Genomic DNA, 1,153,433 nt, shown 5'->3' on the forward strand with positions numbered 1-1,153,433 from the left:
CTAATTCCCTTAGCGAAATCTGTCCGCCGCGAATAAATTCGCTGTCGACAGAGTTCCCGAAAATCGCAGCGAATATTCGCTGCAAATTCGCACTCAAGACGCAAGGCGGTCGCGCAAGCGTGCTCTGTCCCGTAAGCCAATACGAGCTTGATTGGCGAATAATTCGCTGCGAATATTCGCTTTGGTTTGGGGAAGGCTTTATTCTACTAATTTAATTTCGTTTTTCTTGTCGTTGGTCATTCCTCCCTTTTTATTTCATGATTATACCCGCGCGTCACCTTTTATCTACGGAGTTTGGGATTACTTTGTCTTCATTATGATATGGCTCAAGGAACCAGGTAGAAGTTACCTGGACTTCGAAGTCAACATGAATAATAAGAGTTTTATTGGTAGGTAAACCTCTTTTCATTATTCGAATTTGACTTTGAAGTCCTTGAGATATCTGTTTGTTATCACCTGGTGTTGGGTATGCCAAATTCCTGTATGTGACAATGATCCGCCAGTTACCTCTCTTTAAGATATCATCTATTGGGTATATTTACAGTTTAAGGAGACCACCACTAAGCGGACACTGCCTGCTGGTTCTTGTACCCCTACTTCCAACAGTACTGACCTTATCCAATTCCCTATAACTGTCCTGGTGGCTGGTTTTGGTGGTCCTCTTGAAGATATAAATAATACCGAAATACCCCCACCTTTCTCTCTCCTTGGATTTGACATGCAGACGAGTTTCCGTAACCAGAATACTGGGTCGATGTTCTGATACGTGGAAGCGCTTAGCTTCCATTCCGATTGACGATGCTTGGCGGTATCTGTCTTTGCGCCAAACATTGGCCATACAATTATGTGGTCACCTTTATCCACTAATACATTGTCTACTATTACTGAATAGTGTGAGGCCATGAACCCTTCGTCCCGATGCGAGAAGCAGCCGAGTAGCTGTCCTGCAAGACGTTTCGTATAGGCTGTACTCCACCGGTGTTGTTTTCCTAAGATGATCTAGGTACCACTCGTCCTGGATCCCAAACCGGCGATTTGACGGGTTTGGTTTTATGTACCGAAATTGCCTTTAACATATTGTGTTGTACTACCACGTTGATGCTGATATCTCCAATGATCAAATGTGGCTATGGCTGACTTATGCACCAGGATGGTGTTGTACGACAAACCCTCCGTGTTGTGCAAGCAGCCTAAGTATATTCTGGCTAATTCCATTGGTTGATGGCTATTATGATCCATTAGGTTCGTGTTACCCATGTCATTGTCTTCCATTTGTTCCAAGCCGGTTTGTAAGTTTTGAGAGTCGAAGGCCGCCATCTGGAAGTAAGGAGTGCCCTTTCTTCCACCATTCAATTTGATGTTATTTCACGTTTAGTGTCGTATGTAGGTGAAGTATTGTATAAGGAGGTACTATCGCCCTTTTCGTAAGTCCACTCCCCAAAAGCATTGTTTCCAGCTCGGTGCCACTAGTAAGTACTTCCCTTTTGCTGAGTTCAGGTGCGCTAGGACTCGTGGAAGTAAATTTGGTGGGGTTAATATCCACGCCAGTCTGAAGTCCTATACTCGGCTGAAGGCGTCGTGAAACAGTGCGCCACTGTCTGTAACGTCTCGTGAAACGTATGTTGCAACGACACGTGCTGTTTCGCTTGCGAATAAATCCACCTCGGGAACTCCCTATCTTTGAAACAGGGGGGTGGTTTCGGTGTTGATGGGGTGCCATTCGGGAATGAGTTGTCTGCGGGAGAGATGATCTGCCACGCAGTTGTAATTTCTGCGGAGGTATTGTGCAGTAAACGTGATGTTGGCTCGACTTGTAAATACTAGTATCTGTCGGCATAGGTTAAGGAGGGTGACAGATTTTGTGCCGTCCTCGTTGTTGACATATGACACCACTGTTTTGTTGTCTGTCTGCAGAAGCAGATCTGATCATATGATTGCTTGTACCCGAGATTGAATTGCAAACATTTCCTTCCTGTTGGAATGCCATGCCATGCTAACTGGTCTTGTTTCCACGTACCTGATAGGTGGTGTTAATTCAGTTGGGCTCCGCAGCCTGTGTTGGCTGCGTCTGTAATCAGGAAGTGATTGAATGTCGTTCTGTGTGTCAACTCTGAGGATCCTATCACCTGGAGCCACCACATGATGTCCTGTTAGGCATGTGGTGGGATTGTCGCATAGTCGCGATTGAACATGTGCCTGTCTGAAGGACCAACAGCCTTTTTGTACCTGCGTTGTGTCAACTATGAAGATCCTACCGCCTAGAGCCACCACATGATGTCCTATTGGGCCTGTGGTGGGATTGTCATCAATTGGCGAGGATGGGACTTCGGCCATATTGATGACTGGCGCGTTGTAGCCGTCAGCAGTACAACCTTCCTCGTGGAGGTAGGTTGTGAAGTTGAGTCGCCCCAGAAGGGATTGGATATGTGCCTGTCTGAGGGACCAACTGCCTTTTTGTACCTGCGTTAGCAGATGGTGACGGAGTGCTACACACTTCGTCGGCGACAGAAACCCCCGCTTGCTGTGTGTGTCACACAACATGATTTTTTTATATTTATTAACCATCTTGAAGACTATAGGAAGGTTATCCTGTATTCCACCTGAACCGAGACTGTTTCTCGGATTGCTTGGCGACTAAGAAGTCGTCTAGGTAAGTGAATATTCTCAGTCATTCTTTCGTAAGCGTTCGGCGACCCAATTGGTCAGGGATGCAAACATAATCGGAGCGGCTGACAGCACGAACGGGAGACACGTGAATTGTAGGAGCTCCCCTCGGTAGGCTAGTCGAACGAATCGACGATGTTTAGAAGCCATGGGTACCTGGAGGTACGCCTGGCTTAGATCTATTATTACTAGCCAGTCTTTTTTTGTAAGACCTCGTAATGATGAATTAGTTTGAATAGCTTTGGCTGTAGGAACGCATTCAAACGCTTTTGGTTGAAAACAGGGCATAGGGTCCCGTCTTGTTTCTTGATCAGAAATAGGGTTGAGAGAAAACTGGGGGTTGGACCCGCCTCTTCTAGAACCCCTGAGTTCTTAAAGTCCTCGATCTCGAGAGTGACTTCTGCTGATTGTTGCGTTTGAAATTCTTTCCGTAAAAGTAAAGAAGGACTTACCAATGGTGACGTCCGCACAAAAGGTATGCGGGCTACGGCTATTAGCCCTTGAGTTTCCTGCGGGAAGATGATCTGCCACGTAGTTGTATTTTCCGGGGTGGAAGGTATTGTGCAGTAAGCGTGATGTTGGCTTGACTGGTAAATATTAGGATCTCTCGGCAAAAGTTTAGGAAGGGAACAGACTTTGTGCCGCCCTCGTTGTTGATGTATACCACCACCAGTGGTGCACCCAGGATTTAATATTGGGGGGGGGGCAAGGAGGAGAATGTAAATTAGTCCCATAGGCTCTTTTTTTTTCTTCACAGCTTAATTTCTCGTTTATCTGTCTTTTGTCTATTGCACTCGGTGTACCTATACCATGGTCCTCACATCCTGAAACGGGCCCTCAGGCTAGGATATTTGGCGGGCCCCCTACCTACCGCTAAGATTAAATGCAGTGTGAAACACTACATTAACGTTTTTCAACTAGTGTTTTAGTTCAAATTAAGGGTACTTATACAGTGAATTATTGGCGATTTTTAATACATCTACTTTAATAATGGAGCTGTCGAGTATCGATACGTAATAATCAAAAAATATATTGCACAATTATATAAGTAATTGAAAATGTTCATGCCCATGAAGTGCAATAGCGCCGCAGGCGACTTTTTTACTATTAAAGCTAATTTATGATGTGTTTTTATCTCACTTATCTGGTCAACCCGAAACGCCGGGGTCCCCACAGCCCGGGCCCCCAGACTAGAGCCCTGTCAGCCCTCCCCAGCCATGACCTACACCATTCCGGAATTCGGATGGACTTTGACAGTTCCCTTAGGTATTGGGTTTCTAAAAAAACCTGACATAAGTGTTTCGAAATTTTTGTGTTAGAAATTAAAATCCAAGAATTTTTTCCAAAAAGGGTGCTGGAGAATTATTACAAATCATTTTTTTGCGTGTTTTTATTTGTCTAAGCCCAAAGGTATAGTTTATTGGCTTTCAATGTCAATGTTTAAAATCATTCTGATAATTTTCATGTTTGGGGGATGCCAGGGCCCCTTGCCTCCCCCCCCTGGCTGCGCCATTGGTGTATACCACTCCGGAATTTGGGTGGACACCGAGAATTTTTTGATATTTCCATTAGATATTGAGTTTCTAAAAAAACCCGACATTAGTGTTTCAAAATTTTTGTGTTGAAAGAGGGTGCTGGAGAATTTCAAATCATTTTTTTTTGCCGTGTTGTTATTTGTCTAATCTATTGGCTTTCAATTTCAATGTTTTTGGGGGGGGGCAAGGCCCCTTGGCCCCCCCCTGGGTGCGCCACTGACCACCACTGTTTTGTTGTCCGTCTGCAGAAGCAGATTTGATCGCTTGATTACTTGTACCCGGGATTGAATTGCAGAGAGAATTGCGAACATTTCCTTCGTGTTGGAATGCCATGCTAACTGGTCCTGTTTCCACATATCTGATAGGTGGTGTTCGTCCGGTTGGGCTCCCCAGCCTGTTTCAGCTGCGTCTGTCGTCAGGAAGTGATTGAATGTCGGTCTGCGTATCAGCTCTGAGGATCCTACCGCCTGGAGCCACCACATGATGTCCTGCTGGGCCTGTGGTGGGATTGTCGCTAATTGATGAGGATGGGACCTCGACAATTGATGAATGGAGCGTTGTAGCTGTCGGCAATGCAACCTTTCTCGTGGAGTGACATTGGATGCAAAGTTGAGTCGCCCCAGAAGGGGTCGAGCCTGTCTGAGGGACCAACTGCTTTTTTGTAACTGAATTAGCAGCTGATGGTAACGGAGTGCTACACACTTCTCCAGCGATAGGAATCTCTGATTGTTGTGTGTGTCCCACGTGATACCCAAGAACTCTCGTTATTGGCTTAGGATCAGACAGGATTTTTCATGTTTATTATCCACCTTAATGACTGTAGGAAGGTTATCATGTACCTATTACACCTGAACTGAAAGTGTTTCTCGGGATTGGTTAGCTACTAAGACGTCGACTATTCTCAAGCCATTCTTTCGTAGGCGTTCGGTGACCCAATTGGTCAGGGAAGCAAACATAATCGGAGCGGCTGATAGCCCGAACGAGAGACACGTGAATTGTAGAAACTCCCCTTTGTAAGCTAGTTGAAGAAATCGACGGTGTTGAGGAGCTATGGGTACGCCTGGCTTAGGTATATTTTTACTAGCCAGTCTTCTTTTTGCAAGAAGGCTGGAACCTTGTAATGGTGAAATAGTTTGGATGGCTTTGGTTGTAGGAACGCATTCAAACGCTTTAGGTTGAAGACAGTACGTAGGGCCCCGTCTTGTTTCCTGATCAGAAACAGGGTTGAGAGAAAACTGGGGGTTGGGTCCGCTTTCTTTAGAATCTGAAGAGTGACATCTGATGATTGTCGCGTTTGAAACTGTTTTCGTAAAAGTAAGGAAGGACTTACGAATGGTGGTTTTCGTAAGGGTATGCGGGCTCCTGCTATCATCTTCACCAACGTTGAGGGGGCCCTTCCGCCATCCAGACTCCCTGAAAGTCTCTAAGGCGACCACCAATGATGTTGGTCGTCTGGATGCGGTCACCTCCGCTTGGAGTACGGACCCCTGGTGGAACCCCTATCTCCTCTGGAGAACTCCCTTCCCACAGGACGTCGCCCCTTGGGAGTACCTCGGCCATAGTGCGAGATCGAGTGCCTTCCGGGGCGATGCTCTCCTGGAAAGGGCGCCCTTTGAGCTCCTCCGGATGTTCCCGCTTGTCTAGGTGAGGACTCTTTTGGTTTCAACTCGAAGGGCTTCTTCGGTCCACCCGCTTTTGGAGGAAGATGGCCAGTTGGTTCGTATTAAATAGAGACTCCGAGCTCGGAGGAATCTTTGACAGTGCCTCCCGAGTGAAGGTATCCTTCACCGAGGCCAAAATCACCCGGCGCCGAGCCTTATAATTTCGGCGCGTTTCCCAGTGAGGATATGGGTAATGTCTTCACAAATTTTATTATGGGCGAACTTGTCCTCAAAATCCTCTTCGATCTTTTGGTACAAGCCCGCAGCAGTCATGGTGGTTTGAGGATCGATTGTCCAATCCACCAACCCTTGAATAGTCTTCCAGAATCTGTCCCGTTGGGAAAACATCGCTTTCTGGAGGGCCGCGATCGCCCTCTCCGTCATATGGTTATTCAACGACGAGCGGTCGTATCGACCCAACTAGCTCTACAAACGTAGGGGCCGCTAAAATTGTTTTTGGGCGTCGTTGTACGAGTACCTTACACCGGTCCAATCATCGGAGTCGAAATGTTAGAGTCCAGCCAATTCCAAGACTCGAGCCGGGTCTGGCTTGGGGAACATCGGCTCCTTTACAGTAGTTTTTATTAGGTACTGGTACTTTGACCCCCAAGGTAGTGTGGGGTCCGGCGTCTCGGCTCCCAAGTCTATGTATAAAAAAATGTTTGGAACGCGGGTTTGGGTTGTGTCAGAAAATGAAATGACCAACGACAAGAAATGGGATAAATTAGTAAAATAACTCTTCAAGCGATAAAGGAAGAGCAAACTCTATCTCAAGGACTTCAAAGTCAAATTCGAATAATAAATTTATTAACATTAAGCGACCGAACTAATACAATACTATAGAATTGGCCTTGAGAATGGTAAATATGATTTTTTTAATTATACTATATACCTACCTAGTACAATCTTATTATATAATATTACTAGATTACTGTTAGACAATAATTATTATAAAGTATGATTTTGGATGCTACGGCAGAGGATTGTTTCAATAGGTAGGTAGGTACCTACCTACTGTATACAAATTTTGCCAAACATAATAAGCTTCTTGCACTTTATAAAAGCCCACTTAATTATGTGTGTACCTACTATGAACAAAACGTTTCTAATTATTAGTATATGTAGGTAGGTACCCTACATACTATTTTATTTATTAGTTCGATATTCAATGTCACCCCTTTTCTGCGGAATTACAATAAATATTTATATTTTTTATGTTTTATTGCTTAGAGCTGGCAGCCCCAAAGTAAGCCATTGCAATTTGGAGATCTTCCGTTTCCTTTTACTTTATACACGGCAAAATGAAGTGCAGTGGTCAGGTATGTCTCTAAATTTTGGTGAAAATAACGAATTGAGTTGGTGAAATGCGTGCTTGTTCAATGTGTGAAATCATCGCCGAGATGTCTATCGCATCAAATACCATGCCTTTAATCTCTTTCAATGCGCAATTTATGAATGTTCATCTCCGAGTTTGGACATGTGGACAACGTGTTGATGCGTGGATTCGACGTAAAATCTTAAATACGCTAGTTCCGCATCTATTTCACGTTGAAAGTGCCAGTGTTGTTTAAATAAAGTTCTCGTGTATCCACAATATTGTTGAGTGAGCTTTCACAAGCCATGTACTTTTTTGACAGATGTAGGTTAAGTCAGGTTATGATACGATGTCACTTAACCAATAATCGAATGACACGAACGGAATAGTCATTGTATTATCATGACTTTTATCTAATTACTAACTGGCAAATGTTCCAATTTACATTTTTATAACACGGGTTTTCTCAAATTTCTAGATAATTTTAGTTGTCTTTGAACAACACGACGAAACCATTTTATGAGCCACTACATTGAATGTGATTTACTTAACATCTATCATGTATAGACATTATTATCAACCCTCTTTTGACTCGATATATAACCGGCACATAATACAGTTATTATGCCTGTTGCACATTGTGAAATAATTACGCAAATCAACCACCAAATCATTGCTTGCGATTTTTTGGGTACCCATTCATTATAAAATGTGGTCTTTTGTGAATGGATACATGACCTTTTATAAGTTTGAATATGTATTTTTGGCATTATTAAGCAAGAATGCCAGTGATATTATGAACATCTGTAAAATATATGTTTTTTAATTTTCAGTTGAAGGAGTTCGAGGTGATTGGGCGCAAATTGCCCACGGAGAAGGAGAAGGTCACTCCCCTTTACAAAATGAGAATATTCGCCCCTGAACCGATCGTTGCCAAGTCCAGATTCTGGTATTTCTTGAGACAGCTGAAGAAGTTCAAGAAATCTACCGGAGAGATTGTTAATGTTAAGGTATGTTTCATTTTAATTAAAATTGCCATTAATCAGAATATATTATACTGAGTGCCTGACTCCATACTGAGAGCAGTGTGCCATATTTTTCAATACTTATTACCTACTCTATGACAACATCTTGGCTACGTGTTAAAACTGTGAACTAACATGCTCCTCCCATTATAAACTAACAAGCTCCTCCCATTTAGTCGACAACAGCGCCTTCCTTCACGTAGCCAAGAAGATGTTGTCGTACAATATATCTGTGTATGGTGTGAATATGTTGATAAATCTAAAAACATCAATTCTCAAGGCAGTTATTTGTACATGTGGCTTTCTGTGCTAAATCAAATCAAATTATATGTTTTTGGATGTTTTTAAATTTCAATAAAAAATGTAAATTCTCACCAAACTAAAATTTAAAAACATTCCTGAATTAGCACAGAAAACAAACCTTCCAAATAGTTGCCCTGAGAATTGATGTTTTTAAACTTATCAACGCATTCACGTTATCCATGGATATAGTCCAAAGGTGTAAAAAGTATAGTATTTCTAAAAAAGATGGTACATAAACATTCGTCTCGAAGTCTTCAAAATTATGGTTAAGTATTTTACGCTTGGCAACACTGATTGGGAGTGAAACTTAATTTTTACGTTCTGGTTTACGAAGCTCTTTTCTATCCATCAAATCCAGCTCAATTTATTGGTAAAATAGTATTAAACCAAAGGTGGATTACAAAGTCCGGCAGATTAGACGGTCAGTGTTCATGACTTGCATTTGCATACTCTTATTGTGCATATTATGACAGTTTTATAAAGACAATCATTGTTTCGTTACGGATACTTCTGGACAGCATTGAGAAATACACGGGGGATATACTCTGGTTTTGTCAGTTTTGTACCAAAGTGTACATCACATTGTCAATCAATCCAAATGATTACATACTGCCCATTTGCCACTGGCAACTTTTTAAGAAGTCACCCAGGCGGTAGTTTGTTAACTTGGGTGTCATTAAAATTTTTGCCAGACTAACAACAGCCCATTCGATAGATGCAATCTCTCCAGTGATGTATTGGACCAAACCCAACAGTCAATGTTTACTTATTTATATATTAGGATATTACACACATTTTTTTATGCAGCATTTCTCATTTGTGAAGTCATCATGCGTATTCAGTGTAATGCTTCAAATACATTATCATCACGTTATGTGGTCTCACAGTAAGCTACCGCTACGGGAAAGACGTGTGTAATGTCGTTTTTCTTGGTATTTAAAACGTTACACGATTCATGCCTCCGTCCCGTAGCACATTTTGAACCTTTAAACGTTTAAATGAACATTGTCAGTTAGCAAAATCTGCCAAAATTGCCAGAACGACAATGAGGTCACCTCACGCTTACCGCTCTGCATCGGCAACCGCATGACTCTCATACAATTAATTTTTTATTATGTTCTGCATGCCAACACATTTTCGACTCTCGTCACAAAATACTAATCTCATAATCGCACTCTCCATAATTGAATTTATAGTGATCATTCAAAATATTCTGCAGAATGATGAAACCAGATTAAATTTGTCGCCGTACCAGCATGTGATAGCGCATGACGTGATCATAATGTAATCGCACCATAATAGTCGGTACACACCTGCGAGCATTAGGCAAACCAAGAAGAGAAGAAAAACATTCTCGAAAAAAATGGAAGAATATAATGGCATAATATGCTCCACACCAATTTGTAATGGTTATTTCCTTCAAAAACATTAAATCGGTGTTTCACTGTACAATATTACAGATGATTATGAAACACGGTTATATTATGTAAGGCACATTAAGGCTATACCTCAGTTGAGGCACAGTCTAAAAAGATCGTGGCTAGGCGATGCGCGGGTCGCGGGTGCAAATGACCAACGTATGCCAAACGAAATATAATTTGTCATATAAATCCAAAATGCGTCCATTTAATGTTTTGTTTATTGTTCTATTAGTAACAATAATAATATATTCAGTCACATGTTTTCTTTTTAAAGTAAATGGGTAACGTTTTTAGTCATCTTTACACTATTTAAGAATTAATACCCCCGTCGCCATCACGAAACAAATTGACGTGTTTCCAGCTCGACGTTCTCTCTCCGAAAGGCAGCGAGTCCGAAATTTCGTCGCGCCTATAGTTGAAAATTATTTGCCGTTTCACTGATGTATCGCCTTAAGTAGCTAGCAAGCAGAACCAGCAGTCACTGTTTCATCATAAACTTTGGCTTCCTAGACTCTTGCTAAGATTAATCAACGAGAATTGTTTGAGATGTTGTCAGTCTATCTGTCTGCATTAGAAATATCTCGTACATTCCCTTACCAAACCAAATACATAAGGATGATTAGTTATAATAGCTGTGCTGATTTTGCACGGCGAGGCTGCTTACTTCATTGCCCCCAAAATTTTCACACTGATGTTCGACGACCGCTGACCTAAGGTTTTGAAATTTCCAGGAGATCCCAGAGAAGTCTCCCCTGCGCATCAAGAACTTTGGTGTGTGGCTGAGGTACGAATCCCGGTCGGGCACCCACAACATGTACCGCGAGTACAGAGACATGTCCGTCGGAGCGGCTGTCACACAGTGCTACAGAGATATGGGAGCTCGTCATCGTGCGCGTGCCCATTCTATCCAGGTAATATTATATTCTCCCTCTGTTGCCCTATAGTCCTGTCCACATACGGGATATTTTCCGGCTGTCTCACGAATTCATCACAGTGCATGCTTTGTCTGCTCATTCCGAGCCTCAAATTGGTTAAATGGCCGTTATTTGTGATCAAAGTACTACAGATGGATCCAACCCCCTTTGATATCTGTCTAACACTCCAGCAACTTGTATTTTTTCAGGAAGGTTCGGGTGGTTCGTGGGGTTACTAGTCTTATGATATTCACAATATTTATTTGCCTATAGTAATATGTAGTCAATCAGATTAGATAGTTTCGATTATTATTTACGATTTGTGTATTGAGAATATACAAATAAATTAAAAAGAAATAATGTGTACGTGGTTTTGACTAAAAAGTACGACATACTATTTTGCTTTATAATGATATTATGATACGATACCAATGGTTACACAGGTTCAAGTCGTGTCGGGTTTCATATTTTTTTTTTAAATTGATTTTTTCTGGTAGGTATGATATCTGAGGTGTTCTGTATATTAATTTACATACATTGAGTATTTAGATGAACAACAAAAGCTGCGTATGCCATGTGTAGATTGCAAAACCATCATGTTTCAATGCGCCAACTTACAGAATATTATTTCTCCGTGGCTACCAATTTAACCACACTAAAAATGGGCTTTATGCTTATAAGATTAAACTTCGCATGAACACATTTTAATTTTTAGAAATCCATATTTTATGTAAAATAAACATTTAAAAAATATGTTATCCAAATTTATTTAATATCTGGGTACCAGTAATGGATAAGAAGAAAAGACAATAAAGAAACCCTTCCGCCAGATGTCAGATTTTCTCTGGTTTCCTCATCAAAAGCTTTATAGCAAGTTTCAGTTTATCATAAGCGCCATCTTTCTGTGCAATATCAGTCACAAACCCCTCTCTTTTCTTTCAACATATTTGAGAAGAACCAAATCTCTGAAGTCACATAAATATTATAATAATTAGTGGATGAGTGACATTCGTGCTGAACTTGGGGATATTCTTCCTGATGCGGAATGACAGTAAAAGAAAAGTGGCTCCCATGGCCGTGCATGTGTAAACTAGACACATATCTTACTTACCTCCGTGAATAGCTTGATAAAGTAGATATCTCTGTAAACATTTTCTCCCCGTGGATTGCCTCATCAAGATGAAGTCAAATTGAAGACATTTAGAAGTTTAAGAATTTAATTTATTAGTAATACCGGAAAAACATATTTACACTATGCAATACTTTGCATAGCTTTTCCAAGCTGCCCTTATACCCAATGTCATCCAAATGTTTGGCGTGACGTCATTGAGCGTCTGATATAATGCAATGATTGGTGAAAGAGAGAGTAGGGGATTGTAGAAAAAATCAATTAAAACATTTCAGGATATACTTCAATCAATAATTTTACGAATGGAAGGGGGATTTCAAAAATGCCGTGTAATCTATACAGGCTGGTAAGTTTTGTGAATTGAGAGGAGGAAAATCGTGTGAAATCATTTATTGACGATCCCTTATTGTAAACAAAGCAAGCAGAACCAGCAGTCACTGTTTCATCCTGAACTTTGGCTTCCTAGACTCTTGCTAAGATTAATTTATGAGAATTGTTTGAGATGTTGTCAGTCCTATCTGTCTGCATTAGAAATATCTTGTACATTCCCAAAATAACCAGGTCGTTTCCCAATTCTTTTCCACGATGGAATCTTCACTGAACCAATATAATTAATCATGTTATTTGACTTTGTCCTCAGATCATCAAAGTGGAAGTATTGAAGGCGCCCGCGTGTCGGCGACCACAGATTAAGCAGTTCCACGATTCCAAGATCAAGTTCCCTCTGCCCAAGAGGATTCAGCACCGCAAGCGCCTCGTCAAGTTCTCCATGCGCCGCCCTAACACTTACTACATGTAAATGGACAACACTATCTTTAACAACTGAAAATGTAAAAAGTCAAATAAACTCCCTTTGACTAAATAAAGGTCTTTCTTTTCCATTCCATTGTCCTTTGTTAATGCAGATCTGTTGACTTATACAGGAGACACCCCTGCATCATCTCAGTACCAAAGATGATGAAGAAACGTTAACTGTGTTCTCCGCCATGTTAGGTATTTCTTTCTTCGATACAAAAATTTTCAGTGATTTTTTTTATAGGGTAACCACTCGATACGTATTAATACTTTACCTACTGTGAAAATCATGGCCCCCGCATCTTGAAGTGGGCCCCCAGGCCAGGATGTATGCGGGCCCTCCTACCTATCCCTAAAGTTAAGGTCAGTGTGATTTTAGACAGTAGTGTTTGTCAAATGGTATGCATCATCGTATCAGATCAAATCGCACCACACAAGCATGTATATGTATTTTAAAATGTTAAAAACCTATAAGGAAAATAGCGCCGCAGGCGACTAACTATTCCGTCCAATCGGTGGATATTTTTCTCACTTAACTGGTCGACCCGCCACGCAGGGACCCCCTAAGCCCGGGGCCCCAGACGAGCCCTGTCAGCCCCCCTTGTGGGGGCCATGATGAAAATTGCATAAAATACCAATTATGTACTGACATGTTTGATTAAAATCAGCAAATTTCAACCACAAAATTACTTCATCTAGCGATATACACCCGATTCTCTCTGCATGGGGGATACATTCCAAAGACTATCATACAAAAATAAATCCATTTTATTTATTTATATACAAAAGTGGAATTAGTACGATAAAACCCCAGCAATGTAATGTGATCATTAACATCTTGAACTATTTTTTATGTTCATAAAATGTACCCTAAAATGGGGTAAGGTTAGACCAGCGATACTCAACCTGCGGCCCGAAACACATTTATTATCAGGAATTTCGTATATCTTGAGATTCGTTTCGACTTCGACGGACAGATAGTGACACCCAAAGAGGATGGTCATTATGGTCCACATCAGATCTGGTATAAGAGTGTTGCTATTGCACAAGATTAATTTAAAAAACATGCATAATTTTTAAAATCTCAAAATGTTTTGTAAAAAAGGGGGTTTCATGATTTTTTTCGTCACACCAGTAGTGATGCGGCCCGTGTTACTTTGCAAATATATGTATTTGGCCCGAAGAAAAAAAAGTTGAGTATCATTGGGTTAGACCAGGGGTTCCCAACCCCGTGCCCGCGGGCGCCATGGTTCGTATGTGCCCGCCTCTATTCGACAGAGACAGAATTTTCACGCTAGCCTGACACACGCAGAAAACCCGAAGTGAACGAACGCCACGAACTGAGCCGATGAACACCGAAGTGCGTGACAGTAGTCACGTGCTCGTACCGTCCCGATTGCTTCGGCGATCATCGGCTCAGTTCGGGTTTTCGGCGTGTACAAGGAATGATGTACAAATAGCATTCCCAGCCTGGAACCGCGTTGTTGTCATTGTGATTGCGATTGCTGCCCCGTTCGGGTCGCAACAGTTGGCTAGGAGACATCTTTGTCTGAAGAAACACGAATTAGGAGTTTTGATATTCCTTCTATATAGTTCTAAAATGAGTGGACCGAGTAAAAGACAACGAACCTATAATTTTAACACTGATTGGGAGGAATCATATTGTTTCTTTAATGTGAAAAATAAATGTGTCTGTTGTGTGGTAGTAGTATTGCAGTGCCGAAAAAACATAATGTTGAACGACACTTTCAGACAATTCACTTTTGATGTGAATTATCCACTTAAATCTGAAGTAAGTAAGAAAAAAATATGTCAACTAAAATCAAGTCTAACTGCACAACAGACTGTTTTCACTAGACATGTGGAAAATTCTAAAAAGGCCATCATTGCTTTCAAAATTTCTCACATGCTCGCAAAAATGAAGAAACCTTTCATTGATGGTGAGTTGTTTAAAAAACTATTTTTGACTGGTGCCGATTGTTTGTTTGATGGATTTTCTAACAAACGTGAGATTGTGTCAGCAATACAAGACTTACAGTTGTCAAATAACACCGTCACAAGAAGAATACATGCAATTTCAACAGACATACAAACTCAGTTAAAGACTGCCTTGGAAATATGTGACTGGTTCTCGCTACAATTTGACGAGTCAACAGATATATCAGACACCGCACAGTTAGCAGTTATGGTGAGAATGGTATTTAGTAACTTCACAGTAAAAGAGGATATGTTGCAAATATTACCTATGAAAGGACAGACAAGGGGTGAGGATATTTATAATACATTCAGAACATACGCCAAGTCAATAAATATGCCTTTGCACAAGCTGTCTGCGATAACCACCGATGGGGCACCAGCAATGGTAGGTAAAAACAAAGGATTTATCGCCCTCTGCAAGAAGGATGAATCATTTTCAAACTCTATGTCCAACCACTGTATTATCCACCAGGAAGCTCTGTGTTGTAAAATATTGCCATTTGAACACGTTATGAAAATAGTTATAAAAATAATCAATTCTATTCGAGCAGCTCCTTTGCAACACCGACTTTTCAAGGCCCTGTTAGAAGATACTGAAGATAAAAAACATGATCTTATTCTGCATACTGAAGTATGTTGGCTCAGTAAAGGAAAGGTTCTTACAAGATTTGTGAGTTTAATTGAAGAAATAAAAACATTTATAAACGATAAAAAGGAAAATTATGATGAACTAGCTGACTCTCGCTGGCTGATTGATTTGGGATTTCTCACAGACATCATGGAAAAATTGAATTGTTTAAATATGGAGTTGCAGGGGAAAGACAAGGACAATGGACAGAGAAAAGTTCCCATTTTTGAAAAAAGCGGCATATAAAATTGAATCATTTTTCGGTTCGACATATTTATGCGAATCATCGTTTTCAAACATGAACTTAATAAAATCAAGATATATATCTCGACTCACCGATGAGCATCTTTATGATTGTTTGCTAACAGGATTATCATCATACTCTCCTAATTATGAGGCACTGGCCAATGATATGCAATGCCAAAGATCACATTGACATATTGATATTCTATTTTTTTATAAAATGTTTTCTTTGTATTTGTGTTTTTTGTGTACGTTTTGTAAATACATTTCTCTGTGTGTTTTATTATTTTGAAACATTTTTGTTTTTTATTTATTAATAAATTATGAATATAAGAAAATAAATTATGGGAAAATGAGAAGTTATGGAAGGAGTTTGTCGATTAAAAATAGGTGGTGCCCGCCACCCTACCGATATTTTAGAATGTGCTCTAGAGTACAAAAAGGTTGGGAACCCCTGGGTTAGACCAATACTTATTTTAAAACTTGAGTCTAATTTTCCTAAATAGTCATGCTGCAAGATTACATAAATTTAGTATTAAATGAACTTTTTTTTCTGACCATGTCCGATCGTAATAGGATCCATATGGGCCTCCACATAGAGGTTTGCTTTTTAGATTTTGTTTTTTACGAGAAATGGATGTCAGCCTATTAGGTCCATACCCTGACACACACAAATTGAAAAACAATATGCGTACTTGCCAGACCCAGGATTCGAACCTAGGACCCACGGCGTGATAGTCCAACGCTTAAGCCTGCGCGGCCACCATATGAATAGGTAATGATTAATGAATATTTTTATTCAAGAAAACAATGCATTTTTGTAATATTAAAAAAATTTGATTCCATCCAATACGATACCAAGTATCAATACTCTTTCTTTCGATATGACAGTCCTACCCACTGTATTTAGGCGATAGCTCTGCCACTATTCTAATAGACGAACAACAGCAATCATACACACAATCACCGATAACAAAAATGTCCCCAGACTACTGGAATGAACGTTATTTATCACTAAAGAGCATTAGGCTTGCCTGTGTACCTGCGCCCTTTTTATCATGATGGATTTCATAATGCGTAAGACGGTTTATCCCAATAGTGGGATACACCTATATCATGATAACCATGCTACCTGTGCTCCTTCCTGTATGGCTGTGAGACACAGCATTGAACTAAGCTGCAATGGTCTTAGCTGTCGAGCTCTGAGGGCATCATGGCCTCATGCAAACATTCCAATCGGTTGTTGTACTTGTAGCACCAGCTCTGGACACATGAATTGGTGTGGTGATTAACAGGAGGTTAAGTATAGAAAAAAAGTTGATTATGAAGGTATAAATTTGTTTATTTATGTAGTTTTGAAAGCACAAAAAAATAAAATTTTATCTATAATATGAGGTTGCTATTTGCAAACACGGCTCAGTCCAATATTGTTGAAAAATTGACCTTAAAAAATATTATGTAAAGAAAAATACACTAAAGGATTTTTTAGACAGTAGTCTCAAAACCGGCTATATTACATACTAAATATCAAATGAGATTAACGCGAAACATTCAAATGTGGCTTATTCCACAATAGTTTAGTTATAGCTCAGCTTTTGGGTAATGTGACTTAAGCGTCAATTACATTGAGCTTCTTAACGAGCTGTTTGTTGGCGAATCTAAAAGCGGGCGATTCAGCTACTGCGATATGATGATTACACACAAAACTTTCCATTCGCTGAGAAACCACAAGCCAGCGACTATTTTGACAGAACGTAGTTCGTTTTTTTACCGGGAGGTTGGTACTGCGCTCTGTTTGCAAATAATAGCATCACAATAATATGGTCATTTAACATAGATAATTTATTACATAATATACATAAAATGTCTTGAATATACTAAATGAATAAAACTAGGTACTTGCTATAAAAATATTTCAATATACAAAAATTATATTTAGTATATTATTCAATTCATATTGCACTGTAGTATGTTTAATAATGCTTCAAATACACTATGATGATCGGTCATATATATGTCGAAAAACCCGTTTCTTATGTTGGCGTCCTGTGTCACAGGGTGTCACAGAGTGTAAATACGATGTCATAGCTCTCATACAATATGTATGTATAATATGTCGGAATGGCATAGATTTGATCATAGGCACTAAAACGCTCTTAGCATATATGTGCCCGCTCGTCATATAGTCTATTTGAACCTTAATAGTAGAGTAATTATTAATAAAATTCGTTGTAGGCCAGGCATGTCCAACTGATCGCGATTGCTGTATGAATTTTGGTCGATTGCACCATATGGACCAATAATAGGAATTGAGTCGTAAAAACCATGTCAAACAGAGAAGTATACGGTCCAAATTGATTCAGAAATTAGAATATTCAGGGGTTTGTATGTCGACTTCCAAAAACATTATTCAATTTTAGCATACATATCATTTCTATTCTAATACAATTTGGACATTAAATAAATTGCTGTCACCATCAGTGAAAATTACTCATTGAGCAAACTTAGCTATTGAAAATGAGATATTAACGCAGAACAGATTAATAAATAGAATACAGATAGGCTATACCCCAATACACTACATTTTGAAGCAGGGTTTTGATTGTGAGTGTCCTACGAAAATGAAACAGACGTGCAATAGTGTGTTGCAACCTTCAAATACACTAATATTGAATGAGCGTCAGTGCATAAACCGAGAGCAGTCGGCCAAACGCAGGACAAGTTTAGAATGACGCATTCTTAACGCGTTTAAGATTATCCCATATGCTTTCACACTCGAGATCGGTTGCCTGTTACTCCACACCTGTCCGGTATTTCAGTTCCCATTAATTCTGTGTTCCCTGGATATCAACTCCCAAGAGAAGTATATCATCGAAAGTTCAAGTCTAGACAAAATTTCCCGATTTGAGAAGATGCAGCATGTTTGTGTGAATTTGTATATTTTTATCTAAAAATGGCGAAGATTTAGCAACATTTCAACTTGGGTTCTTCGATTCCCTGCGCATCTATTCTATACACAAGACTGCTATCGAGGGTAGTTTTTCAAATGTTTGTATCAAAGTATTATAATTGTTACAATGAGTTAGCCGTCAAAATTGTCTATCTCGCTCTAAAATTTAGCACACCCAAGAGAGGTGCTGTTAAAACAGCATAATCAACTTATTGTAATTGTTACAATAAGTGCTAATACTCCGATACAAAACTAACGTTATATATATAATAACGATACTAGATCACACAGAGTCTACTTGAAGTTGGACATGCCTGTTGTAGACCTTTAAATACAGAAATAAAAGTCTATCTGGCTAATTCATATTTAAATTGTGACCTAATAATATTATATTATGTTTAATAAAAAAAATTACACCATAACATTACATTACAGAAATAACATGAAAAACATTGGCGAGCAGATTTTCCATATACATATGTTATTGTCACCTCAATACTACCAATAGATAACTCTGATTTGGTCATTGTTGGGAAAATGAAATGAAAATAAAAATGGAAAATTGTGCTTTGTCTAATTGGGAACAAGCATGAAAAAATATTGTAGATATATTATTTTATTTATTGAATGCATTCATGGTTTAAAGTTATCTAATATTTTAAAACACAAAATTAATACAGTTCCCATTAACTTTTGACTTACCTGGTTTTATCATTTTGTAGAGAGAGAATTGTAGAATCATATTCAATAACTATCTCAAAAAAAGTGATATCTAGTTGTAGTATTGAGGTGACGATTTATATTATATAAGTATGTGAAACAGAGTCACACATATTGTATGAAAAGTTATAAGCATTTCATTCCGGTTCTCGTTGTCCAGTGCATAAGGTACTGGCTTTTCATCTGGGGGTTCTGAGTTCGATCCGGTGAGGTCATAATATATCAATGTGTTGATTGTTTCACTTCTACTACTACATTAATGTTTCACTAAACTAGTGTTGTTGGGCCTCTTGGCCTGTTGTAGAAAAATAATATATTTGTATATTACACCCCATGGATTCCTGTGTATAATGGCAACGTATCTTATTTGAATGTTTTTCCTGATTTGTAGGCCTTCAAACACTAAACAATGAAATATCAATATTTTTTGGTGGAATAGTAATAATTGATCATTTGAGTCGATTTACTTAACTTGTTTCATCTATGCACTTGGCTCCTTTTAATTATTCACATCTCCTCAATTAATATAAGACAATTGCACCTGCCTATCTATGTTTAAATTGTGACCTACATAATATATTTAATACATATTAAAATATTTGTTTGCTACATTATATTAAATAATATGTCAATTATAATGCATTGGTTAGGATATTAAAAATTTTAGAATCAATAAAATAGTTTACTAGTTATCTGTTTAAACCATACCGTGGGAGAACCTTTTTCAAATTACACAATTGCAATCAAGCGCAGTAACCCCCTGTTCAATACGCAGCAAATATTATCGTCCGTCCATTGTTCGGGGCTTTCACATTGAGTATTTTTTTTACTAATAAGTTAACAAACAATTGGAGTAGGCAAATAAAATAAGCAAGAGAAAGAATCACAGACACATCGGGATCCGGTTCTATGAGAACTGTGTATGACAGCAGGCATTAGGTCACGTATGCTGAGATCCTTACTATGGATGTTCGGCAAGCAAAACCGTGAAGGTTTGTGCGACCAAAAGCCGCCTTCCGCATCGGGAAAAAAGTCATGTAAGTCTGAAAGCTTATATACACCGCTCCACACTCCACTGCAACTACTCAACACAAATTGGTCGCACAATAATATTTGCATTGTATGAACAAAGGTTTCTTGAACTACTTCATAAACGGTTCATTAATTATTGCACTGCACACCAACATCATATTGAACAAAAAAATTAAGATTTTTCTTGAAAAATAACAAAATGATTACAAAGGTTACAACTGGAGATCAGAATTTCTAATAAAATAATCCACCAAACTTTATTTCCTATTTAAATTATTTTTTAAAGAAAAACCTGACGGTTTTTTAAACCTAACAATTCATATTGTCGCCGTAGATGTCAAGGGAGCCAAGCCACAAATTTGGCGTAAAAGAGTAAATTAAACAAAAGCATTTTAAAATCATCCAAGATGCAGTGGTCAATGGATTTAAGCCACAAAACTCTTTTCACTACATTTTTTGTACATTTCAATATTCAGTGGTCAAGAGATATAACCAATGACATTAATATGGACGAAGCATTTAGAAAATAAAATGATACTCACTTTGTGTCGGGTCTGCCGGATGGCGAAATTCATATTTTAATATCGGTATCCTACGCTCAAATGAACATTCTGCTTGCAAGCGGTCTGGCGACACCGCTGGGTCTGCCCATACAAAATTTCTGACTGTCAGGTTTCGACTCCGCCGTAATTATTGTGTTACAAAATGCCAATGTACCTAGTTAAAAATTGTAAAAAAAACCTACTAAACACTCCAAGAAAGATGGGATATCACTTTTCATGTCTTAGTATTATTTATTATTGATAAAATGCTATTTTAAGATATTTATGAATGTTTATTCGATGCAATTGAATGACAGGAACCATTGGACAGTCAGTCGCCTGTGATTCGCTGGGCTCACTTGCGTCTAATCTCCGAGAAGTCGTAAGTAACCGAGAATCTGTTTCTAACGCAATGAGTCATGACACTAATACGCCATTACAATAAAGGTTATATTACTATAAATTCTCGAAGCTTGTATCGCATAATGGAAACGGATACGTCATATGGTCACGTGACATCTACCTATACATCTGTGAATGACTTTCATGCTCAATTTCTCGTGCGCGCCTGGTATGAAGTGAGTTGTCCATTTAATATGTCATTGGATATAACACACATAACTTCTAAGATACTATTTTTTTAGTTATTTGTACAAAATGATAAAAAGGTAACACCACAAAGTATATTATATTATATGTTCAAAGTTTCACCATTATATCTTTAAAAACAAAAAAAAGTTCAATAAAAAAATGTTGCTTTTATTTGTCACACAAAATCTTTGCGCGCCCGTTTCTCAGCATTATGATTTTGTGGACTGGCTCTCTTGACATCTACGGTGACGATATATATTCAAACAAATTGCAAATTTTTTCTTTATTTCTGCAGATTTTTCCATCGGCAACCCCAGTTCGCATTTCATCATCTTTAAGTCTTTATAAACACCATTGTTTGTTTGCAAACTAACAATTATTACTAACCCTTGTTATACATAGTATCTATTTAGATCTATAGAATGCAAGAACTACCCTGCATGTTGTATTCACAATAGTATAAAATTTTAATTATTATCGACATTTATTTCCTAATCGGCGATATTCATAATATCTGATTAAATGTATTAGTAATAATATCACAATAATTAATAGTACAGTTAAATTATCTTTGACGATTTTATCCACACCCACAAAACTTATGTAAACATAATTTTAAAATAATGTTAGTTTTAGAAATATTTTTTTTTACAAATAATGGGCGGAAGTACTTAATTTAGTTTGAATAAATAGGTATTTACAAAGGCCTTGATATACCAAAAGACGAAGCCAGGGTTGCCGATGATAATATTTACAAAAACATCAAAAGTTTGCGCCACGCATTGCAATCCTAATTCAATCAAGCACCTTCAATATTGATAGGATAAATTTACAAATTAAGTATAAAATATTACATCTAAATTAGTACCTATATTTTGCATTAAAAGATTTCATTCTGCTCTAAGATGGAGCATAAGGTTGCCACGGGACATGTGGACGGGGAATAACTAAACTTAATATGAAACTAGAACCTTATTGCAGAAATACACACGCGAAGATCGAATGGACAAATGTATCAGATTCAATTTAAAATTCCATATTTGGGTTGTTGATGACTGCTTCAGACTGGTGCTACCGACTGGATAATTGGACAACGGACATCTGGGTGCTATGAAGAAATACATGTACGTTACGATTAACAATCGGTAAGTACGCAAGCAAGTCTAATAAAAAATATCTAACAATAATAAAGTCATGTTTATAGATATTGCAATTTGTGTCAATGGTGTGCTTTCACATTCCAATATTGTTCTGAACTGCAACGATATTATGCAATAACATTTGCAAATTGGGCAACACTGCGTTGTATTTAAACAAATTGGCACGAGATATTGCTCAAAAGCGTCAATATATCGCACATCCGGTGCAACAATGTCACAAGTGCTAAAAAATAAAAATGAGATTAATGTCAATAAACATGCCTCCCACCCGGTGCGTCAATGTCATAAGTGTAGTTCTTATAGTGTGCGACCAGTAAGTATTTCATTTATCTGTGTGGCACACAGGTTTCCAGTTTTCCTGGTGTCCAGTGGGCAACATTGAATTGTCCCATCTCCAAACCTCATCATTAATAATATATGTACAGTAAAACCGCATTAATTTAACAATAATTCGTTATTAGAAAATGTGTGACAAAAAAACGGTAAAATTTGAAAAAAGCTATAAATAGATTTTATAAATTTTTGCGAATATTTGGATTTATGGCGAATTTAGAATTAGCCATGGTCATATTATACTCGATCATTGCTAGAGCTGAGTTAACTCGTCAAAGCATGTATGTCGGCTATAGACGAGGTAACTCGTGCGTTCTTGTAAATGTCATAACTTCAGAATAAACTGTTTGTGTATATTTTCTAAACAATATTTATCATTTTAGTGTGAAAATATTCACTATAAACTCGAGAAACATGTTGATTTGGTAGGTTTTCACAAATATTTATCATTCCTGTTCCTATTTCATATTTTTAATAGGATTTATTTTATTCCAAAAATAGCTGGCCTAGTAAAAATTGGCTGGCAGTGATGAAGTTAACATGGTTTTACTGTATCACAAACCAAAACAAAAACCTGTTCGGTTGAGAGAAAAACATTTGAAGACAGGGGCTAATATAGCCTGAAACAGCTGTCATTAACAATTAACAAAAATCTTATTAAAGAACTATTAATTTATAACGGAGTTTCTTTCATCTGTCGTTATTTTAAACACATATTTTATGTCAATTCGATCAAAAAATCATAATTCTGTACCGATTGATTAGAGCGTGTTAAACTTCTAAGTGAATACGAAAAGCAAAAGATTTTGACAGAGATTTTTCCGACACACAAAATGGTGAATCTGGTATTTGTACGGCCGATCTTTTCGTGGTACAGTGTTATTTTTGTGACAATTTGGTGGGATAAAAAGATAACTTTCCAATAGTAGTCTTTTGTCTCTCGACTAAAATACAAAAAAAGGCAGTCAGGTTTCAAAAACAATAACACAACACCACAATTAAAAACCCAGCGCACAAATCAAGTACAATCTGTTGTCCGACCAAAGTCCGGTGAATTGAATATGCCAACTTAGTAAGCCCGGTTTAATTGAGACAGGGGTAAATGCAATACTCGCTTCAATTGGAAACCTGTCAACTTCTTTGGTCGCAGGTTTCAAACTACTCCATTCACAGAAAAGTCGAAATAAACATCGATCTAAAATTCATTTTGAGTGGTGAAACCAAAGATGTTGATACATTTCTATTTAAACTACCAAACTCCATTTAATTCCATGCTTTCTGACGGTTTTGTACTATTCCATATGAATTAGTACTAGTAACTTGGGTTTCGCCTTACGGCATCTTCAGGCCCCGGGTATGTTTACCATTGGTAGATATATACAGAACCTGAAGATGCCGAAAGGTGAACCCAAGACATTAATAGCGATTGATAATATTGTCACCTCAATACTATAATTAGATGACTTGACTTTCACTTTTTTTGAGATAGCTATTGAATATGATTCTACAATTCCTTCTCTAAAAAATGATAAAACTAGGTAAGTCTGAAGTTAATGGGAACTGTATTAGTTTTGTGTTTGAAAATATTAGATAACTTTTAAACCATAAATACATTAAATAAATAATATAATATAAGTATCTACAATATTTTTTCATACAATTGAACATTATTTAATTGTTCCCAATTAGACGAGGACAATTTTCCATTATATTTTAAATAATAATTATTGCCTAGATTTATGTTAATCAAGTAAAGTTTAAATTTCATTTTCCCAACAATTACTAAATCAGAGTTATCTAGTTGTAGTATTGAGGTGACGGATATGGAATAGTACAAAACTTTCGATGTCGATAATTATAGTTTTATTATTATACCAACTAATAATAGTAACTAATAAGTTATTATTGCATCTTTAAAAGGGGTTAAAACAAAATTCTTTTTATGTAATGTCGAATTACGGAAAACAGTCGATTAGAAATAAATATTGTACTTGACCGCTAGTGCTCTGCGGCTTTTGACAAATTGGGCAGATGGGAGTTAAGTGGGTGCGAGTCCCTGCAGTCGGAGGGCTATTTGCGCTGCGGCTTTCTTGGCCGAGGACTTGTTCTTGCCGAAGCCTCTGACGATGACTGGTTGACCTTGCACCCTCAGCTGAAGGGGGATCATAACGACTCCGTTTTCCAACGCCACAGTCTTGCTGAAGTGCAAAAAGAAATAAACATTAGAAATCGGTCAAAGAGAATCCACCTTCCATGCATCTGAGAGCTTTATAATATGAAAATGAAACTGACAGAAAGTATCCAAGTTATTTCACGTTGTAGATTCATTTGTAGAAACCTTCATGCTTGTGCTCTGAGATTAATTTGCCTTTTCCGGAAGATATGTACCTAGTACTGTCAGTCCCATTAATATTGCTATGAATTTGTTGTAGCGATGTAAAGCCAGCTGTTCAAAAGAGGCAAATATACATATCAATACCTCATGCACATATAGTACAAATATATATAAACAAAACAATGATTCGGTTCGTGAGTTGTCTGCGTAGGAATACGTACAATTACGCGTTCATCGGCTGCCAGGTAGTACGGCGCCGACCTTTGAAGTGACTGCATGTCTCGTTTTCGTTCAAAAGTACACCGTGTGACCAAATATACAGAAAAGAAATTATTTTTTTGAAACATTTGTTGGTGTCGTATTTTTTTATTTAATTACAGATTACGCTTTCTGGCCAATCTAAAGAACTCATTTTTAATTTTTATGAGTATTGGCACGCATAAAATAAAGATGCAGACATTAATAATAAGATAAATGTAGCGAAAAAGGTTACAGAAGCCCTTAAGCTTACTTCACGCACTGTTGAAAAAATTTGCGGCGAATTTGAAAAAAAAAATGGGGGAGAGTCCGCTTTCTCTTCGCCCAAAAGGAAGTGGAAAGCGATTAATACCAAAATCAACAACGATGATTTCGAAAAAATATTTTTAGAAAAAAAATCCACAATTTCCATATAGAAAAAAGCATATTGATATAAATTTCAAGGATAAGTCCCATCTTTACATGGGATTATAAAATCGCTAGGTTTCCGGTGGAGTAAGCCAGAAACAAACGAATGATTCTTGATGGAAAAAATGGATATCGTCACAGAGCGTTTTTAACATTTTTATCAATAAATGGTTATTAATTTTGTATCAATGTGTTTTAATTAATACGCAAAATAAACATTAGAAAATCTAGTAACGTTTTGGGACTTTCTGTACCCCATCTGCACGCAGACCGTCGACCAACCGAATCATTGTTTTGTTATTACTGTACAAAAAGTTGTTCGCACAGAAAATCTGTTTTAATGTTAAAATATTTTATTATTTAAGGCGAATGCCCTGTCTATTACAGCACCTAACGGTAAAATGTAAATGTGCATTTAGACCAAACGAATAAGAACATAGCGAATAGCAAACGGCGAATTTGTACTTCTACAGGAAAGTACTTAAAAACGATAATCGTAAGGGCGAATATCCACTTAGTATTACGAATAAAAGCGAATGAGACATATTAGGCCTTTTAAAATATTATATTATAAAGACAGTTTTCTTTCTAAGCTTTATTATAAACATGTTAGACATTTATAATCATCCACAGGTAATTAATAAATAAATGTGAAAAGTTAAAAATCCTTCTCCTGTAAAGTAGCATTTTGATTAATTCACCCTTTTTACAAAACAACGACGATATAGTCTGACTTTTTAACCACTGCGCCCGGAAGTTGTGTAGACCGTTGAAACTTAAGATGAAAGAAAGACATTTTTAATGTTTTGAATTTTTTATTTATTGAGTAGGTATTAGGGAATTCTAGATATTCACTCTTTTTTTTGTGATGTGTTCAAACAGGAAATACACACAACGCCTTGCACTGCGCGCATAAGTAAAGCGGTCGGACTCTACCTATAGGATTACTAAATATTGCATCACTTTTGCGTATTATTGCACTCAAACAAAAAACGCGACGATACACTCGCGAACAAACAAATGTAACAAAAACACAGAAAGACAGTTTTTACACAACAAAGCTAGTGAGGTACTAGATGGAATTCAAAGTCAATTTTCGATTAAAACGGAGATACACATTTTTCTAGTTTCAACGACGAATACTTTAAAATAGGGCAAGTTTGTTGTAAAAAGTATGGGAAACTCTGAGTAGACTTACTGGAAGATAGCGGCGGCATGTATGTTCTCATAAAGCCTTCTCACGGCCTGCTTTGGGATGTTGGTGGTAAACTCTGCTATCTCCTTATGCATGAACTTGTAGAAGATCTTCCAAACCAACTGCAAGTCGTTGCCGGAGTCCAGGAAAATGGCGCCAGCCAATGACTCAAAGATATCACCCAAAACCTGAGAATAAGTGAATAATAATTCATTTTATACAGTATTAATTAGGGATTGCAATACCGAATGAAAATACCAATACCGGTCGTGAAATATATGAAAAAAACAGAAGTATCTACCAATAAAGTATAGATATAAAAATCTCTTTAACATAATAATATTTTATGGCAAAAATATCTAAATATGTACATATATGCAAACCTTTAAAAATATTTAAATGTAAAATACGGTAGAGATACTAATGTTTACAAATACAAATAGTTGAACTATTGGTACTTTTTTCTTTCAATATTTTGTTTATTATCAAGTGTTCTTAGATGTGTATGTGACCCGCTGGTATTTCCACCTGTTTTATTAGTTTATTACACTTTTTACAGTTTGAAATTACTATACTTTTATCCCGTAAGAAGTAAAACCAAAAGCAATGTTGCTCATTGTTTCAACAAAATTATATTTCTTCATTATTGCATAAACTACTCTTAGTAAACATTAAAAAATCACAAGTCCATTATCAATATATATAAAAATTAATGTTTGTTTGTCTATCTGTATTCCTATACCATTCATCCGATTGAGATGAAACTTTGGTGTGTTGTTGTGTGCACACCCGCGAAGGATTCTGAATTAAAAAAAACCATCTTCTTTATTCTTTCTTCTTTTATTCGTATGCGTTCCTATGCCATTTATCCTATTACAATGAAACTTTGGTGAGTTGTGCGCATGCCTGAGGTTTTTGAATTAGCACTACCATTTTACAATAGATGGCACGCGATTCGTTTCAACTGTATTTCATATAGCTTAGCAGCAGTTCTGTTTTCGATGTCAGTGATATTTCAGTTTGAATGTGACATAACGAGTGGTGTTAATTGTTAAATTGCAATTGCCGGTCGACATTAAATAATAAATATCACACACATTTTATTTTCTTTTTGTAATAGTGGTTGTAATAATGGTAATAATAGTTGTAACAAAGCATTATTTACACTGTCAAATCAATTATGCCACCTAAACGACAAGCGGTTGGTCGAACTACACCTCAAGCACGAAAGAAAAGGGTGACACGAGCTTCAGAAACAAACGAGCAACGAGAAATAAGACTGGAAACTGATCGAATAAGCACTGCTCAAGCCCGTTCATCTGAAACAGATGAGCAACGGGAAATAAAACTGGAAAATCCATCGATACTGTAATGAATCAAGACGAAGTTGTCAATTATCACACTGAATTCTTGAATTAACTTGAATTGAACGGTACCAGGCTTTCAGTGAAAAAATGATGAAGAATATAATCGAAGCTACAATTTTAAATGGAAAGTTTAAAGGAGAAGATGTACTGTTGCCACGCATCCCAATGATTGCGACAGATATGCCAGTCGAATTCGAACATCTGCAGTTCACGGTACGACTCGCATTTGCAATGACCATCAACAAAGCACAGGGACAATCGCTACGAGTGTGTGTACTACATTTGGAAAATCCATGCTTCTCACATGGACAGCTGTATGTGGCCTGCTCACGCATTGGAAAACCTTCTGATTTATTCGTGTACACACCAGACGGAAAAACAAAAAAGAATGTGTATCCAAAAGCACTTCAATAAATAGACAAACACTTTCTTTCTTTGAGTGGCATTGCAACGCATGCCGGGTCTCGCTGTAGTGTATAATTATTATTCCATCATGAAATATTCACCACTATGACTGAGGTTACTAATGATTAGGCTTAGGCTTCTTAGGTATTTAAATATTTTTTTTTTTGAGCAAAATATCAAAAATATCTATCTGTTTCAGACAATTTTGAAACATTTCAGCCCAATTTGTTAGCACCTATTTTTTAATATTTTTGGATAATTACATATTTTTACATATTCTATGTTTAAGCACACATTTTCAGATAAACATAAAATTTCAATAATGGTCCTGGACCAATTGGAATAAAAATAAGTACAAAATTAAATATGTTTTAAATAAAAATATTAAAGCCGTTTTGGAAAATCCATCAGACGTCTCAGATGTTCCAATTTTTTCTACTTCAGAAATAGTTTCATTTACATACGCAATAATAACATCTGTAGAAGTGGAAAGAAGTTTTTCCATATATAAAAATTTGCCAAGATCAAATCGTCAAAGATTCACTTTCGAAAATTTGAAGCATCATTTTATTATTTATTGTAATAAAGCGTTTTCTGTTTGTGAATAAATAATAAATTAAACTGTTGAAATATATAAGAATTATTGTAATACTTACATAAATTTTTAGCACCTATTTTTGTTTTTTAGCACATATTTATGATATTTTAATAACATATTTTCCAATTATATCTACATATTTTAGGTACCTATTATTCAGTTTTTGCACCTAAAAATCCTAAGCCTACTAATGATTATACAAACGAACGACAGTCCTCTTAAACCCTTAATGTAAATTAGTACATTTTGTTGCCACTTTCAATATCACTACTTGATTAGGTGAATGAGGTTGAACATGATATGACATACTAGTTATAATGCCAGTCTGAATATAAACAAAGTTTGAATCATTGAGGTGTATGATATAAATGATTGGTAATATACAATTAATAACCTTATCACTGCCAGCCAATTTTGACTAGGTGGACACTTGTTGGCCAGCTATTTTCGGAATAAAATATGTCCTTTAAAAAATAGGAAATACGAACGGAATGATAAATATTTGTGAAAACTTACCAACACAAGATGTTTATTGAGTTTATCGTGAATATTTTCACACTAAAATGATAAATATTGTTTAGAAAATCTACACAGAATGTTTATTCAGAAGTTATGACGTTTACAAGTACCCGCGAGTTAATTCGTCCGTGGCACAATGGTCTAAGCAACAAATAATAAACATCTTCGGCCAGCATTACAAATTCAAACATTTGACAGAGACTGGAATTGCACATTTGATCTTTACTAGAGAATGTTAACAGTTGAAACGCATTCTGTTTGTGGAAGGTGAAGAAATGTGTTCCTAAGATTGTATAAAATTACCAAGTGGCTCTGTCTATTAAGTAAAATTATATGTACATATAAATAATTGCCGTTAGAAAGTTTTCACTCGTCTAGCAATTCTATACTACTACATATTTTTGCATCGATGGAAAAGCACAAGTGGCAACTATAACTGACCTTAGGCACTTCAATGTATTCGGCTAAAGTGCAGGCCTCCTCTTCAAGCAGGTAGAGGATAGCCTCATCGATGATGTGATTCCTTTCGGTCTGGTGGAGGCAGAACTTAAGGATGGCATTGTCCAGTAGGATGTTAGAGGACTGCAAGAACTTGTGCAGGCCGAGGCGCACAGTGAAGCAGGCGAATGTGATGTTGTTGACGAGCGCGGAACGCAGGTCGGTTAGGTCGCCCGGGTCCAGCTGGCCGCAATTCTCGTAGATGTGGCAGGTGATGAGGAAGTCCAGGATGGCATCCCCCAGAAACTCCAGACGCTGGTAGCTCTCCGTGACCCGGTTACGCGAGTTTGATGAGTGGGACAAGGCCTGGTGGGAAATAAATGCACAATACATTAGCAAGATATAACATGTCTGTGTGTGAAATTTACATCACTTTCTTGGTAGTATACCTCTAAGAGATATTATTAGTAGAAAAAAATCCTTTTACCTGCAGTAAGAAACTAGGATCCTTAAAAGTGTAACCCAAGATTTCCTCGATTTTTCTCCTCGAGTGATCCAAATGGAAATCCACTTCCCGCTCAGTAGCATGGCCTAGCGAGATGGGAGTGGCGACCTTCTTGATCAACAGCCCCAACACTTCATACTGAAAAAATATTTCATTGATTTAAGACGTCTTCATGGAAAAAATGATAGAGTAAACCAATCAAAAGATAATTGGGAAATCATTCAACAACCAAAGTCACCTGGAAACTGATACATTTTAATGATTTATATAAAAATCACACACATACAAGTAAGTACAGACCTATAAACTTATGTAAAGAATGGATGGGGGAGCTACTGTCGAAAACTACCCAATCAATACTCGCAACTGGACAGAATCTGACATTTGAATGACGTTTTCAAAATGGCGTCCAAACGGTAGTTCTTAGTTCCATTTTTGGCCGTTCTTTAGATAAGTTTGTAGGACTGTATACAAAATTTTACATTCATGTTTCAAAATTCTAATTATTCGAAAAATGTTATTGATAATATGAAAAGTTTGTTAAATTCTGAAATTCCAACATCTTGTTTATTTTGTAGGTAAGTAAATGAAATTCTCGAGAGGGGACATGCTCAGCGTAGGTCAAAATGGAGTAGGGAGTAAAATGATGTTAACGCGCGTGTTTGAAAATGTACCATTTAAAAAAAAATAAAAATTAGGTTAGGTACATGTTCAAACACGTGCGTTAACATCATTTTACTCCCTACTTCAATTATAGTTTGTCAATTTATAGCTACGGCCATATGTTGTAGCTTAACCACTGGGGAATGCCAAAAGAAATGGCGTATTTCAAAAAAACACTACCTTATTCTTAGGTCAATAATTATTATAAAGCAATCATTATTCGTAGGATGTTTATCAAACTTGAATGGTCAAAGACATAGCTTATAATTAGTATCTTTAGAATTATCTTCAAATGTGTTAATTTTGCCCATTTTTTGAATAATAAAATGCCTAATTCTTGTCAAATTTGGGATCACAGAGATTATCAATATAATTTTTTATCGTAAATATTTCACTATAATAATGTCGATATAAATTATACTGATGGTTTTATAAATGCGTTTAAAAATTATTAAATGTAAAAAATCTTAACACCACTGCACGTTTATGTACTGAAATATGACTATATTCTAAAACATTAGAGCGAGAGGTTTAAAAGAATACTATTTTATGTAATAAAAATACTTTATGCAGTCATCAAATGTTTATAATAAATATAAAGGATAATAAGGCTTCAAAATTATATAAATTATAAGATTATCTACAACGTTTAAGGTGTGTCCAGGATCATGCTTTGAAAATAGAAAAAAAGCTCAATTTTGACCCACGCTGAGCACGTCCGCCCTTAATGAGTTTAATGATTTGGGTCCTTGAATTGTTGACATAAGGCACAATATTAGAAAGTTGAATTCTTATATCTGGTATGGCGTCGAGCCTGTTCCTGGACTATGACTTTGTTGCAGCATAATAAGAAAACTCTGCTTAGCATAACTATGTCGTAGTAAACGGAAGTAAAAATAATAATAGCTTGTTTTGACTCTTCTGATAATTTATACATAAACATAGTTTGGGAACCTCTCCATGTAAAAAAAGATTGCCAATTTCTGCTATACACTATTTTAGGATGATTGCTTAATCTGGCTGCCATGATGTTTTTCTGTGAAGGGTTTTTATTTAGATTAACCTTTTCCACTCGAGATTTTTTTATAGGTACATACCACCCACTCGAGACTTTTTTCCGTACAAAGCATAATTTCAATATAAAACATTTAATTGATGACAAAAATGTAAAAAAGAAATTTTTTTTTTTATTCTGTAAAATAGATTTATAATGAATATACTGTACTTATTTTTAGTTTATTTATAATTCTTCATTGTGTGGTATTTCACAAAGCAATCTCCAATATGTAATCCTGGCTTATCACAGAATCGTAATGAAATAGCGGTATGTAGAGAAGTGGCTATTTAAATCGTCCAAACATATAGTTATGAGTCATGACTGTAAATATGATACAAATGAATTGCCTTCAAATACACTTGTAATATAAGCGGCTGTCTCGTAAATTTCCTAAATTAGTTTCGGGCTCATAACAACTCAATCCCAGTGCGGTACACATTATCAAAAGATTTCTCAAAAAATAATAAATCGATACGTAATAATTTTCATTTGACTCATTAGAGTATTTCACATTATGTAGGTTCCGAATCGGCATAATATACTAGTAAGTATTGTCATCAAAAACAGTCTATTCAAATATAAAACTGTAAACTATACGAGACGCCCCTGCGCAAGCGAGAACCAATAAAAAATATAAACACACTTCAAAATCATGCGTGACAAACACTTCACTCTAGTCTGGGAACGTTCAATAAATAAAATTTATGTGACAAAAAAACATTGCTTGCAAAGCAACGACCTACGAATAAAAAGAGAAGATTCCGATAAAAATACTATGTTGAAATTACGCACGCAGTATTCTTTTGCCGACTTCTTTCTCAGATAAATGTAATAACCTATTATTATTCATTCTAACTTGATTGAAATCGCATTATAAAAAATTCTGAAAATATTACAAAAAATGATTTTATAAGCGTGCCGCCGCTACGGCGGCACTCGAGTAATACGGGAAACTTGTAATGCCGCCGATATGGCGGCACTCGAGTGTTAAGGGTTAATATTATCCTAAGTCGTCTATAGAATCTAAAAAATATATAAACGTTGTTGCCAGAAGTGAAAATATATCATGGGGAAGTGTTTTCCAAAAATCATACAAACGGCCATAGTGACAACAACTAATTAAGAAAGACTTAATTCAACAATTTTGCCATTTTGTAATAGAGATTCAGTGGCAAAGGGTGGAGGTAGGCTGTAAAATGTATAAACAAATACATTTTACTTACAAAGTTTCCTGTCCACTATTTGTCATATCTAAACAACCACCCTTTGCCGGAGATACGAACATAGATTTACTAATTGATACTGTCGTAAGAAATAAAATCCCAATATGAAAGTAGAGATACTAGCAGAATAAATTAACGACATGAACACAAATTAGCAAAATGTATCCTTGTTGCAATGTAAGTAGACATCATGAGCAGGTTTGTTAACGAGGTCTCTTTTATTCTTGAAACACTGTGTCCACTGAACAGGTCAATGGTAGCAAATTATCTCCCCCAGTGCATCTATTAATTCTATACACAAGGCTGCTATCGGCGTCTATCGATGTTAGTTTATCATATTTATGTATTGAGATGGTTAATTGTTACAACAAGTTAACTGTATAAACTGTCAAAAAGTGCTATGTTTTAACAGCACCTCTCTTGACTGTGTTAACTTTTAGAGCGAGATAGACAGTTTTGACAGCTAACTTATTGTAATAATTATAATACCTCAATACATAAATATGACAAAACTATCCTCGATAGCCGCTGATAGCAGCCTTGTGTATAGAATAGATGCGCAGACCCTGTAAAAGATTTTACAGTCAATTGTCAGTCACCTTGTATACTATTCACCTTTTCACTGCCCGCCAAATTTTCCTTGACAGATGGATACCTCTAGGCCAGTTATTTTTGGAATAAAATAATTCACGTGAAAATTATGAAATACGCATAGAATGATGAAAAATTGTGAAACTTACCAAATTACCATGATTCTCTATTTCTTCGTCACACTAAAATAATAAATATCGTTTTGAAAATATACATGAAAACTTCACATCTTCACTTTACTGAAATAACCAATATCACTTTTTATATACAGTACCACCCCGTGGTGGTTGAAGTATCCGATACTTCAGACTCAATTCCACCAGAAAAGCACACGAGAATTGCAAGCTTGACAGAAGGTCTCAGCTCAATTAAAAAGGGCTTTAAAATTTTATAAAACAGACTCCAACGAAGAACGCTTATAGCTACAAAGCAAGGAATAAAAAAATTATTAGCTTGCTACGAAGAAATTCTGCGTGAAAAAAAGAAGGCAGACGAATTTGTTGGATTTTATGAAGCTATCGACATCGAAATAACTTTTTTACGTAACTCATTTTTTTACATATCGTCACTGTTCTGGCAGAAGACACTAATTCGAAAAAATGACATATTGAGTTAGTTATACTAAAATGTAACTTTTTTAAAACTTTACCGTCTGGAAACCTTCTTAATAAATAAACAGTCTTTATTTTAAAGTCATCCTTTTTACGATTACTTAATAAATTCACATGATAGACCATTTCAAACATTTTAATAACTTCAAAGTCAAATTACTCAAAACTAGTATTCTCCAGTTAGTGTGTTCTGGCAGAACAGAGACGATATGTTCTTTGTACATATAATGCTTAATTAATATGTATAAAGAACTACAATTTTATTGCATAATTTTCTTCTAAATAAGTGTTTTTGTTTGTCCTTGGTCCCAATTAAACAAAATTTATATGACATTTTTATATGCAAACTTGTACCTCGACTTATGCGAATTCGACTTAAGCAATTTTCGTCGGATCCGCCTATCACGTAATTTCAGGTATTACTATACTGTAGTTATATAAGGAATGGTACATTTCAAAACAAGGTTCCACACATAATTCCACATTACATTGTCTTGCAGCAAACTGCTTATCACACATCATCAATTATTGTTTTTGCATCAGATGAAGAGGAATCAAAGTTATGACTTTTCGGAGAGAACGGTCCACTATCCCAACCAAATACTGACACATCATTCGATGTAGTGCAGTCTATAGTATTGTTTTCAATAGTAACTATTGTCATTGTATTTTAAAAATACAGGTTTTTCAAATTCCACATCACTATAAACATAAGCGTGAAGTTTGATAGTTTTCATAGAAAATATGACGTATTTAAGGTGCTTTTAAACAATCAGTTTAGTTGTCCGATCGGTCGCCGTTTCAGTCGAGCTGTCAGTTAAACTGACGTGTAAAAAAACCGAAACGGAGATGAGACAGGATGGATTTTTCAACAGTTATAGTATACGTTCTTACAGTTGCCTGTTAAATTGACGTATAAATTATATACTAAGTTACAGTATTTTTCATACTACTTTTATAATTTCAATTGAAATATTATTTCTTCAAATATAGGTACTGTATTATACCACCTAATATATTTAGAAAGTTATGTTAATATACATCACCGTTTCCTAACCGAACTGTCAACTGAGACTGAACGGATAACTAAACTAATAATTATCTAAATACACCACCGTTTCGGACCAAAACGGAAACCTCGACTCACTGGACAACAGAACTAGTGTCTAAAAGGACCTTCAGAACGACACCGACCAAGAGAAAATGATGCAATAGGCTTCATGTAAGAGTGGTCAGAAATAATTAAATTTACCCTTTGTAATTTGTGCGCAGTAGAAAAAATCGCAATCTGCACAATTTCAAGGTTAAGTTGTTCCACCATATCATCAGATTTGGTAGTTTGGCCAATACAATCCTCTTTGCGACTAAAAACTTCCGTTAAGAAATATACGGATAATTAACTAACCTTTGGAGGCAAGACCTTGAACCACTGAAGAATTTTCAAGGCAGATTCCATTCCTTCATTCAAGAGATATACCCCGATTAATGCTTCAATGCAATCAGCCACCACCTGAAAAGTAAATATGCAATGTAAATAAATGTCCCGGTAAGTCATACATTATATAATATATTTTACAGTACAGTAGAACCTCGATATAACGGACTAATGCGGGTGAGGGGGTGTCCGTTAATCTCGAAAGTCCATTATATTATACGGACACAAACAAAATCCTGTTGATTTGTCTTCCGATGATAATATATCCAGACACACCCGTTGTGGAGTGACATTAATGTTCGATGTTGACGCACTTGCGTTCGGCGTCCTGCTTTGAAAAAAAAATTAAGTTTTGTGTGCACTTTTGAAGTCTGCTGTTTTTTTATAATCAACTCTCTAAAATTATAAAAATTTGTGCAGTATAGTTGATTTTCGGTATTCTGACGAACAGTCAATAAATGTTATTAGATCATTGAGATGCGATCTTATCACTGATAACTTTGTTTTTGTGCATGTTGTTTCTTCTTCCTCGGTATCTTCACTTCTATCTTCATTTTCCAAGATCATAACTTCATCTGCTATTTCACTTTCAGTCATGATGTGATACCCAGGGTCACCTTCGTCTACTTCTAACCATTGTAAACTTATTGAATGGAGTAATAAATGCATCCATTCACTTTGAGTAAACAAATTAAACTGCTGTGCAGCTGTGTGAATTAGCGGCCAGCGTTGCAAACTTCAGTGATACGTTCAGTCTACGAGCAGGACAGCATTATTACTCGAATTTGAGTGCGAGAGCTATGACGTGATTATCATGCGCAGAACACTGTTTACAAGCGGTGACACTTGGATTTAAACATGTATAACAGTTTTATCAGGATGTTTTCAACAATTTTTACATTTGGCCGTATATTTTGTCCGTTACATCGAGGTTCCATGGTATGCCAAATAATTGAAGCAAAGTGTGCGGACAAGTCTTTTGCACAATCCAATTTTCAAATTAAACTCGATGACAAAACAAATGAAAATACGGTAAAAAAAATAATTGCTTCAGCAGCATAGTTCTAGACACGTATGCAAAAAAATGTGCGTTTTGCACAATGACTAGGTAACCTAAGAGACATTTTAAAATATCGAGTCTTTTAAAAATTTACCCAGTTAGCAGTCTTCTCCAATAAGAGAAGCACCGACTCATACAATTTTCAAACAGAACATTTCAGCAAGGTAGAAGATCCATTTATAGTGCTACATCATCAGCACCATGTAGGAAATCGAGACACTACCTTCTCCCTGCCGAATCTTTTTACTCCCAGACAATATAGCCTATTGTATGTGAAAACATGTGTTAGAGGAGCTGCCACTGCTTGCACTAAGTGTCTCTGTGTCAAAGAATAGCAAAAGACACCATGTTTGGGCTAACTAAGCACACTAAAGGACGTTCAGCTCAACCACTAGTCTTCTACTCCGTATGCCTTTACGCTATTGACGTTGGAATACTCATCATGAAACTGCTCGATTTAATAATAATCATTTACCTTATCCTGCACGTTTTGCATGCTGAGGAATACTTGCATCCCCGAGTCCATCCTGGCGTCATCGTTGACCCAGTCGACGATTTTTCCTAAGACGATGTCCAGAGTTTCCTTGCTTATTTTGCCATCCAGCATCTCTTGCTGTGTCAGGTTCACCCCGTACAAAATTGACGGACAGACCTGAGATAAAGCAACGGATAAAAATCAATTTTTAATTCAGAAAAGATAACATTTCAGAGAAGCTCTGTTTGATCATTAAATATTGAGGTACTAAGAATTGAACGTGTTTAAGTGGCACATAATTAATAATGATCTCCTGTACGCAAGGCCCAAAGACTGGCTCAATATTCCATGCTTATTTAGAGCTGCGACTGACATGAAAAAAAATAGCTGAAATCATCGCCTATGTCCATTAACAGGAACGGCATAGAAAGAAAATAATATTTTAAATTGTCGCCCTTCTTATAATTACACGAAACTGAAGACCAAGAAGAAATCCAAATAACTGAAGTTCTACTGTACAATATTTTACAGAATAAGTTTTCAGTGTTTTCCAACCTTTGTACTCGAAAATATTTCGCGGACCGCCCAACACAAAATAAAAATTATGATTTATACAGTATTTTGTTTATTAGTTTTTAAATCTTGTATTATAAGACATATAATTAGTCTGATTGTGAATACAAAAAAAAATCGGTGTGTATTCTTCTTTGGCGTAACAAAAACAAAACTTGTGATAAACCAGATTCTTCGACTAGCTCTTAATTATCTTGTTAAATTACACACTCAAGAAAAAGGACCGATATTGGAACGCCGTTGGTTTATTTCTATACATTTTAACGTATATTACTAAATTATATAACGGTTTCTTGTTATTTTTATTTTTAAAATACCAACTGTCACTCTGACGTTTAATCGTTTGTTTACGTCAGTAATTGCAAATGGTTGACAATAATAAATTCGCTGCCTAGGCAATGGAACAATTCTAAACTATAATATTATACTGTATAATCGTCACGATTGGAGTATCATAATGTGGCGTAATGGTAGTGCGTTTGGCTGATAAACGAACAATCGGTGCTTCAAATCCAATCGAGTGCGTTTTTTTATGTGAAAAAATAAATTATGTGTTACATGTCACACGCCAAAAATACACTCTGATCTGATTTCCCAAACGCGCCTAAAGAAGTATAACTTCAAAAATAATTATATACCTACTGACGAATAAGAACTTCTTGTCCACATGTTGAAACTGTGAACTAACAATCCCTTCCAGTGCAGATGTATCATTTCATTTTACGCTCCCGTGGTGTACGGATCTATCAATTTACGTAATTTGAAGCTTGTTATAGTAAAAGTATGTCTAAAACGATCAGGAGTGAAGAATTATTACTAGTAAGCTCTTGGTTTATTACGAATAAGAAAAGGAGAGCCAACACATTATTTAAACACGCCTCTATCACGCGTTGCCGTCATGACAAGTACGTTACTGAGAAGAATTCTGCATGAGACTACAGCGACTTTTATCGCCGATTTCTTGTTGACGGACAATACCTCGAAAATTCTAGGAATCAGATCTGTAAATAAATTATTAATAATAGTGCAAAATTTTCTGTGCATCTTTGCTAGAATAGTAAAGTTGATAGTTGCCGTGGCTTCAGTGTTGTTTAGGAGAGATGAAACACTGCATTGACAACCATTCGCTTTCTATATTTAGTTAAATTACTGATATAACCGTAAGTCTTATGAATGAATATGTAGGGAGTCGAAAATTTGGACAATAATATAAGTGATTTTAGTGATATTAAAAACTGAGGCAACGTTTTATTTCATATAATCTGAACACCAGAGGGCAATAGAAAAATAATATTTGTAAATAATTTGGGCGATATAATAAAACGATTGGGCATATACATTTTGAAATGAACGACAATACTATTTGCGGACCGGCGGTTGGGAAACACTGCACCAACACATCAATTTAAACTCTTCTTAGTCTTTCCAAGTTATTAGTTGTTTTTATTGTTAACCAACAGTGTATTTAGTAATTAAAACTATTTATAAACATTGTACATACGTCAGCGTCTGCAAGCAGCACTTTGATAGTCTTAGGAATGGAAAAAGCTGGTGTAATCCAATCAGACTTCGGCGAAAATTGATCCACCTTCATCCTTCCAGGGATTTCTTTCAACACTCCGCAGTAATACAAGTTCCTGCACATGCCAATGATAACACAAGTTAGGTCAATACAGAATAACCCAAATTCGTAATTGGTTGATAATTGAATAAGTATGGATTTTTCACTTGTCAATTTTATTTCACACATATGCGTATCTATTCTATACACAAGGTTGCTATCGGCAGCTATCCAGGGTAGTTTATCATATTTATGTATTGAGGTATTATAATTGTTACAATAAGTTAATCATCAGAATTGTTTATCTCGCTCTAAAAGTTAACACAGCCAAGAGAGGTGCTGTTAAAACATAGCACTTTTTGACAGTTCAGACGATTAACTTATTCTAACAATTAACTGCCTCAATACATAAAAAAATTTGATAAACTACCCTCGATAGCAGCCTTGTGTATAGGATAGATGCGCTGGGCTCCATCCTCACCGCTATAGTATATGCGCTATAAGAAGTCAGTTGGCTAAATTGGACAAGCTGTCTCTCACATATGTAACATTGTATGGAGTGGCGAAGGGTGGTGGTAGGCTGTTACGATCCAACATAAATAGTGTACATTAAACTTTGTCAGTCATACGTATTTGTTAGATCGAGTTGGTTGATTTAAAAAAAAATCAAATAAACCCTGCCTACAAAACCATAATAGTTTTGGTATGTTTTGGACGATCCGACAAAATTGATAATTGTAAATAAATTGAAGAATTTATAGCAATATCACCTTTATTGTAATGGCGTTAGAACAGTGTTTCTAGTGTCAATGTTCATTTGAGCGAACCCGTTCGAACCGAACCATTCGGCAGACCCGACAAAGAGCATCGGGAATTTATAGCAATATCACCTTTATTGTAATGGCGTTAGAACATAGTTGAGTAATCAGTATCTTTAGAATTATCTTCAAATGTGTTAATCTTGCTCATTTTTTGAATAATAAAATGCCTAATTCTTGTCAAATTTGGGATCACAGAGATTATCAATATAATTTTTTATCGTAAATATTTCACTATAATAATGTCGATATAAATTATACTGATGGTTTTATAAATGCGTTTAAAAATTATTAAATGTAAAAAATCTTAGCACCACTGCACATTTATGTACTGAAATATGACTATATTCTAAAACATTAGAGCGAGAGGTTTAAAAGAAAACTATTTTATGTAATAAAAATACTTTATGCAGTCATCAAATGTTTATAATAAATATAAAGGATAATAAGGCTTCAAAATTATATAAATTATAAGATTATCTACAATGTTTAAGGTATATCCAGTATCATGCTTTGAAAATAGAAAAAAAGCTCAATTTTGACCCACGCTGAGCACGTCCGCCCTTAATGAGTTTAATGATTTGGGTCATTGAATTGTTGACATAAGGCACAATATTAGAAAGTTGAATTCTTATATCTGGTATGGCGTCGAGCCTGTTCCTGGACTATGACTTCGTTGCAGCATAATAAGAAAACTCTGCTTAGCATAACTATGTCGTAGTAAACGGAAGTAAAAATAATAATAGCTTGTTTTGACTCTTCTGATAATTTATACATAAACATAGTTTGGGAACCCTCTCCATGTAAAAAAAGATTGCCAATTTCTGCTATACACTATTTTAGGACGATTGCTTAATCTGGCTGCCATGATGTTTTTCTGTGAAGGGTTTTTATTTAGATATTTTGTAGATAAACGAATATTTTTTGACTATTATCTATTATGGCTTGGTTTTCGCAGGGTTTCATTGAATTTTAAAAACTAACCAACACCATCTGTAAATTGTAGTCTTAGTTCAATGAAAACAAATACATATAACTGACAAAGTTTAGTATACACTATTTATATCGGATCTTAACAGCCTACCTCCACCCTTTGCCACTGATTGTATGCAAGTATCTTTGATGGATGTAACGTCGATAAATCAATCACGCAGTGTAACTATGAATTTACGGCACTGTCGTTACATAACTTATTTTTCTTAATCAATGTCAGAATGCAAGTGTCGAATAGGGAGCATTTGGTTGCAACTGAGTCCCAGACATTCCAATGTTGCACAATTCTTACAGGAAATTGCATGAGGGAAATGTCAAAATGGGACAGTATGTTTATTCCAGCTAACTGCCATCCTAAATCGGATCAAGTAAAGATATGGAAACAGTAATCGGAAGACGAATACAGTAAAAGTGTTTGTTACTTTGGTATTTGTAAAGATCTGAAATTTAACCCTTAGACTGCGTATGGCATGTAAACATGCCATAGACTTTATCTCGTATTTTTGACCAAACTAGAAGAGACACTTGTGGATAATATGCTTTAAAAATTAGTTCAAACCTTTAGGTAGACATATCAGGCAACAGATCATAAAAATGTCAAGTAAAACACAAGGAAATATATTTTTGAAAAGAACACTCGTTATTCAGTTGTTTGAATCGCGCGCCATTGCGAAGACGGGTGTACTAGTTGCGTCACCAGGGTTATCAAAACAAAACATTGGTCATGCATCGAAAAGTGTGCATTGATAATATTTTTATTTACCTTTTAATTAATTATTATGATTACGTTAGTGTTATGTATTTTTTCTTAGTGATTTGTGATCTCGATAGAAACATTTTGAAGATTTGTTTTTAGTATTTTTTGTCATTATAAATATAAGTGAAATAATTATTTCACCCACCAAAATGTCACTACCACATAATATTATCGAAGAAATAATGCTGGAAAATATTTTATCGATGCACAGCTCTCCAGTAAATTTGTTTGGATTTGTTCATTGTTCCATATTTGATATTTACATTATTATAATGGGTAATAATTTTTATTTTTATGTGCCACGAAACTGTGTTAGCTCTGTTCACATGCTCATATTATGCCTGGCGATTATTCGACAGGCCCTTTGTACAATGAAAAAGCCTACGGCGCCTCATAAATTATATTATATTAATATTTTAGCAGTGCGGTAATTATTTTTAGTGTTTTATTCTCCAAAACATCCTAATGAATAAGTGGATGACATTATTTTATGGCGACGAAAATAAATATAGGTTCAGAATTTGAAACGGTAATAAAATTTGAGTTTACGACTTACTAAATGCGATAAGCGATAACCCACTGATTATTCCACAAGTGATTTAGTAATATATCTGTCATAGACCCTACGGCAGCATGTACTCAACACAGCCCTGTGTATGACAAATACAAACGCGGCGAATTGCTCGGTAGTATGTGTTGAAACCGTCTATGTGAAGAGTGGACGGCCGCCATTTTGAACGCGCGGTCAAAGCTTCGATATTTTTTAGCGTCTTCACTTTCTTCGATTTATTTTAGTGAGAATGTAACGAATATAGTTTATTTCTTGGTGCATTTGGAATAACTGATATATAGTTCATCTAGTAATCTATTTTTTAATTTTGGAATCGATCTGTTTTAGCTGTAGTGACCGTTTTAACAGATCACTTGACTGAAAATAAATTCCCGCGAAAATGGCTCGCAGCGAAAGGGTTAAAATGCCATCTCAGAAACACAAAAATCCAGATATATAATAAAAACTGCAGAGGCCAGTCCTTCCAATGTTTTGATATTTGAAAGAAAGATTCTTATCGAATGATTGATATTTGAAGCCAAGAATGAATATGAAGTTTGGTACATACGTCACAAAAGTAAAATACCAACCTATTGCTGACAATTTTTCCCTTCAATGATGTTAATCTCCCTTCATCATATTTTGGGAAATTATGATATACGTAGAAGCTGGCGGCCATCTTCAGGAAGGAATCCCCGAGGGTCTCCAGCCTCTCCATGTTGATAATGTCATTGCACCGGGACGTTGTGATGGCCTCCAATACTTCTCCTTGATGGGGCCCGATCTTGTTTTGAGTCTGCTGCAGTATTTTGATAGTTTCAATGTACCTGAAGAGAATTGGCAACAAATTAATTATTACCAGCATTTAAGCTGTCCACTAGTCATAGAGTTATCCATAATAATCTGGTGATGCATATGTATATGTGATTTAAACTAATAGTAGTGTCTTTTCCATTGTTTTTATCCTAGGATAAAAAGCCATTACAATGATGTGTTGTTGATGTAACTCAAGTATGGCAGAAATAAGAAGACACTCGTAGGCGTAGCTACGGGGAGTCCATCATCCAGATGACAATTGGTTCTAAGGAATTTTGCTACATCACATAAAATGTACATAATTATAAAGTACATCAATTTTTATGTATTCACAATCTAACTGGCGTATGCATAGAACAGCAAACTACATTCAAGCTATTTAATGCAAATTTGCATGCATAAACCTAAACAGACTCTGTTGAATAGTGACGTCACATCTCTGACGTAATATGCGTCATGCCGAGACTAATGTTACCAATTTTTAAATTTTGATATCCCGATAATTAATTTAAAATATTGAAATTGTGAATTGGTGTAAAAATGTGCAAACGGTACCATATAAATTTAATAATTATAAATGAATAATTATCATGTACATTAAATAATTTATTAGTTACGACATCATATTTATTTTATACTTCTAACAATATAATTAATATTTATTTAGGAATCGAGTGGCCACACTTTTGTCTCGCAGCTAACTTCATTTATGTTATGAGATGACGTTTATTGACTGCGAGAATCCTTCCTAATGTACCATACAGAAATGAAAAAGGATCTAATTATTATCATATACCAATCAGCCTATGACAGTCTTACCAGTGTGTTTGAGATTTTAATCTTGTTTATTACAGTTTAGGTAATATTTTGAAATAATGCAGACTGCTTCAAATTGCATATATAATATCTTAAATAAAGCAGTAACTACCTAGTAGGCTCATATATTATTATGTAGTACCTATTTTATCGTAATGTTACGTAAATCCATCTTATCCATGGGAAATACTACATTTTTTATGACGTCTTTAGTGAGTAACCGAACCACGGGAACATTGTATCTAGACTATGGATTAAAATTCATGATGCGTTTTTTAAACGGCACAATTACTGTTTAAAGTTCGCAAATGCTCTACCCAAATTCTCTACAAAATTGATGGGTTCTCAATTATAATTATATGTATTACATATATTATAGTATAATAAAAAAAAAAAAAAAAATATATTATAGTATAATGACAATTCTAACCAACAAAAACTTGTAATGAATTCATTTTTGCCGACTCTTTACGTATGTATATAAGTATGCTCCTGTCATGTGTCAAACTGACAGGAGGTGGACGCCGCCATGTTTCATTTCCGTGCGTATCTCATTTTTTATAGGTTTCTTATTCGGCCGATAAACCACTGACTGCGTTGAGCGCGGTTCAAAGCTGTTTGAATACGGCTGTAAATATGAAAAGCTATACACATTCTTGATTGAAATTGATTCAAATGTCTTGCAAATTTTGCATCAGTTTAATTTTCATTCAGAGTCTAGTGATTGATTCACTTGGATAATTAATTTTTAAATTAAATTTCTCATCGCAAAATTCAAACTGTGCTGTGCCCCTTCGAGGCGAAGTTGAGATTTAAATTTCCCACATATAATCATAGGTATTTTACACGGTTACATGTAAATTGTACGTATTACACTTCAACGTAGCACAGTTCGCCGTGAGCTTTCTTATCGGAAAGAGGTGACATTAATTCAATTTTCATAGCTGATTTTGACAAAATTCATGAATTCAGGAATGAAAACCTAACCTAACCTAAGAAATAATCAAGTATATCGGGTATTTTCAGAATTTGTTTACTGCTGGCTTCCTGTAAAGTGTAAACCGACAAGAACCGTGTTTTATTTAGACATGAATTTTATGTCAGTACTGTAAGACCCAAAGAGGTTGGGCGGCCATATATTTCCGATACAACATTTCATGGTGAAGTGTGATACAGCAAACTGCATACGTACAAGTTTCCATACACAATTTTACAGAGGTCTCTTTTACGCGAGTGAAAGCTTATGAATGAGTACGGTTATTTGCGTAATTGACTGATTCAATTCATTCCTTTCTTCTCGCACATCATACTGCCGGGATACGTATATTTCATGATTTGATGAGATTTTGTTATTATTACTTTTTTGGCGACCCTAATGATGATAATGAGACAAATGGAATTTACTCAAGCGGCGGTGCACAGATGGCTCTCTTGGAGATGGTCGGCTGAGCTGAATTGGCAGGAGGTTTCTTCCTGTCTGGGGAGGACACCAATTTCTGATGGACGAAATCCTCGTAGCACTCCACGTCCATAAGCGTCGCCTTGTGGTAATTCCGGTCAATATCAATTGGCTCCGACTCGGCCTGTTTTAAAAGGAGGAAAAACAGGTTTAATACCTATTGACAGAATATCTTTGTGCTACAGGACTATTTCGTGAGCTTTTATGAAATAAAATGAGGTTATGAGGACATATTATGTAGATAGACGTAAAAAAATTAAGATTTTGAGGTATGTTTAAGCCATAAGTTTTGTAAATAAGCGTGAGGTACTATATCGGTACATTCATAGGCGTCATGTGGAAGGCTCATCATCGCAACGGTGGGTTTTGTGAAATCGAAATACTTAATGAAGCTCATGATTGGATTGTAGCAACGTGTCTAGATTTCATTCTCACAGACACCCGATAGCTTCCGGAAATCACATACAATATTTTTAATGTCCAGGTCTCTGGTTACAATGTTTTAATTAGCTTCACTTTCATAAAATAAGGGCTCCATTAGTATAGAAGGTTTCTTTTCTCCTTGTGGCAGAAAAAAACTAAATTGAAAAAATTGTAAAGAGTTTACTCACCGACCAGGGATACTGCGAATCAATCTTATCGACGCAGAGTTGATAGTTGTCGATGCGAGGAACATCGGCACACTCGGTTAGAAGGGCTAGCTCAGAAGCCGATACCGGGATGGCTTCGTCAGCCGGGTACGGCGTCTTTTCTTTTGTGGATTCCTTGTATATCGACTCCTGGGCCTTGTTCACAGCATGGAGATTCACTAATAGGTGATTCCAATGGCAACCTATATTAGAGCAATGCCATGATTATGTCAAATAAATGTTTTAATTAATTCTGCTTCCTATTAATCTTTGATGAGAAGTTATTATTAATCTGGTATTCATATATCATACATCTGTTCAAAAAGTGTCCGAACTTTGCCTGGGAAAAATATTATAACTCAGATAAAGGTCTGAAACCCTAATCTCGTTCAAAATTATCTCTGTGAGATTGCACACACGTTTCCCATCGATAACGCCATTATTGGAAGCATTTCTAGCTGTCATGTTCCGCATGTCTTCTCATGTCTCAAATCGTCTATTAATGACATCTTTATGTTGAACAGCAACAATCACCAATGGTTTCTTGCAGAAAATAGAATGTAACAAACTGGTCCTTAACCCCATCTCATCCGCAAGTTCTTGGTTGGTGACATGACGCACTTACGTGACCCAAGTCTTCATATAGTCAATGACCTCGCATTTCGCCTTTTTAAAGGCCCTGGCTCACAGTACGCGATCTAGTTTTATACACTAGATTGTATCATCCCAGCTACACACAGGGCGATCTGTCGCAGCAAGCCAGTCGTGATCGCAGTGGGCAGCGGTACGGTTGTAGAAAATTAAAAAATCGACCACGCGATCTGTGCAATGGCGCAAGAAACGTAGTTATTTATTGAACAAGTGAGGGAACATGATTATTTGTAAGATACGCAAGTATAGAAAAAATCTATCTTCATGAGATTGAAGCTCAACACAGAGGCGGTGGTACTCCCTGAATCTTTCCCTTTTTGTATTGATGTCATGCACCCAACATCGTCGTTCTTTCGATTACATTGTAGTGCTAATAGAAAAAGGAATTGCTCCTCGTCCAAACTACTCATTCTGAACAAAAACCGTTGAAAAAGAATACACATCTGCCCGCTACAAAGCAACCACGATACTGGATCACTTATAAAAGAAATTACTGCCTGTGTGACATACTTATATCGCCAACTGCCATGATGATCATGTTCAGTGTGCCAGAGCCTTAAGGCTATACTTCAGCTGAGGCATGGTCTAAAAAGATTGTGACTACGCGACACGCAGATTGTGCAAACGACGCGTGCCAAAGAAAACATAATTTGTCGTAAAAAAACAACATGCGTCCATTTAATTATGTTTATTGTTATATTAGTAATAATAATAATATATTCATTGACATGTTTTCTTTTTCGAGTACATGTGTAACGTTTTTTAGTCATCTTTACACGATATAAGAATATATTTCTCCGACGCCATTACAAAACAAATTGACGTGCTCACATCTCGACTACCCCTCTCCGAATGGTAACGAGTGCGAAATTTCGTCCTACCTATTGTTGAAATTTGCCGTTTAGCTGATGTATGCTCTTAAGGGCTTACCAGAATGCGAGTTGATATTTCCCGACGTGCGGTTATCAATAAACTGGTTGTACCATTCCCTAATTTGTCTGATATGTGCATGAAGGTAGTAAGAATGATTGACATCAATTTCAATAAACTAATATAATATATCGTCAATCGCAAAAGTCACCAACCCTCAAAAAGGCAGTTATGAGTTGAGTATGTCACCCGAAACGTAAACTTATGTTCTTTAAGATGAAAAAATCACCACGGTACATTAGTTAGTAAAATATTGCTTAAATCCGAATTATTTGATTTTCACTGAATGACTTACGATAAAATATTAACAAGCATAAGTCATTATAAGCGGATAGACATTATTGACACTATAAAAAATAAATCCTTCGTTATAAACATAGAAGCAAAAGTCACTAAACTATGTATGGTGACTTACTGATTTGTTATTTGAAAATTTCCAATACTCATCTGACACAGGCAACAATAACTAAACAGGAATAGTCACTTGAGCTTGTCATAATAAGATCGCTTTGGTCTAGGTTATTAACAAGCAAAAGTCACCAAACCACATTTCAGCCGTCTTGCTTCTTTTAAAACTTTCCAGATGTATTAATTAGCATCAAAAAGTAAAAGTAACCAAAATAACTTATTAAGAAGACATGAGAAAATTATGTAATGTGGATAAAACCTTAAAAACAGTAAAATCTGATATTTCCTTCATCTCCAAACTTTCAAATTACGATATCTCGAAATGATGTTTTTTGGGTTGGTGACTTTTGCCTGAACGGTGACGAAATATAATCGCATCAAATATTAGCATATGTGGACGACATTGACACCATAGACCGAAATGAAAATATTTCAGAGAAGTATTTGTAGACCTTGAGAAAAACTTCACAACTCTGAGACTCACTGTTAATTTGAAGAAAACCAAATATGTGATTGTATTAAGGCTCGACAGACGTGATCAAACAGGAAAAATCAGATATCGACCATTCGGTTTGGTCCTGTACATTACCGGAGAGATTGCTGTTGTTAGACTGACAAACATTTTAAATGACATCCAAGTTATTAAATTACCGTCCACACAGAATTGTAGCGCCAGGAAGATGAAGTGCATGATCGAAATCTTCACCTACCCAATGGAGACCTCCGGGCACCTTTTGAACAGTTCTCATATTTATATTAACAAAAAAAACTATACTAGATTCAAATATTTTTTACACACTGTACACAAATATTCCTGCGCGTCTATTCTATACACAAGACTGTTTTTCGGCCTCTGCGGCAGCTATCTAGGGTAGGTTTGTATAGAAATATTAGTACTTATTGTAACAATTACAATAAATTAGTTGTAATTGTTACAATACATAAATATGATAAAATGATTATATCTATCACTTTATCACTTTAGCGGTCGATAAGTATAGAATAGACCCACTGGAAGAGTGGTGAAAAACCTTCACGATTTACTAGACGAACTAAATAAAAAGGAGAGGCAGCATCGATCCATAGATCTTTCGGTTAGCATGCACGCATTTAGCTGATTGCACTATTACGGGAATCGGGTAAGTGACAATTCACATCTATATGATTTTTCTTCATTGTTACAGATGAAGATATCGGTATTGCACATGCATTGGATACAGAGGCATTGTAGATGCAAAGCAATAAACTAATTTTGAAAGTATTAGCTGTGTTAGTATTAACAGATCAACAGATAGTATAACATAACAAATTTGTTTGAAAATTTAATAGGTGATAACACTCATTTTTAAAATCAAAAATCAATCTATGAATTATAATATATTCCTCAGTTGAGAAAAACATCTAGTTACTAAATGTAAACCATTGGAATCGTGGAACATACCTGCAGGGAGTTCAAAGCACCCGAGGCCAGCTTCTTTCGCAATCAGCGACCGTAAATCCTCAGCTTGTAAAAGCATTGTCATCCTGTTCAAAATATTACAATCTATATATATACTAAAAAAATCAATGTATCTTTAATAGATCTTTTAATTTGATGTTTTTCTGTTTGATTTTCTTTTTCTTTCGACCATGTCCGATCCTAATAGGATCATATGGGCCTCCACAGAGTAGAGGGTTGTATTAACAGATTTTTTGTTTTTTACGAGAAATGGATGTCAGCCACTTGCTCAACCTATTAGGTCCATACCCTGACTCACACACAAATTGAAAAACAATATGTGTACTTGCCAGACCCAGGATTTGAACCTGAGACCCACGGCGTGATAGTCCAGCGCTTAAGCCACGCGGCCACTGTGGACTTTTAGTGCTGTCAAAATAATTTCCATGAAATTTCATTGTATAGCAGTGAATAAGCAATATTAATTAGGAAAAGTTGATAACTATTGTTTGTTAAGTAGGAAAAAGGATGAAACAGTAGGTACAGTAGAACCTCGAAATAACGTACAAAATATTCAGTCAAATGTGTTAATGTTATACATGTTTAAATCAAAGAGTCTATTTATTGACTGTTCTTCAGATAACGAAATTCAACTATATTAGTACACTCATTTTCCAAATTTTAGAAAGTTGATTATAAAAAAACAGCAGACTTCAAAAGTGAAAACAAAACTTGATTCTATTTTCAAAACAGGATTACCGAAAGCATGCGCGTCTACATCGAATATTAATGTCACTCCACAGACAGTGTTCTGTGCATGATTATCACGTCATACCTCTCGCACTCGTATTTGAGTCATAATGCCGTTCTGCTCGTAGACTGAATATAGCACTTACGTTTGCAACGCTGGCCGCTAATTCACACAGCTGCACAGCAGTTTAATTTGTTTACTCAAACTGAATGGATACATTTATTCTCCACAATCTGGATAAATCACCTGAAGACGAATAAACGTTTGTGTTTTTACATAACGGACTTTCGGCTTAAACAGACACTCCCCCATCCACATTTGTCCGTTATATCAAAGTTCTACTGTAATTATGTAATTATATTATTTGTGAATCTCAATACAGGATTGGTGGCAACATTTAACTACATTTTAAAATGCGACACTACTATTAAATACATGATATTCTATCATATTATTATATCTGTACTTACGACACATATTTTTAAGTGTGCATATTGTCGGTGTTTTGTAAAAAGGGCGAATTAACCAAAATGCTACTTTACAGGAGGGTTTTTAGCTTTTGACATTTGTTTGTTTTTTACCTGTAGATGATTATAAATATTTCACAAGTTTATAATAAAACTTAGAAAGAATACTGTCATTATAATAGGTATTATTATATAATATTTTAAAAGGCCTAATATGTCACATTTGCTTTTTATTTCGTAATTTTAATTAATTTAATTTTAGTCGTTTATCGTTTTTAAGTACTTTCCTGTGGAGATAAAAATTCGCCGTTTTTACACAACAAAGCTAGTAGGGTACATATTGTATTTTCATTAAAATCTCGATTTCGCCAAAATGGTTGATTCGCCCTTTTTACAAAACACCGACGATATACACTTAAACACAATTTTTAAAGAGTACACAATAAAAAAATCAATAATATGTTAGTCCCGCAATTAGAGTATTCGAATTTAACATTTTGGAATTTTAGATAATGTGAGGTATTTTTTATATTATCGTGACAAAAATTTCAACCAACAAAGTATCATAACTATACGGAAATATTATAAAGATTTTTTTTCACCCAATAATCATTGTATTTCTTTTTTATATAACATTTAAGTTGTTAGATATCTATTATGATGCAGTGTACATTAGACACTATTTTTAGTACATGTATTTCTATTTTATAAAATGCAGAGAAGGCATCCATTATCACATAATAAATTGATAGCAATTATAACCATAATCCGGGGTTAATCCACAGCAGGATGTAGGGCACCCTATTGCTACTTTCATTCCTCTCAGTCCCAAGTTCTTCACTGCCACGAGGATCCACCAAACTTTATGAGTTCGTCTCATTCGTCTATGGCAAATGTATACTCCACGAATGATTGTGTTGATAGCATGAACTTCTTTGATGATGACAGCATCAGACAGTCATCAAATTAGACATCGACGAAAGTACTGAAGATATTCTCTCTAATGGCTCGATGACATTGAGCTACTTTACAAGCTGGTTGTTGGCGAATATAAAAGCGGGGGAGTCAGCTAGTGCGATTGTAATGATGACACACAAAACTTTCCACTCGCTCAGAATGCACAAGCTAGCGACTATTTTGACAGGACGTAGTTAATTTTTTTACCGGGAGGTCGCCATTATCGCTCTACTGCGCAGACGCAGATCGGGAGGTCGCCACTATCGCTCTACTGTGTAGACGCAAACCGGGAGGTCGCCACTATCGCCCTACTGTGCAGACGTGTAAAGTAGACCGGCTTTCAACTTTTCTCGGTAGATTGTTTACAATCTGCTTGTTAGCTTGTTTGATGATGACACTGGGCGAGTTTACAAGCAGATTGTAAATTCGCCAACAAGCAGCTTGTAAAGCAGCTCAATGTCATTGACCCATAATGAATTTATTCCTATCAAGGGCAGCGCTCGAAATAGACAATTTACCGAAAATATTACCATATTATGTAATTATGTAATAATTTTATCTATTACATAAAAATAAAATGTATTAGATTTTTTTGTTATATATCTGCCAAGCTCAGATGGTTAAATGGGTTATCAGTCTTCTGGCATGTAAGATTAGGGTGTATTGTTGTGAGCGCCGTAGACGAAAATTGAGGTTTACGTCACGTCATCGAACATTATTTGTAATAATCATGGGGTTACTGCGAAACGTTGTAGAGTCTCGAAATCATATTATGGAGTAACTGCAATTTGAAGTTTGACATGTCCTCTAAAATCAAGCATAATGCTAATTTCTTTGTGATTTATGTGCATTTTTTTAACATTAAGATTTAAGAATGTAACATTCTAATTATTGAACATACATAATTTTGAAAACACTTCTGAGAAATTATATTATACCCAATAGAAAAAATCTTTTTTGAAAAAAATACGACACCCTGCAGGAATCGAACCTGCATCTCTCGGGTTTCACCCCCATGCACATAGACTACTATGCTATAGGCGTCATACTTAATTGCAACAAATTTTAACTAATGGCTCTAATACTCTCTGAAGCGCTTTCTAAATTGCGTTACTATTGGCGATCGGCTTTTGTATTTTAAATCATAGTGGGTATTACTTTAATTACTAACCAACGTCACGGATCACTCCAAGATTTTTGTTGTAACTTATTTGAACTTGCTAATAATTTTAATTAACTTAAATTAAATTAAAAGGTTTTTTCTTCTGGTTATAACATATTTTCTCAGAAGTGTTATGTATGTTCAATTTATGTGCATATTTTATATTATTATAGACCTTGAATTTTCTTTCCAGCATACACATATATATATATACATTATCCGTTATTAACTCTAAATACCTAAATTATTGACTTACCAAGTTTTGGTAGCAACAATTAATAGGTAGTAACAAGCAATTTAAAATACATTTAAAGTAAATAATTATATTAATTTTTAATAATCCACGAATCGGAATGCAATATTTGATTTTTCCACAAGACAGAGCGATAATTTCGGGGATTTCACTAACAGGAGCTGTGCTCCGGTGCGTTCAGGCCGATTTCGAGCGCTGAGTATGATAGTGGTTCTTTGAATTAAATATTTTTCTCCTGTGCCCGCAAGATCCATTTACGAGAACGTTGTTGTTTCACTAACCAAAAAAGGGTTGCTATAGAATATAAAGTTGAGGTTAAGTTCACCTGTGAATGATTGAGGGAATTATTGATGCCTTGAGCCACAAAACTCCCGGAAAATTAAACTTGATGCAGAATTCGGGGATGAGAAGCTCATCGAACTGTGAGATGTCTTCCAGGTAACCGCCCATCACCTTCATGATCTTACGCTTGCTCATACCTTCCTTTTGGAGGGAGATGGCCCTTGGGAGCAAGGAGTTCATCTTGCCGCTCAGGTATCGGACCTGATGAAAATATTGACATATTTTTCATTATAAAAAGAGTGGGTGAGTACCAATAGAGATAAGGCAATACAACAGATACGATTCAATCACTGTTGGTGGTATCAACCATAAACCATTAATACAGGGGTTCTTAATGCGTGCCCTCATGCACCCGCGGAGCCATTTTCGTGCAATCCCCGGCAAAGTATTAAATGCGAGAAAAAAAAATTACGAACGCCATTTCAAGACTAATCACAGTCAAATATTTATACAGATATTCAAAATGATATCTTAAAATTGAACGGACTGACTAAAAATACATTTGGAATATAGCTGACCATAAAAAGTACCCTCTTTTGTAAAAAGGAGCTTACAAAATTAAATACTGTTTTGGTTCCACATATTTGTGCGAAATTTTATTTTGAACATAATAAAATCAAAAACAAGATCTCAAACACCAACCTTGATAATTGTATTTTATCTCTTTTTATGTAACTGTATGGGTGTTTTATGCTTCTTTTGTAAATGCCCTCACAGGCGTTTAAATGTAAATAAATGTACCGATATAATAAATGTATCACATAATACTTAAATCTTGTTTATTTAGAAATCCGTTGTGCGCCCGCCACGATTATCCCAAATTTCAAATGCGCCCGCTACCGCAAAAAGGTTAAGAACACCTGCATTAATAGAATAGCCCCGCCTACTATGGCATGGTTAAGCGGTTCCCATATAGCGAAATGATCACAATATTAGAAATGTAAAAAGAATGTTTTGTGTAGAAAACATTTATCTTATGAACAAAACAAAATATAATTCTTCTACTTTGCTATTAAATTTTGAAACATTTTTTAAAACCCATCAAAGGAGATCGAAGAAATATGAGTGATAAAACGTTTTATTTATACCTATTACTTATACCATATACTTATCCTAGTTATATAGAATTTTACCTATACTTATTTAGATTTTTTATTCACATACAAATGAAATCAGTGAAACATTTAATATTGCAATTTGCCTGGACGATTTACCTTAGATTAGTAAAAAAAAAGTTACTGAAAAACTTTATGCTTGCAATCGAAAAAGAAATTATCATTAACATCACTAGTTCTACAATATGAAATAAATCTTGGCCGCCCACTTTTTTGCCAGACATAATTACGATCCAAACGATCCACTTAGAAAAATATCATGTGAATGAGGCAGAGATTTAAACGTGCGATCAACATGTTCAGTAGTGGACATTCTGACACGTTCAACAATGGTGTAAAAAAAGTATTCCAATGAATATTTTTTGTCCAAGCACAAAAATAAAAATAAATTTTGTAATAAAATATTCTCAAGATGTGAGAAACCTCAAAACCTTCAGTTGAATAGAATAATTTACAACAACGAACACGGTAAAGAAGTGATATTATTATATTGTGAGACTTGGGCTGTAGATGATGCAGAGGAGATAGAAGGCCGTTGTTGCGTGGAGGAGAGTTTATTGATCAAAACATATATACAATAAACACAAATGTAAAGATGCACTGGTGAGATCAAGAGATTGATTATATGAACTGAGAGACTTGGTTCGAGTGATCGAGTTGACTATGTCGGAGTGAAGGACTCGTGATAATAGTAGTGCGTCTCGTGACCGACTCGATGACTTGAGTGAGGATTCCTGTATTGTCCTTCCAATCTATACAAATACAGTACATATCGACTGTGTTTAGGAAAAAGGGCGTAACCCTCGATTTTTCGAAAAATGCTTTTATTAGATATTAACAATGTATACAACTAAATACACGTTCCATAAAAAGGAATTAAACTGCAAATGCCAAATTATTATCTAAATTCAGGTTTTAACTGAGCTTTAATTCAGTAAAGTAAGTATAAGGAAAAAAGCATTTACCCTCAATTTTTATGATTTTTCTGTAATAACTTCTTTAATTATTATTAGATCGAAAATATATTTCACCAAATCATCAATCATCATGCACCCAATGTCTGTGCTTATTTTTTTTTTTTTTTTTAAATATTAAACCAAATTCATTCAAAAAACGTTTTTTGCCCCCCCTGTAAAATTTGTTCTGTGAGGGTTACCTACGCCCTTTTTCCTAAACACGGTCAATATCTTTCAAGAGATATTGTCGCAATTACCAATCATAACAGACCCTACTGATATAGTTATGATTGAGGAAATATTGAATAATATTATCGCTATTGTTTTGTTTTGACAACAAAAAGTTAAAGTGCACTCATTTCATGCTGACTGGTATGATTGCTACAAAACAAAATTCAAGAGATAAAAACAAAAAAAGACAAGAAAATAAATAGCAATTATTCATCTAGATACCTTAAGGAGGGGCTGGTCTTTTGGACCCAAGACGCTGAGATCATACTTCGAACTGAAGTATTCAGCAAAAGACTTAAACGATGGATCCGCAAACGGTGACAGGGGGTTCATTGTCTCGCACACTTCAGTCACAATATATCTGCAAGGAAAGAATTAAACATAGATATCATTTATGTTTCAATTTAGTTGTTTGTAACCTCTCTCTAAATCTCTCGCAAGAATGAATGGTTATTAATTCATCTAATACACCATCATGGAATACTGGAAGTTTCCACAGATTCATACAAGAGGATCTAACATACTGCCAAACAGCATTCATTTTTCTTTTGAATAAGTTAAATCTTTCACTCTGAAATCGTCATATTATTAAAGAAATCGGAAATAAACGTATTGTTAGATATTATATATTATTAGATGTATAAATTTAGATATAATATTGGAAGAAATCCATACCTGGTGTCCGGCATCCCTTTCCTATACCAAGGAGCGATGATTGATCCTAAATACTCTTCAGGATCCACATTCGTTTTCCTTCTGTTGACGATGGAAGGCTCTTCGATAGGTTCGACAAAGGTATGCTTATGGATGAAGGGCCAGTGGATGTAGGTTTCTCCGTGAACCGGCACCACAAAGAAGTGGTAGTCACCGAACGTCGTATCAAAAGCCGTAAACATTTTTTGGATGCACAGGACATCGTTGAAGAGCATCAGATGGAAACTAGAAATATTAAGATCAACGAAATTGGACAACTTACTATAATAAAGGTTTTTGAATTGCAATATTTGAAAGTGATTCCAGAATAGTTGTATTGGAACCAGAAGAAAAATTAATAACCTCCATGTTAACGACATTCAATACATTGCTTGTAGACAAGTAGTTGGGATTTTACATAATCGTTAATCGAAAGCAGTGGTTGGTAAACTGTCAATTGTGAAGCTTTTCGTTAATCAATCGTATGTCTTTGAGAGAATAACTGTTTAAGATGTTTTTCCCATTAGAGAACTATCACAAATAACTATTATATGCTGTCAATTGTAAGACCCCATATTTTTAAAAGGAATTCCTATGTCTGGAAAGTTTGCCAAATAATATACCAAAAAAAATAATATTTTAGGCTTGTTACATTAACAGCAGAATGCTAGATTTATTTTTCTCAGTGGAATCCTGGTAAGTATGAACATTGCTACGGGGATGAACCTGCAAAATAACTCACCGTTTGATCCTTTCGTGTTCTTCCTCAGACAACTTCACGACAGTTACATTACTTACGATACAGACTTCCACCTCTCCCGAACTCATGAACTGAGTGAATGGACAAATTTCCGGGATAGGTTTCTGTGTAATTATCGCGAACCCGTCAATGGATTTGAGAAGGTCGTAAATGACGTTTGTTTGCGAGTCGGTTGCTTCCACTTTGGGTTTCAGCTGTATGGCATGCATATGGTACGTTATCGGATAGGTAGTGCCGAGTTGTAGGTCGCCCTCGAGGCATTTAGGGATCTATAATGAAGATAATAAGCTGTAGATTAAACCAAAGAATTTGGACTCTAGATAGAAGGAGTCTTATACGCATTTCGTATTAGTGATTTTGAAGGCAGTACGATTTTAGAATCGAAAATTGTACGTATATTGGTAAAAAGTTTTTTTTCTATTGGCAGCCCCAAAAACAAAATGGCAGCTCGCATTTTGGTTTGTTAAATGTCTCATGTATCAGTGGCGAAAGGTGGAGGTGGGCTGTTAAGATCCAAGATAAATATTGCGCACTAAACTTTGTCAGTCAAACGTATTTGTTTTAATTGAACTAAGAATACAAATTGCAAATACATAGACTGCGAAATCTTTAACGTGAGACCTGGCGGCGGCGCTCGTGTTGTATCTTGTCTATGGTTTTCGATTTCGAAGTATTGAAAGTACTGAAAAACGAAAGGAGGGTATGTAGTTTTCCAAGCCGCCGCCTATCACTGTAAAATTTCGCACTGTAGTATTGGTTAGTTTTTAAAATTCAATTAAACCCTGCGTAAACCAAGCCATAATTCCATAATAGTCAAAAAATATTTGTATCTATAAAACATCTAAAATTATGCCATTAAATCTTACAGATAGAATATTTTTTATCAATTATTATGGTTTGGTTTAGGCAGGGCTTAATTGAATTTTAAAAACTAACGAAACTAGTAGATATATTATATAGTAATTTACCTTTTGATTAATAAGCAGGTACATTACCTTTTTAGCATATCCTCTTTTTCTTCCCTTGGTACCAGGTTTAGGAATTTTTTTCCCATCCTTCCCAGGATCTTCCTCGTCTTCTTTTATCCAATGAGAAAACAGCTCATTATCTACTGATTCGTCAAACGGCTCATTTGCCCTGCAATAAATCATTTCAATATAACCATAGCTTATTTAAAACAGTCAAGAAGCGGCATTTCGTAACAATTAAAACATTATCACAATCACTGCTGACCTTTTAATTACCACATTTAAATAACACATTAATTATATCTAATGGCCAACTGCTCCAAACGCGCCAGTCGCGGCGTTAGCACTAAATGAGTTAATGACCGAACCAAGGCCTACCATAGTCAGGCTGTGACATGAAACTATAAACTTGATAAAAATGATAGTACTAGTAATTGCTCATACTTTGGATGCAATATTATGGTGATTAGTGATTTTTTGTAGAAAATAAAGATTGTTGCATATTGAAAAAAATAGTAATAATTTGATAGTAATAATTTAATTCAGTGCCATGGCCTGAATATAGTCGGCCTAGGAATGAACAATAAAAAAATCTATATACTGAATAAACATAATTTGAAAACATCTCATGCATATACACACTAGAAAAAAAAATCGTTTTTGACGCCTTAGATAATTGCGAGGATTTTAACTAGTAGTTGTTACATAAAATGCTATCGAATTGCGTTATAAGGTTGTGCCATCTCCCGTCAAGTCACAAGCGAGAAGATCCATTCCTCTCCTCGCTCAGTATGCTGGTGTTTGACATTGTCTGTCATTTGGGACTTGGAAGTAAATAAAATAACACCGGAATGGTCGAAAACGGCGATTTTATTTAAATATTACTATTTGATGCTACATTTTGTTATATTTTTGGGGAGGTCGAAATGCGCGTGTTTACAATTTGGATGTCTAAGAGCGTCTGGCTGTCTTAGCTGTCAAAATGCGGCGTTGCCATTCATATATTTTTTTAACAGCATTTAGACAATGTTACCGAGTAGATGTTTAACATTATTTATTTATTTATTCTCGCAATCAACCCTTACTATTCGTCGGCTTGATGATGTTTCAAGCCTCTTTAGATCCACAGAGACATCCCCAAATGGGGACCATTAATAATAATAATAAATATATATTTAATTATAATATATATAAATATATATAATAAATACTACCATAAGGTAGGTATCAATTAATTCCTGAATTAATAACTGACGTCGCGGATTACTACATTATTTAATTTTTATAACGTACTTATGCTTGCTAATATAAAATAAGAAGAACCTACAGTAAAATCTCGATTATCAGGACCAAGCGGAGATTAAGATGATTTGGATAATCGAGAGGACCTGGAATGAACTTAATTTTTTTCAACGTTGCCATGTAACAAGTCATTAAAATTGATTATATTATGGGAACTGATAACTGCTTCATTATTTTTATCTTCTAGCAATGGCCTGTTCTCGATATTTTATTATAATATTACACTGTGATATATGGAGGGAGTCCGGAACGAAAATACTGTCAGGAAAGTATTTGTGGACCTTGAGGAAAATGCCAACACACTAGGACTCACTGTTAAGGCGATACATCAGTGAAACGGCAAATAATTTTCAACTATATTCTGAGCATTCTGAAAGAGAACGTCGAGCTGGGCACACGTCAATTTGTTTCGTGATGGCGACGGGCGTATTAATTCTTTAATCGTGTAAAGATGACTAAAAACATTACCCATTTACTTAAAAAAGAAAACATGTCAATGAATATATTATTATTGTTACTAATAGAACAATAAACAGAACATTAAATGGATGCATGTTGTATTTATATGACAAATTATATTTCGTTTGGCATGCATCATTTGCACCCGCGACCCGCAATCCGCGCATCGCCTAGCCACGATCTTTTTAGACCGTGCCTCAACTGAGGTATAGCCTTAATGTGGAGAAAACCAATACAGATGTATCAAGAGAGCCGGACAGAGCCTGTGATACTTTCAGGATGTATTTGGAGAGGGTCATGTTTGTGTACCTTGGGGTTCTCTATTAATAATGAGAGTAGCCTAGAAAGCGAAATTAAAAGAAGAATTGAGATAAAAAGGGATCAAACATTCTTTTAATTTAAATTGTCTTAATGCGCCACTGATGGAGAAGATTGAATCTAGGGGTGGATGAAAAGTAAACAAAAGGAAGGATTGTTTTGCTTACCTGTCAAATGGAAGTAATTGGTCATTGAGTTCACCAGCGATGTGCAACTGTTTACATGCCTCCAGAGCAGCCGATTTTCTTGCATCTTTGATATTTTCAAACATAACTCCCTAAAACAATGAAAAACAATTTAAGTGTCGGACTATAGCGTTGTGGGTCCCAGGTTCGAATTCTAGGTCTGGCAAGTACACATATTGTTCTTCAATTTGTGTATGAGTCAGAGTATGGACCTAATAGGTTGAGTAAGTGGTTGACATCCATTTCTCGTAAAAACAAAATCTGTTAATACAAACCTCCACTCTATGGAGGCCCATATGATCCTATTAGGATCGGACATGGTCGAAAGAAAAAGAAAGAAGTTCCAAAAAAACAATCTTTACTACATAATTTATATTATAATACAGTACTCTCTCAGTAATCCGCCAACCCAAAAACCAATCAATTGTCCAATTAGTGAAAACGGCGGATTATAGTGCATACATACAAAATATGGTAAAAGTTAAAACAGGTAAGTATTTTGTAAAAATAGTTTTATTGAGAAATTTCTTCTAGCAAATTAGGGTTTTATTTATAATCAAAATCAAGTATTTAGTAAATTATACATATTTATAAATTAAGTTTATTAACTAAATATTAAACAATAAATCACTTAACACAACCAGTTGTTCAGTGAGGCAGATATTCTTGAATGGTTTAGGATCCCTGACTTTCCCTATGACCAAAAGCTTCATTTTGTGTGTCCCGGTTGCATTGAAGCACGGCATAATATGATGTGGTCATTGGGCACTTTCTTCCCTGGTACATTACTTTCTTCCCGATGAACGTATGTCTTATGAAGGAAAAGTTTCCAAAATAAGCCCGTCTCATCTGCGTTGTATAACATACTCGTACGCGGCGGTCTACTGAATTTGACAATCGAATACCAGCGAATTATAGAGCTTGATTTTGTGCTATCAACTAGTAAAATTAATGGCGGATTATAGTAGTTGTCGGATAATCGAGCGGCGGATTACTGAGAGTGTACTGTATATGAAAGTGAAATGGGAAAAAGGAAATATGTTATATTATTTTAATTTGCTACCGTTAGTTAGACAATGGTACGATTTTTTTTACCTAGGCGAAGGGTGGAGATAAACTGTGGAGATTCGACATAAACAGAGCATACAAAGTACTTTTTTTTTTTAATACAAATTGCAGATGGTATTGATTAATTTTAAAAATTCAATTAAACCTCGCCTACACACCAAACCATAATAGTAGAGATAGGCTGTGAAGATCTGACAAAAATGATTCACACATTGTAAGTCATATTTATTTATTTTCATTGAACTATGAATACAAATGTTGTTTAAAATTCGATTAAACCCTGCATAACCAAACCATAATAGTTAAAATTTGCTTTAGGCAGGGTATATATATTTGAATTAAATTTCACTGACAAAGTTTAGTATGCACTATTTACGTCGAATCTCCACAGCCTACCTCCACCCTTCGCCACTAATACCAACTATGAGATTAAAGGGGGTGAGATTAAACCAGTGATTCCCAACCATGTTTGAAGGCCGGAACCCATGAGTAATTTTGTGAAATCTCGTTGAACCCCTACCTGCTCGACATATATTAAGGTTAAGATTAAGGGTTAATTCATTGGAGATATGGTAGATTTTGCATGATCACTTAAAAAAGCACACTGATTACTAAAATTGATATACTTGCAACTCATTTATTATTCATTTAATACAAAAAAATCCTTTAAATATTTATATGATATAAATAAAAAGGATTTAAATTTATACACATTTATATTTTTATAAAAATCGATGTTTTTTATATTAAATATAAAAAATATTAAAACGATGAATTATTCAAAAATCTAAACGTTAAAAATTGAAAATTTAATAAACTAAATTTTAATAATAAATATAACCATAAAATATAATGTAATAATAAGATGGGAGAATTCACATTTTATTACATTTTTTTACAATTGTAAGTTTATCTTTGACTTAAAAAAAAAATCTTTTTAATGTTTTCAGATACATATTTATTAATTAATACAGTTGAAATTGTAAATTATCAAAAAAATGTCTCAAATTGCAAGCTTCATATTTTTCCGCTAAGTGCCTCTGCTGGCATGCCTCTCCCCCTTAATAGGTGAGCAAGTGACTAAGATCCATTTCTCGTAAAAACAAAAATCTGTTAATACAAACCTCCACTCAGTAGAGTCCCATATGATCCTATTAGGATCAGAGATGATCGTAATGTAATGTAAAATAATGTAATGATTATATGAACTCACTTTAATGGTTTTCTTTAATGGGCAAACAACTGGCATCAAGATGCTGACTTCAAATTCCTTGCCGAGCTTCTTCATAAACCATTCGGGCTGGAGGCAGGTGAATTTGTCTTGAACAAGACTGCTGCAATATCTATTCAGCAGACTGATGGAAGAGTCCATCGTCACGATGGCTGTCAACAATATTATAATATGTATGTTTTAGCCATGATTTGAGTGACTGAAGATGTGATCTTTTGTAACAAAAAAAAATATGCAATATTGGAACTGGTTCGGACACACCCCTCAATGCTGTTTTGGCATCGAGGGGTTAATATCGTTGGGGCAGATCACAACGACTCGTAGTTGAGCGTCTCACCAATAGTCATAGCTGCAGGCCAGGCGTTCATCTCTAGATTTAATGTACAATGTCTGGGAATCGTGAATGTACACAGAATATCCTCATTCGCAATGGCTAACTGTGAACTTTCTGAACTATGTATCGATTTGCATCCGGCCGTCGCATGTGGGCGTCGCTTGCAAACAGTGTGGGAAATGCAATTAGCAGTGTGTGGTTGCTACCAGTGGATGTACTAAGCTGTACTATGGAGCAACATTCTATTATTAAAAAAAACTAAGGCTAAGTTCGAGTGCACATTCTGGAATATATACGATCACAGTCTACAAGAGTCTACATGAGCTACAGTTCATCACAAGATCGGTGTCAACCCACACTCCGCACATATCCTGACCGGAGAGTAATGCCGAGCATTCCAATAGGGCCCAGAAGAAGTGACTTCAATACTATATTTACTTGATTTCTATTTACAACACGTATTCATTTGACACCTATCACATATCACATAAAATTGACTGTATAAAGCAATACATCCATATATTTACATATTATGTACAACTATGACCAAGCATAGAGCTCTAATAAGACATATCTGGTGATTTTTACACACATGTTATATAAAAAGATTCTTATGTCTGAAAAAGACAGTGGTATCAATGTTTTCTTGGTTATGTATCAATCATACCACTCAGCATTACATAGGTGATACACTTTAATATGTATGTTTTGTTGTCAAAACAAAGCAATAGAGCGAAAATGATGTCAGCATTTCCTCAATCATAACTAGATCAGTAGAATCCGTTATGATTTGTTCATTGCGATAATGTTTCTTGTAATATATGGACTGCATTAGTATAAATAAGTGGGACAATCCATAAATCCTCACTCACTCATTGAGTCTGTCACTCGACATAGTCAACCGTTATTCCACCAGTTCCAGAGTCCAGTTTATCAGTTCATTAATATAATCAATCTCTCGATCACATCGATCTCACCGGTACATCCATACCCGCGATTATAACCTCACGCTGTCATCATTTATAATTGTATTTATTGTATGCATGTAACGATAAATAAACTCTCCTCTCATAACATCCAAGCAACAACGACCTTTATCTCTTCTTACCTCACCTTTGTCATCAGGTTATACTTCAAGTACTTTGAATTGATGGTGATAGTATAGTAGTTTAAAATGGTAACCGGACAAAACAAACACATAACAGAACATGAATAAACAGAACATGAAAAAACAGAACAGTGACAAAACAGAACAGCCAGGGGAAAAATAAAATATTCATTTTTGTCGTATTTATTTATTAATTACTTTTTAAAACTTATGTTAATATATTATAATCACAGCGTGTTGGCCATTTGGCGTAAAAACCTCAATTTAACTGCTTGATTTTGAAATTGAATTATTAAACTCATTATTTCCTTGTACCTAGTAATCCAAGAATTTTGAATATATTATATTGATTAAGACGATATATAGGTACCTAGCTTGCCGGCAACTCTGTGTTGAGTCCGGTTTAATTGAGGCTTTCCAGCGATTAGAAATGCAGAAATTATATAAATTCATTTTACCTGTGTTATTGAAAATTTATACAACATAATTACTACAATTTCAATATTAAATGTTATATTTATTGCTGTTCTGTTATGTCATTGTTCTGTTTTTTCATGTTATGTGTTGTCACCGTTCTGTTTTATCATGTTCTGTTTATTCATGGAACCGTTTAAAATTACCATCATTGTGGCGGTATGGTTCGCACAGATGCTCAAACATATGGGAGATTTCCTCGTCAGTCGGAACTTCCCTATCTTCTGTTTTGCCGATTAGCGTCTGTAAATGTAACAAAACATACAGTTAAAAATAGACAATCAATAAAGAGAACCTCCGATTCAAATTGTTAGATACAATGTAATACTTAAAATTCTCTTCATATGAATTCCAACTATCCATTATTATTACAAACTCAAATGTAAATTTTGGTAACCATAATTCAAAAACCTCACCATGTGAGAGAAACGTGTCGTAGAAACAATTTCTTTATGTGGTGGATATTGACTCATTCACTGCTGACTAGTTAGTTACCACAACACGGTCACTGCTAAAGACACGCCTGGCGTGTATTAATTAGCGTAATAATTAAATGTGGTAATTAACTCGTCAGCAGTGAAAGTATTAGATCTAATGGCCATGCGCCTGGCACGTTTTTAGCGGTCAAAGACTTAAGTGATAATGCATTATATAAATTGTATTATGTATTAATTATTAATTAAATTGTAACATCTATTATGACTAGGGAGCGGATTTATGTGCAACAAAAAACATGATTATTATTATGCATGCACATATGCATTTAAAATCATTAAAATATGCACTAAAAATGTAAAAATATGCAGTAAAAAATTGAGTTTTATATGGAAAAAAATTGTAGATACCCACTTCACCCGATATTACAGATAAAATATCGAATTATTAATTTTAATCATTGTACAATAACAAAAGAAAACACAAATTTTAATGATTAATATAATTATTATATCATTAGATACTATTTCAAAATTGTTTTTTTACAAGTGCAAATAATTAAGGGGGAGACGCATGCCAGCAGAGAACCTAGCGGAAATATACAAAGGTTGCAATTTGAGATTTTTTTTTGATAATTTACAATTTCAACTGTATTATTTAATAAATATGTATCCGAAAACATTAAAAAGATTTTTTATTTTTTTTAAACTTAAAGAAAAACTTACAATTGTAAAAAAATGTAATAAAATGTGAATTCGTTGCAGGGTCAAATCTTATTATTGCATTATATTTTATGGTCATAATTATCATTAAAATTTAGTTTATTAAGTTTAAGATTTTATGTGGTGTAGATTTTTGACTAATTCATCGTTTTAATATTTTTTATATATATTTTAAAAAACATCGATTTTTATAAAAATATAAATGTGTATAACTTGAAATCCTTTTTATTTATATCAACTCGAGCTTCAATATTGTGACCATGTCTAAAATAAAATTTGATATAAATAAAAAGGATTTCAAGTTATACACATTTATATTTTTATAAAAATCGATGTTTTTTAAAATATATATAAAAAATATTAAAACGATGAATTAGTCAAAAATCTACACCACATAAAATCTAAAACTTAATAAACTAAATTTTAATAATAAATATGGCCATAAAATATAATGTAATAATAAGATTTGACCCTGCAACGAATTCACATTTTATTACATTTTTTTACATTTGCCAGTTTATCTTTAAATTTAAAAAAAAAAATCTTTTTAGTGTTTTCAGATACATATTTATTAATTACTACAGTTGAAATTGTAAATTATCAAAAAAAAATCTCAAATTGCAAGCTTCGTATTATTCCGTTAGGTGCCTCTTTTCGCCTCTGATAGTATAAGCATCCCCCTTAAAGAAGGATTACAATATAAATTTTAAATTTAAAAAAACAAAAACGACACACTTAACTATTTTTAAATACTATTTACTGTTTTTTTGTCCGAAACAATAAGTTACAATATTATTTTTAATGTGTTTTGGCATTCAATTTTTCCGCATATCTGCCAGTATTTGTTTATGCCGAAAACGACCTCTCAATGTCCACAGAGATGATTGAGCAAAATTTCAATAAAAGTGCATGAGTTTTCACTTTTCTGGTAAATCCACACCTGTTCAGTTATGTAAGCAGCAATTTTGTCAATGATTCTCTAAATCTGGATTTCTAATAAAATATTGGCGAATTCTTCATTTATGTCTCCCATCACACATTTAACATTCATAACATTTGACATCCTCATGTATCCAATTATTTGAATACTTCGGGTAAAAAAGAATGAGTCTCAATCACTGCTATCGTCGGGCAATCTATGATGTTTTAGTGCAAAAGCCTATAAATATGCATTTATGTATGAAATATGCACTAATGTCTCAAATATGCTCTAACCTATCAAGTATGCATTTATATGCACAATAAAATTTAATTTTTTAATTCTGCGTGTCTCAAAACGTATTTCTAACTCTCATAACTATGCATACACGCCAATGACATTATTAATGGAACAACGCACTCAATACAGTAGCTAGCAGTAAATTCACGCATAGCGACATTCGCACATGTATAGTGTTACCAGACAAAAAAGAAAAGACCCCGGCGCGACAATTTCAAATTCCAAATCCACAATTTAATCAAAGTCAGGAGGGCCCCGGCCAAAGATTTGAATTCTCTGCCGTGGGAGATGGCGTTCCCGCTTGACCGATAGTTTCTAAGAAAGGCCTCTCCGGCCGATGCGCGTCCAAAATTTACAGTTCGCAGTGGCGACAAATAACCCCCCCTGCACCCCGCGCCTTTCGAGCGCGAAAGGGCGCCGATCCCTTGGACTTGTGACTTAGATAATGGTGGATCAGTGCAAATCCTCGGGCGAGAGAGGAACGTGCCCAGCGCCACGGGCAACGTGGTCGTGCGGCTTTCCGCAATACAAAAATGCAGGCCACGCTTGTTCCTAGTTCCTTTCAATTCAGTGAACCCCTGTTACCATCATTGCGTTAATAATAATTCATATAACCACCCTTAAAACGAATCGCGTGTTCGATAAAGTGTTTCGGTGTTAATACCCGCAATGTGCCTAAATATATCAATTCGCCTCAAATCGGCGTCGAATAAATTAAAGGTGTTACGATAATGGCCCGTAATGATAATGTGTATTCTCTGTTGTAACCTACAATGTAACCTGTAATGTAACGCTACCAATGCTTGTATAATTTAGTGTAAATAAATCCAGCCTGCGCAGGGCTGTTAAATCAAAATAATATGTGTTATCTATAATTATACCCCGTGATGTCACACTCCCAATCGAAGTGATGCCTATGAAGAATTCTGCCAGTATACATGCGAATCCATTCATTCTTCCTGGTATCAATAGGTAGACGTCACGCAATTTCCATTACGGCGATATCACGCATCGGGAATTTATGGCAATATGACCTTTATTGTAATGGCGTTAGAACAGTGTTTCTAGTGTCAAAGTTTATTTGAGTGAACCCGTTCGAACCGAACCATTCGGCAGACCCGACAAAAAGCATCGGGAATTATAGCAATATCACCTTTATTGTAATGGCGTTAGAACAGATTATGCCATTCGGCAGACCCGACAAAAGAGTGAGTGTCATTTTTTTCCAGATGCTTCGTCCATATTAATGTCATTGATACACACTAACAAAACATGCACTAGCATAAAAATCCGGTCCCTAATAATTAGGTTAGGTTAGGTCATAATTATTATGACCAATAAAAAACACTGCAACTCTTGAACAATCATGAATTAAGAATTTATATTGGTATTTAAAAAAAATATAATTAATGTTTTTTTTTATTTTATTGTGTTAACCATCAATATATAATTAGAGACTGACTATAAATTAAATTATAAATCAGTACAGTAGAGCCTCGATATAACGGACTAATGCACGTGACTAGGTGTCCGTTAAAGCCGAAAGTCCGTTATATGAAAAGACAAACAAAATCCTGTTTATTCGTCTTCGGATGATATATCCAGACACACCCGTTGTGGAGTGACGTTAATGTTCGATGTCGACGCGCTTGGTTTCGGTAATCTTGCTTTGAAAAAAGAATCAAGTTTTGTTTGCACTTTTGAAGTTTGCTGTTTTTTTATAATACAGCAATACCCCGAAGTCATGCATCAGGTGGGTCCGACGATAATCGCGTGAGTCATTGTACAACTTTGCATATAAATACATATAAATTTTGTTTAATTGGGACCGAGGACTAACATAAACACTAGTTTAGAAGAAAAATATTTAATAAAATTGCAGTTCTTTGTACATATTATATTAAAATAATAAATGAGTTACGTAAAAAAGTTATTTCGATGCAGATGGCTTCATAAAATCATGTTCATAAAATTGTTTTCCTTCTCTTACTAGGTATAGGAGAATCCGATTTACTTTGTTTGGATGACATAGTTTTTTTTAAGGATGTAAAGAACATAATAATGCGCGATACACATCCAATGCGTATTACAGCAAGAGAAACACAGAAGATAGCGGGTGGCAGTGTTGCCAAATGAAAAAATGAAGAACCCCGTCGGGGTATTGCTGTATATAGTTGAATTTCGTTATCTGACGAAAAGACAATTAATTAATATAATTACATCATCATGCGCAGAACATTGTTTACAATGGTGGCACTTAGATTTAAATATTAAGAGTACATTAAATATTTTTTTAACAATTTTCACATTTATGACCATGGATATTTTGTCCGTTATTGTTATGTTATTATATTATTATTGAGTTATCGGTTCTACTGTAATATTACTATCTTGATTAAAATTACAAAGTTTGTAGCCATTTATAGGAACAATTTGAAACAGCTAAGATAGCAATAATGGCATGTCGAGTGTTCAGTATTTTTTATGATTTATTCCAGTGGGTGTCTCTTGAGGTTTTTCAAAATCATGTTTTTTTTCTATTGAACACTACAGCAAGCCATGTGGCACAATTACAGTAATGTAGTAGTGAAACTATCACAGAAACTCTCAGGGTTACAAAAAATCACCTAGATCAGGGTTGGCGAACCTTTTTACGTATGCGTGCCAAATTTTCCCAAATATTATTTTTTGACTGTCTGACGTGCCAAGCAGTTTTTCATGGGGAAAAATGGTTTTTAAAATTTTTATTAAAAATGATGATGGTCTAGATACCACTCACAGAACATATCACATATAGCTTTCATCACCTTTTTCAATTACGCCATACATTTCGGTCTACCAATTTTGAAAATGTCTCCCAGAATTACTATTACTAGCTCCACCTAGTTTTTGTTTCATATTTGGTATAGCAATTTTTGTTAGCAGAAATGAAATTGTTCATTGTTGTATTACTTAGTTTAGTTCTTTATGCACAAATTGACACCAGAATTATTGCTCTGATCAGATGTAGCATTCTCTCGATACAGTGGTCTCAAACATTTTAAATCGATCAAAATATAATATTATATGTGGCGCATACAACCGACCGACCTATGCAATTATTTATTTATTAATCAATGCTTATTCTTGAAGAGTATTTGTCTGCTATTTTTATACAATGCGATATGTCATTTATTATTAGTATAGGTATTTTTCTTCTCTTCAAAATAAAATATTCACGTGCCATGCAAAATCATCTCGCGTGCCATAGGTTCGCTACCACTGATCTAGATGTACAGTGACTTCCTCCTGAAGAGAACCCAATGCAGTGTTGCCATCTTTTTCTATGCCGATTAAAGTACAAATGGATAAAAATTATAGTATTTCTGAAAAAACTATAGTATACAGAACATGGCATGAAACGCATTAAACTTACTTTGTATTGTTTTAAGTTAAAAAGTAAATATGAATGAACAGGTTACAAATCCGGTACAGATGTGTACTTTTATATTATTACTATTATTAATATTTCAATAATTTATAAATTACTATTTTTATAACATGGATGCACTCACCTCTTTCATGATGTCCTCGATTTGGGTATATTTAGAGTAGTTCGCCTCAAACAGTGGCATATCTTTGTTAGCGACCATCATGACATAGGAGGAATCTTTATGCCGACCGCGTCCCTTTGCCTGGATGTACGAGCGGAAGTTGAGAATCTCATCGAAGCGAACAATGAGCGTGCAACGAGGAATGTCCACCCCTTCTTCCATCACCTCAGTGCTGATGATGCAGTTCAAACGGCTGGAATAAACGATAAGCATGTTAGATGTTGAAACAAAGTCATCTTCCGATGAGATATAGCTTTATCAAAGTGCATATGTTTACATTCCAACGAGAAGAGAGTTCTCTTATTTTTATATAAAGCCTCAGGCATGATACACATCGATCCGTAATAAAAAACATTATTTTAAGAGGAAAATGAATTAAAACTCCCAAGTAGTAGATAGAAACTGATTGAAATTCTTTGTCCACTTTCTGTATAAAATCGTAACAAACGTTTATTTATTTCATTTGACAGAGCGGTGTCTAATTGTCCTGTTGCCTAGTTGTCCCATTATTATGGTTATGTTATATGAAAATGAATGGCAAAAAGAAGTTCTCACCCGAGAGAAAACTGACTGATGATACGTTTATTTTGTTTCTTTTCGTAGAGACCTTCTCTGGTATCATTGAAAGGGTTCAGCTGATATCCCACGGCAAAGTCGACATCGAGGAAATCAAAGTCGCTATTGCACTCCTTTACGTGCTTCAAAATGCAGCTCAGCACTTTTGCCGTGAACCTCTCCTTGACGAATATGATCCCAGCTAACTTGGTAGAGCTAAAGTTGTACTTTCTTTCTGTAAGCATTGATCAGAAGCTTATAACAATATTAAATTCACTGTGATCAACATAATAAAGCATTTTTATATATTAGTATGATTGGAAATTAATTTAATAAAACATGATTAATTTAACTCATATCTCGCTCTTATGTATCAGACCAGTGGTCGGCGAACCGCGGCCGCATGCGAATTTTTGACACCTTGAGTGCGGCCCTACCATAGATGACCATGTACGAGCTAAAACAGTGAAAGATAGAACAGTCAAAATGCTTGTCAATATAATCAACCAGCAAGGCAGATATTCTTGAATGGATCAGGATTCCTGGCTTTCCATATGACCAAAAGCTTCAGTTTGTGTCCCGCTTGCATTGGAGCACGGCATAATAATTGTGATGCGGTCCTTGGGCACTTTCCTCCCTGGTACATTACTTTCTTCGCGATGAACGTACATTTTACGAAGGAGAAGTTTCCAAAATAAACCCGTCTCATCTGCATTGTATAGGGGAGAGCAGGTAGGATTCGTACACTTTTTACTCTAAACCGTATAAAAACAAAACTGTAAGATATTTTAAAATAACTTCAATGCTGCTATATATCCAATATATTTGGCTTTAATAATAGTGAAGTGTAGTTTAGATACAAATCAGCATGGCGAAGCTACGGTAACTTTTCTGAAAAATGGAAAACGTACGAACCCACGTGTGGGGTAGCTTCGTACATAGTGTGGGGCACATTCGTACATAATGGGGAACCTTCGTACAGTAAAAAAAATGCTATTTATTCAATGTAATATAATCATGTATTGAGATCAAAGCTAACACAGAATCAGCCTTCATGTAATAATAATTAACAGTTATTGTTTTTAAAGTACTTATAACTACTTGCAGTGGCGAAGGGTGGAGGTAGGCTGTTAAGATCTGCCATAAACAGTGCACATTAAACTTTTTCAGACATACATATTTGTTTTCATTGAAATAAGACTACAATTTAGAGATAGTGTTGGTTAGTTTTTAAAATTCAATTAAACCCTGAGAATCCAAGCCATAATAGATAATAGTCAAAAAAATACATCTCTATCTATAAAATATCTTAAATTATGCAATTAAATCATACATAACTTTGAATATTTTATAAATATAATAATATTTTTTATTAATTATAGTTTGGTTTAGGCAGGGCTTAATGAATTAAAAAAATTAACCAACAATATGTTTAATATGTATTTTTAATCCAATGAAAACAAATAACTATGAATGAAAAAGTGTGCACAATTTTGTCGTATTGCCCAAATTAGACCAAAACTATTATGATTTCGTTTAGGCCGGGTTTAATTGATTTTTAAAAACTAACTAACACCATCTGTAAATTGTAGTCTTAGTTCAATAAAAACAAATACATATGGCTAAAAAAGTTTAGTGTGCACTATTTATAGCGAATCTTAACAGCTTACCTCCACCCTTCGCCACTGCGTACTTAGTCATAAAAACATAACACTTTTATTTATTTTTTTGTTAATAAAGGAACGAATAAATCAACATTATAAAATTTACCATTAGAGTAATAGGTCTTAATCTTATGTATTTAATAGTTGTACTATCCAACATTATACATAGATAGGTCTTTTTCGAAGCTAAATATTATCCGGGCTGTTCTTGCTGTAAAAGCAGATTTTGATAGCGGGACAACACATACCACATCTGATATGTAAACTGTTCCTTCATCTTTGGTAGTGGGAAAGACAAATTTCCAGGTATGAGGCTTCCTCCTCAAAAATGAAACTTTGTATTCAACGGGACTATATTTTTTAAGCACCTGTCCAAGATAATATAAAATGGTCTTTGTTTTCTTGAACTCTACTATCACAAAGAGTTCTTCTTTGATGTTCTTTGACGTAACTGGAGTTTCATTCTCAGTATCCGATCCTTCAGACGTCTCTTCGATGGGAGAACAAGAACTTTCTCTTAAACTCATATTAGCCTCATCCTCACAATCAGTTTCATCCTGACTATCAGTCTTTACAGTTTTATTTTGCCTCTTTAGTTTAGTTGTCCCTGAAGTTTTCTGCTGTCTCTTTGTTTTGGTTCTTGTATCTGACAGTAAATGTAATGCTCGCTTCATCTCCTTAGCCCTTTGTTTCCTCTCTTGCTCTTGCTTCTTCAACTTTTTTGCTTTTTCTATTTCTTCTAGTCTATTTTTTTCAGGGGTATCTGTATATATTCTCGATTTTCCTGGTAGTTTTCCTTTCTTCGACTTTTTTAACGCATTTTTATCCACTGTGGGATAGGGCCGCATAATTTCTGAAATTATTATTCCTACAGTTGATGAAGATGCAGGCAGAGGGTGATACTGGCGATGAGCTCCATGGGAGATCTTGTTGAGTAATCTCTGTTTCTGCAGGTAGAGTTTCTGGCACATTGGCGTCTTGGCCCGCTGTAGAAGTTGATTGTCCACCTTATGTGGATTCTAACGGCTGCATCTTGCATCATTGCATCTTTATCTTCATCAACGTCTCCTGTTCTTGTCCCCCTTTTCACATATATTCGCGGCATGGTTCTGTAACAATAATATTTTTGGTGAACAATCTTTCTACTGCCACGCACTTAGGAATGGGGAGCATTCGTACAGTACGAATCTACCCCACTCATAACTGCACGAAGGTACCCCAAACCGAGAAATCAACAAATTAATTGAAAATAAAAATAACCGCTATAGTTAGCCTAAAATGACTATTTACATATTAAACGAAGTTATCACTTCATAAACTATACTAAGTCACTTATAACATTCGTGCAAAACTTATAACAGTTAAGCGTGTTCAAAAGTGAATACAAAAAATACTTACGTAGAGCGAAAACACGTATCGGCGTGCTCCGTCGAAGCTGTTGGCCGCACTGATGCCCTGCCCCGCGGTTACACTATGCGTATGAGCGGGAGTCACACACACAAACGCGAGCACGCCAATGAATTGGATAGTGAAGATATCGCCACTGCGACTTGCGCTGATCTCGCTTACCAAAGCCTACCGCACAACTTCTACTGACGCGCTTGCCGTACTCGCGGGGGTGCTACCCCTCGATCTGCACGTCCAAGTCAGAGGATCGATCACCCTCCTCTTGAGGGGGATCAGCACAATACTCGCCGGTGTCCATCTGACACCACCGCAGAGATCCGAGGACGTTCCTTACAGGAAGACTGTAAGTGACATTGTGTACAAGACCGCATTTGCGGCATGGCAGGCGAGGTGGACCGCCTCCCCCAAGGGGCGGCACACTTACCGTTTTTTTCCAGACGTATTCTGCAGGCACCAAACTAGAAGACTCCAACCTTCGCACTGGATTAGCCAGTTCCTCACCGGCCATGGCAACTTCGCCGCCAGACTCCACGAGTTTGGCTTGATAGTAGATGGGCCGGGTTGTACCTGCGGGCATGACCACCAAGATGTTGAACACATCCTCTGGGATTGCCCGCTTATGGAATTCGAACGAGCGGAGCTGTTTGCCAGGGTCCGTCCTCACACGGGCCCAATTGGTCATGGAGATCTGGTAGCAACCGAGGCCAACTTTGCGGCATTTGAGAAATTTGCAGCGTCGTATGGGGAGCGGGATAGTCCCGACTCTTTTGTAGACTCATCCATTTCAATTCGTGACACTCAGTATGCGGGTACACAAAGCGCTTAACGTCAGCGGACAGCAGAGCCAGTCCAAAAACAAACATTTTCTTTCTTAACTTTCTTCTTTCAGCACTACGGTGCATGGTTGCAGCATCAGTCCCGTGCGGCTCCGTCTCGGGACGGAATGAGCACTTAAAATCACTTCTTTCAGACACGTTTAAAGCGTCATAGAAAGCGGCCGTGCATATCCACGGTTGTGCATATATGACGGGTGGTGGTGGGCACTTTAACGTATGTACGAATACTCCCTGTGTACGAATCCTACCTGCTCTCCCCTACTTGTACGCGGCGGACTACTGAATTTAACAATCGAATACCGGTGAATTATAGAGCTTGATTTTGTGCTTTCAACTAGTAAAAATAACGGCGGATTATAGTAGTTGTCGGATAATCGAGTGGCGGATTACTGAGAGTGTACTGTATTCAGTATTGAAAGTGGATATTAATATAAAAGGTTCAACAGGACTGTAATTTTTCCTTTGTCTCAGGTGGAATTACCAGTGGGGCACATACACATCTAAGAACACTTCATAAAACAAATTTATTGAAAGATCATTCAAAGAAGAAATTGCCATATTTAAATATTTTTGCTATAAAATATAAATATTTTTATATCTATATTTATTGGTTTCTGTTTTTTATATTTTTCACGAATACCGGTATTCAATTGGAAATAGCGAAATACCGGTATTGCAATCCCTAGTTGCGAGTTACAGGCGAGAATTGTTCCACTAATAGTGTTAAATGTTATCAGCTTTACAGTTCCTACAAAATGTAACCTGTATTTGGTACTTTATTGATGACAACCAATATTGTCCATTCTGATTCTTCCACTTTAAACACACTTCTTACACAGTTTAAATATATTTTCTTCTTACAGAGTGTGATTTTGTTAAACATAAATTGAGTAAAATTTACATTTTTTAAACTTAAAATGATTGTCAATAAACAATTATAATATACAAATTTAACATTAATGTAAAGATTTTTCTTGACCTAATCATTATGTAACTAAACACGAAACCATATTTGTTTGCAATGTACGAGGGTGGGTCAATAAGTCCTTAGAAAAGCCGACAGGTGGCGCGACTAGTACTGTAAGCGGTTTGTTTTCATGCAGCGGCACTACCGATTCAGTATGCTGCGAAGTTTCAATCAGATTGGTCGGGTTGTTGTGTGTTTCTCGTACATTTAAAAAAAAATTGCTTGTGGAAAATGGAAAAATGGAAAATGGAGAAAATTGAGTTTAGAGCTGTTATTAAACATTTTAATATAAAAGGGTTAACAGCAAAGGAAATAAAAAATGAGTTGGATTTAGTTCACGGCATATCTGCTCCTTCACTTGCAACTATTTATAACTGGTTAAATGAATTTAAACGTGGTCGTACATCAACAAAGGATGAACCACGCTCAGGACGTCCTGTAGAGGTGACTACACCAGAAATGATCAATAAAATCCACGATATGGTGTTAAGTGACCGAAGATTAAAGTTGAGTGAGATAATTGAGGTTACAGGGATCTCAAAAGGTAGCGTCATTTCTATTTTACATGACAAATTGGGCATGAAAAATATTTCTGCAAGATGGGTGCCGCGTTTGCTCACAGTCGACAATAAACGCAATAGGGTGGTGGCCTCTAAAGCCCTGTTGTCGCTCATGCAACGCAATCCGGATGATTTTTTTCGTCGCTTTGTGACTGTAGATGAAACATGGATACACCACTAATACTCCCGAGACGAAAGAACAGTCAAAGCAGTGGATTGCGAAGGCAAACCATGTCCAAAGAAGGCGAAAACCGTGAAATCAGCTGGTAAGGTTATGGCTACTGTATTTTGGGATGCACGTGAAATTATTTTCGTTGACTATTTGGAAAAAGGAAAAACAATAACAGGGGATTATTATGCATCTTTATTGGACCAGCTAAAAAACAAAATTGAAGAAAAACGCCCTCATTTAAACAGGAAAAAAATCCTCTTTCATCAGGACAATGCCCGTGTTCACACATGTTTACGATCAATGGCTAAAATTGAAGAATTGAAGTTCGAATTGGTCGACCACCCACCGTATTCGCCAGATTTAGCCCCCAGTGACTTTTTCCTTTTCCCAAACTTAAAAAAATGGCTAAGTGGACAACGTTTTTTTTCAAATGAAGAAGTCATCGATCGGACAAATGCTTATTTTGAGGACCTTCCGAAAACTTATTTTTCTGACGGTTTAAAAAAAATTGAGAAACGTCTAACCAAGTGTATTGAGCTCCAAGGAGATTATGTTGAGAAATAAAAAAAAAAATACAAAAATAAAAACTGTTTTAATGCTTTTTTCTAAGGAATTATTGACCCACCCTCGTAAGTATTAGATAGGTACATTACAACCAACTGCAAATAGTGGTATGGTGACCTAATAGTTTTATTGTTGATTCAAGTGATACGAGTTATGAATACTTACTTATAAGACAATTTGAAGTGAAATTTTTCAAACAGAATATTAATGACACACCGAACGATTGAATATACTTATCACAGGTGTTTTTCAAACAATAGACTTCGCTACACTAAAATATGTATACCTAATGTAAACATTGGGTTTGAAGCATAATAATTATATTACATATAAGAAAAAATGATTTTATATCAATTATGTACGCTTATTTTCGATCTAGGGCAGGGAAAATCACTTTTTTCTCATTGACACAGTAAATAATATGTATCATATTTTAAATAGAATTTGGAAATTTAAATTAATGAAAAAAAAGAACAAACTCTCAATACAAAACGAAGAGATTCCTGCGTCTATAGTCTAATGTACCCACCGCAAGTGGAATGTATTGTGAAGGGATGATCGAATTGTTATCAGAGTATACGTTTTATAACTTTGCACTTTTTACTACACTGATAAGCCTCTTTGCCTGATTACCTCGTACAAAATTAGATCAAATGATATTCACTTGTATTAATATATGTAGTAATATGAAAATAAGTAGATAAACATTAAAAAATTAGGCATAGGCAAGTCCATTATAGTGTATAGGTAATTATTATTCCATCGTGAAATATTCGCCACTAGGGCTGAGGTTACTAATAATAATACAAATGAATAATATTTAACTGCGATTTCAGATTCATCTAAAAATACACTTGACAACTTCTAAAATCCGCGAGTGATTGGCGGAAAATTTGTATAAATTTAAAATTGGGGAAGTAGGTACCCACAAGAGTTTCATATACAATAATGAGGAAATATAATTTTGTTAAACAAAAAAGTAAGCAACATTGTGTTTGGTTTTACAATTTGCCATAAAACTTTTTATGGTAATTGTGTTGCTGTTAATAGTTCCCCAAAATACGAAAATAGTAGTCTACGTTGCCGAAACTTTCCATCTATTGCCTTTGCATTCTGGCAGCATGGTTGGTCGATATATCGAACTCAATCGAAAATACGGCAATAATTGCTAGATAAATCTATTTCATTCTCGCTCTGCTCCATATGTGCGTCTCTGTTTGACCTCACCCCTAGCAACAATAAAAACATTAGTGACAGCCGATAATTTTTATAATTTTTTGCCGCGTCGTTATTAATGGTGTTATTACTAATCCTCAATTCACACTACGTACAATGAATAAATGGACAAACGATAAGGTATTGGAGCTTATTAATGAGGTTTATTTACGTCCAGAGCCAGTAGCGCACCCAGGGGGGGGGGGGGGGCAAGGGGCCTTGGCCCCCCCAAAACATTGAAATTGAAAGCCAATAGATTAGACAAATAAAAACACAGCAAAAAATGATTTGAAATTCTCCAGCACCCTTTTTAGAAAAATTTCTTAAATTTTAATTTCAAACACAAAAATTTCAAAACACTAATATCGGGTTTTTTTTATAAACACAATTTCTAATGGAAATGTTAAAAAATTCTCGGTGTCCACCCGAATTCTGGAGTGGTGTACACCGAGTGCAATAGACAAAAGTCCGATAAACGAGAAATTAGGCTGTGTTCTATTGGGTAGGTTTGTGTACCTATAAGTTTAATGCAATATTACTTTTTTTTTCCATTTTCAATTAATATTTTGAAACTTCACTATTAAAAACCCAAAATCTACGATAAAAATTCGGCGAAAAGAACGACTACGCCCACCACCATGGCCCATGGCTGATATGGCCACCATGGGCTGACAGGGCTACAGCCTGGGGGCCCGGCGTGGCGGCTCATCTAATTGTGAGATAAACACACACCAGAAATTTGTTATATTATAAAAAAAATCGCATGTGCTATACTACTTCATCAAAATTAACATAAAAAATATGTAGAATGATGAAAATATGATATACGTAACTACATGATAATAATTCACGTGTATCATTTTATATTATAATTATTTTTAGTGTTTCTAGAAAAATAAAAATGATTATTTATCCAATATTGAAGGGTCGAATGCTAATTGGCTACCACAAGGGGGGGTCGCGACCAGTGGTTCATAGTATAATAACGATCGATAATATGATATGAGGTCCGACAAATCAAGAATTCAAGGGAATTATTTAAAAAATATAGATAAATTCACGGTATACCATTTGGGAAGTCTACTGTAGAACATCACATTGCCCTTAACCCTGGTGATAGGTATGGGGGCCCGCCAAACATTCATGATGTGGGGGCCATGCCCACCACAGTCGGTGGTGGTGTAAATTAAAAAAACACATTTTTTTCGGTGGAATTCAGCATAAATATTGTGGCTCTAGACCAGTGGTTCTTAACCGGTGCACCGCTGGCTTGTTGCAAGTGCACCGCGAAATAACAAAAACCGAAAAAGTCCTTCGTGAAATTATGAAAGCCGATTAAAGATCTAATGTGATTTCGATATTGACGAATCGATCGCACGCGTCTTCCGTTGGCCTCACAGGTTTTCGTTTCATAAATGAAAACAAAATAGTGGATCCATGTCTATGCTGCAAAGAACTCACCGAGCGTACGACATGACAAGATGTTTTTGATTATATTTCTTCATATTTAGAACAATCTAAAATATCATGGAGGAATTTGTATGGATAGTGCTCCGTCAATGGTAGGCTCATTTAAAGGATTTGTTACCCTCGCAAAGACAAGAAACTCTAATATTATTATATCTACGTACTGTTTTTTTACACAGGAAATCTATAGTTTCGAAAACATTACCGCAGTGCTAAAACCTGTACTAGACCAATATGGTAAATTTCATCAAACCCAGACCTTTAAAAACAGGCATGTTTAAAAAACTTTGCATTTCTATGGAAGCTAAGTACGAATGTTTGCTTTTTCACACTGAAGTGAGGTAGTTATCTAGGGGTAAAATTTTATTCCAATTCATAGAACAGAATGAATTGTTAATCTTTTTTCCAAATTTAAGGATGGATAACAAAGTATGGACGATTTTGTAAAACGTCTTCAGAATGATGATGATTGGTGTGCTAAAATGGCATATTTAGCAGATACTTTTAATTAAGTACTTAAATAACATTAACACAAGTATTCAAGGAAAAGACGAATATTTTTTGAAATCTACTGACAAATTGACAGGATTTCGAAAAAAATAGCTCTTTGGAAAAATCGAATAATAGGGAAAAATAAAGTAGATATGTTTCCTTCACTGCACGAAAGAAAAGATTGCACATTATTTTCTTTCCTTAATTAATATAGAAAATTATGACTGGATATGAAATCCATTTGCTACGATTGATACATCGAGTTTTGAATTTTCGGACCAAGAGAAGATGAAGAATTGGTCACCTTGTCAACGGATCGTACTCTGAAAATAAATTTTCTGAAATAACTATGGAGGAACTTTGGATTTCTGCCCAAGATGAATATCCAGGTCTATACATGAGGGCACTGAAATCTTGCAACAGTTTTCAACATCATATTTGTGCTCGGTTTCTCAACAATAACTAATATAAAAACTAAAAAACGAGAAAGTCTTATAATTTTAGATGAAGAATTGAAGGCCTAATCATTGTGAAATCTGCAAAATCCGACGAGCTCAGGTATCACATTAATTTTATTGACTTTCAAATCAAATAAATTCCATTTTGTTAAGGGTAATTTTAGTTACAGTTTTTCCATATATGTATATATCTTTTCTTTAATATTTTTTGACTGTTGTGTAATCTGTTTAATTTGTAATAAAAGTTATGTCCGCATATTTTTATTTGTTTTCTGACCATTTAATTTTGGTGCACCGCTTTTTTTTCTTATGATCAAAAGTACACCGTGACTTCGAATAGGTTAAGAACCACTGCACTAGACCAAGCGGGTAGCACAGTCGATATTATTAGAGTAATGATTTAGAATGCTAGGCGCACATGTCCAGCATGGTTGCTGTTAGTCACTTCCAATCCGCCAGTCGCTGATGACACACTCAACGGTTACCATCACTATGTTAATAGTTAATAGTTTTTCAATCCTTGCCGACAAAACTTGTGACATTTCGACAACGCAACAATTTTCTTTGTGTATTAGATACATAGACGATGAAAATAACAACAAAATTTGTTAATAATTCATTCAATTTGTTCCTGTAACAAGCACCGCAGGAGAAAGCTTATCTGACAAAATATTGGAAAGTTTCCATAATTATTATGGAATCGATTTGTCATATTTACATGGATAAGGTTACGACGGTGCCACACCAATGAGCAGGAAGTTTAATGTTGTCCGATCTCATATATCCGCCATATATCCACAAGTGTTATTTGTTCATTATGCATCACACAGTTTGAAATTGGCAATTGCGATGAAGCGTGTGAAAAAGCCAATAACTTTAATGTTGAAATAAAAAAGCCGCGAACTACATCGAAACAAACATTGAGGTGTAATGTTCCAGCTGATTCAGTAGAAGAGTATTTCAGAAGAACTATCTTTGTTCCATTTATTGACGAAATATTAAATCAGCTCAATGAACGTTTCATGCGACATCGCGAAGTACTGAAGCAGTTTATAACTCTTCTACCAAACGGAAAATATGCTCCAACAGAAAGTGCATTGCAAGAATTTCGTGATTTGCCAATTTATGACCATGATATGCCTTCTACATATCTTGGCATTTTAAATGCCGAATTGAAATTATGGTTCGATAAATCAAATGCAGAAATGTTGTTGATGCCATATCAAAATGCGACAAAACGATTTACCCCAACATCTTTTAAAATACTTCCCGTCACAACATTTTTAACATTATGCCTTTTAAAAACATACATAAAACAAACATATAGGTATAAGGTGTACATGGTGACATACATAACGTGACATACCATGACGTAGTCAAGATTAAATGGACTGGCCTTTACTATACACAGAGAGAAACACATTGAATGCTACTAGATAATTACTTTTTAATTACCACATTTAAATAACATGCCAATTATATCGAATGGCCACCTTAATCGTTACACGCTGGGCGCGTCTTTAGCGTATGAAAACTATATTTAACCCTCCTACTTGGCCCCCCCCAAAAATAAATTCTGCCACTGTCCAGAGCTATGGAACGTCGAATCCAAACTATATAAAGAATATAATGATCCTAATATAAGAGGCCAATAATTATCAAAGCTGCACGAACATCAAATTTCACTAAACGTCAAATTTTGACATTCTTTTAAAGTTTTTAAATGAATAATTATCAATAACTAATTCCTGGTTTATATTACTTATTGTTTCACGTTTGTTTAAGTAGGACTCGATCCAAATCCTTCTTTCATTTTGGATTAATTTATTTATGTGATTATTTATATGGTGCAGAAATTTCATTGTCGGACGTTGTTGCTTTATCTCTAGTCACGTGTACGCACAAAATACTCACTTGCCCGACACTGACGTCGGATCATACATTGCCCAGCAACTGGGCAATATTTGCACCATTTTTTTTGCAATTTTATCAGCAATCTGAAATTTTTGATGCTCGTTTACCCCTTTACAGTAATCAATAGGAAATACCGGTATTGGTATTTTCATTTGGTATTGCAATCCCTGTTTGCAGTAGCGAAGGATGGAGGTAAGCTGTGGAGATCTGACATAAATCATCATCAGCCTGAATCTATCCAGTGCTGGACGAAGGCCTCTCAAAGCTGATTCCACTTCTCTTGGTCCTGTGCGTTGCGTTGCCACGTACTTCCGCAGAACTTTATCATTTCATCGATCCAGCAGCTACAGTCTACCTTACGGACGTTTTGTACCTCTTGGGTACCACTGGATGACTAGATTTGTCCAACGATTGTCCCTTCTTTAGCTCATTAGCGAGCTCTATTACATCGCAAAAGTTTGTCTGTTTCCTTATCCACTCATTCCTCTTTTTGTCCTTTCGCGTTATGCCCAACATGCACCTCTCCATACCACGTTGTGCTACTTTAAGTTTGACATAAATTCTTCTTTCGACCATGTCAGATCCTAATAGGATCATATGGGCCTCCACAGAGTGGAGGTTTGTATTAACAAATTTTGTTTTTACGAGAAATGGATGTCAGCCACTTGCTCAACCTACTAGGACCATACTCTGACTCATACACAAATTGAAAAACAATATATTTACTTGCCAGACCCAGGATTCGAACCTGGGACCCACGACGCTATAGTCCGACGCTTATGCCGTGCGGCCATCGTGGGAGTAACACGTGCACACTAAACTTTGTCAGTCATATTTATTTGTTTTCATTGAACTAAGACTTCAAAAAATTTTATGGCATAATTTCAGATATTTTATAAATAGAAGAATACTTTGTTATTTAATATCCACTATGGTTTGCTTTAGTCAGGGTTTAATTGAATTTAAAAAAATAACCAATACAATCTGCAGTTTGTATCATTAGATAGTAAAATCAACTGTGTATCAATGGGTTAAATAATATAAAATAATGTACTCACTTGAGGATCTATTTCGCGGTGAATATTCCTTTAGTATATCCAATAGCAGCAAAACCTTGGGCGCAGAAAACATGTGTATTTTATCATAGCCCGTACGTTTCTTCATGTGCTTCTCAAGAATAAGACGCGCCTTGATACAGTAGTAGAGGAGGCATTGAATAATTCTGTTCTTTTCTGGCGTACTGACCGACACCTTCAGCCTCTCCAGCAGCACAATCTTGGCCAGGATGGACAGAGAACCGCCAAAAGGACCAAAATGCGTCACGTGACCAATCACTGACTCAAGGGAGTTCTTCAGAAGTTTATTGAACTGAAATTATAATAAAGAATATGCAATCGTTTGTATAAAATTCGAAGGTTGCAATCCAATCGAATATATCGTCTCTGTTCTGGCAGAACACACTAACTGGAGAATACTAGTTTTGAGTAATTTGACTTTGAAGTTGTTAAAATGTTTGAAATAATGGTCTATCATGTGAGTTTATTAAGTAATCGTAAAAAGGATGACTTCAAAATAAAGACTGTTTATTTATTAAGAAGGTTTCCAGACGGTAAAGTTTGAAATAAGGAATTGGTACTAACTCAATATGTCATTTTTTCGAATTAGTGTCTTCTGCCAGAACAGTGACGATATGATACCATACAGTCGAACTTGGTTATTACAAGGAAGATGGGACCGACTGAATTTGCTCATTATAAGCGGTACTCGTTATATCAGAGTATAGGTATTTTTAAATGAGTGGTCACATAACGAAAAAAGTCGAAAATAAAAAATCTGAAAACCTTCGTAAAAATCCCCGAAACAAACATGGCCTTCATAAACTACACAAGAACTTGTTTATTGTAATGAACGCTGGTAGGTACCTACGGACTTCACAAACCTTGGATTTTTCAACCATGTGCGTGGATACTTTTTCATTATTGTCGGCGAAAACAACAATTAGACACTTAACTAGTGTCATAAAAGTAATCCGTCTCCCAGCGGCATCCTGTCCGATCGGATTTCATTGCTTAGGGTCGAAATGTTTTTAACGATCGACACATTAACAGTATTTTAGTTTGGTATATCCAATAAGTTGCTCGTTATAACAGTCAATAAATGTATGGAGTCACCCACGATGGCCGAGTGGCTTAAATGCCGGCCTATAGAGTCGAGGGTCCCAGGTTCGAATCCTGGGACTGGCAAGTAAACATATTGTTTTTCAATTTGTGTATGAGTCAGAGTATGGACCTAATAGGTTGAGCAAGTGGCTGACATCCATTTCTCGTAAAAACAAAAATCTGTCAATACAAACCTCCACTCTGTGGATGATCCTATTAGGATCGGACATGGTCGAAAGAAGAAAGAAAAAATGTATGGAGAAATTATAAACCAAATGTCATCGAATGTTTCCTCATTACATCCGAGATCTCGCTATGTCCGAGTTCGACTGTATTATAAAGTTTTGCAAAATAGTTATATATGTCTGCCCCTTAGTTGGAGCATATGGATACCACACAGCTCCTCCGAGAATCCCTTTTCCTCACCAGTCTTCTCGCACCTTCCCAGGTCATGCCTCCATTCCCAGGGTCGCAAAAAATTATTTCAATGGAATAGTACAAAACTAAAATCAAATTCCATCAAGTATCCCCATTATAGGGGAAAATCGATTGTTTTAATACCTTCAGGGTGTCTTTCGCAATGCGAATGGTGCCGGCAGGAGCAATCGAGTTTGTGTTGTCATCGGGAAGTTTCAGTTTTGAGGCGATTTCTTGTGCCAACCGGAGAACCTCCAAAGCCTTTTCGACCAAAGGGGCGTGTTCCAAACCTTCACCAAACGGAGCGATAACCTCTCGAGGGTTTGTGGAGAAACTGACGAGGAAAAGACAATATTATTTGGACAAAGTATAATATATGAGGCGTCTAATCGATTAGTCCACGATTTATTATTAGTGGGAAATTACATTTTTATGCGTCGGGCGTAACTAGTTAGTTTCATTTTTCGATCATATTTTGTTTTCATTATACACATTTCTATTATAAACAAAGCGTGCTGTTCGATAGTTTTGACAAAAAATATGATGTAGTCAGAGCGATGCAGAGTGAGAGAAATGCAATAGACTTCATGTAAGAGTACAGTCCGGAAATAATCACTATAACAATAATTAAAATGATTACGTGTCATGTAAATTATACATAAAATATTTCACCATAGCAAAGTTCGCCGTGAGCTTTCTTATCGGAAAGAGATGACCATATACTATACGGTCTCCAATTTTATTAGATTCAATATAAACATTAATTCAAGTTGATTTTGGCAAAATTCATGAATTCAAGAATGAAAACCTAACCTAACCCAAAAAATAATCCAGTATATCGGCTATTTTCAAAATTTGTTAGCTGCTGGCTTCCTGTAAAGTGTAAACCGACAAGAACCGTGTTTTATTTAGACATGAATTTTATGTCAGTACTATACGACAATAAGAGTTTGGACGGTCTTTAATATACGGCCATATATTTCCGATACAACATTTCACGGTGAAGTGTGATACAGCGAACTGCATACGTATAAGTTTCCAGACACAAATTAAAATTACCCTATGTGTCTGCGCAAATTCAAGGTTAAATTGTTGCTGTAGGTGAGTAACCCCTATTTGCAATTCATTCATGAAAAATAAAATCAAATAATTGGTTTCTGTAAATTATTTTTTTGTTTAATTGAATTTTTAACCATTACACAGAGTTATTTGGACACGAAAAATGTAATCAGGGTGTCACGTTGCAGAAGCAACGACGCACAGTAAGAGCAGTCTAATGAGTACAGACACAGAAAGTACAATTACCTTAACACGTCATCCCAAGAGTTGGTGGTACAAACTTTGGACTGGAAGCTCATCTCTAGTTCCCGTATTTCATTCTGGACTTGTGAAGGGTTAACATTTCGGTTTAACAACGTAGCTGTTAAGCCTGGAAATTAAAAATCAAGTTTAATATCACGTCGAGGATCAATCCATGGGACTCTTATCACACGCCTCCTATAGTATAACATTGCAGATTCCTGAAATGTTATTTTTTTTCTTGCTGTCTGTCCATGTTGTAAAGCCGTTTTTATTTACGGTCTAGTTTTTTCTCCTATACAGCAAAACCTTGGATTGCGAGTAACTTGTCTGTGAGTGTTTTACAAAACGAGCAAAAATTTTGAATAAATTTTACTTGATAAAAGAGAGAGCTCTTGCTATGAGTAAAATTTTGTAGAAAAACACCACCTTAGTAGTAGTAGCAGTGAGTAATGAAAATTTAATACAAGAATATTTTGGATTACAAACACGTATTTGGAACAAATTATGCTTGCAATCCAAGGTTTTACTGTACGATCGAAAAAATATATTTTTAGATATATTTTCTACACCTGCGAAAAATATTGTGCCTGTAAAAATATATGTGTATACCAGTGGCGTGCGGTGACTTTTGAGAACAGGCATGCTCTTCATTATAAGTAGTTTTATTTTTCAAAACAGTTATTGTATGTTAGATACGTAAAATATTCTTAATTAAACTGGATATCTATATATTATGGAGAATTTGTGTGGAATATCGGTATGTATAGAAGATTATTATTTATAGCTAGATAGAAAAGTTACAAAAACTATTTCCATTTTTAATCACCAAACCGTTTTGATTTTGTAAAAAAAAGTATGTGAAATCACTTTATAAATATATGAAATGAATGAAACTAACAGCACAGAATGAATATGTAACTTCGCACATAAGAATTGCATGCGTAACACGCTGTACTATGATCGGCCGAACTGCGTAAAACTTGTTTTCTTCCGTAAATGTGCGCAACACATTAGCATCCGTAGAATGTCGAGTTGCTGGCACCGGTTGTTTACGTTATGTCAACGGTTCTGTTCATTTTTCGTCAAAACTGACAATGCAAACAACGCACTGATCACAACTTATGAATTGGATAGGTATAATATGATAAGTATATAATACTGTGATTATATGTGCCCATTTCCACAGTTTTTACTAAATGAATGTTTCTAATCTTATGGACATACATATTATTATTAAATGAATGAATGAAATATTTTTTATGGTTATAATAATCTAGGGACGCGCCGCATCTACAGCATCTATTAGCCATATATGAAAAAAAATATTCAGGGAAATAAATATTTGGAGATGGAAACATTTGAATGAATGCAGAAAAATAACGAGTTATGAGCCACCCACATCAAAAAATTTGATAAGCGATAAAAGTTAACCTCGGAGGATTCGTGTATTGTGCATATTCAATCCAAACAAGATATCAACTACAAATTGATCCTGATAAAGAGTGCATTATTTTTTGTAAAATAAATAAAATGTAATTTTAATCACTTAACCGGATGTATACCACAAGCGCGTTTATGCGATCTACAAATCCGTCCATGCAAGGCCGGCCATAGAAAATGAGCATGTATACACTCTGTACTTTACACTCACTACACCAGCCCCGGTATGTTGTTTTACATAAATTATTATATAGTACACAATATACTGCCATCTCTTGTAATCATGACATTCTTAACCGATAGACAAATCTTCAAGACATACTTTTAATATATTTCTAAGGTTTTATTTTTTCATAGAAATTCATGGCCCGCATTGGAACCAAATTTTAGATGTATGGAAATATATAATTCGTTATATGGCATTCTGCTTTGCGGCAAACTTTAAAAGAACGTATCTTGGCTGTAAAGTGAGGTACTTATTAGTGTCTTTACTAAGTAGAATAATAAATTTTTTTTTTTTTTTAACTTGACTAGATGACGAGTTATTCAATGGTTACCCAATAGATAATTAAGGATTCAGATTACCTAATATTCTAGGTTTCATGTCATTGGGGACGTCCTCGAACCTCTTCATAATCTGCCTCATGGGGTGCGAGGAGACAGCGTGGTGGCACTCGTCAAAGATCATCAGGTTTATTTGTGACAGAGATATGTAGTTATGCTGCACAAGATCCAGGAGAATCTGTGATGTCATCACTAGAACCTGAAACAGCAGTTAAACGTTTTAAATTTGGTCCAATTACCCAATCATAGGAAACTGGATGTTGTTACAATGTAACGTGTGTCATGTCAAAAAATATACCCTGTGTTGTCATTATTATGGAGAAAAAATTGCTAATGAGATAAGTTTTTAAATAATAATACTTATGGCTATCTGAATCAACAGGATGTGTACAACTAAATTGTTTCGGGCACCGATATATTCCATCATCATCATCATCAGGGGCGCGACAACCCGGTGTGGGTCCTGGCCTCCTCCAACAGCTCCCTCCACCAGTCCCTATCCAGTGTGACCGCTTTCCAATTTGCTACCCCCAGAATACGGCAGTCACTGGCAGCTCCATCTAACCAGCGAATCTTTGGCCTCTCTCTTCTTCTACGTCTTATTGGATTACTGGACATCACTCTCTTTGCCGATTCATTGTCATTCATACCGTGCACATGACCTAGCCATCGCAGTCTCCCTATCTTAATTGATTGAACTGCGCTGCAATCTTCGTACAGCCCGTAGAGCTCAGCATTATATCTTCTTCTCCAATTGGTGCCATCCCTGATCGGTCCATATATACGGCGGAGAATTTTTCTTTCAAAGATGTTTAGGGCTCGTTCATTTCGCAGAGTTAATGTCCAGGTTTTCGATGCGTAGGTGAGCACTGGCTTTACAAGTGTCTTGTAAAGAGTGCTTTTAGTTCGGCGAGATAGTAAGCGGGACTTAAAATGTCTTAACAGACCAAAGTAGCATTTATTCGCAGACATGATTCTCTTGTTGATTTCTTCTGTAATATCATTATGTCGAGTTACAAGAGATCCAAGGTATATGAAACTGTCGACCGTATCAAACTTGTATGCACCAATATCTAACTTTGGTGCGACTTCTCGTGGTGTGACATAGACAGGCATGTATTCAGTTTTTGCCTCATTTATTTGTAAACCCATTCTTTTGGCAGAGGCTTCTAGTGCTGTGGATGCCTTTTTCAGTGCCAATTCTGATATGGCAATGATGTCGATATCATCGGCATCATATCATCGATATATTCCACTTAAGTAAATTTAGTTATACTTAGTTTTAGATATTTTATAGATATAAGAATATTTTTTATTAAATATGGTTTGATTTCTAATGGATTTAATTTTTTTACTATTCCTACTCAAATGGAATAGTACAAAATTTAAATCCATTAGAATTTAAATTCCATCAAGTACCTTCGATCGATAGTATTAAGAATATGGTTTGGTTTAGACAGGACTTAATGAATTTAAAAAAACTAACTTAACTAACACCATCTGTAATATGTATTCTTAATTCAACGAAAACAAATAAGTATGACTGAAAAGTGTGTACTAAACTATTATGGTTTCATTTAGGCATGGTTTAATTGTAAACTGCAAATTGTATTCTTAGTTAGTAAGTATGACTGACAAAGTTTAGTGTGCACTATTTATGTTGAATGTTAACAGCCTACTTCCACCCCTCGCTGCTGTCTCATAGCATAAAAGTATTAAGCTTGCTAAAAATGAACGTGCAATGAGAAATCACTCATTAATTAAGCCATTGGCCTTACTCCCAGGGATGCATCGCCTATAAACGGTTGGTAATTCCAGTTTATTAGTAGTGTCCTTTCAACATCTTCGCCTTTACCTGGATTTGATTGAGCTGTGTAATCCAATCGCTATGGCACCAGAGGTCAGTCTTGTCTTCGCTGCTGTACCCGTTGATTGAGAGCGAGGTGAGATTGGAGAGGACCTCGGTTTGCTGTTCCACCAGAGTGACAGTGTTCACCAGGTAGAAAGTCCTCTTGCCGCCCTCCGAAAAGCTGGGCATCACCGCCTCCTGGAGCCTCTTTATTAACTGGACAGCTATGAATGTTTTTCCTGAGCCCGTCGGCAGATAGATGATGGTATTCTGCTCGAGGGCACATTTTTCCAGATGTATCTGGTATGACCGAGGCGTCATGTCCGGTGACCCCATTTTTAATTGTGAAACAGCTCTGGGGGACCTGTGTAAATAAAAAGACAATATTTTTAAATTGTGGAATATTTTGTAGAATTATTTGATTTGTAGGTTACAAGTAAATTGTACATAAAACATTTCACCGTAGCACAGTTCGCCGTGACCTTCGTATCGGAAAGAGATGACCGTATACTATATTATGGTCTCCAATTTTATTAGATTCAATATGAACATTAATTCAATTCCATGGCAAAATTTATGAATTCAAGAATGAAAACCTAACCTAACAAATAATCCAGTATATCGGCTATTTTCAAAATTTGTTTGCTGCTGGCTTCCTGTAATGTGTAAACCGACAAGAACCGTGTTTTATTTAGACACGAATTTATGTCAGTACTATATGACCCAAAGACGTTGGACGGTCTTTAATATACGGCCATATATTTCCGATACAACATTTCATGGTGAAGTGTGTTACGGCGAACTGCATACGTACAAGTTTCCAGACACGATATTTATGTATATATTACATACATATTCTTTTACAAATACATTTTTTGGCCATTGGCCTCAATGACAGTAGTGTAGTTAGTAATAGAAGTGAAACAATCACAAACTCCCAGGCTTTGAGAAAATCACATAATTATATAGTGACCTCATCGGGAATTGAACCCGGAGCTCCCTGGTGAAAGGCCAGCGTCTTACCCACTAACTGCGAGGGCCGCCATAAATATAGGCATAACGGCGTAGTATTTTCGAACCCGTCAATGAAAAAAGTTGGGGTGGAAACGGAGATACAAAGATGACTAAAAAATGTTACGCATTTACTCGAAAAAGAAAACATGTCAATGAATATATTATTACTAATATAACAATAAACATAACATTAAATGGACGCATGTTGAATTTTTAGGACAAATTATGTTTTGTTCCGCACGCGTTGTTTGCACAATCTGCGTATGTTGAAATTCTTTTTTCATTAAATAAATAATGTAGTACAGTACTCTCTCAGTAATCAGCCGCTCGATTATCTGACAATTACTATAATCCACAAAAAAAAAGTGTGAAAACACAAAATCAAGCTCTATAATTCGCCGGTATTCATATGTAAAATTCAATAGTCCGTCGCGTGCCTATATTAGCTGTCCATTGTCGTACTTAATGTAGATGAGGCATGTAACAACCTACCGGGACGAGCAATAATGTAATCGTGAAAAAAACTGTGGCCCTCCATGAATCAAGATGATGAAACCTGGGAACCGGAAGACGTAGTTCCATTAGAAGAATTGATTCAGAGAGCGACTGAAAACTCAGAGCTAATGCGAAATGTTTTAGATGAACGGATAGCAGAAAGTTCTGAGGGGTATGTGCCACTTCCGACTGAAGACGAGCTCGTAAATAAATACATCAAGAGGCTTGGATTCTAAGGATGAAGGCAATAATAATTGTCAACCGATCAAATCAGAAGATGCACTAACCGGGACTGATGCGTTACAAGTAAATGAGCAGAGGAAAATAATGCTACCGTCAACACATTCCTCACGCTGCATAAATAATTGAGATGACACAATCTTCCAACAATATTCAGAAAAACAAACAACACGGAACAAGTGGTTGTGTTAAGTGATTTACTGTTATAAATATGTATGTAGTTAATAAACATAGTTTATAATTAATCCTTTCTATGCCGCAATTAGTTAATTGATAGTAATTAACTTAAGAATTGGTGTAATTAGGGCGTCCAAAGACGCTTTGGGCACTTAACCGGTTAATATGTATAATTTAATACATAATTGATTTTGATTATAAAAAACCGTAAGTTGCTAGTACAAATTTCTCAATAAAAACTATTTGTACGAAATACCTGTCTTAATTTTTACAATATTTTGTAGATATTTATGCACTATAATCCGCCGTTTTCACTAATTGGACACTTGTCTGGTTTTTCGGTGGCGGATTACCGAGAGAATACTGTATATCTAAAAATAGTATTTTACTTGCAGCCCGCCACCGTTCATTTTATATTCCTAATGACAGGACAAACCTCTACTCTGTGGAGGCCCATATGATCCTATTAGGATCGGACATGGTCGAAGAAGAAGAAGAAAATGACAGGTAGCCCTTCACCCAAAAAGTTTGCCCAGACCTGTTCTAATTGATGGGAAGATTTATGTTCTAATGAAAGTGACTCATTTCCCATGACTAATATTGTATATACAAAATATATTAGTGCTTTATTTAACTTTTTTCTGATCAACAATTATTGTGAATTTTTACCTCACAAGATTCGAAAGCTTTTTACGCTTTTCCCAGCTGCCAAAGATTTAAATTTTCCTTTCTGGATCACAAAATGATATTAGGGATATTTACTAGCTTACCTGAGTTGCAATTTGTAGTTTTTCCTTTTAGAATCATGTGTGGAAATTTTCTTAACTTACCCATCAATACCCTAAAGCGTCAATGACATTGAGCTACTTTACGAGTTGTTTATTGGCAAATTTACAATCTGCCTGTTAAGTCGCCTGGTGTCATCATCGAACAAGCTAACAAGCAGATTGTAAACAATCTACCGAGAAAAGTTGAAAGCCGGTCAACTTTACACGCTATACGCCGGCGTGTGGGCCTACTGCGTGTGCGACCTCCCGGTAAAAAACGATCTACGTTCTGGCAAAATAGTCGCTAGATTGTTGGCTTCTCAGCGAATGAAAAGTTTTGTGTGTCATCATCACAATCGCGGTAGCTGAATCGCCCGCTTTTAAATTCGCCAACAGCTCGTAAAGTAGCTCAATGCAATTGAAGCATAACAAGGTTTTTTCAGTTTTGTTCAGCATGTCATTTGTCATTTGTCATTTTTGTCATGTCATGTTTTTTTGCATTCAATTACATTGAGCTACTTTACGAGCTGTTTGTTGGCAAATTTAAAAGCGGGCAATTCAGCTACTGCGATTGTGATGATGACACACAAAACTTTCCATTCGCTGAGAAGCCAACAAGCTAGCGACTATTTTGACAGAATGTAGTTCGTTTTTTACCGGGAAGTCACTACTACTCTACGACGCAGTAGGCCCACACGCCGGCGTGTAGCGTGTAAAGTTGACCGGCTTTCAACTTTTCTCGTTAGATTGTTTACAATCTGCTTGTTAGCTTGTTCGATGATGACACTGGGCGACTTTACAGGCAGATTATAAATTCGCCAACAAGCAGCTCGTAAAGTAGCTTAATGTCATTGACGCATAAGTAGGTAATAGGTAAGTATAGGAAAATCGTTTTACAGTCGCACCATGGGTACGGCAAATGCAGCTTGCAGTTGTAGTGGTATTGTTTACTAGCATTGAAACAGGCATTGTCGCAAGCAATTCGATATACGCGCGAATCGCCTATGGTGCCACTGTAGAATGATTTACCTATAACTATTACTGTTCTTATTTTAAAATTTACGATATTTCAAACAATAAACAAATTTTCAAATTTAGAACATATACCTACTCAGGTAGGCTTTTAAAAGAAAAATAAGTCAAAAGATACAGTGAAAAATTAAGAGGCGAACAGTCACGAGTATAAATATTAGCGCATACCCAATTTATGCTAAAAAGAGATACTGATATTTACAATTGTAATATTTTGACGTTCCTTTAATCTGGCTTGGTGATAAAAATATTTAGGCTCCAGATACTGCAAAGCCTCACCGTCGATTGACTGCTTATGATGATTTAAAACAAGGTAGGAATTTTAGAAAAAATATATCTAACCCATAATTTATAAAATGAAAATGTATGTATTGATAACAGAAAAGAAATTAGAAGCGACATACCCGGATGAAACATGAACAAAGGGTTTTCACATCACGTACGTATCACAGTTTTATTAGGCAATTAATAATACGTGCATAATGTTTAATATAAGTACAAAGCGTCAAAATACTAACCTAAAAATGTCACTTCGAATTAGTCTTATTTCAATAAAAAATCATATATTTCTTCTTAAATATAAGAGAAAATATTTTTAATTAACTGAGCACTTCAACTGCCGACGCTTCTGAGTTCCGATACATTTACGATTGCGCAATAATTTAAAAGATATCATAATGAAATTACCTTTTCTCGAATGTAACAAGTGAACGTAAACAAACTTCAAAACTGACACTGACAATCGAGATTTAATGTCGCCAGTTATAGTGATAAAGGTTTCCATATGATAGAATTTCCAAAAATTCAACGACGATAGTTGGACGGTAGCGATATAGAAAAATGGTTATTTTTAAAATTCAGTAAGTTGGTGTTTTTAAATCTCACCTTATATTAAAGAGATAATTGAAATGTCTGCTCGACAAATTGTAAAATACATTTTTCTTGTATCGAGACCGACCCCGACCAGAATCATTGGCGGCTCCCCTACCTATCGCTAAGTTTAATAGCATGTGTGATGCACAACATAAGCGTTTTCAAAATTGTGCTAAAGGTAAAAGTAAGGGCCTTCAGTTTATTTTTAGCGTTTTTTGTACTTTTAATACATTTACTTTAATTATGGAGTTGTCGAGTATCAACACAAAACAATCAAAAATTGCAACTTACAACCTCATTTTTAAAATTTTAATAACCCCCTCGTGAAATAGGGCTGCAGGCTACTTTTTTTACTATTAGAGCAAATTTGTGATAATATATGTTTATGTCACATATCTGATTGACCCGCCACGCCGGGGCCCCTAGGGTAGAGCCCTGTAAGACCCCCCGTTGTTGGGGCTATGGTATCCAGGGCCCAACCGATGCATTGAGATCGAGTGTGCGTTAAAATCTTTGATGTTTGTTTGAAGGAAAATAAGAGGTATGATAAGCGTTAATAATTATTATTAGGTATTGATAAAAGGGGTTTTTTGGTGTTTTGTGTGTTTTGAAGATTGATATTATTTCGTAGACGTTAGGCAGAGAGTATACGACTTAGCGAATGAAGTACCTATGTCAAATGTCTTACATGGTGATGGGCCGCGCATATAGCTGATATGAGTCATAAGGCAGTCACTGGGCGAATTCGACGATCCAGTGGTACCCGAGAGTATAAGATAGCTGGAAAGCCGTCCAAAAGTACGCTGGATTGACGAAATATTAAAGTTCGGTGGAATTACGTAACAATGAATAAGGAACCAAGAAGAAAAAAGTGACGTACATTATCATCAACTGAAGATTGGAGCATTTTTATTAAACCTACACTGAAACAGCGATGATTTTAAATGCGTAGGGAGTAGCTGAAGCACTAAAAATTTTTGGAGGCCCCCTTATGATTTCTTTAAACTGAGACGTTGATATTTTCTAATGAAGCGACCGAATCGTCAACCTACCTACTTAATGAAAAATCGCCATTGCTGTCAAAAGTTGTAATGAGAGTACCACTGTCGTAAACTTCCCAATCAAGACTCGTAACTGGACAAAATCTGACATTCGAATGACATTTTCAAAATGGCGTCCTATGGTAGTTCGTAGTTCCATTTTTGGCCATTCTACAGATAAGTTTGTGAACTACTTTAAAATTACTAATTCGTATGGATTATTTCTTAATCTTGCAACATTTTTATACTACACAGGAAAATAATAAATCCCCGATTTATAAATATAGACAATTGTAAAAGTAAACTGCAGCTATTATAACAGATCTCTTAATTTATTTTGAGACAAAGGGGTTTCAAATCGAAAACAAATAATGTTCTCTAAATGACTTTACCGTCTTTTTGGAAACTTTTTTTCTTTACACTTTAGGATATTTTTTACCACAGTTTTATAGCAACACTTATGCATACGTCTCTTATCTGTCAAAATTCACGATTGTCTCTGGCTGTACAAAATAATATGGCAGCTGATGACGGTTCTCTCCGTAAAAGTCAAACAAGTCGAAGGAATTATGACTACCTTACGTGAAATATACAAAATTAAATCACTCCTGTCAATTGTACTCTTCATCAGTTGTCAGATACCTTCCACATTAACGGGCGGTAAGTTACCTTTCCTTGTCAATAATTTGTTTTTCTTCTAACCATTTCTAGACGGTTTACGTACCTATTTTTTAAAAAAATATTTTTACTATTGAGCTAATTCAACTTTTCTTCGCGGAAGGAGTCTCTCTAAACAGTGAAATCTATAACAAACTCAAAATATTGGGAATAGATGAAAAAGTTATTTATTATACACGATGAAAACCTAATGCAGGCGCCAAAAGTTCGGGAAATAAAGTCGCAGTCACAGTTTTGACAGCAGTGATAGTAAAACACACGGTATTTTGCACATGGCAAAAAAATGGGATGCATCCAGTTATACAAAAAAAAATTTACGTTTGTTTTCCAAATATCAAATGGCGAATGGAGATAACCGCTTAGACTCCGGACCATTACACCAGTCAATTACCCATTAAACATCATTCGCTGGCAGGCTCTATGAGCATGGTCTTGTTACCCGTTCAACATGTCCATGTGGCGGAGTAATATAGGATGTAAACCACATTCTCTGCCAATAACCTAAAATGTGTAAAGGGAAGAGCATGTCAAATCGGTTCAACCAGATGCTGGATCCATCGGATTGTCCGATCAAAGGGCGATTTTGATGCATTTAGAAAATTTGAATTATTGAATTGCTTCTATGTACTCCTCTCTCCCATGGGTATTCTTACCTTAAAATTGTGTAAATTCAGTCAAAGAACCATTGAGTGCATGGTGACTACATAGTCTTCAAGAAAATACTACTGAGACATTCCCAGTCGTAAAAAAATACTGTTGCTTCACACCAAATGTAGGGTGACGGGATACGCTTGATTAAGGCTATACCTGAGTTGAGGCATGGTCTAAAAAGATCGTGGCTAGGCGATGCGCGGCTTGCGGGTCGCGGGTGCAAATGACGCATGCCGAACGAAATATAATTTGTCATATAAATCCAACATGCGTTCATTTAATGTTCTATTTATTGTTCTATTAGTAACATTAATAATATATTCATTGACATGTTTTCTTTTTAAAGTAAATGGGTAACGTTTTTAGTCATCTTTACACGATTTAGGAATTAATACCCCCGTCGCCATCACAAAACAAATTGACGTATTCACATCTCGACGTTCGCTCTCAGACTGTCAGCGAGTCCAAAATTTCATCGTGCCCATAGTTGAAAATTATTTGCCGTTTCACTGAAGTATCGCCTTAAGGGTGCAGACACACGGCACTGCATTCGACCAATGCAATCATTGGAATCAAGTAAGACCTGCGTCTATGCACGTCGATTGCAATGCCGTGTGTTTGTGCCCTAAGCCGGGTGTGCTATTAACTTCATACCATATTTTTTTCGTAATCATGTAACATTGTGTTAATTGGGTCTAGATCTAGATTTAAAGTTGTAGTTTGAAGTTTGGAAGAGATCTTTATTTAGCTATATATTTTTTCCGACTTGTATGTGGCATAAATGGAAACTCTACTATTCTTGTTAGTATTGACTTGTGTGTCTCTGATAATTATCTTAGAAATCGGTGGCATCCGTTGTTTGTTCTAACGAGGTGCAGAACTAACCTGCCATTACTAGTGCCAATTGAGAAGGCTATAACTATGTCCAATCAAACCGCTTTGGAAATTGATATATTACACTTACATGAGAGTGAGTTTAGGTGGACTATGGATTACTGAATCGATCCACTATTGGAGTGAAGGCCTCCTCTAACTCATTCCTCTCTTTTAAGACCCTAGTTCGTCACTGCGATGTTCATTCACCGATTTTTATGAGTTCATCAACCCAGTGGGTTTTAGTGCGTCCCCGTGGCTATTTAGTGTCTCTTGGATACCACCCGCTATGAGAAAAGAGAAGAAAATCTTGTTTAAACTATTTTTATTATTTTTTTTTTCATAGAGCAACGAGAAAAATGGAACATTATCTATGTATGTCAGATATTATGGTGGTGAAACTTTAGTTTCACTTTGGACACATCAATGTAAAATGTGAAAAAATGTCGATATTAGAATGGGAATATTTTACTTATATCAGTTATTGTTAATTCAATTTATAACAAAAATTATAGTGTATAAACAAAGTGAAAGTGTTAAAAAATCAACAAAATTGAGTTTAGATAGGTTTTAAATTAGTGTTAACTAAAATAATCATTTCCTTTTGATTTAAAGAACAGTTAAAAATGATGACCAAAACTTTTGTTTGTTATGCTCGGTTAAAGGGATATTAAAAATATAATATTCAGTGAGTAATTAACGTAAATAATGTACAAAAAAATTAATAAAGTTTATCGAAAATTGTCGAGGGGTATAAAATTTGTAACGCTATTATTTAGACTAATTTAGAGCATTCTCTGCTCAATTGGAGTGTTAGAGGCCATCCATGGACTGAAACCGTATGCGGTTTAGATCTGTGTGCCATACTAAACTTATGATTTTTGTTCATGAAAATATATTTTCACTAAATTTGTAAGTGTAAGTGTATGATATAAACGGATACGATCAGATGCTTATAATATACTTTGTGAAAATATATTTCCATGTACAGAAAAGATAAGCTTAGTATGGCACATAGATCGAAACCGCATATGGTTTCAGTCCATGAATGGCCTATTAGTCTCCTCCTCCAGATGACCTAGTTATTTGCGCCCTTCTCTAGTCTTGAACAGGAGCATTGTGTCATTCTTGATTTCTTTTTCCCTGGGCTTTCCTATAAGAACTATCTTGAGTACCAGTGATGTGCGCTAGCCATGGCCTACTTAGTAAATTTAGCATTGTTAGCATACATTGGCTTATTACCATTTAAAATGATAGCTTATCTTCGTTTGAAGCCTATTATTTTTCTTTATTTTTCCAGCCAAGCTTACCCAGTTTATTTTATAGTAGTAGACATTTTTTTTGTTTTATTGTTAAAGAAAACATTGAGTATCTAATAAATTAGAATTCAGGACATTCACAACATGACTTTTAATTATAAAAATACCTATGTACTAGCTGTAATCACTAACTTGAGTTACATAAAAATACAAACGCAAACATTACCCTCAGGAAAGAGAAGAAAAAGACCATAAATAGTGATAACAATAAAATAAAATTTGTGGTGCCTGTGGTACACTAGTGGTGCCTGATAAGCCTGACATGTGGAAATGGTTCTGATCCAAAAAAGGTCATTTGTAGACCAGTGTTTCTCAACTGGTGGTCTGCGAATTTTTGGCGTCGAAATGCCTACGCTTTGTCTCTCCGAAACAACGCTGAAGACATGGATATCAAATATTATAGCAAAGAAGTAGCAATAGATTTCGCATTTAAACCATTTCTCGAAATTCCAGAATTTCTATTAGGTATTAAATATCTATTTAAAGATTGACTTCTGATTATTTAATTACCTTTATTTAGTAATTATTTTTTGTATTATGGAATTTAAAAAATAAACAAAACCAGGTCTGTGTTGGCGGTCCGCAAAATGTTTCTCCTATTTTCAGTGGTCTGCAGGTGTAAAAAGGTTGATCACGTAGTATTTATTATTAGTAAATATAAATTCAAATTCTTCAGGATGTTAGGATTGGAAACCATCCATAGCAGGCAAAAATGTATTACGAGCAGAAGTGACCTATGATTTTCAAGAGAGTCAAAAACGAGCATGCTTTGGAGAAAGGCAGTTCGAAAATAATCATTTGACGAATTATGGAACGAAATAATTATTGTTAAATTTGTTAAAATAAAGACATAGAAATTTCTTTTGGACACACTCTAAAATAAGTTTGTAGGAAGTTTATTCATAAGGGCTCCAGATAATTGATTGTATGTGTTATTTTATTACGTAAATTAGTTTACTACCTAATATGAAAATCGTAGTTTATCTTGGGTTGTGGTAGGTATATCCACGGTGGCCGCGCGGCTTAAGCCTTGGACTATCACGCCGTGGGTCCCAGGTTCGAATCCTGGGTCTGGCAAGTACACATATTGTTTTTCAATTTGTGTGTGAGTCAGGGTATGGACGTAATAGGTTGAGCAAGTGGTTGACATCCATTTCTCGTAAAAAACAAAATCTGTTAATACAAACCTCTACTCTGTAGATGCCCATATGCCCATATGATCCTATTAGGATCGGACATGGCGAAAAGAAAAAAAAAAGTAGGTATATTACTGTATATTGTTTTTTTATTTTATTTTTATAGCTGGCAACCTGCATATGTTTGAAGGAATTTCAAGTGCCGACGTGATTGGCGGTGACATCTTCTTTGAGATTATTGAACCTTCCGACTTGGAATACACTTATAGGATACGACCTGCTAAAGATTTTGGGGCTCCATTTGTAAGATGATATTTATTATTTAATTATGTTTTAAGGTGAATCGTAGATTAACCCAATGGAAATATTACCGAATGTATTTCACCTTCATTTTCGCCGCGTTGCATTTAATTACTATTTAATAATTACCACATTTAAATAACATGCTAATTATATCGAATGGCCAATTACTGAGGGCACAAACGGGTGTGCCGTCCGCGTGCAAAGGATTAATTATATTAATGTTATAATGTATGTATGTATCGACAAAAGAATCACGGTCAATTATTAATGAACCAAAATATGGCTTTATTCTTAACTTCAAACAACAATGTTTACAATAATATGTTTCATGCTATTAATAATATACCGTATATAATATGATCATGAAATATTCATTTCTTGGATGAAAAATATTCAGGTATAATATTGACAAACGCGGTCAGGTAACATTCTAAGAAATAAAGTCACAATCGCAAATATCACATAACATAAAATGTCAAGTATCATCAGTTACTAGGCTAAATTAAAATTTTCAGGCAGATTTGTCATTTAATTTATTTTTAACAGCTGCTATTAAAAGCAGACAACCTCTTGTATTTTTGTAAACATGGAATAAAGTGAATTTTAGGTGTTGATAAAACATTATTTTTATGTGGAAAAACCATTACGCAAACCAAAACAAAGCTTGAAAAATATAACGGGGACTATTCGCCTTCGATTAAAATTATTCACAAATGGTTTATAGATTTTCATTGTGGGCGTTCAAACACAAGTGATGTCAAACGTTCAGGATGCCCGATTGAAGTCATCACACCAGAAATGATTGCGAAAATCCATGATATTGTGGTGGACATCTGACGTCCCTGAGTTGACCTGATGCACACACATTCCTCGTACAAAAGTATCAAAGACAACTTCTACTCTATGGAATTGCTTTACCTAATTTGTCATGAATTTCAAGTCTGTAGCATGTATGTATGTTTTGTTGTCAAAACAAAACAATGGAGCAGAAGCGATGGTCAACATTTCCTCAATCATAACTAAATCAGTAGGGTTTATTATGATTTGTTTAATTGCGAGAATGTCTCTTATACTGCGTGAACTGCATTTGTATAAATAGCAAATAGGACAATCCATAAATCCTCACTCCACTCAAGTCCATTACTCGGATCACTACTCATCTCGAGTCCGGTCACTTGACACAGTCAACCGTCATTCCACTCGAGTCCTCATGGTTATATTAACATGTCGGTGCATCGCCAGTTATTTCAATAATATAGTCAATCTCATCAGTACATCCATACCCGCAATTATAACATCACTCTGTTATCTTTATCATTGTATTTATTCTTGTAACGATAAATAAACTCTCTCCCCAAAACATCCAAACGACTACGACCTTCTCTCTTCCACACCCCAAAAATCTTTTCATCCCAATCACGTCACCGTAATGGACTATGAATTACATGGTTATAATATTATGGCGATGATTTCTTTCAGAATTCAAGTTTCTGGTTGCCCAAAACTAAGCTTGTCCCGATGAATCCTCTGAACGGATGCGAGGCTCCGGAGAATGCTGACGAAATCGAAGGAAATGTCGCTTTCGCCGAAAGAGGGTATGTGCTAAACTTATTTCTAAATATTCATGTTTGGGCCATTTATATTCCCATTCCATTCCCTATCTCATCACCCACCTCCTAATCCCCAGTGTTATTGTCACCAGACAATGTATAAGCAATTATGCGTCATGAAAGACCGTGTTGCAAAGAGACATTCAGTTGCATCTCAATAGCGGACGCGTGCAGGTTTCTAATAGCTTTCTGTCGCTTAAATGATTGACTCAATAGATACAGACTTATTCATAATCTATCATCATCATTCATATACCCTCACATATAATCCATAAAACTGTGCCTCAAAGTGTGTCATTGTACGAACCGGGTGACCCAAAACAACGGTACCGCCTGAGTGACAGTTAAAACCATACCACGGAGCCATCAAACATCATCACAAAGGTCAGTGTCTGGCATTCTGTTCCATCGCCCCCACCTCTAGATCCGACCTCCTCATCATCCCTTAAAATAATTACAGTCCACTTAAAAAGCTCAACCAATTCATTTTTTGGTATATTGACAAATTGATTCTCATTCGTTATGCCACCTGAAAATGATATGCAATCGTTGCAGGTGACAGAGGGAAAAGAACTCTAATAAATTAAATTTATTTAGACAACAATTTGAAGCGATAGCGACTTTCACTGTTATTTGTTATATTGTATTTAAAAAATGGTGCTAGTTATTCTTTAAATTGAGACTAGATATTTCAGACTGGACATTGAATTTTCCTGAAAGAGCCAAAAGCCTTGAAATTTTCAAACGTAGCTTGTCATCCCTATTAATATTGTCAGGGTTTAGATGTATTTCAAGGTTCACTGTCAGTTAATCTTACGCTTTCCGACACGCATTCCTTAAAGCAGTGTTCGCGTTCATTCACCTAATTGTACACTACCACATAATTAATTGAGAATGGTCTCTACAACGAGTCCGAAATGTCAAGGAAAGAAGTAAAAGTATGTTCACACCGTAACGTTTCAATTAGCTGAGAAACATTTTGCATTATGGATTCGTTTTTAGCAAATCTGCAAGCATTTCAATGTAATTTTGGATTCATTGAAACAGTCTTCTTCTTCTTCTTCGATGGCACTACAGCTCAAGTCGAGCCCTGGCCTCCTCCACCGCCGTCCTCCAGCCGGAACGGTCCTCCGCACGTCTTTTCCAGTTGATGATTTTTAGCATCTGGTTGGCATCATTTGCAATGTTGTCACCCCATAGTGTGCGTGGCATTTCCACTGGCCTTTTCCCCCCTGTGTTTCCTTCAAGGATCTTCTTCGGTATCCGTGACTCAAGCATGCGCTGGACATGGCCTGCCCAGTTTAGCCATTGAAACAGTCAATTTCATAAATTATTAGTAAATCTGCAGTTATTATTAAGATAAATACAAGCATATCATGGGTGTGCAAGCAGAAATCACTAACTCCCGAATCAACGTTTTGAAATAATCAATGTTTAGTGATTTTTGTATTCTTAAAATAGTTGTCAAAATTCAAACTACACTACGCTATGATTCTTGATTGCCGCATCGAATTTCACAATTATTTTAAACAAACGAAAGTCAGTACCTCGTTAGTTACTTTGAGATAATGATAATATAAAATCGGAGATATTTTAAAAATTGTAAATAAGTGAAGTTAGTGACTTGTGTCAGTTAAGAGGCTTTACTTTATCTGTATAATGACATTAAAATGTCAATTTAGGCAAAATTGGATTTAATGACTTCTGCTTGCACGTCCACGATTACGTTACGAATGGATGGTATTATTTTCTTAATTAACTACATACATTGACAATTTCACTTACGGTTGACCAAATATATTATAATATAACCAAAACATTCACATTATTGTGCTGGAGTACTGTTAAAGTTCCACAACGTGATCAGTTAAAGCAGATGAAACCGTTTATATTGTTTTAAGTGTACAATGTACATATTTTCATTTCAGGGAATGCTCGTTTCTTCACAAAACTCTAGTGGCAGAAAAAGCTGGAGCCAGGGCTGTGATAATAACTGAAGTGGAAACCATTTCGTCGCTGGATTCTGCGATCGAGCATTTCATTGAAATGATAGACGACAAGTAAGTGTGCTGTGTTGTTTATTTCAAAGTAGTTATCGCCCGTGACTTAGTCCATGTAAAATACAGAAAGAAAAAGTAGAACACATACGTCGGAATTACACTCTGCTGCCTGTGCAATCGATAACGGTTCAACGTAAGCGTTTTCTACCTGCACGTCACCTCTCCACCTCATTGCTGCTATCTGACCATTTTTTACCTACTCATAAAAAATTTTTGCAAGTGCATTATTTTCGACAAGTTTTATCTTGATTTTAAAGAACCTATTCAGATACTGAGATGAAACTATATGGTTAAATTGGTACCAATAATATAGTCTATTTGCTGCGCAAGTTTCATTAATACTGGTCCAGTAGTTTTTGAGTTATAACGCAACAGACAAAAATAAAAAAAAAACCTATTTTCTGCTTCAGCATAGTCAAAATCAAAAGGAAAATGTTTCATAATCACAAACTGATACTTCAATTTTATTATTAGTATAAATTGTGCACAACACATGTAGTTCAGTGTGTAAGACACTGGGCTTTCATTCGGGGGCCCTGAGTTCGATCTTCTGTGATATCACAATATATTTATGTGATTTTATCAAAACCTGGGTGCTTGTGATTGTTTCTCTTCTATTCTTCTTTTTTCTTCTTCAATGTCTGCCCCTTAGTCGGAGCATATGGACACCATGTGGCGCCTCCAAGAATCCCTGTCCCTTGCCAGTCTTCTTGCTTCGTTCCAGGTCAAACCAGCATCCCGTAGCTCCGCCGTATACACTATAGATAGTATTTCGCGGCCCTCCAGGACGCCAAAATCCGGTCGGCTTGAAGAACAGGCAAGCCAAGTTGAGGTTCTCTTCTGGCATCCGCATCACGTGGCCGAGCCAGGTCCAACGTCACCTCTTCACCAATGTTCCCTGTACCAAAATGTGTCCGCACACATATTTTCATCCCCCGCATAGTCGTCACAAAAATATTGTAAAAGAAAGTTTCCTTTGCCAGATTTCAGTTTTGCTCGAACGCACGAAACCATCATAAATGCTTCTATGCTTTGTGTACAAGATATTGATAATCATGTATCTAAATACACAGATATTCCCGAAAGCTACAATAGAAATGCGACAAAATTCGAAGAAAGAATTTTTTTATGTAGTTGAAAAATTAATAAGAAAAATGTTTGTTGCATCACTCCATTCGTCAAGGTGAAAAGAAACACACTTTTTATAAATGTTTACTTTGCGTAAAAGTGTTTATATTGAACAAAAACAACCCAACATACAAATAGTTATATAGATTTAATATGAATATAAAAAAAACATTCCGCAAGTTTAGTAGGTATTTAATATATTTTATCAATGAATATTTCTTTTCTTATTTCCAATTTTTTTATTTACTTACTTCAAAAATTATCGTTGTTAGTGTTATTATTATATAAAATCACTGAAATTAATAAATACCTTAAAAATATAAGTTTTAATGAAAAATTGTATGTGTGTTGTTTGTGGGGGTGGGGGGGGGGGTATAATTTTACCACACCGGGTGATGGCACGTCACTGACGGGTGACACTAACCGTAGTTACGCCACTGCTCAGATGCGTTGATCATCCGCACACACAATAGGAAAATTAGAGGGAACGTTGCTTTTCACTCTCAGCGTAATGAGAGGCTGCTTGGTGCTTTCCCTTATCTCCTCGTTGCTCCTAAAGTCATACCACCGCACACCTAGTATCCGTCGCAAATATCTGTTTTCGAAGCTCAGTATACGATTGCTCTGAGCCTTCGTATGGTGCCATGATTCGCTACCGTAAAGCAGCACCGTCAGAATGGAAGCGTCGAATAGGCGACATTTGGTTTTGACTGAGTACAATCGTGAGCCCTAGACACTCCGCATCGAGTTGAATGTTGCTCCAGCCATTCCCATTTGGATAGCGAGCTCTCTCTGCAAAATGCCATCTCCCGTGATGTGTACCCCCAAGGTATTTGAAGCTGTCGACGCTCTCGATGTTTTGCCCGTCGCTGTAGTGTTAAAAATAATACATAACATGACGTATAATATAATGTAAGTCTAAAAACATCAATTCTCAGGGCAGCTATTTGTAAGGTTGGTTTTCTGTAGAAAATCAGGAATGTTTTTAAATATCGGTTTGTTGAGAATTTACAAAAATTTTACTAAGATTTAAAAACATCCCAAAACATATTATTGTAATCTGATATACCACAGAAAGTCAAACATACAAATAGATGCCCTGAGAATATTGATGTTTTTAAACTTATCGACATACTCACGCTATACACGGATGTATATTATTCAACATATAAATTCCAAATATTTGTATCACAGAAATTTCAAACTGTTGAATGATCGAACGCAATATTTCCGTGTTTTTATCAATCGCCAACTGTTAAAATATTTGACAAAGGATTCATTCATTTTAGTGTCAACATATTTTTTTCAATGCCATATGTATAATTAAGTTTGGGCTAAATGCGTAGAAAATTTTCCAGCCCGTCCCAAGGCCAAGAAACTGCCTTTGTGAGTATGTACCTATATATCTTTTTTGTATATATTTGCTCCTTGGATCGTATAGACATCATGCGCCTCCAAGAATTCTTGCCGTTTAGCCAAGTCATGCATCTATGAAACTCTGCCGATTAAATGCTTTTTTATTATTTATGATGCCGGAATCCGGTTAGTTTGTAGAAGCAGCAGGCCAGGTTATAATACTCGTGATGTATCCGCCAATAGCGAACGGTGGAGGTAGGCTGTTAACGCATTCGCTGCTAACTATATAATGAGATTTTAATTGCCCCCTTTAAAATGCACGTTAATTACATCGATCGGCCGCCTGGTAATTACGCGTATGCGCGTCTTCAGCGTCCAAAGTATTAAGATCCACCATAAATATTGCACACTAAACTTTTTCAGTCATACGTATTTGTTTTCATTCTTCACCACTGGTATCCGCGGTATGGGGCTTACCCACATCTATGGAGTCATACTTAAATATAAATCATGTAGACAAATTCATTTTCTTTAATACATTGGACGCTAAAGACGCACCCAGTGCGTAACGATTAGGTGGCCATTCGATATAATTAGCATGCTATTTAAATGTGGTAATTAAAAAGTAATTATCAAGTCAGCAGTCTATATGCTATTATTTTTTTATTACACTAGCGATAGAGGCTAGCACATTCACCTTATTATTGGTGAGTTGCCGATACGAATTTGCAGCTGGCTCCAATTTGCTTGTTGTTTTTCAATGTATTTATGCTTTACTATTTTACTATTTGATTTTACTATTTATGCTGTGCCACTGAATTATGAATTACGACGGTAGTGTTATCTTGGGCATAATGGTAAAGATCACAAAGTAAACTAATGGATAAAGAAGCAGACAAGAGTATGCGATGAAGCTGGACATGTCGCCCGGCGAGTGGACAGCCGCTGGACAAATTCCGTCATACAATGGTACCCAAGAAGCACCAACAATCCACAGGGGATAAATGTACATGGCAGCGAACTAAGGACTGAGGATAGTGAAGGGAGCTAGAGGAGGTCTTCATCCAGCAGCGGATTGACCACAGTTGATGATAGTGATGATAAATTTATTGTAAAAATGGGAATTGGCTGTATTCATTGTCAGTGTGCATTTACCATTGGTGAGTGCGCATAACGTCAAACGGATTTGTACAAAACTTAAATCAATTACAATTTTAATGATATCATGTCGATTTTTCCTTCCAGGAGTAGCAGAGATGCTGATATACCTGCCGGCTTCCTACTCGGCCGGAGCGGCATGGAGATTCTCCGAACGTTGAGAAGTTTGCACATGACGTACGCCATCATCAACCTCCCAATCAATCTGACCTATGTGCCAATACACGAGATGAACCAACCTCCTTGGATAACATGGTGAACCTGTTAAAGGCGAACTATAATTGTTTTGATACGTCCATAGTTTTATGTTGATTTATTGTTATTTCATATGTATGCCAATTTAGTGTTTAGGTCACATTGTATGTATTAATTTATCCATATTGAATTTAATTGGTTAATTCTAGTCAGTCAAGTATCTAGTTAAAACTAAAAGGTCTTAAGCTTCATATAGATATGAATGGATAAACAAATATACATTGATAAAGTGCTCATATAAACAGTGAAGTCATTGTGAAGTATGTAGAATTTAAATATATTACACCAGGGATTCTCAACAAGTGCACCCGCAAAATAAAGAAATGAAATACAAACAAAATATATTTTTCAAATAGATCATGTTAAGAAATCCGTTACAGATAACGTGTATTTATTTGTTGGTAGATTCAGCCAGTGTTTCCGAATTAATACCCCGTTTACACGTGCATGGATTTCTTGGTAAAATCTTGGATTGCAAGTTTTTTGTAAAACAAGTAAATTATTTTAATAAATTTTAACTTGATAAACAAGTAAGGTCTTCAATTTGAGTAGTACATATCGTCACCGTTCAGGCAAAAGTCACCAACCCTGAAAATGGCAGTTTTGAGTTGAGTATGTCACACGAAGCGTAAAATTATGTTCTTTAAGATGAAAAAGTCACCACGGTACCTACATTAGCTACCACTAAATGACTTTCGATAAAATCTTAACAAGCAAAAGTCATTATAGCTGAATAGACATTATTGACTCTAAAAAAGTAAATCCTTCATTATAAATATACAAGCAAAAGTCACTATACTATGGATGGTGAGTTTTACTGATTTGTCATTTGAAAACTTCTAACACTTGTCTGAAATACGCAAAAATAACCAAACAGGAATAGTTTACCTTAGCTTGTTATAATAAGATCGCTTTGGTCAGATTATTAACAAGCAAAAGTCACCAAACCATAATTGAGCTACCTTACCTCCTTCAAAACCTTCTAGATGTTTTAATTAGTATCAAAAAGTAAAAGTACCTTAAAGAAATTATTAAGAACACATGAGAAAATAATGTAATGTAGATAAAACCTTAAAAACATTTAAATCTGATTTTTCCTGCATTTTCAAACTTTCAAATTGCGATATCTCAAAACTATGTTTTTAGGGTTGGTGACTTTTGCCTGAACGGTGACGATATATACGTTGTCTGCCTAGTGTCACATGGCCACAATTGAGCCGATGGTTCTTCGTTATCTCTCTCTCGCTCTCGTCAATCCTCAAAAGCAGGTAAAAGCATGTGTCATTAGATAGGTTCCTTGTTAAAGTGGCATAAAAAAATAGATTCCAATGAGCCAACAGATAGCAGTGATTCTGTTAGTAACAGTGAAGTCACCTTACCCAATAATTCATAAATTCAAACACTTTATATTTAAATTCTAATGGATACAAGCTCTACTATTCCATCTAAGTCGTTTTTTGCGACCCGGGTTTCGCCTTTCGGCATCTTCAGGCGTCGTGTACACTCACCAAAGGTAAACACACACTGACAACGAACACTCTTAACTCTACCTTATATAGTAAATCAATACAATAAAGTAGGTAAAAACTCCATTACCTACCTATTTAGTCAGAGGTCACAAAAAATACAATAAACAAATTATGAATAGTTGAAGTGTCAGAATAACAATACACTCGATAGCATATTATTATAATAAATTGTCAACCTAATAATAGATCATTATTCTTTATAAACAATAAAAATACTACAGTCAAGAGGTGTTACTATTAGACTAAGGCCACATAGGCAGGTGCCTTGCTTGGTGGCTACGTGCTAGGTGACATATCCTAGTGAACGGATGCACACTATACTATCGCAATGGCCACACTGCACGCTTCGCGCCTCGATACGTGATTATTAGTCACCTAGTGAGTCTCCCGGCGAACAAACGTGTTGATTAATTTTATTGTGTCACCTAGTGATTTTGCAAGATGGAAGATGTTTCTTCAGTATGAAAATCGTCAAACACTATATATTTTGAGGTTATGAATAATGACGCATGGGTGATTTTGGGCTGTAGTGTGCCCATGGAGGAAAAAATATTGTGAGGCAAAGAGACATAATAAAAAAAACTAAGAATAGATAAATACTTTTCAAAATTGTTTCACCTTACCTTAATGTTACAAGTTGTTCCTCGGGTGTTATAGAACATCTGAAATGCGTATCAACCTTTTGTAATGTCTCTTAATTTGCCCAACAATAAGTCAAATGTTTCCTGTTTCATCCTCAAATAACTAAAAAAAATTTCATCGTATTTCCGAAATTCTTTGTAGAGAAGTTGAAACTCTTCAAGAGTTGCTTCGAGATGACTTGACATTATGCACCCAACAAGTTCGAATTTGAGACTTTAGAAATTTTAAACTTAAATTCTCTGTGAGAATTAGCTTTCTGGTTAGTTTTGAGAGTGACATCATCGTTGTTGATTTGAGCGCTCCCAAATGTCGTGCAATGTAGCAGTAGTGTTTTTAGTAGACAAGCATAGCACCTAGCTTAGCACTAGCGAAGCACCTGCTATATGGCCTTAGCCTTAGGGTCTACGAATCGACATGTACATAAATATGGAGAAAGTAATGTCCATCTCTATAGAAGACGGTTTCTTTCAACATCTCTGGGGGGTTGACACTGTTCTCTTAATTAACATCCGATTGGAAACTTCTGTGTTAAGGCTATACTTCAGCTGGGGCACGGTCTAAAACGATCGTGACTACGCGACGCAAAGATTGTGCAAACGACACGTGCAGAACAAAACATAATTTGTCATAAAAATTCAACATGCGTCCATTTAATGTTATGTTTGTTGTTCTATTAGTAATAATAATAATAATATATTCATTGACATGTTTTCTTTTTCAAGTAAATGGGTAACGTTTTTTAGTCATCTTTACATGATTTAAGAATTAATTCCCCCGACGCCATCACAAAACAAATTGACGTGTTCACAGCTCGACTTTCGCTCTCCGATTGGCAGCGAGTCTGAAATTTCGTCGCACCTGTAGTTGAAAATTATTTGCCGTTTCACTGAAGTATGCTCTTAAGTATATTGTTTGTCTCATGTCTGTCTGAAGCGTTACACTATTCATGGACTGTTTTTCATCCGATGATCGATATTATATTATGTATATTCATATTTTTACAATCACATGTTATTTAAAACCGTAAAGCAATTTCTGTACATATCTTTTTGTAAAGTTTTTTATATTGTATAATATCTAATAATTATAGTATAATTATGATTCGACCAATAAATTGTAACTATTATGTTATTTTATAGTGAGTGATATTTCTCAATGATTTTTTATGTGAAATTTATAAGCTTATATTGTACTGATTTTTTACAATACTTTATTAGAAAAGTGAAGGTCACAAACTTGATCTAAAACCTATTTTATACTGACCTAAAATTACTAATAAGGAAACACAATATATAGTACCAGTCAAAGATTAGTAGCATCCTGGCCAGCGTTGCCAATTTAGTGTTTTTCTAGCTTTCAAAAAACGTATCTGGCTTGTGGCGTTTTTACTAGCGTTTTTTGATGCCTCCAACAGCTTTAAATGTGTTAAAAAACGCTAGATATTTAATTTATTTATTTTCATGCGCATCAAATTTCGGACTATCAGATACTCAATGCAGGTAGGTCGGTACCTATTTTCAATAGAAATAAAACATGATGAAACAATTTCATGTGTTATTTTACGTTTTTTATAATATTCCAAATCTCCACGCATATAAAATACTAATTTAACAATAATTATTAATTTATAAGGTATGTTTTTTAATTATCTATGTCTGTCCTACAAGAAAGAAGCTCTCGTCTTCAAACATGAAACGAAACTTGAACGCCGTTGACACAATATAAGTATTTGTTGTCAATTTTGAAATATATTTCTGTTAAAATGTGTGGTTTTTACACGTATTGATATTTTTTCGATATGTGAAAGCAAATGTATTGACTTCGTTCTAGGTAGAATAAGTAAATTTTCTTGCAATTTTATTTTCACAAAATCTAGCATTTTTTCCTGCCAAATAGCTTGTTTTGATACCCCATCTGGCATGTTGTTGTCAACACTGATCCTGGTTCATGAAATCAATAATTTAGACATGTGATTTAAATAGTAATTGGATGAATTATGTTAAAATCAAATCAATACACTTCATTCTGTATAGGTAATTTTTTCTTCTGTATTTCACACATACGAATACCAGTAAGTTATACAGCGGTTAGTAAAACCTAGAGAATCATATTATAAGCTTTAATATTTGATAGCGGCTCCAGAATGATTTTAGAACACTTGACTCGCTTAACATACTTTGTTTTAAGGAATTTTGCTATAACTACTACTTTTATTTCACCATGTTCGAATCTTTGAGGATCATAATATGTGCCTCCACAGAGTGGAGGTTGTAGTAACAAATTTTGTTTTTACGACAAATGGATGTTCCTCTGATAGGCTCTAATGCGAAACCGTCAAAACCTTTCAGCTAAATGGGAAGAAATTGTTTAGTTGAATTGTTAAATATAAAAAAAATTAAATTCTCTACGTTAGTACGAATGTTTGTGAATAAGAAATAAAATGACGGATCTGTTTATCACTTCTTTTTATTTACATACTTACCTGTAATTACTTGTATCAATTATATTTTATATTGATATTGATAATTTAAGTATGAGAACGGAGCGTCAAATAAATTTTCCAGGTGCCATTAAACTTTGACAAGAAGTACTATAGAATCCATTTTGTGTTTTAAGAAATTTCCTTTCATCTATACATTAAACACCTATTAAAAATAGTGAAGTATTACAATGTAATAAAAAATCCCTCTGACCCTATCAACTGAATTAATTAATTATATATCAATTATGATGTGCGTAAAATAATATTTATTTCCATAACCAATGATTTATTTACTTAATGTAATATCCTATTAAATATTATTATATTGATTACTGTTCTTTAAGCATCTAATAGCTACTTATGTTAGCATATAGAATTATTAAATTGATTTTGGTATCTATAAAATTCAAATTAATACACTGTTGCATAACTTAAACGTTTTTATTCCATTAATTCCTATATTTATAACTTAAATTAATATATTATACCTAGTTAGTTTGATGCTTGAATATTATATATTTTTGGCAAATATTTTTTTTTTGTTACAATGTTCCGTGGTTTACTTTCAGCTATTTTTTTCGTACCATCCATGATAATTATATTATGTATATTGGATTTAAAAGAAACTGATCATGATAAATGATCAATCCACTCCAAAATGAAGGCCTCCCCATAGTTTCTTCCACTCCTTCCCACATATTTCCGATGAAATTAATCAATTAAATGATCCAACTTTTAAGGTGACTCTTAGTGCCTCTTGTGTACTACATATTCAGCCCATTGTCATCAGTTTGATAAAATATCTATCACATTAACAGAACAGATTAATAGCAGATAGTCAACATAGACCCAATACTTTGATGGCAGTTTTGATTTATGCCAGCAAATGAAAGAAGTATAATGGCCCCCTAAATGTCTTCAAATATTATCCATATTAAATGTGCGTTTTGTTTATGTGACAAAGTTTAATGCATATTATGCATGATACAGGCATATATTGGAAATAACATTTTTTTAACACTTGTTTAAATTTATCCCAAATTTCTCCACACATGAGAATCGTACCTTACAACCATATCCAGAAGGTAACATTTATTATTTTTGTGTTCCCTGATCGCATTGCACACATTTATTTGCTGCCTTATCCAATGTGTTTTTTAGTGTTCTTTCTGTGTTATATCCAACATGCACATTTCCATGCCAGGTTGCCCCACACGTATCTATATTACAATACAGTAGGTAGTATACCTATTTACTATTATAATTTACGTGTTCAGATGGCAACACTGAATAACTGCCATTAAAATTAGTGAAGTCACCCAGTGAAATTTTATTATATATATCAACATAAGTTGTCCTCTGTTCTTATTTGCAACTAAGCTCATTACAATATAAAACTATAAAACAACTGAATGATATGCCAAATATTATCCCTCAGTAGGCAAATTATAATGGTAAATGTATATTTGTGGTTTTATTTGAAATCTGCTAATGATAACTACTTTGTACCTATCTAATAATAAAATGTAACTACACATAGCAAATTTTTCTTATGTTAATACTTCATGTTTCATAATGAATAGAATTGAAACAATAATATCATTGTTTGTACGTTATTATAATGTTATTGCAATAAAATAATATTTGTAAATATAAGATGAAAATAAAATAAAAAAATGTACAGTAACATCTTATTATCATTGTATTATTCTTTTTCCATCTTCCTTTGTTTCAGTTACCAAAAATCAGCAAAAGTTACTACACTTGCAGTCTATATTCTATAAAAATATATATACTTACCAGTGGCGTGCGGTTCATACATATTGTGGATGCGATGCGGTGCATGCCTTAATTATTACAAAATATTCATATTTATTATGATATTATAAGTACCTATCGATAAAATCAATAAATATAATGACATACTATAATCGGACAACATAACAGTGAACATTTTGATGTTCAGTTGTGTTCGGCTATTTTCTGCCAGTACACGAGTATCTACGAAGGAAACAGACCATATTACACGTAGAAAATCGTCAAAGTTACTATCAATATGAATACGTTATTAAACTACTGTTCACAACAAGATCTCGGCGATAATCGAAAGTCGCTTTAGTCGTTGATGAATGACAGGAGCTGGTATCATGGCTTGCCAGGTATTCAGAAGTATCGCTTGGACGACGGTCATACTAAATCAAGCTGACCCGGCCGTGGTCTGCAAATAACTTCTGAATCAGTCTGTATAATCGAATTAATCATTAAACGGCGGTTTAGCTATAATAATCCTACACGCACCCAGAGGGGGTGGGGGGGGGGGCAAGGGGCCCTGGCACCCCCCAAACATGAAAATTACCAGAATGACTTTAAACATTGAAATTGAAAGGCAATAAAGTATACCTTGGGCTTAGACAAATAAAAACACCGCAAAAAAATGATTTGTAATTATTCTCCAGCACCCTTTTTAGAAAAATTTCTTAGATTTTAATTTCTAACACAAAAATTTCGAAACACTAACGTCGGGTTTTTTTAGAAACCCAATCTCTAATGGAACTGTCAAAAAATTCTCAGTGTCCACACGAATTCCGGAGTGGTGTAGGTCATGGCTGGGGAGGGCTGACAGGGCTCTTGCCTGGGGGCCCGGCGTGTTGGGTTGACCTGATAAGTGAGGTAAACACACATCATAAATTAGCTTTAATAGTAAAAAAAATCACCTGCGGCGGCGCTATTATACTTTATGGTCATGAACATTTTAAATTATATAATTGTGCAATATATTTTCTGATTATTATGTGTCGATACTGGGGTCTAACGGGGTAGTGCATGCGTACCGCACGACACTGTATCCTGATAGTGTCGCATAGCCTCTCCTACTCAATTCCTATCTCTACCTCCACGTGGTGAACCCTGGAAACCTGAGCAACTACACCTAAGATCAGGTAGTCAACCCTGGTGGAAGGTGTAGTCAGGGCTAACGGAGAAGGAAGAAATGGACCTCCGAAAAGGGGGTTGGGCGTGGGGCTAACAACCTCATCCCGTAAAAAAACACATTGTTACGAAACCACAACAACAGCCTCGGAAACCGGACACTAAACTCAGACAACCTGGCAAACGCTTTAAGGAAATACGATTTGGAACATGGAATACATTATCACTCTATAGACCAGGAGCACTTAAACTCCTTACAGAACAATTCATAAAATACCAATGTGATATTACGGCCCTACAGGAGATGCAATGGATAGGTCAAGGAGTGATGGAGAAATGAGACTGCACTATACTCTATAGCTGCCATGATAGTGAACATCACTTGTCTTTGGGACTGGATTCATCGTAAGCAAACGAGTGAAACATTTTATTATTGGGTTCGAACCAGTCAACCCAAGGATCATGCGACTGGAAGTTTCTTCAATTACTCATTTATAAGTGTACATGCCCCTCCCCTACAGAGGATAAGTCGGATGAGGAAAAAGAGGACTTCTACGATGCATTAGAAAGCACGTACAACAGTTGCCCAAATCACGGTGTGAAAATAATACTCGGTGATCTAAATGCCAAAATAGAACGGGAGGAGATCTACACTGCCATTGTCGGAAATGACAATTGTAATGACAATGGTACCCGACTAATTAACTGTGCAGCGTCACTAAATATGGTTATTGGTAGCACAATGTTTCCCCGTAAGGATATATATAAGGGAACTTGGAAATCCTCGGATGGGTGCACAATAAACCAAATAGACCATATTTTGATAGACAACAGGCACAGATCGGATCTAATGAGCGTCCGGACATACAGAGGGGCTAATGTAGACTCAGACCATTTCCTAGTGTGTGGAAAAGTAAGAGCAAAGATCTCAAACACCAAAAAGGAAATGGGAGCAAGAGCAAAACCCTTTGACACAGAGAAACTGAAGATTCCGCAGGAAATGGCTCGGTACCAGGAGAGCTTGAGCACTCACCTGAGTGACAATGTTGAGGTTGGAGACCATGAAGAGGTGAATCAACACTGGGAAGAGTGCAAGACTGCCATAGTATCCTCAGCTAATGATACCTTAGGACGCCGAACACATAATAATAAATATATTGCACAATTATATAAGTAATTGAAAATGTTCATGGCCATGACGTGTAATAGCGCCACAGGCGACTTTTTTACTATTAAAACTAATTTATTATGTGTGTTTATCTCACTTATCTGGTCAACTCGACACGCCAGGCCCCCAGGCTAGAGCCCTGTCAGCCCTCCCCAGCCATGACCTACACCACTCCGGAATTCGGGTGGAGTTTGACAGTCCCCTTAGGTATTGGGTTTCTAAAAAACCCGACATTAGTGATCCGAAATTTTTGTGTTAGAAATTAAAATCTAAGAAATTTTTCTAAAGAGGGTGCTGGAGAATTTCAAATCATTTTTTTGCGGTGTTTTTATTTGTCTAATCTATTGGCTTTCAATTTCAATGTTTTGGGGGGGGGGGCAAGGCCCCTTGCCCCCCTCCCTGGGTGCGCCACTGAAAGGTGCCATGTCAAGGTTAAAAACAAACAAATCGCCTGGAATAGATAACCTACAGAGTGAATTAATAAAATGTGGGGGAGAAACCCTGGTCAAACATTTACATAGCCTAATCCACCAAGTATGGACTTCGGAAATGGACAAATTAAATTTTTCTCCATTTCATATTGACACGAGCACTTTTGAAATAGTTTTTTTTTGTGGATTTAACAAGCAAAGAGTTATGCAGCTCCAAATTTGTAGGTCTTGCCACCAAAATTGAGGATTTGGAGAGAGAAAAATGCAATTTAATTTCACAACACAGCGGAGCGCTTTAAAAGATCTACATAATAAGGTAGATACTACGATTTTTAATACATGGTATAGCTTTCCGAACTCATATTCGAGTCTACATAATATGTATGTGAACAATCATTTTCAAATATGAACAATATAAATAGCATTTAGAGAAACCAAATAACCGATGAGAATTTGGAGTCGCGCATAAAATTGAAAACTACAAGTTACATACCAAACATACAGACACTCTCCAAAGAAATGCAAGGACGGTCATTGTTCACATTTGTTTTAAGGAATGCGTGAAAATTGTATGTACTTAACTAATTTTCTGTAAAAAATTATATTTATAATTTCAACAATAAAAAAACTTATATTTGCGTTAGTTTTATTCGCAAAATCTTCTTCACTAATTGATAAATAAACAATAAAATTCACTGAAATAAATCATAATTATTTATAAAAATATATCGACGGCCCCAGGAAAAACCATGATAAGTCTAAAATCATAAATGTTCAGGAGAGCGAAAAAACTAAAATATTTACGCTATTAAATTCATCATATAAAATGAGTAAGTTTTTTCTTATCTTATTTAAATAAATCAGATAGACCATTTTATGGTCTATATTCCTATCGAAATTTAATGGTGATTAATTAATTAACAGCTGAGATAATGTCCAAAAATCGTTATTATTTGGAATAATATTACGCACTTTATATTTTGACTCGATTCAACATGCTTTTGCGCGGACGAAATAGATTACTGACTCCGCATAACACATTCATATTCTGAGATAGAAACCTTATTTTACGTCGCATTTTTCTTACTCCATACGATTTTATTAATTACAACTATAGTTATAACGCTCTTTTACGGAAAAATTGACATTGCGCAATATTTAACTCGAAATAGTACAGCGTGTCTATAAAATCTTAACAAGGGATATAGGGACATATTGATATATATATATTTTTATACGGAGTTTTTATAATTTAAATGTATTTAAGTATGACTTTTTATGTTTTTTTGCAAATTATTATTGATATTTTTATAAATAATCAGAATATGTACATTACGAAATAATAAACATTCAGGAAAAATGTTTATAATGGAATAATAAAGAAGTTATGAGGAAATTAGTACATAACACTACTTACTACACCATCAATAAAATATCTATTTTTTATACCTACTTCGTAACAAATTTTTCATTAAAAATATAGAATAGATAGAAAAAAACAATGTAATGTTAATGGTCATGTATATCGCTAGAACAATTTTAATTTAATTAATATTCAGTACAATTATCGAAACCAGAGAGATAATATATTTCATTAAATAAATCATTATAAGTTCGTTAATGGTTTACATAAAGGATATACTGAGTAAATTAGTAATTATCACTTTAGAACACACATAATTATTATTGTTCAATACAAAAATACAAAAATATTAAATAACTAGTGGAATATAATATTATACATAACAATTTGGCACAAATGTACCTACCAAAGCATCGAAATGTTGGAAAAAATATATTTAAGTAGGTTTATTAGTTTCAAAAATTTTAATACTAATAAACCTAAGGAAAGTGTTATTTATAACCTAATAATTATTATTTAAAAACAGCTGAATTCACTTCCGTTATCAAATGACATCGCATTATTAAAATGTTCATCAGCAGAAGTTAAATTCATATAAAATTTATACTAGGCTTGTATTACATACACATTCTATAATCACGATTAGGTAATTACCTATCTAAAATAACATTGATACAACATTATGTAGTTCTGCTGTAGCAAGAGTGATAACCTTTTCAGTACCTACCTTCTATTCACTTTTTTCAATTCAATTTTTGCAACATAATATCTTTCTGTAATTGATCTTGTAAAATTGTAATTAAAAGCTTATAAATACTGATACAGTGATCATATTAACTTTCGTTTTGTTTTTCTAATGTTTATTGTTGATATGAGTTTAATTATCGATTAGTAAACATAGTTGATTTATATTTAATTGTCAACATAAATCATGAAACATCAGTATAAGTACGTCTTAATTGAACTCAGTTATGTTAATTAATACGAGGTGTCATGATTGCAATAATTTGGAAAGATAAAATAAATATGTACCTCCCCAACATTGTAATATTTAGTTTAAAATTTAAATAATCGTGGTACGAATCTGCATTTTTCTAAACGGTTGGCTTTTAACTAGTATTTTCTTTAAATGATACATTATATTGTTATCTAATCTAATCGATTACGTAGAGTTTTAACAAATACTTTCTCAAAAAAACATCGTTTAATATCAATTATCATTCATAGCACTTTATTTAACTTACTATTTTGATCGATCTATATAACTCCGACCGATTTAACTTAGATAAAATAGTAATTACTATTTATGCTAGTTTTCATATTTTAAAACAATCATATTCAATCAATTAATACGAGGTAAGTATATATGAGAGTAGGTACTAGATTTTTCAAAACCAATTGATATTTTGTTTGATATTATACCTACCGGGGATACCACAATATGTTAATCCCATCTCATACATATTATTTACCTAGATTCTAGACAACAATAAATGATTCATAAACTGACTATTATACACGTTTTTCGGTAAAATTCTATTGAAAATAATAGATAAAATAAGTTTTCAAAAAACCCGGCTAATCTTTTCTTTTAGGTGACCGACATGTAATAATAATTTATAATCCACAGAGCTCGTTTTCGAGAAACATTCAATGTACAAAGTAATAATAATATATACCCTTTTATTTTATTGCAAACATAAAATTAACACGTCGGACGTATTTAAGTTTTACAATGAGCTTAAGTTGGTCCCAATGTGTACAAATCAATTAGTAAGCCTTTCGGAAATTCTCACAATTTGAAAGAGTAATAAAAATGATTTTTTTCACTTTCTTAAGTCATAAATATTATTCAGTAATTAGTAAGAATTTTACTAAGAGAATAATAAAATAAACTCTCTTGTATTTGCTAGCTAGATAAGTCCTTCCTTTTAAATAATAAAATATTTTGTAATTTAAACATGAAAATACTGCCTAGTTGTTATTATCGATGTACAAGACTAATTTAATCAAAATGTGTCATACTGTACCGAAAATAAAATAATTTTTTGAAGTTAAAACATAATATTATAGGTATAAGCATCGGCCTATAACATCGTGGGTTCCGAGTTTGAATCATGGGTCTGAAAAATAGATACAAATTGTTTTTCAATTTGTGGTCGGAGTCAGAGTACCGTACCTAATAGGTTGAGCAAGTGGCTGACATCCATTTCTCGTAAAAACAAAACCTGTTCTCCAATCTGTGGGGGGCCTCATTATGATCGGACATGATCGGATATTTTAGGTGGGTACATTTTTAATTGCAAAACAATTTGTTTTCTAATGATAGGTAATAATATTTAATTAAATTATGTCGTTTTCTGCTGGGTATTTATTTAAATTAAGTTTATTTATAATTACATACTTTTTTTACTCATCTAAATAATTGAAACAGTGAATTATTATAATGATATATCCATATCGTTTTCTATTGGATATTTGTTTAATATCAAATAATATAACAATTTCAAACTTAAACATTACCTACAACATTGTTTTTTGGGTATCTAAGTAGAAGAGTAATTAACCGAAAATAGTCGAAGAAAGCTTGTGGAGGTCTTTATTTTGCGGTGGATTTAAATTGGCTGATGAATCAATATAATGAATAATCAATATTTAAACATTATTACTGTGTCCTAGTATAGTAAAAGTACCTACCTATATCAGTACAAAATAATTCTTTTCTATTTTGTTTGTTTTATATTCAATAATATAATATTTCGATAATAAAACACTAGTACTAGTGACTAGTGAGTAGCTTTTTAACTAAAACTGCACTTACCTACTGCAAATTCCAATATTTTCCGAAGATAAACCAATATATTTTTCAAAACTAATGTGATACGTCAATATAAACCATGCCGTATATTAGGATCTCCGTTAAAGACTGTTATTGCAAGTATAACAACCTTCTTACTCGTAAAATAAAACGCAGTACACTTTTTTTATTGATATATGACTATACTCCTCGGATATTTATGTGAACACAAATTTGGTCGATGCGATATGTAGATATAGAGCACCATTGTCGAAAACCTAACTTTGTCAATTTTTATGCTAGAGACCTGAAATTTTTACAGGACATGCACAAAAAATATGATATTATAAAAAGCTAATAAAACTTAAAACGCTATTTTCAGACTTATCATGGTTTTTCTAGGGCACGTCGATATGTATGGCTCTCGAAATTTTTTTTAACCGTTGTGATACTCATATTTGGCTCTTTTGGTCCAAGAGTTTGCCGACCCCTGGGTTAACCTAACAAAACCTAACCTAACCTAAACTAACCCAAACTAACATATAATCCAGTATATCGGGTATTTTCAAAATGTGTTTTCCGCTATATTCCACATAACCGAACTGTACCGAACCATCACAATTTATCAGTGGCGGGTTTTATATAACGCAAATGACGCAATAAATTCGTCATAAGATTTAAAATGGGGCCTCTAACATATTATAATAAATTTTTAATGTATACCAAACTCTTAAGCCGCGTTGACACGGTCCAAGTACGATCCAAGTACACTTGGACCGAGTGCCATCCAAGTGCACTCGTATGAGACATCTTCATACTAATTATTCCTATCCAAGCTAGCTTGGTAGTAGGAGTAGGACGCGGTCCAAGTAGCTTGTATGTATTTCGTCAAATAAAAATATATCAATTAGATAGGTAATAGATTTTGCGTAACAATTATTAGACATTGAATACCGATGTCTTGTAAATATTGAAACGTTATTTATTTATTTATTCTGCGCATACAAATCTGAAGGAAGGAAGAGAATTTTTTTTTATAAAAAGATTAAGGGGGGACATGCTCGTCGAAGGTCAAAATTGAGTTTTTATTGTATATTCAAACCATGATCCTGGACACTCCTTAAACGTTGTAGATGATCTATTTATATAATTTTGAAGCCTTATTATCCTTTATAGTTATTTTAAACATTTGATGACTGCATGAAGTATTTTTGTTACATAAAATAGTATTCTTTTAAACCTCTCGCTCTAATGTTTTAGAATATAGTCATATTTCGGTACATAACTGTGCAGTGGTGTTAAGATTTTTTACATGTATTAATTTTTAAACGTATTTATAAAACCATTAGCATAATTTATTACGAGATAATTTTTGTAAAATATTCACAATAAAAAATTATATTGATAATCTCTGTGATCCCAAATTTGACAAGAATTAGGCATTTTATTATTCAAAAAATCGGCAAGATTAACACATTTCAAGATAATTCTAAAGATATTTATTATGAGCTAAGTCTTTGACCATTCAAGTGTGATAAACATCTTATGAATAATGATTGCTTTATAATAATTATTGACCTAAGAATAAGGTAGTGTTTTTTTGAAATACGCCATTTCTTTTGTCATTCCCCAGTGGTTAAGCTACAACATACGGCCGTAGCCATAAATTGACAAACTATAATTGAAGTAGGGAGTAAAATAATATTGACGCGCGTGTTTGAACATGTACCGTTTAAAAAAAAATTAAAATAAATTCGGTTAGGTACATGTTCAAACACGCGCGTTAACATAATTTTACTCCCTACTTTAATTATAGTTTGTCAATTTATGGCTACGGCCGTATGTTGTAGCTTAACCACTGGGGAATGCCAAAAGAAATGGCGTATTTCAAAAAAACACTACCTTATTCTTAGGTCAATAATTATTATAAAGCAATCATTATTCATAAGATTTTTATCACATTTGAATGGTCAAAGACATAGCTTATAATAAGTATCTTTAGAATCATCTTCAAATGTGTTAATCTTGCTGATTTTTTGAATAATAAAATGCCTAATTCTTGTCAAATTTGGGATCACAGAGATTATCAAAATAATTTTTTATCGTGAATATTTTACAAAAATTATCTCGTAATAAATTATACTAATGGTTTTATAAATGCGTTTAAAAATTAATAAATGTAAAAAATCTTAACACCACTGCACAGTTCTGTACCGAAATATGACTATATTCTAAAACATTAGAGCGAGAGGTTTAAAAGAATACTATTTTATGTAACAAAAATACTTCATGCAGTCATCAAATGTTTAAAATAACTATAAAGGATAATAAGGCTTCAAAATTATATAAATAGATTATCTACAACGTTTAAGGAGTGTCCAGGATCATGGTTTGAATATACAATAAAAACTCAATTTTGACCTTCGACGAGCATGTCCCCCCTTAAGGTACTTACTTACCCTATGTATTCGATATTCATGTAGTTTGGTAATATTCATGTTGGAATTTTAATATTTTTAAGTTGTAGAAAAATAGTCTACGAGGGTGGGTCAATAAGTCCTTAGAAAAGCCGACAGGTGGCGCGACTAGTACTGTAAGCGGTTTGTTTTCATGCAGCGGCACTACCGATTCAGTATGCTGCGAAGTTTCAATCAGATTGGTCGGGTTGTTGTGTGTTTCTCGTACATTTAAAAAAAAAATTTGCTTGTGGAAAATGGAAAAATGGAAAATGGAGAAAATTGATTTTAGAGCTGTTATTAAACATTTTAATATAAAAGGGTTAACAGCAAAGGAAATAAAAAATGAGTTGGATTTAGTTCACGGCATATCTGCTCCTTCATTTGCAACTATTTATAACTGGTTAAATGAATTTAAACGTGGTCGTACATCAACAAAGGATGAACCACGCTCAGGACGTCCTGTAGAGGTGACTACACCAGAAATGATCAATAAAATCCACGATATGGTGTTAAGTGACCGAATATTAAAGTTGAGTGAGATAATTGAGGTTACAGGGATCTCAAAAGGTAGCGTCATTTCTATTTTACATGACAAATTGGGCATGAAAAATATTTCTGCAAGATGGGTGCCGCGTTTGCTCACAGTCAACAATAAACGCAATAGGGTGGTGGCCTCTAAAGCCCTGTTGTCGCTCATGCAACGCAATCCGGATGAATTTTTTCGTCGCTTTCTGACTGTAGATGAAACATGGATACACCACTATACTCCCGAGACGAAAGAACAGTCAAAGCAGTGGATTGCGAAGGCAAACCATGTCCAAAGAAGGCGAAAACCGTAAAATCAGCTGGTAAGGTTATGGCTACTGTATTTTGGGATGCACGTGAAATTATTTTCGTTGACTATTTGGAAAAAGGAAAAACAATAACAGGGGATTATTATGCATCTTTATTGGACCAGCTAAACAACAAAATTGAAGAAAAACGGCCTCATTTAAACAGGAAAAAAATCCTCTTTCATCAGGACAATGCCCGTGTTCACACATGTTTACGATCAATGGCTAAAATTGAAGAATTGAAGTTCGAATTGGTCGACCACCCACCGTATTCGCCAGATTTAGCCCCCAGTGACTTTTTCCTTTTCCCAAACTTAAAAAAATGGCTAAGTGGACAACGTTTTTTTTCAAATGAAGAAGTCATCGATCGGACAAATGCTTATTTTGAGGACCTTCCGAAAACTGATTTTTCTGACGGTTTAAAAAAAATTGAGAAACGTCTAACCAAGTGTATTGAGCTCCAAGGAGATTATGTTGAGAAATAAAAAAAAAATACAAAAATAAAAACTGTTTTAATGCTTTTTTCTAAGGAATTATTGACCCACCCTCGTATTTACGACAAAGCAATGCAAAATTTGTTATCGTGGGGGCCAATGACATTAATAATAATCATTGGTGGGGGCCTTAAAATCTCCCAGTGCGTCGGAACCTCCACCACCCTAAACGCACCACTGTATATTATTTTACTCTATATTATAATTATACTTATTATCTGTGATCGATCCTGTTGGCTGGCTGACCTAAATAATAATAGAATAGTATTTGGAATTTTATTTAACGATGTTTACATAAGTAATAATTTTTCCGGTGTATAATTTTTCGTGAAATCTCGTGTTTTCTTGATTTTTCAAGCAAGGCAGCGCCTATTAGTAATTCAATGAATAGTTCCTCACATTCTATAGCTGTCATTTTTTCGTGAATCAATAATTATTGCCAAATATCTGACTCTGATAAAAAAAAAGTAAATGCGTTACTCTGTTCGCCTCCAGAGCGTCGCTTCGCTTTACTGTGTGCGTAACCCAACCCGTTTCCAGATTATAATAATATAAATTCAATGAACATCCGCGCTTCATTGAAAACACATCAGAATATCTGCTTCAACAATTTCACTTTCGATTACCTTTAAATATACCTACTTGACTTGCTGAAAGTTGCGGACCATTCGTTCGGAATTGATTTCAGCTTTCTTCTATCGACCGGATGTCGCTTAACTTCCTTTGGATATCCGCTGAGAACTTTGACGGAATTTTATCAGTTGAAAAGAGTTCAGAATACAATAATAGGTATCAATTTATAAATAAAAATCAATCATTATTTCCGCTAAACGATGACGTGTATGGGTATGGAATCGCCCGATGAAGGTTGACTGACGGATGGAGTCCAACTCTTTCGGAATTTAGAAGCGTGTAGGGTAGTGGGTAATCAATATTCCGCGACACTCTAATTATTATTCATTGTTGCCCTATTCATCTGGAAGCAGTTCTTCTTCGTTCTAGCATTGTGCAAGTTTTTAATAGCTATCGACTCCCCTGTTGGGGTATTTTAGTGGAAGTGTAATAAAGGACTTATTTTACAAGGATTGGTTATTATCAGAGGTCGAAATGGACCGGAGCGCAGCTTCGGTGCATGCAACCCCCGAGAATATTGCTCTGTTTAGTAAAAAAATTAATTTGACCGTCTGCACTAGGTAAGCCATTTAACAAAAAAATCTAACCCACTTGTTTTAATAAAATAAACATAACATTAGATTAATATTATGTAAATATTTTGGGATAATTATCGACCGCACCGGTTCGTCAAATTTTTAATTTTGAGCGCTGGTTGTCTTTCTCAACCAGTGTGTTTTTTTAGAAAACTACAAGTGTAAATGTTTTATTATTTCAAGTATTTTTTTTTAAATTTCACATTATTTGGTGTGTTGCAAATCCTAAATAGTTTTAAAATGTATCTAAATCAGAAATGTTGTAAAACACTACATTAAGATGCGTAAATTACCAACCATTTCTTCCTGTTCGCAAAACGTAGGTGTTTTGATGGTTTGAATATTGTCAGTGGTCGTTATCACCGACAGTGTTTATATAGTTTCTGTCGTATCGGCCTGTCTTTATCGATCCTCTTCTGCTCATTGGATTTTATTATTTTCTACACTCTTTCTTTAAGCACCTAAGTACATGGTTTGCGATATCAGTACCGTGCAGCTTCGTTTCGGGGCAAGGAAGTGTGGTACTAAAATATTTTCATTCTGACACGTTTATAGCGTCATGGAAGACGGCCGTGCACAAATCACTGCTGCATATACATGACGGGTGGAGATGGGGTAACTCAAAGCGTTGCTATTTGCCTTAACTATTGAAACTTATTTACAATGTGGTATATTTATTTATAAGGATTTACCCAATTACTCAAAATGGCGTCTAAGATAAGTAGTGAAGCAGACATATTGATTACTATACGTTAATAAATTCTACTCTGCCAACGGGATTAGAACGCGTGAGCGATCAGAACCGTACGCACTAGCCCCTCACTTCCAACCCATTAATTTCGATATGGTAAATATTAATTCAGCCGCAGTGAAATAGCAAAGCCACGGCTTGCAAGATCGAATCCCATATTTGGATCAAATTCCCATGGTGCTTTTCAAAAGGATTTTGATCCAGCGATAAAGCTAATTCTGCAGTTTTGCATAAAACCATGAGTCGCTAAATTTCAAAATGAAGGAGAAAATTAAAATTTTCTCTGATTACCGTCTGATTTGATTGACTTTTAGTTTGAATGTATATTTTATGATGCAGAATACTAATTGGAAGTAAACTTGACATTTTGTAATTGGAAGCCTATAAAATACCAAGATGGCGGCAAACATATTATTGTTTATGGTTTTATAATTTAATTAATTATTTTTTTATGTAATTACATTAGACGTAGGTATACAAAAGCTGATACACACGATGGCCGAGCGGTAGAGTGTCGGCTTATAATGTCGTGGGTTCCGGGTTCTAATCGCCGGTCTGGCAAAACTTACATGTTGTTTTTTTCAATGGGTATTTACACCCAATTTGTGTAAGTTTAGGCTAACTTCAATTTATTGTAAAAACAAACACCTATTAATACAACCTCCACACTGTGGACGCCCATATTATTATCTTCTTAGAATCGAATATGGTCAATTTTTACACATTTTAAAACATTGCTTTTTATTGAAAGCTTTAATTATTGCTTTTTAATGAGTTTATTGAATTGTAAATGACCACCGGCAGGTCCAACAAATTGTGCTCTTTTGTAGAAAAATATGAATCTCATGATGAAGAAAATGGAGGAATTGGCCCTAGTTTTAAAAATGTTATGCATTAGTGTGTTGCAGTGGCGAAGGGTGGAGGTAGGCTGTTAAGGTCCACCATAAATAGTCCACGCTAAACTTTGTCAATCATACGTATTTTTTTTCATTGAAATAAGACTACAATTAACAGATGGTGATGGTTAGTTTTTAAAATTCAATTAAACCCTGCGAAACCAAGCCATAATAGGTAATAGTAAAAAAAATACACATATATCTATAAAATACCTAAAATTAAGCATTTATATCATACATAACCCAAAGTATACTAAAATTATTATGGTTTGGTTTAGGCAGCGTTTAATTGATTTTTAAAAACTAACCAACACCATCTGTAAATTGTAGTCTTAATTCAATGAAAATAAATATCTACATATGACTAACAAAGCTTAATAAGCACTATTTATGTTGGATCTTAACAGCCTACCTCCACCCTTCGCTCCTGCTGTATTGAATGTACTTATATATTTAAAAAAATATATACATACAAAAAGGCTAAATTATCGTTTAGTAATGAGTCTTTATCGTTGATATTATACCTACATAGATGCTGAATATGAAATAAGGGGTGAAGTTGTTTGATCCAGCGAATTAGCTCAAGTTTGTTTGACGAGCATTTTCGCTTTGAATGAAAACAGAAAGCCAATGAGCGAGTGAAATGCAAAATCATCGACACGCCTAAACAACGATAATGATTAATGATTGATTGTACCTCCTATATTAAATTTAGGCGTTCATGATATAATATATTATTGTTCGTCGAATGTTGTATCCATTAAAATGTATGGAGCATTGATAAACTGGAACGTAATGTATGGAACGAAATTGAATGGAAAGCGCTTTTTTTCAAATAAATAATTACGACTCGCTGATTGGCCCATAAGCATTTTATTCGAAATTCAAATTGATAGAGCGTACTGATTGAAAAGTGTTTATTGATTAGATTCGAACGACTTGAATAAAATAAAATAAATCGTTCCAATCAAAACTCACAATAGTCAGGCCATGACACAAAACTGTAAATTTCGATAGTAGTGCTAGTTATTGCTCATACTTCGAGTGCAATATTGTAAACTGTTTATAATTAATATATAAATAAATAACGATAGATATATATAGATAAATCGCTGTATTGTATCTGAAAATAACCAATAACTAGCACTGCTATCGTAACTCGTAATTCAGTGCCCATACCTGTATATAGCTGGCCTTGGGTTCGAATCAAAGATGCCGAAGAAAACCTTCTCTACAAAACTAAGCCATTTCCAAAAATAAATTCTGGCGACTTTTTCTACTTTAAAAAAATCACAAAAATGGTTTTAATTTCATTTCTACTACGTCAATATATACTAACTTATAATTTTATTTTCTCATAGAATTAACTGAAATGTAAACCTGTTGTGGCAAGTAATTGGTACGGAAATTTCATGCGATTTATTAAAAGGATGGTTTTAAATACATATAAAACAGATTTTGCAAAATTTCCATAGCGAGTTTTACGACTCGATGTCTCATGATAGTGAAGCTGAAAAAAGAGTATTTACTAATACTACAATGGTGTCTATCAGATATTTGCTAAAGCCTCAATTACATTGAGCTTCTTTACGAGCTGTTTATTGGCGAATTTACAATCTGCCTGTAAAGTCGCCCAGTGTAATCATCGAAATGTCAGCATGTTCGATGATTACACTGGGCGAATTTACAGGCAGATTATAAATTCGCCAACAAACAGCTCGTAAAGAAGCTCAATGTAATTGACGCATAAGGTTCGAATTGGGTGGACGCGTCGTTTGAACATTTAAAATCTGGAATCAAGATTTATCTACTTACCTATGCAGTAGATGAATTATATTTTAGATGGCATAAACCAATAATTGCATTTTAAAATTGTTAACAACATAATGGATATTGTTTAGATAGTACATTTAGGTACTAAGCAGACTCTACACTGTCAATATTACTGACAGTGATCCTGCATCAGTAATAGTGACCGTATTCATGAATTATCGATAGTGACGTCCCATGGGGGTAGGTAGATTGAGCGTCGCTTGGGGGCGGCAGTTACTCGAAGGGCGGCAAATCGAGGAAAATTATTTGGAATACTATATAGAAATAGGTACCTAAACTTAGTAATAACGAAAATATCTTTCCATTAAAAAAATCAGCTCACTGGTTTTATCGGGTTCGCGATATCTAGTTTACTTTCGTTGCCCTTCGACGTGCCTACTTGGTGACCAGAAACGACACGTGCAGATTTTCGAACAATTAGTATGATATTTTATTAGTAATGTACCCATACAACACAGTTCTTAGATATTGGACTGATGAAAGGATGATAAAAATACTGTATAAAAATGAGGCGGCTTTTGGTGCTGCCTAGGGGCGGCATTTTATCTAGGGACGTCACTGATTATCGAAATTACAAGACCAGTATCACTGTCAGTATAAACTGATAATTATTTATATTTTGAAATATCTTTTAACGTGTTTTTACTAAATAAAAATTGTGAGATTGTAATGTATAAATATTTTAAAGGTACTCATCCAATTTTTATTAGTCTGTGGTCTCTATTGTCATTCACCATTGATCGAAATGAATAATCGTTCGAAGGCATTTTGACAATAATTCCAGAGGATTGGACGGCCCCCTTTTGAGTTGCTCCGCTCCAGCCCCGCTTCGAGACCTAATACTTACTTCAGCACCGCTCCAGTGTCTGCTCCGCTCGGGGTGAAATCCCATTGCTCCACTGCTCCGTGCTACTGTTCTAAGCTTCGCTCCAATACTCTGAATAATTCTAGCATTATTAATTTTAAATAGACTAGTAAGTTAATTGTATTCCGTATCATTGTCGTAATACTTAAACTGTTGATTTTCAAGCTTATCAACGACAGTCATACAATTTCAGCAAGTGAATTACCAATGTCTAAACACTAAATCAAGTACATACATAACAAACTAAAAATGGCGTGGTCGGCCTTGTAAGTTTGACTACCTATTTTTACTATTATTTCTCTCTTATTCTATTATTTTAACAAATAATATATGATTCTTCTTCTTCTTCGGCCATATCCGTCTCTTAGTTGGAGCATATTATGGACACCACGCGGTGCCTCCAAGAATTCCTATCGCTCACCAGTCTTCTTGCTTCGTTCCAGGTCAAACCAGCATCCCGTAGCTCCGCCGTATACACTCTATACTCTAGCTAGCTAGAGTATATATAGTATTTAACGGCCTTCCAGTACGCTGGAATCTGGTCGGTTTGAAGAACAGGCAAGCCAATTTGAAGTTCTCTTCTGCCATACGCAGCTCGTGGCCGAGCCAGGTCCAACGTCGCCTCTTCACTCTAAGCGTGATGAGAGGCTGCTTAGTGCGTTCTCTTATCTCCTCGTTACTCCTAAAGTCGTACCACCACACACACGGTGTCCGTCGTAAACATCTGTTTTGAAAGCTCAGTATACGGTGGCTCTGAGCCTTCGTAAGTTGCCATGATTCGACATCGTAAAGCAGGATCGTCAGAATGCAAGCATCGAATAGGAGGCATCTGGTTTTTGACCGAGTACAATAATGAGTCCCAGACACTCCGCAATTGAATGTTGCTCCAGCCATTCCCATTCGGATAGCGAGATCTCTCTACAAAACGCCATTTCCCGTGATGTGTACCCCAAGGTATTTGAAGCTAGGGCAAGGGAAGCAGGGCAAAACACCGAGAGCGTCGACAGCTTCAAAAACCTGGCGGTACACACCAATATATGAGTAGAATATATTTATTACATTTTAGTTTCGAGATGCTACTAAAATAAATTGTGTCGGTAATATCGAATAATACAATACCTAATCATGGTAGACAAATAATTTTCAGGCTAAGGGCATCAGTAAACTTGCTAAGTTATTTACAATTCATTAATATTATGGCATTATTACAATTAATTATACGATATGTTAATCGAGAATTTATGTATTTTGTCCCCAAGTAGACACTTATCTGCCTCCTCCATCTTGTCCAAAGTTTTGATAAGGATTATCGCTTGTCCCAATTTCATGGACTTAATCAAATATTCACGAATATATTATATTTCTGGATCAGGGAAGGCCAAGTCGGCGTCTACGTAGAATCATCGATGTGCATACAGTTGATAATGCAGTTTATAATATTTATGTAAGTTACCAGTGATATCCCGTATAGAAGATAAGCCATGCGCTGCTTAAAGCCGGAACACGGGAGTTGTAAAATAAACGAAAGTAAGAGAATAATACATCTTATGAGAGTAGATTTTGTAATGTGCTTCTGGCGCTGACATGATAAATTCCAGCGCTCGATATAGAAAAGTTTATGAACCGGAGCACTCGATAATTTTCCGAAAATATTAGTGTGCAAGTTTTTTTATATACCTACCTACTTACCTAATTACCGTATACGGACAGATGAAATAATACTTTTTAAGTATCAGCGCATCGATTCTATAGACAAAAGTGCCATCGGCAGCTATCGAGAGTAGTTTTTCATATGTTTGTATCGAAGTGTTATAATTGTCACAATAAGTTAGCCATCTAAATAGTCAAAACTGTCTATCTCGCTCTAAAATTTGGCACACCCATGAGGGGTGCTGTTAAAACATAGCACTTATTGTAACAATTACAACTAACTTATTGTAATTGTTAGCTGCCGATAGCAGTCTTGTGTATAGAATAGATGCGCAGATACGCAATACTACTAACGATTTTGGCAATGAAATATGCTGTCAAAAATGATATTATTATTTTTCAGCACCCAATTTATCTGTCGCATAAATAATATAATAAGCAGTGCATAGTTTGTCTACCACCGCGGGACGTCACTGCTTTGAACTAATAAATAATGTATTATTTCCGATCGTTTAATTAGTTAAATTAGTAATAATATTCAATATCCACAGACATTGAAGATGGTAGAAGACGAATCCTGGAATGTTAAGCCCAAATCCTATGACATGGTACAAAACTCTCGTTAATCAAGATTTATGTCATATTGAGATCGCATAAACACTTACAACACAAAACCTTATTATTGTTTGTAGACACGGCAAGTTCCATTATTATTTTTTTCACGAGACGAAGCGGAGCAGTAGTCTCGAGGATTTCACAAACCGGAGCCACGCTCCGGTGCGTTCCAGTCCATTTTGAGCGCTGAATTAAATTCTAAATATCGGTAGATCTGGATGCTAGAGCTTGGAAGATTTTTAGTACGCCTTGCGTATAATATAATACAAAATAATATTATACAGTATCTAATAAGCATTTTTTATTTAAAAGTTGAAGAGGGTGATATTTTAATTAAGGAGGGTAATTTCTCTAGGATTTTTTGTCAGATACTATTGTTTTCCAGATAATATAATGTAAATACCACGGTGGCCGCGCGGCTTAAGCATCGGCCTATAGTATCGTGGGTCACAGGTTCGAAATCTAGGTCTGACAAGTACAAATATTGTTTTTTCAATTTGTGTATGAGTCCGAGTATAGACCTAATAGATTGAGCAAGTGGCTAACATCCATTTCTTGTAAAAACAAAAATTTGTTAATACAAACCTCCACTTTGTGGAGGCCCATAATATGATCTTATTAGGATCAGACATGGTAGAAAAAAATACTATCTGATTAATATGATTGCAGACATTGTACGTTTGACGCACTGCACTGGGCAAGAGCCAGAAGCAGAGAAATAGAATATTTAACGAACCGGAGCGCTCGATAATTTTCCGAACATATTAAAACGTGTTCGATTTTTCTGTTATATGCTTACCGTGTGTTTAGTATTAAGCTTTATAAAAAAATCTTTATCTAAAATATAAATTTAATATTTTCTTAATAATTCACGTACAAGAACGCAGTTTATAGATTTTGATAGTCTCAAGGGCAAGGACTCTATGAACCGGAGCTGTGTTCCGGTTTATATCGAGCTCTGTATTTAATCTAATTGGCTTCAATAAAAAGTATTAAAAATCGGACTGATTTTTATTATTCGCACAAACTATTGCTTCTCCAAAATGCTGATAGACGATAGATTCATTCAGCTTGAATGCTTTTTTGTATTTGTGGATTGGCCAATTTTTTCATTCATAATATTATTATGAATTAGGCCATTAGGGGATTCAGCAGTGTTTAGTAAATATAGCGAGTTTCCTGTGGGCGTCACAAAGTGAACATTTGTATTAACACGAAGTGTACTAATCCTGTGCCAAAGAATGCATAGTTTTTCAATTATTTTCCATAATATCTTAATCGTCATCGGTGTCTTTTGTCAGATTCAATAAATCATAAGCGCGCCAACGCCGCCAACTGTGGCATCGTGTATCCGCCCGGCACCTAACTATTATGCGAACGACTTCGGGAAAATTACCCTAGCGCCCCAACCGATTCGCGTTTAATTCGTAGCGAATAGCCAATTATCGTAACGCTTATTTTCCCATGGCGTCGCATAGCGAGGTTTCAGGATTTAGCCTCGGAGCCCGCGGCGATTTCTGTATTTCCCGCGCATACGTTTTGGCGGGAACAATGGCGGACGTAATGGCGTCCGCATTATTATATTTATGGGTCTGGGGCCACTTTTGCGCCACCCGTCTGTACGCCACCCTGACAATATTAAATTCGAGCTGCAATGGTAGTTTTGGGCATTGTTTAGAATATAAATTAGGCGTCTGAAATAATAACAAGTGAAATTAAATACGGCCAACTGCTGCACTTCTGTCTTCATATTAATCTTTACCTAATTTTTTCGTACGGATAGTGTTACAAATTTACAAATGATTCCCACATGAACAGAGCTAGATTTACTATATGATTAAACGGGCTATAGTCAGCGGTGTAGAAGGACCGGAGCGGTTCTAGACTGGAGCGGGCTCCGGCACCTTTTCAAACAATTCTTAGAACTTAAATTCATGCGAATAAGAAGGTATGTTTGGGCCATTTCGTAAAATTATCCATAAGTAATATTTTTTAAGGCGGCGGGAGGAGGCGGGGTTATAAAATTTACCAAGTGCCACTAATCTGCGGACCCCCGCACTTTTCCGGGTACATACCATATAGCCAAACACTTTGAGTCAAACGATGAACATCTACAAGTTATTGTGACCTGTGGCATCTACAAGTGGTTATCAAATGCGTGCGGTCTAACGGTTATAATTATTATTATGATTCTCGCAAGTGTCGTATCTAGATATTTTTGCACGAGACCTTTTTAGAGTCTTTTAATAGAATTATTGATATTCATTTTCTTAATATACTTACATTGAAAGAAAAGTACACATTTACGGTACATAATATATCAATTTATCGGAAAGTAAAAAAAGACAATGCTCAAGATGAACGAGTAATAACAAGTCCACTTTTGAAGTCGTGAATTTTGGGTTTAATTCTCGACTCCGGGAAATTCACACGTTGTTTTTCAATCTGTGTTTGAATTGAAAGCACGAACCTGTTACGATGAGAAAGTGGTTTAAATTAATTTTTTATTTACCATTCCCAGAATGAATCTTATACAAAAGACGAGAATCAATATTTCGGATAGGTGGAGCTAGCAATGTATAAAACGAACTATTTTTATGGGTATTAAACAAATTTTATGTTACTAACTAACTGCTTTATATCCTGAAACAGCTTTCAACATAAATAACTCAAAATAAAAAAACTATGTTTTAAAACTATTTAATAAATATGTAATAAACGCAAAATTCAATTAAAGAACAATACTCATGAATAATTTTACGTTATTTCTGCTATTGTGTATATCTACTCTATGGTTGTGTTTTAGTGCACTTTCCTAATAAAGGCCGATTAATATACTTAGCATTCAAATTTGAGAATCGAATGTCGGAGAACGGGCGGTAAACAATTGAAAATAATTTATGATCTGCCATCGGCGGCTGTGGTCACTGGTCAGGCCGCCATATTGAAAAATGGAACCACAAAATTAGTTGGTGGGCAGTATATAAAATCAGCTTGCATACGATAATAAATTATAATAATCCATTCTCCACGATGCTTGTAAAACTAAAATCGATATTCATGTATTACAAAAATTATACGAAATATTCTCGTTGGATGCTTTAGATGAGTTTAAAAAATGGGTTTTCATTTACAGATGGACTCAAATAAATAAGAGTGATAGGTACCTATATTATTTTCAAAAGCATTAATTTTATTCCACAATTATTTTTCCCTAGTTAACACCGTTTTGTGTATTAACTAGTTGATTTTAACGTTAGTTTTTCCATCATATTGTATTTTGAAATGACCAATAAATTGGCGATTTCATGAACTGGAATGGCGCGCCGGTGCGCTCTTGTTCATTTCGAGCCCTGGTTATTGGAAATTATATAGATTTATTTTACCAATTTATTTATTTAAGAATCTTTCTAAATAAGAACGTTATTAACAATGTTACAAAATAAGTATGAAACTGCGATTGCGGAAGCGAAATTAGAAAGCTGGAAGAGCCATTGCTCGGCTCAGGGAAAAGAGAATGTATGGTCTAGTCTTCAGAGAATGCTCAAAAGTAAGGCGTTCAAACCGCCTGAAACTCCGACTCTCTCTCAACGGTCGCATGACCTCTTCGGCTCTCGAATCTGCAGAGGCTCTTCTTGCGTATTTTTTTCCAGACGACAATATTGCAAACGAAACGGAGCAACAGACATTGATCCGAAATGCCGCCTCGATTCCTTCAAAGGAAGATGACGACGAGAACTTCACTCTCGAGGAGGTCGAAAGAACAATGAGGCTGTTAAATCCAGCTAAAGCTCCGGGACACGACAGCTTCACGGCGGATATCTGTCTCAATTCATTCTTAACTGTTCCTATGTAGTTGTCGCTCTTTATAATGCTTGTTTGCGAATTGGTCATTTTCCAAAAATCTGAAAGGTAGCTAGAGTGGTGGTTATTCCCAAACCGGGAAAGGACAACTGCGCTAATGTCTCGTCATATCGGCCTATCGGGTTGCTGCCCGTGTTCGGCAAAGTACTCGAAAAATTATTTATTAATCGAGTTTCCTGGAAACTTCAGACTAAACACCTGCTCAGCGAATACCAGTACGGTTTCACTCCTCAAAGGACTACTGAAGACGCGCTTCATGCAGCAATTAATAGAATCAGGGGGGCTAACCGCGATGGTCAGCTCGTAGTGGCGGTATCTATTGATATCAAAGGCGCGTTTGACAACGCATGGTGGCCATATCTTCTTCAACAGTTGAAATCTAAAAATTGTCCGGCTAACATTTTCAGGCTCATTAAAAACTATCTATCTGACCGAGAAGTTTTCGTTGAATATGCTGGAGCATCTGCTACCAAAGAGACATCAAAGGGATGCATACAAGGTTTGTCTTGCGGCCCTGTCCTGTGGAATATAATTCTCGACGATCTTCTCTCTATGCCGTTTCCTGAAGGTGTACACGCACAGGCCTTTGCTGATGATGTATTGCTGATTGTGGAATCCAAAGAACTTGGTTCTTTAGAAACCATGACTAACAGCGTGTTGGAGAGCGTCGAGGCCTGGGGAAGGAAGGTCAAACTGTCTTTCTCCGCGGAGAAAACGAAGGCCTTATTCCTTACTAGGATGCGCGTCTCTCCGCCTTCGCTGGTGATGAATGGACAACCTCTATCTTTTTCTAGGGATTTTAAGCTTCTAGGGTGATATATTAATATTTTGTAATTGTGATCTTTGTCGTCACAATTACAAAATAAAAGGAGTTCTCGATAGATTAGAATAAGTAAAGTATAGTTAAAGCAAAGAGAGCATGAGACACAAGGGAAACAAGGGCCGTGAATTACCTGATATTTCTCAAGCCGAACAATAATTACTTCTGCAACCTCGCAACTGACAACTGTAAAATTTAATTAGAAAACAAGGGATTACACGGCTGAAGGCACGTGCAATCTATGATTTAGGATGTACATGATAAACTACTGGACGCCACACGATCTTAAGACCGTGAAAGATAATAATCATTTAACAGTGTGGAATAAAGTGGGACCAATAAATAAAAGAGCAATTATTGATATACTTGACAGAACTATATTATAGCAAAAGCAAGAAATTAGAAATACATTAAAAGGTTATTAAGCGGTTCGATATTGAAATTTGGAAATACTATAATAAATACAAGCAGTTAAGTTTGAAAAAAAAACATTGGAAGAGTAGTGAATCAAATAATAGATTTAAAATACTAAACAAGAACGATCAGAGGCTTCAAACACTGCGGCTGCATCGTGCTCCGTTAAGTGACGCCCATGATAAATGTTGGGTAAAACTCAAGCGGAGCACGACTATTATACTAGACGACAGTCAGAATCAAAAAGCCAAGTTGCTTGTTCCACACCTCGCGACCTTCGTTGTTGCCGGAAATTCCATCAGCGACATCTGTCAAATTGCGTACGCTCTATCGACGTGACCATAGATAATAATCGGGGTTGCCAGCGGTATGAAAGTTAGTTATGTTAATTCTGAACATAACAAGGGGTAGTAATCGATGACAAACTAAATTGGTCGAAGCACGCGGATAGCATCTGCAAAATAGCAGTGGTGACTTCGGTCAAACTAGCAAGAATGGCCAAACCCATATGGTGTATATCTTTTGAAGCTCTTAGAATTCTCTACACTTGTGCTATTGAGCCTATGATCACGTATGCGGCCAGCATATGGTATGAAGCTGCCAAACGGAAAAACATAGCAAAAAAACTCAATACGGTTCAGCGTGCACTAGCGATACGAATATGCAGAGCTTACCGCACGGCTTCACTAAATTCAACGCAAGCTCTAGCAGGACTTATGCCTCTAGATTTACGTTTAAAACAAATCGCTCTCATTTACAGAGCTAAGAAGGGCGAGGAGGGCTCGCAGGTTTTCTGCCAGACGATAGGCTTTACGAAAAACCGGTGGACTATTATAGAAGGCTGCCACACCCGGCTAGACTATTTTCTGAAGTAGTTTCTTATCCTGCAACGTTGGAAAGCAACGAATGCAATAACATGCCGATTTTCACGGATGGGAGCAAAATCGATGATGGTGAAAATGGTGCAGGGTTTGTGGCATACATTAATGGCGGTGAGATAGCGGCTCGTTAAGTACTGCCTTGCTAGCTATTGTACGGTAATGCAGGCCAAACTCTATGCCATCCAACGCGCTCTGGCAGGCTCAGATCCAATACAATGAAAGCTCACCGAAAACCATAGTATTTGTATTTATTCGGACTCCAAAAGCTCAATCCAAGCAATTGGAGATCCCTTGTCTACTAATCCGATTGTCTTTTCTATTCACAGTGAGTCCGCAATACTGAGACGGCGCCACACCGAGGTGTGCTTCAAGTGGATAAGGGGACACACCGGGATAGAAGGAAATGAAAGAACTGACAAATTGGCTCGGCATGGTGCCTCTGAACCGAAGACCGCGATAGCTTATGACAAATTTCCTCTGAGCTACGCGAAAATTACAATTTCAGATATGGTGAAAAACGAATGGAACTCACGATACATAAACTCATCGACAGGGGAGTTGACCCGAAAGTTTTTACCTTCGATTTCAGCAGCACGAGACGTCACGGTGCATAAGAGGCTGTGTTTTGAGATGACTCAGATTCATACAGGTCACGGAGTCATGCGAGCATACCTGCACTGGTTTAAAATAACATCTGATGGAAAGTGTCTATGCGACGACGGAAACGACCAGGACGTCCTACATTTACTCCTAGATTGTCAAATCTTTAGCAAGGAGCGGCATAACCTGAACTTTTTATTACAGATGGCAGATGCAGACATTCGAGACCTTCCGGGGACCATGACAAACGAGGCCGGAAGAGATGTACTTTTTAATTTCTGTATTGATGTAATAAAAAGGAAAAAAATAATAAATGGTGACATGTAACGATGATTCATGCCTTTCAGATCCAGTGACTGCAATCATATAAGATAGGATAAGTATATGCTCAGAATATCAGTCCTATGCGACATTTCTTTTACCACGGGAAAAAAACTCGGCTACATATCGCAGTCCTCAGTTCCCAATGAATACGCCAAAATATTCATCAGAATCACCACCGCCTTGCGCTACAAAGAATTTTACAGGGTTTTTGCAAGGCGGTTTCATAGGCCCTGGCCGAATTCAAATTAGCAATACCCGATGCGGGTAGAAGAATAGTTTTCAATAAGGCATATTCTCTCAGCCGGCACAATTTTCATTTGACTAGCATCAAGTAGAGTAGTTTTCGTGCCAAAGTCCTTAAGAAACCTCGATAGTAAATGCAAGGTATCCATAAAGGCATCTAGGAAAAAAGAAAAAAAAAACAATGTTACAAAATAATGTTTTCGTACAATTTACCGGATATAAATCGATGTTGACTCATGAGCACGTTTGAATGAATTTTAATTCGTGATTATCTGGAAAAAGAGTTTTCTCCCCAGTAACTTATTTATTTATCAAAATTATGGATCTCTGTCAGTTATTGGGTTCTATACATTAACCCCATTAGCCATATTGTAAATTCAGATCTGTTGATAGACTTAGTATCACTTTTGTCTCACATAAAAACTCTAAAATCCAAATTTACTTTAACTACAGTTTACCTCTGGGTTTCAGTTATATCTCTGTGAATGCTCTTATTAGCAGATCTTTATTATAACAAAATGAAAGACAAAGAATTAAATGGAGACATATATTTATTTTTCCAATTAGATTTTTTTACATGGTAAAAAATACATGAAGTTTAACTTAAGTTAGAATAATTGCCTAATTTACACCAAAGTCACTTAAACAATATTCAAAATATCAACACTGGCAAAAAAACAGCTGTGATACTTTACAAAATTAATAAAACCAATAGTTTTAATAATATAATAATTATTATTGGTAGTTTAATTACCTTAGTCTAGGTTTTCATGTTAATATTATTATAATTTATTTTTAAAACTAATGTTATTTTAAAGACTAATGTTTTTTCAACTTTATTTATAACATATCAATGACTTTACAGCTTTCACGAAAATATATTAATTTATCCAATAAATAATAGATAATTGTACATTTCATTGTAGAATAATTTTATTCACAGATGTGTTAGTTCACTGCTTTTCCACCAGGACGAATGGATGTAACCCCTGTGACGTTTAAATTCACAAGATTGTACAACATCAAGATAAAATGCCGCCAAAAATGGGATTAAATATTTGATAGTGCATCAGCTTTGATAGTGTTAATAACAAATAAGAGTAGTTATAAAATAGCTAACATAGTGTCATTTTTTGGAAATGTTTTTGATGTTGTTGAATTATGAAATTTTCGGTAAAACAAGCGAAAAATTTTGACAAAGAAATACGCTATCATTTTCATAAATAACAAAATATTGCTGTCAACTTCCAATAATTATTAATACTGTCTCAGATATTTAATGTTTAAATTATTCAAAAAAACAAAATAGATACCACGACATCAATAAATAATTATACACTGATAAAGTGAGTACCTATACAGAAATACGATTACCGTTTTTACTTCTTCAATATTTCTTGATATTTCGTTTTACAGGACATTTTTATAAATTTATTATGTAATATATTTTACTATGCGAAAATGGGTCTGGAAATTCTGTGATTTTTTTGCATTGACGTTTCCACTGAAAATTATAACATTTATAAAATGTGTTTCATAATTTTTATAGATATATTAGGTATAAGTTTTGTGTAGTGAGTACATTCATCTATGAATTATTGGATAAACATTACGGTGGAAAAATTCACCTCCTGATATGTGGAAAGATTGAAGTATGTATCTACTATTTTATCTTATCTTTCTCAATATATTTTGTTTGGCAATAAGCCAAAATATTCCCATTAACGAACTTACATGTCTATGTCTCTTCCGTTCATTTCATCGATTGTCTATACATTTTCTTTTATTTATTTTTTTTGAGAAAATATACTACACACTAAAACCCCGCTCACACGGCAACCGAATCGAAAAATTACCGGAAACGGTAAAAAACGGATGCTTCGTTGGCATTTGAATTGTATACAAGTCGGACGCTTCGTAGACTTTTGTCGGGGCTCATGCGGTAACGACTTGATGTATTATTTTGTTCGGCGCAAGCACATTGGCATTTTTGACAGTAGCATTATTATCTTCACTGCCTTTTGATTTTTGTTCAAATTATTGAATACAGAAAGATATCAGTTCATTTACAATGGCTTGAATTGCTTTCATAACATTATGCCGACTAACAGTTAAAGTGTCATTATGACGTAACCAAAAAAACAGTTTATATCGTGCAATATAAATTCTATGATATCTAATTGTTCCATAAATTACAATAATATAAAATATACTCCACAAATCCAAAATTTGCACATGCGCACATCCACAAAATAGTTTATCAAACTGTTTTATAGCAGTTTGTTGTTTGTAGCTGGAATAAGGCCAGGGGAGCACACAGAAAAATCTTTTGGGGTAGTCTTACTTTGAAAAAAAGTCCACAATATATTTTTATTGATTTTTAAGGCAGTGGGAGACGGCGGCGTTAAGAAAATCTAACAGCTGCCCCTGACTTCCACATTTACCCCGTCTACTAATTACAGATTCTCGTGGCTTCAACCGCGGAATATTGCACTTGTCCAGGTAAATTATTCATACCTGGACACTCCATACTTTTAATCTAGCGATAAACACCTACGTATCATTGCGAACTGTCGCATCCAGAAGTGGCTATCGCATGCGCATGGGTTATCAGTCATAATTATTAAGATCGTTAGTGTCCGTTTATGTCATCCGCGCTGTCTTGTTTTTTTAGACATGCCGCATCGGAGTATTAATGCAAACATTAGATGTACCATTAAGAAGGCTGTTAGTTAGTCAAATCATCCGGGTAACGATTTTCAGCCATAAAACCCTGATGATGAAGAAGAACAACTTTACTAATACGTCATTTAAGTTAGTGTGCGCGCCTGTAAGCCTTCTCTGACACAAACGTCACAATTGGTTGCTTAATATTTTTCTAAAACCGGAAAACCGTTTTTTAGATTAACCGATTTTTGGAAATTGGTTTCGATTCCTTTGCTGTGAGAACGAATGATAGTGTATCAAAATAAACAATACAAATTCAATACCTACACTTGTGATAATGGGCGCCGTATATTGCTACTGAAATTGAGAATTATTTACACAAATACAATGTTATGAATGATATTAATGAGATTTTTTAAAAACAGATTTATGTACAGTCATAACGTATGCATTTTATTTATTGAGTAAGAAAACCCATATTTAAAAAAAAAAGTTTAAAATTTAACTACATTTCTAATAATATGGCATTACAATCTTATAACAATAGAGGTGTCTTTTAATTTTATGAGATTTTTTCAAATAAAACTGTCCTTTTCCAATAAAAAAAAGTATGACAAGCAAGTGGCAATGTTATATCAAACATTTTTTTTTAATTTCAGTGAATTGGTAGTTTTTACACAAAATTTTTACACAATAATTTTTATATTGTTAATTGAGGAGTTAAAGATTAAAATGAACCAAGTATTTAACATAATATGTGTGTAATGGTGTAAATACTTTTCATAACTATTTATTTTTATGTCATTTTTTATACTCAAGCTCTCAATAATTATTTAAAAAAAATCATTATAATCGTAGATGGATATTACAATACTATTTAATAACACCAAGGATTACAAAAGAATAATACAAACTAAAATAATAATAATAATTGAAATGTGTTTAAATATTTTTTTTTAATTTAAAAGTATAATGCGAAATCTAAATAACAATATGGCGAAAATAGAGGCAATTTGATACAATACTAAAGAACAAAAATACCGCAAAAGCAATTTTTAATTAAAATTTAAGCTTTCGCGCTTATTGTTTCAATGACAAAACCTTTTTGTGTTTTCCATTGCCACAGATCTCATGTTTTCATCTCTTGGGAAAAAGTATATCTCAATTTATTATATAATATAACATTACGCAAAAAAACAAAAGAATGTAGGTAGGTACTTAATGGTAATATTAACTAACAATTATTATTATATTATTATGAACAAAGCGGGGTACATATTATAATAATATTGTGTTTTTCAGTTTACTGAAAAAAACGTTAAAAACTAATATTATCTTTGTTATTTAAAAATATGAAACATAAATATGGTAACATTATTTCACACTTCACATTATGTTAATTGATTATTCTACGTTTTGTTTTATTAATACAATAGTTATTAAACCAACACTTTTATGTTTAGTAAAGTTTCACAGATGTCGATACATCGATGTCTCTCTTATTAAAATGTTCCTTAACTTCTTTTGTATTAAGTCGCACTTGTTTTGTACTCGCATAAAGTAAATGCTTTAGTTTAAAAAAAATTGCATTTTATGTGGACATTTTTTTATTATTATTCAAAAAAATAAGCAAAAAGTAAGGATACAAAAAAAATATTTATGGCTGGGGATGTAATATCATGATAATGTCAACCTTATCATTGGCGGCGATGTTTTTGAAGTGTGGAATTATTTGTTTATATCGGGTCCGGTATCATAGATACAAATTTTAATAACACAATCGACAACGGATCAATCACGGTGTCCAAAACCTTCTGAAGAACAAAGCATTTTCAAAAAAACCAAAACAACTCTTTATAAAAAATTTCTATGCCCAGTACTGGATCAAAATGCTGGGGACTCGTCAATCAGAATGAGAGAATGATGGATATCTTTGAGAGGAGAGTGCTGTGAAAAATCTTTGGATCTTAAAGAAAAAGGCTTTTGGAGTTGGATATGTTATAGGGGCGAAAAGATTATATGAAAATGTAGCCGTAACATAGAATGACGGTGAAGAAACAGGGCGGGTTATAATATGTATGTCACTAGAGCAATAGATACCTGGACGTCTTAACTGCATCATGAGGAATTTAAGAGTGCTCGCCCAAAGCAATTCGTAAGAAAAGATACGTTTTTTTAATGACAATTTATGTAAGTAGATGAGTTGGTTTTCAAAAACCGTTATAAACGTAAGTAAATACTTGTATTTTTCAATAGCAAAATCTCGCATTCTAAATATGAATTTCAACGTTACGTCAACTCAGTTAGAGTAGAATTCAAACGATTTAATCGATAAGCTATAACCGGATATCGACGATGAGTAGAAACGTCAAGGGATTGTTCATGAAATCTATCTGTCAACAAAACTTTCTATTCTCCAATATTCGATTATCACAAATATTATATATTTTGTTGACATATCACTTATTCAACAAACTAGGCATTCGCCACTTGAATTTTAATGATGATCGAATTTTGTACTATATATGCTTGCTTTTGAAAATTGCTAGAAGGTTTTCCTAATGATTTAGGCGGTGATAACACAAATTGTACTGTGATTTTTTTTCATTTTGTTCAGCTCAGTTGAATTATTGAGAAAACATCGATTTTCACCATACATTATAAATCTAAAATGAGCTCGCACGTTGAAATTCTACGCAATCATAACTCGTCAATTTTATTGATATTTTTTAGTTGTTATCCACAAAGACACGTTACATACTGACGTATATATTATCTAGGTACCCGATATAACATTGTCTGTCGTGAAATTGCTGATGTTACTAGAATCGTTCAATTGTCATTCGTATTTTTTTCATATAGGTACCTATTAATAAGCTTCAAAGTTGTCTCAAGTGAATAGTGTACCTACTTATATTTTATTTCATGATGTTAGGGATTGCAATACCAACCTTTAAAATATGTATATTTATATATTTGACCATGTCCGATCCTAATAAGATCATAATTAGACTCTACAGGGTGGAGGTTTGTATTAACAGATTTTGTTTTTACGAGAAATGGATGTCACTTGCTCAACCTATTAGATCCTTATTCTGACTCATACACAAATTGAAAAACAAAATGTGTACTTGCCAGACCCAGGATTCTAATCTGGAATCCACAACGCTATAGGCCGACGCTTAGGCTGCGCGGCCATCGTGGTGTTATTTTTATAATAATATGATACTCGTAGAACTGTTGATTTTGACAAATACATTGAATTTGGTTTCGCGATGGAAGTACGTAGGAGTCTGTTTTTTTTCTGACACCTGAAATATCAATCTACCATAATTGTATCCCTAATGTTTTAAATAATTGATTGTTGGTGTATTTTAATCGATCAATCCTTTAAGTAAAGTGCAGAAAATAGAATGTAATCAAGAAATAATATTAAATCCATTTCGAAAAAATAATAGTATCTACTTTCTTAATACTGAAAATACCGGTATTTTGTATATATAAAACTGGTATTCCGGTATCGATAAATACTGGAATCCCGGTTTTGAAATATATATACCTAGTTGCAATCCCTACACAATCAAGGTAATATGGCACTATACTTTCTTATATGCTCCATACAATTTACATGCTGACAGACGAGCTTACAATGGAAAGCTGCGGAATTTATTTTTATTGAATGTAGATGTTATGTTGCATTGGTTACCTATGTGCGAACTGCCTTAAAAATAATGACATACGCAATGATTATTACCCGTTGCCTATTGATGTTTAAATGCAAAATGATATACAGCAGAATTATTTTCGAAATGAGGTCAGAAATTATATAAAAAAATAATAGTGTTTAAGCAGGTAATTATTATCTCTTTGTTTCCATAAAATATCTCCAATACTTTGACAAAATGACACACTGTAGGTCTTTAATCAAATAATTTGCGCAATCATTAGGGTCAAATATAATATATTTCAATATACTCGTATGTTTTTTGCTCTAGCGTTTTATTGTTGCCATATAAACTATAGTGTTGTGCAACACTTGCAAACGGTGTCAATTATTAATACAATACAAGTAAATATTGCGCATATAATTTGGTGTAATATACATAGGTCATCCAAAATCTACACGGTGTTCCAACACAAACTATTTAGTAATGAATATTATTAAAAATGTGTTATTTCATAATAATATTGACATTGTATAGCGATACAGGCAAACTTAAAGCCAGGGATTAGTATTTTGTATTGGTGTAGGTACACTGAATCTGAATTGTGTATTCCCTCTCGCTCTTAGTATCTGCGAAGGAAGAAGAATAAATATTTACGTTATTCTTTTATCATTTGAAAGAATACTCTGTTTTTTAATAACATTATAATTTAACTTATGTCTGTCTTTAAACTGCCAATTGCTTTATTTGAAAATCAGTCCAAAGACTTCAATGCATTTTTGATGAATGCTTTAACCTTACACTATTTTTTGATGACACTAATATTAGCGGTACGTAGCGCTGGAATGCTTTTCCTATACTCCGATGCTGGATCGTGATAAGGTGAAGTAAGTACGTTTTAGACATTGCTGCAATGAGCAAAGAAAAGTCTTTATCCGTCACGATTATGCATTACCTTCAATGTATTTATCATTGTTTTACTTTTAAAATGTTTTCAATTTTGATTTAACATATTCTGAGATCATATTAGTGCCTATCAATTATATGAGCAAAGCTATATTTGAGCAAAGAAACTATTAATTATCCTCGTGGCCAATTTCCAGATATATGTGTAAAATAAAAAGAGACGCCGTCGATCTACTTTTTGAAGTAAATATAGGCAAATTTTTAAGCATATAAAGTTAGTTTTTCGACAAAATGTTTAATTAAATGATTTTATAGGTATATAATTTATTTACGTGTTTATATTTTAATATTTACCAATACAAATAATTCCTGACTTCTGGCACTGCGTGTTAGCAAATACATTCATTTGTCATTTTCTTTATTTATAAGTATTATTCAAATTGTATTGTTACAAAATTATTTCCACATTATTCTTCGTCTTCTCCTCATTATTGTATTCAACCAGAAGCGCTGTCTCAATGCCAGCTGTATCGGACTCATGGTCACGGACCACGCTCGTCTGTCAACTGCTGGCTGTCGTCAGTCTCCTACCAGTTGAAGTACTCCTTGGGGCAGTCTCTGGCGGAGCCGCACCAGCGCGTCTCCGTGAGGGGAGGGCACTCCCTTCCGTTGCGCCTGGCCGGTCTCACGATGCGACGCGTCCGGCGCGTCTCCCCGATGCCGCACGTGCGCGAGCACGAGGACCACGCGCCCCAATTTGACACACGGCAGTCGCGGGATGCTCCTGGAAAAGGTGGAAAATATTAGTAAACATATTCTCACTGATTACAAATGATGTGTCACTCATATCATAGCAGTGACAGATTCTGTTCCTTTCTGCAAAATTATATTGCATTATAAAAAAAATGTATTGTTTCTAAAAAAACTTAATAATGTAAAACTGAGTGTTGAACGTAAAAGAGGAAATAAATTATTTGAAACGTTAAAATACGAATAAAATTATAAGCACCAATAAACAGTGCCGGATTTATATTAGGGTCCCAAAATTTGTGGCGGCTCGGAACATCAATTTTAATAAATAAATGAAATTCATTGGTTACTACTTGATTAGTTTGAATAATTTTAGGAGTCATTTAAAAAATACGCCGAAGAATTCAAAATATCGCCATTTCTTACCGTACCATTTTGAAACGCTCGAATTGCCAAATCGAAAGGTATTTTTCCACATTGTCCTGAATTACAAATTATTTTTGCAATAATTGGTCATCGATTAGGCCTTTAACAAAATTGCCTAAATTTATATTAATTTGGGGCGTACATTTATTTCTGACAGTTCGAAAGCCATTCATCATTCGACGTATTAGGTATACGGTTTGCAGCCAATAAGGTATCGACTGATTAGTATGGAGTGGTTTTGATCCAATGAGATTTTATATTATTATGATGCAGGTTTGTCCAAATTGAATGTGGACAATGTACGTTTTTCGTTAAAAAAAACAAAAAAACCTCTTTGGTGTAATAGATTTTGAAATGTTTTTGATACAATGAAAAAATATTTTGAATGCGGCCCTGCCAATAGAAATAATTATTAATTTTAAGAACATTACATGTATAAATATTTTTTTCTCTTTTTTAAATGATTAAAGTAAATTAAATTCATATAATGATTTATATAATAAATAAGAGCATTTCTGTAATAATCAATAAATCTTTGATCTGATTCAATTCACTTCGATTCGAGCATTCAATGTTAATTAAAACTTTTATTTATTTTTCAGATTGGTTTACCTCAGAATATACCACTTTCTCGAATATAGCATGATATTCCATGAAATTTTATTATATTTCGTGTCGAATTCTGATCACAGATTCAGTCACAGTTGGTGATTTAAATTGAAACAATGTAAGATACCTATACAATATTATGTCCATACAATTAATTAATAAAAACGCTACAATTGACTGCAAAATATAACGTTTTTAACGCGCACTAAATTATACACTGTACATAAAACAAAAATACGGTTTTAATTGAAGGAAGATTTTAATAATCCCAGATTTTAAATCTGAAGCGTTGGAGATTTTTTCTCTTTCATAAATTTTCGTAATAACATGCGATCGTATTTTTTATCCTTTGTTTAGCAGATGCTGCTCGTTTAATTAAAATGTTTGCTCACTTATTAATTAAAACATTTAAACTACAAATCGGCATAGCGTAAGTATTATGCAAAAGAAAGTAAATTACTATTTTCGCTCTAAAGCGGAGCGCATGGGGTTTCACAGAGTGAACGTTATTCGTAGTAATAGTCCTCGCGTATTCTTCAATTATTGCAATATGGTAAACTGTAGAAATTGTTGTTAATACCAGGGAACAAAAAAAATAATGGTTACTGAAATACCTAAGCCGGCTCTCACATTTAAACTCGCCCGTCTGCCACATAGACATAAATCAAACTTTCTAAGAATGTCGCTCTGATGTTACATATTATGAAGACCGCGCATATAGGCACCTGGCGACAGTCGCGCGTAACCTCTCGAAACGTGGATATATTGAGATGCGGCGACTGGCGAGAGACGCATGCAATTTGTTGCTAGCAGCATTAGATGTTTTCTTCAAACTAAAAAGTCGCATTCTACAAAATGTGCGGAGCTCCATATAGCAACGTGTGTTTTGTGAATAACGATGACGTCACATATACGTATTCAACACGTTGCAGACGATACGCGTACGTTGCAAGCCGGCTAACGGGTGTGGAGTAACAGTTAACCAATCTCGGCTGTGGAAGAATATGAGATAAACTTAAACACGTGCCAAGAATACATAATTTTAAGCTTGTCCTTCGTTCTGACAACTGTTCTCGGTTTATGCACTGACGCTCATTCAATATTGGTGTATTTGAAGACTGCAACACACACTCTTGCATGTCTATAATGTGTATTTCATTTTTATAGGATGCGTAAATACATTTTGACTCAAAGCTTATAAAAATATGAATACTTACTTGATTTTCTGTGTGCGTGTTTCTTATGCCCTGTTTTGGAAGGGTTCTGTTTCGATCTGTTTCGATATGTGCGGGCGATACTGTTCAAAATGGCGGTCTTGTCGCCCCGCGGTAGTTCGTTCGCTTCCCGTGGCTCCACGGTCGTCGTGTTCGCCCCAAACGGACTGAAAACATGGGATTAATTACAAATTGTAGGTATAATAATTTTGCCATCAACCGTTCGAGAGGTTGAAGGATGAAGTTTTTAGAAGAATACAATACCTGATTAATGATATATTACATTATTTATCTATTTTAACATCGACTAAAATTATTAAAGAAAACAATAGAACTCGATATATGTTATAATTAATAGGTGTCTAATATATTTTAGATTACTACCTTCTAGTGTGTTCAACATATGTCTATTACAGACAGCATAGAATTTAATATATTATGTAGGTATGCTAATAAATTATTGATCTACTAACTGCCTGTAGCAAATGTGGTGTAGTATGGTATGATATTTAATAATTATTATCACAGAAAAATGGAATAATAATTATAATATAGGATAATATATATATATTAAAAAATAATTTGCACATAAATAAGTTAATAAAATTTAGCTTGCTCACTTCGTCATTGCGCATGCCTCAAGAAGATGGTACCTATACAAATGACTTAGAGCCGGGCCGGTCTCGAGACCAGGTGCCCTGTGTTATAACTTGTGACATGAAGTCACCCGAAGACATGACGTAATTGTGACGTAAGCTGAATACACGCATCGAGGCGAGCCGCCCAATGCCGACGGCTCACCATAGATATTATTACGCTGAAACACCTATTTGTGTACGGGGACAATGAATAACACCAGTATTAGAGTAGCGTTATTTTCTCGAATGCTATTGACTCACTCCGGTAGTACGTAACAATGATGTCATATGACGTCATGTCGACCGGGCGACTTCAACTCGCAAGTTACAACATAAGGCCCCAGTCGCCGAGACCAGACCGATGTATGCTTGCTTGCGCGACTACTGGGCGATAAGGTGTGGCATGGTCCATATTACTGCATACATCGGTCTGGTATCGGCGACTGGTCTCGAGACCAGAGTCGCCCGGTGTGGCCCGGCTCTTATGGGCAGCCTCTGACTCACAGTAAGTCCTAAGTCAGTCGTACATGAACAAAGCATGGTTCATTCAGAAAAGTGATAAGTATCTTGCAAGCAAAAGTAAAAAGGGCAGCAATGGTGGATGCAGAGGATTTACTTTGAACACATATCCTCGAAATCCATTCAGAAAGTTAGAGGAATGAAGAAAATGCTACAGAGGATGAAAAAATATTATTGTGTACTGGAATTTAGTTGTCACTGCAAAGGTGGCACCCACCGCAAGCAGAATAAAAATAGTCAATTCTAGGGTGTGAAGATTTATAATATTGTCTCATAAACTTTATCTTCTCTTTATATACATATTACATTAAGATTAACTGAATGGCTGACAAAAAATGTTAACTTCTTATAGTAAGAACCTATCTAAGAATAAGTCTTGTTGTTCTTACCTTATCGTGTACATATTCCCAGGAGTCGCCATAGACAATCCCTCCCTTGAGATGATTCTCGGCGGAAGAGGGGCGAGTCCTGACGGATGAGGGTCCCTCTCAGCACGTTCTTCTTCTATGGCCAAGGACAAGAGGGCATTGCTACTGCCATCTAGGACGTCTATACTGTTTCCAGAAGGCTGCTCCATCTTCAGGACTTCGTAGCTCTTATCGTCTGACGCGTGATGGAACACTTCGGATAGTTCGTATTCTTTCAACTAAAAAAAAAGAAAGAAAATCCTATGAAAATAGTCATTGATTACTAAATAATGGTAGATATAAGAAATAATTGAAGCCTCTCCTCAATAATGATCTAAGTTACATTTTGGCAGTTTTGACTTACAATGATCTACACCACATTACCTCTGTCTTGACATATTTATTTTTTTGATCTAGCAACATTAAGTCACTTCTAATGGATTTAAGTTTTGTACTATTCCATACAAGTCGTTTTTTGCGACCCGGGTTTCGCCTTTCGGCATCTTCAGGCACAGTGTACACTCAGTGTTCGTTGTCGGTGTGTGTTTACCTTTGATGAGTGTCTGAAGATGCCGAAAGGCGAAACCCGGGTGGCAAAAAACGACTTAAATGGAACAGTACAAAAATTAAATCCATTAGAATTTAAATTCAAATTCCATCAAGTTCCTTCGGTCAATAGTATTAATATTAAGTCACTTGTTTTTGATCCGTTATGTTGACCTCCCTCCAATAATGATCAATGCATTTGTCAAAATGGAGGATGACACGAGAGTTTTTGTTAACCCTGCTGATGCAAAAAGACTTCACAGAGAAAAATTCATATGGAAAATTGGAAGAGGAATACAACAAAGGGATTAAGGAATTCAGGAGAGGCCTTTTAATTATAAATATTTTTTTCTTAACAAAAGAGTTTTCTTTGATTATTTCAAAATGCCCAAATGTAACATAGATCATTATTGAGGGAGAGGCTTCAATTTTTAGTGAAATGGCTAACTGTTAGTGGTTTGTGTAACTGTAAATACCTATCATAAAACTAAAAAGCGAAAGATAAAATTTAGTTTCCAATTCGATCGAATATAATAAATTACGAATTCATAAATCAACCAACAGCTGTCATTATTTTGAATATCGAATTACACATTTCAAATATCGAAGTCGTGAACGAATTGACAGTTCTGTGTTATTAATCAAAACAATAATACGCCATCAATTTTAAGCAGTCTGGCAACATTTCACACTGATAATAATATAAATTGTATCACTTTTTGAATCATCCAAATAATAATAATATGTAACCTTCAAAGATCGTCAAACTAAAGAATAAAAAAATTTCACAATGAATAATTTATTCATTTTTTAATGATTTTAATCGCATATAATAATTATTATAGACTAACCTGAGGCTACCACATTTCAACAATGTTGGTCAACATGTAAGTTGAATTTCATTAGTTGAGGTCCTTTCTACTTTTGGTTGATTTAATTGTGTATCATCATTCGTGCCAACAATGTATCGGGGCGAACGGCAACAACTTATTTTAGTTTTATTGGGTTAAGTTGGTTGTCATATTGTGTCAGAAGGGTGAATTTTTGTTTTAGATTCTCAATTAAGGCCATGTAAAGATGACGCGCGTGTCTCCGCGCTTTACGCGTGAGTTCCAAAAATGTGCTGCGCCCATATAACGCGTTTCATTTGGCAGCGGACAAGCTAGGTGACTTAATTCACTTTTGAATGAGCATAAAAACAAGAGCGAGTGCGAGAAGAAAGACTGTACCTAACTCAGTTGTGACACACAGCTCTTGAAATTTAATATCTCGCTATTTACTGGCAAGATATATTATTGTAGGTGGTGTACAAGCTAGGTGACGTAATTTATTTTGAAATGGGCATTCAACTGTCGCTTCGAGTGCGAGGCGGTCGTAATTCATTTTGGAATTGCTATAAAAACGTCCCGTTGTCGAGAATCTAGTGAGTGCTTGCGCTTGTCGCGTGACATATGATACGCCACGAGTGCATGTAGACGACTCAATGAGGTCACGTCTACCTGGAATGCGCGCGAGTGAAATCGCGCAATTTGGACAAGGCCTAAATATGGCGTAGGTATTCATCTAAATAAATTTTGAATTGAAATGAACAAACAAATTCACTTTACGCTATCTCAATTAAAGATCTACCATCGTAAGTTGGCAGTCGGTCGAATTTGAAACTGAAATTGTCTATCGAGGATAAATTTGTTACAAATGCCATTTAATTTTACAACATGTTTCTCGAATTATGGATTGCATAATATTTGTACAGAAATCTACTACCAATAAAAAATTATAAATTACCATTTTTTTGTTAGTTATGGTAATATTCTCAATGTCATACTAGCGCCCTCGCTGAAATGCCAATTTATGATGGTGGATCTATACAACAACCTATTTGTTCAACTTAAATCAATGTGTGGGAATATTCTTAACAATTTCTTTTTCAACATTCAACATAAAGTTGAGTAACCAAAAACGATACAATATGGGAATGCGGCATTAACGCACAACGCAAATTCATATTGAACACACAAGCAAAATCCATATATTAAACCAAGTGTACGCATCAGGGAACTCAGAAATAATGGTAACTGAAATACCTAACAGGTAAGGAGTGGCAGGTAACCGATCTCGAGTAAAGAATAATCCGGGATAAACTTAAACATGTGTCAAGAATACGTCTTACGTCGAATACTGACAACTGCTCTCGGTTTATGCATTGACGATCATTGTTACATAAATACATTAATATTGGTGTAGTGCATTAATATTGGTGTATTACACACACTATTGCACGTGCAACACTCACACATTCAGAACACTGCATCAAAATGTGCTGTATTGAGTATTGCCTATCGGAATTCTATTTATTATCTATTCTGTGGTAGGCATAGGCCATAGAGTATATGCTTTATAAATTTGCACTCCAGCTCTAGGATGAAAATGATGAAATATATTCTAAAAATATTTTTTTACATATATTATGTAGGTATCTATTTATTTATTTACTACTAGATTTAATACGAGTGAATATCATTTGATCTGATTTTATGTGAGATAATCAAGCAACGAGGAATAAGTCAGGTAACTAAGGAAGTAACAAGTGGACAAGAAGCAGTGTTGCCATCTTTTCAAAGTGGAATTATAGTACAGAGTGTCCGAAATTATAGTATTTGGGAAAAAATATAGTACCTACGCGTTGTCATCTGTTGAAAACGTATAGGTTTTTTGTTTCTCAGAAAAAAATAACGGAGAATTTGAGTAACTCCGAGACCCCATTTTATTTAGGTACCTCTTCCGACCAAAAATGTTTACCGAAGAATTCAACAAATTTCATTTTAAACCAAAATATAGGGACTTTTTTACGTTTTCAGAGCATTTTTTTTCCAAATTCACCAAATCTTATATTGCGAAATTATAGTAGTTAGCACCAATTTATCGGACGGAAATGTGGAAATTTTAATACATTTTACACATTTTTTCCGATGTTCAAAATTATAGTATTTTGGGTATTTTGTTTTATATCGTACATAGTAATCGGACCAAAATTATAGTACAAATACTATAATTATAGTACGGTTGGCAACACTATCAAGAAGTGAAAAGTTATAAAACCTATTTATACTCTACTACTCGATAAGTTATTATAATATAAAATATTGCCACGTGAAGTAAATTATTTGGAAATAATTCAAATTGATTTATAAACAATTTAACCGTATAAACAGGTTAATCCTATTTCGATTGGGCCAGTTGTTAGCAAGCAAATAATGTAAACAGAAAATTCAGCTTAGCAATATTGAAACATCTTCGGCGAATCTATGTAAAATAAATATTTACACAGACCTCGAGCGACAGTGATAATGTTCGAAGTAGCTTGAAGCTTAGCAAATTATTTCCGGAAGCCATAATTTTGCACAATCTGTATTAGGAGCAAAGTTTGTTCATTCTGAACTAACTACAAAACTGGACTTTCGCTAGATTGTGTATTGACGTAACTACATATATTTAGCGAGGTACAATCAAATTCATCTTGTATATTTATTTAAGTACGCCCACGATGGTCGAGCGGCTTAGTCGTCGGGTTATAATATCGTAGATTCCAGGTTCGAATCACAGGTATGGCAAATACACATACTTATCGTTTTTTAATTTGTGTTTGGAGTATGGACCTTATAGGTGCAGCAAGTGGCTAACATTGATTTCTCGTAAAAACAAAAATACGTTAATACAATTAATGTCCTACCTGTGTAGGCCCATATTTGAAGGTCTTTATTAGAAAACAATGTTATTAGACATTGGTAAAAACTAAAATTTGGTATAATCGTGACACGATTTTTGTTTCTAAAACAAGCCAGTAATATCATTACATTGATATAAACTACAAAATTGGTAAGTAGATATTTTCTTGACAGCTTTAGAAACAATTGAAATAGCCCAGTTTTTACAAATTATTCACAAATTGACAGTTGGATCAGAACAGGGTTTTTCTTTCCAGATCTTACATTTTGAAATCGGCACATAGTTTGCAAGATCTGCCTCTGGCGTACGGCTTTAAATTTAGCGATTTTAGACACCGTAAATAACTTAGAACTTCTCATAATAATGCTAAAATATTATACGATTATACCAGATTTGCTTGCAAATCAACGTGCTGGTCTTTTATACTTTATAAAAAAAATGATGACAAAATTTGTTACATGCTCATTCATTTTTAATTTTATGGCTAATTTTATAAATTTTCTATATTATGTAAAACAAAAAAATATTTTTTTCTTTGATCTGCGTTCTTGTAAAAACAATGATAGTTTTTAGACACTTTCGAGAAAATTTTGCATTTTCGTCTGCCATATAGCTTATTTTTCATACCTTCTGGCATGTTTTTGTGAATGACAGTTGGCAATACTGGATCAAAAGCTTAATTAAGGTAAGAGCAATTATCTGGTAAATGAAATTTTTGAGTCAAATACATTTTTTTAAAAGGTGCGTCTTTGAGATTTTTGGAAATTTTTAACAATATAATATATCTTGTATTATTGAAAAGCCATTATTACATAACGAAATAATAATATGTCAAATTATAATTTGCTAATGATGCAATACAAATCAAGTGATATGACGAGGTAATACGGAGTTCCTCGTGGTTTATTTGAAATCGACTACAATGTAGACTGCGGCTCTATATTGAGACATACACGTCACCGTGGTCGTTACTGGAACTAAAACCGCCAGCATGCAAAAAACGTGTGGCGTACCTAATACTGCCATCGCATATAGCGCCATGACGTAGATGTTAATATATATATAAGGCGCACAGTAAGTTGGTTATTCTTTCCCTTCAATAATATTTTATTACAACTGAAACTACACACTTTTAAAAATTTTTCACGACCCAATTCCTATGATGTAATCGACTAAAATCTATCCCCCAATCGATACGATGTCCTGTTTACCATATTATAAAATAATACATTTATATCCAGTATATCAGGACAATGACGGTGCAAGTTTAACACGTCGTGTCGGCTAAGCAAAGTGTTATATTGGTGCGGTTTCGCAAGATAAAGCTCGGTTTTCTTAGATCGCGGCATCGTGACTTAATGGGTTAGCAGGAGGCGAGGAAACCGAACCAATTATTCCCTCGGGAAGCATTTTCCAGGCGCCGTGTTTTCCCTCTTGTCGCACTTAACACTCTCGCTACCAGTGAGCTTTATGACAATCTTACATTAAATTCATTAACAAAGATCACATTTAAATGTTCGCATATTTAAGTATCAGAAGTCAATTATCGGCATATTTGATTATCCGAATCTTATGCCTGATATATAATAATGATATATGTATAAATAATACAAAATTAAAAGGGTAAACTATTATTTTAACTTCTGAGCGGAGTATAAAGACCTCCACATAGTGTAAGTAGGGATTGCAATACAGAATGAAAATATCAATACCGGTTTTTCGGTATTTCTCATTGAATACCGGTATTAATACCAGTATTGGTTAAAACATAAGTACTTATCGGTAAATATTGCTACATTTTACAATTTTATAAAAAAAAAACCTACCGACGTACATTTATTATGGTGACATTTAAAAATATTGTAGAATTATTGGTGATTTTAACAAATAAATTGAATATATTGATAATTTCAATTAAAACCCTCAACAAGCCTCGTTCATTAAGTGTAAATAAGCGCAGCTGCGGGAAAAGCTTCTTCAATTCAACACTTGTCTTGTACAATCAACAATAATGTTATTATAGAATAATTGAACGTTTGTCACGGATGTTTTTTATTTCGAAATAATGTCAGTAGGTATGTTAATTTATCGAAAATTTGTTATAAATGGGTATATTTAATGAATTGTGTTTTATTGTTATTTCACACCTATGTTGGAATCAGTCAATATTTTGCATTTTATCAGCAAACAACTCAATTGAATAGGAAATACAGTTCAAACTAATGTAGAAATAACAATACATTCATCATCAAAAACGTAGGGTGTAGTTTTTTAATACCGAAAATTTAGGTATTTTGGATTTTTAAAACCGGTATTTCGGTATTGATAAATACTGGAATACCGGTTTTTAAATACCGGTATTGCAGTCCCTAAGTGTAGGTCATACAAGTAGAATTTTCTACGAGGAAATATTATTAGCTATTAACCCAGCCCATTGCGTTCCTCATCTAGACCAAACATACACTGAAAAAGCAACATATTAACAACTTAACAACTGATGTCATAAATAATATCTCTGAAGTAATTTTTTTGAATCAGTTCAAAAGTTAAAAATGTATTTAGTTAACGAAAGCAGTCCTGATTTTCGTTGAATAGATTCACAAAATTATTTAATTTTTTTTGAATATAAGTAAGATGATTTAGAATATCTTCAATATTATTCAGAATAATTGAATTATACAGCCATTTAAATGAGCTACGCTGCTAGATTTTTCTTTTTACAATATCAGAATAACGCAGCAATAATAAAGTAAATAACTACTACTACTTCATTAGTTATGTGTTTCTGACCACTAAATGACTGTTGGTACATATTTATAAATCACATGTAACTTAATGTAACTCGAATGCGACATTGTTATTGGTGTCGTAAGCAACAAATTTCACTCGACATGGTGTGCAGGTATGATAATAAAATGACGCATCGGAACATGTGCAGAAGCTGATCTTTCATTTGTTTCGACTGGTCACGTAATGTCACTGTCCCTACATGCCTGTGCGCTAGAGATGGAAAAACTTGTCGATTTTAAAGACTAAGTATACTTCCTACCAGAATAAAAAATACCTAGTATCGAAACTTGTTCTAAAATACTTACTAGTATTTGAGATATTATATAGAGCGTTTGGCGTGCAAAGCTGTGTCAGTGCTTTTTAGAAGCCATCTTTACACAAATTGTTTATATAATTATTATCCATTTACACAATCACGTATAACATTTGAATTCAGTTTATAAGTTCCAATTATAACACTACAAAATCGAGAAACTCGACGTGACGAACACAGATAGACGCATAAATACTTATCAGTCTCTTACTCAACTGGAATTAACTCCATATTATTACTATAAAACGAACTTGTCACCATTTCTGTCATTCACTATACCAACTTTAGAATTGAGGAGAAAGGGAGAGCAGTGACGCCAATGACAGTTGAGTATATCACGGCTCGACACACGTGTATTATTCTATCTCGCTCGCGCGCATTTAATGACAATATTATTGAACGTCTACCAACAGTACCAACTAGCGAGTCACGGCGATGATCTCATCGCATGCGTTCGAACTTCGACCAAGTTTATTGGGCCACACGTACTGAGTATGGGTAGTACCATGCCGAGACTTGAGTACACAAACTGGTGACAGTATTTCTAACTCACCTCTACTGCATGGAAGACAGCTGCAACACTGTGTCCAATTTTGATTTATGACCATATCCCAGTCGAGAATATTTTTAATGTGCGACCTGGTGTAAGTGAAAACGATATGATTATATGCTAAAGTTGACAGAAATTGTAGTAGGTACTTACAGACGATTTTTTTGAATAATATTTAAAGTCTAAAAAAACTGTCGACTCATCATTATTTATTTTGCCATTCCCATGAGCTCGTCTGCCCATCGTCGCGAAAATCGATCTTTCAATAATAATTCTCAATCTAAAATATAATAATGATTCCGTCCTTCAATAGATGTCAATTCCATGACAATCTCCTTTCAACACAAAAAGAGTAATGAGCAAACTTCAGAAGGGCTTGTAAATTATTAAATTTAAATCTGATTATTATTTCGATTATATTTACATCAAACAGTAATATTTTATAGAGTTTGGTTGAGTTTAGCAAGCGATTAGTAATAATCGATTAGTCAGCCGAGTAAATAATAATTGCAGAAACATTGGAATAATGTGAAAATAAATATGCTAATTCAATTTTTTTTAAATAAATTTAAAACACTACATAGCAGTGGCGAAGGGTGGAGATAGGCTGTTAAGATCCGATATAAATAGTGCGAAACAAACTTTAACAGTCATACGAATTTGTTTTTATTGAATTAAGCCTACAATTTACAGATGTTATTGGTCAGATTTTTAAAATTCAATTAAACACTGCAAAAACCATGCCATATTAGATAATAGTTAAAATAATTACAAGATAAAAAGAACTTTTTATATACCACGTTTTTAAATTGTGTGTTGAATAATATAAACTTGACAATTCTATGTACCTATTAATAAATACTTTTTTTTGTACTTGATAGAAATACTGAATAAATAGAAAATACTGAACTGTCATTTTGACATTTCATATTGATATAGTAACACACTTTTATATTAATAATTTAGTTGCTAGGACCCCCTTAGCAACCAATAATAGTGTTTTACTTTTTACGATTTTTTTCCGAAACACACAATTTAACTGAAAATGAATTCAATTCTGCTTAAATATGGCTAAAAGTATTAAAAGAATGCATTGTAATCGTGTAATGATATATTCTAAAAGTATCTAATGTCTATCTAGTCGGGAAGTTAGTTAAAAATCGATTGCAAGATTTGGACAAAGAAGAAAAAAATTGTGCTGGACTAAAACTAGAACAAGAATACGAGCTAATAAAAACGTGGTAAAATAATCGTCTATCTATAAAATATCTAAAATTATGCCATTAAATCAAATATAAATTTGGATATTTATTATATATATCATTTACTTTACAAAGCGGACATGTGCTGTACTCCAAAGGAACCGATGAAGGACGCACGAGCGGTGTTGGATTTGTTGTCAACAAAGCCTGGAGGGACCGCATAGTCGAGTTCAACTGCATTTCTGACAGGGTCGCAAGCGTGATACTTAAAATCAATGCTAGGTACCGGATTCAGATTTTGCAAGTATATGCTCCGACACAGAGCTATCCTGATGAAAAAGTGGAAGAGTTTTACGAGGAAATAACATCCTTGAAAAATAAAAGTAAATGCCACTTCAACATCATAATGGGAGATTTCAATGCACGTATTGGATCATACCAAAGAGATGACGTAGCGGTCGGACATTTCGGACATGGCTCAAGGGATGGTAGAGGGGACATGCTTGTGGAGTTTGCTGAAACCAACAATCTTCACATCATGAATTCCTTTTTTCAACATAAACCTACACGTAAATGGACGTGGAGAAGCCCGACAGGAAGGACCAGCGAAATCGATTACATCCTCACTGACAGAAAATATACATTTTTAAACTGTAAGGTGATCAATCAGTTTAACACCGGCAGTGATCAACGGATGGTGAGATGTAAGATAAGATTGAACGTCAAATCAGAAAGATCCAAACTGCAGAAGAAGTCAAATGCTCGCGTATACCTGCAGAACAACACTGAATTCCAAAATGAACTCAAAAATGCACTATCGGCTTTCTTAGATGAGAACGAAACCGTTTCCCTATCCAACGCGGAGGATAAAACGAATATTATTCTACAATGTGCAAAAAAAACAGGCGTAAAAAGCTCAGAAGTTAAACCTTCCACCAAGCTTTCGAAGGCAACATTGAATCTTATGGAGCAGAGAAGGAAAACCAAGAGCGATAGACAGGCACAAAATGATATGGAGTTTTCATTACTTTGCAAAACCCTCCGAAGGAAGATTAGAGAAGACCTTCGTAAATTCAATGTAAACCTCATACAAGCAATTGTGAAAGCAGGCAGAAGTTTAAACAAAAACAAGCAATGCTTGTCGATAGGAAAACGTCAAATCACAGTACTAAAAGCAAAAGATGGTTCTATCGTCAGAAATTGGGAACACTTGTTAAGCCGAGTTGAAGAGTTCTACAGCGATCTCTACAGTGATGACACTGACAATACGACTATAGACTTAGATCTTCAGAGAAATGGAAATTCGGAAGACCATACTCCCGAAATTACATCCTGGGAAGTAACCCATGCTTTAAATTACATGAAAAGTGGGAAAGCCCCCGGGGAAGACGGTTTAACGATAGATATCCTCAAAAAAGCAGGAAAGGATGCAAATGAAGTACTTGCACAATTGTTCACAGCCTGCATATGCAAAGAGGATGTCCCAGAGGTATGGAAAAATGCCAGCATTGTCATTCTTCACAAAAAAGGTGACAGAGAAGACCTAGCAAATTATCGTCCAATAAGTCTACTCCCTATTCTCTACAAGACGTTCACAAAAATTCTCTCAAACCGTCTGCAAAATGTACTAGACGAGAACCAACCGAGAGAACAAGCCGGATTTAGAGGAGGATACAGCACTATGGACCATATCCAAGTCGTCAGAGAAATCATAGAGCGGTACCAGGAATACAAACTGCCACTATGCATGGGTTTTATAGACTATGAGAAGGCGTTTGATTCGATAAAAAAATGTTCAATACTCGACGCACTCAGAAAACAAGGAATCCCTGGACGCTATATAAATATTTTCAATAATATATACAGTAGCGCAACAGCATCTGTAAATCTCCATAAACCATCGTGCAGATTTCCTATCAGCAAAGGAGTCCGACAAGGTGATACAATCTCACCTAAACTATTTACAGCTACCCTTGAAGACTTATTCAGGCAACTTGACTGGAATGACAAAAGGATCCCCATAAATGGAGAATACCTGAGTCATCTGCGCTTTGCCGATGACATAGTAATTTTCTCGCAAGACTCAGAAGACCTCCAAAGCAGAATGCAGGAACTTGCTGAAGTAAGCAACAAAGTAGGTTTGAAAATAAATGTAACAAAGACGAAAGTCATGTTCAACTGCTTTGCAGGCCAAAAAGAGATCCTCATCAATGGCACTCAGCTCGAACAGGTGAAAAGCTACATCTATCTCGGACAACAAGTATCTATAGATGGATGTATATTTGATGAAATTGTTCGCAGAGTAAAGCTAGGCTGGAGTGCTTTTGGCCGCCTGAATAATGTCTTCAAAAGTGACCTTCCACTGTGCCTAAAGCGCAAAGTGTTCAACCAGTGTGTGCTTTCCGTGATGACATATGCGTGTGAAACATGGACCCTAAGTAAACGAGAGATCCAGAAACTTAGAGTAGCACAACGTGGTATGGAGAGGTGTATGCTGGGCATAACGCGAAAGGACAAAAAGAGGAATGAGTGGATAAGGAAGCAGACAAGGGTTTGCGATGTAATAGAGTTTATTAAAAGCCTTAAATGGAGATGGGCTGGACACATAGCTCGAAGAAGAGACAATCGTTGGACAAATCTAGTCATCCAGTGGTATCCAAGAAGTACAAAACGTCCACAAGGTAGACCTAGAGGCCGCTGGATCGATGAAATGATAAAGTTCTGCGAAAGTACGTGGCAACGCAATGCACAGGACCGAGAGAAGTGGAAGCAACTTGAAGAGGCCTTCATCCAGCAGTGGATAGATTCAGGCTGATGATGATGATGATGATATATCGTTTAGTCTAGGCAGGCCTTAATGAATTTTAATAAACTAACCAACAACATGACGTGTAATAATATGTATTCTTAATTTATAAAAAAATAAGTATGGATGAAAAAGTGTGCATTATTTTTTCGAAACGCCCTAACAAACCAAAACGACTATGGTTTAGTTTAGGAAAGGTTTAATTGATTTTTTTTGTCTTAGTTCAATAAAAACAAATACGAATGACTTACAAAGTTTAATATGCACTATTTATGTCAGATCTTAATAGCCTACCTCCCCCCTTCGCCACTACTATATAGATATACATTATTTAATATCTAGATGGAAAGCTCATCCAATGATGTAGGTACTAAAAATATTATCTGAACTCCATTTAATTGTTGTTATGGAACTTATGCTGGAATATATAATTTAGGAACGTGCCTCATAAAAAAGATAGTCCTTTAGAAAGTATCTTTATAAATTTTGTAATTACCTAGATATGTAGGTATGGTACCTACTCTAATCCCATCATCATTATCGAGAGATATGTGTTATGGTGAAGTGTGGTGTATGTGTATGAATGCAAACGTTGCTATAAGAATGCCAAAAGAATCCGATTAGCTAAGACCAAACGTTGCTCTGAGTAATGTCTCAATCGTTACGACCAGAGACACTGGATCGAATATTGGATTTTTCTGACAGTGCTGGAAGCCATGATGTTTTTCACACATCGTAAGACATATCTTTTGATAATGGCCTCTGCAACGAGCTCAAAACGTCGAGGAAAGTAGGAAGAGGTACACGCGGTGGAAGCCCAATCATTTATTACGTTAAAAAACAACCGTGAACATCTCAAGCTTTATACCTACGTCATTTTTTGACAAAGAAAATGTCTTGCGTACATACATTTATGTAAAAGTATTATTAATTACACATAGACCGGCGCTGACCGTAGAGACGTAGTAACTTTTGTGATACATTTACCTGAGGGTCTAGGACAATTTGGCGCCGGAAAAACTGGACGCAACGCAGTTCGAAAATAAGTAGACGTTAGGAACCTACTTATAGGTACTTTTAAATATTTAATATTATTATTTATATTTAAAGAATTTTTATATAAAGTCTTAGGCATGATAATTCTCAATACGCAATAAAAAAACATTATGTTAAGAGTAAAATGAATTTAAACTACTACATAGTAGATAGAAACTGATTAAAATTTCTCGTCTACATTCTGTATACGTGTCTACGACAGTGCGGCGTCCAATTGTCCTGGCGTCCATTCCCTTTACCTGAGACGATAGTATATACGACAAGTTATAGTGCCAGGCCGGGAAGTGGTCGTGGTTCTCACTCCTTACCTACGTGCCTAACTTGGTTCTTGATGGATCCGCATAATATGAGATGCGCAGTTTATTTTGTTATTCATCTACATAAGACAATGTATATACGATGTTATAAAATATTATTAGATATAAGATGTGAATCAATATAATTATATAAAGCAATAACTGACAAAAATTCCAGAGTAATATTTATTATATTGAAAGGGATGTCTTTCTATTAATAAATAAGGGATATATACATGTAGATTAAGTACCGATTATAGGATAGAATTATTGTGTGATTTTAAAGAGTACCTATGTATGTTCCCAAAATGTTGTGGGAAGTAATAATATAAATTGTGATGTATGTCATAGGTCGTGTGTAATTCGTGTATGGGTCGATAGTTATGATACTTTTGTTTCCTATAATCCTTATCCGTGTGAATATATCGCAAGTATTAAGTATCCAACTTGTCTAATAAACTAATCCAATAAAGTATTTAAATAAGATCAAATCATTAATTATATACTAATTTTGGATTAATTATAGCAGCCTGGTCAAACCATGCTATAACAACCAAAAGTTATGGTGGCAGCCCCGGAAGTGATCGTGGTTCCCGCTACTCAATCTCCTATATTGGTATTACAACGACGTCGTTTTTCTCGTATGTTTTTGTTTGATGCTTAAACTAACCGGTATATTGTTATATAAATAATGTGTAATGATATTTAATTATTATATCTAGTTTACAACCACTGCTTATAAAATTAGCTCACGTCCGAATGAGCGAATGACAATCTAATGAACCCTACTGTCGGGAAATAACTACCCATTCCTTCTCGCCCCAGGGGTGGGAAACTATATGAATTCGGCCCGCCACGAAGAAAAACAAAACATCATTGCGTGGGTGTCCGGGGATGCGGAAATGGATTTCAAAATAATGATGGATATGCATTTATTATCAGATGTTTGGTATTTCAACTCCCTATGTAACAAGGTTGTCAATCACTTTATATTGTATTCGTATATCATTTAAACATATTTTACCGCTGCGAATATGAAAATAAAAGTTTTAAAAAGAAACCAAAAACGTCAAAAAATATAAAGATATTTAACAACGAGTAACCATTGCTCGTGCTCATTTCTTATGAATCAAAAGTAATCAGAGCATCAGTTGAATTCAGATGGCATAGGTATATATTCATTACTCTAAGGTGCTTGGCAGACCGCCTGTATCCGAAGCCATTGGCACGGGTTCGATTCGGCTAAGATTTATGGTAAAAATTACATGTTTTTTAAAAGCGTATTTTATGATATAGAAAAATATACAAATGTTTTGCTGCTAACAACCGTTACTCGTAAAAAACTATTAAGCATTGCATCGGTGTTACAGACCTACAAACTTATCTGAAGATTGGGATTTCTATCCCCTGAGCCACTATCAAAAACTACCCAATCAAGACTCGTAACTGAACAAAATCTTATATTCGAATGAAATTTTAAAACTGCGTACTATGGTAGTTCGTAGTTCCACTTTTGGCCATTCTACTGATAAGTTTGTAGGTCTGTAGATACATTTTTGAAGCGTCGAAATTTTCAAAAATACCCAAACTTGTTGTGCAATCCTCAAAGAGTCTTGCGAAGCTATTCTATACACATGACGGCTATCGAGGATAGTTTATCATATGTATATATTGAGGCGGTTAATTGTTGTATTAGGTTAACCGTCTCTAAACTGTCAAAAATGCTATGTTTTAACAGCCCCTCTCTTATAGGCCATCCATGGATTGAAACCGTATGCGGTTTCGAACCGTGTGCTCATACCAAGCTTTTCTTTTCTGGTCATGGAAATATATTTCCACAAAGTATATTATAAGCATCTGATCGCATCCGTTCATACCATACACTTACACTTACACAGTAGTGAAAATATATTTTCATGATCAAAAATCATAAGTTTAGTATGGCACACGGATCTAAACCGTATACGGTTTCAGTCCATGGATGGCCTCTTAGCTGTGTTAACTTTTAGAGCGACATAGACAGTTTTGACGGTTAACTTATTGTAACAATTAACCGCCTTAATACATAAATATAGCAAAGTGATAATATTTATCACTTTAACCATCGATAGCCGTCTTGTGTATAAACCCACTGGTCTCCAGAGTGATCGCGACACTTAGTCACAAGTGAGTGACAAGTAGGTAGATGCATATTGTATATTTAAAAAAAAAATGTTGGTCACAGAGAGTTATGATTAGGTACAAAACAATATGTAAGTACCTATTATACACTTCCTATTGATTTTCTTATAACTTGGTTGGTTGGCTATTACCTACTTATAATATAATTTTCGTTACAAATTATTATACCCTATATATACTTGTGAATATACCCTCGTCGTCTCTATGATGGCTTGTTGAACGTGATGTAAAGTCAGCTAGGAAATATCAGACAATATATTTATAACCATTTTTATATAATACGAAAGAAAGTGTTTGCTATATTACAATATTCCAACAACAATACTAAAAGTAGAATTCATAAAATTAACTTTGTTTCAAAACTAATATAATTAAGCCTACTTTTATAAGAGAACACACGTTTGTTGTCTATTTGTAAATGCTTGAAAGAACTACTCGTGATTCCTTCTCAACAAATTTTAAAGGTGTTCTGTTTCTAGTCTTGGTCACTACGAGAGAATCCAATCCCGACCCAAAATTCTGATCCCGGGATTTCGGGGTCACAATTTCACAATCCCGGGACTGGTCCCGGGATTGGCATTTTTTCCATAGTTAATATAATTTTTTTATATTTGCAAATAACATTGATAAAATCGGTCAAAAATAAATCTAATATAATTTATACTATTTAAGACATTTTTATTGTTAACATTGTGTACGTTCAATCTTGAACATACATAAGTTTAATGGAGTAAATAATATTGTAATATAAATAATAATGTGAATTAAATATGAGTTTGCTGTTTCTGATAGTAAAGGCTTAATGAATGGGTTGGCGAGATTTAAAATAGTAAAGCAAATCGTGGTGTATAGGGCCTTTGCGCTTCATAAATCTAATAAGCCAAATATGAAACTGCCATAAAACGTCATGATGCTAAAAGTGCGAAGCATTGTTTTTTTCCAATCCTTCCCATTTGTATTAATTTATGTGAAAAAATATAATGAATCGGCAACTTACATATGGGTATAAATCAAACTTCATTCAAACTCAGTTTATTTCTAATTTAGTTATTTGTTATTAAAAGTATTTTTTCTGTTATACTTTCCTTTTAATTTTATTTTCCATAAAAATTGATTAAAAAAAAATCAATCCCGAAAGTTTCGGGATTATGTTTATCAATCCCGGGATTTATAGGTATCGAAAATAGCTCGGGATCCCGGGATTGGAATCCCTAGTCACTACTATCAAAGACAAAGATTGCTGACATATATATGGCGTAGAAAAATCTATATTATAAACAAGCAATTCTTTTATAATTAACAAGAAGTTAGCAAAATGAATATATGAACCAAAAATCGTTCGATCATTCTTTAAACTTAGCTTTCAGCATACTTACTTCCAATAATTCATGGCATACTTGACTTATAATATTAAATAAGCGTTTCTTTAATATAAAATTACTCCCGAATAATATAGTTCTCGTAATTAGTATAAACACCCGTGTTTACAGTGAAATTAAACAGTATTTAATTCAAAATGTCGTTAAAATTTAACAAGAAGCCAGGTAGGTATATAACTTTTAGATACACAAATCAATAATGTTAATTAGTGCCATGGAACCTTTTTTGAAACCACCCATTAAAGTCATCTCTGTCAGCGAAATTTAAATGTCCCTTTTTTAAATTACAACTTCCGGTAATTTGTAATTTTAAGAGACGTCATTAATTAATTACTCTGGGACGAAGGATAATTAAAAAGTGACGTTTTAATTTGACTGTTTGAAACGATGTCAAGATTTGAAAATTTTTCGGGAAATTTTAATTTAACGTTGCAATTTATTATGTCGAATTAATGGGCCAACATGATCGCAAAAACGCTATTGATTTTATAATCAACACAAACATAAAAACCAACTCATTTAGTGCTAACACCGCGACTGGCGCATTTGGAGTCGTTGGCAATTAGATATAATTAACATGTTATTTAAATGTGATAATTAAAAAGTTAGCAGTGATCTTGATTTTTTATTGTTAGATACAGATTATATGGGGTATTTGATTATGTCTCTTGTGCGATTGGGATAATAATAATGTAAATGACTCTTCTTGCATTGTAGGTGTGATCTTTTGTTATTTGCGATTTTTGTGATTGTCCCTTTGACTAGTTTAAATTTAATATTGATGGCAAGTCATGCGGAATATTAGTTTTATGCTTATAAAGTTAATGGAAGGGTTTTTAAGCTCAGTAAATTCCTGACAAATAAGTCTCAGAGTAGAACAGCACGATTAATTATTGTAGGTGCTACAAAATCTGTACTTCGAAATAACATGCAGCTAATTTAATGATATATCCCACGAAGGCCGAGCGGCTTAAGCGTCGCCTTATAATGTCGTGGGTCCCCGGTTCGAATCCTGGGTCTGGCAAATTAACATGATGTTTTTCAACGACTCTGGTTAAAATACTTTATTAGATTCAATTAATTGTAAAATCAGGTATTTAACATAACTTATCGGTATGGCGTCAGAAACAAGAGTCCTCTTTACAATCACTAGATGCTTAATATATAGTTTTAATATTGGATATAGATTTATTGTACTTATATTATGTTCCCACGGACAGCGGTCAATTAAGAAGAGAATATCTAGGGATATAATAATATGTATAGAGGATATAGCAGATGTTCCACAAAAACATCATAAAATATCGACTTTATGAGTATGGACCTAATAGGTTGAGCAAGTGGCTAACATCCATTTCAAAATTCTGTATATACAAACCTCCACTTTGTGGAGAACCATATGATTTTATTAGGATTGAACATGGTTAAAAAAAAACATTAACATAAAGTAAGGTTTATTTTAGCAAAGCTTTATTTTTATATTTTGAGGCTCTGTTTCTATAGAATAAAACATTTCTGCAATATCTTTAAATAAGCCATGAAAAATGTAAAGGTTCATTTTTATTATTAACCAATGTGTATTATTTTTGTGGGTCCCAGGTTCGAATTCTGAAAAATTCACATGTTGTTTTTCAATGTCTGTTTGGACCCAGCGTATGGACCTAATAGGTTGACCAAGTCACTATCCTGCATTTTTCGTAAAAACATAAATCTGTGAATACATTCTCCACACGGTTAGGTTCATATTATGATCATTTGGGATATAATGTAATTGGTCTGTTCATACTTAAGAAAGAGATATTATATACATATTATATAATAATCATGCAGTCATTATGTAGTCATATAGTCATAATAATCATTATAGTACAGGTATCAATTGTACGCCATGTGATAGAAATCTTTAAATAAGTAATAATAATTTAGGTAATGATTTGGATATTATCGCTCGGCAAGTAGACAGCCGCTGGACAAATGCAGTCATACAGTGGTACCCAATGGTTACTAAACGATCACAAGAAAAACCTACTGGATCAACGAACTCATAGAGTTGTACAGTGGATGTACAGAGACCGAGATGAGTAGCAGAAACTAGAGAAGGCCTTTATCCAGCAGTGGATCGATCCCGACTGATGTTGATGATTTGAATTAATTGTAGCAATCAATCAATTACATGACTATAATACTATGCAACAGCTGATGCATGCGTTCGAAATTCAAAGTTGAATCATAAAAACAATAAAATTGTTTTACGAATAAATCCGTAAGATACTTGAAAAAAGAACACGGAACTAAAAATGTTGCAGACGATTCTCCCGCCCAAATTACAGGCAATAACGCCACGCTCTCGACCAATTAGCGGCCCCCGTCCGTTTCCGTGTTATTGTTGCCGAAATAAAAAAAAGATGGCGGCGGGTCCCCTTTTCGCGCCTTATTAGACAGGAGCGCGCCATTATCGTAAAGACGGAGGTTTACGCGCAAAAATTTCGCCGATGCCACGCCGCGGCGTAAAAGTGAAACTATTTTCATAAATGTTTAGCAGCAATAAAAATATACTCGCCCGACAGCCGAAAAAGGTTAGTTGTTTTTTTCATACACTTTATAAATAGCTTATGTATAGGTGTGTCGGGGTTGTCAAACATTTTCGCTTCCTGCACCCCTTGAGGCAGGCGTGTGCCTATCCAGTCCAAAGAGTTTCCGGGTACACTTCAGTAATGACTAGATATTATACTTCTCATGCTATTTTATTAGTTGTGTTATTATTGCCACCAGGCAAAATCATATAAAATATAAACATGTAAAAAAACTAATCATATAAGGGAGCCAAAAATCAGAAAGTAAAAAAGTCAAGAGAAATCTATGTTTCTTCAATCATGATCAGTAGGTATAATATAATTATATATATAGTAAATATTGAACAAATACCTACACACTTCTCTGTGCGCATTGCACCGTTTAAATATGATATATTTATGGTAAGAATGATATCTTTATTCAATTTACGATTAATTATCTCGGAAAATAAATCGACGACATCAATTTTTTTGCGTTGGAAACCGAGCACGAAGATTTTAGATCAATCAAATCACGATCAAAATATATAAATTTTTATTGTAACAAAATTATAAAATGACGAATGATGATTGATGAATTCATGTTTTGAGTACCGGACCGCCCCCAAATTTGAAAAGATAATATTTTCATTGAATTATTACACGTACCGAACGTTTATTGTATAATATATACACAGTAAATATGCCATTGACAGTTTAAAGAAATGTTATATAATATAAAACCGTATAAAGGTAAATCATTGAAGTAATAATGAAAGGTAAGGGGAAAAAAACATTAGAAAACCGTTACTATCCACCTCAAGGGTGGCAAAAGATGTAGTGAAATGGATTTTGTAGTATTCCAGAGAAAACAAAACGACGAAACGAAGAGCTTAAATAATTATACAATATTAATCCTCCTCTTGCTCGGAGTCTGAAGTATTGTGTCATTCGAATCGGGAAATAAATAAATTTTGTTTCTTATAATGTAAAAATGACAAACTATGTAGAGGTATTAATTAGTTTATTATTTTATATTATAATACATACTTCCGCCTGTGTTAGATATAGTTTGAAATTATAATATGATATGATGAGCTTAATAATTTTTATTCCACTTAGTATAATTTTTAATTTCATATTTTACTAATATCTGGGAATGTATGATGGCATTAAAACTTAATTTACTATAAAAATTTTAAAATATTTTTAAATTAATTAAGTACTTAGGAATATAAACCACGAAATATTAAAATCAATGCTACTAGTACTACCGTATTGTGTTTTATTTTAACTAGTACAATGTATTTCTACCAAGAATATGTGGTTAACATCATAGTACATAGTATATTATCAAGATATAGGTACTCTGTATTTTAGATAAACATAATTCAACGTATTTAATACTGCTACTGTTTCGTGCTTGCGTATATAATTGATGCCCAAAATTATTTTATTTTGTCGGAAACAATTAAACGTCATTAAAAACTATTTGTTTCATTTTTTTATAAAAATGACATTAGATTTTGAGGTTGTAGCGTGCGCATATCCTTGTACGCAAATAGCGCGCGTATTAATTACTATTTAGTGATTAGTCATGTTGTATGCATTTCAGCCTAAGCCTTAAAGTGTAGACTGGAAAAGTTTAGACAAAATCTCCCATACGGATACTATATAATAGGAAGAATAATATTTATGTGAGTTTGTACAAATATTTTTTCTCGTAAACGTTTGACGCTACACATGAATGAATATGTTATATTGTTAACAAGATTACAAATGTTGATATGAGACAATTTTATTGTGTTGTTATTAGCACTTAACTTCTATTATTAGATTAATTTATTATGAAATCTCAGTAAATGTCGTGTAAAATATTAATAATATGTTATGGTTGTTTATTTCCTGCGTTAGAAAGGTTAGGCGGGCCAATTAGCAGACACGGAACCAATTGTGTTTTATTGTAGGGAATAAAAAAAATATAACACTCCCTGTGCGTCTTATTAGACGTGACTGGGTAATAATAGAAAGATGAGAACTCACGTGTCGAAAAATACAGTGAAGGGACATGTTTTCGCGAAAGTAATTTTGACCCCTCAAACGGTGAAACAAGTTTAAATATTGATCTTCACAAAAAAAATATAAATTACCTAATTAAAATAAAAAAAAATGCATTATGAATCATTATATTAATCAACCCGGTCAATATGTTCATATGGCTGAGAAATACAGGATGCAAACCACATCCTCTGGGAACGACCTAAAATGTTTACTAAAAGGGAATATCTGCTCAAGTCGGTTCAATCAGCTGTTGGGCCCATCGGACCGTCCAATCTAGTCGCCATAAAGGCCAATTTTGGTGCATTTAGAAAATTTGGGGCTTCATACTGCCAACGTGAAAATCTCTTCACTTAGAATGTTCGGCAGTTTTGTATTAGATTTAGTTTGTTACTTACTACAATATTTAATATTGCCTCTACGTGCTCATCTCTCCTATTGGTAACTTTACTTAGAGTCATGTAAATTCAGTCAAAACATATTTGAGTGCATGGCGACTTTATTGTTGGGTAACTGCTCCTGAGACATTCCCAGTTATAAAAAAATTATGCTTCACCCAAACGTAGGGTACCGTGATACGCCCGATTAAAACCGGATGTTGTGCGGGGTGTGTGTGGTTTTGTGGGGCCATTAACTTCAATAATCAGCTTAGATAAATCCACTGCTGGATGGATATGTATGCATTGCGTTTCTAAATACTTAAATGTACTCATACTGCCTTTGTCTAACCTTTTGTAGCTCTTGGGAACCTCTGAATGTGATTTGTCAATATTTTATCTTTTCTTCAGGTTATGTACTCCGCCAATTGCCATATAAGATTGTTAGATAACTCTATTACATAATATATTTGCGGCCAGATTTACCATACGGCTAAAGGGGCTAAGCGTTTCCGAATTGATAGAAGCCACGGAATCAGAAAAAAACAAATTGAAATAGTCCGATTCTTATATACATAAATAACACGGCCAATCAATTGATAAAATAATATATTGAATATGTTAAGAAAGTCGCGTGTCTCGTAAAAGGATTGTAGTTGTCATTTTAATAACTTGAAGATGCGTAAGAAGATGAAAATTACGATTAGCGCCGGCTAGATGGCAGCGACTTGCCTGCGCACTTGTAACGCTTTTCGGTTTGCGCGAGCTACAGTTTTCACGTCCATACACACAGGCTTCCCGATTCAAACCGGTATGTGCAGGTGAGTTTGCAGTAAAGCATGAGCATATAGCCGGTGCTTAAAGCAAATATATAACAGTTTTCAGTAAACACCTATGAAATAAATAAACACTTTACCAATAAGTATTAGGCCAGCGCCCCTGTGTGTGCTTCTATATGTTTTTGAATTTCTCTTTTACTGACGGTATTTTGTTGGTATGTGTAATAAGGAAAGTATACATTGGTTGAATACTTTGAATTTGAGGCACAATTAATTGTCACTTTTAAACATATTATTACGGAAGGAAAAAGCTCTCCAATTCAACTTTTTATACACACATAAGCCGTTTGTTGTATTTGGTAAATCAAACTATGTTTCAAATATTTCAAATTTTCTTTCTCATACACCATCTATTATATTTCATGGCAATGATTTATAATAAATTTGACAAAGATACGGTATTGAGAAGACCTCGCTAGTCGAGATATATTTGGGAACATATGAATATATTCGTATCTAGGCATGATTCTACGAGAGTTTATCATTTAGTATCATTCTCTAAATATTGAAGCTGTACGTACTTGTTTAATATTAAAATATTCATTCAGCAAAGGGTCGAATTCAAAGGCATACGGAATCGGCGAAAGAAAAACATATTCCGCCCCCGACGGCAAAGTAATTCCGAATGGGAATTGCTTATAAATTCAATTATGCAGAACAAAAAAGTGCGGCGAGCTTTACAGGTGTCCCGCGACGTCGCTGGGAAAAGCTTCGGCGCCGAGACGCCCTCTGGGAGGCATTCGCACCGGAGGGCGTCGGAAAATCATGTTTATACAATTACCAGATTGAAATGTTTTGTAATAACTTCCGAAATAACATTAATATATTACTACGAAAATATTGAAGGGGTTTATTTCAGGCTTCCGTTATAAATTATAGAGAAAATAAATAAACGCATTGTATTCATGGTTAATGACTTATATGATATTATTTGTATTGGGTATAGTACAGTGGTGAAGGGTAGAGGTAGCTTCTTCCACCGTAGATCCACCATAACCACACTAAAGTTTGCCAGTCATACGTTTTTGTTATCATTTAAATAAGACTACTTTGGTATAAGCAGTGCTTAGTAAATTAAAAAAATGAACCAACGATTTATGTAAAATGTATTATTAATCCAACGAAAACAAATAAGTATGCATCATTTAGTCGTATCGCCCAAAGTATACCGAAACTATTATGATTGATTTAGGTAGGGTTTAATTGATTTTTTTTATTATGGTGGATCTTAACAGCCTATATCTACCCTTCGCTACTGGTATAGTATTAGGTTATAATATGCTATCGTAATTTTGTAATGATTACATTAGTTTTGATATGCCGATAATCAGAAGTCAGTATTTGAATATACATTAATTTGTATGAAAATATGTGAACGAAAGATAATTGACCCTAATCATTAAGCCGTTTGGCAAATGGTAGAAAAGCATTTAAGACCTATATTTTTTTACTCAGCACTATTTACAATAGGTTATTTGCAGGAGTTATAAAAATACGTAAAATTTATTTGAATTTTAGAAAAAAGACAGCGACATATTTTGAAACAGAGACAAACAACAATAATTATTCGAATGACGAGTCTGGTTGGGCTTTCATATTCATCCTTTCTTTCCACCAACCTCAAATCCCCAATTATTGTCACAAGAACACCAGTCACGGGTCATGATCGACCGTGATGAAAGTTAAGTTGGAGTTAGCTCAAGACAACTGGTGCGTGTAGGCCTGTTACCGCTAAACTACAGTTTATTGATTAATTCAATTAAACAGACTCCTTCAAAAGTTAGCTCGAGTGACATCAAGAAAGCGGTCGCGTTGCGGGTTTGTTATAGCTTAGCCGTTGTTAACGACCGAGTGACTCAAAACGCATATGTTCGACCTTCGTTGCACTAAATCTGTTACGATTTCAGTGAACGTCGCGTCTATATCATCCATCCTGAACTTATCATCACCATCAAAAGTGTACCGTCCGTTTACCAGTGCGTGACTGCATGAACACTGAACCGGCCCCAGCGTGCGCCAGCCCTTTCAACGTAAAAGTCAGTGTCTGGCATCCTGTGTCACTCCCCTCCCATAAATCCGCAATCTACCAATCCATCATTACCTTCAAATTACAATCCACTGCTAAAAAGCGCCACGACAGTCTTTTAAAGAAAAAAAATATTAATCTAAGACATGGTTTTCTTACCTTGAGGAATTGGAAAGTGGCTATTGGAGGTAGTCTCTTCACGTGAGGGTAGTAGAAGCTTCCGGCTGGATGAGAAGGGTACCGTGATGTCATCCGATAGGCGACTCCTTGAGGCTCCGTGGGCCAGTTGGGAGCAGTGAAAGTGAAACCGTTATCTGTGCCAGCGTCAATCGGGTCAACCTGGAATAAACATACAATATTAAATATTATTAAGAGATTTAACTGTAACTTAAGACAGTTTTAGAACATTTTGTATTACAAAACTTGATGGTGATTTCTCAAAGTTTTTATGGTGAATAATTGGAAGCCTTATGAAAACATCTTTTCGTTAGCAAACTGAAATGGTAGCTGTATAATATTATCAACGCTACGTTTCGTGGCCTCTTTTGATGGTCATTATTTCGTAGGTACGTATGAAATATGCAGTCATACAGTGGTACCTATTAAGAAATAAAAGGCTACACTGCATCTATTCTATACACAAGACTGCTTTCGGCCGCTACGGCAGCTATCTAGGGTAGGTTTGTATCAAAGTATTAGCACTTATTGTAACAATTACATTATTATATAATATACTAGCTGACCCGGCAAACGTTGTTCTGCCATATAAATTATTTCTAGTGAATATTTTGGTTGTTAAATAAAAAGTAACGAATGTATCGTAAGTGTGTGGGGATGGGATCTATGACAGAAAGAGGAATGGAGCACTGTAGACGATGACCGCCGATAAAAACAAAAAAAAACATCAACCATTCATTTTCTCAATTCAAAATGAGTAACGATGTTCATAATGAATGAATTATCTGTGACAGTATCTCGTTGTTTAATGTTTATGCAATATCTGTCTTGTCCCTTCCAGAAAATTAGCGGATATTGGAGAGCGTCCTATGAACGGTGTGTGTCAGCGATGAACTCCAGATTATTGTTTCTTCTTCGAATCACGATTTCTCGCGTCGATGTGCAGTCGCCAACTATGATTCCAGCAATATCGTCAACAACAGTCGCATTGAATTGACGTTGGTGCTCTCCAGCTGGTGTTTTATCAGGATTGATGACAATAGCGTGATTGTCTCTTTGCAATTCGTGCATGTGTGCTTTGAAGAATTTCAATAATTCATTGTGATCATTCAACAGGGCGTCCAGTTCGCCGACGATGCGCCTGGCATTAGGCGAATTGAGGCTATTCTAGCCGCAACGTGCATCCACATGATTGATGTCCTCACCGCCGCACCCATGAAGTAGATTTGTAAAAATGTATGTGGTTCGTTTGGCATTGGCAGCAATGAGCCTACTTTGTGGTATACTTGGCCTTTGATTTTGAACGTAGAATGGAATTGTTGACCATTTGCCGCAGTATTGTGAACTATTTCTGTTGCTCCGGACGAAGTCATTTGGAAGCATGAATTGAATGTGCGAATGGACTTCAGGAACAGGTTTGAATCTGGAACCGTGCCGATGAGCAAGCCGTTCAATGGTTCTGGTGGTATCTCAATTTCTAGTAGTTGCACTTTTCCTGATGCGCAACACATCCCGGCTGACTCATGTTTGAATTTGAGCGCATGACAATGGGGACATTCTTTGTCCATAGCACCAATCAGCACTTTCAGATGAGCGGAATATTATACTCGAATGCGAGACGAAGGAACGAAGCGGATGTAAATGTTCGATGTACTTGTTGGCGTTGTCGGTCATTTGCTCTGCGTGTGTTAACTACGAACCGGCGCGCTTGGCTCCGTTCCAATTGTCGTTGTTGATTTCGTTCAGCTCTTGCCTCTTGTGATTGAGATGCACGTAATTGCAACATGCTTACAGGCACGTTTTTGTTATCTTGTTGGATTTGTTCGTCTGTTCTTTCTGCTTTACTATTTTGCATGTTTGTTGCTTTATTCGTTCTACGGCCCAAATGGCCTCCCTTGCGTCTTGCTGGCATTGTGCACTGTAATACACGCACATAAAAATAGATAAATAAAATAAATCGTACAAAATTTTGCACGCACTGCGTGCCGAATGAAATGTCAAAATGACGCGACGCTTCTCTTGAATTCTTCTCGGACGTAGCGCCATCTGTCATTCAACAACATAAATAATTTCGTTCTGTTTGACGACGGTTAAATTTGTTCATACAAAAATAATAAAATCGCGATTAAAAAATGGGAAGGTGGGAGTAGGAGGGTGAAAATTTGGGGTTATAGGTATTTTTTATGCCAAATAATAAAAAAAATACAAAAAAAAAAATTGTCAAAAAAATAAAAGAAAATTTTTCTGGATAGAGATACCCTAATCACCTAGCGGTATGAAATATACTTGTTGACCTATTCTCATACCTAACAAATATACATAAAAAAATCATAAAAATCGGTCAAGCCATTTCGGAGGAGTTTGACCACAAACATCGTGACACGAGATTTTTTATATATATAGAGATTTTCTCAGAAGTGTTTTTAAAATTATGTATGTTCAAATTATGACAATTAATAAGAGTGTAATTTTTTTAGATTATGTTATTTGGTTGTTTAGGGCAGTACTTCTCAAACTGGGGGGACCCTGGACCTCCTGCCAGGGAGCCGCGAAATATTTCAGTATTTCAAAAAAAAAATCATAAAAACGTGATCACATGAAGACCAAAGTACAATTGGATAAGAACACCATTTGCTAAATCCTTAAAATATGATTAGATAACGTGGGCAGCTCAAGAAGATCAGATAATTCCCTTGAAGTCGAATTTAATGTAAGAAGTCTTGCAGAATTTTGGATAAGGCGACAGCAAAAATATCCGTCAATTCCAAAACAGCATTGTTAATCATAATTCCTTTTGCGACAACGTACCTTTGCGAAACAGCATTTTCATCATTACTTGTAATAAAAAAATAAACACAGGTCGTGTCTTTCAACGGTTACTTTGGAGCAAACGAGCGAATCAGCATTTCAAACATTGCACTGGGTGTTGATGTATTATGGAAAAATACGCATTCACACACCTCTCATTAAATTGTTTTAATTTTTTTTAATAAAAATGTACCTATAATAATAACTAATGGTAAATAAAGTACCGTAAGTTAGTCACTAAAGACAAACAAAAGACAGCCATGATTTTTTTTTTGATTTCGGGGGGCTGCGGTATGAAAAAGTTTGAGAAGCACTGGTTTAGGGTATAGAGATGATATTATAGTGAATGATATAGTGAATGGTATAGTGAAGAAGGAAATGGATTGTAATAAATATTGAAGTATGCTCACCTCAACTGTAATGCTGTCCAGCCAGTTGCCATTGACACAGAGATCGAAGCTGTCGATTCCAACGAACCAATCAGGGGAAGGCACCATTCTTGACATCAAAGAAATCTGTTGAAATGAGAAAAGAAATTGGTTAATACACAGATTAGTCCAGTCACTGCACATCGGTAGTAAAACATCCTTAAGTCAGAGATTAAAGATATCTTGATTGATAGCAAAAAAAAATCTAGACTTTGGACACAAAGAGTGAATTTCTGTAGATGTGTACACAAAAAGAGATTGGATAATAGATAATCTACTAGTTCTTGTCGGACGAAAATTATCTTTACAACTTTCCACAATCATCTAGTTAAAGTCAACCAGATTGGTCTGCTATAATTAGGGCTTAATAAAATTTGTCGACTTTAAATTCTCAAGCATTCAGGATTATTTTATTGATATCTCTAAAAGAATATATTTAAAATATTACATAAGCAAATTTCCTTCTGTCTAACTTCGAAGTGAAGAACTAAGGACTTGTACACATGGCGCGTTTTGACCCGCATGCATTCCAGGTACATGTGATCTCATTGAGCCGTTCACACGTACTCGCGCTGTCACGACTGTCACGCGCAGTAGTGATACAGGTAACCTCATATTCAGATAACAGATAAGGCCTAATTTTAGTTTGGGAATTTTTCCGACCATTTTAATTTCAAAATGTAACATATTTGCGGTAAAATATTTTCAAATTTCAAAGATTTCTCATAAGTAATGAATTTTAAGTTTCTTCTTAAAAAAAAGAATCAAATAACGAGGATCAACATCTCCCAATATATTAAAAGCATTCTCGAGGAGAGAAATATTGATCACAACCCCTTACAATATAGGGATGACTAAAAACTTTATATATTGAAACACTTGATAACAATTCTATAGTGGTTTTAGTGTGATATAATTGTTAATATTTAGGCAATTTATTATCTTACTGTTACTTGCGATTATATATTATAAATATTCTTATGAATATTGACAGTTAATTGCACAAAAAGTTATTTAATGTTTGTAGTACTACAAGATTATCTTTTGTTTCATTTTAACGAGAGAAAAATGTAACAATGAATCTGCAATTCGAGAAACAGATAATTTAATCATAAGTCTTATTAAATCTTTTTGCATTTTACTGTCATATATTTTATGTTCAAATTGACAGAAGAAGGTTGTCTTTAACATCTTTTGTCAAAATGTTTTATTTAAAATATAACAGAAATGAAAATAGTATTGTAATTGATCAATATTGAACACGAATTAATTTTGTTTTTAATTAATAACTGGTTAATCTTATTTCATTGTTGGTTCTACAATTTTAGAATTAAAGATATTGACAATTATTTGAATGATAATCGTTTTTGAAAAATAAATAACACAATACACTAGACTCCATTAAAACTATAAAATTCATGATTTTTTTTACTATAAAACCTAATACAGATTTCCACGTTATCTGAAGTTTCATCAATCACAATCCGACGATTTTATTGGATATCAGAATGACACCTCTATTATTTAATCATTTATTATTCTATCAGGTATTTTTCTGTTTTTAAACATTTTCTGCGTTAAACACTACATTAAACGTCGTTCTTAAGAACTGGGAGTTTCTTAAGGCTATACTTCAGCCGGGGCACGGTCTAAAACGATCGTGACTACGCGACGCGAAGATTGTGCAAACGACGCGTGCAGAACAAAACATAATTTATTATAAAAATTCAATATGCGTCCATTTAATGTTATGTTTATTGTTCTATTAGTAATAACAATAGTATATTAATTGACATTTTTTCTTTTTCAAGTAAATGGGTAACGTTTTTTTAGTCATCTTTAAACGATTTAAGAATAATTCCCTCGACGCCATCACAAAACAAATTGAAGTGTTCACAGCTCGATTTTCGCTCTCCGATTGTATACTTTGTGCAGTCATCAAATGTTTAAAATAAATATAAAGGATAATAAGGCTTCAAAATTATATAAATAGATTATCTACAACGTTTAAGGTATGTCCAGGATCATGCTTTAAAAATAGAACAAAAGCTCCATTTTGACCTACGCTGAGCATGTCCCCCTTTAATTTGGTGCGTCGAAATTCTTCTGATTGGGATTTAGAGCAACTTGAAACAGACCCATTATTTCATGAAAATATTATCTTCAGCGATGAAGCTCATTTATGCTTAAGACCTCGTAAGTAAGAACAAATTGTCGCAGTTTTGAGTAACGAAAACCCACATAATATTCTTGAAACAGCTTTACATCCACAAAAATTTACCGTTTGGTGTGGTTGTGTAATTGGACCGTATTTCTTGAAAACGAAAACGGCAATGCACTGTTACTGTCAATGGAAAATGCTATTGAAGCATGATTGGCGATTTTTTCTGGCTTGAATGATTTTGATTTGGACAACATGGGGTTCCAACAAAATGGTGCAACATGCCATATTATAATTATAATATATCTCTAAAATATATATCTCTTATTTGATAACCCTATACACATTCAGTGATGCGATGTGTTTATTGTTCTTTTAAATTTACTTGTTATAAATACAACCTGTGATATCATGTATGTGTGGGTGTGTAAATAAATAAATAAACAATCATTATAGTTTAATAATATCATCGAAAGTAATGTTAATCAAATAGAATAAATTAAAATAATAGTCATGATATTGATGTCGAAACAAACTTGTTTATTTGTCTGTCCGAAAATCGCAAAGGCTATCTAGAAAATATATTCCGGCTCCATGTTTTCCGGCACATAATCAAAGCAATGCGTATCCGTTTCCTCTCTAACAGCTTCCATCTTTCGCCGTCTCGTGTTCGCGGCGCATCAATCTTCTTTGGGGTTGAAAAAAAACAACCCCCTCCCCTATCGAAAGCTGACACAAGAAAAAATATACACTACAAATGCCTCGCCATAATTGGCGATTAAAGGAGTCTACTTGGCATTGGGGGGAGAGGCGGAAGTATCAACATTTTGCTTTTCAAAATAAATAAGACGTTTTTTGTCGCACAGATGACGTGGCCAAGGGATCACGTTTTTAATTGCCTAATTATATTTTCATTTCTTTGTGGGGAATCGCAATGACGCCACAGAAAAATAAACATTATTTGTCATCATTAAAAATATATTTTATATAACAACTTTTGTATTTAATTTAATATCGCCGATCAATATGCTGACACGGATTAAGTTGTTTATCACTAGAGACCGGATTATATGCTACATAAAAGCTTGAAATATGCATGAAAAATGCTTAAAATATGCATGGAAAGTGTCGAAATATGCAACATTAAATAATAAAAATAGTAATTTTTAGTTTATTTATTTCAAAATCAGCATACAAATAATAAGTATCGACGATAATTATTAATTAAGAAATATTTAACATTTTGTTACTCTTGGTAATCTTGGTAACAATCAGGTACCGTTCCAAACGTTCGGTAGTAAGATTGTGTCTTCGATCACTCAAAATGATCACTCAAAAGGACTGTTCCACATCCACTGAGGTAACTAGGCAGTATTTGAATTTATGTGTTATGTTAGCACTTATTGTTTCTGGCAATAGTTTACCCGTCACATTAATAAAACTATCAATTTGACACAAAGGTTCAAAGATATTTTCAAACTTGGTCTAAGTTTACGCGGGAATACCTATGGCAATGCTGAGTTCATTTGGCGGATTTTATTCACTAACTGAATAGATTCAGTCAACGCCAAACCTTGAGTTTCAAGCTTTTTAATACTCGCAGATATGCGGGAAAATGAATGTTAATCACAGCGATACTAGAATCGTTAAATGCTTCCTTAGACTGACAAACTGCCATAGCTTCTGCACTATCGAAATCATTTACTACGGCTTTGATGGCCTCGAAATATAAAATATAGCGAAAATATGCATCATCTCTAGATTTTAAGTAAAATATACAATAACCGATGAGAATGGGATAAATATGCAAATGCATATAATCCGGTCTCTATTTATAACCATAAAAATATTGCTTTTAAATTACTTGCTGAAAAATAGAGTAGGATAAAGGTTAAAAATATGAAGTCCCTCACTGAAGCGTTTCAAAAATACTTCACTAGTAAACTCCGAGAGTACATTGTATTTATGTTTAAAAATGCCCTAGAAAAACGGCTAGATAAGAAGTGTCGGAAGAAAAACGAAGGAGACACATGATTAACGACCCTTCATGCCGCGATTATGTGCTCTCCTTATGTTACATCTCACAACACACTGACGCGTCGCGACGCCTGTCGTAGAACGGGGTAGCTACCCTTTGTACCCGGTGTACTATAACACCCTTTCAAGCTACCATTTGTTCGTGAGCGGTATGCATGCTGTAAATAATTTCGTAATAAATAAAGAAGACTTTATTCATAGATTCATTTATTTATTAATTGTATAGCATTACATGGACGTAAAAAAGCTTCCAGTGGTCACGTGTGCATATAAAATATGGATTATTAAATTAGTTATTGATGGGAATAATACCAAATTAATGGTTATGGATTGGGCTAAACTTCTGCCCGCAGTAAGTACACTTCATAATCTAGAAACAGTAGACGAGTTTGTGTATCTGTGATCGACCATTAGTAAAAAAAGCCACGGGCTGAGGTTCTGTAGTTTTTTTTAGACCATGTCCGATCCTAATGAGATCATATGGGCCTCCAGAGCGTAGAGGTTAGTGTTAACAGATTTTTGTTTTAACGAGTAATGGATCTCAGCCACTTGCTCAACCTATTAGGTCCATACTCAGACTCATACACAAAATGAAAAACAATATCTGTACCTGCTACATCCAGGATTTGAACCTGGGACCCACGATGCTATAGGCCGACGCTTAAGCAACGCGGCCATCGTGTGTGTAGTTTTAGATTTATTTATACCAAATCTAATTTCGGTATGGTCACAATAATAAAGCTCGATATAATATTATGGTATTTTCAGTCTCTATATTATTTTATATAAAGCTTAGGAAAGCACCACATGTTGTAACGTGATGCAAAATTCAAAATCTGTACCGTAAAAGTGCCTCTATTTTAAATGGTCGAGACGTTTCTGACAAGTATTTTGGTGACATGGTGTCCGTTTGTCCGTGTTTTCTGGGTATTTGGTAAAAAATGTGCTGTTAAGTTAAACCTATTTATTCTGTCTCCACAATCGTATTGTTCAATGATTTATTTAATTTTATGATTGACAGACAAAGTCTGTCTACATGGCTGTAATATATTTCTTCAATTTGAGAGGATGGTTAGGGATTCATGTCATTCATTCATAAATAATATTATATTTTGCGAATTTCATTTATAATGTAAGTCTAACTACTATTATTTAAGTTTAAACGATCCATCTTACAATAGCTTTGTCCAATTACTGTTATAATAATATATGCTTAAATTTTACATCAAAGGTAGGCAATTTTAATCAAGTGGAAAAGTATGAAAACAATTATTTTTAAAGGTCATATTATAAAGGTTCGGATTATTTTTCCTTTGATTTAATAACTAAACTAAGATTAAAAACTGAAATTTATTTATACATAAACCGTAAAGCTTTAAGAATAATAATTTTGTTTTTTTGTAATCCGGGAATTTAAAAGATGTTGGTAATCCAAAAAAGATTAACAAAAATCTTATTTTTAATTTTTAAAGCCTCTTAAGAATTTTCTAAAAATATATTTATTTTACTTTGGTGGCTTGGATTAGATTTTAATAACAGTTTTGAGATCACTTTGTTTTTTTTCTCTACCTTGTTTTTTCTCTAGTTGATTTACTTGGACTTTTTATTCTAAATGTCATGTTGTGAACATCTTAAATTAATAATTTGTTATGTGCTCAACGTGTTTTTTTTAAATAAATAAATATGTAAGTATAATATTTTATAATATTAGATATTTTATATAAGTATAGATGAGTATTTTTGACTATTATTTATTATGGCTTAGTTTCGCAGGATTTGACTGAATTAAAAATAATTACAAGATAAAAAGAACTTTTTATATACAACGTTTCTAAATTTTCTGTTGAATTATTATGCTCAATATTCTCAAACTTGTACTTGATACACACCAATATAAAAAACAAACAAACAAACAAATATATAATACTGAAATTTCATTTTGATTTCCATAGTAACGCACGTATATATTTATAATTTAGTTGCTAGAACCACCCACTTAGCAACCAATAATAGTGGATTGGATTACGGATTTCTTCCGAAATAACCTTTCATACAAAACAGAATTAACTGAAAATGAATTCAATTCTACTTAAAGATGGCTACAAGTATTACCTAAAAGAATACATTGGCATCGTGTTCTGATATATTCTAAAAGTTTCAAATATCTAGCTAGTCGGGGATTGCAAGATTTGTACCGGACAAAAAACCACCGGACAAATAAGAATACGAGCTAATAAAAACGTTGTACAAAATAACCAATACCGTCTTTAAATTGTAGTCTTATTTCAATGAAAGCAAATACATATGACTAACAAAGTTTAATGTGCACTATTTATGGCGGATCTGAACAGCCTACCTCCACCCTTCGCTACTGGTAAGTACGTATATAGATGATATTATTCGGGAAGGAGATTTAACAAAATTTGCAGGCGGCAATGTTGTAAGGGGCGGTGGGGTGGCCTTCCCTTCCGTTCGCGACATGATGAAGGGCACCGGAAGTGTCCGCGGATTCCCACCCCCCCCCTCGGCTCCGCTTCCGCTCAGACCGAGAGGAATTATTGTTGAAATTATTTCGCAGCCGGATGTAGCGTCGAGGCCGCTCGCGGGAATTCTGTGATATGATGATTGAATTTAGATTTTTTTCTGATTTCGAAAAAAGAAAAAAAATACATTACAAAACATCGGTACGACGAATGTTGTTCCAATTACGGCAATTTATTTAATTCAAATTTGAAAATAATATATCGGACGTTATAAATTAAAGATAAAGACACCAAACAAATGTTGCTTTGTTCCTCGGTAATCAGAATTCGCTAAAACTTGTTGTGGCGACTCTCTACATTCTGTATTTAATTTATATGACCATCTGACAACAGTAGCTGTAACAAAAACTAAATTGCCAAAAGATGACCTAATGTAGAGTGGCCTACAGACTATCACAACAATGATTTAATATGTTTTGAAAGCCTTATGTTTAGTATCAGTTTATATCCATAGTTAATATGGTGATACAAGAATTATTATCGTATCCTACAAAAGTCTCAGCGGCGTAATATTGCATAGTCAATCGATCTGGCGATATTAAACTTTTATAGGGTTATTGAACTGAAAAAACAGGTGCATAGATTGCAATAATTTTATTGTCGCGTGCTGAACGTACAAGCAATGCAGTCTGACGATGTAATAAATGAATGATATCGTATTGTCGTGAATCTGTATAAAAATAATTGTCTGATAAATTAATCAACAGTTCCAAGTATTTCAAACTTAATTTTATATGGGTCATAGTAGTGGCGAAGGGTGGCGGTCGGCTGTTAAGATCCGACATAAGTAATGCACACTAAACTTTGTCAGGCATAGGTACGTACTCATTTGTTTTCATTGAAATGACACTATAAATTGCTGATAGTCTTAGTTAGTTTTTAAAATTCAATTAAAGCCTGGGTAAACCAAGCCATAATAAATAATAATGCATATATATATATATATATATATATATAGATATCTCTTCTCGTTCTAAGTTGATCTTACGCGACGGTACACCAGGTATTTGTTGAACATTTTGTAATTGTTGATCTACCCTGATTTGTTGCTCCATTGCCAAAGATGACATACGAAATTGATCCATTTGGAGCAACAAAAGTCTCGATCTATTAATAGAAGCCCCGCCCATTTTCCCCTCCCATATACATTTTACTCTTTTAGCTTCTGTTGATCCAATTTGAATGAACCAATCAGAGGGCTTCTTGTTCGGCATTGGTTTGAATGCATGTGACGCATTTGTTTACTCCTAAAAGATTCGTTCAAGAACATTTTTATGATTTGCACTCTAATGAAATCAATACAACCGCGCAACTAATAAATAGATATTTGCGATTGCAATTTTCAAGAGAATCTTCGCTGAGATTTATTCTATCAGGGGTCATCCATATATTATGTCACGCTCTAGAAGGGGTCTAATTTATTATAATGTGATGATTTCTGACGAATGTGGCGGGGGAGGACATAATAAAAACAGAGTGGTAAAGGTTGTGACGATAGGCGGGGGGGGGGGGGGGTTGCTAAAATAGCTAAAATCATGTGACGTCGTATATGAACGGCCCCTTACAGTTTACTTGATAATTTGACTTGGTAATTGTTCTAAGAATAAATGGGAAAGGCTGATGTGGGTTGACACCAGTAGCGAAGGGCGGAGGTAGGCTGTAAAAATCCGACATAAATAGGACATATTATATTAACTAATAATTGTTCTAAATATAAATAAAGTAGACTGATGTAGGTTGACACCAGTAGAGAATGGTGGAAGTAGGCTGTTAAAATTAGCCACAAATAGTGCACACTCAATTTTGTTAACTAATAATAAATTGTTCTTAATACAAATACGGTAGACTGATGTGGATTGACAACAGTAGCTAAGGGTGGAGGTAGGCTGTTAAAATCCACCGTAAATATTGCACACCGGTAGCGATGGGTCGAGGTAGGCTGTTAAAATCCACCATAAAGAGTGCACACCAATAGCGATGGGTGGAGGTAGGCTGTCAAAATCCTCCATAAATAGTGCACACAATTTTTTTTTAACTAATAATTTTTCTAAATATAAATAGGTAACAAATTGTTTTGAATGTAAATAGGGTAGATTGATATGGGTGGACAACAGTAGCGAAGGGCGGAGAAAGGCTGTTAATATCCGCCATAAATAGCGCATATTAACTTTTCCTAAACTAATAATTGTTAGTTATGGTGTAGCGATGGTTTCAGGTAGGCTGTTAAAATCCACCATAAATAGTGCACACTGGTAGCGATGGGTCGAGGTAGGCTGTTAAAATCCGCCATGAATAGTGTACACTAAAGTCTGTTAAACTAATTGTTCTAAATATGAATAGGGTAGACTAATGTAGGTCGACATCAGTCGCGAAGGGTGGAGGTAGGCTGTTATTATCCACCATAAATAGCACACATTAAATATTGTTGAAGTAATTGTTCTAAATATGAATAGAGTAGACTGATATGAGTTGACACTAGAAGCGAAGGGTGGAGGTGGGCTGTTAAAATCAGCCATGAATGGTGCACACTAAATTCTGTTAAACTAATTGTTCTAAATATGAATAGGGTAGACTGATGTAGGTCGACACCTGTCACAAAGGGTGGAGGTAGGCTGTTATTATCCTCCATAAACAGCACAATTAAATATTGTTAAAGTAATTGTTCTAAATATGAAAAGGGTAGACTGATATGAGTTGACAGCAGTAGCGAAGGGTGAAAGTAGGCTGTCAAAATCCACCATAAACAGTGCACACCAATAGCGATGGGTGGATGTAGGCTGTCAAAATCCGCCATAAATAAATAGTGCACACAATCTTTTTTTAACTAATAATTTTTCTAAATATAAATAGGTAATAAATTGTTTTAAATGTAAATAGGGTAGATTGATATGGGTGGACAACAGTAGCAAAGGGTGGAGAAAGGCTGTTAATATCCGCCATAAATAGCGCATATTAACTTTTCCTAAACTAATAATTGTTAGTTATAATGTAGCAAAGGTTTGAGGTAGGCTGTTAAAATCCACCATAAATAGTGCACACCGGTGGCGATGGGTCGAGATAGGCTGTTAAAATCCGCCATAAATATAGTACACTAAAATCTGTTAAACTAATTGTTCTAAATATGAATAGGGTAGACTGATGTAGGTCGACACCAATCGCGAAGGGTGGAGGTAGGCTGTTATTATCCGCTATAAATAGCACACATTAAATATTGTTAAAGCAATTGTTCTAAATATGAATAGAGTAGACTGATATGAGTTGACACTAGAAGTGAAGGGTGGTGGTGGGCTGTTAAAATCAGCCATAAATAGTGCACACTAAATTATGTTAAACTAATTGTTCTAAATATGAATAGGATAGACTGATGTAGGTCGACACCAGTCACAAAGGGTGGAGGTAGGCTGTTATTATCCTCCATAAACAGCACAATTAAATATTGTTAAAGTAATTGTTCTAAATATGAATAGGGTAGACTAATATGAGTTGACAGCAGTAGCGAAGGGTGAAGGTAGGCTGTTAAAATCCGCCATAAATAGTGCATACTAACTTCTGTTAAACTAATTGTTCTGAAATATACCCTATAAATATAAATACCCTATAAATAGTGTAGACTGATGTGGGTTGACACCAATAGCGAAAGGTGAAGGTAGGTTGTTAAAATCCACCAGAAATAGTGCACATTAAATTTTGTTAAACTAATCGTTCTAAATATAAATAGGGTAGACTGATGTTGGTGGACACGAGTAGCAAAGGGTGGAGGTAGGCTGTTAAAATCCTCCGTAAACAGTGCACACCAGTAGCGATGTGTGGTGGTAGGCTGTTAAAATCTGCCATAAATAGTGCACACTAAATTCTGTTAAACTAATTGTTCTAAATATAAATAAGGTATATGAATGTGGGTTGACACCAGTAGCAGAGGGTGGAGGTAGGCCGTTAAATCCACCCTGAATAGTACACACTAAATTTTGTTAAACTAATTCTTCCAAATATGAATAGGGTAGACTGATATGAGTTGACACCAGAAGCGAAGGGTGGAAGTAGGCTGTTAATTCCGTCATAAATAGTGCACACTAACTTTTGTGAAACTAATTGTTCTGAATATAAATAGCCTAGACTGATGTAGGTTGACACCAGTAGCGAAAGGTGGAGGTAAGCTGTTAAAATCCACCAGAAATAGTACACATTAAATTCTGTTAAACTAATTGTTCTAAATATGAATAGGGTAGACTGATGTTGGTCGACACCAGTCGCAAAGGGTGGAGATAGGCTGTTATTATCCGCCATAAATAGCACACATTAAATATTGTTAAAGTTATTGTTCTAAATATGAATAGGGTAGACTGATATGAGTTGACACCAGAAGCGAAGCGTAGAGGTAGGCTGTTAAAATCCACCAGAAATAGTGCACAATAAATTTTGTTAAACTAATTGTTCTAAATATAAATAGGGTAGACTGATGTTGGTGGACACCAGTCGGGAAGGGTGGAGGTAGGCTGTTGAAATCCACCGTAAATATTGCACACCAGTATTGATGTGTGGTGGTAGGCTGTTAAAATCAGCCATAAATAGTGCACACTAAATTCTGTTAAACTAATTATTCTAAATATTTATAGGGTAGACTGATGTAGGTCGACACCAGTCGGGAAGGGTGGAGGTAGGCTGTTATTATCCGCCATAAAGAGCACAATTAAATATTGTTTAAGTAATTGTTCTAAATATGAATAGGGTAGACTGATATGAGTTGACAGCAGTAGCGAATTGTGAAAATTGGCTATTAAAATCCGCCATAAATAGTGCACACTAACTTCTGTTAAAATAATTGTTCTGAAATATACCCTATAAATATAAATACCTTATAAATAGGGTAGACTGATGTAGGTTGACACCAATAGCGAAGGGTGAATGTAGGCTGTAAAATTCACCAGAAATAGCGCATATTAACTTTTCCTAAACTAATAATTGTTAGTTATAGTGTAGCGAAGGTTTGAGGTAGGCTGTTGAAATCCACCATAAATAGTGCACACCGGTAGCGATGGGTCGAGATAGGCTGTTAAATCCGCCATAAATATAGTACACTAAAATCTGTTAAACTAATTGTTCTAAATATGAATAGGGTAGACTGATGTAAGGTGGAGGTGGGCTGTTAAGTTTAGACATAAATAGTACACAATAAACTTTGTCAGTCATGCTTATTTGTATTAATTGAACAAATAATACAAATTGCACATAGTGATGGTAAGTTTTTAAAATTCAATTAAACCATGCATATACCAAACCATAATTGGAGGTAGGCTTTAAAGATTTGAAAAAATAATGCACACTTTGTCAGTCATTTTTATTTGTTTTCATTGAACCAAGAATACAAATAATTACAGATGGTACCTACCTTTTGGTTAGTTTTTAAAAATCAAATAAACCCTGCCTAAACCAAAACATTGTTAGTCATACGTATTTGTTTTCATTGAACTAAGACTACAAAGTGTAGATAGTGTTTGTTACTTTTTATTATCTTTTCTGTGGTTTTTAATATTCAATACATTCCATACAAATTATTACGTATTACAGAACAACTCCAATGGTACTGTTCGGTTATACGGAATACAGCGGAAAACGCATTTTGAAAATAGCCGATAAACTGGATTATTTGTTAGGTTAACCTTAATTAACCTAACAACTAACCTTTAATATTACATTATTGTAATGAATCTGTGATCTACCTACATTGACACAGAAACTTAAACATGTGAACTAGAATAGATTGGTTCTAAACAGGCGATATGTACCGATTCTGTATTCAACGTAAACAAACATGTATGACTGAAAAACTGCAGTATTTTTGTCGGATAGCCCATAGCATACTTAAACTATTATGGTTTGGTTTTGGCAGGGTTTAATTGAATTTTAAAATCTGACCAGCACCATCTGCAATTTGTATTCTTAGTTAAATAATTAAAACAAATACGTTTGACTGACAAAGTTTACTGTGCACTATTTATGTCAACTCTTAAAGCCTACCTCTACCCCTCGCCACTATAATACACCCATGGTAGCTGACTTGGTAGAGTGGTTGTATGTAAAAAATGGGTTCAATTCCGTGACTGGACAAAAAATACATTTTGTTTTTTAAATGTGTGTTAATCCAACGTAAAGACCAAGATTGGCTAACAAGTAGTAATATTCATTATTCGTTAAATGTTTGTGGATAATCTCCATTCTGTGCAGCCAATGTGTTCCGGACTGGAGCAATAATGTTAAGTACTAGGTACCTATATAAATAATATGCTGTTTATTAAGAAATACACTCAGTTGTATTATTAATAGTTAAGTAATAATATTTTTTTAATGTCTAAGAGGTTTGTTAAACAATAATTTTTGTGCACATATTAATAGAACTAAGTGAAAGTGGGTAGGAGTAAAAAATAGCCAAAACATTAAATTGTGCTTACAAAGCATTTCTTGTCTACAAAAAGGTCGGCAGTAGGTATAACACCTAATAATTGTTTATGTTTAATGAGTTTTATGACCCATTTATCAAAAATGGTCCGCTTTTATGACAGCTCGGACATTTCAAGGAACCATAAAATTAAAATAAAACCAATGAATCAATCGACACAAAATTTGTATAACTTTATTTATTAGCATTATATTCTTCATCATAAAACATATTATTATTAAGTGGTTGTATACAACATGTTTATGCTTATAACTACAATAATTAAGCAGGTAAACACTTATTAACATATTTTTATTGAAGACAATAGATAAGACCAATAATTAAGAATCCAAGACTCTGTATGTATGATACACAAATTTATAATTTATAATTGTAACTGGACTTAAAAAGGAAATGTTGTTGAAAAATTATCGCATGTAACTAGACTTGCCAAGATGAAAACTGATAAATTTTGTTTATAGGTACTAACTTATTTGTTTTAATCAACATTATTTTTTAGATAGCCGTTAAGAATATAATACTTATTATAATGGTAAAAAAACAGCAATTACCTACTTACTACATTGTCATAGAACATAAAATATTATTATAATCAAGCTTTATTTTAATTTGTTTTTGTAAATGTTATTGACATAAGTATTTAACTGCTCCCAGGAGCGTTTATGTAGTGTAGGTTCTTTCTTCAAAACTTCTAAGCATTTTGCTTTTCCTGGATTTTTTTTCTTTAAAATATTTTTTCACAGTTTGAATTTCTTCTTCTGTCCATTTCAAGTGTACCTTTTTCCTTCTCTTCGGTACTTTTTCTTCTTCTTCAAAGTCATTGTTTTCACTTGTGTCAGAGATCAGGCGTAGACGTTTTTTTTTTATTGAATTAAGTCTACAATTTACAGATGGTGTTGGTTGTTTTTAAAAACAATTAAACCCTACCCAAACCAAATCATAATAGCTTTAGTATAGTTGTTTGATTTAATAAAATACAACATTTTTTTGTAGTAAGTACTTATTCCACTGAGTTTCAAAATGTCCCTCTGAGGCGGACGAAACCGGTCCAAATTTATTTATTAAAGTGGAATAAGTACTACAATTTTTTTTAAAAAACAACAATACAATGCAGTTTTACCATGCATTGACAGTTAACAAAATAAAAGCTTTAGTATACTTTGGGTGATACGAAAAAATTATGCACATTTTTTCATTCATACTTATTTGTTTTCGTTGGATTAAGAATACATATTACAGATATTGTTGATTAATTTTTTAAATTTATTAAGCTCCGCCTAAACCAACCTATAATAGAAAAAATATTATTCTATCATTAATATTAAAAGTTATTTATGATTTTAATTGCATGATTTTAAATATTTTATAGATATACGAGTATTTTTTGACTATTCTCTATTATGGCTTGGTTTTCGCAGGGCACCTATAACTGAACTTTAAAAACAACTTAACCAACACCATCTGTAAATTTTAGTCTTATTTTAATCAATGAAAACAAATACGTATGACTGACAAAGTTTAGTCTGCACCATTTATGGCGGATCTTAACAGCCTACCTCTGACCTTCGCCACTGCTAGGTAGATACTTCTTAAGTGGAGGGATCGTGTGTTTCATTGACAGTCTGGTGAATAAGTGTGTTTGAAATATTGTTTGAAATAAATAACAATACGTATTTAATTTAATTAATGAATATAATTACTCACCTCATTTTTTTTTTCATTATTGCTCAAAGTATCATTATTCATTCATTATCATTGCCATTGGTTTTGAAGTTCGGCGAGGATGTTTCAGCGCCTTGATACGGCGTCATATTTCGAGTTAGAATAATAATCATGTACCTACCTAATAGATCTAATATCTATATTGTCGTTAATTTTCTACAAACACGTATCTCAAAAAACACAACTTTTCAGGAGAGGCAAATAAAAACTTTATTCACTCAGTTTTTAATTCAGAAATAAATTTTCTTCTATGAAATATCCATTTAGAATAGTTACAGATATTTTCCTGAAAAAAAATGTTATGTTTCTTCAATCTATCGCACTATACTTTCGACCGATCAGTAATATTGTCGGAGATACGAGAATGCTTTGCAAATTTACTGTGAGTCATTCCACAATATTACTGCAGTAAACACGTATCTTGACGAGAAAGTGCTTCTGTATAATCATCTGTCGGAGTTCAGTATTCTGTATAGTTACAAACACCTAACTCAGGATACGAGTTTATAATATTTATAAAAGTCTTGTATTGTGATACGAGTTTTTTGCCATTGCTTCAATCTATTAGTTTATAAATAAAGTATGTTTTGAGATAGGTACGTGTTCGTGGAATATGTACGTATTCAAGTTCTGAATTCACTGCATCAAATAACTCAAAACTGAGATACGTGTTTGTAGAAAATTGACGACGACAGTATGTTATTCTAATTATAAAACGCGCGTACGGGAGTTCACCGCGATAAAATAGCATTTGAAAAAAAACAAAAGGGATTTCCCGACCGAATTGCAGATTTCTTGCCGTAACCCTTTGTCTGCTACGATTTATTCCAACGTGTATGTTTCTGAGATTTTTCAAAATAATGTTATTTCTATAATAAAAAACCTTGTGTGTATTCTATATTGATTAAAAAATATAATTTCATCATCATAAGTAGGTACAATAACGTATGATTGTTCGACATGAATATTGTAGGTTAACCGAAATTAAAACACTTATATATTATATTGTAAATAAATAGTAATTACATTATATTTACAATTCCTTGTGTATACTATATTGTTATTTTGAATTGATAATATTTATAAGTAAATACCTATGTCTGACTAAACTAAGTCACCCGCACGCTGTGAATGGCTTTGAACCATGGATTGAGGAAAATAATGATCCTAGCTAATAAAAAATTCTATACATAAGGGTTTTGGCTTTAAACTTGTATAAATAAAATGCTTTTGGATTTAATATATAGACATAATTTAAAAGTATTTTGGAAATAGTGTAAATAATTATAATTAATTGTTATTCGAGAAATGGATACAGTTAAGAAGGTTCTAATAATTGATAAACTGTAAATTATTCTCATCATTAATGTTTGAGACTTTCATGGTTGTTTTTTTATCGTAATAGATTTTTGGGTTTCCACCGTGTGTACTTCTTCCTTCTTTCCCCGGCGTTTAGGGCTCGTTGTAGATAATGCATGATAATGGCTTCTGCAATGAGCCCGAAACGTCGAGGAAAGAAGGAAGTACACACGGGGGAAACCCAAAGATCTATTACGATATTCTCATCATTGACCGGGTTATCCTTTACTACATTAGTATCAATTGAGCTAGCTATGAATAGATTTTGATGTCCGCTTACAAAACCACTATAAAGTTTAAGCGATACCTATAAAAATTAAAAAAAAAAACATTTTTCAGAATTAGGCTTTGTCTAAAATGAAAACCTGAAAAATGAAAGTGCGGAAATAATTTTTTTATCGTTTTTAGGTAAATTGCACTGCAATACAATTGCAGTGTATTCACGTTCTTTTAATGCTGAAATTTTGGGAGTCCAATGTCACATAGTTTTCGAAATACATACTTCTTAAACGACGGTAGACCAATTTATACTTTAGACCTGAAAGAGTGGATGTCCATTTTAAGTCATTTTTGCTTTGAGCTATAGCAAAAAGACTTGCAAAAGTGCGGAAGTCCAATATACGGAGTTTTAGTCCGAATGCGAGGGAGTATTTTTTTAAAATAGATTAGGAATGCTGAAGTGACACTTGGACTGCATTATTGGCTATCACCCGCCTCGTCGAATATTGTAGTCTGTTGAAGGTTTAAAAATTAAACTACAATCAAATATTATTTGGCTTGGTTACGCAGAGTTTAATTATTTTTTTCAAAACTAACTACCACTATCTGACAATTAATGGAAACAAATTCTTTCGTATGGCTGGCAAAGCTTAGTGTCCACTATTTATGTCGGATTTTAACAGCCTGCTTCCACCCTTTGCCAGTCTCAAACAATATTCTTTCAAGAAGGGCATCCCTTATTCGGGAAGTGAGGGAAAAACTTAATAAAGGTAAGTTATCGCCAAGAATTCCTACATTTTCAATCATTCGTTTATTATCATGTTCCTAACTTTTGTTTACAGATAATGCTAATACTAATAACCAACCTAAAAAAATGGTGTAATATTTCATGAACTAATCAATAAGGATGGTTTACTATGTTATACAAGTTTGATTAATCAAGGCTTGATTCTATATTATATAATATCATACACCTTTGTCTTTCTATAGTGGTGAATGGTGAATTTAATTTGTAGCTAGCATCTCAACTTCGATGCAGACTAGCGATTTGAATGACAAGACTACATTGCTCATTGCAATGATACTGAAAAGAATTATCAGATTCTACGTAGTCCGAACTTATATTTATTTTTTTGTTTTATAATACTAAAGCTTGTTTTTACGTCTACTGATAACTTGCACTTACAGAAAATCTTTCTTCTTTGACACCATCTCTCAAAATTACTAATGGATTACTATGCTTAATTCAAATGAACATGAATCGATGGATTTATAAAAGTGTTTGCCAATACCACTGCTAAGCAATAGTTAAAGTTTCTACAAAAGAAAGCTAATAAATTCCCAATAGGTACGTTGATATTGTTCACAGTATTGACGATTTCACACCTCTTGAGTGAAGTATTTTTATTGAATAAAATATTATAATCCGATATCTGATATTATGTCCGTGGAGACAAAACATTTTGGTTGAAAGCACAATACAATAATATGTCCTATACCTAAACTTTATAATGCAAAAAATTTCTGCAAATCAAAATAAATCAAATTTATACAATATTACACAAGTGTTTTGTTATTTTTTATTATTTTTGTATTTGCATTGTGTGTAATGGCTTAAAATATACCTATGATGATTATTATTACAAAAATATAATTTTAATTGATATTATTTTATCGTTTTATTACATATTCAAAAGCCCAAGTCTTAGTATAGAAATTATACAAAAGACAACTTAGAGCAGCTGAAGATAATTTCCCAATTATGAATTAAATAATTAAAAAAAGTCTAACCTCGAATGGCCTTTACAATTTACTAATTTAGCAAAATAATCAGAGATATCTGAAAAGTTTCATTTGTAGACATTAGACTGATTTTTTGTTTTGTTGATTGATTTGTTTTTGGTTAAAACTGCTCTCCTGGAAAATATTGAATATGTGATTTCCAGACTTTAAGCTCTAATTTACAGTTACATTATGTATCATAATATGCATATAATTTTCTAACGTAAATGAAACGCGCATATTTATAAAGTATGTATGTGTTACTTTGTAAACGAAATACAGTAGGTAGCTAAAATAAATAACATTTTTGCTCCAAACTGCAACACATTGGGCTAAACAGAATAGAGATTTCATTAACAGACCTTTTACGAAGAATGGTTTTAACTTGTTAGCCATTCGCCCAACCCATTTTGTATTTTCGTTGTATTAACAAACATTTAAATTGATTGGGTCCACTTTTTGATAGACAATCGCTCCAACAACTCGGGGTCACCAAAACACCAAACACAATCACTGCTGAACTTTTAATTACCCTTTAATTATCACATTGAAATAACACGTTAATTATATAAATATACCTACCCTAAATAACTGGATAACTGCATTTATTTAATTCATTTTGGATATAATTGACGTTTTAAACTTTATAGAAAGGTACGTACTATATGTACAACTTAAACATATTCTGATAATACACCGGTGGCGAAGAGTGGAAGTATACTGTTAAGATCCGACATAAATAGTTAAGACTAAACTTTGCCAGTCAAACGTATTTGTATTCATTGAACTAAAACAACGTGTAGACAGTGTTGGTTAGTTTTTAAAATTTAATTAAACCCTACCTAATCCAAGCCATAGTAGGTTTTAGTAGAAAATATTAGTTTATCCATAAGACATATAAAATTAAACCATACATAATTTTAGATACTTACCTATTTTATAGATAGAAGAATATTTTTTTATCGATTATGGTTTAGTTTAGGCAGGGTGTAATGAATTAAACCTGATTGAAATGAACTAACAAGCACCATCTGTTCCTAATATGTATTCTGAATTCTACGAAAACAAATAGTAAATATGACTGAAAATGTGTGCAATATTTTTGTCGGATCTCCCATAGCATACTTAAACTATTATGGTTTCATTTAGGTAGGGTCTCATTGAAATTTAAAATCTAACCACCTCCATCTGCAAATTGTATTCTTAGTTAAATTTTTAAAACAGATAAGTTTCACTGACAAATTTTACTGTGCATTATTTACGTTGAATCTTAACAACCTACCTCCACTCTTCGCACTAGTGTCAACCCATATAGGCCTACCCTATTTATATTTAGAACAATTAGTTTAACAATATTCAGTGTGTACTATTTATGGTGGATGTTAATAGCTTACCTCCACACTTCGGTACTGACATCAACCATCATCAGTCTACCTAATTTATATTTAGAACAATTAGGTTAACAACATTTAGTGTGCACTATTTATAGCGGATTTTAACAGCCCTCCACCCTTCGCTACTGGTGTCAAACCACTTCAGTCAACCCTATTTCTTCTTCTTATTCCACCCTGGCATGTCCCAACATTGGGGCATAGGGCAAGCACAAGTTCGCGCCACTTCCTTATTTATATTTAGAATAATCAGTTTAACAAAATTTAGTGTGCATTATTTATGGAGGATATTAGTAGCATTCCTACACCCATCGATACTAGTGTGCACTATTTATGATGGATTTTAACAGTCTACCTCCACCCTCCGCTACTGGCATCAAGCCACATCAGTCTACCCTATTTATATGAAGAAATATTATTCAACAAAATTTAATGTGCACTATTTACATATATTTAGTTTAACAAAATTTAGTGTGCACTATTTATATTGGATTTTAACAGCCTACCTCCACTCTTCGCTAATGGTGTCAACCCATATCAGTATACCGAATTCATATTTAGAACAGTTATTAGTTTAAAAAAAATAATATGCCCTATTTATGGTGGATATTAACAGCCTACCTTCACCCTTCGCTACTGGTTTCAACCCACATCACCCTACCGTATTCATATTTAGAGCAATTATTGGTTTAACAAAATTTAATGTGCGCTATTCATGGTGGATATTAACAGCCTACCTCCACTCTTCGCTTCTGGTGTCAACCCATATAAGTCTACCCTATGTATATTTCGAACAATTAGTTTAACAGAATTTAGTGTGCACTGTTTATGGTGGATTTTGACAGCCTACCTCCACCCATCGCTACTGGTGTGCATTATTTATGGTGGATTTTAACAGCCTACCTCCATCCTTCGCTACACTACAACTAACAATAAGTTTAAAAAAATAATAATAAGCGCTATTTATGGCGGATATTAACAGCCTATTTCCACCCTTCGCTAATGGTGTCAACCCATATCCGTTGACCATATTCATATTCATAACAGTTATTAGTTTAACAGAATTAATGCGGGCACTATTTATGGTGGATTTTAAAGTCTATCTCCACCCTCCGCTACTGGCGTCAAGCCACATCAGTCTACCCTATTTATATTAAGAACAATTATTTAACAAAATTTAATGTGCACTATTTACATATATTTAGTTTAACAAAATTCAGGGTGCACTATTTATAGTGGATTTTAACAGCCTACCTCCACTCTTCGCTAATGGTGTCAACCCGTATCAGTATACCGTATTCATATTTAGAACAGTTATTAGTTTAACAAAAATTAATATGCCTTATTTATGGTGGATATTAACAGCCTACCTTCACCCTTCGCTACTGGTGTCAACCAACATCACTCTACCGTATTCATATTTAGAGCAATTATTGGTTTAACAAAATTTAATGTGCGCTATTTATGGTGGTTATTAACAGCCTACCTCCACTCTTCGCTACTGGTGTCAACCCATATAAGTCGACCCTATTTATATTTAAAACAATTAGTTTAACAGAATTTAGTGTGCACTGTTTATGGTGGATTTTGACAGGCTACCTTCACCCATCGCTACTGGTGTGCACTATTAATGGTGGATTTTAAAAGCCTTCATCCAACCTTCGCTACACTACAACTAACAATTAGTTGAGGAAAAATAAATGTGCGCTATTTATGGCGGATATAACCAGCCTACCTCCACCCTTCGCTAATAGTGTCAACCCATATTAGTCTACCGTGTTCATATTTAGAATAGTTATTAGTTTAACAAAAATAATATTTCCTATTTATAGTGGAATTTGACAGCCTACCTTAACCCATCGCTATTGGTGTGCACTATTTATGGTGGATTTTAACAGCCTTCATCCAACCTTCGCTACACTACAACTAACACTTAGTTTAGGAAAAATAATGTGCGCTATTTATGGTGGATATAACCAGACTACCTCCACCCTTCGCTAATGGTGTCAACCCATATTAGTCTACCATATTCATATTTAGAATAGTTATTAGTTTAACAAAAATGATTGTCCTTTTTATGGTGGAATTTGCCAGCCTACCTTCACCCATCGCTATTGGTGTGCACTATTTATGGTGGATTTTAACAGCCTACATCCAACCTTCGCTACACTACAACTAACAATTAGTTTAGGAAAAAATAATGTGCGCTATTTATGGTGGATATTAACGGCCTACTTCAACCCTTTGCTAATGGTGTCAACCCATATTAGTCTACCGTATTCATATTTAGAATAGTTATTAGTTTAACAAAAATTAATATGTCCTAATTATGGTGGAATTTGACAGCCTACCTTCACCCATCGCTATTGGTGTGCACTATTTATGGTGGATTTTAATAGCCTTTATCCAACCTTCGCTACACTACAAATAACAATTAGTTTAGGAAAAATTAATGTGCGCTATTTATGGCGGATATAACCAGCCTACCTCCACCCTCGGTAATGGTGTCAACCCATATCAGTCTACGGTATTCATATTTAGAATAGTCATTAGTTTAACAAAAATTAATATGATATTAATAGCCTACCTCCACCCTTCGCTAATGGTTTCAACCCATATTAGTCTACTGTATTCATATTTAGAATAGTTATTAGTTTAACAAAAATTAATGTCCTCTTTATGATTGATTTTGACAGCCTACCTTCACCCATCTCTATTGGTGTGCACTATTTATGATGGATTTTAACAGCCTACATCTAACCTTCGCTACACTACAACTATAAAATAGTTTAGGAAAAATTAATGTGCGCTATTTATGACGAATATTAACAGCCTACCTCCACCCTTCGCTAATGGTGTCAACCTATATCAGTCTACGGTATTCATATTTAGAACGGTTATTTGTTTAACAAAATTTAGTGTGCACTATTTATGGTGGATTTTAACAGCCTACCTCCACCCTTCGCTAATGGTGTCAACCCATATTAGTCTACCGTATTCATATTTAAAATAGTTATTAGTTTAACAAAAATTAATGTCCTATTTATGGTGGAATTTGACAGCCTACCTTCACCCATCGCTTCACTACAACAAACAATTAGTTTAGGAAAAATCAATGTGCGCTATTTATGGAGGATATTAACAGCCTACCTCCACCCTTCGCTAATGGTGTCAACCCATATTAGTCTACCGTATTCATCTTTAGAATAGTTATTAGTTTAACAAAAATTAATGTCCTATTTATGGTGGAATTTTGACAGCCTACCTTCACCCATCGCTTTTGGTGTGCACTATTTATGGTGGATTTCAACAGCCTATATCCAACCTTCGCTACACTACAACTAACAATTAGTTAAGGAAAAATAATGTGCGTTATTTATGGCGGATATAAACAACCTACCTCCACCCTTCGCTAATGGTGTTAACCCATATCAGTCTACGGTATTCATATTTAGAATAGTTATTAGTTTAACAAAAATTAATATGTCCTAATTATGGTGGAATTTGACAGCCTACCTTCACCCATCGCTATTGGTGTGCACTATTTATGGTGGATTTTAATAGCCTTTATCCAACCTTCGCTACACTACAACTAACAATTAGTTGAGGAAAAATAAATGTGCGCTATTTATGGCGGATATAACCAGCCTACCTCCACCCTTCGCTATTAGTGTCAACCCATATTAGTCTACCGTGTTCATATTTAGAATAGTTATTAGTTTAACAAAAATAATATTTCCTATTTATAGTGGAATTTGACAGCCTACCTTAACCCATCGCTATTGGTGTGCACTATTTATGGTGGATTTTAACAGCCTACATCCAACCTTCGCTACACTACAACTAACAATTAGTTTAGGAAAAAATAATGTGCGCTATTTATGGTGGATATTAACGGCCTACTTCAACCCTTCGCTAATGGTGTCAACCCATATTAGTCTACCGTATTCATATTTAGAATAGTTATTAGTTTAACAAAAATTAATATGTCCTAATTATGGTGGAATTTGACAGCCTACCTTCACCCATCGCTATTGGTGTGCACTATTTATGGTGGATTTTAATAGCCTTTATCCAACCTTCGCTACACTACAAATAACAATTAGTTTAGGAAAAATTAATGTGCGCTATTTATGGCGGATATAACCAGCCTACCTCCACCCTCGGTAATGGTGTCAACCCATATCAGTCTACGGTATTCATATTTAGAATAGTCATTAGTTTAACAAAAATTAATATGATATTAATAGCCTACCTCCACCCTTCGCTAATGGTTTCAACCCATATTAGTCTACTGTATTCATATTTAGAATAGTTATTAGTTTAACAAAAATTAATGTCCTCTTTATGATTGATTTTGACAGCCTACCTTCACCCATCTCTATTGGTGTGCACTATTTATGATGGATTTTAACAGCCTACATCTAACCTTCGCTACACTACAACTATAAAATAGTTTAGGAAAAATTAATGTGCGCTATTTATGACGAATATTAACAGCCTACCTCCACCCTTCGCTAATGGTGTCAACCTATATCAGTCTACGGTATTCATATTTAGAACGGTTATTTGTTTAACAAAATTTAGTGTGCACTATTTATGGTGGATTTTAACAGCCTACCTCCACCCTTCGCTAATGGTGTCAACCCATATTAGTCTACCGTATTCATATTTAGAATAGTTATTAGTTTAACAAAAATTAATGTCCTATTTATGGTGGAATTTGACAGCCTACCTTCAGCCATCGCTTCACTACAACAAACAATTAGTTTAGGAAAAATCAATGTGCGCTATTTATGGAGGATATTAACAGCCTACCTCCACCCTTCGCTAATGGTGTCAACCCATATTAGTCTACCGTATTCATCTTTAGAATAGTTATTAGTTTAACAAAAATTAATGTCCTATTTATGGTGGAATTTTGACAGCCTACCTTCACCCATCGCTTTTGGTGTGCACTATTTATGGTGGATTTCAACAGCCTATATCCAACCTTCGCTACACTACAACTAACAATTAGTTAAGGAAAAATAATGTGCGTTATTTATGGCGGATATAAACAACCTACCTCCACCCTTCGCTAATGGTGTTAACCCATATCAGTCTACGGTATTCATATTTAGAATAGTTATTAGTTTAACAAAAATTAATATGTCCTAATTATGGTGGAATTTGACAGCCTACCTTCACCCATCGCTATTGGTGTGCACTATTTATGGTGGATTTTAACAGCCTACATCCAACCTTTGCTACACTACAACTAACAATTAGTTAAGGAAAAATTAATGTGCGCTATTTATGGCGGATATTAAAAGCCTACCTCTACCCTTCGCTTATGGTGTCAACCCAAATTAGTCTACCGTATTCATATTTAGAATAGTTATTAGTTTAACAAAAATTAATATCCTTCTTATGATTGATTTTGACAGCCTACCTTCACCCATCGCTATTGGTGTGCACTATTTATGATGGATTTTAACAGCCTACATCTAACCTTCGCTACACTACAACTATAAAATAGTTTAGGAAAAATTAATGTGCGCTATTTTTGACGAATATTAACAGCCTACCTCCACCTTTCGCTAATGGTGTCAACCTATATCAGTCTACGGTATTCATATTTAGAACGGTTATTTGTTTAACAAAATTTAGTGTGCACTATTTATGGTAGATTTTAACAGCCTACCTCCACCCTTCGCTAATGGTGTCAACCCATATTTGTCTACCGTATTCATATTTAGAATAGTTATTAGTTTAACGAAAATTAATATGTCCTATTTATGGTGGAATTTGACAGCCTACCTTCACCCATCGCTATTGGTGTGCACTATTGATGGTGGATTTTAACAGCCTACATCCAACCTTCGCTACACTACAACTAACAATTAGTTTAGGAAAAATTAATGTGCGCTATTTATGGCGGATATTAACAGCCTACCTCCACCCTTCGCTAATGGTGTCAACCCATATTAGTCTACTGTATTCATATTTAGAATAGTTATTAGTTTTACAAAAATTAATGTCCTATTTATGGTGGAATTTGACAGCCTACCTTCACCCATCGCTATTGGCGTGCACTATTTATGGTGGATTTTAACAGCCTACCTTCAACCTTCGCTACACTACAACTAACAATAAGTTTAGGAAAAATTAATGTGCGCTATTTATGGCGGATATAAGCAGCCTACCTCCAACCTTCGCTAATGGTGTCAACTCATAGCAGTCTACCGTATTCTTATTTAGAACAATTGGTTTAACAAAACTTTATGTGCGCTATTTATGGTGGATATTAACAGCCTACTTCCACTCCTCGCTACTGGTGTCAACACATATCAGTCGACTCTATTTATATTTAGAACAATGAGTTTAACAGAATTTAGTGTGCACTGTTTGTGGTGGATTTGACAGCCTACCTCCACCCATCGCTACTGGTGTGCACTATTTATGGTGGATTATAACAGCCTTCCTCCAACCTTCGCTACACTTCAACTAACAATTTGTTTAAGAAAAAATAATATGCGCTATTTATGGCGGATATTAACATCCTACCTCCACCCTTCGCTACTGTCCACCCATACCAATCTACCCTATTCACTTTGAAAATAATTTGTTTAACAGAATTTAGTGTGCACTATTTATGGTGGATCAAAATTTGCGCATATTGTTTCATGAGATACACACCTACAAATTAACACATTGGCATTTATTGCAATATCAACTAAAGATACGAGATAAGAACTAGTCACGCATGTATTTTTTTCAAATCGCCTTCCACTACTCACAATTAGGTAGGTACCATCAATTTCTGATTAGCAAAGTTCATATTTTTGTTACTGCATTCTTTCGGTCGTCGCAATAAAAGTGTCTAGTTACCAATTTATTTTGTTGTTGTCTACCTACTACACACACATTCCATTCTGGATCATCTTTAGTTTGGTTTTGTGAGAATATAAATAGAGCCACGAAATGTCAACCTTCATACCAGATACATAATAAATATATTCATTTCTGGATCATCTTTAGTTTGGTTTTGTGAGAATATAAATAAAGCCACAAAATGCCAACCTTCTTACCAAATACATAATATATATTAACTTCTGGACCAACATTAGTTCAGCTTTGAGGATATAAATAGAGCAACAAAATGGCAATCTTTGTTAGAAAAATGGCCGTTTCTAGAACAATTTGAGCATATTTTTATGGCGAGTACATCGACTGGAATTAGTGGCAAACTGGCAACCTAGGAAACTATTGAAGCGATGTTGTCAATTCGCGCAGACGTATTCTATTTCAACGAAGATAAATGGCTATAAAGGTGGATCAACACCTCCTCTTACTTCTTACACGATCAACAAACAACGGGAAGAGTTGATTATATATATATATATATATATAATACATATAAGTATCTATAAAATATCTAAAATTATGCCATTATATATTATCCAAACATCATTAGAGATATTTTGTAGATATAAGGATATTTTTACCACGTTTTTCTTAGCTCATATTCTTGTTTGGCCGGTGGTTGTTTATCCAGTACAAATCTTGCAATCGATTTTTAACTAAATTGCCGATTAGTTAGACATTTGAAACTTTTAGAATATATCAGAACACGATGCCAATGTATTCTTTTAATACCTTTTGCCATCTTTATGTAGAATTGAATTCAATTTCAATTAATTCTGTTTTGTATGAAAAGTTATTTCGGAAGAAATCCGTAATCCAATCCATTATTATTGGTTGCTAAGGGGGTGGTACTTGCAACTAAATTATTAATATTTACGTGCGTTACAATTGAAATCAAAATGACATTTTAGTATTCTATATTTGTTTATAGCAAAATATCAAAAATATGATTTGTTGACAATTGGCTTATTTGTCCTAAATTATTAATACACAGAGTTGTCAAGTTTATATTATGACACAACAGAAAATTTAAAAACGTGGACTTATATAAAAAGTTCTTTTTATCTTTAATTATTATCTCTTATGATTTGGTTAAGGCAGTGCTTAATGAGCTTAAAAAATATTAAACAACAGGATCTGTAGTATTATGTTTTTTTAATTCAACGAAAATAAGATAGCATGACTGACAAAGTTTGCACTATGAAATTAAAAATAATAAAATGCATCTATGTCTCTTCTAGTATAATATAATATCATTATTTTTCAATTCACCGGGGCCCGTGAAGAATTAGAAGAAGGATAAATTGACCCATCTTTCAAATAGGTTGTGCACCACTGTTTTACATACTCGTATCACGATTCACGATGAATGACGTTGCAAGGCTATTATTTGCACGAAATTTTATCCTATACCTCCGGAACCTTCTGAGATATTATAAAAATAAAAATGTTTTAAAGTGTTACCAACAATATAGTCTATAAACAGTGCAAGTTTTATCAACATCGATTCAGTATTTTTTCAAAGTTATAACTAAATAAACAAGCAGACAAAAAAACTATATTATTTCATTACATGTATTGTAAATAATAAACACGCTGATATAAATGTAAAACATTTTGAAATTATATATACTTGCTTAAATAATTAAATTTTATTTAATGGTATGTTTTCCCCCTTTTATAATATAATTTGCCAAAGGCAAAAGGCATATAATAGCAATGATTGAAGTATTTTGTACTTAACTATAGTTTTAGTTCTGCTCGTAGGACAATAAAGGACGTAGGCCCCGAATAGTTCTCGCTGTGAGCAAATCGTTGGATTCCTAGCCGTATTTACTTAAACAAACCAAAATTTGTAACAACATTCATCACGTTTAAGGGTTCTTTAACTTTGTAGCTAGACGAGACCAGACGATTGCCATTCTAGACCAGAAATCAAGCCGTGGAATTACAGAGTGGGACTTGAGGGAAAGCTCTAAGAACAACAGTTTGAGTTTGACCATTCCGCTGTGTAACTTTGCAGACGTAAACCATATTCTCTCAAACAAATAAATATACGGACATACACGGATAAAACAATCGTGGGAATCACCCCTTATCTGGACTGCATATTTCTCACTTTGTTTTTCTGTCATGTATATTAAGACAAAGTCTTTACCTACCAGAAGCACCTAGCGGAAAAATACGATGCTTGCAATTTGAGACTTTATTTTGATAATTTACAATTTAAACTGTATTAATTAATAAATATGTATCTGAAAACATTAAAAAGAAAAATATGTTTTGAGCCAAAAATATACTTTGTATAATAATAAATTTGTTAAATGATCCCATCTTATTATGATATATTATTTTAAGGTCATATTTATTATTAAAATTTAGTTTATTAAGTTTTCTATGTTTTATGTAAGAGCTTTTTGACTAATTCATAGTTTTAATATTTATTCTAAGAAACATCGATTTTTATAAAAATATAAATGTGTATAACTTGAAATCTTTTTTATTCATATCAAATCGAGCTTCTGTATTGGGATTGTAAAGGTTTCGTATAACTCTACAAACTGTCATGTAGTTGTCTGTGGTCATTGATAGACCAAAGACAACAACGCAGCGATAATCGAACAGTTGTCTTCCTGTTGTACCTGCCCACAATATAATAGATACGCGCCCCGCTCGCCCGCGTATCCTTTCTAAATTAAAAATTCAATCTACTTAAATTCAACCAATATAAATGTGAGAGTCATTTACTCTGTGCCGTGTTTATACCAAAGCGTTGGAGCGGAGCTCGGACCAGGAGCACGGAGGAATGGAGCAATGGGATTTTACCCGGAGCAGGAGCACCGAAAATTTGTAATGCTTCACTGCTCCGGATATTTTTTTTATTTCCTAATAATTCAATGAAAGTAGTATATTTTGACACTTTGCAACACTGGAATTATTTGAAATATGGCAATACTGCCGAGTGATAAATAACCTGACCTTTTTGATAGAAGAGGCCAATAATGAGGGACGATTTGCTGGCGACATTTTGTTTAGTATAATTAATAAAGAAAATGACGATTATTTTAAAAGTACTTACTTATTTTTTATTTTTTAACATTATTTGTATACATATAATACTTATTAAAGCAGAACAGACCCTGGAGCGGAGCCGGAGCAAGTATTAGGTCTCGGAGCAGAGCTGGAGTGGAGCAACTCAAAAAATGATCTGTTCCAACGCTTTGGTTTATAAAAAAAATATTCTACAATATAAAACCATGAAAATACAATCTTTGTGTGTAATTCATCACGTCCCAGAACACTCCATGTCACGCACACATCCGCAACCTTCAGAACAGACAAATCTAACATCGGGGACTACCAAGCATTTTTCTTCATCATTGAGCGAAAAACGCCTATTTCACACATATATTTTGGAATATTATTTGTGACGTCATCGGGGCGGGTTGGGTTAGATTTTGAATGCGTGGAAAAGGCTGCAATGAAAATGAAAAGAGGATGGAAGATTTCACAGTCCAATTTAAATATACTTACAACTTACGTGCAATATTTTTTTTATTACCTATATTATAAAGTTTTAAAATTTTAGTACTTAGTTAATAATTTATAGCATTTACATGATTTCTCTAGAAGGATTAAACAATCATTGGCTATCTAGTTTTTGGAACTATGTGCATGGAATTATTTTTTAAGATAGTATTTAAATAATCGCCTAGTACGGAGATCTTGCCACTGGTAAGATGAAATTCATTATCTGTGGGTCTGTCCGAGTTAAGATATCTCGCAGTGTAAATGGGAACTGTAAACTGTCGTAGTGTAAATGGGAACTGTGGAATTCTTGACGGTATTAATTTAAATTATGTCCTTGAAGACTATGTAAGAAATGGTTAGCACCGTTTGTTTGTTCTAACAAATTCTAAAATCTAAATCTAAAAAAAAAAATACGTGACATAGCATTATATAATGTACAGTTACATCATTCACATGAAAATCCTTTTGTGTATGGCATTACAAGAGTTAGCGAGGAATTCAAATGAAAAGTTTTGAAGCCTTTTTCAGGTTAATGTAAATAACACACGAAAACGCTACAAACTTTACGGTATACAAACATTCCCTTTAGTTTACCAAGATGTTTGAGAAGCGGAGAAACATTTGCAGAACGGATGAAAGTTTGTGGAACAGTTGTGAAATATGAATATCCCAAGGCCATGCCTTTCGTAATATTGTAATTAAATTGAATTTGAAATAAAATCTAGAAAAAAAAAACATTCAAATTTACATTTCTTTGAAAACAACTTTCAATAAAAATATACAGCTAAACATTTGCTACTGTAAATATATGAAAACGATGCCTTCACTCTTCTCAGAAAGTACCAAAGAACAAATTCATAAATATAATAATTCAGATAGGCTATACCTCAATATACTACACTTTGAACCAGGGTTTTGAATGTGTGAGTGTCTTATGAAAATAAAACACACATTATATACGTCTAATAGTGTGTATTGCAAGTTTAAAATAGACCGATATTGAATGAGCGTCAATGCATAAACCGAGAGCAGTAGTCAGAACGAAGGACAAGCTTAGAATGACGTAACACGCGTTTAAGTTTATCCAAATTTCTTCCACATTCGAGATCAGTTGCCTGTTACTCCACACCCGTTAGGTATTTCAGTTCCCTTTAATTCTGTGAAGTGAACGGAAACATACGATGTGTAGCGTGCGTTGACCGGATACAATTCACTGAGAAATTAAAAATGCCCACAGCTATCCAATGTCATTGACTTCTGCTCGTATCCCGTCTATATCTTACGGAGTATATTATATTCCTCAATGCCCAGACAGTCTGCGCTTTGTTTTTAACAATTATTAACCTGCGGCTAAAACCACTTGTGGGATGCTCAACTTGAATACATTGCGATCTAACGCATGTGTGATTATCAAAGGTGTCAGAAAATGAATATTAGCAATAATTCAGTCTAGTAAAGTCACAGTATGGATTAGTAATATATAAATATGAGAGCCAGTCATCATGGAGCGGTAACTATTAGGATTTGGAGCTGTAGTCTGTATGGACGACGTTGAAATGCGGTAACCAAAAGCCACACTGATGTAGGCGCAAAACTTGCCTCTAACTTGCTTTTCGATAAATGGGTTTGGCAAGGCGTGCCTCGGCCCCGCACGATTTGTGCAGTGAGTTTGTACAACTGATTATACGAAATAAAAATATATAACTTATGTCGGACCCAACAACAAAAATGTTAAATATTTTTTTTTCCGTTGCGCGTGAGTAGGATTTATAGCATTACGACTTTTATGAACGGTATGAGTATGTGGCTACGTTTGCGCTGAAGGACACAGCGATGTACTGATTATAGTACGAGTATATATGGTACTGATTTACAATAAACTACATCGATATTGGCGCGAAAACGGCATCGGCTTTGTTTTTTGATACTTAAGTAGAGTTTGGCAAGACGCGACCGGGGCGGGGGACAATTTGACATACCATTCCATGGCCCCCACATCTTGAAGCGGGCCCCTACGCCACGGTGTTTGGCGGACTCCCAACCAATCGCTAAGGTTAAGGGCAGTGTAATGTTTTACAGTAGTGTCTTCCAAATTATTTTAAAATTAATCCTCTTGAATTGTCGGTTATCAGAATAATGTGAGGCACTGATCGCTACCTCCTTTTGTGATAGGTGATAGCCAAGTAACATGCGACCATTCGCCATGTTGGATAAATTATAGTCATTTTTATTAGTCAGAAAACACTAAAAGAAATAATATAATAAAATTCTACTCGTCAAATAGCAAAATAATAAAAAAAAAAATCGTCAAATAACGCCGCGACGTTTTTTTTTACTATTAGAGCAAATTTGTGGTGTGTGTTGATCTCATTTAACTGATCGACCTGCCACGCCAGGCACCTCCTAAGCCCGAGCCCTCCGGCTAGAGCCCTGTCAGCCCCCCCCCGTTGTAGGAGTCATGTACCACTTGCACAAAATACAACGTACATACTTATCTGAAGAATGGGATGGGGGAGCCACTTCGAAAACTACCCAATCAAGACTCGTAACTGGACAAAATCTGTCATTCAAATTAAAATTTTGAAAATGGCGTCCTATTGTGGTTTGTAGTCCATTTTTGGCCATTCTACAGATAAGTTTGTAGGTCTGTAACTTCTCTATAAGTAATAATATGTACCTATTATAAAATGTAATTACAATTGGAACGTATTGTATACATACAAAAGTCGGTGTTTCAATTTCGAATAAAAATGTCTGATGTAACTATTCTCCTTACAAATCGTAAACTATTAAAATATCGATTGCAAAGACACACTTCGTCGCCAAAACAAAAGCGATAAAGTATTTCAGAGCACGCGACAGACAACACAAAAAAACTTTAATTGAATGCAATGCTCGCTTTATGTATGTTCGCGTACCGTACGCTTGCATTTTAAAAATATCCACTTTTTCACAATACTCGATCAATAATTCACATTGCACGTTTGAATACTTTCTGTTAATGACGATTATCGAACAATGTTAGTTTTGGTTTCAATCTGAATGATTAAAACGTGTCCCTACTGAATATAAACATTTAATCAAATACAATATTGAACATACACATTCTGAAAACACAACAAAAAATCTTTTTTTTTAATTACGACGCCCGACGGGACTTGTACCTGTAATCACTGGATTCACGCCAATGTGATTAACCAATTAAGCAGCGGCCATCTTATCTAATTATGACGAAATTAAATAGTAGTTTTTACATTTGCGTTAATTTTCGGTTTTTGTGTTTTAAATCAAGGTATAAAAGTGCCGTTTTTGGTATCCGATATCTGAATTGCTCCAAATCTTAGTTATACTATACTTGCATTACTCTGGGCTCGAATGTACAGGCTCATAAAATCTCCAAAATTATCGCTCCATCTCGTGGAAAAATTAATTTGACCTTCAGAGCTAGGTAATATAATAAAAAATCTAATATAATATTTTTGTAAAATACACATAATATTGTCGTTAAATTATCAACCGCTCAAATTATTTTACCACTAATACTAACCACTAACCACAAACCACTAACATTTTAATGAACTATTTATTTTATTCAAATAATTATTAAAACACATTGGTTCGGATCCAGTAGTTATAGGTTCAAGTTCCGTTGGGCGTTGTATTTTTCGGGTATTCACATCTTCTCGTTCTTTTGTTCCTGCGGAAGGCCGTGTGTGTAAAATACGGATGGAATGATACGAGGTCACACGGGGTTCCTCATGGTTAATTTGAAAACGACTCTTGCGTAAGCTGGTTAAAGAAATAAAAATAGGAATGATTGGCGTATATTTCAAAATCTCAATGAAATTATATTATACGAATATTATAACGAATGTACAAGATTTTTTTAAATTTTTGATTAGTAATTAATTGACAGACGACCTATGATGCGATAGTCCAAAATCCGGTTACATGTAAGTTGTACGTATGCAGTTCATCGTAGGATACTTCTTCGTGAGCCGCAGTACGTGAAACATGTGTTCGTATAACATTTAATCAAATGACGAGTTCTTCGTTGAACATTTCACCATGGAGTATATCTATTTGTTTGTATGTTACAACATGCGGCGTTAGTTTGCAAACAGTAATGTTCCAATTAGATTTAATACAAATTTTATGATATGTCTTTATTGGTTTTAAATAATTTAATGTTGAAACTACATAAATAATATACCCATACGATATGATTGTATTTATAATCTACTTACCTAACTATTTTTTTCTGTGTGTCTCTCATTTCATTAAATGTTATACGAACACAATATGTTTCAAGTGCTACGGCTCAAGAAAAAGTGTCATGCGGTGAACTGTATACACTCACATTTCTGGACACGCCAAAAGCCATCCCACCATAAACACATTGTACATGCCTGAAATAACCTATACAACAATATTATTATTATATAATTTAATCATCGACAGAAGGGCGGTGGTTCATTGTTTGGCTTTCATTTTTCTTGCCACTATTCAAACAAAAAGTTATTTGGAGTATTTTATGTCCCCTAACTAAAATGCAGCCATTTTGTAAATATACTGCATTTTATCGATGTCAACTTATCGTTTTGGCAAACAAAGGTAACATGGTAATCACGACAAATATTGGATTATAAGGGAGGAGTGTTCATAAAATGCTTATGAAAGGTAGGTTTGCCGTTCAAGACAGTCGAAGTTGGTTACAAATCATACATGGAAACACTCCAAGGGGATTGGTTATGAGCTAACAACCTCACCCCGTTAATCAAACGCTATATTTTTTTGCATTTTATCTAAGTAAGTACTTTACAATAATGAAAGACCATGCGATACTTCAGTGAAACGGCAAATAATTTTCAACTGTAGGCGCGACGAAATTTTTGAGTCGCTGGTATTCGGAGAGCGAACGTCGAGCTGTGAATACGTCAATTTGTTTCGTGATGGTGACGGGGGTATTAATTCTTAAATCGTGTAAATATGATTAAAAACGTTACCCATTTACTTGAAAAAGAAAACATGTCAATGAATATATTATTATTTTTACTAATAGAACAATAAACAGAACATTAAATGGACGCATGTTGGATTTATATGACAAATTATATTTCGTTCGGCATGCGTCATTTGCACCCGCGACCCGCAATCCGCGCATCGCCTAGCCATGATCTTTTTAGACCATGCCTCAACTGAGGTATAGCCTTAAGTTTTTCTGTCACGCTCAATTTTCGCCCACGTCCCATTGTATTTTGTTTAAAAGTATATCATTCGGTACACAATTGCTAATGCGGCAACAATACATATTATGACAATTTGGGGGTGGTCCGATACTTTAAACAAGGGGTGTCTATGTAATTTCATTAAAAACATCGCTATCGATCTAGAACCTACACCAGTGGTCGGCAAACTCATTAGTCAACAGAGCCAAATATAAACAGTACAACGAATGAGATTTCTTTTGAGAGCCAAATTTATTAAACTTACTATATAGGTAGGCACACTGTTGACGTGATATCATTCTTAATATTGATCTTATTTATTGATAAAAAATTAAATTGTAAGTAAGGTAACCATAAAATTATTATTATTATCATGACAATGACTGACAAACATTTAATGCGAACAATGGCCTTGCATCTCCTTGAAAAGTTTGGATAAGTCAGGTTTGTATGCTGTTGTTTTTAATTTTAGGCACGATTCCACAGAGATGTTAAAATTTAGAGCTCCATAATTATTTATCGATAAGCTTTATCTATACTAGAGTTGGTAATCTTAATCACCAATTCCATAAATTTGAAAATGTCTGCGCACAAAGCTCTTCTTGACGAATGATGCAATGGTAAGCAAGTATCTCGTGATTTTTTTTTCAAAATAGCAACAACCCCTTTTCTTACGCCAGTCATACCCCGTCTGTTGAAATTGACACAATTTTATCGAGTAGAATATGATGTTTTTCCATACACTCAATTCCAACATTTGCAATATCCTCTCTACGTGTTTGACATTTGAGTAGCAATAATCCTACAAGTTCTTCATTAGGACCTGTAGGTAGATGAAATAAATCGTACAAAACGTGAAACTTGTGCTGTATTATTTATGTCACAAGACTCGTTAACATTGATAAAGCTGAAACCAATTTAAGATCTTCGACTTGCTGGTTGGTTATATTCGAAGACATTTTGACTGTTCTATCTTTCACTGTTTTAGCCTATACGTGGTCATTTGTGACCGAGCCACACCCAAGGGGCCAAAGAGCCACATGTGGCTCGCGAGCCGCGGTTTGCCGACCACTGGCCTGCACTAATAGATTCCTCATGAACGATTTTCACATGGAAATATTTAAAAAAATCATAGGTGCGTCAGTCTACTTTGAATTAGTACTGTGTATCGAAGAAAGGGTAGAAAAGTTGTGCGGGGTAGTTATGTCACCTTATAATGGGAGGTTAGGTCACCAAAGATGACCAGGGGAGCGAGGCCCAAGCGCGCATTCAGAAAAATGTTGAAGGGGCGTCCATTAAAAAAATATATCCGTATTGATTTTTAAGGCGGTGGGAGGGGTGAGGTTTAGAAAATCAGGTGTCAGTGACTTCCGTCGCTTCAATTGCGGACACCGCAGTTTTTTAAGGTACATTCCCCATACCCAGACACTCTACACTCTTAGTATAGCGATGAGGTCATGACATGTAACTATAACTACAGCTGCTCACTTACGAGTTATTGCGACATGTTGCATCCACGAGAAGATTCATTAATTCTTTTAATTGTGATTTAAATCAACTTTATTAGTTATTAAGTAAATAATGTAAAAAATAACGAAAATAAAATATTGTAGTTGAACGTACAAATTGCCAATTTCACAAGTGACAACACCACTTGGCTGCCACTATAACGTTGAGTCAGGATCGAGACGTCGCTCCGCAGCCCGGAGGCTTATCACTAACGTCAGCGGTAATCGTACCGCCTACCTATCCGTCGATTATGTATACCTGAGCGAATTTCGTTTACCCTGCAGGGAAAATAAGGTCGTATACTGATTGATTGAAAGCCAAAGGAAATGTTATTAGTTACGCACCTGAGAAATGTTGTTGAGATACAAAAATGTAACGTAATGTTGTTTCATGGACCACCATTATGATAATTTAATATACAGTGCCATTAGCTACAACTCTATATAATTAATTAATATTCTCTTTGTATCGTTGTATGTATTTCTATAAAAATGGCGGCACTTATATACTTAATATTTAAATATATTAAACGTACATAACTTGAAAACAAGTACTAGAAAAAATCATATTTGAAAAAAATACGAAACTCAACAGGATTTCAACCCGTATAACCATTGGTGTCGCGGCAACCTGTGCATTAATCAATTATGCTACGAGCCTCCTATATAATTACGACAATTTAAATTAGTAGGTTATATATTAAATGCTTATCGAATTACGTTAATATTGACTATCGGGTTTTGTGTATTAAATCAAGAAATATTAATTACCTTAATTACTAACCGACGCCCGGCTCTTGCCAAATTTTATATAACGTCTACTTGAACTTGCTAACAATTTTTAATACACCATTTCTTTTATTCAAATAATTCACAAGATTTTGAGAATGTAACATTCCATATATTGAAAATACATTACTTGAAAATACCTTAAACATATTATACCCACTTATGTATGTTCATTATATAGAATGTTACATTCTCAAAATCTTGCGAATTATTCATTGAATAAAAGAAATGGTTTACAGATAAGTATAAATATATTATAAAAAATATTCATTACACGTTCAGACAAGTACCTACTATGCTACAAGTGCTACTATTGCATTTTTTACTGAAGATATCTGTGTTGTATACATACCATACCGCAAATACTTTTTTTCTGTTTAATCCGTCAATTTTAATACCAGTGGACAAAGAACATAGACTAGATGGATCCCGTTTCCGACTTTAATTAAAGGGGGAAACAATAACTAGTGGATGCTCCCTTAGTAATTATTATGCTATTTCTAAATAAGTAGCTCGCTGCATTGGATGGGAATCCAGTCAGACATGCCTCGTCCAATCAGCGAGAAGACGTACATTCCACCATTCATTAGATTGTATGAATAGGATGAAGGCATTGAACTAGCGGTGCGCATTCTTTGAGGTCGGGGCCCGCATTGGTTCGCCACCCCTAATTGACCTGGCCTGAATGATTAGTGGCGTGCAAAGAGTGTTTCAAGTAGTGTGCAATTTATTATTTTATCAATTAGTTTCGTTATTTTGACATATACACAGGTGGTTGAAATAGAAAAATTGACGTAATGGAGCGCTCTGTAATCTTGCACTTTTCCATATCATAAGGACCATACATATAATTCCGTAGGTTGTGGAAAATGTGTATTATTATGCCCCTTTGTTTATAACATTATCACAGAAATTATCATGTCATGATTATATAATTAAGGATTGTTCAATTTTAATTAGGCTGTGATCTTACTATCCAATGTCAAAACTGACAGTAATCTATGACACTCTTTCATTGCTATTCTTCAAATTAAATACATGTAATATTATAATTAAGTAAGGAAATTGAAGTTAATCACTTATACTTCACCATTACAAAGAAATATTCAATTTCCCATTCATTACACTCATCGTCAAACTATTTTCCTATTGTGCAAAGAGTCGACTATGCGACGGTAATAAAATACCCCAGTTTAAAGCGCGGGGATCCACATCTTCTCTATCTCTCACTCCTGTGGCATGTAGTGAAAAATGCGACACAAATCAAGTGATACGACGAGGTGACGCGGGCATACTCGTGGTGATTTTGCTTTTGAAGATGGTTAATGCTTCTCTTTCAAAATTTCAATTATTTCATATTATATTACAATTGAAGTAGGTACCTACATGGTTTTATATATTTCACAGACCAAATGATATTTTTTGAACTAACCTCAAAATAACCTTGGATATCGCACTTGTTAGAATTAATTTGCATGACTTAGAAAAGGTTTGTAGATTAACCATTAAACACGTCATTATGGCAACCATTTGATTTACATGTTATTATAAATTAATAGTGGCACCTGTGAATAAAAACTGTAATTATTTTGTCAGGACACTTCGTTAACTATAGAGAACTGTAAATTTGTAAATAAAATTTAATTAATATAAAAAAATATATACATAATAATACTTCTTTTATTTCTACTTTCGACCATGTCCGATTCTAATAGGATCATATGGGCCTCCACAGAGTGGAGGTATGTATTAACAGAGTTTATATTTACGAGAAATGGATGTCAGCCACTTGGTCAACCTATTAGGTCCATACTCTGACTCATACACAAATTGAAAAACAATATGTGTATGTACTTGCCAGACCCAGGATTCGAACCTGGGACCCTCGACACCATAGACCGGCGCTTAACAGAATAGTTCAATTAATAGATAAGAGCACGAGCTTTCACAAACTTATATAATTATATACCTAATAAAAGCTGTAAGTTCGTATTCCACCGGATCCAACTTTTTTCTAATAACATGTAACTATCAAAATCGTAAACTTACATATTTTATAGTTTTTATTCAAAATAATTTATCATCATCAGTCGGGGTCAATCCACTGCTGGATGAAGGCCTCTCCAAGCTTCTTCCAACTCTCTTGGTCCTGTGTCGTTCGCTGTCACGTATTTCCGCTGAACTTTACCAGTTCGTCAATCCAGCGGATTTTAGGGCGACCCTGTGGCCGTTTCGTGCCCTTTGGGTACCATTGGATGATGGCATTTGTCCAGCGGCCGTCCTTTCGGCGAGCAATGTGCCCCGCTCATCTACATTATAGCTGTTTGCTGCTTTTTCAGCAACGTCTATTACATCGCGTATTCCTGTCTGCTTCCTAACCTATTCTTTTGTCTTACGGTCCTTTCGCGTGATGCTCAAACCTCTCCATGCCTCGCTGTGCGACTCTTAGCCTTTGGACATCTCTCGTGTTGAGGGTCTACGTCTCGCAGCCACACGTGAGCACGGGTAGCACACATTGGTTGAACACCCTACGCTTAAGACAGTCCGAAAGCACTCCATCCAACTTTGTTCTTCGAGCAATTTCATCGTGCATGCTTTAAACTTACATATTTTATAGTTTTAATACAAAATCATTTATAGTAAAATCTTATTAAAATTTATAGTAATATAAACGCCACTGTGGTATTATGAACTTCACTCAATAATTACAGAAATTAAACAAGAATGGAGAAGAAAAGGATGTCGACAAAATGTGTTTGCTTTGAAACAGTGTGGACATGATCGTATAATTATCATGAAAATTATCACTTGTGCTAATTAGCACGACTTAATATTACCATGGGCGTTCAACTCTAATTTGCAACCATAAACATAGGGATTATGGGAACTGTATTTAATCATATTGACAGAGTGCCACCCTTCCATACCATAAAAGAAACGACCCTCCTTTGCATAATAATGTACTATTAAAATATTGTTTTGTAAGGTATTATTATAATTAGGGATTCCAATCCCGGGATCCCGAGCTATTTTCGATACCTACGAATCCCGGGATTGATAAACATAATCCCGGGATTTCGGGATTGATTTTTTTATCAATTTTTATGGAACATAAAATAAAAGCAAAAATATGACAGAAAAAATACTTATAATAAAAAATAGCTACATTATAATTTAACTGAGTTTGAATGAAGTTTGATTTATACCCATGTGTATGTTGCCGATTTGTTTTATTTTTTCACATAGATTAATAAAAATGAGAAAAAATGGAAAAAACAATGCTTCGCACTTTTAACAAAGTAATTCCACCATTATCTCATACGTTTCACAGCAGTTTCATATTTGGCTGACTAATTAGATTTATAAAGCGGAAAGGCCAAAAGTACGCCATGATTATTTGATTTACTATTTTAAATCTCGCTAATCCATTCATTAAGTCTTTACTATCAGAAACAGCAATCTAATATTAAATTCACATTATTATTTATATTACAATATTATTTACTCCATTAAAATTATGTATTTCCAAGATTGAACGTAGATATACAATATTAACAATAAATGTCTTAAATAGTATAAATTATACTAGATTTATTTTTGACCGATTTTATCAATGTTATTTGTAAATATAAAAATTTTATATCAACAATGGAAAAAAATGCCAATCCCGGGATCAGAATTTTGGCTCGGGATTGGATTCCCTAATTATAATCTATTACTAGCTGCCCGAAACAACTCTCAAGGGGGAAAATGTGGTGTGGTGAGAGATTTGATATTTGCTAATAAAAAATGATTGAATAGTTGACAATTAAAATTTGGTTACATGTAAATTGTACGTACAACATTTCACCGTGGCACAGCTCGCCCTGAGCTTTCTTACCGGAAAGAGATGACCGTTCGTATACTATAGGGTCCTCAATTTTAATTAAATTTGCGTAGCTTATTTTGGCAAAATTCATGAATAATTCAAGAATGAAAACCTAACCTAACTTAACTTAACAAATAATTCAGTAAGTATATCGGCTATTTTCATTTTTTTTTGCTGCTGGCTTCCTGTAAACTGTAAAGTGTAAACTGACAAGAACCGTGTTTTATTTAGACATGGATTTTATGTCAGTACTATACGACCTAAAGAGGTTGAACGGTCTTTAATATACGGCCATATATTTCCGATACAACATTTCACGATGAAGTTATACGGCGAACTGCATATGTACGAGTTTCCGGACATGTTTAAATTTTGGGTTTTTACATAAAAATTTAATGATATCTATATAGGTACATATTAAAAGTTGCAAACTATTTGTTCAGTTTGTCCACTTTACATATATTTTTTATATGGCAATTCTTAGATCATACTGGCTATGTATCAAAAAATGACAGAAAGAATACATTCTTAAATGTCTGAGGGCAGTCAAGTTACTCTAATGAACCAATAATACCATTACATGCCTGCAGATAGGTCCAATCACTTTGATATCATTTATAGGCTGCTGTAGTGCATTTAAATTTCTTTGGAGCAAATCTTGTTGATATGTTGCTAGTACCTGCAAGAATATGGCTTGATGATCTGCATCTCCTAGCTACGTTGATCCTATTGGATTGCCGAGAGCTGATTCTTTCTTCTAAGATCTACAACATCATGGTCTACTGGGTTATAAAGCAGTTTTTCTTCTTTGTTGGCAGGCACCAGTAGCCAATTGTACTGTCTTGTAGATTTGAATGCACGAAGGAGTATTGGGCTACTTGCAATTGTATTTTTAATAAAAGAATCACTATACTCACGAAAAAGAATCTCGAGTTTAAAAACAATACTTTGTAACATCTTTGGTTTTAAAATCCGATACAATCAATAATCACGTTTTAAAAAATGACACTTTCGAAATGAACACAGATTTCGTTTGGTTATTCTACTCGCCATTAAAACAGCTCTTTTTCGTCGACAAAATGACTCTTAGATGACGATTAGATCAGAAACTCAATGAAAACATGTTATAAATAATACACACTTGAGATGCATTAAATTATGCATACAAATAATAAGTAATTAAGAAAGGAAATAGGTTTTAAAAATGACACTATGACATTTTTTTGGTTTGAATGACAAGTGACATACGAAGTGATATTCCTTTGTTTCTTTTTTAAAAATCGAACAATATGATATTGAAAATGAATGACACGACCACAAGAGTTGCCATGGCTTAAAATTTTGGACGATTATGTGCTTCTATCATACGGACTTATAAAAATAGGTTGACATGTAATAATGTGGAACTGCGAAACTGTTCATAATTAATTTTGATTTAAATTTAAAAAAATAAGAAACGTCTGAAAATATTTACGCAGTAGGTAACAAAATAATGTTTATCAATATTACTAGCAGCGTTTCTAAAAGCTTCATAAGCATTCTTTATTATTTTTAGGCATACATAAATAGCACACATTCAGAGAAATAATACTTACCATACGACATTAGAATTAGAGAAGAAGATAATTGCGGTTAATTTACTAGAATTACCTAGCCAGAATCATTAAATTGGTATGACCAGACGATTGTATTATTTGGTACACATTTTTTAAACACACACATTTCGAAAATTAAATAGTACGTTAAATTGTCAATCGCACGATAGACAGCATCGCGATTTGCGATGAAACATCTTGTAGAACGTAAAATGATGAGTTAAGTTAGAATATTATAGAGATAGTAAATAGAATATTTTTGTAAACGAAGAATTAGAAAAATTGAATCTTGACAGAGAATAACGTTGATCGAGTCTAAATAAACCTTATCTCTCACAATTTACTAAACTTTAAGTCTTTTAATGACTCTGTTGTGGAAACCAAATCGTTATAGTTAATCAATTAGTAATAGTTATTGGAACACCCTTATAGCAAGCCAGCTGAGAACAGAATTATTCAATCAATGTTAATTCGATGGCAATCAACAAAAAAGCAATTGTAAATATTTACATTGACAGAATAGACATCTGTGTACTTATACAATTATTTATTGGGTACATTTCGATTATCAAAACAGAAACGAATTGAAAGTAGATATAATAATAGCACTTTAATTCGGACATATTGGTCACCCCAATCAGCTCAGTCGACTGGACTATAATTGCGTGGCATTAGGTACAGAAATTACTAGGACTAGTGTGTTAATTATTGAGCATTCGGGAATACTCGGCACATCTCGGAATAGATTGGATGTTAACTTAATTTATACCTACTAGGTAGGTAAGTACCTATATTATTTGATGCATTAATGTGATTACTATTTTGTACAATAATCTATTTGATCTAAATTATAAAGACATGGAATTTAATTTAAATCTAAATATACTTAAGAAACACTACATTTAACATTTTTCTAATTATTTAAATATTAACTATGATTGGTTCGTTGGAATCTTGGAAGACATGACGAGAAATAAGTGCAATAATATCGTAGAAGACACTAAAACACTAATGAATTTATTCGTATATATTTCTGAAAACAATCATGAGAAAATATATCCAATAGAAAAAATATTTTTTGGAAAAAGTAAGACACCCGTCAGGAATCGAGCCTGCGTCTCTTGGGTATCGCGCCCTGTGCATTACCACTATGCTACGATTATATTGTCACTGTTCTGGCAGAAGACACAAATTCGAAAAAATGACATATTGAGTTAGTTATACCAAAATGTTCCTTATTTCAAACTTTACCGTCTGGAAACCTTCTTAATAAATAAATAGTCTTTATTTTAAAGTCATCCTTTTTACGATTAGGTACTTAATAAACTCACATGATAGACCATTTCAAACATTTTAACAACTTCATAGTCAAATTACTCAAAACTAGTCTTCTCCAGTTAGTGTGTTCTGCCAGAACAGAGACGATATTTTCTAATGAGTGTTTTCAGAATTATGTATGTTCAATAATTAGAATGGTACATTCTTAAAATCTCGTGAATTATTCGTTGAATAAAAGAAATACTTAATTAAAATTATTAGCAAGTTCAAGTAAGTTACAATAGAAAATATTGGAGTGATCCGTGACGTTGGTTAGTAATTTAAGTAATAAGTACTTTTATTTAGAATACAAAAACCGATCGCCTAGTACCGTAACTAAATTTGGAGAGCGTTTATGAGCAGGTATTAAAAAGGCAAATAGTTAAAATTTGTCGCAATTAAACATGGCAGTTGTAGCATAGTCGCAATGCACAGGGCGCGATACCCAAGAGACACAGGTTCGATTCCTGCCGGGTGTCTTACTTTTTTCAAAAAAGATTATTTATATTGGCTATATTTTCTCATGAGTGCTCAAAATTATGTATGTTCAATAATTAGAATGGTGCATTCTTAAAATCCTGTGAATTATTCGCTTAATAAAAGAAATACGTAGATACTTACTTAATTAGAAATTATTCGTGTTTATGGTTTTGAAGTAGCAATATTATGTATTTATAATATATTGTTTGAAATAATGGTAATAAATGTTTTATAAAAGCTTTATTCTCTCACTTGTGTTCTAAATTTAAAATTGGCAACATTAAATAAATCTAGTGAGGCCGGGAAAATAATAAATAATTCCAAATTCAAATGAGATCTGTCAATAATGAAAATTAACGTAATGGATAAATCGCGTTGAAGACATATTATTATTAAATCCTTCAATCGACCTTCACAAACTTTATAGACGCCATTTTAGATTCAGCATATTAACTGTAACGTTGTTCATTGTTGGACTAGAAGTTGTCAGTGTTGAATCAAAAATTCCTCAGTGAGCGGCGCGGAAAAATGCAGAGTGGACAACTTTAGGGAACGAGTTACATTTTATTTGTGTTGGGCTTGTTGTTTTTTAAATCTGAAAATAATGCCACCTGCCTTTCGATTTGGAAGCCGAAAGTAAAAGACAAAAACAAAACAACATGGCGGGCTGAAGGAGTCATTATTTTTAGCTGACTGTTTTCTGGAACGACTCGTCGCTGAATTCGGTACTAGATTTCTAACAGGGTCACCAATCAGAGGAAATTGGGTCGAGAATAAGTACCACGGTAACGTTTCAAAAAAAGGATTAAGTACTCGTAAGCCATTCGGGAAAATGTTAAAGAAGGATATTACAAACACATAAGCAGTGGCATGCGGTAACTTTAGTTAAGAGGGATGGTGTTGAAAAATACGTACTTATATGCCTACCACTTGTAACATATTATTATTTACATACGCCTTTGCAACTGCAAATGTTGCAGCCTGGAAGCTCAGATACCGATATATATATATTTTTTTAAATTATTATTAATATTATGTTGTACCAAACAGAGGTAAAGTTTAGTAAAATGTACCATACAATTTCGCAATAAATACCTACACAATATTATTACATCGCACTATATCGTTTATTTCCGAGGATGCGGAGCGTCTACACTTTACACCTTTACAGCAGTGGCGAGGGTGGAGGTAGGCTATTAAGATTCGACATAAATAGTGCATACTAAACTTTGTCAGTCATACTGATTTGTTTATATTGAACTAATAAAGCAATTATTTGTAGATGGTGCTGGTTAGTTTTTAAAATTACATTAAGCCGTACCTAAACCAAACCATAATAGTTTAAATGCTATGGACGATCCGACAAAAATAGTGCACACTTCTTCCGTCATACTTATTTGCTTTCTTTGATTTTAGAATACAAATTACAGATGGTGTCGATTTAATGAACACTGCCTAAATCAAACCAAAATTGATAAATTCTATCTATAAAATATCTAAAACTATGTATGGTATAATTATATATATTTTATAGATACCTATATGAATATTTTTTGATTATTGTCTGTTAACGTTTGGTTACGCAGGGTGTAATTAAATTTTAAAAATTAACCAACGCTATCTGAAATTGGCACCTAGCGGGTGCTTTTTAAGATTTATTACGAAAAAATCGGTAAAAAAAATAATAATGGAATTTTAGACTTGGAACTTACCATTTATAATGTAAATAAGAGATAGAAAATATTTGAATAATTATACATAGTTGATAATCCGCTTGGAAATAAAGCTCACACACTTTGTCTCGCTGATTCAATCGAATCGATCCAAAGAGTTACCAACAGTATTTTTTATGTGTACTAAAATACATTATTGATTATGTAGCCTGTGTCAATTAATTTCTAATGCAACAGGTGGTAGGCAACCCTAAATTGCATGCGCCCGACTTTTTTGTGCCCGCGTTCTGACCGACCTGTCCTGCAGGTTGTTTATGGAGCATTGTTGCCCTGCAACCTGCACTCGGCTCTAAATGACATCTCTAATGCGTGGAACATTGCACCATATCAATTTCTGATATAAACATACATTTTTGGAAAAACAATCGATTGGAGATGTGATATTTCAATTTCTCAGCTAAGATAATATTATTATAGTCAAATACTTCCTATTCGTTATTGTACCTATTTGGTTTTTGGGCGGTGCCTGGGCATGGTATGTGCTATGTTACGACTTGGACGTGTCTATCATTATATTACATTACGTGAAGTTAGCTGATCAGTTTTTGTTTTAGATATAATGGCAAGATACGGCATTTAGAATTAGAGCAGAAACGAAATGTATTGAAAGATTATTGGGTGGTTAATATCATAGACAAATATTTATAAGATAAAAAATAGTTGAGCAAATAGCGACTTGGAATATATTGCTGGAAACTTTCACAGCTATTTGATATTGCATTTTTTTTTGTACTATCTAGAGATTGGAATAAACAATGAAAATACCAATAACGGTATTTTGGTATATCCTATTGAATATCGGTATCAATACCAGTATCTACCAATACATATTATAATATATGTAAAAATCTCTTTAAAATATGAATATTTTATTGAATGTGTCAATGCTGGTCACTAAGGACGAGGAAGAACCATGGAATTAAACCAGACATCGCATACACTAACAAAAAAATTACAATCCTATTACACATTTTATGTTAATTAATACATTTTGTTTCCACTACCAATACCGAATAATATATCGGAATTGTCTGATTTTTAAAATCGGTATTTCGATATCGAAAAATACTGAGATACCTTTTTGAAATACCGGTATTGCAACCCATACTACTGTCACTGTTATTCTCGCTTCTGTCGTCGATGTTTTGGAGAGTTTCGTTTCAGATATCACTTTCAAGAGATCGTCAAGGAATCGAGAGAAAAAAAATCCGCGGTTATAGCTCAAAAACCGTGTAGAATATCAACTAGCTACGAAAATTTGAAGCAATATATTCCTAGTAACAATTTGCTTCATTTAATGTAATGCAGAACTGGAAATATCGAATAATTTTGATAAAATACATAACTACTTTCTTCAGATGTATCCGACGCCATACGTTTTTCAAGATTTTTACTAATAATTGGTATTTTCAAAATGAATAAATTTGGAAACCGTTTTATAATATAGTTTAATATATCTTATTTTGATATTATTATGTAAAAACAAAATAATTTAAATTATCGCGAGGCCTTTAAAATATAGTACCTAATTATTGGCATTTGATTTTGAGATTGAATAGATCGCAAATCAAACTAATTAGTCCCTGAGAGTCTTAAAAAAATGTCTAATGTCATGAACCATGGAATTTGGAGATACTAGATGCTTTTAATACTCATAGAGGGAAGACGTAGAAGAGAAAGATCGTCAGTACGCTGGAATGACTAATGGAATGAGCGTAAATTTAGTATCTTGGATTATTAAGTGGTAAACAAAAGATCCAATAAAATATTGCTTGGAACTCATGCGTTCAATGAGACGTAGCTTTACAATGTTTTCCACTATGTTGTCGTATATATATTATAAAGCTTGAACTGCACCGTTATATTATACAACGCAAGCCGCAACTAAATAACGGGAACACTAACTCCAAACTTGGAAACAGAATGATATGTGCTATGGTACGACTTGGGCGTATCTAGCATTATATTACATTAAATGAAGTTAGGTGATTAGTTTTTGTTTTAATAACATGGCAGGATATGGCATTTATAATTAGAGTGGAGTGCATTAAGAGATATAGGGAAGTATCATAGACAAAGATAAAATAATAGAGTTGTAGATTGTTTGTTTATAATATAAATACGAATCGTTGGTGTATTTTAAAAGGTACCTACTGCACAATAATTTTTAAGCCGAAAATTAATCATGACCATTATGAGGGGCACAAAAACCCTAGCCTTCTCCAGAAACTTTCTCTATCTACCCCTATCCTGGGCAGTGTCTTTCAGGTGTCTGCGCCGGTCAGTTTAGTTTCTTTGTTGACACTATCCAATCACTGGAATCTGTGCCTGCCAATCGACACCCTCGACCATCCGATGGGTTAAGTTGTAATTATTATGCTGCACATTGCGTACTATCACGTGGCGTCATAGTAAGCCGGGGGCCCGGGGTGACGGGGTGAAGCGACATGGCGTCATATGACATCATTATGACGTACTACCGGAGTGATAATAGCACTCGAGAATATAACGCTACTCATACAGCGGCGCTATTCATTGTCACCATACACATATAGGTGTTTCATCATATTATAATCTATGGTAAGCACTGTGCGCGGGCGGCATGCCTCGAGCGTGACGTCACAATTACGTCATGTCGTCTGGTGCCATACGAGTCGATAGTTAGGAAATCGCGGTGCAGATAAGTGAGACATACACACATAACAAATTTCACTAATAGTAAAAAAAACTTACTTTGAAAATAGTGGTTGTACGATACTTGACAATTCCATAATTCAAACAAATGTACTTATTCATAAACGCAAAACATCCGCTAAAATACACTGAATATCCTTAATTTTACCTCGAACACCATTTGAAAAACAGCCTAGTCTGGGGGCCCACTTCAAGATGTGGGGACCATTACAAATATTACATCTGTTTATTTAACTCTGTGAATATATCATTAGAAATACATCTTTGCATGTTAAACATTCTATTTTAATGTGATCAATCATTGCCCACTCATCCTGAAATGGCATTGCAATCTGTCATGGTTGAAATTTAATATTGTAAGTGAATCGAATGCAGCTTGCAATATAACCCGCTGACGTGAACGAGTCTTTGATTCAATTTAATGGAAACGATCAAAAGGAGATATATATGTATTTAATATTAGTTTGCGGTTCGCTCTTTGAATCAGATCAATCTAATAAGATCATGAATCAATTCTGTTTGAATGATTACACCATAGTATCAAATTATCGATGTGTCAAAAATTCGGAATATTGTCTAGGTTTAGTTTTTTCTAATAATATTGTCTTCACGGATAATTTTATTTATCCGTATGATATATAGGTATCGTATATTTATTTATCAATTTTTTTATTTAAGAAAATAAAATAATGTGGACATAACACATCTAAGTTCAATACATTCACAACATGAGATTTACATTATAACAAATACTACCCTCACAAGAGAGAAGAAAAATATACTTACTTATATAAAAAAAAAATCGCAAACAAAATACATAGTACGTCACTGAAAATGTATATGTCTTTGGGGAGCGCATTGACTATTCTTGTACCCGTCGTTAATGGTGCCTGATAGACTTGACACGAGGAAACGGTTGAAAAAGAGGTAGGGAAGTGTAGAAGAATATGGGATAAATTCGCGTCAAGAATACGTCATTCTAATCTTGTCCTTCGTTCTAACAACTGCTCTAGGTTAATGCAATATTGGTGTATTTGAAGGTTGCAACACACACTATTGTAGGTCTATAATGTGTGTTTAATTTTCGTAGGACACTCACACATCCATAGCCCTGCTTCAAATGTAGTGCATTGGGGTAAAGCCTATCAGAATTATATTTATTTATCTGCTCTGAGGTACAGGCAATATAATTAGGTGACAAACAGTCGTATTTCTGAGGTTGTACTAAATTATGTTCTTTTTTTAAATGTATATTTTAAAAAAATATTCTTATTTAATTTTAAATTACAAATACCTAAGTAACAACAGAGATATTTTACAACGTTTTTCTTAGCTCGTATTCTTATTTGTCCGGTGGTTGTTTGTCCGGTACAAACTTGCAATCGATTTTTAACTAACTTCCCGACTAGCTAGACATTTGAAACTTTTAGAATATATCAGAACACGATGCCAATGCATTTTTTAATACTTTTAGCCGTCTATAAGTAGAATTGAATTCATTTTTTGTTAATTCTGTTTTGTATGAAAAGTTATTTCGATACCATTATTGGTTGTTACTGATCTGTGTTCCTATCAATAAATTATTAATATATACGTGCGTTACTATGGAAATCAATATGACATGTCAAGTACAAATTTTTTTGATCGTTTAAGCTAGTCAAGTCAAGTTTGTATGGTTCAACAGAAAATTTAAAAGCGTTGTATGTAAAAAGTTCTTTTTATCTTGTAATTATTTATAATAATAGAGACGTTATCATAAGATCAATTCACTGAGTAAATATCTATCTGAAGGATCCTTTTACGGGTTCAATAAAAATACTTAGCAACAAAACGCGAATCGTGACCACGAGTCTCGATATGAATGTCCATACATAATGTTGTTTTTTCTCTGTTTCTTTGCTGTCTGGCATGAGAAACTGGCAACAAGCTAAGATATGAGATCTGCGAGGCGAACACCTGCACGTTCTGTGTATCACCTGTCCACTGATTCACCGCAGGGAAAAATATTTAAGATAGCGAAATAATATTACTGAAAATATTTGAAAAAATCCTACGCAATGTAGATAGGTATATCCAATATTCAAACAATGTAACAATGTAATAGTATTATAATTTGAAAAATAGTTTTGAAAATCTAGGATACGTACCTACGTCGGTATACGGCTAATAATTTGAGTTATTAATGGAGAATTTGGGGAATAGAGAAAAAGTTTTAGTGATCGTCAAATTATTATCATTCTGTGCAAAGAGCCTATTGCGTGATGGTAAAAAAAACTATCCAATTTGGAATTTAATTTGAAAGCAGTATCTCGGTCACATTATGAGAGGACAAAAGTACAGCATTCCCCAACTTGTCATCTAAGATAAGATCAACTGTAAGGTTGGCAAGGATGACGCCGCATTTTGAGGTTTGAGCATTTCCGTGATTGGTGCGAGTGCAGCTCCACCGAATTTTTCCGGGTAGCAGATAATAAAGCTAAAATCGCCATGGTGGTGGCCGACCTTCGCTAGGGGATGGCACAATAAGAATAAGACTTTCACGTAAGCTGATTAAGGAAATAAAAGGAATATAGGACTATAGGAAATAGGAGTGGTTAATTATTAATTGAATGAGTGTTTAAGTGGTAGAACTCTATTATTGGTTTTGAAACAAAGTTATGTTTGTTTATTCTACTTTAATTGAGTCCTTTGCGTTGACAGCTGTTTCGGGCTAAAAACCCATCTTCGGAACGGTTAACTATAGTTTATAGTCATCAATAGCTGTCAACGTAAATGACTCAATTAAAATTATATTATTAAAAGTAACTTTATTTCAAAACCATTAAAATCCCATGAAATTATATTACATTATTACAACTGAATATACACAGCTTTTACATTTTCGTGACACAATTCCTATAGATGTTTGTATCGTGCGATTAACGAGTTGAACATGCCTGTAGGTACTAAATAATTGGTATAATATACCTATAGTTTCATTATTGAAATATCGTATCTTTTTCGACTTATACGAGGTATAAATGAGAACTCTGCCATTCTGGGCAATGTTGACCTGTGTGTCCCAGATAACTATCTTAGAAATAGAGAACATCAGTTGTGTATTCTCCCAAGGTGCAGAACCAACCTGCCACTGGTAATGCCGATTGGGAGGGCGATAGCTATGTTCAGCGAAATTGCTTCGGGTGTTGACATATTCCACCTACGCGAAGATGAGTATAGGTGGACGTTGTTTAATAAATTCTTAAAATAGGGTCTGCTTAACTCATCCGGTGTACTTCCTTGTACCTATCTAATTAAAATTTTTTATGTACATATTTCTACTGTTTAATAACATACTATGTATCTCTTTTTTTATGTAACACTTACTGTTTTAAGTATACTTCTTTGTTTCTATATGTCATGTTGTGAACGTCTTAAACTTATAATTTGTAATGTCCACAATATGTTAAAAATAAATTGAAATTGAAATTGAATTATATATACCCTATTTTAACTCACTCACTGCTGACTATTTAATTACCACGATACGGTCACTGCTAAAGGCACGCCTGGCGTGTAGCAATTAGCATGCTAATTAACTCGTCAGTAGTGAAAGTATTAGATCTAATGACCACACGCCGGCGCGTCTTTAGCGGTGAAACAACTCAAAATTTCAAGGTTTGCAGTTAATAATGCCATTCGATATAGAAAGGTCTTCTCTATATAATTCAGCAAAAAAAGGGTCAAAAATTTCTGAAATGTGTCTTAAAATCGAATAACCCTTTTTGAAATAAATAATTAATTCCGTTTAAATTGTAAAATTTCATTGTGCATTGCTGAATCACACTAAACTAAATATAAAAAAACACACATTTTCTTCAAAATCAAAATTTAAAATTAAAATGAGAATTTTTGCAAACACGCAAAAAATATCTTGGAACAAGATTTTTTGTGTTGTTTCCTTATTGAAATATGGTATCCATATACATATATAGAGCCTAAACATACTAAAAGGCAAAATCTGAGTTGTTAAAACTGATTCCTATATACACATGTATAAGCTGCTTTTCATCAATAATTAGGATCAAAATGAATTTTTCATCGATTATTTCTAGCCATAATCTATACACACCATAGTCAGTATTGACTCAATATTTTTTCATTAAAAATCGCAAAGAAAAGCGCATCTGAATATCATTAGGACCTTTATAAAACGTCTCTAATTTTCTACGCTAAATAAGAGTAGATACTTACATTTAATCACAATCCAATTTAATTTTCGTTTTAGTAAAGGCCTTTGATGTATACCTATTTGAGATGCATAGCCAGTTTCTAATGAAATATGCACATACCCACTTCCAACATTCAAAGCCTATATCCATAGGCTTTATAACATTGTATATGCACCCGACATAATTGACTTCTTGTAAGCATATGTACGGGTACATGTCATATACAATGTTATATATAAAATAGGGGAGTTATCCCGTTATAAAAATAAACGTTAAGCCGTTTGATCTCTTTGAAATTTTTACGACTGTCAACAAAACGTACACGAGTAACATAACGAAAAGCAGAGTGCAATACTACGTAACTTGCGTTATGTATGTGCATACACCAAAAATTCTAATAATAAAAATAAAAATGATTTCATGTTATTCCTACATGTCATATTTGTTAGATTAATCAAAATCTAACGTTCGCGATAAACCAGGAACTTACTAATGACAGCAACATACTTAATTTGTTTGAAATAACTATCAGTAAAATCAATGTATTTAGAAATTATAGTAGGCATCAACGTATAATATATTTAATATCTGTCAAAATTTCCCTTATGATAATTATACATAATATGAAGGTTTCATATAATATACATTATGAGGTTATTATGTTTAAAATAATTACTAAAGAGAAAAAGACTAAAAATCTCGTCTTTTATTATATAAAACATAATAATAAGTATATAATGACAAATCATTTATTCATAATATGGTTTGGCGATATCAACCGAAATAGTTATCGACTAAAAACTAAATCTGTAGAATATACAATTTATTATTAATACCATGTCATTCTGAATAATGATTCATTATATAAAAACAAATTGGGTTTGTAATACTTATGTAAAGCATTGTTATCTCTCAAATCGATAAATGCAAATGAATATCAGAAAGCGAGTCGATGGCTTTCTGGGTGAGGCTATAACAAGGTTTAAATCTCGAGGGCAGAAAAATATGGAATACACAAAGAATATCTTTTTTTTTATAGTTATAATATGCATTGAAGTTAGTCACGTAAACGAAACGCGTATTCAATATTGGTTATATTTGAAGACGCTCGTTGCGCTTTGTATTTTTAGCGTTTTAGGGTCTAACCAAATTAAAGGAATAAGTCGAATCCGTCTTCAAAGCTTTTTACATGGCGATTGGCTTTCAAATTTTTGTCTTATATTTTTTTGTGTAAGTAATATAATTTCACCCTCACTTTCACATATTTAGGCACAATCTTATTATTATTATAATAAATACATCAGTAGGTATAAATTGTCTACTAAATAAGGGAATTTCAAACATTCGACACATCATTCAATACTTTTTATGTCGTGATAAGCTTAGTTCTAAATTCGAAAATTTGGCGATTTATTTTGGTATATCCATAGAACGTTTCATTCAACATATTATTTTTTATTATTACCACGTTGTTTTTAGCTCGTATTCTTGTTTGTCCGGTGGTTGTTTATCCAGTGCAAATCTTGCAATCGATTTTTAACTAACTTCCCGACTAGCTTGACATTTGAAACTTTTAGAATATATCAAAACACGATGCCAATGCCTTATTTTAATACTATTAGCCATATTTAAGTAGAATTGAATTAATTTTCAGTTAATTCTGTTTTATATGAAAAGTTATTTCGGAAGACATCCGTAATCCAATCCACTATCATTGGTTGCTAAGGAGGTGGTCGTAGCAACTAAATTATTAAAATATACGTGCATTACTATGGAAATCAAAATGACATTTCAGTATTCTATAATTATTTGTTTGTTTGTTGCAAAATAGCAAAAAAATAATTTGTTGACAATTGCCTTATTTGTCCTAAATTATTAATAAATAGAATTGTCAAGTTTATACGATTCGACAGAAAATTTAAAAACATAGTATATAAAAAGTTCTTTTTATCTTGTAATTATTTGAAAATATGCTGAATCGAAAGATAGATACGAAAAGGAAAATGTCAGATACGTGATGTTAGACTGTGCGAATATACATGGGTATTATAAATAAGTATATAAATTCAAGTTTTAAAGGAAAGCAAAGCTTTGATACGTACAAAATGCGGACTAAAGTGGGAGTTCCTCCAAATAAATCTTTAAAAGAACTAGGTACACATATGTGCCTGCAGGGGATATTTACACTGTTGCCATTATGGCAAAGAATTTAATAGGGAAGGGAATTAAACTAGCAGTTAACAAGTAAATAGTGGTGGTTTTTATTGACACGCAAAAGGCGTTCACTCTGTCAGAAAGCTAATTAAAAATATACAAAGTTATAGTATTGGGCACTTACCTATTGTATTTTTTTTTAATAATCAGTGGTGACTATCTACGTCTTGAAATATTCTTTCTCTCTTACTAATAAAATATTCGCAGCTATTGGATTAACAAGAAGTCTGTCAGAAAAAGTGTCATGTATGTCTAAAGAAATATATTGGACAAACGTCACGAATCGTAAAAAATGTGTGAGCAAGCACGGAAGGAAATATCGATTAAAATAATATACAATGACTGCGATTATCGAACACTGTGATACCAATATATTATTAGACAGTTTTGAATTTTTTCGCGCTTAGAAATTCACAGGAACCTTGACGACATTAATGTGCTTCGATTAAAAAAATTGTAACATCCGGCACTTTGAACAAAATCCAATATCCGGTCTGGAATCTCCGGTCGTTGCAAGTGACACAGTATGATTACACCATTAAGTATACCGCCAAACAACGTTTAATCTCAGCTAAACAAACACGTCATATTCGATGCACTTACAGCCAGTGTTGCCAACTGTCGTTGACAAAAGATGCTATACGGGGTACGAAAACAAGCTATTCGGCAGGAAAAAACGCTAGATTTTGTGAAAATAAAATTGCAAGTAAATTTAATTATTCTACCACGAACGAAGTCAATGCCGTTCCTTTCGCATATTGAAAAAAGTGAAAATAATCGAAAAAAGGTCTATATTATATGTGTAAAAACAACAAATTTAAAAAAAATATTCACTTTTTGAGTTATTTGAAATTATTAAAACCATGAGAAATAATAAATTGTGTTTTCACGAAAGTGTTGATTCTAGACTTCTATAATATTATTATAAAACATTGGTTCTCATCGCATCTATTCTATACACAAGGCTGCTATCGGCAGGATAGTTTATCATATTTATATATTGAGATATATTACAATTATTGAGATATATTACAATTATTGAGCCGTCTAAGCTGGCAAAATTGTCTATCTCACTCTAATAAATTAACACAGCCATAAAAACGTGTTGTTAAAATATAGTACTTTTTGACAGTTCAGACGGTTAACTTATTGTAACAATTAACCGCCTCAATACATAAATATGATAAACTACCCTTGATAGCCGCCGATAGTAGCCTTGTGTATAAAATAGATTCACATAAACAGATATTTATTAACACAGAGAATAATAATTTACTATGGCACAGATTTCAAACTTAGTCCAAGTATCTATAGTAAAAATATAATATATATATTATTACACTCATTGAAAATCAATGAAGGAAAGTCAATTTTATGGCAATAATAAAAAAAATATTTTTTAACGTCATCATGATTTTGATTGGCCAATATAAAAGCAATTCCCTGCTTCGATGGCACGGCGAATGACACGATTTTTATGTCTCTTTGAAAATTTGTCTCTCTGCTATCTGCGAACCATTAATAATTTCATATTAGGTTGTTATCGATTTTTTAAGACCCAGTCGCAATTTTTTTCTGATTTGTCCCCTCGACAGGAAGTAATTTCTAATAATGATCGGGGTGATAGGATAAATCATATTACCATATAAGATTGTCGTAAAAATTTTGTATGAATTTTATTTGAACAACATTTTTTTCTGTAGGTTGTTGTATAGAGTCAACTACCCCGCTATATACTATGTTCAGACATGTTGCATAAGAATGTGTATAATATTATGATATATACGGGTCTAAGTAAAAGGTAACACTCGTGGACATTTGGATATATTATTGAACATTCATAATTCTGAAAACACTCGATAGAAAAAAATCATTTTCGAAAAAAGTAAGACACCCGGGAGAAATCAAACCTGCGTCTCTTGGGTATCGCGCCCTGTGCATTACCACTATGATACGACTGCCACGCTTAATTGCGACAAATTTTAACTATTGGCCTTTTTAATACCTGCTCATAAGCGGTCTCCAAATTGAATAACGGTAGGCGATCGATTTTTGTTTTCTAAGTTGTTACTTATTTGAACTTACTAATAATTTTAATTAACTATTTCTTTTATTCAATAAATAATTCACAAGATTTAAGAACGTGTTTTCAGCATTATGTAAGTTCAATAATTACAATGGTACATTCTTAAATCTTGTGAATTATTCATTGAATAAAAGAATTAGTTAATTAGAAGTCTATATTTGTATAACATTGATAATTACACGGCAGTAGATAAAAGTTTTTAATGGTTACATTGGTATACGATCTTTTTACTCTGAAACTTAAGAATAGACGTGTGTCTCGTAAGTATTATGGACATTACGCAGTGAAGTTGGTACGCAAGCCGCGTATAATATTGAAGTGATCAAATTTCAGACGTTTCCGTTCTTGTTTTGTCTATGCTAATTTTTAGAGTATAGACATGTCAGTTGTATGGTGTGAGGTAAAACCTCTACAATTAGTAATGTTATCGATATCAGTGGCTTTGACTACCTGTTCAGTATATGAGAGATGAGTTACCAAAAGAATATGGAAAACTTGGACAGTCATGTATACGGGACATATTATAAAATATCAATATATATGTTACGCCGAATGTGCGAAATTGACTATTACATGAAATGGGCAAAATTTTGCCTAAATCATGAAAAATGCAAGCCCATTGCCTTATTCCTGAATTAGGCAAAATATCTGCCAAGTGCGTGAATTCGACAGTAATTTTTTGCCTAGTTCATGTATTGGACAAATTAGATAGTAGCGCTACGGTGGTGTTTTATGCAACTAAACCAAATGTGTCAAATGCTCATGCATTGGTCAAAATAGATGCGCTCCGGTGGTGTTTTTTGCAACTAATCAAACTAACCAAATGTGTCAAATGTCATTGATTATATAAAAATATACCAATAAATAACTACAATGACGTTCATATCCATTAACTATGCCCAAAAAAATCTAGAACTATAATATGATAACGGAAATTTTTTATTAAAAGGTATTTTCGCGATTTTATTCGTGCTTGGGTAATCGTGCAATGGTCGATTGTTTGTTTGTGATAGTTTGATGACACTTGTTAGCTAACCTCAAAATGGACATTCAGTTGAATTCAGAATTACAAAACCTTACCCAACCTAACCTAACGTAACCTAATAATAATATTATATTATGTCAAATTATAACTAATAGAACCATCCGTATTAAATTTACTTTTTCTACTCTCATGTTGACAGTTTAAGAATTCCATACCCTGGCGAATTTACGCACTCGGCAGATAATTTACCTAATTCATGAATAAGGCAACGGGCTTGACTATTACATGAATTAGTCAAAAATTTGCCCATTTCATGTAATGGTCAATTTCGCACATTCGGCGTAACACATATATATATAGCGACACAAAACATTTTTTTTATTATTAATAACGAATCAATTGAACGAATGACTTACTACGAATATTTCGGAACATGGATGAATAAGAAATGGGACCAGTCACAGAAAATGAAAACAAGAATTTATATACTTACCAAGGAGTGCCTTTCTGAAAATATGAACCCTCACTAGGAATCGAGATCTGAGACTGCGTATGGTTCGCTGTTATCAATCCATTTCTATGGTATGTAGGTATAGGTACATGACGCCGTTTTTCTATAACGCAACTTATGCAATCAATTCGTCAAAAGATTTAAAAAGGGTCTCGAAATAGTTCAAACCTGGCACACAATTATTATTTAATTATAGTAAAATCTTTAAAAAAATACATATTTCTCACAAATTGAGTAGGTATAAAATAATACCCAAAGCACAATAATATCCTCGCACTGCCATCATCAATAACAATTATTTTTAGTTACAGATGATTTAAATTTTTTTATCGTTTGGTCCTGAAAATCAGTCAGTGCCTTGGGCCTCTACTCCTCTAAAGCCTACACTGGGTATGGATGCTATACCAGAAGATGTCACCTAGAGTTAAGGCTTTCGAGATACGTATGTATACGTCATCAAAACTCATTGGACAGACCGGGTGACAAATTTAAACGAATGTTAAAGAACCGAGAAGTTCTACAGTTCTAGTGGTGGGACGCAGAATTTACTGGCTTAAGAACCTTAGTGATTGGTACCAGTGTAGCTCCAGCGAACTATTTAGGGTGGTGTATGATAAAGAAGAGATCGCCCGGATGCTGGTCGACTTTGAAAACGAAAAATGAATATATTATCTTCCAAGTACGAAGTATAAAAAAAACAAGAAGGGTTTTCTTTTTGCTGTAAAATTAAATGCAATTAAGCTATGATATATTAGTAGTTTTCGGTCAATAGACACGAATTTTGAAGCTAAAATATTTACTTACTCAATAATCAAGAGCACCGAATTGAAATATGCATATTTTTCCAGCGAGTGTAAAAGGCGTCATTAATATTTTCCAAAAATCAGTTTTCCTTTTAGCACTCCCGACGTCAACATCGCATTTTCCGAACACATAATTTGACTGGGAATTAATGTTGTTTTGGAACATACTGAGAGCCTTAATAAATATTTGTGTTTACCACAACCTTTTAGGTAAACAGCGTACCTTCATTGCGGTCGTTACTACGAAGTTACGGTCCTTAAGAAAATAGAAATCTAAGTACTTGGGAATTTATTGAATGAATTTTGAATGACCTTATTTAATTCTAATGTAGTTGGTTTCTACAGCAACAAAGACTCGATAATACATTATTATTTAATTTTTACCTGGGCACTGAAAAAATATTGAAAATAATTTAATTTGCGAAACCGTATAAAATCCATTCATAAGTAATGCAATTATGACGTGAGAATCAAGCTCAATTTTAAAGTAGTAAGACATATTTGGTAGCTTACTATTATAATACGTATATTATTGTCCAAATAAAAAGCGAGCCTTAAGAGGGAAAGGGGTTTTAAAAAAAGTGACATCACAAAACTAAAAAAATATAAACTCAGTTTCTCGAGAATTAAACATTAGGTATAGTGAAATTTACTCTTTTAAATTCCGGACCTTCGATGATGCGGAGAATACCGTTTCGAAGTCGTGTTTTCTCAGTACCTATCCTGGAAAGGGTATCAGTAGTATTTTTGATATATGGCAGTAAGCGCCCTGCCCTGCCTTTAAATTTGTCTTTATACTTCATCAACACATTTTTATTTTGAGAATGGGCTCTGCAACAAGCCCGAAACATCGATGAAAGAAGTAGGAAGAATACGCGGTGGATGCCCAAAAAAACTATATATATATTATATTTTTTAAGAACTATTTTTTTTACTCAACTCACAAGATTTAACAATGTCCATGGTTTTATTGAACATACTTATAGATAATTTGAAAACAATAAAAAATACGACACTCAGCAGGATTCGAACCTGCGTCCCTGTGAATTATTCGTTGAATAATATAATAAAATAGTTTATTAAAAAGTATTAGCTAGTGCAAGTACGTTATAACAAAATAAGGGAGTCATCCTGACACCCGAGTCCGGTTAGTATTTAAGATAATTTAATTCTTTGATCTAAAATACAAATGCCGATTACCGATTAGTAATGCACTTTAGAAAGCAGTCCGGAGAGTTTTGTAAAAACATTAGTGAAATTCGTCGCAACTAGATAAGTATGATATTTATATTATTGTGGTCAGTGCACATGAGTGTGTTTGCCGATGGATGCCGGCTCGAATACTCCTGGCTTTCGTTTTTTTTTTTTAAAGATTTTTTCTATTGGTAATATATTTCTCAGAAATGTTTTCAAATTAAATATGGGTACTTATAATAATATGGAAATCATATTAATCTGTAAAATCTTGAATGTATAGACATGTTAAAAACGTTTAAAAGGCTTTTAATAAATATGTTTTTTTCGTATTTATTTTGAATAATACCAGCTGTTTATAATATAGTATTTCTTCTGTATATCTTAATAAGAGAAAATTTGGTAAAGAATAAGAAATCTTTAGGAGACCTGTGGAATACTTACATTTTTTTTTACTATCAAATATTTTCATACCATCTACTGTTGGAGAACATTTTCATTTCTCACTGTACCTATGTACATAAAAAGTTCTTGCAATGTTGTCTAGTCACCATCCAGACATGGAGACAATGTAACTTAAAACCTTTTAAAGATTTTATAGTAATTCAAGTATGCTTTTTTATGCTCCATACAGCGAGAGAGTTAAAGAGATAAATGCAGATATCAAACGTAAACGATTTACGAACACCGTCCTGACTTTGAATCAAATTCTCTCACAGCTTTTAAAATAGTGGTATAAAATTAACTTCTAATAAATTTTGTATGATCAATGATTGAGTTATTATTATGACTTATTTTTTTGTTATCTTAGAAATAAACATTTAGAGTTAGAGTATTAAAGTACACAAAGCTGCTATTAAATTATGATCACCCCACGTGCTGTCACGTGCTGGCATGGCGACAGATTTAGTATATTGTTTCGTCATTCTGCAAAATATTTTGAATGATCACTATCTCTATAAATTCAATTTGTGCAACAAGTGCCTACTCTAATTTATTAGTATTTTGAATTATTCATTGTAATTTCAATTAATTTCAACAATTTCTACATGTGCGTACGTTAAAATTAATTGCAACTTGCAATATTACATGAATAGATAATATTTTAAACATAACCCAACCAGCAGACTATATACATAAACATTACACATAGATAATAATTTAATAAATAATCCACAGCCCAAAAAAAGAAAAACAAAGAGCAGAGTATCGTTCTAATAGACTGAGCAAGTGACTAACATCAATTTCTTGTAAAATAGAACATTGTTAAGAAACCTCTCCGTGAAGAGGCCCAGATCTGCATAGGTTTGTAGAGCAAATTAAAAAAAATAGATGCCAATTCAATTATAGTACAGACGTTGTGGAATCGCTATCAAGTGTTGTAATATAAACAGTTCATACACTCCCTCTATTCTAGCTATACGTATTTAAATATGGTTGTACAAATCTCTTCGTCGTTGTCACCCTCATAAATGAAGATAGTTTTCACTCCGGAATATGCGGTACTGCGGAGCTCTGGATAATTCTTCGATAACTTATCATATCATCTGCAAGCCTTACGGTGGAGACTATCGCTTTTACAATGAATCCCTTCACTTGGTCACTCTATCCCATCGATAAAATAAATTAGCTGTAAGGGAGTTACTAGTATAAATTGTGCTTGAGCTAATACATAGTGTTAAGTTCTTAAAAACCAACAACTTAACAATTCTTTGAAAAGCTTAGAAAACGGGAGTCCATAAAACTTCAGAATGCGCCCAAACGACCCCATAACACGACTTTATTATGAGAGCAAAGTTGGGGAACGTCCGGTTTGCTACACAAAGCTACATTGATGCCGCAACTTTTCATTCATCACGGTTTATCGCCTCAAATGTAAATTCCACGAGAACAGATAAGCTTGCTTTTGACGTCTTAAGATGTGCAACAACTTGCATATAAAATTTAAGTCTAAAATATGCAATAACTTGACAATTTTTTGAATAATTGCTGGTCATACGATTTGGTACTATTCAGAGTAAAGATTAGAAGATGAAAAGGAATAAAATATTAAACTGAGAGATAAAATTTTACTCTAATAATATATTACGGCACTGGAACGACTGAACGCCAGGACTAGTGGGCGCTGCACTGTCAAATGAAATAACGTTAATTAATGAAATAAATAGACGGTCTTTACGATTTGATATAGAAAGTAGACGAGGAAGTTTAATAAGTTTCTATTTACTACTTACTTAATAGGTAGTTATAATTGATTTGCTCTTAAAATACTGTTTTTTATTGCTGATTGAGAATTATTATGCCTGACGCTTCATATAAAAATAAAATAACTCTTTTATCGTTGGAACTTAAGGCGATCCTCTACCTACCAGAGCCACCTAGCGAAAAAATACGAAGCTTGCAATTTGAGACATTTTTTGATAATTTACAACTTAAACTGTGTTAATTACCTAATACATAAGTATGTATCTGAAAACATTTAAAAGAAAAATATTTTTTATTTTAAGTCAAAGATAAACTTACAATAATTGTAAAAAAATTGAGAGAGACTTTGGTCTAATTATTTTATTATTATTTATATTTATTTAAAAAAAACATCGATTTCTATGAAAATATAAATGTGAATAACTTGAAATCCTTTTTATTTATATGATAACTTATTAAGGTATGGTCCCAATACTCCCAATATTGAAGCTCGAATAAAAACGAATACACTGATTTTTTTTGTGTTTTTATATAACGAACTTTTGCACTAACGGACATTCCTCACCCGTATTAGTCCGTTATATCGAGGTTCTATTGTGCTTTATTAATTTAAATATTTTGCAATTTTTTCGTTCCTGTAGAGGAAGTTTTGACCGGAGGACAGAGGTCCTGTGTGTGCTTTTGGACACAATCTTACATATACATTTCACGTAGTGCAGTAAATAAGCGATAAAGCATATATTTGAAACTTTAAATGTGGGTAAATACGTCTTTAGATATAAACTTGTGGTAAGTATCAGAAGCACAGAACGTACCAAGAGATAAGTGAAGTAAACGCGTGAATTGCACTGCCACTTTTATAGTCCTCCAAGGAGTCAAGTTCTACATCTCCAGTTATCTAGCGAGGGGTAAAGTTTCCTATGAGCGGATGATGAACCCCGACTAGAAATTACCCCTTTGCGAATACTATCCAAGTGACTTTGTTCAAACAGCTTTGCGCGGTACGATTTCGGCGAATCGATATCAGGTGATATAACGAAGCTCACTGGGAACGGGGTTAAGTGGAAGATACTCAGCGAAAACGGGTTTAAACAGTTATTTATTATTATATCACCTACATATTTACCTATTATGTTAAATATATACATTTATTTTTTATTAAAAAATAACGGTACCTATTGAAATAGTTTCAAATTTTAGTAAGTACTTATTTTGTCGTTTTATAATATTATGGCAGTAGATTCTCGTATCGAAACGGGAAACGTTCACTATACTTATGGAATCGAACATTTTATATTGTAAGCTAGATAGCTTAACTTTAAAGCAAAGCTTAACGGTCAACATGCTCAGCGTAGGTCAAAATGGAGCTTTTATGGTATTTTCAGAGCATAACCCTGGACATTCCTTAAACGTAGTAGATAATCTATTTATAAAATTTTGAAGCCTTATTATCCTTTATATTTATTTTAAACATTTGATGACTGCATACAGTATTTTTATTACATAAAATAGTATTCTTTTAAACCTCTCGCTCATTTCTCGCCCCAAACGCATTTACAGAATCATTAGTAAAATTTATGTTAACATTATATAGTGACAAATTTACGATAAAAAATTATATTTTATAATCTTTGTGATCCCAAATTTGACAAGAATTAGGCATTTTATTAATCAAAAAATGGGCACGATTAACATATTTGAAGATAATTCTAAAGATACTGATTATAAGCTATATCTTTGACCATTCAAATGTGATAAAAGGGAGTAAGATCATGGTAACGCGCGTGTTTGAGCATGTACCGTTTAAAAAAAATCCGGTTAGGTACATGTTCAAACACGCGCGTTAACATGATCTCTACTTCATTTATCGTTTGTAAATTCATGGCTACGGCCGTATGTTGTAGCTTAACCACTGGGAAATGCCAATAGAAATGGCGTATTTCAAAAAAATACTACCTTATTCTTAGGTCAATAATTATTATAAAACAAATATTATTCATAGATTGTTTATCACATTTGAATGGTCAAAGACATAGCTTATAATCAGTATCTTTAGAATTACCTTCAAAAGTGTAAATCTTGCCCATTTTTTGAATAATAAAATGCCTAATTCCTATCAAATTTGGGATCACAAGGATTATTAAATATATTGTTTTATCGTAAATATGTCACTATATAATGTTAACATAAATTTTACTAATGGTTTTGTAAATGCGTTTAAAAATTAATAAATCTAAAAAATCTTAACACCACTGCACATGGATGTACTGAAATGACTATATTCTAAAACTTTAGAGCGAGAGGTTTAAAAGAATACTATTTTATGTAATAAAAATATTTTATGCAGTCATCAAATGTTTAAAATAAATATATAGGATAATAAGGATTCAAAATTATATAAATATATTATCTGCAACGTTTAAGGAATGTCCAGGATCATGCTTTGAAAATAGCATAATATCTCCATTTTGATCTACGCGACGCACATCCCCCCACGCTTTTACACATAAACATCTTTTACTACACATTATAGACTTATCAGTATTTGGAAAAATAGATACGTCTAGACTCTAGACTATATGTTATGTTAAATGGTTATTCATGTTTTATACCATTTTTATGAATTACGATAAAATAAAAATATTGACAGGAAATAAAGTCATAGTCATCACCACAAAATCCCATTGTTAAGAAATAGTAGAAATAGCCTGGACACCAGTGATGAGGGTACATATTGTAGGAATGTAGGCCATGGAAAGTAACTGAAAAAAATGTCATAGGACAGCCATATTTACGGGACGTGAATTTGAATTTTGTTTCATCTTCAATATTTTACTGAACATAAAAAATAATATATATAAGTAGAAACTTATATATTCTAATAAAAAAAGTGATGGGAGATTCGAACTTCGCCTTCGTATTCTGTTTGGACTGGGTTCACTGTGCGTAAAATAACATAGCCGTTACACAATATGCGCAAATGCAGATAAAGTCTTTTCAAGTATTAGTCCTATGTTAGCAGAAGACTCGATATACTTAGGTACCGTATATCTAGATTGTTAAAAATTATTGTGTCGGCTTATAATGTCGTGGGTTCTAGGTTCGATTACTGAGTCTGGCAAATACACGTATTATTTTTCAATGTCTGTTTGTAGTATGGACCTAATAGGTTGAGCAAGTGGCTAACATCCGTTTATCGCAAAAACCTGATCTTCTTAGGTTTGGAAATGGTAATAAAAATATTTTTCTGAAGACGGTAGGTTTCTAAATAATCGCCTAGTCTCGGAGTCTTTGCTACTACTAGAGATGCATCGTTAGGACCTCAATCCATATCAGCGCTTTTATCAGCTTAGTGGCCATAAAAAGTCTTCCCAATAAAGACAATCTCAATGACATAGTCAGTGGCTTGAGCTTTTCCGCGCTCACATAAAAGAGTAGGATTTAATTATCTTAAATGAGGTAATATAATTACAAGATAAAAATATTTTTTTGTATACAACGTTTTAAAATTTTCTATTGAATCATATAAACTTGACTTGACTAGCTTAAACGATCAAAAAAAATGTACTTGATAGAAATAGAGAATAAATATAGAATACTGAAATGTCATTTTGACATTTCACATTGATTTCCATAGTAACGCACGTATATATTAATAATTTAGTTGCTAGGACCCCACACTCCTAGCAACCAATAATAGTGTTTTACTTTTTACGGATTTCTTTCGAAATAACTTTTCATACAAAACAGAATTAACTGAAAATTAATTCAATTCTACTTGAAAATAGCTAAAAGAGTTAAAAGAATGCATTGGCATCGTGTTTTGATATTTTATAAAAGTTTCAAATGTCTAGCTAGTCGGGAAGTTAGTTAAAAATCAATTGCAAGATTTGTACTGGATACATAGCTACCGGACAAACAAAAATACGACCTAATAAAAACGTTGTAAAAAAGTACAATGTATTTAGATTGATTATAATATTGATAGACACCTGAGTAACCAATAGTAACCAATAATTAATAACTTCTTACCTTAGAATGATTTCCGTCGACGAAAAACTCTGCTTCGGTTCTGCCAGCCCCCTGGGGCACGTTGGGCGCCACAAACGCGTCGAGCACTCCGCGCGTGCCTTGTTCCCCCGGCGCGCTCGCTTCGCCCATCAGTATTCCACCGTCGTTGCTGTTCATGGAAGGCGTGCGGCCCTCCGCGAGCATTTTGACCGAGCTGGCGACGCGCTCGCCCAGCCGAAAGAGGACGAACTGCTTGTCGTGGGATCGGCCTGGAATAAAGGAATAATATATATTAGATTTTTTCAATACATGTTGCGTTTACCTACTTAGTATCTGGAAAATATTGATTTATTTATTTAGAAAAAGAGTATTACGGCATTACAGCGATTGGCCAATGCGCCATAATACATAATAAATACAAAATTATAAAAAATATCTTAATTAAGAATAACAACTAATATAACAAGTAAGTAGAAAAGACAGCATGATTATGTAAATATTAAAGAAACATGATAATATATACAATTATAAATTTAACCTATTTAACACGTCTACAAGCATTATATAGTTAATAAAAAATAAATCAACCTTTATGGTGCCATCAAATAAGTTAATCGCACGATACACAGCATCATGAAACATAACATCTGTCCTGCGACGAGGTGTCTTGTTATTAATATGAAATTATTAGTACAGTAATCTACGATTAGGTTAACTAAACAGATATAGTGTATCTATACAAAATTACTACGAAAACCGAGATTATTACAACTAATTCAGAGAATAAACAAAATAATTTTACCATGTACCTATAATATTTATTCAAAATGGATAATAACATCGTACGACTTTGTCATTCATTGCCAATGGGATGTCTACTAAAAATGACCTTGTTTTTACAGTGGCGAAGTTAGGGATATGATGATTCGACACAGTGAATGATTTTGTAGCACCTCCACGATAAAAAAAAACAATAAATTATTTTTATCCGCATATATTGTAGCATTTCTTTTTAAAATTTAATATTTTATACTGAATTTGTGAGAACTACGCATTATTTAAAGATTTTGATATAATAATTTTATAATTGTTTGACTGGTTTGAACTGTTTCAAGCCCCCCTTTAAAACATTGTGATGGATCGATTGCATCATCTACATCAAAGAAGTCGAATCTTGGCAATAAATAAAAATATGTTATGTCTTTAATGTCGGTTGCAGACAAACTGTTGATTTAAATGAATATTGACATATATTGTATATACATGAGTTGAATGCAATATTGATGATATAGACCAACTTCTACATCAAGTCTTCTACGTCACAGCTACGAAAGTATTATTTTTAAAGATCTAGATATTATTTGCATCGAGAGAATATTATATAATATGTTTATTAACGTACGTCTTGGAGCCACGTATTTAGTAACATGAAGTCTGCTTCATGCCAATAAAATATTGTGTGCAATGTTAGTTTAGTACGTAAATTATTCAAATAAAAATTAATGCGCAATTTTGTGTCTATTTCAATTTAACTAACTGAGAACTGAAGTGAGTGCAGGGGACATTTGCATATCATTTCGAAGCAGGGGCGAACGGTGCCCGGTGAAGGGATGTAGACGATGGATAACAGAAAATAATAGTGCACCCTTAGGCAGACACTTAAGGTACAGTATTCACTAATAAAAATGAGATATTACTATTAATGCATACAAATATATAAACATAATACATAATTTGAAAACATCTCATGCATATACATACACACTAGAGAAAATCTTTTTGTATAAAAAAATACGACACCCGATGGAACTTGAACCTGTATCCGCTGGATTCGCGCTAGTGTACGTTTCCAATTAAGTTACGCGTATCCTGTTTAATTACGACGAATTTTTTCCAGTAGTTATTATATGAATTGCTTATCGAATTGCGTTATAATGTTGACTATCGGTTTTAGTATATTAAATTAAGGTAGGTATCAATTAATTCCTTAATTACTAACCGACATCGCGGATTATTTAATTTTTATAACGTACTTTTTTTTGACTATGTCCGATCCTAATATGATCATATGGGCCTCCACATAGTGGAGGTTTGTATTAACAGTTTTTTTCCCTCGAAAAATGGATGTCAGTCACTTGCTCAACCTATTAGGTCCATACTCTGACTCAAACACAAATTGAAAAACAATATGTGTATTTGTCAGACCCAGGATTTGAACCTGGGATCCACGACACTATAGGCCAGCGCTCAAGCCGCGCTATGTTCAATATATCGCTGCCTCGGAATTTGACAAAAAATCTGTTAGGAGAAAATGGCTGTCAAAGTTCTTGAATACCTACCAATAAGAAAGTAATTAGATGTTTTTATAAAGTATGTATACATTATGATTATTATGTAAATATCCTAAAAAAATAACATTTTATCTAATATTATAAAGAACCACCTTAAATTTACCTCCCATTTTTAAATTAAATCAATTTATGTAATAAAGTGTAGTATTGCACTAAAACAATTACACTCATTTGATATTCATGATGATGTCATACAAATTAAACTTAAATATTATGGTACAATAAATTTATACAAATCGACGGTCCCTACGTAAACTCGGACATCTACAAAAACGTAATTTTACAGGAGAGCTATTTGAAGTAAAAATAGTTTGTTTTCCACTGAACTTCTATGTTTTTATTACTAGGCACCTGAAATTCAGGGAGTATTATAAATATCATACACAGTTTATTTACTCATTATTACATTCTTTCTAAATTATATACTTTTGGTAGAACTGTAGTTGTCCGATATTACGTTGACTTCCAAACATCCGTTAATGAGATAAGTACCACTTTACGTGGGAAAGAACTCATATCAATTATTTGCAACTTTACTTATTACTATTGAAATCTATCTATTGGAAGGTATTTTAAGTGTTTAGGCAGAAAAAAATGCTTTTTTGGTAGATGTCCGAGTTTACGTAGGGACCGTCGAAATATAGTGCAGCCTTGCCCAGAAACTTCAACTGATTCTCCATAATTTTGTAATTCATAAGTGAAAACTGAGATTTTGTCGAATAGTGCACCCTTGTACTGAGGCAGCGATATAGAATGTTACATTCTCAAATGTTGTGTATTTATTCATTGAGTAAAAGAACTAGTAAAATATATAAACACTAATGATTTTGACGAAATCAATAAAATCTTGTAGAAATAAACGACATAAAATTGAGTGAAATTTTCAAAGAACTAAATAAGGAATTAATTTACTAACAGTAGACAAAATAATTTCAAGATAAAAAAACTTTTTATATACCACGTTTTTAAATTCTTGTTAATCATATAAACTTCACAATTATATGTATTAATAAATACTTTTTATGTACTTGATAGAAATACTGAATAAATATAGAATACTGAAATGTCATTTTGACATTTCAGATTGATGTCCATAGTAACGCACGTATATTATTATTAATTTAGTTTCTAGGACCCCCTTAGCAACCAATAACAGTGTTTTACTTTTACGATTTTTTTCCGAAATAACTTTCCATACAAAACAGAATTAATTGAAAATGAATTCAATTCTGTTTAAAGATGGCTAAAAGAATGCATTGTCATCGGGTTCTGATATATTCTGAAAGTTTCAAATATTTATCTAGTCGGGAAGTTGGTTAAAAAAGATTTGTATTGGACAAACAAGAAAAAATTTGTACTGGACAAACAAGAATACGAGCTAATAAAAACGTGGTAAAATGATAACGAATGCCATTTGTTATGCTTTGCCTAAGTGTCTAATTAATGGGTCCTAGACGGTAGTGATGAATATTATTAGATACTGTTCTCGTATATTAAAAAAATATTTTAAAACCTAGAAGGACGAATTTTACAAAGCGAAAAATAAATTATATTACCGAGCTAACCGGTCGCTGACAATCTGCGACAACGTCAAGCAATTGCTCGAGACATTGAAATATTTCAGATCTGTCAAATAAAGTATGACATTACATTAATGTAAAAATTGTCGTTTAAACCATATCAATAAAATCGAATATAAGGGAATACCAGTACATTACTATCAATCTCTAGTGAAAATATTATTATATATAATTTTACCGATAATAAGAGCAAAATGTATTTTTCATCGATATAGCTATTCATTTTCCAGTATTTTGTAGTAATTACTAATTAATTAGGTACCTGCAATGCTATTGACAAATAAGAACTTTTTCTTTCCACATTAAAAATCTACTATTTTTTTGATAGTTGTCCGTCATTTGTAAAAATTATCTATTTCCGATGTAACTCACCTTTTTCAATGTTTCAGTCAGCGCTTATTGAAAATATTCTATTTTCGCCTTATGTTAAGCGCTTGTTTGTAATTCAAGATTGCTGTCATTGGCGAAGGGTGGAGATAAGCTGTTAAGATCCGCCATAAATAGTGCAAATTAAACTCTGCCAGTCATACGTATTTGTTATCATTGAAATAAGAATGCAATTTACAGATGGTGTTAGTTAGTTTTGAACAGTCAATTATACCCTGCGAAAACCAAGCCATAATAGATAATATTGAAGAATACTCGTCTATCTATAAAATATCTAAAATCATGCAATAAAACAATACATAATATTAGACATTTTATAGATTGAAGAATATTTTTTATCGATTATGGTTTAGTATAGGCAGGGCTTAATGAATTAAACAAAACTAATCAACACCATCTGTAATATTATGTATTCTTAATTCAATAAAAACAAATAAGTATGACTGAAAAAATGTGCACTATTTTTCTCAAACCGCCCATAGCATACCTAAACGATTATAGTTTGGTTTGGGCAGGGTTTAATTGAATTTTGAAAACTAACCAGAACCACCTGCAAATTGTTTTCTTAGTTCAATGAAAACAAATAAGTTTGACTGACAAAGTTTAGTGTGCACTATTTATGTCGGATCTTAAGAGCCTACCTCCAATTTGCTGATACAAGTAATCAAGTCTCAAGGAATATAACAAAATCATAAGAAAATTAAATAATACAGGTAAGTAAATTGAAAGTTTTCTAAGGAGACACCTACTCGTAGGTGCTGTTTGAAGGGAACATGTCCTACGAAGTTCTCCTTCACGGGCGATATTAATATTTTCGATATGCCATAGCAGCTGTTACTTGAAATGAAAAAGTTTTCGAATGCTTTCGGCCTTGAAAATCTACATAGTATACCTTGGAAAAGTGAATTTATGACAACATTTGAATATTTTTGAATACGTTATAGAAGATTGTCGATGGGGCATTTTTTTCAATTACGGAACATGACAGATATTTTATATTATGAACACACAGGTGATGTTTTTATAATATTTTTTTTGCGACTTCGATGTCAATTGTTTAGTTTATATTTAAGGTGATGATAATACATAAAATCTATTGTGACTGTCAGATTTATATACGAGAAATCAAACAAAACATTGGTTTTTAAATCAATTTGAGTTTCCCTATTACTACAAATCCGTGCTAAAAAACAGACATTGAATAAAACCTTCTCTACAAAATGCAGGTATGTTTATTTTAAGATTAATACAAATATAATAAAAGGCCAACCAAAACATAATATTATTTTCACCATCGATTTACCGAAATATTTCAAATGTGTTGTTAGATCTGCATTCAGCTGACGCCATTATCTGTCAAAAGCTGGAAGCAAATTTAGATTCAATAAGTAAATTTCATAAAATATGAATTACCAACCATTGATAAAGTTGCCGTTAACATATTATTTAAAGTTTATATTATTAACCTATTATAGTCAAATTTTTACAACGTTTGATACAATGTATATGGCTGTACTGGTAAAGCCAATTGACGCGAATTTAGTGAATGCAGAATAGTAGGTATATATTTGGGCATTACCGCCCACGATGGTCGAGCAGCTTACGCGTCGACTTATGATGTCGTTGGTCTCAGTCCCAGGATCGAATCCTGGGTCTGGAAAATACACATATTGATTTTCAATTTGTGTTTGGAGTCAGTAGGCTGAGCAAGTGGCTAACATCCATTTCACGTAAAAACAAAAATCTGTTAATACACACCTATAAATGAACTTACTAGGATCGTTTTCATATGATGTAATTATGTTATATTATGAAGTGTGCATGCTTTTATAATATATGTCAATATAAAAATATTTTAATGATTTACAAAAAAATCGTAACCTAAAAAAATTAAACAATTTTGGTCACAGTATTCGACGTTGCCATATTATTAATTACTATTCTGGTATAATGAGGAACGTTATTAGTCAGTATTCCATATTATTGCATCAGACTCTAAAAGTTTACAAAAAAAAAGAAATAAGTACTTCACTGCAAAGTGTACCATCTTATTATTTATAAAAGATTAAAAATGAATTGTCAGAGCACGTCAATGTGCGGGTCGTAACTGTTCGCATTTTGTCGCAGGGAAAACTGAGTGCTTCTTTCTATCATATTATTAAAATGACATGCGAGTTGTCGCTGTGTTGAGAATAAAATATGAAATACGAAGACAATACAGTTTACCTGTCTAATGTATTCCTTACAGGTGTTACCAACTAGTAACTGCTGTCTTGAAAATCCGTGGGATTTATGAGCGAAAGTGAGAATTCGCAACTTTATATTATGAGACCAATTTTTTATTGGGTTCATAATATATTTTTTATAAACTGTCCCGCCAAAAAAAGGAGTAACTTGAGCACGGAATAATTCTTGCTGATGCCATTTTAGAACGTTGAAGATGACATTATAAATAATTTCACTCATTAATTAAATCATTTTTACCATATCATTCGTAACGCCCTTGTTCCTTGACACAGTCGAATATTATTTACATTTATGTACTAGAAAAAATTATCCGGTGGCATAGCCACCTGTCAACATTTTTGTCAGTGCGCTCAATAATATTTTTTTTATTCCTCTCTCACACACATTTATGTATGTTCGAAATCCCAACATTCAGTGTATCCAATATATGTAGACTAACTATAGTCATCATCATCATCAGGATGAAGGCCTCTCCAAGACGATTCCACTTCTCTCGTTCTGTGCGTTGCGTTGCCACGTACTTCCGCAGAACTTAATAATTTCATCGATCCAGCGGCTTCTAGGTCTACCTTGCGGACGTTTTGTACCTCTTGGGTACCACTGGAAGACTAGATTTTTCCAGAAAATGTCCCTCTTTCGAGCTATGTGTCCAGCCCACTTACATTTGAGGTTCTTAGCGAACTCTATTACATCGCAAACCCTTGTATGTTTCCTTATCCATGTCTGACTATAGTGAACCTTATAAATAAAATAAAAAAATAACCGGGAGAACGCTATCGCGATGTACCTACATACTATTGGGTCGTATATTTATATGCAATTATAATAGACACAATGCACTAAGTCTCCAATTAGGTACCTACACGTATTGTCTGATTGTATAGTTAATGAAAGCACCGAAACAATATACGAAACTCTAAACTAAAATTAAAAGCGAATTGTAATAATTATTGTAGAATGTAAATTGAACAGGCCAGGCGGCAGGTTGCGTTTCGCTCAGGAGTGGAATATCAAGGCTTATACGACGTCTGTCGGCGCTGATCCGCATCACGTATGGGATTATTCCAGCACTCAGGTCCCATCTCTTGACACACGACCTGCCCACCAGGGACCAGTGCTGACAACTTTGACATTTCAGTAATAATAGAAACAGAAATGTTATTATAATTGTCGATGCTTTCTAATTTTGCCTTTGTTTATCATTATATACGAGGAGCTTTATCTAAAAAGCGTTTTTAGGTGGTTTTAGCTTTCATTATAAAGTTGAGATTAATATTAAAAGCTTTTCAGTTTTAAGGAAAAATACTTTATATTATTTATGTTGTTGCTTTCAGTATTTTTAAGTAAACATTAAACATTTAATACACAATTTAAAAATCTTCTTAAGTAGGTACGTACTTAGTTGTCTGTGTTAGGGCTCAATAATGCTGCCCTATACACCAGTGTTTCCCAACTACTATGTCTCTTTTTTTTTGAAAACTATGACAACAATAATTTTGGTGTAACGCAAAATAATAATTAAAAACATGTCGAATCTGAAATGAAAAGTTTCAATTGACAGCTAAAAAACGATTCGATAAAATTCAAAAAAATGTCTCAAATATAAGATGGCTAAACGGCACAGTACTGTCAGAACACGCCAATAAGAGTATAATTTTTATTTTTTTTTGAATTATCATAAATTTTAAAATCGATAAAGTAATATGAAAAAAAAAATATTTTGTGTACGTAAGTATATATGCATATAGGAAGGGAATCTGAAAAGAATAGTGTCGATTGACAACTTATAATATATATACAAAAGTACTCAAAAATACAAATTAAACGGGGTTGTCACTGATATTAACGTACATTTCTTTTATTCAACGAATAACTCACAAGATTTAAGAATGTAACATTCTAATTATTGAAAATACATAATTTTGAAAAATACTTCTGAGAAAATATATTATAACCAATAGAAAAAGTCTTTTTGAAAAAAGTAAGACACCCGGTAGGAATCGAACGTACATCTTTTGGGTGTTCATTGTACACTATGCTACTAGGTGACATACTGATTACGACACATTTTAACTATTGGCCCTTATAATACCGGATCTAGGACGATTTGGCGTCGGAACAACTGGACGCCACGCAATTCGAAATTAAATAGACGTTAGGTACTTATAGGTACTTTAAAAAAAATATTATTATTTATATTTAAATTATTATATTGTGATTTCATAGTTGGTGAGAATTTAAATGAACATGTAAATAATGATTTAATCGTGCATATGTTTAAATTCCAACGAAAAAAGAGTTTTTTATTTTATATAAAGCCTTAGGCATGGTAATTTTCAATTCGCAACAAAAAAAACATGATGTTAAGAGTAATATGAATTAAAACTACTAAGTAGTAGATAGAAACTGATTAAAATTCCTCGTCTACGTTATGTATACGTGTCTACGACAGTGCGGCGTCCAATTGTCCTGGCGTCCAGTTGTCCCATTCCCTATAATACCTGCTCATCAGCCCTCTTGCAAATCAAGCTACTATTGGTAGTCGGTTTTTGTTTATTAAATCATTATTTTATCAGAAGTGTTTTTCAAAATTATATATTAACGTACCAACGTATTGTAAATTTAGATGGCCTGGTTACCCTCTACAAACTGATATTACCCGTACGAGTCTAACAAATGAAACCCAGTTAAAAAAAAAACAAAATAATGAGTTCACTTTATGTAATCACACTTTCTTAATCCACATTCTACGAAATGACAATTGAAATGCGCTTACGTGTTAATACAAAAAAAAAAACGGCAGAGCAATGTTAACGTGTTACTTCGCTCCAGTTATTCCCTCCGAACTAGACTTTGGATTAAGGTAAATCCCCACCTCGCGAACGTCACGTCTGCCCGATAATGCCCCCAGACAGTGTACCTGAAATCGTTTGATCCTCGTTTAACGGAGGACACATAATCTCGACAGTGGTTTTAAACGAATTAGCGGACAAGTTATTGTAAAAAAAACACGGCAGTTAAGGGGTTAAAAAAGTATAATGATTTATTTTATTTGACCGCAGATTTGACCCTTTTAATGCCATTGACGCTAATGTACGCTGAAAAAAAACACACTCTTGATGCCGACGACAAGAAAACCGGTACATTTTTTAAAAATGTAGTTTTTAATTGATTTTTTTCGATAAGAAAATCTAAAGTAAGTAAAAAACTACCATATCCCATAATAATATTCCGATTGGACGATTTACGTTCGCAATAAACGAATAACGCACGGTTATAACATAACTTACTGTGAGCCATGATTGCAGATATTTTAGCGAAAGTCCTAATTGGTGACGTTTATTTGGTCGTCCGTGACTCCGTTGGGATGATGGTGTCAGTGGCGATTCTAAAGTATCCAGGATTGGTGATTTACACCGATAGACGTGTCGTGAACGCTTTGAGTTTGTGATTTGTTATGTTCATTAAATGTAAAATGAATAAATTTGATTTAAATAAATTTGATTATTTTAGGAGGCAAACATGATGATGCTTAATAAATTGTAAAATGCGAATTTGTAATAAATAATACGAGTATAATACTTATGGTGAAACATAATATTATATATATTTCATTACAGAATACTTGCGAATTACAGAATACACAAATCTTGTGAATTATTCGTTGAAATGTGTGTTAAAACACAATGAAAGTTTGTAATTTTCGTAAAATAGTTGTAAAATTTATATAAAAGTTAAACACAGCGCAAATTAATATGATTATAATATACCTACCAGGACCAGGGAATATAGAATTAATGGAAACTTAAATACCTAACGGGTGTGGAGTAACATGCAACCTATCTCAAGTGTGGAAGAATATGGGATAAACTGAAACACGTGTCAAGAATATCTCATTCTAAGCTTGTTCTTCGTTTTGACAACTCCTCTCGGTTTATGCACTGATGCTCATTCAATATTGGTGTATTTGAAGGGTATAACACACACTATTCCATGACTATAATGTATGTTTCATTTTCGTAGGACACCACACATTCAAAACCCTTCTTCAAAATGTATCTGAATTCTATTTATTAGTTTTGTGATACCTACAATACTGAATACTTATATAAGAGCAAAGTTTAAAACGCAAAAGTTACGCATGACTAGTGGATAACAAAGAACATATCGGTGTATTAAAATTAATTAACCTCTAAAGTACCTATTCAATTTAAAAATCATAATAATATTGTAACAAGCTTTCGAGTTGGTACGAGTATAAACTTTGCAAGATTTCGCTGAGTAAGGTAGACGAATTAATCATTTATACCAGCGGTCTTTAATATTTTAAATATAATATGACTTAAACATAAAATTTTTGACAGTTTCGGGAATTAATTAACAGTACAAACAACTGGAATGGTGTAAATATCTCGACCTGTAAGTGTAGAAACCAACTACCTACCAACGCCAACAGTCTGCCACGAACGTCTGCCACGATCGCTAAAAGTCACTTTTGAGTCGTTCCCTAGTGTCGTGACTGAATTAAAACAATTCATATTTTTTGAGCACGACTGTACCGAAGATTACCGAGAACGTACGAAAATATCCGAATTAACCGTTAGCTTCCAAGTAGTGTGTCCGCACGTAGCGTGTCCTCTCTTGCGTTTAATATAATAACACAACGTTTACATAATGAAGGATGCCTGACTTTTATCATTATTTTAACAGACATACATATTAAAAATTAAAATAATATCTTAGTAAATACAATCAGCAACTCGGTACTTGTCTAACTTTTATTTGTTGTTTTACTTATAATTGTTCACATTAGCAACTGAGCGTTTATTATGAACCAAACAAATCAAACGCCATCGCTATCGCTAGCTGAATCGTCCAATGGATCTGATTGGATCTGCGAGTGCGCTGGTGTAATTAGGACTTTAAATATGACCATAGACTGCCTATTATTATAGGTGAGTGTAGACTTTACGCATTTGATAGGATTAAATTAATAATTAACGTAGAATCAACAAAGACATTATGTTTCTTTATAATATCAATCGTTTATTGTTTTTTGTATTCATAACTAATTACAAATTAAATTCATTGTGACATGTAATTTGGTTATTATTAAGTATTGTAAGTGTTCAGTTATATTAATTATTCACATGTAAAAAGGTAGAACTTGGTTCCTATGGTCACAGGATCAGATATGCCTACCAGTTTTCCAAGTGTTGTTAATCGTGAGACTATTTATTTTTTTCAATTAAGTTTTTTTAATATTCTATAAGTATTTAAATAAGCTTTACTATGAAGTTGTCTGATCTCCTAAAGAAATTTCTAAACGTAGGTATGAATATAGTGACACTAATTAATTTTATAAATGCCTAAATCCCAAATCAAATATTCCGTAAACGGCAATATTAATGTAATCATAGTTGTAACTTTGAAACAAGTCGAATTATAGTATTACGGAAAAAATACAGTTATTCCATCCCCGCGTGCCATGAAAATAGAATGCTAATATTCAGTTCTCTTCGAACCCCCTAGTAGGTACGTTCAATAAAAAATATTGTCAAATGTTGTGAATTATTCGTCGAATAAAAACATAGTAAGTTATTAGGTCTATGAAAAGTGCCTGTACTACTTAGAATCAATGTATGAAATAAAATTAATTAAACTAACATTATCTGAAATGGAGAAATATTTGAGATACTTTGACTTTCTCATTTCTAAGAATGGATCTGGTTAACTTTCGTGAATATTTCAATTTATTATAAAACCGAATAGTTAAAAAGTTTCTTTACAGCCAAAACAATTTATTGCGAGCAATATAATTTCGCATTATACAATGTTTATAGTATTAAATGTCTAGACCAGGGATTCGGCAACCTCTTTATAACACATAAAATACATTTGAATGGATACTGGTACAGGTATTGGAGGTATCTTAAACTGTAAATAAGTCAAATAATTATTAATGCAAAGTTTAATTATCTTCGCGTTTCTTGGACGGAGCACAGGACGAACCAGTCAATAATCCAGAGACTGAAGATAAAGGAACGGCTCTCGACGATATGTCTGAGAAGAATTCTGCAGTTTTTTTTGACATATTGTCAGGCGCGGACCGGACAACCTGGAGAGACTGGTAGTTTTGGGTAGCCTCCAGAGAAGGCGAAGCAGAGGAAGAGCTTCTGCGCGATGGAGCGACTAAGTGAAAGAGCTGACTGGGGGCACCATCCATTCTGCCCTGAGAGAAGTGGAAGATCGAGAAGGATGGATAGTCTTGGTCGCTCAAAGGATGGCGAAATTTAAATGTGGTCACGATCCTCAGCCATGAGTGCACGACCAAGAAGAGAGAATTATCTATATATTTAAATCATGATCAACGTGGATCATAGAAAACAAAATTATTAAGGTCACAAAAATTATAACTCAGTACGATTAAAAGTACAGTAACTGTAGTTAAGCCGTGTATAGCCCTGTCGGTCTATTCACGGCTATCGGTGACTATTGAAAGTAGTTTATCATATTTATGTATTGAGGTGGTTAATTGTTACAATAAGTTGACCGTCTAAAGTTCATACTCTTAACTGTCAGAAATCTCTATTTTACCACGTTTTTATTAGCTCGTATTCTTGTTTGTCCAGTACCTACTATTTTTTTCTTGTGTATCCAGTACATTTTTTTTCTTGTTTGTCCAAGATTTGAATTGGACGATTGAAGATTTTAAACTAACTTCCCGACTAGCTAGACATTGGAAACTTTTAGAATATTTATCAGAACACGATGACAATGCATTCGTTTAATACCTACTTTTTGCCATTTTTAAGCAGAATTGAATTAGTTTTCAGTTAATTCTGTTTTGTACTGAAAGTTATTATTGTTGGTTGCTAAGGGGGTCCTAGCAATTAAATTATTAATATATACGTGCGTTACTATGGAAATCAATATGAAATGTCAAAATGATATTTCAGTATTCTATATTTATTCAGTATTTCTTTCAAATACAATAAAAAGTTTTTATTAGTTATATGTCGTGGGTCTCGGGTCCAAATCCCGGGTTATGCAAAAAAAAAAAACAATATGTGTTTAGACCTAGAGTATGAAATTAATAAGTTGAGCAAGTAGCTAACATCTATTTCATGTAAAAATAAAAATCTGTTAATACAAACTCCACTCTGTGGAGGCCCATATGATCTTATGATCGAACATTATAAAAAAAATATAAACAAAAAACGTACTGTCAAGCATGAAACAAACATGGAGCATTAACTATGAGCGAATTATGTTGACAACCACTGGTCTAGACTTTATAGAAGCTCGTTGGAAACATTCGACCGATAATTTAATTAATAACTCATGACAAAAACTCTAATAAAGAGCTCGTTCGAAATTTTTAATAACCGATCATTATTTCGTAAAGTGATATTTATTTAGGCGTATTTGGGTAAATTAGCATTGTTAGCACTGGTAACACTGAATGTCGTTATAATATCATTATGCCGATACATACATAATATTATATTTAATAATTTACGAAATTATTTTCAACGGAGTTTACCTAAGTAAAAAAACAACGTAAAATTAAACATATAATAATATTGAGATAGGGAGAGTTAAATAAAGTTATCTCATCATAATCATATTATATATTGGAATAATGAAACTATATAATATGTGTAATAGCACCTGTCCTGATCCAGATTTCCCTCTGATTAGCGACGGACAAAACATCGAGCGCGTCGACAGCTTCAAGTACCTGGGGGTACACATCACAGGAGATGGCATTTTGCAGAAAGAGCACGCTATCCGAATGGGAATGGCTGGAGCAACATTCAACTCAATGCGAAATGTCTGGGACTCACGATTGTACTCGGGCAAAACCAAATGCCGCCTATTCGACGCTTGCATTCTGACGGTCCTGCTTTACGGTAGCGAATCATGGCACCTTATGAAGGCTCAGAGCAACTGTATACTGAGCATCGAAAACAGATGTTTGCGACGAATACTGGGTGTGCGGTGGTATGAGTTTAGGACCAACGAGGAGATAAGAGAACGCACCAAGCAGCCTCTTGCTATCACCATCACGCTGAAAGTGAAGAGGCAACGTTGGACCTGGCTCGGCCACGTGCTGCGGACGCTAGATGAGAACTTTAACCTGGCTTGCCTGTTTTTCAAGCCGACCGGATTCCGGCGTTCTAGAAGGCCGCTAAATACAATCTACAGAGTGTATACGGCTGAGCTACGGGATGCTGGTTTGACCTGGAACGAAGCAAGAAGACTGGTGAGCGACAGGGATTCTTGGAGGCACCGCGTGGTGTCCATATGCTCCAGTTAAGTAGCGGATATGGCAAAAGAAAGAAGATATATATCTGAAGCTTTTCCAATAGTATATTATAATTATAATAATATAATATACGGTCCCATAGTGCTTTTTCACCGGTCAATAGTAAAAATATTGATTTGGCACCCAGTCGGCATTGAAAGGTTTATTATACCTACCTAGTATTTGTCTAATTCATTTTAAGGCTATACTTCAGTTGAGGCATGGTCTAAAAAGATCGTGGCTAGGCGATGCGCAGATTGTAAAAATGACGCGTGCCGAACGAAATATAATTTGTCATATAAATCCAACATGCGTCCATTTAGTATTCGGTTTATTGTTCTATTAGTAATAATAATAAAATATTCATTGACATGTTTTATTTTTCAAGTAAATGGGTAATGTTTTTTTTTTGTTGTGGTTTCATTAAGTCCCGCATACTATCTCGCCGAACTAAAAGCACTCTTTACAAGACACTTGTAAAGCCAGTGCTCACCTACGCATCGGAAACCTGGACATTAACTCTGCGAAATGAACGAGCCCTTAACATCTTTGAAAGAAAAATTCTCCGCCGTATATATGGACCGATGAGGGACGGCACCAATTGGAGGAGAAGATATAATGCTGAGCTCTACGGGCTGTACGAAGATTGCAGCGCAGTTCAATCAATTAAGATTGGGAGACTGCGATGGCTAGGTCATGTGCACCGTATGAATGACAATGAACCGGCAAAGAGAGTGATGTCCAGCAATCCAATAGGGCGTAGAAGAAGAGGGAGGTCAAAGATTCGCTGGTTGGATGGAGCTGCCAGTGACTGCCGTATTCTGGGGGTACCGAATTGGAAAGCGGCCACACTGGAGGAGGCCAGGACCCACACCGGGTTGTCGCACCCTTAATGATGATGATGGGTAATGTTTTTTAGTCATCTTTACACGATTTAAGAATTAATACCCCCGTCGCCATCACGAAACAAATTGACGTGTTCACAGCTTAACGTTTTCTCTCCGATTGCCAGCGAGTCCAAACTTTCGTCGCACCTATAGTTGAAAATTATTTGCTGTTTCACTGAAGTACCGTCTTAAGCCCTCGCCCGTCTTTTGTTTAAATACGTCATATGCAATTTAAAAATATTTTCCTTGAGAAGGTTGGCTTTAAAAAAGGTAGTAGGTATGGAATCGTCGCCACTGGTTCATACTAATGGGTAAGTTCACAGAGTTCCATCTAGTACCTAGGTGAAATTCAAGTTATATTACCGAAAAAATCATCAAACAAGATATTGCCTAGTATCAAAAACCTTAAATTTATCGGGTTATATCTAAAAATAAATTTTGAATATAAATCCTTCAATATTACTTTGCCAATGTGTATTATTTTTTATCGAATCGAAAAGCTAATTTATTTCATATCATAATACCGCAGGGCTGAGGAATTGAAAAGGAATTCCTCCTCCAGCGAAAGGATTATCCTGCGAGGAGTTGGGAATGTAAATATCTTAAAGGGGCCAATAGAAAGAGACTTGAAAGGTCCCTCTACTTACCTATGTTCTGCATCGCTGTACGACAAAAGGATTGTTCTCAAATGTTTGTTTATGTTTTACAAATAAAATATTTGATAAACTTTTTCTTTTATTCAATAGATAAGATACAAAATTTTTGATTGTAACTTTTTAATACTGAATATAAATAATTTGAAAACATCTCATGCATATACCTACACACTAGATAAAAAATCGTTTTGTAGAAAAAAATATACGACATTCGAAGGGACTTGAACTTGTATCTGCTGGATCTAGCGCCAGTATGTTTTACATACTGTGTATGTATGTACACACGATGTTTTCAAATTATGTATATTCAGTATTATATAGAATGTTACATTCTAAAATCTTATTTCTTATTTGTTTAATAAGAGGACTATTTTATTGTAATTATTAACAAGTCTAAGTACGTTATAAAAATTAAATAATGGAGTAATCCGCGACCAGTTGGTTGGTTTATTTAAGAATTTCAATATTATTTTTTGCTCAATTTTCAGTAACTAAGCCATTTCGAAAACGAAAATAATGTTGCACTTATACATTGCTATAGAGTTTTATACGTTCAGTTTTGCATAGCATATTCTAAATTTAAAATTTACTGTTTATAATCAGTTACAATCAGTCACAAGTTAAATAAAAATAATTACAAGATAAAAAGAACTTTTGGTACAGTTCGGTTATGAGGAATATAGCGGAAAACACATTTTGAAAATACCCAATATACTGGATTATTTGTTAGATTAACCTAACCTAACCAAACCTAACCTAACCTAAACTAACCCAAACTAACAAATAATCCAGTATATCGGGTATTTTCAAAATGTGTTTTCCGCTGTATTCCTCATAACCGAACTAACCAAAAGTTATTTTTATCTTGTAATTATTTTATTGTCTCTCACCCAACAGTTCGGTGGAGCTGTACTCGTACCTAACTTTTTATATACCACGTTTTTAAATTTTTTGTTGAATCATATAAACTTGACAATTCTATGTATTAATAAATACTTTTTTTGTACTTGATAGAAATACTGAATACATATAGAATACTGAAATGTCATTTTGACATTTCATATTGATTTCCATAGTAATGCACGTATATATTAATAATTTAGTTGCTAAGACCCCTTAGCAACCAACAATGGTGTTTTACTTTTTACGCATTTTTTCCAAAATAACTTTCCATACAAAACAGAATTAACTGAAAATGAATTCAATTCTGCTTAAAGATGGCTAAAAGTATTAAAAAAATGTATTGTCATCGGGTTCTGATATATTCTAAAAGTTTCAAATGTCTAGCTAGTCGGAAAGTTAGTTAAAAATCGATTGCAAGATTTGTATTGGACAAACAAGAATACGAGCTAATAAAAACGTGGTAATATAATGCAAAGATTACCCTCAGAAGAAGGAAGAAAAAAATATACTTGCATAATAAAAAAAATTCATAAACAAAATACACGGCATAATATGTCTCATTGGAGCGCACTGATTAGTCTCACAGCCTTCGTTAATGGTGCCTGATATGCCTGACAAATAATTATAATCGTGATATGGAATGAGGTTACGGCTGCGATTACGTAGGTAATTGACGGGTGCATATACATTTTAATTCTTTAGGATGTCAAGATCGGAAACGATCACTTGTAAGACCAAACAAAAATATATTAGTAATATATAAGTAGAGTGAAAAGTGAGCATGCATTGAAGAAAGGCAGTCAGAAAATAATCGTTTGAAGAATTATTATTGAATGGAGAATAGTTATATGTTTAAATAAAGACAAAAAAAATCTTTTTGAGATGCTCGAAAATAAGCTTATAATCAGACTTCAGAAGGACTCCATAAAATTAACACATATCCGAGAATACTTACACACTAACGATACGTACAGTGTATGAAAGAAATTTGGATTTTTATATGGCTTGGCTATGAATATGTTTTTTTAACAAATTAATATATGTTCTCTGTTCAACCAAATCACTTCGGTTATTGACATTTTCCACTTGCGTGAGGATGAGTATTTCAACTGTTTAATAACTTTTATATAATACTGTTTTAATAATATTGCTTTGTTTCTAAATGTCATGTTGTAATCGTCTTAAAAATTAATAATGTGTAATGTTCATTATACGTAAAAAAAAACAAATGAATTTGAAATAAACTAAATTAAGAAAAATTTACAGACACATAACAACAATTTATCAATTGTGTTAGAATTTATTTGGTAGAATTCCGCTTTATAAAGTGAGAATATTAAATAAAATACTTAATAAAAAAAATCGGCTGAATGTTTTAGAAATGCTGAAAGTATTGGAGCAGCTTTCTGTCTGGGCGCTTTTTGAGTTGAGATGTACGAGTGTATGTGGAATCCTTTGTTTATTTAAAATGCTAGGTGAGCTTTGATATTGCCTTCCTCCTCCGCAGAAATAGCAGAAGCAAAAATAACAGGATCTTGAAAGCTAACGAAATAAATTTATCCATAAAACATCGTAACGTATATCGTAAATAACGCCATATAAATAGCAAGTCGAGGAGTTTATTGAATATATGTATATATATATTTGAAACGGACATTCTAAAATTCATACTATAATATGTCAGCACATGTATTGAATAGTTCAAGAACTTCAGGGGTAGTGTAACGCTACTTAAGACACCGAGTAAATGAATTCCAAAAATTACGAACACATTTGACGTACATATATGACGGTTGATCGACGTTGAAGATCTGATATTGCACAACGAGCTGCAGGCTTTATAATATAAAGCAAAAGGCGCGGGACGTGAAACAAGATGAATTTATATAGTAAGTACATAAGCAGGGCCGTGCCAAGCGAGGGTGTTGGGAGAACAAGCGGGCGGCAAGATTCAGTGAGTGGTAAAATATCATAATACGCAATTTTTTGGTAACTTTATAGCAGGCAACAACCTCGGGCCTTGTCAACGTTATTACGACAACGTAAGAATCAGCGAGTCATTCAACTATCGTACAATCAGCGTATTTGCGATCAGCATATTATATATGTGTGACTATCTCGGGCTTTGCCATTGAAACGCCTTGAAGTTACAACGATACGGCGGTCAGCAGATTTTCCAATTGGAAACTTCATCAAAAATGACGCTCGCAATTTACTGAATATTCATATATATAAATAGCAAGTCATAGTTATCTCCATCCGGTACCTCAAATGAGATTCAATCTCAGTATAACATCGCACAATACTCACTTCCACCGAGCCTCGAATCAGCGTACTCTCTCTCCACGTTTAGCCATGAAGCATTTTCTCACAGTGCCTGGGACTCAAGCATCTCTTCCAGATCCACGGACCGCTAACATCTCTCTTGTATCATTTATTCTTGTACCAACTGTATACCGTTACGCAGTAATATATTCCCGCATCTCCATTGATCTGAGTAACTTCCAATGAGTCTTTTTCCATCTCTACACCTGTATCTCGTAAGTGGTTCTCGTTCCTTTACAACGAGACCGTCAAAAATTAATTAATTAATATATACAATTCTGTTACATAAACAGGGTTATGGTAAAATATGTAAACTGTCTACACATGCTGCATTTCATCTGAAGGTAATGAGCAAAGGGCAGCAAATCGAAGAGTCAACAAAAAACCCAAAAAGCATTATCTTAAAGTTTCAATAAAATCAATCAGTAAGAAATTAACGCAAAGAATACATAGTGCATATTATTATATAGTTATTACGGAGTTTAAAATCTCAGATATTATATCGACTGTGTTTAGGAAAAAAGGCGTAACCCTCGATTTTTCGAAAAGTGCTTTTATTAGATATTAACAATGTATATAACTAAATACACGTTCTGTGAAAAGGAAGTAAGCTGCAAATGCCAAATTGTTATCTAAATTCAGGTTTTAATTAAGTGTTAATTTAAGGAAAAAAGCATTTACCCTCAATTTTATTGATTTTTCTGTAATAACTTCTTTAATTGTTATTAGGTCGAAAAGATATTACACTAAATCATCAATAATCATGCACCCAATGTCTGTGCTTATTTTTTTTTAAATATTGAAACAAAATCATTCAAAAAACGTTTTTTGCCTCTCCTGTAAAATTTGTTCTACGAGGGTTACGCCCTTTTTCCTAAACACAGTCGATATGGATGTTGCATTACAGTTCTATACCTATAATAAAAAAAAACAAAAGGCATTCTCTGAAAATTTCATTAAAATATAGTTAGTCTGAATCAAGGCTTCGACCGGAATTGAACCAAAAACCGTAAAAAACCGTTATTTTTATAGGAACGAAAACCGGAAACGAACCGAAAAAGAAATATATATTTTTTCGGTTCGATACATGTTCAAACATATGCATTAACATGATCTTACTCCTAACTTTAGTTGTCGGTCAGTTGTCAAAGGGCACTTGCATCTTACGTCTTACGTCTTGGCCCTTAGACTCTTGGGTAACTAAATTATAATAGAAAATATATTTTTTAATACAAATAAATCACTTGGAACTGAACCAAAAACCGGAACAGAACCGATATATATATATATATATATATATATATATATATTTACTTGAGCCGGAACGAAAACCGAAATGAAAAAATTAATAATTCAAAACTCTGGTCTGGTGGTGGTTCTATGTGTGGAAAAGAGCGCCAGGAAATGCACTAACTAATATTGATATAACATTAAAAAAAGTAATTATTGTATCATGAATAGTAAAAGTCGCCTGCGGCACAATTTTCTTTATTATTAAACTTGTATAATAATTCTGCTTGCGTATAAAGTCAATTACGTCGAACCACCTCATCGATCAATATTGATATTTTCAAAATTGATTCTCGTTGTCATAATATTATTCAACTTTGTAATTCAGAATAGTATACTTTGTGATGACATATGATATGATTATAACTTTTATCATTTCAGTAATCGGGGAGAGTTGGGAGTTTTGGGTCGGCGCCCGGGCGACAACCACCTTTGGCGCGACCCTATACCCGACTAATGTATTGGGTGCAGCATAAATACAAAAAATCTAAATATTCTGTCAAAATATTAAATTAATTACCTACTATAACTCTAATGTTATAAAATAAAATTAGAGTGATAATTAACGAAAAACGTGTCGCGAAGCCACGCGTTAAAACGAGTAATTATTATAATTTTCTCATGTTTCTGCATCGAAATGCGTTGTGACAGGGCATCCAAAATCATAACCCGTTTACACTGGCATGGATTTACTGCTGACAGTACGTATAATCGGGGCCGTAATAAAAAAATGCACGTGTAAATACGTACTATCGTGCAAATTGCAAGATTGCATGCATGAAACAAAAAAGTTTAGAAGCTTCTGAATTTTCACGCGACAATTGGACAGTGCAATATCTGCGCATGTACAGTAGAACGATAGTAGCGAACCTGCCGGTAGAAAAACAAACTACACCACGCAGAGACTCATTTTGAGGTTAACCGATTTTCACGACCTGTCAAATAGTACTAAATAATGATATCTTACATACGAAAAGTGTATATCATTTTTCTGTACCAGTATTATTAAGCTATCAAAAGCTCTTTTGATCAGTACTATTATTATCATCAGCTTTGGTCGATTCATTACTGGATGAAGCAGTGACGTCCGTAGACAAAATTTTCCCATTTCCCAAATTCGCCCCATTTTTTATACAGTATTTTTTATCACACACTAAAACATACAAAATTAAATTAAAAATATTTTCCCCTAAAAGTGGGGATTTTTTTTATGTTGGTAATTCTTATGTAATTTTTGAAATACATACATTAATTTACTATCTTGAGGAATTAAAGGCGATCCATGTTCACAAAACTTGGCAACATTTGTAATGATGTTATTTTTTAGCCCGAGATCGCAAAGGTTTAAGCACTATTAAATCGATATAATGACGGCGCGACACTTCAATACGTGTCATTTCTGGTCACCAAGGACGTCAAAGGGCAACGGAAGTAAACTAGGCATTGCGAACCCAAAAAATCACTGTCATATTAAACCTTTTACGGTAATTAATATATTTTGTTTCCAACCAGTGAACGGATTTTTTTAATAGAAAGATATTTTCGTTATTACTAAGTTTGGTAGCTGTTTCTATATTCATATACCAAATGATTCTCCTCGAATTGCCGCCCTTCGAGTAACTGCCGCCCCCAAGCGACGCTCAATCTGCCTAGCCCCACGGGACGTCACTGGGATGAAGACTTTAGTTCTTTGCTGCCATGTACATCCATCGGAGTTCGTCTGTCCAGCGGGTATTAGTCGTCCATGTGGACCCTTAGGTACCACTGTATGATGGCATTTATTGAGAAGTAACGTTGTCTACTTACCGAGCGACTTGTTCAGTCGATTGTCATTTTATCTGCTTAGCGACTTCACATCGCGTATTCTTGTCTTATTCTCCGTCGGATTTTTTGTGATCATTCCAAGAAATGCCCAGCATGCATCTTTCCATGCCACATTACGCTACTCAGAATTTTTTGATTCTCCCTGTAATTCTCTATGCAATATATAAATTAATTGTATTAAAAAAGTTAGTTATATATTTTTATCGGCACCCCGACCAAACCGCCCGGACATTGCCGTCAAACCAAATGCGCCCGTACTAATGCTCATCAATACCGCCCGGACAAATCCGCCTAAACAAAACTGCCCACAAAAATACAAAAATATATAAAACAAGTGCTTTTTTGATTTTTCGAATTGCGTATCAATAGAAATTTACATACTTACGATAATCAGTGTAATTTGAGATTTAATCCGTTGCAGCTATTAGTAAAGTAATAACTTAAAATCATCAGTTTTTTACACTTAGTTAATGCCTTTGTATAACAGTATTTCTAATTTGGAATATTTAAGAAGGTTAAGCACACAATATTGAAATTTAATTTTAAATAATTTATATTTTTATTACTTAGTATTTCTTTATTTGTATGTTATTTTATTTGTATGCCTAAAATATTTATAATATTACTTATGTGAAAATAAAAATTGTTTCATTTCTAAATTGTTTTGGCGGCACTGTCTGGGCGGTTTTGTCGGGACGCCATTTTTACAACGTTTTTATTAGCTCGTATTCTTGTTTGTCCTTCTGGCTGTTTATCCAGTACAAATCTTGTAATCGATTTTTAACTAACTTCTCGACTAGCTAGACATTTGAAACTTTTAGAATATATGCCAATGCATTCTTTTAATACTTTTAGCCATCTTTAAGCAGAATTGAATTCATTTTCAGTTAATTCTGTTTTGTATGAAAAGTTATTTCGGAAGAAATCCGTAATCCAATCCACTATTATTGGTTGCTAAGGGGGTGGTCCTAGCAACTTAATTATTAATATATGCGTACTACTATGGGAATCAAAATGACATTTCAGTATTCTATATTTGTTTGTTACAAAATAGCAAAAATATAATTTGTTGACAATTGCCTTGTTTGTTTTAAATTATTAATACATAGAATTGTCAAATTTATATGATTCAACAGAAAATTCAAAAATGTGGTATATAAAAAGTTCTTTTTATCTTGTAATTATTATCGAGTAATGTTCACTCGTGAAAACAAAGTGGTTTGAACAATGTTCATGTTGAAAATTACATTCTGCACCCTATCACTGATATGCTAAGTAATTGTTACTCGCAAGCTTTACACGGGCATGTGTATCAGTAGCTTTAAGATTAAAAATGTTATTCGTGGATTAATTTGGGGCGAAGAGCGGCCGCCCGTGCTGATTCGTGATGTATTAACACTGACGAATTAATTAAAAGCAAATTTGTTTTAATTAATAATGCTCCCAGCCAATTAATTAGGCGTCTTCTCTCTTGGAAATAGCTCAATTTTACAACAGCCAAAATGTTTGTATGAGCTAATTTTAAATAAACCGGGCCGCTAGCGATTTGTAAGTTAGCTAGAAAAACACTGCAAATACAATTAATTCGATTTATTTCGCAGACCAATGCATTCAAGTTCTATATTTTCTATCATGATACAACCATTTTCCATTTGTTATTTATAATAAACTCTTTTAATATTAAGAGCATACTTTAGTAAAACGGCAAATAATTTTCAACTATAGGTGCGACGAAATTTTGGACTCGCCGGCAATCGGAGAGCGAAAGTTGAGCTGTGAACAAGTCAATTTGTTTCGTGGAGGTGACGGGGGAATTAATTGTTAAATCATGTAAATATGACTAAAAACGTTACCCATTTAATTGAAAAAGAAAACATGTCAATGTATATATTATTATTGTAACTAATAGAACAATAAACAGAACATTAAATGGACGCATGTTGGATTTTTATGACAAATTATGTTCCGTCAGCACGCGTCATTAGCACAATCTATGCGTCGCATAGTTACGACCTTTTTAGACCATGCCTCAGCTGAGGTATAGCCTTAATACTCTTTACCGAAGGTACTTGATGGAATTTGAATTTTAATTCTAATGGATTTAAGTTTTGAACTATTCCATTTGAGTCGTTTTACGACTGTTCCGATTGTTCATGAATGGACGATTTTACACCTCTTAAGTGTAGGTAATATTTTTATTGTCTATAATAATATCTAATGATCTATTATTAAGTTTTGACGATTTATATACGCTTATCGAGTGTATTATTATTGATTGACTTAATTGACTTAATAGGTAGGTGGTAAAGTTTATACCCTCTTTATTGTATTGATTTGTTATGTAAGTTAGAGTTAATTGTATTCGTTGTCAGTGTGTATTTACCTTTTGGTGAGTGTACACAGTGTTTGAAGATGCCGAAGATGGTCGTAAAAAATGACTCAAATAGAATATTACCAAATTTAAATCCATTAGAATTTAAACTTTTTTAAATTGAATATTCTCGTTTGTTTAATTATTCAGCCTTTAAGTATTGGCCGTGATGCTCAGTATGCACCTCTCCAGTACCAGATTTATGATTTGACTTAAATTTCTATAAGTCAGGGCCTCAGAGTTAAAAGGGGCCATGGAACTAAGAAAAATTATTTTAAATTATTCAAATAAAACCCTTGCAGCAGAAGAATGCGCAAATGTGCAACCCCTAGATTCTAAAAGCCAAAGTATATTTTAAAATCGCGGCCTTCGTAGTTCTGTGCGTAAGGTGCTGGCCTTTCATCCAGGGGCCCCGAATTCGATCTCGTTGAGGTCATAATAATATAATTATGTGATTTTACCAAAGCCTGGGTGTTTATGATTGTTTCTCTTCTATTACTAAATATACAACTGTTTATTACTGTTATTGGGCCCAATAGCCTGCTATAGTGTTAAAAAGAATATATATATATTTTTTTAAAATTAAATAAGAAAAGTTTTCTATTTATGTTTACCTGCAATTGAACTGGCAAGGCGAAATATGATGTAACACTATTGGTCAAAATCGATTTAGTTCACCAGTCGTAATGTTAATAAAGCCTGATATATTATTAACACATATTTCAACAATATATTTGGGGGGGGGGGGTCCACATATGTATTAATTAGCTCAGTGTCATTTCTAGCATAATATGGTCATGGCGGGCCCTGCACATATCTATACCATGCGATACTGCTGTAAATGTCTGAATATCTCTTATTTACTATCGGTTTGCTAGAGTGGTTGTCTCTTAGGAGTGAGTTTTTTGTGCGAGTGAATAAGTAGCAAAACTATATAATATAACAAGTATGAACCGGGGTCCAGGATTGCTTCAAAAGTCTAGGAAAAGTTTTGATCACCAAAGCCTAAAACTTAGTGCCCGGCGTCCACCCTCTCCACCCAATCCATACATCTCATATATAATCCATTAAAAAACATCGCCAATTAATTGTATACACGAACTTCACCATCAACGATAGATTATTTTCGTTAAGTAGTTTCATCAATAATATACCTAGTACGGATATAAATTGGGAACATTTGGCATTAAATACATACAATATAATACAATGGTGACCGCATTAGGGTAATGAATACCTACCTGAAATACTGGCAATTATGCTAATCCTGTGGGTAATTCAAAAGCTTCAGACCGGAATGCTTGTTGGATGACTGCTGACTAGTTACTTGTTAGTAATTATTGGAACATTTATCATTATCCAGTGCATTGGTCCTATACGGTTACTGATTTTGACTGGCTCTATTATAGCAGGGTATACTACTTGTGATTAGATGGATTATAGTTGGAAATGTATTCAAAATAATTTAAATAAAAACATAATATTATGAATTATCTATAATCTAAATCTATATTTAATTAAATATCTATAAACTAATTTATAGTTGTATTATTCACTACTAGGGATGGTAGTGGTTAAAAAATTATAATTAGATTAGAAAAGATTATAAAAAAATAAGAGTTTGTTGTATCTCATTAGAAGTTTAGTGGATATTTATAAAAAAAACAATACACACAGGACAGAGTAAAGCGGCAGGTTTCATGAGAGGCTTTCATCTAGAGGTGGAAAAACTGGTCGATTTTGAAGATTAAGTATACTTACTATCAGTATAAAAACATACTTGTTATCGAAACTTGTTCCAAAATACTTACTAGTATTAAATACTGTATTAAATATCCCAAATTTTGGGATATAACATAGAGCGTTTGTCGTGCAAAGCTTTGTCAGTGCTTTTTAGAAGCCATTTTTACACAAATTGTTTATATAATTATTATACATTTACACAATCACGCATAAAATTTGAATTAGTTTGTAAGTTCCAATTATATTACTAAAAATCGAGAAACTCGACCTGATGAAACCAGATAGACGAGTAAATACTTATCAGCCTCATACTCAACTGGAATTAAAACTAATTCCATATTATTACTATGTAACGAACTTGTCACCATTTCTGTCCTTCACTATATCAACTTTTACAACTGGGGAGAAAGGGAGAGCAATGGCGCCAATGACAGTTGAGTATATCACTGCTCGACATACATGTATTATGTTATCTCGCTCGCGCGCATTTAATGTCAATAGTATTGAAAGACTACCAACAGTACCGACTAGCAAGTCGCGGTGATGATCTCATCTCATGCGTTCAAACTTTTAACAAGTTTTTTGTACAAATTTATTGGGCTACACGTACTGAGTATGGGTAGTAGTATGCCGAGACTTGAGTACGCAAACTGGTGACAGTATTTCTGAATCACCTCTACTTTCATCCAACTGATGATGATGATGACGCCTTATAGACAATTGGAGGTCGTGATCATGCATTTTTTCCAGATAAATTGTTACCAAGAAAAGAATAACTTCGTTACCATACCAGTTAAAAACAAGATTTGAACAAACGGAATCACTAAAATTCGACGGTAAAAAAAAAATTGGCAATAAAAGTTAAGCAAAATACCTCTTGACAAATAAAATTGTAGGTGGAAAATAATCCTGAAAGACATTAAAATAAGGAGAAACAAAAAAGTCAAGAAATCAGAAACTATAGTTACAATCCCCTAATATAATATTTCTACAAAGTAACAAGGTAATAGGAAGCAAAGATAAAAATGATTAAAATATATGCATGTATTATTTTCCTATCTACCTATTTGTTCTTAGAAACTGTTAAAATACAAATATACCTACATAATATTAATAAACACAATATACAGGTATATTAACGATTCCCTGTCACAATGATTCAACGAAGTATCAGGGTGGCAGAATAGTAGGCAGTGACATATTATATTCAAATCGTACATGTAAAATTTGACTGTATGAAAAGAAATTGTAAGAAATGACTGTTGTAAGCATCTGGGCTCTGACAAATCAATTCCGCATTTGCAGCTGCCGATGTCCAAAGAAAAAAAAATATATATACGTAGGTATATAACCAAAAATAGCGAATGGGGCATTGTAAATTCAGCCTGGAAATATGTTTAGGGAAGCATTTTTGTAAATGTAAATGGGTAATGTGGAAAATATTTAGATATTTTATTGTCAGTAAACTAACAATTTCTGAACTTTTGAACTATGTGTTACCCACTGCAAGATAGAATCAAATTATAACAACATTAATTAGAGAAAAATTGGTGATATTTGTAGAATTAAATAGTATTCAATTTCTTTATTTTAATAAAAAATATAATTATGTAAAGACGTTTTATGTGACTTTATGTGATTTTTTCTTTGTTACAATGTTAATAACATGTATGTTATATAAAATTCATTAAACGCATATGACCATATACTGATGTTTTAGAATTCAATAGTGTTCTGAGACGGTTGTAGAAAAAAAAATGAAAATACGTTTAGTCAAAAACCTGTTTTTTTTGATAAATCAAACATCTTTCAACCAATTGAGGTTAGACAAAGTTTGATTACCTTTTTTCTCATAAACGAATGGAGACCATACAATAAAAATAATATATAAAAGTTAATATTAATATTAACGTTTTTAATCTTAATATGTGTATTATATTTTAATCTATGTGTTTATAAGTTCATTTTTATCATGCTTTAAGACAAATAATATTTTCAACAAGATAGTAATCTATTGGGACGATTTCCAATGGACATTATTGAACATATATAATTTTCAAAACACTTCTGAGAAAATATATTATAACCAATAGAACAAATATTTTTTTAAGACACCCCGCAGGAATCGAACCTACGTCTCTAGGGTATCGCGCCCATGCACATATACCACTATGCTAAAGGCGCCATATTTAATTGCGACGAATTTTAAGTAATAGCTTTTAATATTCACTGAAGCGCTTTTCAAATTAAGCTACTATTGGCGATGTGCAATTAAAAAATATTTTGTAAAAAGTGATTTTAAAGAAGACCGCTAGTAATGTATTATAACACAAAGTCTGAAAATGACAGAATCCCACTTACGATAAATAATTGTTTATTATTTTGAAAGAAGATTATCTATGAATAATTCCTTCTATATTATAAAAAAAACTGTTGCAATATGACTGCAGTATTTAAATTGCCAAAAAGCAAAGAATAGAAACTCAAAACAATTACATAGAACATGACAGCCGGAATTGGTTTTCTGCAGAGGCATGACTGAGCGCAATTTTCGCGCCACTTTTCCGATTTTTCACCAAGCACGGGCGGCGAAATGACGTTGGCAGTACTGTACAGTACAGTGTGTCAATCTTATTTACATTAATCTGATATATTTACATATCTAGGGTATTAGAAGCACGAGGGAGCAAGTAAACTGTATTAGCGCGGAGTGGTGCTTAATTCTCTTAATAATTCAATACTTACTACAATAAATGAAGCTTTTGTGTGTCAAAAGAGGTTGGTTTTATTGTTAGTTTCATTATTATATCATAGTCCATTAATTTGTGATAATTAATAAACTACTTTTTGCAATAAATATATGAAAAATAAAATATATTCATGTAAACCATTTTTAATTATCGTTCCCTGGGCCGCCCCCGGAGGAGATGAGCGGATAACGTCAAAATGAAAGTAGAGAGGTTGAGTGTGACCAACTGGAAAAAGCTCAGGCCATGTATTTGTAAGGTCTGGAGCACCAGCATAACTAATTAAATAATTAGTTTCTGAAAATCGTTAGTGTTTTAAAAATTGTGTAAAAGTAGGTATTTTTTGTTAGATTTTTGATCAAATTTAAGTACCTATGACTGTTCGGTTTTGTTATTAACAGCTCAATTGTCTCGTTTAAAAAAATTAGGTTATGTTAAATAATATTTCAAACACACATGATTTGAAAAATACTAAATTATATTATATTATACATAAAAAATCATTTTAGAAAAAAATACGACGCTCGATGGGACTAAACCTATACCCGTTGGATTTGGCTTTACCAACTAAGCTACGGGCATCCTACTTAATTAAAACAAATTTCACGAATAGTTCTTACAAGAAAATCCTTACCAACGTGTATTATTGTTAGCTATCAGTTTTTTGTGTTATAAATCCATGTAATGATTAATTATTGCTCTAGTTAGTAACCGACGCCTGGATTAGTCCAAATTTTAATTATAACGTAGTTGCACTTGCTAATAATTTAATAAACGCTAATTCAATTGCGTTAATGCAATCAATTAATTGCCCTAATGCCTGGATCCTCAAAATTTTGGTTATGGCGTACTTGCACTTGCTAATAATTTTATAAACAATTCGAATAAGAGAAATGGTTTATTAAATATTGCAAACATTAATTAATTGAGTTAGCATTTACTTGGTAGAATGGTAAAACCTTAGGAAACCTTAGGTAAAAATTTAGGAATGGTAAAACAGATTCTCAGTTTGCTAAACATTTGATATCAAACTCGCATAGCATCAGTAACAATGAAACGCCACAATGTTTGCATATATGTAATAAAGGTTTAAAATTAAATTTACTTGAACAGTTGGAAATTAATCGCGAATTATCCAAAAGTAATGACATAATTAATGAAAATTTGGTAATGTATTCGTCGCCACTATTAAATATAATCTAAACACACGATTAAGACAATTATACTAATAATATTTTAATTGATCAATAATGTCAATAAATAACCATCGAATACTGTAATTTTGATAAATTTTGAAAATTTCGATATCCATTTAAAAAACCCACTTAGGGTTTTCAAAGTATTAATAATATTACAATTAATAATAATGTAAAAATTCATAATATTGCTGGAACGAATAAGAAAGTGTATCCTGTCTCTATCTATACACGTATAGTATTTAAGCAAAGGCAAACGGCCTATCTGAATAGTCTTGATAATGGTGTTACAACCGAAATAGCTATCGACAAACCTTTTTAAAAAAACCTGTAGAATTTAATATTAATTATATTTTCATTTCTTGCAAACATTATAATTTAGGAGACTATTTTTAAATGTACCAGTATTGAATTATGTGGGATATTATTAAAATCCGACACATTTAGAGATAACTTGAAACCAAGCAAATTGGCCTGAACGCCTAACGGAACGTCTAGAACTCCAGAGGGCCTCACATTATCTTCGTTTGACATATTTTTTACTTACGTCCAAAAGGAAGTCTTCGGCACTATTTTCGGCGAAGCTTGTAGTTCAAATAGTCCATAAGCAATCATCATAACGTTTCTTGCTACGGATTATTTACTACGGGCGCGGCCGAACACATAAAGTTTTATTTAGTGATAGTTTTCGCAAAGTGACACAAATGATCTTATTGTCATTCGCTCCACGTGTTACGCTACGTGCCACGTGTCACGTGGGACGAGCCCTTGCAGTGACGTAGATTGATTGTCGAAAGTAGCAAGGGTCCATAGCCTCTGTATATTTATGGCGCCGTTGAGACTACATAGATAAGCAGCGGATATGGTTAACCAGCAATTGGATCAAGTTATGAAACATTTATTTGTTTTTAAGTTATTAAACAGGTATCTTTTGCGACACTAGAACTTATGGTAGGTACTTTACGATGAATAGGTACTAGAAAATTCGACATAATTTCGATTCGAGGAGCTGGGGAGGTAGATAATTAATAATAGGTAAATACTTCATTAATGTTCAAATCCAGCCATTTTTTTTTCGATAATAATTAACACGTTGACAAAGCAAATCTATATGATAATTATTATACAAATAATTTATTAAGTTTTAACATATTTCAAAGGGGCATTGGATTACAACATGCTCATTTGCACAAAAAATAAAATGAATTAATATTTTGAATCGGATGCTTGTTAGCCAATTGATATACTCAATGTTGTTAGCTCGATTGAAGAGTGACTAATCTCCTATCACCGCATCTATTCTATACACACGGCTGCTATGGAGAGTAGTTTATCATATTTATGTAAGACATTATAATTGTTACAGTAAATTAGCCGTCTAAACTGTCAACACTGTCTATCTCGCTCTAAAAGTTAACACAGCCAAGAGGGGTGCTGTTCAGACATAGCACGTATTGTAACAATTACAACTAACTCATTGTAACAATTATAATATGATAGTGGCCGATAGCAGCCTTGTGTATAAAATAGATACGCAGGTATAAGAATAAGGAAATGCTTATTATAGCTGAAGCGTGCTTTGCTAAAAGGGCAGAATTTAAAATAAAAATCAAACAGGCTCTGCTTTGGTAAATTAATCACGATTACAATAATACATCGTTTCACGTCTTACCGATGTGTTACTACGATGGTAACACTATGAACATATCGCATTACCATGAGACTCGATAGTTTAGATAGACAATACATAGTCGGAAGGCACTGGGTGAGAGAAAGCGATGCCATTTATTACTTTATGACGATCAGGCCATGAAACGAAAGTAACATAAACCACGCCGAGTCTCCTCAAATATTACAATTATTGTGACAATCTTTAATACATATTATTATTATGATACATATTACGTTACTATTAAAACTAACATATTCTTTAATACGTGTTTAATTAAGTTTATCCCATTTTTTTATTCACACTCACACATGGTTACAGCTTCACACAGAAGGGATCCGACTTTCCATTATTTTTGTATTCCCTGGTTTGGATGACCGTCTCCTAGTACAGAGGTCGGCAAACTCTTGGACCAAAAGAGCCAAATATGAGTATCACAACGGTTAAAATTTTTTTCGAGAGCCATACATATATTTTTATAAATATGATTTATTTCAGTGAATGTTATTGTTTATTTATCAAGTGAAGAAGATTTTGCGAATAAAACTAACACAAATATAAGTTTTTTTATTGTTGACATTATAAATATAATTTTTACAGAAAATGAGTTACATACACGCAATCATTAAAACTAATGTGAACAATGACCTTCCTTGCATTTCTTTGGAGTGTCTGTATGTTCGGTATGTAACTTGTAGTTTTCAATTTTAGGCGTGACTCCAAATTCTCATCGGTTATTTGGCTTCTCTAAATGCTATTTATATTGTTCATCGTAGTATCTACCTTATTATATAGATCTTTTAGAGCGCTCTACTGCGTTGTGAAATTAAATTGCATTTTTCTCTCTCCAAATCCTCAATTTTGGTGGCGACCTACAAATTTTGAGCTACATAACTCTTTGTTTGTTAAATCCACAAAAAAAAATATTTCAAAAGAGCTCGTGTCAATATGAAGTGCAGAAAAATTTAATTTGTCGACTTTTGCAATGGGCGGATTTAAAACGACAACAATCATACCTTTTTTATAAAAAATGCGAATTGGGAATTTGGCAAAGAGCCGCACGCCAATACCCAAAGAGCCGCATGTAGCTCGCGAGCCGCAGTTTGCCGACCCCTGTCCTAGTACATGCGGAACGTTTTATAGTCATCTTTACACGATTTAAGAATATATTCCTCCGACGCCATCACAAAACAAATTTCCGCGCTCACACCTCCACCGTCAGTCTCCGATTGGCGACGACTGCGAAATTTTGTTCCACATACTGTTGAAAATTATTTGGCGTTTCACTTATGTACACTCTTAATATAACCTCGTCTCGGTGAGGTTACATACATAATGCGTTAAGCGGAAATGGTAAAAAGGAAGCCATTATTAAGAGACGGTATATTTTATGATGAAAATGTAGTCTAGGTATGTGAATGTAAACATTGCTCTAAGAACGTCAAAAGGAATCCGATTAAAACATATCATCTCTTGATAATGGCCTCTGGCAACGAGCCCGAAACGTCGAGTAAAGAAGGAAGAAGGACACACGGTGGAAACCCAAAAATCTTATACGATAAAAAACAACCGTGAAAGCCTCAAACATTATATAGGTAAAAAGGAAATTTACTTTACTTTTCTTAAGTTAAAATATCGATCACTTGAAAACAAGAAACTTGCGCCGATTGAAAGTTTGGCGCGAGACTTGTCGTGTTTATAAACCCAGTCGAGTAGAATAAATGCATCCATGTTGCTTGAATGCAGCGGAAAAATGCAAGTCATTCGCCCTCGTGTGTAGGAAGAAGTAGGAAGTAGATGGAAAAGAGTGATGATGAGGTATTACGTGGGATGGTTTCCAGGGAGGGAAAAGGGTTTCCATCGATGAGGCATGATGATTGATCAGCTTCTTTCTATGAGAAAGGGGTGTCAGGATTTTATCCAGTAAGTATGTTATTTTTATATATAATTGTATATAAATACCATCAAATCATAAAAAAATACTGAAATAATAAAATAATTGAAGTTTCTGTCTATAGTTTTCAATATATTATACAGTTGATTGTCTGTTTATGTGATCCGTTATAGTTTTAAAACTATTGTATCAGTATTAATTAAATTTTCACAGCGTATAAACGAAATAGTTAATAACAATTTAATTTAATTGTGATATTACAAAAAGTCAGAAGGTTCTAAAGTGAAAATTATAACTTTTAATCATTCAACGAATAATCCACAGCCATTCGTTAAAATTAGTCGTAATTAAGTAGGGTACCTTTAGCATAGTGGTATATGCGCATGGGCGCGAAACCCGAAAGATTATTTCTATTGGTTATAATATAATATGTCCTCAGAAGTGTTTTCAAAATTATGTTCGACGATAATAACATCGCACAGTATAACGTAGATACTTGAAAATGCCTAATCCAACAGCTGTGAATGAAGCAAGCTTGTTTTAAGATATTAATATAATTTAATCATGAATAGGTGAAGTGGTCAGATAGCAGCGGTGGATTGGTGAGGTGAGATAAAATAATAAACTATGACTAAACTAATACAGAGCTGTAAAATTACTGTACACCAACGGTTGTAGCAGTAGAATTAAGGCCTGTTTATGTAAAAAATTACATTACGTCATTTAAATGAGTGTTTTCATTCACGGTAAGGGGATATGGTGTATGGTTAAGAACCGTGAGTCTATAACAAAGATATTGAAGAAAACGTTCTTTCATGAAAATGGAAAAATCAAAGTGTAAGTTAAAAAATGTTAACAGAGGTTAATAATTATTATTATTGAAAATTAATATATGTAATATAATTATATATTATTATATATATGTACGCTTCATTATTATACTGTGATAATATTATTATTTGGTTGAATAATCACATAAAATTGCACATAAAAATACGTTGGAAAGTACAAAGCAAAACGTTAATACATACCAGCTGGCATCTTTTTTATATTTAAGATCAATACAGACACACGTACAAAATATTTATAGAATATTATTTATACGCGAATACAGTAGGCACATGCAATGAAAAAAATACAGAAATTTAGATTCCTAATTCCGCATTCACTTTTGTCGTCAAGTTTGCCTCCTAAAAAATTGTATTTATTCTCAATCCCAAACCAAAATAGCTTAGAGGAAAGAATTTTTCCGGTAGGTATTAGTGAAATAATCAATGATTAAAGTGGTTATATTGAAGACTTGGTGACATCGTTCAATAAAAAGTGTATACCTATCAGTGTTGCCAACCGTACTATAATTATAGTATTTGCACTATAATTTTGGTCCGCGTACTATGTACTATATAAAACATGTATAGTATGCCAAAAATACTATATTTTTGAATATCGGAAAAAATAATATGTAAACAGTACTAAAATTTCGATATTTTCGCTCGATAAATTGGTGCAAAGTACTATAAATTCGCTATATTGAAGATTTGAAGAACTTTGAAAAAAACATCGTTCGAAAAACGTAAAAAAAATCCCTTGACTTTGGTATAATATGAATTATCTTGAATTCTTCGGTACGCATTTTTGGTCGGAAGAGGTTCCTAGATAAAAAGGGGTCTCGGAGTTTCTCAAATTCTCTGTATTTTTTCTGAGAAACAAAAAACCTATACATTTATGCAAACTATGTTTTTTTCCTTAAATACTATAATTTTGGCGGTTCTGTACTATAATTCCACTTTGAAAAGATGGCAACACTGATACCTATTGCTCCTCGAAAATTGTTAAATTAGGTGTGTGCATGTAAAAAAAATTAAGGATTTTGAAAATAGACATAATATAATAAACTATTTATTTTATTCAACTAATAAGACACAATATTTGAGAATGTAACATTGTATATAATATTGAAAATACATAATTTAAAAACATCTCATACATATAGGTATACACTAGAAAAAATCTTTTTGTAGAAAAAAATACGACACCCGATGGGACTTTAACCTGTATCCGCTGGTTTTGCGCCAGTGTGCTTTGCCAATTAAGCTACGGGCGTCCTAATTAATTAAGAATTTTTAATAGTGTGTATATGCATGAGATGTTTTCAAATTGTGTATATTAAATATGCAATTATAATATAAAATAATATCCCAACCCATCTAATTCAGTCCCATCAACCCCCTTAACTTAACCCATCAACCCAATCTAATTAAGTACACTATGATATGTCGGGTTCGTATTACTGTCGGTATAGCTAAAAATGATTGTTTTCGCTAAGCTTGAGTTTTCCGGAAAATGTCTCTATTGTAAGAGGCTTCAGTAGGTAGGTAATTGCTATGACACCGCTCTTAAAATGGAAAATATTATTCGGAAAACTTATTTTTAGAAACTTCCCTATGGATTCCGCCTACTCGCTATTGTCTGGTTATGAATAATAAGGTATGTAAGGATATCAAATATTTACTTTTTCCCAATATATATTGTCATTCAACTAAGTAGAGTTTTCCGAAAATATTTATTGTCATTTAACATTTTCTCTTCGCAAAAATAATAATACGTATGCCTATAAATCGTTTTATCACTGATTTATGTTTGATATTGAGATACATGGTCACTACGTGTCTATAATAATAGACAATAAAAAAAAGCATTCAAATTAATATTTGTAGGGGGTCATGGATATCGAGTTAAAAACGCGCTAATTTTAAATAAAATAAAACTCGGTCTACTTTAGTCAATTGCTTACAATTAAAATATTAAATCGATTTACATGTATTATCAATATATAATTATGATGGTAACACTACGTACGACCCCAATTGAAGTATTTTATAAGTATCCAATCTAAATATAATGTGACATTACATAATTTTGAAAATACTTCTGAGAAAATAATATATTATAAACAATGGAAAAAATCTTTTTGAAAAAAGTAAGACACCCCCGCAGGAATCGTAACCTGCATCTCTCGGGTATCGCTCAAAATTATGCATGTTCAATAATTAGAATGTTGCATTCTTAAACTATTCGTTGAATAAAAAAATAGTTATTTAAAAATGTGACATTCTTTTAAAGTATTTTTTGGAATAATGAAAAATATATCTTAAACAAAAAGTGATATAAATCTTAATAATGTGTGGCGAGTCGGGAAGAATTCAATTAAACGTCGACCACAATAGAACATAGCATCAAGAAGCTTGGCACACAGTAGCCGGATTCGCGATTTTCGATGTAGTCCTTTTCTGGAGCCACCCTTTTCCGTTTTTTTATAACATCAGGTTGCGATCCCTGCCTTTTTGTATATATTTACTTCGCATATTTAACTTAAGTTTAGCTCTTTAATTTCCATGAAATCTATTATATTTAAGAAATATATTAATTGACTTACCTATTATGTCATTGATTTCAAATACAAATAATCTTTGTATTAACTGTTTTAATAAGAATTGTTAAAATAGTGTATGCGTATGTATATATACCTAATAACTTTAAGCGTTTATTTATATAATGTATAGGTACTTGCTAGGGAAATACTATAAAAACAGACAGAACTAAATAAAAATAGCAAATCCGTAAAATAAAGAAAATATTTTGTAAATTTAGAACGTCGTCGAAAAAAAAAACAATCCAGTTCTTATTTTAAATATTCCATAGGGAAGGCCCCGTGAGATAGAAATATATTTTTATACATAAAGAGGGAATATATTTGCATTAAAAGTGTAAGGATTTTCTAAAAACATACGTTCGAGATAAATCACCCCTCAACGGGATAAAACACAAGACAATGTTATGAATTCGATTTGAGGAAAAATGTGATTAGCGTTGCCTTTCCCGAGAGCCCCTTTTCCCCTACACACAGCCACAATTTGCGAGGGATTGAACCTAAAGTGACTTACAACTTGAAAACCATGGTGTATTTTTAGGCAGTTCACATGAGATTCAATGGTTTTATGGCAAACTCAATAAATAAAAACATCTTTTATGAATATGCCTAATAACTAAACCATATATATAATTATATATGATTTTATTACCACAATAAAATCAAAATTCAAAATCAAAATAAAGTAAAATTAATTATTAGCATACAATTTAATTTACAATAGGTAGGTATAATATACCTACCTATTCTATAAGCAATGATTTCTTCATTCGAAATTATCTAATTTAGTAAGATGCCCGTAGTTAAATTGGAAAAGCATACAGGCGTTAATCCAGCTTCAAGTCGTCCCTTCGGGTGTCCGATTTTTTTCCATGTGACTTTTTCTAGTGTGCATATGCATGAGATGTTTTCAAAAGATGTATGTATTATTTACATTAATCGGGTTTTGTAGATAATCATAATATATTATGTAGTAGGTAAATCTACAGATAACATAAAATGATTTTTTGATAGGTTTTAACCACATTTAGACTTATCAGTATTTTGAAATGTATACATAGGTAGGTATTTCAAAATAAAGATGTCTAAAACTGAATAGACAACAGATTATAGAAACACAAATTAATATTATTTAGAACTCATGGTTTTTCAACAACTTTTCTATTCAAAATTACACCTCCTCTAGCCAGTCATTATTCATTAAATTATCAATCACTTTGTTTTAATAAAATGCTCATTAATTATGACTTCTTCTTTTAACATTAACACATAATTACCACGTTTTTATTAGCTCGTATTCTTGTTTGTCCGGTAAAGATTTTTTCTTGTGTGTTCAGTCCTAGCAACTAAATTATTAATATATACGTGCGTTACTATGGAAATCAATATGCAATGTAAAATTACATTTTAGTATTTCTATCAAGTACAAAAAAAAGTATTTATTAATACATAGAATTGCCAAGTTTATATGATTCAACAGAAAATTTAAAAACGTTGTAGGTATATAAAAAGTTCTTTTTATCTTGTAATTATTTATAATATTAACTCTAATGTGAATAGATTTCAGTCGATACTCATATTATTCGACTGTGTTTAGGAAAAAGGGCGTAACCCTCGATTTTTCGAAAAGTGCTTTTATTAGATATTAACAATGAATACAACAAAATACACGTTCTATAAAAAGGAAGTAAGCAGCAAATACCGAATTATTATCTAAATTCAGGGTTTAATTGAGATCAATTAATTTTTAATTCATGGAAAAAAGCATTTATCCGCAATTTTAAATGATTTTTCTGTAATAATTTCTTTAATTATTATTAGATCGAAAATATATTACACCAAATCATCAATCATCATGCGCCCAATGTCTGTACATATTTTTTAAAAAATATTAAACTAAAAACTCTCAAAAAACGTTTTTTGCCTCTCCTGTAAAATTTGTTCAGTGAGGGTTAATTCCTTTTTCCTAAACACGGTCACATAATATGTATTCGGCAAAGTTCACAATTTAACATGTGTGGTTTCTACCTACATATATACTTTTAGTGATTTTATATAAGGCGAATACAAACATAATATAAAACCACCGTTTCAATATATTATTTACATGGGGTGAAATGTTTTTGTATTTATCTCTAGGACTCCAGGTATTCATCACATTTGTCGATCACTGTTTGAGTAAAACATTGTTGTAACATATTTTTAGTAGACTTTGATTACCAATTATTAATTAAAATTAATTTAATTTTAATTGTAAGTAGATTTACTCAAATTGGTAACCTATACAGGACCATCTAGTACATATCTTCAAAAGATGCATTGTATCAAATCCGTATAATTATATTTTTTAGAAGGTTGACAAAAATTCAGCTGTTGTATTATAATTTTATAACTGCCCTATAAAAGATTTAATCTCAACTATCTACATGGGAAATCAATGAAAACTACCATATAACTATAATAAACTCAAAATACCCTGTTCTAAGAAAATGGTGATTGGAAAATTTGCACAAATTTCATTTCAATGTTAAGCTTGGATTTTTTTTAAAGTAAATATGTTTATTTTTTTATTTAGTTCAAGTAACCTTAGGAAGACACAATGAAATTTTAGAGTTTAATAAATAATCAACCCAGACATTACCGGTTATAATTGAATCAATGATTAATCACAGTAAGATTTTATGACCTGTTAAAGAACATTTAGATTTTTTTCATTGCATTATAAAGAAAAGGCCTTTCTACATCGAATGGCATTATTAACTCAAAACCTTGAATTTTTTAGTTGTTTCCCTATATAATTAGTATCGTAATATAAAACACGTGTTTTAGCTTAATCAAATAACCTTATTACAAATTTAAAGATACAAGTTCATGTAAATATATAATATAAATTCTTTTTTTTTTACTTAATTTACCCCTTAAATACCACCCCAATTACATCCATAGTTTTATTTATGTTTATTGAGTTACTCTTACATCAAGTTTAATAATTTGGCGTACCGTTTTTAAAGTTTTTCATGATAGAAGAATTGTTTAAAAAATTCTTCAATGTTACGTCAAGATATATGACACCTTTTTTTAGATTTCACACAAGAGCGACCTACGAACATCAATGTATTCAATCCTCAGGGACTAAAATATACCTCCTCGATTAGGTGTTTGATATAATAAGATAATCAAGACAATGTTATCTTTACAAAGTTGGTTTAAAGTGGTACAAAACTCTCCAAATTATCGTGCGTGTATGGCTAATCTTATTTGGTATCGAAAGAATGAATATTTTCGCAGAAAATTTCATAAAATGAGAAAAAATAATGACGTAGCAGTCGGCAGGGATAATATTATATTTTGAGGGAACTTTCTCCCAGGGTATTTGCCTTTTTTATTTCATCTTATATAGATAAGTGAGGGATGTCTGATAAATTTAATAAATTCATAATATGATTCATCTTTAAAGACGTTTTTATATTAAGGGGGGACATGCTCGTCGAAGGTCAAAATTGAGTTATTATTGTATATTCAAACCATGATCCTGGACACTCCTTAAACGTTGTAGATAATCTATTTATATAATTTTGAAGCCTTATTATCCTTTATAGTTATTTTAAACATTTGATGTCTGCATGAAGTATTTTTGTTACATAAAATAGTACTTTTTTAGACCTCTCGCTCTAATGTTTTCGAATATAGTCATATTTCGGTACATAACTGTGCAGTGGTGTTAAGATTTTTTACATTTATTAATTTTTAAACGCATTTATGAAACCATTAGCATAATTTATTACGAGATAATTTTTGTAAAATATTCACGATAAAAAATTATTTTGATAATCTCTGTGATCCCAAATTTTACAAGAATTAGGCATTTTATTATTCAAAAAATCGGCAAGATTAACACATTTAAAGATGATTCTAAAGATATTTTTTATAAGCTATGTTTTTGACCATTCAAGTGTGATAAACATCTTATGAATAATGAATGCTTTATAATAATTATTGACCTAAGAATAAGGTAGTGTTTTTTTGAAATACGCCATTTTTTTTGTCATTCCCTAGTGGTTAAGCTACAACATACGGCCGTAGCCATAAATTGACAAACTATAATTAAAGTAGGGAGTAAAATTATGTTAACGCGCGTGTTTGAACATGTACCTAACCGATTTTATTTTTTATTTTTTTTTAAACGGTACATGTTCAAACACGCGCGTCAATATCATTTTACTCCCTACTTCAATTATAGTTTGTCAATTTATGGCTACGGCCGTATGTTGTAGCTTAACCACTGGGGAATGACATAAGAAATGGCGTATTTCAAAAAAACACTACCTTATTCTTAGGTCAATAATTATTATAAAGCAATCATTATTCATAAGATGTTTATCACACTTGAATGGTCAAAGACATAGCTTATGATAAATATCTTTAGAATCATCTTCAAATGTGTTAATCTTGCCGATTTTTTGAATAATAAAATGCCTAATTCTTGTCAAATTTGGGATCACAGAGATTATCAATATAATATTTTATCGTGAATATTTTACAAAAATTATCTCGTAATAAATTATGCTAATGGTTTTATAAATACGTTTAAAAAATAATAAATGTAAAAAATCTTAACACCACTGCACAGTTACGTACCGAAATATGACTATATTCTAAAACATTAGAGCGAGAGGTTTAAAAGAATACTATTTTATGTAACAAAAATACTTCATGCAGTCATCAAATGTTTAAAATAACTATAAAGGATAATAAGGCTTTAAAATTATATAAATAGATTATCTACAACGTTTAAGGAGTGTCCAGGATCATGGTTTGAAAATACAATAAAAACTCAATTTTGACCTTCGACGAGCATGTCCCCCCTTAAGTATTTGTGACTTTTCTAGCCGTGTTGTAAACCAAGTAAATTACCATGTTCGATCCAAAACTGAGCATAATATAGGACTCCACAAAATGGATGTTCTATTAATTATGAACAATTGTCGTTAGTAAATCGTCCAAAGCAATTAGGCATTTGTACTGGATACAATACACTGGGCGAAGAATGTTCTAGACACCATACAGTCCAAGCACTTCGTCAATTACAAATGAAAACAGTCACAATTTTATCAAAGATATTTTTTATATATTACGCGGCGAAGAATTTTTTAGACGATGAATTGTGTGCGCGAAGAATTTTCGTGACACCATACAGCCTAAACTTTTTCGTAATACTTTGGTTTATAATAAACCATTTCTTCACTAGGTATACCTACATCTGAGGTGTTTTCAAGTTATGTATGTTCAATGTATGGAATGTTACATTCTGAAATCTTGTTAATATTATTCGTTGAATAAAAAAATGGTTTATTAAAAATTATTACCAATTTTAAGTAGACAATACATTATAACTAAATATTTGGCGAGAACCGGGCTTCGGTTAGTAATTAAGACAATTAATATTCCTTGATTTAAAACAAAAAACCCGATAGTCAATAATAACGCAATTTAATAAGCATTTTATGTAGGCCTAAGTAGTTTAAATTATCGTAATTATGTAGGAGTCCTGTAGTTTAATTGGTTAAAGCATACTGGCGCGATACCAGATATAAACGAGTTTTGTAAAGTGCTGTTATAAATGAAAAGAGTTACGAGCAACAATATTTTTTTACATTTTCGATGTAGAATTGTGGGTGGGGAAAATTCTGGTCGAAAAATAACAATAATAAATAATAACACTTTGGTGCATAAATGACGGTAAGAGTTGATAAAACAGCCACAATTTTTTCAAAATGTGTGAATAAAAATTATTGCGGTGCGAAGAATTATTGTTATATAAGTTAGAGTTAATATTAGACATGGCCCCCACAAGGGGGGGGAGGAGGTGACAGGGCTCTTGTCTAGGGGCCAGGGTTCGGTGGGGGGCTGCGTGGCGGGTCGTCAACATAATTGAGATAAACACAAATCTTAAATATGTTCTAATAGTAAAAAAAAGTCGTTATTTTACTTCGGGATTATTAAAATATATGATCGTGCAATGCAATTTTTAGTTATTGTGTGTTGATACTCGACAACTCAACTAAAAATACACTGATTTTTTTATTGACCTCGAACACCATTTAGAAACCGCCACTGTAGAGCGTCAGACCTTAGTGATAGGTGGGGGGCGGGGGTGGCTGCCAAAGATCCTGGTCTGAGGGTTCGCTTCAGGATGTAGGGACCATGATAGTAGATATTCGTTGTCAATATGTATTTGCATTTTTATGAGTGTACACAGTGTCTGTAGATGCTAAAAGGCGAAAGCCGGGTCGCAAAAAACGACTCAAATGGAATAGTATAAAACTTAAATCCATTAGAATAAATTACCACACAGTTCAAACACTTTGGTACTGGGAATCGTTACAAATAAAACAATTATTTTGCCACGTTATGTAAGACAGACGAACCCTCCCAAAGAATTAGTGATTGATGATTCGTGAGTAGTAATTCGGTATTTATATAAGTGACGTGAATTCGTCGGAAAGGTTAAGTCAAGGTTTAGCGATTTATTGACGGGGAATACACCACCAGACTCATACAGAATCAATGCGGTGGATTGAGACAAACGGCCCGCGGCCATAAATCAATTTGCAGATATAACAATAACAATATGATAAATGATAATATTCCAGCTACGGCTTTATACATCAATCAATGACAATCGGAGAAAAGGGAAGCAGGAATAATTTGATTGGCCGTACAAATGATGATCAAAGGTGGAATTATTGTTTATTTGACGATTGAGGGTTTCTTGGCATATCCTGCGAAATTTGCGATATTATTTCTGTTTCGCAATCAAATATCCGAGTCAAACATAGCTAAGTATTTTATATAGAAAAAGCTGTCTGATGTTTTGTATTACTACATAGCTAGAAGAAGGTATTGGTACTAACATAGTATAAAAATATCGATCAATTTTTCAATACTTTTTTAATATCCCAAAGAAGTTACAAGTGGTTGAACTAAATCTTACTCTTTTAAAAAGTTTTTTAATGAATACATATTATGTACTGCTTGAGGGTACTTGACGTACACTAAATTAAAACTCAAATTGTTAAGAGTTTTGTATAATTTCATAGGAATCAGTTTTAGCCACCGGCATCTTCCACAAATATTGTACTGGTCATAATCCAGTGTGTACGACACTGGGTTCTTATTATGTGGTTTCAGCGCATATATTATATACACAAGACTGCTATCGGACGCTGTTGGCAGCTATCGAGAGTAGTTTTTCATTTTTTGTATGGAAGTATTACCACTTATTGCAACAATTACAATAAGTAAGCCGTTTTAACAGTCAAAACTGTCTATATCGCTCTAAAATTTCACACATGCAAGAGAGGTTATGTTAAAACTTACAATAAGTGCTAATACTTTGATACAAAAAAAATAAAACTACCGTCAATAGCTGCCAATAGCGGCCAGTACCAGTCTTGTGTATAGAATAGATGCGCTGTTTCCATTTCCGGCGAGATCACAATATATTTATGCTTTTTTTTCCAAAGCTTAGGTGTAAATATTGTGATTGTTTCAATTCAACTACTGTACTACTGCCATTGAGCTTTATGGCCTATTGTAGTGATAAAATTAAAAATTGTATCTATATTGTAAGCTAAGTGACATAAATATTGCACTCTAAACTTTTTTAGTCATATTTATTTGTTTTGTAGTGTTCTTTGGTTATTACTAATTAAAACTTTTATTGTGTAGAAGAAAATTCGAAAATAATAAAAATGCAGAACTAATTTTAATTATTCAGGTTTTAAAATGATGGAATCAAAAGGAATACGTGAAAAAGTGACTCGTTTGTTTCAAAACAAATGAAAATAATAAAAAGTGATAGCATAACTCTTTTTTTTAAATAAATAAAAATGCAGTAAACTGCATTACTGCTCGAGCTTTCATTAATTATTATTTTCTAAAAGATGATGTCACTACAGTTTTCATTGAACTAAGAATAGGTACAAATTGAAGATGGTGTTGGTTAGTTTTTAAAATTTAATTAAACCCTGCCTAAGTCAAACCACAATATTAGAGGTAGACTATGGAAATTAGAAAAAAATATTGCACACTTTGTCAGTAATACCTATTTTTTTCATTAAACTAAGAATAGGTAAGTTTTTAAAATTGCATGAACTAAACCGAATCATAATAGATAAAAAATATTTTTCTATCTATAAAAATATCTAAAATTATGTAGGTATGATTAAATGGCATAATTTTGTATACTTTTATGGATAAGTAGAATTATATTTTTATCTTTTATTGAATATGGTTTGGTTAGGCATGGTTAAATTGAATTTTAAAACTAACTAACAAGATCTGAAATTAGTTTTATTAGTTCATTGAAAACAAATAAGTATGTCTGACAAAGTTTATGTGTGCACAATTTATATAGAATCTTAACAGCCTACCTCCGCCCTTCGCCACTGAATTATTAAGAGAGGTCTAAAATGGATGGATTAAAATTCGGGGAGTGGGAAAGTGAATTAGCTCTGGCGTCACTTTGGCCGAAGTCGAACTTCGAACTGTGCAAGATTCATACCAATACATTAAAAAGTTTTTCGATCAGTCATATTTTATTCAGTTTAAGGTTCGTCTCTGGTCTAAATGTGGTCTACGATTGGGGAGGAAAGAAAAATGACAATACAATGAGAAAAATTGATCAGTAGATATGAATGTGCGGAAAACGAAATCATGAAAATAAATATTAAAATAATCATGTTTAGAAAATACCTTTATTGTACCTATTTAAAACTTGAATTTATTAAGTTATGTTACATTAATTTATTGCACTCATCATTAAGGATTCCGAACTATTTTCGATACCTATGAATCCCGGGATTGGTAAACATAATCCCGAAACTTTCGGGATTGAGTTTTTTTATCAATTTTTATGGAAAATAAAATAAAAACGAAAATATAACAGAAAAAATACTTTTAATTACATACAACTACATTAGAAATAGACTGAGTTTGAATGAAGTTTGATTTATTACCCATGGGTTGCCAATTCAATTTATTTTTCACATACATTAATGAAAATGAGAAAGATTGAAAAAAACAATGCTTCGCACTTTTAACAAATTGATTCCACCAGGTTTTTAATGCATTTGTCGTTTATTATTTTAACTGAACTTGTATTTGTTATCTTTTCATAAATAAATAAAACTTTTACGTTTTACTTTCACATTATTATTTATACTACAATATTATTTACTCCATTAAACCTATGTATTTCCAAGATTGAACGTACACAATATTAACAATTAATTGTATAAATTATACTAGATTTATTTTTGACCGATTTTATCAACGTTATTTGTTAATATAAAAAATTTATATTAACAGGATCATCAAATCGTAATCTCGAAATCCCGGGATCAAGATTTTGGCTCTGGATTGGATTCCCTACTCATCAAGCTATAGGTATATTGAATTGTAATAATTAAAATTAGGGCAGTAGAAATAATGTCTTCCAGAAAGTATGCCTTAAACTGAACTGCCACGGGCGGCGATATTTAGTGAACTGTAATTTGGGATGATTGTGGATATGTATGCTGGGGGAGGGCGGTTCAAACGGGAGTTAATCCAGACACTACTCTTGGTGTTCTTTGGGTTTATGGCTGGAGCAGGTCCCGGGTCATGCACTCACACACTAGTTGTAAATGGTTCCGTATATCAATTTGAATATAAATTATAATAATTGATATTTTTAGAAGTTTCCAATACAATGCCTATATTATGATTCCGACACTTACTTACGATTAATGCTTAATACTTAATTATATGTCAAGGCTTTAATTCCAATACCTGGATAATTCTTTATTTAGAAATAGTGTTTTTGTACGATATTTTAAAATGTTAATTAGGCGGCTCTCGTGGTGCAGTGCGTAAGACGCGGGCCTTCCATCCTAAAGCGCTGTGTTCGATTCCAGGTGAGGAAACAATATACTATGTAGGCGGCTCTCGCGGTGCAGTGGGTAAGGCGCTGGCCTTCCGCCCCAGAGTTCTGGGTTCGATCCCGGTGAGGACACGATATTTATGTTTTTCTCAAAGCCTGGGTGTTCGTGATTGTTCAAAATTACTAACAACCACCTTGTACGAAAAAGCAAGGACATGGTTATTAATAATTCTAAAAAAAATAATATATAATATGTACCTATTTGATTTATCAAAGCCTGTTTGTTGTTCAAAATTACTAAAAACCACCTTGTACGAAAAAGCAAGGACATGATTATTAATATTATTAAAAAAATGTAAATTATATAAACATTAGTAAATTACTTTACTCTGTGAAATTTATGGATTTTTTTATTGGCCAGCGTGCATGGTATATTGGTTATAAAAACGATTCGAATGGAAAATTTACAAAAGATAAAATAATTAGAATTTAAATCATTTTTATTCAACACAGAACATAGACAATAGTATTATAGATGTGACAATTAACAATTCGGAAACTATCAGAAAAATAATGTAAAATCTATGTCTTGTGAAGAGTTTTTTTAAAATGCATGTTTTTGATGTATTTTCAAGTTATTATCAAGGTATTATTGTACGACTGTTGTTAATTTATAGAATATTAATTTCAATTAGTGCAGCCATACTAAAAATATTCTGAAATAGTATTTTAATATAAAAAGGTAGTATAACTCCTATTATTTTAGTAGTCCAATCTCTGCACGACACCGTCGTTGTGGATGTAACATGCTTTCGAGGCAAAAATGATAATGAAATCAAAAAGCTCTCGGCAGGGATGTCATCGGAGGATTCGCGGGAGAGGGTTGGCGAACCTGCGAAGAATTTTGATAAATATCTCCTCGCGTCGTGGTGGTTGGCATAATGAAAAGACAAGAATTTATGGACGATTGTGTTATATTAAAATGGGGATGATAAATTGTGAATGTCGGGGAGGAGGTAGTGAAAACGAAAGGGGGTGAGGGGTCTTTGGCGCGAAAATTCGCGAGAATATCTTTAAGATTTTCACACGTCTGACGTCATTACGCGTGTAGGTAAACTTGATTTCAAGCAGAGATTCCAATATTACTTATTTATTAACTATAATAATATGTACTATGTATTATCCAAAATAGTGCTCAATAGTGACGATTTACTTGGCTGTGGAATGTACTCCAGATCAGTGACGTCCCATAGAGGTAGGCAGATTGAGCGTCATTTGAGGGTGGCAGTTACCCAAAGGGCGGCAAATTGAGGTGAATGATTAGGTATAAGTACAAAGAAAGCTACATAGACTTAGTAATAACGGAAATATCTTTCCGTTAATAAATCAGCATACTGGTTGGAAACAAAATATATTAATTAGGTACCTACTATAAAAGTTTTAACAGGACTTTATTTTTTTGTCGGTTTCGCGATGTCAAGTTTACTTCCGTTGCCTTGGACGTCACGTTCTTGGTGAACAGCAATGAAACGTGAATACCTAATTTAAAATGTATCCAAATATGTTTACCAGTAACTAGCGAGTTTTAGAAGTTGTCAGGTGTATTTTTAAATGTACCTATCTGAAACCGTTGACTCGCAATATTGTCTGTTTGGCATTTAAATTAGATTTAGTGATTTACCTATATATTGTTAGTAATGTATCCATTAAAGACATTTCTTAGATATTTGAGTTATGAAAGGATGATAAAAGTACTGTATTAAAAAAAATGTGGCGGCATTTTGGCACTGCCTAGGGGCGGTAGTTTGTCTAGGGACGTCACTGCTCCGGATGTAGACCTGCAGCAATTTTACAAGAATGATCTATGCGCTGCAATAGTGACAAGGATCCGGATGTAGTGGTGGACCTAAGGAAGTGACGCGGTTTTGGGGTTTCCCTGTACTACTAGGCTGAAGTATAAGAAGTATATAGGATAAGGTAGCAAATATAGGTGATAGATAATGTCGTATTCTGATTATTCAGGTTCATCAGGCATAATATCAGGTCTGTTGTAAGAATAAGAGTAGTGAGTTATGGTTAACATTATACTTTTTAAATTGTGTGTTTCGCCTATTGTCTGCCATCGAAAGGGGTCCTAGATACCAGACCGAACGGTTGACGATTGATAGGGAGGCCTAGACTTCGGTGATGAGCGGTGACAATAAAGGTGCTAGAGCCGCCGTTGCACACACGTGGATAACACTAGTAAAGGATTGGTGAGATAGAGGAAACATCCAACGTTGTTTGACCTACTTATGCTTATAATTAACGATGGAGGTATATAAATAATGTGACCAGTTTAATTAGTAAGCACGAAATCGTTGAGGTATTTAACGTATAAACTACATAATATATAGAAATTTTGATGGGATTTGATAGGACAATCCATAAAATGGAATCCTTAGGTGAAACAATAATTTACCTTCCGTGATATATTTCACTGCTCGCGAGATATACGACGAAAAAATATACACGCGGCAAATTTGTCTTGGCGCGAAATTAATCTCGTTCATATACATATATTACAATATAATTTATTTTATATCAACACCAAATGGGTTATTTTAGATGTATAACATAAAAATTAAATTATACAATATTATTTATGTCGTGTCTTTTTACCATTAGTGGGCAACATTTTGAATACAACATCTTTTACAAGAAATGTGTAAAAACTATTCTATTATTTGGCTCATTTATTATTTAATGTTGATAATAATATGAATCACGTTGTTCGGAAATGTCCGTTTCATAATGTTCACAAACGAAGCCTACTTGAACATTCATGAAGTCAAAATTATCAATTAGTACCACGTAATATTGAGATGTTTATAGCTCAGTCAAGCATCAACGCGTTTTTATGTATCGAAATGTTTCTGAGAGAATGTAATCTGTAAGTATAAATTATACCACCTGGTTGAAGCTAAAATGTAATAGTAGTATTACCTATTAAGTATGAATAGGTGGTATTATTTTTATAATCATTTATAAATGTACATTGAAGTTTATGGCCCCACCAAACTACACCACCCCGCACCACGCCGCACCACCCCGCACCACCCCGCACCACCCCGCACCACACCCGGTCTTAATCGGGCATATCACGGGATCCTACGTTTGATGTGAAGCATCAGTATTTTTTTATGACTGAGAATGTTGCAGTTGCCCAAAATTGAGGTCGGCAAGCACTCCATGTGAGAGAGGTATCCATGGGAGAGAGGACCACAGAATACATATTCATATTACTATTATCATAAGTGATTTAACAACTCTCATAACGGCTCCTCACCATCTTTAAAATTTTTCTCCATCTCCACCTATACTGGACCAACATCCTGCAGGTGTCTGCACCATTCAGCTACCGAAGTTTAAAACTACCTAATAGTTCCCTCCAAACCGCAAAAATTCTCAGGAGCAGTTACTCAAGACTGAGGTCGTCATGTACTCAAATTTGCTTTGATTGAATATTACTTTAAGTTAAGACTGCCAATGGGAGAGATGAGCACGTAGAGACAATATTAAAAATTGTAGAAACTAACAAAAGCTAATACAAAACTGCCGAAAATTCTAAGTGATGAGGTCTTTAAATGTACCTACTTATAACTACATAGGTTTAAGCGGAGACTTCATAACTTTGAAATAGGTAATTTCATAAAATATTGTTTTACATAATATTAATTTTACAGTTTATGTGGGTCTATTCTATACACAAGTCAGCTATCGGCTATATTTTATGTATTATAGTTGTTACAATAAGTTAGCCGTCTAAACTGTCAAAACTATCAAAACTATCTATAATATCGTTCTAAAAATTAACACAGCCAAGAGAAGGGCTGTTAACACATAGCACTTTTTGACAGTTTAGAGTTTAGACGGTTAGCTTGTTGTAACAATTAACCATCTCAATACATAAATATGATAAACTACCCTCGATAACCGCCGATATCCGCCTTATGTATATAATAGAGAGTCAATGGAGCACTCTGAAATTTTAAAATAAACACCACTATTGTGTAAAATCAAGATCGACTTTAAACTGTCGGTTATAACATAGTTAATTTAACACTAACTGTTAATTATTATTTGTTACTGATTTAATGTAATATATTTTTTTATCACAGTGAGATAGATATCTTCGCAACTATTGTCATTATGAGGTATTAATTTAGGATCATTTTCGCGTTCACACAACGTTTTGTATGGAACATTTTTATAGTGTACTGGATAGTAGATACTTATAAAGACTGTTTTGAAATATTAAGCTAATTATTCATTCAGTAAAGAGGGTCAGTAAAGGGGTTGTAAATAACTTAGTATCAACGCATTCCATATTTAAAAATGTTAAATATTCTAATCGATGAAATAACAATAATCAGGTATTTATAACGTAATAATTTATAACAGCTCGTTGATAAATTCTGAATTCTTCTCTATACAATCTGCGGTACTTCCCGTTCTTAAGCCAATCTTCCGACTGCACAATCTTTCTCCATGTAAGATTGTAAGAGATTGAAACGGGGAATTCCTATCACATTCCTCGCTCAACGAAATTGTTAAGGGTGGTAAGGGGCGCCTGCGATTGCCCTATAACAGGGATGCTAAATCCATGTCATCTATGACATCTGCAACATAAAATTTTGACTGTATAATATTATTCGTTCACATTAATTAAATACAAAATAATTACAAGATAAAAAGAAATTTTATAATAATATACAACGTTTTTAAATTTTCTCTTGAATTATTATGCTCAATATGCTCAAACTTGTACTTGATATGAAATAAATAAAAAACAAACAAAAAATATAGAATACCTACTGAAACGTCATTTTGAAATTTCATTTAGATTTCCATAGTATCGCACGTATATATTAATAATTTAGTTGCTAGGACTACCCCTTTAGCAACCATTAATAGTCTTTTACTTTTTACGGATTTTTCTGAAATAACTTTCCATACAAAACAGAATTAACTGAAAATGAATTCAATTCTGCTTAAAGATTTCAATCAAAGAATTCATTGGCATCGTGTTCTGATATATTCTAAAAGTTTCAAATGTCTAGCTGGTCGGAAAGTTAGTTAAAAATCGATTGCAAGATCTGTACTGGACAAACAACCACCGGACAAACAAGAATACGAGCTAATAAAAACGTTGTAAAATAAAATAAATTAAGACCGGTTATTATTGATTAAAAGTGGAATAAGTACTACAAAAAAATGCGTTTTATTAAATCAAACAACAATACAATGCAGTTCCACCATGGATTATTGACAGTTATAACAAGATTAAAGAAATGTGTCGCTAGATTTTAAAATCAGCCAAGTCCATAATGGATGCATAGGAGAAAAACAGCTTTTTGTTATGTCAAGTACATAGTCACAAGGGTGAAAGTTTTTATTTTTTCGAGTATAGAATATTTAAAATTAATAAGTTCCACATTTCGATAATGCAGAAATGTTAGAAAGCAGTAATTCTTCAGCAATTCACAAAAAAGTAAAAAAATACTTAAAGGTGGACTTGATTTTGAAATCTAGGGACACAAATATTCTTTTCTTGAAATGCATGCTATCCAAAATATGTATATCTCTAGAAAGATTTACAGTTTATTAACTACACAGTTAGAAGCAAATACGACTGGCTATGAGTTAAAACAATGAGAGTCGACGTGGAAAAAGAAGGTCTTCTCTTTAGTGGTAACACTAATAAAATACTTAGGGCCTCAGCACATTCAGAATTTTTAATAAAAGTAACAATCGTCATAATATTATAATATTGTACAAGCTAAGTAATTCTTTTCTCTCTTGGAGTGAATTTGCTTCGAGGTCAGTGATCATTACATCTTTGTGGATAATGCTAAAAACATTTAAAGGTTAATACCCTGTAAGCATTAAAGACCTAAAGAAAACCAAACAGTGGTCTTTAACTACGATTTTAAGTAAATGCCGACGAGTTGATTGTTAGCAATTTTTAAGGACTTTATAAGCTCTGTCTAACTCTATCTCTATCTGTCGTAAGTCTCGGTATGGTATGGTGAGTGGTTCACGAGATATTAAATGTTTTAGACGGTGACAGTGTAAAAAATGTAATGAATTTTGGCGGTTTCAAAGATTTTCAACAATAATAATAATATTTTTTAGTTTGTATGAAAATTCTTTACTTTTTAAATTAAGTGTAGTTCATTCCTCTAATCAAAGTGGATTTTCAGAATATAATACAATCCTTGTCACTAATAATAAATATAATTTATCGTGTGTTTGTTTCTTTTTTTTTTTAGATCACTCGGGTACTTTCTTTACTATGGCGAAGAAAATGACCATAGAAAAAAAAGGATATCAATATATTATTAAAGACAGCATAAAAACGGTTTTAAGAAGTGTTTAGTCTTAATTTGTGTAACTTATAATAATTAATATGACAAAATTCAGTATATACATATTTGGGGTGAGAAGTGAGTGTGTGTGGAGATGAAGGATGCTGATGATGATGTGTGATGTGAGGTATGAATAAAGACTTGTAGTTACTGGAGAAGATGGCAAGATTTATTTTCCTTGATACATTTGATAAAAGATAGTAGCGAGGTAGATATTGTAGCTCGAGGCACGATGATACAGAGTGACAGTTATACAATACAAATGAAAGAGTAAGATATTCGGCCTTAGACGCGACGATACGGAGTGACAATATGTTAATTCAATCTTAATAGACTATTTTATTGAGTCCTTTACGAATGAATACTGCTGACACTGAATATCCCATGTACTGGCTGATGACCTGAGAAATGCATAATAATCATAATTTATATAATTTTATGTAAAATTCATACGATAGGGAATGTTATTTTTTGCCGTGAGCGTTTGTCACTGTGTAAACATTAATCGATGCCGCTGACGGCTTGTGAAAAATAAATATAAAAATAATTCAATGATATCAATTTGGGAAAATTTTAAATCACAGATTTGTGCTCATACAGCTTGGTTCTCACAAAACTCGTTAATCGCCACAAATATTTAGATTTGAACCAAAGATCCACAGGTTGTAAATATTGAAAACATCTGCCATATTGCCTTGGCGAATGGACGTCGCTTCATAATATTTTCCGGCATGCCTTTATTTTCAAAAACTACGGCTCAAGATATTTCGAGTTGGTTTTCAAAATAATATATTAAGTTATTTGAATAAAATACTTTTAAAGAATTTCCTCTCTATACGAATTTATAAACAATGGTATTGTTCTAGAATAATAGAACCTTAAGCGAATTTAATAAACTTTATTTAGAGTTATTCGAGTTGTCTTAAATGTAAGATTTATATCTAGGTACTTAATTTCGTTACAATCTATTGTGTAAAATAATACTGCGTAGAATATAATTATAATAGTTATTTAAGCTTTAATTAACTTTAGTTTATACCAAATCAAACATTATTGGTGGCACTTTTTGCAGAGGACTGTAATTTGAAGGTGATGGTGGATTCCGGATCTAGGGCGGGGGTTAACAGGATGCCAGAAACTGACTTTTCATGATGTTGATGATGGCTTCATGGTCTGGTTGCACTATCCAAAGGTTTGTTTTGTTAGGCAAATTTTTGGTAGAGTATTTTGATAATACAACTTGACTATAAAAAAAAATGTCACATGTGTTGGTAAAATTATACGATACTGAATAGAGTTGGGTATTTCTCGAGAAAATCTCAATCTCGAGATTCTCGGGATTTCCCGGAATTATGAAATTTTTAATTCTCGAGAGTTCTCGAGATATCGAGAAATTTAAAAAAAAAACGTAAAAATTCTAAAATTAGCGTAAAAACAGACAAATTACAAAAAAATATGATTTTTTTATTTATGTAAGAAGATAAACAAAATAGAAGTAGGTAAACAAAAATAATTCAAAAAATTAACTTATTAAAATAGAATTTCAAAAAACACAGACTGTCAATCGTTGCGTCTGACAATTGCGTACGCTTTTGAGACACAAAATTCCTCGATGTTGCAAAAATTGCGCTCAGCTTGAGTCGACGGTGGCTTAATTGTGTTAAATGCCCTGATCAGTCTATGAACGTTTTGTGTTTCCTGACCACTTTTCCACATAGAAAATCGTTATTTCAATTAATATTTGATAATAAAGAAATCCCGAATCCCGAGAAAAGATTCTCGAGATCCGGGATTTCCCGAAATGTTAACAATTTAAAATCTCGAGATTCGGGATGGAAAATCTCGAAAATCTCTCGAGAATTCCCGAAACCCAGTTCTAATACTGAATGCTGTATTTCGAAAACGTTATAAGCCATTATTGTGTTTTAGTCAAAATAGTGAAAACAAACCAATATAAAAATAAATAGTGATTTTTTTAATGTGAAATATATTATTCTATAGTAAGTGTTAACTGTTGTCTTCAAAAAATACCTTACATTTGTGTATTTCGGTAATATGAAGATTTTTGCAACTTGTGTCACATTTTTATTAATATGTGACATGTAACGTTATCGAAATACAACATTCACATATACAAAATATATAAAATAAAAATGTGGGCAATATTGTTATTTAAGATTAATGAGATAATAGGAGAAATTGAAAGCAATCCAACAAGACAATATATCTCAGTTTCTAGAGTATAATCTATAGCTATAAAGAATGTTTGTGTCAAAAATAATGTGATTTAGTAAGAAAGCACTAAAATAATGGGGTTATAAATAAAAAAATACAATTAAATCAGGTATTTTTAGTGTCCTAATTCCTTAATGTTGGTTTAGTAATGAAATCACCCTACATTTTATGTGGAAAGATACTTTATATCGAGATATACAAATTGTAAGGCATAGTGAGACAGATTTCATATGGATAAAATACATGTTATATGTTTGAATTGTAATTTATTTTAGTTTTATACCTATTTGAATAGTTTAACTTCAATTTTACCTCTAATACATATACAAGTGGCAATGATACATGGTTGGGCCAATTATGGTCGCCCTCATCCTAATATTTCCCTTCTACCTCTAATCCAAATTATTGTCACCATCCAGGCGCTCAACTCAATTACAAAGTCATCAGTCGATTGTGATTGATAAAGTGTTAATTACATCAAGTCAACATGCGTCAGGACTTGTTACAGTTTGACCGCCGTGAACGCGGTAATTGAGTCTCATTATGAACCCATACATGATGACTCAAAAGTGACGGTTCAACCGTGTTGTATAGAGACCGCCATGCGCCACCACAGCAATCATTCAGTCACGGCTTACGGTTCGACCGCTGCGTCAATTACCGTAATTCATCCAATCATGAATTCATTACCCACTAAGTGTCACCATTCATATAAAGAAAGTTTTGTTGATTTATGTGAAACTGAGAGTGCTATACATAACAATCAGCAACAATAATTGTGAGCATACAGGACTCGAGAGCCAGAAGAGCACCTCAAAAGCTAGCAGTCCGGATCAGCTTAACATCAAACAAAGGTCAGTGCCTGGAACATCCAAATTCTCCACTCCACTTCATACAGTCCACAAAAGCGCTACCAAAGCTTTAAAAATATTAAAGAACTTAATTACCGTCCTATTAATTAATTAAATCTTCCACGTAATACCAGTAATAACCAGTAATACCGGGACAATGGTTTATATACGCACTTATTGAAGATTGCTTGATAATTATTACTTAATTAACTATTTTCTTCTTTCGACCATGTCCGATCCTAATAAGATCACATGGGCCTCCACAGAGTGGAGGTTTGTATTAACAGATTTTATTTTTTACGATAAATGGATGTCAGCCACTTGCTCAATCTATTAGGTCCATACTCTGACTCATACACAAATTGAAAAACAATATGTGTACTTTTCCAGACCCGGGATTTGAACCTGGAACCCTCGACACTATAGACCGGCACTTAAGCCACGCGGCCATCGTGGCTTAACCCTTTCCCGGCGACCGTATTCCAGTAGGATACAGCTAGTACGTAACACATGGGCGACCGTATAGCAGTCAGATACGCAAACCTTGACCTGTGGATAACGCAAGAAATATTTTTCATGCGGCATTGAGAATTTTATTAAAAAATAGCCCGATCCATCCGCCTACTTCCACCTATTTAACTTTGTCAAAAATATGTTGTTTTAATTTCATAAACATCGATCTTTCGAACCCTCTCGATCTATTGAGATTCGCCGGTATGCTTGCATCAGTTCAAATCTACGCGGTATTTTTCAGCGCCTGCGCACTAGGTATACAAAATATTTTCATTCGAGTTGAGTGTGCGCCGAGTGATTTATCGTGTCAAGTTGAATATTCACCGCGATCTTTACAACACCATGTTTGCGGGAATAAAATACAACCAAAAAACCGAACCTGTGTCGTCGTAATATTTATAAATATGTACTTGAACTTGTGTTCTGGATTATGTCATTTATTTTTATTACTCATGGTCATGTCGTCATGTGTCACCCCAATTGTTTGAAAGTCATAAATCGAGCTCATTATTGAAAGTCGTAAATATGTCGTAAAGATACGTCCACACGGAATGAAAAAATATAATATATTATTATATTTTAGTTAGGACGATTGCGAGTTTTACCAATAAATTACGAACTACTATGAAGGAATATATAAAACGTATAAATAAACGTAAGTATAAAAAAAAACACACGGGTATACAACATAATATAAAATGTAAATCATGGAATATTGACTCTTCAACTATATTACATATTATCTTTGTATGCAATTTAATGTTTATAAAATTTTAAAACCTCACGCAATAAATGTTTTTATAGCACTTTTACAAGCACGCAGCAGATTTTACAAAATAAATATTGTTTTTTTTATAAAACATAAAACGACAATCACTAACATAACACAATGCTCAATAAAACTGAAAAGTTTAATCTAGTAAAAATCCAAATTACACTAAAAAAAGAACATAAGGAATTATTACCATATTTCAACCACTGTGGACTCAACTTTACGCGACCCATAAAACTTGTAATAATATGCAATAAAAGCTATTATTTTCAATATTTTTAACGGCATTTTTAAGTGTTTCTAACATGACTAAAATAAAATTAGTGTCAGTGATTTATTTCTTTTCATAGGCGCACAATCTCAATGACGCGTTTTTACGTCACAAACATGGCTGCGTATTTTATCGGTACAAGGGACTATGGACGATTTTATTCAAGTATTCACAGCTAAATTCAACAATCGATTCTATTTTTTAGTGTGGCACTTCGAACCTTATGTATCTAGGCATGATAACAGTAATACCAGCTATTTTTAATTGCCGTATTTATCATAATATAGCGAAGCATAGCATTTAGAAAAATGGTACCGCAGAGAGAGCCCCTTTCATATTGAAACTGACGCGGCGGCCGGGTTAAGCGTAAGTCAACTATTTTACTGCCTGAAAAAAAAAGGTTTTCTCAAAATTAAAAAAGAATGTCTAGAATCGCAATAAAAAAACGTACGGTACTGTTCGGTTAAACCGGACACAGCGGAAAACGCATTTTTAAAATTGCCGATAAACTGGATTATTTGTTAGTTTGGGTTAGTTTAGGTTAAGTTAGGTTGGGTTAGGTTAGGTTAGGTTAGATTAGGTTTGGTTAGGTTAACCTAACAAATAATCCAGTTTATCGGCAATTTTAAAAATGCGTTTTCCGCTGTGTCCGGTTTAACCGAACAGTACCAAACGTACTATTTAGATGGGTTAGTTAATGTAGTATGGACTGTCCAGTTTTAGGAAAAACCAATATGAATGTTTTGAAGCGGTTAAAGATGGACATAATATTAAAAAGATTTCTAAATACAAAAATGCTAGATTTAACAACATTATTATGTACCTATACCAAATGCGTATTTTTCCAGCTAGATCCCCATTCAAAAATGTTAGATTTGGCAAGAAAAATGTTAAGTTAGCAATGTTGATTTGAAGTCTTATTTCACAAGGCCAAGTTCTCCAAGGAAATCTTTCAGAATATGGTAAGTCATTAGGAAACTCATTCATTATTAAAGAAATATTGCTGGCAAAAGAATACAACAATAGCAATCTTAGTTTCGGACTTTTACTCGCTGATTACTTGTAAACAAGACGATAAAAATAATAAAATATATCTCCCGGTCATTGTGTTCTTTTACTGTTATAGATAAGGAAAGATCTTTGTTGTTTTTTTTTTTCAATAAATATAGCTTTCCCGAATAAATGATCCCCTATTTTAAATTAACGACCACGCAATTTGGATTTGTATCAACTAACACAGCATTTTTATTGTTGGATTATTTTTGAAAGCCGAAAGCCTTCTAAATTGGACAATATTGGGTTACATAATTAAGCGGAAAATATACGAAAGCAAAATAAAAATAATGTTTCAATAAATTCTCCCAGTCTTGAGATATTAGAATACGTGGTATAATAATTATATTCTTTTATTTAGCAGTCTTACGGAATTATTACTATTTCGTATTTTTATTTTACTATACGTTTTAAACCAAGGTATCTACAAAGAGTTTGGAAAATGGCATTCATTTAATCTCACCCCATTTCACGGTACGTTTATTTTATTTAGTTTGCATTTGCATTAAAAATAGTTGGCGCAATTGATCACACTGCGGGGGTTGGATGTTTTTGACACACAGTTTTAAAACAAATGTTAAATTATTAACTTCAAAACAGTATATTTATTGGCGAACAACGAAAAAAATATATTAAAACAAAAAACATTTTATTTCAAATTTGGAGTAAAATTATCGAAAGAAATACATTGAAAATAATGCCAAAAATATTCTAATCTATTCTAAACGATAATCAACATTTAAACATTCTAGCTAGAGAAAAAGTATCGAATTATACGATACTTACAAAAAATATCAATGTTAAAGTATTGAAGCATCGGTAAAAAAGTAATGATACTCTTTTGACTGTCCTAGTATAGCTCAAATCTTCAAGGAATCCACAGCCGCCAATCATATTATGATTTATTTCCTTCAAGTAATACGAGTGTGGATGGAATATCAACACCAATACCTTCAGATGCCCTTTAATATAAAGGTTAGTGCCAGATCTTGTCATTTATTCTTCCCAGCATCATTCTCTACTATCTCCTTATGTAAACATTTTACAAGCAGTATTTTAAAACTGTTTTTAAGAGCTCATTTAAAATTCGTCCGTTTTTATCTAAGAAACTATAATCATCATCACAAACCAGATTATTAAATCTGAAGGCAGTCGCCATACATCAATAATTTGAAGCTAGATTTGATTTATGACTTCATGTCGGTCAGGTCATAAAACAGCGTGTGCTTACATTATACTATGTGTAGCGTGCGTTGACCGGATGCGATTCGATAAGAAATTAAAAATGTCTTCAGCTATTGACATCGAACCTGGGACCCATGACGCTATAGGACGACGCTTAAGCCGCGCAATTATAATATATATATATGTATTTTATTATAATCGTATGAAACTGAAAATCAAATAGAAACCCAGATAATCGAGGTTTTATTGCATATTGTCCCCTATTTCTCTGCATTGTTTGGTGTTCTTTGGTCATCATAAATAATATAGCTGATGACTAAAATTGGAGAAATCTCTAGATCATGGCCCCCATAAGGGGAGGGGGGCTGACAGGGCTTTATCCTGGGGGCCTGGGGTCAGGCGGGCCCCGGTAAAGCGAGACGACCAGATAAGTGAGATAAACACACATCAAAAATTTGCTTTAATAGTAAAAAATATTATTAATCGCTATTTTCCTTCAATAATATTATTATTTAAAGTTATGTGGTTGTACGATACAAATTTTAATTGTGTATCCAATACTCGACATCTCCGTAATTCAAATGGATGTATTAAAATATACAATAAGACACTAAGAACATACACATTTATTTTACCGCGTACACCATTTGGAAAACGCTACTGTAGAGCGTCACACTGCCTTTATCCTTAGCGATAGGTAGGGGGGGGGGGCGCCAAAGATCCTAGCCTGGGAGCCCGCTTCACGATGTGGGGCCCATGCTCTGGATACATAATGCGAAGAGCCTCTCCTTTATGTTTATTATTTTTTTAGTACTATTTATTGGTATTAAATTTAATTAATTTTAACAGTATTGATTGACAATTTATTGATAATATTGTATCTTTCTTCAGCGCCTATAAAGAACATCAAAGGGCACAGGTTCGTAATAATGTTTTGACGAATTTAATGCCCCGTAAGTAGTTAAGTAGGCAGGCAAGCACTCTGTTTAGGCTTTAGTTAGAGGGTACACAAGAACCGTTAAATTATTCACCCCCCAATAATTTCATCCCTTTCCCGCCGCGCCCTGATTGAGCATTTTGCGGTGATTCTCCCGCCTCCTCGCGCCGAAGATTTATTAATTTATTCGGTAATGGCTTAATAGGGAGGAATTCGGCAATAACGTAGTGCCGGGGTTCCCAAATCATTATTGAATTATACGTTCACGCCGATTGCTTCTTCAAGAAAATATCAATGAATTCATCGCAATATGCGGTAGGTATTTATGGTAGAAGCTTCAATGAAATGTCAGAAATCGACACCTTTTCGCATAGAAATTGTTTAATGATTAAAACACCGAAATATGTTTTATTTAAAAATATTCCCACGAATTGTAATGTACAGCAGTAGCGAAGAGTGGATGTAGGCTATTAAGATCCGCCATAAATAGTGCACTCTTAACTTTGTAAGTCTTACGTATTTATTTTTATTGAAATAAGACTATACTTTACAGATTGTGTTGGTTAGTTTATAAAAATCATTAACCCTGCAAAAACCATGCCATAATAAGTAATAGTCAAAAAATACTCGTCTATCTATAAAATATCTAAAATTATGCAATTAAATTTAAGGATACATAACTTTGGATATTTTATAGATAGAATAATATTTTTTTTCTGTTATAGTTTGGTTTAGGTAGGGCTTAATGAATTTAAAAGAACGAATCAACAATATGTGTAATAATATATAGGTACTGTCACCAGATGGGAAAAAAACCCCTGGCCCGCAGTTTCGAATCACATATCCACAACCTAATCATACGCCCTTGTGTTAGGATTTGCCTCCCCTGATTTACGAAATAACATCATCGCAACGCACTTCGACAGGCGAAAGCGGGGCCGAGTACCTGATCATTTTTCTAAGAAATTTCAGGCGACCTTGAATACTGACCGCCGCCCAGGCAGAGTAAAACATTTCTCGAATAACCCGCGCCCCTCTGCCCCTCTCCTGAGTAGGATGGACCCGCCAAAAAATTAAAGATGCTTTTGAAAAAATAAAGTCAGTTGAGATTTACCCTACAATGAAGTGACAACACAAAACGAGTGTTACGTCGGCTCGTAGCGTCACCCGCGGGAACCGCATAATCAACCGTGTTTCTAACCAATTACTAAATCTATGTTTAATTATCGGCCAAGATTGCGACGAATATCAAAGTGCTCGCGAAACTAAATCAAACAATGTGCGAACGCGTCCATGTGAAAAAGAATGCGAATGAGAGAAAAAGTGAACCAGTGCTTAACGCGTGGGATAATAATAATAAGTCGACACCAAATATAACGCCAGTGTCGTGTTTAATTTAAGGCCCTTGACGTAACCTATATTGTAAAATTATCGATGTCTGGATAATTTTGTGAAATAAAACATCCCTGCGCAGGGAAATTGCCAAATCAAAAAGATGTGTTTTACATAATTAAACCCCGTGACGTCACACACACCCCAACCAAAAATAATACTGAAGAAGATTCAACCACCGACATACAAGTGAGTTCTATCATCATGTCTCCAATCACTCTTCCCGGTATTAGTACCTATTCTTAATCAGACGAAAATAATTAAGTATGAATACAAACTGTGCACAATTTTGTCGTATCACCCAAAATATACCAAAACTCATGGTTTGGTTTAGGCAGGGTTTAATTGATTTTTAAAAACTATCCAACATCATCTGTAAATTGTAGTCTTAGTTCAATAAAAACAAATACAATATATTATGACTAACAAAGTTTAATGTGCACTATTTATGGCGGATCCTAACAGCCTACCTTCACCCTTCGCTACTGTTGTACAGTATCCCATGTCAAACGAAATAACAAGAGTTTGCGTGGAAGTATCAATATTTTTATTCCGATTTGGTGCGAGTATTGATACGATATCTACCACCGATACACGTCACTAGATAAGCTGCACAGAAAAGAGAAAGGCCGTTCTCCTGCAGTGAATCTACCCCAAACGATGATGATACCATGGGAAATGAAATGTTGTTTAATGTGTTTTCGTTACTGAGTTTGAGAACCTATTTAGAGGCCTACTTCAGATTGTTCGATATTCATAAATAGGCGCCAAAGCAGCGCTTTAAGCGGAGATTTCGGGTATTAAGAATTCCCGCGGTTTTAATTAGAGCAACACCAACGATGTTAATATCAAATTAAATTGCAAAATACAAAAATATATATCGTAAAACAGATTGAACATTTTCTAGAAGAAATATTGGAAAATTTAGATATTGTGCAATGTTATTATTTATCAGTGAAGAAAAATTTCTCAGACACGATATTATTGTTTACGTTTAAAAATTAGTTAAAGATGAAAATTTTAATTAAAATCTTACCTACCTACTATTACCATCCTAATAATACATCGATAAAGCGTTTGAACCGAGATAATATTATTATTGTAATCGTTATTAATTGACAAAAGCAGAGGCAGTTTGATTTTTGTTTGAAATGTGCGTCTTTTAGCACGCTCCGTGCTTAAGAAAAAAGGACGAGACGAGATTCAACCTAACTGTAGTTATTTTTGACAATATTAATAAGCATTGGATTCAAAATGTAACTTCCCCAAGTTTGTTTTTGGGGCAAAAGAGGGTCAACATTAATTCGATAATCGTGTATAAAAAAATATAATAAAAAAATAAAAAGCCTTTTTATTTCTTACAAACAAAAGTAAATGACAGTTAAATGACTATATCTAATGAATATATATATATAACCTATGAATATATATATATATTATGTGTATATATCTATCTATGGTTATATTATCTACTTATTTTCTAGTTTATATAATATTAATTATTATTATTTTTTGTATACTACATATATATAATCGTGTAAAACTATCATAATATAAATGTGTTCTGTCAAACGTGTAAATTGGTATTAAAATAAACGTGTTTGGTCAGATACGACCGCAAATGAAGTACAAATTATTGATATTTAACCCTCCAACTAAAACAAATGTCACTAGGTACTTACAATATTTTAGTTTTGATTACATTTTGTATATTCAATGGTTTTTAGTTGTACGATTTATTATTGGTAGTGAAACAATAAATTCTTATTTACTCTATGTTCCCGTAAATACTCGTACCATGATAATAATTTTGAATTATGTTTTTTTTAAATGTTAGCTTCTACCATTTTTTTTAATTTTTTTTCTGCCATCTAGCATCATCTGTGAATGACAGTTAGTTGGCAACACTGTCCGGAATTTTGCTAAATACATACTATACACAGGGTAAATGCGACGGAGCTATTACAGGATATTGCCGTGACCTGGGAAGAACGATATGAATAGTAAAATCAAGAGGTCCCGCGTGGTGTCCATATGCTTCATCTTAGAAAAGGACATGGACAAAGAATACTTTTGAAAACGAAAAATCGATAGTCAATGAAAATAAGACGTGGAAATATTCAATTTAACCCTGTCTATATGCCGAATAGGTTATTCACGTGTTTATCAGTAGTCTTAGATCAGGGTTGGCACATTTTCCGACACTCGCACCGCCTCTGTGGTCAGATAAGGGAATGATTTGTGCACTTTGATGTGGCTTTGTCTGACCCCAGAACTATCTTAGCGCCGGAAGTGGGATGCGGGAAAATCGGGAAGTTAATAATAATAATAATAATTTGATCGTTTGACGCCATTTTAAGCGGAAACGCGTGATCGCCTTAAAATAGGCGTTACGTGTGAGAGCGTTTGCAGATTAAAGAATACATACAATGCTACCTTCCACGTTTAGAAGAGTTGCGTAACATGGTTTAAATCCTAATAAAAAATATTTATTTTAACATGTAGTAAATTTTACAAATTATAAATTCGAGACGTTCACAGCATGCCATCATGAAAAATAAGTAAATATGTAACAGTATTATAAATATTTATATAATAAATAAATACATAAATCATATAAATATAATTAAGTAGTGTCGAACAAGATCTTCTTGTCTACGCGTTAAAACTGTGAACTAATAATAAGCCCCTTCTGTTTTTAACCGCACATCGACAGCAACGACTTCCAGTTATCGACGAGTTGTCCACGTGTTAAAACTGTGAACTAACAAGCCCCTCATATTTAGTTAATCGCATCGCACTTCGACTACAGCGACTTTCGGTTATCGTCTAGATCTTCTTGTCGGACAGTAGATGAAACATCATAAAACTGAGCACGAGATAAATAGATCATATTTTAAAATATAAACAACGTCATCCAAACTCATTCTCACGTAAGTGGAATATATGAATATCCGAAGTGATTTGGCTTAACACAGTTAAGGGGAAATTATATAATTTTTATTGAAGACTTAATATCCACAAGGATTAATAATAGCAAGTTCAAGTAGTCGATATAACCAAAAAAATTTTTACTACCGGGCGCCGGTTAGTAATTAAGGTAATTAATATTCCTTGATTTAATACACAGAAACCGATAGTTAATAATCACGCGATTTGATAAGCATTTCATGTAGGACCTACTAGTTTAAATTGTCGTAATTAGATAAGAGGCTCGAAGCATAATTGGTTAATGCACAGTGGCGCGATAGCAGTGGTTATACGGGTTCAAATCCCGTCGACTGTCGAGCATCGTATTTTTTTTTATCTGATTTTTTCTAGTGGGTATATATCTGAGGTGTTTTCACGTTATGTATGTCCAATATATGGAATGTTACATTCTCAAAATCTTGTGAATTATTCGTTGAATAAAAGAAATGGTTTATTGAAAGATATGTATTCAAACTCCACTCTGGGATGTGTTCTAGGATTTTTTTTAAATAAATTAATCAGTGTATTTTATGAGGCTTGTCCAATTTATGCATTTTCAAAAGATAGTCTGCCAAATAATTAATACGTAGCTTGAAACAAAATGAAAATCGGTCGAAAAATAATTTCAACTGAAAGATTATTAATTGTCAGGTCCATTGGAAAGATTATCTGACGAGAAGGGAATAAAGCACAGTTGCGTGCATGAGAATACAGAAAATCGGGGTGGGATCCCACATCAATCCCTTCCCAACGAAAATACGATTGACAAACGTAGCAGATCGTGCCCTGACTCGACGAAACAAATCCCACCGAAATTCGCCGATACTGGGTGACTTAATAAAATCATATTAGGTAAGTGTTTAATAAATAAACCATCTTACTATATCTAATTAAAAAATATTATTAGAATATTTCGTTTCTCATTATTGTGCAATTAACGTATTGGAAATATTGGCAAAGGTTCTGTTTTTCGTTGTGTGTTAGATAAAAAACAAGGACTCTATAGGTTGAGAGAATGGTTTAAAACGTCACAGTAATAATACAAAGAGAGAGAGTATTACTTGTCAGTCTATATAAACCGTTTTCTTTGTCTATGAAGCACAATATAACAAAAATTATATTATTATTAACCTACATAATATGAAACGTTATATACCGTCTTCTTAAATACAATACCTACTGTTAACTTTCCCTTTATGATGCTTATAAATTCCACCCATTCCGGTGATGTCACCTTAGGTTAACATCACCGGTAATATTATAGTTCATGACAGTTAAATGTAATCTGAATTATATAGATTTATTGGACAGGTAATGCTATCGATTTTCAAAATAATAACATTTTAATTAGATGTAATATTGACCATTCTAATAATAGCCGAAATATTATGACGATTACGAATTGTACAAACCCTTTACTGCATAGTGTCGCAAATTTGCGACATTTCAAACTATTTCGATATAGCCAATGCCATCTGTGTAAATTATCAAATAATATCTTTTTTCGATGCCTAGAAATCTGTTTTACTATAAACATCCTACTTTACCGATTTTGTTTGGATATTTCAAGAAATAAAGCATTTCTGCATTATAGTCTCTGCATTTCTGCTTTGGCAGTTGACGAATTCGAATGTACGCGAAAATCCGCATTTGTCAATAAATTTTAAAAAAATGTACAGAAGATCGAAATTGGTTGAATACAAATATCTATACATCAAATAAGGTGTGTATATTAGTTTTTTATAATTTTTATCATTTGGTTTTGTATCTTGTCATATTGAAATGTAAGATTTCCTAATGTCGTGAATCTGCGACACCACGCAGTAACACAAAATTTAATGAAATTTTCGTTTTTTTTTTTTTTTATTATTTTCATTCATTCACAAGGCATTTTGACACCAAGAAAAAATTAAATTAAAAAAAAAATCATCCAGTAAACTGCAAACTGAAATATTTGCAGTTTAATGTTATCGGTAACCCAAGGTGACATTACAATAACAGGAGTGATAACCATCATTTGTACTAAATTAACTAAAAATACTGACCAGTAACTTTATATTTCGTACAAAAACCTATATAATGTAGCAACATGTACTCCCGGTTTTCTCCTATTTTGAACATGATCAGTATTTCTTATAAAAACTACGAATTTATTTCGTCGCAACTAGATAGGATGCACGTAGCTTAATTAGTAAAGAATATTGGCGTCATATTTTTGAATTATCAGTGTTTCTTCTTCATGATAATTCCCTCATGGCTGAGAATTGTCACCATCTTGGAATTATGTCATCTTTTCAGCGACCATGATTTTCCACCCCTCTCGATTATTTGCTTCTTTCAGGCTTTTATTTGCTTTTTTCTAACCCCAATCAGTTCCCACACTTGGTCGCACCAGCGTACTATTTACATCCCTAGAAGCTACCCAAAACCATTAGTCTCTCCAGGATATCCGGTCCGCGCCGAAAAATATGTCCAAAAAAAAAACTGCAGAATAACTCATAAATATTGTCGTGAGCCGTTCCTGTATCTGTAGTCCCTGGATGATTGACTAGTTTGTTCTGTGCCCTATCCAAGAAATGCAAAGCATTCAGCATTTCTACCCCATTCTAAAGTATGTATGTTTAATAATTCTATATTTTAATTCATCTAATCGAAAATGTAAGCATTGTTTTTTTCCGATCTTCAGTTGTTTATCTAGTAGAAAGACGATAGCCCAACTTTATCAATTATAAAGTGATATTTTTATTGGTCAATCAGTACAAGTACAGCGTGTCCAGTCACGTCAGGACAAATTCTATGGTCAAGCATTATTTTGGGAGGCAAAAATAAAACTTGAGTCCGTGAGTGAATGGAAAAGTCACGTATAGTATTGATCCGAGCGTTGAAAGATTAAAATAGATTTTCCATTTAATCCTGAGAAATTTCCCAGCGAAGGCTTTAAAAACATGGAGTAAGTACAAAGGATAACCTGACTGTTGATTGGGTCTACTTTTCTGAGTGATGGATTGGAATAATTAGTCTGCATGTTTAAAATACAAAGGGAATGGATTTCAAATTAAATGATTCGATTCAGTTTGTTAGAATAAAGATATTTGTATAATATCAACCCTGTGGTATGCCTGTCTATCTTGTTTTAAAACTGTCAAATAAAGAAGCGATCATATTATTATTGTAGAAACGTGCAGAAAATCAATACATTAAATAAATAATCATTCTTCTTGTGTACCTACTCAACTTAGGGGTTGATTTGTTATTTAAAATTTAATGATATTTTATATTTTGATATACCTCAGTGTCGAGGATTGGAGGTAGACTGTTACGATTCGACATAAATTGTGTTCATTTAACTCATTATATAATTTTTGATGGTCAGTTTTGAAAATTTAATTAAACTCTGCCTTAACCAAACCATAATAGTTTTGGTATACTATGAACGATCCGACATGAATAGTGCACACTTTTTTGTCATATTTGTTTTCGTTCAATTAAGAATACATATTACAGATAGTGTTGGTTAGTTTTTTTTAATTCAATAAAACCTGTTTAAACCAAAGCATAATCGGTAAACAATATTATTCTATCTATTAAATATCTAAAGTTATGTATGTTTTCATGGCATGATTTTAAATACATAGCATTACAGAGTTGATGATGTAGTTCCACCATGAATTGTCAGTTAACAAAATAAAATAATTTAGTTTTTAGAATTTAGAATAAGAGACGTACCAACTATTGGCAGTAACCCCACCAATTATTATAATATAAAATAGAAACGTGTTGTGTAGTAGCCGACTATTAAATTGATTTGTGTAACTATAGTATGCCTCATTGTCGAGGATCGTGACATTCAAAAGGCTGCCCGCATTTGATAGATCCATGTTGTTAATTTACTCAGTCATAAATTTGAGATCAGAACATTCTTATACTGCATCGACCTTCGATGTTTATATTGACAATATGCCTCTCTAATTGTCATCAATGCATCGTGACATTTTCTCATTATGTCGCTAAAGAACTGTTTAACTGAAGAATTATTTTGAAAAGTCGGTTATTCACATATTTTTATTGTTCTAGTGATATTTAGACATTACTCATTTTCGCAATCCACGATATCTCAAAGACATTAATCTTACGCCTTTCTTTTTGCTTACTAGTCAAAGCCTCACCACAATTAATAGGTAATTAAGATTGATAATGAGACAATAGTTGTAATGAATAAAAATATCTTGGATAAAACCAACGTTGGCATTATACAATCAACGATGTGATCTGTCGCTCTCTGGTTTCATTGGATGTTCCATCGCGGCAAGAACCTTTTATGCTAGAAACGATAACTCGGGAATGGGACGAATGGCCTCCGGACAATTGGAGATGAGGTATTTTAATCAGTTTCTATCTACTACTTGGTAGTTTGAATTCATTTTACTCTCAACATAATGTATTCTTTATCTCTGATTGAGAATTACCATGCCTAAAGCTTTATATAAAATAAAAAACTCTTTTTTCGTTGGAACTTAAACATATGCACGATTAAATCATTGAAATAAAAATAATAATATTGAATATTTTACCTATAAGTACCTAACGTCTATTTATTTTCGAATTCCGTGGCGTCCAGTTGTCCGGTGCCAAATCGTCCTAGACCCGATAACTCTATAGAGAGAGTGGAAATACATAGTAGGTATCCCACCGAAATAAATCAATTGAATTGTCTAGCTCACAAATTATCACTGAAACTATCAAAACCAAAAAATACGACTGTCAGAAAACTACATCTTCTGTCCCCTAGATTTCGAAATATTTGGATTATTGAGATTATCTGCTTTACAGGCATCTGTAGGCATTGTTATGTCCCCAGGGAAGAATGCAAAGGAAACAGGTGGATTGCAGTTGGATTGGGTTGACAGAAACCTGGTGTGGTGTGATGGTGTTATCCTTCCTTCGTCTCCTTGCCAAAGACTGGAATAATGTGCAACTCCTGAATAGTACTCACAGCTGTTACGTTTAAAAAGCGTCGTCTTTAATGAATTGTCAGGTAATTTACCTTAAAGGATGAATTTAAACCACATGGCGAGAAGATGATCGGAAGCAATAAACTTTTACGAAAGTTAAAACATTAAAGTTTATTCAATGGATATAAAAGTACACATACAGCGGACAAGATATACGCGTTACAAAGAATTCAAAATAATAGACGAAGGGCGCGAGGTGCGTGTCCCTTTTTATATATTTTTGGTGATATCATTTTATTTGGTTTATTGATGTCTTGTGTGTCTGGTGTGGGTCCATAGTGCTATGACCATCTAATGCCCCATACTTGTGTTTATCAAGTTAGAGTGATTCTGTAGGTATTGCATCACAGTGGCGCACCCAGGATTTAATATTGGGGGGGGGGGGGGCAAGGAGGAGAATTTAAATTAGTCCCATAGGCCCTTTTTCTTCTTCATATAATTATTTTGACATATTTTCACAATACACGGCGGTATATTTGTACAGTTTCTCCTAGTTTTTTATTAAATTGGATGCATAACCGCGGTAACCGTTGAGCGTGTCTCAGCGACTGGCGGATTGGAAGTGACTAGCAGCGACCATGCTGGACATGTGCGCCTAGTATGCTAAAACATTATTCAAATATTATCGGCTATGCTACCCGCTTGGTCTAGAGAGCTACAATATTTATGCCGAATTCCACTGAAAAAAATGTTCTTTTGAATTACACTACCACCGACTAGTGGGTGTAGTCGTTCTTTTCGCCAAATGTTTGTTTATCGTCGATTTTTGGTTTTTTAATATTGAGGTTCCAGAATATTAATTGAAAATGGACAAAAAAAGTATTAGTACATTTAACTTCCATTAAGGATTAGGTTTCTAAAAATCGCGAAGTTAGTGTTTCGAAATTTTTATGTTAGAAACTAAAATCATTTTTTTGCCGTGTTTTTATTTGTCTAAGCCCAAGGTATAGTTTATTGGCTTTCAATTTCAATGTTTAGAATCATTCTGATAATTTTCATGTTTGGGGGGTGCCAGGGCCCCTTGCCCCCCCTGGGTGCGCCACTGTTGCATCATATTACATAGCTATTGTTTATTAACCCTTAGTAACTTGCAAAGTTTGGTACATACTCTGAACTTAGGAGACCGTATAATCATTGACATATTGGAAAAACGCCTAAAGCAATTTAAATATGTATATATATTTGCATATTAAAAAAAAACACTACAATAGACTAGAAGTTCTAATTAGGGTAGAAAAAGAACGAGGCTTGAGAAAATCCCATATTATATAAAATTAGTATTGTGACCTTGAGAACTTCAACCTGGTTTGCCTGTTATTCAAGCCGACCGGATTCCGGCGTCCTGAAAAGCCGCTAAATACAATCTACAGAGTGTATACGGTAGAGCTACGGGATGCTGGTTTGACCTAGAACGAAGCAAGAAGACTGGGGAGCGACAGGGATTCTTGGAGGCGCCGCGTGGTGTCCATATGCTCTAGTTAAAGGGTATGGCCAAAGAAGAAGAAGAAGATTGTGACCTAATCGAAAATAGAACCTGCATCCCCCAGTGCCCATGCTCAAGCAACTATGCGAGCCTACAAGGTACATACTTATTTATTACTATACATATAAATCATGTTGTAAAATATGTAATTACTATAGAATTAAAAATGTTAATATATTTTTTAAACATAAACAAATAAAATGTCTTATAGAATGTTCGAATTATTAATAATATAATATATTCTATCTAAACATTGTTATACACGAGTGATATAAATTCATCATATTTTAATATAAATACAGCCATTGGGTAATTCAAAATATCTCTGATTCCTATTATCCCAAATCAGCGAGACAGAATGGATAACATTACGTAAGTTTTAGTATAAATAATACAGCGATTAACGAAGGCTGTATTTTCAACCCCGATTCACTGAGGTTACATTTGATATATAAAAAGATCTCTAAATAACCCTATAAAGGGACTCATGTGGCCTATTTTCTGAAATAGATATACTGAAAACTGATAATCTTTGTATATAGAGCAGCCAGCTAGAAGTATTTCAAGTATATTTAGTTTGATCAGTGGTATGTGATAGAAAATAGGGGTGGTTTTACTCATTTTGATACAATCTATATTATAATCAGTGGGTAGATTATATATTATGTTAAAGCTGACCCTTGATTTTCCGGGCCAAATAGGAAAATGTATTTCTCGAATATTCAATTTTCCGGTTCATCAAAAATAAATTACTATTTTCGCTCTAAAGGGGAGCATATCACAAATATTACAGCAATCATAATAATCGTACTATGTTATATCTAAAAAACAAAAGAACCAAACAAATCGAATAAAGAATTATGTATATTTCAACATGTATATTTTATTTTATTACAATGTTTTTATTAGGTCGTATTTTTATTTGTCCGGTGGTTGTTTGTCCGGTAAAAATCTTGCAATCGATTTTTAACTATTTTCCCGACTAGCTAGACATTTGAAACTTTTAGAATATATCAGAACACGATGCCAATGCATTTTTAAAATACTTTTAGTCATCTTTAAGTAGAATTAAATTCATTTTCAGTTAATTCTGTTTTGTATGAAAAGATATTTTGGAAGAAATCCGTAATTCAATCCACTATTATTGGTTGCTAGGGTCCTAACAACTAAATTGTTAATAATATATACGTGCGTTACTATGGAAAACAATATGAGTGTCAAAATGACATTTCAGTAGGGGCAAGTTGTGTTCCTCTGGACAATCTCCAGTTTTAAGCTTTTCTGATTTTTTTTCTCAAAAACTATAAAAAAATTAGAAAAAAAGATTAAACTATTTCGAGTTCAGATAAATGACGCATCACTTTTTATTTTTTGTATCAGTGAATGTTTTTCAATAAGCAAGATATAGACACTTTTATAAAAACCCCTAAATTGTCCAGAAGAACATGTCCATGTATGCTCCGTTCCGTTCTGTGTGGTTAGGTTCCTCCATTTATATCTTTAATTTTCATTATGGCCAGAATTAAATATTTTGTGTAGTGTTCTTGTGTTGTTCTATTGCTTAGTACTTCGTGAGGCTTTTGGAGGTCAATTTCATGATTATGCTGTCTACACCGAGTCCTGAGAGTCCATCGCTCCCTTTCTAGTATGGGGCAGTCGTTGATGACATGCCACACAGTGTGGGATGTGTTGCCGTCACATGGACAACAGTCATCATCCCTCAATTAAAATCTTTTTAGATAAGCTCGCACCGCTTCGTGGCCTGTTAGTATCTGTGTGAGTTCGTGTGATATTTTTATGTTCCTGGCAAGAGTGATGGCAGAGTTTATGTTTGGAATAAATTTCTGAGTTATTGTACCTGTGGTGCATGTTGTGTATCTGTGGTTCCATAGATCTATTGTGTCTTCGTTTAGTTTTTGTTTTGCGTAACTTAGAGGGAAGTGTGTGTAGGTTAAAGGTCTTTTATCTGTTGTGGCTTGTTTAGCGTATTTATCAGCTTCCTCGTTTCTGGCTATCCCTGTGTGACTTCTTTCTCAAGATGATTAAGTGGTAATTGATAATTTTGACTTCTTAAATTTTGAAGGCAAATCATTGTCTTTGACTATCATAAAGAGGACATTGCCAAAAAACCTGATTTATATCTCCATTGTCGCTTTCGCATTGACATTTATAATCATTTATTATACCTAAGCGAGTTAGGAATTCCGGAAGATTGTAGTGATCAGATAAGGTACCAGGGTGTATTTTTACTACAGTAATACAATTGAAAATTGTAATTGTATACTTTTTGTACCCTGTTCTTTTAACGTATTTTCTGTTTTAGTTTTTTAGTTAGGAATAGCTGTTTTTTTTAGATAATTTAAAAAAAGTCTGGGATCCATTATCTCCCATCATTCGTTCGGATAATCATGAGTTTACTGTATCGAATAAATCATTCTTATTATTACAAAAACGTATCGAATAAATCTTAAATAAAGTGAAAACAAACCGTATTTTCAATTAACCGTAAAATAACAGCTGTTTCGATGGAGAATGAAAATCTCTAATACAGTTCAACATTACGCGTGTACCCAAAAAAGGTTTGCGTCTCCATCAACAGTAGAGGAGGCAACCAGGTCAGAGGGCCCTTTTTATTATCTGGCGCGCATTTTGAAGGGAATTATCTTGACTGAATTATTATCATAGTCCACTGGAAACCTTTTAAACAATTACATATTCTCATTACGGCGACCGCTTTTGCGTGGGTCGGGCTTCGAGTCTCGACTGCACGGCACAATAATTAAGCCCTGCAATTTATTAGATAATTTAAAATAATAAAGTCCGTGGCTCTTGTAAGACAAAAATTTCACTATAAGATGTTATTATAGAATTATAGTAGCGGGTTATTTGATGTCATAGTTTCTTTGTGTCAATCTATCTGGCAATTATATAGGACTAGGGAGTAGGGATTGCAATACGGGTTTTCTGAAAACCGTTTGGCGATGTAGTGATGTTGTTGAGATCAACAGTTTGGATGTAGGAGATGCTGGATTTTGTCGATGGAGGAGTGAAGAACTGATGTCTAAGGATGATCTAGAATCTAGATTGAGTGTTTATTTACGAGCTTGACAGAAGTGCAGTAACACAGTGATACAATATTAGGTATTATTGTCTGACGCACTAAGTTCTCTGGCAAGATACAATGTGGAGTCAGTTTACGAAGTGAGAAGATCAAAAATGAAACATTTATTCGATTGTTCCAGCCTTTTTATTTAACGCAACACGGTTAAAATAAAAACACAAATATCCCAGACTTTTGGTGAGATTTTTTAAAAAACATATTGTTACTGAGGTGAAAAAGTGCTTACTTGTAAGAAGAAATTTGACTGTGTGAATTTTGTATTCAAAAGAATATATAATAATGAACAAATTGTATTTTTCCTTTCTCAACAAGTAGTGTTATACAAAACTGCTGACGGCCTGTGAATAATAAAATAAATGATATTAATTTGAGAACTGGATCACACGGATCCGTTGACAGCCACAACGGGAGTACCGATTTTAAATTCTAAAATACTGGTATTTTTGTATTAAAAAAGCATGGAAATTAAAAATACTATGTTTTATTATTTTCAAATGACTAAATTACTAGTGAAATAGTAACAAAAAAATCCACCCAATATTTATTAAGGACGGAAAAACTCTCGACTTCGGTTACAGACAGTAGGTATATTTGATTTTTGGTGTAAAGAACTAAAAGAACGTTATTAGTTTTGATTTTGGACGGACTTAAACAGGAGTTTAGAAAATTTTGGTTTCTGAATGAAATTTTATTACATTTTGTGGTGAAAAGTCAACGCCACTGAGAAAAAAAAGATAAACATTGAAAGACTTATTGTCTTGATATGTTTATTAACAATTACTGGTACTCAATATGTAAAACCAAAAAACCGGTATTGATATTTTCATTCAGTATTGCAATACACGCGGATCAATTGGGTCGCAGAATTAATACATTGACTCGCAACTTTACTATGTCAAGTTTCGGAAACGTTTTCACTCCAGCTGACAATGCTTCAATAATATCTGTTCACAATCCCATAATGTGCTTCTTGACTTATGAGGTTGAAATTGGGTGATTAGTGTCTGACGCTGCCTTCTAGTGGTAAAATTTAGTAACGTACATCGCACTTTTAGCAGAATTAGAGTAAATAACGTGGTGTACTCGTAGTATCAGGACGAAGCAAAATTTCATTGAGTAGGTACCAATTATCAATGCTTTCGCTAAGCTTCTGGATAAAGCTCAAAGGCAGACTATCATGCCAATCATCGGTTTACCGTTCATCTGCGTTGAATGATCTAGATCGTAGTTTTGGATCGTTCCCTAGAGTTGTATTAAAAATAATAAATCATATTTTTCGCGCATAACTCAATCGTCGATCGGTGACAGTTTACGGTTACCAAGAACACATGGTAATACCCCATTTACACGTGAATGGATTTACTACTGACAGTACGTATTATCGGCGTCATAACAAAAAATGCACGTGTAAATATGTATTATAATGCAAGCTTAATTTTCATGTCACAGTTGGTTTGTTCGATATTGTCTGTGCAGTAGATCGATAGAGGCGAACCTGCCGGTAAAAAATGAACTAAATACACCGCGCAGAGACTCATTTTGAGGTTAACCGATTTTAACTAACTGTCAAATAATACAATATAATGACAACATCGCACACATCACTCGCTTACTCTTGAAGAATGAGAATGAGAATGGCGAGACAGTCAGCACTTTTACGTGAGCAGTTACTATCGCGATGTTTAAAATACACACAAGGTGCTATAGGCAAAGCATTGTACTGCCAACACAGATTAGGCCCCCATAGACGGACAGTTCTCGTAGCAGTTTGAACATGGCACAGACAATAACTGTTCAATAACTGTACGTTAGTGGACACACCACAGATCAGTTTAACTACCCCATTTAAATCTGTCGAACTGTCAACAGACGTGCCCATATACGTACAGTTATTGTCCGTGGCAGAGCAAGTGTCAAAAACTATGGAGGTTATGTTCGCGGAGATAATACACAGGGGTATTGTTTAAATTAGTTTTAGGTAGGGTATACTTGAACGATGATACACGAATAATTTGACATAAATACACACCTATGACGTTGGTAAAATGAATCATGATTTCGCTAGTGGATTGTGTATTTTATCGATTCACCGAAACAATATTATACACATTCGTGTAAATATAAAATATAATCTTTTCTTTTGAATAAATTATTCCCTTTAATGGACAGTATTAATTAAGTAAGAAAACGGTAATATTTATAAAGGTATTGATTTTATATACAATAAGCCACAAAATTATATTTACATCAATTATCAGTATAATAATAAAATTAATTACTATGATATTATTAAAATATATACTTAGATTTTATTTAGATTTAGCGACATTGTCATTCACAATTAGGTATATTAATTTATGTTGTGAACGTCTTAAATTAATAATTTGTAATATTCACTACATACAATAAATAAAATTAGTCTATATTTTCACAATAACTTAATATTTATAATGCTCTCTAAATTTTTAACATTTATATTATATTGTATAAAATAATATGTTTACATAAATAACTATTACTTTGTTTTACTCTCGTAAAAATAAATAAAATATAATATTTGCGATCTTCGCGTACATAATATTATTATATTTTTAATAATAAATGAATTTGTATTTTATAACAAGCAACACCAGCCGTAGTTGTATCGTGCGGTATATTCTACTTTACGTTACCGCCATCTAATGTCAGTCGAGAACTTTCGGCTAGTTGAAATTCCAACAGTTTTACAAAAACACGGGAGTGGGGGGTCGCTGGCAGTTTGAACATGGCACATATCTGAAAGGTCGAAAAGTGTCCGTCTATGGGCGCCGCAGATTATCTACCAAAGATAACTGTATAGTTATTAACTGGCATGTTCAACCTGTTACGAGAACTGTCCGTCTGTGGCCGGCAATTGATTCGCGACGCCTGCAAATTTGGACGTGTTACTGTTATCAACCCTATTATTTTAATAGTATAAGAAATGTTTTAAGTCAATCTCTTGGAGATTGTTGAAGTATCATTATAATCTATTTATACTTCTGGATTACAGTGTATGCAGATTATAAGAACTTTCACAAAGCTCATTGCCATATTCACACGTTTGCGTAAAAGCTGAGTGTTTATTTGTTGATAGTATTAAATGGCGGATTGCCGGCGTCTGCGGGAGCTTTCCAATTAAAGGCTGAAGACGATGCGAGAAGATAATTCTGGAATATATCGCGCGGTCTGAAGGCGAAGTGGGAAATCCCCCACCGTTGTACTCGCCCGGACGGATGTAGGGTTGCTGTCGGGACATTTAAAAATAAGTAACTACTCTGAAGTTACATTGAAGTTATTGTTATCTGAATAATTATTTAACTTAGCCAATACGAAATTCTTAGATATACGAAGAGAACAGAAAATAATGGAAACTGGTATACCCTATTAGGGTACAAATTTAATATTCTGTGGAAAAATATAGGATAACTTAAACACGACTTTTTTATTTAAAAAAAAACACATCAACTACTTACATAAAAATTATTAATTCAAGACGTTCACAACATGACATTTAGAATAAAAAGTACAAGTAAATCAACTTAGTAGAGAAAAAAATGAAAAATATAATATTATAGCATTAGAATACAAATTAAATACAAATATAAATTAAAGAGATTTAGCAAGAATTTTAAAAACAAAATATATAATACATCGCTAAAAATGTCTACATCTCAAGGGAGTGTATCGGTGCATGGTGAGCCTGACACAGGGAAACAGCTTTCACCCAAAATAGGTCATAAGCTGCTGCGACCACGCACGTAATTGACGAGTGCATAAAAATTCAAATTTTTAAGAATATCAGGATTGGAAACTATACCACGTGAGAGAAGGAAAAATGCTTTAACAGCAGGAGTGACCTACGAACTTCAAGAGAATAAAAAGCGAGCATGTCTTGAAGAAAGTTAGTCGGAAAATACTGAGAAGAGAGAGAGAGAGAGAGAGAGAGAAAGAAACTGTCAAAAATAAAATATTTATATACATTAAAATAAAGATGTCGACGAAATTTCATCTGAACACGCTCTAAAACAAGCTTATAGGAAACCTCATAAGGACTCCAGATAATGTAACCATATTCAAGAATACTCTAATATGTTATTTTCAATAGTTATATCTGTCTCTTAATATGCATCAAAGTTTGTCACGTAAATTTGCAGACTGTCAGCTCGTTTTGTGTTCCTTGGTTTTATGGGCAAAAATAATAAAGCTGACTGCAGCTACCACGCCCCGTTAGACGAGCCCACGGCACGGATTAACAAGATATAAATGTAAAAGCCATCGACATGGACCATGTTTTCAAGCAGGGTACTTTATGACGGCCAGGTTATAAAACCCAAATAAAACAAATCGTACCGACTGTCCTCAAGTATTGAATGCACGCTTAGTTTACGTGTCAAACTTTAATGCATTATAGAAAGTTTAGAAAATAACATATTTTTAACACGTGTTTAAGTTTATTTGATATTTATCCATACCCGAGATTATAGCTACATCTAATAGAGTCGCTTAGTCATAACTCACATAAGTATTCGAAAAATAGTGTTTTCAGATAATCGCAAAAAACCACCAGACCACTGTTTTTGTAAGTAGAATAAAAGTATTGAACACCTTTGAATATTAATGAGTGAGTGAGTCGATTTAGATTTTTTTTTAAAATATATATAATACACGTAAGGCTGCAGACACACAGCACACAAAGAGAAATATAGCTCTCTGTTTGGTTAGGTTAGGTTAGGTTATTATTCATTGAAACATATGAGTTATGACACCAACAGTCAACTTTACTTTGTCAACGATTTTCACATAGTTTAAAGTGACTTTTGATTTCCAACTATTTTTTCTTTATAGACTAATGCATTTAGAATCACTTGGTATATTCAACTAAAAATGACAAAATTTGGTTCTATTTCCCATGTCCCTTATGTTTGTGTTATCGACGCCAAACATATGAAAATTAACCTTAAAGCCTAGCAAATAATATGGTAAATCAATGTTACATCCAATATTCTCCAACGTGGAAGCATTTCAAATTCATTTCTTCTGTGGATACATTGCTCTTAAAATTTGTTTCTGGGACACTTTCAAAACATAATATTAAATTCAAAAAAAAAAAAAAACAAATATAATTTCAAAAATCATCACTTGGCAACCCTATTATTTAAAATATAATGTAAGAGAATGGGAGGTGGAAATAAGACAGTGCTCTGGGATTTCCGAGAAAATTTAAATGTTTGGTGAGCGTAAATTATGTGATTCATTTGCGAGATTGTTAATCCTCCACAATATGTAATGAATTATATAACTATATTCAATGTATAGTTGGTATTATATGAAATTTATCACTGAGCAAACCATATTAATGATCACTTAAGATGTGTACTTTATGTTGTATATGGGGTGATAATAATCAATGTAAATACTCGATATTTTTTAGCATACCTAATTTATTCACCTGAGGTCCAAATAATAAGTATATAATTCTCTAAGACAAATCAAAAAACAACGAACAAAACGTGGTATGGAATGGTGCATCTTATGTATAACGCGGGAAGTTCACAAAATAAACCAATGGATAATGAGGCATATACGAATACTGTTTACTGAATACGCAGAATACTATTATAAACGAAGGAGCAGACACCCCCAGAGTAGAATCTAGCTTAATATTGGTTGGACTGAAGCCTTTTAAAGACCCGTGAATGATGGTGGGGAGTGGAGAATTAGGTACAACACGCAACTATACCGCTTATACCAAGATTCAAAACTCTCTACCTTCATAAAACTCCAGAGGCTAAACTAGGCAGGCCATGTCCAGCGCATGCCTGAATCACGGATACCGAAGAATATCCTCGAAGGAAACCCAGGGCTGAAAAAGCCAGCGGGAAAGCCACGCACACGATGGGGTGACAACATTACAAAAGATGCCAACCAGCTGCTAAAAATCATGAATGAGAAAAGACGTGCGGAGGACCGTTCCGGCTGGAGAACGGCGGTGTAGGACGCCAGGGCTCGACTTGAGCTGTAGCGCTATTGAAGAAGAAGAAGCTTTTCAAATGAAAGTATTGTATCACATAACGATGACCATTTTTTTCCATGTTTACAAATTCTCTGAGAGCGTTCACTATTGATGGCTGTCAAACAAAATATACTAAACAACGTAGCGTCGTGAAACTTCAACTTAAGCTTTATAAGGTTGGTACTTTCTAGCACATTATTTTCAAACAACAACTGCCATCTATACGTCAGGTAAGCTACTTCTGGGACTGCCCTCGTATAACATGAAAACATGGTAATGAGCTAAACTATCGCTTGGTGAACAGACAGTGGTACCTAAAGGGTATTAAAATACTAAAAGCAGCAAAGGGCAGACCTTCATCTAGAAGTGGATAGACATTATTGATATACATGTCTTTTAAACTGTTACCGCGTTTTAACATATATTTGAGACTGAGTATGGTTCCCTGTTATGTTTTTTAAATATATAGTCATAGACAAGTTAAGGCTTTTGTTATGTCGCTTGGAATGGCCGAGTAACAATAATGTCGACGTTTTCAAATGAATGCAGCAGATGTTCAGTGAGGAGATATGTAGATAAAGTCAAGAGAGACGCAGAGAGATTGAGTGTGATCGATTGAAGAAAGAGAAAGAGAGAAAAAGCTCGAGATAGAGATTATTGAAAGACAGTTGTGCAGTCAGCCATGGACTTGCATTTTCCATAATATGCACATCGGCGAATAATAGTCGCGAGACTTTGTATCGTGCGATAATGTTCGCTGCGTGTAAAACTGGGGTCAGACAACCTCTGATTAATAATATTCACAGTGTATTATAATACTGCTGTAATATTATGGAAAATACAAACCTCACAATCGTAAAACAAAATTAATATTCATACTGCATGCACTTTAGGTCTCACTACATTAGCGTTGTCAATCTAATAACGTGGTACGAGCCGCTTTAATATTTAAACAATACCAGTCGATTGAATAATGTCATATGTAACGATGTAAAGTGTAAGCAATATTAGTCAATGGCGGTTATTATAGAGCGTAAATGCTTTCATTTCCGGCGAGTTCACCCACTTGTCGCCGTTCCCACTCGAATATTGTATTGTTACACTGTACAAGCTTTTTGTATGAATACATTTCGCGGTCTGTGTCTGACTACAGGATATTTGAAATATATTTATTTATTTATATAAAAAAGACACCTTGAGCACATAACAAATAATTATTAATTCAAGACGTTCACAACATGACACTTAGAATAAAAAGTACAAATAAAACAAAGTAGAAAAAAATATATAGAAAATAAAATAAAAAACAACAATAATTTAAAAAAAAAATACAAATTAAACAATAAAGTATGTCACCAAAATCAATTTTATTTGTTCACCTGAGTGAAAATTACAAATTGAGACGGTTGGAATATGACATTAAAATAAGTATATGAAAATAAAACACAAATACACTATTATAAAAAATAGTTAAAATGAATATTAATACAACTATCAATTAAAGTAATATAAATGTGTTCAATGAAATCGCTTCGGATATTGATATATTATTCCACTTGCGTGAGTCAGTATAAGAGTTGAGGTGAACGTTGTTTTATAATATCTTAAAATATTTACTTATCTCGTTCGGTGTACTTCCAAATAATTTTTCTAATACTTCGGTTTGGTCATCAAAATCTCAGTTTTTTTATAAATATTGTATTGTGTTTACCATGTCACATCGTTGGGGTCTTGAATTTATAATTAATTGTTTAGACCATTATTTGTAAACATGAATAAAAAAAATATGCTTATTCGGTGTATTATCATGTATTTAAAATAGTCTGTGTATTTACTTTTTTTTTTACTGCTTTTCTAATGCTGCATATTAAATTTCTTTGTTTTTAAAATACATACTTACTAACCATTAGTTTTTAATGTTATGATATGAACGACTTAAATCTGTAATTGATAAAGTGTGTAAATAAATAAATAAAATTTGAAATTCCAATTTTGAAATTTGAAATTCGAAACATTTTATTATTATTAGAAAAGTTTTTTTTATATATTTTTATATAAGCAGGTTTAGCACTTTTACACATTTTTATAATTATTAGCTATGGTCAGTTTTGCCTTAGTGATCATTTTAAAAATACAAAATCACTAATTAGTAAAAGCTCCATATTGAATAACGATAATGCTTCCTAAACAAACTGTTAACACGCTGTCATACATTTTCCCATAGACCACTAGTTTATGGTTCGTGGGATTTTCACGAAGTATTGAAATATCACCCAGCTCAGCAGTAATCAAACTGTAGTAGCTCGCGTGTAATATTATTATTATGTAATAATATAAAAATGTCTAGATTTCAACGAAAATATTGTGTGTAGTAATATTATTAACTCGTTGAGTGCGCACACCGCGCCTGGCCCAAGGCCATTAGAGGTCATTAGCATGTTGTCGAATTGGGGTAATTAAGGGGTAATAGTAGCTCAGAAGTGAATGTATTTAATATTCTGGTTTGCAGTAGTATAAGTAAATATTTTTTTCGCAGTATAAATTTGCGGCATTTTACGGCGAGCGAGAAAGTCTTTTCTCATCGAGAATTGACCATAATATCAAAGTAAGATCACGCACGCTCTAGTGCACACTTGAGGTGAGTTGGAAATACTGTCACTAGTTTGTGTACTCAAGTATCAGATGAAACTATCCATACTCAGTACGTGTGGCCCAATAAACTTGTTCCAAAAAACTTGTCATGATATCAACGCGAGTCGCTGGCTAGGTGGTATACTTTCAATACTATTGCCATTAAATGCGAGCGAGCGAGGTAGCACTAGATTAAATTTATATTTAAATTTATTGGTCTATGCATGCGAATGACATCATCTTATGTATGAACCAATAGGTCATAAATTTTCTGTAGCAGCATATTATTCCCTCGCAAATGTAGTGAGGTGGCTGAGGTGATGCAGTTTACAATAAAAAAATCATTGTTATTCATTTTATGTTAACAAGAATATTATAACATAACATAAAAGTAACTCATAAATTTAAAATGTGTTGAAAATTTTATAATAAATGGGACATTAATAAGCTGAGCTCAGTGTATTTTTAGCGATTCTATTGAAGCTGATATTTGAAATAGTAATATGGAGTTAAGTTTTAGTTCCAGCTTAGTATGAGACTTAGGTATGTCGCATACGCACGCCAACCGCTCTATATAGTATTCCAAATACTAGTAAGTATTTTGGAACAAGTTTTGATACCAAGTATTTTTTTATACTGGTAATAAGTATACTTAGTCTTCAAAATCGACTAGTTTTCCCACCTCTAGTGCACACCAACAACAAGGTCTTGGGAAGTTGCTCCTGGAAAACTTTGCATGGTGGATGGTGTAGGGAAAAGCAAAGAACCAACTACGCCAGTGGCCTAGAGTAGATACTGTGAAATACAGTTTCGAAATTTTTACGTCGTTTGTAAAGTAGATACTGGCAATAAATGTGCCACATTTGTGTGACATCTCAGCATACGTGAGTGTTGATAGCACATATAGGTTGAACATTTTACGCTTAAAGCTAACTGTACATGTACCAAATTATCTTCATCTTCTTCTTCCACCCTGTCACGTCCCAACATTGGGGCATAGGGCAAGCACAAGTTGGCGCCACTTCCCTTGGTCCATCGCCAAATTATAAGTAATGGTAAAGAGTTTGGAAGGGAAACAAGGAGTAGAGAGGGACATCGAGTACATATGACAAGATGATGCTACAGATGCAACCCAAATACTGTGAAAGATAGCAACAGAATATTGTGTATCAGTCAGTGGCGAAGGGTGGAGGTAGGCTGTTAAGATCAGCCATAAATAGTGCACACTAAAGTTTGTCAGTCATAGGTATTTGTTTTCATTGAAATAAGACTACAATTTACAGACTGTGTTGGTTAGTTTTTAAAATTCAATTAAACACTGCCAAACCATGCCATATTATATAATAGTAAAAATACTATATAAAATACCTAAAATTATGCAATTAAATCACACATACTTTTGGATATTTTATAGATAGAATAATATTTTTTATCTATTATAGTTTGGTTTAAGCAGGACTTAATGAATTATTTAAGGAAAAGTAACCAACGCCATATTCTGTAATGTATCTATTCTTAATCCAACGAAAACAAATAAGTATGAATGAAAAAGTGTGCACAATTTGTCGTATCGCCCAAAGTATACCAAAACTATTATGGTTTGGTTTAGGCAGGGCTTATTGATTTTTAAAATCTAACCTATACCATCTGTAATTTGTAGTCTTAGTTCAATAAAAACAAATACGTATGACTGAAAAAGTTTAGTGTGCACTATTTATGGCCGATCTTAACAGCCTACCTCCACCCTTCTCTACTGGTTGAGAATCTCCATTTGAAGCGAACGAAATCGAATCCAGTCCGGATCATTATTAAATTGTGTACAATAAGTGGTAGGTACACACTATTGTATTTATTTATTGTAATTAATAACTTTAATTATTTAAAATAATTATTATTCTTGATAATCTCTATATATATAAAAATCTCGTGTCACGATGTTTGTGGTCGAACTCCTCCGAAATGGCTCGATCGATTTTTATGAATTTTTTTATGTATATTTGTTAAGTATGAGAATAGGTCAACAAGTATATTTCATACCGCTAGGTGATTAGGGTATCTCTATCCAGAAAATTTTTTCTTTTATTTTTTTGAAAATTTCTTTTTGTATTTTTTTTATTATTTTGCATCAAAAAATACCTATAACACCACAATTTCACCCTCCTACCCCCACCCTCCCATTTTTTAATCGCGATTTTATTATTTTTGTATGAACAAATTTAACCGTCGTTCGTATTTCAAACAGAACGAAATTATTTATGTTGTTAAATGACAGATAGCGCTACGTCCGAGAAGAATTCAAGAGAAGCGTCGCGTCATTTTGACATTTCATTCGGCATATCACAACGCAGTGCGTGCAAAATTTTGTACGATTTATTTTAATTTATCTATTTTTATGTGTGTATATTACAGTGCACAATGCCATCAAGACGCAAGGGGGGCCATTTGGGCCGTCGAACGAATAAAGCAACAAACATGCGAAATAGTAGAGCAGAAAGAACAGACGAATAAATCCAACAAGATAACAAAAACGTGCGTGTAAGCATGTCGCAATTGCGTGCATCCCAATCACAAGAGGCACGAACTGAACGAAATCAACAACGACAATTGGAACGGAGCCAAGCGCGCCGGTTCGTAGTTAACACACGCAGAGCAAATGACCGACAATGCCAACAAGTACATCGAACATTTACATCCGCTTCGTTCCTTCGTCTTGCATTCGAGTACGAGCCAGATATTGAATATTCCGCTCATCCGAAAGTACTGATGGGTGCTATGGACAAAGAATGTCCCCATTGTCATGCGCTCAAATTCAAACATTAGTCAGCCGAGATGTGTTGCGCATCAGGAAAAGTGCAACTACCAGAAATTGAGATACCACCAGAACCATTGAACGGCTTGCTCATCGGCACGGTTCCAGATTCAAACCTGTTCCTGAAGTCCATTCGCACATTCAATTCATGCTTCCAAAAGACTTCGTTCGGAGCAACAGAAATAGTTCACAATACTACGGCAAATGGTCAACAATTCCATTCTACGTTCAAAATCAAAGGCCAAATATACCACAAAGTAGGCTCATTGCTGCCAATGTCAAACGAACCACATAAATTTTTACAAATCTACTTTATGGGCGGTGAGGACATCAATCATGTGGATGCATGTTGCGGCTACAATAGCCTCAATTCGCCTAATGCCAGGCGCATCGTCGGCAAACTGGACGCCCTGTTGAATGAGCACAATGAATTATTGAAATTCTTCAAAGCACACATGCACGAATTGCAAAGTGACAATCACGCTATTGTCATCAATCCTGATAAAACACCAGCTGGAGAGCACGTGCTTCGATTCAATGCACCTGTTGTTGACGACATTGCTGGAATCATGATTGGCGACCGCACATCGACGCGAGAAATCGTGATTCGAAGAAGAAACAATAATCTGGAGTTTATCGCTGACACACACCGTTCATACGACGCTCTCCAATATCAGCTAATTTTCTGGAAGGGACAAGACGGATATTGCATAAACATTAAACAACGAGATCCTGTCACAGGTAATTCATTCATTATGAACATCATTACTCATTTTGAATTGAGAAAATGAATGGTTGATGTTTTTTTGTTTTTATCGGCGGTCATCGTCTACAGCGCTCTATTCCTCTTTCTGTCATATATCCCATCCCCACACACTTACGATACATTCGTTATTTTTTATTTAACAACCAAAATATTCACTAGAAATAATTTATATGGCAGAACAACGTTTGCCGGGTCAGCTAGTATTATATAAAAAGTTTTTAAACCATTGATTCGAAAATGCAACTGCACAAGAACTAAAAACTGGAACATGCAATAATCAAAAGCGTGTAATATAAACATTTTCACCTTTGTTTCTACAATGCACACAGCATAAATAATACCTACTAAAATATCGCATGCATAGTAATATATAGCTGACGATATTGTTGGCACAGTATAACAAGTTAGTGTAAAATTCTAGTCAAACGATACCACGTTTATTTAAGCTTACACTGCGATCGAATAACGGAATAACCAAAATAAATAGTGCGCACTAAATAAATGCTATTCAATAAAATTATTCGCATCATTTCCCAGCAAATATCTCTATATTCAGAATACAGTACATTGAATTATATTTGCATACGGTAATGGTGGATGGAGATATTATTATACATGGTGGGCTGAGGGCAATGGCATAGACAGCTCATATTAGTACATAGTATTTATTACCTAAAAGCATTGGGGCCCAGTCGGAAGTCGGAAAAGGGGCAAATTATTTTGGTCAAATAATTTATTTTTAATGAATATTTTATTAATATTTATCTTCGGAATGAAGTGGAATGTGAATGTGTTTTTATGGTTGTCAGTAAACAAAAAGCCGGAGATTTTGTTGAAGGCAGGCCTATAAAGAGGGCATGGCTCCCAAAGAGGGGGTCTGACAGGGCTCTAGTCTAGAAGCCCGGGTACCGGGTCAATCATATATGTGAGATAAACACACATCACAATGCTCTAATAGTAAAAAAGTCGCCTGCGGCGCTATTTCACCACGGAGTTAATAACATTTAAAATGTAAGATGCAATTTTTGATTGCATAATTCAATTCAATTGATTGCATATTTGAACTCCATAATTCAAGTAGATGTATTAAAACTACAAAAAAATGCTTAAAATAAGCCCCTACTTTTACCTCTAACACAATTTTGAAAACGGTTATGCTATGCATCACACATACTATTAAACTTAGCGAACTTTAGCCCGCCAAAGATCCTGGCCGGGGGCCTGTTTTAGGATGTGGGGGCCATGAAAGAGGGTGACATATATAAAATGCCTCGGCCGCCGTCTATACGAAGACTGGAGCCTAAACAATGGGATTAATAACCCGTTTACACGTGCATGGACTTACTGTTGACAGTAAGTATTATCGCGGCTATAATAAGAAAATGTTTCGGTAAACATGTATTATCCTGCAGTTGAAAGATTGCATGCATGAATCAAAAAAGTTTAGAATTTTCTGAATTTTCATGCGACAGAAGTATTTTTTCTATCTGCGCCTGCGCAGTAGAACGATAGTGACAAACCTGCCGGCTAACTAACGAACTACGAACGAATTTTTGAGGTTGACCGATTTTCACTACCTATCAAATAGTACGAAATAGTACCATAAAATGACAAGATTGCGCCTAGTTAACTCTTAAAAAATGAGATTGGAGAGACAGTCAGCACTTATATTACGTATATTAACAGTTATTGTCACGATAGTTTAAAATACTCAAAATTGCTCCCATGCACGTGTACAGGCGCTATTAGATCAGAATAACGATGAAAAGATACACTTTTGAAATCGAGACGTATGCCTGGGCACTTGATGGAGGAAAATGTGTATTTTTTTAAAGTTATTAATAACCATGTCCTTGCTTTTTCGTACAAGGTGGTTGTAAGTAATTTTGAACAATCACAAACACCCAGGTTTTGAGAAAAACGCATAAATATTGTATCCTCACCGGGAATCGAAACCAGAACTTTCGGGTGAAAAGCCAGCGCCTTACGCACTGCTGGTCCCTGGTGCATGCTCTCACGTCCTTGTAGGCACTCGCACGGTCTACCTTTGATGAATGATTATGATAAAATATAAATATATTAATAAGCGGTCGTCTATTGACTTATTACTGCGTTGCGCCTGGTCTTGCGACAATGAGGATTTGACGTAGCAGGAAAATATAGGAATGAGAGCCATCATAATTGGCCCAACCAGTCAGTATACATAATGTGTATATTTCTAGACGGTTCAAAATAATACACGTTCTTCAAAATCTTCTGTAAATATTGAATAACAAATAGTTTGATTAACTAATTAATTAAGTACCTAATTAATACTAGAGTAGATTTGTATTAAGAACGCGTACACATTCTCCTATAAATAATTTATGATGAATATCCATTGATTTATGAAACGATAGAAATTCGATTGGTTATTCATTATTTCAGGCAGGTACTTATTCACGTACGTATTAGCTATTATTACGTGAGATAAAGGATTAAGTATGACCCTAATCTACTAATCCTGTTCAATTCTGAAACATGTTATTTATTATTTAATCGAACAAAGGCCGTTGAAAGTGACCTTGGACAACAAAGTGGGCAGGTTAGTGTTAGTATACAACAGTCATGCTCAACGTTTTCACCATAAGGCGAATCCTCTACCTACCAGAGGCACCTAGCGGAAAAATACGATGCTTGCAATTTGAGACATTTTTTTGATTATGGTGCTTTGGTATGTAGAGGTATCGCCTTAAGGCTAATTTATCAGTTTTTTTTTAATAAAATGTTTACGGATAATGATATTATAATACATACGTATTGTTATAGAAGTGAAACATTATTAAGAAATTTTTCATGCAATGAAAAGCTTTCACGATTAACACTAAACACGAAATAAATAGAAAAGTTAGTACCTAAGCATGATCAATACACTTCGATTAACAATCACGCACGCCGTCGATTGCGCGATTCCGGCCACTGGGACTGACTCTTATTTTATCCATATTATATTCTTCTTTTATCAATCGAGAACAGGCATGTTCTACGCGTCGATTGTGGAATAGATAGATAAATAGTTGGTTCATAAAACCGTGGGAATTAAGTCGTAAAATGTAAAAATCGTGTGAATTTAGTTGTAATATAAATATGAGATCATTGAGATTTTGAAGGGGAAGCATTTTAATCATTTCTATTTATATTTTATTATCTTCAAAACTACCCACGAGGAAGCATGCGTGACCTCGCTGTATCGCTTGATTCGTATTATATTACTTACGGTATATCGCAGCAGTGATAGAAAATAAGATGCCCCGCGTTTTATACTAAGGAATTGGTTCCCATTACTGTTTTGTAGTAGATTCTTTGCATAGTAAAAAAATATTTAACAATGGGTGCAATGCAAAAAGAAATCTATGGTATGTATCATTAAACTAGTCTCCCGTTATGCAAAGAGCCTACTGTGGGATGGCAAGAAGAAACCACACCCAAGTTAAAAGTGCGGAGGATTCATATCTTCTCTGTTTCTTACTCCTGCGGTGGGTTGTGAGTGATGCAATACGAATCAAGTGATACGACGATAGAATGCTAGCTTCCTCACGCTTAATTTGAAAACAACTTTCACGTAAGCTGATTCAGGAAATAATAATGGCTAATTCTTATCCTTTAAAGTACGAATAAATCATTAAGTAATTACACGCTTATAATATTTCTCAATTCTTATGTGCCCTATGGTGCAATCTACCAAAATCCGTTCCTGCGTTCCTGTAATACATTAAATAATTTACCATGTTTTATTGAATATTTTGACTACATACTTATCATATTTTACATATGGCAATATTATTAAATAAAATACATGGAGGGTCAGATGCCGCTGGTCGTGCACCGCTGATATATTATTACATAGTGTGGGGTTTAAAAAAAGAATAGTCACTTTTAGTTTTCAAAGGTTAAAACTTATTTGAAATTTACCGTAATACGTGATAGTTTTACATGCCTAAGTAAAAGCTCGGAAAAAAGCTACACTTTCAGAAAACTGGGGTTAAATTAGTTAGTTAAAAGTTTAGTTTTGATGCTTATACAATGTGAGTGTTATAATTATTTCAGCAACTTTTAAGTGGCATCTCGCAAGTAGAAATCAATTAATGAGATAAAGTGAGATTGTACCATTCTCGTAATGTTGAGAGGTTGCGGAATACCCGTTGGGAACCTCTGCTCTACAGTACCGATGTATACATAACCTCCGTTATGAATTCGACGTGTAAACACACTAGTGTCAAATTTAATAAGCCAGCGAAAATGTTGCTCATAATATATTTCCATGGGACGCTATACAAATGTTCGCATTATATTCGTACAAAGTAAAGGCGGGCGCCCACGCGTCTCGCGGGACATCGTTACGTGCCGCCCGCCAGTGTCCGACATCGCTCTTCCCCCGTGAAAAGAAGCCAGAACGCCTCGTTTAGGGAAGCCACAATGAGTGGCAACCAGGCAAAAGTTTATGTGGCAAAAGATATGAATATTAGCATTTTATATAAATTAAATATATTTTTAATTGGTTCTACAATATGATGTGGACCTTAGTCGCCTCAAGAAGAGGTTTATACAATGAGAAATATGGTATTTACTAGGGATTCCAATCCCGGGATCCTGAGTTATTTTCGATAACTATGAATCCCGGGATTGATAAACATAATCGCGAAACTTTCAGGATTGATTTTTTAATCAATTTTTATGGAAAATAAAATAAAAACGAAAATATAACAGAAAAAATACTTATACCAACAAATAACTACATTAGGAATAAACTGAGTTTGAATGAAGTTTGATTTATATCCATGTGTAAGTTGCCGATTCATTTTATTTTTTCACATAAATTGATAAAAATGAGAAAGATTGAAAAAAACAATGCTTCGCACTATTAACAAAGTAATTCCACCATGATCTCATACGTTTTACGGCAGTTTCATATTTGGCTGACTAATTAGATTTATGAAGCGGAAAGGCCATAAGTACACCATGATTTGCTTTACTATTTTAAATCTCGCTAACCCATTCATTAAATCTTTACCATCAGAAACAGGAATCTCATATTAAATTCAGCTTATTATTTATATTACAATATTATTTACTCCATTAAACTTATGTATTTCCAAGATTGAACGTATATGATATTAACAATACATGTCTTAAATTGTATAAATTATACTAGATTTATTTTTGACCGATTTTATCAATGTTATTTGTAAATATAAAAATTTTATATTAACAATGGAAAAAAATGCTAATCCCGGGACCAGTCCCGGGATTGTCAAATTGTTATCTCGAAATACCGGGATCAGAATTTTGGCTAGTATTTACACTTGTTTAATTTATTATGTCTATAATATGGTACAGAAGACACATTAAAAACCATATGGGAATTTTATGGACCATGAATAAACCATAGCTCGTATTATTATTAGTTAAAAATGTTAAATGTAAAAAAATAGCTACAGTGGTGTAAACATGCATGAAGGAAAATAATTTAATATCAAAATTCATCACAAAGCATCATAAAGTATCAAGGAACCATGATATGAGAAGAGGTATTCCATTCGAATACAGAATAAAAAGAAATTTTAAATAAAGAATAATTAATATTCGAAATAAGTCAATTGAAGTTTTCTGTCAGATCAACAAGTTAAATTCCAAAGTATTGATTGGAACACAATTGCGCATAATTATTATGCAAGTGCCCAAAAAGGTAACCAGATTTTTTTCTGTAATTTTCTAAAAAAATATTTGTTTTATCGGAATCATTAGCCTGTATCTTTCTTTGTATTCGAACGTTTCAAATAATTAGTTTGGTTTAACGGTAATTATTAAAGTATACTTTTGCTACGCGTAGAGGACACAAACAAGCTTTTTCATGACTGAATGAATATATATATATCTACACGAGATTTAAGAATGTAGCATTAAAAATTGAAAACACACAACTTGGTGTGGATAGCCTCACAAATACGCTTGGCAAAAATACAACACAATTTAATATGTTAAGCCTGACATATGTGTAATTTAACAAATGTGGCGGCGATTTCCTGAAGATCCTAATGCCGTGTCCACACTGGCAACAAGTTGCTGGCAACCACGTTAGATTTTACGATAATTATCGTACAATTTAATGAGGTTGCCAGTGTGGACACGGCATAAGATTCCGACCATGTCCGATCCTGATAGGATCATATGGACCTCCACAGAGTGGAGGTTTGTATTGACAGATTTTGTTTTTTACGAGAAATGGATGTCAGCCACTTGCTCAACCTATTAGGTCCTTACCCTGACACACACAAATTGAAAAACAATATGTGTACTTGCCAGACCCAGGATTCGAACCTGGGACCCACGGCTTTATAGTCCAACGCTTATGCCGCGCGGCCACCGTGGGCGTTTAAGATGCGTAGTACTTAAAAAATATCCGTGATAATACTTGTCATGGAAGCTTAATTTGTTAAAAGCACTCAGCGAAAAACGTGCGTTTAAATTATTGGGTTGAAGAGCTATGTGATTGGCAGAATGCAAGAGTTGTCAGAGATAAAAACAAATGAGTCAGTTTTTTAAAAATATCTAGGAATATAAGTTTATGGAGGTTAGTAATTTTGACAATTGGTACCATAATTACCGATTAAATGAAATGTAAATTAGGTACATGGGTATGATAATATAAATTTATATTAATTTGTACATGTTTTTTCAATTTCAATTTTTTTTTAACATATTGTGGATATTAAAAATTATAAGTTTAAGACGTTCACAACATGTTGGTTATTTAGTCGATAACTATTCTGGTTATCACGATAATATGGAAACAACAATGATACTAGATTTGCATCTGTTTAAGACGGTATATACTTAATTTACAGAAAGATACAAGAAATAAAAAGAAAACATCATTGAATTGACTTTAAACTTTACTTAAGACTTTACTTTTTTTAACTTTTAAAACTAAATAATTGGCAAGTTTTTGGCGAGGCACATTTAACAAGATTGCAGGGATAAATTCAACTTGACATTTGGGTGCCAACTATCGTTGCGCGTCCCTGCGCAAAACGGTCAGTGTTTGGTCGGTCTGCTCACAATCGCCCTTATTAGGGATGCGATCCTGGGTCCCTGGGTTTGATTTACTGCTGACACACGTAGAAAGGATAATATTGTCGGGATTTTTCGGCGACTTCGCGATGATTTAGTTCGGGACCTACCTAGAATATTACTCCCCTCCAGAGTTTATGATGCCGTAAAACGGACACAGGCAATGATATTACTTATACTTTATATTAGTTCCATATCTAATTTTGATATCCCGTGAACATCTGGGATATATGGGTGATTTAACTTTTATATTATTCCTTTTTATGACCTTATTTTATTGATTAACATGAACCATTATGATCCAGCTTTAAACTACTTGTATCTAAGTATGTAGGTACATACAATGTATTTTAACTAACGTCAAAGATAAACTACCTGTAATTAATTTGGAAGAACAATACTATTATATTGCCTTAATTCGTCAGCTAAATGCAGAACTATTCTAATTCACATTTGAAATATTAATCTAGAACAAGCATGTCGAACACGTCGATCGTGATCGACATGTTGATTGTGGGGTATAAAAAGTGTGTAGGTATATATTTTAATTATAATAAAATATGATTACATTAATATTTTGAAGGGAAAGCATTAACCATTCCTAATTTAATTTTTTATCCAGCTTACGTAAAAGTCGTTTTAAATTCAACCATGACTTGTCGTAGGAGTGGGAGAAAGAGAATATGTGAATCTCCGCGCTTTAAACTGAGGCGTTGTTTCCTTTTACCATTACGCAGTGGGCAATCATTTTAATGTAAGAATTAACGTTTAATATCCTGTACATTAGTTGGCAAATCTGACGCGCCAGTGAGATGTTACATGCAAAATTATTCAGCAATGATGGTGCGAATGTTTCATTTAGGCAATGGAAAGGTAGACTAGATGCATTTCAAATGTTCTACTGGAGGCGGACGCTGAAAGTTTTTGCTTAAAACTTCAGTCCGCAAAAAGATGAAAATTTGAATCTCATGGTGTTTGGATAAGTTGAATTACGGATAGGACAAGAGAGAGCTCTCTCCAAGTGGATTGACCAATTAAAAAAAATGCTAGGTTTTCCACTGACAAATATGGAGTAGTAGGGTAGAGTAAGGGCATGCAGGACGCTGCCTTACGGTCATAGAATTCTAAAACTTCAGTCATGAGACCCTTATAAAGAAGAATATATATTTTTTGGCCCATTTAAGCTGCCATTTAGCTACCACAATAATAGTACTCATAATGATATATGGGGATAAACAATTCAACCCGTGTCAGCATATTATTGATCGGCGATATTAAGTATCCATTTCCCGTAGTGTCTAATTATGGCAAACTTAGTAAATAGCTGACTCCACTTATTATTTCCGCGATATCCATTTTTCCACATAGTTAGCTATATCCCATGACGCAAACTACAAATAGATATAGTAGCTGACTCAATTATAATAATTATTTCCTAAATATTCTTTTCAAGACATTCTTTTAATTGTGAGTACATCAATAATTAGCGGATCATAATTCATTCATTGGACTTGTCATTAAAATATAAGTTTCCGGTCTGTTAGAATCTCAGTCTCTATATCGTCCAAACACAACTTCTCATTCTACCGAGATTCGGACCTCGGAACAGTATCAAAAGTATTGTAACATAACCACTGTAACATATGTACTCTTGTACCGACTGTTTACGCTGCCAATAAAACCCGATCCTCCATCCATCGGAGCAACCACCAAATCTCAACTTAATCATCCACCACATCCCACTCCCACAGTGATGACTTCCACAGATATATTGAATTTTAAATCATTCATGCGCAGTGATTTTTGTGATGTTTATGTAAATATTCTAAATGTTGACCTTATTTGTATCCTTCAGACAGTAACTAATGATATAAGTAATGGATATGACTTTACGATTTGGCTGTAGGCAGATTTTTTATTAATGCCATCTATGTATAACGGCAATTCATCACAAGCTAAGAAGGTTTCTCAAATTAACTTCGCTTGTAATATAAAAACCTCTCTGACCTTTCTTTTCATTCCGGGTATTGAACCCTGATCGTTCATTCCGCCAGTGGCACTCAAAATTCAACACCCACGTGCACTATGCTTTTAAGGGTCTGAGACGAATAATATTATAAATACTTGATAAACTCCTACGCAGGTGCCGTAATGCGACGTGAATTATGAGGCGATTCGCGAAAATAAATAAAATAACCGCAGAGGATCAGGTTTAAAAAGTTATATTATGTTGAATTTAGTATTATTGCATGCGGCGTACCTTATGGCGGACTGCAGGGCTATTTTACTGTAATATAACCAAAGAAATCTTACAACATTATGTATTTGAAATATGCAATGTAATGCCATTTACCTACTGATACTTTATATATATATATATATATATATTTTTTTTAAATAATACTACTGAATTTAGAATTGTGATTTATACATTATATTTAATATTGAAATAATTCTACGTAAGACAATAATGTGTATCTTACCATATCGTCGCTATAGGATTTGTTTCCCGAATATCCATTTTTGTCGAAATCGACATTTTAATGCAGTTCAATTTCTTTTATCGAACTCTACCGAAATCATTTATAAAAACAATATATTTTTATCTAGGAACAGAGATATTTTTTTAAAAAACCCGAATACGCCATGTTAAGTTACAATTACTCCGTGGTTTTCTCCCGAATGTCCAACTATTCGTACCTGAATATCCAAGTTAATTTCGGTCGAAATATATCTCTGGCTGAGTGTTTATTTCCCGAATATGACTTTAGCCAATCAAACCGCGCTCACGCCGTGCATCTCGCTCCCACATTCACGCTGTCTAGCTCTAAAACAATCACGCCCACTTTCATATTTTTCCGCCGTCTGGAGACTTCTTTCAAATTTCGTCTTATTGATATTGTTTTTAACGTTACTATTGTTTTAATAGTGAATTCATCAAATTTGAAGAGATCATTCATAGCTGATACATCACCAGTTCGCCCTGAACTTACAATAGAGTTGTGGAAGTGAGTATTTCAACCTAAATAACTGCATTTTGTTTTGATAAATGACACAAAATCCCAACGGTTATATGAATTCTACAGTATGACCCGGCAACTACTATGACGTAAAAAATAATTATTATTTCAAATTATTATTAATCAAACATTGTTTGTCTTTATTTTACTTTTAATCTAGGTATTTCTATGAAAATAAAGGCGATGCTATTATTTATTTTTGAATGCGCTGATAATTAATATTTTAATTTAATATGTATGTTAGTAACTATTTATTTGGTGGATATTATATACTTAGGATATTGGTACCTACCTAATATTAGCAGCCAATGGTAATTAATTTATACATGCTATTATTTTGTGTTGTTGTTCCTTACAATAGTAAATATATAATATTTATTTGGTGGTTTGTAATAAGTTTAATTGTCAATTATAGAAATATATATATAATAATATACAGATATATATAAATAGATTATTTTTTTTTGGAAAAAGTATTAATATAAAATTGTTAGCAAGTACGAGTAAGTACCATCATAAAATATTGGAGAAATGACCGTGACGTCGGTTAGTAATTGAAGTAGTAGATACCTTATAATATATTTTCTCAGAAGTGATTTAAAAAAAATATGTGAGTATGTTCAATTATTAGAATGGTACATTCTTAAATCTTGTGAAATATTCGTTCAATAAAAAAATAGTTAATTACTTAAAAACTATTTTATTACTTAATCCGAAAAAAAAACCTAAAAAAGCGATTGCCGCGTGTTATTATTACATACGAACTTGGGTAATTACGATCATTAAGTATTTAAATAGTAGAGGTAATTATTAACAATTATCGTGTAAATAAATATAACATTTGAGGCGCGTACTTTTTGACCACTCAGTAATCTGTGGGCCGTGCAGCAATACGCTACGGTCTTAAATCCCGAACGTCCATGTTTTGTCCCGAATATCCATTATTCTGAGAGAGCGCTAAAAATTTCCCGAATATCCACAGTGAGTACTTGTAAATAAGACGCATTTTCTGTTCATTTAATGATTTATACCAGTATATTATTCTTGGAATCTATTCTTAGATAATGTTGCAATCATACAGTATAGAAAGAATGATTGTTACATCTACTGATATTAAAATATACGACAGTGAAATTTGTTTTTCGTCTCCTGTAAAATTGACATTTGGTCTATTCGGGAAACAAATCCTATAGCGACGATATATTGAAAATACTATTTATATAAAAATCTCTTCAACACGTGGAGATATTATAATATACTGCCCTGCTAAGAAAAGGGAAGTGTTTTAGTGAAATGAATTTTCTCTTATATTATGTATATTTATTGGATTTTTTGACATAATCTATCAATAGACACTGTCCACTTACAGATTATGTCAAAACTATCCAATAATTTCATGTAATATAAGAGAAAGGGTAGTTCAAAACTTGAGTTCTCATTTCACTAAATCCAAGTTAGTCTTTTTACTTAGCAAGCTAGTATATTATAATCTCTCCTCGTGTTGAAGGGATTTTTATATAAATAGTAATTTCAATATATGGTGAGATACACATTATTGTCCTACGTAGAATTATTTCAATATTAAATAATATAATGTATAAATATGTTTATGATATAGGTATATATAAAATAATTACAACATTAAAAAAATGTCTTTTACATCTTTGAGAGGGCAACAATTTCATCTTTAAAAGAATCGTATACGATATATACGATTTACATAATATATTTAAAATAAAATTCATATGTTACTTCTAGTAATGAGATTCAAAATATTGATTAAATATAACACCTTTGAAGGTACGTTTACAGATTTTTCATGTTTAGTGATTTAGTCTTCAGAACTCCATAGTAATATTAAACTATCTATATTGTATTTTGTGAATATATATTTAAATATACTAAAAATAATATTACGAATAAAATCAAATAATTTGAACTATGCCTCACATTCAGTTGTAGGTATATAGTTCAGGAAATATATAGTACAATTAAGTATTCACCCATGTATCAAGATGGCGGGTTCATTGTCAAATAATTGAGAAGAGACTTCCTTCAGCACTTAGGAAAACGAAGGCTTACCTGGAAAGAAAAGAAAAAAAATGTTGTTAATTAAATTATTATTTATTATTGAAGACTAAGTATAATATTATTAAGTATTGAAAAGTCTCAAAAATACAGTCATTATAAAAAAATAATAATCATCTTTGTATGATTAAAAAAAATGTATTTTGCTTCTGAACCTTAAAGGTAACTGAATTTTCAACTAATATATTTTAAATACTATCATTCAAGCCAAGTTGAATATCTTTTCTTCCCTTTTGTACATATAATATTATGACCCCATCTCAATATAAATTTCGTCTCACACGCCCTAAGTGTTGATTACATCGCAGAACTTTATTGAAAGTTGCCCGCGGTTATAAGTGAGCGATAAAAACAAAATGATATCGCCATTTGTGGCGAAGCGACCGCTATGGAGACGACGGCAACGACATGGTGTAACAAGAAATTGTAACGACACATCGCCGTTACGGAGGCTTGTAACGACGGCTAACCTCCCGCCGAGAAACTTACGGTCACTACTAGGGACTGGGAAACTGGACAATGCTTTCATTTCCGGGATTAAAATAGTTTTTTTAAATCAAAAATATATTAAGAGTTATTAGCATAATAATAAAATATCCATATACGATGGCCGAGCGGCTTACGCGTTGGCTTATATTGTTGTGGGTCCCAGGTTCAAATCCTGGATCTGGCAAATACACATATTGTTTTTCAATTTATGTTTGGACCTAATAGGCTGAGCAAGTGACTAACATCCATCTCTCGTATAAACAAAAATCTATTAATATATTAGGATCTGACATGGTGGAGATAAGAAAGAAAAAAGAATATACTCGTATTAATAACACGCGTTATTAATTTAATGATTAAGAGCATACTTCAGCGAAACGGCAAATAATTTTAAACTATAGGTGCGACGAAATTTCGGACTGGCTGGCAATCGGAGAGCGAAAGTCGAGCTGTGAACATGTCAATTTATTTTGTGATGGCGTCGGGGGAATTAATTCTTAAATCGTGTAAAGATGACTAAAAAACGTTAGCCATTTACTTGAAAAAGATAACATGTCAATGAATATATCATTTTTATTATTAATATAACAATAAACATAACATTAAATGGGCGCATGTTGAATTTTTATGACAAATTATGATTTGTTCTGCACGAGTCGTTTGCAAAATTTTCGCGTCGCGCAGTCACGATCGTTTTAGACCGTGCCCCAGCTGAAATATAGCCTTAATGTATTAATATAGTCGTGATTGTCTAGTTTAATTATTGTTTGAAATTGTCGTTATTTTATCAAGATGCGCTGTCTCCCGGCAAAAGCGTTAACATAGTGCTTCAACATTTTTATACATAAAAAAGATCAGTTGTCATTCTAACGTGTTGCTATTAACAAGTAGCCGATTCAAAAATGTAACTTCTCATGGATAGTTTTTTTCAGACAGAGTGAACGTCTTGCAATCTCAAGCCCCACCAATAAGATACAAATTAATTCGATAACTACGTATACTTAGGATAATAGTACCTGGACACGTGCATGAATTTACTGGCACCATTAATATGTATTTTAAATTATCGCAATAATAGCTGTTTACACGTTAAAGTGCTTACTGTCTCTCCAATCTTATTCTTCAACATAGACGACGAAGGGGAGATGCGATGTATGGTGCTATTTGAAAGGTTCATACAGGTTTGCAGATAATCAGAAAAAATGTCAAAATGTTATGTGCGGTGTAGTTTGTATTTATTCCGGCAGGTTCGCCACTATCGTTAAGCTGGGTACTCATTAGCGAAACATAACTGTAAACGTTCCAGATACTTACTGAAAACAAATCTAGATGCGAAATAATTATTTGGCGTCCATACTGGTTACTGTATCCGCAACGGTAACAGTTACGGCTTGGTAATGAGCATCCGACTGTATACTGCACACGCGCATCCGCCATGCAAGTACCAATTATTGCGTGAAAATTCAGAAGCTTCTGAACTTTTTTGATCCATGCATTTAATCTCGCAACTTGCACGATAATACGTGTTTACACGTGTATTTGTTATGGCCGCAATAGTATGTACTGTCAGTAGTAAATTCATGCACGTGTAAACGGGGTATAATAATATGAATGTGCTTTGATCTGATGATCTTTGATGAGAATTAAATCAGTATCAAAATAAATGAGGTTGGTCGGACTCCGCCGTAGAAGAAGTACTAATTATCAATTTTATTACCTATCCCTCGAATCGAAATAATATCTTGTTTCCTGCCATTCCGTTAAAGTACCTTAACCTAAGTGTCTGAGTAGTTATCCGGGATATTTAAGAAAAGAAATCCTGGGATTATGGACCCTGGCTGTTACAATATCCTCGCAAATGACTAACATTTGTTGCAATTTACAACGAGAGCGTCAAAAGAAAACAAGAAAACTTGAGAAAGTCATGTTGTACTGTTTTAAGGCGTCACTGTATTTTTGTTCGCAATGATGCATTCTACACGATATTATGTCAACGTTTAGAGAAAAGTTCAAAAGCTTTGTCAGTTTAAAGTTTAAGTTATGTATTATAATTTTATCAATCTTCTTATTTTTTGACGGCCCAAATGCTCAGCGTAGGTCAAAATGGAGTTTTTCTGGTATTTTCAGAGCATAATCCTGGACATTCCTTAAACGTTGTAGATAATCTATTTATATAATTTTGAAGCCTTATTATCCTTTATATTATTTATTTTAAACATTTAATGACTGCATAAAGTATTTTTATTACATTAAATAGTATTTTTTTATACCTCTCGCTGTAATGTTTTAGAATATAGTCATATTTCAGTACATGCATGTGCAGTGGTGTTAAGATTTTTTACATTTATTAATTTTTAAACGCATTTACAAAACCATTAGTAAAATTAATGTTAACATTATATAGTGACATATTTACGATAAAAAATATATTTTATAATCTTTGTGATCCCAAATTTAAAAAAATACCATAAAAGCTCCATTTTGACCTACGCTGAGCATGTGGGCCCTTAAGTGCAGTCTTTTACTATCAAAGGTTAGTGACAAACTTACAGTACACCTCTCTGTCTTGGGCCATTCGTCTCAGATTGGATCATTAACCATTTACGGAGCATGCGTAGCCAAGAGACTCTTCTTATACATACGTTTCTGCTGCCCTATACCTTATACTGTATCATGACACGGAGTAAAAAAATTTCATTAGAGAAAATATGGCTGAAATATGCAGCTTTTCTGTGCTTTATAGTAGCAGTAATTTATTTTTGTATAATTGGCTGGTCATAAAACTTTTTAATTGGTACGCCGATATTGTCACATCTAGAAAGACCAGTACGGTTATGATGTAGCAGTATTGGATTGGCCTTGATCGAATGTTGGACCCAGTTTTTGAAATATTTACCATTATAATTTTTACTTCCATATCCGGCTTACGTTAAAACCGTCTTAAAATTTCACGTGACTTCATCGTAATTGTGTCGCTACATTTCAAACTGACAGACTGACAACGGTATGAACTCAAGTGTGCTTTCACTGAATATATATGACATTAAACTAAGATAGGAGCACAGTCCAAGTCACAAGTCCACCTTTAGGTATTTTTACTTTTTTGTGAATTGCTGAAGAACTACTGCTTTCTAACATTTCTGCATTATCAAAATGTGGAATATATTAATTTTAAATATTCTATACTCGAAATAATATAAACTTTCAGCCTTGTGACTGTGTATTTGAGAAAACAAAAAGCTGTTTTTCTCTTATTCATCTCTTATGGATTTGGCTGATTTTGTAATCTAGCGGCACGTATTATTTGATTTGTAGTTTATAACTCATGGTTTACCGCAGGAGTGAGCAAAAGAGAAAATGCAAATCGCCATGGTTTAAGCTGAGGCGTAGTTCTACTAACCGTCGCGTAGTAGGCTATATACATAGTAGGTCATAGTTTGTGTTGCATAATTAGTGCAATAAGTGTTCATAAGAAAACTAGAACTTTTCATGAAGTATGGAAAATTGAGTGTTTATTTGTGATGGTCGCAGCAATATCATCAGTTAAATAATATAAAACGTTTGTTCAACTTAAATAATGACAATGTGTGAGTGACAGGTTTGGATTGTAGATCACAGACTACTTTTGAAGTTGGACATACATATGCTATAAACTATACCTATATAATACAGCAACAAAGCTTTCGACGTTCAGATATTCTTCCACTTTCTATTTTGTTATTTACGTTACCCGTAATACCGTCTAATCATGGCAGTATCTCTAAGTTGTCTCTATACTATAAAATATATTATGTATATTCACTTTTGAAATAATTATAATTCTTTGTGTAACTCACGTTCGGCTTCTCTGCACCAACAATGTGCAGACCTTTATACCAGAATAACCTGACAGGCCCTTTAAACGAAACTGAACTGGAACTATATAGACCTCATCTATTATTATATTTTGGGTAGAAAGGAAACAATAATTATATTATTTACCAACAAACTTTCCTTAAAAAAAGCCTCAATTTTTTTAGCCGCAGGCCGGTCACAAACATCCATACATTATTAACTTTGCCGATGATTTCCCAGAGGTCTTCATTTCACTCACTTACTTTTGGGGCTTAATTTTTCGTTGAATAAATAATTATAAGGTTCCGCGCGGCGGAGGCTTTCGAGGTTTATCCCGTTGCGCGAGCTTTTTGTCAGCGGAGGCTTTGAACTGAATGTGCTTTTACAGGGTATTAAAATTAATTAATAGGACTATCGACTGGAAGGGATGCTTTGTTCGGATTAAATATGCATTAACGGACAAAAAGGCTTGTAAAAAAACTTGTAATTTTTTCGTGCTACCGCCATTAAACGAGAGCTCTGGATTCTAACGAATGTTTCAAACAAATTAATGTTGTAAACAAATATAATTAGCAATTATTTCAGATACGATAACATATTCATACGCTTTGATATTTAAAATCACGAAAGGGTTTAAAAATCTAATAATATATTTTTTCATGTAGTTATTTTGGACTCTACAAAAAAAGGCTTTTTTATTACTTTACATATCCACAGAGACATTATATTTGATACACAAGTAATAATGTGATAACATTACATTTTAGTGAAATTGGAAGGCAGTCTGGTACTTTTAATATGAAGTTCCCATACAACGTTATTCCGATAAAATTAACGTTTTGTAATAGAGTATGAAATATTGACCGATATATTCCTCAAAATAAATAAGTTTTAAAATGTGCGTTCCTTGAACACGCTCTTTGTATGTATGTTCTGACGTTGGATCCAGAGTATTGACTTAATGGGATGAGCAAGTGGCCAACATTAATTTATCGTTAAAAAATACTTAACCATATGAATATGGAACATGATAATAATTTGTCTCTTATTGTAAAATGGGCTGGACACATACATAGGTCGAAGAAGAGAGAATCGTTGGACAAATCTAGTCATCCAGTGGTACCCAAGAGGTACAAAACGTACGCAAGGTAGACCTAGAAGCTGCTGGATCGACGACATGATTAAGTCCTACGGAAGTACATGGCAACGCAATGCACAGGATCAAGAGAAGTGGAATCAGCTTGGAGAGGCTTTCATCCAGGAGTGGATATATTCAGGCTGATGATGATGATGATTGTAAGTTACTTAAAGTATGGTACGTATAACTTTTTTTATTATTTTTTAATCATTGTAATTGTTCTGTTCTCTTGCTCCATTTAACTTTACTGATACATTCACGCTGAATAGTTTTGTAAAATTATAATTCTTTAACACTCATTGATTTTTGTATCCACCTGTAGACTATAAACATAGTTTATGCTATATTTGACATGAGTGCTATTATCTCTGTGAATGATAATGTCGATGGACCTTAATTAAATATACATATATATATATATGTTACGCCGAATGTGCGAAATTGACTATTACATGAAATGGACAAAATTTTGGCTAATTCATGTAATAGTCAAGCCTGTTGCCTTATTCATGAATTAGGTAATTTTTCTGCCGAGTACATGAATTTGCCAGAGTATGGAAATCTTAAACTGTCAACATGACAGAAGAAAAAGTAAATTTAATACGGATGGTTTTATTAGTTATAATTGGACATAATATAATATTATTATTATTAGGTTAGGTTAGGTTAGGTTCGGTTAGGTTTTGTAATCATGAATTAAATTATTCAACTGAATGTCTATTTTGAGGTTAGCTAACAAGTGTCAACAAACTATCACAAATATACAATCGACCATTACACGATTGATACCCAAGCACGAATCAAATCGCGAAAATACCTTTCAATAAAATTCTTCAGTTATCATATTATAGTTCTAGATTTTTTTTGCGCATGGTAGGTAGTATGAACGTCATTGCAGTTATTGATTGGTATATTTTTATATTATAATCAATGACATTTGACACATTTGGTTAGTTTGATTAGTTGCAAAAAACACCACCGGAGCGCAATTATCTATTTTGACCATAGATAATATACGTACATTTTGACCAATGCATGAGTATTTGACACATTTAGTTTAGTTGCAAAAAATACCACCGTAGCGCTACTATCTAATTTGTCCAATGCATGAACTACGCAGAAAAATTACTGCCGAATTCACGCACTCACCAGATATTTTGTCTAATTCATGAATAAGGCAACGGGCTTGACTATTACATGAATTAGCCAAAATTTTGTCCATTTCATGTAATAGTCGATTTTGCACATTCGGCGTAACAGTCATATATACAAAAGTATCTTCTCTTGTTTAAGTGTTCATATTTATATTTTAGATATATCTACATTGTGTTCATTTATCCGTGAAATATTGTACAATTAAATCTTGAATACGCTGCTAGCCAACAAACAAATAAGTAAAGTAAAATTAATAAATTGGAATCATACATTCTGTGCGGGCAAACCATAGATTAATTTATACATTGTTTTGGTACGTGTTAAAATTTTTGCAAAGGTAAGCAATTATACTATGTCATTCATTTTGAAGTGTTTATTTCTTTTGCATAATGTTTCGTATTTTTTATTATTAATAATTCGATTAATTAAAAACATTTTACCTGAAATAAACTGTTTTGTTATTTAATAAAAAAAAGAATTGTACGCTTTTCCGATGTTTACAGTGCAAACATAAAAATGCCGTCCAATAGAAAATGAAAGAAAATAAAATAAATGATATTTTGAGGTAAATACTATTTTTTAGAATCGAATTGAAAATTATATAATATTAGGTAAGTATGTCAAATTATTATTATTATATAAGTAATATATTAAAAAAAGATATTTATCTATTTGATAATTTACAAATAGATTACGTATTATAAATTCAAGATGTACAAGGAAAGAAATATGAATATATCCTAATGTATTAAGGCTATATATACCTCAGCTGAGGCATGGTCTATAAAGATCGTGACTAGGCAATGCACGGATTGTGCAAATGACGCGAGCCGAACGAAATATAATTTGTCATAAAAATTCAACATGCGTCCTTTTAATGTTATGTTTATTGATATATTCGTAATAATAATAGTATATTCATTGACATGTTTTCTTTTTCAAGTAGATGCGGCACGTTTTTTAGTCATCTTTACACGATTTAAGAATATATTCCTCCGACGCCATCACAAAACAAATTGACGTGCTCACAGGTCGACTATCGCTCTCCGACTGGCAAGGCGGCCGAAATTACATCCCACATACTGTTGAAAATTATTTGCCGATTCACTTATGTACGCTCTTAACGATATAATATAGAAACAAAATTAAAACGTATAATATGTAAGTATATCAAATGAGCAAAGTAGATCATATTTTAAGACCTTATAATAAGACGTTCACTTAAACTTAGTTTCACGTAAGTGGAATATTATAATATCCGAAACGTAACTTCGTATTTATAGAGACAGAGTCTAAATATATTACACAATATAAACGGATTACTAAAGTTAATGATTAAATTGTCGGCAAGTGATTTCACATTAAGGGTTCATTTTGTAGCAAATATCAATTTTTTTTTCTCGAAGTTTATGATTTTTTTTCCAGAATTTTACTAAGATAACGATGCTTTACATAAGTGTTTCAAGTGTAAAACTATTTTAACACTAAGAACAATTCTTGTTTGAGTAAGTAATTATTAGTAAATATTCCAGTAAAGTCTTACAAAAATGAATGGGTGTGGTAGACCTCCGACAAATTTGGCAGGAATTATAAATTCCACAACAAATATTAAGAGTAGATAAGGAGCGGAGAAGTGTTGAGGTGAGGTGAGAATAGGAGAGGATCTGTCTAGATCTAAGCGATGTCGGTAGGTAATATGCATAGTGTATCACAGTGGCGAATGGTGGAGGTAGGCTGTTATGATCCGACATAAATAGTGCACACTAAACCTTGTCAATCAAACGTATTCGTTTTCATTGAACTAATACTACAATGTGTGGAAAGTGTTAGTTTTTAAAATTCAATAATACCCTGCCAAATCCAACCCATAATATAGATAATAGTAAAAAATAATAATATTATGCAATTAAATCATACATAAGTTTGGATATTTTATAGATAGAATAATTAACGAAGTTCAATGTGCACTGTTTATGGCGGATCATAACAGCCTACCTTTACTCTTCGCTACTGGACTGTACCATCGACAACAGTCAACGTTCCCAGGTTTACGACTAATTAATGAGTCAGATTGTCGTATTCGATTGACGTATAGGCCAAGCAATCAACACAATACGTCAACACAAGACTTGGCCCAAAACAAAGGCTGTCTGATTCAGGTAGTCAGGTCTTAATGAATTCAAAATCCAACTTTAAACTTCATTATTTTGAGAATAGGTAACGAGCTCACTGACAATTTGATTAGTTCGTCTGATGATATGTCCGGCGCTTGATTGAGGTTCGCAAATTGCAAAGTGGGCACGCGCGCGCCAAATTTCCGGAACCGCCGACTGGAATTTTGTCTGTGTTCTAGATAGGTGTTATTCAACCTTTTGAGGAACGCTGTAAGTTATCGAAACGAACGATTCCCATAAATAACAAATAGATAATAATCTTCGCTCTAAATTTGAGATTTTTGGAAAGAATGGGGAGTGAAAAATACTTTATTCATTTTTTTTTACGAGGAGTGGTTGTTTACTTCTCGAGGCAGTTGGTATCGATAAGACACACACGGAATATTATAAAAATAAGCAAAAAATTTGGACACCATCGCCTTGACTTCTTAGACACATTACATATTAAAAGACACTTTCATTATCAAGCCAAACCTTAGAGTAATGATATATATATATATAAAGCGCCTATTTTTCGGCAAAATGAAGCCAGGTTTCTTGCATATAACGCAAAGTACAACCTCGATTTTATTATTATCAACTTAACTATGAAACGATATATTATCATCGTGTGCTTCTCAGTACGGCTACCAAATTTAAACACAACATAGTTAACCATATGTCCTACTAAAATAATGACCACTTACTGTATATTAAACACAAAAACAATAAATTTCAGCAACACGTGCTCGCAGTTTTTAAATGAATGTAATCAGTCAAATCCATTTTTACCGGCGACGATTACAAAAAATATTTAATTCAGCTGTAGAAATTCTATCTTACTCTAACGCATAGTGCGGAGATATAAGCGTGCCAAATGTTTACTCACTCGTACTTGTGGTTCGTTTTTGTTCAGGCCTTCAGCCAAAATGTTTATAGAAGTATTACATATATATATATATATTATTTTAATAATCCAACAGGCCGTGAGGCGTAATGTCAGTAGACAATAATGTAAATAGTAGTAGAAGTGAAACGATGACAAGCTTTGAGGAAATCACATAAATATATTGTAACCTTACTGGGAATCAAACCCAGACCCCCTCAATGAAAGGCTAGCGTCTTATGCACTGGATTACTGAGGTCACTTTGTTTGTGTATGGTGAAGTATAAGATAAATTCTGGCGCCCGCAAGTTAAGGTACCGCGGTACGAGGTACATACTAGAGACGGAACGGAAGCCCGCGTCTCTGGAGAGGCGAGGATGGGTCATTATGATAGTAGAAGATATCACGTCGTCAGGAATATATTCTTTGCTAATAAACATTTTACGAAAGATGATTTATGGTCACTTTGAAACCATTTCCGTGAAATGTTGTATCGGAAATATATGGCCTTATATTAAAGACCGTCCAACCTCTTTGGATCGTAGTACTGACATAAAGTTCATGTCTAAATAAAACACTGTTCTTGTTGGTTTACACTTTACAGGAAGTCAACAAATTTTGAAAATAGCCGATATACTGGATTATTTGTTAGGTTAGGTTTTCATTCTTGAATTCATGAATTTTGCCAAAATCAGATATGAAAATTGAATTAATATTCATATTGAATCTATTAAAATTGGAGACCGTATAGTACACGGTCATCTCTTTCCAATAAGAAAGCTCACGGTGAACTGTGCCACGGTGAAATGTTTTACATACAATTTACATATAACCCTTTGAAAACTGCATAAACACAAATAATATTCATCTAGTGACAATTCATACTAAGTACTATATTTTAAACAAATTAATAAAACAAGAAAATTCTTTTTATTTCGACACTGTATTTAATATTCCCCAATAAAATGATTGGTCCATTTCCACAATATTAAAAACAAACAAACAAACAACTCCATTTTATTCAAATCAATACGAAAACAGCATCCATATTTCATTTAACTTCTTCAATACCCTCTATGTGCCGGGTATGCTTATAGTCCCTTTGATACTTTGCGTGCAGGACCCCGTAGTGAGTTGCAAAGCCGAAACAATGTTTAAATTTTCAACCGCAGTGGAAGGGTTTTAAGCCCAGTCCGAATGTATGAATTTATAAACGACAGAATTAATATCTTTGTACGGTGGCGTTTGTATTAAGACAGTAACTTGGCGATGGGCTTAGGGAGCATGGTACTGTGGGAACATTTGATAATAATGAATTCAATTGTTAGTGAGCACAAATGGCACTGCAGTATCTCAATATTGTCTTTTAGTTAGTTTTCTCCAGTCAAATATTATATCTTCCACAACACACCAACTAACAAATCTATTAATTTGATCACTGACGTGATGTATTAAAATATGGTAACCGTACTGATAAGCAAGAAGATGGTATTACGTTTCATAGGTAAGTTGATACATGTTCGTGATAATTTATTTGTATATTATTATATATTATTTTAATATCAGTGACCTATTGTTTCTTTAAAATAACTTAAATTACGGATATTTTTACTTATTGGTTGCATTTTGAACGCTTAAAAGTACTATATAACGTAAAAAAATAGAAAATTATATTTTAATTCTGAGCGTTTAGTGCGAGCACTTTGGGCGAGCGTTAGCAAAATGGTCTATGGTCTCAAACATTTGTGTACGAATGCGTTCGCTCGCCCACAACCCAAACGCACGGCACACAGCTTCATTTAGCAATGCAATGGGTGGCGCCTAGATGTATCTATAGTCTAAGTCACTGACCTAATATTATGTAACACCATGTAGAAAATAAACTTACTTTTGCCTGTCAAACAGAGAAGTATATGGCCGAAATTGGTTATGTTGAGAAGAATAATTTTGAGAATTCGTGTATAGACAAAGTTTTCCCAATTTAAGTGGTAAATCGCTTTCAGATTTTCTTCTAGATAGTAAATGGCAGCCTTAAAATTGAATTGCCTGGTTTATATGAAACCTTGGCCCACTTTCAGCATTGAGTCAGAATTCATAAAATATACGTCCTGTTCTGCTGCAGCGTTTACAAACTGTTGATGGACCTGCGAGCAATATTAGCTATAATATCCATCTCGTATATAATATTGTATAGTACCTAGTACGCATGGCCGTCCAGAGAATTTAGAGCATCAACCTCCAGAGTCACTTGACAAGCAAGCAGTTGTATGTATACTTTGAAACCAGAGACCAATCAACTTATGCTCTGTTTCTATTTTGAATGTTGACTCTTGGTTTTATGAGCTCGTCCCGGTTTTAGTATCATATTAATTACGTAGAAATGAGACTTAAATTTCAGGATTTGTTGTTTTTTTCTTCTTCAAAGATACATGACGTATAAACGGGCATCAAAGATTTCGCACAAAACCTGAGTTTAAAAAGGGCGAAAAGGGTTGTTTCAACTGTGAGGAGGTTTATTTAAAAATTACGCTCGCCAAATGAAATACCGCGGAGGCGTGATTGTTTTCTAAATTTGCCACAATTTGTTGCTGTGGTTTATTTTTATGTTTTTTTTTTTTTTTTTTTTACTTTAAACGAATGCTTTTGCGACCTTTTCTAAATTTTATTATTATTCACGCGTGGGGAATAATGTGACCCGCTGTCAAGTAGAAACGGATTGCAAAATAATTGTTTTAAAGTGGATTATTAAAACTTATCTAAAAATATTATGTAGGTACATATTCACCAAATATTTAACTTTTTAGTATGGAAATAATAAATTTAAACAACAACACGAGACCTATATCTCATATAATATTAATAATCTCAAACTGTGACATAAAATGGATGAATCGTATTATATTTATGGTGATAAACAACTCTATTCCTTGATCGGAGATATTGATAATATTACCGAAATTACAAATTCTCTAATAATATCCATTTCCCGGAGTATCCAATTATTGTAAACTCAGTAAATAGCTTACAGCAGATTATTTCCGCAATATCCATTTTACCTTATAGTCAACGATATCCGATGACGCAAACTCCATATAGTAGCTTACTCAATTGTATTAATTACTTCCTAAATATTCTTTTCAAGATACTATTTTGATTGTGGGTACGTCAGTAAATAGCGGATCATAATTCATTGGACATGTCACTCAAATATACGTTCCCGGTCTGTTAGTATCATAATCTCGGAATCGCTTCGCACAATATCTCATTCTACCGAGATTCGGACCTCGGAACAGTATCATTAGTATTGTAAAACACGCTCCTCCATCCATCGGAGGATCCACCAAATCTCGACTTCTGATCTCTCCTTTTGACGACTTCATCATCCATCACAACATGACTCCCACAGTGATGACCTACATATTATTTTATGCAGTGGTAATTTTACCAAGAAGAGGCAAGCCAAGTTAAAGTTCTCTTCTGGCATCCGCAGCACATGGCCGACACAGGTCCAACGTTGTCTCTTCACTTTCAGCGTGATGAGAGGCTGCTTGGTGCGTTCTCTTATCTCCTCGTTGCTCCTAAAGTCATACCACCGCACACCCAGTATTCGTCGCAAACATCTGTTTTCGAAGCTCAGTATACGGTTGCTCTGAGCCTTCGTAAGGTGCCATGATTTGCTACCGTAAAGCAGCACCGTCAGAATGCAAGCATCGAATAGGCGGTATTTGGTTTTGACCGAGTACAATCGTGAGTCCCAGACATTTCGCATCGAGTTGAATGTTGCTCCAGCCATTCCCATTCGGATAGCGAGCTCTTTCGGCAAAATGCCATCTCCCGTGATGTGTACCCCCAGATACTTGAAGCTGTCGACGCTCTCGATGTTTTGTCCATCGCTAATCAGAGGGAAATCTGGATCAGGACAGGTGCTATTGCACAAAACGTTGGTTTTCTTCGCGTTGATTTTCAAACCAACGCGAGAGGAGTTGTTATGCAACCTGTCGATTGTCTCTTGAATGCCCTCGATTGAGTTGTCGAATAGGACAGCATCATCGCCGCTAAATACAGTCTACAGAGTGTATACAGCGGACCTACGGGATGCTGGTTTGACCTGGAACGAAGCAAGAAGACTGGCGAGCGACAGGGATTCTTGGAGGCGCCGCGTTGTGTCCATATGCTCCAGCTAAGGGGCGGATATGACCAAAGAAGAAGAATAATTTTACCAAGACGGAGGAGCCCTGCAAAAACTTTGTCTGTTCCATAAACTACTATTGGATATTAACATTATTGTAATGGTTATACTCCCAGGATTATTACACTGTGAAATGTGAATGTGATAAATAAGCATCTTTCTGATGAAGGAAGTGATTGTCTCATCTGCTTCTAGGAAAATCGTCACTGATCTAGTCTGTTGTATTCAACGGGGTTGAGGCATAAATTATTATTAGGCCGCGCGTACACGGTATTCGCTTTTCGGGGTGATTTGAACATGGGGATTTAAGTCCCTACTGCACATGTCGATACGCATATATACGAGAAATGTATGGTGAAGCGAACCACACTCTGCGTAGTATTTTGCGACTTTTTTTTGGAAATAAATCCTTCGTCATTTAATACCAATACCATAAATTCTATCATCTTCTGAACGACCAACACTATCCACACCTCTCGGTTCTCCAGTGAAGGTTGCCTTCGGTAAGCTCTGTCTACTTTTCCTCTCTCTCTCTCTGCAAGCTACCCAAAATCAGCAATCTCTCCTAGTTATCCGGTCCGTACAATATGTAAAAAAACTGCAGAATCCGCCTCAAACATTATTATCATTAGTCTCTGGATGATTGACTAGTTCTTCCGGTGCACTATCCAGGAAATACGAAGAATTCGACGCCAACACTATATTTCAAATGAATCAATTAACTTCGGCTCCCCTGTCCACAGGATCCATGACTCGAAATATGGAGAACACCAATGTTTGCACGATGTCAATCCTGTATATTCCAAGGTAGTATAATTCCTAAGACAGTATTGTAAGCATTCTGAACTGAAAACTAATAAATAAATAATTCTGTATAGGTACCATTTCAGAAGCATTTGCCTCGAGGGGCAGCGATGGTAAACTTTGGACTTAGGGGTGGAATATGGCTAGGATAGGTCAGTAAGGGAGTGGCTGTGGTGAAAATATTAGAGCAGGGGTGAAAGCGCTTATTGAGTATGCAAAACCACCCCCCATTTAGTACAATTTAATGGTACGGTTTCTGTATGAAAATCCAATTCGGGGCATTGTGAAGTATAAAGGAATCATTGCTCGTAGTCACGTAATTATGATTAAAAACTACGTAAATCATTTTTCTGAACATATTTTTAGAAAACGGTTTTACAAAAAATGTAACTTTATATGATTACAATAAATCAAAGAGTCAAAAGTTTATGAGATAATAATTTATAATATAAGGTAATTGAATCACTGTGTACGTCTATTACAATAGAATAAATTAGATCAGGATTAAGATATATTTAAATATCACTAGATACCTAGGTACATAATTTTGAAAACACTTTTGAGAAAATACATTAAATCATAGATAGGTAATACTATAATATTGTGTGTATAAAGAACATAGTGATGACAGTTTCAAATTGATACACTATGTTATAGTGATATTTTTGAGTGGACTGAATTTGAATGAGGTCAAGTTTTGTGGAATAGAGTGGACGGAAGGTATTTCAGGCACTAACCTTTTGATGATGGTATTCCTGGACTCATTGAGCTCTCCTGGATTATGGATTATTCATGAGTTGAGTTAGTCACTCAGATGTATTGGTTTTTATTGTTAAATTTAATTTGTTTAATAAATTGTTGATTGCTAAACTGGCGGCGATCGAGTTGGTACTGGATAATGAGGTGACTAGAAGGAATATGGACGGCTATAGTATGAGAATGTTAGGAAGGGGTTTTGTAACCACCTTGGCGCAATCAATATATTAATGAACATACATAATTTTGAAAACACTTCTGAGAAAATATATTATAACTATAAAAAAAATCTTTTTGAAAAAAGAAAAATATCCCGCAGGAATCAAACCTACATGTCTCGGGTATAGCGCCCACGCACATAGTCCACTATGCTAAAGGAGTCATACTTAATCACGACAAATTTTAACTATTGGCTTTTTACCTAATACTCACTGAAGCGCCTACCAAATTGAGCTACTTATTAGCAAGTTCAAGTAAGGTACAAACAGCAATCTTGGAGTGATCCGTGATGTCGATTAGTAATTAAAGTAATACCTATCTACTTTGATTTAAAATACAAAAGCCGATCGCCACGGATCACCTCGGACGAATAGTTTTTGGTAAATTTCGACGTGATTAGTATTGTTCAGATTGCTTAATTAACGAATCTCATTCGGTGGGATCTAACTTGGTGTTCTACTCGGGATGAATATTTTTATTTACAACGTTTTTATTAGTTCGTATTCTTGTTTGCCCGGTGATTGTTTGTCCAGTACAAATCTTGCAATCGATTTTTAACTAACTTCCCGACTAGCTAGACATTTGAAACTTTTAGAACACGATGCCAATGCATTTTTAAATACTTTTAGCTATTTTAAAGCAGAATTGAATTCATTTTCAGTTAATTCTGTTTTCTATGAAAAGTTATTTCAGAAAAATCCGTAAAAAGTAAAAGACTATTATTGGTTGCTAAGGAGGTGGTCCTAGCAACTTAATTATTAATATATACGACATACGTGCATTACTACGGAAATCAAAATTAAATGTCAAAATGACATTTCAGTAGTCTATAGTATTTATTTGCTAGTTTTTTATTTACTTCATATCAAGTACAATTTTGAGCATATTGAGCATAATAATTCAACAGAAAATTATAAAACGTATATAAAAAGTTCTTTTTATCTTGTAATTATTATTCATATGTGTTCTATATTATCTATGAAATTGATTTTAATTAAAAATACCTTATTATATATTTTACATTATCTGCAAGAAAAACACCTAAGTGTTGATAACTTAGTATCTGAAGTACTCGTCCGAGACGCAAAAGATGTTTGAGCGAATTCTATTCGGTTAAAAAAATCTAGAGTGGTTTTAATAGGCGTTTTTCCCGAGGCTTTTCCACGAGTTAACTAAACACTTAAGTAATCTCAATTTATAGTCTTTATCTACCTACTGGGTGTCCAAAATTATTTTCGCGTAAGTATCACAGTGGTACTTTCGGCTCAGTTGTATTACCAGCAAAACAATTTGGTTTTACTTCTTATTAAATTAGTGGCAATGCTTTCTGTAAACAAAGCCAGAATACCTTAATACGAGAAGGACCCGCAGAGAGGTTTCTGAAAGTTGTGTTTTATTTTAAATTCGTACCAAGTAACAGCAGCTCGAAGAACATTTTCCGTCCCAATATTATACGTTGTTGGCTTTCATTATGGTACACCAGAAGTGTCAAAGTATTTTGTAACTAAGGCCCGCAATATGCGATCAATTTGTAATATTTTTTATAACAACGTAATTATATATATTTCTTATAATGGTACTACATTCCAATTTAAAGTATATAATACGCAATGACATTAATATGGAAGAAGTATCTGGAAAAAAAATGACACTCACTTTTTTGTCGGGTCTGCCGAATGGCATAATTTGTTCTAACGGCATTACAATAAAGGCAATATTGCTATAAAATCCAGATGCTTTTTGTCGGGTCTGCCGAATAGTTCGGTTCGAACGGGTTCACTCAAAATGAACATTTACATTAGAAACACTGTTCTAACGCCATTAAAATAAAGGTGATATTGCTATAAATTCCCGATGCGTGATATCGCATAATGGAAATTGCTTAGCGTCTACCTATACATGTGCGAATGTTGCTATTTACTTGCTAGCTACTGTATTGAGTGCGTTGTTCATTAATAATGTCATTGATAATACGTCATCTATAAATCTGAAAGAAGAAGTAAAAAAATAATCAATAGCATTCTTTACACTTCCGGAAAAATAATATATACACATAATACAAGTGAACTTACGTCATATCTGTATTTTTTTTTAAATTACTTAGATTACCAATCAACGCCGATTTGACAAGAGTCTGAGATCTCAACCACAAAATAAAGATCACAATAATTTACGTTAACCGTGTCTTATTGAACCGGTTAAAACTCATTGGAAAGAGCTTGGATTTGTTATTCGACCGGCCATGTGGTAGAGAACTACAGGATGCCAACCATATCATCTGGAAAATATATATATATCATCTCGAAAAGTCGAAATTAGGTCCATTGGAGTGTCCAACTCAACTTCCAAAAAAACAGTAACAGGGTGTTACCTTTATCAGTTGTAAATATATTTATGTACTGCACTAAGTGTCACCGTATGAATACACAATTGTGCCACCATTGAACAATTTCTGTTTAATCCAATATAAAAGTAAGTAAAAATAGTTACCGTATATGCTCAGTGTGTGCAAAGCGTACCTGCATCATGATGTTATGTCACACTATCTGTTTATTATAATAACCCATCCTTGTTTTTCTAGTGAATTATGTTTAGTTTGTTGTTTTGGTAGTTGTCTTCTTTACAGCATTCAGATTTTTTTTTGTCGTAGTCACGACATATTATTTTCCGTCATCTAGAGTGTATTTATAATTCTGTATTATTTGATAATCAATTTAAACACTCGAATAAACATGTGGTACCATACTACTCTTCGTATTTTTACTTTAGACAAATTAATATCTTTTTAATGTCTTGTCCATGTGTTTGTTCTCCCGATAATAAGGTACCGCCCCCCACTTTAATTAATAAGGTATTCTTGAGATTAGAAGTTAGATAATCATAGTGTGTGGAAATGATAAAAAGGAAACCTCAGAAACAGATTGTTGTAGAATAATACATTTTATTTAATGAGGCAAATTAAATTAATTTGTATACATGTTTTGTAGACCTTCGAATAAGGCTACGTCTCTGGCCCGCGGACAGCTGTTAACAGGCGCCTGGCTTATAAAATCGTAACAATTTCGGCAAGCTAAATGGTAACGGTCCATAGTAAATGTTTTGCTTTCAGCTTAAAGTGTTTAGTCTTTACCAGAATACACTATGCACTTGGACATATATATCCACTTGGCGGGATTAAAATAGAATTAACGTCGTATTTTCTTGTAATAGAAGATCCTTAAATGAATATATATTTTTGTGTTAACATTAAACAGGAATTGTGTACGGCTTTTATTATAAAAAATAGAATTACAGATACTTAACTAAGTGTACTATGCATAGTAGTGCTCATAGACTAATATAATTTTAGTAGTGCTTATTTAAGTAAATCGACTGTATGTATTTTATTGGCCGATTTTCGGATAAATGAGAAAAAAGAACTGAGACAAAATTGACAGCCAATATCAAAAAAACTACATTACATTTATTTGTATGAAAAATTGTAAATTTAGTTTCGGACAAACCAATATTATTTATGTAGGTACCTTCTGATTATTAATTATACACCAAGTCAAGACAAAATACCAAGCAAAAAATAATAAATAATTATTAAGGGGGGACATGCTCGTCGAAGGTCAAAATTGAGTTTTTATTGTATATTCAAACCATGATCCTGGACACTCCTTAAACGTTGTAGATGATCTATTTATATAATTTTGAAGCCTTATTATCCTTTATAGTTATTTTAAACATTTGATGACTGCATAAAGTATTTTTGTTACATAAAATAGTATTCTTTTAAACCTCTCGCTCTAATGTTTTAGAATATAGTCATATTTCGGTACATAACTGTGTAGTGGTGTTAAGATTTTTTACATTTATTAATTTTTAAACGCATTTATAAAACCATTAGCATAATTTATTACGAGATAATTTTTGTAAAATATTCACGATAAAAAATTATATTGATAATCTCTGTGATCCCAAATTTGACAAGAATTAGGCATTTTATTATTCAAAAAATCGGCAAGATTAACACATTTCAAGATGATTCTAAAGATATTTATTATAAGCTATGTTTTTGACCATTGAAGTGTGATAAACATCTTATGAATAATGATTGCTTTATAATAATTATTGACCTAAGAATAAGGTAGTGTTTTTTTGAAATACGCCATTTCTTTTGTCATTCCCCAGTGGTTAAGCTACAACATACGGCCATAGCCATAAATTGACAAACTATAATTGAAGTAGGGAGTAAAATGATATTGACGCGCGTGTTTGAACATGTACCGTTTAAAAAAAAATAAAAATAAAATCGGTTAAGTACATGTTCAAACACGCGCGTTAACATAATTTTACTCCCTACTTTAATTATAGTTTGTCATTTTATGGCTACGGCCGTATGTTGTAGCTTAACCACTGGGGAATGACAAAAGAAATGGCGTATTTCAAAAAAACACTACCTTATTCTTAGGTCAATAATTATTATAAAGCAATCATTATTCATAAGATTTTTATCACACTTGAATGGTCAAAGACATAGCTTATAATAAGTATCTTTAGATTTATCTTCAAATGTGTTAATCTTGCCGATTTTTTGAATAATAAAATGCCTAATTCTTGTCAAATTTGGGATCACAGAGATTATCAAAATAATTTGTTATCGTGAATATTTTACAAAAATTATCTCGTAATAAATTATACTAATGGTTTTATAAATGCGTTTAAAAAATAATAAATGTAAAAAATCTTAACACCACTGCACAGTTCTGTACCGAAATATGACTATATTCTAAAACATTAGAGCGAGAGGTTTAAAAGAATACTATTTTATGTAACAAAAATACTTCATACAGTCATCAAATGTTTAAAATAACTATAAAAGATAATAAGGCTTCAAAATTATATAAATAGATTATCTACAACGTTTAAGGAGTGTCCAGGATCATGGTTTGAAAATACAATAAAAACTCAATTTTGACCTTCGACGAGCATGTCCCCCCTTAATGAATATGTAATATCTTGTAAGCATTAATAAAAATAATGGTGGGTATACTTTATCTATGAAATGCATTTACATTTATATAATTTACGGATAATCGTAATTTAAATAATGGCAACAATTATTTTGATGTCAGGAAGTGACGTTGCCATATTGACCGTTCCGATAAAATGTAGTCAATCAATGTATGTGTAACGATTGTAATTAGTTAGTTTATACTTTATAGCATCGATATTATATGCATCCGTAAGTATATTATTTTATTACTTATGTGTTATAAGATAGTTCATTACAATATAGGTATTTATGAAACGAATAGAATTATGTCATACGTAAGGCGGGGAAAAAGGAAGAAAAACACTCGTTGAGAACTCAAAAATCTATTTCGATTATAGTTACCTATTATTATAATATCTGTCACTCGGAGTAATAATATATAGAGAGTGGCTATTGTTCGGCATAACGGACCCGTTTTTCTTGGATACCTATAAAGCACAGTAGAACCTCAATTTTATTATTATTAACTTAACTATGAAACGTTGTAATAGAGTATAGGTACGTTTTATAACTTTGAACTTTTTTTGCACTTTTTACTACACTGATACGCCTCTTTGGCTGATTACCACGCATACAATTAGATCAAATGATATTCATCTGTATTAATATAATGTAGTATTAAATAAATAGACAATAATATATTAAAAATATATTTTTAGAATATATTAAGTACATCATTTTCATCCTAGAGCCGAAGTGCAAAGTTATGAAGAATATACTCTACCATCATGTTGCTTCTCAGTAAGGCTATCAAATTTAAACACAACATAGTTGACGATATTTTCTACTGAATTAACTAAAAATAATTAACATTAACTTTATATTTAACACAAAAACAATAAATTTCAGCAACTAGTGCTCGCAGTTTTTAAATGAATGTAGTCGTTCAAATCAATATTTATCGGCGACGTTAATAAACAATATTTAATTCAGCCTTCGAAATTCTATCTTACTCTAACAATTATTGCGGAGATATAAGCGTACGGAATGCTTTCTCACTCGCACCTTATGATTCGTTTTAGTTCAGGCCTGGAGCCAAACTGTTTATACAAGTATTATAAATTTAATATATTATACATATACCTATATATTTAAATATTATTTTTAATATTACTACAGGCTATGAGGCCCAATGACAGTAGACAATAATGTAAATAGTAGTAGAAGTAAAACGATGACAAATTTTGATCTGTCATCATAATAAACCATTCATAATTAATAAAATAATAAAAAAAATTATTGTTAAGATTTATGATAAAGATAATGGTTATTAGATTCTTCTTTTGTTCATAATATAATAAAAAAATTGGTGTGTGTACTTATGTACGCGCGTTAGAAGTTACACTTCTTTGGCGTAACAAAACAAAAACAAAACTTGTGATAAACTAGATTCTTTGACTAGTTTTTAATTATCTTGTTAAATTACACACTCAAGAAAAAAGACCGCTTATTGGAATGCCGTTGGCTTATTTCTATACACTTTAACTTATATTACTAAATTATATAATGGTTTCGCGTTGTTTTTATTTTTAAAGTACCAACTGTCACTCTGACGTTTAATCGTTTGTTTACGTAAGGAATTGCAAATGGCCGGCAATAATAAATTCGCTGCCTAGGCAACGGAACAATTCTAAACTATAATATTATACTGTATAATCGTCACGATTGCAGTATCATATTGTGGCGTAAAGGTAGTGTATTTGGCTGATAACCGAACAATCGGTGGTTTGAATCCATTCGGGTGCGTTTTTTTTCGTATGAAAAAATAAATTATGTGTTACATGTCACACGCCAAAAATACACTCTGATCTGATTTCCCAAACGCGCCTAAAGAAGTATAACTTCAAAAAAACTTTTAATTTATTATTTCAATCATTATAATTGAATTTAGCCTTAAAATACTATGAAAAGTTTAGTATCAGGGCGACATAAATTCACAGCGGTATAAAATCCGTAATGAAAAAATATAAGGTTCCTTTTATGAAAACGATGAAACCAAAATACAGGTAATGTCATAATTAAATTATTAATATAAGGCAGCCATATACATAATTAAATTAAGCGAAATTAGACCTTAATGCAAAGTACGAAAAATGTACGATCAAATTTCATTTAAACAGAGATTAGTTATTGTAGGCATTACGCCACTAAGCTTCCAACTAATCCAAAGGTTGGGCTTAATGTGTACGCAGTAGATACGTCCAGGGAAAAAATGCCCAAAATAATAATATTACACCGGTAATCCCCGAGTAATCCAGTGTAGTAATTAGTGAATGGGTCTTTAAGGCTAAAACGCTACGTTCTGAAAACGTGAAAAAAATAGGACGTGACGTATAATATGTAGGCCAGTGACGTGCGCAGTCAAAGCGCTGCCTGAGTAAAAATTACAACCACTACTGAAAAGATTTACAAACCCTGATATTTAGCGGTGATCCTCAACGTTGTTTTAATTTAAAAACCATTATATAATTAAAATATGGAGGACTTTTATTACTCAAGGAGATATTAGTTAAATTCAGGTGAAAGGAGAGGAAGGCGGGATGCTAACGTTAATAAACAGCGATATTCCAACATAAGATAAGATAATGGCCTCACCAAACCACATCTACCCTATACGATACCCGGTCTTAAACAGGCATATTACCATTAATACCATTATTTTTTAAGGACTGATAATGACGTAGTTATCCAAGACTGACAACGGTATGAACTCAAGTGTGCTTTCACTGAATATATATGACATTAAACTAAGATAGGAGCACAGTCCAAGTCACAAGTCCACCTTTAGGTATTTTTTACTTTTTTGTGAATTTCTGAAGAACTACTGCTTTCTAACATTTCTGCATTATCGAAATGTGAAACTTATGAATTTTAAATATTCTATACTAGAAATAATATAAACTTTCACCCTTGTGACTGTGTACTTGAGAAAACAAAAAGCTGTTTTTCTCCTATTCATCTATTATGGACTGATTGTGAAATCTACAGACACAGATAACCATATTATTAATATCATAGGTGGTTTAATAATTCAGGATGGTTCCTTACCATCACTAAAAACTTTTTCCATGTCCACTTATCCCGGAACACTATCCTTTAGGTATCTGATCTAAGATAACTTTATTTTTGAACTCTAAACATGAAAGTGAAGAAAAATGGGACCCACGGTGTACCATTTTTCACACAAATTTTGAAGAACGGTGAGGTTACACATTTTTTGTTGCACAGAGAAATGTCTTCTACTATAAATTTTAGCTTGGTTTAGCGGTATTGATAGAGAAACCAGAGATCAGGCAGAAGACAGGGATCTTCAACATATTTGAGATATCCTCATATTACGTCTGATTCATAATATTAGTTGTAGAAACCAGAGCGTTGGAGCGCTGCTCGGATCAGGAGCAGTGAAGCAATGGGATTTTACCCGAAGCAGGAGCGGAGTCGGAGTAGTATATTTGTAGTGCTCCGGATGTTTTTGTAGTATTAAATTTTCTTCTTTCTTTGTTTCTTTCTTTCTTTCGACCATGTCCGATCCTAATAGGATCATAATATGGGCATCCATAGCGTGGAGGTTTGTATTAACAGATTTTGTTTTTACGAGAAATGGATGTCAGCCACTTGCTCAACCTATTAAGTCCATACTCTGACGCATACACAAATTGAAAAACAATATGTGTTCTTACTTGCCAGACCCAGGATTCGAACCTGGGACTCATGACGCTATAGGGCGACGCTTAAGCCACCCTATCGACGCTGACGGTTATTTTGTTAAAAAGGATTAATAATGAAAATTACGAATAATAAATCTTATTTTAAAACTACTTTTTTTTTTTAAACATATAGATAATATTAATACATATTAAAACTTTTAACCCGGAGCGGAGCAACTCAAAAAAGGGTTCGCTCCAATCCTCTGGTAGAAACATTTTTTTGCCCAACATTTTACCATAAACGCCAATGTTAAATAACATCTACTAAGTATTCTAAATTATTTTTAACAGGTGTCCAGTACTCTGTAAGACTTTTGGTACCTATTATAATTATATAATTTTAAAATCCATTAATAGCTCACCATTGAGCACCGCTCTACTTGAATATTCTACCAGGGCGTCACTGTGTATGCCGGACAACGTGGCATGATGGATTCGACTGCGCAATACGGAAGGCCTAGCATTAATCAAGGCTTTAGTGAATAACTAAAAGACTCTATGCAGGATTGCGAGACTGTACGACGAACGGATTTGGGTGTAAAATACGCCAGATAACGGACTGATGCATGTTTGTTTCGAGTAGGTATCGTTTATATTATTATTACGTGAGACAATATTTTGAATTAATATTGTATTAAAAACTTATAATCATTAAAATTCTAATGGATTCAAGCTCTGTACTATTCAATTTAAGTCGTTTTTTGCGACCCGGGTTTTGCCTTTCCGCATCTTCAGGCGTCGTGTACACTCACCAAAGGTAAACACACACATGAAAACGAATACTCTTAACTCTACCTTATATACTAAATCAATACAATAAAGTAGGTAAAAACTCCATTACCTACCTATCTAGTCAGAGGTTACAAAAAATACAATAAACAAATTATGAATAGTTGAAGTGTAAGTAAAAAACCTAATTAGTAAAAACCCTATCTTATTAATTACAATACACTTGATAGCATATTATTATAATATATCGCCAAAACATAATAATACATAATTATTCTTTATAAACAATACAAATACTACACTCAAGAGGTGGAAATCGTCAATTCTAAGAAAAATAATTAATGGAGTTAACTAATGAGATATTAGTCTATAATAATTAATACTCTTACATGGTACCTACTTTTATAACATTATTTTTAAAAAACTAACTTATAAACTCGCTTAATATAATTATATATATTATATGGATTTTCTAAAACAGCTTTAATATTCTGCAGCGTTTGAAGTCCAGTATTTTAATTTAAAATACTATTTAATTTTGTATGTACTTATTTTCATTCCGATTGGTCCAGGAACATTGTCTTATTGTAGCAGCAGTATTGTTTAAAATATTAATTTGCTCCACTAGTGACTTTGTAGACGATTCTAACATTTCAATAATAATTATTGTGTTTACTAGTATATGTGAAAATATGTGCATAATCCTAAAATATGTAAAAATATGTAATTATCCAAAAGTATTTAAAAATAGGTGCTAATAAATAGGATTAAATGTTTAAAAATTGTCTGAAACAGATAGATATTTTGTTGTGGGGCCGCTCAAAAAAAATATTTAAATACCTAAGAATCCTTAGCCTAATAATATAATTAATGTAAAAATATTATTAGAGTTGCATAATTTATACGAAACAGTGTTCGAATAAAAGGTAAAACAACACGAAAAAAAAATAAAAAGACATTTTAAATATGGAACATTCGAAACAAATGACACGAATTTTCCTGTCTGACAGATGAATATTGTATAATATAATCTAAGTTGTATTCAGTTGTATATGAGTTGTATTGTAAACATAGATTGTAAATAGAAGGAGCTTTATATCTCAGTTCTGTTAAGACATTAGAAATTATATAAATAACGCAAACAGTATGGGTTAGTAAACTTAACAAATATTTACGTCGTTCAATTGCCATTCCAATTTTCTTATTGACACAATAGCTGCTATTTTTTATATTATTATTCATTGCTCAAGGACAGTAAATTTATAAACGGTTTTGCACGAATTTTAAAGAAAGTGTAGTTAGTATTAACTATTATACCCTGTTTACACGTGCATAGATTTACTGTGCACAGTAAGAAAATGTATGAGGAAACATAAATATTATCCTGCAGTTGGGAAGATTGCGTTCATGAATCAAACACGTTTGAAAGCTTTTTGACTTTTGATCATCCTTTAGTGTTTTGGGGCACGCCGGCGTTAGCCTCATCCCCTTCGTCTCAATTATTAGGTCGCTAGCAAGGATTCGCGTGATTCGACGTGGTGATGTTAATCTCCGGTCCTTGATGGGGGCCGGGATAAGCAGCAGCCTCCAAGGTCAAGTGTTGTTCTTTCGTACAATCCATTCGGGTGGCGATGTGAATTTCCCGGTTCTTGATGAGGACCGGGCGAGGCTGCTGTCTTCAAGTCCAAGTGTTGTTTAAAAATATTTAATTTTGAAAATTTTTTTCAATTTCAAAATTAATTCATAATAAGTTTGAGCTTGGAGCTCTCTTCATTCGGCAGCGTCCGCCGATTGACATCGCATCATGCATCTTCTAATCCGTTGTAATTGTTCTTCCTTCATCTTCTTATCGCCGGCGATGGTGGGTCTTCCTTCGCGGTTTCCTCTTCTTCCACCCCTGTTGGGGGGTGTTTTCGGTATCTGATGGGCAGTCTTGATCTATGCTGGAGCTGCTGGCGTGCCTGATTCTATGGCCATTATGGGCAGCAGCTACGTGTTTGATAGCTTTTCTACGGATGTCTAGTCCGGTTTGTGTCTCATTCTCTTCGGTGTCTATGTATGAGAGTTCTGATGATGACATCATGCCTATTTTGATCGTGGCGAGGCACACTATGTGTTGACTGAAATCACTGCATTTGATAATAGAGTATTCTGCGTCTGTGAGATTGTTTTTCACTATTTCACAGATGTCTTCAATCAGTAGTTTGGCTAAGAGGTCGGTCTTCGAGATGTTTAATATTGTCATCAGTGATTCCTTGGCATCTGTGAGTATTTTGGGGATGTCGTCTTTTCTGGTGATGTCGTCTGATTCCGGGGGCAGTTGGATGGGTCCGGTTAGGGGTGATCCTGTTGGGGTATACAAGATCTCGTTATCGTCGCTGCTGTAGTCAGCCTCCGGCAGCGGTTCGGTCTCCGGGGTCTCAGCATTTTCGATTTCCGGTGTTGTCGGGGTTTCCGTTTCTGTGGTCTCTGTTGCTTCGGATATCGGGGTTTCCGGTTCCGGGGTCTTTGTTTCTGTTTCAGCGGTTATTGCAGATTTGATCTCCGGGGATTCTGTGTTTTCGGTCTTATGTGTTGCCGGAGTTTCATTTTTCAGTGTCTCGGGAGCTTCGGTTGTGGGATTTTCCGTTTCCGGGGTCTCTGTTTTTTTGATGATGATGATTTCCGGAGGCTCAGTTGAGATGATCGGTCTGGTAGGTGAGTGTGATATGACCGCGATTTTAGGTTCCGGTGTCTTGGTTATAGCTTCTTCAGTCGGGCAGATGTCTGCTTTCACTTTCTGTGGGACGGAAGCAGTGGTGCGGTCCATTTCCGGAGGGGCCTCCTTGTGTAGTATGGGTTTGTCGGCGTTGTTGTTATCTGTCTGAGTTTGTGTAGTCGTTGTCGGGCTGCGCATTGTCCTCATGTTGCTGGTATTGTTGAGGTGTGTGTTTCTGATGCTTCTCGGGGTTTCTACGGTGATTCTGCGTCGTAATGCGAACTGCAGATTGTGTATCAGTTGCCCTCGGTCGTTGTCAAAGAGTTTGACCAGGACAAGAGGCATTGGATGCTGGCTCCTGCCCCGGGTCATCCTCGTGACGCTGACTATCGGGTAACCTCTGCGGAGGAGATCGTTGGTGATGTCCTCTGTTGACACGCCGATCGGAAAGCCCCTGATGATTACGGATATCCGGTCTTTTTCCCGTGTAGTGAGGGTAACAGGGTCTGCTTTCTTGATCGGCGATTGTGCTGGTCGTCTGGTGATGCGTGTTGGAGATTTGTAGTGTGGCTGGCGGCTCCTGTTGGTCCAGGTGTGAGATAAAATGGTGTCGTGGTTTGTCCTCCAGGAGTGAGTTCGTGCGGGTGTGTCGGTAGCCGTCTTGGCCTCATCTTGATAGGCAGTCAAGATAAGTAGGTGGAGTGTCAGGAGGTCCCGTAGTCTGGATGGTTTGCGTGAATATAGCTTGTTGATCTCGTTGTTGATTTTCTCCATTGTGAAGTCTTCTGTCTCTTTCCTATAGCTGTAGGTAGTTAGTAGGTATGATGTCTGGTCGCTTGTGAAGTTAGCAAGTAGGTAATTCTTGCTTGGTCGTCTTGAAGTCTTCTGTCTCTTTCCTATAGCTGTAGGTAGCTAGTAGGTATGATGTCTGGTCGCTTGTGTAGACAGCAAGTAGGTAATTCTTGCTTGGTCGTCTGGTGATATTTGCAGGTAGGTCGACTGGTCACTTGCGGCGGTAGAAGTAGGTAATATTGGCCTTCCGAATTGTGGTGATTTATTACGCGCACATAAGATCTGCGCCTGCGCAGTAGAACGATAATGACGAACCTGCCGGTAAAAAAACGAACTACTCATTTGAGGTTAACCGATTTTCAATACGTCCTGTTAAAAAGTAGTATAAATCGCGTCTCGCTTACTCTTGAAGAATGAGATTGGAGTGACAGTCAGCACTGTTACGTGTAAACAGTTATTGTCACGATATTTTAAAATAAGCACTATTGCCGACAGTAATTCCATGCATGTGTACAGGCGCTATTAATGTAAAAATATCATAACAGTATCAGGGTTGCATTATTTATACGAAACCGTGGTCGAATATGAGGTACAGACCTACACACTTATCTGTAGACTGGCCAAAAATGGAACTACAAACTACCATAGGACGCCATTTTGAAAATGTCATTCAAACGTCAGATTTTGTCCAGTTACGAGTCTTGATTGGGTAGTTTTCGACAGTGGCTCCCCCATCCCATTCTTCAGAAAAGTTTGTAGGTCTGTAAACATATTATCATGAACGCAATAAAAAATAAGTTTTAAATATGGAACATTTGAAACAAATGAAAATTTTTTTCTGTCTGACAAGTGCATAATAATTATAACCAATTATAACCTAAGAATTTGTATTGTAAACACAGATTGTAAATATAAGTAGCATTATACCTTATTTCTGTTGAAACTTAAGAAATTATTTAGAATATGCAAACAGCATCGGTTAACTTTTTTACTGACTCAATAGCTGATATTGTTATATTTATATTCATTGTAATTATTACTTACTGGAGGACAGAAAATTTATAAATGGTTTTACACAAATTTAAAATTTTTTTTGAAGTGTAGTTATTATTAACTATTATATTAATCGTGACGGATTGTTTTTTCGTGCGTCATGTAAAAAATTGGCAAATAAATATCATGTCAGTAGTGTGAAGTTCTCTGCAATGGACAGTCACATAAAGCAAACTTAACCAGAGAACCAGATGTCTTTTTTTTCTCTTAATTTTTACTGATACACTTGAAACAAATTTTATAATTCCATAAAAACACGTAAGATTTTTTCAATACTATTCCTAAAATTAATCATACTTGTACATATATATATATATATATTAACTCAATTAATTGCATGTTATATTGCTTGCAGGTTAGCGAGTGGAAAATCGCTGAACAAATACTGTCATACAGTGGTACCCAAAACCTACTGGATAGACGAACTTATAAATTTCGCTGGATGTATTTGGCAGCGAAGAACTAGGACCGAGAAAAGTGGAAGGACTGAACGGATGCCTTCATCCAGCAGTGAATCGACCCTGGCTGATGATGCTATTGTATCGGATTGAACACTATAACTCAGAGGCGAAAGTAGTCACTCAGAAAGTGAAAAACGTGAGTTTAATTCCCACTTGGTCCGACCCTTTTTCTAGATATGTACCTATGTTTACTGAGATTTTTCAAAATTATGTTATTTAATCATTGATTTACTATCATGGGATTATTGCCAAAAGTTGGTAAGTCTCGAAATTATGTTAGGGAGTAATTGAAATTTTAAGTCTAACATGCCCTCTAAAATCAGGCCTATATTTTTTTTAATTTAATTAATTTAATAAATTAATTGTGCATTATGTGCATATTCTATATCAGATGACCTTGTTTTTTCTAACATACATATTTATATATAGACACATAATCCGTTGTTAACTCTAAATACCTAAATTATCGACTTACCAATTTTTGGCAGCAACCCCATGGTCATGCCTTTAACTAAATTCACATAAATTTGACGCGCACACATTTATGATAGTTCGAAAAGCATTCAGAGTCATTCATTGGCATATTAGTATTGAATGGTATGTAGCCAACGATGTATCAACTGATTAGTATAGCCAATAAGATTTTATAGAGTGTTTGGCCAAATTTATGGTTGGCAATGTACGATTCTCATTTATTTGTAAGAACGTAACGAAAAAATCAAACCTCATTAGTTATTTCTAATTATTATACTGTTGTGTCTTTAAGAATATTAAGATTATCTATGTAAGGATGTTTGTTGCCTGTGTCAATGGTTGCAGGTGTGTTATTTGTAGCAACACTTGCTTTGCAAAGTATCAAGGCACCATGAATTTAGCAAGAGTGTATACATGGCAACGTTTTAAGTCTTAAAAACTGCAACTCACTTCGCGAGCTTCTGAGCACTTTGAAGTTATGAAAACATACTTTCCACTTTGCATGCAGCCCGCCTTTCATGATGTATGTTTGTCCGGTCCAACCGCGACACAGTATTAGGGGGGCAGAAACGCTGCAGGCTAGGAAAACTACCCGGCGCAAGGGAAACTCATATAAATTACTCACTGGGTTTTGTAGGGAAAGGGTTTTTCCCGAGCAGGGAAAATATAACTGGCGTGGAAATAATTTCCCCATTCCACTTTCTGTTTGTTGATACGTTGGACGGTGATAAATTTTAAGTGCAGGAGTTTGATTTTACACAGCGGGTGTATAAAATTTATTGCTCTAATATTTCATACACCTACAATCAACAGCTTTTGAAGTACCAACGTATACTATACGAGAAAGCCGGGGGTGCTTTTAATCGACTGAGGAAAATACTATATAGCCATGACCCAAACCTGGCACTCAGAATGATAATTGTTAAATGCCATGTCTTTTCAGTCCTCGGAAACAATACTCAGAAAACTTGAAGTTTTAAAATTTGAGTGTACAGAAGCATACTCTGTATCAGCTGGAAAGACACAGTTACAAATGTCGAGGATGAAAAGGATCAAGAAAGTTGGCATACTTTGGCCACTTCATGGGACATTCCGAAAGATATGAACTTTATTCAATGGAAGATCTCCGGTAAGCGAAGCGCTGGTAAGAGTAGAACGTCCTCGCTCAAGAACCTCAGAGACTGGTTTGAGGTCAGCACTCCATCCCTACCTAGATCAGGAAATTTGTACGTATGCAGTTCGCCGTATCAAACTTCACCGTGAAATGTTCTATCGGAAATATATGGTCGTATATTAAAACCTCTTTGAGACGTATAGTACTGAGATAAAATTCGTGTCTAAATAAAACATGGTTCTTGTCGGTTTACAGGAAGCCAGCGGAAAACAAATTTTAAAAATAGCAGATATACTGGATTATTTGTTATTCAAAATTCAAATTCATGAATTTGCCAAAATCAGCTATGAAAATTGAATTAATGTTCATAATATCTAGTAAAATTGAAGAGCGTATTATAGTATACGGTCATCTCTTTCCGATAAGAAAGGTCACGGCAAACTATGCCACGGTAAAATGTTTTACGTACAATTTAAATTTAACCTAATTATGGCCGGACAACTGATGTTTACAATAGGTAGGTACTTAAATGAAAATAGAGGTTGTATCTTGAATGTCAAAATGAAACGGCTTATTTGTTAGGTTAGGTTAGTTTAGGTTAGGTTAGGCAAAATTGGAACATTATTGTCTGCAATGCTCCACGAACAACGCGTATTTTTTTTTTTATCTCGGTGGTATAGAGATGACCGTATAGAATAGGAAAGCTCACGGCGAACTTTGCTACGGTGAAATGTAATACATACAATTTACATGTATTAGAGCAGAGATGTACAGCGATGATAACTGTTATGGCACGAAAAGAAGAAGTGACGTTTTTATTATTTAGAAAGTTATATGGAATTTATAAAGAACTTGACGACCTTGTCATTATATCACCGCTACAGACTTCTAGTGGTGATCTGAGGAACTACGAATCCCTCCACACTTTCAGGTATTTATTTATACGCCCCTGACCCCTCCTGAAGTAATTACCACTGCATACAGCGCCATACAATGTAAGATTTTGTCATCAATAAGTTATTCTAAATTCACTAGTATTCCCAAAGGAAACACTCATCCCATCAACACAATCACTGCTATTTTAATTACCACATTTAAATAACACGTTAATTATATCTATTGGCCAACGACTCCCAAACGCGCCAGTCGCGGTGTTAGCATACGCATGAGTTAAATACTCGATAAACATGTCGATGGCCCAGTATTGAACAGTAACAACTAAAAAAACGTAGTTTTGAGATAATCATGTTTTAATATTTCAATATTTTACAATACACAAGATTTGACAAGTTTTGTATGGTCAATCGCCAGTTTTAAATGGAAACAATTCGAAATGGATCTGTACAAAACTGGTTTTGTTTGAAAGTTTGTAAAGTTTCATATGGACCTTTTGGCTCTCAATGTATCATAATTATTTTTTTCGAATTATTTTCGTACAAAACTGGCAAGAGCTCATTTTTATACCAATATCGCGAAATGTCGAATTTTTGACTTGTTACCGTTCAAAACGATGCGTTAATGTTGTGAAAATATCATATTAAAATTGGGGACGTTCCGGTACCTGCTCCAAAAACGGGTTATAAACTGTTATTAAAAAAACCAACATCTAATGGTTTACAGATAGAAATGCCGTGAAAATAGGTGCCGTTGATTTATTTTTCTTGAACACAAACATTTCGCATCATCGTTTTGGGTGTGTTAAAATATGTTCTTGATAATTACAATTAATTTTCTATTGTTCAAATTATTGGTTTTGTTACATAATGTGATTTTATTTATTTGTGACATTATTTTTATTTAAGGGAAAAATATTTTTAACTGTTTGTATATTATTTGTCGTAATTTTTCGTTATGGTGAATTTTGACTAATGCAATGAACGATAAATTCCCATCCATTCAAAAACATAATGAAAATATATGCAATTCACAAGCATTTATGTAATGAATTACATATTTACGTGTAATATTTATTAATAAAAATAGCTGTACCTATATCTTCTCTTCAAATAACATTACACGTTTTAATAATCGCGTCCGTACGCAAAATAGACGCGAGGAATTTTAGTTCCTGCGCGAGCGAGTTTGAAAAAAATTAATGAATCGTCTTTCACATCCACTAAAACCGTCCTACCGCCATTCACGACAGCCAATGTAAATGGGACATCATAAAAGCAAAGTGGTCTTCTCTCACGGAGCAGACATATTGTGAAGCGGGGAGATAGACACATTCCGTAATGGAATTTTTAATACTGAATACACCCCGAGGCAGGGTTTCGAAACTACTATGCCATTATTGCGCAAACCATCATAACTTTAGTTTACATCATATTATTAATAACGGATATAACTATGCTTTTAAGTTGGATACTATAATATGACTGCTAATGTGTATTATTTTATGAAATATGCAGTCAAAGTCGTAATATGATATTAACAGTGAAAGGCGTATCTACTGAAATTACTCTCCCGGGTACTACTTATAAAGGAGGTAGACAGACTCAAAGTAATAGTTTTGATGGGAGAAGATACTTTTTAAATATTGGAGTTTTAAAAATATATAATACTTAATTGTGTTTAGCTCTTTAGTGAGGCGAAGATGTCCCGCCACGGAAGAAGTTACCCAAGTATAGAGTTGGGTTTCAGGAATTTCCCAATTTCCCGAATCTCGAGAATTCAAAATTTCATCATTTCGGGAAATCCCGAATCTCGAGATTGAGATTTTCTCGGGAAATACCCAACTCTACCCAAGTATAAGCACATATATAATACTATTAATTACAAGTAAAGCTAAATTATTGCAGGTACTAGCAAAGACAGGGATGCTATTGTATCGTTTTTACAATGTTTTCGTGATACAAGATAAATTCCATTTGCTTGAAAAAAGTTGTGCAGATAAAATTATTAATTATCATGTAGATATTTGCGGAATTTGTACAAATTGAGCAATTTTAACTAATAATAATAAACACTGCAGTATTAGCAGAAATCATCTCGTTTTTTAAAAATATCCTGAAATGACTAGAAATCAATTGAAAAGTATAAACAATGTTGAATGTTCTACTAATCACCTATTATGAGTTATATATGTGATTAAAATAAGATAATACAAGATATTTTTAAAACTAGTTAAACAAACATACCATATTCATTATTATTAACCACTACAGATCAGAAAATAAAATAGTTTATTTTGTCTATTTTCTTACGCATTAAATCTATTATGAATGTAATATTATGACCTTTGAATGAGTACAGTTTGTATTTAAGTGGTTACACACTGCAAGAAGCCGTGCGATGCGCGCATGACGCAGGGGGCCTAAACGGAGTTTGTTTTTGTACGCATCGCACGGCCATTCGTAGTGTGCTTTGGCCCATAGTTAACAAACCCCATCGTCGTAGATGAGTGTTCTTTAAGTATTTGATCGTTATACCAGTATTGGCTTAATATGCTATAAAGATGTTAAATTTGTAAACAACAAAGAATTATTTATTAATTTGCGGCCAGGGCCGGATTTACCCTTGAAATAACTCAGGAATAATACTTATTGGGACCTCAAAAATATTACTAATTAAGAAGTAATATAAAATATCTATTATTTGCTTACCTATTGTAAACTAGTATAGAATATTATGTTTGCATTTTCAAGTTGTAAAAAGAACGACTAAAGCAAAAATATATGGTTAATGAAAGGAGTGTGATACAGTTTAAATTGGCGTGGTATATAGTCAACTATCACTCAGAAAAACTATTTTTATGTATTACAATGTTGATATATATTTTAAAACATATCAGAGAATAAAAATAGTCTATTGATAATTGCAATCATATAAAACTTTTACTGTTAATATTATCATGAAAGAAATACGAAAGCCTCTTTACGTAGCTTTGAGACGATATCAACAGAGATAACAAATATCGTGATTATAAATTAAATTCTATTTTACAGTTTGATTTATATTCTTCTATTTAATTTTTCTTTTTAAATCGATGCATTTTTTGACTTTTCCATTATCAAGATTCTTGTGATAATACTAAAAGGTTTTCTCCATGAGGAAATGATTTTTTTTTTACGAAGATTTGTTATTAGGTAAATAAGTTAGCGACCTTTATTTGTATAGGAGTAATAGAGAACAGGTTGAACTGTATATTATTCATATAAATACAACTAGTTATAGGAATGTATTTATATTACATAATGCCCTAGGATTGTCTATAATATAGCGGATTTTCAATAGGTAGTTAGAGAATAGACTATTGCAATAAATAAGGCCATATTTTAGCGCAAACTAGCAGCCGGTCTATCGGCGAGCGCCAAAAAGAAACTAACTGTCAGAAAAAATTAACAGGCCGTAAATATTCAGTGAATTTAAACAGCAGGGTATTTATAATGGCGTCGGCCCCGGGTGGAAAATGGCGCCTTTTTTACGCCACGGGGTTCTCTCGAGCGGTGTTTGGCAAACTTTTTTTAATCGGGCGCCCATCCCACAAAGTGATTGGCGCAGCGGTAGCAGTTTCATGCGGGCTTTTTGTGAAGAAATTTCACTCTGCCTTTTTTGCGAAACCTGTGAAGTGATTGACAAATTATCTACGGGGATAGTGCTGGAATTTATACGGGCTGATGAAGCCGTCTAATGCAACTTTATGAACGTTATTATTTAACCTTTGGAAACTGCATGATAGCATTTTAGACTTTATTATGATTAATTATTATACTCGATATGAAAATCAAACTATAAATATTTCTAGTAGTTTAAAAAGTATTGAACCTTATCAGTTTTATATTTTTAGGAGATTTAGGGTGTAGGTACTTGATAATTCATTAATTAAGTTATTTTTTATAAAATTAAAACTAATAATTTCGAATATGTAAAACAAGTTTCTTTTAAGATGTTAACTGTCAATTCATGATGAAAATGCATTGTATTATTAATTTTAATAATACACAATTTTATTGTACTAATTCCACTTTTATTAAAATATAACTAGACCGGTTGCGTCCTTCTCAAGAGGGACATTTTCAACCAGTAAAGAATATATTACAACATACAGACATATCAATATAAAAAGACACAAAAACATTCACAAATAAAACGAATACATATCGATACCCTAGTTCTATAGGGAACCAAGTCAAAATTTCAAGGTTTTGAGTTAATAATGCCATTCAATGTAGAACGGTTGTATCTTCATAATTCAATAAAAAAAAAATCTATTCAACGGGTCAAAAACTCGAAAAACCGTTTTTGGGATTAATCATTAATTCAAATATTAACGGGAATGTCTGAGTTAATTATTTGTTAAACTGTAACATTTCATTTTGCATTGCTAAGTTCATTTGAACCAAATAAAAAATAAATAAATTTACTTCAAAAATCAAGTCTTTAACATCGAAATGAAAATTTGTTCAAAATTTTCAAAAGCCATTATCTTGGAACAAGGTATTTTGAGTTATTTCCCTATAGAACTAGGGTATCGATATAACTATATTATCAGACAATATTATTACAATACAATCACGTTTAGGTAATTAAAATTAATAAATCGTTAATTGGAATCTAAAATCAAAAATACTAATTATTACCGACTGCTCTTACATGATGCCTTTTGCATAGTTTTCCCTCGCTCGGCGTCGCTCTAACTACCTACGTCATATTTTCTGTCAAAACTATCGAACTTCACGCTTATGTGATAGATATATTTATACAGATTTGGTTTATCACAATTTAATAACATGATAATATTATTTAGACTATAATCAATTAATTTATAAGTTTACAATACAAAATAATATATTATTATATTTTATTGTCCATCCTATATTTCTAGCTTGCTCACTTCAATAAAACAACATCATGTCGGTGGATTGATTCATAACAAAATGGAATCTTATCTGAACATGTGGTTATTCTGACATGTGTATACATCCGGACAAATTAACGGAATTTGGAGTAACACCTCAAAGTAATACTTTTTAGGAATTTTTTGTTTGGTAAGTCATTCAATTCATAAAACTCATAGAACTGAACGTGAGTTAAAGTAGGAAGTATAGTTTGATACATTTTTTTTCGAAGATTTTTTATAATATATGTCTGTTTCTGACGCTTAATGTTTATATTTTAAGTTAATGACTCCACCAAACCACATCCGAACCAACAAAAGTTTAATAAAAATATCCCTAAAATATACTTAAGTATATAATTGTCACGATGAATTAACATAATATTTCAAAAAAGAAAACATTCGTGGCAAATATTTCCAATTAATTTATAACTATTGATTCAAACGTTGAATTTGAGGGAAAATTTCTTATAATTGTCCATCTATTCTATACACAAGACTGTTTTCGGCCGCTATCTAGGGTAGGAAAGTATCCAAGTATTAACACTAATTATAAAAATTACAATAAGTTAGTTGTAATTGTTGCAATAAGTGCTGTTTTAACAGCACCTCTCTTTGCTGTGATATATTTTAGAGCGAGATGGACAGTTTTGATAGTTCAGACGGCTAAACTATCGTATTTCTTATAATAAGTACTAATATTTCGATACTTCCCTACCCTAGTTAGCTGTTGTAGCGGCCGAAAACAGTCTTGTGTATAGAATAGATGCGATGGACTTATTTTATTTATTATTTGTAAAAATTCTAGCAGTTCTAAAATATTATTATGATCTATACATATTCATAATGGTCAACATAATAAATGTAGGTAGGTATCTGCCTACTTTAGTTTGGTATAAAATAGTGTTTCAAATGGATTTTAATAGCCATATTTATTAATATGTACCTACCTACTACTTTTTTTTTATAATATTATGTTGGGTATTGAAATATTCATTCGGTATTGCAATCACTACGTGCCACACTTTGACAACACCCGCCAAACGCAAAGCCGGGTTCTAGAGTACCGCCCGGCCGTCCGCTTGATGAGTTGTTAAAGTATTGAAAATTTTATGACACACCCGGTCCGCATGAATACGAAATGGCCGTGTGCAGTCCACAGGTCTCTCCCCCCGCTTTCGCTGATGAGACAACTAATTACAGCAGGCACTATGCTGCGCCTGTGACCCTTCGCATTAATTGAGGCTATGACGACGAACGCCTTAACTGCCCCGTGTGCTGAGGTGAATAATAATTTTATTATGAATAGTTAAATTATTATGATAACCTAGGACTGTTTGGGAAACTTTTGTATCTATCGGACAAAGTAGTTGTACTCGACTAATTGGTTTTTTGATTTAATTTGATTGTTAATGAATAATTTTAGCATTCTGTCTTATACAAAGAGTTTGGGTTTAGAGTATACCTAGAGGGAATCATGCGAACTTTGGTATTGCAACATTAGATTTGATTACGTTATAGTGTAGTTGTATTGATAACTATACCAGTAGGCAGTTAAGTTTCGACATAAATAGTGCACACTAAATTTTGTTAGTCATATTTTTATTTGTTTTCATTACACTAAAAATGAAATTTACACAATATGTATTATATAACAGTAGCGAAGGGTTGAGGTAGGCTGTTAAGATCCGCGATAAATAGTGTACATTAAATTTTGTTAGTCATACGTATTTGTTTTTATTGAACTGAGACTACAATTTACAGATGGCGTAGGTGAGTTTCAATTAAAAAAAAAAATCAATTAAACCCTGCCTAAACCAAACCATGATAGTTTTGGTATACTTTGGGTGATACGAGAAAATTGTGCATACTTTTTCATTCATATTTATTTGTTTTCGTTGAATTAAGAATACATATTACACATATTGTTGGTTCATTTTTTTAAATTCACTAAGGCCCTGCCTTAACCAAATTATAACAGTGATAATTAAAAATATTATTCTATCGATGAAATATCCAAAGTTATGAATGATTTAATTGCATAATTTTAGAATTTTAGGTTTATTTGAATTTTTAAAAACTAACCAACACCGTCTGTAAATTGTAGTCTTATTTCAATGAAAACAAATACGTATGACTGACAAAGCTTAGTGTGCTCTATTTATGGCTAATCTTAACAGCCTACCTCCACCCTTCGCCACTGTTATGTAATGTGTATGCTATGGGCGATACAATAAAAATAGTGCACACTTTTCCAGTCATACTTATTTGTTTTGTTGAATTAAAAACATATAATTATCAAAGATGGTCCTGCCTATATCAAACAATAATCGATAAAAAATATTCTTCTATGTATAAAATATCTAAAATTATGTATGGTTTAATGACATATTTTTTGACTATCAAAATAATCTACTATAGGTTGAATTAAGCAGAATTTATATGAATTTTAAAAACTAATAAACACTATCTATACATTGTAGTATTAGTTTAATCAAAACAAATACGTTTGACTGACAAAGTTTAGTGTGCACTGTTGATGTCAGATCTTAACAGTCTACCTCCACCCTTCGCTACTGCTGAATATAACACAAACATGGACCCCTCCAAAGCAACCCGCTCCGCACCACACAGAAGTAAGTTGTTTTCGTCTGGTAATGTCTCCGGAGTAGATACCCAAGACTGAGGTCGGCACGCATTCAAGTGTGCTATGACTGAGTTTTCAGAGACTTAATTTGTTAAAAAGTGCTCATGTAAGAGAGGAGTACGGAGAACAAACAATGAATATAAATATTTATCATCGAATACAAAAACAAAGCTAAAACAATACGAATTTACAAAACTATGTGAAGACTGTTTACATATAATATTCAACCACTTTGCCGTTAATAGTAATTCTATAAATAACTTGACCGTCTATCGATTTTATCTTGGTAAGCTTTAGTTTTAGACCTACAGAGGCCTTTTGATCTAACCACAGAACTACCCTTCTCTCTCGTTTAGTCTTTTGAAGGACTTAGTAAGGTGGGTAGTATCCAAACTGAAAGTAATGTTTTTGTATTTATTCACAGTGATGACGATAGTTACGTAAACTTCAGCAACTAGGGACCAAGAAAAGTGGAGGGAGCTAGGAGAGCCTACATCTAGCAGTGGATAGATCCCAACAAATGATGATTGGATGAAAGCTTTTGCAATAAAACACGGTGATTTCTAATTAATTCTTCCGACTGTGTACCTACTCATATGATTGTTTACTCAATTGTTACGGGTAACAGTTTGTTCCTTGTAATCCTCACGGCCTAGCTGATGGAATCCAATCGAGTGGAACTGTTTGCCAAGGTCCGTCCACACGCGGGTCTAATTGAGGACTTAATATCAACCAAGGTCAACTTTGAGACATTTGAAAAGTTTGCTGTGTCAGTTTCAGTACACGGGTACAGAGGAAACTTCATGTCACTTAAGATAAATGACGTTAGAGCAAGTCAAGATTATTTTTTTTATTTTCTAAACTCTTTCTTTTAGCACAAAGGTGCATGTGTTCTTCATCAGTCCCGTGCAGCTTCGTTTAGTGTCAAGGAAGTGTGGCACTGAAATATTTTCTTTCTGATACGTTTATAACGTATGGAAGGCGGCCGAGCACAAATTGCGGCTACATATACATGACGGGTGGAGATGGGATAACTCAAATCAGCTTAGCTAGTCACTTAGTGAACACGAATATCATTGTCGCTTTACCTCCACGGACTGTGTAATATAATATTTTATGGACAAAAAAATAGGTTCTACATTATTTAAAAACACATATATCTAATATTTTATTATTTATAGATGCTCTCATCATGAACCAGAGATGTAAAATTCGTTTTGGAAAGTGATATGCTATTAAAATTTGGTACAATAAAGAATCGTTAAAATGCCTCCAAAGATGACAGCATAAGCAATATAGTGCCAAAGGAGTGTGAGAAAAAGAAGATGTGAATCCCTACACTTTAAACTGAGGCGTAGTACAAAACGCTCGGCCCACAGTAGGAAAATAGTTTGACGATAAATGCATTGAATACCCAAAAGAATGCTATAAAATAGAATGCTGAAGTGTTATCAAAAATGACTATAATATAACTACGTAAGGACTCATATTAATATTTGGTTATTCAGATTCTATTACAGGATTCAGATTACAGGTATTCTGATTCTAATTTTCATATTATTTTATTTAAATGTGCTATTTATTCATATTGAAAATATAATTTTATTTATTTTTATAAATTGATATTTTATAACGAGCCGTAACTGTGAAAAATTCCAAGTACCAAGTATTTACATAATAAAAAGAAATATCAAAGGGAGGATATTGTTGGAAGATTCTTTTTTGTTACAGGTATTTTTTGCCAGAACAAAGAGCGTCGCAAAAAAGAATGTTCATTGATTTCAAAATTAAAACATACGAGAAGTGTAAAAGCAATCTTCGCCTCTCGCCTTTTTTCTCAAATGAAAAGTTATAAGTCAGAGGGGAGAAAAAATATACAGGGCAATACGGAAAATAGGGTTTTCACACAAAAAAAAAACTACATTAATATGTTTATAAATTATGTTTTTATTATAGGTCAATTACTAAACAATCTAACTACACTCCGAATTTAGTTTTTGACAAATTGAGGCCCAATACTTAATAAATTGTAAGTAAAATAAAATTACCATGTTCATTCCTAAGTGGAACATGGACCTCCGCAGTGAACATGGCGGGGTCTAGGACGATTTGGCGCCGAGTCAACTGGATGCCACGCAATATGAATAAAAATAGACGTTAGGTACCTACTTATAGGTAATTTAAAAAATATATTTAATATTGTTATTTATATTTAAATTGTAATATTATGATTTAATAGTTGGTGAGAATTTAAATATGCACACGTAAATAATGATTAAATCGTGCATATGTTTAAGTTCCAACGAAACAAGAGTTTTTTTTATTTTTATATAAAGCCTTAGGCATGTTAATTTTTAATCATCAATAAAAAAAACATTATGTTAAGAGTAAAATGAATTAAAACTACTAAGCAGTAAATAGAAAATGATTAAAATTCCTCTTCTACGTTCTGTTTACATGTCTACGATAGTGCGCCGTCCAATTGTCCTGGCGTCCAGTTGTCCCATTCCCACATAGCGTGGTTAGCAATAAATTAACTGGTATTGGGCTAATAATGTGTAGTATATACTTTATAACCCCCGTAATGCCTCTGGGGCAAGCAACGTTCCCCCAGATCTCACAAGGGGGCAGTGGCACTCACTTTGGAAAACCATGGTGTAGAACAAAAAAATCTCCTATCTGAATATTTTAATTCTTCTATTACACATTTCGAGGACAACGTAACATCTGTTCAGTGCTTGCCATCTTGTAAGATAGATTAAAATTGAATTAAATTACATTTGCCATATAATGCGATAGTACCAAACAATCGCTAAACGCCTATCGGGTCGCCCTAAAAGTAGATAGGTTGAGAACGTCGATATACGTAGTAGTGAAGAATATAGTTAGAGTACCTAGGCTTTTATCCAGCGATAGATCAACCCCAGCTGATGATGGAAGTTTTAATATTGACAACCATGCTGTAAACAATAGCATGCGCTTTCATTTCCTGAAGTTTTTCACGAGCTTTCCTGAAAAAAAGGCTTCGCCGCGTATACTTTCTTATCATTAAAACTTTTCCTATTTCTTGTTCAGCGTTCGAAAAACGAACGCAAGACAATAGCGGAGAGGTGTACATTAAAACTACATACAAGAATTTTATTATTACACATTTCTTTCAATGTTATTAACACAAGTATTATTATATTCAATTTTATGCGTTTAACATAATATTGTACAGTTAATTATAAATTAAATGGTTTATGCACATAATATCGACATTTTGTATTAAACTCAAAATTATGTAATTAAGAACGCTATGTACCTATAGATAAAACAGTGACCAATAGATTCACAAAAGGTAATTATTTGAATAAGGATTTTCCATATATAATTAAAATATTTTATATAAATTAAACGATAATATATTAATAGTTAATATACAGTTTGAATAATTGTTTGAGCCAATTCCCTGTGTTTCCAAACAATCTCAAACATCTATGTCTCATGGACCAACAACTTCAAATAACTTTAAGCAAATAAACACAGACCTACAAAGTGACCGCGCGCCTGTACAGACATTGCGCTCTTAAGCCACGGAAGTAAAGTGGTGATACTGCCGTGACAGAAGGTGCGTGAATGACTTGGGAGTCAAGAGTAGGGGACTTCACGCTCACCATCAACTCAAGATTAGTGCTCGGAGTTCCTGGTCCACCCTACCTATCCGAACTATCAAACTACAGTCCACAAAAATATTGCCAATAATATTGATCAGTTATGGTTAATTATTGAAAACATACACACACCATGGATATACGTATCTCCAGTGTTAGGACAATATTGCAAGCATTGAAACACTATGCCAATCTGGTTTCGATAGTTTGAATGAGATTATAAGAATGCAACACAATAAAGTATGTGATATTATATTTCAGTTTCTTTAATAGAAAATATAATTATTACCAAAAAATGCAAACAAATTATTTTATTATGCATTATTTTATCTTTTTTTTATTAGCTCGTATTCTTCTTTGTCCAGTACAATTTTTTCTTGTTTCTCCAAGATTTGTATTGGACGATTGAAGATTTTTAATTAACTTCCCGACTAGCTAGACATTTGAAACTTTTAGAATATATCAGAACACGGTGACAATGCATTTGTTTAATACTTTTAGCCATCTTTAAGCAGAATTGAATTCATTTTCAGTTAATTCTGTTTTGTATGGAATGATATTTCGGAAAAAAAATCGTAAAAAGTAAAACACTAGGAAGGTTGCTCTAAGAGGATCCTAGCAACTTAATTATTAATATATACGTGCGTTACTATGGAAATGAATATGAAATGTCAAAATGTCAATATTTCAGTATTCTATATTTATTCAGTATTTCTATCAAGTACAAAGATGAAGTTCTTTTAATCTTGTAATTATTTTTCTTTCGAATTTTTTTTCTTAGCTATTGAGTGTAGTTAAACAAAATATATGACAATACTGTGTAAAAGTTTATTATGAAGAAAATAATACTATTTATTGAAGAAATATTGCAAAGTTATTGGAACGCCACTGACGGTAATGACCCCTCCATCGACGGTTTGCACGCCACTGATTACCAGCATGACAAAAATTAAGCCCTTTACCATAACAACAAAGGCCATTTATCACAGTGGCGGTATGTGTCCCATGACCGCCATCCTCCAACCGTGAATTCACCATGACATACCAGTTTGTTATCTGGAGGGATGTGCAGTGTACAAGTACCCTAAAATATAATATAGGGTCATAGATAAATTTACGCGTATATGGATTTTATTCACATGCTGTGTGTAGTTAGGTAGGTACTGTGAAATCATATTATATATAGCAACATATTTATAATCTATATACGACGACACACTTTCGATGTGTAGAAATGCTGCAATGTCCGATTTCTTTATTCCTCTTTACTGACAAAGTCACACCTGATATCCGGTATAAGCATAATATGCTCCCAAAATATTATCTTCTCAAAACTTTCTAAAAAGAGACTTTGTAAGGTGCCATGATAATAATTAGGCCATAGCACTGAATTATTGTAAATTAGGTTGGTAGTGCTAGTCTAGAAAAGGTGGACGAGTTTGTACCTATATCTGGGATCGACCATTAGTGGAAAAGGAGGGTGTGAAGCAGAGATAAGAAGGCGCACACATATTGCAAAAAATGAGATGGTACGTTTTATCATTATATGGAAGGATCGGGGAATTTAAATTTCCACGAAAATGATGCTTACGCAAACATTAGTGTTCTCCATATTTTTGTATGGTGTCTAATCTCTAGTCATGGACACTGAAGGTACTGTTTGACAATTAGAAAATGGCGATAACAGGAAGTCGCTGTAGTTGCATATATAAGACTTCTCAGTGACGTAATTATCATGGCGTCAACGCATGCTAGATGCATAATCGGCTCTTCTTGTAGTTACGACTCTTTTTTTTCTTTGAAATAAACTAAAAGTTTACTAATAATAATTCTAACATCACTTCTGATAATTTTAAGCATATTTTTATTATAAAAAGCATCAAATTACGTAAATTAATAGATCCGTATAAATACCACGGGAGCGTAAAATGAAATGACAAATTTGGAGGCGTTCCTCATTTGCAAACAGAGGTGCGATTAGCTATACTAGAGGGGATTGTTAGTTCACAGTTTTAACTCGTAGACAAGAAGTTTTTGTTCGACAATAAGGGGCAAAAGGCAATTGACGCCTTTGAAATATGGTGTTTTTGTTCAGCTTTTTGGAAATGTTGTTCGGCGAGGACCGGATAACCTGGAGATACTGGTAGTTTGAGGTAATTTCTAGGAAATGTGAAGCAGTGCGCTGGAGCGACCAAGAGAAGGAGTTGAATGGAGGCAGCCATCACTCTGCCATAAGAGCATTAGAGTAACGAGAGGTAAGGAAAGTTTTGATCGGTTAAAAGATGAAAAAAATCCAAGGTGGTCATGAACCTCAGCCACGAAGGAATGACCAAGAAGAAGCTAGTTATTGATTGTCTTCGAATGCAATACGGTAACCTGTTCGCAATAAAATAAAGATTTTAAATTACATATTTCATTCAAATTATCACCATTTATTTCAATATGTAACAAATATCATTTTCTACAAACAGGTACCATATTGTATTCGAAGTATGAACAATCACTTACTATCATGAAGTTTACAGATTCATATCTCGGGCTAATTATTATAATATAGTGGACATTGAGTAAATCAGTATAGCTGAAATCCATGCATTTGAAAGGCGGCATTTGGTTATATTCTCATACATTACCAAAGCTATGAGTCCCAGGTAGAGTTGGGTATTTCCCGAGAAAATCTCAATCTCGAGATTCGGGATTTCCCAAAATTATGAAATTTTGAATTTTCGAGATTCGGGATTTCCAGAAAACAGTTCTCGAGAATTCTCGAGATATCGGGGAATTTAAAAAACCTGTTAAAATCCTAAAATCAGTGTAAAAACAGACAAATTCCCCAAAAAAATATGATTTTTTTTTATTTATGTAAGAAGACAAACAAAATAGAAGTAGGAAAACAAAAATAATTCAGAACATTACTTATTAAAACAGAATTTGAAAAAACACAGACAGTTAATGGCTGCGTCTGACAATCACGTACGCTTTTGAGACACAATATTTCCTGAAGTTGCAAAAATTGCGCTCATTTTGAGTCGACGTTGGCTTAATTGTGTTAAATGCCCCAATCAGTCTTTGAACGTTTTATGTTTTCTGTCTACTTTTTTCATATAGAAAATCGGTTTTTCAATTAATGTTTGATCATAAAGAAATCGGCCCGAGAAAAGATTCTCGAGATCCGGGATTTCCCGAAATGTTAAAAATTTCAATTCTCGAGATTCAGGATGGAAAATCTCGAAAATTTCTCGAGAATTCCCGTCGGGAAATTCCCGAAACCCAACTCAAGTCCCAGGTATGATAGCGACGTCAAACATACGTGATTTACTATTATTATAGACAACAGTCATTTATTTAAGAGCATTTTCTATAAGATTTATGTTGTTTTCAAAAGTTCATCTTTGTCCTTTATTTGGTTGTCTCTCTGCCATATAAATTCTAAAGTATCGAAAATCAGGTTAAGAACCCGTACATAAGGTTGAAATTTTAGGGGACCTTTATAAATTATGCGTACATAAGTGGTAGTTAAAATATTTACAAACAAATTAAACAGATTTTACACCTAATTATTTTATGTATTTAGGTGTTGAGATATTTCTCGAAACGTCGAGAAAAGAAGGACGAAGTACACGACGTGGAAACCAAAGAATCTATTATTTTGTTTAGGCACTGCATTGTTGATATATGGCCTTATGGTCGAGAGGGTTCAGAAGAAATTCTTGAGACTCCTTTACTTGAGGTTGTATGGATACTATCCGTGGCTTTATTCAACTGACTTTCTCTTAGCTATGCTTACATACTGCAGTCTGCAATTTAGAAGTAATCTTTATTTAGCTACGTATTTTTTTCGACTTATACGAGGTATAAATGAGAACTATGTCATTCTGGGCAGTGTTGACCTGTGTGTCCCTGATAACTTCTTAAAAATAGAGAGCATCAGTTGTTTATTCTCCCAAAGTGCAGAACCAACCTACCACTGGGAATGTAAATTGGGAGAGCGATAACTTTGTTCAACCAAATTGCTTCGGTTTTTGATATATTCCACTTGCGTGAGATGAGTTTAGGTGGACGCTATATTATAAATTCTTAAAATAGGGTCTCCTTAGCAAACTCCGTGTACTTCTTTGAACTTCTATAGATGTATAATAATTGTATTTTCACTGCTTTTGTATGTTTATGTTATGCTCTCTTTTTATATTTTCATTTTTATCGCTTTTATTACTCTTTTTCTTCTTTATAATAATGTTTAATGTCATGTTGTGAACGTCTTAAACGTACAATTTGTAATGTCTACAATATGTTAAAAAAATAAATTGAATTGAATTACGATAAAATCATAGGAGTTATAGCGTTTATTGGTTACGTAATGATCGTTAATATGAACAGTAAAGCGAATATAAGAGAGAAAGAGACACTTTTTAGAGACATGGAAACAAAATTAAATACTTCTTTTTTATTTTCAAATGAACAGTATTTTATATAGGTTAACCGTAAACTGAATAACGAGTTATAGTCGTGTAGCTGAAGTTTCATCCCTCACCCCAATGTCCAAGTCTCGCGGGTACTTGACGTTATGTATGTCCACACGAGCAATTCCGATAGCTATAAAAATGGCCGTAATATAGCTGACCAGAATTGATGGACCGAACAAAAAGTGCCATATTTTAAAAGTTAGCCATGCGTATCACGTGAACCGAAAGCGGTGTGCTTACTATATGACATGTTTGTATTATGCATGGGAAATACGAGTAGGTATACGTATTGACAGTGTATTTAAGAAGTGGCTTCATTTCACATAAGTAATCAAATATGTCTAATGCATCGATCGCGTATGGATTTTGGTCTATCGCAATATAGGGTCATATGAATTAAGTTGTAATATTGTTAATACGAGTATGTAGTTATCTCAGCACGAGGAATCAGTCGAATGATTTTAATGATTGACTTGCGTTTTTATCTCAAAAGAGTACAGGATACAGGAATACAGAGTCAAGAGTATCAGAGGGTGTTAGAAAAAAAAATACTTATCTCTTTAATAATGGGTTTGGTTACATAGATAATATAGCATCTTGTAAATATGTGTGACACAGTAGGTAATATACGTATTAAATCAGGTTTGATATAATAAGTGTTTATTAATCAAGGAGACACATTGGGGTAATAATAAATAAATTTATTTATTTATTTAGAAAAAAAGAGTATTACGGCATTACAGCGATTGGCCAATGCGCCATAATACATAATAAATACAAAATTATAAAAAATATCTGAATAACAAATAACAACTAATATAACAAGAAAGTAGAAAAGACAGCATGTGTTAATGTGAATATTAAAAAAACATGATAATATATACAATTATAAATTTAACCTATTTAACACGTCCACAAACATTATATAGTTAATAAAAAATAAATCAACCTTTATGGTGCCATCAAATAAGTTAATCGCACGATACACAGCATCATGAAACATAACATCTGTCCTGCGACGAGGTATCACGAAGACCGTAGAGTAACGGGTGATATTGGTGGGAACATGATAATTAATATTTGCCAGTATATACGGATTGTAAATGAACCAACGAAGAAGTAAAAAGAAATGCTTTAAAAGAGCAATCACTCTTCGGGTGGACATGGATTGCATTGATAGCATACCCAGAAGAAATCGAGTCGGGAAATTCATTTTATTATCATTGTCATAAGGAAAGAACCCGTATGTTCTTAAATAGAGAAATCTACGAAATCTATTATGGACTCGATCCAATTTAATTGTGTGGATGGACCTATTACGACTCCAAATAATGCTGGCATATTCAAGAATACTCAAAAAAAATGATACGTATAATGTAAGTAGCACTCGGACGTTTTCGAATGATTTTGAAACCTCATAACAAAACCAAGCATTTTGCTAGATCTAGTACCGATGTTAAGAATATGCTGATTGAAAGTGAACTCTGCATTAATACAATACAAAATATTGACGTATTGATTTCGATGCGGTGGAATTTATACAATAAAAATAGCATAACATTAATAAGGCGATTTTAAAATTAAAACAATGTGTGCTATAAAATTATATATAAAACGTTTGACTCAAAATCAAACAATAGTTTTAGTGAGCACCTGAAAATTGATATTAACGCGCATTATAAAATCAAATCACGAAGAGGTGAAGCTTTCACGCGAATGCATCGCAAAGTTAAACACAATAGATTGGATAATGTTGAGTTAATTGCAAATAAAAATAGGGGTGCTTACTTACTTACCCCAATTAAAGTCAATACATGAAAATTTAATATAATATGATTTCATTGAATTTTGAAAAGTAAGCATTAACCATTCATATTTTTGTATCCTGACGTTTGTTTTTTTGTTAGATTTTACCATATTATTATGTGACGAATCGCTTATTTTTATTAGACGCCTTATTTGAACTATCATAATATTATTTGTAAAAATTCTTACATTATTAGTTTTTGCATTTATATCGGCGGGGCATATTATCCATAATCTTGTGAGCAGAGATTTATAAAAATATTATTTTATTTTATTTTTAACTGTATCATTTAGAAACACACGGTAAATGCATTCACGGATCATTCGTTCCACCGGAAGTGCCGATGTTGGCTCAGTTTTTTTGTATGTATTTTTTAATTTAATTACAGAAATAGAAGTTACAGGTCTCCCAGCCAGAGTTGGTGCAAATACAGATACGAAAGATTGTGTGAATTGGTGCACTTCTGAGGCAACGGGCATTGCACAACGTCTACAAAAATACGTTGTACTCATACGTTGTTATTGATATACGTTGATGTCGATTTAAAATTTGAAACATCATTTTTGTAAACAATGCATCTGTGTGAGTATTGCTTCTCCTCAACTCTTGTTGACACATCTATACGTCTATATTACATTTGTTCGAGGTACCTAACTACCGCTAGGAACCCTTTTAGTGCATGTATAAAAATGTATTGTGCACAGAACTGTTGAATGATCTAGGATTCACTGGAAAATATAGCGGGGAAAGACAAGGACCTACTGTTGGTGAATATGATTTTTCACACGAATATTGGATGGTATGGAGAGGTGCATGCTGGGCATAATGCGAAAGGACAAAACATGGAATCAGTGGATAAGGAGACAGACAAAGGTTTGCGATGTAATAGAGTTCACAATAAACTTCAAATAGAAATGGGCTGGCACATAGCTCAAAGAAGGGACAATCGTTGGAAAAAATTAGTCATCCAGTGGTATCCAAGAGGTACAAAACGTCCGCAAGGTAGACCTAGAGGTCACTGGATCGATGAAATGATAAAGTTCTGAAGAAGAACGTGGCAACGCAACGCACAGGACCGAGAGAAGTGGAATCAGCTTGGAGAGTTGGATATAAATCCAACATGCGTCCATTTAATGTTCTATTAGTAACAATAATAATATATTCATTGACAAGTTTTCTTTTTCAAATAAATGGGTAACGTTTTTAGTCATCTTTACACGATTTAAGAATTAATACCCCCGTCGCCATCACGAAACAAATTGACGTATTCACACTTCGACGTTTGCTCTCCGAATGCCAGCGAGTCCAAAATTTCGTCGCGCCTATAGTTGAAAATTATTTGCCGTTTCACTGAAGTATTGTCTTAAGGTAAACGCAACGCCGAGAAAGAATGTCAGTATATTGGATTTACCAAAATATGAAGGAGTTTACTAATGATAGCCCTGAGAAAAACAGAAGACCGTGGAGGAGAATTTCAGTCAATCAAAAGTGGCTGAATTTTATAGTAGTCAATCTTCAGCGATAAGAAAATGACTAAGGAGAAGCGAATATTTTATTAAAACAAAAAGGTAGCACTTACAAGTAAATAAAAGATCAGTTATGAGTATACGTTAAAAGTATTTCTCTGTTGCTTAAGAAGAAGTTATCTAAAAAGTTAAAAAAGAATTTCTTTTGTTAGGTAGGCATCTAAAATTTTTGAAATAGGTAAATTATTATTTAATATTTGATGTTTGAGTAGAGTGTAAGTATGTTTTTAGGTTTCTCGTAAAAACCTAAAATATTATTCATTGAGTTTCCGGAAAAATATTAACGGTTCATTTTTATCCATCAATCACACGTGAAAAATTGAAAAAATAAACGCCGGAGGAAAGGAAAATTTATTTCAGGTTTTAGTTCAAAAGGACGAATGATATTTTCGAAAATAAAAATTAAAAGCTCGAATGAATTTCGGGTGAATGATTTTATATTGAGTTATGTGATAGGAATACAGATAAATATTTTCAGAAATTCTATTCATTAATAACCGTCATAGAAAATACATAAACAAGCCTTCGTAATTTAAAAAAAATATATTGATAATCTCACCCCATTCAATGACGAGAAGGATTTCGTTAAAAATATTTATATACGAGATTTGAAAATATGATCAATAATGAAAATCGTGTTTTTATGATTCTTCTTCGTCCTTTACGGCCTACGCTACCATTCCAAGGTAGGATTTGATCTCCTCTACAAGCACAACCTACTTACTTATATTCCTCGTCAATATACAATTTAATTTGTAAAGTTGTTTCACTATACATAAAAATGTAGATACAATTCTTTTTCTTATTGTGCCATCCCCTAGCGGAGGTCGGCCGCCATTAAGGCGATCTTAGATTTGTCGTCTGCCACCCGCAACAATTCAGTGGAGTAGCACTCGTACCAATCACGGAGGTTCTTAAGCTACGAAATGCGGCGCCGTCTTCTGCTACGCTTACCATTGATCTTTCCTTGAATGACATGTTGGGGAATGCTGTACTTTTGTCCTCTCAGAATGTGACCGAGGTACTGTAGTTTCCTGATTTTGATACTAGGCAGAACTTCTCGGTCCTCTCACCGGGTATCAAACTCGGAGCCCCCAGATGAGCACCACCCTATACGAGGACCACCCTATATGGCCACACTTGCTTGTTTATCAGTATATTTGCAAATATTTTTCACTCGAGACGGTATAAAAAAAACATGGTTATGATTGAGTTAGTTCAAGATTTAATTTTGTTGACTTTGGTCAAATTTTAAGTCTACTCTATTTGACAATAATTTAAAACAGAAAAAAATTATTAAATTGATTTATGTACCTACTTAGTTTATTAATTAAAAAATATTAGGCAATCATGTTGTAATGACTAATTTAATAATGTAATATCAAATACAGTGTGGAGTTTTTTTGGTTTTTGAAATTTCTATAAAATTTTGTGTTTTGTAAAAGTTTTTCTGTCTGTCTGGGTACCTATTAAAATATTAAAAATAATTTTATTTCTGCGCGTGTGTCCTTGCAAATTGTAATATTGGGATAGCGTTCGGAGTTTGTTTAGCGAAAATTTACTTCATTACGGTAATGCCGCAAGGCCTAGGTATATTTTGTACACACTGTACAAAAACTATTTTTTATCGTTTTTGTTTATAGGGACATTCTTTCCGAAAAAAATAATCCTCAAAAAAAGTAAAACGACATTCATTTCGAGCAATATTATGTAATTATAATCTGCTGCTTGAAACGTTAAAATTGATTACTATGAAAATATTAAAGTAATAATTATGTTATAAATAAATACATTTTTTTCTGATGAACGTGCAACAATTGTAACATAATGCAAAAGTAACCTTAATCTACTTCTGTCACGTTCCATTGTGACTATAAGACCATCAGGGTGCGAGGATTTAATCTTGAAGATTGTTATATTTATTGAAAATAAAAACTTCCACGTGGACGGCTTGTTAACTATATTTTAACATACAATAAATTTACGATTAAGGCTACCACTCCACTGTAAACTACACGTGCACGCGCAGCAAGGTACTAAGTGTTTACTTGCAATTATTTAGATACACGAATATTCTTTTCCTAAAATTTTTGCCATCAATTCTTCCCGACTAGAGTTCTTTGCACCAACAATAAAGTATTAAAAATATTTATTTAATGCATTTGGCAAAAATAAAAATGTTCGTAGCCAATTCTTGACAATTTTTAAACGTCTTATTTAACGGATGATAGTCATTATCCGGAAGTGATGAATAATATTATAAACATATTAAGTAATCCATTTTTCAGTCACCGTGTTTCATGAAAAGTTAGTACTAAATTTTTCATAAATGTCTCACTATTCATCGTTTGAAGAAATTAATTTGATAAGCACTTAAAACATTTCGTCGTTCTTTTTGTTTTAATTCCATAACTGGTGCTTACAATTATTATTACTTTGGTAAATTTACAAGAAAACTTGACTATGTAATAAATGATTGATAAATAATTTATAACTAAATACAGAGTTATCAACAAATAACTTAGGAATATTAGTACCGACCTGATTTTTGGTTATATTGTGCAAAATAAATAAATCAAATTCAGTAAAGTCTTCAATAATTGTTCGGGCTTTGATTAGATTGATTGTGGTTATACCTATAAAATATTATAAAGCAGCATTTTGACACAAGTATATTTATATAATTGTATTTGAAATTATCACCGATTGCTTAGTAATGATTTGAAAAATAACTGTTGCATTAAAATCGTATATATTTTTTTAAATAAATAATCACAGCAAAACAAAATTCGTATCAATTTGTAGATATAAAAGATACCTGATATTAAAAGTCATCAAAACCAAAAGCATCCGTATATAAACAGTATTTTCCATCGACGTCGGAAAACAAAAATACATGGAAATTTATATCAGAACATAACAATAAATGATTGAAAATGTGCGTAAATGTTTGGAAACAACTTTGGTGTAATTATTTAACTGTTTATGCATATTTTTTTTTCACCAAACCAATATACCGTGACCTCAAGCAGACATCACTGTTAAGGTATGAAGGTAAGCAAGGTGATTGGAGAAAACAGGGCTTGATAATTGTGTTTAACGGTTATGTTAGGTGCATAAAAAATCATTTTTTTCTCACTAAACTGGCAAAGAAGCGATCTCGCTAACAAGCTTCATAATATGAACTCTTCAGCTTACTTCGTTAGTAAGCAATGAAAGTTTTTTTTGTCACGATAACTTCAATTCAATTCAATTACAATGTCATTCTTTTCTCATAATATCATTTTCATTTTAAATACAGCTCAATGAGGGTTTTGGCCACATCCAGGGAAATATCTTCACTATTTTATATCTGTCGCATGACCCCTCCACACTTAGTTCCATATGATGTACACTTACACAGTCTAACCACTAATCTCTAGTTCTACCATTTTTACCCACACCCCAATCACGTCTAAAATCGTAAATATTGTTTTAAAAGTTAATAGGAAGTAGTACCTAACCACGTATTCTAAGAAAAACTGCTTTCAGTTGGTGGATACGCATCCTCCACGTGGAACCGTTCATAAAATGCGAAAAAGGTGTATGCATCACTGAATAGTACCTGATGCATACTAACGGGATACTTTAAACTGACTCTTGCATATTCTGGATAAAATGGCACCATTGGATATCCGTAGAACTACTAAAATCTAAAAAAAAAATCCTTCGGTCATTGAAAGATATTTCAGAGCCGCCTGTGGTGGAAATATTAGTAAGGTGGAGCAAGAAATATAACTATGCAGCCTTCTCAATATTTAATTGTCCAACGAGAAGCTGCTACCTGGACTTAGCAGTTTGGAGAATGATAAATCGGATACGAACGTCGTCCATGCCAAGTAGTATATTCCTTAATAATATAGCTTGAATTTTGGATAGAGATTTATATTGTAATTGTGATATGTTCCAATGAACAAGGGTCATTTTTCTTTCACCCTGTTACGACTCAGCGTTGGGGCCTAAGGCAAGCACAAGTTTGCGCCACTTCCTTCGATCCATCGCCAACTCTCGCGCCTCCCGCCATTCCAGAACTGCAGCGCGTATATCGCTTTTGTAACACCGCTGCAGGGTGAGGGAAGGCCGGCCACGACGACGGAACCCTTGAGGCTGTGTCCACACATGTACCAGCCACGTAAAACATCTCTTCGTGATTACGTCAATCACCGAATACTGCTGTGTCTACTGACGAAATCGGGTTTTTGTAACGTGGTCGTAATATTCGGCGGAGACATCGATTTTCAAAGAATCCAGTATGGCGGGGTCAGCCAACTTGGAGTCGCATGGAGGTCAAAGCTGTATTCTGTGAAGACCAAATGCCGTTTGTTCAACGCGTGCGTACTACCTGTGCTCCTGTATGGTTGTGAGACATGGCATCGGACAACGGTCAATCAAGGGTATATTAAATAATATCTAAGTATGTAATAATCTATTTAAGGGATACAACAGATATTCCACAAAAACATCGTAAACTATAGATTTTATGATGTGAACATTACCAATCATATTACTACATTCTCTACAATATTGTGGGAATATAGCTAGTTCACAATAAATCTTTATGAAGTCTAATCAGTACTTATTTATATCAAAACATCTCTTGCTATAATATTAATACTATGGGAATTCGGTCAGTCCTACATTTACTTATTGATTTATGTTTTATATCTAACAATATTTATCGTATATGGTTCCGAAGATCTTTTATGATATTTTCCTTCAAACGTCAATAACTACTCAACAAATTAGTATGGCATAACTAACTGTCTTTTATTTTAATTCCTTATTTTTTAAGTAAATTTAGAAAGATTCTTGCAAAATATGTTTGCAACACATTGGAACAAAAGTAGATGTGTCTGAGGTAAAAGATGAATGATGGGGTAGGTAGGTTCTAATGAGTAGAAGGATTTTGTGCGTGATAAAGTAGTCCCAGTTTATTTCCCTTATCCATCAAAAAGATACAATAGTTAATACAGATTCGTACAATGAGATTAATGAATTTTACAATTAATAATAACGGAGATTGTGTTGCGAGAAAAATTACTAATCGTTGAATCGTAGATGCGTCTAGAAAATTGAACGGCGTTAATACGTATGTGTTATCGATGTCTCGCCTCCTCGGTTTTTATAGTGAATTGAGATAAAGGAAACGTGGCTTGGGATGACTGGCCTATGGTGGGTTCATGCCCATTTCGTATCATTTCGTAAAATTCTGTCTCTGTTTGTATTATGGCACAATGTTATCAATTAATTTTTAATGTATTTCTTGTTACAATGTTGCGCCATCGCATTTTTGCATGCTTGCTCTAATAAATTTTCTCGCAATAACTATCGGCTTGAAATTGATGCGTCGGCATTCCATAAATTCTTATGAATGGTGAATTTAGCAAGAAATATAATTTACATGTTTTGTGAGGTGGTTGCTCAACCGGGTTCACTGACCGCAGAATATATCATTGACAATTGGTTTGAGATTGATTTGAAAGACACACTTAATATTAGTTTTACAACGTAACATAGTTTTAGGGTATTAAAACAAACTTAAGATGCTAACTAAAACGGTACACTCTGTCTGGAGATCCTTGTAACTCCTACATGTCATAGTATATTATAGAGTGCACTAATAATCACTTCACTAGTTTGACTGCTAAATAAAACTGTAAAAAACTTAACGTAAATTTTTAAAGCTCTTGAGTAGAGTAGAGAACCACGCCTCAAGTCTTAAAAGTAAATCGTAAAAAAGAAAGGTTCATTTAATTAGTTTTTTGCTTCAGACTTTAGATCAATGCATAAAAATTCTTCATTATCCGCCGAGAAAACTTCGGCTCTGAGCATTTTGTGACACACTGTAGTAGTTTTTGGAGCAAAACCAAATATTATTACGTAGATATTATAACAGAGTTAAAGTTTGGACATAACCTGTTAACTGCAAAATATTATAAGACTGACATTATTGATATATCTCATTAGTTAACCCCATTAATTTCCCAATACGTTGCCACTGTTTTTCTAGTATTGACGATTTTACACATATTGAATGTAGTGTTATATTGATTGTTATTAAATGATCAATTATTAGGGTTTTGACGATGAATACGCATATTGATTGTATTATTAGTGATAGGAGTTTTTTTTTAAATACTTCAACTATTCATAACTTGTTTGTTATTTTTTATTGATATCCTTGACTTAATAGGTAGGTGACTAAGTTTTTACCTATTTTATTATTACAACGTTTTTATTAGCTCGTATTCTTATTTGTCCGGTGGTTCTTTGTCCGATACAAATCTTGCAATCGATTTTTAACTAACTTCCCGACTAGCTAGACATTTGAAACTTTTAGAATATTATATAAGTTGGAATTAACTGTATTCGTTTTTAGTGTGTATTAACCTTTTGGTGAGTGCACATGTTGCCTGAAGATGCCGAAAAAGGAAATCCGGGTTGTAAAAAAATTACTCCATTATTAACCAAATTATATTATCAGTTATCTGATGGCCAAAATAGCGTAATCGATAACGTGCATGCGTGATAATCAAAAGCTATATGGCTCGATTTCATCCGATGCATTCAGTTTTTATTACTTTTATCTACTAAATCATGACGGATTTTTGTCACGGATTGGCGGGATTACCTCTCCCGAGGATACCTAAAACTATACATAAATAAAAGTAGTGTCAATAATGGTATTTTGCTGTATGAGCTTATTATAACTGATTTTTTAAAAACTAACTAGCATTTATAGGTACGATAAAAATATCGCTTTAACGTTATAAACGTTGTGTGACTTTTCAGTATAATTCTCGTATGAATTTTATTCAAAGCGCGTATTAAAGTTCACGAACACTAGAATACACTCATAGTGGATGCATAAAAATGCATAGCGCTTCGTGAGTGCATTTAACATTGCAGCTCGATGAAATTTCTGCATGCAACGTGAACCATGCGATCAGTTTTGCGATCACATGCTTGGAGAAAAGACATCAGGGTAACAGAATAAGTATTCTTCTCTTAGCGAATTATATTGTTCAGTAGACAATGTACATAATAACATATTGTATATCTACGATAGAGATCCGTATAGTTTCTTCTTGGTTATATTATAATTTAATACAGCTCGACGCTCAGAATATTGGAACGTTAATATGGGTGACAAAGGGTAGATGCACATACTAAAATTTATCTGCCAACCATCGATAGAATATTCCTAAGAAGTTAGTTGACTATTTTAAGACCGTTATCTGTACAATGTGTAAGCTGAAAAATAGACATAGATTACTCCAAATCAACCCGTCCCGCAACACAGTTGGTCTTATTCCTTTGTGCGTGGAGCATCAGCAGTTTTTTCAACTGGAAATGTCTCAGGATCAGATACCAAAGACTTAGTATCTGATCGCTACACACTCAAATGTGGTTTGACTGATTTTATTGAGACTAATTCTAACAAAAAATGCATATTCGAGAGAGGAGCAAGGTGAACAAACAAAAAATAAATGACTAATTAATAAATTATAATATATTAATAAAAAAGACAAAGTTAAAACAATACTGATAGACAAAACTAGATGGAAGAAATCTTCACGTCCGCATTAAGATGTTGCATAATTTTAATAAGTAATAAGGTTGGCCTTTGTGGCGACCAAATCAGACGACCTAATAGCCCAACAGCTTGTTGGACCAATTTGAGGGCAATAGGTATGCGGTGCAAAATCGTCCTAAATTCTCTTAAATATATGATACAAGTATAAAAAATAATAAATTTACTATCAATACCTACAATTTATATGAATTGTTGGTTTACATTTTTTACAATAAATATTTACAGAACCATCAAACCTACAGTATATGAAACACCAACGATCATGTTATAATCAAAAGAAATGTTTGATCAACCATATACAATTTTCTACGTAAATACGAGATAAAAACATTTCAACAAGTTTGACGAACATTCGAAAATTCTGGAGGCGTTGCATGGTGTCAATATGCTCCACCAAAGTAGAGTATATTACACAAAACAAAGAATATAAGTAGGTTTTTGGGTACTCTATACATGAATTTTAATTACGGAAAGAAAAAAAACACAGCTCTAAGTAAAACTCAGTAATTTATAGATAAGCAGTAAACATTGTTCACGGTAAGCAGTAAACGCTATACTAATGTATTCTATCTCAGTCAATTTTATGTTGGAGCTTTAAGCTCTGAAATCGAAACTAATATAACTTAAAATTCAGCGCGCGTTGTTACCAACTAGTACTTTGCAATTTTGCGAGCTTTTAAAGCCGAGTTTTTTGCATGCGAAGAATCCAACGGAGCTTTTTAATTAAATTCGCAAATTTATTGACGCGGTCTGTAGGTAATTAAATTCTTATATTCAAAAGTTTATTCCGGCGTTCGGGCGAAATTTGTTGGGCCACGAATATTAGCCTTCTAAAGCTACATCGGGCCTATGTATTTATAATGCGAGCTTATGAATTATACCTACTTTTAATTGGAGCGAAAAAGAGTTATATTTTGTCACTACAATTTGTACAATGTCATATAAAGTAAATAGGCCATCATAATTTCAGCTAATCTAGGTCAGACACTATAATTATGAAGGCGTCTCCTTGTTGTATCTACGCTTCTCTGACCTTAGTTTTTCATTGCTACCTACTTCTAATAACTTGACTATCCCATCAATACGGTGGACGGGCTCTCAGAACCATATAAGGGATGTTGGTTGGTAAATCACTTTGTCCCAATTACATCCTTTATTAGTTTGATATCAGATATGTTCTTCTTGTGTCTGTGACATGCGTTCGGGTAGATATGAATAATACTCAAAATGATGTTTTATATCGTTTATATCACTGTCATTAGATGGCAAATAACAAATAATATTATATCACTAAGGCTTAACATGAATCTATTAACTTGATAATTCAGCAAAAACCTGAAATTGGACACAGGAATGAGGCTTATAGACAACTGTCAGATTGGTGTTTCCGTTTCACCACTGTCTATGCCCCAAACATGAGCAAAGACAATTGTGTGACAAATGTAGAGTTGGGTTTCCTCTACAACCACTAGATGAGATGAATTTCAGTGTTTTTATTATTTGTGTAAAATTACAGCCACTTGAATTTTCATATTTGACAACATTTATCCGCCTTTTTATTTGGACCGGTATTAGACCATTAAAAATCGTTTACAAGGTAATAAATCATATTTTATAAATTATGCCTATTAATAAAATAAAACTCAATATGATTGTAATAGTTCCACTTATTACCACGTTTTTCTTAGCTCGTATTATTGTTTGTCTGGTGGTTGTTTATCCAGTACAAATCTTCCAATCAATTTTTAAATAACTTTCCGACTAGCCTTCATTTGAAACTTTTAGAATATACCGGAACACGATGTCAATGCATTCTTTTAATACTTTTGGCCATCTTTAAGTAGAATTGAATTTATTTTCAGTTAATTCTGTTTTGTATGAAAAGTTATTTCGGAAGAAATCCGTAATCCAATCCACTATTATTGGTTGCTAAGTGGGTGGTCCTAGCAACTAAATTATTAATATATACGTGCGTTACTATGGAAATCAAATTGATATTTCAGTGTTCTATATTATTTTGTTTGTTGCAAAATAGCAAAAAAAATGATTCGTTGACAATTAATTGCCTTATTTGTCTTAAATTATTAATACATAGAATTGTCAAGTTTATATGATTCAACAGAAAATTAAAAAACGTGGTATATAAAAAGTTCTTCTTATCTTGTAATAATTTTAAATATAAGTTGTCCGCTGAGTGAGGGCGCCACATGCTAACACTTGACATATCATTCAATATTTTTTATACTGCGACGAGATTAGTTCTTAATTCGGATACCTGACAATTTATAATGGTATATCTGATATATATCAAGATCACCCCCCCCCCCCCCCGCCCAAGACGCCCACTGTGGCTGCGCGGCTTAAGCGTTGGACTATCATGCCGTGGGTCCCAGGTTCGAATCCTGGGTCTGGCAAGTACACATATTGTTTTTCAATTTGTGTGTGAATCAGGGTATGGACCTAATAGGTTGAGCAAGTGGCTGACGTCCATTTCTCGTAAAAACAAAATCTTTTAATACAAACCTCTACTCTGTGGAGGCCCATATGATCCTATTAGGATCGGACATGGTCGAAAAAAAAATATCAAGACCAGTTTTGTCCGCCTCAAAGAGAGATTGTCACTGGTAAAGAATATACAATAACATAGATATTTATAAGTAATAAAAAATATTTTGAAAATATGAAAAAAATCTTTACCTATCATATCAGAAAACATTATAATAATCGCATTCAGGTGCTTCACCCCTTCGCCTGCATAATATTATAGTGAATATTAATATTTCAATAATGAATAGTTATTAAAAATTCAATACGTAATTATGAGGAATTGGAAGGTAAAAATATTGCCATTAATTATTAATGGTCATTAACAACAGAAAACCTCAATTTTCAACAAAAATATAAATTAGACAGTTAAAATGAAAACTTATATGCTACCTACTCACTGAATTTTATAATTTAAAAGTTTGATATATCACAAAGCGGGACCAAGAATAGAATAATATTGAAAAATTGGGATACTTTGGAATGCCGAAGAAAAATTGGATCATCTGAATTAAGATGGCCCTAGACGTCATCACACTGTGTACTCAAAACTGGAGAACTACAGCACAAGTTAGGCTAAGTGTCCAGGAGTCATTAATTGTCTATAAATGCTTATTATTTTTAGTGCTTTATAAAAGAGAAAAATATATCATGTAAAGCACTGTGTTCGGAACATCCCAACAATTATACGCCAATAATTCTTCGCGACCACAATTATTATTGTTCGCCATATAAAGTATTGATCACATCTAAAGTCTTTATAGGTCATAAATAATAATTAAAGATTACACCTTTTATCGACTAAGTTTTATTAAATAAATTTAAACAGCGTACTAAAAAAAGCTCGACTGTGATAAAACAGCCTCATAATTTATTTAATCGATGCTTGTTTCAATCCGGGCAGCAGAAGTTTGAAGGGGTTCAAACGAATTTTATAATTATTGAAACGTTTTGCTTTTCAGTGACAAGACTAATAATTATTTCTATGTGAAAACTTTAAAATGGAAACGTGTTAGTCTCTTTCACGTATTCTAATTAGTTAAAGAGAGAGAGAGAGTTTCAGAATTTAGGTCATATTCATTATAGAACGCAGTAATACTATTTAATAATATGTGAGTATAAAGAACACAGTGCTTGATAACACATGTTATAGTAATATTTTTGAGTGGACTGTATTTAAATAAGGTCGAAGTTTGTGAGGTAGAGTGGACGGAGGGATTTCAGGCACTAACCTTTTGATGATGGTATTCCTGGACTCATTGAGCTCTTCTAGATTATGGATTATTCATTAGTTGAGTTAGTCACTCAGATGTATTGGTTTTTATTGTTAAATTTATTTTGTTTAATAAATTGTTGATTGTTCGCCTGGCGCCGATCGAGTTGGTACTGCATAATAAGGTGATTAGAAGGATTATGGATGGCTATAGTATGGGAATGTTAGGGAAGGGTTTTGTAATCACCTTGGCGCAATCAATATATTAATGAACATAATTACATAATTTTGAAAACACTTCTGAGAAAATATGTTATAACCAATAGAAAAAATCTTTTTGAAAAAAGTAAGACACCTCGCAGGAATCGAACCTACATGTCTCGAGTATCACGCCCACGCACATAGCTCACTATGCTAAAGGAGTCATACTTAATTACGACAAATTTTAACTATTGGCTTTTTAATACTCACTTCGAACCTGCATCTCTCGGGTTTCGCGCCCACACATATAGACTACTATGCTAAAGGTACCATACTTAATTACGACAAATTTAAACTTATAGCTCTTATAATACTCTCTGAAGCGCTTTCTAAATTGAGCTACTATTGGCTGTCGGCTTTTGTACTTTACATCAAAGTAGGTATTACTTTAATTACTCATTGATCACTCCAAGATATTTTAGTGTTATAGCTTAATTGCTAAATTTTTTTAATTAATCACTTTTTTATTCAACGAATAATTCACAAGATTTAAGAATGTAACATTTCTATCATTAAACATTCATAATGTTGAAAACACTAAAAACAATAATAAAAACTAAACAAAATATATTATAACCAATAGAAAAAATATATTATTTTTTCCTAAATTAAGTAATTTAAATTTCGTCAGCAAATGGATACCGATTTTGCAGTTTAAATAAAAGTATGTATGTGAAATAATAATACTATGTATTTTAACGAATACAAATCATAATTTGTACGTAATGTAAATCATGTTTTTAAGCTTTGTCAACAATAATTTTATTCATGATAACTATTAATCGGGACGTTACAATACAAATAAAAGTTCAGGAAACATGGAATGCAATGTTGAATATTCACCCATATAGCTTGACGCCGATAAACAAATTGGCGAACGTCTTCTTTCAGAACAGAGAAAAGTGGAAGCTTACCTGAAAAGAAAGAAAAAATATTATTAATTGACAGAATAATGTGATCGGAAATTTTATGTTCCACTGGTCATCCTCCAGCGTCCGTTCGTCAGATCAATATTTTTCCAACCCCAACACCTGACGTCGCTACACGTCTTCCGGCCGTAAAGATCCGGTTTACGATCCGCCCCCAAAGTGCTAACTGATGTCGGCCAGAGATGGCGCGGGAGAACCGAATCATTCGTGACCCCTGCGGCTGGGAAATTTAAATCATTTGCTGATAGCCTTTGCCAGAGTGACCATGCGATGTGATTGGTACAAAAACAACATTACTAAATATTCGATAGAAGAATGTCGAAGGGTCTCACATTATATTGAAAACTTATTTCAATAAGATATATAACTGTTAGTTAGTTTAACTGGTACTAAAAAGCAAAGCAAAGCCATTCTTCAGACATCTTTATTCTGATTCTGTCTCTCTCTACTCGGTCACACTCGGTCTCTAAGCGCCCCCTTGACGTTTCTTCATAAACTTTATAGATATCTCTAAATCTCTTGCATCTAATAACGTCACCACGCTCTCAAGATATTGACTATATTTGACTTAAATTGTTCGCAGAGCTCAGCATTCGTACGGATGCGCCACCTTTGGTTTTCTTTGACCGGTCCATAAACACTTTTTTTTCGAATACGTATATAACCTTAACGTGTTTCTCCGCTATAAATCTGTATATAGATGTATTATGTAGGAATGGCTCAAGTGTAATTTAGCTATTAGCATTTGAAACCTATTTTAAGCTTCCCTTTCATACTATACCTATTACTTATGCTTCATTCATAAAGAAAAAGTTTTATAGGACGTCGTTGATCCATCTATTTTTACATTATAATATTAATTGAACTGAAAGTTATTTGGTTTAAATTTACTGTATTAGTTTTTTTGTAATGTTGACAGCTACATTTTCTTTTTTTTTTTAATCTTTTGACTATGTCCGATCCTAATAGGATCTTATGGGCCTCCATAGTGTAGAAGTTTCTATTAACAGATTTTTGTTTTTACAAGAAATGAATGTTAGACACTTGCTCAATAATTCAAGAGTATGTACCTAATGACATACTCAGACTCCAACACAAATTGAAAAACAATGTATTTGCCAAACCCAGGATTCGAAACTGGGACCCATGACATTATAACCATACTTTTGACATAACATTAATCTTAAAATATTAAGATTTGATCTAAAAAATATTACTGTGGTCCGAAAAAGCTGTAAAAAATATTTTTAAATCACTATTATCACATATTAAACATTATGTACGTAGTATAAATTGATTTTAATAACAATTATATTACAAATATTAATAAAACATGGTTACCCTACTTATTTATTCCCCCAAAATCTTCTGCGGTATGTTTTCATAGGACAAGCAGGTAGTAGCATGTTTGCATTAAAGGGAAATGGGTTTCAAAAAAAAATCTATCGCATTTCCCACCTTTTCTCACAGAGTTTTCATTTCATTTGGCGCCAAATTTAACATTTTTTCTTTCTCCGCTCTCGTTCTCTGTTTGCTGTTTTAAAGATATCTATAAATTAGTGTTCTATTTTTTCCCGCGAAAATGTACTACCTACTGATTGACTTTTAATACCGTAATCCCGCCTTTTTATGTGCTTCTAATACGAAAAAATCAAATATTTTGAACCATACTACACATTCTTATATTCCATTCACATACAAAGGACAGGATTGTTGGTAAGAGATTAATACATTGGACGCTAAAGACGCGCCTAGCACGTAACGATTAGGTGGACATTCGATGTAATTGGCATGCTATTTAAATGTGGTAATTAAAGCAGTCAATGTGGTATAATAAATTTAATTAAATAAAACTTTCAGTCACGGGGAACGACCAAGAAGAGCGTATAATTTTAATTCCGCGAAAAATGTAAAGTGGAGTCCGACCGCTTTACTTCGCAGTGCAAGGTGTTGTGTATATTTAGTGTTTGAACATGTCATGACAAAAAGATTGCAAGAGTTTTAAAATTGAGAATTCCTTAATAATATATAAAATAAATAAATAAAAACATTAAAATTGTCTTTCTTTCATCTTTAGTTTCAACCATAGAGGTATTAAATAGTTTCAACGGTCTACGCAACTTCCGGGCACACTGATTAAAAAGTCAGACTATAGTCAATAATACTGTAATTTTACCACAAATTTAATATTCCATTATTTAGAAGGATTCCAAACAAAAAATGTTGCCTACTTTTTTTTTTGAAATACAATATTTTTAACACCTCCGTACTATAATCAGCATAGAAATACATGGTAATATTGTAAAATACATAGTTAACTGGAGATAAGAGATTTTTATAAAAAAAAATATGAGACAAATTAAGCTGTTTGAGGTGTAAAACGTTAGATTTATCACCATGCGCAAGATTTGTATTTCCGAAGTTGACAATGCTGAACTTTAGTGTTTGTAAAATGAAGTCATTTATGTTATAAAACTAATGTTATAACTACCAGCGCATCTCTTCTATACACAAGACTGCTTTCGGCCTTTACAGCAGCTAACTAGGATAGGAAAGTGTCGAAATATTAACACTTATTTTTTTAAATTTACAATAAGTTAGCCGTCTGAACTGTCAAAACGGTCTATCTCACTATAAATTTTATCACAGCCAAGAGAGGTGCTGTTAAAGCATAGCACTTATTGTAACAATTACAACTAACTTATTGAAATTGTTACAATAAGTGCTTATACTTGGATACTTTCCTACCCTAGATAGCGGCTGAAAGCAGTCTTATGCTTAGAATAGATGCGCAGGAATCATTGTTATTTGTATATAGAATTTGTCCTTTAAAAAATGTTTATAGATTTTTAATGCGGTGGTAGAGGGCAAGGTTAAAAAATTGGACTTTCGTATTTACCCTACCTTCTATATATAGGTTATCGTTATTTTAACTGCGGATTCTTTTACGGATACATTTCCCGTACCAGATACTCCGCACTTAAATTCTAATGATGAATACAGCATAAAACAATAGCTACGCGTGATCACCGATGAGTTTTTGCGACCTGCCGCATCCACAAGTGGTTATCAAATGCACGTGGCCTAAACGTGGCTTAAAATTAATTATTTAGTACGTTAATGTCGGAAAATAAATGAGGTGGAGGGTTTTAGTTCCAAAAACGACCGTGGTGACGTATAAGACTTGATATTATAGAAGTCGCACTATATCTAGTGCCTACTTAATCACAAACCTTTTAGCAAACTCATTGTTAATTTGCGTGCACCACTACTTTGGTTAGGCTTTACAAATCCAAATAGTTTAATGTCAACTGAGAAAATGGCTAGAATCGGATAAAATATTTCATCCCAACTGTTGTGAAATGTTGTGTATTCGGGGAAGTAAACATCCTTTCTAGGGATGCATTATAATAATATTATTATGATAAATGTGCATGTATGTTACGATACGAGCATTAAATTGTACCAAATAACAATATGGAAATTTTCAATAATATTATGTTTCCCTGATACTATTAATTTTAAATAAGCCATAATAATTAACCATTGAAGTATTTCACCCAATGCTCAGTCTTTGGCAGTGTGGCAGGCATGTCCAACTCTAGGACACTTAGTATTCAGTATTAAAACTGTCAGTGATCTTCCACCTTCCATTGTTATTATAAAATTGAAGTAAAGATATTATATTTGGCTGCTGATACTGCAGTTGTCACAAATTAAACAACACTCATCTTTTATTTTACCATCACAGAGAAATGATAATTTTTGATTTTATTTTGCAAACTCATTACAGTCATAACTATTTTCCTTTTGTGTGAGCCTATTGCATGACGGTAAGGAAGACTACGCCTCAGTTTAAAGTGGAAGATTCACATCTTCGCTTTATCTTACTTCTGCAGCACTATTTAGCTAAAAGTTATCATATTTGGCGGCCTGTTTAAATGTTTTGCTATTAATAAAATTATGTACACGATTTCGGCGATTGTTCGTGTAAGTATTCTAAATAATGATAGTTCGGTATGTCTGTGTTCGGACGCGGTCGATCTTTATACAGCATTTATAAGTGAACTAGTATTATAATTTGAATGAATAAAATTGGTTCCGGCACAAGAAGAAAAATATTATTTCGGGAGATAATAGTATGGATTTGTCTGCAGATGAATCTGTAATGCTAAATGCCTTTAAGCTTATTTAATCACAAGTCTTTGATATCCTTTTTAAGGTTAACTTTAGGCTTAATCAATATAGATAAATGTAATGGTTTTCTTCAACATAATTTATTCAATTTTTTTCTCATATAAATGCCTACTACAATATTTTGAATTTTGTCGCTAAATTTCAAAATCAGCCAAGTCCATAATGGATGAATAGGAGAAAAACAGGTTTTTTGTTTTCTCAGGTACACAGTCACTAGGGTGTAAGTTTATATTATTTCGAGAATAAAATATTTAAAATTGATAATTTCCACATTTCGATAAAGCAGACATGTTAGAAAGCAGTAGTTCTTCAGCAATTAACAACATAAGTAAACAATACCTAAAGGTAGACTTGGTTGATTTTGAAATCTAGCGACACTAAATTAGGAATATTCTAATATTATTACATAATTTATAAAATTTAATTATTTTTCCGTGTCGATGAAACTGGGTTTAATATTATTTATACGTAAGTTTTAAGTATCATTTAATGTTATATAAATGTATTTTTTATCAATATTTCATAATATTCTGTCAATCCTGTCATCATCGAATAAGTAAAGAATTCTTATTAGGGCATCAGAAAAGATAACTGGGTGTATTATTTCTAAGTTAATATCTATTATTTGGGGTCACGGCAAGCAGATTCAAAATGAGAACACCCTGAAATGACAGCGGGAAATGCTATCGTTCGCGTTTTAAAACACGCACACACACACAGTCGCGCGCACACAGATGCCGATCGTCTGGGCGAATCCATTTTCCTGCGAGAGAACACGTGTTGTATTTCTGTCAGCCTGATACATTCATTGTTATCGTCTCGGTGCGGATTTGCGCGCGAAACGCTCCGCGAACACGCGATCGTAATTTCATATACCCTCGCCGCATTATGCTCCCTTGATACAATTGACCCGAGCATGAAAAACGGTCTACCGTTTTGCCCTTGAGTTTTTTCTGTTGCTAAACGAATTTCTCAAAACATTATTGCCGGAATTAAATGAATAATAAGAAAAGAATGACATAATAGCTTTCGGAATTTGTTTTAAAGAATTTATACTGAACAATATAAATTCTAGTAGAATAAAAATTAAATACTTAGTTTTATTTATCGTATTATAGACACAAAAACAGCAGTATAATCAAATTTAGCAGAATTGGAATTTTACAATTAAACATTTTTCGAAAACTTTTATTTTATTTAAATACATACGCGTAGGTACATATTTTTATTGTTTTAGAATATTATTTATTTTGTGAAGCTTAAAAATTCAGCTAATCAAATTAATGGTATTTCCATCATTGAATATTCCAACATATGAATGAACAACAGCTGTAGAAGGGATTTTTTTACGCCCAGTACTGCGATTTCTACGGTAGAGTGAATTTGGCTAATGCGTAACAAAAAACATTCATAGCCAATTCGGGATTACATCATGGTTAGTCCCGAGTCACCAATCTTTTGGTTAACATCTAAGCGCACTATAAAATGGACCGTTGAGGCCCTGGTTATTGAGAATAAATTTAATTTAAGAACACTAATTCGTATGCATAATTAGTAATTGGATGAACAAGAAGTTGGATATACGATCCTAAAGTGCTTTGATTTTGAGTCAGCCGGCCAACCGCGTAAATAGCTTGATTCTCAATGATATACAACAAAAATATGTGAATTTTCATTCGATATAAATAGTGCATATCAAACTTCATTAGTCAAACGTATTTGTTTTCATTGAACTAAAACTACAATGTGTAGAATAGTGTTTGTTAGTTTTTTAAATTCAATTAAACCCTGCCGAATAATAGTCAAAAAATATTCGTTTATCTATAAAATATCTAAAATTATGCCATTAAACCATACACTATTTTAGATATTTTATAGACGGAAGAATAATTTTATCGATTGGTTTAGCGAAAGCGTTATCGTAGTGCTTTCTATACTTGAAAAAGATCGTTTGCATTTTCATCAAGTAGTCAATTCAAAATGTGACTTCACGAGGCTAGTTATTTTTTGGCCGAGAAAGCGTGTTGCAATCTCGTATCCTGCCAATAAGTTAAAAATCAACTCCATAGCCGTGTATAATTACCATATAAATGTAAATAAAATTAGTATCAAAATAAATGAGTTTGGTTGGACACGGACCGACCAAAAGAAGTACCTATTACCAATTACCTATTCCTCGAATCGAAATCATAATATGAAGTTTCCTGCCAGCCCCCTTAAAATGACATCAGTCCAGTTTTACAGTACATAAATAAAAGAGCATGGTGATTTGTTATGGTTCTGCAGATTCATACTATATCATCTGTAGGCATGATAATATAATATAGGTAATGTAATGATAATACGTATATTTTAATATGTACGTGCTATAAATATAATATGTAATTTTTGCCAGGCATTTTTTCTCAACCCGTTATAATATGCGTTGAATAAATTGTGTTTATAATAAGAAATATTTCAGAGAAAACAAGTTAGTTTAGCAAGTTAAAAAAAAGTAATTGCTAGCTATACGCGCAATAAATATTTTCAACGGAGCGTGTTTGCTCGTAATCCCATTAGGTACGAAGTAAAAGTTACTATCAAAACACAACTTCGTACAAAGTTTTTTTAGTAGTTTATTGTGAAATAAATTAAGCCAAACATTCTACGAATTAATTAACTTTATTATTATTTATGTTTTTATTACTTACACATAGAGTAATATTTTTTTCCGGAACGCGAGTTATTTGCGAGAAAAAGACAGCACAGTATCGTTGTGATGGACTTATTTTTATTAACAATTTATTTTCATTTCATTTGATTTTTTGTTAGAATAATAATTTAATTATATCCAAGAAAAGGTGCTCTCAAAATACCGGCTGAAATATTCAGAAGATGGAAAAAAAAACAATTTATAATAATAAATGTTTTAAAAGTTGATTGCAGAAACCATTCCTTCGTTAGATGGAGTAAAAATACAACATAACCTTAAAATTGCTGCGCACTAATTACGTAGGTTAATTTTAATTAGATATTGTTAAGCACACACGTGTTTTACCGTGTCCGGAAACTTGTACGTATGCAGTTCGCTGTATCACACTTCACCGTGAAATGTTGTATCGGAAATATATGGCCGTATATTAAAGACCGTCCAACCTCTTGGGTCGTACAGTACTGACATAAAATTCATGTCTAAATAAAGCATGGTTCTTGTCGGATTACACTTTACAGGAAGCCAGCAGCAGACAAATTCTGAAAATAGCCGATATATTGGCTTATTTTTTAGGTAAGGTTGGTTTTTCATTCTTGAATTCATGAATTTTCCCAAAATCAGCTATGAAAATTGAATTAATGTTCATATTGAATCTAATAAAATTGGAGACCGTATAGTATAGGGTCATCTCTTTCTGATAAGAAAGCTCACGGCGAACTGTGTTACGGTGAAATGTTTTACGTACAATTTACCACCTGCCAAAATCAACCCACACCATTTTCAATTTATTTTTTTAACATATTGTAGACTCTACAAATTATAAGTTTAAGACGTTCACAACATAACAATTATTCATCTATAGAAATTTAAATAAGTACCTTCACCGAGTTTGCTAAGGAGACCCTATTTTAAGAATTCATAAAATCGCGTCCACCTAAACCTCACGCAAGTGAAATATATCAACACCCGAAGCAATTTGGTTGAACATAGTTATTGCCCTCCCTATTGTTATTACTAGTGGCATGTTGGTTCTGCACCTTGGGAGAATAAACAACTGATGCTCTCTATTTCTAAGATAGTTATAAGGGACACACAGGTCAACACTGCCCAGAAAGGCAGAGTTCTCATTTATACCTCGTAGCGAAATAAAGATCTCTACTATATTGCAGAATCCAGTATGTAAGCATACCTAAGAGAAAGTCAGTTGGATAAAGCCACGATAATACAAACATATTTCTGGAATATCTATCACAGTGCTCTCCAAACTCAATAAGATGTGAGCTACTTTCAGAAATTGAAGTTGTCTGGTGAGCTACTTATACATATTCCTTTTTTATACTTTTTTATCATCGTCCTTTATCGTACCATACATAATATTATTATGTTACTTACAATAATTTAGGATATTGGATTTACAATAAAACATAACATGCGTACTTTAATTATTTATTTATGAAAAAATTATAATTGAATAATTAATTGGTGAAAAGAATGGCGTTCACTTTTTTCTACATTTTTTTCAATTCTCGGTGAGCACCTTGTCACTCCCATCCGAATGCAATTATCAAGATGTACATCTGTGAGTCCATTTCTATATTTACTTTTAACTACTTTTATAGTGATGATTCACAAAGTAGGTAGATTGGATACTTTCCTGTTGGGACGAAAGGCCATACAGATTCTATAGTTAAGGTAACAAACAGTCACACATACAGCAAAGAGACAAATCACATTGAAATTCTATCAATTCCATTTATAATGGAATTTTATCTTTTTGCAAATTTTAGTCGATACAGCTAGGTAGTCTTTCAATGTCATGTCAAATTTATAAATATGAGCTACCAGTAGTCGCGAGTGACCGTTTGGCGATCACTGATCTATCACATATTTTAATACGAATAGTTCACGTGATTTTCTCAATGTATATTCCAATAAATTTGCAAGCAAACCATAAATTAAATACGGGAATATGTATGGTGACCGAAGATTAGGTACTCGTTCGAGACAATTTAGGGCGAGTTAGGTACACAGGTAGTTTGCATACAAGACAGAAATGTCGTAATTTTCCTTTACGCTATGATATCACAATTTATGCAGATGAGCAACTATAGTATGGGACGTCATGAATAACGACAATGTATCCGTATGTATACGTGCCAGTATCGTATAAGAAAACTGGTCAGTGGGGACTCTGCCTTAGGGGTACAAGGGGATGTTACCCGGTAATAATCAAATTACAAATAATGTAAATTCATTATATCGAAATCAGAGTTTTTTTTACGTAATATGTAAAATAAATAATACATCAAACACGTAATGAATCAAAGATGACTGGTAGGGCCGATTGTGGTCGCATTCATTCCTTTCATCCCACCTCCTTCAAATCCCAGTATTATTGTCACAAGACCAAGGGACCGACAGTCACGGGTCATGATAAACCGTGATGCAAATAACATTTAATTAGCTCGGCTGACATCAAGTAAGAGGTCGCGTTGTGGGCTTCTGATAGCTTAGCCGTCGTTAACTACCGAGTAACTCAAACGTATCTGTTCGACCATAGTTGCACTAAATCTGTTACGGTTTGAGTGAACGTCGCGTCTATATCACCCACCTTAAACTTATCATCATTATTCATCAACCTCATAATATATTATCATCCATCCAAAAGTGTATCGTCCGTTTACCAGTGGGAGAGTGCGTGAACACCGAACCAGTTCCGGTGTGTAGTTTAATTGCATGTAAATTTTAAGTGAATTTGTGAAACACACTGGTCAATACACACTTTTATTATTGCTTTATTTTATCGTAAATATTAATGTATTATCTTAAGTATCACCGTAAGAGTGTTATAGGATAGGCATGCCCAATTTCAAGTCTACTATCCTATATCACAACTCGCAGTGATCAACCATATTCTCCCAATGTCATTATTTAACTTTATTTAAATAACTGTATTATATTTGGCTGAGGAAACTGGGGCATTAAAAATTAAGCAGTAACACGTTTTGTCTTTTACCATAATAAATAAATACCTACTCAATTCACCATTTAAATAATGAGATTAAGTATTTTTGGGTAGTCATTAGACTCATCGTGAAACTATTATTCTAATGTGCTTAAAGAGGAAATTTCCTTTTTTAAAGAGGATATTACGCATTAGCTTGAAGTGCGGGGAATCACATCTTCTCTTTCTCTCACTTCAGACCGTAAGTGATGCGCGTCACACGAACTTTCGCACGGTTAACTTGAAAACGAATCGTAATGAATAATAATTAATGATTCCTATGCAAAATTTTAATAGAAACATAATTATATTATTACCGATTTTACGAGCTTATTGCATTTTAACTCATATGGACCCATGGTGCAATCCACCGGTTGGCCCAATTGACGTGTTGAACATGCCTATATTATAATTTGCGCCCGCAATATTTTTCTACCTATGCCCGTACTCATTATACAATAATATATCCAGCGTTGGCGGCTCTCGTGGTGCAGTAGGTAAGGCGCTCGCCTTCCACCCGAGAGTTCCTGGGTTCGATTCCCGGTCATGACAAAAACATTTATGTGTTTTTCTCAAAGCCTGGGTGTTTGTGATTGTTCAAAATTACTAACAACCACCTTGTACGAAAAAGCAAGGACATGGTTATTAATAATTCTATAAAAAAAAAAAAAAAAATATATCCAGCGTATGTTTTGGCTGGTCATCACGGATCTCTTTTGATCGATTTAGCACGATAAGAAGATTAAACATAATATTGCATACAAGTGGAAGGTACTTTTAAAATTCATTTGACTACATTTGTTAATGTGGTGAAGGTTTCTGAAAAGAAATACTGTGAAAAAAATTATGTATATTGACAAAATACGTTGTTAGATATAGAACAGTCGATTTCTCATAATGTGTGACCCTTCCACCTGAAAAAAGCTAGTGCCACCACTGATAATAGTACCCATATCACTGTCAGTTTAACACACTTGTTTCACCCTGAAATCACTTTAATAATAAACAATAACAAATCCGATGTACGAGCCGAGTTAACCACGTATTTTTGATTATATATATAAAGTGATTATTTGATACTAAACGTAGAAACATGTATTAATATACAGAAAGCTTACCTCAATCAACGATTAGGTACAGACATTCTTTTAAAAGAAGGTAGATAATATTTATCTTTTTTCTTTCTTTCGACCAAGTCCGATCCTAATAGGATCATATGGGCCTCCACGGAGTGGAGGTTTGTATTAACAGATTTTGTTTTTACGAGAAATGGATATCAGCCGCTTGTTCAACCTATTGGGTTCATACTCTGAGTCATACACAAAGTGTAAAAACAATATGTGTACTTGTCAGATCCAGGATTCGAACCTGGGACCTACGACGCAATAGGCCAACGCTTAAGCCCCGCGGCCATAGTGGGTGTAGTAGGTGGGGGGGGGGGTAGTAGGTATAATATTATTGTATTATACTACTACACTCTTGGACTAGAATATAAATGTAGGAGATTTATAGAAAGCGTGGTTTACAAGTTTTTTTTAGGAGTTGGAATGCATTATGTACATTTTATGGAAAAAACATATCATTATTTTACGAACATATATGTACATAAAGAACAAATATATTTGTTAGATTTTATTTTAATATAAATATTCTGAAAGAGAGGTAAATTAAAACATACAACATACTCTCGATTAGTCCCGCTTGGTATAAAATAATGTGAATTGAGTATTTTTTACATATATAATAATTATAATATACAATATTTTATTGCTTTTGGCCGCCTGAATAATGTTTTGTGTGCCTAAAGCGCAAAGTGTTCAACCAGTGTGTGCATCCCGTAATCACATATGCGTTTGAACCATGGACCCTAAGTAAAAGAGAGATCCAGAAAGAATAGTACAGCGTGGTATATAGAGGTGTATGCTAGGCATAATGCGAAAGGCCAACAGAGGAATGATTGGATAAGGAAATATACAAAGGTTTGCGATGTAATAGAGTTGGACAATCGCTGGACAGATCTAGTCAAACAGTGATACTCAAGAAGTATAAAACGTCCGCAAGGTAGATCTAGAGGCCGCTGGATATATCTAGAAGGTTAGGTTTTATGGAAGTACGTGGCAACGTAATGCACAAGAAAGAGAGAAGTGAAATCTTTTCGGAGAGGCCTTCATCTAGCAGTGGATGTATTCAGGGGGATGATAATGATGCCATCGATCACCAGTGGCGTATTTAATGACGTAGAGGCCAGACGCATTGATTTAGAGGCCCCCTTTTATAAAATATCAATTACATATCGATAAAATCTACTATAATTAATCCAGGTATATAATATTAACAACTTCTTCATTCGTTTGCTCTCTCTTAGCAACGCATGATCTGCCTACGCTCATTGGTTGTCACTAATTTTAACATCGTTGACTGATAAGGTGAGCGCTTATTCTGTGAAATCTAAATCTATATAATATGATAAATACGTATCTTTTATAGATTTTGCTTTAATTTTATGACTAGTTTGAACACTTTTAAAATTTTCTGTCAAAACAGTTGGGTCATTAGCGTTAAAGACAACCGCCGCTGTCGATTATCATCAGTAATTCATTTAACTCCCTATTGGAAACAATCGGCGGCATTTTGGCGCCATTGTTACAGGGCGAAAATCAAACATTTTTATTCATATTATTTTGATTTTTTAAAATTTGAAATTACTTAATAATATATGTAGCTATCATTTTTTGATGTTAGTTATATGGTGTTCGGTATATTTTTTAAGAATTATTTGATTAATAAAATCTAATTTTATTTAAATTTGTCAAAGTAGTGATCAGTTTGGTAGGTATGAGGTGTTTGAAAGAGTAAAAAAACTTATAATAGCCCTCCATCTTCTAAATAATATCTTAAAGAGTATTGTTGTTTTTATTTAATAAAACGCATTTTTTTTGTAGTACTTATTCCACTTTAATTAATATATTAGGACCGGTTTCGTCCGCCTCAGTGGGACATTTTCAAATGTCCCACTGAGAACCTACATTTGAAAATGTCCCACTGAGGCGGACGAAACCGGTCCTAATATATTAATTAAAGTGGAATAAGTACTATAAAAAAATGCGTTTTATTAAAAAAAAACAACAATACAATGCAGTTCCACCATGAATTGACAGTTAGACAAAATAAAAGAAATCTTAAAGAGTATTATATTTAGTTCTAGTTTAAGGTATATCTTTGATAACTATATTTGAGATGTTTTTTTGATTCCACTAATACACAAAGTTAACTTAAAATAATTACAAGATAAAAATAACTTTTTATATACAACGTTTTTAAATTTTCTGTTGAATTATTTTGCTCAATATGCTTAAATTTGTACTTGATATGAAGTAAATAAAAACAAACAAACAAATATAGAATACTGAAATGTCATTTTGACATTTCATTTTGATGTCCATAGTAACGCATGTATATATTAATAATTTAGTTACTAGGACCACCCTCTTAGCAACCAATAATAGTCTTTTACTTTTTACGGATTTTTCTGAAATAACTTTCTATACAAAACAGAATTAAATGAAAATTAATTAAATTCTGCTTAAAGATGGCTAAAAGTATTAAAAGAATGCATTGGCATCGTGTTCTGATATATTCTAAAAGTTTCAAATATCTAGCTGGTCGGGAAATTAGTTAAAAATCGATTGCAAGATTTGTACTGGACAAACAAGAAAGCGAGCCAATAAAAACGTGATAAACTACGCTTATTCGGTGTATTATCATGTATTCAAAATAATCTGGGTTTACTTTTTTTTTTTACTGCTTTTTTCTAATACCATTAAATTTCTTTGTTTTTAAAATACCTACTTATTATCCCTTAGTTTTTTTTTGTTATAATATGAACGATTTGAATCTGTAATTGATAAAGCTCTCTGTGTGTAAATAAATAAATAAAATTTGAAATTAAAAATTGGAAATTTGAAATTCGAATTTAAATTTAATAGCAGAAACATAGTCGGGAAGTTAATTAAGAATCGATTGCAAGATTTGTACTGGGTAAACAAGAATACGAGCTAATAAAAACGTTGTAATATAATTAAATAAAAACCATAAGAATTCAATACCTATAAATATTATAAATATTTAACGATTTTTTTAAATTTAATAAATTATAAATGAGTTATACCAATTTTAGTAATAAGTGTATCTTTTTAAATGATCCTGGAAAATCTAACTTGTCTCCAATGGGTTAATACAAATATTAGGAAAACATGAAGCCATATAATCGAGAGACAGAGGGGCAATAAATTGTTTACAAAATAAACACGAGTTATATGAGATACAATTATTATTTTCTTACAAATTGTTATTATTAAGTATCAGGCTATCATAAGTTTGTATATATATATCTCCGTGATTTCGGCAGATATTATATTTCAAAACATTTTATGGCCTCGCGCTGAAATTGATATAGGGTAAACTGGAACATACAATGCAATCATGAAGAAAAACAGAGCTCACCTCTTTATATGAGTAAATCGCGTGTTATAAAAACATTATTTTGTATCGTATTGCCAAACATAGATACAAAATGTTATTTCAGTTTATTTAATTCCAGGAATAGTGTGGCGTGGATGTTTTTCATAATAAATATTGTACAATACAGCGGTTCCATTATCAAATAAGTACCTTACGGAATAATACTGCTTTTATGTTTGCCTAATACTTACAAAATATATTTTTTTGCTTTAGAAATGCCACAATTTGTTATATATTTATATAATTGGGACACTATTATGACTGAAGACGGTACTTCAGTGAAACGGCAAATAATTTTCAACTATAGGTGCGACGAAATTTTGGACTGGCTGATAATCGGAGAGCGAATGTCGAGCTGTGAACACGTCAATTTGTTTTGTGATGGCGACGGGGGAATTTTTTCATGTAAAGATGACTAAAAAACGTTACCCATTTACTTGAAAAAGAAAACATGTCAATGAATATTATATTATTATTACTAATATAACATAACATTAATATGTGTATCGTGCAATTAACTTATTTGATGGCACCATAAAGGTTGATTTATTTTTTATTAACTATATAATGTTTGTGGACGTGTTACATAGGTTTCTTTAATATTTACATATACACATGCTGTCTTTTCTACTTTCTTGTTATATAAATTGTTATTTGTAATTAAGATACGAGGGTGGGTCAATAATTCCTTAGAAAAAAGCATTAAAACAGTTTTTATTTTTGTATTTTTTTTTATTTCTCAACATAATCTCCTTGGAGCTCAATACACTTGGTTAGACGTTTCTCAATATTTTTTAAACCGTCGGAAGGTCCTCAAAATAAGCATTTGTCCGATCGATGACTTCTTCATTTGAAAAAAATCGTTGTCCACTTAGCCATTTTTTTAAGTTTGGGAAAGGAAAAAGTCACTGGGGGCTAAATCTGGCGAATAAGGTGGGTGGTCGACCAATTCGAACTTCAATTCTTCAATTTTAGCCATTGATCGTAAACATGTGTGAACACGGGCATTGTCCTGATGAAAGAGGATTTTTTCCTGTTTAAATGAGGCCGTTTTTCTTCAATTTTAATTTTTAGCTGGTCCAATAAAGATGCATAATAATCCCCTGTTATTGTTTTTCCTTTTTCCAAATAGTCAACGAAAATAATTTCACGTGCATCCCAAAATACAGTAGCCATAACCTTACCAGCTGATTTTACGGTTTTCGCCTTCTTTGGACATGGTTTGCCTTCGCAATCCACTGCTTTGACTGTTTTTTCGTTTTGGGAGTATAGTGGTGTATTCATGTTTCATCTACAGTCACAAAGCGACGAAAAAATTCATCCGGATTGCGTTGCATGAGCGACAACAGGGCTTTAGAGGCCACCACCCTATTGCGTTTATTGTCGACTGTGAGCAAACGCGGCACCCATCTTGCAGAAATATTTTTCATGCCCAATTTGTCATGTAAAATAGAAATGACGCTACCTTTTGAGATCCCTCTAACCTCAATTATCTCACTCAACTTTAATCTTCGGTCACTTAACACCATATCGTGGATTTTATTGATCATTTCTGGTGTAGTCACCTTCTACAGGACGTCCTGAGCGTGGTTCATCCTTTGTTGATGTACGACCACGTTTAAATTCATTTAACCAGTTATAAATAGTTGCAAGTGAAGGAGCAGATATGCCGTGAACTAAATCCAACTCATTTTTTATTTCCTTTGCTGTTAACCCTTTTATATTAAAATGTTTAATAACAGCTCTAAACTCAATTTTCTCTATTTTCCATTTTTCCATTTTCCACAAGCAAATTTTTTTTTTAAATGTACGAGAAACACACAACAACCCGACCAATCTGATTGAAACTTCGCAGCATACTGAATCGGTAGTGCCGCTGCATGAAAACAAACCGCTTACAGTACTAGTCGCGCCACCTGTCGGCTTTTCTAAGGACTTATTGACCCACCCTCGTATTTTTATAATTTGTATTTATTATGTATTATGGCGCATTGGCCAATCGCTGTAATGATGTAATACTCTTTTTCTAAATAAATAAATTAAATGGACACGTGTTGAATTTTTATGACAAATTATATTTCATTCGGCTCGCGTCATTTGCACAATTAGCGCATCGCCTAGTCACGATCTTTTTAGACCATGTCTCAACTGAAGTACTTATAGCCTTAACTAATTTTGAAAATAAATATGCAATTTTACCAAAATGTTAATTATGTTTTAATACATATTATTATGTCTACTATCATATTCTTTGGTTAACAGTTGCATTATTTTCTTTTTCTTTCTTTATTTGGAAGCAATTGAGCTCTTCTATGAATGGAAGGCTATTCTGCTTTACAATGGTTTACAAAAGTATACATACACTTTTTTTAATTACATTGATTTGATTGTAAAATAACATTTTGTAGGTAGTCAAATATATTTGGTTAACATTCTATTGGAATTTGCAATTGACTCGCATAAACATTTTGCGTTTTGTTTCCATGCTCAAATTATGTATTTTGTGATGGCTTAATTTATTTAAATCTTATGGTTAATTTTATACTATTGAAAATTGTATGTGAGAAAATATTTTCTATAATATGAGCGTTGAAATATTTTTATTTACCTACTATATTATCAATAATTTTACAATTAATTCTACATCATCATTATATTTTATATAAAAACAAACTTACTACAAGGTGAATTATACTCCTAGTAAATTGTATTGAATTGATTTAAATTACTTGATTTAAAATACTTATTTTGTTTTATTTTTAAAAGCTATTATGTACCTACCATTGAGAAATTAATAAAAATTTACATAATAGTTGTGAGCTATGTTTAAAGCACTGGAAAATTGTAACAAAATGTATTATATACTTAGGAAATTGGGTCTCTGCATTTTTTATTATCATGCTGATAAAGGAAAACCTTCAAATACACTTTTGAAATTTTTGTTTCGTGTATGTTACACAATGCAATCAGCGTAAGCCGATTACGGTGTTATTTTTGAGCTACCTGTAATTATTATCACTGTATTCAAAACATCGTTGGTTATGGCACCTGTAAATTTTGTGTATTATTTTCAAATGATTGATTATACACACATTCAATAATGATTCAGTTAAATATGTATTTAGTACGATTATACATAATAATATGAGGCAGTTGGTTTCGAAGCCGTTAACCTGCATATTCCGCTATTTAGAGATACTTGCAAATATCTATTAAGTTCGTTTACAACAGCAAAAAATATAAATAAATAATTTGAAAAAAAAGCAAAATAATATCTAGGTACTGAAAAATAATTCCATTCGCTACATTAGAATTATTAGTAAAAAATCATGCTTAAAGTTGATTATAAAATATGAAAAATGACGGAAGATGAATATAAATCATTTTGTAATCAACATAGGGCTTAATTATATTTAAAAAAACAAATGGAGTTGCATGTGGTATTTATTATTTGGTACTTACAAACTGAGAATTAAGGAAAATTGAATCGAAAAAAATAAAAACGGAGGTTATCAATAGCCTCATATATAATTACAATTTTTAATAAAAAATATTTCCTTTTCTTTTTAAAACTACAACAGGGCATGTGGTCCCATGAAAGTAATGTATTAATAGAATTCAAACAATTACACACACCTATGGTTTGAGAAAATTACATAAATACAGGTATTGTACTTGATACAGGTACTTAACTGGAAATCGAATATGGGGCCCTTGGAAGAGAAACTAATGCCTTATGTACTAGAATACAAGGGTCAGTAAACAGTTGAAATTGCAATAGGCTGGAATGTTGCTCGGCAGACAACTGCTGGACAAATGCCGTCATACTGTAGTACCCAAGGTACACTGAACGACTACGGGTGCTTCCAAAAATCCGTTGGATAGACGAAATAATAAAGTTTGCTGGATGTACATAACAGCAAATAACTAAGGACCGTGAAGAATGAAAGGAGCTATGTGAGATCTTCATCCAGCAGTGAATCGTTATTAATTACGATGACCCAATACTTTCACAGTAATGAGTTAATGCTTGACAGACAACATGGTTAATTATTGTCTTTTATTTTTATTAATATTGATGAATATATTTATAAACGGTTTCTGTTTATTATTGATATAGTTTTATGCGTTCAATTCAGTAGCAAAGCCGAAGATTGACGAACATAGCCGACGATTCAAAACTATTCGTGCGAGTTCTACTAAACTATACACAGCAAAGGGTGCGAAGACATGGCAGGTTTTAGAGAAAAGTTTTCGATTTATAAAAGAACGGCGAAAAATAAGAAGGGTGAGTTTAATAACATACTTATTGTCACAATTTAGATGATATATTTGATCTTTTTCATGGAGACAAATAAAGATTGTTGACAATCCAATGAGGACAAGTCAGCGCTCTGGCCGCATCCGAAATGTAATTTAAATTCAATCCTGTTAATCCGATCATGCGGATTAGGTACACGTGCGGAAAATGGTTCAAGTGTGAAAAACGCCATGTGTGTAACATTGAAAAGTGTGACTGATAAAATTACTTTCGTAATGAATTTCAAATTGCTCTATATATATTGCATATCCTGTTACCGAGGATTGCAATCGTGGACAAATTTTCAATTCTGAAAATTCAGGGTTAGTATTTCCATTCCGGATTGCCAAAAGCTTATAGAATTTCGTTATTTATTTTTTCAGTATTTGTAATATAAATGTCATTGTTTGCAATTATTGACGTGAATTCATTTTTAAATTCATTTGAGTCCTGCTGTGCGTCGTATTTTTTACAAACTGATTTCTTCCGTTAGATTTCTCTGAGGTGTTATCAAATTATGTTAAAACATGTATATTTTTTGAGGTTAGTTATTGTTCTAATTTAGCAGGTAAAATGTTATTTTTATAGATATTATATGCTAGTAGGGCTCCATTCCTTTGGCTATTTACAGTGACAAGGGCACACTTCCACACCGTACTCCTGAATTAGTAGTGAAGGTTTCATCAACAAAAGAATAGTTTTTTTTCTTCTTATGATGAACGTTGTAGGGAGAACTCATATTTGGAGAACCGAACCGCTTCAAAATTTTGATAGAATGTATATTTACCCATTGGTACCCATACAGCTACTGATTATTTTGGTATACGGAAAGTAGACGAAAATTTTAGCTTATTTTTTATATTATACTGTAGTGTAAATTTATGTTTATTTATATAACACAACATAATTTTGAAAACACTTCTGAGAAAAAATATTATAACCACTAGAAAAAATCTTTTTGAAAAAAGTAAGACTGCGTCTTTTAGGTATCGCGCCCACGCACATAGACCACTATGCTAAAGGAATCATACTTAATTGTGACACATTTTAACTAATGGCTTTTAATACTCATTGAAACGCTTTACAGATAGAGCTACTATTGGCGATCGGCTTTTCTATTTTAAATCAAAGTAGGTATTGCTTTAATTACTAACCGATGTAACGGATCACTGCAAAATATTTTGTTGTAACTTACGTGAACTTGCTAATAATTTTTAATGAACTATTTCTTTTTTTCAAAAAATAATTCACAAGATGTAAGAATGTAACATTCTAATTATTGAACATACATAATTTTGAAAACACTTCTGAGGAAATATAATATAACCAATAGAAAGAACTTTTTTGAAAAAAGTAAGACCCGCATATGATCACTATCATTCTAAACAGCATTCCTGAAAATACTTTTCAGGTTCATAAGGGTAGAAAATCATTGTTTATAAACGGGTTGCTGCAAAAGAAAGCTGACTTCGAAGACTGAAATTACGATGTGTTTACTAGTTTTATTTTAATAAAAAAAAATCTTAAAACCCTCTGAAATTGTCATATTTAGTCCAGTTTTGATAATTGACTCATATTTTCCGACCTCTGCCATAGATGTACAATCTAGTTTTGATCCTTATTTTATTATGATATTTATATATCGTCACCTCAATACTACAACTAGATAACTCTAATTTGGTCATTGTTGGGAAAATTAAATTTAAGCTTCACTCGATTAACATAAATCTAGACTATCATTATTTAAAAAAAAAAATGGAAAATTGTGCTTGTCTAATTGGAAACAGTTAAATAATGTTTAATTGTATGAAAAAATATTGTAGGTACCTATATTATTTTATTTATTTAATGCATTTATGGTTTGAAATTATCTAATATTTTCAAACACAAAATTAATACAGTTCCCATTAACTTTTGACTTACCTAGTTGAATCATTTTGTAGAGAAGGAACTGTAGAATTATATTCAATAGTTATCTCAAAAATACTGAAAATTAAGTTATCTTATCTATATCTTATATACATAAGACGCTATTGGCAATATCATGGACGGTTAATCTTCTATAACTTTACTTTCAAAATCACAATTTGTGAAACAAATATATTTCGCTTATGCATTTAGCCTAAATATACCTACATCGTAACAGATAATGGAAATATAATAAAAAAATCATTTACAAGCGATTTATTCCAGGCAAATTTTATTTTTATGGCGATAGCCAGTGCCGTCCTAAAGTCATTGTTTTTTTATAGAATACACGAGCAATATTATTCCTATCGCTGTAAATGAAATAATCATAAAAAATATCGGATATATTTTACGACCTGCGCTTACTGTCATGCTGTATATCAAAATGTAAAAAAAGCAAAAAAAGAAGCGAGTGATTTGCTTTAAAATAAAAAACATTTCTATTATGTATTTTTTTTAAATTCCATGTATCTAATAATAACTTCTGCTTTTCTGGAAATTTAAATTTTTATGCCCTCGTCAATTACATGCGTGGTCGCAGCCATGACCTATTTTGGGTGAAAGCTGTTTCCTCATGTCAGGCTCACCAGGCACCAATACCGAGGGCTGTGCGGCTGGTCAATGTACTTCCTAGAGATGTAGACATTTTATGTATTTAGTTTATAAAATTCTATTTTATTGTTTAATTTGTATTTAAAAAAAAAATATTTTATTTTATTTCTTTTCTATAAAATTATTTTTTGCTTTCTTGTTTTTTCTCTAGTTGATTTACTTGTACTTTTTTTTCTAAATGTCATGTTGTAAACGTTTTGAAGTAATAATTTGTTATGTGCTCAATGTGTCTTTTTTAAATAAATAAATATTTTGATAGGCTCTTCATTTGAATGCTGCGAATATTACATCCATGTGCAGTGCTGCATGCATTGACGCCAAGAGTCTTCTACATACAGACAGACCACATTGCTGCTGTCAAATTAGTAGAGCATTATCCTGATATTTCAGAAGGTTATGAAAAAATATACTAAAATTTACAAGATAACTTAAAATTATTGCGCACTTGCTATAATACATCACACATAGATTCGATGATTAGATAGAAGTGGTTAAATAGCAGTAGTGAAGTGGTGACGTGAGATATGGGTGCCTAGATCCAACTGTTGTCAATTAGGCGGGATTGCAATCGAGTGTATTACTGACGCGCTAAATGGTTGGGTATTCGTAAAATAAAACGGCTGGATGGAGCGTCAACTTTTTGTTTATTTTACGTGGACGAAATCGTGAGTCATCACTTGTGTAATATAAAAAAATGACATTATAGTTTTATCTCTTCCCTTTAAATTTGTTAGATTTTATTTTATTACAATAAATTATTCTCCAAAATATAAAGTTAAAATGCTAAAACAACAGAGATTTTTATTTTTTGTTGAAAAATTAGTGCCCCAAGGTATATTATTACAAGACAGGTCAATCAAAACATATTCTCAATTAGTCTTTCTCAGTATAAAATAATGTGAATTGAGTATTTTTTACATGTATGTAGGGGAAGGTTGCGATCATTGGACCAGTGCTTTCATTGGACCACGTAGGAATATCAGAAATAAAAGATGTTAGAAACCATCAGTGACCTCACAAAGCAAGCTTTCCATGCCTCTTTCGCGCCTCTTTTTTTTCAGTCTCATCTTGGACGTGGTAAATGAGTCACATTCGTTGGTGTGTTCATCGTGCTTAAAATATAACAATCAGGTAAAACTAAAACGAATGTAAGTATGATTCCATTAACTATATTTGGTTGAACTTACATCAATTATATAAGGTAATTTATTACTATTTGCAACTATGATAATAGTTGTTACGTTATTACTTTGGTTTTTTTGTGAAACTTGTTTTTGTGACAGCACCCGTAGTTGCTATCATTGGACCATGGGTAACATCTACCATTGGACCGGTCCAATCATAGGAACGATTTTATAACATTTTTCACATTATATTCTTTTTGCATTCCTGAATGGCGAAGAGAGGGAATTACTATACCTGGAATAAGCCCAGCATGTAATTGGCATTACAGGCATTAAGGAAAAAAGGAGTAGGTTTGAACGAGGCAAGTCGAATTCTTGGAGTTCCTAAAGCGACACTGAAACGAAGACTAGATGGAAGCAATTAAAAAGCCAAAGAAGAAATTCAGATAGTTGGTTCCGAAGGTGATCTACCATTAGAATTAGAGACAGAGCTTTGCGAACACATTTTCGAGCTTGAAAGTTGTTTGTATGGTATCACTCCAGTAGATGTCAGGCGATTTGCATTTCAATTAGCTGAGCAAAATAATATAAAGAATAGATTTAATAAAGAAAAGCGAATTGCGGGAAAGAAATGGTATTACGGGTTTATGAACCGGTGTCCGAACTTGAGCCTACGACAACCGAGAGCTACTTCATTCAACAGAGCTACCGGATTTAATCAATCTACAGTTAAAGATTTTTTTGATAAACTTCAGACATCTATGGATATGCATGACATTAACGATGGTCGGCGTGTATTCAACATTGATGAAACGGGTCTCTCCAACGTGCAGAGAAAACCTAGAAATTTTTTGGCATTGAAGGGTAAGCACCAAGTTGGAGCAATCACTAGTGGAGAACGTGGCAACGACCACAGCTGTATGCTGTGCCAATGCTGCTGGCTTATTCGTTCCTCCGCTTATCATATTTAAACGGAAGAGAGCAAAGGATGAATTGAAAGATGGAGCACCACCTGGTTCAATATTTGCTTTCAACCCAGACGGAATTGACATCGAATTGACAAGTGTCAAGACGCCGAAACAAAAGGAGAAAAAGTCAAAAAAGACTCAAATCAAAAATCAAAAATGCAATAAAGATATTGAGAAATGGTTTTGCAAAATCAGCCTCCAGTGTTCCGTAGAGGATATGATACAATGCCTAATGTGTCAAGCCTGGATCCACGAAGTCTGCGCTTGCGTTAGTAAAGGTATACAAAATATATTTGTCCTATATGCAAAACATAAATAATAATTATCTACATGTATTATTATTACTATTATAATATACGATACCTACTATTATTAAATGTACTTTTGTTTCATTGTTATAAAATATTATTATCAATCACCTTGATTGGATCACGTGTGTAAATTATTATTATTTTTTCAAAGTCCAATGATGGAAACCTAGTGGTCCAATCAAGGAGCATGAGGTCCAAAGACGGCAACAAACAAAAATTTGGTTTTCTTGTTAAATCTCGAAAATGGTTAATTTTATTGGACTGATGCTAAGTGTATACATAAGAAAGTAAATAATACATTGAAATCAACAATTTGTTTTATTTTATCAATAATATTTGATGAGTTACACCATCACAAAGTTAAGTGGTCCAATCATAGCAACCTTACCCTATATATTATTGCTTTTGACCGCCTGAATAATGTCTTCAAAAGTGACCTCCCGCTGTGCCTAAAGCGCAGAGTGTTCGACCCGTGTGTGCTTTCCGTAATCACATATGCGTATAAAATATGGACCCGGAGTAAAAGAGAGATCCATGTATTTAGTGTAGCACAACGTGATATGGAGAGGCGCAAGCTGCGCATAACGCGAAAGGACAAAAAGAGGAGTGAGTAGAAAAGGAAAGAGACAAGGGTTTGCGATGTTATAAAGTTCGCTAAGAGCCTAAATTGGAAATGCGCTGGCACAGAGCTCGTAGAAGGAATAATCGTTGGACCCAAGAGCTTATCGGGGGGATGAAGGTATGTGCTGATTTTACCCCCGATGTTAATGTCCGTATCGTAGAAGGTTGCTTGGTGTGTAATACATGACAAGTTATATTCGGGACAAAGTTGAATAATACATCGTGCTGGTATTTTCATGGTTTTATATTGTAGTAATAAAGATTGGATAAACACGACACTAATAAAGGACTATCACATTGGTTTTATGTTGAGTTGGAAGGTTTACATTATAGGTTGAATGTTACGTGGAATTGCGTGCGTAAATTGTCGACAGTGTTGATCAAAGGCCAAAATGCAACTGTTTTATCGACTGTCGTTTCCTGTTCGTATTATTGTCTATGCTATATAAATGAGCATAGACAATAATACGTCAGTTGTAGAGTTGAGGTTAGTAGACCTCTACAGTAGTCTCCCTCCTTAAAAAAAATGTTTGACAGTTGTGGGTGAAATGACTTGTTGATTGTTAATAGAGACATCTTTGTTATTTTGTACTGATGGTAGTTGAAATATATTTTTTAGAAACAAGGTTTTTTGTATGATATATTTGTTTTTTTTTACGTAGCTTGGTTTGAACTGATTGAAATGGTTTTCACAATTGGCTTTTCACTTATTTTGGTTTTCACTTGTTTGTTTACATTTTCACTTTTGCGTGTTGTTGTAATGATGATATTTTATTTTATATTAATTAATTGCGAATAGTAAATGTATGATTTACTTTTGTCGGTCACCCTTTGTAAGCAAGCATATACAGAAAAGCCCAGAACTTGTTATCTCGAGATGGTACAAATAATAAAACCTCTCATGATATTGTTCTATTTCAATGAAAAGAAAATTTACGATCAATCCTACAAACAAAAGCACTTATCGAAATAGCAGGGCCTTGTTAGAATAACGGGAAATTTCCGCGATAATAAACGGTAGCTTGTATGAACCACTGTATGGAGAGTGTTTATATACTATGAGCGTGTACTGCTTCTACGGATGCGATGCCACGGGAATTGTCGTATAGGTGTCAGCGGCGTAGAGCTCTACGGTAATCTCAGATAAAAGTAAAAATATACCTTTATTTATTACGTAATAAATCATCTGCAAAAACGAACTGCACTAAAAACAGTTTTTTATTTAATTCTAGCTTATTCTTCTTTATTCTAGTTATTTATGTTGACAGGCTATAAACCCATTTTCAAATGATCGTAGGATAAGAGAACTAATTTAAAAAATTAAAACTGAAAGCTTGCAATCCGAAAGTCATATCAGAAAAAGAGGATGTATTGTGTAAAACTTATCTGGATCATTCTTTGTATACAGCAGTGACGTAGTTTTTATTTACTATATTTATATTTTCGCGGGTCTCGTTGTTGATGGACGAGACCGCTGGTGTTTGGGGATGGACCAGGAGGTGTAGATGGAAAGTTGTCAGGAGGAGAGATGGGAAGTAAATATTTGGTGGTGGTTGCTCCGATGGATGCAGGAGCGAGTTGGAGCGAGTCGGTACAAGAGTATGTTATAAGATCGTTACGTTACAATACTTATGATATTGTCCCGAGGTCCGAACTCGTGGGACAAGAGCGACTTACACGAAACTTACTGATCAGACAGAGATTATGATTGATACGTATAGGGATTTAGACTGAGCAACTCATCAACTATGACCCGCTAATCATATACATGAATATTCGGTAAATTGTGAATCATTGTTGATGAAGTTTGCTATTGAGAAATCTACTGGCCTCTGCATTATTGCACTTCGATGTTACGCGTGTAGAATATGCTGACTGTAGATGTGACGATTGTGTGATAGTTTAAATGACTTGCTAATTATTATTACAATGTTGAAATAATGATTAGCAAGGCCTGAGGTCATTGACCACTACAATATTAATACATAACCTAACAGAGAAACAATAAAAGGTTATCGAAGTATTCGAAAACAATATTCTCTGAAGAATATTATTTTATGATGCAATTATATCAATGGAGTCGATGTCTTGAGTAAACGAAGACTCAGATTGGCCATTCATGTTAGATGCGATGTTTACGAATAACCCCTGGGCCACCCCAGGAGGACATAGGCGGATAACGTCAAGAGGGAGGCAGAAAGGCTGAATGTGACTGACTGGAGAGACAGACATTGGGATAAAGATACCTGGAAGACGATTGTGTAGTCGATCAATTTACCGACCGTGTCACCACTTACTAAACTTATCACTGCCCACTACCAACACTAGCCGGAGCCTTGTGCCATGCAACGCACCCCACCGCTTCCTCGAGAAGGCCCTGATCCTCCCATCACCCGATCCCAACTGGCGTCTACATCTGGCCATACTCCGATCTCGACATCTCGCCCGGCAAAGAACAAGACACGTTCCCCTAAATCACCCGGACGAAAATCGCTGCCAACATCTTCCCCGGACACAATAAATGAACCAGAGCCAAAGAAGAACAAACCTAGAAGCCACCAACCCGACCCGCGAGACCTAGACGAAGCTTCCTCCTCCTCCTCCTCAATCTCAGGCGAGGATTACGAGGAGGCCGGCAACTATGGAGACATACACACCGACCAATACGACTCCATTTACCAGGAAGTATCCTCTAACATGAACGAGCTGATTGTGGCTTTCAATGGAAAACAGGCTGGAACTAAGGAGCGAATCAGCAACGCACTCCTTAACCTCTCGGAAGCACAAGGCCGACTCAACCTCGCTATGTCCAAACTCGAGAAGAAAACTATTGCTCTGGAAGCCAAAAACAGACATTTGGAGGGGCTTTTAAAGGACAAAACGATCGGGCTGAAGATACAAAAGAAGGCCATCTCTGACGCTTAAAACTATCCAACATAATGCACCAAACTACACTGCCACATCTACTCCAGCGACCACATCATGGGCCACAGCCCTCGGCCGAAAAAGTCGCCCCCTCATCGCCTGCTCTGTCCCTCAAGTTACCGCTCCTGGCAACACCAACAGCCAATTTCCTTCACTTTTACCTCTTGCCCCCAGACCGGGCGTTCTTTTCTTCCTGACCGGCTCTGGGGAGAAGAAATCGGAAAACACTAAGGAGATCCTCAAGAAGGCCTTCGACCCCAGGTCTCTTGGGGTTCAAATTACCGGGATACGAAATGTAAGGAACGGGGGCGTTATTGTTCACCCCCGTTCTGAAGTCGAGGCCAAGGCTCTCGTAAAAGCCATGGAGACCTCGGAGGTTGCCTTACGAGCCGAGCTCGCTGGGAAGAAGCAACCTCGAGTCATAATATTTAACCTCCCATCTACTCTCACTGATATTCAACTCCGGGAAGCTATCTACACCTCCACCAAGGAGCAGACCGGCCTGCCAGAATCCGCATATAAGGACACCAGGCTGAGCCACAAAGCTGGGCCTAGAACAGGCAGATGCCACTTTGTGGTTTTCGCCCCGGCGGCCATCTGGTCTGCTCTCCTGGCAGAAGACAGACTGTACATGGGGTGGGAATCCTTCCCTCTGAGGGACTACGTTGGGGTAGTCAAATGTAATATATGCCACCTCTACGGGCACATGGCCATAGGGTGTGCGAACAAGACCCCGATATGCAGCCACTGCGCTATCTCCGGCCACGACCGAGAGGACTGCCCCAATAAAGGAAACCCACCAAAATGCGTGGCTTGTCACAAGCATAAGCAACCGTCAGACCATCCCACCGGCAGTCTCGAGTGCCCAGCAAGGCTACACGCTGAGCTGCGCGAGAGGGCGACGGTGGACTACACTGCCACGCGATGATAACCTTCGCTCAGTTGAACGTCAACCTGAGCGACGCCGGCTCGGCGGAGTTGATTGAGACTATGCAGTCCGCGGGCATGTCTTTGGCGCTGGTCCAGTAACCGTACCACTGGGGCTCTGAAAAGGGCCCCAAAGTCACTGAAAAGGGACTTGGGTGCGCGGGCCTTGTCGTCAGTGCCAGATGTGCAGAGCCAAAGGCCTGTGTATTCGCTCTTGACCCCCGCCTTAGCGTGCTGTTGCTCTTGCACCTGTCAACTGAGCTAGTCGCGTGCGCAAATATAAGCTTTCCCGGAGGAGGCAGCGTGGTGGTTATCTCCGCCTACTTCAGCTTTAAGAGCACAAAGGAACACGTGGCATCAGTGCTCGACGGCATTCTACGCGCAGTTGGTGACAGGGATGTCATCATCTGTGCGGATGCCAACTCGCAATCCCCCTTCTGGGCGCCCGTGGATATCCCCATGTGCGACGCAGACGTCATCGAGGAGCTGGTGCACCAGCACAACCTGGTCGTCCTCAACGACCCCAACAGCATGCCGACTTTTGTGTCGCACGCAAACCGCGGAAGCGCCCACATCGACATCACCCTGGCCACTGAGTCCGTCGCGAGACGAATCAGCGGCTGGAGAGTCCATGAGTGCGCTTCCATGAGTGATCACCGGTTGATCACTTTTGAGCTGGCCGCTGACTCCTTGCACGGTGGCATCTCTGACGTATCCCCACCCCCGCCTACGCGATTTAGAACGCGTGACGGGAATTGGGAAAAGTTTGAAGAGGTGCTTTCCAAAAAGCTTGTCAGGACATCTAGAACCCGTTTTCCGGACCTACACTCGGCCGCCTCACGACTGACTGCAGACATCACCGGATCAGCCGAAGCTTCACTCGGACGCTGCAAGCCCAAGCCACCAAGCCAATCGCCGTGGTGGACGCAGCATGTTTCGCGCCTACGTGACCTTTTCAGAAAAGCACGCAAGGCCCATCAACGTGCACGCCTGCGCAAGCAACCACCTGCCTCCATCGATCCCCTTGCAACCTTGGCCAAATCCACCCGAATGAAATACAAGAAAGCAATCACTCAAGCCAAGAAAGACTACTGGCGTAACTTCGTCACCGTCGAGGGAGGTTCGGACCCCTGGGGTCCTCCATACCGCGCATTAAGACGACGAGCCTCTTGTGCGGTATCGAGAAACCGGGTGGCGGATTCACCAGTACTGAGTCTGAAACGGCTGCGGTCCTACTCGAGGCTCTCATCCCCCTGGATGACGTATCCAGGGATGATGACGCCATGAGGATGGCCCGCTTCGAGGCTTCTCTTCCCATCGACACGGATCACTCATCGTTGCCTTCCGAACAGGAGATCAACCACATCGTACGCACGTTGATTGTTGGCAAAGCCCCAGGCCCGGACTGCATTGACAATTTACTTGTCAAACGCACATGGGCCATCGCCGCGCCAGAGATTACAGCCCTCTTCAGTGACTGCATCAGGAGCGGCACGTTCCCCGACTGCTGGAAGAGGGGCTTACTTAAGGTAATCCCCAAAGCTGGCAGCCGGGAACCGTCTAGCCCCAAAGCCTACCGCCCTCTAACACTTCTGCCCGCTCTGGGCAAAGTGCTGGAGAAGCTACTGTGCCGCAGGATTGAAGCCCACCTGGAGACACACTCGCCGCTTTCCGATAAACAATTTGGATTCAGAAGAAGCAAATCAACAGTCGACGCTATAAGGAATGTGATTGCCATTGCTGAAAATTCCCGCCGTAAATACGTCCTAGGAGTTTTCCTGGACATTGCAGGTGCGTTTGATAGTGCATCCTGGCCTCTTATACTTCAAAAGCTCCGGCTGAAGAGACTACCAGGAAATTTGTTCGCGTCAATTCAAAGTTATTTCAAAAATAGATCGATCGAGTTTCGAGTTGGATCAACCACAATAGAGAGGAACACCAGCATGGGATGTCCCCAGGGCTCAGTCCTCGGGCCCCTTCTCTGGAACGTACTCTTTGACGATCTCCTTAGAATTCCGCTTCCAACCGACTGTACTGTCATCGCTTACGCAGACGATGCGCTGCTGCTGGTCCAGGCCGACAGCAGGGCGAAGATTTAGAGCACCGTTGGCGAAGCCTTAGCATCAATTGAGGCATGGGGTAGATTAACTAGACTATCATTTGCACCTTCCAAGACAGAAGCCATTGTCCTCAAAGGACCGAGACGTTTTAGCTGTTCGAGACTACCCACAGTCCGATTCGGTGACACGAGAGTGAAAGTGTCGAAGATCGTCACTTATCTAGGCGTCAAAATGGACACAATGTTAAATTTCCTACACCATGCAGAAACCCAAGTCCACAAGGCTGGGGTGGCCTTCCAGAGGATCGGCCGCATGGCTGGTGAAGGATGAGGCTTAAAAGTAAGGGTGCTCAAGATCGCCTACGGCGCCATTTTTATGGGAATCGCGGCTTATGCCGCCAGTGCTTGGTGCCCGCGCATTCCCAAAAGTGCCAAACTTAGAATCTCTCTTTTAAGACGACAGCGCATTGCGCTCCTGTCCATTACCAAGGCCTACCGTACTACCTCAACTGACGCGCTCCCGGTCCTGACCGGCATTCTTCCACTTGACCTGCACATTCAGGTCAGCGGCGCTTCAATATTGCTCCTCAAGGGCGAGGAGGCCGACGTTGGTGATTTTCACCTCGTCCCCCCCCCTCGGCTAGCTGGCGAAGGAGTAGCATTATTGAGGCGCAGAATTAGACTCATTTCGCTCGATGCGGCCTTTAAGACCTGGCAGCGAAAGTGGAACGAATCGACCAAGGGCCGGCACACATATACGTTTTTTCCAGACATACAGTGGCGAATGGAGATAACCAAATACCTGACTCCAGACCATTACACCAGTCAATTTGTGAGCTTGGACTTGCAAGTCGTCCGACATGTCCATGCAGAGGGGAAATACAGGATGCCAACCACATCCTATGGGAGTGTCTGAGTATGTGCTCCGAACGGGAGGAAATGCTCAGGTCGGTCCAACCAGCTGTTGGACCCATCGGCCCGTCCGACCTGGTTGCTACTAAGGCCAATTATCTTGCTTTCAAAAAATTTGCGGCGTCTTACTACGGGCGTGAAGATCTCTTCACATAAATTTTGCTGCCTGTATGATTAGCTTCGTTCTTTAATTTAATAAACAAGTAGGTTCATTTTCTTTTTAGTAATTTCCATGTGCTTTTTCTCTCCCTGGCACTTTGCATTAGAGTAAACTCAGTAAACTCAGTCAGAGCTCACTTTGAGCGTAGCAATCTAAGTCTTGGGCATCTTCTCCCAGGACACTCCCAGGCCAATTCTTAGATGCTTCACATCACCAATTGATGGGTCCCGTGATACTCTCGATTAAGACCGAGGGTGGTACGGGGCGGGTTTGGTGGAGGGACTTTAACTTCTTTGTGTAGTCGATCATGGATTTGAATGGTATGTTGTGCCTGTTTAAGTAAGTAAGCCATAGTAAAAAAGTACCGACGATGGCCGCGTGGCTTAAGCATCGGCCTATAACGTCGTGAGTCCCAGGTTCAAATCCTGAGTCTGGCAAGTACACATATTTTTTTTCAATTTGTGTATTAGTCAGAGTATGGACCGATTGGCTGACATCCATTTCTCGTAAAAAAAAATATTTAATACAAACCTCCACTCTGTGGAGGCCGCCCATATGATCTTATTAGGATCGGACATGGTCAAAAGAAAAAAAAAGGAAAAAATATGCAGTACGATATTATTTATACTTTGTTTAATACTATTCAGGGTCGATTTCATCCACTACAAAGGGACAATAAAAACTCTATTTATCTTTGAACAGAAATTTTTATTTATCTTAAATAAATAATTTTTCTTTTTAAAGTTTGTTAGAATATAATATATCTGTATTATTGTATTGATGTCTTGTATCAATTAAACAATGCTTATAATAATTAATAATAGATTTATTCCAGCATTATATTGAAATACTATTCAAAATTTTTAATTAATATCTGCAGAATATTAAATGAAATATCTGAACACAGGTATCAGGAAAATGGAATGTTTTCGTTACGTCACTGGATAACGTGCGTAGAAAAGCTTTAGCAATTTGCAAAACAGAGACGGAAGTTTCCATGGCAATTATCTGATTTTTCTAATCGCATCTTAAAGATCGTGGTACACCTATATCTATTATTACCATGGAGTTCTTATTGTTAGGGAAGTACAACAGGATTTCAAACAATGAAAAGGTCGAAATTTTGTAGTAGAGTATAATAATATAATGTATAGCTCTGAAAAAAGTGTTGTTATAACGACATGACCAAAATCTAAACCAAAATCATTACCCAAATGACTTATGTTACTAGTATTCTAATCTTTGTAGAATATCATTGTCAATATTTTTTTCTTGAACATTTAGTACTGAACATACATACTTTTGAAAAAACTTTCTGAGAGAATATAATATTATAACCAAAGAAAAAAATCTTTTTTGAAAAAGTAAGCCACCCCGGCCGGGACTTGAACCCTGCATCTCCCGGGTTTACGCCCCGTTCGTCGCATTTACCAATATGCTACGCATTGACATACTAATTGCGACAAAATTTAACTATTGGCCTTTTTAATACCCACTCATCAGCGTTCTTCGTAATCAAGCTACTTTGGCAATCGGTTTTTGTTTTTATTAATCAAAGTAGATACCTATTACTTCAATTACTATGGGTATTTAAAAAGCTAATAGTTAAAATGGTTCGATTCCCTGCCGAGTTGGCTTACTTTTTTCGAAAGAGATTTTTTCTATTGGTTATAATATATTTTCTCAGAAAGTGTTTTTCAAAATTATGTATGTTAAATTATGAATAGTTGAAGTGTTTGTAAAAAACCCCTTGCACTAATAGTACAACCAATAGGCGTGAGGTGGCTCTCTTGGTGCAGTGAGTAAGGCGCTGGCCTCCCACCCGAGAGTTCTGGGTACGATTTCCGGTGAGGATACAATATTTATGTGTTTTTCTCAAAGCCTGGGTGTTTGTGATTGTTTAAAATTACTAACAAAATAAATGAGGTTAAGGGGGGACATGCTCGTCGAAGGTCAAAATTGAGTTTTTATTGTATTTTCAAACCATGATCCTGGACACTCCTTAAATGTTGTAGATAATCTATTTATATAATTTTGAAGCCTTATTATCCTATATAGTTATTTTAAACATTTGATGACTGCATAAAGTATTTTTGTTACATAAAATAGTATTCTTTTAAACCTCTCACTCTAATGTTTTAGAATATAGTCATATTTCGGTACATAACTGTGCAGTGGTGTTAAGATTTTTTACATTTATTAATTTTTAAACGCATTTATAAAACCATTAGCATAATTTAATACGAGATAATTTTTGTAAAATATTCACGATAAAAAATTATATTGATAATCTCTGTGATCCCAAATTTGACAAGAATTAGGCATTTTATTATTCAAAAAATCGGCAAGATTAACACATTTGAAGATGATTCTAAAGATATTTATTATAAGCTATGTCCTTGACCATTTAAGTGTGATAAACATCTTATGAATAATGATTGCTTTATAATAATTATTGACCTAAGAATAAGGTAGTGTTTTTTTGAAATACGCCATTTCTTTTGTCATTCCCCAGTGGTTAAGCTACAACATACGGCCGTAGCCATAAATTCAAAAACTATAATTGAAGTAGGGAGTAAAATGATATTGACGCGCGTGTTTGAACATGTACCTAACCGAATTTTTTTTTATTTTTTTTTAAACGGTAGGTACATGTTCAAACATGCGCGTCAATATTATTTTACTCCCTACTTCAATTATAGTTTGTCAATTTATGGCTACGGCCGTATGTTGTAGCTTAACCACTGGGGAATGACAAAAGAAATGGCGTATTTCAAAAAAAACACTACCTTATTCTTAGGTCAATAATTATTATAAAGCAATCATTATTCATAAGATGTTTATCACACTTGAATGGTCAAGGACATAGCTTATAATAAATATCTTTAGAATCATCTTCAAATGTGTTAATCTTGCCGATTTTTTGAATAATAAAATGCCTAATTCTTGTCAAATTTGGGATCACTGAGATTATCAATATAATTTTTTATCGTGAATATTTTACAAAAATTATCTCGTAATAAATTATGCTTATGGTTTTATAAATGCGTTTAAAAATTAATAAATGTAAAAAATCTTAACACCACTGCACAGTTATGTACCGAAATATGACTATATTCTAAAACATTAGAGCGAGAGGTTTAAAAGAATACTATTTTATGTAACAAAAATACTTTATACAGTCATCAAATGTTTAAAATAACTATAAAGGATAATAAGGCTTTAAAATTATATAAATAGATTATCTACAACGTTTAAGGAGTGTCCAGGATCATGGTTTGAAAATACAATAAAAACTCAATTTTGACCTTCGACGAGCATGTCCCCCCTTAACAACAAATTTAAAAGGAAGGACATGGTTATTAATAATTCTAAAAAAATCAATGGACGTGCCCATCGTCACAACCTATTAGGTCATTTCAAATATAGATCAGGTTAACTATAGATCAGGGGAAGCAAACTTTTTGGATGGAGGGCAAAATTCAAGAATTCAAAATGAGCGGCGGGCCGCAAGTAAAATACCACTTTTAGATATTATACACTATTTATTATTACGAAAAATAAACATTACAAAAAAAATAATGAGAATGAAACTGTTGTACATTTTTGAACATTTTTTTAATTCAGGTGTTAATTTTGTAGTTGATATTCTCAAAACTGCTTGTAAATGGGCAACGGAGATATTTGATCGTAAAGAATTTTTATTGAGGTTCATGATCGAAAATGTTTGTTTACATATTATATAGGTTGATCCAAAAATAACGAACATTTTTCTTGCATAATCTTTAAGTTGGTCGAATTTGTCTGAATTAAGGGTATTGTAAAATTTGGAGATTTCTTCACGACGATGCAATTTTCTTAAGTCAGTGTCACACTGCAGGTCAATAATCTCAAGTTTTAGCTCTGTCGGCACACTATCAATATTTATTGAAATCAATGTTCAACGTAGAAAATAGTGGTTACATAGTGTGAGACGAGACGCATGGAAGACGTACTGAGATAATAGATTTACGAAACAACAAATTCTTCAAATTTTAATCTATTGTCAATATTTTTTAAAAATATATAAAAAAAGTTATTCGTAATCAGAAGTACAATTAATGATGGTGGGCCGCAAAAAAATACCCGGCGGGCCATAGTTTGCCCCCCCCCCTGCTATAGATCATTAAATAATAATCAATAATACTACTTCATTCAAGAGGTGTACAATTTTCAATATGTAGCTACTGGGAAAACAATTGCAACGTATTGGGAATTTAATAGATTTAACTAATGAGATATATCTAGTTGTTAAGGGGGGACATGCTCGTCGAAGGTCAAAATTGAGTTTTTATTGTATATTCAAACCATGATCCTGGACACTCCTTAAACGTTGTAGGTGATCTATTTATATAATTTTGAAGCCTTATTATCCTTTATAGTTATTTTAAACATTTGATGACTGCATGAAGTATTTTTGTTACATAAAATAGTATTCTTTTAAACCTCTCGCTCTAATGTTTTAGAATATAGTCATATTTCGGTACATAACTGTGCAGTGGTGTTAAGATTTTTTACATTTATTAATTTTTAAACGCATTTATAAAACCATAAGCATAATTTATTACGAGATAATTTTTGTAAAATATTCAGGATAAAAAATTATATTGATAATCTCAGTGATCCCAAATTTGACAAGAATTAGGCATTTTATTATTCAAAAAATCGGCAAGATTAACACATTTGAAGATGATTCTAAAGATATTTATTATAAGCTATGTCCTTGACCATTCAAGTGTGATAAACATCTTATGAATAATGATTGCTTTATAATAATTATTGACCTAAGAATAAGGTAGTGTTTTTTTGAAATACGCCATTTCTTTTGTCATTCCCTAGTGGTTAAGCTACAACATACGGCCGTAGCCATAAATTGACAAACTATAATTGAAGTAGGGAGTAAAATGATATTGACGCGCGTGTTTGAACATGTACCGTTTAAAAAAAAATAAAAAAAAATTCGGTTAGGTACATGTTCAAACACGCGCGTTAACATAATTTTACTCCCTACTTCAATTATAGTTTGTCAATTTATGGCTACGGCCGTATGTTGTAGCTTAACCACTAGGGAATGACAAAAGAAATGGCGTATTTCAAAAAAACACTACCTTCTTCTTAGGTCAATAATTATTATAAAGCAATCATTATTCATAAGATGTTTATGACACTTGAATGGTCAAAGACATAGCTTATAATAAATATCTTTAAAATCATCTTCAAATGTGTTAATCTTGCCGATTTTTTGAATAATAAAATGCCTAATTCTTGTCAAATTTGGGATCACAGAGATTATCAAAATAATTTTTTATCGTGAATATTTTACAAAAATTATCTCGTAATAAATTATACTAATGGTTTTATAAATGCGTTTAAAAATTAATAAATGTAAAAAATCTTAACACTACTGCACAGTTCTGTACCGAAATATGACTATATTCTAAAACATTAGAGCGAGAGGTTTAAAAGAATACTATTTTATGTAACAAAAATACTTCATGCAGTCATCAAATGTTTAAAATAACTATAAAGGATAATAAGGCTTCAAAATTATATAAATAGATTATCTACAACGTTTAGGAGTGTCCAGGATCATGGTTTGAAAATACAATAAAAACTCAATTTTGACCTTCGACGAGCATGTCCCCCCTTATGTTATTTTTTTTAAATTTAATAAATCAGTAGCTATCTACAATAATATAGTAGGTAGGTACTGATAACACCCGAGTCTCTGAGATTTTTGATATAGGAAGTTTTTCTTCTAGAATAGCCCAATAATACCTAAGTACAATTATTAATATAACCAAATGAAGACATAAAAACTAATTTTAATTAATCAGTGCATAATATCTAAATATACCGATAAGAATTATTTTTTTAAAAGTCGAAGATAAACATACGAAAATTGTGTAATCATTGAACAGTCACCCTTTACATAGTATGTTATAAACTTTTTTTTTAACTCGACGAATAAAATTATAAAATTATTAGGAAGTGCATGCACGTTATATCAAACAAAATATGGACAGGCCCTGAAATCGGTTGGTAATTAAGGTAAATTATTAATACTTTAAATAACTACTTTAATATTTAAAATAGAAAAGCCGATCGAGAATTTTAAGAAACCGCTAGTTATTTTCATCACAATTCGATAGGACACACGTAGCTTAGCTGTCAGAACATATGGGCGCGAATCTCTGGGAGCGCGGGTTTGAATCCAGCTGGATTTTTCTAGTGGTTGTATATTTCAGGTGTTTTTAAATTATGTACTTAGTATGTTATAGTTAGTTATTTTTATCATTAAAAAGTTTCTGTTTATATATAAATTATTTTATTTATAGAGTTAACAATAAATTCTTGGTGGAAATACGTACTAAATTTATGTTTTATTTTAAATAATATTTTTGCCAAAATAAAAAATAAACCTGTTATCAAATGGTACATTTATATCCTGTTTCCAAGACGTTCACAACATGTCATTTAAAGACAAAGAAGTAGATACTAATTAAAATAGTGTTAAGGGTAATTACAAATATTTATAAAATTAAATTAATATGTCAAGAGAAAGTTTACCTGTCAATAAGACATATAAGATTACATACACCATTTGCATAATATTGTATTTTCTGTAATTAGTTATGTAAACAATAAAATTATGATCCATTGTATTTAACATTGCTAAATTCTATTAGGCTAAAAAGTAAAATAAAAATCATTTTCCTAAAAAACCACCAGAACAAAGTTTCTTGTATTGATTCTGTATATAACTAGGGTATCAACATAATATAATATAAGTCGATATATACCTAATTTCAAAAAATATATATTATCGTATAAAGTATGGCTCAGTAAAATAATATATTATATTATAATGTGTATCAATGCTATGTATGAAAGTTCTATCTGCTGAGAAGACAGTTTTATTTAAGTTATTTAGCAGAAAGCTACATTTAGTCTTTAGTATCGTATGATTTTGGAAACACACAAGCGGTTTTCAATCCTTGACCTTTTTTTCATACGCTGGAGCCGATGATTGCCGAATGATTCAGCATTGATACGAAATTACACGAAAACTGGGACTAAATAAATGCAGCTCGCTTTTAATGATTAATTTTGTTATGGTCATTATTTACAACCAATACAATGGAGGCGATTATATAATAATAAAGCATGAAATTGAAAACTGAGTTAAAACAGCGATCATTATTACTTTGTTTTAACCAACAATATTGTTTGGATGCTTGTCTAAATAAAGTTCAATGCTGTGAAACTAATGATACGAATAAAATCACTTTAGTATTGCTGGTCATAAATAATTCTAAGCTTTTCAGATTCGATGTTTATTATATTTTAAAGCGCAGTCATTTTGAAAAGTGGTAAAAGAAACTGTGACCGAACGAAATCGCTGACAGGGATTGATAAATTAACTTCTGGTATCGCGTTTTTTGTACAAGTACGGGGTGTTGAAAATCATAGGCAAGAGTAATGAAAATAATAATTACAATACTTATTACCAGCACCAATGCACCACAGATAATTTCAATAAGTATAAATAGCTATTTCAATTTCAATTCAAGCTTAATGTCGATTTCGTTTTTAATTTAAATTTAGGGTACAAGTCTGTTTACTGGAAGCCGAATGGAAACAGCAGCAATTTTCATGGCCGATTTCAATTCAAGAATGATACCTAACCTCAGTGACGTTCCTAGCTAAAATGCCGCTTCTAGGCAACACCAAAATACCGCCTTATATTTTTTATACATTATTTTTATCATCCTTTCATGAGTCCAATATCTAAGAAATGTGTTGTATGGATACATTACTAACAAAATATCAGACTAATCGCAAATCTGCAAGTGTGGTCTCTGGTTTCTGGTCACCATGGACGTTGAAGAGCAACGGAAGTAAACTAGATATCGTGAACTCGATAAAACCAGTGAGCTGATTTTTTAATTGAACGATATTTTCATTATTACTAAGTTTATGTAGCTATTTCTATATATTCCAAATGATTTTCCTTGATTTGCCGCCCTTCGAGTAACTGCCGCCCCCAAGCGACGCTCAATCTGCCTACCCCCACGGGACGTCACTGCCTAACCTAACATAACAAATAATCCAGTATATTGGCTATTTTCAAAATTCGTTTGCCGTTGGCTTCCACTAAACAAACAGACAAGAACCAAATTTTGATATCAATTAAAATTGTATGCTAAATTAAGCAATATTATTTTTTAAAGTAGGTTTTAGATTCAAGACAGTTGAGTCATTCATACAATATTAAAATTTAACAAATTTTTCAAGACAAGTGTCTATAATGTCCTGGTCAATATAATAGATTCTTGCAATTTTCATAGTTATGAATAATCGTTATTACAAGTCCATTGCTTATCACGGCATTATTTCAGACAAAATTTATCAAGAAATTAAACATAGCGTTAACGTAGCATTCAAAGCTAATAATAATCTAGGATTAAATTTAAAAAAATACTAAGGATTCAACGAACTGGAGAAAAGCGGGGTTTATAAAATAACATGTGGCATAATATGTAGTCTATGATACTCGTACATTGGTCAATCTGGCAGGCCTATAAAAACTCGTTTTGAAGAACATCTCCGGTCTTTCAGGAATGGTAAAACAGATTCTCAGTTCGCTAAACATTTGATATCAAATTCGCATACCATCGGTGATAAAATAACACCAGAATGTTTGCATATATATAACAAAGGTCTAAAATTAAATTTACTCGAACAGTTGGAAATTAATCGCGAATTATCCAAAAGTAATCACATAATTAATGAAAATTTGGTAATGCATTCGTCGCCACTATTAAATATAATTTAAGCACATGATTAACAAAATTATACCAATAATATTTTAATTGATTAATAATGTCAAGAAATAACCAAAGCACTCGAACACTGTACTTTCGATAAATTTTGTAAATTTTGATATCCATTAAAAACCCATTGATAAAAACCCATTGAACTCCATTAAAGTATTAATAATATTACAATTAATAATAAGTAGACAAAGTCATAATATTGTTTGAACGAATAAGAAAATATATTCTGTCTCTATCTATGCGTATAGTATTTAAGCAAAGGCAAACGGCCTATCTCAATAGTCTTGATAATGTTGTTACAGCCGAAATAGCTATCGACAAACCTTTTTAAAAAACCTGTAGAATATAATATTAATTATATTTTCATTTCTTTTAAAATGGAATTCTACCAAGTAAATGCTAACTCAATTAATAATAAGTATGTATTTATTGAGACAGTCACATATATTTTTAAGAAAAAAAAACTTGTTTTGAAATTGAAAAAAATGATTTGTTTAAGCAAAAACCCCGTTTAATACTTACATAACTAGATGGCATTGTATTAATGGTATTTTGATAGTTTTTTTTAGTTAGAGGAAGCTATCAATTTGACAGTTTTCAGAATGTCGAAGAGAAGAGAAGATTGGAAAAAAAACGAAACACGAAAATCTGCAAATGATATAACCTTCGTGTATATTCCAGAGGGCCAGTATTTTATGCTATTTTATTGCCACAGCCTACATAATATACTCATAAAAAAACTGAGGGCGACCATAAAAAAGATCGATTCTGAAAAGAGGCTACGGAAAAATCACGATGTACCCCATTGTACCTTCGCTTTTTATTGGAGGCTTTAGTGTCACTCTGACGTTCAAATCAAGGCTCCGCGATCGGTTAAAAATTTACATTTAAAATAGAAAATTGTTGAACGACCCTTATCAGTAGTTGTGCAATATCAAATCGGGTTTCCCCGCCCTCTGACGATTTTCAGTGGCATCTTTTGCGCGGGAGCCTCCCTGGTGGTATCGAAAGGATACTTCAACTGGGCAAAGGTTTCAAAATTTATAACTCACCGTGAATCTGAAACAACATTACCAACCAGCTTTTACTTTTAGATGAATTTATCAGTATGTAGCTTCATTGAACATATCGTCGGTGTTTTGTAAAAAGGGCGAATTAACCAAAATGCTATTTTACAGGAGGAGGATTTTTAACTTTTGATATTTATTTGTTTATTACCTGTGGATGATTATATATATCTAAGTGTATAATAAAGCTTAGAAAGAATACTGTCATTATAGTAGGTATTATAATATAATATTCGTAATTTTAATTAATTTAATTTTAGTCGATTATCGTTTTTAAGTACTTTCCTGTGGAGATACAAATTCGCCGTTTTTGCACAACACATCTCTCGATTTCGCCAAAATGGTTGATTCGCACTTTTTACAAAGCACCGACGATATTATATATATAATTTGGAAATCTTGGAGAGCATTGATTTACAATTTATATGATAGAAATTTAAATAAATTAACGTTTATATTTGATGCATACACAGTTTTTGACAGTTTATAAAGAATTCGGGACCATTAAAATTGGTCGGCGTATTGATAGTAAGGCTACACCTCAGTTGAGGCACGGTCTAAAAAGATCGTGGCTAGGTGATGCGCGGATTGCGGTCGCGGGTGCAAATGACGCATGTCAAACGAAATATAATTTGTCATATAAATCCAACATGTGTCTATTTAATGTTCTGTTTATTGTTCTATCAGTAACAATAATAATATATTCATTGACATGTTTTCTTTTTAAAGTAAATGGGTAACGTTTTTAGTCATCTTTACACGATTTAAGAATTAATACGCCCGTCGCCATCACGAAACAAATTAACGTGTTTCCAGCTCGACGTTTTCTCTCCGAATGGCAGCGAGTCCAAAATTTCGTCGCGCCTATAGTTAAAAATTATTTGCCGTTTCACTGATGTATCACCTTAAATGGTATGCAGCCAATGAGGTACGAGGTGTTGATTAGCATGGATTGGGTTTGAGTCAATGACATTTTTTATGATTATGATGCAGGTTTGCTCAAACTAAAGTGGGCAATGCACGGTTATTGTTTGTGTCCTGAAAATAAAAACCTTTACTTAAAAATGAGAGAATTGAGAGAATGCCTGAGCACAGGACGCCAAAAATCATGACCAAATGGATCCCACAGTGGAAACGGCCTAGAGGCAGACCAAAGAAGAGGTGGGCTGACTGTATCGAAGAGGACTGGAGAAAGATGGGGAGGGCTGGAGACTGGAGAGGAGCAGCCAGGGAAAGGAGCGTGTGGAGGACAATTGTAGAGGAGGCCAAATCCCGCCCCGGGATGTAGTGCCGAGAAAGAAGAAGAAGAACTTAAAAATGATAACGCTGTTATTGATTATTTATGATTAGGTATGGTGTTAATGATAAAGAATGCTGACCACAATATGGATGCCGATTTATGTAGTACTCTGAATTATTTATTTAAAAAATAACGTTTTGAAACCACCATAATGAAGTAAAGTTCTATCATGTAAAGTAAATGAAGACTAGAATTCATGTCTCATGTTTGTTTGTTCAATGTTTTGCTCGTAATGCTTAAGAAAATGTTTTTTATTCACTCAACTACACTGTGTATTTTTTACATTAAAATAACTTAACTCATAATAATAATATGTAGGGCCAGAATAAAGGGAAAGGATGGAATAAGATTTTGAAAAAATACACCGTTTTAATAAAATAATAACATTGTAAATAATATTAGGTTACTGCCAAAAGTTGGTAAGTCTAGAAATCATGTTATGGAGTCATCATCATCAGCCGGGGTCAATCCACTGCTGGACGAAGGCCTCCCCAAGCTTTCTCCAACTCTCTCGGTCCTGTGTCCGCCGAAATTTACCAGTTCGTCAATCCAGCGGCTTTTAGGGCGACCCTGTGGCCGTTTCGTACCCCTTGGGTACCATTGGATGACGGCATTTGTCCAGCGGCCGTCTTTTCGGCGAGCAATGTGCCCCGCCCATCTCCATTTCAGCTGTTTGGCAACGTCTATTACATCGCGTACTCTTGTCTGCTTCCTAACCCATTCGTTTCTCTTACGGTCCTTTCGCGTGATGCCCAACATGCACCTCTCCATGCCTCGCTGTGTGACTCTTAGCCTTTGGACATCTCTCGTGTTGAGGGTCCACGTCTCGCATTGGCTACGGGAAGGAAAACCCAGACAGAAAACCACACACCAACCCGTTTGGACAGCGTGGTGTGTTATGTCCAAATACCCCCATGGAACAAGAACATGTTATGGAGTAATAATTGCAATTGTCCTCTAAAATTAGGCATTACGCTAATTTAAATGTGCATGTTCTATACATTGGACGGCCTTGATTTTTTATAGCATATATAACTAATGATATACAGACACATAATCCGTTGTTAATTCTAAATACCTAAATCATCGACTTACCAACTTTTGGCAGCAACCCACGATATCTATATAGATGTGTATCTGAGATAGATACTTCTCGTAAACTATTTAAACCTTATTATAATATTAACAAACAGATACAATTAGAAAAGTTTTCAAAGACGACTCCTTATCTATGTCGATGGCGTATTCAAAATAGGTTTGTCAATTTTTCTTGCATTTGGAATGTATTTTAATACTTATCATATTTTGATATCGTAATCGATTCAATAAGAAAAAAATCTATGATTTTAAACATTATAAACTTCTTCTGCTTTCACCTTGTCACGCCCCAGCATTTGGAGATAGGGCTAGCACAAGTTCACACCATTTCCCTCCGTCCATCACCAGCTGTGGAGTCTTCCAGCATGCCAGACCTGCTGCGCGTAGGTCACGACGCCGGAATCAATGAGGTTGTACCATAATGGTACAAACTATCAAACTCTCTGGGGCATCCGGAACGCGTGTCCTAGCCATGTGAAGCGTCTCTTTGTAATTACTTCAATCACCGAGGGCTGCCTTGTCCGCTTACGAACTCGAGTATTTGTAACGCGGTTATATCAATGTACCCCTAAGGTTCGACGGAGAAATCGATTCTCAAAGCTTAAAAGCCAAGATTATTGAAGCTTAGAAAGATGCCATGTCTCACAGTCATACAGGAGTACAGGTAGCACGCTGAACAAAATACATTTTGGTCCTCACAGAATATAACCTTGACCTCCATACGACTCCGAGTTGGCCGAATTGTAAAATAGGTGACTAAATTATTATACGTAATAAAATACATGTCTATTTTACGTTTTTAAAGTTTTTTTTGTTTTTTTATTTTTATTTATGTTTTTTTGTTTTTTTATTATGTAAGGAACCTATGCATAGTTATAATTATGTAAATAAGTTAACCATAAGCCTTATGCAATACTTAGAATGGGAATGGCGTGTCTAGTAGTAGTATTTAACAGGACCTTAAGTACGTGATATACTTTCAACTAGACATGCATACGTCAGACTAGAAGATTACAGTGAACATATATATACTTAATATATTTTTACCAGCTCTATTGCCAGAGACTTATTTTCGATAAGATTATCTGAACTAAATTGCCTAATCCACTTCCAGCGAATGTCAATCGATAAGCGGCGCGGCCCACAGATTGGGAGCAAGCGATACTCGCGCAACCGATAAATAATTCAGGCTCCTATCACTTTGCGGCAGACTCGGTCAAATAATTCAGCGGGTGCGTGGAAAGCTCGTATATAAGAGAACGAAGGCGCTATAGTAGTACCAACCACAGATTACGGGTGAACTATATCAGCGCATTAATCAAACATTGATAGTGGCAGGAAAATTGTGTGTTCAAATTGATTCATAATCTTATTGAACACAATTCTGGAAAATTAACATGTTGTTTTTCAATGTGTGTTTGAGCCCAAAATATGGGTTTAATAAGTTAAGCAAGTAGCTAACACCCATTTCTTTGAAAAAGAAATACAACCTCTACCCTGAGGAGGCCCATAATATTATGTATGATCTTCTGAGATAAAAAATATAATTAATATGTTTCCGTGGTTTTTTGATTGTTACACAAAATATGGAATTGTATATAAAAAGTAATTAAAAATACCTCGATAATAACTAAGGCCACATTATGAGAGGATAAAAGTACAGCATTTCCCAACATGTCATTCAAGGAAAGATCAAAGGTAAACGTAGCAGAGGACGACGCCGCATTTTGTGACTTAAGAACCACCGTGTTTGGTACGAGCGCAGCTCCACTGATCTGTTTCGGTGGTAGATTACAAAACTAAGATCGCCTTGATGGTGGCCGATCTCCGCTAGGGGATGGCACAATAAGAAGGATAATTGCAAATATATTTTTAAAAAATCATCATAATTTTATTTGTTTTAATATTGATTATGTACCTACTTATATTTACCATGTACGAATTCATGAAAATAATTGATTGTAGACGATCTCCTTTTTATTTTTGCAACAGAAATATAAAGACAATAAACTCATTTGATATTTTGTTGGTATTTCAAGAGGTTTTTTTCTAAAAAAAATAGTATAAAAATATTAATTTAGATTTAAGCGACAAACCGGTAGAGTTGGGGAATCTACCAGATGAGTATGTCAGAAATCTTTTAAAATTCAGATTTTGATTTTAAGTATCTAGTTAGAGTCTGTCTTCTATAAGCTGTCATGCCGGTTTCCCCCCCCGCTTCAGCATCCATCTCGTTCCCTCCCATTGAAAACTTGCAGTAGTTGAACGCGATGGCACAATGCTTTCCGTGTGACGTGTACGCCATACGTAGAATACATACTCTAATTAGTAAATAAGTAAATAATAATAACTCTCATAGTATCTAGATAAAGTCCTAAAAGGCTCTGTACAAAGAAAAATAAGAAAGGATTAAATCGTTTTAATAATTATTACACATCCGACGCTAGGTATTGGCGCTGTAGTGCAAATGGTAGCGTATCCTTAGGGTATCGCTGGTGAAACTATATCTTGTTTGACCTGACGTACAACCTACATGAATTTTTCATTTAAAAAAAGAAAATTCACTTGATTTTCCCGCCGAAACGACGCGGACACGCCGATGTGTTATTTAAGCCCCTCCGCACGGTGACGCTATTAACGAATGAAAATGGCGACCGCTCCCAATTATTCAGTTTTATATCATTTTTTTATATACACCTATATATCTTTCATGTGTACAATATTTCACAATTTTTTTTTTTAACTTTGAGAGAATGTTATACATATTTAATCGAACTCGATTTTGAACGTGATCGAATTTGATGATTTTTAGGATTTTGATTGCAAGTTTTACATAACATTTTCACGCAATAAAAAATGAATTAAAACGTTTCGATATATTTATTTCCTATTTAAATGTGTTTTTCTCCTGTATTTCGCATAGTATCGTGTCCATTTATTTTATCATGGATATAGGGTTCAGAACTTGTGTCTCGCAAATTCACGTGTTTTAAATTTCAGTTTAAAAATGGAGCGCCGCATCTTTATATTACATTTGAGCGTGCGGCGAGCACAGGTGGTATAAAAGTAGGGCAGCCGTAAGCTACCTCTTGAACTTATGTCATGTGGCTGCCAATTAATTCGGTGGTCTGTATGGTAGATACAGACGAATGATTCATTCGTAATTATTTATTGCAGAAAAAATGTTTGATGAAAAATACGACGCCAGTCTGAACATAAATAAAATTTTAATTATTGAAGTGTGCGACGTTCATTATTGGTAATTTACAAAAATAACTTACGTAATGGCTTTAGAAACATTACTTAAGAAACAGCATTAATGAATAGCTCCGATTGTCTTTTTTTATACACACTACAATTAATAAATCTAGATGCATAATGATAGTAGTGTATTTAGTAATATAAGTGAAACAATCACACACACTCAAGCTTTGGGAAAATCACATAATATATATATATATATATTATTGTGTTCTCACCAGGATCGAATCCGAAGCTTCCAGCATCTTACGCATTGCATTTTTCACACACAAGTGGTCGTATTGTATATGGCGGCTCTGAGTAAGGACATATATTTTATGGTGTTGTCGTTTGTGTGCCAAAAATTACCCTTAAGATATATCCATTAACCATGCTAAAATATATCGACGTTAGAAAGGAAAAATGGCGAAAACCCTCAGTTTTTTCAAAATAGGTTCTATTGCATAATAATGTTGTATACAACTAAATACACGTTGTATCCAAAGGATGTAAGATGCAAATACCAATTTATTATCTAAATTTAGCTGGAAATTTAAAATAAAGAAGGAAGTGACGTGGGAAAACGGCTTAACTATCATTTTTGTGAGTTTGTTTTAAATTAACTAAAAAAAAAACCAAATTATTAATATCATGCACTGCAAGGTTATGTCTATTTTGTATTTTAACTTTGACCGAAAACCATAACAAAAACGTTTTTGAGCCTTCTGTAAAATTTGATTTGTGTGGATTATGCCCCTTTTGCTTTCCACAGTCGATATGCTTTTATAGAAAAGTTCATAATTATTATTGTGTTATACATGTAAGATAGAGAAAACTGTTATGAAGGTATGAAGATAATATTTTTTCTGTAGGCTTTTTTAAAAAAATATTTATTAAGACGCGAAAAGTGCTTATGTTGATAAAGTTCTCTATTGAAGCATAAAAGTGTTGTAGCAATAAAAAAACGAAATACATACATTCGGAGGCGTCCAATTATCTTCCTGGCAACACAATTTTGTATTCAGGCAGGCCGCCGAAACATTTTTTTGCGAGTACTCACCTGCAAATGAGAAAAAAAGCGTATTAAAGAACAGTTTTAATGGCGACAGGGTTTTATTGGTGCCGTAAAACAAAGGTGAAGAATGACTCTTTTATCTGGCAGTCCTTGAATTTTTGAGACGTTGGGTGTTTTTTTTATTTCTTTATGCAGCGGAAATTCGACTTAATCTTGGCGATAAAATCCTCAAAGAACCGTCGTAAATGGGAGAATTACAATATGAATAATGAAAGTGTTGATGAATTATATAATTGTACGCTTTGTTGTCAAACGAGATATCTTTTATGGTTATGGTAATGCTGTAAACGTGGAATTTGATAGTACTCACCCAATTTCTTTTGTAAATGCAGTAAATTACTTACTTTTCATAATAATATAATTCGTGGGGTTGCTGCCAAAAGTCGGTAAGTCTATAATTTAGGTATTTAGAGTTAACAACGGATTATGTGTTTATATATAAATGATTAAAAGATAAAAAGAACTTTTACATTCAACGTTTTTAAATTTTCTGATGAATCATATAAACTAGCAACCAATAATAGTGGATTGGATTACGGATTTCTTCCGAAACAACTTTTCATACAAAACAGAATTAACTGAAAATGAATTTAATTCTACCTAAAAATGGCTAAAAGTATTAAAAAAATGTATTGGCATCGTGTTCTGATATATTCTAAAAGTTTTAAATGTCTAGATAGTCGGGAAGTTAGTTGAAAATCGATTGCAAGATTTGTACCGGACAAACAACCACCGGATAAATAAGAATACGACCTAATAAAAACGTTGTAAAATGTATACCTACTAAAAAAAATTCAATCTCATCGGATATTATAGAACATGCACATAAAGCACAAAGAAATTAGCATTATCCCTGATTTTAGAGACATGTTAAACTTAAAATTGCAATTACTCCATAAAATGATTTCGAGACTTACACACTTTTAACCTAAACAGTAACCCCACGATATATAAAAATCATTGGTGTATTTTCAGATATATGTATTAAGCATTATATTGATGTCTCGAGGATGCGAAGACTGAGATGGGCTGGTCATGTTGTTTTTTACCCCTTTAGACACTCGGCCCCTGGGAAGCCTCCAAAGGAGATAGGCAAATATTCCGCTTATGTGAGGGTGAGTTTTGATGGACGTGGCTTGGACATTGTTTGATAAGTTTTTAAGATAACGACTATCTATCTAGTACACTCGGTATGCTTCTATGTACTTTCATTTTTATTACTTGCTCATAATACTTTGTATTTTTATTTCGATATTGTTAACATGAACGCTTTGTAATAATAATTTGTCATGCTTATTATAATTTATGTAAAAAAATAATTTGAATAAACTGCCAAATGTCGGTAAGTCTCGAAATCTTGTTATTGAGTAATTATTGTATCCAATCTTATGTATCTTAATCCTATAATCCGATGAACTTGATTTATTTTTGTTGCATATAGACACATAATGCGTTATTAACTCTAAATACCTAAATTATTGACTTAACAACTTTGACAGCAACACCACGATATATTTGAGGTGATTTCAAATTATGTATGTATGTAGAATGAGAATATTTCTACATTCTGTATGTTTGTTTACTTTTTCACGCAAAAAATAATATTATATATTATAGCATGCGATCTATTTTGTGTTTAGGGATTATATTATAAGTATAAATATGTTCATTTATAAAAAAAAATGTATTTTGTATCGTATGACAGATGCTTGAAAACAAATTCGTCTAGATCAGAAGACATGCGGATGAATACATTTAATCAGGGTTGTAAGGAGCTTTTTTCTAAATATTCTCATACTCTAAAAAGCTCTCGAGCAAGACAAATAGGAGACGGTTAAAAGAATATCTATGCAGAGAGCGTAATCATACATTCAGAGATGGAATCGCTGCAAAAAGAGAAGCAGAATTTTTTACTCTTGAAAATAATAACACGCGTTTGGGTATCAAGATTGAAGAAAATGAGATAAGGCGATTTGCCAAATGATATATTGGATCAGATAAATTAAAGATATGATTAGTTAATCATTTGTAATAGGTATTGTTACCAGCACAACAACGCATAGTCAAGACAAATGAGGCGAAGCATTATTGTGTTTGTGAATAACGCCTACGATGGCCGAGCAGCTTACGCGTCGTCTTATTAATATTGTGGGTCCCAGGTTCGAATTTTGGGCCTGGTAAATATGATCCTAATGATTAAAAAAAGAAAGTAATTTAACATCAACTTGATCGGTTACTTAAAAATTGTATTTTGCGTTGAACTATTAAAAAATTTAACTATTGAATTGAAATGGTGGCGTTTGAGCAGCAGTTAAATGCAAAATTTATAGCATTGGATAATGTATTATTTTAAAATGCAAACTACGCCATTTTTAGGCGAGGAGAAATATGTAACCATCCGTAATTATTATGGTTATATTTAATGTATAAGTGTTCACAATAAAATAAATACGAATCGAATAGCATAGCATAGCTAACCTAACCTAACCGTATGTCGAAAGGTATTCATGTAAATTTGAAAGTTTCAAAATTCATATCTATTTGAAATTATTTTATATTCAAGACACTAGGCAGACTTATAAATGTAGCATTATTTATTGAAAATGTATATATAACATACATTATAGGAAAAATCGCAGAAAATAAGCATATTCGGTGTTGAGTTAATACGTTTTGATAATGGTCCTAAAGTACAAGTACTTAATACAAAGTTGCAATTTATATATTGTGACTATTTATAAGTATGTATGCTGTTAGGTAGATTATTCAACCCTATAATTCTATAAATAATACGGTTTCTTGACAAAAAGCAACAGTATGTATTTAATGGTAAAGAAAACTAATAAATCGAACTCACACTACATTGCAACTGGGTTGGCGATATAATGTAATGAATTGCTAGTATATCTCGCTAATTTCTGGTTAAATTTTACAGGTTAACAGCAATACAGTTAAAACATTTTCTCTCCGCAATTTATTTTCATCGTCAGCGGTAGATAAATACGCCTCTGCAAAGCTTACGTCACCCACCGCATCCCTTATCTTTAAACAGAACAGATAATACCCCTTAAAACATCCCTTACATGCATGTTTAAAAGCGATGTATCGTTGTGTAGGTCCCTAATCATTCCCTATTGTAAATAAAGCCTCTTTGGAAAATAGGGTGCTTAGAGCCTGCGGTGAGAATGTACCGGGGTCAGATATAGGTAAAACCTATAAATATATCCATTTGAGGGAGTGGAAAATCCAGTTTACTTTTAAATGTTTAAACGCTCATTGTAAATTTAAATATTTACATGAATCAAAATAATAGTCCTTAATTGTTTTTAATATTTAACGAGTTTTATTTAGGAAAACAGTATTTTATTACAACGTTTTTATTATTTCGTATTCTTGTTTGTTCGGTGGTTATTTATTCAGTACAAATCTTGCAATCGATTTTTAACTAATTTCCTGACTATCTAGATATTTGAAACTTTTAGAATATATCAGAACACGATGCCAATGCATTCTTTTAATACTTTTATCCATCAGTTAATTCTGTTTTGTATGAAAAGTTATTTCGGAAGAAATCGGTAAAAAGTAAAACACTATTATTGGTTGCTATGGGGTCTGGGGTCTTAGCAACTAAATTATTATTATATACGTGCGTTACTATGGAAATCAATATGAAATGTCAAAATAACATTTCAGTATTCTATATTTGTTCAGTATTTCTTTCAAGTACAATTTTTTTTGATCGTTTAAGCTAGTCAAGTCAAGTGTATATATTTCAACAGAAAATTTAAAAACGTTGTATATAAAAAGTTCTTTTTATCTTGTAATTATATTTCAAAATTGTTTAGTTGACGAATTTTATTTCTCTGTCTTTTTTAAACTGTAATATTTGATTTTCATACCATTTTAAAATATACAAGATAATCAGGGGTCAGCAATCGGCGGTACAACTATGAATTTTTTATGGCCCATAAATAGTTTACCATACTAACATAACAATCCGCCTATATAATGAAATATTTTAATTATTTTATATTATATTATATTTGTATTATACTCGTACATAATTTTAAAACACTGCAGATAATATATTTACTAGAAAAATCTTTTTTGAAAAATACGACGCCCGACAGAACTTGAATCTGTTACCACTGGGTTTGCGCCAATGTACTCTAACCAATTTAGCTACGGACATCCTACTAAGATGTATTTAACAAGTAGTTTTTATATGAAATGCCAATAAAATTGCGTTAATATTGAGTATCGGTTTTTGCGTTTTAAATTAAGGTATCATTAATTTTAACTCATTAATAACTGACGCCCGGAACTTTCGGTTTCCAATATATTATATAATGTTACATTATCATATCTTGTGAATTATTCATCTATTTGTCTGTAACTTAATATGTTAATGTGAAAGAGAGAGCAAAGCAAGTAGGAGACTTATAAAACGAGATAAGGTGAGAGAAAACATACACGTAAATACAAATTCTAAATTTGAAAAATAAGCTGACACGCAAGTAAGGGAATCGTTTATTTTAATCAGGTCGTGAAAGAAAACAAATTATAGTTTAACACTAATTATTGTATCAAGTATATCAAGTAAATAGAAAGTGTTATATGACATTACAATTAATTTGTAACATATTGGCGGAAAGGTATAAAGTAGTATGGTGTCGGATAGAAAACACAATATTGAAAATTATACATATCTGAAAATGTCATTTTCTGTAAAAAAAAATATACTCGATTGAAATTGAAGGATTTGGGAGTGGATAGATCGAAGTGAAATTATTAAAAAATTAACGAATTGCTGTGTAGATAAGAAACTAGTGTGTTACCCAATTCACAATCAATACTAGAAAAATATGGATGACGAACAACCATCAGATAAGCATCGCCGCTTCGTGAATGAACATGTTCAACGATATTCAACTGCATGAACGGTGCGAATTTCAAACAAAAAACAAACTGACTGCGTCAATAAATTAATAGTGATTATAATAATTCATCGGTTCACACGTCTTACTGGTGTATTATTGCGATGATAACAATACCTACATATTATTAAGTTCATAAGAGGTTGGCGAAATATCCATTTTGCAGACTTTGTAAAAGATAATATAATATATTATATATGTTTATACATATATACAGAGATCTAGATAAGCTGATTTAAGTCGTGCAACTGTTTTTTAGTTGAATGTTTTTCAAATTTTAAATATAAACTTTGTCGCAGTTTCAAGCACTCTCAAATATATTTCTTTATTTTCATTTTTTTTTTGTGTTTCGCAGTAACCCAGAGTGAAGTGAAGTTTGTTTAAAAAGTATTTCGATATAACTCTCACATACCACGTACATAATAAGGCAGCCCAGTATCCCTTACTTTAAAACTTGCAAATAGGGTTGAAAGGGAAAAGTCGACGACAAGACACGGAATTTGAATTTTCGCATAGCGTAGTGACGTTTCGGTTATTTCCTTATTTTCCGATTTCTCGCCTACAACTACCCAGAGTATTTTAAAAAGTAAATTTTCATGTATTGTAAAGTGCGCGACGGTTTTGTGAAAAACAATATAACCCACACTCTATTTATTTGTTTGATATTAACTGATTGTATAGAAAATATATCAAACATAATAAAATTGCATAATATTTAGTAGGTATTTGTAGTGTGAAAGCATCATTGAATTTCTATTAAATATAAATAAAATATGTATTTGGAAGTATAATGATGTTGGAGGTAGATAGATGAAGAGTCAGTGTTTCTTGGTTGTTGAGATGAAAGTTTATTGGTTGATACAAGAATACACTGAATATAATAATAAAGACTAGCTGAGACAGCTGGCTGTCGCCAGCCTGTCTCGCTAGGTCTTGCAGACAGCTTTTCATTACAATGACATGGTGTTTTTTTTAATAAAATTTTAATAAAAATGTGAAATTATTGTTTTCTCTTCGGGATGGATTTTCATTCACCGCAGACAATTTGACGTTTCGCTGATTTGTCACTTTTATGATTTGCAAGTCGTCACTGCCAATATAAATTTAAGGTCATATGCGTAGTTTAATCTGGGGTCTAGCCTTCAGAATGTCGTCTGATACCACCTCAGGCTGCTAGTCCTAGCAGAACAGCTGGCAATCGCAGTAGGTAATCGCATGGCCGTAGCCATACATTGACAAACGATAACTAAAGTAGGGAGTAAGATCATGTTAACGCGAGTGTTTCAACATATACCTAACCGAAAAAAACGATTTTTTTTCTTAAAATAATACTATTTTATGTAATAAAAATACTTTATGCAGTCATCAAATGTTTCAAATAAATATAAAGGATAATAAGGCTTCAAAATTATATAAATAGATTATCTACAACGTTTAAGAAATGTCCAGGATTATGCTCTAAAAATACTAAAAAATCTCCGTTTTGACCTACGTGGCGCACGTGGGCCGATTTTTGTGTAGTGATTGTCAATATATATAAATTTTTCTATTTTATTTTCATGGGGTTAATGGACCAATGAATTTTCTGTGCGTCAGTGGATAAAGCATATTTCATTTATTTGTCTACAAGAAAAGCATTTCCGCATTCTATTTCCATTTCAATATTACTAAAATACAGTTTAACAAAGCAATTACGCGAGAGCTTCCTTTGAAAACTTAATTCCATCGTGAAATTGCCTCGAATGTGTATTTAGTATCTACCATTACGTCACTTTAGCATGGGCAATTTATACGGATCCTACAGTACAAATATATCAATGCTGCCGCCAATTTATGCAAAATACAAAACAATCTTTAATGCGAATCTGAAAAGGGGATTCTTATTCCCGCGGGAGGGGTGCTTGACGTCCTCCCCCTGGAGGGGCGTCAAACTTTGAAAGCTCAAGGGGAATAAAAGCACAACTGCACTTTGTGAATCAAAACTAATTTGTAAAAGTTGTTATTGTAAATGGTAAAACTTTGAGAAAACTTTTTCTTAAAAGTAATTCAATAAACTTAATTAAGCTTGTTTACATTGATGGAAAGCATTTATTTGAAACACATAAAGTATTATTTATCAACCGTAATTGATTTTGTACATACTTATAAATTTATTCTTGAATATAGATACATATTACAATATAATATAATAAGATATACATTATTATAATGTATTAAATAAATTATAAGATGGCGGTTAGTTATTTCAATTGTTACACCATTATGGACAATACACGAGTAAATGATTTTTCTCAACTGTTGTTGTATTAAGTTTTTATTTAAATTTTATTTTATTTAAATTTGTTTCTTTATTAAACACGACAACAGGCCGTAATAGTGGTAAAACTCCCAGGCTTGAGGAATTTACATAATTAGATTATGTAAATATATTTAGCCCTTACCGGAAATCGAACCCAGAACTCCGGGATGGAAAGCCAGCGCCTTACATTACATTGTTCGATCTTAAGAGGATCATAATAATATGAGCTTTCACAGAGTGGAGTTGTATTAACATTTTTTTTGTTTAAGAAAAAATGAATGTTCGCCTCTTGTTCAACCTATTAGGCCCAAACACACGCTGAAAAACAACATGTAGATTCGGGATTTGAACCCTAGACCTACAATATTATAAGCTGACATGTTACCTCTAATTAAATTTATCCTGGATAATAATACCTCCATGCTAAGCAGTATTTTAGAAACCGTATTCGCTTAATTAACTTTACTTTAAAGCAGCGTACTTAGTAATTAGATAATGTATTATTTGCTTGGGTAAACACGTTGCTAAGCCTTCAAGCATAAACAATAGTAAAATATTTCATTTGAAACCATATTATTTATCATTAGCATTATATAGAATAGACGTCTACCAAGTAAATTTAATGATAATTCATCTATGGCGTAATTATATGTATCTCTGAGCACCGATGAACACGTTGACGGTAAACCACCCGAAAACGCTTCATACTAACCGATTTGGTTAAGTCACCAGGCTGATCGATGACGCGGTCAACAAACGGCATCAGTGTTGTAAACTGTCATTTAAAAAAAATATGCCAGAATAGTAAGAAAAGAAGCTAGTTGGTAGGAAAAAAAATGTTAAAATTATTACAAAATTAAAAAAGAATCTTAAACTGCCATTTTAAAAAGTAAGTCATATTAATTAAGCAGATTGTTTTCATATAACGCAAATAATAATGAATGCATGTACTAAATTTGGATATAACTTAAACTTTACTTTATTGCTGTTAGGCCAATAGATTAATTTTCGAGTATTTACTCGAAGCTAGAATATCATACCATATTTATGGTGTTATATTATAGCTTTTTACCACGTTTTTCTTAGCTCGTATTCTCATTTGTCCGGTGGTTGTTTATCCAGTATAAATCTTGCAATCAATTTTTAACTAAGTTTCCGACTAGCTAGACATTCTAAAGTTTTAGAATATATCAGAACATGATGCCAATGCATTCTTTTAATACTATTAGCCATCTTTAAGTAGAATTGAATTCATTATCAGTTAATTCTGTTTTGTATGAAAAGTTATTTCGGAAAAAATCCGTCATCCAATCCACTATTATTGGTTGTTAAGGGGGTGGTCCTAGCAATTAAATTATTAATATATACGTACGTTACTATGGAAATCAAAATGACATTTCAGTATTCTATATTTATTTGTTGCAAAATAGCAAAAAAATGATTTGTTGACAATTGCCTTATTTGTCCTAAATTATTAATACATGGAATTATCAAGTTTATATGATTCAACAGAAAATTTAAAAACGTAGTAAATAAAAAGTTATTTTTATCTCGTAATTATTTGTGATAAATTTAAAGCTGTGTGCAGTATCAAAACTCGCTATATTTATCGCAATATGCCAGATGCATATTTTGCTAGCTAGATGCGTACTAAAAAAACTACTAGATCTGACATGAAACATGCCAAGTTGGTATCGCTATCCGATATAATTATGTCACCTCATACACGAGAACAAGACTTGATTTTTTTTTCGACTTATTAACAACCATGAGCGGAATGCAGAAACATTTGTCATAACAAAAATTTCCTTAGCAGAAAACACATTGTCCTTAGTTAAGATCATTTCTATTGAAAATAATACCATATTTAAAAATTCTCTTTCCTATAGTTTAGGTAAATTATTTTATAATTGTTAAACGATGAAAAAAATATGACAACTGCATTTTATAAATACATATTAATATTTAATTATAATGCTCTTATGTTTCCGTTATAAATTATAATACGTGATTCCACAGGCACCGCAAGATATTTTTTTAACATGGTAACACTAGCGTCAAGTGTCATTCTATCACCTGGCATCTTGTATTTCTGCGGGCTGGCGTATAAAAGTAAAATAATATTCTGCAAGTACATGCCAAACGAATTAACATTATTAATATCCATATTGAGATACATTGTTAAATGAATTTGAGTGTATGGACTGTTTTATAGACATGCGAATTTATTTTGACAGAAGCTGTCAGTGGTAAATGGTAATACAGAAGGGGGCGTGTTCATAACAAAAGTAGTCTATGGTTAAGGTTTCCTTAACTCTATACTCAGGATTGTCTATAGTTAAGTCATGCTTTTCGGTGACTTATCATTAGGATCGAAATCTTACATTGTGCATGCTGCTCCATGTCCTTGATTTTTTGTACAAGGTGGTTGTTAATAATTTTAAACAATCACAAACACCCAGGCTTTGAGAAAAACACATAAATATTGTGTCCTGACCGGGAATCGAACCCAGAACTCTCGGGTGGAAGGCAAGCGCCTTACCCACTGCACCATGAGAGCCGCCCACGACTTGATATTACGACAAATTTAAGCACACCGAAATCGATTTATCTTCCTGTGGCACGTATATCGTTGACATTACCATAAGTGTAAATAGATAGTAAAAATGGTGTCAAATCTGTAGGGTTCTAACATTATGACTACTTGTCACATACTACTGTCTCATTTACGTGAAGTTTTATGTATGTACTCACCGATAATTTACATGTTTACGGTATACGGTCTCTTGTATATACTCTAAGTAGAACACTTCACGTAAAGACAACCCTTTATGTTAAAAAACCTCACGTTGATATACTATGTAAGTATACATTTCACGTACATTTAAATTTGGGTAAGTTGACCTTTCATTCGGTTTTCATCGGGTGGAAATAAGATGGTAACCCTTTTCCGGGGATTTTTTTAAGTAGGAAAAATAGGTATTCTCCTATTTAACAAGGGTATTTCCCTCACTATGTTGGTATGTATATTTTCGGTATTGTTGTTGAAAGATACGACTTGATTATGAATAGATACGGCTTTATATAATAATATTTATGAAAATTCAGTATAATATTAAGACTATACTTCAGTTGAGGCATGGTCTAAAAAGATCGTGGCAAGGCGATGCGCAGATTGTGCAAATGACGCGTGCCGAACGAAATATAATTTGTCATAAAAATTCAACATGCCTCCTTTTTATGTTTTGTTTATTAATATATTCGTAATAATAATAGTATATTCATTGACATGTTTTCTTTTTCAAGTACATACGTAAAGTTTTTTTACACGATTTAAGAATATATTCATCCGACGTCATGATAAAACAAATCGACGTGCGCACACCTCTACTGTCGGTTTCCGATTGCCGACGTGTGCCAGATTTTGTCGCACCTACTGTTGAACATTATTTGCCGTTTCACTGAAGTACGCTCTTAAGAAAAAGGTGATTTTAATAATTTTAATAAAGATTTAATAAAGATAAAGATTTAATAAGAATTTAATAAAGATTAAAAATAACTATTTTCAAGGATGAATCACAGAAGTAAAATTAAAACTAAAAATTCCGATAAGCACCTCGAAAACTCATTGAGATTGCAAGCTCTTCCATCGAACCAGATAATGCTCCATAAGTTTCATATAAACAAGATCAATTAATATCACACTAGTTATATACAAAGATGTTTTATTATTTCCATAATACATAACCTATTAACCAATCCCGGAATATAAATTGATTGGAAATGAAGTAATTGTTAATACACTGACTGATAGAGTAGTATGATAGATTGTTCAATGTGAAAAATAATACAATAACGTGTTCTTAGCTTAAAAAGAAGTTTTCGAGATGTGGCTGTATAGACGCATCCTCAAAATTCCTTGGACTGACCCGGTGACAAATGTTGAAGTTCTCAATCGAATGGGGAAGGGCCGAGAAGTTCTACGTAGTATCAAAACCAGGAAACTACAGTACCTCGGCCACATTATGAGAGGACAAAAATACAGCATTCCCCAACTCGCCATTCAAGGAAAGCTCAATGGGAAGCGTAGCAGAGGACGGCGCCGCATTTTGTGGCTTAAGAACATTCTTGATTGGTAAGAGTGCAGCTCCACTGAATTATTCCGGGTAGCAGACGACAAAGATAAGATCGCCTTGATGGTGGCCAACCTCTGCTAGGGGATGGCCCAAATATTCCGTAGCAATGACTCGCAATTTACCGAATATTCATGCATTTAATTAGCGGATCATACCTAGTTGATGAGTTACTCAGTTACCTACCTAGTAACCTATTAGAATCAATCTTAATCTCAGTCCGATCAGTAAGCATAAATTTAATTTATTCAATGTTTTCATTTTTTTTTTTTAACATATTGTGGACATTACAAATTATAAGTTTAAGACGTTCACAACATGACATTTAGAAACAAAGATATATAAATATAACAGTATTACATAAAAAAAGAGATAGATCAGTAGATAAATTAGATAGGTACAAGGAAGTACACCGGGTGAGTTAAGCAGACCCTATTTTAAGAATTTATAAAACAGCGTCCACCTAAACTCATTCTCACGTAGGTGGAATATATCAACACCCAAAGCAATTTCATTGAACATAGTTATCGCCCTCCCAATTGGCATTACCAGTGGCAGGTTGGTTCTGCACCTTGGGAGAATAAACAACTGATGGTCTCTATTTCTAAGATAGTTATCAGAGACACACAGGTCAACACTACCCAGAATGGTAGAGTTCTCATTTATACCTTGTATAAATCGAAAAGAATACGTAGCTAAATAAAGATGTCTTCTAAATTGCAGACTGCAGTATGTAAGCATGCCTAAGAGAAAGTCAGTTGGATAAAGCCACGGATAGTATCCATACAACCTCAAGTAAAGGAGTCTCAAGAATTTCTTCTGTACCCTCTCCACCATAAGACCATACTTCAACTGATGCGGTGCCGAAACAATAGACCCACTCTCAAGTCTGCTTCGAATTAAAGAATCAAATAAAAGTTTTAATACCGTAACATCTGAAAAGACCCGGGAAGTTCGCATGACGAAGCCCAACATTTTAAGCGCTTTGTTACAAATGGTAACTATATGGCTAATAAATGTCAGTTTACTCTCAAACGTTCGAGTCAGTCGCTCCGCACCGCATTCTGTTCCACCAAGACTCGGACCTCGGAACAGTATCATAGGTATTGTTACATAACACTCTTGTAAAATACTTTTGTACCCACTGTTTACACAGCAAAATATAACTCGCTTCTCCATCCATCGGAGCAACCACCAAATCTCGACTTCTACACCTAATGTTCATCCCCAATCACAGCGATCTCGTCCATCAACAACGAGACCCACTAATATCACATGTATTACTTATTAATATAAAATTATTAAGTAAAAGAGATGTCTCATTTTATAGAGTAGAATTTTGCCGACGTACTGGTCTATCGTTATAAATAGCATTAGCGGATTAATACAATAAATACGTGTTCCAGAGGAACGCCTTTTCCCTGCTCGATGCAATCTTAATGAAACAATGTAATAAAGTAGTGGGCACTCTGAAATCGGAAATAGAACTCTCTCTGCTTAATTGGATCATTACTGTATCGACTGGAAACTTACTGGATAGTGCGCTTGGATTAATTGAATCGCGAGTATTATCCAGGGCTACAAAGGATTATGTGAATATTGTTGCAGATGTGTACCTTTTGCATTAACCTAATTGAAACATAATCAAATGAATGGTTATAAACACAAATTACTTAAGAGGGTACATAAATACAACACAAAAGTTTTCGAGACACCTTTTTTTATAATAAATATCACACTATTATGAATTGTCTAATAATTCGAAAAATGTATTCTTAACTAAATATACCTATGGAGGGACATGCTCAGCGTAGGTCAAAATGGAGCTTTTGTTCTATTTTCAAAGCATGATCCTGGACATACCTTAAATGTTGTAGATAATCTATTTATATAATTTTGAAGCCTTATTATCCTTTATATTTATTTTAAACATTTAATAACTGCATAAAGTATTTTTATTACATAAAATAGTATTCTTTTAAACCTCTCGCTCTAATGTTTTAGAATATAGTCATATTTCAGTACATAAATGTGCAGTGGTGTTATGATTTTTTACATTTATTAATTTTTAAACGCATTTATAAAACCATCAGTATAATTTATATTGACATTATTATAGTGAAATATTTACGATAAAAAATTATATTGATAATCTCTGTGATCCCAAATTTGACAAGAATTAGGCATTTTATTATTCAAAAAATGGGCAAGATTAACTAACACATTTGAAGATAATTCTAAAGATACTAATAATAAGTTATCTCTTTGACCATTCAAGTGTGATAAACATCCTACGAATAATGATTACTTTATAATAATTATTGACCTAAGAATAAGGAAGTGTTTTTTTGAAATAGGCCATTTCTTTTGGCATTCCCCAATGGTTAAGCTACAACATACGGCCGTAGCCATAAATTGACAAACTATGATTAAAGTAGGGAGTAAAACGATGTTAACACGCGTGTTTGAACATGTACCGTTTGAAAAAAAAAATCGGTTAGGTACATGTTCAAACACGCGTTAAACACGTCCGCCCTTAAGTATATATTTGTTTATTTAACAAATTTTTAGATGTTATTAATCAATAACCCACATTTAAATAGTGGTAATCGTCTGGTTGTGAATACCACTACTTATATACTACTTATAGATAACAATTGTAATAACACGATTATAATTTATAATTATAGCGGAATGACTTCGAAAAGAGAGCCATAGATGGCGCGGCCCATTAACTGGATACCGCAAGCGCTATGTAGACAGATTAGAATTTAACTCTATGTTTAGCGGCGTGACTTTGAAATGAGACTCATAGATGGCGCTATCCATTGACTGGATGCCGAAAACACTATGTAGACGTGTTAGGATTTAACTCTATATTGACTCCGTATCGGCGGCCACAGACGGACAGTTCTCGTAACAGGTTGAACATGGCACAGACAATAACTGTTCAATAAGTGTACGTTAGTGGCCACACCACAGATCAGTTTAACTACCCCATTTAAATCTGTCGAACTGTCAACAGACGTGCCCATTTACGTACAGTTATTGTCTGTGGCAGAGCAAGTGTCAAAAACTATGGAGGTTAAGTTCGTGGAGATATTACACAGGAGTATTGTTTCAATTAGTTTTAGGTAAGGTATACTTGAACGATGATACACGAATAATTTTACTTTGAATTTATTATGGTTATAATTGTTTTTATTAGAAACAAATTGACATAAAATACACACCTATGACGTTGGTAAAATAAATCATGATTTCGCTAGTGGATAATATAAAATATAATCTTTTCTTTTGAATAAATTATTTCCTTTAATGGACAGTATTAATTTAGTAAGAAAACGGTAATATTTATAAAGGTATTGATTTTATATACAATAAATTTAAACATGCCACAAAATTATATTAACATCAATCATCAGTATAATAATTAATTACTATGATATTATTAAAATATATACTTAAATTTTATTTAGATTTAGCGACATTGTCATTCACAATTAGGTATATTAATTTATGTTGTGAACGTCTTAAATTAATAATTTGTAATATTCACTACATACAATAAATAAAATTTGAGTACTGAGTTATTAGTATATATTTTCACAATAACTTAATATTTATAATGCTCTCTAAAATTTTAACATTTATATTATATTGTATAAAATAATATGTTTACATAAATAACTATAACTTTGTTTTACTATCGTAAAAATAAATAAAATATAATATTTGCGATCTCCGCGTACATAATATTATTATATTTTTAATAATAAATGAATTTGTATTTTATAACAAGCAACACCAGCCGTAGTTGTATCGCGCGGTATATTCTACTTTACGTTACCGACATCTAATGTCACTCGAGAACTTTCGGCTAGTTGAAATTCCAACAGTTTTACAAAAACACGGGAGTGGGGGGTCGCTGGCAGTTTGAACATGCCACACATCTGACAGGTCGAAAAGTGTCCGTCAATGGGCGCAGCAGATTATCTACCAAATATAACTGTATGGCCGCCATTACGTATTAACTGGCATGTTCAACCTCTTACGAAAACTGTCCGTCTGTGGCCGCCTTATCTCTCAAAGTATCTCACAGATTTCTCACAGTTCTACAGCCAGTCAGTTTAGTCTAATTAGCTCTGAAATTTTTGATCATCCAGGTCCTCTATTTTGATACTAAGCACCTTACACTATCGAGATTCATTTCTAGTGATATTATGTGTGGTACCTATCTAGTTGTCAAATGTGATACCTATCTGAACTGAACTAATCCTTTGGCAAGTTCATCTGGTTATTTGGTCGAGCGAGTCATCACATCTTGTTAATCTATTTTCGTGTACCGTTTTAAGTATTCTCTGTTATTGTTGATTAAATCTGTGAACTCTGAATAAATACAAAACCGGAAGTGGTTCTATTCGATAACTAAAACATAATATAACTGGTGACTAAGGTGGTTCCAAAGTGTTTCTAAGTTATAAATAAATAAAACCATCCTATAACTGGCGACCAGCGTGGGCTCAAAGTGCTTCTATGTTATAAATATAAATAAAAACCATCCTATACAGTAAAAAATTGCATAATACAAAAACACATTTATAATTGAATTGTATAAATATATATACAATTTTTTTATAAAATTTAATTATATTATACAATTGTCATTGCTTTAACAATATTTAATGTTTATTAATATGCAACATCATCATTATACGTATAGATATATTTATAAGATTGGTTAAGCAATGCATCTATTAATTGTAGAATATTGAATAGGTCACTTAAACTAATTGAAACGTTTGTAATATTTAATACTATGAAGGGTTAAGTGCGTATTTTTTCATTTGTATAATTATATTGTGTAGTGCAAGAAGTCCATCTTCATAAAAAATCAGGTTGTACTTACATAAAAAAGTCTAAAATCATAATAATGATTTCTTTCTCTACGCGACAGTTCTTTAATATGATATATTAAGACTTGTAGTATGTGTATTAATTAACACAATCACTGCGTACCTTTTAATTAATGTTTAATTAACTCATTTAAATAACATGATACTTGCATCTAATAGCCGTTTAACGGGGACACGGTAGCCGTGTCGTCCGCGTCGAACGAGTTCTCTTTATAAGTTAAGGGTCGATATTTACAACCTCCTTTCATAAAATAACTGCCACGATATATAGTTAATATAAGAACTCAAATTTAGTTCACTTAATGACTTCATGTAAAATAAATGCATTTACATTCATATATTTTGTACCAATTAAAATAATGTAATTTAAATATTAATGTGGCTGTGGGTCCCAGGTTCGAATCCTGGGTCTGGCAAGTACACACATTGTTTTTCAATTTGTGTGTGAGTCAGGGTAATGGACCTAATAGATTGAGCAAGTGGCTGACATCCATTTCTCGTAAAAAAGAAAATCTGTTAATACAAACCTCTACTCTGTGGAGGCCCATATGATCCTATTAGGGTCGGACATGGTCGGAAAAAAATGTTTTATAGACAAAAGGAATCAAGTCATCTATCGGTGGAAGCATTTTAGTAGTTTCATAAAAATTGGATAATTCGCTTAAATTAATTGAAATTCTAGTATTTCATACTGTTATAAAGGATTAAAGTAAATGTGACATTGGTTTAATGTACTCATGTGATTTGTATTATGAAATATAATATTATGATTGATATTCGTACTTAGCGTTTTTGCTACTCATAACAAAATGACAAATACTTTGGAAAATTGATTTATTTATATATTGACGCGAAACTTCAAACATAGTTCGCTCGGATTAATTGAGCTCTAAAACAGTGGTTTTTAACCTGTTTTGTAGTACATACAAATACTAAAAATTACCAGATAGTGAGATGAATGACACTTCAAAATTTATCTGATTGCATGTAAATAATAATATAGAAATGGATTATTTTCTCTTTTACTGTGTTTCATAATTTATTCTAGGCTATTTTGATATTACTTCGAAATTCGAAATATAATACTCTGTCGTATATGGAAACTGAATATAATCAGCGCTGCAGGTGAAAAAGAAAACAACTTTCAGTCGTTGTATTATTCTGTTTATTTCGTCGATTTTTAATGCTTTGTAATGTGCTACTCCTATGGTATATTATAATATGTCTTACGTACCCTCACGGGACGTCACTAGATGGGCCTATTATTCAACACATCATTTTTTTAAATAAAGAATTTAACTACACTAAGCTACCCTCATTTTTCTAAAACCTTGAATCTATATTAATTTCTTCAAACTGTTATTACAACGTTTTTATTAGCTCGTGTTCTTGTTTGTCCGGTGGTTGTTTGTATAGTACAAATCTTGCAATCGATTTTTAAATAACTTCCCGACTAAACATTTCAAACTTTTAGAATATATCAGAACACGATGCCAATGCATTCTTTTAATACTTTTAGCCATCTTTAAGCAGGATTGAATTCATTTTTAGGTTATTCGATTAATAAGACTATTATTGGTTGCTAAGGGGGTGGTCCTAGCAACTAAATTATTAATATATACGTGCGTTACTATGGAAATCAAAATGAAATGTCAAAATGACATTTCAGTATTCTATATTTGTTAGTTTTTTATTTACTACATATCAAGTACAAGATTGAGCATATTGAGCATAATAATTCAACAGAAAATTTAAAAACGTTGTAGGTATTTAAAAAGTTTTATTTTGTAATTATTTATAGCTAAGCTAAGATTAATATTTCCCTCTTAAAATACTCTAAAGATCACATTGGACTTTAGAGGTAAGAAACTGGTGGGAAAATGTGATCTGTCTTCGTGTTCGTCTATCAGCGCTTTTTATTGAGATTCATCCAAAAGTCTGCCATGCTCCAGAGCACCGTAGCGCAATGTTTGAATACCGCTGCTCTAAAAAGTTAAGTGTATTTCATTGCGAATCGAATAGTGTGCTAACACTACTAAAAATTACTTCACTGCGTACCGATAGGAATGGCATAATCACGTACACAGAGAATCAAGCATACCTATTACTAACAGAATGGAGTTAATCACATAAAAACCTAATTGGTTCATTAGTTCATTTCAGTATTGATTGGTAACTAGTAATTCACTCGGACTAATTGAATTACTAGCATTTTACAGGTATATTACATATTAGTTCAAGTAGATAGCCATTGATAATACAATTGAAATAAAATATAATTGAATGAGCAATATATAATAATATTATTAATACATAATATCAAGGTATATATAAATTAAGGTGAGACATGCTCAGCGTAGGTCAAAATGGAGCTTTTATTGCATTTGCAAAGCATGATCCTGGACATTCCTTAAACGTTGTAGATAATCTATTAATATAATTTTGAAGCCTTATTATCCTTTATATTTATTTTAAACATTAAATTTGATGACTGCATAAAGTATTTTTATTACATAAAATAGTATTCTTTTAAACCTCTCGCTCTAATGTTTTAGAATATAGTCATATTTCAGTACATGCATGTGCAGTGGTGTTAAGATTTTTTACATTTATTATTTTTTAAACGCATTTATAAAACTAAAAGTATAACTTATGTCGACATTATTATAGTGAAATATTTACGATAAAAAATTATATTGATAATCTCTGTGATCCCAAATTTGACAAGAATTAGGCATTTTATCATTCAAAAAATGGGCAAGATTAACACATTTGAAGATAATTCTAAAGATACTAATATATAAGCTATGTCTTTGAACATTCAAGTGTGATAAACATCTTAGGAATAATGATTGCTTTATAATAATTATTGACCTAAGAATAAGGTAGTGTTTTTTTGAAATACGTCATTTCTTTTGGCATTCCCTAGTGGTTAAGCTACAACATATGGCCGTAGCCATAAATTGACAAACTAAAACTGAAATAGGGAGTAACATGTACCTAACCAAAAAAAAACCTTTTTTTTAAAACGGTTTATCGGTTTATCTAATGATTCCCAGGTTTAGGTTGTGGGTTAATAAAATTTACTTTATGCGTGTAAACTGGAAAGTGTAAAGTTATACCTATCTATAATATATTTCAGAAGACTCTATCAAGGCTCAGCTAGTACCACTGACGGAAGGTGGAGGTAGGCTGTTAAGATACGACATGAATAGTGCACTCTAAACTTTGTTTGTCAAAAGTATTTGTTTTTATTGAACTAGGATTACAATAATATGTAGATATTCTTTGTTAGTTTCCAAAATTCAATTGAACCCTGCCTAATCTAAGCCATAGTAGATAATAGCCAAAAAATGTTCGATTATCTATAAAATATCTAAACTTATGTTACTAAACCATACATAATTTTAGAAATTTTATAGATAGAAGGATATTTTTTATCCAGGCAGGACATAATGGATTTTATGTAAATAATCAACACCATCTGTAATATGTAATCTTAATTCAACGAAAACAAAAAATAAGTATGACTTAAAAAGTGTGCAATATTTTGTCGAATCGCTCATAGCATTGCTATACTAGTGTGGTTTGGTTTAGGCAGAATTTAATGGAATTTGAAAAACGAACCAGCGCCATCTGAAAACTGTATTCATAGTTCAATGAACACAAATAAATATCACTGACAAAATTTTGTGAGCACTAACTCTTAACATCCCACCTCCATCCCTCGCAATTGCCAGGTACAGTAGATTACAGAAAAATAATCGATTCTGAAGCACCAAAACATAATAATATAGTAAGTCAGAATATACTCGTAATTGAGAGAGAGAGAGAGAGAGAGAGATCGTATGAGAGAGATAGAGGCACGGAAAAAATGTATGAGAATGTTGACAGGTGGTAATATTTGGTAGTAATTAATATAATTCCTTTTTGAGATCAGTTAAAATACTAAGATAGAGATAGTGCGCAGTCGGTGACAGTTGGAAGAAAATGTAACAAAAAAAAATACAATGTGATTAACAACTCAACTTTAAATAATATTAATTAGTTTGCATGCAAGTAATGTATTAACGACCGGGTGAACGTCATTATAAAGTGGTTTGAAAATCTTAAGAAATTTGCATTTGACGTGCATGAATCCGAACAAAGTTGCGAAATTGAATTTTAACATTAATTAATTTGCCAAGAATTTTATAAACTTTGGTTATTAAAAGAGTTTTTAGCGCTGAACTTTTCCAACGGGTAAAATATGTGACTAGCAAAAAGCTCGAAAGTTTAATCAACAATGCATAAAAAGCTTAGTTTATTTCTCATACTGTGGCTATTTCGACTTAATTAAATAGTTTCCATTATTTAGTACGGCTTTATGAGTCCAACTTTAAGAATATTTTGATGCTGTACATTGTAACTTAAAGCATAGATAGATAATGTAATTATAATAATACGTTTTTGAAGTATAAACTAATCAATTATACTATAACTATTATTCTGAAACTTAATAATCTCATTACCTCAAAATGTCAAACCCATTGTCTTTCCTACTTCACTCTTAGCTTTTTCCGTAATATCTTTACTGGAATATTATGGCAGCCTGTAATTATACAGGCAGGAGTATTTATCAGCATCTGCCACATATTTAAAAATAAAAATCGATTCGCCTATCATTAAGTTTTGACGTCTTGACTTGTTATTGCCTTTTTAGTTCAGTTCAGTGCTACCAATTTTGGTAAGAAAATATAATTTTTCATCGAATCTACTGATATTGGTGACATTGTTTTATGGGTGACTGGAAACTGAGAGACTGGGAGACTAGCATGTCGCGTCTCTTCGGTTTCGGACGCGGACGTTTTGAAACTGAAAGATTCCAGTCTTGCCGTCAGCGAGCCCCCATTTGAAATAAATTAGCTAGATACTGGCGCTTCAGTCTCGTATTTTTTGAGTATTCACGTGAGCGGATAGCCTAAGAGTTATCATTATCAATCGGTCAATCCATTACATCATAAATTAATACGTTCATAAATTTTAGTAGCAAACGTAATTCAGCCATATACTTAATAGGTATATTTATTCACAGATACCTTTGAAGCTTTGTAAGATGCCACATTTCAAAGCCACACAGGAGCACATGTAGCACGCACGCGATGTGCAGGCACTCCATTGGCATGCAAGTCAGACGATTTACAATCTTCGGACTTTTTTTCACTTGGAGCACCCCAGATCTGCGGACTTTTTAACAGGCTCATTGGATTTGAAACATGTTTGATATTTTACTCTCCGAGTTGCCAGACTTCGTCCGTCGATCACTATGCAAATTCGAACCGAAAAAATCTGTAATTGTTTTAAACATTTTCATTGATTAATTTGTTAATTTACACACTAGAAAATGAGAGATGTTTCAATTATTTTTTTTATTTATATTTATGAAATTCATTAAAGAAAACGTTAAACTTCTGTTGTTTATAATTTTATAATAGCAATTCTACATTAAAATAATACAAAATTATAGGATTATCGGATGACATTTCGATGATCGCAAATTTTGACTTTTGACAGCTCGACTTTTTTATTCGTTTGTTGATCAGTAGCAGAGCATAGACAAATCGGACGATTTATTGTCTTCGGATTTTTGGCTCGCCAATGGAGCGCTAGCATTTAATAAACGACATTTGGTCCTCACAAAGTACAAGCTTGACCTCCATACGACTCCAAGTGGTTATAATACAGTTTAAAATATAAATGAAACACGTTTCGTATTAAAGTTTAATAATTTAAAATGTGGCAAGTACCAAGCGATATAACTGTATTAAGAAGCTATTACGCAAGTTGGACTTTTTTGTAGGGTTCATTTATTACTTCCGTAAAAAAGGCAACGACAAAAGGCGACATAAATACAGAGACGCCAAGAGAGTTTTCCATTTTCCAGGGAAATATTTCATGATGTATTCAGATGGAACGCGTGACTCTTACGCGCTGGCTAAGACGTGATACGTGACAAAAATGCCTCTTGGACTATGGGAGAATGTTTGGAGGAAAAAAAACAGGAAAATATCGAAAAAGTTTTTGCGTTTGGGAGGAAAGTGTGGTACCTTGACCCGAACGGGTCGTCAATAGAGATGTGCCATATGAATAAATTAACAATAAATTGATGATACTCGATACAGTATTAGTACATTTTATAATACTTATTAGTTGTTGATTGTGTCTGTCAATTTTATTTAAAAATAATATAATATAATATAATCAATTAAAAAAACATCAACTAATTTTACTTTTAACGTCAGCCCCTTAAACCGTTGACAACTATTAAAGACACTAACTATAATATAAGTAAACCCTTCATGTAGAGATAGAGTCTAATTTTTTTATTGTTATTATTTTATGTTATGTGCTCAATGTGTCTTTTTTAAATAAATAAATAAAAAATACTTACCTGGAAAGTGAAAGTCGTCTAACTTTTTTTCTAATATGTATGTTTCTGATATTATTTATAAAACATCGATGTGTGTACTTATGTGCTGTCATTTCCCTCCATTTTGGTAAGTAAATAGCAAACTGTCACTTTTATTTTTAGTATGGTTTTTCGTCTGGATTTTAGGATTTGGAGGTGAACAAACAACACACCGGAATTATTTTGGAAACGGCAAGGTATATTTAAGTTAATATTATATAATAGTTACATTTTTAATAATTTAATTTTACGGAGGACGAAATTGGCGTGTTCGCGTTGTCGAAAGACGGCGACGTTGCAATATTTCAACGGTCATAATCTACGGCATTGCCGGCTCGGCTCTGTTATTATTATTTATTTTCGTAATCAGCGCTTTACTATTTGTTGGGTTTGATACCTATTCGGGCCTCTCCAGATACACAGAGACATCCCCAAATGAGGTCCATACGGGGGTGCCACAGTACGCGCATTAGAAGTTATACTTCTTTGACGTTACAAAACAAAAATAAAACTTGTGATAAACTAGATTCTTTCACTAGCTCTTAATTATCTTGTTAAATTACACACTCAAGAAAAAGGACCGCTTAATGGAACGCCGTTGGTTTATTTCTAACTGACGTTTAATCGTTTGCTTACGCAAGGAATTGAAAATGGCCGACAATAATAAATTCGCTGCCTAGGCAAGGGAACAATTCTAAACTATAATATGATACTGTATAATCGTTATTATTGCATTATCATACTGTGGCGTAAAAGTAGTGCATTCGGCTGATAACCGAACAATCGTTGGTTCGAATCCAATCGAGTGCGTTTTTTTTCGTGTGAAAAAAAATCATGATGTAACACACGTCACACGCCAAAAATACACTCTGACCTGATTTCCCAAAAGCGCTAAACGAAGTATGACTTCAAAAATGTGCTCTGTCTATAATACAGAATCTGACATTTTTAAACCATTGTATATAATATATATTATAAAATAATAAGACTATACTAGTTTATTTGTGTGGGTTGGTTCTTTCCTGAGTATCATCGCAAAACGTTTCTTTAAACTTTTAAAGGATTCGTTTATTTGGTTGTAAGACAACGTCGTCTTGGATATTGTTTGGACTTTTTCAATAGACCTCCCGCCATCCCTAGTCGTAGTGAAGGTCCATAAAACGGGTCTGTCGCGTGGCGTGGACATACACGGTCTGCCACGTTCTGAATTCTGCTGAAAGAATTAGATAGTTTTGCGAAAATGTGAACGATTTTTAGTAGCCTCTTTGTATGCTGTCGGGGATACAAACTGTTTTTACATAAGTATATTTCAATGTTGGATGACACTGTTCTACGGAGCGAGTGTTTAAAATGGATTGTTAAAGTTTATTGAAAATTGTAGGAAAATTTAGGATATAACATGTAACTTACATTTTGTAGTTTATAACATGTGATTTATACTTGAATGCAACATTTTTTAATAATAATCGAGCAAGAATTTTCATTATAGTAGTTGTTTTATGGGCCTCGTCAATTGATGGAGAAGCTGTATTGCATTTATGGATTCACTCAGCTGCTAAGAGCCATCAGCTTGATGATCACATTTATAAATGTATATATTATATTATGTATCGGTGACCAGGGGTGGAGGTAGGCTGTTAAGATTCGACATAAATAGTGCACACTAAAGTTTGTCAGTCATATTTATTTATTTTCATTGAACTTAGAATACAGTTTTCAGATGGTAGTGGCTAGTTATTAAAATTCAAATAAACCCTGCCTAAACCAAACAATAATAGTTTTGGTATGCTATGGGCGAACCGACAAAAATATTGCACACCTTTAAAGTCACACTTATTTGTTTTCGTTGAATTAAGAATTAGAGAAGGTATAGATGGTGTTGGTCGTTTTTATAAAATTCATTAAGCCCTACCTAAACTAAACCATAATCGATAAAAAAATATTCTTATATCTATAAAATATCTAAAATTATGGTTTAATGGCATCATTTTAGATATTTATAGATAAACAAATATTTTGGACTAGTATCTACTATGGCTTGGATTAGGCAGGGTTTAATTAATTTAAAAAAAATAACAAACACCATCTATATATTGTAGTCTTAGTTCAATAAAAACAAATACTTGTTGGGTCACTAGTGTGGTGTTCGATGTGTAGGTAGAGGATGATGATAACGAAGTCTTCGATGTAGCAGGGTGAGATTTATTAGCAGCGTATCGGTACAATAGTATATTATACAATGATAGTTATGAGCTAAGTACTTGGATTCGACTGACATCTAGATAAATTATTCTTCGTTATTTATACACTAAAAAGTAATATATTAACATTAAATTCTGTTACATAATCATATTGAACTAAATATAGAGTCAGCGTTTTAAATTGAGTAGCGAAATGAAATATTATTTGTTATTACAGTTGTACGAAATTATGATACTATAAAAATGATTATGCAGCTAATACACCGTAATGATTTATAATGTGCTGTGATATGTAATAATATACCGTATTTAATGTCGCCAAACAACTTGCTGATTTAGCTAAGATTATTTGCTGGAAATGGATTCGCTGGGAATATTATTACTGCAGAGTAATTTGATATAATAGATATTTGATCGCTTATTATTCTGCAGCTACATACTTTTGACTGATAAAGTTTTGTGTGCACTATATACGTCGGATCTTCTACCTCTATCCTTTGCCACTGATACAAACATATATTATATTATATCGTTGGGTTACTGTTAAAACTTTGTAAGTCTCAAAAACATGTTATGGAGTTATATCCATTTTAAAATTTGAAATTTTCTATCAGCCTAAGCCTAATTGAAGTTAAGTATAGTATGGAGAATATTCTATTGTGTCTGTATGTTAACTAAAACCATATTATCTGAGAATTATACACAAAGGGTTATTTATTAAGAGACGGTCATACTATTTTATATATTTTGATAGTTTATTGTGTATTCTTATTGGAAACAGGAAATAAAATCATCCCCATCGCTGTTGTTCCGTTGTCAGTGTAGTTATATGAGATTAGTTAGTAGTTATAAGATATAGGTATGAGATTAACCGTGTTAAATACTTCAATTTATTTGCTATAATTGAATTAGTAATTTACGTTTTCTAATGAGAGAAAAATGCATTAAAAATAGCATTTGCAAAAATACTTTGTAAGTATAGTTAAAAACAATATTGGCATATTTTTTTTATTAGAATTCTTTGAGTATTTTGACACCAAGTTTTCTATAAGAATACCGTAATTGATCTAACAAACCTTTTCCTCTACATGTATGTATGTTAAAAATATTGGTAAGTATTGAGTTACAAACTTTTATCAATAATATGTAGGTATACCTGAAAAAGTATGTGTAGTACGTTAAATTTTTCATATATCTTAAGTTTTTTTAGTCTTACATATAAGTTATGAAGAGTGTGAATTTTTCTATAGACGGAAAATATACCTTTCGTAAAAAAAGAAAAAGTAGAATATCTAGCAGCAGCATTATTTCTTAATATTAAACTCATACAATGGCTTTATTTAAGGGATGTTTTCCCCAAGAACAGCTATGTGTATATAATGCGTTATGCAATTGTACATAGGTGTTTGCGTTTATAATATTGGGGTTATTTAGGCTCTTGGGTGCACTAGCTTCTCAATAACCCCACACCAACCCCAGGAGTAACGTTTCCCAAACGCTGAAATATTTTTGTAGTATGAATAGCTGATATAGTAGGAAAATTTTTGGCACCTATATATCAGTAAATCTATATCATTTCACTATAGGTACTAGGGTAAAACACATATTTATACAAAATAAGATTATTTTTGAAGTTATACTTCTTTTCACGCGTTTGGGAAATCAGATCAGAGTGTATTTTTGGCGTGTGACACACAATTTATTTTTTCACACGAAAAAAAAAGCACTCGATTGTATTCGAACCACCGATTGTTCGGTTATCAGCCGAACGCACTACCTTTACGCCACAGTATGATACTGCAATCTGACGATTATACAGTATAATATTATTATATTGTATAATCGAATTAGAATTGTTCCGTTGCCTAGGCAGCAAATTTATTATTGTCGGCCATTTGCAATTCCTTACGTAAACAAACGATTAAATGTCAGATTGATATTTGGTACTTTAAAAATAAAAATAACGAGAAACCATTATATAATTTAGTAATATAAGTAAAAGTGTATAGAAATAAACCAACGGCGTTCCAATAAGCGATCATTTTTCTTGAGTGTGTAATTTAACAAGATAATTAGGAGCTAGTCAAAGAATCTAGTTTATCACAAGTTTTCTTTTTGTTTTGTTACGCCAAAGAAGGTACACACACACCGATTTTTTTACAAGCTTTACACCGACTATTTGAAGGGATAATAGTTCTCTTCTTATTCAAGAAGCTATATATTAAATTGAGGGTTGTTCTACTCAGATTTTCCACTTTGAAAATACTCGGTCCTGCACAGCGCCCTTCCGGCTGATCACCAGCAGTCGGTCATTAGTATCCTATCCCACATTAATGCTCTGAAAATAAGAGCGAGTCCGAACGTTTTGCGTGAATGCGTTGGATGAGAATTTTTGTTATTAGCGATTCCAATGACATAATTAGTAAGAACGAGACATGAAATGTAATTGATTCAACTATGTTAAAATTTAAATGACTCCTTTCCGATTACTACTGACCGTTAATCAGATGTGCACCATCTTCTACGCAGTGATATCTCTAGACACAATGCCGCCCCGAGGCAGTGCCGAAATGCCGCCGCATTTTTTTTTATACAGTACTTTATATCATCCTTTCACGACTCCGATATCTAAGAAATTTGTTGTATAGATACATTACTAACAATATATATAGATATTATATTATATACCATTAAATCTGATTTAAATACCATTTCTGGTCCAATAGACAATATTGCGAGTCTCCGGTTTCAGCTAGTGAGGTACGTTTAAAAATACACTTGACAACTTTACTTTCAAAACTCGTGAGTAACTGGCAAATATATTTGGGTACATTTAAAATTAGGTATACACGTGGCATTGCTGTTCACCAAGAAGAACGTGACGACGTCCAAGGATAACGGAAGTAAACTATACATCACGAACCCGACAAGAAAATCCTGTTAAAACTATTAGACATAGTACATAATTAATACATTTTGTTTCCAGCCAGTGAGCTGATTTTTAAAAAAAATTATTTCCGTTATTACTAAGTTTAAGTAGCTATTTATTTCTATATACCTAATGATTTTCCTCAATTTGTCACCTTTTGGGTAACTGCCACCCCCAAGCGACGCTCAATCTGCCTACCTCTATGGGACGTCACTGCTTCTACGTGCAAACATTATGACTGATCAATGATGCCATGGCTAAAAAGCTTTGTTTTCATCTAGCAGATGTGATTCGCGAATGATTTTAAAACCGAAGTGATTCAGAACGTTTTCCGTGAACGTGTTCGCGGAACAATTTTATTATTCGTGATTTGAATGAACTAATCAATCATAACGAGACAAGAAATAAAATTGCCGCATAGTGATGCATTTCCCATGATCACATTGGAGTGCAAATTATGATGTTTTTTTTTAAGTCAACCCTATTTACCTACACAATATTATTTGCTTTGAAATTAGGGCATTACGCAACCCAGTATCCAAGTGGAGATATAAACAATTCTGTATGTTGTGTTTTTTATTGCACCGCACATACGGTAAAGCTTAAATAATTGCGTTAAAAAACACTCATGAGGCGTATAAGAAAGCGCACACACATTTTCTTTGTTGTTGCTGTTATAAAATAAAAAAATAAAATAAACAGTTACAAATCTTTCATTAAACTTTCTGATGTTCGTTTACAATCTTTGTGTAATCGAACAGTAATTCGGTGGCGATTGGGCATAACCTGATAACTGCTTTTTCGGTCATTTTATGCTAAGAGTACGAATTAGGTCACTATAGTATTATCTTCCATTTGGTAATAACCCGATCTATATTTCACTTAAAATGCTCAAAACGCTATTGTAATAATATGATGATATGTGAACAAACACAGTGGTTAGTTTGGTCAAAACATGACCAAAGACCTATAGTTTGATCACTGATAAGTGACCTTATTTTCCTAATTAGTGAAATAATTGACAATCTAAGTATTGTCATATTCTTCTTCAGTTATTTATTTTAAATGTTTTTTTTAATTTTAAACAAAAAAATGAACTGAAATTTATGTGGGCAATTCAAAGCTTAAAATGGCTCTCCTGTAAATTCAACATTTTGCAGTTAACAGGTTATGCCCAAACAACACCGAATTTTTCATTCATATAAAGTCGTCAAATGTTTAAAATAAATATAAAGGATAATAAGGCTTCAAAATTATATAAATAAATTATCTCCAACGTTAAAGGAATGTCCAGTCATATACTCTGAAAATACCATAAAAAATTCATTTTGACCAACGTTGGGGTGCTTTGAAAAAATATTGTGCTTTCTGTACGTGATTTTACACGTAAATAGTAAACTTTTGTGGGTTTGAAGTACACCATCATGTGCAGATTTATATACTCTATTAAACGTATATAAAAAGCCATTTTTCTCAATATGTGGACTTAACGATATTGGATTTCAATCAACATATTATATATAAATCGTAATAAATATGCCACTTGATGATTTTCAAATGATGTTAGGAAAATTGATATCAATGTTAAACATTATGTACTAACAATACGATTGAAGAGAAATTTAAATTTTAGATTTTGCATGCGACGATTTAAAAAAATACAAGAATACTGACTATGATTATAAAACGATTGATTGGAGTCTCATACTGTCCGTCTGTTTCTTTGATTGTAACAGAAAAAATACTGAACCAATACCGATGGAACTTGTAAAGTTTATAGACAATGTTGTTGGTACCAACATAGTTTAATTTTGAATGGACTTTCATCATTTTTCTTTTCTTCAGTTTTCTCAAAAGAAACCTCTTGACAATAACGTACTTGAAACAATGACGCGGGTTGAGAAGCGCGCGCCAGAAAATCGAACAATAAATTTAATTATAAAAAGAATATAATTTCTGGGCAATCACTAGTACATACTAAGTAGGATATATTAATGAGGCTTTGTCAGACAATATGACGTAGTTGGAACGACGACGAGTGAAAGAATACGATGCTAACGTCTTTATGTAAGAGCAGTTGGAAATAGTACCTATCGGTAACAATAATTAAATACGCCCTATGCAATTCGTACGAACTATAAGAAATCACAGTCTGCGCAAATTTAAGTTTAAAATATTCCACTGAAATAATTTATTCTTAATAAATTATTACAGTGGAATAATAAGTTTTAATAATATTTTTTTTTTCGACGAATAATTCACAAGATTTGAGAATGTAACATTTTTTATTTAAATTTGAAGAAAATATCTCAGACATATACCTACTATAAAAAAATACGTTGCCGAGTGGGACTGGAACTCGCATCCATCGGATTTCGGCCAATGTGTTTTACCAATAATTGACCACTTGCGCCTTACTTAATTACGACTTAATAACTAAGATAGTGATTTTTCGTTCAAATCAACTTAAAATTGAGCTAATTTAATTGGGTATATAATATTCGTTTTAGTATCTAACGATTTTTAGGCATCACTATATTTCCGTCTCTAAAGCATATAAGTAAGGTTTTCCAATGTATTTAAGCTTTGTACTACATATTACATTTGAGTCGTTTTGCGACCCGGGTTTCGCAATGGACGGTTCGCGGAATGGACGATTTCACACCTCTTGAGTGTAGTATTTTTATTGTTTATAATTACTTATTCTATTATTAGGTTTTAACGATTTATTATAAGCTTATCGAGTGTATTATATTGATAAGGTAGGAGATTTTTACAAACACTTCAACTATTCATAATTAAATTTAATTTGTTTAGTTTTTATCTACTTTATTGTATTGATTTGTTATATAAGTTAGAGTTAATACGTTAATATTATTCATTGTCAGTGTATAGATGCCGAAAGGCGAAACCCGGGTCGCAAAAAACGACTCAAATGGAATAGTACAGAATTTTAATCCATTAGAATTTAAACTCAAATTATATCAAGAACATTCGGTCGATAGTAAGTAAGATTTTCGTTTGTTTTTCACTACCTGCCTTAAGAATTGATTTTCTTTTTCTTATTTTACATAAAATAACTTAAGACAATATTTTTAAGATGAAAGAATGATTTGCAGTTTATTTGAAAAGGTTTTGTTTTAACAGGAAACCACTGGAAGAAATATTGTGTGATTTCATTACATAGTTAAACACGGTTTACGGCGTATTATGCGCGCACGCAAAACAATAAAACCGAATATCGTGTCTATAAATATACCGAAAAAGGAAAACCGTGTTTTTTATTGGCACGGTTGTAAACAATAAACAGATATAAGAAATGAATATCTCACGGAAAAGGAAAATCAATATATAAGCTGTTTACCTATGTGCAAAAATGTGTTTCCTCGCGTGAGCTCATAAAGTATGCAAGCGAGTATGGAAAGCGGCGAGGAATAGTTTATGCGTTAGGCGGCGTTGTCAAATTTGACGTAATAATAGTTTTGAATAGTTTATTGAAAAGTTATATGGAAATTTTGATGTTACATGTAACCATATAAAAACGAAATAAATAATGTGTTATACTTACGGCAAACTTTGCGAAAGGTTATCCTGCCGAAATAAATTATTAATAATTCAAGTCGGAAAATACGGCGACTTTTTTATAATATGTCGATATTTAGTATATTTACTACAATTGGTTGAGAATTAATTATCCCTTCAAATCAGATAAAGGCATTTGAAACATTTTACTGATTAACTATCATTCAAAATGATCAATAAGTATATGTTTATTTTTATTTTTTTAGTTAATTTTAATTATTTATTTATTTAAAAAAGACACGTTGAGTACATAACAAACTATTAATTCAGGACGTTCACAACATGACATTTAGAATAAAAAGTACTTAAGTTAGAGAAAAAAAAGCAAAGCAAAAAATAGTTTTATACAAAAGAAAAAAAAACAACAACAATAATTAAAAAAAAAATACAAAATAAACAATAAAATAGAATTTAAAAAACAGAATATATAATGCATCGCTAAATATATATACATCTCTAGAGATAGAGTTTAGAGAATAATATGTTTTAAGATGCGTATTGAATATTTAAATTAAAAGTTATCAATGCAGATTTACTGAAAATGTGACTGGTTGCCTTACGGGTAAAGACTCCCACTGACTGTTAGAATTATAATACATAAAAATTATACAAAAAAATATAATTAAATTATTATTTATTTTGTATTATGTAGATAATAAAAAGACACATAAACGAATTTCCACAGTAGATTATTGCATTCACTAGATATTTATGCAAAACTTTTATTGTTAAAGTTTGCATCTTAAAAAAAAGCTCGCTCCTTTTTAAAAACTTAACTGAAGGAATAAAAAAAAGTTTTTAACGTCTCTCTTAATTTATTTAGAATATAAAAACACACAAAACAGTGCTACCGAGAGACAACAAAAACAATAAAATAGTTAAAGCCTTTTCAAAGATTGAACGGGTTTTTATTGTTTAACTTTTTAGAACACGGTTAATTAACACAATAATTTTTAAAAACGTAATCTTAATGTCGCTACAAGATAATATTAATCTTTCCGTATTTATTGATATAAGATTCTTCTTCTTATTGTGCCATCCCCTAGCGGAGGTCGGCCACCATCAAGGCGGTCTTATCTTTGTCGTCTGCTACCCGGAATAGTTCAGTGGAGCTGCACTCGTACCAATCACGGAGGTTCTTAAGCCACAAAATGCGGCGCCGTCCTCTGCTACGCTTACCGTTGATCTTTCCTTGAATGACAAGTTCGGGAATGCTGTACTTTTGTCCTCTCATAATGAGGCCAAGGTACTGTAGTTTCCTGGTTTTGATACTAAGTAGAACTTCTCGGTCCTTCCTCATTCGAATGAGAACTTCAACATTGGCAAGCCGGTCAGGAATTTTGAGGATGCGTCTATACAGCCACATCTCGTAAGCTTCAAGTCTTCGTAACATCTCTTGGTTTAGCGTCCATACTTCCATACCATTAGGATATACGATTAGGATTTTACAATGGGGTAAAATAAAGTATTGACTAAGTACGGCATGCCAATTTTAGGCTTTAGAATGATGACTACGAGGAATGGACTGATGACGTTTTCAGATTGTTTGTATCACTTACAACGGAGATTATTATATTTTGCAAGAATTTTGTATCAGAACCCCTTGTCTGGAGTATCTGAATGGTCGTATTCTTGTTTGTCCGGTGGTTGTTTAAAATACAAATCTTGCAATCAATTTTCAACTAACTTCCCGACTAGTTAGACATTTGAAACTTTTAGAATATATCAGAACACGATGCCAATGCATTCTTTTAATACTTTTAGCCATCTTTACTTACAACAATAAAATACATTGAACTATATTTTATCAAATATAATATAATTATGTGGACATATTGCCTTAATTAATTGAAGATTGAACGAAAACAAATGCAGCGGTGACCGATTTTCATAAATTGACTTGATATGAAATCGTTAATTCTACATACAATTTTTCAACATTCCTTGAGGTATTATTCTTAAATAATTTATTATTACTATTTTAATATATTATATTAATATTTCTTTATTTTTATTAATACTTTTAGTGTTAGTTAGATTTAAGAATGTGAAACTCTAATATCTGAAATACTTATCTACCCTGATAATTAGGGTTACGTGTAAGTTGTACGTATGCAGTTCATCGTGGGACACTTATTCGTGCGCCGCAGTACGTGAAACATGAGTTCGTGTAACATTGAATCAAATGACGAGTTCTTCGTTGAACATTTCAACTTAATTCAGAAAACGTTACCTCGTTAACGAATATGCATTTTTTTAGACTATATTTTATTGAGATTGACAAAACACGATTTCTCGCTGTGAAAAAATAAACATAGATTTTTTTATTCGCCCAATTGTCTCCGATAAAAAAAGTCATTATTCCCTGAAACAAAACAGAACAGGGTTCAAACTTTTAATAGAATTGTTAGACAGTCTTAATGAAAACTTGTTCTAACTGTTTATGGGCAGTGTTTCTGCAACGACAGTAATAAAAAATAATTAACAAGGAATGTAAGTGTTTTATTAGTGGAGACTGTCTGTGTATTTATAATAGTCTGGCTTCTTTAGATGTGCATTGTTTTTGAGAGTAATGACCTTCATTGATTGAAATAAATGATGGTCTTGAACTTTACTATTCGTTACTGACATCAATGAAACAGATTCTTCGAACTGCTACACGTTGTTCACAATTTCACCGAAACGGTAAGAGATTTTTAACACTTAACACGACACGACGACCAGTCAAAGTATTATGATAGTAGTAAAATATTAGTGTAGTAGTACCAGCAGTGAAGTAATACTATAAATACCCAAACATGAGGCGTTAAAGTGCGGCCACACCGAAAACAAGTCGCGCGACAACTCGTTAAATTTTACGATAAGCATGATAATTATCGTAAAATTTCTTAAGCAATTATGATAATTATCGTAAAATTTAACGAGTTGTCGCGCGACTTGTTGCCGGTGTGGCCCCGGCATTAGGTTACATGTAAATTGTACGTATTACATTTCACCACCGCACAATTTACCGTGAGCTTTCGTGTCGGAAAGAAATGACCGCATACTATAATTATGGTCATCTAAATTCATGAATTCAAGAATGAAAACCTAACCTAACCTAACAAATAATCCAGTATATGAGCTATTTTCAAAATTTGTTTGCCGCTGGCTTCCTGTAAACCGACAAGAACCGTGTTTTATTTAGACATGAATTTTATCTCAATGCTATACGATCCAAAGAGGTTCGACGGTCTTTAATAATTTACGACCATCATATATTTCTGTTACAATATTTCACGGTGAAGTGTGATACGGCGATCTGCATACGTTTCCGGATACGGAGGCGTTATGTATTTTCCTTTACCGATAGTCGAACCAGGAACCTCCGGTATAAGAAACCGGTGCCTTACGCTTTGAACTACAATGTCCTATGCGATTTAGTATTCAAACAGGGTCTATTTCTTGATAGTTCATTATTTAATTTTCTTTTCGTTCATGTACGACTGACTTGAGACATCTGAGTAAAAAGTTGCCTGTGAAACAGTCGTAAACCAGCCGTTAAGCGTACGCGTCATACTGAATTCAGGTGTGATGGCTAAAAGCTACGTTTCCATCTAGCCAACTACTTTTGTGAATGTTCTGAACATATGAGCGAGTCATAGAGAACTTTGTAAATGCTCTGAAGACTCCAAGGCTCGTAATGGACCTAAGCGCATCGGAGCTCAGCTCCGGTTCATGAAATTCCCGAGATTATCGCTCCGTCCCGTGGAAAAAAATGATTTGACCATCTGAGGTAGGCCACATAAAAAAAAATCTAATACTCATAGCTATTTTTTATAAAATATACATAAAATTTGATGAATACATTAATGTTTTCGGAAAATTATCGAGCCCTCGGATTCGTACAAAAAAAAAATTGTGAATTTTTTGTATCCATGACTCGAATAGTCCACTCAGTAAGAACGAAACATGACATAATATAATTGACGCAAAGAATTATGTTCAAATTTAATTGACTGATTTTTCATGACTACTTTTAACCCTTAAATTTGACACCCACGGTGGCCGCGCGGCTTAAGCGTTGGACTATAATGCAGTGGGTAAGTACACATATTGTTTTTTTTTTCAATTTGTGTCTATCAGGGTATGGACCATATAGGTTGAGCAAGTGGCTGACATCCATTTCTCGTAAAAAACAGAATCTATTAATACAAACCTCTACTCTGTGGTGGCCCATATATGATCCTATTAGGATCGGACATGATCGAAAGAAACTATTAACCCATCATAATATAAGCAGACCTGAAATATCCACCCATAGACACATTCTATTTTTGCGTAAATGCCTAAAGTCAGAAAAGCAAAGTCGATTTTCACGGGTCACGGATTGTACCAATCTATACAAAAAAACTACAAAAAACAATATTTGAACATTATTAAAATCAAAACACAAAACACGATTACTATTCGATAGTTGTTTATAATAGTGATATGAAAATATATTTTTATAAAAAAATGTTATAATGAATCACTGGAAACATTTGAAAACCTTTGATGTTTTCAAGTGAAATGTATAATAGTTAAGTTTACTTTTACGTAGTATCCCAATTAAAGCTTTTTTTTCTAAACACACAAACATTATTCGGGCTCTGCTGTCTCAATTTCGTTTTTTTTTCTCTTTTTGGGTAAATAAACATAAAAAATACCTACCTAAATACTGTACGACGAGTTCGATGGGACGTTTTTTTTCACTTGGTTGATATTTGAAAGGACTTTATTATTTTTATTATCAAGCGGAATAATTATTATCTCTACTTGATCTATTCCTTTAATATATATATTATATTGTATATATTATGTTTATTTATATTACTACGTTTTATATTCTATATAATATATATTATGTCGTATTAATTTGTATCGTAAATTTGGTTGTTTTTTGCATCACTTGTCAATCTTCATTATAAGGAGTGGGTAACTTTTTGGGTATCATCCCAATATCTATTTATATCAAACGATATATATCAACCTCCTCAAAACAATATATATATATATATATATATATAAAAATGATCTTAAAATAAATAATGTAGCACGCATAACATCGATAAGAGACACATAGATGACGCTGCCCATTGACTGGACATCGCAAGCGCTATGTGGACAGATTAGAATTTAACTTTATATACAGCGGCATAACTTCGAAAAAAGACCCATAGATGGCGCTGCCCATTGACTAGACGTCGCAAGCACTGTATAAACGGATTCGGATTTAACCCTTTGTTGACTCCGAAATTGATAATATCTCTCACAGTCATACAGTCCGTCAGTTTAGTATGATTAGCTCTGACCATTTTGACCATGCATGTCCTCTATTTTGAGACTAAGCTCCTTACACTATCGAGATTCGTTTCTAGTGATAAGTGTGGTATCTAGTTTTCAAATGTGATGCCTACCTGAACGGAACTGATCCCTTGGCAAATTCATCTGGTTATTCGGTCGAGGAAGTCATCTTATCTTGTTATTGTTGATTAATCTCTGTAAACTCTGAATAAATACTAAAACCGGAAGTGTTTCTATTTTATAAGTACTATAACCGGCAATCAACATGGGCCCAAAGCAGTGTTGCCAACCGTACTATAATTATAGTATTTGTACTATAATTTTGGTCCGCGTACTATGTACGATATAAATAGGTATAGTACGCCCAACGTACTATAATTTAATATAGAAGTACTATAATTTTCCATTTGCCATTTCGCAATCGAGTGGTCTTCGAAAATTCGGAAATCTGCGGCCCGCGGCGAAATATTTTTCCTAAAAAAAACAAGTCGACTATGAAAAATAGGGAACATGCGGCCGGCGGCGAAATATTTCTCCTAATAAAAACGAGCCGACTATGAAAAATTGGGAAAATTTTCATTTTCAACAGATGACAACGCGTACTATATGTTATCCCCAAATACTATAATTTTGGAGGCTCTGTACTATAATTCCACTTTCAAAATATGGCAACACTGGCCCAAAGTGTTTCTAAGTTATAAATAAATAAAAACCATCCTATAAGAATAAATTTCTCTCAAACGAAGTATTAAAAGTGTCAAACAGCCAAACATGCTTTAATAAGAATTGTTACACATAGGTACGACAAAAATAAACAAAACTTTTTGATATACATCGATAGCAGGAGGTTTTTTCGTCTCAGATTAACCCAGTCTTCATGGTGTGGTACAAGATATTATATTATTGTACATTATTTTTAAGTTCATACGTGTTTTAAAACCATGTGATATATTTATATTTTTAATATAATGCATACGCTGTATGATATTTTGTATTCTTTTTAGAACTTCATTACCCCTAAAATTATTACGTTACACCGTTTTGATTAATATACCTCTGTCACCTGACCCCTGTATTGTAAATAACTTTGTTGGGTGTACTTACATAATAATACAAATAACTCGCCGCAATAACCCAAATGCCATCAAACATTATTTAATATAACACTGTCGGCATAATAACAATATAATACTCATCATAGATGACCGCTTTACCAACGTCTTCATGACTGTAATTTAAATCAGGCAAACGTTTGACAAGCCCTTCTCCAATTTTTTGATGATAGTAGTATTTGAGTTCATTTCACCCATTCATATAAACAATGACGATATTTTTCTCAAAAGTTGCCGAAAATATAACAATTAACATATTTAATATATTTTTTCATTACTAAATATTGCATATAATCATGAGTCATGATTTTATTATGATAACAGTAAAATATTCAAAATCTCAAAAAATACGGTTGTATTAAAAGAACGATATATTTTTAATATTCTTAATATAAAATTTAAAAAAAAACCTAGTTAAGTTTTTATTTCTATAGTTAGCGTAAATTTAAGATAATTATGACTTTCCATTTAATATATTTTTTTATAAATGATGATTTAAGTATTATATGAAATTATGTTACGTGATGTTGAAATATTATAATATATTATTATTAATATTATGTAAGTACACTAAATTATAAAAAAATAAACTGACGATGAAGCATGAAAATTTGACGTGACTACGATTATTCATATTGTGTCTTATAAACCAAATTAACTTTAGGTTGATAGGCTTTTTACAACTCTTGGGTTCAGAAGCAGAAAGCGGTAAGTCACAAAAGTGAAATTGTTCAGGGGAGCAGTTTTAAAATTTTAAACTGTTTTGAATGGTAAAATATAACAAATGAGACAGACAATGATGGTTTTTTTTTTATTTCAGTATAAAAACATAATGTTCTTAATTTTTTTTTAAATGTTACATATCAAAATTAGTGCGTCTTTTAATATAAATAGCATTAAATGCGAAATAAGAAGTGGACTTACTTCACTCTGCCACTGAAAATGTAGCCAGCCAAATGAAAAACTTTAATAGCGCAATGAAGTAAGTCCAACATTTTTCATATATTGTAGTCGATATAATTGTCACAATTTAGAAGCGTAATGCGATAAGTCACTCTGCTGCATTCTGATTCTACAGGGTAGAGGACTTACTGCACAGATTTATGATTTATCTTTAAAAGTACAACATTTTTGGACTTGTCGCAATCTGCTTCTCGTAGATATTAATCTCATTTAAAAATTGGCACCAAAATATCATTTTAGATAAAAGTCGACTTACCGCCATCTGCTTCTGACTTCTGACCCCCAAAACTGATAGAATAATTTTCATCATAAGCACATAGACAGACAGCCACGCGACAATTATACTCACAATCCTTGGATATAACTCATTTCATAAAATAATCGTCTCGAATAATAATGTCGATACAGAAGTCAGAATACGAATTTAGATAGTTGACAATTATTGTTACTTTGGAATATATAAACACATAAAATCGAAAATGATAGCGCAGATAACGATTTTCTAGATAATATATAGGATATGTTGAAGTTAGTCTACAATATGTATAAGAATATTGGGTCATCACTAATGAATGAAAATGGTTTTCTGACATTTGAAAGAAAAATTATACTTGGAGTGTAATACATTTTTGACATTTAAGTTAATGGGCCGACCAAATCACACCTACCTCGCACTACACTAGGTCTTAATCAGGCGTTTCATAAAACACTATATTTGGATGTAAAGCATCAGTATTTTTTATGATTGGGAATATCACAGGAGCAGTTACCCACGACTTATGTCATCATGAACTCACGTAGGTATGGTTTGAGTTAATTTGAAGAGATCTTCATGATGAGGCGAACCAATTTGAGAACCCTTTACGTACGTATTTTACGACATTCCCAGAGGATGTGGTTTGTGTCCTGCTTCTCTTCACTACATGGACATGTTGAATGGGTAACAAGTCCAAGCTCATAGAGCCTGCCAGCGAAGCCACTATATCTAGTCAAAAACTGACTGGTCTAATGGTCCGTAGTCAAAGCGGTTATCTTCATTCGCCATTTGATATTTAATAATTAATAACGTATAGCGTACGGTCATCTCTTTCCGATAAGAAAGCTCACGATGAGCTGTGCCACAGTGAAATGTTTTACGTACAATGTATACGTAACGCATTGGAACATAATCGTAGTGAATAAATGAGCGATTGGAATCCCTGATTGGAGGAGGATATACCAGCCTAAGTACAACTTGAGACGACATGATGACCCTAAAGCTATTGTTTTACGTGTTATGATGATTCAATTCAATTCAATTCAATTCATTTATTTTTTTTAACATATTGCGGACATTACAAATTATAAGTTTAAGACGTTCACAACATGACATTTAGAAACAAAGATATATAAATATAACAGTATTACATAAAAAAAGAGATATATCAGTAGATGAATTAGATAGGTACAAGGAAGTATACCGGATGAGTTAAGCAGACCCTATTTTAAGATTTTATAAAACAACATCCACCTAAACTCATTCTTACGTAGGTGGAATATATCAACACCCGAAGCAATTTCGTTGAACACAGTTATCGCCCTCCCAATTGGCATTACCAGTGGCAGGTTGGTTCTGCACCTTGGGAGAATAAACAACTGGTGGTCTCTATTTCTAAGATGATGACAGCCACAACCATGTATTCGTTTTGTTTATTTTAGTAATGTAAGTATATAATATTGTGTCGACCGTAAAAATATCATTCTTTTAGTAAAATATACAGCAAATTAAATTGTCTGTCAAACTGAACCAAAAGTAGTCATTAATACGTCTTAATTTGACGTAAAATGACAGTTAATTGCGGGGGAGTTTTATTTAATTTATTACGATGTAGAATATACATCGTGCAAAGGCGAGGTTTTTTCAAATTCACAAAATGGCTCACCGCAAAGTAGTTGTCAAAGTTAATTACGCGTGACAAATTTCGCTAACCGTATGTGAAATTGATGTAAATTTATATTCGAATTTATTTAGTTGAAATTACAATATGCAAAAACATATTCTACATCTAATACGAAATTGTCGGAGACAGTGGTGATTATCAGCTGTAGAACGCCGCAGCTAGTTGCAATGCAGTATATAATAACGTCACAAAAACAGTCTAGAAAATGCAGTCCGCAGCGTGTTGTTGCCATCAAATGCTGTGGATAATGATATTGGTTACGTGCGGTCTTATACCACATCTGCGCATCTATTCTATATACAAGACTGCTTTCAGCCGCTACGGCAGTTATCTAGGGTAGGAAAGTATCGAAATACTAGCACTTATTGTAACAATTACAATAAGTTAGCCATCAGAACTGTCAAAATTGTCTATCTCATTCTAAAATTTATCACAGCCAAGAGATGTGCTGTTAAAACATAGCACTTATTGTAACAATTACAACTAACTTATTGTAATTATTATAATAAGTGCTAATACTTGGCTACTTTCCTACCCTAGATAGCGGCCGAAAGCAGTCTTGTGTATATAATAGATGCGCAGATACAGTTTGTTAATCGGTTTGATATTCATAATTAATCATCTAACACGTAAAAAAATTGTCAAGCAATATGGATTCATCGATTCGCAGTATTTGCTCGTGTTTTGCAGATATGGAATTAATAGATAGAAAGAAGGAGAAGATAATCTGAATTATGTTTTTGACATTATCTCTTTTTTAATAAACTATTTCTTTTATCCAACGATATGAGAATGTAACATTCTATATATTAAACATACTTACATAATTGCATAAAAAAAACGACACCCTCCGGGAATTGAACGTTTAACCGCTGTATTCGCGATATAAACTAATTATTGGAGTGATCCATGACGTCGGTTAGGAATTAAGGCATCTAATTGATAATCTTTAAAATCATCGTAATTAAGTATAGTAACCGTAGCTAAATTGAAGAAACGCACTGGCGCAAATGCAGCGGTTACAGGTTTGAGTCCCGTTGGGTGTCATATATATATTTTTTTTTCTAAAAAAGAATTTTACTATTGGCCCCTCCTTTGCAGTTAATTTCACTTCCATTTCAAATGACGAACGCCTATAAATTTATCATTACATTATTTTACACTTGCGTGGTGTATGTATCTATCAATTTACGTAATTTGATGCTTTTTAAAATCAATATAACATATATATATATATATATAAAACGAGAAGGAGTGATATTAAAATTATTATTAGTAAACTTTTGGCATATTGCTAAAAAGAAAAGGAGTGACATCTAAAAAGAGAGACGATATTATATTATTTAAACACGCGTTGTCGCCTTGACAGGTACGTTACTGAGAAGTCTTCCATATGGGTCTTGTTGTCGGATAGTAGTGGGTATATGCATGAGATGTTTATAAATGATGTCCAATATTTCTCTTTTTCTTAATATAAAGAATATCATCAATCCACTGATGGCTGAATGCTTTCCCTAGCTCTTTCCACTCTTCACGGTCCCTAGTTACTGCAGTTTCTGTATCTATCGTAATAATTATTACTAATCAACACAAAACCCTTACTTTAAGTTTGCATACTAAGTTCTTCAAAAGACTAAACGAGAAAGGAGGGTGGTTCCATGGTTAGATCAAAGGGCCTCTGTAGGTATAAACCTAAAGCTTACCTACCTGAAATATTTTTTATTAACAACACACTTAACTTCCGTATAAGATAAAACCGATAAACAGTCAAGTTGTGTATAAAATTAATGTTAACGGCAAAGTGGTAGAATATTATAATCATGGTAGCCAACCAATGTAAATTTTATTTAGTATTTCTTTATTTTGGCATGTAAAAATAAACAACTTCATTTTGTATCCTGCATAATTGAACGGTTACAAGTAAGTTATACGCATGCAGTTCATCGTGGGACACTTATTCGTGTGCCGCGAATACCGTAATAAGTGTCCTGCGGTGAACTGTTTACGTACAAATTTCCAGATACGTAATTGAACATCATAACTAGGGATTGAAGTATTTATTTTATTGATACTTAAATCCTACCTATATAACTAAAGTGAAATAATAATGAAATAAAATTCATCATAATAATTCTATATAGGTATATAAATAAATTGTTCGCAATGAATTAACATAATAATATGTTTAACCAGAAAGAAAATATTTGTAATTAATTATTCCACAGTAATATTATTATTTGTGACTGTATAAATCTGGAAGGGCTTTTCTTGCAGCACTAGCTTGATAAACTACCCTTCTTGATACTATATTATTTTAGTTCAAATTATCAATAAATTCAAAATATTTATAGAAATCAGTATCTCTACCATATTATTATCTATACATATTTTAAAATGTTAACATAATATTTAAGAATTTAGATATTTTTTCTGTAAAATATAAATGGTTTTATTTGTTCTACAAGTTTTAACCCTTTACTGCATGATTTTTTTGGATGTTAGGATGTTTATAGTAAAACAGTTTTTTAGGCATCGAAAAAGCATATTATTTGATAATTTACATAAAAGGCTTTGGCTATATCGAAGTAGTTTGAAATGTCGCAAATTTACGACACTATGCAGTAAAGGGTTTTAACGAAAACCGGTATTGCTATTTAATTCGGTATTGCAATCCATAATTGTGACACTTTTTATATTCTCGAGCAATCACGATATTTCTATTATCGTTGACCTTAGAACTTTCCGTCGACGATGAGCTTTTCCAAACTATTGTTTTTCCTTCAGGCTAGATGATGAGTCCATGCTAAAAATAAATCATCATTTAATTAATCATGAAATATTGAGAGATTTATTTTTTACTATCACATATATCCAGCAACAAAACTTTCCATTACTTAGTGAGTTTTATCATTTCGTCTAGTTATTTCTGCCTCCTTTTCTAATAGTTTTTTTCATCGTTTCGTTAAGTCTAACATGCACCTTTTCATACTCATCCTAGGCTGAACACTTTATGCTGAACACATAATGGGAAGTCACTTTTGAAGATATTATTCAAAAGCTCAAAAGCGCCACATTTCAGTTTGGGCCTGATATCATTTAGTAAAATTACACAAGACCGTACTCGTAGAAAGTTTCATTCGTTACTTAGCTTAGCTAGACGTTAGTTACAACAGAAAGCGAGTTCGTCTATTTGAAATATGATATCAGATATGACTCTGAGATATTAAAATTTATTACATACCACTCAGGATAACTTTACATAACTAAACATATAATATTATGCATGGTTCCCCAGTAAGAATGCTTACTTTGAAAATAATTAGTTATACCGATCGATTGGAAAATCCTTTAAAGTAAGGGTTATTTGAAAGTCAAATGGTTCCAGACATAATAATTTGTCGGTTGAGAATGCTAAGCGAATCTACTAAGATATTTATTAAATAATTTACAGTAAGTATTGTATATTGTACTTGATTTTATTTAATTGATGACCGATTTTAAACCATATTAATTGAAATGACCATCACAACTAATATTACATTAATAATCAGGTCAGACAGTTTAAGGTTCAAAATATATTACTGAGTCTCGCACTCTCTTATAACATCTGTAAAACATGTCCCGACTACGTGAAACGTATTTTCGTGATTACATCAAACACCGCACTCTTACCGTGTCCGCTGATGATATTGAGCGTGTTTGTAATGCGGTCGTACCAATGTACCGCCAAGATTGGGTGGCATCATTGATTTTCAAAGCTCAAAACTATACGAGATAAAAGTAGCTTGCACGCGTTTAAAAAAACAAAATTAAGTTCTCATAGAATACAGTCTGGAGGTCTAGGCTGTATTATATAATTATGCGACTCCAAATTGGCTGAATGTAGATACCCCACTACATCAATACGGATTCTAATTTTAATGGAAAGATTACAACTGTGGCAGCTAGTATTTGAATATGGTCATCAGCTCGACCGGAAACCCGCAGATGAATATCTTTATTAATGTATTCATTACTGCACATGGATTTAATCTAAGCCACATTCAGACGAAGACCTACAATTCCAAAGGTTTCGTCGCAGTTGCCAACCCTCTCTTACTCTGAAGCGGTGCTATAAAAGTGATCTACGCACTGCAGATCTTACATGATGAGAGGCGCTTGACATGGCGATAGACCGAGGGAAGTAGCACGACTTTGTGTTTGTACTATGCTCTCATTTTGGGGCATGACAGGGTGTTGTACGTTAGTGATTAAGACATCTACAGTAATTGTTTTTACAATATTACTTGTATGAAATTATTTCTCAAAACGATACGAGCTTGCTAGTTAAAGAAGTTGATAGATTAATTATCATAGATTAATTAAATAGATAGATAGATGTGCAGCATCTCTAGAAATATTCAACGATTTACGATTTAATAATATTTATAATATAAGTAAATTTTACTTCATTCGCTGCTGACTACATAATGATTTTTTAATTACCAACTTTAAAATGCACGTTAATTACATCGATCGGCCGCCGGGTCATTACGCGCCGGGTGCGTCTTCAGCTTCCAAAGTACACTACTTCTTTATATTATTACTTGAGACCGTAGCCCCCACATCCTAAATCGGGCCCCCAGGCGAGGACGTTTGAAGGCCGCCCATACCTATCGCTAAGATTAAGGGCAGTGTAATTTACTACAGAATTGTTCCCCAAATGGAATTCCGGGAGGTAAAATTAAGGATATACCATGTATTTTTAGCGATTTTTTGTATTTTTAAATAAATATTCTTGATTAACTGACAGTATGAAGAACTAATTTCTACTCCTTTTTGTGGTTGCCAAGCAACATGTAACCCTGACAAAAATTGTCATTTTATTAATTAGAAAAAAATATTATAAAATTAATTTCTACCCTCGAATTTGCATCAATCCTCATATCATATTAAATTACATCACACAACCACATATTTAAAATGTTTCATATTTTTTTTTGCAAAAGAGCACCCCACAGACGACTTTTTTGTATTTATCTCACTTAACTGATTGACCTGGCACGCGAGCTTTCCCTAAGTCTTGGCCCCCAGGCTAGAGCCTTGTCATTCCACCCTCTGTGGGGGTCATGCTTGAGACGTTCACGGTAGTTTGTAAATGATCACGTTATAATATAATATATTGAATATTATTAAATAAATATGTTTAAAATATAGCAGTCAGCCTACTCTGTAATATTTATTATACTCTATTTTACTTTATAGACCGTCCACCAAGCAATAATTAGTTAAAAACCCTAATTAGATAGAATGTAGCAAACAGTAGGGATGCATTTTTTCAAAAGCATCCCTACAACCAAAAGTCACCGTACGCTATGTATAATTACATACATAACTTTGGCTGACACTCAATTTTGTTTAAGTAACTACGCACGAAAAATATATGAAAACATGGCAAAGAAAAATCATCTAAATTGTCTGTATTAAAAATATTCCCGACCAGGTTTTTGCCCCCTTCTAATATTACTATATAAAACACAAACGTGTTAAGCTCACGAAAGCCTGCGGGGGGCGGGGGTTGTCTGAAAATTCATTCCATGGAAAAATTCAACCCCCGTTTCCACTCTCCGGTGCGCTAATAAATTTATTATGGGACATAAACCTCCCCTAAGTTTTCGAGGTTAATATACAGGCAGACTTTCTGTTTCAGGAAAGGGTGGAGGGTGGAAACATCTAGGCTAGGTACTCAGGAAATTTCTATTGTTTATCTTATCTCGGAGATATTACGTTATAGTACCCATCTAGACGCACGTGCGGCAGGTAAGTATGATGGAGGTGAAATGTAAGTGAAACTATAAGATACTGAAATGATGGACAAAAAGATTAGGTAAACATATTTACGTAATATGTCGGCTGTTTATATTTAACTTGTAGTTAACGGAAGTTAATCTATCTCGCAGTTTACTTGTTTTTAAAATTTTAGAATTATATAGAAAAACTATGTTACCAAAAATGTTTTATTGACAATCTAAATGGGAATGAATAAATTATTCATTTAACACAAAATCATGATATAATTATCACTGAATGGACATCAAGTAGATACTCAATTCATGATAGCGTATTTTCATCAGCATGATAGTTGATAGAAAATCTCCTAGGAAAGCCTTACTGGACGTTGATCTGGAAAATATGTACAGTAGTTTGGAAAAGAAATTTAATCCCTATTTGAAATCGAATTCCCACGTCAGGTCAAATAATTAATTTTTTTGCGAGTAGATCAGAAAATATATAACATTATAAACCAGGACAAAATGACAAATTGACCAGGACTTCAAACTACAATGACAATTTAATATGTAATGCGTATTGTAGGTTATATTGAAAAAGAAGACAACCAATATTATAATATAGTTCTGTACTTAATTTTCCGACCATGTCCGATCCTAATAGGATCATATGGGCCTCCACAGAGTAGAGGTTTGTATTAACAGATTTTGTTTTTTACGAGAAATGGATGTCAGCCACTTGCTCAACCTATTAGGTCCATACCCTGACAGACACAAATTGAAAAACAATATGTGTACTTACCAGACCCAGGATTCGAACCTGAGACCCACGGCGTGATAGTCCAACGCTTATGCCGCGTACATATTCATATAAGCGGCCATCGTAGTTCAGTACGTAAGGCGCTGGTCTTTTATCCAGGCGCTCCGGGTTCGATTCTCCGTGAGGTCATCATATATTAATAATTTATGTAATTTTCTCAAAGTCTGGGTGTTTGTGATTATTTAACTTCTATTACTAATTAAACTATTGTCATTGCGCTTTATGGCCTGTCGGACTGTTAAAAGATAATTGGGAGTTAGGTTAAATTCATACTAATCGTATAATATTAATGTTTAGACAGAAAATATATGTTCTTACCTATTTCTGAGGTGATAATATATAATATGAACTGAGCTTTTGTGCAAGTTTAAGACTAGCTTTCTAGGCGACAAAGCTTTCACAGAATCCACGATTTAAGCGACGCCGTGTGGCTCCGGGCGAAATACAAACTAAAATAGCAATTTAGCGCTCTATTTTTGAATAATTCATGCTCTTAGGGTTCAATTGATTTCAACTTGTTATATAAATCGTCCGCTTAAAGTGGGCTGAAGGGGTTAGTGTCATTGCCGAGACACTTTGAGAAGTTGTTTTTAATTATAATCAGCTACTCTAGTTTTTGGGTCACGGTCTTAGGAATATTTTTTTTAATTAAAAGATAAATTGCTTCATTATTGAAACGTGCGCGAAATAATATTTTTCAATACGCGTAGTGCCAAATTTATACTTAAAAAAATAACACCGTAAAAATACAATTGGTTATGAAAAAATGCATTTATTTTAATTAATATAGAAGTCATTAAAAATAATTTTAAACTCATGGACATTTACAATCATCTAATTCTATACGTACCTACGTAATAGTATATTTTTTAATGAACATGAGTTGAAAAATACTCTAAATAAATATATACGATCTAAACTATGTCCATGTGACTATAGATTGCAATATCAGTATTTTTAACCAAAGTTTTCAGTATTTATCGATACTAATATACCGGTTTTAAATAGCTAAAATACTGGTATTTTTGGTATTAAAAAAGCAAATACCTTTACATTTTTGGAAATAAATTAATTGTTATTTTTTTATTACGTTATAGTTTATTGTCTATTAAATTAAGTGTATAAGCTATGTGCTGCAAAGACGACTGATTCGACTGCACTCTACTGCACACTTTTTAATTAAAGAGTTGATCGATCAAAATACACAATTAATCAAATATTTAAAAAAATAAAGATATGTGAGATACTGACATTTCAAATATCTAAAAATCTTACAAACTTTTATGTACATTCATAAATATTTAATTCAATCACGGTATCAAATTTATACATATAAGTATTTGTAAAAAATATCAGTTCTATCATTTTTACCTATATATATATATTTTCAAAGGTCAACGTGTCTTAAAGAATTTTTATGGCTGTATTTATCGATATATACTTTGGTTTTTTTAATATTTCAAAGATTACTGGTATTCAATATCCAAAATCATATCCTATCCAAAAAGATTTAAAATGATGAATGATGACTGCTGTCCATGTGACGGCTACACATCTCAAATTATAAGAAATGTCATCAACGACTGCCCAATACTAGAAAAGGAGCGATGGACTCTTGTAGGTCTCTATAGACAATATAATCATGAAATTTTTCTTCCAAACACTTAACACACACACTTAACACACAAACACCAGAGCACTTCACAACATACTAAAATCTGTTCATAAAATTATTAAATTCATAAATAGAGGAATATAATCAACTGTACACTTCACCCAAAAAATGTAATTGAGGGAAATTTTCAATTTCACCATAAACTCTCTCAAACACCTTGTACGAAAAAGCACGGTCATGATTATTAAAAAAAAAACGTTTTTTACCAAACTAACCATTTCCATTACAAACATTACAAAAAAAAGGTAATACTTTCTCATGTTAAATCATTAATGAGACAGCCGAGGTGAGAAACGCATGTGAAATAATTTACATACTGTAATAGATTGTTATGGTTTTCCGTGTTAAACATTTTGACACTGCACAGTGGGCAAAAGTAGCGAGTCGTGGGCCATTAGCCAGGGGCGGGGATGGCCCACGAAACACGGCGAGGAGAATTAACTTACGGTTGGCAAACACGGACCATAATGGTTAGTTACGGGTTTCCAGCTGAAACACTCAAACCACCCTATCTCCTGTTCCATTCGAGAAGCGGGGGTGTTTAAAGTATAGATTGGTTCGAATCGTTGTTCGTTGCATAGATGTTTTCGTGCCAAGCTTTATTGTAAGCTTTCAATCTTTCAAAAGAAGCTATGCAACTATGGTCTGGTAAGATATCGAAAATAAATTTTAATTATGATATAATGCCTAGGTTATTTATTTAGGTGTATTCACAAGAAAAAAGCGATTTTATCTCAAACCTTACCTATAATATTATAAATATACCTATGAGAAAAGATGTATGTTTTTAGGGGTTATGAAAAAAATGTTACATTATTAGGGGTATACATACCTCAGCTGAGGCATGGTCTAAAAAGATCGTAACTACGCGACGCGCGGATTGTGCTAATAACGCGTGCCGAACGGAACATAATTTGTCATAAAAATTCAACATGCGTCCATTTAGTGTTATGTTTATTGTTATATTAGTAATAATAATATATTCATTGTCATGTTTCCTTTTTAGAGTACATGCATAACGTTTTTTAGTCATATTTACACGATATACGATGTGCTCCTACCTTGAATGCCGCTCAGAGATATGCGACTAATGCGAAATTTCGTTCCACCTATTGTTGAAAATTATTTGCCGTTTCACTTATGTATGCTCTTAAGTCGTTAATATTAAATATATACCCAAGAGATACGTGTCAGCGAAGACCTGGGAACTGAAAAGGGTGTAAGGAGCTATAGAGAGATCTTCATCCAGCAGTGGATTGAACCCGACTGATAACCATGTCATAACTCTCAAAATGATCTGCTAACGCAAATCTATACCAATGAGAATATTATACGAAGCAAATGATGTATTAAAAATGATTTTTCCAAAGTCCAAATTAATCGCAGTTACTTATCTTTATTTACGATATTTATGTGCTGTGGCAAAATATTAATTCAAATATATTCTTTTTTTAATCGTAGCATATTATTATATGAGTTTTCAGATGTTCTTTTAATAATATATCTATTATATTTAAGTAAAATAAAACGTATATATATATAGAAAATGCTGAGATGGAACTAGTATTCTGCCTCTACACTGGACCCAACGCGACTGATAGGTACATTATTTAAAAAATCCACGCGAAACAATTATTCTCATGAAACGCCTTGATACATTTGCATTAATCCTCTAATTTATATGTGAAGCAGAAATCGAATCAGTTTAAAATACTGATATATTATGTAGAAGGTATACATAATAATACATAATATATAGAGGTTTTCTTTTCTTCTATAGGTATATCGACGAAAAACTTTGATATTTTGTTTGAAATAGTTAAATGTTGAATAAATAAATTAAAAAATTATAAATATAAAATAATTTTCATACATTTAGATACTAATTATTAGTCAGCTAATAATTTATTACCAGTCACTATGATCTATGATATAATATGGTTTTATGATGCATTATAATGTCTTTCTAGCAAAAATCATTATTGACAGTTGAAAACATTAAAACTTACGAAAAAAATCAGATACTTAGTTCATTATTAGAGGCAACAAGTGAAAACTCTTCGGAAAACCTTGTATTATAAGGGATGGTTTTTGTAATATTAACAGCTAGCAGTCAAGAGGGGGCGAGAGTCGTGAATGGTTTCATTAGGGTAGTGTTGTACGCGTGGCTGTATGAAATAATGATTATTATTTTCTTGTACGCGATACTTTGTTGTTGCATTATGATAAGAAAATATGGGGAGAATACAACCCTCATTATCAAAATAGTAAAAATGTTGCGTTTTACTGCATTTTTGTACTTGTTGCTCTTAAAGATATCGCTTAAGTACGAACTATAAAGTGTACTAATGGATCATTATGACGCTGAAATGTTAAACGATTTTACGCGAAATTCTTTACTTGTAATATAAAAATTGAGACACTTTGTGGTGTGCTTTTAATTTTACTTTGTTATATAAAATATTAGTTTTTATATAAACGTAATTAAATCTATTTACTAGATCACTGGGTATATATAGGTGGCTCTTGTAGGCTAAAGACTTTCAAGCGTAAGGCACTGGCTTTTCGTTCGGGGGTCCCGGCTCTGATTCTTGGTGAGGTTACAATGCATCAGTGGCGAAAGGTGCCACCTGAAGGTAGGTAGTCTGTGGTAGGTAACTGAAAGGGGGTCTTAGAATATTCATATTTGCAAGGACTTGAATTTGAATTTTGTTCATAGAAATATTACTGAATAAAAAATATTATATTTTACAAAAAAGACAACAAGCACTAAAAAGCTAGAAAATTCTACTATCTCGGTAGTTCAGCGTTTTGAGGATGCGACCGTTTGAGATCGGATTGTGTGCAAAAAAGAATATAATATATACTAAGTTAGGCTTAAATACCTATAGCTTCAGGTTTCCACATTATGTGCGTGTGTTTTTTACAATACGTGTGGAATAGTTTATATTATGTAATCCGTGAAATGTACCAAATTAGTTTAAGCCATTGGCTTTGTTAGATTAAATGTTTGCGTTATAGCATAGAGAACAGGGGACACAGAACTAATGGAAACTGAAATACCTAACGGGTGTGGAGTAACAGGCAACAGATCTTGAGTATGGAAGAATATGGGACAAACTTAAACACATGTCAAGAATATGGCATTCTAAGTTTGAGCTTGTTCTTCATTCTGACAACAACTGCTCTCAGCTTATGCACTGACGCTAATTCAATTTTGTGTATTTGAAGGATCAAACACACACTATTGCACGTCTATAATGTGTGTTTCATTTTTGTAGGGCCCTCACACATTAAAAACCCTGCTTCAAAATGTAGTGTATTGGGTATAGCTTATCTGAATTGTATTTATTAATCTGGTCGACAATCAATTTATAATTATAAGTATACCAAAGACTGATGTCGTTGGAAAATTATATTTTTTTGTATAATATGGAAATATTATTAAATAATTATTTAAATAGGCAATAAAAATATTTTTTATTTAGAAGGTAAGCTATAATATGGAGTCTTTGCTACTGCAGTACATCTATGTGTTGTTTATCAAAGTCAGAGTACATCTACGATGGTTCTTCTGATTTTAACTGCAAACTATATGACTACCATTAGGCATCATGGTTTATTGTACTGTTAAGTATAGGTATACCTACTATAAGTGTTTAAGAAGGTAGGTACTGTCACCAAATATACCCCCCCCCCACCAAAGAATGCCTCAAATCACACATCAGAATTCTATATCAAATCATAAATGACCAGCCCTGCAAATGTTCGCAACCTCTGTAAATACTAAATAACATTATTAAATAAATAACATCTCAAAAGCGATTTTTACGAGGGGCGAATCTCATGTACAGAGGGTAGCTACAGGCTAGTTGCAGCCCAAGGCCGCTCCAACCGTAACGGGACATTTTGAAAACCACAAAAAACCGAAGATTCTAATATGTCAGATATATGGAATCTATCTGACATACTCTTCTGACTTCCTACGCATCTCCCTCCCACCCTTTACAAGAAGGAACAATGAGAGATATTTTTAAAGCAGTACCGGAATGACCACCATACCGCGATAAACGAGAACCAACCCTTAGCCCGATATACGGCGTGATTGACGCCTAGGATATCACAATGTAGACCGCGCGTATTTTATTATCATAAAAATCAGTGCATCCCTTATCGTTATCGTATTAATAATAATTCATTATAACCACCCTTAAATTAATTAACCATCACATGAACAGTGCAGTGTAATATACTAAAAGTTAATCCTCCCACGTGACATGTGACAAGTGTAATCCAAAGCCTCGCTCCTCGAATCAAATGTAATAAAATCAATGTTTGTATAATTGAAGAAAAATAAACCCAGCTCTGCGCGGAGCGCCATCAAATTAAACTGTGTTATATTAACTGTGCCCGTTGTAATGTCCCTCACTCCCCAAAAATCAAAAATGCCCGAAACAAGAGCTCCACAACACACACTTGAGTTCTAAAAGGTATTAGTACCTACTATCAATTCGGCATATTATTACAGTTACTGAGGCCGAATGACAACTTAGTCTCTGAAGATCACAGTTATAATAAATAAAAGAACACTAATATTATTATGTGTCATCATCATGTGTCATTTTCAATAATATATTATGACTTAATATTTTCTAGAAAAGATAAACATTCGTATTTTACTACGAATCTATATAGGTTGTTTTATTGTAAGTATTATCGCAAGTCATATAAAGACATAGTTAGAATTTATGTTTTATTTTTCTATTGTGGGTCTCTAAAAATCGGGTCTGATATGCCTTAACCCGTCACTGCTTTTTGAATACTATTGTTTTAAATGCATAATAAATTTGAAATCATTTCCTGTCAACCAACTGCTTACAGGTGGTGAAATGTTTGCAATGGTCTTGTTAAAAATTTTAAATTATGAAATGGGTCACTGGAAGAATCTCGTTAAAAATTTTCTGGCTTACCGAGGAGTGTCAAGTGGGAAAACTTTATTCATTACCAAAAGCGGTTTAAGAAATAATAGCCAAGCGTTACTGGCCTGATAACCATGATTGGTCTGCTAAGTACAAATTCATAAAAAGTGATTTACATATATATATATTTTTTTTTTATAAAAAAAAATCTTTACGGGCAGACAGACGTTTTATTTATGAGCAAATGATAAATGAGATTACCTATTTGATTGGATTTAAATTTTATGAATAAGTTTAAGGGTTATCTCTATATATATAAAAATCTCGTGTCACGATGTTTGTGGTCGAACTCCTCCGAAATGGCTGGACCGATTTTTATATTTTTTTTTATGTATATTTGTTAGGTATGAGAATAGGTCAACAAGTATATTTCATACCGCTAGATGATTAGGGTATCTCTATCCAGAAAAATTTTCTTTTATTTTTTTTACAATTTGTTTTTTGTATTTTTTTTATTATTTGGCATAAAAAAATACTTATAACCCCAAATTTTCACTTTCCTACCCCTACCCTCCCATTTTTTAATCGCGATTTTATTATGTTTGTATGAACAAATTTAACCGTCGTTCGTATTTCAAACAGAACGAAATTATTTATGTTATTGAATGACAGATGGCGCTACGTCCGAGAAGAATTCAAGAGAAGCGTCGCGTCATTTTGACATTTCATTCGGCATATCACAACGCAGTGCGTGCAAAATTTTGTACGATTTATTTTAATTTATCTATTTTTATGTGCGTGTATTACAGTGCACAATGCCAGCAAGACGCAAGGGGGACCATTTGGGCCGTCGAACGAATAAAGCAACAAACATGCAAAATAGTAGAGCAGAAAGAACAGACGAACAAATCCAACAAGATAACAAAAACGTGCGTGTAAGCATGTCGCAATTGCGTGCATCCCAATCACAAGAGGCACGAGCTGCACGAAATCAACAACGACAATTAGAACGGAGCCAAGCGCGCCGGTTCGTAGTTAACACACGCAGAGCAAATGGCCGAAAACGCCAACAAGTACATCGAACATTAACATCCGCTTCGTTCCTTTGTCTCGCATTCGAGTACGAGCCAGATATTGAATATTCCGCTCATCCGAAAGTGCTGATTGGTGCTATGGACAAAGAATGTCCCCATTGTCATGCGCTCAAATTCAAACATGAGTCAGCCGGGATGTGTTGCGCATCAGGAAAAGTGCAACTAGCAGAAATTGAGATACCACCAGAACCATTGAACGGCTTGCTCATCGGCACGGTTCCAGATTCAAACCTGTTCCTGAAGTCCATTCGAACATTCAATTCATGCTTCCAAATGACTTCGTCCGGAGCAACAGAAATAGTTCACAATACTGCGGCAAATGGTCAACAATTTCATTCTACGTTCAAAATCAAAGGCCAAGTATACCACAAAATAGGCTCATTGCTGCCAATGTCAAACGAACCACATAATTTTTTACAAATCTACTTCATGGGCGGTGAGGACATCAATCATGTGGATGCACGTTGCGGCTACAATAGCCTCAATTCGCCTAATGCCAGGCGCATCGTCGGCGAACTGGACGCCCTGTTGAATGACCACAATGAATTATTGAAATTCTTCAAAGCACACATGCACGAATTGCAAAGTGACAATCACGCTATTGTCATCAATCCTGATTAAACACCAGCTGGAGAGCACGTGCGTTGATTCAATGCACCTGTTGTTGACGACATTGCTAGAATCATGGTTGGCGACCGCACATCGACGCGAGAAATCGTGATTCGAAGAAGAAACAATAATCTGGAGTTCATCGCTGACACACACCGTTCATACGACACTCTCCAATATCCGCTAATTTTCTGGAAGGGACAAGACGGATATTGCATAAACATTAAACAACGAGATCCTGTCACAGGTAATTCATTCATTATGAACATCATTACTCATTTTGAATTGAGAAAATGAATGGTTTTTTTTTTTTTTTTTGTTTTTATTGGCGGTCATCGTCTACAGCGCTCTATTCCTCTTTCTGTTATAGATCCCATCCCCATACACTAACGATACATTCGTTATTTTTTATTTAACAACCAAAATATTCACTATAAATAATACATATGGCAGAACAACGTTTGCCGGGTCAGCTAGTAATATAATATATTTTGATTCAAGTAATAAGTGTTATAGTTTATACTTTTCTTCATGTAGTCCCTGAATAAATAATATATTACTGTGCTAAAGATTGGACTAATAACATAAGAACACCGATGACTAATTTGAGTAAACATGAGACTGTAAATTTTACATAACTGTTTTCAATATTCTGTAAAATAGGCTGCGTTTAGGGATTGCAATACCGGTATTTCAAAACCGGTATTCCAGTATTTATCGATACTGAAATACCGGTTTAAAAAATCGGACAATACCGATTATTTTTTTCAAAAAGATTTTTTCTATTGGTTATAATTTATTTTTTCTGAAGTGTTTTCAAATTATGTATATACATGTGGGGTTCGATGTGGGTTACCACTGTGGGAGTTGTAGAGGTGTCGTAAGTCATGGTGTTGAGGTTGGTGATGAAGATGTCGAAGATGGATGCAGGGGCAAGTTTTATTTGCAGCGTAAAGGGTCGGTATAAGAGTATGTTACAACAGTAGTTATGTTACAATACTTATGATAATGTTCCGAGGTCCGAATCTCGGTACAATGAGATGTTGTGCGAAGCGACATACAGATTGCGATAGTAACGGACCGGAAACGTATATTCGAGTGACATTTTCGATGAATTATTATTCGCAATTTATACAATCAAAATAATATTCATTTTATTAAAATAATCGAGTCAGCTATTATCTGGTGTTTGCGTTAATGGATGACTGACTAAGTTAAAAAAAATGTATAGCAGAATTAATTATTGAAGTCAGCTCCTTACCGAGTTTCCTGTAATTTGTATTATTAATATTTAATTTGTAATTCTATATCTTAGTAATAATAATTCTAATATTAAATAATTATATCAAAGCTTACATTCAGCTGCCACGAGCTCAATTTTTTTTTATAAGGGAGCGAAAAGCGAAATAATAATATTTAAACTTTTTGACGACAGTTAGCGCGTGACTGGGGCGAGTTATTTTAAACGGAATGGCATGCCGTGACCAATGGTTTTAGTTACTCGAACGTTTAAGCCTTAACTGAAACAGTAAAGACGGCCGTCAACAATCTCCAACATAACTTGAGAATATTTATTTAATGATTTTCTTGGAATGTTTCGTAAATATTCAAAATTCTATGCCACGGTACTTAAAAACGGAGAATTACTGTTAAAAAAAATAGAAAATTAACTCAATACCTGCAGTCGTAATAATTCAATGAATTATTGTAATCGTGATTGTATGACTTTTGTTTGAAACTCAATATGATTTTTTTGTTTATAAATTATAAGTAAACATCGACGCACTTTCGATTTAACGTAACTCGAAACACTATGCATCTAAGAATAAGAGTAAGTCGACATATATGTAATAATATTATATAATAAAGCTGTGGGGGTCATCACTGTGGGAGTCATGGTGTTGTGGATGAGGAAGTCGAGATTTGATGGTTGTTCCGATAGGTGGAGGAGCGAGTTTTATTTGCAGCGTATACAGTCGGTATGTACAAGAGTATGTTACAATAATTATGATATTGTTCCGAGGTCCGAATCTTGGCAGAATGAGATGCTGTGCGGAGCGACACAGAGACTGAGATACTAACAGACCGGGAACGTATATTCGAGTGACATGTTCAATGAATTATGATCCGTTATTTATTGACGTACTCACAATCAAAATAATATCCTGAAAAGAATATTTAGGAAATAATTATTATAATTGAGTAAGCTACTAGATTGAGTTTGCATCATTGGATATAGTTGATTAAGTATATGGAAATAATATTTGCAGTAAGCTTTTTACTGAGTTTGCTATAATTGGACACTACGGAAATGGAAGTTAAATACTTTGAAATTGCGGTAATGTATTTAATATCGTCGATCAATATGCTGACACGGATTGAGTTGTTTATTCCCATGAGGCTAATCATGTCAAAGTATATAATATAATGACAATACTATTGGTTATTCGAAACGTTAATAAATCTAAATGTCAGCATTTAGAATTCTTTCACCGATTCAGAGTAAACGTTGAAGTCCCGAAAGCTTACTTCGCGAAAGTTATACAAAGTTTCTCAATAAAATAATTGAGAGACGGTCATTCGGAATTCCTTAGTGGCGTCTTAATGCTGTTTAACCGGCAATTAAAATTCATCCGGGTTAGTTTTATTTGAGTAGATTTTGAGTTATTATCGGTGAAATAATTAATTATTCCATTTAAGAGTTATAAGGAAAAACTGACGACATTTAAAAATATATTATAAAAATGTTTTTGTTACAGATATATTAATAGTTGATGAATGAAATACTAAGGATAAACGAGTAAAGGTTACATAATAATAAAGATAGGTCAGAATCAGTTTTGTCATAACTCTATAGGGTTGTCTTATTCATAAACCAGATAAATGCCTTCAGCGAGTTTTCTCCTCTATGAGGCAATGACCAACAGGCAGCATAATATATCAGTGGCGAAGATTCCATACTAGGCGATTATTTAAAGCCTACGAGGGTGGGTCAATAATTCCTTAGAAAAAAGCATTAAAACAGTTTTTATTTTTGTATTTTTTTTTATTTCTCAACATAATCTCCTTGGAGCTCAATACACTTGGTTAGACGTTTCTCAATATTTTTTAAACCGTCAGAAAAATAAGTTTTCGGAAAGTTCTCAAAATAAGCATTTGTCCGATCGATGACTTCTTCATTTGAAAAAAAACGTTGTCCACTTAGCCATTTTTTTAAGTTTGGGAAAAGGAAAAAGTCACTGGGGGCTAAATCTGGCGAATACGGTGGGTGGTCGACCAATTCGAACTTCAATTCTTCAATTTTAGCCATTGATCGTAAACATGTGTGAACACGGGCATTGTCCTGATGAAAGAGGATTTTTTTCCTGTTTAAATGAGGCCGTTTTTCTTCAATTTCGTTTTTTAGCTGGTCCAATAAAGATGCATAATAATCCCCTGTTATTTTTTTTCCTTTTTCCAAAAGTCAACGAAAATAATTTCACGTGCATCCCAAAATACAGTAGCCATAACCTTACCAGCTGATTTTACGGTTTTCGCCTTCTTTGGACATGGTTTGCCTTCGCAATCCACTGCTTTGACTGTTCTTTCGTCTCGGGAGTATAGTGGTGTATCCATGCTTCATCTACAGTCACAAAGCGACGAAAAAACTCATCCGGATTGCGTTGCATGAGCGACAACAGGGCTTTAGAGGCCACCACCCTATTGCGTTTATTGTCGACTGTGAGCAAACGCGGCACCCATCTTGCAGAAATATTTTTCATGCCCAATTTGTCATGTAAAATAGAAATGACGCTACCTTTTGAGATCCCTGTAACCTCAATTATCTCACTCAACTTTAATCTTCGGTCACTTAACACCATATCGTGGATTTTATTGATCATTTCTGGTGTAGTCACCTCTACAGGACGTCCTGAGCGTGGTTCATCCTTTGTTGATGTACGACCACGTTTAAATTCATTTAACCAGTTATAAATAGTTGCAAGTGAAGGAGCAGATATGCCGTGAACTAAATCCAACTCATTTTTTATTTCCTTTGCTGTTAACCCTTTTATATTAAAATGTTTAATAACAGCCCTAAACTCAATTTTCTCCATTTTCCATTTTTCCATTTTCCACAAGCAAATTTTTTTTTAAATGTACGAGAAACACACAACAACCCGACCAATCTGATTGAAACTTCGCAGCATACTGAATCGGTAGTGCCGCTGCATGAAAACAAACCGCTTACAGTACTAGTCACGCCACCTGTCGGCTTTTCTAAGGACTTATTGACCCACCCTCGTACCTTCTTAAGAAAAATAATTTTTATTTTCATGTTGACGTATTTATATAATCACAAATAATAATATATTCAATATGCCCAAAGACATCTATCGTATAATTGTCATAATTTTACGATCTTTTCCCACATTTCAATAAGCATCATCTATGGCATCTCTTGAAAGTTTAAAAATAGAACACACCGCGTTTCGCTTCACATAAGTATAGGATTATTTTCGCGTGAATCGACGGGTTTTCAATATGAAGTTTTTTTCTCATTATTTCAAAATGTCTGGCGTCCCGCATACAAATGTATAAGCTGTCTCGTTAGCGCTTACGTCACGAGAGCACATTTATTCAAAATAAGAAGATAATTTAAAAAATAGTTTCTATGGGATTCAATCACATAAATATGTATTTGTTGTTAAAAATATAAAATAATTTATCTCGTGATTTTTATTTATTTATAAGTTCACTCATTAGACAATTTAGATATCTGATATTGTAGCTACCTAAGTCTGTGTTTTAAATATAGAAATATTTTAAAATGTCTAGTTTTACGGGTTAAATTATAAATTGTTATGGAACGTAATATATATACAACAACGGATATTTTCATAGATGGTAGGTAATATATTTAGAGTGTGTTTTACGTTTATAAATGTTTAGGAAAATACATAAGTAATTCAAACTAATTGCTTATTTTTATGAACTAATTATAACAAACCAATTAAGCTTTTGAAATTTCTTCGTTTTAGCGTACCTATTGTGTTATATGTATATTGGGTTATCTTCTTATTTCCCGCAAATATATCTGACAAGCATGGTTACTCCCACAGCCTACCTCTTTCAAAAAGTCACCCTTCGCCACTGTAATATATACAAATTTCGTGAGTTATCTCGTCCGACTTTAAACTCAAATTACTAGCTACTGTCGATTGATTTGCATAATCTAAAAAATTAAGCACACAGTGACATCTGTTTGAATAATTATATAGCCTAAGCCACAAATTATAGGTATTACAGCGATTGTAGTAAGAGCTTCGCTCTACATTCAACGCGTGTCATTAAAAATCTGCGGCCTGTCAGATACTGCCATAGTAACATCATGAGGCATTTAAAAGGTTAACGTACATACAGTTCTTAAGGCCTACAAACTTTAAAGGAACTACAATATTTCACCAGAAAAAACGAATAGACTATTCAAAATATGAAATACCTTTTTTATTATTATTTGAATCACAAAAACAACTACAAATGTTATTATTAGTCATTGCGTTCTTTATGAGACTCACTACACCAATGCAAAGACTTAAACAGTATTGTAGTATATATTTAAAGTAGGTACATAATTTTGAAACACCACAGAAAACATACCTAGGTATTGGAAAAATCCAAGGAAAAAAGACGGTCATAGACATCAAATCGTTCATTATCCGGGCGATTGATCTTATCTTTTGAGTTATCGGTTCGCATATGACTCGTGTTTATTAAATATAATATTTATATTGTCGGCTTATAATGCCGTGGGTGCCAGGTGTGAGTACTGGGTCTGGCAAATACACATAATGTATTTTCGTATATGAGTGTATATTCAATTTGTATTTGGAATCAGAGTATGGACCTAATATGTTGAGCAAGTGAAAGCAAGTGAAAAGGTATATCAAACCTCTGAAACTGGTATGAAGTAAGCGTATGATACAATTAAAACGTCTGCATTCAGCCAAAACAGTCGCATGGATTTTGTGATGACTAAATGCTACTAGTTAAACGCGTACGTGCTACCCGTACTTCTATGTGACAATGAGTCGTGGCATCTTACCAACCAAAGGTTTCGAATTAAATTGTGTTTCAGCCGGATACACTGGTACGACCGTTTATATGCGCCTTTTTTCAATGCGTAACGTATTTTTATATTTAAGATATTTTGTGTAGTGTTCTTGTGTTATTTTGTTGTTTAGTATTTGGAGGTAAATTTCGTGATTACCATAATAAGTTTATAAATAGTCATTTAACAGAATATGAAAACAAATACATAAACCATCAAATTGCGTTTGCTATGTTTAGAGATTGAAATGAAACTTTTCGTATAGCACTAAAAACTAAACGGTGTTTTAAAAGAAAATAGCTTAATGAAGTAATGAATAGCGATCTAACAGAAGAGATGGATGCACTTTACTCCGAACGTAGCCACTGTGACTAACTGTAAAAAGCGAAAAATAAATTCGCAGCAAGCTTTCGCGCTAAAAACAAGTGTTATTCCCGCGAACAAACGAAAATAAAGGAGGCCAAAAGGAAGCGAAAACGTCCTTTTTGAAAAGCTTGAGTCTGTATAAGGATTAATGATCCATGAGAAATTTACTAAGAGTAATTCAGCGAAAAGTTTCCTTGTTATAAAGACGTTTTATAATGCGCCCCCCAGAGCGGAAGTATTGCCACAGTTTCGTTTTTATTGCCGCCGTGTTAATGCGCCTCTTAATTACAGGCAACACTGGAATTTTCATTTTAAATTATTACAGGACAGATATTATTTCACGATTGAATTAAAGCCGTTTAAAAATGGAACGATTTTTGCCCATATTTAAAAAAAAAAACAAAACAAAATAGATCGCATATTTTTAGGATTTTGTTGCACGTGTTTTTTTATTTATACTTCTATAATATAAACACAAAGTTTATACGGAATTAAAAGACTCAAAAATGTCAGGCTATAGAGCGATACATTTATGACTGAAGATACCATGGCTGAAATTAGGATCAATACACGTATTATGAGGTATTTGTATAATTTAATTCAATTAATTTTATATTTTTTTTTAATCCGTAACCTTAGTAACGGGACAACAAAATTTTTAAAGATATTTTTCGATTACCTTTGAGGAAAAGAAAGTAGCCTAACTTAGAAAATGTACAATAAGAACCTATAAAATCTTGACACTTTAATGCGTCAATTACATTGAGCTACTTTATGAGCTGTTTGCTGGCGAATTTAATAGCGGGCGATTCAGGTACTGCGATTGTGATGATGACACACAACACTTTCCATTCGCTGAGAAGCCACAAGCCAGCGACCATTTTGACAGAACTTAGTTCGTTTTTTTACCGGGAGGTTGCTACTGCGCTCTATTGCGCAGACGCAGTAGGCCTACACACCAACGTGTAGCGTGTAAAGTTGACCGGCTTTCAACTTTTCTCGGTACAGTGTTTACAATCTGCTTGTTAGCTTGTTCGATGATGACACTGGGCGACTTTACAGGCAAATTGTAAATTCGGCAACAAGCAGGTCGTAAAGTAGCTCAATGTAATTGACGCATAACCTAACCTAACCTAACCTAACAACACATTCATTATTTTGTTTCAGTAATAATACACAAACATTATATGGGTTCATTAGATAAGATTTACTGTTAGGTTCTCTCAATGAATATGGACGATAAACGAGGAACTGTCACGGAAAATTGAGGCTTTCGAGATGTGTCTGTTTAAATACATCCTGAAAAATCCATGGACTGATCAGGTGACAAATTTTAAGAATCTTAAATAATTGGGAAAGAACCGAGAATATTTCGTTATACTACATCCAGAAACTACAGTACCTAGAACACATTATGAGGGGACAAAAGTATATCATTTCCCAACGCGTTATCCATGGAAATTTCAATGGTAAATGTAGCATTAAACAGAAACTCAGTGATTAGTCCGAGTGTGGCTCTATCGAGCTGTTCTTGGTGCCAAATTTTAGAGTAAACATAGCTTCGATGGTGGTTGACCTCCGCTAGCGGTGGCATGATTACAAGAAGAATCACCACATATAAAATTGCTTTACGATACGTATTTTGTTTGCATGGTGAACTCTATTATAAAGTATGAGTAACAAAATTTACGTTTGAATTTATATAATGTTACAAGCATTGCCAATGGATCTAGGACGATTTGGCACCGGACAACTGGACGCCACGGAATTCGAAAATAAATAGACGTTAGGTAATTATAGGTACTTTAAAAAAAATCAATATTATTATTTATACTTCAATGATTATATTATGATTTAATAGTTGGTGGTAATGTAAATATTCAGACGTAAACAATGATTTAATCGTGCATATGTTTAAGTTCCAACGAAAAAAGTGTTTTTTATTTTATATAAAGCCTTAGGCATGGTAATTCTCAATCCGCGATAAAGAATACATTATGTTAAGAGTAAAATGAATTCAAACTACTAAGTAGTAGATAGAAACTGTTTAAAATACCTCGTCTACACGTGTCTACGACAGTGCGGCGTCCAATTGTCCGGAGGCCAGTCGTCCCATTCCCTTGCCATTATACCTAACTGACAACTGTGCTATGCGAATAGAAAAGAAACTATGTACTAATAGAATTAGATTAAGTGGAGAAGATGGAAAATTATAATATAAAAATCGTTAAGAGGAGAGAATAAATAGTATTTAAAACGAAACACGTGTCATAAAGTAATCTTTGCATGACTGTGGTGATATTATTTTTTTTACTTTTACTTAAGTACTTATGTGATTTTTTTTGTAAATTATTATCATGAAAGTAAAAAAGTAAACAAGTACTTAAACGCCGAATGTCTTAAAAATACTACAATGTGTTATTTCATCACCACATTTACGTTGCCAACGTGATGCTACTGATATCTTTTTATAATGCCAGAATGATAGAGAGAGGTCTCAAAAACATACATTGATGACAACTTTTATATTATACATAAGGAACATATAATATAAACCCACGGTGGCCGCGTGGCTTAAGCGTTGTACTATCACGCCGTGGGTCCCAGGTTCGAATCCTGGGTCTGGCAAGTACACATATTGTTTTTCAATTTGTGTGTGAGTCAGCGTATGGATTTAATAGGTTGAGCAAGTGGCTGACATCCATTTCTTGTAAAAAAATAAAAAATCTGTTAATACAAATCTCTACTCTGTGGAGGCCCATATGATCCTATTAGGATCGAACATGGTCGGAAAAATTATTCATATTACACTATAATAATTGTAACAAATTATAAGCAAGCTTAGACACTTCAAGCAGATAATAAGAAAGAGCGGTAGGGGGGGGGGGGTTGAATGAGGTAATTTGATACAATAGTTGCAATATCATTATTTTTGGCGATCGCTATCATATGTGTTATAATATCATAAAATTCTCGATTACTTATTTCTTTTCCAAGTCAGCAAAAATATTTCTATCTAACGAGTAGGTGCAGAATGGACTAACTGTCAAAATGTTACCATAATAATAGGCATTATAATAATGTAATGTATGTATGTCATGATTACAATCGTTTCACAGCATTTAAGAAAATATTACACCCGTTTTGTCAAAAAAAAGTAGGTAGGTATAATGTATATCTAATTCTTCAGTTATTTCTTTCGATTGCTTATAAATTACTTACCTTTATGAATGACGTCATCGTAAATACCGTTTAAAGATGAAGTAACTCACCTGTAAAAAGAAAAAAAATAGTTAGTTATACACATTTATGTAATAAATGCCTAAATCCGCTATCAAAAATTCAGGAATCGACAGAGTTTGGAAGGAAAATATTTAATCTAAGTCGCACGTAATAATATTTCTAATATTTAAACGAAATGATCGAGGAATGCTAGACGGTTACATGTAAGTTGTACGTATGCAGTTCATCGTGGAACACTTATTCGTGCGCCGCAGTACGTGAAACATGGGTTCGTATAACATTTTATCAAATGACGAGTTCTTCGTTGAACATTTCACCGTGGAATACATTTTTACGTATTTTACAAAATTCGGCGATAGTTTGCAAATAGTACCTACGGTTCCAATTAGATCAACCCTAATCTAACTTAACCTAACCTAGTAAAGACATCTCTACATGTTGTAGCATACGTACAAATATACTCCACGTTGAATCGTCCAACGAAGAAGTCGTCATTTGATTAAATGTTACACGAACTCATGTTTCACGTACTGCGGCGCACAAATAAGTGTCATGCGGTGAACTATTTACGTACAAATTTTCGGATACGATGCTAGACCAGGATGTATAATAACAAAACAAAGAATTTCACGAATTTTGAAATAACAGGAGAGGTGTAGTTACTCCACCCTAGCTTAGCGATAATATAACGTTAGCCGAGAGGTAGGTAGCCCCTGAAACCACTGCGTCGCTTTGGCATGTCCCGCCGGATACATTGTACGTAAAACATTTCACCGTAGCACAGTTCGCCGTGGGGTTTCTATCGGACAGAGATGACCGTATACTATAACGGTCTCCAATTTTATTAGATTCTATATGAAAATTAATTCAATTTTCATAGCTGATTTTGGCAAAATTCATGAATTCAAGAATGAAAACCCAACCTAACATAACAAATAATCCGGCATATTGGCTATTTTCAAAATGTGTTTGCTGCTGGCTTCCTGTAAAGTGTAAGCCGACAAGAACCGTATTTTATTTAGACATGAATTTTATGTCAGTACTATACGACCCTTAGAGGTTGGAGAGTCTTTAATAAACGGCCATATATAAATTTCCGATATAACATTTCACGGTGAAATGTGATACGTCGAACTGCATACGTACAAGTTTCCGGTCACGTGTCCCGCCACATTTTTTTACGCGTTTACATGTAAATTGTAAGTAAAACATTTCACCGTAGCACAGTTCGCCGTGAGCTTTCTATTGGAATGAGATGACCGTATACTACAAGGTCTCCTATTTTATTAAATTCAAAATGAACATTAATTCAATTTTCAAAGCCGATTTTGGCAAAATTCATGAATTCAAGAATGAAAACCTAACTTAACCCAACAAAATATAATCGAGTAGGTATACCTATCGGCTATTTTCAAAATTTGTTTGCCGTTGGCTTCCTGTAAAGTGTAAACCGACAAGAACTGTGTTATATTTAGACATGCACTTGTTTCAGCACTATACGAACCAAAGTGGTTAATATATGACCATATATTTCCGATACAACATTTACGGTGAAGTGTGATACGGCGAACTGCATACGTACAAATTTCAGGATACGATTTTCCATTGATGAGTGCGCATAGCGGATGAAGATGGCGAAAGGCGAAACGCAAGTCGCAAAAAAATACTCGAATGGAATAGCACAACACCCAAATCAATTAGAATTATCTATCTAATATATAAAAATTAATATTTGTGTGTTTGTTTGTTCGTATTGAATGCGCAGCCACACCGTTCATCCGATTGCAATAAAACTTTGTAAACTTATTGCTTGCATTTGCGGGAAGAGTATAGGCTATACTAATATATAAAAATGAATGTCTGTCTGTCTGTATGTCTGTCTGTCTGTGTGTCTGTCCCGTATGTGTTCCTATACCATTCATCCGATTGCGATGAAATTTTGGTAAGTGGTTATATGCACACCCATGAAGGTTTCTGAATTAAAAAAATCATCACCATCTTCTTCTTCTTCATTCAATTTTCTTTTATTCGTATGGTTCCTATACCGTTCATCCGATTGCAATAAAATTTTGGTAAATGGTTGTATGCACACCCATTAAGGTTTCTGAATTAGAAAAATTATCATCTTCTTCTTCTTCTTCATTCTATCTTCTTTTATTCGTATGGTTCCTATACCATTCATCCGATTGCGATGAAACCTTCGTCAGTTGTTGTGTTAACACCCGCAAAGGTTTCTGAAATAGTACAACCATCTTCTTCTTCTTCTTTTTCTTCATTCTATCTTCTTTTATTCGTATGGTCCCTATACCATTCATCCGATTGCAATGAAACTTCGTCAGTTGTTGTGGTAACACCCGCAATGGTTTTTGAATTAGTACAACCATCTTCTTCTTCTTCTTCTATTCGTATGCGTTCTAATTCCATTCATCCGATTGCAATAAAATTTTCGTCAGTAATTGTGCCAACACCCGCGAGGTTTCTGAATTAGTACAACCATCTTCTTCTTCTATTATATCTTCTTCTATTCGTATGCGTTCCTATACCATTCATCCGATTGCAATGAAATTTTGATCAAGTGTTGTGCTCACGCCGCAAAGGTTTCTGAATTGATACAACTATTTTCTTTTTCTTCTATTCTATCTTCTTCTATTTGTATGCGTTCTTATACCATTCATCCGATTGCGATGAAATCTTGAACAATTGTTGTGAGCACGCCCGCGAAAGGTTCTGAATTAGTACAACCATCTTCTTCTTCTTCTATTCGTATGCGTTCCTATACCATTCATCCGATTGCAATGAAAATTTGATCAAGTGTTGTGTTTACGCCCGCAATCTGAATTGATACAACCATTTTCTTTTTCTTCTATTCTATCTTCTTCTATTCGTATGCGTTCTTATACCATTCATCCAACTGCGATGAAATTTTGACCAGTTGTTGTGCGCAAGCCCGCAAAGGTTTCTGAATTAGTACAACCATCTTCTTCTTCTATTCTATCTTCTTCTATTCGTATGCGTTCCTATACCATTCATCCGATTGCAATGAAATTTTGATCAAGTGTTGTACTCACGCCGCAAAGGTTTCTGAATTGATACAACTATTTTCTTTTTCTTCTATTCTATCTTCTTCTATTTGTATGCGTTCTTATACCATTCATCCGATTGCGATGAAATCTTGAAAAATTGTTGTGAGCACGCCCGCGAAAGGTTCTGAATTAGTACAACCATCTTCTTCTTCTTCTATTCGTATGCGTTCCTATACCATTCATCCGATTGCAATGAAAATTTGATCAAGTGTTGTGTTTACGCCCGCAATCTAAATTGATACAACCATTTTCTTTTTCTTCTATTCTATCTTCTTCTATTCTATGCGTACTTATACCATTCATCCAACTGCGATGAAATTTTGACCAGTTGTTGTGCGCAAGCCCGCGAAGGTTTCTGAATTAGTACAACCATCTTCTTCTTCTTCTATTCGTATGCGTTCCTATACCATTCATCCGATTGCAATGAAACTTTGGTGAGTTGTCGTGCGCACGCCTGCAAAGGTTTCTGAATTAGTACAACCATCATCTTCTTCTTCTATTCGAATGCGTACTTACACCATTCATCCGATTGCAATGAAACTTTGGTGAGTTGTCGTGCGCATGCCCACAAAGATTTCTGAATTAGAAAATCATCTTCTACTTCTATTCGTATGCGTTCCTATACCATTCATCCGATTGCAATGACATTTCTATCAAGTGTTGTGCCCTTGGCCGCAAAGGTTTCTGAATTAGTACGATCATCTTTTTCTTCTTCTATTTGTATGCGTTCTTATGCCATTCATCCGATTGTGATGAAATTTTGACCAGTTGTTGTGCGCACGCCCGCAAAGGTTTTTGAATTAGTACAACCATCTTCTTCTTCTTCTATTCGTATGTGTTCCTATTCCATTAATTCGACTGCAATGAAACTTTGGTGAGTTGTCATGTGCATGCCCACGAAGATTTCTGAATTAGAAAATCATCTTCTTCTACTATTCGTATGCGTTCCTATACCAATCATCCGATTGCGATGAAACTTTTGTCAGTTGGTGTGCGCACACCTGCAAAGGTTTCTAAATTATTATTATATAAAATACAAAGTTTGTTGTTTGTTTGTTCCATCCAATTTTGATTTTTTTTTTACTACATATTAATAACATTAATAACGTTTTAATATTTTGGATTCGATTTTAATTTAGTGTTCTTATGTTTGACCTTTACTCCTATTAGAATTATTTTCATATTGCCATATTGTATTACACAGATATTTTAATATTAAAAAAATAATTACCTCTTATTATTTTTCAAATATCTAAGATAAATATAACCACGAAGCGACCCTGTGCGAAGCCGGGTACTTCAGCTAGTAGGTAATAATAAATTTGATTAAAAACATTATAATTTAGAAACATATTATATCCATCGGATTTCGAGCTTAATAAAATATAACTATCTGCACCATACTTAATTAAGACGGAATTAACTAACAGTAATTAAAATGAAACGTTTTACAAAAAATCTCTAGTGTTGTCTACTGGCTTTTGTGGTTTGAATCAAAGTATTAATACTTGGTTACTTAGAATACTAACTAGCGTCAAGATATCTTTCAATTTTAGTCTTAATGTACTGGCACTTGCTAGAATAATTTATTCGTTGAATAAAAAGAAATGGTTTAATACTCATTATAATATTGTTGAAGTTGATTTTACAATTTTGATTATGTGATTTGTAAGAATTTGCTCAATGGCATAATGTCATATTCGCACGCCTTCTTAGTATGAACAAATGATAAAAAATAATCCACAATATCGCTGTCGAATAATGCAAGAAAAACAAAGACTACGCGAATGCCATTCACATCCCTTTCCAAGTTTAGTATGAAAAGGAAGACAAAAAAAAAACAAATCACAAGGTATTTGTCATTTATATGCAAATTTACTTCGCGAAGAGACAATATGAAGAGAAAAAGTGGGGGAGGGCGGGGGACCTTTTGACACCTTTTGAAAGGAAAAGTTTTCGAGTTTTCTTAAGTTAATTTTTGTGCAGACTGCTTTCGGCTGGGTGGCGGGGAAATCTGGCACATTTTAAAATGAAAACTTTGCCATGTAACTAAGTAATTATTTGCGAAAAAAATGTTATCTCGGCCCATTTAAAATGCGAATCGTCATTTTTATCTGACGGCGTCGATCTGCACATAATAATAATTGAAGATTTTTGAAGTAGATTAAACGTAGGTAGGTACTGAGAAAAAACGTTTAAAGTACGAGTATTATGTTGACGTATATTGGTTACAGTCAAATAATCATTGATTATCAACATTGAATAACAAAATGATTCGATAGGTACTAAACTTTGGGTGTGCTAACTGTGCAAATTATGAATCTAGCATATTGTTACCATATGTACTCTCATTAGATAAGATAATATACATGAAAAGGATTTCATTTTATTTTTTAGAAAAATAGATGTTTTTCAAAATAAGTATAAATACATTAAAACTATGAATTATTCAAAAATATTTTTGTTACATATGAGAATAATTTATAACACAATATTTTATACATAATTTTGAAAACACTTCTCAGAAAATATATTATAACCAATGGAAAAAATCTATTTTCGAACGTACAACTCTCGGGTATCACGCCCACGCACATAGACTACTGTGGTAAAGGAGTCATACTTAATTGCGAGAAATTTTAACTAATGGTTTTTAATACTCCCTAAAGTGCTTTCCAAATTGAGCTACTATTGGCGATCGGTTTATTTTTAATTACGCTGTCAGCCAATTTTTACTAAGTGGACTCTTGTAGGCCAGCTATTTTCGGAATAAAATAAATCCTTCAAAAAATATAAAATAGGAACGGAATGATAAATAATTATGAAAACTTAGCAACACAACATTTTTATCAAGTTTATCATGAATATTTTCGCACTAAAATGATAAATATTGTTTAGAAAATACACACAGAATGTTTATTCAGAAGTTATAACGTTTACAAGAACCCGCGAATATATTCGTCCGTGGCCCAACGCGACATACATGCTATGGCGAGTTAATTCGTCCGTGGCACGGATCAGGTTAAATCAAAGCAGGTATTACTTTAATTACTAACCGACGTCACGGGTCACTCCAAGATTTTTTGTTGTAACTTACTTGAACTTGCTAATAACTTTTAATTAACTATTTTTTTTATTCGACGAATAATTCACAAGATTTAAGAACGTAATCGATGCTTGAAAGATTTTAATATCTTTAATTCAAAATCATAAATGATTAACTATTAACGTTGATTGTTGGTAAATTCTGCCGCGATTAGTATTGTACAGATTGTTTAATTGGTAAAGCACAGGGAATTCAGAAATAATGGGAACTGAAATACCTACCGGGTAAGGAGAAGCAGGCAACCAATCTCGAGTAAGGAAGAATGCGGGATAAATTTAAACACGTGTCAAGAATACGTCATACGTCGAATAATGACAACTGCTCATTGTTTATGCATTGACGCTCATTTAATATCGGTGCATTACAAATACTATTGCACGTCTATAATGCGTGGTTTATTTTTGTAGGACAATCACACATTCAAAACCTTACTATATTGGTATATAGCCTATCGGAATTCTATTTATTATCGCTGTTTATACGAATATATTGTAAGCTCCAGTTGTAGTATTATTTTTCATAAATATTTCATATATTATATTTTTAAATTATGTGTATTAATCATTAATGAATGCTAACACATTTAAATGCTGTGTATTATTCACTGAATAAAACATATTGTATTGGCAATCTACTTATCAGTCTGCTGGTCGCCATAGTAAAACGCACAGAATATACACATATGGAGCGACCTACTAACTGACTTTTTATATAGTATATTTCGTTATTTAAAAAATTTCAGTTCACTAAATACATAAGAGGTTTATATACTTTATAAAAGAGTTTTATCTGATTTTTTAGGTTACGTAGATGAGACAATATTTTGTCAAAAAGATTTTTTTTTTTTATATTTTTGCCCGCGGAGGTCCCAATTAGACTGATAAGCATAATGATGAAAAAGTGTATATGAAGGTAAGAGAGAAAACGCGTGTTTTGCATTATCGCAGAGTGAAAAAGTTTTTCCTGCGTGGAAACTGTAAATACGTCGCCAGAGAGTTTTCCGGACTGGCACAACAAACCGGTACAGCATTAAGAAAGTCAGGGGTGTCACAAATATAACTTTTCGACACCTCTTAAGAGTATATAACAATAAAAAATTATTGTTAGAATAGCTCTCATCCTTGCGTGCAGTCAAGAAAATAGAGTTACAATTAATACAACAATGATGTAACCACGTTATCTAGGTACATAATATTATTAGGTTATAAGAGACATTGTAAAAAAACTATTTCACTCGCGTATATGCATAACGTAGGCCTTTCATCATTTTGTCGCCGTAACCGCGCCATCATTCTACGAAAAGATAAACACATCCTCTCCTCGATCAGTATGACGTATTTTCGTTTTGTTTTTGTCTTATTATTATGAGGAGTCTGTCTTCTATAAGCTGGCGTGCCGGTTTCCCGCTTCACCATCCATCTCGTTCCCTCCCACTGAAAACTTGAACAGTTGAACGCGATGGCACAATGCTTTCCGTGTGACGTGTACGCCAGTTTATAGAATACAAACCCATTAATGACTACTATATACATGGCAATTCGGGTGCATATTGCAAATCCGCTTTATTGTATTAAATTCACAGTGTTTAGTTACGGAGTTATCGCAGTAGCTTATTCGTTAATGAGAAAGCTTATTTTATATCTGCATACTAGTCTTAATTAATTTATTGACAATGTCCATTTGAAACGGGCTCCACCGGTCAAGATGTATATTGAATTATGTGAAATAACTCCTAATTATTTTATTTTAATTAAAACTAATTCTTTATACCAATACGGCGCTTGATAATACCATCACCATCATCAGTCAAGGTCGATTTACTGCTGGATGAAGACCTTACTTATCTCGTACCACTCTTCTATCGTCATGCATACATCGAATTTTATGAGTTCCCTTATTTAGCAGGCGTATCTGTAATCGTTTAGTGCCGCTGGGGTACCACTGTATGGCGACCTCTACCATATTATCGTGTACCTATTTTTTTCTGCCTACTTATCCATTTGTTTCTTTTACACACATAATTTAATTTGAATTAATGCCGTGCCCAGTTCATATGTAAGTCAATTATTAATGGTTATGGCAACCCTACGTCGCAAGCGGATTTCGTAAAAGGTATGCCGTTTGTTTAGAGAAAGTTTCGCAAAGAGACTGTTATTGTTTTGTTTGCGAAATAACAATTTCTACGGCAGGGCCTGTATTATAAAATTTAACTTTTCGACAACAACTTGACGCCCCGGAAACGGGGGCATTATGAAATCACAGACTTTTTTAAATGTATGCAAGAATAACAGAAAACAAGGGGCTGTAGCGGGATTAAAAAAAAGTTTTGACAATGATGTCTCTAGCCCCCCCTTGTCGGGGAAGATGAATTACTTTATGTGTATCCGTAGAATAAGAGAAAACAATGAGGATTTTTGCCACATATGAATACATTCGTATATCAGCACAACCGTCGTATAATTGTAAAACCCCAACTAATACAAAACGAAGTAATATAATATAATAGTAGTGGTGGCGCTTTTTCAGTGGACTGTAATTTGAAGGAAGGTGATGCTGGTTGATTCCGGATCTAGAAGGGGGGATTAACATGATGCAAGATACTGAGCTTTTATGATGTTGATGATGGCTCCGTGGTCACTCGCGCGGTATTGTTTGTTGCGTTACCCGGTGCGCAGCACTTGACGGTATACTGTTGATGGATGATAATATATGAGGTTGATGAATGATGATAATAGGTTGTATGAGAGATGAGAGCCGGTGTCACGGTGTCACGGTTTGCCAGGTATTCAGAAGTATCGCTTGGACGACGGTCACACTATATCAAGCTTACCCGGCCGTGACTAATCAATTAACTGTGGTTAAAAACTACACACACTAGTTGTCTTGAGCTAACTAAACTTAACTTTCATGACGATCGATCATGGCCCGTGACTAGTGGTCTTGTGACAATAGTTGGGGATTTGAGGTTGGTGGAAAGAAAGGATGAATGCGAATATAAATTGCCCAACCAAGTAGATATTTTCGATATTATGAGTTTGGAAATATAGCTTAGTAGTTGACTGTAAATTGAAAGGTTAGAGATTCAAGCCCAGATATTAGTATTTTTCATTTTTCATTTATCGAGTTGGCTTTAACACTTTCATGTTACATGTCAACCGGATTCACGCTGATGGCAATGTTGATGAAAATCAGTTTTACTTTGAAAAAATGTAGTCATATTATTCCTAGGTTACGCCCACGATGGTCGAGCTTTAACGTGTTGGCTTATAATGTCATTAATTTAAATTTAGCATAGGTATATAATATATATCCGTTTAAACACCACTCGTGGTTTATACGGTTATACGATTGAGTTGCGCACGCCCCGCCTAACGCTGGCCACTCAGGCCGTACACTTATAAGGCGCTGACCTTCCATCGGGAGGTCAGGGTTTGATCCCAGCGAGGACACGATATATTTATGTGATTTTATCAAAGCCTGAGTTTTTGCGATTGTTCAAATTACTAATAACAACCTACTACAACAAACCAAGGACATGGTTATTAATATTATTAAAAAAAAATCCAGTAGGGCCCAATTTTAGTAATGTAATGAAACAGTAGCGCATTAGTAGAAGTGAAACAATCAGATACATATTCATGCTTTGAGAAAATCACATTGAATAGACTAGGGGTCCCAGGTTCAAATCTTGGGTCTGGCAAATTCTTCAACGTTTGCTTGCAATCGAAGTATGGACCTACCGTGTTGAACAAGTGATTAACATCCATTTCTCGTATAAACAAAGATCTGTCAATACAAATTACACCCTGTGGATGATGCACATAATATTGTGATCCTTTTGATTTTCTAATTATTAAGTAGGTATCTACTAAAGATTATTTAAAAATTAATGTTTAAATTACTGTAGAAAAATAATTAATATTTATGTTATCTTTTTCTAATCCTCTTTGTAACTATGGGTATTATTAATAAAAGTGTAAAGACATAAAAGTGTAATGATAATTCAATGACATTATTGTTAATTAACTATTTCTTTTATTCAACGAATAATTCACAAGATTTAAGAATGTACCATTCTAATTATTGAACATACATAATTTTGAAAAATACTTTCTGAGAAAATATATTATACCAATAGAAAAAATCTTTTTTGAAAAAGATTGCCAAAGTAGCTTGATTTAGCGCTGATGAGTGGGTATTAAAAGTGGCCAATAGTTAAAATTTGTCGCAATTAGTATGTCACTGCGTAGCATAGAGGTAATGCGTGGATAGGACGTAAGCCCGGGAGATGCAGGGTTCGATCCCTGCCGGGGTTGCTTACTTTTTTCAACAAAAAAAAAATCTATTGGTTATAATATTATATATGTCGCTACATTTCAAAATCAGCTTCAAAGTCATTTCAAAGTCCACCTTTCGGTATTTTTTACTTTTTTGTGAATTGCTGAAGAACTACTGCTTTCTAACATTTCTGCATTATAAAAATGTGGAATTTATTAATTTTAAATATTCTATACTCGAAATATTATAAACTTTCACCCTTGTGACTGTTTATTTGAGAAAACAAAAAGCTGTTTTTCTTCTATTCATCTATTATGGACTTGGCTGATTTTGTAATGTAGCGACACGTATTTTCTCAGAAATTGTTTTTCAAAATTATGTATGTTCAGAAATTATTATTATTCGGTAGGTATATAAATATTATATTATGTAAATCTGTTCGCGAATTCAAATAATATAGTACGAGTCACTTTACAGAGTCACGCCGGTGAATTTGCTTTGATTTTCCACTTAGAATTTAAGCTATTTAGATAAAACTAAGTACAGAGATACATTAACTCACTTTGGGAACCGACATTCAAAGCCAAACTGCAAATGTTTGAATTACACTTCGGAACCGGAACACTAAAATGAATATCTTTCAGCGGATAGGAGATATCCCGAAATTAGTTTAATTCCCACAAACAAAACTTGGCTAATAAATAAAATCGCTTTCCCCCAAGTGCCCGGCCTCTTCTTGCGATTGGGACAATTTTACCGGGGAAATCTCGAATCGCTTTTCCCAAGGCGGTCCAAATGAGGGCGCGATAAGTAAAAGTTGGCGAATTTTCATTGCCAGAGTTCAACGCGAAAGTGAAATTTATCCAAGGAAGGTTTTCAAGGTACATCTATTTGTGAGCATCAGGACATTATTTCGTTATTCGTAGAGCAAATATATCAACCATGGTACAATGACTTTTAAGTAGGTAGATACTTGGTATTTTACAACGTTTTTCTTAGCTCGTATCCTTATTTGTCCGGCGGTTCTTTATCCGGTACAAATCTTGCAATCGATTTTTAACTAACTTCCCGACTAGCTAGACATTTGAAACTTTTAGAATATATCAGAACACGATGGCAATGCATTTTTAGTACTTTTAGCCATCTTTATGTAGATTTGAATTCATTTTCAGTTAATTCTGTTTTGTATGAAAAGTTATTTCGACACCATTATTGGTTGCTAGGGGTCTGGGGTCCTAGCAACAAAATCATTAATATATACGTGCGTTACTATGGAAATCAATATGACATGTCAAGTACAATTTTTTTTGATCGTTTAAGCTAGTCAAGTCAAGTTTATAATATGGTTCAACATAATTTAAAAATGTTGTATTTAAAAAGTTCTTTTTATCTTGTAATTATTTCTCTAAGAAACAATGTTTTTATTATGATGTTCTATAGGATATATTCCAAAAATCAAGTTTTGAGATAATCGCAAAAAAAACACCAGAGCACTGTTTTTTTTTTGTAATTAGAAGAAAAGTATTGCATTTGAATATTAATGAGTGAGTGCACTATTTCTAACAGCCTACTTCCACCATTCGCCACTGTAATAATATACGGACTACTACTTTTCCGGGAATCGAACTCGGGACCTTAGACATGATAGACCAACGCATTACGCATCAAATTACTTAGGCCTCCTGTCAGTATGACCATAATACAGTTTAATTAAATATATAAATTAATAGCGTTTGTGGTTTGTGTAATGAGATAAATAATTTTAAGATATCTTTAACCTACGCACATAACCTCAAACTACATTAAATTATTCAACCTAGCTTGTACTTACTAGTAACTACAATATCTACATCATGTGACCGTCTATAATAATTAGATTTAGCCAAGTTTCGAACCCACATTGTGAAGTTGAAGATAGCGCCCCCAAGACGTTTATATGAGAAGTATATTGGGGCAATAAAACGGGAATAGTTTCTTTAGTTCCATGAGTGTACTTCAACCCTACTAGCGACCCTGGCGAGATTTTTCCGATCCCTCTTATCCGGTTGGGGGTAATATTATTACGTTTGCAGGCGTATGAAAAAAAATGATGTAACGTCGAAGATCTATTCAATTTGAGAGAAATCGATTGACATATGTTTGACATTGCAAATAAAAATATATTTTTTGAGAACTTACATATTTAGTTAAACCTATATAAACGTTTAGAGTTAGTAGTAGCCGCGCGTTAGAGTAGTAGCTGAAGGTCAGTATCTGAAGCCATAGGTACCGGTTCGAATTAGGTGTCTTACACAAAAAATCACATATTTTTATTTATTTTATGGAACAATGACACAATAGTTTAGGAAAATTGTTACTAACAAAACCTTGTAAAATAAAGTTTATTCTCTACTCTGTCCATGCCCTGATTTGCTTAGGTGATATAATATTTATTTTATGAATACGACTAGCTACTGCTTAAATTTGTATTTTAAAATCTAATGTTGTGACACCTAACAATTTTTGATTCGAGGAGACTGAAATATATTGTAAAAAGAAACCTTCTTGACTGACATATTATATTATGTTTGGCAGGGGGTGAAAAAAGTCACAGTCCAGTCTAGAATACGTCTGTCTGAGGGTACTTGATGGCACTTTAATTGAAATTCTAACTGATTTAAGATTTTTACTAAAACTCTCAAAACTTTCCTGCTTTCAGTATTAACGTATGGATCTGAATGCTGGCCACTCAGGAGAGGAGGAGAAATATGGATATCTTAGAGAGGAGAGTTTTGAGAATAATCTTTGGGGCTGATCAAGGAAGTGGCATTTGGAGATCAAGGTGGAGGTGTAGAAGCTGTACACGATTTATGGGGGCGAAAAAATCATGATACTGCGCTGGATCAGCCACGATCATAGAATGCCGGAGAATATACCAGCAAGGCGGGTTATGTACACAATCCCCGAAGTGAAGAGAAGATTGAAACTGAGATGGCTGGACTGCGCCACAGGAGATTTAAGAATGTTCCGTCAAAGCAATTGGAGAGTGTCGGCGCTGGACCGTCCAGGATGGAGGATTTTTTTAAGGATGCTAAGACTCACCAAGGCTTGTAGTGTTATACATGATGATGTCTTTATCCATTTGAGTATTTTTTTGCGACCCATGTTTCGCTTTTCGATAACTTTAGGCGCTGCGCGCACTCACGATGACAAAAGTACACTGGGACTGGAATAAGGCTATACAGAAAATGGGCCAATGTATGTGGATAGATTTTCAACATAGGGCATCATTAGAAAAGGAGAAATGGAGTAAGTCTATTCAACCCTCACCACGAGAAGTGCCCTGGTTTGTAGGTTCTCCTTTGACGAGGAATGAGCTGAAGTTAATACTGAGGCTTATAACAGGGTACACAATGGGCAAACGATTTGATGTCCTCATGGGAAGAAGCAAATCGCAACTCTGCGATGAATGTAATGTTTTAGAGGACATTGTACATATAGCACTACAATGACAAATATGAACTTCACAGAGTACAGCTGCGAATTGCGGATATCTATGAGAATGTCTACGAATTGAAGGGTGTCCTGGCGGTGGGTAAGACGGAAGAGCTAGGCAAAATTGTAAAGTTATTTAACAGAATAGGAGTGAGGACCTGATCGACGGATCTCCTTCTAGAAGAGAAGAGGCGATATGACAGCGAGTCGCAGTCAAAGCCTCGGTAAAATCACAAAAAAAGTACACTGACATTATAATACATTTACCAATCGTAATAACCGATTTTCACTACCTGTAAAATAGTACCACAATATGACAACATCTTATTCTTGGAGAATGAGATTGGAGAGACAGCAGCACCTTTGCGTGTAAACAGTAAAGTTATTGTCACGATAGTTTAAAATACGCAGTATTGCTGCCAGTAAATACATGCACGTGTACAGGCGCTATAATTATAATGTCATTACTTATATTATAATATAAACAATGATATTAGATAAAATGTAAATCAATTAGAATTTCTATAATGGGTATATTATGCTTTATAACTTTTGTGTACATTATTATTCTGTGTGTGTATTGTATGTACCTAAAATAGCAAATGCAACGTGTAATTTAAGATTTTTAACCGCTCGGACATCAAAGAATTTATGGTTTCTGTTATGAATATACTCGGATGGTGAATATTGGCTATGAAAGATAATATGATACATTTGTTACAGAATAATAAAAGTATCTTCTTTTATTTTTCTACAAAATTGTATATATGCGAAACTAGGTGTGTTAGTATATACAAATATTATTAATACCTATTACAAACAAAATTCTTCGAATAAATGCTACTTTGGCCTGTTAAGACATTTTAAGTCCCACATACTATCTCGCCGAATTAAAAGCACTCTTTACAAGACACTTGTAAAGCCAGTGCTCATCTACGTATCGGAAATCTGGACATTAACTCTGCGAAATGAACAAGCCCTGAACATCTTTGAAAGAAAAATTCTCCGCCGTATATATGGACCGATCAGGGACGGCACCAATTGGAGGAGAAGATATAATGCTGAGCTCTACGGGCTGTACGAAGATTGCAGCGCAGTTCAATCAATTAAGATTGGGAGACTGCGATAGCTAGCTCATGTACATCGTATGAATGACAATCAACCGGCGAAGAGAGTGATGTCTAGCAATCCAATTGGGCGTAGAAGAAGAGGCAGGCCAAAGATTCGCTGGTTGGATGGAGCTGCCAGTGACTACCGTATTCTGGGGGTACCGAATTGGAAAGCGGCCACACTGGATAGGGACAGGTGGAGGGAGCTGTTGGAGGAGGCCAGGACCCACACCAAGTTGTCGCGCCCCTGATGATGATGATGATGATGATTACATACATAATTTGAAATCACCCAAAAATACATAATTTAATATAATAATACTCCTGAGCTGTAAGGTCAAATATGAAATCAGGCGATATCGAAATTCTCGCGGAACCAATGCCAAAAACTCCCAGAGCTTCGGCACTCCGTGAAAAACAATTGAGAATCACTGATCTAGTGATTGATTCAGGTTTGATATGATACTTCAGTTACAAAATCTGTACTTAACTTATTTTGTTTAAAATCGGACATACGCCTCTAATGATGATAAAACTTATTGATGTTGTTGTCTTAAGGTCACGGTAAAAATTAATTGGAGCTTTATATCGGCACGTGACTTTAGTTTTCCTTCGTATTTCCAATTATTCGTAGGATAACACGTGCCATAATAAAATCATGTTTTAGAGACCATTAAATTAACCAAAATTATTTCATTTAGATAATTATACGGTACTTTTGTCCATATCATAGGATAATCAATATGATTTAAAATGTTGTGTATTAAATATCTTGAATCGGACGCGATGACCCAGTTTTAAACATAGCAGGTATGGTATCTTCTTTGATACCCCTTATCCGAATTTATTTCTCTAACGGCTTTTGGCGGTTTCGAAATAGAGCTGACTCGAATTGCCTTTGATAAAAATTGAAACTGTCAAGAGCAGGCAATGGCTGTAAGCTATTTGTAACAAGATGTAATTCAATTTTGTAAAATACACAATAGAAATCGTTCAGACATTTCCAACAACGCTACGCCCGTATTACATTGGAACGGAAACGTTTACAATGTCAATTGATATTGCTGTCAAAAGCGACAAGATTTTGAGTTTAATAGTTTGGATTTGCGATGATTATCAATGTATTCAGTGGATTCAGCATTTAACGATTTACCCGTAGCAAATACTCATAGGCCCGTTTCAGACGGGAAACCGGTGTCGCGCTCGTATATAATAAGGAGGCCTTTGTATTCGAATACAGGGGCTATTGTATTATGTTTATGAACGCCCCAAAGCTAATGAGAATGAGTCAACGCGTGTCCGGTGCACTTTTCCGTCGGTCACTACATTCTCAAGCCGCCGATACACTTGTTTTTATAACCGCAGCCAGTTTTATGTTCTAATTTATAACGAGAAATTATGCGTTGACTCATTAGATCTGGGGGGTTCATAAACATAATACAAAGGCCCCTTTATTCGAATACAAAAGCCTCCTGTATTATATCGAGCGTGACACGGCTGTTCCGTCTGAAACGGGCCATAGACCAACGATTCTTTCGGAACTTTGAAGATTTCCTTTATGCGGTCATATAAAGATGCAGTAACAAATTTGCGTTCTTTTATATTATATTTTGCGGGTCTCGTTGTTGAGGGACGAGACCAGGGAGGGGATGAGAGGGGATGACCAAAAGGCTTAGATGAAGAGTCATCAGGAGGAGAGATAAGAAGTCGAGATATTTGGTGGTGGCTCCGATGGATGGAGGAGCGAGTTTTATTTGCAGCGTAAACAGTCGGTGCAAGAAAATGTTAAAATAGCATTATGGCCATTATGTTACAATGCTTATGATACTGTTCCGAGGTTCGAGTCTCGGTGGAACAGAATGCGGTACATACATAATTTGAACACATCTAATGCATATTTTCATTCATTTTTCATTTGACCATGTCCGATCCAAATAGGATCCTACAGGGGCCGCCTTCACGGATTGAAGATTTTTTTATACAATTTTTTTAGAAACAAATTATAACGCAATTTGATAAGCATTTCATGTAACAACTGCTAATTAAAATCGACATAATTAAGTAAGATACTCGTAGTTTAATTAGAAAAGCACGCTGGCCATCTAGTGATTACAGGTTCAAGTCCTGAAGGGTGTCGTATTTTTTCTAAAAATATGTTTTCTAGTGAGTATACGCATACGATGTTTTAAAATTATGTCATCATCATCAGTCGGGGTCAATCTACTGCTGGATGAAGACATCCCCAAGCTTCTTCCAACTCTCTCGGTCATTATGAAGTTTATTTATTAAAATTAAGTAAAGTGCTATTCGCCTTGAACAAAGAAAATTAAGATAATGTATCATAATTAGAATCAAACCTCAAAATGATAATAATCCTCATGTATCTATTGTTACCAGAGTATTATTGTTCCGCTTTATGTTTTTCAGTAGCACATATTCCTGCGGACACGCTCGCATCTTAACGCCTGCTTGTGAATACCTGTCGGATGATATTTCAAATTAATTTGAATTTAAAAAATTAACCAATGAAAACAAACAAGTACGACGGCAAAGCGTAGTGCGCACTATTTATGCCAGTTCTTAACAGCCTACTTCCATCCTTCGCCACTGCGATTCACCATACTACCCATCCACAATTTAATTATTTCCATACCCCAATGGTATTTCCACAAGAAAAAGTCGCCGCATCTATATTAATATTTTAAATAATCTGAATATAGTCAGTTTTACTGGAATTAACTGAATAAAGTGTGTCGTTAGTATCAACTATGTACATATATTATAACCAGTGGTGGAAGTGGAGCCGAAACCAAATCTGGAGATCCTGGCAACTTCTGACTAAATTAATAATCTGGTTATGATGAAAAAAAGTAAGTATATATATTAACCTAATAATATTACTATGTACTTTCATTTTTCTCTGTCCTACAGGCAATCTTTGCTACCCAAAGTTAATATATTAATAATATTATAACCAAGTGTACTAACAGCACCTAGACATGGATTAAGGTCATCAAAATTTGCTTAGCGTCAAAATAAGCGTGGCAAGGATTATAATTTGAAGATGAAGCCTTATACCACCATCGTCTTGATCCACTGTTACTTGGATTTGACACATTAGCGTCTGGACATATTTATTATTTAATTATAAACAATTGCAATATACATAAAATTTTCTATATTCATCGTCTACACATCATTAATATTTGTAAATACCCCAAAAATTAGAAACCCTTATGTAAAAAAATGTACCGGCCAGAATTCAGGATTCCGGTCAATGTCCGGTAAATCGTATTTATTTAAATGAATATTTTTCAGTACCTAACCAAAAATACAATATAATCTAAAATAAACTAAACTAAATTAGATGTGGCTTTGGGGTTCCAACATAATAGTCCCCATTTCTAGTATAGTAAAAAAGTGACGATGGCTACATTTTTATTATTTACATGACGATTTGACGAGATATTATGTTATCGAATGACTGAAACCTCTGCACTTGTGAAAAGCATATCACAATTAATTACAATTTATTAAAAGTAGCAGGGTTCAGTTTTAAATTGACTTCAATTTAAATCACTACAATCTGGGCCACTTTATCCATAAGGCACTATTTGGCAGAGGGCTTAGGGCTTACGGACATATTAGGGCATGTAATTTAGGTAGGTATATACATCTACAATCTAACAAATTGTTATGGTGCATTGATTTGCTTGTAAAACAATAAACATATTGATAGAAGAAACAGAATGAAATTGAAATTAGTTTTATTTCGTTATGTTTATTTAATTTTTACTAGGTAAGTACCATCCCCTTGAGCCCCGAAGGTAGAACCACTACATTTGCTACTAACTATGGCCATGTAGGACGTATGCGGTGCGAGGAAGCCTCAAAATATGTGCGTAAGGTATACGAAGATCTGAAAATGGTCCTAACTACAATGTATCCGATTGCAGTATAACAAACCTGCTGCAATATTACATATTTTTTTATATTGTTAAAATAATTGATTAAATTAAAAAAATACTTGGCCTCTGAATGTTTGGTTAATAAAAAAGATCAAATTAATTCACCCCGCACCACACACAGTCTTAATCGGGCATGTCACGAGGCACTACGTTTACATGTAAAGCATTAGCATGTTTTTACGCCTGGAAATGTCTCAGTAACAGATACCCAAGAATGAGGTCACCACGCACTCAAGTGTGATTTGACTGAGTTTACAGAAATTTAATTGAATAAAAGAGAGAGGAACACTCAGAATTAGAGTACCTATACGTTTTATAACTTTTCACTTTTTTGCACTCTCTACTATACTGATACGTAGACGCCTCTGCCTGATTATCTCGCATACAATAAGATCAAATGATATTTACTTGTATTAATATAATATGTAGTAATAAATAAGTATACACATAATATATTATATAGTAAAAATATTTTTAGAATATATCACATCATTTTCATTCTAGAGCCGGAGAGCAAAGTTATGAAGCATATACTCTAACAAAAAACAAATGATTCTAATAATTTTTTACATTTAATACAAAAAATAATTCTTAAACAGTTTGGATAATATACAAAACTATGTGAAGAGATCTTTACGTCCGCAATAAGATGCTTTTCTTTTAAAGCTACAAAGTTTGCTTGTGGCGATCAGATCGGACGGCCCAACATATTAATATAATATTGGTAACCTTTATACATCCTCCACCACCCGCCGTGTCTGTACAGCCGTGGATTATGCACGGCCGCCTTCCACAGCGCTGTATTGCGACATATTGAATATTTAATTGCTCACATTTTGTCCCGAACGGAGCCGCACGGGACCGACTATTTGCAACCATGCACCCTCGGTGCTTAAGACTGGCTCTAGGAAAGTAAGAAACTGAGCTCTACTGGCCGCCGGCGTGATGCGCCCTAAGTACTGATTCTCAAGATTAAATACATTTTATTTAACACAGTTTACATGTCTTAACGTGTTGGAAACCTACTTACGCATTACACCGGTTTAATCCCCAGCCGGTAAGAAAATAGGCGACCACCCCGCCACGACGCTGACACGGGCAAACGAATACAAGAGAACCGAGGTCCGGGGGTTTAGGGGCCAAATTGTACTGCGGTGTTTCTCCTACCCTCTTACATAATTTAAAACTAACGCGTAGTCGTTACTTAGATGGATAAACTTAGTTCCCCAAACTTACTATTTAGAAGAAGTTACTACTTGTTTAAAGACTAAGAAATTAGAGGTAAGTAAGATGGGCCGAAAAAAATGGGTTAATGTGGTAAAATTTGTAATGTAATTCTATGAGTTTGTTTCCTGTATAAGTTTTTACGACCCATATTTTAGTAGGTGCGTTACGGACTAATTTAACAGAAACACTAAATACCTACTAAGTAACATCCTTTTATGAGAAAATAAAGAAATAATAAAATAAGAACCTCCAACCCCCACGCACTTGTTACACCCCCAAATTGTCACTAAATGTGGGAAGCCTCCTCTGGGGGTCTAGAGAGACCGGAATCATTTTTGAACTGACTCATAGTGGTCGATTACGAGACAATAGAAAAACCTGGCAATGTTGTTTGTCTACACAGCAAAAGAAGGCAACGCTGCAATTGGTGGGAAATTTCTTGCAGCAGAAGAGGTAATACTTGCAGTGCTAAAGTGCTCGAAAGCGCAAACATGATTTTGATGCTTATATACATACAAACTATAAACAAGTGTCAAACTCGTCCTCAAAAGTAAAAATGTTGCTGTAAATAGTATAAGTCAAAGTGTTGATTTTTTCACTCTCAAGTCCCAATAACAGACGATGACCAGCAACCAGTAAACTGAGCGAGAAGAGGAATGCGCTTCTCGCTCTTGCACGTGACGGAAGATGACACACTACTATAAAGAGTGTAATAGCGTGCGTTCTCAATTTGGACTACTGACATAACCAAATCTAATTTACAGATGCTGCAAATAATATAGAGAACAGTTGTCAGCGAACCATCTACAAACTCAAGCCTAGCCATAGCATCTGAATTACATTAAGACAAAACTCGATATTGTCATCACCATAACAAAATAAAGATAGACCATCTTGAATAGACTAAAAGAAGGACTTTATAAGATGATTCACCTTCTCCCTATTCAGTTACAGACTTCTTCCATAGCGGATGCGGCCTGCAGTACTCTCCCCGCGGGATCCCTTCCATGACTTAGCGGCAGAGGTAAAAGTATGTTTGGAAGCCCTGAGAGTTAAACTAGGCACCTAGCTTAAAAATGCACATCAGAATGAGAATTGGACTCAAGAGTCCAAATAAGAGCTAAACTTGTAGAAAATAGGAAACGGGGCATACCTCCTAGGGACTAAGCGAACATCTTTGATTCTATAAAATGATTCATACAAGGTCATAGTGTCAAGCCTTACGTTCCGTATGTCATGAATAACATGAACACTATCTTTCAATGCATCAATTATTATTACTGGGTTATCAGCATGAACCAGCGACTTCACGTGGTCCTACAGAAAATAATCCAGAGGTGGAAAATCGCACGATATTGGAAACTAATTGACAGGTCCATTTCTCAAAATCAACATGATGGTCAGATGGTACCACCAGCGTGTAAACAGCACCAAACCGTGCATTTTGTGGATGTAATAGAGTATATGTATGGTGTTTTCTAGATTGGTCTCACTCCATATGCGACCATTATTTTGCTTATTAATAAACCTGTAATGCAAATATGAGTTGCCTGATAGGCTTGACTCTAGAAAATAGTCCTGCCCTAAAATAGGTCATGGCTGTGACCACGTAGGTAATTGACAAGCACATATAAATTTTAATTCTCAAGGATTAAAAGCCATTCCTCGTGATAGCAGGCAAAAATGTCTCAAGAGCAGAAGTGTCCTGTCATTGTCATTGCTCTCAATTATTGGTCATACATAATCACACAATGTACGTAAAGTTGTGATTATACTGAGATGCACGTCATGTACTGCTGTACGCTGTCACGGCGACAAATTAAGTCTATGGTTACGTCATTTTGCAGAATATTTTGAACGATCACCACATCTGTAAATTCTACGATAGAGAGTGCCAACTCTAATGTATTAATATTTTGATTTATTATTCATTATTCATCCTAATTTCAATTAATTTTAACAGTTTCTACTTGTACATACGTTAAAATTATTTGCGATATTTGAATAGAACCCAACCTGCAGTCCATAGATAATAGACAATATTCTTATAGAAAATACATAGTCCCAACCACTAAAAATAACGTGTATCATCTAGAATATGATAAAAACGTTCAAAACGTCATGCAGGTGTTGATGCAGTGCTGTTCAACGTGAGGTGGCTTCATTGTTGTTCTGGTAATTTCGGCAGATTTTCAACTGACAATGTTCGTTTTAAAGGTTTAAAATGTGCTACGGGATGGGAGTATCAGTCTGATAACATTTTGAACACCAAGAAAAACGACATTACACACTTTTTGCCGTAGCGGCAGCTCACTGTGACGTCGCGTGATACTGTACTCGACGTGCAGCATAATATAATCACAACTTAACTTTCCTAATATTCTGTCATTTCTATAGAGCGACAGTTTGAAACATTTTCACAGTTTTTTTCTTAGTTAAAGAATAGGAATTTACAAAATTATTTCAAATAGTCTTCCATAGATGTCATGCTGAAAATCACGTACAAATTTAATATACTGGCTGTCGCGCCTTAATAATGTTATTTGTCTGCCGTGCAAGAAATTCTGCCGAAATTATTTTGACCTAATTGCGTACCGCGAGAGTGAATGTTGCTGTTTTGGTATAACATGGAATAGACTCAAGGGAAGTAATGACAATAAAGAGGTGTCAAACTTTTTCTGTTAATTTGTATATTGTACAGAATTTCTTCCTACTTTTATATAGGTACTTAAAGTATTTTAATTAATTACTTTTTTTATTCAATGAATAATTTACAAGAATTAAGAAGTAAAATTCTAATTATTGAACATACATAATTTTGAAAACACTTAAAAATAATTATATTTATTATTAGAATTACGAAGCATAATTGCATATAGATTAATTTAATGTAATTAGGAGAAATACTCTAAGCTCTTTTTTAAAACTCGACCCTTTGGCACAGAATTAGTATACTGACTATGCACCTAATATTTAAATAATTACAAGATATAAAGAACTTTTTATATACAACGTTTTTAAATTTTCTATGGAATTATTATGCTCAATATGCTCAAACTTGTACTTGATATGAAGTAAATAAAAAATAAACAAACAAACAAATATATAATACTGAAATGTCATTTGAAATTTCATTTTGATTTCCATACTAACGCACGTATGTATTAATAATTTAGTTACTAGGACCACCCCTTAGCAACCAATAATAGTCTTTTACTTTTAACGGATTTTCTAAAATAACTCCATACAAAACAGAATTAACTGAACATGAATTCAATTCTGCTTAAAGATGGCTAAAAGTATTAAAAGAATGCATTGGCATCGTGTTCTGATATATTCTAAAAGTTTCAAATGTATAGCTAGTCGGGAAATTAGTTGAAATTTTTACTGGACAAACAACCACCGGACAAACCAGAATACGAGCTAATAAAAACGTTGTAAAAATACATTATAACTAATAGAAAAATGAAAAAAGTAAGATACCCCGCAGGAATAGAACTTGTATCTCTCGGGTTTCGCGCCCACGCACATAGACCACTATGCTAAAGGTACCATACTTAATTACGACTTATTTTAACTAATTGCTCTTATAGTACTCTCTGATACGCTTTCTAAATTCACGGAGACAACCGCTGTACCACTAAGTCACCGTAGATATAGGTACAACGTTACTATGATTGCAATCTTAAGAAACCTGGTAGAAAATAATTAATAACGGAAAATATCATGTAATTAAACTAAGATAACACTTTTTACCAAGCGCTATTCGTAAGCTTTTAAAAAACGAAAGCTCTAGTATCGAATTGTACTGCAAGGCATTTATGTTCATTTCGGTGGTTGAATGGCCCGTCTCAGGGTGGGAGAGCAATCGGAAGATTCGAAGAGACCACGGCCAACCCCTGGGCAAGGAATTGTATAATATTTTCTAATTATTATTATTACAATAAAGCATTTCTTTTATTCCACGAATAATTCACAAGATTTTGAGAATGTAACATTCCATATATTGAACATACATAACATATGTACCCACTAGAAAAAAACATATTTGACAAAAATACGATGCGAAAATATTTGGCGAGATCCGGGCGTCGGTTAGTAATTAAGGTAATTAATATTCCTTGATTTAATACACAAAAACCGATAGGCAATAATAACGAAATTTGATAAGCTTATCATGTATGACCTACTAGTTTGAATTGTCGCAATTAGATAGGAGGCTAGTAGTTAATGCACAGTTGGCGCGATACCAGTGGTTAAACGGGTTCAAATCCCGTCGAACATCGTATTTTTTTCTAGTGGGTAGGTATATTATATCTCATGTGTTTTCAAGTTATGTAGGTACCTATGTTCATTATTATTATCTTGGTTTTTGAATAAATATACCTTTTTAATTATGTTTTTAAGAGTTTGTTATCCGGTGGATTCTAAAATGCTTACTTTCAAACAAATTGGAATTTTTTTTGTTCATTTTTTCAAGTTTTGTTTACTTTATTGCGGTTTCCTACTTCTGGTATAACCTAACGACCGCAAGGTACGGCCGTAGGCTGGCTCACTTTTGCAGTAACGGTTCGATCAATGGCGCCTCAGCTTTCCTCGCAAGCCTCCATTATTCCGAAAGACGTCGTTCCCTCTTCCGAAAGGCGTCACTTTTTGTTGTTTTGCTTTACAAATGACTACGCGAGGCTTTATTAAAACAGGACAGTATTCTTTATAGGCGCGTGTATATTTGTATCTTTCGAGAAAAAGAATCAGGAAAGGTTACACTACTTTACCTCAAAGATATCTTCTTGGCTAAGTAAAATACCAATGTTTTTTTTTAATCTCAAAAAATATAATATTCTTTTTTATTTAACTGATTCAAAAGATTAAAGAACTTAATGTTATTTTATTGAATGTACATAATTTTGAAAATGCTTCTGAGGAATACATTTTTTTTACCATGTCCGATCCTAATATATATCCACAGAGTGGAGGTTTGTAATACAGACCTACAAACTTATCTAAAGAATGGATGGGGGAGCCATTATCGAAAACTACCCAATCAAGACTCGCAACTGAACAGAATCTGACATTCGAATGACGTTTTCAAAATGGCGTCCATATGATGGTTCGTAGTTCCATTTTTGACCGTTCTTTAGATAAGTTTGTAAGACTGTACCTGATTTTTGTTTTTTTACGAGAAATGGATGTTAGTCACTTGCTCAACCTATTAGGTCCATACTTTTCCTCATACACAAATTAAAAATAACAATATGTGTACTTGCTAGATCCATGGCTCTAATCTGGAACTCACGAAGTTGTAGGCCGACGCTTAACCCGTGCGGTCATCGTGGGTGGGTGGTAAATAACCAATAGAAATAATATGACACCAAAAAGTACATAATGCAATTTAGAAAGCTCATAAAAACTGCTAGTTAACTTTATCGTAATTGAACGTAAAGAATTCTAAAAGCGTATTTAGAGCTTAGTCTTTAGAGAACATTTGCGCAAATTCCGGGGGTGCAGGTTTTGAATGAATGGTTTAATTTGAATTTTAATTTCATGACATTTAGAAAAAAATAAATATAAAACAGTATTACATAAAAAAGAGATAGATCAGTAGATAAATTAGATAGCTACAAGGAAGTACACCGGATGAGTTAAGCAGACCCTATTTTAAGAATTTATAAAACAACGTCCACCTTAAGGCCATGCATTAGTTGAGGCACGGTCTAAAAAGATCGTTGCTAGGCGATGTGCGGATTGCGGGTCGCGGGTGAAAATGACGCCTGTCAAACGAAATATTATTTCTCATATAAATCCAACATACGTCCATTTTATGTTCTGTTTATTATTCTATTAGTATCAATAATAATATATTCATTGACATGTTTGCTTTTTAAAGTAAATGGGTAAAGTTTTTAGTAATCTTTACACGATTTTAGAATTAATTGGCCCGTCGCCATCACGCAGCGAAGTGACGTGCGTCCGACTCCACTTCTCTCAATGAATGCGAAGCAAGTACACATTTTCGTCGCGCGTACAGTTGAACATTATTTGGCGTTTCACTGATGCGTCACCTTAACTCATTATCACGTAGGTGACACCCGAGGCAATTTCGTTGAACATAGTTATCGCCCTCCCAATTGGCATTACCAGTGGCAGGTTGGTTCTGCACATTGGGAGAAGAAACGACTGATGGTCTCTATTTTTAAGATAGTTATCAGGGACATACAGGTCAACGTTGCCCAGAATGGCAGAGTTCTAATTTATACCTCGTATAAGTCGAAAAAAATACGCAGCTAAATAAAGATTTCTTCTAAATTGCAGACTGCAGTATGTAAGCATGCCTAAGAGAAAGTCGATTGGGTAAAGCCACGGATAGTATCCATACAACCTCAAGTTAAGGAGTCTCAACAATTTCTTTTGTACCCTCTCCACCATAAGGCCATACTTTAACTGGTGCGATGTCCAAACAATAGACCCACTCTCAAGTCTGCTTCGAACTAATGAATTATTAATTAAAGTATTAAAACCAACACCATCTGTAAATTGTAGTCTTATTTCAATGAAATCAAATATTATGACTAACAAAGTTTAGTGTGCACTATTTATGGCGGATTTTAACAGCCTATCTCAATCCTTCGCCACTGGATATCATCATTATCAGCGAATGTTAATCACAGCTGGATATATAAATTTTATTCGGCTTAAATGCTTTTCTGTTATTATTGAATCCGTCTGACAGTTTCGGTCAATGTTTTTTCATCCAAATTACATGTACACCTTTATACTGCCCTTCCAAGTACGACGGCAGTAACTGACTTTCACACACTTTCGAGATAAATGGTATAATGTGTTTTTTTTTAAATTTTAGTACTGTGAATTAATAAAAAACGGTGATATTTTTTATCAGTAGGATGTTAGAATACAAACAAAGTAATAATAAGCAAGCAGTAACTGCAATAAATATGTGCAATTACTGTCTTTTTGCTAAGAAATGTGTATTATTTTAGCAGATGCCCAATTTTTTACTAAGGTTTTTAACAGTATTTTAGTGATAATACTGATTTTAAAGTGAACAGAATATAGCTTTCAAAATTATCTAACGGAGTGCATTCATAACTCAATTTCACAAATTTTGCGAGTTACTGCCTTCTTCCTTGGTAAGGCAGTATACTACAGTGACGTCCCGTGGGGGTAGGCAGATTGAGCATCGCTTGGGGGCGGCAGTTACCCAAAGGGCGGCAAATCGAGCAGAATCATTCGTTATATGTATATACAAATATCTACCTACCTAATCTTAGTAATAACGGAAATATCTTTCCATTAAAAAAATCAGCTTACTGGTTGGTAGGTACTATAAAAGTTTTAACAGGACTCTTTTGTGAGATGTCTAATTTACTTCCGTTGTCCTTGGACATCACGTTCTTGGTGAACAGCAATGACACGTGCATACCTAATTTAAAATTTATCCAAATATGTTTGCCAGTCACTTGCGAGTTTTGGAAGCTGTATTTTAACTATACCTATCTGAAACCATAGACTCGAAATATTGTCTATTAAAGCAGAAATGGCATTTAAATTAGATTTCGTGGCATATATCTTGTTAGTAATGTATCCATACAACACATTTCTTAGATATTGGATTCACGAAAGGATGATAAATAGTAATGTAGGTATAAAAAAATGTGGCGGCATTTTGACCCTGCCTAGGGGCGGCATATTGTCTAGGAACGTCACTGCTACATTTAATCATCTAACAAGATTTAATCTCACAAACAATAACAAATAAGTCCATGTATACAATTTAGTATCTAGCGTACAGTATTTAGTGTTGATTTATTGTTATAGTTACGTAACAATACACTATTACGAGAGACACGACATGACGATCGAATTTTAAGGCGATCATCTCACAATGGGCTATTATTGGGCCGAGTAATCTATCATGGGCTTTTATGGAAACAAATTCGCGAAGTTTATTCGCCGAAGTGCCTATAATATAAATACTCAGGTATTTGCGATGGCTATCGAAAACGTGCTATCAAATTGTCAGAAACATTTTAAAAAGGGTATTGTGCGGATAGCGCAAAGGTGGAGAGTGATGATGCCAATAAACCAAGCTATTTTTTACCACGTTTTTATTAGCTCGTATTCTTGTTTGTCCGGTAAGTACAGATTTTTTCTTGTGTGTCCAGTATAAATTTTTTCTTGTTTGTCCAAGATTTGTATTCGACGATTGAAGATTTTTAACTAACTTCCCGACTAACTAGACATTTGAAACTTTTAGAATATATCAGAACACGACGACAATGCATTCTTTTAATACTTTTAGCCATTTTTTTAAGCAGAATTGATTTAATTTTCAGTTGATTCTGTTTTGTATTGAAAGTTATTATTGTTGGTTGCTAAGGGGGTCCTAGCAACTAAATTATTATTATATATGTGCGTTACTATAGAAATCAATATGAAATGTCAAAATGACATTTCAGTATTCTCTATTTTATTCAGTATTTCTATCAAGTACAATAAAAAGTTTTTGTCAATAGGTATATAGAATTGTTAAGTTTATATGATTCAACAGAAAATTTAAAAACATGGTATATAAAAAGTTATTTTTATCTTGTAATTATTTAGTCATGAACATGGTAATGTAAAAATGAAGGAACTGAAAGAACATGACAATAAATAATGTAGATATAAATCAAATATTATTTTATTTAGAAACTCTATTTGCCCTGACAAAATGAAGACTTCAAACCCTAATATCTCCAAAATATATCGTTTGCACATGTCATGGCTTTACACTCACGGTGCTATATGGTGCTAGCTATAGATATGCTAGTCTTATATAATCATAAATACTAAACAGGCAGTTGATTTGGCATTCACAGCTGAAAACCAGCATTTTTCGGTTTGTGGCGGTGTTATTCTAGGGGTGCGAATTGTATAAAAGTCAACGATTAACAACATAAATTAATATAAAAACTATTTAATTTATTCAACAAATAATTCACAAGATTTAAGAATGTTACATTCATTCATTGAACATACATAACGTTAAAACTATTCTAAGAAATTTATAACTAGAAAAAATCTTTTAAAAAAATAATACAAGTTTTTATAATACATACTCTCTCTGCGAGGCTATTCTAACATTTATCACTAAACATCCAAAATGAGCTAAATGTGATAAATATATCACTTTATGTATTCAGGCAGTTAATTATTATTACAATAAGTTAACCGTTTGAACTGTCAAAAAGTGCTAACCTTGAACAGCTGCCATCTTGGCTGTGTTAACTTTTAGAGAGAGATAAACTACGTCAGTTAAATATTGAGAATAGAGATGCAAGATGCGGTTGTTTTGAAAAATAATTACGTCACGACTAGTAGTAGCTTGATATTTATTTTACTACATGCTGCAATGTTAATTTTGTAGGTTATGTTATGTTTGACGTTTCAATCAAAATTTCGAGCGTTTCGAGGGTCGGGTGGAAAAAAACATAGATAAGCCAGCACAAAATACCTGAATTCACACGCATGTCTACCAACTTAACCAAGATAACCGTCAATAGCCGCTGATAACTTCTAAAGTGCTAACTGTTAAGAATAGTCGCGCACACATTATTTTTGAGTTCCCTGGCTGCGCAGTACAACATAATAAAAATAAAACTTGGTTGATAGTTATTTCGATTAATATTGATAAACAATACCTACGATTTAAAAAGCATTACAAATTGATATACTCTTCGCGCATTTCTGTGTTAAATGTTAAATAAGTGTTAAAATATTATTATTAAACTGGCGCTAGGGGCCGTTAAGATTCGAAAATGTTTTTGGAAAACCTGAAATAGATCTTTGATACTGAATGATGTAAGTTCGAATATCTAACGGTGCAATCATCCATTCATGTTACTGAGATTTTTTCAATATTATCTGTTATAATATTGTTATTGTATCTCCGATAAACAAAATAAATAAACTCCTTTATCACGGACCACCAGTGTTGTATTATGAAATATAATATCTAAATATTGAGAGCGACTTTTAAGGCTGCCTTTTAAGGAACAATACTGTGCTAAAAATTCGATCCGGCGAATTAGATATTTTGCCTATGGCAATTTTAAGCCTTCCTCGAAGTATTGTATATCAAAAAAGTACCCAAGAGCTATCAGTAAAAAATGAATATCAAATGTCTTATAACAGAAAATAAAATATGCAGTAATAAGTATCATCATTTTAGATAGCACAATTGTGTTTGCATATTATAAGGCATAAAGTCCACTAAAGCAGGCTTGCGGGGCGCTCGCGCATTTTCTATGTGAATCATCAAAAATACAAGGTAATCAAATACGCCAGCGCACACTGGATTTGACGACGCATTGTGCCCGCCTGCCCCATGAGTCACCGTTTTTTGGCTTCTCAGCGATACGAATTAACGGAAATACAACGTAGTCCATTAATTGAACACGGCAAGCAAAATCACGCTCCTCGAAGCGTCGTCGATAGACGGGCGAGAAGCCATTATTTAAGAACAGTGAACTCTTTGTTTAGTTATTGCGTGTCCGATATTAATTACAAGCCCCGAGAAATTAAATAATATTTTTATTGCTTTGTTATGAGAGACGCTGATAATAATAATTATTTTGTGCTCCTTCCCCTTATTACATAGGTGAAGGGTAATGCGCGGGTGGGAGGGGGCCTACTCAGTAGTGAGCGCACCGAACGCTTTTTTGGTGGGATTTATGCCTAAGAGTTACCTATGTAAAAAGATTTTAAAGAATTTTATTATTCTTTCTCGATAAGCCTGCGTTATTTTTAAAATTGTAATAAGATCCACTGCATAACACATAATATAGAGCACAGGTTCCTAACCTATTTCGGGTGGCGACCCCTTTTTATAAAAGCCATGTGACCCGCAACCCCGATTCAATTGAAAAAGGCATTTTAATAAGGTAATTAAAAAAACAACGAAAATAGTTTTTTTAGTATAATTCTGTTTTAAATTATGTTTAATATTTAATTTAATGCGATGGTCGAAATTGCATGTTATTAACCAACCTCAAAATTCCCGGGTGAGTTTTTGTTACGCCAACCTTATGTCATTCTCAACATTTAATTTATTTCTATCTTTTGTTTTTAAACGAAGAATAGTTGAAAATCCACTCTCGCAAATGTAGACACAAATGGAACTAAAACTTGAAATGCAAGCATCGTCTCATTTGGGTATGAATGATACAGACCACACCAGAATTGTGTGAGCAATTTTTCATTAAACAAGTTACGTGCCGAGGAATAATTCAGAAAATCCAACAATGCATCTTGCAATTCATCAGGAATGCTGGCTACATCAAGGGAAGCAGAAAATGGATTTCGTGTCAATGTAGTTTCTTCTTCTTTTAGCTCATGAAAGTAACGCTGAAGTTCATTTTCCTGGGATTCAAGATGCCTAGTAATCTCCTCCTTCAAATTTTCATTTATTTCACCTTCAGATTCATCTACCACACTGCAGAGTTTCTTAAACATGGCAATGTTTCCAAGATTTGTTGTTCTTCGCCAGTTTTGGCATATATGCAAACATTCTGGCGTTATGTTATGCTATGCGAATTTGATATCAAATGTTTAGCAAACTGAGAATCTGTTTTATCATTCGGTCTTTCAGGAATTACTAATAATATTTTAATTGATTAAAAATGTCAATAAATAACCAAAGCACTCGAACACTGTACTTTCGATAAATTTTGTAAATTTTGATATCCATTAAAAACCCACTTAGGGTTTTCAAAGTAGTAATAATATTACAATTAATAATAAGTATGCAAAGTCATAATATTGTTTGAACGAATAAGAAAATGTATTCTGTCTCTATCTATACGTATAGTATTTAAGCAAAGGCAAACGGCCTATCTGAATGGTCTTGATAATTGTGTTACAACCAAAATAACTATCGACAAACCTTTTTAAGAACCTGTAGAATTTAATATTAATTATATTTTCATTTCTTGTAAAATGGAATTTTACCAAGTAAATGCTAACTAAATTAATACTAAAAAAACCATATAAATAAATCATATGGATTCCGAAAATACAGAAAATATGAAGAAAGAATGTAAATTCTAAAGGATTTATGTTTTGTACTATTACTCAAATGGAATAGTATAAAACATAAATCCATTAGAATTTAAATTCAAATTCCACCAAGTACCTACCTACTTTCGGTCGATAGTGTTAATATTAAAAAATGTAAAATTAATAAGAAATGATTCAATTTCGTTTATATCATGACCGACTTTAGCACGAAGCTGCGAATTTCTGTTGTAGTTCTAGTTGTTGCTTATTTTTAAAATGCAATAATAATAAAAAAATATGATGATTGTTGTAAATATAACAAAGTATTTACTGCGAATAGGTCACCTTTCATTGTATTCAAAGATAATTAATAACAAGGACTACACAGTGCTCGAAATGGAAGATTTTACGAACCGGAGTGCTAGGTAATTGTTCTTATTATGATAATGATAACAGCTGTATGTAATATATGGAAATATACCTGCCAAGTTCAGATGAAGTAACTGTCTTTAAATTTGTGACATGCAAGTTTAGGGCATAATGTTGTCAGCGCCGCAGATGAAAATCGAGGTTTACGTCATGTCTTTTTTTTAATTTTTTCGGACAAATTTCGTATCAACAAGAAATATATGTAAGTAAAGTAAACTAATTTTAATAATATGTTTTAATAATAAAATTCACGAACCAGAATGCAATATTTAATTTTTACACGAGAGGGAACGATAATGACGAGGATTTCACGAACAGGAGCTGCGCTCCGGTGCGTTCCAGTCCATTTCGAGCGCCGGGACTACAATCGTGAGTCGCTACTTAGTACCCTGATCTGGCTATAGTCGTAGTTTGTAATAACCTTATCGAAAATTAAAACTAATTAAATTAGGATACAATATCTCAACAGGCCATTCAACAGGTGAAAAGACAATATTATTCTGACAAAATTGAAAACTGCGATGAGGAACAATTTATTATATATAGCTTCTAAGAAGACTAAAAAAGACCAACGCAATCAACGACGATGAATAATATTACGTTAGTTAAATGAAGAACAATCATACGAGGTATAATAGTACCAACGATAGGTAGTCCTACTAAAAACTTAAAAGAATAAGTCACACTATTTTTCCTTTCATTATCCGCCAATCAAACTATTTAATAATAACATTAACATCATCTGGTGGTATGACAACCCAATCACTCTGAAGCTAAGTTCACATCTAATCACTTCATCATCCATTTTCACTTCAACTTTTAAATTATGGTTTAACACCGAGTAGTTTTGTGCATGCCTTAAGCAGAGACATTCTTCTCGCTGTCTAGATAGTTTATCAAAGTTTTCATATGGTTTTCAGTCATAGATAATAAACGTAAATGGATTTTCAAGTTACGAACAAAATTAATCTCGGTAATACAGCGCTATGACGGAATGTACTTGGAAAACAACTGAAAAAATTGAAAATGAACAGAAAGATTCAGAATAACAGACACTTAATTATCTCTATATATATATATAAATCTCGTGTCACGGTGTTTGTGGTCGCACTCCTCCGAAACGGCTAGACCGATTTTTATGATTTTTTTAATGTATATTTGTTAGGTATGAGAATAGGTCGTAAAGTATATTTCATACCGCTAGGTGATTAGGGTATCTCTATCCAGAAAAAAATTTCTTTTATTTTTTTGACAATTTTTTTTATTTGGCATCAAAAAATACCTATAACCCCAAATTTTCACCCTCCTTCCCCACCCTCCCATTTTTTAATCGTGATTTTAGTATTTTTGTATGAACAAATTTAACCGTCGTTCGTATTTCAAACAGAACGAAATTATTTATGTTGTTGAATGACAGATGGCGCTACGTCCAAGAAGAATTCAAAAGAATGGTCGCGTCATTTTGACATTTCATTCGGCATATCACAATGCAGTGCGTGCAAAATTTTGTACGATTTATTTTAATTTATCTATTTGTGTGCGTATATTACAGTGAACAATGCCAGCAAGACGCAAGGGGGCCCATTTGGGCCGTCGAACGAATAAAACAACAAACATGCAAAATAGTAGAGCAGAAAGAACAGACGAACACATCCAACAAGATAACGAAAATGTGCGTGTAAGCATGTCGCAATTGCGTGCATCTCAATCACAAGAGGCACGAGCTGAACGAAATCAACAATGACAATTGGAACGGAGCCAAGAGCGTCGGTTCGTAGTTAACACACGCAGAGCAAATGACCGACAATGCCAACAAGTACATCGTGTATTTACATCCGCTTCGTTCCTTCGTCTCGCATTCGAGTACGAGCCAGATATTGAATATTTCGCTCATCTGAAAGTGCTGATTGGTGCTATGGACAAAGAATGTCCCCATTGCCATGCGCTCAAATTCAAACATGAATCAGCCGGGATGTGTTGCGCATCAGGAAAAGTGCAACTACCAGAAATTGAGACACCACCAGAACCATTGAACGGCTTGCCGGCACGGTTCCAGATTCAAACCTGTTCCTGAAGTCCATTCGCACATTCAATTCATGCTTCCAAATGACTTCGTCCGGAGCAACAGAAATAGTTCACAATACTGCGCAATGGTCAACAATTTCATTCAACGTTCAAAATCAAAGGCCAAGCGTACCACAAAGTAGGCTTATTTCTGCCAATGCCAAACGAACTACATAATTTTTTACAAATCTACTTCATGGGCAGTGAGGACATCAATCGTGTGGATGCACGTTGCGGCTACAATAATCTCAATTCGCCTAATGCCAGACGCATCGTCGGCGAACTGGACGCCCTATTGAATGAACACAATCAATTATTGAAATTTTTCAAATCACACATGCACGAATTGCAAAGTGACAATCACGCTATTGTCATCAATCCTGATAAAACACCAGCTGGAAAACACGTGCATCGATTCGATGCGCCTGTTGTTGACGACCTTGCTGGAATCATGGTTGGCGACCGCACATCGACGCGAGAAATCGTGATTCGAAGAAGAAAAAATAATCCTGTTCATTGCTGACACACACCGTTCATACGACGCTATCCAATATCCGCTAATTTTTTGGAAGGGACAAGACGGATATTGCATAAAAATTAAACAACGAGATCCCGCCACAGGTAATTCATTCATTATAAACATAATTAATCATTTTGAATTGAGAAAATGAATGGTTGGTGTTTTTTTGTTTTTATCGGCGGTCATCGTCTACAGCGCTCTATTCCTCTTTCTGTCATAAATTCCATCCCCACACACTTACAATACATTCATTATTTTTTATTTAACAACCAAAATATTCACTAGAAATAATTTATATGGCAGAACCACGTTTGCCGGGTCAGCTAGTATTATTATATATTTATATATATATTACTAACTTTGACAATCATATTTATGATAATTAGGAATAATTGACTGTGCTCTAATGACAAAATCGGTCTTGGAGCTAGTTTACTGCCATCTGGTCGGTGTACTTTGCATTACACGAATGATAAAATATTCTTGTACGTTAATATTCACCCCGTAAAAGTCATCTGTCAAAATAAAACTCCACGAACAGCCTGGACCTTTCCGAAAAAATACGAAGTTGCTTTTGTTATTAGTTGTTGAACATAAGTCCAAGCCTATTGGATCTGCCTAGAACTTTCATTACCAATAATGGCCATTTTGAAACCAGTTTGAGGCACGCAATGCGCAAAAGACGCATACGTGATGAATTCATGAAACGAACGGAAAAAAGCCCATCTGTATAAAGGACTTATGGGTGTAAAAAATGGAGCCTAACGATGAAACAAGAGAATAAAACTATTCAAATACCTAATCGAAAACAAAATTTTCCGGACCGAACCGGTTTCATAAAACCAAAGGTGGCACATCCGTATGTTTGCTAAGCTCTGCAAAAAACTTAAGCCTAATGTCTTGAGGGCATGAAGTTCCTGTAGCTACACCGTACACACTCTATGTATAGTATTTAGCAGCCTTCCAGGACGCCGGAATCCGGTTGGCTTGACGAACAGGTAAGCCAACTTGAAAACGCTTTCAACGTCGCTTCTTCACTCTCAGTGTGATGAGAGACTCCTTGGTGCGTTCTCTTATCTCCTCAGTACTCCTAAAATCATACGCACACCCAGTATCCATCATAAACTTCTGTTTTAAAAGCTCAGTATTTATACAGTTGCTCTGAGTCTTCGTAAGGTGCCATGGTGCATCGAATATGGGGCATTTGGTTTTGACTGAGTACAATCATGAGTCCCAGATAGCGAGCTCTCTCTGTAAAATGCCATCTCCTGTGATTCCTGTCATTATGACTCCTGTGACGCCTGTCACTGTGACTCCCTGTCATTCTCCCAGGTATTTGAAGTTGTCGACGCTGTCGATGTTTTGCCCGTCGCTAATCAGAGGAAAATCTGGATCAGAACAGGTGGAAAATTTTAAACTGTGTAGTTCATTTTTTCGAAAGCGGCATCATGTAATCCGAAGATGCTCATCTGTGATACGCCTTTGGAAATTTTAATTCAGCCACAAAATCATGTTGGAGCATTTTTCTCCGAGACAACCTCCGACCAATATAAGTCTCTATTTTGTCTTGTTATATTTTAGTGCACCCAAGCTGCCGTTGGTGTCACTGTAATCGTCTATTTAAGCCGACGGTGTCCCCTCACTTAGAATGGCTTCGCCTGGCTCGCGTCCAAAATAACTCACCCGAGAGGAATTTACATGAATCTTATGAGACAATCCGAAATACTACGGGATTTTTTTTATTTCTCGGCGCCTGTTGATGATGAGATGCATGTGTTTAGGGAGACAAAATTTGGCGGGAAATGTTATTTCAAATATAATTGAAAATGATTGATATAAAGGATTTCAAGTTATACACATTTAACTATTTCTTTTATTCAACAAATAATTCACAAGATTTAAGAATATTTCTGATTATTGAACATATATAATTTTGAAAAACACTTTCTGAGAGAGTGTATTATAATCAATAGAAAAAAATCTTTTTTGAAAAAAAGTAAGTCACCCCGACGGGGAATCGGACCCAGTATCTCCCGAGTTAACGCCTCATCCGTCGCATTTAGCCAATATATTATGGCGTGACATACTAATAGCGACAAATTTTAACTATTGGTCAATTTTAATACCTACTCATCAGCGTTCTTCCAAATCAAGCTACTTTGGCAATCGATTTTTGTTTCTTAAATCAAAGTAGGTATATTACTATTACTTTGATTACTAACCGACGTCGTGGAATTTCTCCAATATTTTTTAGCTTAATAATTTAAGCTAGCCGAGTCACATTTTATTAATTTTTTTACAATAATTGTAAGTTTATCTTTGACTTAAAATAAGAAATATTTTTCTTTTTAATGTTTTCAGATACATATTTATTAATTAACGTAGTTGAAATTGTGAATTATCAAAAAAATGTGTCAAATTGCAAGCTTCATATTTTTCCGCTAGGTGTCTCTGGTAGGTAAAGACGTCGCTTTAAAGTGAAGCCTTTACTGAGCCTTTTTTAAAGAGGCACCTAGCGGAAAAATACGAAGCTTTCAATTTGAGACATTTTTTTGATAATTTACAATTTCAACTGTATTAATTAATAAAAATGTATCTGAAAACAATAAAAAGAAAAATATTTTTATTTTAAGTCAAAGATAAACCTTCAATTTACAAAAAAATGTTATAGAATGTGAATTTGGTGCAGGGTCTCACGTTATTATTACATATTATTTTATAGTCATATTTATTATTAAATTTAGTTTATTAAGTTTTCTATTTTTAAGCGTAGAGATTTTTGACTAATTCATAGTTTTAATATTTTTTATTTTCATTTTAAAAAAACATCGATTTTTATAAAAATATAAATGTGTATAACTTGAAATCCTTTTTATTTATATCAAATCGAGCTTCAATATTGGGACCATACCTAAATAAGAAAATAGGTAAAGACGTCGCTTTAAGAAGAATGCTTTACTTTACAGCAAAATCGGTCAGATTGTAATAATAGGTAATGTTACACATTATCAGTTATAAACTTCCAACAGGTGGAAAATGTATTGTTTCAGCCCCTGTCTACTTCGCGCGCGGAAAGAAATTGGCAAAACATTTAACTTCTCGGTATCTCTGTGACTAATCTCTACACCACGCGTCCGATAGCATTTAAAAAAACTCTCGCTAATACAATTAGAGGGAATTTTTGGACTGAGCCAACTATTTTCGACCACCCGACGAAAAGATCGGCAGTCCAATGCAATGAGTAAATTTAACGCATGATGCATGAGTGTTTTTCTTTCCGGGTTAATTTAAGATCCGTGTACAATAATGTAAGGTCTAAACTACGATATATTAACGTCAAGACATATTTTTATTCCTGTATAGTTACTAAATACATTTATTACTAGAATTACGAAGCACAGTTGCATGTAGATTCATTTAATTTGATTAGGAGAAATATTCTAAGTTTTTTTTTAAAACTCGACTCTTTGGTACAGAATTAGTTTACTGACTATGCACCTAATATTTAAATAATTACAAAATAAAAAGAACTTTTTATATACAACGTTTTTAAATTTTCTTTTGAATTATTATGCTCAATATGCTCAAACTTGTACTTGATATGAAGTAAATAAAAAACAAGTGGCAAGTACACATAATGTTTTTCAATTTGTGTGTGAGTCAGGGTATGGACCTAATAGGTTGAGAAAGTGGCTGACATCCATTTCTCGTAAAAAACAAAATCTGTTAATACAACCTCTACTCTGTGGAGACCCATATGATCCTATTAGGATCGGACATGGTCGAAAAAAAAACAAATATAGAATGAAATGTCATTTTGACATTTCATTTTGATATCCATAGTAACGCACGTATATATTAATAATTTAGTTGCTAGGACCACCCCCTTAGCAACCAATAATAGTATTTTACTTTTTACGGATTTTTATGAAATAACTTTCCATACAAAACAGAATTAACTGAAAATGAATTTAATTCTGCTTAGAGATGGCTAAAAGTATTAAAAGAATGCATTGACATCGTGTTCTGATATATTCTAAAAGTTTCAAATGTCTAACTAGTCGGAAAGTAAGTTAAAAATCGATTGCAAGATTTGTACTGGACAAACAACCACCGGACAAATAAGAATACGAGCTAATAAAAACGTTGTAATTTGGAATATTATAATCAATGTTTTCTATTTATTACGTATTGTGGCATTAATATCAAGAATCCCGGATACATAAATTCCCAAAGTGGAGAAAATTTTCCCATTGGGAGTTTCCACAATACTCAATGAGGGAAATGGAAATCAAGGCTATGTTGGAAAATAATATGTGAAGAATAACAACGTTCAAAAATAGAGCAACAAAATGAATACAAATCTATGTTCAATTAAAACAAATGCTGTTTGTTTGATTGTTCTTGAATAAACATCGTATGATTTTTGAGCTTCCTAGTGTCCTTTTAGACAAAAAGCTCAAAGAAGGCTGCGTGGCGAGGTATGGAATTTACAAGGGATTTGAGCAAGGCCGACTATATTCAGGCCGTGGCAATTACGATGGTAATGCTATATAATAACTGAGAAAAAGATTTATAACAAACTTTAGATTGCATATTTCCTTAAAATTATTATCATTTATTTCAATATGCAATAATCATTGTTTTCTACAAATAGTTCACCATATTGCAGTCGAAGTATGAGAAATAACTAGCACTACCATCTAAGTTTACAGTTTCGTATTATAGCTTGATTATAGTGCCCCTTGGATTTACGAGGTATTGTCTAGCTTACACTAAAATAGATCCTTATCGTATTACGTACATTAGTAAAAAAATATTTGCACTTAATTATCTCAGAAAGTAGACCAACGTCGTATTTTTATAGTAAATCTATACCTATGTACAAACCGACCATGAATAATTTATTGATGATCAACATTTTTAATTAGATATTGATACATATCGAAAATATCTAGCAACCTTGTGCAAGTTACATTTAGTGCATTTTGCAGTATTAGATCACAAATTGTATGTTGGTTGAATGGTCGTACAACTCGATAAATTGAGGCGCTCGCCATTGTTTTACCGACTTCTTTAAGATTTGCACCTTACATGCTTTCAACTCTACATATTATTATCCATTCATCACCTTCCACCTCCTTAAGCAAATGGTTGCACCCACTCAGTGACGTCCCGTGGGGGTAGGCAGATTGAGCATCGCTTGGGAGCGGCAGTTACTCGAAGGGCGGCAGATCGACGAGAATCAATAAATATACATATAGGAATAGGTACCTAAACTTAGTAATAACGGAAATATATTTCCATTAAAAAAATCAGTTCACTGGTTGGAAACAAAATGTACCTATTAATTAGCATAAACGGTATAACAGGAGTGTATTTTTTGTCGGGTTCGCGATGTCTAGTTTACTTCCGTTGTCTTTGGATATCACTCTTTGATGGCCAGCAATGACACGTGCAGATTTGTGAATTATATTTGAATTATAGATAGGTACCTACATACTTAGGTACCTACTTGGAGTTGTCAGGTGTATTTTTAAATCTTTCTGAAACCGTGGACTTACAATATTGTCTATTGAAGTAGAGATGACATTTAAATTAAATTTTGTGGTATATATTGTGTTAATAATGTATTTCTTAGATATTGAAGTCATGAAAGAATAATAAAATAATTACAAGATAAAAAGAACTTTTATATACTCGTACAACGTTTTTAAATTTTCTGTTGTGTCATATAAACTTGACTTGATTAGCTTAAACGATCAAAAAAAAATATGTACTTGATAGAAATACTGAATAATGAAATGTCATTTCATATTGATTATCATAGTAACGCACGTATATAATAATAATTTAGTTGCTAGGACCCCCTGGCAACCAATAATGGTATCGAAATAACTTTTCATACAAAAAAGAATTAACTGAAAATGAATTAAATTCTACTTAAAGATGGCTCTAAGTATTAAAACAATGCATTGGCATCGTGTTCTGATATATTCTAAAAGTTTCAAATGTCTAGCTAATCGGGAAGTTAGTTAAAAATCGATAGCAAGCTTAGTACTGGACAAATAAAAAATATTGTATAATGGGGTGGCATTTTGACGCTGCATAGGGGCGGCATTTTGTCTAGGGACGTCACTACACCCACTTAAGGAATCACACTGGTTGGGTTAGGCTAGGTCCAATATTTTCTATATTGTTTTGTTTTGATTTCTAATAAATACGTATCTACCAGATTCAGATACAACCGAGGTCATCAATTAAAAAAGTGTTTTAAAAAAAGATCCATTAAATAAACGATTATTTTTTTATCTAGTCATAAATTAAATTTGTTTTCAACCTGTGGTTCTCAGTGAGCAACAAAAAATATTATTAATAGCTTTTTGAATCACGGCACATTTTACGTAATATTTTTTTTATCTTACGGCTGTGAAAACGATAAAAGCTTACACAATTAGCGAGAGAGCTTTTATTTATCAGTGTCAATTATTATTGTTCTTTGCTTTGGAAACATAAAAATATATAAAACAGAATATCAACGGGCATCAGCTGTTGTCGGTGTTAGTGGTAAATTTTATAGGCATTTATTCAAATAAATTGAAATTTTAATTTATTAAAACTACATATTTAGGTACCTGTGTAAATAAAGGTGTTGGCTAATCAAATTTCGACATCTTCAGACTGTATGAATCAGTGGCGAAGGGTGGAGGTAGGGTGTTAAGGTCCTTCATAGATAGTGTGGGTTACATGTAAGTTGTACGTATGCAGTTCATCGTGAGATACTTATTCGTGCGCCGCAGTACGTGAAACATGAGTTCGTATAACATTTTATCAAATGACGAGTTCTTCGTTGAACATTTCACCGTGGAATACATATTTTGTACGTATCTTACAAAATGCGGCGATATTATGCAAATAGTACTGTTCCAATTAGATTAACCCTAACCTAACCTAACCTAGTAAAGATATCTCCATATGTTGTAGCATACGTACAAATATACTCCACTATGACAATGTTCAACGAAGAACTCGTCATTTGATTAAATGTTACACGAACTCATGTTTAACGTACTGCGGAGCACGAATAAGTGTCCTGCGGTGAACTGTTTACGTACAAATTTCCGGATACGAATGGTGTGCACTAAACTTTGTCAGTCATACGTATTTGTTTTCCTTGAAATAAGACAATTTACAGATTGTGTTGGTTAGATTTTAAAATTAAATCAAACCCTGCGAAACCAAGCCATAATAGATAATAGTCAACAAATATTCGTCTATCTATAAAATATCTAAAATTATGCACTTAAACCATATATAATTTTGGATATTTCATAGATATACGAATATTTTTATTGATTATGGTTTGGTGCAGGCAAGGGTTAATGAATTAAAAAAAACTATCTGCAATATGTATTCTTAATTCAACGAAAACAAATAAGTATGGCTGAAAAAGTGTGCTCTAGTTTGTCGGATCGCCCATAATATACCAAAACTATTATGGCTTTGTTAGGCAGAGTTCAATTGAATTTTTAAAAAAAGTAGGCAATACCATCTGTAAATTGTAACCTTGATTCAATAAAAACAAATGGATATGACTAAGATTGTTTTACGTGCACTATTTATGTCGGATCTTAACAGCCTACCTTAACCCTTCGCCACTGGTACGAATACTTACGGATATCATCACCAGCCCACTCTCACTAATATTTGCCTTACCGGCGCAAGTATACAGTTCTGACTATATTATGCTGCACATCGCGTACTATCACGTGACGTCACAGTAAGCTGCCGCTACGGGAAGAAAGTGTGTAATGTCGTTTTTCTTGGTGTTTAAATCATACTGATGCTCCTATCTTGTAGCACGTTTTGAACCTTTAAATGAAAATTTTCAGCTAGCAAAATCTGACGAAATCACCAGAATAACAATGAGGTCACCTCACGTTGTACCGCACTGTATTGATACATGTATGACTCAATGAACTTTTTTTTATCATTCTCTATATGCCTAAACATTTTCGACGCATGTCAAAATCGCATCTTTTTTGTTTTTAGCGGTTGGCACTATGTATTTTCTATAAGAATGTTGTCTATTATCTATGGTCGACAGGTTGGATTCTGTTCAACATATTATCTATGGATATAATATCGCAAGTAACTTTAGGCCATCCTCCCACGGCGCAACTGAAATCTGATGAAACTGGTTTGTGAAGGAACTCATAAACTGACCAATGTGATGCTTCGCACACGGCGCTACTGAAACCCAGTTGAAATAATAATCACATAACCTCAAACTGTCAAACTGGACTATCAGCTGTGTTATACAAAAACTGACAACACGCGCGCTGCAGCGTTTACATAAGGTTATTTTAATTTTCCGATTCATATTTAACCAATTTTGGTAAGAAAATATGATTTTTCACCGAAATCTAATGATGTTGGTACCACTGTTTTACGGTGACTGGAAACTTCAGAGACCGCGCGACTAGCATGTCGCGTCTCTTCGCGACCGTTTTCAAGCTGAGAGATTCCAGTCTCGCCGTCAGCGAGCCGCCATTGAAATACATTAGCTAGATACTGGCTGGAATTTTAGTTTCAGTACCGTCGGACTTCAGTTGCGCCGTGGGAGGATGGCCTTAACGTTCGCATACGTAGAAACTGATAAAATTAATTGAAATTAGCATGAAATATAATTCAAAAAACGAATACTTTAGAGTTGGCACTCTCCATCATTGAATTTACAGAGGTGTTGATCGTTCAAAATATTCTAAAAAATGACGAAACCATATACTACATTTGTCGCCGTGACAGCGTGGCAGTACGCGACGTGTATCTCAATATAATCACAGCTTATGCTTTACTTAATTAACTTAACTTAATATTATGCTCTCTGTGTCCTTATTATTCTATGTTATATCTCATATTGCATTCTTCTGCGATTGAGAAAAAAAAGCGACCTGATTCAAATATTGTCTTGTCGGCCAAATATTCTTTAAAATCTGTATTTTTTCCAATCTAATTTAAGACAAAACCTCCACGCTTTGGTTACAGCGGTCAGTAATAATAGTCATATACCATTGTAAATTACTAATTAATGAGTACGCAAATTGTTATTTCTCTCTGTTTTATGGCCGCACAATAGACGAAGTGTTTTTTGGGAATTATATCAATTTGTACCTGTCGCGGAGCATCTGCGCCGTGGAATTAATCTATCGCCGCAAAAACGCGTCGGCCATTGTTGTTAATTTTTATCCAAAGCGCTTTTTCAAAAATAATTTCGAGTGATTCAGTGAAAATCATTTGTGTTAATAATGACGATCATAAATATCGTTTGTGAACATTTTTGGCACAGAATACCACGTGTTTGTACTAGATTCGTAGCAGTTGTTTATAAATGTAATATATTTTTTCCGATCCTAAGATCATATTAATATTATTATGGGCCACCACAGAGGGGATGTTTGTATTAAAAGATTATTGTTATACGAGAAATGGATGTTAGCCACTTGCTCAAACTGTTATGTATCCACAACTTTTCTCCCTATTATATCGCCCCAATGATAATAAATTGTCTAAAAAAATAATTAAGTTCATATTGTTAAGAATATTGGATTGGTGTGATTTCAAATATTGCAATGTACCTACCCAAATTATTGATCAACCCCAAATTTATCCGCCCTATCTAGCTGTGTTACACATATAAATTTTTGTACATTAACTTGTTCATATTGTGCCATCCCCTAGCAGAGGTCGGCCACCATCAAGGCGATCTTATCTTTGTCGTCTGCCACCCGGAACAGTTCAGTGGAGCTGCACTCGTACCAATCACGGAGGTTCTTAAGCCACGAAATGCGGCGCCGTCCTCTGTTACGCTTCCCATTGATCTTTCCTTGAATGAAAAGTTGGAGAATGCTGTATTTTTGTCCTCTCATAATGTGGCCGAGGTACTGTAGTTTCCTGGTTTTGATACTACGTAAAACTTCTCGGCCCTTCCCCATTCGATTGAGAACTTTAACATTTGTCACTCGGTCAGTCCAAGGAATTTTGAGGATGCGTCTATACAGCCACATCTCGAAAGCTTCAAGTCTCCGTGACATCTCTTGGTTTAGCGTCCATACTTCCATACCATAGAAAAGAATTGAGAGAACATAACAACGTACCATACGCAGTCTCAGACCTAGGTTAAGGTCTCGATTGCTAAGGATGCATCTCTTTTTGAGAAAGACGCTCCTTGCGATCTCAATTCAAGTTTTTATTTCCTGAGACTGGTCCCATTTCTCATTGACCCATGTACCTAAATATTTATAATGGGTCACACGTTCGATTGGTTCGCTGTTAATGACAAAATTTGTGTTGGTGTCTGGTGTCGCTATTTTTGATACTAGTAATAGTTTTGTTTTCTTGAGGTTCATTTTTAAACCAATTATACATTAACTAAGCGTAATTAACTGTTTAAACTTAACTCAGCTATACTCTCCAACAGGGACGGCTCTTGTATAGGAGCAAAGGTGCACTGATCTCCCAAATTATTACGTAACTATGTAATAATAAGTACGTATTCAAATACCTACATATTGTATGAATTAATTATTGTAAAATATCTTTAATTTGTCGCCCGTCTGCACGCATAAAATGCGCGTAATTTCTGGCGGCCTGCATGTATGCGTAGGTACGTCCTTCGTAGTATTGATTGTGCAGGAGAGAAATCGAACCGCCTGGCGATGATTTTTTTTCACGCTGCCGATAATGTGGGCTCAGTTGTGATCTTTTTTTATTTCCGAACGTGCAATATTTACCTCACTTGGGACACTGTGCCTCCCAATCTGAGCTTACGAGCGCAGACGACATTTCACGACAATGCTGTGTTTGACTGGCGCGAATAATAACAACTCACAAACGCTTTTGAAGTCGGTACAAGATTCCCGCGTAATATTTCAAATTATTATATTATTATTTCGTACGTTATGAGGTAAATGCTACGTTGTTTGCCATATAATATTGAATCGATCAAAATATCGATTAGAGTGATATTGTGTTCATTAAGTTAGGTGTAGCAATCTCAACATACAAATACCAATTTTATAATTATTTTACCTTTAAAAATTAAATAATTTTATTATGCCTAGAGCAAAGTAAACTTGTAAGTAAGTAATTGATAAACTATTAATAACCTTTACATAATATAATATACATACTACAATTTTTTACGTACCTACTTATACTACTCTAAGAGAAGTAGTTATTTAACAAAAGCGTTACATTGTAACAATTTCTACAATATTAGGTATTTCAATAGTGTATGTGGAGTATGAGCGTTATTTTAAACTTAAAAGAGGATAAAATATTTTTTAAGAAGATGAACAAAGCAATTTTCCAATGTCAATTATTGAAGAAAAGAAATATAAATTATTCTATCAAATACAATATTCGTGTTACCGAAGTATTTTTCATTTTGAATACGTCTTTCAAATCAGTCCCATTTGGAGTGCAATTCTGGAGTTGAGGTGTACAAAGTATTAGCAATTTTTTAACAGATAGTAACTATATCCCGTTGAAAAATCACCGATCCATAGTATTTATCAAAATGATACAGCGCGTAAGTATATGCGGAGAATGTGGGATGCAAATAACCGAAAGGGGAGTATAAGATATGCCCAAATTGCGTCAGTATGTGAACTTCAACCGACCATAACCCGCGTACTACCTATCGGAGCTACACAAATGAGGAGTTTACGGCTTTGTACCAATGACATATTGTCTAAAATACTTGCATCAGTTATAATTTATGGAAGTTAGGAGTGTCAAACGTGGAAACTACGTTGGCACATATGAAATGTATTACAATAAAAATCGAAAAGAGTTTGTATGCCTTTTGCATCATACCTATCATATCCAGAAGCTTGGACTTTATAACTTTGACAATAAATAAATGCTGTCGGTGAATGTGAGCGTCGTTTCGTTTCTCAACCCCCCCCCCCCCAAGATGTATTATATATTTAAGCATAAGCCTACCTCCACTCTGAAGGCTATTGCCGATTTTTTTCAATACCACAAAAAGGAAAATGCATGTCTTTGCATGCACTCCCTAATTTTATGATCACCGGCCGCCACTGCTCTCCAAGTTGTTTACATATATTATTCAGTCATGAATCAATACGTTAATTTATGACTGATCAAATTCTTACGGTATTATGTTATATTGTTAAATATTATAGCAAGGAATGTTTTTATATACATACATAAGGGATACCTTTTAGCTTAAGTGCTGATTAGGGTAGATTTCTATAAATCAATGTTATAGATATAGAGGTTATAATCATATGTGTTGTCATGTTCACACCGTAAAATCGATAGTTTATAATGTTTTCGTATAACATCCGATGATTAGGGTACTTACATATTTTCCCCTTGACCTCTGCACTTGGGAATATATCGCAAGTACAATATTCAATATCCAATCATTCTATTGAGTATGTAGTAAATATAAGGAGGACTCTTGTTTCAGACGCCATATCGATAAGTTATGTTAAACACCTGTTTAATAATTATTGTCAATTAATTGAATACAATAAAGTATTTTATTAAAATAAAATCGTTAATTACTAATTTTGGATAATTATAGCAGCCTTGTTAAGCCGTGCTATAACAATATATTATATTATGAATAACATTGTAATTATACGTCATACAAAGATACGCTATATTTTCATTCATACATAAATTCATTGAAATTAATTCTCGTAATCAATGAAATTTGTCATCAGTATACTTGAACGCAGTGTGGATACTATAATAACATAACCGTCATGTATACCTATTTATGCAAGTACACCGCTCAAGTATGCAGTTACGTTTGTAGCCGGCTTTAGCGCTACCTATTTGTATAATACCTATAATTATATACTGTGTGTACTATTTAGCAACCTGGCTTTTGAGTTTTCACAAAGAAAACATCGCGATACTCCTCTCCTGACATACGGAAGCTACTTCTCTAGGATTATGAGCAATTATTAAGTAGCTCTGGTGGAAGCATGTGGGTGAAATAAATAGGTTTGTAAACTGTCATTTGTGCACGCCAAGTTTTATATCACTTTTGACCTATAAATAGAAATAATAAATTATGCATGCTTATTACTAGCATATTATTGTCCTATTGTAAGAAGGTAAGTGTATTGATTATGTATTAAAAAATCACTAGAATTACCTATATATATATATATATATGTTTGTATTGATTTATTTGTACATAAAGGCACGAAGAATTACGAGAAAATACATTTCAATGTGTAAGAAACAAGGAGAATTACAATTAAATAATATTATACATATTGGATAAACGCAAATTCTAAATTTCAAAATCGGAGAAGTCATTTATTTTAATCGGGTCATGAAAGAACTGTGAGTGCTAATTAATCTCTGTATGATTCATGAGAATTATCTACGTTCTATCTGAAGTAGGTATTCAATTGGTGGAATTTGAAGTAGGTACCTCAAATTAGAAATATTGAAAATCATCACTATACTTACTCCGTTTACACGTGCATGGATTTACTGTTGACAGTACGTATTACCGCGGCCATAACAACGATGCACGTGTAAACACGTATTGTCATGCAAGTTGCAAGATTGCATGCACGAATCAAAAAAGTTCAGAAGCTTCTGAATTTTCATGCGATAGTTTGGATTTTTTCTATCAGCGCCTGCGCAGTAAGACGATAGTGGTGAACCTGCCGGCAAAAAAACGAACTAAGCCACGCAGGGCCTCAATTTGAGGTTAACCGATTTTTACGACCTGTCAAATAGTACCATAAAATGACAACACCGCGTCTCGTTTACTCTTGAAAAATGAGATGGAGAGACAGTCAGCACTTTTTCGTGTAAACAATTACTGTCACGATAATTTAAAATACACACAACTATACGCACCAGTAAATCCATGCACGTTTACAGGCACTATTAGACGTATGCAACAAAACTGTATTGAAACTTAAATCAATTACTGTTTTATTATCAATAAATTAATATTTTTTGTAATCAAATCATATCTATGAAATCTGAAAAATGTTGTAAGTAATGCAAGGAGTTATATGATACATAGAACTTAGTTTTGTTTTATAATGTAAGAATGACTTTTATAATAAAAACTTATATTTACGTAAATTCTTTTTTATGATTATTTTCTTTTAGAATTGAAATGATTTGAGAATCTATGGGACATGTTGATGTTTATTTTGTTTCTTTAAGAGATAACTGGAGCATATAATATATACGATGAGATTAAAGCAGGATACAACTGGGTTAAGAATCATGCGTCGTAATTTATATGAGAGGAACGGTGTTTCGTGTTCATATATATTATAATATATTAATTATAAATGTATGTCAGTATAGAAACCGGAGTGGAATATGCCGTAACACGCTTACGAAGATGCGAGGATTTGCAAATAGTAGAGAGAAATATGACACAATGAAAGTCATCTCCGATAAATTAGTTAATGTAAAATTATTGAAGTTAATGGTCCCACCAAAACACAAAACTACTTAATCGGACATATCACGGGATCATAAGTTTGGGTTTGAAGTACTGGTATTTTTTATGACTGAAAATATCTTAGAGGCAGTAACCCAAGACTGAAATCACCATACACTCAAGTGTGTTTTGATTGCATTAATTGCATTTATATCTTCTTCTTCTTTGCCCATATCCGCCCCTTAACTGGAGCATATGGACACCACGCGGCGCCTCCAAGAATCCCTGTCGCTCGCCAGTCTTCTTGCTTCGTTCCAGGTCAAACCAGCATCCCGTAGCTCCGCCGTATACACTCTGTAGATTGTATTTAGCGGCCTTCCAGGACGCCGGAATCCGGTCGGCTTGAAGAACAGGCAAGCCAGGTTAAAGTTCTCTTCTGGCATCCGCAGCACGTGGCCGAGCCAGGTCCAACGTCGCCTCTTCACTTTCAGCGTGATGAGAGGCTGCTTGGTACGTTCTCTTATCTCCTCGTTGCTCCTAAAGTCATACCACCGCACACCCAGTATTCGTCGCAAACATCTGTTTTCGAAGCTCAGTATACGGTTGCTCTGAGCCTTCGTAAGGTGCCATGATTCGCTACCGTAAAGCAGCACCGTCAGAATGCAAGCGTCGAATAGGCGGCATTTGGTTTTGACCGAGTACAATCGTGAGTCCCAGACATTTCGCATCGAGTTGAATGTTGCTCCAGCCATTCCCATTCGGATAGCGAGCTCTTTCTACAAAATGCCATCTCCCGTGATGTGTACCCCCAGGTACTTGAAGCTGTCGACGCTCTCGATGCTCTGTCCATCGCTAATCAGAGGGAAATCTGGATCAGGACAGGTGCTATTGCACAAGACGTTGGTTTTCTTCACGTTGATTTTCAAACCAACGCGAGAGGAGTTGTTATGCAACCTGTCAATTGTCTCTTGAATGCCCTCGATTGAGTTGTCGAATAGGACAGCATCATCGGCGTATTCCAGGTCGCATAGCTTCACCGTGGGGGTAACAGGTATGCCTCGGTCGGGTGGTATTGACTTCCGTAGTATGAAGTCAAAGAGAATGATAAAGAGAAACGGTGCAAGGACACAACCCTGTCTGACTCCGGTCGTGACCCCGAACCATTCCGTGACAGTGTATCCAATTCTGACACAGCATTCGCTATTCTCGTGCAGGCTTTTGATTATGGCAATGATCTTGGGAGGGATCCCGTATGCTCCCAGTATCATCCAGAGAGAGGGGCGGTGCGGACTGTCGAAAGCCTTCTCATAATCCACAAAACAGCAGGCCATCGGACTGTTCAACTCATGGCTCTGCTGGAGAAGACATCGAAGGTTGTGGATTTGGTCTGCACACGCTCGACCAGGTAGAAACCCGGCTTGGTTTTTCCTGAGGACGTGCATTATTGGGTCCCTTATTCTCATCAAAATGATGTTTGCCAAAATCTTTCCCGGAACACTGAGTAGCGTAATGCCTCGGTAATTGTCGCAGCTTAGAGGGTCACCTTTTTTAAGAAGTGTGATGATTTCACCGTTCACCCAGTCCCTTGGGCAGCGCTCTTCTTCCCACACCTTTGTCATCAGATGAAACATAGGGTGCAGGATTGCGCTCAAGCTGTACTTGAGGAATTCAGGATGAATCCCGTCTCCCCCCGGTGCCTTTCCGTTCTTGAGCCTTTTCACAGCCGATTTTATCTCGGTGTGCGTGGGCGGGCAATCGGAAATGTCGGTCGCTCGGAGAATGTCCAAAAGTAAAGCTTCCGCAGATATGTCAAAGGGATCCAAGGGGGGTGGGCGGTTCAGCACTCCGCAGAAATGATTCTTCCAAATCTTCTTGACGCATTCTGCGTCAGACTCTATTGCTCCACTGGGACCACGAATGGCTCCGGGAGTCGGTGGTTGCCTGCCGCAGACTTCACGGGTGATTCGGAAGAGTTTCCTGGTGTCATTTCTGCTTGCTGCCTCCTCTGCCGCTTCAATTTGCCGGTTCATAAAATTGCGCTTGTCCAACCGCACGGATCGTTTGACTACCCTGTCTTGGGTCTGGTAGTCAGTCCGGCGGTCCTCGGTTCGGTCGGGGTCTCTCTCCTCGTCTCTCAGGGCTTTCAGCCTGGCTCGTTCACCAATTTCAACCCACGTTTCGTCAGACATCCACTTTGGCTGCTCACTCCTTCTGGTACCAAGGACGGTACGAGCCGACGACACAATCGCACTCTTTATGAGGCTCCAGTCCGCCTCAATGAGGTCGGATTCAGATTTGTGCCGCTCGTAGATACGATCTACACTATCTCGTACAGCAGTTTCGAAGTCGGTCCGAATTCTTCGGCGTCGGAGCTTCTCAACGTCAATTCGTTCGCACTTTGGAGGCCTCGCCTGGCGACTGAGTTTTACTCGGATGTTTCCAATAAGTAACTCATGATCGCTATGGATATCGGCGCCTCTGTAAGTACGCACGTCGAGAAGTTCCTTTTGGTGCTTCAAGCTGTATAAGAAGTGGTCAATTTGCGTCCTCGTGCGTCCATCAGGAGACGTCCACGTATATTTGTGAATGTCTTTGTGGGGAAAAACAGTGCCTCCGATTGCAAGCTCGTTCAGAGTGGCGAATTCTACGAGCCGCTCACCATTATCGTTGGGGTCACCGAGGCCGTGTCGTCCCATCACCGTGGGGCCAAGCACCGGGTCTGCTCCTACTCTCGCATTATAATCCCCCATTACAATCACGCGGTCTCTTCGGGGGATGGCGGAGACTGCCGCGTGGAGAGAATCGTAAAAAGCATCCTTTGTCTGCGCGTCGGCATCCTCAGTGGGGGCGTAGCACTGAAAGACGGTCAAGGAGCTACCAGGCGTCTTGAAGGAGGCACGTATCAGTCTCTCCGAGATTGGTTCCCATTTCACGAGGCAACGGGCCGCTCTCGTTGACATCAACACTGCCACTCCCTGGCGATGGTATTGCTCCTGACCTGAGTAGACAATAGAGTAACCCTCAATCAACTTTCTCCCGGCTCCTTTCCAGCGCACTTCGCTCAGCCCTAGGATGTCCACACCATAGGTGTGCATGATGCGTGTGGCGTGCAGGTCCTTTCCGGGGGTACGCAGGGTGCGAACATTATATGTCCCAATGCGCATACTCGAGTTGTTAGAGAGGATTACTCTACCTGTTTCATTGTCCATTTCCATGCAAGGTCGTCGTTTTACAGAGCCGGTTGTCGTCCGAGGCTGCTGTGTAGGTGTTTTGTTAATCTGTTTCGTTTAAGGAGGCAAGGTGATTAGCCCAGCGCTCCCGAGGCCTGAGCCACGAGGGCCCTGAAGGTCGGCTCGACCAGGTTTTTCTGTCGGGGATTTCCTTCCCTTAGCCAGAAGGCCAGTTTTATGGCGCCGGTCACTCGCCCTTCGCCCCCTGCTGTTAGCTACAGCGTACGCTGCATTGCCCGGAGGTCGCCACGGGGAGGCCAGCAGATGGGACTTGCTGGCAGTTTGGCATTTCCCAACTTTTGCTATGAACACATCTACTGGCGTCAATGTGTCCACTTGGGGCCGACCAGCCGTTGACCACCCCATGCATAATATGAGTATGTAGAAGCAAAATTAAAAACTGCCGAATAATAAGCGCCGCAAATTTGGCATGTGTGGCGACCAGGTCGGATGGTTTGATGGACTCAACCATAATTTTATTCAATATTGTGTAAATATGGCTGGTTGAGCTTTTTGTAGTGAACTGTAATTCAATGATGCTTGTGGATTACGGATCTAGGGGAGGGGGTTTAAACAGGATGCCAGACACTCACCTTTTATGTTGAGAGGGCTGGGTGTGCGCTCGAGCTGGTTCGGCACTCACGCATTGATAAATGGACGGTTCGAAATGTCACTCTCACAGTTTCACTTGGGATTTGTGATAAATGATGATGACCAGTTTAGGCTGGATGATAGACACGACGTCCGATATACTGTATCATATTTTGCGCAACGAAGGTTGAAAAGATGCGTTTTAGATGAGCCACTCTGTGGTTGACGCAGCCTCTTTCGTATTGTATCAGATAGAACGCAATAAAGTCTTCAACAAGCCTAAGCGCGTCGGCTGTCTTGAAGTAACTAACTGTAATTTCTAATGGTTGATCATGACCCATCACTGTTGGTCACCTGGTTTTGTGACAATAATTGGGGATTTGATGTTGGTGGGAAGAAAGGATGAATGCGACTATAATTGGCCAAACCAATGGCTGTTCTAAGATCTTGATTCAGTTCTCTACCACAGTATAATATAATATATCTTCTAATTAATCTGCAATAGCTTATCATTGACCTACGATGGAGTAAACTATACTAAATGTGTTGAAAATGCAAAGTTTAAGTACGCAATACACAGAGTGCTTTCCATGACGAACAAAGACGAGTTATTATATCCAGGAATATTATTTTCACGGACCCCTGTTATCTTTTCTTCATTTCGCAAATTACGTTACTTTTTAAAAGACTTCTCGACTGCGACAATAAAAATTTATTCGGAGCCGTTGAACGTGATGTACCTAGGTGATGGAATGACTTGTTTCAATTATTATGGTGTCAAATATTGCGAAGTCTTTACTTGGCGATGCGAAAATAAGAGATGCCTGTCTAAATTTTTTGATATTATATTTTCTATATTTCAAAAAATTATAAATACATTTTTTATTATGATTGATGCCCAATTTATAATGAAATATTAACAAATAATACACAAAATGTATCGGGAGAACATAAAAAACATTTAAGTAATAACTGATAACTACGTATAAATAGAACAATAATTTAAATGCTACATTACTTCAAAACTAACTAAGTAAGTATATTATGAAATACACTTGAAAAATATTAATTTTCAAGGTTTTCAGGATGAATAGTACAATAATCAAAATAAAACACAATTTTAATCACCAGCGAATCTATGTTATATACAAGGCGGCTACCGACGATAGTTTATCATATTTATTTATATTGAGGCTGTTTATTTTTACAATAAGTTAACCGTCTAAACTGTAAAAAAGTGTTAAGTTTTAACAGCCCTTCAATGTTAACTTTTAGAGGAATATATACATTTTTGGCAGTTGAGAACAGTGGTTCTAAACCGGTGCACCGCTAGCTTGTTGCAAGTGCACTGCGAAAAAAATGAGATAAACAGAAAAATCCACGAAATAGTCAAAACCGAAAAAGAAAGATCTAATGTGATTTCGATTTTGCCGAATTGATTTTAACGAAAACATTGCCGATGTAATTATTTATGCTATCACAGAACATTTAACTTTATTGGAAGAAAATATTGCATATATAAAAAAATATGACTGGATACGAAATCCATTTGCTATGATTGATACATCGAGTTGTGAATTTTCGTACTAAGAAGAAAAAGAATTGGTCACCTTGTCAACGGATCGTACTAAAAAATAAATTTTGGATTTCTGTCCAAGACGAATGTCTAGCTCTCTACATGACGGCACTGAAAATCTTGTTACAGTTTTCAGAATTATATTTGTGTTAGCTCGGTTTCTCAACAATAACTAATATAAAAACTAAAAACGTATATAGGTATATATCTTTTCTATAATATTTCTTTCTTTGACTGCTATGTAATCTGATAAAAGTTACGTCCGCATATTTTTCTTTGTTTTCTGACCGTTTGATTTTGGTGCACAGCATTTTTTTCTTATGATCAAAAGTGCACCGTGACTTATAAATGGTTAAGAACCACTGGTTTAGACGGTTAACTTATTGTAACAATTATAATACCTCAATACGTAAATATGTGATAATATTTATCACTTTAGCCGTCGATGGCCGCCCTGTGTATATAATAGATCCATAGGACCAGTTTCTCCAGTTTCAATAGGAACCTAATTTAGTCTTTAGAAGTCTCCTTAAGGTCAGTAGAGCATCTCCCACCCAGATCTAGTCTCGAGTAAGCAGCCCTCGTAGTTCAGTGAAAAAGGTGCTCGCCTTTCATCTGGGGGCTCTGGTTTCGACTCGGTGAGATCACAATATATTTATGTGTTTTTCTCAAAGCCTGGGTGTTTGTGATTGTTTCTATTCTATTACTAATATTACACTACAGTCATTGGGCCTCATAGCCTATAATTGTAGTGTTAAAAAGAATATTTATTATGTGTGTAATATATAATATAGAAAGTCTTCAATATATTTAGCACCTTAGTAGGGTGAACCCCAGATAGTATGACGAAATAAAATGCATGTGACGTTTACTTATATGCAATGCATGGAAATTTCATTTCAATGATATCCTACAAGCTGATTATATTGGTGTGCTTTTGCTAATATTTGGTGTCAGTGGCGAATACTCCATACTAGGCGATTCTTTAAAGCCTACCTTCTAAAGAAAAATAATTTTTATTTTCATATTGACGTATTTATATAATCACAAATAATAATATATTTAATATGCCCAAAGACATCTATCGTATAATTGTCACAATTTTACGATCTTTTCCCATATTTCAATAAGCACCATCAATGGCATCTCTCGAAAGTTTAAAAAAATAAAACACCCACGTTTCGCTTCACATATTGTATAGGATTATTTTGGCGTGAATCGTCGGGTTTTTTTCTCATAATTTCAAAATATCTGGTGTCCCGCATACAAATCTACAAGTTGTTTTGTTACCGCTTACATCGCTAGAGCACATTTATTCAAAATAATTTCTATGGGATGGGATCACATAAATATGTATTGATTGTTGTTAAAAATATAAAATAATTTATTTCGTGATTTTTATTTATCTATTAGTTCACTCATTAGACCATTTAGATATCTGATATTGTACCTAACTAAGTCTGTATTTTAAAATGTCTAGTTTTACAGGTTAAATTATAAATTGTTATGGAACATAATATATACACAACAACGGATATTTTCAAAGATGATTGGTAATATATTTTGAGCGTATGCTACGTTTATAAATGTTTAGGAAAATACATAAGTAATTCAAACTAATTGCTTATTTTTATAAACTTATTATAACAAACCAATTAAGCTTTTGAAATTTCTTCGTTTTAGCGTACCTATTCATCAGTAGTAATATTGGGTTATCTTCTTATTTCCCGTAAATATATCTGACAAGCATGGTTACTCCCACAGCCTACCTTTTTCAAAAAGTCACCCTTCGCCACTGTTTGGTGTAATAACTGTTATTCACTGTATATAACTAAGAAGAATTTTTAAGTGTATATATTAATATTTGAATTTATTTAAAAGTATCAGGCGAACATGCCACAAGAAAGGTAATAAAATAATACTGTTATACTTTGACACTATCAATCAGCTGGGTAGTAAATTCACCACTCGGGTGCCAAAGTTATGTTCACGTTCATAAAAGAACCAATAAAACCACATATTAGTTTTACACGTCTTATATACTACGTGGGTCTATTAAATGCCACGACTTATGTTTTGAAATACTTTTTGGAAAGTAATAAAATGTATTGTTTTATATTATGTTTTAATATAATATATAAGTGCATAGTTTTACGATGTATTTCCAAATTGTATAATAGGTAATACACAGTGATAGTGTTGCTTGTCTATTGTTGGACGAAAAAGATTATTATAATTGAAATAAAATATAGAATAAGCCGACCCCTCCGCCACAGCTGTTGAGGTTCATTTAACTACACATGTAAAACTATTACGCTCGCTAATGCAAATATTTAAGTTATATTATCCCGAAAATTAAATTGACAAAATCCACGTTTTTTCATTCGTCTACCTGGGGACTAACTACTCGTGAGAAATCTATTAGCGAAAACTTTATATCTTCTGTTTTGTCATTGGCGAAGGATGGCGGTAGGCTGTGGTGATTCGACATAAACAGTGCACATTAAACTTTGAAAGAAAAAGAAAGAATTGGTTAGTTTTAAAAAAATAATTAAACCTTACCTAGACCAAACCATAATAGTAGTGGTAGGCTATGAAGATCCGACAAAAGTAATGCTCATTTTATCAGTCATACTTATTTGTTTTTATTGAACTTTGTTAAATCCTGTCCAGCCAAACCACAATAGATGAAAAATATTCTTCTATCTATAAAGTACTTATATAAATTTATGTACGATTTAATGGCATATTTTAGATATTTTATAGACAGAAGAATATTTTTTATCTAATCATCATCATCATCAGGGGCGCGACAACTCGGTGTGGGTTTTGGCCTCCTTCAACAGCTCCCTTCACCTGTCCCTATCCAGTGTAGCCGCTTTCCAATTCGGTACCTCCAGAATACAGCAGTCACTGGCAGCTCCATCTAACCAGCGAATCTTTGGCCTCCCTCTTCTTCTACGTCCTATTGGATTGCTGGACATCACTCTCTTTGCCGGTTCATTGTCATTCATACGGTGCACATGACCTAGCCATCGCAGTCTCCCAATCTTAATTGATTGAACTGCGCTGCAATCTTCGTACAGTCCGTAGAGCTCAGCATTATATCTTCTCCTCCAATTGGTGCCGTCCCTGATCGGTCAATATATACGGCGGAGAATTTATCTTTCAAAAATGTTCAGGGCTCGTTCATTTCGCAGAGTTAATGTCCAGGTTTCCGATGCTTAGGTGAGCACTGGCTTTACAAGTGTATTGTAAAGAGTGCTTTTAATTCGGCGAGATAGTATGCGGGACTTAAAATGTCTTAATAGGCCAAAGTAGCATTTATTCGCAGACATGATTCTCTTGTTGATTTCTTTTGTAATATCATTATGTCGAATTACAAGAGAACCAAGGTATATGAAACTGTTGACCGTATCAGACTTGTTTTTTCAAATTTTAACTAATAATAGGTGTTTATTATTATTTGCTTTTGGCATGGTTTATTCGAATTTTAAAAACTGATCAACATCATCTGCAATTTGTGTTCTTAGTTCAATAAAAACGAATAAATATGACTGACAAAGTTTAGTTTCCACTATTTGTGTCGGATCTCCACAACCTACCTCCACCCTTCGCTACTGAACTTTTTGGAGTACCAAACTGATATCACATGAAATATACATAGAATATGACGTTAGTTTTTTGTTTCAAGTATACATCTAAACGTTTACAAATTGAATACGAAAGTATTAAACATGATAAATTTAATATGCATTATTGTTTTCACATGGGTAAAATGATATCCTCACTTTTCATTTAGACATTTTTATACATATTAAAACGGATAGAAAGTATCGATTTTTGTGCGCAACAAACTGACACACCAAAGAGTTTCAAAAATAGAAAAAATAATATAATATTACTTGTATACATTGTGTATTCGATATTGTATAAAAAAAAGTCCCGGTATTTTTCAGACCGAACCATAATTGCATACAATTTTTATGCGGCGTGTTGCGTAAAGTTGATACAGGATTGTAATAAAAAAGCATAAATGTATCACTTTCATATGTGAATTTTCATTTCTGCTTGCATAATAGGCGACGATTTGCCAGTTTACCATTTTCACGTAGTAAAAAATACACGCATTGTGTTGCATGATGGCTGCAACTCGTTATTATTAGCATTTTTATGAATGCAATTTTATTTCAGTAAGCGCACACAATAAATTTAATATGTTAACACAGTGCAGGGGGGTGATTATAAGTGATTATTTAGTGTGTACCTTAAGTAGTAAGAAATTATTTAAATATTATACAGTGGCGAAGGGTACTTGTTGAAGATACGAGGGTGGGTCAATAAGTCCTTAGAAAAGCCGACAAGTGGCGCGACTAGTACTGTAAGCGGTTTGTTTTCAAGCAGCGGCACTACCGATTCAGTATGCTGCGAAGTTTTAATCAGATTGGTCGGGTTGTTGTGTGTTTTTCGTACATTTAAAAAAAAAATTGCTTGTGGAAAATGGAAAAATGGAAAATGGAGAAAATTGAGTTTAGAGCTGTTATTAAACATTTTAATATAAAAGGGTTAACAGCAAAGGAAATAAAAAATGAGTTGGATTTAGTTCACGGCATATCTGCTCCTTCACTTGCAACTATTTATAACTGGTTGAATGAATTTAAACGTGGTCGTACATCAACAAAGGATGAACCACGCTCAGGACGTCCTGTAGAGGTGACTACACCAGAAATGATCAATAAAATCCACGATATGGTGTTAAGTGACCGAAGATTAAAGTTGAGTGAGATAATTGAGGTTACAGGGATCTCAAAAGGTAGCGTCATTTCTATTTTACATGACAAATTGGGCATGAAAAATATTTCTGCAAGATGGGTGCCGCGTTTGCTCACAGTCGACAATAAACGCAATAGGGTGGTGGCCTCTAAAGCCCTGTTGTCGCTCATGCAACGCAATCCGGATAAATTTTTTCGTCGCTTTGTGACTGTAGATGAAACATGGATACACCACTATACTCCCGAGACGAAAGAACAGTCAAAGCAGTGGATTGCGAAGACAAACCATGTCCAAAGAAGGCGAAAACCGTAAAATCAGCTGGTAAGGTTATGGCTACTGTATTTTGGGATGCACGTGAAATTATTTTCGTTGACTATTTGGAAAAAGGAAAAACAATAACAGGGGATTATTATGCATCTTTATTGGACCAGCTAAAAAACGAAATTGAAGAAAAATGGCCTCATTTAAACAGGAAAAAAATCCTCTTTCATCAGAACAATGCCCGTGTTCACACATGTTTACGATCAATGGCTACAATTGAAGAATTGAAGTTCGAATTGGTCGACCACCCACCGTATTCGCCAGATTTAGCCCCCAGTGACTTTTTCCTTTTCCCAAACTTAAAAAAATGGCTAAGTGGACAAGGTTTTTTTGCAAATGAAGAAGTCATCGATCGGACAAATGCTTATTTTGAGGACCTTCCGAAAACTTATTTTTCTGACGGTTTAAAAAAAATTGAGAAACGTCTAACCAAGTGTATTGAGCTCCAAGGAGATTATGTTGAGAAATAAAAAAAAATACAAAAATAAAAACTGTTTTAATGCTTTTTTCTAAGGAATTATTGACCCACCCTCGTAAGTAAGCTGTGGTAGATTACTGAAAAAAGGTATTAAGAGAACCATATATACAGTATTGCTAATATTTAGTATTTTACTAAACAAAAATTTCTATATTTTACCTTTATATAATAGATATTATACGAAAAAAAGATCAGCCGAGATTAAAACTCGAAAAGACTAGAAAAATTTTACCGTTACAATAGTTTGGCATTTTGACCGCAAGACTATTTGGCATCGAATCCCGTGCGTTTAAATGAATGTATTTATAACAACAAAAATCACATCGTTATATGGATCTGATAGCTCATTAGGCGTAAATACCCTCACCCTCAGATCAAGTGATATTATAATAATGGTTTTGACATTGAGTGTGTATTTTTTTTTACAGCACGTGTGTAACCGTATGTATATGTTGTTTTCGTGAAATGTACTAAATTAGGTGAAGTCTTGTGGTGTAAAAACTTCATACATATTAGTTACATGTCCATCTAGTGAAGCAAGCCGGCAGTAAATTTATAATATATATCTAGATATATTATCTCATCTTAATTAATCTAATATGTTCAAAATGCTTGTAATGCTTTACAACGAAACAATGATTTTAATAATTCTATGGAATTGTGCATGATTATCAAAATAAAGCAGATAAATTGAGTTTTTAACATTATTTTATTTTGTTAACTGTCAATTCATGGTAGAATTGCATTGTATTGTTGTTTCATTTAATGAAACGCAATTTCTTTGTAGTACTTATTCAACTTTCAATCAATAAATTAGGACCGGTTTTGTCCGCCTCAGAGGGATATTTTCAACTGAATACATTTTTTTTAAAACAATATTTATCAAACAAATTCCAAAGCGACAGAAATAATATAACAATAGCTACATACAACAACACCCTCCCAATAACATATTAATGTAAAATTAATGAGGCTGGACATTAATATTTCATACTGCATCAGAGGCACCAAACAAATTATCCTAAAATATCAACAAAACACAAAATATGAAACAATCAACACTTAAAATAACATTGCTATAAACATGCGTTTTTTACGCCGAATGTCCAACATGCAGTGATTTTATATATTGAATATTTATATATAATTCTTTAATAAACTTAAGTTTTTATAAGTATTTGTAATTTAATTAAAAAATAGATACAACAAAAATGAATGTTTTATTTTTACACTGGCTGTTCTTTTGTGTCATTGTCTGTTTCTTCATGTTCTGTTATATCATTTTTCGGTAATCGTATATTAGAATTTAAAAAAGCTTCGTGTTTATCCGTTAAACAAAGTGGAATATTAGAAGTACTTCTTTAATGACATTTAATGATAATATGAGACTAAAATGACATGGGGTGACACTTTTAGTTTACTTAAGGGTGAAATTTAGTTAAGGTATATCAATGACTACATGACGTGTTTGTTATTTTGATTCAGTCTTTAAATAAACTGAATAAAAAAACAGCTAGCTACAAATCGATATATATATTAAGTCTTTAGACACGAAGGGCGCCGCAACACGAAAAAGTTTGAAATCTACTGAAATAAACGATGTGTGTAAAATGATTAGATGTAAATATGGAATACTTAATGTTTTTTTATTACTAAACATCTGATACACACAGATTTCGCTGTATTATAATATACTTCAGTCGAAGAAAAAATATTTTTGAAAGAAAATCAATTTCCGCTAGGTAAATATTATTTTTTCAGGCGATATTTTTTTAGAATATACAATAACAATTTTCAGATTTCACGTGTATATCAATTTGATAGTGGAAAAATAACAACGTCGATGTGAAATTGTTGGAGCAGTATTTTTTAAGAATGCCATCGAAATATATTATATTTCGAAAATTCGAAATAACTCCATAAGAGAAAAATAATTTTTAGGCAGAAAATTTGCGAAATTGGAAAAATATTATAATTTTTTTTAGACGAATTTTAATAAGTTTTATTAACGGTATTGCCAAGCCTGAAATGCGTAAGTATCTAACAACTTGTAATATATAATATTGTAATATTATAATCTTGGTTAAATCTAAAGTATTTGTAATTTTGTTAGTGAATAATAATTTTTGACGCATTTCTGTTATACTGAAGGAAACATTAAATTAATCGGTAAATGTGCCGCAGAGGTGGCCATGAAATTTTACAACTTTCTTTTTAGACCAAACCAAACCTAACCTAACCTAATCTAATCTACCCCAACATAGTATTACCCCATATAATCTTAGTTTGTGATAATGTTGCATCAAAATGTATGAAAATTTCAAATTTTCTATTAACGATTATTGGATCGTAAAGCCGATGCGCCGACAGAAAAAGGTAATTATTATAATTGTCTACATGAAATAAACTATTTTCATAAAAAAAAAATATAAGAGCTCATGGTGACCGCTGCCGCACAATTACCAAATCATCTAACCTCAAATAATAATATAGCTAATTTTCGCTAAAATGTCTCTAACGCTTTTTCAGCTAAGCAGATAGTATGTATTATTATAATAACTAAATAACGGCGATACTAAACGGAATGGTAATTTTGCTTATATTATTTACACTGTTCAATAAATATGCTTAATTAGCTAATACCTACATAATATAGTTTAACTGATAAAGATATACATACTGGAAATGCTGAAAACTGAAGAACATTAACGAGAAAATTTCCAGCCTGGGTTAAACGAGAAGAAAGAAGAAGATATAGATTTATAAAATAACAGAGAAATCCAAAAACTGAATTTAATAAAATACTAACATTTTTTCTCCATTCTGAATAAAAAAAGTCCTTTCTCACGGAACATAATATTATTTCAGTCTTGTACCGAAAATGTCAAATCTCATTTAAAAAAAACTGGCATGTAGTGCATTTGGGCGCCTGGATAGTATCTTCAAAAGTGTTCAACCAATGTATACTACCAGTGCTCAAGTATACCTACATGATAAATATAATATACACATAATTTAATACTATTATATGCATGACAAGTTCAAAGATTATGAGTAGACCAACGCGGAACAGTTAGATACAATATGTTGTGCAGAATGCGAAAAGATCACAAAATAAACCAATGCATAAAGAGGTAGATATGAGTAGATACGTGATGTGATAAAGGTCATCAAGCAAGTGAAATAATGGCAAATTTCTGGACATGCCCTCATGAACTCAAAACAGTTTAGTGGGTGTACTTGGCAGCCAATAATTAATAGGAACGTTGGAGCTAGGAGAGACCTTTATTCAGTAGTGGGTTGGCCCCAAGTGTACTCCTTTATTCTTTAGGACTTAATACTATCAACTCTTAATAAATTCTTGGCGGAAAAGAAATATTGTGATTAATTTTTAATTAAAACTTCAATATTTTTTTATATGGATACATATTAATAATCTGCTATGTAACCTTATAGTTTTATTTATAGAGTGTTTCTTAAACTGTGGCAATAAAAGAAAACCAAAATTATATTGCAGCGAAACAGATGTGAGTGGCATAAAGGTGCTTACACACTCGTCGTATATTGGGTCGTAAAATATTGGTTCGTTGTGGTTGCAATATTATTATTTTTATATTTTTCACTGCTCTGGGAGGTAAAATTGTTTATGGGGTTTGCACATTTTTCATTTATAACGAAACGGGATACAAAGTAGCAATTGAATAATGTTTCAATAGAGTAATGTACACACAAATAATGACAATAGATAGGGTGTTCCACCAGGTTACATGTAAATTGTACGTATAACATTTCTCCGTGGGACAGTTTGCCGTGAGCTTTCTATCGGAAAGAGATGACTGTACACTATACGGTCTCTAATTTTATAAGTAACATTAATTCAATTTTCATAGCCGATTTTGACAAACCTCATCTCATGAATATGTATTACATGACAATTAGTAAATAAGTAATAAAATCCTAAGTGCTATTTTGTAACACTAAACCTTAGATATACACAACACTACTGAGGTCAGTTATCAGTATCACACAAGGATTTAAATCTTAGGTCATCAGCAACGAATCTGAAAATGATCTTCTGATATTAAAATTTTGAACTAAATATCTTTAGAGCGATATTTAAAGCCATGAATGAAGATGGAGTATAAATAGTATAACGCATATTTCACAATCTCAAAGTCTATAAGGAATTTGGAGAAACTAATATAATCCAAACTATCTTCTCAACTAAAATGGGCTGGTCATTTTTAAAGAATGGACCCGGTTCGACCAGCTCGGAAAGTTTTTGATACGAAGCCGTACAGCAAGAATAATTTTGCTAGAAAGAGGATTGCGGAGGATAAACTAGACTGAGGAAGATGGTTTAAGGAAGCTAGGACCTGCCCCAGGTTATTGCTCTACAAATAATGATGATGATGGTGATATTGAAACTATTTCACTTGACTAGTGTATATACACCCATGATAGCTAAGCGGTAATGTGTCGCGAGTCTCGGGTTTGAATCCAAGGTCTGAAAAATTTACATGTTATTTTTAATGTTCAGAATAATGACCTAATAGGCTGAGCAAAAGGCTAACATTCATTTTTCGTAAAAACAAAAAATAGTTTAAATATTTTATTTATTTAGAAAAAGAGTATTATGACATTACAGCAATTGGCCAATATGCCATAATACATAATAAACACAAATTATAAAATCAATTAATTACAAATTACAACCAATTTATAACAAGAAAGTAAAAAATAAAGTATGTACATATTTATAAATTAAAGTAAAATGATAAATACAATTATGAATTTAAACTATTTAACACGTCCACAAACGTAGTCAATAAAATATAAATCAACCTTTATAGTGCCATAAAATAAGTTAATCATACGATACACATCATCTCATCCGTCCTGTGATAGGGTATCATGAAGACCTTAGAGTTACGAGTGATATTGATGTCATCTATAAATCTGTTTAATTATTATACTTATAACCGAAAAACTCGGCGTGCTTTCTCTTTTTACAATATTAACCCATCCTTATCTTTTACGAAAACCTAAAACTCATTATGTTTTGCTTGTAGTAAAGTGGTCACACTGACATTTAACTTTCAGACATTCGGATAAATTCTTTACCACAGTCGACACATATTTAAGATTTAATGAATCGCCAACATTTCACGAAAATACAAATTGCCGCATTAAAATATTAAAAAGAGTAGAACTATTAAAACTATCTATCTTTAAGATGTTTTATTGTATTTAGTTAGTTACCACAATGCGACATATCTGTTCATATAGCCCATTTTATACTTCATAAGAAACTGTTTTGAAATGCAAAAAATAATACAAAGTGCCAACGTGAATCTAGTTATCGTGGTAACTGTCATAGTTTATACACTATAATAATCATATACTTACTGCAATTCGTGATAAATATGTATTTAATAAGTTATCATACATTACAATGATTTTGAAGTTAATGCACAACACGCACTCGCTTAAAAAAAATAACCATTTTTTTAAATATATGGGAACACCATGTGAAAATGTCATTATTATATTATAGTATATATATATGTATACGAAGCGATTTTCATCCCCTTTTTGTAAAGTTCGTGTAGTTAAGCGAATAAATCACATTGGTTTACTTATCAAAAGCTCTTAAGAAAAAAATCGACAAGGTATTTTACTTAGTGTGATTGGGAGCTTTAGTACTTAGAGCTTTAGTGCTAGTAAATAAATGTCTCCGTTATTTATTGGACACTCCAATGTGTGCGAGAAAGCATGGAAAATTCGCTGGGACAACTGAATACGATATTTATAGAAAATTGATTTTGTGTATATGTTCAACGTAGCTAATATTATTGTAATAGCAATACATAACAAACAATTGCTATAAAAACGAAAGCAAAAAGTATCAGTAATTTTACAAACATAATTTCGAACCCTCAGAAATTACATATTCAAATCTTGTGAACTATTCGTTGATTAAAAGAAATAGTTCATTAAATTATTAGCAAGTCTAATTATTTATATATAAAAAAATGCAGTGATCCGTGACGTCGGTTAATAATTGAGGCATTTAATTGATACATACCTTGATTTAATATACAAAAACCGATAGCCAAATATTATAACGTAATTTAATAAACATTTTATGTACGAACTACTAGTTTAATTAGTCGCAATTAAGTAGGATGTCCGTAGTTTAATTGGAAAAGCACACTGGCGCGAATCCTGCGATTATAGTTACAAATCCCGTCGGGTGTCGTATTTTTGTTCTAATGAGTTGTTTTAAGATTTTGTATGTTTAAAATATGTTCATACTGAGCCGGAATTCAACGTTTTCCAGGAAATATGATTTTTCAATTATTTAATACCAACCAGCGCAATACTAAATACGCTGAGACTGGCTAACTTAGCTTTTCAGAAAATATTAATGCAAGCGTAGTTAGCTTGATAAAATAATTATTAATAATTTCACTATGATAGTTATGAGGAATTTAATCAATTATCATGAATTAGCCAACCCTTGAAATATGATAAGTCAAGAAACCAAAGTCTGCCACTCAGACCTTAAAAGGCCTCAGTTAAAAAAAGAAAAGTTATGAATAATATATTAATAAATTCACAATGTTAGTTTTGAAGACTTAATCACAAATATCATGAATAATTAGAAGACAACATTTGATTGTTATTAACAAAAAAAATCCTTGATTGTTAATATTAAAAATAAATTAAAAATCACTTCAATAACAATTCAACCTTAGATTATCAAGATTGATATATTATCAAAATTACTTAGCTAATTATGTTTTTGTAAATGTGTCAATATTTATATCGATAACAATTAATTAATAAGAAGGTGGCATTTGTAAGTCAAGGTATAATGAGGAGTTATACACACTTTAGGGGCGCGAAAAACACGTGGCATTTGAAAATGCAGATAGTGTGCTGGATTGGCCACCTGCATAAAATGCCAGAGGACATATCGACGAGGGAGGCTATGTATACAACCCCCGATGGCAAGAGAAGTACTGGACGGCCGAAATTAAGATGACTGGACTGTGCCACGGGAGATTTAAAAATGCTCGGTCAAAACAATTGGAGAGTGTTGGCGCTGGGTCGTCCAGAATGGAGGAAGTTTTTTAGGGAGGCCAAGATACACCAAGAGTTGTAGTGCCATAAATGATGATTAATTAATTAACACATTTTTTGAATAGTACCTATACTAATTTATCTTAAATTGACAAGATACGGACACACAATATTATTTAAAATACTATAAGTATAAAGCTCTGGTGTGATAAAGATGTCTGTAATATTTATAGCATTAATAAAAAAAGAAAAATGTGGATGAAATATTCATTCAAAAAATATATGCCAAGTCGACTTACCAAGTTATATTTCTATTCGCAATGCCCCTATCTATTATATATGTATATGCGATATAATGTAGCGGAATGGTTCTTACCTGTAACAAAAAAGAAAAAGAAAATTCAATTATTATTTGGGAAATACAATCATCTTGCTCGGAATGAAAACGCATGTTGCCTTTGTGGAAGCCTAATGTGATTGTAGAAACAATGATAATAATAGAGCTTTCCTTATACATGTATATGAGAAAAATCTTTAAGAATGTTTCGTATTATAATGTCTATTACTTGTAAATTTAAGTATCATATGCATTTATTGAAATAATACAGGGATTTTGAGATACATGTAACCATTTCTGTTACGCTGAATATTCGAAGTTTAAATCGATTATTCTGATTGGTTGGTACTCATTTTATTTACAACGTTTTTATTAGCTCGTATTCTTGTTTGTCCAGTGGTTGTTTGTGCAGTAAAAATCTTTCAATCGATTTTTAACTAACTTTCTGACGATGCCAATGCATTATTTTAGCTATCTTTAAGCAGAATTGAAATCATTTTCAGTTAATTCTGTTTTGTATGGAAAATTATTTCACAAAAATCCGTAAAAAGTAAAAGAGTATTATTGGTTGCTAATGGGGTGGTCCTAGTAACTAAATTATTAATATATACGTGCGTTACCATGGAAATCAAAATGAAATGTCAAAATGACATTTCAGTATTCTATAATTGTCTGTTTATTTGTTTTTTATTTACTTCATATCAAGTACAAGTTTGAGTATATTGAGCATAATAATTCAACAGAAAATTTTAAAACGTTGTATATAAAAAGTTCTTTTTATCTTGTAATTATATAAGATTTATTTAAATCAGGCTTAATTTTGTTTCAACTGAGTTTCACCGTGAATCCCACACAGTCAGCATTGAGATGAATATTGCTTCAGCTATTCTAATTCGCTTGAATTTTGACGGTGCTGCTTTATGGTATCGAGTACTGACGCAAGAAGAATTAAGCATATATATTTAATTCTTTAAATTGAGCTGTGGAATAGCACAGCATCATAAGTGTACTCCAAGCCGCACATGTTTGACATGAAGTCAGGGAAGGTGATAAAGAGAAACAGAGCGAGAACACAACCCTGTCTGACTCCGGTCGTAATCCTTAACCATTCTCTGATAGTGTTATTAATTTTGGTATAACTAGTATGAAGAGATTGGGCAACTATCTTGGAATGATTGTTGTATACTCTCAGCATCCACCATAGAGAGGGGTGGTGCGGATTGTCAAAAGCCTTTTCGTGATTTATATACGTTTATTACGTATATAAATTATGTTTCTACGAAAGTAAAAAAAATGATTAAATAGCTTTAATGTTATCTGGAAACCATTCCTCTAAATATATTTCAAAAATTTTAGCCGCAAATTAGTTATAGCTGAAAAACTAAAAATCGTCCGCCATCTTGGCAATACAGTCTCTTAATTGGAGGATAATATTGCCAGGTAAAAAAATACTTATACGACTGAAGTTGAATAATCGAAAATATTTTAATTAGAGTTTATATTCTAATAAAAACGTTATATATAAATACATTTTCTTGTATACTCAGTTTAGAATAAACGAATGTCAAGAACAATCACCAAAATAAACTCAAAATAATGACAAAGTCGTGTCAGAATTTCTGGAAAAAAGAGAAAATGTTTGCCATAAGAAAAATGTCCGTAGTTGACAGAAAAGATAATATTATACCTTTGAATTGAATAGAATCAGACATATAAATTCTGCTTTATATTATTATAAGTATAACAAGAGTAAATAACTTTATTTATAGAGATATGAAAATATATATTATTATTTTTTATATATGACGTTATTACTTATTGTAGTTGTGATAACTTTCTAAATTGAATATTAAATTTTCACAATCACAACAAGAAAATTGAATTTCATCAACAATTAAATTTGAGAGTATGAACATGTTTTATTGTTTTATATTATTGACGTGAAACTTTGTAAAGTGAATTCCGCTGATGTGTTATTACTTATTACGAGGCATAAGCGAATCTCGAAAATCGACGGAAATTGCCAATGACTTTTAACTCGGGAATACTGTTGGAAATTCCTAACCCAGTTAAATTTAATGTTACTCATGTTACTGCACCGTGTATGATGCGTTTACACTCCAGTAAAACTAGACTTTATTATGTGACATAAAGTGTTGCCTATTGAGTTTCACTGACTCAACTCAATTATGGCGAAATTAGTCGCACAATGACCGAAAAATATATCAAATCTTATTTAAGTATGGTGCCAATATTGAAGCGAGATAAATAAGAAGGATTTCAAGGTTTATACATTTATACTTTTATAAATAATATCGAATAATAAATATAAAAAAATCATCAATTATTAATCACAATATAGAAAACTTAATAAACTGTATTGTTATAATAAATATGACTATAAAATAATATGTAATAATAAGATGGGATTCTTTAACAAATTCAAATTTTATAATATTTTTATCAAGTTTATCTTTGACTTAAAATAAAAAAAAATATTTTTCTTTGTTTTCAGATATATGTTTATTATTTAATATATTTTGAATTTAATGGCCCCACCAAATCACAACCGCCACGCACCACACCCGGTCTTAATCGGGCGTATCATTGGACCCTACGTCTGGGTATCCATGGGAGAGATGAGCACGTAGAAGCAATATTAAAAATTGTAGTAACAAGTTAAAGTTAATACAAAACTGCCGAACATTCTAAGTGAAGAGATTTTCACGTTGGCAGTACACGCCGCAAATTTTCTAAATGCAATAAAATTGTCCTTAGTAGCAACGTGGTCGGACGTTCCTATGGGCTCAAGGGCTGGTTGAACCGATTTGAGCAGCTTTTCTCTTTACGTACACATTTTTTTAGGACTTTATTACAGTTTAAATTGTAAATTATCAAAAAAATATCGCATATAATTGCAAGCTTCGTATTTTTTCGCTAGGCGCCTCTAGTAGGTAGAGGATTCGCCTTAAGAATACGAATATATAAGTGGACGACCGTGTGTCCAAGAAGAGAAAGTAAAAGAATAATATGTTTTACTTGTGTACATAATATGTATATGTGCTAATAATATATTATACTGTATCATAATTATCTAAATTTATTATATTATATAATTATATTTTTGTCGTTTACAGTGTACTTGAATGTTATATTTTTATACAAAGCACGTTTCTTGGTATCTGAAAATACACACGGCCATATAACATGTCCCAGTATATCCTATAAAAAAACCTATATTTTGTGACAATCGCAATGTCCCCTAGACAAAATGTTATTGAAGTGCTTTCACTTAACTCCATTGTCTGCGCCAGGACTTAGGAAGATAACTTGACACATTCTTTTCAGAGTCCGTCATTGGGCGAAGATTATTTTGTTTGTTGGATATGATTTGACTTAATAGAGAAATAATGAGGTTTAGTGTTATTTTCTATATTTGTGTGCTACACTGAAAATGCGGACATATTTCAGCTTAATTGTATACAATATCTCAGTATTTACTAACGTTATGCAAAAGTATTATGTATTACCGACCTTGTCCAATCCAAATGGGTCTCCATAGAGTGAAGGTTTGAATTAACAGATTTTGTTTTTACGAGAAATGGATGTCAGCCACTTGCTCAACCTATTAGGTCCATGCTCTGACTTATACACAGATTGAAAAACAATATGTGTACTTACCAAACCCAGGATTCGAGCCTGGGACACACGACGCTATAGGCCTATAATCTAACACTTAAAGCTATACTTCAGTTAAGGCATGCTCTAAAAAGATCGCGACTACGCGACGCGCAGATTGTGCAAACGACACGTAACGAACAAAACATAATTTGTCATAAAAATTCAACATGCGTCCATTTAATATTATGTTTATTGTTATTTAAGTAATAATAATAATACATTCATTGACATGTTTTGTTTTTCGAGTAAATACGTAACATTTTTTAGTCATTAATTAGAATTTAGATTAAGAATTCCTCCGACGCCATCACAAAACAAATTGACGTACTGACAGCTTGACTATCGCTCTCTGATTGGCAACGCGGCCGAAATTACGTCCCACCTACTTACTGCTGAAAATTATTTGCCGTTTCACTGAAGTATGCTCTTAGCCGCGCGGCATTAATTATTGCAGTCGTTCACTATATATTTTAGCCGGCTCTCACATCTCAACTCACCTAGTCTGCCGCACAGTCATAAATCAAACCTTCCAAGAACGTCGATCCCGTGTTGCATATGAAGACTGCACACATCTACCTAGCGACAGTCGCACGTAACCTTCGAAGCGTATAGATATTTGGATGCGACTATCGGTGAGCCGGTATTGGAACGACAAATCCGTAGGTGTTCGTATGCGTCCAGGCGTTTTCGACTCACAGTCCGAGAAGCATGCAACTTGTCGATTGCAACAGTAGATGTTTTTTTCAAAATAAAAAGCCGCATTCAATCAATATGCGGAGCTCCATTTGGAAACGTGTGTTTTGTAAATAACGATGACGTCACATCGACGTATTAGACACGTTGCAGGCGAGATGAGTTTTGACGTGAGAGCCGGCTTAGGCCCAAAAATATTACCTAATATTTTGTATATTAATATAAAACGATTTATAACGAATTACTACCAGTCAATCACTTAAGAATAATAAGTTGTTTAGTTCAACTGATTTACATTTTTTTTAACTTAAGTAAACACACTATTTAACCACCCTCTATAAATTCTCAAAATATTTATAAAAAGTCAAGGATTTATTGTGTACACACTTGTTAATCTTTTTTTTTGTGTAAAATACATAAATAAGAATATCGATTAGTTTAAAAAAACCCACCACATTACAAAATACTTTGAGCATTTTTCCGTATTTTCAGCCTACTTATAGGTATATTTATTTCGCATTATTTTCTCACCGTCAAGTAAACTTTTGATTTATGCCCGAGCGAAATCGCTACCGTACATTTTCATTGGTTTTTCCTGAAAAATGTTTTGTGTACCTATATAATAATATGTATTCGCTTTCTTTTAAGCTCGAGCTGGAAGCTTTTGTTGGGCAAACATAAAAAACTATTACGCCAATGTTTGCACCTGATTTATGACTGAAAAAACTACACAACCCCGAATAACGAGTGCTTTAATATTAATACGTGATGCATATTTTATGGGGATATTTCGAAACGATTACAGAAGAAATGTTTTTTTTCTTTCCATCCCTTTCGTACGCCAGTTATTTACAGTCATTTTTACCCAGCACGAGACTTGAGTTTCTCTGTTAAAATATATTTATATTTCATTGGTTGAAAGCAGGTTTGACAGTGGGTCGATCGTTTGCGCCACATATCAGTTGAAGTAAAGCCTTAAAAATATGTTTGAAACATGTTCACGTAAGGCTGTATACATAAAATTTGCGGCTTTACTATACAACTCACTTAATTTCTTTTATTTTGTTAACTGTCAATTCATGGTGGAACTGCATTGTATTATTGTTTTAATTTAATAAAACGCATTTTTTGTAGTACTTATTAATTTATTGATTAAAAGCGGAATAATTACTACAAAAAATGCGTTTTCTTAAATTAAAACAACAATAAAACACACTTAATGTAAATTAGACCAATTATTTATTACGTTTACTGACCAATTATGTTTATTTAAATTGAATGTTTATTTATTGAAAATTTTTAAGTAGTGGCGCTTTTAGCACTGGACTGTAATTTGAAGGTGATGATGGATGGTGGATTACGGTTCTAGGGTGAGGGGTTTACACAGGATGCTTTACCTTTATGTTGAGAGGACTGGCGCGCACTAGAGCCGGCTCGGTGTTCACGCACTCACGCACTGGTAAACGGACGATACACTTGGATGGATGATAGATGAGGTTGATGAATGATGATGATAAGTTCAGGATGGATAACATACGCGACGTTCGCTCAAAACGTATCAGATTTACCTCGAAGAAGGTCAAACAGGTGAAAAAAAAACAGGTGTCAAAGAGGTCTATGAATCACACTGTAGTTTAACACGGCCTGGTTAGTACCGTATCAGATATAGCTCAATAGATTTAGCAAGCCTACGCGCTTAGCTGTCTTGAGGTAACTGAATGTAAATTGCAATCACGGTCTACTCATGACCCATAACTGATGGCCAGGGGCCCTATGTTAGAACTTGCGAGTTCAAGCCGCCCGGTCGACATGACGTCATATAACATCATTGTGACGTACTACCGGAGTGATAATGGCATTCGAGAAAATAACGCTGGTCAGACAGTGGCGTTATTCATTGTCACCATACACATATAGGTGTTTCATCATAATAATATCTATGGTGAGCACTGTGTGCTGGGCGGCATTCCTCGAGCGTGTATTGGCTGACGTCACAATTACGTCATGTCGTCGGCTGACACACGAGTCGATAGTTAGGAAATCGCGGTGCAGGGGCCTTATGCTGTAACTTTTGAGTTGAAGTCGCCCGGCGACATGACGTCATATGACATCATTGTGACCTACTACCAGAGTGAGTCAATAGTCTTCGAGAAATTAACGCTACTGGCGTTATTCATTGTCCCCATACACAAATAGGTGTTTCAGCATAATAATATCTCTGGTGGCCGTGTGCATTGGGCGGCTCGTCTCGATGCGTGTATTGAGCATACGTCACAATTACGTCATGTCGTCGGGTGACTTCATGTCACAAGTTACAATATAGGGCTGCTGGTCTGGCGACAATAATAAATAAGTGATTTGGAAAAAGGTGGGAAGAAATTAATGAATGTGAATATTGGCCCAACCATTAAAGTTTATCTATTCTATTTAAGAAATCGGGAAAATTAATAAGCGTTAATGTTTCCAAAGTAATCTGACATAATATAAGTCATTATTTAATTCAACGAATAATTGTATGATATGAGAATGGAACATTTTTTTTGAGCATACGTTATTTAAAGAGACTTCAGAAACATACTATTAAAAAATACTAATCCAAAGTTATTTATCCATCCAAATTTTAGAATTGAAGGGGTTTTTGCAAGACAATGATATGGCACAGAAACATAGTTTGGAGATGTGAGCAATTTATTGTACTTGTTCGTTGTGCACATATTCTTGATCAAGATCACTATCCTCATTTAAAATGTTCGATGCAGTGACGTCCCGTGGGGGTAGGCGGATTGAGCGTCGCTTGGGGGCGGCAGTTACTTGAAGGGCGGCAAACCGAGGAGAATCATTTGGTATATAAAAAATAACTACATAATCTGAATACTTAATAACAAAAATATTTTTCCTTCCAAAAATTCAGCTCACTGGTTCGAAAAAAATGTATCAATTAGCACAACAGGTTTAACAGGACTTTATTTTTTTGTCAGGTTCGCGATGTCTAATTTACTTCCGTTGCCCTTCGACGTCCTTGGTGACCAGAAACGACACGACCACGGGTGATAAAAAATATTTTATAATATATGGGGCGGCATTTTATCTAGGGGACGTCACTGGTTCGATATGTCGCACAAATAAATATTTTGTTTGGAGCAAGAACGCATGGATGACTGAACTGTGTCTATTTTAACTGGTGTATCATAATATCATGTTATAACAACCATTTTAGAGCAAAATCTGAATTTGCAAGAACTACGCATATTATGATATTGAGACATCTGTGTATTTTTTAAAAGTGTCTTTAGTAAAACGTGAATGTGTGTGCTCTGGGGTTAGTTTTATTCAAAATCAACAAATTCATAATTATGTGAAATATCATTGTCATGCGATAACCTTTTCAATTAACGTACTTACATTTGCTAATAATTTAATAAATTATTTTCTTTGTTCAACAAATAATTATTTACAATTGAGAATTTAACATAATTTGAAAACACCTAATAATTATTAAGCCCATACCTTAGTTGAGACATGGTCTAAAAAGATCGTCGCTAGAGCGATGCGCGGATTGCGGGTCGCGGTGCAAATGAGGCATGTCAAACCAAATATAATTTGTCTTATAAATCCAACATGTGTCCATTTAATGTTCCGTTTATTGTTTTATCAGTAACAATAATAATATATTCATTGACATGTTTTCTTTTTAAAGTAAATGGGTAACGTTTTAAGTCATCTTTACACGATTTAGGAATTATTACGGCCGTCGCCATCACGAAGCAAAATTACGTGTTTCCAGCTCTACATTCTCTCTCCGAATGGGAGCGAGTACAAAATTTCGTCGCGCCTATGGTTCAAAATTATTTGCCGTTTCACTGATGAATCACCTTAATAACCTTATAAAAATACGATTCGGGATGGGACTCGAATCCGCATTCATAGGATTCCGGCTAAAATGCTTTGTCAGTGAATAAAATACAAAAAAGCACCATCTAGCAAAATAAAATGAATCGTCTTCTGGGTAGTTTCCTTTTTAAAATTCGCTGAAGTACCAATTTGATGTAAGTTTAATTTTTGTATAGAAGAAAAAAACACCGCGTAAAAGTCATCGTTCAAAATATTGGTTTATTATTAGTTCAAAATATTCTCATGAAAAATTATAACGGTTATATTATTTTTCAAACTAGTTCTTTGTAGACAAGCCCGCCAGCCGTCTGATCAAAAGTGTTCGATTGAAAGAAAAATAAACTTGAACAGTTGGTCCCAAAACGTATGGTCTACTTGTCACTTCCACAAAAGCTTGTATTTGTTCCACTTTGTCTTTTTTACTCTTTTGTTCTCAGATTCAACCATGTTTTACTTTACTTTTTCTACTGTTTTTGTTTTTTTTTCTCTTGTAGAGTACAGAGATAATGTTCACAAAAGCTTTGCTTTATTTCTTGCGAATTTGTCTGCCGTTCGTAGATTAGCTACACAACAAGAGTTAGTTGTATTAGGTAACTATTTTCGAGTGCTACTGTACAATAAACACATAACTGCCTCGGTCGTCACATCATTACGAATACTATAATAATAAATGCTTTGTCCTTGCTTAAGTATTTTTCGTAAAGAATGAGATTCAATCCAGCATCGGCAAATACATATTATATTGTTTTTCAATTTTTGTTTGGAGTCAGAGTATGAAATTTTAAATCAATTTATAATTTTTTGTTATATTCATTTTCTGTAAAATAAATAAATTTGATTTGATTTGATTTAATACATTGAGCAAGTGGCTAACATCCGTTTATCGTAAATCAAAAAACTGTTGATACAAACCTCCACTTCGTGGAGGCCCTATCTTATTAGGATCGGTCATGGTCAAAAGAAAAAAGAAGAATTTAATATAATTATGGGATTGGTGTGGTAAGTGACTGCTGAGCTCCACGGGCTGTACGAAGATTGCAGCGCAGTTCAATGAATTAAGATTGGGAGACTGCGATGGATAGGTCATGTGCACCGTATGAATGATAATGAACCGGCAAAGAGAGTGATGTCCAGCAATTCAATAGGGCGTAGAAGAAGAGGCAGGCCAAAGATTCGCTGGTTGGATGGAGCTGTCAGTGACTGCCGTATTCTGGGAGTACCGAATTGGAAAGCGGCCACACTGGATAGGGACAGATGGAAGGATCTGTTGGAGGAGGCCAAGACCCACACCGGGTTGTCGCGCCCCTGATGATGATGATGATGATGTGGTAAGTGACTAGTGAAATAACACTTTAATATCAGATTTATTTGAATTGATTAAATAAAGATGTTAATTTACACTCGTGTGCTTGAGTGTGTAATGCGCGTGTGCGGACTGAGTCATGACTGAGTTAAACAGCACGCTAAACAATTAAGTTAAGATCTTTTAATTTATTAAATTTGTTTAATACTTGGTATTCATTACACAATTTACGTTTATATAATTGTAGATAAACTTATTTTACATAAAATTACAATTTATACTCTTTTTGTAATTTAAATTAAGTCATTACGAGTCGCATATGGGTTAAAAATCAAATTGTACCGGCTCTGGTTAATGGTTAAAATCATGGTCGATTTAGCTCACTATAATAAATATAATATACTATATTGTACCTTATGACATCATCTTGTATATTTATGTATTTTTTATCAAATTATTTTCATTGTTTTATTTATTTTACGATATTCTGTGTACGTTTTGAAGTTTTAATTTGTATTATTTGTGAATTATTATAAATCACAATATATATCTATTTTCACTTGGATTAATAATAATCAGGTCCAGTGTCATTCGCTTGAAAGGTACTTTGTTTACCATTAGCAATGTCCCTTTAAATCTACTATACGAATTTTAAAATACTAACTAACACCATCTGTAAAATATATTCTTAATTCGACGAAAACAAAGAAGAATTACTGAAAAAGTGTGGATCGCCCATAGCATAACAAAATTATTATGGTTTAGTTTAGACAGGGTTTAATTGAATTTTAACAACTAACCAGCACAATCTACAAATTGTTTTCTTAGTTCAATGAAAACACATAAATATGACTGACAACGTTTAGTGTGTACTTTTATGTTAAATCTTAACCGCCTACTTCCACCCTTAACCACTGTCATATACAACAGTGGCGAAGGGTGACTTTTGGAAAGAGGTAGGCTGTGGAGATCTGATAAAAACAACACACTTGTCAGGTATACTTACGAGAAGTAAAAAGATCATACGATATTACTACTAATGAATAGCTACACACTAATGACAACAAAACACTAATTTAATGAAACTTCAAAAACTCACCGACGACATAAAATTAAGCGATCAGTTTAAATCACGTATTTTTTCAAACATGTATACACATCAAAAATCATTAGATAAAAGTTCTTTTTATTTTTAAAAACAGTGTATATTTATCAATATTCGATTAAACACCATAGAAATATTTTTTTAAACTATCTAATTATTAATTATTTAGTTTTAGGCTCTGCGATCGGAGCCTACATTAGTTCATACAATTCGATAGACTGGGCGGGGCTACGTGACGTAAAGTCCATATGAAAAAAAATTGAGAATTGTTAGAAACATAATCCGACCTTTATTTACGTCAAGGCAGATGGCGCGCTGTGGTATATTTTTAAAAACCTTTGCAGATTATTTTGTAATCAACTGTGTAATAAATTCATATACATTCCTATGCAAAATAAATTATTTTATAGAATATATAATCAAGTGATTACATAAATAAGTCAATCTGCAATTAAAAAATATTTTTATTAAGAAGGTAAGCTTCAAATAATCGCCTAGTATGGAGTCTTTGCCACTGATATACAATAATCTAGATAAGAAAAAATACAGGGTTATTTTTTTCGAAATGGAGATTTAATGAGACGTATATATATATATTATATATATTTTTCTTTGATGGTTTTAACTGTCAATTGTATTGTCATTGTATTAATTTAAATAAAACACAATAATACTATACAGTAACTTCTAGTAAATAAGTGGAATTAGTAATACGTATTGTGTTTTAGTTAAATTAAAAATAAATATAAGTATTTAACTTTTCACGCATGGTCATTTTTTATAATAATTTTGTGGACAGCACTCTACTAAATTAGTTCATTTCATATAATGTTATTATGATACCTCGGAGTGTCAATTTTTCAGTCCATTATTAAAAGTAAACATACTTTATTAATTGCTACCTTCTGAAAAAGTCGGCAATGTAGAATATAACAGATCAACAGGGAATAGAAAAGACTTTCATAAATTCTGGAGAAAATTTTGTATTTGTATTCCACGAATACTGGAGAATACATTTGAACAAACATTTTTAAGCTTACAAAAGCTTAGCTCAGTTCCATTCGAAATAATTAAACGCATCAAAAGTTCTATCGAAAGCTCTAAGTAAGCAAAAAGCTTCACCTCTGGGAAAAGCTCAGGTAAACAAGACATACTGCGACTGTTACAATACAAACAGAACAATTTTTTCAGGTCACTGTTTTCCAGCGTTTCATAAAATGAATGGTTTATACATTTTGTAAAATTATATACTTACTTTGGTTATTATAACAAATTATTGTAGTTATATCGTTAAATCACGTTCACTTAACCTTGTCAGTCTCTTGATATTAAAGGTTCAAATATATTATGATCACACTCACGTCACGTCATCCCGTCAGATTTAAACGAACATTATCCGTTAGAAAAATCTGCCGAAATCACACGCACAACAATGAGGTCACCTCATGCCTATCGCGCTACATCGATTCCCGCATTACTCAATGAACTTTTTTGTCATTTGCTACATGCCTACACATTTTCGATATTTAGTGGTTGGCACTGTGCATTTTCTATATGAATATTGTCTATTATATATTATTATGTTCTGCAGAGGTTGGGTTCTGTTAAAAATACTATCTATGGATGCAATATCGCAAGCAGTTTTAACGTACGCACGTAGAAACATGCACATAAAATATGAAGCCTTGTAAAAGAGATAACAATCTGCGAATAACACCACGTCGCATAGTGTATGAACCATGGGCCCCAAAGGGGAGAGGGGGCTGACAAGGCACTAGCCTGAGGGCCTGGGCTCAATGGGGGCCCGGTGTAGCAGATCGACCATATATGTGAGATAAACACACTTCACAAATTTGCTCTAATAGTAAAAAAAGCGCTATTTCACTTAAGAGTTTTTAAAATTATAGAATATGCAATGCAATTTTTGATTGTTGTGCGTCGATACTAAACACCTTTAAGTGGATTTTGTACAGGTCGCCAAGCTGATGAAATGAATTTGTTGGAACTGGAACATGAGAGGCACTTAAACTAAGATTTTTTTGTTAATAATTATCCGTGCTCTCCCATGGGCACTTTTTATTAAATTAAGTATCTCAGTATTTTAGTAAATTAAGTAACTCAGTCAAAGCACACTCGAGAGCGTGGTGAAATCAGTCTTGAGCATCTGCTATGTGTAAAAAAACTGCTGATGCTTCACACCAAAAGTAAGGCCTCGTAATATGCTCGACTAAGACCGAGTGTGGTGCGAGGCGGGTTGGTGTGGAGAAAACTATTAGGTTATAACTTTATTGTATTGTTTTATAAGTATGTATATACTCTTACCTAAACTACAGGTGAGTGGAATAGAATATAGCCCAAACAACTATATATACACAAAGCTCGTTTGCCAGAAAGCTATTTGTAAGTATTTATTTCTGTAACAGTGTGTCGCAACTTGAAGGGTAGGTAAAGGGTGTTATTTGGAAAGTAGGTTGTTGTCCCAACTTCGGTTAGTTCGAAAAGTTTTCGGTTGCTGTTTAAGTAAGATGTTGTCATTATAGGTCGCATAAGCTTCTATAAGCTTTTGCCATATGTGTATTTCTTTTAAATTTTCAGAAAGATTGCACACAATTAATTAACTTCTAACTATTACATAAAGACAAATTATACATTTATGATAATTCTATGATGTACCCTTTAAAGATTTTAATAACAAATAGGTATATCGATCGCTTTAATAATGGTATCTGTCTTTTTTTTGTGGAATATATAAAAATATCAATTAAAATACAATATATTATAAGTACCTGCAAAATATTTCATTTTTTCTTCGCCTTCACTGTTCAAACTGATGTATGCAATGGTCGATAATGACGCCATAAACAATCGTCTAATTAGGTTGTTGGTAAATGGAATTTTTATCATTTCCAATTATACAAGTTACCAATAATCTTGTAAATAGTCGTAGGATTTTGTTTGTCAGATTTCTACTAACTTAATTTAATTTAGAGAAATGTTAAATGCAAAAACGTTAACTCTAAAAATTCGTATCCGTTAATATATAGTAACTTTTCAGAAGTCGGTTAGCATATATTATATAATAGTTTAACCATAATATTATGGTTTACACAATACGTAGGTATTAACTAACACCATTTATTTTTACCTTCTGGTTAATTAAATATAGCCCTACACGTGTTTCATTCATAATAGATGCGATAATAAACCCAAATGCCCCATACATGTTGACCAACGCGATGCCGCCTATTTCCGCTGGCATTAAAGCCATCGCCGAGACGACGTCCACAAAAAGGCGTCTAAAAATAAGCTTCGGCGTCGCGTGGCAAAGTGGCAAGTGAAGCGAGTGGAAGCGTCGATTTTACAGCGCGGCGTCGGTGGCTATTGGTAAACAGTAGCTGACGCGACGCTACCGAGCATGTCTGGACGGCGCCTCTCGTAATAATAATTATTATGAACGCTGCGTGGGTAGGTTCAAATACCTGAATAGTTATTCTATTATTGCATGAGGAATATATGTTATAAAAATATTAAAAGCTTACCATACATAGACGTATCATTATAATAATGAACAAACTAAAGGTGAACATGCATCGTTATAACACTGAGTTGAATATTTTCATATATTCACGGTAATAAGGGTGTTTATAATGTGCACACATGTAGGCACCACAAAATAATTTATTTCAATAATTACAAGGTTATTCAGGAAATAATAATGTGGCCGTCAATCACCGTTACTATATTTAACATTTTTTGACGAATTAACGAATAATTTAAAAGATTTAAGAATCTGACATTCTTATATTGAATATAAAATATATATAAAACCTACTATTTATTTCTTCGTAATGAGATTATATAATTATTATATTCGACCATGTCCGATCCAAATAAGATCATATGGGCGTCAACAGAGTAGAGGTTTGTATTAACAGATTTTGTTTTTACGAAACATGGATGTCAGCCACTTGCTCAACCTATTTGGTCCATACTCTGACTCATACACAAACTGAAAAACAATGTGTACTTGCTAGACTCAGGATTTGATTCTGGGACCCACGACGCTATAGGTTGACGCTTAAGCCGCGCGGCCATCGTGGGTAGTACCTAATACGATATGATCCACATACCTCAATTGGAAAAGCATATTGGCGTTAATTCAGTGGATATGGGTTTGACTCCCGCTGGGAGTCGCATTTTTTCAAAATGATATTTTCTGGTAGGTATACCTATATCAGATATTAGGTTTTCAAATTAAGTATGATAGAAATTCACCTCATATCTTTTTATTTTCTTCAGCCATATGAAAACTACGCGGCGCTTCCAAAAATCTATGTCACTAGGCAGTTTTCTAGCATCGTTTCATGTCATACCAGTATCCTGTAGCTCCGCCATATTCACTCTATAGATATTATTTAGCGGTTTTCCAGGACGCCGGAATCCAGTTGGCTTGAAAAACAGGCAAGTCAGGTTAAAGTTCTCTTCTGGCATTAGCACCACTTGGCCGAGCCAGGTCCAACGTCGCCTCTTCACTCTTAGGTAAGGATTGCAATACCGAATGAAAATGTCAATACCAGTTTTTCGGTATTTCTTCTTGAATACCAGTATTTCTTAAACATTAAAAAAACAGAAGTAGGTGCTTTTAAAAATCTTATTATTTTGTAGCAAAAACCTACATACCTACATTTATTATGTTGACATTTAAAAATATGTATTGATCATAATTGTAGAATTCGTTTCGTTGAAAAGTTCATCAAGTGAAAATAAGTCCGGTTGCAGGAAAATCATCTTGAATTCAACGCTTGTACAGTCATAAATAATTATAGAATAATTGAACATTTTTGTGACGGATGTTTTCTATTTCGAAATAATATTATGATAATTCATCGCGACAATTTCTAATTATATAATAATATATTTGATGATTTTTGTTTTATTATTTTTCACCTCTGTTGGATTCACTCAATATATTTGGATTTTAGCAGCATATAACTTATAATTCATTTTCAAAAACGTAAACGAGTGTGCTTTCTTAATACCGAAAATTCCGGTATTTTGGATTTTTAATACCGGTATTTCGGTATTGATAAATACAGGAATACCGGTATTGCAATCCCTACTATTAGCGTAATGAGAGGTTGCTTGGTGCGTTCTCTTATGATCTCCTTACTCCTAAAGTCATACGCACATCCAGTATGCGTCGCAAACATCTGTTTTCGAAGTTCAGTATATGGTTGCTTTGAATAACGTATTGTTTCATATTGAAATTTGATATTTTTTGTTATAACTAATATACGCTTCAATAAGAGCACTTACTCGGACAGTAGTCAGAGTAGCACAGCGTGGTACGGAGAGGTGCATGCTGGGCATATCGCGAAAGGACAAAAGAGGAATGAGTGGATAAGGAAGCAGGGTTTGCGATGTAATAGAGTTTATTAAAAGCCTTAAATGGAGATGGGCTGGACGCATAGCTCAAAGAAGAGACAATCGTTGGGCAAATCTAGTCATACAGTGGAATCCAAGAAGTACAAAACGTCCGCAAGGTAGACCTAGAGGCAGCTGGATCGATAAAATGATAAGGTTCTGCGGAAGTACGTGGCAACGTAATGCACAGGACCGAGAGAAGTGGAAGCAACTTGAAGAGGCCTTCATCCAGCAGTGGATAGATTCAGGCTGATGATGATGATGATGACTCGGACAGTGGTTTATGTCATTTTGAATCATACTCTCCTTTTCTAATATTTTCTAATTATTGGTACATATGTGAGGTTTTTTTTAAGAATATATATTTTCAAAAATACTTAAATCATTTAAGTATATTTTTATCTCGTGTATATTTAGTATCCAATTGAATGATAGAATGAATAATAGAAAAAATATACTTGAAAATAAAATGAGACTAGAAATAAATCATATAATTATTATTTTATTGATTTTACTAGGCTATTTTTAAACAATCGATACGGTATTTATAAGTAAGTCATAATATATAACATGAAATCCATCTCAAATTTATGTTCATAAAAAGAGACGGAATTCTTGAAAATTAACTTAATAAATACCCTTATTCACGGCACAAGACAGGTAATTTGCTACCTGCTCACTCAACATCACCCACCTGTCTCGAAAAACAACAGGTGTGAAGCGAGAACAGATTTGATTGTCTATCCAACCTTATAATTTTATTTTAACAACCTCGCCATATGGTTAATGCATAAAAACTTGACATTTTCGGTTCCTTCAAACGAAACTAATTTTTCTAAACTAAATATGAAATACAAAGACATATTATTTAGTACTTACTGGCATGAATATTTAGTATGTGATACTTATTTGAGAGCATTAAGAATTCTGGGTAGCAAAGATATTTGTGACATGCGAATCAAAATTTAATAATGAACTAATACTATCATTGCTATCGACCGATGGTATCTTCTTCTTTTCTTCTTTTGCCATATCCGCCCCTTAACTGGAGCATATGGACACCACGCGACGCCTCCAAGAATCCCTGTCGCTCGCCAGTCTTCTTGCTTCGTTCCAGGTCAAACCAGCATCCCGTAGCTCCGTCGTATACACTCTGTAGATTGTATTTAGCGGCCTTCCAGGATGCTGGAATCCGGTCGGCTTGAAGAACAGGCAAGCCAGGTTGAAGTTCTCTTCTGGCATCCGCAGCACGTGGCCGAGCCAGGTCCAACGTCGCCTCTTCACTTTCAGCGTGATGAGAGGCTGCTTGGTGCGTTCTCTTATCTCCTCGTTGCTCCTAAAGTCATACCACCGCACACCCAGTATTCGTCGCAAACATCTGTTTTCGAAGCTCAGTATACGGTTGCTCTGAGCCTTCGTAAGGTGCCATGATTCGCTACCGTAAAGCAGCACCGTCAGAATGCAAGCGTCGAATAGGCGGCATTTGGTTTTGACCGAGTACAATCGTGAGTCCCAGTCATTTCGCATCGAGTTGAATGGTGGTATCTACTCGATGAAATTTAAATTCTAATTGATTTGAGTCTTGTACTATTGCATTTGAGTCATTTTCGCGACCGGGTTAATAGTTAAGTAATTTACTACTGGTTTTTTTACAAACACTTTAAATATTTGAAATATTAAATAAATGTTTTTATACCTGATCCTTTACTTAGGTGTCTAATACATTTTTTACATTCTTTTATTGTATTAATTTGCTATATAAACATTAATTAACTGTATACGTTATCAGTGTGTATTTGCAGTTAGTGAGGGCGCATAGTGCCTGACGATGCCTAAAGGCGAACCCCGGAATGCAAAAAAATATTCAAATTGAATAGCAAAAAAAAAACTCAAATCAATTTGAATTTTATAATCAGATACATAGGCCTACTTTCACGTCATAAATTATTACTATAATGTAGTATCTATTATGTTCTTTGATGGTGTTAACCAGGGAACTCAGAAATAATGGGAACTGAAATACATAACGGGTAAGGCGATAGCAGGTAATCGACTCGAGTAAGGAAGAATCCGGGTTAAACTTACACACGTGTCAAGAATACGTTTTACGTCGAATACTGAAAACTGCTCTCGGTTTATGCATTTACGCTCATCTAATGTTGGTGTATTACACACACTATTGCACGTGCATAATGCGTGCTTAGACACTCACACATTAAAAACCCTGCATCAAGATGAGACATATTTAATATAGCCACTCGGTATTCTATTTATTATCTGTTCTGTGGTGTTAACTGTCAATAATTCTTGGTGGGAATGCATTGTGATAATTATACTAAAACACTTGTTTTATTTTGCTGTGTTTACGTGTTCATTCGTAAATTGAGGATATAGCCATACATGTTCATTTCACATTTTATAGCCAGTGAATAATATAATCCCACACCCACGATCGCCGAGCGGGTAACGCATATATTATGGTGGATCTCGGATTTGAATCCCGGGTCTGGCAAAATAAATCAATGTCATTTTTTTCAATAAATGGACTTAATATATTGAACAAGTGGTTAATATTCATTTCGTAAACAAAGTCTGTTAATAGAACCTCCAATCTTGATCTTTTTGGTAAATGTTAAATAATAAAAATGAAAAAAAACTTCATAATTTTTATATTTAAGTTTGAAATTGATTAGTAATTTTGGAGAAATTGTAATATTGTTGCCTCACTGCAACGATGGCCATATGAAACCTATTATTAAGTATGTACCCACTAATATTAATATTATACACGTGACGAGACTGTTGGATGTAAAGTAAAAATAGCTTTTGAAATTATTTTTTTAATAACATATCACATAGAGATTTTTTTAAACCTATGTATGAAATATTACATCCCTCCAATATATTCTCTTGTTGAAAAATATTGGCTCTTAATATCATTTTCGTAAGGTTTCTCACTACAAGTTTTAGTATCTAATATGTAGTCCTTTCAAGTAAAATAAATCAGAAGTCATAAAAACCGATAAACGGGGCGAAATTAAAATTTCTTGAAATGCACAAATATCGGTGTGTGTACTTATGTACGCACCTTAGAAGTTATACTTCTTTTGCGTAACAAAATCAAAACTTGTGATAAACTAGATTGACTAGCTCTTAATTATCTTGTTAAATTACATACTCAAGAAAAAGGACCGCTTATTGGAACGCCGTTGGTTTATTTCTATACACTTTAACTTATATTACTAAATTATATAATGGTTTCTAGTTGTTTTTATTTTTAAAGTACCAAATAATGTCAATCTGACGTTTAATTGTTTATTTACACAAGGAATTGCAAATGGCCGACAATACTAAATTTGCAGCCTAGGCAACGGAACAATTCTAAACTATAATATTACACTGTACAATCGTCACGATTGCAGTATGATAATGCAGCGTAAAGGTAGTGCGTTCGGCTGATAACCGAACAATCGGTGGGTCGAATCTAATCGAGTGCGTTTTTTTTCGTGTGAAAAAATAAATTATGTGTTACATGTCACACGCCAAAAATACACTCTGATCTAATTTCCCAAACGCACCAAAAGAAGTATAACTTCAAAAAAAAAATCACGGACAAGCTCTATTATCACGCTGGCTGTGTGCGTAGTGGGTCCATCCAGCTCGAACTATACATCTTGGAATTATCTTCTACTGCCAATCATAAAAGTTATCAATCACAGTCATATTATCAAGAGCAAAGGTGCTGGTTTCTGAATGACCCTCTTCGTTTGAAAAAATATATATGGACAGATAATTTATCACCCATAAGACTGCATTAAAACCTTACACCCACGGTGGCCGAGCGGCTTAAGTGTTAGACTATCACGCCGTGGGTCCCAGGTTTGAATCCTGGGTCTGACAAGTACACATATTGTTTTTCAATTTGTGTATGAGTCAGGGTATGGACCTAATAGGTTGAGCAAGTGGCTGACATCCATTTCTCGTAAAAAACATAATCTGTTAATACAAACCTCTACTCTATGGTGGCCCATATGATCCTATTAGGATCGAACAAGGTCGCATTAAACAGATCATCTGGGGTGCGTTATGAATATTGATGCAGTGACCTAGGATTCTCGGTTTTTCAAGATCTGTAATTTTAGGGAAGACTAAGGACTCAATCATGTTGTCAATAGAGTGTTCTGACATTATAATAGGCCGTCCATAAAAATCAAAAGAAATCAATAATTATTCTTACTTGCTTTAAAATTAAGTCAGTAGCTATCATCTCATAAAAGAAAGATTTTATAACTTGACAACACCTCAGATATATACCTACTAGAAAAACTGACATTTGAAAAAAATACGATGCCTGACTGGATTTCAACCCGTATATCCACTGATATAGCGCCAATATGCTTTAAAAATTAAGCTACAGACCTCCTACTTAATTCAGATAATTTTAAACTAGTAGGTTTTACATGAAATGCTTATCAACTTACGTTATGACGTTATTATCGAATATCGGCTTTTGTGTTTTAAATCAAGGAATAATAATATCCTTAATTGACCCATTCGCTGCGGACGTTTTCATTAATATTTAATTAACACATTTAAATAACATGATAATTATATCTAATAGCCACCTGATGGACAACGCACCGGTTGCGTTGGACGCAGCGAATGAGTTTTAAGGTTCTCGCCAAATATTTAGTTATAACGTCTACTTGAACGTACTAACAATTTTTAATAAACTATTTCATTTATTCAACGAAAAATTCGCAAGATTTGAGAATGTACCTACTAGTAGGTATACATCCATGGCCCTCACATCCTGAAGCGAGCCTCCCTACATATCGCTAAGTTTAAAGGCAGTCTGACGCTTTACAGTGACGTTTTCGAGGTCAAATGAAATTCAGTGTACTTTTGCAACAACCAAAAATAGCATCGCATATCGTTAAGTATATCGAAATAAAATAGCGCAGCAGGCAACTTTTTTTTACTATTAGAGCAAATTTAAGGTATGTGTTTATCTAATTTATCTGGTCGACCCGCTACGCCGGCCCCCTCTTGAGCACGGGCCCCTAGGCTAGAGCCCTGTCAGCCCTCCCCTTATGGGGGGCATGTATATATCTGAGGTATTTTCAAGTTATATATGTTCAATATATGGAATGTTAAATTCTCAAATCTAATGAATGATTCGTTGAATAAAATAAATGGTTTATTAAATAAAAAAGTTGAATACAAAAAATATGAACTTTTAAAACCCATCTGTCTCATTTAGATCAACCTTTATTTAAAATTTTCGTATTGAAATAATTACATTTAATTCATATATTATAACTGTAACAAAAGAAATTAACTGTAATGAAAATAGCCATACGTTGTATTTGTATTCAACAGATAATAATATTATTAGGTAGATAGATAGTTACATTAAAAATACACTCAAAATATTTTTGCGGTTCGCCACAAAACGAATTTTGTCGTTGTAATAATATATTTCGGACGAATTTTAATATGGCATCATAAAAATAAATCCGTTGTCTTTTATGAATGCTAATCACGTCATAATTCATTTGTAAGGAATATCTAAATTTTATTTATATTAATCATTGAGTTATCAAAAGTGTTTTAATTATATATTCCATCATTATGATAACATCTACCCAACATCTTTCAAAAGAATGAGATGAACTTTGAACTTGCCAGCAGACTGAAGAGTGGAAATGCAGTGTTCTTCACACTGAAGCGTATATTCAGGTACAAGCTGTTGTATAAAAAGATAAAAGTCGGGGTATCCTATATCCTACAACGTGTCATGAAACCAATTGCTCAAAACTTGTAGCCTAACGGAGAAATAAGAGAATGAAGTATTCCGAAACAAATTTCGCGAAAGAATATTTGGATCAGTTAAAGAAGGGTAGATTGCGGCTTTTATATCGAGACATATACGTCACCGCGGTCGAGTATGGAACAAAAACCGTTGCAATACGATCAGTATGTAAAAAGCTCGTTACGTAATCGTAATACTATCATCACATACAGCGCAATGACGTAGATGTCAATATATTATACCAGTAGGGCATCCGTACGAATGTTGAGTTCTGTGAACAGTTATTTAAGTCCAGTATGTGGGTGTGAACAGATGCGATAGATTTAAAGCTCACATATAGTTTATAAAGAACTTCTGTAAGCTCCCGTAGAAAATGCGCGAATAACGTCAAAATGAACGCAGAGAGGCTAAGTGTGACAGACTGGCAAATGAGAGCTCGGGATAGAGATACCTGGAGAAAGATTGTGCAGTCAGCCATGGACATGAAAAGTCTGTAACTCCAGCTTAAGTAAGTAAGTTTTATAGGGTTTCTATCGCCGACAGTGTTTACACTGAAATCGTCTTGAATTGTCTCTCTCGTTCATTCCTACCTTTATTTTTTATTGTCATCTAACTATCGAACCATATTGAAAACAAGAAGTTTTTTATGAGATATCGAGAATCAGATGACGGTTGACTAGGCTAGTACTAATAATGTTGTTTATAAATTGTGCAAGTTTATTCAATATTGGTTATCTAGTTTTTGGGTTATAACTGTACAAACGGACACACGCACAATCTCAGACAAACTAATTTTATTGTTAGTATATATGTAATGAATTTAGAATGTAAATATAATGGAAGAAAAATGAGAGTAAGTAAGTTAGTTAGTGAGTATCATCATAATTAATAATTATTATAATCGGCTTGGATCGAGCCACTGCTATCTGAAGGCCTGAAAGCACTTTTTGATAGTTTAGACGGCTAACTTATTGTAACAATTATAATAGGTATATCAATACGTAAATATTATAAACTACCGTCAATAGCCGCTTTGTGTATAGAATAGACCCACTGGTATGGATAATTTGTCTTTCGATATGATGGGCTTAACCACATCGTTCTTTATAGCCAGACTCTTCAGTAAAACTTACGTTTTTGTTTAGTTTACGTAGTATAAGGTAATAAATTAATTATAGGTATTATACCTTTACATATCGATCTTGATGCAGAGTACAGTAAGTTACTATAGTCGGAGTAAAGATTAACGGTGTAGAGAAATCATGGTGAGCTCGCACTCAGACTGAGCCGCGATCCGTAGCGATGACTACCGATTTACTGTTAACGATAATACTGTGAGCAGACGAGTCAGGAGTGAGTGTGTCTAGTGACTGGACTCGAGAAGAGTGAAGAGTTATTACTCACCTTTGCTTATTTATACAAAAGAAATCCATGCATTATAAGAGCCATTATTGCAATTAAATACGAGTAAATCATAATGTACACTACTCATCTAGGTTATGATTGAGGAAACTGCTGACAATAGCTTCCACCACTCTGGTTTATTTTGAAAACAAAACATGAATATCGAAATGTGTCACACTTGTAATGTTGAGTGGTATAATTACTATACATTATATTATATCTACCCCTAAATTTAAAATATTATTATATTTTTAAATATAACCACTTCTTTCTTCAATGTCTTGTCTTCTTTGTCTCTATAATAGCCCATTTCTGTAAAAAAATATTAATCTATTTGGTATATAAAGCTTAAATACTCTAGTATCAACATGAAAAAATACATTAAGTACATAATATCTAAAGGATCAATCGAAATAAAATAAATAGAAAAATAAGCACACTTAATTTACGCGCTTTAAGCTCAAAATGATACAATAAGATCCCAAAGTAATCAGTCTGCTAGCCATATGCCTTGAAATAAAAACGTCTTTAAAAAACTCTATATTTTTTGTGCTTTAAGCAGACGGTAAAGGTTAATTGTCAGACACGAAATCTCCAGACAGTTTATTTTAGGTTTACCTGACCAAAGGTGATTTGATATTGTGGACTTGTGATATTTGATTAACCATTGTTAGTGTTAATGGAGTTTTCCGATCCTTTATTTTCAAAAGATAAGGGTTAGATATAATCGCCACCTTCAAAAGAAAAGCTTTTTTTGAGAAGATTAAATATTTTTTTACTTCAATTGTTTTATAACAGTAAGTATAATTATTATCTTATATATCGGAGACAGACACACTATAATGACATACTACAATTCACTATTTATTAACAAATACTTTTGAAAAGGGGTAATTTAAGCCGAGACACTTGAAACAAAAATAAAACTCCATCATATTGGTGGAGCTTTAACAAATTCATAGTCTTTAATAAACTATTTTTTTTTATTCAATGAATAAGACACAAGATTTCAGAATGTAATATTATATATACTGAATATACATTATTTGGAAACATCTCATACATATACATACTAGAAAACATCGTTTTGAAAGTCCATGATTCCTAAACAGAAATCTTTTGATGTCTACATAACTAAAAAAGTACTCTACCAATATTCATGAGGTTCCATAATAGTTGCAACAATTAATCACAAGTAGATAACGTGATCAGATAGGAGCGATGGATTTGTGAGGTGAGGTGCAGATAGAAGGTGCTTGCCTAAATCCAATCATTAAAAAAAAATCAAATCAGTGTAATTCTTCATTTTATTCATGTCTACTTTTTATTTCCATATTAGAAGCGGACGAAGTCGCAAGCTATCGTTAGTGAATAATAATAAATAATTTTAGTTGTAGTTGTGAATAACGTTGTTGGTAAACTGGTACAAGTGGTTCGTAATTGCAGATATAATTTTGTATCTTACTAAAAGTTCCAAAATATAAACACCACGAAATATTTTATTACCTACCACTAAGAAAATTTAAATGTCACGGCAAGTGCCAAACGTGAAATGATTTGGCATTTTGATTTCCATCAAATAAAAAGTTTCACTGAAAGCTTTTTCGGGATACAAAAGCTTCTGTGAAACCGTAGCCGTGTTACAGGATACTAAAAAGGGGAAGTCCTATTCCATTTTCATAACGTGACATAATTCAGTCATATACATTTGGAGGCTTTACATTTTACGAAATAAAATATTGTATAATAATACGTAGCTTAGCATTTTCTTACGTATTAAAAGTACAATATTACAGTTATAAGACATTAACATTTTTTTGAAATTTTAATATATTCTGTTTTATTACTAATTAATATATATTATATATTAATATATCCCACGATGGCCGTGCGGCTTAAGCGTCAGCCTATAGCATCATGGGTCCCAGGTGTGAATCCTGGCTCTGGTAAGTACACATATTATTTTTCAATATGTGTATGAGTCAGAGTATGGATCTAATAGGTTGAGCAAGTGGCTGACATCCATTTCTCGTAAAAAAACAAAAATCTGTTAATACAAACCCTCCACTCTGTGGAGGCCCATATGATTTTGTTAGGATCGGACATGGTCGAAAAAAAATATATATTACTATTTTCGTTCGTATGTTGGCTAGGTGTAGGCGACACATGATAGCATAGAGATATGTGAACAGAGTCACAAACCCCAAATCACATTGTAAAGACAATTAATAGCATCTGAGAGGCACTGGTACAGTCATAATTTGTGCCAGCGCGTTTTCACCAGCAGACAATATTAACCAGTCGCGCGCGGTGACTTTTGAGATCGGGTATGCTCTTATTTATAAAGTGGTTTTATTTATCAAACAGCAATTTATTATATTATGAAAATATTCTTTATTTGAACTGGATACCAAAATATACGGAATTTATGCATATTATATTAATTACGCGATATAAAGAAAATCGTGATTAAAACAATGTTATATAATAATATGGTGAATGAGAAAGTGTGAAATACATTTTATAAATTAATATTATCGTGAATTGTTATAATTCAAATGATGGATATATAGTAACATCTATAAACAGAAAATATAATTAGTGATCTCAGTCGATAATTAAGTACCTACCTGTCATTTGAAATTAATAATTTTCAGTCGATATCAAACCTTCCAAGCAAGCAGTTCAAATTAACCTCTCAATTAAATAGTCGTTCTATGGACATTGTGTTTGTCCTAATATGATATAAAACTATTAAATATAAAATTAATATAGATCCTCAAAATATAATATAGTGTACAAGTGCATCAATAACTAACCATTACAAGTAATTCTGTTTATCAATCAATTAAGTATCCACATATCAACAATAATTCATTTAAGCTATTAAATGAATAAACAACTACATCTGCTCGCAATGCTCATTGTAGATAGTCGGGAATGGAGACCTGCAACAAATAGAGCCTCAACCTAAATACTAAATATATTAGTATAATCAAGGTCCATATTTATAGAATCTACGTAGTGGATGGATTGCTTTTGTCGAGAGCACCTTTCATTATAATATACACTGTACTCTAGCTAGACAGTAACTGGGACCATACCATTGAAATGCAGTGTGGAGAAGCTAAGAATTTTTAATGACTGTAGAACATAATAATTCTAGCCACTACCTCAGTCTGGCATATACAAACGCATGTTCCACATTAGCTGGAAAGATAAAGTTACAAATGTTGAAGTGATATCGAGGATGAAAAAGACCAAAGACATAATAAGTGGAAAGTTGGCATACTTTGGTCTTTGGCACTTCGATAGATATCGTTATCTTATCGTTAAAGAGAAGAAAATCTTAAACGCTGGGTTTGATCTGTTTAGAATAGTAGCAGATAGGGTAAAATTGACGAATTCATCGCTGATGCCTGGTAACGGGCATGCAAAGAAGAAGAGAAAGAATTGCTATATTATGTATGTACAGAAAAAATACTTAAACTTGCTTAGAAAATAATATTAACATATTTTTATACATAGTATTATGTATTCGTGTCATATTATCTTTATGTTTCAGTAATGGTGATCATTTTGTTCGGTTACAATCAGTAAAAATAGAATGCAAGTTGACGTAAGCAACCTATGATATTATTCGTTGTGCGAGACAAGAAAATGTGACAGATAAAAAGGGGAAAGAAAACATTCGAAAGAAAATTGCCCTAGTCAGGCGCCCAAAGGTGATTGTCTGAAAAATTTTACCGATTTACTATTACATTTTCCGTTTTTTTCCTCCTCCGCTATACGCTCCAGCCGATTTCATTCGGATCGGGCGAGGTGGGTTTCCTTCAAGTGAGCTGTACGCTAAATGGCCTGTCTGTAAATGTCAAGTCGCCGGGTTAGGCCAATAACTTTTGCAGCATAAATCATAGAAAAGAGCTAAATCACGCCAACTCACCGAAAACGAAAATGTACTTTTCCAATACTCGAGCCTGCTGCGTAAACGGAAATCATATTTTATCGTATGGTAAATATATATGGTAAGTGTATTTTTCATTTTTACATGCAGATCGACTAGTTTTTTTTTGTTTATAAAACAACATATTAATGTATCATATTCACCCCCACGATGAATAACAATTAGGGTGAACATACCCCTTTTCTTAGAATGATTGATACTCATTCCTTCAACCATTTCAACTTATTATTTTTAATATTAATACTTTCGACCGAAGGTACTTGATGGAATTTGAATTTAAATTCTAATGGATTCAAGCTCTATACTATTCCATTTAAGTCGTTTTTTGCAACCCGGGTTCCGCCTTTCGGCATCTTCAGGCGTCGTGTACACTCACCAAAGGTAAACATACACTGACAACGAACACTATTAACTCTACCTTTTATATTAAATCAATACAATAAAGTAGGTAAAAACTTCATTACCTACCTATCTAGTCAGAGGTCACAAAAAATACAATAAACAATGATCATATATGATGTATTACATATGAGTCTATATTATGGTCAATGTTATTGACACAAAATTTATATATAGCTAAAAATCGATTGCAAGATTTGTACCGGACAAAGAACCACCGGAAAAATAAGAATACGAGCTAAGAAAAACGTTGTAATAACCAGCACCATCTGCAAATTGCATTCTTAGACAAAGTTTAGTCTCCACTATTTATGCCATTTATTTAACAGCCAACCTCCACCCTTCGACCACTGATATGACCACTTCCCAGACCCTACCAATGTCCCATCCATTAGAAAGTATTTCGTTCGATATCACATCCCTAACCATCAGATATATTTATACTTTAAGTATGATATTACATGCAGGAGAGTTAAAATAATACTATAAAACCGTATTGTAATGTAATCAAATGTCTCTAAATATCTACTACAAAAATCAAATTAAAACGCGGGAAATTTTATTTTCAAATAAACCTCATCCCATGAAATCACCTATAAATTCACGGATGCAAAGCATTGATGCCAACACCCTGCTACAACTGGCACATTATAAAGCGAGTAAAAAACGTAATTCGGCGATAAATTGTGGGCGAGTGACTCGGTCGTCCCGCTACCCCGCGATTCCATGCCAGCCCACCGACATTTCGCGTTGGGACTTGCAGGTTTTCCATTCTAGATCGCTTGATTCATGGGGTCAACTGCCATAGGAAAATAAAGAGGTCGTGAATGTTATTCTCAATGATTTATTAAATAACATAAAATAAAATATTACAGTAATTAATCCGCATAGTTTAATGACAACCAAGCTTTATAGCGCCTGGATGCGTGCATGGATTTACTGGCGGCAAAATAGTGCTTGTTTTAAACTATCATGACAATAACTGTTTACACGTAAAAGTGCTGACTGAATCTCTAATTATTCATTCTTTAAGAGCGAGCGAGATGCGATGTTGTCATTTTATGGTACTATTTCGAACTATTTGACAGCTAGTGAAAATCGGTCAACATGATAATTCAGAAGCTTCTAAACTTTTTTGATTCATACATGCAATCTTGCCAACTGCAGGATAATACATGTTTACCCATACATTTTCTTATTGTCAATAGTAAATCCATGCACGTGTAAACGGGGTATTATCTAATAATTAGAATCAGTTTGTTAATATCTTAAACGAGTGTTTTTCAACTATCTTCCTTCAAGGCATTTCAAATTCAAATTTATTTATTTTAAATATAATAAACATAACAAATTATAAATTCAAAACGTTCACGACATGACGTAAAATAAGTGTTAACAATTTTTCAAATAAAATACAGAACAGTGTGAGTTAATAATACAATAAGTAATAAAATAAGAAATAAAATAACAAACATAAAAGTAGATGAAAGCAGACAAAGTGAAATAGGTTGATAGACCCTATCTTAAAAACTCATAAAACAACGTCCACCGAAATTCACCCTTACGTAAGTTTAATATATTATTATCCGAAACGATTTGATTAAACATTATTATTGCCCTCCCATTTGGTAGATGTTATTAATGGCAGGTTAATTCTGTACCCTGGGAGAGCAAACAGTGGATGCCCTCGAATCCCATTGATTTTCCGTATGGCATTATCAGACGAAAATATCCGTTACAAATAAGTCAGAAACAATGAAGAATACCTTAATAAATTCTTTATCAAACGCATTTCAGACATTCATTGTACTACTTACTAACACTTGATAAGAATAATATAAAGATAAGCTCAAATTGCGGAGCAATAACAATGTCTCAAAGACAAAACTAATGATAAACTTTACTATTTTGGTAAACCAAAAGTGGTAGTACTCAAATTAAACGAGTCAAAAAATACGTCTATCTTTAACAATAAATGCCAATTTATAGATATATAGGTAAGATAATTGAATGACTTACGTAAAAAATCAAAATATAATATTTATCCCAAGGTTGTCGATTTCTAAACGGTAGCCAAAAAGCAAACGAACACATAATGATTTAAAGGTTCGCAAAATTGCAAGCAGAACGAACGTTACCCAAAACGAGAGAAAGGTAAAAAAAATATTGAGACTATTAAATTCCACCTTTACGCCATTTAAATATTACATTCATTTAATTATACACCTCGCTATTCATGTTGAAATAATGGCTTTTGTAGTAAGGTGAATTTGCAGGAAATTTCGGAGAGGAGCCTCAATTTGCGAGTATTATTAAAGAGTTTTTATTGCCGCCATATAAATTATATTAAGTACTACATTTTAATAGCTGTAAAACGTAAGGAAGAAACGCAATAAAATATGTTAATATGGGATTATAATATTAACGTAATATGAAACTAGCAATTTCGACGTACATATTAAATTTAATGACATTAGATTCCTCTCAGAATAGAATGTATTAATATTACATAGATATTTTTCAGTTAATCCAGGACCACGATTAGGTCCAATTCTTTTACATTACGACTGCAGAAAAGAAAAAGTATGTAATCCACACAAATCAAATTTTACAGGAGACACAAAAACGTTTCTGTTATGGTTTTAGGTCAAAGTTAAAATACAAAATAGACATAAACTTGAAGTGCATGATAATTAATAATTTAGTTTTTATGTTCTTAATCAGATATGAATTATTGAGTTAATTAAAGAAAGACCAACAAAATGATGGTTAAATCATTTTTCCCACTTCACTTCCTTCTTCTTTTAAAAATTGTCTGTTAAATTTAAATAATAAATCGGCATTTGCAGCTTACATCCTTTGGACACGACGTGTATTTTTGAAAAAACTGAGGGTTACGTCCTTTTTCCTTCCTACAGTCTATATTATTATACTATCAGGGAATGAGATAACTGGATGCCAGGACAATTGGACGCCGCACTGTCGAATGAAATAAACAGACGTTGGCTACGATTTTATACAGTATGTAGACGAGGAATTTTAATCAGTTTTAACATAAAGTTTTTTATTACGGATTGAGAACTATCATGCCTGAGGCTTTATATAGAAATAAAAAATTCTTTTTTCATTGGAACTTAAACATAATATGCATGATTCAATCATTATTTAAGAAGTGAGTAAGGTGAAGATAATAATATAACAATTTTAGACTGACGAAATAAGCACACACATATTATGTCCAGTCACGGGATCGAATCCATGACCCACGGTGTCATAAACAGTTGTTCTAAAAAAACGATAACTGTGGGTGATTATTATTTATCATAAATTAATTAGATATATATTATATTTATATACTTACCTTAACAAATGTCCAAATAAAGTAGAATTGTCAGAAGAAAATCACTCACCTGTAAAAAAGAAAAAAAGTCTTTTAATGTTTTATGTTGAGCGAAGTCATTGTGATTGATAAATTGGATTGTTTGATATATTTGTTTTGTAAATATAAAGTGACAATTGAATGGCAAACAGGATTAAACATTCGAAAAAATATCATTTATATAATACATTGTATACGTCATTATTTACATAAAAATGTATAAAGATGTATGAAACAGATTTGGAAAAAAATGTATTATGAAGGAAATATTTTTTTTAAATTATTAAGTCTTAGAAGAACTCCTGAGTCAGAATTGTAGGCGAAGAAATTTCCGGACACCAGCGTCCGTAGTACGTATCCAAACCAGGCTCGATGATGCATCATAGCCTTAGAAACCATCCATAGACTGAAACCGCATGTGGTTTTGAAACTAAACTTATGCCAATATCAGCCAATGGAAATATTTATTTTCACAAGTATAAGATAAATACACGTCTGCCAGTATCTGTTTATATACCGTATACATCAGTAGCAATGGGTGGTATGATGTTAAAATCTGTTATAAATAATATAAATCAAACTTTGTTAATCATACGTATTTGTTTTTATTGAACTAAGACTATAATATTTTATTTACAGATGGTGTTGGTCGGATTTTTAAAATTAAACCCTGCAAACGAAACCATAATAGTTTTGGTATATTTAGGGCAATCCGATAAAATTATGCACACCTTTTCATTCATACGTATTTGTTTTCGTTGAATTAGAAATACATATTTCATAATATATATTGGTGTTAATTTTTTTTTAAATTCGTTAAGCTCTGCCTAACCAATATATAATAAATAAAAATATTATTCCATCTATAAAATAGCCAAAATGATGTGTGATTTAATGGCATAATTTTAGATATTTTATAAATAGATGAGTTCTAATGGATTCAAGCTCTGTACTATACCATTTAAGTCGTTTTTTGCGACCCGGGTTTCGCCTTTCGGCATCTACGGGTGTCGTGTACACTCACCAAAGGCAAACACAGACTGACAACAAACACTCTTAACTCTACCTTATATAGTAAATCAATACAATAAAGTAGGTAAAAATTCCATTACCTACCTATCTAGTCAGAGGTCACAAAAATACAATAAACAAATTATGAATAGTTGAAGTGTCTGTAAAAAAACCTAATTAGCATGCTCCCCTTTCTAATCTCAATGTATCAGAGTCATATCGCACACCCAGTATTAGATGCTGCAACCATCTATTTTAGAAACTTAGAATGCGATTGATCCCAGGAGCCATGAGTCCTTACCGTTAAGCAGTACCTCAAAATGTAAACGTTGAATAGGTGCCTTTCGCCCAAATAAAACTGAATGTATGGGTGTATACAGAAAATAGCCAGTCGAAAAAGAACAACATAATTAATAAAGATTTTTGTGGAATTCAATTTTTTTCTAAAATATACAGTGAACATTACAAATTATTGATTTACGACGTTTACATCATGACATTTAGAAGAAAAGAAATAATAATAAAATAGTATTATATATATTATATAAAAAAAGAAATAGATCAGCATTGAGCAGTAGAAAAGTGTAAATACAAAAAAATATTAATTAGATACACGGAAGTACCTACACCGAATGAGCTAAGCAGACCCTATTTTAAGAATTTATAAAACAATGCCCACCTATACTCATCCTCACGCAGGTGGAATATGTCAATATCCGAAATGATTTGGTTGAACAGAGTTATTGCCCATTTAATTGGCATTACCAGTGGCAGGTTAGTTCTGCACGTTGGGAGAACAAACAACTGGTGCTCTCGATTTCTAAGATAGTTACAGGGACACACAAGTCAATACTACCAAGAATGGGAGAGTGTTCTTATTTTCACCGCATATAAGTCGGAAAAAATACGTGGCCAAATATAAATATCGTCTAGAGTTTAAGCTACGGTATGTAAGCATACCTAAAATAAAGTCAGTCAGATAGAGCCATGGATAATATCCATACAGCCGAAAGTAAAGGAGTCTCAAAAATTTCTTCTGGACCTTAATAGGCGTGAATGGTGTGGTTATTTAAAATTACACATCCTATATATAGGATTTTAGCGCTTTTTAATGATAATACGATATTCTTATATACTAATGTATGAGTGTGAATAACTTTTCAGGAGATATACTTATGTAACAGATATTTATGTTATTTTAGTTTAGTGTGACTATTTTCCTGCAAATATCGAAGGCGGCATACAGCGACGAAATTTTTATTTATGGATTTGTAAAACATTTTTCATGAAAATATTCTAAGATTATGTTAAACATGGTAACTCATTTTTCTCCGGATTGTAGACTGGCTACTTTCTGCATAACTACATTTCTGTGTGTCTCAGCTATTACAAATTAAGTTAAATGTTGTTACAGTTCCAAGAAGGTAATGGAAAGATTTAACCCACCCTTACCCAACTTAATATACTGTACATATATTTCATTTAAAGCTATATATTATTATTGTTGAATAATTTCATATTAACCTTTATTCGTTGCTTTTTATAAAGCATCCGTGTAATAATATAATGTATACTATATAACATGGATATTATATAAGATTAACATACGTATAAAATATGTATTATTATATTATAAAGTAGAGCAGAGATGTCGAACTTAAAACACGTGAATCACTAAGTGTTTATTTTGTGTGACACTCGGGCAAAGTTAGAATCTTGTATGTAAAGTTTACGTAGTTTTTTTTTTTAAATAGAAATTAAAAATGAGCATAGATAATTAAAATCCAAGATTTTTGAAATTATTTTAATCTGGTAACATTTACACTTTTTATTGGCATCCTACAAGATTAAGCGAGCATTTGAATAATATTTTTAGCAACATGTCTGAATAAAAAGCAATATTATTTTTGATGAATAAACCTTTTATCTGATACACGACATACGCTCTGAAAAGATAGTAAACGCTTTTCTGACAAGTTTGAAGACAACAATATGTATAATTAACTATTTTCTTGATAAATTGTATTAATTTAAACTCGATGAACTCTATGTATCGTGTTATAGCACGGGTTGACGAGACTGCTATTATTATTTTAAAATAAGTAACTAACTAATTTATAGTATTAAATTACTTTATTTTATTCGACAATTGTTTTGAACAGGTATTTAACACGGCATATCTACGTGAGAGCTGTAACGAAAGTCATCTTATACACAGGGTATACCTACATCTTATATAGTAAGTTTCACAATAGACATTAGATTTCGCCAGTAATATTCACACGATCATTTCAAGGGGTTGAGTGATCAATAGATTTTTATACAATGCATCCCAAAATATCGTTCCCAGAATATAACATCAAAATTTATTTCATTTTACATTAAAACTTGTGGGAACATACCTAAACTGAGAAATCTCCGTTTAATAACTCTTAGCTACTACAATAGATACATAATATTTCTAAAATGTATCCTTTATCTTATTTATTGAAAGAAATGATTCCTTGCAGTATTTACAATATAACGCATTACTGTGGGAATCTGTTACTTATTGACTTACATTGAATAATTATATTGGTTCACAACTTATCCTAATAATATTTCATAACACGCGACACAAAAACATCAGACTTTAAGAAAGTACCTACATATATCAATAAAACGTAGATTTTCCCCTATATATTATTATAGTATACATAAAAGTATAATATCTATTAAATAAATATGTCCACGATAGCCAAGTGGCTCACGCGTCGGCATATGATGTCGTGGGTCTCAGATTCGAATCCTGGATCTGGCAAATACCTAATAGGTTGAGCAACTGGCTTACCATCCATTTTCGTAAAAAAGAATCTGTTAATACAAACCCATAATTATTATGATCTTATAAGATCTCAATCTCGATCCTTTATTTAGCAGGTAATAAGGTTTAACTCTTCTTTTAGCATATTGATTTATAATCTAAACGAAAATTATCATTAACTATATTCATTGTTAGTGTGTTTTTACGATGGTTGAGTGCGCATAGTGACTGAAGATGCCAAAAGGCGAAACTCGGGTCACAAAACGACTTAAATAGAATAGTAGAAAAATGAAAACAATTATAATTGTCGGTGCCAGTGCCGAGTTAACTCGTCAAAGGATGTAATATGTTAACTCGTGCGTTCTTGTAAACGTCATAACTTCTGAATAAACTGTTTGTGTATATTTTCTAAACAATATGTTTATCATTTAAGTGTGAAAATATTCACGATAAACTCGAGAAAAATGTCGATTTGTTAAGTTTTCACAGATATTTATTATTCTGTTTCTATTTCATATTATGTTTAAAGGGACATTTTTCAGTAGTAGAAGTTTGGTAAATAATAAACCATTGTGTGAAAACATTTTTAATTTTTCTTATTTGACACGTGACATTTTTAAATATTCATAATTTGACAGACTTAGAGATTAGGTTCGCCATCCCTGATATAGAGATATCACATGAAAATAATATTTTACGCACGTGGGCATGTCATAGTCGATATAAAAGACTTGTCATGTACAGAATGTAGAATTAAACGAAGCGGATCTGATTTTTGTCTCACATGAAGAATAAACCACAACGGTGTGTGTGCAGTACGGATTATCAACCCCGGTAAAATCTATCCCGGTTTAACGGAATCCCGACTATATCGTGATAGAATAGACTGGTTACATGTAAATTGCACGTGTTACATTTTCTGTAGAACAGCGCTTCACCCTGAGCGTCTTACCGGAAAAAGATGACTGTATAGCATTGGGAGAAAAAATACGCATTTTTTGTAAAGCATTACAGACTGTAATAATTCGATAACAATGTTGTTTATTTACATTTTCTATAATTTGTGTTTATTATATTTTTTGGCACATTGGCCAATTGCTGTAATGCCCTAATACTCCTTTTTTCTAAATAAATAGAATAAATAAACATCTCACGGTAAATTTTAATACGACTAACCGCACGTTAAAAAATCCGAAAACTACTTTAGCCCTAGAGAAAATAATATTTATATTATTATAATATATGCATTCACTGCGTTGTATTACGAAACAAAACATAATGGTAATTGTTGCTACCAACTTATAATTCCTAATTATTAAGCATATTGAAATTAATATACCTCTAACAATATACTGATTTTAATTAGTAATAAGTTGTTAGTAAGGAATATATTATTAAATCATGTGAATTATTCGTTGAATGAAAAAATAGTTATTTAAAAATTATTAGCAAGTTCAAGTTACAATAAAAAATCTTGGAGTGATCCCTGACATCGGTTAGTAATTAAAGTAATACCTACTTTGATTTAAAATACAAAAGCCGATCGCCAATAGTAGCTCGACTTGGAAAGAGCTTAAGTGAGTATTAAAAGCTATTAGTTAATTTGTCACAATTAAGTATGACTCCTTTAGCATAGTGGTTATATGTGCATGGGCGCGATATCCGAGAGATGCAGGTTCGATTCCTGTGGGGTGTCTTAATTTTTTCAAAAAGATTTTTTATATTGGTTATAATATATTTTCTCAGAAGTGTTTTCAAAATTATGTAAGTTTCTTCAATAATTAGAATTTTACATTCTTTAATCTTGTGAATTATTCGTTGAATAAAAAAAAAATAGTTAATATAAATCTTAATTAAGTATATTGGAAAAACTGAATCCCGGTTGTTCAAAATTCAGTGACTGTCAACCCTATTTTGAATAAAAACAATATTGCACGTAAATAAAGGCGTAATTTTCAAAGCGAAATCGTATCGCTTTTATCTCTACCGGAACCACTGCCTGTCAGTCTCTAAAAGATGGAGAAAAATGTCAAAATCAGGGGTGAAAGGGGGCGCAGCTTCTGCAAGTGAGAGCAAAGCATGTACTCTCTTTAAAAAGCTCTTAAGGTTGTATTCCAGAAGGATTAAAACAAAAGCCCTCTGTTTCTAAAAAAGTACAACATTCAAATTCACCACAAAGACAAGATTAGAAAAACCAAAGGTATTATTAAGTAAACAAAAAAAAACTCAAAGATAGGCTGAAATGTCACCGTACATATTTGAACATTGATCGCTGTTTGTGTTTTAACTTATCTGAGCTGTTTTATTTTTGACGCAATATTACTATTAATATTAGAGTTGTAAAATCATTTTATTAATTTTATAATGTAGAAAGTAAACGTAAATGTTGAAAATATATACATGTATACTCAATACTCGTTAGTTGTAAAACGTATGGTCATTCAATTATCATAATATTAGTAAAATATTGAAAAAATATATTAAAGGTACTAGAAATTATCATCTTGTTCTGACACACAAGCAAGGGTTACAAAATACATATCAGAATATTGCGTTATTGATTAATTCATTTATCTGATAATCAAAAACATTCTCGTACACTGCTGTGAAAGTTGGGATATTTTTTTTGTTCATGTGATTTTATAATATCGTAGCTAAATAGGTTTTATTTAAATAACCGAGGCTGCACATTAGCTAGACGTAAAAATAACAAGTTTTTAATGTAGAATATTAAAAATACATGAAAAACACAAAATGTGAGATAACTAAATGCTAGATTTGAATTTGTGATCAACAGTTTTAGAAACTTTCAGTAAAGATTTATTTTATATTCTGTGTCCGTTATACTTTGTCATTGATAGCTGTGTATAATGCTTGAAGATGCCGAAAGGTGAAACCAGAGTAGAAATCATTTAACATAAATTAACATTCGAATACCGTCGAGTACTAGTAGAGTATAATATGCTTCATAACTTTGAGCTCAGGCTCTAGAACAGTGGTTGTCATGTGCGGCCATAAGAGGATTTTTCTGCGGCTACCAACATCATTTTCAGTATTCAATTTAATTAACTGGGCTAACGTAAAATGTTCGTTATTTTTAAATGAAATTAAATTAAATCAATTAAAACCCTTTTTAATAATACCACAGTTGAAAATTTTTGGTCGAAGTTATACGTTAACCAAGAATTAAGTCAATTGTTTTATTAATATTGTCGATTTTTCCTAAAACTGTATACTGTTTAAGATCATTTTAATGTAATGCACTTCATAGAAAATAAATATCGAAGCCAGTTGACAGATGTAAACTTAGAAGCAGCCATGCGGCTCGCATAGGGAAAAAAGAGTATTGAGGAATAAATTGATCATTTTTTTTAGTAAATAAAATTTAGGTTTAATTTTTTCAATCAGAACAAGAGAAATTTGATGCGGCCACCAGACGTTTCCATAAAACTGTCAATGTCAATTGTACGGCCACAGCTAAATTTCACATGAGAACCACCTGCTCTAGAATGAAAATTTACATATTATCCGTAGGTATATGTATTTATTAGTATATTATAATATTATATTAATACAAGTTTAGTAAATAATATCATTTGATCTACATTTATGCATGGTAATCAAGCAAAGAGGCGTATCAGTATAGTAAAGATTGCAAAAGAGTGCAATGTTATAAAACGTACACTCTACCCTCAGTCAATGGTATTAATCGTATAATTAACAAAAGTCATTAAAACTAAAGGTAGGTTATCAATTGAATAATTAATATTTAATGTTTAATTCGTTGATATATTATATTATGTAAATTAAATCTTTACCTATATTAATAATAAACCTAAGTGGATGTATAATTATAATGTAAACCGTTATATCTTATATTATTTCCGTTGCAAAATAGGTTAATGCGATAACAATATGACACGAATCTGTCTTATCACTGCAAGTTAAATTGAATAAAAACTTATAAAGAGAACACAACGCTGATGTTACTCAACAAAAAGCTCTGGAATTGTCGCTCCACTCTGTTGGCTGTTTACTGAAAACTTTAAACCGAAACAGAGAGAGAGAGCTTTTGCTTTATGGGCGAGGAGCTTTCAAAATATGAGATGCCTCTCTGAATTAAGCTCAACGCTTGGCTGCCTGTCGCAACGGTACGATGCAATGTAGGAGGCATTAAATTTTGACCTCTTTAAGGCATTTGTATAAGGATTTATGGAAACCTGGAAAATTCTCTCTTGGAATATACCAGTTTTACTTAATAATTATGACAGTGTTAATATGTGCATATGATAACTCATATACAGTTGCCTGAAAATGAAATTTAAGTATGTAGAATAATTATTATTTATTTTCTACAAGTAAATTCTTTTTTTTTCTCTTAAAACCTTTACAAATGTACATTTTTTAAAGTAATTTTCTGTCATTTTTAGGTCAATTTATGATATGTGCATCAATGATATTTTGAATTAAACGAGGTTGAATGTAAATTTTCTTCCTTTTGTAACGGTTAACAACCCCAGGTCTTATCAGCGTAATTACGACAATGCAAAAATCAGTGGGCCATTCAACTATCGCACAACCAATACGATCAGCACACTCTACAGGTGTGACATACTTTGATGAGGGTCGATCTTCTAGGGCTTTGTCATCGAAACGCTTCGAAGTTGCAACAATTTTTCCCAATTGTGAATTACATCAACAATGACTTGCAATTTACTGAATATTCCTGTATATAAATAGCGAGTAGTTGATGGGTTATATCAGATTCAGCGTCAGTGTCACACTGTATAGTACTAACTTCCACCGAGCCTCGGACCAGCACACTCTCTCGCCACGTCTCACCCTGAAGCATTATCTCACCATCCCTGAGACTCATGCGTCACTTCCACCGAGCCTCGGACTGTTAACATCTCTTATCATTTATTATCTATATATATCTATATACTGTTTTACGCAGCAATAAACTTTCGATCTTCAATTCTTCCAAGCAACCTCCAACCATTTTTTTTTCATCACACCTCACACCCAAAACTATAAACCGTTTTTTAAACTATTCAATAAATAACACTTATTTGTGAATGTAACATTATTTATATTGAACATATAATTTAAAAATGTATCAAATATAATATATCTACCAGAAAACATACGGCACCTAACGGGACTTGTGCCAGAAACCACTGGATTTGCAAGAATGCGCTTTAGCAATTAATATACGGGCGTCTAATGTAATTACAATGAAATTAACTGGTACCTTTTAATCTATTTACACTGTTTATAACTCAAATTTTGAGTGATCTGGGCGTCGGTTAATAATTAGGGCACTCAATTGATAACTTAATTGAAAATAGAAACATCAATAGTCAAAATCAACGCAATTTGATAAAATAAACTTAATGTCGTCATTATTAAATTTACTTATCAACTGTATTTGACTGTTTTGACTTAACTTACAACTGAATTAGGTACTAAAAATACTTGAAATCGTGGAATATTAATAAAGAATCGTTTGGTATGAATACCCAATTTAAAGAATGTCAGAATGCATATTATTATAACTATGATTAAATTTACTCATCTTAGTCACGTCTGCTGTAAGTGTATTAGTTTAATCCTCATAACCTAAATTATTATTTATGACGTGTTTTAATCACAGCGAAAAATCTTCACTTGTTTTAAAGATGCCGGCGAATTTCAATAAAATATAAAACTCCAATTTTCCGCTCTGTCAATTTTCACGGCAAGTTTTCATTAAAAAGTTAACATAACTCATTTTCCTTTTCACTTTGGCACCGTATAATAAAAAGTAAACTATCAAAAGAATTCCGCCTCCTTGGGCGGTATCAGGGTGGCGGAAGAATACCTTTCGAGAGAGATAGTAGAATTCTTAAGTGAGCTTTTTTATGATTTCATCTTTTCACGTGGAATTTTAAATTTAAAAGTCCATACTTTCACCAGATTGGGTGAAGGAAGGCATAAAATATTTTGCGCGGATATTTTCACCGGCGGTATATTATAATATTTATTCTGTGATAAAATCGCAGATTGTTTTAGCTACCTACTTGTATATTCAGGAATACGTAATATATTATTATAATATTATGACGCAATTTAAAATTTTATAATCCCTGTATATAAAAATATTTAATACATTAAAATGATTACTTCATTACTATTGATATAAAGTAGCGTCTTTCTAAATCCTCACTTTAGTAAAATAAAAACATGAATTGAGAAAACAGGGCTTCCATTTCTTGAAATACAACGCCTTTACTTGAGACAGCTATATAAACTTGAGACAGTAATGCTGTTATTAGTCCTGGGGAATATGTAATAAAAATAATACTTCGTGTGATTTTAAATGAAAGAATAATTGAATAGTCACCTGAAATACATTCCTTCAGAGCTATTCTTTTTTTTCCGAAATAAAAATAAAAATAATGACAAATCGATACCCTAGTTCTATAGGGAAACAACTGCAAATACCTTGTTCTAAGATAATGGCGTTTGAAAATTTTGAACACATTTTCATTTCGATGTTAAAGCCTTGATTTTTGAAGTAAATGTATTTATTTTTTATTTAGTTCAAATGAACTTAGCAATGCAAAATGAAATGTTACAGTTTAACAAATAATTAACTCAAGATATTCCCGTTAATATTTGAATTAATGATTAATCCCAAAAACTGTTATTCGATTTTTTGACCCGTTGAAGAGATTTTTTGATTTATTTTTATTGAGTTATGAAGATATAACCGTTCTACATTAAATGGCATTATTAACTTAAAACCTTGAAATTTTGAGTTGTTTCCCTATAGAAGTGAGGTATCGAAATATCAATAATAATGGTAATTATATTTTTTTAACACGGCCGCCCATGACCGTGATAATCAAGAGTTGTCAAAATATCGTTGAGTAACACAGTTAACACGTCTTAATTGATTATAATGGGATGCATTTGGAATTGGTGTTCAGCCTATTTCCATTTGAGGATTGCCGGTTGAACTCTATTACATCGTAAACCATTGTCTGTTTTATTATCCAATTAATCTGCTCTTAGTCTTTTCACGTAATGTCCAGCATGCACCTCTCCATGCCACGCTGTGCTACTCCAAGTTTCTGGATCTTTCTTTTACTTAGGGTCCATGTTTCACACGCTTATATGTGTCACTACATTTCAAAATAAGCTAAGTCCACCTTTAGGTATTTTTTTACTTTTTTGTGAATTGCTGAAGAACTACTGCTTTCTAACATTTCTGCATTATCAAAACGTGAAATTTATTAATTTGAAATATGCTAGACTCTAAATAATATAAACTTTCACCCTTGTAACTGTGTATTTGAGAAAACAAAAAGGTGTTTTTCTACTATTCATCTATTACGGACTTAGCTGATTTTGAAATCTAGCGACACATATGATTACGGGAAGTACACAGAGGTTGAACGGCTCGTATGTAACTAAAAACATATTATTGAACATAGTATTGACCTTCATTTTGTTGAGTAGGAACACGTACGAGTACGTATATGCTTGTGTGGTTATGCTAAGGACTTCTTTAATGCTAGTTTTATGGGTGTTGTCATGCCTAATATTTTATACCCGATTTGTGAAAAATCTGAATATTTTTAAGAATTTGGTATAACTAATGACTAGTTCGAACTGTTTCAAGACCCCTTTTAAATATCATAAGAATCGATTGCAACAGTTGCGTTCAAAAATCAAAGTTGGTAGATGATGGAAAATATACATTATGGTATGATAGGTCGTGAAATATTTATAGTAAAAAAAATAAAAATATAATACAATTATTTTACGAGTAAACGGTATTATTTGAATCGTATATTCGTGTAAAACTATAATAACTAATTCGCATTTAGATCTCAAAAAATTCTATACAAACAAATTAACCCGAATTTTCACATTCATCACAATTCGGATGAAAAGCTTGTAGTAGATTTGGGTTCAAGTCACATTAAGTATATTTTTTTAGGATTTTTCGAGCACCTACGTTGGTCTAGACTCTAGAGTGAGTAAAAAGGCTTTCTTTGAATGAATACAAATATTAAAGCTGGTCAAAAAAACATGATTTTATCAGTGTGTAATAATAGATAATTTATGTAAAAAATGTGTTAATAAATAATATAACCTCATTATTATTGAAGACGGTAACTTTTTTGATGTTACTGAGTATGCCCTAATAATTCAGAATATTAAACAATATGAAGCCCAACGGGACTTGAACCTATAATCACTGGATTCACGCTAGTGTGCTTTACCAATTAAATTACGGACATCCTACTTAATTATCGTATCCGGAAATTTGTACGTACATAGTTCACCGCAGGAGACTTATTCGTGCGCCGCAGTACGTGAAACATGAGTTTGTGTAACATTTAATCAAATGACGAGTTCTTCGTTGAACATTTCACCGTGGTATACATTTGCTACAACATGTCTTTACTAGGTTCGGTTAGGTTAGGGTTGATCTAATTGGAACAGTACTATTTACAAACTATCGCCGTATTTTGTAAGATACGTACAAATGTATTCCACGGTGAAATGTTCAACGAAGAACTCGTCATTTGATAAAATGTTATACGAACTCATGTTTCACGTACTGCGGCGCACGGATAAGTGTCTCACGATGAACTGCATACGTACAACTTGCATTTGTAACCCTTAATTACGACGAATTAAATTAGTAATTATTATATGAAATCGTGTAAGCTTAATTATTAAAGCATGTTGGCGCAAATCCAGTGATTACAGTAGCAAGCCCTGTCGGGTGTCGTATTAAAAAAATAACATTTTTATAGTGTGTAATATAAATATTATGTTGTTATAGCTCCACACTTTTAAGCGTCTATGTATTCTTATCAAGTATTATAATAAGCCCATAGATATAGAACGCCCAAGGTGGCCGGGCGGCTTCAGCGTTCGACTACAACGCCGTGGGTCCCAGGTTCGAATCCAGGGTCTGGCAAGTACACTTATTGTTTTTCAATTTGTGTGTGTATGGGTATAGACCTAATAGGTTGAAAAAGTGGCTGACATCCATTTCTCGTAAAAAACAAAATCTGTCAATACAAACCTCTACTCTATGGAGGCCGATATGATCCTATTAGGATCGGACATGGTCGAAAGAAAAAAAAATATTAAGCAGCATAATGAATGTATGGAAATACATTTGATAAAGATTTGCTTTATCACACCATTGTTCTTATCAATCTAAACGTCTGGAATGAAATGCATCTTTATCGCTCGTTGTTTTAACGGATATCCATTTTTCCTATTAAACTAAACGTCTCGAATGCCATGCGTAATATTGATAAAGTTTGTTTTATATATAATCAAAATCGCTTTTCAATTTAGTTTTAAATCAACCTTAAAGAAGACAGCATCGACTGCATTCAATCACTGTATTAAATCAGACTGCTTAAAAGTTATTGTACATAACAATAATATAATCTATTATAATATAATATATATGAATTATACACCCACGATGACCGCGTGGCTTAAGGGCCGGTCTATAGTGTCGAGGGTCCCAGGTTCGAATCCTGGGTCTGGCAAGTACACAAATTGTTTTTCAATTTGTGTATGAGTCAGAGTACGGACCTAATAGGTTGAGCAAGTGGCTGACATCCATTTCTCGTAAAAATAAAAATCTGTTAATACAAACCTCCACTCTGTGGAGGCCCATATGATCCTATTAGGATCGGACATGGTCAAAAGAAAGAAATAATATTCTAATAAAGCCAGTTTAAATAAAAGAGGTGTTTATATGAAGTTGATCCCAACGTGTGGAACACTGTGGTGTTTTCAAATTTAATCTCAAGTCTTGTGAAATTCATTGAATAAAAGAAATAGTTTAGTAAATATAATAATTTAATTAAAATTTAATTTTCAGAAAAAAATTCTATTTTTTTGTTCATTCAGCAATTGTTTATAAAGGACAATAATAAACTACACCAACTTCTTGATCAATTATCTGGTTTTATATATATTTTTATTAAAAATAGTTAAATACTTTTTCTAGATAAATATTATATTATGTGATAGAATAAGTGTGTCGTTCACCTGCAAATGAAAGTTGTAAACTTTAAAAACAAACGTGATTTCAGTGTAAAGTAAAATAAAAACCGTACGAAATATTAAACTTTTTCATTTATACATTTTTCTATATGTAAACTTTTCCATTGAACCTTCAGTATTTTTCGAAAAAACTTTCTTTCATAAATTTCCTCAGTTGCTCGAAAAGAACTTTCGAATTCATACATACAAGACGATACTGCAGCAGTAAGGATTGCAAAGAAAATTTGAAATGACTTTGGGAGAAAAATCTCTTTCACCAATGCGATTCTTTTGTAAAATAAGACTTTACGTCGAATTTAATTTATATATTTTGTATTACCTTAGAAATTATAAATCACTTTAAAATGAACAAAATTATTTGAAAGATAATAATTAATATTTGAAAGATGATTAAATTTATCGTACTATCGTGTATAGATTAGATCAAAGTATTGAAATGATTCTTAAAGGAAATCATGTGAAATTATTACGTTGCAATATTATGTTGAAATCATATGAAATTATTATGTTGCAATATTTTATTGAAATTATTATGTTGAAATCATATGAAATTATTATGTTCTAATATTAACAATTGATTGAGGGTTACTTATTTTACATAAACATTCAATAAATGATAATTATGTTATTAGAATTTGTAAAGCCACAATTTTATATTTCCATTGCTAATAAATTTTATATATACAAGTTTAGTTCCAAATTCTTGAAAAATCGAAAATAAATTAAAGCTTAATATAAATGTTTTATAATTTTGGTGTTCTTTGAAGTAGCTATAATTTTTTTTCATATTTCAGGTCCTACGAATCTAATTCCATCCTAAAAATCTTATGAATTCTGATTTCGTAATGTTTTTCAAAGTTCTAAACAACACTATCATAAAATCACTTGTATTTGTGTAACAGTGGCGAAGGGTGACTTTTGGAAAGAGGTAGGCTGTGGAGACCTGATAAAAAGAACACAATTGTCAGGTATAGTTACGAGAAATAAGAAGATAATACGATATTACTACTAATGAATAGGTAGGTACACACTAATGACAACGTCACACTAATTTAATGAAACTTCAAAAACTCACTGACATAAAATTAAGCGATCAGTTTAAATTACGTATTTTTTAAAAACACTTATACACATCAAAAATCATTAGATAAAAGTTCTTTTTATTTTTTTAAACAGTCTATATTTATTAATATTCAATTAAACATAGAAATTATTTTTTTTAATTATCTAATATCGTTTGACCTAAAATGTTTTAAGGCTCTGCGATCGGAGCATACTTTAGTCGCTTAGTCCATACAATCCGATAGACTGGGCGGGGCTACGTGACGTATAAGTCCATATGAAAAAAAATGAAAATTATTTGAAACATTATCCGACCTTTACTTACGTCAAGACAGATGGTGCGCTGTGGTATAGTTTTTAAAACCTTTGCAAATTGTTTTGTAATAATTATCTGTGTAATACATTCCTGCACATACGGCATCTCTCGTTGGCAAAATAAATTATTTTATAGAATATATTATAATCAAGTGATTATATAAATAAGTCAATACGCAATTAAAAAATATTTTTCTGAAGAAGGTAGGCTTCAAATAATCGCCTAGTACGGAGTCTTCGCCACTGGTGTGTAATAATAATTCACAATTGACACAGTGCTTAGAACAATCACTCAGAAGGTCCTTTTAGAAGTAGTATATAATCATTATGTAGATCCATTATTCATTGTTTTTAGAAAATAACGAAAAATGTTTTGTTGGGTTTTATAATACCAAGAAATATTTTTTTACTTTTTGAAATCATACACTTGGGACAGCTCTATCAAGAACAGTTACACATTTGTTTCCAAAGACGTGAAATCAGTTATCACTTTAAAACTATGCCCTATTTTTTTATACATTTTTATATCACAATTATATTATGGTTTTGATTCTAAAATTTTATTGCTAGTTGTACATTATAATCAAAGGAATAATGTGGCATCAATAGTTCAATTTCAACATAGTAGGTACGAGTGTATGGGGAGTTCTGTTTTTGATATTATACGATAAAATGTCTCAATTAACGAACGATTCATATTCATGATGATATATTTTAAACAAATATATTATTATTATTAATATATTATGTTTATTATCACTATCGACTGAGGTTACTTGATGGGATTTGAATTTAAATTCTAATGGATTTAAGTTTGGTACTATTCCATTTGAGTCGTTTTGCACAGTGACAGTGTGTATTTGCCATTGATGACTGCGAAAAGTGCCTGAAGATATCGAAAGGCTAAATCCATTAGAATTTATTATGTATGAGTTATTTTTTTTTTAATTCCGTCAATCGTCTTGTTCTTAAAACTTCTTATTTAAACAATTTTGACACAGGATTCAAGAATGTTATATTTTTGTTGATCATATTCATATTTATTTAGAACAGCGGATACAGATACATGCGTCACTATTAAAAACTTATCTATACGTAGCATACAAAACACTAATATTATTTATTGATCACACTTGTATTATTTAGTGGCAACTGCAGTTATACAATTATTTTTTATGTATTTGGTAAGGCAAGTTGATATTTTTTTATGGAACATTGTAACAAAACTTGTTCGATATTGGAAAAAGAACAATACAAAACGTCTTACAGAATATTTCATTACATAATTTTTAATTTCTGACTGTTACAAAATTGTATTTTATATTTTGTTTTCATTGGTTAATAGTAATATCTACGGTTTAATTTAATATTATCTTCATATCAGAATATACCTATCTGAACTATGTAACGTTAAACTGTTGTATCTCTTGAATTCTCTTGAAGCTTTTCCAGACGAAAAGGTTCTAGTTATTTCCACTTCCGGCCCATCGAAGGGCAAACCTGCGTGCAGCAGTAGTACTGTTTCCGTATTTCTTTTGTTGGCGAAACAAAGCGCAAAAAAACAAAGCCTCTTGCGAAAGTTTGTTCCACCCTTGTTAATAACAAGTCCCGAAGCTTTCGCATGGGGCGTATTACATGGTAACTTATTAGTGCTAAAGCTTTCGTTCCGCAGAGCTTTTTTCTGTCCTAATTCTAACTGTTGTATGAGAAAGTTTGATTTGAATGATATTATGTTCACATAACACTTAGGTACTACTCGACAAGCCTTTTGTAATAATTTTACATAATGTTTTCAGGAGTTATTCATAATATATTAAATTAATAGATCACATGATAAATTAACCCGGTGTTTATTTAAAATTTTCTTGATTACCCTAAAATTATATAATAACGAATTAGAATTGTCTATTTATAGAAAACATATGTAGGTATTATAAGCGTGTTGTTATAATACACAAGATTGTAACAAAAGCTTTTAGCTTTCCTTTACGAGTCAAATTACTTCTTAGTATTCCATTCAGTGATAATTATTTTCAAATTGAATTCAATACCAATAAACAAAAATTATTTAATAACGGTTACTAAAATTATTTTAAAGGTAAATATTTATTTAGATGTAAACAACTGCTAATGCTTATTAAAATAGATTATTATACTATGGAGATAATAGTGATAACTCTAATAGTTTAATTAAAAATTGCGTTATATGTATCTGGTATAGCTTTTTAAGTGGACTGTAATTTTGGTGAAGGATGAGGAATTCGGATCTAGAGGCGGGGGCGATGGAATAGAATGCCAGACACTGAAATTTGTGATTATGTTTGATGGCTCCGTGGTCTGGTTTCAGCTGTCACTCGGGCAGTATCGTTGTTTTGGGTCACCCGGTTTGTACACTCCCGCATTTTGTGACACAATTTTATGGATTATACATGAGGGTGTATGAATGATGATGATAGTTTATGAATGAGTCTGTATCTATTGAGTCAATCAGTTAAGCGACAGAAAGCTATTAGAAGCCCGCACGCGTCCGCTGTCGAGATGCAACTGAACGTTTTTTATAACACCGTCTCTCATGACCCTTAATTGCTTATTGAATGTCTTGTAACAATAACACTGGGGATAAGGAGGTGGGTGAAGAGATAAGGAGTAGAATGGGACTATAATTGGCCCAACCAGTATCATGTATTTCGGACACTCGTGTACAAATATTTGATTATCCTTTTTAACAACCACACAACATTGTATGGTTACATGTAAACTGTACATCCCCAAACGGGGTCCATACGGCGGTGCCACACAAACCTTACCTAACAAACAATCCAGCATATCGGGTATTTTCAAAATTTGTTTGCTGCTGGCTTCCTGTAAAGTATAAGCCGACAAGAACCATATTTTATTTAGACATACGACATACGACCCAAAGAAGTTGGACGGTCTTTAATATACGGCCATATATTTCCGATACAATATTTCACGACATTTTAACCTTAAATAACTGAGGAAAATACTTTGAAATCATTATTTATGGCATTAGAACCTTTTGCGGGTCTTGGTCTTCTTCAAAAACTTCCTCTATCCTAGGCGAACCCTCTCCACTGATACTCTCCTGTTACTTTGACCAAGTATTCTTCTCGTCGGGCATAGTCGCTGATGCAGCTTATATACCCCGCCTTATTGATGTCAAACTGAAATTCAATGCACTTAGCCAATTCAATGTAGGATTTACATTTTAATATGCCACATGACTGTTTACTCCCATAAAATGTGCACAGCTAGCTCTTTATTATACCTATATTGATCTCCGAACGCCATCTTCTTGAACAGTTCCAAGGATAATTCTTAAAACTTTCATCTCTAAGATATCCATATTTCTTTCATCCTGTTTTCTGAGTGTCCAGCATTCTGACCCATACGTCAATATTGGATACATGAAACTTTTAAATAAAACTGTTTTGGTTTTTCTGAACCAGTTTTCTGAGTGCCTTGCTTTTCAGAAGCATTTCAACAAAAAAATAGCATCTGTTGGTGAGTTTGATCCACCTTTTTATTTCGCCGTTTATGTTATTATTGTTTGCGACAAGTTACCCTAGGTAAACAAATGAATCCACAGTTGAATACTTTCAAAATAATATTAATGATAAAAATATACTGTAAGATAACAGATGCATCTATGAATTAATATTATAAAATCAAAGTAACATTTTTTCAGAATTTTAAAATCACACAGGTAGAAAATATTCAAAACTTTGTTAAAGATATACCTACTATCAAAACTTTTCATAGTATGAATAATTAGTTTGAAAAATTAATAGTTTCCCAAATTTTGACAAAATTGTCAGATCAAACATTTTAACAGTTCGACGATGAAATGTTACATTGTATCCATATTGGCCTAAAGAGCTATCTGGGCTGGACCAAAATATAAAAATTATTGAAATGATAAAATAAAAATCCGCCATTGGAAAAGCTATAAATCATAAACCATCAAAGTGATATTACGATACAGCATGTCGCATAAAAATTGCAACCGAATCAAACGTCGCTTTGCACTGCGAGCTTTTCACGAAAAAAAGCTTCGTTTCGAAAAAGGACAAAGCTCCGCTAAATGGGTACGGAAAATTGCAGCAGCGACAGTAGGGTTCAAAAGTGCGTGTGCCGCTCGCGTCATTTGACCCTTTGTCTGCCCTCTCAGCAATATACAGGAAGGGTCGCAAATAAAAATCGAAAGCATAAAAAACTTTCATACATAACTAATGTGGATATAAATAATTCGTAAACTTTGTGACAAAACATGCTTTCCCTCGACTTACCACGTCTTAACGTCATTATGTATACGATGTCACAACGAACGAGAAACAATCTTTAAAGTTGTCCTGAGACAATCTTTCTATTATTACCTCGATGGCTAAAACATAATTAATATTTAAAATTATTTTTTTTTTGAATCAGTACTAATGTGCTGATTTAATTGGACTCATTTTTTAATGCGGGATATCTGGCACTTTCAGTTACTCCAAACAAAACTCCATCTAATCAATGCTTGCATTTGGACAGTGAAGTTTTATGATAGTAAGTCATTGAGTATTGTAAACATGTGAGTAATCGTATGCTGAACTTCAAAAACAAATGATTGCATATAGGGTAAAAACTGTCCGCCGATGCCCGATACCAACCACTAGACATTGAGTTTGAACCCACTGCAAACTTTTTGCTGTAGAAAATGAAGAAATCAGTCACTGGGGTACACCTTATGCCCCACGCTGGTGGCAAAATTCAACGGCTAGTGGTTATGTTGGCGGACAGCTAAATATGTTACTTCTAAGTTTTAATTTTTATTAGTTCTCCATACTATTTTCTCTCACATGGGTACATTTTATTAAATAAGTCAATTAAAACTCAATCAAAGCTCAGTTAAGTGCGTGGTGACCTCAGTCTTAGGTAGCTTATTTTGAAATATCTCCATGCGTAAAAATCTGCTGATTCTATACATCCAAACGTAGGATCTTGTGATACGCTCGACTGTGTTGAGTGGCGGATTGATTTGGTGGGTATATATTTTTATGTTTTGCCTGCTTATTCTTCAAACAATTAGATTCCGTCAGCTTGGAAGGCTACTAAATACTGTTCATAAAAGTAATCCTGGCATGAGCTATAAAAGCCTGAAGAGTTAAAAAGATATGAACAAAGAACAGAAAAGAATTCCTTCAACAATCATTACATGTAAAAAAAATCGGCGTGTGTACTTATGTACGCGCATTAGAAGTTATACTTCTTTGGCGTAACAAAACAAAAACAAAACTTGTGATAAACTAAATTCTTTGACTAGATCTTAATTATCTTGTTAAATTACATACTCAAGAAAAAGGACCGCTTATTGGAACGCTGTTGGTTTATTTCTATACACTTTAACTTATATTACTAAATTATATAATGGTTTCCCGTTATTTTTATTTTTAAAGTACCAACTGTCACTCTGACGTTTAATAGTTTGTTTACGTAAGGAATTGCAAATGGCCGACAATAATAAATTCGCTGCCTAGGCAACGGAAGAATTCTAAACTATAATATTATACTGTATCATTGTCACGATTGCAGTATCATACTGTGGCGTAAAGGTAGTGCGTTTGGCTGATAACCGAACAATCGGTGGTTCGAATCCAATCGAGTGCGTTTTTTTCGTGTGAAAAAATAAATTATGTGTTACATGTCACACGCCAAAAATACACTCTAATCTGGTTTCCCAAACGCGCCAAAAGAAGTATAACTTCAAAAAGTCAAAAAATTGTAGGCTGTTAAGTAAGTTGTACATGTATGATTAATTAAAATAATTATGATATTTTTCCTGTCAAATTTGCAATGACAGCCCTACTTTGAAGTAGCTACAAAATTTTCCGACATTATCTGATGCATTGTTCTCGAGCGTTTCCTCCCTGCGGAGTAACAGCAAAGGGATGTATTTTTCCCTCGAAATGAAAAGGAGAGGGTTGCACAAATAAAAGCGAATGCCTTTGTGCATGTTTAGAAATTGTGAGGCTTAGTGACAGCGGAAAAATGGGGATGATTTCAAATTAAAAAAAAACGTAAATGTTGTGTGTGACTGCATAATTTTAACGTAAATTAAAAGCTATCAAAGTAAAACAAGTAAGTACTATAAAAATGATATACCTATTATCAATACCTTCTCTATATCCACCACGTACCAAGTCAATACTTCGGTATATAGTAATGTGAAGAATATATCTTAGGTAAAAATATATATTTGTATGAGAACTCAGTTGTTCTTAATACTTGATAGTATTGACCCGTGTCTATGACCTGATAACTATCTTATATTATTATTAATTGAAAACACTTCTAATAAATATATAACTAATAAAAAAAACTCGTTCTGAAGTTATTGTATTTATAATTTATGTAAAAATAAATAAATTTCAATTTTAAAAATACAAGTTGCACCGGAGTAGCCGCCATGATCCTGGGTGTGAATGACGTTCATGTTAACAAAAACTAGCGGGGGGAGCTGCCAGGGCTCTAGCCTGGGGGCCCGGCGTGGCGAGTCGACCAGATCACGAGACACATCACAAATTTTTTCTAATAGTAAAAATAAGTCGCCTGCGGCGCTATTTTCTTTCGATTATATTATTATTTAAAATTTTGTGGTTGTATGATGCAATTTTCAATTGTGTATCGATGCTCGACAACTCCATAATTCAAATGGATGTATTAAAATATACAAAAAACACTATATTATATACACATTTATTTTACTGCGTATACCTGCTTCAAGATATGCGGGGATGGTGGTACCCAAAAAGCACTAAGTGCCCGCAGGTACGCAGGAGTGAAGGGAGGTATGGGGAATGGGGAGGCCTACATCCACCAGTGAATTGACCCCGGTTGATGACGATGATATTGATATAACACATTGAACAATATACGTATACTTATCCATGTATTTCAGATATAAAAGTTTAAATATAATGTTATTCCTTTCCTTAGGTACCTAATAGTAAGAAAACAGAATATGAATGATGAATATTGTGCAATAATAAAAAATATATATTTTCTATCTAGTACACGTATACGATTCCATCCTAAAAATCAAAAAATATTTTTATAAATTGAAAATAAAAATGGCAAACCAAAATAATGTCTCTACATTATTCAAGCCCAGAAACATAATGTTAATAATAGAGAATAAATAATAAGAATAAATTCTAATAATAATAGTTATAAAAACAAACGCTATTGTAAGCGTGTATGAATTATTCTGCCCACTTTTGGTTCAAAATACATCTCTTAATATTACTTCCTGGTACGAAATAAATTGGTGAGCGCGTTTCCTTAAGATAATATATAGCCTTCCGAAAGATTTCATATTTTATATCTGAATTCATAAAAGGTAATAATGAATATTATAAAGCATTGTTTAGCTTTAACAAATCATTATTTTCATCAACTTTTAAATAGCTTTTAAAAGCTCAAGAGTTAAATAAATTCCATTGAAGAGCTTACAACACAATAAGCCAAGTGAAGTTGTTGAATTGTCTTCTTCAAATTAAGTTACTGAGAGATATTAGATTGCCATAAACAACCGGATTACAAAATCAAACGGACTTTTGTATGTTTATATTTGGGGTGCCGGATGAAATCCCGAAGGCCAAAATCCCGAATGCTGAAATCCCGAATGGCCGAAATCCCGAAAGCCTAAATCCCGAAATCCCAAATGCCGAAATCCCGAATAGCCGGAATCCCGAAGGCCAAAATCCCGGAAAAAAAAAAAACAAACAGCAATGATTGCGCAATCTCAACACTTATCTTGAATTGCGCAGATTTTACAAGAGAGACAAAAATGGTTTTTTGTCCCTTGCAAAAATTGCGCAATTCAAGATAAGTGTCGAGATTGCGCAATTATTGCTGTTTGTATTTTTTTTTATTTTTCGGGATTTTGGCCTTCGGGATTCCGGCCATTCGGGATTTCGGCCATTCGGGATTTCAGCGTTAGGGATTTCGGTATTCGGGATTTCGGCGTTCGGGATTTCGGCTTTCGGGATTTATGTATGCACATTATTTGAATGTCAGTTTATAAGGTTACAGATATTTAAGAAGTAAAACTATATATTGTTGCGCTTTTTGCAGTGGACTGTAATTTAAAGATGCTTGTAGATTACTGATCTAGGGGGGGGGTTTAAACAGGATGCCAGACACTGACGTTCAATGTTGAGAGAGCTGGCGCATTGGAGCTGGTTCTGTTTCAAGCACTCACGCACTGGTAAACGGACAGTTCGGAATGTCACTCTCTCCGTTTCACTTGTGTATTAGGATAAATGATGATGACAAGTTCAGGATGTATGATAGACGCAACGATTTCTCAAACCGTATCAGATTTAGCGCAACGAAGGTCGAACATATGCGTTTTGGATGAGTCACTCTGTAGTTGATGCGGCTTTGGTCATATCGTATCAGATTACAGCACAATAGAGTCTATATAATCGAATTAATCAGTTAACGATTGCTTAGCTTTAACAAGCTTATAAGTAACTTCTTGAAGTAACTGAATTTAACTACAATCACGGTCGATTAATGACCCGAAACTGCTGGTCGCCTAGTCTTACGACAATAACTGAGATTTTTTATAGGTATGAAAACAGGATAATTGGCCCAACCAATATATAATATGTACATATAATATTTTTAGCACTACAACAGGACATGAGGCCCAATGATAGTGGTGTAGTGGAATAGTTGTGTAATTAGCAATAATCGCGAACACCCAGGCTTTGAGATAATCACATAAATATATTGTGAACTCACGAGAATCGAGCCCGGACTACGAGAGCTAAAGACGACTAAGTTTATACTCATAAAAATAGACAATAATGATAAAATATTACAATTAGGTAAAAAAATATAGAAACAAAATACATACAATGTTATTATAGTTTGGGAAAAAATTAAAATGAACATAATCATTAGCCAGAGTCGATCCACTGGTGGATGTAGGCCTCTCCTAGCTTCTTTAACACTTTCGGTGCCAAGTTCTTTAATGCCATATACATCCATTGTCAATAATGTCCTTTATAAAATATGATGCATACGAAAGATATTCATAAGTACAACAATCACTCGTAAAATATATTTAAACGGGTTGTTTGTTCAATTAGGTATTTAACCAGAAAAAATACCTAACATAAATGCGATTGTTGTGCATTGACAATTATTGGAAAGTATGACCACTGAAAAATATATACTGGTAAAACTATGATAAGATGTTTTTTCAAATACAGCTATAGTTTTAAAGATTAAAATACACATACCTACTGAGAAAACTATACAAATGTGATGTGTGTGCATTTAAAAGTAGAATAAATAAAGTGAGAAGCCGTGTATTGTATAAGAAAGTAGCATTGCATGTTTAGTGTAATAATGACTACGTTGAAGTTCCCACCACCACCCGTCATATATGCACAGCCGTGGATATGAACGGCCGCTTTCCATGACACTTTAAACGTGTCTGAAAAAAGTGATTTTAAGTGTTCAGAGACGAAGCCGCACGGGACTGATACTGCAACCATGCACCGTAGTGCTTAAAGAAGAAAGTGTAATGATGACTAACCGACATTATCTTTCTAATACGTCGGATAGACGGCAGCGACTTGCCTGCGTGATATAGACTTTTACAGCGCATTTCGGTTTGCGCGAGCTTCAGTTTTCCCATCCATACACACGGGCTTACCGATACAGACCGGTTTGCGCAGATAAGCTTGTCGTAAAACATGAGCGTCTAGTCGGCGCTTAATAGTGTATTACGAGAAAATTGATTTCTTCTGCAATAATTTATTAATGTGTCTGTAACAAGTAGCACGCGTGCCATAGGTTTGCCAAAACAGGTCTAGACAGCGGAGACATACAATTTTATTAAGCAATAATCAATAAAATCTAAAATTAGGTATACTATGATTTTACATAACGCCACTGTATATGCCAAGTAGCGTAACCTCAAATATTAAATGTTCAGGAAGTGAAAAAAACTGTGGGCATTGGATTTACTTATTATTTTGTACATATTGTTTTATTACAAATTGAGTGGCTTATTCTATACATACCATGTGGCTTACGTTTAGAGAGGGTTACAGCATTTGTCTGGAATATTTTTTGTTAAGTTACAAATGGCTTAAAAATAGTTTTGAATTATTTTGATATGAAATAATACTTTGGGATTTATGCTACTTGGCCAGTTTGTGTAAGAGTATGCAAGAAGTCCATTAGGTACCATCAAAATGTCCCTTTAGTGAAAAGTGAGGATTACGGCAATTGGCCTGTACAGTGACGCTAATAATATTATATATTATTATGCAGATAAGTACGTATTCTATCTTAATATTATAATAATATATAAGATAACATATTACACTTACGTTAAGTGTATTCCTTCTAACTTTCGTTACTTTTAATATATTACATTTTATGGACTTAATAAATATTATAAAAAAATCTCTTCTTGTGTGCCGAACTAATAAAAAGTGTTTTGGCAATTCTACTTCCAGTTGAGTCGGGCTCTCGTTTTCGTCTGAAAGCAATGAGCAGATAAAGAAAATCTCAATGAATCGCTAGAACATAAATATTCACAGACACTTTGAGGTGTTACGTTTTAAACGTTGCCGGATTAAAATGTCACAATACTACACGCAAAGTTTGGAAAATGGTAAACAAGTAAATTACCATGTTTACAAAATATGCACCTTTATGTACAGATCGATGGTGATATTGAAAGATTTATAATATGTGGATTGGATATTAAATATTTGCCAAATCCAATGGAGATAGTATTGCGTGAGAATTTAAGTGGTCGGTATCAAACAGAAGCTAAATGGTTTTCGTTAGATAGAACATGGGTCAGAATATACTTGAAAACATGACCATCTGATGCTGAATACGTAATCTAGAACTGCCTGCAGATGGGATCCAAACGAACGGAGCTGTTTGACAGGATCTTTCTACAGACGAACACAATGGAATTAACTAGAGGCGTATATAATAATATATGCAACTTTATCATTTTTGAGTTAAATATACCAAGAGATTCTAAAGGCATTAATCGATATAAGGAATTATAGTTGGCTATCAAAAGTCACTTTAAATCATATGAAAATCGTTGACAATGTTGACTGTTGGTGTCATAACTCACATTTTTCTATGAATAGAGTGAGTTCTAACTTAGCTTTGGGAGTATTACATATATTTTTTTCTTTTATTTTGTTAACTGTCAATTCATGGTGGAACTGCATTGTATTGTTGTTTTAATTTAATAAAACGCAATTTTTTTGTAGTACTTATTCCACTTTTAATCAATAGATTAGGACCGGTTTCGTCCACCTCAGAGGGACATTTTCAACTGAATTTTTAAAAAAATATGTAAATCGACTCGCTCATTAATATTCAAGAAAGTTCAATACTTTTCTTCTAATTACAAAAAGTGCTCTGGTGGTTTTTTGCAATTATCTCAAAACTCGATTATTTGTATAGGTGAGTAATGATTCTAGGCAAGTGAATCAGCAACGTCAACTTGATATCAACCAATATCAATTTTCATGCTTTTCAAAAGTTAGCTGCATCATAATATAGAGAATGGAATAATTCTGACGCCCCCTTTTTTAAATGTCATGCTGTGTTCATCTTAAATTTATAATTTGTAATGTTCACCCTATGTCAAATAAATAAATTTGAATTTTAGTTTAAAAAAAATGAATTTAGCCAGCGCTATTCGCCAGTTTTAAAAAACGAAAGCTCTCGATTCTGATAAAGAGCTTTCACGTCTAAATTGGTCGCAGAGCAGAGACAAAAATAACCGAAGAACGAATATTATTTGGGGGTTATCTTTATGGTTATATTTATGGAAGAGTAAGAGGAAGTGGTGAAAAGTTTTAGAGAAAGTCGATCGGAACTTTTCATAATGATGGCATCACTCATAAAAAGCTTACTTTAGTTATCTCAGCCACTGTGGCTTCGTATGTTTATAAATAGTTTTATGGGCTCTCTGTTATTTTTCGACTCGTAACTCTAACAAATAAACAATAATATTTCTGCTGGCTGATACTAATAAAATGATATCTAATATCAAATAGGATGGTTATATTGATCATGTTAATTTATTTAAAAAAATATATATTAAAATTCAATTAGTAAACTAAAGTAGACAATAATGACGTGTGACAACGTCGTATTCAAATGTGCATACCGAGTAATATCACAAATTAAATTAATCGAAAACAAAGTAGGCAGTAAGAATTTTAGAAACATTTCTAATCACATTAATTATTATACTCGTAGTATAGAAAATCGAAAGCTAGTTGATATTGACCAAAACTTTGACAGTAGTTTTAGTTGAGGATTTAATAAGAGGAAAGCTATTAAGCGCAAGAATTAAAATTTAAAAAGCTTTTTGAATGCCCTCAAATATTATGAATACTGAATGAGCGTTGCCTTAACGTTCATACTATGATAATGATGTAAATATTGAATACATCATGTTTGTTAAGTTTATGTGATAATTCTCCACAATCTGAAATTGTGCTTTCCTACAATCGCACGCAAAAAGTAACAAATTTATCATTATTTTTGTGTTTCTTTTTAAATGTATTTTGGCGTGATTGGTTTTTGCACTGGCTGATTGATTGGTCAAAGTCCCCAGTCGGCATAATTTTCTAATATAATTTTTTACCACTGCTGGATGAAAGCTTTCCCTAGTTCTCTCCACTGTTCATGGTTTCTGTTTCTTTACTACCATATACATCTGCAGAATTAATATATGATATGATTGCATTTATCCAGTGAATGTCCACTCGTCGATATTTCATCAGCCTCTACTAATTCCTCTTTATTTCAAATACATATTATAGATTTTATTTTCCAATATGAATTAAACAAAGTAGGTGTGGTAAAGTACAGTATTACGGTCACAATATACCAGTGCAAACGTGCAGTATTTCCAAGGATATTATCAAAGAAAAAACCAATGTACATTTTAACTGAAGAATACAATGCATGGCAAAAAAATTGATAATTATGAAATTTACTTGACCTTGGAATATTATTAATTGCACACTAAACTATAAATACCTAGTTAGCTTTTATTTACAGAAATATATTATTTGGGTGGCTGAATATAAAGAAATGTGTGAAACGTGTAAGAGAAATAAAAATCACGAGTAGCGCAACGGGGTTTGAAAAGGGTGCATATTGAGCATAACGCGGAAAGACCACAAAATAAGCCGATGAATAAGGAAGCAGGCAAGAATTCTCGATGTGATAGAAGCCACTAAGCAGATGCAATGAATGGACAAATGCTGGACAAATGCCATCATACAGTGGTACCCAAGGGACACTAATCCACCGAAGGGATGCTCTTAAATCTGCTGGATAGCCGAACTTGTAAATTTTTGTGAATGTACTTACGTGGTAGGGAAGAATTAGGGACCAATACGAGTGGAGAGAGCTAAGGGATACCTTTCAAAAGCTTTGCAAAAAGCATCTCGTAACGCGGTATTTTTTTTCATTTCAATGACGTTTCCGATTAATAAAATATAATACTTATTATCAAATTTTCCCAACAAATACTTAACACGTACCATATACTGACATTAAAACGAAAGCTGTGTATATATACTACTTTACTATATTTAATGCGAAGCGAAGTTTTAATATACGTAGTAGGATATGAAAATTAGTGAGTATCTACCTGAGTGGTGCAAAGGGGTGATGTTGGATTAAATATCTGTGGAAGAGACTGCTGATTAAAATAGAAGGTTGATCTCCAAATATCATCCTGCTAAGTCTCTATTAAGAATATCTCAATGAAACGAGAAGACAATGGAGCAGAGGCTGTAAACTATTCGTTTTTTTATGATTGATAACTATGTTAAAAATTTGTATTACATAACGTTATTTCCGCAGACATTTTTAACAAATAATTGTGTAGACAACGTCAAAAGAGATGCAGAGGGATAGGGACTAATAATAAATGATTGCGTTTTCGGACGTGTCGTTTTTTTTCTTCTTCAAAATTCGATACTTGACAGATTTCTCTCACGAATATCATCTGGAAGAGATCTTGGCATTACGTTTGACAGTAAATTTACGTTTAGTATCTATATGGTTACAAATTGTAAGAAGGCGCTACATAATATCGTCTGTAATGCCAGACTAAGTAAGTAATCATAACGAAATTTTTATCGAGATAAAATATTATTTTCTATAGTCCTACGTACACCTGCAGCTTTTGGACTCACTATATCGTTCAACTTGATCACCGCAAGGTTGAAAACTTTTCAAAAATAGAGGAGAGTAAAAGCATTTCTTCTCTCGGTCAGCAAAAATGTTGTGTTTCGGCCAAATTTTAATATTATACAAAAATTAGGATACTTATGAAAGGAACCCTGTGCATCTATACTATACACATGACTGCTTTCGGCCGCTATCTATTAGTAATATAGGAAAGTATCCAAGTATTATCATTTATTGTAACAATTATGGAAGAGATCTTGGCATTACGTTTGACAGTAAATTTACGTTTAGTACCTATATGGTTACAAATTGTAAGAAGGCGCTACATAATATCGTCTGTAATGCCAGACTAAGTAAGTAATCATAACGAAATTTTTATCGAGATAAAATATTATTTTCTATAGTCCTACGTACACCTGCAGCTTTTGGACTCACTATATCGTTCAACTTGATCACCGCAAGGTTGAAAACTTTTCAAAAATAGAGGAGAGCAAAAGCATTTCTTCTCTCGGTCAGCCAAAATGTTGTGTTTCGGCCAAATTTTAATATTATACAAAAATTAGGATACTTATGAAAGGAACCCTGTGCATCTATACTATACACATGACTGCTTTCGGCCGCTATCTATTAGTAATATAGGAAAGTATCCAAGTATTATCATTTATTGTAACAATTACAATAAGTTAGTTGTAATTGTTACAATAAGTGCTATGTTTTAACAGCACCTCTCTTGGCTGTGATGCATTTTAGAGTGAGATAGACAGTTTTGACAGTTCAAACGGCTAACTTATTGTAATTGTTACAATAAGTGATAATATTTCGATACTTTCCCTACCATATTTAGCTGCCGTAAAGGCCAAAAGCAGTCTTTTATGCGCTGGGTAATGCATTATTACATTTTGTAGAAAATTATATCAACTTTTATGTGTTAACTTATTTACAAGCATATGCTAATCAATTTGTAGAATTTAAATCCCAGAAATACAGTTATTTTTTTCTATTAGATAGAAAGCTACAATTAAGAAAAATGACTGTGTTTCCACATTCCTAGTCTTTTTACAACAAATCTTGCAATCGATTTTTAACTAACTTCCCGAATAGCTAGATATTTAAACTTTTAGAATATATCAGAACACGATGCCAATGCATTTTATGCTAATACTTTTAGCCATCTTTAAGTAGAATTGAATTAATTTTCAGTTAATTCTGTTGTGTATGAAAAGTTATTTCGACACCATTCTTGGTTGCTAAGCGGATTTTCCTAGCAACTAAATTATTAATATATACCTTCGTGCGTTATTATGGAACTCAAAAGTAAATGTCAATATGACATTTCAGTATTCTATGATCGTTTAAGCTAGTCAAGTCAAGTTTATAATGATTCAACAGAAAATTTAAAAACGTTGTATATAAAAAGTTTTTTTTTATCTTGTAATTATTTATTTTCAGTTCAAACAAGTCTACCAGCACCTATAAAAAAATATTTGAACGGTTTTTACTATAGATGACCCACAAAAAACAAATGAGTTATGTTTAGTCAAATCAATACATAATAGTAAACCATCATTTGTTGCATTATTCTATTGTTTATTTATTATTGACTATATTTGAAAATAATTAGGTAGGTATAGCCTTTCTTTAAATGAAAATTGTTTTGAATAACTGAAAAATACTATACTTACCTTTCAAGACGTCTGATTCAGCAGGGAACATTTTTAATTAACGTGAGATGAAAACGGAAAGTTTCCATTTTGGATATCCACCTTAAGTTTCGTTCATACGGTATGAAACATGGGGTCAATGTAACCAAATAGTTGTTTCCCACATTATGAAGAATGTGGGAAAAGATTGATGGCTTGAATTATATATATATCTATATATTATATGAATCAATAAGTAAATTTATGACAGATCGAATTCTCACATTATCATGTTATATTGTTAATTATTATAGCATAGGATGTTATGATATAAATAAGTAAGTACTGATTTTACTAGATTTATTGTGCATTTTTAAGAACTAGCTATAATCTCACAATATTGTAGAAGGTGTAGGAATATGAATTGTAATTTTTACATCATTACATCGATAGTTTATGATGTTTTGTTACTAGAAATTTAATAAGTATATCATGTAAGAACTACTAGATAATTTTGTTGTAATTAAGTAGGATGGCCGTAGTTTAATCGGTAATACATATTAACGCGAGTCTAATAGTTACTAGTTACAGATTCAAGACCCGCGGGCGCTACCCGATTAGGCGCCGTGTACACTCACCAAAATGGATGAATTACCTGAAGATGCCGAAAGGCGAAACCTGGGTCGCAAGAAACGACTTAAATGGAATAGTACAGAGCTTGAATCCATTAGAATTTAAATAAATTTGATTTGAAATGTAATCCCGAGCCTTGTGAAGAAAGATTCCCAAGAACCAAGCCGGTACTCAGAGTAAAAAACGTGCCTGCTACCACAACATTAGGTGAGTGCCCGGGTTCCCTTATTCCCACCATAAAAAGTCTATTTATTTATCTGAAAAAAGATGTGCTTATTGACCAGAAGAAAACAAGTTTTGGAACTCGATTAATATTTTGTTCAGATAAACTTAAAACTAAACATTTATAAAAAAAATGTTTGTCATGTTGTATTATAATAAATATTGTGTTATAATTAAAAATATTTTTTCGCGAAATATTTCATGCCATGTAGGGAGCGTAAATTAAAAATCAGGCAAGACTGAAAATAAGATCTGTTTGCCAGGTTTAGCCATCTGTTGACGGAATACAAATTAGGTTGATAGAAGAAATGACATCGCCGAAATTGCTTGTTTTCTGAAGAAACAATGAGAATTCAAAACATCTTTAGAAGATTTTTTTTTTCAATATCGCACAAGGGAAAATGATACCAGATTAATAAAAGTAAGTAGATACCTATTATCTTTTGTATTATACGCGAGTATACATCCTGATAATGATGTATAAATAAATAAATAAGCATTTTCTTTGTATATTCAGATAATGTAGATTGGTAGGTACTAAAAAAGTAATCAATTTGTTTGTTTTATTTAAAACAGAATATATTACGACTCGTTTTCTTCTGGGTATGCTATCAATGCAATCCCTGTCCACCCGATTGGTCTTTTAAAGCATTCCTTTTTACTTCTTCGTGGGTTCATTTATAATCCGTATATACTGGTAAATATTTTCATGTTCCCACCAATATCACCCGTTACTCTACGGTCTTCAAGATACCTTGTTATAGGACAAATGTTATGTTTCATGATGCTTTGTATCGCGCGATTAACTTATTTGATGGAACCAAAAAGGTTGATTTATTTTTTATTAACTATATGATGTTTGTGGATGTCTTAAATAGGTTACATTTATAATAGTATATATTATCATGTTTCTTTAATATTTATATAAACACATGCTGTCTTTTCTACTTTCTCGTTATATTCGTTGTTATTTGTAATTAAGACATTTTTTATAATTTTGTATTTATTGTGTATTTTTGGCGCATTTTTACTTTTTACTTTATAATTTTTTCTAAATAAATTAATAAATAAATTATTATAAAATATAAGGTTTTAAAGAGTTTTTATATTTATTTTTAAAAACTGTAGAAACATATATTATATGTTTGAAATCCTTATAAATAAGTGGGGAATTAATAATATTATTGCGTTGAAATATTAAAACAGACCCCTATCGTGCAAGGACATTGCCTTGTTTATATTTATCTTCAATAAATAATAATGAAAAATCGCCAAACTTTTCCTTAAAGAAAAACTTTTTACACAGGGCTTAGAGATTTTTTCTGCAATGCCTACGTACTTTGAAAAACTTTTAATAGAGATAAAATATTTTTTTTTGAATTCCAGGAAAAAACTTCTTATAAATCGTTTATCAAACATATTTGAAGTTTGGTGGGTATCTACTTTTTAAACAGTGGAATACTTTGAATTTAACATTCATTCTACTATTTCCCAATGGATTTTAAATACTTATAGATATCTATATAATATAAAAATATAGATTACCTTTTCTGTCTGGTTTTTTCACCTCAAATTTTGCGTAGGTATTTAGGTACCTGTTTTATATCCAGAGACCTTAAATTCATGATAATGTGGTGACAATATAATATTCTAATCAAATTTGAAAACGGTTCAGTAATCCAAAATCGAAACATGTGGTCTTCCCTTCATTGATAGATTTCTCATAGACGGATTCCTAATTCATAGAAATGTAAAAAAACTCGGTGTCGTCGATTTACTTTTTAAGATAATGGAATATAAAGATTATATTAGAACGCCTGCTGATTGTAAGGCTGCTATATCGTAAGGCGGATAGGGGATCTGGCGGTGGGTTGACAGTGGGAGATCAGAAGGTGGCCAGCGGGCAAAAACCCCTGATGTAGACGGATATCCACTCATTAATTATAATAAAAAGAATGGTAACGTTACTATTTTCGCGCCAGCGAGCCAGCCTTAGTCGAATATACCATGCAGGGCTATTATAACATAATATTACCAATGGAAGGATAGTTGTGTACCCCGGGAGAACAATGTTCAACAACGGATGTTCCCGATTTATAAAATAATTACCAGGGACACACAATATATCAACTTTATCAATTATAGAGTGGTAAATATAATTATAACTTGTCATAAAAGTCATAATTGAAATTACATGAACGATGACAAAATAATATGCGTTTTACGTTAAAAATCAGATAAACTAATGTTTTTTTAATTAATTTTGCAGTTAACTGTGAGTATTATGTTACTATAATGCCGGATCCACACTGGCAATATATTGCGCGACAACCTCGTTAAATTTTACGATAAGTATGATAATTATCGTAAAATTTCTTAAGCAATTATGATAATTATCGTAAAATTTAACGAGGTTGTCGCGCTACATGTTGCCTGTGTGGACCTGGCATAAGACAGCCATAAATTGATTCAAGGTCCTATCCAGGTATTCTCTAAAGAGGTGACACGTCGTTTGGCGGTGTTAGTACCTAGATAGATAGTTAAAACACGTGTCTATATACTAGGCACTCTAAGATGACTATGAATTGCATTTTTTCTCTTTTAAACGATTCAATTTTAATTCAGTAATCCTGCTCCACGGAAGCCGTCGGTATCAGGGTGCGAGGAAGGAAACAAGGATCAAGGTAAATTAATCATGACGCCCGAGCAATTAGTCCTGGGGTAGATACACTTAGAAATAAGAAGGGTGAAATGTTATCGGCCCCAAAAAATACAGTGTGACCGTAGTTATTATAATGTTACACTGCATCAAGGGAAATATAATGTAAGCTTACATTATGCAAATAAACGAATGACAAATTGCTTATAGAATGAAATTAGAACCGATTGTATTCCAATCCGTATTCTCAAGCATTATTTTTGGTGGAACAAAGTTGCCAAAACATAATTTATCGTTATTGTTTGTAATTAATTGTTTCACAAAACTCCATACACTATGCGTCTATTGTAGGGGAGTAGTAAAGCCATGAATTATGAGATAGAATCTTACACAAGATTTAAATTCAATGTGTGTTTGACTTAAAGGGTTGAGCAAATTTCTGACAACCATTGCTTCTAGTAAGGGCTACTAAGAAAGCCTTTGCCCAGTAAAGGTCCACATGTTTCGCTCGGGTGGAAATGATAATTTTGTCTTTTATATTCTGCAAATAAAATTACTGATACAGCGATAGGCTCAACATGTCGCTAGGCGAGAGTATAACCACTGGGAAAAACATCGCTATAGAGCCGCTGTGGGAATTGATTAAGTTCGGCAGAAAATAGCTGAAAATCTGATGATAAATAGCAGTCGTTCCCAAGCTATTATAGTATGCGTGTCCAATTTATTTATTTTATCTGTTGCATGAAAAAAAATTCTAGTGAAGTGTCCAAACTTTACCAAATGAGCTTTTAAATGCAAAAGAATAAATTTCAAAAATTCATTCATTATACCCGAGCTTAAAGCTCGTCGGTAATATTTTTCGTATTAGTATGAAATATGATTGTCTGCCTCAATACAAGAAAAGGACACAGATTGAATTATTCTTGACGTGGAGCCGTCTTTAAATCACTAATATCTAGCTGAACATTGCTGCACTAACCTTATGTGATCAGAAAGAGTTTAATTAATGTAATTAAAGAGTTGATAATAAAGTGACTTGTCTAGGTAAATATCGATAATTCTAATTTGTAAATCACAGACGTAATATGTATGTAAACGTTACTCAATTAAGTTAATTTATTGTATTGAATCCATGTATTTACTATGCCCCAATATGTATGTGGGCAAAGAATATAATATGATTATCTTTTGTGAGTAATCGTGAATTAAAATCTGAGAATTGTTACTTTATTTAATTTGTCAGTAATGTAAACTTTCAATTTATATTTTATTTGTACACATCACGTATGTGTTAAAAAGTTAAACCATCAATATGTCAATTAGTTAGAGCACAACTATTATTTTTCCAGTTTTTAGTAAAGTATTAAAAATATATATTGTCCGGTCGAAGATCGTATGGGTCTACACGGAGTGGAGGTTATATTAATAGATTTTTGTTTTTTTTCTTCAATAATGTTATTGTTTGATTTATTTTTAACAAAGCACCTGCGATGGATAAATGAATATGTTTTCGATTATACTGACGTTGGTCTCAGTTTATAATCCCGGTCTCACAGATACACGCATTATATTGATTAGGTATGTATTTTGGATCCAGAGTATGACTCTAATAGATTGTCTAAATGAATAAATCTATATATATATATATATTATATATTAATAAATAAACGTCTACGTGACACGATCAATATTCATATCGAATTGTAGAATCGATCAAAAAAAAAAACTGTACTGTCTGTCAATATTAATATTTAACGATTATATAAATATACCTATTACATAGGAATGCATGTTTGCTAAAAGTAGGATACGCTTATAGGTTCTGTCTATAAGTATGTTGGACTGGGTACTGGTATGTTATAAATTTGGGAAAAAAACTGTTGTAGATGAGTAAAAGAACCTAGAATAAGCCAACTATTACAGAAAAATTTGATTAATTTGGATATGCACTTTTGTTTTATTTCATCACTCTCCCAATATCATTATCGATATAATGATAAAGGAACCACAACGTGTTCAGTGGTAAACATGCTGATATTTTGACGAACTCTCGCTGGCCTAATTTCGGCAATATTGATTTCCACTTAGGAAACAAAAACGCATAATGAGTTTTCGAACACCCGGTACCTTTGGCACTTGGCCCAGCCTGACAAAGGGATGAAACCAATTATTATTATTATTTGGGGAACAATTTCTTGAACATTTCAGATTAAAAAAGTTTCCGCGGAATTCACTTTTCAATTTCCATAAAAAGGGGATTTTTTCGCTGCTTTATTTCTCGCCAGTATCGCTTGTTTTGAGCTATCTTTTCCGAAAATAAATTTGACACATTTTTATATAAAATATATTTTTAGGTATTCAATTTAGTATTCAACCTGCCGTCTATTTTTATAGAGAAGATACCTTGACGTATTAATTATTACAGCCCGACAATACTCTACAATTACATAATGCTTAGATGCATGACAGAATAATATTAAAAAATAGTAACATCGAAAGTTTAATATTTCTGATTGCGCTTTCATAGTGGACTGTAATTGATTGATGGTATGAGTGTGATGGTGGATGTGGATACTAGGAGGGGGGGGGGGTTACACGTAGGATGCCAGACACTGACCTTTTATAATGTTCAATGATCTGACTGAAGCTGGTCCTTGGGGCATGCCCTCACGTCCTAGTAGGCACTCGGACGGTACTCTTTTGATAAATGAGTGCCGGCAACACAGACAGGTGGTTTGATTAACGGAGTTTGCGCGGAGTCTTGGATATAATTATGGTTTCTATGACGATTGCACTGAACACGCTCGTCGTATGCATTGAATCAGTCTGTACGCTTGGAAATACTCGTTAAACGACGGTCTAGCTATAACGAGCTTACACGCGTCTGTTGTCTTGAGGTAACTTGAGTTAACTGAATGTTATTCAATCACGGTCGACTGATGACCCGTAACTGCTAGTCGCCTGGACTTGCAACAATAACTGTGTATTTGAGGTAGGAAGGGTGAAAGTGACCATAATTGGCTCAACCAACTTCGTTTCACAGTAAGTAAGACTTTAAATAACTTTCAAAAGTTTACGAAAGTTATTGAAATGAAGTGCATTTATTATTCTGATTCAGAAAAATACGGTATTATGATATAAAAACGATTGATAAATATTCCATAATACAGAGCGCAATTATAAAGTATGGAATAAAACTGTGAATTGAAAATAAATGCAATAAAAAATGCACGCATAACAATAATATAATAATGCCTTTTTACACTTGCATGGATTTACCGCTGACAGTGAGTAATTCAGAAGCTTCCGAACATTTTTGATTTGTGTACGCAATCTTGCCAACTGCAGGATAATACATGTTTACAGTACATTTTCTTGTTATGGCCGCGATATACGCACTATTGCTGGCAGTAAATCTATGCACATGTAAAAGGGGTATAACGTAATATAAGTAGTGAAAGTAAATGATCTTAGAATAAAAAGAATCAATTAATAATATCTCAAACTATTTTACGTCACATAACCTCAGTCAGTTAATCGAATTGTTTGAATATGGTAGGCTCCTATCGCAGAGCCTAAAACTATCGCACATAATATTGTAGTAATGACTGCACTTTGTTCAAAATAATTAATAATTAGATAATTTAAAAAATAATTTCTATGGCGTGCAATCGCATATTAATAAATATAGATTGTTTTTAAAAATAAAAATACAATTAATCTAATGATTTTTGATGTGTGTAAATGTTGTGAAAAATACGTAATTTAAACTCATCGCTCTGAGTTTTTCATTTTGTCATTGAATTAGTACCTATTCATTAATAGTGGTGTATTCTGGTTCAGAAAGTATAAGTATTGCAGATGAAAAACGGTAGTAGTTATTCGTGATGATGGAGGAGGCGAGAATTTATTTACTGTTTCAAATAACTACAAGGGTACAATCGATGCAATATAATAAATATAAGGGTAGTTCGATGCGATGTGTCTTGTAATCGATTCTGACCCGCCATTTATACATATTTTCAATATGAAATAATATGTTGAAATTATTATGAAATCATATTAATTCGTAATGTTATAAAATTACAGATCCGCTATCTCATAACATTACCAAATCATATTATATATTAGGTACTGACTGATTGTACGGGAAAAATTAATAGTTAATAAATAATATCATAATTATTGAGATCTGGGTAAGTATATCTGTTATCTTTTTATTTCCTTTAAGAGCGTACTTCAGTGAAACGGAAAATAATTTTCAACAGTAGGTGCGACGAAATTTCTCACTCGTCGCCTGGACTCGCCAATCGGAGACCGATAGTCGAAGTGTGCGCATGCCGATTTGTTTTGTCATGGCGTCGGATGAAAATATTCACAAATCGTGTAAAGATGACTAAAAAACTTCACGTATGTACTTAAAAAAGAAAACATGTTAATGAATATACATTATTAGTATATATTATTAGTAATATAACAATAAACATAACATTAAATGGACGCATGTCGGATTTTTATGACAAATTATATTTCGTTCGGCACGCGTCATTTGCAAAATCCGCGCATCACTAGCCACGATCTTTTTAGTTAGACCATGCCTCAACTGAAGTATAGCCTATCTGACAAGACAATCTTTCCAAAAGTCACCCTTCGCCACTGGAATATACATTATTCGGAATACAACGGAATTTCTTGTTATGTTATGAATGTTATGTGATGGATAAAACCAGTGTAGATTTACTTATTATTATTTTATGCACACATTTTTCTGTATTCAAAAGCTATCTGTACCAGCGTTAAAGATAACAGTACTGATAAGACAGTAACAATAACGTATACTTAATATTATGATAATTTTTAATTATTTATTGTGGTTTTATGTCGCGGTTAGGAAGGACCTAGTATATTATATTACCTTTTTCATCCTACCGCCACCAACGAATGAATTCAAAGAAAAAAATATATGAACAGACTATTTCAAATTGTGACAAACGCCTCCCAGAATATAAATGATCGAATTGTTTCTTTATTATAAGGCTCCTTGTTGTTGATAAAATGAAAGTCAGCCGATTTGGCACGGAGCATGAAAGAAAATAAACACGTGCTATAAAAATTGAAGATTTAGTGGACTATGTATAAAAATTATTAGAGGCAAGGTGCCAAAACTGTAAAGTGAACGATGGTTAATTATTATTATCGGCTTTTGAATAAATCTCCCGAATAACAATAAAAATTAAGCTGACAATATTTTTTATAAAATATTGTCAGCTTAATTTTGATATATTTATGCTACGACTCTCAACATTTTATAATATTATCATTTTGCTGTGAGAAATACTTTATTTCAGATAGCTACCATTTATTTCAATGCTATTCTGTTAATTAAATATGTATCTTAGAACCAGTCTAATATATGTGCCGTTTTGAAGAAAAGAAGTTGAGTACAGAATATTTTACACAATATAATATCTTTCACAGTTAAAACTATTCACTTTTCGAATCTATTTATAACAGAAACCTGAATTTTATTAATTGAGTTAACACAACGTCGCTATAGGATTTGTTTCCCGAATATCCATTTTTGTCGAAATCGACATTTTAATGCAGTTCAATTTCTTTTATCGAACTCTACCGTAATCATTTATAAAAACAATATATTTTTATCTAGGAACAGAGATATTTTTTTAAAAAACCCGAATACGCCATGTTAAGTTACAATTACTCCGTGGTGTTCTCCCGAATGTCCAACTATTCGTACCTGAATATCCAAGTTAATTTCGGTCGAAATATATCTCTGGCTGAGTGTTTATTTCCCGAATATGACTTTAGCCAATCAAACCGCGCTCACGACGTGCATCTCGCTCCCACATTCACGCTGTCTAGCTCTAAAACAATCACGCCCACTTTCATATTTTTCCGCCGTCTGGAGACTTCTTTCAAATTTCGTCTTATTGATATTATTTTTAACGTTACTATTGTTTTAATAGTGAATTCATCAAATTTGAAGAGATCATTCATAGCTGATACATCACCAGTTCGCCCTGAACTTACAATAGAGTTGTGGAAGTGAGTATTTTAACCTAAATAACTGCATTTTGTTTTGATAAATGACACAAAATCCCAACGGTTATATGAATTCTACAGTATGAGCCGGCAACTACTATGACGTAAAAAATAATTATTATTTCAAATTATTATTAATCAAACATTGTTTGTCTTTATTTTACTTTTAATCTAGGTATTTCTATGAAAATAAAGGCGATGCTATTATTTATTTTTGAATGCGCTGATAATTAATATTTTAATTTAATATGTATGTTAGTAACTATTTATTTGGTGGATATTATATACTTAGGATATTGGTACATACTTAATATTAGCAGCCAATGGTAATTAATTTATACATGCTATTATTTTGTGTTGTTGTTCCTTACAATAGTAAATATATAATATTTATTTGGTGGTTTGTAATAAGTTTAATTGTCAATTATAGAAATATATATATATATAATAATATACAGATATATTATATAAATAGATTTTTTTTTTTGGAAAAAGTATAAATATAAAATTGTTAGCAAGTACGAGTAAGTACCATCATAAAATATTGGAGAAATGACCGTGACGTCGGTTAGTAATTGAAGTAGTAGATACCTTATAATATATTTTCTCAGAAGTGATTTAAAAAAAATATGTAAGTATGTTCAATTATTAGAATGGTACATTCTTAAATCTTGTGAAATATGCGTTCAATAAAAAAAAAGGTTAATTACTTAAAAACTATTTTATTACTTAATCCGAAAAAAACCGAAAAAAGCGATTGCCGCGTGTTATTATTACATACGAACTTGGGTAATTACGATCATTAAGTATTTAAATAGTAGAAGTAATTATTAACAATTATCGTGTAAATAAATATAACATTTGAGGCGCGTACTTTTTGACCACTCAGTAATCTGTGGGCCGTGCAGCAATACGCTACGGTCTTAAATCCCGAACATCCATGTTTTGTCCCGAATATCCATTATTCTGAGAGAGCGCTAAAAATTTCCCGAATATCCACAGTGATTACTTGTAAATAAAACGCATTTTCTGTGCATTTAATGATTTATACCAGTATATTATTCTTGGAATCTATTCTTAGATAATGTTGCAATCATACAGTATAGAAAGAATGATTGATACATCTACTGATATTAAAATATACGACAGTGAAATTTGTTTTTCGTCTCCTGTAAAATTGACATTTGGTCTATTCGGGAAACAAATACTATAGCGACGACAAGACAATGAACGGATGAGTGTTGCCGCACCGCGTTAACTACCGAGTGACTCAAAACATATATGTTCGAGCTTCGTTGCACTAAGTCTGTTACAGTTTGAGTGAACGTCGCGTCCATCAGTCATACAACCTATCACCATCATTCATCAACCTCATAATATATCATCCATCAAAGTGTATCATCCATTTACCAGTGCGTGAGTGCGTGAACACCGAACCGGCTCCAGCGCGCGCCAGCCCTCTCAACATAAAGGTAAGTGTCTGGCATCCTGTGTAAACCCATCTCCATCTAGATCCGTAATCCACCATCACCCTCAAATTATAGTCCACTGCTAAAAGTGTCACCATATTCATAAAACTGAGTTAAAACTTCATAATATTACGAGTATTTATATCATTAACTATATCTCCGCAATAAAAACATATTGAATTATTTTTACAACCACAGTTTATTCGATATAAGTAAACAACAATTATAATAAGCTGTCAATCTGACACGTATTCAGCTTTCGTTTCGATGATGACAAACGAAAATCAAATTAACTCACTGTGATCGACGAATCCTCGACAAATCCAGAGTGCCAAAACATGTCGCGAATATTTTATCAATAATCTTTAATAGCCATTTTGATGGATTAGTATTATGAATATTGATACAGTTTAAATTGTATCATTTCGACACAAAAATAAAGCGGAATAAAATACGTATATAAACATATCAATTTTATTCTTGTTTCTCTCTGTATTATGTAATTGAAACGTTAAATAGACTTGTGCTCGAATCTCAGTTGGTCCGACAAAAATAGGATGACGAGTTAGTTCTGTACCTTGGGAGAACAAACAACAGTTCTAGATTTCTAAGGTAGATAATTACTAATTACCTACCAGGGACATACCTACATGTCATTAATACCAATAATAGCAGAGTTAACATAAATATAAGTAAGTAGTATAGAAAAAAGTGTATGCTGTAACTGTAACGTTAAGGTGCAAGTTTTAAATGCTTTAATAGAAATCAAATGAGTAGTGCGTAGTAGGTGGCGTAACATGCATTAGTGCAGTGGTTTCCAAACTTAATGTTACTACGCCTCCCCTTTAAAAAATGAAATCTTGGCGCCTCCCCCCTTTATTTCATTAAATAATACAGACACCTTTTTAAATAGTCAACAATGTAGGTATTAACACAATAATGAAAGTTTTTACTACTTCTATTAGTTATATTCATTTTTAAATTAATTTGTCTGTCATGCGACGAATGTGCTTGTTTATTAACACAATCAATTTTAATAGTAGTCAATCCAAATTAATCATCGTTCATTGACAAATGCATTCTATCATGGGCTCCACATCCTGAAGTGGGCCCCAAGGACCGGATCTTTCAACCACATATTTAAAACATTTAACAGGCCTGAAACAAAGCAGCTTCGAGGGCGACTTTTTTTACTATTGATAAAATGATGTGAAAGGTGCATTAGCAAACTAACCAGGAACTCAGGAAATAGATTTCTGTTTGCTTCAATATATCTGGCGTAGAAATCATTTAAAAGTGGAGACATGGCGAACTTTTTTTTTTTTTTTTGTAATCATGATTTCCAAAGCTCCAATTTTTTTATGAATGCCTTCATTTTGTCTTTTTAAATCAGTGAATGCATCAGTGGTCCTTGCATTGATTTATTCACTCAGTTTTTTTTTTAAATTTCAACCAAATAGACAAGTTTAACAACAAAATCATCGTTCCTAAACAAATTTGCCTCAGATTTCAACATTCTGATTTGACCCTCTTATTTCATTTTTCCACGAGATTGCCAGCGCGCTCCAGTCTTCACAATAGTATAGAAGTCAGGTATTATAAAATTAGTCTCCATATTTTCAGACAGGTTTGCAAACAACCTTTTATAGGACTGTTTTTTGTGTAGTTTATAACTAGCAGCCGCTTTATAGACTATGCATTTGCAAACTGCAAACTTGTGGCTACATTAATAATTAAACACACAAACTACATTAAACTTTTCGCGCCTCCCTTTGCAACACTCCGCCCCTCCCAGTTTGGAAATCGCTGCATTAGTGTAATCTGAATTCCTCATTCTTTCTTTCTGTGGTGTAACGGAAATTCCTCTCACAAATAAAACTCCCGTTACTGCAATGATTGCTCTACTTGCTATAATGTTACATTTTTACTACATTAAATAATATTTTATCTCTACAACCAAAATCGTTCAGAATTTATTTTTTTGAAAGTTTTTTTTGCAAGGAGCCATGACACAGCTTGGGAACCTTCGATTAGGAATCAATCAAACTATCTATAATGCACAAGAGAATATAAAAACAGTATTAAACATCAATGTATGTAGGATAAATGTTCCGCAGATGCCGTCATGAGATTTCATTACTTATAAACCAAACCAAACCTAACCTAAACTAACCTAACCTAACCTTACCTAACATAACCTAACTTAACCTACCCCAACCTAATATTACCTAATATAATCCTAGTTTGTGATAATGATACATCAAAATGTATGAAAATGACAAATTTTAAATTAATAATTATTAGATCGAAAAGCCTATGCGCCGACAGAAACTGTTTTCGTAAAAAAAATGATAAAAGCTCATGACGACATCTGCAGTACAATTACCGAAAAATTCATGGAATGATTTATTTTAATCGGGTCGTGAAAGAAAACAAATGATTATCTCATAACATTTTGATATCATCTGTCAAACCTACAGTGCTGTAGTAACAAATCGAGTGATCAGAGTAACAATTTACTTATTATTATTAATTTTAGTGCTGTAACCTACTGTAACCTAAGGCAAAATACACAATCAATAAAAAATATAAATATTATAGGTCAAGAAGAGCTAACACATAAGAGTCGCCATTTGACAATGGATGAATTCAGCGATAGCATGCTCGGCAAAGTCATGAGACCCTATAAAGAATCCGCCAGGCTGATGCAGCAGCTCACAGACAAATAATTGAGTCCGAAACACCAGAAAAAATACAGTAAGACAGAACATAAGGTGTGAAATTGAAGAAGCACAAACAATGACCCCTTTGGTTGGTTTGGACCAAGCCCGCACTAAACTCGGTCTTAATCGAGCCTATGACGAGGCCCTACATTTGAATTTGAAGCATCAGCAGTCTTAACGCCTGGTTATGTCTCATGACCAGATATCCAAGACTGAAGTCGCTACACTCTCAAAAGTTTACGGATTGACATAATTTATTAATAGAAAGTGCTATGTGAGAAAAAAGCACATAAAATAAATGAATTTAATGGTACATAATATAATACAAAAACAAAGCTAAAACAATACGGACATACAAAAATTATATGAAGAGATCTTCACGTCTGCAATAAACCGCCGCATTTTTTTAAATGCTATAAAATTGATATTTGTGGCGATTAGGGAATCCAATCCCGAACCAAAATTCTGATCCCGGGATTTCGGGATTACTATTTGACAATCCCGGGATCCCGGGACTGGTCCCGGGATTGGCATTTTTCTCCATTGTTTATATAACAATTTTATATTTACAAATAACATTGATAAAATCGGTCAAAAATAAATCTAGTATAATTTATACTATTTAACATTTACATTAATTTGTTGTTAATATTGTGTACGTTCAATCTTGGAAATATATAAGTTTAATGGAGTAAATAATTTTGTAATATAAATAATAATGTGAATTTAATATGAGATTGCTGTTTCTAATAGTAAAGACTTAATGAATGGGTTAGCGAGATTTAAAATAGTAAAGCAAGGCATGCTGTACTTATGGCCTTTCCGCTTCATAAATCTAATTAGTCAGCCAAATATGAAACTGCCGTAAAACGTATGAGATCATGGTGGAATTACTTTGTTGATGGTGCGAAGCATTGTTTTTTCCAATCTTTCTCATTTTTAATAATTTATGTGAAAAAATAAAATGAATCGGCAACTTACACATGGGTATAAATGAAACTTCATTCAAACTCAGTTTATTTCTGATGTAGTTATTTGTTATTAAAAGTATTTTTTCTGTTATATTTTCGTTTTTATTTTATTTTCCATAAAAATTAATAAAAAAATCAATCCCGAAAGTTTCGGGATTATGTTTATCAATCCCGGGATTCATAGGTATCGAAAATAGCTCGGGATCCCGGGATTGGAATCCCTAGTGGCGATCAGGTTACCCTTTCCTTTCGGAACACATTACATTCTTCTGAGGAAATAAGAGAGAAGACGTAAGAGATTTTTGACAGATAGTACCGCCACCTGGTAATATTTGCTAGTTATGTAACAGTTAGCGAAGAATCTCAAGTTTAAACAAATTGCTAAATTTATATGAGTCATAGAAATAAATTAGAACTTGTAACACAATGAAGATTTATCATATTTGTTTGTTGCGGCATTAAAGTTGAATAAATCAGTTTTAATTTTCTATGACTAAGAGTAATTTCGGCAGTGACCATCTGCTATTGATCAAATGCCATTGTCTGACCAAACAATGTTGATTGAAAAAGCGGTTTGAACCGTCAATAACTTAGGGTCAATCAATTGTAGGTATTTTTTTTCTGTGATCAATTTAACTTGTAGCGGGCAATGCAATTGAAATAATTCATTTTAACTTTATAAGGTGTATAAAGAAATTGTTTGTTATTTTGGAGAAACTTAAAAATAATAAAAGTATACAACTATCATCATTCAATTATGATTTTTTTTATTCAATATTGAATATACCTACTTACTATAAAATGATTGGTTTTGTTTTCAAGCATTTTATACGTAGATAATATTGTTTTACTGGGTGCCGGACGAAATCCCGAAGGCCGAAACCACAAATGCTAAAATCCCGAATGGCCGAAATCCCGAATGGCCAAAATCTCGAAAGCCGAAATCCCGAAAGCTGAAATCCCGAAAAATAAAAAATACAAACAGTAATAATTGCGCAATCTTAACACTTATCTAGAATTGCGCATTTTTTTTCGGGATCTCGGCCTTCGGGATCCCGGCCATTCGGGATTTTGGCCTTCGGGATTCCGGCCTTCGGGATTTCAACTCAAACCCTGTTTTACCGTATAGGAGGTTTTTCAAAATAATATTCTAGCATTCAAAAATCTTGTGTAGGTATATTTTAGTATCTATTGGCTAGCATCTTGACTTTTCATAATAATTATGCTATCATCTCAGATGGAATTGCATAAGAGGGACTGCATCCCTCATCTATTTTCCACCTGGACTAAGTGCTTTCATGGCAATAATGATTTAAGAAAAATTATTATTTTTTCGAAACTAATTAATACATGACTCTACAACTAAAAATAAAAGAGTGCAGTGCTGCTTGCATTGATACCGACACTCTTATGCTCGTCTGGTCTACCCGTCGAGCTGGTGACCAGGTTAAAAAAACTGCCATAGTCCAGTAATCTTGGAATCTACATGTCTCTGGTGAGTTCTAATTCAGCCAACTTAGAGTCGCATGAATGTCAAAGCTGTATTCTGTAAGAACCAAAGCACAAAGGTCTCGGCTTTTGAGCTTTAAGAATCGATGTCTCCGCTGAATCGTATGGGTATATTGGTACGACCGCGTTACAAAACACTCGTGATCGGACACGGCAGCCCTCGGTGATTAAAGCTTCAAGTGGCTGGGACATGTGTTCCGGATGCCGCCAGAGAATGCGACACTCTGTACCCTTGAGGCACCGTCGCCATGGCCATCCCTCTCTCACCTTGCAGCAGTCATACAAAAGCGATCTACTTGCTGCAAGTCTAGCATGACGGGATGTGCAAGATTTGATAATGGACAGAGGGAAGTGGCGCGAATTTTTGCTTGCCCTATGCCCTAGTGCTTGGGCCTGACACCAAATTTGGTCTTCAATAAACATCGCATGTTATATTTATATTATTGGTAATATAGTACAAAATGTCAGAATATCGATTTTCAAACAAATCCGATTAGGTGTTAGGGCAAGAAAATGTTACGTTGAATTAACAATGGCGGGCTTGTTTGGTGGTCATTATGACGTAATTGATTCTCAGCCCTTGAATTATTACTCATTGGGGTACTTTATGGATTTTTATAAAACAACTTTTGCTTTCAATCACATTTTTTTAATCTGAAATAAGCATTCGCGCATTTCGTTCGGCAATCCTTATTCATTAAATGAAAGCACACATTGGCGATTCGCGCCTAATTCATCGTCCACAGAAAACAAATCAATCTTGTCAACGGCCCGACGACAGACGGCCATTTTTGATTGATGCCGCCATTTTGAGCGTCAAATCGTGAGGCAATAATAATTATTACCGTAGTAATAAATCGAAGCATTGCAACTAGTGGAATGCGTTTACTGGCCATAACATTATAGCACAAAACGAGATTCTATTTTTGAAAATCGATGTCTATGATTTATACCAAAATTTTGAATTTAGAACAAAAAAACATTCGACATTCTTCCATTCTCAAGTTATGCCACCATTTCAAATATCGAACCATAAATCAGAGCAATAAATATTATTTCACACGTAGTATTGAAAACAAACTTTATTTTCGCCTTCTATAAACTTTTTGCAAATACAAATGAAAACGGCGGCATGGTTTACTTACTAATTATTGTTATTTGCGATTTCATGTGATTTTTCATCTAAATAATAATATTAAATCAACAATAAACGCACGTCAATTTTAATTAATTAGTGGAATATAATAATATTCTGTGTTATATTTTAATTAATACAAACTGCCCGGTACTGTCTCCCTGTGTGAAGAAACATGGTGTCGTGTGGAACTTACTATTTGGCACTGAATTTAATATTACAAAAAAATGGAAAAGAAATAGTATACGCACTGAACAAGAAAGTAATGATAATAAATGCAAAATTCATTTGTTTTGAAATCTCCTAAAATCTAGTACCTATTAAGTATTTTTAAATTGGAATATGGGGCGCGACAAAAAAATATCACATATAAACATAGTATATCCCAAAAATAGTCCCTCATGGTTTTTAAATGGAATCTAATATTTTAATGAGGGTAACATTTTTTTATCCTTCAATTTCTGATTTATTCAGCGGATCTATTCTATATACATGGCGGCTATTGACGATAGTTTATCATATTTGTGCATTGAGGTGATTAATTATTACAGTAAGTGTTAATCGTTTAAACTGCGCATCTCTTGGCTTTGTTAACTTTTAGAGCGAGATAGACAGTTTTCGCAGTTAAGATGGCTAACTTATTGTAACAATTATAATATCTCAATACATAGATATGATATAGTGATAATATTTATCACTTTAACCGTCGATGACCGCTTTGTATATAGAATAGACCCACATGACCAGTTTTTCCAGCTTCAATGGGAAGCTAATAAAATAGTCTTTAGAAGTCTCAAAGAATGTGTCAAGTCAGTCAAGCATCTCCCGCCCAGAGCTAGTTTCGCGTACCACAACGATGGCAGCCCTCGTAGTCCAGTGTGTTAGATGCTTGCCTTTCATCTGGGAGCTCCTATTTCGACTCAAAGCGGTCACAATATACATATTTATGTGTTTTTCTCAAAGCCTGGGAGCTTGTGAAAATTTCTCTTTTATTACCTACTAATATTACACTAAGTACAGTCTTTTTGCCCCATGGCCTTTTTGTAGTGTTAAAAAGAATATATTATGTGTATACTATAATATGATAATATTTATGACTTAACCGTCGATAGCTGTCTTGTGTATAGAATAAGCCCACAGTAATTAAAATTAGTGATGAGTGGGTGTATAATTATGCACAACGTATAGGGGGTTTAAAAATATATATTATTAAAAAAAGCAATTAACCGTTTTAAATTAAAGTAACGTATAACATTTTTTTTCATGAATTCAAAACAAGGTTTCATTAATACATATTGCGGTTTAAATAATTATTACTCTCCTTACAGCAGAGTACTACCTGATTGGATTTCATAATTTATTAGAAAGGGTATTTGCATACATTTTTAATATTTTTTGTTGCAAAATTTCCGTTAGTTTGTTGTAGGTACTAATAAGTAAATGTATTTTAATAAGCCATTCCTACAAAAAACAACTAAAAATTGAAGAGGTTAATTTATAATATATTCCAGTGGTTTTCAAAGTGTATGAAGTGGTGCTCCTGTGGGCCGCAGGCTGTCCGAAAAATTATTTCAGCTAAACTATTATTTTACATACATAATTTTGAAAATACTTCCAAGAAAATATATTATAACCAAGGCCTGAACAAAAATGATGCATAAGTGCGAGTGAGAAAGTATTCGGCACCCTTGTAATCTCTGCGATACGTGCTAGAGTAAGATAAAAGGTTTACAGATCTGCAGAAGATTTTGTTGTCGGCGTAGCCGCCAAATCTTAGTTTGTTGCCGATAATCTGCGAGCGCGAATTGCTAAAATTGATATTTTTGTGTTAAATAGTCAGTGGTAAATATGTTTAGTTAATTAAGTAGAAAAGGTGGTTCTATGTGTTATATTAAAATGTGGTAGCCGTACTGATAAGCAAGAAGATGGTATTGCGTTTCATAGGTTAGTTGATATATGTTCGCGATAATTTATTTGTACATTATTATATATTTTAATATCAAGTGACCGTGTTTCTTTAAAATAACTTAAATTATGGATATTTTTACCTAATGGTTGCATTTTGACCGCTTAAAAATACTATATAACGTAAAAAAAAAAGAAAATTATGTTTCAATTCTGAGCGTCTAGTGCGAGCACTTTGGGCGAGCACTAGCGAAATGGTCTATGGTCTCAAACATTTGTATACGAATGCGTTCGCTCGCCCACAAACCAAGCGCACGGCACGCAGCTTCATCTAGCAATGCAATGGGTGGCGTCTAGATGTATCTATAGTCTAAGATTATAACCAATAGAAAATATCTTTTTGAAAAACGCCCCACAGGAATCGAACCTGCATCTCTCGGGGTATCGCGCCCGCTGCTGTTAGACCACTATGCTAAAGCTGTCATACTAATTACGACAAATTTTAACTATTGGTTCTTATAATACTCTCTGAAGCGCTTCCTAAATTGAGCTACGATTGGCTTCAGAGATTATTATACGAGCCAATAGTTAAAATTGTCGTAATTAGTATGATAGCTTTAGCATAGTGTTCTATGCGCGGCGGGCGCGATACCCGAGAGACGCAGGTTCGATTCCTGCGGGGGTGACTTACTTTTTTCAAAAAGATTTTTTGGTAATGAGAAATTTGATGCGCATAAAAATAAATAAACTGAATATCTAGTGTTTTTTAACACATTTAAAGCTGTTGGAGGCATCGAAAAACGCTAGTAAAAACGCCACAAGCCAGATGCGTTTTTTGCAAGCTAGATGTATATAAAAAAATGCTAGATCTGGCAACATCTAATTACATAATATTTCAACCTCTTTAATTTTAAGTGTTTCAGTTATGTTCACAATTTGAATTTTCCGAAGGAAAACGTAATTAAGTGGGCATATGAGTTTAAGAATTTTAATTCATATAGATTATAGAAGGCTGCGTCTAAGGTATGCATTGTAAAATGTATTCTATGTTTATAAATATACAGCATGACTAACCAAACCGTAATAATATGTCTTCATTAAGATTACATTTGTATGAAATTAGAACTTATTGTTTTCTAAGCAGTGGTAGAGAACTATTAATATATTATTATTTTATGAATATTGTTTTTTTTAATTAAAATTAATTAGTGGGTACATTAATACAATTATTAAAACCTTCAGTACGAATAGAAATTCTAGACAGTACCATCCTCATTTGTAACGATGAAATATTTACGATTTTGATTTGGTCATCATCATCATCGGGACTAGGGAATCCAAGCCCGAGCCAAAATTCTGATCCCGGGATTTCGGAATTACAATTTTACAATCCCGGGACTGGTCCCGGGATTGGCATTTTTTTCCATTGTTAATTTAATTTTTTATATTTATAAATAACTTTGATAAAATCGGTCAAAAATAAATCTAGTATAATTTATACTATTTAAGACATTAATTGTTAATATTGCATACATTCAATCTTGGAAATACATAAGTTTAATGGAGTAAATAATATTTTAATATAAATAATAATGTAAATTTAATATGAGATTGCTGTTTCTGATAGTAAAGACTTATGAATGAATTAGCGAGGTTTAAAATAGTAAAGAAAATCATGGTGTACTTATGTATGGCCTTTCCGCTTCATAAATCTATTTTTTTCCGACCATGTCCGATCCTAATAAGATCAAAGTAGAGGTTTGTATTGACAGATTTTGTTTTTTACGAGAAATGGATGTCAGCCACTTGCTCAACCTATTAGGTCCATACCCTGACTCACACACAAATTGAAAAACAATATGTGTACTTGCCAGACCCAGGATTTGAACCTGGGACCCACGGCATGATAGTCCAACGCTTAAGCCGCGCGGCCACCGTGGGCGTTATTAGTCAGTCAAATATGAAATTGCTGTAAAACGTATGAGATCATGGTGGAATTACTTTGTTAAAAGTGCGAAGCATTGTTTTTTTTCCCCCCAATCTTTCTGATTTTTATTAATTTATGTGAAAAAATAAAATGAATCGACAACTTACACATGGGTATATATCACATTTCATTCAAACTCAGTTTATTTCTAATGTAGTTATTTGTTATCAAAAGTATTTTTTCTGTTATATTTTCGTTTTTATTTTATTTTCCATAAAAATTGATAAAAAATCAATCCCGAAAGTTTCCGGATTATGTTTATTAATCCCGGGACTCATAGGTATCGAAAATAGCTCGGGATCCCGAGATTGGAATCCCTAATCGGGACTAGGAGTACAACTTAATATACGGCCTCCAAAAACGTCTCTTTTTTTACTAGAAGCTGAAAGTTTTCTCTAGTAGGTAGCTAACGATCAGGGATGATAGTGTATATTGCAATACAGTTCTACCACCGCATTTGAGGTTAGGTCATCTAAGTTATATGTAAAACATTTCACCGTGGCATAGTTCGCTATGAGATTTATTATCAGAAAGAGATGACAGTATATTATACTGTTTCCAATTTTATTAGATTTAATATGAACATTATTTTAATATTCATAGTTAATTTTGGCAAAATTCATGAATGAAAACCTAACATAAAAAATCATCCAGTATATCGGCTATTTTCAAAATGTGTTTGCTGCTGGCTTCCTGTAAAGTGTAAACCGACAAAAACATGAATTTTATGTCAGTTGGTAGGTACTATACTACCCAAAGAGGTTGGACGGTCTTTAATATACTGCCATATTATATTTCCGATACAACATTTCACGGCGAACTGCATACCTACAAGTTTCTGGACACGCGAATTTTAGGCCTTTCAACTCTCCTACTCCTTTTTGATCTGTTAAAAATGAGCATTTGTGGTGGCTGGATTAGCTAGGCTAGATAGGGCTACAAAACTAAAAATGTTCTATGTTTTAAGATAAGATAAGATAGCTATCATTCTTTGTAATATTACTTATATATAATGTGTCATTGCTTCGTCTAATAATAATGATATAGAAAAAAATGATTTACGTTAATAAACATTTTTTATTTCAGTACAGCCTTCCACTGAGTAGTTTAAAAGCAAAAGGGCTACTCTCATTCTTTTAAACGCACAACAGCATCTCTGAAATGATTAATTTCTACGAAATAGTGTTGTTATTTTTGATTTAATCAACAATCGACAATAGCTTAGAATATAGCTAAAGCCCCAGTATCAAGTATCTCATTGTGTAGGTGAAGGATACTATAATATTTTAAACTACTAATTTCTAACTTTATTTTAATATATTTTTAGGATCAATATTCATAAAAGGAAGGTTTACTTTGACGTCATTGTTTTCCACGGTTTGTTATTAATTTTTAGTAACTATGAGAACAAAAAGGTTTTCAGAATATTATATACTCAGATAATTATAATATTATATATTACCTAATATAATATTTCTTTGATCTTTGGCTAATTTATTAAAACTCTAAAACTATTTTTTTATCAGAAGTGTTTGAAGCTTTTATTTCTGCCTGTAATCCAATAAATGAAATTACAATAGAGGGATAAAACTAATCATCAAAAAAATAATGTCATTTATGTAATAATTTGGATTGAAAAAATGCATATATTATTATTAATTAAACAGGCCACAAAGATAATATAATATCCGACCATGTACGATCTTAATAGGATCATATTATGAGCCTCCACGGGGTGGAGATTTGTATTAACAGATGTTGTTTGTTTTTACGAGAAATGGATGTCAGCCACTTGCTCAACCTATTAGGTCCATACTCGTCTCTGACTCATACACAAATTGAAAAACAATATGTGTACTTGCCAAATCCAGGATTCGTACCTGGGACCCACGACGCTATAGGTCGACGCTTAAACCGCGCGGTCATCGTGAGTCGCTGGGTATAATATACACATAGGAAATGGAAGTTAACCGCATATACGCAAAAATGAGATCCTAATGAATGAGTCAAATCAACCTTGATACATTAAATTCACAAAAAAACAGAAGAATACGATGTAAAAAGTGGTTCAAACTTTTTTGGTTAAGTGGTAATTATGAAACTTCTCCTTTCGAGCACAGATATGGCGGTAAGTTTTATTCTATTTTGGTTTCGAATCACTGCCCTAAGGCGCATCATTGTAAATAATTGTAATATATGAGTGTTACCGCAAGTATAAAACCGTAATCGGCGGAATTGATTTATCGTCCATTAACAATACACATTGCTTTATAACAACGCACCTCTGACCTTTTTAATATCAATTTGATGCATGACTCAGAAGTATATTTCTGAAAGTGTTTTGACATTTTATTAGAGTAAGCGGATGTTTTACGATTTGTTTGATTAAATTGCATTTCATAATATTATGAGATATTTAAAACGTCGTTGAGCAGTAACTTCCAATGTGACAAACTTTAAGTATTTTTATAACTCTATAATTAATTTGTTTTATTAAACGCGCCATCTCCAACATAATATATAATCGACCATGAAAGCAATTAAAATATATGTCTTTTCACTTACATCAGTATGTATAAATAATAATAATATTATCATCGATAATTTATAAACGGATAAGTTGATATTCAATAAAATTAACTGTCAAATATTTATTATTATCTTTTATTGTAATAACTGTCAATTCAACATCAGGGTATTTTGTCTCTCAAAAGCGTATGCGATTGTCAGACGCAGCCATTGACAGTCTGTGTTTTTTGAAATTCTATTTTAATAAGGGATGTTTTGAATTATTTTTGTTTTCCTACTTCTAATTATTTGTTTGTCTTCTTACTTAAATAAAAAAATTTTTTTTTTTTTTGAATTTGTTCTCGAGAATCTCGAGAATTCAAAATTTTATCATATCGGGAAATCCCAAATGTCGAGATTGAGATTTTCTCGGGAAATACCCAACTCTACGTGCCACTGAATGGTTAAAAGAATAAAGCTAAGCCACTGAGAAGGCTGCCAGACAGTCAAATCATCCAGGCCATGATCCTTAGAATAGACCAGTCATCGGCAAACCGCGGCTCGCGAGCCACTTGCGTGTATTGGCGTGCGGCTCTTTGCCAAATTCCCAATTTTTACAAAAACTTTTGCAAAATTCACAATTTTTATATTTTATCATTGATTAAAGACTTATTATATTAATTATAATGACATTATCGCAAAACTAATTTTTCCTCCGTGATAGTTGATGCAAAAAGGTATGATCGTTGTTGTTTTAAATCCGCCCATTGTAAAAGACGAAAAATTAAATTTTTCTCCATTTTATATTGACATGAGCACTTTTGAAATACAATTTTATTGGTGGATTTAACAAGCAAAGAGTTATGGAGCTCCAAATTTGTAGGTATTGCCACCAAAATTGAGGATATGGAGAGAGAAAAATGCAATTTAATTTCACAACACAAGTGGAGCGCTCTAAAAGATCTATATACGGTAGATACTACGATTTTTAATACATGGAATAGCTTTCCTAACTCATATTTGGTCAAGATAATATGTATGAGAACAATCATTTTCAAACATGAAAAATATAAATAGAATTTAGATAAGCCAAATAACCGATGAAAATGAACCGATGAGAGTCGTGCCTGAAATTAAAAACTACAAGTTACATACCAAACATACAAAAACTCTCCGAAGAAATGCAAGAAAGGTCATTGTTCGCATTAGTTTTAAGGAATGCGTGAAAATTGTATATAATTCATATTTTGTAAAAATTATATTTATAATTTCAACAATAAAAAATTACGTTAGTTTTATTCGGGAAATCTTCGCTTAATAAATAAACAATTATAAAATGTAATTAATTCATTTAAATAAATCAGATTTATAAAAACATACGTATGGCTCTCGAATATTTTTTTGACCGTTGTGCCACTCATATTTGGCTCCTTTGGTCCAAAAGTTTGCCGACCACTGGCCTAGACGAAGAAGATATTTTTTGTTACAGTAGGTATAGTTTGAAGTCACGACAGTAGAATTTAATTATTCATTTCTGTAGAATTTTTAGATTGTACCTACCTATATGTATATCATAATTTTAAATTAGGGAATAAATTATTGGGTACCTACCTGTATATTAATAATTAATTATTGTAACCAATAATTCTCGAGATCCAAAAGTTCCAAATTAAAACTATTGATTTAAATTTGCGGTGTCGCCTCACCTAGTGAGTAATTTATTCACTCCGATGAACTTATGTTGTAATTCTCTTAAATAATTAATGTCATACACGAGCTTTGAAATTCTGCGAGGAACTTTTAAAACGCTAGTTAGGTGTGCGACGCCATAAGTTTTCAATTCCGAATTTGTTTGAAGTAAGTAAGAAGTACTTAGCTACCTCATTTCCACACAGTAACTCCGGCAATGACACACAAACTTCATCAAAATAACCAATAATAAAACGTATTTTTTTAAATTTTATATGTATAAAAATATATACTGCTATATTTTAAATAAACAGGTAAAATAAAAGATTAAACTTTATTATTAATATAGATAATAAACGAATTCAACTAAATAAACGACAAGAATTATTAGGTGAAACAGTTTCAGTATTACGATAAGCTTTTTAGGATGTTTTTGAAGTTTGGTGTACCAGGAAGTAAAAGCTTTGCCATATAATCTTGTGGGTCTGCTTTTATTTTATTTTATCGCAGGCAAACGGGAGAAATATTAATTTACATTTCCACTTTAAATCAAATTCTATATTATTTATATATCATATATATTATACAATTTTATTTGTAATTGAAATATTCTGTTTTTACTACAAGGAGATAAATATAGTATTAAATAGCCATATGTCAATGACATTATTAATGGACGACGCACTCAATACAGTAGCTAGCAAGTAAATTCGCGCATTCGCATGTATAGGTAGACGTCACGCAATTTCCATTATGCGATATCACGCTTCGTGAATTTATAGCAATATGACCTTTATTGTAATGGCGTTAGAGCAATGTTTCTAATGTCAATATTCATTTGAGCGAACCCGTTCGAACCGAACCATTCGGCAGACCCAACAAAAAGCATCAGGAATTTATAGCATTATCACCTTTATTGTAATGGCGTTAGAACAGATTATGCCATTCGGCAGACCCGACAATAAAGTGAGTGTCATTTTCTTTTCCAGATGATTCGTCCATATTAATGTCATTGCCATATGTACATATATCTTCTTCTTATTGTGCCATCCCCTAGCGGAGGTCGGCCACCATCAAGGCGATCTTATCTTTGTCGTCTGATACCCGGAACAGTTCAGTTCAGAGCTGCACTCGTACCAATCACGGAGGTTCTTAAGCCACGAAATGCGGCGCCGTCGTCTGCTACGCTTCCCATTGATCTTTCCTTGAATGACAAATTGGGGAATGCTGTATTTTTGTCCTCTCATAATGTGGCCGAGGTATTGTAGTTTTCTGGTTTTGATACTAAGTAGAACTTCTCGGTCCTTCCCCATTTGATTGAGAACTTCAACATTTGTCAACCGATCAGTCCAAGGAATTTTGAGGATGCGTCTATACAGCCACATCTCGAAAGCTACAAGTCTCCGTGACATCTCTTGGTTTAGCGTCCATACTTCCATACCATAGAAAATAATTGAGAGAACATAACAACGTACCATACGCAGTCTCAGACCTAGGTTAAGATCTCGATTGCTAAGGAGGCGTCTCATTTTGAGAAAGGTGCTCCTTGCGATCTCAATTCTAGTTTTTATTTCCTGAGACTGGTCCCATTTCTCATTGACCCATGTATCTAAATATTTATAATGGGTAAATACATATATAAGATATTTAAAAAACAAAATTGTATTTTAGCTGAATCAGTCAGCATTGACAGTAAATCATTATTGTATCATTTTAATAATGTACCTATCTAATACTGATTCTATTAATACTTTCGACCGAAGGTACTTGATGGAATTTGAATTTAAATTCTAATGGATTCAAGCTCTGTACTATTCCATTTAAGTCGTTTTTTGCGACCCGCGTTTCGCCTTTCGGTATCTTCAGACGTCGTGTAAACTCACCAAAGGCAAACACACACTGACAACGAGCACCCTTAACTCTACCTTATATAGTAAATCAATACAATAAAGTAGGTAAAAACTCCATTACTTACCTATTTAGTGAGAGGTTACAACAAAACATACAATAAACAAATTATGAATAGCTGAAGTGTCAGTAAAAAACCTAATTAGTAAAAACCCTATTCTCAGAAAAATAATTAATCGAGTTAACTAATGAGATATTAGTCTTTAATAATACTTTTACAAGGTACCTACTTTTAACTAAAAAACGACTTAAATGGAATAGTACAGAGCTTGAATCCATTAGAATTTAATACTGATTCATTATACTGAAAGTTTTTTGGTGGAAAGCCATTATATATAATGGAATCTTTATCTAGTTTGTGAATATGTATCTCAATTCTCAGCATCTGCCAAATATAAACCAATTATAATATTAAAATATTCCGCGAAAATTATATCGAAAACGATTTTTTACTTAATTTAATATAATATATCGGCCACGTAGGGGTTTTTTAAGATTTTAGAAACTGTCCCACGTGTTCCACCAATCCAAAAGGTTGGGAATCTAATAGATTATGAAATGTAAAATATATATTTCCAAGCCAAAGAATGAAGCTTGAATTTATTTAAAACGAATATTTTGTTTGCTTTTAGAAATCGCTATATTTATTGATGAAAGCATATTATGAAACATTTATTCGACGTGTACCTATCAAAGCATTTACACCGAAGTGGAGCATATACCTAGATGTATATAATTTTCTTTACCCTCATTAAAACTTGCAAACAAATTATTATTATATTTGTGATTATGTAGATATCAAATGAATTTGTATTATACGATTGGTAAATATCTATTTGTATTTAAAAAAAAATATATATTGAATAGGTATCTAACCACTAATCGTCTTTTTTATGTACTGTATTGGTATCAAATAAATAAGGGAAATTTTATAATATATATACTATATTATTATAATTAATTCAAAATATGTTTATTTGATTTCCTTTCCTAATTAGCTACAATTGATAATATCTACCTTCATAATTAAAAATATAATGTTTGTTCGTTCAAATTACCTTTCTTACCAATTCCATTTTTGAATTATTATGACAGATTAAGTATGCATATTTTGGATTCGATTTTAAATTATTTGTTTGTCTTGTCTGTCAGAATTATTTTGATTTTGATATTATATTGTATGCCTTGATACAAGATACATTGATAGTGAAGAATGTAATTATTATTGTTTTGTTAAGTAACATCGATCTAAAAAGCGACCTCGTATGAGTATAGTTTAGCTGGTAGATACCTATACAATAAATTTAGTAATAGTTTTTAGTTGTGTATTTTTTCGTTTGTAGCATTATTGTGAAGACTTAAATAGCCATCGAATAAAACGACAAAATTTTAGCTAGGTACTACATAGTTTTATTAATATTGTTATAGGTACCTAAGTGTAATTTAAAATAGTAGAAGGGTAATATTATGTAAAAATAAAGTAATAATATTATAAATTGTGTTGTTATTTATTTAACTAAATTGGTTATTTTCTTTAGCGTATCTAATATTTATTCTGGCCACACATCAAATAGGTAAACATAACAACTTAACACGTACAAAACGTTTGATAATACAATGAGAGAGACAATATTGAATTACTTACGCAATACGCAAACATGACAACACAATATTCATATTAATAAATACAAAACTCACCGTAAACTTTTCCCCATTGGGCCGGTGGTCTCCAGTCAGGGTAGTGCTTCGGGAACTTATCCCTCGTCCAGAAGGTGTGCATCACCATTTTGTAGACCGTCATCTTGTCAGGGTGGCATCCTTCCGCGGAGGCTGGAGATGGGATCACTTTTGACTGAGCCCCCAAGGCCAACAGCGCTAACACCATCAAAAAGGGTAAACAGCCCATTTTGAAAACAGAATATCCGTCACAATTTAAAAATGAATTGATTAAAAATTACTATATAGCTAACGAAGAAATAATAAAAAAAATGGTAAAACTGTTTAAACTTGTTTAAAGTCGAGTAATAGATGTGAAATTTGGCGCACTGTTTTTTTGTGGTTTAGTCTGTTTATTATTAAAGTTTTTTTCTGATTATTTTGATGCACTGTTTTTTTTTAGTTTGAATAATATTTTTATTGGTCACAAATAATCATCATCCGGAGTTGGTGGCACCACGATTCCAAGCATGCAGCCGTCCCCCTTTAAAAGAGAGTCATTAACGTCAGCGTAAAGATTCGGTTAAATCAACATGCTCCTTATGTCATCCGTCTCTGATTTGGCCACGCGCCAGCCCAAAAGGACCGTCCATTAGGAATGCTGAGGGATCATCGGACGCCTCTTACTACAGTCTACCGGTTGCACGACGGCGACGCCGCTGCGACAGGCGTCCAAAATAGACGCCAAAGTTCAAAGTGGGTCGAGTATAGAGAAATAGAATACGGCGACAGTGTTTCGTTACACTGTTGATATATATATTTTAAACTCAGTGATATATTATGATTTAATGCAGAAGCTAAAAAAAATCTTAAATAAACAAAACACAATTAGTAGAGTTTTTAATGTACATATTGTGGGTACGGCAAAATAACACTTTCCACTGCAGAATGTAAATAAATAATAATGTTATTTATTATCAAATTCTGCGAATCTTATCAGTTAAACCACAGTTTTTTTTGTAATTTTGCAGGATATTAGAATCAGTGCCGGATATACGTTTTAGCATAAAGCAACAGAGTGCTATCCTTATCAGGGCCAGACAGAAAAATCGTAAAGTTCAAGATCGGATAAATTCGAGCGGATCGCGGATTTTAATTTTATCACGCTGAGCTGGCGATAGACGACTACACCCACCGGCTGCAGCGAGCAAACTGACAAAAGGAAACTGTGAAGCGAAATACATCGGAGGCTCGCGGGGCATGTGGGCGAGAGAGGGATGGAAGGTGGTTTTTCGTGGGAGTTAAGGGTAGTGCGAGAGGGATGAGGTTATCTGGAGTAGACCGCAGACTCCGAGTAGACTGGTGGTCGCTACTCGCTACTTTGGTATGGACCGGCGGGGGGTTGGGGCAAGGTGTGGGTGGGGGCACCTTTGTTTTGTAGAGGATATTTAATTGAATCGGCGGATGCCGTCCGACTGAATGGAATATTTTATGTTATGTTTACGCGTTGTCCTTGGGTAGAGGCCTGATGATGTACTGGCGAGCTTTTTGTACTCCAATTACAGTACGATAGAGAAGAAACTATACACATAATAAATCTAATAAGTTCAATGTATAGGTCATCCACTAGCAATTTTAATAGAGAGCAATTTCAAATCAGAATTTTATTGGTTTCATTATAAGTATATTTTTCTAAATAATTATTTATTTAAATTCTAATGGATTCAAGCTCTGTACTATTCCATTTAGGTCATTTTTTGCGACCCAGGCTTCGCCTTTCGGCATCTTCAGGCGTCGTGTACACTCACCAAAGGCAAACACACACTGACAACGAACACCCTTAACTCTACCTTATATAGTAAATCAATACAATAAAGTAGGTAAAAACTCCATTACCTACCTATTTAGTGAGAGGTTACAACAAAAAATACAATAAATAAATTATGAATAGCTGAAGTGTCAGTAAAAAACCTAATTAGTAAAAACCCTATCTTATTAATAACAATACACTGGACAGCATATTATTATAATAAATCGTCAAACCTAATAATAGGTCAAAATTCTTTATAACAATAAAAATACTACACTCCAGAGGTGTAAATCGTCAATTCTCAGAAAAATAAATAATCGAGTTAACTAATGAGATATTAGTCTTTATTAATACTCTTGGATGCCGAAAGGCGAAACCCGGGTCGCAAAAAACGACTTAAATGGAATAGTACAGAGCTTGAATCCATTAGAATTTAAATTCAAATTCCATCAATTACCTTCGGTAGATAGTATTAATATAATAATTATTTATTTATTCATTTATTTAAAGAAAACAAAACATTGTGGACAAAATTCAGGACGTTCACAATATGAGATTTAGATTACCTATAACAATTATTACACACAAGTGAGAACTAGAAAAAAATAAAACGACAAACAATTCTATACAGTAAAATAAAGTTTCAAAAACAAAATGCACTTATGTCTTTAGGGAGAGCATTGACTAGTCTATAATAACTTCTATAATATAGAAGTTATTCCATATTATGGAATAACTTTTGTTCATACACTTTGTACGATGCTAACGATGACATTATAAAGAATCGTATGCCATACATAAGTGTCTTTGTAGTCCAGTGCGTAAGGCGCCACTTTTTATTCGGGGTTCCAGGTTCGATTTCGCTGGTGTCACTATATATTTAAGTATGTGATTTTCTCAAAGACTGAGTGTTTATAATTGTTTCATTTCTATTACTACACTTCTGTTTCACTACACTACTATTATTGGGCCTCATGGTCTGTTGTAATGCTAAAAAGAATATGATATAAGAATATTTTAATATTATTATATATACTTAATATTTAATTATTTATACATAATTCACTTTTACTAAAAATGCATCTTACGACCTTTGGTTTCAGAATCTAGAACTAGTGTTAGGGACCCGTTCACATAAATGACGTCACACGAGTTTGGCTAGTTTTAACCCCCCCCCCCCCTCCGTCGTCACATTTCCTCTTATAACTTTTTACGCCTCAGTCTATATTACGTCACATTTTGTCAGCGATATAAAACAGTCAACAACATCAAACAACAACATCTCCAATATTGTATTTTCAGATCCATTAATATATTTTGTTTACTTTGTGACGTCACATTTTCTCTAATCCGCCCCCCTCCCCATTCGTCACAAATCATCTCATTTATATCAGACCCCCCCTAGAGCGTGACGTCATATATGGACGACCCCTTAGACATTTTGATGACAAACGATTTGTATGTTTTTAGAAAAGTAATTAAATAAGTAGGTATATTCAATAAAAAATATTGTTAAAAGGTAAAACATCAATAGTTTGTAAATAAAAGAAATATTTCTAGCAAAATCTAACTAAAATAAAAACCTACGCGATGTATACGTCAGTAGCGCTAAATATTAATATATGGAAAGTTCCATATTTTCATTTTTTTAGTACACACGTAATAATTCTCCACCTCAGAGCAATAATACTAAAGAGATAGGGTATTGTCCGGCTATATGAAGCCGTTTTCTTTGTGCATGACGCACAATATAACCTCAATTTTGATAATATTAATTGATCTATGAAACGTTATACCCTTTTGCTTCTTAGTACTTACGTCTACCAATTTTTAATACAACACAGTCAACCGTAATTTATAGTAAATTAACTTTAATAAAAATATTAACCAGAAACTTTATATTTCGTATTAAATGAACTATGTATTTCACTACATATAATTCCGGTTTTGTCCTAAGCACATAAGTCAAATTAATGTTTACCGGCTTCACTAAGTCGATTATTCGTATATTATCTTATAACTAACTCTAATGTATTATTGCAGAAATTATACGCGTGCGGATTGCTTTCTTACTCGCACTTATGGTTAGTTTTTGTCGAGGCCTTGGGAACACCATCGCGACATACAAATAAATTTAAAAAATATAAGTTTGTGAATATTTATTGTAAATTTAATATTTACAAATGAGGGGCGATTTTTTTAATGCACAGGATGCAATCAATTCATTACAAGGTTTAAAAGGGGCCTCGAAACAGATCAAACCAGTCATGCCATTACTAAAGTATATAAATTTTCAAGAGATGCGAATTTTTCACAAATTGAGAAGAAGATAATATTGTCCAAAGTATAACAAAATCCCTTCAATCAACATTAAACAGGTTCATTATATTATAACCACTTAAACAGATACATAACTGTACATAAAAAAAGTAAACGTCATCCTCAATAATAATATTAAATTTTGATAAAATTATGTGATTTCTGGTAATTATTGTATTTTGTATCGTGGGAGTCTCAAAATTAGTCAGTGCGTCGGGCCTCCTTGTCCCTACACCTGTCATTGAGTATTGATACGTTTCTTTACATAATATCAATAATATCTTTAACCTCTCTTTCTAGGCAATTGACGGGCGAGCGAATTAAAAAAATAACCAATTTACAAAAAGAATCAAATAATATTTGTATGTACCTATATTTAATAAAAAATAAACGAAATTGACTTTACAAGAATAACATGTAATACTTTTTCCTCATTTCAGACCACACTGTACGCCAAGAGCCTTTTGTATAAAAAAACCGCGATAAAGTAGTGCAACAAAAAATAAATACAAAAAAACTCATTTTGATTCATGCGGGATGCAAACCGGCTGACGGATAAAAAATATACTGACATCTCTTATCGTGAATCCAAAGCTTTGTGAACAGCGGAACCTGTGGGCGAAAAATAGAAGGACTTTTTGTAGCGTTATCTTCACTCAACTGATAATATTATAATGTAATATAATTAACTAATTATTCTAAATGCATTCATTCTAGATTTGTTTTATTTATTTTTTGGTATAATGATAACATAATTTATTTACTATTCGAAACGACTTGAAGAAGGAAACTTCTATACCTAATAATCATCATATTATTAGAACTAATTAATTCACTAGTTTAATTTTTTGACCATCTTCGTTTGTATCAGCGTAGCCCCAACTAATGTTATGACCATGCCCCCCACATACTTAAGCTGGCCCTAAGACCATATTATACTTATCGCTTAAAGTTAGGGGCAGTGTGATGTTCTACAATTGTGTTCCCTAAATGGTATTCCCGGCAGGGCTCGAAATGGACCGGAACGCACCGGAGCGCCGTTCCAGGTCGTAAAATCTGCAACATTGTCATTCTGTCTCGTGGAAAAAATACTCTTATCGTTTGAGCTAGGATGGCATATGACATCGAACACATTTATGTTTTTAAAATACACATAAAATTAGATAACTATGTTAATATTTTCATACAATTATTAACGAGCGCTCCGGTTCCTAAAATTTTCCATTTCTAGTGCTGGTGTTCCGGGATAAAAACAGTCCACAAGGTACACTTAAGGCATTCCGTATATTTTTAGGGATTTTTTATATTTGTAAATAAATCTAAAATACTAATTTATAACTTAAAACTTTATCCAATGAAAATCATTTTGTCTCTATTCTGGAGAATAAAATAAGAAAATAAGAGGAACACACTAACTGGAGAATACTAGTTTTGGGTAATTTGACTTTGAAGTTGTTAACATGTTTGAAATGGTCTATCATGTGAGTTTATCAAGTAATCGTAAAAAGGATGACTTTAAAATAAAGACTGTTTATTTATTAAGAAGGTTTCCAGACGATAAAGTTTGAAATAAAGAACATTTTGGTATAACTAACTCAATATGTCATTTTTTCGAATTAGTGTCTTCTGCCAGAACAGTGACGATTTTATCCCAGCACGAAAATAGCAACAGAAAACCACAATACGAAATAACATATTATCGCGTATTTTCACACCATGTATCTACGTTAGCACCGCTTGATCATTTCGTGACTAATACACAGCCTTAGATTGGACGCATATGTTCAACGATGCCTAACGACGATTCACCCCTGAATCATCCAATCGCCATTAAATTAATACAAGTGTGACCACTTACCGCGAAACCGAAGCAATGTGCTTAATTTACACGGCCGTTGAAATTTAACTGTTAATTAAACGTTTCTCGTTCTGCGAATGTACAAGAAAACGGCAAGACAGGACAAGAGGAGGGCAGGAGAGCAGAGCAGGCCATTCCAGAAGAAATTGACTTTAATTGCCCCCGTGTCGGGCATCGTTTTTTAGGTCTCTCCCATCCACTAGCCGCAATTATCACTGTAATTCAGCAATTCGTTTAATTGAGAAAGCGTCGTTACTTCTCGAGTGTTGTTAATCTGCGGAATTACTGTCAGATATAGCGCACGATAATTAACAAAAGTAGGGATGTCAGATTATAAAATATTCGAATATTTAAAAAAAAAAATGGACCAACTGGCCGGAACTCCTTCTTATAGGAGCTAATATGGTGTTGTCTGGTGTGAGATTTACTATTTTGTAGAAAAATTAAACTGGAATAAATAATCATAAATCGTATGTTGTTCGAATTTAAAACTAAGCTCATCACAGTAAAAAAATATTAAATGAGATGTCAAATGTTAGCATGTGGCGCCCCACTTAGCGGACGACTTATGCAGTGGTAATTTAAAATGTTGGCACTAATATTACATAAAAGTGGAATATTAATATAATATATTTATTGATTTGCCCACTTCACATGTAAATTTGTTAAGGCGATGTCTTTACCTACCAGAGGCACCTAGCGGAAAAATACGAAGATTGCAATTTAACACCGTTTTTTTGAAAATTTACAATTTCAACAGTATTAGGTAATTAATAAATATGTATCTGAAAACATTAAAAAGAAAAATATTTTTTTATTCTGAGTCAAACATAAACTTACAATTGTTAAAAAATGTGAATTGGTTGCAGGACCCCATTTTATTATGGTCATGTTTATTATTAAAATAATAAATTTATTAAGTTTTATAAGCTTAGCCTAAGAGATTTTTGACTAAATTATTTTAAAAAAAAACATCGATTTTTCTAAAAATATAAATGTGTATAGCTTGAAATCCTTTTTATTTATATACCTATGCTTACTGATTGCAATTATTGTAACACACTTTGTATTTATTCTTTGCATTGCAATTATCCAGAGGTCACAATAAGATTATGGTGTGAATTGTGAATCGATCAGAACTAAATAATATTAGAATCGATCTATTTTATGTCCTCGCGTAAAGAAAATACAATAATCTAGTTCATTATTATAATTCTCATAAATATTTAAGAATAAATTAAGTTACAGCCCCGGGTGCTATATTATTGTAAAACAACCTACGCACTTTGAAAAAAAATCTCAGAAAGCCTATACAAAATCAGTATAAAAATGTTATGGATACGCCAAGGATAATCATTTTCTCGTACATGAAGTATATTGCGAAATGAAGTCTAATCCCATTATCCACGCTCCGATCACTTGTGAACTGAAACTAACCAAGTTTCGAGAAGGTTGGACCTGGAAACAGAATTACAGTAATAAACTTCAGTACGGTTCAGGACAGGTAGATACCTGCTATGTATGTATTTATATATCTGGTTTTAGAGATACACGCTACACTGATTGGCCAAATTAAAAGTTTGATTAGTTTGAATATAACCGAAATATAAATAATTTAGGCACGTAGCACAATCCATGTAACACATTATGCAGCATCTCTCAGACTTAACTAGTGCTAATCGGTTAAGGAATATGCAACGAAATAAGCAATTTAAACAATTTATTTTTATTTATTTATACCAACTGATACTGTTCATGATCCATTCTTTAAACTGTTATATACACTTTTAAGAGAATTAACAAAAATATAGTTTAATAGCGAAAAAGTAACTAGTCGGTTGTTAAATAAGTGCCTTTTTTGGACTGGCTCTGCTGTCCGCTAACGTTAAGCGCTTTGTGTACCCGCATACTGAGTGTCACGAATTGAAATAGATGAGTCTACAGAAGAGTTGGGAATATCCCTCTCCCCATACGACGCTGCAAATTTCTTGAATGCCGCAAAGTTGGCCTCGGTTGCTATCAGATCTCCATGACCAATTGGGCCCGTTTTTGGACGGACCCTGGCAAACAGCTCCGCTCGTTCGAGTTCCACAAGCTGACACTCCCAGAGGATGTGTTCAACATCTTGGTGGTCATGCCCGCAGGTACTACCCAGCCCATCTACTAGCAAGCCAAACTCGTGGAGTCTGGCGGCGAAGTTGCCATGGCCGGGGAGGAACTGGTTAATCCAGTGCGAAGGTTGGAGTCTTATAGTTTGGTGCCTGCATAATACGTCTGGAAAAAAAACGGTAAGTGTGCCGCCCCTTGGGGGAGGCGGTCCACCTCGCCTGCCATGCCGCAAATGCTGTCTTGTACACAACATCACTTAGAGTCTTCCTGTAAGGAACGTCCTCGGATCTCTGCGGTGGTGTCATATTATGGATACCGGCGATTGTTGTGCTGATCCCCCTCAAGAGGAGGGTGATCGATCCTCTGACAAACCCGGTGTTTTGAGTAGTAGAGGAAGTCCCGCACTTTGAGTATTGGCTCAAAAACACTTTTAGACATATACCTACTCTGTTTTATATCACCCTTTAGTTGTAATTATGCCTACAATAAGTGTCGCAGTGAACAAGTAGCTGTTAACGGAATCGACAGACAGGAAAGATAGGGAAACGCCATTGATTTATTGGGAACGGTGCTAATGTTAGCTGGGACCATTCAACAAACGCTCGTTTTGTAACAGATTTTTTTTAAATGTTGGATACTTTTGGATTTACTTATTTTTAGAAATAGAAATAAAATAATGTTGAATAATTATTAAAACTCTTAATTTAAGATTTCCGGTGGAATATCCAGATTTCTGCAAAGAGGCATCTAGTGAGAGAGAATAAAGCATACAATGTAATACATACATTTTAATTAATCAATTCTACATAGGTAGGTACCACATGAAAAAGAAAACCATATTTTAAATTAATATCAAAGATAAATTAACAATTACGAAAAAAACATAAAACATGCGTCCGTTGAACAATAAATATAAATTTAAAAAAAATTGTGAAATAGTTTTATTGTCCGGAGTAGTTTTTTTTAAATAAATATAAAATACATTAAAACTACAGATAAGTAAATTAAAAGAAACTAAGAACAAAACAATATTTTTTTCCTCAGAATATGACATTCTACTTAAAATCTGACTACATAATAATAGTGTGATACAGAATATTGAAAATAGTTAGGTATTTAGAATTTTATAATCTCTTGAAGTTGGTTTACTCAACCTTTGTATGTCGGTCCTTTTCATCCGCAGCACTCCCCAGCTCACTTATAAACAACCAATAAAATAGTATATCTACTGACTATTTATTTTAGTGCTGCTCCCTATGAGAGCGACTGTAGTGTGGTGTGGGATATGTTATTCGGTAGTAAAAAAATATATAGTTTTGGAGTAATATTTTTTAAATTGGTTGTCTTTTTATAAAAACGTGGAATAATGATACCTATTGTATCACAATAAATACTGCGTAGTGTGAATGTGACAGTAAATGCTAAATTCATTTTTTTTTAAATCTTATGATGCTATTTAGTAAAAATATTTTAAAATATATAATTTTGACAAACCTCACAAACATACAAAAAATGAAAAAAAAAAAAAATATTTCGAACTCACGCCTTTCATTCTCTGTTTGAATCCTCTTATTCTTCGATTTCAATCATCAATTCGCCTATAACTTGACGAATCAACTGTTTTAAACTTCTGCCAATGAAACGTAACTAGGCTATTGATCAACGTATCAACGTTCTAAAGCGCCGACTAGATGCTTATGCTTTACCACAAGCTTACCTACGCAAACCGGTTTTTATCGGGAAGCCCATGTGTATGAATGGGAAAACTGTAGCTCGCGCAAATCAAAAGTGCTGTAAAAGTTTTCCGTATTTTTTGGACAAACTATACTGCACAGGCAAGTCGCTGCCGTCTAGAAGGCGCATTATATGATATTAAAGACATAACTTATTTAAAAGTTGTAATATGCAGAGTGAAAAATAAAGGTAACATAATATATAACTATGCATCTCAAATACCACTTATTCTTTTATTGGTATTATAATATAACTTAGTATTTTAACGATCATGCATAGCTGAATTTCGCTATTGGAAAGAATAATAAATTCGGAATGGGACAATTGGACGCCAGGACAATTGGACGCCGCACTGTCGTAGACACGTATACAGAACGTAAACGAGGAATTTTAATCAGTTTCTATCTACTACTTAGTAGTTTTAATTCATTTTACTCTTAACATAATGTTTTTTTTATTGCGGATTGAGAATAAAAATGTCCAAGGCTTTATATATAATATGAAAAACTCTTTTTTTGTTGGAATTTAAATATATGCACGATTAAATCATTATTTACGTGTGCATATTTAAATTCTCACCAACTTTTATATTATAATTAATAATTTAAATATAAATAATAATATTAAATATATTTTTTTAAAGTACCCATAAGTACCTAACGTCTATTTAATTTCGAATTGCGTGGCGTCCAGTTGTCTTGGCGCCAAATCGTCCTAGACCCGATAAATTAATGCAAAATCAATGTGTGAATAGAAATAATATTTGATCAGCCAGTGTATCCACTGTGCTCGATGTCAGCCATCGCAAACGGTTGAGATTTTAGCCCCAGGCCGATTTGCTTTTCATCTAATTAATCTGGAAAATTAGAGGCGTATTCGCCATTTTGATTATCAGGTGCAGGGGACACGTCTACCTGTCGTGTTTTGATATTGATCGAATGTGATTTTGCCCTTCGGCAACGAAATCTACCGTGTGCAGTGCCTGCTGCTGCGTGAGATTTGATTTTTCGAAGATATGCCCAATATATTGGATATAATATTAAAACCAATACATCTCAAAACTGCGCAGAAATATACAAAATATTGTACCTGCATATCTTCACGTGACGGTACTCACCATTGCATTATGGCGTAAACCGTCGTAAAATGTCGCTGGATGTCGAGTAGAAACTAACGTCGGTAATGACATTAGTGTGGGGAAAATCCCAAATGAAATAATTAGTTTTAAATACTACGTCCAAAAATTACTAGTAGCGCAATTTTACATGTAAAGGTGCATGTTGTGCATAACGAGGATAGACCATTAAAGAAACCGATGGATAAGGAGGCCGACAAGAGTACGTGATGTGATCGATATCAATATCTGGACAAATGAAAGCCAATCAACACTAAACGACCACAGAGACGCCTTAAACTCCGTAGGGTAGACGAAAAAGTTCAGTGACATGGCAGCGAATAACTAGGAACCTAGAGTAGTGAAATGTGCTATCGAAGGCCTTCATCCGGTAGTGGATCGACCCCAGCTGATGATGATTATTGAAATTTATGTATTTTAAATAATACCTATTACAAAGAAAATTATAAATAACAATTTTAAAGCGTATAGAGTATAAATAAGTATTTAAATAAAAATACAAGATACAACTATTTTTTTAAGGTACATGGAAGCACACATAGTAAATTATTTAGTTAAGAGTTCTTCCGCTTTCTTGATGTCACTCGAGCTTACTCAATGTTATTCAATCATGGTCGTCTGACGACCCGTAATTGCTCGTCGTCCGGTCTTGTGACAATAATAAATAAGGGATTTGGAAGTAGGTGGGAAGAAAGGAATGAGGGCTAGCATATTTGGCCCAACCAATAGTTATTGTCCTCCCGATTGGTATTACCAATGGCAGGTTAGTAACACATTGGGTGAATAAATAATATAATGCTTCCGATTTCTAGGATAATTATCAGAGACACACAAGCGAATACTACCGATAATGGAGAGTTTCCATTTTTTACAGCACGGATAAATGTGGTTAAATATAGATCTCTTTTAAACTTCTAACTACATAAAGATAACGATGACGATGGTTAGCCAATAATCAAACTATACACGATCCTCAGTCACGATGTTCATATGACGACGAAGAAACAAAGCTTTAGCGGTTCCATACACTTTATATCTGAGAGCATATTATTTTTAAGCACTATATAAAGCCGACCCCATTATACTCTCGGGCTGTTCAATTCTGGCATTATAGTTTGCGTTGTGCATGCACTCTGGTACATTTTATACGCCAACCGTATTAAAACGCCTCCAACACACCTGTGCGCGTCATAAATAGCTGGAAAAAACACCTCACACCTCTGTTGACTTGACAATATAAAACCTTACTGGAGTATTTATAATATATGAGCTTCTAGATAGTTCAGTGATCGATGTGTAAAATTTCACAAACCAGAATCGTAGAAAAATATTTGTAAGTTATTTCAGAAGTAAAAAAACTATTGTAATATTATAATTGACGTTTTGATTTACGATTTAAATTTCTTCAAACGTAACGGTAAATATCGCACTATTCACAGTAGACTTGCGACGTTTATGTACGACTGATTTTAAGCTACATGAGTCGGAGCCTTTCAGTTAATCAGATATGCACCATCTATTACGCGAATGCATCATGACTGACTCATGACGTCTTTCCTAAAAAGCTGCGTTTCCATCGTCAGAGACTGTCTTTGAAACAGTTACCAGCTTTTATATGAATGCAACACAACACATTATTCATGAATGTTTTTTCGAGAATAGTGAAACGTCATGAATGAAGATTAAAAAACAGACACCATATTAAAATACTATTACATAGTACGTTCATATTATTTACAAATGACTCAAATACCTTATGACTCAAATGAACTAACCAGTCAGAAATGATCATTACCTTTCATTGTCCTGGTCACTACTGAGTGACTCGATTCTCATGACTTGCTTGTCTCGCTCAAAAAATTCAAATTTATTTATATATAATATACTTATTAAACTGTACAATTTATAATTAAGACGTTCACGTTCACAGCATGATGTAGATGTAGAGCGGAAAAACAAAGAAATAAGTAACATTAGATAATATTAACAATATATTATACTTCCATTAAATAATATAATAATTAGAAGAGTAAGCAAAAACATCATAGAAAAGTATAAATCCTTATTTTTTAAATTAATAAAACGATATAAATTAATAAAAAAAATGTGTTGAAAATGTCCCTCTGAGGCGGACGAAACCGGTTCAGATATTAAGTTAAAGTGAAAGCACGATAAAAATTTTCATTTTATTAAATTAAATTGATAATACATTGCATTTCCACCATGAATTGACAGTTAACACAATAAAAGAAATTAATAAAACAACGTTCACCTAAACTCATCCTCGCGTAAGTTCACCCAAGCCGCAGAACTAACCTACCATTGATAATGGCAATTGGTTGGGCGATAACTGTGTTGATAATGATATATTCCACTTGCGTGAGAATGAGTTTAGGTGGTAATTAATCAAAGTATTAATTACCTTGATATACTAACCGGAATCTGTCAAAATTTGAGTTATAACTTACTTGCACTCGCAGTGCTACAAAATGTAAAAACAACTAGTTAATTTCGTCGTAATTAGATGGGACACACATGGTTCAATTGGTAAAGCACATTTCCCTCGTATTTTTTTTCAAAAAAGATTTTTTTAGTATGTATACATATACGAACTACGCACTCTAGGTCTGGTATTTCGAGAGGCGCGATAGTTTGCAATGGACCGAGGGAAGAGGCGCGAACTTGTGCTTACTCTATGCCCCAATGCTGGGGCGTGATAAGGTGAAGTACTTAGTAGTAGTAGTAGTAATACCAGTGGCGAAGGGTGGAGGTAGGCTGATAAGATCCGCCATAAATAGTGCACATTACACTTTGTTAGTCATACGTATTTGTTTTTATTGAACTAAGACTACAACAGTTTACGGACGATATTGGTTAGTTTTTAAAAATCAATTAAACCCTGCCTTAACCAAACCTAAATAGTTGTGGTATATTTTGGGCGATACGACAAAATTTTGCACACTATTTCATTAATTTTTCTTTGTTTTTGTTGGATTAAGAATTACACATGTTAATTGTTGGTCCATTTTTTTAAGCCCTGCCTAAACCAAACAATCATAACTATAAAAAAATATTATTCTAGCGATAACATATTCAAAGTTATGTATGATTTAATTGCATAATTTTAGATATTTTATAGATAGACGAGTATTTTTTGACTATTATCTCTTATGAGTTAGTTTTCGCTGGGTATAATTGAATTGAAAAAGCTAACCAACACCATCTGTAAATTGTAGTCTTATTTCTACGAAAACAAACACGTATGACTGACACAGTTTAGTGTTTATCATTTATAGCGGATCTTAACGGCCTACATCTACTCTTCGCCACTGAGTAATACATACCTATATATATGGTATTTTCAAATTTTGTATTCACCAATATAATATACGTTATAAAAACGCCCTATTTAGACTGTCGGATGTATACATACCTATTATAACCGTGGTTTAAGTGTAAATTCCCCCGACGTTCAGTTCTGGCAGTATAACTGTCAGCAACAGAAAAAAATCCGTCTTTGTTTTAGCGCGGGAAAGAGATTTGAGAAAATCCAAACCGCCGGGGGGTCGCTTTATACCTACCCTCTTTTTAGGTTTTACTAATTTCAAAATGGAAAAGCTTTTATTATGAAACGTAAAGAATTGTGTTTTTAATGTGTTGTGTTAATAATATGATTTAACTACATAGTATTTCCATACAAACATAGCTTAGAAAGTTGTAAATATTTTCCAACTGAAAGAATTTGTTATGGAACGGCGGGATCATTTTCATATAAACACCTTTTATATTTAAACTGATTTTATTAGAAGTTAATTACTAATATAATAATAATATATAATATATAGCAGATTATATTTTAGACAATAACTTATTACAGTATGATTTGATACAGTTAATGCAGTCGATGCATCTTTCTCCAAAGGTGAATTTAAACTGGTTTGAAAAGCTAGTTTGATTATGTATAAAACAAATATTACCCATGGCATTAATAAAATGCATAATTAAGTATTATAAATAGTTTTTCGAAATCTACCGTTTTATTGTGTGCGCGATTGAGACAGTGGCATCTCCAGAATCATATAAAACTCATGATTATTGCAGCTTATTTTATACATAGAAAATCTAACAGTACTTACTGATGACATCCTAAATAATATTCAAAATTAAATGGATTAACTAGGCGTTTTTTTTAAAGCTTACGGCATGCCAGAAGAATAACACTACTGTCCAACAAGAAGATTTAGGCAATAGCAAGAAGTCACTCTCGTCGACTAAATAGGAGGAGCTTGTTAGTTCACAGTTTAATACGTAGCCAGGAAGATCTTCTCGTACAGTAAATACATAATTTTGAAAACACTTCTGAGAAAATATTATATTATAACCAACAGAAAAAAACTTTTTTGAAAAAAGTAAAACACCCAGCAAGAACCGAACTTGCATCTCTCAGGTTTCGCGCCCATGCACATATACCACTATGCTATTATATGCATCATACTTAATTGCGACAAATTTTTACTAATGTCTATTAATACTCTCTGAAGCGCTTTCCAAATTGAGTTAATATTGGCGATCGGCTTTTAAATTTAGGTTATAATAGGTAGGTATATTTTCTCAAAAGTGTTTTCAAAATTATGTATGTTCAATTATTAGAATGTTACATTCTTAAATCTTGTAAATTATTCGTTGAATAAAAAAAATAGTTAATAATACTATATGTTTAAATATAAAGGTAATATGATATGTGCTATGATAATCATAATGCTGTCTTATTTTTTGGATATTTGGTCAGTGTACTATGCTATTTTTTCTGTTTGGTATTAATATATTTGTCTCACGTGCTCTTTCATTGCTGCGCGGCCTGAGCGGGTGGTCGAGGGCAATATACCCATATTGAATAAGAACGCGATACGCATATCACTTAGCAGCCGGTAATAGAACCATTACACTATTGATTGTCACTTGCCAAAATATTATTAATCAAATTGAAAACGTCAGAAGAATCGGGCCACACGTGTTCGTAAAATAATGATTTATTCAATTTGACATTTTGAACCGAAGTCAATTATTTATTCAGACACTCCTCAATGGGCTCTAATAATACAATTCAAAGAATTTTTACTCTACACCCAAGTGCCATTCACCTTATATTATAAATATGAATATATTATATCTAATATTATATCGATCACACTACCTAGATATTAAGAGTAAAAACAATGACTTTTCAGTTTTAGATTTTTTTGGAATATTTGGGACAATAATCTTCATAATATTATTGGTTTAAGGATATACTTCAGCTGAGGCATGGTCTAAAAAGATCGTGACTAGGCGATGCGCGGATTGTGCAAATGACGCGAGCCGAACAAGTCATAAAAATTCAACATGCGTCCTTTTATTGTTATCTTTATTATTATATTCGTAATAATAATAGTATATTCATTGACATTTAAATTTTTCAAGTACATGCGGAACGTTTTTTAGTCATCTTTACACGATTTAAGAATATATTCCTCCGACGCCATCACAAAACAAATTTACGTGCGAACATGTCGACTATCGCTCTCCGACTGGCAACACGGCCGAAATTACGTCCCACATACTGTTGAAAATTATTTGCCGTTTCACTTATGTACGCTCTTAAGAGTACAAACTCAGTATTGTATTTGGTGGCGCTTTTGCAGTGGATTGTAATTTGAAGATGCTGGTTGGTGGATTACGGATCTGTGGTGAGGGGGGTGGGGGTTAACAGGATGCCAGATACTGACCTTTTATGTTGAGAGGGCTGGCGCGCACTGGAACCGGTTTGGTGTTCACGCACTCGCACACTGGTAATCACTAATCTCACTGTTTAATACTGTCTTCTATTAACGAAATGAACCGTAATATGGGGAATGGGACGATTGGCCTCCGGACAATTGGACGCCGCACTGTCGTAGACACGTGTAGACGAAGTATTTTAATCAGTTTCTATCTACTACTTAGTAGTTTGAATTCATTTTACTCTTAACAAAATGTATTCTTTATCGCGGATTGAGAATTACCATGCCTAAGGCTTTATATAAAATAAAAACCTCTTTTTTCGTTGGAACTTAAACATATGCACGATTAAATCATTGTTTACGTCTGCATATTTACATTCTCACCAACTATTAAATCATTATATAATCATTGAAATATAAATAATAATATTGAATATATTTTTTTAAAGTACCTATCGTCTATTTATTTTCGAATTCCGTGGCGTCCAGTTGTCCGGTGCCAAATCGTCCTAGACCCGTAATATGCCACCGACGCAAATCCACGAATGTAAGAATTTTTACAATTTTCAAATTTAATTCAAGCCTATATTTATTTAGGTACATACAGTGAACTTTACAAATTACACATTCAAGACGTTCTCAAATTGACTTGAAAAACAAAGAAATAGAAGCAATATTAGTAAAAAAGTAAATACATGATATATTATATTCATGAAAGCTAAGTAGACCATATTTTAAGATTTTTGAAAACAACGTTCACCTAAACGTCCTAAACTCATCGTCACGTTGGTGGATTATATCAATATCCGAAGCGATTTGATTGAACACAGTTGTTGTCGGCCCAACTGGCATGACCAATGGTAGGTTAGTTATTCACCTTGGGAAAACAAACAAGTGATGCTCCCTATTTCTAAGACAGTTATCAGGAACACACAGGTTTATACCACTGAGAATGGCAGAGTTCTAAATTACACAGCGTATAAGTCTAAAAAAATACGTGCCATTAACGAGTTCACTTGCCAAAGATTGTATGTAATGTCAAGCCATAAGCGAGATAACTCGCGATTTATTTTTTGTCTATTCATGTATATTTTCAAGACAAAATTTTATCAATGATAATATAAACGCCAACTCAAATATAGGTATGTATTTATAATTTTAATCTGAAAATGTTTACTGAAAAGTTGTTAAACGTGCGTTTTTCACATTTATTTAAAAAAATAACTGTCCTACAAAGTATCTACCTAGAAAATTTTTATTGGCAATATACACCATTACCATAAGCCGTCATTTTATTTTGGGATAATATTAAATACATTTCTTTAAACAATAAATCCACAACACGGTTAAAATATAGGGCAGCAAAACACAGCTCATTTAGTTTTTATATATGTGAAAAATTTTTAAACAATTTATTTAAAAAAATACCTGAATATATAATGTCAATATTTGGTTACGTTTTATTAATATTAATCACTCAACAAAATAACATTTACTTATGATGTATCGTAGCTTTGTATTCTCGAAAGCTAAGCGAAAGCTTTCTTTCGATTAATATTCCATTATATAACATATTTATGTACATTTAGACACTTAAATACGAATGAGTTTTTGATTACACCTATTATTTATATTAGACGTACAACATCAAACGTTGCAAAATCTAAAATCATTTAAAAATTTTACTTATAAGTAATACTTTAATAGAAAAAATACTAAGTAACTATATTATCAAATAACCTACTATCATTGAGATTTTTTCATGGAGATCCTGTATATTTTCCTATGAATACTTGATAATATGTAGGTACATTAAATATATTATTATATTGAATACATACATGCGAACATTGTACGCAGGTAAGATTTTTAAAAACCGTCGGCATGATTGTACTTAAAATTTTATTTACAATCTTAATGTATAATATATTCGAAGTAGTGCAGGATCCCATAGACTTGTCGTATACATAATATGCGGAACGCATTCTGACAATTGGAATAGGTTCTAGGGGTCACCAAGATATATAATGTCGATGTTGCCAGGCGATATTAGTAGTCAATTTTTTTTATTGACGTTTTAATTTTTTTTCTTATAACCCACCAAAAATTGTTCTGAGATCTTCAATAAAACCAAGACCGAATCAGGGATTGATTGAAAATGCAATAATTGTACAATGCCATCGGCATGGTCGTAGAACGGTTCGTCCCATTTGAAAAAATAAAAATAGCGGGTAGTGCAATGTGTTCAAAATTATCGATTCTTAGGATCCTCCTTGGCTTAAATTATTTTATTTAGTAGCATTTGTGTATAGAATCACCCAGATTGCTTTCTTTACCATATTATATGCATATTATATTAGTTTTAGTATTATGGTTAATACAGAAACAGTGTAGGTTCAGTAGGTTGCACATATAGGTAGGTGAATAAATGAAATAACGATAACCACTAACCACACTAAGTACACATTAATTAAAAAAACGAAACAAGTCAAGTGTTCAAACTGCTTTAAGTATCATGATCACAGTTTTTACAAACACTACTTACACATTTGCACAATGATATACATGTCAAAACCGATTTCTTATAACTACATGATAATGTACGGCAATTAGAATTACAAATAGTGGATCAGATGAGCTTTTCCATAAATAAACTTGTGCTGAAGCTTTTAGACAGTGTAAATATAATGAATCATATGCGCATATCACTCTTGACAAATTTAAACTAAATCCAATATTTTGGGAAATAAATTTATATCGAAGTTCATCCGATGTTGTTTTTTGTTTACTACTTACTGTATTATAAGTAATTGCAAACTTTTTCCACGTCTTGAAACTGCTGTGGTCTCCAACAATCCATTTCCTAAAGCTGAAAGTGCATCCTGAACAAAACTCTTTGACGAGATGGTTAAAGCTGGTTTTTTGTACCTATGCAACTAGTGGTGTCGCAGCCGGTTAAAAAATGTAATACTGGCAAAATATTACAAATATTTTCACCAAGAGATTTAGCTGCCAAAATGGCATCCTAAACACGGGATTTCTTTTGAGATCCCTCAAACCATAATCTACGGCAACCAATCGTTGCAAGTTTATTCCAGAAATAATTGCCTAAGATTATAACATCTGTATCGGGACTGTGTTAATCTCCAAATTTTGCATTTTTACAGCATGCAATATATGACAGAACATTCTAGAATCGAGAGTTCATTCTAGAATCTAATGATTTTGATTTTAAATCAATGGCGTCATTGAAAATTGATCACTACAATTTAAACCATTGTGTGGGGTCATCAAATCCACCACAAATCTACAGCTCACTTTCTTCGTTGATTTTTGCAAATGTGGAAGCATTTTCGCAAATAAATTTAACAAGCTGTAATTTATTTTGAGGGCTCACAAAAGAATCTTTGCAATTAATCCACCACATCTAAGGGACAATCTTCAAGGCTCACATATTATAAGTATTAACACTGTTTAAGGGCTTCAGCACAAGTTTATTTATGGAAAAGCTCATCTAATACACTATTGAGCCTACTGATTTCCTACAAATTGGCTTGAGTTACGAGAAAATAATTTGTATCCAAGACAAAATGACGAATGAACCTCTACAAAATTATATAGTTAAGCCGTGCAAATGTAATTCTAACTGCCGTACATTATCATGTAGTTATAATAAATCGGCTTTGACATGTACCTATATCATTGTGCAAATGTGTAAGTAGTGTTTGTAAAAACTGTGATCAAGATACTTAAAGCAGTTTGAACACTTGACTTGTTGCTTCTTTTTTTTTAATAAATGTGTACTTAGTGTGGTTAGTGGTTATCGTTATTTCATTTATTCACCCACCTATATGTGCAACCTACAGAGTTTCTGTATTAACCATAATACTAAAACTAATGTCATATGCATATAATATGGTAAAAAAAGCAATCTGGGTGATTCTATACAAAAATGCTACTAAATAAAATAATTTAAACCAAGGAGGATCCTAAGAATCGATAATTTTGAACACATTGCACTACCCGCTATTTTTATTTTTTCAAATGGGACGAACCGTTCTACGACCGTGCCGATGGCATGGTACAATTATTGCATTTTCAATCAATCCCTGATTCCGTCTCGGTTATATTGAAGAACTCAAGAACAATTTTTGGTGGGTTATAAGAAAAAAAATTAAAACCTCAATAAAAAAAAAATTGACCATTAATATCGCCTGGCAACATCGACATTATATATCTTGGTGACCCCTAGAACCTATTCCAATTGTCAGAATGCGTTCCGCATATTATGTAAACGAAAAGTCTATGGGATCCTGCACTAAAGAACACTTTTTGGAATTCAACCATAGTGGGTAATAAATTTAATACTAACTTTAATTGAATTCTATGAAGCACCATCTATTTTCTTAACTCTAAATTATTAAATGAAACTAATATAAATGATTGATGTAATAAATTTGTCTGGTTGAAATTGATGATTTCAAATATTATATCAGATTCTATTAGTATTATATTAATTTAGAAATAAGTATGAACGACATGTAGGTACCTAACTGAATAATACCTATATATGTATATATAAATACTATTACAAAAAAAGCAGGTAGCAACATTATTGTTGATGATCTCATTAATACTATTAAGTTCATAATGATACCATTTATTATAAAATACGCAAATCAATATAGGGTAAAAATATGCATAGCTAAAGAACAAGTCGATTTGAATATCTTCCAATACACATTAGCAGGTATCTATTTCGATAATTCGATGTATTTTACGTGAGTAAGCGTGTGAGCTAAATGCGTGACTAAGCGAGTGCACATGGGAGTTATACAACAAGTGAGTTCTATTTATGCGATCGCGCAACGAAGACGCAAATTTCAAATTAACTTATGTCAAAAAGAGGCAAATTTTTAGTTACAGATATATGTACATCTCTCGCCTTTCCACTTTAAATATAATCCCTTACCCCTCTTAATTCGTCTTCTCCATATCTCCCATTCTCTCATATATTCACGTGTATGTTATGTATTAACTTTGAAGTATATTATTATACTCATGCGCTCTCTCTCTCTCTCATACGCATACATTCAAGTAGATATGTTTTCTCTCACCTTACTACTTTTAATACATCTTATCTCTCTCTCCGGACAGTTTTGTATATGTTTGTTTTTTCCCATTTGCGTTACACACAGACATGTCGATAAATCAATACAAATAAAAATAATGTAATGAACACATATTCTACCTACTTTCAAGTCACTCTTCGCTTAACGTTTGCAGGAATGCTTGTGTGTACCTACCAAATATAATATATAATATATATTTTTCTGTTAACATTTATAAACATTAACGGCCCACATGCTCGTCGTAGGTCAAAATTGAGTTTTTATTGTATTTTCAAACCATGATCCTGGACACTCCTTAAACGTTGTAGATAATTTATTTATATCATTTTGAAGCCATATTATCCTTTATAGTTATTTTAAACATTTGATGAACGCATAAAGTATTTTTGTTACATAAAATAGTATTCTTGTAAACCTCTCGCTCTAATGTTTTAGAATATAGTCATATTTCGGTACATAACTGTGCAGTGGTGTTAAGATTTTTTACATTCATTAATTTTTAAACGCATTTATAAAACCATAAGTATAATTTATTACGAGATAATTTTTGTAAAATATTCACGATAAAAAAATATATTGATAATCTCTGTGATCCCAAATTTGACAAGAATTAGGCATTTTATTATTCAAAAAATCGGCAAGATTAACACATTTGAAGATGATTCTAAAGATATTTATCATAAGCTATGTCTTTGACCATTCAAGTGTGATAAACATCTTTTGAATAATGATTGCTTTATAATAATTATTGACCTAAGAATAAGGTAGTGTTTTTTTGAAATACGCCATTTCTTTTGTCATTCCCCAGTGGTTAAGCTACAACATACGGCCGTAGCCATAAATTGACTAATTATAATTAAAGTAATTCATAAATGCGTTTAAAAATTATTAAATGTAAAAAATCCTAACACCACTGCACAGTTATGTACCGAAATATGACTTTATTCTAAAACATTAGAGCGAGAGGTTTACAATAATACTATTTTATGTAACAAAAATACTTTATGCAGTCATCAAATGTTTAAAATAACTATAAAGGATAATATGGCTTCAAAATTATATAAATAGATTATCTACAACGTTTAAGGAGTGTCCAGGATCATGGTTTGAAAATACAATAAAAACTCAATTTTGACCTTCGACGAGCATGTCCCCTCTTAACAATGCCAAGAAATATTTATTTGTGTATTTACTTTGGTTGTATTAGTTTTTTTTCTCTTCGCTATAAAAATAAATATGTACATATTATAACTGTTCAAAAAACAATATAGTATGGATAACTTGCAAATTTTTAAATCGTTTTGCTACTATATTTGGCTATTCTGTCTCTAAAATTTACCTGTTACAGTCCATATTAATTACGTGGTATAGCTTGAATTGTAACCGACCTATGTAACATTATAATGATTATCCACGTAAGTGTTTTATTTAACATCAGCTAGTATAGTCAACATGCTAATACCTACGTTTATAAATTAGTTAGGCTTATAGAGTTAAAGCCAAAAAGCCTAGAAGTGAATATTAATATTTACAAAATAGCTATTACGAGTATTTATGTAACTGCTAAGTTTTCATATAAAGTCGATTTAGGTATAGCTGATAACGTAAATGTCACAAGAATATGATTGATTATGGTCGATGAGAGTATTCTTTGTACTATAATTACATAGTGTTATGTTTTAATATGTCAATGACCGAAGTGCTACAATAGATTACAAATAAGTAACTGTATGTATTATTGATATTAAAGCAACTATTTGGTACCTATATAGATACTTCCCTGTTATATAAATCAGGCTCGTCCAACCAGTGATGCAAACCGTCGTGAAAAAAAACATGCTAGATGGAGTACAAAAATAAGCTATTTGGTAGGGTAAATGCTAGATTTTGTGATACTTAATAAAATTTCAATACCTTTCTTGCCTATCGTAAAGCAAAAAAATCATACCAAATTTTCCCAGAAACTTAATTCAAAATTGACAAAATAACCTATGATAAGTAATAATTAGGTAGTAATACTAGAGAGTGAAATATCTGATAATCGTCAATCCGATACCATATGCCTAAGTACATCTTTCGACCATGTCCGATCCTTATAGAATCATAATATCGGCCAACACAGAGTAGAGGTTTGTATTGACAGATTTTGTTTTTTACGAGAAATGGACGTCAGCCACTTGCTCAACCTATTAGGTCCATACCCTGACATACACAAATTAAAAAAACAAAATGTGTACTTGCCAGACCCAGGATTCGAACCTGGAATCCACGGCGTTATAGTCCAACGCTTAAGCCGCGCGGCCACCGTGGGTGTTGAGTACATATTGAGTTAAAATATCTGATACGATAATATCACTATAACACCAAGAATGCTCCTATTGTTTCATAGTGTTGTTTTATTTTTCAAGAACCGACCTACCTTTATTAAATATCTGAAGGTTATTTTCAGCATATTTAAAGCAATTGAAGGTATTTAAAAACGTTAATAAAAACTCCATAAGCTAGATGCCTATCAAAAAATGCTAAATCTGGCTGGAAAAATGCTAAGTTGGCAACGATGCGTCCAACGCGTCGATCACGTGATGGATTTTGACCGATCTATCATGTTCTTCAGGGAAGAAGGTAAAGAAATCAGGTGACTTGTGTTGAAAAGAACCTGATGTGGTATGATGGTGTTCCAGTGGCGAAGGGTGGAGATAGGCTGTGAAGATCCGACATAAATAGTCGACAATAAACTTAGTCAGTCATTTGTTTTTGTTTTCATTGAGCTTAGTCTACAATTTACAGATGGTGATTAGTTTTTTGTTGTAGTTTATTTTTAATTCAATCAAAAACTGCGAAAACCAAACCATTATAGATAATGGTCAAAAAAAATCATCTATCTATAAACTATCTATAAAAATTATGGCATTAAGCCATACATCATTTTAGATATATTATAGATAGAAAAATATTTTGTATCTACTATGGTTTGATTTAGATGCTTACGTACCAGAGGCACTATTTGACACATTTTTTTGATAATCTACAATTTCAATTGTATTAATTAATAACATATGTAATGTTTGAGGCTTTCACGGTTGTTTTTTATCGTAGTATCGTAGTCATAGACAGATTACTCTGAGCAACATTTGCTCTTAGATAATCGGATTCCTTTTGACATTCTTAGAGCAACGTTTACATTCACATACCTACACCACATTTCATCATAAAACATATCTCTTGATAATGGCCTCTGCAACGAGCCCGAAACGTCGAGTAAAGAAGGAAGAAGGAGACACGGTGAAAACCCAAGAATATACTACAATAACATATGTATCTGAAAACATTAAAATGAAAAATGTGTTTTTTAGTCATAGATATACTTACAATTATTTACTTATTATTTATTATACGTCAATATCATTTTACTCCCTACTTCAATTATAGTTTGTCAATTTATGGCTACGGCCGTATGTTGTAGCTTAACCACTGGGGAATGACAAAAGAAATGGCGTATTTCAAAAAAACACTACCTTATTCTTAGGTCAATAATTATTATAAATCAATCATTATTCATAAGATGTTTATCACACTTAAATGGTCAAAGACATAGCTTATAATACGTATCTTTAGAATCATCTTCAAATGTGTTAATCTTGCCGATTTTTTGAATAATAAAATGCCGAATTCTTGTCAAATTTGGGATCACAGAGATTATCAATATAATTTTTCATCGTGAATATTTTACAAAAATTATCTCGTCATAAATTATACTAATGGGTTTATAAATGCGTTTAAAAATTAATAAATGTAAAAAATCTTAACACCACTGCACAGTTATGTACCGAAATATGACTATATTCTAAGACATTAGAGCGAGAGGTTTAAAAGAATACTATTTTATGTAACAAAAATACTTTATGCAATCATCAAATGTTTAAAATAACTATAAAGGATAATAAGGCTTCAGAATTATATAAATAGATTATCTATAACGTTTAAGGAGTGTCCAGTATCATGGTTTGAAAATACAATAAAAACTCAATTTTGACCTACGACGAGCATGTGGGCCGTTAACTAGATTACGTGAGTCATTTTCATATTAACCATTAGAGTTCTCATCTTATCACTTGATTCGTATTTTATCACTCACGGCTTGCTGCAGGAGTGATATGGAGATTCTTTTTATAGTCGCGCATTAAACTATTTATATTGCACAGTATGGGGAATAGTTTCAAGATGACGGATCGGAATCGGAAATTGAGTAGCTATTTCTTTGTGATGGTAAAATACGAGTGCTGTTTAATTCGTAACGCTTCAGTATCCTTAGACAAATATAGTACGTTTATCTTATTATTATTAGTTCTAAGTTAAGGAGTCATAATAGAAGAGTGTGGTAGCTCACTGCCATCAATTCTCAGTACTCGAAATGGAAAATTTGAAAAACCATTCGTCACTTCTCAAAAAAGGCGTAACGGATGTATTCCAGTTTTTATAAATCGGTAGCTTGTACCGACACTCAATAATCTATTTCAATAATCTTTCAATCTTACCGAAAAATGTAATTCTGTTTTAATGTCTACATATTAATATTAATGCATATTTTAAACACGTTAGAATTTACCAAGATCGAAAACCGCTAAAAAATCATATAATATCGTCCCGTGACGTGGGTTTCGGGCTTGAATCGTGCGTTCTGCAAATTTAATAAATTACGTGTATTTTTTTCAATTTGTATTCAGGGCAATACGTTATATTTTTTCGTTTCAGTTTTCGTTACGGTTCAACTAAAAAAAAAGGTGGCCGCGCGGCTTAAGCGTTGGACTATCACGCCGTAGGTCCCAGGTTCGAATCCTGGGTCTGGCAAGTACACATATTGTTTTTCAATTTGTGTGTGAGTCAAGGTATGGACCTAATAGGTTGAGCAAGTGGCTGACATCCATTTCTCGTAAAAACAAAATCTGTTAATACAAACCTCTACTCTGTGGAGGCCCATATGAACCTATTAGGATCAGACATGGTCGGGAAAAAAAAAAAAAAAAAATAATCGATTCGGTTCCGGAAAAAATATCGGTTAATTTGGTTTCCGGTTATTTTTTAAATGTTTTTATGTGTAATAAAATTTATTTTCTACCATATTTTATAATATGCTACTTGTATGATAACCCGGTAAGGAATACGTGCTGCGCCTACGACAATTGAAGTGTGGAGTATGATCATGTTAACGCGCATGTTTGAACATAATTATTGTACCGTACCGAAAAAACCGATATATTTTTTTCCGGTTCGGTTTCGGTTTTCGTTCTAACGAAAATAACGGTTTTTCCGGTTTTCGGTTCTCTTCCGGTTCGAAGTAGGTACTGGTTCTATTGATACACGACCATTGCACTGAAGGCAACCAAAGTCCTCATTGGATTGTAGACTCAATGGTGATGGCAAATAATTTTATATTAAATTCGATGCATCCAGTGATTTTTTTAAAAACATTTTTATATTCTGTTAAATTAATTATTTTTAAAAGGAATTTCAATTAAGTAGTAAAAATATATATTTTACTATCATTACCTACTAAAAATCCAGAATTGATTACGAACAAATTTAATATTCAATTACATATTATTTCGGCTATGAATATAACATTGACAAAATGATTTGACATTTCAATTATTTATTAGACTAATATTTTTATTGATAGAATAAAATTCTGAATATTCAATAAATCATTCGTCAAAATATACATTACAGTGGGTTAAAGTGTAAAAAAATATTATTAAAAGTGACAACCGTTCTTTTATTATTATAAACTAATAATATTATGCGTCCGCCATTTATTTTTGGTGTCAGAGCCATTAATCAGTCTACGACAATATTTGATTGACAGCAAGTATATTTAGATTATTACTACATATTATATATATAAGTATATTACATAATTGATTCGTCTATGTACCTACATATAAATTAATAACTGTATATTCATATTGATTTCAAATGTCATATTAATTGATATCTAATAATATTCAACCTTCTTTAAGATTGTTAGATAGACACTATTAATTCATACCATATAGTCAACAACGATAGTAATATATTAAGACATGTATAATAATACCAAACTTTACTAACTTTAAGTAACTGCCACCCATGACCGAATTTGAGTACCTAAGTGATAGAGACATACGCGTTCACTAGAAAGTAGTATTTTGAATTCAGTACTAAAAGTCAGCGTGTAATAATACTATGTAATAATTATTATCTATAAACAAATTATCGATAACATTATAACGGATCTACAAACAAAATCAACTATGAATGATGCCATGAAACTAATAATAAATCAGTGCTCGAAATGGAAAATTTCACGAACCGACGTGCAATTATATTATCAGACACATTAAGGTAGGGCTCTTTAATCTTTCCGAGATGCAACCTAAATTAGATAATTTTGTTTATTTTTTGGTTTTAAATTTTGGTTCACAGCCCAAGAGAAAAAATAAATTTCATTTAAAATCAATGTCGAGATTGTTTTTAGTTTTTCCTGCCAAAAAAGTCGATAGTTTTTAGCTTTGCCTTCTAAAAAGTCTTAAAAGTCATTAAAATGTGTGTTCATGTAATTTTTATAATGTGGTTATAATTCTTATGTTTATACATTATCTTATTGTCTCAACAATTTTCTGCAATCTACTAGTATGCAAAGCGGACCAATTTTAGGTTACGGATCATAATAACTCTTGACGGAATTTAAATATATGTAAGTAGGTATAATAATTATGTTAACTGGTTAGTCATAAAATATACATATGATAGATTACAATAAATAATTGTATGTCTTTTCAGCTTTTTACCTATATAAAAATACATTTTTAGAAGGAAAAAAACATTCCGGTTCGTCAAAATTTCTAATCCGAGCACTGCGCTACAGTAGAATGTTACATACTATTCAAATTATTATCGTATTCAAAATCAACATAAAGACATAGATCATAAAAAAATAATCAAGTACTATTTATTATATGTACCTACACATCTTATATTTTTAACGTTTCATCAATATATTTTAATATTATTTTTATATACAAATGAATAATAATAGTATGTAATCGAATTATTTTTTGTGGTTTTATAAATGTACATACCATCTTGATTAATACATTATATTCGCCAAATGTCGATATGGCTCGTTGGTCTAGGGGTATGATTTTCGCTTAGGGTGCGAGAGGTCCCGGGTTCAAATCCCGGACGAGCCCAAGGATTTTTTTTTATTTGCGATCTGTTTATACAAAATTTATAACCACCAGAAAAAGTATTTTAAAAAGAAAAACATGAAAATATGTTATTATTTTAGAATTGTAATTAAAACTAGAAATATAAGAAAAATCAAGAATTCTCCCAGAAACAAAAATAGCAATGTTCTATGTAAACTCGTTTTGAATTGTGAATATTGTTTCCAACAGAATTAAATATTGTTATTTTGAACTATTTTTTCACGGTATAAAACAATAATTATTTATTAACTACTATTTATATGATTGGAATCAAGAATGTAGGTTAGTTCTTTATCTATAGAATAGATATAGATTTATATCAGTTATCATGGACAAAGGAACTAAACAGATGGTGTGTTTCCATCAGTAATCCTACGAAATAATACCGAGAATTATTCATACATGAGGTTACCGACTATTGTATTTTTTTCATAACGGAGTACTCCGATTCTACCAGTCACTGCAAATGGCATACTAAAATATACCCACCTCATTTTCAATCGATCTATATAGCTGTGCTCCTGATATGCATTTAGGTAAATACATGCCCGCTATGTACATAATAAAAGTAGATAAGTACCTAACTATTGTGTTATTATGATTATATTTTGTTGTTTTTGTTTCTAAAAAATAATCGTCTTTAAACAGCTGATAATAAGTTCTTTAAAAATAGCAATGGTATGTACTTCATCTGGCGGTAAACTTTTTTTTTCTCAATATTACTTTAAATTTGATAATTATATATTACATAATATACCTATATACATACTTAATGCTTTTCCAGCAAAAATGTAGTCTTGTTACCAATTTTATAAATTTTGTTTCGTGATTGAAATTTGCAACATGCATCAATTTCAAATTGCAATTAACGCTCATTTGCGTATTTTGTTAAAGCAATTGCAAAAAAGGTGAACGTAAAAGTAGGTAGGTACTTATATAATATGTACATAATAAAAATTAATATATAGATACACCATTGGCGTGCATATATTTTTATGAAAGGTGGGATAACATTCATCATAATTTTATTTCCTTTTACATTTTATGAATTTCAATATTAACTAGTTTAATATATTGATATGCTTATACACTTAATCTCTTCATTTCCAGTATTATAATTCTTTATTATATAATATTATGCTAAATTATATTCTACAAGTGCACTCTCACCTGCCATAGTCATATTCTGGCTGATGAGAGCAGTGGCCAAGTAACTTGATGATGATCAAAGACGAAGGCTCCTCGAAAAATTATTAATTTTACTACCACGTAATAATCATGAGATGTTTAAAGCTCAGCCAAACATCAAAGCGTTTTTATATATCTGAACGATTCTGAAAGAATTTAACCTGCCAGTATAAATTATAACAGCACATGGTTGAAGCCAGTGACGTCCCTAGACAAAATGCCGCCCCTAAGCAGCGCCAAAATGCCTCCCCATTTTTTAAAACAGTATTTTTATCATCCTTTCGTGACTAAAACAATATCTAAAAAATATGTTTATGTACATTACTAACAAAATATATACCACTAAACCTAATTTAAATGCCATCTCTGCTTCAATAGACAACATTACGAGTCCACGGTTTCAAATACATTTAAAAATTCTTCTGACAACTTCCAAAACTCGCGAGTGACTGGCAAAAATATTTGGATAAATTAATTCAAATCAGGACGTGTCATTACTGGTCATCAAGGACGTGACATCCTAGGACAACGGAAGTAAGCTACATATCGCAAACCCAACAAAAAATACAGTCTTGTTAAACCTTGCATGTTAATGAATACCTACATATTATGTTTCCAACCAGTGAGTTGATTTTTTTAATTGAAAGATATTTCCGTTATTACTATGTTTAGGTACCTAGCTATTTCTACATATACCTCCTCGATTTGCCGCCCTTCGAGTAACTGCCGCCCCCAAGCGACGCTCAATCTGCCTACCCCTACGGGACGTCACTGGTTAAAACTAATATACTGTAATATTAATGTACACAATTGGGTGAAAAAAGCTAAAGAAATGATTAACGAAAGAAACCTAGGATACATTGGCCACAGTGTATGACATGCAAAAGATTATCAACATTTACATTGTATTACTTCAATGAAGTTTACCAATACGCTGGGACGTTGTATGTACTTCCTTTAAGTAGTTACAAAAGTAACAGTTAAAAAAATATTTCAGTTTTCTTTACTAGATAATAATTACAATGAATGGGTACGTTTACTTCTTCTTTGATGGTGTGACAATATTTCCCAAATGCTACTTGATAATAATTATTTGTTATTATTTTATTATTGACAGTTTGTTTTTCCACTTCACTGATAGTGCATTAAATACAATTTTGACGATCAAACTATCGGTCAAATTATGTATTAATTACGGTTGAGCGAATCATAAAATCAATGAAACATGCAATTTTAGCATGCATTAATATATTATATGAACCACGCACTGCCACTATATATTATAGAATTATATTTATGTTAAATATATACCAGGGATATCAAACCTTTTTATACATGTGTGTCAAAGATACGTAAAATCTTAAAAAATCACTTGTGAGATAAATTACATAATTTGATACTCACAAATGCTGCAATTAACAGTAGGTATATTCAACTTGATGTTTTTCGCAAATATTATGTTGACTCAATAATTGTAAAATTATTATAAAATTGAATTTATCAAGTAACGAGTTTCATTTGTTTAAAAAGTATATTTCTCTCCTATATTAAGAAGGTACCAAATTTCAAGTCTTTAGTTATAAGTCATATAGCGACACGAATGAGGCAACCTGTAAAAGAATCCAGTTTTTTGAGTTTTGGCTTGTTTGAAATATTGTGGACAAAATAAGATAAAAAACGACAAGGTAACACTGAGGAGCACCATCTTATTATTACGGCTAGAGATAATTTTATAACAAAACTGGAGATCGCATTGATCATAATTATTAGGTAATATGCGATTAAAAAAAAACAAATGAGAGAATAATAATATGGATTCAATTACCCAATACAAAGTCAAGTAATTGATTAAAAAAATATATAAGTAGTGTATTCTAAGGGTGCAAAATAATTCGCAGTCGGTAGGATTCGAACCTACGCTCCCAGAGGGAATCTGATTTCTAGTCAGACGCCTTAACCGCTCGGCCACGACTGCCAATGTGAAAGAAGTCAGATATATCGTAATTCTAGACACAGCTCAAAAGAGAAAGTGCTCAACATTATTAGATTGGCATTTCGGAACAACCCGTACCAAAGCAGGTATACGCGATATTACACACACAAAATTGCAACATGACGACGTATCGACCTACTCTAATACATAATACTGGTGTATAATATGGTGTATATTATATTATATTATATTTATATGTAGCCAGAGAAAAAGCGGCTAGATTTTGCGTCTGACAATTAATTTTCCGGGCTATGCAATTTTCTGTAGGTGTTCCAAATAATACTCCAGCAATAAAAAAATATCTTAATTTCGAAATAATAATAGTAAGTAATTAAAAAAAATAATGAAAATAGCTTGTGAGAAAGCCAAATGTTTTTAAATGATAAAACAAGTGTGTCGCGATATAGAATTTGAGTCTGATAGTGTAACTTTATAAAATACAATTATATTTAAGACGCACGCGCATGATGACAACTGTCATTGTTGCAAATGTGTCGCTAGATTTCAAAATCAACCAAGTCCATAATATATGAATAGGAGAAAAACAGCTTTTTGTTTTCTCAAATACACAGTCACAAGGGTGAAAGTTTATATTATTTCGAGTATAGAAAATGAATAAATTCCACATTTTGATAATGCAGAAATGTTGGAAAGCAGTTAGTTCTTCAGCAATTCACAAAAAATCAAAAATACCTAAAGGTGGACATAGCTGATTTTGAAATGTAGCGACATAAATAGCAATAATTCGCATGTTCGGTCTTCATGGCATGGCAGATTTGGACATGGGTAGGGATTGCAATACCAAATAAAAATGTCAATACCGGTTTTTCGGTATTTCTTATGAATACCGTATTTCTTAAACATTGAAAAAACAGAAGTAGGTGCTTATCAATAAAATATAGCTATTAAAATCTTTTTAAAATATTATTTTACAGCAAAAACATATATACCTACATTTATTATGTTGACATTTAAAAATATGTATTGATCATAATAATTGTAGGACTAGTGATTTTTTACGAATAATTTGACTATGTAGTTCATCAAGTGCAAATAAGTCCCGGCTTCAAGAAAAGCTTCTTAAATTCAACGCTTGTACAGTCCATCAATAATTATAGAATAATTGAACATTTTTATCACGGATGTTTTCTATTTCGAAATAAAATGATAATTCATCGCGACAATTACTTATATAAATATATTTGATGAAGTTTGTTTTATTATTTTTTCACCTCTGATGGATTCACTCAATATATTTGCATTTTAGCAGCACATAACTTATAATTCATTTTCAAAAACGTAAACGAGTGTGCTTTCTTATTACCGAATATTCCGGTATTTTGGATTTTTAAAACCGGTATATTGGTATTGATAAATACTAGAATACCGGTTTTGAAATACCGGTATTGCAATCCCTTGACATGGGGTTACCGTGTGGGAAAATGCATACCTATCCGCAATACCGTAACTTTTCTGATGTGTGATAATAAAACACCATAAGATATACTAAACTATTTTGTATTTTCATATTTATTTTTGTATTTTACGATACATCTTTGTTTATTTATATTATAACATAATTGTTCCAAATTGATAATGCGTTGATCTAATATCGACCAATATAATATAATATTAAAAAAACAACGAATATCTGACCCATTTTCTGTCACTTACATACAAACCATGTTTATATGACAATTAATTCTCTGATATCAGAAAGTGTAATTTTTAAAACGTATGTTTGTTTATTGATTGCTATATATATATTAAAACCTATCTGAACAACTTTTGTGCCCTGAATGTATATATTATATGTATTTTCTCTCTACTAATAATATTTGTTTTAATTCGTTTTTTTTCGAGCTTAATCAGATCGAATAATTATTATTTCTTACATAATAAAATTGGACTTGGAGTGGGTAAGATAAACAAGCTGCTTCAAAGAAATTAAAATACAGTACAGCAGCATACTCTGCAATTACACCCGATCCTCTTTCTGCACGATTTCGAAATAACACGGTTTGAAAGAAGTACCGATTTTTTTAAATCTTTTATTTACACTGATTTTTTTGCTTTAACACGGTTTAAAAAAACTAAAAAGAATAAAAATACGTATGTATGTATATATTTATCAAAAAACTGCGTTGCAATGAACCACACGCCACTAGTGCATACATATGTTGTCACCCGATGCCGCCCAGACATACATACGTACATACATGGCGCCACTAGTCAGTCACTTCGAGTTCGATACGAGAGACGCGACGCGTGCTTCGGCGTCAGCGTCATTGAATATTCCCAGCGATGAGAGTGATTTTTCGCCATAGAAAAACAGCAGTAAATATTTTAATGTATAAATAATAAATAAATTCGATTTATTTTTGAGTTCAAGAATTTTATATTATGGGTTAGTTTTAGGTACCTAATGGAATCTATCTACCATTTTTGTATGGGCACCATATCTTTTTTTAGACGGTTTTGTTTGGCACGGTAGTCTTTGGTACGTATCCCCCGTGCAAAAAGAGGATCGGGTGTATATATAAGTGATTGAACGTACCTGCAGGCATGCGATGGTATTATTGGTTCAGCAAAATAACTAGGGTACCCTCAGATGTTTTTTCTCTGTCGATTTATGAAACCATTTAACAAAAATGCGTATATGCTGGAATAATTATACATTATTAATTTGTCTTATTAATATTATTAATATATTTCCATTTGTATGTATAAAACCATCCTTTAAATTTCTACTATAGTAATATTCTATTTTTCATTAGTAAATATCAAATCTCACACCGTACCATATTTGCTCCCGTGGGGAGTTGTTTCTGGCAGCAACTATATCTGTACCAACGATTATTGTATAATTAAATATAAAATAACAATGCTAAAACCGTTCTCCTGAAAAGTTGCTTCTCGCGTAGTTACATACTACTTCTTCACGGTTGGTACCTATAAGGTAAATCGTTTTACAGTGGCATCATGGGTACGGCAAATGCGGCTTGCAATTGTAGTGGTATTGTTTGCTAGCATTGAAACAGGCATTGTCGCAAGCAATTCAATACACGCGCGAATCGCCTATGGTGCCACTGTAGAATGATTTACCTATTTATATTGTTATTAATATTATCTTAGGCTCCCCGCTGACTAAGTAGGATGGTTAGACGCAACCAATGTCGCAGGATGGATTTTAAATGCTAGAATGATTTTGAGCTTGCGAATTATAACGAGTTCTTCTTGCGACTAGCCATCCTAGTTTGTCTAAGTCTGTCTGAGTAGATAATATTATAAATACCTACTTCTTATTTTTACACACCAAGAAATAACTTATGTAACTAAAGATACTTTAAGGAAACTAAAAGCATCGTAAAATACAGGTCCTACATATTATAATATTATATTATGTCTCAATTTTATCCTCTATTTAAAATACTGGAAACTGTTCCCGGGAAACTTTGACGTCTGGTTATGCCACATGGATAGTTTTTATAGTTATTACTCCACTCTGGCGATAAAATACGAGATTTAACGTAATAATAAATACCACTAATATAAATTATCTAATACATGGGTATTGACTTCACCTTGTTAGATGGAAAATCTATTTTCCGGTAATCGATTTCCCAACTAATCCAAAATATTAATGATGATATTCAAAACCATATCATCATAATATTGAGATCAAACTCCAACACAACGGTCAATTGTATACAGATAATGACTGGCTGCGCTTTCGTGGACTGTTTTTTAGGATGAGTGTGGATGTGGATGCTGAGGTAGGGTGGTTTAAACGCTAGTTAATCCAGGCACTAACTTAAGTGTTGTTCGGCTTTCTGGCTGGAGCAGATCCCGGGTCATGCACTCACGCACTAGTATGTAAATGGTTTTATTTATCACTCGCACGGTATACTGGGGTTTTGAGATAAATGATGACACTCGAAATAATACTCGTTTGATGAGTCACCATGTATGCGTTTTCGATTGTTAAACATAAGATCCGGTATCACGGCTTGCAAGGTGTTCAGTTCACGAAGTTTGTAATGAGAGACTCGAATTGAATTATTGCTTGGACGACTGTCACACTGTAGCAAGTTGACACGTTACTGATTTTTTTTCTGGCATGAATTAGATGATTCTGATCTGGAAGATATGTGGTTCAGTGGTTCCAATAAGATGGTGCAAGTTGCCATACAACGCATGATACCCTCAACTTATTTAGATAAAAGTTCAGTATATACTCGAATGTGCGGTCACCGTGTTGTGGATGAAAAAGTCGAGATTTTGGTAATTACTCCGATGGATGGAGGAGAGAGTTTTATTTGCAGCGTAAACAGTCGGTACAAGAGTATTTTACAGTAGTTATGTTACAATACTTATGATACTAGTCCGAGGTCCGAGTCTCGGTAGAACGAGATGTTGTGTGGAGCGGTACATAGACTGAGATATTAATAGACTGGAAACTTAAATGTCCAATGAATTATGATCCGCTATTTATTAACGTTCTAACAATTAAAATAATATCTTGAAAAGAATATTTAGGAAATAATTATTATACCTAATTGAGTCAGCTTCTTTATATGGAGTTTACGTCATTGGATATGGCTAACTATGTGGAAAAACGGTTATTGCGGAAATTATAGTTGCAGTTAGCTATTTACTGAGTTTGCCATAATTGGACACCACGGGAAATGAATATTAATGAATTTGTAATCGCGATCAATTATTTAATATTAACGCTTTCGCTGCTGAAGAGATAATGAGATTTTAATTGCCCCCTTTAAAATGCACGTTAATTACATCGATCGGCCGCCTGGTCATTACGCGCCGTGTGCGTCTTCCGCGTCCAAAGTATTAACGATCAATATGCTTACACCGATTGAGTTGTTTATCTCCATATTATATATCTATATATTATTAGATAACCCTTTACGTACACCTTTCTCACTGAATAAAATTTCGTTTTCTTAAAAAAATATAACACATAATTTAATTTGTTACCAAAAAGCAACACAGTGCTTTTATAATTTTTATAAGAAATGTTTACAACTGATTTAACTATGATATAAGTAAGTATTTTTCGAACTACTTTGGTAGTCAAATCTCTTCTCAGTATAAAGGAATGATAACATTAACACCAAACTCATCAAAACTTTGTCAAGCGCATTAGACATAATCGTCATTCACACATGAGCTGACTTCACAGACAGACAGATAATCACAAAATCGAATATTCAGTAATCAAAGTATGTGGCAATTATTTGAAATAGGCACTGACTGCATGAATGAGCCCCAACCGCATTAATCAATTCGCGGGCCTTTCATAGATGGTGCTGAGGGTGGTTAACAAGCTAAAACACTTTAGGGTGGTGCCACCTTGAGGGCAGAGTACTGGAAACGGATGTTGGGAGCTTTTTGATTTGTAAGTTCATTTGGAGAAGTGTCATTATTCATTTGGTGCAGTGTTCACACTGGCTACAGGGTTGCTATAAAGATTTATTGTTGTTCGAATACAATTAACAATGGCAATACTAATAAACATTACAAATCAAATTAAACACGCGAGAAAATGGGGCACTATAAAATATGGTTTAAAGTGATGAACCATGAAGTAGATAATCATATTGAAGGTACTTTATTGAAGATAAGGCCATATGAAGAGAATGCCAGAGAATATGACACCAAATATCCAGATCAGATCTGCTAAAATAGTCTATTGGACACAGTCAATGACATATTATATTAACGTATTCCGTTTATTTTATCAAAAAGGCAAAATAAGCCTGATTTTTGACTGAAAATCATTCGAAATAATATTTAAATTATATATTATTATATGGTTGCGCTTTTCAGAGTGGACTGCAATTGATTTTGGTAGTAGATGTGGGTGCTGGGGGGGGGGGGGTTCAGTTACACGTAGGATGACAGGCAGTGACCTTTTATGATGTTCTGCGGTCTGGCTGAAGCTGGTCCCAGGGACATACCCTTACGTCTTAGTAGGCACTCGTACGGCACACAAGAGAGTTATTGTCCTCTCAATTGGCATCACCAATGGCAGGTTAGTTCTGCTGAGTACAAACAACTGATGCTCCCGATTTCTAAGATAGTTATCAGGGACTCACAAGTATAAGCCAAAATAGAAATACATGTCCAAATTAAGATATCTTCTAGAATTTAAACTACTGTATGTAAGCATACCTAAGAGAAAGCCAGTTGGATAAAGCCACGGATAGTATCCATATAACCCCAAATAAACTCGCTCCACCATAAGGTCATATTTCAACTGATGCGGAGCCCAAACAATCGACCCACTCTCAAGCCGGCTTCTAATTAAGGAATTATAAAGACTTTTTAATATAGTAATATCCGAAAAGACCCGGAAAGTACGTAAGACGAAGCCCAAAATTTGTAGCGCCTTTTTACAAATGATAGCTGTATGGTCACCAAATGACAGCTTACTGTCAATCGCAATGCCAAGATCCCTTACAGATGATATTTGCGATGCAGCTAATTGGTTAAAATAATTACTAACGTTTTTTTTACAATCGACATTCTATATAAATGTATATTTTGCGTTAACTGTGGTTTCAGAATATTATTGAAAATGATATAGTTAACTTACTTTCTGAAAACAAAAAAACGTGAGTACGACTGGTCGGTGTTAATGTAATAATATTATTAAAATGTAACGTTCTTCTGGTCACAGAGTACCGGAGATTTGAACGAAAACCATTCTTTAGAATCTTTACCTCACTCTGGAGCATTAATACTTGTCCATAAAACAAGAATAGGTACAGGTCTCTTTGAACTCATTGGAGTTGTTACTTGGTGAAAGATGAATTGGCGCCAAGAGGGCGGGGGTAATTTGTCAATCAAGACGGAAAGGTTTTCCTGTAATACCCGATATTCGTTATACGTAGGTACTTTCTTTTCTTCAATATACTTATACGGAAACACAGTTCTAATATTATTAATAAGTTCATGCAAGTTCTTCAACATAAAAATATATTGAACATACATAATTTTGAAAACACTTCACTTTCACAAAAAACAAACACTAAAAGTACTTCAGAGAGTAGGTACCATGACCCCCACAAGGGGGGGGGGGCTGACAGGGTTCTAGCCTGGGGCCCGGCGTGGCAAGCCGACCAGTTAAATGGGAAAAGCACATACCACAAATTTGCTCTAATAGTAAAAAAGTCGCCTGCGGCGCTATTTTCCTTAATTATTATTAACGTTTAAAAAGATGTGTCTGCGCGACGTAATTTGAATACGTGTATTAATTAAGGCGCTAAGTACCAAAAACATAAAAACTGACATTTTTATAGAAAAATGTTCTACATACCAACGCCAATAACTTCAACTATAGTCTAAGTGCCTCAAGCACGTCAAAAAAAATACGGCAAGTTAATTAAACCTGTCGACGTTGTAAGTCCGTTGGCGTGTTTTATTTATAATAGTGTAAGTAGCACTGCAGTGGTCAACGGCATTCAATATAAAATAGCTGACGATGGTGTGTTGACACTTGCGAGTTCTTAATACCTAAAATTATAGAAGCTGCCGTGATTGATTCACACTGTAAAACTACATTTTTCAAAAGGTCTGCTTCAAGAAATTTTACTGCGATGACTCGGTAATTTGTAACTACAGGCAATACTACTTTTTGGTACTTAGAGCCTTATTTAATACACGTATTCATTTGATGATTGATATAATTAAATGATAATTCACGCGTAGATTTTGTTATATAATTATTTTATCTATCTTTCCTGACGAATATATGGCGAAGGGTTCCATAATTACTTGGGTACCACAAAATGAGGTCGCGATCAGTGCTTCATAATTTTTACTGAGTGCCGACAACTCAATAAATCAACTGGATTTATTTAAAATCTGTAAAAATACACGGAATACCCTTAACCCTGGGGTTCCATGAAAACCACTTGGGGAACACTACTGTAAAAAATCACACTGCCCTGTACCTTAGCAATAGGTAGGGGGGCCCACCATAGATCCTGGCTTGGGGGCCTGCTTTAGGATGTGGGGGCCATGGTAGGTACTGTAAGGGCTATTAGTTAGAATTTGTCGCAATTAAGTATGGTACTTTTAGCGTATTGGTCTATGTGCGTGGGCGCGAAACCCGAGAGATGCAGGTTCGATTCGGGGTGTCTTACTTTTTTCAAAAAGATTTTTTCTATTGGTGATAATATATTTTCTCAGAAGTGTTTTCAAAATTATGTAAGTATGTTCAATAATTAGAATGTTATATTCTTAAATTTTATGAATAATTATTCCTTGGATAAAAAGAGTAATTAATGAAATAATGTATAGTATAATATTAAACTAACTGTTCGGTATTGATCTTTATGCAAGTAATAATAATTGTAGTATAATTTGAAAATACCTCACATTTATATTATATACCTACTAGAAAAAATATTTTTTGAAAAAATACGACATTAAATTATTAGCAAGTGCAGGTGCGGTATCACTAAAATTTAGAGTAATCGGGGCGTCGGTTAGTAATTAGGGCACTTAATTGTTTATCTTGATTTAAAATGCAAAAAACGATTGCCAACATTAACGCAATTTAAAAAACATTTCATGTAAAACTACTACTTATTTAAATTCATCGTAATTGAGTCAGACGCCAGTAGTTTAATGTCTAAAGTACACAATTTAAGTCCCACATATATATAATATGTATGTGTGACCGGATCTTCATTGCTTAATCAAGCGACAACAGTACCGCGAAGCATTGCAACTTTGAGATAAGTATTTTTAATAATAATAACTAACCTGCCATTGGTAATGCCAATAATTGGGCGGGCAGTTAGTAGGTAACTGTGTTTAACCAAATCGCTTCAGATATTGATATATTACACGTACGTGAGTATAACCTTCAGTGGATGTTGTTTTATAAATTATTAAAATTGGGTATACTTGGATTAATCGGCGTACTTTCATATTTTACTTCATAATTTTTGTATTTACTCTTTACAATATTGTCGCTTCAGTTTTTTCTTGTAATTTTAATACTATTTCTTTGTTTTTCATTTCACCAAGGCCAGGCACACATATTTGTTCTTTACAAATATACAATGGTGATTGGAGATAACCAAATTGACTCCTGACTAGGGAATCCAATCCCGAGCCAAAATTCTGATCCCGGGATTTCGGGATTATAATTTGACAATCCCGGGATTGGCATTTTTTTCCATTGTTAAAATAAAATTTTTATATTTACACATGACATTGATAAAATCGGTCAAAAATAAAAATTTATAATATTTAAGACATTTATTGTTAATATTGTATATCTACGTTCAATCTTGGAAATACATAAGTTTAATGGAGTAAATAATATTAAATATATATATATATATATAAATAATAATGTGAATTTAATACGAGATTGCTGTTTCTGATAGTAAAGACTTAACGAATGGATTAGCGAGATTTAAAATAGTAAAGCAAATAATCATGGCGTACCTACTTATGGCCTTTCCGCTTCATAAATCTAATTAGTCAGCCAAATATGAAATTGCCGTAAAACGTATGAGATCATGGTGGAATTACTTTGTTAAAAGTGCGAAGCATTGTTTTTTTCCAATCTTTCTCATTTTTAATAATTTATGTGAAAAATAAATGAATCGGCAACTTACTCATGGGTATAAATCAAATTTCATTCAAATTGAGTTTATTTCTAATGTAGTTATTTTTTATTAAAAGTATTTTTTCTGTTATATTTTCGCTTTTATTTTATGTTCCATAAAAATTGATAGAAAAATCAATCCCGAAATCCCGGGATTATGTTTATCAATCCCGGGATTCATAGGTATCGAAAATAGCTCGGGATCCCGGGATCCCGGGATTCGGGATCCCGGGATTGGAATCCCTACTCCTGACTACTATACAAGTCAGTTTTTGACAGGCCATGATGGATTCGCTGCCAACTTCTACGAGATTGGAGCCAATATAATATCCTTGTGGCGGATAACTACAGGATGCAAACCACATTTTTTGGGAATGTCTAAGAATGTGCTCCGAGAGGGAAGAAAATGCTTAAGTCGATCCGACCAGCTGTTGGGTTCATCGGGCCATCCAACCCGTTCGTCAGAAAGGCCAATTGTATTGCATTAAAAAAATGCGGCATCTTATTGCGGACTTGAAGATCTCTTCACATAGTTTTGTTTATTCGTATTATTTAAGCTTTGTTTTTTGTATCTTATATATTATCATTAAATTCAGTTATTTCTGTCAAGTCTCCGTGCCTTTCTCTTCCATGGCACTTTTTATTAAATTACGTATTTCTCAATCAAAGCTCACTTGAGAGCGTGGTGATCTCAGTCTTGGGTATCTGCTCCTGAGACATTCCTAGGCATAAACAACTGCTAATGTTTCAAATCCAAACGTAAGACCTCGTGATATGCTCGATTAAGTGGTGCGAGGCGGTTGGTTTGGAGAGGTCCATACTTATGATGTTTTTCATTTTGTGAAAGTCTTGAATTTATTATTGGTATAGTTCAATATAATATGTAAATAAATAAATATTTTTGAATTTGAATTTGAAGACCTAATAGATTATTACATTCGTGGATTTGCGTCAGTGACTTTTTACAGATCATTTCATGAATAGAAGACAGTTACTAGATTATTCAGTGTTTCCATTATTTCAAAATTCAACTAGGTAATTATTACCTAAGCATAAGTTAGTGTCGAGTAAAAGTTTTCTTTTGTTTCAATATCCCTGTTGTTTAATTTGTTTTTTCTTGTGATAGCAACAGTTTCAAATATCACGGTATTCAAACCCAGCGAAGCCTAAACCACTTCCCTTTATTTAACTTTTATATCAAGCATTAATTGTTTCATCTTCTCTCATCATCACAATATAAATCCGCCAACAAAGAAAGCATTAACAAAAGCTTCCGAAAGTTCAAAAAGTTTAATTCTCTTTATTTATTTACATTTAACAAGACTTCCGCTTAAGCGAGAATGATAAACTGTGACGACAGTTTGGGTGTATTTTTAGACTAGGTGTTTTGTTTTATTAGCTACACATTAAAAAGTTTATATATTTTTTTAAGAGCTTTTTGTACTAAGTACTTCATTTTTAACTTTGTATGCTTTTCCTTCCACCTGTTATACGAGCGTAAATCATGGTGTAATAAAAATTAGATCGAAATCCCGAAAGCTATAATCCCGCAAATATTTTTAAATCACCGACAGATACTTCTATAAACTGCTGTGTGAAGGTCTCCAATAGTTCCATCACCTACCGAACTGTGTGATTTCAGAGAGTTTCAGAGCGTCCTCGTGGTCGTTAAATTCCCCTTAGATATTATCACTTTATGACGGCATTTTCCAACATATCATATCTGCTTTCTTATCCAGTGGTGGGGGGATATGCTCAGCGTACTGTTACGTACCCAAAAAGCGGAGTAGTTTAAGTAAGATAGTTAATCATTTTCACTAGTACTTTTAGGTTTCGTAATTTACGAATTTAAATAGTCTTTATACTTGTAAAGGTATTATTTGCTATTTATTATTATTCAAAGGACTATGGAAATAGGGCTCTGTTAAAGTCTCTTTTGTTTTGTCAGGAATAGCGAAAAGAGAGCGGAAAAGTTCACAAGAGATATCAAATTGAAAGAGAAGAACTTTTGATAGATGTTTGATTTATTAAACGGAGAATAATAACAGTAATACAGATGTATTAGAACTGACAGAAATCCAGCTTACATACTAGAGGTACAATGGTCGACGAAGAACTAACAAATTCATTACGTGTGCAATTGTTCATATATGAAAAAGAATAATGTTCTAGAAGTTTCTAATTATCAAACACAAATAACATATTTTATTGTTTTGTGGTTTTCTGGAATTAATTAGAATGAATCAATATTTAAATTGACAATATTTTTGATATCAGAGGATGCTATTGTTATCAGAGGAAGTTGCGGTTTCTCTAATTAGGATCTGTTATCTACTTATCGATCTTATGCATAACAGTACGTAAAAATGGAGCTTTTATGCTATTATCAAAGCACGGTCCTGGACATTCTTTAACTGTTAACTGTAACAAGAATTAGGCATTTTATTATTCAAAAAATGGGCAAGATTTACACATTTAAAGATACTGATTATAAGTTATGTCTTTGACCATTCAAATGTGATAAACATTCTACGAATAATGTTTGCTTTATAATAATTATTGACCTAAGAATAAGTTAATATTTTTTTGAAATACGCCATTTCTATTGGCATTTCCCAGTGGCTAAGCTACAACATACGGCCGTAGCCATAAATTGACAAACGATAAATGAAGTAGGAAGTAAGATCATGGTAACGCGCGTGTTTGAACATGTACCGTTTAAAAAAAAATCGGTTAGGTATGATGTGATGGAGTCGGATGAATATATTCTTAAATCGTGTAAAGATGAATTAAAAACGTTCCGCATGTACTTGAAAAAGAAAACATGTCAATGAATATACTATTATTATTACGAATATAATAATTAACATTTTTATGACAAATTATATTTCGTTCGGATAGCGGCATTTGCACCCGCGACCCGCAATCCGCGCATCGCCTAGTCACGATCTTTTTGGACCATGCCTCAGCTGAGGTATAGTCTTAACATACACCTTTCCATGCCACGTTGCGTAACTGGTTATTTTATCAATGGATTTTAAATGATACATTCCAATCAGTATAATTAATTATTATTGTATTGTGGTGAAACGTTTTTTGTGCATACTATTATTAAAGTATTGTCATATTATAGTCAATATAATTTTTCGATATCACAATGAGCCGAAACAAGGGGTGGAGGTGAACTGTTAAGATTCGATATATAAATAGTGCACACTAAACTTTGACAGTCATACTTATTTGTTTCCGTTGAACTTAGAACACATTTTGCAGATAGTGCTGGTTAATTTTTAAAATTCAATTAAACTCTGCCTAAACCAAACCATAATATTTTAGGTATGCTATGGACGATCAGACAAAAAATATGCACACTTTTTCAGTCATACTTTTTATTTTCGTTAAATTAAGAATAGATATTGCAGAATATGGCGTTATTTTTTTTATATATTCATTAAACCCTGCTTAAAACAAACCATAACGATAAAAAACATTCTTGTACCTGTAAAATATCTAAAATTATGTACGTATTAATTTTTCACTATAATCTACTAAGGCTTGGCTTAGGCAGGGCTAAATCGAATTTAAAAAAACTGACAAACACTATCTACACATTGTAGTCTTAATTCAATAAAAATAAATAAGATTGACCGACAAAGTTTTCGTGTGTACTATATTTTATGTTGAATCTTAACAGCCCACATCCACCTTTTGCCACTGATATATATATTTAAATAAATCTTTGACCCATGAAAACTTTATACGGTAAAAACTATACACATATTACAATTATTTAAGTATGTCTGGATTTTGAAGCTGGGATTTCCTCGAATGGATACAAACATAATTGTATTATATCATAGGTAAACCTGTGCCTCTTTAAAGCGTAGTATCATACTGAAAAATATTGCCAAGGTTCTAACGAATGGAGTCTGATTATAATTTCATATTCTCCCCCTACCTGTCAAGGTATCTCTACTTTAATTAGGCAAACACAGCCCTTTCAGTGCCTCTAATACGGCACCCTTTTGATTTTGCAAAGGGATAAATCTGTCACCAACATAACTTCACTGAATTCTATTCAGAAGGGTTGCTTTATTTTCACTTAGGTACATTTTATTGTTGAGTTTTCGTGCAAGTTAAGTAACAATGCAGTTAATTTAAATTGCTTAACATCTTTAGTGTCAGATCATTTCCATTGTAAGATAGCAATCTATTATGTAGGTTATATTAATATTATTATTTATTACTATTTTTTTATATTATGTAAATATTTGTCTGAAGTGTTTCAAGTTTTATCTTTCTAATAAAGAGTGCTTCATACTTAAATCTTGTGCATTATTCATTCAATATAAAAATAATTTGGTGAAAAATAATTAGCTAGTGCAAGTACGATTAGAATCTGACGCTATCTAAGAATAAATGGTCGATGATATTAACAAAACTTGAGAACACCTCGGACGAATAGTAATTGATTAGTGTCGCACGGCTTAAGCCGAAGGTACCAGGCTTGAATCCTGGGTCTGGCAAGTGCACATATTGTTTTTCAATAACTAGTGTATGAGTATGGACCTAATTACTGTCATGCCTCATGGATTACTTATATTATATTATTTTATCTCAGAGAAAATATTGATGCATGTTATATGTACTTACTATATACTATACTGTACTACATATTATACTGTACGCCGCGCGGCTTAAGCGTTGGCCTATTGGGTCGTGGGTCCCAGGTTGAAATCCTGGGTCTAGCAAGTACACATATTGTTTTTCCAATTTGTGTATGAGTCAAGGTATGGATCTAATAGGTTGAGCAAGTGGCTAACACCCATTTCTCATAAAACCAAAATTTGTTAATACAAACCTCCACTCTGTGGTTACCCATAATTAAGATCGGACAATATGGTCAAAAAAAATTAATTGGCAAAACACATTGGTATTGGTTTCGAATTCCGTCAGACACTAATATTTTTTTTATAAATAGGGGGGACATGCTCAGCGTAGGTCAAAATTAAACTTTTATTGCATTTTGAAAGCATAATCCTGGACATTCCTTAAACGTTGTAGATAATCTATTTATATAATTTTGAAGCCTTATTATCCTTTATATTTATTTTAAACATTTGATGACTGCATAAAGTATTTTTATTACATAAAATAGTATTCTTTTAAACCTCTCGCTCTAATGTTTTACAATATAGTCTTGCTTATATATGATTGCTTTATAATAATTATTGACCTAAGAATAAGGTCGTGTTTTATTGAAATACGCCACTTCTTTTAGCATTCTCCAGTGCTTAAGCTACAACATACGGCCGTAGTCATAAATTGACAAACTAAAACTGAAGTAGTAAGATCATGATAACGCGCGTGTCTGAGCATGTATCGTTTTAAAAAAAAGATTTTTTTTTCGGTTAGGTACATGTTCAAACACGCGCGTTAACGTGTTCTTACTCCCTCCTTCAGTTTTAGTCTGTCAATTTATGGCTACGGCCGTATGCTGTAGCTTAACCACTGGGAAATGCCAAAAGAAATGGCGTATTTCAAAAAAATACTACTTTATTCTTAGGTCAATAATTATTATAAAGCAATCATTATTCATAGGATGTTTATCACATTTGAATGGTCAAAGATATAGCTTATAATATTATCTTCAAATGTGTTAAGTTTGCCACTGCACAACTGATTTACTACATTACTGCCATGCCTCATGGCTTACTTATATTATATTATTTTAACTCAGAGAAAATATTAATGCATGTTATATGTACTTACTATATACTTTACTGTACGCCACGCGGCTTAAGCGTTGGCCTATAGCGTCGTGGGTCCCAGGTTCGAATCCTGGGTCTAGCAAGTACACATATTGTTTTTCCAATTTGTGTATGAGTAAGAGTATGGAGCTAATAGGTTGAGCAAGTGGCTGACATCCATTTCTCGTAAAAACAAAATCTGTCAATACAAACCTCCACTCTTTAGAGGCCCATATGATCCCATTAGAATCAGACATGGTCGAAAGAAAAAAGAAATTTTTACTAGGTTCGTCAGTAGTTGGAATTTATATTTTTTTATTATGGGAGTTTCAAAATAATTCAGTGCCATTTATGTCCAAGTCCTTAAAAACATCAATGATATGGGGTATTTATTTATATTTTTAACTCCGTCCAGCTATGTTAAATAGTGTATGTTGATTAACATACTTTTTATATGTTTTCAACAATATCAACACCATTCGCAAAATAAAACCTAAAAATAAGCGTCTTATTAAAATTGGTCCAACTGGCTCGCCGGGGATGATATTCTGAGCCCGGGGCGCTCTATAGCTCATCCAGCCCTGCAAATTTAATCACAGGGTGGAATTAGGAATACGCCTTAAGGCTAGAGCCTGGCTTTTCGTAAGGCAGGTGATTTTAGCTAGACTTAATAACTAAGTTACAAAGTAGATACACAGGCATGCATGACGTACCTAACTCCAGACTGTGATACCAACTTCGAAACATAGAGACGCAAAAATATGTATTCTTCATTTTCATTAAGTATATTAAAATATTCAATTCAAATTAAAATTTATTTAATAAACTATTTTTTTTATTCAACACCATTTCAACGATTCTTTCGAATGGTTATATGTTTTCAAATTATATAATATGTTCAATAAAATTTATTTATTTACATATATAATTACAACACAAATTTAAAATTCAAAACGTTTAAAATATCATCTTAAGAATCAAATAAATAGTTAAAAAAAAACTATGAGCTAGAAGCCGTATTAAAAAAACAAATTAGTGAAGAGTGGACGTAGGCTATTAAGATCCGACATAAATAGTCCACAATAAACTTTGTGAGTCATATGTATTTGTTTTACTTGAGCTGAGTATACTCTTCAACATAAAAAAATTTGCGTGCCATAGGTTCGCCATCACTGAGTCATACATACTGTATTTTTTCATCATTTTTGTTATATGGAAACATCGAAATGTCAAATGATTTCTCTTTTCATCGCTGCGATTCTTTCATCCACATGTTTTATGGACCGAATAAGATTTTTTTGTCATTTTTATTATTCACAGTACGACACAATCTTCCAACCATCAATTTTCAAAACTTATCGCATTAAACACATTCATAATTATCTACCTAGAAGATACAGAAATAAGAAACCACAAATGCTTTCATGGTGATGGGATGTTAGTAGGTACACCAAGCTGCCGCACACTAAGTTAAACATTTCTTCTTTTTCTTCGTCATGTCAAGTCTTCAATAACTACAGCATGTCGCTCCAGAACTTGACGAAGGCAACACCATTTTCATCTGTTTGTATGATCTCGTCGAAATTGCAGCTTACTGGACAAATCTTACATGAAAATAGATGCTCCCTACTTTGCATTTCACCATACTCGCAGGTTTGGTCATCGGAGAACCATCACTTCACTATGTTGTCTTGGGTCCGCCCTACCATGGTTCTCAGTCTGTTTAAGGCCTTCCATGTACGGTACCCGAGACTGGCTCCGGATGGGAGATGCTCTGCTGGATTTACCCAATCTTCGTCATATGAATTTTAAAACATATAATAGTAATTATTCTCCTATCAATAATTCATCCACGATTACTTTCCGACTGCCTTTCTACAAAGAAAGCTCGTCTTCCAATTTCTTGAATCTCGTAGGTCATTTCTGCTCTTGAGACATTTTTGCCTGCTATCACGAGGAATAGTTTCCAATCCTGGCATCCTAAAGGATTTAAATTTATATGCGCTTGTCAATTACCTACGTGGTCGCAGCCATGACCTATTCTGGGAACTGTATCCTCGAGTAAAGCCTATCAGGCACTATTAACAAGCGATGCAAAACTAGTCAATGCGCTCCCTAAAGACATGGACATTTTCAGTGATGTGCTGTGCTGTGAATTTAGTTTTTGAAACTTTATTTTACTGCATAAAATTGTTTATGTTTTTTTTATCTTCTCTCTTGTGAGGGTAATATTTTATTATAATGTAAATATCATGTTGTGAACGTACTAAATCTTGATTCGTTATGTCCACAATGTTTTATTTGAAAAAAATCGAGAGTAATATGAATGTATTTCGACATGCATGTTTCATAACGATTATTAATAATGTGATGAATTATTGTACAATTATTACTTCATTGAAACCATGTTTATTTACCAAAGATGCAACTTATCATGACGAGATAAAAATAAATATAACAGAATCTAACTTCTGACCCTCAGAAGGTAGATTCGCCTCCCATGTAGATAGTTTATCTTCTTCGGGTGGGATGGTTAGAGACATAGTTAAACTTTATTTAATGGAACGAATAATTATTATTTCATCAAAACCTTTTTTATTTTACAGATATGTTACGTTCAACTTGGGTCACCAATGTGGGGTTGGATGTGAGTTATCAAAGTGGCAGAGTCTCGTTGTTGAGGGAAGAGACCGCTGTGATTGAGGATGATCAGGAGGATAGATAAGAAGTCGAGATTTGGTGGTTGCTCCGATGGATGGAAGAGCGAGTTTTAATAGCGGAGTAACGGTCGGTACAATATTATGTTACAGTAGTTATGTTACAATATAATTTACAGCTATACAGTTACAGTTACAATACAGTTACAATACTTATGATAATGTTGCGAGGTCCGAATCTCGGTACAATGAGATGTTGTGCGAAGCGATATAAAGAGTGAGATTCTAACAGGCCGGGAACTTATATTCGAGTGACATTTCCGATGAATTAATATTCGAAATTTATACAATCAAAATAATATTCTTTTTATTTAAATAATTGAGTCAGCTATTTGCAGCGTAAAGTGTTCAACCAGTGTGTGCTTTCCGTAATCACATATGCGTGTGAAACATGGACCGTTAGTAAAAGAGAGATCCAGAAACTTAGAGTAGCACAACGTGGTATGGAGAGGTGCATGCTGGGCATAACGCGAAAGGACAACAAGAGGAATGCGTGGATAAGGTAGCAGACAAGGGTTTTCGATGTGATAGAATTTATCAAAAGCCTCAAATGGAGATGGGCTGAATACATAGCTCGAAGAAGAGACCATCGTCGGACAAATTTGGTCATCCAGTGGTATCCAAGAGGTACAAAACGTCCGCCAGGTAGACCTAGAGGCCACTTGATCGATGAAATGTTAAGTTCTGCGGAATTATGTGGCAACGCAACGCACAGGACTGAGAGAAATGGAAGCAGCTTGAAGAGGACTTCATACAGCAGTGAATAGATTCAGGCTGATGATGATGATAATTTATCGACGTACTCACTATGTTAGCGTTTGCATCAATGGATAACTGACTAAATGAAAATCGGGTATGCAGAATTTATTATTGAGGTCAGCTCCTTACCGAGTTTACTATAATTGGACACAATAGATATTTAATTTGTAATTCTATATCTCTACAGATAAAATTTGAATGAATTCCGCCTATGTCATAAGACAGTAATTCTATTGAAAATTATTCACTGTCACAGATTTTTCGGTATGTTATTTCCGGCGCTAAAAATCGGACGTAATCTAGTTAAAAACGTGCACATTTTCATTCATAACTCACTTAGCCTTTTTCACGGAAAAATAAAATACGTGAAGAATTTTCATCACGAACTCAATTCAGTCACGGAATTCAATCAGAGTCAAATCTTTTTTTGAAGCATGTTGATATTGTTATATTAAAAAAAATTAAGAATTTTTCGCCAAATGACGTGTTTATTTTGCGGTAATAGAATAATTTCACTACCAATTATAGTGTGAACCGTTCTTAATGTGTTTATCAAAAGTCGAGGTGCCGTTACAAAAATTAGCTAATTGAAATTTTACACAGGTTTCGATATCTGATTTGGTGACATTAAAATCTATTTTAAAATATATTTTTTATAGTTTTTAATTGTAATTGAGAATGGCATAATACCTACATGTAGTGGCGAAGGCTGAAGGTAGGCACTTAAGATCAGACATAAATAGTACACACTAAGCTTTGTCAGTCATACGTATTTGTTTTTATTGAACTAAGAGCGGAATGCAGAAACATTTGCCATAACTAAAATTTCCTTAGCAGAAAACACTATGCAGAAACATTGTCCTTAGTTAAGATCATGTTATCTATGGTTCACCTCGTCTGAAAGCTTCGTTCGTTTTTTTCTATTGAAAATAATACCATATTTAAAAATTCTCTTTCCTATAGTTTAGGTAAATTATTTTATAATTGTTAAACGATGACAAAAATATGACAACTGCACTTTATAAATGCAATAACTATAAATACATAATATTATTTAATTATAATACTCTTATGTTTCCGTTATAAGTCATTATACGTGATTTCAAAGGCACCGCAAGATTTTAACATGGTAACACTAGCGTTCAATGTCATTCTGTCTGGCATCTTGTATTTCTGCGGATTGGCATATAAAAAGTAAAATAATACTCTGCATGTACATGCTAAACGAATTAACATTATCAATATCCATATTGATATAAATTGTTAAATGGATATGAGTGTATGGACTGTTTTATAGACACGCGAATTTATTTTGACAGCAACTATCAGTGGTAAATGGTAATACAGTAGGGGGCGTGTTCATAACAAAAGTAGTCTATGGTTAAGGATTCCTTAACTCTATACTCAGTATAGTCTATAGTTAAGTCATGCTTTTCTGCAACTTATCCTTAAGATCGAAATCCTGGATTCTGCATGGGGCTCTACGACTACAATTTACAGAAGGTATTAATAATTAAGGTAATAAAAATCAATTAAACCTTGCCTAAATCAAACCATAATGATTTTGGTATGTTATGTGCGATTAAACAAAATAGTGCACACTTTTTCATTCATACTTATTTGTTTTCTTTGAATTAAAAATACATATTACATACGTTGTTGGTCATTTTTTTTATATTCATTATACCCTGCCTAACCAAACCATATTAGATGAAAAATATTATCTATTAAAATGATGTACCTACTTATGATTTAATAGCATAATTTTAGATATTTTATAGATATACGATTTTATTTTGATTACTATCTATTATGCATTGGGTTTCGCAGATTCTAATTGAATTATTAAAAACGGACCAACACCATAATATATTCTATAAGTTGTCTTAGTTGTTGTATTCTGTAGTTGAATGAAAAAAAATACGTATGGCTGACAAAGTTAATTGACGACTATTTATGTCGGATCTTAACAGCCTACCTACATCCTTCGCCACTGCTACATAGTGATACACTTACGGCATGATCCTAAGAGAGGGTGGATGTGAATCAAGGAACACGGAATTAATGGAAGCTGAAATACCTAACGGGTGTGGAGTAACAGGCAACCGATCTCGAACGTAGAATAATATGGAATAAACTTAAACATATGTCAAAAATACGTCATTCTAAGCTTGTCCTTCTTCTAACAACTGCTTTCGGTTTATGTAGTGACGCTCGTTCAATACTGGTGTATTTAATGGTTTCAACACAAACCATTGCACGTCTATAATGTGTGTTTCATTTTAGTAGGACACACACATTCAAAACCCAGCTAGAAAATTGAGAAGTTAGAAATGAAATATAATTAAGCCAGGGGTTCACTGAACCCTAACTTTTTGTGGTTTGTGACTATCAAAATAATTGAGAAAACAATGTTAATGTGTACTTGTGTTCTGAATAAACAATAACTCGAAAAGTTCTGAGCGTTTTATTACTGGAAATAAAATAGAACTATGTTACACACCCGGATATACCTAATAAACGAGAACGATTAGAAATAACAAGTTACTAAAAAAAATAATTTTAATTTTGTACTATCGAGGGGTGCTAAACACCACCACCTGAGCTACCCGATACCCCCTAGATATGTCAATTTGCCTATCTAAATTCTATGTATTAATTTGTTCTGTGAAATTAACATGACTAAAAATGTTAAGTTATAAGTTAAAGGAACTGTATTCCATTAGAATTGTATATGTGACACCGTTTGAGTATAAATAATGCCCGATGATGGTGAAAGGTGAAACCCGGGTCGCTTAAAATTTAAATTAGAGTACAATTTTATTCTAAAGTCATTGAATATTTAAATTTAATACTGTTAATCATTTTTTACAAAAATAAAACCAAAATAATTCGCAGTCGGTAGGATTCGAACCTACGCTCCCAGAGGGAATCTGATTTCTAATCAGACGCCTTAACCGCTCGGCCACGACTGCCAATGTACGAATACTTCACAAAAACGATTTTATATAATGTCTAAATAATATTTTGAATTGAGAAGATATTGCGGTATGAGCAAAATGTTTGTTTATTGGATACAATGTTTATAGTCGATATTATCTTGTGCAACATGCACTTGGACAAATAGTATTAGATAAACATTCATACGCGCAGTGTTTGTAATTATTGAGCTGATTATAATATAAAATGGATACAACGTTAGTATTATAATACATATATCCGTGGTCAAAAGGAGAAGTGGTATAATATGTCACAAAAGTGTTATTTTGGAGGAGAATTATTTTTAACTTAAAAGTTTAATATCAAATCAGATATTTATATTTTGAATGGAATTATTGTTGTATACATATTATAAAAAAAATTATGTTTGTGTAATCTGCATATTTTTTGCATTTTTATTAGTAATTTGTCTAAAAAATAGACATATACCTGTTCTCCTGAATGAAATTCAAGAGCTTAGCTGACATAATGCTATTATTATCAAGTTATTTTCATAATTTGGTATGGACTAGGACTTAAATAAATGTGAAATATATAGTTTATAAGAAGATAATTATTATATGTCATTAAAGTTTTAATTTATTCGTGAATTAAAAATGCAATATCTTAAGGGGGGACATGCTCGTCGAAGGTCAAAATTGAGTTTTTATTGTATTTTCAATTGTATTTGTTGCAATTGTATCGTCAATTTATGACTACGGCCGTATGTTGTAGCTTAACCACTGTGGAATGATAAAAGAAATGGCGTATTTCAAAAAAACACTACCTTATTCTTAGGTCAATAATTATTATAAAGCAATCATTATTCATAAGATGTTTATCACACTTGAATGGTCAAAGACAGAGCTTATAATAAGTATCTTTAGAATTATCTTCAAATGTGTTAATCTTGCCTATTTTTTGAATAATAAAATGCCTAATTCTTGTCAAATTTGGGATCACAGAGATTATCAATATAATTTTTTATCGTGAATATTTTACAAAAATTATCTCATAATAAATTATACAAATGGTTTCATAAATGCGTTTAAAAATTAATAAACGTAAAAAATCTTAATACCACTGCACAGTTATGTACCGAAATATGACTATATTCTAAAACATTAGAGCGAGAGGTTTAAAAGAATACTATTTTATGTAACAAAAATACTTTATGCAGTCATCAAATGTTTAAAAAAACTATAAAAGATAATAAGGCTTCAAAATTATATAAATAGATTATCTATAAAGTTTAAGGAGTGTCCAGGATCATGGTTTGAAAATACAATAAAAACTCAATTTTGACCTACGATGAGCACGTGGGCCGTTAAGTAAAACAAACAAATAAGATTATTACACCTTACACTTACAGTTTTTATATGACAAAAAATAATGAAACTTGAAATGATATTTTAAATTTTACTATTTTACACATTTGAAATATTCAGAAGAGATATAAAATTGAACACTATAAAATACCTACATATCGACTACATAATATCCATCCGTTTTATCTTAATTTTATCGTAAAATGAAATCTTACTAATCTTATAGTAGGCTTATTTTCAAAATCTGGACCAATGTCTGAAGTTTTTAAAGATTGTCTCTCTCTACGAATATAGCTAAGAACAGTAATTAGTAAAATAAGAATAATCTAAATACAGTTTCCGTAATCTTAATTGTTTTGAAATACTTAAATCATTCTAAATTCTTTTCTGTATTGAAACCATTTCGTTATGTCATTGGCTGAATGAGAAGTATTTTATCTCATATTTGAAATATTTTACAGGAGTAGTTTTTGAAACATCCTATTTATGGTATTTATTATTTATAAAGACACATTTATACATCATTATTTTCGTGAACAGTCCTACAAAAATAGATGATGTATAGGTACATTTATCTATACAAGTGATAAGTAAGTTAAGTAGGTTGTTCCAAAGAACTCCCTTCTAAATTATTTCAAATGTGAGTTATAATAGTTCTGCATTCAGCTGACGATTTTATTTCAAACCATGAATATTTCTATCCTTCCGTATAAACTTTGCGGTTTTGGAAAGATACCCTCAATAAATCATAAAATTCATAAAATTGATCTTGATCCATAACATAAACATGTATATTTCCCCACTGATCTTACTAGTTGACACAATTCTCGTGTGTGTTAATATCAGTATGCCTTCTTTGTTGTTTCATTCGGTTTTTTTCTCTCTCTATTATTGAGTGGACACTGTTATACTCCATGTGACTGTGCCCAAGTACCTATCAAAAATCTGTGGTCAATTGATTTGACTGTTGGTTATTGAGACATAGAATATAAAAACATGGAAGTCACATGGTTATTCCTGTTTTGTTTCCGAAGTGTCAGAAAAATATCAGATAATACAAATTTAATGTAGAGGTATAATACTCTTTAAAAAATGAAACAAACAGGTGCAATTTACCCTCCATGTAACTCCATGAATGCCCATCATCACAAACGTAGATGGTTAATTTAAATGTATAAAGTAGGCGTTAATAGAAGGCAATATTAAATGCTAACATTCGGGTTAGTAGACACTGCTAGAGATCTAATGAAAAAACCCTTTTGGTTGGATCTAAGTTCGCTTCATCTTTGTCTTTTTTTGTATCATAAGCAACTTGAGCGGATACTTGATGTTTTTTAATTCTGATGAAAACGAAGATTTTTATTTATACCTTTTTGTATATTAATCATTTCAATAACTTACTATTACAAACGTCAATAACATGTCAACGCGAAGTAAAATACACGCTTATTATGATACGTTTTCTGTGTTGAAATATCACTCATAACAGTCATAACACGATTTTACCGGAAAAAACATTGACGTCACTCAGAAAGAGAATATGTCCAAGTGTACATAATTTCATTGTAATATTTGACAAAGTGCATATGTCGTATGGGTATATGTCGCTGATTCAAACAGTACTGCACTATAAATTCACGCTACAGCGAATTGGTTGTAGAGGTATAAATCACATAACACTGTTTTCTTAACAGCTTTCTATATATTTTTTTACATATTATACCATATTAAAATATCGAAAACGGGTATAAGCATTTTTTTTTCATGACTTGTGTTTGTTCTCTTGGATAATGATCGAAATTTTAAACATCTGCATACTTAACTCATTTTCGTATTTTTGATGACATATATTATATCACTTCTCCTGCTTGCCAAGGATATTATATTCATGTCCAATTTCAAGTGGGCCGTAATTAACTTTCTAGTATAAAAACTGGTGGTGACTTTTCCTGGTTAATTTACTATATTCATGAAATATATTTGCAAAAAAAATATATGAAAATGTTACTTTTTATTAGAATTTAAGGGAATATGTTGGTGACTCCTCAAAACCCGTTTATTATTAGAGAGACCAACGGGTCTATTCTATACACAAAGTGACTATCGACCACTTAAATGATAAATTGATAGTATTTATTACATATTTGTATTGACGTATTATAAATGTTACAATAAGTTAGCCGTCTAAATTGTCAAAACTGTCTATCTCGCTCTAAATTTTATCACAGCCCAGAGAGGTGCTGTTAAAATATAGCACTTATTGCAACAATTACAACCAACTTATTGTAATTGTTACAATAAGTGCTAATACTTTGATACAAACCTACCATAAGTTTGATAATATTTATCACTTTAGCGGTCGATAAGTATAGAATAGACGCACATGTCAACAGGTTGCATGGGCAAATAACCAAAGTGATAACAATTCGCATCGACTCATCATACCTACTTGTCTCAACTTGCACACATTGATTGACACTGTTAATTTAGAAACTAATTTATTTCTTGTATACCTTTTCCGCAATATTTTCTTCAGTTTGTCGTTTAAAACATTAGAAATTACAGAAATATATGAACTAATAAATTTAATTGACGCCATCTTGGCGGTCTCGTTGTAAAGGAATGAGACCGAGTGACCCGGAGTCGAGATTGGAGGTTGCACCCATGAATGGAGGAGCGAGTTTTTATTGCAGCGGTCGGTACAAGAGTTATGTTACAATACTTATGATACTGTTCCGAGGACCGAGTCTCGTTAAAATGAGATGCTGTGCGGAGCGATACAGAAACTGAGATACTAGCACGCCATCTTATATCGTCATCTTATAATCTAGTGACATGTCCAATCAGTTATGATCCGCCATTTATTGACGTACTCACAATCAAAATAATATTTAGGAAATAATTATTATAATTGAGTCTAGCTACTCCATATGAAATTTACATCATTAGGATATGGCTAACTATGTGGAAAAACGGATTTGGCATAAATTATAATTGCAGTCGGCTATAGGTACTAGAGTTATGTTATTGGTCTAAGGTCCGAGGCTCGATGGAAGAGATGCTGTGTAGAGTGACTGACACGAAGATTACTGATCAGACTGAGATTGTGATTGATACTAAGACTAATCCAATTACCGACTATTTATATACTTACATGAATATTCGATTAATTGCGAGTCATTATTGATGAAGTTTGCAATTGGGAAATCTGTTGGCCTCTGCATTATTGCAACTTCGAGTGTATCGATCGAAGAATGTCACACGTGTAGAATTTATGCTGACTGTAGATGCGACGCTTATTCGATAGTTAAATGACTAATTCTTACGTTGTTGAAATAATGCTGACAAGGCCCGAGGTTATTGACCGCTACACGACTATCATTCCTTCTGATTTTTGATTCAACATTGAACGAAGTTAATATCGCCACGTAAGAATGCGGCATTAGTACGTAGGTAATATAATATGTATATATTATTAGTGTTACTTTTTTTTCTATGTTTTCGTCGACATTTTTATTACAAACACAGTACACAACAGTCTTCAATAAGCTTCAAACAAAAGTAGAAAATGAAAATATAACGGTTTTTCTTAAGCAGATTGCAACGAAAATAAACAAAACTGTTTGTCACAGAGAGACTGGGGGAAGAGCATCTTTACGGCATGTCGTGCATTAAATTTTAATGCACTTAGACCGCCAATGTTCCTTCTGCACTTTTGCTTTACTCCTACAAAATTGTTTTCATCTGACATCAACCGCAGACCAGACTGGCTTTATTTCATAATTTTGCTCTCGACAGATTTTGATCTCGTTGTCTTATTACAAGTTGCCTACAGCCTAACTATTTTATATTAAATATTTCAAGAAAATACGTGTTTTCTTATAATAATACTAGCTGAAGTACCCTGCTTCGCACAGGGTCGCTTCGTGGTTATATTTATCTTAGATATTTAAAAAATAATAAGAGGTAATTATTTTTTTAATATTAAAATATCTGTGTAATACAATATGGCAATATGAAAATAATTATAATAGGAGTAGAGGTCAAACAAAAGAACACTAAATTAAAATCGAATCCAAAATATGAAAACGTTATTAATGTTATTAATATGTAGTAAAAAAAAATCAAAATTGCATGGAACAAACAAACAACAAACATTGTATTTTATATATTAATGCAGGCGTGCGCACAACAACTGGTCAAAAGTTTCATAGCAATCGGATGAATGGTATAGGAACGCATACGAATAGAAGAAGAAGATGATTTTCTAATTCAGAAATCTTCGTTGGCATGCGCACGACAAATCACCAAAGTTTCATTGCGAATAGAAGAAGATAAAATAGAAGAAGAAGAAGAAGATGGTTAATTAGAAATACTCAAATATTATCTTTGAACCTAGTTTACTCAAAAATAACTAGAATTGACTTGGTTCACTATGCTTGTGAACCACTCATATAGAAGTCGCGATAGAAACAATTGTTTCAGATAATAAATAAATATTGAACGATCAAATAGCAAGAAATTTATTTATTTAATATTATATTGAACTTTACAAATTCAATTAAGACGTTTATGGCATGAATTCAAAACAAATGAATATACTTATTCAAAAACAATGACATAGAATCAGTATTATAAACCTGTACTTCTCAATTCATAGATTAATATACTTTCGTGTTATCCGGCCGCGTTGAAATTTTTGTTACATATGGCAGATGCGGACATTCGAGACCTTCCGGGGACCATGACAAACGAGGCCAGAAGAGATGCACTTTTTAATTTCTGTATTGATGTAATAAAAAGAATCAACATATTAAAGTGGGACGTGTAATGACGATTCTTGCCTTTCAGATCCAGTGACTGCAGTTATTTATTATAAGATAGGATAAGTATAATATACTAGCATATTATGCTCAGTATATCAGTCGGCTATAAATTGTAGTTCTCAGTTCCCAATGAATACGACAAAATATTCATCAGGATCACTGCCGCCTTGCTCTATAAAGAATTTTCCAGGGTTTTTGCAAGGCGGTTTCATAGGCCCTGGCCGAATTCAAATTAGTAATATCTGATGCGGGTAGACGAATGGTTTTCAATAAGACATATTTCTCAGCCGGCACAATTATCATTTGACTAGCATCAAGTAGAGTAGTTTGCCTGCCAAAGTCCTTAAAGAAACCTCGATAGTAAATGCTAGGTATGCATAAAGGCATCAAAAAAAATATATCACCAGTGTAATTGTGCTTCATACAAAATATTAAACGATATAAATACCCACATGTGTTTCATTAATAATTTAGATCGATCTAATAATATCATATCATTTATCCAAATGCAACCGTCTGAATACAATAATAAGGGTAGTTGACCAAAAACATAACAACTACACCCCTTTTAGTCTTATATCTGTAAAATCTTTTTGAAGAAAATTTTCATGCTTGCCTCAAACATTTTCTTCTGGAAATATACACATTACACAGATTGAAAAATACTGTCATAACCGGTTTAAAAATAATGTGAGCTTTGAAAATGTTATTTGACTTTTTACGGAGACAAAATGTCGCTTATTAATGTAAGCTTTCTTCTACCAAAATGCTAAAAGCTCCTCTTTCTGTCATATTAGGTCATATTATTTTGTTTCTGCACAATTCATGTTGGACGAGTGGTTAAAATCTATTTCGTGGGTCTCGTGTATGAATTTCGGATCGCGTATTGCCAAATTCTACTCATGCACCATCAGTAGGTACTAGGGATTGCAATACCGAATGAATATTTCAATACCGGTATTTCGGTATTAATACCAGTATTTCACAAAAAATATTATAGTAGATATCAATAAAATCTATCTAAAACACTATTTTATAGCAACCTACCTGTATTTATTCTCTCTTCTTGGTCGTGCACTCATGGCTGAGGATCGTGACCACATTTGAGTTTTGCCATCCCTTGAGCGACCAAGACTTCCCATCCTTCTCGATCTTCCGCTTCTCTCACGGCAGAATAGATGGTGCCCCCAGTCAGCTCTTTCACTTGGTCGCTCCAGCGCGCAGACGCTCTTCCTCTGCTTTGCTTTCTGTGGAGGCTACCCAAAACTACCAGTCTCTCTAGGTTGTCTGGTCCGCGCCTGATAATATGTCCAAAAAACTACAGAATTCTTCTCAGACATATTGTCGAGAGCCGTTCCTTTATCTTCAGTCTGTCGATGATTGACTGGTTCGTCCTGTGCTCCGTCCAAGATTACGAAGTATTCATCGCCAACACCACATATCAAAGGCATCAATTGCCTTCCGTTCTCTTGCCTTCAGGGTCCACGACTCGATTATATACCTTAGATTAGACACTACATTTATTATGTTGACCTTAATAAATATCATAATATTTTAGAACTGCTAATTTAAAAAAAAATAATAAGTTTGGGTACAGTTAAATCTTTCTCGAATTCAACATTTATTGGATGTACTTGCCAACCAACGTTGGATCAAAAGTTATAGAATAATTGGAAATATTTACCACGAATGTTTTCTTTTTTTTAATATGTTAATAATTCATCGCGACAATTCAATATTTGACATTTGTTGGGTTCAGTCAATATATTTGCATTTTGGCAGCGTAAAACTTAATTATACAATATAACATTAAATTCATTTTCGAAACATAATGTGTATGCTTTTTTGATACCAAAAATACTGGTATATTGGATTTTTGAAACCGGTATTTCGGTATCGATAAATAATTTAATACAGGGTTTGAAATACCGGTATTGCAATCCGTAATCAGTACATCGCTGTAGGTTTTTTGCAAGAAAATTTTAATTCCACCCATATCGAATTTAATACCAAATCCTACTCACAAGCATTGGATCAAAATTAAATTATATTGTTATTAGTTATTTTGATATTTTTTTATGTAAGTATTAATAATTCATTTTATATGACACGAATTGGAATTATAATCCGATATCTCAAAATTGGGCGGAGATATCAACATAGTTATCAAACCAAAAAAATGCAATACAACATGCATTAATGACGATAATCTTCTATAGTTTTTCTGTTTCCTGTTTGCTTGTCTAGCTACTGATGATGTTTAAGGACGTCTTTTAAGTAACCATGGCATCCATATGAGTATGGCAGGCTGTATCTAATATAATTACTTAGCATGACGCATAATCACCATGAAGGTAAGAGATATGCCTCGTTCATGTGATAAAAATTGACTTCCATAGTATGAAATCAAAGAAGATGATGACTACGAACCATTCTGTGACAGTGTCACCAATTCTGACACAACATTCGTTATTCTCGTGCGGGCAATTGATTATGGTACCCAGTTATACTATCATCATCATCATCAGCCGGGGTCAATCTACTGCTGGATGAAGGCCTCCCCAAGCTTCTTCCAACTCTCTCGGTCCTGTGTCGTTCACCGTATCCGGAAATTTGTACGTAAACAGTTCACCGCAAGACACTTATTTGTGCGCCGCAGTACGTGAAACATGAGTTCGTGTAACATTTAATCAAACGACGAGTTTTTCTTTGAACATTTCACCGTGGAGTATATTTGTACGTATACTACCACATGTGGCAAATTTTACGAGATGTCTTTACTATATTAAGTTAGGTTAGGTTAGGTAAGGTTAGGGTTAATCTAATTGGAATAGTACTATTTGCAAACTATCGCCGTATTTTGTAAGATACGAACAAATGTATTCCACGGTGAAATGTTCAACGAAGAACTCGTCATTTGATAAAACGTTATACGAACTCATGTTTCACGTACTGCGGCACACGAATATGGGTCCCACGTATTTCCGCCGAACTTTACCAGTTTCTCAATCCAGCGGCTTTTAGAGCGACCCTGTGGCCGTTTCGAGCCCCTTGTGTACCACTGGATAACGGCATTTGTCCAGCGGCCGTCCTTTCGGCGACCAATGTGCCCCGCATCTCCATTTCAGCTGTCTGGCAACGTCTAATACATCGCGTACTCCTGTCTGCTTCCTAACCCATTCGTTTATCTTACTGTCCTTTCGCGTGATGCCCAACATACACCTCTCCATGCCTCGCTGTGCGAATCTTAGCCTTTGAAGATATCTCGTGTTGAGGGTCCACGTATTGCAGCCATACGTGAGCATGGGTAGCACACATTGGTCGAACACCTTACGCTTAAGACACAATGGTAGGTCACTCTTGAAGATACTATTCAGACGTCCGAAAGCACTCCATCCCAGCTTTGTTCTTCGAGCAAGTTCATCGTGCATGCTTCCGTCTATGGACACCTGCTGTCCGAGATAGACGTAGCTGCTGACTTGCTCGAGTTGGGTGCCAGAAATACAGATAATCGCAGGGTCCGAAAAACAGTTTCTCATCACTTTTGTCTTTGAGACGTTTATCTATAGGCCGACCGTTTGACTGACATCCGCGAGTTCTTGCATTCTACCTTGGAGGTCTTTCGGGTCTTGTGAAAGTATAACAATATCATCTGCAAAGCGCAGGTGACTGAGATGCTCCCCATTAATTTGAACACCTTTTTCCTCCCAATCAAGTTTCCTAAATAAGTCCTCAAGAGTAGCGGTGAATAGTTTAGGTGAAATGGTATCACCTTGCCGGACACCTTTGTTAATGGGGAATTTACACGACCGTTTGTGGAGTTTCACGCATACTGTGGCAAAACTGTATATACTGCTCAATATGTTTATTTAGCGTCTGGAAATTCCTTGGTTGCTAAGGGCGTCTTTAATAGAAGATTTTTTTATTGAATCAAATGCTTTCCTAGTTAAAAACCTTAACCCAGTTATATAATATTTATTAACTAATTCAAAGTATTATATAAAAAGTAAATAAACAATAATTGAAAAATACTTTGCACAGTAATGCCGTAGCTGTAGTACTTGGGATTCCCCACGTTATCTCGCGTCTTACGAATAAGTATTGGAAAAGTGCTTGCATTTCCCTAATACGATACATTTTTCAAAAGATAAGCAAAGAAATGGAGTCGTATCAACGGCTTGCATGTCGCCTTCCCGAGTATATTACATACTTTCGCAAACATTTTCCATATTAAATTCCCGCCCCTCCCTTTATGTCGCTCTTCTTTCCCTGCGCTACCTACTTGAAGAAACACAACAAAGACATAACAATTGAGCCGGTGTATGTATTATTGGGATAACGCCGCTTTCCAAGAAATCAATATTATTACATTACCATTATTTTTGGTACTACAACGCTTGAAACACATTGGGTTTTTTCTACAAATTTCATCCTCCCTCAATCCTGCGCAATCTTCATCCGTTGTCACTTAACATGTGATATTTTCGCCCTCATGTAGTGAGTATAGTGTTATCTATACCAGTGCTCCTCAAACTTTTCCCACCCACGGCACACCAAAGGTCTTCCCAGAATTCCGCGGCACACCACAAGTAAAACAATTTATACACCAAAACATGGACCCCACATTCTGAAGGGGGACCCCAGGTCAAGATCTTTGGCGGCCCCCCCTACCTATAGCTAAGGTTGAAGACAGCGTGATAGGTACTCTAAAATAGCATTTTTAAAATAGTGTTCGAGGTAAAATTAATGGTATTGATTTTATGCTTAGCAATTTTTCGTATGGTTATATTATATTAATATAATTATGGTTAGTTGTCGGGTTAGGAATAATTATTTGTCGAGTATTGACACAATAATAATAAATTGTATCCTATGATAAGATGTTTTAAAACATTAATACTAGTGTAGTAAAATAGCACCGCAGGCGAATTTTTTTGACTCGAAAATGGGAGCTGAACTGCGATAGTTTTGTCGGAAATCTGAGGATATTTTTTATTAACTGAAATCCAGAAAATAACAAATGGAAAATCGGCAAAGTTCAGTGAAAAACGCTTCTATAGAATTTTCGGCATTGGTTGCAAAAGGGTTTCGTATCCAGTCGCATTGATTGTATGAAAGTAGTGATGAAATTTCTTTTGCAGCAAAGTTAAATGTTTTTGAGACGGATACAATATTGATTGCTTGTTTTCAATGGTGGTCTGGTAGTACCTTTGGAACATTAGTAGAGATCCTTGTTTTAACTCATTCTGCCAAAGTTTTTATTTTTGAATTTTGCTAATTTATCAAAGCACGTCAATATATTTTCATTCTGACCTTGCATTGTTTTATTAAGTTCATGCAGGTGCTCAAATATATTACCAGCCAGTGTGCCGCGGCACACCGGTTGCGGAGCACTGATCTATACTATCAAATACAAAATTTGTCTGCAATTTAAAGAAAACAGAAGGCTTTAGAGCGCTGAATATTTTTACTGAAGATTACTTGGCTAAAATCTAGATCAACACATATTATATTTTGAGGTGTTTGTGTGATTTAATGAAATAAGCATTTACACTCTATAGCAGCTTTCACACTACACCGCTAGAATAATCGCGGAATAACGTACTTCGCTGTAATGTAAAAGCTGCTAGTATATGGTTCTGCGTTTTGATCTGCATGGTGGAAAATTATCGCACGATAAAGTTTGCTGCGTGTGAAACGGTTGTAAGACAATAATTTAACTGTATGCATTTCTACAGTATGCATATCTCTACTGGTGATTGTTATTACATTAAATATGTGTCTTGATTTACCTATCTGTCTGTAACGCAAGGGGAAAAATCATAAAAGAAACTGTGCGGGAGAGAGCGAAAGAGAGCGAAAGAAATATTAAAAGGGGTAAGGTGACAGAAAGCATACGTAAATGTAGAGAGAGATATATGGATCAAGAGTATATTAATATAGTGGTAGGGAAAAATACAACATACATGTATATGTATGAGAGATGAAAACAGGGAGAAGACGTATTGAAAGGGGTAACGTGAGATAAAATATATGTTAATTTGTATGAGAGAGTGATACGGAAAGAATATATTAAAAATGGTGATGCGGGAGATAGAGAACGTAAACGTATTGAGAAATATGTGTAAAAATGCAGGGAGAGCAAGACAGAGTGAGAAAAAGTACGGTAAGATTAGAGAATTGAAGCCTCCCCCATAATATTGATCTATGTTACATTTTGACAATTTTTAACTAAATATGCAACAATGATCTACATTACATTGCCTCTGTTTTGGCATATATTTTTTTATCTAGACACATTAAGTCACTTATTTTTGATCCGTTATGTTGACGTCTCTACAATAATGCATCTGTCAAAATGGAGGATGACACGAGAGTGAAAAATTAACATGGAAAAATGAAAGAGGAATAAAAATAAGTGATCAAGAAATTCAGGAGAGGCCTTTTAATTAAACATAATTTCTTCTCAACAAAATAGTTTTATTTGATTGTCTCAAAATGCACAAATGTGTTCATTATTGAAGGGGAGGCTTCAAATGTTGTGTTTATAGAAGTCTTCTAGTTAAAAAGTTCAAAGTTGTGTTCAAATTGAGATGCATGTCACGTCACCGTCACACTGTCACTGCGACAAATTTAGTCTATGGTTTCGTCATTTTGCAGAATATTTTTAACGATCATCACCTCTATAAATTCAATTATAGAGAGTGCCAACTCTAGTGTATTATTATTTAAAATTATTATTAATTATTCATACTAATTTCAATTAATTTTAACAGTTTCTACGTGTGCCCACGTTAAAATTACTTGCGATATTATATCCATAAATAATATTTTGAACAGAACCCAACCCGCAGACCACAGATAATAGACAAATATTATTCTAGAAAATACATAGTGCCAACCACTAAAAACAAAAAACGTAATTTTGACATAAATCGAAAATGTGTAAACATGTAGAATATGATAAAAACATTCAAAACGTCATGCAGGTGTCGATGCAGTGCGGCTTAACGTGGGGTGACCTCATTGTTATTTTGCCAAATGATGGCAGATTTTGCCAACTGACAATGTTCGTCTAAGGGTTCAAAATGTGCTACGAGATGGGAGCATCAGTCTGATAACATTTTAAACACAAAGAAAAACGACATTACACACTTTTACCCGTAGTGATAGCTTATTGTGACGTCACGTGATAGTCCGCGACATGCACCATAATAATATTATATTTCACGCTTAAATGTGATTTTAATCCACATCCAAGAATGTTGACATATTGTTGCTCTACAAATTTGCTTATTTTATCAAGATAGTCGTTATATTTACTAATGCCCTTATCCCATACAGCAGCCGTACCTATTTACTATTGGTAAGGAAAAGTTCGAAGCTTAAAACAAAGATATGTTCTATATGCGAGGTTAGTTACAGTGTTGTTCAGTGGCATTATGTTTGTCTAGACTTCGTTTTCGTTTAATCCAACTTGGAAAACGAGGATCGCGGTTTTTCGGTTCGGTTTTGCAAAATAACCGACTTCTTTCAAACATAAGCTCAGCGAATGTACCCAATTAATGACTACACTCAGACATTAAATTTATTATTATTTTACGAAATTCAGAATATTATCATTTAACGTGAATATTTTGTAAATATTTATGTACATTACGATGATCGTTTTATTCACAGTATTATAATGGTAATATATTAAGGGGGGACATGCTCGTTGAAGGTCAAAATTGAGTTTTTATTGTATTTTCAAACCATGATCTTGGACACTCCTTAAACGTTGTAGATAATCTATTTACATAATTTTGAAGCCTTATTATCTTTTATAGTTATTTTAAGCATTTGATGACTGCATAAAGTATTTTTGTTACATAAAATAGTATTCTTTTAAACCTCTCGCTCTAATGTTTTAGAATATAGTCATATTTCGGTACATAACTGAGCAGTGGTGTTAAAATTTTTTACATTTATTAATTTTTAAACGCATTTATAAAACCATTAGTATAATTTATTACGAGATAATTTTTGTAAAATATTCACGATAAAAAATTATATTGATAATCTCTATTTGACAAGAATTAGGCATTTTATTATTCAAAAAATCGGCAAGATTAACACATTTTAAGATGATTTTAAAGATACTTATTATAAGCTATGTCTTTGACCATTCAAGTATGATAAAGATCTTATGAATAATGATTGCTTTATAATAATTATTGACCTAAGAATAAGGTAGTGTTTTTTTGAAACACGCCATTTATTTTGTCATTCCCCAGTGGTTAAGCTACAACATACGGCCGTAGCCATAAATTGACAAACTCTAATTGAAGTAGGGAGTAAAATGATATTGACGCGCGTGTTTGAACATGTACCGTTTAAAAAAAAATTAAAAAAATTTCGGTTAGGTACATGTTCAAACACGCGCGTTAACATGCGGTATGCAGTCATCAAATGTATAAAATAACTATAAAGGATAATAAGGCTTTAAAATTATATAAATAGATTATCTACAACGTTTAAGGAGTGTCCAGGATCATGGTTTGAAAATACAATAAAAACTCAATTTTGACCTACGACGAGCACGTGCGCCGTTAAACACAATAAGCTACGTAAACCAACGGAATGAATTGGCTAACAAATTATAAATATATATCTACACATAGTATTACATACAATGACTCCGAACAAATTATATACAGTGCTACCTCCCAACGTTTATCTACAGTGCTGCCTCCCAACGTTTATCTACAGTGCTGCCTCCCAAACTACGAGTATGTTATATCAGAAGAATACTCGTGTGTCAAAAAAACTGTTATTATATTCTAATGGATTTAAGTTTTGTGCTATTCCATTTGAGTTGTTTTTTGCGACCCGGGTTTTGCCTTTCGGCATCTTCAGGTACCGTGTACACCATGGCACCCACATCCTAAAGCGGGCCCCCAAGCTAGGATCTATGGCGGGCCTCCCAAACTGTCGCTAAGGTTAAGGGCAGTGTGATTTTTTACAGCAGTGTTCCTCAAATGGTTTCCACGGAACCCTAGGGTTAAGGATACTCCGTGTATTTTTACCGATTTTTAAATAAATCCAGTTGATATATTGAGTTGTCTGCACTCAGCATAAATTATGAAGCACTGATCGCGGCCTCATTTTGTGGTAGGTACCCAAGTAACATGGAATCCTTCGCCATATTATATTCGCCAGAAAACACACAAAATAATTATATAACAAAATTATGCGCGTGAAATATCATTTAATTACATCAATCAAAATATCACATAAAATTATATCGCATAGACACATATTTTTAAATGTTAATAATTATTTATGAAAATAGCGCCGCAGGTGACTTTTTTACTATTAGAGCAAATTTGTGGTGTGTTTTTCTCATTTAACTGGTCGGCTTTTCAATTCAATTTTTCAATTTCAATTTCAATTTATTTATTTTGACATATTGTGGACATTACAAATTATAAGTTTAAGACGTTCACAACATGACATAAAAAAGAGATAGATAATATGTTATTAAACAAATATGTACATACAAAAATATTAATTATATAGGTACATGGAAATACACCGGATGAGTTAAGCAGACCCTATTTTAAAAATTTATAAAATAACGTCCACCTATACTCATCCTCACGTAGGTGGAATATATCAACACCCGAAGCAATTTCGTTGAACATAATTATCGCCCTCCCAATTGGCATTACCAGTGGCAGGTTGGTTCTGCACCTTGGGAGAATAAACAACTGATGTTCTCTTTTTCTAAGCTGGACCCCCTCTAAGCTACTACTAATGGTGTACACTTACCAAAAGCCAAATATACACTGCTATCGAATTCAATTAACTCTAACCTATATAAGTAATCAATACAATAAAAGACCCCATAGAAATTAAAAATAAATCCGGTATTTATAGATTACAGTGCAGCAATATTTGAATTATTTTCAAAGAAAAAGTATTTATTGACCAGATGGCTTCCTTGCAGATTTCATATTATAAGGTCTGAGAGTATTTCAAATGTCATCATTGTGATTTCGAAGTAAATGAGTAATAATTAATATCAAATAGAGTCGCTATATGTAAATTGTATGTATGCAGTTCGCCGTAGTACAGTTCACTGTAAACTGTCAAACCGGGAAAATATACCTATCACAAAATTTTCAAAGAAAATTTGTATATTTATTGGCGTTGTTCAAACGTTCTTATAATAACTAAAAAATGAATGTATCTTTCACTCAATTAAAGTATATTTAACTATGTATCTCAAATTTATATTATATTATTTATTATTAAGAGTCGATGTATTCGTATGCTTTTGCAATGCAATTGGTACTCTGAAGTATCTTGTATATGCCAACCCCATAGCAGAGACACAAGATCATCCCGCGGGAATTCCCCAAGACAGCTAGATGAAAACTTCATTGCATCCCCTCAATACGCCACCCCGCTCAAAGCCTGAAATGTCCCGGTGAGGCGGGGTGGGACAGGGATGATTTGAAACAATCAAACAATATCCTATTCAATAACTGGCGCTATCTACTGTGAACAGTGGATTTTTTTATTACTTGGGGTTGCCTATTGCGCTTAAAGATGTATGTAAGTTATTACGGAAAAGCGGGATTTTGATATAAAGTATGCCGGGTATAACATAATATATGGGGGAGAGAGTTTCATAAAATTGGAAAATGACATGACATATAATATATTTGATTGTTTTTTTTACAGACCATTTGAACGGGAGGATTTTATTACTAAATATTTTATTGAATTTTGTCACTAGTGTCAAATGAAGTCATTCTTTTGCAACGATAATGTTAGTTTAAAGGTCGGGAATGAGACAATCTCGCATCGCTACCTGGACGCTGTTAACTTGGCTTTAAACAAGGAATGCAAAAATAATAGAAAATGAAACAAGGTTTAATTCTCGAGTAGGTATGGAGAAATATGTGATAGACTTAGAGTCTGTCTTCTATAAGCTAGCTTGCGGTTTCCCTCAGCTTCAGCATCTCATCTTAACACTGCATTTCCATTTGAAAACTTGCAACAGTCAAACTCGATGGCACAATACTTTCGGTCCGCAAACGACGTGACGTGAACGCCAGCTTATAGAAGACCAACTCTAAACACGTCATGTTATTTCTCAATAAGTCTCTATCTTAATAATGCATCAAAGTTTGTCATGTAAACAAAATGCGCGTATAATATTAAAGACATTCTGGAGTCTTTACGTTTCTTGAATTTTATAGCCTGATTGTCAGTAAGTCATAAAGCAAATCTCGCTTCGAATTTATTCTTTATCAATGGTGACTGTCTATTTGGAAAAAAAATACATTTTGCATGAGGAAATATACCAGATATCTATGGATCTCAGGTATGGTGGATGAAGAAGTCGAGATTTGATGGGGTCTCCGATGGGCATTGGAGCGATTTTTATTTGCAGCGTAAACAGTTGGTACAAGAGTATGTACAGAGTAGTTATGTTACAATGCTTATGATACTGTTCCGAGGTCAGAATCTCGGTAGAATGAGATGTTATGCGGAGCGATACAGAGACTGAGATACTAGCAGACCGGGATCTTATAATCGAGTGACATGTTCAATCAATTATAATCCGCTATTTATTGACGTACTCACAATCAAAATAATATTTAGGAAATAATTATTATAATTGAGTCAGCTACTCCATATGAAACTTACATCATTGGATATGGCTGAGACTATGTGGAAAAATGGATATGGCCGAAATTATAATTGCAGTAAGCTATTTACCGAGTTTGCCATAATTGGACACCACGGGTAAATGGGTGCTAAAGAATTTTTAATTGCAGTAATGTGTTTAATATCGCCGATCAATACACCGATTGAGTTGTTTATCCCCGTATATTATATATGAACAGAGTTAGTTTATTTTTCAGTTACCTACTAACTTAGTAAAACAACTTTTTCAAATAGAAAATATTTAGAACCATGTTTATACCAGATCAAAAATTGATAATGAAACATTTAAAGTTCACCTTATAAAACACTAATTTTATCTACTAAACAATAAATCATTATGTACATTTAAAAAGAAATACAAATGCAGAGCATATTATTATGAGACTTAAAAGAATAAAGACTATTAGCAATTCGCTCAACCTATCTGGTTCATTGAAAAAAACATATTTTGATGCAGGGATGGGTTTTAAACCTAAAATTAAAATATAAAAAAAACCGCAGTCGGTAGGATTCGAACCTACGCTCCCAGAGGGAATCTGATTTCTAGTCAGACGCCTTAACCGCTCGGCCACGACTGCCTGTCCGACTAGATAAGCATTGCGATATCTTAAATAATTGTAATAATATTATAGTTGTATAATTTTCACTTTGTGAATAATTAATTCAAAATATATTTATAGTGTTTATACAACTGAACAAATATTACTAAAAGGCGTACGTCTGTAAATTGTTGGAAATTGCAATCTCTTTAAAATATTAATATGAATTCTAATGGATTCAAGCTCTGTACTATTCCATTTAAGTCGTTTTTTGCGACCCGGGTTTCGCCTTTCGGCATCTTCAGGCGTCGTGTACACTCACCAAAGGCAAATACATAAATAAATTAATTATTATATAATAATTAATTATTATAAAACAATCATTATTCGTCGGATGTTTATCACACTTGAATGGTCAAAGTCATAGCTTATAATCAGTATCTTTAGAAGTATCTTCAAATGTGTTATTCTTGCCCATTTTTTGAATAATAAAATGCCTAATTCTTGTCAAATTTGGGATCACAGAGATTATCAATATACCGTTAACACAAAACCTAAAACAAAAGTAGGTACTCTTCTAATACATGGCAACCTACTAAAAGCAAGATAGTCAAAATCACATTTATAGCACTTAGAGTAATGAACATCCACATGCTATTCTTAAAACACATTTAAATCTACAAAAATAAACAATTTAGTGTGGTTTATAGTCTGGAGGTGTAAATTGGACTATATTTTTCGAAAACGAACATGGTATTGCAGTTACTGGCAATGAAAAACGATATAGAAATTTGATGAGGTACTGATTTTTCCTGGCATGAATCAGTTAATTTTGATCTAGCTAAATAATTATATGTGGTTCCAACAAGATAGTGCAACATGCCATACAGCTCGTAATACAATCAACTTATTCAGAGAAAAGTTTAGTATTATATCGCACTCGGAGAATAATAGTGGCACAACACGAAATCTTGTTTTTGCAGTATAGCAGTTTGAATATTTTATTTTGGTGTGTTAAATAAGTTTTTTTTAATTTACTTTATATTAGTGTGAAGTTGGCACACTTAAGTCATCTCATTTTGAATGATAACCGCAATAACAGTGACACAATGATCGTTGTGCCACTATTTCTGCTTGAATTCAAGTAAAATGTTATAATATGATAATGACAAAAATGATTTTAAGGCCACCATTATATTTTTAAGAATTATGCCGCTATTTGTGCGGATAGAAATTATATCTTGGAACATTTCTGCATACTTCTAAAAAATGACAAGTTTGGACTTGTGCCTCAATTTTTCCCCGCGATATCATTTATATCTCTTATTTTATAATACTTTATTATAAACTAATGGTAATATTTAAATAAATATACATCCCTTCTGCTTTTGTAAAAAATCGTCACATTGAAATAAAATAATGCTAGCGTGGTGTTAAAACACATATATTTTTCGTGAAATATAATAATATTATTAAATTGTATTACGTAATGCAATTATGAAGAGAGTCTGACTGCATCCAGAATATTAAACACTGACTTGTGTCTAGACAAGGGAGTATTCGTGCAATTAAATTGTATTGAAAAGTTGATTATAATAATATTATGTCAGTCTAGACTTTATTATGCCGCTTAACAAAATTAAAATTGATAGTTTCAAACTTAATACAGTGTCAAAAAACATAATATATTTTATGTACCTATTATTTTTATTACTATTACAAACGCTCAGGCGTGACACAGCGAATGTAAGCCGGCTCTCACATCTAAACTCGCCTCGTCTGTTGCACAGCCATAAGTCAAACATTCCAGGAACGTCGTTCCAATGTTGCATATGAAGACCGTGCACACCAACCTAGCGACAGTCGCGCGTAACCTCTCGAAACGTATCGTGTCTATTTATTAATAAAATACTAATTAAACTTAAGTTTATAAACGAAATACATACATAGTATTATGAATAATTTTTATATATTACAATATAATGTAATATAATCACTGCATGTTGGCCATTCGGCGTAAAAACCTCAATTTATCTGCTCGATTTTGGTAATCTTGCACAGCTCCACAGACTTATTAAACTCATTATTTCGTTCCAATCAAATCAAATTTATTTATTTTACATATAATGAAAATAACAAATTATAAATTCAAAGCGTTCATGACATGACATAAAATAAGTGTTAATAATTTTTAAAAATAAAATACAGAAAATAAGTAACAAAATAAAAGTAGATGAAAGCACACAGAGTGAACTTTGATAGACCCTATCTTAAAAACTTATAAAACAACGTCCACCTAAATTCACCCTCACGTAAGTGGAATATATCAATATCCGAAGCGATGTCATTAAACATGGTTACTGCCCTCCCAATTGGCATTACTAATGGCAGGTTAGTTCTGCACCGTGGGAGAACAAATAACGGATGCCCTCGATTCCTAAGGTAATTTATCATAGAAACACAAGCCAATACCACCAATAATGGAAGAGTTCACATTTACGCCGCGTATAAGTCTGAAAAAATATGTAGCTAAATAAAGATCCCTTCTAAATTTTAAGCTACAGTATGTAAGCATCCCTAAGAGAAAATCAGTCGGATAGAGCCACGGATAATATCCATACAGCTGAAAGTAAAGGAGTCTCAAAAATTTCTTTTGGACCCTCTCCACCATAAGGCCGTATTTTAACTGATGCGGGACCCAAACGATAGACCCACTCTCAAGTCTGCTTCTAACTAAGGAGTTATAGAGAATTTTTAGTACCGTAACATCCGAAAAGACCCGAGAAGTACGCAAGACAAAGCCCAACATCTTTAGCGCCTTTTTACAAATGGTATCTATATGACCACTAAACCTCAGTTTACCGTCAAACGTAATTCCAAGATCTATTACAGATGATATTCGCGAGAGAACTCTGCCATGCATCGAATACTGTAAAAACAATACTCGTGAGGCTTTAGTAAACGACAAAATATTGCATTTTTCAATATTGAAGTCCAGTTTGTTACGCCTGCCCCAAGCTAATATATTATCTATATAAAGTTGGAGTTGACAACAATCGTCCAAGGTGATAACTTCCATGAAGAGTTTCAGGTCATCAGCAAACAACAAAAACATAGCATTTTAATTACCAATGCTATGTCATTTATAAAAATAGTGAACAGCAATGGCCCCAAGTTTGAGCCCTGAGGCACACCAGAAAATGTTTGAAATGTCTGTGACTGATAAAGGCCGTACGATACGTATTGTTGACGATTCTTATCAATACAGTGTCAAACATCATAATATATTCTACGTACCTATATATTATTATTACAAACGCTCAGGCGCGACACAGCGAATGTAAGCCGGTTTTCACATCTAAACTCGCCTCGTCTGTTGCACAGCCATAAGTTAAACCTTCTAGGAACGTCGTTTCAATGTTGCATATGAAGACCGTGCACACAAACCAACTAAGCGGGAGTCGCGCGTAACCTCTCGAAACGTATATATATTTGGATGCGGCGACCGGCGATCCGGTATAGGAATGACCAATTTGTAGGTGTGCGTATGCTGAGGCATAAACTTCATAGATGGCGGTGTGGATAAGTGTTAAGTTCACGAAGGTTTAAGAGATATTGGTATACGCCCACGTTAAATAGACTCATCGTACTTTCAGTGCTATTATTGGTATTTTAATATATGATAATGATATTCTAGAAAATTTTAATTTTTATGCACCCGTCAATTACATGCGTGGTCGCAGCGATGACCTATTTTGTGTGAAGGCTGTTTCCTGATGTCAGGCTCACCAGGCACCAATAGCGAGGGCTGTCCGGCTGGTCAGTGTACTCCCTAGAGATGTAGATGTTTTTGGCGATCCATTATATATTCTGTTTTTTAAATTCTATTTTATTGTTTAATTTGTATTTTTTTCTGAATTATTTAAAAACTATTTTTTGCTTTGTTTTTTTTTCTCTACCTTGTTTTTCTCTAACTGATTACTTGTACTTTTTATTCTAAATGTCATGTTGTGAAAGTCCTGAATTAATACTTTGGACGCGGAAGACGCATACGGTGCGTAATGACCAGGCGGCCGATCGATGTAATTAACGTGCATTTTAAAGGGGGAAATTAAAATCTCATTATCTATTCAGCAGCGAAAGCGTTAATAATTTGTTATGTACTCAACGTGTCTTTTTTTTAAATAAATAAATATATATGTAAAATGTTTGGCTATCATTATCTCTGAAAGTAAATTGCCGACATATTTTAAAGTAATTTATACCTGGAAAGCAACTACAAAAAATCAATTAGATGAGATTGTATTTTATAAATCAAAAAAGTAAAATAATTTCGGCATCTGATCGCTCAAAAACATCCACAATGCGTTGTGACTAGTTTTTTCGCTCACTTGTATTAATTTTCATTGTATTAATTTGTTATTTATATTATGTTACAGTGTGCAATAGGGTCCAAAGGTTGGTAAGACTTCAGTGGGGCATGCTTGATGCCAGATCAGGTGTGCTTCCAATTGAAATGCTGAGTATGTGGACTATTCATGATAGCTCTGCCAACAAATTCTACTGCTAACCTTTCCACGGGGGTCACAGGGCAATGCAGCATGCTGTTGCAGATAAAAGAGGGTGCAAGGCGAATCACCAGCGCCTAAAAACTGGTACATTCTGGCTACGGGAAGGAAAATTTCTACAGAAAACCAGGGTATGTTCACAGATCCTAAGGTGGCAGTCCCACCAGTGAAGTCGGGGGCTGTGGGATGATTACCTGCACACCCTAAAACAACAATTTTAAAATACTGTGCTATGGCAACAAACTAGTCCTCATCATACTAAACAATTGTATTTAAATGAATATAACAATATTATCTTTTTACGCAATATTACGTAAAATACTTACTTAGATAAAAATATACTATATTTTCTTTTAAATTATATACAGGTACTATGCTTTTCAATAGACTGCAAGTGCCTCTTCGTAGTACCGTAGACCCTCTACATCGCTACGTCACATTGTAGAGTTGGACAAATATTATCGTGCGCCATTCTAAAGACGAGAAACGCAGAGAATAGCTACCGTAGAAGCATTTTCTGTCAATGGTGTACCTATCTACCTACGCAATACGATGTTTACGTAGTAGAAAAAATAATATTATGACGAAAATGTATAAGTTTGCAGTAAAGAATTTAAAGAATAATTAGACGAAGTATTATAAACATTTTCGTTTAGGTACTTCAATTTAAAATTGCTGACGAATTTAAATCGCCATCTTTGAATGTTTTTTTACGTATAAGCATAATACAAACAATGCGATTTTTAATGATGTTTCATTTTAATATTCCAAGTAATTAATACACTTTTATTCAAATGTGAATAATTTCGTGCCAGTATAATAAGTCTACTATAATATGCCATATATTCATATTTCAGAGTTTAAATTGGCAATGTATTTAGATTGAATGATTTATGAAATTTATTAATTGAGTGTATGTGTGATGCAATGCTTTATGCGGGAAATAATAATGTGAAGTTTGCTAAAAATTACAAGTTATAGTATTAGTATTTTTTCTAAGATAAGAGAACGCACCAAGCAGCCTCTCATCACGCTGAAAGTGAAGAGGCGACGTTGGACCTGGCTCGGCCACGTGCTGCGGATGCCAGAAGAGAATTTCAACCTGGCTTGCCTGTTCTTCAAGCGGACCGGATTCCGGCGTCCTGGAAGGCCGCTAAATACAATCTACAGAGTGTATACGGCGAAGCTACGGGATGCTGGTTTGACCTGGAACGAAGCAAGAAGACTGGCGAGTGACAGGGATTCTTGGAGGCGCCGCGTGGTGTCCATATGCTCCAGTTAAGGGGCGGATATGGCAAAAGAAGAAAGAAGAAAGAAGAAGAATTTTTTCTGTAGTGTGGTGTCACTATATGACATCTTCAGGACATGGAAGTCCTGAAGGTCATTAGAATTAGTTAAAGTTTTATTAATTGCAATGGCAATATCGTATTCTGACAGTTGGTATCATGAACATATATTTTGATTGTTCACCCTGATGAATTGATTCAGATTAGCCAAAGGGCTGTCGTTGTTTTGAAAAGTGTCGTTCAAGGGGAACTGATTTTTACTCTTCTGCAACATCTTCTTGGCTGCGCTTCTAGGCGCTGACGTCTACTAAATAGGAGGAGCTTGTTAGTTTATAATAGAAGTGCGGTTAAAAATGGGCGGAGCATGTTAGTTCACACTTTTAACACATAGCCAAGAAGATGTTGCTGATGAGTAGTAGTGTTCTAATTTCAAGTCTTTGTTACGTTAATACTTTGGACGCTGAAGACGCCTAATGACCGCGGCCGATCGGTGTAATTAACGTGCATTTTAAAGGTGGTAATTAAAAAGTCATTATCTAGTCAGCAGTGAATGAGTTAATATATATTTTAAATGACAACTCTCTCTTCGCGAGAAATTTCACAATTTCTCGCGAAACCTGTACATTGAATATTGACGTAATATAAACACGTATTGTGTGATTAATATGTTTAATGAAATGTTACTTACGTTATAACGTCGATTTCTGTTATCGAAATTTTTGCCATTTTATGAATTACGATTTTTGTTAAAATTTAAAATATTTTTGTAGTGAAACTATTACTTATTGTATCTTTTATTGAAAATTGAAGGGAAACAGAAATTTAAATTTAAGAGTTTGATAACAAGAATTCGTCGCGCTGGTATGGAATGGGTAAAGTATTTTCAGAGAGAAAAAGTATGTATTGAAATAAATTATGTTTTTAAAATGAAAAAAGTTTACGGTATGGAAATAAAATAGGTTTGCAATAGATATTAGATGAAGAAGTACTCTTACGGTAAAGCAAAGATTAATTAATTGACTTTTAATATCAGGGGGTGAAATCTTGCTGTCACGTGGATTTGACTGACAGTAAAACAATTACATACATATGCGAGTAAATAGCAGTACCAATATAAAAATTATTAATTAATATGAAAATATTGTAATTGGGGCGCCAAATTAATCTAAATAATATGTGCATAATTAAATAATACAGATGTTAAAGAAAACACTCTTTTTGAGGTAGTTAGCAAACATTTTGTTAGCTGAATGCAGAACTATTCTGACTCACTTCACCCGGTGTTTTTTGAATCATAATATTTAAGTTATTTATCATTTATATAAACACACTTATGCATCATTAATTTAATCAATTGTCATAATAAAATATGATATATACGTTAAGCTATACAAGTAATAAATAATTAAAGTATGTTGTCTCAAAGAACTCTATAGTATTTAAAATGTTCATGTTAAAATAGTTCTGCATTCAGCTGATAATTTATTACACGATAAAAACATATAAGTTTATAAAACTAATCAAAATTAATAAATAAAAAAAATCGTATTTTAAATAATTGACACTTGTGATCTTTGTTCGTAGCTACAGTGAATCAATACAATCATTAAATATACGTAATTATTTAACTGAACCTCCTTCATCCTATTATATAAACTGATTAATATATTGAAAATTTCAAAAAGGCTACATATTATTAAACTAAATTTAACTGTGAAGCCGTCCAACAACAACCATCAAGGTAAAACTGATTAGTAAAGAGATCCATCCATGAGTGAAGTCAAAATTAAGGGTGAAGGAAATGAAAGCCTTCTTCTGCAACCAGCGTTGCATTTTGTGCGAAAGAAAAAAAATCAGTGTCTTGTCTTTATCATTGAGATCATTTTGACAGTATGGATCGCATTGGACCAATGATCTACCAAAATTATTTGTAATAGTTCTGGTTGGGTCAACTATGGTCCTTTTCCCACCTACCTAAAATCCCCTGATATTGTCACAAGACACGGGTCTTCAGTCGACTGTCATTGTAGTTACAGGCAGTTACTTTAAAACAGCCGACGCGCCTAGGCTTGCTCTCTATCTGATACGATACGAACGAGGCCGCGTTAACCACAGAGTGACTCATCGAAAAAATGCATCTGCTCAACCTTCGTTGCGCCAAATCTGATACGGTTTGAGTGAACTTCGCGTCTATCATCCATCCTAAACAATATTTATTTATTATTTTTATTATTTATTTCATCAGAATCTTAAATTTACAGTTCACTGCAAAAAGCGTAACCATGTTAAAAATGAGGTTGATTTTAATAATTGATTTTAAAATATTCGCAAATAGTTGTATAGGTACCGGTTATAACGATGGTAATTTTCCCCTTAGAAACAGGGGGGTGACTGGGTATCAACATGGTTGAAAAGAATGTACTTAACTACATAGGTGAACTTATAATTGGTTCTGTAAGAAAACAATATTTTAAGTCCGAAACGAAACTTTGAATCTCGAACTTTGAAATGATCCCTATATATACCTGAAAGTTTTCCAATGCACTTGTTTATGACGTCAAAATTAAAGGTAGTGATATTGATTCTTTGACCATTTAGTCTGGAAATATACTGTCAGTTACAGACACATTCATTTTTACACAGGTAATTGGGGTTGACAGTATATTATAATTTAATAATTATAAAAAAAATACTCAAAACCCACTGTAATATTTTTAAAACAATCATTCTAAAGCGCCACCTACAGCAAAAGCTCTGACTAAAGTCCTCAAGAGTGTTGAGAGTCATTGGTTATTCAAACAGTGATTTCCCAGTCGTTCTATTTGCCAGCTCTAGGAAAAACTTCAGCGAGGTTTCCCATGCGATAGAAAATTTTCCGATGAGTGCATTAACTGACAGAATTTTCACTATAACCTGATCGAATTTCGTTAAAGTAGAATTTTATGCGCTTATCAGGTAGTATGCTGAGAAAATTTTCTTCCCCATAAAGAGAGTTTGTAATAAACGTTTAAAACTCAAGTCGTTTTACTTAATACGTGCAATTTTTGAGACGAAAACTCTTTAATGATTATTTAAAGTTTTATATTAAAGACAATTTTAATTACAAGGTAACATTAAAAATTTTACAGTGTGGATTAAAATGAGTTTTTATATAATATTATTTTTGTTATATGCATCAGCGTGGTTGCTAGAAACATATACGTACTAGAATATTATAACTGTTATTAATACCAATGCAATTATCAAACCAGAATCATAAATATATTTTATTTAAAAAAATATGATACTATCTACTGGACAATTATCAAAGCAGCGATCCTTCACTTACATGGTAAGAAGATCTTGACCTGAATTAATAATAATAATTATTAATAACTGCATTCCTTGTCAATGCGTATTTGGCATCGATCAGTGCGCATAGTGCATGAAAATGCCGAAAGACGAAACCCGGGTCAAAAAAAAAATACTCAAATGGAATAGTACAAAACGTAAATCAATTATACGTAAATCAATCAATCAAAAATACATTTTATCATTAAACGAAAAATAAAAATATATAACAAAATAAAATCAGTATAATCATAAAGCATATTATGAAAAGCAATTTGAGTAGAAACATAACAATAAAACATTTAAATCATTTACAAGAACTTGTTGTCCACGTGATAAAACTTTTAACTAACAATCCTCTCCAGTGCAGCTAATCGCACTTCCGTTTTCAAATGATGAACGCCCCAAAATTTATCATTTCATTTTACGCTCCCGTGGTGTACGGATCTGTAAATTTACGTAATTTGAAGTTTTTTTATAATTAAATCAACGATTAAACGATAATTAGTGTTGTTTGAATTATTATTAGTAAACTTTTGTTTTATTGCAAAGAAGATAATGATTAGCATCTAAAAGGAGAGCCGATACATTATTGTTAAAATACGTTTCTAGCACGCGTTGACGCCATTATAGGTATGCTACTAGAAATCTTCTGCATAAGACTACAGCGACTTCCTGTTATCGCCAAATACCTTTGAGTGCCTGAACGGTAGTATTGAAGATGTCACAAGAAAATGAAACCTTGGTATTAAACATCACTGTTCACGCTTTGTTATATTTAATTTCAACTGTGTCTTGATTTTAACGTGGAAAAGTGTTATTTATAACTCACACGTACAAATTCCGCAAGAAAAGGAACCGGTGAGCTAACGATATGTATTCGAATCCTGATTTTCTAATCGAGGATTTTTCTAATACGATCGTTTTTAAGGTTTTTCTAAAAAATCTTCTGTTCTGTGTTATTTACACTTTAAACTTTAGAAGTATCTAGGTTAAAGATTTCGACGCTCGCCACCGTCGGCGTCGGCGTCGTTAACGGCGGAGATAGCGTGGACGCGCATAAATGAATATTCAATGATTACTTACGAATGAATATGTGCCTACTTACTTAACAGAAACAAGACTGTTTAAGAGCAAAGAAAACACTATAATGGAGTTAAAAGAGTATTAAACTCGTCCTAATTGTGGTTGTATTCATGTTATGTAACTATGTAAACTCATCTGTAATCACTTTAGTAATTTATTAATAGTCTGCGACTTACAGTAACTGGTAAGTGGCAGATGCTTTTGACTATCTTGAAAGTTATTGAAATTTATGTACACGTAACTTGACAGCTAAGTTTATTAAATGTATTTATCACTAACTTGTGTTACCTATATTATTGGCTCTTTTCAAAAATAAGCTAGAGCAAACGGTTGATAGCTTTAATATATGGATTACACCAAAAAGAAATTATTCTATTAAAGGTTTATTTATTTTATGTACTATCACTTCCCTCCATTTTGGTAAGTGAAAAACCAACTGCCACTTTTATTTTTAGTATCTGGTTTATCGTCTGCGTTTTAGGATTTGGAGGTAGATAATTAAGACACCGAAATAATTGTGATCAGAAACGGCGAGTTTATTTAACGTTAATATTATAATCGTGACATTTTTTTATAATTTAATTTTGCGGAGGACGAAATCGGCGTGTTGGCGATTTAGCTGTTTGTAGCGATCTGCGCGCCATCTTGTGTCAACGAAAGCCGTCGTCGAAAAAAAGCGACGTTGCAAATCTCCAACGCTTATAATCTACTCTACGGCATTGCCGGTTCGGCTCTGTTATTATTATTTAATTATTTTCGCAATCAGCCGTTATTATTTGTTGGCTTCGATACGGATTCGGGCCTCTTCAGATACACAAAGACATCCCCAAATGGGGACCATACGGGGGTGTCACAGTACATATTAGAAGTAAAAAATGTAATAAAAACTAGCAAACTAAATTAAATAACTGGCATATTAATAAATACTTATCATAAACACTGTAAATCAGTGGCAAAGACTCCATACTAGGTGATTATTTAAAGCCTACCTTCTTAATAAAAATATTTTTTAATTGCATATTGACATATTTATATACTCAATCACTTCATTATTTTATGTTACATAAAAATAATTTATTTTTCCAACGAGAGATGTCGTATATATAGGAATGTATTATAGTATTACACAGTTTACAAAACAACTGCAAAGATATTAAAAAATATACCACAGCGCGCCGTAAATAAATAATAAACGCCGCGACGTCTCGACGTAAATAAATCTACGATTATGTGTGAAGTAATTCTGAATTTTTTTCGTATGGACTTTACGTCTCGTAACCGCAGCAAGTTTGCTGATTTGTACGAAATAAAGTCAGCTCCTATCGCAGAGCCTAAAACATTCGCGCATAATAATGTTGTCACGACTGCGTTTTGTCCAAAATCATTTTTAATTAGATAATTAAAAAATTATTTCAACGGCGTTTAATCGAATATTAATAAATCAGTACGTATAGATTGTTTTTATAAATAAAAATAAATTTTATCTAATGATTTTTGATGGGTATACGTCATATTTTGAAAAATACGTAATTTAAACACATCACTCATTTTTATGTCGTCAATGAGTTTTTGAAGTTTCATTGAATTAGTGTGTCGTTGTCAATTACTAGTGTGTACCTATTCATTAGTAGTAAATATCGTACTATTCTCGTAAGTATACCTGACAAGTGTGCTCTTTTTATCAGATCTCCACAGCCTACCTCTTTCCAAAAGTCACCCTTCGCCACTGCTGTAAATAGCAATCCGGAAGTGTTTCCCAAAGTACCCTTGGAACCAATTGACGATAAACATAAGAAAATTTGAAGTCTCTTGGATAAAAACGGCAGTTCCATTTTTGAAAAGCCGAAAAAAATCTCTTTTCTAGATATTCTAAAAAACGTATTATAAAAATTTATATATTACTAGCTGACCCAGCAAACGTTGTTCTGCCATATAAATTATTTCTAGTTTCTAGTGAATATTTTGGTTGTTAAATAAAAAATGTATCGTAAGTGTGTGGGGATGGGATCTATGACAGAAAGAGGAATAGAGCGCTGTAGACGATGACCGCCGATAAAAACAAAAAAACATCAACTATTCATTTTCTCAATTCAAAATGAGTAATGATGTTCATAATGAATGAATTACCCGTGACAGGATCTCGTTGTTTAATGTTTATGCAATATCCGTCGTGTCCCTTCCAGAAAATTAGCGGATATTGGAGAGCGTCGTATGAACGGTGTGTGTCAGCGATGAACTCCAGATTATTGTTTCTTCTTCGAATCACGATTTCTCGCGTCGATGTGCGGTCGCCAACCATGATTCCAGCAATGTCGTCAACAACAGTCGCATTGAATCGACGTACGTGCTCTCCAGCTGGTGTTTTATCAGGATTGATGACAATAGCGTGATTGTCACTTTGCAATTCGTGCATGTGTGCTTTGAAGAATTTCAATAATTCATTGTGCTCATTCAACAGGGCGTCCAGTTCGCCGACGATGCGCCTGGCATTAGGCGAATTGAGGCTATTGTAGCCACAACGTGCATCCACATGATTGATGTCCTCACCGCCACGCCCATGAAGTAGATTTGTAAAAATGTATGTGGTTCGTTTGGCATTGGCAGCAATGAGCCTACTTTGTGGTATACTTGGCCTTTGATTTTGAATGTTGAATAGAATTGTTGACCATTTGCCGCAGTATTGTGAACTATTTCTGTTGCTCTGGACGAAGTCATTTGGAAGCATGAATTGAATGTGCGAATGGACTTCAGGAACAGGTTTGAATCTGGAACCGTGCCGATGAGCAAGCCGTTCAACGGTTCTGGTGGTATCTCAATTTCTGATAGTTGCACTTTTCCTGATGCGCAACACATCCCGGCTGACTCATGTTTGAATTTGAGCGCATGACAATGAGGACATTCTTTATCCATAGCACCGATCAGCACTTTCGGATGAGCGGAATATTCAACATCTGGCTCGTAATCGAATGCGAGACAAAGGAACGAAGCGGATGTAAATGCTCGATGTACTTGTTGGCGTTGTCGGTCATTTGCTCTGCGTGTGTTAACTACAAACCGGCGCGCTTGGCTCCGTTCCAATTGTCGTTGTTGATTTCGTTCAGCTCGTGCCTCTTGTGATTGAGATGCACGCAATTGTGACATGCTTACACGCACGTTTTTGTTATCTTGTTGGATTTGTTCGTCTGTTTTTTCTGCTCTACTATTTCACATGTTTGTTGCTTTATTCGTTTGAAGGCCCAAACGGCCCCCCTTGCGTCTTGCTGGCATTGTGCACTGTAATACACGCACATAAAAATAGATAAATTGAAATAAATCGTACAAAATTTTGCACGCACTGCGTTGTGATATGCCGAATAAAATGTCAAAATGAGCGACGCTTTTCTTGAATTCTTCTCGGACGTAGCGCCATCTGTCATTCAACAACATAAATAATTTCGTTCTGTTTGAAATACGAACGACGGTTAAATTTGTTCATACAAAAATAATAAAATCGCGATATAAAAATGGGAGGGTGGGGGTAGGAGGATGAAAATTTGGGGTTATAGGTATTTTTTTATGCCAAATAATAAAAAAAATACAAAAAAAAATTGTCAAAAAAATCAAAGAAAATTTTTTTGGATAGAGATACCCTAATCACCTAGCGGTATGAAATATACTTGTTGACCTATTCTCATACCTAACAAATATACATAAAAAAATTCATAAAAATCGGTCGAGCCATTTCGGAGGAGTTCGACCACAAACATCGTGACACGAGATTTTTATATATATAGAGATTGGCAGGTATATAAACAACGGTTAAAAATGCTTTTTTTTCAGAAATTAAGAAAGATATAAGCTGTTTTTAATGACTTGCCAACATTTAACGAAAATAGACACTGCCATTTTTGTTTGTTAATTAATCCCTCATTAAATTACAGAAATGGGTTTTGGATTCCACAATTACAAACACAGAAAAATCTCTATAATTTTAAAAATAGATTATATTATAAGTCAGTCACAATAAAATGAGAAAATGAGAAACAGAAAAAATGAGAAGGCTGCAAAGGCCTGGGTTATAGAAGAGATTTTTTTTATTCCACTCTCTTAATCATATTTAGTGGAATATGGTTTCATCGTGTTCACAAATCTGTTTATTTTAATAACTAATCACGGTAATTCAGGAATATTGCTGATAAAAATAGAGCCGATCATCTGAAAACCTAACCTGATCTAACCGATTAAAAAAAAAAACGGTTTTTTTTAATGTTCAAAGACGCGCGTTACATGATCTTATTCCCTACTTCATTTATCGTTTGTCAATTTATGGCTACGGCCGTATGTTGTAGCTTAGCCGGTGGGAAATGCCAATAGAAATGGCGTATTTCAAAAAAAATACTACCTTATATTATTCTTAGGTCAATAATTATTATAAAGCAAACATTATTCGTAGAATGTTTATAATCGTAAATATTTCACTATAATAATGTCCACATAAATAATACTAATGGTTTTATAAATGCATTTAAAAATTAATAAATGTAAAAAATCTTAACACCACTGCACATGCATGTACTGAAATATAACTATATTCTAAAACTTTAGAGCGAGAGGTTTAAAAGAATACAATTTTATGTAATAAAAATACTTTATGCAGTCATCAAATGTTTAAAATAAATATAAAGGATAATAAGGCTTCAAAATTATATAAATAGATTATCTACAACGTTTAAGGAATGTCCAAGGCTATTCTCTGAAAATAGCATAAAATCTTCATTTTGACGTACGCTGAGCATGTCCTCCCTTAAAAAATGTTGATTTCCGGGAGGGGGGAGGTGTTGGTCAAATAATTTTGGGAATTTAGGAATTAATGCATTATTATATTGGTAACAATATACATAAATGAGTCGCCTAGGGTCATAACTCAAATTTTGCAATTTTATCATTTTTGAGTTAAGTGTTGAGAAGTGTTTCTATATGTATTAATCTATATAAAGAAATAGTTTCCTATCAAAAGTCACTTTGAACCATGTGAAAATCGTTGACAAAGTTGACTGATGGTGTCATAACTAACATTTTTCAATGAGTAATGAGAGTTCTGTCATCAAAGCCTTTCTAACCAATATTTCTTTTGACTATGTCCGATCCTAATAGGATCATATAGGCCTCCACAGAGTGCAGGTTTGTATTAGCAGATTTCGTTTTCACGAGAAATGGACGTCAGCGAGTTGCTCAACCTATTCGTTCAATACTCTGACTTGAACATAAATTGAAAAACAATAAGTGTACTTGTTAGACCCAGGATCCAAACCTGGGACCCACAACGCTATAGACCGATGCTTAAGCCGCGCGGCCATCGTAGGAGAACCAATCAGGGAGTTATATTTACCATAGTGTGCTGTTTGTCTGCAGCCTTAGGAATATTATATATATATTATTTAAAAAAATAGTATTGTAAATTGACTCACTCACTCACTAATATTCAAGGGAGTTCAATACATTTATTCTAATTATAAGAAAAAAACAGTGCTACAGCAGTTTTTTGCGATTATCCCAAGGAATATGTGAGTTATGACGCTAGGCAACTCAAATAATACAATAAAATATAATATGTATAAAGATATTAGAGGTAAACAAAAATAGAGGATAAAAATATAAAGCAGTAGGTATTCATTAAATCCCATTATTCCGATCCCTTATTGCTAGCTTTCCTTGAATATATTGACCTCATTCTGCCAAAAGCTTACATTACTTTTCAGTGATTCTATATATAATGTAGCTAATAACAAAGATCCAATACCCATTCACTATCAACCCAGACGATCAAAAAGGATTGCTCAGGATTATCTGATCGCAGGGCTTAACCAATGTCAATTTCAGAATATATATCTACCAAGCATTTAAGCTGCTTACATATATTATTATAACTATTGGCCATATTACACGGAATGCCTCACTTTAAATTTACCTAAAGAAACAACCGTTTAGATTTGACCCATATTATATAGAATTCTTCTTCTTCCTCGGCTATATCCGCCTCTTAAGGCCGGTTCGGATTGGTCGAGTAGTTTAGTTGGTGGCGAGTGATTTAGTAACTTAAAAGTGTACGAACACAGTAAATAAGTGAGTGAAGTGTCAAAATGAACAGAGCATAACGTAACAAAGCAAAAATAAATAATTAACTACTTTTTTATTTATTCAATGAATAATTTCGCAAGATTTAAGAATTTATTGAACATACATAATTTTAAAATACTTCTGAGAAATAACCAATAGATTTTTTTTATAAACATATGATACCCAGTTGGCTTCGAACCTGCGTGGTGAACTTGATTCGAAGTGTTTTCAAATTATGAACGTTCAAAAAATAATTAAGTTAATAAATTCATCTATAATGGCTATATTAGAAGAATTGGAGGAAGAAATTCTATGACAACTAATGAACTTGACTAAAGATAACGTGTTCAGACTTGTCTCGTGGCTTTTTTTTTGGTATTTAGTGAGAAGTGGTGGGGGCCGTTACTCGAACGAAAAAATAGAACAAAATGGATTGACTCGACTAAATGATGTTACAAAATTTCTCGACTAAATTTGTCTGCTCATACATGTTTAGTTACTAAATTACTCGACTAATCCGAAGTGGCCTTTAGTCGGAGCATATGCACACCGCCTTCAAAAATATCGCTCGACAGTCTTCTTGCATCATTCCAGATCTGCATCCCGTAGCTCTGCCGCTTATAGCACAAAGAAAACCAACGTTTCATGCAATAGCACCTGTCTTGATCCAGATTTCCCTCTGATTAGCGACGGGTAAAACATCGATAGCGTCGAAAGCTTCAAATACCTGGGGGTACACGTGACGAGAGTTGGCATTTTGCAGAGAGAGCTCGCTATCCGAATGGGAATGGATGGAGCAATATTCAACTCGATGCGGAGCGTTCGGTAGTCACGATTGTACTCGGTCAAAACCAAATGCAGCCTATTCGATGCTTGAATTCTGATGGTGCTGCTTTACGGTAGCGAATCATGACACCTTAGGAAGGCTCACAGCAACCGTATACTGAGCTTCGAAAACAGATGTTTGTGAGGTGTGCGTGCAGTGGTATAATTTTAGGAGTAACGAGTATATAAGAGAACGTAACAAGCAGCTTTTATAGTGTATTTAAAATCTAAAACTAAACAAATTTTTACAATTAGCTAGAAAATATGATAATTTTCTATGTTTTTTATCGTACAGTTTTATTATTCTGTTGTATCCTCTACACCATAGATTTTCAAACATATTTCGACCACTGCCCACTTTGAGATTTAAAAAAAATCTAGTGCTCACCATATTTTTTTAAACTAAAACCTTAACTTTAACCAAAACACAATTTTGGTCAACTTCCGGAGATGCCAGATTAGTGAAATAAAAAACAGAAACGAGACCAGTAAGTGCATGCGGTCTCCAAGCATTCAAGCCTAAAATCGCATCTCAAGAATTTCGGATAGGAATGGGATCACCGCAATCGACCGAAAATTTTAGTATAACAAAAAATTTTCCGAAATCACAGACAATTTTATTTAGTTAACTTAACTACTACGTAAATGAAATATAAAGCTGCATCCACATTACTACATGCATAAGCGACTCTAATTTAACCGTTTATAAGGGACTCCAAGCATCCGAGTAGTAAATCGAATCTCAAGTGGTATCGTGCCTAGATTCCGTCGGATTTTTATAGATAGAATATTTTGTCTGCCGTCACCTCTCTAGATTTCCTTAACGCCCCCTTATTTTCTTCGAGCCTTCTACTGGCCCCCTGAAAACCTCCAGCGCTCACAAGGGGGTGTTATCGCCCACTTTGAGAAAGACTGCTCTACACTGACAATTTTCTATTCCACGTCTTGGTCACTACACTATTAACATTTAAAATGTACAATTAAATGCAAAAACTATTGATAGCACCACGTTTTCAGCTATTTTATTAATGCAACACTTATTGACGTTTCGGAGCAATCCCACTTTCTTTTAATGATTTAGTAACACTGATCTGTATGCAATTAATTATTATCATCCTCTAAATTGCAAATTCCTGCATATATCCAAGTGTTAGTTTCTCGCCTAGAATCATTAAGAAGACTATGAAGTTGCATCTCTCGAGTCGTGAATAAAACACGATCATTTGGTGTAATATTGCCGTGCGAGTCATAGCTTTCAACCTTAAGCCGAATTTAATACCTGAGTCATTAAATAAAATATTCTGAACATAACTTTAACTTGCAATACAGGATTACATCGGTCTATGTAAAACTTGTGAAAGGATTAGGAATTTCTTTGTTCACACGTAAATGACAGTTTATTTTTGCTAATCTTTTAAATCATATTATGTTATTAGAATTGAAATAAATATTATTTATGATGAATTTAAACGACACGATTATTATCTATCCCAGCGATGGCGAACCTATGGCACGCGAATGTTTTATTTTGAAGAGAATAAAATAAGATACTTATAACAATTTAAAAAATAATGACGAAATAGCAATGCGTATTTTCTTTGATTTTTAATAATATTTTTACCAATAATGTTTACCAATCGATGCGCAAACGAAAACGACGAAATTCACGCAAAAATGACAAATCGCATTGTATAAAAAATAGCAGGCAGGTACTCTTCAAGAATAGACATTACATTTGGTTTAAATTGCTACGTCAGTCCTTAGGATTTATGTGTCACATAATAAATTATTGCACTAACCTCATCAGGCGGCGGGGGAAGCCGCGCCGTAAACCTTTGATTTTGATCGCTTTAAAACCATTTTATAATGCTTGAGACCACTTAATAATATAATATATATAGGAGAATGCCTTATCTTTACAATTTGTGTGTAAAGAACCAAACTAAATAATACAGAAATACTCTAGAACTCAAGAACAAGAACTAATATTTTTTTAACTTCCGTAATAGAATTCTTGTAACTATTTTTCCATATGAAAATACGTTAGGCACGTCAGACAGTCTAAAAATAATAATTTGGAAATTTTGGCACGCGTACCTACGTAAAAAGGTTCACCAACCCTGATCTATACCAAAGGTGGCCGATTCATTTGTTATTTTGATTGAAATTTTTCATACAAAATTAAATTGCCGCGAGCAATTTACTAAATTCCCATAAAAAATAATACCTTTTTTCAGTAACTGCTATCAGCTGATATTGGGTGTACGGGTTATATGTAAATTATATGTATAACATTTCACCGTAGCACAGTTCGCCGTGAGCTTTCTTATCGGAAAGAGATGACCGTATACTATACTATACCGTCATTTCTATAGCACAGAGAAGAAAAAATTACGCGTCGTTCTGTATTTCTAATATACTCGTAATTAAATGTTCTACTGTATTTCCCATGTATTTCGGTAGTCTTATTACGTATTTTGTAAGTGTTTACAGGAAGTCAGGCGGGAACCGCGCCAATTTTTATAGCTGATTTTGGCAAACATGAATTCAAAAATAAAAACCTAACCTAACTCAACTTAATCTAACCTAACCAAATAATACTATATATCTGTTATTTTTTAAATTTGTTTGCTACTGGCTTCCCGTAAATTGTAAACCGACAAGAACCGTGTTTTATTTAGACATGAATTTTATTTCAGTACTATACGATCCAAAGATGTTAAATGGTCTTTAATTGGGATTGCAATTCCGGGATCCCGAATTATTTTAAATACCTATGAATCCCGGGATTGGTAAACATATTCCCGAAACTTTCGGGATTGAGTTTTTTTATCAATTTTCATGGAAAATAAAATAAAAATGAAAATATAACAGAAAAAATTCTTTTAATAACATACAAATACATTAGAAATAAACTGAGTTTGAATCAAGTTTGATTTATTACCCATGTGTTGCCAATTCACTTATTTTTTTCACATAAATTTAAAAAATGAGAAAGATTGGAAAAAACAATGCTTCGTACTTTTAACAAAGTGATTCCACCATGTTTTTAATCTATTTACATTATTATTTTTTTTATTTTAATTGAACTTTTAAACTTATCTTTTCATAAATAAATAAAACTGTTTTACATTCACATTATTATTTTTATACATACTGCAATATTATTTACTCCATTAAACCTATGTATTTCCAAGATTGAACGCACAAAATATTAAAAATAAATGTCTTAAATAGTATAAATTATACTAAATTTATTTTTTACCCATCTTATCAACGTTATTTCTATATATATAAATTTTATATTACCTAATTATTGCAAAAAATGCCAATCCCGGGATCAAGATTTTGGCTCGGGATTGGATTGTATTGCATTGCAATCCCTAGGTAAACGTTTTGTGATATATGATAATGTGATCTTTGTTTCTTATTTTTAAATGATTAGTTGTTATTAATTCAAAAATTTCTTATTAATTCTCTTAATATTTATCATAACAGAAATTTTGGAAAGTTTTTTATATATTATATATATTGTAAGTATATAATATTGTAGTATAACTTAATTAAACCCGAACTAATTACAAATATGTAAGTTAAACTTAATTAAGGCTGAATTAATTACAGTGATGGGATATTTGCAAGAATTAATGTGTTTTCTATATCTTTATGTAAACTTTATTTTTGATTAATATAATATGACATATATTATCATTTTATAATTTTATTTACTTTAATTACTTTATTGCTATTATTATTATTACTTTATTACTTGTATTACTTTTGAAAGACATATAGAGTAAGTACCTAAATATCCTACCTATCTTTTCATAAATTCCCAACTTTCAAATATAATTATACTAAAATCCTAACAGTGTTGTTATTTTAAACCTTCCTTCAATGAACATTATTATATTATATGAGTACGTAGTAACTACGTAAGGTACTACGGTCAAGGGGCCAACGTAAATCCTCAGTGATGCCCTGCATTTTTTTATTGCGTCGCTTTTTCTCGTAAGTTGTCGGCTGTCGTCGATATGCTTCATTTGGTTGCATGAGTAACCCGGTGCATTGCCTATCTCTATATTTATAACATCTATGGATTCACTAGTCTTTAATATACAACCATATATTTCCAATACAACAATTCATGGTGAAGTGTGGAGTGTGATATGGCAAACTGCATACGTACAAATTTCCGGGGTATAACTTAATGAGTAACCAGGAAATAATAGAACGGACCTAGCTTCCTCTCATTTCAGAAGTGATGTTAGTCCTGGCTCCGCTAAATGTGAGAAGTGCTCAAGAGAATTTCAACCTGGCTCGCCTATTCTTGAAGTAAACTCGATTCTAGCTTATTGAAAGTCTGGATTCTGGTATGACGTGGTCGACTGGTGGTTTGGCTATGTATGTGAATTAGAAGGGTATCAGAAGGTTAGATTGAAAGCAAAGATTGATGAAGGTTGTGTTCAAACTTATTAATTAAACAAGTTACAATTATTACTTTATACAATCTACTTTTTCACTTGGGACTAGTAACAAGTAAAGGCTGGAGAAACGGAGAACACGTCATATGCGGTATCGCAATAAAGACGGCGGCACCCGTTGTGAGTATGGCTAGAATTGGGTATTTCCCGAGAAAATCACAATCTAGACATTCGGGATTTCCCGAAATGATGTAGTTTTGAATTCTCGAGATCCGGGATTTCCAGAAAAGAATTCTCGAGATATCGGGAAATTTAAAAAAAACATGTAAAAACCCTAAAATCAGTTTAAAAGAGACATTCGAAAACAAAATATTTTTTTTTATTTATGTATGAATAACTTAATATAACAAGAAAGTAGAAAGTACAGCTTGTGTAAATGTAAACATTAAAGAAACATGATAATATAATATATACAATTATAAATTTAACCTATTTAACACGTCCACAAACATTATATAGTTAATAAAAAATAAATCAACCATTATAGTGCCATCAAATAAGTTAATTGCACGATACACAGCATAATGAAACAACATATTATTCTGTCCTGCGACGAGGTATCTTGAAGACCGTAGAGCTACGAGTGATATTGGTGGTAACATGGAAATTAATATTTGCCAGTATATATGGATTGTAAATGAACCCACGAAGAAGTAAAAAGAAATGCTTTAAAGAACAATCACTCTTCGGGTAGACAGGGATTGCATTGATAGCATACCCAGAAGAAAACAAGTCGGGAAATTCATTTTAATATAATTATCTTAAGGAAAGAACCCGTATGTTCTTAAGTAGAGAAATCTAAGAAATCTATTGTGGACTCGATCCAACTTAATTGTGTGAATGGAGAAGATTTGTCGCAATTAAGTATGACGCCTTTAGTATAGTGATCTATGTGCATGGGCGCGATACCCGAGAGATGCAGGTTCAATTCCTGCGGAGTGTCTTACTTTTTGCAAAAAGATTTTTTATATTGGTTATTATAGGTCAGAAGTGTTTTTAAAATTATGTATGTTCAATAATATTATTATTGAGATCTGGGTTACAGGATTCCGATGACAGCCACATATACGATGAAAAAATTATCACAGAATTAGAATCAAGAAATAAATACAAGATAAAAATAACTTTTTATACTTAACGTTTTTAAATTGTTTGTTGAATTATTATGCTCAATATGCTCAAACTTGTACTTGATATCAAGTAAATAAAAAACAAACAAACAAACAAATATAGAATACTGAAATGTCGTTTTTGCATTTAATTTTGATTTCCATAGTAACGCACGGATATATTAACCATCCCCCTTAGCTACCAATAATGGTCTTTTACTTTTTACGGATTTTTCTGAAACAACTTTCCATACAAAACAGAATTAACTGACAATGAATTCAATTCTGCTTAAAGATGGCTAAAAGTATTAAAAGAATGCATTGGCATCGTGTTCTGATATATTCTAAAAGTTTCAAATGTCTAGCTAGTCGTTAAAAATCGATTGCAAGATTTATAGTGGACAAACAACCACCGGACAAACAAGAATACGAGCTAATAAAAACGTTGTAAAATATCAAACAGAAAATTAAGGTTACCGACCTTAAAACTAAGTGCAAGAACGTAGTGGTCGCGCGGGGGCGGCGCGGCGGCGTCTTGAGATACTCAAACGTATAACCGTGTGTAAAATGTTCGTAGACAGAGTCTTTTTTGGGACATAATACACACGGTTATACGTTTGGTTTCGCAAGACGCTGCCGCGCCGCGCCCGCCAAATCACTAAGGCCGATCACTAAGAGCCGTATTTAAATAATAATAATTATTAGTAAAAACAAACATTGATTTAGTTAACACTGATTCCATATTTTTTGTAAAATCACTAGGTACTTACGTTCTAAAAAAAACCCCTGCTTCATTCCATTATTATAGTAGGTACTTGATACATGCCGGAAATTTTAAAATATGACTAGGTGCACTCCAAACAGTGAATTAGAGCAGTGCTCCGCAACCTTTTCCTACCCACGGCACACCAAAGGTCTTCCCAGAATACCGCGGCACACCACACGTAAAACAATTTATACACCAAAACATGGGCCTCATATCTAGCTATATATAAAGCTATAGCTAAGGTTGAAGATAGCATGATACTCTAAAATAGCATTTTTAAAATAGTTCGAGGTAAAATTAATGGTATTGATTTTATGTTTAGCAATTTTTCGTATGGTTATATTATATTAATATAATTACGGTTAATTGTCGGGTTAGGAATAATTATTTGTCGAATATTGACACAATAATAATAAATTGTATCCTACAATAAGATTTTTTTAAATAATAATAGGTACTAGCGTAGCGAAATAGCGACTTTTTTTGACACGAAAATGAGAGCTAAACTGCGATAGTTTTGTCAGAAATCCGAGGATATTTTTTATTAACCGAAATCCAGAAAATAACCAATGGAACATCGGCGAAGTTCAGTTTTAGCGTTCCGTCATTTATCAATTCAACAAATTCCTCTCGAATTTATAGGAAAAGCGTTTCTATAGAATTTTCGGCATTGGTTGCAAAAGGGTTTCGTATCCAATCGCATTGATTGTAAGAAAGTACTGATGAAATTTATTTTGCAGCAAGGTTAAATGTTTTTGAGATTGATTGCTTGTTTTCAATGGTGGTATGGTAGTTCCTTTGGAACATTTGTAGAGATTCATGTCTTAACTCCTGCCAAATTTTAAGTTTAATTTTGAATTCTGCTAATTTATCAGAGCACGTCAATATATTTTCTTTCTGACCTTGCATTTTTTTATTAAGTTCATGCAGGTGCTCAAATATATTACCAGCCATGTACGCAAATTTGGCTATTGCACCGCGGCACACCTAGCATCGTCTCACGGCACACCGGTTGCGGAGCACTGAATTAGAGAATCATGTAGACCTGAATAACGAATCACAGAGCGGAACAAGCAGACCGAATGAACGAATTGCATCATAATGAGATTTATCCATAAAAGTGCGAGCACTGATTGCTGCAAATGAACGAGACAGAGAGAGCGATTCATTAGATCAACAAGGTTATAATATTATTATTTGTGAAATAATATTGAATTATTTTATATATCTGAAGAATTTTCAAGACAATTTATGTATGTTCAATATACCTATGGAATTTTACATTCTCAAAATTTTGTGAATTATTCGTTGAATAAAAGAAATTGTCTATTAAAAATCGTTAGCAAGTCCAAGTAGACGTTATTACTAAAATATTTCGCGAGAACCGGGCGTCGGTTAGTAATTGAAGCTATACTTCAGTTGAAGCATGGTCTAAAAAGACGACTTCTACCGACGCATTGCCTGTCCTTGCTGGAGTGCTTCCGTTAGACCTGCACATTCAAATCCCTGGTGCCACGACCGCCTTGCTCAGGGGTCTGGGGGCGGAGGTTGGCGGTATCTTTATATCGCCGCCTTTAGGACTTGGATCCATGAGGCGGTGCGCTCGAAAACTTATTGTACGCGACCTGGTCTATGACACGGCGTTGCGTGCGTGGCAGGGGCGATGGACCACTTCTTCCAAGGGCAGACAAACGCATTTGTTTTTTCCTAATATAAAATGGCGCATGGAGATAACCAGATAGACTCCAGACCATTGGACTTCTCAGTTCTTAACCGGACACGGTGGTTTTGCCTCCAAGCTCTGTCAGCTTGGCCTAATAGAATCTCCAACTTGCTTATGTGGCGAATTGCAGGATGCCGATCAAATCCTCTGGGAGTGTCCCCATATGTCGGTTGAAAGGGAAGAGCTTCTCAAGTCAGTCCGACCCTCAGTTGAACCGGTTGGCCATTGCGACTTGGTATCTACGAGGGAAAATTTCTCAGCTTTTAAAAAGTTTGCGGCATTATACGGCGAGCGAGAAGGTCTTTTCTCATCGAGAATTGACCGTAATACATTATATGGAAGTAGGGATCACACACACTCTAGTGCACGCCAACCAAGGTCTTGGGAAGATGCTCCTGGGACACTTTCGGCACAAATTTGAACAGCGCCTATCGTTCTTTACGCCACGGTATACGCCTGCATAATGGGTGTGGAGACGTGGCGGGTGGTGGAGGGAAAAGCAAGGTCTAAAAAGATCGTGGCTAGGCGATGCGCGGATTGTGCAAATGACGCGTGCCGAATGAAATATAATTTGTCATAAAAATCATTTAATGTTATGTTTATTGTTATATTACTAATAATAATAGTATATTCATTGACATGTTTTCTTTTTTAAATATATACGCAAAGTTTTTAGTCATCTTTACACGAATTAAGAATATTTTCATCCGACGCCATGACAAAACAAATTGACGTGCAGACACCTCGACTGTCGGTCTCCGATCGGTGACCAGTGAGGAATTTCGTCGCACCTATTGTTGAAAATTATTTGTCGTTTCACTGAAGTACGCTCTTAAGGTAATTAATATTCCTTGATTTAATACACAGAAACCGATTTTCAATAATAACGCGATTTGATAATCATTTCATGTAGGATCTACTAGTTTAAAATGTTGTAATTAGATAGGAGGCTCGTAGCATAATTGGTTAATAATTCACAGTTGGCACGATACCATTGCCAAATCCCGTCGAGCATCGTATTTTATTTTAAATAGGATTTTTTCTAGTGGGTATATCTGAGGTGTTTTCAAATTATGCGTGTTCAATAGAATATGAAATGTTACATTCTCAAAATCTTGTGAATTATTCGTGCAATAAAAGAAATGGTTTATTGAATTATTTTCATCGTATATATTATTTATTACCTTATAGAATTTATCTTTGCCAGTGATTGATAAGTGCGTCCCTGGTAACTATCTAAGAGATCGAGAGATACGGTTGTTTATTTCCTAAGGAATTTGGCTAGATTTCAGAAATGTGACTATGGGATTTTTTCTGTGAAAACCATAATATATTAATTTACTAGCTAAAGTAATAGACAAAAATTTTTTTTCAAATTTATTAGTTTTTAATACAAAATGAAGCGTTTTTATCATTTATTATATTTATTTTAAGTATTGTTATCTTCGGTGTTGAGGTCGAAAAACTCTTCTAACGTATCCTTCACTAGCCGGATGAGTACTGTTAATATTTAAGATCGATTTGTTTCTGAGTAGTGTGAATTAAATCTAATAGCTACGCAAACTGTGATATTTTAATGTGACTTATACAACTTCTAGGTCATTTATGGTCCCCCGCAGAGTGAAGGTTTATATATATATATTTTACTAAATACTTTGATTCCAAACACATATTGAAAAACAAAATGTGTATTTGCCAGACCCAAGACCTAGGACTATTAATACAACTATCTTATATTAATTACAAAAAAACATATACGAGGTATTAGAGGATTTACTTTTCATTTTCGTAATTCGAAATACCTCGGATGAATTAGCTACACATTACAATTAATTCAAACGGATCGATTACTTAAAAAGGATAAACGGACACACCCAGATAGGGAAAAATATGATTTTTTTTTCATTCTAATAGCTGTTGTTTATGAGGTTTTCCTATTTTTTTTACAATCATTTGTTTATTTTTTTACCACGTTTTTCTTAGCATGTATTCTTATTTGTCCGGTGGTTGTTTATCCAGTACAAATCTTGCAATCGATTTTTAACTAACTTCCCGACTAGCTAGACATTTAAAACTTTTGGAATATATCAGAACATGATGCCAATGCATTCTTTTAATACTTTTAGCCATCTTTAAGTAGAAATGAATTCATTTTCAGTTAATTCTGTTTTGTATGAAAAGTTATTTGGGAAGAAATCCGTAATCCAATCCACTATTATTGGTTGCTAAGGGGGTGGTCTTAGCAACTTAGTTATTAATATATACGTGCGTTACTATGGAAATGACATTTCAGTATTCTATATTAATTGTTTGTTTGTTGCAAAATAGCAAAAAAATGATTTGTTGACTTGCCTTATTTGTCCTAAATTATTAATACATAGACTATGAAAAGGCGTTTGATTCCATCAAAAAATTCTCAATTATAGACGCCCTTAGCAACCAAGGAATTTCCAGACGCTACATAAATATATTGAACAGTATATACAGTGATGCCACAGCATGCGTGAAACTCCACAAACGGTCGTGTAAATTCCCCATTAACAAAGGTGTCTGGCAAGGTGATACCATTTCACCTAAACTTTTCACCGCTACTCTTGAGGACTTATTTAGGAAACTTGATTGGGGGGAAAAAGGTGTTCCAATTAACGGAGAGCACCTCAGTCACCTGCGCTTTGCAGATGATATTGTTATACTCTCACAAGACCCGAAAGACCTCCAAGGTAGAATGCAAGAACTCGCGGATGTCAGTCAAACGGTCGGTCTAAAGATAAATGTCTCAAAGACAAAAGTGATGAGGAACTGTTTTTCGGACCCTGCGATTATCTGTATTTCTGGCACCCAACTCGAGCAAGTCAGCAGCTACATCTATCTTGGACAGCAGGTGTCCATAGACGGAAGCATGCACGATGAAATTGCTCGAAGAACAAAGCTGGGATGGAGTGCTTTCGGATGTCTGAATAGTATCTTCAAGAGTGACCTACCATTATGTCTTAAGCGTAGGGTGTTCAACCAATGTGTGCTACACGTGCTCACGTATGGCTGCGAGACGTGGACCCTCAACATGAGAGATGTCCAAAAGTTAAGAGTCACACAGCGAGGCATGGAGAGGTGCATGTTGGGCATCACGCGAAAGGACCGTAAGAGAAACGAATGGGTTAGGAAGCAGACAAGAGTACGCGATGTAATAAACGTTGCCAAACAGCTGAAATGGATATGGGCGGGGCACATTGCTCGCCGAAAGGACGGCCGCTGGACAAATGCCGTCATCCAATGGTATCCAAGGGGTACGAAACGGCCACAGGGTCGCCCTAAAAGCCGCTGGATTGACGAACTGGTAAAGTTCGGCGGAAATACTTGGCAGCGAACGACACAGGACCGAGAGAGTTGGAGAAAGCTTGGGGAGGCCTTCATCCAGCAGTGGATTGACCCCGGCTGATGATGATGATGATTAAGACATAGAATTGACAAGTTTATATGATTCAACAGAAAATTTAAAAACGTGGTATATAAAGAGTTATTTTTATCTTGTAATTATTTATAAATAATTTTATTGTAGAACGTTATAAGTGCAGGGTAACGAAAGAGCAGTACATTTCAACAAAAGGGGGATACAATTTGCGAATTGCACGCAGGAGATCTTTTCTCTTTCTCGTATTTTTCTACTTTTTCGTACGGACTTTGTTCGATTTTCTTTGGAGTTCGTTTCCTTTGAAATGAGCGAAAGGAAGTCTGGCGGGTTATTGAGTTTCCCTGTACTGAAATCAATGTATTTTAATTTGAAATGTTTTATATCATCTAAGAATTGACGTACCTATTGCTTTTTGTACAGTCTGACCCGAAAAGCGTACATTATTTTCTGTGATGTAATATTGAAGATAGATACTTTGTGGATATTTTTTTTTTATTTAAATAGATTCACTGTGTAACGTTTGGTTGAACTGAGTATCTAGCTGTAATTTAATTTACTGACTCTTGAAAACTTCCGCGGTACCTATTTATTAATAAATTTGACTGTGATTGACATAATTGCATTTTTTATTATTACCCATCTCCAACTGTCTAATTCAGGAATTTATCCACTTATATAGACCAATGAATGTTCCTTTTAAAGATGAAAAAATATTCAAATATCCCCATAGAAATTTACCTTCTTTAAGCGAATAATCAAAAAGTAATCATCTCGAAATGAGTATCAAGTTGTGTATCTATATTATTTATTATCTACGGAATATAGTAAAGAAAGATGTGAGTATTAATAAGGTATAGTGGTGTTTAAATTATAAAATGATGTATTAAAATCAACCATAAAAACGTCCATAAACAAAACACCATCAGAATAAAAAAAAAAAAAATTCTAATGAGAAGAATGAACTGCCATCAATGTATTATTTCTTCCAATTTTAATGTAAATTAAAATAACTGGTTTTTTTTTCAGAAAAATAATGCCAAGTTATACTTATTTTGGAGGGGGTATTTGATAGAGAGTGAAATTGAGAGCTGCGCGCACACCGTTACGAAAGTGCCCGACAGTATGAAGTTAGCTGCGAATCAGTCAGCTGTATACAAACGCAAGTTTGATAGTAAAATAATTATTCCATTGCCTAGACAACGAATTTATTATTGTCAGCCATTTGCAATTCCTTACGTAAACAAACAATTACACGTCAGATTGACATTTCTAACTTTAAAAATAAAAACAACCTGAAATAATAAAATTATATAATTTAGTAATATACCTAAGTTAAAGTGTATAGAAATTATCTAATAAGCGGACCTTTTTCTTGGGTATGTAATTTAACAAGATAATTAAGAGCTAGTCGAAGAATCTAGGTTATCACAAGTTTTGTTTTTGTTTTGTTACGCCAAAGAAGTATAACGGTACAGTTTGGTTATGAGGAATACAGCGGCAACACGTTTTGAAAATAGCCGATATATTGGATTATTTGTTGGGTTAACCTAATTAAACCTAACCTAACCTAACCTTACCAAACCTAAGCCAACCTAACCTAACCTAAACTAACAAATAATCCAGTATATCGGGTATTTTCAAAATGTGTTTTTTGCTGTATTCCTCATAACCGAACTGTACTAGTAACGCGCGTACATAACTACACACACCGATTTTTTTTGATTGAGCCAAATTCTACAGTTGAACGAAGAATCAATATTGACATTCTCGTATTAAATAAAAATAATGATTATTCTAAAGTATGGTTATTTGACTTTATGAAAAGTTTAGGATATTTTTTTTAATAATAAACAAAGAAAATTTATCTGTCATATCTTATGGTTAATTCAAAACATTGAACTTTCGAATTATTTCCGTAAGTAACTAGAGTATCGACATTTAAAATTTTGTTCTTATTTATTATTTTTTCAAAGCATCTTAAATGGTGATTCATTCTCTTCAATTAAAAGAAAACTCCAATACTGCCATCGGAATAAATAGAGACTCACGAGTAATTTAAATAAATTTCCCAATAGCCGCCTGAGGAAGGAGCCTTGGGTGGGGAAAATTGCGAAAGGCTTTTCCGAAATTTGGCCAAACGGCGTCGGTGCGTCATTGCAATGGCTACGTGAAAACGTAGAGGCAGTGGAAAACGTGAATCGCTGAGGACGTGAGCGCCGGGGAATGGCCGAGAGCTGAAAGAAACCGAAAGGAAGGGCGTGCGACCAGACGAATAGTTTTTGACACTCCGGAATTCGCACATTGGGGTTGCTGTAATTGAAAAATAGAAAAAATCAGTTTATAAGAGGACTCTTTTGATAAGAAGTTTTGGCCTTGAAAATTCTACAACTGAGTAGGTATAATCAGTATTTTTTCAGAAAAAATATGAACATATTAGTAAGTACACACGCACGTTCTTGCTCGATGGTTTTACGCTCATTCTAACATGTCTCAACATGTGTACCATCTGGCTTGATGGTTTTTTGTTCGACATCTAAAGGATTGAGGGAGTGAGGACACACCAGCAACGCTCGTGTGGCCTCGTTCTCACTCGTGGTCAAAGTCGTGGCGGTGCGACGGTGGCTTCACAGCGTCTTGTGTCGAGTTGCTCGACAGTGTGGACGCAACGACGAGCATGCTTCCAAGTCAACATGCTCGATCGAGCAAAACCGTCGAGCAAGAACGTATGTGGGTACTAGGCTTATGTTGTCATAAAAATAAGCATGTTGGGCATAACGCTGAAAGACCACAACATAAACAAATGCATACGAAGACAGACAAAGGTAGGTATCCGAAGTGATTATAATTCATTTAAGTGATTGCAATAGACCCGACACAGCGAGTGATGGTCAAATGAAGTCAATCAAAAAAAAAAAAAAAATTGGTGAACTGCCAAGCGCTTTTTTGCTAATACAACATAATTTAATATTAAATATGGACACGTGCTAATGCAGTGACAATCTATATCATATTAAAATCTTGAGACTCCTTAAAACAAATTAAAAATATTTTGGTAATTTTCATAGTTACTGATTTGACAGAAGTGCTAGTCTTATAAGTCTCTATAAGACAAAATTGAATGTGAAATGTCACAACTTTTTTATACTTAGTTGAAATAATTTTTCAAAAGTGTTTTTATATTATTATAATATTGTGATGACACATTTACTAAGTTTTTATCATTAATTGGCCTCCATTTAATCTGTTCTTAGATTTCTTACCGATCGGATCAAAAATCAACAATATGCTTTAAACTCTGTTATTTCAATCTCCATACTATAATGATAATTTTACTCATTATCGGTATAGAAAATATTATTTATTTACTTAAATGTACTATTACATCACCGTTTGTCATATCACCATGTTTGTCATATATGATCATATAGGTCTCCACGGAGTGGAGGTTGTCTTAGTAGGGTTTTTTAGAGAGAAAATGATGTTACCCACTTACTCAACTTATTCGGTCCATACTGTGACTCCAACCACCTTTGAATTTTCGGAAGTACCAGGAATTTATGCATAATACTATAATATTATTACTATCGACCGACGGTACTTGATGGAATTTGAATTTAAATTCTAATGGATACGCTTATGGAGTGTTATTAGTGATAAGGTAGGGGTATTTCAACATTCATAATTTATTTGTTATATTTTTTAATTGTGATCATTGACTTAATAGGTGGGTAATAAAGTTTTTACCTACTTAATTGTATTGGTTTGTTATATAAGTTAGAGTTAACTGTATTCGTCGTCAGTGTGTATTTACCTTTTGGTGAGCCTGAAGATGCTTACAGAAGGTCGCAAAAATGACTTAAATGGAACAGTACAAAACTTAAATCTATTCGAATTTATAATACTATAATTTTAATGGTAAAATATTACTTTTAGTTTGAATCTCAAGTGTAACCTCAAGGTGTTAAAGAAAGCTTTTTTCTAAGAGTTTATTCCACAAAGGTACTTCCCTCTCACTCTCAATGAACGACCCCGAAAGCCTACCGCCACCACCCTCCATCTCAAAATGAAATGTAATTATTTCGAGGGTTTTGACTGCAGACACGTCGCACGAGATTCCTATCGCGCTGTTTGACTTCATAAAAAAGAGTGAAAACTCATAAAGGAAGAGTAACAAATAAAAGAAGAGGTAAAGATTACAAAAACCCTTATCTTACGAGTCCTCCCCTACCCAATGGAACACATAGTTATTCCAATTTAGAGGTACTTTACATGGCAGAGGGTTGGTAGTTAGTTGGGTAAGTTTATTAAATAGTTGTATGACGTATTGTACAGTGAAAATACTTTATTCATATTATAATATCTACAATACGCATTTAGTTTATATGAAAAGAAGAGTCAGTTTATCCATTTTATAATTTTCAGGTCGCAGTGTTAAGTCAAGTTAAGTTTAGTGTTAAAAATAATGATATATTATACTAGACGAGACATATATTTATTGAACATACACAATTTTGAAAACACTTCTGAAAAAATATATTTTAACCCATAGAAAAAATCTTTTTTGAAAAAGTAAGACACCCGCAAGAATCTAACCTGCATCTCTCGGGTTTAGCACCCATGCACATATACCACTATGCCAAAGGCGCCATACTTAATTGCGACAAATTTTAACTCTTTCATCTTCTTTCATCCTGTCACGACCCAGCGTTGGGGCATAGGGCAAGCACAAGTTCGCGTCACTTCCCTCGATCCTTCGCCAACTCTTGCGCCTCCCGCCATTCCAGACCTGCAGCGCGTAGATCGCTTTTGTAGCACCGCTGCAGGGTGAAGGAGGGCCAGCCATGATGACGGAACCCTTAAAGCTGTGCCACAAGGGTACGAAGTGACGCCGCGTAAAAACGTCTCATCGTGATTACGTCAATCACTGAAGGCTGCTGTGTGTTAACTACTGGCTCTTAATACTCTCTGTAACGTTTTCCAAATTGAGCTACTATTGGCGATCGATAGAAGTTTGTTCAATAATTAGAATGTAACATTCTTAAATCTTGTGAATAATTCGTTGAATAAAAAAATGTTAATTGATTCATTTTATTATTTAAATTTAATAGCTACATAATAATAAGCTACTCCAATCACTCTCCACTCTAGAACTGTACAATATAACTTATTATATAGGTAATTAGAATTTTTTAGTATTCTATGAAAGATTTAGTGATGAATGACTTGTTATTTTGGGCCGCAATAAATGTTATTTTGGGTTGCATGCGGCCCACGTTTGTGTTTACACCATAAAATTTATCTCCGTTTATTCAATTAAAAAATATAGGTGTAACGTTTTTATTTGCTCTCATTTATCCGACACATAAAAAATCTTCTTTATTAAAAAACGGTTTTTATTGCCATATGCGAATAATAATGCAAACGAATATTTTTAATATAAATCGAATTTATTGGTTTGTGTCTACAATAAACGTTTTCTTTTATAACAATCTATAATATAAAAAAACAATATTTGTTCGTTTGTTCGTGTTTTATGCGCTGCCATATCGTTAATCCGATTGCGATAAAACTTTGTCAACTTATTGCTTGCACTTGTGCGAAGAGTATAGGCTATATTTTATATATAAAAATGAATGTCTGTATGTCTGTCTGTCTGTCTGTCTGTACCGTATGCGTTCCTATACAATTCATCCGATTGCGATGAAATTTTGACCAATTGTGCGCACGCCCGTGAAGGTTTCTGAATGAGTTTAACCATCTTCTTCTTCTATTCGTAGGCATTCCTATACCATTCATCCGATTGCGATAAAACTTTTGTCAGTTATTGTGCGCACACCTGCGAAGGTTTCTGAACGAGAAAAATCATCTTTTTCTTCTTCATTTTATCTTTTTTTATTCATATTATGGTTCCTATACCATTCATCCAATTGCGACGAAACTTTCGTTATTTGTTGTGCGCACACCCGGAAAGGTTTCTGAATTAGAAAAACCATCATCATCTTCTTCATTATAACTTATTTTATTCGTATGGTACCTATACCTACCGTTCATCCGATTGCGATAAAACCTTCGTCAGTTGGTGTAGTAACACCCGAAAAGGTTTCTGAATTAGTAGAACCATCTTCTTCTTCTTTTTATTTATTATATCTTCTTTTATTCGTATGGTTCCTATACCATTCATCCGATTGCGATGAAACGTTCGTCAGTTGTTGTGGTAACGCCCGCAAAGGTTTCTGAATTAATACAACCATTTTTTTCTTCTTCTATTCGTAGGCATCCCTATACCATTCATCCAATTGCAAAGAAATTTTGATCAAGTGTTGTGCTCACGCCCGCAAAGGTTTTTGAATTGATACAACCATTTTCTTCTTCTTTTTCTTCAATTCTATTTTCTTCTATTCGTATGCGTTCTTATACCATTCATCCGATTGCGATGAAATGTTGACCAGTTGTTGTGCGCATGCCCGCGAAGGTTTCTGAATTAGTATAACCATCTTCTTCTATTCGTATGCGTTCCTATACCATTCATCTGATCGCAATGAAACTTTGGTGAGTTGTCGAGCGCACCCCCGCAAAGATTTCTGAATTAGAAAATCATCTGCTTCTTCTATTCGTATGAGTTCCTATACCATTCATCCGATTGCGATGAAACTTTTGTCAGTTGTTGCGCGCACACCTGCAAAGGTTTTTAAATCAGTATTATACAAAATACAAAGTTTGCTGTTTGTTTGTTCCATCCAATTCCAATTTTTTTCTACATATTAATACTATTAATAACGTTTGCATATTTTAGATTCGATTTTAATTTAGTGTTCTTTTGTTTGAACTTTACTCCTATTAGAATTACTTTCATAATGCTGATATTTTAATAAATAAAAAGGTAATAACTTATTGTTATTTTTTAAATATCTAAGATAAATGTATCGACGAAGCGACCCTGTGCGAAGCCGGGTACTTCAGCTAGTAGTATATAAATAAAAGTTATGCTAATGATGATGACTTCGTAATAACACTATTGTAGTTCAGTACGTAAGGTACTGGCCTTCATCCAACGGTACAAAGTTTGATTCTCGGTGAGGTCACAATATATTATTTTTGTAATTTTATCAAAGCCTGGTTGTTTGTCATTATTTCAGCTTCTATTACTAATTTCACTACAATACCTACTATCATTTATTTATGTAGGTAGGTAATATGTATCATTAAAATATTTGATGAATACAAAAAAAAAACAGCAAAGAAACGCTAAATATATTTTTAAAAAACATGTTAAATTAGCGTTATAAATATACAATTATTTGTCAGAATTGAATATTTACTACTAATATACTATAATATTATAAATTACTTACTGCACATAAAATAATAATGTCAAAAATTAGCAATCAGTAAGCATTCATATAATATTGAATTCAACATGCAGCTCAAAAATAAAACTTTCAATAAGTTAATTTTCCAGCTGTAACTGGTATTCCAAATTTAAATACTGGAAAATAGAAAAATAAAATAAAAAACTCATTCGTATACTGACGAAGTTTCCCGTTCTAAATTCAAAGTGGATTCGCCAGTCACTGTTTACACGGTCCTTACGCCGGATTCAAAATTCGAATTCCAATTTAATTTCCGGAGATTGATTTTTATTTTTTTCAAATAACCGCTACTCCCACACAGAAGTCGTGGTGGATGGTTTTATATTTGTTTTTATTCCTTTCACTTATTACCATTTTTATACGCTCGTTTTTTAACTCACTGTCATTGAACTATAATATTACATCTATTTTATAAGTAGCAAAGCCATTCGTCCCAAATATGATTCATATATACGTCATGTCAAATAGATATAGTCATTTTCATAGTGTATCCAAGTTAATAACACATTAAAACAAAGGGTTGCCATAATCCAAAGTTTTTTCACGTATTTTGACGGTGTTTTTCCTTGAGATATAACGAACTGTCTGCTTAAATATATGAAACTGGTGAGCCTCGTACCATATAGACAATCTATGTTTATGCTTTGTTTATGTTATTTTACGCTCAACAGGCAAATTCCAGGTGGCTTATCGGATAAGCAATGCAGGTAGTAACACCATCAAAAGGTGTCATCTCCGAAGGATATAAATTCATGGAATCCTAGAGAGGCCGGAACCATTATCGGGAAGATTCATAGAACTAGCAGAATCGTCGACTACGAGACGGCAAGCCAAAATCAAGCTAAAATGTAATAATTATTCTGAACATACATAATTTTGAAAAACAATTTCTGAGAGAATATATTATAACCAATAGAAAAAATCGTTTTTTGAAAAAAAACCCGAACTCGAAACCTCGTACCCTGCATATCACGCATTACCTCTATGCTACGCAGTGACATACTAATTGCGACAAATTTAAACTATTGCTCACTTTTAATACCGACTCATCAGCACTCTTCCAAATCAAGCTACTAAATTATGTATGTTCAATAAGAAGAATTCATTCTTATATCTTGTGAATTAATCGTTGAATAAAAGAAATAGTTAATTATAATAATTATTCGTTAAATAATAGTCATACTTTGTATCGTATCGCAATATGTTTAGACGGCGTAGATATGTCACATGATCCGGCTCGTTGCTGATTGGCTGAAGCGAGATACTCTATTCTATTTTTAGAATAGTGCATTTTTGCACTCGACAGACAAGCCGAGTCAACAGTTTAGTTTTAAAAAAATCAACAACACAGAGCTAGCGCGGATAGAAAAATGTTGTGCATCTTGGATTCAAATCCCGGGTCTGCAACATGTTATTTTGAAATATGTGTTTGGACTCAGAGTATGGACCTTATAGGTTAACTAAGTGACAAAAAATTCTGTTAATACAACTTCAAATTTATGAAAGCCCATATTGACATACGATTGAACATGATGATGAACAACAAAAATTGAGGCTGAGCAAAATTGTGATCATCACGTAGGTATATTGCCGAATTAGCAGACATGGAAGTTAGTCCCGGTGCCCACGATAATATAAGCAGACACATTACTTCTTGGCCATCTATAATTCTCAATAATATCGTCTGTAGTGCATACAGTGTAGGTACAATACCAAACCAGCGCAGTAGTTAAAACTGTATTAATTAAGTATAATAATTTATGAATAATGACCAGATAAGAGGTCTCCTCAGTCACCATAGCAGTATGACTTGTGTGTTTTGTAAAGTTGTATGTTGTAGAAAAAAATCGCAATGTCCGACCGGTACAAACGAGGCTCGAACCGTGAAACCCTTACATTAACAATCACGTATAAATTAACTATGGGAGAGTATTTATTCTTATTTAGGAGTTACAGAAAAGGGAAACGAAACTAGCCAACGACCTCCAAGTGGGTAATGTAATTACCTCAGGTAATTTGGACACGGCATTACTTTTTATTTCAATTGCCCACATATTAAATTTACGTAATTTAGTTTAAGTCATACATCTGTGGATGTTATAAAAGCTAAAATTCTGCAACATAAACACGACCTGCAGACCATGGAAGCCTAAAATCGAATCCTACATATTGGTTGTTATTTCACTCTCCTTCTGCGGTTCCTTCTGCTTTCACTTCTGTTTTCACTCTTCCTTCTGCTTGCAAGTTTTTTGCATACCATGCCACTGATGTATTAGTCTGTTTGCACCTTTTGGTTAATCAAACGTAACATGCTTCGCCAACGGCCAACACTTTGTACCACACCCAATTACGACGAAATTAACCAACAACTGTACATCCAAGGTGGTTATCGATTTTGTTATTGTCGAATACCATTTTTGTGACCACCAATATTTTTTCAAGATAAGAAGAAGATAGTTATTTTGTAGAAGTGTTTTCGTATTATGTATTATTCAATAAAGAATGTTACTCTTTAAATCTTGTGAATTATTCATTTAGAAAAAATGTGCATTCATTAAATTATTGTTTATATTGTTGATGTACATGTAAACGGACGGAACAGATCCTACTGCTCATTAAATTATTTTAATTAAGTACTACCTATCGAGGGTTGTCCGTAAAATAAGGTCTCCAAGGCGCTGGAGTCGCGAGGAACGCCTTAAGGCCATGCATTAGTTGAGGCACGGTCTAAAAAGATCGTCGCTAGGCGATGCGCGGATTGCGGGTGGCGGGTGAAAATGACGCCTGTCAAACGAAATATTAATTGTCATATAAATCCAACATACGTCCATTTTATGTTCTGTTTATTGTTCTATTAGTAACAATAATAATATATTCATTGACATGTTTTCTTTTTAAAGTAAATGGGTAACGTTTTTAGTCATCTTTACACGATTTTAGAATTAATTGACCCGTCGCCATCACGCAGCAAAGTGACGTGTTCCCGGGTCAACATTCTCTCAGTGAATGGCAGCGAGTCCAAAATTTCGTCGCGCGTACAGTTGAAAATTATTTGGCGTTTCACTGATGCGTCACCTTAACGCAATATCAGGCAATACTAGCATTTAGCTTGGTTTTTCGCCTACAAATCCCCACTACTCCGAGCTGTCTACGATGCTTAGTCTTGGTTTGGTAGCCGTTTGCAATGGAGCTTCCTGTCGCCGCTACCGCCAAATGTGAGTTACATTCTGTTATTCTTTTTTGTGTGCTGAGGATACTACACCTATAGAAATTTATTGACAGTTATGTGAAGTATATGGAAAACAGTGTATGGATATCAAAAACGTGCAAAAATGGTGCAGAGAGTTTAAAAATGGGCGTGCAGACGTCTATGATGAACAGCGTGCCGAACGGCCATCGGTTTCAGACGAAACGGTTGCAAAAGTGGAGAGGGAAATGCTTGAAGATCGACGGGTGACGATTCGGGAGCTGTGCTGTCCCTTGATTGATCCCTGATGTCAGTAAGACTACTATTGTTAAGATTTTGACAGAGCATTTGCATTATCACAAGGTGTGTGTAAGGTGCGTTCCCAAAATTCTCACCGAATATCACCAACGGCAACGAGTTGAAGTGCAACAACCGACTTCATCAACCAATTTGGATGGGATAATGTCACACACCCCACCCCTCTACAGCCCGCACATAGCACCAAGTTTAGTGTTTATAATCACTTTCCTGTCTTGAAGTCACACCTGGGTGGGACAAATTTCTGGACCGACGAGGAGTTGAAAGAAGAGGTCGTACGCTACCTGCACGCCACGGTAGGAGAAATCTATGACACGGGTATACAAAAAATGCTACATCGCATGATCGCACCGCAAAAATGCATCGATCGCAACGGGGATTATGTAGAAAAATAGTAGATAGTAGTATAATTCATTGCAAAAAATGTTGATGATTTTTGATGACTTTATGAAAAAAAATTGGAGATCTTATTTTACGGACAACCCTAGTATATTTTATTATAGTAAGTACAATGTTGTATTTTATTATACATAGTTTGAGAAAATATTGATACTCAAGTAAGTAATACAAATTAGTTTAATTTTCTTTACTTTTTATTTTATTTAAGTAATTCCTTTTTTTATAAAGAAAAAGAAAGAGTTACAGAAGTGGATCGACTCTGGCTAAAAGTGAAAACTCCTTCTTGTTTATGGCAAACTCAGTTTTCCACTCAACGTCTAGTAGGAAAACCTTTAACGAAATACAAATTAACATCCATAAGGTCATTTTCTTGACCGAAGAGAGAGTTAAATGTTGTAGGCAAGGCAATAAAATATGTAGAAAGCTCTACGTCTTGGCTATATGTTTTTACTACTTACTTGAATATTTTATATAATTTAACGTGAATATTACATTATACAAACCAAAGATTAAATACTAAAAATATGTTCTTCTTTTTATCATTCCTACCATCTCCTAACGGAGGTCAGCCACCATTAGGGTGTATTTTTTACCGTATAATATGCTACCCAGAATATTCAGTAAATATTCACTCGTACAGTGATTTCGTGGCTGAAGAAACACGGAGGTTTTTATGCCAAATCAGGCACCATGATGGCGGATACCAAAACTGACCAACCTCAGAGGTTTGATAAGAAAAGCTATAAGGGCTTTAAAAATAGCTCGAAGAACGCTGGAGATACTCCCTGGGACTGACAACCTGCTCGTAGTCACCAGACTTAAATTCAAGAAGGTGGCCAATAAAACCATGATGGTATACTGGAGAAATAATTTGTCATCGAAATGGGTGGACACAATCCGTGGGGGACACTTTTTCGCATGATGAAACTGGCCAATACTTACAAAAATTTCAACTATTCAAAATTTGTATGTTATATTTTTTATTGTGATACTTGACTTAATAGGTAGGTGATAAAGTTATTACATACTATACTGTTTTGATTTGTTATATAAGTTAGAATTGTATTCGTTGTCAGTGTGTATTTGTTTTTTGGTGAGTACACAATACATAGTGCCTTAAGATGCTTAAAGGCAAAACCCACGTCGCAAAAAACGGCCCAAATGGAATAGTACAAAACTTAAATATAATTGTTTAAAATAGGTCACGTCAAACCCTATTTTAATTCTATTACCAAGCCTGTTTCGACTAGTATTTTTTATTTATGTTTTTACTCACGGAACCTCTAATATTGCTCGTATAATTCCAGGATAATGCGGAACTCCTTTTGAGAATCACTGAAATACGATATCAAAAATACTTCCAAAATTTATCTAGCCGACACAACGTTTCATAAATTGTTTGCCTTGCTTCACAATATAATATTCGAGAGAGTCAAAATTCGCGCGACAAATAATTCTCGGTATCCTACTTAGTCGACCTTTTCAAATTTAAACTGGACACTTTTATTTAAGTGTCACGACAATGTCTGTGGAAGCTTTTAAAAGCTCGCCCGTAATGTGGTTTAAAAATGGCGAATCAACAAGGTCCTGTTTGCAGGCTGTGTTATTAAATTTGTGTCGGGGGCTTTTGAACGACTTTCTGTTTAGTGTCAGAGCAAATGTTAACATACTGTCATATCCGGTTTGAACATTTTCTTTTCTGTATACTAAATACAAACTTCTCAGACCGCTAATAGGACGTTAATTCAGAAAGCTTAATATTACAACCACATATTGCTACAATAAAATGATATGTTTATTTTGATTTTCGGTTAAATTATTTATTTTTCGAAATATTCAAAAAATATTTTCATAATTTCAAATAAAACTTTCTTGTAATGTTTATACGATTGTTTGTTGAAAGTTTCTTGAGTGGCATATAAAAATATATTTATTTAAGTATATACGTACAGAATGTGAGCGCACAATGGCGACAAGTTACTACACTGAATCTATTAAATATATTATATTATATAAGTTAAATTCTTAATATTATATAGAAAACCAATCAGTGGCGAACGGTGGAGGTAGGTTGTTAAGATCCGCCATAAATATTGCACATTAAACTTTGTCAGTCATACGTATTATTTTGTTTTCATTGAAATAAGACTACAAACATTACAGATTGTGTTGGTTAGTTTTTAAACTCAATTTAACCCTGCGAAACCAAGCCATAATAGATATTAGTGAAAAAATACTCATATATCTATAAAATATCTAAAACTACGCAATTAAATCATACCTAACATTTGATATTTTATAGATTGAATAATATATTTTTTATATTATTATAGTTTGGTTTAGGCAGCGTTTAATGAATTAAAAAAAAATTAACCAACAATATGTGTAATAAATATGTATTCTTATTCCAACGAAAACAAATATGAGTATGAGAATGAAAAAGTCTGTCCAATTTTGTCGTATCACCAAAAATATACCAAAACAATAAAATTATGGTTTGGTTTAGGTAAGGTTTAAATTGAATTTTAAAAACTAATCAACATCACCACTAAATAATTGTAGCATTAGTTCAATAAAAACAAATACGTATGACTAATAAAGTTAAATGTGTACTATTTATGGTGCATCTTAACAGCCTACCTTCACTCTTCGCTACTGAAACCAATAACCTAGAAAACATTGCGTTTGTTTTTCTGTACATAAGTATGCAATATGAAATGATTTGCGGCTAGTTTAATCAGTATCTGTAGTAGGTACCATTAATAATTCGTATATTTATGTTTCATCTATAAAAAAGGTCAAGTAGATGATAAGAGCTTTTTTGTTAATAATTTTACTTATTTAAAACCAGTACATAGTTATATATAACTAGAAATATCTGGCTAATACTCAAAGCGCCGGTAAACAAAGCTTTATGTTATTCATGGCGCTTTGAAGTTTGAGTTAGCTATAAAAACCAGTGAAAGTTCACCAAACACAATCCAACGCGAATTGCAGTCTGCGATTTCGAATAAAAAAAATCACAGATCGTAAAAAAATAGTAAAAAAAACTTATTCCCAAAAGAACGTCTGGACTGCTGCAATGGGGAAGGAAATTTTTAGCAAAGTCAGTTTTACATGAGTTTATTATATTTTTTAGATTTAAATTAATATTATGTTTTATGGAATAATATAATTATTATTAGTGTTGATGGCGCTTTTGCAGTGGATTGTAATTTGAAGGATGCTGGTGGATGGATTACGGATCTAGAGGGGAGGCTTTATACAGGATGCCAGATACTGACTGACCTTCTATGTTGAGAGGGCTGGCGCATGCTGGACCCGGTTCGATGTTCACACACTCACACACTGGTAAACGAACGGTTCAGAATGTCACTCTCACGATGTCACTTGATTTTGGGATGAACGATGATGATAAGTTCAGGATGGATGATAGACGCTACGTTCGCTCAAACCTCACCAGATATAGCGCAACGAAGGTCAAACATATGCGTTCTTAGTCACTCTGTGGTTAACGACGGCTAAGCTATAACAAGCCCGCACACGACCGCTTTCTTGATGTCACTCGAGCTAACTGAATGTTATTCGCAATCAAGGTCATCTCATCACCCGCAATTGCTCGTCGTCTGGTCTTGTGACAATAATAAATAAGGATATGAGGTAGGCGGGGAAATAAGGAATGACGGCCACCATATTTGGCCCAACCAAGTATATTGTTATTTTTTTTAACACTTCGATTGGTGGATGGATTTTAGTCAATCGCATTATAGACCCAAGTATTAATGGATACATCAATAATTTCGATATTTTTTTCAAATAGCTTACATGATACCTAGTCGTTTTAAAATAAGCCGTGAAGAAACCCCTTTGACTCCGTTTTATCACTTGATTCGTATTGGATCACATGAGTAAGAGAAAGAGAAGACGTGACTCCTCGTGCTTTAATTTGAGGCATACTTTCTTACAGTCGCGTAATAGCCGAATAATTTGATGATGAGTGCAATAAGTACCCACAGGAGTCCAAAACTTAGCATTTTAACGACGAATAGGAAAATGAGTATTTATTTGTGATAATTAAAGATATTGGAGTGTGCTACTGAAAATATGACGTGGTCGATGATGTGGATATGACGTAGTAATCGATGCCACATTACTGAAAATGTAATGTGGCATCGATTTACTTTTTGAGATAGTGGATATGCAGTTCAGACTTTAGCCTGGCCCAAGCCTATGTAAGGTAGCAAAGGGACGTATACTCACTAGCTTTAATATAATATTTTTAGGTTTTAAAAAGTACAAATCTGTTTAAATAAATTAACAGTTTTTGCAACTTCTGAAACAGTTGAGATACTAAATTTAATTTATCTATTTTTATAAATTTACAGTTCTGTTATTGATTAATCTGCCAATAAATAATGTTAGTTAAAAAAGTATTATAAATTTATTTGGGAATACGACGTGTAATATTATAATATGGATAATGCAAAGAAAACTGACTTATTAATTGAATTACTATGAACCTCTACAAATAATATATCATCATCATCATCAGGGGCGCGACAACCCGGTGTGGGTCCTGGCCTCCTCCAACACCTCCCTCCACCTGTCCCTATTCAGTGTGGCCGCTTTCCAATTTGGTACCCCCAGAATACGGCAGTCACTGGCAGCTCCGTCCAACCAGCGAATCTTTGGCCTCCCTCTTCTTCTACGTCCTATTGGTTTGCTGGATATCACTCTCTTTGCCCGTTCATTGTCATTCATACGGTGCACATGACCTAGCCATCGCAGTCTCCCAATCTTAATTGATTGAACTGCGCTGCAATCTTCGTACAGCCCGTAAAGCTCAGCATTATATCTTCTCCTCCAATTGGTGCCATCCCTGATCGGTCCATATATACGGCGGAGAATTTTTCTTTCAAAAATATAGTATATATATAATCTATTGAGCATTGCAAACTGACTTCACTTTTCCTTTCAAAGTAAACCATGCAATCAGGAAATGTTTTTGAAATACGTAAAAGTATGAAACAACTACTTGTAAGCAGGGATTTACTCTGACTAACTTCCCAGTATATTTTACTCTCTCTTTTTATGAAGCATAGGAAAAAGAAAATTGTTTTTCCTGAGACGATCCTTTTATACATCTATGTTAGGATGAAACATATAAAAAGGGAGATAAAAATATGCTATACGTAACTGCATTAAACTGAAAAGCATCCATGTGATTAAAATATTCTGTATTTACCTAAAAAAATCATTCAATGAAGAAATATCGAAAAAATATTTACTACACTTGCATTGGCAGTATTAAATGCAAAGTGCGGAGTATGAAAGATGGTTGGTTGTATTACATAATCAAGTGAATCATTTCAATAAAACATTCATAATAATTCATAATTGATTATTTAAGGCAGCGGGAAAGGGCGGGGATAATCAAATCTGGCAGTGCCAAGAAAGTCAGCCAGACTCCCGAACTTCTCTTGATACATTCCCTATACCCAGATATACCGTAATTTGAGTTTGACAATTTAACCTGCAACCATAACTATGCGTGTTCGCCTACTAGTTATTCCATCATATTGTCGCATCTACAAAAAAATTTATTAGGTAAACTATTCATAATAATTTATTATTGTTCTTTAAAGCGGCGGGAGAGGGCAGGGTTATTAAAATTTAGGAGTGCCAAGAAAGTCAGTCAAGGGCCCTATGTTAGAACTTGCGAGTGCAAGCCGCCCGGTCGACATGACGTCATATGACATCATTGTGACGTACTACCGGAGTGATAATAGCATTCGAGAAAATAACACTGGTCAGACAGTGGCGTTATTCATTGTCCCCATACACATATAGGTGTTTCATCATAATAATATCTATGGTGAGCACTGTGTGCTGGGCGGCATGCCTCGAGCATGTATTGGCTGACGTCACAATTACGTCATGTCGTCGGCTGACACACGAGTCGATAGTTAGGAAATCACGGTGCAGGTTTCTAACTTTTCCGGGTAAATTCCGACACTCCGACATTTTAGTCCAGCGATGAACACCGAAATTGAAAATATAATTACGCGTACAGTTAATGCGACACGTCGCATCTACAAATGGTTATCAAATGCGCGCGCCCTAACAGTCATAATTATTAGAATCGTTATAATCGCGCCTGTCTTGTCTAAGAATAATAATCCAAAAATTGTATGTACGTGTCTATGACTTATGAAATACCTGTATATACGTCAATTACTTCAGGATAATCTCCGTCAACATCTTATTATTCTTATTTGCTCACATTATCAGAAAACTACCCAAGAACACTACAATTTATTAAACAACACCTGTAAAATATTACATATTACTGACCAATGTTGATTTTAGATACAAAGACGTATTCCTTTATTAAATTCTTATTGAACATTGAGTGAGGGAAATGACAATTTATTAATACAGGACAGCATGTTTGTTCCAGTTAACTGACATCCTAAATCGAATCAAATATAAAGCAGAGTTTTAATATCAATGATGTCATGGAAAATAAATATTAAATTTATGAATAAGTATGAAATTATCTACAAATGAATGTGAAATTCGAAGTATCATGCAGCTGATTTAATTATTCGTCTAAATAGGTAACCTTTTATAGTTTCACCTGTCATAATATTATGTACTTATAATCATCAAGATTTTCTGTCGTACATAGTAGAAAATATATTATAATACTGTACAAATATCTTGTATATGATGAACTTTCTACTTAGATTATTTAATTTAATTTTTAGACCATCTTTACCTAATATAAATAAAGTTTTATTCTACGTTCTTTGTCAGAGCACTTCATATTACAATTTCTGACTAAGTACTACGTGGTTTTGTACGCAGCTGGTCGCCATATACACCACATACTATAACGTGTGTATTCAACCAATTAGCAAACTTTTAATCTTCTAAAGCACTTTCCCTTACAAAATATTCTCAAAAGTCGAGCTTTTTCAAAAGCTTTCTGTCCCCCACACGTTTAACGGTTGGGATCATTCCCCTAAACTAAACCTTCGCCGGACTTTTACTCAAACGCAAGAGACCGGAGGCTTTAGTTGTGTTTCAACGCAGTTAAGTGAAAGCCTCTTTGGATGGCATACAAAGCGAACTGTTCTACAAATGCATGATATTTCAAAGTGACCTCTTGATGTGACAATACTAAAACAAAATTGTACAATATTAAATTATAATACTTATGTTTTTGTCATCGTAACTGAAACTAGTCTTCTGATCTAAGTCCTAATATTATTATTTATTTAGTTTACGTATATACCTACTGGTTTATATTATTTTTTCCCATGTAATCCATTAATATTTATAAAGAAACACAGTATAAAGGACGTGTATCAGAAATCGGTTAAAGCTGCAAAATCCACAGTGAACGTACCTATAAATTATAAAACACTTTATTCAATATATCAACGCAATTCATAGAACCAAGAGGAATAATAACTTGGAAAGGCCTTTATCTATTAAAGGACTTATTCTGGTATTAAAACTTTTATTTAATTCTTTAGTTCGAAGCAGACTTGAGACTGGGTCTATTGTTTGGGCACCGCATCATTTGAAGTATGGCCTTATGGTGGAGAGGGTTCAGAAGAAATTCTTGAGACTCATTTACTTAAGGTTGTATGAACACTATCCGTGGCTTTATCCAACTGACTTTCTCTTAGGCATGCTTACATACTGCAGTCTCCAATTTAGAAGAAATCTTTATTTAGCTAAGTATTTTTTTCGACTTATACGAGGTATAAACGAGAACTCTGCCATTCTGGGCAGTGTTGACCTGTGTGTCCCTGATAACTATCTTAGAAATAGAGAACATCAATTGTTTATTCTTCCAAGGTGCAGAACCAACCTGCCACTGGTAATGCCAATTGGGAGGGCGATAACTATGTTCAACAAAATTGCTTCGGGTGTTGATATATTCCACCTACATGAGGATGAGTATAGGTGGACGTTGTTTTATAAATTCTTTAAATAGGATCTGCTTAACTCATTCGGTGTACTTCCTTGTACCTATCTAATTTATATTTTTTGTATATACACATTTCTATGTTTTTTTACTTATCTTTATGTAATACTGTTTTATATTTCTTTGTTTCTAAATGTCATGTTGTGAACGTCTTAAACTTATAATATGTAATGTTCACAATATGTTAAAAAAAAAAATTGAAATTGAAAATGAAATGGATAGGAAAATAATATCGTGATTTTTTTAAATATATAAAAGGAATGGTATTAGCTTGGAGAGGCCACCATATAGCAGTTAATTGATTCTGATTGATAATGATACTGCCCTGCTAAGTAAAAAAAACATTGTTTTTGATTCTCATTACACTAAAATCAAACACACTAGCTTTTTACTTAACAGAGAAGAATAATGATGATGTAAATAAATATATAGGTAACCAAATATAATAAATAATATAACAATGTAAAGTACCCGGATAGGTGGAATCCGTTTTGATAGGTTTTCATTTAGCATTAGATTGATCTAAGCTGATACATTTCGATGTATTGTTCAATACTGAGAATTGTCTCTCTACCCGGGCCAACCCAATCCAACTTTATTTTCTGAGAATTCTAAATAACATTGGTTTATTCGAGAATATTCTTAATACAAAATGATACGTATAATGTACGTCATATTCTGACATTTTGAAGCATGTTGTAACCCTCATGATACAGACACGTATTTGCTAGATATCTGTTATCAAATCACACCCCACTATTCAAGAATAGCGTATGCCTTAACGAAGCCAATTTATGCCATGTTTTATTTCTGACATGGTCACCAAATCACTACGTAAATAACGCGATGAAATCCGAAGCGTTTAGCCACCGATTTAAAGGGCGCATCTTCGTTGTGCCGGCTACCGTAAAAGCTGGCCTCTTTTTTCTATTTATTTGCCTGTGGGTTGAAGGGGGTACTAGGGAGTCATGGGAGGATGACACGGGTCACCGAGCTTTTCACCCCTTCTGAGGGGGTACGATTCAAGTATAGTGTGCACATAATCAGTTTATTCAGCTGCAGTCTTTACAATATTAATACTGAAAGCAAATTCATTAAGGTTGTATAAAGGTTAATAAGTAATTAAACAACACACTTTCACTGAGAGAAAATAAACGCAAACTTACTTAAATAAAGCTTATCGGTTAACAATTAAAGTTAATAGTTGCAAAATCAGTTACCTCTACTTCTTCATTATTATTTGATTTTTAATAAACCACGTCATATTAATATGTCTTCTCTATAATATAAAAAAATATAACATAAAAACAGCAACGTTTTTCTGTAGGGTATTTGTGTTATAATTGTACACTAAATTATCACCTACATTCTGTATTCCCATAGATTTGAAATTTGGCACACATTGGGGTGAATTAACCACTACTGAAACTGACTTTTTTTGTTAATAATTACCCAGGGAACTCAGAAATAATGGGAACTGAAATACACAACGGGTAAAGCAATAGCAGGTAACCAACTCGAGTAAGGAAGAATCCAGGTTAAACTTACACACGTGTTAAAAATACGTTTTACGTCAAATACTAAAAACTGCTCTCGGTTTATGCATTTACGCTCATTTAATGTTGGTGTATTACACACACTATTGCACGTGCATAATGCGTGCTTCATTTTCGTAGGACATGCACACATTCAAAAGCCTGCTTCACCATGCGGCGTATTGAATATTGCCTATCAGTATTCTATTTATTATCTGTTCTGTGGAATTACCTCATCTCTACTCGTCATGTATATACAGCCGTGATTTGTGCACCATAACACTATAAACGTGTCAGAAACAAAATATTTTGTTGCCATACTTTCTTGTCTCGAGACAAAGCTGCATGGGATTGTTGTAGCAACCATCGACCTTGGTGATAAAAAAGAGTTTTTTTTTTTTTTAATAATAACCATACCCTTGCTTTTTCGTACAAGGTGGTTGGGTGGGTTAGTTGCATTGATGTGGGGCTAATTAGGTGCCTCCATTTATATCTTTAATTTTCTTTATGGCCAGGATTGAATATTTTGTGTAGTGTTCTTGTGTTGTTCTATTGCTTAGTGCTTCGTGAGGCTTTTGGAGGTCAATTTCGTGATTATGTTGTCTACATCGAGTCCTGAGAGTCCATCGCTCCCTTTCTAGTATAGGGCAGTCGTTGATGACATGCCACACAGTTTGAGATGTGTTGCCGTCACATGGACAACAGTCGTCATCCCTCAATTTAAATCTTTTTAGATAAGCTCGCACCGATCCGTGGCCTGTTAGTATCTGTGTGAGTTCGTGTGATATTTTTAAGTTCCTGGCAAGAGTGATGGCACAGTTTATGTTTGGAATAAATTTCTGCGTTATTGATCCTGTGGCGGATGTTGTGTATCTGTGGTTCCATAGCTCTATGGTATCTTCGTTTAGTTTTTGTTTTGCGTAACTCAGAGGGAAGTGTGTATAGGTTAAAGGTCTTTTGTCTGTTGTCTGTTGTGGCTTGTTTAGCGTATTTATCAGCTTCCTCGTTTTCGGCTATCCCTGTGTGACTTCTTATCCAGAAGAATCTATGGTTTGTTCCTATCATTCGAAGCTGTGTTAATAAAAGAGTTTATAAAATAATTAAAAAATAAAATATCTGTCTTTCATGAATACAAGCGTCGGATCATCGAAGGTGGCATAGGAGGGGGGGGGGGGGGGCGGCGAAAGTTTAAATTTATATTATAAATTTTAGCAAACTATTATTTTTCATTACAATTATTATATGATAAATGATTACTTTTTTCTTCATATTTATCTGACTCATTGTGAACGTACTCGCAATATATGTTTTATATTCAAATTTAGTTAAAATGCATACTTCCATATAGATATGAAGGAATATGAGGGAATTTCGCTTCAGTTTTTTAATGATATTTTTGTTCATTACCTAACGAAATTCGATTACAACCATATCATGCTTCAAGTGGCTTATACATGTTTTCCTAAGGCAACAGAAAGTGTGACAATGTATAACTATGTAACACAGTCTCAAGGATTCCGTCATCGTCACCGACCCTCCCTCACCCAGCAGCGGTGCTAAAATGCGATTGACGCGCTGGAGGTCTCATTATGACGGCAAGTCCAAGACGTGACAATGGACGGAGGGTAGTGGCGCGGTCTATGGCTTGCCCTTAATGTAACAAAGTGAAATTTGTAAGCAAGTAATATTACCATTGGATGGTCTGCATTAAAATACTATTTAACCAATTTTCATGGAACATACATAATTTAAAAACATCACATGCATATAAATAGTACACACTAGACGAAAATCATTTTGTATAAAAAAAACGACACCCGACGGGACTTGAATCGGAATCTGCTGGATTCGCTCCAGTATGCTTTTCCAATTAAACTACGGGCATCCCACTTAATGACAATGATTTAAACTTATAGTTGTTACATGAAATGCTCATCGAATTGCGTTATAATGTTGGCTATCAGTTTTAGTATATTATATTAAAGTAAGTATCAATTAATTCCTTGATTACTAACCGACGTCGGGGATCACTCCATTATTTAGTTTTTATAACGTCTTAGTCTTGCTAATAATTTAATGTAATGTAATTAATAAATTTTTTTATTCAACGAATAAGACACAAGATTTGAGAATGTAACATTCTATATATTGAACATACATAATTTTTTACTATTCCATTTCAGTCATTTTTTGTGACCTGAGTTTTGCCTTTCTCCAGGAAAACAAGTAAATACACAGTGATAACGAATATAATTAATTATATAACAAACTACACACAATTAAGTGATAAAACTTTATCACCTACCTACAAGTATTAAATTAAGGATCACAATACAAATATAACAAACAAATGAGCCCTCAAGAAGTGAAATGGCCCAAGTGACAAAATGGTGAAACTTTACCACTGAAGGTTTTAGTTTAATAAACTTTTTACATTCATTTTTGTATAGAACTGTATTCATTTTCTTATATTAAATGGAAGTTTATCAAATAAATAAACAGAAAAAAAGGTTTACGGAGAATATTGATTGTAATAAGATAATAAAAGGGGTGAGTTTACTTCACTTTTACTCATTAATGTCACTTGGCTCACTTTAGCCTATGTTAGTCGTGTTCACCTCTACATCCCAATAGTACTTGGCTCACTTTTAAATAAGTTAGTCATGTACACGATTACAGTAACCTTATCTAATATTGTCACCTAGCTCAGTTTATCTTGTTATGTTAAGCATGTTACCATAGCAACATGCGTGTTAGCCGTGTTCACTTCTATAGGATAAACAACACGTTGAGCAGTTAGTGAGAACCGTGAAGTGGGCTAATGATTTGGCTCACTTCACCACTTACAAATATTATAAGATAGCTCATTGGATATTTTTATTTTAACAATAAAACACTATTGTATTTAACAGTGGCGAAGGGTGGAGGTAGGCTGTTAAGATCCGCCATAAATAGTGCACATTAACCTTTTTCAGTCAAATGTACAATATGTTTTTATTGAAATAAGACTACAATTTTTCAGATGGTATTGGTTGGAGTCTAAAAATCAATTAAACCCTGTCTCAACAAAACCATAATAGTATTGGTATATTTTAGGCGATATGACAAAATTGTGCATATTTTTTCATTCTTAATTATTTGTTTTCGTTAGATTAAGAATAGATACGTATTACACATATTGCTGGTTCATTTTTTTAATTCATGCTATGCCTAAACCAAACTATAATAGATAAAAATTATTATTCTATCTATAAAATATCCAAATGTATGTAAGATTTAATTGCATAACTTTAGAAATTTTATAGATATACGAGTATTTTTTGACTATTATCTATTATGGTTTGATTTTCGCCGGGTTTAATTGAATTTAAAAAACTAACCAACACCATCAGCTGTAAAATGTAGTCTTATTTCAATAAAAACAAGTATGTATGACTGACAAAGCTTAGTGTGCAATATTTATGGCGGATCTTAACAGCCTACCTCCACCCTTCGCCACTGGTATTTAATTAGCTCACTTCACTTTTATGATACTTTATGACATGTAGAATACCACAACGCATCTAAAGCATTTTTTTTCAAAAATGTCAGTTGGCCTACTTCACTTCTCCTTGGCTCAAATTATGAATAGTTGAAGTGTTTGTAAAAAAAATCATATCACTTATAACACAATCAATATGCGTATACATCGTCAAGCCCTAATAATATATCATTCAAATAATCAATGAAAATACTACGTTCAAGAGATATAAAGTTGTCAATACTGGGAAAATAATGGCAACGTATAGGGAATGTAATAGAGTTAACTAATTAGATATATCAATAATACCTCTCAATCAGTATTCTACCTTTTCTATCTAATTTTTATGCGGATTTTTTTGGCGTTTAGTAGTTATCAATAACATGCTATAACATAACAATAACATAACAGTGACATGTTGTTGAATTTCACCGTGTAGTTTGGTGATCTGACAATCTGTATACCTGATTGTCATGAAAATCGATACACCCCCTCCCTTACAAACACGGTATTCAATGCAAAAATGCGGCATTTCTCGTTAATGGACAGGCCGAATTTCGGGGAAAACCCGCGCGTTAGGCATTAATTTATTTACTTATAAACAACAAAAAATTGCTAAAATTTCCCCGTTAACGATTTTTTTTATTAATTATTTGTTAAAAACAGAATACCTATACAGGTGATAATACTTTATTGGTATTATATACAAGTTATACACTGGAAGAAGTTAGAACTGAAATAAGCATAATTGAAAATTTACTTGTATTAGAATCAAACTTCTACACTATGGTGCTATTACCCATCCTACTATGACATATGCCACCCCCGTCTGGGGATATGCTCACCCCACAAAATATAAAACACTTCAGACTAAACAAAACAAATCTCTTGGAATACAAGATACCACATCGTGTGTAAAACCTTAAATTAATGATTACAAAATAAAAAGAACTTTTTATATACCACGTTTTTAAATTTTCTGTTGAATCATATAAACTTGACAATTATATTTATTAATAATTTAGGACAAATCAGACATTTTTCAACAAATCATTTGTTTGCTATTTTGCAACATACAAACAAATAATATAGAATACTGAAATGTCATTTTGATCTCCATAGTAACGCACGTATGTATATATAATTTAGTTTCTAGGATCACCCCCTTAGCAACCAATAATAGTGGATTGGATTACGTATTTTTTCCAAAATAACTTTTCATATAAAACAGAATTAACTGAAAATGAATTCAATTCTACTTAAAGATAAAAGTATTAAAAGAATGCATTTGAATCGTGTTCTGATATATTCTAAAAGTTTCAAATGTCTAGCTAGTCGGGAAGTTAGTTAAAAATTGATTGAAATATTTGTACTGGATAAACAACCACCGGACAAACAAGAATACGAACTAAGAAAAACGTTGTAAAATTACATGTAATAAATAAGAAATACCACTCTTCATGCGACTTTAACGTGGCAACCATTCACGACCACGTCTTAAAGTTGACGAAAAAATTTACAGCGTTATAACATCCCCAACATGTAGGTTGATCAAGAATTTTAATAATTACAATCCGGTCATCTCAATCGATTTCTTAAAACCGCGAGCTTTTTTTAAAGCTCTGTTAGTATCATTTCCCTATATTACCTAAGTCATTATTATAAGAGAAGGCATTTATCTCATTTTTCACCCGTATATTATATATTAATTATTATTCTCTCGTGTTGTAGTGCTGATACAATTAACCATGAGCTCCTTGTTAATACTTAATAAGTATATAATATAATCACGAGTTCTAAGGTTTCGAATCAAATGTCATAATGAATCAATTTGAAGCTTCAATTGAATGCGATATGTTTATATGAATATCTATGAAACTTGTAATATTTTTGTTTTTGTAAATTCACATGCCATAAATTGATCCCACTTCAGGGATCAGGTAAGAACCGGCTTCTGGCAGTCGTATACTTACGAATTAGCTTAAATATAGTAATACGTTTTATTTCGAATTGTATGTTAAGAATACCTTACTGAATTGTAAATTTTACCTGATAGATAGTTGGTCAAATTATAAAACTATTTACAGCTACCCTTGAAGAATTATTCAGGCAACTTGACTGGAATGACAAAGGGATCCCCATAAATGGAGAATACTTGAGTTATCTGCGCTTTGCCGATGACATAGTAATTTTCTCGTAAGACTCAGAAGACCTCCAAAGCAGAATGCAGGAACTCGCTGAAGTAAGCAATAAAGTAGGTTTGAAAATAAATGTAACAAAGACGAAAGTCATGTTCAACTGCTTTGAGGGCCAAAAAGAGATCCTCGTCAATGGCACTCAGCTCGGACAGGTGAAAAGCTACATCTATCTGGGACAACAAGTGTCTATAGATGGATGTATATTTGATGAAATTGTTCGCAGAGTAAAGGTAGCCTGGAGTGCTTTTGGCCGCCTGAATAATGTCTTAAAAGGTGAACTTCCACTGTGCGTAAATCGCAAAGTGTTCAACCAGTGTGTGCTTCCCGTGATTACATATGCGTATGAAACATGGACCCTAAGTAAAAGAGAGATCCAGAAACTTAGAGTAGCACAACGTGGTATGGAGAGGTGCATGCTGGGCATAACGCGAAAGGACAAAAAGAGGAATGAGTGGATAAGGAAGCAGACAAGGGTTTGCGATGTAATAGAATTTATTAAAAGCCTTAAATGGAGATGGGCTGGACACAGCTCGAAGAAGAGACAATCGTTGGATAAATCTAGTCATCCAATGGTATTCGAGAAGTACAAAACGTCCGCAAGGTAGACCTGGAGGCCGCTGGATTGATGAAATGATAAAGTTCTGCGGAAGTACGTGGCAACGCAATGCACAGGAGTGAGAGACGTGGAATCAGCTTGGAGAGACCTTCATATAGACACCTGGATCATTCGACAATTGCGTTATAATGTTAGCTATCGGTTTTAGTATATTAGATTAAGGTAGGTATCAATTAATTAGTTTGTATATGCATGAGATGTTTTCAAGATTATGTATATTCAATATAAATATAATGTTATATTCTCAAATCTTGTGTCTTATTCGTTGAATAAAAAAATAGTTAATAAAGTAATAAAATCTGATTTTTTTAACCTAATAAGATCATATTATTATGGGCCTACACAGAGTGGATGTTGTCACAAAAATGACGAAAATAGACGCAAATAAGCCAGCTATTTTTTTAAATAATTCATAAATATTTTTAAAATAAATATTAAAAAATGCATGTTTATTGCATTCTTCTATGCAAAATATTATAATTGATAAATAAATATAAAGGGCCTAATGCTAGAAGTGCATAATATGTCAAATAATATATCAATTATTCAGTACCAGGCGATTGTTTATTTCTCATCATCAATTAATATTATTAACTTTTACAATACACAAATCATAAAATCTTAGTTATATAAAATATAAATTAATAAGATCAAGGCTGATAATCAGACAATTTCTATATTTGTATTTAAATCTCAAAATTACATGTCGACATTCTTGGTATAAAATATGCCAACATAATATTTATACATACACTTTAAATGTGCACTTATTTCATTAATTTTCATCGGCTGACATATGTATTTGTAGCATTGAAAGAAAGAACATTTTAGCTCGAAATGGCCAAAATCTGACATAAGCACATCTAGCACTAGTCCGCAGATATTGTAAATAGAAATAAAATATACGTCATGTTGACAATGAGGCCGCGAGTTACCTCACTTGTGACTTGACTGTATGTTAAACAATCTTTGGCGAGTTAACTCGTTCATGGCACTATCTAGGTTAACGTGGTTCGTAAATTAACCTCTATTACAATCCTTAAAATCTTTATAATTTAAGCTTAAAGGCAGATTAAAACTTTGTAGTCTTTTTAATTGTTACACACTTTATCTATATAATATAATAATTAATACGTCAATGTTTCGATTAATATAAGCTAAGATTACTAGTAATTTAATTTAATACAAAAATAATTGAATCCACTCATTTATGATACGATAAAATTATAAAAAAAACCCGTATCGAATCAGGCCAATATTGAAAGAAAATCTCATTTCATACAACTGATAATAAATTAGCATGACTTTGACGAAATTCCCTGACAAAAAAACTTTGTTTATTTTGTAATCCGTTTGCCTCGAAGTGAAAATTGAACGCTTTTCCGTTTGGGCGGTGGGTCGAATTTCACGCGAAAAATCTATTGACGAAAATGGAAATTCGACATCCTTATACCCGTTAAGGTAATTGGAAAAGTGGATTTATTTTCATACAAAGCTAAGACGCAAAAATTCAATGAGTTTTTTTCATTCGCTGAATGTGTTGTAATGGTGTAAATATAATTAATCAGATTATATAATATGATTATTATGTATATTTATTGACTACACTTAGACTTATTTTTATAGCTATTTATTTATTATATCATCATCGACCCACTGCTGCATGAAGGCCCCTATTGGCTTCCTCCACTCTTCTCAGTCCTTAGTTTTTCCTTGCCACATACATCCTCCGAACTCTAGAAGTTCGTATATCCATTGGGTTTTAGGGCGTTCCTGTGGTAATCTACCCCTTTCCCTTGGCAGCTATCCCATCGCCGAGCGGCATGCCAGCCCATTGCCACGTATTGATCACGTACTCTTCCTTATTCATTGGTTTATTTTGTGATCTTTCCATGTTATTCTCAACAAGCACCTTTCCATGCAACGTTACTCATAATTATCTTAAATTAAGAGTCCATGTTTCCAACGCTGACTGACTTTACATATTTTTTAAAACCCTCAAAGGATAAATTTCTTTCTCACAGTTGATCCTATACGATATGAGGTGTAGTAGTTACCGTAAAGCCTCTTTTAGTTTTAAGCCATTTTCACATATTATTTTTACCCATACGTGATGTGCCTAAGATCCGTTTTTGGTTGGATTTACAGGTAACCCAACACGATCCAGTATATTTCGTTGAGCGCAGTGTTCACATATCTTGCAATTATTTAATTGTTTAATACTATTTTACGCAAATCTACGCCTTCTTATTCGTTCGTAGCATCATAACTGAGTATGAATGTTACTTAATAATATTATTTACTGAAAATTTTTCAGCAAGTTGTAACTCTTAACCTTTTGAGACATCGAGATGAAATTGGTACTAAATTGCACAATGGGAACCAAGAATATAGTCTACATAATATTATAATCTGTGCAAGTTTTATCAATTTAGGTGAAGTTGGTATTTTTTTAGTTATAACGTATAAAATAGACAGATAAAAACTATGGCTTGCACTCAAGGGCGGACGTGCTCAGTGTGGGTCAAAATGGAGCTTTTTTTCTATTTCCAAAGCATGATCCTGGACATACCTTAAACGTTGTAGATAATCTATTTGTATAATTTTGAAGCATTATTATCCGTTATATTTATTTTAAACATTTGATGACTGCATAAAGTATTTTTATTACATAAAATAGTTTTCTTTTAAACCTCTCGCTCTTATGTTTTAGAATATAGTCATATTTCGGTACATAACTGTGCAGTGGTGTTAAGATTTTTTACATTTTCTTAATATTTAAACGCATTTATAAAACCATTAGTATAATTTATGACAAGATAATTTTAGTAAAATATTTACGATAAAAAATTATATTGATAATCTCTGTGATCCCAAATTTGACAAGAATTAGGCATTTTATTATTCAAAAAATCGGCAAGATTAAGACATTTGAAGATAATTCTAAAGATACTCACTATAAGCTATGTCTTTGACCATTCAAGTGTGATGAACATCTTATGAATAATGATTGCTTTATAATAATTATTGACCTAAGAATAAGGTAGTGTTTTTTTGAAATACGCCATTTCTTTTATCATCCTCCAGTGGTTAAGCTACAACATACGGCCGTAGCCATACATTGACAAACTAAAATTGAAGTAGGGAGTACGATCATGAATCATGAAGCAGGATCATGCTTTGAAAATAGAACAAAAGCTCCATTTTGACCTACGCTGAGCATGTCCCCCCTTAAGTCGATGATTGAAAGTAATGTTGAAATCATAAAGATTTTATTTACCAGGATAGATTAAATTTTAAAAGTAGTAAGTTTATTATTCATAAAACATTACAGTTATTTATCAATACAAACCAAAATGTATTGGCTTATTATTGATAGAATGTCAATTAATTATAATCCGATGCGCAATTTATTGGGCAAATCGAATTAATTTCAAATGGTTTACAACATTTATTCACTAAATATTGTAGTTTAAGCCGCGGAGTAGTTAAGATGTAGCAAATTAATCCGAGCTAATACGCAATCACATCGATGTTTGTGTTGCTAACTCAATAATTAAATCTCTCAAAAGTTTCGCTTCTACACTTTGAGGGTTTTGGTTTTCACTGATCCAGACACTTTTAGCATACCCGTAAAAGCTCGTCACGGAGTGTTTTAAATAATTCTAGCAATTAGCAGATCGTTCGAAATAGTGGACTGTATTCGCAAGACATATTATTTGTAGGAGTGGTAAAAGTGGGGTATAACTCCACTAATAATACTTGATACTGATGATCTATGGAAATACAGACCTGTATAAACGCGCATTTAGGCTAGGTATGTACGCAATAGTTATTTGCAAACTATGGACTTAAATATTCTGTCACTGTGCGAGTAAAAGATGAGATGGCATAAGAATTTTTCGAAAAAAATATGTATAGTAAACTCATGATATAGCTGCTGTAGCGATAAAGTCACGTGAGCGTTTGAATGTGAGCATATTATGCTCTATAATATAGAACATTAAAATTTAGCAACTATTGTGAATACATTATTCTGCATAGACTCTATTGGACTCTGGACGTTCAACGCAAAAGTTGACTAGTCTTTGTCTAAAATCTTTTTTTATAAATAGAGTGATAGGAATTCTATAGAAATGAAAGAATGTTAGTAAATAGTTGGCATATGAGCCGCTCCTGGTACAAATTTATAATAAATATATATCACGTCATATTTACACCATTAAACATGTCAAAAACGACCACCATAGTGTTTATAGATGTCATATTTCAATGCTCAGTGTAGTTGAATTCAAATAATAGTTTAATTAAAATAATTGTTGTATTTAACCACACTAAAAGATTTTGGAATCATCATAAAGTTTTCGATAACACCTATATTTATGGTCCAAACCCTTTACTGCTATGGCATTTGCAAAGCGTTGTTAAAAGTGTTGTTAATAAAACGGTAATCTAAGGGGTCCTCCAGAAATTACGTCACGTAATTTTTAGTACTTTTACCTTTAAACATCCCCTCTTTCTCCAATCGTTATACTTGTACATTATGTGTGACCTTCATATCGAAATGAACTTATATATTTTCAATTTCAGTATAATATTCACACGACTAATTTATATTTTGTTGGTTTTTTGACATCACATTTGCTACAACCTCTCCCTCTACCATCAATTTATATAAAACACCTTCATCACTTAGGGCATGGAGTTAATTTATGTGAATGAGCCGAGCTTTAAGATACTAATATATAAAAAAAATCGCATCAATATAACTATTTAAAATTCAAATTCAAATATCTAATATACCCAGAGATTATACTACCTACATTAAATAATGATATAAAATAAATTTAATATTATTACGATTGACTGACGTCTGTCGACGACTTGTCGAGTAAATGTTTGTTCCCAAAAAACTTCGAAAGCTTGATTTCCAGACGTCATGGCCGCAAAAACACCACGCTTGTTTATTGAGATTTGGCTACAACCAAGATTAAAATAAATTTGTTTCAAAGCAGTATGCAATGAAGAGTTATTTCAAAAATAATTAATAGACCATTCAGCAGTTCAACAGTGAGTTCAAACAATATTATGTATATATAAGTATGGCCTTATGGTGGAGAGGGTACAGAAGAAATTCTTGAGACTCCTTTACTTGAGGTTGTATGGATACTATCCGTCGCTTTATCCAACTGACTTTCTCTTAGGCATGCTTACATACTGCAGTCTGCAATTTAGAAGAAATCTTTATTTAGCTACGTATTTTTTCGACTTATACAAGGTATAAATGAGAACTCTGCCATTCTGGGCAGTGTTGACCTGTGTGTCCCTGATAACTATCTTAGAAATAGAGACCATCAGTTGCAGTCAGTCCCAAGGTGCAGAACCAACCTGCCACTGGTAATGCCAATTGGGAGAGTGATAACTTTGTTCAACGAAATTGCTTCGGGTGTTAATATATTCCACCTACGTGAGAATGAGTTTAGGTGGATGTTGTTTTATAAATTCTTAAAATAGGGTCTGCTTAACTCATCCGGTGTACTTCCTTGTACCTATCTAATTCATCTACTGATATATCTCTTTTTTATGTAATACTGTTATATTTACATATCTTTGTTTCTAAATGTCATGTTGTGAACGTCTTAAACTTATAATTTGTAATGTCCACAATATGTTAAAAAACAAATAAATTGAAAAATAAATAAATTGAAATATAAAGGGTGTTTTTTTTAGAGGTATAGAACTTTCAAATGGAATAAAACAAAGATGACTTTTTATATTGACATGAAATTTACTTTATTCGAAAGATGCTCTTCTGGCATTATAATTTAAATATGATTTCTGGCATATGACCACCACGGCTGGCTCGGACGCAGTCTAATCTAGAGGTTCAATTTTCGATGACTTTTTCCAACATTTGTGGCCGTATATCGGCAATAACGCGGCGAATGTTGTCGTCCTCCAAGTGGTCAATCGTTTCGGACTTATCGGCGTAGACTAGCGACTTCACATATCCTCACAGAAAATAGTCAAGCGGCGTTAAATCGCACGATCTTGGAGGCCAATTCACGGGTCCGAAACGTGAAACTATGCGGTTACCAAACGTTTCCTTCAATAAATCAATTGTGGCACAAGCTGTGTGACATGTTGCGCCGCCTTGTTGAAACCACAGCTCTTGCACATTTTGGTTGTTCAATTGATGAACAAAAAAGTCAGTAATCATGGCTCTATAGCGGTCAACATTGACTGTAACGTTCTGGCCAGCATCGTTTTTAAAGAAGTACGGACCAATTATTCCACCAGCCCATAAAGCACACCAAACAGTCAATTTTTCTGGATGTAACGGTGTCTCAACATACACCTGAGGATTATCATCTCTTGAAATACGGCAGTTTTGTTTATTGACGTATCCATTCAACCAAAAGTGAGCTTCATCGCTAAACAAAATTTGCTTATGAAAATCGGGATCAACGGCAATCTTGTTTTAAAATAAATTTTCACAATTCGGAAGCGTTGTTCAGGCGTCAGTCTATTCATGTGGAAATGCTAAACCAAACTAAACATAAATCACTTAACAGCTGACAAAATGGCCGCCAATTAAAAAAGTGCTGCCAGCTTAAAGTTCTATACCTCTAAAAAAAAACACCCATTATATAGCAAACAGGATTTTCGATTCAATATCAAAACAAGCAGTAACCTACCAGACTATTCATTGCGATTAATTGCGGTGTTGAAGATTAAAGGGATACAAGTAACGTATAAGTGAAATATATATACATATAGATTATGAGCCGTTTTCATATTTTTCTTCATACATGAAATGTGTGAAAAAGAATTCAAACAGTAAACGCTTTCGCGTAAAAATACTAACATATTTCCATCGTCGAGATAATCATATTAATCACTATAAACCTAGAGTTATTAGAGCTATGTATTTTAATTAAACAGTTCCACGGCGGTGTTGCCAAGTTTCTGACCGTTGTTTCGCGCGCAAATTTTTCCCGCCCATGGGGGACCCTGTGTCCCTCGACTTGCGGGGAAAGATTTATCGTTTCCTGGCTACCCCAAAAAGTTTTTCGCGGGCCGGGGTACATTATTAAACATATAATATTTATACGTTGCGAGTCACCATGTCAAGTCGTTTGGCTTTTACTTGATTATTTCAGGTCAGTGGAGTATAAATCGACGGAAAGGGGGATCAAATATATGACCTCACAGCGGTACAGGGGTCTTGGAATCCTACAACATTTACTTATATGTTCAGAATGAGACAACTTCCTTTTACCAAATCAGTGCATCTATTCTATACACAAGACTGCTTTCGCCCGCTACGGCAGCTATCTGTGATAAGTATGTATCGAAGTATTAGCACTCATTGTGACAGTTAAAATAAATTAGTTGTAATTGTTACAATAAGTGCTATGTTTTAACATCACCTCTCTTGGCTATGCTAAATTTTAGAGCAAGATAGATAGTTTTGTTTGTTTAGACAGCAATTGTTGTGTTTAGAATATATACGCTGATACAAAATATGTACTGTTAAACGGTGTCAATTATGTCTCTTTTGAGAACATAATATTATATCCTTATGATAATCGCATTACAAAAATTAATTAGACGTTGGTTGGGCCAATTATCGTTGCCATCATCCCTATATTTCTCTCCTACCTCAAATCCTCAGTATTGTCACAAAACCAGGTGCAACGCAGTTATGAGTCAGTAGTCGATTGATTATTAATTTAAAAACTTAAGTCATTAATCGACCGCGCACTTACAAACACTTACCACCTCAACCACATTTGAGCATCAAGTGCCTCGCCCCGCACCCATCCATCATATATATATATATATTTTTTATAACACTACAAGAGGCCCAATGACAGTAGTGTATTTAGTAATAGGAGTGAAATAATCACATACACCCAGGCATTAAAAAAATCACATAAATATATTATTGTGAAATCACCGGAATCGAACCTGGAGCTACCGGATGAAGCGCCTTACGCACTGCACGACGCGAGCCGATATATTAAATAAATTGTAGTAGCTGCAGTAGAGGCCTGTGTAGTAGGAGGTCATACGTTGCTTGAGGGTGTACAAATTAAGAAAGATATGCTAATAACACCTACAACTGTTTTTAATGTAGTAGTACTGGGTTTATACATTTATACGTTTATACATTTGTATTTATTAAGTATTATGGCGCATTGGCCAATAGCTGTAATGCCGTAATACTCTTTTTATAAATAAATAAATAATTAATTTAAATAAAATTTGTGACTGAAAATATAATAGGGTGGCACGTTGAGTACACTTAAGGGTCGATTGATTAAGGTTCTACTCAAAACTTACTATATATTGTAATACATCATGTAACGTGATAAGAAATTATACAGCTATAAGTAACTTCTGATGTCGGCTTACTCACTTTAATCCGATGAACTTTACATGGTAACAGTAACGCGCAGTAATCCTACCTTTTTAAATCTTGCTTAGGTGGTGCACAGAGAATAGTATAGATAGACCAGAAGCGGTAGCTATGAACTCATGCATGCTTAATCCAAAGGGGAGTCCTTCCGGTAGCGCTTTCACAGACACGCTGTACCAGTGATGTAGAAATTTAACACCCCCATTCCTCTGATCAAAGCGAAGAGATTTACTGCTAGTAAGTATATTCAAATATATATTTTTTTGATAAAGTTATTAGTGGTGTCAAGTAGAGTTGCCACTTTATAACTTTGCTCCCCGGGTTTACGATGAAATTTTGATGTAGGTATATTATTCTAAAAATATATATTTTACATAATATTATATTATCAATATATTTTCTTATTACTATATATTAAAACAAGTGAATATTATTAATTCGATCTAGCATTATCCGAGGTAATCGGGCAAAGCGTCAGTGTTTTGTAAAAATGGCGAAATTAACCAAAATGCTATTTTACAGGAGGAGGATTTTTAACTTTTCACATTTATTTTTTAACTACCTGTGGATGATTATAAATGTCTAACAAGTTTATAATAAAGCTTAGAAAGAATACTGTCCTTATAATAGGCTTTATAATATATTTTAAAAGGTTTACTATATCACATTCGCTTTTTATTCATAATACAAAGTGGATATTCGCCCTTACGATTATCGTTTTTAAGTGCGTTCCTGTAGAGATACAAATTCGCCGTTTTTACACAACAAAGCTAGTGAGGTACATATTGTTTTTTCATTAAAATCTAAAATTTCGCCAAAATGGTTGATTCGCCCTTTTTACAAAACACCGACGAGTGTAGTAAAAACTGCAAAGTTATAAGGTTACATGTAAGTTATACGTAAAACATATTACCGTGGCACAGTTCACCGTGAGTTTTTTTATCGGAAAGAGATGACCGTATACTATCCGGTCTCTAATTTTATTAGATTCAATATTGACATTAATTCAATTTTATTAGCTGATTTTGGTAAAATTCATGAATTCAAGAATGAAAACCTATCCTAATCTAGCCTAACAAATAATCCAGTACATCGGCTATTTTTAAAATTTGTTTGCTGCCGGCTTCCTGTAAAGTGTAAACCGACAAGAACCATGTTTTATTTAGATATGAATTTTATGTCAGTACTATACGACCCAAAGAGGTTGGACGGTCTTTAATATACGGCCATATATTTCCGATACAACATTTCACGGTAAAGTGTGATACGGCGAACTGCATACGTACAAGTTTCCGGACACGAAGTTATAAAGCATATACTCTATTAGTTATATTTTTTCATAATCAACAATATATTTCATATGCCAACAAAAATTGTGTATTGTCGATACAATATTTGAATATATTATATATATTTATTAAAACTAAGTATAAACATATTATTTTTAATACTACAATATACCATGAGGGTCAATGACAGTAGTGTAGTAATACAATAGTTAGTAATATAAGCGAAACAATCACAAATGCTTAGACTTTGTGAAAATCATATAAATATATTGTAACCTCTTTGGGATCGAGCCCCCAGATGAAATTTTTGCTCAAATTATACTATACCTACTCAGGTTTAATATATTGATAAACTAACGCAAAAATAACGCGATTTAATAAACATTTCATGTAGGGCCTTCTAGTTAAAATTATTTTAATTAAGTAGAAGGCCCGTCGCTTAATTGGTAATATCATATTGGCGCGATACCGGTGGATATATGTGTTCAAATCTAGTCGGGTGTCGTATTTTTGTCAAATGTGATTTATCTGAGGTGTTTTCAAGTTATGTATGTTTAATACTGTAATAATATTACAGTTTATACACAAATGTTTTGACATCACTATACTCGGTGTACTAGCTAATAACTCAATATAAAATGTATTTGTATTATTTTGTGAAGCTATAAACATATTTTTAAAACATCTGTAAGAAATATATAACCAATAGAAAAAATACGAGACACCCAGCGGAATTGAAACTCGCACCCCCTGGGATTCGCACTCACGTGCACTGGCCGCTAAGCTATGTGTGTCCTATGTAATTGTGACGATATTAAATACGGGTTCTTATAATTTTCACCGAAGCTCTTTCTAAATTGTTTTTAAAATCAGCGTTTGTATTTTAAATAAAAGTATTAACAATTTATATTCAATAGTAACCGATGTCAGGATCTCTCCATTTTTTTTTGTTATTATAGCTTAGTTCGAAATATTTGGGTTGTTTTAGGTTTTTGTCAAATTATAATAATATTTAATTTGATTTTTTTTTCTGTATTTATTTTCACAGTTATTGACGTTAGATTGAATTATTAAATATAATCTCTGGATGAGCGCCACTGGATAAAATACAAAGTCTCATGAGAACAGTTTCCCTTTTCCTTTTGGCGCGGATAACCACAACAATCCGGCAAGCTGCCCACAGAAACTGAAGCAAGGCCAGTGACGTTCTTAACATCTACAATTATGAATATACATTTAAAAATAAATACTTGACTTGTACTTTTTGTCTTTTATCGAATGTTACACTATCTTTTAGTACGGAATTAATTATTTCAAAACAGGTTTGAGAACTAGCCAATTTTCTTCCGCCCTTTATGATACGACCTTATACATACATTTTTGACACTTATGTACTTATGGCTGTATATGTAAGTAATATTTGCATGCTTTCAAACTGTAAATTGAACTTTAGAATAGATGCTATTTTACGTATCTAGTTATTTTTCTTATTTTATGATGTAAATAAAGACACTGCCATTATGTATAATACTATCTAAAAAAACAGAGCATCAGTTTTTCGTTCTATATTGTCTCATTGTTTAGATACACTTCCATTGGAAGCCTGAATATTGTCTTTAAAAATGACCTCCTATTGTGTCTTAATCGTAAGCGATGTGGCATGGAATGGTGCATATTGGAAATAATGTTGAAAGATCGCAAAATATATAAATGGATAAGGAAGCATACAAGAATTCGTGTGCGATAGAAATCACTAAGCAAATGAAATGGAAATTGGCTACATAGCGCACGGCAAGTGGACAACTACTAAAAAATTCCGTATATTAATAACCAAGGGGCACTACACGTCCACAAGGACGTACTGAAACCTGTTGTATAGAAAACTCATAATGTTCGATGGATGAATGCGGCAGCGAAGAACTGAGAAGAGTGAATGGAGCAAGGGGAGGCCTTCATCCAATAGTAAATTGACACTACTGATAATGTTGATGTCATTGGGAAGGGCAATTAATAGTTGTGCTTAATCAAAGGACTTGGAATATCAATATATTTGAATGTGGATTGTGTTCGTTTCTTAAAAAAAGGGCTTGTTTTAATAATATTATGTATACAGTTTTATAATTTTTTCTTTAAAACAAAATAATCTTTTAGGTTTATTGTCTGCAATGAGTCTAAAATTTTGATAAAAGAAGGAAAATGATTTTTAGTATACACAATGATTGCTAAATAAAAAATAGACTAATCTTGACATAAAAAAGTATAATGAAATTTTCATCGTTTAATAAAAGGTCACAACGACTGGGTTATTTCTCAAAGCCTTTAATTTTCAATTCATTATTTTGTAAAAAAAAAAATGCTATGCTCATCTTGAAATAAGTCTGATTTTAAATTTGACTGCTTTATTTTTCTAAAATAAAAGGTCTTAAATTTATTTATACCGCCACTGCGCACCGTCCAGCGGTCTAGCCCGTACCTCGCCACAGAAACTATCCGAAGGGATGACCACCCCCTATGATGATTGATGATTACGAATGATGATCATGGCCTTAGGGCGGGCGCCATTTTGCCATGAAGGCCTTACAAAATATTCATCTCACCTAATGGAGGATAAGCTGGGGAGACATGAAAATGTCGGCCCGTGTTTTTTTTAAAGAATCATGTTCAATGTTTTGAAGAGGATTTTTTAAGTGTTTATTTTGTGAAAAACACCAAGGTTTATCAATCGTTCAGTCTAATATACTCACTAAATTTATCTGATAATGCCACCTGTTGTGATTAAATTGTACTAACTGAAGAAATATCCATTATTAATTATTAATAAAAACAGTTAAAATTCAGACCAAAATTGATACATTTCGCTTCGATTTCGAGTCAAAATTGAAGGAGAGGAAATAATATTGTAATGATTTTCGTGTAAAAACAGTTGGAAATAGTATTTGTAATAATAATTCGAACTATAGAAAGTCGGCGCACTAAAAGAATTCGCAATCTACAAGTTCAAGATTAAATTGACCCACTATTAAAATATAGTGGTGGTGACGTTTGTATACAGATTTGAACGTTTGCTAAAAATAGCTTAATCCGCAACGTTGGATTGATCGGCTACGTAGACAGAATTTTTAAACGAGTTATTTATCCTTAGAGTATATTAAGGCGATGTCTTTACCTACCAGAGACACCGAGCGGAAAAATACGAAGCTTACAATTTGAGACATTTTTTGGATAATTTACAATTTTATTTCAACTCTATTAATAATTCTTAAATAATATGTTATTATTAAAATTTAGTTTATTAGGTTGTCTATACTGTCCTTAACGGCCCACATGCCCAACGTAGGTCAAAATGGAGATTTTATAGTATTTTCAAATCATTAGCCTGAATATTGGCGTATTTCAAAAAAATACTACCTTATTCTTAGGTCATTAATTATTATAAAAAAATCATTATTCGTAGGATGTTTTATGACTTTTAAACGGTAATAGACATATCTTATAATTAGTATATTTAGATATATCTTAAAATGTGGTATTCTTGCCCATTTTTTGAATAATAAAATTCCTAATTTTTATCGAATTTGGGATCACAGAGATTATAAATATAATTTTTTATCGTAAATATTTCACTATAATAATGTCAACATAAATTTTACTAATGCGTTTAAAAATTAATAAATCTAAAAAATCTTAGCACCACTGCACATGGACGTACTGAAATATGACTATATTCTAAAACATTAGATCGAGAGGTTTAAAAGAATACTAATTTATGTAATAAAAATACTCTATGCAGCAGTGGCGAAGGCTCCATACTAAGCGATTATTTAAAGCCTACCTTCAAAAAAACTATAGCTTCAAGTATTTATTTCAAATTTAAATACATTTATAAAACGTGGAATATTTTAAAATATTAAGTCATCTATGGTCAGAATTTGATTTTAGAATGGCGACTGTTTAAATAAGTCAAGCTTAGAATCAAACAAAAAATTACGCGCGAGTAGCGGCATCTGTTTTTGTTCTTTGAATGACGATTATTGCCATCATAATCGAAAATTGTTTTCTATACTTATGATGAGTCATCTCTTCAGGAAAGTCTACAAATTTTGTCTCGTTTTGTAAGCGCTCGAGACCCAGCTTACAACTCTTTATGCAAATTTTATTGTCTATGCCTGCCGCTTTAAGCAAATAATAATTAAATAAGATGATTTAAAAAAATAATGTCTATTGGGTTCAATCAGATATAATTATTAATTGTTTTTAAAAATAACAAATAATTGTATCTCGTGATTATTATTTAAATTACTTCAGTCATAGACAAACATAATTTATCATTTTAATTCATTCAAATCGTAGTTCCAAACACGGTGGTAAAGTTTTATTTTGTTAGATAAAATTCAGCGATTTATTGTGTTCTGAATGTGGATAGATTATCTTATTTTGAACCCTAAGTCATTTTTCATTACTTTGAATATATAAGTATTTATTAAATGTCTAGTTTTACGATTGATTTTGAAAATTGTGTAAGTATGACAGATCAAATTTTAAGAATATCATTCTGAGTTTGACGTTTGTTAAAAAATCATATATTATCAAAGCTGGAAGGTCAAGGGTTCATTTAGATTTGCACACAGCAAAAAAAAAACTTATATTAGATATTATCACAATAATTTATACGATAAATATTCGTTTTTAACTGGCAGTTGTAAATGATTCAGTGTGTCGTTGTCATTTTAGTGTGCACCTATTCATCAGTAGTAATATCGTAAGTATTGTCTTCTTATCTCCCGTAAGTATACCTGACAAGTATGCTCTTTTTCTCTGATCTCCACAGCCTACCTCTTTCCAAAAGTCACCCTTCGCCACTGCTATGTAGTCATCAAATGTTTAAAATAAATATTAAGGATAATAAGGCTTCAAAATTATATAAATAGATTATCTACAAAGTTTAAAGAATGTTCAGGCTAGTGCTTTGAAAATACCGGAAAATCTCCATTTTGACCTTCGTTGGGCATGTGGGCCCTTTTCATAGTTTTATTATTTTTTATATTTATTTTATAAAAATATGAATGTGTTTAACATGATATTTTTTATATAGGCCGAGGTCGAATGGGATTGGACATTACTTTTTTTAAAATATCTATTTTAGAGGTACATGTTGTCTTTTTTCGTTTAATATCTTTTATAAAACGATATAATATAATATTTTTTGTTGAGTAGAATACTGAAGATGCACAAAATTCAAAAATATGGCTATCCTATGACTTTTTTTCACGTATCAGTATTTAGCCTGTTCACAATAAACTTTGTCTTTCAAAAGTAAAATTATATGTTTTCATAAACTAAACCTGCAAATTGCTGATAGTTAATTTAGCTGAAGTTAGTTTTTTAAAATTCAATCAATCCTTACGCAAAGCGAGCCAAAATAGATAATAGGTAATAAAAAATATTCGTATATCTATAACATATTTTAAATAGCGCCATTAAATTAGACATGACATTAGATAATTTATAGATAGAAGAATATTTTTTTATCTATAATGGTTTGGTTTAGGCAGGGTAACATGAATTAAACAAATGAACCAATGGTTCAATTTAGCAAGGGTTTAGTTGAATTTTAAAAACTAACCACCACCATCTGCGGTATTCTTAGTTTAATGAAAACAAATAAGTGTGACTGAAAAAGTTTAGTGTGCACTATTTATGACAGATGCAGCCTACTTCCACCCTTCATCGCTGCCGTATGATCTCTATATGCTCTGAGGAGTGGATATGGTCGAAGGATAAATAATGTGAAACTGTGCTTAACTTATAATAGGTATATCTCCTGTAAGCTTTTAAGTTTACGTAACAAATTTGGAATCAGTTTAAGCTTTCATATTTTACTTTCAAAGTAAGATATAGTTTGAAAATTTAAAACTTTATATTATTATTATGTAAATTACATTTCAAATCCTTCATCCGTACCAATCGCTAATCATTTTTTATAAATTAGCATGATATTATAAGTTTAACACAAGTTAACTGGGAAATGACATGATATCCGTACTGGAAAAAATACATCGTACCATTACGAATGGTGCGATGTAAAAAAACACAATTTATCATTCAACACTCCACAGTACCACCGCATCGTATCTACTATGAAATTCATAATAAATCATATCTACTACAAACGAAGCAGCCGTTGCCAACTTCCCTTGAGAGAACTACATTTTTATGCTATGTAGTGTAAACTTTATGTTTCATAAAAATACGTAAAACGAAAAATAATTATTATTCCAAAAATTTTAACCACGCGTGGTCAAGATCGTTACATACATAAATATAAGTTAAATTTAAACTAAAACTATATCCAAATGTCATTCATATACCAGAAGCGAAGGGTGACTTTTGGATAGAGGTAGGCTGTGGAGATCAGAGAAAAAGTGCACACTTGTCAGGTATACTTACTGGAAATAAGACGATAATACGATATTACTACAGATAAATATGTACACACTAATCACTAAATCGATAAATTTTCAATAGTTTGCTGACAATATAGAATTGAGCGATGAATATAAATGATGTATTTTCCTATCCACATAACATACGCCCAAAAATATATCATCGGTAAATATAGCAGTATCAATAGCTCAAAATGACAAACAACTAAACAAAAAAATAATATACTCTATGACTGAATTAACTGATAAATAATAATCACGAAATAAAATTATTATTTAGTTGTAAAAATTCTAAAAAATCTTTGTATGACGTGATTGAACCCATATTTTTTTTTTATTATTAATTATTATTTCAATAAAGCAGCAGTCATCGACACTAAATATATGCGGAGATTTTAGGCTTCGCCTTTTAAGCTTATAGATTTGTATGAAAAAATCCTGACTACCCCGATGTCACGTGACATGCAGTTCATCTAAAACGCACGCCAACATCATCACGCATTAATCGATATTTCAATACCCTCTAGAGAACACGTGGCGCTGCTTGTCACTTATTTTTTTATTTATTATAAATTCTGACGATAGATTGCTCCATTTTTATGTTTTAAATATTAATTATTCTGACAATAGATTGGTTCCAGCATATTTTGTTATTTATTTACATGTAAATAGTTTCTATCTATTTTTCTTAGAAGGTAAACTTCAAATAATCGTCTAGTATGGAGCCTTCTCCACTGGCGTATACTCTATGTCTTGTTAGTATGTACTTAGCATTCTTGAATATGCGTCGATTATCTGGTGTCGTTATGAGGTTTCCTATAAACTTGTTTTAGAACGCATGCAGAAGAAATTTCTTCGATGTTTTTATTTTAAAACATGTAACTATTTCTCTACATTTATATTTTCCGACTGCCTTTGTACTAGGATAGCTTACTTTTTACTCACTTGAATTTCGCTTCATTTCTGCTCTTGAAAATTTTTTGCCTGTTATCGCGAGGGATGGTTCCCTATCCTGGTGTCCTAAATAATATAAATTTACATGCACCTGTCAATTACCTACGTGATCGCAGCCATGATTTATTCTGTATCGGAACCGTTTCCTCATGTCAAGCCTATCAGGTACAATTAGCGAGTGGTGCAAGACTAGTAAATGCGCTCACCAAAGACGTAGACATTTTCAGCGACGTGCTATTATTTTATAACATTTTATTTTTCTGTATAAAATAACTCTACTTATGTTTTTTGTATCATTATTAATATGGTATTCTATTTTTCTCTCTAATGAGGGTAATATTTGTTATAATCTAAATCTCATGTTGTGGACGTCTTGGACTTCATTTGAGTAGTTTTTGGGTCAACGAACACAGTTAACTCTAACTTATATAACAAATTAATACAATAAATTAGATAAAAGTTGTATCACATACCTATTAAGTCAGGGATCACTATAAAAAAATATAACAAACAAATTATGAATAGTTGAAGTGTTTGTAAAAAACCTTATTACTAATAATACGAAATAATTGCCATTTTCGTATAAGATAACTGTGGTTGATTAAATACTAAAAGTAAACTCAGAGATAGTTGTACAGCAACCACAGTTTTCCAAAAACATCAGTTGAATACGACTGTTAATCGTAAATATGGCCTGTATTTTAACAGAGTTACTTATTCAGTTTTTAATTACTTTTAATTTTATTTATTAAACGTAAAAACGCAACAAAGATAAATCGACATTACATGCAAAAATAGTGAGGTGCTTGAAGGCAAATATATTGCTTTATCTGATTCCTTTCATGTAAATATGTTACAACAAAATGATGGATAGTATTTAGTTGTCAGATCAGAGTATAAATCTTATTTGAAAGTTTAATCCGTACAACTTATAGCATGCATACTAAATGAAAGCTCAACTAGAGCTTTTGAATGCATGCTTCGTAAACATAATTTATAATTAACATGAGTAGTGAAACTTAGAGCTCCGTTAGTTAAACGTAACATATGGTATGTATCTGTAGAGAGAAGTACTTATTAAATTCTTTATTCAGAGGAGATTATAAAATCGTACCTATATAGTTATGTTCATTAATTTGATGATTTCGTAGTTATATATTATTAAGATACAATAAAATATTTTAATTTTAGCACAGTTATTAGTCAAGTAAGAGAAGAAACTAGCAATTAAATACGATCTGCATAGTCTGATATGGTGCCCTCTATTTGTCTTCTTATAAGATAACATGGCAAGAATATGCTATGGTCCATACATATTGCCTATCAGTGGCGAAGGGTGACTTTTGTAAAGAGGTAGGCTGTAGAGATCTAATAAAAAGAGCACACTTGTCAGGTATACTTACGAGAATAGTACGATATTTACTAGTGGTGAGTAGGTACACGCTAATAAATGACAACGACACACTAATTCAATGAAACTTCAAAAACTCATTGACGACATAAAAATGAGCGATGTGTTAAAATTATGTATTGTAATAAATATGTATACCCATCAAAAATCATTAGATAAAATTTATTTTTATTTTTAAAAACAATCTATACTTACTTATTTATAATTATTCGATTAAACGCCGTTTTTTAATTATCTAATTATTACCTAATGATTTTGGACAAAGTGCGCAGTCGTGACAACAATATTATGCGCGAATGTTTTAGGCTCTGCGATAGGAGCTTACCTTATTTCGCACAAATCAGCAGACTTGCTGAGGTTACGAGACGTAAAGTCCATACGAAAAAAATTCAGAATTATTTCACACATAATCGGAAATTTATTTATGTCGTGATGTCGCGGCGTTTATTATTTATTTACGGCGCGCTGTGGTATATTTTTTAATACCTTGGCAGATTGTTTTGTAAACTGTGTAAAACTGTAATACATTCCTACATATACGACATCTCTCGTTGGCAAAATAAATTATTTTTATATAACATAAAATAACGAAGTGATTAAGTATATCATCATCATCAGCCTGGGTCAATCCACTGCTGGATGAAGGCCTCCCCAAGGTCACTCTTGAAGATAATATTCAGACGTCCGAAAGCACTCCATCCCAGCTTTGTTCTTCGAGCAATTTCATCGTGCATGCTTCCTTCTATGGACACCTGCTGTCCGAGATAGACGTAGCTGCTGACTTGCTCGAGTTGGGTGCCAGAAATACAGATAATCGCAGGGTCCGAAAAACAGTTCCTCATCACTTTTGTCTTTGAGACATTTATCTTTAGACCGACCGTTTGACTGACATCCGCGAGTTCTTGCATTCTACCTTGGAGGTCTTTCGGGTCTTGTGAGAGTATAACAATATCATCTGCAAAGCGCAGGTGACTGAGGTACTCCCGATTAATTGGAACAACTTTTTCCTCCCAATCAAGTTTCTTAAATAAGTCCTCAAGAGTAGCGGTGAATAGTTTAGGTGAAATGGTATCACCTTGCCGGACACCTTTGTTAATGGGGAATTTACACGACCGTTTGTGGAGTTTCACGCATGCTGTGGCATCACTGTATATACTGTTCAATATGTTTATATAGCGTCTGGAAATTCCTTGGTTGCTAAGGGCGTCTATAATTGAGAATTTTTTGATGGAATCAAACGCCTTTTCATAGTCTATAAAACCAAGATATAATGGCAGTTTGTATTCCTGGTAGCGCTCTATGATTTCCCTGACGACCTGTATATGATCCATAGTACTGTAGCCTCTTCTGAATCCGGCTTGCTCTCTTGGTTGGTTCTCGTCTAGAACTGTTTCGAGACGGTTTGAGAGTATTTTCGTGAAAACCTTATACAGAATTGGCAGTAGACTAATTGGTCGATAGTTTTTCAGATCTTCAGTGTCTCATTTCTTATGAAGAATAATAATGGAGGCATTTTTCCATGACTCTGGGATGTTCTCTTCGTGCAGACAAGACGTGAACAGACGTGCGAGCACATCGCTCACCGTCCTCCAGGCCCGTTTGAGAACATCGATAGTCAGCCCATCTTCTCCCGGGGCTTTCCCACTCCCAATGTGCTCCCAATGTGCATGAAGAGTGGGAAAGCCCCGGGATTAAGTATACAAATATGTCAATATGCAATTAAAAAATATTTTTCTTAAGGAGGTAGGCTTTAAATAATCGCCTAGTATGGAGTCTTCGCCACTGTTGCCTATGTAGAAATCGTATCCGGAAATTTGTACGTAAACAGTTCACCGCAGAACACTTATTCGTGCGCCGCAGTACGTGAAACATGAGTTTGTGTAACATTTTTAATCACGTTTCACCGTGGAGTATATTTGTAAGTATGCTACAACATGTGGCGAATTTTATAAGATGTCTTTACTAGGTTAGGTTGGGCTAGGTTAGGTTAGGTTAGGTTAGGTTGGGTAAGGTTAGTGTTAGGATTAATCTAATTGAAGCAGTACTATTTCCAAACTATCGCCGCATTTTGTAAGATACGTACAAATGTATTCCACGGGAAAATGTTCAACGAAAAACTCCTCATTCGATAAAATGTTTTACGAACTCATGTTTCACGTACTGCGGCGCACGAATAAGTGTTCCGCGATGAACTGCATACGTACAACTTACATATAACCTGTAGAAATGCGTCAGTCAACGAAACAGTGTGTTCCTTTCACCTAATTGCGTTAAATTCATAATAATCTAGTCTCATATATTATTACTTATTAATAATCGACCCATTGAATCAATCATTTGGTCGCATTTCTAATACGATTGACGTTAATTATATTTTAATAAAATACTTCAACTAATAACATAAATTAGTAATTTATTTATAGATATCATTTCATCGCATAATCTTCTTCGTATTCATAATATGAATCATAATAATTGGTCCCCATCCAAGTTTGTAAAAAAACGCGTCGAATTGAAACAGACATTGTCATTCTCAATAAATGTATACTTGAAAATATATATTAAATTATCATTATAAACTGCATCAACATCAGGGGCGTGACAACCTGGTGTGGGTCTTGGCCTCTTCCACCTGTCTCTGTCCAGTGTGGCCGCTTTCCAATACGGTACCCCCAGAATACGCCAGTCACTGGCAGCACTCCATCCAACCAGCGAATCTTTGGCCTGCCTCTTCTTCTACGCCCTATTGGATTGCTGGACATCACTCTCTTTACCGGTTCATTGTCATTCATACGGTGCACATGACTAGCCATCCCAGTCTCCCAATCTTAATTGATGGAACTGCGCTGCAATCTTCGTACAGCCCATAGAGCTCAGCATATTATCTTCTCCTCCAATTGTTGCCATCCTTGATCGGTCGTTTGCTCTTTTTTGCTCGTCTTGCTTGACGTTTAAGAATATACGTTTTTCTTCTTGTTATTACTTCTGTGGCAATACTCCCATGAGTGATTACAATAACAGGCACAACAGACTCGATTTATACTGACACAAAGACACTACATCAACAACAATATTAAAAAAAAAAAATTATTGATCGTGAAAGCATTTTGCTACGAGGGGGGTACTGTCTCAATACTGGATCAAGTAACTTTACTGACAGTATCTAGTATCAAAGATTATAATTTAAAAAAACTACAATTTTCACAACAACAGCATGTTAAAGTTTTTTTATTGATCGTAAAAGCTTTTCACTACGAGGGGGGTACTGTAGAAATACTAGTTCAATTAACTCTACTGACAGTATCTATCAGTGTGATTAACACGCCCACTTGTGAAAGATTATAATATTTATTGCTTTCAAGTCTCCGATATTCAGTGATTGGATTATAAAGATTTAACCCCAGCGACGTGGTATCCGCACCATGAGTACTTTAGTGTATTAACTCCAAAAGTATAATTTTGAAATATCAACGTTTGAAGTTACAAATCATTTATATCTGTAATATTGTGGTAAGTTTAAGAATTTCGGATGAGCTTAATACTTTAGTATATCAAATAAAAATAAAACACTAATGCACCAAAATATACATCACATTGATGCATTACCATAGTATAATATCTTAATAATATAGTAAAGCAGTCAACTTCTTAAAATATTTTCAAAATACTTCAGTGAAGTAACTCAATTACAATGCATTTCACATTTTGTTTGAGTTACTACGTTAAGGCTATACTTCAGTTGAGGCATGGTCTAAAAAGATCGTGGCTAGGCGATGCACGGATTGTGCAAATGACGCGTGCCAAATGAAATATAATTTGCCATAAAAATTCAACATGCGTCCATTTAATGTTGTGTTCATTGTTATATTACTAATAATAATAGTATATTCATTGACATGTTTTCTTTTTTAAGTACATACGTAAAGTTTTTTAGGCATCTTTACACGATTTAAGAATATTTTCATCCAACGCCATGACAAAACGAATCGACGTGCGCACACTTCTATGTCACCGATTGGTGAGTCCAGGCGACGAGTGAGAAATTTCGTCACACCTACTGTTGAAAATTATTTTTCACTAAAGTACGCTCCTAAAGCAATAAATAAAGCAAAAAATTCTGAACAAAATCGCATTATTAACTACAAGATGATAATTTGTGACATGTCATGATGCGTCATGTACTTCTATATCAAGGCGCTATCCACATTTCTCGATAATTGGCAATCCCTTACGTTGATATCTGTAGGAAATACATCTCTTACCCAAAGACAACCGTTTGCTAAGACAACAGACAGTGCAATATAAATCTGTGATATATGGCTGAAAGCGGAAAGTTGTTGGTTTATTCGACGATTTGATTTACTGCCAGGCGGTACAAGGAAGCATCAGCGAAGGATGTAACTTTTCGAATAATACAGTATCTACACGCTCTTGCGTCAGATTGCGGGGCAATAAATAAAATGGCGGCATGTGTAAACTGGATAGATGGTACGTGACATAATTTGGAACGAGCTTTCATACGTAATGAATGATCTAACCCCTAACCTTTTATAAAAAAATTGGATTTTGTCATAGATATTAAAAAAAAAACTTCTGTACATAATATATGGACCGTAAAAATAGAATATATTATATTATAAAACTCATACATACTATACAGCTTTCATGAAAATAACAAACGTAGATTTTTTTAAATTAATGTAACATTCTAATTGAGCGTAGTTATACAGAAAGCAGTCAGGCCACAATTTTGAAAAAAATGGGTTATTGTTATTTCCATAATCTCATACGTTTGTTTTACGTTCTGCACAAATCAGCCAAGCTGCTACGAGTATCATACAAAAATCTCATATAAATGCGTTTTAAAGATTTTACAAAACGCAGAATATGACATTTTCGATCTGCATAAAGCAACCACATGATAATATTATGTACTTGTGTATGTTTTTCATTTTATTATAATATATAATATAATATATAGATTTTTCATGTAAAAATTAGTGCCAGGAAGCTTAATATTAATTTATAATTTATAAGTTTTTAGAATTATTTTCAGAACTTTGAAATTCCCATAATACTTGAGTAACTTAGAAGGTTTTTTTAAGAAAATAAATGAAATACTAAAATTTTTTCTTACAAAAATAAGAGTTAGCTGCATTCCAGAATGAATGTTCTAAAAAAACGGTTTTGCACAATACAGCCTGGACCGCTAAAACACCAAAATGTTATAGATTTTATGCTTGTATCTCTTTAAAAGTTACACAAAATCATATATATATATATAATATCTATCATTCAAAAAGTATAAACAGTATACAGAGGCTTTGTGGATGAAACACAATTTACATAAAAGTGCCTCTATCTCTGTTTGAGGTTTGTGTGGACTGGCTGCTTTGCGTATAACAACGCTCAATTATTGAATATACATAATTTTGAAAACACTTAAAAATATATTATAACCAATAGAGACACACCGCAGGAATCGAACCTGCATCTCTCGGGTAATGCGCCCACGCACATATACCACTATGCTAAAGGGGTCATACATAATTGCGACAAATTTTAACTAATGGATTTCAATACTCACTAAAACGCTTTCTAAATTGAGCTACTATTAAATCAAAGTAGGCATTACTTTAATTACTAACCGACGTCACGGATCACTCCAAGATTTTTTGTTGTAACTTACTTGAACTTGCTAATAATTTTTAATTGACAGTTTTTGTTATTCAACGAATAATTCACAAGATTTAAGAATGTATCATTCTAATTATTGAAATTACTATCTACTACCCTACTACTACTACTACTACCCGAGATATTTTTTTGTTTTTAACAATAAAATTAGTCAAAAAATGCAAAAATAAATGAAAAACCCTTATACTTCAAATGCTTAGTTATAAAATATACATATTAATTTTAAAACAATATTAAAAATAGTTTAAAAACTATGACGCCGGATAGGACTCAAACCTGTATTCATCAAATTCCAGTCAATGTGCATTAGCAATTAATTAAGTCATCGGAGTCCTCCCTAATTAGGAACTGTGAAATTTACTAGTAGTTGTACCACAGAGAAGCTTTACGATTTTTGCTAATATTTGCAACTGGCTATTGTAGTTTGAATCGAGGTACTAAGAATAGGAATTCGTTGAATAAAAAATAGCTTTCCTTTAAAAATCTAACCTATAAACATTCTTTGTGGCTCATAACACACAACTGATATAATATTTATTATGTAATAAGTAATAATTATCTTATAGGATTAATATATTGTATAGTTGTGTGTTGTTTCAAATATTAATAGTATGACTGCAACTTATAATGAATGCATTTATTTCAGATTTATTTTTCACAATTATGTACTAATTAATTTTTTAACACATAATTATTAAAATTTTGGTATAATTACAATAAATTCACAATTAATAAATCCAGTAATTTATACTTCGTGTTAGTAACTATATTCTCCCGATCCTCTGCTTCTCTCAGAGTGAATGCTGTCCCCAGTCAACTCCTTTACATGATCGCTCCAGATCGTCAACGCTGCTCCTCTGCTTCGCCTTCCCCAGAGGCTACCCAAAACCGCCAGTCTTTCCAGGTTAGTATACGGGATAGTATTAAAAAATATATCAATAATAAAACAATAATTTTTCATAATACAAGTCTTGTTAGAGTATCATAAACTTGTATATTGTCAGTAATATCCTATAACACAGTAATAAAACACAGACGCTCCCTGGTATACAGTATTATCTAGCGTTAGGTGACATCGTTAAAAGGCGTCTTTAATTGAGCATACTCACGACTAGGGAATCCAATCCCGAGTCAAAATTTTGATCCCGGGATTTCGGGATTACAATTTGACAATCCCGGGATTGGCATTTTTTTCCATAGTTAATATGAAAATTTTATATATACAAATAACAATGATAAAATCGGTCAAAAATAAATCAAGTATAATTTATACTATTTAAGACATTTATTCTTAAATATTTTGTACGTTAAATCTTGGAAATACATAGATTTAAAAGAGTAAATAATATTGTAATATAAAAAATGTAAATGTAAAATAATTGTATTTATTTATGAAAAGATAATAATAAATAAAATACAATTTCAATTAAAATAACATATTGTGTTGAAAAAAATTAAAGATTAAAGTAATTAAACATTATTCTGAATAATATGCCTGAAGTAATCTCCAGAATAGCATTTTCTGGTAGTGTGCAATGGTTTACTTTCTATTAAAAATAAGACAGCTTAGATGTAAATGGCTGAAACGTCTAACTTAAGGGGGGACATGCTCGTCGAAGGTCAAAATTGAGTTTTTATTGTATTTTCAAACCATGATCCTGGACACTCCTTAAACGTTGTAGATGATCTATTTATATAATTTTGAAGCCTTATTATCCTTTATAGTTATTTTAAACATTTGATGACTGCATGAAGTATTTTTGTTACATAAAATAGTATTCTTTTAAACCTCTCGCTCTAATGTTTTAGAATATAGTCATATTTCGGTACATAACTGTGCAGTGGTGTTAAGATTTTTTACATTTATTAATTTTTAAACGCATTTATAAAACCATTAGCATAATTTATTACGAGATAATTTTTGTAAAATATTCACGATAAAAAATTATATTGATAATCTCTGTGATCCCAAATTTGACAAGAATTAGGCATTTTATTATTCAAAAAATCGGCAAGATTAACACATTTGAAGCTGATTCTAAAGATATTTATTATAAGCTATGTCTTTGACCATTCAAGTGTGATAAAAATCTTATGAATAATGATTGCTTTATAATAATTATTGACCTAAGAATAAGGTAGTGTTTTTTTGAAATACGCCATTTCTTTTGTCATTCCCCAGTGGTTAAGCTACAACATACGGCCGTAGCCATAAATTGACAAACTAAAATTGAAGTAGGAAGTAAAATGATATTAACGCGCGTGTTTGAACATGTACCGTTTAAAAAAAAATTAAAAAAAATTCGGTTAGGTACATGTTCAAACACGCGCGTTAACATAATTTTACTCCCTACTTTAATTATAGTTTGTCATTTTATGGCTACGGCCGTATGTTGTAGCTTAACCACTAGGGAATGACAAAAGAAATGGCGTATTTCAAAAAAACACTACCTTATTCTTAGGTCAATAATTATTATAAAGCAATCATTATTCATAAGATTTTTATCACACTTGAATGGTCAAAGATATAGCTTATAATAAGTATCTTTAGAATCATCTTCAAATGTGTTAATCTTGCCGATTTTTTGAATAATAAAATGCCTAATTCTTGTCAAATTTGGGATCACAGAGATTGTCAAAATAATTTTTTATCGTGAATATTTTACAAAAATTATCTCGTAATTAATTATACTAATGGTTTTATAAATGCATTTAAAAATTAATAAATGTAAAAAATCTTAACACCACTGCACAGTTATGTACCGAAATATGACTATATTCTAAAACATTAGAGCGAGAGGTTTAAAAGAATACTATTTTATGTAACAAAAATACTTCATGCAGTCATCAAATGTTTAAAATAACTATAAAGGATAATAAGGCTTCAAAATTATATAAATAGATCATCTACAACGTTTAAGGAGTGTCCAGGATCATGGTTTGAAAATACAATAAAAACTCAATTTTGACCTTCGACGAGCATGTCCCCCCTTAATGTTTCTTGATTTATTTATTATCTCAAATTTATTTTACGGATGTTACCTGCATCGTAAATATTATTATCTGGAATTTTTAATGTGTTTGTGAAACTTTTTACAAATCTTAACGATTTAGGTACTGTAATAACTGTGTTAAAAGTGCGAAGCATTGTTTTTTCCAATCTTTCTCATTTTTATCAATTTATGTGAAAAAATAAAATGAATTGGCAACTTACACATGGGTAATAAATCAAACTTCATTCAAACTCACTTTATTTCTAATGTAGTTATTTGTTATTAAAATTATTTTTTCCGTTACATTTTCGTTTTTATTTTATTGTCCATAAAAATTGATAAAAAAATCAATTCCGAAAGGTTCGGGATTATGTTTACCAATCCCGGGATTCATATGTATCAAAAATAGTTCGGGATCCCGGGATTGGAATCCCTACTCACGACGTAGGTCATTCAGAATTTAAACAATATCGCCACGTGATAACTATACGTAGAAATACAATGACACCGGTAAGATCGTTCGTTTTCGTCTCATTACTGCATAACAGTTTACGAAAGAGAGAAAAACTAAGATGTTTACAATTCAAAAAGTTACTAAATATTGTTATGAAATCATCTTGCTCACCGGTAGCAGTTTTAGGTATACGGAGGTTCAAATCTTTGACAGCTTTGGAAGACACCTTGCTAAGCACATTCTGTCTTAAATATACAGCACGTGTTATGTACCCTACGATGGCAGCGCGGTTTAAGGTGATACATCAGTGAAACGGAAAATAATTTTCAACTATAGGCGCGAGGAAATTTTGCATTCGCTCCCATTCGGAGAGAGAACGTGGAGCTGGAAACACGTCATTTTGCTTCGTGATGGCCACGGCCGTATTAATTCTTAAATCGTGTAAATATGACCAAAAACGTTACCCATTTACTTTAAAAAGAAAACATGTCAATGAATATATTATTATTGTTATTGATAAAACAATAAACAGAACATTAAATGGACACATATTGGATTTATAAGACAAATTATATTTGGTTTGACATGCGTCATTTGCACCCGCGACCCGCAATCCGTGCATCGCCTGGCCACGATCTTTTTAGACCGTGCCCCAACTAAGGTATGGCCTTAGGACGGTACTTCAGTGAAACGGAAAATAATTTTCAACTATAGGTGCGACCAAATTTCGGACTGACTGGCAATCGGAGAGTGAAAGTCGAGCTGTGAACACGTCAATTTGTTTTGTGATGGCGACGGGTGAATTAATTCTTAAGGTGACGCATCAGTGAAACGCCAAATAATTTTCAACTGTACGCGCGACGAAATTTTGGACTCGCTGCCATTCACTGAGAGAATGTTGACCCGGGAACACGTCACTTTGCTGCGTGATGGCGACGGGTCAATTAATTCTAAAATCGTGTAAAGATGACTAAAAACGTTACCCATTTACTTTAAAAAGAAAACATGTCAATGAATATATTATTATTGTTACTAATAGAACAATAAACAGAACATAAAATGGACGTATGTTGGATTTATATGACAATTAATATTTCGTTTGACAGGCGTCATTTTCACCCGCCACCCGCAATCCGCGCATCGCCTAGCGACGATCTTTTTAGACCGTGCCTCAACTAATGCATGGCCTTAAATCGTGTAAAGATGACTAAAAAACGTTACCTATTTACTTGAAAAAGAAAACCTGTCAATGAATTTATTATTATTATTAGTAATAGAACAATAAACATAACACTAAATGGACGCATATTGACTTTTTTTGACAAATTATGTTTTGTTCTGCACGCTTCCTTTGCACAATCTTCGCTTCGTGTAATCACGATCGTTTTAGATCGTGCCTCAGCTGTATAGTATAGTCTTAAGCGTTGGCCTATAGCGTTGTGGGTCCCAAACTTGAATCCTGGGTCTGGCAAATACACAATATATTGTTTTTCAATTTGCGTATGAGTCAAGTATGGACCAAATAGGTTGAGCAAGTGGCTGACATCCATTTCTCTTAAAAACAAAATATGTTAAGTAATACAAATCCCCACTCCGTAGAGGCCCATATGATCCTATTAGGATCGGACGGTTACATGTAAGTTGTACGTATGCAGTTCATCGTGAGATACTTATTCGTGCGCCGCATTACGTGAAACATGAGTTCGTAAAACATTTTATCAAATGACGAGTTTTTCGTTAAACATTTCACCGTGGAATACATTTGTACGTATCTTACAAAATGCGGCATAATAAAAATTGCAAATATTACTGTTCCAATTAGATAAACCCTAACCTAGTAAAGACATCTCATAAAATTTGCCACATGTTGTAGCATATGTACTCCAATATACTTCACGGTGAAATGTTCAACGAATAACTCGTCATTTGATTAAATGTTACACGAACTCATGTTTCACATACTGCTGCGCACGAATAAGTATCATGCGGTGAACTGTTTTCGTACAAATTTCCGGATACGAGGATCGGACATGATTGAAAGAAGAAAGTTTTGTTAACACGGTTTTTTTATTATCTATTTAATTGTTGTCTCAAATACTTACACACCTCTTTAAGATTTCAGTACTTTTTGCCAAATCGACCGGCTTATCCTCTACATGGATAACCGATACCACACCGATGCAGTTGTATTTGTTCAATCCTCAGATAAGTAACTACTTGTTCGTATTTAAATACAAATTAATAATGTTGTTCGTTTTCGGCGTCAAAAAAATGGCGTCGAAAATTATCTGCGAAAAAAATCTCCCAGCACTCGACGCGTCACCAAGGGTAGGCTTCTGCAGGGATTGAAGTGAGGAATGGCGACGACAAAAAGGCGGGATTATTGGACGATTATTTACGAAAGGGTAGGCGGAGAGAGCAGGGGCGGATCGACCGCCGCGGCTCGGGAATGCCCTCATTAAATTGGCCGTTTGCGAGTGATATTTTTTTGAGTAATGTATGCAGCTAATGTGACTGGTGTTTTCGTGAGGCGATACAATTTATTGTGTCATAACTTTATACTAAATATGCTGCGTTTAGTTTAAATCGTTGTAAAATGTCCTCGAAACAGTCCAATGGCTTGAAACAAAATAATTTCAAGATAAAAGAACTTTTTATATACAACGTTTTTAAATTTTCTGTTAAATTATTATGCTCAATATGCTCAAACTTGTACTTGATATGAAGTAAATAAAAAACAAACAAACAAACAAATATAGAATACTGAAATGTCATTTTGACATTTCATTTTGATTTCCATAGTAACGCACGTATATATTAATAATTTAGTTGCTAAGACCCCCCCCCCCCCTTAGCAACCAATAATAGTCTTTTACTTTTTACGGATTTTTCTGAAATAACTTTCCATACAAAACAAAATTAACTGAAAATGAATTCAATTCTGCTTAAAGATGGCTAAAAGTATTAAAAGAATGCATTGGCATCGTGTTCTGATATATTCTAAAAGTTTCAAATGTCTAGCTAGTCGGGGAGTTAGTTAAAAATCGATTGCAAAATTTGTACTGGACAAACAACCACCGGACAAACGAGAATACGAGCTAATAAAAACGTTGTAAAATGCTGTATTATTTTTACGGTGTTATAAAATATAATCTGTTACATTTCAGAAAAAGGGTATATCTTGTATTATTATCGAAGTTCATACATAGGACATCAGTATACTATATTGGAATACATACCTATTAGCCACATCAGTGCATCTATTCTATACACATGACTGCTTTTGGCAGCTACGGCAGCTATATAGGGTTGGTTTGTATCGAAGTATGAGCACTTATTATAACAATTACAATAAGTTAGTTGTTCAAAAGCTCACCGTTAATTCGGATATTTTCACAGTGATCTTAGATATGATACTTGTCACAACTCCAGCGTATCTATTTAGTATACACAAGACTGCTGTCAGGCGCTATCGGCGGCTATCAAGGGTAGTTAATCATATTTATGTATTGATATATTATAATTATTGTTACAATAAGTGCTATCTTTTAACAGCACCTCTTTTGGCTGTGGTAAATGAGCGAGATAGACAGTTTCGAGAGTTTAGACAGCTAACTTAATGTAATTGTTACATTACGTGCTAATACTTCGATACAAAGCTATCCAAGATAGCTGCCGTAGCGGCCGAAAATAGTATTGTGTATAGAATAGATGCGCATGTGTGTTTTTACTGCCGCATCGTAGAACGGATGTATTTATACGATGATGGTGAATATTGTGCGGTTAATATAATTGATATCCTCGAATCATAGATCGGAATGATGGACTCTCACTAAAGACGATGATTTTACGCTTAATAGAATATTCTACGTAGGATATAATATGGACACATAATAGAAGAATTGAATTGAATTGCATATTCGATATAACTTAGAGTAGACAACCTCTTCCAATATGAATGTATCTCCGCATCCGTTAAATTTGGCAGGCTCCGATGGGTGGTCTATGTAGCGAGAAAATACAAGTCTCGATACCAAACCGGATGATCGGAGATCGATTGGCAGGCCCGGACTCTGGTGGTTCGACGGTGTCAACTGAGATGTTAGAGCGGCCGGTGCCACCAGCTGAAGAACAGGCCCAGAATAAGGGAGATAGAGAAAGTTGTCATAATAATCCAGTCTCAGACTCTTTCTTGATTATCAAGCCGTCGAATCAGGTGATCGCATTTCTAATACGATTGACGTTTAATATAAAATAAAACACTTCAACTAGTAACACAAAACCAATACCTAATTTCATCGCCGTAGATATCAAGAGAACCAGTTCACAAAACCATAAAGAAATCGGTGCGCAAAGATATTGTGTGACAAAAAAAGTAATATTCTTTGATTTAATTAATTTGTTTTTTTTAAATATAGAACAATTAGACTTTGAATATAGAATATACTTTGTAATGTTATCTTATATTATGTTGTAGTATGTATATTAATTATATTATACATTAATATACATACTTATAGTATGTATATTAATGTTATCTTATATTATGAATAACTAAAGAATATTATTTTAAAAGATATAGTGTGTATTATATTTCTTGACCACTGAATTTTTAAATGTACAAGTGGCACACTTGTGTGGTAGTCAAAAGAGTTATGTGGCTCAAATCCATTGACCATTGAATCTTTGATGGTTTAAAAATGCTTTTTTGTGCCTAACTCATTTGTGACTTGACTCCTTTGTCATATACAGTGACGATTTATTCATAAGCATTTCGTATCATTATCTTTTTCTTCTTAATATGAGCCATAATCAACCCCCATACAAATCTGTCCAATATTGCATCTCTCCAGTTTTAATTCATCTTATTGATTTCATTTCGTCTCATAAATAAGTCTACCTAATCTAATCATTCGATGTACATGTAGGTATTTTCTAAGTATAATAACGCCCATGACGGCCAAGCGGCTTAAGCGCCGGCTTGTAATTTCGTGGGTCCCATGTTCGAATCCTGGGTCTGGCAAATACACAACTTGTGTTTTTAATTCGTGTTTGGAGCGAGAGCATGGACCTAAAATATGTTGAGCAAGTGATTAACATCCATTTCTTCTAAAAACAAAATATGTTAATACAACCTCCACCTGTAGAGTACCCATATGATCATTAATTATTGGGATGGTGAAGATCGGACATGGTGAAACAAGTAAGTAATCCAATCATTCATTGTAGATATAAGTATTTTCCAAGTATCTATGACCAGCTTGTACTAAAGAATATACTTGATAATATTAACTATTAATGTGTTAAGTTAATAATTATTTTACATACTTAATTGAATTTTCTATCATGTTATACTTTCTCTAAATTACTCTATTATATTCAAATAATATGTTAAGTTATCTTGCAGATGTAGTAAGTAATTTTTGATTTTTTCATACGATACAAGATCCAGTTTGTCGTAAGTGTTACTTTTGTATGTAAAATATAACTAAACTCTGGACTGGATGTATCTATAGTCTAAGCTCTGGGCCGTATTTGGAATATGTCTGAAAAAATTAAATATCCGAGAGTTTCCATTTTGCCTCAATATTATCGATGTCAAAGTATCAATATTAATTTTGACAGACCACATCAGACCGACGCAGAATGCTTTTTCTGTTTTTAAAAATGTAGGTATGTTTCTTTCAACTTAAAATCGTGCTGTAAGCTCATAAACAAAATCATACGAATAGGAAATAAATCTCTTATACTGTCACAATATAAACGTAATACCTTTAACCCAAATCCTTGCAATACAGTGAACAGTCTTCGTCTAACCCACTAACATCATTTGCAAATATTCAAATTACACTATATCTGGGACTCTTTAAAGCAAAAGTTTTCGCAGCGAGAGGGGGTTAAATGCACCCTAGATGATATACGACGTTTCACAGAGACCCCATTCTAACTTTTAAGCGGTTGTTTGGGGTTGATATTAGTATAAGTTGTTTTACATACAGAAATTGACTATAAAATAAATTTAATATTCTTGAAATTCAGCAAGGAAATTATATAAAAATACTTTGATATTCCAATCATAATATTATTATTAGAATATGCAATAAGTATGTATACTTTTATATTACATTAATATAGAACATTTTACATGAAAAACCATTCAAGTTGAGTGTTTGTATTGATATTGATATATACGTATTTTCTATTTTTTTCTTTATACTTTAATGGGGAGCAGTGACGTCCCGTGGGGGTAGGCAGATTGAGCGTCGCTTGGGGGCGGCAGTTACTCGAAGGGCGGCAAATCGAGGAAAATCATTTGGAATATATAGAAATAGGTAAGTAGGTACCTTAACTTAGTAACAACGAAAATATCTTTCCATTAAAAAAATCAGCTCACTGGTTTTGTCGGGTTCGCGATATCTAGTTTACTTTCGTTGTTCTTCGACGTCCTTGGTGACCAGAAACGACACGTGCAGATTTTCGAATAATAAAATTACTCTGATATTTGGTTAGTAATGTATCCATACAACGCATTTCTTAGATATTGGACTCATGAAAGGATGATAAAAATAAAAATGAACAAATGAGGCGGCATTTTGGCGCTGCTTAGGGGCGGCATTTTATCTAGGGACGTCACTGATGGGGAGGGGCATGCCAGCAGAGAATCTAGCGAAAAAATACGAAGCTTGCAATTAAGCTTCAATATTGGGACCACGCCTGAAATAAAATTTGATATAAATTAAAAAGATTTCAAGTTATACACATTTATATTTTTATCTGGGATGGAGTGCTGAGATGAAGCTGGGATGGAGTGCTTTCGGACGTCTGAATAGTATCTTCAAGAGTGACCTACCATTATGTAAATATATATATACTGAAATGGAGATGGGCGGGGCACATTTCTCGCCGAAAGGACGACCGCTGGACAAATGCCGTCATCCAATGGTATCCAAGGGATACGAAACGGCCACAGGGTCGCCCTAAAAGCCGCTGGATTGACGAACTGGTAAAGTTCGGCGGAAATACGTGGCAGCGAATGACACAGGACCGAGAGAGTTGGAGAAAGCTTGGAGAGGCCTTCATCCAGCAGTGGATTGACCCCGGCTGATGATGATGATATTTTTATCAAAATCGATGTTTTTTAAAATAAATATAAAAAATATTAAAACGATGAATTAGTCAAAAATCTATACGACGAAAAATGAAAATTTAAAAAACTAAATTTTAATAATAAATATGACCATAAAATATAATGTAATAATAAGATGTGACCCTGCAACGAATTCACATTTTATTTGATTTTTTTACAATCGTAAGTTTATCTTTGAATTAAAAAAAAATTATAAAAAAACCTTTTTAATGTTTTCAGATACATATTTATTAAATAATACAGTTGAAATTGTTAATTATTTTTAAGCTTCTTATTTTTCCGCTAGGTTCTCTGCTAGCATGTCTCTCCCCCTTAAGTAACCAGTGACCTACCACATTTTTCTGTTGTCAAACTTAAACAAATGTTTTATATTGACATTGATTTGTTATAACTAATTAAGCAAACATACATTCACATTCTTGCAAAAATGAAAATTGTCAATCGTTTATGAGCACTTGTTGCATTTGTAGCGGTCAACAACCTTAAACCTGTTCAACATTTTTTTTTTTTTCGACCATGTCCGATCCTGATAGGATCATATGGGCCTCCACAGAGTGGAGGTTTGTATTGACAGATTTTGTTTTTTACGAGAAATGGATGTCAGCCACTTGCTCAACCTATTAGGTCCATACCCTGACACACACAAATTGAAAAAACAATTTTTGTACAACATGAATTACATATAATATCAATTGCTTCATCTAGCATCAGCGCTTTCTGCAGGTAATGACAAGTCTCCATAGTAATCGGCTATCTCATGTTTTGTTATCAAAATGCCTCAAAATGGCAACAATGCGGCGGACTCTTGTAATTTACCTGTATTCATGATGGCTCCTCTTAGTTCATCTCAGTATCTCAGTAGTAGTACACCATATTACGGTCCTCACTACGGATCCCATCGGGAGTACATGGCTCGGTAAACCTCGCACCTATCAGTTTACCGTTATATCCGTCAATCAACTCTTCATCCGGTCTTCATCATACCTCCTCTACACCTTTCATTCCGCCACATTCATAATCAAACTATTATTCTACTGTGCAAAGATCCTGCATGACGGTAGAAGTGAACAACGCCTCCATTTAAAGTTTAAACTAATAATTAAATACATAAAACAAATTAGCAAGTAAAACATACTTCAAATGTCATCATTATGTCGATCTAGTTTTTAATAAAATTGACTGAGAGTAAACCAGACAGTATACATACCATTTTTTCGCTGTTACTTGTTTTGAATTAAATATTGGTTTTCACACAGATCTCATACAATATGGCTTTTGCAGTTACCATAACAAAAAAAAGATATCAGTCTTTAATTGTATGCGTCACATATCGTCGCTGTAGGATTGGTTTGTCGAATAGACCAAATTTCAAATGTTCATGAGACGAAAAACAAATTGCATTATCCTATATTTAAATATATGGAAGTATTTAAATTGTTGTTTTTACAGCATACGAATGATGTAATCATTACAACGTAATTTAAAGAAAAGGATGGTTCTGGTCCATTTAGAAACAAAAAATCATTATGCATTAAAAAGTCGATTTCGACAAAAACGGATATTCGACAAACCAATCCTATAGCGACGATATACATAGTGGTTTATCGATTTCTATTTAAACTAGCTGTTTACTCGACTATCATGAAAATTTATTCTATACTTCAGTATTAAATTTTTTTCTGAAAACCACTTTCATGAAATTTTGCTGATGATGCTGCATTTGCATGATGATTTTGCAATAATTTGATGTCAGTAAACATAATTTATTATGAATAAACCGAGAATAATGGAGAATATTGGTCGCTTGAAAAATGACTGAACTTCATGGTGGTTACAATCCTCAGCCACGAGAGAAAAAAAGATGCAGATGAACCCAAAATGGAGGCGGGCAATGGACGATTTAAATTTTTGTGGGCGTCTCTATGAACGCTGCAAAAAAACCACATTAGCTGTACCACTCAAAAGATGGTACAGATAAATTATACGCAGTGACATTTTAAAATACAATTAACGACAGAAGTTATCTGATTTAATAAGCCATAAATTTAAAAGAAAATCTATTATCCGAATCGAAAAAGTTTGAACCTATCCAGAAAATGAAATACGAGTTGAATTTATTATATTTCTAATACTAGACATACCAACTTCAAAATACCACGCATCTAACACAAATATAATGACATCATGACACGTCACAGGCACTTTACTTGACGATCACATAAACTTAATTTATGCTTTACCCTTTCCTGTCATTTCTACAGTTTACCCCCTCTACGACTTCCAATCTGATCCCCTCTACAGTCGCTCGGAGCCATTCGCGTCAGACACAGATGTACCTACTCACTCTGATTTTCCACAGGCCATTATTCATTCATACGTTCAAGACTGAATCTTGAATGAACCGAAATGATAATAATGCCATTTTCAATTCAAATAATGTTCTCATTTTTAAATCGAGTCTGTTCTCTTTGACGATTTGTATCCATTGATAATTCTATTTTGTTACGGTAAAACAATATAAATTATTTTTATTATCTTCGCATTAGATCTTCGCACTAGATTTTCTTCGCATTTTAAAAAGTACGATATGTGCTTCTGTAAGATGTAGCATTTTATAAAATCATTCTTATCTGAGGTTCCACAGAACCATCGGACTTCGCGAAGTCTATCAAGGACTCCACGAAAATTTGTAAAAGCTCACCCATAAAGTGGGTACATCCCGAAAGCTTTTTGCTAATAGGTTAAAAACACCTGACATGCATTGAAATAATGTTTTCTTGGAAATTTGGGCTTTTTGAGGTTTATATATCATATCATAGTTATTATTGAACTAGGGCGAAATCTACTTGGGAAGAGAATTTTGAGAGAATAAGGAAAGAAATAGCTATATGGAGGAACAAATATTGAAGAACTATTTTTTTTATTAAACAAATAATTCAAAATATTTTTGGAATGTATTAAACACAGATAATTTAAAAATACTATTTTTTAAGAAATATATTATTATCACCACTAAAATATATTTTTAAAAAAATACGACATCCAGCACGATTCGAACCTGTTCCCCTCGGGATTCATGGAATAATTCACAAGATTTAAAAATATAAAAAATATGTATAATGTAATTATATAATTATTAATCTATTAGAAAGTGCAAGTACGCTGTCATAAAAAAATAGAGCTATCTTGATAACAGTAAAGTTAGTTATTAAGATAATGCGATACTTATATTAAAAATACAAAAGCCGATTGCCTTTAAGTAACTCAATTTAGAAAGTGTTTCATCGAGTATTGTAAAAACCAATAGTTAAATAATTACAAGATAAAACGAACTTTTTATATACCACGCTTTTAAATTTTAATAATGTAAGACAAATAATTGTCAACAAATCATTTTGTTGCTATTTTGTAACAAACAAACAAATATAGAATACTGAAATGTCATATTGATTTCCATAGTAACGCACGTATATATTAATAATTTAGTTGCTAGGACCACCCCCTTATCAACCAATAATAGTGGATTAGATTACGGATTTCTTCCGAAATAACTTTTCATACAAAACAGAATTAACTGAAAATTAATTCAATTCTACTTAAAGGTGGCTAAAAGTATTAAAATAATGCATTGGCATCGTGTTCTGATATATTCTAAAAGTTTCAAATGTCTAGCTAGTCGGAATATTAGTTAAAAATCGATTGCAAGATTTGTACTGGACAAACAACTACCGGACAAACAAGAATACGAGCTAAGAAAAACGTGGTAAAATCGTCGCAATTAGATAATATGACACGTACCTATAGTATAATGGTCAGTGCACGTGGGTGCGAATGGTGAGGGGTGCAGGTTTAAATCCTGCTGGGTGTCGTATTCTTTTCAAAAATATTTTCTAGTATTTATAAATTATTGTCAGAAGTGTAGCAAATTATGCAATATGTTAAATATTGTTCCGGGCCTGGCATCATAATTTTTAGTGTATATGTACTATTGTCTCGGGTATACGAATTATAAAATAAACTGCGTTTCACATATTCTGTATACGAAAATGGTATCAGCACCCGAACTATATATCTTAATATTATAATATATCCAATCTGATATACTATTACAGTGGTCAGCAACGCGGCGTTCTTGTAGAATTCTCTATGCGCTCTCGTTCGTTTCATGCTGGATACCTATAACCTGTTACTGATTTTAACTGAAGTTTTGCTCCAAATTGAGTTGTTTTGTCAACATCCGTATTAATCAACACACAAATAAAACAAAAAGTTAGTAGCTAGCTTCACATACATTCACACTAATAATAAACATCGATTATTTTTATATAAATTTATAATTTTATTTTAACGTGTCAAATTTTATGATATTACATTCCCGTTCAGTAAAGTGAGATAACTCAGTTGAGCAAGGTAGTTGTGCGATTAATTGGTACTTAAGCCGAAATAAACGGTTGTAATAAAATGATAATTACATACCTACATAATATACAAAAATATAAATAGGCTATGTTATATTACGTTTTTTGCAGATAGATATAATAGAAAAAAATAATTGATTTTGAAAATTCAAGGAGAAGAACTCAGTTGTTAATTATTATTCAGCTTTATTTTGGATGGTCATAGATTGTTTCATATAATCATAGTTCTTATCATCATAATATAATCATAGTTTCTATACGGAGTCGAGTCGTGGACCCTGAATGCAAGGGAACGGAAGGCAATTGATGCCTTTGAGATATGGTGTTGGCGCCGAATGCTTCGTATTTCTTGGACGGAGCACAAGACGAACCAGTCAATCATCCAGAGACTGAAGATAAAAGAACGGTTCTCGACAATATGTCTGAGAAGAATTCTGCAGTTTTTTGGCCATATTGTCAGGCACGGACCGGACAACCTGGAGAGTCTGGTAGTTTAGGGTGGCCTCCAGGTAAGGCGAAGCAGAGAAAGAGCGACTGCGGGCGCCATTCACTCTGCCATGAGAGAAGCGGAAGATCGAGAAGAATGGAAAGTATTGGTCGCTCAAAGTATGGCGAAATTCAAATGTGGTCACGATCCTCAGCCACGAGTGCACGACCAAGAAGAGAGATTGTAATAATAATATGCCGCAATCCAGTGTGTAACTGAAAGATATGAGTGGTTCACAACCATAGTCCATTCTGGTTATTTTTGAGTAAGCTAGGTTCAAACATAATATTTAAGTATTTCCTATTCTGATTTCCCTTAGATAATAACTTAAATGTACTCAAAATAACATTTTAGAATAAGTGTAATCGTACTCTTACAGATATAGATGAGAAAGAGTTTGCTTTCGCCAGTTTTTATTTATAGATTATAAGCTGCAGATAATATGACATCAGTGTTATCAGACGACCAAATTATCTGGGTCTTTATCCTCAGTCATGAGGTTCCAATGAAGAAGGACATCCACTTTAGTTACCCCATCATAGTAAAAGGATGTGTTTTATTTAATTTATTGAGTTTTAGGTGATCGAATTGAAACGTGAATTTTATAAATTTGTGTAAATGTTATATAGTATGTAAACATGGGCTACTAAACTGTAATGTGATAACGTCAAAAAGAGTTATAAAAAATCAAATTGTTTGAATCATTACATCGGTATTTCATAAATTCAGTGATTATTGAAGGAACATAGTGTAGTGGTATCGAATTCCCCTTCTAAACAGTAGTATAGTAATATACCTTATAGCCAATAGACCAGCCAATAGCGAGAGCATTCACCTTCCAGATCCAGACAACATCATCAAGAAGGCGGCTCTCGTGGTGCAGTGCGTATGGCGCTTGCCTTCCACCCGAGAGTTCTGGGTTCGATTCCCGGTCAGGACACAATATTTATGTGTTTTTCTCAAAGCCTGGGTATTTGTGATTGTTCAAAATTACTAACAACCACCTTGTACGAAATAGCAAGGACATGGTTATTAATAATTCAAAAAAAAAAAAAAAACATCATCAAGAAAGCGACCGAATTACTAAAGTAACAAGATTGTCAAAGATTCACTAAATATGGCATTAACTCAATGGCAATGTTTGTCATTGAAACGTTGACTATCCTCAGTAATGAAGTAATAATCAAATTTAAATTTACCGCCTTTTTCATTTTCGAAATGTTATATTGTGACATTGGTGATAAAACTGCTCCTGACTACTGCTTTAGATCATTTAGAATTTCGTTGAGATCTTCAGTTGAGGGAGGAATTAATTTCCCCCAACCCGTTTTGTCCCACCAAAATGTGACTCCCTGTAATCCTTCACGAATTCCTTCGCCCGCAATCGAAACGTGGTGATGACAGTTGGGTGTTCATATTTTGCAAACTGAATTAATGTTCCCCGCGAATGCTATTTCCATATAACAACACTTTTATCTTGGAATGTGGATATCGCATGTTTTGTTTGACAACATGCAAACTGGTACTTTGAAGTATATTAAACAGTATACTAATATTAATTAACTACATATATTAAATTCCACAAATTGCTTGACAGCCGATTGCTATTTCGGTTGTCACATATTATTACGTCATGTGTACGCTAGATGGCATTCCTTTCTAACCTTTTTAACGGAACGACACACACTATTTAAATTATTGAAATTTATCAGCACACTATTGTACTACAACATCTTCTTGGCAACGCTTCTAGGCGCTGTTGTCTACTAAATGGGAGGAGCTTGTTAGTTTATAATGGAATTGCGGATAAAAATGGGCAGAGCATGTTAGTTCACAGTTTTAACACATAGCCAAAAAGATGTTGTCGTACTTGACACTTGTTGATATGATATGATATAATGAACATATTTTATTTAACATATTGTGTGTATTTCTCTAAACGATAAACCAGATTCAATTCATAGCATTAATATCGACAGAAGTTTTAACAATATAAAAACAACTTTACATAGTATAGTTACTATAATAGTTGACAAGGCGATTAATAAGCCATTTTTCTCGTTTCCGAAAACAAATTGTGAGGTAAATTTACATGACGTGTACATATTGTCTAAGTATGAAACACGTCCTCATAAAATATCTTTCTTGGAAGTAAGTTCACCATAAGTAGTAAGGACAAAACACCTACCATGTTTTGTGACTTGATAGTAAGCCAAGTGAAACATGAAAATAAAAAATGAAATATTTGTATTAGGCACTCAATTCGATTTATCTATTTATTTACATAAGAAAACAGCTAACATTACGAATTCAAGACTTTAAAAAACAATATCTACTTAGACTCGTTCTGTCACAAGTGGAATATATCCCGTTCTTAAGTAATTTAGCTGCGTCACAATATTGGTTGGTTGGTTTTGAGAATATAACGATTTAAACGTAAACAGATTTTCTTGGTTACGCAACCTCCGAGTGGCTTGATAGCCAAGGCTTTGTATACTTGATGCGAGTGGTCCAGGATAGAGAAGTGTACTGACATTCGGTTACCAACATCAAAAGAAGAAACGTTTTAGAACCATATTCTAAAGAAAGTTAGGTACCTAAATAAAACCATAAGCATTGTTCACAGAGTCTCAAAAAATATTCTCATCCTCTCTCTCTACCATAATCACGTACATTGACTCACTCCCAAGCTTGCCGCAAACTAGTGAATTATTAAAAAGATATTTTAATACTGTAACGCTTGAAAATTCTGTGTATTGTTAATCGATTAATAAATTACTATTTCAATTGAATTTACGTCCACTCTACGATGGCTCAAATGTAATAGAGAGAGATTTTTACCATGTTTTTAGGTAGCTCGTATTCTTGTTTGTCCGGTACAGATTTTTTCTTGTGTGTCCAGTATATATTTTTCCTTGTTTGACCAAGATTTGTATTGGACGATTGAAGAGTTTTAACTAACTTCTCGACTAGCTAGACATTTGAAACTTTTAGAATATATCAGAATACGACGACAATGCATTATTTTAATACTTTTAGCCATTTTTAAGCAGAATTGAATTAATTTTCAGTTAATTCTGTTTAACTTATTCTGTTTTTTTAACACTATTATTGGTTGCTAAGGGGGTCCTTGCAACTAAATTATTAATATATACGTGCGTTACTATGGAAATCAATATGAAATGTTAAAATGACATTTCAGTATTCTATAATATTTATTCAGTATTTTTATAAAGTACAATACAAAGTTTTTATTTATACATAGGATTGTCAAGTTTATATGATTCAACAGAAAATTTAAAAACATCGCATATAAAAAGTTCTTTTTATCTTGTAATTGTTTTATTGTCAGATATGGAGAACTGTAGTTATAACTAACTGCAGTCGCTACATTGTGTTACATTTATTTTTATTTGAATAATTCACAAGATTTGAGAATGTAATTTTTTTATTAAGCATACATAATTTTACAAGATAAAAAGAACTTTTTATATACAACGTTTTTAAATTTTGTTGAACCATTTAAACTTTACTAGCTTAAACAATCAAAAAAATTTGTACTTGACATGTCATATTGATTTCCATAGTAACGCACGTATGTATTAATAATTTTGGTGCTAGGGCCCCAGACCCCTAGCAACCAATAATGGTGTCGAAATAACTTTTCATACAAAACAGAATTAACTGAAAATGAATTTAATTCCACTAAAAGATGGCTAAAAGTATTTTTAAAAAAAATGCATTGGCATCGTGTTCTGATATATGCCAAAAGTTTCAAATATCTAACTAACTAGTCGGGAAGTTAGTTAAAAATCGATTGCAAGATCTGTACCGGACAAAGAACCAACTGACAAAAAATAAGAATACGAGCTAAGAAAAACGTTGTAAAATACCTCAGAGTAATATATAATTACTGGAAAATTTTTTTCCCCTGGGGTATTTTAAAATTATGTGTGTTCAACAAAATTATTGCATTAGTTGGTTTAAATCCTTTACTGAGTATCTTATATTAATGTGTTAGTATCACCAGATACAGATAGATGGCTTGAAACAAAAACGTAATCGTGCAAATTGAATTTAATGATGTTATAAAATAAATCCCCTACTCGGGATAAAATATAATATATCTCTCTTGTATAATGATATCCATAAAAAGTCCCCCGAATCAGGCGTCAAGTGGGAATTCAACAAATGACGCGTGATTTTGACAAAACGTGGAAAAATATCGTTCGCATAATGAGGGTATATTTTCTGGATTTTCAAATATTACCGTTAATATACTATACCTATGAACAGCGCTGTGGCAAGGCTCGTCAAGACTGCCATTATGTATTGACATACATACTACATATGGCCGGTATTAGACTATCGAATGTTTTATAGCATTTATTTTAAGAGTATTCTTTTATAAAACACTGCGTAAATATTTTATTTATAAAATGGACAGCGAATGTATATTGGCTTAGCGCCTGCAGACGCGTATTAATTTCTTTCAGTAATAATGTGTGTTTTAAGCTACCTACTGTTTCATTCCCAAATGGTCCCCATTTGGTGGATGTCACTGTGAATATAGAGCGGCCTAAATCGGTACCAAATCGACAAATAGTAAGGGTTGATTACGAAAATAAATAATAATATAGCCGGCAATGCTGTAAATTGCGGCCGATTAAAAATATCTGCAACGTCGCCATTGTCGCCATTTTCGACAACGCTTCTCGCTGGGAGTGACACATAAAATGGCGGGCAATACGCGGCAGACGGCCAGACAGTAAACATTGTTAACTCGCGCTACGCATAAAATAAATTATTAAAAATGTAACTATTAGTATATATTAACCCAAATAAAACTCGTCGTTTCTGATCACAATTCCGGTGTGTTATTTGTCCTCAACTCCTTTAACCTCCAAGTCCCGAATCCAGACGAAAACCATAAAAGAATAAAAGTGACAGCATCTCACCACTTTCTAAAATGGAGGGAGATGACACTACCTTACACTTAATAGTGCTGACTGTGTCGCCAATCTTATTCTTCAACAGTAAGTGACACGTGATGTTATCATTTTATAGTACTATTTGACAGATCGCTAAAATCGGTTAACCTAAAAATTAGTGTAATTCGTTTTTTTACTTGCAGGTTAGCCAATATCGTTCTATTGCGCAGGCGCAGATATGGAATAAATCCAAACTATCCCGTGAAAATTCAGAAGCTTCCAAACTTTTTTGAATCATGCATGCAATCTTGCAACATTATAATACATGTTTACACCTATATTTTCTAGTTATGGCTGCAATGATACGTACTGACAGCAGTAAATCCGTGCACGTGTAAACGGGGTCGTATAATTTCTTCAGTTTTTTATTTATATTTTTGTAATATGTGCTGTAATAATTATTATATGGCATTTCATATTTTAAGTGTTCTACAAATAATAATTTTGACAGTTAATTTCTTACCGTCTTCCATTTTATATTTTGTAATGGGCTGTCAAAACGAAAATGATTGACCTAATTTTCTAAATAAATAAAAATCTTCTTTTTTGGCACTACAACCCTGTATGGGTCTTGGCTTTTTCCAGCATCTACATCCATCTAGTCCTATTTAAAGCCACTTCTTTCCAGCTTAGGATGCCCAAGGTCTTTAAATCCAACTCGACACTTTCCCTTTATCTTGTACGAGGTCAATCATGGCTTATTTTATCTTCTGGCTTCCCGAATGATAATGTCTTTGTCATGCGTGACTCAACCATCCTTTGTAAATGACCCAGCCATATAAAGCGTACATGATTTGAGTTACCTAATCTCCACCCGCCATGTATATGCAGCCGCGATTTGTACACGGCTGCTTTCCATGACGCTATAAACGTGTCAGAATGAAAAGGTGTTAGTGCCACACTTCCTTGTCCCGAAACGATGCTGCACGGGACTGATGTAGCAACCATGCACCTTAGTGCTTAAAGAAAGAGTTTTAGAAAATAAAAAATAATTTTGACTTACCTTGCCGTCATCTCTAATGATATAAGGTCATAAGGTGTACTCTGTAAAAGCGTACAGTTCAAAATTATTGTATATTTATCTCCACCTCAATTGTTTGTCATTGATGAGTCCAAATATACCACGCAGCACCCTCTGTTCAAATGAGCCTAACAGTATTTTCATGTATCGGGACTCATACCTAAATATAAATAAATATATTTGCATTCAATCTTAGAACTTGAGTAACTGAAACATTATAAACCGCATTGACAATAAGTTAGAACCGGAATTTTGACATAACTTAAAAATAGTTTCGAATCCTTGCCCGTGTAGCACATAAACCGGTTTATGGGTAAAGATAGTAAGTGTTTAACTTTTTAAGTGTAAATTACACTTTCTTTATTGCCCTGCACAGTAAAACTTTCAATAGTGAACCATAATAAACTTCTCAGTTCCCATAAACCTGAAAAAAGCGACACGGCTGTATGGTGAAATCGATTTAGATTTTACTATGTGCTTATTTATTAGCGCCTGGTTAAAGTAATATGTAGAGCCGGATGTTACGCTTAGTACTTAAACTACCCTGCGAAAGTTCTGGTTGCCTGATTTTTTACCCGTCAACGACTTACTACTTCGCTAGTATACGTTAAAGAAAACGCTGACATTAATATTTTACCAAATAAAAGCTTAATAATTACAAGATAAAAAGAATTTGTTATATACCACGTTTATAAATTTTCTGTTGAATCATATAAACTTGACAGTTCTATGTATTAATAATTTAGGTCAAATAAGGAAATTGTCAACAAATCATTTTTTGCTATTTTGCAACAAACAAACAAATATAGAATACTGAAATGTCATTTTGATTTCCATAGTAACGCACGTACATATTAATAATTTAGTAGCTAGGACAACCCCCTTAGCAACCAATAATAGTGGATTGGATTACGAATTTCTTCCGAAATAACTTTTCATACAAAACAGAATTAACTGAAAATGAATTCAATTCTACTTAAAGATGGCTAAAAGCATTAAAAGAATGCATTGGCATCGCGTTCTGAAATATTCTAAAAGTTTCAAATGTCTATCTAGTCGGGAAGTTAGTTAAAAATCGATTGCAATATTTGTACTGGATAAACAACCACCGGACAAACAAGAATACGAGCCAAGTAAAACATGGTAAAATACACACAACCTGAAAAGGCATTTAAACAATTTATTAAAATATATACGTATTAAAACCGGATATCTATTCGTTCTTCTTCTTCTTCAGAGCTATTCTTCTCTATTTGATCATAACTAGTGTGATCGAATCTATCAAACGATCAGTCCTGGTCTTCTCGCACTCTGCTCCATTTTACACCAGAGATTCCCAGCCCAATGACCGCGGGCACAGTTGCGCCTACGAACTTACCCGCGCATTTTATAATAGTAAATACACAAAATTGTTATTATATTTAAAATATTATCATCATTCATGGCACTACAACTCTTGGTGGGTCTTGGCCTACTTCAAAAACTTCCTCCAACCTGGACATTTCAGCGCCGACACCCTCCAATTGTTTTGACCGATAATTTTTAAATCTTCCGTGGCACAGTCCAGCCATCTCAACTTCTTTCAGGTATTCTCTTGTCATCGGGGGTTGCGTACATAGCCCGCCTCGCCGGTATATCCTCCAGCATTATATGCACGTGGCCGATCCAACGCAGTCTCTGCATTTTCATATGACACGCGAACTTTTCGCCCACATAACATGTGCATAGCTGCTTATATAAATACCTTGAAAATCGATTAGGTAATGAAAATAATTGAAATTGATTAGATATTATATTAAATTTCTCGTCAATATACGGTTGACCAAGCCACTTTACTTTGAAATATTTAAAACTACATACGTATTGAATCTAATAAATTTGCAGGCCGTATAGTATACGGTCATCTCTTTCCGATAGAAAGCTCACGGCAAACTGTGCCACGGGGAAATGTTTTACGTACAATTTACATGTAACCGATATTACCACAGTATTATGAGACAGATTAGTGACTTCATTAATTTCTTATGTGTAGCCCGAAGATTTCATTATAGATTTTAATCGTTTGCTGTTATTCTGCGCAGCCAAAACCCCAACGATCGACATCATAATTAATGTAGATTCTGAAACAATAATTTTAAAATTTGTAATAACAAAAAATATAATGATATTGATCACCATATCTACTTCTGTAAGAATGCCCATATAATAATAATATAGACATTTTATATACCGATGATCTAATATCAATACCCCGTTTCTGACCTGTAAAACGAAAATGACTTTTTGTTAAAAACAACAACAAAAAAATTGCCAATCGACTGCGAAATTCCCATATCTGTAGTTGTTTTAAAAAAATGATACAAACATTTTAGTAATTTTCCATATCTAAACATTGCAGAAATAAACTTGCAATAGCCCGTATCTTGCTTCTAAGCTGTCAGGCGTGTTGCATGACATGTATTGAATTCAGCTTCAAAATGTCAATTTCGAATTATTTAAAAGGTAAAACAGTAAGTACATAATATAAAAAATTTGGATGTTTATCTTTATTTAATATAAATGTCACATTTTATTTGATGTTATCATTATGTTAGGCATAATGTGCTTTGCTTTAGCACTCTTTACGTTATGGGTTATATTAGCATGCTATGTAGTTACAACTATTCAGATCTTAGTCAGATACGGGATATTACATATTATTTAGTTTTTTTAGCTACCTGCACAATTTGTAAAAAGTCACATATGGGATATTGACATTAGTCCATCGATACGTAATTTACTAAAATGTAAACTTCTTTATGGGTATATTTATGTTTCCGTTGGTTGATTTGCAAACGTGAAAATTACAATAGGTACTATCATTATTTCGATGCCTTGATTGCAAAGAATTTTCAAGGGGCATAGAAGCGTATAGTATAAACATACTATAATAAAAGTAGACTTACCCATTAATTTATTTTATCAGCTGTCATATTGCAAAACCTTTTTATAAATATGGTTTAAAAACGTCGAACATCAATATTATTCTGACACTATTAAATAATGTTACGTGGTATATTTTATTTTATTTACACTAGTGTCAAATCGAAAATAATTTCACGATTGCTTTTGTTTTGAAGATATCATATTGTAGAATTTACATGAAATTTGAAAAGACTGACAAAAAATAGTCTCGCAATTTGAGTGTTGATTGGCTGGGAATAGCTGAGCTCTGATTGGTCATTGAACTGGTTTTGGGTCATCGCGACTTTGCGATTGACCGTACTGTCATCTATTAATGTGACTAGGGAATCCAATCCCGAGCCAAAATTCTGATCCCGGGATTTCGGGATTACAATTTGATTTGGTATTTTTTCCATAGTTAATACATTTTTTTTATATTTACAAATAACATTAATAAAATCGGTCAAAAATAAATCTAGTATAATTTATACTATTTAAGACATTTTTATACAACGTTTTCATTAGCTCGTATTCTTATTTGTCCGGTGGTTGTTTGTCCGGTATAAATCTTGCAATCGAGTTTTAACTAACTTCCTGGCTAGCTAGACATTTCAAACTTTTAGAATATATCAGAACACGATGCCAATGCATTCTTTTAATACTTTTAGCCATCTTTAAGCAGAATCGAATTCATTTTCAATTAATTCTGTTTTGTATAGAAAGTGATTTCAGAAAAATCCGTAAAAAATTAAAGACTATTATTGGTTACTAAGGCGGTGGTCCTAGCAACTAAATTATTAATATATACGTGCATTACTATGGAAATCAAAATGACATTTCAATATTTTATATTTGCTTGTTTTTTTGTTTTTTATTTAATTCATATCAAGTACAAATTTCAGCATATTTAGTATAATAATTCAACAGAAAATTTAAAAACGTTGTATATAAAAAGTTTTTTTTATCTTGTAATTGTTATTGTTAATTATGTTAATTGTTCAATCTTGAAAATACATAAGTTTAATGGGGTAAATAATATTGTAATATAAATAAAAATGTAAATTTAATATGAAATTGCTGTTTCTGGTAGTAAAGACTTAATGAATGGGTTAGCTAGATTTAAAATAGTAAAGCAAATCGTGGTGTATGGCCTTTCCGCTTCATAAATCTAATTAATCAACCAAATATGAAACTGCCGTAAAACTTATCAGATCATGGTGGAATTACTTTGTTAAAAGTGCGAAGAATTGTTTTTTTTCCAATCTTTCTCATTTTTATTGATTTATGTGAAAAAAAAAATGAATCGGCAACTTACATATGGGTATAAATCAAACTTCATTCAAACTCAGTTTATTTCTAATTTAGTTATTTGTTATTAAAAGTATTTTTCTGTTATATTTTCGTTTTTATTTTATTTTCCATAAAAATTGATAAAAATCAATCCCGAAATCCCGGGATTATGTTTACCAATCCCGGGATTCATATGTATCGAAAATATCTCGGGATCCCGGGATTGGAATCCCTAAATGTGACTGAGTATTTCTGATGGCTTTTATGGATTATCGGCTTGGTAGATGACAGAGAGTTTAACAGAGTATGCAGACAGGATCGACGTCTCAATAACATTCTTTACTTCGGTTTTGATTTTTCCACACTCACATAAACGAAAGGGATTTAATCCTAATTTAATATTTATAACAATAATTATTTAATTAGTTAATTAATGATAATTTAAAAATAATTATTCATGTTATATGTATATCTCTGCTGGAATCTCTACTATCGGATATAATATCATCAGATGGTAGTTGCTTACCACAGAATGATGCCTTCAATTTTATCCTTAAATAAAATTTAATACAATACGTATTCTAATAATGAAACATTTACATTGTATTATAGGGTATTCTCTAAAGATGAAACGAAAAGATATCAACTGATAGTTTTGGACATTTCATAATTCCCTTTCTGCAAATTTAAATGGCCCAACAATCTGAAACTTTATAACGAGGAAAGTTTGAAAATTCTAGTTTCCATAATTAGGCTGTTATAAAAGCAATATTTTAAAATATGATAACATCACATGTATTCATGCAAAGAATACAACATTTTATTCGTAGAATTAAAACTGGCATTATTAAAACTAAAGTTTTCTCGTTAAAAACTAGCTATCTCTTAGAATAAATTGCCAATATACAATCAGTTATAATAATTAAAAACTTGTATTATTCATTTTATTGTGACTATATTATACACATAATAATATTATAATTAACTTTTAAATAAAACAAACATTTTCGATCGTATAGTTTGAGTATTATTCGATCGTATGTAGGTAGTTGAACCTATTTCATTTATATGTCAATTTGATATTCCGTCCAACTATTAAGTTTGGTTTTTTACAGGGATACATAATTATTGATTAATAAACACATAACTGTTTATTTTGAAGTTATACTTCTTTTCACGCGTTTGGGAAATCAGATCAGAGTGTATTTTTGGCGTGTGACATGTAACACATCATTAATTTTTTCACACGAAAAAAATCACACTCGACTGGATTCAAACCACGATTGATCGGTTATCAGTCGAACGCACTGCCTTTACGCCACAGTATGATTTTGCAATCGTGACGATTATACAGTACAATATTATAGTTTAGAATTGTTCCGTTGCCTAAGCAGCGAATTTATTATTGTCGGCCATTTGCAATTCCTTACGTAAACAAGCGATTAAACGTCAGAGTGACAGTTGGTACTTTAAAAATAAAAACAACAAGAAACCATTATATAATTTAGTAATATATTAAGTTATCTTAACAGGCAAAACATCTGCTATGTTTACACGTACATGGATTTACTGCTGACAGTAAGTGTTATCGCGGCCGTACCAAAAAGATGCACGTCTAAACAAGCATTATTGTGAAAATTACAAGATTGCTTGCATGGATTAAAAAAGTTGAAAAGCTTCTCTATTTTTCCGTTATACGAGTAAAACCCAAATACATAATTAGGCTTTCAGAAAATGAAATACCTGTATTGTGACATCACCGGAAGACGAACCCGGAGTCTCCGGATGTTGGCATTTTGCTAAAAATCTTGGTCATAAAAAATGGCTTAATTTCCCGTCGAAGTGTCTCGCGACTCCGTTGAGAGCACAACAACTAAAGTATTTATGGTATAAAAGTATAAACTATATAACTTATGTTAGAATTCTTGATAAAAATATATTTTATTACAAATATTTCATGTATTTATTTTTACAAATATTTCATTATTTAATTAGAATCAAAACGTGTGTAAAGCAATATATGAAGCGAGTCGGGATGTCTCTGTGATGGGATAATATAGAAAGTACGATTACCGAATTAATATGATGATATTGCCTGCGTATGCGAAGCAACGGATAATGCATAAACGTGCAACTAGTATTGCCATCGTGGCATTGTTCTGAGCAAAATGTTAAATATATTCCCGACTCGCTACAATCCAATTGTTTTAACAGTCTACTTAGATACCTTAATACCGTTGAGATGTAGGTATATTATGCGTCTTCTTGGAGCATAAATTGTGACTACAAATTATTATTTTCATTCACTCATGAAAACTTAAGCGAAAGCTTTAGTCAAAAGCTTCCATAAACACGTCGTACCGAATTCACTGTGCCTCCCCCAAGTGATAGCATGCACCCCAAACGAGTTGGACTATTCTGGCGTGAATCGTCCCCAAAGCTTAACTGTCCCCATAAATCGCTAACAACCACTCTGTTTACGATCATTGCCTTCGCCTATCGTAAAAACTGGCTCCGGTAAACTTTATAATTCTACGTTTATCAGTGAGCTTTTTATTCAAAGCGCTCACTGCCAATTACTGTAGGTGCTTCTTGCATTGTTTCAATACGCAAAATGCTTCCGTGAGAATTGCGCATATTAATTATTAATACTATGCCCAGGTAAAATATTATAGTACCCAATAAACTTGATTATTTTTGTACTTCTTCAGATATATTGAATGCAATAATTAAACTACCATTTTTACAAAATAAAGATATTATATTCCCAGAAAAGCTATTTCAGCAAAGAGGTATCTCACTGTTGAAATGCAATTTCAAGACTTAACGATAAATGCGCTATGAATCCCCAAGTCCTGGTATTAAGAAATGAAATTTCAATCCGATTTTACAACACAGGTAAGGTGCCATAAAAGATGTGCAGAATAAACATTATACTGTCACTCGATGCAATCGTACATGGGTATATGTATATATATTGTCATTTACGAGAAGAGTTAAAACGTTCATATTGGTATGTAAATAAAAGAAATGTGAATCATAAAAGGTGAAATTTAGAAAAAAAATATTGGTAATGCTCAACTGTAAAGCCAGAATAATTAAATGACTCTTAGTATCGGAGCGTGCGATCGTGCGATCGTGCTGTTACGTGGACTTGAATATCATTGAACTTGAATAATACAATATAGGTATTAGTTGAATATAACAGATGCTAAATGTGAAAGCCTTTTAGTGTATATTATTATTTTAGTAATTAGGGCACCAAGTGTGATCTACAAGGAAATACTGTAGATATTGCAATTTAAATAGTTTAGAATAATTAATCATTAATAATAATAAATATTTTAATCTAATTAAAACGAATGAAAAAAAGTAAAGATATGGTATTTTCTAACAATGGAGATCAATGTACGAAGAGACCGATAAATTATAAAAAACATCATAGGTAAATATGGATTCTCATCTGTACGTTCTTTAATATTCACTGATTCTATAAATAATCCAAATAAAGCTTGTCATCATGAATTTAACGTTGGATGCCGTTCGAGCGGCAAACGTCATGGTAAACAGTTTATCAAAAAGATCTGTCCGTTATGCAGTCACGGTTAAAGTATTCTAGCCAAAGGATTCTAGATCCCTTATGCCGCAATATTGCAGTTGGTGTAAAAGAGAAAATTAATATTTTGTCTTTTCTAATCGTTCTCCCTATACTTATTTTTTTATTAAGTATATTTGCAACGTGACAATATAATATGATATGAGATGTAATAAAGGCCATGAGTTGTTACAAGATACACCTACATACAGCTAATTTAATAATTAGTCTCAGTAACATTTTTTTCAGCTTCACATATTATATTTTATATTGTAGACTCCATTTTCAATTGTCAATTAACGGTGGTATGTATGACGATATTGCTCACTGGATCAAACTAAACGCCAGAACAGTCTCTTAAAAAGTGTTTTTCAATTATAGTGTTTAACTAATGTGTGCTAACAGTGTTCACATTTGCATGTGAAACGTGAACTCTTTATGTTAGAGAAACCCAAAAATTACGTGGCATGGAAAGGCGCATGTTGGGCATAACGCGGTAAGATCAGCATAAACCAATCATTGGTATAAGGAAGATGACAAAAGTACGCGATGCGATCTAAGCAAATGGTCTGGACATGTCGCTCAGTGAATTGACGCTCAAAAACCCGCTGTATAGGCGAAATCATAAAGTTTTATAGATGTACGTAGAAGCAACACACTAGTGATCGAAAAGAGTGGAGGGAGCTATCGGAGACCCTCATCCAATAGTGGATCGACGAATCGTTGATGATTCATAAAAGAAAGTTTTCTTCAACACGTTTGGTTATATTCATGTTACTATATCCCTTCTAAATAATTCACAAGTCATGCTATTTCAAAAGGAAGACCCTTTTTTGGGTGCTGGTCATTGTTTCATACAGTGATTCCGGCAACAGTAAAAAGTTTATCGTAGTTGGGTATATCTTAAACTTAAACGATTAAATATTATTTTTATCAGGCTTGTTGATTTAACACTCCCGGAAGTTATACAACCTATTAAACTGCAAGTATTTCAATTAATGTTTAGTGTAGTAGGATGGCCGTAGATGGATGGAGTAGCGAGTCATTATTTGCAGCAGTAAACAGTCGGTACAAGAGTATGTGACAATACGTATGATACTGTTCCGAGGTCCGAGTCTCGGTAGAATGACATGCTGTGCGGAGCGATACAAAGACTGAGAGAAGTTATAATCGAGTGACATGTACAATCAATTATAATCCGCTTTTATTGACCGACGCACTATTGAATAACATGAAGCGCCTAGTTTCAAAATGCCCTAAAACGATTTTAGGTAGTTCTGAGAAAAATGAGAAAAACGATTTTATGTAGTTTTCAGAAAAATGAGAAAAAATAATATCTATTAAATTTGTGAACTTTATGTATTTATTTTTCTAATTCGTTACATTCTATAGAGTAGTTTGGCTTTCTATGTTAGGGGTATTTGAAAAGCACACCCAACCATTTTAGCGGATTTTGAAATTTACCCTAATTTTCAAAAAATTTCAAAAACCGCTTTAGGGGCTTTTGAAACTAGGCGCTTCACATGTTGGGATGATTATTCAATGAATTTCGGATCAGTTATTTTATTGAGTGTAATTGTAATTGAACATTTCACTGACTATCATTGAAATGAATATTAAGAAATAATATTAAAATTATTGAGTCAGTTATTTCAGTAAACAGAGTTGTGACTGATTCTACGTGAAAATGAATATTAATAAATAATATTATAATTGAGATCTGGCTCACAGAAGTTCTATATGATACACTTTGTCAAATCATGAATATCGCATCCTATTAAAATGTTATTATTTTCAAAATCGATCAAATTATCTACTAAATATATATACGGCGGCGCTTCTTTGTGGACTGTAAATTGGAATGACTTGTGGATGTGGATGCTGGGGGGGGGCTGTTTAAACGGGAATTAATCCAGGCACTAACCTTGGTGTTTGGCTTTATGGCTGGAGCAGGTCGCGAGTCATGCAGTCAGTATTAATGGTTTTGTTTATCACTCGTACGGTACCCAGGGCTTTTGGGGTTAATGATAACACTCGAAAGGATACTCGTTTGATGAGTCACTCTGTATGCGTTTACGGTTGTTAAATCACCGGAGCCGATATAATTGCTTGCCAGGTGCTTAGTTCACAGAATTCGTAATGAGACTCGAATTGAATTATTGCTTGGACGACAGTCACACTGCATCAAGTTGACACGGTTGTGGTCTGCGAATAACTGACTTTATCTATAACCGTAAAGAGTCATACACAATTATTATTGAGATAAAGAGATATAAAAATAAAACATAACATCAAGATATTCTTATGACTTATAATTATTAAGTTTTGATTAATTTTTAATAATTTTATTGATAAAATAAATAACAAATAAAGATAAAATCTTATTATACTTATTTTATATTGCCAAAATACGAATTTCCATTTTACTTACTGTAATATTGTCAATATCGTACGATAACCAAAAGTAACATCTCCGTAATGGACGGAAGTTATTAGCATCGCAAAGGAAAAGGTAAACAGTCACTGTTGAATAATAATAAAAAAAAACATTATTAACCTAATTACATAATAATACCCCAGAATTATATTAGTCGAAATGCGTAATGAAATTTAAGTAAGTACGAGGCACTAAGTCTGTTACGGTTTGAGTGAACGTCGCGTCCGTCATTTATACAAACTATCATCATCATTCATCAACCTCATAATATATCATGCATCAAAATGTATCGTCCGTTTACCAGTGCGTGAGTGCGTGAATACCGAACCGGCCCCGGCGCGCGCCAGCCCTCTCAACACAAAAGCATCCTGTGTAACCCCCCCCCCCCCCCCCAGTAACCACCATCACCTTCAAATTACAGTCCATTGCTACGAAGTTTTTTTTACATTTGGAATACATATAAATTTAAATTGAAATTATTATAAACGTGTCGTTCAAAATGATTGACTGATATTTTCATGTCTTCATCGCCGAATTATTTACTACTTTTCTGTCAAACGTGTTTTAAATGAAGACGAATGTAAAAGTGATTGGAATCTTTGGTTGAAACAAAAGATGAAAGCGAGAGAGTTCTCATTTTTATTTGATATTCCCGATGCTAATTCCCTCGAAAACACTTCGCCGCTTTACCATAATAACAAATAACAAGGGTCTTGTCTCGAAAACTATTTTTCATCCGTTTTATTTTTTCGTGTTTTCGCCCCTTCAAGTTGGCAAATTACCATAAAATCGGCAACGCCAACCGAACGGAGCAAACTTTGTGCATTTATCAACACTTCTAGATAGCGATGATTTATTCCGGTTGGGATTTTTTTACATGTTAAGCGATTATTGCCACCGTGGTTAGTTCAGTAAAGTATCAAACTATCATATTATAAAAAGTTTTGATTTCCGTCTTCTTGTGCCGTATACGTTACTGGACGTTAGCGATGACATTAGAAATCTTTTATATGGCAGCCGCCACTCTAAAGACGAAAGCAGAAGTACTGTGCTTGAATCAGTCAGAGATTTTTCACTTATGACGTTAGTCTTAGTTTATTTATATAATTATCTCCTTGAATAACAATATTATTTCAATTTCAATTTATTTTTCAACATATTGTGGATATTACAAATTATATGTTCAAGACGTTCACAACATGAAATGAAACATTATTATAAAGAAAAAAAGTAATGAAAACGATAAACATGAAAATATAGAAAGAAAACATACTATAAACATACAAAAGCAGTGAAAATACAATTATACATCACTTATAGAAGTTTAAAAATTACACCGAGTTTGCTAAGGTGACCCTATTTTAAGAATTTATAAAATAGCGTCCACCTTAACTCACACTCACGCAAGTAAAATATATCAACACCCGAAGCGATTTGGTTGAACACAGTTATCGCCCTCCCAATTGACATTACCAGTGGCAGGTTGGTTTTGCACCTTGGGAGAATAAACAACTGATGCTCTCTATTTCTAAGATTGTTATCAGTGACACACAGGTCAACACTGCCCAGAATGGCGGAGTTCTCATTATTATACATCGTATAAGTCGAAAAAATACGTAGTTAAATAAAGACCTCTTCATCTACTTATGTAAATTGTCATAAAAAATCACGAAAGTAATGTATTGTGAAATATACGATAGACTACATAATTACATACACGTGTTTTAAAATGAAATCCGTCGATTACTACAGCCTTTCCACGTATACTATTACATCTAAAAGATATGTCAATGATATTATAAGTTATAATATCATTGACATTACCAGATTGTATGAGAAAATTAGGCATTTTTTGAGAAGCCTTTTACCAACATTACAAATATCTACAGATAATTAATCTTAATTTAAAAAGTTGACGTATGTTTATGACAGGTACCTATAACGATTTTTTTTGTTGCTTAGATAGAATTTACGAAAGGGTTAACTTTACTATCAAACCGATCTGTGATAATGCGCTCATTTTTTGACATTTATAATCAAGATAGTCTAGAAACTCGTCTTGAATAGAGTTATACTTAAGCAACATTGCCTAATTAATTAAATTTACTTTAAAAATCAATCGTCAATTCACGCAATTTATAGAAGACTTAAACTTGACTCGACTTACTAATACCCTTTATATAAATTGTAAGTAAAACAGGATATCTTGCTAGTTGCATTTCGGTCGTTATGTATGCATTTATAGTTCTAAATTGATTATAGTTACAAAGCCCCTTTGTCATTGCTATTCTGAGCTTCCCAAATATTGTATTTTTTCTTAGAGAAAATAAATGACATTTCATCCGCGCAATCACAAAAGTGTTGTCGTAAATAACGCAGCTGTTATTACTGAAGGCAAAGTTTGCTTCGGCTCGGATGGAGTGTCTATCGCGCAATGGCTTGGAAAAGCGCGATTAGGAAAACTTAAGGTCTCGTTGTTCTCGTAGCGTTCCATACAACAGGTTGGTCCGTAATACTTAGCTACGACGTATCTAGCGAGAAACTTTGAAAGCTTAGCAATTTTTGAAAGCTCTATGCAATATGCTCTGTATTATAATAATTCTCACTATCTACAAACTAATATTATACATTATAATTATCACAGCAAATGCATAAATAAACTGTATTTATTATTAGTGTGGGGGTCATCATTTGGGAGCCATGGATCGTGGATGATGAAGTCGAGATTTGGTGGTTGCTCTGATGGATGGAGAAGCGAGTTTTATTTGCAGCGTAAACAGTCAGCGTAAGAGTATGGTACAGTACGTATACCCCATTTACACGTGCATGGATTTACTGTGCATAGTATTAAAAATGTATGCGGAAACATGTATTATCCTGCAGTTGGCAAGATTGCGTGCATGAATCAAACAAGTTTGGAAACTTCTGAATTGTTCTGATTTTTCATGCGTAAGTAAGATCTGAGCCTGTGCAGTATAACGATAATAGCGAACCTGCCGGTAAAAAAAACGAACTACTCATTTTGAGGTTAACAGATTTTCAATACGACCTGTCAAAATAGTACATACTTTAAAATGACAACATCACGTCTCGCTTACTCTTGAAGAATGAGATTGGAAAGACAGTCAGCACTTTTACGTGCAAGCACTATTGCCGACAGCACGTGTACAGGCGCTATTATATTACAATAATTATGATACTGTTCCGAGGTCCGAACCAATGTTGTGCGGAGCAAAATAGAGACTGAGGTACTAACAAACCGGGAACTTATATTCGAGTGACATGTCCAATGAATTATTATGATCCGCTATTTATTGACGTACTCACAATCATAGCAGTATCTTGAAAAAAATATTTAGAAAATAATTATTATAATTATTGAGTCAGCTATTTTATATGGAGTTTGCGTCATCGGATATAGCTGACTATATTGTGGAAAAAATGGATATCGCAGAAATTAGCATTGCAGTCAGTTAATTACTGAGTTTGTCATAATGGGACACTACGGTAAAAGGATATTTAATAGCACCGATCAATATGCTGACACCAATGACATTATTAATATACAACGCACTCAGTAAAGTAGCTAACAAGTAAATTCGCGCATAGCGACATTTGCACATGTATAGGTAGACGTCACGCAATTTCCATTATGCGATATCACGCATCACTTATAGCAATATCACCTTCATTGTAATGGCGTTAGAACAGTGTTTCTAGTATCAATGTTCATTTGAGCAAACCCGTTCGAACCGAACCATTCGGCAGACCCGACAAAAAGCATCGGGAATTTATAGCAATATCACCTTTATTGTAAATGGCGTTAGAACAGATTATGCCATTCGGCAGACCTGACAAAATAGTGAGTGTCATTTTTTTTCCAGATGCTTCGTCCATATTAATGTCATTGGCTGACACGGATTGAGTTGTTTATCCCCATTGATCTATTAAAGAAAAAATCAAGTAAGTATTATTTGTAAACAAACACTCATAATATATTTCACAGTATCACTAGAAAGATTAGTATGAAATTTTATGCGAGTTAAGGACCATCGTGTAAGTAACCATCCTCTTCTGCGGTGATCCCCAATGTTTACGCTGACGATGACCCATTCCAAATTATTGTTTTATATTCTACCTGCACATCTCCAAGAAGACATATTTTAAAGAGCCTGTTTTTTAAGTGAAGAATATTTAAAGATCTTCGAAAATTTGGAATCAGAAATGTGATTAGTAACCTTGATTTTTTTCAATGTAAAATTTCTTGTACACGTTTTTGTATCGGTATATTATATTAAAATATTATATAAGTCAAACTATGGGTGTTTGATTTCATTTTCCTACATGGCCTCATTTGACATCTATATAATATGAAATAATAACAAGATTAAAAGAACTTTTTACATACAATGTTTTTAAATTTTCTGTTGAATTATATGCTCAAACTTGTACTTGACATGAAGTAAATAAAAAACAAACGAACAAACAAATATAGAAGAATACTGAAATGTCATTTTGACATTTCATTTTGATTTCCATAGTAACTAGTTGCTAGGACCACCCCCCCCTTAGCAACCAATAATAATCTTTTACTTTTTACGGATTTTTCTGAAATAACTTTCCATACAAAACAGAATTAACTGAAAATGAATTCAATTCTGCTTAAAGATGGCTAAAAGTATTAAAAGAATGCATTGGCATCGTGTTCTGATATATTCTAAAAGTTTCAAATGTCTAGCTAGTTGGGAAGTTAGTTAAAAATCGATTGCAAGATTTGTAGTGGACAAACAACCACCGAACAAACAAGAATACGAGCTAATAAAAACGTTGTAAAATACAAAGTTTGTTTATTCAAATTACCTGTCCTGCCAATTCGAATTTTGAATTTTCACGAGAGATTTTAATTTGATGTTATTTTGCTTGATTTGGCTGTCAGAATTCTATTGAAGAATGTAGTTATATATTGATCAATGAAGCGACCTCATGCGAATCTGTGTACTTCAGCTAGTAACCTCACTCAAATAATAATAAAATTACAAAAATTAGTATTAAAAACATGCGCACAGAGCATCACTAAAAATGTATGTATCAGTAGACCGAGCACCAATAAAAAAAATAGGAAAAATTTACCCCCTTCCTTGTAAAAAAACTACTAATTTCCGATTGTAAAATTGTGTTCAAGATTGCAATCAAGCTAATTAAGGCTTTCATCAGCATTTCTCATGTCGTATCTTTATGTAGATATACGTAGGTACCTGAATTCTTGGTAAGCAATGTATTAACTACCCTATACAGAGTGCCAAAAGGGAGCATCGCATAGGAATAAAGAGATTATTACTCGAATGGTTGATATTAAGGGAGAATTGAGGGCCCCCATGAGAAAAGTAATATGATTAAGCACTGTGTTTTGAATACGTTAGCCGGCAGGAGTTTCCAACCATTTTTATGGAACCAAATGGAAAGACGGGCACATCTTTTTCTAATGAGAATTACCCAACTTTATCGACAAATGCATAATAGTATTTTTTTTAACAATTCCTATTCAATAACCCTGCAGTAAAGAAGTTTTGAACATTATTTGAAAACATTACATATAAGAATAAATAAATAATATTATGTTAATTATAGGTTAAATTATATCAAATAAGACTTTCAAATTGTGCTAAAGTTTTTCGAAGTAGATAGTAAAACGTTGTGCATTTGAATTACTTGAGTCTGTATTTTCATTTCTTTCAAGTTGTGCATGTCTTGAAAATGAAGTGTATTGTTACAATCAAGTACGCAAAAAGCTATTAATATATTAAATCTGCATTGTTATCTCGCTAGGCGGCAGCACTGCTAGTTGCGATTTAACAAAGTGTCAAATGTACACAGCTTTAATCATTATAAATAAATTAAGTTGCTTGTTTAATCATACATTGATGAAAAATTAATTATATCCAATCAAGAAACACAATAATTCCACTATAATTATTTTTATTTAAATTTTAAATATTATAACAATTATATTTTTGTTTTTGAAAAAATAATTAAAATGCACAGTTTAATCCCGCGGACATGTGGTTGGGAATCACTGCGCTAGCATAAACTCACTATGCTTCTGGTACCTGTAGTAGTTTATGATGTATATTATAATACCATTTTAAGGTATAGTATTTATGTATCTACAAAAATAGTTATTGTAGACAGTAGATAGTACCCACATAAAAATTTAAAAGGCGTTAAAAGCCATATGTGCTATCGGTCATTTACTCTTTATACTAAACATGTCACAAAAAATTACAACATGAATAAACTTTACTATAACTACCTATGTGGGATCATTGTGCGTATACTTTTCTCAAACGTGCTATAATCCCATCAAAAACTGAGTTTCTTTCGTAAAATAGCCGAAAATAATACATAATAATATTATGTAGAATTGTATGATTACATGCAAAAAACGAATCAATAATATTTTTTATTTTGAAATAATTTAAAGAATTTATTCATTTAAAACCTATTACCCCAATTTTCCCTTTTTTGACACGTAGTACCTTCACCAACTTCCAGGATATCCATGCCGACTTCTCGTTTTCTCTCCAGTCGGTCACACTCAACCTCTATACAATATTTTTGATGTGAGTAAACTGAAGTTCTGAGTAAACTCTTCAGTACGAAGAACGCTTTACACTCACCAGTCTGCAGGACAGTTTGAGGTTCATCTCGTTCTTTTGAAACAATATGTTGATTCCCACATATTATTATGTAAACACAGTTGTACTTTCAAAATATGGAGTTTCTTTTTTGAATTATTTAGTCTAATAGAATTTACTAATACTCTGTGAAATCTACAGTTCAATAATGAATCTACCGAGAATTGAATTAATGATTAGTTTCAGAAATGGTTTTTTGTTATCACCAATGAAATCTTGGGGTTTTTTTTACTGATTATAGGTAGATATTCACATTTATAAAAATGATAAACATGCACAATGCATTAAGAAATCAGAAAATCGATAGAATCTATTTAAATCGATCAAAATTAAAACAAATTTAAAATTTGAAACTATATTATAAACCCATCGTTAATACGGTATCGTCACGGATGACGAGTTTTCGTTGATCAGTGCATCGGTAGGTATATACTAAATAAATTATATGATATTTAATATATATATTTTATAATATATTTAAATTCAATTCGGATTTTCAAGTCGCATAAACAGAGTATATTCACCACTATTATAAACCACACGAGTAACTTCATAAAATATTCATAGCTCGTACAATTTTTTTTATCCTTTCAAAATTACTTCATACGTACTGTTTTCCCTCAAAGAGAATAATTGCAGTGCAAAATTGCAGCGCTGTTTGTTTTATGAAATGCATCGAAATAATAATATTATATTTTGTCCCGTAGACAGACTTACCAGTGAAATAAACTTGTAGAATTTAAAATATGAATCCACTATAGGATAATATTCCATAATAGCACAAAACACTTAAATTAATAATTAACATTTAAACTCTATTTCACTGTGCCCAGAAATTTGTACGTATGTAGTTCGCCGTATCACACTTCACCGTGAAATGTTGTATCGGAAATATATGGTCGTTTATTAAAGACAGTCCAATCTCTTTGGGTCATATTAGTATCTACTTACTGAGATAAAATTCAAGTCTAAATAAAACACGGTTCTCGTCGATTTACGGGAAGCCAGCGGCAAATAGTTTTTGAAAATAGCCGATATACTTGATTATTCGTTAGATTAGGAATTCATGAATATTACCAAAATCGGTTATGAAAATTGAATTAATATTCATATCGAATCTAATAAAACTTTATACCGTATAGTGTACAGTACATCTCTTTCCTATAGAAATCTCACGGCGAACTGTGCTACTGTGAAATGTTTTACGTATAATTTACATGCAACCCTATTTTACATATAATGCAGTGAATCTCAGTCGAATGTAATCAAAAATTATTTTTCTGGCGGCTCTTTTTAGTGGACTGTAATATGAAGGGGATGATATGGATGCTGGGGGGGGGGTTATACAGGAGTCCGGGAACTAACCTTTAATAGTGATAAGGCGGGCGCACTGGGCTGACTACAATGTGTTCCCGCACTCCTCACTAGTAATGTCATACTGGCGGTAATACTTGGTATTGAGATGACGAGTTTATGATAGATAGTAACAAAGGTCTCACATCTTCTTCTTCTTGTTGAGTCACCATGTGTCGCGGCGATTGACGCTAAAACTTGCAAGTCTTGCAAAAGGAAATGGGTAATTTCAGAAGATATCCAATATAAATTGGTAATAAATGTCAGTCCACATGTGTTACACTTCGTCGCGTGTTTCCAATAATATGTAACCACCTTTATCATTATTTAGGAACTAATTAAAATGGTCTAATTGAGACTAAATTATTACTAGCAATTATTATAGTGTATAAATAAGCTATGTAAGATTTATAACTTGTTGGTTCAATAGTGTTTAACAGTGAGACAGACAGACAACAAAAGTTGTTCTGTGGTTGAACATCATAGAAATTCTGAATCAACAGACACATAGAAATCACAGACAATTTATCATTAGTAAGTAGGTATGTGTTTTATATTGTGCTTTGAACATGGTTAAACATGAAAAAACTTTAAACATGGCTTTGTTTACGACATGGAAAGTGCGAATTAAAAAAAACTTCAAATGCAAAAATGCATCCAACGCTACTGTATCATAACGTGAAAATGTACTATTTGCAATTTAATACTGGACAATGTTGATTTTTGTTTTTGTTTGTACACAATTTGCCGATTAGTTGGATGTGTGTCAGGTATCTCGTTAGCTAATTGCTTCATCTATGAGACCTGTATTTTTAATGGATTGTTTTATTATTAGAACTGTTTGAAAGTGGATATCGTAGAAAGCTAATAGACATTTATTAAGGGGGTGTATGTAGAGGGATGATTATACAAAAATGTTTAATTAAAAAGCTTAATCATTAAAGCAAAAATATATTGTATTTGTATGGTTGACTATTTTAAAGACCCATATGATTAAATTAATAGCTTCAATTGCACCAATTCCCGATTAAATTCTTTTATCTATCTCTCCTGCGCATCTATTCTACACACAATGCTACTATCTGCGGCTATTGAGGATAGCTTATCATATTTATATATTGGGTATTTATTATAATTGTTAAAATAAGTTAGCCGCCTAAACTGTCAAAAATGTCTATCTCGCTGTAAAAATTAACACAACCATGAGAGGTGCTGCTAAAACATAGCACTTTTTGACAGTTCATGCGTTTAACTTATTGTAATAATTAACCACCTCAATACATAAATATGAGAAACTACCCTTGATAGCCACCAATAGCAGCTTTGTGTATAGAATAGATGCGTTAGTACTCATAGCCATGAATTAATCACCAACTTCGATACTCTCAACACAAATATATACCCCTATCCAACCACTATATAACATTAAGGAAACTGCACCGACTATTGTAACAATTAATGAAACATAATATAATAAAATAAAATTAGACAAAGTTTTTACAAAAAATATTTCAATAAATTAGACACACGTCTTTACGTTTAGTAAATACGTGTGTAAAGAATTATTAATATCTAATTGCTGTAATTGTGAGGTATTGATTTATTATATAGACATTCGTTGCAATCATAGATGTATTAAAAGTAGAGATAGGCAACGATTTGGCTTTCTCATAGAACTGAATGAAGCATGCCGACAACAGGCGATAACTCACTAGAAATGGCGACACGATAAAAAAAAATGCAGGGCATCACGGAGAATTTACTTTTGTCATTATAACGTACCCATATAATATAATGTCAACGTGGAAATTTTGCCGCACATTGATTACCAACCTATTTCACCATACTTTTTCGCCATACTTGCCGGCTTCACCATACTTCCATATACCATGCCGCCCCTAGGTTGCAATGTATTTTTATCGTTTTTATGATTTGCATTTGTTTTAAATTTTATTATTTAGTTTGATAATGTCCTCCCAGAGGACGAAACCGGTACAAAAGTTTAATTAAAAAGTGGAATAAGTACTAACATTTTTTTTTAATTACAAATAATTAATCAAATAATACAATGCAGTTCCTCTGTGGATTAACAGTTAACACTATAAAAGAAAGTATGTATATTCATTTGCGTATTTAATTCAACCATGTGGCGCGCGGTTGTACCAGTGTCCAGTTGTCCCGACGGCCAGTTAACGAGAGCTATTTGCCCGTGGCCAGTTGACGGCGCCAAATCGTACCATTCCTATAATATTTTACTTGTAAAAGAGACGAAATTAACTATTTTATACACTCAAGTAATGAAAAAATTATCCTGTATTCTGGAAACCTTCTTATCGTCCGTTGTTGAATGATAACTTTAATATAATAATGTAATATAAAATAATATCATGTTTTTAGCTCAACATCAACACAGACATGGAGTGTGGTCAATATTTAATTACTGAATTTGAAAACATTTTATTAATACAACACAATGACGTTATTCACGTAGAAGTATATCATTTGTTTTTCAAATTAAACGTAGCATTTGTTAGCAGTTTGACCAAAGCTAATAATACAGTCTGTCCCTGTTTACAATAATATGTTTTAGTTTGCGGCAAAAACTGGACATGTACATACATATAGGTTGATTATGGCAATGTAGGTACTTGTATTGTAATACATATTTTATATGTTTTTGGTCATGCGGTGGACGGTCAAAACTAGAAATAGCATCCAGGGTTCACAGTTTATTTTTCAACTCTATTAAAAAACATTTATAGTTAATTACTCAAATAGAAAGTTAATTATATATTATTATTTTTTATTCAATACTGAATATACAAAAGTTTAACCCAGCTGTTGCTATAATGTTACTTTAGGTTACGTAGCCACTTTGATTGCAAATATTTCAGTTAATATGCAGTCCGTCATCGTAATATTTTAGATATTCCTAGAATCATCAATACTACATGTAATTAAAATACTTTGTTTTAACTTGATCACTGACAGAGCAGAGTTAACTCGTGAAAGCATAATATTATGTTGCGTCAGGCCAAGGACAAGTTAACTCGTGCGTTATTGTAAACGTCATAATTTATGAATAACCTGTTTGTGTATATTTTCTAAACAATATTTATAAATTTGGTATGATAATTTATAATATTCACGATAAACTCGAGAAACATGTTGATTTGGTAATTTTTCACAATTATTTATCATTCTGTAAGTTCCTATTTCATATTTTTAAGGGATTTATTTTATTTCAAAAATAACTGGCCTACAAGTGTCCACCTAGTAAAAATTGGCTGACAGTGAAAATGTCTAATCTACAGCATTATAAAGTAAATACATATTATTATCCGTCAGATTTCACTTTTGACTGGCATTTTTGTGGGCTGCACATATGGAAATACTCGTATGATTACAATTAAGTTTTTATGTCTTTTTTATCGTTTTATAGATAACCAAATAGAAAATAATAACTGGGCCCCTCAGATGATGATTACTTAAACTTAAAATTATTAAACATGGAACATGCTTTGCCTATTGATTCTCTGAATGCTGGTTGTCCAAATTCGAAAGAAGATTTATTTGGTAAAGTAACCGAATTTAAAGGATTCAAACAATTTTACTTTTCTGAAAATAATGTAATTACAATAATAAAACTAAAAAAGTAATAATGACAGACGAATAAAACGTCACACATAATATAGGATACCGAACGTAAAATGAAAATAATCGGTGCGCGTAAGTACTCGGGCGAGGCACGGGCCGCGGGCGGGCTGCGCGTCTATAGCTATTTTTCGTAACGCTTTTGCGTCGGAGATCATGAGTAAAACATGTTCCATGTTAAAACCTTATTATTGTGAATTTTGATATAAAGATTTCGTTATTACCTATTGTAAATGTTGTACGGTAACCGATGGTGACATCATCGGAACGGACAGATTTGTATAGGATCGTAAAAAAAAAGTAAAGAATTTTAGATCAAACATAATATCATCATAATATCATAATAACATTATTTCAGGTTAATATTTATGAATTAAGAATAATATATATATATTTATAAACAAGGTAACCAGAAGTTTCTTTAGCTGAAAAGTGAAATATAAAAACATCAATCCATTCAAAGTAATATTGCAACTTTATAAGCAACTAAAACAAATAATGCGATCTTCGACGAATCCATAAAATATATTTCGCCCCTAAATAAACAGAGGGGGATGGTAGTATGCTTATTTGTCCCTGGGCTTCAAACGATTTCCTGTAATCATATCTTCGGAAAACATCTCCGTTTTCATTAACTTATCGATTTGCAGAATCAATTTCCCATTTCGATGTTTACTGTACACTTTTTTGGCACATAAATAATGTCATAATATGACGTAATTGGACATCTTGAAACCATTTCATGTTCAGCCATTAATATTGTTTTAAACTTTGTTAATATTATGTTGTGTTGATAATCTTCATGTTTTTTTTGTTGTTTTGACCATGTCCGATCCAAAGAAGATCATATGGGCCTCCACCAGCATTGCAAGACGTCCCGATTTTTGCGGGAGACGTCCCGCTTTTAAATATACAATTTAATTAATTACAAGATAAAAAGAACTTTTTATATACAACGTTTTTAAATTTTCTGTTGAATTATTATGCTCAATATGCTCAAACTTGTACTTGATATGAAGTAAATAATAAACAAACAAATATAGAATACTGAAATGTCATTTTGATTTCCATGGTAACGCACGTAAATATTGATAATTTAGTTGCTAGGACCACCTCCTTAGCAACCAAGAAGAGTCTTTTACTTTTTACGAATTTTCCTGAAATAACTTTTCATACGAAACAGAATTAACTGAAAATAAATTCAATTCTGCTTAAAGATGGCTTGAAGGATTAAAAGAATGCATTGGCATCGTGTTCTGATATATTCTAAAAGTTTCAAATGTCTAGCTAGTCGGGATGTTAGTTAAAAATCGATTGCAAGATTTGTACTGGACAAACAACCCCCGGAAAAACAAGAATTCGAGCTAATAAAAACGTTGTAAGCTAGATTATTCCGCGCGGGACAGCTAAATTCATAACTATTGGCGAAAAACAAACGCGATAGATGCATCACGTGATGCACAACAAATTTTTAAGCTAATTTCATTTATTTTAAGCATTCCAACATCTTATTATAGCAATACCGAACGGGTATTTTCTCAGATGAGTTTAAAATGGTCAGATGTTAGAAACATAATAATTATTATTATGTTGATAAAATCAGAATTACTTGTTCAATTAAACACTGTCCGATCCTAATAAGATCATAATATATGGGGCTCCACAGAGTGGAGGTGTGTATTAAGAGATTTTGTTTTTACGAGAAATGGATGTCAGCCACTTGGTCAACCTATTAGGTCCATACTCTGACACATATACAATTTGAAAAACAATATGTGTACTTGCCAGACCCAGGATTCGAACCTGGGACCCACGACGCTATAGGCCGACGCTTAAGCTACGCGGCCATCGTGGGTGCTAAACATATTAATATTATACTCATTTGCTGAATTTGAAAAATATATTGAACAGTAGAAAGAAACTCGTCGGGAGGTAAATATTTAGCCAAGTACAAATAGGCAAATGTTGAAATATTAATATTATTATCTTGATGGTTAAACAGTTCTGAAGTTTGCGTTGTGTCAGTAATGATTGATAATATAGAAATAAATATTATAAAATATTAAACCATGCATTTTTTAGCCTGTTCCTCTTTTTTTCCTAAATCTAGATTTTTTTAAATTTTACATGGTAAAATTCCCAATTTGGTAAAATAATTATTTGGCAACACTGGCCTCTCTTGTACGGTAAATGGGTGTTAGCCATTTGCTCAACACATTAGGTTCATACTCTGACTCCAAACACACATCGAAAAACAATATGACGAGTAGTTACCAACCCATTATTCGAACCTGAGACCCCGAGATTATAAGCCGACGCGTCAATCGCTAGGCCATCATGTGCCTTAGGCATCTTGGTATTACGTTTTGTTAAAAGATTTTAGAGTTTTGATTGCGCGGCATCAGATTTATTTATGATACTTTTAGGCCCGTTTCAGACTGGACACCGGTGTCGCGCTCGATATAATATAGGAGGCATTTGTATTCGAATAAAAGGACCTTTGTATTATGTTTATGAACGCCCAGAGCTAATGAGTCAACGCATAATTTTGGTAATAAAAACAAGTGTATCGGCGGCTTGAGAATGTAGCGGCCGACGGAAAAGTGTACCAACACGCGTTGACTCATTAAATCTGGGGCGTTCATACATCATACATAGGCCTATTTATTCGAATACAAAGGCCTCCTATACTAAATCGAGCGCGACACCGGTGTCCCGTCTGAAACGGGCCTTAATCCTTTTAACGCGGACGGCACACCTGTTGTAGACTAATTAATTGACCATTCGATATAATTAGCATGTTATTTAAATGTGGTAATTAAATAGTAATTAAAAGCTCCGCAGTGAATAAGTTAAGATAAGGTCCAAGATAAGTCCGCGGCGCCAAGTTGACCGCGCCCAATACCACCATTCGGAGTAGTGTAGGTAAAATCAGTATAATATGTAGCTCTGTGTAAAAGAAAATGAAAAAAAAATTCGGTACTGTTCGGTTATACGGAATACAGCGGAAAACGCATTTTGAAAATAGCCGATAAACTGGATTATTTGTTAGGTTAACCTAATCCAGTTTATCGGCTATTTTCAAAATGCGTTTTCCGCTGTATTCCGTATAACCGAACAGTACCAAATTTTCTTACCCAGTCTCAATTTTGTCATGATTTTAAGTTAATTCCCATCAAATACCTACAAGGTGTACAGGAACTATTTTTGAAGTAAACAGAGCGTGTCAGCAATGTAACTTACCCACATAGGTACTAAGAACTTAGTACGAAGATTATCTCACTGTCAACCTTTCGGTCTGCGTCCAAAACCCCTCTCGTTACGGCCCGAGGCCAGCGGTTACTTAGCTGGGATCGCGGACGCCTCCGGGGACCACTAACCCGACACGCCGCACTTCTGTAGAATCAATCTTGAGACCGGCCGGGTATATTTACGCCGGGAATCAAGTTTGCCCATTTTTAGGGGTAGTTTTTCTTGTAAGCGTTAGGTTGTTTATATCAAGAGTACGAAGACAGCTGGATACTAGAGTTAGGATAGTACAGCGTCAGTCATGCACAGGGCAGCTGCGAGGGTCATAGCCGCCAAAAAATATTTCACCCAATAATTGAATCACTGATTATTTAAGATACTTAAGTCCAAAAAAGCATATTCCGAAAAAATCAAAGAAAACTGTTTATTTCACTGAAAAAATATAAAAAATTGTTCGCTATTACTATAATTGAAACACATTAGATTGTATAAAAAAAACTTTATTTAAAAAGAATCAACTAGAGAGAGCTGTTTAAAAATGCTGGACATAGGGTGTTTTAATTATCAAGCGAAAAAAAACTAAAATAATAACATCAATTTTACATACATATTTTAATAAATTTGGTAACACATTTTCTCAAACTTCGATTTCGTGTATTTCTTCACTTTATGTCGTTTTCCATTATTTGATTATTTCAACAATCAACTTTAAAATTACTCATTAAGTAAAAACTAAACATCAAATAGCTAATATACTACTACTTGACAGCCAACTAATATACTATTATACTTTTGACTTCTTATTGTGCCATCCCCTAGCGGAGGTCGGCCACCATCAAGGCGATCTTATCTTTGTTGTCTGCTACCCGGAACAGTTCAGTGGAGCTGCACTCGTACCAATCACGGAGGTTCTTAAGCCACGAAATGCGGCGCCGTCCTCTGCTACGCTTCCCATTGATCTTTCCTTGAATGACAAGTTGGGGAACGCTGTATTTTTGTCATCTCATAATGTGGCCGAGGTATTGTACTTTCCTGGTTTTGATACTACGTAGAACTTCTCGGTCCTTCCCCATTCGATTGAGAACTTCAACAATTGTCACCCGGTCAGTCCAAGGAATTTTGAGGATGCGTCTATGCAGCCACATCTCGAAAGCTTCAAGTCTTCGTGACATCTATGGGTTTAGCGTCCATACTTCAGCATACAGCATTCATACTATTGACAACAATGAATATTATTGAGGAGATTATTTACTTTGACATAAGTGAATATAAAGATACGTTTGGATGAAGTTGTTGCAATAGATTTTTGTTTGTTAAATCAAAGTAGATACCTATTACTTTGATTACTACCAAAAGTAGCTTGATTTGGAAGACGCTGATGAATAGGTATTAAAATTGACCAATAGTTAAAATTTGTCGCAATTAGTATGTCACTGCGTAGCATATTGGTTAATGCGACGGATGGGGCGTAAACCCGGGAGATACAGGGTTCGATTCCCCGTCGGGGTGGCTTACTTTTTTCAAAAAAGATTTTATCTATTGGTTATACCTACCTAATAATATACTCTCTCAGAAAGTGTTTTTCAAAATTATGTATGTTCAATAATTAGAATGATACATTCCTAAATCTTGTGAATTATTCGTTGAATAAAAGAAATAGTTAATTATAAATACAAAGTTTGTTTATATTAGGACTGGCGCTATAGTTTTCATTTTAATTTAAAAATACTGCAGTTATTTAATACCCCATTTGTTCGATATCTATGCCTACGCAGTGGTACGGTAGTGGCGAACCTGCCGGAAAAAAAATTTAACTACACCGCGCAGACTCATTTTGAGGTTAATCGATTTTCACGACTGTCAAATTTAATACTATCATAAAATTACAGCATCACGTCTCGCTTACTCTTGAAGAATGAGATTGGCGAGACAGTCAGCACTTTTACGTGTAAACAGTTATTATCGCGATAGTTTAAAATACACACTATTGATGCAACTAAATCCATGCACGTGTTCAGGCATATTTTGGTGTATTTTAATAATTGACAGTATGTATTTTCTTGTTATTAATGTATACAATGATGGTTCTGTTATATTCTACTAACATTTTAAATATTTGTGGATGGGCTATAAATAATTTAAAATTGAATTATATCCAATAAACAAAGTGCACTTAATAATAGTTTATTTAATTTTAATTGAAACATATTAACACGTAGTAAATTCGTAAGGGGTATTTTACAACGTTTTTCTTAGCTCATAATCTTATTTATCCGGTCGTTGTTTATCCACTACAAATCTTGCAATAGATTTTAACTAACTTCCCGACTAACTTGACATTTGAAACTTTTAGAATATATCAGAACACGATGCCAGTGCATTCTTTTATTACTTTTAGCCATCTTTAAGCAGATTTGAATTTATTTTCAGTTAATTCTGTTTTGTTAATTTTATTTAAGTTTTCAGTTAAGTTTTGTTAAAGTTATTTCGGAAGAAATCCGTAATCCAATCCACTATTATTTGTTGCTAAGTGGGTGGTCCTAGCAACTAAATTATTAATATATACGTGCGTTACCATGGAAATCAAAATGACATTTCAGTATCCTATATTTGTTTGTTTGTTCGTTTTTTATTTACTTCATAGCAAGTACAAGTTTGAGAATATTGAGCATAATAATTTAACAAAAAACTTAAAAACGTTGTATATAAAAATTTATTTTTATCTTGTAATTATTCCTATATAATATGTTTATATGTGACCATTCCAAAATCAAAATTTTTATATTCGCTCATTTTTTAAAACATTTAAAAAATCAACACGAATAACTATTCTGTCACTTGCATACAAACTATGTTTATATGACAAATATTAACTCTTTAATCAGAAATTGGCATTTACAAAAATATTTTTGTTTATTATGTGCTATGATTTTTAAAACACAACAAAACAACTTGGGTGCATGCATTTTCTATGTCTACTTAATGATTATTTTTCAATCAGTTTTTTCCGAGCTGAGTTAGGTCTAAGAATTATATTTTTTCCGACCATGTATGTCCGATACTGATAAAATTATATTATGAGCCTCCACAGAGTGGACGTTTGTATTAACAGATTTTGTTTTTATGAGAAATGGATATCAGCCACTTGTTCAACCTATTAGTTCTATATTTTGACTTATACACAAATTGAAAAACAATAATATGTGTACTTGCCAGATCCAGGATTCGAATCTGGGACCCATGACTCTATAGATCGGCGCTAAAGCAATTTAACGTAAGGCTCCGCGGCGGCGTGACAGCCTCACGTTAAACTTGTCGGTCTCTACCTGCAGACATGTGATGGATTAGTTCAGAAGAATAACTTGAGTGCCCTCAGAATTTTTTTTAATGTATTTTCTCTGTCGGCTTATGATACATTTTAATTAAATTTGTTGACCGATATAGATATAAGAATTTCCATATAATAAAAATGCGTCTAAAGGGGGCAAGCTAAACGCGCAACTATTGCAATATATCTACCAATATTTTTTTTTTCATCTGCAAATAGAAAATCACACACCACACCATTAATTTATAATATTATGCTCTCGTATGGTGCTGTTCCGGGCAGCTATATTATTTAACTCATTTAGTGTTAACACCGTGACTGGCGCGTTTGGAATCGTTGGCCATTAGATATAATTAACGTGTTATTTAAATGTGATAATTAAAAGGTAATTAAATGTTTAGCAGTGATTGTATTTTAAGGGGGTACATGCTCAGCGTAGGTCAAAATGGAGCTTTTATTACATTTTCAAAGCATGATCCTGGACATTCCTTAAACGTTGTAGATAATCTATTTATATAATTTTTAAGCCATATTATCCTTAATCTTCCCATTTTTTGAATAATAAAATGCCAAATTCTTGTCAAATTTGGGATCACAGCGATTATCAATATAATTTTTTATCGTAAATATTTCAGTATAATAATGTCGACATAAATTATACTAATTGTTTTATAAATGCGTTTAAAAATTATTAAATGTAAAAAATCTTAGTACCACTGCACATGGATGTACTGAAATATGCCTATATTCTAAAATATTAGAGCGAGAGGTTCAAAAGAATACTATTTTATGTAATAAAAATACTTTATGCAGTCATCAAATCGTCTCTTGATGTCGTCGATTGGTTTTCCGAATATCCGTTTTTGTCAAAATCGACCTTTTAATGCAGAATATTTTTTTGTATCTAAACGGACTAGAACCATCCTTTTCTTTAAATCACTTTGTAATGGTAATGAATACATCATTCATATACTGTAAAAATAACTATTTGAATATCTCCATGTATTTAAATATAGGATTATGAAATTCGTTTTTCGTCTCCTGAACATTTGGTCTATTCGGGAAACCAATCCTACAGCAAAGAAATGTTTAAAATAAATATAAAAGATAATAAGGCTTCAAAATTATATAAATAGATTATCTACAACGTTTAAGGAATGTCCAGGATCATGATTTGAAAATAGAATAAAAGTTCCATATTGACCTACACTGAGCATGTCCCCCCTTAAGTAAGTCGGTCTTCTGTAATCATAAATATGTTAATGCATACGTCGTAATATAATATGACAAGTATTTTTTTAAAACTTTTTAGTACAATCCAGCATGAAACTAATAACTCACGTGATTGTAGAATAAAATTATTATACTATGGGTAGTATAAAACCCCTCATAACGTGTTCGCCGAACACCACCATATTGTTTACTCCGGGTCATAACTTTTCACCACAAAAACTGCGCTCAAAATTAACAGATCATTCACGGTGCACTGGTCTGCAATTCCGGGAACACTTGTATGTGTGCATGTACTGCATGCCATTTAAATACAATAAAATTGTTATACGGTGGTGTAAATCAGATGCAGTATAATATTATTACTTGTACACATAGAGTTAAAAGTTGTCAACCCACTAAAGACATAATTCTGGGGTATTTTAAATTTGGTACATTCAAAAAACAATACAACATTCCAATATTATCTATATATAATATAATATATATATCTATATATATAAAACAAAGTCGGGTTAGTTACACCATTTATAACTCAAGAACGGCTGCATCAATTTTTATAATCTTTGATTTGTTGGATTTGTCTCCGCTCCGAATAGCAAAATAACTATTAAAACATCTGATAAATCACGGAAAAAATGAATTACGAAGAAAATTCATTTTCTCATACATTTTGACATTTTGAACAATGAACCTCGCGCATTCGAAAATAAAAGAAAATCACAAAAAATTAAATCCGTATACAACGCCATCTCTGATACATGACAGAAACAATAAACAAACAAATAAAAGAAAGAATGATAGTCGAAATGTCGAACTGTAAATGGTGTAGTGTGCCCAACATTTCGTGCTTCATGTCAACAGCTCAATTTGCTTGAAAACGATACGAGTTACACCATTTATAACTCAAGAACGGTCGGACCGATTTTTATGATCATTGATTTGTTGGATTTGTCTCCGCCCCGAATAGTAGAATAACTATTAAAACATCGAAAAAATCACGGAAAAAAAATTGTGAAGAAAATTCATTTTCTCATACATTTCGTATGGAGCGGCTTTTTTGATGATATCTCGAGAACTGATTGACTGATTTCGATGATTTTTTTTGTTCATTATTTGTTCGTCGTTTGTTGTTCGTTTTGTAAGTCAAAATCGAGACGGAGCGCTTCACTTTCATTCGGTTGAACCAAGCCAAACTGCTTTCGGAGGAGTATATTCATTTACGCGATGCAATCAGCACCGAAGGAGATGCAGCTAATGTTGGTCGATTGACTATTCTACTGGCAACGTACATTGGCAGCCCGCGTCATATGCATCAATATGCGCAATATGCAATGACATAATATTATGTTCGTCATTACGGTCGTCCAGATCTATTCATCACCTTTACGTGGAATCCAAAATGGATAGAAATTGTTCAATTGCTGCCCCCGGACAAACATCAAATGATCAACACGACATCACCGCACGTGTCTTCAAACAAAAAATCCTGTCGCTGGTGAACTACATTGTTAATCATCGCGTCTTTGGGGATACTCGATGCTGGATGTATTCGAATGGCAAAAACGAGGCTTACCACATGCACACATTCTTATTTGGTTAGTTGAAAGAATTCGACCAGACCAAATATATGACACCATATGTGACGATATTCCTGATCCCGAAACCGATCCAGACCTGCATGATGTTGTAATTATTAACATGATTCACGGACCGTGTAGCGCCATCAACCCCCATTCACCGTGTATGGTCGACGGCAAGTGTTACAAGTGTTATCCACAAAATTTGACGGCGGAGACTATCACTGCGAACGATGGTTATCCACTATATCGGAGTTGATCACCCGATGATAAAGGTAGAACTATCACAACGAAAGTGAAAGGAAACGATATTGTGATCGACAACACTTGGATTGTTCCGTATTTGCCATTTCTTTCCAAAACATTCAAGGCGCATTGCAACGTGGAGTATTGCATTTCAGTGAAGTCCATCAAATACATCTGCAAATATGTCACCAAAGGCAGCGATATGGCGGTTTTTGGTGTTCAAACTCCCAATACCAACGATAAAATCACGCACTATCAAGTTAGTCGATATGTGAACTGCAATGAAGCAATTTGGCGTATTTTCTCATTCCCCATTCATGAACGTCATCACACCATTGTACATTTGGCGGTGGATCTGGAGAATAGTCAACGAATTTATTTCAACGCATAGAATGTTGAACGTGCTGAAACACCTCCAGCGACAACATTGACCAGTTTCTTTCCAATTTGCTAAAGCGATCCGTTTGCACGAACGTTGCTCTACTCTAAGATGCCACGTTATTACACTTGGAACGCTTCATCGAAGAAATTTCAATGTCGAAAGCAAGGCGATGCAGTTACTGAAAATACGGATTTGCGTTTTGCATTTACACAGTTCATCCGAAGAATGACGAATGCTTCTACTTACGGTTGTTGCCGGTGAATGTTCGTGGGCCGACATCATTTGAATCACTTCAAACTGTCAATGGTATAGTGTGCCCAATATTTCGTGCTGCATGTCAACGGCTCAATTTACTTGAAATCGATACTCATTGGAACATGACAATCGCTGAAGTAATTATTGTTTCTGCATCTCCAAGTCAGACACGCACATTATTTGCTATCATTATTTCGACTTGCTTCCCATCGAATCCACATGAACTGTGAAACAAGTACAAGGATGACATGTCAGAAGACATTTTACATTGAATTCGTACCAGTTCAGGGAATCCCGATCTCGGGGTGAATGAGTAGATACATAACCAGGCTTTGCTTTTGATAGGAGACATGTGTTACCTCATGTGCGGCAGTTTATTAGTCAAATTAGGAATGCCAACGCCACATCGTGGAATAAACGACCCTTTCAATCTAGAATTGGAACGTGAACGTGAATATGATTGAGATGGATTGAACCAATCAGTTCGAGCAAATGTACCACTGTTGAACTCCCAACAGAAGGAAGTGTACGATACTTTAATGAAGGCAATTGATGATGAAAATGGTGGCTTATGTTTCCTCGATGCGCCCGGTAGAACTGGGAAGACATTCCTCATGTTCATGATTTCGCCACTGTTCGTGCGAGATCCGAAATTGATGTAGCAGTTGCTTCTTCCGGGATAGCGGCCACGTTGCTAGAAGGATTCTGAACGGCTAATTCAGCGTTGAAATTGCCATTAAACCTTCAAACGACTCAAAATCCGACATGCAACATTGCGAAACACTTAGCAATGGCCAAAGGTTTGAAAGCAAGTAAAATCATCACCTGGCATGAATGTACAATGGCGCACAAACGCGCATTGGAAGCACTCAATCGAACTATGAAAGATCTGCGATCAAGATGTTTTGGAGGCGCAATGATTCTACTATCTGGCGATTTCCGCCAAACACTACCATTCATTCCAAGATCGACCGCTGCCGATGAAATAAACCCTTGCCTCAAATCATCGATTCTGTGGCGCTATGTAAAGAAACTTCAGCTGACGACAAACATGCGTTGCATTGCTAAACGATCCATCTGCCGAAGATTTCTCCAAGCAATTGCCGAGTATCGGTAAAGGCAGTGTTCCTGTCGACGAATCGAATGGATTGATTTCGTTTCCGCTGAATTTCTGCAATTTCGTCTCAACAAAGGACGACCTCATCAACAAAGTGTTCCCGAACATCATTGCTAACCATGATCAACAAATCACAAGGCCAATCCTTGAGTGTTTGTGGCCTGAATCTAGAAAATGAATGTTTCTCTCACGGTCAATTGTACGTAGCATGATCACGTGTCGTCAAACCATCCACTTTGTTCGTTCTCGCACTTGACAACAAAACGAAAAATGTCGTATAGCACAAGTTACTTCAATGAAGGGAATCGACCCGAGTGCAGCTCATCCACCAAATAGTTTAACAGAAAGTAGTGCAACAATGCTACGCGAATCATGTCAATCACGTGAATTACATTCATTTCAATGTAATTAAAATACTTTTTGCACATTTATTGAACTTAATTAATTTTGAGTATTCATAAAAACTGAATTAAATTCAGCTAATAAGTTAACACAAGATTTCTTGATTCAGAGGCGGTACGAAGTTTGCCGGGTCAGCTAGTATATTATATATTATATTATATAAAACAAAGACGGGCTAGTTACACCATTTATAACTCAAGAACGGCTGGACCAATTTTTATGAACTTTGATTTGTTGGATTTGTCTCCGCCCCTAATAGCAGAGTAACTATTAAAACATCGGATAAATCACGGAAAAAATAAATTATGAAGAAAATTCATTTTCTCATACATTTTGTATGGAACGGCTTTTGACTGATATCAATGAATTTGAACGATGAATTTCGCGCATTCAAAAAGTAACAAAATCATAAAATAAATAAATCCGTATACAAAGCCATCTCTGATACATGACAGAAACAATAAACAAGAAAAAATCAAACAAAAGAGAGAATGATAGTCGAAATGTCTAACTGTCAATGGTGTAGTGTGCCCAACATTTCGTGCTTCATGTCAACAGCTCAATTTACTTGAAAATGATACTCATTGGGATATTGCAAACGCTGAAGCAATTTTTTCTGCATCTCCAAGTCAGATACGCACATTATTTGCAATCATTATTTCGACATCCTTCCCATCGAATCCACCTGAACTGTGGAACAAGTACAAGGATGACATGTCAGAAGACATTTTACATCGAATTCGTTTCAGTTCAAGGAATCCCGATCTCGAGGTGAATGAGAAGATACATAACCAGGCTTTGCTTTTGATCGAAGAAATGTGTTACCTCATGTGCGGCTGTTTTTTAGTCAAGTTAGGAATGCCAACGCCTGATCGTGGAATGAACGACGCTTTTAATCGAGAATTGGAACGTGAACATGAATATGATCAAGATGCATTGAACCAATCAGTTCGAACGAATGTACCACTGTTGAACCCCCAACAGAAAAAAGTGTACGATACGTTAATGAAGGCAATAATTGATGATGGAAATGGTGGCTTATTTTTCCTCGACGCGCCCGGTGGAACTGGGAAGACATTCCTCATGTCATTGATTTTGGCTAATGTTCGTGCGAGATCCGAAAATACTGTAGCATTTGCTTCTTATGGAATAGCGGCCACGTTGCTATAAAGATTCCGAACGTCTCATTCAACGTTGAAATTGCCCAGAAACCTTCAAATGACTGAAAAACCGACATGCAGCATTGCGAAACACACAGCAATGGCCAAAGTTTTGGTAGCAAGTAAAATCATAACCTGGGATGAATGCACAATGGCGCACAAACGCACATTGAAAGCACTCAATTGAAATATGAAAGATCTGCGCAATGACTCAAGAAGTTTTGGAGGCTATATGATTCTAGTATCTGGCGATTCCCGCCAAACACTACCAGTCATTCCAAGATCGACCGCTGCCGATGAAATAAATGCTTGTCTCAAATCATCGACTCTGTGGCGCTATGTGAAGAAACTTCAGCTGACGACAAATCGTTGTATTTTGAATTTGGAGTTTTGAATTTCGAGTTTTGCATTTATAGTAAGAATTCAGAATTTAAGATTTTGTATTAATCTTGAATTTTGAAATTAAATTTTTGAATTATTTATGGCTTGAATTTAGAATATCGAATTTCGATTGTTGAATTTTGAATCTTGAATTTGGAATTCGAAATTTGAATTTTGAGGTTTGAATTTTGAATTTCAAATGTTGTATTTTGAATCTTGAATTTTGAATTCGAAATTTGAATTTTGATGTTTTAATTTTGAATTTCGAATGTTGTATTTGGAATTTTAATTTTTGAATTTCGAATTTCGAATTTTGCATTTAGAAGTTAGAATTTTGAATTTCAAATTTTGTATTATTCTTGAATTTTGAACTAGAATTTTTATTTTGAGGTTTGAATTAAGAATTTCGAATGTTGTATTTTGAATCTAGAATTTTGAATTCGAATTTTGAATTTTGAGGTTTGAATTTTGAATTTCGAATGTTGTATTTTAAATTTGAATTTGAATTTTTGAATTTCGAATTTCGAATTTTGGAAAATGGAAACGCCTAGAAATTTTTGTTTATTATCATAGTAACACCATAAAATATTTCGAAGTATGTTCTATGTGACGTTTGTTTAGTATAAATTTGTTACCATGGCAACGCTTCGAAATTTTTGTTTAATACCATAGCAAAGCCATAAAATATTTCAAAGTGTGTTCTATGTGACGTTTGTTTATTATAAATTTGTTACCATGGCAACGCTTAGAAATTTTTGTTTATTACCATAGCAACGCCATAAAATATTTCAAAGTGTGTTCTATGTGACGATTGTTTATTATAAATTTGTTACCTTGGCGACGTCTAGAACTTTTTGTTTATTACAATAGCAACGCCATTAAATATTTCGAAGTATGTATGTGAAGTTTGTTTATTATAAATTTGTTACCTTGGCGACGCCCAAAATTTTTGTTTATTACCATAGCAACGCCATAAAATATTTCGAAGTATGTTCTATGTGACGTTTGTTTTTTATAAATTTGTTACCATGGCAACGCCTAGAAATTTTTGTTTAATACCATAGCAAAGCCGTGTTGCAAAGCCATAGCAAAATGTATTTTGAATCTAGAATTTTTAATTCGAAATTTGAATTTTGAGGTTTGAATTTTTAATTTCGAATATTGTATTTCGAATCTGGAATTCTGAATTCGAAATTTGAATTTTGAGGTTTGAATTTTGAATTTCGAATGTTGTATTTTAATTTTGAATTTTAATTTTTGAATTTCGAATTTCGAATTTTGGAAAATGGAAACGCCTAGAAATTTTTGTTTATTATCATAGTAACACCATAAAATATTTCGAAGTATGTTCTATCTGAAGTTTGTTTAGTATAAATTTGTTACCATGGCAACACTTCGAAATTTTTGTTTAATACCATAGCAAAGCCATAAAATATTTAAAAGTATGTTCTATGTGACGTTTGTTTATTATAAATTTGTTACCATGGCAACGCTTAGAAATTTTTGTTTATTACCATAGCAAGGCCATAAAATATTTCAAAGTGTGTTCTATGTGACGATTGTTTATTATAAATTTGTTACCTTGGCGACGTCTAGAAATTTTTGTTTATTACAATAGCAACGCCATTAAATATTTCGAAGTATGTATGTGAAGTTTGTTTATTATAAATTTGTTACCTTGGCGACGCCCAAAATTTTTGTTTATTACCATAGCAACGCCATAAAATATTTCGAAGTATGTTCTATGTGACGTTTGTTTTTTATAAATTTGTTACCATGGCAACGCCTAGAAATTTTTGTTTAATACCATAGCAAAGCCATAAAATATTTCAAAGTGTATTCTAGGTGACGTTTGTTTATTATAAATTTGTTACCATGGCAACGCCTAGAAATTTTTGTTTATTACGATAGCAACGCCATAAAATATTTCAAAGTGTGTTCTATGTGACGATTGTTTATTATAAACTTGTTACCATGGCAACGCCTTGAAGTTTTTGTTTATTACCATAGCAAACGCCATAAAATATTTTGAAGTATGTTCTATGTGACGCTTGTTTTTTTATAAATTTGTTACTATGGCAGCGCCTAGAAATTTTTGTTTATCACCATAGCAACGCCATAAAATAATTCGTAGTGTGTATGTGACGTTTGTTTATTATAAATTTGTTACCTTGGCGACGCCTAGAAATTTTTGTTTATTACCATAGCAACGCCATAAAATATTTCGAAGAATGTTCTATGTGACGTTTGTTTCTTATAAATTTGTTACCATGGCAACGCCTAGAAATTTTTTTTTATTACCATAGCAACGCCATAAAATATTTCAAAGTGTGTTCTATGTGACGTTTGTTTATTATAAATATGTTACCATGGCAACGCCTAGATTTTTTTTTTATTACCATAGCAACGCCATAAAATATTTCGACGTATGTATGTGACGTTTGTTTATTATAAATTTGTTACCATGGCAACGCCTAGAAATTTTTGTTTATTACCATAGTAACGCCATAAAATATTTTGAAGTATGTATGTGACGTTTGTTTATTATAAATTTGTTACCTTGGCGACGCCTAGAAATTTTTGTTTATTACCATAGCAACGCCATAAAATATTTTGAAGTATGTATGTGACGTTTGTTTATTATAAATTTGTTACCTTGGCGACGCCTAGAAATTTTTGTTTATTACCATAGTAACGCCATAAAATATTTTGAAGTATGTATGTGACGTTTGTTTCTTATAAATTTGTTACCATGGCAACGCCTAGAAATTTCTGCTTATTACCATACCAACACAATTAAATATTTCGTAGTATGTATGTGACGTTTGTTCATTATAAATTTGTTACCATGGCAACGCCTAGAAATTTTTTTTATTACCATAGCAACGCCATAAAATATTTTGAAGTATGTATGTGACGTTTGTTTATTATAAATTTTTTACCATGGCAACTCCTAGAAATTTTTGTTTATTACCATAGCAACGCCATAAATTATTTTAAAGTATGTATGTGACGTTTGTTTACTATAAATTTGTTACCTTGGCAACTCCTAGAAATTATTGTTTATTACCATAGCAACGCCATAAAATATTTAGAAGTATGTATGTGAGGTTTGTTTATTATAAATTTGTTACCATGGCAACGCCTAGAATTTTTTATTTATTAACATAGCAACGCCATAAAATATTTCGAAGTATGTATGTGACGTTTGTTTACTATAAATTTGTTACCTTAGCAACTCCTAGAAATTATTGCTTATTACCATAGCAACGCCATAAAACATTTCAAAGTATGTATGTGACGTTTGTTTATTATAAATTTGTTATCTTGGCGACGCCTAGAAATTTTTGTTTATTACCATAGCAACGCCATAAAATATTTTGAAGTATGTATGTGACGTTTGTTTCTTATAAATTTGTTACCATGGCAACGCCTAGAAATTTTTGTTTATTACCATAGCAACGCCATAAAATATTTCAAAGTGTGTTCTATGTGACGTTTGTTTATTATAAATATGCTACCATGGCAACGCCTAGAATTTTTGTTTATTACCATAGCAATGCCATAAAATATTTCGACGTATGTATGTGACGTTTGTTTATTATAAATTTGTTACCATGGCAACGCCTAGAAATTTTTGTTTATTACCATACCAACACAATAAAATATTTAGTAGTATGTATGTGACGTTTGTTCATTATAAATTTGTTACCATGGCAACGCCTAGAAATTTTTGTTTATTACCATAGCAACGCCATAAATTATTTTAAAGTATGTATGTGACGTTTGTTTACTATAAATTTGTTACCTTGGCAACTCCTAGAAATTATTGTTTATTACCATAGCAACGCCATAAAATATTTCGAAGTATGTTTGCGACTTTTGTTTATTATAAATTTATTACCATGGCAACGCCTATAAATTTTTGTTTATTACCATAGCAACGCCATAAAATATTTCAAAGTATGTATGCGACGTTTGTTTATTATAAATTTGTTACCTTGGCAACGCCTAGAAATTTTTGTTTATTACAATAGCAACGCCATTAAATATTTCGAAGTATTTTCTATGTGACGTTTGTTTTTTATAATTTTGAATTCAAAATTTGAATTTTGAGGTTTGAATTTTGAATTTCGAATGTTGTATTTTGAGTTTTGAATTTTAATTTTTGGATTTCGAATTAAGAATTTTGCATTTAGAAGTTAGGATTTCGAATTTGTTATTTTGAATTTTAATTTTTAAATTTCGCATTTCTTATTCTGTATTTAGAAGTTAGATTGTAAAATTTTGTATTTATGTTGAATTTTGAATTCGAATTTTTATTTTGTGGTTTGAATTTTGAATCTTGTATTTTGAATTCGAAATTTGAATCGTGAGGTTTGAATTTTGAATTTATAATGTTGTATTTTAAATTTTAATTTTTGAACATTGAATTTCGAAATCTGCATTTAGAAATTAGAATTTTGAGGTTTTGAATTTCGAATATAGTATTTTGAATTTTTAAATTGGAATTTTGAATTTTAATTTTAAAATTTTGCATTTCGATTTCTGCATTTAGAAGTTAGAATTTAGAATTTGAAATTTTGTATTATGCTTGAATTTTTAAATTTGAATTTGAATTCTGAATTTAATGGTTTCAATTTTGAATTTCAAATTTCGATTGCTGAATTTTGAATTTTTAAATTCGAATTTCGAATTCGAATTTTTATTCTGAGGCTTGAATTAAATTTTTGAATTATTTATGGTTTGAATTTAGAATATCGAATTTCGATTGTTGAATTTTGAATCTTGAATTTGGAATTCGAAATTTGAATTTTGAGGTTTGAATTTTGAATTTCAAATGTTGTATTTTGAATCTTGAATTTTGAATTCGAAATTTGAATTTTGATGTTTTAATTTTGAATTTCGAATGTTGTATTTGGAATTTTAATTTTTGAATTTTGAATTTAAAATTTTGTATTATTCTTGAATTTTGAACTAGAATTTTTATTTTGAGGTTTGAATTAAGAATTTCGAATGTTGTATTTAGACTCTTGAGTTTTGATTTCGAAATATGAATTTTGAGGTCTGAATTTTGAATTTCGAATGTTGCATTTTGATTCATGAATTTTGAATTAGAAATTTGAATTTTGAGGTTTGAATTTCGAATTTCGAATGTTGTATTCTGAATTTTGAATTTCGAATTTCGAATTCTGCATTTAGAAGTTAGAATTTAGAATTTCAAATTTTGTATTAATCTTGAATTTTGAATTCGAATTTTTATTTTGAGGTTTGAATTTCGAATTTCGAATGTTGTATTTTGAAGCTTGAATTTTTATTCTAAATTTGAATTTTGAGGTTTGAATTTCGAATTTCGAATGTTGTATTTAGAATCTTGAGTTTTGATTTCGAAATTTGAATTTTGAGGTCTGAATTTTGAATTTCGAATGTTGCATTTTGATTCATGAATTTTTAATTCGAAATTTGAATTTTGAGGTATGAATTTCGAATTTCGAATGTTGTATTTTGAATTTTGAATTTTTAATTTTGCATTCAGAAGTTAGAATTTAAAATTTAAGATTTTGTATTGATCTCAAATTTTGAATTCGAAATTAGAAAATTGAGGTTTTTGAATTTCGAATTTGGAATTGTAAATTATAATTTTTAAAATTCGCATTTTGAATTCTGCATTTAAAATTTTGTATTTATCTTGAATTTTGAATTCGAAATTTGAATTTTGAGGTTTGAATTTCGAATTTCGAATGTTGTATTTAGAATCTTGAGTTTTGATTTCGAAATTTGAATTTTGAGGTCTGAATTTTGAATTTCGAATGTTGCATTTTGATTCATGAATTTTTAATTCGAAATTTGAATTTTGAGGTATGAATTTCGAATTTCGAATGTTGTATTTTGAATTTTGAATTTTTAATTTTGCATTCAGAAGTTAGAATTTAAAATTTAAAATTTTGTATTTATCTTGAATTTTGAATTCGAAATTTGAATTTTGAGGTTTGAATTTCGAATTTCGAATGTTGTATTTAGAATCTTGAGTTTTGATTTCGAAATTTGAATTTTGAGGTCTGAATTTTGAATTTCGAATGTTGCATTTTGATTCATGAATTTTTAATTCGAAATTTGAATTTTGAGGTATGAATTTCGAATTTCGAATGTTGTATTTTGAATTTTGAATTTTTAATTTTGCATTCAGAAGTTAGAATTTAAAATTTAAGATTTTGTATTGATCTCAAATTTTGAATTCGAAATTAGAAAATTGAGGTTTTTGAATTTCGAATTTGGAATTGTAAATTATAATTTTTAAAATTCGCATTTTGAATTCTGCATTTAAAATTTTGTATTTATCTTGAATTTTGAATTCGAAATTTGAATTTTGAGGTTTGAATTTCGAATTTCGAATGTTGTATTTAGAATCTTGAGTTTTGATTTCGAAATTTGAATTTTGAGGTCTGAATTTTGAATTTCGAATGTTGCATTTTGATTCATGAATTTTTAATTCGAAATTTGAATTTTGAGGTATGAATTTCGAATTTCGAATGTTGTATTTTGAATTTTGAATTTTTAATTTTGCATTCAGAAGTTAGAATTTAAAATTTAAGATTTTGTATTGATCTCAAATTTTGAATTCGAAATTAGAAAATTGAGGTTTTTGAATTTCGAATTTGCAATTGTAAATTATAATTTTTAAAATTCGCATTTTGAATTCTGCATTTAAAATTTTGTATTTATCTTGAATTTTGAATTCGAAATTTGAATTTTGAGGTCTGAATTTTGAATTTCGAATGTTGTATTTTGAATCTTGAATTTTTAATTCGAAATTTGAATTTTGAGGTTCGAATTTCGAATTTCGAATGTTGTATTTTGAAGCTTGAATTTTTATTCGAAATTTGAATTTTAATTTTTTAATTTTGATTTTCGAATTCTGCATTATTTAGAAGTTAGAATTTAGATTTTCAAATTTTGTATTAATCATGAATTTTGAATTCCATTTTTTATTTTGAGGTTTGAATTTCGAATTTCGAAAGTTGCATTTTGAATTTTGAATTCGAATTTTGAATTTTGAGGTTAGAATTTCGAATGTTGTATTTTGAATTTTGAATTTGGAATTCGGCATTTGGAATTAAAATTTTTGAATTTTGAATTTCGAATGTTCTATTTTGAATTTTGAGTTTTAAAATTTGAATTTTGAATTTCGAATTTTGAATTTTGAATTTTGAATTTTGAATTTTGAATTTTGAATTTTGAATTTTGAATTTTGAATTTTGAATTTTGAATTTTGAATTTTGAATTTTGAATTTTGAATTTTGAATTTTGAATTTTGAATTTTGAATTTTGAATTTTGAATTTTGAATTTTGAATTTTGAATTTTGAATTTTGAATTTTGAATTTTGAATTTTGAATTTTGAATTTTGAATTTTGAATTTTGAATTTTGAATTTTGAATTTTGAATTTTGAATTTTGAATTTTGAATTTTGAATTTTGAATTTTGAATTTTGAATTTTGAATTTTGAATTTTGAATTTTGAATTTTGAATTTTGAATTTTTAATTTTGAATTTTGGGTTTTGAATTTTGTATTTTGTATTTTGTATTTTGTATTTTGTATTTTGTATTTTGTATTTTGTATTTTGTATTTTGTATTTTGTATTTTGTATTTTGTATTTTGTATTTTGTATTTTGTATTTTGTATTTTGAATTTTGAATTTTGAATTTTGAATTTTGAATTTTGAATTTTGAATTTGGAATTTGGTATTTTGAATTTGGTCGTTGGTCCACTGCATTTCTTCAAATCTATCTGTAACAAACGAAGACAAAGCAACCAACTATCCAACTGAATTTTTAAACTCATTGGATCTGCCTGGCTTGCCACCGCACAATTTACAACTGATGGTTGGCTCGGTAGTCATCATGCTTTGAAATCTGAACCAACTAAAACTATGTAACGGAACGCGAAAAGGTGAGGAAGTTCTCATTTCGAGAATTTCAATGATCCTAACTGATATACCATTCGAGTTTTAACGAATTCAATTTTTAATTCGTTTTGCATTCGGCACGACGAGCAACAAATTACAAGGCCAATCCTTGAGTGTTTGTGGGCTGAATCTATAAATTGAATGTTTCTCTCATGGTCAATTGTACGTATCATGTTCATGTGTCGGCATACCATCTGCTTTGTTTGTTGTCGCACCTGACAACAAAACGAAAAATGTCGTATATCACAAGGTGCTTCAATGAAGGGAATCTACAACCAATCCAGCAAATAGTTTTACAGACAGTAGTGCAACAATACTACGCAAATCATTTCGATTCGCTTCAATAAAGCAAATGCTTTGATGCCACGTGAATTACATTCATTTCAATATGATTAAAATACTTTTCATTTTGATTTGATTTTTGCACATTTATTGAACTTAATTCATTTTGAGTATTTATTTTAACTTAAAAAAAAACTGAATTTAATTCAGCTATGTAATAAGTTAATACAAGATTTCTTGATTCTGAGGCGGTACGAAGTTCGCCGGGTCAGCTAGCTTAAAATAAATTAAAAACAATAACAATAATATATTATGTTTATTACAAGTGCCTTATTTGGAGAAATACTATTAGCAGTAGCAATTTTCTTCGACGAAAATGACATAATGGATTTTGGCGATAGTGGTAGTCATCGCTTTGGATGTGGGTGAATGTGAGTGAGCGATGGAGGAGTGAAAAACTGGAGTCTAAGAATGATGTAGATTACGTGTTTCTTTACGAGCTCGTCAGAAATACAGTGCTATAATAGTAAAAGATAATAACGAGGTAATACAGTTTACGAAGTGACACATTTTGGTTCAATCGTTCTGGCTTTTTTATTTAACGCAACACGGTTAAAATAAAAGCACAAGTATCATAGGCTTTTGATGAGTAAAACATTTTAATGTAATGCTACTGCGATTAGAAGAGTGCGACACTTCGCACCCTTGTGTCACAGCATCAAGGATTCCGTTGTTGTGGCCAGCCCTCTCTCACCTCGCAGCCGTGCTATAAACGCTGTAGGTCTGTTATGGCGGGAGGTGGAAGAGTTGGCGACGGATCGAGGGAAGTGGCTCGAACTTGTGCTTGCCCTATGCCCCAATGCTGGGTCGTGACAGGGTGAAAGAAGGAGAAAAAGATAATTTTTACTGAGGGGAAAAAATACCTACTTTTTGACTGTGTGAATTTTGTATGCAAAAGAATATTATAATGTAATGAATAACTTATTTTTTCCTTTCTCACCGAGTCAGCGTTATTCAAAACTGCTGACGGCCTGTGAATCAATAAATAAATAAACGATATTAATTTGACAACCTCGATACAGTAAAGGATATTTCTCAAGTTATTTAAGACTACGAGTAGTATTAATTTCTTAATTTTCTGTCAATATTATTTTTTTGAGAAAACTACGGAACACAATATCATGTCCGCTTATTGTATCCACCTGTACCATCGACGATATTTTAGAAGTTAATGGCCGAAACAATGGACAGTGAGTAAACATATATTAAATCTTATTTGATGCCTCACGTCCCATAGTCTTGTGAGACTGTCTGAGATTTAACATTGAGCAATTCAGAATCGAAACCGTTATTGAAGTAAGGGAAACAATACAGCTCATTTCGCTGAAGGGCGTCCATAGTTTCCAAGATAGGATAAAGAGTAGAAATATGGCGGTCATTAAGCGGGAAATCAAGACGATTCTGTTTATGAATAAAAAGGAGGGAAAAGCGGGGAAAGGTATTGTTCTGTTTTGTTCTGTTCTGTTCTCAGAATGAGAAGTGTCCTCTGGATAACAAAGAAACGTGGAAATAATAAATTGTTTGGTTTTAAACAGAGGTAGCGAGTAGGATTTATGACACGAGGGGTTTTTTCGTATTAATTTTGTATTTCTTTTTATCGTAGGGTTACTGATAGAGTTGGTAAGTCTCAAAATCATGTTATGGAGTAATTGCAATTTGAAAGTTTCACATTCCTTCTAATCGAATATAATCAGGCATAATGCTAATTTATATGTTCTTTATGTGCATGTTCCATATATATGGGATGACCTTGATTTTTTTCTAGCATACATATTATTATTTTTTTTTCGACCATGTGCGATCCTAATAGGATCATAATATGGGCCTCCACAGAGTAGAGGTTTGTATTAACAGATTTTTGTTTTTTTACGAGAAATGGATGTCAACCACTTGCTCAACCTATTAGGTCCATACCCTGACTCACACACAAATTGAAAAACAATATGTGTACTTGCCAGACCCAGGATTCAAACCTGGGACCCACAGCGTGATAGTCCAACGCTTAAGCCGCGCGGCCACCGTGGACGGTTATTATTTATATACACATAATCCATTGTTACATCTAAATGCCTAAATTATCGACTTACCAACTTTTGGCAGCAATCCCACGTATTATTATATAGTCTTATACTATTATTAAAACCCATTCACTGCGTCCAACGCAACTGGTGCGTTGCCCATCAGGTGACCATTAGATACAATTAGCATGCTATTTAAATGTGGTAATTAAATATTAATTAAAAGGTCCGCAGTGAATGGCTTAAACTACACATGGTAAAGGATAGCGCCAGATAGCTGGTAAAAAATAAATTGAACTATAGCACCATTGAAAGAAGACGAATTAATTTACCACGATATGCGGAAAATACGTTAACAAATTACCAATTTTGTCTAAAAAATTCTACACCATTGTACAAATCGTATGATATACTCGTTTTGTTATGAATGGGGTGATTAAAAGTGATTTTAAAAAGGGTATTTTCTATATTGTAGTTAAATTTAATTTAATTGTCTCTTAATTCGTATATGTACTTACAGTAAAACAATCATTTTTTTATAAATTGCAATGTATATAATATTATATACTTAAGTAAAAATGATGTACCTACATATTTACTAAAAATATATACCTTTGTAAGGAAGAATTTTCCAAAGCGAATAATAATTGTAGGAGCGAAGTATATTGATGTCAAAAATTTGTGAGCGAAAAATATTTCTAGATCCATATAATATAAATTAGTACCTGCAGTTAAGGGAGGGCTGAAGAGCTCGACATTCAAATATAATTTAGTATAAACAGGACCTCGGCGTCGTAAGTACGTTAATTCAAATCGATATTTTCGCAAAAATCACTAATCATCGGAGATTTTATTTCAAGAAACATTATTATTATTATTGATATTGTCTGCCGCTGAAAATTATTATTATTTTATAAACACCTGCAAGATGTACGCCGATCAGAAAACAGTGTTGATATAATAATAATAAGAATTAATATTTTTAAAATGTTTATTTCATCATAGTTTTTAATCAAACCTGTGCAAGTACGTACTGATAACTTGGGTGGATTTTGTAACAAACATACTATTGATATATATACGGGTATATTATTATTATAACCCAATTCTAATTGAACATAGGTTGATACTCAAATACTATTATAGTATGTTTATGATTTCGAGAAAATAATACGATGGTATAATTAATCCATATCAATTATTTGAAAATATTACATTCGCACTTTACAAGATAACATCAAAATGTGTATATACTTATCTAAATGACGAATGACATTCATGAGTGAGCACGGCTGAAAGCTTGGTAATGTGTTTTTTTCTATTTCAAAATCTTTTAATTGTGTATTATTTTATTACAGATTCAAGGCCAACTTCATATTACTAATAAAAATACTGTTTGTTTCTACGAATAAAAAAAGACAGGAAGGAAGATGTGTACAAATCGTGGCAATCAGAAAGGCCGGCAAATATGGCCGACAATGCGTGATGCACAAACATAAAATACACAAAATTACAAACACATTCGAAGTTTGCCGCACACGTACAGACCACGTGATATACGGTTACGCAAAAATCGTTGCTTTTAAAAATGGCGAATTTGATTGCCAGATTTTACTGCGATGAATCAGTATGTTCTTTCTTGTCTTTTTTTATTCATAGGTTTGTTTACTATGTACACCGAGAAATTTCCATTTATAAAATCGGAAACGATTTTTACAGAAGAGTTTTGGAATATAATGCAACCAAAACTGGAATAAATTCTATCATGGGTGTTGACTTCCTGAATTAGTTAACCCCAGGTCCATGCCACTACGTGAACCACAGTGGATATTAAGCTATTCCCACACTGACAAAAAGTTGCTGGCAACCTCATTAAATTTTACGATACTTACCATAATTGCTTAAGAAATTTTACGATAATCATCATAATTATCGTAAAATCTAACGAGGTTGCCAGCTACTTAACTTGTTGCCAGTGTGGACCCGGCATTAGATGCACAAAACTTAAATAATATATATTATAAATACTAATTTTAAATTATAAATATTTATGTTTTCGACTGCCCTGATGAAATATGAGTCGGATCGAGTCATAGAGCAAATTTATTGACACAAACAACACTTTGACACGACCTTTTTATATTAACAAGTAGACCAGATATTATGGACCACATGTTAAAAATCATATTTTCAATTCTCAAGGCCAATTCTGTAGAACGTCCCCTTAAGCTGAAATTTACTGTATAAGATATACCTTTGTTCCAAATGCTATAAACATGCAATTGGTGTACACGACATAACTTAGAGCTTTATGACCTTATTTAAATAACAAGACAAAAAGAACTTTTTATATACAACGTTTTAAAATTTTCATTTGAATCATATAAGCTTGACTTGACTAGCTTAAACGATAAAAAAAATTGTACTTGATAGAAATACAGAATAAATAATATTTATATTATAGAATTGATTTCCACAATAACACTCGTATATATTAATAATTTAGTTGCTAGAACCCCAGACCCCTAGCAACCAATAATAGTGTTTTACTTTTTACGGATTTCTTCCGAAATAATTTTTCATTCAAAACAGAATTAACTGAAAATGAAATCAATTCTACTTAAAGATGGCTAAAAGTATTAATTACTGGTGTATCGAAATGATTTGACAGCGACTTGATTCTAATCAAAATCTTAAATAATATGTCAAGGTTTCTACACCAATCAATAAAATTTAATAATTATCATAATATGTTGTTGTTCAATTAAGCGTGTAGATCTTGTTTCTCAAGATAAATAATAAATAATTACAAAATAAAAAGGAACTTTTTATATACAACGTTTTTAAATTTTCTGTTGGACTTGACTAGCTTAATCGATCAAAAAAAATGTACTTGATAGAAATAATACTGAAATGTCATATTGCTTTCCATAGTAACGCACGTATATATTAATAATTTAGTTGCTAGGACCCCAGACCCCTAGCAACCAATAATGGTGTCGAAATAACTTTTCATACAAAACAGAATTTACTGAAAATGAATTCAATTCTACTTAAAGATGGCTAAAAGTATTTAAAAAATGCATTGGCATCGTGTTCTGATATATTCTAAAAGTCTCAAATGTCTAGCTAGTCGAGAAGTTAGTTATAAATCGATTGCAAGATTTGTACCTGACAAAAAACAACCGGACAAATAAGAATACGAGCAAAGAAAAACGTTGTAATAATAATACCTATATCTCTACACTATGTATATTAATATGCGTAGATTCTGATTAGGTACCTATGTTATAGCATTATTGGCACTACTTAAACTGTGCCAAGCTATAAATGATAACTTATAGGTTAGGGTTAGATGATCACAGGTCAATGAATTAACTACACCAAAAATACTCATAACACAGCCATCTATTGGTGCTTTCAGTTTTTTTTTTGCATAGGTACCGTCAATCTTATGCCAAATTTTTCATGCAAATATTCTTGATAGTACTCGCAACCGTACAAGGGATTATCAAAATAGATTTAATAATACTTATACTTGTGATAATTTTTATCTCATCGGAATCCGGTGTCTACATTCCAGATATGCTTAATATATTGTGACTTAAAAGGGAGGCTTAAAAGTGTCATGCGTCTGGGAAGGTAGTACGCGAATAACCTGTATGAACAAGTTTACCTAAAGATGAGTGAAGATCTTAAGTGTGATTTTTGAGAGCGGTTGCATGTTTATTTGACGGATTGACACAAGAACAGTGATAAAATGATACAATATTAAAAGATAACAGCATTGCAAGGAAGATATTTTAGCCCGAGGCACGATGATACAGAGTGACAGTTCTCTATCAAGATAAAATGCAGAGGGAGATCTTCATTCAATCGTGATAACTTATTTATTGAACTCCTTATGATTGAATAATGCTTACATGCCTTCAATGGGAAAAGCATTTTAACATAATAAATATTAATACCAAATATTACTGAAGTAAAAATTCTTATTTACAATTGGTATTTTTAGTAGATTTGCGTTAAATGCATGTGATACTCGTAGATAATACTAATTTTTGCCGTTGGCGTTTGTCGTTGAGTAAGCATTAACCGCTGATGGCCTGTGAAAAAATATATATAATAATAATTCAATAATATTTCCGCGATCGATTCGTATATCACGGATTTTGCAGACAATGCCTAATCTCACAGGACTCGTTGATCGATACAAAAGTAAATTGTGATTCTTAATCCATTTTAATCAATCCTAACACTATCATACATCAAACTAGACAACATAATTTTGAAAAACACTTTCTGACAGAGTTTATTATAACCCATAGAAAAAATCTTTTTTTTTAAAAAGTAAGTCACCCCGACAGGGAATCGAACCACGTATCTCCCGGGTTCACGCCCCATTCGTCGCATTCAACCAATATACTACGGCATGGCATACTAATTGCGACAAATTTTAACTATTGGTCAATTTTAATACCTACTCATCAGCGTTCTTCCAAATCAGCTACTTTGGCAATCGATTTTTGTTTCTTAAATCAAAATAGGTAACTATTTACTATTACTTTGATTACTAACCGACGTCGTGGAATTTCTCCAATATTTTTTAGATGTAACTACTTGCACTTGCTAATAATTTAAATTAATATTGGTATTAAAATTGACCAATAGTTAAAATTTGTCGCAATTAGTATGTCACGCCGTAGCATATTGGTTAAATGCGACGTATGGGGCGTGAACCCGGGAGATACGGGGTGACTTACTTTTTTCAAAAAAAAAAATTTTTCTATTGGTTATAATATACTCTCTCTGAAAGTGTTTTTCAAAATTATGTATTTTCAATAATTAGAATGATACATTCTTAAAATCTTGTGAATTATTCGTTGAATAAAAGAAATAGTTAATTACAAACTAGAATAGGTTAATAATTGATAAATGTATCCCTGCTGTTCAGACCGTCACTGATTTCTGCAGTCAGAGTAGAAGTTAAAAACAAAACTTGAGTAGGTGCTCGGCTGAGGTTTCAAACTCGGCTTAATAATAGTAACTGCTCGTTCAATACACTTTGTTGGGGATTCTTTTTGGTATTTATTTCGCGTGGAATGTTTTTGACGTTCAGACCGCTACTTTATATCGAATGAAATTTAAGCTCAGCGCATTATTTACATTACCTACCTATCTACTTTAACTTAAGTTTGAAAAAGTTTTTTTACCTCTCGAAATTGGTTTTAATTTTAATATAGATCAGGGGGGGGGGCAAACTGCGGCCCGCCGGGTATTTTTTGCGGCCCGCCATTATTAATATTTTACTTCTGATTACGTACTTGATAGTGTACTGACAGAGCTACAACTTGAGATTATTGATCTGCAGTGTGACACTGATTTAAGAGAATTGCACCGTCGTGAAGAAATCTCCAAATTTTACAATGCCCTTAATTCAGACAAATTCGACCAACTTAAAAATTATGCAAGAAAAATGTCCGTTATTTTTGGATCAACCTATATATGTGAACAAACATTTTCGATCATGAACCTCAATACAAATTCTTTACGATCAAATATCTTCGATGCCCGTTTACAAGCAGTTTTGAGAATATCAAGTACAAAATTAACACCTGAATTTTAAAAAATGTACAACAGTTTCATTCTTCTCATTAATTTTTTTGTATTGTTTATTTTTCGTGATAATAAATAGTGTATATCTAAAAATGGTATTTTACTTGCGGCCCGCCGCTCATTTTGAATTCTTGAATTTGGCCCTCTATCCAAAAACTTTGCCCTCCCCTGATATAGATGAATGAATTATTAGTGGGTAGGATTATTGTAAATTGTGGATATATACTTATAATTTACGTGAATATTTATCTTTATATTATTAGATGGGCTGGATACTCGAATACCTCGAAGAAGAGACAATCGTTGGACAAATTTAGTCATCCAGTGGTATCCAAGAAGTACAAAAAGTCCGCAAGGTAGACGTAGAGGCTGCTGGATCGATGAAATGATAAAGTTCTGTGGAAGTACGTGGCGACGTAATGCACAGGACCGAGAGAAGTGGAATCAGCTTGGAGAGGCCTTCATCCAGTAGTGGATAGATTGAGGCTGATGATGATGATATTATTTTTTTAATTAACTATTTTTTTATTCAACGATTGAATTGAACATACACAATGAAAATTTTACATTCTTAAATCTTGTGAATTATTCGTTGAATAAAGAAAATAGTTAATTAAAAAAAAAAGTTCAAGTTAGTTATAACAAAAAATCTTGGAGTGATCCTTGACGTCGCTTAGTAATTAAAGTAATACCTGCTTTGATTTAAAATACAAAAGCCAATTGCTAATAAATAGTAGTTCAATTTTCTCTTCGCTGATTATTAAATAGGCCAATTGCCAAAATTTGTCATAATTAAGTATGACTCCTTTAGCATAGTGAACTATATGCGTGGGCGCGATACCCGAGAGACGCGGGTTCGATTCCTGCGGTGGGGGTGTCTTACTTTTTTTAAACAGATTTTTTCTATTAGTTATAATATACTTTCTCAGAAATGTTTTCAAATTTGTGTATGTTCTTCATATTACTTTTAATAAGTAACGATCGCCCACAACACCATTGCAGATACGATAAAAATAATGTAAGTTCAATGTTCTTCAACTTTTACTTCAAACATTTTTTGATATTTTTAACCGATAATGTGTAGGTAGAGGTTTTGCACAGCTCTACAACTGTCATTTTATTGTCTATGCCCATTTGTAGAGCATAGACAATAATATAACGAAAACTTACACAGTTGTCAAATAGAGCTTCCAAAATGTAGTTGATACGATACGCTCGTCCTTCCATTTTAATATCAATATAAAAGTTTTCATCATAAACCAAGTACAGTCCCACAAACTTATCTAAAGAACGGTCAAAAATGGAACTACGGACTATCATATGGACGCCATTTTGAAAACGTCATTCGAATGTCAGATTATGTCCATTTGCGAGTCTTGATTGGGTAGTTTTCGACTGTGGCTCCCCCATCCATTCTTTAGATAAGTTTGTAGGTCTGTAGGTACGTGTTACTCATACAATAATACACTTAAAGCGAAAAACGGTGACTCATGCGGCAGGCGGCGCGCAAGGCATCGTTAAGTCCAGTGGGCGCTGGCGTATTTGATTACGTTGTATTTTTGATGATTTACGCGCCACTTGTAGAAATTTTGCGCGAGCGCCGCACTCGCTGCGTCAATGGGCTTTATGCCTAAGATTCCAACTTCGAACACCCCCCGATAAATGCAAGATGACTGAAAAACTAAAAAAATGTCACTCATTTTCCAATATGGCGACTGTAGCACAGCACGTACGAGTAATATTTTTTTTCATGCTTTTACTGAAAATAAAGTTAGCACTATATGTATAATAATATACAAAAACTCCCCTTTTCGGGAATTATTTAAAAAATAAATCCCTAATTTAACTGGACTGACTGTCATAGAAATAATTCCTAAATTTGGTTTTAAACATAACGAACTAAATAATATCACAATTCATATAAAAGCGATTATTTATTATTTATAAGATATAACACGTCAATATTAAAATATACAACGTACATAATATAATCCGATATACAAATGCAACCAAAATAGTTTTGTAGACATATTTATATGGTAATTACCCATTTATTAGTCCTGCTAATTGGCTCCGTCGATTTCCCGAGCTTTTTGAAACTGGACTCTTTGAGGAATTGTGAGTACCTAATTGGTTCTAAGAACTATATTCCTTTCAGTTTTTTTTCTATTATCGATATTTTTTTTTTAAATATTAATAACCATGCCCTTGCTTTTTCGTACAAGGTGGTTGGGTGGGTTAGTTCTATTGATGTGGGGCTAATTAGGTTCCTCCATTTATATCCTCTGTATGGCTGTGAGACGTGGCATCTTACTAAGCTTCAAGAGTCTCGGCTTTTGAGCTTTGAGAATCGATGTCTCCGCCGAATCTTAGGGGTACATTGGTACGACTGCGTTATCACCCGAGTTCGTGAGCAGACACAACAGCCTTCGGTGATTGAAGTTATCACGAAGAGACGATTTACGTGGCTGGGACACGTATTCCGGATGCCGCCGAAGAGTGCGGCACTTCGTACCCTTGTGGCACAGCCTCAAGGGTTCCGTCACCATGGCCGGCCCTCCCTCACCCTGCAGCGGTGCTACAAAAGCGACCTACGTGCTGCAGGTCTGACATGGCGGGAGGCGCAGGAGTTGGCGATGGACCGAAGGAAGTGGCGCCAACTTGTGCTTGCCCTATGCCCCAATTTTGGGACATGACAGGGTGGAAGAAGAAGAAGATTTATATCTTTAATTTTCTTTATGGCCAGGATTAAATATTTTGTGTTATTCTATTCACTATTAATTGCTTAGTACTTCGTGAGGCTTTTGGAGGTAAATTTCATGATAATGCTGTCTACACCGAGTCCTGAGAGTCCATCGCTCTCTTTCTTGTATAGGGCAGTCGTTGATGACATGCCACACAGTTTGAGATGTGTTGCCGTCAGATGGACAACAGTCATCATCCCTCAATTTAAATCTTTCTAGATAAACTCGCACCGCTCCATGGCCTGTTAGTATCTGTGTGAGTTCGTGTGATATTTTTATGTTCCTGGCAAGAGTGATGGCAGAGTTTATGTTTGGAATAAATTTCTGCGTTATTGATCCTGTGACAGATGTTGTGTATCTGCGGTTCCATAGCTCTATTGAGTATTCGTTTAGTTTTTGTTTTGCGTAACTTAGAGGGAAGTCTGTGTAGGTTGAAGGTCTTTTATCTATTGTGGCTTGTTCAACGTATTTATCAGCTTCCTTGTTTCCGATAATTTCGATAAATTATTAATGTTGTTTACAATGAATTGTCAAATAATGCAAAACGTATTTCTGTATTAATATCCCATCATCATTAACTTTCAATCCACTGCCGTATGAAGGCCACCTTTAGCTCCCTTCATTTTTTACTGTCACTTATTTATATTTCATATTCAGCGTGTCTTAAATCATTTTATTGGCCACATTATGAGAGGACAAAAGTGCAGCGTTCCTCAACTTGTCTTCCAATGAACGATCAACGGTGAACGTAGCAGGGGACGACGCCGCATTTCGTGGCTTACGAACCTTAGTGCGAGTGCATCTCCACTGAACTGTTTCCGGTAGCATTTGATAAACAAAATTTTGCCCTGATGATTGAAACCTTCGTTAGGAGATGGAACGATTCGAACAAGAATAATAATTGTAGAATTAAATAATTTATTTATTTTATAAATAAATTTAGTGTTATGGCACGTGTATATCTTCGTTTATTTATTTATTTAAGAAAACCAAACATTGTGGACATAACAAATCAAAATTCAGGAGGTTCACCACATAATATTTACATTATAACAAATATATGGGGATAAACAACTTAAGGCCATTGGACCCGTTTTTTCCTGTCTTCTCGGAATCGCGGAAATGATAAGCATGTTTAAAACGAATTGATACACAATAAACTCTTTATTTATTTAAAATATAATAAATAGTATTCAACTAAAACGTTCTGTGTCATTAAAAATTTTCGAATCGCTTTACTTTTTAAAATAAATGACAAATAGTAAGTCCTGTTTTCGAAATTGGTCAAAACGACTGTCACGCCACAATGAATGTTGAACTTAATAATAGTTTTGCAGGTATATATTGTATGAGAGAAATGGGTAAAACAATACATTTCATTGATTAATCTACGTACTTTTTTTAATTTCAGAAAAATAAAGATTTTAAAGCCATTTTAGTTTGAGTATACATCAGCCAATTTTGAATGATTTTTTCTTACAAAATAATATATACTGCACAATAAAAATATTTTTTTATTATAATATAACATTTCCGTAATACTATAAATAATAATTTATAATAAAAAAATAAATAAGACCCCATAAATTCGGTACAATTAGTGACGCTATATTACCAAAACACGTCGTACATTTTCATGTATTTATCCTGTTTTCAGACAATTTAGAAATATAATTATTTTGCAAAATTAACAAAAAGAGACCATTTGATCGATTAATTTATACAGTTTTTCTAATTTCTTATTTCTAACGTTAGTACATGGCTAGTACGATCTGGAATTTCAACGGGTAAGGACGTCTTTTTTTTTTCCCAAAATTTAGTCCGAAGCAATATTATTTGACTCATGGAAAAATGACCTCTACTCTCTTTGCAGTAACAATCAAATGGGCAAGTCGCAATTATTTGTATCGTTCTATTCCGAACACAGGACGCATGCCAGGTGCTATAATTTGTGTTGACTAAAATATCAAACATCATATAGTACCACTGAATGTCAAACTGAAAAAAATGTAGTTTTATTATATTTATTACATTATTTATTATCTTGTAATTGAAATGGTTGCAGCATGTGAGATATTGTAAGATAATTGAATCTAACAACCACGATGGCTACAAGGAAGTACTGAAGGTATTCGTTCGGTGACCCATTTATAAAAAAAAAATATTTTGGTCTTGAGCAGTTTAGATAAAATATAGGTGGACTTTAATTGTTTTGATAAATATGTACCTACTTGGTTAGGCTTTAAGCGATTTGAAAAACTTTGCATGTACTTAATACAGTTTTTATGTACCTGGGTGGCCATGTTTTGTTATTTTCAAAGGGACATACGTATCCAGGAGTATGTTTATTGGCATTATCAAAATGCGTTTTCCGCTGTATCCGCTTTAACCGAACAGTACCGAAAATTTAAAGTAAAATACGTTTTCGAATGCTGTCATCGTAATGGCCACTGAAACATGTGTAACAATTTTATTAATCGTTAAAATAATAATAGAAAAAGTCTTTTGGGGCACAAAATCACGTATATGTTTTATGATATATGTATTTTTCAGATGGTTTGTGGTAAAATCTTTTTTTTCATACTGCCACAATTCAACTATTCATTATTAATTGTTTGTTAAATTTTTCATAGTGATCTTTGACTTAATAGGTAGGTGATAAAGTTTTTACCTTACTTTATTGTATTAATTTATTGTTAAGTGAGAATTAGCTGCTTTCGTTGTCAGTGTGTATTTGATGAGTGCGCATAGTGCCTGACGATGTCGAAAGGCGAAACCAGGATCGCATAAAACGACTCAAATGAAATAGTACAAAACTTAAATCCATTAGAATTTAATATATTTAATGCCGAGTTGAATTGAATGGAATCACCTTAGGCATTTATTAGTAATTATTTAACACAAATAAAAAATATAATGAGGTAAGAACCTAGTTCATTTAATAATAAAAACAATATTACTCTTTACATCACAACTGACAAGATTTATATGAATTGTATATTGCCTGAACTCGTTGATCCTAGACTAACACGGTTGATGGATATAAGAAACCCTCCATATAATAATTATATTAGATGCTACGAGTATCAATAGAGAAGAAAAAAAAAATTTAAAATAATAATTTATAATAGTTATTCTAATACATTACATACCGTTAAGCCTGTACACTAATTAAAGAACCAATTATTAATTTTCTATACACTAATGTTCCGAAATCCTCCGCGGCGACCAAAACGTACTGCCGTCAAATACACGTTATTATAATAATGGTTTCTTAAATCTTGATTGTTGCGTACTAAATTTTAAAAAAATTGTGCCTTGACAAATATTCATTGAATTGCTTTCTTTTATGAGTCATGTTTTTATAATTCAATAAAAACGCAATAATAACAGACATCTTTTATGCCATCTTGTGAATGTTTTAAACTTATAATTTGTAATGTTAGCTCATGAAAAAATGAATAACTTTTGTATTCATACACACCGATATATATAAATAATATACCAATTTGAAACACCTCAGAAACATACATAAGTATTAGATTTTTTTTTGAAAAATATTTGGACTGAATTTGAACCTACAATATGATAGATTCAAGAAAAGGTGTCACTTCACAAATTCAGCATATCAATAATATGAGGTTTTTATTTGGAGGTCTACTATTTTTATTATTATAATTTATTCTACCTACCACAAAAATGTTTATAAAATATGTTAGAAAAAAAAATATTATTAATTCAACACTTTTAAAACCTCTGATTTCGTATCTACTCCCGGAGACGCCGAGCGAAGCGATTTTTGTTTTTTTACTTTGATATGCGCTGAAGCTTATGGCTAATTGTTGAGGCGCTTACGTCAAATTTGATTCTTACGAATGAACCCATAGGCCTTAATCCGTGTCATCATATTGATCGGCGATATTAAATACACTACCACAATTAGAAATTCTTTAACATCCATTTCCCGTAGTATCCAATTATTGCAAACTCAGTAAATAGCATACTGCAATTATTATTTCAACTATATCCATTTTTCCACATAGGCAGAAACGCAAACTTAATTATCATAATTATTTCCTAAATAATATTCTTTTCAAGATATTATTTTAATTGTGAGTTTGTCAATAAATATCGGATCATAATTCATTGGACGTGTCACTCGAATATGCATGCCCGTTATGTTAGTATCTCAGTCTCGGTATCGCTCCTCACAACATCTCATTCTACTGAGACTCGGACCTCGGAACAGTATCATAAATATTGTAACATAACTACTATCACATACTCTTGTACCGACTGTATTGCAAATAAAACTCGCTCCTCCATCCATCAGAGCAACCACCAAATCTCGACTTCTTCATCCACAATACTCTGATTCCCACAAAAGATTACTTTCAAAATAGAGAATAATAATAATAATAAAACAGAAAAAAATTTGTACAATAAAATAAAGTTTCAAAAACAAAATGAAAAGTACATAATTATAAATATCTGCGCCTTTAGGGAGCGTATTTACCTGCAAGTCTTGCGCCCCTCACTAATGGTGCCTCATAGGCATAAAGTCCACTAAAGCAGGCTTACGGGGCGCTCGCGCATTTTCTATGTGAATCATCGAAAATACAACGTAATCAAATACGCCAGCGCACACTGGATTTGACGACGCCTTGTGCCCGCCTGCCCCATGAGTCACCGTTTTTGGCTTCTCAACGATACAAATTAACAAAAATACAACGAAGTCCATTCATTGAACACGGCAAGCAAAATCACGCTCCTCGAAGCGTCGTCGATAGACGAGCGAGAAGCCATTATTTAAGAACAGTGAACTCTTTGTTTAGTTATTGCGTGTCCGATATTAATTACAAGCCCCGAGAAATTTAATAATATTTTTATTGCTTTGTTATGAGAGACGCTGATAATAATAATTATTTTGTGCTCCTTGAGCCCCTTATTACATAGGTGAAGGGTAATGCGCGGGTGGGAGGGGGCCTACTCAGTAGTGAGCGCACCGAACGCTTTTTTGGTGGGCTTTATACCATAGATTTGACTCGAGGAAACGGTTATGACCCAGAATAGGTCATGGCTGCGACCACGTAGGTAATTGACAGGCGCATATAAATTTTAATTCTTTTTCGACGCCAGGATTAGAAACTATCCCTCGGGATAGCAGGCAACAGTGTTTCAAGAGCAGAAATTACCTACGTCCTACGTGATTCAAGAGAGTGAAACATGAGCATGCCTTGTAGAAAGGCAGTCGGAAAGTAATCATTTGACGAATTATTAAAAGGAAAATAATTATAATACGTCTTAAAATAAAGACATCGAAGAAATTTCTTCTGGAATTTAATCCTCGGTAACTCAGTGATTATCTATCTGTTCTATGAAGTATCCTAGAACATTGTCCATTTATTAATTTCGATTTCAACAAAAATTCTTTTCTCACACGCGATTGAATTAAAATATTCATTTTCTTTGTCCTAGTGATAAATTGCTTCCATTCTTTCAAATATTTCTCCTCAGAGATAATTCTATAAAAGCATTTGTTTGAAAGAGATAGGGTAACCATCGGTTATGAGTCATCGCTCTACAGGTCGGTACTCTCCGCTTCAGAGATCACGAACCTGTTCTCCTTCGTAATTTAATTATATTTTTGAATCATACAATATTCGCGAATCATTGAAACGCCCTTCACTTCACCTCCAGTCACGGCGTATGATTGACGAAATTATACTTAATATAAATAATTACAAGATAAAAAGAACTTTTTATATACCACATTTTTAAATTTTCTGTTAAATCATATAAACTTGACAATTCTATGTGTTAATAAAAACTTTTTATTGTTAGAAATACTGAATAAATACGAGTATTATAGAATACAGAAATGTCATTTTGACATTTCATTTTGATTTCCATAGTAACGCACGTATATATTATTAATTTAGTTGCTAGGACCTACTAAGCAACCGATAATAGTGAGTAGTAAATATTACTTTTAACGATTTTTTTCGGAAACATACAAAACATAATAATTAACTGAAAATGAATTCAATACTGCTTAAAGATGGCCAAAAGTATTGAAAGAATGCATTGTCGTCGTGTTGTGATATATTCTAAAAGTTTCAAATGTCTTGCTAGTCGGGAAGTTAGTTAAAAATCTTGGACAAACAAGAAAAAATCTGTACCGCACAAACAAGAATACGAGCTAATAAAAACGTGGTAATAAAGTTATTAATATTATTTCCTTCAGTACAAACAATAAAATATTATAAAAACTAACATATTTAAGTGTTTATTATTTTCACTACTCTTATCTACCAAAAGATATGAATATTTAAAATTATACAAATAAAATAAAAATAGATACATCCAGTTATATTTTGCTGTTATTTGTTGCAATTAAATGTTTATTAGACAGAAGAAATGAACGTTAAAACCAACTATTTACTCTTGACATACAAAAACGTCGATAAGCATAATTTTTATATGTATATATATTATATGCATGTATTTTGGTGGCTGCGTGGCTTAAACGTTGGAATATCACGCCGTGGGTCTCAAGGTTCGAATCCTGGGTCTGGCAAGTACACATATTGTTTTTCAATTTGTGTGTGAGTCAGGGTATGGACCTAATAGGTTGAGCGAGTGCCTGGCATCCATTTCTCGTAAAAAAAAACATAATCAGTTAATACAAACCTCTACTCTGTGGAGGCCCATATGATCCTATTAGGATCGGACATGGTCGGAATATACATATACCTACTAGAAAGCTTGTAGTCACTGGATTCGCGCCAATGTGATTTTCTAATTAGACTGCGTCCTGTCTATCTAAAATTAACTAGTAGTTTTCACATGAAATACTTATCAAATTGCGCTAAATTTTGGCTATTGGTCTTTGTATTTTTAAATCAAGGTACTCGTATCTAGTTAGTGCCCTAATTACTAACCGACGCCCGTTTAACAAAATATTCTTTCTAGTAGATAATATATTTTATATCTGGGGGCCTATTCTATATACAAGGCAGCTATCGACGGCTATCGATGGTAATTTATAATAAGTTAACCATCTAAGCTATCACAAAGTGCAATGTTTCAACTGCCTTTCTCTTAGCTGTGTTATAGACAGTTTTGGCAGTTTAGTTTAGACGGCTAACTTATTGTAACATTCATAATACCTTAAGGCTATACTTTAGCTGAGGCACGGTCTAAAACGATCGTGACTACGCGACGTGCAGATTGTAAACGACGCGTGACGAATAAAACATAATTTGTTATAAAAATTCAACATGCGTCTATTTAATGTTATGTTTATTGTTATTTAAGTAATAATAATAAATTCATTGACATGTTTTGTTTTTCGGGTAAATACGTAACATTTTTTAGTCATCTTTACACGATTTAAGAATTAATTCCTCCGACGCCATCACAAAATAAATTGACGTGCTAACAGGTCGACTATTGCTCTCCGACTGGCATCGCAGCCGAAATTACTTCCCACCTTTTGCAGAAAAGTTCCACTGAAGTTCCTCTTAATATCTACATTAATTTAATAAACTACTATCGACAGCCGCAGATAGCCGCTTTGTGTATAGAATAGACCCACTGAGGTATTTTAAAATATGATGTATGTTCAAAAAAATTTCAAATCTTCAAATCAAAAGAATTAATAATAGCTTATTAATATTGTATTGTTTTTTTTTTTTGAAGATAGATATCTCATATTAATATATGCATCAATATTGATAATAAAATATTTATTAGTGAACAAAAACCACTGATTTTCGAGACCACATTTTGGGTCATAATTTATTCGCAGATATTCGGCGGCAATGTTCCGCTTCATAAACTGATTATGGTTGACGTAGAGTTATGACCTTCGCCGGAAGCTTTTCATATGATTTTCAGTTCGCACAGCCTTCAGCCTTGCTTAGCTTGCACAGGTCAACCTTTAAACTTAACTTTTTTTCTAATTATAACGAACTATCTTTCTGAAACCAGTATTATTTTAGCATCTTCTAATCAAATTTATAGACGAGAAAATAATATTATACTACATGTTTTTGCAGAAATAAGAATAGGCGTCGGCCATGGGCCCCACATCCTGAAGCGGGCCCTCAGGCTAGGATCTTTGGCGGGCCCCCCTACCTATCGCTAAAGATAAAGGCAGTGTGACGCTCTACAGTAGCGTTTTCCAAATCGTGTATGCGGTAAAGTTAATATTGTGTATATTTAGTGTTTTTTTGTATATTTTAATAAATCTATTTGAATTACGGGGTTGTCAAGTAACGATATAAAATTAAAAATTGTATCCTAGAACCACGTAATTTTAAATAATAACATTATTGAAGAAAAATAGCCCCGCAGACGACTTTTTTTAACTATTAGAGAGAATTTTATTTGTGATGTGTGTTTATATCACTTATCTGGTCGACTCGCCACGCCGGGCCCTTCCTAAGCCCGGGCCTCTAAGCTAGAGCCATGTCAGCCCCCCCTTTGTGGGGGCCATGGGCGTCGTACATGAAATAGATAGGATATAATATTATGTGTTATTTAAACAAATTATGATGTTACAACGTTGGTTATTTTGAGTAACGAACGTATATACAATATATAAAAAATATTTTTTAATATGTTGATGTTCAAATAATATGCTGTCAAATTTCTATACACTTATATAGGTATTTATTTATTTATTTATCTATATATATACCTATCTGTCTGTCCGTTGTCAATGGACATGTGAATTCAGAAAATTTTTGGGGGATTCGATTTACCACGTCGAAGGAAAATCAGAGAAATTGGCTGAAAATGGTAATAAACACAATGTTCAGTATACAATAATTAATAATAATACTATAACTATTATATCCGATATCAGAAACAGGCTATTACTGGAAAAAAAGAGTAAAACTTAGGTTTTGTAAAGAAGGCGTTCAAAGAAGTTGAAACAAAATAATTACAAGATAAAAATATCTTCTTATATAGGTACAACGTTTTTAAAAAATCTGTTCAATTATAAAAACTTGATTTGACTGGCTTAAACGATCAAAAAAATACTTGATAGAAATACTGAATAATTAAATGTCATTCCATATTAATTTCCATAGTAACGCACGTAGGTATATATTTTTTAATAATTTAGTTTCTAGGACCCCCCAGCAACCAATAATGGTATCGAAATAACTTTTCATACAAAACAGAATTAAGCAAATATGAATTCAATTCTACTTAAAGATGGCTAAAAGTAGTTAAAAATGCATTGACATCGTGTTCTGATATATTCTAAAAGTTTCAAATGTCTAGCTAGTCGGGAAGTTAGTTAAAAATCGATTGCAAGATTTGTACCGGACAAATAAGAATACGAGCTAAGAAAAACGTTGTAGAATTAGCATACTTTGGCCACATCATGAGGCATCCAAATATATACCAAACTTCTGCAGAACATTTACAGAAAAGCGGGCTGCTGGCAGGAAAAGACCTTGCTGATACAATAGTGTCATAGACTGGCGTGAGTTCAGGATTCCATCCCTATTTTTAGAAGCAACAGACGTGGATATAATGGATAATAATAGCTGACTTGCAATAACAGGAAAATAAGATGTGTGTATTAAAATTATGAGCAAGTGGACAGTATTAGCGGGTTGGTTTACTGCAGCCACAGAGAGAAGTGGAAGTTGAGTTTGACGTGACGGATTGAAATCACTGGGATTAAATTGTGGATATGAATATCTGTAGAGAATCAGGATCCCAAAAATGTACCCTTGTATGAAATTAGACGTTGCTACGTTTAAGGTATAATAGATATAGGTTATTGGTTTGATTGAAGCTTAGCATACATATTCTTGCATTTGGAACAATGTAATTCATATAATGTAAACCATATAAGTATGAATAGATTACTCTGAGCACGTTTGCTCTTAGATAATCGGATTCCTTTTGACATTCTTAGAGCAACGTTTACATTCACATACCTACACCACATTTCATCATAAAACATATCTCTTGATAATGGCCTCTGCAACGAGCCCGAAACGTCGAGTAAAGAAGGAAGAAGGAGACACGGTGAAAACCCAAGAATATACTACGATAAAAAACAACCGTGAAAGCCTCAAACATTACATATAAGTATGCGATTTTCTGAATCAGTTATAATTTTTCTCAAGTACAATTGACTAATAATAACTCTTAAATCAATTTATGTCTTCTTCTTCCACCCTGTCACGTCCCAACATTGGGGCATAGTGCAAGCACAAGTTGGCGTCACTTCCCTCGGTCCATCGCCAACTCTTGCGCCTCCCACCATGTCAGACCTGCAGCACGTAGGTCGCTCTTATAGCACCGCTGCAGGGTGAGGGAGGGCCGGCCACGGCGATGGAACCGTTGATGCTGTGCCACAAGGGTACGAAGTGGCGCACTCTTTGGAGGCATCCGGAATACGTGTCCCAGCCACGTTTTTTTTTCAGCCACATTTATGTAACCAACTAATATCCAAAATCAATAAATTAATTCGGTGTTAAAATAAAATCTATTAAATTAATACTGCTGGGTCCCCAAAGATCTGATAGATCCATGGATATTGTTACAAAAGGTAGATCCTGTTATGAATAAACTTTAATGAATGATTATATTAATACCAAATTACTATAGTTCAACCTTAAAAGTATACTATGTGGTGGCGATTTTAGCAGTGGCCTGTAATTTGAAGATCTGGTGCATTATGGATTTAGAGGGGGGGGGGGTTTTCACAAAATGTCAGACACTGACCTTTTATGTTGAGAGGGCTGACGCGCGCTGAAGTCGGTTCGATGTTTACGCACTCAAACACTGGTAAACGGACGGTTCAGAATGTCATTCTCACGGTTTCACTTGGGTTTTGGATGAATGATGATTAAAAGTTCAGGATGGATAATAAACGTGACGTTCGCTCAAACCGTATCAGAATTAGCGCAACGAAGGTCAAACTTATGCGTTTTGAGTTTAAGGCTAAGCTATAACAAGCCCGCACGCGAGAGCTCTCTTGATGTCACTCGAGCTAGCTGAATTTTATTCGTAATCATAGTCGACTCATTACCCGTAACTGCTGGTCGCTCTGGTCTTGCGACAATAATAAAAAAGGATGTGAAGTAGTGGGGAAATAAGGAATGACGGCCACCATACTTTGCCTAATCACTATGTCGTATTATTGTTTGAAAATAGCGTAAGTTTTAATGTCATATTATATTTTTGTGTAATTAATAAAATAAATATATTACGCTTTCAGGTAATTAATTCAGTTAAAAAACATAATAATATTATATATATGAATAAGTCGTACATTTATTTGTGTAAAGATTAAACGTTCTCAATTTTCAGGTGATTAGATTGCATATTTACTTTGCCTGCGACCTTTTTCAACTGCTTTCAGTTCGTCGCCGCGTACCTGTGCGAATTAATTAAGGAAAGCGTGTATTATTGTTTATTTATTTTGATAAATAAAATCCTGAACCTTCCGAGAGTGGTGCTAATGATGCGCGGAAAGCACGCGTGGATTTAAATTCGTGCGGGCAGGATTTAGCATCGTCTCGCCCGAACCTTGCCTTTTTCTGAACAGAGTTTAGGTATACCCAAATTTGAAACGGTCACAGGGTTGCGTTCAACGAAATTGAACTACTCTAATAATTTAAAACAATTAACATTATTCTAATGTATTTAAGTTCTGTACTATTCCATTTGAGTAATTTTTTGCGACCCGGGTTTCACCTTTCGGTAACGCGTTACGCGTCGATGACATTAAACTACTTTACAAGCTACAAGCCGGCGAATTTACAATCTGGTTGTAAACTCGCCCAGTGTCATGATCAAACTAGCTAACAAGCAGATTGTAAATAATCTACCGAGAAAAGTTGAAAGCCAGGCTACTTTACTCAGTGATGTCCCGTGGGGGTAGGCAGATTGAGCGTCGCTTGGGGTGGCAGTTACTTGATAGGCGGCAAATCGAGGAAAATCATTTGATATAAGTATATAGAAATAGCTACCTAAACTTAGTAACGAAAATATCTTTCCATTAAAAAAATCAGCTCACCGGTTGGAAAAAATGTATTAATTAACATAAAAGTTTAACATTAGGGTCCTTTGTCCTTCCACGTCCTTTGTGACCAGAAACGACACGTGAAGATTTGCGAATAATTACAGTTTTATTTACCAGTGCGCACGGAAGTTGTGTTGACCGTTGAAACTAAAGATGCACCCCCTCTTACACAGAGTCCCACCTGCTTTAACGAAGCACCGTGCCGTCAATATATCGATTATCGATTTAATAATTCGTAAAACTTTTAGTGGTACATAATATATATTTTGTTAGTAATGTATCCATACAATACATTTTTTAGATATTGGAGTCGTTAAAGGATGATAAAAAATACTGTATAAAAAATGGGGCGACATTTTGGCGCTGCCTAGGAGCGGCATTTGTCTAGGGACGTCACTGACTTTACTCGCTACTCGCTGGCGTGTGGACCGATCTGCGTCTACGCAGTAGAGCGATAGTGGCGAACCGGCCGGTAAAAAAACGAACTCCTCAATACGTCTTGTCAAATTAATAGTACCAAAAATGACGGTTTCAAATCGCTAGGGTTTCTGAGCGAGTGGAAAGTCTTGTGTGTCATCAAATTCAAATTCAAATTTATTTATTTTTTACACACCGTGAACATTTCAAACTACAAATTACAAAAAAGCACTAACTGACTCGCCCGCTTTTAAGCTCGCCGACTAGCACCAGTAAAGTAGCTCAATATCATCGACGCTTTACCATTGTTCCCAGAATGGACGATTTTACACATTTTGAGTGTAGTATTTTTATTGTTTACAATTACTAATGACCTATTATTAGGTTTTGACGATTTATGATACGCTTATCGAGTGTATTATTTTTGATTAGGTGTGGGTTTGTCTACAAACACTAATTATGGTATTCATAATTTATTTATTTTATTTTTTTATTGTGATACTTGACTTAATAGGTAGGTGATAGAGTTTTTACTTACTTTATTGTAGTGATTTGTTATATAAGTTAGAGTTAATAGTAGTCGTTGTCAGTGTGTATTTGCCTTTTAGTGAGTGCACATAGTACATACTGCCGGAAGATGCCGAAAGGCGAAACCCGGGTCGCAAAAAACGACTCAAACGGAATAGTAAAAAACTTTATCCATTATAATTTAAACTCAAATTCTATCAAGTACCTTCAGTCGATAGTATTAATAATTAATTAACATTATTTTATTATTACCTTATGATTTATAGTATCAACTATCAACATAAAAGTAAATAGAAGTAACGATCTCAGTCGACATAAAACCTTTCAATCAAGCAGCTCTTTGGCAGTATTTTAGTCAGCTAAAATTAGTTAAAGCTAATCAATAATGCTACTCAAAGAAAACAATGCTTAAACATTGAAAACATTAGTGTGCTAGATTTCAAAATCAGCCAAGTCCATAATAGATGAATAGGAGAAAAACAGCTTTTTATTTTCTCAAATACACAGTCACAAGGGTGAGAGTTTATATTATTTCGAGTATGGAATATTTAAAATTAATAAATTCCACATTCTGATAATGCAGAAATGTTAGAAAGAAGTAGTTCTTCAGCAATTCACAAAAAAGTCAATAAATACCTAAAGGTGGACTTGGCTGATTATGAAATGAAGCGACGCAATTTAGTGTTCTCCATATTTTTGTACGATGTTGAGTCATGGAAGGCAAAGGAGAGGAAAGTAATTGATGCTTTCGAAATCTGGTGTTGGCGACGAGTATTTCATAATTATTGGACAGAAGTACAGGATGAATCAGTCAATCATCCAGAGACTATAGATAAAAAATAGACTCTCGACAATATGTCCGAGACGCATTATGCAGTTTTATTCTGCATATTTTTGGACATGTTCGGCGTGGACAAGATAACCTTGAGAGACACATTCACTCTGCCCTGAGAGACACAGGGTTCCGAAACATACAAAACAGAATTAACTGAAAATGAATTCAATTCTGCTTAAAGATGGCCAAAAGTATTAAAAGAATGCATTGTCGTCGTGCTCTGATATATTCTAAAAGTTTCAAATGTCTAACTAGTCGAGAAGTTAGTTAAAAATCTTCAATCGTCCAATACAAATCTTGGACAAACAAGAAAAATTTTGTACCTGACAAACAAGAATACGAGCTAATAAAAACGTGGTAAATTACCCATACCTAACGAATTTGCAAACAATTTGAAACTGAAAATGAAAGGAGAAGGCATTCTATGTCTGCATAAGGGCAGTACTTGACCTAGGAACGTGACTGCAGAGTAGGGATTGCAATACGGAACGAATATATCAATACCGGCATTTCTTATCATCTTAGTAGTATCGATAGTGGTCTAAAGTCTTGGTTATTCAAATAATGAAAAAATTCCAAGGTGGGCACGATCACATTTGTTGCATGTAAAAAATTATGAAATATTACAAAAAATTGCAACTATACAAATATTACAACACAATGTCAACTTCTGGTTATATGATCGTCAGAATCTGATTCCAGCCTAATCATTGAAGGGATCAATTAATTAAATTAATTATATTGAAGTTTTATTAATTCTTTCATATTGATACACCATCTTCATCTTCTTTCACCGTGTCACGACACAGCATTGGGACATAGGCCAAACACAAGTTTGCGCCACTTCCTTCGATCCATCGCGCAATTCAAGGCCTGTAGCGCGTAATTCGCTTTTGTAGCACCCCTGCAGGCCACTATGACGGAATCCTTGAGGCTGTGCTATAAGTGCTACAAGGCCACGAAGTGTCGCACTCTTTGGCGGTATCCGGAACACATGTCTCAGCTAAGTAAAACGTCTCTTCATGATTACGTCAATCACCGAAGGCTGCTGTGTCTGCTCACGAACTTGTGTGTTTGTAACGCTGTCGTACCAATGTACCCCTAAGATTCGGCGGAAACATCGATTCTCAAAGCTCAAAATCCGAGACCTTTGAAGCTTAGTAAGATGCAGAAATAATGGGAACTGAAATATCTAACGGGTAAGGCGATAGCAGGTAACCAACTCGAGTAAAGAAGAATCCGGGTTAAACTTACACACGTGTCAAGTATGCGTTGTACGTCGAATACTGAAAACTGCTATTGGTTTATGCATTTACGCTCATTTAATGTTGGTGTATTACACACACTATTGCACGTGCATAATGCGTGCTTCATTTCGTAGGACACTCAACATACAAAAACCCTGCATCAATATGCGGCGTATTGAATATAGCCTATCGGTATTCTATTTATTATCTGTTCTGTGGTAAGATGCCATGTCTCACCACCGTACGGGAGCAAAGGTAGCACGCACACAATCTAAGAGTAAAAATTTTCTTCAAGAAATTTGATAATAAAATAAATTTAATTTTTCACATCCCTAAGTAGATAAACCTCAGTGGCGGCGCGTAGCTGGGGGAGGTTCACTAGGTGGTTGAAACGGCAAAAAGTGAATCGGGACGGAAGTAACGCGCCGCTAATGTAACGGACGACGTAGTAAGGGAAGGGAGATTAGAAAACACACACAATTTTCGGCAGTAGGTTCGCAGTACGTCTCCAAAATACAGGCACACGCATTAACATAATAAATTATTGTTTGCCGCGAGCATTACTAGTTTAAGGCTCTTGCACATTAGCGTTTTAGTAGCGCTACTTGATAGTGCCGCTAAGTGGCATGCATGTGTGTAATGCCCTATTTATACCTTACACGCTTAAATTCTGCAATGAATATGGTGATGCTTTCGAGTGACTAAATTTCGAATGAGATAGAGGAAATTATCGTGTGGAGTTGATTTATTATACTGCAGCTGAATCGTGTCCGGAAAATTATACATATGCAGTTGGTCGTATCCAAAGTTAGATATTGGTGCATACAAGTTTGATACGGTCGACAGTTTCATATACCTTGGATCTCTTATAACTCAAAATAATGATATTACAGAAGAAATCAGCAAGAGAATCATGTCTGCGAATAAATACTACTTTGGCCTGTTAAGACATTTTAAGTCCCGCATACTATCTCGCAGAACTAAAAGCACTCTTTACAAAACACTTGTAAAGCCAGTGCTCACCTACGCATCGGAAACCTGGACATTAACTCTGTGAAATGAACGAACCCTGAACAAATTTGAAAGAATAATTCTTCGCCGTATATATGGACCGATCAGGGATGCCACCGATTGGAGATAAAGAAGATATAATGCTGAGCTCTACGGGCTGTATGAAGATTGTAGCTCAGTTCAATCAATTAAGATTGGGAGACTGCTATGGCTAGGTCATGTGCACCATATGAATGACAATGAACCGGCAAAGAGAGTGATGTCCAGCAATCCAATAGGACGTAGAAGAAGAGGGAGGCCAAAGATTCGCTGGTTGGATGGAGCTGCCAGTGACTACCTAATTGGAAAGCGGCCACACTGGATAGAGACTGGTGGAGGGAGCTTTTGGAGGAGGCCAGGACCCACACCGGGTTGTCGCGCCCCTGATGATGATGAGTTGGTCATATCACGCCAGTTCATCGTGATTTATTGTATTTGAAATAAATGTAAGTATGTACAGTATTGAGATCAAAGTCATGTCTAAATAAAAAAACTTTAAAATCTCTATATATATAAAAATCTCGTGTCACGATGTTTGTGGTCGAACTCCTCCGAAATGGCTCGACCGATTTTTATGAATTTTTTTATATATATTTGTTAAGTATGAGAATAGGTCAACAAGTATATTTCATACCGCTAGGTGATTAGGGTATCTCTATCCAGAAAAATTTTCTTTTATTTTTTTGACAATTTTTTTTTTGTATTTTTTTAATTATTTGGTATTAAAAATACCTATAATACCAAATTTTCACCCTCCTACCCCCACCCTCCCATTTTTTAATCGCGATTTTATTATTTTTGTATGAACAAATTTAATCGTCGTTCGTATTTCAAACAGAACGAAATTATTTATGTTGTTGAATGACAGATGGCACTACGTCCGAGAAGAATTCAAGAGAAGTGTCGCGTCATTTTGACATTTCATTCGGCATATCACAACGCAGTGCGTGCAAAATTTTGTACGATTTATTTTAATTTATCTATTTTTATGTGCGTGTATTACAAACAAACAAACAAAAAGTGTAGAGTAACAAACATGCGAAATAGTAGAGCAGAAAGAACAGACGAACAAATCCAACAAGATAACAAAAACGTGCGTGTAAGCATGTTGCAATTGCGTGCACCCCAATCACAAAAGGCACGAGCTGAACGAAATCAACAACGACAATTGGAACGGAGCCAATCGCGCCGGTTCGTAGTTAACACACGCAGAGCAAATGACCGACAACGCCAACAAGTACATCGAACATTTACATCCGCTTCGTTCCTTCATTTCGCATTCGAGTACGAGCCAGATATTGAATATTCCGCTCATCCGAAAGTGCTGATTGGTGCTATGGACAAAGAATGTCCCCATTGTCATGCGCTCAAATTCAAACATGAGTCAGCCGGGATGTGTTGCGCATCAGGAAAAGTGCAACTACCAGAAATTGAGATACCACCAGAACCATTGAACGGCTTGCTCATCGGCACGGTTCCAGATTCAAACCTGTTCCTGAAGTCCATTCGCACTTTCAATCCATGCTTCCAAATGACTTCGTTCGGAGCAACAGAAATAGTTCACAATATTGCGGCAAATGGTCAACAATTCCATTCTACGTTCAAAATCAAAGGCCAAGTTTACCACAAAGTAGGCTCATTGCTGCCAATGCCAAGCGAACCACATACATTTTTACAAATCTACTTCATGGGTGGTGAGGACATCAATCATGTGGATGCACGTTGTGGCTACAATAGCCTCAATTCGCCTAATGGCAGACGCATCGTCGGCGAACTACACGCCCTATTGAATGAGCACAATGAATTATTGAAATTCTTCAAAGCACACATGCACGAATTGCAAAGTGACAATCACGCTATTGTCATCAATCCTGATAAAACACCAGCTGGAGAGCACGTGCGTCGATTCAATGCGCATGTTGTTGACGACATTGCTGGAATCATGGTTGGCGACCGCACATCGACGCGAGAAATCGTGATTCAAAGAAGAAACAATAATCTGGAGTTCATCGCTGACACACACCATTCATACGACGCTCTCCAATATCCGCTAATTTTCTGGAAGGGACAAGACGGATATTGCATAAACATTAAACAACGAGATCCTGTCACAGGTAATTCATTCATTATGAACATCATTACTCATTTTGAATTGAGAAAATGAATGGTTGATGTTTTTTTGTTTTTATCGGCGGTCATCGTCTACAGCGCTCTATTTCTCTTTCTGTCATAGATCCCATCCCCACACACTTATTTAACAACCAAAATATTCACTAGAAATAATTTATATGGCAGAACAACGTTTGCCGGGTCAGCTAGTATTTAATAAAAATCATCAGAATACAAGAGAAAGACAGAAGAAAAAAGGTAGGTGAGTAAAATAAATTAGAAATACTTTTTCGAAATTCTGGTAACTACTCGCAAGTAACCTAGTATATTATCAACTCAAATCAAATTTATTTATTTTACATATAATGAACATAACAAATTATAAATTCAAAGCGTTCACGACATGACATAAAATAATTGTTACTAATTTTTAAAAATAAAAATACAGAGAAATGTGAGTTAATAATACAATAAGTAATAAAATAAGAAATAAAATAAGAAAAGAAATAAAATAAAATAACAAAAATAAAAGTAGATGTAAGCACACAGAGTGAACCTATCTTAAAAACCTATAAAACAACCTCCACATAAATTCACCCTCACGTAAGTGGAATATATCAATATCCGAAGCGATTTCATTAAACATGGTTATTGCCCTCCCAATTGGCATTACTAATGGCAGGTTAGTTCTGCACCTTGGGAGAACAAACAACGAATGCCCTCGATTCCAAAGGTAATTATCAGAGACACACAAGCCAACACCACCAAGAATGGCAGAGTTCACATTTACGCCACGTATGAGTCTGAAAAAATATGTGGCTACATAAAGATCCCTTCTAAATTTTAAACTGCAGTATGTAAGCATACCTAAGAGAAAATCATTCGGATAGAGCCACGGATAATATCCATACAGCCGAAAGTAAATGAGTCTCCAAAATTTCTTTTGGACTCTCTCCACCATAAGGCCGTACTTGAACTGATGCGAGGCCCAAACGATAGACCCACTCTCAAGTCTGCTTCTAACTAATGCGTTATAGAGAATTTTTAGTACCGTAATATCCGAAAAGCCCATGACAGTGTTGCCACTCAATATCAAATTAATGTTCTTATTGAATCCTATAAACTTGAAACATTACTGTCTGCTATGCTAATAGAACAAGGCTTTCAATTATTATTTCTATATGGACATGCCTTTCCAGTAAGACAAAGGCCAACACAAATTGGGTAAGCCAGTTCCTAGCCGGCCATGGTGACTTCGCAGCCAAGCTACACCATGTGTGTGATACACCATGGGCCGGAATGCACATGCAGGCACGACTATCAAGACGTTTAACACGTCCTCTGGGACTGGCCGTTGATGCGATTCAACTAAGCGGAACTGTTTATCAGGGTAAAAAATTGTTGCTGTCCGTATGATTAGCTTCATTATTTTTGTTATACATACACTAGAATCATTTTTATTTTTATTATTTCCCTGTGATCTTCTTTACCCGGCACTTTGTATTAGAAAGTAACTTTAAACTCAGTCAGAGCTCACTTTGAGCGGCGTATCAACCTTAGTCCTGGGTATCTTCTCCTAGGGCATTCCCGGCCTAAAACTGAACTAGATGCTTCACATCGCCAATGTAGGGCCACGTGATACGCTCGATTAAGACCGGGTGTGGTGCGTGGCGGGTTTTGGTTTGGAGGTATTAACTTCAATGTTTATCAGAGTTTGTCCGCACATGTGCCCAATTGGTCACACCGACTTGGTATCAACCAACGTCAACATTGTAGCATTTGAAAAGTTTGCTACGTCATATTATGGAAGACAGAATAAATTCAATCCCACCATACTACATAAATTTAAACTCCTGACACCTATATTTTGACAGAGTTTCAGTTCACGGATAAAGAAAATACTTATAAATAAAGATAAAAAATAACGATAGAGCCAGTCTCTAAAATCTTTCTTTAACCACCAAAGTGCATCGTTACTACGTTAGTCCCGTGCAACTTGGTTTCGGCATAAGGCAGTATGGCAATATTTTTTTTCATTCTGATACGTTTATAGCTTAATGGAAGACGGCCGTGCACACATTGCGGCTGCATATACATGACGGGTGAAGATGGAGCTACTCAATTCATTGTCTGTTATCCGCCTTGGTCTGTAAAATATAAACAGCCGCAAAATTCTTTGACACAGATGATGCTATCGACTCAAATCATGAGTCCCATAATATTTCTATAATATAATTTAATTTTGAGGTGAATAAAAAAATAAAACACCAATATCAATAGTTAATTAGTAATTATTATAATAACACTTTTAACAGTGGGCTGTAATTTGAAGGTCACGCACTCACGCCCTGTAAACAGACGGTACAGTTTTGGTTTTGGGATGATATATTATAAGGTAGATGAATGATGATAATAAGTTCAGGATAAATGATATAAACGCGACATTCACTGAAACCGTAACAGATGTAGTGCAACGAATGTCAAACAGGTATGTTTTATATGAGTCACGCTGTTAGTTAGCGACGGTAAACTTACGCGCTCGGCTGTTTTGTTGTAACTGAATGTTCTTCGCAATTACGGACGATTCATGACCAGTAACTTTCAACCACTTGGTCTAGTGACAATAATAAATATTAGCATTTGAGTAGGTGGGGAATAAGGATGACGGCCACCACAGTCGGCCCAACCAAATAGGTATAATAAAAACAAAAAAAAATCGTGCTTTTATTTTTTCAATATTCTTCACCAGTCTTTGATATTTTGTTTGCACTGACTTCCAGAGATTGAACATGAAAAAAAATAGATAAATATTTATCCAATATTCATAGAAATATATTCATATTTATAATAAATCATTACTATTTTTATTTAATATGAAAAATAGTATTTTGAAGCACTGCAATTGTGTTTCACTCATGATTCCTTTGAATACAGCCAGACTGCATAGTACTTAAATTTGTAAAAATAAAAGCTTATATGTTATTATTATTACTAAGTAACGTTATTTTATATGATTATATTATATAATATAGATAACTTACCCATTAAATTCTAGTCTGAAGGATATTAAGGTATCTAACTCCGAAAGCACGTTCGTAATTTTATGTATAGCCGTTTAAATTATTTTTTCTAGTGAATAAAGCAAAAGGTCCTGTGAAATGTCGGTATGGTGATTAAATTTGACATTTTTAATGCTAGACTCAATTTAACGAAAGCTTAAAAATGACCCTACCCGGCTTGGGAATTTTCAATTGCGACACATCATGTGGAAACACTTCAAAAGCTTTGGTTTTATTTTAACGTAGACCCGAATAATGAAGACAAATAATGGGAAAAGTGCCGTAAATCCTTTTTTTGGACACCTATGGTTATGTACTCTATTTTAGACGGGATGGCAAAAATAGGTTTAGTCTATAAAAAAAACGATTGCGAGTTAAGAGGTTCCAACAGCCCAAGGTGGCAAGTCGACTAAATCGACTTTATATGAAGCATCAATTTTCAAAAACTCCAATCCAAAAAGTCCAAAATTATAGATACTTATCGACATTTATTTAGAAAATTTTAAATAATTAGTTTCTATAGCTAATTTTAGGAGTACATAGTGTGTGAAATACACATATAATATGTAGGTGTTTCTTGTAACTATCCATAATAATAATTATTATGTTATGTTGTTATATTGTTTTTTTTTTTTGTGTTTGGAGTCAGGTATGGACCTAATAGGTTGAGCAAGTGGCCAACATCCATTTTTCGTAAAAACAAAAATCTGTTAATACAAACCTCCACTCTGTGTAGGCCCATATGATCCCATTAGCATCGGACATGGTCAGAAGAAAGAATATTTTATGTGTCTTATTGGTTTTTGAAAATAGAAATCTGATTAATCAAACGATTCTACCTAAATATAATATGTATTAAAAGAATTATTGTTAAAAATATAAAAAAAGGCTGTCTCTATAGACGTGAATGGACGAAAATGCGTCTTCTTTTGTTAATGGCAAAGATAGAATAGATTTGGTGAATGGGTAACAAGCATTCCTCTCAAAATTTGTCAGTTAATATTATAACATCCATTTTACTGAGAAAAAATAGTTTTTTGTTTTTCTTAAAAACCAATCTTACTTCTGATCAGACACAGGATACGAAACTCTAAATAAATTAAATCAAATTTGTATATTTGGCTCTGAAACTTTGGATGGTAAAAGCAGGAGGCTAGATGCTTTTGAAATGTGATGGAAGTGGATGCTGAGAATCTCATAGACGGCTAAACGAACCAATGACACAATAATCAGCGATCTCCAGATTCGAGACTGACTCTACTCGATCTGCCTTCGTTGGACTCTTCAGTGTATTGGTCACATATGAGTGTTTCACAAGCATAGTGAACCAAGTCCATTCTGGTTATTTTTGAGTAAGCTAGGTACAAAAATAATATTAGAGTATTTCTTATTCTGTAAGGGTATAATTTCCATTAGATAATAACTTAAATGTACTCAAAATTACACTTAAAATAAGATTGTAATCATACCCTTATACGAGTATAATTAGAAATCCTCAAATATTATGTTTGATCCTAGCTTAATCAGAAAAAAACCAGAATGGACTTGATTCACTATGCTTGTGAAACAGTAATAATTATCTCAGAGAGATGATGATAACCTTGTGATATTGAGGCAAATGGCTCCTTTAAGATGTACAGACAATATCAAGTATGTGCAATGGGCTTAACATTGACAACGTCATGAAGACTCAGTAATGAAGAGGAGATCAATTATTTTTAATTAGTGAAATACAATATTGTTTATGTTCGACCAGTAACTTGTATATTAGAGAAACTACAGATTAGAGTTGGGAAAACTGGTCGATTTTGAAGACTAAGTATACTTACTACCAGTATAAAAAAATACTTCGTATCGAAATTACTTGTTCCAAAATTACTAGTATTTGGCATACTATAGGAGAGCGTTTGGCGTGCGAATACGTCAGTATACGACATAAGTTTTATACTCAACTGGAACTAAAACTAACTCCATATTAGTATTTGAAATATTATCGGCTTCAATAGAATCGCTAAAAATAAACTGAGCTGGACTTTTTGAAATTTTCCATTTATTATAAAATTTTAAACACATTTTAAATTTATGAGTTGTTTTTATGTTAGGTTATAAAATATAATATTCTTGAAGGAATATACAATATTTTTTTATTTCAAACATGTTTTGAGCTGTTATCATAATAAACCTGTGCCGTCACCATATTCTCGAGGAAATATTTGGTCGAATAACACAAAATTTATCACATATTGTTTAAACATAAGCGAGTCGCGGCGTCCGCGGCGATGATGTCATACGTACTAACAGTATATACTAGCTAGCGGACGACGAGATCTCATAGCTGCGTCGAACTTATAAGTATTTTGTAACAAGTATATTGGACCACACTTACGATACTTATGCCGAAACTTGATTACGCAAACTGGTGACAGTATTTCTAACTCACCTCTACTACAGATAAAACAAAGTTTTACTTCATGTTCCGTAAGTATGAATGAACGTCCTAGAACCTTTTTTCAGTTACCCATAACCTACCTCCCTCCAACAAGCACTGGTATATGGTTATTTCTATTTTTTTCCCTAATAGGTGTGCTTCTGAAGTTTTTCAAGTAGTGTATTTTAATATATGTGTATTTTTTCACTGTTTGTGCATAGCGACCCTTTTCGTTAATCGCTATCGGGGTCGAAAAAACCTCCCACGCAATAAAATCCGGCGCCGCTAATGGCCGATGGCGTTAATCTCCTGATTTGAGTGAAATTTCGGTGAAAATTGCGAAAATTTTGCTCGCGGCCTCGGAAAATTATGGCTCTCCATAATGGATGAGGTCGTTGGGTTCGAAATCACTTTAGTGGGCCAGCATAATTGTTGTGAAGCCAAAATATTCCCGATTTATTTAAATAATACTTAATATAATTTTATTTAAAAGACATCATTAGAAACGTCTACGTGTAAATATTGTGAGTATAATATAGCTTGCCATAAGCTTTTGTACCGGCAATAGATGGCAGTGTAGCATGTAGTTTATATGTATGAAATGTTCAAAAAATAAAATGACAAAAAAAATTCGTCTTCCCTAATGTAATATTCTAAGTATTGAATATACATATTTTTGAAAACACTTCTGAGAAAATATAATATTACCAATAGAAAAAATATTTTTGAAAAAGTAAGATACTTCGCAAGAATTGAACCTGCATCTCTTAGGTTAGTTGGAATCATTCCATATATATTTTATTATTTTATACAAAAAACAGATAATAAATAGAATTCCGATAGGTTATATTCAATACGCTACATTTTTATGCAGGGATTTGAATGTGTAAGTGTCCTAAGAAAATTAAACATGTATTATGCACGTGCAATAGTATGTGTAATATACCAATATTAAATAAGCGTCAATGCATAAACTGAGAGCAGTTGTCGATATTCGACGTATGACGTATTCTTGACAAGTATTTAAGTTTGTCGCGGATTCTTCCTTACTCGAGATCGGTAACCTGCTACTCCTTACCCGTTAAGTATTTCAGTTTCCTGATTTTACAATGAACAGATAAGAAAATACGGAAAAATTAACTATAGATACCTGCACTTCAATAAGGGCCAATTTACAAACCGCGTTAATTTGTATAATTTATTTAATTCATTTTATTTTTACCTTAAATTAAAATAAAGGAAAATAATTAAATTTTTCAGGATATTAATTTTAAAGTGAATTATTTTAATAAACATTTTACATAATTATTTTAACTATGTCTGATTCTAAGAAGATCATGTTATTATGGGCCTCCTAGTGGAAATCTTGGATATGGTCTACAGCAGTGGCGCACCCAGGATTTAATATTGGGGGGGGGGCAAGGAGGCGAATGAAAAGTAGTCCTATAGGCTCTTTTTCTTCTTCACAGCCTAATTTCTCGTTTATCGGTATTTTGTCTATTGCACTCGGTGTACCTACATCATGGTCCCCACATCCTGAAGCGGGCCCTTAGGCTATGATATTTGGGGGGGCCCTACCTACCGCTAAGATTAAATGCAGTGTGAAACACTACATTAACGTTTTTCAAATTGTGTTTTAGTTCAAATTAAGGGTACTTATACGGTGAATTATTGGCGATTTTTAATACATCTACTTTGATAATGGAGCTGTCGAGTATTGACACAAAATAATCAAAAAATATATTGCACAATTATATAAGTAATTGAAAATGTTCATGGCCATGAAGTATAATAGCGCCGCAGGCGACTTTTTTACTATTAAAGCAAATTTATGATGTGTGTTTATCTCACTTATCTGGTCAACCCGACACGCCGGGCTCTCCACAGCCCGGCCCCCCCACAGCGCGGGCCCCCAGACTAGAGCCCTGTCAGCCCTCCCCAGCCATGACCTACACCACTCCGGAATTCAGATGGACACCGAGAATTTTTTGACAGTTCCATTAGGGATTAGGTTTCTAAAAAAAACCTGACATAAGTGTTTCGAAATTTTTGTGTTAGAAATTAAAATCTAAAATTTTTTTCTAAAAAGGGTGCTGGAGAATTATTACAAATCATTTTTTTGACGTGTTTTTATTTGTCTAAGCCCAAAGGTATAGTTTATTGGCTTTCAATTTCAATTTTAAAATCATTCTGATAATTTTCATTTTTGGGGGGTGCCAGGGCCCCTTGCCCCCCCCTGGGTGCGCCACTGGTCTACAGTGCTGTATTCTCCTCTAAATCCGGTTTGTTCTCTCGATTGGTTCTCGTCTGGTATATTGTGCAAACGGTTCGAGAGAATTTTTGGGAACATCTTATAGAGGATAGGGAGTAGACTTATTGGACGATAATAATATGCTAGGTCTTCTCTGTCACTCTTTTGTAAAGAATGACAATGCTGGTATTTTTCCATGTCTCTGAGACATCCTTTTTGCGTATGCAGGCTGTGAACAATTATTGTGCAAGCACACTCACTTTGTGAGGATATCTATCGTTAGACCATCTTCCCCCGGGGTTTTCCCACTTTTGTCTCTACATACATTGAAATAAGGGTATGATTTTTTGTCAGATTTCTAAAACATTTAGATATTGTATAATTATAATGAGGTATCTGATCCGTGCCACGGACGAATTAACTCGCGGGTTCTTGTAAACGTCATAACTTCTGAGTAAACATTCTGTGTATATTTTCTAAACAATATTTATCATTTTGGTGTGAAAATATTCACGATAAACTCGATAAACATGTTGTGTTGGTAAGTTTAAACACATATTTATCATTCCGTTCCTATTTCATATTTTTCAAAGGATTTATTTTATTCAGAAAATAGCTGACCTACAAGTGTCCACTTAGTAAAAATTGGCTGGCAGTGATATTATGGTGACAGTTCAAAGAATACATTAATTTAAATAAATAAAATTTTTCGCCAGTTCTGGGTAGTTTTAAAAGTATTAAATTAAAAATATTTTTGTCCCAACATAAATACAAATCTCCGGTGAAAAAAATATCACCCAGTCATAACGTAACATCGCTATTCAAAACATGTAAACGATTTTTTTCGCTTTTTCTGTTAACAAAACCAAACTATTGTTTTCAAATAACTGCATTAGTTTTGCGATGATCCATTCTCAGAGGTACATAGGCAAACAAAGTTTCGAAATTTACGTATATTTTCAAAAACATTCATTTCATCCGGTATGCTTCCAAAGAGTACAAATAAAATTATGACGTACATATAACAGATTTTTCATATTTTTACATTTTGTTGATATATTAATATGTGGTATAATAATATACCATATAATTTATATACGTTTATTATGTAAAAAATATTTAAATGACTACGAGTGATTTTGGACAGAGTTTAAGAAAATTTTAAAAACTAACCAGCACCATCTGTAAATAATAATGTATTGTTAGTTCAATAAAAACAAATAACTATAACTGACAAAATTTAGTGTGTACTATTTTCTCTTCGCCACTGGTACACATAATAGTGGTTCAATTACCTTATTAATAAGACACCATGGTACTTCATACCAATGGCAAACGGTGGAGGTAGGCTGTTAAGATTCGCAATAAATAGTGCACATTAATATTGTTAGTCACACGCATTTATTATTGTATTGGTTGTTTCTAAAAATCAATTTAACCCTACCTAAACCAAACCAAAATAGTTAAGGTATACTTTGGGCGATACGACAAAATTGTGCACACTTTTTCATTCATACCTATTTATTTTCGTTGGATTAAGAATACATATTACACATATTCTTAGTTATTTTTTTTTAATTCATTACGACCTGCCTAAACCAAACTATAATAGATAAAAAAATATTATTCTATCTATAAAATATGTATGATTTAATTGCATAATATTAAATATTTTATAGACAGATGAGTATTTTTTGACTATTATCTAATATGGTTTAGTTTTCGCAGGGTTTAATTGAATTTAAAAAATAACCAACACCATCTGTAAATTGTAGTCTTATTTCAATGAAAACAAATACGTATGACTGACAAAGTTTAGTATGCACTATTTATGGCGGATCTTAATAGCCTACCTCCACCCTTCGCCACTGGTACATACATATGGCAGATTGCACAATCACTATCTAGAATTATGTCTATCTATCTCCAGTCAGTCAAACTCAGACTCTCTGCATTTCTCTCAATATTGTCCACCTATCTTTTCCAGAACCTATCAGGGTCACTAATATCATCACATCTTTCAACGCCACTTGTATAATACCTATGTAAAGTTTTTTTATATATAAAATTTACATTGAAACTATTATAAGGTTTAACATCTTCCTAGATACTAGAAATTTTAATCTACGACTGGCCTATACCCATAAATTCGCTGAAAGAAAAATAAAACCTGGACAGGCGAAAATGGGATAACTTGACTACGACAGAAGAGATTCGAAGATACTTAAACATTAATTGGAAAACAACTGTACTGTATCGTTAAGAATAAAGCTTTTTGTGAAAACTCAAAACCTGCTGAGGGTTCTAGAGATAAAAATGATGATGATACTTTCGAATACATGAATAACCTTATTGAAACAATAATAAATTTTAAATAGGTACCACGATGCGTAAATAAAAGAGGCTTAAAAATTAATGACATCGAATTCCTAGAAACAAATAAAAATATTTTTAACAATTACAAAGAATATGTCAAAGCCTCATAATTTTTCCATTAAAATTTTCTACTCTGTCAACTTAACTATAATTGAAAAATTTACCCCGTGACCTTTTATAACAATATACCCATACCCATATCTATCTCTTATTTGTTATTTTTAATATTACACAGATTTTAGGTACCTACTGATACCTCCCTCTTCGCAACTCTTCGAAGTGGTATTAGGAACACATGAAAAAGACAGGATGGAATTACATTTTCTATCGTAGAATAATGAAAACACGGATGAATAATAAATATAAAGTAAATATATATTAGCATAATAATTATGTTAAATGAATTTTTAATTATCATGGTTTATTTAATGCGGAACCTGCATGCGACAAATCAACCGTTATGAAAAGGTAGGACAATGGCATTTACCGAATTAGTAGCTAGTTATCTATTTCGTAGCATCTTTGTATACTTATAGAAACGGTTCGGTTATTTGTTTAATCTCGCAGAATACGAACAATCATACGATCACGGATGAGGTAACTGGTGCAACAGGACAAACCGTTCGCTATCGCCTCCTGAGGCGTTCCAGCCGCCACCCGTTTTTTGAATGCCTTTTCCTGTAACCACTAAAACATTTGTGTAGACAGGCTAATTATAAACCAATGGTTCTAGTTGATGACGCGCTGTAAATGGCCCTTAATCTTAATTAGGTACTTTCCTCAGTAAGTAGGTACCAATGTTAAGTATAATAAATACGTCGTATGAATTTAGATTGAATTACCGATCTCTTTATTTAGCCGACTACCTCGGTATGTGGATCCATTCACAGAATTAATTGAATGTCTTATCGGAGAGAATAAAAAAAAGTTTGAAAAAAGTATATGGCAACGATTTGAAAGCATTCCAATTTATTCCACGGGAACAACTACCTAATTAAGATAAGCAGAAAATGCTTTCGAATAGCAATCTACATTTACCAACAAACTATTTGTTGTTGGAAGTTTTTCTTTCAATAAACAGATATGAAAATATAGTGTGACCAGTAGGTAAATATTTCTGTGAATGCTATTAATTATTTTATTTTAAGTAAGTATTGTGTTAAAATGTTTACTTTTTCCTCTTTGTGTACCATCTTTTAAAATCTAAACTATTGATGGCTACTAATTTTGCGTCCTACTCATTGCGACCCTGATAAGTGACTGACGTATAATATTCCTCAATCAAGAAATGCGTTTTATCCTGTCTTCTATTTCTATTTGTTCCTCTCCCAATCCTCTTTGATCTCTGTCTCGAAGGTGAAACTCATTGATGATGTACCTGTTCATCCATACAGTCGTCCACGAGACTCTTTGCATTCGCCTCCAACGCCAGATTTTAAATCCGTTCGTTACCGCTCAAGTCTCGGAGGCATACAAACCTTATATTAAATGTGTCATTGTAAGTATGTATTGCTTTATATTTTTGTTGTATATTAATAATTAAGAAAATTTGGTTTTAGTGTCCTTTTGATGAGGTTTTATGAAATATTAATATACAATTTAATTCATTTTATTACCTACTAATCGTCATTGACATAATATTATTTGATAGGATACTTCAATGTATTGGTTGGTTGTTTTTGGTACTTTTGAATTTGTTATTATAACATGCATGTTGTGTTGAATATTATTTAGTTGGAAATGTCTCATTGTGACGGACGAAACCGGTCCAGATATTAAATAAAAGTGGATAAAGTACAATAAAAAATTGCATTTTATTAAATTAATAATACAAACAAGAGATTTTATTAGACGTATTTTGCGCTTACATATAAATTGTACGTTTAACGTTTCACCGTAACACAGTTTACCGTGAGATATCATACCGAAAACAGATGGCCGTTTAGCATTGAGATAAAAAAATACGCGTTGTTCTTGGTGCATTGCAAACAGTATTATTCAAATTTTATTAGATTCAATAATTCGATATTAATAGGTACGATTTGATAATTACGAGTACCCACCAGAATTTTATATAAATTATACGATGTGATTTCATTTTTCATTTACTTATCTACTTATTTTTTTCCGTCTATTCCTATTACTCCGGTGGTTTACGTTACGTTTTTTAGGTGCGCTGGAGTCGTTGCCAAATGATCTTGAGGTCAAAATACTGGCAATATAATTTTCTAGCCCGAAATCAAATCGGGGCTGGGCATTCATTTTTTTAATATCTATTTTCGTGCCTGTTGTCTTTTTTATGATAATATATCTATTAAAAATAGTTAAACTATAATATTTTTTCTTCAGTAAAATACTGACGATGAACAACATTCAAATTCAAGTCCTATAAATATGGTTGTTTTAGGACTTTTTTCATTAAAGTACCACAGCTCTCCTACCTTCAACATATTGTATCCTTCGTTACAAGTATACGTTTTATAACTTTGCACTTTCTTGCACTCTTTAATATATCGATACGTCTCTTTGCCTGATTACCTTGCATAAAATTAGATCAAATAACCATATTTACTTGCATTAATATATGTAGTAATAAATAAATAGACAGATAATAATATAATATGTAAAAAAAATATTTTTAGAATATATTACGTCATTTTCTTCCTAGAGCCGGAGTTAAAAGCTATGAAACATATACTTTACTGCATTGTATAAACAAGAAGGCTTGGGAAAATTACATATTCACATGTAATAATTGTGACTTCACCAAAAATTTTACGTCGAAATCTTGTTATGAGAAGTCAATGTATTGTGCAGTAGAGGTGAGTTGGAAATACTGTCACCAGTTTGTGTACTCAAGTATCGGATGAAACTACCCATACTCAGTACGTGTAGCCCAATAAATTTATTCCAAAAAACTTGTGATGATATCATCGCGAGTCGCTGGCTAGTTGGTAGACTTTCAATACATTAAATGCGCGCGAGCGATGTAGCATTTGAATACAATAATTATATTTTAATTTATTAGTCTATGCATGCAAATGACATCATCGTATATATAAACAAAAATAGGTCATAAATTTTCTGTAGCAGCATATTATTTCCTCAGAAACGTGGTGAGGTGACTGAGTTTACAATAAAAAAATCATTGTTATACATTTCATTTCAACATAACATAAAAACAACTCATAAATTTAACATGTAAATGGGACATTTCGAAAAACTCAGCTCAGTGTATTTTTAGCGATTCTATTGAAACCGATATTTCAAATACTAATATGGAGTTAGGTTTTAGTTCCAGTTTAGTATGCGACTTATGAAGCATACGCACGCCAACCACTCTATATAGTATTCCAAATACTAGTAAGTATTTTGAAACAAGTTTTGATACTGGTAGTAAGTATACTTAGTCTTCAAAATCGACCAGTTGTCCCACCTCTATTGTGCAGCATTGGACTATGAGGATCGCCACTCGCCAATCTACTCTATAGTTGATAGTTGCTTTGGAAATTATTTATTTTCTAAATAAATTTCGGTTGCAAGATACCAGTTATTGCCATTCCTATTATCATACTAAGAATGTTCAGAAGAAACTTTTCTAATAGACACACTGTATATGGGGAACCAGACCAGTAACCATCGTTACTCCGTTCCCGCGGAAAAGAAGGAAGAAAGATTTGAAATTTTAATTATCTTAATATTAAAAAAGTTTTTAATTTTGCATTCAACGGTAGCGGGGGACGGGTCTGAGGGGAGCGTCCCGTAAACTTGTTAAACACCCTCAGATCCGCGGCATGAAATATTATGTAACTCGGTTTAAAAGCATTTTATTAATTAAAACAAGAATGGTTACGGCCGCAAATTAAAAAGGGGAGCATTTCCCGTTTCTTCCCTTCTTCTGAAAGATTACTGTAAATCTACTTTAAGTTCTGATTCCCATAGAACAAAACCTTTTGATCTAATTATGCTAGATTCATCATCATTACCTAATATTTACGTACGTACTGATACAAAGCCTACACAACGAAATTGCATTTCACATTGGCAAATATTATTATTCAAATTCCTTTATTTACATAAGAAAAATTATTATAATATCTACACTATTGTGTATAAGTCTAGCATATATTACCAGGTGATTGAAAATTATTATCCCTCATGATTTTGTCTACTTTCTCTACCAAATAGTAACGTACGTGTATTCCTTTGCGCATTTAATTCAACCGTACGGGGCCCATTTGTACCGGTGCCCAGTTGTCCCCGCGTCCAGTTGTCTCGGCGGCCAGTTAGCGAAGACCACTTGACCGTGGCAGGTCAGTGGCACTACAATACTACTAGGCAGCAGTACCACATGTCAACATTCTCAAACGTCTTCTCCATGTCTCCATCTCTTTCATCCGTTTACATGTATATTATGTGTTACTGCCGCATCAGTCTGATGTAGTCTTTGTAGAGTCTCCTAATTTTGTCGAGCACGTCATCACTTAAATTTGAATCAAGCATATCCTGACAGAAATCTCCATTTTCAGATATAATATATAATTTTCAAAATCTGACACCGTATACTTATAGATTTTCGTCAATCTGTCACATATTACTTGTAATATATTTTAATACTTTTTATATGTATATTATAAGCGTATCATTGGTTTTCTTTGACGACCCGATTAAAATAAATGATTTCTCCGATGTGTATGTTTAATACATTCTCTACCTGTTCACTCTTTCTTACACGTTTCCATATGTTTTCTCGCATGCGTTACAGATGATTAAAAACAATAATTTTATTATTAAGACGTCCATAATAGTACAGTAAAAATATGACAATGTATTATTTCGAAATATATTGATAATTTCAATTATACTGAAGCACAATATTATAGTATTGTCTTATCTATTTTCTTGTATATCTGTTTATTACATCATATCTCAATTACTACTAAACTAAACCAATATATTGATTCAATGACTAAAAATATCTCTTATATCGATAGAAATTTTCGATTCAATGAATAAAAGTACCTATGTATTTACAATAACCGGAATCCATCCTTTTTAAACCTTGTGTATAAGCACTACCCACTGAAAGATTAAAACATTTGTTTTTTTTACTATTTCTGAAATGATTCATACCCGGGAAAAGAAGCTTATGATATTACACTCTAACTGTATTCTTCCTCCAGATTTTAGTTTCCATAATATGATCTTCCTTGTCATTAAATGTTTAGAGAGTTTGTACCCTTTCTAAAATAATTATTGCACCATAACTTTCTTCAATGCAAAATCCGATAATATTGTTAAAGTACCACGTTAGTTACACATGAAAATCGGTTAAAAATACTCCAACCGTATATTTTTCGATGTTTGACATAGCGTTAAATTACTTGAAAATTCTCGATTAAGTCAAACGATCAAAAAATTGTCTTGATACGTATATTTTTGTATATTTTATAAACATTAAAAAACTTACCTACTGACTTAAATTTTACTTTACGTAAATTGATATTTTTGTGAATTATTTTTTAGTGAATATTAATCCTTATTATTTTTTCAATATCAGCCATGATCTTTGACCCTTCAGTCTGGTATCCAGGATTCCCCTTGGCTGTTGGACACTCTCCATTCTTGCTACACGTATAATACCAATGTATATCAGCATTAATTACGTATCCAGAAGTTACCAATTATTCACTGACCAGCGTGTCCAGTATATTATTATAACTACGCGTGTTTCATTAGTTTGGTGACATAGATCAACTCGTACTTTTTGTATACATATTATATTCTTACCCACCGATTCCTTTTGTTTCCACGCTATGCCAAACATATAAAGATATAATATGATTATCTTTCAATATCATTTTGTACTTCTCTCTATTATGTCTGGATATCTTTTCCGTTAAGGGCCCTAGTTTTTATGTATACTTACAAGGTAATTCGATCATCGTTGTCCCGTGGTTTCACTATGAAATCACCTTTTTCATTTTTGTGCTGATATTTCCATCTCATTTTGACTAATAAAACCTTTTTAGTATGTAAAAAAATATAGAACCATTTATCTATATAAACTAAACATGGATGCAACCAATTTATACCTTTTTATATTTCTGAAAAAGAATATAAACAATTGTTATATAATTTAAATTTATAATATGCATGTTTATTATGTTATATTAATTTATCTATGTATGTGTTATTTTTTTTTATTTCTGAGTGGTTAATACGTGTAATTACATTACAGACCTACAAACTTATCTGAAGAATAGGATGTGGGAGCCACTGCCGAAAACTACCCAATCAAGACTCGTAACTGGACAAAATCTGACATTCGAATGACATTTTTAAAATGACGTCCTATGGTAGTTCGTATTTCTGTTTTTGGCCATTCTTTAGATTAGTTTGTAGGTCTGTAATTATTGTAGTTTTAACATATTTAGAAAAATATTCATACATATTTAATAAAAATATGTTGTAACGAAATCATTTTAAATTTTCATTTATCTCATATTTTTGGGATCTTGAGCTGGAAAGAGTTTAATAATAAAATAATATGTACCTAGTTATACGATACCTCAAAATAACAAGCAATATTACCTTGGTACCAACTTTTGTTTCATCAATAATACAACGTCTGGCAGTACGTAATATCCATACAGTTGAACTATAGCTATAGCCAATAGAATAAGTTAAAACATTAGATATTTATTTTTATCACTTATCATCAAGATTAAATCTGTTTTGCTAATCTCAGTCTCAATTTATTAGCTCATTTCTACTTAGATGCGACTCGATACACCAGGGCATGGGGAAGGTACACCGTACCTTTATGGTTTTATTCGGCAACAATTTACAATACTTAAACTTTTTATATATTTTTTAATTTCCTTGATGTGTTAATTATTACAAAATACAAAGCAGCCAAAAAATTACTTTACAGCGTACATAGTAGGTATGCAATATAAACACTGAGCTGAAAATTCTTTCAGACTAAAAGTTAAAAGCTTATTAGTCGAATTCTGTAACAAGATTGTTTCTAACAGGTAGCGATTCATTTTCGTGGAAGTTATTTTTTTAAGCAGTCTTGTATTTTTCAAAGAAAGTGGAAATTTAGTTAGCGTTTTGTTTATTTGTTAAACCTTTTTTGTTTCGTAAAATAAATAACAACGGAATAGGTTCAGCTTATTTAAAGAAAAAAAAGGTCAGTGTATATAATATACCTACCTGTAATAATATATAAATCTAAATTGCTAATGATCGTATCGTTTTTTTCAAGTAAAAAAATCTACATTCTTAGAAATAAACAATTTTGAAGAAGCAGTAATATTTTAACGCATCGGTACTATGATGGCAAACGGTTATAACTGATGTTTACACAATTTTACAGAAGAACAAAAACAATGTTTTGAAATCAGTCTGACAAGAGTTAGTTTATAAGATATTTATATCAAAATAAGAGGAATTAGCATCCAAACATAAATCTTAAATCATTTCTTTTTAAAAAAACAAGTTTTATTTATCTTGCATTTTAAATAGATATACCTGTTTGCCATATCTTTTTTCACATTTGGTCATATGCAGATATCTTTTAACGTTACTTTATGACCAATAAAGTTGCAGCTCTAACATTTTGCCACATCTAAGAGTATACAATTTGGAGCATAGTATGGATGAAAACTAAAAAGTGAAAAACAGCAGTTATAACCGTCTGCAATCACAGTACCGACATATGAAAAATAATATTTTTTCTTCAAAGGTCTAAATTTTTCAATATTATATAATATAGTAGTATCTATCAAAATTCTTTGGAGCGTATTTTGCAGTAACTCCTTACAAAATGTGTGTTTGAACTTTAATTCTATAATGTTTAGTCGGTCTTGTTATAGTATCTGAGCTTAAGAGCCAGTATATCATATGTCGAAGAAGAGAACTTCTAAGTTACTGTCTACAAAATCATACATACGACACAATGGTTTCTGAGATGCAGATATTAATTTAGTTTAGTTTTATATGTATTAATATAGTTGGAAATAAAGACTTTATACGGCGGAGCTACGGAATTCTGGCATGATCTGAAATAATGCAAGAAGACTTATGAGTGATATTCTTGATAGGCACCGTTTAGTATCCATAAAAATATTTTTCATCTAAGGGTCGGGTCGTGAATGAAAAAAAAAACAATATGGTTGAGTGTCAATTTTTAAGAATACTTAGTAAAAAATCTACACACAGAATAATCAATGTTATCATCCGATATAAACTAATTGCACCAATAGGAAATTAGTTATCCATAAAATTATATAACTGGACAATCCTGGGCATACAGTTAACTGGGGTAAACTGACGACTCGGTTTTTGGTTTATTCAGGAATAAGTAACCGGTTAACCGGTTTAAGCCTTCTACTTTAAAAATAAATTATTTATTATGCTTAAATATGAGTTCTTATTTTTATAGTGCAAAAGCAAAAGCGTGTCGTTAAATTATTTAACACATTGTCGGAAATATAATTACTCTGCAATGACCAGATGCAAGATAACTAACCTAGTATATTGGACTGCGTAATAAAATAAACACAGATAAGGTATTAATTATTTACAGTAAAAAAAAAAATTGCCACTAAATTTATTAGTTGCCAATCTATTCTATTTAGTTGTATCTTTAGCCAAGTTAAATTACCCGGTTTTAAAAAAATGTACGGTTATTCGGTTAGCCCGTTTCAGTTTAACTCGGCTTGGATTCTCTAATTCTAATATTAGACTATTTACGACCTCTAATAAATATAAAATTAATTCTAATTGCATGTAAAATGTTTTAGAGCTGAAATTCTGAAAGTCACATATTCAATATTTTACAAGAGAGCAGTTTTAACATAGTTAATCTAATCTAGTTAAAATACTCACTCGCGTTCGGACTAAAACTCCGTATGTTCGCAATTAATCTTTTTGCTATAGCTTAAAGCAAAAATGACTTCAATTGGACATTCACTCTGTCAGCTCTAAAGTATAATAATTGGACTACGGTCCTTTTAGAAGTAAGTATTTTGAAAAACATTTGACATTTTAGACTCCCACTCAAAGATGATAAAAATATGACTTCCACACAATTAGCTTTAATGTACAGTATTGTTTAAGCCAACTTCTAATAATTATGACCTTCCTTATTCCGATCACGGTAGTACAACAATACACTACCAGAATCTTTGCGCAAATTGCAAAAAGTTGCAAACCACTGGTTTAGTATATGATTTTAATAAACAAATATTTACAATTTGTAGGTAAGCAAAAAAAAACCATTGCATATTTTTAATTCATTCAAATTGTATAAAAATACCCGAACGGTAAATATTTTGCTTTGTATCAATAAAATAACTCCAGACAATACACAAGAGCACTAAAGACAGAAGGGCATTCAATAAACCAATCTATCCTCGATTGGGTAAAGGTACTCGACGTGGAATAAAACGCACTCTCTCAGTTTGAGATGTCGAAACCAATTTTTCTCTTCGGGCTGACACTTCAATTTCACTGCGCAATCAATGGGATACCCTTGCAATTCAAAGGTGTTGAACCCATGAAATTTATCTACGTCCGAATATATAAACACTATAAAATATGGAATCGATAGCGTCGAACGGAGGCTGTTGTGGTTTTAATATAAGTATTCTTATATGAAATTACTTATTGGTTAACTATAATATATAAACAATAAATTCTAATAGATTTAAGTTTTATACTATTCCATTTGAGTAGTTTTTTGCGACCAGGGTTTCGCCTTTCAGCATCTTCAGGCGCTGTGTATACTCACCAAAGGCAAACACATACTGACAACGAGTACTCTTAATTTTAATTTATATAATAATTAATCATTACGATCCGTCACAATAAAAAATATAACAAACAATTAATTATTAATAGTTGAAGTGTTAGTGAAAAACCCCCTATCTTATTAATAATAATTCACTCGATAAGCATATTATAATAAATCGTCAAATCCTAAAAAAATAATATATCATTAGTACTTACTTATAAACAACAAAAATACTACACTCAAGAGGTATAACAGTTATAACACCGTCAATTCTAGGAACAATGGTAACGTATTGGAAATATAATGGAGTTAACTTCTTCTTCTTCTTCCACCCTGTCACGTCCCAACATTGGGGCATAGGGCGAGCACAAGTTGGCGCCACTTCCCTCGGTTCATCGCCAACTCTTGCTCCTCCCGCCATATCAGACCTGCAGCAGGTAGGTCGCTCGTATGGTACCGCTGCAGGGTGAGGGAGGGCCGGCCACAGTTACGGAACCCTTGAGGCTGTGCCACAAGGGTATGAAGTACCGCACTCTTTGGAAGCATCCGGAATACGTTTCCCAGCAACGTAAAGCGCCTCTTCGTGATAACTTCAATCACCGAAGGCTGTTGTGTCTGCTCATGAACTCGGGTATTTGTAACGCAGTCGTACCAATGTACCCCTAAGATTCGGCGGAGACATCGATTCGCAAAGCTCAAAAGCCGAGACTCTTGAAGCTTACTAAGATGCCATGTCTCACAGCCATACAGGAGCACAGGTAGCACGCACGCGTTAAGGGCCCATTGGGGAATGCCAAAAGAAATGGCGCATTTCAAAAAAACACTACCTTATTCTTAGGTCAATAATTATTATAAAGCAATCATTATTCGTAGGATGTTTATCACACTTGAATGGTCAAACACATAGCTCATAATGAGTATCTTTAGAATTATCTTCAAATGTGTTAATCTTGCCCATTTTTTGAATAATAAAATTCCTAATTCTTGTCAAATTTGGGATCACAGAGAATATCAATATAATTTTTTATCGTAAATATTTTACTAAAATTATCTCATCATAGATTATACTAATGGTTTTATAAATGCGTTTAAAAATTAATAAATGTAAAAAATCTTAACACCACTGCACAATTATTAACTGAAATATGACTATATTCTAAAACATTAGAGCGAGAGGTTTAAAAGAATACTATTTTATGTAATAAAAATACTTTATGTAGTCATCAAATGTTTAAAATAAATATTAAAGATAATAAGGCTTAAAAATTATATAAATAGATTATCTACAACGTTTAAGGTATGCCCAGGATCATGCTTTGAAAATATAACAAAAGCTCAATTTTGACCTACGCTGAGCATGTCCCCCCTTAAACAAACGACATTTGGTCCTCACATAATACAGCCTTGACCTCCATGCGACTCCAAGTTTGTTGAACGCAGAACCCGGCCACACCCATGCGGATTCCAAACTCACTAGAAATACCACCATCATCGGCAACCGGCATCGGAGTTAAGTAATGACATATTATTATATCTATGATATCGGTTGTTAACGTTATTAGCTAAACAATTAATATTATTATATAAATAATAGATTTACAATTAATTTGGTATTAATCATACCATATGACAATAAAGCTATTTGACAGCAGCGTTGCATAATATATTTTTAAATGTTATCAGTGACATCCCGTCGGGGTAGGCAGATTGAGCGTCACTTGGGGGCGGCAGTTACTGGAAGGGCGGCAAATCGAGGAAAATCATTTGGTTTATATAGAAATAGCTAAAATTATTTTGTTTACGTGTTGTATAATAATAGCATAGTAAAAGTGGTGTGAAAATAATACATTTGTGCATTGCTAAATGGTAAAAACCAAATGTGTCAGAAATATCAACCAAATAAAACCTCAGCTCTGTTGATTTGGGTAAATGTGTAACTTATATTGTTTTATTTGCTTTTCATATTTAAATTTAATTTTGTATGTTTTAGTGGTATATATTTTGTTAGTATTATATCCATGCAATACACACGTTTATTAGATATTGGAGTCATGAAAGGTTGATAAAAAATACTATATGGAAAATGGGGCAGCATTTTGGCGCTGTCTAGGGGCGGCATTTTGTCTATGGACGTCACTGAATGTTTTATATAGTAAAATGACTTCATACAAAATAAATAGTTGATTTAATTTAGTAACAGATCAAAAGTCAAATATTTCAAAATTAGACGACACTCCAACTTTAGATAATTACATAGACCTTGTCAACACTGATAGATTGATCAAATAAAACACCCACACCCATGACGATGACATGTTTACGATATGATACGTATCATTGTTTCTGATTTCAAATGTATTATAACCTTGATTTAATTTATTCTGTGCAACCTACAATTTATAATACAAATTGGGAGTGTAATAACGTGGTCAATCAAATTACTCTGGTTATTAATATATTCCACTTTCATGGGGGTATTTTTTTTACTTATATTATCGTGTATTCATTTAAGTATTGTTAACATTTATTTTTTATGTCATAATTATAGTGAACGCCTTAAATTTATAATTTTTCATGTTTGTTATAATAGGTAAAATAGATATTTTAAAATTTAAATTTGAAAAAAATGAGTACCTACCTAAAGATTTTTCTTAAAACAAAAACTTTTAATCTTTTAGATTTCTTCTATTTTTAGAGACAGTAGACCTACCAAAAATGATCCACCTTTATTATATCTTATCTTGAGTATTGATGCAACGAACAAATAAAAAACTCACTCATCTACGCGATGACATTTTTATTATATTTTTATCACTTGTATATCAGCATTTTTCAAGCTACCACATCATTTAGACGAATGTGATGTTTCATGATTGTTATATATCAAATTATTTTATGGTACGAGGGTGGGTCAATAAGTCCTTAGAAAAGCCGACAGGTGGCGCGACTAGTACTGCAAGCGGTTTGTTTTCATGCAGCGGCACTACCGATTCAGTATGCTGCGAAGTTTCAATCAGATTGGTCGGGTTATTGTGTGTTTCTCGTACATTTAAAAAAAATTTGCTTGTGGAAAATGGAAAAATGGAAAATTGAGAAAATTGAGTTTAGAGCTGTTATTAAACATTTTAATATAAAAGGGTTAACAGCAAAGGAAATAAAAAATGAGTTGGATTTAGTTCACGGCATATCTGCTCCTTCACTTGCAACTATTTATAACTGGTTAAATGAATTTAAACGTGGTCGTACATCAACAAAGGATGAACCACGCTCAGGACGTCCTGTAGAGGTGACTACACCAGAAATGATCAATAAAATCCACGATATGGTGTTAAGTGACCGAAGATTAAAGTTGAGTGAGATAATTGAGGTTACAGGGATCTCAAAAGGTAGCGTCATTTCTATTTTACATGACAAATTGGGCATGAAAAATATTTCTGCAAGATGGGTGCCGCGTTTGCTCACAGTCGACAATAAACGCAGTAGGGTGGTGGCCTCTAAAGCCCTGTTGTCGCTCATGCAACGCAATCCGGATGAATTTTTTCGTCGCTTTGTGACTGTAGATGAAACATGGATACACCACTATACTCCCGAGACGAAAGAACAGTCAAAGCAGTGGATTGCGAAGGCAAACCATGTCCAAAGAAGGCGAAAACCGTAAAATCAGCTGGTAAGGTTATGGCTACTGTATTTTGGGATGCACGTGAAATTATTTTCGTTGACTATTTGGAAAAAGGAAAAACAATAACAGGGGATTATTATGCATCTTTATTGGACCAGCTAAAAAACAAAATTGAAGAAAAACGGCCTCATTTAAACAGGAAAAAAATCCTCTTTCATCAGGACAATGCCCGTGTTCACACATGTTTACGATCAATGGCTAAAATTGAAGAATTGAAGTTCGAATTGGTCGACCACCCACCGTATACGCCAGATTTAGCCCCCAGTGACTTTTTCCTTTTCCCAAACTTAAAAAAATGGCTAAGTGGACAACGTTTTTTTTCAAATGAAGAAGTCATCGATCGGACAAATGCTTATTTTGAGGACCTTCCGAAAACTTATTTTTCTGACGGTTTAAAAAAAATTGAGAAACGTCTAACCAAGTGTATTGAGCTCCAAGGAAATTATGTTGAGAAATAAAAAAAAATACAAAAATAAAACCTGTTTTAATGCTTTTTTCTAAGGAATTATTGACCCACCCTCGTACCTACAATAAAAGTTGATAAATCAAATTTTTATGGATGTATTAAACAGATTCAATCTATAGTTATTTTTATTAACTTGCATTTTCTGTGCTAGTATAAATATTATTTTATATATTATTTACAAATTTTAACTATTGGCATTTATAATAAATACCTGCTCATCAGCGCTCCTCCAAATCAAGCTACTATTGGCAATCGGTTTTTGTTTATTAAATCAAAGTAGGTACCTACTACTTTAATTACTAACCGACGTCACGAATCTCTCTAATCTTTTATGTTGTAACTTACCTAGCAGCATAGTGGACAATGCGCACGGGGCGTAAACCCAAGAGATGCAGGTTCGATCCTGCCGGGTGTCAAAAAAAGATTTTCAGATTAGAAGATCAGAAGTATTTTTCAAAATTATGTATGTTCAATAATTAGAATAGTACATTCTTAAATCTTGTGAATTATTGGTTGAATAACAGATTAAAAAACTGAAATGGCATTTTACTGTTTTCCAGATAAATAAATAAAATAATTTCATTGTTTTATATTTAAAAGGTACATATATTTTATTATTTTAGTAGATTTAACGTATTTTAAGGCAAATACCTAAGTGACGGGTACCTAAAAATACACACAGCAAAACCTCTAATTAGATCCCAAGAAATTTATTTTGCAAGTAGACGCAGACAGCGTCTACCTCTCATGACGTCTCAATGCCTAGACGTCTTAAGTTAAGTTTTCCAATTTGAATCTTAACCATTGCTACTAACCGCTGCTCTCTTTTTAAGGTTTCGACGGAAGGCTCTACTCAACTCGGTTAGAGTGGAAAACAAATAAAACTTACCGTCTAGAATGCTTCGATTGCAAGGGGTGAAATGTATCGTGAATGGTAGAGGCGTGCAAATCAAAAATATTTACAAAATATTAATTTAATTGGCGTTTACGTGGTACACGTCCATTATAATGCTTTTAAAAAAAAGGTTTTGAATATACATAACTTGAAAACACCTCAGATATATTATTTTCACTAGAAACAATCATATTTAAAAAAAAAAAATACCAACCTCGACGGGATTTGAACCCGTATAACCATTGGTGTCGCACCAATATGTGCATTAAACAATTATGCTATGAGAGTCCTATATTATTACGACAGTTATTTAAATGGTCAATATTAACGCGTTGTCATAATTAGATTGGTGCGACAGCAAAGGTTATACGGGTTCTAATCCCGTCGAGGTTCTTTTTTTTTTCAAATATGATTTTTTCAAGTAGTCCTACACCCACACCCACATTCACACCCACGGTGACCGCGCGGCTTAAGTGTTGGACTATCACGCCGTGGGTCCCAGGTTCGAATCCTAGGTCTGGCAAGTACACATATTGTTTTTCAATTTGTGTATGAGTCAGGGTATGGACCTAATAGGTTGAGCAAGTGGCTGACATCCATTTCTCGTAAAAAACAAAATCTGTTAATACAAACCTCTACTCTGTGGAGGCCTATATGATCCTATTAGGATCGGACATGGTCGGAAAAAAATATATCTGAGGTGGTTTCAAGTTATGTATGTTCAATATATGGAATGTTACATTCTCAAAAACTTTAGAATTAGAATTATTTGTTGAATAAAAGAAATAGTTTTTAACAAAGTTTTTGGTTATTTATACAATGTGTGTGATATCTACATTGACAACCTGTTTCAAGCTAACGACCATAAGCTAACTAATTATCAAAAACTTTAAGATAAAAGAAATTATGTATATGAAAAACGTATCATTCTTAGATGGTGATACGAAGTCGTATAACACTACAAAATTTAAGACAATACATAATTTTTGAAAACCTCAGAAACATACATAACATTAAGAAAGATTGTAGAAAAAAAATGTCATCCTTTGAGTTATCGATTCGGCTATTAATCATAAAAAAATATTGCTAATAAAAATGCTACCTAAAGTTATTTAAATCCCGCCAAATAAAAGGCTGTGTACTTAATCGAAATATCTAAATGATATTACTAAATAAGTAGGTAATCCAATCCCGAGCCAAAATTCTAATCCCGGGATTTTGGGATTACAATTTGACAATCCCGGGATGGGCATTTTTTTCCATTGTTAATATAAAATTTTTATATTTACAAATAACATTGATAAAATCGGTCAAAAATAAATCTAGTATAATTTATACTATTTAAGATATCTATTGTTAATATTGTATACGTTCAATCTTGGAAATACATAAGTTTAATGGAGTAAATAACATTGTAATTTAAATAATAATGTGAATTTAATATAAGATTGCTGTTTCTAATAGTAAAGACTTATGAATGGGTTAGCGAGATTTACAATAATAAGTAAGTCTTTCTCATTTTTATTAATTTATGTGCAAAAATAAAAAGAATCGGCAACTTACACATGGGTATAAATCAAACTTCATTCAAACTCAGTTTATTTCTAATGTAGTTATTTGTTATTAAAAGTATTTTTTCTGTTATATTTTTGTTTTTATTTTATTTTCCATAAAAATTGATAAAAAATCAATCCCGAAGGTTTCGTGATTATGTTTATCAATCCCGGGATTTATAGGTATCGAAAATAGCTCGGGATCCCGGGATTGGATTCCTAAACATAAGTATAGTTGGCATGCGGCATTAACCATTTTATTAACAAAAATATACGAACGTCAATACCTACAATAAAATTAAAAGCTAGTTGCGATTACATTTGAAACTTCGGTTAACGCAGTTATTAAGAATAAGTATCATTAATCATAGACCGATCGATAACTCAAAAAACAAGAGCACTCACACGGAATATGGACGATGTGAGGAAGAGGGCGGCTCTCGTGGTGCAGAGTGCATAAAGCGCTGGCCTTCCACACAAGAGTTCTGGGTTTGATCCCGGTGAGGACATAATATTTAATTATGTGATTTTCTCAAAGCGTGGGTGTTTGTGATTGTCCAAATTTACTAACAACCACCTTTTACGAAAAAACAAGGACACGGTTATTAATAATTATAAAAAAACGTGAGGTAGAGTCCCGTCAGTTTTTTTAGATTTTTTTCTAAAAGTGCCTACCTATGTTCGTCAGGTTTTTCAAAATTATGTATTTTCTATAATAAAAACATAAAATTTTTAAATATATAGTAAACTTCTGCAGTAAATTAATCCAAAAATAAAAACGTAAAAATAATAATTTTAAAATACACGCTACTGTTTGTGGGGTGCATCGTTGTAAACCCTTCAAAGTTTGGCTTTTCTATTTATTATCAAGGGAGAGTTGACAGCGATCGGTAATTCAAAGTTTTCCCCTCCTCTCCGCTCTCTCTGTTTTTCAATTGGTCAATTTTATTTCCACGGTGAGATACCTCCGAGTACACCCTTCAAGTATCTAATCAATAAGGGTAGGTACATAAAATTGGCTGTGTGTTTACGACACGAAGAAAATGACTTTGATGTTACTAATGAAATGAAAAGTAATTAAATTTAAAAGCTATTTTGAAGCATTTGACCTGTATTGGTTTTTGGCAATATTATAATTATTATTTATAACTTAATACGTACGATGATGTTAAACTAAGCCACCTTCAAGAATCGTCTCCAATCTCTTCTGTCTACAGCAGGCTTCATCCACTATCTAGCCTCAGGGATTCTTACACAATCCAGCTATCTCAGTTTATGTATCTTGACCCTACATTTTTCTTCGTTCTATTAAAGAGAGGCATCTTGGGTGGTTGGGTATCTTTTCATCCTTGAGATATGGCCTGTCCAACTGAGTCTCCCTACTTTCAGATAGTAATCAATGTACATCGGAAAGTCCTAAATGCGTTTCAAATATGTCCAACAGTTTCTTATGTTTAAAATACAATAAATATTATATATAAATGTATATATTATCGTCGACATCAGCCGGAATCAATCCACTGCTAGATGACGAACTTCCATGGCTTCTTTTACACTTCTCGGTCCCAAATTCTTTTTCTACGTAGGTATATCCGCAAACTTCAAGAGTTCAACTATCCAGCGAGCTTAAGAGTGTCCTTATGTTCATTTAGTGGCGCTTGGTTACCACTATATAAATGGCATTTTTCTAGCAGTTGTTCATTCATTGGGCGACATGTCGAGTTAATTGATATTTTCATCTACTTAGCGATCATCGCGCACTCTTGTCTTTCCATGTTATGCCCAATATGCACATTTCCATGCCACGTTGCACTACTCATAATTATATAAATATAATATATAGATAACTTCATATAATATGAATCAAAGGTGTCCGGCAAGGTGATACCATTTCACCTAAACTATTCACCGTTACTCTTGAGGACTTATTTAGGAAACTTGATTGGGAGGGAAAAGGTGTTCCAATTAATGGGGGCACCTCAGTTACCTGCGCTTTGCAGATGATATTGTTATACTTTCACAAGACCCGAAAGACCTCCAAGGTAAAATGCAAGAACTCTCGGATGTCAGTCAAACGGTCGGCCTAAAGATAAACGACCCAGCGATTATCTGTATTAATGGCACCCAACTCGAGCAAGTCAGCAGCTACGTCTATCTCGGACAGCAGGTGTCCATAGACGGAAGCATGCACGATGAAATTGCTCGAAGAACAAAGCTGGGATGGAGTGCTTTCAGACGTCTGAATAGTATCTTCAAGAGTGACCTACCATTGTGTCTTAAGCATAGGGTGTTTGACCAATGTGTGCTACCCGTGCTCACGTATGGCTGCGAGACGTGGACCCTCAACACGAGAGATGTCCAAAGGCTAAGAGTCGCACAGCGAGGGATGGAGAGGTGTATGTTGGGCATCACGCGAAAGGACCGTAAGAGAAACGAATGGGTTAGGAAGCAGACAGGAGTACGTGATGTAATAGACGTTGCCAAACAGTTGAAATGGAGATGGGCAGAGCACATTTCTCGCCGAAAGGACGGCCGCTAGACAAATGCCGTCATCTAGTGGTACCCAAGGGGCACGAAACGGCCACAAGGTCGCCCTAAAAGCCGCTAGATTGACGAACTGGTAAAGTTCGGCGGAAATACGTGGCAGCGAACGACACAAGACCGAGAGAGTTGGAAGACCCTTGGGGAGGCCTTCATCCAGCAGTGGATTGACCCCGGCTGATGATGATGATGATGATATAATATGAAATTAAATGAAACACTGCAGACAGTATGGCAGTAAATAGAATGGATGCTATGTAGAGCCAAAAGCCTAAAAAAATAATATTATTATTTTTTCAAAATGTTTAGATTATGAGCACTGACATAACAGATAAGTTGACCAACTTATAATCATTAGTTTTAAAGAGAACGTATTGAAATACCCTTGAAGCCTATATATTTTCCTTTACTGTGAAAATTGTACTCGTAATTTACGATATACATACATTTATACATTTACAGACATTGTAATCTTCAGTTTTACAAATTTTGAATCTCGGACAAACCAGTTTACTTATTGGTTAAAACTTGTTGCCGATGTAAATGTTGTTAAAAAGAATTCTGAGTGAAACAGGAAAAATGATCATGGTTTTAAAACACAATTTTTATGAACAAACTTCTTATGAATACAAGAATATATTACACAAATACAATGAGCCTCAAATGCATGTTGACTGGATTCGCGCCAATATACTCTACCAACTGAGCCATTTGCGTCATATTATCTAATTACAATGAAAATTAACAAGTAGTTTATATTTTATGTAAATACTAAATAAATCACTCTTAGACTGATTTTTTTAATATTATATACCATGTCAAACAAAATATCTAAAGTAGACATCGAAATATCGATAAAATTCAAGTATTTATATAAAAATATTTTTTAATTAATTCTTGACGGTAAACAAATTCTTGGAATTTTATGGGACTATCTACAATTAAATAAATTCGCCCCACAAGACTCCGCCTACATTCGTTACTGTAGACAGTGGCGCTAGGAGTAGCAAAGACACGGAACGATAGTCCACATATTTTTTATTGTAAATAGGTATATGTAATAGTATATACTTATAATGCAACATTTAAAAGCATCATATCCCATTTACACGTGCATGGATTTACTGTTGACAGTAAGAAAATGTATGGGTAAACATGTAATATCCTGCAGTTGGCAAGATTACATGCATGAATCAAACAAGCATGCAAGAATCAATCAAGAAATTTTCATGTGACAGTAAGAATTTTTCGATCTGCGCCTGTGCAGTAGAACGATAGTGGCGAACCTGCCGGCAAAAAACAAATTTTCAGGTTGGTCGATTTTCACTAGCTCTGCTGTCAAATAGTACGAAATAGTACCATACATGACATCATCGCGTCTCGCTCACTCTTAAAGAATGAATTAGAGAGACAGTCAGTACTTTTACGAGTAAATAGTAAAGTTATTGTCATGATAGTTTAAAATAAGCACTATTGCCGCCAGTAAATCCATGCACGTGTACAGGCGCTATTATACCCCGTTTACACGTGTATGGATTTACTACTGACAGTACGTATTACAGCCATTACAAGAAAATGTATCGGTAAACAATATATATTATCCTGCATTTGAAAGCTTGCATGAAGAGTGAGTGAAAATTTTTCGACCTGCACCTGCGCAGTAGAACGATAGTGGCGAACCTGCTGGCAAAAAAAACAAACTATACTCATTTTGAGGTTAACTGACTTTCACTACCAGCTGTCAAATTGTATCATAAAAAACGACGACATCGCTTCTCGCTCACTCTTGAAGAATGAGATTGGAGAGACGTGTAACAGTAAGTTATTATCACGATAGTTTAAAATACGCACTATTGCTGCCAGTAAATCCGTGCACGTATACAGGCGCTATTAATTATACTTGAATATTTACCGCAGGAAGAAATAACGTACATGATAATATTATGGTACGCAAAAATAATTATTATTTAACAACACATTTTGTGATATTTTTATGTCATCCATTTTACAGCTCGCAAGTAGTGCATAGCCATAAAGAATGGTTTCTCGTTTTACGTTTTGGAATAAGTTTATTATGGTGTAGGCTTTTAGGGATATGGTACCTACCTGTGAGTTACGAGCAATATTTCCGATTTCCAAGGTCACCGAAGGGTCACAAGAAATACAACCTGATCACAGGAATGATAAAAAGGCAATATCTTCCTCCCATAGCCCTCACATCCGCCATAATATCCGGTCCCCACAGGAAGTGCGTCTCACTCTTTGACAACGTTTTGCTTTAACGGCCTAAAAGTAAAAACGTACCAGCCCTTTGAGATGCTCGGCTTATCAAAGATTCATTTATTTTCATAGGTAGTGAATAATGTGCACGATCTAAAGGACTGACTGCGAAATGATATAATATTAATAGACTGCAGCCATTGGCAATTTATTATTTCTAAAAATACTTTTCTGTTATAATTTTTATGACATTGTATTATTAAATATTACTAACTCGCATAGATTGCCCACAATAATTAATGTCAGAAATAAAGTTTAATTTACATAGAGATTGCTTGCTGGACGAGTTGACACCGGCTGAAAAAATGCCGTCATACAATGACACCCAAGGGATACTAAACACCAGTGGCGAAGGATGGAGGTAGGCTATTTAGATCAGCCATAAATAGTGCGCACTGAGCTGTATCAATCGTACGTATAAGTTTTCATTGAAAGAAGACTAAAATAAACAGACTGGGTTTGTTAGATTTAAAAAATCAATTAAACCATGCCATAATAAACAATAGTCAAAAAATACTCGTCTATCTATAAAATATCTAAAATTATGCAATTAAATCATACATAACTTTGGATATTTTATAGTATTTTATATATATTATAGTTTGGTATAGGCAGGGCTTAATGATTTTAAAAAAATGAACCAACAATATATGTAATAATATGTATTCTTAATCGAACGAAAACCAATAAATATGAATGAAAACGTGTCCACAATTTTGTCGTATCGCCCAAAGTATGCCAAAACTATTATGGTTTGGGTAGGCAGGGTTTAATTGATTTTTAAATACTTACCAACACCATCTCTAAATTTTATAGTAGTCTTATTGCAATGAAAACAAATACGTAAGACTAGTAAAGTTTAATGTTCACTATTTATAGCGGATCTTAACAGCCTACCTCCACTCCTCGCTACTGCTTAACAGCCAAGGTGAGATGCCCTAAAACTTACTGGATAGATGAACTCATAAAATTCGGTGGATGTACGTGGCAGCGACGAATTATAGTCAGGGAAGACTCGAGGGAGCTAAGGGAGACCTTCATCCAGCAGCAGATAAACTCCGGCTGAAAATGATGATGATATTAATTATAATGTGTTTCAAATTATATCTGTTCAATAAATGAATGGTACGGTCTTAAAATTAATTAAAATTGTGCAGGAACGTTAAACTAAAATTTGGACAGATCCTGGCGCCATTTATGAAATAAGGTATAAGTATATAATTATATGCCATAAAATATGGCTTATTTGGTTTAACACATTAGCTGGAATTCATCAAATGCGAGTTATAATATCATTGTGTACCAATATTTAAAAATAATTCTAATGGGTATTCCAAAATATTATATAAGAATATCCCACGATAGCCGAACGGCTTATAATTTCGTGACTATGGACCTAATAGGTTGAGCAAATAGCTAACATACATTTCTAGTAAAAACAAAAATATATCTGTTTATACAAACCCTATAATAAATGATCTTAGTAGGATCGGATTATATTAGTAAATAATATCAAACCGATGATTCATTTTATTTATTGCGAGTTTTTAAATTTATTTTAATTTCTCATTTTATTCAGTGCAGTGAAACAAAAAAAAATCGCAACACAAAAAAAAATTAACGAACCCCCATTTAATAAAGAGAAGCCCAATCGCCGACAGTTAGAGCTTAAAGCCCCGCGAAAAGCGCTTCGCAGCTTTCGCCTTCACAACAATATGTCTCCTAGGACTTGGCGTAACAGCCCTCAGGGTGACAGCCCTTCTGCTTTAAGTACCCTTCGGCGGTCCATCGCCTGACTCGGCGCGTCTGCTCAAGACATGGAACATGGATGGTAAGGATTTTTTACAATTCCCTTTTCAAAATGTGCTGAGGTTCTGCGATTCATAATGAATTTTGGTCAAATTACAAAGTTTTTTAATGACGTGGTAATGCATTTCATATCATTATAGACATTAAATTTATAATATTATGTAAATCAGTAAATTACCATTTTAATTGTTGCGATAAAATATATTGTCGGGTCGATCCACTATTAGATGAAGGCCTCTACTAGCCCCCCATTCTTCTTAGTCCCTAGTTATTTTCTGCCACGTACATCCACCGAACTTTATGAGTTTCAATGACGTGGTATTGCATTTTATATCATTATGCACATTATTTATGTTTTTATAACTCTTTAAAAATCAGTAAATTATCATTTAAATTGTTGCAATAAAATTGTATTTTTCATCATCAGTTGGGTCGATCAACTGTTAGATGAAGGCCTTTCCTATCCCCCCATTCTTCTCGGTCCTTAGTTATTTGCCACCACGTACCTCCACCGAACTTTATGAGTTCGTCTATCCAGTGAGTCTTAGGGTAACCCCAGCGGTTATCCACACATTAAGCGACATGTCCAGCACTTCGACATTTCATCTGCTTAGCGATCTCTATTCACATCGCGTACCCTTGTGTCTTCTTCTTTATCGATTTTTGTCTTTTGAGATCTTTATGCGTCACGCCCAACACGCATTTTTCCATGGTACGTTGTGCCACTCGTAAGTTTTGGATTTATCTTGTCTATGTTTCACAGGCATACGTGAGCATTGATAGCATACATTAGTTAAACACCTTATACTTACGACACGGTGGGTGGTTTGAAGATACTATTCAGGCACCCAAATGCACTTCATGCCGATATGGTTCTGCCCGCAATTTGGTCATTATATTAGCCTCATATTATGTAATTGCATTTAAGACTACACATTTTTTGTAATACATCGACGTATGGATTTGTATTGTTCTTTAGTTAACACTAATTAAAGCTTTTATTGTGTAGAAGAATATTCGCAAATAATAAAACACAGATAACTATTTTTAATTATTCATGTCAAAAAGAACATGACGTGAAAAAGTGACTCACTTGTTTCAAAACGAATGAAGATAATAAAACGAGAAAGCATGACTCATTTGTCTTTTTAAACAAATGAAAATGCAGAAAACTGCATTACCGATCGAGCTTTCATTTATAATTTTTGCCAATTGATGTCACTGCCGATTAATCAGCCGATTTTCATGTGGAAAAATTTAAAATTAAATACCATATAAAACTGAAACACGAATAATAGCTGTCACAAGATTCGTACATCAAACATAAGTCATGTAAATATAGTTTTAAAAACGTTGTCTTGTTTCTGACAAATGACAGAGTTTTTTAAATACCGATTTTCTTTGCAAACATGAAAGACTAGTAGTATTAAATATGTTGCAATTTTATACCATTGAACCAAGATTAATGGCGCCTGTACACATGCATGGAATTACTGTCGGTAATTGTGCTTATTTTAAACTGCCATGACAATAACTGTTTACACGTAAACGTGCTGACTGTCTCCAATTTCATTCTTCAAGAGTAAGCGAGACGCGAGGTTGTCATTTTATACTACTATCTGACAGGTCGTATTGAAAATTGGAGCTCAAAATGAGTAGTTCGTTTTTTTACCGGAATGTTCTCTATCTCTATCTCGCTATCTATCGATCTACGGCGCAGGTGCAGATCGAAAATAATCTTACTTGCGCGCAATAAATCATCAGAAATTGGAATCTTCCAATCTTGTTTGATTTATGTACGCAATCTTGCCAACTACATGATAATACATGTTTCCCTATACATTTTCTTACTGTGCACACTACATCAATGCACGTGTAAACGGGGTATAAATGTATCGGGAAACATGTAATATCCTGCAGTTGGCAAGATTGCGTGCATGAATCAAACAAGTTTGGAAGCTTCTGAATTGTTCTGATTTTTATGGGCAAGTAAGATCTGCGCCTGCGCAGTAGAATGATAATGGCGAACCTGTGGTGAAAAACGAACTACTCATTTTGACGTTAACCGATTTTCAATACGTCATGTCAAAATAGTACATCGAGTTTCGCTTACCCTTAAAGAATGAGATTGGAGAGACAGTCAGCACTTTTACGTGTAAACAGTTGTTGTCACGATATTTTAAAATAACCATTATTGCCGACAGTAATACCATCCACGTGTACAGACGCTATTATATTATACACGCATCAACTGACGCATATTCAGTGTTCCAATACGTATAATTTTATAAATTCTGTCTAAATATTTACTAGGGATATTGTGTCCTAATAAAATAGGTAGGTACGTATTTATATAAATACGTGTGCAATTTATATTGTACAGTTTTACTTACCATTGTGTCAATTAAAAAAATTGGTGTGTGTACTTATGTACGCGCGTTAGAAGTTTTACTTCTTTGGCGTAACAAAACAAAAACAAAATTTGTGATAAACTAGATTCTTTGACTAGTTTTTAATTATCTTGTTAAATTACACACTCAAGAAAAAGGACCGCTTATTGGAACGCCGTTGGTTTATTTCTATACACTTTAACTTATATTACTAAATTATATAATGGTGTCTCGTTGTTTTTATTTTTAAAGTACCAAATGCCAATCTGACGCTTAATCGTTTGTTTACGTAAGAAATTGCAAATGGCCGACAATAATAAATTCGCTGCCAAGGCAACGGAACAATTCTAAACTATAATATTTTACTGTATAATAGTCACGATTGCAGTATCATACTGTAGCGTAAAGGTGTTCGGCTGATAACCGAACAATCGATGGTTCGAATCCAATCTAGTGCGTTTTTTTTTCGTGTGAAAAAATAAATTATGCGTTACATGTCACACGCCAAAAATACACTCTGATCTGATTTCCCAAACGCGCCAAAAGAAGTATAACTTCAAAAATATTTTAACAAATTGAGGAAAACCGTAATTTTTAAAATGACAACACTATTATAAATAGCGATACCGCCATTTTAGTCAAAGATTTTCATTAGCTTATTTCACATTCATCTATGTATAAGTTTACAATATATAAAGATAACATTATATTCTAACTATTTGGTATTAAAAAACTAAAAGGTTACACGTTACATTATGCTAAATAAAGCATAATGTTCATTTTGGTCTTTTAAAATATGTTTTTGTTTCATTATTAATAACGTCATTATTTCAAAATAAAATCACGTTCCATTAAATATGATTGTAATGCAATTAATCAAAATAATAATGCAAATTCGACATTTAACGAACAGCATGTACCTGCATCTGTCCATATGGTAATTTATCAAAAATATACATTTAACATTTGCTTCGTATTTTGACATGACATTAATAAAAAAATTAAAGCAGAAATAGCAGATAACATTATTTGACAGATAAAATTTCAAATCATTTACTGAAATATATTTTATATTGTGAGCTGGTATTTGATAAAATGCAATGGTTTATTATATTAATTTAATATAATCGACTTTAATTTGGTTTAAATTATAATAGTAATTTTGACGTATAATTCATTATAACGAATTCTTCGACATATCTCGAAAAGACTGCTTCCTTCTACCATGACCTCTGCTCTCTACACAGACGATTAATCATATCTCTCACAAGTCTCTGGAAGTCATCAGGCTACCAAAGTTGTGGTCTTCCTCCACTTCGTTTTTCTTCTGGATCATTATACATATGGCGCTCCGTCGGTGTTTGTTCATTCGCAGCCGGCTCGTTGCAGGCATTGCGGTTTGATAAATCACAGTCAAAGAGTTTATAAAGAACTCACCAGATGTAATCCTCGAAGAAACCCCTGAAACACTTAAAGCTTCTGGGAGACACTGTCAGTTAATATCTACATATCTGAATGGTATCACAATGCTAGTTTCAACAATGTTTTATATAGGTGCAACTCTGAATTTTTCCACAATTTGGAAAATTTTATCCTAAACGCACAATATTATCATTACGTCATGTAAATTCACATGCTAGAACCACAAGATCATTCAATAATAAAACTGACAATCTACAAAAAAGATTATGTTAATTTAATTGTAATTTGTAGCCACTTTCCAAAACACTAAAAACATTAATATACTTGAGTGCACTTGACTCAAAAATGAGTACATTTTAGGCATGAGGTTAGTTAGGTTAGTTATACCTTAGTATGGATGTTGGCAGATTTATCTACAGAATTTTATGCCTCAAAATGTGCTACGGGATGGGAGCATCTGTCTGATAAAATTTAAATACCAAGTAAAGAAGCATTGCGCATTTTTTTCGGTGGCGTGAGTTTACCATGAGCTCACGTGCACTCACGGAACGTGATCGTAATGTGTTTCAATCATTAGAGACCAGATATATTACGTACGTGCCTAACACGTGACTCAGAAATACGCCTATTGGGGAAAAAAAACCCCAGAGAAAAATTAGACCGAGCATAATTAGAATTCACATATTTCACTGTCTAATTGGATGCTCTATCTTAAATTACCTATCTGTCTATAATTCCTACGCTATCTACCAATAATGTGAATTTGTGAACGAGAATTAATAATATACACTCCTATTTCAATCTAGGTAGGTATAGTTCACTTTTAAACCACATGTATCTATTTACAATATAGCTGAACTAATTTCTTTTATTGTGTTAACTGTGAATTCATGGTGGAAATGCATGTATTATTAATTTAATTTAATATAATGATTTTTTTATCATGATAGGTATTGTCTAATTGGTTTAATATATATATAATAGATTGTGCATTATATTTTTTTAACTTTTTTTTTACTTATTTGCTCGATTGTCCAAGTAGTAATAATTAGGTATTCCAATCCCGGGATCCCGAACTATTTTCGATACCTATGAATCCCGAGATTGGTAAACATAATCCCGAAACTTTAGGGATTGATTTTTTTGTCAATTTTTATGGAAAATAAAATAAAAACGAAAATATAACAGAAAAAATACTTTTAAAGATAATATAATGTATTTATATGTATACATTATATTATCTTTTCATGAATAAATAAAACTGTTTTACTTTCAGATTATCATTTATATAACAATATTATTTACTCCAATAAACCTACGTATTTCCAAGATTGAACATATTTTCTTCTTTCGACCATGTCCGATACTAATAGGTTCATATGGGTCTCCACAGAGTAGAGGTTTGTATTAACAGATTTTGTTGCTAAAGCCAATCCCGGGACTAGTCCCGGGATCCCGGGATCTTCAAATTGTAATCCCGAAATCCCGAAATCAAGATTTTGGCTCGGGATCGGATTCCCTAGTAATAATGTATTATTATATTGAAAATTTTATAAACGAATAATTAATCAAAATGTGTGATGCTTTTAAAAAATATCGATTCATCAAAAGTATTTGCTTTGTGATATATTAAATGTGTTATTGTAAATGAGTCTTTATTACTTTATATTTTACACCGTTTTTCTTATCTCGTATTCTTATTTTTTGTCCGGTGGTTGTTTGTCCGGTACAAATCTTGCAATCGATTTTCCCGACTAGCTAGACATTTGAAACTTTTAGAATATATCAGAACACAATGCTAATGAATTTTTAATACTTATATCTTTAAATAGAATTGATTTCATTTTCAGTTAATTCTGTTTTGTATGAAAAGTTATTTCGGGAGAAATCCGTAAAAAGTAAAGCTATTATTGGTTGCTAAGTGGGTCCTAGAAACTAAATTATTATTATTAATATATACGTGCGTTATTATGGAAATCAATGACATTTCCTTTTAATGGGGCATTATGAAATATTAAAATGCAATTTTATTCATTTTAATTACTAAGTGTTATTGACATAATATTATATGATAGGTTACTTTAATGTATTTAGTTGATTGTTTTTGTCACTTTTTGAATTTGTTATTATTATAATTTAATGCATGTTTTGTTGAATATTCTTTAAAATTTATTGGATTAACGTTTTTACTATTCCATTTGAGTCGTTTTTTGCGACTCAGGTTTCACCTTTCGGCATCTTCAAGCACTAAGTAATAATACATCTGAATTAATATTGGCAGGCCCAGATATTTGTGACCAAGATCGTTGACAGCGTATTTTAATTCTTCATTATGCTGAGTCCACTGGTGACTAAATTATTAATATAATTATTAATTAATTATTGATTTAAAATATACCAAATATGAACTGTAATGAAACATTGGCTTTGAGTATTATGTACCTATATTTGGGCACTAAAGAGGTACATAGGTACTTACCTAATGAATGAAATAATGTTTGGGTTTTTCCCCGCGCCGTTAGCGTCCGATACGGCCATTTGTTTTGATTTCGGCGAGCGGGGTTTTCCCGAAAGCGCCGGAAACTCATGCCTTGCAAAACAACTCCATTATACTTTAACGGGGGAAATTTCGAATACGTATTTATAGATTTTGAGTGTTTATATTGATGGTGATGCAAATTTACTGGCGATATTCGTTCTGGTTATAATAGCTTTTCTAGACTTAGCGATTGCAAGTGTGGGTAAAATAAATGGCCGTCAAAATATAACCTATATAATACAGTACGCCCTATCTCGACTATGGAATGGTTGGAGTTTGGAGATCACCCTGAATAGACTCGCCACAAAGAAGGGAACGTGACAATACTCAAATCATCGAAACCGGGAGCATCAGTTGTTTGTTCTGCCAAGTAATGCCAATTGGGAGGGCAATAACTCTGTTCAACCAAGTCGCCTCAGATATTGACATATTATATTCTACATACGTAATAAAAAAAACACTTATGAGAAAATATATTATAACCAATGGAAAAAATTATTTTGAAAAAAGTAAGACACCCGGCAGGAATCGAACCTGCATCTCTTGGGTTTAGGCCGCGTATTATCCACTATGCTACGAGGTGACATTCTAATTACGATAATTTTTAACTGTTGGCTTTTTAATACCTGCTCATCAGCGCTCTTCTAAATCATGTTACTATTGGCAATCGGTTTTAGTTTATTAAATCAAAGTAGGTACCTACTACTTCAATTACTAACCGACGTCACGGATTTCTCCAATATTTTACCACGTTTTTATTAGCTCGTATTCTTTTTTGTCCGGTACAGATTTTTTCTTGTGCAGTACAATTTTTTTCTTGTTTCTCCAAGATTTTTAACTTTTCGACTAGCTAGACATTTGAAACTTTTAGAATATATCAGAACACGACGGCAATGCATTCTTTTAATACTTTTGGCCATCTTTAAGCAGAATTGAATTCATTTTCAGTTAATTCTGTTTTGTGTGTTTCGGAAAAAAATCGTTAAAAGTAATATTTACTACTCACTATTATTGGTTGCTAAGTGGGTCCTAGCAACTAAATTATTAATATATACGTGCGTTACTATGGAAATCAATATGAAATGTCTAAATGACATTTCAGTATTCTATAACATTTATTCAGTATTTCCATCAAGTACAAAAAAAGGATTTATTAATACATATAATTGTCAAGTTTATAATATGATTCAATAGAAAATTTAAAAACGTTGTATATAAAAAGTTCTTTTTATCTTGTAATTATTTATGATGTAACTCCTATTGCGTACTAAAGCTCTCGAAATTCTTTTGTTTTACGTTTACAATTAGGATTTTCGAATTTACATTTCAATTGAGCGATTCGTTATCGAAATATCAATATTAATTTTAATAACCCAAATGTGATTATATTAATATTGTCTTATAATGTATTTGCTTTATTTTTGAATGTGTGTTTCTCTTTTAAAATTGATTAGTATAAATTTAATGTTTTATAATATTCTTTACTAATAATTGGCAATGTCCCTCTGAAACAAACGAAGCCGGTCCAGTTTAATATTTAACAAACATGGAATTACTACTATAAAATTACGTTTTATTTAAATTAATAATACCTCTAAAGGCCCACCCACATTGAAGTGCATGTCACGGTGCTTGTCGCCTGCTGTCACGGGCTGCCGCTACGGGGAAAAAAGGTGTGTAATGTCGTTGTTCCTGGTACTTAAAATCTTAGCTGACTGATGCTCCTATCCCGTAGCACATTTTGAACCTTCAAACGAACATTGTGAGTTGGAAAAATCTGCCGTAATCATTAAAACAAGAATGAGCGCACTTCACTGCATCTGCAGCACCTGCATGACGTTTTGAACGTTTTTATCACCACATGTACTTTTCGAGTGTCACGTCAAACTGTCAAACTGACGTTCTTTTTTGTTTTTAGCAGTTGGCACTATGTATTTTCTATGGTCTGCAGGCTGTGTTCTATTATCTATGATTGTCATGCCGCATGTAGTTTACGTACACATATGTATAAACTGTTAAAATCAATTGAAATTAGCATGAATAATTAATAATAATTCAAATTACTAATACATTATAGTAGGCACTCTCATCAGTGTCATTATTCAGCGAATTTACGAGATGGTGCACGTTCAAAATATTCTGCAAAATGACGAAACCATAGACATTTTTATCGCCGTGAGTTCACATGATAGTCCGCAATATGCACCTCAATGTGGGTGGGCCTTTACTAGCTTTAGAAGTTAGTTCTTTGAAAATAAACTAGACGTCGTTAAAATGTATTTCACATTTGCAGTGCTTGCATCATCTTCTCACATATCATGCTGCTTTGATACTTTATGTTATTTCGTAATGTCTTTTGGTCGCACTTTCCTTTCTTTTACGTAATTTTATGCTACGGCAGCTAAAAAAGTTTTCCTTAATAAAATCATAAGCTTGTTATTGCGGGTTATATTGCGCTGTGTTGCTTCTAAATTAAATTCGGTAAAAAAAACCTTCTTATCTCTGATAAATATTTGGAGACCTGATTGTAGGTAGGTATTACTTAATTCTTAGAGGCCTTTTTTCAATGACTCCTCAGGGCATATTTTTCTTTTCGTAGAAACTATTCGGGCTCTCATAATGCCCGAGAGGTACTTCCGGTGAAATGACCCTGCAACTCGGAGGCTTTTGCAATATTGGGGTCTGTAATGTACAAACGGAACCCGGCTCGAATGTTTATTATTATAGGTATGCAACAGGTATCGGCAACTAGTCAACAAAATATTTTTTTACATTAATTAAAACAAAATTTAATTATAACACCAACAGAAAAAATATTCTCGACGTAATCGATATGTAATCGGACGATAGTTGTTTGGAGTGTACTAGCCATAATACACATCCAATGCTTATATATATTGTCAGAACTGAACATCAATACAAACATAGACCCACCAAACTAACCTGCTCCATACCACACTCAGATGTATCGCTGTATCACGAGGACTTATGTTAAGGTGTGAAGCATCAGCAGTTTGCTACGCCTAAGTATGTCTCACTCTACGATTTTTATAAATGACATAGCATTGGTAATTAAAAATGCTATGTTTTTGTTGTTTGCTGACGACTTGAAACTATTCATGGAAGTTGTCACCTTGGACGATTGTCGTCAACTCCAACTTGATATAGATAATATGTTAGATTGGGGCAGGCGTAACAAACTGGACTTCAATATTGATAAATGCAATATTTTATCGTTTACTAAAGCCTCACGAGTATTGTTTTTCCAGTACTCGATGCATGGCAGAGTTCTCTCGCGAATATCATCTGTAAGAGATCTTGGAATTACGTTTGACGGTAAACTGACGTTTAGTGGTCATATAGATACCATTTGTAAAAAGGCGCTAAAGATGTTGGGCTTTGTCTTGCGTACTTCCCGGGTCTTTTCGGATGTTACGGTACTAAAAATTCTCTATAATTCCTTAGTTAGAAGCAGACTTGAGAGTGGGTCTATCGTTTGGGCCCCGCATCAGTTGAAGTACGGCCTTATGGTGGAGAGAGTCCAAAAGAAATTTTTACGACTCCTTTACTTTCGGCTGTATGGATATTATCCGTGGCTCTATCCGACTGATTTTCTCTTAGGGATACTTACATACTGTAGCTTAAAATTTAGAAGGGATCTTTATTTAGTTAAATATTTTTTCAGACTTATACGCGGCATAAATGTGAACTCTGCCATTCTTGGTGGTGTTGGCTTGTGTGTCTCTGATAATTACCTTAGGAATCGAGGGCATCCGTTGTTTGTTCTCCCACGGTGCAGAACTAACCTGCCATTAGTAATGCCAATTGGGAGGGCAGTAACTATGTTTAATGAAATCGCTTCGGATATTGATATATTCCACTTACGTGAGGGTGAATTTAGGTGGACGTTGTTTTATAAGTTTTTAAGATAGGGTCTATCAAAGTTCACTCTGTGTGCTTATATCTACTTTTATTTTGTTACTTATTTTATTTATTTTCTTATTTTATTTCTTATTTTATTACTTATTCTCTGTATTTTTATTTTTTTTAAATTATTAACACTTATTTTATGTCATGTCGTGAACACGCTGAATTTATAATTTGTTATGTTCATTATATGTAAAATGAATAAATTTGATTTGATTTGATTTGATTTGATTTGATTTGATTTGATTTGATTTAATTTGATTTGATTTGATCTTCACGTCCACAGTAAGATTGGCCATATGGATAATATTATGTTAGTCGGGTAACGAAACTATGCTAATACAGCGTGTCCAGTCAAAAATTTACTGATGTAATAGTCAGAGGTCAGTGCCGTTATCTCCAATCGTGTCTGTTCTTGTTTGATAAATCCCAGTCTTTGACACCAGCGTCGTAAAACGTATTATCCGCTTCCTCAATGATAGTTTTTCACCATCAAGGTTTGTATCCATCCATGATGCTCACCTTTGGGTAGCATCATGGATGCACCTTATACCTCTACCTATACTCCTAGAAATTAATAAAACTATGCACAGCATATTAATTAAAAACATTTATTTTTAACGCTATTTTCCACTTACGATTATTTTTCAATTACAAATCTGATATTGTTAACTAATCTATTGACAAAATCCATATAATTGAATGAAACCGGTGCTGATTTAATAAATATTATTATACTATTCTTATATTCAACGAATAATTCACAAGACTTCAGAATGTGACATTCTATTTATTGAACATACATAATTTGAAAACATCTCATGCATATACCCACTAGATAAAATCAGAAAGTTACATTCTGAAATCTTGTGAATTATTCATTGAATAAAAGAAATAGTTTATTAAATTATTAGCAATTGCAAGTACGTTATATAAACTAAATATTTGGATTGACCGTGACGTTGGTTAGTAATTAAGGCATGTAATTGATACCTACATTGATTAAACATATAAAAGCCAATAGTCAACATTATTAACGCAATTTGATAAGCATTTCATGTGTTAAATTTATCGTAATTATGTAGGATGCCCGTAACTTAATTGGAAAAGCACACTAGAGTGAATCCATGGGTTACAGATTCAAGACCAGTCGGTTATCATTAATTATTTCTCTAAAAAAGATTTTCTCTAGTGAGTATATGCATGATAAATGTTTAACTTTAGTTATGTTGTATTTTTTTTAATATAGCTGGGGCTTATATCAATAAATGGACGTCTTTATAGTTAATTATACCAGTTTAATTAGTCAAATGTTGTTTTAAAGTAATTACTGTATTTATGTACATCGTTTAGCATTAAATTATTTACTTGTTCATAATTTTTTCATCGGGTCAAGCGTTGCCGACCGCTGAAATAGGCTTTCACGCTGCTAATGTGCAAAACCTTTACCTGGGGCGCAGTCCTAAAAGGGCCCCTCGCTACGCCGCGCGAGCCGTAGAGCCTTCATTTCTCATTATTTCTCATTTCCGTGAGCCGTGTACATTTCCGACACGTCCCGCGATTTTTATGAGTGCCAATCTATGACTCTGCGAGAAATTCGCCTGCCGAGAGGCGTCATTTGAATTCCAGGCCACGGAATTTTTAGGGTAAATGAAAAAAAAAACGCACGGAATAAAATTATTCAAGGGGGTGGATTTTTTCGGCTTCCAATCATGCTTTGGTTTGCGAGTGAGAAAATAAAACGGCCCCTTTTTGTGGTTTGTAATCGCCACACGTTTGCTTTATTGTATTGATTTTGTTTTATAATAATTGTCATCATTGGCGGGAACCTATATACCCCATAAGCTCCAATGCTTCACGCATCATTCTAACAGAAATATATAGGCTCTAATTTATTTCCAAAAATATGTTATATTTAATATTATAATAACAGGAACCCGTGCACTACGTATAATTATGTATACGCACTTTATTCTTACAAAGTATATTATATATTTTGATCATGTCCTATTCTAATAGGACCATATGGGCCTCCCAGTGGCGTAGGGTGACTTTTGGAAAGAGGTAGGCTGTGGAGATCTGATAAAAAGAGCACACTTGTCAGGTATACTTACTATAATAGTACGATATTTACTACTAATGAATAGGTACACACTAGTAAATGCCAACGACACACTAATTCAATGAAACTTCAAAAACTCATTGACGACATAAAAATGAGCGATGTGTTTAAATTACGTATTTTTCAAAACATGTATACCAATCAAAAATCATTAGATAAAATTATTTTTATTTATAAAAACAATCTATACTTACTTATTTATTAATATTCGATTAAGCACCGTTGAAATTATTTTTTTAATTATCTAATTATTAATGATTTTGGACAAAGTGCGCAGTCGTGACAACATTATTATGCGCGAATGTGTTAGGCTCTGCGATAGGAGCTTGCCTTATTTCATACAAATCAGCAGACTTGCTGAGGTTACGAGACGTAAAGTCCATACGAAAAAAATTCAGAATTATTTCACCCATAATCGGAGATTTATTTACGTTAACGTCGCGGCGTTTATTATTTATTTACGGCGCGCCGTGGTATATTTTGTAATACATTTGCAGTTGTTTTGTAAGCTGTGTAATACTGTAATATATTCCTACATATACGACATCTCTCGTTGGCAAAATAAATTATTTTTATATAACATAAAATAATGAAGTGATTAAGTATATAAATATGTCAATATGCAATTAAAAAATATTATTCTTAAGAAGGTAGGCTTTAAATAATCCCCTAGTATGGAGTCTTCGCCACTGGGGCCTCCACAGAGTGGAGGTTTGTATTAACAGACCTTTTTTACGAGAAATAGACGTTAGCCACTTGCTCAACTGATAGGTATATACTCCAAACATAAGGATACCCCCAGTTCAATAGGGGAACAACTCATAAAACCTTGTTCCAAGATAATGGCGTTTGAATTTTTTGCAGTAATTCTCATTTTAATTTTATTTATTTATTTATTTATTTAAGAATACAAAACATTGTGGACATAACAAATCTAAATTCAAGACGTACACAACGTGAGATATACATTATAAGTCAAACATTATCCTCACAAGAGAGAAGAGAATATAGAAAAAGATATATATATATATATAATAACAATAATAATAACAAAAAAAAAATCAAAACATACTTAAGTACAATTTAATACAGAAAAATATAATTTTTGAGAACGAAAAATATACAATTTTATACAGAAAAATACAGTTTCAAAAATAAAATGCAAAGTACATCATTGAAAATGTCTATGTCTTTAGGGAGCGCATTTACTAGTCTTGCACCCCTCGCCTGATAGGCTTGACACGAGGAAACGGTCTTACGGTTTACGGAAACGGTTTAAAGCCTTGATTTCGATGAAAGTGTGTGTTTTTTATATTTAATTTAGTGGATTTCATCAATGCACAATGAAATTGTACATTTTAATAAGGAATTAATCAATAAATTTGATTATATAACGGAATTACTGATTAATCTCAGAAAGGGTTATTCGATTTTATGACACATTGAAGAAATTTTTGATAAGTTTTTTTTGTTGAATTACAAGAATTGCCAGACCTAGTACCTACTCGAAACTGGGACCCACGACATTATAAACTGACACGTATACCGCTCGGCCATCATGGGCGTTACAAAGTAGATATATAGACAAACATTATTAAAACAGTATTATCTGAATGAATTAGAAGCTACGGAGCTATAACAATATAAATAATTAGAGAATTAAATTAGAGACTTATGTAGCTATATATCTCAGTATTCACTGTAATAATTCGGCTTCTTTATACTTGATGCACTTTTCAGAATTGTTGGACCATGTAAAATATTTATGTTATGTCTAATTTTGTACATTTACAAAACTACTTACAACATAATAGTGATCTTAGCTAAATTGCAGAATAACTGTCAGAAGCCAATTCTGGCATAATCCCCGAAGAATGGTCAATTTATTGGATGTTGCATGGTATGATACACTTCAATCCACTCGTTTTATATGTCTTACAAAGACTTGACATAGTATGAAGGAATTAGGGATTCCAATCCCGGGATCCCGAGCTATTTTCGATACCTATGAATCCCGGGATAGATAAATAATCCCGAAACTTTCGAGATTGACTTTTTTATCGACGTTTATAGAAAATAAAATAAAAACGAAAATATAACGGAAAAAATACTTCTAATAACAAACAACTACATTAGAAATAAACTTAGTTTGAATGAAGTTTGATTTATACCCATGTGTAAGTTGCCGATTCATTTTATTTTTTCACATAAATTAATAAAAATAAGAAATATTGGAAAAAAACAATGCTTCACATTATTAACAAAGTAATTCCACCATGATCTCATACGTTTTACGGCAGTTTCATATTTGGCTGACTGATTAGATTTATGAAGCGGAAAGGCCATAAGTACACAATGATTTGCTGTACTATTTTAAATTTCGCTAACCCATTCATTAAGTCTTTACTATCAGAAACAGCAATCTCATATTAAACTCACATTATTATTTATATTACAATATTATTTACTCCATTAAATTTATGTATTTTCAAGATTGAACCTATACTATATTAACAATAAATATCTTAAATATTATAAATTATACTAGATTTATTTTTAACCGACTTTATCAATGTTATTTGTAAATATAAAAATTCTATATTAACAATGGAAAAAATGCCAATCCCGGGACTAGTCCCAAAATCCCGGGATCAGAATTTTGGCTCAGGATTGGATTCCCTAAGCAAAAATTGAATTAGTAAACTTTAAATAAAAACATATTATGTTATTATAAGCCACCGCACACCTTATTAATAAAAGCTCTACCTCTACTATTGATAAATAATCCCATACTTTACAACTTACAACCTGCTAAGGGTAGTGAAGCTTGAACAGGACCGTTTCCTTCCGGTCTGGGAACAGGGACATAAACATCCGGTCAGCCATTGTTTTGTTTCCCGTCCCACGTCCTTTTTTAATCCATTATTAAAGCTTGTACATATTACCTACATTGTGTTTAGTATTTTGTATCATATTAATATTAAATAATTTAAAATTTATTTTGTCAAAATTTCTCTTATACCTAATGTTTTAATTATTTCTAAAATATCTTAGATAATGCACCACTACTAAAAGGACTACAGTCAAAGTTAAAAATATTATGGCATACAAATTCATATACGGTTTACAAAAAATACTAAGTTTATAATATTATCAAAGTTCTTTCCAAATTAAATGAAAATAAAGCTCTCTAAAACCCGCTTTAGCCCCATAGTGTAGAATTAAATAAGAGCGTACAAAACCGTATGCGTAGAAAATGGCAGGTAGTGAAGAAAGTGCAATTACAATCTATACGAGTTGTATTATAGTGATACCTGTCTTATCTCGTTAATAGTAGATACCTAATCAGTAATCACCCAAAGGCATCTTTTTTACAGTCTGGTATAGAAAAGTAGCTACAGCAGTGCAAGACACGTCATACCTTGAACCAAAGCTTAAAGGAAACAGCTTTACACTGTTTAAATCGTAATTTGTATCTCGCTGTGGTAACTCATTGATCAATTCCACAATCCTAGCTGGTATAATATATTCTGTATTTTGGCTTTCGATTCCAATTTATTCATAATTGAGCAGATTTACTTGTTTGCTTCCGATCAATGGTATTAGTTTATTGCAATAAAGTTTTCAATGTGCAGAACTAACACACACATTGCACATTGAAAACTTTATTGCAATCAAATTGCGACGGTGTGAAGTGAGTTTAGGTGGACGTTGTTTTGTACGTTTTCAAGTTAGGGTATACTTATACTCGATATATTTCTTTCTTATTTTTTACTTATATTAGTTTGTTCCCTATTTTAATATAATACTATAATATTAAGGTCATCATATAGAAGATGCATGTTATAAATCACAGAAACAATAGCATTATGCCTGATTTTAGAGGTCACTTCAACTTGATTTCGAGACTTACCAACTTTTGGCAGTGACCGGACGAATTATACACAAGGTTAGATTCTTTATCATAGAAATAACATACCTAATTAATAATTAACGTAATTTGAAGTATCTCACTTAAAACGTAATTGTTTTAAATAATTTTCATTAATCATAGACTCGACAGTAGCTTAGAGGTGAAAGCACTCACCGGAAAGTAAAAGACGTGAGTTCGACTCCCACGTGGTCAATCTTTTTTCGGTATTTAAGTAATTATGTTATTTCTATAGCATTCATTGTTTTTATGTCATAGTATGATTTATGAAAGCTTTAATTTGAATTCATTATACCTAAAATTAATTATTAATTAATTTAATATCTCTTTGCAACATTGATAAACATACTATTACACGATTTACTTTATTTTAGTTAGATACCAAAATAATATACAATGACGTTTTTTTATAAATTGCATATTATATTGTAGGTAAATAATATTTCAAAGGTTCTGTGTTCATTTTCGGGCGTTTAATCTCGCTTTGAAGCTTTGTCAATACTTACCGCTTAACATGATGTTTCCCTTCGTTTTTGCATTAATTCCTTCCAAATGAAGCCTTTTTTCATGGTAACGGTCCCCTTCGCGCCCTATATTCCCCCATAAAACCTGTGAAAGTGCGCTGCGAGGAGTAATTCACGCATAATAAAGGCGGGTGCGTAAAGTTTTTGCGCAATGCACCACCTTTTAACATAATAATTAACTCCATCTACTAACACAATACAAGCGCAAGGTAAGTAAATTAGAAATCTTAATTTAGATTTGTTGAGATAGGACTCAAGTTAATATCAAGATAATATTTTGTTGATCAAGTGTACTAGGTGTATGAATGCGAACGTCGCTCTAAGTATGTCAAAAAGTTTATTAAAGTTAAAGTATATTAAACGACCAAGAAAGCTCACTGGAACAACAAATTCATAAAATTAGCTATAGGTATGTACGTGGCAGCAGATAATGTTGTGTTTTCTGCCGATTTGCCAAGATACTTTTCTGATTTCACGAAGGTGTCTTTGGACTGTCGACAAGGTGACCACAAAAGTGTGTCAACTATTTCATTATAATGAACAGCCGGGAACCGGGGTCGATACACCGATGAATGAAGGCGTTCCCTAGCTCTCTCCACTATTCTCAGTCCCTACTTCTTAGCTGCCACGTATATCCATCGAACTTTACTAGTTCGTCTATCCAGTGGATTTCAGAGCATCCTTAAGAGTGTCTAGTGCCCCTTGGATCACTGTATGACCGTATTTGTCCACCAGTTGTCTGACATATCCATCCTTATATTTCATCTACTTAGCTATTTCTATCACATCGCGTACTCTTGTCTGCTTCCTTATCCATTGGTTTATTTTGTGATTTTGTACGCGTTATGCCCAACATTCACCTTTCCATGCCACGATGCGCTACTTGTAATAAAGGAAAGATATTGGTTGGGCCAAATATGCTAGCCATCATCCTTTCTTCCCACCTACCCTCACATGGTGCATGTTGGCCTGTTATCGCTAAACATCAGTTTATTGATAATTCAATTATTAGGTACACAGACTGATTCAATAGTTAGCTCGAGTGACATCAATAAAGCGTTCGCGTTGCGGGCTTGTGATAAGCTTTGCTGTCGTTAACTACCGAGTGACTCAAAATGCATATGTTCAACCTTCGTTGCACCAAATCTGTTACGGTTTGAGTAAACGTCGCGTCTATAATATCCATCCTGATCTTATGATTATTCATCAACCTCATACATATATTATCATCCATCAAAGGTGTACCGTCCGTTGAGTGAAGTGCGTGAGTGCAAGAACACCGAACCAACCCAGCGCGCGCCCTCTCAACATAAAGGTCAGTGTCTGGCATCATGTGTAAACCTTCCCCCCTAGATCCGTAATCCACCAAAAATTACAGTTCATTGCTAAAATCGCCACCAGATATATGTTAATATTTTGCTACGTACCCAAGTAAATGGGTTTGTAGTTTGTATTAAGGTGAGGTAGGTACCTGTATAAAAAATATTTAAAGTTTATCATTTTTTTATTAAATTTTCTTATCGTTGGAGGCCTCAAATAAAATAAAACTTTTATGATAAAAGAAAGATGTAGTTAAAAGTTACCTTTGTTAAAATAATATTTAATTTATGTTTTAGAAGGTAGAAGTATTGGTGGCGGTTAGCAACACGTTTCTACTCGAAACAAAGTGTGTTTCATTTATTATCTTGCAAAATTTTTCTTTTACATAAAAAGTTAAATACTATGTATTTCAAAATTTTATTCCAGTTTAATATAGATATAGGTATATTTTTTAAATTCTTACATATTTTTCGTAGAAAATTCCGAAGCTGTGAGCACTTAATCAGCTGCGAGGACTTCAAAAGGAAATAAACAAAGAAAAAATCCTTTTTAAAATTATGCGCAAAGAAATGAGGCGTCTCGCCTAGCATAATAATGGATTACGAGGGTATTTATATTATTTTTGCATCTTTTTTTTATGAAGAAAAATCTTAAACACAAATTGGATGTATTAGTCTCATTTATGATACACGACATTTTAAATATTATGTCGGTCTCTCAAGTTGGCAAGAAGTCATTTTACGAAGATTAATTTGGATTTGTTTCCATGGAAACCAAAACAAGTTGGAGGAAACATGAGATTTTGAGGTGCTAATGATTAAAAGAGTACAAGTAAGATATAATTAAATAATTACAAGATAAAAAGAACTTTTTATATACAACGTTTTTTTTAAATTTTCTGTTGACTTGACTAGCTTAAACGATCAAAAAAAATTGTATTTGATAGAAATAATACTGAAATGTCATTGTGACACTCATATTGATTTCCATAGCAACGCACGTATATATTAATAATTTCCTAGCAACTAATAATAGTGGATTGGATTACAGATTTCCTCCGAAATAACTTTCCATACAAAACAGAATTAACTGAAAATGAATTTAATTCTACTTAAAGATGGATAAAAGTATCAAAAAATGTATTGGCATCGTTTTATGATATATTCTAAAAGTTTCAAATGTCTAGCTAGTCGGGAAATTAATTAAAAATCGATTGCAAAATTTGTACCGGACAAAATATAAGAATACGACCTAATAAAAACGTTGTAAAATGAGTTAGGGGCATTATAATAATATATATATATATATCAGTGATTTCCAAACTTTGTGTTACCACGTCCCCTTTTTAAAAATCCTAAGTGTAGTTGCATAACTTTAAGTATCATAGACTTATCTTTAAATGGTGAAAAATGTATTGAAACAAAAAAGCCAAATTTTTCAATTAATTTGTTTTTAATGCGATTAATGTGCTTGTTTAATAGCATAAATTTTATTAAATCTAGGCGCCATTGAGGAGAGTGCTACTCTTCTTATACGATTTTCTTAACCTTCCCTTTACGATGCTAATAAATTCATTTCGTTCCGGTAATGTCTCCTTAGGTAACCCTACAATATTGACAATATTATAGTAGGTAAATGAGAAATTCTTATTTTGGCAAAATACATGACTCTAATAAGGCTTCATCGACATTATTTGCTATCTGTTTAATTTATAATAATATTATCAAAAAGGCATCAAATCTTAATTATAATCATACGGGTATTTCTATACATTTATATAGCCTTAATACTGTCTTTATATCACCGCTTACTATTCATTTAGATATATCTATTTTCTTCGTAACGGAATGACACACTTTGTTTGCAATATGCATTTATAATTTATGACAGGTAAATGAAATCTGATGGATATATTATATTATCAATTATGATGGATAATGCTATCGATTTTGAAAATATAACATTTTGATTAGATGTCGTATAGATGATTCTAAGAATATGTGAAATATTTAGATGACAAAGTGCATATTAACTGAAATATTTGCAGTTAAATGAATCGGGTAACCTAAGGTGACATTTCAGTAACAGAAGTATTAAAAAGTCTATGGCTCCCTCATAGATAGTTAAGCCACCGATTAGGGTCTAGGACGATTCGGCGCCGGGACAACTGGGCGCCACGCAATCTAATGAAATTCGAAAATAAATAGACATTTATGAATTATAGGTACTTAATTAATATATAATTATTTAATATTTTTATTTATATTTATATTATTATGTATATTATTATTTAATACATGGTTAGAATTTAAATATGCATATATAAATAATGATTTAATTGTTCATATTATGTTTAAGTTCCAACAAGAAGAGAGTTCTTTTATTTATATTATACTAGCTGACCCGGCGAACTTCGTACCGCCTCTGAATCAAGAAATCTTGTGTTAACTTATTAGCTGAATTTAATTTAGTTTTTATGAATACTCAAAATTAATTAAGTTCAATAAATGTGCAAAAATCAAATCAAAATGAAAAGTATTTTAATTACATTGAAATGAATGTAATTCACGTCGCAGCAAGGCATTTGCTTTATTGAAGCGAATAGATATGATTCGCGTAGCATTGTTGCACTACTTTCTGTTAAACTATTTGGTGGATGGGTTGCACTCGGGTCGATTCCCTTCATTGAAGTAACTTGTGCTATACGACATTTTTCGTTTTGTTGTCAAGTGCGAGAACGAACAAAGTGGATGGTTTGCCGACACGTGATCATGCTACGTACAATTGACCGTGAGAGAAACATTCATTTTCTAGATTCAGGCCACAAACACTCAAGGATTGGCCTTGTGATTTATTGATCGTGGTTAGCAATGATGTTCGGGAACACTTTATTGATGAGGTCGTCCTTCGTTGAGACGAAGTTCGAAATTGCAGAAATTCAGCGGAAACGAAATCAATCCATTCGATTCATTGACAGGAACACTGCCGTTACAGATAGTCAGCAATTGCTTGGAGAAATCTTCGGCAGATGGATCGTTTAGCAATGCAACGCATGTTTGTCGTCAGCTGAAGTTTCTTCACAAAGCGCCACAGAATCGATGATTTGAGGCAAGGGTTTATTTCATCGGCAGTGGTGGATCTTGGAATGACTGGTAGTGTTTGGCGAAAATCGCCAGATAGTAGAATCATTGCGCCTCCAAAATATCTTGATCGCAGATCTTTCATAGTTCAATTGAGTGCTTCCAATGCGCGTTTGTGCGCCATTGTGCATTCATGCCAGGTGATGATTTTACTTGCTTCCAAACCTTTGGCCATTGCTGAGTGTTTCGCAATGTTGCATGTCGGTTTTTGAGTCGTTTGAAGTTTAATGGCAATTTCAACGCTGAATTAGCCGTTCAGCATCCTTCTAGGAACGTGGCCGCTATCCGGAAGAAGCAACTGCTACATCAATTTCGGATCTCGCACGAACAGTGGCGAAATCATGAACATGAGGAATGTCTTCCCAATTCTACCGGGCGCATCGAGGAAACATAAGCCACCATTTTCATCATCAATAAATTGCCTTCATTAACGTATCGTACACTTCCTTATGTTGGGGGTTCAACAGTGGTACATTCGTTTGAACTGATTGGTTCAATGCATCTCAATCATATTCACGTTCACGTTCCAATTCTAGATTGAAAGAGTCGTTTATTCCACGATGTGGCGTTGGCATTCCTAACTTGACTAACAAACTGCCGCACATGAGCTGGTTACACATGTCTTCGATCAAAAGCAAAGCCTGGTTATGTATCTACTCATTCACCCTAAGATCGGGATTCCCTGAACTGACACGAATTCAATGTAAAATGTCTTCTGACATGTCATCCTTGTACTTGTTTCACAGTTCATGTGGATTCGATGGGAAGGAAGTCGAAATAATGATAGCAAATAATGTGCGTGTCTGACTTGGAGATGCAGAAACAATAATTACTTCAGCGATTGTCATCTCCCAATGAGTATCGTTTTCAAGTAAATTGAGCTGTTGACATGCAGCACGAAATATTGGGCACACTACACCATTGACAGTTTGAAGTGATTCAAATGATGTCGGCCCACGAACATTCACCGGCAACAACCGCAAGTAGAAGCATTCGTCATTCTTCGGATGAACTGTGTAAATGCAACCAAGAGCATCAGCAAAACGCACATCCGTATGATCAGGAACTGCATCGCCTTGCTTTCGACATTGAAATTTCTTCGATGAAGCGTTCCAAGTGTAATAACGTGGCATCTTAGAGTAGAGCAATGTTCGTGCAAACGGATCGCTTTGGAAAATTAATGAAACTGGTCAATGTTGTCGCTGGAGGTGTTTCATCACGTTCAACAACATTCTATGCGTTAAAATAAATTCGTTGACCATTCTCCAGATGCACCGCCAAATGTACAACAGTGTGATGGCGTTCATGAATGGGGAATGAAAAAATACGCCAAATCGCTTCATTGCAGCTCACATATCGACTAACTTGATAGTGCGTGATTTTATCGTTGGTATTGGGAGTTTGAACACCAAAAACCGCCATATCGCTGCCATTGGTGACATATTTGCAGATGTATTTGATGGACTTCACTGAATTGCAATACTCTACGTTGCAATGTGCCTTGAATGTTTTGGAAAGAAGCCACTTCTTTCCGATACGGAACAATCCAAGTGTTGTCGACCACGATATTGTTTCCTTTCACTTTCGTTGTGATAGTTCTACCGTTATCATCGGGTGATCGACGCCGATATAGTGGATAACCATCGTTCGCAGTGATAGTCTCCGCCGTCAATTTTTGTGGATAACGCTTGTAACACTTGCCGTCGACCATGCACGGTGATTGTTCAAGTTGGGGGTTCAACAGTGGTACATTCGTTTGAACTGATTGGTTCAATGCATCTCGATCATATTCACGTTCACGTTCCAATTCTCGATTAACAGCGTCGTTCATTTCACGATGATGTTGGCATTCCTAATTTGACTAATAAACTGCCGCACATGAGGTAACATATTTTTTCGATCAAAAGCAAAGCCTGGTTATGTATCTCCTCATTCACCTCGAGATCGGGATTCCCTGAACTGAAACGAATTCGATGTAAAATGTCTTCTGACATGTCATCCTTGTACTTGTTCCACAATTCAGGTGGATTCGATGGGAAGCATGTCAACATAATGATTGCAAATAATGTGCGCATCTGACTTGGAGATGCAGAAAAATTGGTTCAGCCTTTGCAATATCCCAATGAGTATCGTTTTCAAGCAAATTGAGCTGTTGACATGAAGTACGAAATGTTGGGCACACTACACCATTGACAGTTAGACATTTCGACTATCATTCTTTCTTTTGTTTATTTGTTTATTGTTTCTGTCATGTATCAGAGATGGTGTTATATACGGATTTTTTTTTGTGATTTTCTTTTATTTTCGAATGCGCGAGTTCATTGTTCAAAATGTCAAAATGTATGAGAAAATGAATTTTCTTCATAATTTATTTTTTCCGTGATTTATCCGATGTTTTAATAGTTATTCTGCTATTCGGAGCGGAGACGAATCCAACAAATCAAAGATTATAAAAATTGGTGCAGCCGTTCTTGAGTTATAAATGGTGTAACTAACCCGACTTTGTTTTATATATATAGATAAAGCCTCAAACATGATAATTCTTAATACACAATAAAAAAACATTGTGTTAAGAGCAAATTTAATTATAACTACTAAGTACTATTTACACTTTCTTTATAAAATCGTAACGAATATCTATTTATTTCATTCTATAGTGCGGTGCTCAATTTTCCTGGCGTCCAGTTGTCCCATTCCCACCGATTACCCTCATAAAAAACATCTTGCAATACATTAGTAACTCGTTTATTCAAATCTTAAACTAACCATGTGTGATAATTTTCCAATATCGTTATCAAGACTCGATAACCTAAAAATAAAAACAATCTCCTATCCACTTCCCGACGGTCCAATGACAATATGTAATACTGCCGCCGATGCTTTTAGAGCGAACAAAGAAAATGGCGCAAAAAAATCTCCCGCACGTTTGAACGAGGTTCATATTTTTAAGATGCTTCGAAATTTCACCGCCAGATGCTGCCTGTCAGGTCTAGGAAACTTCTTTACCAATGATTCTCCACCGGCACTTTTCTTCGCTCGCAATTTGACAAATGCGCTCGATCGGGCCATCAATTTGACAAAATGCAATGTGGTTTGCCTACAAGGGACCAACGAAATGACAAAATTTATATTTTTTTATTAAACTTATTAACTTCGAGATATAATTCTAGTACATTATTATGTGATAAAATAAATAATTACCGAATACAAGTGAACATGATTTACAATTTACATGATTAAATAATATATATTCATACGCAAATCAGGATTCAAAAATTTTACTTAAGTATTAAAATTTTGTTTTATTTATTATATTTTAATAGAAACATTGGTTAATTGCAAAACATCGCAATGATATTTCCATAATAATTAGAAGTCAATGTTATTTTTTTAATTTTTAGTATTATAGTTATCAAATTATTAAAAGGTATTTAAAAACCGTATCAAACAAAAGGCACCCGCTAGTGGTAATATTATATTATTATCCGCTTGGTAAGTCAAAGGTCTCGGGTTTGAGTCCCGAGTCTGATTAAAATACCACATTATATTTCAGTATGTGTTTGGAAATTTATAAGTTTTGGTACTCTTTACTCAGTTGAAAGCGTGATGAATCACACCCCGTCTTTCTCTAACTTCTGCGGTAGGTTATACGTGATACAATACATATCAAGTTGTATAACGAGGTTACAAAAGCTTTCTCGTGGTTATTTTGAAAGCGAAAACTTTCACGTAAGCTGGTTAAGAAAAAAAAATGGAATTAGTGGATGCTTTCCCTTCAAAATCGCATTATTATATTAATACTATCGACCAAAGGTACTTGACGGAATTTGAATTTAAATTCTAATGGATTTAAGTGTTTTAAAGGATTTAAGTTTAAGCAGCCCAAAGATTGGAGAAGGATACTTCAACATTTGCGAACCACTTATTAAATAAAAAACACACTTTGACATTGAAAAGGGTGCAAAACTACTTCGCAGTCATACGGGTGATTATAAATTATTCTACCAAGAAATATTAGAAATAAATAAAGCACAGTTACATGGCTTACCTATCTTGAATGATCAACTCAGCTTTCCTAGTAGCCCATTGTTATATCCTATATGATGTTTTAGATGTGGGACAAAAAAATGATATAGGTATTATGTATGTATGAGAATGTATGGATGAGAATTTAGGTATGTATAGGTGTGTATATACATATATATTATATAGGTGAGTTTATATGTATAGTTTTAAAAATAATGTTATAAAAAAGTAGGTACCATGTAAGAGTATTATTAAAGACTAATAAATCTCATTAGTTAACTCCATTAATTATTTTCCAATATATGACCATTTTTCTTAGAATTGACGATTTACACCTCTTGAGTAGAGTATTTTTGAATATTGATCTATCATTGGGCTTTGATGATTTATTATAATATGCTATCGAGTGTATTGTTATTAATAAGATAGGGTTTTTACTGAGTCTTCAACTATTCATAATTTGTTTGTTGTATTTTTTGACCTTTGACTTCATATGTAGGTAATGGAATTTTTACCTACTTTAGTATTGATTTATTATATGAGCTAGAGTTAGAGTATTCTTTGTCAGTGTGTGTTTGCCTTTGGTGAGTGTACACGGCGCCTGAAGATGCCGAAAGGCGAAACCCGGGTCGCAAAAAACAACTTAAATGTAATAGTAAAAAACTTACATCCATTAGAAATACATTGTTGTGTTGCGATTATTCGACCGCCGTTTATTTATATCACAGAACAGATTAATAGATATAATTTAGATAGGCTATAAGTACCCCCAATACACTACATTTTGAAGCTGGGTTTTGAATGTGTGAGTGTCCATAAACACAGATTAAAGACGTGCAATAGCGTGTGTTGCAACTTCAAATACACCAATATTGAATGTGCGTCAATCCATAAACCGACAGCAGTCGTCAGAATGAAGGACACGCTTAAAATGACGTATTTTTGACCAGTGGCGGCTCGTCCATATGCACTGCGGAACTGTAGCACCCCCAAGCAAATTGAGAAAAATGTAATATTATAATACATATACATAAATTTATTTATATTATATGAAAATATCAATATTATTTAAGCATGTCAAGCTTGCCCACGCACCGATACATCAAATAATAATTATCATAACCGCGATTAAAGTGATGCATCGCGTGATTTCATGAAGTACCATTTTCTATAAAATATGCTCGAATTGGCTAAGAGGGGGCGCGGGGAGTGGGACTCGCCACTCAGAGCTTAGTTTGGTACTGCCGCTTAGATAGTAATACTAATACGAAAACACTATTTTCGTGTTGCGAATGTTGTCGAGACAGCGACTCTGAGCTAGTAGCGACAGATGTCGAGAGCAACAAAAAGATTATAGACCTTCTTTCAAGGAAAAATACAGAAGAATCAATTTTATAATGAAATAAAATATATAAATATAATAATTTTGATGTTAATAGTAAAATATAATCTTAAATAATCATTTATTTTTATTTCTAATCAATCGCAGCCTCCCCAGATATAATGTCCACGAGCCGCCACTGTTCTTGACATGTGTTTAAGTTTATGGTTATATTCTGGTATATATTTTATTATCCTGTGGAGAACTGTCCGCGTAGAGTTACCTGTCATACCGTCATGCCGTTAAGATAGGTTAGTCGCGCGCATGGAAAAACTCAATTGTAGTACGGTACCGTGAAATATGACGTCAGATAGTGAACAGTATATATCCCAGATAGAATTCCGTTTTCTCTATTTGTTATTGTTGCCATATATTCGAAATTTCTGCAAATTTTAGAGAAATCATATTTTTTATGCTTCAACGATAGAAATGTAATGCTCTTAACCATTAATAAAGGTATATTACCGAATTAATTCTAATAATTTCAGCAGTAAATTAACAGCAAAACTTTTCCAACAATTTCAAAATCGATAAATATAAAAAGTGATAAATATGCTATGTTGCATTCCAAGAGATATTTATCTCGAGGTATGAGCTGTCAGATGTAACGTTTTTTTTAACGCGGTGTACTAACTGAATATAGCGAGATATAGAAGAAGAGTAAAGTTATATCTTGAGATTTTCTTCGATTTAGAAAATAAATACTCACATCCTAGCACTGGTGACAATAGCGCCACCAAGCCTCGCATCAAGTCATAGTTATCGTAAAACATATCCGCAAGCTGTAAAATGGCATTGATTATGCGTAATAGGTTTAATAATAATTACAAAGTAGATGTACCTCTTTAAAATGTTAAATATAAAAAGTGTAATAAATATTATTATAAACGCGGTATGACAGTTGCAGTTTCCAATATTTCTGGGATTTATCTTAACTAAATGATATGCTTCTAAGACTTTTCTAGATAATGTATGTGGGGGTCAACAACCTCAGGCCATGTCAGCAAATGCTCCGTGATTACAACAATGCGACAATCAGCGAATTACTCAATTTTCGTATGTAACTTCTACGGTCGGCACATCCTGCAAGTGTGTCATAGGTCGGTGAGAGTCAACAACCCCAAGCCTTATCAGCGAAACGCTGCGAGGTGACAGCAATGTGACAGTCAACGTATTACTCAAATTATGACCTACATCAATAGTAGCTTACCGCATTTTGTCAAATATTCATTTCAATAAATAGCGAGTCATAATTGATGGGATATGGCACTCCACCAACACGACTCGGATGTGGTACTCACTGTCAGAATATCTCGGACTGAGTAAACCTCACCGCGTATAACATTGAACGACTAACTTCACATCTGAGATTGTATTAATTTATCATCAAATAAACACACATCTCGATCCACTTAACAACCACTGATCTATTCATCATCGCCAACATCAACACCGCCAAATATGTTTGGATGACATGTCATATTTGGCTGGTTTGACTCTTTTTAGTTTTATCGTGCATTAACGTCAGATTTAGACAGCAAAAATAATGTATGAAAAACATAATGCGGCTAGATTATGACGTTGCGAATCTGCCACTGAGAAAACACATTTTCAATTGAGCGAATAAGCTTTCGTCGAAGCTTCGTGATTTAATTTTGTTCACTTGGGAGAATCTATTGAAATCCCCATTATATTATCATAATGTATAATTGGATACGTTTTCGATTTCAAAAATCTTTGAAAGCATTTTATGGGGAATATTTTTTTTATTCGAATCTGAAAAGGATTTTAAACGGTTGACTAATGTGGGGTTAATCGTTTGACTTATAACAGAACACTTCTTCAAATTAAAGAAAATCAATATTGAATTTTATCTACTTCGATTTTTTATTATTGTTAGTAGAATACTGCCATGCCAAGTAAAAAAACATTTTTGGTTTTTAGTAAAATGAGAACCCAAGTTTTAAACTGCCCTTTCTCTTACATTATATAAAATTATTGAATTGTTTTGAAATAATCTCTAAATAGACAGTGTATATTTACTTAACAGAGTAGAATAGGTCATACATGAACGTGAATTAAAAACATTCACCCTTATTAAAATGTTTTTATCTAAGTATATATTTTTTAAATTATTAACCTACAAACACAATAATTAATGATAATACATATATGAAAAGCCTCAGAAACACACATATCGCAAAAAATAGGCTGAGTGAGAATCGAATACATATTTTTGACCTTATGGGTGAATGCTCTGAACCAATTAATTTTTATTTTTTGACCATGTCCTATTCTTATACGATCATATGGGCCTCCACAGAGTGGAGTTTTGTATTAACAGATTTTTTTTTACGAGAAATGAATGTCAGCCACTTGCTCAACCTATTAGGTCCATACTCTGACTCATACAGAAATTGAAAAAAGAATATGTGTACTTGTCAGACCCAGAATTCGAACTTGGGACCCACGGCGTTATAGGCTAGCGCTTAAGCCTCGTGGTCATCGTGGGTAATATTAAATTACCGAATCAAAATTTTCATTCTTGAGAATATTTTCCAAACAATGACTACCATCTTCGGTGACGAGAGCGCAAGTTGCCCAAGAGAAATAAATTGGCATTCACCCGATTCGTGATCAGTAGAAAGATTCAGAATCAGTACTAAAAACCTTTATCTCCAACATTTAAGCGAAGCCTACTTTGTATGGGCTGACGACCAGAGAATATTGGTGTATATAAATAGAAATTGGCATCTTAAAGGCTGTTACCATCCTAACAATATATCGATAAGACAATATTTTGGGGTAAGCTTGTTTTAATCTCGGGCCCCGATGAAAATAAAGAAAAGTCCGATAAGATTAAAATAATGATATTCAAAATCTTTGATGTTGCTTAGTACTATAACGCGAATCATTAAAATAACTGTTTACAAAATGCTAAACCCAACAAAACTTTCGCGTTGTTATCGAATTGCTATGCCGCAAGTTGCCCGGTAAATAAATACACGTGCAAAAACAGCACGTGCCCACGTGCGAGTATTTGACACACACAAACAACAATACACCGAAGGAATTTATAATTACCGGTGTATCGAAATGATTTGACAGCGACTTGGTTCTAATCAAAATCTTCCATAATATGTCAAGGTTTCTACACCGATCAATAAAATTTAATAGTTATCATAATATTATTATGTTTCTGTTCAATTAAGCGTTTAGATCTTGTTTCTCAAGATAAATAATTAATAATTACAAGATAAAAAGAACTTTTTATATACAACGTTTTTAAATTTTCTGTTGAATCATATAAATTTGACTTGACTAGCTTAAACGATCAAAAAAATTTGTACTTCATAGAAATAATACTGAAATGTCATTTTGACATGTCATATTGATTTCCATAGTATAACGCACGTATATATTATTAATTTAGTTGCTAGGATCCCAGACCCTAGCAACCAATAATAGTGGATTGGATTATGGATTTCTTCCGAAATAACTTTTCATACAAAATAGAATTAACTGAAAATGAATTAAATTCTACTTAAAGATGGCTAAAAGAATTTAAAAAAATGCATTGACATCGCGTTCTGATATATTCTAAAAGTTTCAAATGTCTAGCTAGTCGGGAAGTTAGTTAAAAATCGATTGCAATATTTGTACTGGATAAACAACCACCGAACAAATAAGAATACAACCTAATAAAAACGTTGTAAAATATCCAAACAGTAGTCATTAACACAAACACACCGGTATTGTAATAAAGCTTTACACTCGTGCTTTTCTGTCTGTAAAACCATTATTGTGTGTATAATAATTATCTATACAAATCTAAGATTGCATTGTAGTTTATAGCTGGCCATTGAAGAGACGTTGTAGTCTTTTTTTAACTTATAATAATTAATAAAAATTAGTAAATTAAAGAAAGGTGTGTAAAACAGCGCGAATAATCAAAATTCCAAGGTCAAGAGGCTAAAATAGTGTATTACAGAAAACGGTTTTTACTGAAGAACGAGGATTATATTGTACTTATATATTTCGTGATATAGCTTACATAATTAAATCGGTTTTGTATTGACAGAGTTGAAGTCCGAGTGATCTAGTCAAAATAACTAACTGGGTCCAAACATCTCCAGATATCTGCAGATAGCAGTATATTAGAAGCCATTTTATTCCGATTCCCACCAAAATTGACAGTTGTGTTCAGTATTGTTTAGCAAAATATTATGAAAAGATACACAGCTGTACAGCATAATATACAAATATTGTTATGTATTACAACAATAATGAATGTATTCGAGCTACGTTTCGGGCATTACGTGAAATTTATGGTCAAAATAATCAACCTACAAAGCTCATTCGTGATTTAAAATTTTAAATGTTGGAAAATTTAATTCAAATGGTAATGGTTGTGGTGTTAACAATCCGATTTATCAAAAACGTAAACGTACTGTTGAAAATATCGATGTTGTGAATCAAAATGTGGATGAAAATACAGAAGAATCAATTACTCGTCGTTCTGAAGAACTTGGAATATCTTATGTCACTACATGGAATATTCTTCATAAATATTTGCGTAGCGAATGCGTCAGGGGCTGACATGGCTCTAGCCTTGAGGCCTAAGCTTAGGGGGGGGCGGCGTGGGAGGTCGAACAGATAATTAAGATAAACACACGCCTTGGATTTTTTGTAATAGTAAAAAAGTCGCCCGCGGCGCTATTGTATTTTGTAAGTTTTAAAATTTGAAAATATGTCGATGTGTGATGGAATCTGATGCGATATCATGATTTATATAATTAATTAATAGTTCACGTGTAGAATTTTATTTTATATTTATTTGTGGATTATTAAGTGGATTTTAATACTATCGACCGAAGGTACTTGATGGAATTTTAATTTAATTTCTAATGAATTTAAATAAGAATTAATTACTTTCGTTGTCAGTATATATTTACCTTTTTGTGAGTGTAAATAGTGCCTGAAGATGCCGAAAGGCGAAACCCTCGTCGCAAAAACGAGTCAAATAGAAAACTACAAAACTTAAATCCATTATAATTTCAAGTGGATTTATTTAAAAATACAAAAAGTTCACGGAATGCCCTTAATTTTTTACCTTGCTGAATCCTAGGGTTTCGCGGAATACCATTTAGGGAACACTACTGTAGGACATCACTTGCCCTTAACCTTAGCGATAGGTAGGAGGGCCGTGGACGTGGGGGGTATGGAAGGCGTATAAAATACAGTTAACTCCAGCTTCTATTATTTTAAATCCCAAATACGCCCGCGGCCGCAATAAGGTAATAACCCATGACGTAGACTATCTAACTACAATCTTGAATATACTCTGCTCTTGGCCTTAACGGCCCACATGCTCAGCGTAGCTCAAAATGGAGATTTTATGCTATTTTCAGAGCATAACCCTGGACATTCCTTAAACGTTGTAGATAATCTATTTATATAATTTTGAAGCCTTATTATCGTTTATATTTATTATAAACAGTTGATGACTGCATGTTCAAACACGCGTGTTACCATGATCTTACTCCCTACTTTATTTATCGTTTGTCAATTATGGCTACGGCCGTGTGTTGTAGCTTAGCCACTTAGATTTTAAAAAATACTACCTTATTCTTAGGTCAATAATTATTATAAAGCAAACATTATTCGTAGAATTTTTATCACATTTGAATGGTCAAAGATATAGCTTATAATCAATATCTTTATAATTATCTTTAAACGTGTAAATCTTGCCCATTTTTTAAATAATAAAATGCCTAATTCTTGTCAAATTTGGGATCACAGAGATTATCAATATAATTTTTTATCGTAAATATTTCACTAGTCGACATAAATTTTACTAATGGTTTCATAAATGCTTTTAAAAATTAATAAATATAAAAATCTTTACACCACTGCACACGGATGTACTGAAATATGACTATGTTCTAAAACATTAGAGCGAGAGGTTTAAAAGAATACTATTTTATGTAATAAAAATACTTTATGCAGTCATCAAATGTTTAAAATAAATATAAAGGATAATAAGGCTTCAAAATTATATAAATAGATTATCTACAACGTTTACGGAATGTCCAGGATCATTCTTTGAAAATAGCATAAAACTCCATTTTGACCTACGCGGTGCACGTGCCACCTTAAGCATGCAGAATTAAGATTATTATTTAATGAAATCGTATACAGTTCAAATTACCAAAATTAAGAATTATTACGTAAATCTCTAGCAAGTATTTCCGAAGTAAATTTCACACACCAACAATATTTAAAATCTGCGCAGCTAATACCTTGCGCCCGTGTCTCGTGGAACAAATTGCATTATAACGCGATTACCTGGAGGCCGAACAAATTTAATATTAATTTTCCAACCGCACCTCGCCCACCCCCGGACTTTGATGCGTCTTGTTTAAAATAAATAATAAATGAGAAATTTCTCCGTTTTTTTACCTGTTTTACTTAGATATTACACTTTGGTATTTCATTTGAACAACTAATTTTAAACATTCTTTCAGAAAGACAGTTGTGAGAAATTCTCATTTATGTAACTGGTTGGGCCGATTATGATAGCCTTCATTTAGTTTTCCCTACCTATCACGTGTCATGAGTCGACCGTGATTGAGTTACATTCAGTTACTACAAAACAGTGGACGCGCCTAGGTTTCTTAATGTTAACTCATCGTTTATTTCAGAGTGACTCTAAAAATCTGTGCGATATTTAATACGCTAAATCTGATACGGGTTGAGCGAATGTCGCGTCTATCATCCATCCTGAATGTGTCATCATCATTTATTCAAAAATTCAAGTGAAACCGTGAGAGCGACATTTTGACCTCCAGTGCGCCAGCTCTCTCAATACAAAAGGTCAGTGCCTGGAATTTTGTTTAAACCCCTCCCCCTAGATCTATAATCCACATTTTCAAATTACAGACCACTCCAAAAAGCGCAACCAATATATTTAAAATCTGAGAAAAATGAGAGTAAATACAGACACATCATGGGTGGCTAGGAGTCATGCGTTGTTTGGGGGAAGCAAAATAAGAAACGAATATGAATAATACCACTTTTGAGAATAGATTCCGTAGTGTATCTGTAAAATAGTGTCATCAACTGTGTTGAATAGTGGAACTCATCCGTCCCTCTGGTTGAGGTTTTAGGGCACCCTGAAAATCCTTTATACGCAAAGGACGCCGCGAGACAAAAAGTTTTAAAAACACTGCTTTAAGGTATCTATTTATTTTAAAATAAACGTCTCAAAAGGAGCTCTGCATAGACAGCGCGAATGACCAACGAACTTTTGTCTGTTAGGCAGCCATCAAACAGAATAATGTTATTCTAAACCAAACAGTGGAAAGTAAAGTAAAGTTAGTTGAAAGCTCCGGCATCAGTCTGTGATTTGAACAAGCACAGTTGAGCTTTTAAAATACAGTTTCGTTTCGAGATGTTATTTCAGGTAACTGATATAATTCAACTCTCGGTAATTTCGAACTTTTGAAACAGTGAGGAACAATTTATTGATGAACAATAAATACCCTTTTCTTAAATGGATTATTCTATTGAAAATATTTCGTAGTTATCAATATTTTAGCATTGTATTTTAGCCCTACAGTGGAAAAATGTCTACTTTGATGGGTTCAAGGTTCAAATCACGTGTCTATAAATTTTATATTTTTTTATGTTTGTTTGAACACAGATGATTAAAAATTGAAAATATTGCTACCAACCATTCCTAGTAAAAATGTCATAAGAAACCTTTTTAGGTGAAAACGTAGATTTAAATCAGATCATAGAGCAAGTGGAAAAAAATACTTTAAAATTAATTAACATAATTTATTGACATAAACTTCTAATTAACACACAATTATATTGTAATAAACAACCGTAATATATATTACAAATAATTTCATAATTATGACAGGTGATTTAATAATATCAAATATGTGTGGAAGTCCACTTTCGCAGTGGATAGGTATTGTATATGAAAAACGGTAGTAGTTGTTCGTGATGATGGAGGAAAGAGAATTTATTTACTGTTAAATAGTTACAAGGGTACACTCGGTACAATATAATAAATACAATGACAATACGGTTAGATGTGTTTTTACCGGGAAACTATGTTAGAGTGGCATTCCCAATCAATTGTGATCCGCTATTTATCGATGTACTCACAATCAAAATAATATCTTGAAAAGAATATTTAGGAAATAACTATTATAATTTGAGTCAGCTATTTTATATCTAATTTGCGATAATTAGATATTGACTGGCTATTTAGGAAAACGAATATTAAGGATATTATAATTACGATCAGCTATGTTAGCTATTTAATCTCACCAATATATATACTGCCACGGCTTGGGTTATTGATTCCCATAGATGTATCCTCCTGTGATTCCTTTTTAAAAATCGTTTAAAGCAATACTTTCAGTTTGACGTAATTGCCAATTTTGTATGCAAAAAATATGAATACATGATATTATTATGTATCTTTTCAGAGTTTTTATGAAAATTAGTACTTAAGGTGATTCTCTTTTTACCATCAATTTCATACCTCTAGGCTCCACCAATATATAAGAAAATTTTCTTCAACATTTTTATATATGAATTAAATACTACGGTACGACCAAAATCCATCCCGCGATTGACGCGTTGGACATTCCTGCAGCTGTAGCAAATGGTAGAGGTAGGCTGTGGAGAGACCCGTCATAAATATTGCACACTAAACTTTATCAGTCATTTGATTTCATATCATTTGACTAAGAATACAAATTTTTGATGGTATTGGTTAGTTGTTAGTTTATAAAATTCAATTAAACACTGTCTAAAGCAACCAATAATAAATTGATGTTCGACAAAAAATATTCTTCTATCTATAAAATATATAAAAATATGCCACGGTAGCTTAGATAATTTTAGTTTTTTTATAATTAATACTTTTATCTGGGTGTATTATTTTTATCGGATCACCACATTCCACCTCCACTATGATGGTTTAGTTTTGGCAGAGTTTAATTCAATTTTAAAAACTAACCAAACACCATCTGTTATTAATTTACTGAAAAAGTTTAGTGTGTACTATTTATGTCGGATCTCTACAGCCGAACCATTTGCCACTGCAACCCAGAATAGGTATTTGGTTACATGTAAATTGTACGTAAACCATTTCACCGTGGCACGGTTCGCCGTGAACTTTCTTATCGGAAAGAGGTGACGGTTTACTCTACGGTCTGCAATTTTATTAGATTCAATATGAAAATTATTTCAATTTTTATAGCTGATTTTGGAAAATTTACGAATTTAAGAATGAAAACCTGACCTAACCTAATATAACCTAACAAATAATCCAGTATATCGGCTATTTTCAAAATTTGCTTACTGTAAAGTGTAAACCGACAAGAACCGTATTTTATTTAAACATGAATTTTTACCCAAAGAGGTTGGACGGTCTTTAATATATGGCCATATATTTCCGATACAACATTTCATGGGGAAGTACAGCAAACTGCATACGTACAAGTTTCCGGACACGTTTAATAAATAATGTTACATTAGGAAATTTTATAAATTATTATTCGTTGAATAATAAAATCTTGTATCATACGCACAAAAATTGTATTTTAAAGAAAAAAAATAATAATAGGTTCCGTGTGTATATATTTTACAAAGTTTTTATTAGCTCGTATTCTTATTTGTCCGGTGGTTGTTTATCCGGTACAAATCTTAACTAAATTCAAACTAACTTCCCGACTAGCTAGACATTTGAAACTTTTAGTATATATATGAACACGATGCCAATGCATTCTTTTAATACTTTTAGCCATCTTTAAGTAGAATTGAATTCATTTTCAGTTAATTATGTTCTGTATGAAAAGTTATTTCGGAAGAAATCCATAATCCAATCCACTATTATTGGTTACTAAGTGGGTGGTCCTAACAACTAAATTATTAATATATACGTGCGTTACTATGGAAATCAAAATGACATTTCAGTATTCTATATTTGTTTGTTTTTTTTTTTTTGTTTACTTCATATTATCAAGTACAAGTTTGTGCATATTGAGCATAATAATTGAACAGAAAATTTAAAAACGTATATAAAAAGTTCTTTTTATCTTGTAATTATTTACTATAAATATATGAGAATTCCAATATTGAACTAATAGTTTTTATATCCTATCATACCAAATCAATATTATCTATATCCCGAACGTTTATTCCATTTAATTCACTGGATTTCTTTATCAATCCAAAAAGGGGATTGAAGAAGACATCGTCGTTTTATTTAAAAGCCCTTCAATCTATAAATTTTCTTCTTGAAAAAAATAAACGGTGCCCATTTGAAGGAGAAAAATACACCAGAAAAATAATATCAATATAACCGATTCAATTTCCCAAAACAAGTATGCGATTAGTCGTTTGGAAAAAATGTAATAAGGGAAAGTGGCTGTATGGAATGTTATCATTTATCTTGTATCTAATATCAAAATAGGTATGGGGGGTATTTATCAGAACAGACGGTCATTCAAAATATAAAACAAACTTTCTTAGACTTACGTTCCATTTCCGGTTTCCGTTCAAACTTATAATTAGCGAAAAACTAAAATATACTATTGGTGATCGACTTTTGTATTTTAAATCAAAGTAGGTATTACTTTAATTACTAACCTACGTCACGGATTACTCCAAGTAACTCAATTTGGAAAACGCTTCAGAGAGTATTAAGAGCTATTAGTTAAAATTTGTCGCAATTAAGTATGCCACCTTTAGCATAGTAGTCTATGTACATGGTCGCAAAACCCTAGAGATGGAGATTTGATTCTTGCTGGGTGTCTTACTTTTTTCAAAAAGAGATATTTTCTATTAGTTACAATATTTTATTTTCTCAGATGTGTTTTGAAGATATTTGTTTTTTTTTATTTTAATTATTATTATAGATATTAGAAAAAAAAACTGTATTTGTTTGTAATTTCGTGTCATGGTCACCATTTGTAGTTATTTATAATTGAATTTACTTTTTAAATTACTATACGCAACTACTAATTTTCATTTCGAATGGGCACATATTATTTTTATTAAAACGCGGAACTAATATTTTTAAGTATTAAATGACATTTATTAGCAGTTTTCGAGCGCAAAATACTCCACAAAATCTTTGGACTCACGTTGGAAAATGGGAACTACAGAATAAAAATGAACCACGAGTTGGAAGAGCTGATTGAACAGCAAACAATCATAAGATACTGTAAATCCCAAAGACTACGATGGGCGGGACATGTGGAGAGAATGCCTGAAGTTAGAGCACCAAGAATCATGACGAAGTGGCTACCCCAACGGAAGAGACCCAGAGGCCGACCAAGAAGGAAATAGGCTGACGCCGTAGAAGAGGACTGGCTTCATATAGGAAGACCCGTTAACTGGAGAAGTGTGGCGAGAGACCAGAGTGATTGAAGAGCGGTTGTGGAGGAGGCCAAATCCCACCTCGGGATGTAGCGCTGTGGAAGAAGAAATGACATTAAGACATATACATTTCAAATTTGTAATTTGTAATGAAATGAATTTTGTTAGTTTTACATAAGTGCGGATGGACAACGTTTACTTATGTATCAACTGTCGAGTGAGTTTTATTATCGACCAATTACTATACATCCTAGGAACAAATTAACGAACTCAGTGGGACTCGAACTCGTATATTTAAAACGTATATTTTTAAGGTGCTATTATGCATCTGTCAAATTATACATGTTCAATAGAGAATGTTACATTTTCAAATTTTTGTAAATTATTCATTTAATTTTATTCAAGTGGTCATTGACAATATGACTAAAAAGTGCAATTCCTGTGACGCGCTAAAACTTCAATGAAAAATTCCAGTCTTTTTTTTTCAGGGGAAAAGTCAAGTTATTGTCAAATTACAAAGGATTTAGGTGCAATACAAGTATTCAAATGATATCTTTTGAAATATCTGACTTTTAATATACAAGGACAGGTGTTATTATACTAGAAAGGTGGTTAACTTCTTGCGCTTCTGAATGAAAAAAAACATATTTCTTTAGCTCTACAATAGATAATGAAAAAGCAGACATACTATTATTTTCCTAGCGTTAAAAAACCTCTTCTACACTTTCATTCTGAGCAGAATACAACATATTTTAAAAATTTCTCTAGAAAAAAAACGTCAAGAATTAACCACAACTTCTAGATACGCTGGATGCATTTTTTTAAAACTTACATAGATGCATATTAAAATTTTGTATAATATTTGTCAAGAAAAACAGTAAGTTACCAACGTAGGTTTTAACATCTGAATTTGGATCATGTAGGTATCATCCGCACAGTACACAATTAACAAACACCCTTCCTGCTAGTAGGTATATCTTTTTAATTTATTCTATTTATATAGCATACAAAGCGTATACGTAATCTCTATCCGAGGCATGTTCCTGTATTCCCCAGTTTGTAACAATTGATCCACTCTGGTAGTCGAAATGTTTATCATGTATCGTTAGTCGGGATCCGAAACAAGAGCCTACTTGTTCTACCAAAACAAATAGCCTTCGATCTAATTCTCATTCAATACAGCGCGCCTTCGTTAAGTTCTTTGCTTGGGGCGCTTTGATTCTTGACTCGAAAGGTTGGCAAACAGTATTGTAACGCAAGAATTAAATCAAATATTGATTGAATTTAAATTTATAATATGACGAAATCTTATATTATAACATACTATCACATACAAGCACCTTTTAGTTCCTCATTACTGTTGTATAATATGTAGCTGTCAGTATATTAGTGATCAAATATCTATTTTTAGTGTATCAAATTATTTGAGCGCAATAATATATTCCCAGCGAATCATATACCGGTAAACAACTGTTTACTTGAGTCAGCAGATTGATTGGCGATATTAAATACGGTATCGCAATGGAAAATTAGTCTAATATCCATTCCCATAGTATCATATTATATTATGACTGTAATAAGAAATAAAATTCATAGCTACTCGTATTTAAACCGCTGACTTGTTCAATATAATTATATACTAGAATATAATGGTTGGGTATTACTTTCGACTGTATAAATTACGAATACTGATTTATCAAAATGTTACTCGAATATACATTTCCAGTCTGTTACTATCGCAGTCTCTATATCGCTTCGCCCAATATCTGATTGTACCGAGATGCGGACCTCGGATCCGTAGGTACCTATCATAAGTTTAGTATTGTAACATAACTGCTGTAATATATTATTGTACCAACCGTTACGCCTAATAAAACTCGCTCCTGCATACATCTTCGACTTCTTCGTCATCATCCTCACACCATAACCTACGACACATCGACGACTCCCAAAGTGATAACCCACACACATCGAACACCAACAGTGGTGACCCCGACGTGATCTTCTACCAGCAAGGTCAGCAAGGTACAGTGGTGACGCTACAATATTATAATTAAGTATATATTGTAATTAGGGCCATCAAAAAACTATTGATCCCCTATGACCATAACCTTGATAACTTTAACTTTGATATGTAACCGTAACCTTACCGGGGATCAAACTCAAAACCACTAGTATATGAATCCGGTATATATAAAGGCCCCCATTGCTACTAATACTACTGTACGTCATAATAATATGCCACGCATTTCTATCATTTGTGTTTGTGCATTTTAAATGAGATAATTTATATTTTTACCTCAATGAAAACTTTTCGATCGACCCATTTTTACCTGTCAGGATTATTCATGAAACTACGTATGAATTGAATAGTAACCTAAATGGATACCAATATTGTAGAGTGCTCGTAAAGTGATAGACCCAGATTCGAATCCAGTGTTTGGAAAATATCATTTATTCTCCTCATGCTTTTGAAACAAACTTATTTTTGTTAACTTTACTTTATTGAATTTTTACGTTGACACGCCATTATAGCATAGTTATACCACGTAAACGCCAGTTCAATTAATGTGTTACATATTTTCCTTAAAATAATATAATACTATCTATGTTTGAATTAGATTAAAAATCCAAATGTCCAGCGAACGCCTAAAATAGTTATTAATAGAAAAACGGTAATTTACTTACTATATTTATTCAAATCCAATTATAATATTCAACTATAATAATATGTCAAATAGATTACTGAAACGTCAATCAGAAATTAAAGATCTTGGCATATTGTTTGACTCACGTTTTTCATTTTGCTCACACATCACTTCTAGGATTCATCATGAGACAAGCGAAGCCATTCAAGATTCCAAATGTTTTACGTACACTCTATGTGTCGTTAGTACGGACTTTCTTCAGGGCATGCTCGCTCTTCATTATTCTTGAAGCTTTTTTATTTTATTTCTTTTTTATAAAATTATCTTTTGCTTTGTTTTTTCTCTCTACTAAGTTGATTTACCTGTTCTTTTCATTCTAAATATCATGTTGTGAACATTTTGAATTAATAATTTGCTATGTGCTCAATGTGTCTTTTTAAAATAAATAAATAATAAGTTAAATCAAGACAAAGATTCTTGTCAAATGTAAACCAATGATAGATAGACATCGTCATAGATCAGGACTGTCGATTAAAGTTTAGGTATATAAGGTTCTGGCATATAGTTATATTTAATTCTTTTCAAATGTAATGATAATGTATCGCTACCATAATATTTCTATCACATGTATACTGTATTTAAAGTTTTGGTATGTGAAAAATCGTATAAAAAGTCGTTGACAGGTATACATATTATGTAAAAAAAAATGCATTATTATAAGAAATTTCTTCGATTGAAAACCTTTGCTCTGGTCCAATCAGTCGAGTCCAATTAGGACTAGGAAGGGCCATTAATCTTATTGGCGTTTCAGACCACAATCTTGTGCCCCTCGCGGACTCGAAGTTAGGTAACTGACACCATACATAAACCATACATTTCGAGGACTAAAAATAATATCATACCGTCAACTGATGACTGAGTGAAAATTAATGTAGAAGCTGCAAAGTGATTCGAAATAGTAAAATTTTATTAAATAATATTCTTGTTATACAATGAAACTGCGGTAGGTAGCAGTGGCGAAGGGTGGAGGTAGGCTGTTAAGATCTGACATTAATATAGCACACTCAACTGTATCAGTTGTACGTATTTGTTTTCATTGAACTAAAACTATACACTGCAGATATTGATAGTTAGTTTTTAAAAATCAATTAAACCCTGCCTAAGTCAAACCATAATAGTTTTGGTTTGATATGAGCGATCCAACAAAAATAGTTCACACTGTTTCAGTCATAGTTATTTGTTTTCGATGAATTAAGAATATATATTATTTCAGATGGTGGTGGTTAGTTTCTTAAAATTCATTAAGCCCTGCCTAAACCAAACCATAATCGATAAAAAGTATTCTTTTATCTATAAAATATCTAAAATTATGTATGGTTTAATAGCATAATTTCAGATATTTTATAGATAAACGAATATTTTTTTACTATTGGATAAGGCAGGGTTTAATTGAATTTTAAAAACTATCAAATACTATCTACACAATTATAGTCAGTTTAATGAAAACAAATACATTTGACTGACAAAGTTTAGTGTGCACTATTTATGTCGGATCTTAACAGCCTACCTCCACCCTTCGCCACTGGTAGGTAGATATACTGTGTAGGATGAAATTAATGATTTTCTTTTTTCATGGCACCTACGTAGTAGCACCAGTAGTCGTTTTATAAACAATCACAGAAGCACTCAGGGTTAGAGAAAATCTCGAAACAATATTTTTTATTCAATGAATAAATTCACAAATTTCATAATGTAATCTTGAACCATATTATATAATTTTAAAACACTTTTAAAGCATACTGTTGGTGCCGGGCGTGACTTGAACCCACATCCATCAGATTCGGATCGATGTGTTCTACCAATTCAACAATTTGAACGAAAACTTATCACGACGAAATTAATCATTAACTATACAGTTGAGCTGTTTATCAAATCTCGTTAATATCGCCGACCATTTTTAATTACCTACGTATGTTCAAAAAACATGCTATTGAGATTATTGATTTTTGTTGATTATTAATTGAATAAAAAATTGCTTGTTAAAGTAAGTTGAAACTAAAATTTCAAAAGTTCTTGACGACATTTAGAAACTAAGGTAAAAATCACATAAAAATATAAAACATGTACAATAAAATTAATGAGTATCGCAATATGAAAAAAAACCTTTCAAGTGACGTTATTGCATTGAAGTTATTTGAAAAATTGAATTGACTTTGACGTAAATGCAATCACGCTTTTCCTATTTCAATGAATATCGGGTTTATCCGCTGACGGAAATAAGAAATCCAAAAAAGGAATCGAGGCTTATGCGCATGTCAAATTGGTATTATATGAGAGAGTTATAGAGAAACGAATTTGATGGAAGTGATGTACAAAACTGTGTTTTTTGAAAACGGCCCACATGCTCAGCATAGGTCAAAATGAAGCTTTTATTGCATTTTCAAAGCATGATGCTGGACATTCCTTAAACGTTGTAGATAATCTATTTATATAATTTTGAAGCTATATTATCCTTTATATTTATTTTAAACATTTGTTGACTGCATAAAGTATTTTTATTACATAAAATAGTATTCTTTTAAACTTCTCGCTATAATGTTTTAGATTATAGTCATATTACAGTACATGCATGTGCAGTGGTGTTAAGATTTTTTACATTTATTATTTTTTAAACGCATTTATAAAACCATTTGTATAATTTATGTCGACATTATTATAGTGAAATATTTACAATAAAAAAATATATTGATAATCTCTGTGATCCCAAATTTGACAAGAATTAGGTATTTTATTATTCAAAAAAAGTCAATAATTTAAGTATGTATGTAGAATTAACAACGGATATGTTGATATATATGTATACTAGAAAAAATATTCAAGGACATCCGATATATAGCACATGCGTATAAATTATGCCTGATTTTAGAGGCCATGTCAAACTTTCAAATTGCAATAATTACTCCATAACACGATTTCGAGGCTTTTGTCGGTAACGCTACGATTAGAGTTCCAATGCTGTTTAATAAAATGTATAATTTACTATGTTCAGTTATTTCTATAGTTGAATACAACCTAAAAGGAAATTTCATTGAAATCCAAACTGACATTATTGCACAAATATGTCAATTGGAATAAACGGCAAATCCAATTCACTTTAACAGAATTTATTGGAAGTGTACGGAAATACATTGAACGAATGCATCTCGACATCAGTTAATTCAGTAATAGGTACGCTTTCAATAGAAAGGTTGCATTATGATCTGCTTATTCTTTCATTATTCTTTCTTTCGACCATGTCCGATCCTAATAGGATCGTATGGGCCTTCACAGAGTGGAGCTTTGTATTAACAGATTTTTGTTTTTACGAGAAATGGATGTCAGCCATTTGCACAACCTATTAGATCCATACTCTGACTCACATACAAATTTAAAAAAAAATATGTTCTTGCCAGACCCATGATTCTAACCAGGGACCCACGACCCTATAGGCGGACGTTTAAGCCGCGCGGCCATCGTGGGCTATATCTACTAACATGCAAAAGGAAAAAACAATCATCAGAGGCCCTGATGCATAGAATATCACTAATCGCCTAATAAGTTGTTTTTCAGGTGATAAAATTAGTTTACGATGGGTGGTGCATGCACAAGTAGCGCCCACTAGCAACGAAAAACATAAACAAATCTGACAGCTGCCATATAATTATCTATTCTTAACAGAATGTCATTTACTTGTTTCCGACAAAGCAAAATTATTTGTACCGATTATATCGGCAAAAACGAAAGACAAGCAGTATTAAACACGTATTATTATATCAATTGACATATATTGTGTCAACATATGCAATTTTAATAATAAATATTTTTTTATTGCCGTGTCAATAAAGACACTGTAGGTATAACTACTAATTTTATATTAACTATTAAATATCATCATCATCATCATCAGCCTGAATCTATCCACTGCTGGATGAAGGCCTCTTCAAGCTGCTTCCGATTCTCTCGGTCCTATGCATTGCGTTGCCACGTACTTCATCGATCCAGCGGCCTCTTAGTCTACCTTGCGGACGTTTTGTACTTCTTGGATACCACTGTATAACTAGAGTTGTCCAATGATTGTCTCTTCTTCAAGCTCTGTGTCCAGCCCATCTCCATGTAAGGCTTTTAATAAACTCTATTACATCGCAAACGCTTGTCGGCTTCCTTATCCACTCATTCCTCTTTTTGTCCTTTCTCGTTATGCCCAGCATGCACCTCTCCATACCACGTTGTGCTACTCTAAGTTTCTGGATCTCTCTTTTACTTAGGGTCCATGCTTCACACGCGTATGTGATCACGGGAAGCACACACTGGTTGAACACTTTGCGCTTTAGGCAACTATTAAATATACTATTAAAAAACTGTCATAAGTTTTTAAACAGAGTATTAAAAAATATATAATTATTATCATAGTGTTTTATATCCATCTATTTCAATTTAATATATATGCTCATCAGATAAACATTAACCCTTCGACATACTAACCAGTAACCGATATGTGGGCTACGCATATTAATTACGCATATTTTTACATGATACGAGCATAATATACATGCTCGAATAATTTCCTTTACTAAACTTCGCCGGAAAATTACGGTTAAGCTACGACCAAGCTTGAAGTTTTCCGGTCATTAGTGAAGTGCAGGGTTTCCACATTCATTATTGTAGTCTGGTATTTTTCATATAATATATTATTTTTATTACGTACTATGTAAATCTATCCAAGGTAGCCGAGTAGGTAGAGTGGCTGCTTCTCAACATGCTCATTTAACAGCAACAATAGATTTACATTAAATGTTGTCAATTAAATTCAGCAGACATTAATCCATTTATGGTTATTGCACAGTTAAAATAATTACGTTCTACTAACGTTTCTGCTATCCTCATTATAAGCTACTCGTAGAATAAGTCGTACTCTTAACTGTGGAAAATATGTCTAAAATACAGCTTTTCTCTTCTTGATAGCAATAACTTCTCATGGTACTGTAATTTACTTAGTAAGTTTAGTAGTCTTCATGGTATACCAATACGGTCATAATATCTTCGGTTGGGCCAATTATATTGGCCGTCATTCCGTATTTCTCCACCTACCTCAAATATTTATTATTGTCACAAGACCAGACAACCAGCAATTACGGGTCATCAGTTGACCGTGATTGAATAACATTTAGTTAGCTCGAGTGACATCAATAAAGCGGTCGCGTGCGGGCTTGTTATAGCTTAGCCGTCGTTAACCTGCGTTGCGCTAAATCTGATACAATTTGACAGAACGTCGCGTCTATCATCATTCATCCCATGACAAGTAATACTGTGAGAGCAACATTCCAAACCGTCCGTTTACCAGCGCGTGAACATCGAACCGGCTCCAGCGCGCGCCAGGCCTCTCAACATAAAAGATCAGTGTCTGGCATCCTGTTTACCCCTTCCCCCCCATAGATCCGTAATCCACCAACCACCATCACTTTCAAATGCTAAAGGCGCCACCAGTCTGAATGGCTACGTACATTTTGTAAATATAAATAAGATTGTTATCAAAAGTAAAAGAGATTGCACACATTGACTGCTGACAAGATAATTACTTTTTAATTACCACATTTAAATAGTAATATGTTAAACAATGCGTCCAATGGTCCAATGTATTAAATATACTGAATAATGTTCGTATAGAGGCGGCTCTCGTGGTGCAGTGGGTAAGGCGCTGGCCTTCCACCCGAGAGTTCTGGGTTCGATTCCCGGTCACGACAAAAACATTTATGTGTTTTTCTCAAAACCTAGGTGTTTGTGATTGTTCAAAATTACTAACAAATCACCTTGTACGAAAAAGCAAGGACATGGTTATTAACGGCCCACGTGCTCGTCGTAGGTCAAAATTGAGTTTTTATTGTATTTTCAAACCATGATCCTGGACACTCCTTAAACGTTGTAGATAATCTATTTATATAATTGTGATGATTTTGATGAACATTTTATGACTGCATAAAGTATTTTTGTTACATAAAATAGTATTCTTTTAAACCTCTCGCTCTAATGTTTTAGAATATAGTCATATTTCGGTACATAACTGTGCAGTGGTGTTAAGATTTTTTACGTTTATTAATTTTTAAACGCATTTATGAAACCATTAGTATAATTTATTACGAGATAATTTTTGTAAAATATTCACGAGAAAATTTTTTATTGATAATCTCTGTGATCCCAAATTTGACAAGAATTAGGCATTTTATTATTCAAAAAATCGACAAGATTAACACATTTGAAGATGATTCTAAAGATATTTATTATAAGCTATGTCTTTGACCATTCAAGTGTGATAAACATCTTATGAATAATGATTACTTTATAATAAGTATTGACCTAGGAATAAGGTAGTGTTTTTTTGAAATACGCCATTTCTTTTGTCATTCCCCAGTGGTTAAGCTACAACATACGGCCGTAGCCATAAATTGACAAACTATAATTAAAGTAGGGAGTAAAATGATATTGACGCGCGTGTTTGAACATGTACCGTTTAAAAAAAAAATTAAAAAAAAATCGGTTAAGTACATGTTCAAATACGCGCATTAACATAATTTTACTCCCTACTTTAATTATAGTTTGTCAATTTATGGCTACGGCTGTATGTTGTAGCTTAACTACTAGGAAATGACAAAAGAAATGGCGTATTTCAAAAAAACACTACCTTATTCTTAGGTCAATAATTATTATAAAGCAATCATTATTCATAAGATGTTTATCACACGTGAATGGTCAAAAACATAGCTTATAATAAGTATCTTTAGAATCATCTTCAAATGTGTTAATCTTGCCGATTTTTTGAATAATAAAATGCCTAATTCTTGTCAAATTTGGGATCACAGAGATTATCAATATAATTTTTTATCGTGATTATTTTACAAAAATTATCTCATAATAAATTATACTAATGGTTTTATAAATGCGTTTAAAAATTAATAAACGTAAAAAATCTTAAAACCACTGCACAGTTATGTACCGAAATATGACTATATTCTAAAACATTAGAGCGAGAGGTTTAAAAGAATACTATTTTATGTAACAAAAATACTTTATGCAGTCATCAAATGTTTAAAATAACTATAAAGGATAATAAGGGTTCAAAATTATATAAATAGATTATCTACAACGTTTAAGGAGTGTCCAGGATCATGGTTTGAAAATACAATAAAAACTCAATTTTGACCTTCGACGAGCATGTCCCCCCTTAATAATTCTAAAAAAAATATATGTTCGTATTATAGATCATTCATGATTAGAATGTATGTGCATACTGTGTACATATGTATATAATGTATTCTATCGTGGTCCAGTAATGTTATAATATCAAATGAGAAACGCTGGTGTAGTGAATAACATCATTAGAAGCTTGCAGGAAATGTGCGTTCTCGGGAAATTCTTCTTGGAAAATGAAAAACCAATTAATCAACATACTGATATACTTACTCCCTCACTGGAAAAACCATTACGTGTTTGAAAATGATCTGTCACGTAGTGGCTAATGTTTGGTTGCAGGAAGGAGCGATGATTTATAATGTTCTATTGCAACTTTGTAGTCATATATTATACCCACTAAATCATTTCGTATCTGAAATATATCAACGTATATTGGAAACTTCGAACTTGAAGATCATTAAAACGTATGAAACTTCATAGCATATTATATACCTACTCGTATATTAAAGGCACTGAAGTTTTCATGGTATGTAATAAATATAATTGTATATTATACTTATATCTACCTACAGTTAAAACTGGGGGGTGGAGAATCCCGTAATGAACAAGTAAAGTGGAAAACGGTTTAAATTTAACAGGACGATTACAGCCAGCGTACGGTTTACAACACAGACCCCTCCAAACCAACCAGCCTCGCACCACAATCAAGCCTATCACGAGACCCTACATTTAGATGTGAAGCATCAGCAATTTTACGCACTGATTATGTCTCAGGAGCAGATAACCAAGGCTGAGGTCACCACGTTATCAAGTGAGCTTTGACTAATTTTAATGATTTTACTCTAATACAGCCGTGGTAGAAAAAGACATGGAGAACTAACAAAAAGAAAGGGAGTTTATTAATATACTTATATAAAAAAAACGAAGCTAATCAATACGGACAGCGATATTTATGTTAATTGATCTTCACGCCCACAGTAAGACGCCACATTTTTTTAAAAGCCCTTTCGGAGTACATTCTTGGACATTCGCATAGGATAAAGTTTGCATCCTGTCTTTCTCCGCCGCATGGACATGTCGGTTGGGTAACAAGTCCAAGCACAAAGAACTTGGCGGCAAACCCACCGTGGCCTGTCAAAAATTGAGTCAGCTTGGTTATCCCCAATCGCCATTGTACGTTAGAAAATAACAAATATGTCTGCATGCACCTTATCACGCCAAAATGTTGAGGCATAGAGCACGTACATGTTCGCGCCACTTCCCTCGGTCCACACCTCCCGCCATTTCTCCCCTCTAGACATACAGCGTTCAGATTTCTTTTGACTATAGTGCGAAGGAGGGTGTGCCACGGTGACGGAACCCTAAAGTTTGTGCGTAGATTGCTTTTGTAGTACCGCCGTAGGGTGAGAGAGAGTCGGGCATGGCGAATTTACCTGGGTAAGCGTTAACGTTGGTCTAATCCTAACCTAACGTGACGCCGGATCCAATTGTCCAGGTAACCTTTCTATTAGCCAATGCCATTGGGTTAGGTTGCATGGCTCAATACCTGAATTCAAAATGTATTCAACACACATAATTCTGAAAACACTCTTTTTTCAATTTTTTTTTCAAAAAATGTAAGACACCCGACTGGAATCGAACCAGCGTCTCTTGGGTTTCGCGCCCTGTGCACTAGCGCGTGCACTAGAGTGTTTTCAGAATTATGTGTATTCAATTATTAGAATGGTACATTCTTAAATCTTGTTTTATTCATTGAATAAAAGAAATAAACAAAATGTATTCGATTTTAAAATTTATTTATTTACATAAGTATAGTGAACAATACAAATTATAAATTCGAGACGTTAACAACATGATATGGGGGGGGGGAAACACAGAAATAGAAGCAGTATTGGATAAACAATATAAAAAGCATACGTATAAACAAAAAATACAAATACGATAGTACATGGAATTACGACGAATGAGCTAAGTAGATCCTAGTTTAAGTATTTATAATACGTCGTCCTTCTAAATCCATACTCACGTAAGTGAAATATATCAATGTTCGAAGCAATTTGGTTGAACGGAGTTATTTCCTTTCTGATAAAATGCCGTCATACAGTGGTAGGTACCCAAGTGACACTAAATAACCACAGGGACGCCCTAAAACCCGCTGGAAAGACGAACTCATAAAAGAGCTACGGGGAGGCCTTCATTCAGCAATGGATCGACCCCAACTGATGATTATGACACAATTAATTAAGATGTAGGTATATACTTCGGCGTTAGATAGATGATGCGGATGAAAGACGGTCGTGGTTGTACGTGATGATGGAGAAGCTAGAGTTTATTTACGGCTACATTAGTACAGGGGTACAATTGGTGAAATATATTAAATATAATGACAATACAGTGCGATGTGTTTCTACCGGAAACTTATAATCGAATTACCTTTCAATCAATAGTTGTGATGCCCTATTTATCGACGTACTCACAACCAAAATAATATTTAAAAATTATATATAGGAAATAATTATTATAATTGAGTCAGCTATTTTATATGAAGTTTGCGTCATTGGATATAGCTGACTATGTAGAAAAACGGATATGCGGAAATTATCATTGCAGTCAGCTATTTACTGAGTTTGCCATAATTGGACACAACGGGAAATGAATATTAAGGAATTTATAACTGCGTTTAGTTATTGGGTTGAGTTGTATAAAGAATATAAAATTTTGTTTATTGAAAACAAGTTAAATAATATTATGTTCAATTATACAATCTTACATGATAAAATCTTCAATATTATATTTTTATAACAAAAAAAAATGGCATATAGTCGTTCTTCGAAGCAACACTAGAATTTACATATTCATATGGAAACGCATTAATGTATAGAGTCTGTCATTAAAGTCGCGTTACAAAGTGAGCAACGCCCCACTTCCTTTTAGCCTCGAGCCCCTCCTCATTGTAACGTCACTGTGCTCTTTTAAAGGAGAACTACATTTCCCGGCAGTGATGCACCATCAAATGACATAAAATAATAATTAAGTGGAAGCTACACCAATTCGCGAAAAAACACCATTTTCAGAATATTTTCTGTGTGGTTTCATGTAAATTGTACGTAAAGGACCGAGAAGAGTGGAAGCAGCTTGAAGAGGCCTTCATCCAGCAGTGGATAAATTCAGGCTGATGATGATGATTTGTCTTTTGGTGAGTGTACACAGTGCCTGAAAATGGCGAAAGGCGAAACTCGGGACGCAAAAAATTACTCAAATATAATAGTATAAAACATAAATCCATTAGAATTTAAATTCAAATTCCATCAAGTACCTTCGGTCGATAGTATTAATACTGACAAGAATGTCTAAAGATAACTTTGAAAAATCTTATAACCTCATACTTCTATAACATATTCATATACCGTCACTGTTTCTTAACGTATCCTATTTTCCTACAGAGCCCTTGTTTAATGCAACGTGAAAATATTTAAACTCTTTTTCGTTTTGTATTGTATGCGTTTGTAGTTTCTTTGCATTTGGCAATCTTTGTGGATTTTTACTGTAGGATCACAGGGGTCTATCTACATTAACACAGTTTTAAGATAAACGTAAATAAAGACTTTGCTACTATGAAATTCATTAAATAAAGCACAATTTACTCAACTATATCTTGTAAACGGATATATGTACGACATAGAGCATTGTGTCTCCAATAAATATGATTAAACCATTATCGAAACCGGTGCTAATTCAAAAAATGCGTTTTTGTGGACATAAAATCTGGAGCATATAAGTTTTCTAGTAAATGATTCACATGAACCTATACACATTTATTCTTTTCGTGTACATCAGGAGTAGTCAACCTTTTTATACCTACAGCCCACTTTTGTATCTCTGTTAGTAGTAAAATTTTCTAGCCGCCCACTGGTTCCACAGAAATGGTGGTTTATATGTAACTTAACTTTATAAAAATTATAAAGCAGAGTTAAAGCATATAATAATATAATTACTTACCAAATACTTTATGTCAGACATTCGCTAAGTTTGGCAGAATAGATCTTTATATAACAACTTACTGTAGTTAAATCTATATTTTTATTTATACTTTTCATGCATGAAGTCTGATGAAATTAATTAAATATTTGGATGACAGGCATTTTTTTTACTTTGTCATAGGTTTTCAAACCCCTACCGCCCACCATGAAAGCTGAAACTCCCACTAGTGGGCGGTAGGGACCAGTTTGACAACCCCTGGTACATAATAATTAGAATATTATGGCTACAATATAACATTAAATTTCATAGGAATTGTGGAGATGGGGAAAAAACCGATAGATATTCATTGCTTAATACTTCAATAATAATGAGAACCTGCATTATTTCCAATATTTTCTGTCAGGCTACTTTATTGTTGTATTGGTTATTATTTGTAATTAAACTATTTTTATATTTTGTATTTATTATGTATTATGGCGCATTGGCCAATCTCTGTAATGCCATAATACTCTCCTTTCAAATTAAATGTAAAATTTAACTAAAATCTTCAAAGACAACCACAAAAAGGTTTCAAAGTAATAATTTCTAACAGAATAATGTGTACCGACATATTATTCAGATTAAGTTAAATAAACAGATGGAATATTTATATTCAAAAACACTGCTAAATAATTTCAAGAAATTCTGGGAATCAACAAACATTTCTGCCTAGTATTGTATTTTTTTCCATAACATTTTATGACTTTTCTAGTCAGTGCAAATGGCATACTAAAAGTTACCACGTTTCCCATCAATCTATGCTCCTAACTTTCCGTCTCCACTATAATGTTGGTATCGTCATTTACGGATTTTGCGCGAATAATGTCTACCTATTCTTATTTAGGATTTATGCTAATTTGGTTTTAAGCCGCGCATTTAATAACACACATATCCGCAATTTTATCCGCGTTTGCAAAAACCCATTCGTCAAATCAAATGCAGATTTTAAACGTTTGCGACAAAGACAGAGAAATCCTTCAAACGAAAAACGGATTACTGAAACGTTGAAAACACTTTAATACGCATTTCGTTACACCACTCCTTCTCAAATATAGCGACCGTTAAACATATAAATATTTTTAACTTCACAATAACGAACAACACGGTTTATAAATAGTTTCACAAAATATTTCATTATCTTTTCATTAATTCCTTTATTTCTTTAGACCCTGTTGTCTGATTATAAAGGGTACCACCGAGGTCATTCTAAGATATCACTTAACACCCAAAATAAGCTACATGTGATAAATATATCACATTTATCACTTTATGTATTCAGGCATTAATTATCACAATAAGTTAACCGTCTAAACCACAGGTTCTCAAACTTATTTCGACCACCGCCCACTTTGAAATTTAAAAAACATCTAGTGCCCCCCATATTTTTTAACCTTTTTACATTACCATCCGTTGTATCTTAAAAACAGTTATTGCAAATATCATTTTTAAACATGTATTTTATTATATCATATAACATGTATCCTTTTTCTGAGATCAAAGAAACTTTTCAATGAGAGGAAATAAAAAACATACCTAATAATATTCATAAGTATTTATTCGGAAGTACTCAATCGAGGGCATTCAACAGAGACAATCGACAGGTTGCATAACAACTCCTCTCGCGTTGGTTTGAAAATCAACGCGAAGAAAACCAACGTCTTGTGTAATAGCACCTGTCCTGATCCAGATTTCCCTCTGATTAGCGACGGACAAAACATCGAGAGCGTCGACAGCTTCAAGTACCTGGGGGTACAAATCACGGGAGATAGCATTTTGTAGAAAGAGCTCGCTATCCGAATTGGAATAGGTGGAGCAACATTCAACTCGATGCGAAATGTCTGGGACTCACGATCGTACTCGGTCAAAACCAAATGCCGCCTATTCGACGCTTGCATTCTGACGGTGCTGCTTTATGGTAGCGAATCATGTAACCTTACGAAGGCTCAGTGCAACCGTATACTGAGCATCGAAAACAGATGTTCGCGATGAATACTGGGTGTGCGGGTGGTATGACTTTAAGAGCAAGCGGGAGATAAAAAAAATGGACTACGCAGCCTCTCATCCCGCTGAAAGTGAAGAGGCGACGTTGGACCTGGTTCGGCCACGTGCTGCGGATGCCAGAAGAGAACCTCAACCTGGTTTGCCTGTTCTTCAAGCCGACCGGATTTTGGCGTCCTGGAAGGCCGCTAAATACAACCTACAGAGTGTATACGGTGGAGCTACGGGACGTTGGTTTGACTTGTACCATACCAATACCAAGAGGCCTAGAGAGAATTATTATATTATTATGTTTTTGTATTTCTGAGTCCAGAACGACTTTTTTAGTATCGATTGGTTAAATTAGTAAACATAGAAAAAATAATATTTTTACTTCGTTAACAATGCTTAAGTACTGTAATTAAAAAATATAATGGCGACATATGATTTTTTTTACTAACTTACATATTATCTATTGTTTCCTTGCGATTTTATGTGATTGCTTATTTAAATAATAATGATTAATGAAAATTTTAAAAATATATTCTAATATGTAATACGTTTTTATCTCAGTATGGATAACTCTGGCCACAGAACGCCATGAACTCAGGGTTTGAAACCAGCGCATCTATTCTATACAAAATCTTTCGGACGCTATCTAGGGTAGGTATCTAGTATCCAAGTATTAGCACTTATTGTAACAATTACAATAAATTAGTTGTAATTGTTATAATAAGTGCTACGTTTTAACAGCACCTCTCTTGGCTGTGATAAATTTTAGAATGAGATAGACAGTTCAGACGGCTAACTTATTGTAATTGTTACAATAAGTGTTAATATTTCGATACTTTCCTACCGTAGTTAGCTGCCGTAAAGGCCGAAAGCAGTCTTGTGTATAGAAGAGGTGCGCAGATTCGGTTTATAACTTAATAATAGCCAACCCTTAAAATACAAGAAACACAAAGCGAGTGTCTAATATTAACGCGCGTTTGGGTTACACGTTAATATCATTTAGCATGCTACTCCAAAGAAGCTTCATTCATTGTATTCAAATGTATTAAAATTTTTGAACCAAGTGGTAATTGGAGGAAATAATGTGCCTATTTTAAAATAGAAATATTCCGCATGATTAAAAAGGTTACCCACATAATATATATTTTTAAATACTTACGATATTAATAATAATATATTATATTATATGACTACATAGATACCTCAAATGCAGTACAGAAAGAGAATCACTGTTTCAAAAATACTCATATTATACAAGTATATACGAACACACATATTATTATGTATGTATATAGGTTCATAATGTATTCTGAAGTATGTGAAAACTCTACTCGTATGTGGATTGAAAAGTGGAGCAAGCTTTTAATATTGTGGTTGCGGGGAAAGCCATTGACTAAATGCATTTGTATGTAGAGTTTTGTGTACTTCCGTATGATGTAAATTTCACATTAACGAAAAAAATAGTTTTTGTACATTAACTATAATATATAAATAATCTGTATGTATTATTTATTTTTTTATAGGTAAAAATAATATATATTTAAATGCATTGGTAGTTATTGTAGGTATTATTTTATTAGTCTAAAATTAAAGAATGTATAAAACCTGGTATTTTTAGTAGAAATATCAGTAGGTTATCAGGAATACAGCGAAAAACACATTTTGAAAATAGCCGATAAACTGGATTATTTGTTAGGTTAACCTAACCTAACCTAACCAAACCAAACCTAACCTAACCTAACCCAACCCAACCCAACCTTACCTAACCTAAACTAACCCAAACTCATAATCCAGTTTATCGGCTATTTTAAAAATGTGTTTCCGCTGTATTCCTGATAACCGAACATTACCATTTGAATTAATAATTACAAGATAAAAAGAACTTTTGTTATACACAACGTTTTTAAATTTTCTGTTGAATCATATAAACTTGACTTGACTAGCTTAAATGATCAAAAAATTTGTACTTGATAGAAATAATACTGAAATGTCATTTTGACATTCATATTGATTTCCATAATAACGCACGTATACATTAATAATTTAGTTGCTAGGTCCCCAGATCCCTTGCAACCAATAATGGTGTCGAAATAACTTTTCATACAAAACAGAATTAACTGAAAATGAATTCAATTCTACTTAAAGATGGCTAAAAGTACTTAAAAATGCATTGGCATCGTGTTCTGATATGTTCTAAAAGTTTCAAATGTCTAACCAGTCGGGACGTTAGTTAAAAATCGATTGCAAGATTTGTACCGGACAAATAAGAATATGAGCCAAGAAAAACGTTCTAAAAAATCGAATCAAAATTAATTTGTTTGATATTTAAATTTAAGCCTCGTATATTATTTGGGCTCACTAAATGTCATGTCGGCTTAAAATATAGCTTCTCCCCAGTGATGTCCTCATAAGGAGTCGTGGGAACCGATCGAATTATAACACGCCGATCCGGTTCATAAAAAATCGGTGTGTGTACTTATGTACGCGCGTTAGAAGTTATACTTCTTTAGCATAACAAAACAAAAACAAAACTTGCGATAAACTAAATTCTTTGACTAGCACTTAATTATCTTGTTAAATTACACCCTCAAGAAAAAGGACCGCTTATTGGAATGCCGTTGGTTTATTTCTATACACTTTAACTTATATTACTAACTGACGTTTAATCGTTTGTTTACGTAAGGAATTGCAAATGGCCGACAATAGTAAATTTGCTGCCTAGGCAACGGAACCATTCTAAACTATAATATTATACTGTATAATCGTCCATACTGTGGCGTAAAGGTAGTGCGTTCGGCTGATAACCGAACAATCGGTGGTTCGAATCCAATCGAGTGCGTTTTTTTCTCGTGTGAAAAAATAAAGTATGTGTTACATGTCACACGCCAAAAATACACTCTGATCTGATTTCCCAAACGTGCCAAAAGAAGTATAACTTCAAAGAATCGGGGGAATTGTTTATTTAAATCGGACCGTGGAAGAAAACAAATGATACTCTCATAATAGTTATACAGAATAGGCTTACAGTGTGGTATTAGTGTATCGAGAAATTATTCTGTTTTCGAAGAGATTTAATGATAATTATAATAGGGTGCTGTAACCTACTGCAACCTTAGTTTACATGCACAATCAATAAAAAATAGAAACATTATGGATGAGGAAGAACTATCAATAATATTGACAGGTAGTACCGCCACCTGGTAATATTTTTAATAACTACCTAGTAAGGAAACCCACAATGGTCACGCGGCTTAAGCGTCGGCCTATAGTGTTGTGGGTCCCAGGTTCGAATCCTGTGTCTGATAAATACACATATTGTTTTTCAATTTATGTGTGAGTTAGAGTATGGACCTAATAGGTTGAGCAAGTGGCTGACACCCATTTCTCGGAAAAACAAAATCTGTTAACATAAACCTCCACCCTGATATGGTCGAAAAAAACATCATTATTTAAATTGACAATGCATAATATTATGTAAGTATGGGTAGTATTTTTAGTACAATCGCATGTGTATCGGATTCCTTTTATCTTTTTTGACTAAGTTTTAAGTTTTTAAGGTTATTGTATTTAAAACTAGTTTTTATTTAATTTGCAAGTATTATCGACACATTTTAATTTTTATTTGCTTTCCTATTAGCACTAAGCATACTTTTAATATTTAAAGATACCTGTAAATATGGAGAAACCGACCAAACCACTTATACGCAGCTTAAAGTGGCGACTATACTATCAGCTGTTATACCCTTACTTTGAAATGCTTACGAAGCATTTCGCCGGCATACTAAATTAAACATTTTAATCTCGTTCGCCAAAAGTGCTGAGTGGGCTCTCGTGCCGCCAGTTGCCGTCTACTGGTCTGCTGCAATTAGCTTCACGGACTAACATTCTAAGCTTGGCTAATGCACGCTCAGAACCAGGGGTACACAACAATATAATATATAATAAATATTTAGATTAGTTCGATTATATTATATCGTCACCTCATTACTACAAGAAGATAACTTGATTTTCCCTGTTTTTCATATGGGTATTAAAAATATGATTCTACATTTACTTCTCTACAAAATGATAAAACTAGGTAAGTCAGAAGTTAATAGAAACTGTTTTAATTTTGTGTGTGAAAATATTAGATACCTTTAAAACTATTAATGAATTAAATATTTTTTTTCATACAATTGAACATTATTTAATTGTTCCCAATTTAACAAGCACAATTTTCCATTTTTATTTTAAATTATAATTATAGCCTAGATTTCTTAATCGAGTAAAGTTTAAATTTCATTTCCACAACAATGACCAAATCAGAGTTATCTAGTTGTAGTATTCAGGTGACGATATATTATAATAGCACCCGTAATGGATGAGTGGCAAAATATCTCTTTCTGTAGACATCACATAAAATGTACATTCCGATCCAATAGGTTGAGTATATATTTAAAAACAATCGTAGGTATTATGATGTTTTCATAATCTAATAACTTACCTAATTACATATGATATTGAAATTTTCTTGAATGAAGAAAAACCTAAATTATGTATAATATTATTCAACAAGAAAAATTCGTCAGCTGAATCCAGAACTATTCATACTCACATTTGACATATTTTAGAAGAGAGTTATTTGAAACAAACTACTTAAATTATGTATTATTTGTATAGATAAATGTATACATCATATTTTAGTAGGACTATTGTTGAACGCAATGATGCTTAAATGTGTCTATATAAATAATGCATAATTTAAATAGGATATTTCAAAGAACACTTCTGTAAACTATTTCAAATGTGAGTTAGAATAGTTTTGCATTCAGCTGACGAATTGTTTTATGTATTCAATAAAACTATGGTTTCACTAAGACAGCTAAGCCAAAAGAGCATAAGTGATATTTTCTCGAATATACACAATCTTTATGAAACCGCATTACATGATAAATTTATGATATTGCATACTGCTGTGTATCGTGCGTTTGACCTATTTGGCACAATAATGGTAGATTTTTTAAAACTATATCACGTTTATGAACGTGTTACTTTTATATTACATGAGAAATTACTTTTTTTTCCTTTTTCTTGTTTTATATTGGTTGTTATAGGTAATCAAGATTTTTTTTGATCCATTTCAAGAATATATTAATATATATTATTATGATTTTATAATGTATATTTTTTGCCTAATTTGAATTTTATTATGTAATATGGCGCATTGCAAAAAGCTGAACTGCCATAATACTCTTTTCTAAATAAATACATAATCATTTCCATTTATTAGTTTAATTTGTTTAGAATTTTGTAAAGATCTCGTTAGCAGAGTTATTCCGTTAAGTAGTTTCAACTTTTTTTCATCGAGCATAAATGAAAAATAATATACCTACGTGTAACCAAAATAACTCAATTATTAATTTTTATTTTTACTCTCCGATAAAGTTTGCCTTTTCTGTCTTCGGGCTCACCAACTTTTATATAATTATTTTTAAGTTTTCGGTAAAATAATATATATTATGGTGCTATTTTTAAAATGCATACATATTAAACAAATGTAATAATAATATGGTAATAAAATAAATATATATTGTGTCAAGTTATATTATGTTCAATTTATAATAGTTCACTTATACTTCGTCATAACATGGATATATTTTTTTCTATAATTTGAAAACCCCTGTTTTTGGACTCATGCTAATGTGGAAGAAAATTGAAAACCATAGGAAATATTTTAACTCTCATTAGCGAAAGCCTACTTGATGTCGTTGTGTGATTTAGAATTATTTAGATAACACATATTATTTGTTTTGTCGAAACTTTCTATAGTATTATGAATTATTATACTCTCATTTTTAAATATATCTGACTTGTAGTCTTACAATCTTAAGCACCTCAAATATCTCTTACCTCCTCCAATTTGTGTTGGTTTCCATGAAAACAAATCCACATTAATTTTCGTAAATTAATGACCATTTTGAGAGAGCGGCACCTTTAAAATGTCAAATAATCATTATCATTATGCATTTTTACACAGTGCAGATGGTGTATGAAGATACCAAAAGGTGGATCTCGAGTGGCAAAAAAAAATATAAAAATAATAGAAGGTATAAATCTTAATAATAAACACCAACGATGGCCGCACGGCTTAAGCGTTGGCCTATAGCGTCGTGGGTCCCAGATTCGAGTCCTGGGTCTGGCAAGTACACATATTGTTTTTTTTAATTTGTGTATGAGTCAGAGTATGGACCTAATAGTTTGAGCAAGTGGCTGATATCCATTTCTCGTAAAATCGATCGGACATGATCGGAATAAATCTTGAAACAATTTGAATGTAAAGTCAAATTCCATCAAATACCCTCAGTCAAAAGTATTGCAAGATTCTTCTAATAATAATATATACCTGTAACTTCGTTTACAATGTGCACTATAAGAACTGAACTATTTGATGCCTGATCATATTTCATTGTTATTAATATCATGGTAGCATAAACAATTTACGAGAAAGCAATATCCTACAATATCCATCACGAGGTAATAACTTCTCGTCATATAAATTCCCCATAAGCTCATTTATGAGGTTATACTGTTGCAGTTGCACGACTATTAATCATGGCAGTCTTCGCAAAAGCTCATAATTTGTATTTCTCTGGATAATAACAACTTAGGAGTCGCCACACCATGGGTTGGGTACATATAATATAAGCTATAAGCAAGCGACTCACAACAACGTGCCTGCACGAAAAAAATGGTAAAAAATTTTAAATATAGTAATCAAAATAAATATAATTAATTATTAATTCACTATTTTTTTATTCAACGAACAACTGACACGATTTAAGAATGTAATATTAATTTATTACAAAATATAGTGACGAAAAAGAATTAAAGCTGCATTCATTGGATTCCGCCCAATGTGCTTTGCCAATTTAAGCATCTTCGCCCAACCTAATTACGACGAGATTGCCTTATATAAATATATATATATATATATTGAATTATCTCTACCCAATGCATGAGAGAAGACATATGAAAAGTTTTAAGAGAAAGATAGCCGGGGAGAAGACGTATTAAACATACACGTGTACACACAAATTAAAAAAAAAAACGGAGAAATCGTTTACTTTAGTCGGCTCATGAAAGATATCGTGACATCTGTGTGTTATCCAAGAGATTTAAGGATAATTATAATATACATAGGGTACTAACTGTAACCCACTATAACCATAAGCAATATATTGGCAAAAATTATGGATGAGGAAGAACTGTCACCTAAGCGTCGCCTACTAATCAATCGTCAATCAGAGGTCCAATATGTAAATCTTTCAATATTCCTCTTATCGACTCATTTGAAACATATTTGGAATTAGTTTGATAGAACACCAGTGAAACATGTATAATATACTTTATCATCCATTTACTCGAGTTGGTTAAGTACACTTATAAGATTTATCAGCGTATGAGTTACAATGCAGGCCAGATTTACATGATTTAAAAGTGTGCGTGTTGCCGGTGCTGAAGCCCGCACTGGACTTCGTAATACAGTGACAAACAGTAACCCCCTCGTAGTGAAATACTTGCATAAGAGAGATAGTGATAGAGATGAGATAGAGAGATTGTGATGCAGAATGACATAATATTATTAGTCTTAACTTTTTCAATTTTGTATAATGACTATGTTGAAATAATGGTATTTATTAAAGTATGAGTGTCAGTACTACAGTATGTGTAACTTGTGTAAGCGTGCGTGTTGCCAGTTTTGAGGCCCGCAGTGAATTTCCCGAACTAGTGAAGCCACACTGATGATTCAAAGTCATTTATATACATGAGCAAACGGTACATAGTATTATAAGTTAAGATTTTCGCAGCATAGCAGGTGTAATTACAAATAAAATTAATACCTAATTATTGTATGTCCTAACTGTCAAATAATAATATATATATTTTTAAATATGTATATTTTTAAATCGGTTTGAAAAGATATTGGTACAAATGATATTAAATAGACGTTATCTTAATAATATGACAATTTAATATAACATAAACTCAAACGTAACATTTTGTACTCATACTTAATAAAGCTTACAATGTGAGTGAAACACGTGTAGTAAAATATTTGATATATTTATCTTAAACGCCAGGTGATAATATATATAAAGAAATAGCTTTTGGGACCTGATAGAAATAAAATTATAAAAGTTTCACTACCCCGTGACTCCCATCTTGGTCATAAAAGTGCCCCATATTAGTTGAGAGCCCCTGCAATAAGCCATACGCCATAGAAACAATAGTTTGAACTATTAATATTTTACTATTTAATAGTTATTTGCAATTGGAATTGAAATATGAATCAAATTATTATGACATTCTAATAGAAAGCAATTGTGTGTTTTTTTTTACACATCAAGCAACAGGGTTTAGAATAAAATGAAAATCAAAGAAAAACCTTAAAACCATGTTAATTAAAATATTCTACAGTAGTACACACAGTGTAGCCTTTATATACTTCACAGGATTAGGATTAAAATCGCGCCAGTTTATTGCATTTAGAAAATTTGTAGCGTCATGTTGCCAACTTGAAGATCTATTCCCTTAGGGTCGTATGCATGAGATTCCCAAATACTTTATAGGCTAAATACTGCTCATTTGTATGCATGAGTGCAAATGTAATCCGATGGCTAGCGACGTCACGATGTGACGTCATAATGTGTCATGGCATCCATATAATGACAAACTTATAAATTTTCATTCCCCGATCATTAATTTAAAATTTTGAAATTGTAAATGTGTCTGAAAGTGTGCAAACGGTACCATATAAATTTAATAATTATAAATGAATAATTTTTATGAACTTTAAATAATTTATCAGTTATTTTATCACATTTATTTTATAATTCTACTGTACGAAAAGATAAAGTATTCCCAGTAAACATTTCCATTCGGTGGCAATACATACAGTTATATTACGACTAACTTCACTTCAATCACTTATATTATGAGATGTCAAAACGGAATAAGAATAAATTAATGAATGAATGAAATGAATAAACAGCACGACTAGGAACAAAGTTCGCAAATGTTTTACAGAGACTACAAAATGAACGAGGGCCTCAAGCAAACGTTTGTTGTAATGAACGCATTATTAAAATGACATTTGAAAGTGACAGATGAAGCAGCCATTTTGAATGACGTGTGACGTCAGATTGCTTACGTCACAAACAGTGATATACGCTTTATGGTGGGAAATCGGTTAAATATCTTATAAAGAATTTCGGAATCTCATACATACGGCCCTTAGATTGTTCGACAGTTTTGTATTAGATTTTATTACTTACTACGATTATAAGTTTTGCCTCTACGTGTTCCTCTCTCCTATGGTTACTCTTAACTTAAAGTAATGTAAATTCAGACAAAGCAGATTTGAATGCACTATATACCAGTGAATGCATTTGAATACCAGTCATTATTATATTTTGCCTCTACGTGCTCCTCTCTCATGAATACTCTTACGTCATGTAAATTCAGTCAAAGCACATTTGAATGCATGGTGACCTTAGTCTTGGATAACTCCTCCTGAGATATTCACATTCATTAAAAAAAACGTTCAAGCCCCATTTAAGCGCGGGGTCCCATGATACTCGTACGTCCAATGAAATGAGTGTGGTGCGGGGCGAGTGTGGTTTGGTGGGGTCATTAACTTCAATGTGCAAACATTCGTGTTCTCTATTTGTTTGCACGGTGTCGAGTCATCAACTCTAAAGGCAAGGGAGTGAAACGAAATTTGATGCCTTCAACTCGTGGTATTGGCGTCAAATGCTTCGTATTAATTGCAAACGTAAAATGGCAAAAAGCACATAGGTTTCAACTTTAAATTTCTACATCAACTGATTACCAATTTATTATCCAACTGTAAGTAATATTTAATGATACTTGTGCACACATTAGTGTTCTCCATATTGTTGTACGGTGTTGAGTCATGGACCCTAAATGCAAGAGAGCAGAAAGCAATTGATGCCTTCAAAATGTGGTGTTGGCGCTGAATGCTTCGTATTTCTTGGACTGAGCACAAGACGAACTAGTCAACCATCCGAAGACTACTGAAGCTCTCTAAAATATGTTAAAGACGCTTTCTGCAGTCTTTTAGACATATTGCGAATCATAACCTGAAGAGACTGATGGTTTTGGTTAGCCTTCAGGCAATGGTGAGGAGTGGAGGTAGGCTGTTACGATTCTATATAAATAGTATACATTTAACTCTGTTGGTTATATTTATTTGTTTTAATTGAACTAAGAATACAATTTTCTGATGGTGCTGGCTAGTTTTTAAAATTCAATTAAACTCCACCTAAACCAAACCATAATAGTTTAAGTACCTATGCTATGGGCGATCCGAGAAAAAAGTCTACACTTTTTTAGTCATACTTTTTTGTTTTCGTTGAATTTAGCATACATATTATAGTTTTTTTTTAATTCATTAAACGCTGCCTATCCCAAATTATAATAATCAAAAAATATTCTTCTATCTATACAATATCTAAAATCATGTATGGTTTAATGGTAAATTTTTAGATATTTTATAATCAAACGAATATTTTTTGACAATTACTACTACTATCGCTTGGATTAGGTAGGATTTAACTGAATTTCAAAAACTAACATTGTAGTTTTAAAATTTACCCCCCCCCCCCCCCCCAGAAACACACATACAATTTTTATTAAAACTTATATTTTTAAGGTATTTATTAATGTAGTAATTAACGTACAAAATTAGCATTTTTTTGCACAGATATAACCGTACTTTCATCAACAATTATTAATGTATGAAACTTCCGTGATTCGTCAAAAAAATCTTTTTAATGACTGCATTCGACAAATTCGAACGCATAATTATTTTTACTTCGCCAGCTATCGGGAATATCTGGTTAGATACATGATTATGAATATCTTAAATAGAAAGCATAGAGGCATTTTTATTTTTATAGCCAATTATCAATTTACATTATCAATTACCACTTTGATTACATCGCAACCAGATTTTATGCGCTCAGCGATCTCAATCATATTCTTTCGTTCTTCGGTTGTTTCCGTCATTATTTTCAAAAGTCCACCTCTTTTCAAATTTTTCAATTTCGTAATAGCATCCCGGTGTACTTTTTGACGTACATGCATTTTTAAAAGATACAACCTCCATTCGATCCACTTCTTTCCAGGCGTGAATTCTCCTTGCATATTTGCTGCGGAGAGCTAATTATTATGATGCATTTTACCCAATCATCTGTTTCCGAATGAACAAATATCACCAATTCTTATTTTTTTGCGAATGGATTGAAGATGGCATTTCTGTTTCGACGATTTCAGAGAGCCATTCCAATTTAAATTTATCACAGGATTTCTTCTTAATGATCGATCGCATTTGAAAATAAATATATTAGAGATAAGTTTTCTATAATAATTATTTCTATATTAATAATTATATGTAACTGTGCAAGCAATCGTATTGTTCACTTGAATTGTTTATTACATACACTGAACACACCTGTAGTTATTACTAAAATCTGGCAAAGGAAACCTTATTTTACAATATTTTTGTGTGAGGCTGTGCGGGGGATGAAAACATGTGTGCGGGCACATTTTGGTAGGTGTGCGCACACACACGTGCACACCTTACAGGGGAACATTGGTTGCAAGGTGGACGTACTGACGCAATTAAATTGACCATGTAGTACGACTTAAAGAACGATCACACTTCTCCCTAGCAGATATACTCAATTCGTTATTTAATGACATCTAAGTAATAGAAATGAAGACGCACCGTTGCGTACCAAACGCTAATCCAATACAGCGCGTAACTTTGCATTACCAGTCTAATCCAAATGCACATGTGTCCCCTTCGCTACAGACGCGAATCGTTAATGCAAACATATTTCCCAATTTCTTATATGTAACCTTCACTAACTCTTTGCACCGTACTACCACATACATTTTTATCTATATTATTTACCTAGTGGAAGGAGATTTAAACAATTGACAGCTATTGACAACTATTGACAGTTCATTACGAGACCAGGCGAGTGCGAATTGGTTATAGGTGTCCCAAAATTCACGCAAGAAGTAATTTTTATAGAAAACACAGGTTTTTAATTAAAAATTCTATTTTTTTATTGATTCATAGAGTATACAGAATAAGGTTATGTATGGAGTAGCATATCGAGTAAATGGCCTCCACGACTTTGCTGGCACATATGCACTCTTTTGTCGAAATTTTCCATGACCGTTTTGCATAAATACTGCTTAGTTTCGTTGATACATCGCTCAATTTCCTCCTTCAAGGCGTGGGTAGTAATGAGCTTGATATAAACCTTAGACTTCAAAAAACCCCGAAGAAAAAAGTTCAACGGCATTAAATCGCATGATTTGGGCGGCCAATTCTGATCACCAAAACGGGAAAATACACCATCAGGAAATGACTCATGCAGTAATTGAATTGTTTCTCGGACTGTGTGGTACGTGGCACCGTCTTGTTGAAACCACAATAGCGTCCACATCCATGTCTTGCAATTTAGGTACAAAAAACTGGATTATCATGTTGCGATAGCGAGCACCATTAACTGTCATTGCTTGACCAGCCCCATTTTCGAAGAAGAATGGCCTTCAGCCCAAAATTCACACCAAACAGTGACACGTTGTGGATGCATTCTTTTTTCAACAATCACTCGTGGATTTTCTGAACCCCAAATGCGACAATTTTGTCGATTAACGAAGCCATCAGGATGAAAATGAGCCTCAACGCTAAAGATGATTTGTTCAAAAAATCAGCATCCACTTGTTGTTGTTCCATGTTGTTCCGTGAATTTATGGACACCCGTTATGCTACTCTATACATAACCCTAGACTGTATACTTTATGAATCAATAAAAATTTTACAATTTTGTTGTATCCCTCATTTATTTTGACATGTGCCACGTTGCAAGACCAGGCGACCACCAATTTTGAGTCATCAGTCAACCGTGATAAAGTTACATTCAGTTACTACAAGACATTGAAGTTAAAGTCCCTCCACCAAACCCGCCCCGTACCACCCTCGGTCTTAATCGAGAGTATCACGGGACCCGTCAATTGGTGATGTGAAGCATCTAAGAATTGGCCTGGGAGTGTCTTGGGAGAAGATGCCCAAGACTTAGATTGCTACGCTCAAAGTGAGCTCTGACTGAGTTTACTGAGTTTACTCTAATGCAAAGTGCCAGGGAGAGAAAAAGCACATGGAAATTACTAAAAAGAAAATGAACCTACTTGTTTTTTTAAATTAAAGAACGAAGCTAATCATACAGGCAGCAAAATGTATGTGAAGAGATCTTCACGCCCGTAGTAAGACGCCGCAAATTTTTTGAAAGCAAGATAATTGGCCTTAGTAGCAACCAGGTCGGATGGGCCGATGGGTCCAACAGCTGGTTGGACCGACCTGAGCATTTCCTCCCGTTCGGAGCACATACTCAGACACTCCCATAAGATGTGGTTGGCATCTTGTATTTCCCCTCCGCATGGACATGTCGGACGGCTTGCAAGTCCAAGCTCGAAGAGCTTGCCAGCGAATCCACCATGACCAGTCACAAATCGACTGATGTAATGGTCTGGAGTCAGATATTTGGTTATCTCCATTCGCCACTGTATGTCTGGAAAAAACGTATATGTGTGCCGGCCCTTGGTCGATTCGTCCCACTTTCGCTGCCAGGTCTTAATGGCCGCATTGAGCGACATGAGTCTAATTCTGCGCCTCAATAATGCTACTCCTTCGCCAGCTAGCCGAGGGGGGGGGACGAGGTGAAAATCACCAACGTCGGCCTCCTCGCCCCTGAGGAGCAACATTGAAGCGCCGCTGACCTGAATATGCAGGTCAAGTGGGAGAATGCCGGCCAGGACCGGGAGCGCGTCAGTTGAGGTAGTACGGTAGGCCTTGGTAATGGACAGAAGCGCAATGCGCTGTCCTCTTAAAAGAGAGATTCTAAGTTTGACACTTTTGGGAATCCGCGGGCACCAAGCACTGGCGGCATAAGCCGCGATTCCCATAAAAATGGCGCCGTAGGCGATCTTGAGCGCCCTTACTTTTAAGCCCCATCCTTCACCAGCCATGCGACCGATCCTCTGGAAGGCCACCCCAGCCTTGTGGACTTGGGTTTCGGCATGGTGTAGGAAATTTAACATTGTGTCCATTTTGACGCCTAGATAGGTTACGATCTTCTCTCGTGTCACCGAATCGGACTGTGGGTAGTCTCGAACAGCTAAGTCGTCTCGGTCCTTTGAGGACAATGACTTCTGTCTTGGAAGGTGCGAATGATAGTCTAGTTAATCTACCCCAAGCCTCAATTGATGCTAAGGCTTCGCCAACGGTGCTCTCAATCTTTGCCCTGCTGTCGGCCTCGACCAGCAGCAGCGCATCGTCTGCGTAGGCAATGACAGTACAGTCGGTTGGAAGCGGAATTCTAAGGAGATCGTCGAAGAGTACGTTCCAGAGAAGGGGCCCGAGGACTGAGCCCTGGGGACATCCCATGCTGGTGTTCCTCTCTATTATGGTTGATCCAACTCGAAACTCGATCGATCTATTGGTGAAGTAACTTTGAATTGACGCGAACAAATTTCCTGGTAGTCTCTTCAGCCGGAGCTTTTGAAGTATAAGAGGCCAGGACGCACTATCAAACGCACCTGCAATGTCCACGAAAACTCCTAGGACGTATTTACGGCGAGAATTTTCAACAATGGCAATCACGTTCCTTATGGCGTCGACTGTTGATTTGCCTCTTCTGAATCCAAATTGCTTATCGGAAAGCGGCGTGTGTGTCTCCAGGTGGGCTTCAATCCTGTGGCACAGTAGCTTCTCCAGCACTTTACCCAGAGCGGGCAAGAGTGTTAGAGGGCGGTAGGCTTTGGGGCTAGACGGTTCTCGGCTGCCAGCTTTGGGGATTACCTTAAGTAAGCCCTTCTTCCAGCAGTCGGGGAACGTGCCGCTTATGATGCAGTCACTGAAGAGGGCTGTAATCTCTGGCGCGGCGATGGCCCATGTGCGTTTGACAAGTAGATTGTCAATGCAGTCCGGGCCCGGGGCCTTGCCAGCAATCAACGTGCGTATGGTGTGGTTGATCTCCTGTTCGGAAGGCAACGATGAGTGATCCGTGTCGATGGGAAGAGAAGCCTCAAAGCGGGCCATCCTCATGGCGTCGTCATCCCTGGATTCATCATCCAGTGGGATGAGGGCCTCGAGAAGGACCGCAGCCGTTTCAGACTCAGTACTGGTGAGTCCGCCACCCGGTTTCTCGATGCCGCACAAGAGGCTCGTCGGTCTGAGTCCCAGCCTCAATGCACGGTATGGAGGACCCCAGGGGTCCGAACCTCCCTCAATGGTGACGAAGTTACGCCAGTAGTCTTTTTTGGCTTGAGTAATCGCTTTCTTGTATTCCATTCGAGTGGATTTGGCCATGGTTGCAAGGGGATCGATGGAGGCAGGTGGTTGCTTGCGCAGGCGTGCACGTTGATGGGCCTTGCGTGCTTTTCTGAAAAGGTCACGCAGGCGCGAAACATGCTGCGTCCACCACGGCGACTGGCTTGGTGGCTTGGGCTTGCAGCGTCCGAGTGAAGCTTCGGCTGATCCGGTGATGTCTTCAGTCAGTCGTGAGGCGGCCGAGTGTAGGTTCGCAAATCGGGTTCTAGATGTCCTGTCAAGCTTTTTGGAAAGCACGTCTTCAAACTTTTCCCAATTCCCGTCGCGCGTTCTAAATCGCGTGGGCGGGGGTGGGGTTATGTCAGAGACGCCATCGTGCGAGGAGTCAGAGGCCAGCTCAAAAGTGATCAACCGGTGATCACTCATGAAAGCGCTCTCATGGACTCTCCAGCCGCTGATTCGTCTCGCGACGGACTCAGTGGCCAGGGTGATGTCGATGTGGGTGCTTCCGGAGTTTGCGTGCGACACAAAAGTCGGCATGCTGTTGGAGTCGTTGAGGACGACCAGGTTGTGCTGGTGAACCAACTCCTCGATGACGTCCGCGTCGCACAGGGGGATATCCACGGGCGCCCAGAGGGGGGATTGCGAGTTTGCATCCGCACAGATGATGACATCCCTGCCACCAACTGCGCGTAAGATGCCGTCGAGCACTGATGCCACGTGTTCCTTTGTGCTCTTAAAGCTGAAGTAGGCGGAGATAACCACCACGCTGCCTCCTCCGGGAAAGCTTATATCTGCACACGCGACTAGCTCAGTTGACAGGTGTGAGAGCGACAGCACGCCAAGGCGAGGGTCAAGAGCGAAGACGCAGGTCTTTGGCTCTACACATCTGGCGCTGACGACAAGGCCCGCGCACCCGAGTCCCTTTTCAGTGACCTTGGGGCCCTTTTCAGAGCCCCAGTGGTACGGTTCCTGCACCAGCGCCAGAGACAAGCCTGTGGCCTACAAGACAGCGGACGCGCCTAGGCTTGTTAAAGCTAAGCTGTCGTTAACTACAGGATGACTCATCCAAAACGCATCTGTTCGACCTTTGTTGCGCTAAACATGATATGGTTTGAGCGAATATTACGTCTATCATCCACTCTGAACATCATTTATCCCAAAACCCAAGTGAAACCGTAAGAGTGACATTCCGAACCGTCCGTTTACTAGTGCGTGAGTGCGTGAACACCGAACCAGCTCCAGTGCACACCAGCCCTCTCAACATAAAAGGTCAGTATCTGGCATCTTATTTGAACCCCCCCCCCCTCTCTAGATCCGTAATCCACAAGTATCTTCAAATTACAGTCCACTGCAAAAAGCGCAACCATATACTATTTCTTCTCCGAATCATACAATTATTAATAATTACGGATTTTGAAAAATACAGTTATAAGACAGTTCTTGTATTAAAACTAAGAGTGAGTTGTTATGCGTATCCTTCTTAAATCTTGACATATTATGCATTTGATACGATCCATCCCCTTTCCCATGTAACCATACGAAATTCATTTATCTCCCAGACAGGATGGTGTATGAGGTAATTTAAATTTTTCGCGCTTAGGTGAGTATCGCTTCATACCTACCTCAAATTTACGGATTCGTAAGCCAGTACCTACATCTCGACAAGTATAATTTCAAATTGCAGTTTTACAGAGTTTTTTAAAGGAACGGCGTAGTACCTAGGTATTTTTGTTTTTAATGATCAAATTACTTACGTTATTATGTACATACTATTAATGCTATCCTTTTTCAATATAAATACTTACATAAAAATACTCGTACATAATTTGAAAACATTGCGTGCATATTATAATAGGTAAACCGTAAAAAAATATTTTTTTGTAGAAAATAAATACGATACCCGATGGGACTTGAACTTTTATCCACTGGATTCAAGCCAGTGTGTTTTTCCAATTAAGCTACGGGCATCCTATTTAATTAGGACGATTTACACTAGTAGTTTTTACATGAAATTCTTATCAAATTGCGTTATTATGTTGGCTATTGGTTTTAGTATATTAAATTAAGGTATGTATCAATTAAATAACTAACCGACGTCACGGATCACACCATTATTTTGTTTGTATAACGTGCTCAACGTATTCAACGTATTCAACGAATAAGACTCAAGATTTGAGAACGTAACATTCTATATATAGCATACATAATTTTAAAACATCTCATGCATATACATACTATATAATATATAAATACATAATCCCAGTAACCATTTTAGTTGCCACAAAGATAATTCATATAAAATTAATATTTGGCCAAAGATATTGAATAAAATCATCACATCGATTATATAATAATATTAATTTATTAGTAAGATAAAAATTTGTGGTCAAGGATAAACATAGTATAGAGATATTTACAGAATTCAGATATTTGAGGCTTTGGAGGTAAATCTAAGTAAAAGTAAAAGTAAAAAAAGTCACCAAGATGTTCATATTGAAAATAAATACATCAACATATCATTAAAAAAAACAGCAAATTATGAGAACTCCTTTAATGGTATTTGTGGTCGAAGCTAGGGCAGGTATAACTAATAAAGAAAAAAATGTATTTTGTAAAGCGTATAAATAAAGGCACTTAGAGATCACATAAAAAGTGAGCAGGTCCAAGAAATTTATTTTGATTCAAGAGTTGACGCTGTGGTCAAATAGTAAAGAAATGAAGAAAAGGGAAAACGGAGAAAATATGGATGAAACTAGGATTCTACAGGTCGTGTTGCATGGAATACCCGATGGCTGTTGTCTGCCCGGGTAGTCCTCCCATAAGATGGAAAGATAGCGGAGACTTTACTTTACAATCATCTGAAGGTGATTGCTGGACGTTAGTATGTGTTTATTTGTCTAAAATAATATATAACATATGTTGCTACATCGTACTAAATCTAAACTTTGATCATTAGTATTATCTGTCTTATTATTAATAAGTCTGAATCTTATTGTTATAATAAAATTAAATTGGAGCATTTGAACTTGAAAATAAGCTGTATTTATATTGTGTTGAGTTGGGAAGATTTCATTTCAACGTCAACCGTGCACAGAAATCTGACGTGACCAATTTCAGATTTGTTTCCTTACTTGTCATTAGAGATTGCAATACCAAATAAAAATACAAATACCGGTATTTCAGCATTTCCTATCGAATACCGATATTTGTAAAATAATTAAGATACAAAAGTAAATCCCAATAAATATAATATATTATGTAAAAATCTCTTTAAAATATTATTATTTTATAGCATGTGTCATTGTTGGTTACTATGAAGAAGATCGACTATCCGCATAGCAGGCGAACCTCTGAGGGTCTCGAAGATTGGGTAAATCTAGCAGAGCATCTCTCATCCGGAGCCAGTCTCGGGTACCGTACATGGAAAGCCCTAAACAGAGTGAGAACCATTGTAGGGCGCACTCGAGACAACATGGTGAAGTGGAGATTTTCCGATGACGAAACCGGCGAGTGCGGTGAAATGCAAAGCGTGGAAAGCCTTTTTTCATGCAAGGCTTACCCATTAAGCCCTTTACCCATTAAGACGAGATCCTACAAGCCAAAGAAAAGGGTGTTAGCCTTTGCCAACTTCTGGAGCGACATATTCTAGCTATTGAAGACACGACACGACGAAGACCATGAACGATGAAAGGCCAATGAAGTAAACCAGACATTCCATAACCCGACAAAAATTACAGCCCTGTAAGATATTTTATGTTAATTAATACATTATGTTTCAACTTTCAATACCGAATATATCGGTATTATCTGATTTTTAAAACTGGTATTTCGGTATAGAAAAATATTGCGATACCGGTATCGCAATCCTTAATTGTCATTAAAACCATTTTTCACGTGTTTTTACTTTACAAACATAACTTCAATCAACTTTTTAATTATGTAAGAGAATAAGAAATCAACGTGTCAACGTACATAGTGTTATCACTACTTTTATATATATATATATATTTCCTGGTAAAAAATTACCAGAAATTCCCCAAAATTCAAAAACTCTTCAATCGTACACATTCAAGGAAAAAATGTAATTTATGCCAAACACTGGGATTAATTTTAGAAATAGTAATTTTTATATTTTCAGTTTATCTGTTACAGACTTACAGCTGATTACTTCCTGCATTATTTTGTATATATAAAATCATTAAGAATTTTGTTATTAAAACAAACTAGCATTTAGTTAGTATTGAAAGGTTGTATGTAAGCTTTTTCTACTACTATTTACAATCTAAACTCATCCAATATTTGTATCTACCCCACATTCCAGTAAGATTTACTGTATAAGAATTTGTTATCCCAGCATAAAATTCTTTCCCTTTTCCCGTTACAAATAAGCACAGTTTAAAACAAAATTTATCAATCGCTCACCTCTCCGTTCTACGCAAACAAATTACGAGATTACTTCTAGCGCATCTTTTTTAAATGGCATATAAAATTCTCAGAAACATTTTATCGAGTTGAATTCATAACAGGTGAATGACGAAATTGAGAGACGAAGGGTTGCAAATTCTACATTTACTGAAGTCATCAAATAAATGACACTACAACATTCAGACACTTTATTAACACATAATTAGGTTACAAGTAAATTGTACGGGGTCCCGACAAAGCCGCCCGAACCAAAACCACCCGGATATTACCGTCCAAACATTACCGTCCAGATATTGCCGCCAAAACAATTTATAAATGAGACAATTTTTATTTTTACATGATATTATATTTTAGATACACAAATAAAAATAATTAGGTACACGATAAAAAGAACTTTTTATATACAACGTTTTTAATTTTTCTGTATGCTCAATATGCTCAAACTTGTACTTGATATGAAGATAAATTAAAAACAAAAAAACAAACAAACAAATATAGAATACTGAAATGTCATTTTGACATTTCATTTTGATTTCCATAGTAACGTACGTATATATTACTAATTTGCTAAGATCGCCACCTTAGCAACCAATAATAGTCTTTTACTTTTTGCGGATTTTTCAAAAATAACTTTCCATACAAAACAGAATTAACTGAAAATGAATTCAATTCTGCTTAAAGATGGCTAAAAGTATTAAAATAATGCATTGGCATCGTGTTCTGATGTATTCTAAAAGTTTCAAATATTTAGCTAGTCGGGAAATTAGTTGAACATCGATTGCAAGATTTGTACTGGACAAACAAGAATACGAGCTAATAAAAACGTTGTAAAATACCCGAAAGTTATTCGAATTATTGGCATAATTTGGGTATAAAGTCTTTATTTTCCATAAACACAGACATATTAGAAAAATAAAAATGTACATATTAAAAAAGAAATCGTACATTAAAATGTCCCTTTGAGGTGGACGAAACCGGTCCAAATGTATTAAATAAAAAAGCGGAATAAGTACTAAAAAATTTTGCGTTTTATTAAATTAATCAAAAATAGTGGAAAGATATCTTAACAAGACTACATAATTTATAACGTCCTGAATTCAACTTTGGTATTTGGAACTATAATGGATGTTATCTTATCAACCCAGCGTAGAAGCAACTTTTTCAAGCTGCCAAATTGTGTCGCCGTTCTGGAGAGGTTTTTTTCCCGCCCTTTTTTTAAATTTCGCGCGGTTATCTTCCAGGTAAGGGGGTTAAACCAGTGGTTTTACAACTACATGTATCATTAATAAAAGTTTTACCAAATCTGTTATTTATATACTATCTTTCTTTGTGATATTATCATAGTCAACAGGCTGGATCAATCGACTGATGGTTGAAGACATCTCTAAAATTATCTAGTGTATCTTGTTGCTTTTTCATTTCATTGGCTCGGTCACACGTAAGAGCTTCTCAAGTCGGTCCGACCCTCAGTTGGACAGGTTGGCCATTGCGACTTGGTATCTACGAGGGAAAATTTCTCAGCCTTTAAAAAGTTTGCGGAATTTTACGGCGAGCGAGAAGGTCTTTTCTCATCGAGAATTGACCGTAATACATTATATCAAAGTAGGAATCACGCACACTCTAATGCACGCCAACCAAGGTCTTGGGAAGTTGCTCCTGGGATACTTTCGGTATAAATTTGAAGAACGCTTAATATTCGTTACGCCACGGTATACGCCTGCATAACGGATGTGGAGACGTGGCGGGTGGTGGGTGGAGCAAGATCACACATATAAGCTCGTCTCGACTGCAACACGTCAAATTTGTCGATGTGGTTATGTTGTAATTCAAAAAACGCATGCAACTTAATGTACATTTTAACAAATTAAATGTTGCAACGACGCATGTTTAGATGTTGCTCTTCGTAGTCACCCATTCGTTTTAGCTAGTTGCGTGACATTCTTGGCATTTTTATTTATTGCCACGTCGCAGTCGATACGATTTTGCATGTGCGACCGGGCTAACACGCCTATCGTAAGTCTTCGGATCTATCTTTTGAACATTTTATAGCTATTTAGTGTTTTCATTTTTTCAAACAATGGATTATATCCTACATATTTTAATACATAATGCTTATTCAAACTAACAATACATATTAGTTAATTTTTGTCATACAGCCTGCCCTACACCATTCCATACCACACTATATTACTTGGATTGTCTATCTAAAGACGTATCTTGGACCACGTTTATTATACATTATGTCATTCCGGATGTTTAAAAAAAATTCAAACCAGCTTGAATTTTTTTTAAGCCGATCGGAGTGCAATATCCTGGAAGGTGGTAAAACCCAATGTACATACATCTTGTAAGAAGAAGAGAAGTTTTACGAAGGCAATTAACACCCATATTAAGTTGTAGTACCGATGATAATGATGATAAAAAACAGATAGTTACTTACTTCAACCAGTTCATTTACGAAAACAGATTAAAAACAATCTGTAAAAACCCATTTTCGAAAGCAAATTGCTCTCTCAAAACTTCTAGAGGCTCTACGCTGTAGTACCTCTACGGTATAAATAGGAAGACGGGCGTAAGTTTGTAATCCACTATCAGTCACTGTCGCGCCAAGATTAGCGACTTGGCCCACGAGCTTTTTTTGAACGCCTATTTCCGGTCGAGCTTTTAAGGACTCGGCGCTTATCCGGGTCAGTAGGATGCTCGTATGTTCCGATAAATCTCGAATTACTGCCTGTTGTTTACGTATTTTTGTAGTGTGAAAATATTTTTACTGTGTTTTTCGTTTTCGTGCTTCATTTGTTTTTAAACGTTTTAAGAGATAGCCACTACTTTATACAATCAATTACAAACTTAAAAAATATGATCCTAAATATTTAAAAAATCAATCTGTGTACTTATATACGCGCGTTAGAAGTTATACTTCTTTGGCGTAACAAAACAAAAACAAAACTTGTGATAACCTAGATTCTTCGATTAGCTCTTAATTATCTTGTTAAATTACACACTCAATAAAAAGGGCCGCTTATTGGAGCGCCGTTGATTTATTTCTATACACTTTAACTTATATTACTAAATAATATAATTATTTCTCGTTTTTTTTATTTTTAAAGTAACAACTGTCACTCTGACGTTTAATCGTTTGTTTATGTACGGAATTACAAATGGCCGACAATAATAAATTCGTTGCTTAGGAAAGGAACGGAACAATCTACTATCAAACTTGCGTTTGTATACAGCTGACTGATTCGCAGCTAATTTCATACTGTCGGGCACTTTCGTAACGGTGTGCGCGCAGCTCTCAATTTCACTCTCTAACAAACGCCCCAAAAGAAGTATAACTTCAATAAATATTTTATATTATTAAATTGTATCCAAAAAGAAGGCCTGTGAAGGCCTTCACAGGCCTGTTCAACGCTCAGTTGGACCGGTTAAACATGGCAAATGAACATTTCACTCAAATCTCTTCTCAGCAAGGCTTGACTATTAAATAATAAATCAGGATTGAAGTTATGCACACTCTAGTATACGCAAACTTTACTACAAGTTACTCCACAGAGTTTAGTTAGACTACAGTGATACATGAATATTTCTTCGTTCCTAAACCGAGCACTTAGATTGTACCGATCAGTTAGTATTGAATATACCCTACATTTAAAACGCAAAATGCATTTGATGACCCATGACCCATTGCTCTAGAGACGGCCGCTCTACCAACTAGGCTACCGTATTTACTTTTATCGTTACAACTTACCGGGAAAAAATAATGCTTTTCAGAATGACGTTGCGTTAGTTGATTTATAAATTAATATTTATTTTCTCTCACACAAACCCACCCCCTTCATTTGTTTCCCATAAATTAAAAATAATAAAATATCAAACCAACTCCCCCTTTTGTAAATGAGATCATTTCAATTTTTTTTACATAAGTATAGTGAACATTATAAATTATTAATTTAAGACGTTCACAACATGACATTCAGAAATAAAGAAATATTATTAAAACAGTAATACATATATATGGACAACCCCTAAATATTGTAAAAATATACATTAAACACTAATGAAATTACTGAACACGAATTTATTATGATTAATAAAAACTTTTGTGTCACCATTTATCACGTTTTCTAATGTGAGTTAGACCATTTTGTGTGACTACGTTAAAACAACTTTGTGGGATTGATGAGTGATCAGTATATACGTGATGGCACTTTTGTTATTAAATTTATTTGAGTTGATTACATTAAGATGTTAATTTGTACAACGCGGGAAACTTGTGACTTTGCTGTTGATGGTCCCGAGGCCTGTCACGGACTGATTGAATCAGTGCCAGTACGGCTTTAATTTATTATATTTATTTATTTAAGAAAATAAAACATTGCGGACATAAAATTCAGGACGTTCACAACATGAGATTTACATTATTACAAATAATATTACTCTCACGAGAGAGAAGAAAAAAAGATAATAATAAAAATAATAATAATTAATAAAAAAAAACATTGATAATTGTATACAATAAAATAAAACTTCAAAAACAAAATGCAAAATTCATCGTTGAAAATGTATATCTTTGGGGAGCGCATTTATAAGTTAGTGTTTATGACAAACTTAGTAATATAATTATGCTTTAATGTTTTCTCTATATTAAATACAATTTTGACAGATCGCAAGATACAACTCTCAATATTATAAATACAATTTTAAAGTATGTCAATTACTGCAAGACAGACAACAGTCTAATAATACATTTTCATACGATAACTAGACGTGTATAACCAAGTGTATCGCAATGCAATATTAACATACGAAGGCAATCACATTTGAATTTTTTTACTCGCCCCTAGGTCTAAGCAAGTTCAGTGACATTTCACCTGGGAATATAGCTGATAGTTGGTACACCTGAGCAGTAATGTATCGCAAAATATCTACACAACATATTATATAATATGACGATATTGCGGACATGTTAATAGTTATAGACTACTTGAAATCCAATAAATTCGATAAATTTATCTTCATTCTGATTCATATAGCTACTTGAATACCTACTATCAGTAACTAGGGGTAGAGGTAGGCTGTTAAGTATCGAAATAAATAGTGCACATTAAACTTTGTAAGTCAAACGTATTTATTTTAATTGAACTAAGACTATGTGTAAATAGTGTTTGTTAGTTTTTTAAATTCAATTAATGTCTAATCTAATCTCTATCTAGTCTAGTCTAATCCAAGCCATAGTAGATAATAGTAAAAAAATATTTTTTATTTATAAAATATCCAAATTATGGCATTACATATTACTTATATTCTCCGCAACATGCGTTTGAATAAGATAGAATTTCTACGGCTGAATTAAATATTTTTTGTACACGTCACCGGTAAATATTGGTTTGAATGACTAAATTTATTCAAGCACGTATTGCTGAAATTTACCGTTTTTGTGTTGAATATTAAGTTAGTGGTAATTATTTTTAGTTAATTTTGTAGATAATATGGTTAAACTATGTTGTGTTTGAATTTCGTAGCCGTACTGAGAAGCAACATGATGATATAACGTTTCATAGTTAAGTTAATAATAATAAAATTGAGGTTCTACCGTGCGTTATACGCAAGAAACACGGCTGCATATAGCTGAACAATACCTACTCTCTTTATATTATTACTCTGAGGATTTATCATTACCCTTGATTTCGAGACATGTTAATTTTCATACAAAACATCATTGTCAGTTAACTAGATACAGCGTTTCATAGAAAACACACACACACACTCACGTGGAAAGTACATATAATTAGTTTGACGAAATATACTTTTTAACTAGTGATCAAGAAATACCCTTCGGATATTCACCCACTGTATAAAAATAAAAACTCTTTTTAAAAAATAATTATTATAAAATTTGCGGAAAACAAACTATTTAGAGCGCTGTAGCTTGTTTCTTATGATGTTCAAATATTTAAGATAAAAGTTGTAGGAAATTATATTTTCCAAAAAAATTATAAGATATATTTTAAAGAAAAAAAAACTGTTTTGTGCGTCATTTTTCGTGCGTGTTATCGAATGTGCAATACGGTCGAATTGAAAATATAATATTAATAATTACAAAATAAAAAGAACTTTTTATATACAATGTTTTTAAATTTTCTTTTGAATCATATAAACTTGACTTGACTAGCTTAAACGATCAAAAAAAATTGTACTCGATAGAAATAATACTGAAATGTCATTTTGACACTCATATTGATTTCCATAGCAACGCACGTATATATATTAATAATTTAGTTGCTAGGACCATTCGCTTAGCAACCAATAATGGTGTCAAAATAACTTTTCATACAAAACAGAATTAACTTAAAATGAATTCAATTTATACTTAAAGATGGCTAAAAGTATTTATTAAAAAAAATGCATTGGCATCGTGTTCTGAAATATTCTAAAAGTTTCAAATGACGAGCTAGTTGGTAAGTTAGTTAAAAATCGATTGCAAAATTTGTACCGAACAAATAAGAATACAAGTTAAGAAAAACGTTGTAAAAAATCAATACAACGCAACTTTTTGTAAGATAAAAATAATGCAACTTCCAAAACATCACTATTATAAATTTAATTTAATTTAATTCTAATTTAATTTAGTTATTTATTCGTATTTTATCATATTAATTAGTTTAATCTGATGACATTTCAAACGGAGATGGGATTAATCAGCTGGGTTTTTTATGTGGGAGATTATTGCCAGGCGGGTTATTGACGGGGGTGTTTTTGTCGTAGGGATGATTGAACTGTTATTCTGACTAATCGGTTATTAGTTAGATTATTTTGTTGGATTATTTAAAAATCAAACGAATCCTATGTAGTAATGATAATATACAGCTGACCAGATAATTCAAGGAGTATATAAATACAATACATTACCATTAAAGACAATATATCATACTATTATAGGCATTGGTATGCGAACAAACCATTCCTGATACGAATATAGGTATACACCGTTTCACTATCGCGTATCCAATGCATAACTCATGAAGCAAATCATTCCCCAATGCAACATTCAATTTTCATATGCGCGCAAGTAATCGAGGCATCCAATACAATCGATAAATCCAATTTGCCCCACGGACCGAAATGTGCATCGACTGGACTACTATAATATATTACAGATAGTATATCTAATTTATATGATATTAGGGCTACGTCGTAGCTAAACTCGTACGATATACTAATACCAACATGAAACTATATTAGATATCACATCAGAGATAATATGAGCAAAGGCTTTAATATTCTGGGGCATTAGTTTTTGGGATCTCATATTATTATCCCGTTTATACAGTCTGCAGCTGCAATAAGAGCTTGTGATTTCTCGAATTTTCTTGATTCTCTAAAATTTATTGATTTTATATAAGGTACATGCGAACAAATTGTCGTCAATTTCGTTAGGAAATTTTTTCTATCCAGATTAGAGCTCATTGATCTCTTTTTATACAATTTCAGCGGAAATATTTCAGGCGCAAAATTATCAAATTCTGATCAGAATTAAAATCAAATGCTTTTTCAATCCTTCTGATTCCAGTCAGGATCATAGTCAGCTGATGCTTTTAGTTATGTAAGAGCTTTCTTGTAAAAGAAATGAAAATATAAATAATATTAAATTCTACAGGTTTTTTAAAAAGGTTTTTTATCGATAGGTATTTCGGTTGTTATACGATTATCAAGACTATTCAGATAGGCCGTTTGCCTTTGCTTAAATACTATACGTATAGATAGAGACAGAATGTATTTCCTTATTCGTTCCAACAATATTATGACTGTGTAACATCAATATTCTTGTAAAGCTCAAATTTCATATACTTCAAGTCAATCAGGAATTCCAAATAATATTGTTTTTTTTTAGTAATATATTCTTTCTAATAAAAAAATATTCTGAAGACATAGTAAAAACTCTCTTCAGTAAGCTACTTTTTTTCCGACCATGTCCGATGCTAATAGAATCATATGTGCCTCCACAGAGTAGAGATTTATATTAACAGATTTTATTTTTTACGAGAAATGGATGTCAGCCACTTGCTCAACCTATTAAGTCCATACCCTGACTCACACGCACATTGAAAAATAATATGTGTACTTGCCAGGCCAGGATTTGAACCTGGGACCCATGACGTGATAGTCCAGCGCTTAAGCTGCGCGGCTACCGTGGGTTCTACTTTGCTTATTCATTTTATCGCATCAATGCTCTTTCTTTTCGTCCCCTTCCCTTAAAACTGTTGAAAATGACCAGTTGCTCTAGATTCTTTGGTTTACGATGACGTATACATAATATGTGTATTAAAAATTGGACATTGAATTTAAGGGGTTGAACAAACCAAACCTAGTCTCAATCAGGCGGATCAATTGAGATCAGTTGACGAACTTGATTGTGAATTTTATTAAATAATTTGGAATTATATTATTATATTTTAATTAATGATAAGCAAAATATCAAAATAGGCCACTATATTAATTTTTATTTGAGAAATAATTATATGTTGCCAATGTATGTGTTTCTCGTTGAAGTAAGCAACAAAGTAGGTTTGAAAATAAATGAAACAAAGACGAAAGTCATGTTTAACTGCTTTGCGGGCCAAAAAGAGATTCTCACCAATGGCACTCAGCTCGAACAGGTGAAAAGCTACATCTATCTGGAACAACAAGTGTCTATAGATGGATGTATATTTGATGAAATTGTTCGCAGATTAAAGCTAGGCTGGACTGTTTTTGGCCGCCTGAATAATGTCTTCAAAGGTAACCTTCCACTGTGCCTAAAGCGCAAAGTGTTCAACCAGTGTGTGCTTCCCGTGATCACATATGCGTGTAAAACATGGACCTTAAGTAAAAGAGAGATCCAGAAACTTAGAGTAGCACAACGTGGTATAGAGAGGTGCATGCTGGGCATAACGCGAAAGGACAAAAAGATGAATGGGTGGATAAGGAAGCAGACAAGGGTATGCGATGTAATAGAATTTATTAAAAGCGTTGAATGGAGATGGGCTTGACACATAGCTCGAAGAAGAGACAACCGTTGGACAAATCTAGTCATCAAGTGGTATCCAAGAAGTATAAAACGTCCGCAAGGTAGACCTAGAGGCCGCTGGATCGATGAAATGATAAAGTTCTGCAGAAGTACGTGGCAACGCTATGCACAGAACCGAGAGAAGTGAAAGCAGCCAAAGAGGCCTTCATCCAGCAGCGGATTGATTCAGGCTGATGATGAATGTATGTGTTTATATTGTTCTATCCCTGTCAATTCAACGTTCTAAAATGGCATATAAAAAGTTTAAAAAAACTTCATATCGTTTAGAAGTTAATCTCTGTATACTAAACCGTTACAACAAATTAACTCTACTTTTATTACGTAGTAAATGAATCGATGTGTGTATGGTTTATAGGTAAAATGATAATACAAAGAAGTTATATAAAATGGCGCACATTCAATATAAGTTTACTTTGAGTCATCATCATCGTCATAATATTGAAAAGTGCATAGGCGACTATAAACATGTGTTCAATGCAAAACAAGCCTCCATAGCAACTGTTATGGTTTACAGTTGATTCGCCATCGACGAGATTGGATTTAAAGCAGTACTGGTCATGAAGTCATCCGTTGTTCAAAATAGAAGGTTGTAATAATACCTACTGAGCTTGAAGTTCTAAAATTTTGAAAGAAAATAATAATATGTTATGTTTTAGGCAACAGAAATCCTTACCAATGGACCCCGATCCTTCACGTGGTCCAGTGGAAGGTGTATGTCAGTAAAAAAAACTCGATGGATGTTATTCTTCAGTGGCACGGTCTCAAAGTACAGGTACATGGTGTAAAAATAAAAGAAATGAAAATATAATTAATATTAAATTCTACAGGTTTTTTTTTTTTTTTTTATATAAAAAGGTTTGTCGATAGCTCTAACGTTAAAGATTCAAATCGTTATTACAAGTCCATTGGTTATCACGGCATTATTTCAGACAAAATTTATCAAGAAATTAAACATAGCGTTAACGTAGCATTCAAAGCTAATAATAATCTAGGATTAAACTTAAAAAATAGTAAAGATAAAATCAACAAACTGGGGAAAAGCGGAGTTTATAAAATAACATGTGGCACATGTAGTCTATGCTACATTGGTCAATCTGGCAGGTCAATAAAAACTCGTTTTGAAGAGCACCTCCGGTCTTTTAGGAATGGTAAAACAGATTCTCAGTTTGCTAAACATTTGATATCAAACTCGCATATCATCAGTAACAATGAAACGCCACAATGTTTGCATATATGTAATAAAGGTCTAAAATTAAATTTACTTGAACAGTTGGAAATTAATCGCGAATTATCCAAAAGTAATCACATAATTAATGAAAATTTGGTAATGTATTCGTCGCCACTATTAAATATAATCTAAACACACGATTAAGATAATTATACTAATAATATTTTAATTGATTAATAATGTCAATAAATAACCATCGAACACTGTAATTTTGATAAATTTTGAAAATTTTGATATCCATTTTAAAAAACCCACTTAGGGTTTTCAAAATATTAATAATATTACAATTAATAATAATGTAAAAATTCATAATATTGCTGGAACGAATAAGAAAATGTATTCTGTCTCTATCTATACACGTATAGTATTTAAGCAAAGGCAAACGGCCTATCTGAATAGTCTTGATAATGGTGTTACAACCGAAATAGCTATCGACAAACCTTTTTATAAAAAAAGCTGTAGAATTTAATATTAATTATATTTTCATTTCTTGTAAAATGGAATTCTACCAAGTAAATGCCAACTCAATTAATAAAAATAAAAGGAAAATAACTCGGAGAATAGAGCTGAGTTAAGAACAAGTTGAATGGTGCGACTTGAATGATATTAGAATCATTTACAATAGTAAATATGAAATAGTAAGTAAACAATATTGGTGACGCTTAGTTCATCTACGCGGGTTAATAATATCTGTGTAGTAATACAACTAGATAGGATGGATAAATTGGGGTTGAACAATAATATAATATTGAGTAGATACATTGCAATAGTCGAAATCACAAGGAACGAGGATCGAATATTCTTAATCATAGATAGCGGGATTATGGATACATAACAACCTGAACAATTTTCTTATATTTTTAATCAATTACTAACTGCCCGTAACGATTATCTTTGGGAGCAAATTTTGTGTGGTATGAGATTTGCTATTTGTTGGTATAAATAATAGAAATATTCAATTTTAGTTTTAATAAAACATTAAAATGAAATATTATAATCTAAATATTTTGTAAAAAGTCAATAACATTTACTTTACACACTCCACAAACAAGCTTTTTATATGAGCAATTCCTCAATCTATGCTGGGTAAAAAACCTAAATGTATCATAATTCTAAAAAAACAATCGCGGCTTCGCTAAATCAAAAAAAATAATTGTTAGTTCAGTAATAATTGAATGACAATACTTTGTAAATACACACAGTGATGAGAAAGTAAATACTTTTTAAAATTATTTCATTCCGGTTGAAACACTAAACTTATTTTGTTTTTATTCTGTCAATATTCAGTGGAATGCTTAGGTGCTTTTGTTTATTTTTTTAAATCTTGTATAAAATGAATTTTCAAATTGAAATTCCTAAAATATATAATAATATATGAAAATTCCCGTTACGAATATAATATTTATGCAATTATGTATTAAGTTAATTTAACATATAAACAGTAACAAACTTAAACATGTTTACCTAGACACATAACGTAGATATACATACGTAACATAATATAGTCGAATTTTCAAATAACCTCAATTATTAATTGTAATTTTATTGACCAATTGTTTAGGTATCTATCATACGACCCTAACGCTGCACTTTGGCATGCCGCTTTCCACGGCCTTCCGCACACTTCGATAGGCTTCAACTCCTCTACGCCGGTAGAGTATCGCCATCTACGATTTATCGTAGCACCGCGAAAGTCTTAGCCAGGTCTACGACTATGATTCTAAACACTATCTACACAAAACTATTTAATTTATAACTTTATTTAATTTTATAATGCAGTCACCTTTTATCGAATCTGTACGATTTCGACACCACCTACGTTTAATATTGTAACTAACAAAACGACGTTTTTCACTTTTTTTCATTTTTCGTATCCATAGTATGTATTACATATGATTCCATTTACAGAATTTCAAAATTCGTATTATAAGTGCAATTTTCAAGCATTGCATATTATTGTATCTCAAATTTCTTGAAAATTTTCCGACGTGAAGTATGGTAACGTATTTAGCAACACTATACGCGGGAAACGCACGGAGATCTTGCCGCGCGGGTGTATTGTTACTGCTAATTACGATACTTCACTTCGGACGGGAGGAGACACACCGCTACCACTGTGAACTTTCGGTTATATTGTATTTTTTGTATGGTTTGGTAAATATTAAATACCATAATGAAGAGATTTAGACAATGTCAATAAATATTGCGCAATATGCCCGCCCCTACAGGACTTAAGTGTCAAGAATACAAAAATTGATAGAAAATCTATGCGTGCACAAAAATGTGTGATTAGGCCAGATGGGACAATTAATAGTACAGCGTATAATATTATAGAAACGGATAATAATAGTAAAACAACAATGGACGAAATAAATTCTACCCAGGGTAACTGTGACTTTAGGATTCAAGGTAAGTTAATATTTTTAATCTTTTTCTCGTACGACAACAAAAATTATCGTAAGTTATACTTACCATTGTCTACGTCGTTTCTTTGCTTGTAACTATTATTGTATGTAATATTTACCATATTTTACGTCGGAAAGAACTGAAAAAAAATATTTTATCTATGAGCAAAAGAATTCAGGTTTTGTTCTAACAATATAGGCCAGAACAGAAATCGCATTGTTTATGACTTTAACATGACTGTATGTAATCTATAAATACAATGTTAATGTGAAGCACAAATTTTTGGAAAGGGGACATACGGAAAATGAAGAGGACTACGTTCAACCCCTGATTGAAAGATGTTCGAAAAACCAACAAATGTTTGCACCTCCAGAACGATACTGTCTAGTTGGGTGGGCAAAACAAGAAGGAAAACCAGAGGATGTGGTAGAGATCAATCACGTAGACATGTTTGATTTCAGAGCTCTATTAAAATATTATACATATAATGGACTAACACAAATTAATATAAATCACAATGATCCGTTTAAGATTAATTACAAGTGCGACTTGTCCAGCACTGTCTACTCGACCATGGCCGTGAAAAGAAACACCTAGCACACGCAACGAGAAACTTCATTTTCGGTAAAGGTTCTTTATAACAAATATTGCCGATTCCAAAGGCTAAGACAGATGATTTACTGCGTATGTGCAACAGTAGAATCATTCCTGAGCGTTATCCTGAGTTTTTCAGTAATTTTATACCTGTTAATACCTACCACTGAAATTCCACGAGCAGTTTCTGAGGAAGATTGATTTTATTATTTGTGAATACGAACACCTATAGCAAATTGTGTTATTGTAGGATGAAAATAAAATCAGTTTAATAATTAATATGTCAGTGTAAAAAATCTCTTTTCGGTTGTATGTTTTAAATTTTGCATGCTTCTTTTTTCGCATCATATAATTGAAAATTAATTCCAAACTAAAAATATAGTAGCAAAATGATTTTTTTTTTCAGTTCACGTATATTCTAACCTGAAGCCTTTCACCTTACCAGCCTTACACCCTTCCACCTAATCACCCATTGTTATTCCCTTGTCTGATTTTACTTTGATATTTGATATATTATTGAATCAAGAATTCGTAAGAAGTTGGTTTGAAGTGATTGTAATTTTTCTTTTAATTTTATTTCAATATTTACATACTTCCTTGAATTGGATTTTTTCCTGTGTGTTTAATTTTTATCACGTCATGAAAGTCTTAAATTTATTTTATGTTTTATGAAATGACAATAAAAGCAATTTTATATAGAGAATATTTTTTCCAACCTACCTGATGACCCATACCATAACTTTTAATTATTGTTATTACCGAATTATGATTTTAAATACGCAAGAAATCCTAGGTGAAGAATTGTATCTAGCATTATATTTCACCAAAACCATGACAACGTAAATTATAATAAGTATCACATACAACTAAATGCATGTAAGAGGTTCCGCCGTAAATTATCGTATGTACTTTATACAATATTTCGAACAAATTCTTTTCCGTAGTGTAATGTTGTAACTGCAATTTCTGATAAACCAAAAAAAATATTAGATATCCTTTAATGCAAAACAAATTTATTTATAATTGACAATGGACATCCCAAATTTGATGCAAAACATTCAAAAGGTCGACTTACACCAAGCTTTTGTGTCATTAAACCGCTCTCCTGTAAAGTTGCGATTTTGAAGTTACAATACTCTACGTAGGAGGTGTCGATTTCTTGACTCTTAATGCACTGTGGAAAAGAAGGAAGAGGAAAAATTAATTATACGAATGCTGGCAAGTTGAGATTTTGTTTGATGATTTACATTTTAAAGTATTTTAATTAATAAATACGTCTCTAAAAACATTAGATGAAATTAACATATTAAAATATTTTATAAAATTTGAATTCGTTAAAGAATATTATCTTATTGTATATATATATTGTATGGTCAAGTTGATTATTAAAATTTAGTTTACTAAACATACAATATAATTTTGAAAACACTTCTGAGAAAATAATAATAACCAACAGAAAAAATCTTTTTTGAAAAAACTGCGACACCCAGCAGGAATCGAACCTACGTCTCTCGGGTTTCGTGCCCATGCACATTGACCACAAGGCTATGGGTATTCTATCTAATTGTGACGAACTTTAACTAAATAATGGCTCTTACAATACTCTCTGAAGGGCTTTCCAAATTAAGTTACTATTGCCGATCGGCATTTGTATTTTAAATCAAAGGAGGTTTATTATCATTGCTTTTCAAATTTGTTTTATTTGTAATATGTTTAAAACTATCTGAAGCATAAAAATTGGTATTTAAAAAAAAAAATCTGAAACCTTTAAAAAGTAAAGTATGTAGTGTGTTTTTTTTACATAGCACTACATACTTAATACCTACTAATTTATCTACTAAATACCCTCATAGTACATAAAGTACTAAGTAATAAGTTTATTAGCCAAAAAAGATTAACAAACCAACAAAATCACTCCTTTCAGAATCACTGAACCAAGGCACAAGCGCATCATAGTACCGTAGCATCACACAGGATACGGAAGTAGATAGAGGCGCTTCGAAGGCTGTTTCACTATCTAGAAACGGTAGGGGGCGCTGCAACATTTGTCGGCAAACTGTTCATACAAAATCCTACATACTTGAGGTTATCGTCTGCGCCAGTAGAAAGTAAATCGAACTCGGCGATACTTATAATAAATTACGGCTTACCTGTGCGCCGTCAAAATTACGCGGTGGATAAACCAGGTGTACGTATCTATTATTTAGCAAAGTGAAATAGACTTTGCGGAAATTTTCCTCTTGATATAATTTCGATAACTGTACACTATAGAAAATTGCATTGTTAATACAAGGATCCATGCATTATCCAACTGATAACATATACAATTATTGAAGCTTAAAAGTTCGAAGCTCTAAAAACATTTAAATATTTTTTAATTAACTATTTTTTTATTCTACGATTAATAATTCACAATATTGAAGAATGTAACATTCTTTTTATTGAACATATATAATTTGAAAACACTTCTTAAACTAAACTTAAACACTTAAAAATATGACACCCAGCTTGAATCGAACCTGCGTCTCTCAGGATTCGCGCCCACGCATATTGACCACAATGCTCTAATAGGCATCTTATCTTATTGCGATTTTTTTTAGTCATATGTGTTTTCAAATTATGTATGTTCAATTAAAATATTTGTGTTAAATGACGGTTTTGTATAAGCAAGTGTAATTTGTAACAAATTAATCCCTTAAATAGACCCCATGAACTAGTTACAGCAATAAATATAATGTAATTCAATGAAATAAAGCCTTTTTTTTAATTATATGTGAATTATATGTACATATCGCGGAGCTGCTACCAAAAGTTGGTAAGTCTGTAAATCATGTTATTGAGTAATTACAATTATTTTAAGTTTGCCATGCGCTCTAAAATCAGACATAATGCTAATTTCTTTATGTTTTATGTGTATGTTCTGTATATTGGATGAAAGTGGTTCTTATATCTAGCATACATATTTATATATAGACACATAATCCGTTGTTAACTCTAAATACCTAAATTATCGACTTACCAACCTTTAGCAGCAACCCCAAGATATGGAAATTTCAGTAGATTTTAAAAAAACTCATGAAAAACTATGTAAGGACGATTTTTCCACATAGTTTCGATTGTGGGGAATACATAACTATATTGCCTGATAAAAAATAGCCAAATTGTATGTCGGAAAGAAATCACCATGACTTATTCTGTTTTCTATTCTATTCTATTTTCAAATAAAAACAATATGCCCATTTTTATTTTGAACTTGAAATTTTTGTTTTCAATGAAAATAACCGGAATCGAATTGGGGAAATTGCAGCGAATCACTTTAATACTAATTTCATGGACTCTGTAGATTAACGCTATGCATTTTAAGTCTTAAGTTTAATATCAAATACTAAGCAATGATATCTAAGTATACACATATCAACGTTATAAAAGCTTATATTTTTCAAAAATGTGGAGCACTTTTGTGTTTATAAAAAGCATTTTTCCGACAAGTGCATGAACTTTCGAGATAACAAAGCTCCCACGTTTACCTGCGCATTCGGTTGGAAAGAGTTATGCCCGAACGGAGACGTCATAATATTACATTTACACAGTGGTGTATGAATCACAAAATATAAAGCTTTTAGGATAAAATCATGCGTAGAACACGTGTTTAGCTTTATTACTACTGATATTAAATTTCTCTTTGCGTCCTACTTTTTTGTGGTACCCAATTACGCCGGTGGTCTTGAATCAGAGCACTATAAATACTTACTATGAGATCTCATAAAGCATCTCATGTATGAACAGCATGATTGCTTGTGGTATTCTGAATACCTGATACTTCCGGTTGCTAAGATTCAGAGGTGATTCAAGTGCTGTATGACTACAGTCCAACAAGCTTGTCTGTAGAGCGGACAAAAATAGAATCAAAATGACGCCATATTGAAAACGTCATTCCACTGTCAGATTCTGTTCACTTGCGAGTCTTGATTGGAAAGTTTTCGACTGTGGCTCTCCCATCAATTCTCCATTTAAATCTGTGGCACTGTACCTATGATGTAGTGGACTGTAGAGCGCCAAGTAGGCAACCCGGGATTTTTTACAAGCTCGACCATGCGCCAGCACTTCTTGAAACAATTGCTATCAATAGTATGTTATATGCATTTTATTTTCGTAAATATAGAAAAAAAAATAGTAGTAATCTTGTGAATATATAATAAATAATAGTCATTGTTATTTTAACTTAATATCTAGATATATCAATCGAGATCAAATAAATTGGGAACTGAAATACCTGTGTATATTCATAACCAATAAACTGGATGTACAGTGCGAAAGCAGCGATTATTCACTCCACTTCCGGAGTGATAATGAGAAAATTGCATCGTCTGTTTTACATAAATCGGTTAAGCTATTTTTTCTCGGGGCCTACATAATCATCATAATAATAAAAATGTGCATAATTTAAAAACACAGAGAAATATTATAACCACTAGAAACAAACTTTTTTGAAAAAAAAAATACGATATCCAGAGGGATTTAAACCCGCACCCTCTGGGATTCGCGTCCATGTACTCTAACCACAAAGTTATATGTGTCTTATCTAATTTCGATGAAGTTAACTAGTGGCTTTTACCATTCTAACCGACGTGCTTTATAATTTTCGTTATTGTTTGGTAGTCGGCTTTTGTCTTTTAAATCAAAGAATCAATAATTACCTTAATTTTATAACCGGTGTCAGATTCTGTCCAAATTTTTGTTATAAGCACTTGCTAATAATTTAATAAACATTTTTTTCATTCGACAAATAATTCATAAGATTTAAGAATGTAATATCCTTTATTGAACATACATGATTTGAAAACACCTTAGAAAAATATAATAGACAATAGAAATATCTTTTTAAAAATATGCTTTTAGAAAAGTAGCACATAATTTGGATATTAAAAAAAACAGCTAACTGATATTTTTTTAATTCAGCACTACATCGACGATGCTGTATCATGGGAGTAGGTATTACAGGAGTATCTTAGCGTAAAATTCTTCATTTTTTTTAGTGAAATTCTCTGTAAGAAATTGCACTAAAGAACAAAGTACATAATACACTTTATATCAGAGTGAAATTATTATTTATGTATTATTATCATATTAGTGATAGACTTTAGATACGCCACTGGCGATGTTTTCTTTCACATTATTTCTACACCCCATCGTCGGGCTACGTGACGTGTTAATAAAAGATCGTACAACACCGATGACGTCAATCGTGTGCATCTTATTGCAAAGTCAGTAAGTACGACAAAATATATTCACTAAATTATTTTCTTTCTTCTTTTGATCATGTCCGATCCTGATAGGATCATATGGACCTCCACAGAGTAGAGGTTTGTATTAACTGATTGTGTTTTTTTTTAAGAGAAATGGATGTCAGCCACTTGCTCAACCTATTAGGACCATACTCTGACTCATGCACAAATTGAAAAACAATATGTGAACTTGCCAGACCCAGGATTCGAACATGGGACCCTCGACACTATAGACCGGCGCTTAATCCACGCGGCCATCTTAATATTATTCAGTCATTTTAATATTATTGAAATATACCAAAAAAACACATTTTTTTCTCATGTGTTCTTTAGTCGCAATTTGCTAGTAAATCAAAAATTTCAAAGTTAGATGAAAAGTTAATGGATGTAGATATACGTTTAAGTTAATTTTTATAATATTTACCCCCTCCAAATAAGTCAAGATCATGATCATCTATATATATATATCTTATGAGCACATTAATAGTGCCGTATCAATAGTTAAACACTCGATAATTAAACATGAACTCATAAATTATATTACAAAACAATAAACACAGACCTACAGGGTGATCGCGTATGTACAGACAGTGCGCTCTAAAGCCACGTGTGATGTTGTGACATAACAGTGTGTGCGTGTGTGACTTAGGAGCCAATAGTGCATGACTTCCTGATCACTATCAACTAAACGTTAGTGCCCAGAGTTCCCAATTCCACCCTACCCATCCGTACTACCACCATAAATTACAGTCCACTTAAATTATCGTCACTATATTTATCAGCAAGGGCAGTTCTAAGATTTTGTCTATTGATTGAATTAATGGTTTATTAAATATTCGGTAAACGTGCGGATTTTTTGGGAATTTTATCTATGACTTTTTCACACCAATAGTAAAATTTATGTATAATTCTCTTTGCATAACAACGACGTGCTTTGTCGCCAACCCGAGGCATTACTATTTGTGCATTGTTATTATTAATTATTAAAAATATTATCAGATGCCCTTCGCTATCTTGTGCCATCTTCAATATCAAAAAAATTTTATTTTATGATAATATGGTTATATTAAAAAGCTATATTAATATTTAACAATATCTACTATTGATTATAGTGTCATGTTCGTTTGAAAATAATACCTGTTCATAAAATCGAAAAGCAATTTTCTCAATATAAATTATCCCAAACCTATTTGCCACGACTTCCTCTTCGTTATGATAACGGGCCCTACGGTTTCTTGTCGGTCAATTAACCGGGACAACATGGCGGACACGTCTTTTATCCCTGCGCGGTTGCACGATTCACCCGACTGCGTTTGGCCGAAGTGCGTATCAATACAGACAATCATACTATAATTCATAATACTACTTAAGACGTCTATCTCTCATTTTCATTTTTAAATTAGCTCAGAATATTCTCTCCCCGCCCCCCGACCATGTCCGATCCTAATAAGATCATATGGACTCCTCAGAGTGGAGGTTTGTATTGACAGATTCTGTTTTTACGATAAATGGATGTCAGCCACTTGCTCAACCTATTAGGCCCATACCCTGACTCATACACAAATTGAAAAACAATATGTGTACATGCCAGACCCAGGATTCGAACCTGGGACCCACGGCGTAATAGGCCAACGCTTAAGCCGCTCGGCCACCGTGGGTGTCAGGATATTCTAGCACAGTTAAATTAAATTTGGTAGCTAAGTAATGGCCACGATATAAACGAAATTGAACTGCCAAAAAGGGTAATGTTGATTAAACTTACAGGACGCAGAATGTATAGACCAAAAAATTGGTAACTAGATGTTTTCTCTGATGGCTGCCGTACATATACATGGAGAACCTAACTGAGAAGCGACGATTATGTGACATTATGCGACATGGTGTGAGAGTTGAGAGGAAGGGCCAAGTTACCATGGACTATTCGGTCCTGATAACGACTATAAGTATGTTTAAACCATAAATATGTAGCCATTTAAAAACTATTATTTTTAATTAGAAATTAAAACTCAAAAATTACCGTCGATTTTTTTTTACAATCCAACATTTTTCCAACTATTTTAATATTAATTTGAATAGGCACATTCAAAATTTACAAGTATTTAACAAAAGGCAGGTATGTCATTTGTAGTTATAATAAATAATACATGATAATACTCAATCAAAGGTCTCATTTTAATTTTAATTATTTTTAAATTCCGTATATTATTTGTTATATTATATACATAATAATACAAAACTTGAAAAACATAGTATATCAAAAGCATGTGCAAGTACGGATATCAATCTAGTATCAATGTAATACAATATGTAAATAAAAATGATTTTTTTTTTCCTTTTTTTCTTATTTTTATGTCTCTGATGTGTTCTCAAAATATGTCTGTTCAATAACAAATAGTACATTCTCAAACTTTGTGAATTATTAGATGACTAAGAAATAGAAAGAAATGAAGAGTGTATTTTATAATGATTTTTAAAATATGATGATGGTCGAATTTGTAGAGGTTTACCCATCTCTACAACCGACGTATTATTGTATGTGGTCATTAGTATGGCAGAGACAATTATACCAAGCGGAAATGACAGTCAACAAATCAGTTGTATTTTCTGCATAGGACAGTACGGTCAAATATTCACTCGCAAGTCAGTGAATATCCAATTCAATTAAAACCACAATGTAAATCTACGTAACTAAACTTCAATATTAATGTGTCACTATTCTTTAATGCCGTGAATCAAACATCTATAGTCTAAAATGTAGTGCGAAAAAATACATCACTGTGTCTTATTTCTATTGTGCCCGAACATATAATATCACACACACGATGCAACCTTCTGCATACAATTAATAGGTGTACGATCTACACACCAAACACCAAAAGATCATACATATTATAATTATAAATTATTATAATTAATAATTATTCATTAGTTATAACTTATAACTACGCATAATATGTATGTTATAATTTATTGTTCAAACCTATTTCAAAACTTAATTTCTGCGTATATTAATAGCGTATTATTGATATACATTGAAAATGTATATTACATAATCTGTGCTTAAGACCAAAGTGGCACGTACTATGGGCAGAAATGAACAGTCTCCGTTTGCTGTGCTAGTACAGAGCCAAAATCTCCACTAGCTTTCTATTAGTATACGTAGATTGGCACCACGCCATCCGGTTACCGCAATGTGGGAAACATTAACGCTTCAAGGAAGGACCCAAATGATATATGGGGACATATATTCTGAGGTCTTCAGAAATTTCCTTCCTGTTGACTGACAACTCACCTTTCCCAAGAATTGAGTATATGTTATATATGCATACACTATTATTTGGGTACATACCCATGCTATTGTTAATAAAACGTTGTCATTTCATTACAGAGACAGTTATTAAAGGAGTAATGAAATCAGGAGTTTCTTTCTTGAAAACAAAGACTCAAAATTTGATAGTAAATAGTAATGACATAGTTATGAATAATATCGATTCATACACTAAACTAAACTCACATAAAAATGGTCATTATTGGAATTACATAATATACCTATGCGTCGCTCGATTTCAAAATCATCCAAGTCCACCTTTAGGTATTTTTGACTTTTTGTGAATTGCTGAAGAACTACTACTTTCTAACATTTCTGCATCATCGGAATGTGGAACTTATTAATTTTAAATATTCTGTACTCGAAAAAATATAAACTTTCACCCTTGTGACTGTGTACTTGAGAAAACAAAATGCTGTTTTTCTCCTATTCATCTATTATGGACTTGGTTGATTTTAAAATCTAGCTACACATATATTTTCTCGATATTTTACAGTGAGAAAATATAACACAAACGGTAGATGAATACGTATCAATATCCTACGTACTGATAACCGTTTAAAAAAAATCGGTTAGGTACATGTTCAAACACGCGCGTTAACATGATCTTAATCCCTACTTCATTTATCGTTTGTCAATTTATGGCTACGGCCGTATGTTGTAGCTTAGCCACTGGGAAATGCTAATAGAAATGGCGTATTTCAAAAAAATACTACCTTATTCTTAGGTCAATAATTATTATAAAGCAAATATTATTCGTAAGATGTTTATCACATTTGAATGGTCAAAGACATAGCTTATAAGCAGTATCTTTATAATTATCTTCAAATGTGTTAATCGTGTCCATTTTTGAATAATAAAATGCCTAAATGATTATAAATATATTTTTTTATCATAAATATTTCACTATAATAACGTCAACATAAATTATACTAACGGTTTTATAAATGCGTTTAAAAATTAATAAACCTAAAAAATCTTAACACTACTGCACATAGACGTACTGAAATATGACTATATTCTAAAACATTAGAGCGAGAGGTTTAAAAGAATACTATTTTATATAATAAAAATACTTTATGCAGTCATCAAATGTTTAAAATAAATATAAAGGATAATGAGGCTTCAAAATTATATAAATAGATTATCTACAACGTTTAAGGAATGTCCAGGGTTATGCTCTGAAAATACCATAAAAGCTCCATTTTGACCTACGCTGAGCATGTGGGCCGTTAAGACAAAATGGGCGGTCACTTTTGAAGATACTATTCAGTCGCCCAAATGCACTACATACAGTTTATAAAATTCGGTGGATGTATGTGGCAGCAAAGAACTAGGGAGAAAAAATAGCGGAGAAAGCCAAAGGAGGCCTTCATCCAGCAGTGGATCGATTCTGACTGATGATGACGATGATAGCAATTTAATACAATAAGAGAATGTATAAAGCTTATTACCTAAGTAAAGCATCAGGACGTATAAAGCTTATTAGAGTATACGCTTCATAGCTTTGCACTCCGGCTCTAGGATGAAAATGATGTAAAAATATTTTTTATATTTATTATCTATTCATTTGATTATTACCACTTAATATATGAATACAAGTGAATCTAAGTTGATGTAATTTTATGCGAGATAATCAGGCAGAGGCGTTTAAGTGTAGTAAAAAGTGCAAAGTTATAAAACATAATATACCAACTCTACCTAAGTAAAGCATTAGGTATAAAAATATTTTTTTAATACTATGAATATTATTAAAGTGTTTGCAAAAACCGGTTGTCAGTATGTTCTTTCATTTTGTCCATCATTTTTTTATGTATCTCTTCCAAAGTCTCTTAATTATAATACTTCAGATATTTAATTATATAATAATATAATAGATACTTAATTATATCAGAACACGATGACAACGCATTCTTTTAATACTTTTAGCCTTCTTTAAGCAGAATTGAATTCATTTTCAGTTAATTCTGTTTTGTATGGAAAGTTATTTCGGAAAAAATTCGTAAAAAGTAAAACACTATTATTGGTTGCTAAGAGGGTCCTAGCAACTAAAACGTGCCTTACTATGGAAATCAATATGAAATGTCAAAATGACATTTCAGTATTCTATATCTATTCAGTATTTCTATCAAGTACAAAAAAAGTATTTATTAATACATAGAATTGTCAAGTTTGTATGATTCAATAGAAAATTTAAAAACTTGGTATATAAAAAGTTATTTTTATGTTGTAATTATTTCTTTAAAGGTCCATCTGCAAAAATCACCTGACAATATTACGTTCTTTCTTAATTGGTTGATTTACCTAATCCATTTGAAACGGATATAGCAAAAAATATGCCGATCGTAACTATAGTTGTATTTTCCACGCCTTTCCGCTTTATATTACTGCATTGGTAGTAGGTATGAACCATTCTCTCACGCCTGTTGTTAATTCCAACACTAGTGCCCCAAAAACAGTCGCACCATTCTGGAAAGCGGCCAACCACCTTTTTGGAGAGTTTACAAATTGTACGCCAGAATTGGCCAATTTTATCGCTTCCTCTTTGTGTACTAATTTCACACACGTATAGTCTCACAGTTTGGCCATTACGTTTACATGGTGTTAGAAATAATTGTTACTCCAGCGACGCTATTCTAACATATCACTTTATGTATTCGGGCAGTTAATTATCACAAGAATTTAACTGTAAAAGGTGCTATCTTTATGATACATGTAAATTGTACGTAAAACATTTCACCGTGGCACAGTTTGCCGTCAGCTTTTTTTTAGAATCATTAATATCTATGTCCTTGCTTTTTCGTACAAGGTGGTTGTTAGTAATTTTGAACAATGACAATCACACGGGCATTGAAAAAAACACATAAATATTGTGTCCTGACCGGGAATCGAACCCAGAACTATCGGGTGGAAAGCAAGCGCCTTACCAAGGCCTGAACAAAAATGATGCATAAGTGCGAGTGAGAAAGTATTCGGCACCCTTATAATCTCTGCGACACGCACTAGAGTAAGATAAAAGGTTTACAGATGTGTAGAAGATTTTTTTGTCGGCGTAGCCCCCAAATCTTAGTTTTTTGCTTAACTAAGCGTCGATAACCTGCGAGCGCGTGTTGCTAAAATTGATATTTTTTGTGTTAAACATAAAGTCATTGGTAAATATTTTTAGTTAATTAAGTAGAAAAGATGGTTCTGTGTGCTGTATTAAAATGTGGTAGCCGTACTGATAAACAAGAAGATGGTATTACGTTTCATAAGTAAGTTGATACATGTTCGTGATAATTTATTTGTATATTATTGTATATTTTAATATCAAGTGACCGTGTTTCTTTAAAATAACTTAAATTATGGATTTACCTAATGGTGGCATATCGACCGCTTAAAAATACTATATAAAAAATAGAAAAATAAATTTTAATTCTGAGCGTCTAGTGCGAGCACTAGCGAAATGGTCTATGGTCTTGAACATTTGTATACGAATGCGTTCGCTCGCCCACAAACCACACGCACGGCACGAAGCTTCATTTAGCAATGCAATGGGTGGCGTATATATGTATCTAGCCTAAGCGCCTTACGTTTGCACCACAAGAGCCGCCTTCTTATCGGAAAGAAATGACCGTATACTACCCATTCTCAGTCTCCAATTTTATTAGATTCAATTGGTATGAACATTTATTCAATTTTCATAGCTGATTTTGGTAAAATTCATGAATTCACCTAACCTAACACAATCTTACGAATAATCCAGTGTATCGGCTATTTTCAAAATTTGTTTGCTGCTGGCTTCCTGTAAACCGACAATAACCGTGTTTTATTTAGACATGAATTTTATATCAGTACTATACGACCTAAAAAGGTTGGACGGTCTTTAATATACGGCCATTTATTTCCGATACAACATTTCACGGTGAACTATAATACGGCGAACTTCTTACAACGTACAAGTTTCCGGACACGCCATCTTTTAACACCCCTTCTCTTGACCATGATAACTTTTAGAGCGAGAAAGAGTACGTCAATTACATATTGAGAATTGAGATACAACTATTTTTTTTAAATAATATACGCCACATAACAAGCAACGAACAATATTCTTCTATCTATAAAGTATCTGAAGTAATTTATAGTTAAATAGCATAATTTTAGATGTTTTATAGATAAACACATACATTTTTTGACTATTATCTACTATGACTTGGATTAGGCAGAGTTTAATTTTATTTTATAGACTAACAAATACTATAATATATACATTGTACATCGGATCTTAACAGCCTACCTCCACCCTTTACCACTGGGTAATAATAAGTCCTAAGATTATAGTAGGTATGGTTGCATTATTTTTTTAGTCACCTATCTTTAAACTACTTCCAACATGCAGAGCATACAAAGTGTTGAATGATAACTTTATTACAATATCTTAAATCTGCATCACATGTCCCGATAAAAAATACAAAATCCAGCGATCAGTATCGGAAAAACTTTTTTACTAGTTCCCCAGCTAACTAAAGTGTACCTAATGGGCGCCCCGGTATAACGTAAGCTTAAATAACTTCGGCTCACTTTGTATGCAAAGTTTCACAAAAGCTGCTTCGACAGGACATTAAACCATTCAGCGGGGGAGGAGGGAAAACTTTGGGAATAAAAGTGCACTTTCATTATGGAAAGCTAAGCTTTTAGAATGACGTTGAAGACTCTTCTTTTTTTACTTTAAACTTTGTGTTTAATCGCTTTGTGATTTGTTTTCTTTTCTTTTTAAAAGCTGCCTACGTATTATTTTAAATATATGTAAATTATTATACAGTGGCATCATAGCCGATTCGCAGGTGTATAGGGATTTAATAATTCACTGCTACTGTAAAATGATTTACCTATACTAATCAGTTGTATCTATTAGGTGCCTACATCATACATATTTCAAAATGATTAATTATTTGCAAAACGTATTAAAACGAAAAATTCATAATATCACCAGAATTTAATACGATAGATTCTAAAAAAAATATGGTTGGGCCAATTATGGCAACAAATAATGTCTTACCCATTTGAGGAAAACGGCATCATACTATAACTCACTGTTTCTGTGGAGAAAACCTAAATAATATGGTTGTATCCAGAGGGCCTTGCAACACTTTCACTCCAATCCCTCCAAATATTTAATTTATATAACGTACTTGCACTTGCTAATAATTTAATAAAGCATTTCTTCCATTCAACTAATAGGTATTTTGGAGTGATTCATGATGCATGAGACGTTTTCAAATTATTTATGTTAAATAAATAAATAAAAAAAATAATAAATAACTTTAATTTTAAATAATCAATAGGTTGAACACTGAAATATATTTTTTAGTTAAATTGTATATAAAATATGCGTTTTTAGAAGTCCGAATTTTATTATCACGTCGTATTTTATGAACACTTTTTAGAAGGTGACAAAACGATCTAACCGAAACGAAACGTTCGAAAGTTAAAAATTATTTCAAAAGTTCAAACTTTCCTAAGTGCATGACGCTTTTATTAAAGTTAATAAGCATTACAAAGTTAACTCTGATTCGATTTTTAAAAATGTCATATTATTTCCAACTTCTGACTAATTTACTCAATTAAATTCACAATTCGGCCATTCCGGCGGGCGGCGCTGCAATCGTTATTTCGCCTCGTTATATTTAATATTTCTTTTTAAGACTTCTGTTCATAATGTAATTTATTCGGTCCCGGTGAAACTTTTCCGATAATTTTTATGGACCATAACGCGGTGCACCGCTTAAAGTGTTATTCTTATTACTCGTATTATGATACCTGTTTTATAGCGCCAAATAATATTTCTATCTTAATTATTATTCCTGTCGTAAAAAAATATTTACCTCCTGCATTTTTATAGTCGCCTGATACTTATCATCATCATCATCATCATTAGCCTAAATCTATTCACTGCTGGATGAAGGCCTCTCCAAGCTAATTCCACTTCTCTCGGTCCTGTGCCACGGACTTCCGCAAAACTTTATCATTTCATCGACCCAGCGGCCTCTAGGTCTACCTTAAGGACGTCTTGTATCTCTTGGATACCACTGGATGACTAAATTTGTCCAACAGTTGTCCTTTCTTCAAGCTATATGTCCAGCCCATTTCCATTTGAGGTTTTTAGATACTTATATAGTAATTAAATTATATTCTAGAATCAAATTAATGCGATATTATTAATAATAATAAAAAACAAGCCTTAGCCGGCTCGCATAATATCTAAACTCGCCCTGTCTGCCACACAGCCATAAACCAAATCTAGGAACATTGCACCGATGTTTCATATTATGAAGATCGCGCATATGGGTACCTAGCGAGAGTCGCGCGTAGCCTCTCAAAACGTGGATATGTATGGGATGCGGCGACCGGCAAGTTTTGACCTCTGAACAGGAATGACCAATAATAAGCGTGTGCCTATGCGTAACCGCAATACTGGTGATTTTAACTTGCAACCAAGACGCGTCCTATTTGTTGCTAGCAACACTAGATTTTTTTAAGTTTGACTTCTTTTGGCGCGTTTGGGAAAACAGATCTGAGTGTATTTTTGGTGTGTGACGAAGTTACGCGCGCCGATGTAACACATAATTAATTATTATGATTATTTTTTTCGGTCTCAAGGGCACATGCGCATGCGCATAGTGTCATTTAGTTTGTCGTTCAATACAACCAAGTAAAGATCACGTGTTGTAAACATAACCAATATTCTGTCATAATAAATATATATGTTTATAAACAAATTTCTGAAGATTAACATTCTACCCTGTTAATTTATATTCAAAAAACTGTATTTATATTGGAGTGTATATTTATTTTTCATTGTAAAGATTTTGTATCAAGATTTGAGGCTATATTTATGAGTAAAATTATATAATAATAAATAAATAATTTTTGTGAATATTGAGTTGGTAAGTAATTTTAATTCACCATGGGCACTTCTGAATCGATTATAAACGCTGTATGGCAAAGATGAGTTTTGGTCCAACGCAATAATTAAAATACAATTATCATATTGTGTTGTATGAGACACAGATGAATCGCGTACGTTTTCATCAACCTAATCCACTGTAATATTATTTTATCAGGTAACGGCTTATTTTGTTTTGTTACGCCAAAGAAGTATAATTTCTAACGCGCATACATAATTACAAACACCGATTTTTTTTATTTATTCCACCAATCTGCATACCTGTATTAGGCAACGTGTTTTTTGTTGAATATTTAATAAATCAAATTATAATTGAGATCTGGGTTATAGGAATACGATGACAGCCACAGTACTTTGGGAAACTTTTACCATAATTATCGTAATAGTACAGCTTAGTTCAATTACTTACTATTATTTTTAATAAATATAGTATCGTAGCAACAGCAGTATCCACGTGGGACGTCAATAATTAAGTGGTCGGTAGATGTTGTGGTCAGCATCCCCCACCCCTGCCCAGACAACCACTTAATATTCAAGGTTCTTTGCGGAGGGTTCGTTGAGTATATAATATTATGTACTTACCCAAAGTAAGGAAAGATAGCTGTGAACATAATAATTTATCACACTGTTATTATTTATGATGTTATCAAATTATCAGTGAAAGTATTATGGTGGTTTTCGAAATTATTACCACGAAGGGTTATTTTAATAAATAATATAATATAAGTATGGCTTTTTTATGATATTCATTATACCATGATTTAAATTTAAAGTATAAATTTGGTAGATATCTCCTGATCAAAACACTTCAAACCCAGTTCAGACCTAGTTATCGATACCCTAAATCAATTAAGAAACAACTCAAAATCTCAAGGTTTTGATGTAGAGATGTCTTTTTTTATATAAAATACATCATTTAGAAAACACTTTAGAAAAAATAAATTATTTCAATCAATAAAAAAATCTTTTTGAAAAAAGTAAGACACCCCGCAGGAATCGAACCTACATCTCTCGGGTATCGCGCCTACGTACATCGAACACAATGCTAAAAGAGTCGTACTTAAGGTTTAACTAATGGCTTTTAATACACACTGAATCGCTCTCTAAATTGGCGATCGGTTTTTCGTTTTTTTTTTTCCGACCATTTCCGATCCTAACAGGATCATATGGGCCTCCACAGAGTAGAGGTTTGTATTAACAGATTCTGTTTTTTACGCGAAATAGATGTCAGCCACTTGCTCAACTTATTAGGTTCATACCCTGACTCACACACAAATTGAAAAACAATATGTGTACTTGCCAGACCCAGGATTCGAACCTGAGACCCACGGCGTGAAAGTCCAACGCTTAAGCCTAGCGGCCACCGTGGGTGTTACTGTGTAGGTATTACTTTAATTATTAACCGACGTCACGCATTACTCCAAGATTTATTGTTGTAAATCCCCTTGCCCCTCCCCCCCCTCCCCCTGGGTGCGCCACTGGACGTGGGCCATTGAGCTTCTCGTTGTAATATAAAAAATATATATAATTCAATTCATGTAAGGTTATACCAAACTCTTTGTCAATAACACATAATAATATGGTCGCAGCGCAAAAAAAAAATATAAAAAATACTAAAAGATCGAAGACGTAAACCCTCTTACGCGACAGATGCAAATCTAATTCGTGCAGTAAAAAATATCCGACGCGGCGATCGTAAAATCTCTTTGCCTGTGATTGATTGAAACATTCGAATAAATTGTCATACTGCTTACCTTGACATTTTATAATGATGAATAAAAATTCGCTGACTGCAGTCTATTTTTTCTAATACCCTTTCTTTTGGCGCCTAGTAAAACTTAGACATTTGGTAATTCGATTATATATTACTATAGTCGCTCATTGCATTAATTAACAGATTAATAATTGTATTATGTATCTTCCACAGCTGTGCGAATGTCCTTCATTTAAATAAAACAAACTCAGTAGACTTACTAAGTAACAACGAGTAGGGTAAGAGGTACAATCGTGGGCCACCCTCCAGTGATGGGCCACTCAGCAGTAAAACACAAAAAATAGGTATTTAAAAACCTAAGTTACGGGCATTTGTTCCTATATGTGACTCACACAACATCATATACTTTGGTTCTAGCATATTATTTCTTGTATAGGTAGCAGGACTGACCCTATAAGTGATCATTTTGTATACCAAGTCACACGTTTTGCATTTTGTCTGACAACTGCTTAACTTTTTGTTAAGGAAATAACATACTTTGGAAGGTAAGATCTTTTTAACTTTATTATGAATTATACCTTTCGCCATCACTTCGCAAAAATAAAGAGATATTTAAGACCAAAAAATGGAAAACATGAAAAGTGCAGAGGAAGATAAAAAAAATAAAGGCAAAAACAGCACATTTTAATGAGGCTATTGAAAGTAGAGGCAATCAAAAATAATAAAGTTTAAAAATGGCGGCCAAAATTGTTGTGCGATGTGTGAAATAGTAATAAAACATCTTATTAAATTAGAATGTTCAGTGTATAAAGATAGCTTCCATTCAAATTGCGTTCCAAAATCTCAGCAGGTCCATGTCCCAATTGAGATTGATGCTTTATTTAGTGGCTCAGGTGATGAAGTATTTAACAGACAGGTCAATAATTTTCCAAGACCTTAGAATCCACTCTCTGTCACTCTATCCTCTTTTATTACATCAACGGTGAGATAAAGGAGTGTGTTTGTTGATTATATCATAGGATTAGACACTTTGATTCAATATTTTATTGAAAAGTAAGCCTTAGTTGTTTAATTTATGCAGAAAAAGACGGGTGGCCCATCACTGTCTGGAAAGTGGTCGATCACTATCTGAGTGTGGCCGATCACTGTACTTTTTGCGATTTTTTTTTTCGTTTATATTTTTTGTAATAACCATGTTTGGTATTATAAAATATGTACACATATATATCAATGTACATGCTTTGTAAACACGAAAAATAAAAAATAAATTTCAATAAAACCGCATTAATAAGCTTGTTCTGACTGATCAAAGCAAGCCATTCGCTTAATTGGCCCATCATTGTACCTTTTACCCTATATTATTGGTAAATTTATGATTATTACAAAATTTATAATTTTTGTTACAAGATTTTGAAGTTATAAATAAAATTGCAATGCTAAATTTTATAAAACAAACTTTCGACTATAATCATTATTTAGCCAACTAGCAAATATTACTTGACTTTACTTAAAATTTCCATACGTCTTCTCCCAGTCTATCATAATATTATGTTTACCGGTATATTCTATCATACTGTCTATGTTTTGGAGTTTTAGACTCAATTCTTTGTCTGTGAGATGCTGTATCAGTTTTGTGAAGTCTTTGTAGAGTCTACTGACTTAGCCAAGCTTCTTTGAACTCATTCAGTTATTGTCAAGCGGTGACGTTTAGTAAATGGTTTTTCCGCATCCATAATGTTTATATTTTTTATTTATAATTACTCTGACAACACATTCATTTATTGCTACTCTAATCACTTGATATGCTATTCCGCACCGTAAATATTAATCAACTATTATAAGAGTATCATTTTTTTCTCTCACGACCCAATTTAAATAAACGATTCCTCCAATTTTTCAAATTTAAAATCTGCGTTTATACGTGTATGTTTCATACGCTCTCTCTTATACATTTTCATAATATGTTTTCTGTCATGCATTAAAGCATATATCCATCAGTGGCGAAGGGTGACTTTTTGAAAGAGGTAGGCTGTGGGAGTAACAATGCTTGTCACATATATTTGCGGGAAATAAGAAGATAGCACAATATTATTACTGATGAATAGTTACGCTGAAACGAATAAATTTCAAAAGCTTAATTGGTTTGTTATAATTCGTTCATAAAAATAAGCAATTAGTTTGAATTACTTATGTATTTTCCTAAACATTTATAAACGTAACATACGCTCAAAATATATTACCTATCATCTATGAAAATATCCGTTGTTCTATATATATTATATTCCATAACAATTTATAATTTAACCCGTAAAACTAGACATTTTAAGATACTTCTATATTTAAAACACAGACTTAGGTAGGTACAATATCAGATATCTTAATTGTCTAATGAGTGAACTAATAAATAAATAAAAATCACGAGATAAATTATTTTATATTTTTAACAACAATCAATACATATTTACGTGATTGAATCCCATAGAAATTATTTTTTAAATTATCTTCTTATTAATTATTTTGAATAAATGTGCTCTCGCGTCGTAAGCGCTAACGAAACAGCTTGTACATTTGTATGCGGGACGCCAGACATTTTGAAATAATGAGAAAAAAACTTCATATTGAAAAACCCGTCGATTCACGCGAAAATACTCCTGTACAATATGTGAAGCGAAACGCGGTGTGTTCTATTTTTTTTAAACTATCGAGAGATGCCATAGATGGTGCTTATTGAAATATGGGAAAAGATCGTAAAATTATGACAATTATACTATAGATGTCTTTGGGCATATTGAATATAATATTATTATTTGTGATTATATAAATACGTCAACATGAAAATAAAAATTATTTTTCTTAAGAAGGTAGGCTTTAAATAATCGCCTAGTATGGAGTCTTCGCCACTGATATCCATAGTATAGTACTTACAGCATTTGAGTGTAATTTCCGAACAATGTGTACAATATATTATTCTGTAATTATATTTGCAATAAAAAAATATTCTTTATATCATCAAATATTTTTTATAGATTAAAAATAAAATGACGGTCAATTTTGACGTTTTGCATTAATTACCTACAGACGTTGTGTTATTTCGTTTTACGAAATTTTTAAAGGAATGAATGACAGGTGGTTTATTGTATAACATTATTATTGTACACTTGTTAAACTAATGCAAAGCGCTTTTACGTCAGTATAACCATAGTATATAAATGTCAAAGAATACCTTGTATGGAACGTATATTATTAGGTACCTATACTTTTTCATGTGTTTCAATACATATAATAAAAGACTATTTTACTGTGCATATTTACAAATTACCCTTACAATGTAATTTGATTGTATGATATGATTATAGATTAAATATAATATAGATGGTGTGTGCCCATAAATTGGGATAGAAAATAACATGCTACTGCCTCTATAATTCCGTGCTATATATCCTGCTGCATACTAGCTGCTTACGTTTTTAGAAAATGGTTATTCCCAGTTCATAATATTAACCAATAACAGCTTAGGTTACAGATCGACTTGGTATGCAATCAATATTACATATTTTAAATAATCTATTATACTATCCGATTAAATGTGTATAGAATAAACATTGCTTCCATGTGGTAACTAATCCCGTTGACTTTTTACGTTCATACAACAATTATTTTTGCCTATCATGCATAACAGAAAACATCATTTTTATACAGTTTTTGTCGTTTTTATAAGCTTTATCATACATTATTTGCTAATTGACTGAAGGTATCTAACAACGAGTCGTACGAAAATGCACAAGCTGGCATACTAAACAAGTTCTCGATTAAAATCAGCTGTGTTCCTTGCTTGGATATTATATTATTTTAGTTATACTGTGCTTTATACATCATTACAATTTTTAAATGTCATGGTTATTAATAATTTATTATGTATTCCTGAGTAAGTTTGCGAACTTTTTTAATGGCTTGTAAAACTTTTTCTTCGTGTGTCACCAACGCTTAGGCAGACATTCAAAATGAAAGTTTGAGACGAAAAAAATCTTTTTCTTTTTTACTGTAAAGTACTTTTTCAAAAAAAATAAAAATACAATTGCAACAACAAACAAGTACTATTACGAGGCAAAAGAATTGAATTTGGACTGGCATCAAATGTGGCGCTGGTGAATCTACATAAACTATAATGTAAAGGGAGTCGTGCAAAAAGTTTGCCACAATTGATCTCAACAAAAGAAGTCGGTTTTATATCTGTCGGAGACGAACTTTAGCAATATCCGCAAGACTTTACCAGTATGACCCGCTCACTAAGAATAACAAAGCTCTGACAGTTCACCCCAAAATAAACACATCAACTTGGTCATGCATTTTTAACCATCATTTTCAGAAGAAAAAACTTAAGTAATAATTTAAGAGGGTAGCTAATATTTTTCACATGGGGTTTCTATGTCTTTTAAAAAACTATGATGCATATTTTTATAGGTCAAGTAGATTTAATTCGTAAATCTAATAAAGGTATTTTTTTTAATTTAGAGATAATCTATTTATTTTTGAAAATCTGCCCATTTGATCAAAAATATAAAAAATAAGCGTTTTTGATATGAAACCATTTGGAAATAATTCTTTTTGTATGGCATGTACGCAAAGGACTTATTTCCGAAATATGTGTTAATATATACACATATCGATGGCCCAGTATTGATCAGTAACAACTCAAAAACGTTGCTTTGAGACAATCATGTTTTAATATTTGAATATTTTATAATACACATGACTTGAAGAGTTTTAAAAGGAAACATTGGTGTCAGAATGCATATATTCGAAATTTAAACGTTATTATTTATTTCGAACTTTTTCTGTACAAAACTGTCAAGAGCTCATTTTTTCGAAAATTTTGATACCAATATCGCGAAATATCGAATTTTTTACTTGTTACCGTTCAATACTGTTCGTCTGTTGCCTTTCTCCAGCGGGAATTAAAATACCGCAGATAGTGTAGTTATTAGCAATAATAGATAGATCGTTAATTTCATGGATATGACATTCATTCGAACTGAATTATGTAACTTTGTTCCTTTTAAATATGTTACTTTTCTTTTCAAATATGCATAGGTTTTCCAAAATAGTTTTATTTAATATCAATTAAAAAAAATACAGATTGTCAAAGGACGTATTTCTTACACATAATTTGAGCTCAATTGTGTATAAGTATAATTACCAGTTGAGGATTTTAATAAGTTTAATATGGATAACAATTACAGTTTTAAAAAAATCGTTTTTCTCAATTAACGTTGTTAGATGCAACTGACTTAAAACTCTCCATTATGTGTATGAAGTAACTTCTGTAGGCCTCTGATAAGAGAGACGCAGATAGGCTGAGTATGACTGGCTGGATAGAGAGAGAGAGCTTGGGATAGAGATGACTGACGTATTTTTTGTTGCATTAGCTTAACAAACTTACTGACTTAACGTATGAAACTAGTAGATTAAAATGATAACTTATGAAACTAGTAAATTTAAAGAACATTTATTTTCTACAGCTTTTCGAAACAATAATAATAATTATATAATTCACCGTTATATTGATAAACTATAAAAGCTTTAAATGCCTGTTTTATATCACCGCGAAGAATATAATAGGTGTAACAGCAGGCAACATTTATTGCTAAAAAGGTTTTAATTGGTTAACTATCGATTAATCTGAAATTTTCCTTGTTCGGTGGAAAATTGGCGGGAATCCCAGTATCCATAAAACATTTAGAGTGATAGAGCGCCATCTGTTATTTGCTTCCCAAACGAGTCTTTTAAAGGGATTTTCTTCTAAACTGTATTCTTTGGCTCCGAGAGTACCCAACTCTTTTGCTGTGTTTGCTCATAGAAAGAAAAAAAGTTTACCGATTGAGGAGATATATTGAGTGGTCGTTGCCGTCAGATATTCGATCTTAAAGTACTCCCAGTGTCTCCTAATCAATCAGTCTAGATTGATACTGTAAGAAGAAAACTGTACGGAAGTAATGTGGTTGTATGAAATGAATTTGTTTGTATGCATAACATTTTTAATCGCCTTGCTAAATCGTAAAACGGAGTTGTCACAAAAGTGGCGCGTATTTTTCAGCATTTTATACATATTATACTACTACACCATGTTTGATCCTTAGAAAATCATACGGGCCTCCACAGAGTGGAGGTTGTATTAACAGATTTTGTTTGAGTTTTGACTTATATGTACCTTATTATAAAGCCCCGTAAGCTGCAAATCGCTCCAGAGCAATGGCTGAATATTGTCTAATGCTAAAAGGCTGTTTAATTAACGACGCTGATTCTTACTGATATGTCAAAAACTATGTGCGCATCAAACCTATGGAAATTTAGCTATATGCCTGTTATATATGATAGGCGTGTCCAACATGTCGATCGCGGGATTTATTTTGGGCGATCGCACCCATTGAAACTGAGTCGTGAAATTGTAAAAAAGTGTATATTTTGTTGACCATATTCGATCTTAATAAAACCCATTCGCTGCGGACCTTTTAATTAATAGTTAATTACCACATTTAAATAACATGCTAATTATATTTTATGGCCACCACAGAGAACTATATAAATGGAAGAGACAATTATATAAATGGGTCTCCACAGCGTGGAGGTTGTATTAACAGATTTTGTTTTACGAGAAATGAATGTTAACCACTTTCAACCTATTAGGTCCATTATTCTGACTCCAAACAAAAAAAAGAAAAACGAAATGTGTATTTACCAGACCCAGATTTCAAACCTGGGACCCACGACATTATAAGCCAATACGTCATTGCACTTATTGTACGCCGAAATTTCTTTGAAGGGTAATGTATGTGAGGAACCAAAACAAAATTTCAAAACAGGCCGCCATTTTTATTCACAAACGATGCTGCCAGCGTGGCGAATATTATATTAATTTGTCTATATTACGTAGTTATTTATTACAATTGAACTATACTACAATTATTGTTGTGGATTTTACATCTATGACTAAACGTATAACATTTTTGGATTCTTACAATTAAACATTTGCTACACATACAATAATTTATTATGATACATTGTTTATTTTGCTGTCGCGGGATTTTGAATATATGTTGATAAAGAGATATTTTTCCGCATCGAATTCACGTGCTCTGCCACCTGACTACTGACGTAGTTGGGTACCTCGAAAAAACATATATACCATTCCGGACGCATACCAAAATATTGTAAAATTTTGTATTTAATATTGTAATAATACACGTATTCTGCAGATGACGTTTTTTGTAATTATTATTCAAAACTTCAGAAATATACCTTATTAAAAATAATTACAAGATAAAAAGAACTTTTTTTTAAATTCTCTGTTGAATCATATAAACTTGACTTGACTAGCTTAAACGATCAAAAAAATTGTGCTTGATAGAAATAATACTGAAATGTCATTTTGACATTTCATATTGATTTCCATAGAAACGCACTTATATATTAATAATTTAGTTGTTAGGACCCCAGACCCCTCTAGCAACCAATAATGGTGGATTGGATTACGGATTTCTTCCGAAATAACTTTTCATACAAAACAGAATTAACTGAAAATGAATTCAATTATACTTAAAAATGGCTAAAAGTATTAAAAGAATCCATTGACATCGTGTTCTGATATATGTTCTAAAAGTTTCAAATGTCTAGCTAGTCGGGAAGTTAATTAAAAATCGATTGCAAGATTTGTACTGGATAAACAAACACTGGACATACAAGAATACGAGCTAAGAAAAACGTGGTAAAAATGTCCTTAGTTTAATCACAAATCCAGTTGCTTTTCTAGGCAAAATTTGAAATATTCGTACACCCCAAACCCTCATTTGTCAAATTTTCATTTCGTTTTATTAATGTATTTGAAAACAGATCATGTACTTATTCGTAATGAAGTTGTAGAGCATTTAAGTGATCACTTTTAAAGTAAATAAAATATTTTATATCCATAATATCGATCACCATAATAATATAAAGCTCTTTTCGTAAAGTCGCAAGCTAGCCGATAATATCAAAGTGTCTATAATACAATTTGTAATCGGACACTATTATCAAAAGTTATCGCACTTGGTCACAGCACTGTCTCGCAATGGAGCATTATCGGAAAGACAAAAGCTCCGAATTGTGCGGTCAAGTAGTTGTGGACGACTACTCAAGAATTGAGCTTTCGCAACTTTTGTTTTTGGAAAACACTTAACATAAGCTTTTTTTAACGATAGAAATACTTGATTAGTGAATTATGAAATTATTATCAAAATAGTATACATACTATATAATTGCACCTAATAAACACCGAAATCAATTATTTAATATATACATAAATCATCATGAGCTGGAGTGAATTCATTGCTGAATGGATGCCACCTATAGATCCTTTCACTCTTCTAATTTAATTCATTGTTTCTTTCCTGCCAAATACTAATGGAGAACCCATTTATTGTCCACTAAGTAATAATTATACCCACCAATGAAAGACAAATGTAAATATTATTAATTTTAGGTTGTGTAAAACGGTACGTAAAATTGTACTCGTAACTAAAAAAAACTCAAAACAAAATGGGCGAGTCGGTAGCAACCGGACAACACAAGCACACATTTTATTGATACCTATATAATATGTATCTAAATATGCTTTTATTAAATAAAATACAATTTTCATTATTTCTTCTTATAAATCTTCAATCGTATCCATATAATATATGTATAATATAACCATATTATGGAAGATTCTCTTCAACCTTTTTCCTCCTCATCTTGACTACTGTTATTGACTGTCATTGGCTTTCAGTATATCGTCAGCGGCATACCACTTTCTACGCAGCAAACTCCTGCACACCTCCAGGTATAGCTTCCTGTCTGGAATCGTGGAGTATTTGTCCAAGTCACATTTCTTACTCCATCTCCTTATCACTATTTTTATAATTAACGGTTTTCTTTATTCAACGAATAATTCTCAAGATTTAAGAATGTAACATTCTAATTATTAAATATAACACATTTTGAAAACATTTTTAAGAAAAAATAAGTATTGTGAGTAAGTAAAAGTATGACACCCCGTTATTGTATGTTCAATAATTAGAATGTTACATTCTTAAATCTTGTGAATTATTTTTTGAATAAAAAAATAGTTAGGTAATTAAAAATTATTAGCAAGTTCAAGTAAGTTACAATGAAAAATCTTGGAGTGATCCGTTACGTCGGTTAGTAGTTAAAGTAATACTTCTTTGATTTAAAATACAAAAGCCGAACGAGAATTTATCTCAATTTAGAAAACGCTTCAGTGATTATTAAAAGTCATTAGTTAAAATTCATTATTTTCATACCTCTGTCTCCCTTCGATATGGTTACTAATTATTGTCAGGACGTATCACAGCCTAAAAAACATAATATTATAAAATAATAATTATATTTTTCTTCTATTTTTCGTTAGCTTGCATAAAATATTATTTAGGTTCTGCATAGTTATGGTGTTTGTATGATAATGTATAATTATATCAAACATTATCAAAAAGCAGTAACACTACAATATATATTACTCAAACAATAAATAAAAATAACATTTAAAATTCCAAAACTTTGTGATATCAAGTTTCCAATTGGCAGTAGTACAATATTGCAGTTGAGAAACAGTGGTCAAGAAGAATTGCGATAGTGTGATCATTTGTTACAGATGTTGGCAGCACAGCGAGTCTAAGTGGCAACACTTACCCTTCAGCTGTTACTCACAGCGCCAGTAGATGGGCACATCCCCAACCACCCTAAAATCACCACCCTAATAAGAATCACATACACCCGAGACACTAGCTAGTTTATAGTGAGAAAATATTTCCGTATATATTAATATGAGACTTCAAATATCTACGCAATCTTATATATTCTTCAATTTATTTGTTATTAGGTATAATTATGAATTACTGTACCTTTAAATCATAACCCCCATAAGGGGGGGCTGACAAGGCTCTTAGCAGAGGGCCCGGGTTCAGGAGGGGCCCAGCAGGTGGGTCAACTAGATAAGTGAGATAAACACACATCACAAATTGATCGTAATGGTAAAAAGTTGCTTGCGGTGCTAATTCACTTGAAATGTTAATGTTGATTATGGTTTTAAAACATGTAGATATTAGCAATTTTTGATGTGTGTCGATACTCGACAATTCAATAATTCAAGTGAATGTGTTAAAAAATACTAAAAATCGCCAAAAACTATACTAAATACTCTTAATTTTACCTCAACACCATTTTGGAAAACGTTCCTGTAAAGCGCTATACTGCCTTTAATCTTAGTGATAGTTAGGGGGACCTACCAAAGATCCTGGCCAGGTACAGGTACAATAAAATACAAAGCCCACCGACTATTACAGCCTCAACAGCAAAAAGGTCAATGCCTGGCATTATAACTTAACCCCTCCCCAACATCCATGTCCACCATCATAATCATTCCGTCACAAAATTACAGTCCACTATGAAAAACGCAACCATGAAGGTATCTTTACACTTACTTAATATTATATTATTATGTTTTACATTAAAAACTTTTACTTTCTAATTTTCGTTATGCGCAAAACTTTACCATAAAAAATACATCAGCTGATTTTTTTTATATATAACGGTTTTATATTCCTGCTAAAATCACGCGTGTTATATGCGAGCAATGGGCCCAGCCCCAGTCTCAGATATCTTATTATCTTGATCCGAATGATTACAGGGCTCAGTCCTACAAGGGTGGGGGTGTATTCTCTGGCTTCGAGGGCGTGGTATTGAATTGATTGCCGGTGATATGTCTCGAACGGATTATCATCACTTTTCGTGAATGTCTTCTTTCCAAGAAGGGCTTATAATAATAGAAAACAGACGGCCACTTCCTTGCCATATTTTCAAATTCATTATTATAGCTAGATACTTCAATTGAGTCCATTTTTTATTTCGTTTCCTATTTCACGGTTTACAAATTTGAAAATATTTTTAAAAAGTAATTATTAGTAAACCGTATTCCAACGTAGTGTAACATAGATTAAGGAGTTGGATGACTGAAAATGATAGATTGGATGGCACTAACTTTAAAGTTATAAACTATAGAACTTCGATACAGCAATTAGATGCTAGCAGGCGTATGCATATAACAGCAAACTGCATTCAAGCTATTTACTGCAAATTTGCATGCATAAACCTAAATGTATCTGACGGATAGTGACGTCACGTCGCCGACGTAATACGCGTCATGCCATGGATAATGTTACCTAATTTTAAATTTCCCGAAAATTAATTTAAAATTTTGAAATTTTGAATCGGTGTAAAAATGTGCAAACGGTACCATATAAATTTAATAATTATAAATAAATAATTATCATGAACTTTAAATAATTTATTTGTTACAAAATCATATTTATTTTTTACTTCATAATGCACGAAATGATCAAAGTATACCCAGTAAATATTTCCATAATATGGCAATACAGCTTCACGGATCATTGTCAATATTATATTTACAAACACCTCCATTGAACCACGATCTCGATCATTTTTGCAAGCTTAGCATCATTTTTATTTTCATTTTTTAGCATCATCATGAATCCTATTGTGGCACAACGACGACGGGCAGTTAACTTCACGCAAGATGAAAAGGAATTATTAGTTAGCTGTGCCGATAGGGAAACATTGATAATCTCTGATGTATCTTTTTTGCAGTCGCAAGCGTCTCCTCCTTTCTGTTTCACACACATTTTCGCAATAATTTATAAAACCTACGAAGGTTTCAAGCCTCCTACTAAACGTTTGTTGTGATGAAGTCATTGTGTATTAAAGTGACACTGACAGCTCGCGCAGATCGCCGCCATTTTAAGTTTGGTGCGCATTCCTGTGCGCATCTCGTGACGTATGCATTTTTCATAGTTTCCTTAATCGGCCGATAAACGGCTTACTACGTTGAACGCAGTTCAAATGTATATGAATACGGCAGTAGGACTTCAAGACTCTATAGTATGTATATGCTACTGGTATAATATTATATTATGAAACGTGTAGGTACATGATGATTACACGACGTATAAACCAGCAGTTATAATAAATATATGATAATATTAGTGTAGCTGTCAGTATATTAGTGATCAAATAACTATTTTTTAATGTATCAAATTATTCGACCGCAATAATAATTTCTCAGCGACTCATATAACGGTAAACAAGTTTACTGTTTAGCTGGATCAGCAGATTGATTGGCGATATGAAATACGGTATCGCAATGGAAAATTAGTCGAATAATCTTTTCCCATAGTATCATATTATATTATGACTGTAATAATAAATAAAATTCACAAGCTACTCGTATTTAAACCACTGACTAGTTCAATATAATTATGTACAGGAATATAATGTTCATGTATTACTTTTGACTGTATAAATAAAATACTAAAATAATCAACCCTTACAATCGTATGACAAATCTTAAGGGGGTTTTACTCTCGAACAGATCAATATTTATCTATTTTCACAAATTAACGAAGTTTAAATATTAACGCATGCAACCGCAATCATTCAATAAATCAGTTTACAAGAGTTATTGATGTCTCGTCGATATAATATATGAGTGAACTAACATACAAAATGATATCGTAATTTTTTCAATGTAAATTTCAATTAAAATGAAATGATAAATTTGGAGGCGTACTTCATTTAAAACCGGAAGTGCGATTAGCTGCACTGGAGAGGATTGTTATTTCACAATTTGCAAACGTGGACAAGAAGTTCTTGTTTGACAGTATGTACGAGTACACATTATCTGCTTTTCAGCGGAGTATATACCACGACTCATTCATATAATGACATAACATACTAATATTAAACCGTCAATATAAGCAAATATAACAGGTAGATATTACATGTTTTAATTTATTTATTTTTGGGAATCTATTCAATGTTGTCAAATGAGTACAATGTTCATAAACAATGTATAACTTGCATTTAACCTACGTCCGCAAGCATTTTTGGCAGTATATTTTATTAAGCTTATCTACGATCAACATCAGCTGTTTCTAAAATATAGATCACGCATATATGGCTTAATAAATCCGATCTATTTTGCGTTTTTTTTTCGGAACCACAAATTTATGACGTAGCAACATTTTTTCTGCTCTTAGATCATAGATTACTTTTTGCCGAAAACGAGATATCCACAATATGAAACTATTTTTATAAGAAAACCAACGTATTTATACATTCAGTAAGATTAATGCGGATAATAAATTGGAGATAAGATGGTAGAAACAATCTTTTATTCCGAGCGTGTTACCAACAAACTTGTTTTCCAAATGACAGAGTTTCTTGGATGACTGTAAATGTTTATGTCCAATTTTTTGTTAGGAGTATATTTTTACTACCCAAATACTACTGGTAAAATCTAAAAATATTATTAGCAAAATAATACACAAGTACTCCTATATTTTAGTATTATATACATACGCCCGGATTAGGTCTGGTTTAATAAATGATATTTAATATTTTTACAGATGTTTTCATTTATTTCTCCATTTTAAATATAAATACAATACTTATCATTTTCTTTTGTTTCGTTTGAGATATCGAGAATTGAGAGCTTAATTTGAGGTATCGAATAATGAAATTGAATGTAGGTATAAAGCTAAATATCTCGAAAAGTAAATTTTTCATTTCTATCCAAAAACTGACCATGATTATTCTATCGGTGTAGGTTTCACCTTTATTGGTAGCATCAATAAAACAAAATAATAGTTAAAGTACCACACAAAGATGAAGCTAATAATAAACAATACTTTATATTGTTTTCGTATTTTTTTTACAAAAAATGGATATACCTAATCCTATTAGGTCCCTACTGTAGGTCAAAAAACACACTGAAAAACAACATGTGAATAATTGTCCAGACCCGGGATTGGAACCCGGGACCGTTGATATTATAAACCGACGTGGTAACCACTCGACCATAATGGGAGTTACAAATAATATTATTGGTAATTGTGCCGCAGAGGTGGCCATGAGCTTTTATATTTTTTTTTAACGAAAACAGTTTATTCCATGTAGACAATTATAATAAATACCCTTTTCTGTCGGCGCATCGGCTTTTCGATCCAATAATCGTTAATTTAAAATATGAAATTTTCATACATTTTGATGCACCATTTTCACAAACTAAGATTATATGAGGTAATATTAAGTTGGGCTAGGTTAAATTAGGTTAGGTTAGGTTAGGTTAGGTTAGATTTGGTTTGGTCTAAAAAGAGTGTTGTAAAATCTCATGGCCACCTCTGCGACACATTTACCATATTATTTATCACGTAGTTTTTTAGTTATAATGAATTAACAAACGGACACAGAAAGACAGACATACAGTATAATTCTATTATAGTATATCTAGTAGGTAGTATTGGTTCAAATGTCACGTTATATACGTGATAAAAACAGACATGTACGTTGAATCGACCGAATAGTCACATTATCCTGAAATAAATTGCAACACATTTCACAAGACTTAGATGAATGTGACAGGTTGGAATGTAGTGTCGTGCTTAATAAAAAGTGTCGGGTCATATTTTTAACCCCCTCTTTTTCTTGCATTCCCTCCTCCGAAACTAACTTGTTTATAAGCACATTAGGTATTCAATATTTCGATGACATTAATATGGACGAATCATCTGGACAAAAAATGACACTCACTTTTTTGTCGGGTCTGCCGAATGGCATAATCTGTTCTAACGCCATGACAATAAAGGTGATATTGCTATAAATTCCCGATGCTTTTTGTCGCGTCTGCTGAATGGTTCGGTTCGAACGGGTTCGCTCAAATGAACATTGACACTAGAAACACTGTTCTAACGCAATTACAATAAAGGTGATATTGCTATAAATTCGCGATGCGTGATATCGCATAATGGAAGTTGCGTGACGTCTATATATACATGTGCGAATGTCGCTATGCGCGAATTTACTTGCTAGCTACTGTATTGAGTGCGCTGTCCATTAATACTTTGGACGCTGAAGACGCACCTGGCGCGTAACGACCAGGCGGCCGATCGATGTTATTAACGTGCATTTTCACGGTGGTAATTAAAAATCATTATCTAGTCAGTAGCGAATGAGTTACTAATGTCATTGATGTTAACGTACTGAAAATTTCGAATATTTTCTCACATTGGAATTAACTAGATTGGAGTTGACTAATCGCTTCTCTTGATTGAGTTGATAGGTATGAATATACCTTAGTTAGTTATATTGATTATTTCAAGGAATGCTCCGCATCTACAGCATCTATGGACCGCACACCACTGATGATCACGTAGTCAACCTCTGTCGCATAACTGATAATTAAGGACGCCAAAGTGTAGATACTTTCTTTTGTTACCAATACTGATATTTTGCGTTTTTTTCAAACATTATTTGATACCGATAATATGGCATTGATTGTCTTTGACCAATACCGATACCAGGTATCTATAGGTTTTCTTTCGATATGACGGCCCTACTAATGAGTTTATTTTAAACTGGTAACTATAATAGTGAATTTGATACATAAATTATTTTAATAATAACTGGTTGATTCCAAATAATTATGCCTATAGTAACATGACTTCGAAAAGAGGCCCATAGATGGCGCGACCCATTTACTGGACACCGCAACCGCTATGTAGACAGATTAGGATGTAACTCTATGTTGACTCCGTAATTGATATTGCTCAGTCATTCAGCCAGTCAGTTTAGTCTGATTAGCTCTGACCCTTTTGATTATACAGGTCCTCTATTTTGAGACTAAGCACCTTACACTATCGAAATTCGTTTTTAGTGGTAACTGTGGTATCTAGCTGTCAAATGTGATACCTATCTGACTCCATACTAGGCGATTATTTAAAGCCTACCTCCTAAGAAAAAATTATCTTCAAGTATTTGATTTATATTAAAATAGATAAATAAAAAATATGTATGCAAAATATAAAACAATTGAGAGTCATCTATCGTCATAATTTAGAAAACCGTTTAATTTAGTTGAGTTTCGAATAAAAAAATAAGTGGCCACAAGCCCCATCTATTTTCAACTGAATTAGCTTCGGATTCCGATCGACAGAATCCAAACTACATTCTGTATCGCTATGACGTCACATAACATCAAGCATGTCTGTAAATTTGAACGGAATCTATAAGCGCTACGGAATACGCTTACTTTAGGCCCTACACTCTTTAGAAATATGTTTATTGTCGATGTCTGTCGCTTAAGCAAATAATAAATACATGAAATGATTTAAAAAAAATTATTTCTATTGGATTCAATGAGATATTATTAAAAATTGATTTTAAAAATTAAAAATAATTGTATCTTGTGATGTGCGTCATTGTGTTGTATACATATTTATATCAAAGTATATTTTTTTCTCATATCTCCACAGCCTACCTCTTTCCAAAAGCCACTGGTACCTGAACTGAACTAATCCTTTGGCAAGTTCATCTGGTTATTTAATCGAACGAGTCATCTTATCCTGTTATTCTGTTTTCGTATATCATTTAAAGTATTCTCTGTTATTGTTGATTAATCTCTGTGAACTCGGAATAAATACTAAAACCGGAAGTGTTTATCTTTTTTAACTAAAACATACTATAACTGGCGACCAACGTGGACTCAAAGAGTTTCTAAGTTATAAATAAATAAAACCATCCTATACACCTTAATTACAAGAACATTATTTATTCAAATTTGCTCTCATAATAATTGTTATGAACTTAACCTTAGACCTTTTAATATAAACAAATTGAATCATAAGTCCTAACTAACTTGCTAACTATTAGATTGGATTTCTGCCGAATAAGTAATACTTAGTACAAGCCACGGCTGTTACGATAACAGGAATCATGAGCAAAATGGATTATGTTCGCCGCATTACATCTGGTGTGATATACCATCATATGATCCCAGTATTTACGAATTATCCCAAAGCTGGAGATTAAAACTAATATTATTATTATTGTTTTCACTGCGCTATGTTTTCAAATCGTGGCTAGAAAATGGGCTCAAAAGGAAACTAAGTTAATAATTAATTATTAGTATTAATTTAATATTTATTTTTTACATAAAACGTTTTACACTTCGGTACACGCACTGGGACACTTAGGCCTGTTTCAGACGGGATACCAGTGTCGCGCTCGATATAATATAATAGGCCTTTGTATTCGAATAAATGGGCCTTTATATTATGTTTATGAACGACTCAGAGCTAATGAGTCAACGCATAATTTCGCGTTATAAATTAGAACATTAAACTGGCTGCGGTTATAAAAACAAGTGTATCGGCGGCTTGAGAATGTAGCGGCCGACGTAAAAGTGTATCGGACACGTGTTGACTCATTAGCTCTGGGGCATCCATAAACATAATAAAAGGCCCGTTTATTTGAATACAAAGGCCTCCTTCTTATATACGAGCGTGACACCGATGTTTTATGCTTCAAATACATTATCATCACGTTATGTGCTGTCACATGCTGTCTCAGTAAGCTACCGCTACGGGAAAAAATTAAGTAATGTCGTTTTTCTTGGTATTTAAATGTTATCAGACTGATGCTCTCATACCTGAGCACGTTTTAACCTATTTTAAAAATAGCTGTAATAACATATAATAACTTTTTTTATATTTGCCTTTAAAAATATTTATTTGTCTTTTTAATATTTTAGATATTATGTATTAATTAAATAAAAACCCTTTAAATTATCAATAAGTTGCCACAAATGGCAAATTTCGTATTTTTCCGCTGGATACCTCTGTAAGGATTTTTACGATGTAAACTGTCCAAACTGTATTTAATTTGTAGTCATGTAGAGTTTCCTCTTCATAACTTTGCACTCCAACTCTATGATGAATAATTACAAGATAAAAAGAACTTTTTATGTACAACGTTTTTAAATTTTCTGTTGAATCATATAAACTTGACTTGACTAGCTTAAACAATCAAAAAAAAATGTACTTGATAGAAATAATACTGAAATGTCATATTGATTTCCATAGTAACTCACGTCTTTATTAATAATTTAGTTTCTAGGACCCCAGACCTCTAGCAACCAATAATGGTGTCGAAATAACTTTTCATACAAAACAGAATTAACTGAAAATGAATTCAATTCTACTTAAAGATGGCTAAAAGTATTAAAAAATGCATCGGCATCGTGTTCTGATATATTCTAAAAGTTTTAAATGTCTAGCTAGTCGGGAAGTTAGTTAAAAATCGATTGCAAGATTTGTACCGGACAAATAAGAATACGAGCTAAGAAAAACGTTGTAAAATGATGTTAATATATTCTAAAAATACTTACATATTTTTTTCATATATTATTATATATTTGTTTTTTTATTAAGTACTACATATTATTATATTAATACAAGGGAGTATTATTTAATCTAATTTTACGCGAGGTAATCAATAAAAAAAGTATCAGTGTATTAAAAATGCAAAAATTGTTATAAAGCGTATAAATACTTGCGTTGAGTTTCAAATAAGTGTATTGTAATATTAATACTATCGACCGATGGTACTTGATGGAATTTGAATTTAAATTCTAACGGATTTAAGTTTTGTACTATTCCATTTGAGTCGTTTTTGGCGACCCGGGTTTCGCCATTCGGCATCTTCAGGCACTGTGTACACTTACCAAAAGGCAAGTAAACACTGACCACGAATACTTTTAAATCTAACTTATATAACCAATCAAAACAATAACGTAGGTAAAAACTCCATTACCTACATCTAAAGTCAAGGGTCACAATTAAAAATAACAAACAAATTATGAATAGTCGTTTGTAAAAACCCCTACCCTATCAATAAAAATACAGTCGATAAGCGTATAATAAATCGTCAAAATATAATAATAGATCAATTATAACTTTAAACAATAATAATCCTACACTCAAGAGGTGTATCGTCCATTCTGGGAACAATGGTAACGTATTGGGAATTAATGGAGTTAACTGATGAGATATATCTATGATATCAGTCTTTAAAAGTTATTGGTTATACAGTGCCTGAAGATACCGAAAGGCGAAACCCGGGTCACCAAAAACGACTCAAATGGAATAGTACGAAACTTAAATCCATTAAAATTTAAGTGTTTTGTGTTTTGGACGGATGTATGTATGTCCCAACTAGGTTTTACTTAGAGATACGTTTGTTTGCAGTAGGTACATATTCCTTCCTTTGTGATACGTCACGATTAGGTATAGCAATACCGGTATTTCAAAACTGGTATTCCAGTATTTATCAATACCAAAATACCGGTTTTAAAAATCCAAGATACCGGAATTTTTGGTATTAAGAAAGCACACTCGTTAACGTTTTTGAAAATGAATTATAAGTTATGTGCTGCTAAAACGCAAATATGTTGAGTGAATCCAACAGAGGTGAAAAAGTAATAAAACAAATTTCATCAAATATATTTATATACCTAAGTAATTGTCGCGATGAATTATCATAATATTATTTCGAAATAGAAAACATCCGTGACAAAAATGTTCAATTATTCTATAATAATTATTGATGACTGTACAAGCTTTGAATTTAAGAAGCTTTTCCTGCAGCCGAACTTATTTGACTTGATGAACTTTTGAGGAATTTTGTTAAAATTATCAATATATTTAAAATATTTGTAAAAAATCACTAGTTCTACAATTATGATCAATACATATTTTTAATTGCCAACATAATAAATATAAATATGTAGGTTTTTGCTATAAAATAATATTTTTAAAAGATTTTAATACCTATATTTTTATTGACAAGCACCTACTTCTGTTTTTTTAATGTTTAATAAATACCGGTATTAATACCGGTAATCAATAAGAAATACCGAAAAACCGGTATTTACATTTTCATTCAGTATTGCAATCCCTAGTCACGATGAATCACGACAATACGGAAGTGAATTCGCAGTGCAGAGGCGTATCAAGCAGGCACAGTTCGCACGCGGACTTATTATTCCAGTGCACCGACCGCCATTTCGCAGGGGGCGCCATCTGCGGCCGCTCACTAGCGCCATCTGTTACCATAATCAACTTGCACAATTTATTAAGCCCGACTTAATTTATCGCCTTTGTATATATTTATTGTGAACTACTAGGCACTACTGCTTTGACACTTAAACTGCCTACAACTTCGCGTATGCTATATGAAAAATATATCACTTCACGCTATAGAGCAGTTATGGCGAACCTATGGCACGTGAATGTTTTCTTTTGAAGAGACAAAAAATACCTAGAATAATTTAAAGAACATATAAAAAAGTTTCACATATAAATGCATAATATATAATAATAAAAACAATGACAATATAACCATATTTATTTTTTTCGGTTCTCAATATTATTTTTACCAATCGATGCGCAAATGGAAACGATGAAATTCATGCATAAATAACAGAACGCATTGTATAAAAAAATTGCATGCGACTATGCAAGAATAAGCATGACATTTAATATAAATTTATAATTGAATAGGTCGGCCCTAAGGTTTCATGTGTCACATAATATTATCGCACTGACCTCATCAGGCGACAGGAGAAGCCGTGCCGCTGATTTGACCGATTTACAATGATTGAGACGAATCGGGCAATAATTAAAAATAACAAAATATTCAACCAAGAAAACTGATGAAATTCAAATATATACAGTTGCTTGTTATTTTGCTTCAAATCGCTAAAAATGGAAAACCCTTCAGTGATAGGAATATAATTAATATGAAAGAAGTGTGGTTAAAATAAATAAAAAACATCTCTTCAGCTAGAAACACGATGAAAAATAGAATCTCAAGAACTCAATTGTAATACCTAGCATTCTTATAAACTAGTTTTCATTTTTTCCCACAAAAAAACTACACGGCACGTCAGACAGTCGAAAAATAATATTTGGGAAATTTTAGCACGCGTACGTAAAAAGGTTCGCCAACCCTGCTAAATTGATTTATTGCACTGGTTGCATGGTTAATTATAATATTATCAATTTTGACTACTGCATACGTAAAAAGACAAAAAAAAAACACTACTGATTTAGCATGTAGAGGTTTTACCCAACTATACTCTAAAAATGAACATTGGCAAAAACAGACGGAAAAATTAAAAATGTCAGTTAGACTCAATACTATGTAGAAATTACAAGGCATTCGTCCTTTCCTAAAGTATTAAGTTAAAATTATCGTTATAAACATGTGCTTGTACATCATAGCCATACAGGAGCATAGGTAGCACACACGCGTTGAGACATGGCATCTTACTAAGCTTCAAAGGTCTCGGCTTTTGACCTTTAAGAATCGATGTCTCCGCGCAATCTTAGGGGTATATTGGTACGACCGCATTACAAACACCCGAGTTTGTGAGCAGACACAGCAGCCTTCGGTGATTGAGGTAATCATAAAGATACGTTTTACGTGGCTGGGACATGTATTTCGGACGCCGCCAAAGAGTGCGACACTTTGTACCCCTTTGGCACTGCCTCAAGAGTTCCGTCGTCGTGGCCGGCCATCCTTCACCATGCAGCGGTGCTACAAAAGCGGTATATTCACTGCAGGTCTTCAATGGCGGGAGGCGCAAGAGTTGGCGATGGATCGAAGGAAGTGGCGCTAACTTGTGCTTGCCCTATGCACCAATACTGGGTCGTGACGGGGTGAAAGAAGATGAAGTACGTAATCGATTAATATACTTTTGTATATCCTACCATGTCATATCACCAGAAGTATAATCGTGCTTTATACGGAATACAAAACAATAAAAATGCACACGCGCGTTTTGATTTGTAAAGGCCTATATTATAATTACACATTTACACATCAAACGTACAAAATTATTATATTAACGGGGGTAGTGGACAAACACATTGAAAACGCCACCCAATAAACTATAATTAAATTTATACACCAGCCAATTCATTATTAGGCATGGTGGTTTCAGTGTAACCTTTTCCACCTCTCAGTTTCACCTTCATAAAACTCCAGAGGCTGAACTGGGCGGGCCATGTCCAGCGCATGCCTTGAGTCACGGATACCGAAAAAGATCCTCGAAGGAAACCCAGGGGGTAAAAGGCCAGTGGGAAAGCCACACACACAATGGGGTGACAACATTACAAAAGATGCCAACCAGCTGCTAAAAATCATGAACTGGAAAAAACGTGCGGAGGACCGTTCCGGCTGGAGGCCGGCGGTGGAGGAGGCCAGGGCTCGACTTGAGCTGTAGCGCCATCGAAGAAGAAGATTTCAGTGGAAAATTCTTTCAAATTGGCCATTCTCCATATTCTTGTACGGTGTTGAGTCGTGGATTCTGAAGAAAATGGAGCGGAAGGCAATAGATATGTTTGCAATGTAGTGTTGGTGCCGAATGCTTCGTATATCTCGGACAGAGCACACGACAAACAAGTCAACCATCCAGAGACTACAAATAAATAATTTCTTAACACATTATTCAGCGCAGACCAGATAACCTGGAGAGACTGGTGGTTTTGGGTAGCCTCTAGGGAAGAGAAAGCAGAAGAAGAGGGTTCAAGTGAAGGAGCTGACTGGGGGCAGCCTTCGCTCTGGCCCGTGAGAAGCAGAGGATCGAGACGGTTAGAAAGTCTTGAAGTCTTGGATGACAGAATTCCATGGTGGTCACGATCCACAGTCATGAGAGGGAATGACCAAGGAGAACAATTCGCCATGTGCAATTAACATGGTTATTTTTTTAAAACAATTAACAAGAAAACTGATACATATGACTGTAAACGCTTTCTTTCTTTGACCATGTCCAACCCTCAGTTAGATCATATGGACACCATAGGGCACCTCCGAGAATTCCCAGGTCATGCCAGTATCCCGTAGTTTCGCCGTATACTCTCTGTGGATAGTAATTAATGGACTGCGTGGACTCCGATTGACTTGAAGATATCGTCACTTTACTATTAAGACCTCGTAAGTCTAATATTATGGAAAAATGAAGTTTATTCGACAAAATTTAAACTACAAAACATTTTAAATCGTATCAAAACCTCAGTTATCTAGACTAGTATGCTGTTCATCTATCGAATTTTAAAAACTCTTAGATCTCGTGGTTTCAAACATGGAATTAAAACCTCTTATTTCACAACCAGTATTAGCAGATTCATCGATTAGAGAGGTGTTTAAGTTATTATTTTTAATTTGTTTTTTTCCTCCCCTCAACATTCTTCTCTAACTGACTTACAAGGTTTTAATAGGAAGGTGGCGATATATTTAAAATGATAAAAAGAGTAGCATATTAATTAGCCTAAATCCGATCTAAACAGATCTTAGTCTCGTTCAGTATAAATATTTTTTCTAATACGTTTCTATATTTCTGATGTATTCCAAAGTATGTAGTATATTAATAACATGAAAATTCCAATTTAATAAATTCGCAATTATACACACTTGTTTTTACCAAGTATTCAAATAGTCTAAACACTCTAAACTTTACATTTCGTGTGAATACTGAAAGACATTAAAAATAAATAATTGCATTGTTTTGATGTTTCTGGCATCGCACTAGAAAATACAAGAATGCTATCAAATTGTCTTGTGATATTAATAGTCTAGAAAGTGTTGCACTTGGCCACTGGCACCTCGTATACCACGAATCTAATTTCCCATTTTAATCGTCGATTATTGAAAGAAATGCACGATTCTTAATATGTAAATAATAGTACCTATCCATGATAGATAAATAGTGGGTTCATATAATAAAAATTCTAGATTCGTTCAGAAACATAATAATTATAACATACGTGGGCAAATGCGGCTCTTCGTTGGATTAAGTGCGGCTCCCAACATCACTTGATAAAAAAAGGTATTTTATTTCCTCATTACACTTGTATTTTTTGCTTGCGAGTTTTCCTTTCTAAATGTTGTAAGTGACAAGATACGCGTATTAAATTTTAATTTGTGTATTTAATACTAAATGAGAACGTGACTGTGGTGTGGCTCTTTACATATGTTACGCCGAATGTGCGAAATTGACTATTACATGAAATGGACAAAAATTTGCCTAAATCATGAAAAATGTAACCCCGTTGCCTTATCATGAATTAGGCAAAATATCTGCCAAGTGCGTGACTTCGGCAGTAATTTTTATGCCTAGTTCATGCATTGGTTTGCATTGCATTGATAATAGCGCTACGGTGGTGTTTTTTGCAACTAATCAAACTAACCAAATGTGTCAAATGTCATTGATTATATACAAATATACCAATCAATAACTACAATGACGTTCATATCCATTTACTATGACCAAAAAAAATCTAGAACTATAATATGATAACGGAAGAATTTAAGGTATTTTCGCGATTTGATTCGTGCTTGGGTATCAATCGTGCAATGGTCGATTGTTTGTTTGTATAGTTTGTTAACCTTTGTTAGCTAACCTCAAAATGGACATTCAGTTGAATTCAGAATTACAAAACCTTACCTAACCTAACTTAACCTAATAAAAATATACAATATTATATAATGTCCAATTATAACTAATAAAACCATTTGTATTAAATTTACTTTTTCTACTGTTATGTTGACAGTTTAAGAATTCCATACCCTGGCGAATTCACGCACTCCGCAGATAATTTACCTAATTCATGAATAAGGCAACAGGCTTGACTATTACATGAATTAGTCAAAATTTTGTCCATTTCATGTAATACTCAAGTTCGCACATTCGGCGTAACATATATATATATATATATAAGAAAATCCAGAATGTTGCTCCCGTTCACCATATGTACCCCCATTCCTGTAATATAATATAACATTGGTGGTGTGATTTTAAGAATAACGAGGATATAAGAGAATGCACCAAGCAACCTTTCATCATGCTGAGAGTGAATAGGCGACGTTGGAGCTGGCTCAGCCACCTGCTTCGGATGTCAGAAGAGAACCTCAATTTGGCTTGCCTGTTCTTCAAGCCTACAGGATTCCGGCGTCTTGGAAAGCCGCTAAATACTATTTATAGGGTGTATACGGCGGAGCTACGGGATACTGGTAATCACCTAGAATGATGCAAGAAAACTGGCTAGCGACAGAAATTATTGGAGGTACCGCGTGGTCTCCATATGCTCCAACTAAGGGGCGGATATGGCCGAAAAAGAACATTTCCAGGGTACTACATATGTTTATTGATTTATTTAGAAAGAAAGAAAGAAGAGTATAATGACATTACAGATATTAGCCAATGCGCCATAATACACAATAAATACAAAATAACCAATATAACAATAAAGTAGAAAATAAAGTATGTTGTAAAAAATATTAAAGTAAAATGATAAAAATAATTACAAATTTAACCTATTTAACATATCCACGATTATTTTACATAGTTCAAAAAAAATCAACCTTTATGGTGCCATCAAACAGGTTATTCGCATGATACACAGCATCATGAAACATCACATCTCTCCTGCGATAGGGTAACGTGTATTTAATCTATAATATCTTGTAAAAAATTATTAAATTATTTAATTCTAGCAAATAGTAATTAATTTTTTTTACAGTATAAAGTGAACTTAAAAATCATCTTTTTGAACATATTCTGCCCTCTCCTGTCCTTACACTGTCGTGGTTTAATCAGAATAATTCCTTGAATTCAATGTTAATGAGAACATGAATTTGCAATAAAGGCATTGACCTTAATTTTGACAATTGTATCAAAATATAACCTTGTCACTATCAGTGGGGACATGCGGGCTGAGGTTCGGGAAGTGATTTAACCACAAACGCATCAGATAACATCGCCAAATACTATAACACACATTTCAATACAATAATGTATGTTAGTATGTGAGAAACATAGATATAACTTACTTGTATCACGATATTCATGGCATACTTTCATTTCACTTGTCTAACCTTCCCTCTACGATACTAATAAAAGGGTCAATTCCGGTGATGTAACACTGGGTTACCACTAGATTTTGGAAATTGTAACGTTTTAAATAGATGTAATATTGATGATTCTAGGATTACCCGAAATATAAAGATGAAAAACTGCATGTTAACAGAAATATTTTCCGTTTAATGGGCTAAGTAACCTAATGTAACGGGTGTGTAAAATCTCAAAAGTAATTTCCTTTTTTCAAATATTTTTCTATCCTTTTAAAACTTCATATTTGTATTTCAGATATTCTTACACACAACAAAATATGTGTCTCTGATATTTGAAAAATGATATTGGTGCGACAATCAGCATTTTGTGAGTAAACGGTCATTGGCATGATATTTTAATTTACTTAGTATTGCAAGCAGTAAATTCATATTACATGTAAATTGTACGTAAAACATTTCACCATAGCACAGTTCGCCGTGAGCTTTCTTATTGGAAAGAGATGACCGTATACTATACGGTCTCAGATTTTATAAGATTCAATATGAACATTAATTCAATTTTCATAGCCAAGTTTGGCAAAATTTATGAATTCAAGAATGAAAATCTAACCTAGCAAATAATCCAGTATATTGGCTATTTTCAAAATGTGTTTACTGCTGGCTTTCTGTTAAGTGTAAACCTACAAGAACCGTGTTTTATTTAGACATGAATTTTGTCAGTAGGTACTATGCGACCCAAAGAGGTTGGACGGTCTTTACTATACGACCATCATATATTTCCGATAGGTACAATATTATTTTACTATGAAGTGTGATACGGTGAACTGCATACGTACAAGTTTCCGGACACGGTAAATTCACGCACTTGTTTCCAACATTTAGCAAAGTTTCGGTCGTTTTTAATTAATAGGTATAATGCCATAATGGCCGTGACCGTATCACACTATTGTTATCTTGATAATTATAATCCAAAGGATTTCCTCAAATGAATCATAGCATCAGTGCGAAATTAGAACTCTGCGGTGTTAAATCGTATGATATTGTATAGGTACCGCAATCATTTTTTTTGTTAAAAAAGTTGGTTCCATACTCGTATTTCACTGCGTAGTATTTATATTCAAAATATTGTGAATGGTTCTCAAATTGGGTTGGATAATATTTACATATTTTTTCAAAAAGATTTTTTCTATTTGCTATAATATATTTTCTCAGAATTATGTATGTTCAATAATTAGAATGTTAAATTCTTAAATCTTGCGAATTATTCATTGAATAAAAAAATAGTTAAGTAAAAATTATTAGCAAGTTCAAGTAAGTTACAACAAAAAATCTTGGAGTGATATGTGACATCGGTTAGTAATTAAAGTAATCTTTGATTATAGTAGCTCAATAGTAGCTCAATTTAGAAAGCGCTTCAGTGAGTATTTCAAAGGTCAATAGTTAAAATTTGTCGAAATTAAGTATGACTCCTTTAGCATAGTGAACTATGTGCGTGGGCGCGATACCCGAGAGATGCAGGTTGAATTCCTGTGGGGTGTCTTTCTTTTTTCAAAAAGATTTTTTTCTATTGGTTATAATATATTTTCTCAGAAGTGTTTTTAAAATTATGTATGTTCAATATTTACATTACAATATATTCATTATTTACCTACTTTCAATACGATTTATTAATATTATCACTATTATCGATCTACTGCTAGGTATATTCCTTTAAAAACTGATATCTTCATCCAGTCATGCGTAGTTTTTTCACAGGCTCGTAGAATTTAACTACTTTATCGATAAATAAATAAATAACAAGAGCTGTATATTGATAGTCGTTTTTTCGAGTTATATATCTTATTCATTTCAATTTATTAACTTGGTCAAGATATTTGCCAGAATTATATTTTATGATGCTTAAATTTAATAATTACACTGAATTAAAATTTACGCAGATATGTACTTATTACAGATAATATGTAGTTTTATAATTCTGCACAATTTAATTCAGTAAGTACTAAAATAATGTTCAAATGATAAATAAAAACTCATTTTTCCGTGGATTGTGGAAGAATGGATGAAAAACTACTTTTAAAACCATTTCTCTCGAGTCGCAGTATCTATGTAAATATGAAAATATTATTTTGAACTTCATTTTACGTTAAAGCAATCTTACAACGAGACTGACTACAAACAAAACAGGGTAGGTATATTATTATAGTGTAAGCAATCTCTGTCAATTTATTGATTCCTAAATCCCAGAATTGAAAATGATTTTCGACTAAATTAACCTACTTTTGCGATTAACCACAAAAAATTGCTAGTTTTATCATAAAATCATTGTAAAATTATACTAAATCATGTAACCAAAAACATTCATGTACATTGGCAGTAAATTGCAGCGTTCGTGGGTATTTTCAGCATTGATTTTAGGTTCCCCGCCTCCATCCGTCATGTATGTACAGCTGTGCCATCTTCCTTGACGCTTAAAACGTGTCTGAAAGAAAAGATGTTACTTACTCACTCTGCTATCCCGATACGGAGCCGCACGAGACTGATGTAACAACCATGCACCGTGGTGCTTAATGAAAGAATTTATAGAGAAATGAAAAGGGTTGTCCCAGATCATCTCGGATTAAGTATCATATGTATCCGCATACTGAATATCAAACTTTGAATTCGATGATAATTCTACTGAGGAATTAGGATTAACCCAATTAACCTGCTCTCCATACAACCCTGCAAAAAAGACATTCTATTTATTTCAACCAATCGTATTAGAAATACTAATCTTAGATTTCATGGGCCTGATATTCCCTGCCAGGTTACAATTATTAATTATTCATAATGTATACCATTTTAATAGTATTATTAACCTTTGTACCTTTATGTCATTGGCAATCGCAATATATGTAGTTAATTATTTTAAAATGTAATGCTTGTTTAAATATAAGTTGACGGACCACAGTTTAACAGCCGTTCTTGTGGCTATTTTGATGAAATCATAAGTCGTTTGTTAATGTAAACTTCTCTTATTCTACTTGCTAATAATATGAATAGATTTACTTACAATATTCGCAGTTTGCTCGTCGGGTCAGAGACACATCCGAACATTGCCTCCAAGTGACTTTTAACTTTGAAAAATCCGTCTTAAACAAATATATCAATATTATTTTTAAATGTAATTAAAAATAAAATTTATTTTACTTATGATAGCGTATAATTTAAAACTATATTATTTATTAGTTCTAAAAGTGTCTCTCTAATAGTAAACAAAAGCTATTTGTTATTTATTATTAGTAAAAAATACACTGTTAATTTGAATTAATTTAATATAACCATTTTTTTAGATTCAGTATACAAATATTATTATTTTATATTAATTACAACATTTAAAATGTGGCGCGATCTAAAAATGTGTAGTTTATTATTACTGATAATTCTGGCTAGTATATATGCTAGATCAGTGTTCGAATATCCTAAGCCAACGAGATGCGACCCTGATGCAATAGTGGCATACAAGATGATCATGAAAACCTTCTGGACCGAAGAAAACTTCCCGAAGAGTTACCCCACGTGGAGGCCACCTGCGCAGTGGTCTACGATATTCGGTGAGTTCATTTTGATTATTGAAAAAGTTTTCCAGTTTCCACAAACAGATACCTTCCGAATCTCTGTTTATCTTGTGAATCTTTGACCAGTAAAGTTTTTACGTTAACAAAATAATTTTCTTGCTATATCAAAAATAATTTATTGTTTTCACACATTGTTTCCCTTAATCCAATCCAACTTCAAGTAGGCTATGATCTACTACTATTAACCAGTATTAAAACTGGAAGTGACCTACTTCATTTCTCCTTTGTCATTTTACTATTTGAATAAAAGTATTATTCTAAAGAATTTAAGTTTTGTAATACTCCATTTAAGTCGTATATAATAGACATGTTTTAGATGTAATAGACCCTTTTACCTAATGCAGTGGTCGGAAAACTGCAGCTCGCGAGCCATATGCGGCTCTTTGGCCCATTGAGTGTGGCTCTGCCACAAATGCCCTCTGCCATATTTGACATGGCTACAAAGAAGCAAAGAAAAACGGATGACCCAAACCGTGAATTTAAAGTTGAATGAACCGAGATTTTCGCATTTATTCAAAACTTAAATGACCTACTGACCTGTATTATTTGTCGGGTTAAATTAGTGCATAACTAGAAGTCAAATTTGGAAGGACACTTTACAACTAAGCACTGTCGGTGATGCAAGGAAGAAAGCAGTTGAGGAACTTTAGAAGAGTCAAGAAAAATCTAGTTCTGTATTTAATTACTGAATACAATCTTCCAACAATGTCAATATTGCATGTTTTGTGGTTAGTAAGGAAATCAAGAATAAATTGAGAAGTCGTCTTGTTGATGAGAACCTTTATCGTGCTTAAAAATAAAAATAACAACATAGAAACCTGACTTACACTGACTTTACAAGGAGATGCAAGGCCATTATTCACATCGAGTGTTTGTCAGTCAGTGTCATGATTTAATTTTATGGATACCTTACTTACAATTTAATTTTTATCAATAAATAAGATCATTACTAAGTATGATATCAAGTGTTATTCAGTGTACCTATAGTTTAATTATCAAGACTTAAATTTTTAACTAAAGTTTATTAACTGTGTACCTACCTACATATTATATAATTTCAGTTTAAGAAGTTTGGCTCTCAAAAGAAATTTCATTTTGGCTCTGTTGACGAATGAGTTTGCCGACCACTGACCTAGTGTAATAGTATCAATCGAAGGGATGGCCAGACTTTTTTTTCTAGGATCGGCTAGTTGATAAAATTATTTATGGCGATCGACTGATATCGCTTGTAAGTAGTCATTTTTTACGACTCGGCTTTCGCCTTTCGGCATCTTCAGGCACTATGTGCACTCACCAAAAGGCAAATCACACTGACAACGAATACAGTTAACTCTAACTTATATAACAAATTAATTAACTATCAACTATTCATAATTTCTTTGTTATATTTTTTTATTGTATTCCTTGACTTAATAGGTAAGTGATAATGACGTGGGCTAATTAAGGATAATATTACTGAATATACACCTACGTATATTCTACGCCCACGATAGATGAGCGGCTTACGCGTCGGCGTATAATAACGTGGGTCTGGCAAATTCGCACATTGTTTTTCAATTTGTGTTCATAGTCAGAGTATGGACCTAATAGATTGAGCAAATGGCTTTCATGCATTTCTCGTAATAACAAAAATCTGTTAATACAAACCTTCACACTGTGTAGGCCTATAATATGATCTTACTAGGATCGGGCAAGATCAAAAGAATATACATACTTGTCACAATTTGACGACTCAGTTCCAATGGATGCGATCGACCAAAATCCATCCCGCGATCGACATGTTGGACATGCATGCTATATTATATGATAGGAATATAGCTAAATTTCCATACACTTGACACGTACATACTTTTTGACATGCCATAAGGGAATCAGGGTAGTTTTTTTTTATTAATCAGCATATTAGTTTTAGGCAATATACCATTGCTATGAGCGATTTGCAGCTGACGAGGTTTTATATAAGTAAGTTACAGATAAGTCAAAACAGCAACGAGACCCAATTGAATTATTTTTTTTAATAGATTGGAGTATATACTATTATTTAATTATGTTAAATAGCTCACATTATCTTATAACACAAAATGTTATTTATTAAGAAAAAGTCATACTTACCAACCTTTGGCTGACAAGATTTTTCAGTTTTTGATGGTTTTCTGTGCATCCATTATAAATAAAAGAAGAAAAATTATCGATAGTCAGTTATTTCAGTAAATTTTACATCAACCGTATTATAATAATTTTCCAATTTATGTCGTCCGGGTATGACAAAATTAACTGAAAAATTACAATCTAAAAATACGTATATTTACAAACTTTTGTCATAACATTTTTTGAATTTTAGAATACTATATGTTGATACTCAATTTCCTTGATAGATATTTGTTAAAGATTTAAAAATTAAACATAATATATTGGTAAAAATATCGACTTACAAACATTTCCCTGATCACATATTGACAAATCATCAGTTACAATTTTTTATCAATATTATGGATACTTGACATAGATATTTACCTTTATACCTCATATTCACCTCGTCAACTCAAAATACCTAAAATGTCGACTTACCAACTTTTGACAGTAACCCCACGATATTAAATTTATTTCCCTAATTATTGTGAATTACAGGATTTTTGATGAGAGATTTAGGCAGTTATTACGTTAGTGGTATTAGTAGGTACTTCGTTCAATGTTTTTATATGCAATCTTCTCATCTCAATAGCATCATTAACAGAAACATTGACTATAAAACCGGTTTCTCTCATTTGCATATTGTTGAAGTAAATCACTTCACGGCGCTCAACATGTTTAAGATATTTAAATTATCAAATCTGTATAACGTGTACAATAAATGAGTAATCATTTCATTGATGTATCTTTATCATTTCTATCATACTCGAGTATGTATGTGCAAATGCGATACGTCTACGATTTACAAATTACATCACAGTACCTAATGTATTCATTGTTCCGTAGATTCTCAAACAGTCAGGATTTCAGAATAAATCGACCCTGCCTTTAATTTCGCTAATAGATAAATGTGGTGGGAAATTAAGATCGAGTAGGTACTAACTTACAGTGCTATTTGGGTCATTGTTTTTTTTTTCGTTGACTACAATTTTATATGGATCTTAGTCTTCTCACTAAGAGATTGTTTTTACAACAAAAAAATGTTAACTAATTTTCTCAAATAATATGTGAATTTACCAGACCCGGTATTTGGATTTAAGATGCATGACTTCATAAGTGGATACATTTCCACTCGCATATCGCTTAGGTGTATGGTTTTTACAGGGCTCTCCTTCATTCAGACCATGACACAAAACTGTAAATTTCGATCGTAGTTCTAGTCATCGTTCATACTTCGAGTGAAATATGGTAAACTGTTCGTAAAAAACGATGAAAGTTCGTAAGTTTCAAAATCATGTTATGGAGTAATTACAATTTTAAGTTTGATACGCCCTCTAAAATAATGCATAATGTTAATTTCTTTGTACGTTATGTGCATGTTCTATATATCGGATAACCTTGTATTTTTTTCTAGCATACCCTAGATATTTATAAATAGACAGATAATCCCTTGTTAACTCTAAATATCTAAATTATTGACTTACCAACTTTTGGCAGCAACCCCACTACAATAGTATTGTGCAACATTATATTTTTAAATAATCAATAACCAGCACTACTATTGAAACTCAAAATTCAGTGCCCCGGGCTATCTATTTATAGTCGGCTTTAGGTTTATTATTTTTATTTTATTTTATTTATTTATTAAGGGGGGACATGCTCGTCGAAGGTCAAAATTGAGTTTTTATTGTATTTTCAAACCATGATCCTGGACACTCCTTAAACGTTGTAGATGATCTATTTATATAATTTTGAAGCCTTATTATCCTTTATAGTTATTTTAAACATTTGATGACTGCATGAAGTATTTTTGTTACATAAAATAGTATTCTTTTAAACCTCTCGCTCTAATGTTTTATAATATAGTCATATTTCGGTACATAACTGTGCAGTGGTGTTAAGATTTTTTACATTTATTTATTTTTAAACGCATTTATAAAACCATTAGTATAATTTATTACGAGATAATTTTTGTAAAATATTCACGATAAAAAAATATTTTGATAATCTCTGTGATCCCAAATTTGACAAGAATTAGGCATTTTATTATTCAAAAAATCGGCAAGATTAACACATTTGAAGATGATTCTAAAGATACTTATTATAAGCTATGTCTTTGAACATTCAAGTGTGATAAAAATCTAATGAATAATGATTGCTTTATAATAATTATTGACCTAAGAATAAGGTAGTGTTTTTTTGAAATACGCCATTTCTTTTGTCATTCCCTAGTAGTTAAGCTACAACATACGGCCGTAGCCATAAAATGACAAATTATAATTAAAATAGGGAGTAAAATTATGTTAACGCGCGTGTTTGAACATGTACCTAACCGATTTTTTTTTTAATTTTTTTTTAAACGGTACATGTTCAAACACGCGCGTCAATATCATTTTACTCCCTACTTCAATTATAGTTTGTCAATTTATGGCTACGGCCGTATGTTGTAGCTTAACCACTGGGGAATGACAAAAGAAATGGCGTATTTCAAAAAAACACTACCTTATTCTTAGGTCAATATTTATTATAAAGCAATCATTATTCATAAGATGTTTATCACACTTGAATGGTCAAAGACATAGCTTATAATAAATATCTTTAGAATCATCTTCAAATGTGTTAATCTTGCCGATTTTTTGAATAATAAAATGCCTAATTCTTGTCAAATTTGGGATCACAGAGATTATCAATATAATTTTTTATCGTGAATATTTTACAAAAATTATCTCGTAATAAATTATGCTAATGGTTTAATAAATGCGTTTAAAAATTAATAAATGTAAAAAATCTTAACACCACTGCACAGTTATGTACCGAAATATGACTATATTCTAAAACATTAGAGCGAGAGGTTTAAAAGAATACTATTTTATGTAACAAAAATACTTTATGCAGTCATCAAATGTTTAAAATAACTATAAAGGATAATAAGGCTTCAAAATTATATAAATAGATCATCTACAACGTTTAAGGAGTGTCCAGGATCATGGTTTGAAAATACAATAAAAACTCAATTTTGACCTTCGACGAGCATGTCCCCCCTTAAGGAAACAAACAGTTACATCCTGAGTACTAAAATATGTTTAAAAAATAGTGAAATTGTATTGCAACCAACAAAGTTTACATGTATAAATTATAATATTATAGTTAAGCCTAACAAGAATAAAAAGTGAGAAAGTAAGAACATAATATATATGACGAAATTACATATGAAAAATGAGGAGTAATTATTACATAATAATCCTGGAAGATACTCGCGATGGTATAGTATCGCTTCTAAAGAAATTACTTATAGGATCTTAACCCATTTCTGGCAAAACCACTTGTTTTTTGTTTGTGTGTGCTCAAAATTGAGATTAAGATTATGTATAAAACATGTATGTATTATATTAGTATTATAATATAATAACTTTGGTAACCTTTTCAGCCTCTGTTTTATATATTTGATGATTTGGTTAACATATACAAATTAATATAAGTACATGAAACTAATCTCGACCCCCAATTGGAGAACAAACAAATGAGTCATTGAATGTTGGCCTCTCCCAAAGGCAATCGCCGACAAGCCCCCGTTCTGATTCCATTAGCAGCCAACACGCGACAGCAGACAGCCGACTGGTGACGTCACCAGAACATGTCCCAATTAATTGCGCGACCCAATTTACATTTCGCTGGCAATAAACGTCATTCAGTCACGGGACGACCGGAGACAAAATATTTGGGCAGCGCTGGTTTTGTAAAGCCATGAATTCCAGAATCGAAATTAATTTCCCTAATATTCATGAAGGAATGAAGAATGAATGAATACTATGAAGGAATAGCCGACCCATTCAATAGAAGGTAGCTACATACAATACAGCGGGGATATTCAACTTCAAGTCGGTTGTCATCATAATATCAAAACTGATTTATTTTCTAGTGATTTACCACACACTCCCATAGTTATTTTAATATGTATATGTTATATCACTCGGCGTGACTATGACAATAAAATTCTGTGCAATATTAACGCAGAATGTTACCGGCCGAGTGGCTGACCGCTCATTGTTGTCGATAACTTCTATCTAACAATACTGTTGTGAAATTAGTGGGTAAATGCTGAGTACCTCCGCTACATGGAAGTACATTGGAATATGGATATGTGTCTTCAGTTGCTCTCAGACATATATATGTTCCAATGTACTTCCGTGTAGCGGAGGTACTCAGCATTAGGCTATTTAAAGTTAAACCAATTTATTATATTTGACTGAAGACAACGAGCCGTTGCAAATTAAACAACAACACGTCTATGTCACCACTAAAACTTTATCCACTTGATTCACACCAATATAGTTAAACCACGTATGTAATATCTAATTACGATGAAATTAACTTGTTAATCTCGAGGTACTTAACAAATTAAGTATTTTTTTGGGAAGCGGCTTTTGTGTTTTAATCCTTACAGCGCGAACGCCACAGCTGTTGTGTCCTGATTAGATATAATTATCATGTTATTTAAATTTGGTAATTAAAAAAGTAATTAAATGCTCCACAGTGAATCGGATGGATACGGGGTGTCGCACTTGCTGACGAAACATATGTCCCAACCACGTGAAGCATTTTTTCGTAACTACAATCACAAATAGTCACCGTGTCCGCTCACGAACTCATAGAGCTTCAACAAGCTCAAAAGTCGAGACCATTAAAAATTATGTATATTCAATAAAAGGAATGTTAATTTCCCAAACCTTGTGAAATAATCATTGATTAGAAACATAGTTTAAATATTATGATAAGTACCTTTTTCTTTAAAACAATATTTACTTTGATTCATAAAAATATTACAACTTAAAATCAATGACAGTAGATTGCAAGACTTCTTATATCAGCGCACCTATTCTACACACAAAACTGCTATTGGCAGCTGTCGAGGGTAGTTTTTCATGTGTTTGTACAATAAGTTAGCCGTTTAAACAATCAAAACTGTCTATCTCGCTCTAAAATTTAGCGCAATTAATTAAGAGAGGCGCTGTTAAAACACAGCACTTACTGTAACAATTATTACAACTAACGTATTGTAATTGTTACAATAAGTTCTAATACTTCGATACAAATCTATCCTCGATAGCGAATAGATGCGCAGAATAGTTTCTATTATACTTACATCTCTAATTTGATGTGTTCATTATTATGATTAAAAAATATTTCAACCCTACACAGCGTATATAATTATTACTAAATACCTACAGTTATAAATAATTATGTTTAAGACACATTACAGTTAGCCAGATGGTTCATAATGAGGTTGCACCGTCTTATGGTGCCATAAGAGAAATACATACGCGAAGTAATGAAACACTGCCTTCATTAATATAGGAACTTACGAAAGCTTACACGAAAGCTTTTAGAATATTCTCAAAGAGAATAGTAATATATCTCGTTGAACTTCACGGTAAGTAAGATATCATAAATATCTCTACAGAAAATTTAATAAAACTACCTACTGTATGTTTCCTTTCATAATTTTAGCTCGTAGAGTTAAATTAGTAGGAAATGAATTATATTATTTAGTACGTCTCTCAGTATACGAGGAGTTTCCTTTGAATTTATCGGTTATGTGTAAATTGTACGTAAAACATTTCACCGTGACACAATTGAGTACCTTGGTATCAACGTGGGACAAACGCCACCTGCCACTAAATTCATGTTTTAATTGATTATTGTAGTGCAAGTGATGCTTTTTTCAAAAAATCCACCAAAAGTATCAAAAGCGGTAGTTTTCATAGAGATTTTTCAGTTTAAAGTTCGTATGTTATATGAAAAACGGACACTTTTCACACATGTTTGTGAGTCTCCTGCAAAATTTTGTAAATGGCTTATGTCCCACTTTGATACCAAGGTACTCAATTTGCCGTGAGCTTTCTTATCGGAAAAAGATGACCGTATACTATACGTTATCCAATTTTATTAGATGCAATATGAATATTAATTCATTTTTCATGGATGATTTTGGCAAAATTCATGAATTCAAGAATTAAAACCCAACCTTACCTAACAAATAATCCAGAATATCTGCTATTTTCAAATTTGTTTACCGCTGGCTTCCTGTAAAGTGTATACCGACAATAACCGTGTTTTATTTAGACATGAATTTTATGTCAGTATTATACGACCCAAAGAGGTTGGACCATCTTTAATATACGGCCATATATTTCCGATAAAACATTTCACGGTGTGAAGTGTGATACGGCGAACTGCACACGTATAAGTTTCCGGACACGGAATTTATCAGTATCAGTGTGGTCAGTAAACTCTTCATTTCTCCATACCTTTGTTTTATTACGATGATGATAACTGAAATTACAGGCCTTCCTTACAAACTCCTTCCATCTGGAGCGATCCTGCGTTGATTCAGTCATCACTAATAATTCAATTGGTTTCTTCGTCTTAATCTTCTTCTGTAGTATCCGTGCTAGAGATGCTTCTGGATCTAGACCACAGGTTTTCAAGCTTATTTCGACCACCGCCCACTTTGAGATTTAAAAAAATCTAGTTCCCTCATATTTTTTAACTTACCTTTTGCATTACCATCTGTTGCGTATCTTAAAAACAGTTATTGCAAATATTATAATTTTTAAACATGCATTATTATATAGATATAGATCAAAGAATGTTTCAATGAGAGGAAATAAAACAAAATTTATATTATCTACTTAATCATATTTAGAAGTATTTTTATTAACATTAAAAGAAGGCTTTGAATTTAAAAGTTATCTAATGTGAACGATGAATCTGATGCCTTTCGACGAGTTTGTTAATCAGGCTCGAATTCATTTTAAAACAGCCGTAAGTTGCCGCGTTTATTAACTTGCAGCCGATTTCTCTGTTTAGTTGGCAACGTTGCTACAGCACTAAGTCTACGTTCATACAAATACGACGATGGGAATGCTATCATGTATATAATGATGGCCCTGTTGTGTTGACATTTGAAAAAGGATTTTTGTATGAACAAAAAAAATGTCGAAAATTACAGACAATTTATTTAGTTAACTTAACCATGGACTACGTACATGAAATACATAAAGCTGCATCCTTATTTTTACATGCGTAAGCGTCTCTAATTTATCCGTCTATACGGGACTCCAAGCATTCGAGTAGTAAATCGCATCTCAAGTGGTGTCGTGTATAGATTCCGTCGGATTTTTATAGATAGAATTTGTTTGCCGTCACCTTTCTAGATTTCCTTAACGCCCCTTAATTTTCTTTGAGATTTCTTCTGCCCGCCTGAAAGCCTCCAGTGCCCACAAGGGGGCGTTATCGCGCACTTTGAGAAAAACTGATCTAGACTCTTTCCAGCCATACCTTGCCTATCGTAATGGCCGCGTCATAGGCTTCAAACTTAGCAACGCTGATGCAACTAGTAAGAACGAGCGAACAAGGCATCATGTTCAGCTATTTCGTCGACGCCATATTCGCAGTTTGAAAGATCATCGGAAAATCCCACTTCTTTATACTGTTTTTTGTTCTAATTACTCAGGCTAATATCAGATGTACTGTTTTTTAAACTGCGAAGTCTTACGTGCTTCCAGGCAACTCCAAAATTTCAGTGGGTGACCTAAGAAACTTTTCTTAGATTTGATGCCGGTGTATATACATTAAAACCATAGAGATATTAAATAGAAATAGGGGCAAGTCATCGGCTTTCTCATACAACTGAATGGAGCAGCCAACAATAACCGATAACTTACGAGAAATAGCGACGCGATAAAAAAAATTCAGTGCATCACGGAGGATTTACTTTGGTCATTATAATGTACTCATATAATATAATGTTACGTGGAAATTTTGCCGCAAATTGATTACCAGCCTGCCTTACCATACCTTTTCACCATACTTACCTGCTTCATCATACTTTCATATAACCTGCCGCCCCTAGATTAAAACACTACCCTGCCCTATATTAATTCCATACATAACATTCCATGTTTTTTCACTGAAGTTATACTTATTTTGGCGTGTTTAGTAGAGGGTAAAATTGAGAGCTGCGCGCGCACACCGTTACGAAAGTGCGACATGCTGAAGTTAGCTGCGAATGTGATCGGGGTATACCCAACGCGCGTGTGTGAATTAGTCAGCTGTGTACAAACGCTATTTTACGGTTATTTAAATTATTACATCTATAGTGAAGCAGTTCATGTATTACATTTTATTTATATTTTATATATTTATTTATTATTTTAGATTTTAATAATTATCAATAATTATTTATATACACAGATTATATATATATTATTAATTAATTTTTCCCACATTGTGCAGTGAAAAATTTATCAGTGACAAAACTTGTGTAAATAATAACTAAATTTTAAAAGTGTTTTTTTGTTTTGTTTAATTGAGTAAAAATAATTTAATTGTGTATAAATACATATCATTTTAATTGGAATACGCTTTTTAATAAAAACTTTATTTATTGTATTAAATATAAAATAATAAAGTATAAAATTAACTTCTAACGCGCTTACATGAGTATTATTTTTTTTGTTCTTCTCTCCTTTCAATTCATACAAATGCAGTACAGTCATATTATATTACAAGAGATATTGTCGCAATCAACAAATCATAACAGACCCTACTGATTTAGTTATGATTGAGGAAATACTGACGATAATTGTCGCTCTATTGTTTTTTTTTTCTAACTAAACATACATATTAAAAGGTGTCGCTAATTTAATGCTTAGTAGTATGATTGCTATAAATGAAGATTCTAATAAAATTCGTATTTCAAATTATTCTCCTGTAAAGCTTGCAATGAACAGTCAGTTTAATGTTCTAGTTATAATGACTTTACACCAGTAATTACCATGAAATTATTGTATTAGTTCCAAATGCTCTATATTATAAGTTTCCAATCCAATACAAAATCTATACTTAACTATTGTACAAATGCATCACTCAATTAGCGAACACACCTTCTGGGAACATCAGTTAATGGTACTTGCCAGTTTGAATAAACAGAAATTACAAGCATCCATTAAATTAAACGGCGCTTTTGGTTCGGTTCACAAAATTACGGTTATTTCTGGAACTGGGTTAACATGCTACGACAAATCGCTGAAACTTTCTGCTCTGCGATGTGTCCTCAGTGGACCCATTTTATTGCTTCCGGGGAGATTTTTACAGTTAAATAGTCCTTAGATGACTAATACAAACAATATAGTCATATTATTTTTATAACGTATATTAATAAGAAATTTACGTGACGGTAGTTATTAAGTTTCAATTGAAAAAACCAATAAACCAATCTCGAATTCTCGAGTTAAAAAATATTTTCTAATTTGGAAATCCGCCACGTTTTACAGCTTAAATACCTTTGTGATTGGTATGACTATAGCTCCACAGAAGGTTCTAAGACAATTTGGCGCCGGGACAACTGGTCGCCACGAAATCGAATGAAATTCAAAAATAAATAGACGTTCGTGTGTTATACATACCTACTTTTATAATATATATTTAATATTCTTATTTAATAAAAAAATAGTGAGAATTTGAATATGCACACGTAAATAATGATTTAATAAAATTGTGCATACTATGTTCAAGTTCCAATGAAAAAAGAGTTCTTTTATTTGTATATAAAGCCTCGGGCATGATAATTTTCAATCTGCAATAAAACGCATTATGATAAGAGCAAAATGAATTAAAACTACCAAGTAGTAGATAGAAACTGATTAAAATGCCCCGTCTACTTTCTGTATAAAATCTTAACAAACGTCTATTTATTTCATTCAACAGTGCAGCGCCCAATTTTCCTGGGGCTCAGTTGTCTTATTCCGTCCACAGAACCGTCTAAAAACATAGTTACATATTATTATATCACTCACTAAGACCTAATGACCATATCTAAAGCCAGAGTCGCGAGGCCTCAATCGCTCCATAGATTGTTCGAAAGACTATCGACTATTACTATACGACTATACGAAAATCTGTAAATACAAACCTCTACTCTGTGGAGACCCATATAATTCTATTAGGATCGGACATGGTCGAAAAAAAAATCCTTATAAAAATGCCTGCCAACACAATGATCAAAAGACATGGATGGTTTTTAGCGGCTGGAATCCGGTTGACTTAAAAGACAAACAAACCATACTGAGACTGTCTTATCATTTAATAATGTTTTTATAAATATTCATATATAATATAGGCAGGGTAACCGGATAAAACAGAACATGAATAAACGGAACACGAAGAAACAGAACAGTGACAAAACAGAACAGAGAAGGGAAAATAAAACATTCATTTTTGTCGTATATATTTATTAATTAAATACTTATAAAACTTATGGGCGGACGTGCTCAGCGTTGGTCAAAATGGAGCTTTTATTGTATATTCAAAGCATGATCCTGGACATTCCTTAAACGTTGAAGTTAATCTTTTTATATATTTTTGAAACCTTATTATCCTTTTTTACAATTTACGTATTTTAAACATTTACCTAACCGAATTTTTATTTTATTTTTTTTTAAACGGTACACGTTCAAACACGCGCGTTAACATCATTTTACTTCCTACTTCAATTATAAATTGTCAATTTATGGCTACGGCCGTATGTTGTAGCTAAACCACTGGGTAATGCCAAAAGGAATGGCGTATTTCAAAAAAACACTACCTTAGGTCAATAATTATTATAAAGCAATAATTATTCGTAGGATGTTTATCACACTTGAATGTTCAAAGACATACCTTATAAGTAGTATCTTTAGAATTATCTTCAAATGTGTTAATCTTGCCTATTTTTTGAATAATAAAATGCCTAATTCTTGTCAAATTTGGGATCACAGAGATTATCAATATAATTTTTATCGTAAATATTTCACTACAATAATGTCAACTTAAATTATACTAATGGTTTTATAAATGCGTTTAAAAATTAATAAATGTAAAAAATCTTAACACCACTGCACATGTATGTACTGAAATATGACTATATTCTAAAACATTATAGCGAGAGGTTTAAAAGAATACTATTTTATGTAATAAAAATACTTTATGCAGTCATCAAATGTTTTAAATAAATATAAAGGATAATAAGGCTTCAAAAATATATAAAAAGTTTATCTACAACGTTTAATGAATGTCCAGGATCATGCTTTGAAAAATGCAATGAAAGCTCCATTTTGACCTACGCTGATCATGTCCTCCCTTAAGGTTATAAAAGACATATAATATAATCACTGTATGTTGGCCATCCGGCGTAAAAAAAGCATCAATTTATCTGCTTGATTTTGATAATACACAACTCCACAGAATTATTAAACTCATTATTTCGTTGTACCTAGTCACCCAAGCGTTTTGAACATTTAGCAAAGTCACCTTGTAGTGGGACGAGGTCGCTGTGATTGGGAATGAGCAGGAGGTGTAGATGGAGACTCGTCAGGAGTAGAGATGAGAAGTTAAGATTTGGCAGTTGCTCCAACCGATGGAAGAGTGAGTTGTATTTGCAGCGGAAACAGTCGGTACAAGAGTACGTATCAAGAGCGTTATATTATAATACTTATGATACTGAGTCATTGCGAGTCATTGTTGATGAAGTTTTCAATTGAGAAATCTGCTGGCCTCTGCATTATTGCACTTGAACGTTTCGATCCTATTGATTAATGTCACGAGTATGCTGACTGTAGATGCGACGATTGTGCGATAGTTTAAATGACTTACTATTTCTTACACTATCAGAATAATGCTGACAAGATCCGAAGTGTTTGACCGCTACAAACATATTAGATTGATTAAGACGAGATAATATACCAATATGTTAATAACAATAATAAAAATGTGATATTTTTCCTGAAAAGTCATAGTTTTATTTATCGCCGTTCTGTTTTGTCACGGTTTTATTTTTCATGTTCTGTTTAATCACCGTTCTTTTTCTTCATGTCCTGTTTATTCATGGAACCATAATAAAATTTAGATCGCAAAATTGAGATCCATCCAGGACGCGACCAAATACTTAACGCATATGAAATGCACACAACGGTAAATGCTCCTATCATTTCTCATCCGCTAACGGCAAGTGTATATTTACACGATTAGTGTGCGAGTAGGTATAAAGTCCTCGTAAGTCATAAAGTAATTTGGATTCTGTCATTTTCGTAACAATGGATTCTGCAATTTAAACGATTTATACGATTTCCATTACGGAAGGGGAGAGTCGCAGAAAATATTTAATATTCGTGCGCTACCTGTATTATTTGTCTATCAATAATTGCACCGGTGTTTGCGTGATACAACTCCACATGATCACCGCAGACAATATTTACAATCGTATTAAAAAAAAAACTATCGCTTATGTACTCATTGCATTATTGAAGAAAATTATTAATGACAATGACATTTTTCCTTATTTATTATACTGTCAAGATTGAAGGAAGAATTTTTCATTGAATAAACTTAAAAAAATAAATTACCCTAGGCGGGATTGCAATACCGAATAAAAATACCAATACATACCGGTATTTCCTATTGAATACTGATATTCGTAAAATATATGGAAAATACAGAATAGGTATTATTTTATAATAATGTTATACATGACTAAATACACGTTGTGTTCAAAGGATGTAAGCTGCAATCGCTGATTTATTATCCAATTTCAGCTGGCAATTTAAAAAAAAAAGAAGTAAGTGAAGTGGAAAAAACAACTTTTTCGTCATATTTGTTTGTTTTTCTTTAATTAATTCAATAATTAATATCAGATTAAGAGTATAAAAAACAAATTATTAATTATCGTGCACTTAAAGGTTACGTCTATTTTGTATTTTAACTTTCATAGAAAACCATAACAAAAACTTTTTTGTGCCTCCTGTAAAATTTTATTTGTGTGGATTATGCTCTTTCTCACTAAGGAAGTCAAAGAGCAACGGAAGTAAACCAAACATCGCGTAACCCGAAAAAAAATACGGTCTGTTAAAATTTTTCTGTTAATAAATACATTTTGTTTCCACTTCCGATATGTACCGGTATTTTGGTATCGAAAAATACTAGGATACCTGTTTTAAAATATCTGTATTGCAATCTTTAACCCCAGGTATAGGGGAACCACTCAAAATTTTAAAGTTCTCAAGATTAAAGATTTAAAATTCTAAAAATCTTCATTTTAGCGATAAACTAACTCAAAAACTTTTTCAAGAGTCACAAAATTTAATAAACATTTCTGGGATTATTTATCAATTCAATATACGGGAATGACATTTGAAACTTTTAGAATATATCAGAACACAATGTCAATGCATTCTTTAAATACTATTAGCCATTTTTAAACGGAATTGAAATCATTTTCAGTTAATTCTGTTTTGTATGGAAAGTTATTTCAGAAAAATTCGTAAAAAGTAAAAGACTATTATTGGTTGCTAAGGGGTGGTCTTAGCAACTAAATTATTAATATATACGTGCATTACTATGGAAATCAAAATGATATTTCAGTATTTTATATTATTTGTTTGTTTGTTGCAACATAGCAACAAAATGATTTGTTGACAATTGCCTTATTTGTCCTAAATTATTAATACATAGAATTGTCAAGTTTATATGATTCAACAGAAAATTTAAAAATGTGGTATATAAAAAGTTATTTTTATCTTGTAATTATTTTATATGCATTACTAATTAATTTGTTTAGACTAAATAAGAAATAATCACATTTTCGAAATGTGAATTTGTGCAAAAAATTCAAACCTCATTATATTTTTAGAACAAGATTTTTTGACTTGTTTCCCTGTTGAATTATTGTGTAATTATTGGTATGCCACGAAATGAATTCGCATTTCCCGGTACGCTGCCACGGATAAAAGGTTCGGCAGCACTGCACTAACCAATAAGTTTCATGTATATTTTTGAAGGTTCTATTTATGGTAAATCCAGCCTTAGTGTTTGCTATTTCAATACATGTTTTATATCTTTTGACTTTTTTTCATTAAAATTTTTTATGAATGATTATTTACCAAGCAAATAATTTGTCAGACTCGAGCTTCGAACCCGTGACAGACAGATTTAGAGGCAGACATCTTGCCTCAACGGTAGCTTAGTTGTGATATTATTATAATCGAGGCCCAATTAACAAGAGACATTAATTAGCGTAAGTAAGTAATTACGACACAAACAATAACTATTAATGTCTCTTATACGTGAACAAGGAACACATTTTGCAGTTGGAATAATTACTGCTATGACGTATTCGTTATAGCATAATTTCTTACAAAGGGAATTGTTGAATAGACAACTATTACTCTCGAACTAATTGCTGCTTTTGAATTTGCAAAAAAATATTATTTAAAATATGTGTATAATGTTTGAGGCTTTCACGGTGTTTTTTTATCGTAGTTGATTTTTGGGTTTCCACCGTGTGACGTTCTTCCTTTTTTCCTCGACGTTTAATACTTGAATTGGATACTCTTTAATCGGATTCCTTTTGACAATCTTAGAGCAACGTTTACATTCATATACTTACACTACATTTCATCAATTATCATCTCTTGATAATAACCTATGCAACGAGCCCGGAACGTCGAGGAAAGAAGGAAGAAAGTGACACGGTAGAAACCCAAAAAATCTACCACGATAAACTGTGTCCTTTAAAAAAGTTTTTATATTAGAGACAGATAGAATTTATCATAGTCTTGTGCATTTATTATTTTGATACCATCGTCTATTTTTTGCAATCTTAAAGTAATTGTGTATCTTAAATAAGCACGATTCAAACAAACGATACATATTATTATCCATACGTAACTTGAAAACACCTCAAATACATAAGAAAAAATACGACGCCCGACGGGACGTGAACCCGTATCCACTGGATTCGCTCCAATGTGCTATACTAATTAAGCCACAGGCGTCTTATATAACTACGACGTACTTAAATATTATTTTTTTACGTATTGAAATGCTTATAAAATGCATTCATTTTTTGCTTTAATGACTTAGATTAAGACATTAATTGCTAGAAGTCAGGAGTCATAGTGTGCACGATTTATTTGTTCTCCCAGGGTTAAATCAAGGTATCAATTAAGTGCCCTAATTACTAACCGAGGCCCGGATCACTCCATGTTTTAGTTATAACGTACTTGCACTTACTAATAATTAAATTATTAAACTATTACTATTATTTAATGAATAATAATTATTCACGATGTATGTTTAATATGAAAAAAATTGTGAATTATTTTATGGCTTAAAATTCATACGCCATAAGTATGCATTAAATATGAGTTTTGGAAGTAAGGATCTTATGAATGAAATATAGAACGAACCCACAACCTACAGTTTCAAAGAAGGCCACTCAACAAATCAGGCTGCGGTGGGTCAAAATTAACTAGTAACTTAAGGGAGATCCTTATACCAGCAAAGGCACCTAGCGGAAAAATACGAAGCTTGCACTTTGAGATATGTTTTTGATAATTCACAATTTCAACTGTATTAATTAATAAATATGTATCTGAAAACATTAAAAAGAAAAAAAATTAAGTCAAAGATAAACTTGTAATTGTAAAAAAATTGTGAATTTGTTACATATTATTTATATTACATTATATTTTATGTTCATATTTATTATTAAAATTTAGTTTATTAAGTTTTCTGTGTTTTGACATAGAGATTTTTGACTAATTCATAGTTTTAATATTTTTTGTATGTATTTATTTTAAAAAACTTAAAAACAACTTGAAATCCTTTTTATTTATATCAAATCGAGCTTCAATATTGGGACCATACCTAAAATAAAATAATAACTATAAAAGAGATCTTCACGCCCGCAGTAAGAAGCCGCATTTTTTCAAATGCAAAATAATTGGCCTTTGTGGCGACTGGGTCGGACGGCCCGATGAGCCCAACAGCTGGTTGGACCGACTAAAGTAACTCTTCCCTCATTCCCGGATATTCTCAGAGACATGTCAAAACTCTATTATAATATCTCTCATTGAACGCAACAAGTAAATAAAAGTAATAAAATAATTATTTCATAAGTTGGCAGCATCGTAAGAAAGCGCGGGAAAGACAGTCAGACACCCCACCCGGCCAGTACATTCAATTAAATATTCCCGTTTCCGTAATCCAACTTCCGGATTCGAATCACGCGCCCATGCGGGGCAAAAAAACACACAAAGGCCGCGAAGACCTCTTTTTAAAATTCCGCCGCCATTTTGCTCGTCAGGCTTCGTTTGAATAACAAATGAAGAGCGACTCACTCGCGTGCGTGTGAAATTTATTATTTTCGACTGTCCAGCACGTTATTATTTTTTTTTCTGCGTGAAATCCCGCCAATTTCCCGAAGTATTCTACGTTGAAAGATCAAGAATGTATATTTTATTTAAATAATAAACGCAAAATAACTAGTATATGTAAAAAATAATTAAATATTATTTTTCATTGTCAAACCTAAGATTTAGGAATGTTACATTCATAATATTGAAAATACATTATTTTAAACATGTAACACACATACCTATGGGTACATACCTATAGATTATGATCAATGTCTACTCGATTTAATCGCAAACCTTTAATGAAGTCACTAAACACCACGGTGGCCGCACGGCTTAAGCGTTGGACTATCACGCCGTGGGTCTCAGATTCGAATCCTAGGTATGGCAAGTACACATATTGTTTTTCAATTTGTGTGTGATTCAGGGTATTGACCTAATACGTTGATCAAGTGGCTGACATCCATTTCTCGTAAAAAACAAAATCTGTTAATACAAACCTCTCGTATGATCCTATTAGGATCGGACATGGTCGAAAAAATAAAGAAGTAAACTGTAACCATTAAAATCATCAGATACGTACTTCTATTAACCTTGTCAAAAAAAAGATTAACATATAAGTACTATAGGTATGCATAACATATAAGTATAAACATGTTTTTAAACAATCAAGTATTTTTAAAAATTGAGGAATACATTTTCTCGAAATCTCGAAATCATGTGGAGTAATTGCGATTTGAAATTTGATATGCCCTTTAAAATAAGGCATAATGATAATTTCTTTGTGTTTCGTGTGCATGTCATTTTATTGAATAACCTTGAGTTTTCCAGCTTACATATTAAATATTATATGGACACATAATCCTTTAAACATACATCACCTGAAAACACCTCAGATAATATACATACTAGAAAAAAAACACATTTGAAAAAGTACGACGTCCAACGGGATTTGAACCCGTATATCCACTGGTATCGCGCAAATATACTTTAACCAATTCAAATACTGGCCTTCTACTAAATTACGATAATTTGACTATCGGTTTTTGTATTTTAAATCAAGTAATATTAACTGCCTTAATTACTAACCAAAGCCCGACTCTCTCCAATTAATATTCGTTGAATAAAAGAAATGGTTTATTAAAAAAAAACATAATTCTTTATTAACTCTGAATACAATTATTTACTTACCAACTTTTGGCAGCTATCCCCGCCATAATATGAGTGTCCTGGTAGGTATAACTAGCCTATCAAAAAGGACAGCTGAGAGGCACTTTGTCTCGATGTGTCACTCCCTTTCAGTTTACACGCCTGCTTTGTAAGTTTCATATCTGAACCTTAATGTGTGTGCGTTCCTTAAACCAAAAAGGTTAGAAATCACAGTCTTACACGATATAATAAAGTAAATATTGTATTCGAGATGTTTTGCCGTCTAATTATATCAACTTGTTACAATATAAGCGATGCCAATTATAACTTGTTTATAATATGAAAAATAACAACAACAAAATATTGAACAAGGAAACATAATATTACATATTAATTAATTAATATACATTTCAAAAACAATTCACGATAATGAACACGTACACGATATTCACAGATATTTGTTTACCTTATAATGTAGAAATTTATTGAAATAATATGTTTATTTTATTATTATCAGTCATTTACTAAAATATATTCTGTTCCTCTCATTGAAACATTGTTACGATTAATACATTTGAGCGAACAATAAAATGATAATATTGTTTATTTGTTGCTTCATTAAAATAATTCCAAAGTACGTGCATCGTAGTATTTTAAGGCTTTGATTAATTTCGAGGTTTTCAAAGTGTGTGGTTTGGTATCCAGTGGCGTCACGATCAGTGATGCAAACATTTTTTCTTGCCAGATGTAGCATTGCATTAAATCTAACGTTTTACGACACCAAAAATAGTTTAAAACTTGTCAAAATAACACTTGGAAAGGATACAAGATTCTTTGTGTACATTTCTATTCTATTATTTATTACTTATTACTATTATATTAATACAAGTGAATATCATTTGATCTAGTTTGCGAGGTAATTAGGCAAAAAGACGTATCAGTGTAGTAAAAAGTGAAAAGTTATGAACCGTATATTCTACCTATCGTAACTCAATAGAATAAATCCAGCAAAAACGTTCTAAACAATATGTGCATTGTTAAATGTACCAAGATTATAGTTTTCTCACCGGAAAAAATGATGTATACCAATGTGTACATACGATATTTGAATTTAAAAAATCGGTTCTATCCCCCAATAAAGGATTAGATTTTAGAAGGTCTTAAGCGACGAAAACACCATTTTGTTAGACGTCAATAGTAATATAATAATTAATACGGTCTCATGTTTCTTTGAAATCATGGAATAGTTCTCTATTTTGTCTAAATCCATTGGTAGACAATTCGGGAGCGCACAAAAAATATCTTTATATATAGATAATAGTGTAGATAGTGTTTTATGTATTTTTTTATTAATTAAAACAACACAATCACTGCTGACCTTTTAATAACCACATTTAAATAACACGTTAATTATATGTAATGGCCAACTGCTCCAAACGCGCCAGTCGCGGTGTTAGCACTAAATGTAAAATATCAATAAATTGTATGAAACTGTATGCTTCGTATTCTACTGTTGGATATCTCCAGTAGTACTTTATTCTCCCTTAAGCAATCATAGAATTATTATTAAATTCGTCATATATTAATTATACAACGTCTCAAGGCCATCAATTCAAAACCAGTGTTTCTTTCATATTCTAATAAAATCCAGGAAACCGTAAATATTCATGTTTATCCGGAAACAGGCTTTATCTTCTTCTATTCATCAAAAACTTAACAATAAGGTAGGAGTAATTATTATCATCTCAGAGATTTGCCAATAAATCGTCTTTTGTGATAATAAACACAATGAAAATCTCAGTGTCTCTGGAATTAGACGCGAGAAGCATTCTGACGTCATCTGCAGCAATTAATTGCAGTGAAATAAGCTTCGTTAGAGGTGTAGCGTCGGTCCTCGTAATACAGCCTTCAAAGCTCTTGTTTTTGTAACACTTAGAGCGACACATTTATTATTTGCCTAAATACAAAGTAATATGTAGGTATATCAGAAATGGTCAAGGCTACGTTTTTTTACGAAAATGAATGGGATCGATAAAAAAAACATAGACATTCTCCTTTCTTTTTACTACTTACATATTAGCAAAAAATGATATACCACAATAAAAGTTACTAAGTTACGTTATTTTTTAATATAATCGGGTGTCGAAAGTTCTTGTAGAAGTGAAATGTAGGCAACACAGTAACTGCGACATGGTAACAATAATATTCTGATAGTTAAAATAAAATATTATCCTATTTTAGATAAAAAATATCCTAACTGACATACATAAATGTTAATAATACATATGAATTGTATTATATTTACTATGCAATAATTATTCTGGTGATGTTGAACGTCAATCGTTTCTTTTATTAATATGCAATTACTATCATTAAACCTACCAAAACCTACTTAAGGCGCTGGCCTGTGATACAGGGGCTCCGGGTTGGATTCCCGATATACCTATATTTATTTGATGTTTTTTTATTATATTATTTGATTGCCTTGGTGTTTGTCATTGTTTCTCTTATATTGCTACACTACTGCCATAAGTACTCATTGCTTGTTATTCCAATTAATTAATATGCCCTTAACTTAATTGGAAAAGCATACTGGCGCGAATCCATCACATCCATGTTCAAGTCCCGTCGGGTGTCGTATTTTTTCTACAAAATTATTTTTCTAGTGTTAAGATGTTTAAAAATTATGTACCTATATCAAATTGTGTTTCAATTTTTTTGATATTGTTTTTAAATAATATTTAAAACTCCATAAATACAGAGTTATTGACTAGTAAAAAATAAAAAAAGAAAAGTCCTATTTATTTTCCAAATGTATATATATATATACTTTATATTATATATTAGTTTTTTGGCTATAAATGTAGTTATGATAAAAATATGGTTGGGAACCTCTAATCTAGAATTATATTGATGAAGGTTTAAAATATATATCATTACTTTTTTTAAATCACAACGTATATTATTATATTAATACTATCGACGGAAGGTACTTGATGGAATTTGAATTATAAATTCTAATGGATTTAAGATTTATACTACTCCATTAAAGTATATTGTAACCGTAGTAGTTCAATATACCCGAGAAAATTAAGAAAAACCGTACCTATATGATTTATTTAAAAACAGATACGTATTCGTATTTGATATTACATAGGTAAGTAGGTATATTCCTAATATAGAATCCAAGTAAATTTTATATAAGGGCAGTTAAAATATATTTACATTTACAGTATAATAACTCTATAGTGCGATAAAATTTTCTCCGGTTTCAATATGTTAATAATATACTGCGCTACGTATATTATTTGCACCACCTGCAGAATTGTATTCCGTTTAAAAATGGATCGTTCTAACGGATACAAGAAATACAGCGGATATAACGTCTACGAAATGTTGTGTAGGATTTATTTATGTCGATCGTATTTTCGTTGTGTGCATTTCCTTTTCGGCGAATTGGGAAACTGTCACATTTCAGAACGTTGTGAACCAACTATGTATTACTTACTGCATTTGTATTTTTTTTAAAGCAAAAGGGAGCTTGTGTTCTTTCATGTCCGCCCCTTAGTCGGAGCATATGGACACCACTCGGCGCTTCCAAGAATTCCTGTCCCTCGCCAGTCTTATTGCTTTGTTCCAGCATCTCATAGCTTCGCCGTATATACTCTATAGATAGTATTTACCGGCCTTCCAGGACGCCGGAATCCGGTTGATTTGAAGAACAGGCAAACCAGGTTTCAGGTCTCTTCTGGCATCCGCAGCACATGGCCGAGCCAGGTCCAACGTAGCCTCTTCACTCTCAACGTAATGAGAGGCTGCTTGGTGCATTCCATTATCTCCTCGTTGCTCCTTAAGTCATACACCGCATACCCAGTATTTGTCGCAAACATATTTATAAACAAAGACCTTATCACATTTAAAAATAATTACATATAGTACCTTTTTCTTATATTATTTTTGTAGTCACTTCACATATTATACAGACAAAATCGTGTGCATGTTACGTTTTTGTTATACGTCGATTGAAGATTAGTTTACAAATACACAAGTGACCTTTATTTTCATTCGTAAATTATGACTTCATGGATTTAGCTCTACAAATGCCATTATGCCTTGTAGAGAGAAAAAATACGAACAAAACTTAATTCATAACTCAAAATCGTCAAAATGTTACAAGTGCTCCTATGTTTTTGGGCGACGATATTATGTCATATGCATATTATACGTCATATTAAAGAGGAAAAAAATAATTATTTATTTCTCCCTACCAATTCAAATGAAAAAATATATTTTTGACGTATAACTACGTCGTTCTTTGCGGTACGTGTAGGGTGTCATAACCACATTACGAAGTTTTAAGTTATTTAAAATGCTGACAATTTTAAATCTATTCAATATAATATTTCAATAAATGAGGTTGGTTGTAAAGATAACAGATAAAAGTGTAATTTTATAATACATTGGTCATGTAGGGTGCGGGGTAAGGGGGTGGGTGGTATGTGACGCAACTACCAATGCGAGTAGCACGGTACAATGTATTGCAGAAAAACAATTGCCAAATGATTCACCGTAACCATCTCTAAATGTATATTTATAATACCTATAACAAAAAACATTGCTTGACGTTATACAAAAATAGCGTGCAGAATAATTGTGAATTTTCTGATAATATCGACATTATATGAGACTATACTTAGTAATATTAAAAGGTGCCGCTCACTCTGAAAAACAATCAATATTTTATAAATAGAGTAAAAAGAAAGAGAAAGTTTTCAATTGACTCGTTTTAAGAAATTTTAATAATTCATATCATTATTATTTGCCATGATATATGTATTATATTTGATGGTTTAATATAACATTATCTAAACCTTCATTATCCCTCATTAAAAACATGCAGAAATATTTTTTTTTATTTATAATATAAAATAGATTTTGATAATGGAACAAAATTTAAATGTCAGCCTTGAAAAATTAGTGTTTCCAACTAATATTATCGATAAAAAATCATAGGCTATTGCAAAATCATTACTAATATTTAAATTTACTTAATATTTATCCTCTATGTAATTATTTGCGTATATAAATTATAGCTAATTTTTTATCATTTGATGTTTGGACATGACTTGAGTTGCCGCATCTCCACCCGCCATGTATATGCAGCCAACGTTTGTGTACGGCCACCTTCCATGATCCTATAAACGTGTCAGAATGAAAAGATTTTAGCGCCACACTTCCTTGTCCCGAAGCAATGCTGCACGGGACTGATGTAGCAATCATGCACCTCAGTGCTGAAAGAAAAAAAAATGAAAATAAAAAGAATCTTAACTCGCTCTGCCGTCATTTATTTTTTATGACACGAAGTCTCATTTATTATCAGTGTACTGAAACTCTGCCGTAACAGAGGAGTCAGGAATTTAAAATGACGAATCTAAGGAGGGATCGGAATTATTCCGTCCTCCATATGACGCAGCAAATTTTTTTTTCAGCAGACAAACCATTTTCTACAGCCACAAGGCTCAAAGTAATAACCGTGAAATACACACATTTGTCATATTATTTAAAAAAAAAAAAAAAAAAAAAAAGTACAGCCTATTTGTTTATTTTTTTTGTCATAAACTTTACAGTTTATTTTTAACTCTGTGCGTAACTGTTTCAATACTTGGATATTTATTTTATAGTAATAATTTAAAAGTTAGGTACATTCGATGAATGTAAAAAATTTTAAGTGTGTGAGATAAAACTTTTGAGACAGTCGTAAATATAAAGACGTTTGTGAGGAAATTTAAATAAATTCCACTTTATAAGTGCCTATTTATAAAATGTTACAGTGCCAAGTATGTTTTTTATGTTATTTTTTATCAAATAAGAAAGTACCATTATTCAAAATAGTAATATTTACTATCCTATAAATCACGTTAACTTTGATGAAACAAAATAAATAAATTATGTGTGGGTATGTCTATTTTATTATAATAAAGGTTTTTCGAAGAATATATAAAAAAAATACACAATTCAGATCCATAGTCGACTCGTATACTCATCATATAGAATTCTCTATCACAGATTCTCTCTAATCAGTCTCACTCACCCTATCTGCGTCCCTCTTGGCGTTGTCCACACACCGCTTTGACTCCAGATCATTACACCAGTCAATTCTTGACTGAACATGGTGGCTTCACTAGCAGACTCTTTGAGATTGGTTTTGTTTCCCGTTCAACATGTACATGGCCCCACAAGGGGGCTGACAGGGTTCAAGCCTGGGGGCCCGGGATCTGGGAGGCCCGACGTGATGGATCGTCCTGATAAATGAGATAAACATTCATCACAAATTTTCTCTAACCGGAAAAAGTCGCATGTGGCGCATTTTAAATATCTAGTTCTGTGATACAATTTTTGATTATTGTATGTTGATTATTGACAACTTCATAATAAGTCAAGTGAATTAATTTAACAATACAAAATAATCGCTAAAAATAAACCGAATACCCTTAATAATTTGACCTGAAAACCATGAAAAAAAACGCTTATGTAGAGCATCTCACTGGGTTTAAACCTAGCCTAAACCTAGCTTTTGAGCCTGCTTCAGGATGGGGGGTCATGAACATGTCCATGTGGCGGAGAAATATAGGATGCAAATCATATATAGGAATATCTTAAAATGTGTACGGAAAGGGAAGAGTTGCTCAACTCGGTTCAACCAGCTATTGGGCCCATCGGACCGTCCAACCTGGTCTTCATACTGTCAACGTGAAGATCCCTTCACTTAGAATGTTCGGAAGTTTTATATTAACTTTAATTTGTTACTTACTACCAATTTTAATATTGCATCTATGTGCTCATCTCTCCCATGGGTGCCTTAACTTAAAGTCATGTAAATTCAGTCAAAGGACATTTGAGTGCATGACGAACTTAGTCTTAGGTAACTGCTCCTGAGTCATTCCCAGTCATAAAAAATATGCTTCACACCAAACGTAGGATCCCATGATACGCCCAATTAAGACTGGGTGTGGTGCGGGGCGGGTGTGGTTGGTTTGTGCCATTAACTTCAATGTCCGGACATATCTTCTGCGGGCGGGTCTCGGCAGGGTTTAATTGAATTTTAAAAACAAACCAACACCATCTGCAAATTATTTGTACTCTTAGTTCAATGAAAACAAATAAGTACGTTCAACAAAGTTTAGTATGTACTATTTATCTCGGATCTCCACAGTCTACCTCCACCCTTCACCACTGGTGCCTTTAAATGTTGAATTGACCACGAAAACAAATCGAACGTGGCAAACCCAAAAAAAATATTTTAATTAAAGGCTATCCAAGTATCCGAAAACAATATTCTCCTAACAGTACTGAGAGCGATTAAAAAATTATAGATGACCTAATATAGTATATGTATTGAAGATGCGACGACTCAGATGGGCCGGACACATTATTAGATAGATCAAGAGCTCTTTATAAAGTTTATGAAGGAACCCCTATAGGCACTCGCCTCCCGGAGATGGATGGATAACGTCAATAGGCGCACAGAGATATTGTGTGTGATCGACTGGAGAGAGACAGATCGAGATAGAGATTCCTGAAAGACGGTTTCGCAGTCACCCATGGACCTGAATGGTCTTTAGCACTAGTTACGTAAGTATATGTTTAACTAGGAAAAGATTCCAAAACATAAATTAGAAATTATCATTGAAAAAAGTTTGCATTTGAGCGTTCATAGTGCCTTTACCAATTTAGTTAGCTAATGATATTCATATCTACTCAGCGCTCGAAAGGGACTTTTATAATAATAATGATAATTTTACAAAAATACTAACATAGTTATCTAATTTTATGTGTATTTTACACAGTATTTTTGTTATAATGTGGCCTATCTAGATCAGACGGTCAAATTATTTTTTTCACGAGACAGCAATAATTTTGGAGATTTTATTAACAGGAACGGCGCTCTGGTGCACTCCCGTCCGTTTCAAGCTCTGTATCTGTTAGCAATTCCTGCTAGCTGACCTTTTAAATATCTATATAAATGAGTTGATATATCATCGACTAAAGCAGGGCCAAATAGGATTTTATCGGCGTACCAAATTAAGCCGATTTATTTTAATTCGTAGCGCAAATCATATTTATCCTTTTTATTGATTATAAAAAAACAATTAGGTACATTGGTAACAATATTTTTTATTGAATATATAAAAAAATGATCCACATAAAATGAAAGAAAATAATATAATATAAAAACATTTAATAAAACTTTATATATCAGACTGATAATATGTCGTTGATTGAAAATTGATACATACTGCTGAATCTACCTTTGTCATCCTATTTCTAGTCTTTGAATGTAAATGATTCAATATAGAAAAATACTTCCACATGAGTACGTGGAAAAAAAAATGGTCAACAATCATAGATTCATAGTTTTTTTAATACATTATAAAGTATTAGTTATCATTTTCATTTAACATTATGTTTTCAATTTGGCATTCCGGTATTTTATTTTTTGGCAGAAAACGTTTTCTATATTATAAAATACAATTAATTATTTTTTTTGGCGTGCCGTCGAAAAATTTTAGCGTGCCAAGTTGGACACACGTTCCATGTATTTGCCATCACTGGACTATAGCAATAATCAAATACAAATAGAAAATCTTATTTGGGGGCGTTCTGTTTTTTTTAAGTACTGTCAGAAATCTTCAATCGTTTCTTTACCGACTACCACAAAGATATTTTTTTAAATGAATGTTGAGCCTAAAATAGGAACTATTTTTGAGTATCAATCATAAAAACAAATAAAAATATTTTAATTAAAATGATATAACCGTAGCTGTTATTTGATCAGCCTTTTAATAAAACCGAAAATTTTCCAAAATTAATCAATGTACATAGGTAACTCGAAAAGGGTTGTTTGGTCAGTAAAACTTTATCTACTCGAAAAATTTTATGAAAATATTTTTTCCTGGCGTTCAAATAATGTGGGTAAATAGTACAATGTTTTTTTTCCCATTTCACGTTATGATTGGCTGGGTTGTATTATTATAATTTTTGGCAATCGTAAAAATGTTAAGTTTACAATTAAAACGTACATTTTTTTAAATGAATATTTTAGATTTTTGTTTACTACGTTTAGACAATAAATAATATATATTCGACATTAAAGTTTTTCATTGAAGATATTGTAGAAAACATTACATATTCTATTTAAATATACATGAAATATAACGTATATCAAATCGACTGTGTTTAGGAAAAAGGGCGTAACCCTCGATTTTCCTAAAAGTGCTTTTATTAGATATTAACAATGTAAACAACTAAATTCATGTTTTAATTGAGCTTTAATTAAGTTTTAATTTAAGGAAAAAAGCATTTATCTTCAAGTTTAATGATTTTTCTGTAATAACTTCTTTAATTATTAGTAGATCGAAAAGATATTACACCAAATCATCAATCATCACGCACCTAATATTGAACCAAAATCATTCTAAAAACGTTTTTTGCTTCTCCTATAAAATTGGATCTGTGTGGGTTACGCCCTTTTTCCTAAACACGGTCGAAATTGAATCTGAAAAGGGGTTTCAACGGTTAAAAATTTATTAATGAATATATTATTTTTTAATAAAGAAAACATTCTATTTGAGTCGTCTTTTGCGACCCGGGTTATGCCTTTCGACATATTCAGGCAATATGCGCACTCACCAGTGGTAAATACATACTAACAACTGACACTGATACTCTTAATTCTTACTTATATTATAAAATAATACAATAAAGTAAACAAAAACCTTATCACCTCCCATTAAGTCAAAGACAACAATAAAATTAAAGTTGTATTGTTAATACTATTATTATTTTTAGATTTATAGGAGAATGAGAACAAACTATATTATGTTCATCCCACCGTACTATAATAAATTACTTGAGTACCTGTAAGTAATGTGATGTGATGCAGGTATTAACAAAATCAAAGACACAGGTGGTTTTCTGTCGGTTAACATCCACTAATTAGTCAATCAGGTAATTTAAATGCCTATTCAAACATACGACGTTTATATTTATGTATGTATATTTATAAATTACTAAGGTTAAACTATATAAATGCATCAGTAGCCTGATACTGAGTACCTCCGCTACACGGAAGTACATTGGAACATGTATATGTCTGAGAGCGATTGTTTCTCCTAAAGCCGGGCAGCTCTCGAAAAAATTCGAACGTTTGCAGTTAATATTTATACCGTAAAATTGTCACTATTCCCGCGGGAACCATTGGTGTAAAGTCGGGGCGTTTGGCTGCTAACCGAAAGGCCGGTGGTTTGAATCCACCCGAGCGCGTTTTTTTTCGTGTGAAAAAAATATCTAAAATTATTCCATAAATAAACCTTACAGAATTTTAGATATTTTATAGATAGAAGAATATTTTTTATTGTCAATTATTGTTTAGTCTAAGCAGGTCTTGATGAATTATATCATTAACATATTATTAATAAAATGTCAAAATGTTATTTTGTATATTACAAAAGCGGTCACCTATCCAAGTACTATCCCCCCGCAATGTCGCTTAACTTCGATGATCAGACCAGAACCGTCAGCTGCTCGGCTGGTAACATTCTGCGTAACATTTAAATTTTGTGCACAGAATTTTATTTTAATGCCAATGTCACGGCGAGCGGTAAAACATATACATGTTAAAAATACGACAAACAAGTTAAACAAGTTAAAGTGTTTGTAAAAAACCCTATATATTTCTAACATTTGAGAATAAATACAGCATCGAAACATTTATCCAACACGATAATTAAACTACAAGACAAATAAAACCCATATTTAACATCAATCGCCTTTGTTAAGACGAACATGTGAATTCCCGAATCGGTCCAAACAGTTACCGATGGTGGCAAAAAATAACCCTTGTATGACAATCGGGGTGGAGATAGAGCTAATTTAAAGCAGCCCAAGAGGATTATAATTTTGCTCGCCTTATCTCGAATGGTAAAAAAATCACCGGATTAGTTCATTTACCCATAGCCGGGTATGTAACCCTAATACTTGTCCTCATGTGTATAGTATGAGATAGTGTAGAATGTTTTTGTTCTAAGTCCATTTAATTTGTGAACACCGTAAGTAGCAATTGGGTCTATAAACCGTCGGATTATCGTGAGAAAAGGTATGGACTATATTCTCAGACGAGGAGTATTATTTCGACAGTATATGAAGATGGTTGATATTATTTGTGTGATAATATTTCGTCTCAAGTAAATAATATGATGCTCAAAGTATGTAATGAATGTCAGTTCATTCATAATCAAAATACACTTTAATGTATTTTAATTAATTAATATGTATCTAAAACACCAAATACGTTTAAATAAATAGTATATAATTCAAAGATATACTTACAAGAAAACATCTTATAAAGTTTGTGTTCGTTGAATGGTTTACTCTTCTTATTACATAGTATTTTATGGTTATTTTTTTATCAATAATAAAATATTTAGTTTGATTTTTTTTAAATAGGTAACAAAGTTATGTATCTGGTAATTCATTGTTGTATATTTTATATCGAGTTTTCTAAATAATATAAACGTTTACATCTTAATTCAAATTCACCTAGTTTCGGTGTCATTATAATACTGATGATCCTTCCAATATGTCTCTACTATTGATCAATTTAATGACTTTCTCTATACATTTAAACGCGACATTTCCAACAAATAGTATCATCGATCTCGATTGCAACGTATAAATAATATATTATGTATATTTTTCTTTCTTCTGTTATTCATCTTATCTTTTCTCTATTCTTCTTTATACTAATTTGGGTACACTTACACGTACAGTAATATCGTTAATATATGCACCTATCTAAATATAAATAATATATTATATAATGTGCAGTTTTTTTTAATTTACCACATAACCTTGAGATGTACATAGCTCAGCCAAACATCAAAGCGTTATTGTGTATTCAAATGTTTTTGAGAGAATGTAACCAAACGAGTATAAATAAATTATAAAACTACTAAGTTGAAGCTAACATGTAATATTAATATTATGTACCTACCTCCTCATTATAAACAATAGCTAGTTTTTGTTTTTATACTCATTAATCTTTTATAAATGTAGCAACAGTGTTTAAATTAATGACGTACAGCTAAATAAACCTCAGCCGAGACGTGGTAGCATAATAATAACAATAATAAATAAATAAATTCCATGTAATGTAATTATTCTTTTAATATAATTTTATTATAAAGCAAGGTCACACTATACCAGGAACTATCTGTGGGAACCAGTGACATTAATAATGTCATTGGTGGGAAACAATGATTACAATAATTTTGATTATTGTCTATTTCTTATTTAACGCGTCAATTACATTGAGCTACTTTACGAGCTGTTTGTTGGCGAATTTAAAAGCGGGCGATTCAGCTACTCTACATTGTGATGATGACACACAAAACTTTCCATTCGCTGAGAAGCCACAAGCCAGCGACTATTTTGACAGAACGTAGTTCGTTTTTTTTACCGGGAGGTTGCTACTCCGCTTTACTGCTCAGACGCAGTACACACGCTGGCATGTAGAGTGTAAAGTTGACCGGATTTCAACTTTTCTCGGTAGATTGTTTACAATCTGCTTGTTAGCTTGTTCAATGATGACACTGGGCAACTTTACAGGCAGATTGTAAATTTGCCAACAAACAGCTCGTAAAGTAGCTCAATGTAATTGACGCATAACACAATTAAAAAAATCTTTTTATAAAAATGGATTATTGTTAACACGTTTTGAACTTAGCATAATATGGTAGTCGCTGTATACATTTATAACATTATTTCTTAGGAGTAAAAGTGAGCAAAGAGGGTTTTTGCATAAAAGGTCTAGTGTACCTATCTACATACTCAGTGCAGAGAAAATTATTCAGGCTTTTCTCGCTAAAATCATTGCTACTTACCTACATTATCACATTTTCAAAAAGAAAAGGTCTGCATTCCTTACTAAATGGTGTAGAAATAATATTTAAACGTTTTATTTTTTTAAGAGGTCATTATTATTTTCAAGTAACATTTTTATTATATTTTAAAATGTTTTAAGCGAGAAAACAGTATTACATCACGTTTTAATAACATATTATTATTGAATATTAAACAACGACCATCTAGCTCATATTTTAGTAAGACTATTATTGATGAAAATAATGATGCATAAACGTATGTATACTAATAAATAACTTAAGTAGGATGTCTCAAAGAACATTACTAGTAGAAGAAGAATATATAATTATGTACTTATGTATAATAAATAACTTAAGTAGGATGTCTCAAAGAACATTACTAAAGATCTACCATCGTAAGTTGGCAGCCGGTCGAATTTGAAACTAAAATTGTCTATCGAGGATAAATTTGTTACAAATGCCATTTAATTTTACAACATGTTTCTCGAATTATGGATTGCATAATATTTGTACAGAAATCTACTACCAATAAAAAATTATAAATTACAATTTTTTTGTTAGTTATGGTAATATTCTCAATGTCATACTAGCGCCCTCGCTGAAATGCTAATTTATGATGGTAGATCTATAGTTGAAGAAATATAATTATGTATTTATGTATAATAACTAACTTAAGTAGGATGTTTCAAAGAACATTACTAATAGAAGAAGAATATATAATTATGTACTTATGTATAATAAATAACTTAAGTAGAATCTTTCAAAGAACATTACTAATAGAAGAATATATAATTATGTACTTATGTATAATAAATAACTTAAGTAGGATGTCTCGAAGAACATTACTAGTAGAAGAAGAATATATAATTATGTACTTATGTATTTTTTAATTAATTACTTTTTTTTATTCAACGAATGTGAATTATTCGTTGAATAAAAAAAGTAATCAATTAAAAATTATTGGCAAGTTCAAGGAAGCTACAACACTAAAATATCTTGGAGGGATCCATGACATTGGTTAGTGATTAAAGTAATACCTACTTTGATTTAAAATACAAAAGCCGATACCCAATAGTAGCTCAATTTAAAGAACGCTTCAGAGAGTAAGATAAGAGCCATTACCTAAAATTTGTCGTAATTAAGTATGGTACCTTTAGCATAGCGGTATATGTGCGTGGGCGCGAAACCTGGGAGATACTACAAGTTCAATTCCTGCGGGGTGTCTTACTTTTTCCAAAAAACGATTTTTTTCTATTGGTTATAATATATTTTCTCAGAAGTGTTAGAATTAAGAATTATGTATATTCAATAATTAGAATGTTACGTTCTTAAATGTTGTGAATTATTGGTCGAATAAAAAAAAATAGTTAATTAAAAATCTAAGGTATTTGTTAATAATTATGTGGGTGTAGTAATTAAATAATGTTACAAACGCTAATCATGTGAATTATTTATTGTATAAAAAATAATTGTCGCTGTTATTACTAAATTTAAATTATTTTTGTATAAATCTTAATAAGTGAGAGTGACATTTGTATGCAAAATATCTCTCGGCAATCCCCGCGCATGCCGAAATTAAAAATATTCTTTTATTGCTCGATTCAATAATTGTGTTAGATATTTTTAAAATTTTGGCACGTTTTCGTCGTCTTTAAATCTAATATTCCGCAGAGTAGATCGAAAATACTTTTTTTTCCGCTAAATAATTTCGCGTCTTCGATTCTCCCCCTTACATTTCCTGATACTTGAGTATTTTTTTTTGTATATTTTGACAGATTCCTTTCATTATTAATTTAGAAAATTGTCTTTCGAATAACTCAATCAATATTAACGAATTCATTTTCATATCAAAATTTATTTAAAAAAAAATAAACTACATTTTTTATAAAGTCGCTTGTTAATACTTTGTATTTTGGCTTAAGTTTGTGAGAACATAATATCCTTATAATTGCACATTATTGTAACCCATCTGCATCCGTAACGCTGATTTAACTATCGTTCAGTACTTTTCCAACTGGGGGGCGCGGCCCCTATGGGGCTTGGACCTCCTGCCAGGGAGCCGTGAAATATTTCAGTATTTAAAGAAAAAAATCATAAAAACTTGATTAATATCTCGCATTAAACAAAGCAATTTTTTTGCAATACAACTAGATGAATCTACAGATATTACAAACTACGCACAGTTAATTGGTTTTATAAGATATCAGTATGATTTCCAAATTCATGACTGTTTGCTTTTCTGTGGGGAACTTTTGGTAACACCAATAGGAATAGATACACCACAATCTAGAAAATCGTGATAAAAATGTACATATAATAATAATTAAATGTAAATAAAGTACTGTTGGTCACTAAAGACTAAAATTTTTGGAGAAGGGAGCCTTTGAATTTTTTCTGATTTCGGGGGCCGTGGTATAAAAAGTTTGAGAAGCACTGATCTAGATACCTGATTATTTGACTATATATAATATAAATTTTTGGGGGTGAAAGTGTACAGATAAAATAATGAGATATGATCATACCGGGAAGTTATGATAGAGTATACTACTACTACTACTGGTACTAGTCTTGATTTTGATAATGGTACTCATACTCCATCAATTGTGATATGCTATTTACATAAATTAATATCCGATAAATTAAGCAAGTCGTTGTTGATGTAGGTCATTATTGGCAATATGCTGACCGATGCACCGTTGCAACTTCGTGGCATTTTGCTAACAAGGGTTTGTTGTTTTGAAGTATGTCACCACTTGCAGAATGTGCTGACCATATATAAGATGATTGTGCGAGACTTGTGTGTTTTGCTGATTCTCGCGTCGTTGCAATAACGATGACATGATCTGGGGCTGTTTACTGACACAAATTTGTATAATACATAAATGGTTTTTATGTCAGTAGTAAAGACTCGATACATTATCAACCTTCCCTTTACGATGCATATTTATATTCCGTCCGTTCCGATGATGTTACCTTGGATTACAGTACGAGATTGATAATATTACAGTAGATAAAAGAGAAAGGCATATTTTTGCAACATAAATAACTCTAATAAAGTTACATTATCATAACTTGTTAATTAAATTTGTTTTATCTACAACATAATTAAAACTTAATTATAATCATATAAGTATTTCTATACAATGTAATGTAAGAATATCATTCTTACACCCTACAAGTCATAATACTATCTTGATCTTAGCCCTTACTTTCATATCTCCTTCTCACAATTGAGTATATTGTCTCTCTTCGTCGCATGTACTATTATATTAAATGAATGGTTCACAAGCCATGTAAACCAAGTCCATTCTGGTAATTTTTGAGTAAACTAGGTTCAAATATAATATTTGAGTATTTCTAATTCTATAATGGTCTGTACCTATCAAATGAATGGATATCAGAATGAAGCGTTTTGAATTTGGAATGGTTAAATAAATATAAATAAACATATATCGGAAAACTTAGGAAACTTGTATATACTAAATAAGATGTATCATCATCATCAGCCGGGGTCAATCCACTGCTGGATGAAGGCCTCCCCAAGCTTCTTCCAATTCTCTCGGTCCTGTGTCATTCGCTGCCACGTATTTCCGCCGAACTTTACCCGTTCGTCAATCCAGCGGCTTTTAGGGCGACCCTGTGGCCGTTTCGTGCCCCTTGGGTACCACTGGATGACGGCATTTGTCCAGCAGCCGTCCTTTCGGCTAGCAATGTGCCCCGCTTTCAGCTGAAATGGAGAAATAAGATGTATAAAATACCATTATTTCAAAATGTATTAAGTATCTATTGGTTATTATAGGTATTGATTATAAAAAACAGTCGTTATATACCGTCGCAAAGAATAACGATTACAAAAGATAATCGACAGTATCGCTTGACTCGAGGAGAAAATTTTTAATATTCATGTCATTCTTTAAGTAATCCGATATTTTTCCTTCGAAAACAATATTTGAAATTCAGATTTTATCGTCTTACTTAGGGGGACAAAGTTTAATACTAATTGGGACACTTTCGGAAGGAACACTTGAATCTTCAAGTTCTTTTGTTTTTCTACCATCCCTTTTCATATTTTTTTATTTATTTTTTATTTTACCCCTCCAAGTCGAAACATTCTCGTCTAATTTGAGTACGATATCATAACAAAGTGGGCCTATGATATTAAAAAAATAATAATATACTCGACTCTTAAATAAACATGAATGCCTTAAGACGATACTTCAGTGAAACGGTAAATAATTTTCAACTATAGGTGCGACGAAATTTTGGACTCGCTGGCAATAGGGGAGCAAACGTCGAGGTGTGAACACGTCAATTTGTTTCGTGATGGCGACGGGTGTATTAATTCTAAAATCGTGTAAAGATGACTAAAAACGGTACCCATTTACTTGGAAAAAACACATGTCAATGAATATAATATTATTATTGTTGCTAATAGAACAATAAACAGAACATTAAATGGACGCATGTTGGATTTATATGACAAATAATATTTCGTTTGCACAAACCGCGTATCGCCTAGCCACGATCTTTTTAGACCATGCCTCAACTGATGTATAGCCTTAATATTATTATGTTAAATGTTTTGATAATTATTACATACATATTGTACATAAACTAAATAATGACAGATTTTCTTTAAAATTAAAATTATTTTAATTTGTATATCATTTAAATTATGGATTGCATAGAAAATTACATGAAAATTAATATATATATACACAATAATAACAACAAAAGAGTGTAAAGTGAGAAAAGTTGTAAAATTAAATAATATCATTGCATATTAGTGGCGCTTTTAGCAGTGGACTGTAATTTGAAGATGCTGGTTAGTGGATTACAGATCTAGCGGGGGGGTGGTTTAACCAGGATGCCAGACACTGACCTTTATGTGTTGAGAGGGCTGGCGTGCGCTGAAGTTGGTTTGGTGTTCACACACACGCACCTTCGGTTCAGAATATCACTCTCACGGTTTTACTTGTGTTTATGAGATGAATGATGGATGGATGATAGACGTGACGTTCGCTCAAACCGTATCATATTTAGCGCAACAAAGGTCAATCATATACGTTTTGAGTCACTCTGTGGTTAACGTTTACGTGGAACCCATATTTTCCATTGGTGAGTGCACATAGTGACTGAAGATGCCGAAAGGTGAAACGCGGGTCCGAAAAAAATACTCAAATGGAATAGTACATAACTTAAATATATTAGAGTTTTGATTTTGTTAATAAATTACATGCAAAGTTAGAATATTAAATGTGTTCTCGGTATTGCTTTTGAGAGTTAAAATAAAACGGGAACATTTCAACTTCAACCCATTTCTTCCAAGTACAATTTTATTTGTCTACTGTATGTAGCCTTTGTGTGCGGCTGCAAAACTTTTTCATAAACTTTAGTTTGATTTTTGTGATGAAATATTTGCCCAGAGCGAGACCACATCTGTTATTTTAGGATCACAAATCAAAGTTTCGGTATATTGGTATTGTTAAGGTTGGGACATTTATATTGGACCTGCTACATATCAATTTTATTCAACTCCTACCGGGAAACTCAAATAAAAAGCTTTTTTATTTCATTTCTTTTACTGACACTAAAATATCGCGTAAAACTGTTTTTTTTACCATCCATAAACTTAGCATTTTCCTGAAAATATAGAGAATATTAAAATCAGTATCTCACGATTTTATTAACAGTTTTATTTTTGCTTGGTTGACATAATGTTGATTTTTTTAAATTAAAGTAGCTGAACCTCACAGCAAAAATAATATTAAACACGTAGCAACTTCAGGACTTGTCAGCGTTATTTCGACAACGTAAAATTCACCAAGTCATTTTTTAAGCTATTACACAATCGTTGCATCTACAATTAGCATATTCTGCACATGTGACATACTTCGATAGGGTTCAACTACCTCGGTATTGGTCATCGAAACCCCTCGAAGTTGCAATAATGTATCCGTCAGCAACTCTCGCAATTTACCAAATGTGTATGTATATAAATATCAAGTCATAGTTGATATGCTATCTTATTATCAATCTTAAGCTAGGTCTGCTCAGTTGCAGTAAAATGTCAATTCACTCCGTACAGCATCTCTTCCACCAAGCCTCGAACCGCTAACATAATTCCTGTATCATCTACTCTTGTGTCAACTGTACACCGTTATAAAACTGTCATAAAATCAACCTCCAATCCGACTTTTATCTTTATACATGTTACCCCCAAAGTGGTTCTCGTCCCTCTACAATGAGACGGTTAAAGAGAGATGATGAGTGTTTTTACCTTTCTTCATTATTAATACCACGTTTTTTATGTATCATCGCAGGTCAAACTCATGGAGAAGACTACAACATCTTTAGGCTTGGCCAGCAGTCATCTCCAGCTCTCCAGCAGTTCGCCGAGCGAGAGGAACTACTCCAGTTAGCGGCGAGTGGTACGACTGAATCCATCTATGACCAATTCATATCAGAGGCCATCAAGCAAGGCGCTGGTGAATCCATGCAAGACTTCTTCGTTGATGGGAATCACTCAATGGTTAAGTTTTCAATTATTGGCTTACTAATGGTCTATACCTGAGAAAATAAGACAGTTATTTTGTCAGAAATTATTAATATTGAATGGTGTTAAGTTTATAAAAGAAATCACTGCATGTTGGCCATTCGCCGTAAAAACCTCAAATTATATGCTTGATTTTGATAATCGTGCACAACTACACAGAATTATTAAACTCATTATTTCGTTGTATCTAGTCACTGAGACGAAATATAAATATAGCATGCCGGCAATACCGAGTTGAGTTCAGCTTAATTGAGGGTTTCCAGTGATAAGAATACAGAAATTATATAATTTGACTTTTTACGGCGTATTGAAAACCTGTGTTACTAAAAATCTATACAAAATAATAAAAGGGAGATACGACAATTTCAATATTAAATGTTATATTTTTCCTGAAATGTCATAGTTCTGTTGATTCGTGGCCGCACATATCCCAAATCGACCCAAATCCGCAAATATCACACCCTCGCAACTAAGCCGCCACAAGTCCAAATTTACGTGTTTTGAGTTAATTATTACGTTTCATTGTCTATCGTTCATAGTATAGGTATGTACCAAAAATTTCATATCTCTAAGTCATCAAATACAAGTCAAAACTTCATTCAACATCTAAACATATTTCAAAAACACAGTACAAAAATGCGAAAGGTAAAAACTTCAAAGCTGATTTTCTCTGTTTGACTTTTTTGGATTGTGGCAGTTTAGTTGTGAGGGTGCCATATATGTTCATACATTAATAATTTGGACGCTAAAGACGCACCTGGCGTGTAATGACCAGGCAGCCGATCGATGTAATTAACGTGCATTTTAAAGGTGGTAATTAAAAAATCATTATCTAGTCAGCATCGAATGAGTTAACTGTATGTTAACCGTCCAACTTCTTTGTTTCATATAGTACAGAGATAAGTCCATGTCTAAATAAAACACGGTTCTTGTCGGTTTACAAAAATCCAACGGCAAACAAATTTTAAAAATACCCGATATACTGGATTATTTGTTAGGTTAGGTTTTCATTCTTGAATTCATGAATTTTACTAAAATCAGCTACTAAAATTAGCGCGGTTCCCGCCTGGCTTCCTTTTTCCATCTTGGCGCTATAGAGATGACGGCGAACTGTGCTACGGTGAAATATAATACGTACAATCTACATGTAACCCTGTTTATCGGTATTCTGTTTTGTAACCGTTCTATTTATTCATAGAACCATTTTATAAAATGTAAATTGATATATCGTTTCTCCATTAATGGTTGACAGTTAGTAGTTAACACTGATATAGAAATGCTTTCGAATTTAATTCAATTTATTTTTTAACATATTGTGGACATTAAAAATTATTAGTTTAAGATGTTCACAACATGACATGAAATATTATTATAAAGAAGAAGAAAAAAGTAATAAAAGCGATAAACATTAAAATATAAAAAGAGAACATAATATAAACATAGAAAAGCAGTGAAAATACAATAATTATACCTCTATAGAAGTTAAAAGAAGTACCTAAACCGAGTTTGCTAAGGAGACCCTATTTTAAGAATTTATAAAATAGCGTCCACCTAAACTCACCTCATGCAAGTGGAATATATCAACACCCCAAGCAATTTGGTTGGACATAGTTATCGCCCTCCCAATTGGCATTACCGGTGGCAGTTTGGTTCTGCACCTTGGGAGAATAAACAACTGATGCTCTCTATTTCTAAGATAGTTATCAGAGACACACAGGTCAACACTCCCCAGATTAATGAATTTTGTACTTTCCTCAATGTGTTTCCAAGAACCATGTGTCTTCTTCTTATTGTGCCATCACTTAGCGGAGGTCACCATCAAGGCAATCTTGTCGTCTGCTACCCGGAACAGTTCAGTGGAGCTGCACTCGTACCAATCACTGAGGTTCTTAAGCCACGAAATGCGGCGCCGTCCTCTGCTACACTTACTATTGATCTTTCCTTGAATGACGAGTTGGGGAATGCTATACTTTTGTCCTCCCATAAGTTTGCCGAGGTACTGTAGTTTCCTGGTTTTAATACTACGTAGAACTTCTCCTCGGTCGTTCCCCATTCGATTGAGAACAACAACATTTATTGTGTCACCCGTTCAGTCCCAAGGAATTTTGAGAATGCGTCTATACAGCCACAACTCGAAAGCTTCAAGTCTACATCACATCTCTTGGATTAGCGTCCATACGTCCATACCATAGAAAAGAATTGAGAGAACATAACAACGTACCACACACAGTCTCAGACCTAGGTTAAGGTCTCGATTGCTAAGGAGGCGTCTCGTTTTGTGAAAGGCACTCCTTGCGATCTCAATTCTAGTTTTTATTTCCAGGCTATCATCAGGGGCGCGACAACCCGGTGTGGGTCCTGGCCTCCTCCAACAGCTCCCCCCACCTGTCGCTATCCAGTGTGGCCGCTTTCCAATTCGGTACCTCCAGAATACGGCAGTCACTTCATACGGTGCACATGACCTAGCCATCGCAGTCTCCCAATCGTGATTGATTGAACTGCGCTGCAATCTTCGTACAGCCCGTAGAGTTCAGCATTATATCTTCTCCTCCAATTGGTGCCATTCCTGATCGGTCCATATATACGGCGGAGAATTTTTCTTTCAAAGATGTCCAGGGCTCGTTCATTTCGCAGAGTTAATGTCCAGGTTTCCTATGCGTATGTGAGCACTGGCTTTACAAGTGTCTTGTAAAGAGTGCTTTTAGTTCGGCGAGATAGTATGCGGGACTTAAAATGTCTTAACCAGGCTATGTAAAAATAATATTCATCTTTGGCATTTTCAGGTATCTGTCGTCAGTAAATTAGTTCCGTCCCCAGATTGGTTTGTCGGTGTGGACGGTTATAACTTCTGCGACAACGGGGAATGGGTCGACTCCGTCACAATCTCTGTAAGTTCCAACAACTTTCGTAATAATTGCCTTCGCCTTTATCGATTACGACCGTTTATTGGCAAATGACTTTTGAATAATAATTAGTATTTAATTGAAACTTTCCAATAATTTTCTTACGAAGATGTAAAGCTTTTCATTTTCCAGACGTACCAACTTAACTTAAGTATTCTGTAAGTAAGTACTTAAAATTTATTTATTTGTTTTTCAAAGCAATGCTGCGATAATATTAATAAAAGTAAAATAAATACCATTAACAATAGTATTAAACAATGAAAGATATTATCTCCAACAACGTATGTCACAACTTTACTGTGTAAGAATATTATAAAAAAAAATACTTAGTTTCATGACAGGCAGTCCCGTAACGATCAATTTAATTTAATTATATTATTATATTAAGATTTATTACATGTAGCTTTTAAAATTCCTTAGTCCGCGTCAGATCAACCAATCAACCGCTAAATTCTGTTCATTTGTATTCCCAGGTGGACCCGCTGGACGCTGGTACAGATGGGGGATTAACGTTTACATCTCCCCATTGGAAGTCAAGATGGCCGCTGGAAATATCACACATAACTTCAAGATACCCAGCTCACCGTGCGGCGTCTTTTTACTATCCGGAGCTTGAAAGATTACCAAAAATAGCTTCGTTTCAATTCATCAAAGTAAGTGTATAATATTATATTATAATCGCAGTGCCGATTTTATTTAACGCAGTTGATATAACTGATTTGTCATAAAATTTTAAATGGAGTCTCTAAACAGTTCAAACCATTCATAAAATTATTAATCTATGCAAAAATATAAAAAAAAAGATGAATTTACTTAATTAAAAACAAAGTAAAATAATGAATCATTCAAATGCATGTATTTATTTGGAAAATTAAAATTAGACATCTATGTCAAAGTAAATACTCACAGTACACTGTTTAGTTTTGCTAAAAAAATCACATAAATACAATATAATCCGTACACATAAGTTGCATGTTCACTTATCAAATCGAGTGAAGAGCAGATGGCTAAATTAGTAAAGCATATTGGCCGGAAACTGATGAATGTAGGTTCGAGTCCTATCCGGCACTACATTTTTTTAGATTTTTTAATAATACGTATTGACTGTTAAAAGGAAAAGGATTTATTTACAGGAGGCACAAAAACGTTTTTGGTCAAAGTTAAAATATACAAAGTTGTAAGCCTTAAGTGCATGAATATAAATATTTTGTCATTTTTATGTTCCTAATTTCATAATAATTATAGAGGTAATTAAAAAAAAAAACTATAAATATGATGGTTATGACGACATGACGAAATCTATTTGCATTGAAATGGGAAAGTTTTTAAATTAAATCAATTATACTAGTACTTAATATATACTAGTTATTTTTATTATAAGCAAATACCTATATTCATTGTTTCATTATTTCAGTTAGAAGAATTCTCGTTGGAAAAACTGATAAATGATTCAAAATTCGAACAACACCATATCAATAGTAATGATCCAATTGATTTTATTGGCGACACTGAAGTTGAACTCACTGCATCGTATGTTAATGATTGGAATGAATATGACACGTATAGAAATCCAAGTATACAAGTACAGATTCCGCATAGGTAACGTTTTTATTATTTTTTATCCATAATTTAATACATCCGTAGGTAAATAATATTCTACACCTGTGAAAGTAAACTTCTAGGCTTCTACGGCCGTATGTTGTAGCTTAACCACTAGGGAATGACAAAAGAAATGGCGTATTTCAAAAAAACACTACCTTATTCTTAGGTCAATAATTAATATAAAGCAATCATTATTCATAAAATGTTTATCACACTTGAATAGTCAAAGACATAGCTTATAATAAATGTCTTTAGAATCATCTTCGAATGTATTAATCTTGCCGATTTTTTGAATAATAAAATGCCTAATTCTTGTAAAATTTGGGATCACAGAGATTATCAATATCATTTTTTATCGTGAATATTTTACAAAAATTATCTCTTAATAAATTATACTAATGGTTTCATAAATGCGTTTAAAAATTAATAAACGTAAAAAATCTTAACACCACTGCACAGTTATGTACCGAAATATGACTATATTCTAAAACATTAGAGCGAGAGGTTTAAAAGAATACTATTTTATGTAACAAAAATACTTTATGCAGTCATCAAATGTTTAAAATAACTATAAAGGATAATAAGGCTTCAAAATTATATAAATAGATTATCTACAACGTTTAAGGAGTGTCCAGGATCATGGTTTGAAAATACAATAAAAACTCAATTTTGACCTTCGACGAGCATGTCCCCCTTAAGCCATTCATAATTCTTACTTACTTTTGAATATGGGTCCATTATCTGGAGCCAAGGCCGACTATTTTTAGGGCACGAAGCTGTGAATATTGATATTATCTAATATACGATAGGGTGAACTTTATCTAGAAAATGATGACTGTTGTAAAATGTTAATCATTAATTAATTTGAACGAAATATTCAATCAAAAATCTTCATTTACTGCGAACATGTTCTACATCGCATTCAAAGGGGTTTGGGTCAAAATCCCGAAGGCAGAAATCCCGAAGGCTGAAATCCGGAATGCTGAAATCCCGAAGGCCGAAATCCCAAATACCGAAATCCCGAACGCTGAAATCCCGAATGGCCGAAATCCCAAATGGCCGGAATCCCGAACGCTGAAATCCCGAATGGCCTAAATCCCGAATGGCCGGAATCCCGAAGGCCGAAATCCCGAAAAATAAAAAAAATACAAACAGTAATAATTGCGCAATTCAATGTAAGTGTCAAGATGTTGTTCAATGTTGCGCAAATTTTTACAGGAGAGACAAAAACCCATTTTTCTAAAAAAAAAATGGTTTTTGTCTCTCTTGTAAAATTTGCGCAATTCAAGATAAGCGTTAAGATTGCGCAATTATTGCTGTTTGTATTTTTTTATTTTTCGAGATTCAGCCCATTCGGGATTTCGGCTTTCGGGACTTAGGTTTTCGGGATTTCGGCCATTCGAGATTTTGGCCTTCGGGATTTCGTCCGGCACCCCATTCAAAGATAGTTAATAATTCTAGCACTACCAAATTAACTCCCAATTTAGTGCCCCATATTGAATATGGCCTGATCTGTAGCCTTTATAAATTAATTTCTTTAACGTCTTTATTTTAACATATTATGTATTATATATTATAACCATTTTACTTTCAAACGAGTATTTTCCGACAATCTTTCTTCAAATCATGCACACTGTTCACTATCGTCTTGAATAAAAATATTCGCAAAATATACAAGAACTCTACTTATACCTTTTTAATAATCCAGAACCTCTATATAAATCAAATGTTATAATGATTATTACTTGTTTAAAAATAAAGACGTTTACCATATGTTGACATAATTTGAAATACGTAATCTTAAATTATCATAGAAAATGTGCCAAAGCATGTGGATAGATTTTCACCACAGGGCATCCTTATAAAAGTGAAATGGAGTAAGTCCATTCTACCATTCCCACGTTTGGTGCCCTGTTTTGTAGAGTCCTTTGAAGAGAAATAAATACGTGTATTAATTAAGGCTCCAAGTACCAAAAAGTAGTATTGCCTGTAGATACAAAATACCGAGTCATTGCAGTAAAATTTCATGAAGCAGACCTTTTGAAAAATGTGGTTTTACAGTGTGAAGCAATCACGGCAGCTTCTATAATTTTAGGTATTAGGAAGTCGCAAGTGTCAACAAATCATCGTCAGCCATTTTATATTGAATGAAGTTGACCACTGTAGTGCTATTTACACCATTATAAATAAAACAGGCCAATGGACTTACAACGTCAACAGGTTTAAATATTTTGCTGTATTTTTTTGACTTGCTTGAGGCACGTAGACCATAGCTGAAGTTATTGGCGTTAGTATGTAGAACACTTTTCTATAAAAATGTCAGTTTTTTTGTTTTTGGTACTTAGCGCCTTAATTAATACACGTATTCAAATGATCTTAAGCTGATTCTGAGGCTAAGAACAGGACACATAATGGGTATAAGATTTGATTTCCTCATGGGAAGAAGTGATTTGTAGCTCTGCGATGAATGTGATATTTTGGAGAACACTGTACATACAGCAGTACAATGCCCTAAATATGAGCGACACAGAGTACAGCTGCGAATTGCGGATATCTTTGAGAATATCGATGAATTGAAAGGTGACCTGGCGGTGTGTAATAAGAACTTGGCAAAATTGTAAAGTTCTTTAAAAGAATTGGAGTGAGGACCTGATCGATGGATCCTCCTCTAAATGAGAAGAGGCGATATGACAGCAAGACGCAGTCAAAGCCTCGGTAAAATCATAAAAAAATATTGTAGTATTAGAAAATATCTAAACGTCATCTGGATCGATAGTTTAATAGTCAGACCCCTCTTAACATCAAAAAAAAGATCTTAATTCGGACCCTACTCTTTTCAAGATATTATTCTAAAGCTTTTTTATAATTAGCAGGTAAATAATAATATAATGTGTTTTTTTGACGGATTTTAAATTTTATTTATTGTTTCAGCAAGCAATCACTACTCGGTGAAAGCACTAGTGAAATATTATCAAACGTGACCGCTAGCTATGAACATGGTGATGGATTTTATCCAAAGCTTTTCCGACCAAAAATTCACGAAGAAATTCTTCAAAAACGTAAGATATTGAATTTGATAATACTTTATGAATAGTTTCATGGAATAATAATAAAATGTATTGCTTACATGCTAAGATGAACAAAAAATCATATTTTATAAATAATAAGTATATGAAAGTAAAGCTGAACAAAACGGTACCTACTAAAGGTAATTGAGGCGTCTAATTACAAAAAGCGACAAGTCCACAATTCAATATTTTCGGGAAATAACGTTTTTATGTTTCAAGCTTCAATTATTTGTTTTAACGTGAGATTATTTTTTCCGTTGTATTCTATGTCGAAATTAGAACCAAATGGCAATTTGTTTTAGCCGATAAACTCTTAAATGTAATAAATATAGGCGGAATAAAATTGGACGTAGCGCTACTTGTACCTCACTTTTTAATTTATTCCGCATAAGGCACATATTTCCGTGGCACTGTCATGAGTTTACCAGATGCTACAGCATGGGAGACGCCCTTTTTAATATTGAACGTTCCCTTATTGGTTGACTTAAACACGCGCGAAATCAACCAAGCTTTAAATAATGTGAAACACGGACTTTGCGCTTTTTGTAATAAATCGAGACTTAAAATATTTTTTTTCGTAGGGTTATGTCGCGTTTTGGAATTTATAATATATATTGTGTAAAATTATAAAAAGAATACGTGCGTATTTTTTTCTCGATTTTGACTAAATGTGGACTTATCGCTTTTTGGAATTAGACGTCTCAATTATCAAATTACTCGCCATATACGCATTCTCTGAAACCCTGAGAAGTCCTGGATGGTGAAAACTAATAGAACCAGACTGTGCCATGGGAGATTTAAATCTAATCGCACATAGAAACTCGTCTCAGTTCCAACACGTCAAATTTGTCGATATGATTTTACTGTCATTCACAAAACACATGAAACTTAACATTCTGCCGCACGTAGCGTTGTTCTGAAATGGTTGGTGGAAAAAAACATCTGCTTGTCGTATGCAACAAATTTCAGTGGACATGCGCCGCACGTCAAAGAGCAAAATTTTGCAACATCGCATGTGCAGATGATGTTTCTCATTCGTTTCTACTATCCACGTGACGGTCACTGTTCCGCCAGTATGCGCGGAAGAGAGTTGCAACATTGCCGGCATATTGAATTATGTCAATTTTCGAGACTTTTTTTTTGTGTGTGACTAGGCAAAACTTTTAAAAATCGACAGCAATTAATTCACCACAATGGAGTTGAAGTTAAACAAGTCTCTCTAAGGTTGTACTGCCAAAAATTATGATGATAATAAAGTCATTTCGCATTGTATATTCCTTTATAAGAGTTTATAATACTAGTTTATAATAATTAACCGGGGAAAGTACCGTCCGGTTAACGGGATATTTTTTTACAAAGAACTAACTGTAATTTCTTTTATTTTGTTAACTGCCAATTCATGGTGGAACTGCATTGTATTGTTGTTTTATTTAATAAAACGCTTTTTTTTATAGTACTTATTCCACTTTTATTCAATAAATTAGGACCGGTTTCGTCCGCCTCAGAGGGACATTTTCAACTGAATACATTTTTTTTAAAACAACAAATCGTTTTATTAAATTAAACAACAATAAGAACTAACTGATTAATTAATAAGTTAAAACTATCAGATTTGTCAGGTAAGGCGGAATTGTTTATTTTTTAATTAAGTACACATGGTGCAATACGTTATATCACGTGTATCACAATTTAATATAATAAATATAGTTTGGACTTAGAAACATACTGACATCCTTTTCAAAAACAACTATTATGCTATACTATTGTTACTTTAATCGGTTAATCGAGTAAAATGATCTAAATTTCGGTTATTTTAGAAACATGCGGTTATCCGGTTTACCGTTTATAATTTAACCGTATTTGAAAGGTCTACTAGGGACGAATTACGCTTTTGAATTTTTTAGATGAATGTCTAAGTTCATATTTTTATTAAAGAATATGATACTCTTTTGTAATAAAAAATTAATAATAATTATTAACGCCCATAATAGCCGAGGTACCAGGTTTGAATCCTGGGTTTGACAAATTATATATACTTAGATTGTTTTTAAATTTGTGTTTGAAGTCAGAGTATGGACCATATAAGTTGAGCAAGTGGCTAACATCCATTTCTCATAAAAACAAATGTTAATAACCTCCATTCTGTGGAGGCTACAATACTCGCACCGTGAGTGTAAAACCAAAGCATCTGCAAATTTTTAATTTTGAGATTAAATGCAAAACAACTGCAAAAGTCGTGAACTTGATAATGTAAAAGTGAAGTAACTGAAAAAAACATGCAATATAATCTAGATATATACCAAATATTATGGTTTTTTTTAAAAAACTATATTTCTCCTAACAAAACGAAGACTTCAAGCCCTAATAATATATCCAAAAAATGTATTTTGCAGATGCCTTGGTTTTACACTCACGGTGCGAATGATCATATTAGGATCGGAGATGGTAAAAAGAAGAAACAAGAATAATTATTATTCAGAATGTTCAAATTGTGTATTTTTATTTGATTTTAGGAATATATTCTCCGCATGATTCAAGTAATTTGATGACATCGTTTTTCAACCGTAAAAATCCCGAATACAATCCACCGATGAGTCCAACACGTTTTGACTGGTAACAAAAAACTTAGTATAATTCTTGGGAATGCTTCACACAGACTATGGGCCGTATGTATGAGATTCCCAAATTCTTTATAAGCTATTTAACCGATTTTCCTACATACAGCGTATAGCACTGTTTGTGACGTAAGCAATCTGACGTCGCACGTCATTCAAAATGGCTGCTTCATTTGTCACTTTCAAACGTCATTTTAATAATGCATTCATTACAACAAACGTTTGCTTGAGGCCCTCGTTCATTTTATAGAGTCTGTAAAACATTTGCGAACTTTAAAAACAGTTCATAGTCGTACTGTTTACAAAAAAAGTATAATTTTGATCCATTGTCTATAATATAGATAGTAGGATGGTAGATAGATAGATAGATAGTAGGATAAGATGGATTTACGTAAGATTACGATAAAATACCTCCGCTAAACGATTGCAAATATATGTACCTACTGCTGTATTTGTATAATATTATACAGAGATCATTACATTACATTCTAAACTAAATCTATTTTCATTTCTGTCATTTGTTATTCCGTTTTGACATCTCATAATATAACTATGTATTACCATCAAACGGAAATGTTTACCAGGAATATTTTATCCTTTCGTACAGTAGAATTATAAAATAAATGTGATAAAATAACTGATAAATTATTTAAAGTTTATAATAATTATTCATTTAAGATTATTAAATTTATATGGTACCGTTCGCACACTTTTAGATACATCTACAATTTCAAAATTTTTTATTAATGATCGGGGAATAAAATTTTATAAGTTTGCCATTATATGGACACCATGACATATTATGATGTCATATCGTGACGTCGCTAACCAACAGATTACATTTACACTCATGCATACAAATGATCAGTATTTAGTATTTGGGAATCTCATGCATACGACCCTATGTTTTGCAATTTAAGCGGACCGCAAAATGCAGTCTCGTCAAGGCAAAATGTGGTTTTCTTCCGTATAAGTCTATCACGGAGGACCGCTTGACCTCAACGATCTTGTAACGATAACGTAGTTATGTCTGCATTGTGTGATCGATGTAAGCCGTAACATGCAGTCAGTGTGAAGTGACCTTTAGTAATAATTATGTAATTCTATATCGCATTACATTTTATACTAGTTTCATAATGAATATTTTGTGTAAACCACTCGAATAAAAATCCTTAATTTAATAATTTACGTAGTTTTATTACAGTATTTTATAACAACTTTTACATTAACGCAAACTCTGAAAATTAAATGAAATGAAATGTGAAAGTGTAGTTTATAATGATGTACTGGTTAGATGGATATGATCAAGAGTATGTCGAGTGAAGGACTCGTGACAATAGTAGAACGTCTCGTGATGGACTCGATGAGTTGACTGAAGATTCTTACATTGTATTATTGTTTAATTTAATAAAATGCAATTTTTTTTAGTACTTATTCCACTTTCAATCAATGAATTAGGACCGGTTTCATCCGCCTCAGAGGGACATTTTCAACTCCAAGTATCCCTCTGAGGCCGACGAAACCGGTCCTAATTTATTGATTGAAAGTGGAATACGTAATACAAAAAAATGCGTTTTATTAAATTCAACAACAATACATGCAGTTCCACCATGAATTGACAGTTAACAAAATAAAAGAAATTCATAGATTGTCTTTTATATTAATGCAGTGCATATATTACAATAGATATTGTCGTAATTACGAATCAAAATAAACACTACTGTACATCTATTCGATACACAAGACTGCTTTCGGCCGCTATCTAGGGTAGGAAAATATCCGAGTATTAGCACTAAGTAAGTGCTATGTTTTAACGGCACCTTTCTTGGCTGTGATAAATTTTAGAGTGTGATAGACATTATGTCGATACTTTCCTACGCTATTTAGTTTCCGTAAAGACCAAAAGCAGTCTTGTCTATAGAATAGATGCGCTGATCTGGTTATGATGGAGGAAACGCTGATAATTTTTATAGCTCTAATATTTTTTTTAATAACAAGATCTATATTTATTAAAATGTGTCAATAATTTAATGCTGAGCAGTTGCTACACATATGCATACTGCCCTATCAATCATACGATCCATAAAGATAAGTAGACAGAATTTCATGTATTTTACATATTATTTTATTCAAATATTTAACATTCAATTATTATTCATTGTATAATATTTAAATTGATTATAATTACAATATTTTGAAAGCTTGACAGTCTTCGTTCTGAGTGTATAATCAGCAATTCTCGTTATTTTAAGTAATTCCTATATAAATTTGAATTACCAATTATCAAGTTTTATTTATATTTCTACAAAACCATTACTGTACTAAAACACCACTTAGGCAATATTAAATTCCACGAATCTCCGATATTTCGCTAAGCTCCGCAAATATATACTTAGCCATTTCGAAATGCCTCTCATTACTGTGTATTTATTCTATTAATTTTGTTTCGTTAATTGCACAAGCGATTGCCTAAAACTGTACACAATTACTGTAAGTAAGACAGAATATACCCACAAGCTGCAAGTTGGAAGAGCACAACTATTAAACTATTTGCGACTAAAATAACAAAAGCGTAGCAGAAATTTCAATACTACTTAGCGGTAATATTGTTCTACAGAAATCGTCCCATGGTTTGAAAATATTGAATTATTTTTTTTAATGTATAGCATTGTGAACCTCGACTGATTGGTGGTTATATTAATTAATATACCATATGACAAAGTTTCCCGCCAATAACAGCAGTATGTATTTCCATATCCAAATAATATTATATTACAAAAAGAGTTAACTAAAGTATGCTAAATATCAACAAAAGACAAAAAATAAGACACACAAAAATAAGAAATATTTCAAAAATCACAGACGCTCTAATCCATGCTCAAAAACTTAAATGGAAATGGGAGGGTCATGTAGCGCGACTACAAGATGAGAGATGGACAAAAACAATTAATTCATGGAACTGCCCAAAAGGGAAACGCTATAGAGGAAGACATCATGCGAGATGGCAAGACGACATCATATAAACAGCGGGCCCAAATTGGCTACAAATAGCCAAAAACAGAGTCCAGTAGGACTCTTTAGAGGAGGCCTTCACCCGAAGAGGGGTTCTTACAAACCAAACAAACTAATTACATATCTCTGTCTAATTTATAAACATTATCTAATAGTATTACATACAAAATAAAAAATCTTAATATAGGTATATGTGTATTACACAAAAATAATAATAAATAATTTTATATAAACTAGAAAATAAGTAGATAATACAATCATAGATAGATATATATACATAATATATATTCATAGGTTATATATTATATATTCATTAGATATAGTCAATTAACTGTCATTTACTTTTGTTTGTAAGAAATAAAAAGGCTTTTTATATATTATTATATTATATAAAGAGTTAACTAGCTCACTGCCTAGTAACCCTCTTTGTGTATTATTATCTACATTCGTGGTTCCACTTTTATATGGGAAGACTGCAAGTCGTTGAATCGATCGCTTTTACTTCGTAGTACCCTGATACTTGTAAGTGCTGGAAACTGTTACAGTGGGTCGCTGTGCTCACGTGCTACGCGAATGAGTTTCCGGAACAAAGTTTGTGCGCTGTTGTACAACAGAGAAGTATTAACCGCACACCCGTTAAAGCTTTCTGCCGCCCTGATACCATTATTTTACATTTAAATACTAAGTAAGTTATTTCTGAACCGAGCGGCACCTTTGTTCTTCGCGCACCTTTCGCTGTTCTATTTATAAAGGAGAGAAATTTTACAGGTAACTAATCAGTATCAAATTTAAATTTAATTAGATTCTCTTTAGATAATTATAACAAGTGATCATTTCTAAAGCCTAGATAGATTAAACAAGTATACGTGATATATAATTTAAGTAAATGAGTTAGAGTCGGATTTCACATATACCTATATTTTAATATCTAATATATGTAATATATCTGGAGGTATGATGAAGGTGGAGGAGATAAGAAGGTCATTGTTCCTTGGTTGTTGAGATGAGAGTTTAGTAATTGATACAAGAACACATTAAATATATATATGTTACGCCGAATGTGCGAAATTGACTATTACATGAAATGGGCTAAATTTTGCCTAAATCATGAAAAATCCAAGCCCGTTGCGT

The 1,153,433-nt window shown here is 33.4% G+C and overlaps 5 protein-coding genes, 4 non-coding genes and 1 pseudogene across 10 annotated transcripts; 4 read left to right on the forward strand and 6 right to left on the reverse strand.

Moving 5' to 3' along the window:
• Positions 1-7,138: 7,138 nt before the first annotated feature.
• RpL18A (ribosomal protein L18A) lies at positions 7,139-12,833 on the forward strand. Its single transcript, XM_085942216.1, has 4 exons — positions 7,139-7,179; positions 8,009-8,185; positions 10,656-10,835; positions 12,608-12,833. Exons 1-4 carry the CDS (start codon positions 7,162-7,164, stop codon positions 12,764-12,766), a joined length of 534 nt encoding a protein of 177 aa, XP_085798342.1. The 5' UTR covers positions 7,139-7,161; the 3' UTR covers positions 12,767-12,833.
• Positions 12,834-24,667: 11,834 nt separating this feature from the next.
• Dcr-2 (Endoribonuclease Dcr-2) lies at positions 24,668-96,047 on the reverse strand. 2 transcript variants are annotated; one of them, XM_085942209.1, is made up of 28 exons: positions 95,998-96,047; positions 91,592-91,949; positions 89,758-89,935; positions 87,736-87,859; positions 86,575-86,764; positions 84,913-85,222; positions 72,139-72,373; positions 71,545-71,776; positions 65,761-65,857; positions 63,681-63,850; positions 61,382-61,491; positions 59,163-59,304; positions 58,150-58,436; positions 57,390-57,653; positions 56,937-57,075; positions 54,396-54,613; positions 50,484-50,566; positions 47,036-47,256; positions 46,370-46,548; positions 43,924-44,160; positions 40,156-40,291; positions 38,082-38,258; positions 36,517-36,621; positions 34,650-34,682; positions 30,949-31,104; positions 30,465-30,827; positions 27,138-27,322; positions 24,668-25,136 (listed from the first exon to the last, which is right to left on the reverse strand). In XM_085942209.1, the coding sequence occupies exons 2-28, from the start codon at positions 91,919-91,921 to the stop codon at positions 24,977-24,979; spliced, it is 5,061 nt and encodes a 1,686-aa protein (XP_085798335.1). In that variant the 5' UTR covers positions 91,922-91,949; positions 95,998-96,047; the 3' UTR covers positions 24,668-24,976. The 2 variants fall into 2 exon arrangements, with proteins under 2 accessions (XP_085798335.1, XP_085798336.1); XM_085942210.1 differs by lacking the exon at positions 34,650-34,682.
• Positions 96,048-97,714: 1,667 nt separating this feature from the next.
• LOC147075888 (PRADC1-like protein) lies at positions 97,715-112,025 on the forward strand. The gene is made up of 5 exons (XM_085942217.1): positions 97,715-97,883; positions 102,047-102,183; positions 103,663-103,778; positions 105,722-105,853; positions 109,583-112,025. The coding sequence occupies exons 1-5, from the start codon at positions 97,751-97,753 to the stop codon at positions 109,752-109,754; spliced, it is 690 nt and encodes a 229-aa protein (XP_085798343.1). The 5' UTR covers positions 97,715-97,750; the 3' UTR covers positions 109,755-112,025.
• Positions 112,026-147,121: 35,096 nt separating this feature from the next.
• On the reverse strand, positions 147,122-687,758 carry mspo (M-spondin). The gene is made up of 7 exons (XM_085942218.1): positions 686,751-687,758; positions 249,313-249,560; positions 181,734-181,838; positions 178,498-178,677; positions 153,624-153,880; positions 152,081-152,244; positions 147,122-149,862 (listed from the first exon to the last, which is right to left on the reverse strand). The coding sequence occupies exons 1-7, from the start codon at positions 686,956-686,958 to the stop codon at positions 149,666-149,668; spliced, it is 1,359 nt and encodes a 452-aa protein (XP_085798344.1). The 5' UTR covers positions 686,959-687,758; the 3' UTR covers positions 147,122-149,665.
• Positions 687,759-715,721: 27,963 nt separating this feature from the next.
• TRNAP-AGG (transfer RNA proline (anticodon AGG)) lies at positions 715,722-715,793 on the forward strand. The gene has a single exon. It is a non-coding gene; the product is annotated as a tRNA-Pro (tRNA).
• Positions 715,794-718,892: 3,099 nt separating this feature from the next.
• TRNAS-AGA (transfer RNA serine (anticodon AGA)) lies at positions 718,893-718,974 on the reverse strand. The gene has a single exon. It is a non-coding gene; the product is annotated as a tRNA-Ser (tRNA).
• Positions 718,975-740,763: 21,789 nt separating this feature from the next.
• TRNAS-AGA (transfer RNA serine (anticodon AGA)) lies at positions 740,764-740,845 on the reverse strand. The gene has a single exon. It is a non-coding gene; the product is annotated as a tRNA-Ser (tRNA).
• Positions 740,846-759,223: 18,378 nt separating this feature from the next.
• Positions 759,224-759,305, reverse strand: TRNAS-AGA (transfer RNA serine (anticodon AGA)). The gene has a single exon. It is a non-coding gene; the product is annotated as a tRNA-Ser (tRNA).
• Positions 759,306-771,613: 12,308 nt separating this feature from the next.
• Positions 771,614-772,803, reverse strand: LOC147075894 (uncharacterized; annotated as a pseudogene).
• Positions 772,804-1,099,711: 326,908 nt separating this feature from the next.
• Positions 1,099,712-1,150,474, forward strand: LOC147075895 (spondin-2-like). The gene is made up of 7 exons (XM_085941826.1): positions 1,099,712-1,100,070; positions 1,138,870-1,139,078; positions 1,141,886-1,141,990; positions 1,142,479-1,142,658; positions 1,143,420-1,143,604; positions 1,146,539-1,146,666; positions 1,149,189-1,150,474. Exons 1-7 carry the CDS (start codon positions 1,099,857-1,099,859, stop codon positions 1,149,290-1,149,292), a joined length of 1,125 nt encoding a protein of 374 aa, XP_085797952.1. The 5' UTR covers positions 1,099,712-1,099,856; the 3' UTR covers positions 1,149,293-1,150,474.
• The last annotated feature ends 2,959 nt before the right edge of the window (positions 1,150,475-1,153,433 follow it).

Source organism: Rhyacophila brunnea, unplaced genomic scaffold, assembly GCF_057557595.1.
Source record: "Rhyacophila brunnea isolate RB1 unplaced genomic scaffold, BYU_Rbru_1.0 scaffold_14, whole genome shotgun sequence".
Lineage (NCBI taxonomy): Eukaryota > Metazoa > Arthropoda > Insecta > Trichoptera > Rhyacophilidae > Rhyacophila > Rhyacophila brunnea.

Coding starts and splice junctions, on each gene's coding strand:
- mspo (XM_085942218.1), bottom strand. CDS start 686,958: ATGGGCTGTTTACCCTTTTTGATGGTGTTAGCGCTGTTGGCCTTGGGG. Junction 153,881..178,497: donor CCACTTTCCAATTCCTCAAG/GTAAGAAAACCA, acceptor CTTTTTTTTTAG/TTGAAAGAATACGAACTATC. Junction 149,863..152,080: donor ACACGCACACAGAAAATCAA/GTAAGTATTCAT, acceptor CACCTTTTCCAG/GAGCATCCCGCGACTGCCGT.
- LOC147075888 (XM_085942217.1), top strand. CDS start 97,751: ATGACGGTTCTCTCCGTAAAAGTCAAACAAGTCGAAGGAATTATGACT. Junction 97,884..102,046: donor ACCTTCCACATTAACGGGCG/GTAAGTTACCTT, acceptor TTATTTTTATAG/CTGGCAACCTGCATATGTTT. Junction 102,184..103,662: donor AAGATTTTGGGGCTCCATTT/GTAAGATGATAT, acceptor GATTTCTTTCAG/AATTCAAGTTTCTGGTTGCC.
- RpL18A (XM_085942216.1), top strand. Junction 8,186..10,655: donor GAGAGATTGTTAATGTTAAG/GTATGTTTCATT, acceptor TGAAATTTCCAG/GAGATCCCAGAGAAGTCTCC. Junction 10,836..12,607: donor CGCGTGCCCATTCTATCCAG/GTAATATTATAT, acceptor CTTTGTCCTCAG/ATCATCAAAGTGGAAGTATT.
- LOC147075895 (XM_085941826.1), top strand. CDS start 1,099,857: ATGTGGCGCGATCTAAAAATGTGTAGTTTATTATTACTGATAATTCTG. Junction 1,139,079..1,141,885: donor TTGATGGGAATCACTCAATG/GTTAAGTTTTCA, acceptor TGGCATTTTCAG/GTATCTGTCGTCAGTAAATT. Junction 1,141,991..1,142,478: donor TCGACTCCGTCACAATCTCT/GTAAGTTCCAAC, acceptor TTGTATTCCCAG/GTGGACCCGCTGGACGCTGG.
- Dcr-2 (XM_085942209.1), bottom strand. CDS start 91,921: ATGGGGTCACCGGACATGACGCCTCGGTCATACCAGATACATCTGGAA. Junction 86,765..87,735: donor TCTTGGGATGACGTGTTAAG/GTAATTGTACTT, acceptor TTTCCTCGTCAG/TTTCTCCACAAACCCTCGAG. Junction 30,828..30,948: donor ATCCTAGTTTCTTACTGCAG/GTAAAAGGATTT, acceptor ATTTCCCACCAG/GCCTTGTCCCACTCATCAAA.